The sequence below is a fragment of the Arthroderma uncinatum genome (genome assembly GCF_011692745.1).
Source record: "Arthroderma uncinatum strain CBS 119779 chromosome Unknown scaffold3, whole genome shotgun sequence".
Taxonomy (NCBI): Eukaryota; Fungi; Ascomycota; class Eurotiomycetes; order Onygenales; family Arthrodermataceae; genus Arthroderma; species Arthroderma uncinatum.
In genome coordinates this window covers 1-1,087,283 of record NW_022983865.1, presented here as the reverse complement: position 1 = coordinate 1,087,283, position 1,087,283 = coordinate 1, and the positions used below count along the sequence as shown (strand labels likewise).

General features: G+C 49.3%; 331 protein-coding genes and 2 non-coding genes across 333 annotated transcripts in view; 171 read left to right on the top strand and 162 right to left on the bottom strand.

Moving 5' to 3' along the window:
- GIQ15_04121 (NADH-ubiquinone oxidoreductase 51 kDa subunit) overlaps positions 1-1,224 on the top strand; it is a gene marked incomplete at both ends in the record, with an annotated part of 1,820 nt that extends 596 nt beyond the window's left edge. The window contains one exon of the mRNA XM_033551538.1: positions 64-1,224. Coding sequence (XP_033405268.1) covers positions 64-1,224 — 1,161 coding nt within the window. The remainder of the gene's footprint in view (positions 1-63) is intronic.
- A 670-nt stretch (positions 1,225-1,894) lies between these two features.
- On the bottom strand, positions 1,895-8,865 carry GIQ15_04120 (nucleoporin nup189; the record flags this gene model as incomplete). Its single annotated transcript, XM_033551537.1, has 6 exons — positions 1,895-2,011; positions 2,074-3,744; positions 3,812-4,012; positions 4,166-7,402; positions 7,468-7,946; positions 8,745-8,865. 6 exons carry the CDS (start codon positions 8,863-8,865, stop codon positions 1,895-1,897), a joined length of 5,826 nt encoding a protein of 1,941 aa, XP_033405267.1.
- A 659-nt stretch (positions 8,866-9,524) lies between these two features.
- On the bottom strand, positions 9,525-11,811 carry GIQ15_04119 (acetate--CoA ligase; the record flags this gene model as incomplete). The annotated part of the gene is made up of 6 exons (XM_033551536.1): positions 9,525-9,587; positions 9,641-9,915; positions 9,972-10,101; positions 10,161-10,421; positions 10,480-11,721; positions 11,779-11,811. The coding sequence occupies 6 exons, from the start codon at positions 11,809-11,811 to the stop codon at positions 9,525-9,527; spliced, it is 2,004 nt and encodes a 667-aa protein (XP_033405266.1).
- Positions 11,812-13,353: 1,542 nt separating this feature from the next.
- GIQ15_04118 (uncharacterized protein) lies at positions 13,354-14,360 on the bottom strand (the record flags this gene model as incomplete). The annotated part of the gene is made up of 2 exons (XM_033551535.1): positions 13,354-14,138; positions 14,228-14,360. The coding sequence occupies 2 exons, from the start codon at positions 14,358-14,360 to the stop codon at positions 13,354-13,356; spliced, it is 918 nt and encodes a 305-aa protein (XP_033405265.1).
- Positions 14,361-15,141: 781 nt separating this feature from the next.
- Positions 15,142-19,189, top strand: GIQ15_04117 (uncharacterized protein; the record flags this gene model as incomplete). Its single annotated transcript, XM_033551534.1, has 6 exons — positions 15,142-15,435; positions 15,510-15,545; positions 15,605-15,979; positions 16,061-17,563; positions 17,618-17,910; positions 17,968-19,189. 6 exons carry the CDS (start codon positions 15,142-15,144, stop codon positions 19,187-19,189), a joined length of 3,723 nt encoding a protein of 1,240 aa, XP_033405264.1.
- Positions 19,190-20,986: 1,797 nt separating this feature from the next.
- Positions 20,987-22,372, bottom strand: GIQ15_04116 (uncharacterized protein; the record flags this gene model as incomplete). Its single annotated transcript, XM_033551533.1, has 1 exon — positions 20,987-22,372. The coding sequence occupies one exon, from the start codon at positions 22,370-22,372 to the stop codon at positions 20,987-20,989; it is 1,386 nt and encodes a 461-aa protein (XP_033405263.1).
- Positions 22,373-26,898: 4,526 nt separating this feature from the next.
- On the top strand, positions 26,899-28,894 carry GIQ15_04115 (DNA polymerase iota; the record flags this gene model as incomplete). Its single annotated transcript, XM_033551532.1, has 2 exons — positions 26,899-26,943; positions 27,071-28,894. 2 exons carry the CDS (start codon positions 26,899-26,901, stop codon positions 28,892-28,894), a joined length of 1,869 nt encoding a protein of 622 aa, XP_033405262.1.
- A 4,966-nt stretch (positions 28,895-33,860) lies between these two features.
- On the top strand, positions 33,861-35,215 carry GIQ15_04114 (ADAM protease ADM-B; the record flags this gene model as incomplete). Its single annotated transcript, XM_033551531.1, has 2 exons — positions 33,861-33,927; positions 33,996-35,215. The coding sequence occupies 2 exons, from the start codon at positions 33,861-33,863 to the stop codon at positions 35,213-35,215; spliced, it is 1,287 nt and encodes a 428-aa protein (XP_033405261.1).
- Positions 35,216-37,098: 1,883 nt separating this feature from the next.
- Positions 37,099-37,991, bottom strand: GIQ15_04113 (cell division control protein 31; the record flags this gene model as incomplete). The annotated part of the gene is made up of 2 exons (XM_033551530.1): positions 37,099-37,563; positions 37,632-37,991. The coding sequence occupies 2 exons, from the start codon at positions 37,989-37,991 to the stop codon at positions 37,099-37,101; spliced, it is 825 nt and encodes a 274-aa protein (XP_033405260.1).
- Positions 37,992-38,844: 853 nt separating this feature from the next.
- Positions 38,845-44,368, bottom strand: GIQ15_04112 (uncharacterized protein; the record flags this gene model as incomplete). The annotated part of the gene is made up of 3 exons (XM_033551529.1): positions 38,845-40,520; positions 40,635-40,685; positions 41,062-44,368. 3 exons carry the CDS (start codon positions 44,366-44,368, stop codon positions 38,845-38,847), a joined length of 5,034 nt encoding a protein of 1,677 aa, XP_033405259.1.
- A 2,811-nt stretch (positions 44,369-47,179) lies between these two features.
- GIQ15_04111 (uncharacterized protein) lies at positions 47,180-47,830 on the top strand (the record flags this gene model as incomplete). Its single annotated transcript, XM_033551528.1, has 1 exon — positions 47,180-47,830. The coding sequence occupies one exon, from the start codon at positions 47,180-47,182 to the stop codon at positions 47,828-47,830; it is 651 nt and encodes a 216-aa protein (XP_033405258.1).
- A 3,395-nt stretch (positions 47,831-51,225) lies between these two features.
- GIQ15_04110 (P-element somatic inhibitor) lies at positions 51,226-53,247 on the top strand (the record flags this gene model as incomplete). The annotated part of the gene is made up of 6 exons (XM_033551527.1): positions 51,226-51,268; positions 51,384-51,547; positions 51,698-51,970; positions 52,054-52,654; positions 52,710-52,867; positions 52,930-53,247. 6 exons carry the CDS (start codon positions 51,226-51,228, stop codon positions 53,245-53,247), a joined length of 1,557 nt encoding a protein of 518 aa, XP_033405257.1.
- Positions 53,248-55,629: 2,382 nt separating this feature from the next.
- Positions 55,630-56,475, top strand: GIQ15_04109 (uncharacterized protein; the record flags this gene model as incomplete). Its single annotated transcript, XM_033551526.1, has 3 exons — positions 55,630-55,896; positions 55,968-56,231; positions 56,284-56,475. The coding sequence occupies 3 exons, from the start codon at positions 55,630-55,632 to the stop codon at positions 56,473-56,475; spliced, it is 723 nt and encodes a 240-aa protein (XP_033405256.1).
- Positions 56,476-57,951: 1,476 nt separating this feature from the next.
- Positions 57,952-60,210, top strand: GIQ15_04108 (uncharacterized protein; the record flags this gene model as incomplete). The annotated part of the gene is made up of 1 exon (XM_033551525.1): positions 57,952-60,210. One exon carries the CDS (start codon positions 57,952-57,954, stop codon positions 60,208-60,210), a length of 2,259 nt encoding a protein of 752 aa, XP_033405255.1.
- Positions 60,211-60,474: 264 nt separating this feature from the next.
- Positions 60,475-64,736, bottom strand: GIQ15_04107 (xanthine dehydrogenase; the record flags this gene model as incomplete). The annotated part of the gene is made up of 4 exons (XM_033551524.1): positions 60,475-62,152; positions 62,210-64,170; positions 64,233-64,436; positions 64,512-64,736. 4 exons carry the CDS (start codon positions 64,734-64,736, stop codon positions 60,475-60,477), a joined length of 4,068 nt encoding a protein of 1,355 aa, XP_033405254.1.
- Positions 64,737-65,318: 582 nt separating this feature from the next.
- On the top strand, positions 65,319-69,692 carry GIQ15_04106 (L-aminoadipate-semialdehyde dehydrogenase large subunit; the record flags this gene model as incomplete). The annotated part of the gene is made up of 3 exons (XM_033551523.1): positions 65,319-68,952; positions 69,016-69,334; positions 69,395-69,692. The coding sequence occupies 3 exons, from the start codon at positions 65,319-65,321 to the stop codon at positions 69,690-69,692; spliced, it is 4,251 nt and encodes a 1,416-aa protein (XP_033405253.1).
- A 326-nt stretch (positions 69,693-70,018) lies between these two features.
- On the bottom strand, positions 70,019-75,133 carry GIQ15_04105 (uncharacterized protein; the record flags this gene model as incomplete). The annotated part of the gene is made up of 4 exons (XM_033551522.1): positions 70,019-70,853; positions 70,933-71,014; positions 71,635-74,250; positions 74,305-75,133. The coding sequence occupies 4 exons, from the start codon at positions 75,131-75,133 to the stop codon at positions 70,019-70,021; spliced, it is 4,362 nt and encodes a 1,453-aa protein (XP_033405252.1).
- Positions 75,134-76,065: 932 nt separating this feature from the next.
- Positions 76,066-77,457, bottom strand: GIQ15_04104 (HMG-box transcription factor; the record flags this gene model as incomplete). The annotated part of the gene is made up of 1 exon (XM_033551521.1): positions 76,066-77,457. One exon carries the CDS (start codon positions 77,455-77,457, stop codon positions 76,066-76,068), a length of 1,392 nt encoding a protein of 463 aa, XP_033405251.1.
- Positions 77,458-81,256: 3,799 nt separating this feature from the next.
- Positions 81,257-82,485, top strand: GIQ15_04103 (40S ribosomal protein S6-B; the record flags this gene model as incomplete). Its single annotated transcript, XM_033551520.1, has 6 exons — positions 81,257-81,361; positions 81,538-81,610; positions 81,705-81,725; positions 81,798-81,896; positions 81,970-82,294; positions 82,389-82,485. The coding sequence occupies 6 exons, from the start codon at positions 81,257-81,259 to the stop codon at positions 82,483-82,485; spliced, it is 720 nt and encodes a 239-aa protein (XP_033405250.1).
- A 1,398-nt stretch (positions 82,486-83,883) lies between these two features.
- Positions 83,884-85,182, top strand: GIQ15_04102 (ribose-phosphate pyrophosphokinase; the record flags this gene model as incomplete). The annotated part of the gene is made up of 3 exons (XM_033551519.1): positions 83,884-83,954; positions 84,143-84,234; positions 84,383-85,182. The coding sequence occupies 3 exons, from the start codon at positions 83,884-83,886 to the stop codon at positions 85,180-85,182; spliced, it is 963 nt and encodes a 320-aa protein (XP_033405249.1).
- Positions 85,183-86,047: 865 nt separating this feature from the next.
- On the bottom strand, positions 86,048-98,452 carry GIQ15_04101 (DNA binding protein URE-B1; the record flags this gene model as incomplete). Its single annotated transcript, XM_033551518.1, has 6 exons — positions 86,048-86,142; positions 86,591-90,370; positions 90,425-90,505; positions 90,556-94,365; positions 94,427-98,327; positions 98,405-98,452. 6 exons carry the CDS (start codon positions 98,450-98,452, stop codon positions 86,048-86,050), a joined length of 11,715 nt encoding a protein of 3,904 aa, XP_033405248.1.
- A 766-nt stretch (positions 98,453-99,218) lies between these two features.
- Positions 99,219-102,860, bottom strand: GIQ15_04100 (fatty acid oxygenase; the record flags this gene model as incomplete). Its single annotated transcript, XM_033551517.1, has 7 exons — positions 99,219-99,563; positions 99,629-99,755; positions 99,814-101,998; positions 102,057-102,249; positions 102,331-102,379; positions 102,436-102,533; positions 102,588-102,860. 7 exons carry the CDS (start codon positions 102,858-102,860, stop codon positions 99,219-99,221), a joined length of 3,270 nt encoding a protein of 1,089 aa, XP_033405247.1.
- Positions 102,861-104,594: 1,734 nt separating this feature from the next.
- On the top strand, positions 104,595-105,639 carry GIQ15_04099 (synaptic glycoprotein SC2; the record flags this gene model as incomplete). The annotated part of the gene is made up of 2 exons (XM_033551516.1): positions 104,595-104,892; positions 104,960-105,639. The coding sequence occupies 2 exons, from the start codon at positions 104,595-104,597 to the stop codon at positions 105,637-105,639; spliced, it is 978 nt and encodes a 325-aa protein (XP_033405246.1).
- Positions 105,640-106,540: 901 nt separating this feature from the next.
- On the bottom strand, positions 106,541-107,193 carry GIQ15_04098 (uncharacterized protein; the record flags this gene model as incomplete). The annotated part of the gene is made up of 2 exons (XM_033551515.1): positions 106,541-106,771; positions 106,912-107,193. The coding sequence occupies 2 exons, from the start codon at positions 107,191-107,193 to the stop codon at positions 106,541-106,543; spliced, it is 513 nt and encodes a 170-aa protein (XP_033405245.1).
- Positions 107,194-108,437: 1,244 nt separating this feature from the next.
- Positions 108,438-109,139, bottom strand: GIQ15_04097 (mitochondrial 54S ribosomal protein YmL24/YmL14; the record flags this gene model as incomplete). Its single annotated transcript, XM_033551514.1, has 1 exon — positions 108,438-109,139. One exon carries the CDS (start codon positions 109,137-109,139, stop codon positions 108,438-108,440), a length of 702 nt encoding a protein of 233 aa, XP_033405244.1.
- Positions 109,140-109,531: 392 nt separating this feature from the next.
- GIQ15_04096 (DNA helicase) lies at positions 109,532-111,088 on the top strand (the record flags this gene model as incomplete). Its single annotated transcript, XM_033551513.1, has 4 exons — positions 109,532-109,675; positions 109,745-109,964; positions 110,016-110,563; positions 110,624-111,088. The coding sequence occupies 4 exons, from the start codon at positions 109,532-109,534 to the stop codon at positions 111,086-111,088; spliced, it is 1,377 nt and encodes a 458-aa protein (XP_033405243.1).
- Positions 111,089-111,710: 622 nt separating this feature from the next.
- On the top strand, positions 111,711-114,693 carry GIQ15_04095 (uncharacterized protein; the record flags this gene model as incomplete). Its single annotated transcript, XM_033551512.1, has 9 exons — positions 111,711-111,795; positions 111,842-111,893; positions 111,945-112,045; positions 112,106-112,257; positions 112,480-112,723; positions 112,776-113,515; positions 113,786-113,906; positions 114,002-114,165; positions 114,274-114,693. 9 exons carry the CDS (start codon positions 111,711-111,713, stop codon positions 114,691-114,693), a joined length of 2,079 nt encoding a protein of 692 aa, XP_033405242.1.
- Positions 114,694-115,178: 485 nt separating this feature from the next.
- GIQ15_04094 (iron-sulfur assembly protein) lies at positions 115,179-117,582 on the bottom strand (the record flags this gene model as incomplete). Its single annotated transcript, XM_033551511.1, has 3 exons — positions 115,179-116,354; positions 116,771-116,802; positions 116,859-117,582. The coding sequence occupies 3 exons, from the start codon at positions 117,580-117,582 to the stop codon at positions 115,179-115,181; spliced, it is 1,932 nt and encodes a 643-aa protein (XP_033405241.1).
- Positions 117,583-118,384: 802 nt separating this feature from the next.
- On the top strand, positions 118,385-120,823 carry GIQ15_04093 (uncharacterized protein; the record flags this gene model as incomplete). The annotated part of the gene is made up of 8 exons (XM_033551510.1): positions 118,385-118,468; positions 118,552-118,674; positions 118,729-118,809; positions 118,869-119,022; positions 119,080-119,120; positions 119,254-119,588; positions 119,648-120,058; positions 120,115-120,823. The coding sequence occupies 8 exons, from the start codon at positions 118,385-118,387 to the stop codon at positions 120,821-120,823; spliced, it is 1,938 nt and encodes a 645-aa protein (XP_033405240.1).
- A 329-nt stretch (positions 120,824-121,152) lies between these two features.
- GIQ15_04092 (keratinolytic protein) lies at positions 121,153-122,510 on the bottom strand (the record flags this gene model as incomplete). The annotated part of the gene is made up of 4 exons (XM_033551509.1): positions 121,153-121,394; positions 121,471-121,855; positions 121,937-122,159; positions 122,350-122,510. 4 exons carry the CDS (start codon positions 122,508-122,510, stop codon positions 121,153-121,155), a joined length of 1,011 nt encoding a protein of 336 aa, XP_033405239.1.
- Positions 122,511-123,287: 777 nt separating this feature from the next.
- GIQ15_04091 (uncharacterized protein) lies at positions 123,288-123,884 on the top strand (the record flags this gene model as incomplete). The annotated part of the gene is made up of 1 exon (XM_033551508.1): positions 123,288-123,884. The coding sequence occupies one exon, from the start codon at positions 123,288-123,290 to the stop codon at positions 123,882-123,884; it is 597 nt and encodes a 198-aa protein (XP_033405238.1).
- A 1,478-nt stretch (positions 123,885-125,362) lies between these two features.
- GIQ15_04090 (uncharacterized protein) lies at positions 125,363-125,905 on the top strand (the record flags this gene model as incomplete). Its single annotated transcript, XM_033551507.1, has 1 exon — positions 125,363-125,905. The coding sequence occupies one exon, from the start codon at positions 125,363-125,365 to the stop codon at positions 125,903-125,905; it is 543 nt and encodes a 180-aa protein (XP_033405237.1).
- A 982-nt stretch (positions 125,906-126,887) lies between these two features.
- GIQ15_04089 (4-hydroxyphenylpyruvate dioxygenase) lies at positions 126,888-128,238 on the top strand (the record flags this gene model as incomplete). Its single annotated transcript, XM_033551506.1, has 3 exons — positions 126,888-127,546; positions 127,616-127,780; positions 127,854-128,238. The coding sequence occupies 3 exons, from the start codon at positions 126,888-126,890 to the stop codon at positions 128,236-128,238; spliced, it is 1,209 nt and encodes a 402-aa protein (XP_033405236.1).
- A 1,213-nt stretch (positions 128,239-129,451) lies between these two features.
- On the bottom strand, positions 129,452-132,284 carry GIQ15_04088 (uncharacterized protein; the record flags this gene model as incomplete). The annotated part of the gene is made up of 3 exons (XM_033551505.1): positions 129,452-130,462; positions 130,517-132,157; positions 132,249-132,284. 3 exons carry the CDS (start codon positions 132,282-132,284, stop codon positions 129,452-129,454), a joined length of 2,688 nt encoding a protein of 895 aa, XP_033405235.1.
- Positions 132,285-133,560: 1,276 nt separating this feature from the next.
- Positions 133,561-134,626, bottom strand: GIQ15_04087 (metallo-beta-lactamase domain protein; the record flags this gene model as incomplete). The annotated part of the gene is made up of 2 exons (XM_033551504.1): positions 133,561-134,346; positions 134,417-134,626. The coding sequence occupies 2 exons, from the start codon at positions 134,624-134,626 to the stop codon at positions 133,561-133,563; spliced, it is 996 nt and encodes a 331-aa protein (XP_033405234.1).
- A 507-nt stretch (positions 134,627-135,133) lies between these two features.
- Positions 135,134-135,817, top strand: GIQ15_04086 (putative VrtF; the record flags this gene model as incomplete). The annotated part of the gene is made up of 1 exon (XM_033551503.1): positions 135,134-135,817. The coding sequence occupies one exon, from the start codon at positions 135,134-135,136 to the stop codon at positions 135,815-135,817; it is 684 nt and encodes a 227-aa protein (XP_033405233.1).
- Positions 135,818-137,109: 1,292 nt separating this feature from the next.
- On the top strand, positions 137,110-138,120 carry GIQ15_04085 (uncharacterized protein; the record flags this gene model as incomplete). Its single annotated transcript, XM_033551502.1, has 2 exons — positions 137,110-137,241; positions 137,290-138,120. 2 exons carry the CDS (start codon positions 137,110-137,112, stop codon positions 138,118-138,120), a joined length of 963 nt encoding a protein of 320 aa, XP_033405232.1.
- A 3,121-nt stretch (positions 138,121-141,241) lies between these two features.
- On the top strand, positions 141,242-143,987 carry GIQ15_04084 (VrtR2; the record flags this gene model as incomplete). Its single annotated transcript, XM_033551501.1, has 3 exons — positions 141,242-141,988; positions 142,080-142,535; positions 142,632-143,987. 3 exons carry the CDS (start codon positions 141,242-141,244, stop codon positions 143,985-143,987), a joined length of 2,559 nt encoding a protein of 852 aa, XP_033405231.1.
- Positions 143,988-144,782: 795 nt separating this feature from the next.
- GIQ15_04083 (uncharacterized protein) lies at positions 144,783-146,097 on the bottom strand (the record flags this gene model as incomplete). Its single annotated transcript, XM_033551500.1, has 2 exons — positions 144,783-145,480; positions 145,581-146,097. The coding sequence occupies 2 exons, from the start codon at positions 146,095-146,097 to the stop codon at positions 144,783-144,785; spliced, it is 1,215 nt and encodes a 404-aa protein (XP_033405230.1).
- Positions 146,098-147,019: 922 nt separating this feature from the next.
- On the top strand, positions 147,020-149,119 carry GIQ15_04082 (activator of stress protein 1; the record flags this gene model as incomplete). Its single annotated transcript, XM_033551499.1, has 1 exon — positions 147,020-149,119. The coding sequence occupies one exon, from the start codon at positions 147,020-147,022 to the stop codon at positions 149,117-149,119; it is 2,100 nt and encodes a 699-aa protein (XP_033405229.1).
- A 592-nt stretch (positions 149,120-149,711) lies between these two features.
- GIQ15_04081 (uncharacterized protein) lies at positions 149,712-150,901 on the top strand (the record flags this gene model as incomplete). Its single annotated transcript, XM_033551498.1, has 3 exons — positions 149,712-149,818; positions 149,887-150,223; positions 150,293-150,901. The coding sequence occupies 3 exons, from the start codon at positions 149,712-149,714 to the stop codon at positions 150,899-150,901; spliced, it is 1,053 nt and encodes a 350-aa protein (XP_033405228.1).
- A 352-nt stretch (positions 150,902-151,253) lies between these two features.
- On the bottom strand, positions 151,254-152,813 carry GIQ15_04080 (putative VrtC; the record flags this gene model as incomplete). The annotated part of the gene is made up of 2 exons (XM_033551497.1): positions 151,254-152,621; positions 152,694-152,813. The coding sequence occupies 2 exons, from the start codon at positions 152,811-152,813 to the stop codon at positions 151,254-151,256; spliced, it is 1,488 nt and encodes a 495-aa protein (XP_033405227.1).
- A 612-nt stretch (positions 152,814-153,425) lies between these two features.
- Positions 153,426-155,680, top strand: GIQ15_04079 (uncharacterized protein; the record flags this gene model as incomplete). The annotated part of the gene is made up of 2 exons (XM_033551496.1): positions 153,426-155,072; positions 155,138-155,680. The coding sequence occupies 2 exons, from the start codon at positions 153,426-153,428 to the stop codon at positions 155,678-155,680; spliced, it is 2,190 nt and encodes a 729-aa protein (XP_033405226.1).
- Positions 155,681-156,158: 478 nt separating this feature from the next.
- GIQ15_04078 (Non-reducing polyketide synthase vrtA) lies at positions 156,159-161,800 on the bottom strand (the record flags this gene model as incomplete). The annotated part of the gene is made up of 3 exons (XM_033551495.1): positions 156,159-160,202; positions 160,271-161,375; positions 161,445-161,800. The coding sequence occupies 3 exons, from the start codon at positions 161,798-161,800 to the stop codon at positions 156,159-156,161; spliced, it is 5,505 nt and encodes a 1,834-aa protein (XP_033405225.1).
- A 922-nt stretch (positions 161,801-162,722) lies between these two features.
- On the top strand, positions 162,723-163,873 carry GIQ15_04077 (putative 2OG-Fe(II) oxygenase family oxidoreductase; the record flags this gene model as incomplete). The annotated part of the gene is made up of 3 exons (XM_033551494.1): positions 162,723-162,991; positions 163,089-163,155; positions 163,211-163,873. The coding sequence occupies 3 exons, from the start codon at positions 162,723-162,725 to the stop codon at positions 163,871-163,873; spliced, it is 999 nt and encodes a 332-aa protein (XP_033405224.1).
- Positions 163,874-169,055: 5,182 nt separating this feature from the next.
- Positions 169,056-172,207, bottom strand: GIQ15_04076 (transporter; the record flags this gene model as incomplete). Its single annotated transcript, XM_033551493.1, has 4 exons — positions 169,056-170,031; positions 170,094-170,937; positions 171,279-171,650; positions 171,715-172,207. The coding sequence occupies 4 exons, from the start codon at positions 172,205-172,207 to the stop codon at positions 169,056-169,058; spliced, it is 2,685 nt and encodes an 894-aa protein (XP_033405223.1).
- A 1,793-nt stretch (positions 172,208-174,000) lies between these two features.
- On the top strand, positions 174,001-175,596 carry GIQ15_04075 (meiosis-specific APC/C activator protein AMA1; the record flags this gene model as incomplete). Its single annotated transcript, XM_033551492.1, has 1 exon — positions 174,001-175,596. One exon carries the CDS (start codon positions 174,001-174,003, stop codon positions 175,594-175,596), a length of 1,596 nt encoding a protein of 531 aa, XP_033405222.1.
- A 614-nt stretch (positions 175,597-176,210) lies between these two features.
- Positions 176,211-178,739, bottom strand: GIQ15_04074 (uncharacterized protein; the record flags this gene model as incomplete). Its single annotated transcript, XM_033551491.1, has 2 exons — positions 176,211-178,107; positions 178,165-178,739. The coding sequence occupies 2 exons, from the start codon at positions 178,737-178,739 to the stop codon at positions 176,211-176,213; spliced, it is 2,472 nt and encodes an 823-aa protein (XP_033405221.1).
- Positions 178,740-181,066: 2,327 nt separating this feature from the next.
- GIQ15_04073 (bromodomain containing protein) lies at positions 181,067-183,856 on the top strand (the record flags this gene model as incomplete). Its single annotated transcript, XM_033551490.1, has 4 exons — positions 181,067-181,170; positions 181,231-183,355; positions 183,419-183,722; positions 183,798-183,856. The coding sequence occupies 4 exons, from the start codon at positions 181,067-181,069 to the stop codon at positions 183,854-183,856; spliced, it is 2,592 nt and encodes an 863-aa protein (XP_033405220.1).
- A 20,023-nt stretch (positions 183,857-203,879) lies between these two features.
- Positions 203,880-204,219, top strand: GIQ15_04072 (diphthamide biosynthesis protein; the record flags this gene model as incomplete). The annotated part of the gene is made up of 2 exons (XM_033551489.1): positions 203,880-204,071; positions 204,157-204,219. The coding sequence occupies 2 exons, from the start codon at positions 203,880-203,882 to the stop codon at positions 204,217-204,219; spliced, it is 255 nt and encodes an 84-aa protein (XP_033405219.1).
- A 496-nt stretch (positions 204,220-204,715) lies between these two features.
- Positions 204,716-205,440, bottom strand: GIQ15_04071 (frataxin; the record flags this gene model as incomplete). The annotated part of the gene is made up of 2 exons (XM_033551488.1): positions 204,716-204,982; positions 205,069-205,440. 2 exons carry the CDS (start codon positions 205,438-205,440, stop codon positions 204,716-204,718), a joined length of 639 nt encoding a protein of 212 aa, XP_033405218.1.
- A 462-nt stretch (positions 205,441-205,902) lies between these two features.
- Positions 205,903-207,024, top strand: GIQ15_04070 (uncharacterized protein; the record flags this gene model as incomplete). The annotated part of the gene is made up of 1 exon (XM_033551487.1): positions 205,903-207,024. One exon carries the CDS (start codon positions 205,903-205,905, stop codon positions 207,022-207,024), a length of 1,122 nt encoding a protein of 373 aa, XP_033405217.1.
- A 367-nt stretch (positions 207,025-207,391) lies between these two features.
- Positions 207,392-210,358, bottom strand: GIQ15_04069 (uncharacterized protein; the record flags this gene model as incomplete). Its single annotated transcript, XM_033551486.1, has 1 exon — positions 207,392-210,358. One exon carries the CDS (start codon positions 210,356-210,358, stop codon positions 207,392-207,394), a length of 2,967 nt encoding a protein of 988 aa, XP_033405216.1.
- A 651-nt stretch (positions 210,359-211,009) lies between these two features.
- On the top strand, positions 211,010-211,294 carry GIQ15_04068 (mitochondrial 54S ribosomal protein YmL33; the record flags this gene model as incomplete). Its single annotated transcript, XM_033551485.1, has 1 exon — positions 211,010-211,294. One exon carries the CDS (start codon positions 211,010-211,012, stop codon positions 211,292-211,294), a length of 285 nt encoding a protein of 94 aa, XP_033405215.1.
- A 370-nt stretch (positions 211,295-211,664) lies between these two features.
- GIQ15_04067 (sphingosine-1-phosphate lyase) lies at positions 211,665-213,634 on the bottom strand (the record flags this gene model as incomplete). Its single annotated transcript, XM_033551484.1, has 4 exons — positions 211,665-212,676; positions 212,749-212,882; positions 212,963-213,440; positions 213,537-213,634. The coding sequence occupies 4 exons, from the start codon at positions 213,632-213,634 to the stop codon at positions 211,665-211,667; spliced, it is 1,722 nt and encodes a 573-aa protein (XP_033405214.1).
- A 693-nt stretch (positions 213,635-214,327) lies between these two features.
- On the bottom strand, positions 214,328-215,926 carry GIQ15_04066 (aspartate aminotransferase; the record flags this gene model as incomplete). Its single annotated transcript, XM_033551483.1, has 6 exons — positions 214,328-214,429; positions 214,481-214,540; positions 214,587-214,874; positions 214,934-215,574; positions 215,652-215,730; positions 215,807-215,926. 6 exons carry the CDS (start codon positions 215,924-215,926, stop codon positions 214,328-214,330), a joined length of 1,290 nt encoding a protein of 429 aa, XP_033405213.1.
- Positions 215,927-220,901: 4,975 nt separating this feature from the next.
- On the top strand, positions 220,902-222,432 carry GIQ15_04065 (zinc finger protein 58; the record flags this gene model as incomplete). The annotated part of the gene is made up of 3 exons (XM_033551482.1): positions 220,902-221,409; positions 221,465-221,604; positions 221,662-222,432. The coding sequence occupies 3 exons, from the start codon at positions 220,902-220,904 to the stop codon at positions 222,430-222,432; spliced, it is 1,419 nt and encodes a 472-aa protein (XP_033405212.1).
- A 917-nt stretch (positions 222,433-223,349) lies between these two features.
- GIQ15_04064 (uncharacterized protein) lies at positions 223,350-224,750 on the bottom strand (the record flags this gene model as incomplete). The annotated part of the gene is made up of 1 exon (XM_033551481.1): positions 223,350-224,750. One exon carries the CDS (start codon positions 224,748-224,750, stop codon positions 223,350-223,352), a length of 1,401 nt encoding a protein of 466 aa, XP_033405211.1.
- Positions 224,751-227,551: 2,801 nt separating this feature from the next.
- Positions 227,552-228,865, top strand: GIQ15_04063 (uncharacterized protein; the record flags this gene model as incomplete). The annotated part of the gene is made up of 2 exons (XM_033551480.1): positions 227,552-228,032; positions 228,102-228,865. The coding sequence occupies 2 exons, from the start codon at positions 227,552-227,554 to the stop codon at positions 228,863-228,865; spliced, it is 1,245 nt and encodes a 414-aa protein (XP_033405210.1).
- A 421-nt stretch (positions 228,866-229,286) lies between these two features.
- On the bottom strand, positions 229,287-230,093 carry GIQ15_04062 (3-demethylubiquinone-9 3-methyltransferase; the record flags this gene model as incomplete). The annotated part of the gene is made up of 1 exon (XM_033551479.1): positions 229,287-230,093. One exon carries the CDS (start codon positions 230,091-230,093, stop codon positions 229,287-229,289), a length of 807 nt encoding a protein of 268 aa, XP_033405209.1.
- Positions 230,094-231,014: 921 nt separating this feature from the next.
- GIQ15_04061 (potassium/sodium efflux P-type ATPase, fungal-type) lies at positions 231,015-234,860 on the bottom strand (the record flags this gene model as incomplete). The annotated part of the gene is made up of 4 exons (XM_033551478.1): positions 231,015-232,444; positions 232,516-233,547; positions 233,613-234,363; positions 234,636-234,860. 4 exons carry the CDS (start codon positions 234,858-234,860, stop codon positions 231,015-231,017), a joined length of 3,438 nt encoding a protein of 1,145 aa, XP_033405208.1.
- A 2,860-nt stretch (positions 234,861-237,720) lies between these two features.
- On the bottom strand, positions 237,721-239,972 carry GIQ15_04060 (RING finger protein; the record flags this gene model as incomplete). Its single annotated transcript, XM_033551477.1, has 3 exons — positions 237,721-238,914; positions 238,977-239,170; positions 239,234-239,972. 3 exons carry the CDS (start codon positions 239,970-239,972, stop codon positions 237,721-237,723), a joined length of 2,127 nt encoding a protein of 708 aa, XP_033405207.1.
- A 3,065-nt stretch (positions 239,973-243,037) lies between these two features.
- Positions 243,038-245,672, bottom strand: GIQ15_04059 (uncharacterized protein; the record flags this gene model as incomplete). Its single annotated transcript, XM_033551476.1, has 4 exons — positions 243,038-243,137; positions 243,195-243,475; positions 243,530-244,387; positions 244,437-245,672. The coding sequence occupies 4 exons, from the start codon at positions 245,670-245,672 to the stop codon at positions 243,038-243,040; spliced, it is 2,475 nt and encodes an 824-aa protein (XP_033405206.1).
- A 1,337-nt stretch (positions 245,673-247,009) lies between these two features.
- On the top strand, positions 247,010-249,441 carry GIQ15_04058 (CaaX farnesyltransferase beta subunit Ram1; the record flags this gene model as incomplete). The annotated part of the gene is made up of 7 exons (XM_033551475.1): positions 247,010-247,735; positions 247,952-248,520; positions 248,580-248,735; positions 248,813-248,887; positions 248,946-249,073; positions 249,136-249,253; positions 249,399-249,441. 7 exons carry the CDS (start codon positions 247,010-247,012, stop codon positions 249,439-249,441), a joined length of 1,815 nt encoding a protein of 604 aa, XP_033405205.1.
- A 4,174-nt stretch (positions 249,442-253,615) lies between these two features.
- Positions 253,616-253,996, top strand: GIQ15_04057 (uncharacterized protein; the record flags this gene model as incomplete). The annotated part of the gene is made up of 1 exon (XM_033551474.1): positions 253,616-253,996. One exon carries the CDS (start codon positions 253,616-253,618, stop codon positions 253,994-253,996), a length of 381 nt encoding a protein of 126 aa, XP_033405204.1.
- A 2,353-nt stretch (positions 253,997-256,349) lies between these two features.
- Positions 256,350-256,959, bottom strand: GIQ15_04056 (uncharacterized protein; the record flags this gene model as incomplete). The annotated part of the gene is made up of 2 exons (XM_033551473.1): positions 256,350-256,730; positions 256,855-256,959. The coding sequence occupies 2 exons, from the start codon at positions 256,957-256,959 to the stop codon at positions 256,350-256,352; spliced, it is 486 nt and encodes a 161-aa protein (XP_033405203.1).
- Positions 256,960-263,053: 6,094 nt separating this feature from the next.
- GIQ15_04055 (uncharacterized protein) lies at positions 263,054-263,352 on the top strand (the record flags this gene model as incomplete). The annotated part of the gene is made up of 2 exons (XM_033551472.1): positions 263,054-263,272; positions 263,323-263,352. The coding sequence occupies 2 exons, from the start codon at positions 263,054-263,056 to the stop codon at positions 263,350-263,352; spliced, it is 249 nt and encodes an 82-aa protein (XP_033405202.1).
- Positions 263,353-266,587: 3,235 nt separating this feature from the next.
- On the top strand, positions 266,588-267,831 carry GIQ15_04054 (uncharacterized protein; the record flags this gene model as incomplete). The annotated part of the gene is made up of 3 exons (XM_033551471.1): positions 266,588-266,681; positions 266,750-267,079; positions 267,173-267,831. The coding sequence occupies 3 exons, from the start codon at positions 266,588-266,590 to the stop codon at positions 267,829-267,831; spliced, it is 1,083 nt and encodes a 360-aa protein (XP_033405201.1).
- Positions 267,832-268,828: 997 nt separating this feature from the next.
- Positions 268,829-269,577, bottom strand: GIQ15_04053 (uncharacterized protein; the record flags this gene model as incomplete). Its single annotated transcript, XM_033551470.1, has 3 exons — positions 268,829-269,096; positions 269,310-269,473; positions 269,542-269,577. The coding sequence occupies 3 exons, from the start codon at positions 269,575-269,577 to the stop codon at positions 268,829-268,831; spliced, it is 468 nt and encodes a 155-aa protein (XP_033405200.1).
- Positions 269,578-274,376: 4,799 nt separating this feature from the next.
- GIQ15_04052 (homocitrate synthase) lies at positions 274,377-276,061 on the bottom strand (the record flags this gene model as incomplete). The annotated part of the gene is made up of 5 exons (XM_033551469.1): positions 274,377-275,337; positions 275,385-275,452; positions 275,512-275,592; positions 275,672-275,901; positions 275,974-276,061. 5 exons carry the CDS (start codon positions 276,059-276,061, stop codon positions 274,377-274,379), a joined length of 1,428 nt encoding a protein of 475 aa, XP_033405199.1.
- Positions 276,062-276,989: 928 nt separating this feature from the next.
- GIQ15_04051 (uncharacterized protein) lies at positions 276,990-279,093 on the top strand (the record flags this gene model as incomplete). Its single annotated transcript, XM_033551468.1, has 3 exons — positions 276,990-277,319; positions 277,391-277,759; positions 278,296-279,093. 3 exons carry the CDS (start codon positions 276,990-276,992, stop codon positions 279,091-279,093), a joined length of 1,497 nt encoding a protein of 498 aa, XP_033405198.1.
- Positions 279,094-279,811: 718 nt separating this feature from the next.
- GIQ15_04050 (DNA binding protein SART-1) lies at positions 279,812-281,833 on the top strand (the record flags this gene model as incomplete). Its single annotated transcript, XM_033551467.1, has 1 exon — positions 279,812-281,833. One exon carries the CDS (start codon positions 279,812-279,814, stop codon positions 281,831-281,833), a length of 2,022 nt encoding a protein of 673 aa, XP_033405197.1.
- A 151-nt stretch (positions 281,834-281,984) lies between these two features.
- On the bottom strand, positions 281,985-283,443 carry GIQ15_04049 (WD domain-containing protein; the record flags this gene model as incomplete). The annotated part of the gene is made up of 6 exons (XM_033551466.1): positions 281,985-282,131; positions 282,186-282,321; positions 282,385-282,728; positions 282,775-282,841; positions 282,894-282,993; positions 283,041-283,443. The coding sequence occupies 6 exons, from the start codon at positions 283,441-283,443 to the stop codon at positions 281,985-281,987; spliced, it is 1,197 nt and encodes a 398-aa protein (XP_033405196.1).
- Positions 283,444-283,834: 391 nt separating this feature from the next.
- Positions 283,835-287,093, top strand: GIQ15_04048 (uncharacterized protein; the record flags this gene model as incomplete). The annotated part of the gene is made up of 2 exons (XM_033551465.1): positions 283,835-284,064; positions 284,759-287,093. The coding sequence occupies 2 exons, from the start codon at positions 283,835-283,837 to the stop codon at positions 287,091-287,093; spliced, it is 2,565 nt and encodes an 854-aa protein (XP_033405195.1).
- A 1,134-nt stretch (positions 287,094-288,227) lies between these two features.
- GIQ15_04047 (uncharacterized protein) lies at positions 288,228-290,444 on the top strand (the record flags this gene model as incomplete). Its single annotated transcript, XM_033551464.1, has 3 exons — positions 288,228-288,275; positions 288,328-290,044; positions 290,104-290,444. The coding sequence occupies 3 exons, from the start codon at positions 288,228-288,230 to the stop codon at positions 290,442-290,444; spliced, it is 2,106 nt and encodes a 701-aa protein (XP_033405194.1).
- Positions 290,445-290,746: 302 nt separating this feature from the next.
- On the bottom strand, positions 290,747-292,414 carry GIQ15_04046 (aldehyde dehydrogenase; the record flags this gene model as incomplete). The annotated part of the gene is made up of 5 exons (XM_033551463.1): positions 290,747-291,033; positions 291,092-291,431; positions 291,484-291,544; positions 291,598-292,046; positions 292,121-292,414. 5 exons carry the CDS (start codon positions 292,412-292,414, stop codon positions 290,747-290,749), a joined length of 1,431 nt encoding a protein of 476 aa, XP_033405193.1.
- Positions 292,415-293,797: 1,383 nt separating this feature from the next.
- On the top strand, positions 293,798-297,321 carry GIQ15_04045 (uncharacterized protein; the record flags this gene model as incomplete). The annotated part of the gene is made up of 4 exons (XM_033551462.1): positions 293,798-295,607; positions 295,662-296,091; positions 296,398-297,160; positions 297,232-297,321. The coding sequence occupies 4 exons, from the start codon at positions 293,798-293,800 to the stop codon at positions 297,319-297,321; spliced, it is 3,093 nt and encodes a 1,030-aa protein (XP_033405192.1).
- A 383-nt stretch (positions 297,322-297,704) lies between these two features.
- On the top strand, positions 297,705-301,332 carry GIQ15_04044 (uncharacterized protein; the record flags this gene model as incomplete). The annotated part of the gene is made up of 4 exons (XM_033551461.1): positions 297,705-297,856; positions 297,898-298,212; positions 298,284-299,129; positions 299,205-301,332. 4 exons carry the CDS (start codon positions 297,705-297,707, stop codon positions 301,330-301,332), a joined length of 3,441 nt encoding a protein of 1,146 aa, XP_033405191.1.
- Positions 301,333-304,594: 3,262 nt separating this feature from the next.
- GIQ15_04043 (uncharacterized protein) lies at positions 304,595-304,954 on the bottom strand (the record flags this gene model as incomplete). The annotated part of the gene is made up of 1 exon (XM_033551460.1): positions 304,595-304,954. One exon carries the CDS (start codon positions 304,952-304,954, stop codon positions 304,595-304,597), a length of 360 nt encoding a protein of 119 aa, XP_033405190.1.
- A 1,226-nt stretch (positions 304,955-306,180) lies between these two features.
- GIQ15_04042 (tRNA-dihydrouridine(47) synthase) lies at positions 306,181-308,629 on the bottom strand (the record flags this gene model as incomplete). The annotated part of the gene is made up of 3 exons (XM_033551459.1): positions 306,181-306,268; positions 306,356-308,303; positions 308,371-308,629. The coding sequence occupies 3 exons, from the start codon at positions 308,627-308,629 to the stop codon at positions 306,181-306,183; spliced, it is 2,295 nt and encodes a 764-aa protein (XP_033405189.1).
- Positions 308,630-309,232: 603 nt separating this feature from the next.
- GIQ15_04041 (WD-repeat containing protein slp1) lies at positions 309,233-311,143 on the bottom strand (the record flags this gene model as incomplete). Its single annotated transcript, XM_033551458.1, has 1 exon — positions 309,233-311,143. The coding sequence occupies one exon, from the start codon at positions 311,141-311,143 to the stop codon at positions 309,233-309,235; it is 1,911 nt and encodes a 636-aa protein (XP_033405188.1).
- Positions 311,144-311,716: 573 nt separating this feature from the next.
- Positions 311,717-314,078, top strand: GIQ15_04040 (kelch repeat protein; the record flags this gene model as incomplete). Its single annotated transcript, XM_033551457.1, has 4 exons — positions 311,717-312,050; positions 312,128-312,214; positions 312,282-312,632; positions 312,700-314,078. 4 exons carry the CDS (start codon positions 311,717-311,719, stop codon positions 314,076-314,078), a joined length of 2,151 nt encoding a protein of 716 aa, XP_033405187.1.
- Positions 314,079-314,686: 608 nt separating this feature from the next.
- Positions 314,687-315,985, bottom strand: GIQ15_04039 (uncharacterized protein; the record flags this gene model as incomplete). The annotated part of the gene is made up of 3 exons (XM_033551456.1): positions 314,687-315,024; positions 315,082-315,267; positions 315,331-315,985. 3 exons carry the CDS (start codon positions 315,983-315,985, stop codon positions 314,687-314,689), a joined length of 1,179 nt encoding a protein of 392 aa, XP_033405186.1.
- Positions 315,986-317,039: 1,054 nt separating this feature from the next.
- Positions 317,040-318,581, top strand: GIQ15_04038 (uncharacterized protein; the record flags this gene model as incomplete). Its single annotated transcript, XM_033551455.1, has 2 exons — positions 317,040-317,142; positions 317,719-318,581. The coding sequence occupies 2 exons, from the start codon at positions 317,040-317,042 to the stop codon at positions 318,579-318,581; spliced, it is 966 nt and encodes a 321-aa protein (XP_033405185.1).
- A 1,834-nt stretch (positions 318,582-320,415) lies between these two features.
- On the bottom strand, positions 320,416-322,694 carry GIQ15_04037 (uncharacterized protein; the record flags this gene model as incomplete). Its single annotated transcript, XM_033551454.1, has 3 exons — positions 320,416-320,733; positions 320,784-321,960; positions 322,015-322,694. The coding sequence occupies 3 exons, from the start codon at positions 322,692-322,694 to the stop codon at positions 320,416-320,418; spliced, it is 2,175 nt and encodes a 724-aa protein (XP_033405184.1).
- Positions 322,695-323,401: 707 nt separating this feature from the next.
- GIQ15_04036 (receptor-associated protein) lies at positions 323,402-324,970 on the top strand (the record flags this gene model as incomplete). The annotated part of the gene is made up of 5 exons (XM_033551453.1): positions 323,402-323,703; positions 324,120-324,183; positions 324,232-324,366; positions 324,417-324,514; positions 324,598-324,970. 5 exons carry the CDS (start codon positions 323,402-323,404, stop codon positions 324,968-324,970), a joined length of 972 nt encoding a protein of 323 aa, XP_033405183.1.
- Positions 324,971-325,162: 192 nt separating this feature from the next.
- Positions 325,163-326,500, bottom strand: GIQ15_04035 (mitochondrial distribution and morphology protein 12; the record flags this gene model as incomplete). Its single annotated transcript, XM_033551452.1, has 1 exon — positions 325,163-326,500. One exon carries the CDS (start codon positions 326,498-326,500, stop codon positions 325,163-325,165), a length of 1,338 nt encoding a protein of 445 aa, XP_033405182.1.
- Positions 326,501-334,566: 8,066 nt separating this feature from the next.
- GIQ15_04034 (uncharacterized protein) lies at positions 334,567-334,797 on the top strand (the record flags this gene model as incomplete). The annotated part of the gene is made up of 1 exon (XM_033551451.1): positions 334,567-334,797. One exon carries the CDS (start codon positions 334,567-334,569, stop codon positions 334,795-334,797), a length of 231 nt encoding a protein of 76 aa, XP_033405181.1.
- Positions 334,798-337,919: 3,122 nt separating this feature from the next.
- Positions 337,920-341,520, bottom strand: GIQ15_04033 (CAMK/CAMKL/KIN4 protein kinase; the record flags this gene model as incomplete). Its single annotated transcript, XM_033551450.1, has 2 exons — positions 337,920-339,652; positions 339,705-341,520. The coding sequence occupies 2 exons, from the start codon at positions 341,518-341,520 to the stop codon at positions 337,920-337,922; spliced, it is 3,549 nt and encodes a 1,182-aa protein (XP_033405180.1).
- A 2,136-nt stretch (positions 341,521-343,656) lies between these two features.
- GIQ15_04032 (uncharacterized protein) lies at positions 343,657-345,281 on the bottom strand (the record flags this gene model as incomplete). The annotated part of the gene is made up of 2 exons (XM_033551449.1): positions 343,657-344,591; positions 344,648-345,281. The coding sequence occupies 2 exons, from the start codon at positions 345,279-345,281 to the stop codon at positions 343,657-343,659; spliced, it is 1,569 nt and encodes a 522-aa protein (XP_033405179.1).
- A 609-nt stretch (positions 345,282-345,890) lies between these two features.
- Positions 345,891-346,521, top strand: GIQ15_04031 (uncharacterized protein; the record flags this gene model as incomplete). The annotated part of the gene is made up of 2 exons (XM_033551448.1): positions 345,891-345,968; positions 346,021-346,521. 2 exons carry the CDS (start codon positions 345,891-345,893, stop codon positions 346,519-346,521), a joined length of 579 nt encoding a protein of 192 aa, XP_033405178.1.
- Positions 346,522-346,906: 385 nt separating this feature from the next.
- On the top strand, positions 346,907-348,340 carry GIQ15_04030 (acyl-CoA dehydrogenase; the record flags this gene model as incomplete). Its single annotated transcript, XM_033551447.1, has 3 exons — positions 346,907-347,007; positions 347,081-347,920; positions 347,974-348,340. The coding sequence occupies 3 exons, from the start codon at positions 346,907-346,909 to the stop codon at positions 348,338-348,340; spliced, it is 1,308 nt and encodes a 435-aa protein (XP_033405177.1).
- A 2,044-nt stretch (positions 348,341-350,384) lies between these two features.
- Positions 350,385-351,767, top strand: GIQ15_04029 (solid-state culture specific protein; the record flags this gene model as incomplete). The annotated part of the gene is made up of 1 exon (XM_033551446.1): positions 350,385-351,767. The coding sequence occupies one exon, from the start codon at positions 350,385-350,387 to the stop codon at positions 351,765-351,767; it is 1,383 nt and encodes a 460-aa protein (XP_033405176.1).
- Positions 351,768-352,216: 449 nt separating this feature from the next.
- On the top strand, positions 352,217-353,971 carry GIQ15_04028 (uncharacterized protein; the record flags this gene model as incomplete). Its single annotated transcript, XM_033551445.1, has 1 exon — positions 352,217-353,971. One exon carries the CDS (start codon positions 352,217-352,219, stop codon positions 353,969-353,971), a length of 1,755 nt encoding a protein of 584 aa, XP_033405175.1.
- A 3,729-nt stretch (positions 353,972-357,700) lies between these two features.
- GIQ15_04027 (uncharacterized protein) lies at positions 357,701-358,438 on the top strand (the record flags this gene model as incomplete). The annotated part of the gene is made up of 1 exon (XM_033551444.1): positions 357,701-358,438. One exon carries the CDS (start codon positions 357,701-357,703, stop codon positions 358,436-358,438), a length of 738 nt encoding a protein of 245 aa, XP_033405174.1.
- A 648-nt stretch (positions 358,439-359,086) lies between these two features.
- GIQ15_04026 (uncharacterized protein) lies at positions 359,087-360,604 on the top strand (the record flags this gene model as incomplete). Its single annotated transcript, XM_033551443.1, has 2 exons — positions 359,087-359,182; positions 359,234-360,604. The coding sequence occupies 2 exons, from the start codon at positions 359,087-359,089 to the stop codon at positions 360,602-360,604; spliced, it is 1,467 nt and encodes a 488-aa protein (XP_033405173.1).
- A 320-nt stretch (positions 360,605-360,924) lies between these two features.
- GIQ15_04025 (amidase) lies at positions 360,925-362,908 on the top strand (the record flags this gene model as incomplete). Its single annotated transcript, XM_033551442.1, has 3 exons — positions 360,925-361,061; positions 361,167-361,759; positions 361,821-362,908. 3 exons carry the CDS (start codon positions 360,925-360,927, stop codon positions 362,906-362,908), a joined length of 1,818 nt encoding a protein of 605 aa, XP_033405172.1.
- Positions 362,909-363,632: 724 nt separating this feature from the next.
- Positions 363,633-366,067, bottom strand: GIQ15_04024 (translocation complex component; the record flags this gene model as incomplete). The annotated part of the gene is made up of 6 exons (XM_033551441.1): positions 363,633-363,796; positions 363,871-364,809; positions 364,867-365,518; positions 365,574-365,800; positions 365,881-365,965; positions 366,035-366,067. The coding sequence occupies 6 exons, from the start codon at positions 366,065-366,067 to the stop codon at positions 363,633-363,635; spliced, it is 2,100 nt and encodes a 699-aa protein (XP_033405171.1).
- A 2,970-nt stretch (positions 366,068-369,037) lies between these two features.
- Positions 369,038-369,436, top strand: GIQ15_04023 (uncharacterized protein; the record flags this gene model as incomplete). Its single annotated transcript, XM_033551440.1, has 1 exon — positions 369,038-369,436. The coding sequence occupies one exon, from the start codon at positions 369,038-369,040 to the stop codon at positions 369,434-369,436; it is 399 nt and encodes a 132-aa protein (XP_033405170.1).
- Positions 369,437-370,193: 757 nt separating this feature from the next.
- On the bottom strand, positions 370,194-371,784 carry GIQ15_04022 (putative Xaa-Pro aminopeptidase; the record flags this gene model as incomplete). The annotated part of the gene is made up of 3 exons (XM_033551439.1): positions 370,194-371,355; positions 371,404-371,680; positions 371,727-371,784. The coding sequence occupies 3 exons, from the start codon at positions 371,782-371,784 to the stop codon at positions 370,194-370,196; spliced, it is 1,497 nt and encodes a 498-aa protein (XP_033405169.1).
- Positions 371,785-372,659: 875 nt separating this feature from the next.
- Positions 372,660-375,124, top strand: GIQ15_04021 (endosome protein; the record flags this gene model as incomplete). Its single annotated transcript, XM_033551438.1, has 4 exons — positions 372,660-373,257; positions 373,310-373,615; positions 373,680-374,432; positions 375,021-375,124. The coding sequence occupies 4 exons, from the start codon at positions 372,660-372,662 to the stop codon at positions 375,122-375,124; spliced, it is 1,761 nt and encodes a 586-aa protein (XP_033405168.1).
- Positions 375,125-376,068: 944 nt separating this feature from the next.
- Positions 376,069-377,833, top strand: GIQ15_04020 (uncharacterized protein; the record flags this gene model as incomplete). The annotated part of the gene is made up of 3 exons (XM_033551437.1): positions 376,069-376,128; positions 376,225-376,913; positions 376,969-377,833. 3 exons carry the CDS (start codon positions 376,069-376,071, stop codon positions 377,831-377,833), a joined length of 1,614 nt encoding a protein of 537 aa, XP_033405167.1.
- Positions 377,834-378,592: 759 nt separating this feature from the next.
- GIQ15_04019 (uncharacterized protein) lies at positions 378,593-381,132 on the bottom strand (the record flags this gene model as incomplete). Its single annotated transcript, XM_033551436.1, has 4 exons — positions 378,593-379,589; positions 379,669-380,188; positions 380,250-380,472; positions 380,593-381,132. The coding sequence occupies 4 exons, from the start codon at positions 381,130-381,132 to the stop codon at positions 378,593-378,595; spliced, it is 2,280 nt and encodes a 759-aa protein (XP_033405166.1).
- A 1,811-nt stretch (positions 381,133-382,943) lies between these two features.
- Positions 382,944-384,046, bottom strand: GIQ15_04018 (WW domain-containing oxidoreductase; the record flags this gene model as incomplete). Its single annotated transcript, XM_033551435.1, has 2 exons — positions 382,944-383,058; positions 383,139-384,046. The coding sequence occupies 2 exons, from the start codon at positions 384,044-384,046 to the stop codon at positions 382,944-382,946; spliced, it is 1,023 nt and encodes a 340-aa protein (XP_033405165.1).
- A 1,839-nt stretch (positions 384,047-385,885) lies between these two features.
- On the bottom strand, positions 385,886-387,095 carry GIQ15_04017 (uncharacterized protein; the record flags this gene model as incomplete). The annotated part of the gene is made up of 2 exons (XM_033551434.1): positions 385,886-386,633; positions 386,911-387,095. 2 exons carry the CDS (start codon positions 387,093-387,095, stop codon positions 385,886-385,888), a joined length of 933 nt encoding a protein of 310 aa, XP_033405164.1.
- Positions 387,096-391,090: 3,995 nt separating this feature from the next.
- On the bottom strand, positions 391,091-392,809 carry GIQ15_04016 (D-arabinono-1,4-lactone oxidase; the record flags this gene model as incomplete). Its single annotated transcript, XM_033551433.1, has 1 exon — positions 391,091-392,809. The coding sequence occupies one exon, from the start codon at positions 392,807-392,809 to the stop codon at positions 391,091-391,093; it is 1,719 nt and encodes a 572-aa protein (XP_033405163.1).
- An 871-nt stretch (positions 392,810-393,680) lies between these two features.
- On the bottom strand, positions 393,681-398,406 carry GIQ15_04015 (uncharacterized protein; the record flags this gene model as incomplete). The annotated part of the gene is made up of 3 exons (XM_033551432.1): positions 393,681-393,933; positions 393,987-398,118; positions 398,235-398,406. The coding sequence occupies 3 exons, from the start codon at positions 398,404-398,406 to the stop codon at positions 393,681-393,683; spliced, it is 4,557 nt and encodes a 1,518-aa protein (XP_033405162.1).
- A 502-nt stretch (positions 398,407-398,908) lies between these two features.
- On the bottom strand, positions 398,909-399,729 carry GIQ15_04014 (uncharacterized protein; the record flags this gene model as incomplete). The annotated part of the gene is made up of 6 exons (XM_033551431.1): positions 398,909-399,040; positions 399,097-399,177; positions 399,229-399,374; positions 399,434-399,450; positions 399,509-399,619; positions 399,671-399,729. 6 exons carry the CDS (start codon positions 399,727-399,729, stop codon positions 398,909-398,911), a joined length of 546 nt encoding a protein of 181 aa, XP_033405161.1.
- A 578-nt stretch (positions 399,730-400,307) lies between these two features.
- On the top strand, positions 400,308-402,559 carry GIQ15_04013 (uncharacterized protein; the record flags this gene model as incomplete). The annotated part of the gene is made up of 3 exons (XM_033551430.1): positions 400,308-400,740; positions 400,808-402,443; positions 402,502-402,559. The coding sequence occupies 3 exons, from the start codon at positions 400,308-400,310 to the stop codon at positions 402,557-402,559; spliced, it is 2,127 nt and encodes a 708-aa protein (XP_033405160.1).
- A 964-nt stretch (positions 402,560-403,523) lies between these two features.
- GIQ15_04012 (Srpk) lies at positions 403,524-404,801 on the top strand (the record flags this gene model as incomplete). The annotated part of the gene is made up of 1 exon (XM_033551429.1): positions 403,524-404,801. The coding sequence occupies one exon, from the start codon at positions 403,524-403,526 to the stop codon at positions 404,799-404,801; it is 1,278 nt and encodes a 425-aa protein (XP_033405159.1).
- Positions 404,802-405,336: 535 nt separating this feature from the next.
- GIQ15_04011 (ATP-dependent RNA helicase drs1) lies at positions 405,337-407,854 on the top strand (the record flags this gene model as incomplete). The annotated part of the gene is made up of 3 exons (XM_033551428.1): positions 405,337-406,949; positions 406,995-407,103; positions 407,159-407,854. The coding sequence occupies 3 exons, from the start codon at positions 405,337-405,339 to the stop codon at positions 407,852-407,854; spliced, it is 2,418 nt and encodes an 805-aa protein (XP_033405158.1).
- Positions 407,855-408,317: 463 nt separating this feature from the next.
- On the top strand, positions 408,318-410,446 carry GIQ15_04010 (uncharacterized protein; the record flags this gene model as incomplete). Its single annotated transcript, XM_033551427.1, has 4 exons — positions 408,318-408,325; positions 408,408-408,552; positions 408,634-410,211; positions 410,273-410,446. 4 exons carry the CDS (start codon positions 408,318-408,320, stop codon positions 410,444-410,446), a joined length of 1,905 nt encoding a protein of 634 aa, XP_033405157.1.
- A 12,055-nt stretch (positions 410,447-422,501) lies between these two features.
- Positions 422,502-423,498, top strand: GIQ15_04009 (periplasmic alpha-carbonic anhydrase; the record flags this gene model as incomplete). The annotated part of the gene is made up of 2 exons (XM_033551426.1): positions 422,502-422,967; positions 423,095-423,498. 2 exons carry the CDS (start codon positions 422,502-422,504, stop codon positions 423,496-423,498), a joined length of 870 nt encoding a protein of 289 aa, XP_033405156.1.
- A 1,620-nt stretch (positions 423,499-425,118) lies between these two features.
- On the bottom strand, positions 425,119-428,869 carry GIQ15_04008 (sda1; the record flags this gene model as incomplete). The annotated part of the gene is made up of 6 exons (XM_033551425.1): positions 425,119-425,340; positions 425,403-426,006; positions 426,357-428,096; positions 428,302-428,589; positions 428,696-428,731; positions 428,823-428,869. The coding sequence occupies 6 exons, from the start codon at positions 428,867-428,869 to the stop codon at positions 425,119-425,121; spliced, it is 2,937 nt and encodes a 978-aa protein (XP_033405155.1).
- A 577-nt stretch (positions 428,870-429,446) lies between these two features.
- GIQ15_04007 (40S ribosomal protein S5) lies at positions 429,447-430,325 on the bottom strand (the record flags this gene model as incomplete). Its single annotated transcript, XM_033551424.1, has 3 exons — positions 429,447-429,764; positions 429,846-430,029; positions 430,189-430,325. The coding sequence occupies 3 exons, from the start codon at positions 430,323-430,325 to the stop codon at positions 429,447-429,449; spliced, it is 639 nt and encodes a 212-aa protein (XP_033405154.1).
- Positions 430,326-435,067: 4,742 nt separating this feature from the next.
- GIQ15_04006 (benzoate 4-monooxygenase cytochrome P450) lies at positions 435,068-436,784 on the top strand (the record flags this gene model as incomplete). Its single annotated transcript, XM_033551423.1, has 6 exons — positions 435,068-435,320; positions 435,398-435,936; positions 436,009-436,326; positions 436,398-436,423; positions 436,476-436,560; positions 436,617-436,784. The coding sequence occupies 6 exons, from the start codon at positions 435,068-435,070 to the stop codon at positions 436,782-436,784; spliced, it is 1,389 nt and encodes a 462-aa protein (XP_033405153.1).
- A 1,322-nt stretch (positions 436,785-438,106) lies between these two features.
- On the bottom strand, positions 438,107-440,169 carry GIQ15_04005 (uncharacterized protein; the record flags this gene model as incomplete). Its single annotated transcript, XM_033551422.1, has 2 exons — positions 438,107-439,788; positions 439,842-440,169. The coding sequence occupies 2 exons, from the start codon at positions 440,167-440,169 to the stop codon at positions 438,107-438,109; spliced, it is 2,010 nt and encodes a 669-aa protein (XP_033405152.1).
- A 2,505-nt stretch (positions 440,170-442,674) lies between these two features.
- Positions 442,675-444,013, top strand: GIQ15_04004 (acyl-CoA thioesterase II; the record flags this gene model as incomplete). Its single annotated transcript, XM_033551421.1, has 4 exons — positions 442,675-442,770; positions 442,852-443,263; positions 443,353-443,849; positions 443,963-444,013. The coding sequence occupies 4 exons, from the start codon at positions 442,675-442,677 to the stop codon at positions 444,011-444,013; spliced, it is 1,056 nt and encodes a 351-aa protein (XP_033405151.1).
- A 414-nt stretch (positions 444,014-444,427) lies between these two features.
- Positions 444,428-445,728, bottom strand: GIQ15_04003 (uncharacterized protein; the record flags this gene model as incomplete). The annotated part of the gene is made up of 3 exons (XM_033551420.1): positions 444,428-444,806; positions 444,904-445,026; positions 445,106-445,728. The coding sequence occupies 3 exons, from the start codon at positions 445,726-445,728 to the stop codon at positions 444,428-444,430; spliced, it is 1,125 nt and encodes a 374-aa protein (XP_033405150.1).
- A 3,470-nt stretch (positions 445,729-449,198) lies between these two features.
- Positions 449,199-453,806, bottom strand: GIQ15_04002 (uncharacterized protein; the record flags this gene model as incomplete). Its single annotated transcript, XM_033551419.1, has 7 exons — positions 449,199-449,398; positions 449,469-449,907; positions 449,965-450,900; positions 451,039-451,635; positions 451,713-452,156; positions 452,308-453,544; positions 453,628-453,806. The coding sequence occupies 7 exons, from the start codon at positions 453,804-453,806 to the stop codon at positions 449,199-449,201; spliced, it is 4,032 nt and encodes a 1,343-aa protein (XP_033405149.1).
- Positions 453,807-454,022: 216 nt separating this feature from the next.
- On the top strand, positions 454,023-454,762 carry GIQ15_04001 (uncharacterized protein; the record flags this gene model as incomplete). Its single annotated transcript, XM_033551418.1, has 2 exons — positions 454,023-454,217; positions 454,550-454,762. The coding sequence occupies 2 exons, from the start codon at positions 454,023-454,025 to the stop codon at positions 454,760-454,762; spliced, it is 408 nt and encodes a 135-aa protein (XP_033405148.1).
- Positions 454,763-458,223: 3,461 nt separating this feature from the next.
- GIQ15_04000 (uncharacterized protein) lies at positions 458,224-458,994 on the top strand (the record flags this gene model as incomplete). The annotated part of the gene is made up of 3 exons (XM_033551417.1): positions 458,224-458,241; positions 458,310-458,438; positions 458,479-458,994. The coding sequence occupies 3 exons, from the start codon at positions 458,224-458,226 to the stop codon at positions 458,992-458,994; spliced, it is 663 nt and encodes a 220-aa protein (XP_033405147.1).
- A 945-nt stretch (positions 458,995-459,939) lies between these two features.
- On the top strand, positions 459,940-462,598 carry GIQ15_03999 (fungal specific transcription factor domain-containing protein; the record flags this gene model as incomplete). Its single annotated transcript, XM_033551416.1, has 4 exons — positions 459,940-460,178; positions 460,593-461,193; positions 461,272-461,363; positions 461,422-462,598. The coding sequence occupies 4 exons, from the start codon at positions 459,940-459,942 to the stop codon at positions 462,596-462,598; spliced, it is 2,109 nt and encodes a 702-aa protein (XP_033405146.1).
- A 443-nt stretch (positions 462,599-463,041) lies between these two features.
- GIQ15_03998 (prefoldin subunit 4) lies at positions 463,042-463,797 on the bottom strand (the record flags this gene model as incomplete). The annotated part of the gene is made up of 4 exons (XM_033551415.1): positions 463,042-463,234; positions 463,306-463,373; positions 463,579-463,710; positions 463,780-463,797. The coding sequence occupies 4 exons, from the start codon at positions 463,795-463,797 to the stop codon at positions 463,042-463,044; spliced, it is 411 nt and encodes a 136-aa protein (XP_033405145.1).
- Positions 463,798-464,530: 733 nt separating this feature from the next.
- On the top strand, positions 464,531-465,709 carry GIQ15_03997 (Atg27p; the record flags this gene model as incomplete). Its single annotated transcript, XM_033551414.1, has 3 exons — positions 464,531-464,759; positions 464,944-465,433; positions 465,514-465,709. 3 exons carry the CDS (start codon positions 464,531-464,533, stop codon positions 465,707-465,709), a joined length of 915 nt encoding a protein of 304 aa, XP_033405144.1.
- An 888-nt stretch (positions 465,710-466,597) lies between these two features.
- On the bottom strand, positions 466,598-468,152 carry GIQ15_03996 (uncharacterized protein; the record flags this gene model as incomplete). The annotated part of the gene is made up of 3 exons (XM_033551413.1): positions 466,598-466,741; positions 466,845-467,588; positions 467,976-468,152. The coding sequence occupies 3 exons, from the start codon at positions 468,150-468,152 to the stop codon at positions 466,598-466,600; spliced, it is 1,065 nt and encodes a 354-aa protein (XP_033405143.1).
- A 2,255-nt stretch (positions 468,153-470,407) lies between these two features.
- GIQ15_03995 (hsp98-like protein) lies at positions 470,408-473,167 on the top strand (the record flags this gene model as incomplete). Its single annotated transcript, XM_033551412.1, has 1 exon — positions 470,408-473,167. One exon carries the CDS (start codon positions 470,408-470,410, stop codon positions 473,165-473,167), a length of 2,760 nt encoding a protein of 919 aa, XP_033405142.1.
- A 644-nt stretch (positions 473,168-473,811) lies between these two features.
- Positions 473,812-476,865, top strand: GIQ15_03994 (DNA repair and recombination protein RAD54; the record flags this gene model as incomplete). Its single annotated transcript, XM_033551411.1, has 3 exons — positions 473,812-474,149; positions 474,249-475,858; positions 475,961-476,865. The coding sequence occupies 3 exons, from the start codon at positions 473,812-473,814 to the stop codon at positions 476,863-476,865; spliced, it is 2,853 nt and encodes a 950-aa protein (XP_033405141.1).
- Positions 476,866-477,299: 434 nt separating this feature from the next.
- On the bottom strand, positions 477,300-482,729 carry GIQ15_03993 (uncharacterized protein; the record flags this gene model as incomplete). Its single annotated transcript, XM_033551410.1, has 1 exon — positions 477,300-482,729. One exon carries the CDS (start codon positions 482,727-482,729, stop codon positions 477,300-477,302), a length of 5,430 nt encoding a protein of 1,809 aa, XP_033405140.1.
- A 601-nt stretch (positions 482,730-483,330) lies between these two features.
- GIQ15_03992 (EBDP2) lies at positions 483,331-484,167 on the bottom strand (the record flags this gene model as incomplete). The annotated part of the gene is made up of 4 exons (XM_033551409.1): positions 483,331-483,413; positions 483,461-483,695; positions 483,742-483,905; positions 483,969-484,167. 4 exons carry the CDS (start codon positions 484,165-484,167, stop codon positions 483,331-483,333), a joined length of 681 nt encoding a protein of 226 aa, XP_033405139.1.
- A 161-nt stretch (positions 484,168-484,328) lies between these two features.
- On the top strand, positions 484,329-486,426 carry GIQ15_03991 (uncharacterized protein; the record flags this gene model as incomplete). The annotated part of the gene is made up of 6 exons (XM_033551408.1): positions 484,329-484,441; positions 484,489-484,523; positions 484,573-484,642; positions 484,695-484,862; positions 484,913-485,262; positions 485,321-486,426. The coding sequence occupies 6 exons, from the start codon at positions 484,329-484,331 to the stop codon at positions 486,424-486,426; spliced, it is 1,842 nt and encodes a 613-aa protein (XP_033405138.1).
- Positions 486,427-487,042: 616 nt separating this feature from the next.
- GIQ15_03990 (uncharacterized protein) lies at positions 487,043-488,980 on the bottom strand (the record flags this gene model as incomplete). The annotated part of the gene is made up of 1 exon (XM_033551407.1): positions 487,043-488,980. One exon carries the CDS (start codon positions 488,978-488,980, stop codon positions 487,043-487,045), a length of 1,938 nt encoding a protein of 645 aa, XP_033405137.1.
- A 495-nt stretch (positions 488,981-489,475) lies between these two features.
- Positions 489,476-491,318, top strand: GIQ15_03989 (DML1; the record flags this gene model as incomplete). The annotated part of the gene is made up of 5 exons (XM_033551406.1): positions 489,476-489,547; positions 489,599-489,804; positions 489,880-490,318; positions 490,387-490,937; positions 491,054-491,318. 5 exons carry the CDS (start codon positions 489,476-489,478, stop codon positions 491,316-491,318), a joined length of 1,533 nt encoding a protein of 510 aa, XP_033405136.1.
- A 3,341-nt stretch (positions 491,319-494,659) lies between these two features.
- On the top strand, positions 494,660-496,547 carry GIQ15_03988 (uncharacterized protein; the record flags this gene model as incomplete). The annotated part of the gene is made up of 2 exons (XM_033551405.1): positions 494,660-495,605; positions 496,135-496,547. 2 exons carry the CDS (start codon positions 494,660-494,662, stop codon positions 496,545-496,547), a joined length of 1,359 nt encoding a protein of 452 aa, XP_033405135.1.
- Positions 496,548-498,607: 2,060 nt separating this feature from the next.
- GIQ15_03987 (hypoxia up-regulated protein 1) lies at positions 498,608-501,691 on the top strand (the record flags this gene model as incomplete). Its single annotated transcript, XM_033551404.1, has 1 exon — positions 498,608-501,691. The coding sequence occupies one exon, from the start codon at positions 498,608-498,610 to the stop codon at positions 501,689-501,691; it is 3,084 nt and encodes a 1,027-aa protein (XP_033405134.1).
- Positions 501,692-502,907: 1,216 nt separating this feature from the next.
- GIQ15_03986 (uncharacterized protein) lies at positions 502,908-504,791 on the top strand (the record flags this gene model as incomplete). Its single annotated transcript, XM_033551403.1, has 5 exons — positions 502,908-503,060; positions 503,113-503,282; positions 503,332-503,490; positions 503,543-503,687; positions 503,736-504,791. The coding sequence occupies 5 exons, from the start codon at positions 502,908-502,910 to the stop codon at positions 504,789-504,791; spliced, it is 1,683 nt and encodes a 560-aa protein (XP_033405133.1).
- A 393-nt stretch (positions 504,792-505,184) lies between these two features.
- Positions 505,185-506,345, bottom strand: GIQ15_03985 (uncharacterized protein; the record flags this gene model as incomplete). Its single annotated transcript, XM_033551402.1, has 1 exon — positions 505,185-506,345. One exon carries the CDS (start codon positions 506,343-506,345, stop codon positions 505,185-505,187), a length of 1,161 nt encoding a protein of 386 aa, XP_033405132.1.
- Positions 506,346-508,387: 2,042 nt separating this feature from the next.
- Positions 508,388-512,304, top strand: GIQ15_03984 (glutaminyl-tRNA synthetase; the record flags this gene model as incomplete). Its single annotated transcript, XM_033551401.1, has 10 exons — positions 508,388-508,481; positions 508,551-508,736; positions 508,795-508,884; positions 508,955-509,469; positions 509,609-509,764; positions 509,951-510,647; positions 510,701-511,127; positions 511,187-511,568; positions 511,639-511,871; positions 511,938-512,304. 10 exons carry the CDS (start codon positions 508,388-508,390, stop codon positions 512,302-512,304), a joined length of 3,147 nt encoding a protein of 1,048 aa, XP_033405131.1.
- A 1,274-nt stretch (positions 512,305-513,578) lies between these two features.
- On the bottom strand, positions 513,579-514,537 carry GIQ15_03983 (uncharacterized protein; the record flags this gene model as incomplete). Its single annotated transcript, XM_033551400.1, has 2 exons — positions 513,579-514,125; positions 514,185-514,537. The coding sequence occupies 2 exons, from the start codon at positions 514,535-514,537 to the stop codon at positions 513,579-513,581; spliced, it is 900 nt and encodes a 299-aa protein (XP_033405130.1).
- Positions 514,538-516,050: 1,513 nt separating this feature from the next.
- Positions 516,051-520,514, bottom strand: GIQ15_03982 (vegetative incompatibility protein HET-E-1; the record flags this gene model as incomplete). The annotated part of the gene is made up of 5 exons (XM_033551399.1): positions 516,051-517,105; positions 517,771-518,016; positions 518,065-518,269; positions 518,323-519,949; positions 520,018-520,514. 5 exons carry the CDS (start codon positions 520,512-520,514, stop codon positions 516,051-516,053), a joined length of 3,630 nt encoding a protein of 1,209 aa, XP_033405129.1.
- Positions 520,515-520,938: 424 nt separating this feature from the next.
- GIQ15_03981 (uncharacterized protein) lies at positions 520,939-522,441 on the top strand (the record flags this gene model as incomplete). The annotated part of the gene is made up of 3 exons (XM_033551398.1): positions 520,939-521,617; positions 521,676-521,779; positions 521,830-522,441. The coding sequence occupies 3 exons, from the start codon at positions 520,939-520,941 to the stop codon at positions 522,439-522,441; spliced, it is 1,395 nt and encodes a 464-aa protein (XP_033405128.1).
- Positions 522,442-523,300: 859 nt separating this feature from the next.
- On the top strand, positions 523,301-525,058 carry GIQ15_03980 (uncharacterized protein; the record flags this gene model as incomplete). Its single annotated transcript, XM_033551397.1, has 2 exons — positions 523,301-523,477; positions 523,547-525,058. 2 exons carry the CDS (start codon positions 523,301-523,303, stop codon positions 525,056-525,058), a joined length of 1,689 nt encoding a protein of 562 aa, XP_033405127.1.
- A 1,348-nt stretch (positions 525,059-526,406) lies between these two features.
- On the top strand, positions 526,407-528,493 carry GIQ15_03979 (uncharacterized protein; the record flags this gene model as incomplete). The annotated part of the gene is made up of 2 exons (XM_033551396.1): positions 526,407-526,452; positions 526,506-528,493. 2 exons carry the CDS (start codon positions 526,407-526,409, stop codon positions 528,491-528,493), a joined length of 2,034 nt encoding a protein of 677 aa, XP_033405126.1.
- Positions 528,494-533,452: 4,959 nt separating this feature from the next.
- On the top strand, positions 533,453-535,417 carry GIQ15_03978 (uncharacterized protein; the record flags this gene model as incomplete). Its single annotated transcript, XM_033551395.1, has 1 exon — positions 533,453-535,417. The coding sequence occupies one exon, from the start codon at positions 533,453-533,455 to the stop codon at positions 535,415-535,417; it is 1,965 nt and encodes a 654-aa protein (XP_033405125.1).
- A 173-nt stretch (positions 535,418-535,590) lies between these two features.
- GIQ15_03977 (uncharacterized protein) lies at positions 535,591-536,841 on the bottom strand (the record flags this gene model as incomplete). The annotated part of the gene is made up of 1 exon (XM_033551394.1): positions 535,591-536,841. One exon carries the CDS (start codon positions 536,839-536,841, stop codon positions 535,591-535,593), a length of 1,251 nt encoding a protein of 416 aa, XP_033405124.1.
- Positions 536,842-537,267: 426 nt separating this feature from the next.
- On the top strand, positions 537,268-540,840 carry GIQ15_03976 (pathway-specific nitrogen regulator; the record flags this gene model as incomplete). Its single annotated transcript, XM_033551393.1, has 9 exons — positions 537,268-537,374; positions 537,481-537,530; positions 537,599-537,916; positions 537,982-538,073; positions 538,119-538,182; positions 538,243-539,205; positions 539,258-539,358; positions 539,408-540,166; positions 540,226-540,840. The coding sequence occupies 9 exons, from the start codon at positions 537,268-537,270 to the stop codon at positions 540,838-540,840; spliced, it is 3,069 nt and encodes a 1,022-aa protein (XP_033405123.1).
- Positions 540,841-541,421: 581 nt separating this feature from the next.
- Positions 541,422-544,031, top strand: GIQ15_03975 (uncharacterized protein; the record flags this gene model as incomplete). Its single annotated transcript, XM_033551392.1, has 1 exon — positions 541,422-544,031. The coding sequence occupies one exon, from the start codon at positions 541,422-541,424 to the stop codon at positions 544,029-544,031; it is 2,610 nt and encodes an 869-aa protein (XP_033405122.1).
- Positions 544,032-546,315: 2,284 nt separating this feature from the next.
- On the top strand, positions 546,316-546,876 carry GIQ15_03974 (uncharacterized protein; the record flags this gene model as incomplete). The annotated part of the gene is made up of 1 exon (XM_033551391.1): positions 546,316-546,876. One exon carries the CDS (start codon positions 546,316-546,318, stop codon positions 546,874-546,876), a length of 561 nt encoding a protein of 186 aa, XP_033405121.1.
- A 656-nt stretch (positions 546,877-547,532) lies between these two features.
- Positions 547,533-549,515, bottom strand: GIQ15_03973 (polyamine transporter 3; the record flags this gene model as incomplete). The annotated part of the gene is made up of 7 exons (XM_033551390.1): positions 547,533-548,137; positions 548,200-548,247; positions 548,298-548,528; positions 548,596-548,673; positions 548,727-548,760; positions 549,191-549,381; positions 549,437-549,515. The coding sequence occupies 7 exons, from the start codon at positions 549,513-549,515 to the stop codon at positions 547,533-547,535; spliced, it is 1,266 nt and encodes a 421-aa protein (XP_033405120.1).
- Positions 549,516-551,111: 1,596 nt separating this feature from the next.
- GIQ15_03972 (uncharacterized protein) lies at positions 551,112-552,248 on the top strand (the record flags this gene model as incomplete). The annotated part of the gene is made up of 4 exons (XM_033551389.1): positions 551,112-551,266; positions 551,328-551,747; positions 551,807-552,138; positions 552,199-552,248. 4 exons carry the CDS (start codon positions 551,112-551,114, stop codon positions 552,246-552,248), a joined length of 957 nt encoding a protein of 318 aa, XP_033405119.1.
- A 791-nt stretch (positions 552,249-553,039) lies between these two features.
- Positions 553,040-554,984, bottom strand: GIQ15_03971 (glucan 1,4-alpha-maltohexaosidase; the record flags this gene model as incomplete). The annotated part of the gene is made up of 8 exons (XM_033551388.1): positions 553,040-553,070; positions 553,130-553,307; positions 553,357-553,576; positions 553,635-553,655; positions 553,710-553,733; positions 553,790-554,385; positions 554,459-554,836; positions 554,924-554,984. 8 exons carry the CDS (start codon positions 554,982-554,984, stop codon positions 553,040-553,042), a joined length of 1,509 nt encoding a protein of 502 aa, XP_033405118.1.
- Positions 554,985-555,455: 471 nt separating this feature from the next.
- Positions 555,456-557,723, top strand: GIQ15_03970 (uncharacterized protein; the record flags this gene model as incomplete). The annotated part of the gene is made up of 1 exon (XM_033551387.1): positions 555,456-557,723. The coding sequence occupies one exon, from the start codon at positions 555,456-555,458 to the stop codon at positions 557,721-557,723; it is 2,268 nt and encodes a 755-aa protein (XP_033405117.1).
- Positions 557,724-557,944: 221 nt separating this feature from the next.
- On the bottom strand, positions 557,945-558,808 carry GIQ15_03969 (uncharacterized protein; the record flags this gene model as incomplete). Its single annotated transcript, XM_033551386.1, has 1 exon — positions 557,945-558,808. The coding sequence occupies one exon, from the start codon at positions 558,806-558,808 to the stop codon at positions 557,945-557,947; it is 864 nt and encodes a 287-aa protein (XP_033405116.1).
- A 230-nt stretch (positions 558,809-559,038) lies between these two features.
- GIQ15_03968 (uncharacterized protein) lies at positions 559,039-563,052 on the top strand (the record flags this gene model as incomplete). The annotated part of the gene is made up of 5 exons (XM_033551385.1): positions 559,039-560,229; positions 560,367-560,883; positions 561,108-561,532; positions 561,590-561,824; positions 562,064-563,052. 5 exons carry the CDS (start codon positions 559,039-559,041, stop codon positions 563,050-563,052), a joined length of 3,357 nt encoding a protein of 1,118 aa, XP_033405115.1.
- A 33-nt stretch (positions 563,053-563,085) lies between these two features.
- On the top strand, positions 563,086-565,182 carry GIQ15_03967 (Acyl transferase/acyl hydrolase/lysophospholipase; the record flags this gene model as incomplete). Its single annotated transcript, XM_033551384.1, has 1 exon — positions 563,086-565,182. One exon carries the CDS (start codon positions 563,086-563,088, stop codon positions 565,180-565,182), a length of 2,097 nt encoding a protein of 698 aa, XP_033405114.1.
- Positions 565,183-565,401: 219 nt separating this feature from the next.
- GIQ15_03966 (uncharacterized protein) lies at positions 565,402-565,782 on the top strand (the record flags this gene model as incomplete). Its single annotated transcript, XM_033551383.1, has 1 exon — positions 565,402-565,782. The coding sequence occupies one exon, from the start codon at positions 565,402-565,404 to the stop codon at positions 565,780-565,782; it is 381 nt and encodes a 126-aa protein (XP_033405113.1).
- A 605-nt stretch (positions 565,783-566,387) lies between these two features.
- GIQ15_03965 (yabJ) lies at positions 566,388-566,979 on the top strand (the record flags this gene model as incomplete). The annotated part of the gene is made up of 3 exons (XM_033551382.1): positions 566,388-566,546; positions 566,605-566,757; positions 566,815-566,979. 3 exons carry the CDS (start codon positions 566,388-566,390, stop codon positions 566,977-566,979), a joined length of 477 nt encoding a protein of 158 aa, XP_033405112.1.
- Positions 566,980-572,288: 5,309 nt separating this feature from the next.
- On the bottom strand, positions 572,289-575,609 carry GIQ15_03964 (uncharacterized protein; the record flags this gene model as incomplete). Its single annotated transcript, XM_033551381.1, has 4 exons — positions 572,289-572,465; positions 572,539-575,004; positions 575,082-575,165; positions 575,226-575,609. The coding sequence occupies 4 exons, from the start codon at positions 575,607-575,609 to the stop codon at positions 572,289-572,291; spliced, it is 3,111 nt and encodes a 1,036-aa protein (XP_033405111.1).
- A 993-nt stretch (positions 575,610-576,602) lies between these two features.
- Positions 576,603-577,428, bottom strand: GIQ15_03963 (uncharacterized protein; the record flags this gene model as incomplete). The annotated part of the gene is made up of 2 exons (XM_033551380.1): positions 576,603-577,234; positions 577,314-577,428. The coding sequence occupies 2 exons, from the start codon at positions 577,426-577,428 to the stop codon at positions 576,603-576,605; spliced, it is 747 nt and encodes a 248-aa protein (XP_033405110.1).
- A 438-nt stretch (positions 577,429-577,866) lies between these two features.
- GIQ15_03962 (helix-loop-helix DNA-binding domain-containing protein) lies at positions 577,867-578,292 on the top strand (the record flags this gene model as incomplete). Its single annotated transcript, XM_033551379.1, has 1 exon — positions 577,867-578,292. The coding sequence occupies one exon, from the start codon at positions 577,867-577,869 to the stop codon at positions 578,290-578,292; it is 426 nt and encodes a 141-aa protein (XP_033405109.1).
- Positions 578,293-578,800: 508 nt separating this feature from the next.
- Positions 578,801-579,676, top strand: GIQ15_03961 (uncharacterized protein; the record flags this gene model as incomplete). The annotated part of the gene is made up of 1 exon (XM_033551378.1): positions 578,801-579,676. One exon carries the CDS (start codon positions 578,801-578,803, stop codon positions 579,674-579,676), a length of 876 nt encoding a protein of 291 aa, XP_033405108.1.
- A 193-nt stretch (positions 579,677-579,869) lies between these two features.
- Positions 579,870-580,805, bottom strand: GIQ15_03960 (succinate dehydrogenase membrane anchor subunit; the record flags this gene model as incomplete). Its single annotated transcript, XM_033551377.1, has 5 exons — positions 579,870-580,035; positions 580,155-580,274; positions 580,350-580,416; positions 580,504-580,521; positions 580,643-580,805. The coding sequence occupies 5 exons, from the start codon at positions 580,803-580,805 to the stop codon at positions 579,870-579,872; spliced, it is 534 nt and encodes a 177-aa protein (XP_033405107.1).
- A 611-nt stretch (positions 580,806-581,416) lies between these two features.
- GIQ15_03959 (NADP-dependent leukotriene B4 12-hydroxydehydrogenase) lies at positions 581,417-582,463 on the bottom strand (the record flags this gene model as incomplete). The annotated part of the gene is made up of 1 exon (XM_033551376.1): positions 581,417-582,463. The coding sequence occupies one exon, from the start codon at positions 582,461-582,463 to the stop codon at positions 581,417-581,419; it is 1,047 nt and encodes a 348-aa protein (XP_033405106.1).
- A 2,102-nt stretch (positions 582,464-584,565) lies between these two features.
- GIQ15_03958 (mitochondrial processing peptidase subunit) lies at positions 584,566-586,360 on the bottom strand (the record flags this gene model as incomplete). The annotated part of the gene is made up of 5 exons (XM_033551375.1): positions 584,566-584,956; positions 585,014-585,708; positions 585,775-585,852; positions 585,908-586,033; positions 586,088-586,360. 5 exons carry the CDS (start codon positions 586,358-586,360, stop codon positions 584,566-584,568), a joined length of 1,563 nt encoding a protein of 520 aa, XP_033405105.1.
- An 886-nt stretch (positions 586,361-587,246) lies between these two features.
- GIQ15_03957 (uncharacterized protein) lies at positions 587,247-590,158 on the top strand (the record flags this gene model as incomplete). The annotated part of the gene is made up of 9 exons (XM_033551374.1): positions 587,247-587,316; positions 587,382-587,399; positions 587,544-587,976; positions 588,034-588,267; positions 588,328-588,575; positions 588,636-588,885; positions 589,429-589,675; positions 589,752-589,866; positions 589,938-590,158. The coding sequence occupies 9 exons, from the start codon at positions 587,247-587,249 to the stop codon at positions 590,156-590,158; spliced, it is 1,836 nt and encodes a 611-aa protein (XP_033405104.1).
- Positions 590,159-590,356: 198 nt separating this feature from the next.
- Positions 590,357-591,340, bottom strand: GIQ15_03956 (uncharacterized protein; the record flags this gene model as incomplete). The annotated part of the gene is made up of 1 exon (XM_033551373.1): positions 590,357-591,340. One exon carries the CDS (start codon positions 591,338-591,340, stop codon positions 590,357-590,359), a length of 984 nt encoding a protein of 327 aa, XP_033405103.1.
- An 808-nt stretch (positions 591,341-592,148) lies between these two features.
- Positions 592,149-593,379, bottom strand: GIQ15_03955 (rRNA methyltransferase NOP1; the record flags this gene model as incomplete). Its single annotated transcript, XM_033551372.1, has 5 exons — positions 592,149-592,201; positions 592,270-592,402; positions 592,649-592,927; positions 592,990-593,120; positions 593,268-593,379. 5 exons carry the CDS (start codon positions 593,377-593,379, stop codon positions 592,149-592,151), a joined length of 708 nt encoding a protein of 235 aa, XP_033405102.1.
- Positions 593,380-594,049: 670 nt separating this feature from the next.
- GIQ15_03954 (uncharacterized protein) lies at positions 594,050-594,844 on the bottom strand (the record flags this gene model as incomplete). Its single annotated transcript, XM_033551371.1, has 2 exons — positions 594,050-594,538; positions 594,593-594,844. The coding sequence occupies 2 exons, from the start codon at positions 594,842-594,844 to the stop codon at positions 594,050-594,052; spliced, it is 741 nt and encodes a 246-aa protein (XP_033405101.1).
- Positions 594,845-596,484: 1,640 nt separating this feature from the next.
- Positions 596,485-598,859, bottom strand: GIQ15_03953 (CASP protein; the record flags this gene model as incomplete). The annotated part of the gene is made up of 4 exons (XM_033551370.1): positions 596,485-597,525; positions 597,585-598,441; positions 598,497-598,664; positions 598,721-598,859. 4 exons carry the CDS (start codon positions 598,857-598,859, stop codon positions 596,485-596,487), a joined length of 2,205 nt encoding a protein of 734 aa, XP_033405100.1.
- A 317-nt stretch (positions 598,860-599,176) lies between these two features.
- On the top strand, positions 599,177-603,058 carry GIQ15_03952 (uncharacterized protein; the record flags this gene model as incomplete). The annotated part of the gene is made up of 3 exons (XM_033551369.1): positions 599,177-599,333; positions 599,407-602,051; positions 602,108-603,058. The coding sequence occupies 3 exons, from the start codon at positions 599,177-599,179 to the stop codon at positions 603,056-603,058; spliced, it is 3,753 nt and encodes a 1,250-aa protein (XP_033405099.1).
- Positions 603,059-603,492: 434 nt separating this feature from the next.
- Positions 603,493-605,769, top strand: GIQ15_03951 (acetylornithine deacetylase; the record flags this gene model as incomplete). The annotated part of the gene is made up of 1 exon (XM_033551368.1): positions 603,493-605,769. One exon carries the CDS (start codon positions 603,493-603,495, stop codon positions 605,767-605,769), a length of 2,277 nt encoding a protein of 758 aa, XP_033405098.1.
- A 190-nt stretch (positions 605,770-605,959) lies between these two features.
- GIQ15_03950 (UBX domain-containing protein 3) lies at positions 605,960-607,589 on the bottom strand (the record flags this gene model as incomplete). Its single annotated transcript, XM_033551367.1, has 2 exons — positions 605,960-607,396; positions 607,455-607,589. 2 exons carry the CDS (start codon positions 607,587-607,589, stop codon positions 605,960-605,962), a joined length of 1,572 nt encoding a protein of 523 aa, XP_033405097.1.
- An 853-nt stretch (positions 607,590-608,442) lies between these two features.
- On the top strand, positions 608,443-610,763 carry GIQ15_03949 (PAB-dependent poly(A)-specific ribonuclease subunit PAN3; the record flags this gene model as incomplete). The annotated part of the gene is made up of 8 exons (XM_033551366.1): positions 608,443-608,467; positions 608,547-608,589; positions 608,655-608,854; positions 608,919-609,019; positions 609,068-609,262; positions 609,312-609,456; positions 609,513-609,668; positions 609,733-610,763. The coding sequence occupies 8 exons, from the start codon at positions 608,443-608,445 to the stop codon at positions 610,761-610,763; spliced, it is 1,896 nt and encodes a 631-aa protein (XP_033405096.1).
- Positions 610,764-610,981: 218 nt separating this feature from the next.
- Positions 610,982-611,576, bottom strand: GIQ15_03948 (uncharacterized protein; the record flags this gene model as incomplete). Its single annotated transcript, XM_033551365.1, has 3 exons — positions 610,982-611,112; positions 611,183-611,254; positions 611,315-611,576. 3 exons carry the CDS (start codon positions 611,574-611,576, stop codon positions 610,982-610,984), a joined length of 465 nt encoding a protein of 154 aa, XP_033405095.1.
- An 870-nt stretch (positions 611,577-612,446) lies between these two features.
- GIQ15_03947 (uncharacterized protein) lies at positions 612,447-613,860 on the top strand (the record flags this gene model as incomplete). Its single annotated transcript, XM_033551364.1, has 3 exons — positions 612,447-613,077; positions 613,140-613,711; positions 613,774-613,860. 3 exons carry the CDS (start codon positions 612,447-612,449, stop codon positions 613,858-613,860), a joined length of 1,290 nt encoding a protein of 429 aa, XP_033405094.1.
- A 901-nt stretch (positions 613,861-614,761) lies between these two features.
- GIQ15_03946 (hydroxyquinol 1,2-dioxygenase) lies at positions 614,762-615,796 on the top strand (the record flags this gene model as incomplete). The annotated part of the gene is made up of 2 exons (XM_033551363.1): positions 614,762-615,450; positions 615,526-615,796. The coding sequence occupies 2 exons, from the start codon at positions 614,762-614,764 to the stop codon at positions 615,794-615,796; spliced, it is 960 nt and encodes a 319-aa protein (XP_033405093.1).
- Positions 615,797-616,188: 392 nt separating this feature from the next.
- Positions 616,189-618,884, bottom strand: GIQ15_03945 (2-hydroxyacid dehydrogenase; the record flags this gene model as incomplete). Its single annotated transcript, XM_033551362.1, has 9 exons — positions 616,189-616,338; positions 616,393-616,580; positions 616,793-617,006; positions 617,106-617,191; positions 617,705-617,999; positions 618,114-618,395; positions 618,494-618,576; positions 618,632-618,761; positions 618,837-618,884. 9 exons carry the CDS (start codon positions 618,882-618,884, stop codon positions 616,189-616,191), a joined length of 1,476 nt encoding a protein of 491 aa, XP_033405092.1.
- A 2,627-nt stretch (positions 618,885-621,511) lies between these two features.
- GIQ15_03944 (zinc-dependent alcohol dehydrogenase) lies at positions 621,512-622,687 on the top strand (the record flags this gene model as incomplete). The annotated part of the gene is made up of 1 exon (XM_033551361.1): positions 621,512-622,687. The coding sequence occupies one exon, from the start codon at positions 621,512-621,514 to the stop codon at positions 622,685-622,687; it is 1,176 nt and encodes a 391-aa protein (XP_033405091.1).
- A 148-nt stretch (positions 622,688-622,835) lies between these two features.
- GIQ15_03943 (3-ketoacyl-acyl carrier protein reductase) lies at positions 622,836-623,728 on the bottom strand (the record flags this gene model as incomplete). The annotated part of the gene is made up of 3 exons (XM_033551360.1): positions 622,836-623,107; positions 623,170-623,603; positions 623,670-623,728. 3 exons carry the CDS (start codon positions 623,726-623,728, stop codon positions 622,836-622,838), a joined length of 765 nt encoding a protein of 254 aa, XP_033405090.1.
- Positions 623,729-624,018: 290 nt separating this feature from the next.
- GIQ15_03942 (uncharacterized protein) lies at positions 624,019-626,920 on the bottom strand (the record flags this gene model as incomplete). Its single annotated transcript, XM_033551359.1, has 6 exons — positions 624,019-624,615; positions 624,671-624,704; positions 624,759-625,044; positions 625,112-626,406; positions 626,454-626,681; positions 626,763-626,920. 6 exons carry the CDS (start codon positions 626,918-626,920, stop codon positions 624,019-624,021), a joined length of 2,598 nt encoding a protein of 865 aa, XP_033405089.1.
- A 2,201-nt stretch (positions 626,921-629,121) lies between these two features.
- On the top strand, positions 629,122-630,012 carry GIQ15_03941 (acetoacetyl-CoA reductase; the record flags this gene model as incomplete). Its single annotated transcript, XM_033551358.1, has 3 exons — positions 629,122-629,253; positions 629,313-629,534; positions 629,584-630,012. 3 exons carry the CDS (start codon positions 629,122-629,124, stop codon positions 630,010-630,012), a joined length of 783 nt encoding a protein of 260 aa, XP_033405088.1.
- A 1,118-nt stretch (positions 630,013-631,130) lies between these two features.
- On the top strand, positions 631,131-633,047 carry GIQ15_03940 (FreB; the record flags this gene model as incomplete). The annotated part of the gene is made up of 1 exon (XM_033551357.1): positions 631,131-633,047. One exon carries the CDS (start codon positions 631,131-631,133, stop codon positions 633,045-633,047), a length of 1,917 nt encoding a protein of 638 aa, XP_033405087.1.
- Positions 633,048-633,546: 499 nt separating this feature from the next.
- GIQ15_03939 (uncharacterized protein) lies at positions 633,547-635,516 on the bottom strand (the record flags this gene model as incomplete). The annotated part of the gene is made up of 5 exons (XM_033551356.1): positions 633,547-634,722; positions 634,777-635,184; positions 635,251-635,283; positions 635,341-635,396; positions 635,474-635,516. The coding sequence occupies 5 exons, from the start codon at positions 635,514-635,516 to the stop codon at positions 633,547-633,549; spliced, it is 1,716 nt and encodes a 571-aa protein (XP_033405086.1).
- A 1,514-nt stretch (positions 635,517-637,030) lies between these two features.
- On the bottom strand, positions 637,031-638,746 carry GIQ15_03938 (external NADH-ubiquinone oxidoreductase 2; the record flags this gene model as incomplete). Its single annotated transcript, XM_033551355.1, has 1 exon — positions 637,031-638,746. One exon carries the CDS (start codon positions 638,744-638,746, stop codon positions 637,031-637,033), a length of 1,716 nt encoding a protein of 571 aa, XP_033405085.1.
- A 1,055-nt stretch (positions 638,747-639,801) lies between these two features.
- Positions 639,802-640,725, top strand: GIQ15_03937 (uncharacterized protein; the record flags this gene model as incomplete). The annotated part of the gene is made up of 1 exon (XM_033551354.1): positions 639,802-640,725. The coding sequence occupies one exon, from the start codon at positions 639,802-639,804 to the stop codon at positions 640,723-640,725; it is 924 nt and encodes a 307-aa protein (XP_033405084.1).
- A 2,916-nt stretch (positions 640,726-643,641) lies between these two features.
- On the top strand, positions 643,642-645,101 carry GIQ15_03936 (NADPH cytochrome P450; the record flags this gene model as incomplete). Its single annotated transcript, XM_033551353.1, has 2 exons — positions 643,642-643,750; positions 643,801-645,101. 2 exons carry the CDS (start codon positions 643,642-643,644, stop codon positions 645,099-645,101), a joined length of 1,410 nt encoding a protein of 469 aa, XP_033405083.1.
- A 715-nt stretch (positions 645,102-645,816) lies between these two features.
- On the bottom strand, positions 645,817-646,669 carry GIQ15_03935 (uncharacterized protein; the record flags this gene model as incomplete). Its single annotated transcript, XM_033551352.1, has 2 exons — positions 645,817-646,286; positions 646,378-646,669. 2 exons carry the CDS (start codon positions 646,667-646,669, stop codon positions 645,817-645,819), a joined length of 762 nt encoding a protein of 253 aa, XP_033405082.1.
- A 2,239-nt stretch (positions 646,670-648,908) lies between these two features.
- GIQ15_03934 (uncharacterized protein) lies at positions 648,909-650,376 on the bottom strand (the record flags this gene model as incomplete). The annotated part of the gene is made up of 7 exons (XM_033551351.1): positions 648,909-649,282; positions 649,339-649,409; positions 649,474-649,677; positions 649,736-649,863; positions 649,921-650,014; positions 650,080-650,123; positions 650,179-650,376. 7 exons carry the CDS (start codon positions 650,374-650,376, stop codon positions 648,909-648,911), a joined length of 1,113 nt encoding a protein of 370 aa, XP_033405081.1.
- A 1,069-nt stretch (positions 650,377-651,445) lies between these two features.
- On the top strand, positions 651,446-653,317 carry GIQ15_03933 (pestheic acid cluster transcriptional regulator; the record flags this gene model as incomplete). Its single annotated transcript, XM_033551350.1, has 3 exons — positions 651,446-652,034; positions 652,088-652,353; positions 652,403-653,317. The coding sequence occupies 3 exons, from the start codon at positions 651,446-651,448 to the stop codon at positions 653,315-653,317; spliced, it is 1,770 nt and encodes a 589-aa protein (XP_033405080.1).
- Positions 653,318-653,792: 475 nt separating this feature from the next.
- GIQ15_03932 (exo-beta-1,3-glucanase) lies at positions 653,793-656,600 on the bottom strand (the record flags this gene model as incomplete). Its single annotated transcript, XM_033551349.1, has 3 exons — positions 653,793-654,168; positions 654,231-656,325; positions 656,378-656,600. 3 exons carry the CDS (start codon positions 656,598-656,600, stop codon positions 653,793-653,795), a joined length of 2,694 nt encoding a protein of 897 aa, XP_033405079.1.
- A 2,155-nt stretch (positions 656,601-658,755) lies between these two features.
- GIQ15_03931 (aminotransferase) lies at positions 658,756-660,242 on the bottom strand (the record flags this gene model as incomplete). The annotated part of the gene is made up of 3 exons (XM_033551348.1): positions 658,756-659,263; positions 659,321-659,706; positions 659,757-660,242. 3 exons carry the CDS (start codon positions 660,240-660,242, stop codon positions 658,756-658,758), a joined length of 1,380 nt encoding a protein of 459 aa, XP_033405078.1.
- Positions 660,243-660,622: 380 nt separating this feature from the next.
- On the top strand, positions 660,623-660,693 carry GIQ15_t0026. Its single transcript has one exon. It is a non-coding gene; the product is annotated as a tRNA-Gly (tRNA).
- Positions 660,694-661,166: 473 nt separating this feature from the next.
- GIQ15_03930 (kinesin light chain) lies at positions 661,167-664,400 on the bottom strand (the record flags this gene model as incomplete). Its single annotated transcript, XM_033551347.1, has 2 exons — positions 661,167-663,414; positions 663,469-664,400. 2 exons carry the CDS (start codon positions 664,398-664,400, stop codon positions 661,167-661,169), a joined length of 3,180 nt encoding a protein of 1,059 aa, XP_033405077.1.
- Positions 664,401-666,477: 2,077 nt separating this feature from the next.
- Positions 666,478-669,570, top strand: GIQ15_03929 (uncharacterized protein; the record flags this gene model as incomplete). Its single annotated transcript, XM_033551346.1, has 3 exons — positions 666,478-667,083; positions 667,141-668,746; positions 669,194-669,570. 3 exons carry the CDS (start codon positions 666,478-666,480, stop codon positions 669,568-669,570), a joined length of 2,589 nt encoding a protein of 862 aa, XP_033405076.1.
- A 1,687-nt stretch (positions 669,571-671,257) lies between these two features.
- On the top strand, positions 671,258-673,401 carry GIQ15_03928 (uncharacterized protein; the record flags this gene model as incomplete). The annotated part of the gene is made up of 6 exons (XM_033551345.1): positions 671,258-671,733; positions 671,786-672,106; positions 672,163-672,415; positions 672,499-672,600; positions 672,659-672,723; positions 672,792-673,401. 6 exons carry the CDS (start codon positions 671,258-671,260, stop codon positions 673,399-673,401), a joined length of 1,827 nt encoding a protein of 608 aa, XP_033405075.1.
- Positions 673,402-674,334: 933 nt separating this feature from the next.
- GIQ15_03927 (DUF455 domain-containing protein) lies at positions 674,335-678,122 on the top strand (the record flags this gene model as incomplete). Its single annotated transcript, XM_033551344.1, has 3 exons — positions 674,335-676,541; positions 676,611-677,302; positions 677,356-678,122. 3 exons carry the CDS (start codon positions 674,335-674,337, stop codon positions 678,120-678,122), a joined length of 3,666 nt encoding a protein of 1,221 aa, XP_033405074.1.
- Positions 678,123-678,533: 411 nt separating this feature from the next.
- GIQ15_03926 (uncharacterized protein) lies at positions 678,534-679,361 on the top strand (the record flags this gene model as incomplete). The annotated part of the gene is made up of 1 exon (XM_033551343.1): positions 678,534-679,361. The coding sequence occupies one exon, from the start codon at positions 678,534-678,536 to the stop codon at positions 679,359-679,361; it is 828 nt and encodes a 275-aa protein (XP_033405073.1).
- A 484-nt stretch (positions 679,362-679,845) lies between these two features.
- On the bottom strand, positions 679,846-681,260 carry GIQ15_03925 (cation diffusion facilitator 1; the record flags this gene model as incomplete). Its single annotated transcript, XM_033551342.1, has 3 exons — positions 679,846-680,087; positions 680,150-680,204; positions 680,262-681,260. The coding sequence occupies 3 exons, from the start codon at positions 681,258-681,260 to the stop codon at positions 679,846-679,848; spliced, it is 1,296 nt and encodes a 431-aa protein (XP_033405072.1).
- A 661-nt stretch (positions 681,261-681,921) lies between these two features.
- Positions 681,922-683,766, top strand: GIQ15_03924 (uncharacterized protein; the record flags this gene model as incomplete). The annotated part of the gene is made up of 3 exons (XM_033551341.1): positions 681,922-682,221; positions 682,275-683,550; positions 683,612-683,766. The coding sequence occupies 3 exons, from the start codon at positions 681,922-681,924 to the stop codon at positions 683,764-683,766; spliced, it is 1,731 nt and encodes a 576-aa protein (XP_033405071.1).
- Positions 683,767-683,923: 157 nt separating this feature from the next.
- Positions 683,924-687,260, bottom strand: GIQ15_03923 (alpha,alpha-trehalose-phosphate synthase 2; the record flags this gene model as incomplete). Its single annotated transcript, XM_033551340.1, has 8 exons — positions 683,924-684,338; positions 684,406-684,720; positions 684,795-684,938; positions 685,487-685,504; positions 685,576-685,915; positions 686,033-686,403; positions 686,486-686,861; positions 686,960-687,260. 8 exons carry the CDS (start codon positions 687,258-687,260, stop codon positions 683,924-683,926), a joined length of 2,280 nt encoding a protein of 759 aa, XP_033405070.1.
- A 645-nt stretch (positions 687,261-687,905) lies between these two features.
- On the bottom strand, positions 687,906-690,533 carry GIQ15_03922 (Poly(A) polymerase PAPalpha; the record flags this gene model as incomplete). Its single annotated transcript, XM_033551339.1, has 8 exons — positions 687,906-688,016; positions 688,431-688,551; positions 688,614-688,728; positions 688,775-689,381; positions 689,439-689,650; positions 689,702-690,076; positions 690,168-690,316; positions 690,385-690,533. 8 exons carry the CDS (start codon positions 690,531-690,533, stop codon positions 687,906-687,908), a joined length of 1,839 nt encoding a protein of 612 aa, XP_033405069.1.
- Positions 690,534-691,049: 516 nt separating this feature from the next.
- Positions 691,050-692,434, bottom strand: GIQ15_03921 (homoserine acetyltransferase family protein; the record flags this gene model as incomplete). The annotated part of the gene is made up of 6 exons (XM_033551338.1): positions 691,050-691,147; positions 691,201-691,280; positions 691,352-691,499; positions 691,559-691,668; positions 691,741-692,233; positions 692,293-692,434. 6 exons carry the CDS (start codon positions 692,432-692,434, stop codon positions 691,050-691,052), a joined length of 1,071 nt encoding a protein of 356 aa, XP_033405068.1.
- A 428-nt stretch (positions 692,435-692,862) lies between these two features.
- On the top strand, positions 692,863-694,032 carry GIQ15_03920 (ToxD-like zinc binding oxidoreductase; the record flags this gene model as incomplete). The annotated part of the gene is made up of 3 exons (XM_033551337.1): positions 692,863-692,875; positions 692,931-693,301; positions 693,370-694,032. The coding sequence occupies 3 exons, from the start codon at positions 692,863-692,865 to the stop codon at positions 694,030-694,032; spliced, it is 1,047 nt and encodes a 348-aa protein (XP_033405067.1).
- A 222-nt stretch (positions 694,033-694,254) lies between these two features.
- On the bottom strand, positions 694,255-694,992 carry GIQ15_03919 (uncharacterized protein; the record flags this gene model as incomplete). Its single annotated transcript, XM_033551336.1, has 2 exons — positions 694,255-694,682; positions 694,743-694,992. The coding sequence occupies 2 exons, from the start codon at positions 694,990-694,992 to the stop codon at positions 694,255-694,257; spliced, it is 678 nt and encodes a 225-aa protein (XP_033405066.1).
- Positions 694,993-696,383: 1,391 nt separating this feature from the next.
- Positions 696,384-697,223, top strand: GIQ15_03918 (uncharacterized protein; the record flags this gene model as incomplete). The annotated part of the gene is made up of 1 exon (XM_033551335.1): positions 696,384-697,223. The coding sequence occupies one exon, from the start codon at positions 696,384-696,386 to the stop codon at positions 697,221-697,223; it is 840 nt and encodes a 279-aa protein (XP_033405065.1).
- Positions 697,224-698,520: 1,297 nt separating this feature from the next.
- Positions 698,521-700,599, top strand: GIQ15_03917 (uncharacterized protein; the record flags this gene model as incomplete). The annotated part of the gene is made up of 5 exons (XM_033551334.1): positions 698,521-698,605; positions 698,653-699,281; positions 699,354-699,984; positions 700,052-700,198; positions 700,253-700,599. 5 exons carry the CDS (start codon positions 698,521-698,523, stop codon positions 700,597-700,599), a joined length of 1,839 nt encoding a protein of 612 aa, XP_033405064.1.
- Positions 700,600-701,329: 730 nt separating this feature from the next.
- Positions 701,330-702,880, top strand: GIQ15_03916 (membrane transporter; the record flags this gene model as incomplete). The annotated part of the gene is made up of 1 exon (XM_033551333.1): positions 701,330-702,880. One exon carries the CDS (start codon positions 701,330-701,332, stop codon positions 702,878-702,880), a length of 1,551 nt encoding a protein of 516 aa, XP_033405063.1.
- A 1,120-nt stretch (positions 702,881-704,000) lies between these two features.
- Positions 704,001-705,633, top strand: GIQ15_03915 (uncharacterized protein; the record flags this gene model as incomplete). Its single annotated transcript, XM_033551332.1, has 3 exons — positions 704,001-704,194; positions 704,263-704,970; positions 705,024-705,633. The coding sequence occupies 3 exons, from the start codon at positions 704,001-704,003 to the stop codon at positions 705,631-705,633; spliced, it is 1,512 nt and encodes a 503-aa protein (XP_033405062.1).
- Positions 705,634-706,364: 731 nt separating this feature from the next.
- On the bottom strand, positions 706,365-709,493 carry GIQ15_03914 (alpha-glucosidase; the record flags this gene model as incomplete). Its single annotated transcript, XM_033551331.1, has 6 exons — positions 706,365-707,328; positions 707,377-707,485; positions 707,550-708,014; positions 708,064-708,379; positions 708,445-709,070; positions 709,163-709,493. 6 exons carry the CDS (start codon positions 709,491-709,493, stop codon positions 706,365-706,367), a joined length of 2,811 nt encoding a protein of 936 aa, XP_033405061.1.
- A 428-nt stretch (positions 709,494-709,921) lies between these two features.
- GIQ15_03913 (choline kinase) lies at positions 709,922-714,298 on the bottom strand (the record flags this gene model as incomplete). Its single annotated transcript, XM_033551330.1, has 6 exons — positions 709,922-710,642; positions 711,227-711,975; positions 712,029-712,172; positions 712,234-712,753; positions 712,811-713,969; positions 714,259-714,298. 6 exons carry the CDS (start codon positions 714,296-714,298, stop codon positions 709,922-709,924), a joined length of 3,333 nt encoding a protein of 1,110 aa, XP_033405060.1.
- A 1,143-nt stretch (positions 714,299-715,441) lies between these two features.
- Positions 715,442-717,255, bottom strand: GIQ15_03912 (auxin Efflux Carrier superfamily protein; the record flags this gene model as incomplete). Its single annotated transcript, XM_033551329.1, has 3 exons — positions 715,442-715,508; positions 715,564-716,756; positions 716,821-717,255. 3 exons carry the CDS (start codon positions 717,253-717,255, stop codon positions 715,442-715,444), a joined length of 1,695 nt encoding a protein of 564 aa, XP_033405059.1.
- A 1,047-nt stretch (positions 717,256-718,302) lies between these two features.
- GIQ15_03911 (STE/STE7 protein kinase) lies at positions 718,303-720,886 on the top strand (the record flags this gene model as incomplete). The annotated part of the gene is made up of 3 exons (XM_033551328.1): positions 718,303-718,506; positions 718,605-720,455; positions 720,518-720,886. The coding sequence occupies 3 exons, from the start codon at positions 718,303-718,305 to the stop codon at positions 720,884-720,886; spliced, it is 2,424 nt and encodes an 807-aa protein (XP_033405058.1).
- Positions 720,887-721,859: 973 nt separating this feature from the next.
- Positions 721,860-722,787, top strand: GIQ15_03910 (uncharacterized protein; the record flags this gene model as incomplete). Its single annotated transcript, XM_033551327.1, has 4 exons — positions 721,860-722,049; positions 722,120-722,197; positions 722,251-722,369; positions 722,434-722,787. The coding sequence occupies 4 exons, from the start codon at positions 721,860-721,862 to the stop codon at positions 722,785-722,787; spliced, it is 741 nt and encodes a 246-aa protein (XP_033405057.1).
- A 1,769-nt stretch (positions 722,788-724,556) lies between these two features.
- Positions 724,557-726,408, top strand: GIQ15_03909 (glutathione-disulfide reductase; the record flags this gene model as incomplete). The annotated part of the gene is made up of 3 exons (XM_033551326.1): positions 724,557-725,005; positions 725,072-725,907; positions 725,975-726,408. The coding sequence occupies 3 exons, from the start codon at positions 724,557-724,559 to the stop codon at positions 726,406-726,408; spliced, it is 1,719 nt and encodes a 572-aa protein (XP_033405056.1).
- A 198-nt stretch (positions 726,409-726,606) lies between these two features.
- GIQ15_03908 (enoyl-CoA hydratase/isomerase) lies at positions 726,607-727,619 on the bottom strand (the record flags this gene model as incomplete). Its single annotated transcript, XM_033551325.1, has 2 exons — positions 726,607-727,222; positions 727,297-727,619. 2 exons carry the CDS (start codon positions 727,617-727,619, stop codon positions 726,607-726,609), a joined length of 939 nt encoding a protein of 312 aa, XP_033405055.1.
- Positions 727,620-728,142: 523 nt separating this feature from the next.
- On the top strand, positions 728,143-729,723 carry GIQ15_03907 (threonyl-tRNA synthetase; the record flags this gene model as incomplete). Its single annotated transcript, XM_033551324.1, has 1 exon — positions 728,143-729,723. One exon carries the CDS (start codon positions 728,143-728,145, stop codon positions 729,721-729,723), a length of 1,581 nt encoding a protein of 526 aa, XP_033405054.1.
- A 385-nt stretch (positions 729,724-730,108) lies between these two features.
- Positions 730,109-732,750, top strand: GIQ15_03906 (C6 transcription factor; the record flags this gene model as incomplete). Its single annotated transcript, XM_033551323.1, has 8 exons — positions 730,109-730,180; positions 730,230-730,300; positions 730,372-730,786; positions 730,858-730,939; positions 731,009-731,482; positions 731,542-731,854; positions 731,982-732,241; positions 732,305-732,750. The coding sequence occupies 8 exons, from the start codon at positions 730,109-730,111 to the stop codon at positions 732,748-732,750; spliced, it is 2,133 nt and encodes a 710-aa protein (XP_033405053.1).
- A 477-nt stretch (positions 732,751-733,227) lies between these two features.
- GIQ15_03905 (4-sulfomuconolactone hydrolase) lies at positions 733,228-734,121 on the top strand (the record flags this gene model as incomplete). Its single annotated transcript, XM_033551322.1, has 1 exon — positions 733,228-734,121. One exon carries the CDS (start codon positions 733,228-733,230, stop codon positions 734,119-734,121), a length of 894 nt encoding a protein of 297 aa, XP_033405052.1.
- A 1,432-nt stretch (positions 734,122-735,553) lies between these two features.
- GIQ15_03904 (MFS transporter) lies at positions 735,554-737,118 on the bottom strand (the record flags this gene model as incomplete). The annotated part of the gene is made up of 2 exons (XM_033551321.1): positions 735,554-736,680; positions 736,749-737,118. The coding sequence occupies 2 exons, from the start codon at positions 737,116-737,118 to the stop codon at positions 735,554-735,556; spliced, it is 1,497 nt and encodes a 498-aa protein (XP_033405051.1).
- A 3,960-nt stretch (positions 737,119-741,078) lies between these two features.
- GIQ15_03903 (uncharacterized protein) lies at positions 741,079-744,300 on the top strand (the record flags this gene model as incomplete). The annotated part of the gene is made up of 7 exons (XM_033551320.1): positions 741,079-741,223; positions 741,278-741,914; positions 741,972-742,208; positions 742,267-743,034; positions 743,103-743,420; positions 743,488-743,710; positions 743,779-744,300. 7 exons carry the CDS (start codon positions 741,079-741,081, stop codon positions 744,298-744,300), a joined length of 2,850 nt encoding a protein of 949 aa, XP_033405050.1.
- A 4-nt stretch (positions 744,301-744,304) lies between these two features.
- Positions 744,305-745,824, bottom strand: GIQ15_03902 (uncharacterized protein; the record flags this gene model as incomplete). The annotated part of the gene is made up of 2 exons (XM_033551319.1): positions 744,305-744,387; positions 744,708-745,824. 2 exons carry the CDS (start codon positions 745,822-745,824, stop codon positions 744,305-744,307), a joined length of 1,200 nt encoding a protein of 399 aa, XP_033405049.1.
- A 573-nt stretch (positions 745,825-746,397) lies between these two features.
- On the top strand, positions 746,398-747,114 carry GIQ15_03901 (uncharacterized protein; the record flags this gene model as incomplete). Its single annotated transcript, XM_033551318.1, has 1 exon — positions 746,398-747,114. One exon carries the CDS (start codon positions 746,398-746,400, stop codon positions 747,112-747,114), a length of 717 nt encoding a protein of 238 aa, XP_033405048.1.
- A 490-nt stretch (positions 747,115-747,604) lies between these two features.
- On the top strand, positions 747,605-748,701 carry GIQ15_03900 (ubiquitin carboxyl-terminal hydrolase 2; the record flags this gene model as incomplete). Its single annotated transcript, XM_033551317.1, has 3 exons — positions 747,605-747,649; positions 747,709-747,803; positions 747,873-748,701. 3 exons carry the CDS (start codon positions 747,605-747,607, stop codon positions 748,699-748,701), a joined length of 969 nt encoding a protein of 322 aa, XP_033405047.1.
- Positions 748,702-749,655: 954 nt separating this feature from the next.
- On the bottom strand, positions 749,656-751,624 carry GIQ15_03899 (uncharacterized protein; the record flags this gene model as incomplete). Its single annotated transcript, XM_033551316.1, has 5 exons — positions 749,656-750,702; positions 750,772-750,808; positions 750,870-751,097; positions 751,160-751,459; positions 751,515-751,624. 5 exons carry the CDS (start codon positions 751,622-751,624, stop codon positions 749,656-749,658), a joined length of 1,722 nt encoding a protein of 573 aa, XP_033405046.1.
- A 10,140-nt stretch (positions 751,625-761,764) lies between these two features.
- Positions 761,765-764,744, bottom strand: GIQ15_03898 (importin subunit beta-2; the record flags this gene model as incomplete). Its single annotated transcript, XM_033551315.1, has 4 exons — positions 761,765-761,866; positions 761,950-763,229; positions 763,293-764,556; positions 764,643-764,744. 4 exons carry the CDS (start codon positions 764,742-764,744, stop codon positions 761,765-761,767), a joined length of 2,748 nt encoding a protein of 915 aa, XP_033405045.1.
- Positions 764,745-765,444: 700 nt separating this feature from the next.
- GIQ15_03897 (uncharacterized protein) lies at positions 765,445-768,548 on the bottom strand (the record flags this gene model as incomplete). The annotated part of the gene is made up of 3 exons (XM_033551314.1): positions 765,445-767,295; positions 767,446-768,152; positions 768,218-768,548. 3 exons carry the CDS (start codon positions 768,546-768,548, stop codon positions 765,445-765,447), a joined length of 2,889 nt encoding a protein of 962 aa, XP_033405044.1.
- A 700-nt stretch (positions 768,549-769,248) lies between these two features.
- Positions 769,249-770,756, bottom strand: GIQ15_03896 (uncharacterized protein; the record flags this gene model as incomplete). Its single annotated transcript, XM_033551313.1, has 5 exons — positions 769,249-769,747; positions 769,805-770,096; positions 770,149-770,309; positions 770,369-770,459; positions 770,747-770,756. The coding sequence occupies 5 exons, from the start codon at positions 770,754-770,756 to the stop codon at positions 769,249-769,251; spliced, it is 1,053 nt and encodes a 350-aa protein (XP_033405043.1).
- Positions 770,757-772,808: 2,052 nt separating this feature from the next.
- GIQ15_03895 (uncharacterized protein) lies at positions 772,809-775,379 on the bottom strand (the record flags this gene model as incomplete). Its single annotated transcript, XM_033551312.1, has 2 exons — positions 772,809-774,317; positions 774,378-775,379. The coding sequence occupies 2 exons, from the start codon at positions 775,377-775,379 to the stop codon at positions 772,809-772,811; spliced, it is 2,511 nt and encodes an 836-aa protein (XP_033405042.1).
- Positions 775,380-775,786: 407 nt separating this feature from the next.
- Positions 775,787-777,529, top strand: GIQ15_03894 (coatomer subunit delta; the record flags this gene model as incomplete). Its single annotated transcript, XM_033551311.1, has 4 exons — positions 775,787-775,789; positions 775,850-776,293; positions 776,359-776,555; positions 776,626-777,529. 4 exons carry the CDS (start codon positions 775,787-775,789, stop codon positions 777,527-777,529), a joined length of 1,548 nt encoding a protein of 515 aa, XP_033405041.1.
- Positions 777,530-778,768: 1,239 nt separating this feature from the next.
- On the top strand, positions 778,769-781,104 carry GIQ15_03893 (molybdenum cofactor biosynthesis protein 1 B; the record flags this gene model as incomplete). Its single annotated transcript, XM_033551310.1, has 2 exons — positions 778,769-780,074; positions 780,263-781,104. The coding sequence occupies 2 exons, from the start codon at positions 778,769-778,771 to the stop codon at positions 781,102-781,104; spliced, it is 2,148 nt and encodes a 715-aa protein (XP_033405040.1).
- A 138-nt stretch (positions 781,105-781,242) lies between these two features.
- Positions 781,243-783,018, bottom strand: GIQ15_03892 (uncharacterized protein; the record flags this gene model as incomplete). The annotated part of the gene is made up of 6 exons (XM_033551309.1): positions 781,243-781,461; positions 781,519-781,723; positions 781,851-781,882; positions 781,923-782,038; positions 782,087-782,825; positions 782,911-783,018. The coding sequence occupies 6 exons, from the start codon at positions 783,016-783,018 to the stop codon at positions 781,243-781,245; spliced, it is 1,419 nt and encodes a 472-aa protein (XP_033405039.1).
- Positions 783,019-785,432: 2,414 nt separating this feature from the next.
- On the bottom strand, positions 785,433-787,697 carry GIQ15_03891 (NOC2 family protein; the record flags this gene model as incomplete). Its single annotated transcript, XM_033551308.1, has 1 exon — positions 785,433-787,697. The coding sequence occupies one exon, from the start codon at positions 787,695-787,697 to the stop codon at positions 785,433-785,435; it is 2,265 nt and encodes a 754-aa protein (XP_033405038.1).
- A 172-nt stretch (positions 787,698-787,869) lies between these two features.
- On the top strand, positions 787,870-788,757 carry GIQ15_03890 (uncharacterized protein; the record flags this gene model as incomplete). Its single annotated transcript, XM_033551307.1, has 3 exons — positions 787,870-788,019; positions 788,077-788,313; positions 788,368-788,757. 3 exons carry the CDS (start codon positions 787,870-787,872, stop codon positions 788,755-788,757), a joined length of 777 nt encoding a protein of 258 aa, XP_033405037.1.
- A 2,696-nt stretch (positions 788,758-791,453) lies between these two features.
- Positions 791,454-796,781, top strand: GIQ15_03889 (ferulic acid esterase; the record flags this gene model as incomplete). The annotated part of the gene is made up of 9 exons (XM_033551306.1): positions 791,454-791,543; positions 791,606-791,935; positions 792,000-792,161; positions 793,017-793,577; positions 793,646-793,789; positions 793,863-794,467; positions 795,016-795,371; positions 795,480-795,615; positions 795,716-796,781. 9 exons carry the CDS (start codon positions 791,454-791,456, stop codon positions 796,779-796,781), a joined length of 3,450 nt encoding a protein of 1,149 aa, XP_033405036.1.
- A 1,163-nt stretch (positions 796,782-797,944) lies between these two features.
- On the top strand, positions 797,945-798,673 carry GIQ15_03888 (uncharacterized protein; the record flags this gene model as incomplete). The annotated part of the gene is made up of 1 exon (XM_033551305.1): positions 797,945-798,673. One exon carries the CDS (start codon positions 797,945-797,947, stop codon positions 798,671-798,673), a length of 729 nt encoding a protein of 242 aa, XP_033405035.1.
- Positions 798,674-799,982: 1,309 nt separating this feature from the next.
- On the top strand, positions 799,983-801,892 carry GIQ15_03887 (uncharacterized protein; the record flags this gene model as incomplete). Its single annotated transcript, XM_033551304.1, has 3 exons — positions 799,983-800,026; positions 800,076-800,286; positions 800,345-801,892. 3 exons carry the CDS (start codon positions 799,983-799,985, stop codon positions 801,890-801,892), a joined length of 1,803 nt encoding a protein of 600 aa, XP_033405034.1.
- Positions 801,893-802,495: 603 nt separating this feature from the next.
- GIQ15_03886 (uncharacterized protein) lies at positions 802,496-805,277 on the top strand (the record flags this gene model as incomplete). Its single annotated transcript, XM_033551303.1, has 7 exons — positions 802,496-802,790; positions 802,866-803,223; positions 803,278-803,863; positions 803,916-804,623; positions 804,693-804,759; positions 804,811-804,960; positions 805,018-805,277. 7 exons carry the CDS (start codon positions 802,496-802,498, stop codon positions 805,275-805,277), a joined length of 2,424 nt encoding a protein of 807 aa, XP_033405033.1.
- Positions 805,278-805,846: 569 nt separating this feature from the next.
- Positions 805,847-808,848, top strand: GIQ15_03885 (uncharacterized protein; the record flags this gene model as incomplete). Its single annotated transcript, XM_033551302.1, has 6 exons — positions 805,847-805,886; positions 806,034-806,068; positions 806,152-806,958; positions 807,017-807,645; positions 807,704-807,920; positions 807,976-808,848. 6 exons carry the CDS (start codon positions 805,847-805,849, stop codon positions 808,846-808,848), a joined length of 2,601 nt encoding a protein of 866 aa, XP_033405032.1.
- Positions 808,849-809,920: 1,072 nt separating this feature from the next.
- GIQ15_03884 (Ser/Thr protein phosphatase superfamily protein) lies at positions 809,921-810,775 on the top strand (the record flags this gene model as incomplete). Its single annotated transcript, XM_033551301.1, has 1 exon — positions 809,921-810,775. One exon carries the CDS (start codon positions 809,921-809,923, stop codon positions 810,773-810,775), a length of 855 nt encoding a protein of 284 aa, XP_033405031.1.
- A 701-nt stretch (positions 810,776-811,476) lies between these two features.
- Positions 811,477-812,243, top strand: GIQ15_03883 (40S ribosomal protein S22; the record flags this gene model as incomplete). Its single annotated transcript, XM_033551300.1, has 3 exons — positions 811,477-811,609; positions 811,909-811,978; positions 812,054-812,243. The coding sequence occupies 3 exons, from the start codon at positions 811,477-811,479 to the stop codon at positions 812,241-812,243; spliced, it is 393 nt and encodes a 130-aa protein (XP_033405030.1).
- Positions 812,244-812,936: 693 nt separating this feature from the next.
- Positions 812,937-814,162, bottom strand: GIQ15_03882 (phosphoglycerate mutase family protein; the record flags this gene model as incomplete). The annotated part of the gene is made up of 5 exons (XM_033551299.1): positions 812,937-813,039; positions 813,106-813,654; positions 813,739-813,824; positions 813,867-814,034; positions 814,127-814,162. The coding sequence occupies 5 exons, from the start codon at positions 814,160-814,162 to the stop codon at positions 812,937-812,939; spliced, it is 942 nt and encodes a 313-aa protein (XP_033405029.1).
- Positions 814,163-814,633: 471 nt separating this feature from the next.
- GIQ15_03881 (ubiquitin family protein) lies at positions 814,634-816,391 on the bottom strand (the record flags this gene model as incomplete). Its single annotated transcript, XM_033551298.1, has 1 exon — positions 814,634-816,391. The coding sequence occupies one exon, from the start codon at positions 816,389-816,391 to the stop codon at positions 814,634-814,636; it is 1,758 nt and encodes a 585-aa protein (XP_033405028.1).
- Positions 816,392-817,495: 1,104 nt separating this feature from the next.
- GIQ15_03880 (phosphatidylserine decarboxylase proenzyme) lies at positions 817,496-819,133 on the top strand (the record flags this gene model as incomplete). Its single annotated transcript, XM_033551297.1, has 1 exon — positions 817,496-819,133. The coding sequence occupies one exon, from the start codon at positions 817,496-817,498 to the stop codon at positions 819,131-819,133; it is 1,638 nt and encodes a 545-aa protein (XP_033405027.1).
- Positions 819,134-820,472: 1,339 nt separating this feature from the next.
- On the top strand, positions 820,473-823,837 carry GIQ15_03879 (calcium-transporting ATPase 3; the record flags this gene model as incomplete). The annotated part of the gene is made up of 4 exons (XM_033551296.1): positions 820,473-820,712; positions 820,796-821,061; positions 821,138-823,211; positions 823,262-823,837. 4 exons carry the CDS (start codon positions 820,473-820,475, stop codon positions 823,835-823,837), a joined length of 3,156 nt encoding a protein of 1,051 aa, XP_033405026.1.
- Positions 823,838-824,174: 337 nt separating this feature from the next.
- GIQ15_t0025 lies at positions 824,175-824,268 on the bottom strand. Its single transcript has one exon. It is a non-coding gene; the product is annotated as a tRNA-Lys (tRNA).
- A 238-nt stretch (positions 824,269-824,506) lies between these two features.
- Positions 824,507-825,768, top strand: GIQ15_03878 (anaphase-promoting complex subunit 10; the record flags this gene model as incomplete). Its single annotated transcript, XM_033551295.1, has 3 exons — positions 824,507-824,816; positions 824,879-825,370; positions 825,521-825,768. The coding sequence occupies 3 exons, from the start codon at positions 824,507-824,509 to the stop codon at positions 825,766-825,768; spliced, it is 1,050 nt and encodes a 349-aa protein (XP_033405025.1).
- A 258-nt stretch (positions 825,769-826,026) lies between these two features.
- GIQ15_03877 (3-isopropylmalate dehydrogenase A) lies at positions 826,027-827,378 on the bottom strand (the record flags this gene model as incomplete). Its single annotated transcript, XM_033551294.1, has 5 exons — positions 826,027-826,259; positions 826,323-827,067; positions 827,119-827,187; positions 827,247-827,267; positions 827,328-827,378. The coding sequence occupies 5 exons, from the start codon at positions 827,376-827,378 to the stop codon at positions 826,027-826,029; spliced, it is 1,119 nt and encodes a 372-aa protein (XP_033405024.1).
- Positions 827,379-830,113: 2,735 nt separating this feature from the next.
- GIQ15_03876 (TAM domain methyltransferase) lies at positions 830,114-831,872 on the top strand (the record flags this gene model as incomplete). Its single annotated transcript, XM_033551293.1, has 9 exons — positions 830,114-830,155; positions 830,210-830,308; positions 830,367-830,429; positions 830,613-830,796; positions 830,864-830,896; positions 831,022-831,085; positions 831,142-831,279; positions 831,353-831,772; positions 831,827-831,872. 9 exons carry the CDS (start codon positions 830,114-830,116, stop codon positions 831,870-831,872), a joined length of 1,089 nt encoding a protein of 362 aa, XP_033405023.1.
- Positions 831,873-832,576: 704 nt separating this feature from the next.
- GIQ15_03875 (CDP-diacylglycerol-inositol 3-phosphatidyltransferase PIS) lies at positions 832,577-833,623 on the bottom strand (the record flags this gene model as incomplete). The annotated part of the gene is made up of 3 exons (XM_033551292.1): positions 832,577-832,915; positions 832,969-833,345; positions 833,398-833,623. The coding sequence occupies 3 exons, from the start codon at positions 833,621-833,623 to the stop codon at positions 832,577-832,579; spliced, it is 942 nt and encodes a 313-aa protein (XP_033405022.1).
- Positions 833,624-834,370: 747 nt separating this feature from the next.
- On the bottom strand, positions 834,371-836,331 carry GIQ15_03874 (protein phosphatase 2c; the record flags this gene model as incomplete). The annotated part of the gene is made up of 2 exons (XM_033551291.1): positions 834,371-836,214; positions 836,271-836,331. The coding sequence occupies 2 exons, from the start codon at positions 836,329-836,331 to the stop codon at positions 834,371-834,373; spliced, it is 1,905 nt and encodes a 634-aa protein (XP_033405021.1).
- A 1,755-nt stretch (positions 836,332-838,086) lies between these two features.
- GIQ15_03873 (uncharacterized protein) lies at positions 838,087-839,648 on the bottom strand (the record flags this gene model as incomplete). Its single annotated transcript, XM_033551290.1, has 2 exons — positions 838,087-838,562; positions 838,619-839,648. 2 exons carry the CDS (start codon positions 839,646-839,648, stop codon positions 838,087-838,089), a joined length of 1,506 nt encoding a protein of 501 aa, XP_033405020.1.
- Positions 839,649-840,768: 1,120 nt separating this feature from the next.
- On the bottom strand, positions 840,769-842,749 carry GIQ15_03872 (RNA splicing factor Pad-1; the record flags this gene model as incomplete). Its single annotated transcript, XM_033551289.1, has 4 exons — positions 840,769-841,027; positions 841,102-841,587; positions 841,638-841,949; positions 842,016-842,749. The coding sequence occupies 4 exons, from the start codon at positions 842,747-842,749 to the stop codon at positions 840,769-840,771; spliced, it is 1,791 nt and encodes a 596-aa protein (XP_033405019.1).
- A 1,103-nt stretch (positions 842,750-843,852) lies between these two features.
- GIQ15_03871 (uncharacterized protein) lies at positions 843,853-845,239 on the bottom strand (the record flags this gene model as incomplete). The annotated part of the gene is made up of 6 exons (XM_033551288.1): positions 843,853-843,923; positions 843,982-844,084; positions 844,159-844,492; positions 844,579-844,709; positions 844,771-845,137; positions 845,202-845,239. 6 exons carry the CDS (start codon positions 845,237-845,239, stop codon positions 843,853-843,855), a joined length of 1,044 nt encoding a protein of 347 aa, XP_033405018.1.
- A 3,218-nt stretch (positions 845,240-848,457) lies between these two features.
- On the bottom strand, positions 848,458-850,662 carry GIQ15_03870 (uncharacterized protein; the record flags this gene model as incomplete). Its single annotated transcript, XM_033551287.1, has 2 exons — positions 848,458-850,326; positions 850,408-850,662. The coding sequence occupies 2 exons, from the start codon at positions 850,660-850,662 to the stop codon at positions 848,458-848,460; spliced, it is 2,124 nt and encodes a 707-aa protein (XP_033405017.1).
- Positions 850,663-853,556: 2,894 nt separating this feature from the next.
- Positions 853,557-859,191, top strand: GIQ15_03869 (polyketide synthase; the record flags this gene model as incomplete). Its single annotated transcript, XM_033551286.1, has 5 exons — positions 853,557-853,823; positions 853,872-854,804; positions 854,858-855,067; positions 855,120-859,058; positions 859,117-859,191. The coding sequence occupies 5 exons, from the start codon at positions 853,557-853,559 to the stop codon at positions 859,189-859,191; spliced, it is 5,424 nt and encodes a 1,807-aa protein (XP_033405016.1).
- A 405-nt stretch (positions 859,192-859,596) lies between these two features.
- GIQ15_03868 (inositolphosphorylceramide-B C-26 hydroxylase) lies at positions 859,597-860,848 on the bottom strand (the record flags this gene model as incomplete). Its single annotated transcript, XM_033551285.1, has 3 exons — positions 859,597-859,744; positions 859,818-860,066; positions 860,124-860,848. 3 exons carry the CDS (start codon positions 860,846-860,848, stop codon positions 859,597-859,599), a joined length of 1,122 nt encoding a protein of 373 aa, XP_033405015.1.
- Positions 860,849-864,245: 3,397 nt separating this feature from the next.
- Positions 864,246-865,772, top strand: GIQ15_03867 (uncharacterized protein; the record flags this gene model as incomplete). Its single annotated transcript, XM_033551284.1, has 1 exon — positions 864,246-865,772. One exon carries the CDS (start codon positions 864,246-864,248, stop codon positions 865,770-865,772), a length of 1,527 nt encoding a protein of 508 aa, XP_033405014.1.
- Positions 865,773-866,628: 856 nt separating this feature from the next.
- Positions 866,629-868,892, bottom strand: GIQ15_03866 (iron transport multicopper oxidase FET3; the record flags this gene model as incomplete). The annotated part of the gene is made up of 5 exons (XM_033551283.1): positions 866,629-867,376; positions 867,440-867,660; positions 867,725-868,219; positions 868,283-868,617; positions 868,703-868,892. 5 exons carry the CDS (start codon positions 868,890-868,892, stop codon positions 866,629-866,631), a joined length of 1,989 nt encoding a protein of 662 aa, XP_033405013.1.
- A 1,108-nt stretch (positions 868,893-870,000) lies between these two features.
- Positions 870,001-871,423, top strand: GIQ15_03865 (plasma membrane iron permease; the record flags this gene model as incomplete). The annotated part of the gene is made up of 6 exons (XM_033551282.1): positions 870,001-870,025; positions 870,111-870,223; positions 870,289-870,740; positions 870,809-870,920; positions 870,982-871,068; positions 871,136-871,423. The coding sequence occupies 6 exons, from the start codon at positions 870,001-870,003 to the stop codon at positions 871,421-871,423; spliced, it is 1,077 nt and encodes a 358-aa protein (XP_033405012.1).
- A 3,266-nt stretch (positions 871,424-874,689) lies between these two features.
- On the top strand, positions 874,690-875,498 carry GIQ15_03864 (uncharacterized protein; the record flags this gene model as incomplete). The annotated part of the gene is made up of 2 exons (XM_033551281.1): positions 874,690-874,723; positions 874,771-875,498. The coding sequence occupies 2 exons, from the start codon at positions 874,690-874,692 to the stop codon at positions 875,496-875,498; spliced, it is 762 nt and encodes a 253-aa protein (XP_033405011.1).
- Positions 875,499-877,553: 2,055 nt separating this feature from the next.
- On the top strand, positions 877,554-885,666 carry GIQ15_03863 (uncharacterized protein; the record flags this gene model as incomplete). Its single annotated transcript, XM_033551280.1, has 5 exons — positions 877,554-877,594; positions 877,779-877,846; positions 877,909-879,522; positions 879,596-884,145; positions 884,218-885,666. The coding sequence occupies 5 exons, from the start codon at positions 877,554-877,556 to the stop codon at positions 885,664-885,666; spliced, it is 7,722 nt and encodes a 2,573-aa protein (XP_033405010.1).
- Positions 885,667-886,096: 430 nt separating this feature from the next.
- GIQ15_03862 (general amino-acid permease GAP1) lies at positions 886,097-888,442 on the bottom strand (the record flags this gene model as incomplete). The annotated part of the gene is made up of 4 exons (XM_033551279.1): positions 886,097-887,159; positions 887,225-887,642; positions 887,715-888,238; positions 888,384-888,442. The coding sequence occupies 4 exons, from the start codon at positions 888,440-888,442 to the stop codon at positions 886,097-886,099; spliced, it is 2,064 nt and encodes a 687-aa protein (XP_033405009.1).
- Positions 888,443-889,820: 1,378 nt separating this feature from the next.
- GIQ15_03861 (ATP-binding cassette sub-family F member 3) lies at positions 889,821-892,406 on the bottom strand (the record flags this gene model as incomplete). Its single annotated transcript, XM_033551278.1, has 6 exons — positions 889,821-891,275; positions 891,329-891,428; positions 891,478-891,673; positions 891,728-891,955; positions 892,022-892,223; positions 892,302-892,406. The coding sequence occupies 6 exons, from the start codon at positions 892,404-892,406 to the stop codon at positions 889,821-889,823; spliced, it is 2,286 nt and encodes a 761-aa protein (XP_033405008.1).
- Positions 892,407-895,626: 3,220 nt separating this feature from the next.
- GIQ15_03860 (uncharacterized protein) lies at positions 895,627-898,676 on the top strand (the record flags this gene model as incomplete). The annotated part of the gene is made up of 4 exons (XM_033551277.1): positions 895,627-896,859; positions 896,922-897,331; positions 897,387-897,632; positions 897,698-898,676. The coding sequence occupies 4 exons, from the start codon at positions 895,627-895,629 to the stop codon at positions 898,674-898,676; spliced, it is 2,868 nt and encodes a 955-aa protein (XP_033405007.1).
- Positions 898,677-899,061: 385 nt separating this feature from the next.
- GIQ15_03859 (40S ribosomal protein S25) lies at positions 899,062-901,443 on the top strand (the record flags this gene model as incomplete). Its single annotated transcript, XM_033551276.1, has 7 exons — positions 899,062-899,865; positions 899,925-900,166; positions 900,221-900,513; positions 900,692-900,798; positions 900,926-900,983; positions 901,121-901,330; positions 901,421-901,443. The coding sequence occupies 7 exons, from the start codon at positions 899,062-899,064 to the stop codon at positions 901,441-901,443; spliced, it is 1,737 nt and encodes a 578-aa protein (XP_033405006.1).
- A 439-nt stretch (positions 901,444-901,882) lies between these two features.
- On the bottom strand, positions 901,883-904,380 carry GIQ15_03858 (uncharacterized protein; the record flags this gene model as incomplete). Its single annotated transcript, XM_033551275.1, has 5 exons — positions 901,883-902,434; positions 902,511-902,873; positions 903,405-903,504; positions 903,571-904,254; positions 904,319-904,380. The coding sequence occupies 5 exons, from the start codon at positions 904,378-904,380 to the stop codon at positions 901,883-901,885; spliced, it is 1,761 nt and encodes a 586-aa protein (XP_033405005.1).
- A 5,188-nt stretch (positions 904,381-909,568) lies between these two features.
- GIQ15_03857 (tRNA endonuclease) lies at positions 909,569-912,541 on the top strand (the record flags this gene model as incomplete). The annotated part of the gene is made up of 1 exon (XM_033551274.1): positions 909,569-912,541. The coding sequence occupies one exon, from the start codon at positions 909,569-909,571 to the stop codon at positions 912,539-912,541; it is 2,973 nt and encodes a 990-aa protein (XP_033405004.1).
- A 1,051-nt stretch (positions 912,542-913,592) lies between these two features.
- Positions 913,593-914,489, bottom strand: GIQ15_03856 (NAD dependent epimerase/dehydratase family protein; the record flags this gene model as incomplete). Its single annotated transcript, XM_033551273.1, has 2 exons — positions 913,593-914,164; positions 914,222-914,489. 2 exons carry the CDS (start codon positions 914,487-914,489, stop codon positions 913,593-913,595), a joined length of 840 nt encoding a protein of 279 aa, XP_033405003.1.
- Positions 914,490-914,866: 377 nt separating this feature from the next.
- Positions 914,867-916,320, bottom strand: GIQ15_03855 (methyltransferase; the record flags this gene model as incomplete). The annotated part of the gene is made up of 2 exons (XM_033551272.1): positions 914,867-915,432; positions 915,492-916,320. The coding sequence occupies 2 exons, from the start codon at positions 916,318-916,320 to the stop codon at positions 914,867-914,869; spliced, it is 1,395 nt and encodes a 464-aa protein (XP_033405002.1).
- A 1,832-nt stretch (positions 916,321-918,152) lies between these two features.
- Positions 918,153-920,581, top strand: GIQ15_03854 (uncharacterized protein; the record flags this gene model as incomplete). The annotated part of the gene is made up of 5 exons (XM_033551271.1): positions 918,153-918,176; positions 918,255-918,502; positions 918,559-919,113; positions 919,477-919,667; positions 919,725-920,581. The coding sequence occupies 5 exons, from the start codon at positions 918,153-918,155 to the stop codon at positions 920,579-920,581; spliced, it is 1,875 nt and encodes a 624-aa protein (XP_033405001.1).
- Positions 920,582-921,366: 785 nt separating this feature from the next.
- Positions 921,367-923,147, top strand: GIQ15_03853 (tRNA-dihydrouridine synthase; the record flags this gene model as incomplete). Its single annotated transcript, XM_033551270.1, has 2 exons — positions 921,367-921,555; positions 921,633-923,147. The coding sequence occupies 2 exons, from the start codon at positions 921,367-921,369 to the stop codon at positions 923,145-923,147; spliced, it is 1,704 nt and encodes a 567-aa protein (XP_033405000.1).
- A 1,111-nt stretch (positions 923,148-924,258) lies between these two features.
- On the top strand, positions 924,259-925,338 carry GIQ15_03852 (uncharacterized protein; the record flags this gene model as incomplete). The annotated part of the gene is made up of 3 exons (XM_033551269.1): positions 924,259-924,336; positions 924,406-924,624; positions 924,727-925,338. The coding sequence occupies 3 exons, from the start codon at positions 924,259-924,261 to the stop codon at positions 925,336-925,338; spliced, it is 909 nt and encodes a 302-aa protein (XP_033404999.1).
- Positions 925,339-925,679: 341 nt separating this feature from the next.
- On the bottom strand, positions 925,680-926,084 carry GIQ15_03851 (uncharacterized protein; the record flags this gene model as incomplete). The annotated part of the gene is made up of 2 exons (XM_033551268.1): positions 925,680-925,942; positions 926,027-926,084. 2 exons carry the CDS (start codon positions 926,082-926,084, stop codon positions 925,680-925,682), a joined length of 321 nt encoding a protein of 106 aa, XP_033404998.1.
- Positions 926,085-926,826: 742 nt separating this feature from the next.
- GIQ15_03850 (uncharacterized protein) lies at positions 926,827-927,492 on the top strand (the record flags this gene model as incomplete). The annotated part of the gene is made up of 1 exon (XM_033551267.1): positions 926,827-927,492. The coding sequence occupies one exon, from the start codon at positions 926,827-926,829 to the stop codon at positions 927,490-927,492; it is 666 nt and encodes a 221-aa protein (XP_033404997.1).
- A 424-nt stretch (positions 927,493-927,916) lies between these two features.
- Positions 927,917-929,044, top strand: GIQ15_03849 (uncharacterized protein; the record flags this gene model as incomplete). Its single annotated transcript, XM_033551266.1, has 3 exons — positions 927,917-927,970; positions 928,042-928,362; positions 928,427-929,044. 3 exons carry the CDS (start codon positions 927,917-927,919, stop codon positions 929,042-929,044), a joined length of 993 nt encoding a protein of 330 aa, XP_033404996.1.
- A 631-nt stretch (positions 929,045-929,675) lies between these two features.
- Positions 929,676-930,041, top strand: GIQ15_03848 (uncharacterized protein; the record flags this gene model as incomplete). The annotated part of the gene is made up of 1 exon (XM_033551265.1): positions 929,676-930,041. One exon carries the CDS (start codon positions 929,676-929,678, stop codon positions 930,039-930,041), a length of 366 nt encoding a protein of 121 aa, XP_033404995.1.
- Positions 930,042-930,787: 746 nt separating this feature from the next.
- On the top strand, positions 930,788-933,045 carry GIQ15_03847 (Swr1p complex component Swc5; the record flags this gene model as incomplete). Its single annotated transcript, XM_033551264.1, has 4 exons — positions 930,788-931,111; positions 931,173-931,573; positions 931,848-932,249; positions 932,355-933,045. The coding sequence occupies 4 exons, from the start codon at positions 930,788-930,790 to the stop codon at positions 933,043-933,045; spliced, it is 1,818 nt and encodes a 605-aa protein (XP_033404994.1).
- Positions 933,046-933,192: 147 nt separating this feature from the next.
- On the bottom strand, positions 933,193-933,783 carry GIQ15_03846 (uncharacterized protein; the record flags this gene model as incomplete). The annotated part of the gene is made up of 1 exon (XM_033551263.1): positions 933,193-933,783. One exon carries the CDS (start codon positions 933,781-933,783, stop codon positions 933,193-933,195), a length of 591 nt encoding a protein of 196 aa, XP_033404993.1.
- Positions 933,784-934,797: 1,014 nt separating this feature from the next.
- GIQ15_03845 (uncharacterized protein) lies at positions 934,798-935,738 on the bottom strand (the record flags this gene model as incomplete). Its single annotated transcript, XM_033551262.1, has 2 exons — positions 934,798-935,583; positions 935,637-935,738. The coding sequence occupies 2 exons, from the start codon at positions 935,736-935,738 to the stop codon at positions 934,798-934,800; spliced, it is 888 nt and encodes a 295-aa protein (XP_033404992.1).
- A 1,878-nt stretch (positions 935,739-937,616) lies between these two features.
- On the top strand, positions 937,617-938,220 carry GIQ15_03844 (uncharacterized protein; the record flags this gene model as incomplete). Its single annotated transcript, XM_033551261.1, has 2 exons — positions 937,617-937,676; positions 937,888-938,220. 2 exons carry the CDS (start codon positions 937,617-937,619, stop codon positions 938,218-938,220), a joined length of 393 nt encoding a protein of 130 aa, XP_033404991.1.
- A 982-nt stretch (positions 938,221-939,202) lies between these two features.
- Positions 939,203-940,082, top strand: GIQ15_03843 (O-methyltransferase MdmC; the record flags this gene model as incomplete). The annotated part of the gene is made up of 3 exons (XM_033551260.1): positions 939,203-939,416; positions 939,479-939,656; positions 939,719-940,082. The coding sequence occupies 3 exons, from the start codon at positions 939,203-939,205 to the stop codon at positions 940,080-940,082; spliced, it is 756 nt and encodes a 251-aa protein (XP_033404990.1).
- A 443-nt stretch (positions 940,083-940,525) lies between these two features.
- GIQ15_03842 (uncharacterized protein) lies at positions 940,526-943,896 on the bottom strand (the record flags this gene model as incomplete). Its single annotated transcript, XM_033551259.1, has 4 exons — positions 940,526-940,577; positions 940,959-943,152; positions 943,243-943,455; positions 943,539-943,896. 4 exons carry the CDS (start codon positions 943,894-943,896, stop codon positions 940,526-940,528), a joined length of 2,817 nt encoding a protein of 938 aa, XP_033404989.1.
- A 4,309-nt stretch (positions 943,897-948,205) lies between these two features.
- On the bottom strand, positions 948,206-949,549 carry GIQ15_03841 (uncharacterized protein; the record flags this gene model as incomplete). Its single annotated transcript, XM_033551258.1, has 2 exons — positions 948,206-948,832; positions 948,887-949,549. 2 exons carry the CDS (start codon positions 949,547-949,549, stop codon positions 948,206-948,208), a joined length of 1,290 nt encoding a protein of 429 aa, XP_033404988.1.
- A 1,248-nt stretch (positions 949,550-950,797) lies between these two features.
- GIQ15_03840 (uncharacterized protein) lies at positions 950,798-952,120 on the top strand (the record flags this gene model as incomplete). The annotated part of the gene is made up of 1 exon (XM_033551257.1): positions 950,798-952,120. One exon carries the CDS (start codon positions 950,798-950,800, stop codon positions 952,118-952,120), a length of 1,323 nt encoding a protein of 440 aa, XP_033404987.1.
- A 380-nt stretch (positions 952,121-952,500) lies between these two features.
- On the bottom strand, positions 952,501-953,664 carry GIQ15_03839 (uncharacterized protein; the record flags this gene model as incomplete). Its single annotated transcript, XM_033551256.1, has 1 exon — positions 952,501-953,664. One exon carries the CDS (start codon positions 953,662-953,664, stop codon positions 952,501-952,503), a length of 1,164 nt encoding a protein of 387 aa, XP_033404986.1.
- Positions 953,665-956,472: 2,808 nt separating this feature from the next.
- On the top strand, positions 956,473-959,066 carry GIQ15_03838 (uncharacterized protein; the record flags this gene model as incomplete). The annotated part of the gene is made up of 4 exons (XM_033551255.1): positions 956,473-957,510; positions 957,586-958,459; positions 958,541-958,944; positions 959,019-959,066. The coding sequence occupies 4 exons, from the start codon at positions 956,473-956,475 to the stop codon at positions 959,064-959,066; spliced, it is 2,364 nt and encodes a 787-aa protein (XP_033404985.1).
- Positions 959,067-960,015: 949 nt separating this feature from the next.
- GIQ15_03837 (uncharacterized protein) lies at positions 960,016-961,005 on the bottom strand (the record flags this gene model as incomplete). The annotated part of the gene is made up of 1 exon (XM_033551254.1): positions 960,016-961,005. The coding sequence occupies one exon, from the start codon at positions 961,003-961,005 to the stop codon at positions 960,016-960,018; it is 990 nt and encodes a 329-aa protein (XP_033404984.1).
- Positions 961,006-961,380: 375 nt separating this feature from the next.
- GIQ15_03836 (uncharacterized protein) lies at positions 961,381-962,501 on the bottom strand (the record flags this gene model as incomplete). The annotated part of the gene is made up of 2 exons (XM_033551253.1): positions 961,381-962,343; positions 962,400-962,501. The coding sequence occupies 2 exons, from the start codon at positions 962,499-962,501 to the stop codon at positions 961,381-961,383; spliced, it is 1,065 nt and encodes a 354-aa protein (XP_033404983.1).
- A 343-nt stretch (positions 962,502-962,844) lies between these two features.
- On the bottom strand, positions 962,845-966,397 carry GIQ15_03835 (uncharacterized protein; the record flags this gene model as incomplete). The annotated part of the gene is made up of 7 exons (XM_033551252.1): positions 962,845-963,744; positions 963,793-964,540; positions 964,834-964,890; positions 965,367-965,715; positions 965,761-965,897; positions 965,949-966,230; positions 966,279-966,397. The coding sequence occupies 7 exons, from the start codon at positions 966,395-966,397 to the stop codon at positions 962,845-962,847; spliced, it is 2,592 nt and encodes an 863-aa protein (XP_033404982.1).
- A 3,098-nt stretch (positions 966,398-969,495) lies between these two features.
- On the bottom strand, positions 969,496-970,966 carry GIQ15_03834 (uncharacterized protein; the record flags this gene model as incomplete). The annotated part of the gene is made up of 2 exons (XM_033551251.1): positions 969,496-970,758; positions 970,895-970,966. The coding sequence occupies 2 exons, from the start codon at positions 970,964-970,966 to the stop codon at positions 969,496-969,498; spliced, it is 1,335 nt and encodes a 444-aa protein (XP_033404981.1).
- A 451-nt stretch (positions 970,967-971,417) lies between these two features.
- GIQ15_03833 (uncharacterized protein) lies at positions 971,418-972,767 on the bottom strand (the record flags this gene model as incomplete). The annotated part of the gene is made up of 2 exons (XM_033551250.1): positions 971,418-971,914; positions 971,969-972,767. 2 exons carry the CDS (start codon positions 972,765-972,767, stop codon positions 971,418-971,420), a joined length of 1,296 nt encoding a protein of 431 aa, XP_033404980.1.
- A 1,787-nt stretch (positions 972,768-974,554) lies between these two features.
- Positions 974,555-975,343, bottom strand: GIQ15_03832 (uncharacterized protein; the record flags this gene model as incomplete). Its single annotated transcript, XM_033551249.1, has 1 exon — positions 974,555-975,343. The coding sequence occupies one exon, from the start codon at positions 975,341-975,343 to the stop codon at positions 974,555-974,557; it is 789 nt and encodes a 262-aa protein (XP_033404979.1).
- Positions 975,344-976,384: 1,041 nt separating this feature from the next.
- Positions 976,385-978,855, bottom strand: GIQ15_03831 (pseudouridine synthase; the record flags this gene model as incomplete). Its single annotated transcript, XM_033551248.1, has 3 exons — positions 976,385-978,232; positions 978,313-978,562; positions 978,635-978,855. The coding sequence occupies 3 exons, from the start codon at positions 978,853-978,855 to the stop codon at positions 976,385-976,387; spliced, it is 2,319 nt and encodes a 772-aa protein (XP_033404978.1).
- A 578-nt stretch (positions 978,856-979,433) lies between these two features.
- On the bottom strand, positions 979,434-981,128 carry GIQ15_03830 (FAD binding domain-containing protein; the record flags this gene model as incomplete). Its single annotated transcript, XM_033551247.1, has 1 exon — positions 979,434-981,128. One exon carries the CDS (start codon positions 981,126-981,128, stop codon positions 979,434-979,436), a length of 1,695 nt encoding a protein of 564 aa, XP_033404977.1.
- A 629-nt stretch (positions 981,129-981,757) lies between these two features.
- Positions 981,758-982,623, bottom strand: GIQ15_03829 (uncharacterized protein; the record flags this gene model as incomplete). The annotated part of the gene is made up of 2 exons (XM_033551246.1): positions 981,758-982,194; positions 982,257-982,623. 2 exons carry the CDS (start codon positions 982,621-982,623, stop codon positions 981,758-981,760), a joined length of 804 nt encoding a protein of 267 aa, XP_033404976.1.
- Positions 982,624-983,146: 523 nt separating this feature from the next.
- On the bottom strand, positions 983,147-984,280 carry GIQ15_03828 (uncharacterized protein; the record flags this gene model as incomplete). Its single annotated transcript, XM_033551245.1, has 1 exon — positions 983,147-984,280. The coding sequence occupies one exon, from the start codon at positions 984,278-984,280 to the stop codon at positions 983,147-983,149; it is 1,134 nt and encodes a 377-aa protein (XP_033404975.1).
- Positions 984,281-986,269: 1,989 nt separating this feature from the next.
- GIQ15_03827 (carotenoid cleavage dioxygenase 1) lies at positions 986,270-988,105 on the top strand (the record flags this gene model as incomplete). Its single annotated transcript, XM_033551244.1, has 2 exons — positions 986,270-986,329; positions 986,384-988,105. The coding sequence occupies 2 exons, from the start codon at positions 986,270-986,272 to the stop codon at positions 988,103-988,105; spliced, it is 1,782 nt and encodes a 593-aa protein (XP_033404974.1).
- Positions 988,106-988,227: 122 nt separating this feature from the next.
- Positions 988,228-989,022, bottom strand: GIQ15_03826 (uncharacterized protein; the record flags this gene model as incomplete). Its single annotated transcript, XM_033551243.1, has 2 exons — positions 988,228-988,635; positions 988,873-989,022. 2 exons carry the CDS (start codon positions 989,020-989,022, stop codon positions 988,228-988,230), a joined length of 558 nt encoding a protein of 185 aa, XP_033404973.1.
- Positions 989,023-991,480: 2,458 nt separating this feature from the next.
- Positions 991,481-994,081, top strand: GIQ15_03825 (PHD finger domain-containing protein; the record flags this gene model as incomplete). Its single annotated transcript, XM_033551242.1, has 4 exons — positions 991,481-991,506; positions 991,629-991,834; positions 991,935-993,788; positions 993,894-994,081. 4 exons carry the CDS (start codon positions 991,481-991,483, stop codon positions 994,079-994,081), a joined length of 2,274 nt encoding a protein of 757 aa, XP_033404972.1.
- Positions 994,082-994,727: 646 nt separating this feature from the next.
- Positions 994,728-996,075, top strand: GIQ15_03824 (sideroflexin-5; the record flags this gene model as incomplete). Its single annotated transcript, XM_033551241.1, has 5 exons — positions 994,728-994,837; positions 994,946-995,079; positions 995,157-995,251; positions 995,340-995,868; positions 995,927-996,075. The coding sequence occupies 5 exons, from the start codon at positions 994,728-994,730 to the stop codon at positions 996,073-996,075; spliced, it is 1,017 nt and encodes a 338-aa protein (XP_033404971.1).
- A 1,854-nt stretch (positions 996,076-997,929) lies between these two features.
- GIQ15_03823 (dual specificity protein kinase lkh1) lies at positions 997,930-1,000,250 on the top strand (the record flags this gene model as incomplete). The annotated part of the gene is made up of 6 exons (XM_033551240.1): positions 997,930-998,754; positions 998,811-998,892; positions 998,981-999,328; positions 999,388-999,850; positions 999,908-999,995; positions 1,000,047-1,000,250. 6 exons carry the CDS (start codon positions 997,930-997,932, stop codon positions 1,000,248-1,000,250), a joined length of 2,010 nt encoding a protein of 669 aa, XP_033404970.1.
- A 1,108-nt stretch (positions 1,000,251-1,001,358) lies between these two features.
- On the bottom strand, positions 1,001,359-1,001,937 carry GIQ15_03822 (Mrsp1; the record flags this gene model as incomplete). Its single annotated transcript, XM_033551239.1, has 3 exons — positions 1,001,359-1,001,371; positions 1,001,442-1,001,597; positions 1,001,825-1,001,937. 3 exons carry the CDS (start codon positions 1,001,935-1,001,937, stop codon positions 1,001,359-1,001,361), a joined length of 282 nt encoding a protein of 93 aa, XP_033404969.1.
- A 1,579-nt stretch (positions 1,001,938-1,003,516) lies between these two features.
- On the bottom strand, positions 1,003,517-1,005,411 carry GIQ15_03821 (methionyl-tRNA synthetase; the record flags this gene model as incomplete). The annotated part of the gene is made up of 2 exons (XM_033551238.1): positions 1,003,517-1,005,171; positions 1,005,231-1,005,411. 2 exons carry the CDS (start codon positions 1,005,409-1,005,411, stop codon positions 1,003,517-1,003,519), a joined length of 1,836 nt encoding a protein of 611 aa, XP_033404968.1.
- A 672-nt stretch (positions 1,005,412-1,006,083) lies between these two features.
- Positions 1,006,084-1,009,104, bottom strand: GIQ15_03820 (endoribonuclease ysh1; the record flags this gene model as incomplete). Its single annotated transcript, XM_033551237.1, has 5 exons — positions 1,006,084-1,006,613; positions 1,006,693-1,007,356; positions 1,007,414-1,008,554; positions 1,008,809-1,008,906; positions 1,008,961-1,009,104. The coding sequence occupies 5 exons, from the start codon at positions 1,009,102-1,009,104 to the stop codon at positions 1,006,084-1,006,086; spliced, it is 2,577 nt and encodes an 858-aa protein (XP_033404967.1).
- A 562-nt stretch (positions 1,009,105-1,009,666) lies between these two features.
- GIQ15_03819 (uncharacterized protein) lies at positions 1,009,667-1,011,476 on the top strand (the record flags this gene model as incomplete). The annotated part of the gene is made up of 2 exons (XM_033551236.1): positions 1,009,667-1,010,738; positions 1,010,800-1,011,476. The coding sequence occupies 2 exons, from the start codon at positions 1,009,667-1,009,669 to the stop codon at positions 1,011,474-1,011,476; spliced, it is 1,749 nt and encodes a 582-aa protein (XP_033404966.1).
- A 637-nt stretch (positions 1,011,477-1,012,113) lies between these two features.
- On the bottom strand, positions 1,012,114-1,013,592 carry GIQ15_03818 (aminotransferase; the record flags this gene model as incomplete). Its single annotated transcript, XM_033551235.1, has 3 exons — positions 1,012,114-1,012,374; positions 1,012,430-1,012,882; positions 1,012,939-1,013,592. The coding sequence occupies 3 exons, from the start codon at positions 1,013,590-1,013,592 to the stop codon at positions 1,012,114-1,012,116; spliced, it is 1,368 nt and encodes a 455-aa protein (XP_033404965.1).
- A 673-nt stretch (positions 1,013,593-1,014,265) lies between these two features.
- Positions 1,014,266-1,018,377, bottom strand: GIQ15_03817 (uncharacterized protein; the record flags this gene model as incomplete). The annotated part of the gene is made up of 8 exons (XM_033551234.1): positions 1,014,266-1,014,344; positions 1,015,013-1,015,660; positions 1,015,711-1,015,737; positions 1,015,790-1,015,879; positions 1,015,935-1,016,005; positions 1,016,061-1,016,344; positions 1,016,423-1,018,040; positions 1,018,162-1,018,377. 8 exons carry the CDS (start codon positions 1,018,375-1,018,377, stop codon positions 1,014,266-1,014,268), a joined length of 3,033 nt encoding a protein of 1,010 aa, XP_033404964.1.
- A 542-nt stretch (positions 1,018,378-1,018,919) lies between these two features.
- GIQ15_03816 (signal recognition particle SEC65 subunit) lies at positions 1,018,920-1,019,839 on the bottom strand (the record flags this gene model as incomplete). The annotated part of the gene is made up of 2 exons (XM_033551233.1): positions 1,018,920-1,019,236; positions 1,019,305-1,019,839. 2 exons carry the CDS (start codon positions 1,019,837-1,019,839, stop codon positions 1,018,920-1,018,922), a joined length of 852 nt encoding a protein of 283 aa, XP_033404963.1.
- A 498-nt stretch (positions 1,019,840-1,020,337) lies between these two features.
- On the bottom strand, positions 1,020,338-1,021,183 carry GIQ15_03815 (uncharacterized protein; the record flags this gene model as incomplete). The annotated part of the gene is made up of 5 exons (XM_033551232.1): positions 1,020,338-1,020,422; positions 1,020,485-1,020,644; positions 1,020,714-1,020,890; positions 1,020,962-1,021,070; positions 1,021,169-1,021,183. 5 exons carry the CDS (start codon positions 1,021,181-1,021,183, stop codon positions 1,020,338-1,020,340), a joined length of 546 nt encoding a protein of 181 aa, XP_033404962.1.
- Positions 1,021,184-1,022,837: 1,654 nt separating this feature from the next.
- GIQ15_03814 (long chain fatty acid oxidase) lies at positions 1,022,838-1,025,165 on the top strand (the record flags this gene model as incomplete). The annotated part of the gene is made up of 2 exons (XM_033551231.1): positions 1,022,838-1,024,332; positions 1,024,405-1,025,165. The coding sequence occupies 2 exons, from the start codon at positions 1,022,838-1,022,840 to the stop codon at positions 1,025,163-1,025,165; spliced, it is 2,256 nt and encodes a 751-aa protein (XP_033404961.1).
- Positions 1,025,166-1,026,186: 1,021 nt separating this feature from the next.
- Positions 1,026,187-1,027,758, top strand: GIQ15_03813 (uncharacterized protein; the record flags this gene model as incomplete). Its single annotated transcript, XM_033551230.1, has 1 exon — positions 1,026,187-1,027,758. The coding sequence occupies one exon, from the start codon at positions 1,026,187-1,026,189 to the stop codon at positions 1,027,756-1,027,758; it is 1,572 nt and encodes a 523-aa protein (XP_033404960.1).
- Positions 1,027,759-1,028,636: 878 nt separating this feature from the next.
- Positions 1,028,637-1,029,985, bottom strand: GIQ15_03812 (sphingolipid C4-hydroxylase SUR2; the record flags this gene model as incomplete). Its single annotated transcript, XM_033551229.1, has 2 exons — positions 1,028,637-1,029,247; positions 1,029,307-1,029,985. The coding sequence occupies 2 exons, from the start codon at positions 1,029,983-1,029,985 to the stop codon at positions 1,028,637-1,028,639; spliced, it is 1,290 nt and encodes a 429-aa protein (XP_033404959.1).
- Positions 1,029,986-1,032,311: 2,326 nt separating this feature from the next.
- Positions 1,032,312-1,034,717, bottom strand: GIQ15_03811 (glycoprotein X; the record flags this gene model as incomplete). The annotated part of the gene is made up of 1 exon (XM_033551228.1): positions 1,032,312-1,034,717. One exon carries the CDS (start codon positions 1,034,715-1,034,717, stop codon positions 1,032,312-1,032,314), a length of 2,406 nt encoding a protein of 801 aa, XP_033404958.1.
- A 9,330-nt stretch (positions 1,034,718-1,044,047) lies between these two features.
- On the top strand, positions 1,044,048-1,045,028 carry GIQ15_03810 (pyridoxal reductase; the record flags this gene model as incomplete). The annotated part of the gene is made up of 1 exon (XM_033551227.1): positions 1,044,048-1,045,028. The coding sequence occupies one exon, from the start codon at positions 1,044,048-1,044,050 to the stop codon at positions 1,045,026-1,045,028; it is 981 nt and encodes a 326-aa protein (XP_033404957.1).
- Positions 1,045,029-1,045,552: 524 nt separating this feature from the next.
- Positions 1,045,553-1,047,137, bottom strand: GIQ15_03809 (uncharacterized protein; the record flags this gene model as incomplete). Its single annotated transcript, XM_033551226.1, has 3 exons — positions 1,045,553-1,045,575; positions 1,045,631-1,047,031; positions 1,047,089-1,047,137. 3 exons carry the CDS (start codon positions 1,047,135-1,047,137, stop codon positions 1,045,553-1,045,555), a joined length of 1,473 nt encoding a protein of 490 aa, XP_033404956.1.
- Positions 1,047,138-1,048,011: 874 nt separating this feature from the next.
- Positions 1,048,012-1,048,881, top strand: GIQ15_03808 (ADP-ribosylation factor 6; the record flags this gene model as incomplete). Its single annotated transcript, XM_033551225.1, has 2 exons — positions 1,048,012-1,048,060; positions 1,048,121-1,048,881. The coding sequence occupies 2 exons, from the start codon at positions 1,048,012-1,048,014 to the stop codon at positions 1,048,879-1,048,881; spliced, it is 810 nt and encodes a 269-aa protein (XP_033404955.1).
- Positions 1,048,882-1,049,116: 235 nt separating this feature from the next.
- GIQ15_03807 (uncharacterized protein) lies at positions 1,049,117-1,050,784 on the bottom strand (the record flags this gene model as incomplete). The annotated part of the gene is made up of 4 exons (XM_033551224.1): positions 1,049,117-1,050,158; positions 1,050,222-1,050,610; positions 1,050,661-1,050,695; positions 1,050,754-1,050,784. The coding sequence occupies 4 exons, from the start codon at positions 1,050,782-1,050,784 to the stop codon at positions 1,049,117-1,049,119; spliced, it is 1,497 nt and encodes a 498-aa protein (XP_033404954.1).
- Positions 1,050,785-1,051,238: 454 nt separating this feature from the next.
- Positions 1,051,239-1,053,743, top strand: GIQ15_03806 (ATP-dependent RNA helicase dbp6; the record flags this gene model as incomplete). The annotated part of the gene is made up of 1 exon (XM_033551223.1): positions 1,051,239-1,053,743. One exon carries the CDS (start codon positions 1,051,239-1,051,241, stop codon positions 1,053,741-1,053,743), a length of 2,505 nt encoding a protein of 834 aa, XP_033404953.1.
- A 428-nt stretch (positions 1,053,744-1,054,171) lies between these two features.
- Positions 1,054,172-1,055,089, bottom strand: GIQ15_03805 (pre-mRNA-splicing factor 18; the record flags this gene model as incomplete). Its single annotated transcript, XM_033551222.1, has 1 exon — positions 1,054,172-1,055,089. One exon carries the CDS (start codon positions 1,055,087-1,055,089, stop codon positions 1,054,172-1,054,174), a length of 918 nt encoding a protein of 305 aa, XP_033404952.1.
- A 413-nt stretch (positions 1,055,090-1,055,502) lies between these two features.
- On the top strand, positions 1,055,503-1,056,324 carry GIQ15_03804 (uncharacterized protein; the record flags this gene model as incomplete). The annotated part of the gene is made up of 1 exon (XM_033551221.1): positions 1,055,503-1,056,324. The coding sequence occupies one exon, from the start codon at positions 1,055,503-1,055,505 to the stop codon at positions 1,056,322-1,056,324; it is 822 nt and encodes a 273-aa protein (XP_033404951.1).
- Positions 1,056,325-1,056,893: 569 nt separating this feature from the next.
- GIQ15_03803 (NADH:ubiquinone oxidoreductase 6.6kD subunit) lies at positions 1,056,894-1,057,331 on the bottom strand (the record flags this gene model as incomplete). The annotated part of the gene is made up of 4 exons (XM_033551220.1): positions 1,056,894-1,056,947; positions 1,057,011-1,057,126; positions 1,057,219-1,057,254; positions 1,057,316-1,057,331. The coding sequence occupies 4 exons, from the start codon at positions 1,057,329-1,057,331 to the stop codon at positions 1,056,894-1,056,896; spliced, it is 222 nt and encodes a 73-aa protein (XP_033404950.1).
- A 955-nt stretch (positions 1,057,332-1,058,286) lies between these two features.
- On the bottom strand, positions 1,058,287-1,059,524 carry GIQ15_03802 (putative leucine aminopeptidase; the record flags this gene model as incomplete). Its single annotated transcript, XM_033551219.1, has 3 exons — positions 1,058,287-1,058,523; positions 1,058,583-1,059,305; positions 1,059,366-1,059,524. 3 exons carry the CDS (start codon positions 1,059,522-1,059,524, stop codon positions 1,058,287-1,058,289), a joined length of 1,119 nt encoding a protein of 372 aa, XP_033404949.1.
- A 1,332-nt stretch (positions 1,059,525-1,060,856) lies between these two features.
- GIQ15_03801 (uncharacterized protein) lies at positions 1,060,857-1,061,801 on the top strand (the record flags this gene model as incomplete). The annotated part of the gene is made up of 2 exons (XM_033551218.1): positions 1,060,857-1,061,351; positions 1,061,421-1,061,801. The coding sequence occupies 2 exons, from the start codon at positions 1,060,857-1,060,859 to the stop codon at positions 1,061,799-1,061,801; spliced, it is 876 nt and encodes a 291-aa protein (XP_033404948.1).
- Positions 1,061,802-1,061,951: 150 nt separating this feature from the next.
- On the bottom strand, positions 1,061,952-1,063,644 carry GIQ15_03800 (uncharacterized protein; the record flags this gene model as incomplete). The annotated part of the gene is made up of 2 exons (XM_033551217.1): positions 1,061,952-1,063,358; positions 1,063,450-1,063,644. The coding sequence occupies 2 exons, from the start codon at positions 1,063,642-1,063,644 to the stop codon at positions 1,061,952-1,061,954; spliced, it is 1,602 nt and encodes a 533-aa protein (XP_033404947.1).
- A 478-nt stretch (positions 1,063,645-1,064,122) lies between these two features.
- GIQ15_03799 (uncharacterized protein) lies at positions 1,064,123-1,064,716 on the top strand (the record flags this gene model as incomplete). Its single annotated transcript, XM_033551216.1, has 1 exon — positions 1,064,123-1,064,716. One exon carries the CDS (start codon positions 1,064,123-1,064,125, stop codon positions 1,064,714-1,064,716), a length of 594 nt encoding a protein of 197 aa, XP_033404946.1.
- Positions 1,064,717-1,065,223: 507 nt separating this feature from the next.
- On the bottom strand, positions 1,065,224-1,066,172 carry GIQ15_03798 (uncharacterized protein; the record flags this gene model as incomplete). Its single annotated transcript, XM_033551215.1, has 2 exons — positions 1,065,224-1,065,640; positions 1,065,696-1,066,172. 2 exons carry the CDS (start codon positions 1,066,170-1,066,172, stop codon positions 1,065,224-1,065,226), a joined length of 894 nt encoding a protein of 297 aa, XP_033404945.1.
- Positions 1,066,173-1,066,530: 358 nt separating this feature from the next.
- Positions 1,066,531-1,068,263, bottom strand: GIQ15_03797 (uncharacterized protein; the record flags this gene model as incomplete). Its single annotated transcript, XM_033551214.1, has 4 exons — positions 1,066,531-1,067,783; positions 1,067,830-1,067,898; positions 1,067,959-1,068,078; positions 1,068,128-1,068,263. 4 exons carry the CDS (start codon positions 1,068,261-1,068,263, stop codon positions 1,066,531-1,066,533), a joined length of 1,578 nt encoding a protein of 525 aa, XP_033404944.1.
- A 317-nt stretch (positions 1,068,264-1,068,580) lies between these two features.
- On the bottom strand, positions 1,068,581-1,069,461 carry GIQ15_03796 (glutathione S-transferase; the record flags this gene model as incomplete). Its single annotated transcript, XM_033551213.1, has 3 exons — positions 1,068,581-1,068,933; positions 1,068,992-1,069,368; positions 1,069,418-1,069,461. The coding sequence occupies 3 exons, from the start codon at positions 1,069,459-1,069,461 to the stop codon at positions 1,068,581-1,068,583; spliced, it is 774 nt and encodes a 257-aa protein (XP_033404943.1).
- A 345-nt stretch (positions 1,069,462-1,069,806) lies between these two features.
- GIQ15_03795 (uncharacterized protein) lies at positions 1,069,807-1,070,740 on the top strand (the record flags this gene model as incomplete). The annotated part of the gene is made up of 2 exons (XM_033551212.1): positions 1,069,807-1,070,383; positions 1,070,439-1,070,740. 2 exons carry the CDS (start codon positions 1,069,807-1,069,809, stop codon positions 1,070,738-1,070,740), a joined length of 879 nt encoding a protein of 292 aa, XP_033404942.1.
- Positions 1,070,741-1,070,892: 152 nt separating this feature from the next.
- On the bottom strand, positions 1,070,893-1,076,876 carry GIQ15_03794 (uncharacterized protein; the record flags this gene model as incomplete). Its single annotated transcript, XM_033551211.1, has 5 exons — positions 1,070,893-1,073,989; positions 1,074,086-1,075,244; positions 1,075,306-1,076,041; positions 1,076,100-1,076,784; positions 1,076,848-1,076,876. The coding sequence occupies 5 exons, from the start codon at positions 1,076,874-1,076,876 to the stop codon at positions 1,070,893-1,070,895; spliced, it is 5,706 nt and encodes a 1,901-aa protein (XP_033404941.1).
- A 1,933-nt stretch (positions 1,076,877-1,078,809) lies between these two features.
- On the top strand, positions 1,078,810-1,083,013 carry GIQ15_03793 (uncharacterized protein; the record flags this gene model as incomplete). Its single annotated transcript, XM_033551210.1, has 11 exons — positions 1,078,810-1,078,948; positions 1,079,020-1,079,117; positions 1,079,193-1,079,377; positions 1,079,441-1,079,914; positions 1,079,974-1,080,192; positions 1,080,260-1,080,357; positions 1,080,646-1,080,720; positions 1,081,246-1,081,390; positions 1,081,462-1,081,590; positions 1,081,643-1,082,770; positions 1,082,836-1,083,013. 11 exons carry the CDS (start codon positions 1,078,810-1,078,812, stop codon positions 1,083,011-1,083,013), a joined length of 2,868 nt encoding a protein of 955 aa, XP_033404940.1.
- A 667-nt stretch (positions 1,083,014-1,083,680) lies between these two features.
- Positions 1,083,681-1,084,861, top strand: GIQ15_03792 (uncharacterized protein; the record flags this gene model as incomplete). The annotated part of the gene is made up of 2 exons (XM_033551209.1): positions 1,083,681-1,084,461; positions 1,084,554-1,084,861. 2 exons carry the CDS (start codon positions 1,083,681-1,083,683, stop codon positions 1,084,859-1,084,861), a joined length of 1,089 nt encoding a protein of 362 aa, XP_033404939.1.
- Positions 1,084,862-1,084,947: 86 nt separating this feature from the next.
- On the bottom strand, positions 1,084,948-1,086,888 carry GIQ15_03791 (uncharacterized protein; the record flags this gene model as incomplete). The annotated part of the gene is made up of 2 exons (XM_033551208.1): positions 1,084,948-1,085,954; positions 1,086,453-1,086,888. 2 exons carry the CDS (start codon positions 1,086,886-1,086,888, stop codon positions 1,084,948-1,084,950), a joined length of 1,443 nt encoding a protein of 480 aa, XP_033404938.1.
- Between the last annotated feature and the right edge of the window lie 395 nt (positions 1,086,889-1,087,283).

The following is a 1,087,283-nucleotide window of genomic DNA, read 5'->3' as shown; positions in this document are numbered from 1 at the left end:
CGAGTGTTCAGAAAACGTCATCCTCCATTGCGCCGTAGTCATCTAACAATATCTGTTAAATAGTCGTTTATGAACTTCAAGGACTGGGACAAGGATACCAAGCCTAGATACCTCGTCGTGAACGCTGATGAGGGTGAACCCGGAACATGCAAGGACCGTGAGATCATGCGCAAGGACCCTCACAAGCTCATCGAGGGATGTCTCGTTTCCGGACGCGCCATGAATGCCACAGCAGCCTACATCTACATTCGAGGTGAATTTTACGAGGAGGCCACGGTTCTACAACAGGCCATCAACGAAGCCTATGCAGCTGGTCTAATCGGGAAGAATGCTTGCGGGTCTGGCTATGACTTCGATGTTTACATCCACCGTGGAATGGGCGCATACATCTGTGGAGAAGAAACTGCGTTGATTGAGTCAATTGAAGGCAAAGCAGGCAAGCCCCGTCTAAAGCCTCCATTCCCTGCTGCCGTCGGTCTTTTCGGTTGCCCTAGCACCGTCACCAATGTCGAAACTGTCGCCGTGGCCCCCACAATCTGCCGTCGTGGTGGTAAATGGTTTGCTGGTTTCGGACGTGAAAGAAACCAGGGAACCAAATTATATTGTATCTCAGGACACGTCAACAACCCATGTACCGTCGAGGAGGAAATGTCTATCCCTCTCCGTGAGCTGATTGACCGTCACTGTGGTGGTGTACGTGGCGGATGGGATAACCTCCTTGCCGTCATTCCAGGTGGTTCCTCCACCCCCGTCCTCCCTAAGCACGTTTGTGACGACCAAATAATGGACTTCGATGCCCTCAAGGACTCACAATCAGGTCTTGGAACCGCCGCCGTCATCGTTATGGACAAATCCACCGACATTGTTCGTGCAATTTCCCGACTATCAGCTTTCTACCGCCACGAAAGTTGCGGTCAATGTACCCCGTGCCGTGAAGGAAGCAAATGGACCCTGCAAATGATGGAACGATTCGAACGTGGCCAGGCTCGCGAACGTGAAATCGATATGCTTCAGGAACTAACCAAGCAAGTCGAGGGCCACACCATTTGTGCTTTGGGTGAGGCTTTTGCCTGGCCCATCCAGGGATTGATCCGTCACTTCAGACCAGAGCTCGAGGCAAGGATACGTCAGAATGCGGAGGCAAACGGAGGCAAGGAGGTCTTTGCTGGTGGCTGGGCTCCAAACACCCGCCTAGAAGGTAAATTGATCGCTCCCGGACAGTAGATAACGGACGATCCCGGGTTGAAGTGGTTTTTGGGAAAGAGGGTAAACCTGTCTTTTTAACAAATGTATTAATCATTACAAGAAGACCACGCATTGTCACTTTTTGCTCTCCTTGAGCCCTGTATATTGCGGATGGTGGCAACACTTGATTCCCTAGTGTCGTTTTTCGTCATCCATCTGATTCACTTGTTCAAAATATTTGTGCTTTGCTCTCTTTTGCGTTTCATATGTTTTGTTGGGCACTACTATATTTTAGAAATTTTACTATTGTTTACGTTCATCCACAGTATTCGTGTTCAAAATATAATATAGGCTCGAGCAATGGGAGGGATATCTGTATATTCAGGTTCATTCTTTGATGATTCAAACTACCTACTAGCTAGCTATCTATCTAAAAAAATTCGTGGATTTTGGTGTGGGGGGTAGAGGGGCCATATGAGGGGGCATGTAAAAGGGCAAGGGCAAGGGCATATTGTAATAGGACATGTTGCAATGATTGGTGATAATAAAACAGTAGGAGAAAAGGGATAAATAATTAGAAGCATTCGATAGCTGAAACGCCCACATATTATCAAAGAAAAGTACAAAGGGGATGCCGAATGTGGTCATGACGGTTTTAAAATTGTTCAGGGAACGGGAGCGTGATCGGGATTAATGCATTCTTGCCCATTCAACTACTTCCGCCGGCCATGATCGCATTGTAGTAACGTCTGCTAACCTCCGCGGTATGGGTGAGTCGAGCATCCCTAGTCAATGGGAGGTTAAGAATGGTAGATGACTCGATATTCTAATTGACGGAACGTTAGATTCACTTCGGTTATCACGCGTGTTAGACAGGATGAAACTTACATTTCCTACATCTCTTGTAGCCCACCCTGCAACCATGCGACTCATTTCTCTAAATGCAATTCGTTCATGCAAACTTGAGGAAGCAGACTTTTCAACCTTCCCACCAAGATTTGCAAGTGCATTTAGTAAGCGTTTCAGAGGTGCCGGGTCTCTCCATCCTCCCTTCGCATTTACCAGCTGTAGGAAGTCTTGATAGACTGCACCTCCATCCATCCAGTCCCGAACTCTTCTCTCAGGGTTTTCGCCAAATCCTTTAAGCAGAGAAGCAAGGGTATCGTAATCTCGCTCGATGACTGCCTTAGGAGCAACAACACGGTAAAGGGTTCCATGAGCCTCGTTCCAGTGCTTGGCGTGGATAAGACACTCAACTTCACTAGCGATATCACCGGCGGCGCGAGCGTATAGAGCTTTGGAAACCCAAATCCAGGCAGGTGGTATTTGGAGCTCAACCGTAAGGTATGCCCACAAGGAATTTGGGGATCCACCTTCAGTAGTTGGTGTCGGGAGTAAAGCCGCGAAACGGCCCAAAATTTCCTTAACACTTCGCTCACGGTCTATGGGACGAGAGAGATGTAATAGCACAAACAGAGCTGGCGCATATTGTTCAGCCGTCGCAAGCTCCCAAGCAAAGTCCCAGGCAAGCTGGTCTGCTCTTGCTTGATCAACTGCGAGGGCATCATAATGTCCCACAACCTTGGATAAATGATGAAATAGCTGGAATGAGAGTCGGTTGTGCAGTAGGTGGCTAGAAATCGCCATGGGTGTTATAGCTGCGGGCATTTGGATGGGTGCAATTTCTGGATGCGTTCCGTTGTTCACGGCAAGCGTATAAGACTTCAACAAAACCCATAGAGGAGACTCGCGGCCGAGTGGCTCATTAGTCGCTTGTCCATTAGAGCCTTCAGTATTCACAGTGAGTGGGTGTTCAGGTTCACCCTCATGATACACGTCATGGTGGAATAAAGTCACCGCATCCTCAAGCGGATCATCGTCTGAAATGCCATACCACAATCGTAGACCAAATGCCTGGAGCCAATCAAGCTCAAAACGATCCGAAATGTTGAATGTTGAAATTCGCTCCTCTGGAGGCCCGTTTGGCTTCCCCTCACTGCGAAGACAGTTTCCGGCGAGAAGTTCATAGATTGCTCGGATCGGCTCGCTGATTTCACAAGAGATACCACCCTTACGCCAAGACTCGATTTGACCTCGCATAGCATCTCTTGTACCTTCGTCACGGCCAATCTGAGAAACAAGAGTTGCCAAATGTGGATTTCCAGACTCAATAAGGATCTTGCATGCTTCCTCGACACGGTGAGAACACAGGTATGCAACAGCACGCTCTTCAGGCGTTTTGAGATCACCGAATCCGCCGGGATGGTAATTGCGGATTATTGTCTCCCACAATCGGCTAAGACGGTCTTTCTTGATCCGATGCTGGTATTGCTCGCGAATTTGAGGAGGAACACCATCTGAAATATCATCCTCCAAACCGTCATTGAACAAGATATTAGCCAAGTTCCATACCCATCTTTCAATGTCTGCTTGCTTGGTGTTGTCTGTAACAGACTTAGCCAAGGCACCGAAATCGGGAATGGCCAAAGATGCGGAGGGTATATTGTCAACCAGACGAACGACTGATTGAGCTTTCTGTAGCTGCAAAGGATTCTGGGACTGTAAGAGTGACAAGTTAGTAAGTAACTAGGAAATTGGTTCCCACAACTTAGGATAAGATACGTACCTCTGCGGTCTCCTGTTCAAACTTGGTAATAGTCACCAACTTTTTCTCTCCAATAGATGGCCCATCAGAGTTGTTGCTTGGGAGGAGGACCTCGTCGAGTGGGCCCCATCTTGCCTTGATTGAATTATGAAACATCGTATCGGATTCTGACATTTCGCCTGGCTTGCCTGCAAAGGTCTTGGGTTTTTTAGGGTAGGGCCACTATAATATAAGAAAAATCTTAGTAAACGTCCATATTCATTCTTGCTAAGTACACGACAAATTAAGCAAAACATTACTAAAGTACATTCTGGTTCCACATGATATGAAAAATATTGATTTGAATAGAAATAACAAACTGGAAGGGAGTCAAACCTCTAGACCGCTTTTAGCTTTCGATGATTGAGTAGGAGTGGAAGAAGCTCCTTGTCGTTGTGGTTGTCGGAACAATGAATTCATAAGATCAATACTGGTTATGAACTGTGTTGGGCGCTCTTCAGTACGTTTCAATCCATTGGTCGGGCTATCCTCGTCGTCCCTATCCATAAAGGCTCTATCTTGGGCTTCTCGTAGTGCTTGTCGGTCTTGCTTTCGTGGACTGATAGTTCGTTGAAGTTGTTCAGCCCAGTTGCCCTTAAGGTTAAGGTCTGCGGTCTTGGTTGGGGTGCCGAATCGAGGCATGGATTGGAACAAGTGAGATTTCTTTTGGGGGCCAGTCATGGTAAGCTCCACGGTTTGGTCAGGGATTGGGAAAGAACCAGCCATTTCCATATCCTCGTCCCTGTCCGATTCAAGTTCTGATGCAGATGCTGACATGCTTTCAAGCTGTCCTTCACTGCCATTAGTAACTGAACCCGCGGAGCCGTCCTCTAAAAAAGAATCCTGATCTTCTTCATCTTCGGATCCCATATCTTCTTCTACCACCTGCATCCCATTCGCCGCTGGATGAGTATAGGCTCCGGGAACGACCTTTTTTCTCTTAAATTCAAAAGTATCATCTTCCACCCCAGTAATTGAATCACCGAATAAAGAGCCCTCGATACTCATGGAAACGTCAAAATTGCGCGTGCTCGACTGCGTGGGGGTCTGATCATTTGAAGCGACAGAGTCAGGAGGGGCACTCAAAGTGCTTTGATCAAAGCTCTCACCTTCATCCTCGTCATCATAATCAAGTCCATAAGTCGTAAAATGAGGCACTGTGAAGATCCAAGTACCAGTCTCCTTCTCGTAATCGATGAATTCGGTGTTTGCAACCTCCTTCAGACGGTTGATATGTTTATCGAAGGTTGGGCCAGTCGTAAATGGCGAAGGGCTTCTCTTATCTCTACCGCGAGGCCAAGAGTTCTCAATGCGAAGAGTGGAGGGCATGTTCAAACCCTTGCCGCGAGCAGGTTTAGTCGCCTCATCCGGATAAACGGTGATAGACCGAATTGAGATTTTAGCAATTTTATCGAAGATGTCGTCGAGGTTGACGGTAGTGAGGTCAACTGGTCGGTTAAACGTAACGGATCCACAGCGGACACGGCCAACAGTGAAATTAGTAACCTGCTTTTGCTGCTCACGCGTCATTTTGTTGATTTCGGCGCGAGTCGGTTTCATCCAGTATTCACCAGGCTTAGGGTCGGCATTAGGCACGACAACAAGAGTCTTGTTGGCTGGAGTGGTGACTGTAGCTTGTTCGCCATTCTCAGGAACTGAGGCTAATTCCTTGCCACGAACTTGCTCCATTTGTGGACTACCTAAAGTAGTAGAAGACTCGCTTGAAACTCCGTTGGTGACTTCCGAGCTCTTAGAAGCCGAAGCTGGGCTGGCGGGAGGTTGCTTACGAGCAGATCGTAGGAATCCCAGTTCTTCGGGTGTTGGTTCAGCACTTTCAGCTTCAACACGAATAATGGCGCCGTTGGGCTTATCAAAGGAGTCACCTGGGGCAACAGCATCATCAAAGCTGACCTTCTTCTTGAGCTTGCTTGATGATGATGGTGCACTTTCGTCACCATTGGTCAAAGCTGGACGAGAAAATAAATCTGTACGCAGGCTGCGGTCAATTGTCAATCTCTTGAGACTTCCACTCGAGTGTCGAGAATTTCCAGCAGAGAACGCTCCTGGAGAGAGAATGCTATCAGTCTCGGGGTCCCAGGTCTTTCGGAGGCTGCTGCTAGTCAAGCTTTTGCCAAAGTTTCGGCCAAGACTTCCGCTGTTTCTCAAACTTCCTCCAAAGAGGCTGCTGTTTCCAGGGGTGCTGGAAGTGCTGGAGGGACTTCCATAGCTAGAGTAGCTAAATCCATAGCCTTGACGCGTGGGAGGGGTAACCAGACGGTTCGCGGCAATGGGTGAAATTTTGTACATGGGCAATGGAGTGCGCTGCTTTTGTTTAAGGCTAGCGGAGAGGGGAGTTGCTAGTGGACCTGGAGATGGAGTGTTTGGTGGAGGCAGGCCGGAGAAGATGGATTGGCTACCGTATGGGTTACCATCGAGAAGAGATGCTTGGAAGCCAGAGGTTGACTGTTGCTGCTGTGGCTGCTGCTGAGATTGACCAAACAAGCTGCTTCCTCCAGTTCCAAGCCCTCCTGTCTGTTGTTGTTGAGTACCCTGGGTAGAGCTTCCTAGGCCGAATATGCCCGAAGACGCAGGCGCCGAGTTAGATTGCCCGAAAATTCCACCACCTTGGGTAGGGGTAGAGCCGAACAAGCTCCCGGGCTTCTGCTGTTGTTGGTTTCCAAATAAGGAGGTACCTTGCTGCGCAGGCTGGCTAGCACCGAGACCGAAGCTAGGGGTTCCTGATGTTGCGGTATTAGTACCGAGTCCACTAAATAAACCACCAGGTTTCTGCTGCTGTTGGTTTTGCTGGTTTCCGAAAAGTCCGCCGGTAGTGCCTTGTTGATTCTGCTGGCCGAAGAGGGATGATCCTTGCTGTTGTGTATTATTTCCGAACAAAGAACCGGTTCCCGAAGCCGTGGCGGTATTTCCGAAAAGCCCTCCTGTAGATTGTTGCTGTTGAGGCTGGGTTTGACCAAAGGTGCCGAATGCCGAGGGTTTGTTCTGATTCTGGTTCTGGCCAAATGACCCAAAGGCGCTTGTTCCTTGTTGCTGCTGGCCACCAAAAGCGGATGTGGTTGCAGTTGTTCCGCCAAAGGGTGAGGAATTGCTTGTGTTTGTTTGGGTATTACCAAATCCGGTCCCTAAGGTAGGGGTTGAGGTTGTACCAAATCCGGTAGGTTTTTGCTGGTTGTTCCCAAATAAGCTACTACCTGTGTTACCGCCGCCAAAGGCATTAGTAGTTGAGGTACCAAATCCTCCGGTGTTCGTAGCAGTGCCGAAGCCGGTAGATTGGGGTGTAGTAGATGATTGGCCGAACAGACTAGTGGCCGGTTTTGTCGCTCCAAACAGTGGGTTGGTAGAGGTACTAGCACCAAAACCCGTGCTCTGCGTCTGGTTCGTGCCAAATCCAGAGGGGGCTGGAGTCGATCCACCAAAAGGAGATGAACTAGCTGCTGCCGCACCGAAACCAGTCGAACCCTGTTGTCCAAACCCGGAGAAAGACCCAAAGGCACCAGGCTGACCGCTAGCATTGCCGTATCGTCTACCTTGTTCGTAATCGGCGACTCGTAATTCCTACTCAATATTAGTTCCCGTGCCTTAAAACCTAACACGATGTTCTAGATAAGGAAATGACTTACTTCAAAAGAGTATTTCTGGTAGGGTGCCATAAAACTTATGCTTTGATAATTGCTGGTGTTTGAGGAACCAGGATCCTTTTCAGTGAAAGGGCTGAATGTTGGATTGGCTGTCCCTTGGGATGCGGGAACCGCCCCGGCAAGAGCAGTTCCACTGGCACCAAATCCTGTGGTGCCGCTTGCTGCGCCAAACCCTGTACCAGTGTTGGTAGCTGGGCTGGACGTCGTAGCACCTCCGAATATGCTGCCACTTTGATTGTTAGTCGCTCCGAAACCAGTAGTAGGTTTGCTGCCGAAAAGTCCACCGGTGTTCGAGGTTGTGCCAAATCCACCACCACTGGTCCCGAAACCGGACGAACCGAACGCAGATGTTTGAGTGTTTGCGCCGAATCCACCGCCAGTAGTTGTAGTGGTAGTACTACCAAATGGTCGACTTTGACCACCGAACATCGAGTTGGAGGTATTCGTGTTCGTGCCGAATCCTAATAAAACAAAATTCCATATTAGTATTCAGATGGATTATTATCAAGTAAAACGCGCGTAGAGAAGTATAAAAAGCCCGCGGACCCATGCGTAGGCGCCGCGAAACCCCTAAAGACGGAGAAAACAGTTCGATGCGTTATATCCATATTGTCTGGTAGTCATTCATCCAGATCATTATCAAACGTAATTCCGAACCGTCTTCGCAAAGCGAAATCCAGAAAACTGCGTGACTGGAGGGTGTATGCGTGACCACCAGGCGCGGATCTGCGAGACAGAAAAAAGATCGTATAGGAAACATCCATCCCAAGAAAAGAAAAATCGAGACGGCCGAATTAAACCATTCCCATTCCTCGATCTCAAAAAAGGCGACAAGGATAAAACAAGGTCTGTTTTGACGTACCTCCTCCAGTTCCGAATCCACCGGAAGAGCTTCCAAATGTATTACCTGTGTTCGAGGTATTTCCAAATAGAGGAGTCGATCCAAAGCCTAAATATACCAGAGAAGAGACGAAAGGTGGGAGCTCTTGGTCAGAGGAGGGTTGTTCTCTTTCTCTTTATGTCCGCGTGGTATCGATGTTGTTTCCAGCAGAGTTTGTTCCAGAGTCGCAGTTTATTTTTTCATCGTTCGCGCCTTTTTGTATTGGCGTCGCAGTTTTATGGACAAGATATTCATGGTCCGATGAAATGCATCTCCTCGTCTCAAGCTCATGGTGGAAACAACACGAACCAAAAAAACAATCAAAGTAAAGATCAGGGGATGGGTAAGGGAGGGATAAAAGGAGAAAAGGTCGACCTACCAGTATTGCCAGAAGTGTTTCCGAACCCGGTTGATCCGAACCCGGTGTTCTGCTGCTGTTGCTGCTGATTATTGTTGGAGCCAAAGCCTCCAAAGGAGGAGCCCGTTCCGAATCCTGCCATCGCGTCCCGCGTTGTTATGACTGATAGTAAAGGAGAAAGAGAATTATCGAGCCATGAACAGGTATGAATCGAAGCTGCGAACGAGATCTGAACGGGCGAAGAGGTAAAAGAAACGGGTGATGGCGTCGACTTGCTGTGAGGTTGGGCAGATGGGGTCGCGACGTGAAGAAGAACAAAAGAGCTTGCGAAAGGGGAAAAAAAGCTTGATTAAAGGGTGTTTTTCACAGGTATGAGCAACTGAGCTGCTCTCCTATGCTGGAGAAGAAGAGAGAATAGTCAAGATGACGGGGTGTTTGGACAGCGGTCGCTGAGAAAACGCGGGTGTTGTCTCTTCATCAAAAAGTTGAGGTTCGAAGTTCGCTAAGTCGCAGCCAAAAAGGATACAGTGTTACCTGTCAGGTGACGTGCTTAGTCATCCCATGCTGTTGCCTGCTAAAAGCAAGGTTGAAGTGACAACACGAGGGAGAGGACAGGACAGGACGGGCTGAATAAGAGAAAGAAGACTGAATACGATCTGATTGCCGGGTTTACTTGTATATAATCGCTGGAAATACTCATCAGCGCATGAAAGGCGGGCTTTTGCCGCAACTACATATATCTATCCCCTGGATATATATCATTTATCTCAAGGAGTCCCCTAAAGGGATAGCAAAAGCTATTCATTTCTTTTTTGAAGCCTCATATGACTCAATTATCTTAGCGACCACAGAGGGATCCGAGAGCTACGACGCCAGCGTCAGCAAAAAATGTATATACCCAGGAGAAATGCACTTACCGTCGAAATATCGCCCAAGCTGTCAGACTCGCCGCTTACGATCTTCCTGAGAATACGGCGCATAATCTTCCCACTGCGAGTCTTTGGCAGGTCCTCAACGATATACACGGCCTTGGGGGCTGCGAATGGGCCGATCGACTTTCGCACTTGCATTATTAGCTCCTTGCGGATTTCTTCGCCAGTTTCGTTTCCATTTTTCAGGGAAACGAAAGCATTGACTGCCTGTCCAGTTAGTTCATCGGTCACTCCAACAACGGCAGCTTCAGCAACGGAGTCTATTGTTGTGTTAGTTACAGTGCACACTTAAACGATCAGGGCGTGTAGGTCTTACGGTGTTCAATGAGGGCTGCCTCTATTTCAGCAGTCGAAAGACGATGGCCAGAGACGTTTACGACGTCATCAACTCTGCCTCTGATCCAGTAGTACCCATCATGGTCGCGGCCAGCACCGTCTCCGCTGAACTATTTTCAGAGTCAGCATGGAGATACAAGTCAGTACGTGTTTGTTGATTAGCACTTACATAGAACCCTGGATAAACGTTCAAGTAGGTATCCATATATCTCTTGTGAGCACCCCATACCGTTCTTGCCATGCTTGGCCATGGCTGCTTGAAGGCGAGAACACCTTCGACGTCGTTACCTTTCAATTCCACCCCTGAGACCGGGTCGACAATAGCAGGTTCAATGCCGAAGAATGGCAAGGAGGCACTTCCTGGCTTGGTTGGGGTAATTCCCGCTAGTGGAGTGATGACATGGGAACCGGTTTCGGTTTGCCAGTATGTCTATATTCTTTCGTTAGACATTTCCTACCATGAGTACGTAGGTAGGGTTAATGCTTACATCAACAACTTGGGCCTTCTCCTTGCCAACAGATTCGAAATACCACTTCCAAATCTCAGCGGCAATTGGCTCTCCCACACTTCCCAGCACTCGGAGATCCTTCATATCATGATGTATATGCTCGTCACCAGCGCGCTTCAGCAGTCGCAAGGCAGTTGGAGCAACATAGAATTGCGTTACTTTGTTTTGTTCAATGACGTCCCAGTATCTTGAAAAGTTAGGGTATGCGGGTGTGCTCTCGAAAACGACGGTTGTAGCTCCCAGCAGTAGCGGAGCATAGACGACATAAGTATGTCCCGTAATCCAGCCGACATCACCACCACAGAAGAAGCGGTCATCGTCATGGATGTCGAACACATACTTACCAGTTGCAGCAGCACCAACCAGGTAACCGGCAGTTGTGTGCATCAAACCCTTTGGCTTTCCAGTCGAACCAGAAGTGTACAACAAGAAAAGAGGATCTTCAGAATCCATGGACTCGGGTGCAATGTAGCTGGGGTACTTCTCAACCTCCTCGTGCCACCAGAGATCCCTTCCTTGCGTCCATGGGACCTCTGCTCCTGTCCTCTTGAACACGATGCAGTTAGTAACTCCAGGGCACTGCTTCAGAGCCTCGTCGACAATCTTCTTGGTTCCAATGACCTTTCCACCACGCTTGCCTTCATCGGTGGTAATGACGACCTTGGAGTTGGCATCGTTAATACGATCGCGCAACGAGTCGGATGAAAAGCCAGCAAATACAACTGAGTGGACGGCACCGATACGAGAACAAGCGAGGAATGCAACCACTGCCTCTGGAATCATGGGAAGATAGATAGCTACTGTATCACCCTTCTTGACGCCTTGCTGCCTCAACGTCCATGCAAAGCTCGAGACCTGTCTCAACAGCTCGCCATAGGTGATACTGCGCCCCTCGCCGGGTTCGTCAGCCTCGTAAATGATAGCAACCTTGTCCGGGTTCTTGATCGCATGTCGGTCGACGCAGTTGTAAGAGGCGTTCAGCCTTCCACCCACAAACCAGGCGTTGTCACCACCCTTGAACGAGCCGATATGCGTTGTGTTGAAGTCCTTGTCGAACGTCAAAAGCTCGCGCGCCAACCGTGCCCAGAAGACATCCGGGTTAGAGATAGACTCTGCATAGAGCGTCTTGTACTCGTCAAAGTCCTTGAGATGCGGTCTGGTCGAGTGCGTGTGGTATGCCTCGGGGACATGGAAGGTATCGACCTGATGAGCCTCCACGACCTAAGTTATGCGCCTAGTTAGATACCGCTGCTTTCTTTTACCGCGAAATAAACGTACCACCGGAACTTTAGCAGTTTCAGCCTCCGCCATCTTCTGATTGCTAGACGTAGTCTTAGTACAGTCTCGTATATCACAGCCAGATCACGAACAGAGGCGTGTATAGAAGCTGATGGGCGCGGGGTAGCGGGGTACGTATCCAGGGAGCAGAGACGAAGCGCACAACGTCCCAACGTCGGTATACAGAACCTTCAGCGATGGACAGCAATAAGAGAAGAGGGAGAAGAAGTGGGATGGACTGCGGTCGAAGAGAATGCAGCCGACGATGGGGTTGTTAAAAGGCCAAACCGGCTCCTCCAGCTTAAGGTTACTTCTACATACCCGAGATTCCGTCTATATAGTTTGTCTACGTCCATACAGCGCCGTCCACACAGTCACACAGAGGGACTGGGATTCACTCGACCAGGGATACACGCATCGGTTCTCCATCCCTATACGCATTCTGGTCCAGTTCGACACCAAGAAACTCATAAAAGGTGGCTTGCTGGGAGTTGCTACATCGCGTCCTCAGCATGTTTAGGGTGCGGGTGTTAGCTTCCGCTCAGCCGACAGGTACAGGCACATAGTATACCACTTCTATTCAAATGAATATGGTACTGTCAACACTTCGAGATAGGAGATGAGTACATACTGAAGCCGATCTTCATAGGGAACCGCTCCCTTCAGTGACACAAACCGACGACCAGAGGCCAGGTAGCACCACAGCATGCAACAGGGTTACGCTGGCATCCTAGGGTCTCATTAATGCGCCATCGAATCGAAGATGAGAGCGCCCTCTCGGCAAAGGCTAGGCACTCTATTCCGATATGCTAGAGTGAGCCACCACTCTAAGAATCGCGTATTTGATCAGCGGGATACATTAGACTGGTGAGGGCGCTGCATATCTACTCCATGGCTTCCCTGTCTTCTGTGGACTCTTGGCTGACTTTAAGTGGAATTCAGATATATCCTCGTCATATGGTATCTTTATCAACTAGTCAGGCCTTTAAGCTCTTATCCACATGGCCTGTCGACCTGCATGTTGCATTATTTACGGGAGAAAACGGAAGATAAAGGCTGTTGATATAAAGAAGTCATGAATATAGTAGATTCTAGGTTATGTCTTGGGAACAGGATCTATCCATATAAAATGAGAAAACAGACAACTTTTTTAACTTATTATTCAAGCTTTCTTGGCAATAGGTCCAAAAGACTCTCTTAACCTAGAAATATCTACTCTGAAATGATTACCGTGGGGTAGGGACATACTACGTCGTGCGAATAATGCCTGATTCAAGAGAATAAATAGGTTATTTGAATATCTATTGGGAATAGCTATGCTGACCAATAACCGTCGACTTTAATATAACAAGTAGATCTCGATAAGTTGAATTTATCACGGTTGTTTTTCAGCGCTGGACAAAGCCGGCTTATATCTGGCTTTCGCCCTCATCAAACTATATATCTTAGAGTCCATAGTTATCAGCGTAACTTGAAGTTCGTCATCGTATATCATTCCGCAATAATGTCATATGGTAATCATAAGGTCTATCCGCAATGGCCATTGCCCTGACCTTATTCCGTTTTTATTTTCCCTCAGTTGTTCATCCACAAAGACCCGATCCCCATCACAAATATCATTATTTTCCCATCCCTCATAACATCAGATAACACTCTCCTGCCCGTCTTCAGAGCTCCGATCACACCATTCCCGCCACCATTCCCTTCATTATTCATAAACATCACCCGTGTTCCAGTAAGCAAGAGTTCACCCATGACCAAAATAAGGAACGGGTTCTGTACTGTTGCTGGTGGTGGTAGTCGATCACCCCCACCATAAAGCGAGATGGACGATTTTAAGAGCATCAATAGATATAAACTGGTAGCTGTCGCGAATATGATGTGAACAGCTCGCCATATGGTATTGTTCCGTTGTACAGCTGGCGACGTGGGCGCAGAGTTGGCTTGAAGGAATAAACTAGCCATGGAAGGAGGGATTCCTAGTGAAGAAGCTATGTCGTTGGGGGAGATATCTGGAGCATCACCAGTTCCGGGTGGAAACATCGGCGTCCCGCCTGGTGTAGACATGCCAGCTCCAGGAGAAGGCATACCAAGTAAGTTGCTGAGTAGTTTCGTTGTTGGGTCTGCGTTATCTTGGGCAGAAGCAGGTGGTTGTTGCGAGCGAAGAAGGGCACGTATATATTCCTCCTGCTCCTTCATCGTTTGCGGGGAGCTGTCTCCCGTATTTGGAGGCATTCCGAGCCCAGGAAATGGCCCTAGTGGCTGCTGGTTTCGTGGTGGTGATTGTGCTGGTGGGGAAGCATATCGTACACCGGATGGAGGACTTGGAGTATTTCTAGAAGACGGCGAATCATCATGGACTATCATAAAAAGCCCCCGTCAATAAGGGAATATATATATATAAAGGCAATTATCCCGTTTAAAACATCTGAGGGTAAAAAAAACATACATGACATAGAGCGGCCGCTCAAGCCTGTTATTTTGTCCAACCGTGCGGTTCCTGTTGCTGCAATCTTCGCCGCCCGTTTCTCCCGACGTAGGCGAGCAGCACGCTGAGCTTTGGATTCTTCTACCTCGGCCATTTTAAATCGTCGTGTCTATAGCGTCAACGCTGGTATTCGATTGATCCTGGAGCACACCGTATCTTCTTTCTATTATTTACCGTGAGTTGGTGACGTTAGGGCCAGAAGTACTATCACGTGATAGTTATAGCTATCTGTCGGGTCGGGTTAACGTTTATCCCTCAGCTATATCAGTTCCCTTTTTTGGACATCAAGGTAGAAAGATCGAGCATCAACTTCATGATATCTCGAAGATATAATTTACTTACGGTCATTGAACGCCGCATGACGCCGATTAGATGTACGCCACGCGCAATGTGAATCTAATACTGTGGACGGTTGTCGACCGATGCTACAAAAATCCTGAAAATGGAAAGATTAGTTCATGGTGCGAGGTCATCTAACAGGTTTCCGAGCCAGATTTATCCTTGCATCCATACATATGCCACTTGATCGGGCCCGCTAAGCCTTACCTCGACTCGCCGCCCAATGTCATCACAGCCGTTTGTTTGATCTGTGGAGATTTAAAGACATGGGGGTTGCCACTTATGACGTCAACTCCTTGGATCTTGACGAGGATTGATATCAAGGAATTTGGAGCTTTCGTTATAAAGAACTGTTTAAACAGGGTTGAGGAACCATGACTTGGACCATATTTTCCCCACGGAGTGCTGTTAGCGCTTTTTATTTATTCAATTGCAATCGTTCGTTCGGTTTGTACAGCAAGGAATAACTGTCTCGACCTTGCATCTTCACCTATTGTACATCTACCCCCGGCGAACTACTGAATGCAGTATATAAAATGACGACGCAGAAGAAACCCGGAGGTTATTGGAGCGAAGCGAATCCGGTTCCTACAATTCAACAATTTCTTGAGGAATTAGATGCTGGAAAGGCAGAAAGAGATAAGCAAATTGATGAAGAGGCTAAGAAGAAGACCACGCCGCCAAACCAGCCATCTGCTGCGGCCGTGCCTCATCGAAAGCCAACGGCGCCCAAATCCAAGGGCCGACTAGTGACGGATCCAACTACGGGGGCGCAGGTGGAAATTGATGATGTAGGGAAGGAATTTATGAAGGCTGTTAAGGAACCCCAGGTAACTTTCCCTAATATGTATCTGGATATGGTTATAAGAAATTGCAGTTATCAACTGACGGTGCCAAATAATAGCTATCTATCCCGAATGCGAATCTTGGGTTGCCTACTGTAAGCATAGCGCCCATTGACTATTTTATACTCGCCATATATCCTAACATTGCTACTAGTCCCTAAAAACCAAACCCTCACAGTCCCTAGAGGAGTATAAGCACACTCAAGATATTGTATCACCCCCAGAGCCTATTGCGGCTGGTACAACGAGCGATGTGCCCATCCACGGCGAAAGGACCAATGTCCTGTTCCATCCAACACCTTCAATTAGCTACGAGCCTATGTTCAAGGTGTTAGAGAAGAATGCTAGCATACTGTGCTCCGTTATATTCGTCGCAATATTAGTCGTTGGACGTATTGCTGGAGGTCAGATAAAATGGATGCTACCCCTTGCCTGTTGTGTTGCTACAGGTGTATGGTTCTGGACATTCGACCTTATCCGAAGAGGAAGAACCTTTCAATGGCACTCCGAAAAGCTTCGCGGGCAAACAGTATGTCAACCCTTCAATTCTTAATCGTTGTATGGTTCACTCTTAAGAAACCAATTTTAACAATTTGACCGTTATCATTAGGCCACTGCCAATCTCCTTCCAGAGTCTGCAGAATGGATGAATTCATTCGTGGAGATACTTTGGGGCTTGATCAACCCGGAAATGTTCGCAAGTGTTGCCGACACTATCGAAGATGTGATGCATGCATCGTTACCCGGTGTAATCGAGAACGTGCGGATAGCTCAGATCGACCAAGGCTCAAACCCCTTGCGAATAATCAGCTTGAGGTCGTTGCCTGACGGTCAAGTTACGGATTTGATTGAAGGCTTGCGCACTTACAATAAGGAAAACAAAGACGAACAGGAGGCAGCCGCCGCTGAAGAAGGAGGCCAACCCTACAATCTTGAATGTTCTTTCGCATATCATGCCAAACCAACCGGCACAACGGCCTCTTCCAAAGCGCAAAATATGCACATGATGGTCGTCTTCTACCTTGGGGTAAAGGGGCTCTTTGGTGTCCCATTGCCGATCTTTGTTGAATTATCAGAGCTTGTTGGCACAGTCAGGTTGCGATTACAACTTACTCCCGAAGCACCCTTTGCCAAGAGCTTGACCTTCAGCTTAATGGGCATGCCACACATCAAAGCCGGCTGCACACCCATGATCAAACGAGGTATCAATATTTTGAATCTCCCGTTGATATCGAATTTTGTCAATTATGCCATTTGTGCTGCGATGAGTATGTACGTGGCTCCAAAGTCAATGTCGCTTGATCTTGGTATGATGCTCGGTGGTGATGATATACAAAAGGATACCAGTGCATTGGGTGTTTTCTGGGTGAGAATCCATCGTGCCAATGGATTGAGCAAGCAAGATAAACGAGGCAGCAAAGGCGGTGGTAGCGACCCTTACATCAATCTGTCATTCTCGAAGTACGGCAAACCGATGTATTGTACGAGAGTTATCTGTGATGATCTCAACCCAGTATGGGAGGAATCTGCACCGCTCCTTGTGACCCCTGAGCTTATCAAGGCAGACGAGAAGCTTAGTGTAGAGTTATGGGACTCTGATAGGAGTACGGCCGATGATATAGTTGGAAAGGTCGAGCTTTCCATGCAGAATTTGCTTCAACATCCTGGAAAGATGTTTCCTATTACTTCTAAATTGCAGGGTATGGATGCAGGCACCGAAATGCCTGGCGAGCTTTATTGGGAAGTAGGATACTTCCGCAAAACACGTTTCCGGCCCGCTCTTCGCACGGATGGGAAAGATGCATCCCTTCCAAGTGATTTGAAGGACCACCCGGCCCTCCAAGACGAGAAAGGAAATGTTCCCCCGCCTCCGCCGCCACAGGACGACGAAGAGGCCGTTACATGTACGCCGCCTGATCCCCTTTGGCCCAGCGGTATATGCACAGTTATCATCCACCAGATTGTCAACCTGCAAGTTCAGGATATCAAGGGAACTCTGAAGAATCGAAAAGGACATGAATACGATGCGGCTAGGTCGTATGGGGAGAGTACCGGAGAGGAAGGAGATCAATTCCCAACCAGTTATTGCAGTATCCTGTTCAATGATGAGCCAGTGAGTAAAATCTCTATCCTCGGTTATTGCGCGAGTTATTAATCAATAAAATAGGTATTCCGCACCCGAGCTAAAGCAGTGTCCAGTAAACCAATATTCAATGCTGGAACAGAAAGGTTCATCCGAGACTGGAGATCAGCCATGGTTACCATTGCTATTCGCGACCAGAGGCACCGAGAGCATGATCCTATTCTAGGCATTGTGCCCCTCAAGCTCTCCGATATTCTCCAAGCTAGCTCCCAAGTCACTAGATGGTACCCGCTCGACGGAGGTATTGGTTTCGGACGCATCCGTATTTCCCTTTTGTTCCGGAGTGTTGAACTCAGGCTTCCTCGCCAGCTACTTGGGTACGATGTCGGCACCTTTCACATTACATCCGACAAAATAACATTAAAAAATTGCAGCTCCCGTGGGAAGCTCAAGATGCGGACTAGCGGAGCTCACGTTTCAATACCGCGTTCTGCTTTTACTCAAGATCCAAACGAGGATGGGGGTTATTATGATCTCAATTCTGGATTGAAGGAAGAGCTTGTGCTACCAACCAAGCATCGTTACCGATCCGCTATAATATTTGAGATACCCCATACTTCGGGTACCGCTCACGCACTCATGTGGCTCCAGCATCTCGTTGATAACGAGGAAAAGACCTTGGATATACCAATTTGGACAGCGAAGAACTCTGCACGACTAGTGCAGAACTACATCTCTGAGGAAAATTGGGAAACGGAGAAGAATAGCCCAGGTTTAGAAGACCTTGAAATGGTTGGAAGATTGCAATTTACCTGCTGCTTTACCCCTGGGTTTGATCAATGCCATGAGAAACTTGTCACCAACAACGATTCCAGGGAATCCTTCGAGACCTGGGAGGCATGCATATCAGAAGGAGTGCGAGGAGGGATCCAGTCCGAGGTCCCCCCCACGGTGAAGAGGCTACATGAGAAATCTCTTGTTCAGGAACGAGATATACTCCGTCAAGCTAACGCCAAACTCCGGAGGCCAAAATCTAAGGATAGCGACTTATCCTCGATTGACGATGTCATCCGAAAATCCATAACCGGCAACGACAGCTCTCGTATCAACGCCGAGGCAGCGCCCAAAGGATACGAGAGCCAGAGTAGGGATCCCTCTCCGACGACTGCAGGGAGTGCAAACCGCCAAACAGTCCCAGCTCCCATGGCAATGAACGGGGACGGCGTGCGTGACGACAGCAATCCACAAATGATAGCCCAAGCGGACGGCCCAGTTAGCGGTCCTGCTGAAGCGACTGATGGATATACAGAAGAGGCTGCTGCAGGTGGAGTTCCGACGTCTCAAACTCAAGCAGCCTACGATCAGGATGATAGCAGCGTTAGTGACTATAGCGATGACAGTGCCGATGCTGCGTTAGCTAACGGAGTCGCCTCAGAGTCCAGTCACGAAACGACCGAGGAGCGCAAACAGCGAATTGGGAACAGAGAAAACCGACGAAGCGAATGGCGGAAGCATCGTGGCGTGATGCAATGGCGCCCAGCCCGTAATGCCGCTTTTGTAAAACACGAAGCTACGTTTGCGATGAAAAAGGTGAAGGACAAGCTTATGGGCGATCTGACCGGCCGGGAGCCAGATATTCGTACCGAAGTTGGATGAGTTTTCTTTTTGTATTCTTCTGCTTCCTCCACTTTTCTCGCGATGTTTTGTACTTTAGTAGTCTGGATCTCGAGTCTCTTAACGTATCGCTAAATATGCCTACCATTCTATTAATAAATCCCCCGAATCCTCGTATTCTGTCCACATCTCGAAAGACAATGCCTACTAAGGTGTTAGTGTATCCGATCAGACGTATCAAAGCGCGATCTCTCGAAAGGGATGATACTTGTCTCCAAAAAGAAACTTGAAACGCAGGCCGTGTGCTCTGGTGGGCGGCAGCATTGCACAGACTCAGAATAATCAACCTTCCAAACCGCGGCGGCAGAGGTTGTAATTTCATCTCTGCCATCAAGATTGTCCTTTTGATGAGACGATCAAAATTTTATCCCTGGCCCCCTTGCATGGGGGGTTAGGCGCTTATCCTTATATACGGCCCCTGTCCATGTATCCTGATATGTAGCAGAAGGCTGAAAGGCAACACGATCACGAGCCTATTTTCAGCCCATAATCTCAGGCATCTGATATTATCGCCATTCGTCTTGAGAGAAGGATATGCATCTTCTAAAAAAGCAACTGAGCCTGCGCCAAGGGCACTTACGTTCACTTGGGACAAGACGTTGGACGCCCAAAATAAGTTAACTGGCCGTTTTTCTTCTTCCTCTCGTTTCTTTTCGCCAAAAAGCAAAACCTGCCAGCATAAAGACAACGTTATATCCGTGCTTTTAACGTAGAGACGCAAAGCAGCGTATTCATACTCCGAGTATAGACGTGAAATCCGATCGGTGGCGTACCAAGCCGCTATTCTTAGAAATGGAAGCGGAGAGGTCAACGTCTAGATGATGCAGGCTGAAGACCGTTGCAGTCGATGGTGGAGGAGTTGGACATTGGGCCGTTTTACGGAATATGCGGTAAGGAGATATAGGAATATTTCCATCTTCCCTGTCCTGGCTCTGCTATATGTGTAAGCTTAACTATACGTATAATGATGATGCCATATGCATGTAAGCAGGCCGGCATGATCCAACAGGTTTGTTATCTACCATGAGATCCGCCATTGGCCCTCACCGTCGAAAGAGATGCCGCAGTGCCCATCCCACCCGGTGGACGCATCAGCCGTCAGGAAAAAAAACCCAAGTTGGCGGCATCAGATATCTGTAAAGCTTCGTGTTCACGGGTGGCTGTTCCGCTTGGGTTGGTGGGTATGTTGGAATTCTGCCCCCACACCCCCTATACTTCCCTCCCTTCATACTTGGGGCAAATGTGTGGGAACTGCCGTGTAGCCACTTTTGGTGCAGCCTTCGGAGAATGAGCGTGAGTGTATACGAAGGGCGTCGATGGCGAATCATCATCGGCTCTACCGCGGAAGATAAGCGGTAAGATATGTTAAATGGTAGGTACGAGATTTAGGGGAGGGGCATGCGAACTGCCCTCCCATATACCCTAATCTTATTGAAATGTAAGTATGTAGTAAAAGGTATCCTTTGATTAAATGGTGTAAATAGCTTTATTCTCAATATGTCCAGCTATTGAAAATAGTATATGTTTGGTATTTTAAAAGGCAACGCTACATGGGTATACAAGCTAAAGCTTCGTTTTTCTCCCAGACACCCGCCAATGAGCAACAATAAAAAGTAGAGAAATAATGCTTTGGGTAGTACAATGAAAATGCCCCTCCAAGCAGAATAGAAGAATGTAGTAAAAAAAGGGTTGCCTATTCACAAGTGTATATATGTATGCACAATCATCATGTTCGTTGGGATCATTATGATAACGGTATTCGGCGAAGAATCGTTTGGTTTAGCATCTCAACCTTAAAGACCCCGGTTTGACAATCGGACTTGAACATGCTCCGGGATCTTGTGATGGCGGGGGGGTCATGTCAGCGAATCCTCGGCCGATATCGGTATTTCCCTTTTCGTTTCGAGGTGTAGAGGGTGCTTCGTGTGATGGCTGAATGGGGGGCGTGGCACGGTCTGAGTTTGGGGGGCTGGAAGGTTGGGCATAACCGTCTCTGATCGGGCCCAGGGTCCATCTCCATTCCCTTTGGACAGTCCGTTGATGTATCGGTGTTTGAGGAGGGAGAGAATCCTCACGCGAGGGTAATAAGCCATCTCGTACTCCCACAGCTAGTATCTGTCGCTCACTTCGAAAAGTCTTGTGTTTCGATCGAGTTTGCTTTCTTGTTCTCTTTGGCGACTTTGGTGCATTCTCTGATCCATCGTCCGACGGGGTGGATCCGCCGGACACCGAGTCACTTGAGTCTGAATCTTCCTCAGACGAGCTATACGAGTATGCATCGGGTGGAGAGCTGGTTTGGGAGGCGTCCATGGACTCTATATCAGAGTGTTTCGCAGTAAATTTGACAGTTTTTATTACCTCGTCAAGTGGGTATCGATAATTCACTCGCTTTGTAGATGATGTTGATATACGCAAGTTTGAGTTAGGGGAAGTCACCCCCGGGCTTCCGGTAGACGCATCCTTATATATGGTGGGAGCTAAAAGAGGTTGTTGCTGTTCAGCCTGAGCAGGCGATGGTATGGGTGAGTTCCTTAGGATGCCTCGGATGCCCTTTGGGAGTTTGTATGGAGGCTCAGCAGCAGCACGGACAGGGCCAGCTCGTGCGGGTGATGAAGGCGCACGCTGACGGGCTCTCGAGGGCCCTCTCAGCGGCGAGCGGCATATTGGAGAGTTGCCACGGTGAAAAGTTTCGTAGGCGTTTTTGAAGGTGTTCCTGTTAGTAGGGGATTGGCAACTAGTAGTCGAAACAGCTAGAGATAAAGCAGTCGTTGATTTTCCAAACGTAACTGGAACACATGCGGTCTGTAAGGAGAGCTTCGGCCTCTTGTTGATATTAGGGCCAACTTGGGTCCGGATGGGCGCAATGGGTGTTAGGGGTGGTGCTATCGTAGGCACGGTTGGGTATACCGCTGGTTGTGTAGCCACTTTGAGCATGTTAGTAGCAGAAGAATGGTGATAGTCTTCTGAAGGTGATGAGGTGACTGGTGAGTATGCAGTTGCTGAAGACTGAGAAGAGGAACACGAAGCTGGCGAGAGAGCAGTAGAGGAGTACGATGAGGATGATGAGGATAGCGCGGGAGAACTGCTGCGACCAGGTGAGGCGGCTTCTGGTTCCACAGATGTGAGATGGATGGGCTTCTCACTAGCCATCGGTATAGCGATCATGTCGAATCGGGGAGGGAGAGGGAGGATCGAATAGTTATAATTAAAATAGCCCCAAAGAAGCAAGAAAGCCAAAATCCAGGAGCAGGCTCTGGAGCCGAGCTATGGGCCACGCGAGAGGCGAAAAGCCAGAACAAAAATAGACCCCCAAGGAGTTTCGCTTCCTGCGACGGAGGGTGCCGGGCAACAGGATGAAGAGGCGCCGTTTAGGACGAGAGTACAGTCATGAGTTGAGAACCTGTAAAGCACGCGAGGTAAATGTTGATATAGCGACAGGGAAAGCAATCTATGATAATGCCAGTTTGGGTGGAGCCATGCATGGTGAGAGATGGCGAATATATGGTGGCGGGTAAATTTCTATTCTTGTTGGAGCTTCATTGGGGTTTCTGATCCAATAATTGTTTTGATCCTGTCTGGGCGACGATCGGAGCGTGGCAGAGTGGAAGTATACTCCGTTTGAGGAGTGCGAGAGAGAAGAGAGAAAGAGAGAGAGAAAGCAGGAAAGGAATAGTAGCGGGGAAAGGTCGAAGAAGTAAGAGGGAGGAGTTATATTGTTACGACTGCAGGCGAGTTGGGCGGTTAGCAGAGACGGTCTCTTAACCGTCAAATGAACATGCATATGTAAGAGAACAGAATCCTGATCTAAATCATCTCGGAGTTTCTTTTCTTTTTTTCAGTTTGACAAAGTAAAAATTTAAAAATAAAACGAACAAGATGGAAATAGACAAGAGAGTGGAAGCGCCCTCATAGACGGATGGGCGCTGGGGCAAGGATAGGGGCCTGGTCGTCGTGAAGGCGCACTTATCTTCCAATCGCTGGCCTGGGAAGGGAAAGCCTTTAACGAATCATGGCGATCGCTAGCGGAGCCACCACGCGCTACCTATTTATATATATCGGCACTAGGTGTGGAAGTATCCCTTTATGGGCCAGCGTTTCAAAGCGTAGCTAATTGGTTAGAATCGCCCTATTGTTGGACGGAGCAACGGATCGCAGCTCACTCTGCTGGGTAGCACGACACACCCATGTATCTGACCAAACCACAGTTAGCAGATATACGTATCAAGAGACGAAGGACATAAAGTACACGAGGTATGCTCCCTATTATACGAGATTATCCTCATCAGATCCTTCTCGAGAGAATACCACGATCTCTAGTATGTTGGGTAGCCACAGTGGTTCCATCCTTGCAAATACGAACTCAAGACTCTGCGTAAATACGAGCGAGAGCCTTTAGCCATATGCGCCCATACTCCGTCCCTGTTATTAACGCTCCAGACCCCGTGCATGTCCAGGAAATCATAATTTTGCTATGTGAGAATAAATTAACTGCCGTGTCTGATTCTGATTCTGAGACGGCTGGCTGGTTGTGAACGAAGATTCATGAGAGAACGGCTCTCGGGACGGTGGCACAGGGCGGGGCGATCCGCTCCCATCCACCACCGCTGAGCTACGGCCTTTGTATAAGAGAACACTGGATGGGTTCTCGTCTGCCTTGGCCCTCATGTGTCCTGTCGTCCACTCCACCGTGATGTCCGAGTTTTGTGCGGCGTGCACTCGAGAATCGGCGTCATAAGTAAGGGCGGGATCCGACCCCTAACCACCATGCTGTCAGAACGCAGAAATGCGTCATCTGTATCAGGAGAGAAGCGCGAACGCCACCCCTTTCTTTTTTCTCTCTCTCTTCCCTTCCAGCTTCTCCTGCTCATCCAGTTCGCAACAATACCTTCCGAGCAGCCGAGAGCTACCTGCTGGTAGAGTAAGTGCCTCATCTTAGTCCTGATTCCATCGAGTCAGGAAAGTTCTGGTGTGGTTCCCCCTCCCCTCCATCTTGACAAGGACTGGGATGTGTGACAGGTGCGTAAGCTTCACGGACTAGAGGCCCTATCAGGTAAAGGCCTTGAGCCTAAAGCCCGTTGCCTTTTTATTTATCCTTTCTCTCCCCCGCCATCTGCATATAATTTTCCCGCAGTTATGCATTGTGTGTGCATCCATCTCTGAGCCTGGAGGACCGCTGCTGCTCGTTCGGAGACTCTCCACGGCATAACGTGCCAATGGGGTGCAGGAACCTGTCGTGAGAGCAAGACCCATCTCGCAGCATGAGCGAACATGTTATGGGTGATGCTCCAATTTCACCCATGTCTAATCCGCTTTCTCTCCGATGAAAAAGCAAGGGCATCACTCTGCAGGCCGTTTTTCATTTTCTTCCTTTTTCCCATCCTTTTCATTTCCTTTTCCCTTTTCCAGTCCAGGGTCAGCCCTCGGCCAGGTCACAGACAGGGAGGCTAGAAATAAGACTTACCTGGTTCGAGAACAGCCGGGATAGGAAGTATATACTGTATATCTAGAGAGGAAGCATACCTCTGCACACGCACAGAGGGAGAAACACAGGTAGAGACGAGCATAAAGACTAGAATAGAGGTGTGTAGAAGAGAGAAGATGGTGGTTGTTGTCTCGGTGACTTGAGAATTACGAGATGGAGAGAGTCTGTGCGCGTCCCAACTAGGCAAGTCTCAATGTTCGCTGTACTTTTGCACCAAACGGCGACTTTGATGCCTGCGCTATACTTCCGCCACTTCACCCTCCTGCGTACGTTTCTACAGGTTTCGCCCAGGAATTCGCCGGCAGATGGCCGCACGTCTAGATGAACTGCCCAGACGGCCTGCGACCTCGTTAAGATTGGCCTGCCCATTTCACCATCCTGACTCAGTGGGAGTCGCCGCGTACGGGGTAGATATCAAGATGTCCTCTCCCTGTTCTCGACTATTTGCCCCTTATAGAAAACGGTATGTGGTTGCGGGATGCAGACCTAGGATTGAAATCCCTCTTGCTAGGATTAACTATATGCATAAATTAGACATCGCTCTTCGACTGGTGCATCGTGGCGAACTATAACGTCCTTGATGATGACGCTGTATGGAGGTTAAGTATAGATCATGATATCACTCAGCATGAAGATTTGCATCATGTCTTCGGTCGACTCTATGGCGAAACTCCAGTTCCGCTTGCCCTTCATCGACAACCATTTCCCGCCAACTAATCGGCTCTGGGCATCCTCGGCGTCTCGCCCTACCCTTGACCCCTTCCTGCATCATCGTGCATCGTGTACAAGGGGGAGCGGTCGTCCAACGGTGGAGTCAGCAGGAAATAACATGTCTCTTGCTTAAACAGAGGGAAAATATTCCACTCTTTGTGCACAGCATATAATTTGTCGATCATATCGAAGGCAGATTTTTCATTCGACACCGCTCGCCGCTCCTTGCATGGGACTACAAGGATGGGCTGGATAGGGACGACCTTATTATATATTTGAATTTTTCCTTTTTACCTTTGGCTCTAGGAGATCATATTGGGTGGGACGATCGAGACGCTATGCTCCTTATATGGCCCATGACGAACGTGCTGGATATTATTAGCAGTGTGCATGGAGTAATCTCGGCCCAAGAGACTGAGACTGAAACTTCTGTGAAAGTGGATAGGCAGCGAGAGCCAGCCGTTGAGACGTGATGGCCGTTTCGACTTGCCTCCATCTCCTGTGATAAATTGTACTCCGTATGGGGAGGGCCTATAACGCGGAGAGTCGATACGACATGCAAGAAACCCCGGTTTATAACATCCTACGTGCAGACCGACTGAATAGAAAAGCTGGCCGGAAACGCCAGGTATATTGGCCGTCGAGGAGGGTGCGGAATTGGGACAGACCTATAACTCCCGATTGTATACTCCGTTTCTTCATGAATAACAAGAGTCCTCCACCCCTGGACCTGGTGCTAAAGAGCTTAGCTGCTTAAGTAAGATCGTTAACTGGCAATCGATCCTGCGTCTTGCTTTTTCCTCGGCTTTCTCCGTGCGATGGAAGGTTTCTCGGAGTCTTCACGTTTCATTCTGTCAATCTTAACGCTGCTTCTATCTCCATTCCCTGGGTGGCGGACGGCACGTAGGCTTTTCCTGCCGTCGCAGGGTGTCATCGAGCTCTGGCCCTTGGTGGCATCTTCGAAATTACTTGATGCACACAGAGTCTTGTCGCCCGTCTCGGCACATTGCTCAGCCCTGCAGGAGAAAGGGCATGGGGAGGTACTCTAAGCATCGATTAATTGGATGATATCTCTAATTTTAATCGCTCGATCGTGACGTACGCATGCCTTCCTCGCCCTTTCTGGAATACTTTTACTTCTCCTGCTTGCAACTAGGATACTGACTGACAGTGGAGCAGACTGGGGAAAACACCATGGCACCGACTCTGCAGAAGCAAGGGACTCCACGAACAGATCATGGCAGGATCATTTTACATTTTGTTAGGCCTCCTCGTGTAGTTTTGCCCCTTCCCTCTCTCTTTTTTTCCCTGGTTGTCAAGCATACATATCTTTCAATCTCTTGCACACATCCATCCATATAGCCAAGGTCAATAATGGCCTTGGCTTATAATATTTATTCCCCGTTTGAACTGCTGCGAGTGGCTAGGGAGTGAAAACAAGACTTCTCTTTCTCTCGTCCGGGTGGGCCTATGCCTGCATATCTTATATACCCAGCAAATGCGCTTCCATGCTGCTTTGCATTCCAACCTTCCCCATTTGTCCGTCCTTTTCCCGAGACATCAATCTTTCCCGTGGAGATTTTTATATCCTCGCCCCCAGACGTCTCTGTTTTTTTGATGCTTTCCATTGCATGCCGACCTTATCCTGATTTTAACACGTTCAAGATTAGGACTACGATTGCTTCTACGCCTCTGTGTTTGAAGCCGAGAATCCGGCGCTTAAGGCACTGCCATTGGCTGTGCAGCAGAAGCAGATTGTCGTGACTTGCAACTATGAAGCACGGAGGAGAGGGCTACGGAAACTACAGCTTATCAAGGAAGCAAAGAAGACATGCCCTGAAGTAGTCATTGTGCTCGGAGAAGACTTGACCAAGTTCCGCGATATATCCAAGGGGCTCTATTCGTTCCTAAGTTCGTTGGTATGGGGTGATCAGGTGGAGAAATTGGGATTTGACGAGGTATTTCTAGATGTCACCTCCATGATAGAGTACAATCTCCAGTGGCTAGAGCCCGACATCACCAACTCCGTCTTTCAGCTGGACAAAGATGACTTTACCGTTGGGTTTGAGTATGATCCCACTGTATACTGTGGCCCTACGTATCCTTCGCGGGATGACCATCTACAGCCAGAACACATATCATTACCGTTAGACCTTGGACAGAGGCTGATCCTCGCCTCACACCTGGGCAATTACTTACGAAAGCAGCTGGAGGAGAGACATGGCTACACTAGCACTGTTGGAATATCTACATCCAAGCTACTCGCAAAGTTAGCTGGAAACGTCCATAAACCGCGGAATCAAACGACCCTTATACCGCCATTCCTAAACGATACAGACCAGAGTGATAGTTATATCATTCAATTCATGGACAGCCATGAAATAGGCAAGGTTCCTGGCATTGGATTCAAAATTGCTAGCCTTATCAGAGCAGCGGTGCTCGGTCGTGAAAACGATTTAGAGCTGTACCGAGAATTAAGGACCTGCGACCAAGTCACAGTGGGTGATGTGAGAACATTTCCAGGCATGGGTCCGTTAATGCTTGATAAAATTTTATCAGGCGGCGGATGGCCTAAGGATATAGGAACTAGAATATGGGGCTTGATTAACGGGGTTGACCATAGCGAGGTTGCCGCTGCCCGTGCAACTCCCACTCAGATTAGTATTGAGGATTCGTTCCGTCAGCTGGATACTCTAGACGCTGTGAGGAAGGAAATTCTTCCGCTGGCTCGTAACTTGATACGGCGAATGCACACTGACCTAACAGAGGAGGAAGAAGAAATGGCCGGAACTGATGAAGAAGAGGCCGATACTATGAGAGACGATACGCAAGATCAGCCCGCAGTACCACCACAGCCATCAACAAGAAAGAGACGGTGGCTAGCACACCCTCGAACATTACGACTCTCTACACGCTCTCGTATACCACCCAGCAGTACAGATACTAACCCGAGCACCGCTCAGCCACCAGATAGGACACCGACTCTATACAACAACCGCATCTCACGATCCTGCCCTATTCCCCAATTCATATTTTCCTTCAAAGATAATGTGGATGCTATCGCTGAACGATTAGTGCACGAATGTTTAATGCCTGCCTTTCTAAAACTTCACCCAGAGAAGTCTGGGTGGAGAATCAGTTTGATCAACGTTGCGGTTACTAATATGGTGGATAGTGCTGGGTCAACGAAGAATAGCGCCGGTAGAGATATCGGCAAGATGTTTAGATCGCAGAGTCGAGTTCTTCGAGAATGGAAAGTCGCTGATGTGGATAATGGTGTTGGCGATTGCCAGGTTGATAATTCTGATGCTATAAAGAGTGACACTGCATTAGAATTGGAGGACGACTCCATGGAAAACGACATGTGGGAGCACGAAGAGGTTGATTCTTCGATGGATAACAGCACTTACGGTGCTGAATGCCACATTTGCGGCACATATATACCGCATTTTGCATTGAAAGCACACGAAACTTACCACTCTATCCCTGATTAATGCAGATTATTTGTATAGAGAGTCAAATACAAATATAGCTATGCAAATACTATGGCATAATAATTGTGATTAAACTGCTACTCTCATGTTTGAAGGCAGAAATTGATTATGGATGGGTGTCCTTAAACAACGCCGACTCTTCTACTTCCCTTCCGTGTCAAACAGGCGAAGTCGTCGATAAACCATGCCAAGACAGCTGATCACTACGTATCAGCTCATCCCACAATCTCTAACTACCAACAGGGATCCATAGAGTGATACAAATGTTGACAGAGATAGAGACGGTGCTCAAGATAATCAATCTGCCACATCCAAAGCCGTAACACTATTTGAAGAGGTGAAACACGGAAAGATGTTCTATCTTTTTTCATCTCTCTAGAACAGGGAACTGACGAAATCAATAGCCGGCAACAGAAGAACGCAGCGGGCTATTCCTGCTTTATGATCGAGCGGATGTCTCGAGCTCCATCGAGTACGCCTCAAGACTAAGCTTAATATATTTTTATCTCACATATTTGAAGTATCATCGCGGTCCACGGTCTAGGAGGGCACTGGTGTAGGACCTAGACCGATGATAATGGAAAGTTGTGGCTTCGGGACTTCCTGCCAGAGCAGCTCCAAGCCAACAACATTGATCCTCGAATCATGTCTTATGGGTACAACTCAGACACTACTTCCAGTCGCGCAGTGACTAATATCGATGATGAAGCTGCAATGCTGCTAGACAGACTTGATGGTGAGCATTTAACAGATATACAGCGACAGCGACCTATCATAATTGTTGCTCATGGTCTTGGAGGAATTCTTGTGAAAAAGGCAGGTCATGTTACTCTTAGGGGTTCGTACCACATTACTTGTCACTTGCATGAGGCTTCTTTGAAGGGTTATATACTAATCTCATATGTATAGGACCTGGTTCTCGCACATGAAAGGTCAAATATCTGCGGCCATCTTCTCAGCCACATCAAGGCAGCTGTCTTTCTTAGGGTCCCTCACCGAGGGTCTGATGTTGCATACTGGAGTACATTTACTGCAAACCTGCTTAAATACGGTCAGGTGGGATTTGCAACCAATACGGCCTATGTCACAGCATTGCGAAGGAACTCGGAAACATTCGCAAATTTTCGCAGCAGTTTGTTGAACGAGGGGCTATGCTAAGGATCCGAACTTTCTACGAGACCGAGAAAATAGCAAATATGCTTGTAAGATGATAATTCGTTTGCAAGATTCATCACACGCCCCTCAAATAGTACCCGACTATGGAAACTGTCACTACAATGCTAACTTCTAATACCACAAGATCGTGGATCGGGACTCCGCAAGGCTGGGCCTCCCGAACGAAATTGCAGTCGGTGTGGCCGGGGCCAACTACTGGACTATGTGCAAATTCAACGTCCCAACGAGCCAAAAAATACAAACCCGCCTAGGTTTCTATCCTCAAATTGTGCAAAGTCTTATAAGCAGCCGAAGGATCAGGTATTAACTATGTATGTGATTAATTAATTCTCAGCTTACTTTTTTTTGGAGACCAACGTGGACTCATAACGGAGAGTCTAAATATATCATATGCATTGACGCCGGGTGAGTTTACTGGAAATACGGAGACGAATCAGAATGGTGAGCTTCCCTTGGTTGTGTTTATATGTCTAAAACTGATTTACTTCTGTAGATGATGAGATGGAACTGCTACAAGATTATAAGGAATTCCTATTTGTAACTGATCCCCTGGATGATCTTACAGCAGTACGCTTAGAGGGGGAGAAGATATTTAATGGTTCTTGTGAATGGATCCTGGACCAGAGAGAGTATTCCGACTGGCTCAACGGGCCTGGAATGCAACTTCTAAGAGTTAGAGGATTACCTGGAATCGGGAAGACAACAATCCTCCGCTTCATGGTCGTCTTCGAGACAACCCTGGCGGGACAGTTTTATACTATTTCTGTGATATTAAAGATGCAAGACGGCGGAGAGACGTACATTCTAAGGTAATTAATCTTCCAAATATTAGGACACCATCCTAAATCGTTCAACCGTGTTATGGAAGACTTTAGAATAAATAGAACCGACCTCGCCAACAACTTCTATGCCCTATGGCGTTACTTCTATACCCTTCTACAGGATTTTGGAAATGATAAGCATTCATCCTCATTGACGCCCTTGACGGGGCCGATAAATATTATAGACAAAGGATTTTGCATATGCTAGAAGAACTGGCTGATTCACCTGGAGAACTCCAAAAACAGAATATCAAGTTTTTGGTGACATCTAAGGGTGAACCTGATATTGAGGAACATCTAAGTGGACCATGGAATATCCCAGATATCGACTTCGAAAAAATAAATGCTGGTTTATCAAGTTACATTGACCAAAGGGGAGGTTTTCAAGCTTCCTCCTGACCTCGTGCTTTTTCGACTTCGAAAGGACTTCAAGGATAAGGGAAACCCAGAGAAATGTGCCATCTGCCTGTGTGAACAGGGTATTTTTAACGTCATTCTTCAAGGCATTCGAGTAACCTTTCTTTGACGATAATGCGTCCACCCCCTGGCCTCAACGGAGTTTATGATAGAACCTTAAAGCAGATCTGTGAAGACGTGCTCGAGGTAGCAATATTTGTCCTACAGCTACTAGTCGTGGCCCCTGAATCAGACCGAGCTAGCTATAGCATATGGTGTTTACCAGAATATCTGGGCTCCCGAGTCTTCACCTTCTTCATCTGACATTGATGGGCTGGCAGAGATATACAAATCTTGCGAGTCAGTGCTATTTATTGAGCCAGAGAAAGGGACTGTAAACCTGGTCCACCAATCAACCAAGGGCTATCTTCTTAGCACACAGCTGAGAGCCTATTTCGGTTTTATAGAATTTGAGCATGGAAGCAATATAGTTCAGCGTGACGGAACTCGAATCATCAGCAAAGTGGCCAAAAGTGGCCATCATAATGGTATAATGGACAGACCAAAGTTTCAGGAATTTGGGACCTATACGACATCTTCCTAGATTAACAACGCTTTATTGCCTGGGCCCATTGTGATGACGTCCCGACGGTGGGTACGAGTCGTCGAATTTCTGTTAAGCAAGGGCGCTGATTCAAATACCGTGGGCGACGATGGAAATACGCCATTGCATATGGCAGTATCTGAGGGAAATCAAGAACTGGTCAAACTGTTGCTCGACGCCGGTATAGATCTAGAAATATGAGATGGCAAGGGCAAGCAACACCGCTTTGCACGCGGCCGTAGAGCAAGGGAAAACTCGGATATAGCACTGCCTCTTGCATAGAGGCGCTCAAAGATCTACTACTTCGAGGGTTTAACACTGACGCACCGGGAGTCCCCCTTGATACAGATGTTGAAAAGCGCCCCTGGATAGACGTATCTATTGGCGCTCAAAGCAGCTTCTCCAAAATATATAGTACTTCTCCTTTCAATTTACCATGTCACCCCTAGAACCTGGCCCCTCTGGTTTTCTTCGCATGAAATGACTGAGCTCCCGACATTGACTAGAGAGGCATATGTGCAAAGACCCTAGCATCGCCACCGGCATTGCTGTCCTCCGCCTTGATGCGTTGAGTTTGTTCTTCCTAGTACCTGTTCCACAGTGTCGTCATAGCCAAAACATGTATCCATGAAACCAGAGCCTCATGCTGGCCAAGTCTTCATGATCGAGTCCATGACGAGGAATGGCCCTTGCAGGGAAGACGAAGATATCGATCTGGCAGCGAGATGATAGGAGGTGTTTCTCTGTGTTCCAGGGCCGATCTGTAATACCATCCACCAGTATAGCTGTGCAGTGTCCACAACTTGTATTTATAGTATCCGGAGAATACAGCGACATTCCCTGGTTCGACCTGCGTTTAATCGTCGAGTGAATATAATTGGCCTGACGTCGAGTCAAGCAAAGGGCATCGTATAACCAACATGAGTCGCATAACATCAACCCTGCAAGCTGTCGACTCGTATAAACCGCACAGCGAGAAGCCCGAGGCTGGTCTCTTCCATCCCTGCAAGTCTCACGGCAGCTGAGCCCGTCTAGACCTCCGGAGGCCGATCTCTATCCCTAACCGCCATCCACCGGATCGTACAGAGTTGCGGCGTGAACGGATGTAATTATCTGGTTATCGGTCCAGGGACATGAGCTTGACCAGCCAGCAGCCAACAGCGAACAGCCAACAGGTCTCAGAGTAATATCCGTCCAGTCGCCCCGATAATATCATATTCGACCACGGATAATTGCTTCTTCTCGGCTGTCAGAGTCGTCCCGAGCAGCGTTCAGGTGGTCGACGCATGCAGTGCCACATCAGAGGCAGCGCATTACGTACCTAGGGAGGAAAAAGGCCGTCTAGTTACGCGCTGCGCCCCAGTGACTTCATCCGAGTCTTCAGTTTGCAAGGGATCCCGACGCTATCGGCGCGACGATTGGGGGACGCCGGCTGGGCGACTCTGGTCAAGCCTTGGGAGGTCGAAGCTGAAGCCTTGGGATAGAGGCGATTGCGTAGTCGACAGCTTTTTCCGCCGCTGGGGGTTGGCGCTTCTTTTCTACTCCTGCAACATCGAAATCTGCGGACCGGGGTCAGAGAAGACACGATCGATTCGAGGCTGATGAGAGGCTGACATCTGTCTTTTTTTTCTTTGCTGGAGAAGTTCCCTGCACATCCTTCGTTTTATCGTCGCCGATCGCTGGATGGATTTACATCGTGGGGCCAGGACTTGATCTCGATATACTACGGAGTACTACGGAGTACAACAGCATCGTCCGCCTTGATCTCTACTGTTCTTTTTTTTCTTATTCTACTGTTATTATAGCGGGTGTACGCATATTGGGAGTCGGGATCCCGGTACTTAGCAGCTTTCGTGGTTAACGCGTCATCACCATCTCAAAGTTATTGCTCCCCTTCGACCTCTGCCTCTTCACCCATTGCGCAGACCAAGCGTGAACTGGAGGCACCGAGCCTCGATCTGTGTTGGGAATGCGAGCCTTAAGCTGCGTGGTTGCTGTGGTAGCTGCCGCAGCGTCGCTTTTTCAACATGTCGACGGTACCTATTTTGCCTTGCGAGTCCCTTTTTTTGTTGCAGCAGTTACTGACTGATTTGAACCATTCTAGCCCGCTCGCACGCAAGAGACAGACTGAATAGTCTCTCCCGCATCGCTCGACCGGTTATCCATACGCCATCACACCGTGTTCACTCCCATTCGCATTTCGACATCACATTCGAACTTCATCCGAGGAGCCAGCGGATAAAACTACAGCTGGAACCAAACCACGACGTACTCTCCCAGGATGCGCAGGTTACGTTCCTCGACAGCGAGGGAAATGTTGACCGGATAGAGCGTATAGAACGGAGGGACCACCGGGTGTTCAAAGGATGGGCGTGGGTTCAAGGGGAATCCGGGGCGTGGGATAGGGTTGGATGGGCTCGAATTATGATGCAGAGAGACGGAGTTGAGCCCCTTTTTGAAGGTGTGTTCACGGTCATGCACGACCATCATCAGATCATTCCAAAGTCGAAGTACGTGCGAAAGAAACATCGACACGATCCGCCGTTGGATGGTACGCCGGGTGAATACATGCTTCTCTTCCGAGGCTCGGATATAGAGACACAGGGCAACGTTGGACGGTCGATCTCATCCTCGCCTTCATGCGACGCAGACACTCTTTCATACGGTTCCAACTCGGATTTCATGTTTCCTCCCCTCCAGCAGGACAACGACACTAGCCTTTGGGGCTCGCTCATGACCAGCATAAGTAAACGACAAAATTCAGACACAGGTGGCTCCGTTCCTGGTTCACAGGATTTGAGAGCTACTATTGGAAACACAGCTGGATGCCCTAATACCAGGAGGGTTGCCTTGATAGGCGTGGTGGCTGATTGCACCTATACTTCTACTTTCGCCTCGGAAATGGATGCTAAAAAGGACATCATCGCAGTTGTCAATGCTGCGTCGGTTGTGTATGAGCATACGTTTAACATCTCGCTCACCCTTGGAGATGTGAACATTCTTCCCAAAAACTGTCCATCAACGGCCTCATCTGCCACTCCTTTCAACCTAGAGTGTGACGACCGGGTTGGGGTCGAATCTTTTACCCTCTCCGATAGGCTGAATACCTTTTCGGCCTGGCGTGGAAAGAAGACCGACGAGTTTGCGTTCTGGACTTTGATGACCGATTGCACGACTGAAAACCAGGTCGGCTTAGCATGGGCTGCTCAGCTATGTGTCAAGGGTGTTCAAGGGGATGCGAATACCCGCAACTCCAGCTCACAGGCTGTTTCGGGTGCCAACGTGGTTTCCAAGACGGATAACACCTGGCAGGTTTTTGCGTAAGTAGAATGTCTCATAACACCGTGTATATGAACTCTTGTACACCGAATTATACTAACTATAGCCAAAGTCACGAAGCCGGCCACATATTTGGAGCAGTCCATGACTGTGACACCGCCCTCTGCCGTGATCAGTCTAACCCGGATAATTCTAGATGCTGTCCCTCTACCGCAACTACGTGTGATGCAGGTGGCAGGTTCATGATGAATCCAACTTCCGGAAAACAAATTACCGCCTTCTCACCTTGTTCGGTTGGCCAGATATGTTCTCGGATGGCACGACACACCATTCTGACTAACTGTCTCACCACTAACCGTGGAGTCGATACAATTTCAGGTCGACAATGCGGCAACGGCATCGTCGAAGATGGCGAAGACTGTGACTGCGGCGGCCCTGAAGGCTGCAAGGGCAACACATGCTGTGACCCCAAAACCTGCAAGTACACAACAGGCTCTCAGTGCGATGATGCAAACGAAGAGTGCTGCAGATCCTGCAAGTTTGCATCTAGCTCGACCATCTGTCGTGCCAGTAGTGGACCCTGTGACCCCAATGAAATGTGTACCGGGAATGCGGGCGATTGTCCTCACGATATTCACTCTGCGGATGGTAATACATGCGGAACCAACCTGCAGTGCGCCAGTGGCCAATGTACGAGTCGAGACCTGCAGTGCCAAATGCACCTAGGGAACCAGGTTGCTGGCAATAGAACAGTTGCTTTCGATTCGTATGGCTGTGAAGTGGCTTGCAAAAACCCATCCAGACCGAATGTACGGTATGAAGGTAGTCTAACCTTCCTCGATGGAACGCCATGCGGAGGGGGTGGTACATGTCAAAACGTAAGTGATTCCATGCATTGATATACCTTCCGCTACATGTGTAATTCTTCCGTTAAACAGACCCGCTAACCTCTCCCGCGTCACACAGGGTGCATGTACCGGCAGCTCATTCAACAACGAAGTCTCTGAGTGGGTGGAGCGCCATAAAGCAATCGTCATCGGCGTATCGGCCGGAATAGGCTGTCTCCTGCTTCTAGCCATTGCTTCATGTATCCGCAGACGAATCAGAAGACCTAAGCCCAGAAACAGGAAGATGGCGCCTATAAATATGCGTCCCATCCCGCCTGTCTACAACGGATGGTCCGGCCCTCCGCCTCCTAACGGTCATCGACAGCAAGGAGGACCCCCATACAATGTGCCTCCGCCAGTTAACGCCCCTCCACCGGCATACCCAGGCCGTATGCCATCAACACGATACGCCTGACCCTAACTTAAACATATTCTCTATTTACTATTTTTGCATCTACCTACCTTCTTCCATTGTTTTATACCAGCGTCCTTTTTTCTGCTTTAGAATGCATGGATGTGATGGGCCAGGGAATGGTACCTGTACAGGTTTATACCGAGCTCGTGATCTCAGCAATGGGATAAGGAGGTTTACACAGTACTAGTACTTGTGTCAGTTTACTTTCCTTGTCGACTGCTGCTTTCTCCTGCTTCAGTGTTCTATTGGATGAATAACGGCCATATTTCCTACCGGCGTTCGTGGGAGGTTTTCTCAATTGCATGTATATTCGCGCGGAGCGTTGTGTTGGCTCCATATATATCACTGATTATAAATGACATACTTCACATTTACATAACATTACAATGATATCGAATAAATATTTTCAATAGCTGATATAACCCTCGCGGCAAGGAAAAGGGAGCACTGCCACATATTTCTGCCAACAGCATCACACTTACGCATACTATCCATAAGAGGTCCAACTCCATGCCCAAGTCAAGAAAACAACAAATCAAATCATCTTTTCCTCCCCTCATACGCCGTAACGTTTCAAACACCAAACGTGGGTTAAGAACGAGATAAAGAGGCCCCTATACGAAATATCACTGTAAACATATACCCACAAATCCTTCTCTGGTGACACCGCCAACACCTTCCAAATCAAATTCCTCAATCATAGCTCTCAGTTCGTCCTCTTCCAGCCCTGTTTCACCCAGTTCACGCGCTACCCGTCTCAGATCCTCAAGGTCTATATATCCTTTCCCTCCCTCGTCGAACAATTCAAAAGCGCGTAATATTTCTTCTCGTGGGTCTCGCTCTAGAATCTTACGTGCTGTGACTGCTTGAAAGGAGGTAAGGGGCATTAATAGTGAAGACGGATGTGGTGGAGCCTGCTGTTGCCTTGATTGTTGTTGCTGTTGCTGCGGGCTTGGTGTCCTAGGAACGCCATATGTTGTTAGGAGTGAAATCAGGTCCGGTTTCGATAGTGTGAAGCCAAGTGCGCGGAAAGCAACGCGGAGTTCATGATAATCGAGGTGTCGGTCCCGGTCAAGATCGAAGAGTGTGAACTATCGAAGTGTCAATAAATATACCAAGACAATGACACCGCAAACCCACGGTAAATAGATATACGTACAGCCTCATTAATCTCCTCCCTCTGCTCTTCCGAAAGATCGTTTAACGGATTATTGACGTTGTTATTATTGTTATTGTTGCCCGCATTCGCGCCAACTCCCCCCATTACGCCACCACCTTGATGCTGCCCTTGCCCTTGAATCTGCGAGTGTGTTTGGGGACCACCTGCCCCAGCACCTGGATGTAGCTGATGGCCTTGTGATTTTCCTGCGCCGTCGCCGAAATCTCCTCGCTCGCGACGCGATAGAACGGATGATCCAAAGGGGAGTGGATTGTTGGAATTAAGAGGTCGGTCCGGCAGTTTACCTGCGTTGGCATATACGGAGCGTGGAGCAAAGGACGGATGTGAAGATGAGGCCATGGTATGTCTTGAATTTAGGGACTTTGCGCCCTCGAGACGGGAATAAGTCTATACGGGAATAATTCTGGGGGCTGGGTATGTGGATTCGGTACGTGATTAACGACTAGGGTGTGAAATGCTTCATATAGATGGAGTCAGGATGAAAAAGTTGCTCGCCCAGGAATTTGAGCGCAGTTTATTGCGTCAAGGCTGTGGATGTCCTATTCGCCTGGTCCGGCTGCTCTTGATGCCCTTCCCGCGGTCTCTTGTTCGTGTTTTAAGATGCGTCTTTGAGAAGTTTCGCGGACGCGACGAGGATTACTAAGCAGCTACAACCACAGGTCTGAGTAGGTCTAAGTCGATGGGTATATCTGAGGGTCGAAAAGACAGGTTAAAAGGTGATTTAGAGGTAAGGACTTGCTAGAGACCTCTGAACTGATCTAAAATACACTCATAGGTAGTTGACGCAACTGGAATTTTAAAAATAGCGGCCGACTTGGGCGTAGACAGGTGTACGGAGAAGAAGCATCATTTTAAGATGACTGAGAAAAAGCACGCCTGGATGCTGGGAATTATACGCGCCTTAAAGCCTTTGGATTCATCAGAGAGCTGGATATATGTTGTATCCATGTTGACTTGTGATTGAGGAGCGAAGAAAGGAACGCTTGAATATGCGAGACGCAAAGATAACTAACAAAATGGAGCTCAGTATACTCGATATAAAAGCCTATACTCTAGACAATATTCACTTTATATACATAACTCCCTTCTTTGCCATCTTAAGAGTGTCTTCACGCTTTTCCTTAGGGAAAAAGATAAAGAATAAAGGTGTTTAATGGCTTCTAATATGGACCTCCTTGATATAAATGGTTTCTCATTCTAGGTCTGGGTCTATCCGAGTCCCAAGATCGAGGTCTTCGAGAAATCTCTTTCCGGTGAGCTTGTCAGGCAGGTATGCTTGCACGACTTTTCCATCCTTGTAGTCAGGGTTGTATTTATACTCCTTCCCATAGCCGATCTCCTTCATAAGCCGCGTAGGGGCATTTCTCAAGTGAATAGGAATCGGTAAGCCTGCTATCCCGGGCTCTTCCAAGCTAGCCATTGCATTTGCCAAACCTCTGTAAGCTCGTGTACTTTTTGGAGCCAAGGCCATGGCAACAGTGGCATGGGCTAGGTTTATTCTTGCTTCTGGGAGGCCTATCTTCTCGACAGCAGTATATGCAGCGGTAGCTAGTGATAGCATAGAGTTATCGGCCAGTCCGATATCCTCGGAAGCAACAACTATGAGGCGGCGCGCGATGTATAGCGGGTCCTCTCCCGATTGAATCATCCGGGCAAGATAGTAAAGAGATGCATCGGGGTCACTTCCACGTATGGACTTGTGAAAGGCAGATATCGTGTCGTAGTGTTGATCGCCTGCCCGATCATACACCAGCGTTCGAGTTAAAGACTTCTTCAACTCCTCTTTGGTCATATCTTCTCTCTGGGAAAGGTCCATTGCTAGCTCTAATAGGTTGAGAGCCGTTCGGGCATCGCCATCAGCAAAGGCCGCAAGGTATTGGATAAGTTCATCGTCAACCATTTCCGATGGAGAGTAATTTGGTCCTTCGACACTCAGAGCACGGTTGAGTATAGAACAAACATCACTTTCCGTGAGCTTTGCCAACGTAAACGTTCGGCACCGTGATAGGAGCGCATTCTGGACCTTGAAAGACGGATTCTCAGTCGTAGCGCCTATCAGCGTAATCTGCCCATTCTCCACGGGCCCAAGGAACACGTCTTGCTGAGCCTTGGTAAATCGATGGATCTCATCACAGAATATAATCGTCTTCCGCCCCGTTAGGCTGAGCTCATTCCTTGCCTCTGCAAATAGCTTCTTGCACTCAGCCACACCAGTACTCGTACTGTTGATTTCAACAAATCGACTCCCCACCATGCTGGCTATCACTCTTGCAACGGTCGTTTTGCCCGTTCCTGCACTGCCCCAGAGGATCATGCTAGGAACCCGGTCCCGTTCAATCAGGCCACGCAGTACTCCATTTGGGCCTACTAATTCTTGGCCGTATACGTCGTCAAGGGTCCGTGGCCTCATCCGCTCTGCCAGCGGTGCTGATTTTTGCAATGCGTTAAAAGGCTTGGGACGCTTCGCGGAATGATCATTATTACCGCTGTTGAAAGGCGATGGGGATGCAGGGACTCTTAGGGCAGCACTTCCGAGTGTAGGAGTAGCAGGCTCCTCCTGGGAGAAGGGCCTTTTCCCAGTCCCGGCCTTGGATGGCTGGAGATTGGATACGCCATTTGACCGTTCAGTCGACTTCTGGGCTGCTGCTTTCTTGGAACTCGTTGGTTGGAAGAAGTTAGGGATGGCACTGGATGGGCTAGGTTGGGGTTGTGATGAGCCCTCGGCAGGTGAAGACTGGCTCTGAGAGACATCAAGGAATTTCTCGCATCCTGAGTCGATGTGTTCGTTTATCTTGCTCGCTTTGACGGGCTTTGAACAAATTGGACAGCTCGGTCCCATATCGTCTCGGGGCACCACCACTACGGTGACTAGAGCTGATCAGCAAGCTTCAGGTCATTACTCAAATGAAGGGCTTTCAAGATAGAGATTATTGCATCAAAAATCCCTCCTTGTACTAGCTGGTTTGGCCACTTTTCTCTCACGGCCATGAAGAACGCGGTTGTCGAGAGCTGAGAGACACGCAGCTAGGTTCGCTAGGCGCTTAGTTAAGCTTAAGCTTAACCACACACGCGTTAGTTAGTTACGCGTTAAGTGCTTATTATGACGCCTAATGACTACATTTGCTGTAAGATAGCTATAAATTGTAAGAAACATTTTGAGTGTTAGGGAAAACTGGCTGCTACTAGGAAATTAAATGCAAATATAATATTGAACTACGCGGCATTATAGGAAAAGGAATAGAAATATGAAAGCAAGATAATTCTCCCCTGACTTGATACTCATGTTCCACCGAACGTCTGTCATGCCAACTTCCCCACCCGCTTCCACGCCGGTTGCAGCGTAATTCGTTATGGAAAGCCATACCCAGCCTCCATACGCAATCGTCCATCAAGCGGTGACATCATCAACCCTGGGGAGAAAAGGTAGCGTAAGTTGCAGCATTAGGGATATCTAGCTCCGCCACAAGTGCTGCTCTGTTACCGTTGACCTCAATGAGCCTCCCGCACTTTCGGTGGTGGTTAACCAAGTCGTCCCATGCGCAGGTAACTTTTGAGTTTTTATTGCTCTTGACCATCATCTTGTTTCCAACAATCACAAGCCCGTTTTTTGCCCGGCTCAGCGCGACACATTGTCGCTGGAGATCTGCAACAAATCCTAATCCATAATCCCTTCCGGGTCGCGTCGTCGAAACGATGACTATGCTATTCTCGTTGCCTTGCGAAGCATCGACGCTTTGAATAAGGATACCACTGAAGCGAAGCGTTTGGTTAATGAATCGTTTGAGGACGTACAACTCTTCGCTGTAATATGTTAAAATGAGGATATCTTCCTGCGGGCACTTCTGATCATTCACGAGGCCTGATACAAGGGCGGCAATGGCGGTGATATACTCGGGGTTGAACACGGAGCTCCCGTTTTTCCTTTTCCAGACTGTGGATCCCGAAACAGACAAGAAAAATGAGGCCCCGGAAGAAGTTTTATAGGTTTTCTGCATATGGTCTGAGAATAGACTAGCATCTGGTCGAACCACCCTTGGCCCGTCGATAAGTTTGTCGTTGTAAAATGTAGTGTTCACAAAGGCTGAGATGTCCGGATGCATGCGGTATTGCGTTCTCAATGCGACACCTGGAACGCCTGTCTTCAATAACCGCTCAAAGAGCGATAGTTTATCCGACTCGTAAAACTCGTTACGGTTAAACGACGTGACAGTTGGAGGGAGTTGTGCGGCATCCCCACTAAGTACCACCTTCTCCAATGACGAGTAATATTTGACGATCCCGTTTAGACAGGTTGCCTCAGTGAGCTGGGAAGCTTCATCCACTATGACGATTGCAGGTTTGAAGCCTCGGAGGGACTTTCGGCTCGCCGTCGAAGCAGTGCAAAATATGATTCTAGCTTGTGAGACGTATAATTCTTGCAACCGCAACCACGCAGCTCGCTCCGCAGATATCAGTATACGAACTAGTTCGTCGGCATCTTCAGGCTCAAGCTCTACAGGCTCTGTGTATAGATACCCTCTGTCCGAAAGTAATTTTCTGTATACAGTGTAGGAGTACAGAATTTCAAGTTCCTTCTCCGGGATTTCTTTTGGGTTTTGGGCCATAAGTTGCAAGCGAGATAGAATGTAAGATCCTAACGATGACTCAGAAGCGGTGGATGTTTGAATGGATTTCTGAATCAATTTGAACTCTTCTTCGTTGATTCCAACTCGTTTAAGTTGCTCCATTTCCCTGGTGAACTCAGGGACAGGAACGGAAGTCAAGCGTCCAACTCCTGGTGCATTCTGGGTATCGGAACCCTCTCCAAATTCGGTATTAAGACGATATACGCCCGGCACGCGCAGTACAGATTTCGGCAAGCCCTCCTTCAGCTTTTCGTTTATGCGTCGGAAGAGAACGTCCAGCCCGTGGTTGGACCCACAAATAACCAAAACAGGCCTTTTCTCTCGATAACAGTGAACAGCCACTATCATTGACACTTTAGTTTTCCCTGTGCCAGGAGGGCCCGTGACAAGGGAGAAGAAGTCCCTATAAGACGTATTAGGTTTGAGAGCCAACTCGATGGCAGCACGCTGTTCCGTATTTGCGACATCAAGCTCTTTTAGTTTTTGGAGCAGCGTCCTTGCTGCAGTAGGAAGATTTCCATGATTAGGATGGAAACGGATTGTGTGGTTGTCCTTTGCTAACAATAAAGTTTTGATATTATTGTTGCCTGGAATTCCGAAATCTTTGTTTCCGTACATTGCCATTCTTATGGCTGATCTGAGCTGAACAAAGATCGGGTTTGGTTGTCCGAAGATCACTGAGCCAGTTATATGGAGAATCTCCCCTGTTGAAGGGATACGATCCGATCTTTTCAGGCGAACGCAGATCGCGTTCTCTGGGACTTTTGCTGTATCAGGAAACTTAGGGGTTTCGATGACTACTCCGGTCCATTCATTTGGGGGCGCGAACGGTGTCCGGGTCCTCACAATTTGAGAGCCTCCGCAGCGAGTGTCTAGCCCAGACACCTTCACACGGACCTGTATTCCCGGTGTGGGTAGTGATGGGCTCTGTTCAGCGGCTGCATCCATGGGCCGCAGTGTGGCGCTTGGGTCTAAGAGTGCGTAGAAATATTGGCTGAACTCTTTACCTAATGTAGAATGAATGAACGCCGATGGCCATAGGTCGAACGAATAAGTTCTGTTAAAATGTCTGCTATAATTAGCCTGCTGATGGGTTGCTTCACGGAGCAGACCCGTGACCTTGAATACTTCGTATTGTCTCTCATTGATGAAGGTAAGGGGAGCATTAACCGAGATGAATACTTCTGGTTTTGCAAAGCCAGGAGGATTGTTCACCCATCCTCGGTTTCGAGACTGGTTTTGCTCCCTGATCGTGGATTGTTCTAGCGGCGGTGGCACATTAAGTGGTGAGAAGCGTCTTTGCTCAACCACGAACCTGCAGTCGTAGTTTGGATAGTAGCCAGGTGTTGGATCAGGCATTGATGTGACATGTCTCCAGTAGTCGAATAAATCCTGGCGCACCCTCGTCACAATATGAACCTCCATGCCTGCATTTCGAAACCGATCAAAGGTATAGTGTGCGGCTTTTTGACTTTTAGAGAACGCATCTATGGTGGCTTTCGGAATGTCGAACCCGATGATGTAGGGCGCAGTAGAATGAGTCCACTCGATAAAGTAACCTTTTTCGCCTTCAAGCCCATTACAGTATGTCGCTGTGGCTTTATTGAGAATGCATTCAGATAGCTTTACATTTTGCAAGCGGCTAGAAAATGTATAAGCTGTGTTTTGAACTGGAGACGCCGTTGGCTGTCGATTACCCTTGAAGCCCTGCTCCCCAAAGGCAGTCCAGATGGCAGACATGACAAGGTCGCAAGGCGGGTCAGTTGCTATCTTCTTCAGGGTCATGTCCAGCCTGAAATGAGGAATGTCGCTTCCTCCTCTTATGGAAAATTTGAGGCCGACGTCGGGTGAAACTGAGATGAACTGGAAATTTTCGGAGGTCGCCAGTCGTTTACAACGAAGGCCGCACACCAACTCCATCTGGAAATCTTGATATCTCTGAAGTGAGATAGTCCAGGCCCTGTGCTTCCTGCCTTGCGCGTAAGTCTTGTTGAAGACGCTGGGGTCAACGCCGGAGAAAGCATTATACCACTTCGGCTCGAGGGTTTCGGTGAAGTTGATCTCGTTGAGATGGTTGCCGGGAGTAGACATTTTGATAGCGAATAGCGGTTGTCGTAACGATTCTGTGAATGTAAAAGAAAGATAATGTGTTGGTTTTGGTTGCTTAGAAGGAGGATGGGGGTTTTTATAAACAACGAGTCCGGGCAGTGAATAGAAGGCAGGTGAGTTTTTTTTTCAATTCACTTTCAAAATAAGAGTGAGCAGTGAATAACACAAAACAAAACAAAGGAATTTCCAACGTGTTATGGCCAATCTAGATAGCTAGATTTCTGCATAAGATTCGATACAGGCTTAATGCTGGTGTACCTATCTTTCTGCATAAGATTCAATACCGGCTTGATGTTGGTGTACCTATCTTTGCTTGCATAAAGCTATATGTAGACTACAGCTTCCCCTTTTCTTGTTTAGCTAGGTGATTCGCCGCTTGTTTTCTTTCACTTGAAATTGATATATTCCTATGCAAAGAAGGGTATATACAGCAGCATTAGGCGGATATCCCTAGATCTTGGCAGCTCATATGGGGTATTTTCTCTCAACTTCGAGTTTTGGCAATACATTGCCAAAAGTCCCTTGTTTTTAGCCTGCGCTAAATTAACTGTTCTGTATTTGTGTTGCTCAACGTTGATTGAATGTCCTTCGGTCCCTTCTTGTACCTACCTAGGTATCTAGGTAACTAGGTCTCAGAGGGCGCCAATCAACCGATAGGGTGGCGTTTCTACGGAACACAGCGGAACAGCAACAAAATACTATAAAACCTAGAACTATATAATTAGGAGCTCAAAATAGGTATAGAATAAATAAAGATGATAGTCTCTAGGTCTACTAGCTATTTTAGGCCTCTATATATGTGTGTGGAAAGGGCTAACACTACGATGAGCCGTGTGCAATGTGGATATGCTAGGGGGCTAGTGGCCGTATGAAATCACGTGATATAGTATATCCGACAGTTCGGTAGGCAGGTAAAAATATCTGCTGACTCAGCCAATATTTTTACCTGCGGCTGTATATAATGAAATACGCTTAAATTCATCTGTTTCATCGGACGAGGAGATAGAACACAATGGCCTAGTATCTAGGGGTGGTGGTTAGCGATAGAAGCGAGTTATATAGAGTATATATCCACAGATGCATGTATCACACTTAACTCTAACAGTAGTTAAAGAATAGGATAGGGATAATAACTTAGAATGCTCTAATAGCAGCAAAGATTTCTTCTGCAAGTCTAATAATGTCAACTTTTGCATTTCTTAAGATAAGTTTACCTAAAGCTTCATTACAGCCATACGTTATATAATCCTGCCTAGGTTTTGTTGCTGGATATCTTATTTCAAACGCTTATTTTTATAGATAGCTCAATAGTGACCACCAACACATTGCTGCTCTTTAGCTAAGATATCCTTGGGAAATGGGCTAGATTATCGATACAATGAGTGGACTTAAGGTAAATTGGCGGCACATTCACGCCTCATAGGTACTGACACAAGGAGTTGCGGGATGTTGGGCTTAGGGGCTAGATTTTGCTCATAATAGATAGAGTTGCTAAGCTTGACATGGGAATACACATATATTGGTCAAATTTACCTCGTTCCAGTCCTGCTATAGCAGAAAATGCGCTGGTATAGACAGGAGGGAAGATATAGAAATGATATTCTTTACATGATAGTATTATATATACAGCATGTATATTAAGTAGGAAAAAGAATAACAATAATAACAAGAAGAATAATAAGCTATATCTAGATATCTAAGTGTTCTCACTCATCTACTCAAGTTTCTGAATATTTAGAATGTCCTGACCCCTCCTCTCGCGTTCCCGGAACCTGATAGACATGTCCTGACCCCTCCTTTCGCGTTCCCGGAACCTGATAGACATGTCCTGACCCCTCCTTTCGCGTCACTGTCTTTGCCTTGTGACTATTGTTGATTTCCTCTTTGGGCTCATGCTACTGCTCTTTCCTCTTTGGGGCATGTTTGGTGCGTTTGCCCCTGGCTCTTGCCAGGCTATAAAAGCAGCTCCTCGCCCTTCCCCCCCCCTCTTTTTTTCTTCCTCTTTCACCTCTGTCTCTGTGTCTTCTTTGTGTATACTCTCCTGGTGTCCAACTGCGTCAAGCCGCGAGGCTGGCCGGTACACCATTTCAGAAGCCCAATCTCTCCTCTCGGTGATCATCTCTCAGGACCTGCCAGCTCAGCCTTCCGTGTGTATACTCTCCTGGTGTCCAACTGCGTCAAGCCGCGAGGCTGGCCGGTACACCATTTCAGAAGCCCAATCTCTCCTCTCGGTGATCATCTCTCAGGACCTGCCAGCTCAGCCTTCCGTGTGTATACTCTCCTGGTGTCCAACTGCGTCAAGCCGCGAGGCTGGCCGGTATACCATTTCAGAAGCCCAATCTCTCCTCTCGGTGATCATCTCTCAGGACCTGCCAGCTCAGCCTTCCGGGTGTATACTCTCCTGGTGTCCAACTGCGTCAAGCCGCGAGGCTGGCCGGTATACCATTCCAGAAGCCCAATCTCTCCTCTCGGTGATCAGCTCTCACGACCTGCCAGTTCAGCGTATGCTGTCTGCTCTGGCCTTTCCCTTCTACCCACTCTAGATCTGCTGTCTCCGCTCCCTACATTCTCTCAGTAAGTCTGCCTCAACCCATGACTTGACGTCGAGATGACTAATTTATTGATAAGCAGAAAATGAAACGCCACTTGGATGCAGAAAACCGTGGCACACCACCAAAACGTCATCAATCAGGTCATGAAAAAAAACCACTCCAGGTAAGTCTATATCGTCATCCTTTTGCCGCAGACTAGTATCTAATGATATAAAAGGAGTGGTCAGGCTGCGTGCACAAGATGGTAGCTGCTGAAGAAGGCGTTACCCGAGAGCAACTTAGTACCAAGCTGCTACATCCAACCCCTATGATTTTCGACGAGGAGCGCCAAGTTTTTGGCAACGGTGCAGGAGTCAACGTCTTGCAGCGCCTAGATAAATTAGAACAGCGCATCGAACAGGGCCTCGCAAATTTACAAAAGGATGTCGACGATAAACACCTCCTAACAATGCGCCTTATCCGCGCTCCCGTTTACGACCAAGTCAATAACGACATCATAGATCCCAAACTGCGAAAAGAACGAAATGAACTCGCACATGGTGGAGCCATCATAACAGACCTAGAAATTATTCGTCATTTGCAGAAAGGCGGAAACATATCCACGTCATGGTATGCCGGCTTCAATAAACTATATGGAATCTCGCACACCATCGCAGACGGAGTACCACAATGCCCAAAAATGGCGAAGCTTCTTGATATACATGCCAATGTTTCCCGTCTGCATGCATATATCGATCAGCCTATGAGCGAGCCTATCATCAAGAAATGTAAACTGATTATTAAGATGTGGGAGTCTGCGTGTAGCCAGGGCCGTGATCCGGCCGCCATTTTCGAGGTTCCAACTGTTGCAACTACCTATAATTGTATTCTAAATGACTTTGATAATTTATAATTCCTCCTCTGTCCTTCAACTTGCCCTCAGGCTTACCCGCTCTTTACTGGGTGGTATCGGTGCTATTTTATTAAGTGGCTATCGAGTGGTGATTTGTTGAATTAAATAAATATAGCAAGCCGCAAAGGCGCCCTTCGAGAGCTACATGGTCTGGGGAGGAGCTAGAGGCTAGAGAGGCAGGTAAAGTGCAGTATTGTGAAGTTGAGGGTAATGATCATTATATGATACAGCTATGCACCAAAGGAGAGAACGTTCTGGTCTGGATCCACGGAAAGAGGAGACACGCATGGCTTGCACACTTAATAATAAAAAGTAGTTAAAGAGAAAACTTAAGCAGAAATCCAAGTTGATGGTGCTTGCCAGTCACAATTTGGGGTTTTAATTATTCTACGGAGGTTAAAGAGAATTAAGAAATGGAGCCTGGGGCCTATGGTGGATAGGATTTTCATCCAGTCTTTTACCTACCTGAGGCTTGCTTCTCAAAGCTCATTTTGCCATTTCGACCTTAGCATTCAGTAACTTTTCATAGTTTGTCTTTTTCTGGAAGGGTTGTGTAGGCACGGTCGAAGGCTTGGATATTAGGCTAAGGGTTGAGATGAGAGAGGATTCAATGCGAAAGGTTTGTAGATCAACTAGCATAACGGAAACTTATTAGTTAAAGGCGGGCCCTAAGAGAAATACCTTTTAGTTAAAAAGTACTAGGCTCACCATCTAAGCTCCCCCTAAGCCTTCTCGATAGCTTACTCTCTAGGATTACTCTAGGCTTACCTCTAGGCTTAGTCTCTGGGCTTACTCTATACGCTTAATTTCTAGGCTAAGTATATAGGATTTGGATATCTTAAGGGCTGGCTTAATTAAAATGTATAGATAACCAGAATGTGTGGCCATATCATCACCCTTTGCTGTACGGAGTATCACCATTATAATAAGAGGAACCTTGCTATCTCGGTGACGTCGCGATATCGCCGAAGTCCCGCGGTCTTGGCACTCCATCGACTAAAACAACGAACGCGGGCATCAACTGCTTCAAAACACCAAAGTAACAGAGATATATCTGTATGTTGCATCTTCCCGACGGTTTCCAGCATCGTCCATGCTCTCTCGTAGCTGTGTTCTAAGAGGAACATCAGTTCTCCGACACCATATACCACTCCAAGGACTAAATTCGATTCACCCATCGCGCCGCAGTGCCCCTCCTACGCTGCGAGCCACCATGTCTTCCACGGCTGTTTGCAACGACCTCTTCCAGCCCGCACGAAGGGTTGCTGGACAAAGACAGGATGTTTGGTGCGTATGTTTTATACCACTTTCCTTGACGTCTGAACCTAATACGACATTATAGGTCAATTGTCAATGAAGCCGCGGCTGCGTCTCCCGTTCAGCCAATCGTGAACATGGGACAAGGATTCTTGTACGTATGGCATCTAGCCTCTATAGCTGAGCAGTACATCGGCTCCTGTTTGGTGGTTTATATGGCTTTGAGCCCTTCTAATTGATGCATTAGCGGTTATAATCCTCCCCAATATGTAATTGATGCTGCCAAACAGGCAGTTGAGACCGTTGAATCTAACCAATATGCTCCAACCAAGGTAATTATTGATACTCGGCACTCCTACATATGAAATGTTTGGTCAATGCTAATGTATATATAGGGACTTCCACGTCTCAAGAAGGCCATTGCGGATGCTTACTCGCCATTTTTTGGACGAGAGCTCAACCCCAACACCGAGGTTGTCGTTACTAGTGGTGCTAATGAAGGTGAGCATCTGAAAAAGGGCCTTTGTTCCATACGGATCTAACACTGCTATCTCTAGGAATGCTGAGTGCCTTCATGGGCTTCATTGAACCCGGCGATGAAGTTATTATTTTCGAGCCATTCTTCGACCAGTACGTCTATGATCTAGGACAAACTCTATAGATAAGCAAGCTAACATATCCTTCATAGATATATAAGCAACATTGAGATGCCAGGAGGCAAGATCAGATATGTTCCACTCCACCCCCCGAAAGATGGTGCCCAAAAGACGTCTTCTGCCTCGGCGTGGACCATTGATTTTGACGAGCTGGAGAGGACAATCAACGAGAAGACGAAGATGATTGTACGTACCCTGTTCTGCTCATATATATATTTCCTACTAACTGCCAAGTCAGGTTCTTAATACTCCGTGAGCAATTCCGTTGTTCCTTTACTCCTCTTGACCCTATCATTCTAACTATATCAGCCATAACCCCGTGGGCAAAGTCATGTCCCGTGAAGAACTCGAGAAAGTAGCAGACCTCTGCGTTAAACATAACCTTATTATCCTCTCTGATGAAGTGTATGACCGTTTATTCTACGTCCCTTTCACTCGGATGGCCACCCTCTCACCCGAGGTATCCAAACGAACCCTCACCGTTGGGTCTGCGGGCAAGAACTTTTACGCCACCGGCTGGCGTGTTGGTTACCTCATTGGCGAAGAACATCTCATCAAGTACGTCTCTGCTGCGCACACTAGGATCTGTTACAGCAGCGTGTCACCATTGCAGGTTGCGACTGCTGTTGGATTTGAGAAGGCAGACGAGATGGGCTTCTGGGACGAGAGCCGGAAGGAGATGCGCGGAAAAGTCGAGAAGTTCTGTGAGATATTTGACGAGCTCGGTATCCCCGTAAGTGACACCTCTGCGTGTAACCGTGTCACCCCGTAAGTGTCAACTAACATGGTGATCCCCTGACTAGTACTCTGACCCCGAGGGCGGTTACTTCGTCCTTGCCAACATGGCCAGTGTAAAGTTCCCAGAAGACTACCCTTTCCCTCCCCACGTCGCCAGCCGGCCGCGCGATTTCAAACTATCCTGGTTCCTGATCAAGGAGGTTGGCGTCGCCGCCATCCCGCCAACAGAGTTCTATACCGATGCCAACGCCCACATCGCCGAAGACTATCTCCGATTCGCCGTCTGCAAGCCCGACCATGTTCTAGAAACAGCCAAGGAGCGGCTCCGCGGGCTAAAGAAATACATCCAGTAGGAGCAGCCTTATGTCGCCGTATGTAGGATAATCCTCTAGAACCACACAGCATAGATCTATCTTATTGCTCTTTGTATCGATGTTTTCTGGCCAAAGTTGCGCCGTTGGTAGTGTATCGGCAGGTACTAGCCCCTTTGAGCTTGGCGGACGGAATTTGCTTGGACCACGGTTAAATCATCGACCGCGAACCAACGTAGAGATAGCGAAAACACGAGAGACCAGCTGCTTCTCGGCCTTCGTTTCGAGACCAGAGGTTGAAAGTACCGGCAGAGGCGGCGACCTGAGCTGAAGCTCGCGACGAGTCCGAGACAAGGAAAATCCATCTCGCCCAGGTATCTATCCTTAACTATTTTTCACGCCACGGCCCAGCCTATCGCAAACTTCACACGAAATGGGTGAACAACAGAATATATCTCAGATACTGGCAGCATTAGGTACAATAGCTTCCCTCTCAGCTTCCTTCCCCCCCTTTATCTGGGTCTTAACTCATCAGCGTTGGGCTGAGCATCCTTGATTTCGAATTTTTTGCTAATTGAATTTGAACTCTAGCTGCCGTTCGACCTGCTGCTGGTGGCGCGCAGTATAATACCGGTGCCGCACAGTCAAGTGCTCCTCCGCCGCCATCTACAAATGCCGGAGGCTACACCTTGCCACAGCCAGATAGCACTGGCAGTTTGAATATTGGCGGCGTGACACCTGCCAATGCCGGCCCGGTTAGCATAGCTGATGCAATTGCAAAGGCACGAGGAATTGCCGCCGAGAAGGGAATTACATATAAGCCTACTCCAGGTGAGCGTTTGTCATCCCGTCTACACTCTCTTTTTACTTTTATTTTTACGCACGGGGTATTAACAGTTGATTAGCGCAATCCCGAGATACAGGTTCTCGGTCATATCGACGCTCGCGATCGCCCTCTAGAACACCACCGCGCACTTCCACTGGTCGAGATGTGTTTAGAGATGGATACAATCCTTACAGAGACGAACGCCGCGGAGCTGATAGACGTGGTGCCGGTGATCGTGGATATGCACGAGAACGATCGTCATCTCCTCGACCAGACGCGCGGGGCGGAGAGGCATACTCCCCTCTACCCAACAGACATTACAGAGCGGCTGGCGACAGGTCTCCGCCGCCACGTAGCCGAGCATCGGGGCCAGACGACAATTCCGAGACCATCGAGATAGACAACAAGTTGGTGGGACTGATAATTGGGCGTCAGGGAGAAAATCTTCGACGAATCGAGGCTGATACCGGTGCTCGTGTACAGTTCCTTGACAGTCCCGAACATAACAAGAGTATCCGACTTTGCAGGATATCCGGCTCGAAACCAGTCAGAGACGAAGCAAAGGCAGAGATAGACCGTGTCGTCAGCGAAGGAAACCAGTCTCGTGGCGGTGGAGGCCAACAAGGCGACCGATCTGGGCAAGACGGCGGAAGACCAAAGCCTGGAGAAGGAGACGGCTCCGATTCCATGCAGATCATGGTTCCTGATCGAACGGTTGGACTTATCATTGGTCGATCAGGCGAGACTATCAAAGATCTCCAGGAACGAAGCGGATGTCGGGTTAATATCGCCCGCGATGGAGAAAGTGTGAACGGTCTAAGGCCAGTTAGCTTGACGGGATCTCAACAGGCTATGCAGCACGCCAAAGAACTTATATTGGGTATCGTGGAGAGCGACTCAAGGCAAGGTGGGAACCAAGGTCCGCGGGAGCCAAGAGGTCAAGCTATGGGCGCAGAGAGCGGAGGCGGAGATGGAGATAAAATCAATGATAAGATTTTCATCCCAAAGGAATCTGTTGGCATGGTCATTGGCAAAGGTACGTATCTGGTGGACATTCTTCATACTCATGCAAAGCTAACATGCGACTGTAGGAGGAGAAACCATAAAGGAGATACAGAGTTTCAGCGGCTGCAAAATCAACATATTGCCACTTGTTGGTCGAGAGCCTGAGAGGGAAGTGACACTCTATGGCGCCCAGACTGCAATCGACGCGGCGAAGAGGGCTATAATGGCAAAGGTCGAGGCTGCGGTACGCATAACCCCCCTACGACCCATTATAATCATGTATATTCTAACGTCATCAAAACATAGCAGAAGAGCCGTTCACAGGGCCCTCGACGTGATGATTCTTACAACCAGCAACCCCAGTACCAACAACAGCAACAGCAACAACCCTATTCCCAGGATCCCAACTCCCAGCAGCAGCAACAACACGCAATGCAGCCAGGTGCCGGAGAAGCAGCAGATCCATACGCTATGTACGGCGGCTACGAAAACTACATGGCCATGTGGTATGCTGCCATGGCTCAACAACAGCAACAACAGCAGCCACAGTACCCTCAACACCCAGGCGGAGGAGGACCTCCACCCTCTGGCTCCGATCAGCCGGGGCCTCCAGGAGTATCGTGACGCGATGACATTTGGTACTTGGAGGAATAGGGAGTTATTCTGCATCTCTTTATTAATTTCCTATGGTCATGAACGTGTTCTATTTGTGTCGTTTTAAAAAGTGAGGTTAGGTTAAATGGCCGGTAAGCATTGTGTTGAGCAATATTATTTCCATCCCACGATGTGTACGGAGTAAATCAGGGGGTCACCAAATGTGCTGACATAGGTGGTGGCCTTTGGGCGCAATTTATGTGGCCTTTTTAGAGAAGTTTTGGGCGGTGGTCGTTTATCGCCCCTCGAGAATCATTATTGAAGGAAGAATCCCAAACTGCCGATATTAGTCTCGGATAGCGTCCAGCTGGCTCTTTCTTCCTTTGAAGGGAAATTGTTTGTATCGCTAAAAAGCACTTCTTGTTCCTCCATGGGACGTCGATCAATCGTTTCTCTAGACTCTGGGCTTCTTACTTGTATCTCGACTAGGCATCTTTACGAGAGTGCATGGTTGTTGTATCGCTCGACGACTCGCCAGGTTATAACTACTGCGACGCTGATGATGTAGTTATCCCCTGAGTAGCCTAGAATAGAATACTACTTTTTTATGGACGCTAATCTCTTGGATAGCCTATCTTAGAACATTGGCCACTTCAATGCGGCCATTGATAATTTTACCGTTATAATAATGAATATTCTTTTTTGCCTCTATAAACCTATAAAATTTAATAGATTGATTCTTTCCGAGTTTTCGCGTACGTAGACATGCTAGACATGGTTAAGCTCGTTATAATAAGAAAGTTTTCTTAAAAGTAATAGATTATATTAAATGTTGGAAAAATTTGAAGATTTTACTTGATCTATCTTGTCCTATCCCCATAGCAGTTGCTTTAAAAGAGCGTTGGAGCAGGGAGTTCCTGTAGCATTTTCAAAGCCCTTGTGTCATCGTCGATATTGCGGCATAGCTGAGCCCTAATATAGATTGGTGCTCCGCGTTTGCGTTCCTCTTTTGTCTGAGCCCCTTTTGGCTGCTCTTTGCGAACTTTGTCCTTATCGGCTATCATTCGGCCCGCCCTTGTTGTGAGTGCAGTTGGCAGGTCTCTATTCAGAGACCCTGTATGGACCGCTGTATCTTCAAACCCAGCTTGGGCCCGCACTTTTGCAGGTTTATGATAAGGTAACGACGGCTTCCAATGCCGAAAAACTCTGTGGAGAAAGGCCTCAATTTCCTCACTTGTAACATCTTGGTCTGGGAAGATGTTCTTCTTTACAGCACGAAGAAGAGGTGCTAAAAAAACCTTCATTTCAGCCGAAAAATCTGTAGCAGTGGTAATGGGAGTTGCTGGAGTTTCTGGGGTTGCGGGAGCTGCTGACGGGGCCATTGTTTTGTTAAATTGTGGCTCTCTGGTTTAAAGCTTTCAACGGTAGATGCTGCACAGGAGACGTTGATTAGCGAAAGATATTATATCTAGGCCAAAGAAAAAGCGTAGAAAATATAAAGAGTGTGTAAGAGAAACGAAGTCGATAAGAATCTATAGAATATACAAAATACTATCCGCCTTTATGTACTTATTTTCAAACCAAAACCGGGGGCTGGCCTAGAGCTGACGGGGGACCGTCCATGGCCAGCCCTGGTTCAGCTCTTAAGAGCAAGAAAGTAGATACAAATTACTATCAGTTCAGGTTTGTAATTGTTAGGAGTCTGCTAGCTAAAGTGATATGTTTGTAAAGCGCGTCTATAGTCTTCTCTGAGATACGAGATATTTGATTGATTTGATTGGTCAGGTGGGTCTGGAGCAATCTATGAGATTTCAATCTATCAAGCACTGATCATCTAAATACACGATATTGAGCTCCTATTTATGTTCCTCATACGGCCATGTATCTTGCCATCGCGGAGATGCCAGCTACAGCCGAAACAGGCGTTAAAACGCCGGGCGTAGCATTTGTTCGATGATGGAGAGCTGACACTGATATTTAATGAAACGGCGTAGTTGACTAACGTGTTTCGTACGATCAGGCAGTATTACACCGAATCTCCGTTCAACATCTTCTCACTTGATACTAAGTGCTATGTAGAAAAAGTGAGCTAATACTCGGCGCGCTAATTGGCCCAATATAGTTAGTTGGCGGCGTTAACTATGCTCTTATTACATATCAAAGGTTGAGTGTCTCCCGCTATGACTTACATCGCCATCATGACGTCAACATAAAGGTATTTAACCTGTCTTCACCCTCGTGAGGTGTGCTACTTCCTCAACTACATCTACTGCCCATAACCCTGCAAAACCGACGAGATTTATCTGATCCAATCTGGAAGGAGCTTATATTTCCATCTACAGATACCAAAAGAATATTCCTTTGCCTCTTCTCCCTTATAATCTATCCAGTGTAAGTCCTTTGTACTAAACAATGCCACCAACAATTTCTCTTACACTAACGCCTCCAAAAGGCGGATTGGAATCCGCGATGAGTCCCACCACATACTTGACAGGGGACGGCACTGTTAGGAGCCACAAGCGCCAGCTCCAGTGCGATGCAATCGACCCTGAACGACTCCGACTTGAACCACATTCCGCTATGAACGAGACTGTTGTAGAATATTGTACTCGGAACCCAGCCGCGTCGGTCGTTGCACCATTTTCGCCTATAAAGCGGAACTTTGAGGAGAGAATTAATGTAAGCCTCTGTTATACCTACAGTCATTATAATTATCTTTTGTGAATATATTCTAATCCATCAACGATTAGGACTTACTATCACGAATCGACAAGCTTGAGGCGAGGGAGGAGAAGTACCTAAAAATTAGGGCGAATCTTCATATTGGAAACATGCTTATCACAGTTTGCAACAAATACCTTACTAAGGATACGAGTGACTCTGCAACAAATAAAGGTGCAAGTGACCATTCAACAACCGGTGCTATACAGCGTGGCCGTGACGCGAAGAAGAAGGACCTTGCCAAAGCAGGTATTCCATCCAAGTTTTGGCCTGCGATCCAGAACATGGGACCGGTATATACTTCTATATTTAAATACATCTCTACTCTGCTAATATATATTATAGTATATCAAAGCGCGAAATATGTCAGCGAATGAATCATACGAGGAGTTTGCGGTTATTTTGAAAGAGCCCTGTATGCAACAGTATTACGACGAATGGAGTGGTTTATTTCCGATAGCTTATGGGGCCACGGTCGAGGAGGTCGCGGAGAAGAGTGGGCAGTTTCTGTCAACGAATATGTCCGAAGGCCGTTAAAGATTAAAGTACTTCAAGTTTGTGTATTATCGTTAGTAGCTAGTATTATTAAATATTATATACTTCGTTAATCGAATATTTTGGGATACCTTCCCCGATTTTACACGCTATACCGGATTGGGGAATTTGGTGATCCAGAGTACAGAGTACTTGATATGACATCGCTATATATCCCTGCAAATGCTACTATTTTAACAGTCAAATAGATGCCTTTGCCTCCGTCTACTGCTAGAACGGTCGGCGGGTGATCGTATTTATATCTTCATTGATGGATATCTGGTGATCACATCAATATATCCATATTAATGCGTACGCGCCCGTTGTCAAGCTCATGGATATAGCGTCGTAATCATTCAGGCTTAGGTATCTGAAGCTCGCAGGTAACCACTGGCATGAAAACATGCCCAACCATTCAAGTCTGCCGTGTCAAAAATCATGCTCGTTGCCTTCTTACCGCCGAGTCGAGGTCTCGTAGCAGTCATCTGTTTCACCCGCAACAGGCCCGGTGGAAGTGCTTTGCTCAGAGCTGCCCGTCGTGATGAAACAAACTCCACCTGCAGGCCAATAGAGCCCTGTCCGGTGGCTGCAGGGACTCCAGCTTCTCTGGTCTCTCCTCCTGTCGTGTCTGAGTTAGCGCCCGCCGTCGACTTCTTTTGGCTGTTGATATCAACTTGTTTCCCTGCAAGCCGCCGAGGTTCCCCTTTGGGACTAGTCACGGACCAATCAGGTGGCTCGGAACCACTTGCCTGTCCTGGATCTAAAACAACACGTGACTTTCTTCTTCTTTTCTATTTTTGGCAAACTTTGACCTTCAACGTCGACTTTGAACGCTGCAACTTCACTCGCGCCCATGATGAAGGACGGGGTTGCTGGGTTGCTGGGTGATAGATGGCTTGGACAGGCGGGAGGAGGTGGACTCGGGCGCGAAGTGAATCATAGCTTCCGCTTGGCTCGCCCTGGACAGCTGGAAGATGGCATTGACTTCGTGGACTGGTCGCTGGCTGGTCGGAGCCTGCCAGGCCATTGTTTATAATAAATACTACCCAGGTGCTGCTACAATGCCCTGGTCATTTCCCTTCTATTCACTTACTATGCGCGTGTTCACTTGAGGTGAATTACGTGGAGAGCCTACTTTCTTATTGTTCCTATTGTGCAGGTGTTATTCATCTCCTATATACAGTCACGATACCCTTTTCTTTTGGTCCTCTCACTCTGGCTATTCATTAATATAACCTTGCATTGATTGACAATAGCATCTCTTCTGTGAATCCCTTCCAGAATTCGCTTTTTATTTCTTCATACGCCTTCTACTAATACATTCCCTTCTTTTGCTATATTTCTTTACTTCCTCCTCCCTGCAGCTTGTTTTCGATCTCAGCATCAGGTTTCAATATTGCTTGATTTACCATTCCTCAAAGCCTTACGCGCTGGCCGCCTTACCTTCTCAGTCAATTTACAACAACCACAGTCGATACCATGCAGTTTTCGCGGTTTATTCCGCGGGCTGCAACTCCTGCTCTCCCTCCATATGGCGCTCACGACGCTCAGCCTTCGATAGAATCATCTCGCGGCGCTGCTCCTCCAGATGCCATCACACCATATCTAGGCCTCAAGGCCCGGCTTTCGCAGGTCTGGATCAACAAGTGGACGATTCTCATTCTTCTCGTGCTCGTCAGACTGCTGATTGCCGCGGGCTCCCTGGATCGCAGCATGGCTTCTGCTGAGCGAGAAGCTCTATCAGCCTGTACTAGTGTTGAGTCTATGGGAAGTGCTATGGCTTCGATGCCTCACTACATGTCCAAGGGTGTCAACGAACTCACCGCTTCGGGGGTGGAGAAGGCAGTTAACGGGCTGATGTCGATGTTATCCCTCACTGTTACTGGCGTGGAAGAAATAGTTCTCTTCGTCATCCACGTCTTGACCAGCACCTATCTTTGCCTTATAACCCTTGCGGTTCGTGGTAGCTTACATGTTGCCTTGAAAATCATCGAAGACGCAACAGATTTCCTAAACAAGACCCTCCACGACATCGGATCTGGAATCAGCAAGGGAGTCGACGGCTTCCAAAAGGATATGAACGAGTTTATCAAGGGAATCAACACCGTTACTAGTATCTTCGGCGGTGACACTAAGATTCCCTCCCTCGATATTTCCGGCGATATCAACAAGCTTAACGACCTCAAACTACCATCTTCTATCAACGAAGGATTAGACAAAATCAACGCCTCCATACCCACATTTGACGAGGTCCAAGACATGGCCGATAGTGTCATTCGAAAGCCCTTTGAGTTGGTGAAGAAGCTTATCAACGAAACTATGGTTGAATACAATTTCGATCGTACTCTCTTCCCAGTGCCGGAAAGGGAAGTACTTGATTTCTGCACCAAGGATGACGGGATCGGCAAGTTCTTCGATGGCTTGAAAGTGGTCATTAGTACTGCTCAGAAGATCTTCATCGGTGTTCTTGTCGTCGCTGCAATTGCTGCTTGCGCCCCGATGACTTGGAGAGAAATCCGTCGATACCGCCTCATGAAAGAACGCTCCCTCTTGATACGGAAAGACGCTCACGATCCCATGGATGTGGTTTACATTATTTCTCGACCTTATACCTCCACCGGTGGATTGAAAGTTTCTAGCTGGTTTAAGTCTGGACGCCAACAGGTTCTCGTCCGCTGGGTGATTGCGTACGTGACATCGCCAGCGGCTCTGTTTCTCCTCTCGCTGGGAATAGCTGGACTTTTCGCTTGTCTGTGTCAATACATCCTCCTCCAGGCAGTTAAGAAGGAAGTGCCCGCTCTCACCGGCCAAGTCAGCCAGTTTGCTGACAAAGTTGTCAACTCGCTCAACAATGCATCCAAACAATGGGCCATCGGTACTAACGGTGTCATCGACCATACAAACAACGACATTAACCAGAAGGTTCTGGGATGGGTCAATCAGACCACCGGCCCTGTAAACGAAACCCTCAATGTTTTCGTCGAGAAGACCAGCGACGCCATCGACAAGGCCTTTGGTGACACAATCCTCCACGACCCTATCCAAGATGTCCTCCACTGTCTCATTGGACTTAAGATTGAAGGCATCCAGAAAGCTCTTACCTGGGTATCCAACCACGCACACGTTAACTTCCCTCACGTTCGTGAGGATATGTTCTCGCTTGGCGCCATCCAGAGTATATCCAACGACAACGCAACGAACCCAGACAGCTTCCTCGCCAACCCAGGAGACAAGACAGCCGATAAAATCAGTTCTGTTGTCGTTCGCGTAACCGAAGCCGTGGAGTCGGGAATTAGGACAGAGGCACTCATCTCTGCTGCTCTTATCGGTCTTTGGTTCATCCTCTTGCTTATCGCCCTCATTCGCGTGCTCACCCTGGCCTGGCGCCGGGATAGAGTACGTGGCGATGGCGGAATTGACGCAACTTACCACCCTCCCGCGATCGGTACCCGTGCCGTCCCAAACGTCGAACTGAATAACTTCCATGATGTTCCGCTAAACAGTCCTGCAATCGGAGGTGATGGCGCAGGCATGGCTCTCGGTGCCGCACCCAAATATAGCGCTACACCAAACGTTGCCACAACCCTATACCCGACAGCAACGAGCAATGAGGCAGATTACCAGGCTCAGAAGCTTGGGTATGCAGGACAGAGAGATTACGAAATGGCATTGCAGAAAGATATGAGGACGAGCAGCTATGGCCAGGTCGAATACGGGACGGATGTGAAACACGGCTAAAAGATAAATGTATATTATTTCCTTTGTTTTTTTCTTTCTTTAATCGGGAGCATTATGGTATGATTTCATTTGGGAGCATGGAGTACGGTGAACAATCATTACAGGCGGAGTTTCCTACATATACCGGTTACGTAGCTAGATCAGGGCCTTGAAAGGCAAATTACTGCAAACATATACCATGATAGCGCATTTACTTCAAGGAATATCAAATAAATAAAAAGCTAATCCAAAAATAGCCTCCGCATAAGTGTCTGGATAAATCACTTAAATAGTAACAAAGAACCCGTCGCCCTTGTCCTCTACTCTTCCCCTTTCAACGAGAGGATCGCAACAAGATATACGAATCCTCTCTGGGGTCGCCGGACTGATCAAGCCTAATACATCCTCAGACCCCCACTCCTTCCTGGCAGCCTTGAGGGCATCGCGAATCGCAAAGAAAACCGCACTACCCATAAACAAAGGCGGTTCGCCTACCCCTCTAGACCGCTGAATAGTCCGGAGATCCTTCCACTCCACATCTTTCAGAAGACTGACGTTGAATATTTGCGGAATATCTCTGAATCCAGGTATTTTATACGTCCCAGGTCCACGAGTGAAGACTTGCCCAGAAGCACGATGCCAGAGACTTTCTTCGGTCGTGAATAGGCCTTGTCCCTGGATGAACGCGCCTTCGATCTGACCATAGTCGATAGACGGATTGATACTTCGGCCCACGTCCATTTTTATATCGGCGCGTAACGGAGTCCAGTCTCCTGTTAGTGTATCAATTTCAACCTCTGCGGCAGTTACGCCCTGAGTGAAATAGTAAAACATCTTGCCAGTGTTTTCACCCCATTTATATCCAATTTCAGGGGTTTTGTAGAAGCCTTGCGCTGAAAGATTTACACGATCGAAATATGCGGATGTTGCTAACTCTTTCATTGTGGCATTGGGTTTCGCCTCTCGGTAGGGACGGAGTCGTTCATTGAGCTGTTCACAGGCATTGAACACGGCATAGCCGTTTAGATCAGAACTTGCAGACGCGGCGGTGGGAGATGAGTTGGCAACGGTATTCGTTGCAGTTTCTGAGATAAAGACGCTTGATTGAGGGACTTTCAGCGCTTCGGCAGCGATCATGACAATCTTGGTGTGAAGTCCTTGACCCATCTCCGTGCCTCCATGGGCCACAAGAATGCTACCATCACGGTAGATATGCACCAGGGCACCAGCCTGGTTTAAAAATAAAGCAGTAAACGAAAGACCAAACTTGGTGGGTATTATGGCTATTCCCCTCTTCGACCATTTATGTGTTTTGTTGTACTCTTCCACGGCTTTTTGACGGGCATAATAATCAGATTCTTCGAGAACCTGCTTATACATAAGTGGGACATGCCAATCGGTAAGTGCCTGATTGAAATGGGTCTCCTCATTTTCCTTGTACATGTTAATCTCCCTCATCTTCTCTACCGGTATATTTAGATGGTCTGCAATTTCGGACATGAAAGACTCCGCGAAGAACATGCCTTGTGGACCTCCAAAACCTCTGAAGGCTGTGTTTGACATAGTATTGGTGCGGCAAAGGTACCCACGGACGTGGACGTTTGGTATCATATAAACTCCGTCGATATGAGAAAGAGCTCTCTGTACAACTCCAAGAGAGAGATCCTGGGAATGTCCACCATTTGCATAGACGTCAGCGTCTAGCGCTTGAAGCTTCCCTTCTTTGCTCACACCAACTTTCCAATGGCAGAGGAACGGATGACGTTGTCCAGTTGTAGCAATATCCTCGTCACGGTTAAGCATGCAGCGGACTGGCTTTTTGGTCTTCTTTGCAGCAAGGGCACATATACCAGCTATCTGCACGGATCGCGACTCTTTACCACCAAACCCTCCACCAAGTCTTTTTACTCGGCAGACAACTTTATTCTCATCAACGCCGGTAATTTTGGAAACAAATGCTTGACTAGAATAATTGGTTAGTTCAAGGTACATTCAGGGACTGGGTGGGATTTGGACATACACTTCGGCTGGGTTCTGTGTACTACTGAAGACCTCAATTTCACCATCTTCCGGCTTGGGCACAACCACACACGCATGGGTTTCAAGATAAAAGTGCTCTTGGCCTCCCATCCTGGAAACGCCGCTGTAAATGTGATCTGCTGAAGCAAACGCTCCTTCGGGATCCCCCTTTTTAATGGCAGGGTCGATGTGGTTAAAAAACGATTTCTTTTCGATTGCCTGTTCAATACTCAAGATGGCAGGAAGAACTTCATATTCCACCTTCACAACTCGAGATCCGGCCTCAGCAAATCTAGCAGACGTCGCAAGAATCATACCAAGCGGTTGGCCATCGGTTATAACCTCGTCAGTGGCAAAGTATACTTCATCTGCGACTGGTGCCCCCCACCAATTTGCCTGGGGATTCAGAAGATCTTTAGCACTCACGTAATCAACTACACCAGGTATATCCAATGCTGGCGTGAAGTCGACGCTTAGGATCTTAGCTCGTGCTTTATTCGAAAGAACGAGGCATCCGTATAACTCATTTTTTTGTACTGGGATGTCATCCGTATATTGAGCCTCTCCGGTAGTTTGCAGGAGTGCAGACACGGTAGGTGTTGCTTTTCCGAGCACGTTCTGGGTGTATGCAGCTGTTGCGCCGTGGTCTTTAACGCCGGATGATAATGCTCGCTCGATTTCTGGTATCGCATCTTCTTCACAGTGGACTTGGACACCTTGGATGTTAGAAAGGACATCGTGGTAGAATCGATAGAAGAAACCAAAGGCAAGGGTTTTTCGGTATGTAGGCATGCCTCCTGGTACGGATGATGGGAGGTCAAAATCTTTCTCGAGTGCATCCATTACACCCTCAATGGTTGCTGGGTCCGTCCAGTTCTTCCCGACAATGTAGGCCTCTGCTTTCTTTGCAGGCATGGTTGTTGGGGCCATCCCGCCGTATACCAGGTTCGCACTTGTGACAACATTTGAGTCAGATAGAGATACACGCAATGCAGCATTGACAATAGCAATATCATCATCCTTTCTCTTTGCCTGTTTATACGCCCGTAAATATTCACCCTTCTCCTGGGCCAGAGGAATTCGTAACTTTGCCACTATAGCGTTAGGAGGGAGAGCGGTGGTTCGGTATCCTTTGAAGAATTCGTCCATGGGTATCTCTACTTCCTCCTTAAGTGATTTGGCAAATAGAATGGTACCAGTTGCAACGAATACCGGGTTTAGATCGGAAATAGGAGAGGCAGTAGCTATATTCCCGGCTGGAGATGCAACATTTCGTATCTGTCGGCCAGCAAAATACCGTATCTGCTTCTTAATGGCAACAAATGGCTGCGCCCTAATGGACCCGTACCGCTTGACAGCTTCATCACAAATCTCTTCAAGGTCAGTAAGTGTGACATTTGCTCCCAGGTCTAGATAATCATCCGTGAAGGTGTACTGTTTCAGGTCCTGGATGTCACCAACATACACAGAGTGTGTATATTGTCTAGCCTTGAACTTGATCTCAATCTGAGTCTCAGAGCTTCCTCCTATGATCTTAGCGTCAGGGTATGCATCCTTGATTTCTAGTAACTGCTGAAGAGTCACCGGCCTGTACCACTGTTTCCTTTTATTTCCAAAACTTAGCGGTTTGAATTCATGTCGGTGGAGTTGTGGCGGGAAGATGAGCTCCGTTTCTGCGTTGTATGGGATAAACTCGGGTGTGTCAAACGATTTCGCAATTGATTTTGGAGTTATCCCGTCCGTATTCCCATCCTTTAGACCACCATTACAGCTTCCACCGTTCTCTTTACAACATTCCGAGCCCCCATTTGCGCGTGCTTTGCCGCACGATGGCGTGGAGAAGGACTGTGCAGAATCAAGAATGGAGCGGTATCCGGTACATCGACAGAGGTTACCGTCGAATGCTTCTTCGATAGCAAGTTCGGAAGGCACAGGGTCGTTCCTTAGTAATGCATATAAGCTCTAAATATGAAAGTCAGTCTCCCATGGCTCTACCATCCTTCCAGCCCGTAGTTGGTGCCTACCATGACTATCCCTGGTGTACAGAACCCGCACTGGCTGCCATTTCCGACAGCTATCCTCTGTTGAACCGGATGAGGGTTTTTGGAGCTCCCTATCCCCTCGACTGTTATAACATGTTTTCCATCGACACTGACGAGCGGTGCCAAACATGCGTTTACGGAGGCATGATATAGCTTCTTCGTGGTAGGGTTGAGGTATGAAACGACCTACGGCAGGAGAATTATCAGCAAGGCGTCTTTCAGAAGTGAATAAAACTTGGGATTGAGTATGTCTTAACATACCACGGTACAAGCGCCACATCCTCCCTCTGCACACCCCAGCTTCGTGCCGGTCAACCCTACACCTCTAAGGTACTCCAAAAGCGTCGCCTCCGGGTCGACCGAGTCCAGCGTGACCTTTGTGCCGTTTAAATAAAACCGAAGCGTATCATCATATGTCTCTGTCACCGACGCCAGGGCGGCCTTTGACGCAGGCCGTTCTGGCAGCTCTACGGTACCTGGAGCCATGGCGAGGGCAAAACTGATGTAGAATACGATATCAAACTCCTTCTCAGGGCAGTTTGCTGATGCAGGAGTTTATTTAGCAACGATGGACGGTTCGTGGCGAACCTATATACCAGCTCCATACACCTGAATCCTTCAAGACATAGAGGTAACTCCCCCGGCACTTGCGGTTATCTTAAGCTTATCCGCCCTTGCCCAGACGCCCGGGACTTTTCCCCCCTCCTCCCGCTTACTTAAGCCGTAAGCGCAGCGGGGAGGACCGGGCTTGCACGTGCGGGGAAAACCGGCAAGTGGCGATCGCCGGTATCAATATTACCGTACTATATACTTGTACTTATGGTCAGGTGATCTTTAAGATACCAGACTTTACTTGTTCCCATCTCCGAGTCTCGACATTTTATTGGCCAGTGCGTTGGCTTAGTCAGCTTAGTCAGCACCGGTACCGCGCTTGGTGGGTTGAGTCACTGCCAGATAAGGAAAAAAAGAAGCGCGAAGTAAATTTCCATCTCACCTGTTGATATATCAACGTCTCCAATTGACAGAGGGAGACTCTCGCAGACAGACGGATGAGCTGAAGAGCACACGATGGGAATCGAGAGCGGTGCTTTGCAAGAGCGCCTCCAGAGGTGGGCTCAACGGCTGAAGAATCTCACAATCTCACCGCTCACGCGAGACTATCCCGAATCCACGTCCACAGGGTCGTCCAAGCGAGCGATTGAGGCATTCGAGTCGTTAAAGCTCACTTCCGACGAGCAATCGGCTGTAAAGAAGCTCTGTAAATCCAAGGAGTCGACGTTTCTAGTTTTCCTCACTGCTCTCGTCGTCATAGTCAGCCGATTGACTGGGGACGAGGATATCGCCCTGGGGACAAGCTCTGAGAACGATGGACGCCCGTTCGTATTGCGCATTCCGATCAACCACAGCGAAACATTTGCCCAATTGCTTGACAGGGTGACCAAGATATATGAAGAGAGCGTTTCGGATATTGTTCCACTAAGAACTCTTCGGACTCACATCCAGAAGGCGTCTAAGCTCGAGCAGGAGCCAGTCCTCTTCCGTTTCGCCGCATACGATGCCCCCGCAGCGTCTCAGGAGTACCCTGCAAACACCTTCGAGACCACCGATCTGCTCTTGAATATTGCATCTACAGACTTTGAAGTGGGCGGCTATTACAACCAGCGTCTCTTCTCCAGTGTTAGGATCGCCACGATACTTGCACAGATCGTTCGTCTGGTGTACAATGCATCCCTCAACCCAGACGAAGCCATTGGAAGGATTGAGTTCCTTACAGAGTCTCAACGGGCTCTCCTACCAGACCCAACAAGCGATCTGCACTGGTCTGAGTTCCGAGGAGGGATTCACGATATCTTTTCTCGCAATGCTGAGGCTCATCCTGAAAAGCTTTGCGTTGTCGAGACCAAATCTGCCTATAACCCGCATCGCGAATTTACTTACCGACAAATTCATGAAGCTTCCAATATCCTTGCACACCATCTTGTCCAGTCAGGTGTAGAAAGAGGCGAGGTCGTCATGGTATATGCCCATCGTGGTGTAGACCTTGTCGTTGCGGTTATGGGTATCTTGAAGGCTGGTGGAACCTTCTCCGTTATCGATCCAGCATACCCCCCTGAGAGACAGATCATTTATCTCGATGTTGCACGGCCTCGAGCTTTGATAAACATCGAGAAGGCCACTCAAGACGCTGGTGAGCTCGCCGACTCGGTACGCGCATTTATTGATCAAAATCTAGAGCTCAGGACGGAGGTCCCTGCTCTAGTTCTACACGGCGATGGCACTCTAGAAGGAGGTTCCGTTAACGGTGTATCTGTCTTGGAAAAGCAAACATCTCTCAAGTCAACCCCAGTTGGCGTCGTTGTCGGACCTGACTCCGCACCTACTCTCTCCTTTACCTCCGGATCCGAAGGCCGTCCAAAGGGTGTTAAGGGAAGACACTTCTCTCTCGCCTACTACTTCCCATGGATGTCTAAGACGTTCAAACTCACCCCAGATGACCGATTCACCCTTCTCAGCGGTATCGCACACGACCCGGTACAACGTGATATTTTCACACCCCTTTTTCTGGGTGCCCAACTCATAGTCCCATCGCGAGAAGATATCCAGAATGAGCGTCTAGCAGAATGGATGCGTGAATATAAGGCAACAGTAACCCATTTAACACCAGCTATGGGTCAGATCCTAGTCGGTGGAGCTACTGCTCAATTCCCGTCGTTGCATCATGCGTTCTTCGTCGGTGATGTCTTGATTAAACGAGATTGCCGATCTCTTCAGAGCTTGGCGCCAAATGTTAACATTGTTAACATGTATGGTACCACCGAAACTCAGCGTGCTGTGAGTTATTTCGAAATCCCTTCCTCGGTAGAGCAAGTAGGATATCTCGATACCGTGAAGGATGTCATCCCAGCAGGAAAGGGCATGGTAGATGTTCAGCTACTCGTCGTCAACCGATTCGATCGAACTAAATTATGTGCCATTGGCGAAGTTGGAGAGATTTACGTCCGAGCTGGTGGTCTTGCGGAAGGCTATCTAGGTTCCCCTGAATTGAATGAAAAGAAGTTCATCCCTAATTGGTTCGTCGACCCTCAAACCTGGAAAGACAAAGAAAAGGAGCGCGCCGCTTCCTCCAACGAACCCTGGAGGGAATTCTACGTTGGACCCCGAGATCGTATGTACCGCAGCGGTGATCTGGGTAGATACACTCCCACGGGTGATGTTGAATGCTCTGGAAGGGCTGATGACCAAGTTAAGATCCGTGGATTCCGAATCGAGCTAGGCGAAATTGACACACACCTATCTCGACATCCTCTTGTTCGAGAGAATGTGACACTGGTCAGACGAGACAAGTTCGAGGAGCCAACCCTAGTCAGCTACATTGTGCCTCAAATGGGTAAATGGTCTTCATGGTTAGAGCAAAAGGGGTTGAAAGATGACACCTCAGCTGAGGGTATGGTCGGAATGCTGACTCGCTTCCGACCCCTTCGTGACGATGCGAGGGAATATCTCCGTGGGAAACTTGCCTCCTACGCAGTCCCAACCGTCATCATCCCTCTACGAAGGATGCCACTGAATCCGAATGGGAAAATAGACAAACCAGCCCTTCCCTTCCCGGACACCGCTGAGCTCAGCGCTGCTGCTCCCCGCCGTCGTTCTTCAGTTCTTCAGGAGCTTTCAGACACTGAGCAAGAAGTAGCAAAGATGTGGGCAAAGCTTCTCCCCAACATCACCGCAAGAATGATTGGACCAAATGACTCATTCTTCGACCTCGGTGGCCACAGTATCCTTGCGCAGCAGATGTTCTTTGAACTCCGCAGGAAATGGAGAAGCGTGGACATTAGCATGAGTGCTATTTTCCGAAGCCCAACGCTTAGGGGTTTCTGTAATGAAATCTCGCGTATCCAAGACAGCCATTCGTTGACTGCCGACAATCAAAGCCAGGATGCCGAAGCTGCACAAGCCGAGAAGGTTGTTGCGGACGAATACTCGAAAGATGCTAAGGAGCTTGTTGACAAACTCCCTGCCAAGTTTACTTCCTCGGCTGAAACTACATTGAAAGAAGGATCAACGGTATTTTTGACCGGTGCCACTGGTTTCCTTGGAGCATATATCCTCCGCGACCTGCTCTCAAGGTCCAACCCCTCCCTCAAAGTGGTTTGCCTCGTGCGTGCTAAATCTGCACAGCTAGCTCTTGAGCGTATCCAGTCAACCTGCAAGGCTTATGGATTCTGGTCAGACTCATGGACCAGCCAACTCGAGTGCATCCAAGGTAACCTAGGAAATGAAAATCTCGGTCTCTCCATGGATCTTTTCAACGATCTTGCAAACCGCGTGGACATAGTAATCCACAACGGTGCGCTTGTTCACTGGGTTTACCCCTATTCCAACCTCAGGGGTCCTAATGTTCTTGGAACTGTTGATACTCTGCGCCTTTGTGCTACCGGGAAACCCAAACAATACGCCTTCATCAGTTCTACAAGTGTGTTAGATACTGACTATTATGTGCAAGAATCCGAGAGAATTATTGCCGATGGTGGATTAGGTATTAGTGAAGCTGACGACCTTGCTGGAAGCAGCCAGGGGCTCGGTACTGGATATGGACAGAGTAAATGGGCTGGAGAATTCCTTGTTAGGGAGTCTGGAAAGAGAGGCCTACGGGGCGCTATTGTTCGCCCCGGATATGTGACCGGAGACTCAACATCAGGAAGTAAGTCAAACGTTTTCGGAAGCGCCATATATGCCTTCATGCTAACTTACGATAATTCTATAGATACTAACACTGATGACTTCCTTATCCGAATGGTCAAGGGATGTATCCAACTCTCATCACGACCGAATATTCACAATACCATAAACATGGTGCCTGTGGATCATGTAGCACGAGTTGTCGTTGCTTCAGCCTTCCATCCTCCAAAGCCAGAGCTTTCTGTTGCACATGTCACCAGCCATCCTCGTCTACGTTTCAACCAGTTCCTCGGCACACTACAAACGTATGGCTATGACGTTCCGCAAGTCGATTATGTGCCATGGTCCAGCTCGCTGGAACAATACGTGAATGATTCTCAGAACTCGGTTTCTCAGCACGCATTGTAAGAACCGCTCTGTCTTCCTTAACATAAATAAACTTGTCTAACCAATATTTCTATCAGGATGCCACTATATCACTTTGTTACTGCTGATCTCCCATCGAACACCAGGGCGCCAGAATTGGATGATGCCAATGCTTCGGCATCCCTTAAATCAGACGCTAAATGGTCTGGAGTTGATGCTTCTACCGGCAGTGGTGTGACTGAAGAACTCATGGGTCTTTATCTCGCGTATCTCGTCGCAATCGGATTCCTTTCGCCGCCACCTGCAGCTGGGGCCAAGCCTCTTCCCGCTGTTAGCCTTTCTGATGCGCAAAAGGCTGCTCTTGCCAGTGTGGGCGGTCGTGGTGGTGCTTCTTAGGTTATTTAAGAGGATACGGCGCCTTAATTATGAAGAATTGGTTGAAGAACTCTTGCTTCTATTGTGATTTTGGACTACGACTGCCTTAGCATCAACATAAAAGCAGCATTCTGGAGGCTATGGGATAAATTCTTACGTCGTTCATATAAAAAACCCTTTCGGATAATGATCATTTAATTTAATTATGAAATTTACAAAACTACGACTAAGAAAACAATATAGCTATATATGACCCTTCCACTTGTTGGCATAACATATAAAAGTTAAAACAATCTGTCATGACAGAGACGAACATCTATATACACATTACTAGTAGAGGTACGGAATTACCTCGCCGTATTAACCACCTCTCCGATCTTAGTAAAGATCAAATTCACCGCCCAGTTTAGCAGGTGAGGCATAGTTGCGTCACCTTTCTGGGGAGCAACAGAAATCCCCAAGTCTTCCCTAACATTTGCTCCATTCCCAACGAGTCTCTTTAGTTCGCCCTCGTCTAGGCTTGTCTCGGAGACAGATTCCGGTAACAATAGCCAGGAGCAGTTAGAGATATAACGCGGCCAGACAATATCATCAACATAGCCTGGAGGGTCCGTCCAGAAATTCACTGGAGCGTCATCTTCAGTTTTTTCATTATCCATATCCTCGTCTTTGGGCTCTTCCTCCACCTCATCTGGGTCTCTCGGTACTGGAGTCGGCGCAGGACCAATCGTTACATATCCCGTCCTCCCGTCCCGACGCTCCTTAAGCAATGGATATGTCACCGGTAGGAAAATAGGGAGGTTAATCTGGTCATGAACCGGCCGTAGCGGATGCGCAGAGTCATTTGGTGGGGCATATAGCAGAAACCCATCAACGAAGACGATTGTTAACCAGGGAGCTTGTTCGTCTGATTTCTGACTTGAGCTGTCCAAAGTTTTCTGATTTTGCTCTTGTGACTGGGATAATCGTTGGGCTACCCGCTTCTGCAGCGCATCGATCGTAGCTTCATCAACTCCAGAGTCCGTAGCATCATTCAAGTCTTCCTTACTCTGTAGCTTAGGAGGAAATCTACCTGTCTGACGAATATAAGACAGGCAAGAAACAAATTGCTTGACATCAAATGCTTCAATTGTATCCCAATCCTGAACTAGTTTTCCAGAAGATGTTGTCGTAACCGGAATCCTATATGGCGAATTCATATGTTAGAACTACCCACCGCTATATCTTATCACACGAGAAGTGGCCACTTGAATAACCCTACCGATCATCCGGCTTGTAAAAATCATCTTCATGGACAAGAAGAGTCCTGATATCAGCACTGGAGCCTTTTGTGGGACTGAAAACTGTTCGCAAAAGCCGTGCAAGCGTTGTTTTGCCGCTCGAGGATGGACCGGAAATTCCGATGACGAAGACCAGGCCGGACATATCTGAATATATCATGCGGAGATATGGGAGATTGCTGTATATTTTCCTTTACTCTAGAGGATATCCATCTACTAGCATATCCATACCTGAGATTGGTTCAAAGGAGATTTGTAGCTTAACGCGGGGTTAATGAATAAAATATTTGGCGCCGTCGATTTTAATAACTGGACAAAGGCTAAAGGCATCAAAACTATTTTTGGAATTATGTCATACGGCATGATATTATTGAATCAATCATTATGCCCCAATTGCGAGGTAAGTTAACATGAGGCAGAACAATATCCATCCAACGCCTCGCCGCTCCAAAATGATGAGCGCATAATACTCCGTACCGCTAAATATCCACGTTTGCCCCTGTATTCGCCATATAATGCTACATAAACATTCGAACAAAGCAAATTAAAATGGTGCCATCAGATATTATACGATGGAGCCAAGAGTAAAAGGATACTGCAAGCCGTTCAAGTATGTATTACACCAGTGACTCCGTTGCTTGTGCTGGGGCTGGCCGGAAGACTAGCGGATGTTCTTCGCCTACGCGGCGTTCGGCCTTGAGGGGATATGAAGATTATCCCATTTCTATCCACATGTTCCTGGGTGGGTGATTCTCGGAGCCGTTTTGGGGTCCTCCTCCCTGGAGGGGTAGTAGGCAAATCGGACTCAAATATGAATGTAGGCCTGCGCTTGTTGTCAGACATTGGTGAACTGGTCGCGAGGGTGTTGGGGTCCGAAAGAGTGATGGTTGCTGGGTAATCGGGTTCGACGTAGCCATTGGGGATAGAGAGCGTATGTCTATCAAAAAACCCAAGCGGCGTTTTCAAAAAAGCGGGCGTTGGCGACCACAAGTCATCTGAAAGGGGCAGAAAAGTTTCATTCTGGATGATATAACTCATAGTGTGATCATCCAACATGTCTTTCTCGGCACGCTGCATCTCGTCATTGCTCATTTGTTTTCTTCTCTTGAGCATCCTATCCTCCAATGTATCCTTTAGCACGAGAGTTTCCACGTAAACGGGCCGAGTCTGCGAAATACGATGAGCTCTTTTTATTGCCTGGCTCTCGATGTTCGGGTCCCAGATCGGGTTCACAATAAACACCCTTGATGCACACGCAATGTGAAGCCCGTGTGAGGCTTGACCTAGATCCATCAGCAGTACACGAACAGACTCGCCCTCGTTAAAGACAGACAGGTATTCAGACTTCTGGGACTGCTTGAGAGTGCTTGCGTATATTCGAAAATCAACACCCAGCATTTCAAGGCCTTCAGCAACCCAAAAAGCAGTATTCTCACCCTCATAGAAAATGATGATCTTTTCCGATTCCTGGAATTCAATCACCTTTTCTAACAGATATGTAAGCTTGGCGGATGCGGTTGCGACAACTTTTGTGTTCTTAAGTGGTGACTCGGACGGCAGTCTCTTTAATCTTGACGTTTTCTTTTCGTTGGACCTTTCTGGCTTAGAACGATGGACACGAGTTCCATTTTTATCATCCTTCGAATCCGGCGAGGTCTCGCTGGCGGCCCCCGGTTGCTTGTACTTCTCGAGCCGTGCTAAAAGGCCGGCTCCTGCAAGGCCTTCACCAGGATCTGACGAGCAAAGATGCGCGGCAACGAACTTCTGTGCCTCTCGGGCAAGCGAAATCCCAAGTATAAGCGGCTCCCCATATTCAGCCGACTTATCGAGTGACCAAAACGCCTGTGCGTACTCTGGGAAATTTTCTACAAAAATGCCGACTTCATGACGATGACACATGGCGTTCCAAGAATCGCATGCCATAATTTTCTCTCCAACGACAATCCCTTGACGGAGTGAGACTAGATCTTCATCAGACATTCGAAACATGTTCTTCTCTAGATATATTTTCGCGACTCTGATCGTCTCTTGGATGGTTTCGTTCTGAAAACCTGTCCACCAGAATCCCGCGAGCCTCAAATTGTTTATCAGCAGAGTCAAATGCTTTCCGTTTTTCGGATGAAACATATAGTCTTCACCCGTCCTCTCGGAGGTGATTGCATTGACAATAATTTGGAGAACAAAAAGGTTTAAAGAGGCCTTGTCGTAAAAAGTTGGCTCTAGGTATACAACTTCGTTGTGAAGTTTTGGGAGAGTAACCTCTCGTTTCACATCTTCTTCCCGGTGGCGTACGACGAGAGATTGAAGAGTAGAGCGTAGAGATAGCGACATCCTGCGTTTCCCATCAGGTCCAACCGGCTTCATGTATTTCGTCCAGTTAGCTTGGTCTGCACAGCGTATATTTGACCAAGGCTTGAGGTCCAGAAAATCAACCACCATGGACCGCAGTTTGTCCAAATTTTTCAACTCCTCCCTCAATACATTTTCAGGATTCTTTCTGGTCTGTAGAATCCCCTCGGCTATGTCTGCCTCAGAGCATGTAGCCATATTATTCTCAGCGGCAAGGCTGACTTCAATTCCGTATAGCCCCTTTGACGGTGTACCCGAAACAATCCATCTCCTCTCAACCTGTAGCTTATCCAGCATATAAACAGAGCTACTCTTCTCTCTAGCGCTCGCAAAATTATGGCCTTCGTCAACGATTATGCGAAGCCAATGAAGCTCTCTCAAAGGCGAATAATATGTCATGGGCGATGATGCGCTAAGCCCTCCGGATTCCTTCTTAAATCTATACTGCGAGAACAACACTATGTCGTACTTCAAAAGTTCCACTGCAGGAGGAGTTTCATCACGGGCGTCTCTCAGCACCAGAACCTTCAGACCTTCAGTGTGTTTTGATATTTCCGTTAGCCAGTGGTCGACCAAGTTAGGTGGCACAATAATCAGTGTCCCCGAGGAGAGTTGTACACGGATCGAGCTCTCCTTCGTTATTGTACATCGACGACCATACCGCGGAGCTTGCGTTATAGAATATGATCCCCGGTTTTTATTACATGCAGCTATGCACCTGCCATAGTGCATGCCATACGATTGTAGCTGGCGAAAATGTGATTCCCACGGAATGGAATGAGAGCCAGCAGTTGCAGCCGCCATTTCAAGAAGAGAGGCGGTACTACTTCTAACCGGAGGAGTCGTATTGATATGCTCGGAGGGAATGGATGGCATATGCCCTCTGGTCGCCAGAATGACCGCTAAACAGATCAGAGTTTTGCCGAATCCCATGGTTTCCGCTAGTATTCCTATAAAATGATTAGCTCTCGTTGCCAGAAAAAATAGGAAAGTAGAACACCTACCTCCACATGCATTTGAATATAGATTTGGCATGGTACGAATGATACCCTCTTCCTTGTCGTAATAATACTTACGGCCGGTGGGCCCACGGAGCGCTTGAAATCTCGGATCAAGGGACTGCCCAGGCTGTACCTCCTTTTGTATCATAAGTGCAGCTGAGCGGCGCTGATAAGGATACAAAGGCGTTCTGAGCCCTGGAACAGCGGAATTCTCGCCATCTTCGCTGCCAGAATACATGAGATCAGCCATGGCGGTACACGACCATGGGTCAGTGACATGTGCAGCTTCGGGTTTTGGAGATTCCAGAGTATTGAAGATATAGAAAAGGGTTTCCCCTTCACGGTTGACTTCCCCAGCACCCCTAGGACGGCCGGGCTCGAACTTCCCTTCCCATGCCTCAACAGACGTATCAAGTTTTGACATAACCCTTTTCAACCTACGTCGGAGAGGTAGGTCAAGCCCAGAAGGATCTTTTGAGAGTTTATCCTCTGGTAAGACATAAACTCTCTCATTGATGAATCCACCAGAGGGTTCATGTACCGTAGAAACGTGGACCCACCCAACGTCCCTGAGCACATCGAGAGAACGGCGCTCCGGATCGAAAGGCGACAGCCGTTCTACTCTAGACGTAGAATTACTAGAAGCCGTCCAAATGACTCCGACCGGGATTAAATCGGTCAGGTCATTGTTCCACGCACCGTATCGAAATAGACGGGCATTAAGAGCACTAAATGTCGATGCCGTATAGGTCGAAGTCTCAGGTTCCCCGGGAGATAGTGTGGCCGGAGAGTCCGACCCAGACTGCAGAGACCGTCTGCCTGGCGATTCCATTACCCCGTCCACTTACTATTTATCTTAAAACGAGTTTAGTACACAGTGAAGGGTATTCGCAACTTGTCCGTGTACAAGATGCAAGGTCCTACCTTTTAGAATAATATAACTTCCAGTGAAGACGTTCTGTAAGTCTATTCGACGAGAGAAAGCTTCAAATCCGCCAGATCCGGAGGAGACTGTACTGAGATGACACTTGGTAGGGAAAATTGTACAGGAACAGCTCATGTGCCTCTTATATGGTAGCTTATATTCCCCAGTACGTATTTTTTTTTCTTATTTCCTGCGGTGGCTAGGCAAAACATTCTAGTGTGTTATATCGAAGTGTTACTCGGGGGGTGTTTCCCAGGCAGAGTATAAACTTTTATAGTAAACCGTTTGAGCCGCGCTAACCATGTTTCTTAGTCATCATCACATGACTTTGACGATGGGCACGTGACAAGCGAGAGCCGCGATGACGAAAGATGGAGGATGGTGATTATGTCATCATTTAAGCGAACGCTCGATAACTTCTAGTATATAGAAACCAGCGTCATATCGTTTCTGTCTTCCTCTTAAAGTGCGTTGAATCGTGACCGATATAAGAAAGCAGAATCTAAGGTGCCACCCACTCGTGTCCCAAGTCGTACATCGCCTGTCTATTAGGAAAGAAAAAGGATAGGTCTAAAAACACATATCCGGAAACGCTGGAAATGTCGAAAAGAAGGAGAAAACAGGGGAGAGGAAGGGAAGGAGGAGAAAGAAGGAGAAAGGAAGGAAAGGAAGAAAAGAAATAAGGGAGGGAAAAATAAAGCCGATAAGGGGCAAGGTGATACAACCATTCCGCCTAGAGTAAATAAACATTAACTGGGGAAAAAGGACAGGGATTGCCGGGGTTATAGTAATTTTCGTGACGCATGGCATAATCAAGGCTTAATCATTTCATAACGTAGTTATTTTCTCAGGAACTCTTTGACCTCGAATCCAACTCTCCTCAATGCTCTCTCGTCGATACCTTCGTTGCTACCGACGAGACGCCTGATAACCAACGTTCGGACATCGTTCAAACGGTTCTCGACGGAGTTCCCTTCGCCGTATCTGCTCATCTCATCTTGGTCGCAATCCCGTATATATACGGTGATATCTGGGCCAACGCAGCTACCCCATTGCATCGCCATCCGCTCCCAATGGTCCATAGGATCTTGTGTACCATTGTTTGAAGCCAGGCAAGCATGGGCTTCTGTTGTAGCCAGTTGGTATTGCGGGACAAGCGCTATGCGGAAAGCTGAGTCACTAGAAGAGGAGGTTGGTGTATAAACAGCCTCGCTAGAAGCAGGGGTATAAACAGCATCGCTGGAGGCAGGTGTATACGCCGCCTCGCCAGAGGGGGACCGACCAGGTGAGCTGATACGCAAATATTCTGTTTTGGGTATGATTGACTGAAAGGATGCATTGGATTTGGACTCATCCTCGCATGAAGACGGTTGCACTGCTGGCGAGAAGCGGTCATTAAGGAATTCAATTATCCTGCCCGATATTTTATACCATGAAAAAATTGTTTCGAGATGGTTTCCAGCTGCCGCTCGCGTATCTTCTGACGCCGTCTGAGTACTGGCTTCGGGGCCCTTAAATATCCGAACATTCCCACCATCGTCGCAGGAAAGAGCATTATTCAAATATTCAGTGACATAGGCGATCAATTCCGGGTCATCGCCTTCGATGGCGATAACTGAGCCTCCCGCGTGACCGGAGTCTGGGCTCGAGGAAGTTGTAAATGGAGGAGAGCCTTTGGATAGAAGACTTATCTTTTTCAGGAACGAAATCGTCAACGGCGTTTCTTCCACGCCCCTAGTTTGTGGGTATGATTGGGGTGCTAGCTGTAATGGGGGAAGAACTAGGCTAGGGTCATGAGGCGAAGGGGGCGCAGAGTTCTGGTGGTGCGATTGAATGTTCCAGATATAATTTGGTGAGTTAACAGGCCAGATAGAGTGTGGTGAGGTAACAGGCAGTAGTAGTTCTGGGCGAGGTAGTGTCAATGTCCGAGGCAAATATGGGTTCTCAGGCCCACTATTTTCACGGACAGGTGGATATATCTCATTAATCTCGCGACGACGCCGTTTGGTGCATGGAGATGTGGGTGGTATATTGTCGTCAAGAAAGGGTCTTAGACGCCAACCCACTTCACAGGCATTATTAATCGGACTTGGAGAATTTTCGACTTTCATCCGACAGTTGTCCAGCACGCTTCGTGCCGGTTCAGGGCTGGCTTGAGGCGTTGGCGGACTGTCATTTTGACCATTAACGCCAGGGATGAATGGGGCGGAGGGGGTTGAAGGAGGTTTCATCGGCTTCCCGCCACACCGGCTGCAGATTAATGCTCCAGTTGAATCAATTCTAATCATAGGCGCCACCGCATTACTACTTTTCCTCTTGTTGCGACCTGGTCGTCGTGGTTGATATCGATAACCTGGGTACTTTTGCAGGTGCCTAGCTTTTTCTTCCTATACTAGTGTCTGAGCATGTATTACACAAAAGAAATGGAAGGTAGAAGTGCCGGGTCTACTTACATCTGCATGCTTCCTCCAAGGCTCCTGTTCCTTAGGTGGAAGCGTTTTCCACATTCTTCCGATAATCTTTGATATGTGTGGATTTGCTAGCCCTGGGTGCTCTGCAACAACGGAGCTCTGCAAGTGCTGCCGGAATAGTATGAACGCTAATAAACACTAAAGTTAATAAAATTGGGGTGCAATATATTCGGGTGTAGACCAGGCTATGTATTGCGACCCAGGCAAGAAGAAAGGATATTTTGCTTAATGCCCAAAGTTCAAATCCGCACTGTGATAATCTGCAGGGGAGGGAATATAGAGATTTGTATATGTATGTATAGAAAGTAACCGACGAACCATTTCTTGGGCGGGGGATCCTTGGTTCTGGTCCGCACAGACAAAACTGGATATTCAATTCCCTCGAAGGACTCGGGCTTGAGGAGCTCAACGACGTAGCTCGTTCCTCGCCACAAACTTCGGATGTAAGGACAGACGCTGCCTTTTTCCTCGGTATCGAATCCGCCAGTATTGTCTCTATCTTATTAGGTGATGTAGAAACCTGCAATTTCGACGACACTGGAGCATTCTCGCGGTAATGGGACATTGCCGCATGTGATATAGCCTCCATCCCGGTCATAGACAAGGCATTTTTTGACAAAATATCATTCTCTTCAGCATTGTGGCCAGAAGAGAGTCCATGGCCCTTTACCCTGATAGCCAATGTCGTCATGGTCCCTGTTGCCGGTATATCTCGTTCTGGGTAATCATTATACAATGCTGGCGGCCTGGGGAGATCTCGATCGTGAGACATGGAAGGAGTTGAAGTCTTTGGTAAGACGGAGGAAGAAAGCATGACAAGAGAGTGAAAGGCTGACTTTGTAATGAGTGTTCTTGTTCTTGTCCACAGGTATCATGATGTAGTTATGAATGTGGCAAGAAATCACTACCACAACGAAGCTACTAGAAGGAAGGGAAGAAGAAAGAACGAGACAACGAAGAGGAAACGAAAAAATAAAAAAATAAAAAATGAAAATTTCCCTTTGTTAATTTCGTCCCTTAAAAAGCTCCATCTTATTTAAGAAATTTGTTGTATTTTGAATTTGATTTCCGCTTCTCGGTGTGGTTTCTTTGTTGGCTTTGGACGTACAGCAGGCGCTCCTTGCAAACAATTGCAGCCGTCCGATGCATTTATGACGAGGTATCAGCCGTTTAGGGCTAAAAACCTTCGGAATGAGGAAAAACGTGAACCATTGTTTTTGGATTCCTTTGTCCGGCGAGCTGACTGAATGCGGCCGGATGCACATATTTCTTTTAAATGCCTGAGACACCCAATCACTAGAGACCTGCAACAATGCGATGGAGTAGAATAAATGGAACCCCCGGAACTTTTTTGCATTTGGCGTACAACGATTTTTAGACGAACGAGACGCTCACCTTAGACTCAAGCGTAGGAGGGATTGCGTAAATAAGGAGGAGAAAGAAAAAGAAAAGCGAATCAGACGCAATGTGTAAGGAGAGCACAGCAGGGCCATGCAAAACATTCCCACTCCGCTTACCTGCCTTCAACAAAGAGGTCAGTCGCCTATCTCTTTACCAGACGAAGCTGGAGATATGCTTACGACAAGACGGGTACTTCCTCGCTGCTCACCGTCACGCTGGCATAAACTCCAACATACCACAAAGATATCGCACCTTAAAAATAGCTCTACATCACCGACTTTTCCCTAAAGACCTGTTTGAAAATGGGGGGCTTCTCTGGCGTTGGGAAAGCTTCCCTTGCAGGGTGTCGAATTCGTAACCCAACCATATGGATGACGATCCGCTTTATTTAATAAAGCACAATGGTAACAAGTTTCCTAGCCATTTGCTTACCAAAGTGTTGGGTGCGTCCAGGGACTGAAGTTAAACGGAGGACGCTTATTGTGATGATCGCCCTAAGGTAACCATATTCTGCAGATCAGCATAGCCGATTGGAGCTGTCCCTGTGCGTACCTCAGCAGGGGGCTAGCGTGGTTAGAGTGTCATCAATGGCGAGAGTAGGCAACAAACCGGGTACGGGCAGTTGCCTTGGCCTTGCGAGATATGCCCACTACCTAGTCGAGTGGAAATGGTAGTCGCAATCGATCGACCGATAGAGACTGAAAGAGATAGAGTTACGCGTTGAGTGTAAACTCCGGAGAGGTAGGACCCCTCCTATCTGCAGATGCATGTATCCTAAGTGAGTTATTTCTTGCGCTCCTCTTGTGCCAACTGGGCTCCCGCTTTGCTGATTTGGGAACTGCGTTCTCTTGTCCTTTTTTTTTTTCTTTTTAAGCATTGAAACCATAGGTTGGCAAAGTATTTCCCTTTTGGTACTTCGAGTGACTTGACTCTTCCATGTCTGGAAATCGGTTCCTCTTTGTGATGCACTCATAACCTGGTGGGTGTCACAGTCGTAAAGCCGGAGTGAGCATTTGGTGTGTCCCATGAATGATCTTGTGCTTGGTACATAGGTTGACAGAACGACCACCGTCAGGTGTGGGGAAGTGTACAAGTCACGCCGGCTTTCGTACCGCAATGCATCCCTGCCATATCTTGTCAAGGAACGTGGTAGATCAATTACATGGATTTTCATGCCGTGTTAACCTAGTACGGCCTGTGCTTTTCCATGACCAGATAAGCAGTCTTCAATGACAACTTACGGCTCATGATAACGGGAACACATATAATACTGCAGGACCCCCAAAGCCAAGACCATGATGTTCAATTAGGGCCATAAAGGTACTTGTGGGCGTGGCTTCGCACGGTGCGGTCGTTGCAGCGTCGTTGTGCTAGCAGTACGTACCATCTCTCGACATCTCAGACTTCCTCTTGTTTCCCTCATTGCTAGATTGAATATGGTTGGTGAGGAACAGTATCGGTATAGATGACGATGCACGGCGTATAGGGATGGTTGGTTAGTATATCAAAATATAGCATGCCTTCGCCTCCCGTTATAGTTCGTATGTATCTCAATGGCCCATCGGAGAATAACAAGGTAGATCTGTGGCGGCCATAAGCCTTCGATGCCGCGTATTCTTTCTACTTTTATAAGAATCCTTGTAGCTGTCGTGGCGCCAGAAGCCTCACTTGTAGTTGACAATGTACTCCGTACGAGGCATAAAGGCGTTTATTATTGCTTAACGGCACTCCGTATTTGCCTCAGTGAGTGGTGCAGCGAGAAACCCTGAGGATGTAGAACGACATAGAGCTCCTTACAGCTACCATCGCTGTCGTCACCATGCTCTCTCCCATCATGTTGTTTCTTGTAGAAATCCATGTTGGTAGTGCCAGGTGGTGAGGAGTTGTTAAATTGGCCTAAGTAGGAAGGTGTTCACGTGATCATATATTAGTCATGCATTACTCATCACTAGGGCTGCTTACCTCATGCGAAGATAACGTGACGCTTAGTCAGGGTCCACACAGGAAGTTCGCTACACCAAAACTAAACATCTCCAAAATCAAATTTGAAGACAGCGAGAGAGTCGACTTCCCGCTAACCTAACCACCACATCGACAACCGCGCGCCCTATTTTCTCTCCCTCCCGGCCATCTTGACAGCGAGAGAACATTGGTCAAGATGAAGCTTAACGTTTCCTACCCGGCCAATGGGTCGCAGAAACTGATCGAAATTGACGATGACCGCAAGCTGAGACCCTTCATGGAGAAGCGAATGGGAACTGAAGTAAGGCACAACAATCCGAGTTTTCAGAAGAGGAGGAACGATTAAGGCCATACGGATCTGCTATCGCGCTCATTCGGGGTCGCATTCGATGGAGGGACAACGGCGATCGTGTTATGTTATTACATGGCAGGCTGGTAGATGGAGCATATTTGCTGATTCGGGACTTCCAACTATAGGTCGTCGGTGACTCCCTCGGTGATGAATTCAAGGGATACGTTTTCAAGATCACTGGTGGTAACGACAAGCAAGGTATGCGCTGTTCCTTTGTCATGAAAATCCGGCGCTATGTGAAGGCGAATATATCGTGGAATGTGACCGCTGACCGTCGTCTGATCGTATATAGGTTTTCCCATGAAGCAGGGTGGTATGTACACCATTCAACGAAATACACGCCCCATTTTAAACGACTGAAATCTCACCATTATATCTTTACCAGTCCTTCTGCCAAACCGTACCAGACTTCTCCTTGCCGATGGCCACAGCTGCTACCGTCCCCGCCGAACAGGAGAGCGCAAGAGAAAGAGTGTCCGTGGAGGTAATTATACAACACTACCCTAAATGACGACGAAAAGAAGGAAACCAGTATTCTGACCTGCCTTTCTCTCCAGCCATCACTGGTCTCGACCTCTCTGTCCTTGCTCTCAGCATTGTCAAGCAGGGTGAGGGTGAGCTCCCCGGTTTGACCGACGTTGTCAACCCCAAGCGCCTCGGCCCCAAGCGTGCCACCAAGATCCGTGCCTTCTTCGGCCTCGAGAAGAAGGATGATGTCAGGAAGTTCGTTATCCGCCGTACCGTCACCCCCAAGGCCGAAGGAAAGAAGGAGTACACCAAGGCCCCCAAGATCCAGCGCCTCGTTACCCCACAGAGACTGCAAAGGAAACGTCACAGAATGGCCCTCAAGCGCCGCCGCTCTGAGGCTTCCAAGGAAGCTGCGTATGTTCCCACATTCATTTCCAAAATCTTTTTTCAAAGATATTCATATAGCAAATGCTTGATCGCTCATTTTTTACTAACTTCTTCACTACAGCAACGAGTACGCCAAGATGTTGGCTAACCGTGTCCACGAGGAAAAGGCCAAGCGTGACGAGCTCCGAAAGCGACGAGCTTCGTCGATGCGCAAGTAGAGTCACCTTTGGGGTGATGCGGTTGGAGAGTGTGAGACTTAGCCAATATGGGATACACACGATACCATGTCAAAGCCAAGGAAAAGCCAAACCCAGCCATGTTTTCTTCCCAACAGCCTCGATGATGAAGTAATGAAAAGGATACACAACAATGAAATAAAGTATATTCTTTCCTCCTCTGCCGTCGAGTGAAGGGATGGGGCGTGCGACTTTTTTTTGCGATAATCTTTCTCATTTGTTTTGTTCCTTTATAACGGGAGGGGAGTCAAATAGGGAAAAATTATACGTGGGTTTGCGACATAATCAAGAACCAAAAAAATTTAACCATTCCTCCGTTCATCATGTAATAGCCACCAGCGTTTCCCCTGCTTACTATTGGGGCTTTGATATGTAAGATCTCAATATTATTTCGCAGATTCCTCACCATATATCTTGCCCAATCACCCCTATTTTTCTTTGACTAGATTACTGTATACACGTCTCTTGATTATAACCGAGCTTGTTCATGCTCAATCGTTACAGTTCCATGGAGGGTATTATTATATTTACCTAGATCACTCTCTTACATGTCCTTGCATTTATACTTCTGTAGGTAGTTAATTCGATTAATATGAAGATAGTCCTACAAGAAGACCAAATTTTCCCACCTTGGGAGAAAGAAAGTCAGCAATATAGGTATTTATTTTTATATCATTAATCATGACGGGATATGGAATGTTACTTTCATTTATTCTATGGATTGTTCTGAATTTCCCTGAGAGTAGTTTGATATATTAAAATGGACAAATAACTTTGTCATATAAATATTTTAAATACTGGTCATTCTATGACTAGCTTTACGGGTTTTTTATTTAATAAGATTGAACCATATTATCATGATAAGTACTCCGTATCCTCTTGGATATATAGACAATATTACTACTTTATCATTACCTCGCTGTCTTGATGCCTTTAAAATGCCTTCTTCCTTCTCCTTATTCACCCATCTTTTTATGTTACATAAGCTTATCACGTGTGTAATTGATGACTAAGAGTATCATCTTATCTACACGTGACTCTATCGATAAACAGCGAGCCACTTTCTTCTTTAGGACTAGCGGCCTCGGAAGTTGGTGCCAAAAAATTCGAAAGCTTTCGGCAACTTCGAACTTTGCGCCGTAGGAAGAGAAGAAGAGAGAGAGAACAAACATGCTCTGATACATCTGTGTCTTGATGTGACGGTCAAACAACACACAAACAGCACACATACGGACACCGGCCCCTCTGACACCATTTGGCTTATTTAAGGCGGCGATGTGTTAGGTCTTGACTAGACTTCCACCGACTATTCGTGCCCTCAGCCGCCACTGATCCGTTTTCAACTTTTGAATACTCATAACTCTTTAGCGGCCTTGGAAGATGGCAACCAATTCTATCAAGTTGCTGACCGGCAACAGCCATCCGGAGCTGGCCCAGCTGGTTGCAGATAGGTACGACCTTTAGCTTCTGTCGTTCGATGCCTTGTTTCCCTTGCGCGTCTTGAATGTTTTTTCATGGGGAGACCGTGTGTAGTTGTCACCCTAGAAAGATTCATTTATCGTGGATGAGGGAGCTATAGTTATGTGTAGCGCGCAGTTTTCATGCAGGAAATGACCAGTAGCTGATATCAAATCAACAGGCTAGGGATTGAGTTGACAAAGATTATGGTCTTGCAGTATTCCAATCAGGAGACCAGTGTGACTATTGGAGAGAGTGTTCGAGACGAAGATGGTATTTCTTCCCTTAGCCGTTGCTGTTATTCTACACGTCCATCCGCCAATATCAGATTTCTCACCGGAAATCATTTCACATAACTCTCTGCTTAATGAGTCCAACAAATCTTACCACCGTAAATTATGCTAACCCACATATTATCAAGTTTTCATCCTCCAGTCTACGAAACCCAATGATATCAACGATGGCTTGATGGAACTCCTTATAATGATCAACGCTTGCAAGACTGCGTCAGCACGACGTATCACTGCCGTTATCCCCAACTTCCCGTACGCTCGACAGGACAAAAAGGACAAGAGTCGTGCCCCAATCACCGCGAAGTTGATGGCCAACATGTTGCAGACTGCTGGTTGCAACCATGTTATCACCATGGACCTCCATGCCAGTCAAATCCAGGGTTTCTTCAATGTGCCGGTAGATAACCTCTACGCCGAACCAAGCATGCTTAGGTGGATCCGTCAGAACCTAGACATCAAGAACTGTGTCATCGTCAGTCCTGATGCCGGTGGAGCGAAGAGAGCAACAGCCATTGCCGATCGACTCGATCTTCAATTCGCCTTGATCCACAAGGAGCGTGCAAGGCCTAATGAGGTCTCCCGTATGGTTCTTGTTGGAAGCGTTGAGGGTAAAATCGCTATCATCGTTGACGATATGGCTGATACCTGTGGAACTCTGGTTAAGGCCGCTGATACCTTGATGGGCCATGGGGCGAAGGAGGTTGTTGCCATTGTCACTCATGGCATCTTGAGTGGAAAGGCTATTGAGACGTTGAACAATGGCCGCTTGAGCCGAATTGTGGTCACAAATACTGTTCCGCTCAACGAAAAGAAGGACCAGTGCTCGAAACTCGAGACTATTGATATCAGTCCCGTATTGGCCGAGGCCTGTAGGAGAACTCACAACGGTGAATCGGTTAGCTTTTTGTTCTCACATGCTGTATCTTAATGATGCAGCGGTTGGTTGGATGAACGTTCCTAATTCTTATCATTCTTACGCAAAGAATCCCTGTCATTTCTAAATATCTGTCGCTATTGTATGTGCGAAAATGTGCAGAAATCCGTCCTTCTCAAGAGGCGCTCATGAACATTAATTTTTTTTTGAAATTTTTCAATATTTTAAGATTTAGGTACACTAAATAACGATTAACTAGATAAGAAATGCTCCTTTATTTTATAAGTTACTTGGGATGAGTAAGAGGGGGATATACTACTGACTTTAAAATGGATAAATGTCTGTTTTTCTACCCTCCACTTCATATGTCCATTCTGGTGACTGTTGACCACCAGTTCTTTTTGATGAGTTACAGTAGAAAAATGGAATAGAACAATTCTACGGTTTTAAGTACGTATAGTCGAAAGTGCGATGAGATAGGGAAAGCAAGTATCAAGTAAAGGAATGCAATTTTTGATTGAGAACTCGGGAGAACAGCTGATCTGCACTTCAGCTGCTCGGAGAACCTCATATAAACAATCCTATCTAAATGGGGGGCAAGGAAAATGGAGCCATAAAAGGGAAAATGGGCAACGACATAAACCACCAAGTAACTAAGAGCCGCGTCGACCGTTATCTGTAGGAACACAGCGTCATAACAATCTGAAATATACATGGGAATCTTGGTGGGAAAAGGGAACCCTAAGCCTGAGCACGCCGTTTTGATGCCGAATGCTAGAGTTCACATGCAATGTATCACTGGCAGTCGATAGCCATAGGAAAGGGAGGGACATGAAAATAGGGCCGTGAAACATGGTAAGTAAAAGGGCAAGGGAAGGGGAAGGGAAAGAAAAGAGTATGGATGTTGCCACGGGTCTCTTTAGGCAAATCCGAAATATTCGCTGCCTGCCGTCATGGCGGTGTAAAGACATTTACGTAATGCTTCGTAACTCTCATACTCAGGCAAGTCGAGCTCTAATACAAAAGGATGGGTTAGTATATTGGCATATTGTAACGCAATAGGGTTGGGGTCGTAACTTACGGTTAAAACACGTGTGTGAACTTGGAAGACGATCCTTGTTTCCATAGTCACGATGGATGTTGAATTTGCTGAATCCATTCATACCCTCAAGTTCTCTGAAGCCGTTTAGCGGCACTTTGCTTGTACCAGTGACAAATTGAAGCAACTTGGCTCGTTCTTCTTTGTCGAATGACCGAACAGCGCGCCAGAACCATTGAATCTGTGGGGACGATGCGGAGTAGTTGTGATACTCAGTGTTGTTCTTCCAGTCGCCAACATCAATTTCAGGCAAGCCGGATATAAGAAGTTCCAGCTCTTGTTCATTGAATATCGAGATAAGATCCGCTGGTATTATATCATGGAATCCGCGGAGGAAGTGGTCCAATTGCTCTTTGACGGAACCAGTCAGCCGATGTTCTACAACATGCTGCACGTATTCCTCCTTGTTCTCTTCGGTAACGGGAATGTTTCGGCCATTTTCTACCAAGTCAATGACTCGGGTTTCACCGAAATCTTCAACCTCAACCGAAAAGTTCTCGGTCAAAATGTCGGTGATATCGTTTTCTAGCATCCAGAGGAGTGACTTGTAGTAGTCGAGGTCGAGAGTTTCCATGTCTTTGATAGATACCGACTTGCCAAGGATCCGCTTGTAGACGGCCCTGCTAAAGTGGCAATCCAAGACTCTGCCTTCATACAAAGCTTTGCCAATGATGCGTCCGATAAACTTGAAGAACATCAGATGCTCTTGGTTGACTCCACTGAGGCGATTGGGGTGGAATGTGGTGCGATCAGATGCGACTGGAATAAACAAAGCGTAATCTGGGTTGAACATTCCTCTTGCAAGGACTTGGAACCACTCCCTACTTACACCACCAGCGTCGACACCTTCTTCGCCATGGAATCGGATACTTAATTTGCCATATTTCATCTCGTCTGCGGTCTTGAAGTATAACGACTTGAAGGAATCAAGGAACACCTGGTCACGACGAACAGATAGCTGCAATGGTGGATGAGGATGTCGAGCCTCGGTACCCCGTGAGTGTATTCTGCGGTTGAAGTAGTTACGTTTGTTGTCAAACTCCAGGACTTTCGGGTTCTTAACTAGGAGTGAGAATGTGCCGCTCATAAGGCGGGGGTTTTGTCGTACAAGCTCGTTGAGAATCTTCCTATGGTCCTCCGTAAAGTTGAAGAATAAGCCCTCCATGCCGGAATCAGGAGGTGGACTCGAAACAGCAAAGTCGCGGACTTGCTTAGGGAAGAGAGGGACATCTTTCAGCGTGGTATTTTTGCATACTACCATGAGAGATTCGATAAGGGGTAGTAGGGTAGTTGCCACGTTGAGCATAGTTTCTTTCCGTTGGACTGCGTGAAGGCAATCGCTCAACTTTGTCCATAGTGGGCCAAATGTCACACTCTCATAGAGGACTTTGAGCGTATTTGCCTTCTCAGAGGCTTCAGCTTCCGACATTTTCTCCTTGTCCCCTCGACTGGGGTCAAATAGATAGTCAAGCGCTGTCAAAACACGCAACAATTTGGCTTGGTCAGAACTGGCGGGTGAGAATTTTGCGAGAGCCATGCCTTGTACATCGGTGCCAGTCTCAGCGTTCGTAATGTGGGGGATAAGCTCGTCCAGATCAACTAATATCGATTTGCTCAAAGTCTGCGCCTGACCAACTAACTCTTTTCCAATGATTTCTTTTGCACCTGGTATCGATGACAGGTTGTTAATGGTTGATAGAGTCTCCCTGAAAGTCCTACCATTGCACTCGCGAGCAGAAAGGATATGAACTACAAGTCGGAGGTTGTATTCTGGAACCACCGGCGGGTCAATTGTGCGAGTTTTCTTTTGCTTTCGGTCGTCTCTAGCTGCTTTCTCGCCCGCACCGTCGTCGCCCTCTTTCTGCTCCTGGTGAGCTGCACTATCAGAAGCCAAAGCAGTTGAATCCGCCATTGTGGTATCTGATTGAGTCGTGGGGTGGTTTGCTGAGGCGTAACCTGTAGCCTGCGGCTGAGGCTCATTGGCACCTTGTCCTGATTCATTTTCAAGTTTGGCCTCGGCTACCTTATTCTCCGAATCATCTTGCTTGTCCGCATCCTTTCTGAGTAAAATGGTTAGCGGATGGGTAATGCTGCTAAGCAAGCCGGATAATTGTTCCATGCAATTTGGGCTGTCTAAGATTGCCTTTCGGTCAAGTAAAGACAGGAGAGAATTGAGAGCAAACTTGTTCGCTCTATTTTCTTTGGTCTTTCCTTTGCGTAGAGCCTTCATCTTGAGGGCAGAGACAGCTTCATGCTCGGTAAGGAAGAACCACGGAATATGAGGGTTATACTGGGTTAGGAACGAAAGAGCGCCCAAGCACTGTTGAATGACAATCAAAGGAGTCACATCATGGTTTGCCCCTGGTACTGGTAGCGACAGAGTCCGCTTCAATGGCTGAGGTGTTCTCTGTGAGGTGGGTGTTTTTGCGCGCAACGACAAATGAGCGAAGCTTCTCTCCACAGCCGAGATATCGGCACTGCCATCTTGGAGGATCAATAGTAGAAGGCTAATCACTTCAGACCTATTCTGGCGGTTCTGGCAAACATTGTGGAGGATATCATTCAGATGATGTCGAGCATTGCCTTGCAGCGGCATAAACATCAATCGAAGCAAAGTGGCCACGCCAGCTTTATCCACCACTTGGACAATCTGTCGACGTTGAGGTTTCTTTGTCTCCTGGTCTTGACGAGAAGATCCAGCGCCTGGATGAGCGTCTAAGACACCAGGGTCGCCGAATCGTGGAAGTCTTCGGCCGCCTGTCAGCGCACGAGCTTCTGTCACGAATTCTGGGCCAAGTGAAGCCAATATGTCATCTGGCTGATCGGCTAAAACGGTTTGTCGTAGAGATGGCTCGAGAGTAGCTATAAAGCTGGCGGGATCCATATCCTCCGCATGGGGGGCTCCATTAGCCGCAGCTTGGCGACGGGCACTTTCCCGTTCACGACGACGACGATCAGCTGCCTCTTGTTGTAGGAGCTCCTCTCGAATCTCTGCTGGTAATGCTTCCAAGAATTCTGGATTGATTTCGCTCGGCTCTTCGCCTGCCACGGCCGCTTGAGAGCGCTGTTCCGCGAGTTGCTGTAGGATGACTTCCTCTCGCATTTCTTCCGGAAGTGCCTCGAGATATTCTGGATCGATCTCCATACCTGTGATATCAAGTTGGCGGCCTCGAATAGTAGTGTGAACTCTTTGAGCTGGTTCAGATGGGCCGGCTTCGGAAGCCTCTGCAGGTTGTGTAGTCTCGCCAGTTGCATCAGTAGGCTGTACATCTTCCATGGGCTCAGCATGGCTCGCCTCTGCATTTTCTTCGGCACGTCGTTCTTCCTCCAATTTCCTTGCGGCCTCTTCCTCTTCCTCTTTTCGCTTCTTTTCCTTTTCGGCTTCTTCTCGTGCGATGCGTTCTTGCTTTTCACGCTCAATCTTTTCTTCCTCAAGGCGTTTTCGTTCCTCTTCTAGTTTCTTTTGTCGCTGTTTATCTTCCTCAATGGCTGGAGGTACTAATAGTTTGAGGATGGATTGCACAACCCTCTGGGCCTTTTCCATGTAGAGGTTGTTGAAGTGGAGGCGAGCCTCTTCCTGCCAGCGGTTGAGAGTAGAGCCAGTTGGGAAAGCAACAGCTTGAGCTGGATCATCGCGAGAACGCGGAGCGACCACTGGTGCCCTTCCTAGGCCGAAAAGATCTTGAAGACGCCCAGGAAGAACGGAGCCACGGTCCAGGTGAAGATGGAATCCATCAGGTCTGGATACAATGCCAAAATCCGGCCCTCCTTGACCAATTGCTTGCATAATTGCATTCATGAAAGTTACCGGGCTGTCAATTGATAAAAGCCTACCATGGCTATTTGGATCCATTGCGGTTACCCAGTCGCTAAACGCCTCTGCATTGGGACCTCGTCTTTGAGCTGGCTGTTCATGCGCACGATCATTCCGTCGTAAAAGAGGGTTTACGCCATCATCGTTCCTAGGTGGCGCAATTTGGGTTCGATGCGATCGGTAGTCGGGTACTGGTATGATACCTTGTCGGCTTGCCATTTGGCCAGGGAAGAAGTTCCATGATGGAATGTTTCGTGAAGGAATACGATTCTGGGCTGAAACAGGCTCATCCCAGCTCCAAGGTGAGTTGGAAAGGTCACCATCATCATCTGGAGTAGTGAGTGGTCAGCGCTATAATGGAATTTGAAGCCGAATCAACTTACTGTCATATTCATGATACATTCCTTGATCCTCATCAAACTCATCGACTTCATCTTCAAGTTCATCGACTTCCTCATCTTCATCTATAAATCATTAGCTAGATGCGGGTTATGCTATGGAAAATAAAACATACCTTCTTCTTCGTTTAAGTCATCTTCTATAAAATCTTCCCCAAGGTCCCTCATCCCGTGGTCCATTTCACGGTCTAACCGCTCAACAGAAGCGCCCGTCTCTTCCAGGACTCTCAAAAGGTTCTCTAGATGAGGTTGACCAGGACGATTATGCTCTCCTTGGGCCATGCCCCCTCCAAGTTCGATTTCAAGTTGGTTCATCATCGCTAACTCGTCATCTGCCTCCTCGGAGCCTTCTTCACTCTCCCACTCATCCTCCCCATCCTGGAGACTATTGTTGTCATTATCCCCAGTAATCTCACCTGCAACTATTCTCTCGTCTAAGTGCGATGATCCTTCATCGTCCTCGTCCTCGTCATCATCCTCGTCGTCCTCCTCGTCATCATCTTCATCGTCATCATCCTCAGAATCGCCGTCGATCAGAACCTCGATGTCCATTGGAGCATCACCGGGAAGGCCTTCCATCGGACCTCGTCCATCCATGTCCTCTTCGTCTTCATCACTAACGACTTCACCATCATTCTCTGGCATTTCTTCTTCATATTCCATTTCTTCATCAAATTCGTCATCGTACATTTCCTCATCCTCTTCATCCTCTTCGCTAGAAGTCTCCTCTTCGTGTGGTTCGAACATGCCCAAAGTGGAATGACGGAAAAGGTCGGGAGTCTCCTCTCTTGATGATGAAAACTCAGAGACCGAGCTTGCTGACGATATTTCATCAGTATCGCTTTGGCTCGGCTTAGCCTCAATAGATCCGCTTTCGCTTAGAAGGACTGCAGTTTGAGAGAGCTTGTTAAGAGGGCGTAAAATATATTTCACGACGCGCTTGGATGACGGGAAATTCAAGTCGATGTCCGCGACAGAGGCGGTGAAAGCATTGATGAAGTTCTTCTCAAACATTGTCTTTGCAATTTGACGGGTAGCAGACGATGAACGTGGCGATCCATCAGGGCTGGCACCACCGCTAAGCATCTTATCGAAAAGGTCTGCCAAGCACATCAGACGTGCATACTTAGAATCAAGAGGTTCCCGAGATGCACTGGCATCCTTGTAGGACTTCAAAGCATGCTCTAAGACAAATCTTCGAACAAAGAGAAGATCGAACTCGATTTCATCCTCTTGGCCAGGAACCGACCTCCGACCGCCGTATTCAATTGTCTTCGTGCATAAAGCGATTATAACCTTCATCGCCCAGCTAGATGTGTTTCCTCGTTTCTTGAACGCAATTGACTCGTCATGCTCCATGGTCCCGATTGGAATGAGGCAATGAAGTAGATAATTCAAAATTCCAGATCGAGGTTTAGATGGTGTCATGGCCAAGGGGTCTGCCTTGCGCGAAAAGTTGATGAACTCCACCTTCGTACGATTATACGATGACAAGAGTTCCGTAAGGCAGTGAAGGAGGAAACATCTGTAAACATAGATAGGGTGCTCTTCGGCTTTGAATTGAGGTTTTTCTGCCTTCTTTGAGGGTGCATCACGGTTCACGTTCGTTTGTGGGGTGGAAGAATCCTCACCAGCAGTCATTTCAACATCCTCAGGTTTATTAGCGGGCTTCTCGACAGGTGGAGCGGGTGGAGCAGGAGGAAGCTCTTTATCATCTACATCTCTATAGGAAAGTAGTTCGGATAGAAGATAGTGAACTACACCGTCAGGATGCTCAACGATCGGGGTCTTCAGCTCTTTGTGTTTCTCTTTGCTTTCTTTTGGCTCCTGATGATCGGGCTCCTTTGCAGATGGCGGAGATTGTGCTCCTTCAGGCTTGGTTTCATCCGATTTATTACCCTCCTCCGATACCTGTGGCTCATCGTTCTTCTTAAGGTTCTTCAAGACAAGTGTCTGCGGCCGCTGGTTCGAATCATATCTTGCGAGTTTCAAAAGCTCGTTTGTAACCTCCACAAAGAGCTGGGGAGCCCGTATGACCAGATGGCTGTACTGCCGCACGAAGTTTGTGGTGTCTGTTTGGCGAGAAGGCCGAGAATCGAAGCTTGAAATGATGTCGTTCCTTATGATTTGACGGATAGTCTCTTCATCCTCAACAATATGCCTGATTATAAGCATAAATGAGTTTTGCAACTTTTCGTTGGATGGGTTACTCAGTTGTTTTATCATAACAAACAAGCGTTGTAGATTCCTCCTTTCTCCAAGTCGCATGGCGAGCGCACGCTCCCTAGTGAGCATAACTAAAACTCTTGCAACTGACAAAGCGAGAGACTCATCTTTACCAATTCGTGGTAAAACATCCAAGAGGGCCTCGAATAACTGAGTTTTGCCTTCCAGAGGAACAATAGGCTCTCCCAGCTCGGCAATATCGGAATCTTCCGGGGTATCTGCATTTGGTGGGTTCCATTGGATCGCGCGAGGGGATGCATCCTCTGCAAGGATTCTTTCTAGAATCAGCAGAATTTGACCAATCCACGGACAAGACTCCTCTGTTGGTTTATCTGAAGTAGCGGGCGGGACCTTGACGAAACCAAGCAACACGTAGAAGTTATCCTGGAGAGGCTCAAGGGTCGATTCATAAAATTGCGGGTCTTGAAGGAGCAAGGCCAGAAGGCTTGCATGAGCGGCTATCTTCTTTCCACCAGACAAAAAGCTCTCATCCATCTGAAGAGAGGCTAAAAAGTGTAGCAGTGTCTCACCAATCTCTCTCCTGAAGTTGAACGGGTTGTCAACTTTAGATGCGGAGCTGATAAGATCAGCTAGGTCAAAAGTAACATCATGATGGGCATTTAGAACTTCCAAACATCGCTCAATTAAGTTGGAGCGTAGGTTATCTCGCTCTTTGTCCAAATCGTCAACGGTCACCACTTCTCGCTTCTTGGGTGGCGCGGTAGGTGTAGCTTCACCTGCCTGGTCTTCGGAACCTGGGGATTTAGTTGGGCCCTGGGGTCTAGCAATATCAGCACCTAAGGTTGGCGACACTTCAGAGGCATCACCACCTTGTGTTTCCATAGCTTCGGTAGCTTCTGCATGTATCTCCGCTAGGATCGATGCAATTGGATCACCTAATCTCTGGGCGTCGGGTCGCACAGAGGAACCTTGGCCGGCTTCAGAACCAACAAAACTTCCAAAGAGTTGATCACCCCGGGAAGTAGTGCTCGGTTTCGCTGCAGCAGCTTCCGCGTCACACTTGGGAATGGGGTTTCTCGGTGGAACACGAACGCCTTTTTGTGCGTTACAGTACTCTTCAGCGGCCGTGGAGGAGTTGTGACATCGGTACAAGGCTTCTCGAGCAAGAGATTCGTCGTGCCCCTTCTCGACCAAGTAAGCAAGGCGGTCACGTTGAATTGAAAACACCCTGGGAGTACCCGATGGAGGGTTAGGTATGTTGTCGCCACGGCGGTAGGCATTAGTCTCGTGTTCTGCCTCAAGTACCAAACGGAGGATTTCAATTAGCGACTTGACAATGGAACTTGAAGCTGTTTCAACGAAATCCGATGTCCACATCCCTTTCACTAATGGCAAAGCTTCCATTCGAAGTTCGACTAGGAATTGCTGAGGAAGGAAGAAATCTGCGCGTTCCCTATCACGGTCGTTACTAGCCATAGCCAGGGTTTGAGCGGAATCCAGGATATATCGTGCAGACGTCATCTCGGAAAAGAAGGTCAATATTATCTTGATTCCACCATACGCTGATGCGAGGCGAGCGGGCCGGTCTGGCGAAGGAGGAGATGTCTGCGCCAACGGAGCCAGAGCCTTGACTTCTTGGAAGAAAATATCAGCCAGCTCTTTCATTTTCTGAATACCATTCTGCTTCTTGAAAGCAACAAGAATCATGGTGAGACAGTGCGAATGAGCACGTTCGGTAGCTGGTAAGAAGATGTTAGAGATGTTTAATAAATACGTTAGAGCTTAGGGTGTGAATCTTACAATCAAATAGTAACCGTGAAAATGAGGACAGAATCACGATGAGGTAGGAGAACCGATCCTTTGTAACCGCGCATTCATTTGGCCCCTTCAATTCTAGCTGCTGGATAACCATAGATGCAATCGCACCGGCGACCATAGCTGCTTTCTGCCGTTGGTAGGTGTCCACACGTCGCTTACCGACGAGCCCACGGCCAAGCGCGTGAAGGAACCCAGTGATACATGTCGGGAGAGAACCTAATAACCAGCGAAGGGTCTTAACGTTTTTCACCGCTGCCCCTTTATCTAATTGCGTAGAAGTTGGGTTGTCTAATTTGGCATGGCGTCTAGATCGTCCACCTTGAGGGGCCGAGGGTATGTCCCCAGCTTGTGACTCTACAGCTGCGTCACCAATTTCAGATACCCCACCGTCGATCGTGTTAACAGGTGGTGTTTCTTGTCCATCACTAACCATGTCAAGGCCTGTAAACCCTGGGAGAGTTGTAAGTTCATTCCATGACTCCGGCATGTCCTTCTGTAGCAATATCTCTTCCCAGACACAAGCGGCATGCAAGCGGCCCAGGCGTTCAGCAACCAGTGCATATTCATCAGAGAGGTTTACTTGGTGGAATGGTAGTGGTTGTTGTGTTGGACGTGTAGGGTATATCGGTGGGGTGTAGACTTCGCGAAGGATATGTGTCAGAGTTCCAACTGCAACAAGGTGTTTGACATAATATGTCCCCTTAGACCGTACTGCCAAAGCTTCAGGGCTCGATGCTGTCTCAGGTGAAGCGCTTGTCAAAGCGGAGAAAAAGCCTGTTGCGCCAGGACCCTCTGACCAGAAAGGTTCTAGTTTGTCCAGAGCAGCTAGGGTGCGGCTGAGGAGAGGCGGGAGTACAAGGTGTGGCTTCGTCTCTGCCATGAGGTGAACGACCTGCGACAATTGGTGGTTCGCCTCGTTGCTATGGAAGCTAAACGGGAGAGATTGAAGGACGGCAAAATCAAGGACATATTCTACTCCACCGTTCTCTATAAAATTGGCGCAAATAGTCTGGTTCTCAAAGAATGCGCCCAAGAATTTTAACACGGGGAAGATGTAGCCTGAAACAGCAAGGCCATGCTCATCAACGTCCTTGGTGGTCCATTTGCTAACATCTGGCTCTCCAAATAGTTCTCGATAGGTCGTACTGCTGTTACCTAAGCTTGGGACAGATGAGTTTGGCCAGTGGTCTTCGCTCGCGGAGAAGTCAGCGCAAAGATCACCGATAGCAGTAGAGGAACCACCAGAAATGGATTCCTTCCCATCTTGATCCTCAACCCAAAGCTTAGCTCCGAGTCCACATTCCCATGCCTTGTACTTGCCTAGTAAGCCTACTCGAGCAACCATTCGTAGAACCGAGCTCATGACCGACGCCTTCAGGGCTGGATGATGTCTAACTAGTTCGTCGAATGAATTTCCTAGGAGTCGAAGCAGGTTCGAGTCACTTTTCATACATTTCACATGTGCAGGGCTTTCGAAGATATCGAAGAATCTTTCCAGGGCATCTGAGGATTGGAATAGTTCGAGACCAGTAGAATTCAAGCATATAGCTCCAAATGCGAGCGGTATACCGACGATAGCTTCCGTGGAAGCCAAAATTCCATCTGAACCCTTGCGCTCAGGGGCTTTCGAGAGGTGATCGAGGAGGCGCTGGTTGTCAGTAGAAGCTGCTGCAGGGTTGAATAGATTTTGCGGTTTGGGAGGCTGCTTGTTCTCCTCGGTCGATTCATCCGGTACTTCAAGTGGTTGGCACATAACAGCCTCGAGGAAGCTCTTGCTAAGTCCCGCTTCGGCGATTACAGCGTAACTTGTCGGCTCATTGTGAATAAAATGACTCATGATGTTTATAGAGCCGCTCCAGACGTGCGAGCCAAACGTCTTCGCATTTTCAATGACGAGGCGGAGTGCATTTAGTAGAGGCGGGGAGTCGATGAGGTTTCGGATTAAACGTTCAAAGCCACCACTATTATGCTGCATTACGTGATTGACAAACTTGAACAACCATCGGATGGCCTGTTGTTGAAAGTAGGGAATGGAATAATCGGTGGAAGGCGTCTTGTACTCCTCGGAGATACCTTTACCTTCGCCTACCATCTCGAAGGCGGATTTTGTCTCGGCTGCAATAAGGCCGGAAATAGCGTCGAAGCCCTTGGCTGTAGCCAAAGTTGCCAGAGCATCCCGGACTGAATGGACGAAGTTGTCGAGGAATTCCAAAACTCTAGGGTACACCCTTCGAGCCTTTTCAGTTCGGAGATTCAACATGTCAACGAACATAGGGATCAAACCAGCTGAAACCAACGTTTCTGGAGCTCGAGCGCCAGAGCTAGGCAGGGTCCGAAGAAGTCCAAAGAGGGCATCACGCCAATCGTCTCCGTCAGTGTCATCGCCTGAGTCATCTTCGGATGCAAGTTCATTGACGGTTTTCCGAACCAAGAACATCAGGATCCCATGGTTAACATTTAAATTCAGTGCTGCACAGACATCTGCGGATCGGGCCTTGTGCTTAGCTAGGGCATCTAAGCATATTAATGCAAATGACTGATTTAATGTAGACGCGCTGATGTCTCCGGCAACCCCGAGGTGTACGAATTCAGAAAGTTGATACGCCAACTGAAGACGTTTTGGTTCGTCGGAATCTTGTTGGAGGATTTTCTGCTGAAATATAGCTTCAGGGTAGATGTACGCTAAGTTCGTAAGCGCAAGGAGTCTAATTCCAAGCAGTTGTCTTCTAGTCTCTGGTGATATAGCGAGTGCAGCCGCTATGCGAAGGCGGTTCAGCAGGTCGTATGTTGAATCTTTCGGCAGCTCGCTTAAATTCTCCTTCAAAAGCTCTTCGGTACTAGTAGATAAAACTTTAGAACTTGGAATGTCTAATACTCTCATCCCTCTTGCGGCCTCTTGTCTCGCGGCCGGAGATTGCGTCATAGGCGTTGGAGAGTCGTCAACGCTGGATCCATGATGCAACCTCGAGCTTTGATACTCGGGAGGCCTCGATCGTGACGGCGTTGGTGTCATTAAAACTTGTGACACATTGAATGTGCTACTCGAGGGTTCTGCTGCAGCATCGCGTGGGTAATAGGAAAACCGAATGTTACCCCAGTCTTTCCATTCAGCGGTGCCAATTTCCGCTGCTGGTGAGATATCCGTCATACTAATTTTATCTGACGGCACCTTGGTCAACGAAATCAAGTCGTTGGCATTGCATTTATCGCCAGGAGTAGCACTAGTCCGTCCGACTACCTCTTTTCCTTTCTCCAACGACGTTCCTTCGGTAGTTTCTATAAAGTTTACCGGGCGAGGGAAGGGCGCCGCCAGTTTCTGAACACGTTCCAACTCAATATTATAATGCGTAGCCAATAGGCTCTGGTGGAAATGGGTGCTGCTGGTTGATCGCTGACGGAAATAGTATCGTTGTGCCAGACACAGAGAAAGTCGCAAGGTGCACTGAATAAGACTGAGCGAGGTTGTGTTCAAGAAAGCGTTCAGGCGCTCACTGCTGCTAAACAAGCTGCGGTTTCCACATTTCTCTAGCAGGAGTCGCGAAAAGTCCAGGATTGACTCGACCAACTCTCTATCTCCTTCAGGTCCGAGTCCGAGCTGATCTAGCTTCTGTTCACATTCCTGCTCGGTGGACGCCAGACGCGTAGAGACACTATCTTCAACGAGAACATGTCTGCCGAAAGGCATCAACTGTGGTCCTTCGTCAAGTCCATACTTCGTTACAACGCGCGCCAGCAACTCATCAAATCGATTCAGGGCGCCAATCCAGTGGTAGAGATCACCCCGCGGAAAGGGCCACTGACGCGGAAATGTCGCGAGGTACGACGGCAGTTCGGCGACGGGTATCTCAATAGCTTTCTTGGAAAACTGAGCTACCGCTGGCGACTAAATCAGGGTAAGATATCAGGTTAGCGCCGACACGGATGAGGCGGCTATCAGGGAATAGTGCTCAGACGACTTACAATCGTAGCCTCATGCTTGGAGCTAGCCACCTTCTCAATTCTCCCCATGATGATGGCGTGCCGTACCGGCAACCATGTGAAGGAAAAAAAGCTATCAAGAGTCGGATGAGCTCAGGCTGGGTGAGGTTCAACAAATTCGGAGTCCTATCACTAGGGTGTATGAGCGTCCCGGAAGTGTCTTAGATGATAAGATACGAAGCTTCCCGAGCTATTAGGTTCGATAAACGTATACTGGGTCTCCTTTATTGCTTGAGTAAAGGTAAAAGGACTCAGGGATGAGGGTGCGGATATGGCAGGATGGTGGTGATGATGTAGTGTGTGGTGATGGATGATGTGAGGTGGGTTAGGTCGAAGTAGGTTGCTTGACACAACAGATACGAGTTTTGAGGCAAAGGACAGGAGGACGAGTGCAGGTCGTCGCCCTAGCGCTTTGAATACAAGCTTCTGTTATGATGTACTTCGTGACTGTGGTGGGAGGTGTCGAAAATTTGGTGTTGTTCGCAGTATCATGGGAGTGAGAGAGCAAGACTCAAAATAATTGCCATATGCCTTAATAAGCAATAGGTCGACTAGTCTCTGGAGCTTTGGCCTTTGCCCGCTTTCCTGCCAAGACCCAGCCGGAGCGGGCCTACTCTCCGCCGATCTACCTCAGCGAGTGAATATAAGATGTTAAGATGTATGTAATCCCCCAGATTAATATTATCAAAATTCAAACTGCCTAGTTCTATTACGCGGTGGGCCCTCCTTGTCATACAAAGAGCCGTTAAACCTATATACATATGGGAAATTCCTGTCGTTCAGTCATGTTCATCGTTTACCTCTTGGCCGTTGAGCTGTCTCGGATAGGCGGCAAGTCTCCGTCCCATCGCACTTTCATCGAGGAAGGGAAAGGTAAATATCGACTTTGGTCTTCGGGCATGTACAACGTCAGACCTTCGTGAACGGAGACCTTCTTAAGCTCGCCCTGCGGACCTGGCGTGCGTCGGAGGTTTTCAAGCTTGTCAATCACCTTCAACATCGTGGTCAGGGATAGATTGCATAGATCAAAACCGAGACACTTGTGAGGGCCGTATCCGAAGTGGATATAAGATCCCAAGTCTCGAGTGAGGTCAACTTCGGTAGGGTTTGGGAACACCGTTGGATCCATAGATGCAGTCACCTGGAATATATATTAGATGATCTGGTTGGTTATTAAATCGCGAACAGTGAGTAGAAATGGCTTACCAAGTTACACATTGTACGCTGACCAGGCCTCAAATGCAAAACTTTGTCTCCGTCTTGAATTTTTGTCTCCTTGGTGACATCGCGGTACAGAGCCACCACGGAACGCATCCTTGCGCCTTCCAGGACACTGTATTGGAGTTAGCATATGTTCAATACGAAATATTACTATGAACAGGCACACTCACTATCGAAGGAGGACATCGTCAGCCTCTGGCGTATCAAGCTTTGACAGGCGATGGATCTCAGGAAGATGCATCGAGCCATCGTCAGAGAGGTAGTAATCTAGACACTGAGAAAAGAGTTGTCCTTGGTTTGCTACCATCCCACCCGCAGTTGGCAGAACATGTGTCCAGACAATATCTTGAGGAGGGAGACCTGTATCAAGTAACCGCTCGATCATATGGATACCATAGTCAGCTAAGACATTATCATGTCTATCGATCCTGTCAATCAGTGGGGCCAGGAATCCAGTCCTACTAATAAGCTCAACGTTCGTCAGCACAAGGCGGCCGAGCTTCTGTGTTTCTGCTCGTGACTTATCGAGGAGAGCGAAGCTTTTGGCCGGGTCAACGTTGAAGAAAATAGACGTAAATACCAGGGCCATGACGTTGTAGAGCTCTTTCTCGGTATAGACACCTCGCGGGTTCTCCTCCGTCTTCAGAGGTAGAGAGAATACTGCGGCGCAGAAATGGACATGGACCATATTAATAACATCACGAACAATGTCTACCTGGTTAATGGTGCCGGCTAGCTTGTATGCTTTGCTGTGAAGTAGCTTCAGCGTCGTTTCCTTGTAGAAAGTCATGACTTCCTCGCGCCAGCGATCGATATACAGAGCACCATGCATCAATTTCCTAGATGCTGCATTGGCAGGACGGTCCCCTGAAAGCATAAAGTCCCTACCGTATGGGCGGCCATCACGCTTCATCAAGAACTCAATCGTTTCACCCCATGTCACTTTAAAGTCGTGTTTGTTGCCTAGGATCTTCCGACAGGCGGAGTGAGAGGAGATTGGTATTGGCAGAGGGACTTCTCGTGGCTTGTCCCAAGAGTATTTCCGTGCAATCCCCAAGTGAGAGAGTATTTTCAGATTTTCTGCTGGGGTAACCAAGGGGAAGTGGGCGTAGACGGAGTTGGTTTTAAAATGACGAGGAAAAGCGCGGAGAATGAGTTTGTAAAAGACTTGTCCCTTGTTAACGTTGACGTCATAGTTGCATTCGTTTAGTCCCCAGTTGGTGAGGGATCTTGGGGTATAGTCGACCGTATAGAATCGGTCTCCTCGAACCAACGCGACTGCATCAGATAGGATGGCACGAGAGATGGTGAAATTTGTGCAAAGACCACTCCCAGGGACGACCACTTCTTTCGTCTGCTCGACTACCACGCCAGGGTAAAGTTCGACATTATCAGGGTGGTCGTAGAGGTGTCTTAGTTGGTCAGCAATGTATGGGTCAGAGTTGATGTCGTCAAACGTCTCATGGGGCTTCAGGTGGAAATGCTTCCTAAACTCGTTGAGAGAGGATAAGTTCCATGATCTAGCCTGTATTATACCCAGTATTTCGACTTGTTTCAGAATTCTTGGAACCCCCTTTGCGCCAAATGCTCCGGCACAATCTTCAATTCGCTCGGTCAGCATCTGGACAAGTTCGTCGTCGTCGAATAACCCATCTGGGCCACGCTTAAGACCTCCTAGGCCACGATCTTGAGGGTCTGCTGGAAGGGTGGCGCTCCACGCTGCCAAAACCCGAAGAAATTCTTCCATCGGGATTTTTTCCGGGTCTCTGCCAGGGAATAGCCTCTTGAACATATTTTCAGTCCACTCTGCGTCACGCTCTGAAAGGCAAGAATGCCATCTATAGATGAGATTAAATTCTGCCGAAATTTGATTTCCGGTCGCAGAGGCAACAGTTGTACCCAGGAAGGGTTTCGCATGCTCTGATCGAGGGTCTAGGCTCCAGTCACTATCAATGCGGTTGATGTTTAGGATAGTTCGCACGTAGTCCTTGAGAATGCAATTAATATACAATCCACAGGTAATGAGACGACCGGTCTGGAAAAGATCATTGTCATATTTTGCATACTCTGCCTCATTCCCCTTCCGTGGTTTGGAAAATCTACCGCCTTCGTTGATGCTAGCCAGGTTTTGAACCACATGGTTATGGAATCGATTAAACATCACGAGCAGGAGTCCACTTCCAGGAGGGAGGCCATGGACACGTCTCTCGGTGAAGCTATCGGGCTTCAGTTTTCCATCTTTGAATGTTCGTATACTATCTTGCTCTTCTTGGTTTGTTCCGTACAAGGGTGAGAGGTCAAGGTAAGACGACGTATTTGAAATTGTGTGGTCTTTTGAGTCCGTCTTGAATAGATCTTGAATCGATATGAGCTATATCCATGACAAGTAGGAAAATTATTCCATGGGACATACCGTGAACAATAATCGTGGCGAGATAGAACAGCATACTCGAGATTTGACTTGGATGCGGTTCAAATCTCTCTCGAGCCATGAGGGAGTCAAAGAGGACCCCTGGGTCAGGAAGGTTGATTGGTTGAATTGATCTAGGTTGCACCGACCTTGCGTATCTCATCCCAGCGGCACCGACATCCGGGCGCCATATGTTCTATGCTAATGTCAGTTGCTGTACTCTGTACCATGAATGAAAGGGGTTGAGGGGGGTGGGGCAGTCCGTGATTGTGCATACGTTATTAGAACCATCTGCAGTTCGATACATATACTCAGAGCCAAGTTGCCTGTGAGGACCGTTAGTAGCTGCTGCACAGATGAACCTTGAAAAGCAGATGCGTACGAGATAGGTGGGTGCTGCAAATCGTTCCACAGCTGAGCTAGGAGGTCTCCTGTCAGTGCCATCCCATTTCTGGACGTACTGGGGAGGGATGATGCGAGCTATTTTCGGATTTAGATATAAACGTACACTAACTTCGGGGTCTGGTAGCTTACTTGGATAACCCTTTCCATGATATAACGCTTATCGTCGATCAGCTCGCCTGTGGCGGCTATTTTGGCCATTTCCGCCAGTGTGCCAGCATCCCCGAGCTTCATGTGTGCAAGGTCATCTAATACACCGGTCTTTGCTACCTTTGGAAGATATGTGCCATCTCCCGACGCAGTAGGCAGAGGGCGCAGGGAAGCACTGATAGCTTCACCGACATCTGCGACGCCTTGCCCGATCTCCTCTCGAAGATTCAAGTGGCCGCCGACTTCCCCCATCATGGAAGCGTGCTTGAAGGGCCCTCGGGCCAAACAGGTATAGGTAATTAGGTTTTGAGATGAAGAAGAGTAGGGTAGTATCAATAATAGGTGGATTTAGGAAGGGAGGCCTAATAATATGAACATCAAAATAATAATAATATAGGATGCAAAGGGAGAAATTCCAGCCGGTAAAAGAGAAGTTCTACCGCGATCTTATACCTGGAGGTCAATGTCCATCCGTCGAATATCTCGATTAAGCCGCAAGCACCAAGTACCTGGAAGGAAGATCCCGTGGACTTGAACTTAAAAAGAAAGTGTAAATGACTGCGGCTAGCTCGCACGCCGGCCCTCCATCTTGTTCGTAGGAAGGCCAGCCAGTGCTTCCCACTGCCCTATCTGGGTCGAGAGTAAAGGTGGCAGAGGTGACGATGATTGCTTTTGCACGCTAGAGTCGTTCTGACTAACTAGCATATCTCCTCTCCCTGGTTCGGCTCTCGGAACAAACATCTACAAAAGATGATACGGGTGAAAACTAGTACAAATGTTTGTTGAACATGGCAAAAGCAAAATGGAGCAACAGCATCCACAAGCTTTGATGGGCCGATGTCTGTATCGGATAGACTGGGTATGTCTAGTAATTGTGTGTTGAGCCGTGCGCTAGAGTCTCGTATGCATGTCCGTCACCCATGCTGCCAAGCTGGGAACAGACCTACTGGAAAACCGTGTAGAAGAACTCTGAGATCCATATTTGCGGGTTAACGAAGATGAAATGGATCTTCCATGGTCTCCTGTACACCCCGTACTCCGTAATGCAACAACAAGCTGCCTTGTTGGAGAGCAGGGCTGTCGTGAACGGAAGTAGATATCAAATCTTGAGGGCAACTATATAATCCCTGTCTAGAGGAGTATCAGCGAACTGGTTGACAGCGAGTAGGATCCCGGTAACAGCTTCACGAGCGCGCGAACACGCGTAAATCACTTCCGCCAGCCCAAGATCGTGATCTCTGGTAAACGAGCAACGCCCCGGAAGCTGAATGCGCGAGTTAGAGGTACCATTTCTTCCGTCAAGTTAACTAATCAGCGGCCAATCACGCAGCTTTAACCGATCGCGAGACAACTGCAAAGCTAAGCATGACCATCCAGACAAAGAGATGACCGGCAATCCTGACCCCGAGGTGCATTTCCGTGTTTCACGGAATAATAAAAAAGAACGGACGCACAAGAATAGATCAAGCAGAGATAAGGATGAACGCGAGGAGAAGACAAAAAAAGAAGAAACGAACTGCCTAAAGGGGAAGCACAGCGAACCAAACCCGCCAAGATATGGCTTATGTCATCATTGGCTAAGCTTATAGAAACATGTTTCAGCGAAGGATTTAGATGGCAAGCGGTAGAGGTGAAGGAGGGGTTACTCAGTGGCATATTCGATACCTTAACCAGCGAGTTATCAAGAACTCAGAGTAAAACATAGGATGCCAAACGTAGGATGCCCTCAATGTCCACCTCCATAGAGTAGAGTCACGTGATATACCGAGGTCCTTTTGTTTACATAAGCAAGGTGTTCCTTGCAACTTTTTGCAACTTCGCGATTGTTGAACACACAAGGAGAAGCTGGAACATCCTGCAACCTACCGTATCCGCTGCAATATCTACCGGCAAACGGGGAAATTGAATACAGGATGGCGACACAAAGCATCTCACTGGAGATCAAGCCCAGAGGTAAGCTCAGTATCCCGTATTTGGCCCCGCTCAACAATGTTTACCACCATCCTCTCCTCCCTGCTCCTAATATCAAGTATAAACCCGCTAACCTCTCCTTCTTGCTTTCCACCCATAGGCAAGCCCATATCAAAACTCCCCGAAACGATCTCAATTGGATCCCAAGAAAGCATTGAGACGCTGTATTCCACGATTTCCAAGCAAGCCCGCTTCCCAGTAAATCGGCTTAGGATCACCAAAGGCAGTGACGGCAGTCTTCTGAAGAACGATGCCGGCATTACTGTTTCCAGTACTGGGGTTAGAAACCAGAGTGTTATCTATGTGAAAGACCTGGGTCCGTTGGCTGCCTCCATGCATGGGACGTCCCAAAATTCAGATGCTAATCCGGGTGACATGAGCAGGACCGCAGATTGGATGGCGAACAGTCTTCATTATCGAATACCTAGGCCCCCTCCTTATTCATCCATTAGTCCTCTACGTACTCCGACCATACCTATACGGAGGCTCTAAACCACTACCCCCTCCTTCCGATCTACAAGCCTTAACCTGCGCCCTGCTTACTCTCCACTTCATCAAGCGCGAATTGGAGACCATTTTTGTCCACCGATTCAGTGTTTCGACAATGCCATTCACCTATGTTTTCCGGAACAGTGCTCATTACTGGCTCCTGGGTGGTGTGAACCTCGCATACTGGGTGTTCTCCCCTTCATCGCCAACCGCCACCTCCAACCCGAATCCTGCCCTCCTATATCCAGGCCTTGCACTATTTGTAGTGGGTCAGCTGTCCAACCTGTCCGTTCATATCACACTGAGGAATCTCAGGAAGCCGGGTAGCACGGAGCGCGTGATACCTACTGGCTTTGGATTTGACTGGGTGACGTGTCCGAACTATCTGTTCGAGGTTATGGCCTGGGTTGGGGTATACCTTGTTAGTGGTCTGAACTGGAGTGTCCTACTCTTCCTCGCTGTCGGAGCCGGTACTATGATGAAATGGGCTAGCCAGAAGGAACAGAGATACCGCCGCGAGTTTGGCGACAAGTACAAGAGAAAACGCTTTGTCATGTTTCCCGGGCTGTGGTAATCCGGGAAACATACCGTAAACCGGTCCAGTTTTATTCATTTCCCTTGAGAATCCTACTGGTAATTTTGTCGGCCTAGACAACACCTGCTGCGTTTTGCTTATCTCTTTACAGAGAACGGAGCGTGCAACCTATACATCTACAACTCCCGGCGTCTGTGAAACCACGAGTCTGGGCTGCTCCCATTCCAATGCAACACGACGACCAGGAGGGACGTTTTAGGCTTACTTGATCATCATCGCGCCCTAGGCCCTAGTTGCATAAAAACCTGCTATTTTTAATACTATTATTCTTAAAACTCCACTTGTCGGACCGATCCGCTTCGTTCCCCGTCCCAAATCTACATTAAGCCGCAGCCCGGTTCGCAACTGCACGATGATCTAGGGACAGCACCTGCTAGATGATCTTAATGTCGAATTCGTAGTCAAATGATCCGTTCGTCCGAGGGAGCGGGTGCTGTGGGAGGATAGTGACTATCACTGTCGATCCTGAATCATCAATCATGCCACTAACTAAAAGATCCAATGGCCTAAAGAGTCTAGTTCATCAAGCATCTCTTCAGCTTGATATGCATTTGTTGCTTGTAGATAAAAGATAAAATGGAACTAGAGTAAGCGTTCCAATTTTTAAACACATAAAAGCATATAACAAGAAAACGTAAGAGGCAAAAAAGACGTCTATCTCATCCAAAGCTACCGGCCGGCAGGCAAGCTTCCGAACATAACCATACTGTTACATCAAGCCGAGAAACGGGGGGAGGGGGGGGGGGAGGGGAGGGAAATAACAAAGGCGTAATTATATAGAAAAAAAAGAACCGATCCGAAGAAGAACAATAATAAAGATGGAAGACAAATGTCAAATATACGCTCATTAATGCAAATTACCACGGCTGTCTTACCCATTCTATACATGGGCATGATTCTTCGCCCACTTGTTCCAGTATGGTTCCATTTCCCTCTCGCAGTTTCGTGTAGCAGTAGTTTCACATCCGCTTAAACGAACGATGAAATCACCTTCTGTATACAGCCCATTTGATCCCGGGTTTGGAGCTTCATGGGAATAAGCGCTGATCATCTTCTGAGGAATGAGGGCGAGCTTCGCCAGAATGGTTGGGTGCCATTGTACGATATGATCCTGCGTAGAAATATTAGCACTTCTAGATAGTCCATGGCATTTCCGCCCACATGTAGGTTAAAGGGTATAAATTCAGAGCAAAATGAGTAATAGGGGTTGAGAAATGTGACGAGTGCAATAGCCTGTAGTATTTCACTTACCAGCGCATGATTTTCGGCCTTTGCAAAGTTATAACTCCTATAGAGAGGATCAAACCACGCGTCCAGGAAGTAGTTAGCCCAATCACCTTTCTTGATGATGAAGCTCCCTGGGCTCAAGTTCTCTGCGTCTTGAGTGATAACTAAATCGACGTCTTGAGCAGAAAGATGAGTGAACGTCTTTATGACACTGTCTGGCGGAACGACAGGAGCGTCCTTAATCATGAGTGACTCTAGCTTCGACTTTTCTAGAACGTGGGAGGTAAGGGATATAGTTGGGTCCATGATGACCGCGTGGGGTGAGAGGTGGAAGAAGTATTTGCTGCCAGGATGCACTGTCATCGCATGTCGTACGGCTGGAACAAGAGCCCAACTTCGAGGAACTATGCTTCCTGACGGCAGGTTCATGACGGGAAGATACTCCGTGGTGCGAGCGAAGAAGTTGACGTATCCTATATATAGCCTCCTTGTTAGCATGTCTCAATTTACTCCAACATCGTAGAACAAGCAATTAACATTAACGAGACTCCAATAATAGACGGTAAATACCATGACGCTTCGCATAATCCTCCCTGTTTTGCTTTATCCGCTGTATATAGGTGTCGCTGAAAAAGTCCGTATCTAGGACTGTGACGATAACAACAGGGGGACCATCCGTTACAGGGGTATCGACTGAGGAGCCCGACGAGAAAACGTGAAAAAGGAGGAATAGGATCGAGACAACGATACAACTAATGACCGCACATGATTTTAGCTGTCGCCGTCGGAGGGATGATGGTGAGGATCGTGAATAAATAGGTGGACGGGACGTCTTTCGTGGTGGCACTGCGAATTGCATCTTAGACAGGGCGGACACTTCTCCCAGCGCTTTCGGTGCCGGGAGACCAACGATATAGATCCTCCTTTTGTTCTCAACGGTTCATACCCGGTCCTTCACAGAACTCCGTAAAACACTTGCGCTGTCGTTGAATTTCTTGAATCTCGTCGAATCCCCGAAAAGGGCTGAAGAGCTGGAACACGAAATGCGGCTCGGGGAGACGTTAATCCGGCGTTCCTTTTGCTGCTGAACCTGCTCAGGGGAGATATACGTTAAACAGCCGTACGACAGCATGCGGAGGAATAGCCTGTAGCTAGATCATACGATGCGGTGCAGCCATACTCTGTGCTCATATACGGCTATACACCGCATCGTGGATGATTTGGCCTGAACCATTTGGTCTATATAACGGATTCATGGATGTCTTTACGAAAGCAACCCAATGGCGGCTGAGATGCAGAATGTGTATGTTCTGTTAAATGATCGTCCCTGGATTGGTAGAATGTCTCATGTTATACAGTTTTGAAGCGTTCGGTAGACGTAGAAGACGTCGATTCTAATATACAAACAAGAGTGACCCAAATAGAGTAATAAAACATCAAGGCAGAATGCTCCACAAGTTAACGCATCGAAAACAGTACAGAGGGTCATCGACATCCCTGCAAATTGTGTACTCTTCTCTCTCCGTCGTCCATAACGCCCGTATTCAAATCTAGGCAAGGTTCGTCTTCAACTCAGGTGTCGTTGGCTCTCCGTCCACGAATTGAACGGTCATAGGGGTGGCCGCATCGTGTGCATCCTGTTGCCGTTTCAAGTTGTGGGAATTGGCGGCTTCGTTCTGTTCCTTATCCGAATGTCGTGCAAGGAATTGTTCAAACGTCTCTGGCTCCTGCAACCCCAACTCCTGTCTCTCAAGCTGAAACTTCTCCTTCATGGCCAACGAAGTCATCACTCTCCACCGTAGCTTCCAGCCAAACAGGCCCAACTCCTTTATTCTGGCAGGTTTGTCGCCAAGGAGGTATTCGTCCAGTCCTCCCACCTTATTAATAGTGCGCAGGACGCCGTGAGTCACCCTGACCTCTATCTCTTCGTCCAGGGCTTTGCTGTAGATCTTCTCTTTCCGCACATTGGGCTTCCAGATCCTTCGTGTCTTTCCCTTATTCCGGCCTTTGGAGACTTTGTTTCCGAACATTATCGTCGACCCGCCGTACAAGCCTCTGTCGGCCTGCTTGAAAGTGAGTCTCGGGCCATAGGGGTATGGAGGGATCTCGGAGGGTAGAGTAACTGTTTTCTGTGCCGGGATGGTCGTGGAGAAAGGACGGGCTGACTGTAGAGAGATGTTGCGGAACGAAGCTGTGAGAAGCGAAAAGCGAGGGAGCTGTCTGGCGGAGCAAACCGCCGCTTGGAGAGTCATGTCGAGCTACAGCAGTAGCATTGCACGAACAGCGGTTCTCAAATAGTGTGGCTGTCCCCAGCAAGGTCTTCTCGTCGATGCAATTGCTGGTCTGTCGGCTTCGTCTCTTTTGCTTCGATGTTTCTTCGTCTTTTTTTCCTGCCCAGGCTTGTTCTGCTTTGGGCCTAGCGGCTGAGTTAATCGCATCCCAAGCCAAAAGCTCCAGGCGCAAAACAACCTAGAACAAAAAACCACTTTTTACGTAGCTACAACCTCAAGACGAACACCAGCCAGAGTTCTCCTTGTCGTGTCTGATCCGTTTGCCGAAATAGAGCTTGAAGTTCTGTTGATATCATCCTTGCCACGAACCGCCGGATAGCTCGACCGCACATCCCTACCGCAGCACCTCCACCATGGTGCACATCAGCGAGGTAAAGGGAAGCTCGCGCGAAAACCGAACGGCCGCGCACACCCATATCAAAGGGCTAGGTTTACGTCCAGATGGAACTGCTGAAGCGGCCGGGAATGGGTTTGTTGGCCAGGCCCCCGCCAGAGAGGTATGGGCTACTCAAACTTATAGTCCAAATATATGATGCGAGCTGTGGCTTATGTGATGTTCTCTCCAGGCATGCGGCGTGATTGTCGATTTAATCAAGTCCAAGAAGATGGCCGGTAGGGCTGTTTTGCTTGCTGGAGGGCCGGGAACCGGAAAGACAGCTCTAGCGCTTGCCGTGTCGCAAGAGCTGGGAACGAAAGTCCCCTTCTGCCCAATTGTTGCAAGCGAGATCTTCTCAGCAGAGGTTAAGAAGACAGAAGCCTTGATGGAAAACTTCCGTCGTGCTATTGGTATGTTCTGTGACTTGTTCAAGTGCGGACCATCGGACTAACGAATTGTAGGACTACGAGTTCGGGAAACCAAGGAAGTGTACGAAGGTGAAGTCACAGAACTCACTCCAGAGGAGGCAGAAAACCCATTGGGCGGGTATGGAAGAACGATAAGCCACTTGGTCATTGGCCTGAAATCATATAAAGGCACGAAGAAACTACGACTCGATCCCAGCATATATGAGGCCATCCAGAAGGAACGGGTTACGGTGGGAGATGTGATATACATAGAAGCCAACACCGGAGCCTGCAAGCGTGTCGGCCGATCCGATGCATATGCAACGGAGTTCGATTTGGAGGCCGAAGAATACGTCCCCATACCCAAGGGCGAGGTTCACAAGAAGAAAGAGATCGTGCAGGATGTGACTTTACATGATTTGGATGTCGCCAATGCCAGACCACAGGGCGGACAGGATATAATGAGTATGATGGGTCAATTGATGAAGCAGAAGAAGACTGAAATCACCGATAAGCTACGGCAAGAGATTAATAAGGTTGTCAACCGATACATCGACCAGGGAGTTGCTGAGCTTGTTCCTGGTGTCTTGTTCATTGACGAGGTACGTCGAACCCTCCTTTCCATTGTTATTTTAAACCGTGCATTTCTAACGTACCATCAGGTTCATATGCTCGATATCGAATGTTTCACCTACCTGAACCGAGCACTTGAATCATCCATTTCACCCATTGTCATCCTAGCTTCAAACCGTGGCAATACGGTCATTCGCGGCACTGACGACATAGTCGCTGCCCACGGCATACCCTCTGACCTTCTTGCCCGACTTCTAATCATCCCAACCCACCCATACAACCCCGAAGAAGTGAAGACCATCATCCGTCTCCGTGCCAAAACAGAGGGCCTGCAGATCACAGAACCTGCCCTTACCAGCCTCGCAGAACATGGCAATAACGTCAGTCTACGTTATGCTCTGCAGTTGTTGACTCCTGCTAGCATACTTGCGCGTGTTAACGGAAGACCAAACGGTATCGAAGAAGCCGATATCGCTGAGTGTCAAGACCTCTTCATTGATGCGAAGCGCAGTGCCAACATCGTGGCTACGGAAACAAGTGCTTTCATCTCTTAGGTTTTTTTCAATGTACTATCTTGTATCCATTAGCTGTTCAAATCTCTGTCAACCCTTTGCCGTTTGTGCATTACCGCCCTCCAAAGTCCAAGATGCAGGTATGGGTAGACTGAAAAGATTTGTATAACCTCTCTTTGAACGCCGAAGCCCATCCACGGCATAAAGATGAATGATATTAAATGAACCCGTATTGTATTCTCCTTTATAAGAAATACAATAATAATGTAGCATGATATTCTTTAAACAAAGTATATTTAAGCTCCATGCTTTTGACATCTAGATATTAGATACTGACCGCAGCAGTCATTCCCAAAAATATCTAGACCAAACTTCTGTAGAAATTATTGGATATTTATTTACCTAGATATTTTGCGTAGAAGCTAGGGTAAATAGCGGGACGAATGTTGTGCACAATGTTTAATAAAACCACTACATACCTGCCTAACAGCTCCCTTAGCCGCTCCTTAACGACAACTGCATTTATCCACCCCTCCGTACATGGCTGTTCATACCTACTGGGACATGGTTATATACTGACTGCCGAAGCAGTTGCAATGATTTGCCGACCATGCTATTTCACATATTCTTGCTCCAAACAAAACGCCTGAGGGTACGACGTTCCATGAGCCTCTTTCGACATCCAGGAGCTGGCAAAGTCGATACAGTCATTGAACCTATTCCTCGACAGGCCGTGGAGGATGGATCAGGTATGCGAGTCTGTCCAAATTGGCTGTTTTTTACTGATTCAAATAGAGCAAAAAATCACCGAGCAAGATCTATATCGGTACAGCCGATACCGATGGCTGTGTGTATACCAGATACCCATTACTTAGGACATTTTTGACAGAGTCTTAAGATGCGACGAGCCAAAGAAGCTCGAGATGCGCTACCGCAAGTTCAACTTAAATGGTCTCATGAATGAAGCTGTTAGAGTTGTAGGTAATGGAGCAAAGTCATGTATGGCAGCCACTCGAACATTTAGATCGGATTTAGAACTAATCCTCATGTTTAACATAGGTATGAAAGTGCTGAAATGTGTCGAAGGGCAGTTTAACAAGGCTTTCATCCTAAAGATGGATAACGATGCGGAAGTCGTTGCGAAAATACCTAATCCGAACGCAGGTCCAGCATTTTATACCACTGCATCTGAGGTTGCAACGCGTCATTTCGTAAGTGAAAATTTCCGTAACTGCCATTGATATGCAGCTGACAGGTGATCAAAGTTGCGTGACGTTCTAGATATACCAATTCCTCGTATATATGCCTTCTCTTCGAATTCGACAAATACTGTTGGCACATAATACATTTTTGAGGAGAAATCCAAGGGCATACCCCTTGGGAAGGTTTGGTACCTGTGGCCAAAGGAGACACAACTAGAGATAATTCAACAGATCGTTAACATCGAGGCAAAATTGAGTTCCATCTCATTCTCAAGGCATGGTAGTATTTACTACAAATCCGACCTTGCATCCAAGGGCATCACTTATGACCCCCTTACTGCAAATAATTATCAGGTGGACAATTCATCCCGGACCCTCAACCGTTCGGCGCTAGGGGACTTTGCTATAGGCCCCCTGACTAATGTTAGATTATGGGAGGGCAAGAAGGCTACAATGAACCTCGATCGCGGCCCATGTGAGTGTAACATAACCGATGTTATTCATGGGTGTTGCTAAGACAGAGTTAGGGAATACCGCTGCCAAGCACATTACAGCCTTAGGATCTAATGAAATTCTCTGGACTGAAGCTTACGCTAAGCCCCGAATGAATTATCATCGGTCCATGAACCATCCCAAGATGCCAGAAGACTATATCTCCCTCTTAAAACGATACATTGCACTCGCACCGTATCTTGTACCTGCTTCTGGGAAAGGGGCACCCAAAACGCTGCCACATCCAGATTTGCATCTGGACAACATTTTCGTCAATCCTGAGACAAGGAAAATTACCAATATTATAGATTGGCAACCAACATCCGTTTGCGAAACGTTTTTGCAGAGTCCTTTCCCTCAAATGATTACGCCGATTGGCGCCGCCATTTCTGAGAGAGAATCTAAAGCAGAGGGCCATCATGTCGGAAACGATAGACAACATAACGATGATACCCTGGCCTATTATCAGAATCTTCTCAAAAAAAAGGCTCCTCAACGATGGACACTGTTAAACGAAGAATATCTTTCAGTCCGGACGAAGCCTATTTCCCTAGTCAAGGGGTGCTGGCTTGGAGAAGACCTGTTTTCTTTCCAGAATTCCCTGATCAATGTGATTGCGCATTGGGATAAACTTGTGCCGAGGGGAGAATCATGTCCAGTAGAATTTACGGACGAGGAGCTTGAGCTTCACAACAGTGAGATGGAGATGATAGAAGGTCTGTCGACTATTATGCATCAACTTCAAGATGAGAACCTTATACCTCTAGGAGGTATGGTACTTATGAGCAGGCAGCGGAGTCGAATAAGCAGTTCAAGAAAGCCTTCGTTGATTTAGCGGAAAATGACCACCAACGAGAACTGCATGCTCGAGTTTGGCCATATCAATAGGGTCAGTGCCATCTTTGTACTTATATCGAGAAAGAGTCGACGTCCTTAAAGTAGATACAAGTCACGTGTACTTATTGATACGCGATTCGTAAGGCGGAGAACATGACGTAATCCAAAAATACGTCTTTTGGCTGGGGCCTTCACCACCTGCCACCAGCTCAACCTCGATCTCGATATCTGCGACAGCCCAACAGTCTCGCATACTGCAAAGTACCTTCATTTAAACCCTCATTTCACTTCTGCCGACTTCGAACGTTCCAAGACAGATCACCCCGACGGTCAGCAAACTTACACGACCCAAATCACTGGACTACCTGCTTTCCGCATTCCGCATTCATTTTATACCCGCCGACCGTTATGGCCAATGCTCTAGACACCGATGCTGGCTCTGAGCTGTTCAGCAGCTATGAAGCAGAACTGAAGCTTGTCCAGGCCGATCTCAACCAGAAGCTCGACCAGATCACTGAAGTTTCCGGCGAGGAGCGAAAGGCGTCTATCAGGCAGGCGGAGAGAGCATTGGAAGAAGCAAACGAACTGGTAAGGCGCATTTATCTCTAATCCACCTCTCTATTTAGTTGTGTTCGATGCTGTTTATTCCGCTATATTTCCCTTGAACTAATCGCTAACCCAACCTTAACTGGATAGCTTGACCAAATGCGAATGGAGAAGGAGAACATCCCATCATCAACCCGTTCCAAGATAAACGCTCGCTTTAGAAACTATCTCACAGACGTCGACAATACTAAACGGAGACTCCGCTCTCTCTCCGATGACCGCAAGGCCCTCTTTGGCGAACGCTATACCGATGATCCAAGCAGTGCCTCTGATCAACACCTAGAACAGCGACAGCAACTTCTATCTGGTACTGAACGGCTAGAGCGAAGCTCCGCTCGTCTACAGGACAGTCAGAGGGTAGCTCTGTCCACAGAGGAGATTGGGCGTGATACTCTCGCCGATTTATACCGTCAGCGTGAGACGATCGAACACACGAGGGCTGGATTATTGGAAAGTGAAGGCTATGTTGACCGAAGCGTCAAGACTCTGAGGGGGATGGCTCGTAGGTAGTAACCCCTACTTTCGTTCAAATAATGATGGAACAGGACAGTACTAACTCGGACTCTTTAAAATAGGATGGCTACCAATCGGATAATCACCATTTCGATAATTACCGTCCTTGTTTTGCTTATTGTTGGTGTGATTTATAGCAAGTTCCGATGAACAAACCCCCTTTCAGTTTTCTGGGTTATGGCGCTATGGAGAACCTGGAGAACTTCTTTATGATTATTGTATGATTACATTCCCTTAATAGTCACCCTTTCGCGACGTTGGAACCTGATTTTAGATTATGAGCTTTTGGGCCGTCCCCTGTTATCGTTATCACCTTCGTCGTTTCGCACGTCGATATTTTACTTATAGTATATCCTTATTATACATAGCACGTTTGGGTATCCATTTACAAAAACCGCATAAACAAGGCGTTACGGCCTGTGTGAGGCCTCATCATAATATAATAATACAGTACGGGTGTGAAGGGAGGGACATATGTACCCTCAACTCAGCATCCTGACAGCTCCGAATCCAAAGTTCACCACAACCCCTACGAAAACGGCCAGCCCTTTCCTCCAGCTCCATACCCCTTCCTCTCTCAGAAGCCATAGTGCACAGCCAACAGGCCAAAAGAACCCCATAACAGAGCCCCATAGCATATCATCTAGTGCGCGCGAGGTGCCTGATCCAAATGGGCCGCTGCCACCATTATTATCCGTGTTTATGTCTCCAAAAATATTCGAGTCATCGCCGTTACCAGCCAGGCCACCGATGCCGCTATCCGATGAACCCTCGTCCATCCATCTATCCTCTAATCTTCGTAGGTCCGAACCAGACGGTAGCGTGTCTGGGGTATGCGAGAGGGACAGCAGGGCGAGAAACTGTGAACGAAGAGAGGATACCTCGGACGGCGTAAACCCAGCAGATAATAGCCTATCAAATCCCTGTGGTGCAGGCGCTGGAGTTGTACCGGAGTCATTACCGGCGCCAGCACCTGTATTATTTAGAGCTGATGTATTTCTGCCATCTGCTCCATGCGGTAAACGGCTTGATCCCGCGGACCCGTTCAGACCAGCTGAACCCCAAGAGTCATGACCTGCCGTACCTGATATCGATGTATCATGGCTAGACCGAGCAGCGCGAGCTTCTGCATCAAGCTCTGCGGGTGTAAGAGTGATATCCCCAATCGAACAATGTATATATACCCTCGGCTCCGCCTGGTCTCGAGCCGGCTCTTTCCCCTTCCCCGACGACTCTAATGGAGCCTGAGATGGTGTTGATGATGAAGGCGTCGCATATCCACCTTTCAGAAAGGGAGAAGACACTCGGGAGCCTGATTCGGACGGCGAACCCGGCGAAGGCGCTCGATAGCTGTTCCCATGCTGAGGGCGCAGGCGATTATTCCTCCCGACTTTTATCTGTGTTGCTAGTGATGTGGAATCATCTAGGGACTTTCCGGCATGAATAAGACGTAGTCGACGCGATGTGAGATTCGGCGGAAGTCTATCGCGAACCAGCCGTTTGAGCCCCGCGGCGGTGGTGCTTGTCGGGTCGGGGATTTCGAGAAATATATCGGGTATGGATGCGGAGAATCGGATGGTGAGAAGTAGCTCTAGCTCTAGAGGTAGCCGGTTGAAGTCCTCCATCTCTGGAGCTGTGCAAGATATCGGTATTTCAAGCTGTAGCTCAGCGTGTCAGTTACGCCATCCAAGATATGTCACGTGTGGCTATTTGTTAGCACTTTCACACTTATACTACGTTTATACCGTGGTAAAGGCAGCAGTCGAGAGTAGAAGGGGAGTCTTCGAGCTGACTGGATTGATGTTGGAAATGCTGCAACTTTTTACTTCAAGCTGGATGCTACACTAACTGATTTGAGGACAGGTTATTGTTTTATTGAATAAGAATTGGGTATAAAATGCTAGTATAGTATGGCAAGCATCTAGAAATGTATAGAAGAATGATGTGAGATAGGAGAGTCAGCCCAACCCAGGTCATTGATAGATCTTCCTATTCTCCAAACGCCAACCCAACGCTGTAAATGTGAGAGCAAGAAGTAGAATTTTATGACAATCGGACGTTGTCACCATTATACCATGAATGATTCACCACAACCGCATTCATCCTCTATGAGTAGGTTAGCATCGTTCTATCCCTATATAAAAGGACAGAAAAGAACTTACTGATATTTGGGTTGTTGAAAACAAAGCGGCTGCTCAGCGGGTCCTCGTGCCAGTCCATCTCGCTGCCAATTATGCTGAAAAGGGCCTTGGAGTCTATCAAGACCTTTACACCGTCCTGTTCAATGACTTCATCGAACGCAGCTGGCTTCTCGACGTATTCCAGGTTATAAGACAGCCCCGAACAGCCTCTGTTCTTCACGCCTATCCTGATCATCCTCGGGTCTGGCTGGGAGACCAGGTCCCGCAGTTTGGATAGCGCGGTCGGTGTCAGCGTTACGGCAGCTTTCCTTGCTCGTAGCTTGCTCTTGCGCGGCTTTGCTTTCGTCTGTGGTTCTGCGGCTGGGGATACGGGTTTCGACTTCTGGGCTTCAATTTCCGGCAATCCATACGACGACACGGAAGCCTTCCCTTCCTCCTTCGATATGCCTGTCCCTGTCCTCTCTGGCGGCGGGTATGATGGAGTAGTGTTTAAGCCTGGAATGGCGTTTGAGATGGAAGTGTCTGGAGTGCCCGCATTCCGTGGTGGGGGAACGACGGACTCGGGGAGTGAGTAGGGTCGGTATGCGGTGGCAGTCTGAAGTTCACGCTTCGAGGACGAGTGCGCTGGGTAAAAGGAGGAGAAAGTCCGGATATTCTGAGCGCATTGCTGTCGTTGTCCGGACCTGAGCAGTAGCCGGAGCACTGATGATGTCACTGGCTTTACAGATGCTTGACACAGCGACATGGCTATTAATAAAGGGCGAACGGCTAGAGGAACATGAACCGGTGTATGTATAAGCGTCTAAGGACAAGAGATGAATGCTGCAAGGCTCGGTCTAAAGCAGTGTATCAGAAAGTGAAGATTGGACTTTGTTATCGTGCTTCCATCCCGAGTTCTTCTTATTAATAAGGCTTTCTTCTTGCGCTTTTGGCAGCAAAAACTCGGACTAGGTCACGGGACTCGAGTTATGACCAATCAGAGGCCTTCAATTATCAACTCTGCGCCTGCTGACTCAGCATCATGATCATGCCACTTTTGCCCGATATCCAGGGGTAATTTACTATATATATATATATATATCTTGTATAGAGTAGAGTAGCTGAGTTGTAGATATATGTTGGTACGGAGTAGACGGTTGGCTGATCACGGTGGATGTACGGAGTAGATAATGCTGAGATGTAGTCATGAGATATAACCACCTGTTGCGATCAGCCCTTACAGCCACCCCTGGCTCCGTACGTACATCTTGAATCTGCTGTCCAGACAGCGTCCAGAACTACGAGTTAGCAGCTTGCTTTCTCTAGCTTTCCTCCAGCTGTTGGTTCAACGTTGGCATCGTCGATTGGTCGCCCATGCTAGTGCCATGTGGCTAGTTGATGAGTAAGGTGGACAAAGACACATAGCATCAGGCGTTCTCAGCTCGAGTCCACCGTCTTACGAAGCTGCTATCAATAAGGGAATTGTGATGTAGTGAACTCGACTCCTGATTCTACACATTAGCCCTTGACAGCGATGCCATCGAACGCATATCGGATATAAGAGCACCATGGAATCCTCTCCTCTAACTCAGCAGACCCGGCCCGAAACCTTCCAGCCTAAGATAGTGAAGCTCTATGAGTCTCTCCTTTTTGTACGTCAACGCCATTTTATATACATCCTTGTTCAGATACCCCATTCTCTATTATTATCGTAATATGCTTATGTGTGTTTTAGAACCCCGAGTATGCGCATCCCACGGAAGGGTTCTGGCGAGAGTTCTTCCTACTTCAGCCAGATAGGGCTCATCTATCAAAGGCCATAGCCTCGATTAACCATAATGACATGCTACACCTTCAAGTAAGAGTTTGGCCTTTCTGTTTGATGCATGTTCAGTGATACTTACATATCTAGTCCCAAACCCAACAACTCTTTGCTCGTGCAATACGGGAAGCAACTTCTGATAACCCGATAGCAAGTGCGCATGCCTTGGAGGTTAGAACCAGAGATACCCATAATACCCTGTAACTATGATTGTTGACAGCTTTCTTCAGACCTTGACGGCATTCCTGGCGAGTGCGTTGGCAAAAAAGTACACCAACCCGAGCTCAGATATTATTGCAATTCTAGCCGGCCTCGACGAGGTTGATCATGTCTGCTCCGAGTTTGTATCTGTCTTGGATGGCATCATACGAAATGGAAGCAACCGTAAGCGCCTGGATATTTGTATATCCAAGAGGAACATTGTTACTGACATTTCGCCAGTGGAAGTACGGCTGAAGGCGATTGACGCCACCACAGCGATGGTCAGCGGAGCCTATAAAACTGGTCTTATGTCTTATTTTATTCATAGAGATCTATTCCCTTCTCTGATGAAGGTTTGATCCCCCTCTTGCTTAATATTCGTCATTTTGGCAGGCGTAGCTAACGGATTCCAAGTTCATTCACGATTCTGATACCCATACGCAAGTATTGAAGCCCTTCTTGTTACTTGGCCTTCTTGCCAACTACAATAAATTTGATTTTCAAAACCCTTATCAGCTACGACTGAATGATTTCGTAAACGAAATCAAAATACAGAAAGTTGTCAGAGGAGCCGGTGCGGCGTGTGCCTCACTCAGGAATTCGTATATTGCCGTGCAAGATGACCTTCCTGAAGGCTGGAATTGGAGCACTACTCTATCCTTCTTTAGCTTTGGCTTCTTCTCTAGCGGAGGGAAGCCCCAAAGTCAACCTCTAACTGCGGAAGAGATGAAGGAGCGGTTTAAGTCACTGTAAGCTCTCACAGCCTATAGAATGTTCGCGAGCTCCAAATTTCTAATACCATCTCTAGTCCGTCGCCTGAAGCAGCAATCTTGTTAGCCGTATACGATTTTGTGAATGCGAACAAGCTCTTCGGCCATACATTAGTGACAACCAGCCCTGAGAAACGATCCGAGGAGGCGCCTTTCGCAAGTTTCCTCTCGTTGACCTCATATCTTCTCCAACATGCTTATCGTTCAACTCGAGTTGCGCTGTATGCGGAGGCCAATCTCTTCTCGCTTCGAAACCTGGTTGAAGATCCTGTCATCTGCAAGCAAATATGCAGTGATGAAAATAGTTCCAGGGTGAGGCTGTGTCGTCAACGCGCTCCGCATCTCCCTCTAGTGAATGGGGAAAGGGTTCTTGCAACTGTCATATTCGACATCTTGGTTGATACCATTAACCATAACCTTCGTCGAAGCCTTGATACGTACCTGTACAGGTAAGATTCGCTCCCATGCCCACACACTCTTCCATGAACTAATTTCAACTACACAGCCACACAATAACTACTCTCTTTCGCCTTCTTACATATGCTTCATCTAATAAAGTCCGCTTCTCATACCACTGGTCCGAACTTTGGCGAAGCCTACTCACCCTCACACGCTTCCTAACCACTTACTCCGCCGACCTCGTACATAGCCCGCAAATCAAAACCCTCACGTCCGACCTAATTGATCTCATCACATTTTGCATATCCGCAGGTGACACTTTTCTTCCCGACCCTTCATCCTACGACGACCTTTTCTACAAGGTTGTCGAAGCAGACTCTACCCTAACCCGTTTCCGCGACGTATACAAACACCTATCAACTGCACCATCTCACTCTGCTAATTCAACCATTTCAATCAACGCTCTCATCAGCGTTTCAACACACTTCCACTCCCTTCTATTTGTTTCAGATACCCCGGATGCATCTCGTCCTAGTAGCAAGAACGGTGAATCAGGCGCTACATCCCCTGCTCCAACAGCAAGGAAGAAAAGGCTGAGTCCAAGGGAAGTCCATCAGATCATCAAGGAGGGCTACTCAACGCTTAGTATTAGAGCAAATGATGATTTAACAAATTGGGAAAAGTGGCGAGATGCAGATTGGAAACCGCAATTGAAGCGCATCGCTAGGGCTGCAGTGGAGGATGTGACTGTTTTAGTATCACAGCCAGAACAGGGACAGGTTTCAATAGAGACTAAACACAAACCAAGTGTGTAATTCGTCCACATGTCCATATGAAATTAATGCTACGCCTTTATGTTGAGCTGCCCTTTGTTTTAATATTATCTTTTCCTAGAGAGTAGATTGTTTTCTTTGATCTTCCTAGTTCTGTCAAGTGGCAAAGATAGAAAGAATACACTGCATATTGAATGATTATTACCAATGGAGCCTATAGCAAATACAATTGCAAAACCCACTGCACCTGGATAAAGAAACCTCATGACAAACTAAAACATATATGTAACAACGAATACAGGCTGACCACAAAAACAAAGCAAACAGGACTAATAAATTCCAAGTGATAAACACCATCACAGCCAACCAATCTAGTCAGATTTATCGGCTTTGTCCATTTCAAAGAGACGAGCTGTTGCAGTGCCGGGTGCATCTTGACTATTCACACCCTTCGCCGTGTCAATGTACTCCTTGCTAGGGGCGTTGTATTTAGCGGAAAAGAAACGTTCAGAATGCTTACTGAGCCACATGGAGAATTTAGATAATTCCTCACGCAGCCTTTGTGTAGCTTGCTGGCTAAGACCAGTTTGCGCAATAAGTTCAGGAAGGGATGCTGGATTGTAACGACAAGAAGGTATTAGCAAGCCTTATAAGATAAGAGTGGTATATGGTTAAATGAGATGCATTACCAAATAGACGTGCAAGGTGCTCGGCACCATAGACTTCACAGGGTCCCTTGTCAACATATCCTTCTGCGCCAGATTCCCATTTATTACTTATGATCTTGTACTGCTGCCTCTCGAACTGGTAGAGTAAAATCTTCGAAAGTGATTTCTCAAAGTACTCCCTGATTCCGGCCACTACTTCCTCCAATACATCTACTTCTGAAGGACTAGCCCTTTTAGGCTTTTCCTCCTCAAAGTATTGATCGAGTATTGTCGAAACAGGTGCTTTTGCTGGGAGAGGGACAAGCTGGTTATTTTTTGTGACGAATTCCCAATCATCTACAAGGAGAGCCTTGAGATTATCAGGGATGACTATGCGAATAGATGGTCGTGAATTGAATTCATCCTCCTAAAGGCACATCTTAGCATCGAAGAACTGTATGAAAGGGGTTCAAGTCTTAGTTGCGAGTATGTCATAAGATGCCCTTACCTTTTCAATCTCAGTGTCCCTTCCTCTCTTCGTGCCCCTAGCCGGAATAGATGATTGTCTATCATCACTTCCAAGGGTAGAACCTAGGTCTGATGCTGCGGGCTTCTTCTTTTTGGATTTCTTGCGAGAGGCAGCCTCTGCTTCACGTCGTAGGGTAGCAGCGAGCTCTTTGTTGTCCTCTGTGGCCTTTCGAAGGCGGTCTTGGAATACCCAATCATCCCATCTACGACATATGGTCAGTGGCTACATTGCAACTCGTTTCTCTTAACACTGAAAGACAACCAAGACAGAATAAGATAACTCTGTCTCGACAAATACAGCTAGAGGGTGGAACCTAGCATATCAAGACCTCACCGCTACTCTCATACAGCTTGAATGAATAGAAGGAATAAAATAAATGAAATTTGACATACGTGTGTTTCCAACCCTTGTAATGAACTCGATATTCATAAGGGCTTTTCCGATCCTCGGGGTCGCTCAGCCTCAGAGCTATTATCTTTGCTTCATAGAGGATATCATGATGAAAACAGAGCACCGTCTCATCTTTATGGTATACTGGATGATTGAGAGGCATCTCTGTGAGGGATTCAAGATCAATCACACCCTAAAATGCGGAAGACTGGGAAATTATATAATGCTATGCGCCGGCTGGACCTGAGGAGGTCCGTTGCTGTAAAAATAACGAGGCGGATGCTGGCAAAGCACTCAAGAAGTCGCGCCTCAAACGAGAGAGCAACTTGATGATTATAAACCTGAGTCCAAGTTTCTCATGTGAAAATGATTTCAAAGTGAGAAATGGGAATTAACTCGACACGATCACGGCCTTTCTTTCAAGCGTTTGTGGCCTTTGAATGCCCGGGTGAGAGTGCTGAAAAACCGTTAGCTTCCAAATTAAGCAAGACTTGTCAAACAAACAGACGAAAAAAGGGATATTTACCTATAATGAAGAATACTTCACAGCCACACCCCAGAGAATGAGAATACAGGTGTCTAGTCTAGGATATATGCTCTCCTTACGCCCCTTTCACGATGTTGCCAAAAGGGCGAAATCAGCGAAAATTACATAATTTGTTAAGGCCTTGATATTATATCGTAACTTTGCAAATTTTGCAGTGTAACAATCGTTTGGAGTTGTAATGTAGATCACGTGTTAATCGCGACGCGACAAAGTAGAATTTCGTGACTTTCAACCTTCGTCTCAAGGCTATATCGAGAAATAAATCAATAAATGCCCACGCCGAGGGGGAGGACAGGGGCAGACACTCGTTTAGGCATCAAAGGAGGGTTGAGACATACAGAATTTTCTTAGATCATTCCTTTCTTTGAAGAAAGGTGCTAATTTCTTCGCATCATGGCGCCGTCAGAGGAGTCTATTCTCATGAACTTTCTGTTGTCTCCTTCGCCATTACCTACCGCTATATCTCTTGAACAATTTACAAAGCTGTTTCCTAAGCAGCTACAGTCTCATCCACAAATCAGGACATTGTACCGCGATCTACAATACCTCCGTGCGCAAGATATAGATCTGGTCCGGGAAAATATCCAGGCAGAGATCAAGAGTGGAGAGAAACAGAAGGAGGAGTTGAAGAATGCCCAGTTAAACTCAGGCGTGACCGGGATGAGCCGTGGTGATAAAGTCGAAGCCGATATGGATATCCAGCTTTTTGGCAATAAGGACTTGCTAATAACAAGACCTGAGGATCACCATTCCCTGGACACCCTCTTAGTGGATATGGAGCGTGCTTGTGCGGCTATGGAATCTAGTATCAAGTCAGCCGATGCTGAAACCTCGGAGCTTGCTAGTCAGATTACTGCCGCGGTGGGAGAACTGAGTGACCTCCGTTATGGAAAGCTGAACACTCCACCGGGGGTAGAAAACACACTCAGGGATGATATTATCATGGGGTTGAAACGCCTGGAAGAAAACTGTAACAATGTTGCGCAATGATAACGCAACTAGGTAATAGATTCTTCTAGCCAAATTTGGAATACTCGCCTCTACTTTACAAAGTGTTTCCAAAATCTAAGTCGCGAACGAACGATCTACCGATAAAATCAATGGCACTTCCAGCACTTATCTCAGCATCACCATTGCAGCACTTGGCAAAAAGTTTCCCGACCTCGTCAAATGGATATTGCTCCAATGGCTTCCGCTGCTTCCAATTCACCGTCTCATTTGCTGGCTCCCTGGGCAACGGAGGGAACCTTGAGTACCCCGACCTGCTTCTGTCGTCTCCCTCGTGCTTATACTCATCATGAGAGGGCCACGGTGCATCCGGGCGACCGTTCCTTGAATTCGATGGCGGCCTCCAGATCGTCTCTGCCGCTAGAACCAGACCTAGTTGGTCGTCCAACTTCTTCCCTCTGAATGCTCTGTCCACTTTCACCCCCGTCTTGTTCAGCTTGCCCTGTTTGGTGACGAGTTTCTGGACTATCCTGTGTCTATCCTCCTCCCTTCTTGATACCTTGTGCGATAACCATCCCTTAAATGTCCTTGGTACGAATGGAGATTTCGGCGCAATATATATCATTGAATCACGGATCCTTGTCCATTTTTCGAACTCCTTGGTCTCCTCAGAGACCCACGTCTTTGATGTGGTATGGGACATGTCGCCTCATATGTAGAGCTGTTGTCTTCACGCCTTGTCTGTCTGGGGTGATAGTTGATACAGGACTAGTGATCCTGATTAATAGAGGACTATGCTGGCTATTACTTTCAATATAAATTTAGCTTGTGCTGGGCATTCCTTTGCAATGAGCCTTACCTCGTCCCTTAAAAATGCATGCGGTAACGCGATATCTGATATCCCATTCAGTAGACTCCTTCTCCAGTTGACGCTAACAATATCAGATCGCCGCCTGCTTCCGACCCTAGGAACTCATGCTTGATTTGGCCGATAGACTGACTGCTTCTCCTAGTTCATGACTTTCCTCGCTAATAGATAACTGTGGAAAAGGCACAGATAAAAAAACAGGTTTGTTTTACGAGGTGTTAGGGAATTCATTTTAACTTCACTGCTTCAGGAAATTTCCGCCTTACCTGCATTAAATGTGTTAATCTCAAGGTGGCTGTGAAGGCATTCTTCCACTATCTTAAGGCCCCTTTCAAATGTTACATATACTTTCTTCTATGCTATTGTTTGCATAACTAGAGATGGGCGCAAAAGGATATTTCTACTGGGACCTATCTCATTATGAGGCCCCTATAGCATAGCAAGATATATACGGCTTATGAAAGTGCATGGTATTGCTTCCTTTAAACTGCGATGCTTTGTATAATTTTATACATTGACTGAGAATCCAGGTCACATGACCGTGTAGTTTTCAACCTTCTTGGGGCCACAAAAAAGACATCAAATACGCCGTATACCTTGACGATTCTTCCATTTACATGTAGCAGAGCAGGTTGGTAGTATTTCAAGCGCCATGCCGACAATTCCGCTCCATGTATCGGTTTCTACAGGCCGCAATGGCTACTCTACAGAGATATCAACCAATCCACTTCCTCAACTCCTCCAGACGCCCTCTGGGCTGGCCATCCTAGAGCTTCAAGGAACCATCAATCTTCCAGCCAACGACAACCGCGAGGTTCTTGAGCAGGACACGTCCGAAATTTCTCAGCCCACACCCAAGACTGAAACACAGATTGGACGCATCATTTTCGCAGACTACAACCCATCAGCCGAACCGTCTGATCAAAGTTGGATGAAGCGAGTATATTTAACCGTCGGTCAGCATCAGCGACTAACAGGCGAGGTAAAAAAGCTCTCAAAGCCTTTTGCAGTTATTCAACGGCGAAAACACGATCCTCAGGGCACCAGAAATGTCGCACAGGACGTGGGGAAGAACAAAGATCTCCCATCTGCATCCACACCTACACCTACAGATCAATTAGAGATTGTGGAGATTATCAGATATAAAATATTGTTCTCCTCGCGCCCGGAGCCTATCACTAACGAGGACTATTGAGTTCCGGCCTGCTCAGCATCCATCCACCATCTACACAGAATTTCCTTTGTTCGAATATCCTGACCTAATATTTGGTGCCTTGACCCACGCCGTGGCACCCTTGCGAGTAAAATTACTTCCATATCCCCGACCGATTTAAAATGGATGTGCTAGGTATTCCGAATTCCAGAACGGCACTCTAGCGTTCTTCCATGTGGCATAACCGGTCGAATCCTAACTTATACTTCGACGTGGATGGCTACATGCCACGGCAATCAACGGTCAGACATTTCCCGAACGGACTCGTCGGGTCGGCCCTGTCACAGCCGCGTGTTTTGGGAGGGGGACCAGACAGACCGGCGAGGGCTCCCGTCTACGGGCCCGAAGATAGTAGTTATTGACCACTAGGGTCAACCCGAGACGCGAACCCTAGTTAAAGTTGGCCACTGCAATGACTCGGTTCCTCTCCGTCGGATATAGGAGATTCACAATTGGCTGCCTTTTCCTATGATATGATCGAACTGTGCCGTTAATCTTACCAACTAAGAGGAAAGTGGTCCTCTACCTTGCAGGGGAAAGCAATGATGATTAGCCTGGCTCTTTAATGTACTTCGTTTGGGACGACAAAATCATGAAACTAATAGATATCGCGACCCCTGCTGCAGCTAATGATCCCTGTCCCAATCATATCAATACACTTATTTTAGTTTGCTTTTAGACCTGCTGGTGACGAAATACGACCCCAAGCCAATCCAGACCTGACTTCCAAAGCGGTATTTACCATCCATGCATCTACCATAAAAGTTGATCGTCACGGATGTGCACCGTTGCTCTTGGCATTTGTTTAAGGCAGGGAGGTGGCAATTTTTCTCCATATATATTATATCTAGCTCTGTGTCCTTTGTATACTCAGATTTTTTTCTCCCCCCATTGTTCTCCCTCTTCGCAACTCTCCCATTCTTATCAACTCAGTCGTCTCAGGGGACATCCGAATATCCTTACCATGGGATTTTCCATTGCTCAGGAGGACATCGTTCCAAGCCATCTCGGCCCCGAATACCTGGGGTTTGACCATATCTGCTGGTATGTTGGCAATGCTAAGCAGGCTTCATCATATTATATCACACGTTGGGGGTTCAAACACATTGCCTACAAAGGACCAGAAACTGGTTCCCCGCACATTGCAGGCCATGTTATAAAAAACGGAGACGTGGTCTTTGTCTTCATTTCCCCCATTATTTCTGCGCCCTGCGACAAGCTGGATCATAAAACGTCGAAGAGGGAAAAACAGCAACTCCAAGAAATACAGGATCACCTTGCCAAACATGGAGACGGAGTCAAGGATGTGGCGTTCCGTGTCAATGCAGATGTCAGACCCATTTTTAACAAGGCTATTGCTGCCGGAGCCCAGGCTGTACAGGAACCAACTATCACCAAGGATGATTTGGAGGGGGTGATACAGATATGCACAATTGGCTCGTATGGAGACACAACTCATACTCTGGTTAATCGGGAACTCTACAAGGGTTATTTTATGCCTGGATTCGAGCCTGTTTTTGAAAATGATCCAATCGAGCGCTTTCTTCCCCCGGTTCAGTTCATGAACATTGATCATTGTGTTGGGAATCAGCCTTGGAATGGGCTGGATCCTGCAGTCAGGTTGTGAGTACCGCATTCCTCATCCTTACACCCCCTTAATAATGTCTTGGAAGCTAACTCAGGGTGGAATAGCTATGAGGACTGCCTTGATTTCCATCGCTATTGGAGTGTAGATGACAAGACGATGTGTTCCGAATACTCCGCCATGCGTTCAGCTGTCGTGGCATCGCCCAATGAAGTCATCAAAATGCCACTTAACGAACCCGCAATTGGATTAAAGAGATCTCAGATAGAAGAGTTAGTCCCACCCCCAACGACACGCGCCTTTCCTCGTTTCACACATTACTGAAATCTAACTGGTTTTCTTTAGGTTTGTCGATTACTACAACGGCGCTGGCGTGCAACACATTGCGTTCTTAACAAATGATATTCTAGAAGCGATTGCCACCCTTCGCGAACGAGGGGTCAAGTTCATCTCTGTCCCAAACAGGTACTATGATACCTTGCATGATCGCCTAGCGAAAGCCGGGATGGCTCTCAACGAGGACATCGAGGCGTTGAGGAAACAAAATATTTTGGTCGACTTTGATGATCGCGGCTACCTGCTTCAAATATTCGCAAAACATGTTGTCGACAGACCTACTGTTTTCATTGAGGTTATCCAACGCAACAACTTTGATGGGTTCGGGGCTGGAAATTTCAAGGCATTGTTCGAAGCGTTTGAGCGGGAGCAAGCCCTACGAGGGAATCTTTGATTATTTTTTCTCTCAGGGCCTCGACGACAATTCTACGAACACAGTAAATGCACTTGTGATTCTTGTTATGCTAGCACTCTTGAAATGCCTTTTTGAGCGAGAGTTCGTCCGTTATTCAGGTATGGATTGCTTTTGGGACTGGTTACATGCTGGAGGATTAGATTAGACTGGGCTAGGCGCATGATTCGGCGTTCGGGGTATTATGAAAATAGACATCCAGCATAATAATGTTTTAACTGTGTTTCAGGCACCCGTTGGGGGCATGTTTTCGTCGCGCTGGCCGCGCTGGCTGTGCTATAGTGTGGATTCTTACTCTGGATCGGCAATGCACTCGTTTTGGGAGTTGCATATTGACAGGTTATCATATGCAATATAGGGCCCAGAGTACGGAGTAACGACGTAAACGGTCTTCCGTACACCACCTTGTTGCTCGCTTCCCTGATGCTGCGTATACGCCCTGTCAATAATGACCCGGAACCCTTGTTGTTAACTAGGCGCACTAAGGTGTTACAAAACCAATGATGCAGCAGAATCAATGATAATTCAGGAATGTCGTTGTTTTTTTCTTTTATTTGGAAGCAGAGTATAATTCTAGTTAATTCTAAACCCTTAAAGCGTAATAAATAGAAATCATGACAGTGGCACTTGAAGATGCCCCAAGAAATCTTCATTAAAGCGTAAGACCAATCAAAAGGAAGGATAGTTTAGCCGCAAGGACCCAATAAAAATAGTCCAGGTACCCATCAATCCTGACTGGCCAACCGGTAACATAGGGTTGACATAAGATAGGGAAGTCGTGAATAATTCTTTATGTCATGCAAAAGTTGTGGAACAGACACGCTAAGGGCAACCCAACCCATATACATACAAAGTTAAAAAACAATACATATGAAGTAAATATGCCCTGGGGAAAACCAAATGGTGAAATAGGGTAAAAAATAAGCTGGGCCGTGTTTCCAGTGACGTGGAGGAAAGATAGGTATACCTACACAACTGACCTCGTGAGAGGGTCGGTGAAATCATCGTGGTAGGTTGATGCAGTGTGACGACGGCGGGTTTTCTGGATCCAACATTAAAAGGAGTATCCAGTAGAACTGTGTGCCGAGCTCTATTGGTCCAACGCTTTGCGTAAATCGACTAGTTTCTGTTTTAGGGACTCATGGTTCTCCGATAGCTATATCACTTGTTAGTAAATATAATCAAGGTAACACCGTTAGGATTCTGGGTCGGGTATCGCGAAGGGATATGACGTGGATGGCTGCGAAGATGGAAAATAACGAACCTCTGCCCATTTCATTTTAGTTTCGACCAAGTCCTTCTCCATCTCAGCCATTTGCTCCTCCATTGATCGGTTCTCGTTTTGCACCTCGATGTTCCGCTGCATTATGCGATCCATTTCGGTCCTGAGCTTCTCTTCGAGTTCCGCGGGCTGTTTATCTACAACCGATTTAAGCTCTATCACCTCGACCTTCATACTTTCATTCAGGTCCTTGAGTTCTTCGTTCTCGACTTTGATACGAACTAGTTCGGACGCTATCTGAACATGTTCTTTGTCTGACTTTTCGGCGTGTTCTTCCAGTGACCGTATGCGAGCAGCTTGACTTGAGACTGTATGTCTATAGTTTTCTAGTTCATCTGCTAGCTCTTTTTCTGTCCGAGTTTTCTGTTCCCATTCTGCGGTGTAAGTCTTCAACATTTCTGGTGTAAGGTTGATGGCACAAGCATCTTCAACCATTATGTCGGCACGGTAAATTTCCTTGTCATTTGCTCCGGAACTGCCGAAGAATCCGGATTCAAGGATCGAGCTGGGAGTTGGCTGTTGATCAATGTATACATCGAAGACCTTTTCTTTTACGAAATTGGTCAATGCTGTCATATCATTCATTGTAAGCAGTGTTTCAGCATTTCGTTGCATAATGGCGACAGCAAATCGCAAGATTGTACTCTCAAGGCCTTCCTCGAATATTAAATCGTATATACGAAGCACAAGCTGTAATGGGAAGCGGTAGGCAAAAAGAGTAAGGAACCACTGTGTGGCATATAGCCCTGGGGAAACACCTCGTCGGTGGAGATGGCAAGCAAGAGCCGGCTGTAGATCTTCCAACAAGCGTTCGAATTGGTAGAGATGTAGATGAAGACCGGGCATGTCCTGAATAAACATGTTTCGCATTCCGTATTTGTTCATGAGTTTTACCATAAGGGTAAATGCTTCTCCGTCGTCCATCTGAGAGGGTTAGCTTTGGTCATGGTTTGTTACAAGAGTAAGAGGTTTACTCACATTAAACAATAGGGGCATGGCAATGAAGTTCATGCCCTGAGCATAACCAACACCCGAGTCATAAAGAGCATAGGCTTTGCAAATATTGAACAAGCCTTCTTGGTTGCGTTGCGACATGAAATATTTTGAATAACTGGTCCGAGAGCCAAGATCTCGACGAATTTGCTTTTCCAGCTTTTGTAGCGCAGCTGCATCTTCCTTTGACCGTCTTTTACGTTCAGCCTCCAGAGCAGCTTTTGCCTTGGCTATTGCTTCGGTATCCTTTTCGGTGACAGATCCGGGGGCTGTTCCATGGACAGAGCTTGTAGCTTGTGTAGAATTGTCGGAGCGGATTGAGGATCGGGAAGATGCAATAGATTCTCTCTCCTTCGGGCTTCCTGCCGAATGGCCGTTAATGGATACCGTGGAAGGCGAGCCGAGACTTCGACCTGGGTCCTTGTCTGTGCCACGCAAACAAAGCTCCCGGTATACGTGTTCCAATTCGGGATTCCTACTATCGGCAAGTACCTGCCAAATAACACCACGGATCGTTTGGGGTATGCCCCTCTTTATAGCTGCGTTTAATTTCTCCGAGTTCTCTCCAGCCAAGGCATCTGGACCATTGTTCACAACCTGCTGCCAGAGCTCCCAATCAACGGGCACCGAGGCATCTGTAGCAGAGGTTGAAAATCCGGACACAGTCCCAGGTGGTAATTCGGGGTTTATGGTCGATGGAAGTGGAGATGTTGCCGTTGGAGACGGTAACGGGGCCGCAAAGGTGGCAGCTTCACCGGGATCAAGACCTGGGCTACCAACAGACGAACGAGACCCTTTTCCTTCGCCAGATGTAACGCTGGCCTGGTCATCGGTTCCCGGAGGCGTACCTTCATCCTGCAATCTCAGTAGTTTGAACTGATTCTTTAAACTGTTGCGTATCTGGCCCCTAGAGTCCAGGCTTCCAGTCTCTCCATCACTACCCTCTTGAAGTCGGCCTAGATGCTCAGAGTTGCTCATGACTGTAGACACCGAAGCTCCTGTGTTTCTTCGGTTTCCATTCGTGGTGGCTGTGTTCTTGTTATCCTTCGTATTCCCCCTAGACAGCCAGGAGAAGGGACTCGTAAGTTTCCTTGACGACTGTGGGGCGGCAGAAATCGGGGGTGCTGGAGGTAGATTTTTGTTTACAGGCGGTGCACCCCACGGGACAGACGGAAGAGAAGCTGAAAGACCCTGTAAACGGGTTTGCTGAGGCGGTGAGTTTCTAGCTGATAGCGGTGGAGGGCTCCCTGGGTACAGGTCGGGAGACAATGGAGACCCAGTGCTGGTGTTGTCGTCTTCCTTCGAATTAGAGAGATTGACGTCGTCTAGGGAGGATGAGGATAAACGATGGGTCGTTAGCAGCGGTGACTTTGGTAGTTTCTGTTTCCTAGGCGTGTCTTCCTCCACCTGTGAGACGGGCGAGGTTACGACAGAGCCAGGCCCATTCTCGCCTCTTGGAGATTCCAACGGTTCCAACGGCTCGATCGGTGTCTCGGTGGCTATGGGGGTAGTGGGAGCCCTGGCAGAGTCGTGAGAGGGCCGTCGGTCTGTCAAGGACCGAGTGGCCTTGTAGGCACCCGGGTTATCGCTGTCTTGTGCTGTGTCTCGTGCGTCTTCGAAGGTGTCCTGATAATTGAACAGTTAATAAGTATTCCGCACCCAGGCAGCAGAAAAAAGACCAGTGGCAGCATTGAGGAGAGCAGAGGAGACGGCGTACCGCTTCATAGTCAGTATTCTCCGGACTTGCAACCATAGTTGTCAAGTATCGTCATATGGAGCCTCCAGCTGAAGATGTCGAATTGCGGCGGACCGGAGGAATCGCAGCGTGCTTTGGGGGCCACAGTCCGACTTGAAACCAGCTTCTACCAGGTTGTGAATAACACGTAACGTTACACTTCGGTGGAGGGAAATCGGAGTCGATATAGGGCAAGGTTGTCGTTGAGCGAGCGTGGAGCAGGGCAAAGTTCGCTGTCAACGGCGTCTGGCTTGTTGAACCTGTGATGTTGCCTAAACGGGAAGACGGATGACCTATCTCGAAGTCACGTTTCAAAAGTTGCAACGTCCGATGTTTTTCTCTGTTCGTCTCCTATTCTCCCGCTTCTGCTTCTCCTGACCGTGAATGTCTTGCTCGAGGGTTACTTTGTGACGATTACGCACTGAGACGGACAAGTTATTTTATGATCCATCCCAGTCGGGGGCAGCTGGTTGGATCCTCCAGCCCGGCCGAAACCTTGGCTGCAGCCACTGCATCTTCAAACGTGTTTCACCAGTCAACTCAATTTATTCCGGCGATGCTTATTGATCCTCGATGGCATGAATATATTGCCTAATAAAATGCACCAGTCACATCTGGCATTCAGTCGCGTGGGGGGAGGACAACGGCATCGCTGTCGAGTCTCCCATAAATACCTTCAAGCCCTGCCCCTGTAGGCCATGGACGGCTACGACCCTGGTGAATAGTGAAGACGACTGGGTTGCTCCCCACGGGGAATCCCGCCTGGAATTCATTTCCCGTCAACCAGATCGTTGGGTGTGAGACAAGATCAGCCTGAGATTTATAGCGGTATATGGAGTATTCACGGCAGCGAGGATGAGGAATAGGGGAAGCCTACCAGGTACTCGATAAGTTAGATGTCATTCTTATTTGGAAGGACTGGTAGAGGAAACCTTTTGGCTGTTCGTGGTGAAAATATATCAGCATATACGGAGTACGGAGTATACGATGAATAACTGTCCTGGTCGGCAGCTCAGACCATAGCAAGCGGCTGTCTAACCCCTGCGATTATACGGCAAGGTCCTACCACGACGGGGCCAGATACTTTTCTTGATTGTGACGCTCCAGCAGCCGTTGAACCCCTTCTTCACAGAATACGAGGAATCTATCGCGTCTTGGTGTTTTACTCCAAGTCCTTAGAAGCTTGTCCATCTGGTAGGCTGAGGGTTCTATTTACGATAGAACGGCCTACTCATTGTGAGACCTTCATAGAAGATTATAGTCTTCTGAAATTGCTACAATATGACAGTGATAGCTACACATACGCTTGTGATGTGTGGTCTTGTTTTAGGTTGCCGGTCTGTCCAACGGAGACAGACGTATCCAACAACCCAAACCAACGTCTCTTTTTCGGCTCCCCTGGTTCAAATCCGACTTTCCGGTCCTCAGCAAGCTTCCACAGGACCTGAGATAGAAAGGGTATGATGGCATTCTCGACAAGGTCCACGGGTATATCACCGTAGATGGATCTTACAATCTCTGGTAATGTCATACCAACCCTTCCTGCCTTTTTCGTGTTTTTAATATCCCTATTATTCCATGACAATGTCGTGAACACCTGTTCAACGCGGAACTCGTTGTGGTTGATATATTCTCGCATCTTCGTCGGCAGATCATGAATTTTTGCGCCATGGGCAGGATATCCAGCAGCACATCCCAGCTTTTCCATGCGGGCGAGGCTATCCATGTACACAGAGAGATCCTGCACTACCGAATACCCATGCCCTAGCACATTATCGCCCGTAAACAGTGCGGCCTCTTCCTCCAAGAGGAAACTCATATGGTCGACCGCATGTCCTGGCGTGAAGATAGCGCGGATAGTGGCCCCTTCAACTTGGAATATCTGACCGTCCACGATGGGATTTTGGTTCCGGTCAGGTTGATTTTTGTATACCCGCGACGCCAACACGGGCTTGTGGGCTATGAGATTAGGTACGCCGCCCGTATGGTCTCCGTGCCAATGGGTGAGCAAAATATACGCGAGATCGAGTTCGCGCTCTTCGAGGATTTTAACAATTCTCTCGATCCAGCATGGCAGACCCTGGAATTGGGATATCAGCTCTCCGTCTCAAAATCTAATGAACCAATAAAACAAAAAATTTCAGCCATACCTCACCGGTATCTATTAGGATCCTCGATGTGCCAGTCCCGACTAGATAGGTATTTGTGCCTTGTAACTGCATCACCCCCGGGTTTCCTCCTAGGACACGCATGACGCGATCACTGACATCTTCAATGTCGGCCAGGGGAGGCAGCTGAGCTTCCTGGCCAGCAAGGTACTCTTGCCAGAAAGATTCGTCAAAGGGAATTCGCATTGCCATCTTGAAGTGGAGGATACTCTGAAGCTGTGTCTGTTGAGATCATACTCTGGCTTCTGATCTGAGGTTAAGAAAGTCACCCCGGCTATGCAAGTCACAGCTAAAAGAGGCTGAATGGGGATACTTGGGAGTGTTTTCGCAAGTTTTTGTGAATGCACTAGGCTCTGAATGGTAGGCCGAGCTTTCAGCTCTCTCTCGGGATTTAAGCCGGATTTTATGCTCCTTTTAACGGCACCACCTCCATCGTGTGAGGGAGTGGTAGACTTTTTTGGGGAAGCTGTTGAACACCTGCTGCCCATTAGAGTGCAAAGCCCGAAATAAATGGGGTTACGATGCGATAAGCCCTTCCATCCATGAATCAAAGCTACTCCGACATAAATGTGACAGAGTTAGCTCATCTCGCCTAACCTAAGCAGAGAAGCGTTTCAATACTGTACGAAGTGCCATCTTTGCAAAATCCAACCGCCTCCATTTATACTCTTTCAGCATTTATCTTAGATAAAAGCAACCATGACGAAGTCGATATCAACAACCTCAGCCGCAGAGGAACAATCGCATGAAGTGGTTTACAAATCATGGGATCTTCTCATCTATGAGATCTGGGTTCTCGGAATCGTCAGCACCTGGGCTTGGGGATGCAGCACGACCAAATATCTCCTCCCGCAGTTTCGCTCCAACGTTGGCAAAAACCACCTCGACATTGGCAGCGGGACTGGTTATTATCTTCGAAAAGGAGGCATATCACCATCTACGAAGCTGACTCTTCTCGACCTTGAACGGCCAGCACTCGATGTCGGCCTGAAACGGTCGGGTAGGCCCGATGCGAGAGGAATACTAGCTGATATCTTGAAGCCGCTTCCTGTCCAAGACAAGTTCGACTCAATCTCCATGTACTACTTGCTCCACTGCATCCCTGCAACTGTACAGCAGAAGTGCAACATCTTTTCACACATCAAGGACAACATGACTGCCGACGGTGTCATCCATGGAGCCAACGTGTTGGGAAAGGGCGTTCGAAAGGATAACCGCTTCGCAGCGTATGTGCGGCGCTGTGTTCTAAAAGCTGGGATCTTCCATAACTTGGAAGATAACGCCTACGACTTTGAGCATGCTTTGAGGCAAAATTTTGAAGACGTCCAGACGTGGGTGGTTGGATCTGTCTTCATGTTTAGGGCGGCCAAGCCCAAGCTGTGATGAATTCAGGTATCTCGCGAGTCTAGCTCTGAGCCGTTGACACCGGTAGCTGCGGCTGAAAAAAAAGCAAGGAGACGCCCATCTTGGCGTGGTGGTTGGAGGAAGTATATAAAGGAGCCTAAATTTCCCGTATAGTGGGAAAAGGACGTTATATCAATGCAATCATGATTTAAGACCTTGATTCACTATGTTTCTCCGATGTTGAAGTAACCTTGAGTTATCAGTAGTAGTATATGCGTTCTAACCAATTTGTAATATTTCTTCGGACTCTAATTCAGGAGATGTGGTTAAAACCCGTAAGCCCCGAGCCGATGTAGGAGTTCGGTGCAAGCAATTTGACGTTTCCATACGGAGTGTATACTAGTTGAGCTTCCCCTGAGCTGGTTCAAATATATTTACCCACATTGTTGTGTTTCGAAAAGCCCCTCACACATACTATCTATATGAGGTACAAAGGGAAAGAATGCTTACTCACAACTTAGAGCTACACTGGCAGCGTCTCTCGCTCGCCTTGCCGCAGTCTCCAGCAACGACGGCCTTCACCATTTTATATGGCATTATTGCTCTCCTTTTGTTGCACTTCCTACGGAATTTCCTCCAGCCCAGCCTTGTCAGCATCCCAGGTCCATTTGCAGCAAAATTCTCGGATCTTTGGCGCCTATACAAAGTCTGGCAATGGAGATTCAAGGAGGACCTCCCTTCGTTGCACAAGAAATACAACTCCTCTATTATTCGCATTGGACCAAAGATGGTTAGCTGCTCAGATCCACAAGCCGTGGAGCTCATATATGGCTATCAAACTGAATTTAAGAAGGTGAGAGTAGTCCAGCCGCAACATACTCTTTACTGCTGCAATACTGATGAGAATATGGGCCAAGTCCGACATGGTCAAGGCAATGGCGCCGGTATACAAGGGGAAAAAACAGCCCACAATGTTTGCTGCAGCAGATAACAAGACGCATGCTCGAATTAGGAAGCCCGTCGCCAGAGCATACGCCATGACAAGTGTCATACAGGTAAATTGTGATAGCGTTAATTTTTAAAAGATATTACTGCCCAATTCCCACTAGCAGTAACATATACCTGCATGATGTTCAAAACGTCTTCCAATTGCGTTGAGTTTCTAATATGGAAGTAATCATAGTTTGAACCCTTCGTGGACGAGAATATTAAGCTGTTCTATACCAAGATGGATGAACTGTTTATCCAACCAAAGAAGCCATGCGACATTCACAACTGGGTACAATATTGTGGGTGTTTCCATTATATATCGTTCATACCTTGGAAAGCTAATGCCAGGTCAAGTCGCGTTTGACGCTGTCTTAGAGATGACAATGAGTAGCAATTTAGGATTCATGAAAGCGGGCGGAGACGTTGACGGCGTTCTGAAGCAGCTGCAAAAGGATTTGGATTACCGGGGTATTGTAAGTTCATCAAGGGCCATGGTTGACGCGTTGCTAACCATACAGTAGGCCCTGGCAATGCCCATTATTGACCGGATCTGGCGACTGAACCCAATCAGCAAATTCTTCAAGCCAAAACAATCTGGGCACTTTGCCATGAGGTGTAAGCGTATCTTGGAAGACCGGATTGAGGAAGAAAAGTCCCATTCAGGAGCCATCCGACAGGACAGGCCACACGATTTTGCTCACCGTTTCTTGGAGGCGCAGAGAAAAGACCCTAGCATTTCGGATGGGCAGTTGATAGGCTATATGCAAGCGAACCTCATCGCTGGCAGCGACACGACAGCCGTTGTTATGCGGACGGCAATATACTACTCGCTCAAGAACCCATGGATATACAAGCGGATCGTCGACGAGTTAGACACGAAGCATAACGGCGTACTTCCCATTCCTTTCCGGGTAGCCCGATTTGAATTGCCGTTCTGTGGCGCTGTTGTCAGGGAATCCCTCCGCAAACACTTTGCCTTTATTGGAATGATGGAACGTGAGACCCCGCAGCCCGGAGTACAGCTGCCTGATGGCCACTGGCTAGCAGGTGGAATTGTTATAGGTATGCATGGCGATCTAATTGGGAGAGATAAGGGAATATTCGGTGAAAATGCAGATGAATTCAACCCGCTTCGTTGGCTGCCTGCCCCTGGCGAGCAGGATGCACAGTACCAGGCGCGCCTGAATGTAATGAACGCTCACGATTTGGCATTTGGGCATGGTCCCAGGGGCTGCATTGGAAAACACGTTGCCGAAATGGAAATCTACAAATTCATCCCCACATTCTTTTCCCTTGTCAAGGTTAGAATTCGCCCAAAGCTCTGCTCGTCTAATTTGGACTATGTCTCGTAGCTAACTTTCCTGGCAGCCTCAACTAGTGCATCCCGAAGAGCCCTGGAAGTTGAGACAGCTCTTCGTCTTCAAGCAGTCGGGAATGGACATGATGTTGGACTGGAGAGCAGGCAGGGGTCTCCACAGCCTTGGTGTCCGTGGCATATAAAAGGATTCCAATATAGCTACGTGAAAAGAAACTTTCCGAGATAGCATTTTTTTTTTTCACTTTCTATTCTTTTGCACCAGCAATCCTTTGCAACGCCAGTTATGACATGGTCGTCTTATATCACCTGCTGCCAGTGCTGTAAACCTGCCCTTTATCAAGCCTGATATAGATCGCAAGACATATAAACGCTATATTTAGCCCCGCTTAATAAGCTACTTAGCGTAGATCCGCCGACCCACAGGCACAAAGTTAGCTATATTAGTTTCTTTTTCTGGTAAAGACTTTCTTCTCCTCGTGGAATCCTCCGCACAACTTACACTATTTCTAGGTTGAGAGCGGACTTTGTAGCAGTGAACGGTCGGGCCCCATACCCCATAGTCCAGTGAGATATGGACCCTATCCTAGAGTTAACGTTAACTTGACCGCTCTTGAACTGCACTACGAACATTCTGTTCCATCGGGTTGGATGATGCCCAATCACACCTTACACAGCTTCTCGGAACCGCCTCGGGTTATTAACATGAAACTTAAGCCCGAAACAACAGGGTCAAGCAGCCTTCTCCGAGCCTGTTACATCTCCCCCCAGCCCCAACATCTGGATCACGATGTGCACTTTTCAAGCAGTTATTATCGCTAGCACGAGGTCTGATCTCGAAACAGGGATTGCCAATTTGACCTTGCTGGATGGAAAGCCTTATGATATCATGGTATCCCTCGAAATAACTCGATCCACTGTGGCAATGCTCAGGCTGGAACATTGAAAATTTAGATCGCAATTGGCTGGCTGATAGGAATGTGACTGATGTTGATCGAATGTTTACATTCGCTGTTTAACTAGTTTTCTTGGCTTCTTTTATCAAGAACGGTTAATTATACAGGCATTTGAGATTTAATACCTTGTGGACCGACATATAATTAAAGAACGAAGTTGGGAAATTTGGGTGCCGGCCGACGGTGGTGTAATGGACATATGAGGAGGCGCTGCTTTGGTTCTGTGATAATTCGGATTCTATAAATTAACTTATTTAACTTGCCTAATTCATTCCCAATCTACCTTTACTATAACTGTTGAAGATGAAGCTCCTATCTGCAACAGGGCTGCTTGTTGCACTCGTTATATGTTTTGCTTCTACCACACCCGAAAGTTGTGCAGAGTATATTTATCTGCCTAGAAACTACGGAGTACATGGGATCCATACTAATTTGACCGTGTCATTAGACTCAAAGCAGGATAGAGTCCAAGGTATGGGCGGTGTTTGGTTACTACCAACTGGCAAGAGATGGTTGATATATACCTTTCTCCGGTTCTTCGTCTTATACAGCCATGAAACCAATGACGATTCACATAAACCGTTGAGAACTATGAATTAGACGTTGAAGATATATTAGAAACCCACATTTCTTCTAGTTAGCCTGATTGTACTAGAAAATTATATTAATTCGTTAGTTAATGGTTGCAATTGCGTATCTAGCATGCCAACGATTACTCAATACTTTCTCGTTAAACGGCTGAAATCAAGGCTTATTCCGAGGAAATCATCTCAGCATCACAGGCTAGTTATCTGCTGCATATGCAAACGCCGAGTGCACTAGTTAGTTAAGCCTTTGAAAAAGAAATAAAAGGCGGACTCCGTAAAGGCTTCGCGAATATAAAAAGCTTCTTTATACACTAGTTTAGTTCCTAGCTGGGCACCTCCATACTGCCAGCCTTGTATCCACGAAGCTGTTTATGGCAAGGGAATCACATCGGTTTTAAGAAGAGCCCTTCTAGATAAGATTTCAGTCTCACTTCTCGAAATGTAAGAAGGCCATTGCTGGAATCAGCATACCAGTTGGGATGAGAATAATACGATGTTTCATTTTATAGTTGCTCTAGTGGTTGGTTAGTAGTCTATCTTTAGCAACAGTTTACTCCAACTCCGCGCATCTCAACTTGATTTCGAATTGAGAGCAGACTTCGTATCAATGAACGGCTAGTTGGTGAGTCGCTGCTAATCACCACTCTATTCGGCCAGATTAGAATTTAACAAGTCTATCAATACTCGTATATGGTTGGATGCTGTGGCTATCATCGTAGCTACGACGATGACTGCATTTACTTTGCGCGGCACTAGGCAGCATATACGGGCATGGGCCGTATACTGACAAGGTTCTCGAGGACCATGTGGAGGGATTGGTCTAGATGCCCTCCAGGCCGTAGTTTGATGAGTGGCTTGAAGGAAAATCTACCCGAGCGGCATAAGTTATTGGACGAGATTTGTTCCTGCGGGCGAGATCCGAATACGCATGGTACCCCAGAGTCGCTGACGGCGTCTCCCCAAGATCGTAATACTCACTGATCAACGTCCCACTAGCACGCATTGAGCTCGGTATGGGCATGATAATCATCATCGAGGTGCTACAGGGGTTCTGGATACCCGGCGTTGATGTGCATTTTCCATGTTGGTAGTGGTCAGGGGGTAGCGAAGGCCGCCCACCCCCGAGTGGGTAGTTCATCGTGAGGGCCGTGAAGTCCCGGGAAGAGGGATTATAATGCAGCAAATGCACGTGGAAAGCGCCCAAGGCCAGGATGTCAAAGGATGATACCCTGGAAAGCCCAGAGCTGAGGGGGCGGCTGAAAAGGAAGCGCCGAAGATAGGGGGGAATTTGTTCCTCCACTAGCAAACCGTCCGAGACTGGCACCAACTGTTAGCTAAACCCCTGGTCCCAAGGAGCTTTACGTACGCTGATGCAGGTTAATATACATCGTGGCAAGTATTAAGCCCATGGGTGATCGATAGATTGCTTTGCATACCTGCGTGCATAGTAGCATTGCATCACTTCCCGCAAAATCCGTACTTCTTACGGTCCTCTCCCCCATTCCATATCTATCCACTCCATTCCATCAATATATTGATCCCTCTGCATGTCAAGGCCAACTCATATTTCACAAAATTATTCATAAATATTTCACAAAAGATACTCACGATAATAATGGGAGACAGTGATGATGCCCCCTACCACCAGGCCAAGCCGTTAGCCCTAGGCGTTCCACAGCTAAGCTGTGCACTGTGTCGTGACCGCAAGCTAAAGTGCGACAAACTCGACCCATGCACCAACTGCACATCCTCAGGCGCCGTCTGTGTTCCCATCCATCGCCCACGGCTGCCCCGAGGGCGCCATGCCCGTCGGACTCGCCCGAAGACAGCGTCAACGGCACCACCGCCAACGAATGAAACCGGTACCGCGGCTCCCACTGCGGCTGCCAGCAGCGATTTGACCGCACGAGTTCATCGGCTTGAGAGCCTTGTTCGACGGGGAGAAGCTGCTAACGCCAGCAAGGCTGGTATCGACTGCGATGCTGCCAATACCAATACCAAAACCAACCCCAATACCAACACGGTAGACCATGATCTCAGTCATCGTATCCGCAGACTCGAAAGCCTCGTACAAGGAATCTCAAGCACCACAGGTCCTGCGCCGGAAACATGCAGTCTTCAAGATCAGACGAGTGCGGCCGAGCCGTTGTCGTCTTCCACGGTAAGGGAGCACTTCCACAAAAAGCGTGAGATAGCCAACGAGCCTATGATGAGCACAAGACATTTAACGTGGTCCAAACTGGTGCAGATAGTACGGTCGGTCGAGGATTCGGACTTGATGCAGGTTGATGCACCGATATTCCCAAGTCCTACCAGATGGAGCCCCGAGTTTTCTGCATGGGCTGACTTGATAGACGACGAGGTAAGAGTTGCCATATCTAAATCAATAGAAGACTTATTGGTGTTATTAGTGTGGTGTGAACGTGTGAATCGTTTGCTAAGGTCTTCTTTAGACCCATGAGCCCGTCGACAAGGATAGGCCCAGTGACGTGGTGAAAAGTGACATCAGTGCTCTAGGCTTGCTAGGATCCCACCATTCGCTCTCCGCCAGTCCCCTAGGACCTTTCTACCGCGATAAAGTAGTTGGCAGCCAACTGTGCCAAGTATACCTCCAGAACGTTGATCCTATCATCAAGATTCTGCATCGCCCGTGTCTCCGCAGGTGGATGATCGATGGAGAGAGATATTTGGGATATGATGAAGATCACACTTCGGTCAGAGCCTTAGAGTCTGCGGTATATTATGCAGCTGCCAACACCATGACAGAAAGCCAGTGTCAAGCATCTTTTCATGCTAGCAAGTCTAGCATAGTAGCAGCCCATCGCAAGCGGTGCGAGGGCGCTATTGAGAGCGCTAGTCTGTTGACGACGCGAGATATGATTGTTCTTCAGGCCTTTGTTCTATACCTTGTAAGTGTGGTTTCCAATTATGTATACGGAGAATAAAAGAGAACCCGCTTTTCACCATGCTGGAAGAATTCAACCACTAACGAACCACGTATGTAGATAGCAAGGAGATCAGAAGAAAAGGGGACCGCTGTTTGGACTCTGGTAGCTCTCGCTGTCAGGCTCACAAAGGCTATGGGCGTTAACCAGGAGCCTGGTGAGGCAGTCAAAAATGGAGAGACCTTCTTCCATCAGCAGATGCGGCTGCGGCTGTGGCTCACTGTCTGTTTGATGGATCTGCAAACCTCCTTTGCGGAATCATCTGAACCGCTAATCAGCCATAGAGACGTTGCGACTGCTGTGGCCCATGTACGACACATCAACGACTATGACTTTGACGTGGATACCGCACAGCCAGTTGCCGACCGTGAAGAGCTCACCGAGACGACGTTTGCGCTTGTTACATACCGAGTGCAGATTGCTGGCCGACTACTCAACTTCGCTACACCAGATTGGAGTAGTCCTAGCCCATGCAACAACGACATAGGCAGCGACACGTCTTCTTCATCTTTCACGACCTTGCTCGACCCAGGAGAAAGACAACGACAGGCCCGCCATTTCCAACAAGAAGCACTTGGGTTACTTCATTTTTGTGACCCGGAATCGTCCCCATACGCCTGGTTTACCTGGCATAGCACCCAGTGTCTCGTATCGGCAATACGGCTCTCTGAACTGCTTCCCTTCCAGTATAGCCGCCTAGGAAGCCACATGCCATCGTCGCCGCAGCGTCAAGGAGGTGACACCGATCTGCTGCGGCGAACCCTCCAGAGCCTCGAAAAAGCACAGCTTATACACTCAGACCCCCGTGGCGAAGGGTTCCGCTGGTATATAACCACTCCATGGCTCGCACTTTCAATTGCAATTTCTGAGTGCAACAACTGCACAGACACATCTTTGGTTCGCCGGGCCTGGCCGATTATTGAGGCTTCATTCCAGCAATATGAGAGCTTTGCTTTAATGCAAAAAGAGCAACTGCCACAAACCCCACTTGTGAAGCTGATGAACCGGACGCGCGAGAAGCAATTGGCATTGTCTCAAGACCGGAACAACATGGATGAGAGCCGGAGCGCCAATAGAGCCGCTGGTACATCCAAGTCTCTGCTACCACCAATGCCGACTCCGGTCAGTTGCGTCGCGGAGGCGACGCCAGTCGACCCGTCATTAATAGAAAATTCTTCCATCATGGCGCCCGAGAGGTCCTATCCCACTTCGACGCAGCCATTTGTGCAACAAGCCTGGAATCCAGCGTCGTTTTCAACGGAGTTTATGCCTGCCCTAGATACCACGCTTCCCACTCCAGACATGTATCATCCGCTTTCATCTTCATCCTCGGATCTATTTGAACCATCGTGGATGACGACCGACATCATGGGCCTATACTCCACAAGGAAGACGACACAATTAGCAACCGATTAGGGAGCATAGGACATATTTTCAGTGATTGTCTATTCATACCTGCATAGGAGAGTTTTGGGCTAGGAATATGATTTATTCGGCATAGGTTTGGTCGGTTATGATATTAACGAAATGATACAGGACGTATTAGGTGATATGTCAAGCTTAGGCGTTGCTTATTTTGAGTATAAACAGCCACTAACTAGAGCTGTTCTCCTCGCGGGAGTAAAGGGTTGGGTTCCTTTAGGATTTTAGCGTTTCTGGCGGCCATATCAGTATCCCAGGACGTGTTTTTAACAGGAGGGTTCTAATCATCGCTTTACTTCTAGATCAGGGTGCGGGCGGTCCTATTCTATTCGATTCGGGTATAAGCGAGGGTTAGTGTCACTGTCGACCGTTCCATGCCTTGTCTTGCTGGTTTCCCGTCGATCCTCTGCTGCAAGAGAATAACATTCTCAAATCCAACCCTACTGCGTAGGGGTGTGTTGCAGCTAAAGGCTATCAGACCCAGTGATTCGATCACTGAGATGGAGCCGGATGCAGTTTTATAACAAGCTGACAATTGTCTATGTATAGAGCAGTTGTTTTCCTATCAGTTAGTAGATCGAAAATTAAGAGTCATTGCCCTTTAAATAGATTTTTAACAAGTAGCCTTCCCTGTCATACATTGCAACTGGCCGAACGACTAAGATATATATTGATGCAGGCTTAATGAAGCAAAAATGTTGTGTAGTCTCCGTTACCGTGTGAGGCAGAACGGACACAAACTATGCCCTCGTTTACAGAGAAGTATGGCATCGCTCATAGTTATGCCTATTAAGTTGAAATCTGGTTCGGTTGAGTCGCCTTTAGTCGCCTCTTTTCAGCAATATCCTGCCACTCCGCCATGGGTCTATGCAGCACATAAAAGCGCGATCTTGACCTCCTGACGGCATCTTGACATCGCCTAATAGAGCCGTCGTAATAGGCGGCCACAGCCTTCTCCAAGTCGGAGTTACTGGTGACTGCCGCCGTAAACTCAACACTATCCACAAGTGCATGATTGCCCCCTTCGCCGCCAAAAATGGGCATTGCATGCCACGAGTCCCCCACAAAAACAACCCCTTGTTGAGCACCCCGTCGAGCATCCTCTGATGTCATGTATACACAGCGGCTGATCCAATGGAATACAGAGTGTTGTTTAATGGTCTCAGGGTTGATGAAGCGTGACCAAGGTTCTGCAAGCTTACGCGATGCTAGCTCGTCCAATAGTGCCTGTGGAAGTTGACTTGTCTGCGCCTGAGTCCTGCCTGTCTGGGAAAACAGAGGATCATTGTTGCCACGGGCAGGCCGCGAGTATGACCAATCAAGGTGTACCTGTGTCTTGGTGATGTTGCAAATGGTTATGGGCGTGTTAAAGCCATCACCAACGCCGGCTAGGATATTGGAATCACCACTAATAGGCTTGACGAAGCGGTCAAAATCTTCGCGTGACAGCTGAAACTCACCGTGGTATACCACCACGGGAACTACTTCTGGGACAATATGTGGAAATAGTTGTGATCGCACTGCCGGCCTAATGTGAGCAACAGCAAAGTGGTTTGCGCGTTCATAGGTATATTGAATCATACATACCAGCTGAATACACACCGTCAGCAGCAACGATAAGAGAGCCTTGGTACTGGGATCCATTCTCGAAGACGGCCTTCACGTTGCCGACTGTCCCAGTAACACTCTTGAGCTTGTGCCCATATCTCACATCTAGCTCGAGATCACCACAGTCGCTAATCCACGATCGCAGGGCATTGCGGTTGGCCCGCATAACTGCCGGTCGCGCGGAGGCTTCAGGCGCAACCAGTACGTTTCCGGTACTATTATCGCGCATGGCGAGGTCAACCCAGCCACTGCCACCGACATGGCGGTCCGGTGCAACAGCTTTGATCATTGTCCGGAGGGATAGCCCACCGAGAGCCTCGAGCAATGGCGTATAGCCCCAGTCGTGCAGTGAAATAGCGAAACCCTGGCTGCGGTCTGGCGTGGAAGATTCGAAGACTATGTTAGGAATTCCATGGTTTGTGAGCAGCCGCCCAGTGGCAAGTCCGGAGAGACCAGCTCCTATGATAAGGATAGGACTGCTATTCGTCGATTTCATCTTCGTCTAATATGGCGAAAACTATTGTATACTGTGTAAATCGAGTAGGCAAGTGACGTTTGGGGGAGACATTGTATAAGTTCAACCTCGGGCAACCCATATCTCTGGATGCATAAAACACAAGCCAGGCCCCGGGTTTTGTGCAACTGTCATGTACGGGACCGACCCTGACAATCGGTACAAGCCCAAGTATCAAGTACGGGTAGGCTTCAGAAACCGTGTCCAGCTCTATTAAAAGCCGAACGTGACCGCTAACTAAGGACGGATGCCGACTGTAGGCTGGTAGTAGGATACCTTCAAGGAATAGAAAGTAACGGGTCGCCCTGAACAACCTTCCAAGGATTGTGCATCTCTTCTTCCACTAGATGCCAACTTTATATCAACAACTAGACACTCTATGATCATAATAATAGATCAATATAATGATGCTGTACTCAGGCAATTCTGCATAAGCCGCGCAGAAACCGTATATTGTAAGAATAATATGACTATCGCGGCAGTCTGGAGAGACTGAGGCATTAGTAGGCAAAGCTTCCGTAGTCAATGCAATAGATGTTGTATGAACGTTGATAGAAAGCAGAAGTTGACGTTGAAATTGGTTGCAGATGAAGCCAAAAGTGTGGACCGAGGCTTGCTGACTCATCTCCTCTCGGCTTATTATTAATACGAGCCGACTCGGAATGACGGATAATCATTGTTCCTCCATGCCTAATCCGGCAACGCGATATCACTGTTCTTCTGCCTGGATAAACTACACAATCGCACAACTCGGCAGCATACTACATACCCCGGGGCCAGCTACAGCCTAACGACCACCGCCAAGCTGACAACAAGCAGACATGCTCGCGCAACGGAACTCCATCGCTAGGGAGCACTGGTAAAGGACGGTACTTTTAGAGGGAGAGAATAGCCTACCTCGGCCATGGAGGCTTATACTAGCGCAATATCGCATCCTATTGCCATTGCTCCAGCGCCGGCAAGAGTTCCCTCTACTGAGCCTGACAATGGCCAGGACCCCGATTCGACCACAAAGCGTTTTAATTGTCAAACTTGCGTGCGCAAAAAGGTCAAATGCGATAAGGCTGTGCCGGTATGCGCGAGTTGTAGGAAAGGCAGGCTCCAGTGTATCTACCAGACACCACCGCCGCGAAAGCGGAAGCGTACCAATCTTGAAGATGTGCATGAGCGTTTAGCACGATACGAGCGCATTTTGCAGGAGAATGATCTCTTGCCCACAGCTCTTGGATCACCTGCGTCCAGCAACACACGGACACGGGATCCAACGCCAGCTCCAACTGCTAGTCAACTTGCTGCAGCACCTAAAGTTGGCAAACTTCTTTCCACTGATGGCAAATCCCGCTATATTGACAATGTTCTTCTACTTGATGCGGGAGAAGGCGACTTGTGCGAACTGTCTGATTCCGATCAAGATGTCTGCAACGAAGACAACACCAGACCTGGCCAGAGTGGCTCAGCGAATTTAGGCTTCTTAGCGGGAGATACTGTTGCTCAAGCCATGCTTGGAGGCAGCAAGAACCTCATCGAATACCATCCCAGCCATGAGGAAGCCATGAAGCTCTGGGATGCCTACGTGCAAAATGTCGACCCTCTTTGCAAAGTACTTCATGTTCCGACAGTAGCGAAAATGGTCCAAACAGTGTCAAAACAACCCACTATAGCTTCAAAGGGCGATGAATGTCTTCTCTTTGCGATCTATTATTTTGCTGTTTTTTCTATGGCAGATGTTGAATGCATACAGGTGTTCAACAAGACTAGGCATGAGTTGACTTCTAAATATCAGGACGCCGTTCGCCAGGCACTTGCCAATGCGGCGTGGCTAAAGACTACGGCTATGCCTGTACTCCAGGCTTATATCTTGTTCCTCATTGCCATACGTACTCAAGTCGATCCTCAGACATTTTGGATATTGACCGGAATTGCGGTCCGCCTCGCACAACGAATGGGCCTCCATCGTGATGGAGAAAACCTTGGATTGCCTCCTTTCGAGGTTCAAATGCGCCGGCGGCTCTTTTGGCAACTCCTCCCACTTGACGGCTATGCAGGCCAGGTTTCCGGGACAGGCATTTCCATATCTCCAAGTAGCTGGGATACCAAGCAACCGCTGAATATCAATGATGATCAGATTTACCCTGGTATGGCGGAGCAGCCTGAAGAGCAAAGAGGTGCCTCAGAAATGATATTCTGTTTGACAAGGATAGAATTATCTAATTTCTACACTCGAACTGGTGTAAAAATGAAGGATGTTGGCGCTACAATCCAATTTAGAGGGGCAGAAGATATCGAGAGGCTTATAGACGAAGTTGAAGGTCTTATCGAAATGAAGTATCTGCGATACTGTGATATCCTGAATCCCTTGCATATTTTAACCCTCGGAATAGTACGGTCTGCTATTAATGCCGTCCGACTGCGTAACCGGATGCCGCCACTAATAAAACAAACCATCAGCGATTGTCAAAGGAGAGATCTCTGCACTCTTGCACAAAAGATCCTCGATACAGACAGCGCCATCTACGGCAACCCAAACATGAAAAAGTTTCAGTGGCAAATGAAAGCCTTTTTCCTATGGGACGCACTTCTATGTATCCTATTTAGCCTTGCAAAACCGGGGTTCTTTTCTACATCAGAGCTTAAAACTACTTGGAGCAAGATAGAAGAAGTTTATTCAAATCATGAAGAGCTTGTTAAGGGTAAACGCGCCCTGCACTTTACAATCGGTAAAGTGACGTTGAAAGCCTGGCTTGCCAATCCGCCAGGTGATTCTATGCCAGAGCCAGATTTCATAACCACGCTACGCACCCAACTGGCGCCAAAAGTCAGCAGGGCCCAAGAGACCGTCAGCGAACCTGGGAGCAACGATAGTGTTGTGGACGACATACCATCATTTGATGGGCTTTTTGGAAGCGTCGATGGGGCAGACCTAAATCTCAACAATAACTTTAGCCTCAGCTCGTCGGATTGGATGTTTTGGGATCAATTGGGTCTAGGAGCAAATCCAAGTTGATCGGAGGTTTTGGTGGCTCTATATATATTAATAGATGCTGTCTCCTGGGGCCCATCTTCTTTGAGACTAGATGCCTAATCTAAATGATTACTCTCCTATTTAACGCGTGCCGCCGTTTAGTCACGCAGTCCGTTGCTATAAACTCTCGTTGGTAGGATGGTATGACTACTATTTTGGCGCAAGCACAACGTCTTTAAGAAAGATAAAGCTAGCCGCATGAAGAAGCGGGTCACTTCCATTTCGTACTGAACCCTAGACACGAGCTCAATTATTGCTGACTTTTATTGCTGACTTCCAGGATACTAGTGTGATGGCTAACCCGGATTTTGCAGGGGTTTTAACGCCGAAATCATGTACCCTGCAGCTAATTCTGGGTTTTACACAATGCCGCGCAGTAGTCCCACGCAACCAAAACCAGCGATCTATATGAACAACTTTGGATGCTAAATTTGAACTGGATCGCTTGCAGCAAGGCACGCTATTACCCGATAAATTCTTCGAACACATTATTCCCGCTGCGGTTCTGATGGTATTCAGCAGCATTGTACCGTTCAGACGACCATCCTTGTTTGTTTAATACCCATTGATCAAAATGTCTGCGGGTCTAGCGGAATTCGAGACAGTCTTCCCTAAGCTGGTCGAAGATCTCAGAGAGCAATGCTGCGAGGACTACAAGCTCCCCGTCCAAGTTTGGCAATGGTTTGAAAAGGTTTTTAATAACTGAGCCTCAAAGTTTTATGCCAATGCGAACATTCATTTGGTGCTAGGGTAGCTGACAAGGGAATTCAGTCTCTTATGCACAATACTGTCGGTGGAAAATGCAACCGTGGACTTTCAGTAGTCGACACCACACGGCTTCTCCTCGGTCGAGAAATTACCCCCAATGAATACTTGGATACCGCGATACTGGGCTGGATGATTGAGCTACTGCAAGCTATGATGCTTGTTTTGGATGATATTATGGACGCTTCCAAAACTCGACGTGGCAAACCATGCTGGTATCTTGTACCAAACGTCGGCATGGCGGCCGTTAATGACGCACCAATGTTGGAGAGCGCTATATACATACTTCTGAAGAAGTATTTCCGGGACCATCCTGCATACGTGGGTAATTTACCAATAAGATTATATTTTTCCTTACCTACATCTGCTAACCTCCCTTCCTCTGTGTAGGTCGATATGGTTGAATTATTCCATGAGGTAGCGTTCAAGATAGAATTGGGACAGGCATATGATATGCTCACCGCACCAGAAAACCACGTCGATTTGGCGAACTTCAACATGGAGAAGTACACCTTGATAGTCATCTACAAGACAGCATACTACAGCTTCTACCTTCCTGTCGCACTGGCCCTGCTCTATACTGGCAAGGCATCACCCCGGAACCTGAAACAGGCCGAGAGTATCCTCGTGCCGATGGGTAAATATTTTCAAATACAAGATGACTACCTGGATGCCTTTGCCGATTCTTCATTGCTGGGGAAAATTGGCACAGATATTCAGGATAATAAGTGCTCATGGCTTGTGAACCAGGCGTTGAATATGTGCTCAACAGAGCAGAGGAAGGTGTTAGACGAAAACTATGGGCGGAAGAATGAGGAGTGTGAAAAGAAGGTGAAAGCTCTTTACCACGAACTAGGCTTGGAGAAGGTATATCAAGAGTATGAAGAGGCGCAGGTGGCGGACCTCCAGAGGAGAATTGCAGACGTGGATGAGAGTCAGGGGATGCATAAGGGCATTTTTGAGGAGTTCCTCAAGAAAATCTATAAGAGGTCTAAGTAAACTGGGGAGTTGCATATGCAAAATTGCAATCGATGGTTTAGCTATCCCTTCAATTACACGTTCGATTTCATTTACAAGCACATACTTTACATTATGAAACCTATTACTTACTGAAGGTTGCGATTTAATCATGCTAGAACATCTTGATTGGTATGAATACCCAAAAGAAGTTAAATCAAGAATCTACAAGTCAATGGCAGTAGTTAAAGATTTTCTCCTGCTACCCAGCAACTAGAACTAGGTATGTCATGGAGACTACTTTACTACAATACTTGCAAAAATGACGCTCGAACATTAACCCATAGCGATATGCGTTCAACAAAGATATACTCCTCATCAATTGAATTCATAATTAATAGGAATCAAAGCGACTGCGCCGTTGCGATCGTGATGTAGGGCATATCTCTGCCTGCGTCTCCGCAAACCTCCTGTATATCTGTGGCAAGAAGTAGGATGTGATATCAATCTCCCCCTTTTTGACTGCAAATGCAAAGAACGCTTGCAGCCCCCGGCGCGTATCCAGCTCCTTCTCGGTCACCATTCCGTGTACCACATTCATATACGCCCTTGCATCGTCGCCCTGGCCACGGCGCTCTAGGAAGCTAGTCACTGCCTTAATCGCAGCTGCATCAGTCTCTGCATGCTTGCTGACATCGACCTGTAACTTGACGTGCAGAACAGGGTACTTGGGATGGATGTCGAAGTAGAATGTCACTCCACTAATATTGGCATTCGCACCGGCAGCACGTCCATGTGCACTGCCGTTGACGGTGACACTGGGAGGCTCGGATGAGGTTGGGAAATCGGCCTCCAGTCCTTTGAGTCCGTACCACAGCTCCTTTAGCTGGGCTATAGACTTGGGTGATTCTGGCTTACGCCCACCCAAGGTCATGACTGCGGCAATGTGGTCGAAAGAGGTGTTGTTTGTCGTCACATATACCTTGAATCGTGAACTTTCGGCTGAACAACAATCAATAGCTGTCGTGCCGAGCATTGTGAGGTGACGGCCATGAGGGTCCGTCTCAATAAATTCGCGGACGATGTTTAAGCTATCCAAAGATGCATCTTCACCATAGGCATCACGCATAGCCCTTGGAAATATGGTGTTTAGCAGTTCCTTGACTTGCGAAGGTGCCTTCGTCATCAACCCTGCCATGACCTCTACACTATCAGAATCTGGAGCACATTGCAATCCAACAAGCATGGAAGAACCCGCTGCTTGTCGTGCGGCCTCATCTGTCAGATTTGGCCGGATGTGGGCAGCGAACTTCCACGCCAGAGGCAATGACGCTGATGGGATGATCTTGCCCAGGTGCCACAGCATTTCTTTGGCGGCAAACTCGTTCAATGGGTCAGCGGCTGTTCCTGTCAATAGGCCCATTGGTTCAATATAATGTCGAATCAGTGGCTTGCTGCCGCGTCCAGTACCCCATCTCCAGCTATATCCGATTGGGGAGCCGTCACCAATACCAGGGGCAACTCGGCTCCTGAACCGCGGCTCTGCTGATGTTGGCTTGGGCCCGAGGCGGGGAGCGATGACGAACCGATAGAATAGCAGGAGTTCGACTTGACGTGGCTCTGGATACCTTGCCTCATGGATCATTCTGGCGAAATGGCGGCCAGTAGTTTTCCACCAGAACAGGTGGTTCTCATCATCATCGGGTAGGAAGCGAGAAACATTGTTGAAAACTCCGAGCTGATACTCGAAGTTAGATGTTGCCTATGAAATAATCAGCAGAGAGCTTGATATTTGTTAAATTTCATGAATAATATGAAAAATATTAAGGCTTACTTGGATTGAGCCATTGCTAGGAGCTGTGCTGGTACCAATAAGCGCACGCTTGCTGCCATTGACACTTAGGGGTGTCTCGACCGCAGGACCGTTGTCATCGAGGTTGGGATGAGGAGCCATACTGTTGATAACTGCAGCTTCTATTGTAGTTATGTGTGTACCTAACTTGGTATTTACGGAATGGGGACTTCAGCACAAAGGTTAGGGTTGGAGTTGGACCCGGAACCAGAATATAACCGGTAGCCAGTATAATATATCGATAAATTGATAATCACCAGCTTTGGGATGATGGACAGCTACATTGTCTCCCCGCCTATTCGGAGTTTAGCGAGTTGTAATGTATCGGGTTTTGGGAAACGGATTCCCTCGCGACCTAGCTTGCAGACACCCTTCAACCCCTCCCTCAACTACCAGGATGCACCGGGTTTTGGGCAGCCATTGAATATCCCCATTTGTCAAAAATAGCCCTGTTGCATAGTACTAGCTGTAAGCATCCAGGGCTATACACATATCACACGAGCGTATAGAACCTGGAATAGACATAAGGTTCGGGAAAAAACACGTTGATGGACGAGTTTAAATTCAATTTCAGGTCAGTTAAGTATAGTTAAGACTTTCTATAGTAACTGTCCAAGGCAGCTGGAGAATCGTTTCTGATGATAACCTATAGCCCAGACCTACGATCCAGGTATAATCTCATTGCCGGGGAGCAGTACAACATCCGAACTCAATATGGCTTCCCATGAACCACGGTTTACCGCCTGGCTACACGGCGATTCCATCCGAAACAAACTGGTCCAGTTCATCAAACAATTGCATGCCTATGTGCACTTTCGGCCAACGATTTCAACCGATGAGAAGTCAATAATTTACGATAAAGGCAGTGTCTCGCATGACCAAGATGACGAGTTGCTCTGGCGTCATCCCTGCCCCCAGGACAGCCAGATGTGGGAATTCATGCAGTGTGTGAACTTGAAGCATGGGACGAGTTTTCAAACATACCAGGAGCTTCACCACTGGAGTCTCGAAAGTACAGCAGAATTCTGGGGAGAAGTATGGGACTATTGCAAAATTCGGCACTCGATTCCATATGAGCAGGTCGTCGATGACGCAGCGAAGATGTGGCCAAGATCCACCTGGTTTAAAGGCTCAACGCTGAACTTTGCAGAAAATTTATTGTTCCCTCTTCATCATGTTGCAGAAGACGATTTGGCTGTTATATCTGTCGATGAAATGACCAGAGAAACAATCACCTGGCGGGAGCTGCGAGAGAAAGTACGACAATGCCAGGCAGGAATGAAGGCCATGAACCTGAAGCCTGGAGACCGGGTTGCAGGATATGTTGCAAACCACAGTAACGCCCTGATTGCCATGTTGGCTACTGCGTCTTTAGGAGCTATTTGGACGGCTGTTAGCCCAGACACCGGCGTAGCAGCAACTCTTGATCGGCTAGTGCAAATTGAACCACGATTGCTATTCACGGACAATGCAGTCATGTATAATGGAAAGACATACCACGTTCTGTCAAAGTTCCAGGAGATTGTAGCGGCCCTCCCGTCTTTAGAGGCTGCTGTCATATTCGAAACCTCAAGTACTGCGGATTACAGCATGGTGTCTTCAAATCTGGAGACAAAAGTCTTGAAATACGACGAATTCATATCTCAACAAGACGTCAAATCAAAGCTCAATTTTATCCAAATGCCAGCCGAGCATCCAGTGTATATTCTTTACAGTTCTGGGACAACTGGTGCTCCAAAGTGCATCGTTCATGGAGCAATTGGGACACTTATTCAACATAAGAAGGAGCACATTCTCCAAAGTGATATCAGACCAGGAGATCGACTGTTCTATATCACGACATGCATGTGGATGATGTGGCACTGGTTCGTGTCTGGACTAGCATCTGGTGCCACCATTGTTTTGTACAACGGCTCCCCGTTTCACTATGTGTCTGGTGAACAATCGGTCAGGGACGATCTTGCTATGCCAAAGCTAATCGATGAGCTTCACATTACACAATTTGGCGCGAGTGCTACTTACTTTTCTATGCTCGAACGAAAGAACATCATGCCGAAAGAACGTGGCCTGACTCTTAGGACACTTAAAGCCATCTACTCGACTGGATCGCCCCTCGCACCGTCCACCTTTAGATACATTTACAAAGCATTCGGCCAGGTAAACTTGGGTTCCATATCGGGCGGCACAGACCTCATTGCAGACTTTGGCACGCCGAGTCCGCTTCAACCTGTATTCGCTGGAGAAATCCAAGTAGCGGCCCTTGGTATGGCAGTCGAAGCTTGGAGTCCTGCGGGGAAGGATCTAAGCAGTATTGGAGAACCAGGGGAACTTGTCTGCGTAAAGCCATTTCCTAGTCAACCGGTGAGCCAAACCGTGCCATGTTGTTGACGTTGGTATTTGACTAACGTGACCGTTGAACATCATAGGTGAAATTTTGGGGCACTGGAGGAGAAAAGAAGTATAAATCATCGTACTTTGAAAAATTTCCAGGCGTTTGGGCGCACGGAGACTTTGTACGGGTAAACCCTCGGACAGGAGGGCTATTCATGCTTGGTCGGTCCGACGGAGTTTTGAATCCAAGCGGAGTGCGGTTCGGAAGTGCAGAAATTTACAATCTGATCCTGAAACGCTTTCCCTCTCTAGTAGAGGACTCGTTATGCATTGGAAGGCGACGACGCGAAGACACGGATGAGACTGTGATATTGTTCCTCAAGATGAGACACGGTCAAAAATTCACTGCCCAGTTTGCAGCAGAAGTCAAGCAGACTATACGGGATGATCTTTCTCCAAGGCACGTCCCTAGCATTATCGATGAATGCCCAGACATTCCTGTGACAGCAAACGGTAAGAAAATTGAGGTGCTGATTAAGAAGATATTGAGCGGAATGGACCTCAAGGCTGCTGGCGGTTCAGGCGCAGTGAATGGAGACTGCCTAGACTGGTATCAAGAGTGGGCTAGAAACCACTAATAAGAAGACCACAATTCATTTTCTTAGAATCGTTTGCGTCTCCTTTCGCCCAACGTCTCCAACATTTTGTTTGCTAGGTATACGTATCATTTTGTTGACAGGCATGGAGGAGTTGTCGTATGTGGGTGTTCTTTTGCTTAGTCATCATTCTCTACAAAAATTTATTCCTCCAATCAGGATTCCCTCCTCGTAACTACATCCATCAATCCTTCGAGTCTGCCATGTTCTCTATATACCTCCCTACGTTCAGCACGGCTTTTATGATGGCTATTAGCTCTTGTGTATGGTTGATGATATACCCTCATTGAAGCTGATAAATGTTTTTGTCACTGTTTTCTATTTACAATTGCACTTGTCGCGATAATACTAATGCATGGCAAAACGGAAAAAATATAGATGAAATACCCACGACTAATAAATAAATGTCGGCAATATATATCTCTCACTTCCATCATTACCTCCCAATACATCTGTGTGATCAGCAGTTCTGATCTATCCAAGCCTTTACTTCGCCAATGGTGGGACATTCGAGGAAGAGTGAGCTCTTGACCTCAATACCAAGCTCATTGCGGAACTTCTCAGAGAGAACCAGAGACATAAGAGAGTCAACTCCAAGCTGCACAAATGTTGCATCGGCGGTCAAGTCGCTCAGGTCCAGATTTGTCTCGCGTGCTATTATCTGGATGCATTGACCAACAATCCCAGTGTCAGTTTCCACAGTTTCCACAGTCTCCACTGATTCAGTGGGTGTGAAAGTCGCCCCAGGTGTGTGGTCGCTGCTAGACGAGGAATTCGAGCCATTCTGACCGCTCACGCCATTGACGCCGTTGTCCTGTTCATGACTGGCAGGCTTCACCCCCAAATAGCCTCCTGGGACTCCTGGTGGGGTAAAGGCTGCGTTGTGACGCGGCTTCCCGTTGGGTATGTGATGTGAAGATGTGCCATTAACCATCGAAACAGTGGAACTATTTTTCTGGCTAGTGGCAGCTGGCATATGACTCTGGGTATTGTCGGAACTAGGAGGCGAGAAGAATCGGTCCATTAACAGCCGTGGCACACGACGGAACCGAATTTGACACAAAACGCCCACAATAACATCACCCTGCAAGATATAGACGTCACCTGCGTGCATGTTCCCAGCCTCCACGGGAAGCGGGAACATACGGACATAGCTTTGGTATTTGGCTCCAGGCTCGAGCGGCTTGAGGATGCGGAGGCTATCACTGCCTGGCGTCACATAGAAGTAGTCTTGCGTGTTGGACGCATCGCTGCCGTTCATAATCAGGCCTGCAAGATGGCAGACGCTATCGATCCAATGTGGCGGTGTATGCCATGACCCATGGCGATCAGACACCAGGGTCACGTCAGCAACGGCCTCGTACTCGTGCATTATTACGTTGTCAATTCCGCGATACCAGTCTGAGTAGTCAACGACATTTTTGAAGAGTGTATAGGCGAGGCGCTTGGAGATTCGGTTGGCCTGACCGTCGGCAGCCAAGCGCTGTAGAGCCTCAATACGCCCAAGAACGAGATGAGCTGTGCGGTTCCATTCGGTACTCCAGGCCATGGGGTCCTCGAAACGTACCCCAGCCGATGCAAATGACTCAGCGGCCCGTTCTCCCGTCTCAGCACTAACGTTATACCATGCCAGTGACATATACTGCGAATTCAGGTCAAGATGAGCCTCGAGTGCGAGTGGTTGCGAGCAGCCCTTAACCTTACTGGCAACCTGAGCATGCAAGACCTCCAGGTCACAAACGTTCATATGAACATCTTTAGTATGCGGTACTAGCCGACGATATAGATATTGTCCCACAGATAGGGCCATGTCTGTCCAGATAGACGAGGTAGCCACGCCGCAGTTGTTCATCGTGTGTCCATATATAGCGCTGCGGAAATCTGGATGCTGCATATCAGAAAGCGTATGCAGTGTGGCCGTCGTTGCTTCAATCGTTTCACTCGTGATCTGATGTATCGAGGACGTCCGGAGAGCCGAGGAGGAGAGAGTCGCAGGCGTTTTACCACTGCCGGCCTTCCCTCCGTATTTCAGAAGTGCCTTGTCAAGTGCCCAGGTGCCAAGGTATGGAATCCAATAATTAGTTTCGTTCCAGCTATACTTGGGCAAGCTGAGTAAGACGTAGGCGCGTTCGTTCGGCCTAAAGTATTCATTCCAGCATGGTGTGAGGCCTGCCAGGTGCAGTGTGACGAGACTTTTGGAAATGGTGGATATGTTGTCTTCGTTGCGCCGACACGAAGAGGCAATCTTCGACGGCGGAGACAGCTTACGAACAAAGCCGACGCAGACGGGGTGCGGACCAATGTCCAACCATACGGTCTTATCGTCTACTATTCCCAATTCCCGTGCAGCGTCGACAGCAGCAGCGAATTTGACGGTATTGCGAGTTTGGTGGCGAAGATAGGTTGCATTGATCGTCTTGCCGTCGAAAATCGGGGTTCCGAGCATGGTGGATAGGACGGGGATGCTAGGGGCCTTGAAAGGCACCTTCTTAGCTAGGTTCTCCAACTCATCAATCACTGCCTCCATCTGAGATGTGTGGTAGGCAAAGGGGATCTCCAGTGGCATGCATTTATAGTTGTTGGTCTCAAGCGTTTGTCGGATAGTGTTGATGTCGGCCTTTGTTCCGCCGAGCACTGTATCGTCGTGCGTATTTTGACATGACACTTCATATTTGACATTGGCTGTGTCAGCAGCACTTCTCAGGACTCTTTCAATATCTTCAGGTGAGGCCAGTACCGACAGCATCGAGTGGCTGTATGGTGCGCAGCGTTGTTCAGTAATCTGGGCACGACGCCCTACAATATAAAGGACATCTGCCGCGGAGAGAACACCAGCAACAGCGAGAGCCGCATACTCGCCTAGGCTATGGCCAATAACTGCACTGGGTCGGATGCCTAGCAATGACCAGAATCGAGCCAATGCGATCTCCAACACCACAATACTTAGCTGACTGACCACCGGGGATGTCACTTCATCGTCCGTGCTACCGGTGATAGCGGGCACAACAGAAGGGAAGCCTAGTTTCCGGACAAGTTGATCAAGCTGCAGGACCTGAGTGCGGAAGAAGGGGAAATCATCAAAAAGTTCCTGCCGGATACCTCGATAGGAGGCTCCCTGGCCGGTGAAGGTGAAAACCACCGCCGGAGGGCTGGATGGAACTGGCTTTGCGTCAGCAGCGACCTTATTATCTACAGATGTGCGGAGGAACTTCTGTAGTCCAGGAATGCTGGAGACGGTGGTGGCAACACGCAGGTTATGGTGCATACGCCGAGCGCACGTCGTGTAAGACAGGTCCGCTATATCAGTGTCGGGATACTTTTCGAGGTAAAGTATCAGGTTCTCCAGGTTGGCCTGGAGCGACTTCTTGCTTCTTGCTGAGATAAGTATAGTATGCAAAGAACGACCATCAGCACTCTCGGGGCTGGCTCGAACCCTCTTCCTTTCCGGGGCATCCTCAAGAAGCAACGTTGTGTTTCCGCCATGGGCACCAAACGAATTCACTACTGAGGTGCGTTTCTTTCCCTGAGGTCTCGGCCAAGCTGTAGTCTTCATAGGCAGACTAGCATTGCGCCTATCAAGATCCTTCGGAATGGTCGGGTTTATTTCTGTCTTGATGCCAACATGAGGAGGGATCTCATTTTTTTGGTACATGAGCAATACCTTAAGAAGCGACGATATTCCGGCAACAGCTTCGCCATGTCCGATGTTACTTTTCACTGCGCCGAGGTGTAGCTTCTGGTCAGCGCGACGGCGCGGTTTGAGTGGAGCAAATACATCCAAGACAGACTCTGACTCGATGGCATCACCAGCCTGTGTGCCTGTACCATGCATCTCGACGAAGCTAACATCCAGAGCGCTGACACCAGCCTGCCGCAGGACTCGGCGGCAGTTGTCCTTTTGATGTCCAGCATGCGGGTGTGTGATTGAGATGGCATCTGCACAGTGGTTCGTAGCTGCGGATAAAACCACAGCCAAGATATTGTCGTTGTCGGCTTCAGCGTCTTCCAGCCGTTTGATCACAATCGAGCCAATCCCTTCAGCTCTGCAGTATCCATCTGCGTCCTTGTCCCAGACCTTGCATTGTCCGGTTTTGGACAGGAAGTGAGCATTACCAAGGCCAGCATAGTTGTCCGGGTCAGTTATGATATTGACTCCGCCTGCAAGTGCAGTATCGGCCTCACCCGCCCATAGAGCCATGCAGGCAGCATGTACTGCGGCCATCGAACTCGAGCACGCAGTATCTATCGTGAAACAAGGGCCCGCAAATTTGAAGAAATAGTTGATGCGTCCTGTGGTAAAACCCCGTACTCCACCAGGCACCGCATAGGTCCCGATGTTCTGTGATGCGTTTAGCTCACGCCAATCATCGCTCGCTTGACCGTAGAAGCTCCCAATGCGCTCCCAACGTGTCGATGCTGTACGACCAGGGACAAGACCCGCCATTTCCATGGCTTCGTACGCCGTCGTCAGCGCAAGTCTTTGCATTGGGTCCGTTTGCTCGGCCTGGTGATATAGCAGCGTTAGTCAATATACTCAGTATACGGTCAATGCAGCAAATTACGATAACATACCTCTTTAGGAGACATTGTGAAGAAGGCCGCATCGAAATATCCCGGGCGGTCAATGAAATTTCCGTATGGAGTTTGTGCAGCATTTTCTGTCTTGCCTGTGGGATCATAATGCGTATCCAAGTCAAATCTGTCCTTAGGCACTGTTGTATGAACGTCACGGCCTTGTTCAAGCAGCTCCCAAAACTGTTCAGTATCGTTAGCTCCACCAGGCATACGACACGCCATGCCAACGATGGCCAGCTTTGAGTTGGCCGGGTTATTGCGGCGTCGTGTGCCAAAGTCTTTATGAACCCATTCGACCATGTCATTCCTTGAGATCTCCATGTCAGGGAAGCTTGCAACAATAGTCTCGAGGATACCCTTGAATACAAGCGATGTGCGGAATGTGTCGATTTGGCAAGTTGCTGACCCACCCACAGCGTTGATATGGTCAATTATACCCGCTGTTACATTATCGAGATAAATAGTTCCAGTGATTAATTCAGTGGCAATCTCCAGTAGCAATTGACCTGCTGTGGTGGCCGTAAAAGGCTTCCCTGTCTGTGATGATATCAGGGGAAGCTGCAACGGACGGGAAACCGGGATGAGTGACTCTGAGATGTCAAGGACAGCGTTTACATCTTCTTGACTGTAAAGATGTGTTGCGTGGCATAGGCCATCATACACCGGTAATGGCAGTGACTTGGCATATCGAAGGTCGCTAGACTGTAGAAATGCGGACTTTATGCGGGATGGTGGTCCGCTGACGCTCACGGATGACCTATCTGCTGCACTTATAAAGACTTTGGAAATCTCGGGGTTTCCTAGTTCTTCATTTACCCTAGCCAGTTCGCTTTGAACTGATTTCTCAGTCATCCCGGTAATGACATGTGCCCAACTCTGAAGTATTCCATCTGGCTGAGGTGCTTCAAGCTTTCCGGAGAAATCGCCAACATAAACTCCCAGTCGGAAGGATACTCTCAGACACTCTGCACCATTCTTAACCACTTCTGCAAGAGAGGTAGAAAGCGCTACTGCTGCGCCCGAAAAGAGCCCAACACTCAGACCGGCTAGTGTCGTCAGACCATCAGATAGAGTCAGTTCTGCATCAATTGCTTCGTAATGTCTACGAAAAAGCGAACAGTCTTTGTTAGCACCACGGGTGTTATCGAATTCAAGAGACCAATCAACCTACCCTATGAACAAGCCAATCTGTAGTACAATAAGCAAGGCGCTTTCCATGGCAGCTCCCAAGCCAAGTTCGCGAAGATATCCATTTTCAGAAAGCGTTAGGATATTATTGAAATGTGGCACCTGACTCTTAATTTGGTGTGGAAGTTTTGCAATTTCATCTTGAATAACGAGCGTTGACTCCTCGAGAAAAGCGGCAAGTAATCGAAAACGTCGGTCTTTGCTATGCTGTAGCAGCCGACGAAACAAATCGTTCAAATCATCGTTGGGAAATTCATTTCCGAAGTAGAGTAGCCTTGCTTGGGCAGAGGTTTGGCACTTGTCCCAGGTACTGCTTTGATTCTCAACTGGACCAGGCATATTTGCGAGGAGCTAAGTATCAGTTAACAACCGTTGCATACCCATGGTTTGACTGTTTATGCTAATAAATATAGTGCAATAATGAGCAACTGGTTTGATTACTTACCTTGTGGTCAGTCTCCTTTAGCCGTCGCTGGTATACCACATAAACTCAGCTATCGAAGAGGCGACGGTAGTTCGTACTTATGCTAAATGCTAAATATTGTACGCGATGAATAATTATATAGATGAATCATGATAAGTCACACAGACTAGGTTGCCCTCGCCAATCCCGAAAGTTCGGATAGCGGATTTTAACACCCGCTCCTATGGTGTCGCCTTTCGCGATTGTAGACTCCGTCCGACAAGAGCAGGCGAATGCCATTGGTGAAACATGGTTGCTTTCAGCCACCATGCATGCACCTAATTTGTAATCGAGCTGAGTCTGTTAGATTCGAATGAAGTCTGTTCGTTGTGCCGCATTTGGCACAAAATTATGTGCAAAACCCGAAAGGAATATCGAATGCTTAAAACTTAAATCACGAAATATTTGACTCCCCTTGTAAATGCCTAAAACCCGTGGGATTTGGCGTAGCTAGTAAAACTAGTCGGCCTCCACATCGAGTTTCTATTTCTCATCAGCTCATATTTGGCCGTTAACATTAGCCAGACGTTCATTATGCAAAACCCGAAGAAAGGCGCGTCCAAGGGCCAAGAGCGATGTCCGATGGTCAGGTCAGCACTAGTTTTAATTAGCAATAGCCGCATATAAAAGAAGAATGGAAGGGAATACGGACGGTCCTCTGAATAAACTTGTATATTGAGCACCCTTCTGTGATTTTCGCTTGAGAGCTACGGTAGTAACGGTTAACCCTTGACATCCATCGTCAGTCATTTAGCTCCCCTTAGCCGCGCCGAGAATATTTAAAGGTCTGCATCGACAATGGGGGCGCAACCATCCGATCAAGGTCAAGTACCCCTATTAGAGGCACCCCTTACCGTCATAGACTGGGGTCGATTGAGGTCCAATGAAACACAGGAGGGGAAGAAGCTTCTCGAGGCATGCGAAGGTCAAGGCTTCTTTTACCTAGACCTGAGCTGTGACGAGTCCTTCTTGCAAGACTGGAAAGCAGTTCTGGCTTTTATGAACCGATATTTCCATCTTGAACTGAGCGCAAAGATGAAAGATGATCGGAAGAGCGACACTCACGGGTTAGTAAAACACTCTTGACGCGCCCCCCTTTATTTTTAAGCGCGCCCCTGACCCACAACTCCCGCGGCGCCAAGTGAGCTAAATATGACCACATAGATATGAACCTGTCGCAACGTCAACCGGAGCTGTCAATTCACTGCCAGACTACTACGAGTCGCTCAAGGTAAGTTGTGCATCGCTGCTGAATTGATGGCTTCCCAAAAAAAATAACACACTAGGAGGCTTCCAGAGATGAACTGCTCGGGAATACGAGCGCCCTTGCTCCAGATGTTAGGGACAACCACGCCCTGTTTCTCCGATTTTGCAGCACTGCACACAAGGTCTTTATGACCATTTTGCGCCAGCTTGATGATTACCTCGGCCTAGATGATCAATCAAAGCTCGTGAGATTCCATCGGGAAGATCGGGAATCGCTTACTACCCTCTCTATGTTCCGCTATCCAAAGCAAGAGTCCCTCGACATGGGTGTCGGGCACAACAAGCACACAGATATCGGTACCTTGACTTTTCTCCTCTGCGAACAATGGGGTCTACAGGTTCTCTCGAAAGATCCAGTTGGCTGGAGATACGTGGCCCCGAAAAGCAACCACGCAGTCATCAACGTAGGAGATACCCTACGCTTCCTTTCAGGAAACCGCTTTCGCTCCGCAGTTCACAGAGTTATACCTACGCGTGGTCTTCAGCACGAAGATCGCTATAGCATTGCTTACTTCTTGAGGGCTGAAAATGACATACAGTTCACAGACAGTACCGGACGCCAGGTCTCTGCTAAAACGTGGCATGACGAGAAGTTCAATGTGTTTAGAGAAACGCATGAGGAGCAAGAAAAGCTGCCAATTTTGACTGGCGGTATGGAGCGTATGGAAAGTCTAGTTGTCTGAAGAAGGCAGAATAGATAGTCGCAAGTTGTATATGACTTTGCTCAAGTGTATATTTTATCCGTTGATGTTTGTTTGCTCAAAATACACGTGCAAGACTTGATCAATTAAACGTTTAATTGATCAATCAACTCGCATCCTCGCCTTTTTGACCTAGTCACTTGTCTAGCCACATTTTTAAACTCGAAGACAGAGAACGGTCTATGGGCTAGATCTAGCTATGCAAAATTACAATGGTAAAACACACAACTCTTTGAGGATCTCACAGGCATTTTGAATCTTAACATCTATTACTTGTCATTCATTTGCCACTTCGGCAGGACCACCACATTCATCAACTAAACCTAGTGTTTCGTCGTCAAAATCCCGTTCATCAACTTCTCCAGCCTGTTCACTGCCTCGTATCCGATTTGATAATGGATCACCAGCCTTCCTCCCATGAATTTTAACCCGATGGCCTCGCCTTGCTCGATAAATGCATCTTCGCTTATTCCGACAGCAGCAAGGTCAAGCCATACCATGTTGGTTTCTACCGGATACAAAATCGTCCCACCAAGGCTCTCCCACATCTTAGCGATTTGTTTTGCTAGAGCATGGGACGTCTGAAGTTTTCCGCCGAGAAAGGTATCCTCCACGCCTACCCTTGCTGCCGCACACACGACGCCAGACTGACGAAGCCCACCACCTATACTTTTTCTTATCCATCTCGCACGCTCCCTGAACGACTCGGTTCCTACAATTATAGAACCGATGGGTGCCCCGAGGCCTTTGGAGAAACAGAGGCTGATGCTGTCGAAGCACTCGCAATACTCCTTCAGTGATCCTGCACCGGCCGCGACGGCTTCCCATAGACGTGCCCCATCTAGGTGCATCGCTATGCCATTTTCTCGTGCCCATTGGCTTATGCGTTGGCATTCTGTCAGGGGAAGAATGACACCACCCAGTGGGTTTTCGAGAGATATCAGCCTGGTAGGACAGTCTGTGATGAGCGTTCCTCTATTCACCTTCTTTTGCAAATCTTCCAGTGTTAGGTATTTCCCATTCGAAGGTTGAACGGATGTTATCATAGCTCCACACAGGCTCGCAACTCCGCCTGCCTCATGAGTGACGATATGACTTCTGTGGTCACACATCACGCTATGCGGAGGGCCTTGTAGTTGCGTTCGTATGCAGAGTTGGTTTCCCATTGTTCCACTGACGACAAAGAGGCCAGCTTCCTTTCCTGTAAGCTCGGCAATCCAGTTTTCGAGATTGAGGGTCGTGGGATCCTGTCTAAAGTCATCGTCTAGCAAAGTTGTGGTCGTGATGGCAGCAAGCATGCGAGCTGTCGGCGTAGTCACAATATCACCTAGCTTAGGTATTAGCAACAGCGACCATTTTAATCACTTTTAGCCTCAACATACTGCGAAAATCGAATGCTGAAGCACCTGGTCCATTCCAGTTGTTAATTTCGGTGGCTTTAGTGCCATTTACTGGCTGTGTGGTATGGCCATTCTCCCCTTTCTTATCCAAGCTTATACCAGTTGTAAGTGTCATGATTGCTGCAAACTTGATGAAGAAATTTCCAAATACTAAACAGTCAAAGATCAGGCAGACTATGAAATGTTGACGCCAGATCTTACATATTCCACCCCCTTTACTGAATCCATTCATTTACTTTAATTATACTAAAAAAGATTCCTATGTCAAACCCCGAAACCATTTTCGGGCCAGAATCGACTCGTTTGTCGGATTTTAATTAGTGATTAAAAGCCATGGCGCCCATACACCCAGGGTCGTAAGGCCGGTCATCGTCATTGGCTTCGGAGCTATAGAAGTTGATAGGAAACTGAATCTGAAACTGTTCCCATACAAAATAATCCAACGGAAGAACATTATTTTAAAAAGGTGGACATCGTACTTGTACAGTGTCAATAGAAGGGCTAAACTATCGGCCTAGTAAAGACTACAAAAATTCATTCATAGCAAGTTCTAGCTTAGCCGTGCTGCTTCAATGAAAATAGCAGCTGTTGTATGAAAATAAGGAGGTAACTCCATCACCGGCCCGTCTTTACCGGCATTAAGCAGAGACATTAAGTAGTCAACAAGATTGATTATATCTCATTGAATCAAGTAACTGTGGTTTAAATTGCATTTATGAAGGACTATAAATACCCAGCCATCTAGATCCAATAGCCAGTCGAGTTTATGGTTCAAGCGAGCTTCAAGTGACAAATGAGTGGAGGTTATGTGACATGGTATGTTCGGCGTTACTTAGCTACGCCATTGCTCACACCATTGCTTAATCCATTGCCCATCTTCCGGGCAGGACTAAACATGACACCGAGGTCCTTCTTGATAAAAACTCCAAATGATTTTTGGTCCAGCCAGTCTTTCGGCACATTTCCATGTAGCTGAAAATCAAAATTCCATAGCAACTTTACCATGATCAGACGAGACTCGGCATTTGCAAGGTTCTGGCCCAGGCACTATATAAGATAAGGTGGTCAGCCAAGCCTATTTTGTGGCATGATAGAAAAATCGAGGTACCTACATTATAGGCTCCAATGCTGAAAGGGTGGAATGGCTCGTGATTGTCATTCGCAAATTCGGCGGGTGGGTTGGGCATGAAGCGCTCGGGACAGAAGTCCTTTGGTCGGGTAAAGTAGGCGGGATTCTGTGCAATTCCGAAGAATGACATATTGCATCCCGTCTTTTGGTCGCAATTAGTATGATAAACAACGCTGGCCTGTGAAAATGGGACAAGAAAATTTTGACTTACCCCTTCGGGGATAAATAATCCAGCTGCATTGCCTCCACCTTTGGGCGGAGTACGCCAGAGCATAGTAATGACAGGTGGGTATAAACGCATTGTCTCCTGCAGACAAGCGGTCAAATATTTCAACTTATGAACGTTGACTAGGTCGATCTCCTCACTGGACTTGAAGGACGTCCGAACTTCATGCGACAGTGCCTTCATGGCATGAGGATTAGAGCCAAGGAAGTACACAAGGCCGGTCAGCAATGTAGAAATGGTATGAGAGCCTGTTCCAACGAGGGTCACTGCAGCAACAATCATTTCTTCCTTTGTCAAACCCTCACCTCCCGCATTGTTATCTGCGCTCTTGATAGAGACCTTGTCCCAAAAGTCGCCGCGGACACCGCCCTCTTTAATGCGTTCCTCTACCCTCTTCCGCGCATACATAAAATTATGAATACGGGCAAGCTGAAGTTTCTTGGGAATGAAATATGGTGCAAGCCACATTAGCCCATGCTCACGGAAAAGGAATTTGAGCTGCGAATCGAATGCTGTTTCCGCAAAGGTTTTCATCTGCAGTCGGTCAACTTGGATTATCCGTGGTCCCTATTTGAGAGAGTAAATTCTTACCCATGGATGAACGTCTCCATTTTCCACACAGTTGAAGGGCTCACTCCAGCCTAAGTCGCTAATCACATCAAATCCCACCATTACAAACCTAGACCCCAAATTTAAGAGTTAGTTATATTGTATATAAGGATTATCCTTACATTGGCTGTATATCCCTCACCATTTGGTAACGTCTACAGGTTCTCCAACCTGCGCAAATGTATCGATTTTCTTGGTAAATTGATCGATGTATTTGGTGATTAGCTCCTGCTGCTCCTGAAGACCTTTCTCGGAGAACGCGTGGTTGAGCAGTCTGCGGAAGCGAGCATGATAGGTACCGGCGGTATTCATAATACTCTGAGGGCCACCTTTCCCCTGGGGAACTCTCTTCGGGTGTCTTGGCCACTGCTCTCTGCCTGGAACTTTGGCGAAGATGTCGTTCCACGCCGCCTGATTCGCAAAGCTCAATTCATTTGGACCAATGCGGACAACTTCGCCATACTTCGCGTGAACCTTTGCAGTATGCTGCGGAAGGCGGCCAGTCCATTGCCAGTAATCCTTAATCAGGCTCAATTGTTACTTAAAATGCATTTCAGTGTTTGGATAATTGACTGGAGCGTACCCATGGTAATTTGCTAACGCGACAGTAGAATGGCCCTGGAACTTTCGCAAGGGGATGGAGGAAAATGTTGTAAACTGCCTCGGCGGTGAAATATAGCGTTACTGCGCCGATGAGAAATAGAAGAGGAAGAGACTCTGGTAGGATACGCGCAACGCTCTCCTTGACAAAGGTCGTGTCCACGTTCTCCAGAAAACTGGCGGCCATTTTTGCGACTGATGAGAGCCAGATGGGTATATCAAGAAAAGAGAGAGCCTTCAGAGAGTAGAAAGGGGTTCCGTATATATATACTCGGTTATTATTAGTAGCTAAGCGCGTATCTTAGCTTAACATAATACAAAAAGAGCATCTCGCTTGCTCTTTGATTGGTTCTCCGTTTACATTGCTTCATTGATTAACAGGAACCCTGCTCCACCACCATCAAGTCTGAATTACGGGTTTTGACCGCCACCAGAATCCGGCTTTCAAACTGCGATCATTGAACGAGTTTGAACAGCTCGGGGTTTTACCCGTGAAGCATAATTTCCCACTTGCATAGTGCTCACCCTGCAGTGTAGGGTCAGGATCACTAGCATTCGAAAGAATCAAGGGTAGTCGGCCGTTAAAACCCGACGAGGATACTGGTACTGCACGCCTCGGGAGTTGATATGATCTGAATCTATTGAAACACGACAGGCCTAAAGATATAATCGTATAATTTGCCTTTCGATAGCAGCACATTCTAGCCTGTAGCGTAGTTTGTGTGAAGCAATATCTCGAGCATGAGATGTTTGATGTTAATTCTGTAACAAACGCGCTCTGAGATACGAGAAGAAACGCGGCTAATAAGTTGATGACTAAGTAATAAACACTGTAAATACGCAACCTTCGAAATATTGACATCTTAATTTCATCGTAATTGCATAGAAAATGTACAGAAATAAGGACGAATTACAAATTTCGAGAGGAGAGTTGGCGAGTTTAGGAAATAACGGAATTAATGCTTTGGCAAAACATATGAAAAGGTGTTTGATGGAGATGTTTATTCTTGAATATAATTACAGTACATTTATGACCCCTGTATCCTCTAGTTATGCGCGTAGTGAATAGCCCAGAGGATTGAAAAGCTGATCAAATATGTACATCCTCAACAACGCTGCATGATGCGCCCCAACTTCACGACTGGAAGTGCTCCAAAGAAATAGAAAGCTCTATCTACAAAATTTGGCTTGCGCCAAAGCTCAGTCAGAGGCATACTTGGACATGGCACGGAGCTTAGGTCCATAGTGCCAAAAGGCCAAAGGGCTTACCCAGCCAACACCGATGCTGATGAATGCCAGGACGCTCGTACCCCATCCGTATCCTAGACTCTCATACATGTAGGGGGCGAACAGTGGGAAGCCAAAGCCAGCCAAGCTGCGAAGAATGGCACAAGCAGCCATAGCACTAGCAGCGTATGTCTGGTAACTGTCAACAATATAGGTCTGCATACCCTGAAGACAGGATATTGTTCCAGCAGTGAATATCAGGGCTCCAATGTTGGGCATGATCCAATGCACGCTGCTGCGTATACTCCAGCCGTACCAAAAGAGGCCGATGGTACTAATGACAGAGCCAACAGCCAAGGAGGGCATGCGAAACTCAGGCTTGCCGACGCCATTATTCTTCGCTTTGAGGGTCTTGTAGATGCGGTCGACTAGCTTGAGGTTGAGGAAAAGACCAACGAAGGAACCGATGGCAATGGACAGATAGTTGAGCCCACCAATACTCTCACTCTCCCCGTACACCTTGGTCCAGATCTCAGGAAATGTTGCGAACATGAGATATGTGGTTCCGAAGAGATACCCCATGTATATGGCCATACAAAAGACGATGGGCTGAGTTGTGAACATGCGCACTGGTCGTTGTAGGGCATGTCCAAGTTTATAGGCGAGACTCTCTACCTTCTCCGCGGTATGCAGGTTCTCGTTGCCCGTCTCCTTCGCGAGTCGGTCCCGTCTCTTTCTCAAGAGCGTAGCTGGGTGACACTCGCGCAACCATATAAAGCCAACTACTTGGATTACCACGGCCGCAGCAGACGTCGACCAGAACACCCAGCGCCATGTCGAATACTGTGCAATGAAGCCTCCAGCGATGGGTCCAACGACAGGGCCAAGTATTGGGCCAAGGGTGTATATACCCATGGCCTTTCCACGCTCTTCGGCACTCCACATGTCACTATATATGACGGGTCAGCAAGATATACATAAGGATTCGCAGATATACTGCGCACGGCTTACCTTATGGCACCTCCTCCGATGGCCAGGGGCGCACTGCCGCCAATACCAGCGAGAAATCGAAAAGCGAAGAACTCGGCCTTACTCTTAGCGAAACCACATCCCAAGTTCCAGGCCAGATACCACACATTGCTGAATTGAAGTAGACGTACACGGCCGTATAGTTCGGAGGCTGGGCCAAAGAAAATGGGACCGACGGCGTAGGCGAGAATGAAGATGGCGAGAGATAGATATACCTCAATCTTGACGTGCATCCCTAAGCTCTCACCGAGTTCCTCCAGTGCTGGTGCTATCATGGCAGACGAAACGGGAGAGATGAAGACGAATAGCGAGACGGCCCAGGTGTTTTTCCATTTCTCACCCTTGGGCCAATTTTTCGGGTTTTCTGGATCATCTGGCCCATTCCAGGTAACGAGGTTCGGGTCTTTTGATACTTCTGCGTTGATTGAGGGCTCGGTTGATTGTTTGGCTGCTTCGAGGTCGACGTCGATATCTCTGGCGTGCGTTTGGTCATCCTCAGGGTGTTCTTTGGGTAGGGTAGCGCTCTCCGAATCGGAGGGGATATGGGTTTTTTCGCTCATATTTGAGGACAGTTCCAATTGAATGAGATATTGGAGTTTTCTTCCCGTATGCTTGACTTCTCCTTGACATCGTAGCTCATGCTTGGACTCCTGACCTATATACTCTTTTGACAGCCAAATGTATAGATTGATACAGCCAATCGGCGTCGCGTATTTTCCTTCGGGCCCGCGCCGTCCGGGAAGGACCGAGGTGGTATCCAATGAGAGGACGCGATTCTTCGGGCCCGGGTAAGGCTGGAAATCCGGCCCTAAACTGCCTCTGATCCCTGCAAATAGTTCATATCTAGCTCACCACGAGTGTTAAACTCTTCCGTCATGCGTCTTTTAGTCGAGAGTTAGATTGGGTGACAGTCACTCACCGGGGACTTCTTTTAGATAGCGTCTTAGTTTTCGAGAAGATGGTAGAATTGGTGTTGGATTCTCAGTCCTAGGATGCTATTCAGACTTGGGAGACCATAAGTGAGTATATTGCTGGCAAGGCCATACCCGTTTCTGCGTAAGGAGCTAATCTAGTCCATCTTCGGTATTAACTGCTAAGCCTTATGGGGTGAAGTTGAAGTACAGTCATTGTTTTCGAGCCACGCTCACTGTTTCGATATCAGCGTACCTGGCTTGGCCAACGATTCTTTCAAATCATTCCATCGACCTTTTCTCAATGGATCTAACCGTTTCAACGCGGTCAGCCACCCAGAGATCCGTTCCTCTTGTACAGCTTCCAGTTCTTTGTTTATTTTCGCGATGAGCAAAGTATAGGTAATCAGTGCTTGGTATATCCATTTACAGTCATTAGTATCCTCTAGTATATCTTCGATGGCTTCTATCTCTTGCTCGAGATACTCAAGTCGTTCACCATCCGTTAGATTCGTGGCCATGGTCTGGGGGGCGAGATCGGTGTCGCAGGTGCACATTAAATACTGATGGTAGAACCAAATAGACTGATCGTACGGGTCGATCAGTGCGCGATGAATGAGGCTTAACTCTGTAAATCATAATGAGAAACCGGGATGCAGTCAAGTTTACTAATTTATCATGGAGAAACATACCGCTATCGAGCATCTTTTTCCTCTTTTTATCATCGGCCGCACTTTCGTGTAAAACTTTTAGAATCAGTTTGGAACGGTTATGCCAGGCCGAGAAGTTTGATAGGTTGGTTCCGATCATCTTAGTGGTATAATCCAACTCTTCCTGCGTCATACTCTGGGACGGATTATCAGCCGAGGTATCCGATGGCTCACAAGATATACTCTCCAGGGCCTCAACCACGGCACGCCGATAACCCCAGCCGTGGAAATTCCGTCCATCTCTATTGAGCATCTTGCCAACCAAACCAAGTTCGGTTTCCCAGAACTTTCGGGAAACACTAGGCTCGAGGCGCTCAGTCGCTTGTTGTAAAAGCCATAGTCGATGATTCCAAATCCAGTAGCATTTCGGGTTCTTTTGCAGTAGTGGCAAAAGGAAGACCAGGTCTTGCTGGATAGCCTGCCGAATATGGTATCCAGGCTTTGTCTCAGGGGATACCGGGTCCTCTAAAGACATGGATTGTAATATCATGCGCCGATAATTCCATATCGTATAATATTCTGCATTTTTAACAAGCAGCTCTGATGTCTTATCAAACGCTTCCTTGGAGAAATCATGATCTGCTTTCTACATTTCGATATCAGCCTTTTCGTTCGCTGGAGTGATACGGCATGACGATATGCACCTTTTGAAGGACAAGGCTGTCGAGGGTCTGGTAGTCACTTATGGCTTTGAGTTCAGCTTGTCGTTGAGCTTCTGTTCTCTCGCTTGTGGATGTTTGTCGTAGAACTCCGTGCTTGATATCGGGGTTATTATCGAGTATTTGCTGAAATAACGTAAAAGCCAAGGAAGATGCAGATACCTACGCTTGACATGTCTACGGCGTGTATGTGTAGTGTTCCGATAGAGGTTTCTTCAACCCCAGGACCGAGATGCTGTCTCTCTTGTCTTGTCTCTCATCTTGTTGCCTGTGGTTTGTCAGAGGAAGTTAGCGATGTCATGTGATTTACAGTGATTACCTAATCAGAATCGTGAGTAGAACGCGGCTTTCCTGATTGGGACGAAACAACGACATCCCATCCAGAGGAAGGCGAGAAGAGCCAGCGGCCCATGGCTGCTCGAAGATGGAGTCTCTTCACGATGTTCACGATTCATTATATAGCTATGATGAACCACGAGTCTTTTATTCTTATGCCCATGTAGCTTTTAAGAAGCGCTTGGTGTGTCTTGCGATTTCGCACTTCAGCGGCGATAATGCCACCAAGAAGCCCCGAAACAGAGGTGGCAACATTCTCTGCGGGTAGGCCTTCAATTACTCTCATTACCTCACACGAACAGCCCAGAACCCCCAGGCAAATCACACCAGGATCTCCGCCTCTTTCGCTTTCACCGGTGTCCCCTACCGAGTCAGAATTTCCTTCTCTCTTTTCACCCGTAGACTCTCACCACAGTCAGCGTACAGCCGCTAGCAGTATCTCTAGCAACGATGTCTTTCGAATAGGAGAACTAGAAGATCCTCTTGGGTCAAAACGGGATGTAGAAGATACTACACTTGCTGAAACTACGCCTGCTACTAGTCCCTCGTCGAGACTGTCCTACAACCCCCTAAAATCTCCAGATCGTTTCTTACCCGCTAGGAATTTGCACCATTCCGCATCTTTGCCATTTAGGTTGTCCAGACACCCTTACTCGCTTTCTCCGACTGAACGGATACGTCGGCATAGAGACCCTAGCGTGGATGTTTTCGCGTACCCTTGTCATCAACCGGACTTTGGCTTGAGAATAGCTGAAGTTGGAGACCCTAGAATATCGCCTCATCATTTACCTCGCCATATAAACCATGGCCTTCTTAGCGAACACCCGTCAAACCCAGGAGAGATTGTCCCAACCACGAGGATTAGAACGCAGGCAATGTGGACTTTCCGAGGTGGTATAGTAGCGCCTCCTGGGCCTCAAAATGCTGTATCTGATGGCCACGGAAACCTCATGGGAAGCGGAACGGTAGCACCGCTCTACAAAGCAAACTTTCTTACAAGAGAAACGCCAGCTCGAAAAGATTTAGCATACCAATCACGGCTTTCATTTGCCTTAGATGTTGATCAAGCAGCTAGGGTTATTGACCTATCGATACCTCAATCAATCCAGGATAAGATACCATCTCTGATAAATTCTCCGGCAAGATGGGACGCCATCGGCTGGGGAACCCCTAATTCAAAACCACGTAAGTGAGAAAATGTCGGGCGAATGAATCATACAACCATTTTATTCTCAGAGCTTGCATTCCTATGTTCCAACGGACTGTATAGCTGATGTTGTCAGCAGGTTCGCCTAAGAAATCATCCAAGAAGTTACCTAGACCAGTGCCTTCGACTCCATTTCGTGTTCTCGACGCACCTCTTCTCAGAGATGATTTCTACTGCTCTACGTTAGCATATTGCTATACCGCTCGAGTCCTAGCAGTTGGGCTTGGCCACAAGGTTTACATATGGTCTGAAGGAACTCATGTACAGCATCCTCCATTTAAGGACTACCCTGTTTCAAACCATGTGACGTCCTTGTCCTTTTCATCCCAGTTAGGTGGACATAGCATACTGGCGGTTGGACGACATGGCGGTCAAGTTACACTATGGAGCACCTTTGATTCGGAACCACGATTTGAGATCGAGATCCCCAACGCTGTGTCTAATGTCTGCTTTAAGGGTCGTACCACTCGCAGGCCCTCAAGCCGGCTCGGTTCATCGTCTGCGGACGTGGAAGAACTCGCTATTGGTGACGAACGAGGGCAAATTTGGTATTATTCTGTGGAGTGGACAAGCACTAAATGGCGGCAACGCTATAAGTGGAATGGTGCGATGGTTCTCCTTGCGAAGATCAAAGCACACACGCAGCAGATTTGTGGGATGGCATGGTCTCCTGATGGGAGATACTTGGCCACAGGCGGAAACGATAATTTTTGTTTACTCTTTGACACTATTGAACTTATTAGGAAAATAGAACAAAATCAGTCAGTTTCCGCTGAAAGGGCTGGTAACCCTGGGGCAGGCTGTGCGTTCTCGGATAAATTATATCTACTTCAGTCTTACCTGCAATGTGGAAACTCCCGAGGAACGAATTCTATCAACAGTGCCATCTTGGACGCAGGCTCTCCTGAATCGAGACGCACGGTCGAAGGTTCTCCTCCAAAGAAGGCGATCCCTATACCTATAGATTCACATAAGCACAAGTTCTTGCATGCTGCTGCTGTCAAGGCCATCGCCTTTTCTCCATGGCAACCAACTCTCCTAGCAACAGGTGGCGGTACAAATGATAGGTGCATTCGATTCTACCACGCCACTTCGGGCGCATGCTTGGCTATCATCAACGTCTACGCGCAAGTTACCAGCTTGATATGGAGCAAGACAAGGCGCGAGATAGCTGCTACCTTTGGATACGCGTCACCCGAACACCCTTACCGTATAGCCGTCTTCGCGTGGCCAAGTTGCCAACAGGTAGTAGCTATACCGTGGTCAATAGCCACGGGTCACGAAAGATACGGTAGTGGGGTACCAGGCGATTGTGGCCGCGCACTCTGGGCAATAAGTTATCCCGGTGGTCCAAACGAGATGGCCCATCAACTCGCCGAACCCCCAACCACCCGCAGACACCCTGGCCATGGTCTTAATAGAAGCGATGTCGGCTCAGAGGATTCCCAGACTGCGCAGTCCAACAGGGAGGGGGATACATGGTGGTCGCGCACTGCAGAGGAAGGGTGCATAATCGTAGCCTCTAGCGATGAGTCCGTGAAGTTCCATGAGGTTTGGAGCGGGACTCCTAAGAGCATTGCTGGTACGAGTGGTCTATTGGGCGGAAGTGCTATTTTAGAGGGCTTGGAAGGAATTGAGAAGGAGACGGAGGTTATTAGATAGGGCGAGTTGAATGCAGCTGGCTTGTAGTACAGAACCCCTATTTCAGTGTTTACTCGAACAGCCCCTGAAAAGTCTCTGTGGATGGCAAATGTGCATGTACGACATATGCACTCGAGACCTAGGTACACCGCATTAAATATTATTAACCAGTTATTACTATTAATTCGCCCCTGGACGGGATATAAGAGAAAATTACCTGACTCCTGCATAGTTATTGTTGGGACGTCGCATGCAAAACATAATATTAGCAAAGCACACCAGTATAGCAGTAACGTAGTATAAAGCGGACGACCAAATAATGCAATAAAATAATATTTTTTTATAGAAGGCAACAGGCATAAATAGACAGACAGATAGACAAGGCAAGGCAATAGTATGTATGATTGATCCTCCGTCTCGAAGAACCCTCCAGCAGATGGATAAATGCCAAAAAGGAAACGATAATAAATAGAGGATGAACGAGGGATGGAAACAGCTAAATAGGCTTCCCTCGCTCGCATAGTTCCATTCTATCTGGGTGTATCTCCAATCAGTGCTTTTCATTCCCTACTCCAGCGTCTAGCGAGGAATTTTATTCCCACGTCCAAGACGACTTGATTTGAATTCACTTCACTTTACTTCCTCTTCGGCTTCGTAGCAGGGGCATCAGATATGTCTGATTCCTCCTCGTCCGAATTAGCAAGGAACTCTAACAGGCTTGCTTCCTCTTCGTAATTTGGTTCCTCGTCGCTATCCTCCTCATCGTCATCCTCATCGTCGTCGCCAGAAACCTCTGCCTCGTCATCGATTAATTCTTCCTCATCATCTTCTGCTTCATCGTCATCTTCTCCTTCCTCATCGTACTCTACGCCGTTGGTCATGGGCATATCTTCGTCTCCGTCCTTATCAGCAAACATGTTATCGTCTAGTAGGTCGGTCTGGTTACGGATCGTTTTCATTTCAGCGTTATCATCGTCTTCATCCTCGACGATGTCTTCCTGGCCTTCAACGTAAATGACTCGATCTTCAACATCGTCGTCATTGGTACGGCCATCGTGTACTTGAAGACTCTGCCTCAATGCAAGCTGGGCATCAAGCATATCTAGCTTTCCCTTCAAGAGTAGGAGAGAAGGTAGACTTGCTGCTCGCTGTTCCATGACTTTAAACAGTGAGCTGACCTTCTTGAATACCTCTGGGTTGGCTGCGATCGAACCACCATGTGCAATGCATGTCCATTGCACCCACATGAGCAGGTGGCCGTATCTGCCTGGACGCGTGGAGAGGCGCTCAGCTAGTTTCTGCAGTAAGGTGGCGGCAAGGGATGAGTCGAGGCGCTGGATTGTTGCCTTTACAATAGCCATATCAGTAGTGTGGAAGCAAGACTCGAGCAGTGAAGTGTCGTTTGTTTTGAGGGATTGGGAGAGAACGGTAGAGAGGGAGAGGCCGGTGGGGAGTTGGAGAGATTGGGCGGGGAGGGCTTTGGATTGGAGAAGGGAGGATTTATCCATCAAGTCAGCGGAGACGTCGATGGTCTGGGGAGCGGAGGCCAGCAGTTCACCGAACGAAGGCTCTGCGGCGTCATCGGCGTCAGTGTGATCTGCCATTTCGATGTCTTCGTTGGCTGTTGTCAAGGCTTTGGAGGTGGGCTCTGCATCGTCTAGTTCCTCGTCCGATTCTTCGTCTTCATCAGAGTCGGCAATGGCCACATTACTGTCCTCCGTTGCGTCGATGCCTTCTGCAAATCCGCCTTGTCCGACGATAGCCTGGCTCTCATCGACATGGCTCTTGCCTAGGTTCTTGACACCGTTCATCATAGCATTTCCAATGTTAGAAGAGGACTTGCCGCGAACCAACTCCGTTTCACCAGTGTACATCAACTCTTGCGTTGTCTCGTTCTGCCACGGTATCCTGTCGAAGACAAGGTCTATTCCTCCCTCGACCCAAACGACAACCAGGTCAGCGCCATCAAAGGACACAGATACGACCGGGACGCGAGCTCGTGATTTATCAGGCTTGACTAGCTTGATGATAGCGTCTGGTCGACGGGTCATTGACTTGCGTAGTGATTTGAGACTAGCATTGGCGTTGCTGGACGAGGAGTCGCTGAATCTGTGGAAAGGGTTGGAGAAGATCTCAATTGCGCCGTCACGAGTGACGACCGCAAGCTGTTGTCTCTGGCTTGGGTCGGCCGTCTTTGTGCTCCCCTTGTGAGAACCGGGGTATAGAGAGACTAGATCGATTTCTTTATCGGCTACTAGTGAGCCGAGTAGTTTCTTGTTCTGTGGGTTGAAGACGTTGATGTAGCGGTCGGAATCAGATGCTAGGAACGGGCCGGATAGGTCGGTGTAGTCGGTGCTAGAGGAAATGAGAGAATGGACGGCGTCTTTCATGGAGCTAAACGATGGTTCAGCATCGGTTGCTTCGTTTTCTAGATCTATTAGGTACGGCGTTTGCGATGCGCATAGCACTGGTGGGTTGGCAGGCACAGGTCTAGCCAAAGCAGAAACAGAGGTCGACGGAAGAGAAATTACTCTATAAACCACACGTTAGTTCGATGGCATCTTGAAAAATTGCGCGCGAGTATCATACCGTATGACATGTCCCTTGCGCAAATCCCACTGCACCAGCTTCCCGTCACCACCAATACTCCATCCTTCAACCGCAGGTTTCTTGAGCGTGAACTTGAAATCTCTGATCCCTCTCTCGTGTCCACCCTGCAGGATACCGGTGATCTTGTCCTCTGCGGGGCAATACATCCTAATCTCAGACGTGCTCGTTCCAAACGCAACGACAACATCTCCGGCATCAGCTCCAGCAGCGCCATTGACGCCCGAGCTCCGCTTGCGCTTCTTCTTCATATGCTGATCCCTGTCCCCGCGCTGAGCATCACCATAATATCCCCAGTCCAAAGAGGTAATTGACTCCTTGGGATTGACTGCATGTTCGCATTGAAGCCGGCCTGAAGTGGTGCTATGTATCCGCAGGTGATGCGCATCTAGACCCTGAATGACAGACGCAAAGAGCGCCAATTGGTATTCGGAGGGGGAGAAAGCCGACCGAATGATAGATGATTTCTTCACGGTGACCGTCGCAGAGGCTGCTGAAGGGGTAGCGGTAGATGAGACCTTCGACACGGCTCTAGACGAAGCCTTCTTGCTGACCATCTTGGGCAAGTATATTCCTGATACCGGTGGACCAGGGAGGTTGTTTTGAAAGCCTGAGCTTTAGGAGCTAGCCAGAAGCAAGTTCCAAGATACCTCTGCAGCGTCAATGGGGCGGTACAAGGTCTGGATAAATGAATGTATCCCGCTCCGCAAGACCTGGGAGAACTTGGCCTTGTTCGTGGGCTTACACTCGCTCACGATGTTTTCCAGCTTCGACTTTTTAGCAGCGAAAAAAAAAATTTAAGGTGATACCACGTGAGCTTAACCATATTGGGCTTAGCTCGCATGTTTATTCTTGGTTATCGGATCTACTATTTTCCGCTGACCATAGCTTGGGTTATATAAGCGTATAGATGTCAAGTCACGTGGATCCACCCATATAAGGTCGATCTCGTCCATATGTCAACTCCATCAAGATGCTACTCCGTACTTACGACAACTATATATCCGCATCTTACGGAGTACTCAGGCTCGTGCCTGCGGTAGGCTCCACGGAGTACTTCATATAGAGTATTTCCCTTTACAGGACAATGCGTTATTCGGCTGAGAAAGATCCTGAAAGATTCCCTGCTCGCGATCTTCCATCTCTGCCGTCAGCGAGACGAACTATATCCCGTCCTACTCCGTACAGCTTCATCCTCCCCTCTGCTGCCTCCGTTTCCTGCGTCATATCCCATATTAAAATCTTCCACGTGACATCAAAATCTGATAACACGTGACCTGTAGTGGTGACATAAGGGGGTCTATGACGAAACATGTTACGGGCAATCCAATAGAGTGTGTGACTGCATCAACAGCAAGACGATGCGATGCGCCTTCGAAGCCGGACACAGGATGCAGAACCCAGCTGCATACGAGCACTGCAGATATGATATATGCATCTCACACGCATACGTGTCGGTCCACGGTCAGATCAGATCAGATCAGCTCAGCTCAAGTCAGGATCACATCAGGATCAGGATCATGGACAAGTATCAGTGTAGATGGACGAAGGAGAGCGTATCGCCGTACACCGTAATATACACAGGCAGCCATGAAACCTGGGCAGACTGCGCCCGTCACACGCGTCCCATACGATACCGTACCGCCTCCTTTCAACAAAACGCCCAAAGGGGGTGAGGGTGGGTCCGCTCCGGCCAATCAGAGCGCGAGACACAGTGGACGCGTCACCACGCAGCCAATCAGGGGGCGGCAAATATCCACTGCAAGGGCCGCCCACCTTAGCTCGGCCATCCGAGGTTAGCGGCAGGAGGCTGCGGTGATTTCCTGGCAGCACGAGAGGCCCGTACTTATAAGGATTCTCTGACCCCCCCCCTCCGACTTCCCTCTTTCACGCTCTCTTTCTCGCCGTGTTCTCGTCGCCTGCTCTGCTGCCACGCACCTCGGCACCCGCTCCTTACCCTGCTGCCCGCCCCCGCCAGCCACACGCTGCTGCTTGTTGCCCGCACACCGCCCTCGCGCCACGCCCTTCTCGCCCTCGCGCCACGCACTGCTGTCTTTTTCGCCTTTTTTCGCACCCTTTCCAGTGCTTACATCAGCGGCACTAGTACCTTCTCGCTGCTTGGCACTTTTGTCCCATGGTCACGTTACCTTAGCTTTCCCTTCTTGGTAAGTCCTTCCCACGCGCGGCTGGCGCTTGCAAACCGCGGTTGAACAGCGCTTGTTTTTTGCCGCCTGTCACGTGGGTCTGCCATATATAAAGGCCGCTCTTCCTTTGCATGCGATTCAATATCAACTTCCTCCTCCCTCACCCTACACCTTTTCCTCCTCCTCCCACCGTCTAGACTATCTGGACAAACCTCGCTCGACGACGTTGTGGCCCTGCAAGCGTCACTTAGAACCCTGTATAGAGTCCTTTCTGTTCGTGATACCCCTCGTTCGAGTCTTGAGTTTATTTGCTTACTCTGCGTGGCGTGTCCTGTCACCATAGCAAAAGTGGCGCCAGCTGTTGTGTGTTAGTTCCTGTGTTATTGTTTATATCAGTTCGCTCTTACTGCGCGTGTTCTCTTCTCGCGTGCTTCCTCACTTCTGTCACTCCTTTTCTCTCTCTCTCTTCTTCATCTCTAGCAGAATCTACACTCAGAACTGGCTTATTCTGACTTATTACATGTGCTCTTCGCCTCGCAGCCTCATATCATACATATTATTCAGGCGGACACGCTATTCTGGAGACATCCTTGCCGTTTAGCGACTGAAGAACCTGGCGCTCAGTTGTCTACCCGTCTTCTTTTCTTTATACACCGCGCCGATATCGTAAAGCAAAAGAAAGATAGGTAGTACCGGCTCAACTGGGTCTCAGTGAGGTGTCCTCTGGTATCACGATCATCATGGAAACACCGCCAGCTCAAGGCGCGGCTGTTGTCCCGGATATGGCACAGCCGGCATCACAACAACAGCAGCAGCCTGAATCGCCAGCTGTTCTTCCACCAAGGTCAGTGATTCGCGTGTTTATAATGCTTGTTTGTCATACTCTGGCTAACATATACTGCAGTGAATCTGCTACAAAGGATCTGCCGATGAAGCGCGAGTCACTGGTTGGACCCGAGGGGACCCCCGGCACTAACGGCGTTTCCCAGCCACAGCTCAATGGCCACTCTTCTATATCAAATGGCGTAGCTTCGACGTTGAAGCATTCTGATGTGCAGGAACCCACGCTGTCAGCTGACCTTCTATCCCCTGTCGATCAACCATCGAACCACAAGACTACAGGGGTAGAGTCAGAAACTGCAGCTCTACATCTCAATTCAAGCGATGTAAATGGGAATGGCAAGGAATACACCAAACCTTTGGAAGCTTCCCACGTGGATACCAACATGGACCTGCCAGATGACGGCCATGACCCTCTCTTTTCATCTACCTTTTCTCAGGATCAAGATATTGATCATGACATGGGTATTACTCCGCTGATTCCGGTGGGCGCACCCGGAGATATTCCACTGGAACAAGAAGGCCGACCGGAACCTGCGTCAGTGAATGAGCCCGCAGAGAAGGGTAAGCCGGATCAAGTCATGGGTGATGACGTACCCGCACCAATAGGCTCAGTCGGCACAGCCAAAGTTCCCCGGGAGCGTGAGGATGATGACGATGAACGAGCCGCCAAACGCAAGAAGACTGAAGACCTCGCTGCCGACGAACAGTCGTCGCGGGCGCCGGAAGTCTCGTCGTCCTCCCCTACCGCCCCGGCTGCCCCTGTCACTCCCACCGCCGACGCTAGCAACGGCCTACCAGACGTGCTCCGGCCTATCACCAAGCTTCAAACCAAGTACCTGATCCGCACTTTGCAGTCCCTAAAACGACTTAATGATGCTCAAATGTTCAAGACGCCTGTCGACCCAATCAAGTTGAACATACCGTCCTACCCTACTCTCATCAAGCATCCAATGGACATGCAGACGATAGAGGGTAAACTAAAGTCGGAAATTTACAATACGCCACAGGAGGTCATCGGTGATTTCCAGCTCATGGTAAACAACTCCAAGACGTTCAACGGACCCGAACACCCCGTCTCAAAGTCTGGAGATAACCTATTCCGAAACTTTGAACGACACATCTTGAAACTTCCCGGCCACGATGAAGTTGAGCTCACGCCCGCCGAGAAGAAGAGCAAAAAGGCAGCAACTGCGCCCACCAAGACACAACCATCTCGACGAGAAGCACGACCAGTTGCTCCACCGCCACCGCCACCCCCGCCGGCGGCTGCTATACCGGCCCCTCGAGCCAGCACTGCCGCATCGCCCACCTTTGCGCTCGGCCCAGAGGGGCTACCGCTGATCCGCCGCGACTCCACCACAGTCGACGGCCGGCCGAAGCGATCCATCCACCCTCCCAAAAACCGTGATCTCCCTTTCGCGATGAAACCAAAGAAGAAGAAGTTCCAGTGGGAACTGAAATTCTGCCAGGAAGTACTCGACGAGCTACACAAGGGGAAACACTACGCCCTTGTAGCACCATTCTACTTCCCTGTCGATCCTGTCGCCCTTAACATCCCAACCTATCATCACGTAATTAAAAAGCCCATGGACTTGCAAACAATGAAAACCAAGCTGTCAACCGGCCAATACGAAAATGCGAAAGAATTCGAAGTCGACATGCGCCAGATCTTCAAGAACTGCTACAAATTTAACATTTTCGGTGATCCCGTCTACACTGCTGGAAAACGCGTAGAGGAACTCTTCGATAATAAGTGGAGTCAAAAGGCGCGGTGGCTGGAGGCACATGAACCCTCCTCGGGACACCAGTCTGCTGGCTCCTCGGATGAATCCGATGATCATGATGAAGAAGATAGCGACGACAATGAGCAGGAGAAGCTTACACTGCTGCAGAAACAAATTGCAGAAATGTCCAAGCAGGTTGAAGCAATTACGAAGAAGAAAAAGACCCCTCCGGCTTCGAAAAAATTAGGCAAAGCCAAGGGAAAGAAGGATGCGAAGAGAGGTACTACCGGAACAGCTGGTAGGAAAGATAAGAAGGGGGGTGGTTCAAAGGCCAAGTCTGAAAAGACGAGATGGATCACCTACCAGGAGAAGACTATGATTTCGAACGGCATTAGCAGTTTACCTGAGAACAAGATGAGCGAGGCATTGACTCTTATCCAGCGAAACGTGCCTTCGCTTCAGGTACGCACCTTTATGTTTTTTCTGTTTCGTTTTTATCATGTCGTACTAACAACTTCAATACAGGGAACCAACGAAGCCGAAATCGAACTTGACATCGACGAGCTGCCCAACGACGTGCTTCTATTGCTGTTGAAATTCGTCAGAAAACATGCCCCAGCTGCTGCTTTGGACGGATACAATGAACCCAGCGACCCAGAACCAATACCTTCTTTGCCCCAATCAAAGCCAAAGAAGAGTAAGCCTATGAACAAGACAGAGCAGGAAGAGCAAATTCGCTCCTTGCAGAGCAACCTGTCCAAGTTCAAAGGTGGTGCCGGTGCTGGTGCTGGTGGAACCGCTATGGGCGGAGGGCAGTCATACGATCAAGGTAAGCTTGCCATATATAATCTATCACCTTCTTAGTACTGGTCCGAGTGAATGCTAATCACATATGGTTATCCAGCTCACTTGTCTGAAAGCAGTGGTGACGATGAAGACTCCGAAGAGAGTGAGGAAGAGTAGACTTGCAGCTGCTCCCGTCAACCCATCCCATCTCTCGATATGGGCAAGGTTCAATAGGCTGGCTTTGGTCTTTCGCACACAATTTACCTATTTTTATACGTGTGGGAGAATAGTGCATTCTATAGACTACCTCACAGCAGTCAACTCCATCACCACTGTCATGTTATTGCTCCCATCCCACTCTCAATCATTGATTCCTGTTATTGGCATGCACATGTATCTATGAGCAGGGATATGTTCTCGTCAATTCAAGAGGAAGCTTGACCAGAGCATTTGCAACATTCTCCTCCATCTTCTCTCCTCCCCCTTTCCACCCTCATCATACGACGTGCCACGCCCTTAATATTCATGTAATTAGATGTTCACCCTGTTTTCTACATCCTCTTTTCCCCTTTTCTTCTCTCTTTTTTTAATCTGCTTTCAACTCAGCGCTGGGAGGGGTCTTGGGCATGGTATGCATCGTCTATCATATCATGGAGCTCGCGGTCTGCGTGTACGTGTCTATGGGGAATGACTTTTTTTTTTCTTCTCTTTTCCTTTTCTTTTTTTTCAAATCTTTGAGTTTGGTTTGAGTTTAACTCTTGCTCCCTTTTGCTTTTAGTACCGTACCTGAATTCTCTCCCCACTTCCTCCTCCCCTTCCTCCTTTTGCCATTTGCCATTGCATGGTCCTCATGTTTTCTGGGTTCGAGTATGTTTCCCAAGGCGAACCTGCGAGGCTGACAAGGGCGCCCTAAAAGACGTTTCAAGGCACTAATGTATGAATATGATAAAAATTCGCTTGGCTGATACATTTTCTTCCTTCGTGGCTTGCTGTGGAATGTGTCTTATATTAAGTATTCGCATGTCGTTGTTGCATCACTGGCTCTCGGTTGCTGGTAAATATAGGTAAGGATATTACGGATGTTGCATAGAATACCATCAGTCATTGGTCCAGATGCATAGTTAGGGTATTATTATGTAATAGGATGAGTAAGTGGATGAGTAAGCGGTAGATTACCTAACGTAATCCACATGCGAGCCGGCCATCCAAGCGAGCCGGCCACCAAATTGATTATATATAGATTAGTCAACTTTTTATATGATAATTAATACCAAAAAAAAAGTATTAAATTAAAAATTAAATAACACTAGGATTAGGATATCTTATTCTTCTATATCTAAGAATATTACAATTACTATATCGTGGTTAAGCTTGTAATTGTGGTTATAAGGCTGGTGGTTTAGCTTTAGTAGGCTGATCAATCGTACGTTTGGTAGATAAATTAGGGGGGGTAACAAGGCTTTGAGCTTCTTCTCTTATAATATCCCCTGGTTATTGAATTCTGCAATTAGATCTTGTATATTTTTACTTCTCTTTTTGTCACAAGCTGACGGCGCTCCTTGATTACCTAAAGGTGATCAGAGGTTCACACCTGCCGTAAGACAGAAGGTACGAAGGTCTTAAGGAAAGCTTAGGTTGGAAGTAAGTCGTTATAGGAGACGGCTTGGTATTAGGGCGAGATAGAATACTATAGTGAGACTATCCCTTAGTTCTAAGTGTGGCTTCAGTCAGTGCCTAGGTCAGATAAAGGCTAAAGGTCCTTATAAGTAGTGAAGACAAAGTTGACCTGCGTTAATAGGCAAAGGGGTATTCAGTGAATATAGTATAAGACAACTGGAATGGTGCTTTGTATTAAGCAGTATGGTAAAACTGTAGCTGGTTTGATCGCGAGTATAAGACTCTTGATTCTGAGGTAATGAGTGTCTTTATATATAAGTCCTTGTATATCCTATTCTCCTAAGTCGCTTGGTCGCGCTGTTGACTCCGTCAATCTGGCGACTTATACTGGCTCTCCCTACTCCCTCAGTTGCTCTAGTGAGTTGGGTGACTGGGCGAGTGGGACGTGGTTGTTCTGTTCCATCTTGTCCGTCCAATGAGCGTATACTCTGGGGCTGCGCCGCAGGTGGTCTGTAACACTTTTTTATTTATAGTAAATATATCCTGATATTGCTTCTTCATTATTATTATAGTAACCATCCCATACTCACAGGCCTTAATAATTTGATTAAAGCCTTCCTTAAATTGCTTAGAGGGTTCTGTACGGTCTTATCTGAAAAGGTTCTTAACCTTATTTGCTTGTCTATATAACTAGTTGTTACAGACCATCTGCGGCGCAGCCCCAGGATATACACTCATTGGACGGGAGGATCACGGGCCAGACCTTGAGGGCACTAGTCACGTGACCAATAGCGATAGGACCAATAGGATGGGCTTGGCAGCTTCCTATCGATACTATCACAACAACCAATAGGAGTGATAGGAACCCCTTGGTGGAGAACTATTGTATCTATTACTAGATATATATTATATATATAAAGATGCTTATTATTTTAGAATCAAGAGTCTTATACTTATAATCAAACTAGCTATAGTTTTACTATACTACTTAATATAAAGCACCATTCTAGTTATTTTATACTATATTTACTGAATACTGTCACAAGCTGACGGCGCTCCTTGATTACCTAAAAGTGATCAGAGGTTCACACCTGCCGTAAGACAGAAGGTACGAAGGTCTTAGAGAAAGCTTAGGTTGGAGGTGAGTCGTTATAGGAGACAGCTTGGTACCAGGGCGAGATAGAATACTATAGTGAGACTATCCCTTAGTTCCAAGTGTGGCTTCAGTTAGTGCCTTGGTCAGATGAAGGCTGAAGGTCCTTATGAGTAGTGAAGACAAAGTTGATCTGCGTTAATGGGCAAAGGGGTATTTAGTGAATATAGTATAAGACAACTGGAATGGTGCTTTGTATTGAGTAGTATGGTAAAACTGTAGCTGGTTTGATCGCAAGTATAAGACTCTTGATCCTGAGGAAATGAGTGTCTTTATATATATGGTATATCCGGTCCCTTCCTCCTGATTCTTCTCAGGTCCTGTCGTGGACCTGATGTCCCGGTCCCTTTGTGGACCTTTCATGTTCGGTCCCATAGGGACCTGTCCCTGGTCTTGGCATCTGGGACCTGTCCTTATGGTCACGTGATGTGTAGTTATTCTGTCCCGGAATCTTGTTGTCCAATGAGTGTATATCCTGGGGCTGCGCCACAGGTGGTCTATAATATCATCCCCTCCTTTCTTATCAAGTCATCTCAACAAGTATATAAGTAGTGAGTATGTTTCCCTCCTTTTCATTAGGTAAGTCTCCTTTCTTCCTTCATCATGGCTCCCCATTCCGTTATAAAGAAATCTTCCCATTTTCCCCGTAATCGGGCTGCCGAGCGTATGATTCTGGCAGCAGCCATCAATTGTTCCGGTTCCTTATCGTGTTCTTGTTGTGATAACTGTTTTTGGTCTCTTTAGCCTTGTGTTGTGATGGATTCTCACAGCAAACGTTGTTCCTCTTGCGTTTGTAAGGATTGTCCTTGCGTCGGCCGTCTTATAGATGACTCTCCTTGGGCTAAAGAATTGGCCTGGCTTCCTTACCGTCTTGGCAATTCTGACATGGATGTCGCTAGCAATATCCAAATGGTCCGTTGGGCCCAGGAAAAGCTCGCTAAGGCTTAAGACAAGCTTTTAGTTGCGATGGCTTGCAATCTTGAGCTCCGTCGGCGTCAGGTCGAGTTGTCTAATAAGGCCGCTTCTTTTAATGCTACTGGTGAACTCCTTATTGGTCCTCCGTCCTCTAGTGGCGTTTCTATTGATCAACTTCTTGAGATGTCTTCTCCTGCTTCCAAACCCTCTGGTAAAAGTCTTTGACTAGTCCTAGTGAGTTCTTAAGATGTCATGCTAGCTTGTAAGTGTTTTCTAAAAAGTTATATCCCTTCTATTTGACTAAGTAGTGGGTTCATCCGCTGATTACTTTCTTATCTAGGATCTTTTCAACTTTATATTCTTTTTCCTGATTTTCTGGTTATATTTCTGGTTCATATGGTTTGGCGTTCTGGGGTGCTTTTTTGATTAATGAGACGTGAAATGTTGGGTATATTTGCATATGTTCTGGGAGTTGGAGTTTGTAATTGAGTTGTCCAATTTTTTCCAAAATCTTGAATGGTCCCAGTTTCTTGTGGTCTAATTTGTCGCTTGGTCTCAATGTCTTAATATTTTGTCAGAGTAGAAATACTTTTTCCCCCTTCTTAAAGTCTGGCGCTTCCACATGCCGTTGGTCGTAGTAGTGTTTCATTCTGTAGTTCAAGAATTTAAGATCTAACTATAGGTGTTTATAGAGTTCGCGCATCTGTTCTGCTGAAACCTCTGCTTCTAAGGCGTGCGTCTTACCTTCTTTTAGTGTTTTTATTATTTCCGTTTCTCTTCCGTAGTTTGCAAAGAAAGGTGTCATGCCTGTTGAGGTGTTCTTTGCTCCGTTATAGGCGAGCTATGCTATTGGTAGTAGTGAAACCCAGTTATTCTATTTGTAGTTGATGTAATATCTTAGGTACTGTTCCACTATTTGGTTTATCCTTTCGCTTTGTCCGTCTGTCTGCGAGTAATATGCCGTTGAGGCTTTCTGTTTAATCCCCATTCTTTTAGTGAGTGTCGTCCAGAATTTATATATGAATCTTATATCTCTGTCTGATATAATTTTGTCTAGTAATCCTTTGTCTGCGAAGACGTGTCGTAATAGGATGTATGCTGTCTCTGGTGATGTGGTCTTTTTGATAAATGGTATAAAATAAGTATACTTTGTCAGTCTGTCCGTGACTGTAAGTATTGAATCGTATTGAATGCCCGTTCGTGGCTCTGTTGACTTTGGTAGCTTGACTATAAAGTCCATCGCTATTGATTTCCATGGTGTTTCTCTATATGGTATAGGCTGTAGGAGTCCATATGGCGCGTGTTGTTCTGATTTGTTTTGTTGGCAAACTTCACACTCCTGGATGTATTATCTGATCTCTCTCCACATTCCTGGCCAATAGTAGTTTTGTGTAATTCGGTCCATGGTTTTCTTGATTCCAAAATGTCCTGCAACCTTTGCGTCGTGGTTGTCTCTTAGTATTTGTGGTCGTACTTCTCTGGGTATGTATACCAGTCCTTGATATAGAAGTATTCCATTTTCTTTTTTGTATTTTTTATTGTTGTCCTTAATTTGTCCGAATAAGGGATCTTTTGTTGTTGCTTTTTGTATTTCGTCCGTTAGAGTGTCTTCCTCGGTTGTGACTGTTCGAGTAGCTCTCAATACTTGCTGGTCTAAGATCATACCTTTGGTATCTGGATCTAGTTGCAATATTGCTCTGGATTCTCTTTTCTTCATCATTAAATCTGGTCTCCTGCTTAACGCGTCCGCGAAGGCATTCTCTATTCCTTTGCAATATTGTATCTTGAAGTTGTAGTAGGCTAGTACCTCAGTGTACTATCTTGACTATCAACGTGTGAGTTCCTTGGTCGTCGTAAAGTATGTCAGATTCTGGTGATTGCTAATAACTGTGGTCAGATGCCTTGCTCCTTGGAGCTCTTGTTTCCATCTCTTAAATGCTGTAACAATTGCTAGTAATTCTTTGTCATGGATATTATAATTCTGTTCTGCAGGGGTTATGGTTCTTGTGTAGCATGTAACCAATCTTAGTTTTCCTGTGTCGTCTTTTTGTTGTAACTGTGCTCCGATCGCATAGTCTGATGCGTCTATATCAAGATAACTCTCTTTGTTTGGGTTGAAGTGTATTTGTATGTCTCCTTAATTAAACTTTTCCTTAAGTTCTTTGAATGCTTATTCTTCGTTGGTTCCCCAAATAAACTCTTTTGCCTTCCTAAATAGGTCCATCAGGGGTTTTGCTGTTGCTGAGAATTTGTGTATGTATTGTCAATAATAATTCGCTAGTCCGTGGAATTGTTGTACTTCTTTGACTGTTGTCAGCGTAGGCCAATCGATAATGGCTTTGATCTTGTCTGGGTCTATCTGGATTCCTTCTGTTGACACGATATGTCCTAGGAACTTGACTGATTGTTTGTAGAATTCACACTTTGATGCTTTGAGGTAAAGCTTGTACTCTTTAAGTTTCTTGAGTACTTACCTGACTTTTTCTGTGTGATCTTCTTGGGTTCCTTTGGTAAATATCAGGACGTCGTCCAGGTATACTACCACAAATATGTCCAAATATTCGCGTAGCACGTTATTGATAAGCGCCTGGAATGTTGCTGGTGCGTTAGTTAATCCAAAAGGCATAACCAAGAATTTGTATAATCCAAATTGTGTCCTGAATACTGTTTTCCATTCTTCGCCTTCTTTCATTTATATCCAGTAGTAGGCTTCTCGTATGTCCAGTGCCGTGAAGTATGTTGTCCCTCTAAATCTGTCTTATATCTTATTAATGAGTGGTAGTGGGTATTGGTTCTTGATTGTTATATCGTTAAGTTGTCGGTAATCCACGCATAATCATAGACTTCTATCTTTCTTTGGTATAAAGATGATTGGGTATTCTACTGGTGATTGCGATTGTCGTATGTATCCTTTTACTAAGTTGTCGTTAATGTATTTCCGTAATGCTTCGAGTTCCATCTCGGTTAGTCTGTATATGGGTTTGTATATAGGCGTCTTCCCTTCTACTAGGGGTATCTCATGATCCCATGCCTGATGTTCTGGCAAGCTTTCTGATGGTTCTTGTTCTCTGAATACCTCAATTAGGTTGTGATACTCCTTTAGTATCTGTTGTCGTAGTCTGTCTATTTCAGTAGCTTCCTCCGTTCGGTGAACCGTTTTCTGCTTCTTTGTTGATCAATTGTTTGCAGTTCCTGTTGTTCCCGTTTCAACCTGGGGCGTCTTGCCCAGTATCTGATCTCGATCCTTTCTTTCGGTGCAGATGGCCGCAAGGGTACCAGTCTTCTGGTCAGAGCGGCGGTTTCCACTATCTAGTCACAATGTGCCGTCTCTCTAGTTAATAGTCAGGTTGTGTTTTGCTAACTAAGGGTGTCCCAAGACCATGTTGTAACTCCCTAGGCTTGTTATGTTGAAACATTCTGTTCCCTTGTATTATCCTTTGACGTGTACCTTCATACCTCTGGTTTCCTTGTCGATTCTTTGGTTCTAATCTTCGTTAAGTCCTCCCAGTTTGTATGGTTCCTTTTTCGTTTGGGTATGAATCCCTGACTACTTTACAAATTCTAGATCTATGAAGTTCCCAGTAGCTCCTGAATCGATCAGTGCTCGCGCGTTTAGCCCTGCCAATTGGACTACTATCGCTAAGTGATTCTTTCCTCTTGTCGCAGCTAGACTTCTGCCTGTTTTAAGTCCTGTAGACTGTCGAAATCGTCTATTTCCTATCGTCTTGGTTTGTTGATCATGAGTTCCGTCGTATGGTCCTTCAGCACTAGTTAAAGCCTGAATTTCCTTATTCAGTTCTTCCCAACTGAGTTTGTCTGTTGAGTCCTCGTCCGAGTACTCCGTTGTTTATATTGCTCAGTCCTTTTGACTCTCTTGGAGCTGTAGTTGTTTCCGTAAGTGTCATGTCGTCCTTAACCAATATCTGGTTGCTACTTTTCCTTCGAACTGTATGGTATGTCCTTTATATTACACAGTGATTTGTTTGCCTATTTTCTAGTATAAGACTTCTAGTCGTTCGTGTGGTGTTATGTTTTCTTGATCCGTTATATTGACACTTTTTCCATCTATCCATCCTGAGTATTTGTCAATGTGTACCAGACACTCCTTGTCTGTACAATACCTCTAGTGGATGTCCTTGCTGTCTCTGCACGATGGATATTTCATGTAGTTTTTGTAGTGAAATCTTCGTCCTGATTTCTATGTTTCTTTGAAGATGTGGTATTTGTAGTGGCAGTCCCACCTGTATTCGTCGTGGCATGGGTGCCTGGGGTCTCTGACTTCCGTTTGTTTTTCCTTGTTGTGTCTGAAACATAGTCCTTTTCCTTCGCACACTGTCTAGTGTTCATTGGGTATCTGGTTATTGCATTTCTCTCTTTGTTCCCGTAGTTGTTCATAACTATCTTTGAACGTTATCCGTGGTGCTTCGTTTTCCCAGTTATTTGTTTCCTGCGTATCCTCGTATTCTGATTCGGTTTCTCCTTCCGAGTCTGTTTGTCCTGGTGTCACAATTCCTTGGTTGGGCCCTGTCGTTAAGTCGTGTTCGACGTCTGTTGGTAGTTCTGATCTTTCCGTGATGGTTCATCTGTGTTTTTCTAGTGTTTGTAATTCTTATCGTAATAGATCGTTGTGCTATTCTGTTGTGATTCCATCAGTTTGGTATCTCAGGAGTCTTCAGTATTCTTCCTCCGTGAGTCCATTAGAACTTGATCCATACCCTACGACTGTGTTCTGTCGTATCAGAGTAGGTCTCTTGCTGGTTGCCCTAAGGTATTGTTTGACGTTCTGTGAGTCTTGGTAGCCTCCTCTACCCTGCTCCTTCTCGTGGCTATTAGTCTTAGACGTAGTGGTAGCGTTGAGGTGTTTCTTGGTATCCCCTTATTTCTTCCTGTAGTCTTTTGCGATATGTCCGGGTTTCTCGTAGTAGAAACATAGCTTCTTGTCCCTGCATTTTTTGCTTTTCTCGGTATTATAAGGTCGTTTTTCGGTGGCGTCCAATTCCATGGGTGTGGTGCCGTAATCGTTGCGTTTGTTTGACCCTTTGTATTGGTTTGCTTTCCAGAAAGTGTTCTTTCCTTGTCGTATGTTTCGTAGGTTGTAGAGTTGATTGTCGATGCGTACTGCCATTTCAACTATTCGTTCGAAACTGTTATATGGTCCCATCTTGATGGTTTCGTATTGGGTTTCTGGTTTTAGTCCTTGTTTGAATATAGCCATTTTCTGCTCGTCGTCGTGGATTCCTAGTTCTTGATAGGTCTGCTGTAGTTGCGCTGTGTACTGCGCTGCGTCCCTAGTTTGTCTGAGTCCCTGTAGTTTGCGTTGTAGGGTCCTCTTTCTGTTGGTGTCTCCGAAGAATTGTCTGAGTACTTGTTTGAATCGTGTGTAGCTGTTGAGTACATCCGCGTATAGTATGGGTCGTCCTCTGGTGTTAGTCTAGTCCTCGAGATATGGTTTGAACCATGTTGCCGCTGCCTCTCGCATATAGGATCCTGCGAAGATAACTTTTTCCATATTAGTGACTCCTGATCTAGTTGCCAGATAGATGTCGCATTCCCCTAGGAAGTGTTCCAGTTTGGCGCAGTCTCCTTTATAAGTATCGGGTTCGTGGATCTTGATAGTAGTTCTCTTATCTCTGGTTCTGACTCTGAGTACGTCGATGGCGTCTTTGTGACTTTTAACTTGTTCTAAAGTCTGTTCGACGATGTCTTTGCATTTGTTAAGTAATCTTCGTTGTTCTTCCACTTGTTTGTTGGTTTCATCCAGCTGCTCATCGTTGGGTTGCTCTTCGACTCTTTTTTCCAACTCGATGATTTTCTGCCGCATTTGCCCTAACAAGGCGTTGGTGTTGGTGGTTGGTCCACTTGCTGATGACATATTGGCTCGTCTTGCTTTGGTATATTCCTGTAGTTAGTATGCTCTCAGGGGTAGGGTGATACGTACCTAGTTTTGTCCTTCTTGATATATAATCGTAAGTCACTCGGGTCGGAGTATCTATAATAGTATGGTGGCTCTAGTAAGTCGGAATTACTTTTGCCTCTTCGTAACCGTGAAGTCGGGGCTCTATCAAGTCGAAATTGATTATGCCTCTTTGTAACCGTGAAGTCGGGGTGATCAATGTCACAAGCTGACGGCGCTCCTTGATTACCTAAAGGTAATCAGAGGTTCACACCTGCTGTAAGACAGAAGGTACGAAGGTCTTAGGGAAAGCTTGGGTTAGAGGTGAGTTATTATAGGAGATGGCTCGGTACCAGGGTGAGATAGAATACTATAGCGAGACTATCCCTCAGTTCTAAGTGTGGCTTCAGTCAGTGCCTTGGTTAGATAAAGGCTAAAGGTCCTTATAAGTAGTGAAGACAAAGTTGACCTACGTCAATGGGCAAAGGGGTATTCAGTGAATATAGTATAAGACAACTAGAATGGTGCTTTGTATTAAGCAGTATAGTAAAACTATAGCTGGTTTAATCGCGAGTATAAGACTCTTGATCCTAAGGAAATGAGCGTCTTTATATACATGGTATATCCGGTCCCTTCCTCCTGATTCTTCTCAGGTCCTGTCGTGGACCTGATGTCCCGGTCCCTTTGTGGACCTTTCATGTTCGGTCCCATAGGGACCTGTCCCTGGTCTTGGCATCTGGGACCTGTCCTTATGGTCACGTGATGTGTAGTTATTCCGTCCCGGAATCTTGTTGTCCAATGAGTGTATATCCTGGGGCTGCGCCGCAGGTGGTCTGTAACAAATACCCCTTTATCTATTAATATAGGTCAATTTTGTCTTCACTACTTATAAGGACCTTTAGCCTTTATCCGACCTAGGCACTAACTAAAGCCATACTTAGAACTAAGGGATAGTCTTACTATAGTATTCTATCTTACTTTAGTATTAAGCTATCTTCTATAACGACTTACTTCTAACCTAAGCTTTCCCTAAGACCTTTATACCTTCTGTCTTACGGCAGGTATGAACCTCTGATTACCTTTAGGTAATTAAGGAGCGCCATCAGCTTGTGACATTGATCACCCTAACTTTATGGTTATGAAGAGGTATAATTAATTTTGACTTGATAGAGCTCCAACTTCACAGTTATAAAGAGGCAAAAGTAATTCTGACTTACTAGAGCCACCATACTGTTATTGTTACAGACCACCTGCGGCGCAGCCCCAGGATATACACTCATTGGACAACAAGATTCCGGGACGGAATAACTACACATCACGTGACCATAAGGACAGGTCCCAGATGCCAAGACCAGGGACAGGTCCCTATGGGACCGAACATGAAAGGTCCACGAAGGGACCGGGACATCAGGTCTATGATGGGACCTGAGAAGAATCAGGAGGAAGGGACTGGATATACCATGTATATAAAGACACTCATTTCCTCAGGATCAAGAGTCTTATACTTGTGATCAAACCAGCTACAGTTTTACTATACTACTTAATACAAAGCACCATTCTAGTTGTCTTATACTATATTCACTAAATACCCCTTTGCCCATTGATGCAGGTCAACTTTATCTTTACTGCTCATAAAGACCTTTAGCCTTCATCCGACCCAGGCACTGACTGAAGCTATACTTGGAACTGAGGGATAGTCTCGCTATAGTATTCTATCTCACCTTAGTATTGAGCCATCTCCTATAATGACTTACTTCCAACCTAAGCTTTCCCTAAGACCTTTATACTTTTTGTCTTACGGCAGGTGTGAACCTCTAATCACCTTTAGGTAATTAAGGAGCGCCGTTAGCTTGTGACATTGATCGCCCCGACTTCACGGTTACAAAGAGGCATAATCAATTTTGACTTGATAGAGCCCCAACTTCACGATTACGAAGAGGCATAATCAATTTCGACTTGATAGAGCCCTGACTTCACGGTTACAAAGAGGCAAAAGTAATTCCAACTTACTGGAGCCACTATACTATTATAGACACTCTAACCCGAGTGACTTACAATTATATATCAAGAAGGACAAAACTAGGTACGTATCACCCTACCCCTGAGAGCATACTAACCACAGGAATATACCAAAGCAAGACGAGCCAATATGTCATTAGCAAGTGGACCAACCATCAACACCAACGCCTTGTTAGGGCAAATGCGACAGAAAATCATCAAGTTGGAAAAAAGAGTCGAAGAGTAACCCAACGATGAGCAGCTGGATAAGATTAACAAATAAGTGGAAGAACAACGAAGATTACTTAACAAATACAAAGACATCGTCAAACAGACTTTAGAACAAGTTAAAAGTCACAAAGACGCCATCGACATACTCAGAGTCAGAACTAGAGATAAAAGAACTACTATTAAGATCCACAAACCTGATACTTATAAAGGAGATCGCGCCAAGCTGGAACACTTCCTAGGGGAATGCGACATCTATCTGGTAACTAAATCAGGAGTCACTAATATAGAAAAAGTTATCTTCGCAGGGTCCTATATGCAAGAGGCAGTAGCAACATGGTTCAAACTATATCTCAAGGACTGGACTAACACCAGAGGATAACCCATACTATACATAGATATACTCAATAGCTACGCACGATTCAAACAAGTACTCAGACAATTCTTTAGAGACATCGACAGAAAGAGGACCCTACAACGCAAACTACAGGGACTCAGACAAACCAGGGACGCAGCACAGTACGCAGCGCAATTATAGCAGATCTGTCAAGAACTAGGAATCCACGACGACGAGTAGAAAATGGCTATATTCGAACAAGGACTAAAACCAGAAACCTAATACGAAACCATCAAGATGGGACCATACAACAGTTTTGAACAAATGGTTGAAATGGCAGTACGCATCGATAATCAACTCTATAACCTACAAAACATACGACAAGGAAAGAACACTTTCTGGAAAGCAAACCAATACAAAGGGTCAAACAAACGCAACGATTACGGCACCACACCCATGGAATTGGACGCCACCGAAAAACGACCTTATAATACCGAGAAGAGCAAAAGATGTAGGGACAAGAAGCTATGTTTCTACTGTGAGAAACCCAGACATATTACAAAAGACTGTAGGAAGAAACAAGGGGATACCAAGAAGCACCTCAACGCTACCACTACGTCTAAGACTAGTAGTAATGAGAAGGAGCAGGATAGAGAAAACTATCAAGACTCAAAGAACATCAAACAATACCTTAGGGTAACCAGCAAGAGACCTATTCTGATATGATAGAACGCAGTCATAGGGTATGGATCAAGTTCTAATGGACTCACGGAGGAAGAATACCGAAGACTCCTAAGATGCTAAATTGATAGAATCACAATAGAATAGCACAATGATCTATTACGACAAGAATTACAAACACTAGAAAAACACAGACAAATCGTTATGGAAAGATCAGAACTACTAACAGACGTCGAACACAACTTAACAACAGGGCCCAACCAAGGAATTGTGACACCAGGACAAACAGACTCGGAAGGAGAAACCAAATCAGAATACGAGGATACACAGGAAACGAATAACTGGGAAAATGAAGCACCACGGATAACATTCAAAGATAGTTATAAACAACTATGGGAACAAAGAGAGAAATGTGATAACCAGATACCCAATGAACACTGGACAGTGTGTGAAGAGAAAGGACTATGCTTCAGACACAATGAGGAAAAACAAACGGAAGTCAGAGACCCCAGGCACCCATGCCACGACAAATATGGGTGGGACTGCCACTGTGAATACTATATCTTTAAAGAAACATGGAAATCAGGACAAAGATTTCACTATGAAAACTATATGAAATGCCCATTATGCAGAGACAGCAAGAATATCCACTAGAGATATTATATAGACAAGGAGTGTCTGATACACATCAATAAATACTTAGGATAGATAGATGGAAAAAGTGTCAATATAACGGACCAAGAAAACATAACGCCACACGAACGACTGGAAGTCTTATACTAGAAAATAGGCAAACAAATCACTGTGTAGTATAAAGGATATACCACACAGTTTAAAGGAAAAGCGGCAACCAGATATTGGTTGAAGACGACACGACATTTACAAAAACAACTATAGCTCTAAGAGAGTTGAAAGGACTGAGCAATATAGATAACGGAGTACCTGGATGAGGACTTGACAGACAAACTTAGTTGAGAAGAACTGAATAAGGAAGTTCAGGCTTTAACTAGTGCTGAAGGACTATATGATGGAACTTATGATTAACAAACTAAGATGATAGGAAACGGATGATTTCGACAGTCTATAGGACTTAAAACAGGCAGAAGTCTAGCTGCGACAAGAGGAAAGAATTACTTGGCGATAGTAGTTTAATTGGTAGGGCTAAACGCGCGAGCACTGATCGATTTAGGAGCTACTAGGAACTTTATAGATCTGGAATTTGTGAAGCAGTTAGGGATTCATACCTAAACGAAAAAGGAACTATACAAACTGGGAGGACTTAATAAAGATTAGAACCAAAGAATCGACAAGGAAATCAGAGGTATGAAGGTATACGTTAAAGGATAGTACAAGGGAACAGAATGTTTTGATATAATAAGCCTAGAGAGTTATAACATGGTCTTGGGACACCCTTGGTTAGTAAAATATAACCCGACTATTAACTAGAGAGACGGCATATTGTGACTAGATGGTAGAAACTGCCGCTCTGACCAGAAGACTGATACCCTTGTAGCCACTTGTACTAAAAGAAGGGATCGAGGTCAGATACTGGGTAAGACGCCCTAGGTCGAAACGGGAACGACAGGAACTATAAATGATTGATTAATAAAGAAGTAGGAAACGGTTCACCAAATGGAGGAAGCTACTGAAATAGATAAACTATAATAACAGATACCGAAGGAGTATCACGACCTAATCGAGGTATTCAGAGAACAAGAACCATTAGAAAGCTTGCTGGAACATCAGGCATGGGATCATGAGATACCCCTAGTGGAAGGGAAGACGCCTACATATAAGCCCACATATAGGTTGATCGAGACAGAACTCAAAGCATTACGAAAATATATTAACGACAACTTAGCAAAAGGATACATACGACAATCGCAATCACTAGCAGAATACCTAATCATCTTTGTACCAAAGAAGGATGGAAGTCTATGATTATGCGTGGATTACCGACAACTTAATGATATAATAATCAAGAACCGATACCCATTACCACTCATTGATGAGATATAAGACAGATTTAGAGGAACAACATACTTCACGGCATTGGACATATAAGAAGCCTACTACCAAATATGAATAAAAGAAGGCGAAGAATGGAAAACGGCATTCAGGACACGATTTGGATTATACGAATTCTTGGTTATGCCTTTTGGATTAACCAACGCATTAGCAACATTCTAGGCGCTTATCAACAATGTGCTACGCGAATATTTGGATATATTTGTGGTAGTATACCTGGACGATGTCCTGATATTTACCAAAGGAACCCGAGAAGATCATATAGAAAAAGTCAGATAAGTACTCAAGAAACTTAAAGAGTATGAGCTTTACCTCAAAGTATCAAAGTGTGAATTCTATAAATAATCAGTTAAGTTCCTAGGACATATTGTGTTAATAGAAGGAATCTAAATGGACTTGGACAAGATCAGGGCCATTATTAATTGGCCTACGCTGACAATAGTCAAAGAAGTACAACAGTTTCACAGACTAGCAAATTATTATCGATAATACATATATAAATTCTTAGTAATAGCGAAACCTTTGATGGACCTATTTAGGAAGGCAAAAGAGTTTATTTAGAGAGCCAACGAAGAACAAGCATTTAAAGGACTTAAGGAAAAGTTTAGTCAAGGAGACATGTGAATACACTTCGACCTGAACAAAGAAAGTTATCTCAATACGGACGCATCAGATTGTGCAATTGGAGCATGATTATAACAAAAAGACAACACAGGAAAATTAAGATTGGTTGCATGCTATGCAAGAACCATGACCCCTGCAGAACAGAATTATGATATCTATAACAAAGAATTACTAGTAATTGTTGTAGCATTTAAGAGATGGAAATAAGAGCTCCAAGGAGTAAGGCATCTGACCACAGTTATTAGCGACTACTAGAATCTGACATACTTTACGACGACCAAGGAACTCACTTATTGACAGTCAAGATGGTACACTGAGGTACTAGCCTACTACAACTTCAAGATACAACATTACAAAGGAACAGAGAATACCTTCGCGGACGCGTTAAGTAGGAGACCAGATTTAATAATAAAGAAAAGAGAATCTAGAGTAATATTGCATCTAGATCCAGATACTAAGGGTATGATCTTAGATCAGCAAGCATTGAGGGCTACTTGAATAGTCATGACTGAGGAAGATACTCTAACAAACAAAATATGAAAAGCAATAATAAAAGATCCTTTATTTGAACAAATCAAGGACAACAACAAAAAATACAAAAAGGAAAACGGAATACTTCTATATCAAGGATTGATATATATACCCAGAGAAGTACGACCACAAATACTAAGAGACAACCACGACGCAAAAGTTGCAGGACATTTTGGAATTAAAAAAACCATAGACCAAATTACACAAAACTACTATTGGCTAGGAATATAGAGAGAGATCAGATGATATATCCAGGAGTGTGAAGTTTACTAACAAAATAAATCAGAACAACACGCGCTATATAGACTCTTACAGTCTATACCATACAAGGAAATAGCATGGAAATCAATAGTGATGGACTTTATAGTCAAGCTACCGAAGTCAATAGAGCCACGAATGAGCATTCAATACAATTCGATACTTACAGTCACAGACAGACTGACGAAGTATACTTATTTTATACCATTTATCGAAAAGACCACATCACTGGAGACAGCATATATCCTATTACGATATGTCTTCGCAGACAAAGGGTTACCAAACGAAATTATATTAGATAGAGACATAAGATTTATATATAAATTCTGGATGACACTCACTAAAAGAATGGGGATTGAACAGAAAGCCTCGATAGCATATCACCCACAGACAGACAGATAAAGCGAAAGGATGAACCAAATAGTGGAACAGTACCTGAGATGTTATATCAACTATAAATAGGATAACTAGGTTTCACTACTACCAATGGCACAGCTCGCCTATAATGGAGCGAAGAACGCCTCGACAGGCATGACACCTTTCTTTGTAAATTATGGAAGAGAAATAGAAACGATAAAAACACTAAGAGAAGGCAAAACACATGCCTTAGAAGCAGAGGTTTCGGCAGAACAAATGCGCGAACTCTATAGACACCTATAGTTGAATCTTGAATTCTTAAACTATAGAATGAAACACTATTATGACTAACAGCATGTGGAAGCGCCAGACTTTAAGAAGGGGGAAAAAGTATTCCTACTTCGATGAAATATTAAGACATTGAGACCAAGCGACAAATTGGATCACAAGAAACTGGGACTATTCAAGATTTTGGAAAAAATTGGACAACTCAATTACAAACTCCAACTCCCAGAGCATATGCAAATATACCCAACATTTCACGTTTCACTAATTGAAAAAGCACCCCAAAACGCCAAACCATACGAACCAGAGATACAACCAGAAAATCAAGAAAAAGAATATAAAGTTGAAAAGATCCTAGACAAGAAAGTGATTAGTGGACAAACTCACTATTTGGTCAAATGGAAAGGATACAACTTCTTAGAAAACACTTATAAGCTAGCTAGACACCTAAAGGATTCACCGCGCCTAGTAAAGGAGTTTTACCAGCGGACTCAGCGTTAGGAGAAGAGATCAGCGGAGCGGGATCTAGGAATAAAGTAAGGTTAGATGAAGAACTTAGTTCATTTAGGAGCCGTTAGAAGTCATGCTCTTGGAGCTTGGCTAGACGACTCTTCTCTTCCTTTAACTTTTCTAACTCCTCCACGGTCTTGATAGATGATTCAACAAACTTACTGATATGATTCTGAAGGAACTTGTGCTGACGAGCAAGATGATTGAGATGGGCATTAGAATCATTTAATGCTTTTTGAAAGGCTTTGTGAATTTGCTGAGATTCCTTGTGAGCCTCACGTTCTTTTAACTTCAACTTTTCCTTTTCACGCCAAACTTTGGCCCAGTTAGATGAAGAAGGTGCATGATCGTGAACACAAGGATGACCCGCATGGATACACTTTAAACACTTTGTGGAATGAGACGACATGATATAGAGGTTGCCATTCTCCAAACAACGAACATAACGGGAAGGCATTGTGACACTAGTTTTTGCAATGTTTTCTTTTAGCACACGAGCACGGATGGAGGAAGAATCTTTGGAAGACTTTGGAACATCAGCAACACCCTTAGAACGAGCCATGGCGAGGCATACTCAAGAAAAACACAATAATGAACCAAGGAGAGGGAAACCAACCAGGTTTATATATGCGCGTTGGGACGACTTGTTGAGAAAGGAGGGGATGATGTTACAGACCACCTGCGGCGCAGCCCCAGGATATACACTCATTGGATGGGAGGATCACGGGCCAGACCTTGAGGGCACTAGTCATGTGACCAATAGTGATAGAATTGATAGGATGGGCTTGGCAGCTTTCTATTAATACTATCACGACAACCGATAGGAGTGATAGGAACCCCTTGGTGGAGAACTATCGTACCTATCACTAAATATATACCATATATATAAGGATGCTTATTACCTCAGGATCAAGAGTCTTATACTCGCGATCAAACCAGCTACAGTTTTACCATACTGCTTAATACAAAGCACCATTCCAGTTGTCTTATATTATATTCACTGAATATCCCTTTGCCTATTAATGTAGGTCAACTTTGTCTTTACTGCTCATAAGGACCTTTAGCCTTCATCCGACCCAGGCACTGACTAAAGCCACACTTAGAACTGAGGGATAGTCTCACTATAGTATTCTATCTTGCCTTAGTACTGAGCCGTCTCCTATAACAACTCACTTCTAACTTAAGCTTTCCCTAAGACCTTTATACCTTCTGTCTTACGGCAGGTGTGAACCTCTGATCACCTTTAGGTAATCAAGGAGCGCCATCAGCTTGTGACAATAAGACGGCCGACGCAAGGACAATCCTTATGAATATAAGAGGAATAATGTTTGCTGTGAGAATCTATCACAATATAAGGCTGAAGAGATCAAAAACAGTTATTATAATAAGAACGCGATAAGGAACCAGAACAATTGATGGCTGCCGCCAGAATCATATGCTTAGTAGCCCGGTTGTGGGGAAGATAGGAAGATTTCTTTATAATAGAATGGGGAGCCATAATAAAGGAAGAAAGGAGACTTACCTAATAAAAAAGAGGGAAATATACTTACTACTTATATACTTATTAAGACGACTTAATGAGAAAGGAGGGGATAATATTATAGACCACCTGCGGCGTAGCCTTAAGATATACACTTATTGGATAACAAGATTCTGGGACAGAATAACTATACATCACGTGACCATAAGGACAGGTCCCAGATGCCAAGACCAGGGACAGGTCCCTATAGGACCGAACATGAAAGGTCCACAAAGAGACCAAGATATCAGGTCTATGATGGGACCTGAGAAGAATCAGGAGGAAGGGATTGGATATACTATATATATAAAGATGCTTATTTCCTTAGGATTAAGAGTCTTATACTCGCGATTAAACTAGCTATAGTTTTACTATACTACTTAATATAAAGCACCATTCTAGTTATCTTATACTATATTCACTGAATACCTCTTTGCCCATTAATATAGATCAACTTTGTCTTTACTACTTATAAAGACCTTTAGCCTTTATCTAACCCAGGCACTGACTAAAGCCATATTTAGAACTAAGGGATAGTCTCACTATAGTATTCTATCTTACCTTAGTACTAAGCTATCTCCTATAATGATTTACTTCTAACTTAAGCTTTCCCTAAGATCTTCGTACCTTCTGTCTTACGGCAGGTGTGAACCTCTGATTACCTTTAGGTAATCAAGGAGCGCCGTCAGCTTGTGACAAGAATCTATTAAATAAGTAATTCCTCTTTAATATTTATTAATTTATATGAGTTTATATATAAATTTATATATAAAGGGTGGCCTTTAAGTTAATCTATAAGAGTTAACCTTAGTATATTAAATTAATATATAGCTTTATAAATAGAGGTAATTTCTTTATTTTTTAAAGTAAGAATTATAAGTTTAATCTTTCCTTCTATCTTTATAGAGTTTCTATTATTTTTGTTATAAATTAGTAGCATTATCGCGTATAGAAGTTGTTAATTAGTTAAAAAGTGTACGCGTTTGAATTTGGTGGCCGGCTCGCTTGGGTGGCCGGCTCGCATGTGGATTACGTTAATTAGGAAATAAACTGCTTAGTAAATGGTACTGAAACCACCTGACCTATATATTATCAAACAAATATCATGTGATATGTCAATACATGATGACGTAAGAAAACGAATCTTATCAGCGCCACAAAAATTTCTTAGGAAACATGAGCAATCTATCCCACTCTCATCGTACAAAACACGCATCTCTCTCCTCAAACCTCATATTATAGCTGTACTTGATAAGAGTTGTCGCTATGGCTGACGGCGTCTCGATCTACGACGAAATCGAAATCGAAGACATGACCTTCGACCCCGTACTTCAAATATACCACTACCCATGCCCCTGCGGAGACAGGTTTGAAATCGGTCTTGCAGATTTGCGCGATGGAGAGGAAATCGGCATCTGCCCCAGCTGTAGTTTAATGATTAAAGTCATCTTCGATGAGGTGAGATTTCATCAAGTCAATATTTGTTTGGATAATTTGTTATAGATGAGGTTGGACGGTAATGCTAATATGAAACCGCGGTTAGGATGACCTACCGAAGGATGACAATGGTGATAACGGCGGAATGGCAACTGCTATTACTGCGTAAAGAGAGGGCGTCGGTTAAGACAAATGAGTCTAACGAAACGAGGCGTCGTTACGCTACGCTACATGCACCGAAATACCGGCTCCATGGCGGATGAACGCGATATCGAGTTTGTTAAGGATACGCTGTACTAAATAACCACGTTTCCTGGTGGTGCGTGGAAGAACTCAGGTCGCGCTACACCTGCACATGATGGGCAAGGCGCCAGCTACCAGTCCTAAACCCAAACTGGAAGATATATACGACCTGGAAAGGGGGCATTGTTATAGTGCATATGGCAGACGCGTGCCTAGGTGGCTATGTCGAGAAGACGAGAAAGAAGAATTAGGAGCTGGGACAAGGGTGAAGGCTCCGCCAAATGGAATGGCGTGACCCCTATGGGACTTTGGTATTATACCATAAATATAAGAGAATGTACATGTACAGCTGCGACTTTACCAGTCCGCAATTCAACGTCTAGCGTGAAATCAGAAGACCTGAGAAGCTTAAATCGCATATCTCACTCCTCATAGATCTTTTCGCCCATCTCCAAGTTTAACTCTTTATTCAGTATGTCCGTCAAATTCGATCCGTCACGAAGGTATATCCACTGTCCGCCGATGTATGCCCGAGTGCCTTCTTTCTCGGCCATTTCATCTCCCTGAACAACCCAGTCGAATCTCTTGGGGCCAGAGATGGGCGAGCTAAGCCATATCTGCTTATTTGGCGGCTGCTTGTTGAGCACATAGGTGCCGACTCCAGGGACAGTAACGTTAAGAACTCCGGCCTATTAGAATATTGATAAGTAAAAAGCAAACAATTTATGTAGGGTAGTGTAAGAGAGATTAAAGATGGAATAGAGCTGTCACGTACACTGTACTCGGCCTCTACCTCTGATCCGCCTTCCTCCTGCATCCTCTCTATCTCAGCCAACAACACATTGAAATATTCCTCAGAGCGGTCGCGGTAGTCTGGCTCGGATATATATGATGGCTCTGTGGCCTGCTTTACTCCGATAAGGTTGGGTTCAGGATTCGGTGGAGCAGGGTCTGAAGAGTGTGGTGTGATTCCCTTGTACGCTGGGGGAGAGGAATGGAATGCTCTCTGTGGGATTGAACGGACGGCCGTTGGACAGGCTATCCTTGACTGTATATGTGGTCTGGCGGTTGCGACAATGAGAGGTTGATGGCGAGAGGACGAAAGAAACGAGCGAATAGCTCCCCGGCTGCTGGTTCTGGATAGCATTGTGAGTAGATAAAGGCAGGCGTTCGATTGACGATGGATCAATGGTTTCTTGTAGCAGGTTATAGGCAATTGAGTGGTTGTTGTTGACCGTTGGCGGAGTTGAAGAAAAACACTTGTACTTGGTTTGTTGTGGAGAGGAAGAAGCTCTGTCCGAGAATGACGTCGATGTCGCATCCAACTCTGCAACGCGATGCTCACCACAGCGCAGAACTCCAACAAACTACACAACGGCGGTCTGGTTTTATATTTACTGGTGCAAATTATATATCCCGGCATAGACACGGGACATACGTAACTGCTCACTGGATTTAGCGAATATTATCAGGCCATACTTGCGTTAGGACGCGCCTTGGGACTAATATCACAGCCTGGCCGATGATAAAACACCACGCCCGGAAGCAAGTCTATAATATCACGCGTTTCCAGGGATCTCGGGCATATCATATCTCCTATTCCAGCGGGATGAAGAAGAATTACGGCCCAAGACAGGGGAAAGGAAACCAAGGAAATAGCAAACCACCATTGACACACTTCTTATGCGTTCCTCTTATCAACCAAACATCTATATCTCAGCTGGCGGACTCCCTGGCGGAATTCAAATCATTGATTCCACTCGTCCCTCCCCCCGGTCCAGCGGCAGGGCATGTCCCAGATACACCGCTGGTTCCGTATGGAGCACTTCGGCCGCTGGGAACGCTGCATTTTACCCTGGGCGTTATGAGCCTGACCACGCAAGAACGTCTAGACGACGCCTTAGCTTTTCTCCAGTCTCTTGATCTCGCTTCGATAATGCAAGAGGCTACGCTTGAAGTAAAGTCACGCCAGACTTCCCTTCAAGGATATGACTTGGGTGAGACTAGCTTGACGGAGCCCCTAACTATCGACTTGGTCTCGCTGCATGCTCTTCCAAGAGCCCGATCTGCTACAATTCTCCATGCTTCACCACTGGATATCACAGGCCGCTTATACCCATTCTGTGTGAAGCTGCGTGAAAAGTTCATGGACGCTGGCTTTATGCACCGTGATATGATGCGGGTTAATCCTCCTAATAAAGGGGCTGCCAGTATAGAAAGTAGCAGAAACGGTGAAGGTTCGAGGGGTGATGATACCAATAGCCGACAAGAGGATGACACAGCTGGGAACAGGGGGCTATCCAACGCTCAAAACCCGAATGCAACTGCCCAGACGGAAAGGCCGCGTCCTCTACTTCTCCATGCAACCATTGCAAATACCATCTATCTTGGGAAACGAAGGAGTCCTCCACAAAAAGGTAATAAGGGGGAGAGAGACAAGGGGAAATCAGTTTTCACCTTTGATGCAACCGAGTTACTAGAGATGTTTGGGGGTAATCAACACCACCAGCAGTCCCGGCCTCATGGAAAGGCCGTTTCAAGGAATATGAAGGATAAAGAGCCCCAAACAGCCAATGAGCCGTTCAAATGGGCCCAAAATATTCCGATAAACCGGCTGTGTATCTGCGAGATGGGCGCAAAGCCAGTACCCAACGAGGCAAACTATGGTCCAGTACTCGGGCAAGAATATAAAATAATTGGAGAACGGAGTCTAAGCTTCTCTTCGAAATGAACATGAATTGAAATGATTCTTTTTGAATACCATCTGATTAAGGCCTCCTCTTATGCGTCTAGTTATGCTAAGCTCACCATATGCCCAAGGAATTTATGATTTTCTGGAGATAAACACAAACATTATTTTTTTATTTAAACCTATTTCCTGCGTAAAATTCATACAAGGTATATTCTAACACTGTTGGCCCATTCCCGATTCATTAACTCCACGAATGCTGTCCCATCAAACGCCAGGCGCAGCTATCACTGAAATGGCAACAGGCGCAACCCAATCACACACAAAAAAAAAAAAGGAGAAGCCCAATTCGATATATTCAAACAATCGTGGTATCGAGTCCAATTCACGTCACTCGTACTAGGTATCATTATCTCACTCTACCCATGAGGGTATCCGGGCCCATTTCCACAGAGAGCTCGGCAGCCTTGGCCTTGACGGCGCTGACCATGGATCTTTCAAAGTCGTCTCGAGAGCGTAGAACGGCCTCAACCCACGAGAGTTGCAAGTCCCAGTATTCGGTTTTGAAGCCTTCGTAGACAACGACGATGCCAGCCTTGTCGGCATCGAGTAGACGCACCAACCAGTCAACAAGTCGCCAACGGTCCTTGATACCTCCGCCAAAGGAGTCAGGGAACTTCTGGAAGAAGCCAAAAACAGTGAGGACGTCGTCTTTGAATTTTTCGGTGTAAGGGTCTTGACGGCGGAACTTGGCTCCTCGGTTGCGAATCGAGGAGAGATAGTGGACTAGAAGCTCGTCTGAGATTTCTTCAACGAGGATATCTCGTAAACTTGGGTGGAGGACGGAGTGGTAGTCGCTAATGTAATCTTCGAATGTAGAGATCATGCGCTTCATGGCAAATTCGCCGTACCATTTCTGAGTAAAGAATTCGGGTAACGTGGTGCGGAAGTCGACGGAGAAGATGAGATCGATGAAAACGGAGATACAGTGGGTTCCTAGATCGACGTATCCATCACGCAGAATTGCTAGCTCAGTGGCCGCGTGTGTCGTCAAGAACTTGTCTGTAACGAGTGGCTCGAAATCGCGGTTGAATCGTGTCAAGTGGCCTAATTGGCCTGATATGTCGTTGTCGTCAATACATGCGATCTGGTCATTGGCAACGGCGATAAGCCAGTCCTGGAACTGCTGTAGACTCTCTGATTGATCGGTGCCAGGAGTCTTATACTTTGAACATTCCTCGTCTAGCAGAGCCTGCCACGTTGACTGTCGACTTTTCAATGAGCGGAACATCGCATCCACCACACCCTCGGCCACATCGGTTCTCTGAGAAGCCCCAGCCGCGAGGAGTTGTTCGTGGATCATACGCCACATGTCTCCCAGTGTCTTCGTGCGGAAGTATCCTTCGGGGTTGGTATCTAAAGAATCCATATCACGATCCAGGAAGGCTCGCTTATCTGTGTTGAACATCCTGTCCATCCATTCATCCAACGCCTTGACGATGAGGTTTCTCCAGTCTTGTACGAGTTCCCCTTCGCGATCATCGAGGACGTTGGGAACGAGGTCGGAAGCCTCCCAGCCTAGCTTTTTCATTTTCTTGTAATACTTTTCTGTCCAGTTGATGATGGCAAGCATGTTCGCAGCCGGCATCTGTGGGTTGTCGACAAATTCGATAAGCCAGTCGTGCATCATTCTATGGTAGATGTCTGTGTAGGTCTTGAAGATCTTCCACTTCTTGGGCATCAACGTCTGCATTCCTTGCTTGACGGTGAACAGGTCGTTGAAAAACCACTTGAAGCTCTTTTCCAATCTATCGGGATCGTCCATGAATTCCTGTTTCGACTCTTCAAAGTACGGCTGCGCGTATAGCTCGATACTCTTTAAGAAATTCTCCTTGTATCCTCTGATCGTCTTGGGACCGATATTCATAGACTTGAACCTGCTGGCAAGGTATTCATGGTCCTTCTGAGCATCTTGTAAAGCCCGGACCTTGGCATCGTTCTTCTCTTCATTCGCAATGACGACAGCCAGTCTAACCACCATGCCGCGGTTATCAGACTGGACCAAGGGGATGATGTTCATGCATGCAGTCCCAAGATGGTCGTCGAACCACTCAATGGCCGGGCCTAAACCTTCAAACAGCTCTATCAGGGTCGCCTCGCTGCTTTTATCCTTGGCTCTTCGGATCTGGTCCATGGCTTCATCCCGGAAGTCTCGTAGACGGGAAATGGACATGTGTATCTTTAGGAGATTAGGCTGGTTCTCCATATCTCGGTCGTCTTCTCTCAACAGCTGCTCGACTTCGGCAACATCGTTCTGGAAGCTCTCCATCCCCTTTTTCATAAAAAGAACGGCCTCGAAGTTCCGCTGTATCTTTGCAAGCTTGTCTATCTGTGCAAAGTCACCAAGTGCGGACTGTGACTCTGCCCACAGCTTGTCTATCCCCTGAGGCCCCTTCTTCACATCCATGATCTGGCGTCGGCCTTCAGCCAAATTCGCCAAGCTCCGCTGTACCAACTCGAGCTGGTCCCGCAGGCCTTCTCGAAGCTGCGAGTCGACATTCTCTTTCTTTCTGGTATATTCAGCCTTGAGTACCGAGATCTTTTCCAGGTCTTCAGGGTGACGTAGCAAGTCTTCCAACCGAGGCACCACCAGGTTGCTGTCCGAACTGTTGTCGTCTGCCATCTGTGCGATCAGTCGAGATACTCTCGAGGTAGTGCTAGGTGCGTTTATAGAGTCTGGTTTGCAAGGTCGTTCAGGAGAAGGATCATTGCTGGCCGGTTTGTCTTTTGGAGGAAGAGGGGGGGCAGAGGAGACTGTTTCGGTGCTGCTGTTTGTAAGGGCGGGTGTTGTGATGGGAGTGGGAGTTGGGACAGGCGAAGCTGTAGTCACTGTCCGTAGGGTCGATGGCGATGCTGGCTTAGCCTGAGCTGCTTTCCATCGAGGGTGCTGGAAGGGAGGTGAATGCGATATGTCACCGCCGCCAAAGTCGAAAGGGCGGTTTGGCTTGACTGTAGTGTTTAGGCGGGCAAGTATCGTCTGCAGCGACTTTGCGGAGCTTGGCACTGCTCTCGGTGCGTCCTTGTCTCTGGCGCTCTCCAACTGTTCTCTCTCTAGTTGCCTCTCTAGTTCCCTCTCTAGTCCAACCTTTGCTTCACTCTGCTGTGTCTCCGGTGTCTCTGGCTTCCCCCTTCGAGTCAATTGGCCTGGTGTCTTCGGGAGCTCTCGGTCAGGCCCAACGCGCCGTGGTTTCTCAGGACTCTCCTGCTTCTCGCCCTTCGCGCTGTCGATGTTCTGCTCAAACGCAGCTCGTCGTTGCGCCACAGACGGCGTTGACCCTGGCAGGAGGCTGAGCCGGCCTTTGCGACGGTCCGCCATCTTACCGCGGACTATCGATGTTCCGATATAATTTTATCCCAGCTTCAACCCTCGACACGGACGAATAGCAGATAAAAACAGCAGCTAATCGACGAGTAAAGGGCCAATTGACCTTCGACGGACCATACGACCGAGGATAGACAGGAGGATATCGTGCTGTTCTGCTCAGCCTGCGCTGGAGCCCGGTTGTGAACGTACGCCTCGACAACGCCTGCGACCGACGAACGCTCACACTGGAACGCCGGGGAATGGCCTTGAGGGCGTGATAGAGAGCCAGTGAACAGGAAGACAACAGACGGACAAGGGAGAATCAGGCTCTTTCTGGAATCTGAGGCACGCAGGCCAAACGACGCAAGCCAGCAGTTCTATCAGGATCACAGCAGGCTCTTCTGGACAGAGCAGATATCACAGCCAACGCCGACCTTGCACTGTTATCCAGCTTCAAATAGGACCAGACAGTGCAGTTAGGAGGAAGTCTGCAGGGAGGGAGGATATCTTGCACAAACAACTGAGCAGAGAAAGTGAACTCTTGTGCGGCCTCGCTTGCTGCTTCTACAATAACACATAAACTACCACAACACCTGGAACTTCCCTCAACTCACTTCTGCTCAACCTCAAAAAACATCAAATATCGAATATACCAACTACACCATGACTTACTTCCGGATAACCCTCATCCGCTCTGCCATCGGTCTCCCCCGCCGCACCACAGGCGTTCTGCATGCGCTCGGTCTGAAGAAACGAATGGCCACAGTCTTCTACCCCGTCAGCCGAGATGTTGCAGGTCAGATCATGAAAGTGAAGGAGCTAGTTGCAGTCAAGGAGGTCGATCAGCCTTTGGCCAAGGAACAGGTACATTTGGAGAGGAAGCCGGACCCAGGATATTATGTTGAGAAGAGGGCCGAGGAGGTCTACAGGGAGAAGAGAGAAGCCTGAGAGATATGCTGAGGAAGCAAGTTGGATGTAAAGCACTATGAATAGCTGATACCTTGTACTGTGTATTATAGAATGTATTCTCTCTTAATGTTTTGATTCCACTAACATCTTTTCAGCACGGACTCAATAACTATCCATCTACAGGATGAGCAAGATAGGAGGAGAATATACAAGTGAAATAATAATAGTTATAATTATAAACACCAAGCTTGCACCACAAGCGACACCCGAATATACAATGTCTCCCGGGACAGCCGTTTTAAGAGACAGGTTTTATAGGAAGGAAAGTCGTAGGTCACCCCAATCCTTTATTCCAAGAAAGCGTACAACGTACAGCACATACAACGAAGCCATGTATCCGAGACAAAATCTAGTTGAGGTAGAGAGTATCCAGGAAACCCTCGGCGAGACGACGGACAATGCTCTTGTCCGGAATACTTCCAGCAACACCGTACAAGGCAGAAGTATCGCCGCGTTTCTTCTCGACCTTGATGCCAGCGGCCTTTCTCTCGGCGGCCTTGGCTTGTTCCTGTTTGATGACGGTCTTTAGGTCTTCTATCAGCTTGTCGACGGCCCTGGCAGTCGGTAGAGTGAAGGCAACGTGCATTGCAGGTGGGGATTGCAGGGCATTCAGATGCCAGCCCATAGCGGACATGGCATCGGCGACGTCATAGATGTCGACTTCGAGAGTTGAGGACATGAACCCCACGACGCTAATCATGGGTTTGCCAACTACTTCAAGAGCGGAGGAGAGGTCCGGGTTTTCACGGATGGCTGACTCGAATTTTCTGGCTGCGCCGATGATCTGGTGGCAGCTGTCGATGTACCCTGATTCACCGACGGCCATCATACTGCTCCAGCATCCGGCGATCAACGCTCCGGGACGAGAGCCGGCCATGGATGGAGAGGCGTAGACGCCACCAGGCCAGTTTGGCATGACAAAGTACTGATAGGTGCGGTAGGAGCGGTTGCGATATAGGACGACGGAACTACCTTTAGGAGCGAATCCATATTTGTGGGTATCAACGCTGATACTGGTGACACCCGGAAGGCGGAAGTCAAAACCACCCTGATCTTCGTACGGGGAAGGGAAACCGGACTTCTTCAGGAATGCAATAACAAATGAGCCAAGACAGCAGTCGACGTGCAAGGGGATCTTGTAGGTGACTGCCAACCGTGATAGGGCTGGGATGTCGTCTACCAGGCCGTGGGGGAAGTTAGGCGCCGATCCAACTAGTATGATGGTGTTTGGGTTGATGAGACGGCGGACCGCGGAGACGTCCACGAGATAGTTAGGGCCTGGGCACGGCACAGAGTGGAATTTGATGCCGAAATATTCAGCAGCCTTAGTGAAGGCCGCATGGGCGGTTTCGGGCACAATCCTATCGCGAATTTAATTAGTCACACTACTCAGCAGGGGTTGGGTTTTTTTTTTCAAATCTGAAATGTCATACATCTCGGGCTCGGTCACACCCCGTTCAGCATATGCCTTCTGGCGAGCTGACAGACAAGCCATGAGGATAGACTCGGTTCCACCGCTAGTAGTCACACCAGCAGAGCCTTCAGGGCCGTGAAACAAGGCCGAAACCTAGCAATTATATATCAGCCATCTGTCTCGTCGAGGGGAAATGGGAAGGGAAAGGGAAATAAAAAAAAGAGCAAACTAACCATGGCCACGACTTCAGCTTCCATCTTTCTCACGCCAGGGAAAACGTCAGGATGAATCGGATTGGTGACGGCAAATTGGCCAAAGGCCACAGTCTGGAGTTTCATCAAGTCCTCGCCGCCATGATACACGGCGCCACTGACTCTCCCGTCTTCCCACATAGTATGCTTCATGCCAGCGAGCTTGTCGAGCTCCGCGCGGACCTGCTCATGGCTCAACGCCTTCTTGGGCAGACTCATATACTTTATCATGCCTGGCTCCTGCGGCGCAAGCTTCTGTTCCAGCTTCGATATGGCCGTGGAGACCTGCTTGTCGACCTGGCCACGCACGCCCGGAGCGCGCAGGAAGAGGGTATAGAAGGTCAGCCGGACCTGTAGGAAGACATTTCTGATGCTGCCGAATATTCCCTGGCCGCGAATTATGTAGAAGGACCTTCGTAGAAAGCGGAGTAGGAAGATGAAGAAGACGACGTTGCGGAGTCTATGAGGCAACAGTTAGTCTCGATCACGCAGTCTCATACAATAACGACGGTATGGAATAATGGTATGAAGCAGTCCAAGGCCGAGAGGCACCTACATGTCGAAATTGGAGAAGGTAAAGACTGCGCCAGAGGTCGAGCGGACGACGGATATCAGCTTGGCCTGTACGGCGAGTGGGAGACTCGGATGAGCCATGGTGTGTTGTGAACGAGCGAGGTGTATATCAATAACAATAGGCGTTATACGAAGAATCTAGGTGGATAGACCGGTAGAGCTCGTCTATAGGCGACTTGCGAGCTGTTGTTGAATAGTTGAATAGTTGATAGTTGCGTGTTTACCGGGCGGGCGGATGGAGGTCCAACTTCCGAGGTTCAACCTGCACCATGCAGGGTATAAATAAAATATTTAGGCAAGCGCTGAACACGACGCGGAGCAGGACGCAGGCTCGCTCGTATTAATTGAGCGCGGCAACGCAGTAGAGATAGCGTCACGATGGGTACGAGACGATGAAGATGAAGTTGAAGTTGGCGATGGTGACGAAGTTTTGACGAAGTTGGTGAAGCCGCCAAGAGCGAGGTTAAAGGGCGTAGCAACATGTGATGGAGCATCCCGGGATTAATTCTGATATTATACTATGATATGCAATATGATATACAATGATACGGAGTATACGTAGAAGAGAGGTATGGAGAGAGAGAGAGAGAGGGAGGGAGGGAGAGAGATCAAGCAGTCTAACTTCTAATCAATGACACATTATAGTATTGTACAGGCCGCGCCCTACATATCCAAGGCGTTTGAGGACGAGGGCGGGAGATAGAAGTGCCCTGAGAACATGGATGAGAACATGGATGGGAGGAGGACGGAGTAGGTTTCGGGGTGAAACCAGGTCTAGCCGGTGACCTTGTAGATGGACTCGGCAAGGCGCTTGACGTTGGCGGAGGTGATGCCGGCAACAGAGATACGGCCGTCCTTGGTAGCGTAGACGGAGTGCTAGAAACGTCAGTCAGCTTTGAACAGAATCTCTGAACGGGGACAGCTTACCTCCTTGGCCAGTTTCTCCATCTGCTCTGGCTTGAGACCGGTGTATGCGAACATTCCAATCTGTGGTCGTTAGCTTAGAACATGTTGAACTGAGAAGGGGGCCTACCTGGGAGGTGATGTGGCTCCAGTCATGCTTGCTTCCGAGCTTCTCGAGGTTATCCTTGAGCAGGGCTCTCATCTCGATGATGCGGTCGGCCATGCTCTTGAGCTCGCCGAGCCACTGCTTGTTGAGCTCGGGGTCGTTCATGATGGTAGAGGCGATGCGAGCACCGTGGACGGGGGGGTTAGAGTAGAGCGGGCGGACGAGGATCTTGATCTGCGAGTCAACGCGCTTCTTCTCCTCGACGGACTCACAGGCAACGGAGAATGCGCCGACACGCTCACCGTACAGACCCTATATCACTTAGCATTAACCAAGAAATAAAAGAGAAAGTAGTAGTAGAGGAGACATACCATGTTTTTGGCGAAGCTCTGGCAGAGAAGGAGAGACATGCCCTGCTCGACAAAGTAGCGAAGAGCATAGGCGTCCTTGTTGATGTCTCCGCTAGCGAAGCCCTGGTAGGCCATGTCGAAGAAGGCAAAGTGGCCCTTACTCTTCATCACCTCGGCGATCTCACGCCATTGGGTCTGGGTAGGGTCGATTCCAGTTGGGTTATGGGCACAGGCGTGCAGGAGGAAGACGCTCTTCTCCGGTGCAGCCTTCATGTCAGCGATGAGGCCCTCAAAGTCCAATCCGATGGTCTCCTTGTTGTAGTATCTGTACTTCTCGACCTCGAGGCCGGCGTCCTTGAAGACGGCGCCATGGTTGGCCCAGCTGGGCGTGGGGATATAGATCTTCTTGCCGGCAGGGTAGAAACGCTCGAGAAACGCGGCGGCGACTCGCAGGGCACCGGTGCCGGAGATGGTCTGGGTGATGGCCACGCGCCCGTCCTTGATGGCCGCGCTGTCCTTGCCGTACGCAAGCTCTGCAGCAGACTTGGTGAAGGCCGGGATACCGGTGATGCCGGCGTACTCCTTGTCGAGGCTGGCGCCGACGACTTTGGCCTCAGCGGCCTTGACGGAGGGAAGCACGTATGGCTTTCCCTGGTCGTCTCCTGTCAATTGAGCAACACGGTCCGTCAGCGAGGTCCGTCACCCTGCCATGTCTATACCGGGGAGGAAGATATCATACGGTAAGCTCCTACGCCGAGGTTGATCTTCTCCTTGAACGAGTCCGCCTTGAAGGCTTCCGTGATGCCCAGAATCGCGTCCTGTCGTCTGTCAGTCACTCATTCTTCAATCTTCATTCTTCAATTCCTCCAATTCCAGCTATTAGAGTCCACTCACCGGCGGTCCCTGGGGCACTGCTCCCCATGTCGAGGCCTGGCGAGCTCCAGCAACGAAGAAGCGCTTTCCAGCCTCACGTGTCACGGCCGAGCGGCCGGCTACCCGCAGAGAAGAGAGCATAGTGATATATAGGGCGATGACGAAGACGGATGACGAAGACGAGGGCGTCGAGAGGAAGATGGCGTTCTCCTTAGTGGTGGTTGATCAGCTAAAGAGATTTTACGCATGTCCAAGACCAAGACGCCCTGCCGTCGACATGGAACATCAAATCGCCGACACATATACACTACACATATATACAACACATATAGATATAGATAGACATATATAGATAGACATATACAGGTAGACATAGATATACACGACAGATAGACACATATACAGACATGTATAGATACAGATAGACATACACATATACAGACATAGATGATAATAGGTACGAATATAGGTGTAGTCAGCAGGATCACATAACAATATATCCGTACATACCATACTGACCGAGATCATAATATATATATATATATATAATAGATAATAATAATAGATATAGATAATGGGTCATAATAATAGATCATAATAATAGACAGATAATCATATAAGCATGAATAAGCATGTCAGCTCAGCCGAGTATTCTCCGTCGAATCGACCCCAGCCAGAGATGATTCCATTAGATGCCAGCTTCTCCACACGGTATAAGCATATCAAGACCATGCAAAGCTTCATTCACTTTCGCTTTAACCTTCGCGTCCAGCCGCTGCTCGCTTCGTCCAGACACCAGACGTCCCGTCCTACGCCTGACGCCTGGGTGACCCATGGATCGAGATCCCAGCTGCTGGCTGCTGACTGCCATGGACCTATAGGGTCCGATGTAGTATGGAGTACGGACTGGTGTAGAGTATACGGGGTAGGTCGATCGCAGAAGAGATACGCGTCCTGGTATCTGCTCGTGTGGTTCGATGTCAGGATGCTGTGATCGGGGATCAGCCTGTCCTGATCACTGCCTTTGCGCTAGACATGCCTCCTGTATAGGTATATAAGGTTGATGTCTTCAGTACTCCGGGGGTATACATGGCCCAGCGACCAGGGCAGCATGCTTATCTCCATGTCGACATCTATGAAGCATTGCAAGGGTGAGAAAGAAGCATTTACTTCTATATACTGCGCCGGCAGATAAGCATCGTCCTGGTGCCGAGAGATGTGCCATCCTTGCGTCCTCTATACATGCTACGAGACATGGATGAGCGGTGAGATACGTCATTCGATGAAGATTGTTAGGAGGAAGATTGTCAGTAGGAAGATTGTCAGTAGGAAGATTGTCAGGATATATATCAGGTTAGGAAGATTGTCAGGATATATGCAAGTCCACGGGATACTCCGCCAGAAGTACTGTCTAACGTATCATAGATGCATCGGTACCTGCCGGGCAGTACCCCTTTCTCCCCCTTAAACATCTTCAGCTTCACCGGGAGCATTCCAGCCGTGTTCGACCCGCCGCGATCAGATCTCCGAAACAGTCTCTCTTCCATCCTTCTAGCGTGGGACTGGCGGGCGTGGGAGGTCGATGGACTGAGGGCCAAAACGCCCACTGCACGAAACTAGCAGCTTCGTGGCTTTTGCCAATTGTTTGCTGGGTACGCTCTCCTGCTCGTCACTGGCGAAAAGATGGGCAACCCGGGGTCTGAGCGCAGGATTATCATGCGTGGCATTCTCCCTTTTGCTTCTTCTCCTCCTGCTCGCGGTGGGATATGTGCTTTTTCCAGTGGTGACGGCTGCTGGTTGGCTGAGACGATTCGACTCGTAAGATAAGGGCCTAGTTGCGATCGCATCCGATCGATCTCAGGCAGTCTGTGGATTGCAGAGAGCAGGGAGCGTTCGGAGTATATCTTCGTCGTACGGGCTTCGCTTCCTAGCGTGCCACCTCTCCCTATCCTATCCCATACGGAGTACCAGACCTCCTATCTGCCAGCATGGACGACTGCCCATCGCATCTCCCGTATCAGTGTAACGTGAGAAGAGATCAGAGCAGAGAGAAGAGAGAAAAACAAATATGCGGTCGACCTGCCCGATCTGGCTCTGCGGCGTGCGACTGTGGCCCTGAGCTAGCAGACGGACGAGAGCGCCTCTGTCTATCAACTCCATCGCTCGTCTATCTCTCGTCTATCCTCTCGTCTACGCATCCTTCTATCCTTCTATCCTTCTCGAAGGCTTCTAGAAACAAGCCACGTGTCTTGGGCCCCGTCCGCCATACGAAGTACTTATGGCTATTATATGCCATTATATGGACATTACGGAGTATAGATATGACCAAATGGATATAGGGGATATGGATACGGAGACGACAGACGGCTACAGATGGCCCACGTTCGGCACACCGCGTGGTCGTCCAGCATCAACGTCCTCCATCTCCATCTCCGCCAGCTATAAGATAAGGCCGATATACATGGACGAGGCAGGGATCCGCCGTTGGCTTGAACACCAGGAGGCACCGGGTTGGTTCTAGCTGCAGGCCCCCTCTGGCGCACAGGACTAGCGCTCACATACTTGGGCCGGTGGGGGAGAAGGCATCCTTGGAGAAGGGATACGCTGGGGGTATGGGATGGGGATGGAAAAAGCAACGAAGCGAAGGAGGAACGAAGATCGGAAGCAAGCCTTTTCTTTTCTTCTTTTATGAAACGGGCGGCCCTTACACGTACTTTACACTGCATCTCCATCGGCTGTGAAACAATGGTGCAAATTAGAGGCCGGAGGCAACTTGGCCACCGTGGCAACCATGCCATTCTACGGAGTTACTGCATGGTGCTCTGCTATGCTATGCTGGCATACAGATGCTATCCTATGCTATTGATCTATGCCGAAGCTGGTGACGATGATGCTATTGATCTATGCGATGATGGAAGAGGAAGGTGAACGATGGAAATAAGCATCGTATGCATGCCGTTGGCCTAGTGGGCACCAGCGTTTCAACCCATCCATGTCCATCCACGAACACAACGACCGTGAGATGCGCATGGGGGTCTGGCATGGCCATCTCGCTCCTCCCGGCCGGCCTAGCGTGGGACTGCGGCCGTCGTCATTTGTTGCAGGCTGCCCTGATCGCGCATTTTCGAAGCACTAGAAGAAGCACTAGAAGGATATCATCTGACGCTAGCCGAGCGGTGCCTGGCAGCTATACCGCTGCTCCGTATCTCTTCTGGCGGCCGTTTCACCATCCGGCAGAGGATGGGATGGGGAGAGCAGGCGATCCTGATCCAGATTCGTCAACGGTGGTGGTGATATATACTCCCTACTTTGCGCAGTAATGTCCGCCCAGTCCACGGCCAACGGCGACGGGGATAAAACGAGGATGGGACCAGGACGAGGATAGATGGAGGCTGCTGCTGTATATCTCTCCTTGCTTTTTTTTCCCTTCCCCTTCTCGCCCCATACGGTGAAAGCAAGTAGAAAAGCAATTCTCGTACAAGCGTCGACTGTAAATACGGACTGTTAGGGCTGTTTCTTCCTTTCTTTTTCCTCTCCCTCGTCACCTTCTGTCCTCCAGCCCGTTCTTCTAGAATTTCTCTGCAGGCGTGGACGGGCTTGTTTCTCTTTTTCTCTTTTTCTTCTTCTCTTCTTCTTTTTTTCAAATTTAGGCCTTCTTCCGTGCCAGGTCAGGGAATCATAAACGTCCACAGTCCACAAAAATCATCATCGTTTCATCCCACGAGCGACGTATTTGCACCTGGCGTCTACTAGCAGGCTTAACAGCTCTGGATTAATTCCTCATTCTTGCAGGGAAGAAGAAAAGAAAAGAAAAATAAAGCATTGATGCCCACTTATTAATCATCATCCTGATCGTTTTCGTCTTATCTCGGTTCTTTATTACTTCTCGACCTCCCTCGAGCATCTCGTCCGTATTGTATCTCAGGTTGGTACGTCTTTTCTCTTCTCTGTTCTCTTCTCTCGTCTCTCTCGTCTTCTCATCGTCGTCCTGTTCATCCTGTTCATCATCATCCTGTTCGTGGTAAGTCTCGGCTGAAGAGCAACTTCTACACCTACTCTGCTGTTTTCTCTACTCCTACTCCTACTTCTACTGCTTCTACTCTGCTCTACTGTCTTGCTCGATTATTGTACAGGAAGAAGTGATAGAGTGATAGGATAGAGTGGTAGAAGTGTGTGATTGGGCAGCATCCGCAGACCGCCATCACTCTTCGCTTGATTGGACATAACACTCCCTACACTGCTATCACCATCACCATCACTTCTACACTTCTACACTGTTACTACTTACACTGCTATCACTTCTGCTGCTACTTCTGCTGGCTACTGCTGGCTACTGCTGCGGCGTCTGCTAACGAGCGATAGATCAGTCGCCACCTCAACCATCTCGAGATTCACTGAACCACCTGAAATCACCAAACACCGAAACGCAGACATCAAACACGAGAGACGATTGACGACGGCTCGACGTAGTACGATAGAGTACGATAGACCTCCTTCACGTGTATCAAGAGAAACGAACGAACGAACGACGGACGAAGAACGACGAACGGACGGCCGGCCGGATCGAAGACGCTGGAAAAGAGAGAGAAAAACGCCAGGCTGAGCGTTGCATGATCTAAACGAGTCCTACATACCTGTCTCTGCCTGCAGCCACCCGCTACGGCCTCGCGAGCTATCGGTCAACTATTCAACTGCCAGCCAGCCAGCTATTGGCCCGTCGAGACGCATCTTCCCGCCGCCGAACCGCCTGTCAACCTCGGGCTCACTCCCCGTGGCAGAGCTTGACTCGTGCTCGCATAGCACAGCATCACACACAGCATCACAGCAGAAGACCGTCTCCTTGCCCTTATTTTTTTCGCTTCTATTTCCCGAGCAGGTTCGTCGACAGGGTTGTTCTTTTGCCCTGTTCTGGAATCTCCATCCCTTACGTTTCCAGCCCCTTTCGACGTCGGACAGTTCCTTGATAGCCTACTCTCTCCCGTGCGATTGAAACACATTGCCGGCAGGGTTACGACGACGGTAGTAGCCTATAAGAAAAATAAAATATCCAGAGGTACGTTAATACCTGGAGACTCGCCTTATCTATTCACCGCTGACTGTTACAGGTTCTCGGTATATGATCAGAGACGGGCTCGTCGTTGCGCAGCCACACTTCCAACTCATACCCGATTCCTACGCCAACGCTCTGGGTAGCGCGGGCACACACCACATCATGGATATAACCACAATATTAAACAAAAAGGCCTCCATCTCCGTGGTTGCCGCCGACGTACACCAGCTCCAGCAACATCTCGCCCAGGCCACAGATGCAAAGTCGCGGTCGCCCTCGGAGATGGGCTCAGAGCACGGCTCTGCGTCCGGGCCCCCGAGCGATCACCAGAACACGTATCCCTCGTCTACACAGTCGCTTCCCCAGATGGCACACCTGGCACAGTATCACGCCCAGGCACAGGCTAACAGCCATGGCATGAACGGCAGCCATAACAACTACGCTCACAGCGCCGGTGACTATGCGAGAAACGGCAATGGCAGCATGAGACCTAGTGGTCTCCCTGCACTAAAGACATTTCACTGTCAGACATGCAGCAAGGGATTTGCCCGACGGAGCGATCTGGCTAGACATGGTATGTTCAAGTGATTACACCTAAATTCATACATTTTATGCTAATACTACTATAGAACGCATTCACAGTGGCATCCGGCCTCATGCTTGCGATTGGCCAGGCTGTGGTAAACAGTTCATCCAGCGCTCTGCACTGACTGTCCACACCCGCGTTCACACTGGTGAGAAGCCACACATGTGTGATCGATGCGGAAAGGTATGTTTTTACCGCTACTTCTAATGTGACAGACAAAGCAACTAACTCTTTGAACAGCCATTCAGCGACTCCAGCTCTCTAGCCAGGCATCGCAGGATCCATTCTGGTAAACGGCCGTATAAATGTCCCTACGCCAATTGTCAAAAGACATTCACACGTCGCACAACCCTAACACGTCACCAAAACCATCACACCGGAACAATCGAAGAAGCAGCCGCTGAAACAGAAGCCAACCTCCGCCACAGCAAAGACCGAGTCGGCCGACCATCTGAATACTCAGAAACGGGATCCGCCCACTCGACTCCATCCCCCGCTCAACGGCCCTCTCTTTCCCCAGGCAACGAACTCCCACCGCTCAATCTCTCCCGCCCGTCAGGAGACTATTACATGGGCCACACCTCGCTACCACCACATCTACGAACAGACTTCCAACAGCCCAGCCCCCGAGCGTCTCCCACCGCCCCCTCACCAACCCTAACCAGCCTAAGTGGGCCGCCATCCTACCACAACCGACCGTCCCTCACGTCTCACCCGAGCGGTTACGGGCCACCCCAGCCCCTCGAGCCACCGGCTAACAGCGACCCACGCCCTAACAGCGTCGCGGGAAGCCCTCACCTGTCTTCCGTCGGCTGGGCGTCACCAACCCTAAGCAGCATGCCTTCTCCAAGCTCGGCCTCGGCGCCAGAATACACTTACCCGGAGCCATCCAGCCATCAATACCCCGGCGGGATAACGCCACACATGTTCTTTTCCAGCCAAGGAATGCGGCGCCCGCAGAGCTCGGAGCCAGAGAATTACGATATGAAGCCGAAACTTGAGATGAGTTGACCACATGGCAGCCGAACAAGTGCGAGAAATATATTGTTATATTCTTAGCAACATACCTCATACATCCTCCTCCCCCTCAACATCATCATCATCTCCGCTTTCCTATTGTTACTCAGATTTCCTGTGTTTCCCCCGTTATTAGAGATACCCTCTTACTCTTCATTGAGTGATCATCTTTCCGTTATCGTCATTATTCATTTATAATAGCATCTCGTACCCTCTCCTCTTTTCCCTGGTTTTTCTTTTCCTTTTTCTTTTTTCCTTTCTTTTCATTTGTCTTATCTATTCTATTTCCTTTAATCTCATCTCCTACTGTTGTTCCTAGTTTGACGTTTTCCTCATCTCTACGCCTACATTTTACATGAATTATAGCTTTATATCATCAGCATTGTTTACGTTAAGCAGGATCAGCAGCAGCAGCAGCGTTTATGTCATTTATATTTTAAAAACTATAATGAAGTTATATCTATCCATATATACTTTGCGTCTCTTGAGTTCTTATCTTATCGTTTATCGATAGCCTGCCTTGTCATAATGTATGTGTGGTATAGAAAGGTGATTTTCATATATTCGCCATAATATATGTTGCATAGTAGACTTACATGTATCAATAGTAGGTCTTACCAAATGACGTCAAGGGTCGTAGTTTGTACTTTTTCCATAAGCCGAAGGGTAATAGCTCCGGCTACGCTGAAGGGTAGGATAGAAGATGTGATAAGGACAAGCTGGGGATAAGATGAGGGGTAGGAGCTAGAATAAGTTTAGGAATAAGTATCAGATAAGTTAAGTGATAAATACAAGAGCTAGGAAAAGAGCAGGCATAACCAAAAAACAAGTCTTACAATCTAAATATTCACGCTCCATTATTCTAAAAATAAAAATAAAAAAAACAAAACAAAACAAAACGAAAATCTAACCTAGTGACGTGCTACGAATACAAAGTTACCCATCTGGTCTTCTTCAGCGTGTCCAAAGCACTCCTCCCGCTGGCTCCAGATCATAGCGCTATAAGCAAAATGTCCCCTGCGGCCGCTGGATGTTTCAAACCACCATCGGTCGTTGTTCTCGTCCCAGCGAACGTCCATCAACTCTTCCAGGGTAGGCATCATATCAGCGACCATGGGGGGTGACGATAGGGGGCTCGAGAAGGGGGAAGCAACGCCCCGTTGGCCCCGGGATGGGGTGGATGGGTCCCGGGGTGGAGTGGATGGGCCCTGAGAAGCCTCGGGGTCTAACACCATGCCATGTTTTGGGTATTTCTTTGAAACCAAGCCGGTAGATGTGTGACGGTACCGGCCATCTACTGGAACCCACGAGTTGAGCGGTGGGTAGTCGTGGCCGATGTATATTTCCCCTCCTGGAGCGGCCGCCAACATATGAATCCACCACAAGGCCAACTTCACTGTTAGCTTCCCTCGTCCGTAATTTCTCCAAGGGATGCTCTTCATTTCCACTGGGCAGTATTCGATGTCCAACTGGTCGTCAACATATGACTCCCCCCCGGGAGATCTGGGAGCAGGACCTGGAGATCTGGATGCGCGGTCAAGGGACATATAGCTGGCGATAGAATCATTGCGCTGACGTGGATGCTGCCTCGCAGACTGGGCAGGTGGCTGTGCCGAAGGGGGTCGAGTTACCCGTGGAGATCTTTTTAGAGCAACTCCAGAGCCAACTATCTCCCGAGAGAAACGAAGTACCACCAACTCCTTTTGCGAGATCAAATACCCATATCGGGTCTTCCAGTTGTCGCCAGCGTACTTTAACACCTGCGCAAATGGCCATTTGTACGACGGAGCATCCTTTTTCTTAGAACTCCATTTCGTAGAGAGCTTCGTGTCTCCTGGACAGCGATTGGCGAAACCATTGGGGTTCTCTATTTTCTGGACACCTGCCCAATCAGGGAAAATTGCATTTTCCGCGTCGTTCCTTGCATTGGCCCGCAGTATTGCTCTTCCCCCACGCGTGATATCAATGACCTCTTCCTCGTGACCGGGGTAGCATAAATCCCAAGCTACCTGTAACCCCACACTGACAGCTGGGACAATTGATCGACTCAAGAGATGATCCAGCGAATCTTCGTTAAATATCATACGTTCGAGCAGGCTTATGGGCGGTGAAATTTCCGGGAACGTCGCGTCAAAGTCTCGTTCTAAAACGTGACCATAGCAGGCCATCAAAGTTTCAATAGTAAAGTCGGGCCAATCTTGTAATTCAATCTTCGACAAATGCTCTTGGTACGTAGGCGCCCCCTTTAGAGAGTTGTCATTATTGACGTCGGGGTTTCGCTCGGTCAAGTAATCAAGAAGCGTGCGAGACATATTGGGTGTTTTCTTGTGAAGGTCAAGGAATGAGGAAGGTGTAGGGCTCTGGGAAGCTTGATTCACAACAGCGGATTGTCCCTTATTTATATTAACCTGATCGAATGTGCTATGGTAGTTCTATTGGCTATAGGGAATCCAGCCTCACCTTCCTTGTGACCGATTCTGCTGACATCTTTACCGCCAGGGGCTATTGTTGCCTAGGCAAGTGCAGTATCCCCTGTCTAAGTATGTATAAACGGGTGACGTTATGAGGGTGTTCTCAGATGTAACTGCTCTGGGCAGTGACATGACTGTTGATAGGGTATCGTATGAGTTGGTCATGTTGCGGCGTAGCAGTAAAAGAAAAGGGCGCCATCAGTTTTAACCAATTGAGCCTCGTTTGGCCGGGGACACCTGGTCGTAGATATGCTCACTACAGGGGAACAAACTGGAGCGTTTCTGCGGGAGTTGCATGAGGCTTAGCATATGCCCAACTCTGTCATATATCCAGTCTCCGTTGAAGCTCACTTGGTTTCGGTATACCCTTGTTGTTGTCTTCCACGTCACCTTTCACTGGCTGCTTCTGCCTGGGAGAAAGAAAGCAACAGGAAGCAAGCGCGTGAATGCAAGCGCATGAAATAATATATAAAATTTCATGCAAGACGGCGGTTATCGCTGCAGGTCCTGAAACCTAGGCAGCCATATCACGTGATATATAACAAAGGGCAACTTTCGCTCTTGCTGGAGTAACAAAGTGTAGGAAACATAAACAAGGTCCATAAAATATCGGCGGTAAAGTTGTCGATAACCAATAAGATAAACAGCCTAAAGAGGCAATATTTATGAGTTTGGATGGATGTAATGAAAGAAACCCGAATAGGGGATATTTCTATTTGTTGTCATCGAGGCTTAACCACTGGCGCGGCCATAAAAATGACGTCCTTAGAAGCCTGGCTCTGAATCCGAGCTACTCTCTATCGATATCTTTTTCTTTGGTTTCAACCACGGCAGACGGTTTTCCATTACTGCATCTTGTAATGTGAATGTCGACTCTGCTAATATTTCCTTGAATTCCTCATTGTCCGAACGTGTAACAACGGTTCCATCCCTTATAGACTGTTCCCATTCGGAGGCCTCCTTATCGAAAGATACAAAGAATTCCCTGTATTCACGTGTTGACCACAGCTGTCTAAGGTAAGGATATGTTCGCATGCAACCTAGGTCGATGATGAAAGAGCCCCGATAATTTCGTGGTTGGGTGTCGCCGGGGAATATCCTGGCTCTGCGAGCAATACTCATTTTGCGTCGTATCTCTGGTACATCACTAATGCTAACAGGAACGGGGATGTAGTCTTTAACGATTGCCCATCGCGAAATAATGTTCCCTCGGTAACGAAGATGCTGGGATAATTGCTGGTCGGAAAGCTTCATCCATCCATGGCACTTGACGGCCCAGGTACCGTTTTCCCCCATGCTGTCCAAACGAGCGAAGGCACGACTCTCATGAGAGAACGGACACGTGTACGGTTGTAAGTGTTCATCGAATTTTAGGCGGCCTTCATAAACCCATTCTTTAAACTAGGAGAGGAGGAAGCGCCATAGTATTAGATCATTGATCAAGTCTTGACCCCAATATTTCCAAGATCTGGGTGAAAATTGCTCACTATCTTCAAAGCATACTCATTGCCGGCAATGGTGACGCGATATACTATCCCTTCAGATCCCTCTCCGAGCTTTTCGTGGTATTCAATCGGCTCTGCGTGGTGGATGAACTGGCGAAGCTGCGGCCTTGAAGATTTGGGAGTAGCTGGGCCTTCCATCGGCAGCGGCGAAAGCCAGCGCCCGATCATTGTGTCATCCATGCTACCTGTGCATATATTTGAGCGCCATGGAGCTGTATCCCGGCATGGAGAGGCAGTTGGCTGCGTGCACCTTGATATGTAGCTGGCTAACTATTTATACAATGACGTTGGAGGTCTTTTCGGAGCTCGGAGAAATGGTTACTCCGTCCTATCTTCATACATCTCGATATATCTTTACTGTTTACGATTCACAACCAACACTGGAGCTACGATGTGTAGGAGACTCCTGGCGTGTTACCTCTTGCGCTCGTTAAACCGTTTGTCCAAGAAATTTGCAGCTACAGGTGCGGCTTCTGCTATAAAACGAGAAATGCTCAACGGATACCTAACTATAAATATGTAGCTAATGAGCTAACGGGATACTTGTTGGTAGTCAAATTCAATGCCTACTTACGGAGTATACCATTTCAATCTTCAATACTCCGTAGTCTCAGGCTTTGTCTCAGACTGGCCCGGCGTGGGAGAATCTTATGCATCCAGCGGATGGTTATTGGTGGGCACTGCTGCCCCTGGCGGTTACGCCGGCGGCTACACCGTTAGCCCTGGCCATTGTCCTTGGCTCTTGTCCTTGGCTCAATTCTACAATGCTTCACGATATAAAAATAAATATTCCCTAGTCATTTATCAGTATGTCGCCCCTTAATCAAGCCAAACCGGATCACTTAACTGTCCATGGCCGACACAGCTAGATGAATTCCATGCGACGTCGATGTAATGAACGAATGGCGTAACTAACCATTAGTTGATGTAGCAAATGATTGTCTAGTTTCATTGGTTCTCCTTTTCGACCACCCCCGATAGTATTTTGCTGGATACTCAACCACAACACGTCCTAGTTAGCTCTCTACCATGAGCAGTCTTTGTCTTCATAGGCTATACCCTTCTCTTACACATTGCCTTCCTAGGAAGATACCCTTGTCACCGCTACGTAGGTTCTCCGCCAACCGTAGCTGTGGCATGGAGTATATGCCCCTCGAGGATGTCGAGCGATTCGAGGGATATCGCCCTGGCGGCTACCATCCAACAGGTATTGGTGACCTTCTTCATGATGGCCGTTACCGCATCGTACATAAATTAGGATTTGGTGGCTACTCAATCATCTGGCTAGCAAGGGACTTGAAAATCAACAGATATGTGGCCATCAAAATTATGATTGCCAACGGCAATTCTCAAGACTGCAACATACTCCGTCACTTGGGAGATCTAAAGAACAACGATTCTGCAAAGTCTCTCATCTCCTCAATGTCGGATGAGTTCGTTGTTGCAGGGCCCAATGGCGAACACAGATGTGTTGTCACCGCACCAGCAAGCATGAGTCTGTCTGATGCCAAAGACGCCTCATATAGCAGGCTATTTCAGCTATCTACGGCACGAGTCATTGCTGCCCAGCTAGTTCAAGCCATTGCCTTCCTTCATTCCCGAGGCATTGTTCATGCTGGTCTGTTTTGTCTTATTATATTTATAAGCTCTTATATTCTACAGCTTATGCTAACAGCTCTTATATTAGATATTCACCCTGGTAACATTTTACTCCCGCTTTCTAGAGATATAAATATCCTGTCGCTTGAGGAGCTTTACCTTCAATACGGCCGCCCAAATCTTGAGCCTATAAAGCGCCTTGATAATTCACCTCTTGCCGCTGGAGTTCCAACTCACGCAGTTGTGCCTATGTGGCTCGGTAAGAATGGCCAGCATATTTCTCCCACTGAGGCGAGCGGCATCCTTCTCACTGATTTTGGCGAATCCTTTCAACCATCCGTTACAATAAGACACCATTCAAACACAACCATTATATTTTCACCCCCTGAAGTTCGTTTTATGGCCCAGGTACCGCTATCCTTCCCTAGTGATATCTGGAGCCTTGCGTGTACTATTTATAGTATTCTGGGTACTGGACCGCCCTTTGAAGGGTTTCCCCCATCTGGCGACTATGTAACTAAGGAGCATGTTGACACCCTCTGTAAACTACCTCCTAAGTGGTGGGAGAAATGGGAAGCACGCTCTAAATGGTTTGATGAACATGGGAAAATCAAAGATACAGAGTCTGAAAGGCCGTGGGAGAAACGATTTAGCTCCGATGTAGAGGAACCTAGACGGGAATGCAGTATGGAGAAGATTGGCGATGCAGAGAAAGCTGCTTTATTCAATATGCTAAAAGAGATGCTAGCCTTCCGGCCTAACGAGCGATTGACTTCTGCTGAAGCCCTCAATTCCAAGTGGATGCAGGAGTGGGCTCTGCCGGAGCTTGAGATGGCAAGGAAGATTCGATAATAATGCGGGCTCCTAATGGCCTTTTCAAGCTCATGGTTGTACATAATATATAATACCCGCACAGTCGCGGAATCTGGGGTTAACTTTAAAGGATTGGATAAAACATCTATCTTAGGGGTTTAATTGCTACATCGAATCTCTACCTGTGCTGAACTTCAATATACAATTGGAGAGAACTCATGGCAAAAGCAGTGTCAGGTCTATTGAGATGCAAGGATGTATTCGAATTTGCTCATTACAATGTAAGCCTAGCCAGCATCGCAGCTACCAGGAGGCCACTGCATTGATAACCGCCTTAAACGGGGATACACCTGGAAGTAAATTCTGCATTATTCACGTATATTTATATGCCAATTATTATACAGGCTCGCACTCTATTAAAACGAGCAAAACCTAGCCCTCCCAAAAAAATCGGAGCGTCTCAGAGCTTCCTTATGCCCCAGAAGTAGTTGCCCCATTTCTCTGATCCGGGGACCATCTTCCATCCGAGACCAGGAGCATACATAGCACCAACACACGTCCACTCTATGTTTGACGAGCCTTCAATCTCTGCCCACTCATGTAATTCTTCTGGGTTGACGAATTTATTCCACTCATGGGTGCCCTTCGGCACAACACCAATTGGCCACGGGGCTTCGGCAATAACCTGATTGACAACGTATGAAGGCAAAGTTCGTGCGATTGTTGATCCAACTAGCCACCCGCCTGGTTTTAAAAGACGAAGACAGTTCCTTAAAAAGGCTTGTGGGGATGATGTTAACGGGTCAACATGTTCAAGAACTTCAAAGAGGGTGACTACGTCGAATCTTTGGGTATCAGTAGCCGAGGAGTTGGTGGTTGTAGCATCGGTAGTGGTAGGTGTGGTGGAATCTATTAGATCTTCGAGAGACGTGTTCTTATATTGAAATTTGCCAGTCTGGAGGTGATTGTGTAGTGTTGGATCTTTACGGGCGTGTGATAGAGCAATTTCGATCATTACAGGCGACGGATCGATAGCAAGAAGGGATGAAGCGTTTGTGTTCGTTGGAGATCCCGAGGGTGTAAGCGGGATGGTTCTAGCGAGTGATTCCGCAAATATTCCTCCGCCACAGCCTATATCTAGATAATTTAGGCCAGGGCTATCACTAAGTGACTGCCTCTCTGGTTCTATTGGCTGTTGTTCTTGAGGATGGTGTGTTTGCGACTGGTAGAGGCATGATGCGATAAATTCATGGCGGAGCGGATTCATTAGATGTAGGATGCGGGAAGGCCCAAGAGGATCCCACCAACTGCTTGCTAAAGTCGCAAAATGATTCATTTCTGCCGAGGATACGGAGGAGGATGAGGGAGAAGGGGATGTTGAATGGTTTCGGCGTTGTATGGAGAGGAAAAAGTTCGCCCTTTGAGTCCCGATATTGGAGCCATTGCAAAGCGGACGGAGGAGAGGTGAATCCCTCTTTAGAAAGTATGTCCGTAATCGATTAACCTGTGCCATATTTGCGAAAGCCAGCCGGGCTTTACTTGCTCTCTATCCAGTATTCCCAAGCTTCGTCGCTTGAGGACTTGATAGCTATCGCGCAAAGATGTCGTACCAGCTCTGTATAGCCAGGATATTTGTCAGGATTGAGCCAGATATAGCTATAATTGGCCTCTTATCATCATATGGCATTGACATTGAACCCAATACAGCTCTGGCGCAAGCCTGTTTGCCGTTCGTTTGAATTGTCGCATCGAAGGTCGATTTATCAAGTTGATTTTGGCCTGGAGCTATGAGTGCAAACAGTGCAAACTGCATCTACGACTTTTTGGTTTCTCAAGTTTGACATCACGAAAGATATTTATACGTTTAAGAAATCTATTAGAGACGGAATATCTGGAAACTAATTGGAAAACTGAATAAAATTGGGAATCATATACGGCTTCGATACTAAGCCGTGGCTATCTGATCATGCTCGTTCAGCTCACTCGTTCTTCATTCATCCTCTGGATCATTGATTATCATCCTCATTCCATATACCCTCAAAGTAGTCGCCTACAAGTCATATCTTCGTCATATCTTCCATACAGCCAATATGGCTGTTCTTTTTTTGGATTGCCAGCCGTTTCCTCCCATCGATTGAAGTACTTCAACAAGGCATAAACATGGTTTTTGAGTACTCATCGAAACGGTTCAAACTTCTTCCTTCGGTCTGATACCATTGGAAACATCATGACGGCGCAGATGGTCTCTACCATTGACACTCGATCGAGAGCTTTCCGGTCCGACAGCAAAACTCCTTTCGCTGCCCTTTGTAAGGGATTTTGCGAAGGTGAAGAAGCCTTGACGCAGGCCGAGTTCGTGGCTGGGCCATCTTCTTCGGAAGCCGATGGCTGTCACGCCGCCGTAGTCTTCGCCCTCTGCGAACCATCCGGTACGGCGCTTTATGAACTTCCAGGTTTCGATACCAAGAACAAATACAATCACTGATCCAAAAGCGAGGCCCCATTCCCAGCTAATGCCTTGGTGTTTGAAAACCTTGGTGTTGAGGCCGGGAATGTACACTGCTGGGAATACGGAGAGCGCACCAATAACCACAGCCCAGAAGAGGAATTGATTCTCCCATATATCATGGAAGAACGGGAAGAAAGGGACGGTATCATCGCTATGGTCCCGGTATGGTTCAAGGTTGAACATACTGTTGCGGAGATGCTTGAATTCCCATGCGGAGATGAGAATGAGCCAAGTCAGTTCGGCGAAAACCACGGCTCGCGCACGGAAGACGACGTGACAGCTGTCGCTGGCTGCGTGGTTACAGTCGACTCCCAGATCTTGCATGCCGTTTCCAACACCGTAAACCACGATCACGAACGTCAGTAGCGTACAAGCGCCCATGATCACACCGTAAACCATCATATCAACGATGATTTGCCAGGTGAAAACACCTTTCTTGGTGTCATGTGGGGGACGATGCATTACAGCGGCGGAAACCTTTTCACGACCAAGACCAAAGGCAGGGAATGAAGAGGTCAACATGTTGATCCACAGAATTTGCAGCGGCGAAAGTGGGAAGACAGAAATGTTATTTCTATCTTTGAAGCCTAGGCCCATAATAAGGAGGACGACCTCGCCAATATTCGATGTTAGAAGATGGAGGATGAACTTTTGGATATTCTCGAACATGCGTCGCCCTTCCTCGATAGCGTTGACAATACTGGCGAAGTTGTCATCGGTAAGAACAATATCGGCGGCTGACTTCGCAACATCCGAGCCACCCATACCCATGGCGATTCCCACATCGGCAGCTTGAAGTGAAGGTGCATCATTGACTCCGTCTCCGGTCATAGCGCAGTATCTGTCGCGGCGGTGAAGAGCAGCGATCATTCGAGTCTTTGTTTCGGGGGCGCATCGTGCAATAACAAGGGGTAGAGACGGCAAGGCGTCAATTTCTTCATCCGTCATTCTATCAAATTCGGCTGCAGTTTTGACGAGTGATGCCGATTCCGCCGCGGATAGGGTACTGGTGTTTCGCGGAATTATTCCTACTTCCTTTGCAATGGCTGTTGCTGTTGAAGGATGGTCGCCAGTCAACATATGGACACGGATTCCCGCCATTGTGCACTCTATATTTGGATGGTTAGCATTACGAAAATGCTTTGCGATTTGCTTTGGATAGAGGGATATTGGTGCATACCTTTTACTGCATCTTTAGTCTCCAGCCTCGGTGGATCATACAAGCCAGCCAGGCCCAACAAAGTCAGGTCGGACTCGACTTGATTTCTTGGGATTTCCATATTCTTCCCAAACTCCTTGGGGCCAGGCTTCTGTGCAATTGCCAGAACTCGCAGGCCTTGCTCAGCTAAGAATCCCATTTGGTCAAGGACTCGTTCTTTCATTTCAGGGGTCATTGGTTCCTGATGTTCGCCGAATCCAACAGAGGTACAGAGGTCCAAGATCCTTTCAACGGCCCCTTTGGTGAATATTATAGTACCGGGTTCCTTGTCGCGTTTATAGATAACGGACATGCGCTTAACTGTGCTGTCAAACGGGTATTCGGTCAAAGGTTTCCAGCCACTCTCAGCTTCAAGGGCTTTCTTTCCAAATCCAAATCTATGTGCAAACACCTGCAACGCAACTTCGGTCGGGTCGCCCATTGTTTGCCAGGAGTTCGCTGCTTTATCATAACGGACAGATGCCAAATTACACAACGCGGCAGATTCGAGGAAGGCAGCTAATTCGGGAACAACCTCAGGGAGGCTTCCACCCTCGGATCCATCATCTTCCTCGTCTTCTGCCTCCTTTTCATTGCGAACTTCGTCTTTGCGTCGTTGATCACGTTCTGCTTTTTCAGCAGGGACATCGAATTTTAAACCTGCCGCACTGCGAAGGGCATCTTGCTCTGCGCGCTTCTGTTCACGCTCCTGTTCGGCCTCTTGTCTAGTTGCGGGTGACTTGCCAAGTGAAATGGTTCCTCGAGTTGGGTTCGTGGCATCGTTGGACTTCGTTAGAGAGTAGATGCCAACGCCAGGAAGCCATGCTTTGCGAGTCACCATTTGTCCCTGAGTCAATGTCCCAGTCTTATCGGAGCAGATATTAGTGACACCCCCTAGAGCTTCGAGAGCGCTGAGCTGTCGTACGACCACTCGACGCTTTCGCATCTGGGTCATACCGACAACCATTGTGATTGTGAGGACAGCAATAAGTGACTCCGGGATAATAGCGATTCCTGTATACCTCTACGTTAGCCATGTCCCATGTCCTTCTTGTATAATGGTGTGAAGAATTGCTTACCAGTTGAAATAGCGTAGATGGCGACTTCATCCGTTACGTTGAATTTGTTAACTCCAAAGACAATGATAGCGAGCAAGATAGCACATCCGAAAAGCGAATATGCCAGTTTACTCAGTTTGATTTGCAATGGGGTTCCTTCAGTAAGACCGAGGAACTTCCCAATTGCATCCCAGATACGCAAAGCACCTCCTTTGAATGGCTGAAGGGTGCCATACTTGGAGGACATGGACCGGCCGGCTTTTCTCTTCTTCCCTTGCATAGACTGTGCAATCTTACCGATCTCCGTGTACATCCCTGTGAAAACGATAATTCCACGTCCACGGCCCTTGGTCACGGTGGAAGAAGAGTATGCCATATTGAGTCGATCACCGACACCGATAGTGAGCTCATCACCGTCGGCTTCGAACTCGATATCTTTGGCGACAGGGGCAGCCTCTCCGGTTAAAATTTTCTCATCACATTCAAGGTTCATGACCTCAAACAGCCTCAAGTCGGCGGGTACTGTGTCTCCTGTTTTGATCTGAACAATGTCGCCTGGAACAACTTCGCCTGATGGCACCGTGATTGAGTTGCCGTTTCGGACGACATTTGCTGATGGAGACGATAGAGATCGCAGGGAGTCCATTTTCTTTTCCGCTTTGAACTCCTGATAGAATCCGATGAGGACGTTGATGATGATGACAGCGGTGATGACGCCGCCTTCGATATAGTCCGAGACACCGTATGAGAGCGCCATGGCGAGGACAAGGACCTAAGTAGAGAAAGGTGTTACTATGCATTCTTCAAGTCGAGGTGGCAATGCAATTATCATGAGGTGATGGATGGATGGATGGATTAACGTGGAGACTGTGCTCTTTAAGAAACTCCTAAAACGGTGCTACTCTACAAATTCTCCCCCTTTGCATATACCCAACAGAGCTTCCCAACTCTCCCCGTCAAAGGACCAAACGTGGGAAGGTGGACAGGTAAAAAGTACAAAAAAAAAAGAAGAAGAAGAAGGGAAACCACAGAGCATGAACTTACCAATATCATAGCATTGGAGATCTGCTTTCCCAGCAGGGTATACCATTTGGCACCACCCTCTCCAGATAGGCGGTTGGCGCCATATTTTTCTTGAAGCTGGCTGACTTGGACATCATTCAGGCCGGTTTCGATGTTGGTTTCCAGCTGCCGGGCGAGGGAGTCGGTTGAGAGCAAAAATGGATGCTGCTCATATTCTTGATTTGTGCCATCCTTATTGGAAGGCATAACGAGAGGTGATCTAATCTTGCTCTTCTTTCTTGGGATAATATTTCCTTGTAAGCTGTTGACTTGCGAAGGGTTGCATTCGCTTGGTTCCCGGGAACGCGGTATATATGAAACTGCAGGTGGTGTGTGTTGGGAACCTATGTTGAGGCGAGATGGGTAGGAATATACTGCAGTAAGTCACCTAAGACTTCTACCGGTGATCCTAAGGTGGGTTTGAGGTCCTTTGATCCCGGAAGATATACTTCGGGAAGGAAAGATAGATGTAATGGATGAACGATCGTATACCCCAAGATGCTAGAATGCTTTTGGGATTATTATATACTTCTGATATAGAAGTAAATCTAGGCAAAGGCGGGGGGGATCAGTGAGCTTTATATACCCAAGGACTCCCATCCCCGTCCTCGGAAATCGCGAATCCGCCAAGAGTGCAGAAGAGTTACCGGGCATGCACCTTGGGTGTATCCTGACGTCAAGAGCGAGTATAAATCCCGGAGTTATCGTTATACCATGGATGCCGACCAAGGCGAATGGTGGGCCGGACCAGAGGTGGGGTCCTATCAAGAGGCAAAAGACGTGAACTGACTTTCTTGCTGGGCTTGGGATGTTTGACCATAAGGTATCTCGAACTCCTTGTCCTTCAAACATATACACTAGATGAAGACGTTTCATATTAGTTTGTGCTTAGGATAGACATGATGCCGATGTTTCCGCTGCATCCTTTCCTCGTGCTCTATCACCGTCAAAAGACCCGTACGTATAACGTCATCTCGCCCTTGCCATAAACCAGGTAAACTGCCTTATCGCCTATCTTCCCCAAGATCCGAGAAAAGCGCGGAAAAAGCAAGGAAGAGGCTAAGCCCAGGGATTATACGAGTGGACAGACTGCATAAGTGTGCATTAATAAAGAATCTTCCTCCCCTCTATCCCTCCGGAAAGTCTTGGCCCCGCCACTCCTCCCACGCCGCCCTCCGCCCTCCCATTGGCTAGAAGCCAGACCACGTGAACACCCGCCCAGCGGTGCCCCACCAGCCCTGAATTTTAACCAATAGGAGTTTAATAGGTGGGGAAGGTTATGCATGGCGCCAAGTATGGCGGAACGCAAGGGCCCCTGTCACGTTTTTTGCCAAGAATTTCCGACCGCTTGGCGCGCCCAAACGCTCGCTTGTTCCGCGGCGGCGATATTATATCTGTATAAATATAGCTCGGTGGTCGGCGGTCGGCGGTCGGATATCCGCCTATACAATTACACAAGCCTCATCTGTAATATAAGATTTACGTGGTTCCTAAAATAGGAGAAGCAGAGTATATGCAATATGCATTCCTAACGATTGAGAGCAAAGAAAAAGAAACCATAGAGCGTTGCGGGTGTTCCTGCGAGAGGAACCAATGGTATCTGATTTAATAACATCTCGGGAGCCAGGAACCAACGATCTCATTGTCTACACGGCACCACGAACCCGCAGCGGAGGGCGGTGAGGAAGTTCATGACTCCAACACGGCATCGAGATACGAATATATCACCATCTTCATAGGAGCAGAACAGCCTTGCAGAGAGGATCCGGATCTATTCTACAAGCCCTGGCACGAATAAGCTTCCCAAGACATTCCATTGCACAAAGCCCACGCTATCCTTGTCCTACAATGGGAGCCCAACACTTCTAGGCCCAGCCATTCGAACCTATATTCGTGCATGCCCGTCTACGTAGCTCAACTCATCCACAACACAGATATATCGGATATGGATACGTGCAGCATTACCCCATACCCCATACCATATATCCTGGTTTTCGATCTCATCCTGGCCTCGCGAACTCGTTAGGCGGAATCTAAATAGCGGTATCGGAGCCTCAAGCGAATCATCACCAGCATCGTCAAGCCGAAATAAAAAGCTCTCCGAGTGGCGTGAAGCTGAAACCCGGCGTTGTATAAACGTGGAGGGCCCGCGCGCGGCCAATTTACAACTCATCGCATGCCACAACAGTTCAACAGCCTTGTTTAAGCTTCCGGGATCGTAAATTGCTTGTTCTTTCTCCCTATCGTTCCCGTTAAAGTGAGGATAGACGCATGGCTTGCTGCGGGAACAGGTGTTCGTGCTGCTCATTCGTCAACTAGGCTGGGATGAGAGAGAGAGAACTGTGCGAGGCCATGTGATGCTGCATTCACGATACGATGGTGCTGCAGGCTATATCACACATATTATTAGGATGTATCCGAAAGAGTTTGTGCAAAGGAAACAGCGTTTAAGAATCAATTGATTATTTATCGGCAAACTCGGAAATGGAGTTTATTCGGATGCTTTGAAACAAGGGCCTTTTCTCTTCGTCACATGGTCTTCATGCATATCTTGTTTTTTTGCTTCTTCCTTGGATATTTAGTTCCCTGTTGAAGGATTGTCTTTGATGGAATAAGATGCCATAAAGTGCGGTGTTCCTTTATCGCTTACTCCGTACGTTCCTGGTGATTCCCATTGGGCTTCAACTTGCAATTCTCTTACTCCCAGGATGTAGAAGAACCCCGATCGGCTAACAGTTCCGGCTTGTACATTCCATTTCCTCTCCTATTCGTCAATCGTATAATCATATCGTAGCATTATTGCTGGCCACGTAGTATACACTATAATACACGCGCCATGCGCTGTCCATTCATTAAAAGGCATTACCTTCCTATCCCTTGCGCATGACTGGTAGCTGTTTTCGGAACCCATCTCCAGCACGGGAGCTAGCCGGCCAGTCACCAGCGCAAGATCTAGGCCATCGGAAGGTTAAACGAAGTCTGATCGCCGAACGGCAAAGCGAAGCGGTCGATCAACGAAGTGGAGGAAGAGAAAAGAGGGAGAAGAGAAGGAAGAAGAAAATCACACTTATTTTTTCGCCTTGCGTTTTCCCTTCCGCTTAGAACCTGAGGTAGGTGGATCCGGAACGCTGACTGTTCCCTCCACGATATCCTCGCTCTGGTTCTTCAGCCGTTCAGTCCCGCTGATGAAAAATGTAAGATCCCGATTCTGCTCGGTCAACTCTTCATTCGCAGCCTTTAATTTATTCACCTCGGCATCGAGGAACTCTACACGTTCCATCAGGCTGGTATTGATGGTCTTTTCCTCACGCCACTGTTTCTCCATCGTCCGAGACATAGATTCGAACTTCTCTGCTCGACGCTCAGCGCGATTCTTATCTCGTTCGAGTGATGGGATGGTCTCTTGCGTCAAACTGTTATATTGGGATTGTAGTTTTTCCATGTTCTTTGATAGACGTTCTGCTGCCTCCTGGGCAGAGATGGCAGCGGTACTGGCTTGGGATGCCTTATCAGCTGCACGTTCGACCTGTTCTTCGAAGTAGACTCGTTGGCTCTCGAGTTGGCTAGTTAGTAAGTGGGTATATTCGATGCTGATATTTTCGAATTTCTCCCGAGGTACGGCGTCGGTCCAATCTGGGGGATCAAGGGCACTGTTATCTGCTCCTGGAAGCTCGAGGAGTTTACCATCCGACTTCCCCTGGATGATACGGTGCACGTAGCCGTCCCCTACGTAGTCCCAGACACGCTGGGAGAGCAGGTCCATGGCGAACGAGTGGGATGTATCTTTGTAGTGGTCGAAGGCGTGGGCTCCATCGTAGCGTCCACAGCCAACGTTGCCGCATATTAGACAGACCCAGAGGTTGCGATCTGAATGGCAGATGCTACATTCGCTGGGTTCCCCATCGTTAGGAAAGGTAATGTTGCGTTTTCCAAGCTCGTCTTGAGTGTAGCGACAGACGGGACAGCCGCTGCCCTTCCATTTCTGTAGACAGGTGCAGTGGAAGATGTGCTGACAGAGGATTGTGAGTAGGCCTGAGGTTTCGTCCATGCGTTCAAGGCAGACAGGACAGGTAGGCAGCTCTATTAATGATGGTGTTGGCGGTGCAAGAGGTTTGATCGACATCGCGGAAGAAGCCAAGTGACCTGACTGAGCATCTGAGAATGTAAACGGATCATTCTTCATGTCAGGAAACTTCTCAGTACCGGAAGAGCCAACTTGCACTTCCACATCTTTCACAAATACCACATGGCATGCTTCAGGCTATTTCTTGAAGTTAGAACTATCCAACCAATTCAAAGAAGCTGAAAGAAGGGCACGCTTACCTCCATACTATTAAACACCTTCCCGTTCCAATTATACTGCCACTCCTTCGCCTTCTTACCACTCCGAAACTTCATCAAGACCATATACCTATTCGCGCGGGCCGTTCTGATCATTCGAAAATGACTGACCTCGTCCCTCGTCTTCTCACCCACGTATCCCAAAAAGTCAGATGGCGACATATAAGACGGCACAGCTAATATACATAGCGTCGTACAATCCTCTAACGATACCCTGTCGTCACCGTACGACGGCCTACCGCCGCGGCCTTCACCATGCTGGGCCGATGTAGAAGAGGATGCCACACCCTTACTCGACTGGTTGGCAACTCTTAAATTCTTCGCCATAGCCGACCCCTGGAGGTAGAAGAGGTCTTGATCATCATCACCCGGACCCAGGGAAGGTGATGCCTCTGCATCACGATATAGATGGACAATACCGTAGACGCTATCTGTCAGTCCTAGGTCGAGAGGCACATATTTCCCCTTCGTAGCTAGGCCGCCTATAGCATTTGAGCCGATTCCCTTGTTTATTTCGTTATTCACCATGTCGATGCCTTGGATGGATATCGTATCGATTCGTTGGTCGATGTATTCTGCCTGTGTGTCCACGTCCGCGTCTCGCAGGGAAGTAGAAGCTAACCGTCCACTCAGTTCGTTATCGTGTGTGCTGGCTGTCCCCTTTCCTATCCTTGTTTCGGCCCCCACGCAGGTCTCAGAGGTACGATTGTCAAACCCTGTCTGCGTAGACGGCGGCGATTGTATATGCGGCTTCCCACCCGTCACCGGCTCGTGTTTCCCTCTTGTTTTCCTCCTTCGGAACGGACGTATCGATTCACGAAACGCTTTTAGGGTAAGAGATGATGAATCGAGCGTATCATGCGTATGTGGCGCTTCTTTTATCGCCGTTGATTTACCCGCAGCGGCGTCCTGTCGGTATGTGCGTGATGGTGGCGGAGGGAGAAATTCAAGAGTGATGTGATAAAAGTAAGAGGGCATACCGCCTGTCCTTCTATCACTCTATTGACAGGTAGCGTTAGATGACTGCATAAAGGCCAGGGAAGCTCTTTATAAGTGTAATTGATGCCTTGTCGTTTCTACAGGGAACTTTTTGGCTATGATGCTATCGCTATCAGTTACAGTCACGTGATGGTGTTTGCTGCCAAAACGCCTTTTTGCGGGGAAGAAGCAGCTGGCCATTCGCTAAACAAGCCGAATATCTACGGAGGAATGAACGTCTACGGGTGGTACGCGCAAGGGAAGTAGATGCTTCAAATATGTATGTATTTTTGAAGGCAAGGTAGCTAGTTGTTATCTAGTAGTGAATGGGCGTGCCAGTCCCAGGTCGTGTCAAAAAAATGCTTCATGGAATGAGGTCCCCAAACGCCATAAACCGGGTGTAAAAAAACAACTCATCCCAAGAAGAAAAAGGTCATGTAGGTGAAGGCGTAATAAGGGTGTAGAGTCAAGTTAGGTTCGTCGAGAAGAGGTAGAGTAGGGTCGATTAGTTGCCACCACGCAATCTCAGCACCAAGTGGAGAGTGCTCTCCTTCTGGATGTTGTAGTCAGACAGTGTTCGGCCGTCTTCGAGCTGCTTACCAGCGAAGATGAGTCGCTGCTGGTCTGGTGGGATTCCCTCCTTGTCTTGAATTTTTGTCTTCACGTTGTCAATGGTATCGCTGGACTCGACCTCCAGTGTGATGGTCTTTCCTGTGAGTGTCTTGACAAATATTTGCATACCACCACGTAGACGGAGGACAAGGTGAAGAGTGGATTCCTTTTGAATGTTGTAGTCAGAGAGAGTACGGCCGTCCTCGAGCTGCTTTCCGGCGAAGATGAGACGCTGTTGGTCTGGGGGGATGCCCTCCTTGTCCTGGATCTTTGTCTTCACGTTGTCGATGGTATCGCTGGACTCGACCTCAAGAGTGATGGTCTTGCCGGTCAGAGTTTTCACAACTAGGGCACATATGTCAGCACGTAATTCGTAATTCGGCGTACTTTGGTTGGTTACGTGGAGGGAGGGTGTGGCTGAGTGGCAACTTACATATTTGCATACCACCACGGAGGCGGAGCACGAGATGGAGGGTAGACTCCTTCTGGATGTTGTAGTCTGAGAGGGTACGGCCATCCTCAAGCTGCTTTCCAGCGAAGATGAGACGCTGTTGGTCTGGGGGGATGCCCTCCTTGTCCTGGATCTTTGTCTTCACGTTGTCGATAGTATCGCTGGACTCCACCTCGAGGGTGATAGTCTTACCGGTGACTATAATTTCGTTAGCATAGGCGTCATCTTGCGGTCACCCTGGCCATATTGGAGGGCCAGAGAAGGTCAACGGAGTCAAGGGATGTCCAACTTACGGGTCTTGACGAAGATTTGCATGATGGCGGCTGTTGTGCTGTGTAGAGAGTGATGTATGTGATTATGAGGGGTGGTATGGCGGTCGACTTGTGTGCTGTGTGTGTCTTCAAGTCTCGAGGAGATGATGAGAGAAGGAAAAGAAGAGAGAGAGGAGGAAGAAGGCAGCGACGTCTTAAATAGGCAGCGGGCGAGGCGGAGGGCGGTGACTGGTTACTGCCCGCACTAACGCCGAAAGCGGCAACACAGGGGCGGCGACTGGCGGCAGAACCGAACCCCGGCTTACATAAGTGGAGAAGCTGCTGGAAGGTCCGAGAACCAATCAGAGAACGGCAAATGCTGAGTCATGGGGCTGAGTCATCGCTGAGCCACCTCAGCCTCGGCGCGTTCCTGATGACGTATGTGTCACGTGGTAAGGGGTCAGGCCATTGCTTAATGCGCGTTCGAAACTTATATCCATGGCTAGAAACATGCAGCTATTTAGGGGATAAAACACAGGATACTCCTCTTCCGATCCGTCCCTCTTTTCTCATGCAACCATGGAGTCAGTCTCCGTCCCATCCGTTGCCATTCCATCCTATCCACTTTCCCAGACCAAGACAAATGAAAAAGATAAAGCCCGAAATAGAATAGTGCAGTGTGGATGGTATGCATCAAGATTCCAAGCCCAATGCATGATGCAGTCAGTAGTGGATAAAATAAACGAAGAAGAAGAAAAGAAGAAAAAGAAGATAAACGGTTAAATCAAATGCATTCGGCACCACGATACGTCGCTGCGTATCAGATATTCCTCGAATCTGGCCTGCCTGAATAAAAACAGCTTCAGCTTCAGCTCATGACATGCGTATATACGCGCGCCAGACAGTCAAGTAGGTAAGATAGGTAGGTACATGGGTTTATATCATTATAAATCAAAACGCTCACTCATCTCATAGATCATCATAGATCATAGATCGTAGATCCTCGCTCGGACGGATCATATCATGTCTTCGTCACTTGCAGAACGAACAATGGAAAGAAAAAGGAATAAAAAACACGGCAGAAAAAATGATCAAGGGACATTAAACAATCAGCTCAGATCGATCGACCAGCCTGTCAAACCAGTATCAGCGACCAACCAATTCTCCATCAACCTAGTATATGGGATGGCATGGTGTGGTGTGATGGTGGGACGGCAATGGGATGCGGCGCGTAGATGTAAAGAAAAACAGGAGAAACCAAGAACCAGAGAACCAACAGGAAGAAAAAACTAACAGTACAAAACATCCCAATGGTAAATAGATATGGGTAACAGAAAGTCGACAGCCAACGACATATAGAAAATGGGTTAGTATCGGGTAAGGAGTGACGGATTAAATCGTAACGTTAAAAAACGTAAAGGCAAAAAAGATATCAAATCAAGATCAAAATCAAGATCATGTCGACTCGGGGTCGACGGCTGCTGGTAGACGGATTGTTCATTTTTGACACGGGTAATGCAGCACGGGGTAAGGCAGCAAGGCGACGGAACGCAGCAGGCACAGGAAGCAATTTCTTCGCTTTCATATTTTTATGTCATCATTCGTTGGGTCATTCATTTCACGTCTTTTGAATTGGCGGGGGGGCGGGGGCGATGGGTATATCGTATCATATCGTGTCGTTTTTTATACCGTCTTCATCTCATATCATCGCAAGGGCAAGGCAGGGTAGAACAGGAGAGTGTGGCTGGTCATCAAGCAACCAACACCCCTCTCCTCATCTCGGCCATCTTCATCTTCTTGACCTTTACAGGCCGTTCGCCGACCCATCCCCACTTCCTCCTTCTCTCCCTCCTATCTCGAGGCCCGCCATCGTCAGGGCCGGCTAGTCAATTCGCCCTTATGACTAACCGACTGACGAACTTGTTCGACAGGCAGTCAAAGTCATCGCGGTCAAAGGTGGAGGATTCTCCGCGTCCGCGAAGGTAGTGCTCATACTGTCGGACGTGGCCGCGGACTTCAGTCATGGCAGTGCAGACGTCGGAGTTGAAGTTGAAGATCTGTTGATGCTGGGCGGTGTCCCAGTCAGTGAGGGCGGGGAGTTTTTGAGAGATGGCTTGGAAGAGGCCGACGATTACGCCGACGGGGATGGATTCCATGTCGTTGCAGAACTTGTTTACTGCGGCGGGGTCCTAGAGTGATGTTAGTGGAAGGCGGCGATGATAAGGTGTTAGGGACAAACATACCTGAACACGGTAATGGCAGTCAAACTGCATCTCCTCCCAGACAGCTAATAGGATGGTGGCAAGCATGAAGATGATGGGCCAGTTCTTGAGCTTCTCACCGCTGTACACGCTCGAGTAGAGAGCGGACAACTCCTCCAGCACGTCCTTCTGTAGCTCTCTCCACATGTTGGCCATGGCACACTTTACCTGGAAGTTGATCATGACGGGAGCCATGACCTTACCCTTGTAGTGACTTGATCCGTCCTCGACCTTGCCCGAGAACGCCTCTTCCTCGAGCTCGCCCAGACCCTCGACCATGGTAACGTGCATGGTGAGGTTGTACGCAAGTGTAAGCTTGAGCGCCTTGCGGATGACCGGCAGTTTTGTGCGGAAGTAGAACCGATAGGCGGTCTTGAGCATCTGGGTGAGGAACGGAGTGCCGGCAAAGTACTCATCGACGAACCCTTCATAGCTACCGTTGCCGTCGATGTGTCGGTCGAGATAGTCTGATAGCATGGCGGTGGATATACCTTCCATTCCCGCGGAGAGCTTGGCGGTCTTGAGATCGTAGTGGTTTGCCGGGCGGTTCATGGACTCGACCCAGTCGAGGTTGAAGCATTCTTCATCGTGGACGTAGACTTCTCTGGCCTTGACGGGGAGGACTTGGCCGTAGCCGTGGGTGATGAAGAGGGTGCGTTCGGAGTCGGAGAAGCCGGTGATGTTGCCGACGGAGAAGCCCAGGGTGACGTGGCGCTCGTAGTCGGCCTTCCAGTCTTTCATGAAGTAGCCGATCTCTTTGATGTCGATGCGGGTGCATGGGACTTGCCAGAGACGGGCATGCGACGGCTGGCAGCCAGTACACGGTTCGCCCTTGTCGCACTACACAGTATTAGTAACAAGTAAATAACGATAGAAGGATAGGACGTACGGTCTTCTTGAGGAACTTGCAGCGCAGACAAGCTCTGAGTTTGCGTATCTCGCTAGCCTGCTTTCTCTGGTCGGGTCTCAGTGGGCCCTTCCGCTTCCCGATCTTCTTCTCGCCGTTCCCGCCACCTTCCTTCCCGCCCGTACTCTGTTTCCGTACCTTGGTCTCGGCGTTCTTTGCCGCAATCGGACTCTTGCGCGATGGCTTCCTGCTCGGCGGCGACCCGGACGCCGACACCTGGCCTGAAGCAGCAGAGGCAGAGGAAGAACCCGACTTGGGCGATCTGGTCGGCGATGTGGCTGGTTTCTTTGTCAGGACAGGCATGGGACGGACCATGGCGATTGGGCTGACGGCCGTGGGGGAGATGGAGCCATGTGAGATGAGGTCACAGGATACGCGACGTGGCAGAGACATGCCGGAGTAGTCGAATTCCAGGGCCGACTCTGAGCCAGGCGAGTGCATGTGCGGAGACACCTCGACGAAAGAGCCAAATGAGTTGCGAGAGTGGAGGGAGTGGTGGTCCGAGAAGGATGATTCGGACAGGCTACGGTTGTGTAGCGTCTGGCTCGGGTTGATGAAGATCTGGTGTCCATGGTGCTGCTGCTGGTGCTGATGCTGCTGGTGGTGGTCGTGGAAGGGGGAAGAGTCGATAGAGTGAGCCCTGTCGATGGCCGTCCAGCCGTTGTCGCTGCTGGCGCTGGTCAGGGAGCGGACCTCGAGGTAGTTGTCGACGGGCGAGCTGCTCTCGGGGTGGTATGACCCTATGGCAGTATTGTCCAGCGGGAAGGCACCCAGCTCGGTGTGGAAGTCATGCCATGTAAAGGGCACCATGTCGACCGGGATGTAGGAGCCGTCCAGCATGCCTGGATCCATGTGGTGGTGCTGCTGGTGGTGCTGATGCTCCGTATCTGTGACGGGCAGCATGGGCAGTCCGATGGGCGACTGCAGCGGGACGGTGGTATATGATGTAAAGTCCTGCTGCTGTTGCTGCTGCTGATGCTGATGATGCTGCTGCTGCTGGTGATGGTACTGGAGATGTGGCTGGAGGCGCTGAAAGTGCCATTCGGCCATGAGTCCGTGGTCTGGGGCTACGGTGGTGGCAGCATCATAGTGGCCGGCAGTGGTGGTCGTAGTAGCAGCAGCATCTCCATGTTCGGGCCATGAGTGCGAAGCCAGGTAGGCTCGCGGGCTGTAGTCGAGGCCAACGAGCCCGTCGGAGGTCAGCTCCACGTCGCCCATGATATCATATATATATATCAAGAATCAAGTAAGGCCGTCAGTCGTGAGTCGTGAGTCGTCAGCCGTCGGTCGTCAGTCGTCCGTCGCGGCTGTCCAGGGTCAGGTCTAGCGAGTCGTAACTTAGACCAGGAGGATGAGAGTACCAAGGCCAGATAGCTAGAGATGACCAAAGACGAGAGAGAGAGGACGAGAGAGAGTACGAGAGACGAGAGACGAGAGAGAGTCGTGGATGGTTGGAGGTTGGAGGTTGAGGTTGAGGTTGGCGGGCGCCGTCTTTACTTTGAGCGTGGGGAGCCAAAGCAGCGGTGAGCATCCCCTACTGCCACTTCTGCCACGCTGCTTATCCACACGCCCCGACCCGCCTTTACCTCTAAACTTAGCCCTAAGAGGCAGAGACAGGGGCTATGGCGACGCACGTTTCTAGTTTATGCACGCGTTTTCTAGCAGCCGTATCCTCGTCCTGGTCGATATAGAGACAAGGACAAGGACGGGGGGAGAAGATGGAGAGAGACCGGGGAGGAAGAGGATGAAGAGAGGCGGGTGGCTGGGATCAGACAGCGTGCTGCATCGAAAGGCCATGGCAAACGCCCGGAGATCATACATGCGTCCTGCAGAGTATGGGGGAGGTCGCCTTGTATACGAGACACTCCGCTACTTTGGCCAGCGCCGTCGACCACTCTGGCGGTGTATCCTACGCTGGAGAAGCAAGTCATGTCTTCGTCGATCAGACGTTGCATCATAGCATACCATGATGGTACTTGCGACAAACACTACGAGCATAGGGTAGGATAGTCAACACTCTAAGTACATTAATATAAAGAGGATAGTCAATATCCAGACCTCGGCGAGAATGACAACTCGGCGAGAAGTCGGGAGTGGCTGGCGCTGATCCGAAGATACATAACGACCCATGATCTAGTTATAATTAGTTAACGGAGCTACTCCACGCGGGATCGATGTCTACCCCAGCCCGTTCGCTTCGACTAGAGATGTAAAGTGGCAGCTCTCTTGGATGCTAGATAGGAGACTCGTTCATCTCGCGTCTCTGTGGCAGCGGTATCGGCCAGTGATCCCGACGCGGCCCTATTGGCTGAGAAGTTCAAGATCGACAGATGTTTTGAAGGATTGCTATATAGATGAATAGTCTGTGTATACACAACCTGTGTTTCTTAGCCTTGGTGGGATGGAAAGTTCCGTCAAAGAGAAGATATAACACAAGTCTAGCAGGAATATCAAAGGCACCTCACTTATGACAGTATCAACTTACTATACAACAATGATATCAACTGACCATCTTACTACCTTCTACAGTTACAGCGAGTACGACGGACAGCCTGATGGAGCAGGAACAGGAGGACGCGTTTGAGGCCATGTACATCAAAGCAAAAGCACAGATAAACATGGTTATCGATGGTGCCCCACGGCTCATCGAGTGGTTCAGAGTGACTAACGAGCGCCTGGTGGAGGCCAGCGAAGAGAGCGGGATAACTGAGGAGGAAATCTTAGAGCTCAACAACGAGAGCAGCGAGGTCTGCGAGAAGATTACAGAGCTTCAAGAACAGTTGATACAGGTTACCGCTAATAGCAAGATATTCGAGAGGATACGATGTGATACACGCACCATAGCCCTCGAAAGCAGACGAATGATCCGTGAGAAGCTATCAAGCGGATGTATGGAAGATATAGACAAGATGTTGATTCATGCCGGAAACATCACTGCAGATATCGACGCTATACGATATAACCAGCACTCACCACACGTCGAGCAGTACAAGGAGAACTTCCACGAGACATATGGGATATCTTTCGCCAGAGCATCGGCCCAGATACACATCTATCCTCCAGAGGTGATTCGGACATTTAACATCCTGGGTGCCCTTGATGGGTTGCGTTTTTGGTGGCAGAGTGATTTGTACATGGCCAGGGAGGCCATTGGGGATCTGGGGCTTGAGATCATTCACACCATGGCCAGGACAGATCCAGGTAAACTGTGGTCTCTCTTTAGGGAAGACAAATGCGTGTTAGAAAAGTTCAACCGGATGGAGGAGTTGTTTACAAAGGAGGTAAAGGGGAGACATCTTCACTTGGATAGTTGACCTCTGATAAAGTCGAGATATTTTGATGTCTTGAAAGGGCGTTTTTTATCTAAATAAATTTAACCAATAAATTCATCGGCGTATGCTTACTAATCACTTCATCCCGCTGTTTTATAGTTGACTTCAAAGAACAATAGACACACGATACACTCAAGACAAAGAACATGGATGATAGAACAATAGCAGGCTCCTGGATCATTGACAGCAGCGACTGATGCTTCCCCCGGTGTCCAGCATAAATATACATCCCTGCTCATGCCGTTGAGCGTCGCGACCAAGCATCGTCGACGGGTCCGGTTTCCAAGACAGCAGACTCAACCATCTCAACCATCGGCATCATCTATACCACCTCAAGACACAAGTAAAGTCTCAAATCAAAAGACGAACCAAAAGCCGAAGAAGAAAAAGAAAGAAAATCCCCAACAGATGACCATGGCTTCGCCCGATGTCCCCTCTATTTTCACCACCCTCCCACCCCTCATTGACAAACTAGAGACTGAAACATCCAAGTCCCAGTCCGAAGTGACCAATAAATGCATCCCCTTTCTAACAGGCGAGGCGAGTTCGATGCCGCCAAACAAATGGGGGGTTCAACGCCTCAATCGTGACCTGCATGTTGCCTATCTCGTGGATGCGCTGGGCGAGTATCCGGCTAACTTCGTGGGCCTGGACGCTAGCCGTCCGTGGATGGTTTACTGGGCCATCACGGGGCTGTATTTACTCGGCGAAGATGTACGGGAATATGAGAAGCGGTATGCAGGTTGCTCCTACACTATCGATTTCATGCATCTGATGTTTCTAACGTTCATAGCGTTGTGGCCACGGCGGCACCGATGCAGAATCCGACAGGGGGCTTTGGCGGCGGGCACGGCCAGATGTCACACTGCGCGTCATCCTATGCGCTCACCCTTAGTTTAGCCATGACCGGAAGCCCAGAAGCGTTTAAGTTAGTCGATCGAGTCGGAATGTAAGTGCATTAACCCCCGTCGTGGTGATTTCCTGATATGGTACATACTGACTTTTCTTTCTCTCTCCTGTTCGAAGCTGGAAATGGCTAGGCCAGTTGAAGCAAGCCGATGGCGGGTTTCAAGTCAGTAAGGGAGGCGAAGAGGATGTTCGGTTGGTTTCCCCGGTAGACCACCGTGCGCTGGACGATGCTAACTCAACCAAAATTAAGCGGAGCGTATTGCGCTATGGTAATGATTGCCCTGCTGGATATACCCGTGGAGTTGCCACCAGATGCACCAGCAAGGCAATTCGGACATGAGACGTTTATGAGCGGCCTGCCTGAATATCTATCTAGATGTAAGCAGGCACCCACGCATAATGCATTATTTCATCTACCTTCCCCCTTACTGACCAACCAGGCCAAACCTACGAAGGAGGCATCTCTGGAAGCCCCGGCACCGAGGCGCATGGTGCATATGCCTACTGCGCAATCGCATGTCTCTGTATCATGGGCCATCCCTGGGCCATGATCAACAAGTACGTTATTTTTTTTAAAAGAAAAAAAAAATCAGGTAATTTGCCTTCAATTTACGCGGGATACTAGACTGACCAGCGCAACACGATGCATGATTGCAGGTATATGGATGTCCCGTCGTTGATTTCTTGGCTGTCGGCAAGACAGTATTCGCCCGAGGGCGGATTTTCAGGTCGCACAAACAAGTTAGTTGATGGATGTTATAGCCATTGGGTTGGAGGTTGTTGGCCGCTGATCCAAGAGGCATTGGATGCGCCGGACAAACTATCGAATGGTCGCAGCCTATACAGTCGCGAAGGATTGACGAGATATATTCTTGGATGCTGCCAATCGCAGTATGGCGGTTTGCGAGACAAGCCTGGAAAGTAAGTCATATGATTATGCACACCCTTCTATCCCCCTTCTCGATGCGGCTGAAGGGCTCATTTCCACCACCTTTTTTTGTGGTTACTAGGCATGCGGATTCTCACCATACATGTTACACGCTGGCCGGATTAAGTAATGCACAGCACCATTATTCAAGTGCATATTCTGACCCTGGGTCGACGGATCCAAGCGCGTGCAGTAGCACACCCTTCTCGGCGGCGTTTTCATGGACTTGCTCGCCTATTGTCGCGTCTTCGGATGACCCTGACACCGTTTACGACGAACAAGACCGTGTGAAACCACTTCACCCTCTCTTCGTCATTCCACACTCGGCTGCTGAAAGGATACACTCCTGGTGCAAAGCCAATCCCATCACCATACCCAGGCAAGACGTCGTATAGAATCCCGCCGTTGAGGCGCACGGATCCATTGAGTGATCCCCTTTTTGCAACGTCAACCATGGTAGTATGGAAAAGGGGGGTGGTCATCCCCTGCCCTGTTCTGTCCTGTCTAGCAAAAACTACCGAATTTTGACATAATATATGTGGGTGTGGGCCGTGTCTATCATGCAAAGCGGATGCGGAAGCGAATGCTCACGCTCACAACGCATCTTCTCCCTGCAACTGTGTCTGTGACTGGGCCGTGAGGCCGCGGAGTGGGTTGGTGTTAACCGAAAATCAGCACTGGTAAATGCACATAACCATCGCCTGTTGTCATTCTTTGTCTTCTGGACGAATCGTAGAAGACGCCTTATGCAGGTATCCCGCGAAATTTAATAATAAGAAAAAAAGAAGTTCCCCATGGATGGTTTCATGTCCTGTTCGGTCTCTCTTCGATCGATGACTTGGCCTATACGTATGTAAATTATCCCGGACGTTTGCTGCAAACCGGAGAAAGACGTCAACCACCGCATTGGGGACTACAAAGAGGCCCGGATAACGAATAACAACACCGAATTCTAGTAAAGCAGCAACTTGATGGCTTTCGGTCTTCGTGATCGAGCAAGACGTTCCCTTGCAACGAAAAGGGCCCCATTTCTGCATCCTGTCGGCCCCTGTTCCCGCCTATCAGGCCCGATTAGCTTTCTTTCTTCAACCAACTCTCCTCTCTCTCTCCCTGCCAGCGGTGGCGGATGGCGATGGCGATGGCGATAGCAAGACAAACACCCACCAGGCCCTTCATCGATCTAAGTATCCGTCTCAGAGGGATCCAGCGGCATCGAAATCCCCATTTCTGAAACCCTTTCGCATGAAATATACAAGTAACGTACGTTAATTCCCCACTAAATACGTTGCGGCGTTGCGGAGGCCAGATAATAATAAAAAAAAGAAGACTTGCCAACTCATCATTGCATCAAACATGCCTGTCACTGGGAACAACGCATACTCGCACCAAGTTTCCCTCTCTGGCACCCCCTCCTCAGCTCCTCAGGCAGTCGGGGACGCTATACCCTCACGTAATAATATTCCTATGCAGCCGGAGCGAGCGCGCAGCGGGTAATATTGCGCGAATATACATCGACCAAGGTTCAGGTTGACTTCTCCTAAACTTCTACGCCGGACGAGGAGTACCTTTGTTGTCTCTACGGGTTTACTTGAACTCGCGTCTTCGATGTCTCTGATGCAACTCAGGGTGAACCCCGAGTTTCAACCCCTTTTACCGGCCACCACGCTGACTGATATCTTAGGATAACCATACTCTGTAGAGTACGGAGTAATGAGAGATGGTCAACGCGATGTCGTATCTAGAGGCGTTCATAGACAAGCAGATACTCTCCCGAGACAGAGGGTCCAAAACAGAGTGCGATTTGCACAACTCAAAACACCGCTGCCAGCGCACGTCTAAACTATTACATGCATTGCATTAGCAGTGGAGAAAAGGTTGGCGTTAACGACAAGGGTCTCCTTTTGTCAGGGAACCGTTATCTAAGCTCTCTTCAACCATAACGCTCGCTGGGTTTTCAACCGTATTGGCTCCCTGATCTTGACCTGATGGCGGACTTTTTAATTGTCATCTCCACTATACGGAGTATACGGAGCATTACAGGTACAAGCTGTTGTCCTCTCGCATCCGCCTTCTCTCCTTCGTCTGCTCCTCCGGCCTTGATCAGCCCATCCATCTCCACGCTAAAGAACGCCCGCCTCTGCCTCGGTAACTGAAGTAGCTAGCCCCGTAATATGCTGCCGGGTATCGCGAAGGCAGCCTCGTAAAGGCAGAACCAGAACGCCTTCGCTGCTTGCTTGCATAGTTACGAGAGAGCGCGCATCGCATCGCATATCGAGTCCTGCAGCATCTACGGGCTTGCCCCAGGGGACGAGCAGGCGTCTCGTCGGCTTCAACGCGCAGTGCAAACCTGGGGAGCCAATCCCAGTGGGTTTAGATCGACGGCCAGGCCAGGCTGTGATTCGTTGGTGCCAGGAAGTTCTCGATCTTCCATATCCTTCACTGGCGGGAAAACCTGCCAACACATCAAAATCCAAAGTGAAAAAAAGAAAAAGCAAGCAGAGCAAAGTATGCGGAGGAGTGCGAGCAAGTTCCATCCAGGTCTCTTCTGTGAGAGTGAGCATGTCGTTCTCTCCCCGTTACTCTTGTAGCGTGGGAAGCGAATACCTCGAGCCTTCTCTCTCCTCGCCCGCACGCTAAATATTGTCCCTCTCTATTTATTTATTTATTTTTCTTCCATTTCTTTTAATAAAACTGCCTGCAATGATATTATCATTATATACTCGGATGTCCAAGGATATATTTATATGCTAACCATCTTAGCCCCACCCGTTTCCCTTTTGCCATCACTTTTTTGCAAAGGTTTTTGCTGGTGGATTAAAAGCGAGGCTCCTTCGCTCTCTAACTACATATTGACCTGGCTGACTAGAATGGCAGACTTCTTCTTTTTATTTTTAGACCAGACTGACGGGAGCATCTTTGTATCCTAACGCATCTTTTCTAGTAGAGCCTTACCTTACACAACCTTGCTTCCCACCCCCCCTTTTTCCCTTCGTTTTATGTTTAGATTCATCCCGAAGCTTGCGTCGTTTTTTAGTTCGTTTACCAATTCTCCCTGCCAATTTGGCTATTTCTACCTGAATTCGCCCTGAAGGACCGCCTCGTCTTTGTTTTTTAATGCCCGTGTACTACTAGGTGGCACTTGTTGGGCATCAATCCGGATTGACCTTTCATCCGTCCGTCCACACTCGAGACACGAGAGAAAGACACAAAGCCTAAAAGGAAATAACGGAAAAAGGAAAAAGATACACCTTGCGGCTGAACCGGGTTCGCAGGCAGGCAATCGTGAGACTGGGAGAGTCGGGCATCAGGAGAGGAACTGAGACGGCCAAGGATAGTAGTATTACTGCCTGAATACAAACACAGACGCCGACGGGGGGATATTCCACGATACCCAAAGCATCAGGTACATCGGCTACTTAGCTCAAGATGTACTACATTCTTTACCTAGCGAGTATGTTGCCCTACTTTTTCCCTCTCTACCGAGCCCCCCTGACTTGACTACCAATTCACCTTCCATACCATACCGGCAATTCCCATGCTTTATCCAATCAATTGTTCATTCCCTGCCCTTCCGGATACACGGTGCCTTAGCTCTCCATTGCTTGATCCCATGGTGGTGCTGATGGAAACATGGTATTTATTTTTATACCAAAAATGTCCAGTTCCATTTTGGGCCACTGGCTCAGTTTTTATTGTAATCATGGGCTTAAGATGCCTGGTGCCTGATACCTATCCCACCCTCTTTCTAGTCCATATGCAGGTCCATTGCAGGTCCAAAATGCTTGAAATGATCAACTTTGTGCGACCTGTGGCTCCTTTATAGACTTTGGACATGGCCGAGGTCACCCTTTCACCTCTTTCTATGAGCCAGCACTCCAATCAGACAGCAAATATATTTGAAACAATCGTGATATCAGCAGCCAATAACGTGTGTTTTGTTCCTTGCAGGTCTTTGCCGCCGCCGTCGTTGGCCAGAACCTCTTTACGAACAAATGAATGGCACCAGTTCGGGGTTCACCTGCGTCGTTCGGGTTAATAATCGCGAATACCAAACCGACGAAGTGTGCCAGACGGAACTGCTTGCCCGCGAGAAGGCTGCCATGCGTGCCTATCTGATCTGCCGGAATTTCTCCGTCAATGACGGCATGTACCCTGCCGGCCACGATCACGGAGGCATTGTCCAGGGTATTCCCGTTGCCATTGGTACGGGTCGAAGGCCTCGATACCCCGATGACACCGATACGTCCACGACCAGCAGCGGTGGGAGTCGAAGCGGAGGCAGCAGCCCTGAAAGTTATGATAGAGGTAGGGTTGTTCATCGGGATCGTCCGGCGCCTGCGCCCGCCATCGCCCTGGCATACAGCTCCCGTTAATTGCATGCACCAATGAATCTAACTGGACTCGACTCGACTCAAGGGATCACTATCACATAATCCACCCTCCGCATGCCTGCAAAGAAAAAGAAAAGAAAGAAAGGGAGGGGGAACAGAAAAACGAATATAGCGCCTTATCATATATTTCCGAAACCAACGACTCGTCGACCTTGTTACACAAGAAACAACACGACATATACATCGATGATAGCTTCATGGCCCAAATCTTTATGGCTTTCACGAATTGGTTTATATCTTCGCACCTTATATCGCCACCTGGACTTCTAGTCAGATCGGATATAACGGCAACTGTTTTCGATACTGCCCTGTGACGACGAAAGAAAATTTAATGACAAATGAATTATGACAAACTAACGATTAAACGGCTTTTAACTCTCGTCTTGCTTTTACTTTTCCATCTCATCTCGCATCTCTCATATAGAATTTACTCTCGATATTCCTTTCCTCCAAGCGAAGCCGCAATGCAACCCAGCGTGGAGGAGCTCTGTTTTTTTTTTTTTTTCATCATCAATCTTTGGATAACTACGCAAATGCTAATCTGTTTATGCTTTGGTGGATATTTACTTACTTGTTTACTACTTGTTTCCTTAGAGTTGTGAATTTCCTTCCGATATATATCGACATGTTATGACTTGATGATTCAATGATGACGACTCTCTGGAGACATTATTATTATATCTTTAAAATGGAATGGAGTGACACAAAATGGACCCTCCCCTATACAAGATCAGATATTCCCGTCCTCATTCCGTTTACACTCCAAGTTCCTATTTCGAACAACGCCAGCCAGCCACGCAATGGGATTGTCACTTTGATCCTATCTTGCCTAGGCCGGATAAAACGCATCTGCCTAGTCGTCATATAGCTGAACCATAATGGAGCTGTAGGACATCTCGTCCATATCCATGTGATGTGTAACAGCCAAATATAGCGAACACTCTGCCCTAGTGATGTTGGGATGAACGGAGAAGGGGTTCGTTTGTTGGCCCATTCTCATTCGTCACAATATTTCCCTGCTGTGTTTCTCTGGAAGGTTTCATCCGCTGTTCCCTCTGTCATTCTGTCGAGGTGGGATGAACTAACCACCATGCAAATAACAGCCTGTAGTATAACTACTGGGGTTCCTCAGCCAATCCTATATCTCGCTTTCATGTTGGCTCCGAGAGGGGCGCGCACCTAGAACCAGAGAATTGCGCTTAAAGCGATGGAGCGTCTAACTATTGAATGGATCGGATACCCTATTAATGTGAAGGGTCCCAGGTAGACTTTCCCAACAAAAAAGCCCTGCAACCGATTGAGAAACCGGATATATAGATTTGACCTCTACATAGAAGACTCGTTCGTTGTTCCCCTTTTGGAAATATATAGGCGGAAGAGTAAGAAGTTTTATCCGTCCACGTGACTAACAGACTGCAAATATATTGAAAGACGAAGAATTTGTATCAGCTTCATGAGGACGCGGAGGAAAGGAGGTGACATATTGTGCTCTTGTCTTCTGTATACGTGCACGGCATCCCGTCTATTCCTTCAAACTCAATTATGATCCCATTGCTACGTTGACACATCGAATGTTGAACACGCCCCCGTTGATACCCTGAACCCTGTTCCATGGCGCTGCTCATCATATACATCGTTCCCCCCCCCCCCAGTCCATGCCACAAAAGACCAACTTCAGCCGCGGGAATGCCTGCATCTAGCGTCAAAAGGAGTATATTGGTTGCTGGTGGTCAAAACACCTAAAGCTCCCTTGGCTGTTGAGCCATTGTACAACCACATGAGAAGGAGTTTGGGTTCTAGAAACTCGAAAAGATGATATTCTGGGTCGGAGTTGCTATCCCTCAGCTGGCTACTCCAAATGATCTAGGTGGTAAGATCGTGAGTTTGCCGCACTAGGATATTTTAGCCCGTCCCGTATTCATATTGCGCCATACCGAAGGGGTATCAACCGTCCATAAACCCAATTTGGCGAAAACAAGGGGATGAAGAAGTTGGCAGACAACAAGGTAAACGGAAACTCAAGGAAGAAAGGAAAAGTACCGGCATTGGCTGTGTCCACAAAAGCGCCGAAAAAAAAAAGCATAACGAGATTAACAATAATGCGCGCAAAGGAGAGAGAAGTTTTCCAGTCTATGAAGCTTTTGTCCTGCAATATTAGCCGCCCGGCCCGTTAGACACGCTGATATACGAACGACGAGGTATCAATCAATTTTCAATGTCTGACTGGATCGTAATAGGTCGACTTGGTTTGTTGTTCAGTGCCTGAGGTGGGACTTTTCGAGCCTTTCAACCGGAACCGAGCTCATCAGAGACAGAGAGTTAGTACCCTCAGTGTTCAACAACCCAAGACATTTGGTATATAAATGGGGAAGGGCCGCGAATTACCGGAGTTGCCTCCACTACTACCACCGCCTGCATCTTTCTTGCCCTGGTTGCGATGGCGATTGTTGCGTATATCCCTTGAGCGGAATACGCTGTACAACAGCCACCCAGTAACCCAATTGGGCCCGTACTCCCCATGGGTAGCACCGCGGTCGAATAGGGGGCGTGTCACAGGCCCGGAGTTTCTCCATATCTCCATCACACCCCACCGTTGCCGGTCGGGACGGATGTAGTGCCAGCAAAACGGCGGCCGCATGTTTGGGTCGGCTCGATAGTTGTCGAGGAGGTCAGAGTTGCTTCGATGCATCAAGTTGTACACAACAATTGCTTCGTCCTATTAGGAGGGGGTCCGTCAGCAAAGCTGCATTGCTTGCATCCCCTTCCCCCTTTTTTTTGCACAATAATATGGGACTTGTAACTGGCAGGCGTCCACTCTACCAAGTTGCCGGAGCACTCACCCTCATAGCACGGTAGTATGGTTCATGCTGAGGATTGTTTGCGTCCAATCCAAGCGCACGCATGAAGTCCTCCTTAGATGCTCGGGGCCCGACAGGCGCAGACATGTTTTGTTCCCGGTAAAGCAAATCAAACAGCAAATCAAAACCTCTTTGGGTGGGCCGGGCTCCAGGCTCTCGGATTCCCGACAATTGGGACAAGAATACTTTGAAGAAGAAAAAGGCTCGAACCGGAAAATGGGTTGGAAAGAAGGGGGAAGGGGGTTTGGCTGTGAAATGTTTGAAGCTGGCAATTCACGGTGATCCCGCGGTTTTATATCTCTCCAACCCAACACCCCCCAAGCATTGAGACTAGTACTCTGATAGCAAACATTATGCATCTTACCACGTACTTTGCAGCCCTGATTAGTTTTTTCCAAACTTCAGTTGAAAGGAGAAAGGGGGGGTTGGACGCGAATTCCACAGATATATGGCAACGTCACAATGCAGTAAGTTTATCTTACTCAATGCATATTACAGAAAAGCAATATAAGTTTTATTTATCGTGTGCGACTAGGTTTACCCCGGTTTCGACCAAACAGCGAGCCTGGAAGGTTCGGACAAATTTCGCATCCCCTGACCTCATACGACTTATATATCGACTAAATATACCTCAAATGTCGGCTTTGCACTGCAGCCACGCTGATCGGTAACCGCTCCATCGGAACGTCCCCTCTGGAAAGCATGGAAGGGATTGGCTCCTCCGCAGTAATAAATGGGGAAATGGGGCTCGCTGGGGCAAGGGTATCAACAACTTATTTTTCTTACAACAAGGCTGCTGTTCACATGAGAAATTTATGACGAAATATGGAGAACACCCGGGGCGGTTTACCCAGCAGGTCGTTCACGGCAACCATCCCCGCGTGGTCGACATTCTGCAATGCAGTCGTTATGGGTCAGGTTGACGGGTGTGACAGCGTCTCCTAGTGATACAATGTCGTCCACTTGCAATCTTCAGCTATTAATATTCCCATCGATATTACTATTACTCCTGCTATTATTATTAACTATTATCATTATTATTAACATTGCTGAGGGGGGAAGAGCATGGTGATAGCCTGGGGGCTGTGATACAACCCAGCCTGTACGCTCGTGAACCTACCACCACCAATTTGTTCAACCATTTCAGAGCATTGGTAACACTTTTCCAAGTGATTCCGCTAATTCCGTCAACATGGGATGTTTATCTGGTGAATACTATCACTTGAGACCCAATAAGCGAGTCCCAGGCTGCGCATTATCCGAACTCTGAATGCCGCTGGACCAGCGCATGATATTGCTTCGTCAGGACTGACGGAGGGGGCCCTCTTTGTTCACGATACACGCATTCATTCCTTTTCTTTTCTTCCTTCCTGCCGACTGACGCCGGGGAACGGTTGGCGTTTTTTAAGCCATGCGGATCAACCCGCAACAAGGATGTGTTGTCGCGCATCGTGTGGTAGCAGGATATCAACCTCGGACCGTTAATATCAGCTATTCTCATAATTGGGTTTGAAAGGCTGAATGCCTGTTCGGTCGTCGTGCTTCAGTTCCATAGCCAATCAAAGCCAACTCACGACTCGCATTGTGTATTGCCGTTCGCCTAATGCAAGCCGTCCTTGCTTATCCGGCTAAAACACTCAGTGTCCATTTCGGAAACAGGGAATATGCAGTATGCAGGAAAACGCTGGAAAAATTTGCAATTCTAGTGTGATTCCCCGGCCCTCCTCACGATGACCCTTAACCTTCTCGCTCTTTGCTTCTTGTCGCCGATGAAAAGTTGGCGAATGAAATAATGACTAGGTTGCCCGTGGAGAAAGATGATTTATCTCATCTGATCTCATTTCAAAGAGCTCATGCGCGAACCTGTGGCCGCGGAGTTGATGGGAACTACGAGGAGACAAGAATGTCAACCTCGTTTCCAACCTCGTCTCTTTGATTTCGAGTAACCTTCCGTATCGTATAGGGATACATAAGCTGTCGGGGACCAAGGGTTCGAGTTACATTGCAAGCAACTCCGGTGATTAAGCGATAATTAAATAACGATACCACCCCGGCCGCTAACCGGCATGTTGTGTACACGGCCTCATACGCCGACAAACCCTCTAGCCAGTAACTAATAAGGACCTGGTTACAGGCACTCTAACTAACTTTTGGCTAAGGGTAACCCCTAAGAGGCTATCTCTAAAGCAAAGGGTACGTTCTGATTTAAGAGAGAGATACAAACGCTCCCTCGGGCTTCCCCCCGGGCTCAGATGATAACAGCGCTATCCCACAACCGACGTCCTTAATTTAGAAAAGGTCGACTAACGTATAACGGGTTTCCGAGGTCACTAGCCAGGCCTCGAGCACGGTAGGAGGGTCGATGTTACCAGAGCAGTTGCCGTTGATTGCTTGGTATATGAATAAAGCCCCCGTCGTTCCCATGTCGCTGTCAGGGGCGCCTCCTTCACCCTTGTCTCCCTTACTATGTACGGAGTATATTTTGCTTGAGCCGGCCAAAGCACCCTTCGAGTGGTATTCTGGGGACACCAGTAGTTAACTCTCATGACCCTATAGGTAGTTATAGAATGCCTCCACGCGCTATGTTCGGGCGCATATCGGTCGAAAGGAATTGATCGCCCTCTTGGGTACTGGGTATGTTCCCAGATCTCAGAGCCAGTATGGAGATTAGCTCTGTCGGTTTTCGCTGCTTCTAACCGCCACCCCTGTGCATCAATGGCCAGCTTGTTTTTCGGTCTGGAGAGCCCAATTTCCATTACTAGCGCTGGTCCTCGTCCGTTACCCATGAGCAATTCGGCTCTCCTCAACACCTTTCCCGTATTCAACCTGGCACCTGCCAGCTGTCAGTTTCGCCCACCCATTCTGTCAACTTCAGATTGATACTGTGATACGGTGCTCGAGCCGTTGGGCTAATATTTCATGCGCTCGAGAATAGGTTTATACCAGGGCTGGCTATAATGCTCTAAGTTTAGGTTCTTGTTCGGAGTCAGTTATCGGCAGTCTCAAGAATCTCATATGGTACATCCATGTTCTATGAATTATTCTAGCAATACTAACGAACATTGAGAATGGACTGAAATCTTCGTGCGTTCGGTCCAGGGTGTTCCTGCTGGAGACACAGAAAGGTAATCTCAAAAAAAGCGCATCTTCATCGAACACTGACAAGATACTCAATTACCTGCCTTAGGTAGAAAGGTGTATAGAACCTGGAGATGGGCTAGTTAGTTAATGCTTATGAGTGCATGACGTAAGTAATACAATCGGTATCATCTCGGGGATAACCTCCTATGTGTAGGTGGCGACTCTATACCTCAGGGATCATTTAAGGTACAGTTACCGGCTCCACGATTAGAACCAAAGCCTAAAAGGGAAAGCCAATTGGGTAGCAGTTTGATTAAGCGATTGGCAGAAGAGCATGTACACCCGGGCTTTGGCTCAAGTCACCAGAGTCAGTAGCTTGAAATCGTGCACGCGATGGCCGTTTTTTTTTTTTTTTTTAAATGGAGACTGGACCAGATTAGAGTTGCACGATGGAGCGATCTCTCCTCGTCTAAGGTTTGCGCCGAGTTCAATCAGCCTTTATTTCATGTGTGGGCGGGCGTTCCCTTGCCTGGTCAGACTTACGAAGCCGCATGATATTTCATCATCCGATGCACGGTTGGGACCTGATCGCTGATCTCCCTGGACTCTGTGGCTTAGAGCCATATTTACCCCAGTCGATCGAATGCGGTTTATCGTCATCATACAATTGGGCAATCGTACGTAAGAGTTGCAAGGATTGTCAATGCCGAATAGACTTAATTAAGGAAAGAATTAAGGTTAGTTATCGGTGGGTCTTTGCGGCGTCGGCAACGGAATCAAAAGTTGAAAATAGCTCTGTGCGCATGGGATTACGGGCGTAGAGTAAGGCTGTGGGCGAATCAGTTCACATATTTACCCATGAAAACGCAGATCAAGGGTATGTGGAGTGTAAATATACATCACCAGTTGGCAGGCTGTATCTGTAGGAAGCATTCGACCCCGTGATGATAGCGGGTGCGAGAACACCATTCTCCTCCCTGAACTAACTCTCTCCATGTTGGTGGCGCTGCCACTTCAGCCGATTCTTCATGTCCTTGACTGCTTTTTTTCAACAATCCAGTTAGCTTGTCCTGAAATGATAGCTTGATAGGCAGCCTTGATGACTGCTAGTGGATGGCTTTCTCTGCCTTCAAATCCGCATTACAGGCTGTTTCGTCCATGCGGACAATCTGACCTTTCTGCAGGATTATCATCGAAAGCAAAAGAACATCCATTACTACCTATACGCCATACCCCAAGATTTCCGATTTCACCTCAAGGCCCATGGGTCCAAACCCACTTACTAAAGCCCCCGGGACGGCCCACCCGTCCGGAAGTTAATAGCTTGCAGTTCCAGCCCACCGTTAGGCCGATGAACCGTTGTAAACTTCACCTTTTTAAGCCCCTGGTAACGGAAGCACCCGAAAAACGGTGCAGATTTGGACAGAAAAAAGCATGCTTTCGCCCAGGATATTGCAACAGCCATTATCACAACGGTGGTGGTTTGGTTTGATAGTTTGTCTATATGTATAATTAGCAAAGCTAAAAATGCGGCTGATTTCCACATACTATTAATACTTGCCGAGAAACATGTCAGATATTCCGAGCATCTCAAGAACCAGCAAACCAAGGGCCCATAGTACAGCTGAACAACAACCAGTCCGGCTTATCAGTTTGATGACTCTTACCTAGTTCGATACAGGTAAAGTAGAGATAAACCTCGCCACGCGATACCATTCATCGTGGTTAGACCGTATCACAGTAAACCTTCATAACGGCATTCAGGTATTGCAGTGCCTTATCTCGCGGTACGGAAGAAGAGAATTGTTAAATCACCGGAAGGTCCTGGGAGCTAATCCATTCTGCGGATCCTCATCGTAAGAGAGCCATTTTTTGACACGAAGACCGCTGGCCTGTTGTAAGTTAAACTCCTATGGATCAGTCCAACGGCCGAGTGTTTGTTCGTTGTTTCAAGCCGTAAGTCTCAAGATTTGAGCATAAGTATAGTCCTTTCCATGTGGAAAGAAGGCGGTTAAAGATGTAGTAATAGGCTGGGAGTAGAGCCGTTGCGAGTCTAAATCGTGACTACGCCAGCTAGAATGGGTGAAGGGGAGATTTCAGGGTTGTCGACATGCTAAATGGGCATTAGCATCTTGGTATTTCAACAAAGTAGCTGTACTTAGCCGATAAGGGATATGAGAGGTAATAGGAATGTCAATTTTTCTTATCATCCACGGAAGTCCTGGTTTAGTCATGGACTCGCAGTGATTAGAGAGAGAGAGAGGACTCCAACCCAGGACACTCCATGAATACCGGCTATCCACACTATGTTGCAAATTAATATATCGTGTGTCTTGTCTGATATAAACGGATGCAGTCAATGACTGTGGTGAGAATTGTGTGATCAATCAACCTCGTCTTGTCATGGGTATCACAGCGAATGCGACTGACATCGCTTCTGTACGATGCGTACCAGCACTGTAGGTTGGAACCCAGCATCGTCTCCCTTTAAACCCTTGATCTTTTTAAAAAATGGAGCGCAAGCCACCAATAAGTTACCTGTGGCTTTCAACTGATCGATTGATGTTGGTTGAAGAGTTGAAGAAAAAACTGCCAAGCCAGTCTAAAATAGTTCAGTTCTTCGGATATTTAAAGCGTGACGCGAGTTTCAGCTTCAATCTTCTTATATCTCTGAAGAGTACCGATCTGCCGCGTTGTACGGAGCCCGCAACCGTCATGGCTTATGGCAGAAGTCTATATACCCAGTTTGCAACGATAAGGCTTCGTTAGGCCCTCCAGAGTCGCACTCATGGCCTATTAAGTAAGTCCTGATGTCAATATCCGGCTTGACTATGCCAGCAAATTATATTAGAAAAGTCGTCTCTTTTGCACCTAAGAGACAAGTCGCGCAGACGGCATCACACAGCAGAGAGTCCTGAGATTATACCGTCACATAAATATCGAGCATGCCGGCTATATTAAAGAGGTAGCTCTGAAAGCAGATATCTACGTGGATATAAATATCCAGAGGAATGTCCGTCCTCTATCAATCCTCTCACTCAACAGAACAAACAAGAAGGATTAACAACACTATTCTACAATACATCCGGAAACACTGAAAATGCATTTTTCCTACGTTATCTTTGGCCTCATCTCGGTCGTTGAACTTGCGTCTGCCCTACCAGCTGGCGATGCTGCGGAAGCCATGACTGGAGGGTACCATCTTGTTTGGAGTGGCCCTATTGACGATGAGTCTACCGGCTTGAGCAAACGTGACACCGCTGGCGCCAATGCGAATTGCTATACGTACACTTATTATCGGAACGATGGAACCTCCCAAGTACGTGACTCGTGGAACAAGAGGTCTTTTCTCGCTGCTAACTATGATAGACGCAATATGTCGATGTTATTTGCAGATAGCGACCTCTTAGATGACAGGGCTATGTCAGATGAATTATTCGGAAATCTTGAATATCGGAAACACCAAGTCTAGAGTCATTCATTTGGAAAGAAACCTTACTTCAGTCTAAAAGATTCTCCAGTTTGTCAGACTAAGAATAAAATCCATTTTTATACTATTTAACATTCCAGACCCCGATACCATGGACATTCGAAAAATGAAAGGCCATAAATGGAGGTAGAGATAGCTGGTCATCCACCAATTTTATTGCATTACATAGGACACCTTTCAGGTATACTAAAAGTACTTAACGGGCTTTGCCTATATCCCCAGATCAAGGTGTGGTTTGTACTTAGGTTGGGTCTTGTGCGTACTGGTCATCATTCAGAGGCTAGCTGGTGGTCCATATTCGTCTATCATCTTCTGTGCCTTTGGTGGATGCGATCCATTCACGCATCCGCCTCGCTACGGCTTTTTCCTCACGCTCCAGCCGCTCTGGATCTTCGGAAATATCGCTAATGTTCTCAATGTTTTAGCATCTATTCTTCTGGTATCAAGATCGACATAGATAAGTAGTAGGGAGTTGTGAATGCCTGCTTGCAATATATACCTGTCTATCTCCTCAGTTGATATTTGATCTAACATTTCCTGGCCCTTCCGGTCAAGCACCCCGCCTGCAAGTTCTGCTCCGTCCACATTTGCTGCCCAATCTGTCGTACCGTTCTGTAATGCTATTCTTGTTATCAGGTTAAGATAAAAGTCCGAGCTTAGCATTCGATCATCAGGGCAAACCTCACAAATATAGCCCATCCTGCATAATCTTTTGTTAATTGTATTTTGGTCGAGAATGAGAAATGTTGAGGCTGCGAAGTTAGGATGAGGATGTTTTTGCATCCAATCGCGGATCTCATCCTCTGTCCAGTTAAGAAAGGGAGACTTAAACTCCTGCATAGGCTTACGGGAGCCATGGGTGATTGAGTTCATGTCTGTCGTCTGAAGGATACATGATGCCATCTTGGGCCCACCTTCAGGCTCCTCGCCAATTGCGTCGATGACTCCTTGGTATGATTCGTCTATGAACTCGTCTAGCACCTAGAAGAGAGGTGTTAGAAAGAGAAAGAATGAAACTGCTTAGCTAGTGCATATAATACCTTTGGAGGAATATTGGCTTTACAAAAAACGGGATATAATTCGGTACACGAAGAGACTCGGTCGTCAATTGAGCCATAGGTTTGCTCATCCTCCTTCCGCCGTTCTCGGCTCATCTTCCTCGTTGTAACAGGCATTGTGATCAAAGAGTAGGCTAAAACCTTGTAAATCTCCCGTCCAGACTTTTCCTTATAGTGTTAGTATTGGCAGTCGTTGATGCCGTGGTTTTCTCCTTGATAGAGCAACAGCATAGTGGCGAGGTGGCAAAGAGAGCGTACAATAGCTACTTCGGGACGGTTAAACCATCCGTTCTGGGACTGTATATAAGCCTCTCTACGTGTCGAGTAGTGAACTACAGAAGCATAGTAATATCTGTTAAATATTACTATAAGAAGCAGCACGTTCTATTAAAATAAGAACTTACCGGGATCTTCCTTATAAGACTTTCACACTATTACTCTGTTATTTCGTCCCCATGTATCCTATTTCCGCCATATCTAGGTCCTCTGTTTTGATATATCGTGCAAGGGTTACCTGATGTGTTTTTAACCAACGTTAGTTACACATTGAATGCCACGGCCGCAGAAAAGGGTTAGGACAAAAATATGGATTGAGGAAGCAAATAAGAATAGTGTCTCCTTAGCATGCATACAGAGATCCCAGAACTAAAACGGAGCACCTAGTAGTAATTTTTTGGGGTCCAAGGCTCGTAATATGGTATGCTTAGCAACGTCTTATAACAGAGGAGAAATACTAAACGGGGTGAAATCTTGACATGGGAAGGCGAGAAAGAATGAGAGGACCAACGAAAGTGAAACCAAAGTGAATATAGCAAGTGAAAGCTACTAGGTAGCACCTGCAGTGATGGTGGTATTAATAAGCAAATAAAGGACGCGATAAATTCAAACGAATACAACCTAAGAAGTCTTCCAAAGACATCCAAGGAACCCTCTCAAGGATACTCCCAGAAAACACTTACACACATGGACTCTCATACCTTTGCCAGTATCGATCCCACAAAGGCCCCAAAAACAGCAGAGAACATACGTGAGTATGTTAGAAGATATGGCACAGCCGGTCTGACCAACACTGTGGGGCGTCTGAATACAGACGCGGAGAGGAACGCCCGTCGAAGAGAAGCAACGGGGAATATGCCCAAGATCAAAGGTCAAGTAATAGACGAGGAACCCCCCGCGAGATTCAGGAAGAAGGGGGCCCCGGTGGTGGTAAAGAGGACTCCTAAGCGAGAAGGAAACCGTCAGTATTCCCTATTCTTATATATGCTACCTTCAATATGGCTAATAAAATTTGGTATATAGACCAAGGGGGTGCTCTCGGTCGCGCCACAATGGTAGCAAGGAAGATAGGCCCAAATACCCACCACACAGGGTATTTGGGGAGAGGATCTGGAGCTAATAGCTACTCCTGCAGCGGCCGCAAAGGCCAGAAACAAAAAATGAGGAGAGAGAGGGAGGTGGAGGGGAGGGAGGTGGAGGGGAGGAGAGGAAGAAAGAGCGGTCAAAGAAATAAAAATAACAATGGGGTATAGGATCGGTATATCCAGTCCATCGTCGTGTGAGTCCTTGAATGGGTTAACTGGAGTCTTGTTTAATAGGGATGCTGCTTAGGCAGTCCTATAGTAGCTAGATAACGGATGAAATGTGGCTCAATATATCCTCTTGAGAAGATCTTTTGTTACCCTTTACGATATTGGCAAGTAGAAAGGGTATATTTCTAAGTCAGGCTATACTTAGTAGCACAGCGGGTATAAGAATGGAGATATACTTGTATCATAGTTGATATGGTGATATCATGGTGGTATCATGTTGATATGTGGTGACATCTTGCCCAGAGGAGGACGTGATTACATAAGTGTATGGTACTTATCGTATCGGCGCTGTAATTGCCGAAAATCAAGCTTTTTATTACGCGCATGTCTTGGCGCGCTTTTTCCTCCTTCCAACCGCAGTTTCCGCCTTCCGCCTTCCGCCCCAGCCTTCGCGACTATCACAGCCACGACTCTTGGAGGCAACAGGATCAATTGACTTGGTTCTTCATCTCTCGCATACAGGAAACGCACCAGCTGCAACGGCCGGTACCGCAGCCATGGTCTTGCTACGGAACATAGCGCTCGTCGCGCTCGCCCTGAGCAACGGAGTTACTGCGTCGAACGCAGCTTATTTCAAGAGAGCGCCTGCAGGTATGATAAATGCGCCCTCTATCAAGCCAATTGCCCTTTAGCTACTCGGTCAGCATTGTCTAACATAGCTATCAAAGCAGATTCGTCCACCACTGCCGTCGCTACGACGACTGCGACCAGTGGAACGCCCAAGTCTACGGCTGCGAGCGCCGGTGAATCTTCAGTGACCACCTCCAGCTCCTCCAGCTCCTCGAGTTCGTCTAGTTCTACAGAGTCTCCAAAGCCAACGCCCACAGATGATGCGGAAAACCCTACCGGAACAGGAGAGTCGGCGCCAATGGAGACGGGCAAGCGACCCGAGGAGGCTGGGACATGCAATTCTGAGAAGGACGTTTCCATCAAGCCGTTCTGCTCGCCCAAGGACAACGCTGAAGTCTACGTTGGCGACAACTACTATGGTATGGCGCAAATCAAGCTCTCAACGAACCCAGTTGAATAATTCTTCTTGGAAATATAAAGTACACATGGCTAACAGGTTTCATATCTAACAGTGACATGGGTTACCACCCTGCTCGACCCCAACGCTACAGTCAAAGTTGGTATGGACTACGTCAACGTCACCGCCAATGAGGGAAGGTCCGCGTTCCTCTCCCGCGACATTCCCAACAACCACAGCTACGTCCGTGTCAACATGAATGGCGATTGGCTCAAAGGCAGCCAGCGCAACAACCTGACCATTTTCCTGGACGAGTTTCCCCCAGGCAAAGAAAAGATACACCACCCCGGCCCTACCATCTCCCTCATCAAGAAGCCGGTAGCCCCGTACCCACCACCTCCACCAACACCTGCACCCCAGCCTCTAGGACTTCTTATCGGCCTACCTCTTGGTCTTGGCGCTGTGGCCCTGATCCTCGTCGGCCTATGCATTGGTATGAGAAAGCACCGTCATATAGGGCTGAGCAACATCATGGGCAGACGCAACAAGGGTTACGGAGGAAGGAGTGCAAGAGCCATGAGAAGCGGTCGTGGAGCCGGTGGATCGATCAGACTGGATGACATGGAAGATAACGGACAACAGTACTCTGATCATCCAGAGCGACTTCCTTCGCGTGAACACATGGTGTCGGACACGGAAGCTTTCAACGATGTCCAGAGACGCGAGGGAAATGCCTTTAGGCAGGAATTGGCACGTTTGAAGAATTGGAAATGATTAGCTATATACGTGCATATGAATGGTTGAATCAGGCCTAGGCCCTATCCTCTGCATGCATCTGCTGTACCACTCCCGGCCTTGGTTCATTACCAACAGAATCCCATCAACCTTTTGACCGTTTGGCATTGAAGTTGATGGGAGGAATATTACGATTGTACCCAATACCACGGGTGCTTTACCATGACTGTTAAGCTTGTTCTTTGTTTATATTGCGTTGATTACTTGTGATTATGTCTCTTTACTTCTTTTTAGATTGTTATTATATTTATAGCGTACGCATGATGCTCGAGGGAGGTGTATAGAATTACTCCTCCTTCCCCCCTGTTGAGACGTGAGACCTGTATAATGGGTTATACATACATTGTTACGCAGTTAGAATGATACATTGTCTTATCATATCTTCACTTGTATATATCCCTGGTTACCTGATCTCGCGGCTCCTTCCGTTCAAGACATGGGCGTAACAAAGCAGATATAGAACGTAAATTTCCTATTTATGTATACCGTTTTTCTTTCATTGCACAATCACACAAATTCTGAAAAATATCAAACATAAATACGCCTGCTCGGACTTACAGGGGAGGAGACAGAAATAGAGAGAAGTTAACATCAAACATGGTATCAGGGGGGCCTTCGAAGAGTTGCATTTAGACAAGAAGCAGGGCCCGGTTGCGAAGGTAGAGAGAGAGGTAGCGAGAAGGTAAACAGCCGATTTTTTGTGTCTAAAAAAAGTGAGAGTACAACGTAGCGTGACGGGCGGGTACGGGCAGCTTTTAGAGCTGGCTGGGAGGAGCGGGTTTGAAACGACGGGTTCTCAGTCGCCGCGACGTAAAGGGGTTGAAGAAAGGGAGGTAGAAAAGGGAGGGAGGGGGTAAGGGTTGGGTTCGTCATGAGGCTAAAAAAAAGGCTGGATTGTAGTTACTCCGATAGTCAAGCAATCATCAGGACATAAAAAGCGAGGCGAGAAAAGGAATCGTAAACAAGGATGGGAAGCTTATTCAGCCGCATCCGAATCTCCGTAAAAGTTCTTGAGAACTTTAACAACTTCTTTGTAGTCGTGCTTTACGTCCACCAAGGCTTTCTTGATGTTGGCCAGAGACCTGTTCTTGTCGGGCTCGGGGTTGATTCCAGATTCGTCTTTCTGTTGGCCGTAGTTCTGGATCTTCTCGCACGCATCCTTGACCTTGGTCAGGCCCAGGGTGGCCGATGAGCCCTTGAGAAAGTGGCCTAGCTCAGACAGCTCGGAAAGATCTTTCTCAGAGCTAGAATAATCAGAGATAGAGAGGTTAGCAAGAGAGTTATGTTGGGGACGGGTGATGATGTCATCACTGAAGCAAGATAAGATCGGGGTCACGGGACATGTTTTTTTTCTGACGTCACGTAAAACATGGCAAGGAGGGGAAGAGCTGAGCATCAAAAAGAGAAGCACAGTGGGATGGGATAGCTGGGAATGTTTTCGGGGAGGGATAGCTTACAGGGCTGACTCCATCTTCACGAAGGTGGTTTCTGCTTGTTTGAAGAAGCTGTATACTAAACCCCGGCTGAACTCCCTGTCATCGTCATCGTCCATTTCTAGAATTTGCTCAAAGGTGGTCGTGTCAAGGTCTTTATAATTCTTGAGACTTAGTACCTTAAAGTCCTATATGCGGGCCCCCACTGGTTAGCGAAACTAGAAGCAAGAGGGTGCTGGAGTGTGGAGAGATATACCCCTTCTTCGGTCTGTGCTGCTGATGGAGCCATCATGGATGTCCTAGGTTCTGACTGTACAGGGTCGGAATAATAGGTCCAAGGTCACATTTGATAATGTAGCCTGGGGGCTTTGTATTTCCTTTTAAGGGTGTTTTGAAAGAGAGGTTGCTGTGACGTTGACAAAAGCTTTGCTAGAACTATCTAAACCAGAGTAGCGGTTCGTGGTTCAGCTTACTTTAGGCCTCGTGTTATCCGCGGGTGATCGAGCAGGTGCCTGGAAAATATATGGGATCGCAAGATAAAAAGAGAGCTAGCCGCTATTCGAAATTCGCTATCAAAGGGACCGGATGGTGTCGAACTCTGGGAGTGATCGAGAGGGGCCTTTAAACGGGATTGTTAACTTTCACAGTACTTATGAGTGCCACTCAAACAGTTGGCAGATGGAGAAAGCGATCGTAATACGTGGCAAATGATGGTGGAGGTGGCTCCAGGCAATAGATGTTGCTCTTAAGAGATCAGACATGTGATGTGAAGGCTCAGCGTGGCTGAACTCGATCATTTGCACGCCTGACCTAGATGCCAGCAGAGGTCTATCCCGCCAGAACAAAAGCAAAGGCTAGAGCTGTATTCGCAGCCAGAACAAGAGGCTGGAGAGATAGATTCGATAGCAGAATCCAGTAATGGATCTTGTATTATATATGGTGGGCGGGGAAGTATCGCAGAGCGTAAACAAGGAAAGTCTATATTCACCTCTGACAAGGGATCCTGAATATGAAGATGGGTAGTCCCGCTGGTTGAGTGTGAAGACGTGCCTACTGAAGGGTAAGTAAGTGTTAAATAAATAAATATAGCATGTAATAACTGGTATAAGATATAGTGACAGACAGAAATAAGGAGTAGTAGATAACAGAGCAGCACTTACGGACAGTTGAGACTCAGGAGTTCATTCAGCAGCGTTTATCTGTGCTGTCTATCCTGTCAGCAGGATCCCAAGGAGATTTATGCCATCTTAACTTTGCCCTCTGTGTCCCCTGCTGCTCTCTCTCTGTCTCCTTGCTTTTTGGGCTGAGCATACATACCGACGGTAAGCTTGGAGGGAGGGTTGGGCGCGTAAGAGCGATGCAAGTTTAATGATCCCAGAACCACGTTCGTAAAGTAGTGTGCCGTGATATGGCCTGGACAGAAAATGAAGGATAGCGGTTGGTTTCCTTGCCCCCTTTCCGGTCTTGAAAAGAAAAGAAACGCGTTAACCAAGCTTCTTGGGCTCGTCTTGGGTTGTTTGGGCTTCTCAGCACAGCAAGTATCCAGAGCAGTAGCTGGCAACAAGTAGGAATAAAGCAGACAACACTAAAGTAGCAAGTAGTAAATGAAGGCAGTGCAAGGAGTATAAAGCAGAGAGAGAGAGAGAGGTGGTGAGGATGGAGGGAGGAAGTGGACAGGAGAGAGAAGAAGAGGAGGAGGGGAGATCGCCTGGTGGGGATGAGGTATTACTTCCTACGCCCAACTCTACACTTCAATATCAACATCACTACCACATCTACCATAGTCTACCATATATCTACCGCATCTACAGCTTACAACTTACATCTTCTACTGGCATTTGATGTTCTCTATCCATCTATATGGTCTTGGCGAGTGCTGAACTGCCTACGATTCTACGATTTGCTCTGGCACCTAACTGCCTGAATCCATAATGAAACGCGGCCGTCCTATGAGAAACGGCTGACCTAGGGAATGGACCCTGATCCAGTGGTTGCATCCCCTTTTCCCTTCTCCACACGGCGTTCCAGAGGTCAGAGGTACCAGCGTTGGACATCCCTAATTCCCCCGATTTACAGAGGCTTGGGCATTAGCTGGCACTGCATGATCCTGTGGAGGGGAATTGATGCCGCCTGGGGTACAGCCGGAGCCTAGTACGGAGTCCTCGACTGCTCCCTTCGACAAACACGAAGGGGGAGGGGGGGAGTACCCAGGGAGATGCCCGGGGAGCGTTGATCAACAACTCATCTGGTCGCACGGGTTTTCTAGCCCATCCACGTTGGCCTCCCTGCAAGTCAAAAATAAGGGCACAAGCAGAGGGAATCGAGACAAGACGGAGGAAGAAAAAGAAAGGAATTTGGAACTACTACGGGGTGGGGCGGGCGCTCTCGGTCTCAATATTTTATCGCACCTCTCACCTTGATCAACATAAACATTTACTGACGGAGAGGTCGCGTGTGGTGAGCCGCTTGCGACCTTAAATGTATGTCAGTTCTTATACCAACAAGGACACACATGCGAGAGCTGAACATGCCTATCACATCCTCTCAGCCCCCTCGTCCCCTTCCGAGACTCCCCATTCTGGGCCGTTATCGTCCTGCCTCCGTGCGGTGGAGATCTCTCATCTTTCGGAGGTGACAACTGAGGAAAAGCAAAGGTTAGGGAAGCCAGATGGAAAAAGCAAAACGGACGTCAGACTCGCTCCCATGCACGATGACGACAGGACGATGATACCCTCTTTTCCGATTCAGGGGCCCAAGAGCCAATGGAAGCCAGCCGAGAAGGCTAGCCTAGGATCCATCCCCAGCAGAACAAATGGGATGTTGCATACATAGCGCCTCTTTTGCTATCCACCAGAAATGATGTAAACGGCTCCTCTCCTCCACACCTCGGTTTTCTATTCAGGACGAACAGACTTTTCGCAGTCCTGCTACTTATGTGATAGCGCGAACAGTTGGCACCCCTCGGCGGCAAGGGGTATGAATCAGAGACAAGTGAACCAGGACCGGCGTTAATGCAGCAAAAACTGACTGCAATGCACATTTTGAAACGTCGTGTTGCATGACCTCGTCTCTCGTCCGTCTCTTCTTTTTACCGCAGCGTCGTTCAGCGGCCGATAAGTGACGTAGGCCAAGGCAGCACCGGTGCACCGATGATCCCTCGCTACGAAAGGCTAAAAAAGACATGCCCATAATTTTATATTTCAAATCTGCTTCTTCTTTTTCTTTTCCCGCCCTCCAGTCCAGTCGCGGCATCGCGGGATAATCTAGTCTAATCTTTCCTAAAGGAGGAGAGATCATGCAAGTGCTGTCCCTCGAGACTGCCCTTGGGCTTTTTACTGACCGGCCACACCCCCTTTAGTCTCCCTCGGATGTGGAACTTGTCCAACACATAAATGGGAAAGGAGGCGCTTGCGCCGGTGGATATTTTGGGGGAGAGTTGACGGTCTCGTAATGATTCCAGCAAGCCCATTGGGGCTAACGGAGCAACGACGTTCTAGGCCCGTGAGGACATGCGTTCGGGGCAAGCGAACGACATGGAGCAGACCTGCACGGTACTACGCACGAATGCATGTACCATCCACTTGCAGGGACAGCATGTTCTATCTGTCCGTTTCTGGGGTCCGGGTCTTTTTCTCTGCTGTCCATATTGCCTTTCAGCCCCGGCAGCTGGCTTGCGGCTTGCATTTACAGCGGGTAGCTGTATGTACAGAGTACATGGGTTCGATGCTCAATCTGACGTACAACTACGTCTCAATTGCATATCATCCTAGCCATCGACCTTCGTTACGAGAGATCCCCCCCTCTTGAGATGGCGGTGGGTGAATTCAATATTCGGTGGCTGGGCCGGGGGGTTGGTCGTGGAGGGAGGGGGGTTGGACTTTTTTCATCTCGGCCCCCTTCCATTCATTATATGATAGCGCGCAGGATACGCCGTCCCGCGATCCGTAGTCTGGGCTATACAGAGTGGGAAATCGCAGAACGAACATCCTTACCACGTACCAGCCCCCGGTGTGCTGTCACTCTAACGAAACCGGCCCATATAGCTAATCGCCGTTCGTGGACTTAACGGGAGCTAATCCATCGATTTCTATTCCGAGGAGATGGTGCTTTCAAATTCTAACCAATTAGGCCCGCTTGGAGGCTGGTTTCCTCCTTCGTTCTCGACTCACTGGCTGAGAGTCATCAACGTCATTTATCGGTTATTGATAAATATACTTATATTAACTCGATACCAGGAAGATCCTATCCCAAATCCGTGTCGACCTGCCATTGTCAAACGAAGGGAGCAAGGCAAGATTATGCACAATCCCACGCTTCTCAGGAACTATATAAGTATATCTGCGCGCTAGAGAGGTGACCCGCTATCGCGTCTTTCTCGCTATAGATATTTACTGGGATGTATGCCGAGTACGGACCTCTCACCCAACCATATGGCCTGTCCATACTGTCTCAGCTAACCCTCAGGGACAGATGGATCTAATGCTAAGAGATGCTTACTGTACGCAGATACTCTAAAAGGGGAAAAGGCTGTCATCGGCTTTCTTTTCGTGCCTTATAGAATCGGCAATTAAGGCTTTGGTCTAGAGATAAAGCCGGCGGTGGAGAGGTTTAATATCGAGGAATTAACCGAATTGTAGAATCTACGACTTTTAGGCCGAGCTATTGCGGACTCTAAATCTGCAATTGAAGAGAAATATAACAGGTGGTATTGGAAAGAAGAAGAAGAAGTATAGAAGGGGTAAAACAAGATTTTCAAGGGTATGGGTGATTTTTAATCAGCCCAAGGGAAATATATGATGACGAAAGGGAGAAAAGAAGGATGACCAGGGTAAGAAAAATGAGGGGACAATGAATGGCCGATGTCTCGTATTCCGCTTTTTCCTCCCTCGTTCCCTCATCCAAAGTTGTTGCGACGCTGATTCTTGTTTTGCATGCCCGAGCATTCCTTTGCACTGACTCCTGGTGCTCAACGGCACTACCCATGAGCACTGTTGACCTGTTTTTTTACCTATACCATGCATGCGACGTGAGATATCCTCGTCGGGTTTGCCCAGATGCAAAAGAAAAAAAAAAGAATGCAGGACCGGACGGTTACGCCGAAACCTCGACACCCTTCTCTGCGAGCTCCTTCTCCTTCGCGGCGAACTCTACCTTCTGTTCCTCGGTCAGATCCAGAAGCGGCTTATCCTCGCCTAGCTTGATGTTCCTGTGATACGCGCGAATGATACTGTCAGCATCATCGACGGCGATGGGTCGAATGTCAGCCAGAGCTTTGATCTTGGCTGTGCACTCCTTGTACTGTGCATCCGTCATTTGGAGGTTAAGCTGCTGAGCACGCGATTTGATTGCGTTCCAGCCCGTTAAGCGAGAGGCAAAGTGCACATAACGGGTCATGCCGAAGTCGGCTGGGTTGATGATCTCGTAGGTGCTTGGGTTGTTGAGGATAGCCTTGGCGTGGATGCCAGCCTTGTGAGTGAAGGCGCAGAAGCCAGTGATGGGGTTGTTGAAGGGGATGTTGACCTGGACTGCCTCGGCAACGAGATCTTCAATGTCCTTGATCTTCTCGAGCTTGTACTTGCTAAGCACGTAGTCGCGGTCGGCGGCGATCATACGGGCCATGAGACCACCAAGAGGGGTGATACCGTTTCGCTCACCGATACCTAGGACGGAGGTATCGATATGCGTGGCGCCTCCCTCAAGAGCGCAGTATGCGTTGGCAATGGCACAGCCAGTGTCATTATGCAGATGGATTTCGATGTCACACTTGACAACCCCACGAAGCACACGGACGAGCTCGTATACTTGACGAGGAGACGCGCAGCCAACAGTGTCGGCGATACCGACACGGTTGACGCCTACTTGGTCGACGGCGGAGTAGATGGAGAGGAGATCGACGAGGTCGGAACGGAAGGAGTCTTCACTGGAGAAGCGGACTTCAATGCCCTTGGACTTGACAAAGTTGATGACTTCGATGGCCGTGCTCTTGATGTAAGTCATGTCCTTGCCGTGGGAGTGTTCACGGAGATAGGAGGAGGTTCCGATGACAACGTCGCTGCTGGAGTTAGCTTGCGCCTTGACACGATATTGTGGGATACTTACACTCCGTCGACACCAGTTTCCACCGCTATCCGGGCATCGTCCATGTGGCATCTAATATGTGTGAGGATCTATACGCCAATGTTAGAAGAATACTTTTCCGTTTGTGGGTATAGTGGTATGACGGTACCTTTGCCTTCAATCCCAGCTTGCAAATAGCTTCACAGTCCTTTCTTGACTGCTCAGAGGCACATGGCGAGGTGAGTTCGATCTATAACGCATCCCAGGTCAGTCGTCTCCTCTACCCTAGTCGAGTTTCGACATGGATCAAAAACAATGGCATGACTCACATAGTCAACACCGAAATCATCCAATGCCTTTGCAATTTCGATCTTCTTCTCAGTATCGAAGAAGGCGTTGGCAAACTGCTCGCCCTCTCTTAGAGTGCTCTCGATGATCTTAAATCTGGAGACGTTGCTGAGGAAATCTGTGACGCCAGCATTGTGGCCGTAGGGATTCCTTGAGACGTGTGGGTGAGGGTTCTGTCGGGTCTGAACTGCGGTGAACCCCTCATGACTGCCTGCAGTGGAAATAGATCAGTAAATAACTCTTCTCGCGCGAATATCATGCGAATTGCTCGTGTCTGATATACCATTTTGACCATTGGCGGTGCCATTGACACCGTTGTCCTCGCTCGTGTGGCTGCTACAGCACCCACGAGAGCCGGTATCGGTGGCCATTTTGACGTGGGGTTCTAGATGGTGTGTGGTCTAGGAAGCGAGGCAAAGAACCAAATCTCAGCAGATTGATTGAGCGAAGATGTAAGAGTGACCTTCTTATCGTAAGATCAAGACACGACTTTTTAAAAAAAAAGAGAAAAGAAGACCGAAAGTATGGAGAGCAGAAAGTCAAGATAAGATGGCCGCTCTATGACTCGACTCTTGCTCTGATAACCCAGCATGGTGTAATATCTAATCCCAGAAGAATTTTCCGTATCCGCAGTACTAGTGTACGCCAGCCACCAGTAAAAGGCCGTTGTTTGACAAACGGCCGCGGCAGTTGGCTGGATAAATTACACAATAATACCAATCACACAAGCCACGGGTTGCAGGGCCACAGCTGGCATGCGTGATCGGCCTCAAGCTCTTCCATATTGCCTGTAAAATAGGATAACTGTCTATATCTTCGTCTATCTCCAGTATATCTATGAGAAGTCGTTAAAAAAAAGAAGTGAAGGTCACGGTCTATTTCCCAAAGAGGAAACAGAGAGACATGTGACTAGTGACTAAGAAATGACTAATATATGATGAGTAACATATTACTAAGCTAAACATTAACTAAGCACTTACTAAGCTAAGCCCTTACCTAATACCTTACTAAGCCCCCTATGTTTCCCTTTTTTGTACTTTTGAAGGCAACCATCAACAAGGCAAAAGGGACAAGGAAAAAAAAACACAGCTTCAGCTTCAGCTTCATTCACCTCCGCCACCACCAGCGCGCGCCCGGCTTATTTACGCTATATATATACATCTAATACTCGCCTGCCTCTTCTTCTCCCCCGCTTCTCTCAGGCCGCCTTGGCCTCTGCTCTCCATCGCGCCTCTACTCCAGTATTCCGCGTTCTGGACACCTTACATCAACAAGAAAAAAAAACACACAGCAAACAACATGCGTCTCTCTTCTCTCGTCCTCCTCCCAGCCCTAGTTGCTGCACAGGAACAGGTGCCCCTTGTTGAGCGTCTGCAGGGCTGGTTTAACCAGGCAAAGGAACTGCTGCCAACTCCAAAGGTCCCCCAGGCCGCCGCGCCCATCGCGGCCACGACTCCTCGTCCTCCCAAGGCTGCTGTTGTCAAGCCAAAGACCGTCACCCAATTTAACCCAGACAACTGGAAGGAGATACTTGCGCCCAAGTCAGACCCCCAGGAATGGCTGATATACGTCACCGGCGGGAACAAGACCTGCTTTGGACACTGCGGACAGGCCAATCGCTCCTGGAAGGTTAGTGACGTCAAATCAATCGCAATTTCAACTTAGCCAGATTATCACAGATATACTAATGCGCGATGTAGGAAGCACAAAACCTTTTCGCTGCTGACGCGACCTCTCCATCTCTTGGTCGTCTCAACTGCGAAACCCAGGGTCTCCTCTGCTCGATCTGGTCCGTCACTCCGCCTTCTCTATGGCACATCCAGGTCCCTGCTGCCCACACCCTGGGCGAGGTAAAGCCACCTACGCCCGTTCACCCCGTGCGCCTGAACGCCACCACCGTCACCGCTGAGGAGATCTACAAGGTACACTCTGAGAAGCTCTGGGAGAAGGAGCCCGAGCTCCAGAGCATGTTCCACCCCTTCGATGGACTGGCCGCCGAGTACCGCATCAACGAGGCCGTTGGCTGGGTTGTCTATGGTCTAGGCATGATTCCTAGCTGGGCCATGATGGTTGGTATCAGTTTCATCAGCAGAACCATGATGTAAGACACCCAACTCCTTTATCGTCCGCTAATGCATCGCGCACATGAATACTAACTCGCCTGTAAACATAGGAGCCGCAGAACTAACCGCCCAGGACCCGGTGCTCCAGGCGCCGCTGCCCCTGCTCCCGCCCAATAAACGTATCGCCCTGTATCCTGTTCCACGCAGTCAATGAGAGGTCAGGTCGCCGTCGTTGCTGCTAGTTTTCTAGTTCATTTTGCGTTGCTTTTTTCCTTTTTGTCTCAGGGGTAAAAATTAGGTCGGAATAATGTTTCTTGGGGGTAGATAATGGAGACGAGCCCGTGTACTTTTCTTGTTTATTTCCCATTACTCCTGTATGTACTTGTGTGTGGGCGGTGCGCGCGACTGGCCGCCTCATAAAACGGTTGAAATGTATTTTAGTAATATTATTACCTTTCCTCTGGGTTCATCATATTCTATTCCCTGTATATTGAATATTGTACATATACGAAAGTGAGTATTTATTTGCTACTCGCAACTAGTTAAGTGACGTGATTGAGCTTCACCCGCGGTTAACTTTCCTCGCAAACATTACACCATCACCAACTCGAACTCGAATCAATAACGAAATCACTCGAATCTTGACCATGGCGCTTCCAGTTGACCGGCCTCCATCTACCATAGCACTTGTCGCCGCTACTTCACTCCTCACCGGCGTTATCGGATACTATATCGGCCAAGGCGCATCGATAGGAATATTCTCGTCCACACCAAGGCATGCGCAAAAGGACAAATCGATAGATGAAGACGAGGACGAGGAAGATGACGAAGACGAAGATGATGAAGACGACAATGGAGGCGAACTAGCTACATTTGAAGGAAATACAGACGAAGTGAAACTCGTCCTGGTAGTGAGGACAGACCTGGGCATGGGCAAAGGTATGGAAATATCTGACCCTTCCAGCTTCACCTTTCCATTACTCCGCTATATGCGTGTTTACTCTTATCAGAAACTAACTGTTATGGCCTCTACAGGTAAAATCGCCGCACAATGCTCCCACGCAACCCTCGCGTGCTACAAATACTACTTTAGCAAATCACCCAACTCGCCAATACTGAAGCGATGGGAACGGCAGGGTCAGGCGAAGGTCGCGCTACAAGCCAAGACGGAAGAAGATATACTGGTTCTTCAGGCACAGGCGCTGAGTTTGGGGCTGTGTGCGCGTGTCATTCAGGATGCGGGACGGACACAGATTGCGAGCGGGAGCCGGACGGTGTTGGGCATTCTAGGTCCGAAGAGTGTAGTGGATTCTGTTACGGGCCATTTGAAGCTGTTGTGAATAGGTAGAATCGGATATTATGAGGGTTATATATCACGGTCCACCTTGTTATGGTAGTTACAGGTAAATAGATAGGATAGCTGGTGCATCATTAACTTCGCATTTGCAGTGCAAGACATATGGAGACTTCGCCATACGTCCATCTGAAAACAAAGGATGCCGTATAAAAGCACAATGCTTATCGAATCTGTTTGTTGGCAGTCATGGTTTTTCCCTAACCTCACAAGCCAACGGCCATCGGCAAAGGGAGATGGAATATGACGCCCCCAGCAGGCCCAGGCCATCTCACCGAGCTCACCCGAAGGAAACTCAAGGCAGAGTGTATAATCCTGGCGCTGAAACTTCTTCTGAGATCTGTCGACCGGAAATTGACATCATTAGGAACTCGGTATTTACCAGGTGGATGGCTCCATGGGTCGTCGAACTGTCCAGCAATACGACCGAAACACACTCAGACTAGCCGCCCCGAGGGAACAGAATAGCTTCATGGAACGGGATCGCGGGACACAGATCTGTGTTTTGGTGAAGAAGAGAAAAAGGAAGAAAGAGAAAATATTTTTGAGCTTTTTTATATTTTGATAATTGGGAGGATAAATAGTTTATCCGTGATTACATAAGTATATCTCTGGCGGAAGGCATCAAGCTCAAGGAAGAAGAAGAAAGACTCGACTGAATAGCTGACAGAAACCATAGCTACTGCTGGTTATACACTCTCGCCATGGCGGACGCACTCTCTATCGAGCAGAACAACAAGATCCGAGTCGCGCTTGGCCTTGCTCCGCTCCCCGTCCCCGGCGCAGCCAACGATGGACCAGCATTTAAATCTGGAGATGGGGATGAATCCGCGTCCTCAGACGGCGAGGAGCCCGGCAGCACGCTAGAATCACGAGCCGCGCAGGGCTATGATAACTGGAAAGCTGTCCAGGATGAACAAGAGGCACAGAAGAAGCGCGAGGCGAGAAAGGATGCTATCCGGCGAGCTCGAGAGACCGCGCGGAGGATGGCGAAGCTGGAAGGCAAGGGACTCGGAGAAGGCGGTGACGACGCGGAGATGGACACAAGAGCATGGCTGATGCAGCATAAGAAGAAGCAGAAGAAGATTGAAAAGGAACGGGCCAGGAAGCTAGCAGAGGAGCTTGCGGAGCGGGAACAGCAGATGGCTGAATATACGTCCAAGGACTTGGCCGGGGTCCGGGTTGCGCATGAGATTGGCGATTTTGACGACTTTGACGAGACCGGCGAGAAGGTTCTTACGCTAAAGGATACGACGATTGACGAGGACGAGGAGCAAGGGGACGAGTTGGAGAATATACATATGCGAGAAGGCGAGAAGACGAAGGAGAGGCTAAAACTGAAAAAGAAAAAGGTTGCATATGATCCAAATGACATGGACGCCAGCGGCACGATTCTATCACAGTATGACGAGGAGATTGATGGGAAGAAGAGGAAGCATTTCACCCTTGCGTCGAACGACCTCACACCGCAAGCCAGGGAAGCGAGGCGGCAGGATGTGTCGTCGAAGCTGAAAATGGAGCCGATGAACCTCGACGCTTTGCTCGATAAGGAGGTTGCGGCGTCCGACTACATGGATGCCTCTGAGATTAAAGTGAAGAAGCCAAAGAAAAAGAAGGCGAAGAGTACAAGGCGGCGGGCTGCTGATGACGACGAGGATGTATCTCCGCCTATTGATACCAATGGAGATCAAATGGAGACGGATGAACCACCACAGGCTGCTCCTGCGGTACCGGCTAAACGACCGCGAGAAGACATATCATTTGTTGACGATGATGATCTACAAGCTTCTCTTGCCGCCCAGCGAAGAGCAGCGTTTAAGAAGAGAAAGAAACTACGCCCCGAGGACCTGGCACGCCAGCTGAGGGAAGAATCAGAGCAGGCGCAGAACGAAATGGACGTCGACGGAGCAGAGGAAGACCAAGGATTGATCATCAACGAGACTTCGGAGTTTGTAGCAAACCTACAACGGCCTACGCTCATTGAACGTCCACGATCCGTCTCACGAGAACCTGCCGTCGAAACCCCCACCAACCCACCCCAGCCAACAGTCGAAGAGACGTCCGACGTGGAAATGGAACCATCCTATACCATTGTCGAACAAGAACAAGTACCAGAAGAGCAGCCGAAAGACATGACCACCACCGGCCTCGAGGAAGAAACCACCCTCGACCAAGGCCTCGGCGCAACCCTCGCCATGCTCAAACAGCGCGGTCTCGTCACCGCAGCCGAAGGAGACGGCCAAACCATCAACGCCCTACACCGCGACCGCCAACGCTTCCTGGCTGAAAAACGCCGTCGTGAAGCCGAAGCCGAGCGCCTCGCCCGCTCCCAGCGTGAACGAGACCGTGCCTCGGGAAAACTAGACCGCATGTCTGCCCGTGACCGCGAAGAGTACGCTCGCTGGGAGAACAAGCAGCGAGACCAACACGAGTCTCGCGCGATGGCGGACGTGTTTAACCGCGAATACAAGCCGGACGTTCAACTGAAATACGTGGATGAGTTTGGCAGGAAGATGAACCAGAAGGAGGCGTTTAAACATCTTAGTCACCAGTTCCATGGAAAGGGCAGTGGTAAGATGAAGACTGAGAAGCATTTGAAGAAGATTGAGGATGAGAGGAAGAGAGAGGCGATGAGTACGTTGGATAGCAGCCAGAATACGGGCATGAATAATGCTATGGGAGCAACGGCGAAGAAGAACCGGCAGGCGGGCGTGAGACTTGCATAGACTTGTCTATAAAATATTCTGTACTTTTATATTCCCGACATCACTGCCTATTGTCGTATTTCCAAGGCTACCTTTAGCTCACTCTTAGATCAACTTTTAAGATACCATCTTGGTCGTCCACAATAGATTAAGCAATATCTTCTTTTCAAGGTTAGTATGGTTTATACCCTTTTTCCTTCCGTGAAGGCTTCGTTGGCCGTCTCGAAGCAATCGTATCAGGTTCAGCCGTAGCAACCGACTCCTTCTCCTTCCATACTCTAACATGGCCGTCTTCACCGCACGTAAAGACCGTTCGCGACTAGCAAGAACCATTAGCATGATGATACACAATATACAGAATGAGACAACCAACCTCGCTATCAAAGAAGACGGAACGCACAACCTCTTCCCCATGCGCACCATGCGCACCAGGTAGAGTCCACGAGTTTGACTGATCAAAGTGGAACTCCGGCGTATGTAGCAATGGAGTCAGCGATAGGCTCCGGTCACTATCGAATATTAGCAAATTTGTCTTCTGATCTGTCTTCTGTAGCCGGTGAGAAGTAACCAACCTCGTCCTCCCCGAGACAACGTAGCTCCCTACTTTATCAACGAGCACTTGCACGACATACTCTGCCTTGAGGATGGGCCGTAAATCACCAAACTCTACAGCCTTCACTTGATCGACTGGTTCATCCTCGTCGGCGCAGGTTATGGGGTGTACGGAAAAGAGCTCGTCATGCGATAGTGCGTAGACGGCGGTATCATCCACGAACCCGGCATGGTGTATAGAGCTGTGCTTGATGACCTGTAACAGAGCATCGTCTTCGTCAGATACAGTGGTGTCGTATATGTTGACTAGCCCATCTGTGCTGCCGGATAAGAGCACTGATGGCCGAGCAGGGTGAAATTGGACCTATACATGTTAATATCTTATAAAAGATGATCAGGAGGGTACATACCTCTGTGACATCGTCATTATGGCTTTCTACAAGCTGACGGCGAGGTTTCCCTGGTGATCGAATGTCCCTATAGCGAGTTAGACCGCCGTCTCATCTCGGTCTTGATATCACAGCCATACCAGAAGAGCACGAAGGCATCGGACTTGACCAGCTCAGTGCCCGCGACGATGGAGTGTGAAGACGCATTACATGCCACTGAGAGCAGCGGCATCCCTTTCTCTACGCCAGTTAGCATGTACATGTATCGAGTGTAGGGTTATACTCACCGGTCTCAAACACAGCTACTGCACCAGAACTGCGGCCGTCCCAGACCTTCACCGTCCCGTCCTTCCCACAGGTCGCCAGCAGTCCGTCGCCATCAGCAGTGCACAGCGAGCTCACGCCGGCAGGATGTGTATCTTTCACCACTCCGTCCGGCAGCAGGGCGAGGGTGTTGCGATCAAAGCGACGCAGGGAATTATCCGACGATATCGCGGCCAGGGACGACGCGCCGGACGGACAAAGCGAGTAGATGTAACTCTCGCTGGGGAGGGAGAGAGAAGAAGCTGACGGCGAGTACAGGTCCATCTCAGCTACATGTACGGGTATATCAAGGGTATCTTCCTCGTCCTGTGCGAATTCTTCCTTTTCTGTGCGGAAAATGCTAACCACTTCATCTACTTCATACATCTCAACTACATCTACCTACACTTCATACATCTATCTACATCTACTTACATCTACATCTATATCTACATTACTGATCTACCCGTACTGGACGGAGAATAGTACATGTCGCTCGTATCGATCCTCTGCAGTTGTAACTACAGCCTCAGTCCAGCCACAGCCGTCCAGCGGCCCTACTGGCAGCAAGCATCAGCTTTGCCACCAACGCAGCCCAAGAAGAGGGAAGAAAAAGAAAAAGAAGGGAAAGGGAAAAAGAAAAGGGCAGGGAAGGGAACCTCCGGTCCTGCACGACTCGCTTACCATGGAAAGAACCCCGGCTGGCTGAAGCAGAGTGGCCGCTGAACGCCTCACACAGCAGAGGAAGCAAGCAATAGTTACATGTCTACATGTCTACATGTCTACATATCTGCATGGACTACAGATGGAGGGCGATGACACGCTGACACGCATCGTCAAGGCGCTGGCCAGTGGCATCGCGTCTCGTCAGCATCAGTTTCAGCATCGGGCCTGTCTCTCTGGTCTGTCTGGTCGAAAACTGCCGGATCAGCAGCTAACTAGCCTGCACAGCAAGGTGCAAGGTGGAGGCGGGCCGGCCCAGCCAACTGACCTGGCCTTGACCTTCACGTACGACCGCCGACTCGCCAGCGAACCCATGTCATGTCTGATCCATGTCATGCTGGACAGACGGGCTTGTTCCTCACGGCGTAGGGCCAACACGCGACAGACGGGCAGAGATCATACGCTGAAGACGAAGTGAAGCTGGAGATGAGACGGTAGGAGAGGAGAGACGCCAGTGGCCATGCTGAGGGCGGAAGAAGATGAAACGGAGCTGGCGTCCGGTGGAGTAATGAAGGTGTTATAGCGGACGGTTGATATTAGGGGAATACATGGGCGGTGACACTGGCTGAGACTGGAGATGGTGATACCGGAGGACAAGGAAGGGCAGGAAGACAAGAAGACAAGAGAAAGACAAAGGCATGTCTTCGCTGGTCCGTCGAGGCCGGAATCCTTTATCCTCTGTAACTTGTAACCGTAAAAGCACGCTTGTACGGCGGGTTGGGCGTTGGCTAGCGCGAGTCCTGGCCCGGCGACTAGACAGGGAGCCTTGTCCTCTCTCTACTTTCTCTACTCTACTTTCTCTACTTTCTATCTTCACTCTTCACTCTTCACTCCTTCACTCTCTATCACCACTCTCATTCTCTCTCTCTCTCTCTCTCTCTCTCTCATTCTACTCCTACGGAGTACTTTCATTCTACACTCACTGTCTTCACACTCGTTACTACGTAGGATGTCCTGCCTGCATCCCCCAACCTCCTAGACCGCCAGCACAGCACGACGGAGACGACGACGACGACGACGACAACGAAGACAACGAGAAGACGAAGAAAAAGAAGACGAGAATAGACGACGACATGGCACTCGCTGTGCCGGAGGGCGGCCTGACGCTGCATCGCGACTCTTCCTCCTCCCAGTTCCTCCGCCTCAACCTCCCCAAGTCGACCCTCGCAGACCTCCTCCACGTCCTCAACGACCAGTCCTCGCCTGCTGCTGCTCGTCTCCGGCTGGGAAAACATCCCTCTCTGCTGATAAACTCCAAGTCGACGCCCTTCCACGCCTGTCCCCAGACCACTCGCTCAGAAATCTACCAGCATGGCCCGGACGGTGACGGTGACGGGCTCTACTTCTCCGGCATCCTCAGCCATAGCCTGGAGGTGCAAAAGGCCAAAGAAGCAACCGCTGCCACCGACGAAGCACTCACCAACCTTGAACGCTCTCTCAACGCCTTTGAAAAGGGCAAGGAGTCTCGCCGGACGCCGCTGATTGCTACCATCGACCAGATGAGGGCGTTGGGGGCCGGTGACAACAGATCTGCAACGGGCAAGGAGGCGGCTAGTCTGGCGAGAAAGTCGACCAGCAGGGCTGACCAGGAGAAAGAACGCTTCTTCAAGAACGCCAATGCCTCCAGATCCACGCCCGCGAGCCCTGCCCTGCTGCCTCTCTCCCCTTTACCCTCTGCCTCCGCTGCCCAGAGCGTGGACAAGGATAGCCTGCGCCTGGAGGCCATACGGACACCGCTCATACACCTACTCGCCATACGGCCCGTCTCTGCCAAATTTCTCGCGGCACGCACTCGCTGCAACACGGCTGACATCCTCTCCCTGACGAACAAGCATTGTACGCCCAACCGCCTCGACGGGTCCAAGTTCGACCTCAAGGACAAGGCATACAAGGACCTGGATGTCTGGTCGTTTCCTTACCCGTCTGACGAGGAGAGAGCGGAGGTGATCGAGAATGCCATCTCGGCGTTTGATAGGATGCGCATCTCCAAGGGCGACAGGCTATGGCAGATGCTTCTGCCCAGGCAGGAAAGGGGGAAAGGAAAGGTCCTCTCACGGCTCAACCTGCGCACCCAGCCACAAACACAGCAGACTCGTGTGCACACCCAGGAAGAAGGCGGAGGATACGGTACCGGCAACGAGTCGGAGGGTCCAACGGCGGTCGATCCAGCCACCGCTCCAACGTCCACTCCAACGCTGCCACAGACACAAACAACAAAGCCCACGGCGACAAAGAAGAGAGCCCTGGAAAAGGCCCTCTCCTCGAAACGCGGTCCCAAGCCAAAGACTACGCCTACCACTACGCTGACGGGCAAGGTGACCAAGAAGACGGAGAAGAAGACGCCTGCCGCCGGTGCTGCGTCGCTAAAGTCGCGAGATCTCGATCGTTTCAAGTCTGCCGAGTTCGTGCTTGACTCAGATGAGGATGAGGCGAACAATAGCAATACCAACAGCAACAACAAGCCTGCGTCGGCGCCCGCGCCCGCGCCTGCAGCTACGACTGCAGCAGCAACATCGACGGCACAACGCGGTCGGCCGCCGAAGACAAAGAAAGCACCAGTTAAACGGCCAAGCACCGCAAACTCCGGTGCAGCAGCAGGCACGACAAATACGACTACTACTAGACCAACCAAGGCGACATCACCGCTCAAACCGTCTCCGTTGGGCTCCTCGCCGCCCACCAATGCCTCAGACGTCGACACCCATAACCGCCCATCCAACACACAATTGCATTCACAGTCATCCAGCTCTTCGTCGCCTCTAATCCATCATCTCCCTCGAAAGGCACCAGCAGCGCAAGCCGCGAAAGGCAGACCTACACCTCCATCCACATCCACATCTGCATCCACATCTGCATCCACATCTGCATCCACATCCGCCAAGCCAGGCGCTCTCAAACGAAAGACCAGACCGGTGGAAGATACCCGCCCACCCACCACATCCGCCACCATCGGTCTAGGAATCCATGCATCCGAACCCAAACGCCGACGTCCATCCTCCATCTCATCAACAACAACTTCTTCCCTCTCACAGCCTGAATCTATGAATTCCGCTTCAGGCTCTGGCTCGGCATCCCCGCCCATCTCGCAGACAATACTGCGGGCCCGACTACGGTCCAAATCGGCACAGTTCAAACAGTATTACGCCAAGTACCGTCTGCTGCATGAGGAGATGACCAGGTCGCGCAACGGAAAGGACTTTGACATGGACGTGGATATCGAGCAGATCCGGAAACTGGAGAGACAGCATGCACATCTGCAGAAGATGAAACAGGAGATCTGGGATGAGGATCGGAGGTTGAGGATGTCTTCGTAGTGCTTCTTATCTCCTTACTGTTCTATCTACTGTCTTATCTACGCCTTTATCTACTGTCTTCTTTCTACCTTTCATGTATCATCTGTTGGATGGGGGAATAAATTTGACATCACTCTGTACATTCGCCGTCTGCAGCTACATGATTGAATACATACATACATTACCATAACCAGGAACCAGGACCAACCACTCGCACCACCTCGCTCGCATGCACGACGTAACTCCGCTCGTTCGCTCGCTCGTTCGTTCGCTTCGGACATCGTACATCGTCCTACGCCGACGCAACCCTCCCTCCGTCCCTCGCTCCGTCTCACCCCTCCTCCTCCTCACTGTCGGGATGTAACTCTAGCCATATTAATAGTATAAGTATAATAGAATGCATGTAGTTAGCGCAACTCTAACTCTACAGTAAGATGCCGAGGAAAGCTCGCCGGCAGTTGCAGGCTACTTCTGCCGTGTTTTCGTTCTTCCTGTAGATGACATCTACCTACCTTCCTTGCCCTTACTGGTCGTCATTACACCTGTTCATTCTCTCTCCTTATATCATCTACGGAGTACATTCTATCCTCCTCCTCTCGCCCTATCTTTGTGCCTGATATAGGGCGTAAATGCCCCGTAGCAGAAGAAGTTGTGAGTAGGCAGGGATTAAGGTTACCCCACGTGCCACGAGGCGGGACCGGGCGGCCGGGACCCGCGTTCCGGTCTTTTTCGTCACGGCGATACATACTATACCCGAGGAGAAGACGAGGAGAAGAGGGAGAGGAAGAGGAGGAGGAAGGAGAAGAAGAAGAAGAGACGTTGACAGTGGTACGGAGTAAGTGAAGATGGCAGAGGAGTAGAGAAGGAGATGCATGAGTGAGTAAGAGAGGAAAAATGTTGGAGGGGCAGGAACAGGGCTGGCCATGCTTAGTCAGCGTTAGTGCAATAAGTCGCCTGATATTACACGTGAGCACAGCTATGACTTACTAATATCTTACTAATCACTTCCTATCTCGGAACTTCTCTCCCTTGCATGTTTGTACGCCGTTTGCGTCATATACCCTGGCTTCACGACGGAGGAGATCGCACTGCCACCAGCTTGCCAGATAGTCTGCAGGGCTCGCACATGTCCAATTGACCACTGACTGTCTGATGATGGCGCCCAAAGGCCCAGGGACGAGCAAGCGCAACCCCACCGTCTTGGTAGGCTAGAACATGTTCTATCTCTCCGATCGACAGCTAACACAAGCACCAGGTAACCGACTCTCGAGACCGCCAAACACGATATTTCCCGCCCTCACGTCCATCTCGCGGCGTCGGTAGTGGTGCAAACGATCTAGTTTCTATCGGAGGACCGCCCTCCTCCGGTGCCCGCCTTATCACCGTTGATAACGTCCTACAGTACGCGTCCGATGTGCCCTCTATGCAGCAGCGTGGTCAGCTAGGACAGCGGAGCCAGCCAGTTGGAATTAGTTCGTCTCTACGCTCGCGGTCTGGTTCAGATAGTAGATCCTCTCTCCGGACCAGTCTAGGCGGTGCGAGCAGCTCCCTTGGTTCCGGTATGGATATCAGACATAGGACGGGTGGTGGCCGATTGGCGTCTCTGCCACAGATACCACCCCGTTCATCAAAGGTTAGCGAGAAGCTAGTCCTTCTTCCTGAAACTGTAGAGGAAGTCGAAGAAGAGGATGAAGATGAAATGGAACCCGATGAAGAGGAGGAGGACGAAGTGGCAGATGATGAATCTACACCTTTCAAAATAAATGAGAGATATGACCACCTACGACGTCTGTCTGCCGCACGCGCAAAACAGCCGGACTTTGCCCATGATAATATGGCTGCACCTCTTCTTGACGATGAAGAGACGATCCGCAAACGTCGTTTCGCAGCGAGTCCTGAGAAGAGCAAAAGTTACGCCGAACGCCTACCCAAGGCTCGAAGAGCGAAGAAGTTACCTCGTGTAACGGCATATTGCACTGCACAGGCATATAAGATGAGTGCTACCGCGACTTTTGTCAAGGAACTTCACGATGCACGCACAAAGTTATACGACGACTGCTTGTACGCTGCGTATCATTTGCCATTGTTGCCGGGTAGGGACGGATACAGAGTACGAAGTAGCCCGATCTTCCGCAGTGCTGAGGGTAAGGTTGTGCTGGATGAAGAGATTGCAAGGAATGAGAGGAGGGATTATCATGATGAGTATTTTACGGAGGAGGAGGAGCATTCTGTTAGAGACCCGGCAGATCAGGAGAGGCGAGAACGTCGACGCGAGCAGGAGCGTGAACATGAACATCACGATGGCCATGAGCGGGATCACGATCATGAGCATGAACATGAGCACGAAGTCGAGGTCGAGCATAGGGAGGAACGACATGAAGAGGAAAGAGATAGAGATCCAGTCCGCGGCCACTCATTCCACGTTGAACATCACGACGACCACGAACGATCATCTGTACCAAATGGCGAAATCCATCAACCCTCCTCTCCAACAGCAGCTCGTAAATCCAAACCCTCGATACCCCCTAACGCCCTCTCTTTTGCCGAAATGTTCATCTTCAGCTACGGCGTCGTGGTCTTTTGGAATTTCACCGAGCGCCAGGAAAAAGAAATCCTGGCAGATCTCTCCTTCTCTCCTTCACCCAATGATCTACCCCTAAACCCCCTGGCTGAAGAAGATTTCGAGACAGAAGAGTTCCACTTTGAGTATTCCTCTTCCATATCCAGGCCGCGTGTTTACAATGATATGATCACGCTAAGGTCGGGAGACCATATGATCAAACTTGCCATTAGCCATGGTATAGCACAAAGCACGAAGCTGAGTTTCTTCGAGGAAGGGATGGCGCGACAGATGGCAGATGCGAAAGATGTGCCGAGACGACTGGCATTGACGGGCCATCTGGGTATGGGGCGGGAAGAAGTCTTCCGTATCATGGGCCGACTCTTCAAGTCTCGAGTCGAAGTCAACCTCTGTAAGCATGCCACTTCATACATCAGTGCCAGACACCTATATACTAACAACCATTCCTAGCTTCCAACATGCTTGATGTCCCCAATTTCTTCTGGGACAGCGAGCCGACTCTCCACCCCCTGTATATCGCTGTGCGCGAATACCTAGAAATAAAACCACGCATCCAAGTCCTCAATGAAAGATGTCGTGTATTCCTCGACCTGATCGAGATCCTGTCCGATTCTATCGCCGATAATAAAATGTCTAGCCAGACATGGATTATTATCATTCTCATCTTCATCTCTATCGTCGTTACTATGTCTGAGGTTGTGTTGAGATTTGGCATTCTCTCAACGAAGAAGGGGGCAGGTAAAGCGTTACTTGCTCAGGGGAATGGAGATAGTATGCCTATGGGCATCTGATTGTGATCATCTTAGGCTTAGCTACAGATCGCTTTTACGTTCCAGTTTGTTGATGGTTGTTTGTCTGATTGTAAATTGAAGCAGTTCTTTTTTTCTGAGCGTTGATGTTTAATACCATACATACCTCTGTTATTTATTAGTTTGATGTTTAATCCTGACATTGTCTTCTTTACTATGAGATATGACGCTATTTTGCCGTAGCGTAGTTTGAACCCATAATTTGATTTAGAGCAGTATTGTTGAAGGCTGCAAGGGAAGGAGATATATCTGAGATCAATTTAATTTCCACTTGAATGGCTACCTCATTGTTTCTTAATATGGATAGATTGCGCATTGCAATAACCCATCAAGCCGCCCAATCCTCCCTCATAACCAATACCACTCTCCTTATGTCCTCCAAATGACGAATTGACGCTTGGTTCAAGATGATTGTTGATCCACACGCAACCAGCTTCAAGCTGTTCAGCAATACGCTGGGCTCTGTCCAAATCCTTGGTCCAGACAGAGGCACCCAAGCCCATCTTGGTATTGTTTGCTTCCTTGATGACGGATGCTTCGTCATTCCATGTTACGATGGGGACGATAGGGCCTGTGGATGGTTGTTAGTCCGGCTGAATAGCGAATGCATAAATCAGGGTTAAACTAACCAAATGGTTCCTCTGTAACAATCCGTGAATCGATAGGTGGCCTATCGATAATTGTCGGCTCAATAAAGTAGCCTGGTCGACCGAGATCCGTTCGTCCGCCGGTGGCAACGGACCATTTCTCCTTTTCGATTTCGGCGAATAGGTCCTTAACCTTCTCGAATTGCATAGAGTTCTGGATGGGGCCATGAGTGACACCTTCTTCGTTTCCATCTCCTAATTTAAAGTCCTTGACGGCACGGACAAGAGCGTCACGGAATTTCTCGTGGATCGATTCATGGACGAAGATACGTTTGATGGCCACACAGACTTGACCGGAGTTGATGAAGGCAGCAAATGCGATCTACCACTGTTAGCTATATGTAGCAGCCTGAGGTCATGAGTATCAAACTCACTTTTGGGACAACTTGCTCAATGTCAACATCCTCGCAAATGATGGCAGGGTCATTTCCGCCACTATCTCACGTTAGTTCCCCATCTTACGCTATTAAAGGGTTTGGTCAACATACAGCTCCAGAGTAACTCTCTTCAATGTCTTGCTGGCACTCGCCATGACCTTCTTCCCAGTAAACGACGAGCCAGTAAAGCTGATTTTGGCTGGTCCTGGGTGCTCAGTCAGCATTGGGCCCAACGAGTCATCGCCGCTGAGGATCTGAATAACGCCTGGTGGGAAGAACTGCTGTGCAAGCTCGACAACCTTGATATCGGTATATGGGGTGAATGGAGAAGGTTTGATAATGATCGTGTTTCCAGTAATAACTGCAGGGCCTATTTTGAGGGCAGCGATCATCAGGGGGAAGTTCCAGGGAACAATTCCGACAGCAACACCGAGAGGTGTGAAGCGCTGGATAGCCTTCTTCTCCGGGGTGTCCTCAAGAACAACTGGTTTCAGTTCAAGTTTAGCATTGGCACGGATTGACGAAACGGCCGTGACAACTTCAAAGCTTGCAAGTTGTTTCTATTTTATCAATTTTTAGCTCTATTTATACCATAGCGGTGTCACATTGTGACGCCATCAGGTGTTATACGCACTGGTTTTCCTTGTTCGAGCACCAAGAGGTCCTGGAATTGCCCTGCATGCGCCTCGATGGCGTCCGCATAGGCAAGAAGAGCCTTCTCACGCTCGTCATGCGATGTCTTGGACCAAGATTTGAAGGCCTCTTGAGCTGCAGCAACAGCGGCATCTACATCCTCGGCGGTCGATACTGAGACCTCCGCATTTGCCTCGCCAGTTGCAGGGTTAATGTTATGGCGAGTTTCCTTCGTAGAGGTCAGTTTTCCATTGATGACATTGTGAAAGGTGGTGAAATCGAGTTGGGTCGCCATGGTCGAAGATAGTAAGTAGATGTATAAATTTGTATAGACTGCAATTCAACCACTCAAAGGATTAAGTATCAGTTGTTGAGGACACCAGCCCTTATATAAATATGTGATCGACCCTCTCGATACGAGTAGGAGCTATATATACGTGGGGTTTCCTGGTGGGGTGTTCCCTGCGACAACTTAAGCAACACTGCCGGATGTATAAAATTCCATGTTACTAGAGGTTGATCACCGCACCGCTGGTGCGCTTTTCGACCGTTGAACAAAGCTGAAGGACCGATAACTGTCTTAAGTCCGGTATGGCGAGCATCGAGGCAAGCAATGGTGGTAAGTAGAGGTGGGCCATGCGAGTAGTCAAGCTGAGCTGAGCCATATACAGTACGTCATCCTGGCTCTGATGAGTGCCTAGGTAGGCCTTGTTCCCAGCTCGGGGGATCCTTCGGGGTCCATTAACCCCATCGAGAGGCCTGTGTGTATGCGGAGTAGTTCGTCAAACTCTGCTGCCCGCTTTACACGCTGTGATGGTGGTGCGACTTCGCATCATTCTCATCTGTTCCATGCTGATAAACCGAGAGTCTTAATATATCCACCAGGACGGAGGTTTTGATGCTCCGTCGCGGCCGGAAAAAGGTGAGCACGTGAGTTGGATATAGTGTAAAGTTTGACATGTTAGTCAGCATGTCCGAGGCAAAGAAACTGATGAGTCATCACTTTAAGTGACTAGCGTGTTTCGTTATAGAGGGGCTTGTTTGCGCTATCTGGCCACTTCATATCAAGATGTTCAAGATGTTCAAGAGTCAACCCGCCCATTGCATCTAGCTACGGCCACACCTGTTAGTGCAGCGGTTGCGGAGATACAATCGCGATGCTTCTAACCCCTTGACCTGGTTTTCTTCAGACACGATGATTCTGCCTTGGAGATGGCGTTTCCTAGCTCTCGCGTTAGGTCTGTGACATGCTCCCCCCCACCGTATATCAGCTTGAGATTGCAACCATTCGCTGACCTCTGTCCGTTTATTCAGTACTGTGTCTACAGTTTATAACTGCGGGAGCTCGGAACGTACGAGATGACCTTACAAACCGAGAATCGAACCCTACAGATCTACCGACTGGAAAGGCGGGCACACTTGATGTCGAGAGCCCGGAACTCAAACTGAGAAGTAGCAATAGCCGTGAACACTCTGCTGGTAATTGGAACCCTTGTTATTGAGGAGCTTGCGAAAATTGAGAGCTTTAGCTGAGATAACCCTTGCAGATCAACCAGCTGTTGAAACGGCCTTGAGGACTCTCCATAGAATAAAAGTCCCTACCAAGAAATATGAGCGGCCATCAGGAGTCATCGGTCATGCCAGTTACTATGGCCGCGAATTATTTTACCTATTATTTATGAATGCATCAACTACAGATCAGTCATCCTCGGGTCGGTCGTTTAAGAAAAATGGGAGGTTGGCGGAAGCCGTCAGGTTGCTGGAAGGAGCTGCTAACAAGAACAACTCCGATGCTACATTTCTCCTCGCGGAGATGAACTTTTACGGGAACTTTACACACCCACGGAACTTTTCAAAGGCATTCCGGTACTATGACTCGCTAGCAACCTTGACTGGAAACAGCACCGCTCAGTATATGCTTGGGTTCATGTATGCCACTGGAATCGGTGGGGTCGTGGAGCGGGATCAGGGCAAAGCAATGTTATATCATACCTTTGCCGCCATGGGAGGCAATACGAGGTCACAGATGACGCTGGCGTACCGCCGGTATATAGGAATTGGAGCCACACAGGACTGTGACCAGGCCGTATACTGGTATAAGAAAGTGGCCGATAAGGCAATCTCATGGTATAGATCTGGTCCCCCTGGCGGTATAACCATGCGCTCGGAAGCCTTCCGATGGGCTGATGAGGAAGGTGGCGTGTACGGCGAGGGGGCCAGCGTGTCCAGCGCCGGCGTTAATGCGCTTAGAGACGTCCATTCTAGCGCTGATGCGAGTCTGGATGATGTATTGGAATACCTGGATCTCCTGGCTAAAAAGGGCGACACCAAAGCCACGTTCAGCCTGGGGAAAATGTTCTATGAAGGATCGCGACAGCTGGAAAGAAGCTATAGGAAAGCCATGATGTACTTTGTGGTAGTTGCGAGAAAGTATTGGACCAAGGACGGGACGGTTAATCCCAACCACCCACCGGGTATTGACAAGATTGCTGCTCAATCTGCTGGCCATATTGGCCTCATGTTCCTTCGCGGCGAAGGCACGGAGCAGAACTTCCAGAAAGCCAAAATCTGGTTTACACGAGGAAGATCAAACGGTGATTCAATGTGTCAACATTATCTGGGCCTTATGTACTTGCATGGCTACGGTGTTGAGCAAGATGTAATGATGGCCGCCTCGTACTTCAAGGCCGCAGCTGAACAGGATAATTACCACTCCAAAACTAGGCTGGGTGCGTTATTCCTCGATCAAGGAGATGTCGTCACGGCCACGATATACTTTGAAGCAGCTGCTCGGCACGGTGGAATGGAAGCGCTCTATTACCTCGCAGGGATTGCAGATCGGGGCCTCGGTGGGCAGCGTCATTGCGGCGTGGCTACGGCATACTACAAGATGGTTTCTGAGAAAATAGAGGCTATTCACTCTGCCTTTGGCGAAGCAAACGATGCATACGAGCTTGGGGATAAGGAATTAGCACTTATCATCGCGACCATGGCAGCCGAACAAGGTTATGAGAGTGCGCAGGCAAACGTAGCATACCTTCTTGACGAGAAACGATCAGTGTTATCCCTCGACCCGATCCTGCCGTGGATAAGGGGTGGCCGCTCATCACTTCTCCGCAATGCAGCTCTGGGCTTCATCTACTGGGCCCGCTCGGCTAAACAAGCCAATGTCGATTCCATGGTTAAACTAGGAGATTACTATTTTGAAGGCTATGGTACAAAACAAGATATATCAAGGGCATTGACCTGCTATCACTCCGCTGCTGAGGGCCATAGTGCTCAAGCATTCTGGAATCTCGGTTGGATGTATGAGAATGGCCTGCACGTTGAGCAGGACTTCCCAATGGCCAAACGGTACTACGATCTTGCCTTGGAAACGAATCGGGAGGCGTACTTCCCCGTCACACTTAGCCTGCTTCGCCTGCGTATTAGGAATTTTTGGAATAAGCTGGTACGAGGGAAGGCTAATACGATCAACGCTGAACCTGGTAAGATTTTACCCCTATGCCCGCATAACTTTGACCTCAGCTAACCAGCAATAGATACAAACACTCCGCGGACTTTCAAGGAATGGATTGCCCACTTTATCAACTATAGTGAAGAGGAAGAAGCATACCAGAACGGGCTCCGCCAACAGGGGGCTACTGATCCTGATGCTATCCTCGACGAAACAGCCAACGCGCACGCTCAGGACCAAGACCTAAATTACTATGACGAGGAAGCCCTCGATTTTGACGACGGCATCCTAGAAAGTCTCATAATAATTGGCCTCGTCGCCACGCTGGTGCTTCTGCTACATTTCCGACAACAGCGAGCAGCACGTCGAGCAGCGCAAGATGCTAATAACGCCATTAATCAACCTCAAGGCCAGAACGACGACAACCAGCAACAAAACCAAGGAGCCAATGGTGCTGGTAATGCAGGCGAAGATAGGGGCTATTTCCCACCCCCAAATGACCCCAATTTTGCAGCGTGGGTTGCCGGAGGAGTCGGACGATAGATCGCTGTATCACTTATTTACATATATACCCGTTTACTCTTTGTTATTTTTAGCATGCATCATCAGGAGAATTCCACTGTTTCTATGACTATAACTCTCTTATATCCTTCTCCCATGGTATATCCTTTTCTCTTATATGGGACGTTCCAGTATTGAGCTGCTTACTACTCAGTTTTGGCAGCGGGTGGCCGAAAGCGGTAAAAAGAACGTCGTCGCAAGATTCTCTCATCCTCGCAACCATTCATATCATACAAGAACGCGATCTGTCTTCTAAACAGCAACCAGGAACATCGTTTGTCTGCGCAAGGAGGTAAAATGGTATCAGGCACGACCTCGATCAAGAAACGCAAGTTCGACGAAGCGTCCTCCATCCTTGCGAGGCCATTCAAGTCGCCCCTTCGCAAGGATCTGGATACGGAGTCTTCGGCTTCTACGCAGTCTACATCCACAAACACGTCTGACGAAAGAGCACATACTGTTGACCTTGCCCAATATTCGCCGTCTCGCTCATCTAGTGATCCATGTGCTACGCCATCAACACCACCACCAAATAATACCCCTACTACTGAAGCTCTGTCTACCACACCAACCGTCAACACTCGAACCCATCTCGCTTCCCTCCAAAAGGAACAACATAGCTTGCAATCCCAGCTATCCCGCCAACGCGCGGAATTAGACACACTCAACCAGGCGACCAAAATCCTAGAGCAGCACAAAGCCGCCGAGTTGGAGATTCTTATACGCAAATGGCGAGGGGTAAGCAGGGAAGCAGCTGAGGATCTATTCGTTAGTGCAAAGGATAAGGTGAACAGGATGGGTGGGGTGAGGGTCTACAACGAGAAGATGAAGAAGGGGAAGATGAGGCAGCAGGAATGGGTTGGGTGGGACGATAAGCAGGATGAAGACGAGGATGCGGAGGCGGGCAGTGAGGTTGAGAGAGAAAAGGAGAGGAGAAAAGCCGAAATGGAGGAGATGTTGTGCATTCAGGAGAAAGAGGGGGCCGGAGATGGAGATCAAGAGGAGAGCGAAGGTGATGAAGAGGTATTAACAGACCATTCTATGATATGCTGTGCAATTTATGGAGAGTTACTGGCTAATTTACTCGTTTCCAGAGCTTCACAATGGACATGATGCTGAAGGGCTTGAATGTCGACCTGAAGGTCATCGGCTTTGACAAGGGGAGCCAGAAGTGGGAAGACTAAATGGGCACCACCGGCCCCTTTTTGAGGTGGATAGTAGAATTACCTTCTACGTGCGTGCTGGGCCAGCGGGAACAGGAGATCTATATTTACTATGGAAACTAGTATTTTATTAGCATTTAACATTACTGATATGACCCTCTCTGCTATGACCACTCATACTTGAGCCCTGTGGACACTTGAAGGATTGCAAGCTTGTTATGCGGCCCAACATACGCGCCCATCCCCGTATAGCGTATATATACTGGCCAATGAACCGAACCCTCGTAGCGCTGATAGACGGCCCCAACTCCTACATATCTAGGACCTCAGCCTTGTAATATGTTGATGATTCTCACTCAAACCCCAGAACCTGGATATCGGAATTTCCCTTCTATCAAGTCAAGATGAGTTTTGGCTGGGGTGCTGGCGATATCGTGAAGGCAATCGAGCTCGCGATACTTATTCGCTCTCGGTTTGTAAATGCACCAGCACAGTTTAAAGCCATATTTGCTGGGTTCGGTCCCTCCATCCCTCACTCTCCCATGCATGATTCGCGGTTTGTTCACACAGAACTGATATTTGAAACCCTCTCTCCAGCGTGCAAAGCTTGACGAGGCTCCTCGAGCAAGTACGAGATGCCTTGCCTCGGAACCTCAACGCCGGGCAACGTCGACTCTTGGAGAGTATCCTGGAAAATGTAGGGCAAAATCTCAGCGAACTGGACGAGATCTTGGACAAATACCAGGAGCTGGGTCCTATAGACCCTACCAAGTCTACATTATACAATTTCAAAGTGAAAGTCGTCAGGGGTTGGAAGAGGGTAAAATGGGAGCCAACCGATATAACTGAGCTTCGTGATCGCTTCGTTTCCAACCTGACTATGCTAAACGCTTTCTATGGACAGCTGACAAAGTAAAGATATATATATCTGCCCCTTATGGCCCATGTGCTATGTACGAGATCGTTACGCTGACAGAATATAGCCAACAAGTCTCAGAGCTTAAGAATGGCGTTGAAAGAGCCAGTCGACGACAAGCTGGCAAAGATATCACTGAAGAGCTCAAATCAATGCTCGAGTGGCTTTGTCCAGTTGATTATATCTCTCAGCAGAACGATGCTATCAGTCGAAGACAGGGCAAATCTGGTCAATGGCTTTTGGATTCCACAGAATTTCTTACCTGGCTCAACCAGAAGCAGCGAGCTCTTTTCTGCTATGGAATGCCCGGGGCTGGCAAGACAATGCTTAGTTCCATACTAATTGAATATTTGCAAGATAATTTCTGGCAAGAAGACGACTTTGGTATTGCATACATCTATATCAATTATCAGCAGCAGCAACAACAGCAACCATTGGATTTACTCAGCTGTATACTGAAGCAGCTCATTCAAAAACGCGGTTCAATTCCCCCTAGCTTGAAACAGGAATGTCACGATCATCTGGCTCGTGGCTCACGGCCTTCGCTCCAAAGGATCTCGGAAGAGCTACACTCGCTGATAAAGTCATTTCCTAGAACATTTATTGTTATTGATGCTCTTGATGAATGCCGCACCTCGGACGGCAGCGGAAATGCCTTTCTAACAGCCCTTTTACAACTACAATCTGCCGCTGGGGCAAACATCTTGGTGACGTCCCGTGATATTCCAGAATACAGAGCACGATTTGATAGCATGAAAACTACATGTACGTCAATGGAGGTGCGAGCGGCGGAAGACGATATCAGGAGCTACATACGAGGACATATGTTCCAGATTTCACCATCAGTTCTGTCCCAGGACGGCGGCCTGCAAGGGGAAATTGAAGACCATATTACAAAAGCAATCGATGGAATGTAAGTTCCTTTCATTTTGCACAACTGCAATATAGAAAGAAAGCCGATCAAACAAGTCACTAAATTGGGGATTAGGTTTCTCCTCGCGAGGCTGCACATGGACTCTCTAGTGGGAGTAGAGTCTCCCAAAGCTATCCGAAAGATCCTCGAAAATTTGCCGTCTGGATCGGATGCCTATGATGATTCATACGCTACAGCCATGCAGCGGATTGATAACCAGCCTAAAAACTCACGAAGTCTCGCTCTGAGGGTGCTATCATGGGTCACTTGTGCAAAGCGCCCCTTGAAAACGTTGGAACTACAACATGCTCTTGCGGTGGAAGAACAAGCTGGTGAATTGGATGAAACGAATATTGCTCCAATTGAAGCCCTGATATCGGCCTGCGCTGGCCTTGTTACCGTTGATGAAGCCCGCAACGTCATCCGGCTGGTTCATTACACAACGCAAGAATATCTTCGGCGTAATCTAGAAAAATGGGTTCCTACCGCGAAACAAGATATTGCAGCGACCTGTGTTGCCTATCTTTCAATGGACCATTTCTTCGAAGGGGGTTGTAAGAGCTACACAGAGTATTACAAACGAATACAAGCCTACCCCTTTTTGATTTATGCAGCTGATAATTGGGGCTATCATGTGTCAGAGGCTCCTGATCTGCAAAGGGAAAAGGTCTTTACATTGCTGAAGTCCGGCGGTGCGGTTTCTAGCTGTATCCAGGCTATAAGATTGGACTCTATCCCTGAGCCTTATCGCCATAAACGCCTGACTCCACCGCAAGCAACAGGCTTACATTTGGTTGCCCATTTTGGGATCAACATATCACCAATGGAACTACTGCCACCTGGAGACTCCAAAGCAGACTTTGTTAACAGCAAAGATTGGCTTGGCCGAACACCGCTCGTTTGGGCAGCCAGGGAGGGCAACGAAGCGTCCGCAAAATCACTGCTGGCTGATGGCGCCATCGTTGACGCTTGGGATGAATGCGGTCGAGCTCCATTGATGTATGCCGCCTTAAAAGGGCATACAAAGATGGTAGAATTACTGCTGGACCACGGTGCTCGTATAGATGGCCGGGGCCCGAATCCATATCGCAAACTAATGCATTCGTACCTGCCTTTCCTTGACGATGACTTTTTTTTCGTGCCTTTCATCGACGACGATAAGCCCAAAAGACCGACACAGGCCGAATGCGGACACCTGTTGTCTGACGTAGCCTCGATTGGAAATGTTGACGTGATGGCCTTGCTCCTGGATCGTTTGGCATTAGGGTCAAGCTTAAGTTTCAAAAAGGCCCCGTTTTCCTCTGCTGTTTCCATGGGAATGCGTGCGGCCACCAGAATCCTGGGTGCACAGGAAGCAGGAATAAACTTGCAGGATGATGATGGGTTAAGTCCACTATCCCATGCCGCGGCCGCAGGACACGATACCATGGTGAAACTGCTTCTTGCACGAGGTGCAGAAGTAGATCCTGAAAATAAATATGGATGGACACCTTTAGCCCATGCTGCAAGCCACGGATATAGTACAGTGGTCCAGATACTTATCGACGCAGGTGCTAACATTAACCTAAAGGATGAGTTCAATAAGTCCCCATTGCTTCTTGCAGCGCGCGCCAGCCATTATGGGCTTGTGGAAATACTTCTTGGCCAGGGCGCAGAACCCCAATGTGTCGTGTCTCTATATGAATTTATTGCACTATCTCTTCGAGTTAGCAAGGCAAAAGTGGTAGAAACACTTCTCGACCAGGGGGCGGAGGTGGATTCTAGGGATGCCGCTGGCCGTACGGCATTATCTCACGCAGCTGAGGGCAATTTCTTAGATTCGATAGGCTTGTTGCTCGGTCAAGGCTCCAGACCAGAAACGAAGGAAAATGCTGGCCATTGCCCGCTGTCCTATGCCGGTGCAACAGCCTTCTATGACGCCATGAAACTGATGCTTGATGAAGGCGTTGACCTAAACGTTGATCGTGCTGGCAGGCGGGTCAGTTTGCTCAGAATCATTATGAGCTATGACAAAGAGAAGATCCTTAAAGCCATGTTCGACTATGGTAAGAAGTTAGACTTGAAGAACGATTCTCGCCCTCCTAGGATGTTATGTGACAACGAGGGGGCATTTAACTATGGCTTATCCGTCGTGAAGCGCCTAATTGACAGAGGCGCAAATGTGAACTCCAAAGATAACGACGGCCGGACACCACTATCTTAGGCTGAGTCGGGAAAAGGCCCCAAACCTGTAACGGAAATGCTTCTGGATAGGGGTGCTAAAAATTGACATCAAAGACTGATATTCTTAGTATCATAAACAGCCCTCAAATAGCATGAACAACTACATTAAATACTTAATACGGTCTCAGCTAACGTTCTATCGACTTACAACAAAATCACAAGATCTTAGTTGGGGACTGATAGTGCTACTATAGTAAATGGAAGAAGCGGATTGATTGGCATTAGAGCTAAGCCTATAATAGGTACTCCATTGGCAGAGAGGAATGATGCAGGTTAATAATTATCAAGGGCGTGTATGTTTATAAGATATATACATCAAGTTTTTGACAGTAGGCCGTGTGGCTCAAGCGTGTCATATATGTCATATTCAGAGTTGGTTTCTCCCCATGGATGGTGTCCTCTCGTCGATATATGCCACCGCATGTGGTGGCACTGGCTTTTGCTTCTTGGTCTTTAACCACGATTCACAGTTCTTCTGCCAGTAGCACAGAATCGTATTGGTAGGGTCTAGGGTATCAGAATGAAAAGTCCTCGGTGAGCCCGATAAGGGCCTGAGGCTTGTAAAGTAGTCTCTAGCAAGAACTCGGCAAGTTTTACTCGATAATACCGTGTGTACGTTGCATTTGCAGATATTGTAGAAGGATTGATTGCTGGACCTCCCGAGGTGCTAAGTATGACCTCGATTTCTTCGGAAACATTCCCAGAGTTATCTCAGTGTATAACTGCTCTCATCCTGTTGATCTTGCCGGCGTAATTGTTGTTCGGCCTTCCTTAACAACCAAATTCTTCAATGCCGAATGTCAGATTCTCTGTGTTTGGGTACGACTTGTTCCTATATAGCCAATGGTACCCATTGGACACTAGGCCTTTTTGTCCCTTGTGGTCCAACACTGGATAACCATGGCGCATTTCCAACTACAGCTTAGAAATGCGCAAGATGAAAATTTGGCGGTTCTGATTCCCACTGAGTTGGTGCACCGATATTCAAATCAGGATGCGAGCAACGGTCTATACACCGCGGCCTTTTCTTAGGATGGGCACTGCGAGGAGTAATGTCCAAGGTCCCGAATTTTTGGCACACTCTGAATGGTCTTGTATCGAAGCTTAACGGGACTCAAAGGAGGCATAATCCGAAACAGCAGTATACCAAAGATCGCCCTGTTACTCTTCTCCTTTTTGTCCCCCAGTTCTGTTGATCCCCAGCATGGTTGATTAATTTCGTGAGCGTAAACGCCTGTATTGATATACATGACGAAAACTAGTCAAGCAAAGTCGACGATTTTAATGAAAGGGTGTATTTGGGGTGACCAGAGAAGGTCCCGTACGGAACAGATGAGTAAAGGAGACTTGCTCAAGAGTATAGAGTATCGCACCTATATCTGTAACGCGGTTTGACGACTTCCAAGGGCCGTAGAACAGTGACTAGACACAACGTCGCCTCCTAACACTGGTCGTTGATATGGGTATCTTAGAACATGTAGGACCTTGGTTCGATCCAAGACATGCTGCCAATATAGTGGACGTGCAAGGGATATCAACTCTAATAGTAATACTATTGCTAGAGCAGGATGACGTTATCCGCATACCTATTGGGATAATTAACATGGATATCATTACTCTCAACACCTGATTCAACTGAATATGATGGGGGGAGTTCAGTCTTCACCAGAGATCTGTCGAATTGGTCGATATGTGTCGTTCCGTTTTCGAGCTTGCAAATGACCTTCTCCATAATTTCTCCTGAAAGTCGGAACGAGCGAGCAATGGTCGGTGATCCTCAAAGCTAAGTATGCTTTCCTTGCCATCGTATATCTGATGCTAGGAAGAAAGTGCCGATGAAGCGGTTTGTTTGGGGCTGCATCGACCATAATCCTTGAGTAAAAGAATAATCATAGATTTACTCCGTCCTTATGGAAGCGCAGGATATCCCGGATGATCGACTCTCGTCGAAATTCTTCGGAACAAGATGCGTAGTTTCCACATCCCCTTATGAATTGTTGCTGTCCCCACAGTTGCCTTCAAACCAACGGTTAAATGAGTGCGGGTTATAAGAGATTCTTACTTCTTATTTCTCCTTTTGCTCCGCACGCGTATGTTGTTATGAGACAATCGCAACGCTGCCGCGAGTCGTTAAAGCGACCCGCAAAGACGGCCCCAAAGCCAATTCACCACTTCTCGCTGGGTATTTACATATGAACCAGACGAGTGAAATAGACGACCTCATTCATCGAAGCAACATTTTGTCCAATTTGGCGCAACTGATAGATATTGACAAAAAGGCCATCTACCCCACACAGATCATTGACATTATCAAAGATCAGCGGCCGCGTTCCTTTTGGCTGCTGACATGCCGGACCTTAGTAGCCTCTATCAACTTGAGTTGAGATCTGTCCCCTGGATTGATTACCCCCAGTCCTTTATTCGAACTGAGGGGTAACAGATCTGTTGCATAAATAAGTATGCAGCATAGCTGGGAGCTATATGGAATAACGTCTCGAGAAGACTTATAGTCTCGTTTGTTGTGGAATATGATGCATCCGAGAGCCTCTCTGGAACTGGGAGTAGGCATAATATGCTAAAACGCCTCTTGAAACCACAAATAGTTCCCTTTGGTAGCATGCGTTGAATTCCCTTTTTTGCTTTGGAAAGAATGTTGCATGATGGCTAGTTGTATCGTTCACAAACGGCGGGAGCGCACACATATGGGCCCCATGACGGATTGTTTGTCTTGTGCTCTCGACTCGGGAATTCGCAATACACTCGTCAACAGCCCATGGAGTCTCCTGGCTTGGGCTCAGATGGCTTGTGATGCCACTCAATCCGTAAGCCCCTTATCCCACCGCGTTGCCACGCTCCTTCATCCTTCTCATTCTTCTCCACACCTTGCGTTTATCTTGGGGAATTTCAACAGCTGCACTTCTACTATAAGTGCACTTCCCCCCGCGACGAGGTCATTGATATTGTGTTTATACTTATTATTGCTGATGGTGAGTTATGGTTGAGAGTCGGGGCTTTGCGTTAAACCAGAGACCTCGGGGTGGTCCTCGTTGGCTTTCTGCTTTAAGGAGTTTGAAGCAAATAAAACCATAGCTAGCAGGACTGCTGCTCTGGTATGTATTTCACGCCTTCTTCCAAGGAGAACGCATTGTTGGACCGCCGGGAAACCCGGCCGACGACTTTGAGGCCGCCCCTTTTCTATATATGGGCGTATATGAGTTTCTCTGCCGCTAGCCGCGAGTATGTCAGACCGCTAGCCATATAATAAGCTGGGTTAACAGCCTGGCAGCCTGTGCCTGGTTGAGGTTCGCTGACTTGCTACCTGCGGAGAAACCGCAGTAGTGGTTGGAGTAATAGCCGGTAAGGTAATTGAGGTTCTTGTACTCGCGGGAGTGAGCCGCAATCTCTTCACGCTTATCGAAATCCTGGCCCGCGTTTATAGTGGCTACCTTGAACTCGAGCAAGTTGAGGAATGCTGTTGCTAACCATAGCGTCCTTGGTGATCGGAAAAACGCCAGCACACGATTGCCGGCTTTGTTCTTTGCCAGGATAGTTTTCACAAGGTAGCATAGCTTGGGGCTGGTCTTGGTGATGTACAGCGCCATTTCCAATACTCGCCGGCGTTGGAAAGCGTAAGGATGATCACACCAGCATCGTTAAGAATATGATCTTTTCGTTCAGAAAACTTGTCATCGCAGCTTTTCTACCGCCAGCGCTGATGTCCATACCATCAGTAACGTCTTGAAAATAGCGGCCTATTGTCCAGGATCTATTACCCTAGCGCTCGCAGTCTGTGACCTCGAGAAAGGCGGCGTTGCCGACGATCGCGGTCGAAATAAATGCGTGGTCCATACGTCAAGGTATGTCGCGTTACCGATCATTGCTGTGGGACGGTAGTCGAGCGGTCGCCAGACTGCAGACATGTATACCATACTCAGGGCCTGCAGTATCTTACCAAATCCGCAATCATCATTAAGGATGCCGGATCTTAGCCGTGACATCTCTTAGTACAGCATCCAGGCAACCCCAATCACTTGCCATGGTTTGAAAGTTACCTTTCCAATATTTGGCTGACGAGGGTCCACTGATAGGAATTTGTGTAGTGCATGCTCATGTCGAGATATGATAAGACCCAAGGCCATAGCAATGGCGATGTTGCTTGTGTGGAGGGTATGCGCAATATGTTCATGTTTCGAAGCTGTAGATCATGTCAGTATTCTATCTTGATGGATAAGGTGGATAAAGGGCGTAGCTCACTGTGAAGCCGAGAGAGACTTCGACGCTGAACGCGACCATGAGCGCTCTCACGACCCCATTTGTGAACAATGGTTTCGTAGTCAACATCCAACGCAAGGTTGAATTCTGGTGGCTTGGGTTACTCGATAAATGTTTCGAGACGTTCGAAGTCGTCTAGCAGGTAGATATATCAACCCAATGTCTTTGCGGAACCCACCTGCAACGATAGGCCAAATCAAGCTATGGAGGCTAGCCAGGGGTATAGGGAAATGGGGAAACTGCTTATGGTCAGGAATAAAAGGAAGAGGAAATTTTTGAAAGGCCAGGGGAAATGGGAGGGATTATATAGACAAGATCTACAAAGCAATGAAAGCGGATCAGTGACGGCAAAGTTTGCAGTGACAAACGAATATGATTCAGTTTCTATCAAGTTAGCTTGCCACAACAGTGACGGGGTCTATTTAATTACTCTATGCAGTCACTCTGCTGCAAGTCACAGTGCCTGGTGGCTCATCATCCACGCCAAAAGGGGCGGTATACGACGTAGTGACGGGACCCGGCGTACACAGGTGAAGAGCAACGCTCCATCGTCACTTTAGCCCTCCGCCACGACGTCGTAACTGTTCGACTTGTGCTTAGGGGTGAATTTGAAGTCCTTGTCCGCTGGGCCAAGGAACATTTCACTATCGAGGGGGCGTAGGTATTAGTTGAAAGTGACTGAATTACGCGGGTGCTTCACACCAGGCATAAACTTGGGTAGAGTAACTTACGATATTTTGATCCAGTCAAGATAATGGTCACTCGCGAGCAGTGTCTCAAGCTCATCCCGGCCTCTCCAAGCGGGCGGCCGGTCTTGGATGCTAGGCGGCAGATATTCAAGGATACCGATCGGAACATATCGACAGGTGAAGCTGAGCCACTCCAGTAAGAATCGTCTCGTAGTTCCAACGCCGTGTTCGTCGGATCCCCATGCCTCAAGACCGTGCTTGACGAAGCGTTCGATGTAAGTAAGTCGCTCAGAGGAGGATTTGTCCATGTATTGGCCAGCTTGTATTTCTTCAAAGATCCAGGGTTTGACCAACGCGCCTCGTGCCACCATCACGCTGTCTACGCCTGAATTGGTGATTGCATCGTTGTAATCTGCATGGGAATAACAGTCGCCGTTGCCGAGGAAGAACACTTTCCCAGCTGATGGCTGGAGCCGCTCGTCTGGCTCCCGTATGGTATCCGCGACTTCATCGCGCTGCTCATTCAGCCGCTTTACCAAGGCTGAGCATTCAGATATGTATCCCCAATCGGCCGCTCGACTGTACCGTTGCTGACGGCTTCTTCCGTGTAGGGTGAGGGCACCGATTCCAGCGGGGCCTTGCCCCAGTTCGTTAGATTCATGTCCACCGATAACAAGACGTTCTGCTAGTTTCAGGGCAGTAGGATAGTTGTCCTTGGTGCCCATTCGGATTTTAGCAGTGATAGGAACTTCCCCCGAGACCGAATTCATGCCGCGAAGAATCTTTTCGAGCTTAGACGGGTGCTCGAGAAGGGCAGAGCCAGCTCCGTCACGGTAAACTAGGTCTATGGGACAGCCGCAGTTAAGATCAATAACACGAAGATGTGGGCAGAGGGCAGTAAGAATCTCCGTGGCCTTTAACGCTTGCCAGGGCCTGTTGCCTGCGATCTGGGCTCCGAATCTCATATCACGAGAGTGTTCATATCCCTGAACGACTGGCTGCTTGGGGGAGATCGTTGGAGGTAAGATCTCGGACTCATGAGCTTTCATCAATGCCCATTCGCCTTTGGTACCTTGTATCAGAGGCACGCTCATCGCCATTTCAGAATAGGTAAACTGGGCACCAAGTTCAACGCATAGCCGCCTAAAGGGTAAATTCCCCTGAGTAGTTAACGGCGCCAGCACAGGCGTTTCTGGTCCAAAATAGAGCCTTCTCTTCTCTGATGGGAGGAAAGGCGGCTCCGTATACCGGGCTTTATTTTCTTCTGAGCTTTCCTTCGCTGCACTCTCCCCATTACCATTCTCTTCCGCCTTACCGTTAGTCTCCTTCTTTTCGCCATCTTCGCCCTCCTCAAAATTCCGTCCATGAAAACGCTCTTCCAGCTCCTTGGACGTTATGTTGATCCAGTCGTTGAACTTGTCCGCCTTTGGTGTAGGGAACTTCTTCCGGGTCATCAACTGCTTATTCTCTGTCGATACTAGATTCACGACACCCAATTCAGCGGCATTAATCGATGACGGGGCAGACAAGCCTGAGGAAGCTTTCTTTTTCTTCTCTTCATCTTCGACCAGGACCAACTCTTTCCGTCCATCCTCAAGCTCCCGCTCAGTCATATGCGAGCCGACAAATCGACATCTCCAGCCTGCAGAACAAACACCAAAGGCTTCCCAGACCGGGCAAATTCCTCCAAAGTTTTTCAGGTCCTCCTTTTTGTGCTCCTTCAGGTATTTCCGAAGATCGTGTTCAAATTTGCAGTTATCACCGTACTGACACGGTTTCGGCGAGAACTCAGGATTGTGATTAACCGTCCCACATAAACCTCTTTCATCATGGGACCTTTGGAAGCGGCGATTCGTATTTTTGCCCTTATTCTTTTCACGGCGTTTGTTTTTGCCCTTTTTGCCATCACCTTCGCGGTCGTTGTAGCCGGCAGCTTCAGCTTCGTCGTCATCACGCCCTTGACGATCGTTGGCGCGCGCGTCAGAGTCCTCTTTAGGGAACGTTATAATATACCTAATAGTCAAAAAACAATATTTAATTAGCACTGCGATGCATACGAAACTGAACAGCTTGCGACGAAGTGCGGGGATGGATGTACTCTGCTTTTATTGGCGCCAATCCCTTTCTTCGTTCCTGGCCATTTTCAGGTTTAGGAGCAGCTGTGACTGAAGGCGCTTCATCCAGCTTTACTCTCTTAGACGATGGCCCCTCGGGGTTGCTGTTCACTTCATCTGCGGCACCCTCAAGTGGCCGACCTTTGGAAGGCTGGGGCTCTGAGGTGCCAGAAGGCGCCGGGTTTTGCGCGTCAGAAGCCATCCTTGACGTAGACCTGAAACGTATAAGTGTGTCCTGGTCGCGATTCCCGCTACCTGGGGGCAATTGAGATACGGTCGGTCCGTTGAGTCGATGGATCAATTTTATACAGAGAAAAGAAATTTATCCTTGCTGTTTTTGCCGAACTTTCGCCGAACCCTAAATACTCCGAGAACCGATGATATATCGCTATTGATATAAGGCCTCAAATATACTGAATAGCCTTCTATATCAAAAGTACTTATAGAGAAACTGAAAGATCAAGACTGTCGACGATGGTACTCCTTGCCATGTTGATGCAACTCATCCTCCATTCCAGAGGCATGTTTACTCCTACGCCAAATTGGTTCTATGAGAGCAGTTGGATGATTGATAATAGTCAATATTTGCTATTCAACTAAAACTTCAAATTGACATTACACAGACGCCATTAAAACTCCAATTAAAACCCCAAATAACAATAATCAGAAACATGCAACGCTGAAACACGACGATATGCAATGCTCGGCCCAGGAAAAAATGAAACGCCGGATAGGGGTATAGCCCGTAAAGATTGAACCGACGCCATTTAATACCGTTAGTTAGTTAGTAGAACATACTTATCGTCTATCGAATGGTCATTTGCTTTGCCATCTTGCTTCCCTTGCTGGTGAGGCCGCCTTCTCTGGAGGTGGAGGCAGCGGTGCCTGGCTTGCGCTCGAAGATCTTCCAGAACTTCAAGCTCTCGTCGGCAGCGGCGGTGGCTAGCATCTGGCCGTCTGGGCTGAGGCAGCTGTGAAGAACACGGGTCTCATGGGCGGGAATCTCGACGTTGCGGACGAGAGATGGGTAGCTCCAGATGCTCAAAGAGTTGTCTGGGAAACCGCTGGAGCTGACAAGCTCGCGGTAATGGTTGCTCCATCTGAGACTGGTGACCTGGGAGCCGGTGTCGATGCTGTTTGTGCGGGCGCCAGTGGTGGTGTTCCAGAAGTGAATGTGACGATCGTAGGAACCGCCACCAGTAGCGAGGAGGTTCAATTGCCATGGGCACCAGCTGAGAGCCTTGACGGCAGCGCGGTGGTTGGTCTTGGTGAACTTGGGGGCAGACAGGGAGCGGGAGTCCCAGATAGAGACGAGGTTATCGTTTCCACCAGTGGCCAACTGGGCACCATCGGATCGCCATTCGAGGCCACAGACTTCAGAGGTATGGGAGACGAGCTCGGCAGTCTTGTGTTGAGCGATGCGGACATCGTGGTTGAAGACGAGGCCACTTCGGGCTCCAGTGGACAGAGTGTGCTTGTTCCAGCCCATAACACCAACGCGGGTTTCATGGCCAAACATACTTCGGAGCTTGGTGCCCTCTTCAACATCCCAGATCTGGACTTCGCCAGTTCCGAGGCCGACACCAACATAGGCACCGTCACCACTCCATTTGACGCTGCTGACGTAGGTGTCTGCAGGGGTTTCGAGCAGGCTGCTAACGCCGCCAGATTCTGCAGACCAGACGTATACGTTGCGTTCCAGGCCAATAGCAACCTGGTTACCAGAGCTCCAGTCTAGGAGGTTCAGGTAGTAGTCGTCAACCAATCCAGGGGCATCAAGGACACGATCTGGGGCAGTTTGAACTCGGCGGCGGAACTGCGCAGTCTGAGCGGTGGAAGCCTTGAGAGGACGGTTGTATTGGGAGCGGAGGTCAATTGGCTTGGAAGATTCAGGGGCAGCAGGCTTGAACTCAAGGATACGAGTGTTCAGGGAGACACCACAGGCATCTGCGAGAGAAGACTTGTACGCAATAGCGTTGGGGTCAGGACGTGAGTAGCTACTGGAGCTGCCATTGTCTTCAAGGCCAAGTCCACCAAAGGCTTCGGCCAAGTCGTCGTCACGGCTGTGGCCGTTGATATCAAAGGCGCTGGCCGCGCTTGCTAGGACAGCAGACCCTTCACCGCTGCTGGTCTTGGGTCTCTGGGTGGTGTCATCAGACTTTGCACTGCCAGCAGTGATCAAACCCTCGCTGGTGCTTCTGTTGGGGATGAATCTGTCTGCAACAGTGTGTGGAAGACGAATGGTGGTCTTGCTGGTCTTGGATGATCTGGTCGTCCTCGTGGTAGTAGTCTCCTTCTTCGATGCTCGCTTCTTGGTGGGAGTTGGGGCCTGAGCCTGAGCTGGTCCCGTTCCGGTGAGAGTCCAGTCTGACACGGCGGGCTCGAGATGACGAGGTGAGCGTCTCACACGGGCGATGTTGGACTTTGGTGATTCACAGAAGCTACCCTTAGAGACGGGTCTAGTCTTGGTCACCGACTTGGCGAAGTGAGATGCAAGGTTGCCACCGCCGTAGACAGACTGAGAATTTGAGCGAGGAGCGTCACTGGCCTGACGAGGAGGAGTGAAAGGAGATGTCTCATCCTTGGGCAGGTTGCCGGACAAGCTGGTGTTTCTTGCGCGGGGTGATGGAGTGAGGGGCATGCGGCCGCCAGCGGTCTTGGAGGAGAAGAGGCCATGATGGCTCTTGATGGGAGTGCACACAGATGCAGTAGACATTTTGTAAAGGTATTAAAGCTATGCAGCTGGAGAAAGAAGGTATGAAGGGTTCGGGTTTGTTCTGGTGATAGGAGTAGATCTGATCTATAGCTCGATGCAAGTAGCTCTGCGTGGAATGTATGCAAAGTACGGATAGAGAGAGAGATGCAGAAGATACGAAGGATGCAGAGGTAGAAGATGAAGTCGTCGAAGCCGTCGAGTGACTTAGGAGGGAGTGCTGTGGTTAGTGATGAAGGAGGAGAAGAAGGAGAAGTTGAAGCTATCTCGCAGTTCTTTTATTTACATTTTTCCGTTTCCAGAGCAACAGGACGCCAAGCCCTCTTTCCCCCTTTGGGACTGGCGCTGGTTAAAGTTTTTCCGGCCGCCGCTGGGACCGCCAAGCTTTTTTTATCGCCGTGCTTAATCGCGTTTGCCTCCACATCCTTATCGATCTTTCGTCTTCATCTTCGACTTCTTCTGATATCCTTGCGAGACAGACGGATCTTTACTTAGCGTGAAGGCTGATACTCTCTCGGTTCTATCGCCTGAAGTCTCATGCTGCCGGTGTAGTGTCGACCTGGCATGTCGTTTGCTATGGCTACGCCCGCAGACGGAGCTGGATCTCGCCCACCAGCGTACCCTCAGCTGAACGGCAGCGCTGCCGGCCGGTCTAATAACAATTCTCCAGGCCTGAATAGACCCTCCAACCCTCATTCCCCGGCCCTGCTGCCCAACGGCACCTCGACGCCGACCTACCTCATGCCTACTAGCCCGCCTAAGAGTCGCCGCGGAAGCAGTGACGGTAGCAGCCCTAAAGTGGAAAAGGCCACTGGCCAAGTCCCAATATGTCTTGTAAACGCTTCCATAACGTACTGCGGCAATAACGAGATCTACGCCTTTGGAGGGTTCGATCAGGAGACGGATGAGGGTTCGTTTGATCCCATTGGTCTATCCCTCCATAGCATAAGCACACGCCTTGTTCTAACATCCCTGTCTACATTCTAGTCTACAACCACGTTTTAAAATTAGATCTCACCACCCTGAGATGGGGTTTGGTAGATAACTTTGGCGATATTCCCGGTGTCCGCATGGGTTAGCAATACTCCCCCTCTGTCTACTTGTTTGTTCTTCGGCTAACACGGGGGGGTAATTCGATTAGGACACACCGCATCGCTTTACGAGGGTGACAAGCTGGTCATATTTGGAGGAGAGAACGAACACCCAGAGCATCTTTCTGATGTCATCGTATTTGACATCAAAACATCTACCTGGACGTCACCGGAAGTCCGTGGACCGGTACCAAAGGGGAGGGCTCGACATGCATCGGTCATCTACGAGGACAAACTGTTCGTGATCGGCGGTGTAACCGGAGAATCAAACCTTATACTAGATGACATCTGCTACCTCGATCTCAAGACATGGACATGGTCACGCTCGTGGAGGTTTGTGGCACGGTTCGACCATGCTGCGTGGGTATGGGGTGGCCGGCTCTGGGTTTTTGGTGGGTTGGGTACGGACATGGAAAGGGGCACAGATCTATGGTGGTTAGACTTGAAAGGGACCCCTGCGTTGTCCAGGGCAGTGCCAGCTGAACAAGGTATTACCGGATCCCCTCGTCCTCAAATTTGTAGACAGCATAGCTGACAACTCAGACCTTTCATATAGTCTCCCGCCAGCCAGCGGACGGCTGAACGGCTATACCCCCAATGCTGCAAATACCCAAATTCGGACAATGGCTCGCCGCAAGCCTACTGCGCCGGGGGCAATATCCTCTTTGAAATTCCACTCCGGGCCGTATGTGCCGGCTCTTCGCTCTGGGACACACTTTCACGTCTATGCATCTGGTGTCCTCCTTGACCTTGTCACGCCCTCAGAAACGGTCAAACCCTGGGAGTGCAACCTGTCCTCCATGGAGATGGACTCACTACGATGGCAGAAGCTAGCAAGTGGACAGGAAATATTCACCGCTGAATACCGCTGGCAGTACTGTGCAATCGATGAAGCTGGTTCCAAGGCTTGGCTGTTTGGCTCCAGTGCTGGAAGCTCGTCTGTTGGAGAAGATAACCATCTCAGCACAATTCTTACCATCGACCTTGAAAAATATGGCGTGTTAGGCAGGGAGGCGTCGGAGCAGAATCGTATCCTCGCTTCCGAACGACAAAATACGTTGTCCAACTTAGGTGCTGGATTGGCTTCTGTCTTCGACCAGCCTGGGGAGTCCGGCGGATCAGACTTCACCATTACCGCAGACATGGACGACGTAGAAGATGCAGATATGCGTTCCACCGTGACAGAAGATGAACCATCCGAATATCTTCCTGCCAACGCCGTCACATCTCCTCCCATCTATGTTCATCGGATCATCCTTCATGCTCGCTGGCCTCATTTCCGTCGTCTCTACGCCGCCAAAATGGCAGAGTATCACACAAACAAAATGCACATCCCAGAACCATACCGCGTTGTCCGAGCATTCCTCTACTATCTCTACACAGACAGCATATCTGCGGACTCTGAAGTTAACCCCAGCGTTCTCGAAGTTGCAGGCATGCTAGTGATGGCGAATCTATACGACTTGCCAAAACTCCGTTTACTCTGCGTCAACCGTCTCAGCCGCGAAATCAATATTGATACCGCCGCCATAATCTGGGAACGCGCCGGCCGTACAAACGAGGTCTGGCTTAAACGCCGTGCTGCCTCTTTCTGCCTCGCAAACTGGGGCAGGATCGTACGAAGCGAAGGATTCCGCCTCCTAGGCAAACAGAGCATGGTGGCTCTATGCGAGGTTGTAGACACGGAGGCTCGAATTATGCCTGGCCATGAAGCTGAGCTTCGTGAAATGTTGGCTTTTGATAGGTACGAACCGGCCAGCCCCAAGCGGCCTCGAGTGGCTATATCGTCTGGTCCGTTGGACGATGATCTAGATAGTGATGAAGACGATGGTATGGAGCTATCTTGAACCAGTTATGATTTTATATGAGACATTTGCTGGAGTTTTATCGGGATGGTCTCCTTTTTACGGTGGGTTTGATACCATGTCATGGCGGGATGAAGGATACCGTGTTGTTTTTGTTTTTGCCTTTTAGTTGAACGCAAACATGTCATGCATAGATGGCTGTGAGATAGACTTCCTCAATGTTGCATATCCCATTTTTATTATGCTATCTATTCAACGTCAGATATGTTTATTTTATCCTACAATTAGTATTTCATACAGAGCTCCATGCCAAAAGTCTTTGGGGGATTAAGTTTAAGAATAACATTGACATGCTCAAGGATAAGTATATGGACAGACCAAAGAACAAACCATCTTGCAGACTTAAGGGTTATAGATAAGGATGGCCAAGGAGTGCCTTTACTAGTACCAGGTCAGGCCTTTCAGGGTATGATAAGGGCTTCTGAACTCCGTATACATATACTGACTAGAGAGCAGTGTATAGGTAGACTATTGAGTTACAGCCATGTTCAATTAGCTCTTCATATTTACAGTATCAACCCATGATTGAAGGTAAGCCTATCTATGTAGTGGAGACTCTCATGTCAATTTGATGATTCTTCCATGCACCATTACTCTTCATATTTAACGCTGTCTATCTCGGCAGCCAATACTATACCATCTAAAAGTTGGATAGTAAGTATATCTTCGTCTTCCTGCGACATGGTTACCTCGTCTTTCACAGTGGTGAACGTAGTGGAATTGTAAAATATCGCAGGAATGTAGGGGCCAGCGACCCGTCGGAGAAGGTTAATGAGCATTGATCTTCGGAGGTAACGGCCCGGGGCTCCCCAGCTGCTTGTTTCGGCGTCGTGGACCCATTCTAGCGGACCTTTGGCCTTGAGAATAAGGTATGTCATGAGATACCGGAAGTATAGGAATCGGGCGGACGGACCGTTAAGAAGGAATTCTAGCGTCTTCCCATTAAGTTCCTGATGGGTACTTAAATTAGCATATGCTTAAGTACCTTCAGATAGGGAAATTCCGCTTGCCTCCCATTTGACGTCATCGAAGGCAGTACGCTTGTAGTAGAGCGGGTTGGTGACGACCAGTTTCCATTTGAGTTCCTCCACTTCAGAAGTTGCCTCTACCGGCACAATCACCACAATACCGGCCTTCAGGGCCTTTGCGATCGACTTGTGGAGCATAAGCCCTGTGAAATGTTATATTAGTATGTTGGTGATTGTTTGTTTATTGAAGGCTATGACTTCCTTACCGTTTCTTGGGTCACCCATTATGATGGACTCGACTCCAAAAAGATGGGCAATTGGCCCCTGTTCTAGGTTCTTGGGTATCAAGCGAACAGGTTCAAGGTTTTTAGAGCTGCACAGTCCAACAACGTGACAGAAGCTCTCCGAAATGTCGACCGACTCGATGTACCATTCATCCACCAATTTTAGGAACAGGTTCCTGTCGGAGTCATCATTTGACACCGCCTCCATTTTGAACCTCATTGCGCTATGATAACAGCCCGGATGAACATCAGACTCCATATCCTCTTCTATGAACTTCCTTTGCTGCTTGATGAGTAACAGTTCCTTTATAAGTTGTGCGGAGTCACTGCGGAGATCGTCGAGATACCCGAATATCTCGATGTGTGGTAGGTAGTTGCATCGGACGAGCGCTTGGAGCGCAGACTTGCAGCCCTCAATATGATTGACTTGGGCCCTTAACTCGTTGACCTTCGCAGTGACAAAATCCGAAGCGGTGAATTCCGTATTGATGGATGCCGTCTCAGTTAACCGATGAAGCTCATCTGAGCGCGTGTGGGATTCAACCAGAGCTTTGAGCTGGTCATCTGGGAGGAGATGCACGTAATCTTGTGGGAAGTATTCAGATATAAACTCCACGTCTTCCTGCTCAGCCGACATGGCGAAACTAAAACCAAAGCTTGCTTAGGAGGTAGTAAGGTAAAGAGTTGATAGTTGTCGAGAGAATCTTCCAAGGAAGGCAGACACTATGAATGTCAGAGGCCGTTTCTCGCGGGGAAGAAATCTCTAATGTTAGGTGAAGGTAAGAGGGAATAGAGATATTTATAGGCTAAGAAGCATTATAGCAAAGATCATTTATGTAAGCTTTTGTACATAATGAGTCGCCCTCTAGAATGTTCCTTAGTATCAATATCATCAATGTCACAATTGGTATATGTGATGGGATACTGGGGCTGTCTGATACTAGGTAGATAAAGCCATGCTATGAGAATTCCGGCACAGCTATCATTTGTCCTGCTGTATCGAGTATCGCTATCTACTTGATAGATATGGTACACTTGATAGAGATGTACTTGATAGAGATGGTATGTTCATGAGCTCATCCAGTAGTTAGGAGAGACGTTGGTATGAGGTTGAGCTGACTAAGCAACTTGGTGCTGATAGATTTCTGGTATAAATTGATTTTCTCACTTCTACCAACATCCGCCCATGAGCCCGAGATCGAGGTGAAAACGCCGACGCCGGCCTAGAAATACAGAATAAACAGATCAAAACGTCTATCATTCCAATTCGTATACAAACAGCTTACTACAGGCGGAGGAAAAGTGCTGGTTCCGGTGAGTGGGAGGTGTTTGGCGCGCGGCGTGTTACATGGACATTGCTCTGATAATGAAACCGAACGAGCGAAAAGGCCGCTCTCTCACTTCTACGTCTTACGTCCCGCTCGCTCTTCGCGGCGCCTCGCCTCGCCTTGCTTCACCTTACCTCCAAGCGGGTGACGCGACATCCTAGACGCCAGCTAGTAGCCTTTTCTTATCATCCTTGCTACCACCGAGAGTTTCCCTCAAGATGTCGAACCAGCTAGTGGTGAGTAACCATGCCAGTCCAGTCTGGCATGTCTGTCCGTCGGATCAGTCGGGCGGGCTGCTGTCTTGCGCGGGGAGCGTCGCGTATGAACCTGTTGCTCATCTCTTTCGTCTCGTCCATCTAGGGCATGGTCTTCGACCGCGTCATCCAGGAGGTATGCGACTCTTCGCAGATCGACTTCGAGGAGAGTGGCGTCGACCAGCATACGCTCGAGGAGCTCAGGAAGGTTGGTATCCTCTCTCGTCCACGTCCCTTGCCCGCGTTGTCGTGGTTCTCCGTGTGCGCAGAGGTGTTTGTCGTGATGTGATGCCGTGGAGGGCGGCTTTTGGGGGGGAAGCGGGCGGTTTAAAGGGCGTCTGCCTGCCTGCTCGCTTTCGGCCTTCTTATGCGCCGTTTTACCAGCTCCACGTCTTGCCGCTTTATCCCGGCTGACTCACCCGGAATATCCCGTGATTAGTCATCATATCTAGAGCCTCAAGGATGCACATTTATAGATGTTGACATGTCGATATGATGTTGATACGATGTTGATACGTTGCTGATTGATGTATAGGGCTGGCAGTCGAAGCTGTCGTCGCTCGGGGTGGCTCATTTCCCATGGGACCCTGCACCACAGCCACCCACATCGCTGTCACAGTCCCTGCCAGTGCAGCAGGCAGCCTCTATCCCTCCGCCATCCACCACCATTCCTTCTAACTCGCAGCCTCAACACCAACACCCTCAGCAGCAGCAACAACATCAGCAGCATCAGCAGCAGCAGCCGCAGACCTCTCAGGCCCAGCACCCAGGCCTGCAGTCCCCTACAGACCTTCCATCCGGAGATGTCTTCGTCAAAACCGAAGGAGGCTTCTCTCCTCCACCGCCAGGCCCTCCAGGAGGCACAAGCCTAGCCCAGCAGCGAGCCGCAAATGCGTTGCACCAAAAGTATGGCACTGCCGCAGCCAACCAGGTTCAGCATCTGCAGTCACACTCTCAAGCTGCCCTGTCCCTCCCAGGCGGGCAACCTCGATTCCAACCTCCACCAATGGGCAATTCCAAGCCCCAGGACTTTAGGCCTGTTCAGCAACAGACCCAGGCACAGGGTCAGGCTCAGGCTCAAGGCCAAGGACAGGTTTCAAGATTGCCACAGACCGGTATTCAGAACTCTCAGACAGACGGCGCCGGCGACGACCTGTCAGACTGGAAAGCCGAAGTCCAACGACGGAGAGAAGCAGCTGCCAAAAACGGCCCAGAGAATGACCGCCGTCTTCGGGAATTCGTCGAGTCAAGGAACCTCCAGCTGGAGGGCGGTGGCCTCCTGGCTCCCTTGCACGAACGTTACCCCAATGCCAATGGCAAGAAACGCAAGATTGTAAAATTCAATGATCTAACGGCCCTGTCAAACCAGGCAGAGGCTACCTCTTCTACCATCTCACCTGCAGCGCCCAGTGGCCCTCCACCACCTTCTCAGTTCGATGGAACAGATGACTATGGCATCAAAAAGGACGAAGATGAAGACGCTATTAACTCCGATCTTGACGATCCCGACGATCTCGTCGACGATGAACAGGGTGAAGATGATGCAGTCGGCCAGGTCATGCTCTGTACATACGACAAAGTCCAGCGAGTTAAAAGCAAGTGGAAGTGTGTGTTGAAAGATGGCATATTAACCTCCGACGGCAGAGAGTGAGTTCCTTGTACCTCCAAAAAATACCTCATAAAGAACTATCTTCTAACCAACTTCAATAGATATGTATTTCACAAAGGAACTGGTGAATTTGAATGGTACTAGTCTACCTAGAGAGGAGGACGGAATTACGCACACACAGCTCATGCTTGCATAGGTGAAAAATACTCAGTTACTACTGCTCTGTATCTATAAAGCCCATCTTCCCGATTTGACCCGTCTCATAGCCTGAAAATGTGTATCCCATAGGGGCCACCATACTTGTACTTCTCCAGGCAAGCCGGACTTTTATACTTACATGTACCCATAATTTGAAAAAAAAAAAAAGGGGGAAATACCACGATTTGACGATGAGATACACCATCTCTTCTACAGTTGGCGTAGACGATCCACGTAATATGGATTCTAATCAGGAGGTAAAACATGCCATCTTTATTGCCAGGAGTATAGACTTTGGATATAACAAGTAAATAACAAACGACAACGCAAGGGGCCGAAATTTCCTCACATTTATTTGTACGAGATCAACGCGGGAACTAGGAGACATAGAAAGATAGATGATACTTAACCGGGTGGAAATACGGAAATGACTGGATAGACCTTGACACATAGGCAGTTGGCAGGAAAAGTTACGGGAGAGTATGAGGCTAGGGAGCGAGGTGTCGTAGAAGACATGCTATGACGGAGAATAACTATTGATCGGACGATGCAGTCGCAAGCCACAAAAAAAAAAAAAAAACCCACAGAAAGAGTAATAAAACACACGGAGAGACACACACACGAACAGAGAGAGAGAGAGAGGGAATGAAAGGCATGCAAACAAGTCACACCTAGAGATCTATTTTAAAGAGCAAAAAACAATGAAACAAAAAGAGCTGAAAACCCACCCTCATGACCCTGACAGATGATGACTCTTCCATGCCCTTCCATCCTTTCCTCCTTGTCCCTCCTCAAGATTCGAACATTTGCAAACAGAGAAACAAGGAGTCGCATCAAATCCAAAGCAAAAACTAAATCCAACAGCTGAATTAAACAATGATGTAAAACCAAATGGGGGAGGGGAGAAAGGTAATTTGAAGCAAAAATGAGAAAAAAAAAAAAGGAAAAAAAAAAGGTTGAGAGGACTGTATAAACTGGCTGGACTGGCTGGCTTCGCTATGGGTATTTGGGTGGTATATGGTATAGTATAGGAAGAGCCCGTGTAGTCCAGTATGTATGACGTGCCCAAAAGAATCGAGAATTAACAAGGGTGGTATTGAGAAAAGTATGTGCAGGAATGAGAAAGGGAGCTGAGAAAAGAAAAGATGCTATGCTGACTTGAAGAGGAGATGCTGGGATGGGGGGGATGGAGGCCGTTGGAATCGTTCGGTACATAGACAGCTGGAGAGGGGAGAGAAGAAGAAAAGAATCACACAGAGTGCTATGTACAACAAACAAGGGCCGGTGCATGAGTTGGTATTGACCGATTCGACCAATTTCAACGGGGCGTAGAGCAAGGAGGTAGAGGTGGAATAAATCAGACAAGGTGAGAAGGAAATATCCAAACGATGGCAAGGAGATTAAGCAAACAGAAAACAAGAAAATAGGCCAAGCAAACAATAACCAAGAAAAAGGGACAAAAGGACAAGAAACGACAAAAACAAAAGGACAAGGCTTTTCCCGAGGCCAGTTTTCGAAAAAATAATTTCCCTTCCCGTATATTTTTTGGACTCCGCATTCTCCGGTTTCGATTTCACTCCGATATCACTTCGATATATTCTCCGTGAATAAATGTGCTCTGATCTGCTCTTCTCTAACTTGACTTCGGCATTATGGTCTGGTATGAGTGGTTCCGTCTCTACAGCCCTTCTTCCCCAATACCCGTGAGTCCAGCTCCGGCAATATTAATATTCTCTCCATGCATGACGCCGCCGGGAGTATTGAATGGACGACCTGCTGCGGTAGCAAATGAGAATTCCGGATTACATGGCGGCGAATGTGCGCGATGATACTTTAGACCGTTGAGGTTCTTGTATCGCTTTCCGCAGACTTCGCAGCGGTACGGCTTTTCTTTCTCCATGCCTAGCGTGCCTGGGTAAGGGGCGGAGGTTTCTGGGTCGACGATCGAGAAGGTGCCGTCTGCGTTGTCGTGGAGTTGCTGGTTGTTGTGACCATGCTAGACCGAGGTTAGTAAAAGCAAACGATAAAAAGGATGGTATAACTCACTGATTTATGATATTTGAGACCGTTCTGGTTCTTATACGCCTTCTCGCATCCTATTACGGGACATCTAAACGGTTTTGGCTCATCGTCTGGTTTCATAGTGATAGCAACGTCTGGAACTCCGGCGAGTTTCTGCTGCTCCCTGATATGCTGAGCGATGTCGCTATTTGCGCCATAATGCGACGTACCGAGTCGAAACGGTGGTGCTTGCTGTGCTGTTTTCCCATTACCGAATCCACCATTCGGTCTAAAGAGCCGCTTAGCCGGCTCATCGATGCAGAGATCCAGCATACCGTTGCCACCAAAGGCAACAAACTGTTGTTGGCCGGCCCCACTGCCCGGTGTGGCGGCGCCCTGCATTGACATGTCGCCAAATCCACCAACTATGGATTCGTCGAGTTCTGCCGGGGTCCCGGGCGCCGAAGACTCGGGCGTGCTTCTATATTGGGAGTTCTGCTGCTGTTGTTGCTGTTGCTGTTGGACAGGGAGGGGCATGAGGGTTGGAGTGTTGACGGATGAGACTGTTGGGTTGTTGTGAAGAGGTCTACCCGGGGAGACAGGGGTGCCTGGCGCCGAACTGCGGAAACGTTGCTGGCCCTGTAGCATTCCCATATTGAGTGGTGTTACGCGGCTACCGCCATTCTCTTGAGCAAAGCGGGCCTGGGCGAGAGATTGTTGGTGGGACTGCTGCTGGAAACCGCCATCGCTCAACGGGTCATCCATCTCCATATCCATATCGTCTACGGAGTCGATATCTGGTAGGTCGTTTGATTGCGACTGGCCGAATCCGGTAGTCGTCTGCATGAGGGGCTGCTGTGGCTGCTGTGGTAGCCTATGGTGCGGGCGTGGGGTTCCTGGCGTCGACGAGACTGCCCGCCCGGGTGCGGTGCCCATACTCGACTGCTGCTGGCTCTGCTGTGATGGGTGCGGGGAGCCACCGGGCATGGTTCTGCTATCTGACGATGTTGTCTGGTTCGCCTGCGCCGACCTCTGTGGCGGCTGCGGGGATCTCTGGGCGTGAGCTTCTTCATAATGCTGAAGTAGGTCATGTAGTGAGGGCAGGGTGATGCCACAGCATGAGAAGTCGCGCATAAAGTTGGCTTCGAGCTTCGGTAGATACGAGGAAGAGTGATATGACGGCGACTGTAGCGTGAACGGCGAAGTGCCCGTCATAATGATACTATACCAGTTAGTACTGTCGTATACACATTAAAGGATATAAAAAGATACGTACTCGTCTCTGATCCAGCTGCCGACGGAGACGCCTCCCCAGCTCATACCGCCGACGAGACTGCCGGCCAGACTCTCACGCCGGGGCTTGTCACGGTTCGAGCCGACGACGGTGATCGGTTTGCTCCCATTCGAGTACTGCGCCATGGTTGCGCTAAAGGACTCCTTGCGCGCCGCGTTGGTCATGTAGGCGTTCGATGCGACTCCGTTCCAGTTCGAGGACATATCGGCGGCCCCGGTGGCCGCTTTCTGGAGGGCGGAGGTCAGGTTGGATGCCTGCTGGCCCGGTGGCGACTTGGACGTCTGCCTCGAGGACAGGTCGATGGGCATGGCGCGGTTGTCCATGGTGATGCTGTGCTGGCTGCTGTTGTAGCGATGATGGCGGCGGCGGCTGCTGTGGTGCTGGTCTGGCGGCGATGACGGGAAGAGCGGGAATATCGAGTCGTCCTCGTCCTCGTCGTCGAACACGGGAATATGGGCTGTCGAGGGCGAGAATGAGCTGGGAGCAGTCGCCTTGCGGTGTACCAGGTGGTGGTTATGCAGCAGGTCGGGCCTGCGAGGGTTGCTGGATGTGAGGCCCAGGGGAGTGCCAATTGGGGTCGACTCGCGGGTCGAGGTGCGATCCTGGTCGCTGGACGGCGGTGAGAAGTGAAGAGGAGGAGGAGTCTCGGACGAGTCGAGCATCAGCCTTGACGATATTCCGTAGGTGTAGTTTTGTAGTCGAAGTTGTGAAGTTGTGTCGTTGTAGTCGAGTTGTAGTGAAGTTGTAGCCAGTCTAGCGGCGGAGTTGATGTCGAAGTGAGTCCACCAGACGATACACGCAGACACAAACAGAAACACGGACAGACGAACACAGACAGACAGACACACAGACGGACAGACAGAGATGGTCAACGCCGTAGATGTCGAGAGAAAGATACGGACGAGAGGAAGACGTTGAAGTCGAAGTAAGTGCTAGGTGGAGCCAGATGGTTTATCCGCCGACGCTCTTATTAAACACGAAACTAACTCCAAACTAACGATCCAGGCGAATTAAGAGCAGGATGGGAGGGAAGACGAGGCAGATATATCATATCCTGGAGTGCATCTATCTACTCTTTGTCAGATCGACGGCAGCCAGCGTCCAATCGATATAGAAGCAGCAGCAGCACAGGTTCTACGGCCGTGGCATGCAGGGGTGAAACAGTCGATACTCTACGGGCATACGGTGAGCGGGCGGCGAGAGAGACGCGGCCGCCCGTTGTCAGTCATCGACGCAATCGCCATCCATGGTTCGAGGGCAGACTGCAGCTACGGCGTCGAGACGTCTAGACGTTGAGATTGAGATGGATTTATCAACGACAATAGAGCCAGGCTATCCGCGGCCAGGGACAAGCTAAAACGGCCGTTCCATGTCCGCCAAACGGTCCTCGATCCCTGTCTTGCTGCCATGCGACGCCAGCGATGGTTACGGCCAGAGTTATACGAAGCTACGATGCTCGCCCGTCGTCCCCGATCCCATCTGCCTTGATATCGGGGGGCTAGCGAGCAACAAACAGCTGGGTTCCATGGATCCGGCGCTCCTTGACCCTTCCGGCCTTTGTCATACGTTGAGCCCGCCCTCGCCCGCTGTTTATTCCTCCATTCTGACCAGTCTCGACGCAGCTTTCGCCCTGAGTTCCGAGGCATTTACCCGCATGCATCGCCGTCCTTGGTACGTCATGTCCTGGTCCAATAGTATAGTGGCGACCGCCTCCACACCCTACATGTTCCGCCTATCCTCTTTACATAGACATATGTATAGGTATATAGATAGAGATGTATCTGTATAGATAGATATATAGAGTATATGTATAGATGTCGTCTTCTTCTCCCCTTTCGGCTCTAGGGCTTTGTCCGCTTCGGGAGTTAGGGCTTCGGATAAACTATGTTACGTAGTAGTCACGTGCTATATCACATGATATGACGTTTTGTTTTGTTTCTTTCTTTTTTCTTGCTTTTTCTTCGTGCCAACTTGAACAGAGAGATATAAGAAGAGGCTGTTCGGTCGGTTTCTCACGCTGCACAGTCGACTGCTGCCTCACGATAGCATAGACTGCTCTTATACCGTTGTATCTTTCCACCAGCCAGGTTACCGTCGACATATAACCACCGCCAACCGGTTGCCCGCATCATGACGCTCTACTTCACCCTCGTACGTGGCTTGACCTTGACGATGATATCATGGCTCTAACAATTGCAGGTGTTCGTCCTCCTGGTGACGGAGATGGCCATCTTCGTCGGCCTCATAGTCCCGCTGCCCTTCACCGTCAAGCGGAAGCTGTTCACCTTCATATCAGAGAGCCCCATCGTCGCCAAGTTGCAGTATGGAATGAAGGTGTGCCTGGCCAAGTCCTATATCTACGATCTCGACTACTAACAGCATAGATAACATTCATCTTCATCCTTATCCTGTTCATCGACAGCGTCAATCGTGTCTACCGCGTGCAGATCGAGCTCACCGGCTTCGACTCCGCCAATGCAGGGTATGTTGTCCTCTCCCCTGACACTGTATAAAAGGCCACATCACTAACTAGGACGCTTATTTGCCTCTCTTGCCAAGTCGTAGACATGCCATTGGAACTGAACGCATGGAAGTCCAGGCCCGCAAATTCTACTCGCAGCGAAACATGTACCTCTGCGGCTTCACCCTCTTCCTCTCCCTCATCCTCAACCGCACCTACACCATGATCCTCGACATCCTTCGTCTCGAAGACAAGGTCAAGATGTACGAGGGTGACAAGAGAGCTGGTGGCAAGGATTCCGCCAAGCTGGCTGCTGCCGGTGACATTGGAGAGATTGGAAGACTGAAGAATGAGCTCAAGGCTCGCGAGAATGACATCGCCGCTTTGAAGAAGCAGAGCGAGGGCCTCTCGAGGGAGTATAACAAGCTGGGTGACGAGTTCACCCAGAAGGACGCTACACCAAAGAAGGACCGATGAACGTAACGTCAACTTATCCACCGCCAGCCTATCAACCCCAAGCCACTGATGAAGCCCGCGTTGCAGCGAATTTTGAGATACCTGCAGGGTTGACCCCCAAAAAAAGTACTTCCGGCCAGAGTTACGACCTCGCTGATTCGTTTCTCATTATACTCGCATATAGTACATAGCTCTTATATCTGTTAATCTGCTCTAAACAAGGAATGTCCAGAAACTCGGATACACAAACTCTTCTTCAAAGATCCGCCGAACTTGCTCAAGAACAAACTTCTCTACCTTCCCTACGTTCTTCAGTACTTGCTTCCCGTTCTCCTTGCGCCCTATCTCGCTCTCTACCCGTATTTCTCGTAGTAGGCTGTCGTTCGAACGCCGCGAGCCGGTCGTGCTGCCGTTCGACTGTCTCCCAGGGTGGTGGCCATGGTGGTCATGGTAATCCTCCGTAGCAGCCATCTTATCGTCCGCCCCAAGCAATGTATCTGCATCCTCCGGCGAAAGGAAACATACATGCACCCTCTTCCGGATGTAAGCTACAACAGCAACCCCATCGAACGTGAAGCCTGTAATGTTGAGTTTCAAAGGGAGCCCTACAAAGCTAGGCATCGGATAGTCTAGCAGTATCTGAGCCGTTATCGATAGCCTCATGTTTCCAGAATACTGCATACGGCAAAGCACTTGGAAATCATCAGGCTTCTGTTCTCTCATGCGCCGTGTAGGAAGTGCGCTGTCAAGATGGCCTGTGATTACGGATTCGGATTCTGGTATCTCCGCTGGGTCGCGGGTCGTGCCGCCGTCAACGGAAGTTAACTGTCGCGTACTAGATGTTGAAGGGCGGGATCGAGACTGGGGAGAATCCACATCTGCGTCCGAGCTGAGGGCTCGCTCACTTCTGCGGGCGGGAAGCGGCCATCCCTCTGATAGCGAGAGCGGGCCGCCCCGTGCAACTGATGCAACGGATGCAAGGGGCGTCTGGGTCCCAGAAAGCCCTCCGCGCGGCATGTTATAGTATCCAACGTTGGATGTTCCGCCGGGGATCCCTGGAGTTCCCGCTCGAGGAAACAAGTAGGGATTAAACGACTCCCCGAGGTTGATAGGAGACATCAACGGCTGTGGGAAATCACCAGTATATTCTGAAGACGGGTGTCTCCTCTGGAAGTACCCACCACGACTATCTGAGTTTCCATCTCCATCATCATTGTTGGCACCGCTCTTGTTGTTGCCCGCATCGCCATTCAGCGTCGACTGGCTCCGGCTCAAGCTCGACGGCGGCGGCCCTTCACTGACAGAGCTATCCGACCACTCTTCACCGTCTTCGTCTTCTTCGTAAAAATCATTGAACGGATCACATATGTCCCTGACCTGTAATTCTGGCGAAACAGTGCCGAATTCAAACGAGTTGACTTCCACCGAACGTATGAATCGAGGGAGCGCTATCTGCTGGAACTTGTCGTGGATGAAGGAGCGGATGCGTTCGGCGAGTTCTTCGCCATCAGGACCAGAGGTGGCAGCCTCCCAGTTGATGTCTATGGACATTACATGTGGAATAAAAGCTGCTGGCTGGACGGCGGCTTCATGGACTATGACAGCATCGATTTGAGAAGTTGGAGTTGTTTTATATCACGTGATATCAACTTCTGCTTTTCTTGATCCGGAACAACATGGGAACAACATGAGAACAACATGAGAACAACATGAGAACAACGTGAGACCATGATGAGAATCAACATGAGAACAGACGAGAAAAGATGAGAACAGGATGCTCCTGGCCAAGAGAACGTATGATTGCGTGTCCAGGATGGCCTGCCAACTGGCTCGGGTTCTCTATCGTGATATGTCGAAGAAAACGGTCCAGGCCCGTAACTAACACAGCAGGACGCGGTCACTTATCGTGGCCCAATTCCAAGGGATGCGGCCGTGGAAAGACATCATATCACCTCTTTTTTCATATTTCTTTTAGTTCCAACAATCAGATCCCAGGATTGTTTGATAAGTTATGCAAATTAAAGAGCTATCATGAGGACCTCATGGGCCGTCACTACGCATGTCCTACCCATCCCTGCCTTGAACGATGAACGTATCGACGGCGGGACGGAGGTAGGGGATACACATACATACATTGCAACGCTGCCTATGGCATGGCCACATCATGGAGTACGAGTACACATCCCTAGCTCATATACCAGGTTGGACTTCCCGCCATCTGAGAGCTGATCCTAGCCGTACCCTTCCATTGGACCGGCCATGCGTGCACCCAATCTACGCCCCAGGAACCCCGTTGCTAAGGTTACAGGCCATGTGCATCTAGCAAGCATCATGTTCCCCGCAGATCAGGGTATGGGATAATTATGGCTGCCCGATCATCATTGTGTCATACACGCTTGGAGGCGATTATCCTCCGAAGCAGGCCAAGGCACATCCGTCCGCATCTACCAGGAATCAGGCGATGAAGCTGCACCTTGCAGAGGGTATTCAGGTCTCGATCGGCCCCTCCGACTTGTTTGCGGCCTGCTTTTGACTTGTTGCCTGCCGATGACGAGACCCGTGATACATACCTCGCGCTTTTGAATTAATCCCATCATCTATCAGTCACATTATCACATATGCATGCAGAAGGGGAATATCCCTGGGAGAAGCTAAGGATATGCGCATGCACGGACTAGCGTGGCGATCCTTTTTTAACATGTTAGCGTGGGGTTGAGGGTAGCCAGAGCTTTTTTGCCCGTTACCGTCTATGACCGGACAGAGTACACCAGGCTGATAAGCATGCTCTACAAATGCCAGTGCGCAAGCGGAAGGGCCCTGTGTCACGTTCGGTGTATGGATATATGTGTCAAGTTATGGATAAGGAGAGCCACCAACCCCGTCCATACCGGCAGCGTGCCTATCGCAGGTCAGCATCAGCCCTTTTCAGAGGACCCCTACATGTTGGATCTACTTCTTTTTTTACTTGTTTCTTATTTCATTATTATCGCGGAGCTCCGCACTGTCGTTCTACATATACCGCCCTGTATCTACTGACCTTAGGGCCGACGAGTGGCGGTGCGCTCAATCCAACATACCAGGAACCATATTCGTTATGGTATAGATGACGCTTGCCTGCCGGCATCTTATTGCTCAACTAGCTGCTCATATTATGTGGCGAGTCAAGATGATCCATCTATCTGCATGTCCAGTCACATGATATGATAATTATGTTGGTGATAATGCATCCATGTTTTCTCGACCCATGAAGCTGAAGAACTAGTTACCCCCCGCAGTCGCATCTCCAGGCTCGCTGTAGCCTATATTCGAAAAGCCTATAGCCTCGCACTGCGGGTACACGAGAAACATCACTCCTTTGTGAGTAAGGCCTTAGCACATGAGCGAAATGTGCCGCACTAACGGTGGAAAGTCGACAGGTTCCAGCGCGAGGTCGAGTAACTGATACGCCGCACGGCTATTTCCTGATCCTGGAAACAACCTGCAGGAAAAAGGGTCCACGCAGCTACGTGGTAGACCATAGCCATGGTTTTTAACCCCAACCTTCCACGATCGCCTGGCGTTGGTTACGGTACTCTGTGGCCCTCGGAATGCGGAAGATGATCCACGTTTTGCAAGCGAGTACATCCCTTGCATTGCCAGTATCTGCTACTTCCTGTTGACTTTTTTTTTTTGCGCCGCCGCTCCCATGCAGGCCAGATGGAAAATGTTGCGGACGGAAAATCACAAGGATCGCCCGCTGCTTGCATATTCCAGTGCCCTGCATCAAGAAGCATTCCTCCGGGATAATGGGACACCATGACGCCAGTCTGTATGCTCGTGGTCCAAATTGGCCACGCCTGATACCTCATGATTCCGCGTGAGCTGTACCCCCCTTCCCCCCCTTTTTTCCTTTATTGTTATTGCCTACAAATTCTAACAAGTAATTGTCAAGAGACGCTTGTACTACCAGGGATGGCCCATCTTTAGTCTATCTCGTGACCTAATCGTCATGTATGTATGGAGATATAGCTGCGCATATATTATGAACTAACACGGGCGCTGCAGAAAGAATCTCCAGATCCTTACGGAGTAATTAACCCTTAATAATATCAGTTGACAAAGCGACATCTCGTCAGCGCCTTAGCTTCCTGTCGCTACACCAATCGGCTAGCCATACGTCGATGTCGTCAACTGTTCAGCTTGGTTTTTCTTTTCTATCTCCCTCGCTTTCCTGCAGCGGCGTAACCTGAACATTCCTGACGCGCATGCTCGCTATACTCCTTCGGCATTCTTCAACATCCATCTCCTTTCCAGACGCCGTTATGTTCCAAACCGAGCGCTGATCAACCGCGCACCAATCCCGTCCTGAAGACCAGGATCTTTCAAGGGGTCTTCTAAGGTTTGCGGCTCACCACCAGCTTAGCCGCAGGCCAGCCTCACTCTCTCTCCTTGCTCCGAGGAAGTCGCTGGCATCCGGAGTGCAAGGGATAGAGAAGACCAGGCTATTTTGCCTTTTTTAATCGATTTACTACTTTCAGATAGAGCTATCTGGGGGCGTATGCCTTAGGTGTGGAGTCGTAAGGCGTAAACCTCCAGTAGTGCAGGCCCCAAGCCGCCCTAACGAACAGAGTACGATGAAAGTCGATGAAGGAGCAGCCGTGGTTGGTGCCTGGGGCTTCTGCTCCACCGCAACTCTAACAGCGATACGGAGTTACTCCATACGACGAATCGAGCCGTTGATGAAAGAGCCTATCTGGCCATCTACCGTTTCAACTGATATGCATGCATGCCACGACACTTGAGTCAGCATGGGATGTAAGGGGCACATGTCTACAAACGGCCTCAAACGGCGCCCGCTGGCGTAATCGACTCGAGTCGTTTCTTCAGGATTATGAGAGATAATCCTGCAGCGTATACCTCACGTACCCACCTCCCGGCCGTGAAGGCGCAGTTACTCATCCTATGCACGGAGTACGCGGTGTTAATCCACTGCAGGAATGACAGCTTGGGAGGACGTTTTGCTTGATTAAGCAAAATTAAGCGTGATATTTCTGCATTAAGTCGAGCATTATAGCATTCATATGCGTAATTACAAAGGAAGGTGAGAAAGAAAAACGCTTTTTATCGGCATGTCAAGATTCACAATGAAAGTCTTTGTTCAATTCCTCTCCCCCCCCTCCCCCGCCTGCGATATCGTCGTAAAACAGGTTTGAGATGTATGTTTGGGGATCCAAACGGGATGCTAATTATAATCCTTCCTTTCGTTGAGGCATCCCTCATGGGCGCGGAAAAATGTGGAAAACAGAAAAAGAAAATACAGAAAAAAAAAGGGAGGAATGTCAAGACATAAGAAAATAAATAAATAAAAAAAAACAAAACGAAGAACCCCCTAGTCTCGAATATCCCATCTAATAAAAACAGAGGCGTAAAAAAGAGGAAATAATCGCGCCGAAATAAAGTTGTTCCCGAAAATAGTCTTGTGACATATACTCAATCTGAGCCGCAAAAGGATAAAAGCGAATAAAAAGGGCGGCACAGGCTTCAAGGGTCCGATTATAAACCTTTTCTAAGGGAGTCCACATCGTTCAATGTTTCGGACCGTTTGCCTAAACGACGCCTTAGTTCTGAGTACAGATTGACAACATGGCTAATTTTGACGGCACTACCTTGATCTATCCACCATGGGCCTTGCATTTGTAACCAGTTCTGGGCCTTGGAACTAGTTTTACCTCACAGCCACCGGCTTTTGAACAGCCGGCGGCGTGGATGACCTCGGGCATAGGCACTCGGCATCCGCAGTCGAATATCTCCCAGTATTGCATACACGGCATGATTGCGTGGGATGAAAGTATGAGATGTCGTGGGAGTGAAGCGGTTTATGTGGAGGCTAACCCCCGAGTGACGAAAGGGGGTGGTGATGAGATCTTAATCGACTGTTCGTTATCTCAGGTAGGATGGAAGGAGTATTCTGGGTGTAGAGAAAAAAGGAATAGGATAGTAAGATATCGAGCCCTGGAGGGTTATCCTTTATATAAAGACGATTGAGTTTGATAGAAGTGAGATTGACTTGAGTCTTGATTTCGATGCAAAAGAACTCAGATTTGCGGGTCTACCTGAGGGTTTTTATAGACGATCCACGTTACCTGTGCACAGCGAGCACAGAGCGTGCTATGCAGGCACAGCTAATTCGGGGCATCCGTTTAGACCCACTTGCTGCCGTGACTGAAACCATGAAAGGGCGAAGTCGAAGATGCACCTTCGCAAACAGCAGCAGCAGCTAGTGTTGCAAGAGTATACACCGCAACATGGGAAGGGGGAAAAGGAGAAGAGAGAGATCCTAAATCCAACATTTACCTAGCAACAAAGGAGTTGGATGGAAGGTAGCTCCGAGGCCGCGTGTGTTGGACACTGAGCCCTGAAATGATGCAAAAAAACATATAGAGTAGTATATGATGCGGTCGACCTTGAATAGTGGCGTCAGTGCATGTCGTAACTATACCAAGCAGGCCTATATGAGCAGGTATTGGGTGTGGGATCAACTGGACCCTTGGACAACCCCACACAACCTTAATAGGTCTGTGGCCATGTCAAGTACGGGTATTTGTGACATTCGAGAAGGGTAGATCGCCCAGAGGTCGAACCCTGAATACACCTGTAAGGGTGCCGCCAACTGGAAAGGAAATAGTCTTTTCACCATGTAGGGAAAAATCCAACCGCAGTAGCATCCGGTGATGGCGGAGTATCCCTCACTCCTAGGATCAAGATTCAAGAAAATGGCCCTTTTCCAACCGCTAGTTTGTATCAAACGCTACAAGATACTCTTGCCTAGTCACATTAGTATCTCCTCCAGTGTGAAATAGAACTGAATGTACCGTTAACTGTTGGCTTGTCACGGACAGGGCGCTGATTTGCCCATGGACCCTTTACTCCAAATTAGAACCTGCAGCGTCGAATGCGCAGTCTCCGAAACATTCACCCTACAGTTCCCTGCTACATGGCATCAGGTGGGCCCATGCTGCAGCGGAGGGACGCCTCTGCAGCCTTGGGTCAAACTTCTTTTTTTATTTCCCTCTTGAAAAAAAGAAGATAGAGGGATATGCAACGAGTTCTTGGACCCTAGAATTTTTGTTGTTTGCTTTTAAAGAACAGGTAGGTCACCAATGGGCGGCCGCTGGCCTGGGCCCTGTGGGGGTTAGATGTTGCGGCAAGTTATTATGGTTCTAATAACTTTTCCGGGCACTCCATAGAGGGACATATGTGAGCCGTCATTCGTTTAACACTACTCCTGGGTTTGCAGGAGTAGCTGTTAAGCGAACTCGGGAAGGGTCGACTTGGTAGACCCCACCGGAGGGGTTTTTTTTAAAAAAAAAAAAAAATAGGAGGCTCCGGACGACGGCAAGGGGAGGCGTTGTAGCAACGGGCTTAGGCATTCGATGAGCCATCTAATCATTGTCGTGAAAAATGAAATTGAACCCGCTGCGCCACGTAATTAACTCTTCAGGGATCCAATGATAATCATGAATTGATATGAATTACAAAGCCAAGTAGGAGAGAAATGATAAATGTTGCATGCAAGAGGGCAGACGGTTATGAGGGCGAAAACGCCCCGGAGAGCAGTCTGTAGCCTGCGTTAGGCCACCACGGTCTGTCCATTGTTCAGTCTGTTTCTAGCTCCGCGCACCTAATCGGCGAAGAGCGAATCAGGAGAGGTGACTTATTGGTTAGATGACCACTTTGGTGCAGGATGGGTGCTAGTCATCGGGTTGGGGGACAACAACTTGGCTCGACTCTACGATATGAAGTCGATCATCAGCTGATGGAGATAACGGGATCGTGTGGATGTCGTTGACCGCGAAAGAAAAGTGACTTTCGCCCCATCATCCAGGGCTAGCGAAGAGCCCCGTACATATAGGAGGAAGAAACGGCCCCTTCAGCGGGCCAGGGAAGGGGAAGAGGAAAAAAAAAAGTGGTTTTTTTGCCTTCTTTGTCGTAGCTCTGATATACGACCCAGCGCTTGATGCCAGACGGGACCCGTGGTGAGAACGAAGCGAGCTCGAATATGGGGCCAGAATGGCGACAGCTGCCACTGCCAATGGGGATCTCAGGTCCAGTAGCTAGGCGAGAGAGCTCTTCCGAACGGTGTTGGAAGGGCGAGGGGGAGGATGTACTCCCATGAGCTGTAGCCTGTCGGTGGATATCTGACTTTCCGTGCTCTAACCGCGCGCCAAACGAAGCACAACCCAGGGGCCAACCAGATGCAGCTGACGGGATGGGCGCCAGGATGAGGCCGACAGGTCGAGGGGCCGTCACATAAACAAAGCCGTCGCCCTCCGTCGTCGACGCAGCCGGACTGGCCGTCGAGAGAAAGCTGTCTTCGTCTTCGTCTCGCCGTCAAAAGGACAAAAAGTCGAAGGACGTTGAGAGTCACATGACTTATCACGTCATGTGACATCTCGACCTGATAAAACATCAAGATATCAAGACAAGAAGAAGAAGACAACAAGAGACATCAAGAGACATCAAGACGACGACGACGAAACAACAAGACGACAAGAGACGACGAGGCGAGAAGACGAGGACGAGACACACGGTGGATACATGTTCGCGATCCAGGCCTGCTACCCTGGATACCTTGTACACCACGCTGTCGGCACTTGTCCGCAGGAGGCACAATCCTGGACGGCTCTTGATCTCTTGTCAGCGAACTCACGCCAGCAGGTGTATTTAAGAAATGGAACCGTCCTACCCAGACTGCTGCCTGCCGGCTTGAACTCTCTGGAAACCGTCCGCCCTTTATCAGATGAGATAACAAGACGAGATAACGAGATGTCGATGTCGATGTCTCTCGAGTTAAGGTTCTATAGCAGGGTACCTGATGGAAATTTTTCTTTTTCCCCTCCCCCTTGCTCCTAAGTTTCTTTCCTCCGCCTGAGAGACGTAGAGATGGACGAGCGAGAAGCCTAGAAGTAGCTTGGCAAACCTACCGCCTGCAACGATCCTGGCGGGATAAGGCACAGAGGGGAGACAGGGAGAAGCGTCCCAGCAAATTAGCAGGGCAAGCTGCGCCAGATGGTGTCATGGCGGCGTCGTCGTGGGTTGGGCAGAGTTCGGCCATTCTCCTCCCGCACCATCGCCGGCGGGCTATTAATGGACCTCTGCGAGATAAAATTGTGGAGTCGCGTTGGGTTGGCGTGGAATTCTGCATCATCTGCTGATGCCTTGATATTTTTCCGGCTCGCCTCGACAGGTTTGTGGGAAGGGGAAAAAAAAAATAAAAAAGTAATAGCAAAAAATAATAAGGAGTCGTCTGGAGGGCTCCGGTATATAAAGCGGCTTCTCCGCTGCCGTCCATCTCGGGTCCTCTCCCCATACGCTCTCTGCAATCTATATACTAAACCGTTTTATACACTAGTTCCCCGGACGTGAAAGCCACTTACTCCATTACGTGTCTATCATTCACGCCCGCCATCGTCTTTGTTGACTGTCTGGTCTATAAAAGGCCGCTGCCCCTCCCCAAGGACTCAATCTTCTTCCACATCCAAACCAGACTCGACAAGACTTCCACCAGATACCATAAACATCTCCCAACTCCCAAACACCTCCGCTACAGTCTTCAGTCCCTGAACTATTCTATCAAGATGTTTACCGATACTCCCAACGGCACTTTCCTCGTCCTCGCCCCTCAATCCCACACCGCCGCCCAGCTCAACATGTCCACCTCGAAGCCCGCCGTGGCCGATGTCCCCGCCGATGCTGAGGCCCAAACCACCGACATCGAGCTCGTCGGCAAGACTCAGCGCTCCGGAAGCAACCCCTTCATTCCCGCTGTCGGCGCAAAGGGCCTGACCTTCCTCAGACTCGGCCCTTGAATGCAGCCGAAAACCCCGTCTCGGGCATTGTCTATTTAGCGAACCCGGAGGGCAGGGAGGAGTACTGCATCATGCCTCAAACCTACCCTCCGAATAATGATTGAACGAAATTTAATACACCCAACCACCTAACCCCCTATTACGGATTCGACGAGCTCGTGAACTGCCGAGGCAGCGCCGGTGACATGCGATATCTCGGGGGAGCCCAAAAAAAAGCGTCCACTAATTGTTCTTCACCTTTCTATCGAAACACGCTTGCATTACTATAACCTTTCTTTTCTTCTTCCTGGCGCCCATCTCATGGAGCAGCCCTCATGTTCTCGGAGATAGGCTCTGATTTAGCAAAAGCAAAACACACTATTCTGTCATAACATGAAATAGAACTTGTCTTAGTATCAACTTTATTAATTCTTCTTTCTCTGCGTGCCAGTTATCTACTGGATCCGGCATCCGGGGAAACGCATATCTCGTACCTTCTGCCCCTCCATAGGACCAGAGGCCCGAAGAAAAACAAAGCAAGACAGAAAAAGAAATTGTTAGCGACGAGCAGGAAAAAGAAACGAGCCAACACTTAACAGAGTCCGGATATCCGAGGAACGAACAGGTTGGCATCGATATCAGGGCTGTCTCTGTACGCCGTGGGCATCTCTTGACCAAGCATATTCCCATAGCATCCCATAACATCCTCATAACATCCCATAGCATCCCTCGTAGCATCCCATAACATCCCATAACAAGCCATACAGTAATAAATGTTCAGGCGCCTCGCTCGTTCTATAGCTCCGGACTCCCTGCACATGTTGAAGCTCCAGGAACAAACCTTCGATGCAACATGTGATGGGACGGACCGGCCCTCCTATTCCGACGTCTCTTTGCTTTTCCCCAGACTCGATCGACAGGGAGTCAGACGGGCATTCTCCCTCCGTCCAAGACGACGACGAAGCTGAGATGTGAGTGCTGTATCAGTGATGGAGTACAGATGCTGACCGTTTGGACGTACAGACATCTTTTGAAATGGGCCAAGACGTTTCCAGCCGGTTTTAAGATGCCTGCCAGAACGGTCGAAGAGCAAGACGGACGATGATATCCCGTGAACATTGGCATAGTTCCAAGTACCAGGCTATTGGCAAACTGGATTTAGAGCTGCTTCGACGGTCTGGGTCGCCGTGAGCTGGAGGAGGTCGGCCATGGGTGCGTCTGCTCCAGTCTAAGACGACGAGCCCGTCGCCACGTAGCTCAAAGTATGTACACGCGAAGCCAATGGGAGGAGTCTGACATCTATAAACGTACGACGCTGATAAGTCATATTCTATACCGTGGAAGAATATCACTACTGGGAGGCGAATATTGTCCAAAGCTTACCTCTATCGTACGATACACGGGCCTCATTTGCGGTTTCCTTGCTCTACCGAGTGTAGAGTACAGTGGTCATGCTACGGCGAGGTTATAAATACAGGGCGATCATAGGCTGAGAGGAAATCTATCTTTGACTTTGTTAAGGCTGAGCTTGGTTCTTTTGAAAACACGGTGCAGCCGTGTCTACTCAGAATTATGCAGAGACTGGGCTATCTTATATGGAATAGTCACTTAATCGATTACCAATGATATTAATCCAACTTGCATGTAAATAGGTTTTGGGGTCCTTCTAGGTAAACATATGTTCCATTAGAATTATTCCAATGGAACGGTCAAGGAACTGTTCCATACTTACAAATACTGTAGCATGACCAGAAGATAGGAAGACGGTAAGGAGCTGTTCATTGCCTCGGGCTAGATGGCTAGATATATGTATAGGCGAGGTGTTAAATTGCATGTAGATACAGCTAAACATAGATTTACATGCTCTGGCTGAGATTTACACTGGATAAATAAATAAGAGGTAAAGGGCGATTCGTGCCTCTTTCATATTGTTTCAATGGCTATTTAATTTGCCAAAATAAGGCCTGCTGTTTAACAACCATCAATGAGTGGTAGGCAGATAGATAGGTATGCGGAAAGGTAGGTATGTAAATGGACAAAAACAAGCGGATCTGATCCGACAAGGGGGGAAAGGGGGGGTGGGCTAACTAAGTACTAAAGGCGACTATGGATTTATAGACAACAAGAAACGAAGAGGAAGAAAGGGAAAAAAACATTAAAATTAAACAAATAGACAAGCAAAAGGAAATTATGAGACATAAAGAAACTCCTCTTCTTTCGCTTACTCTTCCTTTCCTCTCTCTCTCTCTCTCTCTCTCTCTCTCTCTCTTTCTCGCCCCTTTTCACATACACCACCATTCCATCTGCTTGCTTCCATATTGTTTGAGGAAAAAGGAAATCGGATATAAAACCAAGGAAGAAATGAAGAATGATGAAAATATTGGTCCAAGCGGGTAAGGCAGGTGGGTATGAGGGGAATAGTGAGTGAACATGAAGTTCAGTAATGAGAATAAGAGCCATTTGAGAATGACGTGCAGGAGAAGAGCAACAGATGAAACCCAGACCCTAGCGAAGACAGTTGAGAAGACAAGAACACAAAAAGATCCCATCTGTTGTACAGTGACCAATTGGTTGACAAAAAGGAACATGAAAGAAAAAAAAAGAATAGAGAGATATTGCAAGTCCCTTTACTCCTCCGACTCCCTCCGCTGGTCGGGCACTACTCACACAACCCCCTCGGCCCTTCTGCTTCCTCCTTCGAAATTTTTTTTCCTGCACTCTTTTTCTCTCTCTCCTTTTCTTGCCCTTCTTGAAAATAGGCTCAAGCTGGTCAATGGACTGGTTCCAACCCTGATGAATAGAATCGCATTTCACCTCATCGTTCGGTGAGCCACGTCAAAATTATTATCTTCGTTCTGTGAAATGCCAAAGTAGGCAGCCGATGCAACGCGACCGGTAAACGGTAAACAGTGAATGGCAAATTGTAGACAGGGCAGGCTGTAAGGGGTATCAAAACATAATGGCAACACAAACTAAGACAAACTGGCATTAGAAAATCAACAAAGCTGCACATCTGAGCGCTGTGTGTTCGCTTTCGAAGAAATGAGATAAGAGCGGGTATGCTCTTGTTTGATTTAGGTTGCGTGTTTCCAGTTGTTTGTTAATTTATTGGCTTAGTTTTTGTATTTGGTTGAGCTGAACGACTACCGGTCCTCGCCGGCTCTGGCTTTTCCACGTCGCCTAAAGAAGTCCATCACTTTCCTTGCGGCGCCAGAGCTGCCGGAGGTATGCGAGGGAGCTTTCTCAAGGTCATATGCGTCAGCAAACTTGCGGTGACCTTTCTGGAGAACATTACCCCTCGGTGGTCGGCCAGCTTGCATTGATGGGCGAGAGCCGTTTTCAAACGGATGATCGTATTGTTGCTGTGGTTGTTGAGGTTGATGCTGTAGCTCCTGCTCATAGCTATGGATGCGTGGATCGGAATACCCACGCGGCTGTTGTGGTTGCTGGGAGCTGGAGCCTGGACCAAAAACGTCATCGTCATGAGGATGGGTCTGCTGGTAATTCTGTTCAAATGCATCATTAAATCCACCTTCTTGGCTACTGTGTAAGGTGGCGAACTGGCGATCAATTTGAGCAGACAGGTTCATCGCGTCGACCTGGTGGTCCCTGGAGACGGATGGTCTGTCTCTGTGTATCTCGCTCTCTTGGTCACTCATTTGTCCTGGACCAATTGCTGGTACAGCTGCAGGTGCTGTAGATAGGCGTCGTTCCCGTTGAGGTGGCTGCTGTCCACCCTGCTGAGAGAACAAGAAGTCGTCAATATGAGTGGGGCTGGGCTCTTCAACAGCTGACTGCTCTTTGGTCGACGAGAATGCCTTTGAGAATGAAGGTAGGAGGGAGAATCGGCGAGGTCGAGAGCTGTTAAGGGCGTCACTTTGCCTCCGAAACGCATGCGAGATTGAACGCCTAGAGTCGACGGATGCGCGTGGCTCGTCCACTACGTAGGGATCCTTCATACTCGTGGGAGGATAGCGCTTGCTTCCTTGTTTCATGCGAGGAGATCCAGGCGTGGAGGATTTGCCCCCAAAGAGAGAAGAGGCTGGTCTTCCAAACAGCTTCTCGCTGATGCTAGTAACAGTGCTAGATCTCTTGTGGCTCTTTGGTGGCTGTTGCGCTGGACCAGTTGGGGCGCCTGAAAGGGTAGTTGGGTGGCCGACGGAGGCAGCAATTTGGCCGTGTGGTACTGGCATAGGCGCGGAGATGTTGTATGGTTTGCCATTCTTTGGCTGGGCGAGTTTTCCTTGAACGGTGGTAGCGGCAATGGCGGGTGCAACGGGCTGGCTATAAGATCCTCGGGATGGCAGCCGATTCTCCATTCGTCCAATCGAAGCCATGGAGCCTCCTGTCTGGGGTCTTCCTGTGGGGATTTGGGCACCTTGAGTTCCAGAGAAGGCACCAGTTAATTCTGATACAGACCGTGCAACGTCTCTTGATTTTGGCCTCGTCATACCTTGAGTGCGGTCCGCATAATTGTTGGTATATCCCATTTTCTCGCGACTACGATCAATAACGGGCTTTGGCAACGGCTTGTCAAGCTGGGGTTCACCTCTGGGAACATCTCTGGATCCCTGGTTGGTTGCCGTCGTGGCGGTGCGAGTAGCTTGAGCAGCAGGTGCACGGCCTGGCGAGATTTGCTGTTCAGGGCTGGAACCGCCTCTGGTGGTAGAAGACTGCGGCGCAACATATTCGACTTGAACGGTTCTACGTTTGGCATCGCGAGTGCGTTTTGGCTTTTCATCGGCGGCCTGCGAGATCTGTCCCTGATGCGGAGCAAGTCCACCGAGAGCAGTATTGTTGTTCTGAGGGTGGGCCTTTGGCGGTTCTCGGACAGATGCACTACGCTCAAGCAATGGCGTCTCTTGTTTCTCTTCTTCTACTTCATTCGTTAGCAAGTGCATGGGAGAAAGGAAGTTAAAAAGTCCTACCTGATGGAACAGTTGTGTTTGCAATGTCTGCTACATCGGTGGTGTTGCTGGTGATGTGAGAAACAACTGTAGCATATTCAGCCAGCCAGCTATGTCGGGCAACCTCAAAGAGGTCCGCACGCTTTCGAGGATCGGGCACCAGGATGCGGCGCAGGAGGTCTCGAGCATGAGGGGTGACGTATTCAGGGAATGTGAGAGGGGTTGTCACAATGTATTTGTAGAGAAGATTGATGTTGTCTCCGTCTGGATTTGCTGGGTCGTCATCGAATGGAAGATACCCAGCGAGCATGGCGTAAAGAATGACACCGCAGCTCCAAACATCGACCTTGCGCCCCGTGTAGAGCGAATCGCTCACGACAAGCTCTGGTGCCGCATAACAGGGACTGCCACAGCTAGTCTGCATGAGATCTCCTCGTCTCACGCCATTGGCATCTGTTCGATCGAGGCGCATCTGCTTGACAAAGTCTCGGTTGGTGAGGTTATATTCGATCTCTTCACTAAGCTCGTCGCCGGGGTTAAATGTGTTCGCAAACCCAAAATCGGTAATGATAATATTGCGGTTCCGGTCTAAAAGCAAATTCTCTAGTTTCAAATCACGGTGAACAATACCCATTTTGTGCAGGTAGCCTACTCCAGAGACCAGCTGGGCGAAGAGACGACGGGCAGCATTGTCTTTTAGGTAGCGGTGGTTAAGGATGTAGTCGAAGAGTTCACCGCCCGAGGCGTATTCAAGGATGATGCCGATGTGACGGTCCGTGTGGACGATTTCGTGGATGCGGACGATGTTGGGGTGAGAGAGTTTCTTGAGGACTGATATCTCACGGTTGATCTTAGGAAGACGTCCCGGGTTGGTGCCCAAGGTCTCGCGGCGGATAAGCTTGATGGCAACCTGTACGCTTCCATCACGTTTCCAGCCGAGTCGTACTTTGCCGAATTCACCTTCTCCGAGGGTCTGGCCGAGGATGTAGTCGCCGAAGGAGGTCTCTTTTCGTTTTCCGCCAGATCCATCATGTCTGCTCTTGTGGATGGTTGTCCCCTCGTCGTCGTCTTCTTGCATGTCATTGCTATCACCAAAGTCTGCCGGGGGCCCAGGTTCGAGGCCAATGTTCTCCTGGCGCTGCTGTTCTCGCGCGATATCAATATCTGGATTCGTAACGACCATGCGATCGATGATAGTACTCGGTTCATGTACAGGCCCACTTGGTACCGAGCTGGGGCCCATGGCAGCTTCAGATCGACTCTCGAGCGCGGTGGCTGAGGAATAATCTCTTGGTTCCCGTGTGCTAGCGGCTCTCTGGGGGCCTTCTGGCGAATGAGGCGTCTTACGACGCTGTTTGCTGGAGGGAGGGCTCATATCGTCCTTGGCTCTCTGTTCACCCTGCTCTCGGCTTCGACCGTTTTCTCGACGCTTGCCCTGCCTCGAGGGTTCATGAGGACTCGTACGGGCTTTGTTGTTGGACGAGGAGCGCGGCGGAGGAATTGGCGGGCTGCCGTAGGTCTCTGCGGTGCCTGGTCGAGTTCGCGGACTGCCAGAACCTGAGATGGCTGGGGGCGTAACCGGTGAGCCATAGCCCTGCGAGGGAGACTGATGCTGCAAGCTGTTCATGCCTGGCGACGCAGCAGACGGGTGCAGACGCTGCGAGCTGGGAGAGGTCTCATTGTAGCCTGCATTGTCGCCTCCATGGGAGTATGGTGATGGTGACAGCGAAGAGCCAGGTTGGTGATATTGCTGTCCATTGGAGGGAGAAGAATGCATAAACTGGCTTGCAAGCTGGGGAGGATTTAACTGCGGGCTTGCCTGCAGTGAAGAAGACATGCCTTTCCCTTGGGAAGAGGCGCTGAAGGGTTGCTGGAAGGCTCTGAAACGCGGTCAGCAATTGAGTATACGCGCGTAGATGCAAGATGCAAGATGATGTCGCTGGCGTGACGCTGCAGAAGGAATTCTAAGCTCTAGAAGGTCTGTTAACTGTAGTTCATAAAGAGTGACGGCGTAACGCGTGTCTAGGTGATGCTAATAGTGAGGAGGTTGAGGTTGAGATGTGAAATATCAAAAGTCTGAAGTTGCAGAGGAAAGTGAACCTCAACTTCACCACCACCAACAAGCACAATAACAACACGCTAGCAACAACACAACAACAATAGGAACACAGGAGAGAATTGGACAGTGTGTTTATGACAATGAGACAAGACAATACTTACAGTCAGACTGCTTCTCTAACCAGTATCCAACTGATTATCACAACAGCACTCGACCACTCGACCACACTCGACCGTGTCAATCAAGCTATCACGTCGCAAATGCGTCTTTCCTGCTTATTCCATCCAAGCTGACTGGATTGCAGCGTGTTTTATGCGACGGCCAGGTCGAGCGCGAAAGACCAGAAAGAGACAACCGAGCGAGCTGCGTTCGAAATACACCAGATAGCCACCCTCAATTGAGAAAGCGTCGTGCCGTGCAAGAGGGTATCAGCGAGAGGATGGTCGAAACCAGCGACACACCGCGGTGGCCACAGACGTCGTCGTGTTGATGCCGTCGTCGTCGGTGGCAGGGCGTTGGCGTTGGGTTGAAATGTTGAATTGTCAACTTGACCAATGCAGCATAATCGGCGGAAAGGCAAACACTACTATATCAATGCCGACACGGCTGGAAGACCTGGAGAAGCCGGCCGGACGGCCTGGTCTTGCTGACGGGGTAGACGGACGATTGGCGGCGAGACAGACGAAAGCATCAAGAGGGGTTCAGGAGACTCAATCGAGAGGATAATACGGCTACTATATGATGTTGGTTGGTCCAGGGGGAGGCTGACGGGGGTCGAGCGGTGAACGATAGGCCACGACCGTCGCTGGAGAGAGGAGGGAGGAAAGGGAGAGAAGAAGGGGAGGAGGGAGAAGGGAGAAGGGAGAAGGGAGAGAAGCGTCTATCGACGTCGTCTCCTGGGAGTTTGGAGATGGAGAGGCGAAGGGAGAGAGGACAGGACAGGGACGCAGGAGAGCGATGCGGTGGTTAGCTCGCAGTTTCGTGTCTAGCGTACGTGGAGAAGTGACCTGGCACTTGGCGTTGTTTTGAACCAGGGCCATCTCCAGCCTGCGGGAGGTTCCTGGCGACTGTTTTTGGTTTTTCTCTGTTATTTTTCATCCCTTGCGATTTGCTATTATTGCATGCTGGCCCGCGGTACGACGTCCAACGTATACGGGTCGATGCTACGGTGCAACGATTCATGCACCATCCACACGTTGCGAATATGCGAGCTGGCCTGGTTGGCGCTGTTGCACCGTCTTGCATACGTGGATGATACATTCCATCCCCTAATCCGCCTACTTATACACCCTACATCCTCATGGGCCGGTAATTAGCCCCTAAGACATCGACATCAAACCAGACAGACCGGACTACAGACTCGAAGCGCATACCATCTCACGCCGGTGAAGAGGCCAGGAGGAGACCGTCTCCAGTTGTCCACTAATCTTACCTGCTGCTGCTGCTGCTGAGGCGGAACTTGAAACGAGGCTCGTAATACGGTATGTACCGGGGCCGGATAAGCCACCAGGACGATCTACGAGGCGTTATTTAGCTGCTGCGTGGTGCAGATGGGAAAACACATTGGGCTTTCTCTCGGACAAGGACACAATCGGACGGATTTCTTTTGTCGTCCGGGCAATGCCATTGACGCCGGTTTCAAAGGAAGCACTTCAGCTACTAGGCGAGGAAGCGAGGGATATATCGAAGTCGATGATTATTTATCTGCGACTGCTAACTATTTCACCATGGCCCCCGTTTCCCTTTTTCCATTAAATTATCCCGTTTCCTAGATCACCAGGCCCAAACAAGGAAACCGAAATGAAAGAGATCGAAAAAAAAATCTTGCCAAAGAAAAAGGAAATTCACCCTCCAAGATCTAAGCTAACCCACTATTCAAGATTGAAATCTCCCAAAGAGGAAAAACGAAGACGTTTACTGGAATTTATCGTGGCCGTTCTTTGGTGTGCTGCCCAACAGCTGTCCTCCCTTGCTCCCATACGCTGGCGGCGGCGCAGGCGACTGAGCACGATACATCGGTCCTGCTGATGCTGATGCTCCAAATGGCGCAGAGAGACCTGATTCTGGCTTCCCGTGCGGAGAGGAAATGCCCGATCCGGGTCCAGATCCAAGCTGTCCGCCGCCGTCTCCTCCGCCAACAACAAGCTGCTGGCCGTCCTTCATGCGACCAACCACCATCCCCTTGGCGACGGACTTGAGGATCGCACGTCTAGACACCCCCATTGCGTCGATGTAGACCAGACCGACATTCTTGACGCCGCCGGTTAGATCGTTAGTCACCACGCGCGCTTCCTCTCCGTACCGGTGGCCCATGACCTTGGAAGCGGCCATGGAACTGGTAGACAGGAGCTGGCGCGCGCTGTGGTCGAGTCCGTCGCCGAGCGTCGAAATCGCAATCATCGACTTGTTGAGAATACCGGGCTTGTAGTTTGGTATCGGCTTGCCGTTGATGTCGTAGCCTCTGTTATGGGGGTCGCGATCGCCCCTACGTGTTAGCGCCGCGCCGAAGTTCTGCGCATATTTACCCAGCTGGCCGACCGTCTTGGACGACAGGCCAGCAGCGGACTGCGAGAAGTAGTTGATTTTGCGAATGTGCGCCTGCGCGGATGGCGAGAAGGTCATGGGTTTGGCGACGGGCTTGGTGCTCTTCGTGAAGCTGTCTGCGCCCGAGTTTAGGATACTGGCGAGCGCCTCGGAGGTGGTGACGAGGAGGCGAGAGGCCATTGCCGAGCCCTGGACGAGCGACGACTTTGCGTACGCCGGGTGGCTGGCCATCTGAAGGTATTCTGGCGGCGCATTGCTGATGGTGATCTGGTTGCCGTGATCGGGTAGTTGGATTTGAACGGGGTCTACCAACGATTAGCATGATGTTGAAACATATGAAGAAAGAGAGCTAACAACCTACCTTTCGATCCAGCTTTCACGTCCGTCGACTGCACGACATTGAACCCCTCGGTAAGCTCACCAACGACGCTCCCGTTCTCCTCGTCGACTAGCACGATCTGGCCGTTCTTCTCGTCTCCGGTCCCAGCATAGCCTTCTCCCGGCGCATAAGTGGCAGGGTTGTACCCTCCCTGCTGCTTCTTATACTGATGCTTTGGCGGTGGCGACCGTTCAAGGAAAGCCGTACACTGTGCAAGGATGGTCTCAAACGTGTCCACGTCCTCCTGTGATACCATTCCCGGCCCGTTTCCAATCTTGGGGAACTGGATACGGGTGAACGCACCGGCCTCGGGTCCCAGGTCCCATCGTGGGATCAGGTAGCTGTCTGGCGGCTGGTGGTAGACCTGGGTGGTGGCAGGCAGCGGCAGCTCAAGCTCTGGAGGTAGGTGGAGGTGCAGGTAGAAGTCTTCCTGGGTGTTGTTGGACACGGCTTCTGGGTTGGCAGGGTCTATCAGGGGGATGGTAGTAGGTACCATCAGGAGAGACAGCGTCTGGGGCCCCGAGGGGGTAAGGTCTGTCTCTTCGCCGTTCTGGATGTGGTATGCCCGCACATTGTCGAGGCTGAAGAAGAGCCGGGGGTCGCTTGATCCGGACATGGTGACGGTCGGCTGCCCGTACCTTGTATACCTTGATTATGCTTGGTTATGGCGGTAGGAGAGGTATCGTTGGCTTGACCAAGTTGTTTATATGTAGACCAGGGTGGCGAGTGCTGGTTTATAGTGCTTTTTGCAAGTGAAACAATGATAACGAGATCTTTCTAGCTGACAGAAAGGAAACAAGCAGACAGTCTATCCTTCAATTCTGCGCTGTAGGAGGGAGTGTGATGAGGTTGTGATCGAGCGCTTAAGTAGAAGAAAAGCGACTGGAGAAAAGGAAGCAGAACTTGCACCGCCACGCGCAGCCCCCGCGTCCCGTGACCTGATGATGTCATATGCACCGCCTCATATCATATAGTCTATGATGGATGATGGAGATACCTAGGTAGACAGCGAGATACATCTACTATCACGATAACAAGAGCAGCATCATACGATGATAGAGGGATGGCCGGATAAGGCACTGGATAGACATATATAAATAGACAAGGTTGTGTGATATAATACGGTGGCTGGACATGCTTGTCTAGCTTGTAGACTTATTAACTGAATCAGGATGGAGTTCGCTTCTGTCCTGCACACGAATCTACCAGATAGTAGAGAGCCATTATGAAACTATCACTCCTTACCTTTGCCTTGGGCGCGCTCGCGTCGAACGTCGTAGAAGACAATGTTCAGGCAAGCCATGTATCTTCGTATCCATCATTATCTGACCATTCGAATAACACGTCTAACACAGAACAACTCGTCGAGTCCTAACCCATGCTCCGTGCCTGAGAGAGATAGCTGCGCCTTTTACATATCCTGCCTCGAGGCAGCAGTCAAGTGTGGCCCCAAAGGCTACGCCATCGCCTACGGTGACCACTACTGCAACGAATTCAACCCTGTACTGGTCAATTTCTCCGACCAAGGCAAGCTCTGGGTCAGCGATGCGAGGTACTGCCTACAAGAAAAGCTGGTACCCTACGCTACCGGGCAGAAGAGAGCTAGCTGCAGAGAGATCGAAGCGTACGCCTTTGCATCACATCCTCCATGTTATCTCGACAACGGCCTCTGCAGCCTCCCGCCCTCGGACTGGCTGGTTATTCTCCGGACGGTGGGGACCAAGGGGTTATTTGGCAATATAGGCTCGTTCATTGCAACGCTCAAGGCCGCTGGTGGGTGTATTGACTTTTATTTCTGGCTGATCAGGAATCAGGTCATCGGTCTGGAGGACGACTGGGACATACATTTGCGTTGAATAAACAGATATGTACTTACTTCATAATGTACTTACTTCGTACTATAAGGTGTAGTGTAGGATCCACGGTTCTCTTCATCTTGTTTCTCCTTGTTTCTTCTTCCTTTGGCTCCCGCAGCTTACCAAAAGGGAGAAAGCTGAGTAAGCGTCTTATATAAGCAAATATACACGTGATAGACCGAGATTTCTCTGAATCACGTGGTTTATGACTAAGCTTCCCGTATCTAGCCGAGGTTAGATCCCAACTCACGTGCTGCCTATCTTTGGGCCATATCCCTGTCCGACTTTCGTCCTTCTACTTCTTCTTCTTCTTCTTCTTCTCTGCTGGTCAAGTCTGATATCCCGCTGCCAGTGCTTGCTCGCGTCCATATATCCATCCTCCAGCATGGCATCCATAACCCGCGCCCTACGACCGCTGTCGAGGAAGGCCTTTGTGCCTCTCCTGTCCACCGCGAGCAGAGCTACGGCCTCCAGGGCGGCGCAATGGTACGTGCATTCGCATCTATGGATATATACACTTTTTCACGGCTCCCTACCCTTGCTGACCGGACTGGCATAGCTCTCGCACTTTCTCTTCCACGCCTCTGCGCCGTGATGCCGAGCTCACGCCCACTCCCATCACCTATCTGTCCGAGACCGAGGCGATGATGGCCGAGTCCGTCTCCAAGTTCGCACAGGAAGAGATAGCCCCCAAGGTCAGAGAGATGGACGAGGCCGAGGTTATGGACCCGGCCGTTGTTGAGCAGCTGTTCGAGCAGGGATTGATGGGCATCGAAATCCCGGAAGAGTACGGTGGTGCCGGCATGAACTTTACCTCTGCCATCATCGGCATTGAGGAGCTTGCGCGCATCGACCCCAGCGTCAGCGTCATGGTGGATGTGCACAACACGCTCGTCAACACCGCAGTGTTGAAGCACGGCAGTGCAGCCATCAAGAGCAAGTGGCTGCCCAAGCTCGCGACCAACACCGTTGGATCATTCTGCTTGTCCGAGCCCGTGTCTGGATCCGACGCCTTTGCTCTCCAGACCAAGGCCGAGAAGACTTCTTCCGGCTACAAGCTCAATGGCAGCAAGATGTGGATCACCAACTCGATGGAGGCTGGGTTCTTCATCGTCTTTGCTAACCTCGACCCCAGCAAGGGGTACAAGGGTATCACCGCCTTCATTGTCGAGAAGGATATGCCTGGATTCAGCATCGCCAAGAAGGAGAAGAAGCTCGGTATCCGTGCCAGCAGCACCTGTGTCCTTAACTTTGATGACGTCGAGGTTCCAAAGGAGAATCTCCTGGGCGAAGAGGGCCAGGGTTACAAGTATGCCATCAGCTTGTTGAACGAAGGCCGTATCGGTATTGCCGCTCAAATGACCGGTTTGGCCCTTGGTGCCTGGGAGAATGCCGCAGGGTAGGCTCTTCTATCCCTTCTCGTCTTCCATTCTTGAGACTGACTGTTAGTAGATACATCTGGAACGACCGCAAGCAATTCGGTCAGCTCATCGGTACCTTCCAGGGTATGCAGCACCAAGTTGCTCAATCATACACCGAAATCGCCGCTGCCCGTGCCCTCGTCTTCAACGCCGCCCGCAAGAAGGAAGCCGGTCAAGACTTCGTCCAGGACGCCGCCATGGCTAAACTGTACGCCTCCCAAGTAGCCGGCCGTGTCTCCAGTCTCGCCGTAGAGTGGATGGGAGGTATGGGCTTCGTCCGCGAAGGCATTGCCGAGAAGATGTTCCGAGACAGCAAGATCGGTGCCATCTACGAGGGTACCAGTAACATCCAGCTGCAGACTATTGCCAAATCGCTGCAGAAGACGTACACCAAGTAAATATAATTATTTTTATAACCTTTTCCAATCAACAGCAGAAGGGAAACAGCCGAGAAGGGCAGAGAGCAGAAAAGCGAGGACGTCAGGTGTTTTTCTGGATTAATGCATGTATGAATATATGCAAGGGATTTATTCTGCTTTGCTTTCCTTTTGCTTCGAATTCTTTTCGATCTCGGCGTCATGAGTATTACGATATAGATCAAACAAATATATAGGATACTTGTCTATACTCATTGTCTAAGCAGCAGACAATACCTAAAGTCTCAATATTACTAATCCATTTCCATCATTTCAGTAACCGACACGACTTCGTGTCTAACGAATATTTGAACAACTTGACGAGCGGATAACCACAACTCTGCTTCTATACCTACAGCCGAACTATGGATGATGTTGCCTCCTGGCCAGCCGGAACGGGCAAATCGCAGCTCTCAGCTTTGAAAATCCATCTACGACTTGTCATCGAACACATCTTGAACTGCCTTCCCATCACCAATTGAACTGTCAAGGATGACCTTAATGCTTGAGCCAACGCAATATTTGACGTATTGGTTGGACATCCTTCGTCTTTACACAGATCTCGCCGTTGTTCCCTCCGATGGCCTTCCTTGATGCCAGGACACGGTGTAACGGCGTCCCTTCAGGCGTTGGTAGACATGGCGAGACAAGGAAAGCTGAACTTTTGAGCCAGTGTTTATCTTGACAATTGAGCACCCGGGTCGACAGTCCTTAATTTGTTGGGGAATGATATTCAAATGGCAAGCCGGTCAAATCAGCACATATCTCATTGAGCATGCCACGGCGGCCAACTTTTGAAAAGCCGAGCACTGACTTTTCTCCAATGTTGCACTCTCCAACAATCGGCATGGACTCGATCAGATATCTCGCAACGGGAACCCGTCGGCCTCTACGCAGTACTTCTGCAAGCCGATGCCTTGGTAGTACCGCGCATTTGGCCCGTGGTAGTACCTGACGCGTAACGAGCACCAGACTGATCTGGTCGAGCCCATTGAACGGTGTCGTTAATTTCGATATCCGCTTTCTCGAGGGTACGTATCACATCGTACACGATGCGCAATACAGTTACGTAGGGCTCCTAAACCCCCGTGCTCGTGGATATAGAAGCTAATCTTCAATACCTTAATGCAGCCCTGCCAACTAGTAGACAAGTGGAACTGACTTGACAAGAAACTGCTGGCGAGATGCTGTACACAGCCCCGTCCTTTGATCACTCACTCAGCTAAAGAGTACGCAAGCCCATCCATTGCAGGGGTGACGAAACATGCACCTTGAATCGCATAGCCCGTCTGCAAGAGACCGGCAGGGTGTTTGTTTGTATCCCTCAGGGTGATCGCTGATGTTGGGGGGTTCGTGGAGGGTATCGCAAATTTGATGAATGATCCCAAGCAGATCTGGATAAAGGTCCTCTTCGGTTTCCAGACGAACCATGAACGGCTGTGTCATATCTCGGAACCTGGCAAGCTTCAATTGGCAGCTTAACAAGGATCTGCTCATACCTTATGAACTAGCTCCTGCCGGCTTGCAAATCAACCTAAACCATATTTTTCTGATATAGATGCAGCCTCTCGTTAACTAACCTTCAATAGTAACCATCCAACGTTTCTTTTCACTTTTCCCTGAGACTTTCTCAACGAGCTTGGCCCAGCCCCTCATTGGCGTTTCAAACCCCAAACTCCGTCGCCCAAGGCTACACCGTGCGCGATGTTGAGCTCCCAGTGTGGTGATGCACCTTGACTTGATTTCCCGCTAACTTACACATTTATATACCTAGCGAATAGGACATTCTTCATGACGTGTCGGTGTGAGGTTTATCAAGCATTCTCGGCATGCACTATGTCGATTGATTGCCCCTCCTAAAGTTTATGATTGCGCGTCATCAAAATTTTTGGCCTGGAGGGGGCGGATGGGATATAAATGACAGGCGGTGATTTATATCTATTCCCTTCCCACGGCCACCCTCCTTGATCCCTTGAGTCAATTGAGTACAAGCCTACATCGACTTCAGATTCCACAGGACTCCGCTATGGCCCCCAACACTGCAATTGTCCTAGACAGGACGCTGTACGATCTATACCGCCTCGACAACGAAAATGGGATCCAGCCAACCCTGATATACAAGCAGTTTGGTGCCTACAACCAGGGAGCAACTACTGGAATCAAATTCATCTACAATTCAGGATTCTCTGAGCCGCGGGCGACTAGAGATGAAACCACGGATGCGCTGGACAAACTGCGGTTGAGGGCTTCGCCTCAACGCCTTGGGTTTGGAGCTGGAAATATGCAGATAATTGTCATCAGCTCAGAGCTAGCTCAAGAGGCAATCAAGAAGGACGAAGCTGAGCTGCACAGGAGCTTTTCTCAATTACCACGCGACCAGCAGCCCCGTGTGACTTTTCTAACGAAGTTGGACAAAATCACCCTAGAGCCGGGCTCCCTCCTTGCTCTGAGTCGGCCTACCGATTCTCTGATGCATCTACCACATCTTGCCGACCCGGATACACATTACGAGATTCTATCGAAGCGTGGGTTAGCCCACTCAGGGCTTCCAACACCACCATCCACGGTAATCGACCCATTGCTCCGACCTGACGAGGTGTACGATCAGGCCAAATTGTCGGCAGAGGTCGCCCGCATGATCCTCCCTCTGGAAAAATATCAGATACCCTTCGTCGTGAAGCTTCCACAGTCGGCAGGAAAGGGTACTTATATCGTACTTTGTGAAGCTGATCGCCTGCGAGTCAAGGAAATGCTTCAACTCTGGTTGCAGGGCATGCTCGTGCAAATCAAACCAATCAACTATCACCTAAATCCGTGCTCCCTAGTCCTGCAGAAGTTCATTACCGGCAAGGTAGTCGCACTATCACTGTTCGTGACCCCGAAAGGTCGTGCCGTCTTCATAGGATGCTGCAAGCAACGCTTCAACAAATACGGCCATTGGATCGGAGGTTCCATCTCGTATGAGGATCAGGATGCAATGCACAAGATGTACGCGGGATGTATGGAGAAGGTTGGCCTGTTCTTGCAACAGAAAGGCTACCACGGGCCTGCGGGAATAGACATCCTCACAACCAGATCGGGGGAGCAGTATGTTATAGATCTCAACGTCCGTCTCACTGGCTCATACAACTTGGGTCTGCTCACTGGACACTTTACAAAGAGAGGATTAGGCTGCGCCACGTTGGAAAAGGGAAACTTCTCCTGTTCAAGGGCGCAATTTGAGGAAACGTTTAGTCGTGAGATGGACGAAGGGCGCATTATCATCACGGCCTGGACCCACGATGAGTCTACTTCTCTGAGCTATGGTGTTTTTATCATCGGTGGAATTGATCGTATGGAGATAAGGAGGTTGATTGGACGGGTCCAGGCTTTTACTGTCTTCGCTGGAGCCCATGTCGGTGGATGTTAGACTTATTTAACTTCAGCTCTGAACTATATAATTTTTGGCGTTCAAACTATCAATTCATTGGCGCGGGATATTGGTCGCTTTCCCATGATCGCCCGCCCAGCTGGCACGCCGCACGCATACGTAACTGCATAGTACGGAGTTACGTCGTCCCTGTTACAAGTACATGCTTAACCCAGGGCTTAAGATGCCCCTTATTTGAGCAAACCTCCGTTATTGGCCTGATATCTCGATGCGACTAAGCCCGGCCAAGCCACTAGGAGATGATGCGTTCAAAATCCGATCTACCGTGAAGTTACAGATCATTTGAGCCTGACGGGCGAGGGCAAGCTTCCGACCGGTAGGTTAGTATTAAAATCTGCTAGCTTGACCGTCTTGCACGATATGATCTCCCTCCGCTTCGACATCGGATTGCGTTTTGTGTGTATCTTTTCCTTCCCAAAATTTACAGGATGGTCGGAGCAGCTCGTCCAGACCATAGCCTCGGCGAGATAGGGAACGAGGAAGAAAAGTACCCTCTCAACAAGAGGAATGATTCCTCTCTCTCCCTCTGTCAGCAACATGATCTCAAAGCTCAAGAAGAAGACGAGGATGATGACGAGGCAACGGCGTCTTGGGCGACTATGCCAAAGAAACGGCAGCTCGCCCTCTTAACATTTGCACGGTTTTGTGCAGCTCTGATTGACGGTAGCCGGCAGAGCTACATCATTTTCCAGCTCAAATCATTCAGACTCCCGGATGGCTCTGCGCCCAGTGCCGCTACCCTGGCATTCCAAGTCTCCGTCCTGGGGTTCGCTACCGCCGTCCCTCAGCTTGTCATGTCGACTGTGTGGGGTATACTGGCCGATTCCCCCCGCGTAGGACGCAAGCGTGTTATATTGATCGGCCTCGTTGTGAGCGGTATAGGGAGTCTATCGCTTGGATTCACCACCAGCTTCATGGGGGTTATCGCGTGCCGCTTTCTCGTTGGCATGGCGGGCGGCAACAAGAGCGTGATGCGTGCCATGATCAAGGAGATTAGCGGAGACAAGTTTGAGTCTCGGGCCGTGTTACTGCTTCCAACGGCCTTTAACGTTGCGTCTGTAGTCGGGCCGCTGTTGGGTGGATTGCTGGCAGACCCTGCCGCAACATATCCGGGTGCGTTTGGACCAAGAAGCTCCTTGGGCCGGTGGTTACAGAGATGGCCATATGCGGTACCAAACATGTTCAACGCCATGATCAGTATTTCGTGTGCCATATTGATGGCTTGTCTACTCGAGGACACGTATCGAGACGTGAAACGCCGGTCTGCATCAATCATACCCGATTGGGCCAAAAAGTTCTTCAGACGGAGGTCCCAGCAGGCCTATGAGAGAGTTGCTGCGGATGAGCATCTTGAGATGGACGACCAAGGACCGAATGCATCGCCCAAAGCTGAAGCTGAAATCAAAACTCCTGCTCCCGTCAGCATCTGGACACGACGTTTGGGTATAACGCTCCTCGCTCGAGGGCTGATGACGATGCACATCGGCACCTATCCGACTCTCCTGATGATATTTATATCGACTCCTCGCTACAACCCGGACAGCGGCTCATCAGGGAAAACGGATAACGGCGCCCTGTCGGTCCCGCCCAACTACCACCCACATGCGCCCTTCGTCTTTACTGGAGGCCTCTCCTTCAAACCAAGTGATATCGCTACGGCCCTTGCTATTCGAGGCATCGTAGGCCTGTTGCTCCAGCTACTGTTCTTCCCGTACCTCAAGCGAGTCTTTGGCACCGTCAGGCTATATCGGTACACCCTCCTGGTCTTCCCGATAACCTATTTCGTCACTCCGTACTGGGCTACCGTTTCGTCGACGACATTGCCACCTTTGCCGTCTGCTGGAGTTACGCTCTGGATTTTCATTTCGGTCATCTTGGCCATCCAGTCAACGGCTCGTTCCTTTGCTCTCCCTTCAGCTAGCATGCTCCTCAACGCCGCAAGTCCAGGCCGCTCGTCGCTTGGCACCGTCAATGGTCTCGGCCAGAGCGTTTCATCGGCAGCCAGAACAGTAGGGCCATTGCTGAACGGCTGGATGTACGGTGTAGGACTTAGAAACGGCGTCGTGGGCACTGCCTGGTGGGTTTTGGCTGCTGTGGCCGTTTCGGCTGCTGTGGCTAGTGCTTGTCTGACACCCGAGAAGAATACCGGAGAGAAGCGCAAGTCTATGCAGACCGAACCTTAGGCTTGGATGATCTGCAAGGAGGCCAGAATGAGTGTAGGGGCACACGAGCGTATACAGCCCATAAAAGTACCGGACAAAGCACCCGGAGGTTGGACGTGAGTTTGGATATACGGTCAGACTTGACCGTCTTTTCCCAGCTGGCCGAATTGCTACCTTGATAGCCCTGTGTCCAAGGAGTCAAGGCTAGCTTCGGGATCCCCAGTGGTCGACAAGAGACTGTCTTCTCGATACTTGTAGTATCATGAACCTAAGATCCCCGGCAGTTGTCCAACCGCGCCCTCGGCCAGAATAGGGTGCTAGAATGATGCATGGTGCTTGGGAACGATGTATATACTTATGCCTTGGATTAGACGTAGATGCGAGAAGAATGAATTTGATGACCGTCGCTATGGCTGTTTTGTATAAGGCGATGGCCTCTATACAAGTTGAGACGATGTAGATAAGACGAAGTAGATACCTTTTCGCAGTGAAACGGACGTTCATGGATATATGTTGAGTGGGATAGAGCTGCGCCACATCATCTTGTCTCTCACATATAACTATTTGGTGCCACTTTCGCTAGCAGCAGATCATCCTCCACAACAGCCGTCAACGTAGCAACTTGTTGATATAGATGAACGTAGCAACTTGATGAAGATGAACGCAGCAGCTTGACGAAGATGAACGATGAAGATGAACTGGAGCAGCGGGATGAACGGCGACAAATTTGTAAGCACGCGAGGCGGTTATATAAAATATCCGCTAGCAAATCTCTAATTCTCTAATTAATAGTCTTCCGGCTAAGAACCAGGGAACGAAAAGGGCAAAAGGTCCAAAATATTCATATCTCCAATCTATCTATTATTATCTGCCCCCTAACACCTTGAAGAACAGAAACTGCGTATCCAGAAGAAAGAGGAAGAGGAAAGGCTAAAAGTACAATGGGAATGCTTCCCCAAATTAAATAAATATGGGGAAGAGAAGAGACCCAGGTCATCAAACGTTCCACGGGCGTAGACAGCCAACCCACAGCTGTATCATGTTGAAAGAGAGAGAGAGAAGAAACCCATCGGTCGTGGTCGTGCAAGTCGGCAGGGATAGTGACGATAGAGATGTCTAGCGCCATCGAGCTTAAAAAGGGGAAAAGGAGAGAGAAAAAGAAATAACAACGGCTAAATAGAATATGAGGCTAATTATTATCGGCCCACGGGAGCCGAACGGGGAGATCGGGATGGAAGTATATGCTTTTTTCTCGGGGGGTGTTGGTGTTGGGATGAAACTGATATACCGAGTTTTGTCACAGGTTGAGCCGGGATGTACCTTGTATCATTGCAAACACGTCAGTTCCAGAATATTCTCGTCTATGGCCGTTGGATGACGATGAAGATGATGAAGACGAAGAAGAAGAGATGTCTTTGGAGACGACGGTCGAAGGTTGGTATTTAAATGCAGCCAGCGCATGTAAATATGCATGAATGTATGCATCGTTCAGGGCTCAAGCCTTCTTCGGGGCACCGGCTTTCGCATCTGGTATGGTAGACTTTGTATTTGCACACTCCAGCGCCTGGCGACACTGTTTCGAGACGTTGGCCTGCGTATATCGCTGTCGAAACATGCCGAAGACGAGATAGCCGACCAGACAAGCCCAGGCGCACCCGATGATGAACATGGCCTGCACAAGTAGATCCATGGCCTGCTCTGCTACCGCCGACTCGACGTTCCGCCTTAAAGGACCTGACTTCGACTTGGGAGATATGCTGTCTGGCCGTATGCCTGGAATCTGGATGTCTGGACACTGGTAGATCGATCCGGACCTGACGCTCTCCGGCGCAATTGAAAGGACTGTGGGTGGACTGTGGGTGGTATGTTGGTACGGTTGGTATCTGGACTGCGAGGGCGGCGGTTTGAAGGTCGTGGTGATGAAGCGATAAGCCGGACAGGAAGAAGAGAAGAGGAGGAGGGAAAGGAGCGAGAAGTTATATAGGCTATTTGTTTGAAGTTGGTCTAGAAATAAAAATTGTTCCCACGGTGAATGAAATACGGAGTTTGCTGGAGCTAGTTAAGGGACGCAAAAATTGCCGCGACAACTCAGCTTCCAACGGGCGTAGATATGGATACAAACAAAGGGATTCCCTTGCCCCAATTTTTTTCCATACAGGCTTAAAACTAGTTCTTTGATTGCCGGCCAGACTGGATCCGTATAAAAGAGGGGAGGGGGGAAGGGAGTGACAGAGCTAAATTGTGAAATTATTTTATTCCTATCTGGCCCATTTAAAAAAGCTAGCCTGGGTCAATTCTTCTGCTCGCTCTGCTCTCTTCTCATTTCCTGCGTACAGGGATTTCTCTGGAGCAAGATCCGTTTCCCCCCTGGTCTGACTTGGCGAGCGCTGCGTGGAGGTGACTTGGTCATATAGCATGGCAGATATATATCAAAGCCCTCCGAAGCGAGCCCCCTTCCCCTCCTCCGCTCAGCAACCGGCACGACGCATCATCTCAGCCAGGTCGGCCATGTGTGGAGGAGGCAGAGGGCATGGGTTTCGCGTAAACATGCCCCGGGATCAGTTCTTGCATGAGCGCGGTGGATAATCGACCCTTGACGCAGCAGTTGATCGGAGGGAGACCGCTCAGGGAGGCCTCTCAGGGAATGGCTGAGAGCTCAGGGAATCTCGGGCTGAGAGCTGAGGAATGAGGGCGTTAGTCCGCCGTATGTAAATATGTAAGGGCCTGTCCGTCGTTCTTTATATCGTTCCCAGCCGTGCGGATGCGATGAGCTTTTCAGCCTCTGTCTCTCGTCGTTTCGGCGAATGCAGCCCCTAGACCGTCGACCGGGCCCTCACCACGGTTTCAGGTCGCATTATTCAATGCATGAACGCACATGGACCTCGACGTGCGGCGGCTAGCTGTGCCTCAGGCATTCTCTTCTCCTGTGGCCTGCGAGATCTCGGGCCAGCGGCCGCTGTCTTTATCAACCTTGCCGCTGCTGTTGACTGTCTCGTTGATTGGAATCTAGCATCATCAGTATCCAGCGATTAACTGTTCGTAAGTTGCATTAACTCACCATGTTCGTCGTCGAGGTGAAACGCGGTGGAGTGGGAGACCTCCGGCCAGCGCCTATTTACTTTCTCGCATTGAAAAAGATATAGACCCTCTGATACCACACGGATGCTCTGCCACTGGACTAGATATCTATTTTTACCTCTTTCTCGCCCTCCTCGACCTTCCGGTGGAGGCATCGTGTTTGATATCGTCTTGCTCTTCGTCCTCTCCCGGCTCGCTCATTGGTCTCTGGCTGTCTCGAGAGCAGCGTCGGCGCGAGATCATACCTCTCTAGTTTCTCAACGAAGCTATGCACGGTACGGTTTCGCGGTTAAGATCCTATTCTTGGGATCGAAATGGTCCCGGGAACTCGTCGTGGATTTCAAACTGTTCTCGCCGTCCGGCATTGATAGGATGGTAGGAGTTCGTTGCTGAACTCTGTCGCTTGGTTGCTTTTCTTTCTGCGTTTTGGAGTCTTTTCTATTCTATTATCCCTTTGGAGCATTAGGAGGAGGCTAGATCTGCTTTGATCTCGTCTTCTCGTAACTCTAATATGTATAAAGTCGGGTTCCTGGCATGGTCTTCAATTCAGATCTCAACCACTACAACTACTCGTGAATACACAATACCCATATTATCCATCAATTCTTAATTATACACTCAATCAAGCTCAATTCCACATTATCCCTGCTATCCAGCTTCATCACAGCAATCATGACGATGTTCTTTGAGAGACGCTCCAGCACAGGATCCGGTGGTCAGAAGAGAACGCTCCTGAGCACCAAGGGATTCACACAGGACCTGTTCGACGACATGGCTGCCTATGGACTCTTCTCCGACTCTGACGATATGAGTGACTCTGACAGCTCCGTCACTCTCACCGGCTGTCAAGACTCCAGAAGCATGTCTCAATCCCAGAGAATTCGTGTCCGTGTCTCCCTCAACCCACAGGGCAACGGCGTCCAGGTGTCCAGCACCCAGCCACGACGCTCTCGAAGTAAAGAACACAGTGAAACAGACACTACCATCTCCAGGATCGAGGCCAATTCCACTGCTCTCCTTCGCAGGAAACGGGCGCCTTCACCAACGCCATCCATGACCTCAACTACGTCTACTGAAGAGACGGTCCGTCCCACCAGAAAGCGTATAAACGTGACGAAGCCGACCAAGAAGTTCAAGGAGGTCGTACCAGTCATCCATATTCCTGACTTCAAGGAAAAGACCTTTAGGGAGATGTCTCCTCCTCGTCGTATGGCTGATCCTATCGTCATCGCTCCAAAGTTCAAGGCATTGGTACGCAAGAAGGTAGCGGCTCCTGAATTGAAGAAGGCGATCAAGGAAGCTCCAGCTCCAACCAAGACGAAGGCGAAGGCTAAGAGAGTCCGTTTCGAATTGACGCCCGATCACAGGGATCCCTCAATGCCGATGCCTGGTGCGGCCAAGCGTCTTTGATCAATCTTGAGAAGTGAACCCCTCGACATGGTGACTGGATAAGTTCCTGTCCGTGTATAGACTGCTTGAGGCGACTCAGTTTGGGCAGCTGGCTGCTCTTGTGCATTATATTTCCTTTTCCTCTCATTATCCTGTTTGATCTGCGTTCTCGCTCTACATATTCCTGGTGGCCTACTCTGCATAACCCGTCTCCTGGTGAGATGGCTTGATACCCTCGTTTGATTATATTAGCATGGCGGTACTTGTTGACATTCTTCTGCATCATCTGGCGATCTGTTTGTTGTCTCTTTATTGTCTCTTTGTCTTGATGTCCTTTGACGGCCTTCCTTTACCACACTCGTTGAAATTTCCTTTGTATTTAATGATTCATGATAACGCAATAAACCATTCACTCGTTATGTTTACTGTTACTGTTACTGTTTACAATAAAGCTATAGATGTGTATGACATCATCTTAGCTGTGTTACGTCAGCAAATAGTCCAACAGCTTCAAAAAAACAAAGACCAAGCTGGCATCTTCGCGGATTATTTATGAGACGTGGAGTTTCCCGTGCCAGGCGAACTTCCGTGTCAAATGAAATAACTGGGACCGCCTGTCCATGGTGCTTTGTTGGAGGTGAGACTCGCTGAACGACGAACGCGCATCAAATGGCGGAGAGCTACAAGGCCCGAAAGGAGGCATTCGTCTCGAACTTATCAGGGAGCAGTGTTTGGGATATCAATACCGTGGCAGCTGTTGTTCCAGTAAGTCCCTATGTATAGACAAAGCGAGACGAAGCTAATGGCTTGATGTAGAGTGCCGTGCTGCTCTGGTCTGTCCTACAATCGCGCCGTTCTTTCTTTACGCCGTATGAATTACCAGCTCTGATAACAGACTCTCTTCTCGCCGTGGGCACTGTACTATTCGCAATTACCTTCTACTCCTCCTCACCTATCGTATTGAACATCCTACTCCTCTCTCCGGCCGTCCTTCTCCTGTTAAGCACCAAGTCAAAACCGTCACGGCAAAAGGCAAAGCCACCAGCTACAAAGTCCAGTTCATCAGACTCCAAAAGTCATGGCTCTGATACTACAATGGACGTTCTCCCCCAGCGGCCCTTTCTCACCAATTACCGAGGGAGCTTGATGATCATCACCTGCCTGTCGATTCTAGCAGTGGACTTCAAGATATTCCCTCGACGGTTCGCAAAGGTGGAAAACTGGGGCACATCGCTTATGGACTTGGGGGTAGGGTCGTTCGTCTTCTCGGGCGGTGTTGTTTCAGCTCGCTCGGTGCTTGGAGGACACGGCTCCCAGGGGTCGTTTGCAAAGCGCTTACTTGCATCTGCACGCCACTCCGTTCCTCTCCTGATACTGGGTCTGATTCGCCTGTACAGTGTCAAGGGATTGGACTACGCTGAGCACGTAACAGAGTACGGCGTGCACTGGAATTTCTTTTTCACCTTGGGGCTATTACCGCCCTTTGTGGAGATTTTCCATGCACTCAGCATCTTGATTCCGTGGTATGAGGCCCTTTCACTGATTGTCATCGGTGGCTACCAGGTGGCGCTGGAATCCACGAGCTTGAAGGAGTATATCCTGATCTCACCGCGTGGGCCGTCACTGCTATCCAAGAACCGAGAAGGAGTGTTTTCTTTCATCGGCTACCTTGCCATCTTCCTGGCAGGTCGAGGAGCCGGGTTGCGGATAATACCTCGCAGGCCACGAAAGACGCTCCTCGTCCAACTGGCAACATGGTCAGCGGCGTGGGTCGTCCTTTTCACCCTCAACTCTTCCTATCTTTATGGATATGGCGGGGGAATGCCGGTCTCGCGCCGGCTGGCTAACTTGCCATATGTGCTCTGGGTTAATGCATTCAACTTGACCCACATGCTGCTGTTCTGTCTTATAGAGACCTTTGTCTTCCCGTCAGTGGCAAAGGCTTCAAATAGAAAAGAGGAAGCGGAACAGTGTGAGTTTGCGACGAGCAGGGTCATGAGAGCCTTCAACAAGGGTGGGCTGACGGTATTCTTGATCGCAAACTTGCTGACCGGCGCCGTCAACCTGGGGATGAACACGCTCGATGCCAGGAAGGAATTGGCCATGGCGGTTTTGATGGGATATTCCACCATCCTGACAGGGGTTGCATTGGCTCTAGATTTTTGGAATATAAAACTCAGGCTATAAATATAACAGGATCCTTGCGATAGAAATAAATAATTGGATATCAGGAAATATATTTTTTTTGAACGTTGAAACATTGCTTTTTCTTTCACATGAACCCGGCGCTTATCTATCCTTTGTCGAAACAACCCCTTTTGCGCCGAGGCAAGAGCTTCGGGGCCACTGCTATAGCAGCTACGCTATAAACAAACAACAAACAACATCGACAACATTGGTCAAACGGTTTCCGACCTGCGAAAAACAACTTCGCTGGCCTTCTGCATCGACACCTCTACCCTGGAAACCGTCCTGCATCGAACGATAGTACCGGGTGATCGGTCAAGATGGCGTCCAATCCTGCGCATCCAAACCGTTACCAGACCTTCCCCACACCCATCGAAGGCCCCCAAGTGCCATACAAGCTCACGTCCGAATCCAACCCGATCCTGCGTGGCCGACTGCTGGAAATAGCAGCAACCCTGTCAGTGATAACCATGTCTTCTGTCTGCGTCCAGCCCAATCAGAGCCAGCAGGGCCGTCTTTAGTGCTGGTAGAGGCTAACCGGTCGTGTAACCGCTGTATATAGGGTCCAATCCTCAGGTTTCGTCCAGTCGATCCTCTGGCGCAATGCTGGGTTCTCTTCGATCCGTGAGATCGAACATCTGAAGGCCTACCAGCCGACATTCGACCCTACCATCCTCCCTCCGCTGACTGGCGAAGCAGCAGCAGCTACCGCAGAACCATCTTCATTACCAGCTCCGATAAGGCGCCGTCAGGATGGAAAGGGTGATTACTATACCTCTGCGGATTACCGTGAGCTCTACGAGGCCGGCAGTCTCACCCCTACAATGGTTGTCGAGGCGTTGCTGCCCATGATCCGTCGCGATACTTCACCTCCCGGAGAGTTTTCACCTGGATTCTGCCAGTCGAAGGTTGATATCATTCGTGCCACTGCGGAGGCTTCTACGAAAAGATGGAAGAATGGGACCCCGCTGGGACCCATGGATGGCATACCGGTTGCCGTCAAGGACGAGGTAGACCTTGATGGGTATAACAAGTTCATGTCGAGCAAAATCGACTTCACACCTAACCCCAACTTCACTTCCTGGTGCGTGAAGAAGTGGGAGGAAGCCGGCGCCATTATTATTGGAAAGACTGTGATGCATGAGATTGGGCTTGGTGAGTGGATGATTATGAGGGTGTGATAACATTTCTTTTTGACTAACCGCATTTTCAAAAGACACCACAAACAATAATCCCGTCGTTGGGACGCCGAGAAACCCGCATAACTCGGAATACTATACCGGCGGATCTTCAGGAGGCTCTGGCTATGCCGTGGGTGCTGGCATTGTTCCGATCGCTCTTGGAGCCGATGGAGGAGGTTCTATCCGCATCCCATCTAACTACTGTGGAATTTATGGCCTCAAGACAAGTCACGGAAGAGTCTCGGCTGCACCATCACATAGATTAGCCACGACGGTGGGAGTTCTCGGTCCCATGGCATCCAATCTGGATGACCTTGCTCTCGCCTACCGCATCATGGCTGCTCCAGACCCGAGTAATTCTGCCTCAGCAGCGTTCCCTGACCCCTTGTTGAGTATCCCATCACCCTCTTCTACCCGCCCTAAAGTGATCGGAGTATACAAGGACTGGGTTGAGCGTTCCGACCCAGACGTGCTAGCCATGTTCAACAAAGCAATCGACTACTACCGTGATGAAATGTCATACGAAGTCGTTGATATCACAATCCCCTATATCCCCGAGGGCGGGAAATCCCATGCTCTATCAATCCTGGGCGAAATTGCTAGTGGCCTGACCCAAGAACAGATCTCCCAACTCTCTGCCCCGACTAGGCTTATAGTCTCCGTTGGCGGAACCCAGGGCCTTGCGTCAGGTTTTATGGCAGCCCAAAAGATGCGTAATCTGCTCATGACCCATCTGTCATTCCTATTCCAAAAATACCCTGGTCTGATCATCGCAACTCCCACGACGCCTACTGCTGGCTCAAAGATCCTGCAGGGTGAAGCTGATCTTACCAATGGCGTTAGCGATTCTAACGCTACACTAAGATCCATGGAGTATGTGTATCTGGCTAACTTCACAGGATGTCCTGCCATCTCGTGTCCGATGGCCTATGCAGATGAGAGCTCTGTACCCGTTGGGCTAATGGGTATGGGAGAATGGGGTAGTGAAGAGGCCCTTATGGAATGGGGTCGTGATGGCGAGGGAATGTTGGAGAGCAAAGGGCTGAAAATCCCTAACAAGGAGAATGGTGGCAAGTGGATCGATTCCATTAACCTGGCGCTCAATACTGACAACAGTGCTTAAACGGATGGTTACTACTGGACTCTAACAATCCGTTTATTTTTATTACTCCGTTTAATCTTTATCTCTTTATCCCTGCCCTACCCGTGGCGTCTAGCTGGGGTGGGTTTCTGAACTATTAGCTATCATCCACCGTACGGCCTTTAATGTTTAGCAGGCTCTATGTGTCTTTTTCAATACTAATATTTCTCCAGCGGCTGTCTTCTGAACCAATTCCTATGATTTGATATTGCCTGATGGCTTGTACTTGAAAGGCAGGTGGAAACAGTAAAATTGTAACCTCTATAACATCCAGTATCTGGATAAACCTATAAGCTGCAAGATAATCGCCGGCTATATGGTAGTAAATCGCACAAAACCCTGAGAATATATAGTAATGTCTCTTTCATTCGAACTGAACTGATGTGTCCCCATTCAAGACCGAGGCAAACAAAAACCACGTACAAGAAAGAGATAATACATACCGATTACACGGTAAATGACCAGCAAAACGAGCCATGTCACCCCCGTCTTCTAATCTTTCCATCATCAAAAAGAAGAGGGTATTAAAATGAAGTAAAAAAAGGATAACAGGAACCATATCAATTGGCTAACATAAATAAAACCATAAGCTTTCATCGTTTGAATCTGAATTTGACTTGCAACTTTAGAGTAAAAAAGGACCTTAGAAAATGTAGCGTGGCACTGTTGACTGCCGGTTGAGGGGGAAGGGGGGTGGGTTATATATTTATTCTCCGTCAGTGTCGGTGTCGGTGTCAGTTTCACTGGTATCGTCTGCCACGTCACCGTCGGTGTCACTTTCATCATCATCGCTTGAGTCGGCTTCGCGCTTCTTCCTGGGTGGTGGAGCTTGGCCGGTTTTCAAGGCCTGCATTTGTCCGGCGATGGAATCTAGTGGTCGAGTTAGTAAATATGAACAAACGAAATGAGCTATATGGAGGGGGCGGAGATGTGATTATGCATACCTTCGTCAGGTTCACTGATATCATCATCAGCAGCTACGGCTTCGGCCTTCTCCAAATCCTCGACTTCAAGAGTAATTTCTTGCTCCTCGTCGAATCCGATATAACTATCGCAAACGACGTTGAGGACGAATGGGAAACTACCCACTTGTGGCGGGGCCTGGAACTGCATTTTCATCGTCTGTACGTTAAAGGTTGGTTTGCCTTCGTCGTCGAAGATGGGTTTGTCGAATGTGGTGAATGTGAATGGTGGAACAGCCATACGGTCCTGCTTTACATCTGCAAGGAAAATGTGCCATCTGGGAGAGTGGTCGCGGGCGAAATAAGGGGCGTGGGCAAGCGGTGGTTGAATATCAGCTTCCTCCTCTTTTTCCAATTGCTTCTTCTTCTCCTGTTCTTTTGGATCGACGGCGGTGTTTCCTGTCAGGGCATCGGCCAAGGCGTCTTCGTCAACATCATCGAGTTCAAGATCCGCTTCCTTAACTGGTGGTACATATTCGCAGCCTGGTGGAACGAAGCGGGCTTTTACTACAAGTTGTACTAAGCTGCTTGGCGTTATGACTTTTTCACCAGGGACTCTAAGGACGGCTTTGCACAGTTTCAAGGCGGGTATTCTCCTTGCTACTGATACAGCGGTTTTGTATTCCGATTCAGTGAGAAGGCCGCTGCCAACGGTCAAGCTTCGTCGGTTAGCTTCTGGTAATCTCATGTACTGTTGAACAGTCATGTGGGCTTTGGAATGTTCGCCTTCGATGGATCGGACGATGTTGGCGTTAAAGTAAGGGAGCTGGAGGAGAGGAGAAGACTTTGGCGGGACGGCTTGGATGAGATTCTGGGAAGTGTAGAGTGATGTCATGATGGGTTGTAAGTTTCCGAACGCTAGAGCAATGGTGGTAAATGCATTGTTGAGGGTAACAGCTGGGGGTGCGACTTGGAATTTTTCTACAAGCATAACGATTAGCCACTGTTAGGTTCACGTAATGGAACATCTAGACATACCGTTGTTGAGTGCGTTATCTTCAAGATCTATTCTCCCAAGGTACGCCCATAGCAATGCAAGAGCCTTCCGCCTCTTCTCATCGTCTAATGTGCTTAAAAAGTGTTTATCCTTGGGCGACAGCTTCATCAAGTCAAGAACCTTCTTCTCAACCTTGGCTAAACCGGTATGCGCCTGATCGTCTTTTAGGAGTTCGGTATATTCATCCCCCACGCTCAACGTACTGATCATACTTCCATAGGATAGGTCGGGCTTGTACTCGCGGAACAGGCTTCCAGCACTGGCAACGAGGACATTATCCTTGGTATACCGCTGGTTACCATACCACCACTTCCCAACAGTGTATGGCAAGAGAACGCCGAAGAGGATTCCGTAGAGCAGGAGAACAAACTTTCCGTTTCCTTCGGTGACGATGAATTTGGGCAGGGCGATACCAATGCTGAAGCTCTGTTTTCCGTCAGGGTGGCCGAACTGGATATAATTGTTTCTGATTTCCTCGTCGGTGAGAGTCTTATAAGCCTTTGTGAGCTCGACGAAGTGATCGTTGAGCATTTCAACAGTTTCATTCTTGGCAGGGTCCGGCTTGATCTTGTCAGGGTGGAATTTGACCGAGAGTCGCTTATAATGTTTGCTGATAGCTTTCTCGTCGGCGCTCTAAAAAGTCATAAGTTAGACACTGTAGCCTTAACTTGTCATGGAAACGTCTTACTCTTGAAATTCCAAGAATCTCATACGGGTCCCAGATCTTGGGGGCCGATCTCGCGGTCACCATGATCAGGTACACCATCCACGTCATGACCGCATATCCGATGATCACTGTGATAATTCTCTTGATACGGCGCTCCTTTCGCAGAAGCTTCTGCTTCTGACTCTGTATGATATCGTCATTTTGCGGCTTAAAGTCGGACTTAATTCGAGGGGCGGAGTTCTCAAGTCCTATGCAACGTGGGGTATCAGCAGCCGCAAGTACACCGTGGGCGAGCATAGGAGCAAGTCCTAAAACAGGATTAACAAACCTTTGACGGGTTTAAGAAGGGTATAGGTGAGTGGGAGGGTAACGAGGCCTGTCAGGGTGAGGATAAAGAAAGGGAAGAATTGGCCCTATATTCGGAGCAACCGGTTAGCCATGAGACAAGTGACGCCCTCGACGCTGCATTGGGCTATACCAACCTGCTCGTCATAGTTATAATCCGTCGACGACATGGTTGCGAATGTTCTAACACGCCAGATAAGATCGAGAGTACGCCGCCGAGCGAGCACACGGGCTCATAGGCTCCTTGCTCACTTTTTTTTCGCAACGAACGCTAGAAGGTCGAGAGCTGGGTTAGAATAAAAAGACGAAGCGATCTAGAAACCCAAGCGCATGCCGCTATGCTCCGTATATAGGGATACCGAGTGTCTAGGGAAGGCGGGAGTGAGGCTGGCGGGAGTATCAAACTGGTCGCCGTTATTGAACGAGCAACAACTTGTCGAACTTCGATCTCACATCCGTGGCCTCTTCCCAACGCCCGATCGGGACTAGCGCCGCGGACAAACGTGGATTTAAGGTAAGGCGCTAGTCCGGAAGAAGTAAGGTGGAAAGGCACGGTTACACTAAATGGGGATAGTTTCTCCGAGGCTGAGTAATTACACGTGATGTGTCTGACTAATATACAAACATGCCAAGAGTATGCAAACTATTACATAAGATCAAGAAGCGACGAGGCACAAACAACACAACAAGCAATATGCAACATGCAATATATAACATACAATATACAACATACAACATACACAAGGCAGCAGTCTAGTCGAGCTGGAGGATACCCAGTCAAGGAGATCCAGACGATGATAAGAAAGCAGTGATCCAAATCCTTCAAGGCTGAAGGACACTTCTTAGCTTCTCTGGTTGGTATCGATGCAAGTCTGATATCCAGGTTGTGACCGGCCTTACTGGACCTCATATCTCTTGAATAGAAGATGGAATGCTATATCCACAAGAAAACCCTTTGATTTAGCATAAATACTGCTAACTTAATACTCCATTCGTCCAACACTTATACGGTATCATAGGATTGACAAAGTCCGGCCTTGCATATATGCTTATACTTCTTGCCCAGCACGGCACATTCTATACATATGTTTATACATACAACCTGGCTTTCAGCTATTATCGAGGGTCTGACAATGAGTGGCTATGGCTATACACGGGAGCCTTGTTAGCGCAATATCACGTCAGCTTCGGATCCTTATACTACAAAGCCGGACCACTTTGCTGCCTGGAGATGTCAGGATCTCGGAAACTTTCCCAGATCCGGACCTTCAGATGATCTGGGACTCATGCTGTTGACGAGTCACGTATAAAATCCCGCGTGCAGATCAGAATATCTACATCTGCTGGCTCAGGCTGGGGGCGAGACTAACTGGCCAGAGTTGATCATTCGGCAGTGCTGGAAAGGGCGAGAACTCTCCAGCTTGTTCTTCTGCAATTTGATAGTTGTCCAGGCGTGACCATGCACTCAAGCTACCGTCACCAAGTTGACCAAAGGTGGTACATCTGACTGGCCCAACAGAATGCGATATACCTTCCTAATAGAGACACCACCAACCATCACTCGATGCACGAAAGTGGACTTTGCCAGGCTGTATGCAGAAATATGAGATTGTTACCTCATCCCGGGCCCTTGAAACATTACCACTCTCAAAATATAGATACATTAAGGTAGCCGCAACCTTGAAGTGAAACCAGCCGTTATCGAAAGAAGGTTACGTTATTGAAGGATAGTTAAAGATAGCCGTGAAATTGGGTGCCGGGAGCTTACAGAGTGTATCCAGGACGGCATTGACACCATAGGCCTTCTACGATGGGCCATCGAAACTTCGTCAGCTTGATTTGGCGGCTAACTTCTGACGTACCAACATCCTACAAGGGAGACACGAAACAAGGCTCGAAATTGCGGCATACGACCAAGCCAATGCCAGAGCCGTACGACATGGCGAGCATGGCGCAAGATACGATATCCCAACAACGTCCGACACGAACCTTCCCGACAGCCTTAACTCTGGCCATCCTATAGGAGCTCATGTTTCGATGAGGTAGAGACTGACGAGATGAGCGACATGCAAGCCGCCTCTTCAGTGCCGGTTCGAGTGGCGTATCCAAGAGATTAACAGTTTGCTGTATACCGGATGGCCAGGGTGCAGCACGGTCGTGGTTTGTGCCAACCATCCATAATTGCGACTGCCTTTATGCACGTACAGCTTGCGAACCATCCTGCAGTAATCCGTGTCACAGCAAAACAGGCCAAATCTATATTCCTGGGACATGCTGTCGCCAGCGGTTTCATGTTGGCAACTCCTCGAGAAAGCCGTCCTGGATGCTAAGGTATCTAATTATAACAACCGCAAGAATACGGAGTAGTTCGAGTAAAGTAACTCCCCCGGCTACAAAGTCCAGAATCCAAAGAGCCAGTGACTTGTTGTCCAGGCTAGATCGACGGAACGAAGTTCTCGCGTGTTTCCGTGAGTTCAAATTCTCCGGCGGCAACTTTGTTGGTCCTCGGCGTGTGAGTGGCTGGCTATGCGGTCGATGAAATATCTGCTCGTCATGCCGTCATTCGTATCTTCGCTTCTTCGGCACCGCAGCTGATACATACAGTGATACTCCGTAGTTGACTATCAGGCCACGGATAGCGTGATTGCTGCGCAATCAGGGATGGAGGACGTACAGGCAGCATCACACCACGCCAGCTCATCCATGCCGATTATTAGTTATTCCAGCCCTGGCTCCATCGCCAGCCCAACTCCACCGTAGCCGCTCAGCCAGTCGCCGGCCGCAGAAATATCAAACGTATCAAGTGGCTTCACGTCAGGCAGCTTCACGCCTCTGACTCACGCTGATAGGCCCGGCGGCGGTTGCGAAGTCGACTTAAATATGACTCCGTTCGCCCTCCCTTTTTCCTGACTCCGATGCCGACGAGTTCTTCGTCAGTCCGTTTCTGCCTGGCCGGGGGATATAAAGGTCGCCATGGCCGTCGTCGTGGTGGTCGTGGTCCACCGCGGCGGTTAGCAGTTCTCTTGATGCAATAACGCATAACGCATAACGAAATCTCTGTTCTAAGCGCCGCTATTAATAGCTATACCCAACCCGAAACCAAAAACAAAGATAAAATATATACATAATATATCGTCACAATGGGCCAGAGACACAATCGACGCCGAACAAGACCTCGCTCTCGACGACGGATGAACAACAACGCTCCCTCTCGGCCACCGGCCGCTCCCCAGGATAGCTATACACTGCCTGTGCATACGCTGCCTCCGCCGCTCAGCTGCTCTCCAGCTGCTCGCTACCACTGCCATGACCGTGTGCCCTCCGCCCAACTCTGGCATAATCGGTACATGGCATGGCAGGGTCGAAGCGGCAGCATCAGCAGCACCTCCAGCACCGCCAGCAACAGCCCCTACAGCCAGCAAGACAGCGCCAAGTTAGAGGCAGAGCAGTGCCGGTTATTCGGCGGCGAGCCTGGAGACGACGTGGCCCTGTGTTACCGCATGTTGGAGTTTTTTGGCGGACTCGATTTTATCCAGTGAAGACACTTCTCCAGCTGGACTCTCTACTTATTCATTCATGGGTCCTCTACTCCTCTCTACACCACCCACCTCAATCAAATATCTACGCATACGATGACCCGAGCTCCTTGGACGGGACTATGACTTGCAGCAATGAAGGCCTGGCAGGCCGGATTGGTCTACTCACGGCCCCTTCCACCGAACCCTCGACCAGCACCGACAGCACGCACGCCACAGCCCTGATGAGCTCGCACGTAGCTTGAACGGATCCGCGTTCGTTGCGTGCTTGAGCTCCAGGGCTACGGCTGGGTTCATGGTTTGGTACTGGCATCGACCTGACGAGTAAAGCAGTGAAGATGGGATATGATGACTACTTTCTTTTTAAGCGACGGCATAGCATGGGCAAATTTGTACTGGTACTGGCAATGGGTTGGGAATTGTATGTAAACGGCACGGCAAGGACAGGGAAGGTCTTTTTTTCTTCAAAAAAAAAAATAAAAGTATTTATGACCTTGCATACATGTATTTTAGAAAATCCATTTGATGACCTTTCCTTGATATCTACTTGGCGTTTATCTCAAACTTAGCTGTACTCCATAGATGAATCTACATTGGCTATACGAGATGCATAAATGCCCAATGACGATATATGTTATTGGCCACTGCGATAACACCGCTAGTCCATTGCTTCGATGTAAGCGAATAGGGTTGCTTCCGGTAGATACTCTAGTGGGTACATTTCTCGACTCAGATATAAAAAATAATAGCGATAGGGTATCTAACTGTAGATGATGCTGAGCATCTCCCTCCCCTTGGGCGCGGTGGTGAGATTCCTGCTCCCGTCCCTGGTCACCAAGACGTCGTCCTCGATCCTTACTCCGCCTACGTCGAGATACCGCTCGGCCACGTCAAAGTCTACAAACCTACCCTTTGCACCGGGCTTGTGTCTGTCGGCCTTTGCCTGCTCGATCGCCAGCTTGTTGAAGTAGATGCCCGGCTCGACGGTGATGACCATGCCCGACGCCAGCGGCGGTGCAGACAGCGTACACGGCGGCCGATGCTCGGTGACGCTCATCAGGCCGTCCAGACACTGAGATGTAAGTGGTATCGTGCCGCTATCTGGTGAGACGTCGTGCACCTCTAGACCGAGATGGTGGCCTAGGCCATGCGGGAAGAAGAGGGCGGTCACTTCTGCCTTGACGAGGTCGGATTTGGTTGCGCCGTGCGGGATACGGAGGATGCCTAGCTTTAGAAGTTCGTGTAGAGCGATGGAGTGAGCGTGTTGGTGGATGGAGAAGAAGAGGGCTCCCTCTTTCACCTGGCTGATGCATTCTTCTTGCATGCGTTGGACGATCGAGTAGATCTGTTCTGCCTCGCGGCTGGGCCAGGGACTCTTGCTGCTGCTGCTGCTGTCGTCGCCCAGTATGTGATGCGAGAGTGAAGGGATGGGGAACGACCGGGTGACGTCGCTTGCATAGCAGTGCCATTCAGAGCCGGCGTCGAGCACGACCATCTGTCGACCGGCCAGCGGTTCGTTGTTGTGCGTATAATGTAGTGTCGCACCGTTGGCTCCCGAGGCAGCGATAGTCTCGTACGCTGTGCCCCTTGAGCCCATGGAGAGACACACGTCGATGAAGATGCCAGCTATCTCGGCCTCGTTCTTCATATGGCGTAGGCGCGAGAGGACAGCCCTGTGAGCGGCCGCAGAGACATCGTTGGCGCGCTGGATGAGACCGATCTCGTGCTCGTCTTTGATCACTCTGCACGCATCCATCGCATGCTGGAGCGACTTTTGATCATACCGATAAGCCACCGTCAGAGGAGTAACTGGTCTCTGGTCTGGGTGCAGTATATACACGAGAGACGACGGATTATCCGCAGTCCATCTCTGCACGTCACCCTCCAGCGAAGAGAAGTATTCCACCCGGTCAACATCATACCTGCACCGTTAGCCATGTATCTCGTTACTAGTTAACAAAGTGATATACCTCTGCCTGGCCTCGTCTACACCCAGCGTCGGCCCCGTCCAGATGGTCCGCTTGAAGTCAAAGTCCGGCACGTAGAGCGTCAGTCTGTCCGCGGCGACGTCGTAGGTGACATGGCAGTCTGGCTCGACGACGCCTGTAAGGTAGAAGAAGTAGCGGCGCTGTTTGAAGTGTGTGGCCTGGTCTGAGTCTTCAGAGAGCACCGTCTGCTGGCCGGGCAGGTAGATGAGGGCGTCGCGCGAGGAGAGGCGGGCAGCGACTCGGCGGGCATGCTGCTTTGCTGTGCGAGTGTCAGCGGCGTCATCGAGACGGAGGAGAGATCTTACCTGGATACTTGTCGATGCTGGTGCCTTCGACCGAGACTGCGATCGAGTAGGAGGCCATCTTTGAGGTTGTCGAGGCCAAGTCGGCGATCTCAGATAGTCATAACTACATGATCAGCCACTATCACGATATTATAACCATGTCAATCGTCGAGGTGAAGAGATGACGTTGTGTTTGTAGATAAACCCATTGGTTATTATATAGTACTTGACTACCATTCAGCTTAGAGGTTCATCTTCTCTCCTATTATCTATTATTCTCTTACTATATCTCCTCTATATATCGTCTCACTACTGTTATCTCGTATCTGTCTTGTATGCGTCTTTCTCATGTCTCAATATGGCTCCATCTCCAGTATGCTATTACTGCAACTCTAGCTATCATGAAGCAGATAATTCTTAGATAGCATCTCCAGACTGTACTCAGATACATCCTCAGCAAGACATGAAACGAATTATGTCAGTGGCGCGGAGTAATGACGTCGGCCGCGATCCTGGCGCCGTGGCTTGATGGACTATTAATAGCCAGTATATAAATACTCGCGACAGAGTACGGTATATAGTAACGGGTAATAGTAACCGTACAGGCGATGTAGGGGCCAAACTCTGGCGATCAACTAGGGGCCTGTGGTCCTGTTACGTCGAGGCCAGGTGAAACAGGAGTGTCTTGGAGTAGAAGAGAGAGATAGGGAGAGATAGGCAAGAGTTAGTTAATGAGGTAGATGTTAGTTAAAGATGTAAGAGTTAGTTAAAGGTAGTTAAAGATAGGTAAGAGTTATTTAGTTAAAGGTAGTTAAAGGTAGGTAAGAGTTAGTTAAAGGTAGTGTTAGGTAAGAGGCAAGGCTGAGTAACGCCGACGCCGAGATACTCATCTACAACTCTCGACTCGACCTCGACCTCGACATCTACGCAAGAAGGGCATGTCTACAAGCTGAGATGCGACCAGACTACACCAGATCCCGCTCCTCGTCCTCGTCCCAGTCGCCCGCTCCCTCCCGCTTCCTCAGAGTCCGCGCCAGGCCCCCCAGGGCTGTCTCAACCAGGACCGTCACCAGAACATCGACATCGACAGCCACGACTACAACTACCACGACGGCGACATCGACGACCACCAGCGCCCTCAACCAGCTGCCTCTCGACCACTTCCTCTTCAACAATGTCCGCCCGCAACTGACGGACGACCAGTTCGCAAAGATGAGACGCCAGCAGCCCTTCGAGGCTGGCAACACGCAGGTCGTTGGCATACCGCCAGGCAGCGGCAACGGCATCCCCAACGGCGGCGGCGGCGGCAGCAGTGATGGCACAGGCAAGGGGATACTGATCGGGCTGCTCTCTGCCTTTGGATCAGCTGGAGTCGCCATCCTCATCCTCGCGCTGTTCTTCTTCTTCAGATATACCCAGCGTGGACGCATCCTGCTGGACCGCATCGGCAGGCCGGGCGAGTACGACGACGAGCAGGAGTTTGCCAGAGAAGAGGCCGAAGCGCTGGAGAACATGGATGAACTGCAGGCTGCCGAATATTTTAGGGCAAAGGGTATGTCTCTCTTCGATTTATATAGATGGGGTTACGGATCTAACTGGCGCAGCGTTCGTGCAAGCAAACCCCCCCGAGACGATGCAGACGGACATATCGCTCTCTCAGTTCCTCGCGATCCAGGAAAAGGGAGTGTCGGCGTGGGAGTTCGAGCCGGAGCTGGAAATTGCCAACTGTTTCGTCGAGGGACGGACGGAGATCGAGTTCTTCGACTCCGAGTGTGGCGTGCAGAGCAACCTGCCCGTCCCCAAGCAGAACGACGTCTACTACTGGGAAGCAAAGATATACGATAAACCAGAGACCACCCTCCTCAGCATCGGCATGACTACAAAGCCGTATCCGCTCTTTAGACTACCAGGTATGTACCCACCTGTCAATATATCCCGCCTGTCAACTTATTATATCATGCTAATACTCGGCAGGCTTCCACAAGTCGTCCGTCGCATACCAGTCCACCGGCCACAGGAGACACAACCAGCCCTTCAACCCTACATCCTACGGACCTGCCTACGTCCAGGGAGACGTCGTGGGCGTCGGCTACCGGCCCCGCAGCGGCACCATCTTCTTCACCCGCAACGGCAAGCGGCTGGACGACGTCGCCCACGGCCTTCGATCGCAGAACTTCTTCCCTACCGTCGGCGCCAACGGTCCAGCCACCGTCCACGTTAACTTCGGCCAGATGGGCTTCGTCTTCATCGAAGCTAATGTGAAGAAGTGGGGTCTCGCGCCGATGACGGGTAGTTTGGCCCCTCCGCCACCGTACGGGAGCGAGCAGGGGAGTATCCTACTCGAGGCCGGCAGCCAGAACGACGCCGGCCAGGGCCAGGGACAGAGCAGCCAGAGTGCCCAGCAGTGGTGGCATCCGGAATACGTCCATCATGCTCACCAGCAGCATAATTCGCAGGTTCATGCACGAACGCGGAGTGGAACGTTGCGCGGACATCTACATGCTGCTACACAGGCACCAACGGCACCCGTCAGGACGCCAACAGATATCTCGCTTGGTCCGCTGCCTCATGTAGCGTCCAATCCAGATCTGCCTGCTGGCTCCGAGGCGTCCACTGAAACGAACGACCATCCGAATACCCAGGTCAATGTCAGCATCACCACCAGGCAGCCGGTAGACGACGTTCCTCCGCCAGAGTACCGTAGCCCAGGCCACTCTCCGCCGTGCGGTATGCGGACAGGTGCTGGCCAGCCCGGCACTGCTCACTCTACCGGCGAGGTGCCGCCTATCCCGAGCTACGACGCCGCCGTGCGTGAAGGCCTGGAGAGAGATCGAGAGAGGGCGAGAGAGAGAGAGAATAGCTCTTCTTGATACTCTCCTCGCCTCGGTCCTAGTACAGTCTACCTATCTACATATCCCTTTCCTATACTCTTCCCTGTCAGTTTTATTCCCTCTCGTTCTGCCAATTAGCGATTCATTTAATCTGGACGGAACTCGGTGCGGTGCGGGTGCGGCCTCCTTTCTTGTCCTTTTCATATCTCGGTGCGGGTGCGGTTTCTATCATCTTCCCCTGGCGTTCATCTCTTTCAAGTCAGTCTTTCAAGTCTTCTTCCCTTGCAAAATCAGTCTCCATTCATATCTTGTCTTCCCGTCCCCCTCCTATGACAAGTATCTCTTTTCTTTTGTTGTTTTTCGCCTCTCTGCCAGTCAGCGGCCAGCCAACCAGTTGCATAGGAAATCTTTACCTATATCTATCGCTTATGTTATTCCTCGTCCTGTTCTTGTTCTGCTACTTCCATCTCCTTGTCCGGTACAGTTGCTGTCAGTCTTATGTTTCCCTGCCACGCACGAAATGCTTTCTACGTCTCTCCCCCTAAAACCGTGCTTTGCGTTTATATCGAGCCAGATGGATGTAATTAGTTGAGATGCCGAAGGTGAATCGAATAGTACTCTTCTCCCTGAACCTGTACCCTGTATATCTGACAGCCTTATTGCCGCGATCCACCGGTTCGTTTGAACGACAGGCCATCCTGGTCTATATATTCGTGGATATGCTCTCAGACAGCAGGCTATCCCGCAAAGCGCTAGAGCATACATTAGCCACCGTCATCGCTCTATCTCTGGCCCAAATACGATGCTGGTCATGCGTTGCTTCTTTAATTGCAGGATCACACTTATCTATAATGCATTCCTAGCCCGTACGGATTCCTGTCCGGACCTCCTACTCGGCGACCTCCAGCATCGATATCACATAACGGCCAGCTAACTAGCTAACATCATCATCACCAGCATCCTCCTCATCAAGCGAATATTAGTGTCTTGGTTATCGCCTCTGGCCGTGACTAAGAGACTCTAAGTCACTGACAGATGTCCGTTTGACGCCGGTCCGTATAACTTTGCCTCGACCTGCTGGCCGATCTCGATCCTCCAGGCGCATACAGATAAAGAAAACAAGACCGGACAAAGAGCTGGAAACGAGACCGCAGCAGTCTGACCGGTCGAGCCCGCGAGGATTCGTGCATGAAGCCACCGGACTCGAAAATAGCGCTATTCTTTTGTTAACTGCTTTGCCCAACTCTTGCCCGGCGCATATCGTCACCTTTCCCTTCGTCCGCTGTCGCAAACCGTGAACCGAGCCACCCTCGGTATAACATCATAGTCTAGTCAACTGGGACAGGGAGTGGAGACTTGAGACAAGAGACTGGAGCTGGAGCTGGAGACTGGACTGGAGACTGGACTGGAGACTGGCGGAGGACAGGAATATAATGCTCTGAGAGTCGCATACGAGAGTCTCGGGATTTACTCGGACGGAATCCCTACGGTTGCTGATGCCTCGAGCTCGCAAAAAATCATCCATTAGCAAAATGATACTCGGGAACGGAAACACGGCGGCAGACAGACATGTCTTTCACGTTATCGTCCTGGTGAGTTGGTGGACTGGAGTCAGCCTCGTCGCATTGTCACATTTGACCACATTTGACCACTTCCACATTACGATCGCATGTTCTGACGATGGATAGGGAGCTTCGGGAGGACCCAGGGAAGACACAGCTACGGGCCTACTCGTTCGATCGGTAGCTACAAAATGGGCCAAAAGCTCTGTCGTGGCCGTCGATGCCGGCACACTGCTATCTGGCATCATTCGCATTCTCGAAAACAACTCGCCAACCGAACTCGATAATGATAGAAGAATAGTCTCCTCCGGCCCCTTTGCGAGTCTCGAACTGCCCCATTTAACCGCCGAAGCGAACGCGGCGCATATCTTTCGAGACATCCTATCCGGCGTCCTCATCACGCATCCGCATCTAGATCATGTCTCGGGTCTGGCCATGAACACGCCTACGGTCGAAGCCGAGTCCGGTCCAAAGACGGTCGCCGCACTGCCCTCGACCATCGCGGCGCTCAAGAACCATCTCTTCAACGATATAACGTGGCCGAACTTGTCGGATGAAGACGGTGGTGCGGGCCTGATCACCTACCAGCGGCTGGTTGATGGTGGCAATCAGCGACTTGGTCGAGGCCCGGCAAAGGGATATGTCAAGGCCAGTGACGGACTTACTACAAAGTGTCTGGGTGTTAGCCATGGGAGGTGTAGACAGCGTTACAATCCAGAGACCGAGAAGCATCATCGGGCTGAAAGTACGGTCTTCATGTCTGAACCGGTACTACTGCCTTCCCGGCGGGTTTCCATCGATGCATCGTCTTTCCGGTAAGTTGATCTATTCTCCGCATTGTATTCATGGGCCGTTTTCTGACATCGTCAGATCATACTCGCCTTCCACTCAAGCGCAACAACAGTTATCTCTCAGTGCCAACGGGAAGGACAGCACCTACGCTACAGTCGAAAGCTCTGCCTTTTTCATCCGTGACGACCTCACAGGCTCAGAGATAATAATATTCGGAGACATCGAGCCCGACTCCATCTCCCTAGAACCCCGAAACGAGAGAGTCTGGGAAACCGCAGCTCCAAAGATCAGTGAAGGCTCTCTGCGCGCGATCTTCATCGAATGCTCATACAGTGACTCGGTAGAAGATAACGCGCTGTACGGCCACCTATGTCCTCGCCATCTCATCGCCGAGCTAGAGGTATTAGCTGGCAAGGTCCTTGACTCTCAGAAACCGCATAAGGGCGAAACCAGGAAGCGAAAGCGCGCCTCATCGGTCAGCGGGAATCTACCAACGCAAGGCGAGCTGTTGAATGTGCCGCTCAGCCCAAGGTCGAAGGAAAGCAGGCCACCATTCTTGTCCCCTGCAATGCCATCGATGAAATCAGACGACGCGCTGCCAACAGGTCACAACACCCGCCAAGCTACGGAACAGATGGAGACGACGGTGAATTACCATTTCTGCGAGTCGGAGGTGGGTAAATGGGAATCGGTAGATCCGATGGACACTCATGCCAAAGATGCGGCGGATGGGAAACCTCGATTCCGTGCATCTGTATGCGGAACCACACGCCCGCTACCACTACAAGGCCTCACCGTATATATAATACACGTCAAAGACACCCTTACTGACGATGGCTCTCCGCGCAAGCAGATAATCTCCGAACTGAGACAGTTAGGCGAAGAGGCTGGCCTAGGCTGTGCATTCCATGCTCCTTTATCCGGCGAAGGCGTGTTCATCTAAAAAGCGACCGACCGACCGACAAACACATTCTACTCTTCTCTACAGTTAATGCTTTATGTAATAGACAGTCCAGTGCTGCAACTGGCCCTGGGCTGTTGGCGTTTTGCTAAGGGTTCTCAAGTTTATATATACATTTCTATATATGAAGAGGAACGACTCAGGGGAAAGCAGGGGGATGGACGGGACGGATGGTCTGGAGTATTCTTATTTGCCTGACTTGCTGTTTTTTGGTGTTGCATGCGTTCTTTTGGTTATGGAGCCAGCGTCGGATACACACTTTGATTCTTTCATTTGTTATGAAACGAGTAGCCTAGGACAGGGCGAGGGCACTTACTTGGAAGAGGGAGTTTTTTGAATTAGCCACGACTTTTAAAATATTGTTATGAATACCTGTTAATTATATGGCGCGTTCGAAAAAGAGAGGCAAGGCGCAATATAAACTAAACGTTAGTATAATTACGTGGTCAAAATTGTAGCTTTGTCATTTCTGCTGTATCCCTCTTTCCCCTTCCATATATGCTCGGCCAGGAATGCAAAAAAAAAAAAAAAATAACAAACGCAAAGATAGGAAAAGCCATGGTAATTAATGCCTGTAGTGTTGAACGTCAAGGGGGTATTAAAATATTATCCCACAGCTGAAAAAAGAAAAAAGGAAAGGTAAAAAATCCTGCAGAGAAGGGGGGAACAATTGTTATCAGAAGGGGAAGTAGGGAGTATAATATGTTTAATGTCTAACCTATCATGATCGAATTGCTTCGTTCAAAGTTGTTCTTGGGATGCTCTTTCGCGCTTTGCTAGTGCAAGATGGTGTAGGTTGCTTATGCAGATGTATGCATTATTCGCAGAATCGCATGTGCCGGCAAGAATCGAGAGCCAGCGTATAGCTCGTTCCGAACTGCTGATGAGATCGTCGATTTCCAACGGTAAATGAGGCTCATCGAGGGATATCTCCATTATTAAGATGCAGCTAGCCTGAACGATATAGTGAACTATACACCACCAGGGGGTCTTGCCATGGAGTTCGACAAGATCCATGTTAGACGGGAGTATCTGGAGTATCTGTCTAGCCGCAGAAACGCAGCGAGTTGCTGCTTCTAAATCCATCTGGCGAGATGCCTCGGATTGGTATGGGATCGTTAACATTAATTCAGAAGGGTCACAGAGTGCGGGTCTATTGATAAGTATCCTTGCGCTGTTGTAACGGAGGTAGAGATAAGTCACGCTCACAGAGGGAGGACAGCATATATCAACTGGATGTAGAGGGTAAGGAAAACCCGGGTCGAGGGCTCCCTGCCAGCGATTTAGCTTGCTATCCAGGTCAGCTATGAGGCGTTGGGTGTGTGCCCAGGTGTAGTTGAGAGATTGGATGCCGTATAGGGAAGCAAGCGTCTCGCCTACAAGTTCGTCTAGCCGGAGCCCTGCTATAAACGTGCTCGACGGGAATTCTTCATCAAAAGTGTAGACGGCGGACATTTCCAGCTCCGAGGCGACAGACGGTATATCAAAATCGGCCAAGGGGGGCCCGCTGGCAAGGGGAGGTTGGCCAGCTTGAGGCTGACTCGCATGGATCAGCTGACCCTGTAGCTCTGACGGAAATCCTGCTAGAAGACAGAGAAACTGCTCCAAAGATTGAAGCGAATGCCAAACCCTTGCCTCGAGCTGTTTTGTTTCGTTGGAAGGCTCGAGTCCGGAGTTTGCCAGACTCAGAGCTCGTGTATAGGCAAACTTCAATCCCGTGGTAACTGAAGCCCACGCTCTATTGACAACCAAAAACAATTAGTAGCCGAATAGGGTGTAAACTGGGCCTCGGTTTGTATAAAGAATATTTTATTTACCCAGCAACTTGGTAAGTGGCAAGCTGATACATTCCTCTGATCGCGATAAGTTGAATGGGCTCTATCGAAGGGTAAGTGCCAGGGTAAGTACGTGGATCAACTATCCCTTGTGCAAGGGCTTGTGATCGAGCACAGTATAGGCCATGGTCCTCTACTTCACCAGTCGGTACATGTGTATAGCGAGCCCACAGGGACCCGAGAGCAAGCACCATATTCAGGATAGCTAGCCAAGGGTAAACGGTGAGTGGATCGCTCCTGTTGTGGTAATATGAGTTATATCTGGATAGAAACCTCACTTTAGGGAGCACGGGAAACAGCGGATGGATCGTGGTGAAGTACGCATTTACCAGGAGATCAGCAACATCTTTGGGCGGTAGCATGGTCACATCATCCATTATGGCCAGTTGGGGCAGTTCAACCTCGCCAGAGAAATAAGTGCATTTTTCATTGACTTCATCTATCTTCAGTGAGGTCTCGAACTTCCAAGAAAATTCATATGAGGCCAATGACATGATATGTGCTGTCAAATCCCCGAGTATTAGCGGGGATCTAGTTCGGCTATCTTGGGTGGCTTTCCTTACCCTCAGAGATAAAATTTGGCGAATGCAGCTTTGCGAGAAGCGCGCCCAGCCACCGGACAGTCGAAGCATCCCCTAAACACTCCACTGGCTTTCTGCGTCCAGAATACCCTCGTAGAGGAGAGGCAACTGCAGAGACCACTGAATTTTCATCTTCAATCGTCTGATCGGCAGGCGGAGAATTTTCATCTGACATCGAGACGTCCTCCTCGGCTAGAGAAGAGTTCTAGTTGGCGGCGTTAGTGGCGTCTACTTCATCAGGGGGGAAGGGGATGGGATTTGCTGAACGGGGAGCCTCCGGTTACACGATGGAACGACTTGCCTCCAGCAGCGCATGTCTAATAACTTGCTGAATGTCAGGACTCTGGCTTGGCATGAGATTCGTAAGGAGTTTCTCATACACGCTTATCTTCATGGCCATCGTTTGCGCATTTCTAAACTTCTCTTTAGAAAGATATAAAGACAGCTTGCCGGTAAGCGCATAGCAGACAGCTGGGGACGGTGCCTCAAACAAAGACAAAGGGAATAGGAAGAAAACCTGCCGTTTCAGCCTTTCTCGCTTCCCGTCTGCATACATGCAATCGACTCCCTGGTTCTTGCAACGAGAGCAAATCGGATGTACACCATCGCACTTGGATTTGCGTTTTCGGCATGGTTCGCATGCATGATTCACTCGATTCCGGTCTGGAGCCGGCGGCTGCTGCACCGCGCCCAGGAGACGGGGAATAGCGACTTTCCCCTCGGCCAGAGGGTGTGCCGGACTGTTTCCCAGCGGTCCAGCTGAAGCGCCGGCGAGGGACGAGGACGAGGCCGTGAAGTTCTGCGGTTGACGTTGATATTGGGTGGAAGCTCTGGCTTGGCGGCGCGTTCCGGGTGGTTGGGCCATCGATGGCCTCCAACTTCTCTCGCGACCTTTTTCGGCTCTTTCTGACCTCCAGAGGAAGACAGACCACACAGGGGCGCTGCACGGAGAGACGGAGATGCTCCAGCTATATGTGCAATGCCAATGTACTTACCAAAACAAGGCTACATCTGAGCAGCAATGCTTAGCCTTGCTGACCGCAAGACTAAGGATATAGACGCCTCGCCCGGTTTAGCAGACAGCGAACATCCCCGTATTCTTTTTCTTTTTCTTTTTTTTTTTTTTATCTCCCTTCTTCCAACCGATCAGTTTGCTCCCGTGGGGTTGATTGGGCTCAGTTGATATCTTCGTATACGGTTGAGGTGATGCGCAGATTGCATCACATCCTCTCCATGTCAATAGGTCAGGGATTATCCTCCGGAGCTAATTGGATCTCCTGCCCTGCGAGAGACGAGGAACACCACCACTTTTTGAGCCAGATTGGATACCTTCCTCAGCACTTGACGAGGTAGTGCTGACACCGAAAAAAAACGACCGGGGTTGGCGTGACTCAGGGGCCCTGCAATGCATCCCTGGCAGCTACAACGTCCATATGGTCCTGTCGAGGGTTCATGCTTGGGTTAAAACGGTTCTGGCACAACTCGGCCTCTTGCGGCCATCTCCCCTCCATCCGACTCCTAATTACTTTTTCCGGATGGACGTCCCACGGGATCTCGTGGGCGAAATCTATCATGGGGGCAGCGAGGATAGACGGTTAACTGCCCATAGGATGGTGCACTGACCCCTTGGTTCCGTGTCCTTGCAAAGAAGAGGGCGGAAGGCCAATTCGAGTGCACCACGAACGCAAGCTATCATTTCGTGGACATATATTTTTTCTGGTTTGGCCGTCATAGCGGATACAATTCCGTCACTCTAACTGGAGGAACAGAGCTAGTTAGCTTTCGACTTTCAGATTTGATATCCACGTCATGGGCCTCATCGCTGAAGGGGGACTCATTGGCTACACCATACCTCGTTAAGCTCCTTCAACGTCGAACACCCTGGACCGTCACAGTATCATGCAGCATCATGTGAGTTCTTATCTATCGGTTCAGCTCTTTCGAACACCTGAAAATGCTTGGAACTATTCCCCCGCGCCTCGGGATTTGGAAGATATGGTCCCACTAAGCAATCAAATCCGGCGTTGCAGCCTTGTCTCTACCCCTCTGTAGCTCAGATTTCCACGACAAGGGGGAAGGGAGGATACCCTACGATTAGATTATGTGGGAAGCCAAGCCTGTGCTCACTCTCCCATGCCCCGGATCTATCGATATCCGATGCTTTTATTTGGCCAGGATGCAGAGCTCACCGCATCTCGCGTACCTCAGATACTATATAACTTCGTATCGAGATGGTTCCCGAGTGTCGCCTTCCTGCTTTGGTTGGCTCTCGATCCCTGATCCTCGAGTGTGCCAGCATTAGCCAGCAGCTAGCATATGCGACTTGGCTGAAAGGGAATCATGGGAGGCGAGTGCTTAAGCCAGCCTCAGATCAGAATTGACGTACCTTTGGGGTCACAAGCAACCGAGTAAGGACTTGGCAATCAAGCTTACATCGCCCTAACTGTGTCCTATGGTGTTATTCTCAGTGACCTGTGATATCTATTTTTGGAATAGAGAGGGAGGATTCGGTCTTTCAGTAATTGGAGGAAATATAAGTACAAAATCAAGGTGAACTCGTGGCGGTCAGGGTAGTCGACGAAGCGATCCTGCAAACAGGGTGATATGAGAGAAGATAGGAGAAAATTGGTACAAGAATAGATCACAAAACCGTTTCAGATGTCGTCACTCTGTCCATCAGGTGAGCCGCTGAACCTCGGGAGATCGAAGCTTGAGCTCCCCCACAATCTCTTCCCAAGCTCGTATTTGCAATATCTTCCCTTCTCTGGATCCGGTAAGGGTTGCGGAGATACTGCAACAGTCAGTTTCACATATAGTAGTAAATAATTGCCCCCCAAGGTCGAGATATGGAATACGAATCATGTAGCTTACTCTGGATATTCATCACTCCTCCACCATTTCCCATGCGACTCTTCACCGAGCATCGTTGCGCTCACAAGGGTTCTACTGCCTTGCTCTGACGTTCGACCGAAGAGAAGCTCAAACACGGTAACGAACATGCGCTCGTGCAAGGCGTCGTACTCGCGACCCAGCCCCGAGCGACAGTACCCAGGACAAGCAGAATTGACGATCACTTCCACCTTCCCATCGTCACAGCGGGTTAAATTTGCGAGGCTCTTTGCAGTATATTCGACAAGGACCTTTGATGCTCTGTATTGAGAGTGGGCGCGGAATGCTTCTTCGCTATTCAAGTGTTGGAGGATACTGCTGGCCCCTTCTGGCTGTATCTCCTCGGCCTTCGCATGTCTGTAGGATCCGCTAGAGATCAAGGTGAGATGCGCCGGCATGCCAGTGACGGGGTCACGACTTGCCCTTAGCTTCGGAAGCAGTAGTAGTCCCAACAGCGCAGTTGACAATGCATTAACTTGGAGTGTCTCCTCCCATCCGTCTTGCGTCAGGGTATATTTCCTGTGCATCCCCCCGGCATTCAATAACGCGATATCAAGCCTGGGGATCTCATCGTTCACTCTCTCCACGAAAGTCTTGACGCTCTGATAACTGGCCATATCCAGCGGCCATATTTGGATTTTAGAGTCGGTGTTTGTATCATGTTTTGTTCTCTCTTCAATTATCCTCTTAGCGTCGTTTCCTCGCTCTGCATTGCGGCATCCGATGATCAGCGAGGAAACGCCTAGGTTTATGTATTTTATTGCTGCTTCCAGTCCTAGGCCGGACGTGCCACCGGTCAAGAGGACGGTTTTCCCTTCGAGGGAGCCGGTAGGGTTGGCAGGCGGGAAAAGACGTCCCCGTATCACGCGCCCAAATCCGACGAGAGACATTTTCAACAGGCAAAAACGTCCTCGAATAGTTGATTGAGACGATTGTGCAGTTCTATCGCAGCATTAATATATGGTTGATGGAGGATTGTGTATGGGCTGCTAGACTCTGGTTTAAAGTGATGTTGAACGCGAAAGGTTGGAAGTTGCATCGCGCCTAGACCACGCGGTCCAAAATTAAATCTCGCCCCTTATTTTAATGTTACTATTATTACCGTTTCTTTTTCTTTAAAGAAGCTTTTATGTACTTCTAATTTACTTCTATTTTATACGGCATATCGCTATAATAACACATATACTATGGTCGTGTCTATGTATGCCAGTTTAGGAAACGCGGCCACTTGGTGATAGACGACTAAATCCGGGCTTCCGGTACCCAAACGCCCCTGGTCGTCTAGTTGGTTTAAGGCGCTCGGCTGTAATTGTTCTCAACATGAAACCGAGAAATCGCTGGTTCGACTCCAGCCCAGGGGAGTTGCCCTGTATCTTTTTTTTTGGCCCATGTTTGTGTGCTGATATAAAAACGCGGCAAAGGCGCGGGTAACGTGGCACGTGATATACACAGCACGTGACATAACGTCTATTTTTGCCGCGAGAAAGAAAAAGAAGAAAAGAAGAAAAAAAAGCAGAAAAAAAAGGAAAAAGAAAGCCCACGGCACATAGAATTGCTTATTCAGGTCGATGCGATGAGTATACTCCGTATTGGATGATGCGATACCTGTAAAATAGAAAGTGTAACTTTTCATGTACACCGCGTGGCTCAACTCAACTACGTGGCTGTTCCGTGATGCTTCTTGTTATCTCGTATGAATAGTGTTGACAAGTTGAGGTCAAAAGGGTAGCAAATGAAGGCCCTACAACAACAACATCTCCTGATGGTCTAGTTGGTTCATGACATTCGGCTGTAACTGTTCAATTGTAACCGAAGGGTCCCTAGTTCGATTCTGGGTCAGGAGAGTTTCTTTTTTGCTCTTTTTTTTCCCCCCCACCAACACCACCACCAAAAAAAACCTCTTCAATAGACAATAGACAATAAACATCACCGTGATAGTAGACATACATCGCTCAAGGGTTTCTTAAGCGATAGTATAGTCTTGGTCTATTTTTACTGTCTTTGGACTAATAGAAAAGTGCGTCGTCTCTATCTACCATTTGATAGTGCATGTCCGTCTACGCCTACCTAGGAAACTTGAAGGAACAGAGTAATACAGTGCTCCTAAGCCTGTGTAGAGAGGAAATATATATAGCTTATCGTAACGTTACCTAAAAGTCCCTTTTTCCAGTTCCTGTTTTGGCGCAGCGTCCCATCGCGAAATACCTAGCCATGCGACCAAAACCTATGCAAATCCTACTATCCCAATAGCCTACATGTACCATACTAACTCAGATAAAAAGAAAGAGGAAGAAAAGGAAACAAGAAATAAAAAAGAAACGACGACGAGCCAGTTGGAGGTGGAGGCAGTGAAAGTGTTACCCTATTGTTAGGGTTGTTGCGACTGTACTCCGTCTGTCTGGCGAGACAAGATACAACCGACCTTTCACATACATTTAGGGATCAACAAATCGACGCAATGTATACAGCCATGGTGGCGAGCCGTAATAAAACAAAGTTATAGGGGTATCTCATAAGCTCGTGAGAGGTATATGTATTGGCGGGTGATGGCAGGAAAATATGAACAGGAAACGACGGGTAGAGGAAGGTGGCTCGATGGCGAAGTACGGCAGAGGCGACGGACGGTGAGTGGGTGTGATACCCATGGACCGCTGTGCTGGGTCTGATAGCCGTAGAACATCGGTAGACTTTGGCAACTCCTGTCATATTCAACGGGTTCCTGTGATGGGTTATCCAGACCATGCTGGCTGTGGCGCCCAGGTGGTTTGCTGGTCTACCCCGGTGTACGATTGGGGATACCCTGTGTACTGCACAGTCGCCACGTTTGGATAAATAACCCTGCAACCCGTTTCTGGACAAGTACTTGGAATGATTGCTGCGTTACTTGCCGAGGCTGGAGTGGGAACGTTGGTACAGGCTAGGGTTCTTGCTTGGTGACTCGGATGTGTGGGCGAGTAGTTACTCGGCATGTTGTTGAAACCAGTGGAATCCAATGAACGATTATAGTCAGGGCCAACGTGTGAGATGGTGGCCTCGCCATTCATAGGCCAAAACGGCCCCTCACGCCCAAACACCCGGAAGGCCTCGTTCACGCCTGTGCTGGGTGAAGACTCGCATTTGACAAAGTCTGACTCGGACGGAGGGGACGTCGAACAGGAATCGCTAGACCTGGACCTGTCTAGTGGGCAACAGGGTTCGATGGGGGAACCGTCGTGGTTCGGAGAGTTTGAACCTGACGATTCGTTTTTCCAGTACTTCGAGGCTTCCATGATTTCGGCCTCCACGTTATGCGTGATGTTTTGCTCTTCGGCTTGTTTGATGAGGCCCAGTCGATCTAGAATGGCGTGTGTTAGGGGATACCCATCGACAATTTCGATGGGCTCGCCCGGGAAACACTTGTTGTCGATGCAATGAGTATACAGCCGCTGAAGTGCCTTCACAACTAGAGCATGGTGGGACTCCAGCATTTCAACGAAGCTATACGCCACATAGTAAGTTATATGTAATGACGCATTTCACCGAATGCCCCAGAACGGAATATGAGACACCATTCTCCTCACCCTCTGGAATATGCCTTGGTCTGTGTCGCCTTCCTCTCCCGGAAGAGACACGGATGGTTATAGACAGCACATCGATAGCACGGTTGATTTCCATCACACTGCCACAACATGTATATGTTAGTATCAGGTTTCAATAGCACAGAAAGAATATAGTAGTTCGATATATCTATACCTTTGTCTTTTTCACCCTGCACCGGTCACAGGCCTTGAGGACATGTTTTCGTTTTGCCCGTAGAACCTGGTGCCGCTGGTTCATGTCTGGAGGACGTTGGACATGATTGTTGTTTTGAGGAGCTACCATTGCCCCGGGTGCGGAGAACGACTCCGGCAGTCTGGATGAAACATGGAGTTTTGGGTAGATGGGGTGCGGTTGCGGCATCGAAACGTAATCTAATCAACGAGGCGGGGCAGAAATAATATTTACAAGGCAGGGGAAGAAAGCAATGGCACAATACTCTCGTGTCCGAGGGAGGTAAAAGGAAAAAAAAGGTAGTTCCTCTATTTGATTAAAGGAATGTTCGTGGGAGGTTAGTACGAAATAGCTTGATTGGAAACATGAAAGGGGAGGAGGATCCTGTGATATAGTAAGGAGGCTTTATGTGCTAGATGGCTTTCAAAGCAGAAGGTAGTAGATAGGCTGCAAGCTTTTAACATGCCTACCTATGATTGTCTTCTGGAAAAAAAAACTCGCCTTAACGCCCCAAGCTGTGGGGATGACGTGGAGATATCAGTTCTCGTCACTTTCATGTATCGGAATGTTTCGTTTCCCCAATTTTAAAGAAGCTTGACACCTCACACGGAAATAAACAATGTACCTATGTACTGGTTCGGAAATAGATAAAGAAAGGGGTGCAAGGATACAATTTACCGACTAGCTAGCTCCTAGTGGCCGTGCTTGGGTGCATGGGGAGGGTATCCCGTAAATTGACAACTTTTCCACGGGCCCTCCCCGATCTCCGCAGCATGTTGGGAGGGTGACTTGGCTGGGACTAATTAGTGGAGAAACCCATTGCGGCAACCACTAATAACGGGCCGACCCGGTTTCCACAATGGGAAGGGGGCCAGGTATGCAAGTGAAGCGAGGCGGGCGTGTAGCATAGAGGGGGGGTGGTGGTGGAGGAGGGGAGTTGCTAGGAAATTGCTGACCAGGAGAACTTGGGCACCAACATGGACAGCCGAGTGCAATTCAAAGCTACACTCGAGAGTAATTGCCGACGGATTAAAAAAGCAAAAAAGAGCGCTATTTTCAACCTCTCTTTTTTTTTTTTTTGCGTTTTCAAGCCCCCCCCCCGGGGGGTAGGTAACCATTTCAGCCAGCGTAGGAAGCCGAGGCTTACTAGCGACCTGATGGCTGGCAGGTATATCCCTACTGTCCCTCTGACAAGGGCCAGTCACACGACAACAGAATAAATTTTGGGATGATCGGATCCAGTAGATGATTTCCATGATAAACGCGATGGGACCGTGCCGGCTGCAGTAGCCAATATTCACGGTCGGGTTGGGAATGGCGTTCCAAATCGAGTAGCAGCAATAATAAAAGCGCGAGAACAGCCATTTGCTGTCTAGAAACCTGGGCATTTACACACGCAAACTGCGCCTGTAAGCCAAAATCGGTCACGCCCTCCGACCGCAACCTGCCAGAGGACGCAGGCCCAAGTTAAAACGATCCATCACTTCACGTGCTGCCGCAGCGATGACCAGAATCGTATCACTGTAACCTGTAACCTGTAACCTGTAACCTGTAACCCAATGGAGGGACAAAAAATGGCCAATGGCCAGGACTCAGCAGGGGTCGAGGGGGTTGCAGAACGGCGCCTTTCAGTACAACCGAGGGGTATTGGTATTGCCTGGAGAAGATCTCGTGTTTTGTTTGTAACTAGTGCTGTATGAGTCTGTCCATCTCGAGCGAAACGTCTCCGACTGGCATATATACTTGGTAGTGCCCTTTTAGGCCCCTGACACACGGCAGGATTTGCGCTGAGGTTGACGTAGTGGCGCCGTCCCAGCCATGTAGCGTTCATGTCGGCGCCGGCGACGGGCGCGGTGGTCTCGCAGGCCCTGATGCGCAGGGAACATGGCCCCCATGCCCGGTGCTTTGATGCTCTGATGCTCTGGTGCTCGTCGTCGACGTGCAAACAGCGATGTCCTATTTGGGATCCTCGATAAACTGTCACTGTCACGTGAGATGAGATTAGATTAACCTCGAATCACGGGGCAGATAAGGCTTAGATAAGCTTAAAACCACCTCGTATATGGAGTGTGATAGCTCACCTCTATCCAGCTCACCACCATCACTACACTACTACGACTCGACGACGCCATCTCCGCGCATGTATATGTCAGTGATGTATGACATTGGATGCACGTACACGCATGCCGCCGCGGTATCGTCTCTCCAATGAACTCTCGGCTCCAGGCCGCACTAACAACGCCGTCCTGTCAAGCGTCTAATGCTAAACTGAGCATTACTCCGGTCAATACGGAGTATACCACTTGAGTTATGGAGTGCAGTACTCCGTATGATTACCCTGGATAGGCGCTGGATCCCGCTGAAAAGCAATTTGGATCGTCATATTATTTCTGTCAAGGAATGTGCATGCCGTTGACTCGAAAGATCCTATTAAAAATGGCGGTCTCACATACATATCTTGGCATGCAACGCAGTGTTCTGGCCTATCCTATGGTTTGGGGTTGTTTATTGTTGGTTGTCAGCTCAAGCTACCAATGATATCGTCAGCCAGATGCTGACTTGCTTCATACCATACATGCATTGTCGATGGTTCTAAAGACTGCAGGCCCCGAACAACTTTGAAACCACATCTTGACTGTTACGCATGTTCCTTCGTTGCTCCCGGCCTAAAGGAAGGATCTAAGGAATGCCCTCGAACACTCTATTTAGCGTCTAGAATGAACGGGGGATTTACGGCGGAGGAAAATCCCCCTTGACGGGAAGCACAACTCGGTGTCAAAGCTTACCATATCCATGCCCGGTTCCCTTTGTGACCAGAGTTTCCTGTCCCACGGGATTCATGGTGGAGCATAACTCCCGTTTTGTGCAGGAACAGGCTCTCGTTGCTTTTTCGGGGGTTGGAATTATGTAGGAAGCTCGATCCCACTTGCTATGCTCAACCGACGGGAGATCATTACGAATCGACCCATGTAGCCCATGGGTACGAAAGGTGCTAGGGGTCAACAGACATGCATATTTGTATATGCAACCAGGGGTGCAAGTGCGGCTGGCGGTCTTGCTTGCCTACGCAGTTGCCATTACAGCGGGCCTTGCCCCCCCTCCCCTTGCTTCACGTCGCCTTTCTTGGGTGTTCACATCACTGATTGGCACCCAAGCGACGCAATAAGAGGCACATCCAGCTGCCAGCTGTTACACTCACAGCTCTAACGTGCAGAAAATCAGGAGGGGAACGGCCGAAATGCAAATTGGCAAACTGAGTCCGTGCAACAGGGTGTGGTCAATGTGCAGGGATAGGGTAAGGTTGTCGCCAGGGGGCTGCAGAATAAGGGCCTTGTTCAAATGCCGCCGAAGCTAACGCTAGGTATATTGCTGCCTTTGAGCCAGTCATCTTCACTGGTCGGCTATTGATCCATTCTCCGCCTGCTGCCTTTACCGATATACTTCCCGCATCTGACTTCCTTTCTTTCCTCCTTGGATATTGTCATCTTCCCTTATTTATTACAAATTAAAAAAAAAAAAAACATGACACCGAGAAAAGTAAAAAAAAGAAAGAAACTCAAGCTGGGACCCCCTAATACCAATACTTAAGTATGCGGGATGACTTATATGGCTTAGCTAACTTTACAGCGTTGCTTGCATGCCTGTAATGCGCTATGTTTAGACACGGGCATGCAATTTTTTTTAATCGCTCTTCTTTTATTACTGTTACTATGAGAGTGGGGTGGCCATTTTATTGCTAGGGTTGTTTCTGCGGGCAGGCCTCAGGTTGAGAGGGGGAGACTTTCTCATCAGAATGTATTGTAAGAACAATGGCTATATAAATCTCCCCTCCCCCCTTTGCTTATATATCGAGTAGCGGCATCCAACATGTAAATGGCGTAATCCAATTATACAGGGTTGTAAAGTGGCGCATGGGAGGAGATCCTGTTGGTGCGTTCCAAGCGACATGCTGTCCATTGAAAATGCTCACTTATTAAATTAAAATGATATCTGATGTGTAGACGGCGTGTCTGCATGTCACCGAACAGGCCCCAGAGAATATCCCCCCCCCTTCTCATACGGTACCAAAACATGTCCACAGGCACAAATCATGCACAAGGAAAATCAATATAATGAAAAACAAGTATCTGCATATTTAAGAGATTGAGTGAGGCATCACGAATGGGCCGCCAGTCGCCATATTACTACGGCAGCGTAATGCTTGCTTCCCCCTTCGCGAGGTGGTCAAAACTCTCCTCACTTGCAGAAGTTGTAGGCGGGCTTGGATGGCTATCGGGCGCAGTCGCACCATCATCAATATCCTTATTATCGTGTGGGGTAATGTCACGGCCTGGGATGCTGCCAATCCACTCTATGCCATCCCCGGCTCCGGGCTCACCTAGAGCTCGTTGCTCTTTCAATTGCTCTTCAAAGGCTAAAGTCTGACCAGGTGATTGGGATGCAGCAGTCGTGGGGGGTAGTAGGTGCCTCCTGTGCCACGCACCGAGAAACATTCCATCAGGATCAGCCTCATTTCTGGCTTGAAGCCACTCATCCAAATTAGCTCCGTACATTCCCCGAAGTGCTTCATACCCAAGGTCCTCTCCAAAGTTTTTCGCCCAGTGTGGTTTGCCTCCTAGGTCTCGCATGAGCCATTCAAATGCCTCGTAGTACCGTTCCCTGCAAGGAGGATCACGTAGGTAAGGCCGATAAAGAGTAGCATTTAGGAAGAGAGTAGGGCCGTCAGGACACGTGGAATCCAGGTAAGGACGGGGTGTCTTTGAGATCGAAGTATCAGAGACACGTACTTCAATGGGGCAATGTACCCAAACTGACTTGGAGCTAAATGGTATTCGCGCAGTTTCAGCATCCCCATGGAACCAGGCGGATAGTCGGGTAATGGCCTCGGGGCCCTTTTCCAATGGGATTGCCCATTCGTTCACGAATTGAGAATACAGGCAATCCATCAATAAGCCGGTACGAGCTGGCTGAACCGCTTCAGTAACCGTCTTTCCGGGCCTGAAACCATACTGCATGCCGAACACAAACCATTCCACCCATGGCAAGATCCTGGGAACGTAGTTGGAGAGATACAATAGATTATGGTAGATAAAGTACCCCAAGGCGCCACCATACCAGCCGGTAGGGGGATCACGAGTTGGAAGGTCGGTCTTGTCCGCACGCCAGACAATCGCGCGCTTCATATAGGGCATCCACCACACCCTCACATATTCTGTAGACGTCCATAGACCGGCGTCCCAAGCATCCAATACCTGTGGCAGTGTCTTCAGGGACTGCTGCCAGGCGATATTGAAAGTTGGTACGGCCTGCAAGGTCATCTCTGTGATAATACCAATCGCCCCTAGAGAAACCAGGGCAGCACGAAACAACGACGGATTGGTCGCCTCGCTACATCTGACAACCTGGCCATTGGCAAGCATGATGGACAATCCCAACACTCGTTCGGATAGCAAGCCATACTTGAGCGAACTGCCATGTGTTCCTGTTGAAATCACTCCCGCCACAGACTGGTCGTCAATACTGCCGAGATTGGGAAGCATCAAGCCATTCTTCTCCAGCTCAATGCCAAGCTGTCTCAGCCGTATACCCGATTCGACTGTGACGACAGCCGTATCACGCGAAAACGAGAGGAGCCGACGGTAATTGTCTAGGTTGACGACCCATGATGACGTGCAGGTCAAGTCGGAGGGCGAGTGGCCGCTTCCCACGGTCACGATGCGTCGGCGACACCTGCGCGCGAGAGTGACGACCTTCTCAATTTCGGCAATTGACTCGGGCTGGATGTAAAGTTCCGGTCGAGAATAGAACGTTTTCGCCCAGGTGTGATGGAGGTGTGACTTGGTCGCTCGAAAGGGAACCGAGGGGTCTAGTTTGGCGAGTTCGGCGGTTATGAGGGCGTCCATCTCTGTCGATTATTTCTTCCTTTTTTTCCCCTCTTCCTCTTGTTTTCTTTTTTCTCTCTCCTTTTCCTTTCTCCTGTCTCCTTTCGAGCCTGGGTCTCGTCTGGAGCTGCTGGGGTTTGTATATGGCCCAGTCGAAGTTCGGTACAAATGGGAAATCTTCCCCCCTCCTATCTGAAACCGGGCGTGCAGTGGCGGGTAGACAACAAAGGGCCGTTCAGTCAAATCATGACAGCGATGAGATAGGTCTAAAACGCTAGCTTTCTATGAGGTGTTCATCTATCTCGCTCTCTTGTCTCTCCGACGTTCCCGAGTGATGTTGAGGATGGGATAGAGGTGCAACGTCTGATAAACCTTAGTTACGCCTAGAATAACCTTACTTTTTGCATGGTCAAAGCTAGAAGGCCTAGTGCATAACAGTTAGTTATAAAATATCGGCAAAGGGGAGAATCACCGCAACGGGCGATATAGCTTTGTTTGGCCTCACGATCAAAAGCGTCATAAATATTTAGACGACGAAGGTCTGATCCGGCTGTCGTGTTGGTCCACTTTTTGCGGTGGCATGGTTGGTTCGTACAAAGCGACCAGTCACGCAGTAGTTATCCAACGAGGTCGAGATATAAACAAAAATCCAATGTTATCTATGCAGTCTATGCCATGCAGCATCCTATTGTGTAGGCCCTATTTCTTATTTTCGTTGAACGTTGTACAGATCCCGAATAGACAAAAAAGCGGGTGGTAAGAATGGACGAGAATGGAACAGATAAAAAACTAATAGCCTCCAAAAAAACCGCTAAAATGGGACGAGAAGTAAAAGAACGAAAGAAAGATATAAGTGCTAATACAGAGGAGTACCAGAGATAGGGCTCATATTTCACCGGATCGCATCGATTGCCACGGCCAGCGGAACGACGATGGGAGTCTTGGTCAGTGTACTTGTAGAATGTCTGCCATTCCAATTCCTGAATGCACGCCTGCACTCCACCGGTAAACCCTCGAGAACGACATGGCTCTTTGGGAGGAATGGACGGTCTTGTTCCGAAACGGCGAGAATGCCGTATTCTTGGGCGAAGACAAGAGCGGATGCGAACTCCGCTGAACGCGCATTTGATCGTTCACCAACAATGCTAGAAATGGGATTAGCATACCATAGACAATAGATTCGTAGGGTTCGGCTTACACATAGATCTCAAAGAACGCATCGAGGACGTAGATATGTGCTGGATCCAAGTCACGTTGGCAGAACGGTTCAATTTCCTGCACTGTATCATTTGGTCGAGATACCGGGGACGAAGCGCCCCGACGGTTGAAAAAGCTAGCTCCAAACCATTGACCAAGTTCATGATCAATGCGGTATAATCGGCAGTGGTACTTTTCGTGCTTGGGCTTTAACTGCCAGTAGTCTGCTGACGGCGGCACACTTGTTTCTTGGCCGGAACTTGGGAAGGATTCGAAAAAGCAACTCGGTTCCTGGCCTTCGGTTACCTCCTCAATATCACCAGTAGGGCCGATATCCATTCCAATCAGTCGTGCGCATCCAATCTCGTCAGCCGTACTTCCCCGTCCTTGCCACAGGAATAATTTGCCATTCTTGGCAGATATTATATACGTGAAGCCGGAACAGAGATTGCTGATCGCTAGATCAACCTCGTCGAATGATATCTGGCCCATGTGTCTCCTTCCGCAAAGCATATAGAGAGCAGAAGAGTCGGACCGACTGCTTGGCCCCCGCCTCGTGATCATAATGCCTCCAAGAGCTTGCATGAAATTTGGCGTCTCCTTTCCTTGCTTCAAGAGCTCGAGTTTACAGTTATGCTCTCTTGCGACTTTGCGGGCAAATAATTGAGCGTCTTCGGCAGTTGCTTCGCCAACTCCATCACCACACCACAGATGAACTTCTGTTGCTCTTCCGCCAGCCGGTTTTTCAAACGTATGGACACATAGGTACATACTTTCATCAAACAAGATATACTCCTGGCCACTTGGTAGGTCTCTCCTCTTTCCATCACCAGTTAACTCCCAAACTTGCTTTGCAAGGGTTTTGATCTTCGGGAACGTTTCAGGTCTTGCCAGCATGACAGACTGGGGATCAATCTCTACCTTATCATCGGCGCTAGGCTTGCTGAGGAAGAAATCGGAGAATATCTGAGAGACCTCAGAACTTTGAGCAAAGGCTGGTGTTTTCGTTGGAGAAGGCGAACGTGATTGCTCTCTAGATCGAGCCGAATTTAAATTTGATAGGAAGGCAGGTTTCCGGGGTGGCGCCCCATGACGTGGCGGAGCCAAAGTGGTGCTCTCTGTTTGCCCGGCCCTTGCGGTACTAGGTGTGGGAGTGCTATTGCCGAGGGAGACCTTGGCTTCCGTCGGGTATTGCTTCTTCTCTGGTGTAAATGCCGATTGAGCCACTTGAGGTTTGGGATAGTCATCTATCTGAGCTGGCTTCTTAAAACTGAGCGGGGAAGTAGAGAGAGTTGCGGACTTTGGGGGAGGGCTGGGTTTATCCTTGTTGACATTAGGACTGCTGTTCGATCGGATGGGTATCGTAAGGTCTGGCTTATTAGGCGTCTGGCGCTCTATCGAGGGAGTAGAAGGTAGGGACGTGGCAAGTGAAGCATTGGAGCTCTTTTCGTCAGCACTCGAGGCTAGAAATCTGTTTCTGGCTGTGGATCCTAGTGGCTTCGGTATAGAAATTGGTTCCGTAACCGTGCTTGGTGAAAGGTCATCTTCAAATATTGGCTTAGTTTCAGGCAGTTTTTTGCTGGTAGTATCGTTTGACTGGGCTACCGGAGAGGTGGACTCCTTTTTCGCATTTTTAGGCAGGCGTCTCTTGGGCCCTTTGGCGCGAGATTTCGTGATATGAGTTAACGTTTCTGATGTAGACGATTCCGTTGATTGCGACGATTGAATTGATGGAGAGGGACCCTTAGACGGAGCTGGAGGCCCTCGAGCAATAAGATTTGCCAACATGGGGTTCATGCGGTTCCCGAGTTTCCCTTTCACAGTTGGAGACGTAGTATCATTGCTTGGCCCAGGAGTGGAAACTGGAGTAGCAGCTATCGCAGCGGAAGGGACAGCACGAGTCTCTGCAGGCGGCGATGGAAGAGTGAACTTTTCCTGCGACGATTGCAGGCTCTGAGGTTTTTGGTTCTCTTTCATCATCTCCTCTGGAGGCTCCTCTGCAGAAGGTGCTTGGATGGCTAAGGGTTTCGATAGCGGTTTGGCAGGCGGGTTCTTGGATCCGGTAGTACTCCTTATACTATTCGATCTACCCAAATTCTTCCTCATCAAAATAGCCTCTGGCGTAGTCTGCTGTGGTGGTGGGTTGTTTCCTAGGCCATTAGGGTCTTGACGGATGGAGCCTCCGCCAGCTTTCATCGCCTCCTTGCGCTTCAAGATACTTTCTTTGAATTCATCAACTCTTTCTGTTTTCTTAGGGCCACCTGTGGTAGTCAGCCCGGCTTTGCCGCGAAGTATATTGCCTTTGAGTTCATCAGGGGCAACATAATTTTTAGTTTCGGCTCTCCGTAATCTACCAAAAACTGCTTTGAACTCCGGTTCATCTTTCTTTGCGCTGTCATCAGTAGTTTCACGACGGCGCAAGTTGGCGCGAAAATCTATCTGAGATGATTTTACGTTGGAGGTAGCCGGTTTGGATGCAGGGGTATCTTGCGTAGATGGAAGAGTAGGAGAAAGGCTTGGTCCTTTTGTTTCTGCTTTCAAGGATTCACTTTTTGGTGGAATTGGGGGTGTCTTAACTGGATCCTTGGGGGAACGATCCTCAGACGCGCTGGATTGTTTAGTCTCGCCGGACTCTCTAGGCAGCTCTACTTCCAAATCAGATCGTGACTTCACTAACGGACCCTCTGCTTTCTCTGGTGAGCTCTGGGGGTCATCAAATTTCTGGCTACCGGTAGGCGTCACGACCTTCTCGGGCTCAGAATGCTCCCCTTTCTCTGTATTATTCGACTCCTTTGCCTTTCGAAGCCTGTCCGTAAGACCCTTCTTCCACTCCGGTTCCTCTGGTACGCGAGGTTTAGGCTTAGGAGATTCCGGTTTGCTCAGTGCACTCTCTAGCCATGAGGCTTTCGTTGGGCTCCATCGTCTTGGATCCATTGTCTTAGATGGACTTACAGGGAGGTCCGTATTCCGTCCACTGGCAGTACTAACGGATTCCTTGCGTCGAGATGGCGGCCGTACAAAAGCATCTGTGGACCTGTTAAATGTCGATGCGTCGTCCCCATCATTGCGAACCACAGTGGCTTCACTGTGGCTAGATCCAGGTCGCGAGTCAGGCCGCGAACCAGGTCTGGATGTAGGCAGTCCTGAAAACCCTTCAGGAGACATTCCTGGAGAAGGGAGAGGTCTAGAGTTGGTCCCTCGAAGCGTGGTCGAAGGGAGTTGGGCACTCCACCGTTTGGAAACGCTGTCAGACCGTTTAAGCATGGCACTCTGGACGAAACCACCAAGGCCCTTAGTTGGTGAAGAAGGACGGTCAGAAGCAATCCGACCTTGAGTTGGGGACATTGTCAAGTGTTCACCCGGCTGCTGCTGTTCCTCATAGATGGATGGTGCCCGTTCGTGCCTGCGTGGGCTTGCTAATGGAATAGGCGATCCTAACCCTGCCGCTGTTGATACGGAAGATATACTTGAGTATCGGTTCCCAAAGCTACCGGCTCCATATACAGAACTTGTTCTCGAAGGTGAACGCGATCTCTCGTCACCAAGATCAGACGCAGGTGGTACACCCAGATCACTGACAGCTTCTCGGCTCAGCCCTGGCAGCTTTACATTCGGTCGACCCATAGTGGCTTCAGAAAAAGAAGAATTGTGCGCTCTCCGATATGCACGAGAGCCCTCTCCCCTGTCACTAGTTTGTTTAAAGAAAGATGGATCCTTTGATCCAAGGGATTGTGCAATCTGCGTTCGAGATACAGCAACGTCGCTCTCGGTCGGCGTTTTCGTCTCGGTAACAGGTTTTTCTTCTCCCACAGCCTGTTTCGGAGAAACAGGAGTCGGTGAGCCAAGGTCTCGCGATCCAGGGCGCTGTTTCCAGGACAATGGCCGACCTGTAGCGGGCGACTTCATGATATCAACGGAGGACTCCTTGGGGTGAGTTTCTAGCTGACGCGCCTCGGAATCGCGTCTCGGGAAGCCACTGCTATCTTTCGAGGCAGAGAAGGATGGTAGAAGGTCGACGGGAGGGTGTATCGAGTAGGATCGCGGTGTCGATGGGCGCGAGTCCTTTTGTATCAGGTCGTCTAGCTGTTGCTGGAGGGGTGAATCCTTGGTGGGAGAAATTGATCGGGCGCGTTCTATCTCAGCACCAATGCATCAGCGGCCAGAACGATAGATTAATACGATAGTTATAATGGAGAGAGCGAAACAGAAGTGTTTACGCCGGGTGCTGGGAGATATAAACACTGCATACCAGCTCTCCTGGCCTGTCTCTCCCGGCGGCCCTGCAGTATCTCCTCCTCCAGCTTTCGCGTGCGCTCCTCGTCTTCCTTATCCCGCTTATTGCCTAGTTCCCGTATGCGTTCAAGAAAGTCGTTGACATCTTCAGACCCGTCAGCAGCGGCGGCGTCGTGCGAGGGTGCCATTGTTGTTATTGATTGTTTATTTTTCTCTTTTTAAAAAGAAAGCGACAGCAAAGGGGACTACCGGGTGACACCGAGTCCCGGACACGATGATATATTTATGATGGACTATCGACAGCACGCCACTGCACCAGGCTCACGGCTTGTCGGGGATTCAGCGATTGTCTAGAGATAGCAGACTTGAAACATCCGCCCGGGGAGCAAATCGACGATTTGGATGTTTGCGATCGTGCCCAGCGAGCCTAAAACAGGCCTGTCCACCTTACATAATGGCCCCTGCATTTTATATATATTTTTACCTCCGTGGCCAATTATCGACGGCGAATTAGGATGGAAATAAGATCATTTGGCCGTCGGATACATCGTGGGCTAAGGGGGTTCATGAGATGAGGGTGGAAACTCCGTACGCCGCGTACTTCCAGGTTTTGATATCAACAATAACAACAACAGTAAACCGGTAAACAAGGACTGGTGGATATGTCGAGAATAGCCGCGTAAGTGGCTGTCAGTAAAGGAACAACCGGTCCTTTGCGTCCTGCACAACCCACGAGAGGCCCTTGGTGAGATTCAGCCCCGTCACGGCGCTGCACGGCATGATCGTCCACTTGTGCGTCTTGATAGCGTCGAGTTGTAGTCCCTGTATACCGTTAGACCTGTAGGCAGCTCGTAGACAGCCAGGGACGGTGTATGTACCTCTCGGACTTCATCTTCAGCCATACAGCCGTCGACATCTGTCTTGTTTAGGAAGACCAGGAGACTCGCGCCCATCAGTCGCTGTGCATCCCGTCAGCATGTGTAGATAAAGTCACTAGGTTTAGGTCTCACCTCTTCGACTAGAAGGCCAGCAAGCTCCCGTCGACAGTCGTCAAGTCGAAACCGATCCGTGGCATCGACAATCCATATCAGCGTATCTGTCTTCTCAAAGTAATTCCTCCAGTACGACCGCAGTGTTTTTTGCCCGCCGACATCCCCTGCAAGATTCGACCGTTAGAGTCTCATCATAACCTGCTCACACCGGCTGAGAACTTACATATGTTCAGCTTATACCTGTTGAAGAGATATCAGCATAGCCGTAGAGAAGAAGCATCTCGTCCTGTCTACATACCCGTCGAAGTCGATGGACTTGATGATAAAACCCAGTGTAGGGCTCACCGTAGTGATGTCTTCGCCCATAATTCTCTTCACGATCGTGGTCTTTCCGGCATTGTCGAGTCCTCTGGCGGCTCTTTAGCAACGGAGCATGCATATCAAACATGAGGATACATACAGCATCAGAACTCTCATCTCTTTGTCCTTCAGCCTGGCCTTCCTTAGTACTGATAGCATTTTCTTCGTTCTTTATCTATATTAGACACTCTTAAGAGGAATTCGGTGTTTTGGTGGTTTCTGCACAAGTTGATGTTTTTATTGAAAGTTTCCTTTAGACATTTTACTACTATTTCTTCTATAGTAAAAAAGTGAAGTCAATATAAATACTGCACAACCTTTAATATTTTAATACCAAATACAGTGGTGTCCATGTCCAGGCTAGAAGCTGTCTTTATATTTCATAGGGGAAGGTAAGCCGCATAACAAAGGATTGACTATAGCAAAGTGACGGGGCTATACATAGTCCTGGTCTTGTCATTCCTTATACATTCACGCTTTCTATCTACTCACATTTGATATCTCTTACTTTACTCAACCCTAAGGAGAAAAACAACAGCACACTAGCTCGGCGAAGTGAAAAGTTCCTCTAGCAACGCACACAAAGGAAACAAAACACACGCGAGACAATCCACAGCATCCCTTCAAGCTGCAAAGGGTCTTTTGGCTTTCCTCATTTAGGAGCTTGAACATCCCCTCTTCTTCAGTCGCTCGAGCTCAGCTGAGTAACCTAGCAAGCTATCATCCAGAATACGACAATGACAGAGCCTGCTCAAGGGCATCCAAATGACAGCCAGGAGACCGATGGTGCCGACCAGTGGAATAGATATCTTGCTGCCATCAACGCGTTCAAGGTGGTTGCGAGTAACAGCTATGGACCTCCACAGACATTGAGAACGTTGGCTCCAATTACAAATGCTGACCCTGCTAGTTCTGCTACTCCTGCTGCCTCTAGTCCCGAGAAAGAGATAGCTTCTAGCCCCGCGAAGGAGATAGCACCTTGCTCTGCTAATGACATGGCTTCCGTCCCCGCTAAGGAGGTATCTTCTGGTCCTGCCGAAAAGATATCTTCCGAACATGCTGAGGAGATACCTTCAGGCCTTTCCGAGAAGATCGCATCTGACCCGGTGAAAAAGATAGCTTACAGTTCTGTCAAGGATATAGCTCCAGATCCACCCCGAAGCTCAACAGGTGAGTTGCCATCTGTAGTATTGGTGTGCATTGCGGGTTTTATATCTGACATCTGTGTTAAATTTAGGTGGGGATTCTGACGGCTCGGATGAGGTGGTCTTTCGACAGGACGAATTGCGCGTAGTTGGCCCTCACATTCCATACATGTTTCGGAAAGACGACACATTGAATATCCCTAAATCACTTCATCGTCCCGAAATAGGCCCACCTCCAGCAACAAGCCACAATAACCACCGTCCCACTCGCGGAAAGCCTTCAAGCCGCGGGGCAAGTCGTGGGGCAAGCCGAGGGCGTCAAGCTAGAAAGAGTATGCCTCCTGCAAGGTCTTCTCAAAAACAAACATCCGATACCAATGGCGTAATTTTGCCAGCTCCCGTTAGCCCGGATGCAGTCAAGGAAGCTAGAAAAGCGGAACTGCTCGCATTTCAAAAGAAAGAAATGGAAAGATATGGGAAGAAAGTTATGGGGCTTCTATCAGACGACTCGCCTGAAACTGCGCCGCTGTATCTCGCCCGCCAAGGCCCCGGGACTGATCCGAATTCTCCATTCTGTAATCGGCCTCCGTTGTACATTCTGACTGAACTGGCTAAGAGTCTTGAGGAGGAAACTAATGAAGCACAACGGAAGCTTAAATCCGGGCAAATGTCAAGCACAAATGGGCAGCAGAGTTCAGGAGCGGTGGTGAATGCATGGGATTTTGGAAATTCAGCTAACGCAATAGCAGTTGACTGGCAGTATCGACCATGGGAGAAATATGGAGACGAGTTCTTCTCTCAGCGGTTCCGTAACTGGCTGGACAAAACTATGAGGGCAGCTTTCCTTGTGGATATGACTCAAGAGGAATTCAAGAATGGGGAGCACCATGCTAGCATCAAAACTGGAATGGGAGCTGCCACGTTTGATTGCCCCGAAATCTTGAGAGACCCTTCCGACCCGGAGAATCTAGCCCATTGTCATGAGACTGCAAGCGGATATGTGCACAATTGGAACCTGAGAATCCGCCAGGAGCAAGAGCGAAAAGAGACAGAAGAGCGGGAACGAAAACGTCTAGCAATCCTACCAAAGCCAACACCGGCACCCGATGAACCAGCCCCATACACACCAAAGCTCAACATGTACATTCGTCCAGTTGAGCCAAAGGATATAACGGCCCTTGTCGAGCTCTTTAACTGGTATGTCAGAAACACGTTGCGTCGTGCAGACATAGTGGAAATAACGTACGACGAGATGAGAGAACATATTGAAGAGCTTCAAGGAGAAAACTATCCATTTCTGGTCGCCGTAGAGAGACACCCCAAGATTTGGCATGCTATGAATCACGAACCGGAAATGCTTTATGGTTTCTGCTGCCTCAGCGACTTCACGGGGCCCCTTTCCACACAACGATATGCCTGCGACGTCGAATTGTACGTGCACCCCAGGAAACTCAGAATGGGAGTGGGGAGTTGTCTTCTGGATAAGATGATCGAAATTTTTGATCCAAAATATTGCGTACGAGGTGGTTATACTTTCGAATGCGCTGCTCCGAGTCGAGATGTGTATAGCCTGGGGCTATCTCACCCCGTCATGAGACTCATTGCAATCATCAACCACTCAGACGAAGAGGTTTCAGAGTATGCTTGGACCAGGAAATGGCTTAGCGAAGAATTCGGCTTCCAGGAACAGGCTTACCTCAAAGGAGTCGGCGTCAACAAGAAAGTATTGTAAGTGATTCCCTTATCTTAACAATCAACTCCAACTCCACTAATTTCCTCACCCTAGGGTCAACGCTGGATATATGGTGTATAACACTAGCATGGCTATCCCAGAGAGTGGGTAAAGGGGGGATTTCATCCTTTCTAGGGGCAGTAATAGTCTAGATTTTTCATCCAGGGTTTCAAAGTGCCTGTTCTCCATTGGTTATGTCCTCCATATCCCTTCGGTTGTAGATGAAATAATAGATGACCATTCATCCTCCTGCTTCCATTCGCGCGTAAGGGGGGCTAATATGCAACATATACCAAGTCGTAGGGACCTGATATATCCATGATGAAGGCTATAACACTTGCATATGCCTTTGCATACTTCTCGTCGTTGCTTTCATCTAAAGTCGAACATTTTTAGACGTCGTGTTTATTTAGGTTGATGACTAATCACTGCTTCCTCACCGCTTTAGAATATTTACATGGCAGAAAAACGGTAAACTTTTGACGTTGAATTTATTTTCTACAGAGTACGGAGTATATTATTCTGCTTTTCATCAATTGTAACTGGAATATGGGGGTGTGTGGAATCGAAGCCCGCATTTGAGGCTAGAAAGGCGGCTAAATTTTGACTGCAAAGCAAATTTCCACCCCTATTCTTTCTATCTGACCTCCTCCATAGCATCTGTGTTTGTACATCATCTAGTTGAGGCTGATGAGCACAATACTGGACCGATCCCATTCTTTGCTAGGAAACTAGAGTCAGGCTGGAACATTTTCCAGCCTTGGATGGTTCCCTTCAGATTTCAAGCCAAAGACCTTGGAAGGCATCGCGGTAGTTGAACGCTTTGGTGAAACTCAGTGCTCACTTGATTGGGAAAAGACTTGTGATATAACTTGATCTCCATTATCGAACTTTTTTTTTGCTTTGATTTTCCGTGTGATACGGTGATGAGTCAATTTCTGTCATTAGCCATCCGGCTGTTGCGTCCGCAACGTTCATGGTCCCCAGTCATTTCTCAGGTCCCTCGTAACGGGCATATGCCGTTGCTTCATCACAAGCAATCCTGCTGCGCATTGAGTGTTACTGCATTCAACTTAATGGAGACCAACAAATATTTTGACACACAAGTCCTCTACGAGCCCCTCGAGGGAGTCGAAAGGCTTGAGAACTATCGGCCGGGGGGCTACCACCCTATACAAATTGGAGACCACTTTCACGATCGATATCGAGTTGTTCATAAGCTGGGACATGGGTCTTACTCGACTGCATGGCTGGCTCGTGATGAACGATTTAATAAATACGTTGCAGTGAAAGTTTGCACTGCAGACGCCAATCCAAAGGAGGTGGACACTATATCCACTCTCACTCGTCCTGATTACCCTTCAGTTAACCACCTAGGAAGGATGATGGTTCCCTCAATTTTAGATAGGTTCACCATTCACGGCCCAAATGGTAACCATGCTTGTCACGTTACAGCCCCCGGGAGCGTTAGCCTCTCAGGGGCGAAAGATGGCTCATGGATCCGCTTATTCCAGCTTGACGTAGCTAGGTCATTGGCTGCGCAACTGGTTCTTGTTGTGGATTATGTGCATGCCCAAGGAATTGTCCATGGAGACCTTCACCTCGGCAACACTCTTCTCAAAGTACCGTCCAATATCCATCAGCTCTCAGTCAAGCAATTATATGAGAAATACGGAGAACCGGAACTAGATCCAATTGTTTGTCTAGATGGCAAGCCGCTTCCGGCGGGTGTCCCATCTCACGGCATTATGCCTATATGGTTGGGGAAAGCGAGTGAGGAACTCACACTTTCGGAAACCAGGATCTTGCTTACAGATTTTGGCGAAGCATTTTCCCCCTCAAAAGAACAGAAATATGAATCTCGTGCCCCCCTTGTCATCCGTCCACCAGAGGCGCGGTTTGAACCAAACGATCCTCTGTCTTTTTCATCGGACATTTGGACTCTCGCCTGTACCATATGGTCCATTATAGCCCAACGGCCATTATTTGAAGCATTTTTCGTAACAGAGGATTACATAACCCGTGAACATGTCGATACTCTTGGTGTTTTACCACCTGAATGGTGGGGCAGGTGGGAGGCCCGACGACTGATATTTACTGAGGATGGTAAGCCAATAAACCGCAACCCTTACCGATCCTGGGATGATCGGTTTGAGGATAGCGTACAAAAGCCTAGGCGAGAGAGTGACATATCGTCGTTTGATGCAAGGGAGCGGGATGCTTTCTTTGATATGCTACGGCTGATGTTTTCATTCAGACCTGAGAATCGCCCTACTAGTAAGCAAATTCTCGAGTCAGAATGGATGCAAAAATGGGCTCTGCCTGAATATGGCAAGACCCAAGATAATGCATGATTTTCATCCGTTCCAGAGGGAGAATCCTAGGGTCTGTCATGAACTATAGGATGCTACTTGGGGGGGGGCAAGTCCCATTCGAAAGATCTTATCACAACTCGTCGAAAAATAAGAATAAGAATAACAAGGGAGGATATCTCAATATAATTTTAGATAACTTAGAGTCTCTAGATAACATTCTTAATAGATATATGGTGCCTATAACGGTTTTAATAGTTGGCATAGGCAGCGTATACATAGTGGAATAACAGTTTCACCGAAATTCCGAGAATAGTGGGTTGTATTGATGACTAATTGCTAGTTCCTCACCGCTTTGGGGATATCATGGCAGAAAAAAGTAAAAAAAAACTGCCAGTAAACTTTTGGCGTGAAGATATACTCGGTACAGTATACTGATTTTCGTCAATTGCATTAGGAACATCCACGTTGGTGGATTAGACCTAATATCTGCAATTAGACTTCAAGCGTGGGTAATGATAAAGAGATTTACATTTATTTGTCTCTTTAGCATTTGAAAACCAAGGATACAGTACCCATGGGACGCGCTGACCTCGAAGACGACTTTGTCTTCACCTTGTCCGACGAAGAAGCTCCTAATGTTGATTCGGAAGGTGAAACTACCAAGAACAGTGTAGTGGTGAAAAGGTCCAAGACAAAAACCTCTGGCACAAAACGAAGAAGAGACGAGCCCGATAATACCGAGGTCGAACAAAGCACGAACTCGAAGAAACGGAAGAAACAAAAGAAGGGCGGAAAGAATGTCGCCAATGGCAAGGAAATAGAAAATACCACAGCCGAAGAGGAAGAAGAAGAAGAAGAGGAAGAATTTGACGAAGACGAGAATGGTGTTTTAAATCCAGATTTTGAATTCGATGTCGGCGGCGTTGCGAATGGGGGGTTATTGGAGGATTTCGATGGATGGGGAGATGAAGGGCAGAATAAACTTAAGGCAACAGAGAAGAAAGCGGTCGATATCGATGATATCTTAGATCGAAGGAGACAGAGGAATCTGGAAAAACGAGAACGTGACAAGAAGAAGGCCACTAAGAAAGCTGCTAGGGAAGGTTTTGAAGACGCGGATAAGGACGACGCAGAGGAAGCTGACGAAGATAACGAGATAAACGTGGATCTTGACGATGATGAGCTCCTCGCACCTGATGCGTTTGGAATGGGAGCCCAAGGCGTCTCGGAAAGTGAGGATGAGATCGCGGGGTTAGATGAAGACGATGAGCAGGACGAGGAAGAAGCAGGAGATGAAGATGGAAACGACGACGACGACGATGATGATAGTGACTCTGTGGCTTCTGCAGTGCCGCATCCGGACGATATTGCGTCTGACGAGGATGAATCCGGTGGCGATAGTGAAGACGACGAGGAAATTCGCAAGCAAAATGAATTCTTCGCTCCAGAGGAACCAGCAGCCGAGTCAAAATCTGCTTCGGGGGCAGCCATCTCTTTCCAAAACCTTTCACTCTCCCGCCCAATTCTTCGAGGACTCGCGTCGGTCGGGTTTTCTACGCCTACACCAATCCAGCGAAAAACGATTCCAGTTGCGTTACTCGGTAAAGATGTGGTTGGTGGTGCGGTAACGGGTTCCGGTAAAACGGGCGCCTTTATTGTCCCCATCCTAGAACGTTTACTCTATAGGCCACGGAAGGTCCCGACGAGTCGAGTTGCTATTCTGATGCCTACGCGAGAGTTGGCAGTGCAGTGTTATAATGTTGCGACTAAGCTAGCTACCTTTACCGATATCACGTTCTGTCAGCTTGTGGGTGGTTTCAGTCTGCGAGAGCAGGAGAATATCCTGAAGAAGCGGCCTGATGTTATCATTGCCACTCCCGGTCGATTTATTGACCACATGAGGAATTCAGCAAGTTTTACTGTTGATACTTTGGAAATCCTGGTTCTTGACGAAGCTGATCGAATGCTCGAGGACGGGTTTGCGGAAGAGTTGAACGAGATTTTGACCACGATACCAAAGTCCAGGCAAACTATGCTGTTCTCTGCGACAATGACGAATTCTGTTGACAAGCTTATTCGAGTCGGTCTCAACAAGCCAGTTCGGTTAATGGTTGATGCGAAGAAGCAGACTGTGGTAACACTGGTTCAGGAGTTTGTCAGACTGCGACCTGGAAGAGAGGATAAGCGGTTAGGTTATCTTATGTTTTTATGCAAGACTGTTTATACAAACAGGGTCATCGTGTTCTTCCGCCAAAAGAAGGAAGCCCATAGGGTTCGAATCGTGTTTGGCCTCATGGGCCTGAAGGCGGCTGAACTCCACGGAAGCATGAGCCAGGAACAGGTAAGCCCAATTGACTCAGCAATAGATGTCGGTTCAAATGCTGATACGTTACCAGAGAATCAAAAGCGTGGAAGCCTTTAGAGATGGAAAAGCATCATACCTACTGGCTACCGATCTTGCCTCCCGTGGTCTCGATATCAAGGGCGTTGAGACCGTTATCAACTACGAGGCGCCACAGTCGCACGAAATTTACCTCCACAGAGTTGGTCGTACAGCTCGTGCCGGACGAAGCGGTCGTGCATGTACTATCGCAGCGGAGCCTGATCGAAAGGTAGTCAAGGAAGCAGTCAAGGCAGGTCGTGCCCAGGGTGCAAAGATCGTCAGCCGCGTGATCGACCAAGCCACCGCAGACAAATGGGCCGAACAGGTCAACGACCTGATGCCTGAGATTGAGGAAGTTTTGCAGGAAGAAAAGGAAGAGAAACAGCTAGCGCAGGCAGAGATGCAGGTCACTCGCGGGAAGAATCTGATCGGCCACCAGGACGAAATTATGTCCAGACCCAAGCGCACATGGTTCGAGTCGGAGAAGGACAAGAGGGAGTCTAAGAAGCGAGGGCTGATGGAGCTAAATGGACCAGACTCTGGGAAGAAGGGGAAGAAGAAGCTGAGCGGCAAGGACAAGAAGAAGCTGGACGACACACGGACACGAGAGGAGGGCCGGGTCTGGAAGAAGGGCAAGGCTGAGCGAGAGGCCAAGCCGGGCGCTCAAGGGAAGGGCAAGAAGAAGGCCAAGGGTGGGAAGAAGCGTTAAACCAGGCCACTTTGCCTATATATGTGTTTTCCGTATAGAACGGTCTCAGGAAGTCGAAAGTGTATAGAGGATAAATATAGCAACAACAGCCCTGCTTATCGGCTTATATCCTTATCGATACTGACTAAGCATATGACTAACCCCGATATCGGCTAAATCCACGGGCCGAGGTCGGTCTAAGCTTTCCCTGACTCACCGCGTTTAAAAGCTCAGGCCAGCTGTTTCTTTTATAAGGAGTGGCAGAAAGTTGATAGACTCGAAAGCCTTTTCGGTTTCTTTGACGACTTCACTTAGGTCTCGATATCTGGCTTCGTGGAGCACTCTCGCTCTGCTTTGTTCTCTCTAACTCCCCTGTCGCCTGTCCAATTGCCCTTCCCTGCTCCGGATAAGAGTTTCAGGGCTTATCTGAACCTCCGTCCCGCACCTAAGCTCGCTTCCTGGTCATAGCAGATCTCCCCTCAATATGCCGATGTATGAGCTACGGAACATGTTATAGCTTTATCTTATTTAAAAGTCAGGAAGAAGCTAATCAATTGACCCTAAATCGATGTAGGCTCAAGGATCCTTCCAAAAAATACACGAAATTCAAGCCCATTGACCTGCCAAATCGTCAATGGCCGAACAAGACCCTGGACAAGCCGCCACGATGGCTGGCAACAGATCTTAGAGATGGAAACCAGAGCTTGGTCGACCCAATGGTGAGAATTCATGGTTAATTGGCCATCTGTAGAATCTGCAACGAGCTCATATGGCCAATTCACTAACCACTTGAGTCATAGAATGGGGACCAAAAACTCCGATTCTTCCGCATGCTAGTCAACATAGGATACAAGGAGATAGAAGTCTCGTTTCCGTCAGCGTCACAGACGGATTTCGATTTCACACGACATCTAGTCGAAACACCCGGAGTCGTCCCGGACGATGTCTGGCTCCAGGTGCTCTCCCCCTGTCGTGAGGAGTTCATCAAACGCACCGTCGAGTCCCTGAGAGGTGCAAAGAAGGCCATCCTCCACATATACCTTGCTACAAGCTCGTGCTTCCGACGTATCATCTTCAACATGACCAAAGAACAGAGTCTAGAAATGGCCGTGCGGTGTACAAAGTATGCTCGCTCCATCACAAAGGACGATCCGTCGATGGCTGGCACAGAATGGCATTTTGAATTCTCGCCAGAAACCTTCTCGGATACAGATCCCGAGTTTGCCTTGCAGGTGTGTGAGGCGGTCAAAGCTGCGTGGGAGCCCAGTGAGAAAGATCCAATCATCTTCAACTTGCCGGCGACAGTGGAAATGTCTACTCCAAACGTATACGCGGATCTGATTGAATATTTCTCCACTCATATCTCTGAGAGAGAGAAGGTCTGCATCTCCTTACACCCCCACAACGACCGTGGATGTGCGATTGCTGCTGCTGAGTTGGCTCAGATGGCCGGTGCACAGCGTGTTGAGGGTACCCTGTTTGGTAATGGCGAGAGAACTGGTAACGTCGACCTTGTCACCCTTGCTCTCAACCTATACACCCAAGGTATATCTCCGGGTGTCGACTTCTCCGATATTCTGTCTATCATCCAAGTGGTAGAAGAGTGCAATAAAATTCCAGTCAACGAACGCTGGCCGTACGCTGGCAAGCTTGTCTTCTGTGCTTTCAGCGGCAGCCATCAAGATGCAATCAAGAAAGGATTCCAGGCACGTACAGCTGCTGGTCTCAAAGAAGATACGCCCTGGGTTATGCCGTATCTCCCTCTCGACCCAGAAGACATCGGCCGAGACTACGAGGCCATCATCCGCGTCAACTCGCAGAGCGGCAAGGGCGGTGTTGCTTGGGTTATCCTCCGCAGCTTGGAGATGGATCTTCCTCGTGGCTTACAGGTTGCATTCAGCAAGATTGTACAGAGGGACGCAGATCGCTTGAACCGCGAATTGAAGCCTAATGAGATCGTTACTTTGTTCGAAGAAGCTTACCATCTCAAGACAAATCCACGCTTCAACCTGGTCGATTACAACATCACAGCAGACAGATCACAATCTCCTGCACCACCTGCCCCTGGGAAGGCTGTCAATACTCAAAACTTGAAGAGGCGTTTCACTGGTATCATTGAGATTGATGGCGTACAGCATGGCATCGTCGGTGTCGGAAGTGGTGCTATCTCTGCCTTGGCACACGCTTTGCACTCCTTGGGTATCGATCTAGATGTCGTCAACTATACCGAGCACGCTATCGGTCGTACGCGAGACGTCAAGGCAGCAACATACATCGAATGTACCGCTGCAGGCTCAAACCAGAGCGTGTGGGGTGTTGGTGTCCATCGTGACGTTGTCCAAGCCAGTTTAATCGCACTGCTGAGTGCTGCTAGTTCCGTAAGCTACCCCCGTTTCCTGAACGTCTCGAATCAATATATTTAACCATACGTGACTTTAGTTCTTAACTTCTCGTGCAAGCACCCCATTCCGCCCAACCCGCTCCCAAAACTTTAGCCAAGCGGACATCGATGCTTTGGAGAAACTGCACGGTTCTCTGGCCGTCCCACCAGCGGGCGCCGAAAATCAGAAAGTAGACATTAGTGCCCTTGAATCGGCAGCGGAGAACTTGTAAACTCCTACCTGTCCTGTCTCTTCTTGAGATGCTAAAAAGTTAAATGGATCTTTATGTCCCCCCTTTTATTGGAATGGCTACTTCCTTTAAGCCAAATTTAATGGAGAAACGAAAATATTAATGAAACCCCGGGCGAATCACTACCCATGTGTTAGCATACCCTCTAGTTTGATTCGTGGTAGCAGCTGCACAAACAATGTCCATTCATCATTTGTCTATATTGCTCGGTAATGGCCGGTCGGATACTTTTTAAATAGGGTGGAACAATAGCAAAAAAAGCAGCATATTTTAATAAAAACAAATGTAAATTATTTTTTGGTTATTACATAGCATACATAAAATCATTCTAGCCTGAGCTGTATCGTAAAGCGCTATGGAGTTGAGGGAGCTCCGCTAGGCCTAGCTATAGTCCACTCTATCCACAGGGCATTATTGGTGCTGGGTGCGAGGAGCACCAGGATCCTCCGTCCAATCATCGACGTTTTCATAAGCTTCGTCATAATATTGTGTGTTGTCATGAATTCCCCGATTTCCATGACCCGTGGTAGTAGGAGGACCATGGAAGTTATCTTTTTGGATACTGCTGTGCCTCACCGGTAATGGGTTGGCTGCAGGCGATTCTTTCCTTCTTACTGGCGGCATGAGCTGTGCCTGATCAAAAATTGCGAAATTGGGAACACTTGATTCCGGTCGTGGTGCTATGTCGTCTCCGTTGTGAACGCGGAGCCCGCCTCGTGGAGAAACACTGTCATGTCGAGGAATGTCGCTGGAAATAGGGGCTGCGGCTGGAGATGCGGTTCGGTTGATGCTACTACCGCTACCCGCGTAACCCTCGGGGCTTCGAATTCGTTGAACGCCTGGATGCTCAGCGGATGGCATCCTCCCCTCTCCGCCTTCTCTGATAGGCAGGCTGTGCTGCTGTATATGCGACTTTTGATCTTGTGGCATATCATAGCCCGCGGCGTCGGGATTCTGGTATTGCTCAGCATTCTCTGCACCTCTATAGGATGGTGGATCATAATCCACGATACCTTCAGGGGAGGCGAGGTACTGGTCGGCGTGTTCAATCTGCCCATGCTGGGAGTCTCGGGCAGCAGGATGTAGTTGCGCGTTTCCGTAATCTTCTGTTTCATGGTACGGAGGTGGAGTCTGGTGCTGGAGGATGCTGGAATCAATGATACTACCAGCTTTTGAGGACTGGCGGCGTTCTGGTGCTTCACCGGGCTTGGTATCATGACCACTTCCATCGCGGATGTTAAATTGGGCAATGGTCCGCAATTTACGTGTTACCCACGATGCTAGGATTTTCCCACGTTGTTTTTCACCAAGGCGTGATCGTGGGAAATCGCCACGAGGAACGAAGGCCACAATGTCTGTTACTACTTGGTGCTCATTTAGTACACTGTTCACGATGACAGGTACCATAGAGGCTAAGTAAGCTTTTCGAGTAACTTCAACCAAGGCAACGGTTAAACCTCCAGCTTGGAAGACAGCACTATTCACATATGTTAGCTAGTCTGAAGAGCGTAGCAACTCAAACAGGATATGATACTTACCTTCCACCCTTGACGATATTTCTATGACAATTCTCAATGGTAATCTCGATATCAATGGGGAAATGATTAAGTCCATTGATCTCAAACGTTTCTCCAATGCCGCCTAGTACGAATAGGACCTGCATTTCAACTGGTTGACCACCCGGTCCAATTGGCCTTGTCACAGTATGCAAAAAGCCTAAATCACCAGTACGAACGTAAACGGCTTCTGGGTCTCCGTCGATTATACGACCTCGGAACCTCTCTAGATCGAATTCCTGCATAGATCCATAGAAGGCTTTTGCGCAGGCTTCGGATTGGACCCAAATTTCACCGTATTCTCCCACAAGAGACAAACAGCAGGTTTCGGGGTTTACGATGGCAATTTGGGTGCTCACGGGAACCATACCCGAATCTTGGACTAAGAGACTGTTTGCTGTGGTGTCAGGGTCGACGGGGTATACGTATCCTTGTCGGAGGTATAGGGTGTCGAGCCATAGCTCAATTGGTTCAATACACATGTACGACCTTGATGCTATCATCGGATTGAGGACGTGGGAGTATATGGTGTTAATCGCGGTTCGATCGAGGCCAACGGAGGCAAAGTGAAGTCGAACTTTTTGGTCTACATGGTAATATGGTTAGCATGTGGACGAGCTGGAGGACTTCTGTATAGTGAAAACTTACAAACATCCACCTTTGGCCTTGCGTCTGTCGCTACCATTAGATTCTTCAACTCATGTAACTGAAATCCCTTCGCGGTCATGCTGCTCATGGCATAGTCCAACATTTGGCCAGTAGCGTACGTGTCTTTGATTTTATACCTAGCCAGAGTGAGGAATAGTGATAACGGGTTAGCAGCAAAATCGACAGGAGACACGAGGTAGGTCGGGGCCCCTATAAAGGTAAGTTAGTCTTTAGACGAAGGCAGCTAGTCATGTTTTAGGCTATAACTTACCGACGTAAGCTCCCATTAAGCAGGTATGAATAAATCCAAGACCCATCGTACTTCGAATACTTCCTAAAACGGGGCGGGAGCTAGACATTTGGCAGGTCTCCTTTTGGACTTTACACATGCCCATAATTGTGTCGTGGCCAATATGTACAGACAACCTTCTCTGATCAGGGGTCCAGTATGTCCACACCATTGCTGGCAAGTGAGATTTTATCACCCCTTCGCTAAGAGTGAATCCCAAGTGTCGACATCCGTGGGATTGTTTAGGGGGTTTTGCGGTGTTATATGTTTGCGGCACATTGACGCGAAGAACATTTGCTGATTGTTTTATATGCTGGGCGACAACTTTTTGCTTCAAGAGGTCATTAACGTCGCTGTTCACAAGCACGACCTTCACATGGAAATCCGAAATCAAATGAAGTAAAGCTGGGGCGTCCTCTGAGAGTCGGTTCTGATCGATGGGCGCGATGGGTATGATAACCAATCCAAGACAGAGACAGGCATGAACGGCGAACACGAATTCTTCTGAATGCGTATACATCAATATCACATGGTCTCCTTGTCGAAGTTTGACTTTGTTTTTCAGGAACGCTGCTACAGCTGCAACCTTGGTGTCGAATTTCTTCCAGGTAATGCCCTTACCTTCGCGACCGCGGCCGTCGATGGAGCAGTAGCAAAGTTCCTCTCCCTGCCTGCTAACTCGCCACTGCAGTAGATCGACGATGCTCGCAAAATTGTTTAGAGGAGTTGATGTCCGATCGTCCATTATCACGTCTCGTATGTCCACACCAGAGTATTGTTTCTCCTGCATTGCGAGGGCATCTTGCCGTACGGCAGATGACGAGGGTGACCAGATTCCTCCTGCAGGATCTGTTCCGATGGGTAGGTTGAGCACCGCTCTTTCAACACCGAATTTAACATGGACACATGGTAGCGTGCCATTGTCAAATTCTCTTCGACACAACATATTTCCAATCTCCTGTCGACCATTTCTAACTGATCGAGGCAGAGTATTAGGCGCCGTTATCATGATGCAGTACACTCGCAAGTGGTGCTCTTGATATAGAACCTCAATGCACCGCTCAGCAAGCGAGTCTAGCAGCAATGTATCCAGCACACGCGGTGGGCTGCCGGATGTTGTTGGAGCCGTAGATGCTGCATATGATTCCAGCAGAACGACAGGCAGATGCTCCTCGTTAACGAAAACGTCAAAGGCAGAACAATCATGAATTTTTGGAACATTTTTCATGATGCTGAGAATCAAATGCTGGACGAAGAAATAACGATGTTCTGCACTGTCAACGCCGTGTTCAACCCATTCTACCTTCTGGCGTAGTCTATCCTCGTATAAACCAAGTACGAAAACCTGTCCTTCAATAATACATCCAAGCAAGCCAGTACGTAGAAATTCAGGTTCCACGATTACGGGCGTGGGGCTGCCCTCTTGGAATCTAAATGGCCGGGCATGGAAAATAGTTTCAGTATGTTTTGGCAGCGCCCAGAAGCCGCCAGACAGCGAAGGAGAATCAACCCATATCTCTCCAACAAGGTTGGGGGTGCAAAGCAATCCAGTTTCCGGGTCGACAATTGCAAGAGTAGCATCAGCAAGGGGGTATCCAAAAGCTCCGACTCTCACAGAGTTCAGAGTGCTGTCAGCGAGCTTCCTAGCTTCTTCGCCCAGAGCTAAGACCACGACATCGTTATTTTTCAGCGCCTCTTTGTCCAGCAGCACCTCACTAAGCTCATCTCTTGGGGATTCTGCTTTTGGTGGTGTGGCTGTGGTAGCTCCACCGCCAATTAAACTGCTACCAAATGCTGGTTTGGGTTCATCGGATTTTTCTTTTTCTTCCGTCTTGCTATCCTTATCTTCTACCGGGTGCATTTCATGCGTCAGGGGACAACCCATGCGCTCTTCGCCCCCTAGCCAGTCTCGGATGGAGATCACCATCCCACCATGCTCTGGTAGACACAGCATTGCAGCAACCAGTTCTCGGGCTCTGGGGTTTCGTAGGGGGCGCAACCATCTGTCAGCTAGAATTTCGTGGAATTCACAATCAACTGACAACGCATCTATAAGGCAGAGCCTCAAGCTGGAGAAATTCGGTTCGACGTTCTTCTTAAAATTCCTTGTCGTCATCGGATCCTGTTGGTAGTTATATACCGCACGTTTCAACCCGGTATAGTCAGCAGCTAAAAGTGTAGCTCTGAATTTGGTAATTAAACTGGCGTACAGACCAGGGGTTTCAACAGCGTGAGATTCCAGCCATACGGTGGTGTGACCACCATATACAGTGAGAAGAATCCCCAAAATCATACCAATCCCCTGTCTCGGATCAAGATAGCTCATCAGGATCTCACCCGGCGTCGACTTCTGGCTTTCGTTAGTGCCGGGGATAGAGGCAATAACAGCACTAAAAGAGGCCATTTGGTGCATGATTGTCCGATGACTCAAAACAACACCTCGTAGATCGCCAGTCGGGGCACGAGAAAACTCAATGTATGCTAGGTCTGGCACAACGAGGGCGGGGATGTCATCTTTCTTCTTTGGATGATAGCTTCCGAATTCATTTGTTTTCCACCATTCCACACCTCGTGGCCAATTTAACTTTTGGGTAGTGATGTCTCTCTGGAAGGTCTTTAGGTTATTCTCCGTTGTTAGAGCGAGATGTGCCTGGGTCGAGGTGAGGATGACGTTTAGACTGGCATAGTCTTCTAGGTTGTTGATGGGGACTGCAACCACGCCCGCAATAAAGCAACCCATCAGAGCTACAGCGAATTCGATAAGCTCGCTGTCCCTATACACAAGGGCAACTCTGTCTCCTCTGTATAGGTTGCTCTTGTCACGGATAACTTGGGCAACCTTCTCAGCTCGACTACCCAATTTCTCCCATGTAATCGAGGCAATTTCCTTTCCTCGTTGATCGAGGACCCAATATGCTGGCTGTTTTGGTTGAGTGCGTGCACGGTGGCGGAGAACTGTTGGGATATTATCGAAGCTCGACATGGGTATATTAGTATTATGAGGGTCGTGAACATCAAAGGGAATGTCTCGGGGCTCTAGCGGAAGTAGATGGTCGACGGCAGCCCCACCAGGCATACTCGACATAGGCATCGGTGCAGGAGCAATGTTGGCGGAGGGAGAGAAGGGTTCCATTTGGGAATATCGTTGAAAACTTTGGCCATAGCTATCCCGTCTGGGTTCGGGCTGATGGCTGGCAAAGTCTGAGAAGTAAGCCTGTTGCGAGTCGATGGTGGAGTGTCGAGTCGGAGGATCAAGTTCTGGTTGCTGGTTCGGGTTAAACGCGTAGTTCTGGCTCACCAATGTTCCAGCCCGAGAGGCGTCGTAGCTATCCGAGGGGCCCTTGGGTAGGAATAACGAGTCGTATGAACCCACCGAAGGCTGTCGGGGGCCACTTTGGTCAAGGGGAAAGCCTAGCTCCTGTTCTTGGATCTTGGAAAGTTGGCTTCCTTGATAATAGCCGTAATTGGGGTCTGCTCCCGCCGTATATTCACCACTAGAAGTAACGAGGTTCGCCGGGAGCTGTTGTTCTGACAGGCGCCGGGTGTCTGGTGGGGAAACGTTTGAAGGACGAGGGGCATGAGCCTCAGGAGTGGTCTGGTATTCGTCGGACTGGACATTTATAGACTCGGAGCCATGCTGAATCTGTTCGAAGCTGAGTGGTCTGTCCAGCTGTGGTCTTTCCGGTTGACTACCGCTAGGCTGTGGCATATACTGCGATAGGATGAGTGTGCGGCGCTTCTGGTACCTTCATAAAAAGTCAATCGCATGATACATGCTTCCGGCCATATAATCACCATCAGAAGCAGCGCTGACCGATGTATATAGGCCGCATAAATCCCCCCGCCGAGCTATGGGTGTTCATCGCGGAGTATGGAGCCTGACTACTTACCCCTTCTCAGTGATATCGCCATCCTAACTCGACACCTGTTAGCATCACAGCCGTATAAACAGTAGTAAGGAAGCAGGCGGACACATAGCAGGTGCCGTACAGTGCTCTCATCACTGCCGACTTACTTGTAGTTCCGTGTCCAGCTCGCGCAGCGCAGCCTGGAGTTCCGGGTTATCCTCCGCCATGATCGGTAGGACGAAAGCAAGTTGGTGCGCCTCACTCAGGCCGCTGCATGACAGTTCTTCCTGGTCCGGAGTGTTTGGAGCAGGGCTGCGCAAGGCATAGGAGAGCAACGGATACCTATGTATATACCGAGCCGCGCTCCTCCAGCTGAGATTCTTCACTTTTGATGCTCGCGGAGCCCTCGCCCTCGCGCCCAATTGGGGGGCTGGTCACGAGATTCCGGATGAACATTCTTCCATATGCTTAGTAAAGAATTATGTAAAGCTTAGTAAGGTATTATATAAGCACATCTATGCTTGGCTCGGTCTTCCGCTACTCCTTGCTTGGAGAGGCGGAAACATAGTAGAATGAAGCCCAACCAGACATTCTATTAAGGAGAACTGTTAATAGTCCTAATAGCAGTGTTAAATACCAGGCGGGCTTACTATGACAGGGCCAAGACCAAATTACCATGATTTCTCTCATATATTGCTGACTTCTACATATACTTAGCTGCTCAAGCTCACGGCTTGATGTAGACATCCTATACCCTTGACCATAATATAGGCTACAGAATCACTACAAATCACCCCATTATGTACATGGAATAAATCCATTGGTTCCTTGGGTAAAATCGAACGGCGCCTCCGCGTTCTCTACACCTCTCAGCTCAACTCCCACACACCACGCCTGTCCACGCCACCACCAGAACCACCCGAACCGAAATTTCCGGCCATCATTGCGACCGAGAAACCGCATCAAGTCACGATTCGACGCCGTAGAGGTGCCGCTGAATTCCGCCAGCAGTGCCTCGCTACGGCAGAAATACAGGACCTGGCTAGCAATGGTCGTGGGCTGCCTCGGCATGAACGGCCGTGTCCTCCGGCTCAGCAGCAGAAAGATCATGTTCCCAAATATCACCAAATGTATCGCGACGGCAGTGACCACAATGGCGAGTCCGGATTTTTCTTGTACGAAGCCAAACGCACGCTGCTGGTACGGCGAATCATTCACAAGCCCTGCTGCATAGCCCAACTCCAACAGCGGCGGCACAAACACCACAGCAACATGCACCATAATAACGGTGAACGACGCACCTAGACTGACCAGCCACCCTTTTCTCAAGCTAGCAACCATGCCGCCAACGAGGCCTAAGTTCAGAATGTCCGTTTGAATCAGAGAGTCGAATATGCGACCACCACCGTTCCTTGCGAGCTGTCGCCATGGTTCAAGTACTTGTACGTCGCGCTGGATGCTCTGCCACATCATACCACCCATAGACGTACAGAGGATAAAGACCATCCTAGCAATCATGGGCTTGATTCTGTTTGCTGTGCTGTCTTGCCCCAGGGCCATAGCGAGTTTATAGATGCCGGTTGCAATAGCAGCCTGGCCTAGCCAGATAAAGATCTCCGCACCCCAAATCCCGCGCTTGGAAACCCACCATCCAGCTGCATCGCCGCGATCACGGGCGAATGTGCGGTCCTCGGGAGTGAGTGATAGCAGGTGTGCTGGATGCCAATTTGTGATGAGCTGTAACGCCGTACGGGTGGTGCCGTCAGGTTGTTGGACTGGTAGGTGTTTTAGCTGGAAAATAACCCCTTCCAGAGAACGAGATATTACCTCTGAATGCGCAAAGGACGATATTTGACGAAAGAGAGAAAGCGCAGTGGAACCAGCTCGATCAGCCTCACTAATGAGAGGTATGATCCCGCCGATACCCCTCGGATCGTGGTGCAGGCCAGTGCGTCGCTGGTTGAGGACCCAGGCAAGCACCATGCCTGAGATGGCGGCCGCTCCGTGACAGACCTGAGCTGCGATTGCAAATCCTGTGGTGATCGATATCGTGGCGAACTTGGGACCCTCTGTCTCCTGGGACGAAAGGCTGCCCCAGTTAATACCCCATATGGCTCCGGTGACTGCTGGAATGATTGAAGCCGTTATGATATGGAGCGTCGCAGAGATGGCGACCGCGTAGTGGCCATTGCGCACAGCATAATACGGGACGATCAGAGCGAACTTAGCCACGTAGTCGAGACACATTGCATTAGACGCGGTTCCGCCCTCGTTACTGCATAGCTGGTAGAAAGGCTCGAGTCGTCTGACGGCCACGTCCAGCGACTCCCAGCAAATAGCTATGAGGACAGCGATCGCCACTGGAAGATACTGCCACGCAAGGAATGCAGTCGCACTATTCTCGTCGAATATAAAGATACTTTTGTTCCCGGTGGGTGTTGTTGCATTCTGTCTGGCCAGGCTGAGCCCCGGCTGGTCACTGTGATACTTATTCCTCAGTAACTGGATTCCGACAATATGTAGTATATGCAAAGCAACCAGTGCCAGTGGATAGAGAGGGTTAAAGGGGAAAGGCTTCCAATTTGGTGCATTCGTTGGTGGATCAGTTTGACGGCTTAATTCATCTTTAAAACCGGCAGCCATTGCAGAGTAGACTATAGAGAGGTCAGTAATTGTGTGTCAGTCTCCTTCTCCAAATCGAATTCTACTCTCCGAAATAGTCATTGCTTTATAGAGACATTGTGACGTCTCTCTGGGCTGGTCAAAAGCATGGACAAATACCCCTTCCCCCCAGCTCGTTTGAGCCTCCACAGCCTCGCGGCGCTCTTGGATCTGCATGCGATACAACTGCAGGAGGTCGTTCCCAACCACATGGGTCCCATGCCAGCCTAATTATATTTGCAAGTAAGCTGCATGAGTGGACGACGAAAAGTGACATGCTAGGTTTATATCTCCTCGATTTGTTGTTCTTCCCTATTTTCATTGGTCCGGACCGGTGGACAGGGGGCGTTCACAGGGGCGATGTTGATTTGTTTTCTCCCCCGCCCTTTCTCATCGTCGCTCGCGGATTATCATCGGGGAGCATTCCCTTTTGGGTATGAGGTTGGTGTTTGTTTATTTTTGTTACGTGGCCGCCAAGTGGTGACGTACGTTAAGTAGGTCTTAACAGTCGTATGCTTGGGATTGGGAGCCTTCGATAGAGCTACAAGGCTACAAAAGAGCATCGTCATCTTCTCTCCTCTCCTGGGCGTTCATGTTAACGTTAGCCTTGAGTAAGGGCTTAAAAATATCTCATGAGGTCGGTGTGCTCCCGTTATTATCCTGGGAATCCGACTTCGTTCCGTTTCCAAGCAGACTTTGGACAACCGCCTCGTGTCCACTGGTTGCAGCCCATGAAAGTAGCGTACTCCCAGCGCTATCATGAGAACCCACGTCGGCATCCCCAGGACCAGAAATTGACGTCGACTTTCTACTCCTCTTCTAATAAAATCTCCATTGTTTCTTCGTAACCCTTAACTGTATCCCATAGTAATATGGTTCGGTTCCATTTGCATCGGCGCCCTTTTGAGTAAGTACCCTACCGTCTTTGGATGTCCGAATCTTGCTGCGAGGCATAATCCAGTTTGACCTCTTTTATATTTGGTTGTTCCTAGTCTTTTTAAAGGTCCCGAGAACCCTAACTTAAATATAAGCTTTCTACCGGAGATTATGGAGTAGGAGCAACATTCTCTCGGTTTTGACCGTCCGGTGGTTCAACTGATCGAGGTAAGTTGTCTGATTGCCATTGACAAACTGGAAATGGAATGGCCAGAAGTGAGTGGCATAATCTTTCAGCTTCTCGTTGTGCCCGGGTATCCCCGAGACTCTTTCCCAGCGATATACATCGAAGCATCTTCTCAGGATATAAAGAGATGTACAGATGGCACTGTAGATATGTTTTCTGAGGTCGTCGTTTTGGGTGAGTAAATTCGTTGGTGGTCACGTGAGTAATGAATTATGTAATTATTGTTTAGTAATAACTTAAGTAATCAATATTCGCGACTCCGAGATCTTTTTATCGTTCGATATCTCAGGCTTCTTATGACAAATTCCGATGGGCTTCTAGTCTCAATATCGAAAGCTCGGTGGCTTCAGCCAGCTAGAGCCTATTCTCGCGGTCTCTAGGCATTGGTGCTCCCTATTGTCTCGCCCAATGCGTTCGTCCTGTTGTAAATAAACATGTTTACATCGTCGCAGCATAGGAAGCCTACCCGTTTTCCTTTGCTAATCCATTTTCAATGCTTGGATTCCAGATGTCGTCGCCTTGAATATCACTAAATGGCCGTCTTATCAGCTACAACGAAAATACCACATGAACTACTTGGGGCTTGGCTGCCTGGGACTGACGCCCTTGATGCCAACGCCACAGCGTAAATCCGCAGCTTGAAGAGCAACCGGAGTGAGTAATGGGGCCGTCTTCCCGCTTCATCTTCCCGCCAACATCCAACAAATTGAAATTCCATCTGCTCGATCGACTTCATGCAGCAGCCCGTGATGGCCATCAGCCAGGAGGCTTCTTTTGAGAGGGCATCAGCTGCACTTGTGCAACACTCTTGCAGTGTAAACCCCGGAGAGATAGCCAACCTGTTCCCTGCTTTCGATGCATGGACCCGATACGTATTTAGATATCCTTTCTAAATATTGAGCCTCCAATGAAATTGTGAGGCTCGTAGGTTGCATGACCCCACGGATATATTCTGCTTAGCGGCCTTTCATTATGCAGCCTCTGTCGATCAGCTTCTATCAGAACCCAGTGCAGTGGTGGCTCGTATAGAATCATCGACTACTAATGAGATACGCTGAGAGCATATTTATTCATACAAAGCGGCCTTTATCATGCAAAAACTCCCCTGGATCCCGTCGAGAGAAAGAATGATGATTTATGCCCACCATGGGCTGCTACACAAACTTACCACGTTGGACGGATTAGCCTCTTGTTCCTTGGGACAGGATACTCTCCGTAAACTTCTGGCCTTTTATGCCTCGCATGCATTCCTTCAGTGCATTATCGACCTATCAACTGGCAAAGGTTTTCTTTCTTTTTTTTTCTCTCATTTCAGTCGAAGACACTGATAGTCGCGCCCATTTTTGAGGCCGAAGCTCACATAAACTTGATTCCTATGTTGAGTTAGCCGCGGTTCAGATTGAAATAACGGCATCAGTCAAGGGCTTTCTTCAGTCATGACATGACAGAATCATTTCTGCTAACGGTACGTGCTCAACGAGACTATGGCAGTAGCACCCGCGTGGAGTATCCGTACTCTGTAGCTGCTTGAGACCAATACATAGAGTTACAAAGGACAGAGAGAGCGTCATTTAACCTACTGACAAACTTATAGCTCCCGCGCCCGAAGCTAATCTTATTCTCTCAGATCCACATATCCAGCCCCTAATTCCTCGGAAATACTATTGAACTGCGGCGGCATTGGACGGCCATTTTTGCAGTTACTAACCATATTAGGTTCCCCTCTGATATTAAGTCTTACAGCCGGTTTTATATGGTAAATTTAGCCCCATGGCAAATTACCCCAAGTCCACGCAATGGGCATCCAGAGTCCGGTCGTATAAATCACGGTTGTCCCCCTACTTCACCATAGCCATATTTTCTCAACTTCCCACCATTAGAAGCACTCCTATCTCAAAAGCTAGCCTACATCATGATTCTATCTCGCCTACTTGCAGCTTTTGCTGCCCTTATCACATCTACCTCAGCTTCATGTCTATACGGAACCAGCTTGGAGCCTCGCTCCCTCAGCGCTGATGGACATGTCCCCGTGTCCACGTTCAACTATACCGGCGAAGGTGGCCCCCTTGGTTGGGTCGGTCTCAACCCTGCCGCCAACAAAGAATGCGGCCACGGTCTCACACAGTCACCCATTGTCATTAACTCCAAGACCGTCCCCAGAGCAGCCAAAGGCTCTGTCACCATGACCATTCCATCAGTCGACATGGCGGATTTTGAAAACCTAGGTTCCACCGTGGAGGTGGTTGTAGGGGGAAAGCTCAATGCCGAAGGCAAAGACTATGAGCTAAAGCAATTCCACTTCCATACCCCGAGCGAGCATCGTGTTGATGAGGAATACTTCCCCATGGAAATTCACTTCGTGTTCCAGAGTCCTTCTAGTAAGTTTGGCCAATGCATAACCTATTTTCCCCTTTCCAATCTTTCCCCTGCTCTCAGGCCCCGCCTATATCCCCATACATATGAACCCAGAGCCCGTTCACAACTGACATGGGTTCGCAATTAAAGCCAAATCGATCGCCGTCGTTGCATTCTTGGTGGAGCTATCGCCCTACGGACGTTGCAATAACCTGTTGAAGCAGGTGTTTGCAAACCTGCATCAGATCACAACCCCTGGAACAATCACTAAAACAAAGCGACTTGATTTCCCAAGTGTCGTCAACCACCTCCACCAGTATGGTATCTACACCTATACCGGGTCACTCACAACTCCCCCATGCAGCAGCAAGGTGTCCTGGTACATCAGTGCCACGCCCATCCTCATTGACGTGGTTACTTTCAATGCCGTCAAGAAAGTTGTCAAGTACAACGCCCGATATACTCAAAACATACTCGGCGAGGAGAATCTGATGGAAATTGCGGCACATGATATCGGATGTGGGCTTAAGATGCGTGCTCAGCCAGGTCCATAGGGGGATTTCACTCCGAGTCTTCGCACCCGCGCTTGGGTGTAACAGGCCGGGATGGGGACGTTCTAACCCCTATCTCGATACAGCAAGGTGGCATACACAGTATAATTAGAGCCCTGTTCAGTCATACACGTGTACTAATACGCCGCAGGCCCCCCTGTTGGGGCCATGCAGGGGAGCAACCACAATGAATAGTCATGTACTCCCGATTGCGTTCTCACAGGATTCGAGGTGACAGTACCCCCTTCGCCAAGCGTCATTGTCTAGTGGCGATACGTATAATAGAAGTTGGCGCCGTCTTAATTGCTGCAGAGTCCCGATAGATGACTTGATGCATGTACCATTGATTTTCTTTTTCAGGCTTTAAATATCTTGGAATCGTGCTGTTGGCTGGTGTGTCGCTTACATTGCCTTCCCGTTTGTCCAAGCCAAAACAATCAAAATGATAAGAGGACACTTTCTTCCCGCGAGGCAGATCTTTCAGCCGTCGCTTCAGCCGGCGTTGCTTACCCAGGCCGTAACTATGTTCGTGGGGGGGAAACTATATTTACGGGTGTACTTTAAATCCTTGCACGCCTATCCTCGGATTGGGTATAGAAACCAACTCTTCTCTGTACTCCGAATGTCCCGCATGAATTATATCTTGCCGTTGGATCCGGTTTCGAGTGGTTTCAGCTAGGGGGCCGCCGCGAGATAGTGAGATAGAGATGCCGTGAGCCGAGGAAGCTTTCTGGGAAGTCAATCAAGTGGTGATGCCGAGCTATCAAAAGTAAGCGCTTCCTTGCCAAATGTCTTAATTCTGGGCATGGCTTCTGGGCCTGAAAGCTTCTATAAAAGCTTTTCACTACCACAATCATTGGACGAGCTATTTGGCAGCCATCCTTCCAGCCTGTCGTAAAGGACCTTTTCTTTTTATTCAGGACTCGCTGACGAATCACTCGTGTGTTTTATCTTGTGCTGACTCCTTTGTCTCTCGCCGTTCGTCCAGTAAAAGGCCAAGCCGGAGGCCCAAGGAAAATTTCAGGGGCTGCACGGAGGAAGCCCGTGAGGTGGTGCTAGCAATTGGATAACCACTGGACAATTCTTCTGCGTGGCTGGTGTGATGTCTTAGCAAGATGTCTAAATAAGACTTTTTGCCAGCGAGCGTACGTAAACAGGCAATATCATCAAGAGCGCCCTGCCATTGTCATACTGTCGCTGAGGCATATTATCAGACATATATTCAGCTGCCCAGCTGCCCAGCACCGGAATAAAGGCCAAGTCGCGGGCCAAGTCGCTATTTCTGCATGTATAATCGGAGATAATCGACGCAAAGAGAATGCCATGCTGAATATCTCCCGGTCGACAAGGCGTCGCTCGCACGTCCGGAAGATTTTTTCTTAGCTGGAGCAATAACGGCTCAGCGCCAATGCTATTCCAAGAAGTTGAGGCTTGGAAGTTCTCTTGGGATGCACGAGTGAATGCCAGAAAATATCCGCAATATTATTACCAATATCCTAAAGGGGTGTCGCTGTACCTGCATGCTTCCCTCCATAATTAACAAAAATACATGCTCGCAATGTAAAGTACATGAAGCGAAATGATAAGCCAAGCAGAACTAGCCAAAAAATATCAATAAAAGGGTTAAACCCCGCCCATTCGGACCTCCCGCGCGCCGCGTAGGTAGGTCTCATCAACATCTTCTCGCCTCCTCAGAAATGCAGCCTCTTCAAAGTCTCCATTTTCGTTGCCGTTGAGAGTATATGCTGGATCCCAATTTTCCTGTTCCCGGTCCCCTTTCAGCGTTGAAGCACAGAGTGAGGATGCAGATAGTGCTTGGGATCTCATTGTTTTGAGTTTCCGCTCCTAGGTAATATAGTCGGCCGTGAATGCAAAACTGCGAAAGGGAGTGTCTGTGAGGGAATAACAGAATCTTGGCCATCGAAATCGTCGTCGTCTTCCTCGATTTCGAATCCTCGTTTATACGGATTGGGTTTCGAGAGAATAAAGGAATCAATGGACTGTGTGGAACCTTGGCTGCTTGATGGAAGTGATTCTTCGTCCAGCTGTCTTCCGGCCATTGTTGACTCCGTTGTGACTGTATAAGAGGACGGAGGCCTGGGGAAAGATTGCACTCCGTAGTTTCCGACCTTAAATGCGCCGCTGAAGGGGATAAGTTCGGAGTACGCGGCAGTCGTTAATGAACATCTTTCGTCGCTCTGTGGTGTAGGCTTGGACTGATAATAGGTAGTCTTGGCCGTGATTTTGGTCCGATATCCCTCAGGCACAGCTTTTCGAACTCGCATGCCAACGCTTAGAAGAGATGATTGTATGGTGGGAGGTAACGTAGGGTGAGGTGTGTGTGTGGGCGCATTGTAGTTATAGTGTGAAGAGGGCTCGTTTTCGGACGGCTGCGAAGGCGAGGGGGAGAAATATTGTGTAATCGGGATCTGAAATCTGCGTTTCTTGGAGGATGAGGCGGTTGTAGTTTTATGAGGAGCCATGTTGAGACTCAGGTCGTGGTTAGCACTGCTAGAGGAGTTGAGCTGCCGAGCCCTTTGCAGCGATATTCTGTGCTGTGAGCTATTCCAAAGGTCGATGACGATGATAGCTATTCGGTGATATAGGAGGCGGGGATGCTGATAGCGAGCGATGATGGAAGGTTGGCGATAAGGAGAAAGACGTTTGAAGTCCAAAAGTTGGAGGTTGGGAGCAAAGTCAAAAAAACGCAACGCGAACGCCAAAAAACACGGTTCTTCCATTTAACCCTTTTTGGCACTGACATCATAGATCGAATATACGGAGTAAATAATATAAAGAAGTGGATAATATGAAAGTAGAATAAGAGATCCAAGAACTCATTTCTATGTATTATGGACTACCCCTGGTTCCCTCTCTTCCCTCCTCTCTTATTCCGTTCGTGATGCGCCTTCAGTGAAGCCCGCGTCTCAACAAGACTTCGCTTCCCCTTCGCCTTTGCCTTTCCAAGCGTCATCAGGAAGTTCTTCTTCCTAGCCTTCTCCTTGTTCGTCGAACTCTTGCCCAGGTTGTCCTTGGTCTCCTTCTTGCGAGCGAGCTTGCTCTTGAACTCCGACCGATCAGTCTTGGTCTCGTTCACATGGGCAATCTTCTCCAAGCGAGTCTGCTTTCCGGCTGAAAGGGCAGCGAGGCCCTCGATCTCAGCAGCAGTAAGAGGATCATCGGCGTGTCTGTTTGCAGCAGCCTGTTGTAGGAGTCTCTTGCGCTTGTTTTCGGGGAGCAGAGCGTTCACGCTGGCTGCAGCTCGTAGTTCAGCCAGTTTCGCCAGGTCGGCAGGCGTGAGAATTCTGCTCGTTGCAAGGCGTGATACCTTCTTGACCTCTGCCTCTTCGGCTGGTTTCTCACCGTCGGCTTTGGCGGCATCGTTGGTTTTGGCCTTCTTGTTCGTTGGCCCTTCGTCCTCGGAGTCGCTAAAGACGATATCGACGTCGCTTTGAACATCGATCCAACCTCCAGAGTCATCGCTGTCATCCTCTTCCATGTTCCACGCCGCCCAGTCATTCTCGTTCTCCTCATCTTCATCACTCTCTCCATCAGACGGCAGACCGTTCTCCCTCCTGTTCTTCCTCCTCTCTTCTTCCTTCCATTTTTCAAGTAGCTCGAGACCTTCGATTTCACCAACCTCCTCTTCACCGTATCGTTGTGACTTCCGCTCGCCAACCTTTAAGCCCATGGCTGCATCTTTGCCACGATCTCTCCTCTTCAGCTTCTCTGCGCCAACTTCTCTGTATAAGCTCAACAGCCCCTTCGCCGCCATCATGACACCCTTGTCTTTACTCTTCTTATACATCACGAGATCTTGTAGAAGAGTATCGTTCATCGCCAGAGGTTGTCGAACACATATTTCTCTGATGGCGTTTAGACCAGCGGAGGCAACCTCTGCGGCAGATCCCTCGGAAACGAACTCATTTGCAATCTTCTGGATGAGTGGCTCAAGGGTATCTGGAGGAACGAGCGAATGGCAAGACTGCGCAAGGGAGGCCAAGAACGAGGTAACGGACGGCTGTTTTGGAGTAAGATACTTCAAGAAGTAAGAGTAGAGCTGGATTATGGTAAGCTTGTGTAGACCAACGAGTCGGGAGACAAGTTGCAACACCAGTAGCTTCTGTTCAAGGTTCAGTTTGGCCTTTGTATTTTGTAGGTGCTTCTGGAACAAGTTCTCTGCAAAGCCCTGGGGATCGTGCAGAAGATGTAGAGCCGAGAAATTCAACGGATGAGGCTGGTTCTTCTTCTTCTCTTTCTTTTTCACAATAGCTTTCGCCTTTTCGATAGCCTTGGCCCGCTTCTTAGATCCCTTGTTGATGGTAGCTTGATGTTTCACTTTGTTCACGTCCACAGCATCGTCATCACTGCTCTCATCCTCAAGTTCCTCTCGCTCCTTATCACCGCCGAGGAAGAACCGCACACCGCCGATGATGACTTTTTCGTTGTCTGCCAGCGCAGCTTCTTTCATGATTTCCACGGCTTTGGATTCGGTCCATATCTGGCGCTTCCATAGTTCTCTAGTGATTTTAACGGACCAGAGAGCCTTTGCAGAAGTCCGGTCAGAGGTCACAAGGTTAAACAAGACGGTTTGGATCGTTCTGTTTAGCTTGTGGTTTGTAGTCTTTGCATTGGCAGAGCGTAAATCTGAAACTATTTTCTGAAATAGGAACGCTCGTAAGGTCTTGCTCGGTGTAGTTACTAGGATCGGAAATAGAGTCTGTAGGAGCCTGTATTCTCAAACCCGCCGCAATTAGTATACCAAAATTGATGAAGTCTCTAACATTCATACAGCCGTATACGTACGTTGACGAATCAATAATCTCTTTTCTTTTTAAAAGCACCAAACTCCCAACGATTTTCTCCCTCAAATCTGGGCTGAGGACAGCATGATGCAAAGAGAGAATCTCAATCAACTCTTGCGGAAAATCCTTCGTAATACCCGGATAACAGTCTGCAATATGCGCAACGAAATCAATCAGGTCAATAAGAGATATTATGCCGGTATCGGTAGCCGCAGATGGCGCAGACATGAAAATTTCACGGTGGTTTTCATATTGAAGATGTTGACTTCGGAAGTCTTCAACGTAAGATCTATTGCGCAACAGGGCGAGTTAGCATTGAGAATAGATATCGCAGATGCCCAATCGTCATTCGTCCTTGGGATAAAATTTCTCGGGATAGAGGATACGGAACATACTTTGGATCTCGTCGAATCTTGTACTGCAGGTTTGTTCTATCGGAGACCGAGTGTTAGTACGGTATTTTGGCAATAAAGAGCAAGAGCTGCAGAAACAACAGTATGGAAATAGTGAAGGTTCACTGACAGATCAGCATCGACCTTTTCTAATGCGCCTAATTTGCGCTTCCCCATGATGGCCGAGTTGATTAAATAATGGCTGGTTGTGGTTGTTGAAATTGGAATGTTAGGGACGAGATAAAAAAAAGTTACTATCTTATCAATTTTTCACGATACACAACTTCCACCAACCTTAATGGCGGGAGACTACAGCACAGGCTAAATATTTTTTCAAGTACCAACCATGCTAGAAAATATATCTAGAGATGAATCAAGTGTTACCAGGCTTTTCAGGGGTTTGCGATTGAGTCCAAATTACGAGGTTAACTGTAACGCTTTTGTGTGATTATCGCTGCTACCTCTAATATGATGGCACAAAATTCAGAGTAACAGCTCGTGATTGAAGATGTAGATCATAATAGTTTGCATTGCGGCTACATTAGAAGAAAGGTTATCCATCTTGGATTTTTCCTGTCCTTTCGAACACCATATGGTTCCCATGGCCCAAATTTCACACACAAAATGAAGAGCCGAATCCATACAGAGAAAAAGGACAATTCCGTCCTCGCCTCACATACACACCCATGCGCAACACGTCAGGGAAAAAAACGCAATAACCCCCCAAGGAAAATGTATAGTCCTTGCATTTTTTTTATCGGTTACTCTTGGCGACACGCTCCAACTCGTCCTTCTTCTTAATAGCGTACGAGTTTGAGGATCCCTTGGCGGCGTTGATGAGCTCATCAGCGAGACACTCAGAGATGGTCTTGATGTTGCGGAAAGAGGCTTCACGGGCACCAATGGTGATGAGGGCGATGGCCTGGTTGACACGGCGGAGGGGGGAGACATCGACGGCTTGACGACGGACGGTACCGGCAGAACCAATTCGGGTGCTGTCTTCTCGTGGGCCACAGTTGGAGATGGCATCAACGGTGATTTGGATGGGGTTTTGGTCAGTCATGATGTGGATCTAAGCATACAGGGTTAGTGGTTGCCGCATAACTCCAGATATATATTCGTGATTCTCGAAGGGTAGAAAGACAGTACGTACGATCTCGAAAGCGTGAGCAACAATTCGGACGGCCATGACCTTCTTTCCGTTGTTTCGGCCGTTCATCATAAGAGAGTTGGTGAGACGCTCAATGAGTGGGCATTGGGCTTTTCGAAATCGCTTAGCAGCATATCGGCCGGCGGAGTGAGGAGTATAAACAGGTTGTCGGATTTGGATGTAATCGCTATAACGCGCAAGCAAGATGTCAGTTTCCACATTGCGATCCAAGCCTTTCCATTCTCCCATCCATCCACGACTCGATCCCTCCTCCAGTCTCTCTCAAAAGTAGCGGGGGGGGGGCCAATCTTGTGCGGTAGAAGCCCGCAAGAGGAATCAGACGTACGTCAAAGAGATATCCCGGACCTGGATGTCCTCGTAGCTCCATTTGTTGAAGAGCTTGATGTTGCCCATCTCGGCGGTGACATCCTTGGGCAGCACATCGTAGGCGCCGGTTTCGACCTCGACTTCCCCGTCAGACATGTTGGAAGCCGTTTACCTTGAGTCGACGAGTTGATATATGTGGACGAAAGCGAGGTTGTGGTGGTCGGCGAGTTCGTCCAGGTCGTGCTGTCGAGAGAGAATTAGAGATGACTTTCGCTTAGCGACTTTTCTTGCCCTTTGTGGGCTGCGATTTAGGGCTCGCTTCTGATTGGTCGGGTCTTGTCTATGCTTAGTCATGGTCAACGAGTCACGTGTAACATGAATAAGATATTAGTCACTCACTTAGTCAATATTTAGTCAGCTTACTAAGTCATTCACGTGACACGTTACCTTCTCTGCCCAAAGGGGAAATCAGCACGACGACGACGTCGACGCCAGAGATGAGATATGAGATGCGCTTGAGACGGTCAAGATGATGCTGGTTGCATATACGTCCCCTGTCTCAGTCGAACGGCAACAGGGAACACAGCTCCAACCTGCCCCGGCCGGCCCTCAGACCACGCGATCAGGGCCGTCCTCGACCAGCGCCAGACCAGCTGCACTGACAGAACACCCATGCTCTCGTCTCATAGACTAGGATATCCAAGGGGCTGATGTTGATATGAAGTCATCGATTCGCGAAGCCACCTTCGTCGGCCTGCCCCGCAATACAATTCAGCTACGACCCGCTGTTGCATCTACAATGTTTACGCCCTTGAGCTTCGCCGCCGGTGCCAGCCTGATGAATTGGGCCAGCACTGAGAAAAACCTTACGGGAGCAACATATCTAACGGCTGCCAGGATGCCTGGTTTACAACGCCTACTGTCGACAAGGCCAAGTCAGGCCGGGCCGCGGCAAACGGAATGCCATGGTCGAATGATCTCGTAAGGATGGGACATCCTGAGCTACGGTCGAGGCAGGATATTCCGATTGGTGACCTCGACCATGCCGTCCCGTGCAAAAGGTCGCCGTTCACTGGTGTCTGTGGCGGTTCCCTTGTCCGAGTCCAGAAATTGTGGCCTCAACCCTTGTTTAGAGGCCTTAGCTCTAGGGCCTTGGCGCAGGCGAATCCGATCACTCAGAGCGTGGACGAACAAGCTAGGGAAACATAGATTGGCATGCAGTCAGCTTTCTTTTCTTTCACCATTGTGCTCTTTAAACCTGCCAAAGCCTACGTCGCCGGCGACACCACACCTCTTTTTTTTTTTTTTTACCATTCCTCAACCTTTTGGTCGGTTCAATCCGGCTTGCGAACCACATCTAGTCCGTCAACATCGGGTGGAACATGAAACTCCCCGCAGAAAAGGAGGTCACTTGCGAATATAACTACCACGCTTTGCCCTGTAACGAATGAATGACGGGTCACATCCTTCTGTCGCTTCTCAACTGTCTATTTATGGTCTCGGCTTATATATCCCATGCTTAACTCTTCAGATAGCCCGGTTTAATCCACGCATACATCACAAAAAGCAGGCGTTCCTGGCTTCAGCTACTACTCCGTATACCTAATACTCTCTTCGCGGCCCTTTAAAGATGCCGACCTCAACGTCAAACCAGTCGAGCTCGCCGAAATCCCATAGCCCTGTGCGCCGTTCCTCCCCGCCTCAGACCCTGCCAGAACCCGACGACCCTCATGGCAATCCGTTGGTACGCCTGGAAATTCCTCCGTGGATTTTGTTAAGCGCATTACATGCTGATTGCATGCCTCTAGGAAGTAGATGATGACACCGATTCGGACTTCCAAGATGACTAGTAAGGGTCGCCTGATATCTGAGAACCGGCCCTTGCGCTGACTCGGCTTTATTAGTGCGAGTGACACTACGTCGATAAAGACCGATATTTGCGCATACCGATTCGAGAATGGTAGAAGATATCACGCATATAAGGCTGGAGCATATTGGTACGGGCTACAACCTAGACCCTAACGATGCCACATTCTGATATCGTCTTTGCTATTAAAAAAGGGGACCGAACGATGATCGGCAAAATGAACAACTAGATATTGCGTATGTCAGCAGGCAATCTTCTCCATGGGTGAACAGGCTAAGGCTGACCGGGTTATCAGGCATCATATGTTTTCACTTTTATTAGGCGGGAAACTACTCCTGGCGCCGATTGACGAGAATATACAGGTAAATCTTGGGAGCCCGCGGGTTTGAAGGGTTGCGAAACCCTGCTAATCGCTTTGCAGACTGTGCTTGACCTAGGTACTGGCACGGGAATAGTACGTACAGATAAGCCCAAATAACCTCTTTGAAATTGTTCGGACACTAACCATCGACCTCTGTTCTAGTGGGCAATGTAAGCTCTATGACGTCTCTTGATTACACCAGATGAATATTTCCTGATTGCATATATCCAGAGACTTTGCCGACGAGTACCCCTCTGCCGAGGTCATTGGGACTGATTTATCTCCGATTCAACCGTCATTTGTTCCCCCAAATCTCCGGTTTGAAATCGACGATGCCAACGAGGAGTGGACATTCCCGAACAACCACTTCGATTTAATACACATACGCGCTCTCTATGGAGCAATCTCAGACTGGCCGAAGCTCTACACTCAGGTCCTTAAGTATGATCTCTCCAAGGGGGGACTACGCGGACACTGCGTGGTCAATCTAACTGTGCAACGCTGACCGTCATACAGACATCTAAAACCGGGCGCATGGCTTGACCAGATAGAGATGTCCATTGAATTCCGATCGGATGATGGAACCGTCACCGATGATCATGTGCTCGCGATATGGTCTCGGACGTTTATAGAAGCTGGTGAGAGAATTGGCAAGACCTTCCGTATCGCCGATCTAGCCAAAAAATATATGGAGGAGGCGGGATTCGAAAATGTTGTGGAGAACCGATTCAAACTTCCTGTGGGAGGCTGGGGGAAAGACAAACAAATCAAACGGCTTGGCCAGTGGAATCTCCTCCACTGCGAGGAGGGTATCGAAGGCTGGGCGATGGCGTTGCTGACGAGAGTTATGCAGGTAACTGACCACCATTTTCCCCATTTGCATTTTCATGGAATGCCCAGTTTTTAACTTTTTTTGCTCGCTCCAGTGGACATTTGAAGAAGTGCAAATGTTTTTAGTTAAAATGCGGGCCGGACTTCGTGACCCAAAGACCCATGCATACTTCCATGTGTAAGTTCTCCATCCATTTACGTTCCTTTCCTACCATTCCTTTGCCCACGCACAATACGATGGGAGATGTTGCACCATAACAACGAAATAAACTGCTCACAATTCCACAGCGTCAGCATCTACGGCCAAAAACCATCCTCCGCACGGTCAACCACCTGATGATCGGGCTTCATATATAAGGTTCGGCATACTTTCTTATTCTTCCACCTGGGAGGTCTTCTCATGGGGGCACACTGGCCGTCGATCGGTTTTCATTTCAACTACAAGTTCCACCAGCGAAAGGTTCATCATCTTCATTTCAAGTCCCTGCGGAGCATGTCTGCATTCAGTTTACACACATAGTAAGGTAATTTTTAAGGTTCGACATATTCACTTACACGTCGTCTGGTTTGTTGATTTAATATTTTATAATACCCTGTACCCATCCCCGCATCCAATAATCTTCACACCAACGCCCACAAAATAAACCCCCTGCTCAGTGTGTAATCGCAAAGCGTTTCTAGAGGCCCCGAGTTACGCCCATACCCAGCGGGGATCTCAACGGAAGCAGCTTAAGGGTCCGGAGCCAGCCTGACCAACCAATGCTGCATCTCAAAACATCAGCTATTCGCCCTTGTGAGAGGCTGAGTCGCATGTGTTGAACGCTTGAGCTTTCGATATCTCTGCACATAAATATTGTCGATCCAGTCCTGATTTGCACTGACAGTTGAGATAATATAAAATCTTTTCTCGTCTCGAATAGCATATTCTCTATTTCTCCGTCGTCTGCGAGACGTAGAATACGCTTTCTAAAGTGTTTAACCCGAGCATCGACGTTAATTGCTGGGCTTATTGAAGCGCAGTGTTTCTAGGAGACAATGCTTGCTCTCCTCTAGAGACCGGCTCTTCGCGTACCGTGTTGATTTCAACTTGATGACGGAATGCAGCCAAGTACAAAGGAAAAGCGATGAAAACGGTTCTCTAACAGCCTGGTGCAGAAGGAGAATCGCTTGATTCATTCATGGAACTAAGAAGTCTCGGACTTAATACTGAAAGGCTTTAATAGCGATTCGTAGCCCTTATTCTGGAAGAAAGATTCAACAAAGGACACCCAAAATAGGTGCTGTACCTGGAAACTACCATACCTCAGGAACACCCGACGAGATATAGATAATGAGACAGGGTGACAAGCCGGAATTCATTGTCAGGTTGACAGCTAATGAATGCAGTATTATAGTCTTCCCATTGATATTGCGATTTTCGCTCGATCCAACTCCGCAGCATGGTCAATTGATGTTGAAATAAGCCAAACGGCTAATGAGCAACCCCGAAACATGGCCGCTTTGTGTGCACCAGGTTTGTCTAAAAGTGTGGGTTTTGACTGGCTCTCAGGGGCTGAAGATATTCATACTTCCAAACACTAACTAACAAGTGCCACACCGTCAAAGGTTTATACCTCGAGTTGACTAATTATCCCGTATTTATTTTACATGTCCAGGTGCTTTTTAAGGTTAGATTTTACCTGTGACGGAGTGGGTGGTTCTTGATACTAGTATAAAATGTGGCCCCCCAGGTTGACTGTCCTTCTAATTTTTCCTATTATCTATTACAATACTGCCTGGCTTAATGTTCATGACCTTGTAATGACTTGAATGGTTTTTTGATCCCTAAACTCGGAACGCATGCCCCTGACCATGACTGGCTTCACCGGTTATCTGCTTGATCCTTCCTCTCTCACCATCCTTGCCACAGCGGGGGCGCTGGGTGTCCTCGTCTGGTATACGGTTGTTGTCATATATCGAATCGCCTTCCATCCGCTGGCGCATATCCCTGGCCCGTTCCTTGCCAAAGCAACTAATTTATATTCCTTTTATTTCAATGGCATATTGGACGGAAAGTTTTATCTGCAGGTTGAGAAACTGCATCAGATATACGGTGCGCCCTTGACCCCCCTATACATGGAGTATATATAAACAATATATCACATCGTACTTATGGCGCTTGTCTGGTAGGTCCTGTGGTTCGCATAACGCCTGATGAGATTCATCTTAGCAACCCAGAACACTATGATGAGATTTATCATGTTGGCACAAAGTACAACAAGAGTGCCCCCTTTTATGATGCCTTTGGCGTGGACAAGGCGACTTTCACGACGGCCGATAACAATATCCATCGAATGAAGCGGGCTGCTTTCAACCCGTTCTTCTCTAGAAAACGAGTCCTCGAACTCGAAGACATCGTCCAGTCCAAAGCCAAAACTCTGGTGAAGCGTATATCTACTGCTCTTGAGTCCTGCGGGGGCATAGATCTCCATCATGGATTCAGAGCCATCTCCATTGATGTCATAAGCGACTACGCCTTTGACAACTGCTATAATTTCCTTGAAAAAGACGACTTTGATGCAGCCTTCTTTGATATGATTCGAGGCTTTGGTCCTATGTTTTGGCTATTTCAGCAGGTCCCCTTTATGCGGCCGATTTTGCTGGGAATACCACTCTGGATGGCGAAATTGACAAGCCCGGCCTTGACTCGCATGTTGTTGTTCCATCAGGTATCGCCCCCCAAACCGCATGCACGGCATGACCCCTGTTTAGTTGCTAAAGCCATATATCACCTTCTATAGAGCAGCCGAGAGCAGGTGACCAGGGTCAAACGGCAGGTAGAAGCAAACGAGAAGCCCGAACGGCCAACTATTTTCCATCAATTCCTGAACCCGGAGTTCATGAAGGGGGATATTCCGACCATCGAGCAGTTGAAGGATGAAGCGTATATCGTCGTTGCTGCGGCGGCCGACACGACAGGAAACGCCATGACGGTGGCACTGTATCACACAGTTTCTTCACCAAAGATATATGCAACCGTGACAGCTGAACTGCGCGAAGCATTCCCCGACCCAGACGGAGATATCGACCTAGTCACCCTTGAGAGGCTACCATATTTCGTTCGTCATACCCTTGTCCCGTCTTCCCCAACTTTGTATATGCACTATACTGATATCAAACCGTGCTATAGAATAGTATCATCAAGGAGGCACTGCGGTGAGTACATATCCGTAACCTACAGGGACACGGGGCGCTGACAGGGTATAAGCCTTTCATATGGCGTTGTTGGGCGACTTCCAAGAGTTGTCCCAGAACCAGGGGCTCAATTCGATGGATATGAGGTACCAGCCGGCGTAAGTATCCCTCGTCTCAGCCTTTCAAGCATGCTCAGTGAATAACTCCATACCAGACGATTGTCGGCATGAGTTCATGGACCATGCACCGAAATCAGGAAATTTTCCCTGATCCCGACAAATTCGATCCGTCACGCTGGCTAGATCCGGCAGCTAGCACCGAACTGGAGAGATTTCTCGTGGCATTTAGCAAAGGGTCCCGCGCCTGCGTTGGCATGCAGTAAGTTTACCAACTAAACCCAGCAGTTTTTCTTTTATCTTCAAGCGGTCCACCCCTGCGCGTTACTGAACCCATCCCCGACCAATTATGGCCACCCGTATATGCATGGATATGTCAAGGGATGCTGACCTTTCGTTTCTTGTGCTTTAAATCCAGACTTGCGTGTTGCGAGTTGTACGTCACGCTCGGCAGAGTGTTGCGTAGCTTTCCTGGCCTAACCATCAAGCCGAAGACGCGGGAGGAGCTGTTGTATATGGACTATTTCTCCTCGTACCATCCGGAGAAGTACAACAAGTTCTATTTCGAACGGACCGGCAGCGTAGAATGATGAACTGGGTCACTATCAAGCCGTCAACTGGAGCCGCCGTTTCTCCATCTCCGGGCAGTTTCGTCTGCATCCTTCACACGTATTACGAGGCGTGATAGCCCCGCATATCAGGCTCGTTCTCCGGCCGTTCTCATGCCGTGTTGATGTATATACCAGTTTGCTAAAGAGCCGTATCAGTTCACGTATCCGTGTAACAGCCACGTTAACTTACTAAACCTTGACTGATCGTTCACATGCGTATCGTGAAGCTGCCAGTCTAGTCCCTAGATGTTCGTATGGTATAGATGTTCGTATGTTCGTATGTTCATATGTTCGTGTGTTCATGTGTGTTCATGTGTTCGTATATTCGATGTTGTATGTTCGTCGATAGAGTCGTCACTAAGCGGCCGCGGCAATTGCAGCATCCGCTGGTGTCGTAGTCTAATGGTTATGATAACTCGTTGTGGAACAACTCCGAGTTGGTCCCAGTTCGATTCCGGGCGATGCCACAACTGCTTCAGTTATCAGTCAGGCCTCACAGGTCTGGCTTCTCTTTTTGTCTGCTGAATGTCTGTATGCTGTATGTATGTGAGTGGTGCTCGAAATGGGCGTTTTGACAAGACCTTTTTTGAGTTTTGTGGCTTCATGGCTTGCTGTGACTTTCTTCTGTGTGATGTTGGCTTGCTTCTGTTGATATAGCTTCATGATGTGGTGGTGTCGTTCCCCGAGGGTCGAGGCACCGTTGGATGGCTTCATAAAGACTGACATGTTAATGTCGACGGTTCGCGCCTGTACCTTTATCCGATTGGAACTTACGGGAGGAAAGGTGTTTAACCGATTGGATGACGGCTGGTGATAGCGGATAAGTGCATATCTCGGGTTGCAGATCGGCTTCTCATAGTTTGTATTAGAACATTTCATTAAAATATCTATGGACAGCGTTCTCCTCGGCCGTGCTACATGACCGGGAACATAATTCAATAACTCATATTCCACAAGAAAAGAAATAGATCTATACTCTATGAGGTAGGACAGTTTGGCAAACCCTCCTGCCAGTACTTGAGAGCATACTCGCGTAGGAAGCTTGATTCTCCAAAGTCCTTGTAGCTCTGGATGTCGCTGGCAGAGTATTTCCCGCCGAGCTTGTTGAGGGTAGGAATAACGTATTTGGCGCCGATGAAGTCGACGAAGGATACGTCGACGACGTCAGGCGTGGAGCCGTCCATGGGGAAGGATGCGTTGGCCTGGATGTCAATTGGGACCTTGTGGTAAGGGATACTCGAGTGTGGGGTGTCATCACCGTCAGTGCCGAAGTCGTCAGAGGTGATGTAGCCAGGGTACAGCATGGAGGAGTCGAGGGTGCGGCGGGTAAAGGCCTTGTATCCCTGTGGAGCTTCACGGCGTCTGATCTCCATGAATTCTGGTGAAGGGTCGGCGCAGACGTTATCAGCATCAGGTATCTGCTGGGGAGGCATTGACATGTACTCCTCTGCACGCTTTTGGTAGGGCCCCTTGTTCATGGCATCCAAGAGGTCCTTGGCGACGGAGTAAGGCACGTCGGGGAGGAATTGGAACTGATTCTTGAAAGGGTAGACGATGTATTCGTCGTCCTTGGTGAAGGGCCCCTTGACAAGGTCGAATCGCACACCACCAGTGTTCAGGAGGAGCAGTCTCGGCTTATCCTTGCGGTCTTCCTTGACCACGACCTTGGCCATCATGTCGATGACGAGCTGGTAAATGTTGTTCTTGTCCTCGAATGGAACGCAGTACTGGCAGTAGGTTTCGGGGACACATCCCAGAACGGTAGACGTGTTGAGATCTTTACGGGCACCGGTGATATCTTGTGTGATGTCTTTACCCTCCTTGGTGTCCAGACGGTTGTCTTGCGAGTTGGTGGCATGGTAGGCAAACGTCAAGCGGTTCCAGTCAAGATAACGGCGAGCATAGCGGAGGTCCAGTTTTCTATTGCGACCCGCGGAGTTGTATGAATCATCGGACGTATTATCGCCCTTGATTGCTCGTCGGGTTGGGTTAGGAACACCCCTTGGCTTGCTGCTACCTCTAAAGGAGCGGGACTTGATTCCGGTCATAGACAGCCATCCGAGGGTCTCGCAGTATCGTCCAGATCCGAGAGCGGTGGATGTCTCATCGTAAACGACGAAATCTCTGACGTGGTTGTGGCCACCAAACGCCTGGATGGGCACGCCTGGACGGAGCTCCTGGATCTTCTCCCTCAGCGTGCGGAGAGCTGGGAATTTGTCGTTGGTGCGAGCAGGAGTATGGCCAAAGATGACGAACAGGTCTACCGGGTCGTCTGTCTGGACGGTTTCAATGAACCAAGACTCCTCGACCATGTCAGCGGCTGTGATGATCTTGGACACGTTGGAGTTTCCGGTAAATTCGAAGAGAACACCAAAGGCCATGACCTTGAGACCTTGCTTGGTGGTGAAGTAGCGGTACTTTGACCCGATATAGTCGTATTCGCCGGTCTCCTTGTTGATGATCTGGACGTTGCTGGTCACGTATCTATCGCCATAGGCCTTGGAGAAGTTGGCAAACGTCTCATAGGCGACATCAGTCACGTATAGCTCGTGGTTTCCAATGCTCAACAGGTCATAGTCGATCCTCGAGAAAATCTCGTCAGACACAACGCCGTTGGGCGAGGTAGAGTCGCTGAGACCGTTTCCATCGTGCAGGTCACCTAGAGCCACTCAGTATGAAATTACTTCAAAACAGGCAAAGATATGAACAAACCGGTATCAACTAGAAGCAAATCAACACGCAGCTTATCAGCCTTCTTCCTCATGTGCTTCACGAAAGACGCATAGTCTCCCCAGTCGGCGCCGTAGTTCTGCTCCTTCAGATGTCCCTCGAGCCAACCGTGGGTATCGGTGGTGTGCAAGAAGTTGATCTGACCCCATTCAAGAGGGCCCTTTGGCTGCGTGAGTGCTCCCTGGGCTTCAGGCTGCATCCGACGCACCAGTCTGTTATGCTGGGCTGGCTTTCCGGGCTCATCGCAGGAGTCGCAGGCGACTGCGGCCGCCGCGTAGGCCGCAACGCTGATCAAGGCCGAGAGACGCATCTTGAGCAGTCAATTATCCCTCCACCGTGAGAAAAGATAGAGACAAAACAGCTTCCCAACGCCGGAATATAAACAACGAGCTGTCGATGTCTCGCAGCCAGCAGCTTGTCGAACAGCTTATCGAACCCTTGCATCATGGCGGAGGGGTGGAGTTTATATATTTGATTATGGGCCAGGATATCTTGATCGGCAACCCAGCCATCGCTCGAGCAAAACTCCAGCCGTCGGGCAAATATTCGCGACTGGGACATCTCGCACAGAGCGCGCAGTCTGACCCTGTCGGGCATGTTGCATCCATTGGCTGAAAGACATCGCGGTGGGCATCGCAATTTAGTCCGACGGGCGAGCTAAGCAGGCATCAAATCCTGGCCGGGGCGGACTTTCTATCTCAACTTTCTCGCCTTCACTGTACGGACTACTTACAGAGCATTCTGCTTACGGGGGAGTACTCACAGAGACTTACGGAGTACTGCGCATTCAGTGCGGACAGTCAAGATGGAGAGTATCCGTATTGATATGGAGAACTGTTCTACAGTCGTGAGGAGGGAGCGAGGCTGTCGGAGGACTCCGAGCAAGGCAGATATCGATGTCTGATCCAACCCTGGAATTCGTATGTCCGTACCGACTGTGCGGTTTGGAACCACGGATGGAGACGAAAACAACTTTTTGCTCCGGCTTCACGAGCTTGGGCCGAGTTGTTGAAGCTTGTTGCCAGCCGTTTTAGCAAGCAGATAGATATTTACATGTCGCCCCTGGACAGCAGGCCTCTGAACGAGATTATATCTCGTTTAACGTGTACTTCCGCTTCCAGGGTAGAACATGGCTTCTAGTCAATTAAATTCTGCCGTTAGCGAAAGAGCCCGGACTATGCTCATGCTTGTTCGGGCGTACCAATTGCTAGTGGACTGAATCCTCATTCTCATGCATTCCTTACTAGGGACCGTTCTTTGGTTACTGATATTCCCTGCTCAACTGGAAGAGACCAGTGCGAACAAAGTGGCCATGTGCGATTATATAGTATAGGATACTACATGTTCATATCCTATATATGTTCATGCGTTGCCGGATCTACACTGCGTCTGAAGACTGATTGGTGTGCCTAGTTCTATATAGCAGGGTACTTTAATACTATTACCTGTTAATAGATGGAGACACCAGCAGTTATACGCTTTACGCATTCGAGTCTGAGCAATGGTTTAATTCCCATCAATGCCTCTCAATGAAGTTATAAGGCTCTTATTATATAGTGTATACCCATGGTTTGTATTACATTGTGATCGTAATATTATGGTTAAAGATAGTGGGATTTCTGGACTAGAGTCAGCTGGGTGGTATCCCGGTTACTAGAGGTATAGCAGCATTGATATGCCAAAAGTCGTCAGGAGGACCTCGGAGAAATAAACAGCTCATAGTCAGAATGTAAAGGTGCATTAACTAAACCGATAGACCCATCACATCATTGGTGACTGGCCACGCATCTATATTCAAGTCCTTATTATGATACCCTGCATTTACCTTATGTCTTTCATTTGGGTAACTTATCAGAAGTCAATTTTGATGTTTCATAGAACTTATATGTGATTCAATTATACCGTACTAGAGTGGAACGTCTATCTATATTTCATTACAATATCTACCGTTATCGAGTTGGCTCAAAATATCTATACCTACGCAATATCCTTCAAAACAAGGCAATGATTAGATCTGTCTATGTGCTAAGAGAGATATTCCTTAAAAAGTGATATACATCGCATATATAGGATAAACTGAGCATAATATACCATCGGGTTTAACTAAGTATAATGGATAAGAAGGCTTGCAAAGAATGTAAGGGTATAAGATTCGAAAGTTGTGGTAGTTCTTAGGAATAAGGATTTAAAGATTGTATGCTCTAGAACTAAAAAAATAAGAGTCAACAGAAAAGGGGTATTCTAGACATTTTGTATATTCCACTGAAGGGGCGTAACCCCATGATTCTAATTCGAGCATTGACTAACCCTAGTCGTGGGGTGAGAGATACGACTATAGCTGCCTAGTGCCTAATAAATCAGGTATAGGTTTGCCGCGTGAATTTGATATCAAAGGGTATAGCAAATATGGTCGATGTGATGGATAAGGGCAGTCGTCTTCCAGGTGCCACTGATCATGTATCTACCGACATCACACCGTAACCCATCCAAAAGCGTATCTCAAGAACGTATCCAAGAATATATCTCTGATATCTCTAATCTATCTCTATTGCATGTCTAATGTATCCTGATATCACCAATGTCTCTATCTCTTATCCAACTTCGGGAAAGTGTAACATCACGTGACTTACTTACTAAGCGATATCGAACCTCGGCATAAACAACGGGCGGCGCAAGGAGAATTCACGGGCGCGCCTCGGGGAGGCCATGCGAAACCCCAGAATAAATATCCAGGCGATCGCTGGTGCCTGTTTCTCTCGGCTTCATCCTTGTACCGTGAGATTGACAGCAGGCGTAGAGAGAGAGGCAGTTCAAAATGGGCGCAACTATCTTCGAGGCCCCTCCTCACGACCCGGCAAAGTCGCAGATTGAAAACGTCCTGGAACTCACGCCAGTGACCGACATTGGACCGGTATGCGCGGCTTCTGGAATACGGGGAGAAGAGACTGTTCCCATAGTGACTCGGTCAATTAACAGTTTTCCCGTCTTCTAGGATGTCTTCACCAACACCAGGCCGCTCTGGCACCCCCCAGGCGCGAGAGGGATCTATGGTGGCGCCGCCATAGCCCAATGCCTGTCCGCAGCTCAGAAGACAGTTCCGGCTGATTTCTTCCCCCATAGCATGCACTGCTACTTTGTCTTATCTGGAGATTCACGATTACCGGTCCTATACCATGTCGAGCGAGTCCGTGATGGAAGAAGCTTCGCTACACGAACGGTTCAGGCACGACAGCAGGGACGGCCCATTTTCACCACAACCCTAAGTTTTGACCGTGAAGGCAGCGGAGGGAAGAAACAGATCAAGCATACTATCAAGAAACCGGATGTTGCCGTTCCAGAGAGCCACGACGGCATTGGCCGAGGCCGAGGTCCGTTTGAGTCCAGACAGGTCGGGATAACGAATAGTAAGTGAGCATCTGGGAATACTTATGCATAACCCCCTTATACGTACAATGATGGGTGCAGGTTTAAAGCTAATGAGTTTAAATGATAGGAGATTCCCCCCACGCCGCCGACAGAACCCTGCAATTATTCAACAAGGCCCGAGGCACTATATCCTCGGAAGGGGGCAGACAGGCGCATCTGACAGCCTTAGCGTACATGTCGGATAGCTATTTCATCGGCACGGTGGCCAAGGTTCATAATATCCCCCGCTTTTCGTCCCCCGGTGCCATAGATAAGGCGGCCGCGCTGATAAAGAAAGACGCCGGGGTTGAAGAGGAGGTGGTCAAGAAATACCTTACGGACTTGGCAGAGCAAGAGGAGCGGGAGCTAAAACTATCAAAAAAGACTTCGGACGAACCGAATAGGGAAATCGGCATGATGGTGAGCCTGGATCACACCATATACTTCCACGACAGGCGGGAGTTCCGTGCAGACGAATGGATATTCTCAGAGATGAAAACCCCATGGGCCGGGGCAGGGCGAGGCCTTGTCCTGCAGCAGATGTGGGCTCAGGATGGCACCCTGATCGCTACATGCGTGCAAGAGGTAACTAAAATTCCCTTTTTTGATATGTTTTCTTTTTCTTCTTTTTTTTCTCAAACACCTCAAGCACCCTTGCAACAAACCTCCTAGACGAGACGGCTGACCATTTCATGCAGGGAGTCGTTCGCCTTAAGCAAGACAAGCCCCCAAGCAGCAGCAAACTATAATCTAGTCGAGAGATTTTCCCTTGCCGTGCTACACGCCTTTAAATGATTGATATGTGTGTGTGGCACGGATACCCTTCTCGTTTTCATTTTATAGGGCGGTCCTGTTTCCCCGCAACTACGTATATAGAGTCTTTTTAATCCGGTTTTGTACGTATCTTTTTTTCTCTTTTCAAAATAAATATATTTATATGGGTTCCCTCCAACTACTACTGTCAGACTGGCGACCATGCCTAGTCACAGAATTTATGGCTAGAAATCAAAATACCTCCTCCAAATAATACATGCCCGTTTTCCAATCCATGCCACAAAGAAAGTCGTTCAAAAACATGCTAAAAGATGAAGTCAAAAAGTCGAAAGAAAAGCCCGAAAGAAGTCGAAAAGAAGTCGAAATATACGCTTTGTCAGCAAGTTCAGCTACGTCATAGCAGCTTCCTTTGCCTGGCAATAGTTCACGATGGTTTCTCCCCAGTGAGAGCGGCCTTTATATGCTGCCATGTCTTCAGGCCAGCTCTCGACGTCCTTGGCCAGCAGCTGGACCTCATCCAGGGGCAGGTCTTGAAGGAATGAGACAGTTGTTTTGACTGTGAAGAGGATGCCGTTGGTTTCGGGGAGACGGGTGAAGGTCTGTCTCTCACGACGGATCAAGACACGCTCTGGGATGGGCTTGGTATGGTCCTGCAGCAAGCCCTCAGGCTGGAAGAGGATCGATTCCCACGGCTCGTTGGGCTGGATCACTTGGACAAAGTAGCTTGAACGCTCCATGGGGGATTCAGGGGTTAGCCGGGCCATGAACCTATTATCAAACGGTCAGCGGGAATGAACCATGGAACGGATTAGGGTCGGCCCTGAAGAGCTAAGGAGAATGCAAAATCAACAGCAGGGCATCTTACTTGTTCACGGAAAAGGCGATCTGTCGAGCCCACTGTGGTACAGGGGCATGCATCTCGTTGAGCGTTGATCCCATGCGAGTATTGGCAGACCATCCAATAAGGAATGCACTGGACGTCGCAGCCCTACATCGAAATCATCAGTGAGCCGGGCCGTTTCTTCAAAAAGTCAATGACTAACTTTTGAAAGACAGATTCAACCTACACATAGTGATCACCGCTGTCGTTCTTCAGCAGGATAGTCATGTCCTCCATGGCCAGCCTGGCAGCGGCTTCCAGGGGTGGGATACGGCCGTCTTTAAGGGGGAACTCTTCTGCCATACGCTTATTTCTCACGACGGTACCGGATGCCGACTCTTTGAGCTCGAACATATCTGGATGCGTCTTACACAAGAAGGAGGACACCTCTTTCAGGGCCTCGTCACACGCAATCTTCGCTTCAGGGAGGCACTGTGAGACTTCCCGGTTGCGGGTGTTAAAGAGGTTTGCCCGGACTGCATGCCGGGCGTTATAGTTGTCGTCAACGACCAGCCAGCCAGCCCGGTCGAGTCTCTTGATGCCCATGGTGATTCGGTATTTCGGTTTCTCTCGCACTGGAACTGATGCCGGTGCTTGAGATGGTGCTGTTGCTGGTCCCTGGGCTTGTGCCTGGGCTTGTGCCTGGGCTGGTGCTTGAGCTGGAGAGCTGTAGGGGACATTCTTCCCGCGGGGACGCTTCTCACGAAGCTGAATCCGCCATGAGGATGAGTGGCGTGACCATTTGTGTAGCCAGGTCAGGGCAATACAGAAGATTGCTACCAGCGAGGCAGCATTGAACAGGATGAACATGACGGCGAGGATGAATTTTTATGGCGGACGACGGCAACAACAATATCTCATATAAACGGATGTTATTGCAGCACAAAGAAAACGGTCGAGAGGGCAGCTCGAACACAATAAATGATATGAAGACTGAGAGCGAAATCCATTTCTCGTGATCATCAAAAGAATTGCATCCCTGAACGGGGGATTTTATTCGAACAAGGAGCAGACAGATTCCGGAACTCTCTCACTCCATATAAGTCCAGTCCAGTCACGCATAAGAGAGCAGTGTCGGCCCCATTGACAGCGAGCTGAGCCACAGAAGCAATGAATACCTCGTCAACGCTCCCTATTCGCGAATGTGAGACAAGCACTTGGGCCGGGTCTACGAGCAGACATACGATCAACTACCAGCTCCATCCTTGGGAAAAAGCATCACTCTATCCCTTCCTTTTTCCCCTCCCCCCCAACCCGCCAAAAGCATGCCTTGAAGTGGATATGTTTCTTTTATTTTCCCGCAGGCAATCGCGCGAAGGTAAAGGGGGGTCCACTGCTCACCAACTCACGCTTCAACCCATGGCCCATGGCTCCAGATCGCCTGCCCTTGTCCGTGCGCCAGAAAACTCTGAGCTTGCTGCAGGCTGGATAGACTGGGAGAGGCTGGGGAGAGGCCGGAAGAGAGCGTTGGAAGACCGCTGATTGAGTGATTTGTGACGCCGACTACGGAGGCATCTTGTCTTCAGGGCGTTTAATGCGGCGTGGGAGCGGCATGCGTAGTACGCAAATAGTACGGAGGCATGTATATGACTTTTTGATATTTGCTTTTTTCTAACCCTTCCCGAATGCGTATATACATACTTCGGTATGGAAGCAGGCCACGCGATCTTTTCGATTCACTAGCCATTCCATTTCCTTCCATCAGCCGAAGAACATCGATGATGGAATTTGACTTGACGCAGCAGGATTCAACCACCTCGCCTCCTCGCCACAGTCCGTCTTCTTCTTCTCTCGTGACAGCCGCAATTAATGTCCCTAACCGACCATGCCGAGAGGGTTACGCTGCGTTTAATGTCTTCGAGCAACGCAACGCTCGCCAAGCAGCGTTCCATGTCGATGGTAGACTTTAATTCGTATCCACCCCCGCGAGAGAGATCCCTGGCCTATATCAGAAGACATATTAACGAACATTTTTGCGCAGAGGGCGGCTGTTGGCCCGTAACTTGTTGGTTTCTGTCAAGTCAGCCTTTGCCTTGCCATCTATCAAATGTGGCTTGATATTACGAAATCGGGTTCCAGAGCACAACCTGGGCGTAAAAACGAGAAGCTCACCCCTTTCTCGATGATCTCCTGAGCCCCGTAAAGTATGAAGTAACATGTTTTCCGTCGTGATATTGCTTTTTGTCAACTGTCATTCCTGCAAGTGTGTCGATGCTGTTCCTCCACCTACCACCTTGGCCCTGGCCTGAGCAGCTGAACACCCTCGATCCCCGTAGCACGTACTCCGCAAACTGTCAAGAGACGCACTCCAAGCAAGGATTCGCTGGCAGCAGGCTGGCTGGACCGTGAGATGGTGGAGTTGTCGAAAGTCATTATCGTTCAGTCGGTCAGGACTCGTTGCATTCGGCATTCGGCGTGGACCCCCACGATACGAACGAGCCTTTGACTTTCCTCTGGCTCTGCATCGAATCGAGTGGCTAGAAGTGGCGGGCAGAGAGAGAAAACGCCTTGCAGGGGATCAGGGGACGAGTGGCTTCGCGTGTCGATTATCGCTATGACATTTGCAGAATGGTCGAGCGTCATACACTGCACTGCGTACGAGGTCCATCTGCGTCCATCTGGTCCATCTGCGTAGTCCGTAGTGCATACCGTACTCTGTGCACTCTGTACAGGCTCATAGTGCATAGTGTATCCCTGCTGCTGCGCCTCCTGGAAGCAGACGCCCAAGTGACCACCGACATACGGAGTCCTCGACGAAACATCCATAGCATATCCAGGGTCCACTGGGCCCGCTGGACTGAGCATGAGCAACCCGTATTTTCTCAGCCTGCGTTGTTTATGCGACTCATTTACCGCGGTAGCCGTGGCTGCACAGTCCGCCTAACCCCCTAGTCGCTAGCTGCAAGCCACCGCTAGACCATGCTAGGTGGTCAAGTGAGCTTTTGCCCAATCCATCTGTCCATTCAGGATGCATGTCGACCGCTGCCAGGTGATGTGCGAGCACGTCGGCCGACATCTACAAACCTGCCATCATGTTAGCAATAGGAGGCGAACACGCTGGGAGTGTTGTACGGAGTACGGAGTATACGTTTACCACCTAACAATTGACAGGACGAGTGCGTCAACACATCACACTTCTAGCAATTGACAGGACGAGTGCATCAATGCATCGAATGGACAAGGGAGACGTGGAGATGCACTCGATCTGCTTGGGTGCCTAACGCATCCTACATATTACCCCGAAGAAGCAAAAAGGAGCCGAGACGAGAAGGGGAGGAGGTCGCGTGTCTTCTCTCCAGATAAAGTCAATCCAGGGGCTTCCGGCACAGCCTCCTCTTCAGCTTCATGCTCATGCAGGGATGGGCGACATGGGAGCGAGCAAGTGTTCAGCTAGCTCTGCACTATTTGGTTTTTTGCTTGTTTTTCTCTGGCCGTTTCGTTTCGGCGTCCGGCAAGTCAGTCGAGCCTATACCTGCGCCGCCGACGAGCAGGGAAGAGGAAAAATAAAATAAAATAGTTGAAGGACATGCCGGCGATTTATGTAAACGTCATACGATCATGGTAAGACAGAGGATGCCTTGAATTTGTTCTCCCGTAGAATAATTAATTGAGTTCTTTATTTCTTTTGCCTGCTAGCTTCCCATTTTAAAAACAAAGCAGGTACTGTACGAGTGAAGCAAACAGTGGGAATAAGAAACGGGCACAAATGAAATAGGGAAAGTTGGTCGGTCAGGCAGACAGGCAGACACGCACGGAATAAGGAGCAAGAAAGAGAAAGATTTTCATTTCGTAGATAGCTAATGGTAATAGATGGCCGCAGTCGTATCAAGGCGTCGATAGGATGGGGGTATATAAAGTGTAAGGCAAGGCTGGCTATATCATCTAGCAGAGCAGACCAATCGAGAGGATGCAGGTGCGGTTGTGGGTGTGGTGTCGTGTCAGTAGATATCGTAGATAGCGTGATGGGAGTATGCGGATGGACGGCCGGACGGTGAGCCTGAGCATGAGCGACATAAATAGACTGGTACCAACTCAACAAGAGAAAAGAAGCGCGGAGGAGGAAAGAAAGGAAAAGAAAATCTATCAAAAAAAAGAAGCCGATGAACCAAGGCATAATTCAAGAAAAGAGGTCAAAGTGGAAAGTGGAAATCCAACCTCCTGATGCGCTCCATCTCTCGCAATTTTTTTTAGGGGTCCCCCTCTTCTTCTATTTCTCCATTTCGTATTTTTTTTTTGGTCGCACAGCTTGGGCAGGGAATGAAAAGTAGGAATGCAGGTATCTATCGGAATCTCGCCGAACAACGTCCCATAACTTCGCCCTGGCAGACGAGCTCGGCGTTGAACTCGCTTCCGTCCAGGGTCAGGTAGATATCGAAGTAGACACGGTAGAAGGTACCCTGGGGAGTGTCCATGCGCTCAAAGTCCTTCTCGAGGTTCTTACGAGACAGGTCAGACGTCAGGGTGACGACCTCCTTGATTCCTATACGTCGAATCGACGGTTAGCATCCACTGCAGACGGAGTGAACGAAAGTTACGGGGGGAGGTCTTACGTGGATCCTTGGTATATTCTGGACAGACATCCTCATCACAAGCGTATAGGATGTCCTCATACATCAGCGTCGCACCTGGTGCCACCTGTCTGAAGAAGCTGACCTTGACAGGCTCGCCGTTCTTGATGCGCTCACCCTTCTGCACGAATATCTGGCGGGTGTATTTGCATCGATCCTTGCCGTCGAGGGAGGGCACACGATACTGTTCCGGGTGGTGGCCTTCTTTGAACGGCTGCAGGGTGGCCATCAGGTAGTGTCTACGGGCGACACGGGAGGTGACGACTCGCTCAGTTATACCGGCGGTTACGGCGCCCTTGACGATGGCGGCGACGGAGTCCATGGGACGAACGACCTTGGACTGATATTGTGGGGGAACATGAAGTTTTATCTGCTGGAAGAGGTATTCCGATGCACCGAAACCACCGACCACGAGGACGTTCTACGCCATTGTTAGAAATGGGATGAAAATGAAAACTAGGTGAAAAGGGCTACTCACTTGCAACGGCCTGTTCTGTGCCTGGATGGCAATGATCTGATTCCTGACCAGTTCCAAGATTCGATTAACGACGGGCTCGAAACATTGCAGGATCTCCTCGTTGGTAAACGTCATATAACCTTCCTCGATGCCTGCCTCTGGGAAATCGGCCTCGATGCCCACGTCGACAGCCCACTTTTGTCCGTTGTTCCTGAAATCGGCCTTGATTCTGTTCTCGAAATCCATGATACATTTAGCATACACCTTACCGGCCGTACGCGAACCGTCTGGCAGCTTCATCTTCCTAATCTTTGCACGTAGAATGTTGCTGAAGTTACGGTTGAGGGCGGTAGAACCGCAGCTGTCACCCGAACCGGCGGTACATTCGCAGACGCTGAAGGGGGTCTCTTCGTCCACCTCGTAGGCGATAAGATCAACGGTACCACCACCGCAGTCAACGATGAGGATGGCGTCATGAATCTTGAGGTTGAGGAGGCCGGTCTTTGCACAGAACATGGCAGCTGCCTCGGGCTCGGTGATCAGGGTAAGGCGGTTATCGTTCTCGTCGCGTAGGAAGCCGGCTTGGATGGCTGCAGCACGGGTTGCGGCTTTGCCAGCATCGTTCCAGATGGCGGGGACGGTCAGGAAGTAACGAATGTTGCGCTCTTCACGGTTGAAGACCTCGCCCAGGGTCTTTTGGAGCTGGTTGCGCATGGCGCCTCGTAGATGGAAGAGGTAGTCGGCCGCAACATCGATTTCCGACTTGCCCGGCGGCAGCGGTGGGAGATTTATGGGGTCGATGTATGTGTTTCCGCCTGAGGACATGAGCTGTAGCTTGAACCATTCTACCTTTTGCACGCCAGCTTTTGGATATCCGGTGGGAGCGAGGGCGTCTGCAATATCAGGACCCCATCCAACGACTTTCTGATACTGGTCATAGTAGAGCACCGTGGGTATCTATAACCGTTAGTATCAATATTATCAACATTATATCGTAGTATCAATATATCGTTGTATAAATATATCATAGTATCAATATATCATAGTATCAATATATCGTAGTATCAATATCGTAGTATAAATGTAGTATCATACCTTCTGCTTGGTATGCGTGCCAGCACCAGGCCACTCGGTGATGATGTCCTCGCGCGCCTCGGTGTTGGTCGCAAAGGCATAGGCAACGCCCGAGAAGGTGGTACCGAAATCGATACCCACGATCAGCTGGGCCTTGCTCCGCGCCTGGTTGTCCAGCTCCCCCGTATGGCCTCGAAACGGCGCGAGAGGCTGCGGGATGCCGTGGCCCTGCTGTCCGCCGGTCGACTGGGGCGGGTAGCCACCGTATCCCGGCGGAGGAGGGGCGGAGGTCATGCCGCCGGTGGGATAGGGCACGCCCACGCCGGTGTTGAGTGGCGGCGGGTGATGGGCGAGCTGCTGGCCGTGCGGGTGGTGCTGGCCTGGCGGGAGCGGGCTGGCGGGCCTGCCGGCACCGGGCGCGTAGGTGTAGCTGGGCGGACGGCCGAGATGATTTTGCGGGTTCATGGGGAGACTGGCGGAGGAGGCGTTGGGGTTTTGGGCGGACGAGGTGCCTGGGGGCGGCGACGGCTGGGAGGGCGACCCGTTGGGTGTGTTGGTGGAGGTTGTTGTGGGAGCGAGAGAGGAGCCGCTCTTGCGCTTTGTGCCAAAACCGAAGGACTTGAATCGAGAGCTCATGAGATCCATAAACGGGGAGTTGATATATAAGAGAGAAGAGGGAGAGGCAGAGAGCAGACGGGAGGGGAGGATACGGGGGGTACAGGGCAAGGCAGTGCTAAAAAAAGACCAGGCGACGGTGCAACGGGCAGGCTGGGGTCTTCGGGCTGTCTATCTGGCGAGGGTCGACAGAGAAGCGAGCTGGCAGAGGGACGAGAGTGAGAGAGAGAGCAGGCCGGAGCAAGCGTCCTGTCCTTGGGGCTGAGGGAGCAACGAGGCTGCGCTGCAGGAGGTGGGGTTCGGCCAGCGGTGGTGGTGGTGGTGATGGGCTCGACTGCGCCGCCTCGCTGTATCAGCACGTTAATCGAACGGAGAGCGACTGCGAGGGCGGAGGGCGGGCAGATGGCGGAGGAGCGCGAGAGGAGGAAAAGTGCCAGAAGAGGAAGAGTTGAAGCTGAAGTCGAAGTCGTTGATGATATCGCCGTATTGGTATTTCGCTGTTTCTCACCGCTTTTCCTTTTATTCTGCGCATTACGTGTATTTACGTTACGCTACACATACATATATACATAGATATATAGATGAGATATAGATGAGATATAATAGAGGTATAAGATGGAGATAGAGATGGATATAGATATAGAATAGAGGTATAGATCAACGCTTCCTGGCTACCCAGTGCACTGGTCTGTACATGTTCAGGAGCATGCTGTCCGGGTCCTGTATATAGCCACAGCCGCCTATATCAGCCTCAGTCTTCTCAACCGTAAAGCCCATCGTCTCGATCAGGGCTAGGACTTCATCCTGTGACAGCTCGACCACTCCTGGGTCACCGATCCCTTCGCCCTGCCCGCCTTGTCCGTGTCCATGACCGTGTCCGTGTCCATGGCTATGGCTGTGCTCATACTCCTTCTCCAGGTCGTCGTCGCCCGGTGCATGTGCGGAGGCGGCTGCGTCCACACCTCTACCAGCAGCCGACGGGGCAGGCCGGTCTTCGAAATGCCACAGCAGTGGACCGACGTTGGTCCATATCCCCCCCGGCCGTAGACAGTGGTGCACCGTCTGGATGTACCGTATCAGGTTCGGTGCAGTGTCGATGAAGAACACCGTCGCCACGGCGTGGAAGGCGTCCCTGTTCGCATCTTCATTGTACAGCAGCAGGAAATCCGCGGCAGTCATGCTCATCGATCCCCTCATCTTCGTCATCTCCTTCTTGTCATTCTCGTAACCCTTCACGGCAGAGCCAGGGTGCACATCCGGGATCAGCACTTTCTTGAACTGCTGCTCGCGTGTCCGCAGGTTCGAGAAATGCAGCACAAACGGATATACCGCACACTCTTCCTTGCGTTGGGTCCGGTTCAGCACCCAGCTGCTGGTCACCAGCTGATGGTACGAGATCTCGTTCCCTTCCGCCTCGAAGCCTGCCATTGCAGTATCGAAGACCAGCCGTCCCAGCCCGGCACCGGGTATAAGTAACCTGGTACCTGGCGCGGGCTGCTCACCAAATTCAGCCTGAAGATCCCGCATGACAGGGCCGTAGCATGTCTCTCTCTCCTCTGCACCTGCAGCACTCCAGTCGCGGTAGAGCTGGCGGATGGCCGAGTTGGCTTTACTCACGTCTGATGATGTGGCGGTGTCATGCCAATTGACGTCTCTTGCTCGTACCAACGCCTTCGCCTGTACCTGGGCCTGGGCCAGTGGGTTTCGAGGAAGCTGAAAGGCATCTAGAGCTGAATCGAGGATTGCTTCTGCCACTTCGGCGTTGGCATCGATAGCAGCGTCGACCTTGTCGAACGTCTCGAGCACGCTGAATGGCGGGGCAGCGAGTGTTTGCCAGTGCAGCGAGGGCAGGGCGTAAAAGGATTGACGCCGTCGATGGGTGACATTTCGATGTGCAGAGCGGCGGTATTGTCTATATCTTGATTAGCATACGTTATATCGTATATTATATCATTGTATGATCGATGCGGGGATCAATATCAGCCATCGACGTACCTGAACGAATCCAAAGACGCGAACAGCACCCTTCGCTCCTCTGGATCAGCAAAGGGATCAAATGCACCGCTCCATTCTTCCTCGTCCTCGTCTTCCTGCGGGCGTGGAGGAGGTTGAGCTTGTGGCGGCTGTTTCTCGTCAATCCCACCACCAGGCGCTTGCGCTTCTCGACTGCTCATTGCATCACACTGGGGACCGTTCCAATCGTATTATTGCGCAGCTCGATGGCCTGCCCGGTTGGTGGTGAGCTCTATAGTGAATGGAAGCCGAAGTTCGTCAGTCGAAGATGTTGATACGGTCACATGGTCACTTCATCGACCTTGATATCTTCATCTTGATATCTTCAACTTCAGCTTCATATCATCAGTAACAGCAGAACAGTAGCTACAGATACGATGGCTGCTCCACGCCAGTCGCCCGCTCTCACACCGATCGAACTGTCCTTCCCGCTGCCCAAGTCCTCGCATACGAACCTGCATATACACTTGACCTGTCTCGCTACATCGACACTCATCTTCCTGACGACGACCGCGCTCGGCGACTCAAACGTTGCTAGACCCATGGGTAGCTTTGTCTACGCCATGCCCGATGTATGGACCGTTCTCTCTTATCCTTTCTTATACCCCTGGCGTGTCTCGTTCGTTTTTAAGCCCTTCCCCGTGTCGATATCAATATACAATATACAAACAGTCCCGCCTTGGACAGGGGATTCAATACCCAACGTCCCCTGCTGCTATTCCCTTGACCCAACCTGAGGCGGCTGGCAACAACAGTTCTTTTGTTGTGACCCTTAATCTCTCAATCCACTCGTTCGACCGTCTATCATGAAGCCAGAAATTATGAGAAAAAGGAAAAAAGAAAAGAAACTAACCAACTGCCCGCCCGATCTTCCGATCCCGCGCTGTTGTATCTCGAATTACAGAACTCAAACCAAAAATCTACAATCTGCTCAACGCTCTATTCATCTCCCGCGAGCATAGACTATGCAACGCGCACGGCCCGGATCCTGGCTCGTCGAATGAATATTCCCGTCTATGTTGGCTGCAGCGCCGATTTCTCTGGGATGATGGTCGAGGAGGAGACCGAAGGCCTGGCCAAGGTGGTCAATACCATCATGGCAGAGTGGGAGAAGTAACATATCAAAAAATAGGATCTGGTTGAGTTGTCATAATTGCTTTGGCAGGATTAAACGAACGCGGGGGCTCCCTTTTTCTTTTCCTCTTGCCGTCTATATGATTCCTTTTCACCTCTTCATCATCCAGTATTGCTTCTTACAAAAAGAAATAATGTTATTTTGGAGAACTTCGTGCGGATTCTCCGTATATATCACGAACTGGTTGGTGTAATGTCGTGTTACGGAAGGAGCAGAGGCCACCCCCAATATCGGCACAAAAGATACAGGAGGGCTGCATCCTGCATCTCCGGAGGCATCGCGACCGCGACAAGTAAAAAGCAAAACGGGCCAAGGAGCGGGAGGAGAAAAAGAAATGCGTTGATGAGGATGAGACGCAGGTGAGTTGGCCTCTCCTCACTCCTTCAGACGGGTTCATTTGAACGTGCGAGGTATCCTGTACGGAGTACAAATTGCTCTATTCACAGATGCAACTGAGTTGCTGCTATTCAGATGTATATACGGGCGGGTATGCGTGGGTCTGCCAACGGTCAGTTAAGCTGACAGGTCATCAACTCAACGGTGAAACCAAAAATCCCACGCGATATTGCCGTCTAACCCTATTCTACGGGTGCAAATCCCATAGACAGAGGACATCATCTCGAACTGCGTAAAAATGAGCTGTCTCATTGTGATCAGCACATCCCGGAGACGCAAGACAAGACACTGCAGGTGCGGGTGCAGGACGCTGGCCTGGCGCAGGCGCAGGCCTAGCCATGGTCATGGGCTCATTTCATTTGGGCGGACATGCGGCTGGTTGGGAACAACGCCGCGGAAAGTTGGCCGCCTTTGAGCCTTTTAGGGCGATCTCATTGTTTGATGGCGCGATGGCGTTCGACTCTGCGTGACAATTGGTGGATATCAGAAAATATCCCAAATTTTGACAGGGTAGGTATGAAGTTGACAAACAAGTTGCAACTCATCCATTCATCCATTTTGCCATGTCTATACAAGGCTGAAGTCACAATTTAGTTTCCCGTCACGAGAGTTCTTCGGCGTTAGAGAAAGTACATGGGTACCCTCCGCCGTCCGTATAGTGCTAATATGTTGGACTTCCATTCAACCGACGCCGGATAAGGACGCTATTATTAGTGCGCTCCACCCTCTCTAGCCACATACATATATACCCGCAGTAATATCCGTGCTAATCACGAAGCATAAGTAAACTCCGTATAATGGGATATTTCCCTTGTGGGTGCAGATCCTTCAACAGGGAATATCCAACATCCTAAATGAGAAGAGCTGCCCGATATCATATTAGCAAGAGAAAAAAAAAAGCTCTGGCGCGTTGCGCTATCCATGCCGTGAAATGTGTTCACACAGCAACTGAACTACTCAGCTAAGCGGGTACCTTCCGCGCTAGTTTTAATCTCGCTAATCGTTAATCATGCAACTGGCGTCGGCTTTTTTTCGATTTGGGCTTTGATCGCCAGCGTGGGATGTTCCTGATAGAAGCGAGCGAAGATGGGCTTCCATGAACGTAAGGATAAAATACCGCGCATCGGTGTACGTACTCCGTGCGACTACGACGACCGGGCGGATCAACATGGCGAGAACTAGATCATCCTGCAAGTGTGGAAGGTTATACCGGGCAAGGGCGAGTCGGGATCTGGGTTCTTACGGTTAGATGCCGAATGGCCTGACCAGAGATACGGAGTTCTGCAAGAGGCAACGTATACACAGTCAAGTTACATGATCCTCTACTCCGGAGAGCCACCAGAGCCCTTGCCCTCCAGCGTAGCAGACGCAGTAGCATGTATGCAAGGACAAGGAGCTACATGCGGGTTTTCGATAGCGTTCAACCTATGCGCTGTACTATATTAATTAGTTGAGGATGATTTCACATGGGAGGGGTTGGAGAGGGGGGACGATAATATAAAAAATGTACCCGTATATGCATGGAAGAACGTATAGGTGTGAAAATCCGAGCGGCGTCATCCTAGTGATGGCGACCCTCGTCCCCATGTCCGCAAATTATCCAAGGGCTAGAGAGGCATGGGTATAAGTTTTTTTGCTTATTTTTTGCCCTTTCCCTTCCTGTTTTTGTTTTTACAGGCTCTTTTCCTTTTCTTTCAGAGTTGGTCCCTGGATTTGTTTAGATTGAAATTTGGAAGCCGGATAAATGAGCACGGGCCTCGAGAGCGGGAAGTCTTTTTCGCGCCACTACCACGGCACACGGATCCAGCAAGCCTGGTAGGTCCCTGGCGCACCACAGGAAGTTACACATGTGAGACGAAAATTGATTGTGCTTCGTATATCCTTCGTGACTGGGGACGATGTCTCCTCGGATCTCTTAACGACCGTTATCGCCAAGGATGGGCCTCCATAAAGCATGAGCATGGAGAAAGCTAGCGGGCGATACTTTCTTTTCGATGTATTTTCCGAAGCGGGGAGCGGCATACACTCTCCCTCGTATAGGAAAAGCTGGCGAGAACGAAATGCTTCTCGGAGCGTAACCGACGATGCGCCAAGATGGGATATGTATCTGGTGGCGACCAGGTCCGTTAAACCTTTCCCCAGGCCCCGGGGTGAAGTTTGTTTGTTGGACGGTGGAGACCCTTTTTGGGTGTGTATAGTGTCGGGAAGTGCATTACATCATATAATATATGTAGGCACGTAATAGTGCAGCCGAAGAACGAACATGGGTTGGCCTGCGATCGGTTAAAAAGGGGAATTTTACATCGTCGCCAATTTCCATTTTAGCCGGCTCGATCTCACACTGACGCTGGCCCCGGCCGTGCAATCTGCTGCTACCCATGGCCCGCAAACTTTGCACTGTGGAGGGGTTGAGCGTTAGTGGACGATAAAGCTGGAGGATGCCCGCATCTAGTCCAATAGCGAAGCGAGCGACAAATCACCGAACGGATTCAGCTATCAGGCTGGATGTACGGAGTACCATACCGGCGACAAGGAGATTCCAATTGGCGGAGGGCCGGTTGTGTTTTTTTTGGATGCTGATTTTCTTCACGGCTTGTTTCATCGTGAAAAGCTTTGCCAGAACCACCTTAGCCTCCTTGGGCCGTGGAACCGCCTCTCCACGGTTGGGAATAGGCTTCGGCGGACGTATATAATTTCAATCGTCGGCGCTGCTCGTGAAGCGATGCGATAGTAGCGAGCTCTGGTGTCGATCATGGTTTCAAGACAGTGACCGGCGGGTGTATTTTTATCGTTTGCAAATGACTCTTGTACATCTAGGAGCACGGCGGCCAATAAGGATCCTTTCGTACTTCTTCATACCGTATCGAGCTGCAAAGCATCGTGGGTAGATGATATGTAGATGTATGTAGATGTAGATGTAGGTGTAGATGTAGAGACGAGAGGGTGAGGTCTGATATTTCCCCTTCTGGCCGTCATGTGAGCGACTTCAACCTCACCTTCAACTTCGACTTCAACGACTTCAACTTTGACATGATATCTCGAACGCCATGAACTTCTGGAATCCCGTCAGAAGCCCAGGGTAGAGCTTGTACGGCAGCACCCTGAGGCTTGGCCCGGCTGCTATCCGGCTCAGCAGGGTACCGGGTTCAAATCTCATCTCCTCCGTCTCTATACAGATACATATATAGACGACGATACAGGGAGCACTGCCGGCGCCTGTGCTGCTGCCCTGAATGCGAATGCCGTCTCCGCATCCTTTTCCGTGAGTCAGGACAACTCAAGGGCCAGTGATCCAAGGACAGAGCTCCTCGCTACTGGACGATCCCTCCTGCATGGCGCTGACGGCCGATGATCTGAACACCCTCCATCAGCCAGGCAACCTCCTCCGCGATGCACGCCGCTCCCAGTACTCCGTATACATACAAAACAGTTGGGCACACCACCAGCGTTTCCATGTGGTTTCACTGCCACAAATGACTGTCGCAACTAGCGTGGAGACGGAACCACTCTGCAACTGGCCAATCCCGCCGGCGCCCCTCTGGATGTCGCCCTACTTGGCGGGCGCTCTAATTTCGGCTCAGCCTGGGTTAGGGACTTTAGGGCCCCTAGGAAACCAGGTCTTCCGCGACAAGATGGGGCCGGAGCGCGCTCGATGGCCGTGGAACCTCGGGCCCAAGCGAAAAATATACCCGGCTCGTACATATACACTTACATACATGCTGGCTGCGGTTGCGGCAAGTGGCCTCCTCGGCGTGCGGCCTTTTACCCTCATCGTTCGTTGGGGCCCAGGCGCAAACCAAGCGAGATGGAGCCCGTGATTTGATCAAGCTGCCACTGGATAGTAAATCGTTTCAAAAATCGCCATACTATGTAATACGAGGTTCAAAGCGCATTGTTCAGGGTGCCTTCAGCCTTTGCAAATAGAGTTGGATTCCTCGCAGTCTAGCCGTCCGCCTCCTTCGCCTGTGGAACTGACAGCCGCATGCGCAGTATGTAACAAGCAGACTGTCCCAGGTTTCAATCAACACCAACCATCTCAGTTCCTGACCCCAGCTTTTCCTTTCCCTGGCCCAGTCTCCTGTTGGGGCGATTCCCACTTGAAATCAACCACCATTTAGCTTGGGAGCCTGAGATCTCCCCACGAAGTTTCCACCACCGTCTGCCCGTGAGACACGGAAACGTAGTTTTTCGAATCCTCTTTGCTCCCTTAACCCGAGAAAAAATACAGGCCGCCTGAGTTAGCGTTGTCTTAAGGCAGCTGATAGCTTGCTCTTGGGTTGAAGTCCGCTCTTTGAGTTTCAAATCAGGTACGGGGTTTAACTACCCACGAGCCACACGACAGGAAATCTCGTGAGATCTACGATATTATCCTCGGCACTCTTTCCAACTGCTCGGAAGATTCCTATCTGTGGGGTGCATTTGCGCCATACCGGCACGCAACGCTTTTCTGGAATAGCATCCGACACAATGAGGGCTTTGGACCCCGCGAATTGACTTCAGCTCGTCCATATATTCCCGGCCGTCGGCATTAAGGCCGCATCTTGTTGAGCCCCCCCGGTACAAAAAGACATCGGGCCTTACGACCTACCCAAACGAGCATATTTGATATCAGAGCCGCCTGGGGTTGAATGGCTAGCATCGTTCGAGACTTACGCCTTGGATTGTATCAATAGTAGACGGAATGCTACGGTGCTCTCACTTGACAAAGCCTTTATTCTGCTGAAATTTGCGATTCTGCATCCAAACCAGGCGAGATATTCAAAATGCAGAGACAGCAATACCCTCCTCCACCTCCACGGAACCAACAAGGTGGTTACTACGCCTCATCGCCTGTTTCTTCCATCAGCTCTACCTCGACTACCGCTCAACGACCTCCATCAGAGCCCAGTTGTGGCTCCACACCTCACCGCGGCCCCAGCAACGGGCTCAAAATATCCAATCTTCTCTACACGTCTGCTCCTCACGGTCAACAGATGCCGATGGGTGCCGTATATCACCAGCCGTATGAGTATCCGCAAATGTCACACGGGGAGCGGCCTGGTTTGTTGCTCAGTCCGCTTCATAATGGTTCAATGTCGGATGCCTCGAGCACTGCAGGTCATATAGTATCAGCAGTCCCCCAGCAATCACACAAGCGGGCTTATAGGCAGCGGAGAAAGGACCCCAGCTGCGATGCTTGCCGTGAAAGAAAAGTAAAGGTGTGGAATTACAAATGTTATGCTACAAATATCGACAGGACATGAGCTAATTATTGAATAGTGTGATGCTTCAGATTCCTCGAGCTGTACTGAATGCTCGAACCGCAATGTTAGATGCCTTTTCACAAAGGAAACAAACCGACGCATGTCCTCTATAAAGTTAGTACCCGAACGACCCTTTCTTACCCTGTTTTCATATCTCTGATAATATCAAAAAGACAAGTTCAAGATCTTGAGAGACAACTTGCCCAAGCAAAGCTCCAGCTACAGCAACTACGCTCTGGAGTCACCAAAACCGATAGTGTCATGGACCCCGATTACGACGTTAACGAGGATATGCCAACAATCCCAGAGATTGGATGTAAACCTCTGCGTCTCAACACCCCGAACGTGAACTATGACTACTCTCGTGTATGCTCTAAGATGCGACAGTACGGTCAAGGCCTTATCCATTTCCCGCAAACGCCATACTTCCTCCGACCGCAACCTATTCTGGGTGCGGACGTACCTCCTCTTCCGCCGACCAACATTGCACATGTTCTTATGAGGCACTACTTCTCATGCGTTCACTGTCTATATCCAGTCCTCCACTGGCCTACCATTCTACACGTCTACGAGAGAGTCCATCAAGCTGGCACACTCCAGGGCGTTCCACGAGGATGGGCAGCTGTGTTTTTTGCCCTCCTCGGCTGTGGATCTCTGCACTCCCTCGATCCCGATTTAATTGCTAAAGGCAAGGAATATATCAAGACTAGCATGGGCTTGATCGATCTTTGGCAAGACACTTTTTCGATTGAACAAGCCCGCGGCGCAATGCTAGTAAGTATATATTTGTCCGAACTTAATATCAACTCGGTCAGCTGGGTATGGCTTGGATCTGCAGTGCGGATCGCCCAGGACCTTGGGTTCCATATGGAGTCAGGCCCATGGGAGCCGATGGACGGTGAAATGAGGAAGCGTGTCTGGTGGTCAATCTATTCGTGGGAAAGGTTAGTGTTAAAGCCTGCTTATCCTCTTTTTTAGGCAAGTGAATCTGACAATATACAGACTTAGCGCCTTAGAACTTGGCCGACCACTTGCGATTAACGACGATGACTGTGACATTGGCCTTCCATCCTCCATCGAGGAGCAACTTATCCCGGAAGGTGACCATACCTCATCAGAACAAAAATCAAATCCTTTACTCGTCATCGTCCACATAATGCGCTGTGTATCTCAGCTCACCAAAGCCCTCAAGAGTTCGGTTATATCCAGTGATACGCTAGAGCTATTTGATCGCCATTTTAGGATGTGCCTTAACACCTTCCCGGCGGATTATCACATGCAGTCAAATCAATATCTTGACCCCCGGTCACTTTCCCCAGTGATAATCCTTCAAAATACGCGACTAGTGTTGCACCGTCATAATCTTTCTCCCGCTTGCCCACCGGAGACCAGGAGCGTCGCCATGAATCACTGTTTGGCAGTTGCACGCGATACGACTGGCATTCTAACCCGATGCATGCGTTCCCCGACATCTGCGGAGCCTGGTAGCCCATCTAAAGCAAATGGGGATGACTGGCGCTATCTCCTAGCCGCAGCAGCCACTTCTGTGATCTGCAAACATATATGGCGATGCATCTTACTGCTGTTATGCCGAGCGGATTACGCGGCCGCTCTCGTATGTATCCAAGCCTCCTCCGCCATTGGGGATGCCAGAGCAGCAAACGTCGCTTCGGGTCGATACATTGCCTTCTTTCTAAAATTTCTACTTGAGAAGCAGCAAAATGGCAACTCCCTAAGCATCGAAGAAGACGAAGAATTAATGGCCTATGTGTCTGGTGACCTCCAAAGTTCGATGGATAATTCTTGGGTTTGGAGGGCCACTAGTCCCAGCTCTGCCTTGGACCCAAACACGAAATCTCCCTCTACTACATCAAATTCATCAAACGCACCTTTTAAGTCGGAGGCGGTGGAGAATGCTCGAACAGATGTGAACCCCGAGGAAAAAGCTCCAGAATGGGAAGGGTGGGCCTGGGTTGAAACGGTAACGCAACGCTTACTGTCAGAGCAACAGAAGAAGCAGCAGCAGCTTAATCCCGCCCCTGTCAATGGCGTGGAGACTCCACGCTTGGACCATCCAGTTTTAAACGGCATTAATACTTCCTGCCGCCCACCGGAGCCAACCAACAACCCATGCCAGAAGAGTAATATCTCCAAGATGACAATCGCAAACATTATATGACAGTATTGCGAGCAACACGACGCCGTGCCTCCGCTCTCAGTCTCAATTCCGACGGAGTTATATCACCAGCAGCACGCCTCTCTTGCTGCAGCTTGTGATATGACTGACATTGCAAAGTGACTTTAGTTTGTCTTGAACACCCGACAGCGAGGTCACTATATCTAAAATGCTGATGAAAAGTACAATCATCGCTATATTTTCCCACGCCATAAAAGAAACGAGAGTTCGACGGGCAATGGGTTAATGAAATAACGAATGTACCAATGATACCCATCTAAAATAGGACCTTTATTTATTAGAAGTTTTAATAATCTCAACTGATCTCAACGATCACGTTTTCGATTCTTTTTCAATTGGCATTGTTTATTGTATTTTATTCAGATGGAGGTAATAGACAGACTGTAGTGGAGTCTGTGTCCTAAAAAAATACTCATATATCATTTTCAAGTCTCCAGATTGATGCTTTTTCCAAATCGTGCATATAGGGAAATCTTTAACTCTTGCGCTTCCTCCTTCAGCGCTGCTAGCTTCTCTTCTATTTCGGACACCTCCTTTTCGATTTTCTCCGTAGACGCTGCAAGCATATCCTGGGCCTCAGACAAGGGTAGCGACATGAACGAGTCGCCGATTTTGTATCTGCTATTTTATTAGTGACCATGTACTAGAGGTTCCCTTTCCATATATTGGGTATAGTAGAAAAGACTTACGGGACTGGAACGTCTTCATCAGCCAAGTCGAGCTCTGCAGAAACTTCCTCGAGGTCTTCCTTGTCCTTCTATATCATGATATAATTGCGTTAGCCCCTCATTTTTTATTGTATACTTCAATTCCAATCAAACAAGACCCTAAACGGCAAAAACAGAATTGCAAGAGGAGATATAATGTAAATATCAAATCATTGGGACCGATATACGTGCAACCAGGGATATATTCATCGACACGTCGGTGGGGGGTCTGCTAAATGAGTTTGATATACGTACCATTTTCGCCTTCAGCTGTGCCTCCAACACAGCCTCTCGCTGATGTAGCCGGCTAAAGCGGTTTATCTTTTCCTGGTCTTCACGACGGACTTCTGTTTCTTCGCTGCCTGTGGCCTCATCGTCCTTGGAGAGCTAATGGGTGGGTGTCAGTGAGGGCTCGGCAACCGGTTACAGTTTCGCGGGCAAGAGTTGTATATTTACCATTCGACGCTGAAACATCTTGATGTGCGGTGTATTGGTGTTCTCTATAAGCTGCCTCCTAATTAGGTGTGTGCGGTGGCTGCGAGAATTTTTTTAGTCTGCTATGTTGCTGTCGTTGAATATCAAGTGAGGGCCACAAGGATGGTCGAATCTAAGCGGTTTTGTCAAACAAGCCCACATCGATAGCACCGACTGGCTAAGATGCACCAAGTGCAACCTGATACACCTAAGAAATGCTTAATTAATGTAATCCACCGCGATTATCTACAGATCTTATAAAAATACCCGGATGATTGTCGACGAGGTAACCCCAACTCTGCAAATCTAAGAATACATCCATATAAATGTTCAGCCGGCATCTACATCGCTTATCAGCCAACTGTATACATCCAGTTTGCTCCTATACGAGATATAAACCTGCCCTGGCGCCTCTTTGCATCGGGAGGCAGCAGCGTGAAGACATATCACGTGACATGTCCTTAAAAATGGATGATGCAACGCCAGAAAGGCCGAAAGTCCACCTGGCACGACTTGACGATTTCATCCCGGACAGCCTCATCTTCCGCCACGAAGCCGCTATCAGACTTCACGGAGCGTCTCGCCGTCTCTACTCGTTTTGTTTGCTTTGATCTTCTATTTTGCCCGCCAGGTCGCCGGTCCGGAGTAACCGGGGCGAGCATCCGTGTGACGTTTTGATATAGAGCTGAGCTTGGGCTGCAGCTTTCTGTTTACCACAACAGCGACAGCAACAATGGCGAGACACCAGGGACTGTCTGTCCTGTCACTACTTGCGCTCTTTTCCACATTCGCGTCTGCAGATCTAGACTGCACTCATATCAAAGTTGACGGGGTATCGTGGGATCTCAGCAAGCTTGGGGGTGCTCACGCGCTCTCAGAAATCACCGGAGACTTCAATACAACATACACCCTCGATATATGTAAACCGTTAACCAAGTCTATGTGTAAAAAGGGAGCTTATGGTTCGTCTATCTCTATTCACCACTCAACCATGTTCCCGTCTTGCGGCTAGTTCGCTGGGGATATAACAAGAAGAGTATCGCTTTTACTAATACTTTATATTTACGCGGAATCTAGTCTGTGGCGTCAGAAATGCGACCGATGTAAATGGCATAGAAAGGACCATGGATATTTATAATATTGCAGGCAACTTTGTTCTCGACAGCGGCAAAACGCTCGATCCTATATTTACACGGCTTAAGAAAGACAACCCAGAGAAAGAAGGCCTACGGATGGAGCTACATGGTGGTAAACACCCTTTCAAGAAGGAAGGAAAGAACCAGAAGGCAGTTTTCAACTTTCTGTGCGATCCGGAGCGAACTGGGCTAGAAGGGTTGACGGATGCCAAACCGGAGAGTGGTAATAAGGACGAGGACAAGAAGGGTGATGACAAGAAAGGTGACGATAAAAAGGGCGACGATAAGAAGGGCGATGATAAAAAGGAGGGCAAAGAGGAGGGCAAGTCCCGGAAACGGGAGGAAGACAGCTCAAAGAGCCTACAGTTGAAGGGCTACAACCAGGAGGAGGGTGTTTTGAACCTTGAGTGGAGGACAAAGTATGCTTGTGAAGATGTGGAGGGCGGCGGTGGTAATAAATCATCGGGTCACTGGGGATTCTTCACCTGGATGATCGTTCTGTAAGTTCTGTCCTTCTACCCACCCCTGTCATATCTATAATAGGTGTGACTCGACAGCTAACGCGCACTGCCATTCACAGACTCTTCCTATGCACATCGGCTTACCTCATATTTGGATCCTGGCTCAATTACAGCCGGTACGGAGCTCGCGGGTGGGATCTACTCCCTCACAGCGACACCATCCGTGATGTCCCATATATCCTAAAGGACTGGGCTCGGCGGGTGTTAAACACTCTCCAAGGAGGCGGTACCCGAGGAGGTTACAGTGCAGTGTGATTGTGCTCATTCCTCAGGAGACCGGGGCGCTACCATGACCTTTATTTTCCCCTAAATCTGAACAAGGGCTGTATATCTACGTTCTTCGACTTGTACCTTTTCCGTCTCGCCCTTGTGACTAACCTTGTTTCAAGAACGGGTAGTATGGCTTGTCTTTTGAGGTTAAATGTCCTTCTATCCTCCATCACTCACAATTTTTCCGTTAGATCGCACCGCCTATTTATTTTCACTATAATTTATTTAGTTCATTTTTCTTGGGAGCAGGTGGCGCTCTTGCTAGCTCTACCCTTACCTGTTTAGCTGGATGATTTTTCTTCATTGCCGGTGCTTTTGGGTGTCTGTCCTCTGTTTCATATACTTTCCCCATGATATCAAACAGCTTCGGTCGCCGTCTCCGATTATACGTTGAGGAATGCCTTGCCGTGGAACCCTCGGTGGGATACATTCGATATGCTGTATGGGTTATATAGCTAAAATTCTATATACTATTTATGCTTTAACACATGCTCCCAGAGCTACTTGATAAACCCTTTGTTTGCTTTTGAGACATCAATAATAATAGCCAGTGTATTATCTAGTAGAGTATAGCACATGATAAGGTACACACAATGCAAGATGCTGTGGCATGCTGTGCCTGAAAACTCCGTTCCCGAACTCGTCCCATCAAACCATACATAAATGATGCACTCTATAAGTATACTCCGACAACCTTTTAAGATATGTTTGGAGTAGCCATAGAGGGATAGCCATATAAGACCATAAATAGTAAGCTATAAATAACCCGATAAATAAGGAAATATTAGCCAGGGCATCACTATGCGTGTTAAACTGTTTGGCACGGGTGCTTAAATCCGTTACCCCAGCTCTTACATCACTGAGGCGTTAAAGTTATATCTTCGTGGCAAATTTCTTCAGGTATCGGTAATCCGCCATGTTCCGGTCAACGGCCGAGCGAATAATCTTCGCTCCTTTCTCGCCATACTTCTCCTTCCACTCGGCGTCAAATTCGGCTTCAGTCTTTGCTGCTTTCTTCTTATTGGAGACAGAAAGATATGTTAATATATAAATGTCTGAATGTAGATTGCCAGCTTGCTGGTTTAAGTGCTTTCTGGATATCTTCTTGGGAATCACTTACGTGGGCTCTAGGACGGAGGCACTTGGAGCCAAGTGCATCATCATGGAAGCCATGCCATTTTGCAAAGGCATCGTTGGCAACCTGCTGGTCTTTCTCTGTGGGCCACTGAAGCATGTCGGGTGTATATTCCTCACCCACGCTCTTGCAGAAACGTTCGATGACGGCCGAGGGGTTGTCAAGGAGGTCGTCTGCGTCGACCACGCAGATTTCAACCTTATCTGGGCCATCGGGGTTGGTCATGGCACCATTGGTCCCGTTTGTGCCATTTGTCACATTTGCAGGGGCAGTATGGACTGTAGACGCATGGTATGGGCCGACATACTGTACTTTACGGAGGTAGTCAAACAGCCGGCGTAATTCGTCATATCCAGATTCGTTCTCATAGAACTCATAGAACCCCGTGATATCATCCAGTGGTGGGATTGTGCAGCGGTAGTACGATGGGATACTGTAATGTGGATCACGAATCAAGAAGGCGAAGTGAAATTTCGAGAGCAACTCCAGCGGGACAACGGTTGGGTTATCAGATTCCGCGCTTGAAGAGCCCCCGTTTGTACGGTGTGGCGTGTCAGTGGGCAGGACTCCGGCTCCATTCGATGCCACACCGTTAGAGGAGCTGCCGTTGCCATTCATATCCGTACCGATTCCACGTTTTGGTATCTGAAGCGAGGCTACTCGCGTTGCTGGTTCTCCGTCAGGTGGCATGATGTAGTATGCCATATCCTTGATGAAGAGTCGTTTCCCCTATATGAGAAGGTGAGTATTTTCGCAGTACGAGGTAGCCTATGAAGAAACCGCCGTGGGTACATTGCGGAGCAGATAGGGATAACATGGCCAACTTTCTCGAAACGAGGTCTCTTAGATGGAACATTCAATGGATGGATATGGGCGTCACATGGATCGGTGCTTGACAGAATATAGTGTATATCCTCATACGGGTTTTCAAACGTAGGGAAGGCTTGGAGGTATTCTCCAGGCAAACACGGTGATTTATCCAGCTCAAGGAACTGGGGGTCCATGTATTTGGAAGTAATATGGATGGGTTGAAAGAGAGTAGAAGAAGATATGAAACGCATGAGAAAAGCAAGGTGGTGGCCGCGATTTTCTCAATGGCAGGGAAATGAATCACACCTCAGATGCTTCTCTGTCAAAGCGGTCAAAAATAGTCTTGTACGTTGACTGGTCGAAGCCGGTTTGAATCCTGGCTTCCTCGTCGTCATCATATCTGCGACTAAGTCTTTCAGGTCCGTAGTAAAAGGCATCACCGAGCGGTTCGTGGATGCATTTCAAAGTATCATGGCGAGTCATGAAGACCTGGTTTGAGGAAAAGTTAAGCACTATCTAAGGAGACAAGGAGAAGACGGTGGTTACTCTTTCAAAGGCCGTAGAACATGCTCGGGGATGAGTAGCCACGAAGATTGAGCGTTTAGCCATGGTAAAGTCTGTAGAGAAGATCCAGGTGTATTCAGGCGGAAAATAACAGACGAAGAGAACGGCTGTCAATGGTAAAGAGAAGAAAAGGGGAAAAGTTCCACGTCAGGGTCCAGCAGAGAGATTTTTATATGAAGCCTGCAAAGGGGTGCAAGCCACCGTGCTTAGTTTGTCTGAAAGCGGCAATCAGCAGAATCAAACCGCCAGCCAAACAACACAACGTCACGCAAAAAGAAAATGAAGCGACGACTCGGCTCGAGGGAAACAAGGGATATCGGAAGGGTATATATATATATATATCTCAACAAGCTGGGTGAGTTTTGGCCGCTTCCCATGTTACTAACGTGGCATCCGTTCAGTGAGGGCCTCCGGAATGACGTTGACACGGAATGATAGGATCAACTTCTGCCTCTGATTGAGCAGAACGAGGAATTAAATCTCTGCTACCTCGAACCTGATCCATGGAACCTTCGCTAACAGCTGTAGGGGCCGCGCTCTCTCCATATTTTCTTGCCCTTGCTCCATCTCGATACTTTTCCATGACACATTCTGTGGACACCAAATGAAATGAACGCCATGAAAAACGTGGATTGAGTTCGACTCTGGATAGGAACCAGCCTGGAGGGTTTCCCGTTCTATTGCCACTCACGATATCTGTACGAAGGGAGGGAGGAAGCGCAGGTTCCGAGATGCACCAGAGAGCCTCGAACTGCACCGGGTGGAAGCAGGCGCTTAGTGCCACCAGAAGGACCTGTTTTAGCCAAACAGCTCGACGGCCGCCTGATCCGCCGCCCCTGTTTTGCTGCATCATACACTCTTGCATAAACTCTTGCATCATAAACCCTGGGGCGATGGAACCATGGGGGGTACAGTTCCATTCCTCGCCATGAACGATGGGCCTCGGTGTATACCCGGGTAGAGCTACTGATAACAACATAGACCAGTCATGACGGGTCAATGTATAGCTACTTGCACGTCGAGTCGGTTACTAATAAGGATTGCTTGTTACGATATCCAAGGCTAGGCGGCGGTTCCATTCATACTCATCCAGTCCAATTGATCGTTTCCCCCGCCAGCTATGGAGACATATAGCGAGAATTGGCCCATCCTGCTATGCAGCATGGGTATCTGCCTGTTATCCCGCATTCTCAACGCTAAATGCTGATGGCATGCCAGCTCTCCAACTCTTCTTCAACTCTTCAAGTTTTTCACTTTATATAACTAACTCGGAGGAAAGATCTTCCATAACGTGATGACTAATCGTGACATCATAGAGGAAATACCTGAAGCGCGACTTCTAAGACTATAACATGCCACCATGATATCACTCTAGGGAGAACTTCGGTCTGGTGGAATGATAGTCCCATTATCTTTGATAAGCATGATACAGTTAAGCTCACAAGAACGGATGTGAGCGGAAACTATCTTTGGGATTTCATACGGCCATGACGTACCAGTGGGCTTGGAGACATCCCATACGGGATCTAAGTTATCGTCGCTCTCCGTGGCCTTCTAAAATTTAGAGGATCTCTAATTGTCAGTTTAAGACGACAAGCTTGAGGTTGAAATAACATTAAACTTGCGCCCTCGATGTTAACTGAGAGCGTTTCACGTTTGTGCCTGAAGCGCTGTTTCACAACATTGCCGTTATACTTCCGTTCCCCTCTGATTTGGTCTTATTGAAACAATCATGATGGGCGGCATATTCGGGCTGCAGTCCTGTCCCATCCAGATATTCAGGAATAGGTGCTATGAAGAACATGGTCCCATTATATGGGAATCGGAATACCGGAATAAGGATTCACCGGATGACTAAGATGACATCATAACTCTCTATGCCAAGATATGCAAGAAGGCGCTGGACAAGGCGCGAAACCACCACAAGGCTCACGATGCGCCCTTAATCAATGGTGGTCTGATACGATGGTCTGATGCGCCGCCTTGGGGTATATATACGTTGCCTGATACTGATCTTTGTGATGTTTTGATCTCTTTCTCAAGGAACACTACTGAACACACGCTACCACATCGATCCGGGCTCTTTACGATCCCACCAACGGCTAACCGCCACTGTTTTTACACAACAGATCTAGATTCGATACACACCAGAACTATTCGACTGCGACGCCGCAATGGCACCCAGTCGCGAATCATTCACAGACAGAGCGTACAACGCTATAGAGAAGGCAGCAGATGAAGCAGAAGAACATGGCCACCCGCAAGTGGTACCCGCCCACCTTGCCTATGTGCTCATAAACGGAGACGACGAGGAAGGGCAAGACACCGTGCCGCTCTTCAAGCAGGCTATTGAAAAGGCCGGTGGAGATGGAGACTCGGTGATTCGATTCCTGAAGAAGACCATCGTCCGCCTACCCGCCCAGTTTCCCGCCGTCTCCCAAGTAGCAGTCTCCTCGGCCCTCACCGAGATCATGGCTGCAGCATACAAACTATCCAAGAAGCAGAAGGATTCTTATGTTGCAATCTACCACCTTATTTCCGCCCTTGTGCAGGACCGAACCATCGAACAGGGTCTCAAAGAAGCCGGCGTTCCAGATATGAGCAAGATCGACCAGGCTCTAACGGAACTGCGAGGCTCGAAGAAGATCGATAACAAGACCGCAGACTCGACAGACGGCGGCAACGAATGGCTGAAGAAATTTACTGTTGATATGACGGCCTTGGCCAGGGAAGGGAAAATCGACCCCGTCATTGGCCGAGAGGAAGAGATGCGGCGAGTTATTCGCATCTTGAGTCGACGAACCAAGAACAACCCCGTCCTCGTCGGTGAGCCTGGTGTTGGGAAGACGACCGTTGTCGAAGGCCTCGCGAGACGCATCGTCAACTCGGATGTCCCCACCAGCTTAGCCAAGTGCAAACTGCTGTCTCTCGACATCGGCAGCCTGATTGCTGGAGCCTCTTTCCAGGGCCAATTCGAAGAAAGAATCAAAAACGTTCTAAAGGAAATCGAGACATCCGACACGACAATCATCCTCTTTATCGATGAGATCCACATGCTCATGGGCGCTGGCGCCTCCTCCACTGGTGGAATGGATGCCGCCAACCTTCTAAAACCAATGCTTGCCAGAGGCCAGCTACACTGCATCGGAGCAACGACCCTCAACGAATATCAGAAATATATTGAAAAGGACTCCGCTTTCGAACGTCGTTTCCAGCAAGTCCTGGTCCCTGAACCAACTGTCCCCGAGACCATATCTATCTTGCGAGGACTCAAGGAACGTTACGAAGTACACCATGGAGTCAACATCCTCGACTCGGCCATCGTCTCCGCCGCCACCCTCGCTGCTCGCTACCTCACCTCACGACGACTTCCTGATTCTGCAGTTGACCTTATTGATGAGGCTGCTGCCTCTGTCCGGGTAACCCGCGACTCTCAGCCAGAGGCCCTTGACCTCTTGGAAAGACGCTATCGCCAGCTCCAGATTGAAATCCACGCACTCGAACGAGAAAAGGATAAAGATTCCATGATGCGACTTGAACATGCCAAAAAGGAAGCCGAGTCCGTCAATGCAGAGTTGGTACCACTTCGGGAAAAATATACCAAGGAGAAGCAACGCAGCCAGGAAATCCAAGAGGCTAAGATTAAGCTGGACTCACTCAAAGTACGACTCGACAGCGCCACAAGATCTGGAGACACCTCCAGAGCATCTGACCTGGCCTATTATGCCATCCCCGATGTGGAAAAGCGAATCATCGCCATGGAGCGTGCAAAGGCCAAGGCCGACGCCGAAGCTCGTGAGAAGACTGGAGGAGAGTCTGACTCGCTTGTGGTTGATGCAGTCGGACCCGATCAGATCAATGAGATCGTTGGCCGATGGACAGGTATCCCAGTCACCCGACTGAAGACAACGGAAAAAGACAAGCTGTTGCACATGGAACAGCAACTCACAAAAACCGTTATCGGCCAAAAGGAGGCAGTTAGGTCCGTGTCAAATGCAATTCGACTGCAACGATCTGGTCTCAGCAATCCCAATTCGCCCCCGAGTTTCCTGTTCTGCGGACCATCAGGAACCGGAAAGACCCTTCTGACAAAGGCTCTTGCAGAGTTCCTATTTGATGACCCCAATGCCATGATCCGTTTCGACATGTCCGAATACCAGGAACGCCATTCACTGAGTAGGATGATAGGTGCGCCACCCGGATACGTTGGCCATGATGCCGGCGGGCAATTGACTGACGGGCTACGGCGTCGCCCATTCTCAATCTTGCTATTCGATGAAGTTGAAAAGGCCGCAAAGGAGGTCCTTACCGTCCTCCTACAGCTGATGGACGATGGCCGAATTACCGATGGCCAGGGCCGCATCATCGACGCTAAAAATTGCATAGTCGTCATGACCTCCAACTTGGGCGCAGAATACCTCAGCCGCCCAACCCTTCCTGACGGATCCATTGACCCAACCACCAAACAACTCGTCATGGGTGCATTGAGGGACTACTTCCTTCCCGAATTCCTGAACCGCATATCCAGTACTGTCATCTTCAACCGTCTACCAAAACGCGAGATTCGCAAGATCGTCGATGTCAGATTAGCCGAGATCCAGAAACGGCTTGACGATAATGGCCGCAGGGTGAAGATCGAGTGCGCTCCCGAGGTTAAAGACTACCTTGGAAAGGCAGGATACTCGCCTGCATACGGTGCTCGACCGCTGGCCCGACTTATCGAGAAGGAACTTCTGAACAACCTGGCCGTCTTTATCTTGCGAGGCAGCATCAAGGATGGCGAGGTTGCTCGGGTCGTGATGCATAACGGGCGAATCACAATTGTCCCCAATCATGAAGATGATGCGGATGCCATGGAAACATCATCTGATGAGGAGAACTATGATACCGAAGAGGAAATGGACGAAGATGAAGACGACAAGCTCTATGACTGAGCCTGATAACCGCCTAGCTGCACAGTGATTTTGAAAAAATTTTGCACCAATTTTTTTCCTCACCCGTTTTCAGTGACGAAGTGACGAAAATGCATTTTCTCCCTGTTGATTACTTTGATTAATTTGTACCGGCAGGCACCATTGAATATATGATGACCGTTTTTTTTCTAAACATGTTTTTATGACTTTTATCATACCTCTTCTGTGTCTGAATGTTAGTATTATACTAGCGGATGGAGTTGCGGGCATCTTCCTCTCCATAAAAGCATACAAAGCATTAACATATACACTGATATTTTGGACTTACCTCTCTTTATATAAATATGCAATATAAAATCTAAACTGCACTTTAACTGATAGATATATTTATTTAATATTCAATCAGTCTCGGACGGAATGAACTCTTCTAATCCTGGCTGGTAAACTGGTTGATATTGTTGTTAGTTGTATGTTGTCGACGTCGACGCTATTGTTATATCGTCTATCACGTGACCACGCGACTCGACGCGATTTTGTTAAATTAATTTAGAAACGCGACGTTAATAAAACCTCCTTTATACCACGATCAAGCGGATGGCTACCTAACGACAGCCAGGCTAATATATCTATGAAAGCGGACGAATTATCTACGGAAGGCCGATAATATGCCTTTTAAACCATTCCGGCCACCGCTCCAGAGAAAACCGCAACATACCCCAGAAGCAAGGACAAGCATAGCATCTGTCGACCGGCCCTCACGAGATGACGAACCTCTGCGCAAACGAAGACGTGTTATCGATAGTGATGATGATGCTGAAGAGGTATCGGATTCGGAGGGAGAACATCTGAAGCAGAAACCACTCATTGATAGACCTAAACCCTCGCTGGGCAATGGGTCGATTAATCGAAAGCCCTTGATTGCTGTGACCAACTCGCATGATACGGTTTCTGTGACTGAGCAAGGAAGTGATAGTGATAGAGAGACATATTATAATGTACTTTGGTAATTATTGACTACTGAAAATTTCTTTCCTTGCATAATTTGAACCAGCCGTTCCTTAGGCCTATGTGCTAATGATCGAGCCTATCCTTTCACTTATAGGCGTAAACCCACCGCGAAGAAGAATAAAACATGGGACGGCGATGGAATTGTTATCGTCCGAGGTGGCTATGGCTACCTGCAAGATATATCCGGGCGAGAAATGGGAAAGGCCATGCTGAAGCTCTCTAGCTTAGAACCTGGGGCCTCTTTGTCGATTGGAGGCAAAGATGTTGAGGTGGATTCGGTAATCACCAAGAAGGAATATCTTTCTAGTCGCCCCTCTAGAACGGGAACCTCGTCATCATCAAAGAGCGTGGAGGCGCCCCCGTCAGGAAAGGACTCGGGCTATGTAAAGCCCAGCATCTCTTCCACCCGTTACACCGTCTCGAAGCCAGGCACAAAGATCTCACTGAATGACTTGAAGGAGGCCTCCAAAAAGACGCTGAATGTTTCTGCGCCGCAAAGTGCTGCGATAAACAACACCTTTAAGAACCCCCTGAAAAACTCCACCGTTCTGCCACCGAAACCAAATGGGCCACTGCCTACCCCTAGACATGATCCCACCCTACCAGGTGCTGTGGTTATGAGAAGACCCGACTCCGTGCCACTGGGAAAACAGATAGTCGATGTGGTTGTTGACCCTCTTATCGGGAAACACCTTCGAGAGCATCAGCAAGAAGGAGTTAAATTCCTTTACGAATGCGTGATGGGGATGCGGCCATTCAACGGTGAAGGCGCTATCTTGGCCGACGAAATGGGGCTAGGGAAGACTCTCCAAACAATTGCACTTCTATGGACCTTACTAAAGCAGAACCCCATCTATGGATCTCAACCTGTGATTAAGAAAGCCCTCGTTGTCTGTCCGGTGACCCTCATTAACAATTGGAAAAAGGAGTTTAAGAAATGGCTAGGAAGTGATCGGATAGGCGTGTTTGTGGCGGATGGTAAGAGAACTAGACTCTCTGATTTCACCATGGGGCGAAGCTACAGTGTTATGATTATTGGATACGAAAGGATACGTTCCGTACAGGAACAGCTAACCAAAGGATCTGGGATCGATATCGTGATTGCTGATGAGGGTCATCGACTGAAAACCGTTCAAAACAAAAGTGCTCAAGCTATACAATCGCTGAATACTACGCGTCGAGTCATCCTTTCGGGTACCCCAATCCAAAACGAATTGAGCGAATTCTTTGCCATGGTAGATTTTGTCAACCCTGCGCTTCTCGGCACATTTAAGTCGTTCATGAAAGAATTCGAAAGCCCAATTGTTGGAGCGAGGCAGCCAAATGCTCCCCGAAAAGCTATCGAGAAAGGGAAAGCTAGGAGTGAAGAGCTGGCTGAGTTAACTTCTCCGTTCATTCTTCGCCGAACGGCTGACATCCTTTCAAAACATCTGCCGCCAAAGACCGAATATATACTGTTTTGCAATCCAACACCAGCCCAAGGGAATTTATACCGTCACGTCCTCTCGTCCCCCCTTTTCCAATCCGTGTTGAGAAACTCTGAAAGTGCTCTACAGCTCATCACCCTGCTGAAGAAAGTATGCAATAGCCCGTCTCTGCTTAAGCCCAAAGTCGAAGACGGCAAGGTTGCTGACACCTCCATGAATGCATTTATATCATCTCTCCCACCTAATATCCAGCGTTGCCTATCCGCCGCCTCCAGCGGTAAGATCAGAGTTCTTGACCAACTACTCTATAATTTGCACAAAATGACATCAGAGAAAGTGGTATTGGTATCGAATTATACTTCTACTCTTAACCTACTAGCGAATTTGCTGACCTCCCTGGATCTTCCATTCTTACGTCTCGACGGCTCTACCCCTGCTACAAAGCGGCAGGCACTAGTAGATGATTTCAATCGCTCGCAGCCATCGTCATGCTTTGCATTTTTGCTCTCCGCAAAGGCTGGAGGGACAGGATTAAACTTGATCGGAGCTAGCCGACTTATTCTTTTCGACGTTGACTGGAATCCTGCCACTGATATACAAGCAATGGCACGAATACACCGAGACGGGCAAAAGCGACACTGCCATATTTACCGGCTTCTGCTAAAAGGGGGTATAGAAGAGAAGATCTGGCAGCGGCAGGTAACGAAGCTTGGATTGGCGGATAGCGTTATGAACCAAAAAGGTGGGATAGCTCACTTTTCACAGGAAGAATTGAAAGATCTGTTCCGCCTGGATGAGAGCTCTCAATGCCAAACTCATGAACTATTAGGATGTCAATGCCGTGGGCAGGGGGTGATGGTCAAAGAAGACGAGGATGAGAAGGCTGAAACTACTGCCGAGTCCTCGTTGGATTCTCTGTCTGAAGATGAGGATGAGGATATGGATGATTCAGAGGAAGATGTGCCTGAACTACCCACGCTGATGAAAGCATCCGAGCTCAAGTCATCCACGGTACCACAGCCTCTATCGAAAAGGCAGCGAGCCCATGAGAAAGCCAAGAAGCGATTTCTCATGCAATACTCTCACATTGACACTAGCATCTTGAGTATTGGCTCGAGTGAAGAAGTTGGGGCGAGTAATGCAGGCGACGACGTCACAATATCAAACATTGAAAGCAGTATTGGAGACGAAGTTTTGTTTTCATTGCTCAAAGAAGAAGGGAGCGGAGTAGGCTATCTATTCAAAAAGAATGGTTTCTCAAACCCACCGCTTTTGGTGGACTAGAATAATCCGATGAGGTCTAGCAACTCCACTAAGTTAAGGATGGATTGAGGAAAGCTGCGTTCGTTTTTAGGAATACGTGACAAGAGGATATACGTGATGTCTTATATGGTGACGATGTTAATGATTAATTAGATTATGCTATAGATCTAGATATATGGAAATCATAAGCTATATTCATCTCTAAAATAGTCATTAATCGACATTTTCGAGGTTGTCGATCGTTATTATTCACAGCGTAGACTCTTCTAAACACGCTCAAATCACATAGGATGGTAGCCACCACTCCCACAAGAACAATAAACACAGGACAAATAAACTGAGCAAAGGTATCATGCTAAATAATCACAAGAATAAACATCAAAGCAAATACAACATTCTATCAGAATTAGTGTTTCCACTAGCAAAGATATTGCAAAGGAAAAGGAACAAAATGATCAATATCTCAACTTGCCAACGAGTCCGAAGGTATATGCCGCCTCCGCCTCGCTCTTCATCTGAATCATGTACACCTTGAAACTCCCACCAACAACACCGCCCTCCTTTGCAATGCCCTCAAACTCTTCCCAGATGGAGACAGCAATACCTGTTCTAGCAACTCGTTCGAAGCTACTCTCACCCAGACATGCATCAACTAGTGTCTCGCCACTCGCCTTGCTTCGAACGAGAATGCGCTTTTCATCCTTGCCTCGTGCACCAGGTCTAGCAGCGGATGGAGGCGTGCGTGGAGGGCCTACGGTATCCGCGCTTGAAGCATCACCAGACGCGGGAGTTGAAGTACCGCTATTCCCTTGGTCATCCTGGTGTCTTGGTGGAGTATTTGAGGATGCAGGGTCGGCAGGCATAATAGTAAGTCTTGCAGCTCCTAGATCACGCCATTTGGCCGCTGACTCTCGAGCATAGATGCGTATCTTCGCGTTTGCCAGACCAATGCCGCCTTCTGCTGCTATATTTGCTGTCTCGGGGTTCGTTGAAGGGAAACGTTGTCCTGACCCTGATCCTGTTGACGTAGTATATAGGCTGGTGGCATCACGACTACCATTTCGGGAGGTAAGGGTTGATCTCGCGATACTGAACATTTTACTACCGCCGCCGAATCTTTTAAGTGCAGAGAATGCGCTAGACATTGTCCCAACACTGCTGTCTGTCCCACCTGCTAAAGAAGCAGGCGGTGCGGTGGAAGCACGGTAACTGCTCTTCGAGAATCCGCCGTACCAGCTAAACCAACCGCCGCCTTTGTTTGATCGCGTGGAATTGTGGCGCGAAAGTGGAGTATGCTGAGGCCCATGGGCATTTTGTAACGCAATATATGTGGGATTGTTGATACGAGAGTAGTTGATGAGGCCGTAGAGTTTTTCGCATTCGTCAGGATTACGGGATCGGAACATGATGTTGCTGCCAGATGAGATTTTTGACTGTGGAGTTGGAGGTGATCGGATACTTATGTCGAGAGCCGTTCCACGCCGAATTGGCACAAGGGGAGTTAGTTCTAGGGCAATCAATGGTTGGCGTGATATTTCATTGGAATCAGTGCCTGATCCATCGTCTCGACTAGTTGGTCGCGAGTGGCCAGGGACCATCTCGAATGCTTCAATGAGCCCAGGAGTTACGATTATATTGCATTCATCGAGATGAAGCGGCTCCCAAGATCCCTTGTCGTGCCAGTAAAATATTGAGGCAATAGTTTTAGAAGGCCTTTGCGGCGAACTATGGATAGATTTTGGTGGGGATCGGTATGCAGACTCTGGTGGACTAACTGTCTCTGCTGTAGCGGGTCTATTGTCGGCTGATTCAGGGTCATACGTCCGTTTAGGGGCGCGGATTGAGGGAACGGGCCGTAAGGGAGTGGGCATATCATCATCCTCCAACTCTTCATCCGATGATGTATCGGAAGATGATTCAATATCATAGCGTTGAATAGAACTTGTATCTGAGCCAGACGACTCTGAGGCGGTAGAAGGCGCGTACTCATGCTTGAGTGGGGAAGAAGTTCGTCGATGTCGTGCATACTGCGGTGCTGGAGGGCTAATAATGGGGTCCTTATGCCGTTTCGATCCTGCTGGGCTAGGGGTGCGATGTGGAGGCGGCGAAGGAACGTCTTCAGTAAACATTTGGTCGTCATTATGAGTTCCTGATTTCTCAGCTTTCTCTGAAGATTTTTTGCTCTTTACGACTGGACTTTGCTTCGCCTTGTCCTCGCTTGTTTTTTGCACTGGAGAAGCTGGGAGAGGTATACTCTTAGGAGACGGCGGTGGTGAAGGCTTAGGAGAAGAACCCTTCCTAAGTTTGGGGATCATCGGAAATTCCAGTGAAGGGACAGGTGATAGGGAACGACGCCCATGAGGCTGTACTAGCGCTGCAATTGGGCGTTTCGTTTGTTTATACCCGCTTGATGTTGGAGTCGTTGGCGAGGGAGTCCTATCACGGCCACGTACGTCTGAGCCACCTCTAGAGAGCAAAGGTGAGGGTGGCCGGGGAAACTCTTTGTCTGGAGTTTGGACTCCGGAGGAAGTAGGGCTGATAGGGGAGCCACCGTAGTCATACTTGGATCGACGTTTGGCCTTGGATCTCTTCAAGGTTGACGGTGACACACTGCCTGCCAAGTCCATAGCCTCATTCAAGCTTCTTGGTGTATCCAGTTTAAGGATGCGGGAGGGAGTTGACGGAGAAGCTACTGCATGCGCTTCGGTATGGCCGCGATTCGCCGTATCTCTGTCATGTTTGAGATCTTCGCCAGCCACTGTCGCCTTTTCTCCAATTGGGACATCAACCTCGGAGGCGTTATAATCTGGGACACTGATGGCATCGCCATCTTCTCCCTGGCGTGCGAGTGCGAGTCTCTCCTTTCTATCCTTAGCACGGTTAACGAAGCTGAGAGACCTGTTTATCTTTGGAGGAACCGGGTTGAGACCGATCATTTGCACCCATTCAAACCCTATCTGCTCATCGTCCGTCGTCAATGACAGCAGCTCATACCATTCAGTTGAATTCCCCGTCTGCTCGCGAACCATGAGCACAATCTCGCCTTCACCATCTCCATTCCTGGCTGAAATGCAAGTACAGTCAATTGGAGGGAAGAGGAGCCAACGATCTGTTTCATCGATTTCACAGATGAAGAGGTCACCGCCAGGGGCTTCACCGGGAGGGTTATCTCGTAGCAATAACTCGGCTCGACAGTCGATTTGTTGGCCAGTAGAATGAAGCAAGGAGAGATCGAAATAGTCGCGGGCACGCACTCTCCTGGCCTGGTTAACGTCCACATCTTTAAGGACTCCCAAAGTATGTAGGCTACGCGCTCTAGTTGCATCAATGCTAGCCGCAGCATCGTCCTCGAGCCTGGAACGTTCCTCGTTTGCTCTTCGTCGAGCATCGGTGACCAGTGACTGGTAAGTGCCTGCCACTTCCTCCGCCTTGGGTGATGGCTGGACATAATTAAGTCCCTTAAACGTCTTTGAGAGATATTTCAACCTGACCAGAGGTCGTTTTAGTAAGAAGGCAACGTCTACCCTCTCCCCATCGCCATTGATCACGTCGCCATTCTCATCTTGCGCCATACCCGCGCATAGACTCTGGGTTTCTGCTTTGAGTGCGTCTTCTGGGTCAGGAGGTGCTAGGTTGACGACAACATCCTGAAACCCGAGTCTCCAGGCACTCAGGTAATCGGCATATACCTTTTGGGCACCGACAGCCCACGACAAAAGAGCCTCGGGATTATTCAGTGGCATCCGTTTGTGAAGGCCCTTTAGCTTCTCTAAGGAGACACCCATGTTTACAATGGGCCGGGTGAAATTTTCCTGGTCACTTGGGTTGGCCGAGCGTCGAAACAAGCCAGCAGCGATGGCTGAGTCCGTCTTTGAGAGAATTGAAGTCAATAGCACGGGAATAACGCCGCCGACGAGTGTCCTCAATTCACGCATATACTTCACTTCATCTGACGCTAGCTCTCGCATGATATCGCTTACAGTTGCGGTAGCCAGACGACTCCTATTTGTACGGATGCTCCTTGCAGACCGTATGCTCCGGCTGCCGGCTCCGGGGATTGATAGGACAGACATCAAATCCGCGTGTTTGGTTAATCTGCGCTTCAGAGGTTGAACTGGACCAGGCAAGGACTGGGGATCGAATGTGTCTCTCTTCTCGGACTCGGACACGGCGTCGTCTTCGTTCTGGGATAGTTCAGACTGCGAGATGGGTTTCAGCTGCTCCTTGGTGTTATCCGGGTTTGTACTTGATGTTAAAGTGTCCATCGATGCGATGGTAGACAGCCTATGGACACCAGTGCTCGGGAATGGCCTCTTTAGCATCAAAGGAGGTGGACGGTCGACAGCTGAGACTTCTGATCCGTCAGAAGAAGTTGGCCGGTCGAGACTAGAGCCCTGAAGCGCTTCTTCGACTGACTCTCTTAGCATGGACATCCTCTCCGCTTCTGCAGAAGCACTCAACCGGGACCGTGACTTTGTAGCTTTCCCTCGCTTTAGCGTAGAGGGTTGGGATTCACTGGCGCTTTCAAATGACAAGTCTGACTTGGACTCTCGCGCATGAGAGGTGGATTTCAGCTTGTGCGTCTCATTGCTCTCGCTCTCGCTTCCATCAGAATAGTCGTATCTTCCCTTGGCTGGTTTGCTCTCGTGCTTTTTGTCATTGGAACTTGTATTGAGAGACCTTCGTTTCTTGGTATCTTCGTTGCTATGCTCGTCGTCCGTATGGTCCTTGTCCTTGCGAGTGGACGAAGATTTGAGAGGTGCTGGCATACTGACCGTAGACTCATCATTGTCTTCGACAAACGGGTCGGCCGTGGATGAGAGCCAGGCTTCCACCTTGGATCCGTGAGTTGCCTGTTCCTGAGGTGGCTGCACTGGCGGAGATGGCTCAGGTGGTTTCATGGAGAACATCTTCTTGGACTCGTCTATGACCTGGGAGATGATGTTCGTCTTGCCTGACAGAAGATTTCGTGTCCTGATATCGCTTCTTCTCACAGGTTCAGCTCGTACAGGAGCAGGTTCAGGAGGGGAGTCTACCTGCTCTGGAGACGGTGGTTTCTTTCGAGGCGTACTCGCTCGAGAAACAAACTCTGGAGACTGGACTTTCTTCCTGGGCGAGGCAGTTCGATGGCTGTCCTCGTTGACACAGTAATTCGGCTTCAGCGTCCTCTTTGGCGTACGATGCTGCGCCGCTGTCTTTTCCCTAACACTAGGATCAGCCGTTCCCTCGCCAGCTGATGAGCCCAGATCTGAACTCCACGCAGATGAAGCTGCTTTGAGAGGCTCGGGCACTCGCAGTGGCCCTGGATAGACTGCAATCCCATCACTATCCTTGATAGCCGACGTCCTGGCGGCCTTCTCCTTTGCCTGTTCATATTTATTCAGCACGTCCGTACGTTTGGTCGGCGTAGGGTGCGCAGACGAGGGAGCACTGGCGCTGGGAGGCGACCTGTTCCTCCTCCAGTGTGCATCACTGACGACTCGTTTCTTGGGCGTGTTTCTGGGCGTAGTCCTGGGTGTAGTTCTAGGCGACTTCTTCGGCGTAGTCTTGGTCTTTGTAGGACTTCGTACCGGCTTCTTCTCAGGCTCTGGCGACGACTTGCCCTTTGGCGTGCGCGGTCTCTTGCTCGCCGGGCTCTTGTTCGTGGCCTGCTTCGACTCCTTCAGCTTCGACCCGGGAGAGCCCTTCTCGCCCTCATCGCTGCTGGCACCGACATCTGGCGCGATCACCACGCCTCCACCGAGCTGCTGCCACTTGCGGACCTTCTCTCGCACCGTAGCGGTATCATGAGGCCCCAGGGATTCACCGAGATCGAGGGGCTTGGTCGGGCTCTGTTTCGCGCTCCCACGGTTGGGGGTTCGACGAGGGGTGTGAGGAGAGGGCATTTAACGTCTATCGAGAGAGTAAGCCTTTGTCAGGTCTTTTGTCAGGTCTTTTGCCAGGTCTTTATGAGAGGTCTTTATGTTGTTGGCGATGCTAGTGTCGGGAGATTGGTGGTGGTGTATCATGGCGGAGTGTTTGTTTACATACCGATGTCGATAAACGAAACGGTCTGCGCATGCCTCGAGAGTCAAGCAGTTCGTTTTAAGAGCGTCTTCCCTAGGAGAAGAGGACGGAGTAGACAGGCGCAAATAACGGTTTGTAGCTTGTCCGCGCTCATGCAGTGTTTGAGGCCAGGGTAGAGGAACTGGGCTGGGAGACAGGAAAAGCTGTAGGCATCAGGGGTCAAGCGAGACAGCAGCAAGAGAATGAGATATCCCGGCCTCGCATCCCAGGTGCTCATATGTCGATGTCTTTATCTTGATACGATGATGGTGTTTGTTTATCAACTTGAAAGTAAACAAGTTTAGCGCTCGCTTGGCGATGACTTTATGAGTATAACATTAGAAGCAGAGTATTATATAGTCTAATTACAATAATAATACAGTTAGACGAAGATAGTCCGTCCGTCTAGTTTCCCCGTGTTGAGTCTATGTCTATAGAATATCATTGAGACTTGCGGCCCTGGGTGGCCCTTTGCATGAACTGGATCGACTTGGTGATGATTCCCACGCTCTCGCACATGTAGACTAGAGGCGTTAGCAGAGATCGATTGACAGGCAACTGGAAGACTTACAGGCCGGGACCACGATCCAGATGGCGTTCATGGTGAAGTAGTAGAACCAAAAGTAGTATCCCTCTGGCCGGCAGTAGCTGACCTCGTTGAAGTAGTGGTCGAACATGCTGGTGGCATAGTACAGGATGTCCCCGTAGATCTGGCCGAGCGAGACGATGACCTGGAACGAATGGCGCAGCGGATGGTCGACGGTGATGAAGTACGCGAGCAGGAAGCACAGCGGTCCCCAGCAGACCTGTCTCCGTCAGTATGCCTCTGTATATAGAGCAGATCTAACCTACCGCGGTGATGGTCTCCATGCAGAGGACGAAGGGGTCAGAGGTCAGATATCGCGAGTCCGAGAGAGAATATTCCTTCCACAGCTGTCCGAAGAAGTCCTGCGCGGGCGCCATGCGAGTGTGATTGTACACGAAATATCCTTCAAAGAAGAAATGGATGCTTCCGCCTGCTCTCGTCAGTCTCTCTTCAACCTGATCATCTCTCTCAACTTCTTTAGGTAGTCACTTACTGAGGACAAACCACAGGATGGCCATCTTATCCGCCGTCTTCATGCCTGGACGAGCCATCGAGACGACCGCGAGCGTCAGGAGCAGCAGCGCTCCCCATCCGCCGAGGAACGCGCATACCAGCGTCGGGACGTCCCAGTCGTTGGCCAGGTAGCCGATGACCTTTGCGTCCAGCGGGTAGTACGGATGAGCTGCTTCCATGGTGAGACTGTAGCACTGTAAAGGATTGTAGATGAGAGCGTTGAGATAGGGGAACGTTGGAGCTTTAAAAGTAAAGAAAAAGATAAAGGCCAAGGATCGCGAACGTCAACTTCAGCTTCACATCGAACTCGCCCTCTCCAGCACTCTGGCGGCGCAGAGCCATGCCTTCAGACTGCAGACCGGCGACGACGAGGATGGACCTGGCGATAGATTCTTCAGGCTCTCCTCCTGGCATCGCGGCCTTGTTCCTCATCCGCTTCGACGTCAGAGCCGGGTATGTCTCCCTCCCACTGTCTTCTCCTACACAGCTAATCGGCGTAGATATACGATCGCCTGGAAGAAGACAGCCTCAGACAGTACGTTTTCTTGCTTCCATCGCAGCGTCAGATAGTTAACTGCAGTTAGTCGTCCTTGAGAATGCGGTCGAATTCAAGTCGCTACCGTCCGGCCTACACAACGTGAAAGAAGATCTCGTGTACGTCTGATGGACTCCGGATACGATAAGATGGAATGCTCATACTCGGTAGATACTTTGTCCACGAACGATATGCCGGGCTCAGCGCCTTCGTCAACGAGCCCGCGGGGGAGGCAGAGCGGAATGCGATCATGCTCTCCGTCGGCGTCCTCGCGCCTCTCAGCCACGGCAGGCTGGGGAGAAGCTGGAAACACGCTGCCGGACTGAAGGACCTGGCTCTGTAGGGACCATACGCTGCCTGTCAACAGGTCGTGGCTAACATCTCGATAGGCAGCTCGCAGCGGACCCGGACAACACCCAGCCCTTGACGGAATACTGGGACAAGTTTCAATTGAGAGACGACGAGGCCAGCTCGCCGCCAGATTCTCCCCTGGACTCGATGTCGCACTCGAAAACCGGGCCTGCGCCCATTGCTTCCACCAAACGTCGGCAGCGTGCTCTCAGTGACGCAACCGCTCTCATCTCGAATCACACATTGCCGTCATACCACCCGGCTTTGACACTGCCAGACTTTCTAGACACGTTTGGACCGCTGATATTCCCGTTATATCGAGCGGCTATCCTGCGGAAGCGGATAGTCTTCCTTGGTGATGCGCCCGTCGAGATGTCATGTAATTTTAGTATGTATACCTACAATTCTATGAGAACGAACAACGAACAACGGCTAACTGCAATCAGTATATAACATATCCTTATTATCCTCGCTTCCTCACAACCTGCTATCTTTCCTACCTTCCGCCAAAGACATCCCCAGCCTTCGACCTCGACCTTTATTCAACGTCGGCATCCACGACATGGCATACCTGTCCACACTATCCAATTCAGCCGATCCATGCTGGATAGCATGTTCAAGTGATCGCGTTCTTGGACTCAGACCGGAGCTCTACGATGTCCTCATAACTCTCCCTCCAAACTATTCAAGGCAGGCTCCTGAAAAAGCATATCCGAAAATGTCGCTCTCCCCACGGACTGCTGCAGGCCAGCAAAGGGACCCCAAAGCAAAGTCAACCCCCATCAAAGCAACACAGCGAGATAGCCGTCGATTCGTAACCTTACGGGACGGACTGAAGGAGTTCGCAAGGCTAGGCGAGATATCTGTCCCTGACCGAGAAGACTCAGATAACACGTCTACCTTCTCGTCAAACTCCCTGGTCGAGCCTGTTTCCTGGCCGCTGTTGGCGTATACTTCATTCATATGGTGGGCGTCTGCCGGTGAAAAGGGTGCAGGCCTCTCAGACGAAGAAGCCGAACAGGACGCAGCCCTTCTCCAGGTAGCACATGATGACAGCGAGGCGGTAGATGACCCTTCAAACACACCATACCGACGAGAATCCATGGCCGTGCCAGATGCAAATAACATGTCCCAGGAAATCGCCATCATCACTTACTTCCGACGACTCACGACCCAGATATTCACCATCTTATTTGACATCGTCAGTCGCGCGGACGAAGAGCTTAATGACTCGCCCGAGTTCAGCCAGAGTGAATCATCCTTTACCCGTCGCTATCGTGACAATGAGGGCGAGGAGGAAGTAGAAGGCGACGAGGAGGAACTTAATTCCTCCACCCTCGTTGGCGAGCATGATGACGACCAACCGCTCCTTCGCACGCCGGACGACGACGACATCATCACCATAACTTCTTCTGATATTACCAATATGGGACTTGACGCGTGGAGCCATGCGGATAAAATGTTTATTGTAGAACTGGTGAATGTCTGGTGGGGGAGAAAGGCACAGGTCGAGGGTTCTCACATTCAATGCTGCGGGGTGCGGATTATATAGATGGTCTCCTGGATACTTGGTATATTTTATCATACATATTACTCTCCAACGGTATACGGTATCTGTATCTTGGGGTTGCGTGGGTTAGCAAAATACCTTTTTTACTTCCTCTTAGTCTCCAAAATTGAGGAGCAGATCATGGAAGTGGACATCGATGTATATATACGGGGTGTAGGGCATGCAATTATCAAACTTCCAAAATAAGTCTCTGAACGGATTCATAAACGTATATATACCTTGGATGAACCTATCAAGAGATATATACAATCATAAACTCTAGCAACTTTGTTCAGACGGAAATCAAACGCTAGATGGAAAAAAGGGGCAAAGGAAAAATGTCATAGCAGATGCATTATTATCATAAAAGTGAATGGCAGGGGAATGCAACGCTATGAGACAAAAAAGCAAACTAAGCACCAAATCATTAAATATGTATAACTTCAAGACAATGCTGGCGTTTTATAAACGGATAGAAGATTAAACAACGGTCACAACATTACAATCACAGCTATGGGTAACCTAGGATCAACCGGTTTTATCCCATCAGGAGTGAAGTCGGATATAGAGCTTCGATGTAGGAGGTTCTAGCAAATACCATGAACTTCATATCCCCCGCTTAATACCCATGGCTACCGGAGGCACTGAGTCCTCGTCGGCTAGGCTTGGTACGGCTGACATAGCTCTCGGCCCTTGAAACGCTTCTCGCTCCATTGTTTGGGGTCGTCGCTCCACCCATGGCATGGGGACGATGGCTTGCATCGTTTGCGCTTGCAGACCGCTTCAAGGCGCTTTGTGTGCGGCCGCGCCGTGCCCGGATCTGTGCCAGGGCTTCTTCGCGGCTAATAGGGGTTCCGGGGAGTTTGGCACTTGCGCCAGTGGTAGATGGCCTTTCGGAGTGAATTGGGACTGTCTTGGTCGTTGTGATGGTTTGTATTTCTGCAGTGGCGCTATTCTGGCGCTGGCGTTGATCTAGAGGGAGAGGGGTCTCATAGCGTTTTCGCGGATTTATTTCAACGTTTGGGGGTGGAAGGGTGTACGAATGCTCTAATGGAGCGGCGGGTGGTAGTGGCTGTCCTCTCTTCTTGGGTGCAACTGATTTTGGGACTGGGATGGGGTCATCTTGGGGTGACCGTCCCTGCTTTGGATGTATTTCTTGGAACGTTGGCGGCGGACGCTCGTTGTTTGGTTGCTCGGAATGTGTCGACTCGGCCTTGCGAGCGGGAGATGGAATTGCCTTGAAAGTTCCAGTATCTGGACAAAACACCACTGTTGGTTCGGCAGGAAGTTTCTCACTAGCAGGAGCGTCATCGGGGGTATCTTCGTGAACACTCTTTGGGGTGGTTGATGATTGAGTAATCTGCAGTTGTGGCGATGCTTCTCTCACAGGTAATGGACTGGGTATCTTCTGCACCCTTTTCATCTCCTGGTCTGTGGATGGGCACATTTTCTCCCACTCCAGATCGTGAATATATTTAACTCCTTGCCGCTCCGCAATTCGACAGGAACATCTCTTGAATTGGCATTCAAGCTTCAAGAAGTCAATCATGTCCTCCGCTCGTCTTCGCATTAATTTTTCCCATCGAAGGTCCTCCTCAAGTTCCTGAATTATCTCTTTTTCGTTTTCGACAAGTGCTAGAGGCTCCTCCTCTTCAAATGGAACAAGTGCACGGCTGGGCGTTAACTTGGTTGGCGATCTCAGGCTGGACCGGAAGTCAATTTGTTGTTGGACGCTCTTCTTTCGAATGGGAGACATTTGATCTCGGGAATCAGGCTGGTCTCGCTTTTTCCCTCGGGACGCAGGGCTGCACGACATCGGATTCATGCTTGACCTCTGAAGTCTCGTTTTGGGCGTCTCACCCCGCATCACCTCGGCTCGTGCTTCGAGAATCTCTGACTGGTTATCTGTTTCGATGGCTCTGATCTGCTCCTTTAACACCTCGTTTTCCTCCGTTAGGCCAGCCAATGCATAGGCGCGTTCGAATGCATCCTGTTTGGCCTTATCCTTGGCCTCTCGTTCTGACTTGACCTCATCCTTGAGGCTTTTGATCTCCCCTCGAGAGGACTTTAGCTCTTCCTGCGCCTTGACGAGATTCGAGCTGGCACGGAAGGCTTCTTTCCTTGCCCGTCGAATCTCCTTCTCGAACACGGCCCGCTCCTGAGACTGTCGTTCTTTGAAGGTATGTATTTCTTCTAATAATGACTCCAGCCGTTCACTAACTCGTCGTTCTCGCTGCCTCGCTTCGTTGAGCTCTTCAGTTGTCGCCTTCAGGGCGTCCTCTGCTTCTTCTCGGCCCAGAATTGCTCGCTGCAAGGCAGCGTGTGTCGTTGTTGATGGCGGGAGCGGTGCTGGGCTGTTAGGGCTCGCCAGCCTGTTAAGGAAGGCAACCTTTGACTGGACATCAATCGACTGTCTGTCTGACTTGTTTTGTAGATACGCTAGATCCGACGGGACCGGCGATGCTCTGCTCATAATCTGTTGATTTATGCGGCGCGGTGAGAGCGGATGAAGAGGAGACCCCCCGTGCTGGGGGAACTTTCGTGTTGGTGACTCCATTTTTGAGGGACCGTATCGTCAGACACCGGTTCCCAGGAAGATACCTCGATCGCTGGAGCTGGACTGATTGACGATGGCGTTGTGTGTGCGTTGTGTGTGTGTGTTTCCTCGTCCTTGCATCCTTGTCAAGCGTCGTTGTTTATCCCAGAAAAAGTTCTCGTTACTCCTGGCAACGCGTATCACGTAAGCAGTCACGTGCCTATATCAAAAGCCGGCGATAAATTTACTTGCACAGAAGAAAAAAGAAAGCAGATTCAAGACTTTGAGAGAATGAGAATGCATGTAGATTTATGCAGGGTCAGCTTTACTTGCTATGCTGTAAGCTGGAGAAAGTAGTTTCTGGCTCAGACAGAAAATATCACGACCGTATAGCTGGAATATCACGAGCGAGTTAATCTTATATCGCAAGGATACAACTCCCCACCATATGAAGATCGCAACTTCAGCTCATTTTCCTATATAACTGACAAATCTGCAAAGAGAAGAGGAGAGAGGATGCACGAGATCATCACACTCCAGCTCGGCCAGCGCAGTAACTATGTGGCCACCCACTTCTGGAACGCCCAGGTATGTATTCCATGACCCCGCGGTTGGACAGGCGGCTAATCAATATCTTAGGAGTCCTACTTTACATACTCAGAGAACGAGGAGTCGCCTGTTAACCACAATATTCATTTTCGAGAGGGCCTAGGGGCTGATGGCACCGAGACTTTCACCCCTCGTACGCTCATCTACGACCTCAAAGGCGGGTTTGGTACTCTACGAAAGTACAATGCTCTGTATCAGCTCGAGGAGGAGCAACCAGGGTTGTCAAGTGGCCTCTGGTGAGGGACATGCACTGGCTGAGATTAACTGGCCCGTCATCTATTGAGCTACTGCCCTAACGGATTTATATTTAGGGACGGCACGGGAGTTTTGCAGCAGCAGCCCAAGATCCCGCAAAGTGAATACCAGAGATGTCTCGATATGGGGCTGCCAGTTCCCAGACTTACAGCAGAAATGGTCAGGTATTGGTCCGATTTTAACCGTGTGTTCTACAGTCCACGGTCCATCCAGCAATTAAACGAATATGATCTCGGCTCTCAATTGATGCCGTTCGAAGATTGGTCCGTGGGCCAGTCTCTCTTTTCTGAATTAGATAGGGAGCATGACCTGCTGGACCGTGACCTACGCCCATTTGCAGAAGAATGTGACCAGTTGAAAGGAATGCAAATTTTCTCCGGGGTCGACGACGCATGGGGGGGTTTCGCGGCGAGCTATGTCGACCGATTGAAGGACGAGTTTGGTAGCAAGAGTATCTGGACATGGGCTTTAAACGGCTCATCCCAGCTCCAAAGAGTAAGGAAGCCGTCGTTGTTTCATGTCGGTCAGGGTTTGGCGATTCTAACTAGGGATGCATGAGACAGGAAAAACGGAAGCTTGCGTCTGCTAATACGGCAAGGTCCCTGAGCGAGATTTGCAGTCAAGTCACAGCCTACATCCCCATTACGGACCTGCCAAGCAAGCTGCCGCCCCATGTCAAGCCGGACCTGCATCATGCCTGGTATTCATCGGCCCTGACCTCGCTGGCGCTGGAGAGCGTGAGCCTCCCGAGTCGCTCGCGAGGTTACGAAGCGCTTGACATCTGGGCAATAGCTTCCAGGGATTCGCGGAACATTTATAACCTTCAATCTACCATAGGAACCGGGGAACTGACCACGGTTACCACGGACCAAAGGCACCCAACGAAGGGCGTGCCTGACTCCGAGAAAAACGGTCACGGCGACGACAACCGGGCCCAGGAGCAGCTGAAACAATTCGATATTGACCTCTCCCCACGCGGTCTTGCGGCGAACCACGATGGGCAGGTGTTCCAGCAGATCTTGGTTCAGCGAGATTCTGTGGCCGCCACAACTAGCTCTTCAAAGGCTTCACAATACACTGGATCAACCATGAACTCAACAATCGGGACACAAAGGTAAGAGAACCATAACCAATAATTGTTTCCCTCAATATCCCTTTTAGGCCTCTTCAGGGTTGCGGGGAGTTTGCCTTAATCCTGGGATATATGAAACTGTACTAAGGATCGACTAGCTTTGACTCTCCACTCGAATATCCAGTGCTAGACTCGTTCCCCCGCGACTTGCTGAGCGATCAGGGACCACCAGGGTCAACGCTCAAGGTTCATGCGGCGCTATCCATATCCTCGCAGGTTGGAGACTATCTCAAGGACCTCCAACGGTCTGTGGGGATTTACGTTCCTCTGGACCAGCGAGAAGAGTTGTCGAATAGCCTCACCACGCTATCGGAGGCTTATGTTGACGGGTGGCAGAGCGACTCCGATTCAGGCGACGATTGATACAGCCGCTGTCTGGTATTAATTAATCTCCAAACAAAAAATGAGAGAGAGAGAGATGAGCCCATGCCTAACACCCCACCTTCATCTACTTCTCTTGAAGGACACGTTTTCCTCCCAGATCGAAGTAAGTAAAAATGTATACTTACGAAGTTCACCTATCATGCTCAATAATGAGACATATTCGAAGGCGACAGTAGCAATTCGCTCAGACGCAACCTAGTCGTGAACATTCTACAGCCCCTTTGCCAAATTTGTCTGGACTTGCAAGTACTCTCGCATGGGTGGTATAATTGAACCACAGCTCAAGACCACCCCGGCTATTCTATATACTCCGGCCGCCCCGTTTTCAATATGATCTGCTCGCTAGCTCGGTGATATCTTTTCTCCCCTCATTTTGCAACTCTTCGTAAATAAAGGTACCGGCCTGTAAGAAGCTCTTGATAAGCGATATGGCCCACCAATCTAGAGCGCCGACGTGACTATCTCTTGCAGGATATCTCCCAACTCCATCAATCTCCACCATGGCAGCGATCCTTGCAACCCGGAAATAACCATGTCCTTAAAGAAGCGATATACGATTTTTATGCAGTTGCTACCAAGTCAAGGATCACGAAATGGTCACGGATGCGAGTTATATGCAGTGCCTTGTGTCTGTTCAATGATTCACGATTCCAGCATAAAAGCCGAGCAGCCAGTCCCACGTCAAACAGGGGAATCCTACAATATACTCTGTACTCCGTACAATGAGGCGAAAAACAAAAGTAAAGCGCCAGCCAGGGAAGGATGTGATGTACCTGAAGTCCTGCACACCCTGCAAGTTGTATTGGTTGTATAGTTGTCGCTGTACAAAGCAATCCATAAATTAACCTGCAAGCACAGTTCCCGATGACACCAGCTTACCACCAGCTGAATGGCCCGATTGACTTGTTTCCTTGAGTTTCCGGGTATCTCCAGGTGGCTCAACATCGAATCTCGAAGAATGGGCATGTCTCACATTTTTTTTAAGGTACAGTATCCTCCAGTTAAACAGGTTTTGCCACATGCAATGGTGCTGCTTGCATCTACGGAGAATACTCCGTATGCAACTCGGAATGTGAATGTTATGCAGCCTAGAGAAGATGACAGTGACAGTTGTCTTCCGGCATGGGCTATCGCGCTGGATCTAAATTAATGCATTGCATAGACATAATACATGTACGGAGCATCGGATCTGCAAGACGCATATTCGTTGTTTCCTGTCATTTGAAGGCACGCAACGCACGTCGAAAAGCTGGTCAGGCCCAACCTTTACGCTCGTATTCCATGCACATAACGCCGAGCTGGCGATCCGATAGGGCTAAAACACTCTGCGGAGGTGATCTCCGGGGTAACTAGTCAACAAGTCTACTAGTACGGTCAAGGGGAAACAAGCTCTCCATCTCATCGAGTTCCGATTGTTTCGATCTTTCTCCCTCTCGCCAGCTCCCCGAGAGGGAAATCTGGGATACAGACTCGGATTTCGAATAGCGCTGTCTAGGAACAGAGTACACAGCAGCCAGGAACTCGCTTGCGACAGGCCCATGTCTCTATTCCCGGCATGGGCAAGCGATCTAGCCGGGCCGCAATATATGTTACTCTTTCTTCTGCACACTCAGATCAAGGAGCCACTTAGATCGATTTGCAGCACGAGTTGTACAGAGAGCGGCGGTGCTTTTGGTTTCCTCCTCCCCGCCATCCCGTAATATCAGATATTATCGGGGTGCATGGTTACATGATACGTGTTCTGGCATGTCAGATTAAGTACGGTAACTATTCGAGCTAGCCAAGGTCTCGAGGTGCTGTGGGCAGGGGAACGCTACTCCAGTGCGAGGGAAACCTGGCTAAATGACAGTGCTAAACATTCGATCAGGAACCTGACCCCGGCCACGGAGTATGCTCCGTAAACCTGAAATTGGGAGAGAGTCTTGGCCCTGGATTTCAGGCAGTCCAGCGCGCCAGACATCGCTATGACATTGTTTGCAACCTCAATCCGATGCCACTTACTACCTAGTGATCGATTGGGGGTCCACTTGCGGCCCTTATTATTTAGTACGCATCCATGATGGTGGTTTGCCCAGCGCTAGTTCCCATCGTTTCCGCTAAGTCTTGAAACAGCGCTAGCCCACTTGACCTTCTGATATTCATGGCTGGGACATCGCATCATCATCATCATCATCACCATGAGGTCACCTCCTCCCGTCAGAGGTGGTAACGGACTTTCGGCGTCTGAGCCGCTTCGATCGAGAGAGTGTGGGAATTCAGTGCCTGTGGTGGCGTTTGTATCTGTTATTTTTGAAAAATCGAACCCACTCCACCCTGTCATTCCTGGCTGATCTGGACTAACCCTACCAGTGGGCTGGATAAAGTGCTCGGATGGGGATCTTGCCTCAAAGAGGGATGCATTGTTGGGTGTCCTACCAGTTTGTGCTTTTACACCGCATATTCTCGTCACCGCGAGGGCGTTGCCTATCCATCAACGTGGCAGTTGGACAAGGACTTTCCCTCTCCAGTACTCTACTACAGTTCTAAACCCCTCCTGGTCTTGATCCAGAAACTCTTCGGGTATGTCTTGTTTCCATTGTTCCTTGAATAATACAGCAGTGAAATGGGATTCTTGTACGATTGTGGACAACCAAGGTTTCCTTCTTACCAGGTATTTCGCCTGGATAGGCCGAAAAAGACCTACATTTCATGACCTGCACGTTATCAATTGTGCGTTATGGTCAGTATGGGCATCAGCCAAAGCCAATATGCGTTAGACTTCGACTAATTAAGGTACATTGGACATGGGGAACTGGAACTTACTGGAGCGGGAGAGTTAAGCCTCGGGATGAGGATGCACAAGGTCTCTTGATCCCTGCAATTTCTCATGGATTAGAAGTCTCGATGGGATTGAGTTCTGTGATGCAACCACACGCTGTCAAGCCTCCCTTGCAATTATTTTGGTAATACTGTATTTTCATCCAGCATTTTTTCTTTTCCTGTCTCGCCAGACTTTACGACACCAAGCTCCGACATGGTACTGGAAACCTTGATTACATGGAGTGACCCAGGTGTGTTTTATCCTGGCCCAGTGAGATGCATCATACCTCAAGAGGGGAGATATCCGCTGGAGTACATATAAGCCTCACGATGCCCCAGGATTCCCATCACTCTCCTCCCTCGCTCTTCTCCATCCATTGGTGCCGTGGACAACATATCTCACAAATTAAGGGACTCCTTCGCTACGGTTCCTCTAATTGACTCCTTTCGTTTCTATTTGTTTATCCACGCATCAATTGAAAAGCTATTACCCCACGCTTCCTTCTTTTGAGTGATTCAAAATGAAGTCGGTTATTGTCTGGTTGCCGTTGGCCACCGTGGCCCTTGGTGCTGCCATTAAACGGGGCGATAGCTATGGAGGTGACTACAACAACTGTCACGGCGACGACTGTGGCAGCTGGCCCGGCAAGGGAGGTGAATGGCCTGGCAAGGGAGGTGAATGGCCCGGAAAAGGAGGTGAATGGCCCGGCAAGCATCCTCACTGGACGAAGACGCCTGAATATCCTTCTCCTCCTACTGAGTATCCTTCTCCTACTGAGTACCCATCTCCAACGGAGTATCCATCTCCATCGGAAACGACTACGTGTGAGACTCCAGTGCCTACCTACTCTTCTCCCCCGGAGACTACTGAGTATCCATCGCCAACTTGGTCTACTGAGTACCCTTCTCCAACTGAGTCCACCGAGACTCCAGTGCCAACGTACCCTTCTCCAACTGAATCCACGGAGACGCCAGTGCCAACTGAGTCCACTGAGACGCCAGTGCCAACCTACCCGTCTCCAACTGAATCCACTGAGACGCCAGTGCCTACTTACCCGTCTCCAACTGAATCCACGGAGACGCCAGTGCCAACTTACCCGTCGCCAACTGAATCCACTGAGACGCCAGTGCCTACTTACCCGTCTCCAACTGAATCCACCGAGACGCCAGTGCCAACTTACCCGTCGCCAACTGAATCCACTGAGACGCCAGTGCCAACTTACCCGTCGCCAACTGAGTCCACCGAGACGCCAGTGCCAACCTACCCATCTCCAACTGAGTCCACCGAGACGCCAGTGCCAACCTATCCTACCTCAGGAACCGTGAACCCTACTGAGAGCACACCGGTGCCAACTTACCCGTCTCCAACTGAGTCTACCGAGACCCCAGTGCCAACCTATCCTTCTCCAACAGGTTCGACTCTCACCAATACCGTGACGGAGACATACACCAGCATTAGCTGCCCAGGTAAGTTACTTAATTCACCGTTGTGAATTATTTGAGAATGAATATGCTGATAATATATTAGTCACCACGGAGACCCAGACTACTGGAACTGAGACTCACATCACCACTCGAACTGAGACCAGCACCATGACCTTCACCACTACCACCATCTCTGAGACTGTTGTCCCTCCACCAGAGACTTCTGGTACCGTTGCACCAACTGAGAGTGTTCCTCAGCCAACCGAGACGCCAGCTCCAACTGAGACGCCAGTTCCAACTGAGACGCCAGTTCCAACTGAGACGCCAGTTCCAACTGAGACGCCAGTTCCAACTGAGACGCCAGTTCCAACTGAGACGCCAGTTCCAACTGAGACTCCAGTCCCAACCGAGACTCCAGTCCCAACCGAGACTCCAGTCCCAACCGAGACGCCAGCTCCAACTGAGACTCCAGCTCCAACTGAGACGCCAGCTCCAACTGAGACGCCAGCTCCCACTGAGACTCCAGTTCCAACTGAGACTCCAGTTCCAACAGAGACTCCAGTTCCAACAGAGACTCCAGTCCCAACCGAGACTCCAGTTCCAACTGAGACTCCAGTTCCAACTGAGACGCCAGTTCCAACAGAGACGCCAGTTCCCACTGAGACGCCAGTTCCAACAGAGACGCCAGTTCCCACTGAGACGCCAGTTCCCACTGAGACTCCAGTTCCAACTGAGACTCCTGCTCCCACTGAGACTCCTGCTCCCACTGAGACTCCTGCTCCCACTGAGACTCCTGCTCCCACTGAGACTCCTGCTCCCACTGAGACTCCTGCTCCCACTGAGAGTCCTGCTCCCACTGAGACTCCAGCACCAACCAGCCCAACCCCAGTGCAACCACCAATCTACACTGGTATGGCTACCCGTACCAAGAACACCGGGCTCTCTGCCCTGATGGCTATCGGCGTTGCCATGGTACTGGCATGAGCAATATTGTTTCTTTAATAATCCTCCATGTCGTTTTCTATTCTAATTGACCAGACACTCATTTCTTCAAAGATACATCCCGTCCACATTTACCGTTTTAATTTTAATTTCATAATTGGCAGCAGTAGTTGGAAGGGGTCACGGTAGAGTGACGAACAATTGGAATGATTTCACCCATGTTATTGCACCTTGCCTATCTATCAATTTTTTGTTCAAATCGAATCGACTAAACATTGGACGGTTGGAGATTTGCAGGGACAGCTTCCTGAGGCAGGGAATACCCCTGTTGAAGAACCCCCTTTCATTTTCTGCGAATAGAAATCATGGGGAGCGAACTTTAACCTTTTGAAAACAACGACTGCTCTCTTCACATTGAGTTATTACATTAAAAGTGTTTTTCGGCAGCAGTGTCAAGATCTGTTTTCTTGTGTTTGAGCTTAACATTGTAAAATACGACGTTAAATTCAAAAAGACCGGTTCGTCACTGATGCTGTTCTTGTTCTTAACCTTTTTCTTCCTCGCCGCATTCAATGTTGCAATTTGATATATCACGTCACACCCATGGACCCATTGACCCCTTTATTTAGAACTTGGTTGTCGATTGAGTTTTGGGCGGTAGTTCCGATGCACTGCATATCACAACGTAGTATTCTATTCGCCACTCGAATTGCAGGTAACTACCGCTTGCCTCCAACGGTAGGAATTAATCTATCATCACAGCATTGTCATGAGTATGAGCGAAGACGATGTTCTTGTGCTAAACTGCATATGCGGTGTTTGAACAATGAATATGAATATCCTGCTATTATGTGGTTATGAAATTATGTGTGATATAAACTTCATCACCATCACACACGCCTTCGATCCAAATCAATATTGCAACCAAGGGGTTTATCTAGGTACGACGGCAACTGCACCGCTTGGTCCACTCTCAGGTGGGCGTAATGGGAATACTCGGTGGCCCATGCCCTGTTCTGACCCTGGCTGCCTGTAGAATTTACAATGTAGGAAATGTCAGCTTTTAAATATGGACAGCATATCTCCAGCTAGTTACCGTAGCATCTTGCTGATCTTTGTCCCACGAGGAGAAATGGACTGCTAGCTAGCAAGCGACTAACATCGACCGCCCAATAAAACTGACTGCTACGTAGAAGGACGCATGTCATGCCGCGGTGACAGGCTTCCAAGAATGCTCTGCCTTCTTCCAGCAGGACGCTTGTGAAAGGGGCATATCAAAGCCTAACTCCGGACTTCTATGCGGTAGGGTCCTGTGGTTGGTGGGCGATAAGGGTATGCCTACTTAGTTATACTGTGAATGCGCCCTGCTAGCCGTCGACGTCCACTTTCAGGCAGAGTTCGTCAAATGATCGTTCCCGATACTCTCGTATCAACCATCTTGTATTTCTTGGATTGAAGCTCAAGTTGAAGCTCGAGAAATGAAGCTCAACAAATGAAGCTCGAGAATGGACGTTGATATCAGGAACGATATTGATTACATAACCATGGATAAACAATATTCCATAACTCTAACCACGTGATACAATCCAGCCAAGACCAGAGTGCAAACATGCCCGAAACGGAATGTTTGCCTTGTCTGTCCAAGAAGCTCGAGTCCGTCTGCGGTTTATGATGCCAAAGTGTCCTCATCGCGGATTTATCTTCTCTACAGTCATTCAAGGGCCAAGGCAGCTGTTTTCAATTTGATGATTTTCCGAGGGCCTAGCTGATACTATAGACGTGTCCTCTTCATTTCTTATTCGCCCCAGTGGCGCTGGTTCTCGCTGTAGTTTGAACGCAACATCTAGTTTGCCTTCCCACTAACTGTACACCGTTTATCTTCCACGCTCTCTACTTTCTTTCATGAAGCGATAACGAACCTACCACCATTAGCAAGACACTGACCTATTGTATTTATGTCTTTCTGCTTTGATTCCTAAGGTATGGCTTCATTCCATTGGGCTTAACCACCCGCGAGGTATATCCCGTCATTAACAGGCAGTTGCTTCTTAGATCTAGACTTAATACCACCACATCGTTTTCTGCCCCGGGTTTCTTTCACAATGACGTCACCTGGACGGCGAAGAACTGGGAGGAGAGCTTCACTTTTCTATATAATATGTTCTGTGGCTCTTGTTTCCGTGCTTCTCGCCGGGGTGCCCGCAGTCGCTGCGGCTTCCGTTGGCTCTGGCGTCCTCGGAATCGACCTCGGGACGGAATACATAAAGGCTGTTTTGGTCAAGCCTGGAATACCATTCGAGATAGTTTTAACTAAGGATTCCAAGAGAAAGGAAGCCGCCGTCGTCGCATTCAAACCAGCCCGTGAAGCCAGCCCTACGTTCCCCGAAAGATTTTACGGTGGCGATGCGAGTTCACTTGCCGCTAGATTTCCGGATGATGTCTACGCGAATTTGAAATCACTTCTAGGGGTCCCTATGGCCAGTGGAATTCAAGGATCAGGATCGGAGGGTGAAAACCTGGTCGAGATCTACAGGCAGCGCTACCCTGCACTCAACATTGAAGCGCCATCAAGCGGGCGAGGGACCGTTGGATTCAAGAGCAACAAAGTTGGAGAAAAGGACGGACAGGAACCGTTCTTAGTCGAAGAATTGTTGTCGATGCAGTTGAAACAGGTCAAGGCCAATGCAGAAGCATTAGGTGGAAAGGGGACCAACATCAAAAATGTTGCCATTACTTTCCCACCATTCTATACCGCTGAGGAAAAACGGAGTGTGGAGTTGGCTGCAGAGTTGGCTGGCCTGAACATCGTCTCCATGGTTAGTGACGGCATGGCCGTCGGTATCAACTATGCGACATCCCGAACTTTCCCCAACGTCTCCGACGGGAAGAAGCCTGAGTACCATGTTGTTTTCGATGTGGGTGCCGGTTCCACTAGCGCAAGCGTTCTTAAGTTCCAGGGCCGTACTGTGAAGGATGTTGGAAAATTCAACAAAACCATCCAGGAAGTGCATGTTGTAGGAACGGCCTGGGATAAGACCCTGGGCGGCGATCTACTTAACCACTTGATCGTGAATGATATGGTTGAGAAATTCATGGGAACAAAGAAATTAGGGGGAGATGTGGCAGTCTCGCAAGTCAAGGCCCATGGAAAGACCATGGCGAAATTGTGGAAAGACGCCGAGCGTGTTCGCCAAGTTTTGAGTGCGAACACCGAGACAACTGTCTCCTTCGAGAATCTGTACCAGGAGGATGTCAACTTCAAATATGCCCTATCAAGGTCGGAGTTCGAAAAGCTAGCCGAGAAGTACGCGCAGCACATCAATGTTCCATTGACCGAGGCACTTGCTGCCGCAGGGCTTAAGATTGATGATATTGAATCTGTGATTCTTCATGGTGGCGCAACCCGGACTCCATTTGTCAAGCAAACGCTCGAGAGGTCTACCAATGGGAAGGTTAGGACAAATGTCAACGCAGATGAAGCTGCTGTGTTCGGTGCCGCTTTCAAGGCAGCCTCCCTTAGCCCATCCTTCCGAGTCAAGGAGATCCGAATGAACGATACTCCAGGCTACGCTGTCAATATGAGATGGAAATCCGGAGAGAAAGAGAAACAACAGAAGCTCTTCACTCCTTACTCTGAAATCGGCGCAGTGAAGCATTTGACTGTGAAAAATCTAGAGGATTTTACTCTCAAATTTTCTCAACTTTTTACGCGCAACGGCGATTCAGTTGAAGCCCCTATCCTCGAGGCTCAAACGGCAAACTTGACCGCGTCCTCTGCAAAACTCAAAGATGACTTCGGTTGCGCTCCTGTTAACATCACTACCAAGATCTCAGTGAGACTGAATCCTTCGAACGGAATTCCAGAAGTAGTGGGTGGATCTGTCAGTTGTGAGGTGCAAAATGAAAAGAAGGGAGTCGTTGAGGATGTGAAGGAATTCTTTGGCCTTGGGTCGAAGAAATCCGGTCAAGAACCTCTAGAGGAGACTGGAGAAGCTATTGATTTAGACGCCTCTTCTTCCTCGACATCCACTACGTCATCGGCCAGTTCGGCTTCTTCTGCGACTGGAACGACCTCCTCCAGCTCTTCGAAGGAAACTGAAAAGGCCACCAAAGAAGTCAAAACTAGAGTCGAATCCATTTCTCTTGCCTTTACTTCCACTGTATTGGGGGTTCCACCTCTAACCGCTGAAGAGATGAAGCGTATTAAAGACCGCCTTGCAGCATTTGATGCATCCGATCTTTCTCGTGTTCACCGTGAAGAAACCTTCAATGAGCTCGAATCATTTATTTACAAGGCCCGCGATTGGCTCGACGACGAGGCATTTACCAAAGCTTCCACCAAGGACTTCCTCAAACAGCTGGAAGAAAAGGTTACTGCCTCGGGTGACTGGCTTCATGAGGACGGCTCCGATGCTGGGATCAAGGAATTAAAGGACAAACTGCGCGACTTGAAGGACTTCGTTGGCCCAGTTATTCAACGAAAGACTGAGAGTGCCACCCGGCCTAGGAAAGTTGAGGCACTGAAGGGGAGCCTTGATAGTGCAAAAATGCTAATAGAAATTATGGAATCCCAAATTAAGGCTGAGGAGAGCCTGTTCTCTTCGTCTTTGTCTGCTTTCGAGGCCGCCGCTACCGAGTCATTATCTAGCTCAACCGATACCGATTCATCCGCTACATCCACAACTTCGACCCCGGCGGCCTCCCCATCCGAGGATCCTGATAACTTGGATGAGGACAACTTCTCCTCTGAGCCATCATCTTCAACTTCGACCGCACCTGCTGTCAAACCTACTCTTTCCTACTCGCTTTACACTCCAGAAGACCTTTCTGCAGCCTCCAAACTCCTCGAATCAACCACCACCTGGCTTGATGCCAAGATTGAAGAACAGAACAAGCTCAGCGAACACGAAGACCCAGTTCTATCAACCGCAGAAATCGACGTCAAGCTCAAGGAAATCGAAAAGGTGTTATCCGCAATCCTAACGAAACAAAGGCGACCAAACAGCGGGCCCAAGTCAGGGGGAAAAAAGAAGAGCAACGGAAAAGATAAAGCAAAAAGCCAAAAGTCGAAGTCGAAGTCAAAGACAAAGTCGAAGGGCAAGCCAAAGACCACTGGAACCATCGTGTCGCAGAAAATAAGGGAGACCCCAACGAGCAAGACAGCCAGCACCAAAGATGAATTGTAATCATGCATATATGGACTTATACATTTCCATTTTGTCTTTCCCCTTTTGTCATAATTAGCAGATTTCCAGTCCCCTCCCCTCTCACCTTAGACTTTTTATACTAGGAACAATGATAAATGAGTAGAGTTTGCGGCTTGTCCTTTGAACTGCGTCAAAGTGGTGACTAAGCCGGGCTCTTCCCTGGCTTTAAACCTTATCGCAACAGCATCGCGCCTGCGCTTAACTTAATGTTAGCTACCACCTGCTACGGAGAACTGTTATTGATATTAGAGATATATCGTCGAGTTTCTTTGTGACCATCGGCTCTCTGTGTTTTATATGACCACCGTCCTCTCTAGGTTTCTAACACTATCTTCGAAGCCATGGCAATGCGGGGTCAATTCTCCGAATGCCTTGATAACGAGCCGGGAGCCTGCAAGCCAAGATTATGCTAATGTATGAATACTAGGGACCCGAGATACTCTCGTCAAACAAAACCCATCATGACTCAATGGATACGACATGCATTTCTTCCTCGGAGATTATGGTCATATCACGGACTTTGGCTAAGTCCGGAAGCTAGGAAGAACCATTTTTCACGAGCACGGCAAGGTTCCATATACCTGAAGAATAGATTGACGACAATAGTACGGAGTATGAGGAAAGATATTGTTCATGATAACGACACGGTATAAGGAAAGAGATCATTTATGAACTTGAAGCTTGCCTATTGCCAAATTTCTTCATCGATGTCGTCATGTCTGCGGAAGAAATGCGATTATGCTGATAAAAGCAGAATAACCTTAATAAGACATCCTTGACTAGCTTTAAAGGTCTTCGTGATTCTGTTAAGGCTAGTGGAGCTTCCAGGTCGTTGATTTATAATAATTCAAATTTTTATTTTTTTGACATTCTGAGCTTGACCCACCTGCGGATAATTGCTGACAAAACCGTCCACTTCCCTGAGAAATGGCACGATATGGAATGTTTCGGCTGCACCAATGATGTTTCGAGCCAGAATCATTTTACCTGTGCGTGAATGGATTCATCAATCCACGGTCATGGAGTTGTACCGTTTTTCGGAGACTTATGTTATATCCGGATACTGTTGAGTCATTATCAAATATGGCATTGACTACAAATTGCGCTACATGCCCATGGAGTGGTGATATTGATTCATTTCGCTCTCGTTGCTTAGCTTGCAATAGCTAGGCTTAACATCTCCTGTTACCTTACAATGGATACTCCAGTGCAATCCTCTGGCCAGGCCAGCGGCCGGGCTTCGGTCTACTCCTTGGATCGTCCTCTAACGAACAATTTTGATAACTCCGAGAAAGCCGCTGCTGACGATGGACACACGTCGATCCCATCGAGAGTCCATGGGTGGAAGGTGAGTACGGAATCAATGGCTTTGGCTTCCATAGTACTCACGGATTTTATAGTGGTTCATCGTCTGCTGTGTGCTCTACTCTTCGACATTTCTCTATGGACTTGACACGACCATTGTGGCAGATGTTCAGGTGCCCATAGTAGAGAGATTCGGGTCCGTTGAGAAACTGAGTTGGCTTGGAACCGCCTTCCCTCTGGGTTCAGTTGCAACGATTCTTCCAATGTAAGCTTGCTGACAAAATTTACCATACTCAATCGGCTAACAATAAAAGTGGTGCACTCTATAACATATTTGACATAAAATATGTGTATATCATTTCACTTGCTTTGTTCGAAGGAGGAAGTGCTCTATGCGGGGGCGCCCCTAGCATGGACTCATTGATAGTAGGCCGGGTGATGGCTGGGATCGGTGGATGTGGAATGTACCTTGGGTATGTGTTGACGCACCTGGACAAATGGATTGATTTGCTGATGCACACCTAGTGTTCTCAATTACATCGCAATCTTCACTACCCTACGAAGGCGCCCTGTATATATGGGCATGACGGGAATAGTTTGGGGATCAGGTGCTATTCTTGGCCCGGTGATAGGAGGCTCCTTTGCGGACAGTTCTGCAACCTGGAGATGGGTAAGTTCGGCCGGTCGTCATAATTTTGTGCCTGTCTAACGATAATAGGCATTCTATATCAATCTAGTTCTCGCCGCTGTCGCTGTGCCAGCACTTTTCCTGCTTGTTCCAAGGCACAAGTCATCCCCAGATGTCCCCGTTCTCTCTAAACTTAAGGAACTCGATATCATAGGAATGATTCTTAACGGCGGAATCTACTTTCTATGGGTTCTCGCCCTCACCTTCGCCGGGGTAACTTGGAAATGGAATGACGGACGCATAATAGCGCTCTTTGTCCTATTCGGCATTACACTGATAGCCTTTGTTGTCCAGCAGTACTTCTCCCTCTTCACCACCGTTGCTCGCCGCGCATTCCCAGGACAATTTCTCAAGCGGCGATCCTTGATAATCCTTTATATCAGTACATGCTGTTCCAACTCGGCATTTTTCGTTGGCGCCTATTACATTCCTCTATTCTTCCAGTTCAGTCGTGGTGATACCGCCATCGCCGCCGCAGTGCGACTCCTACCGTTCGTGATGGTAACCATAACAACCATCATGCTAAGCGGAGCCCTAATGCCAGTGTTCGGCTACTATATGCCCTGGTACTTTATCAGCGGGGCCTTCTTGGTTGCTGGTTCATCCCTCATGTATACCGTCGACGCTCACACTCCCGCTGCCAATATATATGGGTATTCTGTTCTGCTTGCTATTGGGGCTGGCGCGACAGCGCAAGCAGCCTACAGTGTCGCAGCAGCAAAAGTGAAGGGATCAGAAGTGAACCATGCAGTGACATTCATCAACCTTGCCCAGCTTGGAGCAACAGTTCTCTGTCTTGCCATCTCAGGAGCCATTTTTCAAAACCTAGCACTTCGAAATCTCGAATCTGCTCTTTCTGGGTATGGCGATTACTCGAGGTCGCAGCTTATTTCTGCGATTGCGGGTGCAAAAAGCGATATTCTCCAAAATGGGTCACCAGAAGTTAAAGACGCTGCAATTAACGCCATTGTTCATGCAATGAGGAACGTTTACGTTTCCCTTATCGCTGCTGGTGCACTAGAGATGGTGACATCATTATTCCTTAAGCGAGAGAAGTTGTTTATGAAGATGGAGGCTGTCGGGTGATTGATGTTTTATATGTAAAAGTCTCAATAAACGGCGAATAGTATGATTGTTGGTACTAAGGAGGCGAATAAATGGAGGATTAAACAGTATAGATAAATAATATAGGGATACATATGGAACCAAAAACGAAAATCAGAGACGCATTAGTTAGTGTAAAATCTCGCATAATATCTAGAGTATCATCACATCATTATTCATAGTTCTTGTATGTTCTTGCATTGCCAACTTCGTTTGCCTTCGGTTCGTGCACTACTAATATACTAGGGCTATCATCATGGGAATCGGATCTAGGATCGCCGTAGCCATGATTACCCAGCTTAGTCTATGCCCTGCCCACCTATGGCTCATTGCTGGGATCTTTATGGTACTTAATGCTGTGGGTGAAGTCAACCTTCAATTGGGGGTCGGCATGACGATGATATCATTTGGGTTGTCGTGAGTTTCGTGTTCTTCTTGACCTTCGGCCAAAACAAAGGGAGCCTCCTCAACACTCTGTATTGGTTTATCATGGTTTGAATGCGGGCTATCAGGGCTCGTAGCTCGGGCTTGGCTCTCTTTGAATCGCTCATTTGCAGCCCGGATCATAGTATCTCTCTGCTCCTTGGTCCAGTCTCGTAGGTTTCGATATGCAGATGCCCCCTCCCGGAATGTGTTTATGTTATTGGTCATTGAGTAGGAACATAGGGCGGTCATGATGTACTCGGGCCGACTATCCTTATCTTTAGAGCCGACTATGTGGGTTGTATATAGCTTGAGGGTGCCAGTCTGATATGTCGATGTAATGGTATAGGCATTGCTATCATAGGATGGCCTGGGTTGCTTATATGACTGAAGGGCATATATGCCTCGGGCTCCAAACGCGCCGTCATAGCAAGCTTGTCTCATGGCGACAATAGGGGTTCCGTCCGGGCCTTTCGCCTCTAAGAAAAAGTTGGGTGCGAGCGGGAGATCGTCCTGCTTTGAAGGAACGATACTGCTGCTGAGTTCTTCACGGATTTTGGGATGAAGTTGATGGGGCCGTGCACCAAAGAAATGATCAGGCTTTGGGATAACAAGTGATCCATCTGTTAAGGGGCTAAGGTTGGTAAATTGGTAGTCCCTTCCACGACATTTCGAGCGACCCCCGTCGCCATCAATTATTGGTATGACGGAAGCGATAATGTCTACCTCTTTGGATACCAGCTGATCTTCTCGTTTAAACATACGAAAGTCGTCCTTTGTGAAATTTGTAGGTGAAAGAGAGCGCCGTTGTCGCGTCAGTATGGCATTAATTTCATCCCAATTTTTTGGCTCAGCGGGGCTGTCGCCATCATCATACTCGTGCCCATCCGGGTAAACACCACTGTCAATCAGGTGTTGTTGGAAATTCCGACTATAGGCTGTTGTGCTTGTAGACTTTGTGGTGGTTGTCTTGGAAGAATTCGTAGTAGCTTTGGTATTGGCAGTAGCGCTGGTAGAGCTTGACAAGGCAACGGATTTGGCACGGCGTCTCTTAATGCGCGAGGAGGTAGAGCTTGAATCGTTGCTGCTTGTTGTTGATTTATTGGATCCCATGATTAAGTAAGGGACCTGTGAGTCCTTACACTAAATAGAAAAAAAACATCAGTAAAAGCGCTATTTTGAGACGGTAATAACGTACATTTCTAAGGTCCCTTAAGTCTGGGCCGCCGCGTCTGGCAAGATATTTTATTTCCTTCAGGCACTCGGCTGTGCACTTGCGTATGAGATTAGGGGCAGGTATAACAGTTCCACAGCGTTTCTTTAATTGGGTAGAGAACTGGCGAGTAACCGGTCGTTGCTGTTGACCCTCTTGCGGCGATGTTTTGATTCTGGTCCTCCGATCTAGCTCCCGTAAAGCGTCCTTGGTAAGCCAGATTTTAGATAGGCTATCCCAATAGCAGGATGGGTTAATCTGCCGCCGCTTTGGCTGCTGCTGGACTTGCTCTTGCTTGGGGTACCGCCGCTTGAGGGATTGGTGATGGGTGGCCCGGCTAGACATCTGGTCTGGTTTATATAGCTCGTTTCCAGGCAGCAAAAGAACGTGTTGAGGCAAAGCGGGGGCTTGGATCGCATGAATATTTGGAATTCAATGCGACTGAAACGGAGGGGCTGTCAGCTGCATTCTTCAAACGCCAGGTTTGAACATTGAGAGGGCAGTGATTGGGTATGCCTTGCTCAGAGAGAGCTGGATGAAGTGAAATGTTGAACCCGTTCGTTAATCAATGCGAAATGAAAGGATAGCAGTTGCGCAGACGGTGCAAGGCTTAGATTGTGGAACTCCTTCTGCCTTCTCTCGACCAGGGGCGCGTAAATAATTGACATCAAGAAGATCAATGCTATGCGGCTTATGATGTTATGCGCCGTGCGACGTCGCGACGAAAGTTTACACGTGACACGACCGGCAGCTATAAATAACGCTTATGCTTATGTCATTTTGATACTCCATGTTTATTGGCTAATTTTGGCCGCCCGGCGGATCGGCCCGTATATCACGTGAAATATTTCTTCAGCCGCATCCACCAATCAGGGTCACCCGGAGTTCGGATTATATATATACCAGACTTAGTAATCATGCTTATATCAACTGAAATGTCCGGCACGAGCTGCCTTTTTTCCGCAGTTCAGGGCATCTCGAGCCGAAGGCTTCCCCTTGTGGTCGTCTATAAAAGGGCAACGACTTCTCCCTCGCCCGCCTAAACATCCTCCAGCAAGCAACATCCAGCAACACCCAGCACCAGGCAGCACCGGGCAGAGAATAGTCGCCTTTCCCTGATACCCAGCGACCTCGCACTTCTGCACCTGGTGCCCTGCTCTCTCTGCTACCTTGATATATCATGATGCGTTCTTGCTGAGTTGATGTGATGTGATGCCGCGCTGATATATATGATGCCTCTGTGATGCCGCCGTGATGTCGATGTGATGGACGTTGATGGGGTGTAGCCTCTACCCTTACATGCCTTGTCCCTCGCCGTGGCTTAGCCCCTATGCCAACACTTGGTCCCCCCAACCTGCGCCATGACGGCTAGTACAACGCTATCTTCCCCCGCAACCGTCATGATTCCAAATCGATGTGCCCACTCATTACGATGGCATTTTCCCTAGTTTACGGGGACACCACTAGGTCGGTTGCCCAACCAAACGGAAACTGAAGCCGAAACTTGTTCCCTCTGCCTGTCCGCGCGGCTCAGGCAGAGGTAGCACGGAACGTCGGATCTCCAGTGATCCGGATATCAGTCTTTCTCCTTTGTCTTCTGGTTTTTCTGCAGAAATTCAGTAAACCGGGAAGCATCCTTGCATCCGTTTCCATGATACCGACCGGAAGCAAATCAAAAAGGCCGAATGCTATGACGGGGCGCAGTGCTTTCAGCTTTGTTTTTGACAGCTACCCTTTTCGTAGACGAGCTCTGAACGGCAGTTGGTCGTTGTGCTCCCTCTGCCTGTAGGACGGCCGTTGAATATTTAAATCCCCAGTCCCATCCGCAATTTTTTGTCTCATTCTACTATCCCATGTTCAATCAGAATTGACTCTGAGTAAAAATTAAGAAACAAATTTCCCCATACCAAAACTTGGTTATTCTGCTATTTTACCCCTTGAGATGAAGCAATTTTGCCTTGTCCTGGCTGCTGCCACTGTCGCTCTACTTGGATCCGCCAGTTCCAAGCCCACCGAGAATGCTGGCCCAACTGACGGTAAGTCGTTTCCCCATTGCCAACGGTTCCATGCTCCAAACCTGACCGTCTGTCTCTGTACCACTTTAGGACAAGTCCTTAACTACGCTCTCACTCTCGAGCATCTCGAGGCTACCTTTTACAAAGATGGCTTGAAAAATTACACGCACGAACAGTTCATCGCGGCTGGATTCCATGATCCATTTTATGAGAACCTTCAGACGGTGGCATCGGACGAACAGACTCACGTCGAGTTTCTCACCAAGGCTTTGGCCGGTGTGTATCTCTTCTATCCGTTTCATTCTGTCGTTTCTATAGCTAACTAGCCGGGAAGCTGCTGGTGCCACTCCGGTAGAGGCATGTCAATACTCATTCCCAGCAACTGACGTTAAATCCTTCGTTGCACTCGCCAATGTCTTGGAAGGTAAATAGCCACTCGACTGACTTACCGAAGGGCTTCACCTTGTTATTGGTGGCTGACATGTTTTGTACAGGAGTTGGCGTTAGCGCATATCTCGGAGCAGCCGGGTTTATCATGGACAAAAAGTACTTGACGGCAGCAGGCAGTATTCTCACGGTTGAAGCTCGTCATAGTGCATACATCAGGGCGACACATGGACAAGTTCCTTTCGCCCAGGCCTTTGATAGCCCTCTCGGTCTCAACGAGGTCTTCACTCTTGCTTCTCCTTTCTTCGCAAGCTGCCCACCAAACAACCCAAAGCTCCCTGTCAAAGCATTTCCATCGCTCTCTGTGAGCCCAGCTGGTTCTGTGGTGGCTGGATCAAGTGTTACCCTTACCCCTGGCGCAATGTTCGATGCTGGACATGGCGATATCCATGCAGCCTTTATCACTGTCACCGGTCCCATATTTGTGCCCTTTAAGCATACCGATTCCATGTTCACCCTCGAGATCCCTAGCACTGTTGCTGGCCAGAGCTATGTCGTGTTGACTTCGAGCAACTCGACAGTGAGCGATGATAATGTTCTCGCGGGCCCTGCTATTATCGAAGTAAGTCCATTGTCCATGGGCCACCCCTATGTCTAGTACACCTGTATATGGGTTGAACTATATTAGCTCTATTGCATTGAATGAATATATTCTATATTTTGTTTTCTGTTGTATTTCTATTGCTAACAATTCATTTAAGATCGGTACCAAAACGACCAACAACTCGATGACCGCCCCAACAAGCACGATGAACCCATCCATGAGCGCCTCCCCATCTACCACTGGACCTGCAGAATTCCCTGGTTTCGCTCTACGTCTTGGGACCAACCTGGAGAGAGTAGCCATGGGCATGGTCGTAGTTATTGCTGCGTTGATATAGTTTACTCCCTCCACACAGGGACCACAGATATAGTACATACCTAGTTATAATTACACACTTTTATCTACCTTACTATCTACACTATTTCTACGTGAGTCTGACTCAAATATGTACACCAAAGGGATGAGGCCTATCTTATCGTAACACCACGTGACCAGATAGCTGCAGGTACATGCGACGAAGCACCAAGTTTGGTGGGGGTTGGTGGGAGTCACTTTTGACCATCGACAACTTCTCTGCGCTCCCACCTGTGCTTTATTTATCTGGATACACCAGGCAGAGCAAGGCATGATGGATACGCCCACAGAGCTACCGGTCAGGCCAAAGCCCGTTGACGAGAACAAGCCGGCTGAAGAACAGAACCCCGCCGCCGAACAGAAGCCACCAAAAGAAAAGAAGCCAAAGGAGAAGAAGCCCAAAGAGAAGAAGCCAAAGCCTCCGAAAGCTCCCTCTGAAGCGAAACGCGCAGCTCCCGCCGTCAATGATCCCGATGCGATGTTCAAGGTCGGGTTCCTCGCGGATGTGTACAAAGAGAGACCACTAGAAGAAACCGTCAACAAACAAGTGGTCACACGTTTCCCGCCAGAGCCAAACGGTTATCTTCACATCGGCCACAGCAAGGCTATGACTATCAACTTTGAATTCGCAAATTACTATGGCGGACAGTGCTATTTGCGGTTCGACGACTCCAACCCAAAGGGCGAGGAAGAACGATACTGCGAGAGCATCAAGGACATCGTCAGCTGGCTGGGCTTCACACCTGTCAAGATTACTCATACAAGCGACTATTTCGACCAGCTATATGAGCTCGCTGAGAAGTTGATTCTGAAGGATAAAGCTTACGTCTGTCACTGCACAGGTAAGGGGGACAATGTTCGATCATATCAACATCTGTTGCTGACCTATTCTTAGATAGCGAGATCAAGGCCCAGCGTGGTGCGGATGATACCTCAGACAAAAAGGGTAATGAAAGATTCGCCTGTGCCCACCGCGATCGTCCCACATCCGAATCTCTCAACGAATTCCGCGCAATGCGAGATGGCAAATACCGAGCTCGAGAAGCCGCACTCCGCTTGAAGCAAGACCTGGAGAACCCAAATCCTCAAATGTGGGATCTGTTTGCGTATCGAGTTGTTGAAACGGACGATGGCAACTTTGCCAAACATTTGCAGACAGGAGACAAGTGGAAAATATATCCAACGTACGAATATTGCCATTGTGTTTGTGATAGCATTGAGGGTATCACCCACTCGCTCTGCACCACGGAGTTCGAGCTATCGCGTGAGTCTTATGACTGGGTAGTTAACGAGCTCGATATATACAAACCAATGCAAAGAGAGTATGTATATGTTCCAATATTAGGTCCATTAAAATTTCATTTTACTAAACAAATCACAGGTATGGACGCCTAAATATCAACGGCACCATCATGTCGAAGCGGAAGCTCGTCGAGCTCGTCGAAGGTAACGAGCCAAAGGGAGGTAATCGAGGCAAATACGTCAAAGGATGGGATGATCCTCGCCTTTTTACCCTTGTTGGCCTTCGTCGACGTGGAATTCCTCCAGAGGCAATTCTATCCTTTGTAAAAGAGCTCGGTGTTACGAAGGCAAAGACTACGATAGACGTTAAGCGATTGGAACAATCTGTGCGGTCTTATCTGGAAGCAACGGTACCTAGGCTTATGCTTATTCTGGACCCTATTCCTGTGATCATCGACAACCTCCCAGAGGATTACGTCGAGATGATCGAGTTGCCCTTCTCAAAGGATCCAAACCATGGCGTAAGTGCCTTCCTTATCTACGGAAATTACTCTATCAGTTTCGTAGCTGATTGCTGACGCGCATCCCTAGTCTCACTCTGTTCCATTTACCAATACCGTCTACATTGACCGGAGCGACTTTAGGGAGGAAGCCTCAGACAACTTTTACAGACTTGCTCCCGGCGGCTCAGTTGGTCTCCTTAAAGTTCCGTTCCCAATCACGGCCACATCCTTCGAAAAAGACCCCGCCACTGGCCTAGTTACCTCCATCCACGCCAAATACGACAAGCCAGAGGGAGACGACAAGTTCAAGAAGCCCAAAGCGTGAGTTCTTTCCATTTAAACCCATAGATTTCTTCGTTAGCCTTGATATTGACTTGTGTTATTTAGATACATCCAATGGGTTGCTCGCTCCCCCACCCACAACAGCCCTGTCAGCGCTGAAGTGCACAATTTTAACCCTCTCTTCAAGTCGACGAATCCTGCTGGACACTCAGACGGGTTCCTGGCTGATATCAACCCCGACTCCGAAGAGATCCTCCCCAACGCTATTGTAGAGATAGGCTTCCATGAAGTGAAGGAGAGAGCTCCTTGGCCTGCAAATAAGGGCGAGACTAATGCTGACACCCCGTCGCCTGCGTCTGTTCGTTTCCAGGGCATGCGCGTTGCATATTTCTGCGAGGACAGCACTAGCACGCCTGAGAAGATTGTACTTAATAGAATTGTGACTTTGAAAGAGGACGCCGGCAAGGCGTAAATATGTCAATGTATTTGGGTATTGTCATGCTACCTAGGAGGCAAATCATGAAAAGTCGTATCGAATGTTCTTTAATGACATTATTCTATTTTACTTTCTACTATCGACGCTGAAAATGGTGTCGGCATTTCGGCAATTATTATGCCGGAGGCGACTTGCCCCGCCTGACACCTATGCCCGATTGCCGATTCTCGAAGTTGTGTAAACAAAGAGCTCGAGGGAAGATATATGAGACATCCCCATTATAATAAATGCAGGGAGAGCTGTTGGCCATGTAAATGGTGAGAAACCGAGAGTGTGACGGCGTGAGAGTCGTACTGCGTGGGGCCCGCACACAGCATGTCTTCCACTTATATCATTTCTGCTTTTACTTGTAGAAGTGCACTAGAAGGGATTAAAAAATTGACCAAGAGCTTGGATAGGTCATAATACAGCCTCACCGGTCATCAAGGGTAAGGAAGCCTGCCGCTGGTCATTGCTAACTATTTCGAACTTTCTCGTAGTACCTCCGCCGTATAGCTTGCACAAAGTAATTTTCTGTTGTAACTTGTGTAGCGCTGTATAATGAAGAGAGAGAATAGAGAGGACATTACATATCTAGCTATTTGGAGCTCACAGTTTGCATAATGACGATTGGAAATGGAGGGTCATGACGAGCAAGTCAAAATGGCAAATGTCAAAAACCATGTCTGATCATTGTATTTTACGTATCTCGAGTCACCTCCTTAGCGATTGCCATCATCAAAGAGAGAAAGGTGATAATTATAAAAATATATTCAAATCAGTCGTAAACCTATTCCTATTCGTCCAATAATCTTCACACTTGGAAAAAAATCCGTATAATCCTAATCCGTAATTCCAGGTGATAAAGAATGGTAGCACTGACCCCTCCCTTGTCCATCAACAAATGAAATCCAAAGAGTAAAAGAATAAATAGCCATACCTGGTATAGTCTGGCTAAAAGACCGGTAGGTTCTGTCCATATAAAACCCAATCGTTCAATATGGAATGATGGTATGAGCGCCCAGTGGCCCTGATTGTCGATTGTTTCCAATAATAGAAATGTCGTTGCTGTGGTGTATTCTGTAGGACGCCATCCGGTGTAAAGAGAGAAAAAAGGCTGTTTTGCTAGATAGTTGATAATACATGTTCCCGAACGGACTCCGCGGCGACACCAGCTGAAAAAGAATTGCGAGTATACCGTATGATAATGCCTTGTTGTTTATTGCTCGGTTTTGCAAATATAACAATAAATGAATGTGATGACGCTTTCTTCAGCTGATCAGCTCTGCGAGAGGGCGTCTTTGGTCTCTATGGCCACGCTGAGGCTGCCAGTAGCGGAGAGGGTTTAGTTTGGACGAGCTTCTGTGCATCGCAAAGGGGTTATAGTTGTTTGGAGGTGCCGTGGGGGGAAGTCCGCGTTCGTACGCATTCTGTGGAGGGGTGACGAGCATCTCTTCCTCAGTATCAGCGACAGACTGGTGATCAGGCAGGTCTATTCGGAATGTGCTCTGTGACACTTCGACGCTGGGTGCCCTGTCCGGCCGTAGATAGAGACGGAGAAGCTGCCGTCTCTGCAGCTCGGTGTCATCTGGGCCTACATCAGTGGTAGCCCGAGAATTCTTCTGCCGCCGCTGCCGCGAAGAGGTCAAGGACATCCAGTAATCGGAGAAGTAGAAAGCAAAGAAGCCGTAGGCGGCGGTGGAGATGCAGGAGATAGTAACGATGATGATGGACATCATATTTAGTGGGAGTAGGTTCCGCACCAGGATGCTTATGATGACATTGAAAAGCCCGAGAATGGATGAAGTGAAACAGGCGCTGTATATAGTTAGTATATATAGAAACCATATAGTAAGCGGAGAGAAGGAGAAACATACAAGAAGAGCGAGTTGAAGAGATAGATACTCCGGCGCCACCGCACATAGTATAGCGCACTGAGGAGATATGCGAGCGTGAGGAGGATAACGGCAGCTCCCAGAAGCGCATTCTTGTCTGCTCCCAGCTTCACGGAGTTTGGCTCCATCGCGAACGGGAAGAGGAGGAAGCTAGATAGGGCAGACTTGTTAGCGATCTGACGACCAACATCGACGACACCAGATTCATTGGACATGACATACCCGGCGAGCAGCGACCACGCCGAGCCGATGGAGACGACTTTCCAGTACCATGGCAGCTGGTCTCCCAGCAGGCCTAGAGACCGGCCCAGCTCTGAATAGTTACGGGGTGCCATCTTGACCGGGCGTCATCACATCGAGGGAGCGACGAGGAGACACAGCGCGACAGAACGAGAGAGAAGAGGAAGCGCAAACTCGTCGCAGCGCCGGAGCAAGATGGTGAATGCGACGAAGAGGGAGTCCACTGTCTTGTCTCCAGCAGTTGCGTGGCCAGTCGTATTCACAGGCTAACAGGGCTAGTTTCTTATCGCCGGCAGGGTTTAGCAGTCTGCAGGGTGGTGGAGAGGAGCTGAACGGATTCAACGAAGGACTGAGAGCAGCATGAGGATAAAACGAGTGAATGTTGTCGCTGGACTGGAGACTGGAGTCGAGCTGAAGTCGAGAGGGAATACGAGCGAGGAGGAGAGCGAGACGACCAGGAAAAACGACCAGAAGGAGACCAGGAAGACGGAGGAGACAAGAAGGCCGGTAGGGATCGGTAACAATAGCAGAAAAGGAACTAATTACGTCTGGGAATCGCTTCGTCTGCGTCGTCTGCTTTCTTTTCGCCCTAAGCTACGGGGGACGGTCAAGACAAGGCGCTTTCGTCCTTCCTGGGATGCTCCGAAGATGCATGCATCCTGTGAGCCAATCTCCATCATGTACAAGGGGGAGAGACAGAGACAACCCTGGCCGTGGACGCGCGGGTGCAGGCGAGGAGACAGAGCAGCCAGTGTCTCCAAGTGAGTCGGCATCACATCGCATCACAGCTCGTCAAACCGGCGTCCGGTTGACAAAGAAGAGCGCCGTTTCGTTCCATCTTCGGCGTCGTTTATTGTTGTCAGTCGCTGGTATACAAGCCACGGCAGCTCGAACAAAGAGACAACGGAGATACTTGTTCGGATCTGCAGCTAGATGCTACCTTGTCCGTACTCCGTCCTGGTCTGATTCTGTCTCGTGCTCTCGCTTGTGGTATATTTATATCTACAGATTATACGGCAGAGATCAAGAGACTGGTCAACGATGATGATATCGACATCAACTTCGACGTCGTTATGTCGTTGCCACTACTTTCACTAGTTACGCCACATCCGAGATCCTCAACTAGTTACGCCATCAGTCTAACTGGTTGCAGGGAATCTTCGTCATTCAGAGCATTCCAACAGGAGAGAATAGATTGAGACGACACCCACGAAGAATATTGGGCGGAAACCAACAAAAAGGTCGCAGACCAGGGCTAAGCTCTGGTTACATCGGATCCCTGGATAACAAACCCCTGGTACCCCCGTTCAGGTACAACTCAAAGCCCACAGTTCCGCCACCATTTGATGCCCGCCTGGCGCCGTCGGTTTTTTTACGAAAATTATAGCGTCTGATAAGATGAGGGGCTGTTCGGAGAGCGGCTCGTTCTGAATCACCCCTGTCGAGATGGCGCCCTATCATACCTGAGATATACCCGTCAGCTACGTCATTTTCACGACATGTCCTCGTGTCGTCACGGACATCCTTTCTATGGACTGTCAGTTGCCAGAATATGTGAGATAGGCGCGATAGAAGCCTGGATAAAGCACCAATAGTCCGAAAGACCACTCAAGAGCCGTCAGGGGCTGAGATGGTTATCATGGTCAACCGTCCTGAGCTGTTCGAAAAGGCCACTGTTGATTCCGTCAAAGCAGACGACATCCGCCAGGAACGCCGAAATTCTGGCGGTAGCCATAGGAGCTTGTCTGGACCCCAAGTGATCCAGGCCCCGCACTCGGTCAACCCGACGCCCTGGCGCTTGATGTTAGGAGGTTGAGAAGGCAGTGCCCCTGTTTTGGTTGAAACATCTGTAGGTGGCAAGCCTAGCAGTGCGAACGTGCCAATATCGGTATTGACCTTAAGGCCAGCAGCGTCAAAGACAATACTATAAATTGGAGCACCTAGGGTGACTGTTGAGATAAGTTGGCTTGTCTTGATATACCAAAGCTTGACGGTGCCTTCATATGACCCTGACACAAGCCATTTGCCATCTGGTGAAAATTCCACAGATGTAACGTCCCGGGAATAGGTATAAAGTGTTTTGCTACGCTTGCCAGTTGCTATGTCCCAGATGTCGAGATATTCACCCTGTGCCGCGGCCGCAAGCCAACAGTTATCCTGGGAGAATGCAATCGCCGTGGTCCATTGTCCCGGACACTGAAGCGCTGTACTACAGCTGCCTGTGCCTGCCTCGAACAGTGTAATAGTGGCATACTCCCCTACCGCAAGCAAGTCACTATTTGGTGAGAATGCAATGGACCTGACGGTGTCGGAGAATTCGAACTTCCAAAGACAGGTACCTGATGCTATATCCCATGTCTTTATAGTCCGAATGCCTGTAAACACCTGGTTTTCGAACGTCCTAACGTGGGCCCCCGTTTCTACACTCCAGAACTTAATGCGGGTGTAAAACTCTAGTGGGAGTGCAGGTGTTGATAGAAGCTTACTACCATCCGGCGAGAAGATTATCCTCTTGATGAGCGAATTGCTCAAATACGGCTCAAAATAGGGCGGTGTCCTCAGCCTGGACGGCCTACTAATCCTTTCAGATGTAGCTGATATAAGTTGATTACCGTCTGGTGAAAACATAACCAACGTAGGAGTTGTATTATGGCCTTTGAACCCTGTAGTTTTGTTACTTGTAACATCCCAGAGCTTTATAGTAGAATCACCTGACGCCGATTCAAGCAATTTACCGTCCGGCGAGAATGCAACTGAGTTGACAGAATGGGAATGACCTTCAAAAGTCTTGACGCACTCCCCTGTCACAACGTCCCAGAGCTTTATAGAGTTGTCTTCGGAACCCGATGCAAGGTGATTCCCATCTGGCGAGAATGCAACAGTTGTAATATTGTCGCCGTGGCTCCTATCAAACGCAGTAATACAGCTGCCTGTCACTACATCCCATAGCTTGATAGTCCAGTCATCTTGTGGTAATGCGATCAGGCAGTCGTTTGGGGAGAATGCGACTGAGGAATACCCTTCAAAAGTCGGTCTAATATGACTACCTGTTTCTATATCCCAGATCATGGCTGTGCCATCGTATGAGACCGAAGCGAGTCGTTTGCCATCTGATGAAAATGAAATCGAGATAATCGGATCGCTATGACCTGTGAAGGTTTGAATACAGCCTCCGTCGCCATAGCCCAAAGCCTGATAACCGTGTCCTCTGACTGGGCATTGAGTCGTGAACAATGTTCGGATGCGGATGCAAGAAACCTCCCATCAGGCGAGAATGCAACGGCACGAACCCGGCTTTCATGGCCGTCAAATTTCGATATACATATACCAGTCGTCACATCCCAAAGTTGCAGAGTAGGGATGCCGCCTCTATTACTACCTGCAGCTACTATAAGCTGGTCGCCATATGGCGAGAATGCAACAGAGCTGACGTAGCAGATTCTGGCGTCATTCAACAACATTGCATTACCATGAACGTCAAGAGACATAATGCAATCTCCTGTTGCCACATTCCAGAGCTTAACGTCGTATGACGACGCAGTGACAATCTGGCTGCCATCCGGCGAGAATATAGCTATGGGCCCATAGCCGTTAATTCCCTCGAGGGTTTGTATACACGCACTCCAGTCGTCATCTACTCGTGGTAATAAAGTAATCCAAGATGGGAATTGGGACCTGAACAGCTTTCGAACTTCGCTTGCTTCTGGCGCGAATTTAATAGCCGAAGAATAGAGTTGTAGAGGGTACTCATCGATAATCGAGCGGTTGGTAAGGATGCCTCGCTGGGCATCATGTATAAGTACTGATAACCTACTGCTATTTATCTCCTGAAAGGAATTGAATTAGCATGTATATAGCGAATAAAATAGGGTATGCATACATCGAGCAGACTTAACAAATTATCCAGCATACGGACAGTCTCTTTGACTCGTCCTAAGATAGCTAATGCCTCAAGCCAGTGAAGTAGATGGCTAGTGAGGAAGCAGTACACCTGACCGTTGTCCTGAAGCGTGCCGGCGCTCTCCTTTATGTGGTAAACCCAATAGATACAGGCGTATTGAACCTCCGGGGTCAGGCGGCTTTCTATCGTCCGTTGATTTATTTCAGATCGCGGCTTTCCTGGCGCCCCTAGGCTGCAAACATCCATCCTAAGCGAGTTATTTGTTGAAAGTAGTTGGAGGCATTGGGCCGCGAGCATTGCGTGCGTTCCTTGTTCATCCACCCAGAACGGATTCTCATTACGGTGCTTCCGGTCAACTAAGAAGTCACGAAACGAGAGGTGGAATAACTTGATTGGCATGTTGGGGTCACGGGGGATATGCAAGACGGAATGAAGCCCATTTAGCCTTGATTCGATGCTCCTCTGGTGTTTTCCAAGAAGCCGTGCAAGTGATACAGCGGGAAGAGGGTCCGCAAGCATAACTATAGAGCCAACAAGTTCACGGAACCACGTTACCACCTCTGCTTTCCCGGCCTCGCTGCGAGGTTTTAACCCCGACTCATCACGCTCCAGGAGAAGCTGATTTAGAATGGGGAGATATGTCGTGTGCAGCTGGGGTGAGCCACTTGTATTGCTATACCCTAAAAGCTTTTGTAGCTGCTCATCTGGGTCACCACAATATACATCTGAGATGAAATCGCAAGCCGTAGAAGCAAATATAAAGAGTGGCACTGCCCTATCGACAAGTGCTTGAACGCTAGTAGGGTCGGGCCAATCTGGCGGCAGCTCTGATCCTGTGCAAACATCCTCGTTGAAATCAGCCCGAATCTCTTCTAGCTTGAAGGCTAGAAATGTCGATATGTCTTCCGAGATGGTTGACTTGGGAATTTCGTGAAGGATTAAATCTTTGGCAGTAATCCTTTTAAAGCTTCGCCGTATGTGAAACTCGGGTCTACTGGTAACGAAAAACCTCAGGCGGACAGAGGTCACTTCTGTCGATCTTGGCAGAAGACGAACAATGGCTGCAGCGTCTTCTTCCCGGTTGCATTCATCGAGAGCGTCAATCACCACGGATATCAGAGTTGGAAAGCGAGGGATATCTTTGCATTTCTTTAACGGGTCTAGAATGAGTTTCTCAAACTGATCTTTCATGGACTTGTTAACGATAGCCGAGTCCTCCTTGATTGCATATGCAACATGCGGTGCCAAAGAAGGTAACTTTTGAACAAGCTGAGATGAAATGGTAGTGAAAAGCAGGGCTGCTTTGTCCCTGTCACCTTCGCCTTTCTTAAAGAAAAAAGTGGCAACGGCGGCATTGTTCTCGGAGAAATGGGCGGCTACGCTGCGGGCTATCGTGGATTTACCTGTGCCAGCCATTCCTTGCAGCCAAAAGATGCATTTCCCCGCTGGGTCCTCAATCTGCCTGTATATATTGGTAAGAAGATCAACTCGGGTATTAGGATGACACCTGGGGTCATGTTCGTTGGCTTGAGAGTCAAATGTCGCATCTCTAGCCACTGGAAGCGTTGATATAACAAGTTTGAGGTGCATATCGAGAATCTCAATGCTGGAATGCCAGGTTAATTCGTAGGCTCGTCACGAATAGATATAGACATTCTGAGTATTAACACTCACGTTTGATCCACTTGAAGGGCGGAATCAATAGCAGCCTGGTCTTGTTGGAGACCTGTGAATATTCTGGCAGTTTCCTTGCTGCTGAACGGCCATTTCAAGGCCTGTAGGCGGCTTATCGACCATCCTTTGCGGCCACTGGTATTAAGCCTATTTTCCAGCTGCGTAGAGACGTCACTGAGATGCGTCTGGGCGTCATTGAGTGCTTTGCTGAGCTTCTGCGAGGTCCTAAGCTGCTCTCCATTTGGCCCGTGAAGAAGTTCCTGCGCAGCTTCAAGGGTCGTGTTCAGCTGCTCCGCGCGCTCTAGCAGGCCCTTGATCTCAGGCCCGGCATTCTTGACAGACTGGCAATATCTGACACAGAGGCCTATCACTTTGGCACCCAGATCAAGTACTGCGACGATGTTTGCGACGCCCTCCATAGCATCTGCTCGTTGAAGACGATGTGACAAGGTGGTCGTAACAGACGAGAAAAGCGGCGGGGTGATGGTCTTAGCCATAGGACCCAGGGTGTAGGATGCGTTGGTTCCTCTTCCTTGTCCATGACGAATCACGATGACAAGCTGAAGTGATCCTGTTGTACCTCTATCGGTGACTTCTTAGTCCTTGCTGGGTTGAAGTATGTAACGGTTAAGTGACTCTGGTCAAGTCTGTCAACGTTAACATTAAGTAGACGATAATAGTTTTACGCATCTGTTTGGCTAAAGAGTAGCTTGAATACCTGGACACTATTCGTCCCTCGTGGTCGAAGGGTAATTATGAGCCCTAAGAAGAGAGTAGGTAGTGTACCTTGTTTTTATGTTTATTTTATTTTTTTTGTTTTCATATTTTATTTTTTTATATCTTGGACGCACATAGCGACTTAGCTCATCTTTTGCTCTTTCAACTCCCGCATGCGAATTGTTTCATCCAGGCCCAAGAGCAATGGATGAACCCTCTATCCGACGGCCAAAGGAGCCTCTTACCTTGGACACCCTGCCAGTTGAAATCCAGGAGGCCATCCTTTCTCAGCTCGACAGCATCTGTACCCTGAAAGCTGCTGCGGCGTCATACAAGTCACTGGGAGATCTGGTATCATATTACCCGGATCGAATCGTCAAGCCGATACTGAGATCGACGGTTCCCGATGATATATTCCCCCAAGCCCTCGTGGTTTTCAGATCATCAAGGCTACGGACTATAAACGTCGAGATCGTTGAAAATATTCTCGGTGATTATTTCAAGTCCCTAAAGAGTATATCACGGCCAGCTTTATCGTTGCAAAAGGCTGCTGCTCTGGAAGACTTTCATCAGCTCGTTCAAGCGTTCTCAGAGGTCTTCGTTTCCAATGCACTTTCTAAGCACCCTATCTCAGGAGCCAAAGAGTATCATCCACGAAATGCCAGCACAAGTGAGCTCTACCGTATCCAACGGTCTTTATACAGGTTTGAGCTTTGCTGTAACCTGTTTAAGAAAAAAGAGAGACAGAAAGATCCCTCTCGTCACCCCCCATTGGCCATCTCTCCCAGGGACCAGCTGAGGCTTTTCTTTCACCGTCTCTCGCCATGGGAGAATGAGCAGCTGGGATGTATTCATGATTTCCTGTTGCGAATAATAAACAAAGGTGGGTGCCAGAGGCCTCCATGATGTTGACTGCGGATTCTAACCTCTATATATTATAGCTTACAACGATGTTGCTGCGCACGACGTGGACTGGGGTGTCCAGAGGAAAAGCTATATCGAGGAGTTTAGGGTCACGCAGATGGATGATGACAGGAATCGCTATGTATGTCTAAATTCTGCATAATCCAGTCTATCTATCTTACGTTCATCTAGCTATTGATGGGCTTAAGATACATTAATCGTCTCGGAACTGAAGGAGACACATTCGAACGTCGCCTGGAAATATTGAGTGAACCGACGCGCCTTGATCCTCTACACCACTTCTTAGGCAGAGCTCTCAAAGAGTCGAATGCGGTTACGGACAATGTTCAATTATGCGAATATAGCGAAGAGCGGCTTTCTTGTGAACCCCGACTGCCAGCGATGAAAGATCGTGACGGTCCGATTGAAGTTTGGAGAGTCACACATTGGCACACCTCTAGCAAGAGTTTTGTCATGGCTGACGAGCATATCCCTCTCCGTGAAAGGGGGTATGTCATGTGGGATACTGACAGACTATTAGAATGGGGGTTACTCAATACGCCCTGGCGGCCGCCTCCTCCAGAATCATTCTACCCCTCGAGAAAGGTCGAGGATGAGATGCGCCGATCCTATAGTCGAAGGAGGGAGATTTCGCTGGATGGCGGGAGTGGATGGTGGAGTGAAAATGATGAAAGCAAGGTTGTATATCGGAAATACGAGTTCAACCGCCGCCTCCAGCGCTACAAGGAGGTTGAATTTATCATTTCCCCATCTGGAGAGCGTGTTTATATTTCTAATGATTAACCGAAGCTCTGATGACAGACTTGTTCGCCAAAATGTGTTAAAGAAATAAACATGAACTTTAGCCAACAACGGCTGCAAATCCATGTCAATTTTGGTTTAATGCTGTTTGTATCTATCATACCAGACGATGTCCTATGTTGATGGTCTGTCATGAGTAACGTTTCCTCGAATTAATATGTGCATACCCCTGCCGCATCCCAAATATTTAGCCAAGAGAGCTCGCTTACGTGCAGCACAAACACCCCTGGATTCGCCTATAGATTGACCATGGATCACTGACTCAGTTGGGTTGCATCCGTTGCGTTGGGTCGTGGTTCGTATTTGACTCAGGCGTTCGAACTAATCATGCAAATCATCCAGGCGTTCAGCTCAAGGTGGTCGACTCTGGGTAGCTTGTGGCCTTCCCTGAAAATACAGCGATGATCAATCGGTATCGACCTTCATGTTGTCTGCGAAAAGGTGTCCGGTACCCGGTATATTTGCCCATATGAATCAAATCCTAGCAAGTCATTTTTACGATGCATATATTCATCTCGACGATTCATACCATGCTGCCTTTGGGTAAAGGATTCCTGGTTAGAGCTGCGTGTTCAGTAAGCGACAGTGGATAGAACAAGGGATGACGGTTAGCAGGGCCCCCAGATATCCTATCCCCAGTCCCCCCAAGGAATCTACATGGGTGAGCGGCACGAAACGTCGTTATATGCACAAGATCCCCTCCCAATTATGCTTGATAATGTGCTCTCCATCTTTTCTCTTTCCCTTTATCTCCGTCTGACTGTAATATACGGGCGTATATGACCTTTAAACATCGGCTATCCCACTCCATTACGCAGGTTATGTAACGTCAGACTTGAAAATGGAAAACACCCACGTTGACGAAGAAGCTGTTGACCAGCCTGAAGCCGCCGGCGGCACCGACCATGCGGCTCCTAAGAAACCGCTCGGATATCGGTTCTGGATAGCCTTTTGGGCTGTCGCCTTCACAAATCTAGCGGCAGCGTACGATTCCACCACGCTCTCCGTGGCTATACCGGTAATAGATTGTCCAATGTTTTTTTTTTTTTTTTTTCAGTTTTAGGACTAGATAATTGATATCCAATAGGCAATATCCATGGACCTTGGTGGTTCGTCCATACAAGCATTCTGGGCCGGCACTTCGTATCTCCTAGCAACAACCATTTTGATGTTGATCTGGGTCACACTGAGCGATGCATTTGGCCGCCGCCCAATTATTATTATAGCGTTATTGATATTTGCAGTGGGTGCTATCGTCTGCGCTCTTGCACATAACTGGACACAAATGCTCGCTGGACGGACAGTTCAAGGACTCGGTGGAGGTGGGATTATCGCCTTAACCACCGTGCTGGTAACAGATATGGTGCCGCTACGGGAAAGACCGAAGTTCTTTGCATGCATAAGTGCAGTGTGGGCCGTGGGTAGCACGACTGGTCCCATCATTGGCGGCGTTTTGGCACAGGTGGGAGCCTGGCAATGGATATTTTGGCTGAATCTTCCGATAATTGCGATTGCCATGGCAGGGATCATTCCATTTCTGCGGCTCTCTTCCTATCCTCGAACTTTGGCCGAACGCCTTGCGCTCTTCGATTATCCTGGATCAGCATTGTTTATTGCTTCACTTACTTCGTTCCTCATACCTGTCACATGGGGTGGTGTGCAGTATCCCTGGAGTAGCTGGCATACTCTGGTATCATTGATACTCGGAGCAGCCGGCCTCGGAGTGTTTGGCATCTATGAGTTCCTATCTAGGTCGTGGGCTGGAAAGATGCCTGTCTTTATACCCCCAAACGTCTTCAGAAACCGCTCAGTCGGTATTCTGTATGTTGGCAGCGTTTTCCATGGCCTCGTCCTGTACAGCATCGTGTATTACATGCCAGAGTATTTTCAGACCGTGAAAAACTACAGCCCCCTAATTTCCGGTGTATTGGGACTTCCACAAACTGCAACCATTGTTCCATGTTCGGTTGCCGTGGGCGTCGCAGTTGGGGTGACCGGTAGATACCGCTGGGCCGTATGGGCTGGTTGGGCGCTCACCTGTTTCGGATTGGGGCTTCTAATCCTCTTGGATGTGCGCACAACCGTCACACAATGGGTGTTTTTGGCGGCAGTTTCAGGGCTGGGAATCGGCTTGCTCTTCCCATCAGTTCCCCTAGCGATCCAGTCATCTGTGCCACAGGAGGACGTCGGCATGGCTGCTACCTTGGTGCAGTTTTTCCGATCATTAGGGCAGGCCCTTGGGGTCGCGATCGGAGGAGCAATTGTTGATAATCGGCTACGGGTAAACCTTGCTAAGGCTGGCTTGTCAGACCAGCCGGCCTCACTCATCAGGCTGATAAGAGTGCTTAAAGAGCTCCCGGTTAACGCACCGTTAGCCGTTGCCTTGAGGAATGCTATGTCCAAGTCATTCCGGACCATCTGGATCGTGATGTGTGCCTTTTCGGCTATGAACCTCTTGCTCAGTTTTCTAATTGCGGAGTATAGTATGAACCAGGAGCACAAGACGGAGCAACGGTTCATACATGAGAAAGATGAGCACCTCGACTCAAACAAGGGCTCGGAGGGCATATCCTCAACCCGTATGTCTGATAGCCAGTAGCTTTGGTATACTAGCTAATGACATATTCCGGCGTACCTAGTGTCGGATTGGTTTTGCTGAATTAAGGATTAAAGACTAATATGAAGCTCTTCTTTTCTTGTATCAAGACAAATAGTATAGCCCTCGTCGGCTGGCCTCGGTATTGACCATCCGACGAAGGATTTCCAGGTGCAGGACGGCAGGGCATGGCCAATTCAGAGGAAGGATTGCTGATAGGATCTGGCATTTATCGTCACCAGTATCCCTTGACGTTCACGCGCTAGAATGTTAGAGATGACGTACTGAGCTAAACAATGTCAATGCAACAGAATCAACTCTAGGTAGAATAACAGGCACACAGGCTTGTCTTGTGCGGCCTGGTGGCAAGGATTATGCGTGTATGCTTGTAACCACTGACCCCAATGTCAACCCGCACCATAGATCCGATTCCATGAGGTGGGCAAATATCTGTTCCTTGTTTGTTGTTTAGATGTTGATCTGATGCTGAAGTTTGCTCGTTTTTCGCTCCGTTATGTTATCACGTGATATCAGAATTTTCAGCTTTTTGATTCAGGGGTAAACAGCGAGTATCAAGGAGAGCAACTCTGGAATAGTTCGAACATCACGACAGAATATCAACTTCAAGACAGCCAGCGATCTTGGATATCTGAGGAAGTTCAGTGTCGTATTACTAGTTGAGTGAGTCATTTTAGGCAACCATTTAACCAAATGGTCAACCCAAAGCGACCGCCAATAGCAGCGAGCCATACCAGCCAGGGTTCGATGTCGACATCTCGAAGACATGGGATGCGTCCCGCGCCCATGAACAAGGGCTCCAGAGGAATCCATCTACATCAAATTCGATCGGTTGATGGCACGATCAAGATTCGTTGCCTACTATCCTCGCGACTGGAGAAGCAACGCTATATTGAGGTACAACTCACGTTCTCACGTATTTGATACCCCATAACTCAATTTTTGAGTAAATATTGCAAGCAGAATGATCATATATACCCCCGCAGTGTCCCCGACCAACAATAGCGTGTCTTGCCAGTTAAGCCGTAGGAATATGCCCCATCCAAGCCAAGGAATCAGGACTTTCCCCGGGTAGACAGACTCGGGGCTGCCGGAGTCGTACGAGGGAGGGCATATTCCATCGTCGCATGTGGCTACTCTTACGGAGTAGTTATAAAGGCATGCAAGTACGCCGACATATCGTCAGAACAGAATCTCATATTACTCTCTCATACCCAAACACTAGGTCCATTCCCTCCTGGTTATATGATAGCCCACGCTTCAGTGGTGTTGTCTTTGTCTTTTTGATATTATTTTCACCCCGTTCAATTTATAACTTTTTCGTGGACACATTATGGCGGTCTATCAGAAGGTCCAAGTCAGATCAACGAAGGATGAGTGTAAGCAACATACCACCCCTTACTTGATTTCAACTCTGCTGAAACACAAATAGCCCTCCTTCTTGAATGTTCATGGAGCCTTTTTAATGCGCCGCCTTCTGGAAACCCGTGGCAATCCATTGACATAATTTTCCAGCACGTATCATCACCTGGTGCAGCCGAACTCTCCAATGGATCCGATCATATCTATGTTCTCAATGCCGACGATGAACACAGCCCAAAAAGGATTCTGCCCGAATCTCTAGGTTCAGTTAAAGCATTTCAATTCTTCTTACAATGTCTTCGCGCCACTGTCGTGTCTGGGTCCGAGGCTGGCCAGTGCCGCAGACGTTTAGCGAAGCTCATCGTTCCTTTGCAAAAGGGGTATATTGTGCGCTCAGATATCGTTCCCCTCCGCCTTCGTGATTGCCAATATATTGAGAACGCAGTGTCATTTGCAGTACCTCTTCAAAACTACCAAGGAAGTCCAGTTTCACTTTCAGATAATGCAAAAAACCTGTCAGCACTATTTTCTGCGGCCGCGGCGGGCCTTTTTCTCCACCCCAATTCGGAACATGACTCGGATGCTGAGCTTGAAGCATTGTCCATGGCAGTTGAATCGGAACTCGAGAACAGGCTATCGTTTCCATGGATACTATCTGGAAATGCACAACGCAAAACATTGGTGCTAGTTGACGCCAATACTGATCACCCAGAGCAAGGCGGCACCGGATCTGGCTTCTACCTCGCAGCCATAGAAGTCGGTATTAATGTTGTCGTTTTTGACAACGCAGGGCACTGGCTCGAGGATCCTGGCCTAGACTATGCTCACTGGCGTGAGGCGTTTATGCCGACCCGATTGACTAATCCAGTCTCGGAGGATTTGGATGATCATATAACGAAATCCCTAAAAGCATATGGTAAACCGGTGGATGGCATAGTTACCTTTGCTGATACTTACTGGCCCTATATTGCCAAAGTCGCGCGACAGTTTGGCCTTCAGACCGCGCCGCCAGAGGGGCTAAGGACTGCCACGAACAAATATCTAACGAGCGTATTTGTCGGCCATCAAGCATATCGTGCATCAAATGTGGACGAAGCTCTTAACATTGCAAAGAAACACGAGCTTCCATATCCGCTAATTGTCAAGCCATGTGATGGCTGGAGTTCGGAGGGGGTATCTCGCGTCGATTCCCCAGGAACGTTAGAAGAAGCCATCAGATCTATCGATATTTCTCGTCATGGAACCGAATTTGTTATAGAAAAATATTGCTCGGGTCCGGAATTCGACGCCAATTTTATCTTACTTGACGGCGAAGTCCTTTTCTTCGATATCTGCGACGACCTCCCTAAGTCGGCCGACGTCAATGGGCCCAGTGCACGATTAATCACCAACTTCCACGAGTTGAACAGTGTATACCCCTCGGCATTGCCAGCCCAGGAAATCAAGCAGATTCATGACAGCTTTTTGAACACGCTGCTCAAGCTAGGTATTAGGAACGGCATTATGCATCTGGAGGGTCGTGTTGAGCATTCGTCGGTTGAGTACAAATCGCAGAACGGAATCCTCGAACTGTGCCCTGGTAACATCGATTCTACGACCCAGCCGCCAAAACCCTGGCTCATCGAAATCAATCCGCGTCCCCCCGGAATGACGGCCTCGCATATTACTGAATCCACGTATGGAATTGACTACTGGGGTGTAGCCGTACTGAGTGCCGTTGGCGACAAACCTGGTGTTCGTGCTCTTTCCCATACCTTCAAACACGGACCCCAGTATACCTGCGTCATGGCTTTTATTCCAGCCGACTTTTCCGCCTCATGTGAGGGCATCTTCGACTCCGATGACATTTGTGCCGATTTGATGACTCGAAGACCAGACCTTGCCAAACATATCAGCAGGTGTGCATGTTTTATCAAGCGAGGGCAAAAGGTCCCGCATCCGAACACGGGTCGAAACACTTTTCTGGCATATTTCAATGTTTTCTCAAGAGCAGGGAGGAAGGAGGCTCTCGATTTAGTGAGACAAGTCAGGGAGGAGATCCGATATTCATTTGTTTGAAACATGACGTAATTTGAGGGTAATATAGGGGTCGTGATAGTGAGAACTGGTGTTCTTAAAGCTACAGGACGGGTAGGTATGGCTTTCGATTCAAGGCGTATATGGGGCAAACGGAGCGAGCACTTGTCAACCAAGGCTAAAATATGATTTTGGGAACATCTGTTGGCACTAAATTAAACGCGGGGGGGGGGGGGCTTCCGATGGAATCACCATGGTGGTTTCTTTAAAGACGGTATATTCAACATTCCAATTGTATGTATTGCTGCCCATATGTTTCTATGATTACCTGAGGTTTTTAGCTTTTATTTTAATATGATATTATATCACGGTATTAAAGAGTAGGAGAAACATTCCCTTAACTACTGTTGCATGGTTTAGAAATTATGAGAAGTTTCGTCTATGAAGGAGACTTTTAACTCAAACTCTTCAGCGTCTTCGATATTAAGCCCACCCTGTCAGCAACAATCAGATCTACTCCAGCATTAACTTGAACCTACTCGAATACCGAGGGTTAGTTCTACTCCCGTCAACCCGAAGTTCTCTACTGGGTAAGATAGGCTCACCTCCACAGTCTCTGGAACGTTGTTCATATTCCCATAACTGGCGCACACCAGGCCCTTTCCTTTGACATAGCCCACCAACCGCGGACACATCACAAGGACGTCAGAGGCAAAAACAACCCCAGCCAGGCCCCATTGACACGCAAAGCGCACTGCAATTTGTAAACTACCGGCTCGCTGCTCTTTATCTGCCACTGGCAGCTTTCCTGCGTTAGTTATGAGGAAAACAGGATATGCCTTTTGTTTAATTGCAAGTAGAATGCAGATTTCAGGGGTGAAGGATGAGAGGATTATATTTCGAGAGCCAGCATAACGGGATATTAACGTTAATATGGTATCAACGAATGTGTTAAGGTCGATAGCCACTGGGGCGATGTCGATGGCAGATGCTTCATGGATGCGAGGATATTCTATTGGTAAATGGTAAGGTAGTTGGTCTTTAGATTAGAAACAGGAACGAGTGGGACGTACTCAGCTCAATATCAAACCCGACAGTCTTAGGCACTTCCCTCAGTGCTTCCTCCAGGGTCGCAAGAGATGTTTGAATAAAGTCTCCGCGAGTGTTGGGTTTAAAGCCCTTACTTGAAAAATAAAGGGTGTGCTTCATCCTATCTTGAGCGGCATGGGCCCTTTCCTCCTGGCTTCGAGTTAATGACCGTGAGCGTGGCCTGACAGGGTTGCATCTATCATTCGGTAATGATTGCATACTGCTGGCGTGTAGAAACTAGAAGCATGAGATATAATCGCCTAAAAATTACGACTGTACTTACTTGTTTCAGCGTCAAATCATGAATGGCAACGTCGGTACCCGACTCGCTCAGGGACAAGTCATGGTAGAGAACTGGGACAAGGTCCCTCGTCAATTGTACATCTATTGTCAGAAAGTAAGCAAAGACAGGTTCAAATGCCACAGGCTAGAATGATCTTATTTCTACCGAACTACGGAAGCGTTAGTAAATGACCCATATATTTTCACGATAGATGGTACAGACCTCGACATGGGGTGCCCCCAGATCAACCGCAGATATGAATGACTAATTTAATCAACGGTAAGTATCCGCTATCTATAATATTAAGGATTATAACTCTACCTGTATGGTATTCTCTCCCAGTTGAAGATGGTAATGGTCACCAGTATTCTGACCGGAACCTGTGATGGGTGTTAACTGTGGACTTATCAGGGAGTGATTACATCCATACCTCTATGTCCGATTAACTGTGTTGACTGCAGATTCTCCAAGTACTCAAAGCTCGAGGTAGGGGTATTTAAATGCGAAAATGGTCTTGCTATAAAAGAAGTGAACGCGACAGTACCTAACAGCTTCATTTCGTTCTTTCCCAGAATTGGTACAGAATGTTCCCTGATCAGGCTCTCACGATGAGAACCAAAGTCGTTGGCATTGGTCTTCAAAAGGGCTATACCACTGCCAATAAGTGTGCCTTTTATACCGTGAGAAGAAGTACTTCGGAACAATTTAAACACAATATGGGTTTCCGAAGGGTTATCAACCGGAAGTATCAACGTATCGTCAATTGAATCGCCTATGAGTGGTAATCCTAGTGTATGAGTAACATTTCCCGTGGAAGTTGAGATCTCCAGTGAAACGGCTGTATCAGATAGCCTGGAGCTTTTCTGTCGTACGGGGAGCTTCAAATCGATTGGCTGGAGTTGTCTCCCTCTTTGCACAGTCCCTAGGTTGATGACAAGGTAAATAGCGTTAAGCTGGAGCTTGTATTTTGGCATCACCCTAGAAGATCTGTCGGTAGCCTGTATCGTAACATTTTTCGTTTCAAGTCTCTCAGCTATTGCAAAATGTCCTCTAAACGCCGCATGTTCCTTTGCTGTCCAGCCTCGGGAGTCGACCAGCTGCTCGTTCGCACCAGCGCGCAGGAGAGCTTCAACGACTGGAAGATGACCTCTCACGCTCGCCGTAAATAACGGCGTCCACCCGTATGCTATTTCCTGAACATCGATAGTTGAGCTTTGATGGGAGGCAGCCGCCAAAAGCGTATTGATGTAGTCTTCACGGCCAATTCGAGACGCAACGTGTAAGCAGGTCTCCCCATTATGAGAGAGATAATCAATGCTGATATGAGCAGAGACAAGGAGGTCCACCATATCATCAATTTGGTATTTGAGGGTAATGTGGAGAAGGTCACTGAGCGTTTCACTCAGGCGCTCATTCATACGGTTGGCAGCTGTGGCAGAGCCTCCATCCAGGGCGGTCAAGAATAGCTGCGTAGCCCCAAGCTGTCCCCGTATTACCGACCAGTGAAGTGGCGTTAGGCCTGTATCATCCATTGCTAATACAACTTTCATAGGATGGACTTCCCAGCGAGGTAATGCTTTTAGGATGATCTCGCAAACCATAGTGAGCCCATATTGAGCACTATAATGGAGGGGAGTCATGCCAGCTGCATCTGGCATTAGTAGGGCATCTTTGGCCCTTATTCCAGCACGGTCAACGATTTGCTTAAAAAGTTCAATGCCTGGCTCCTCAGTTGGGTTGTAGTTTCTTGCCGGATCTTCCTTGTGGAGGGAATCATAGCTCCGCTGATAAGTCCTGTGAATTGCCCCAAGAAGGTTGATTAACGAGGTATGGTTAACCCAAGCTTCTGTGTCTGCAGGCCTATTCATGACCAAAGCCTTTGCGCATGACCAAGCCCGGCACACGATTGATAATTCCAGTATATCTTTGAATAGTTGTCCTGGAAGTAGCCTTGGGGATGCACTGACCACGGACTCTAGTTTCTGGAACATATCGCAGAGGTTCGGGGCTTGATCAGTATGAATATAATTGCTAATAGCAGTAGCATACGGAAGCGCTTCAGACACTTCTTTAAAGAAATGTATCAAGTAGCGACAGGCCAGAGTAGTTTGAACAGTGGAATGAGGCTTTTCAATGATTCGGTAAATATCATCGATCGATGCCTGCAGACGTTCCATCTCCTTCAGACACTGCTTCTCGCGATGAAGCTGTTCTTCAAGGCGCTCAGTTACCTCCTCGAGACATTGATATGAAATTTTTTTGTTGATATTTTCAACCTTGACGTGTATTCTCACAGAAGCTTCGTGGTTCAGCCTGTTGAACCATTGCAACTTGGTATATTCTTCGAGTAGCTCTGCAAAAATTAAGCGATTATCTTCAAGGGCCCAATATTCGGCCGGGCTCCCGCCCAACGATTCTGAGCCATGGCAGGTCTGCCTATAAGGCTCGAGAATGCCCCTCTCCCTGGTTTTTAGAGCTAGGAATTGACCCTTGGAGAACACACCCAGGGCGGCAAGGTTGCGGTTGAACGATGAATAAAATTCTAGTATGGGGTCAGACGATTATCTGACACAGCCAGAGCCCAACATACCTCTCACGTCGGCCTTATATTCAGATAGATGTGCCTTGTCTGCGACCAGTTTAAGCAAAGCCTTTAGCTGTCTGTACGGGAGATAGTGGGAGTCCCATTCTGGAGCCTGGAACGACAGAAACTTCTCCTCGAACTTCATGGCGACCTCTTCGCACAGAGGATTGACTAAAGTCAGAAGAATATCGGGAGACTTCTATCTCGATGGTCAACTAACTCGATCATGGGGAACAGCTTGTCGTCGTATTGAATGCATCGACCCTCAGCACGTCGAGAAGCCCAGGCGCAATCACCAGGCTTCCGACCTTGACAGGGACACCCTGGTATTAATCCCCTGTCCTTAGTGAGAACTATTATAACTAACTGGCTGTGATTCGTTAACTAGTTAACTAGTTATGCGTGGTCAGTCCGGGGCCGCAACCAATTGATGCTTGGAGCGGAGTTCATACTTAAACAGCAGGACATCACGACGTTTCTAAGATCTGGGAGTTAATATTCAGCTTCAGTCTGATCTCGAGGCTATTGTCTCCTGATATATACCTTCCATGGACCCCCTATCGATTACTGCCGGTATTATCGCCGTTGGCACCATCGCGGGCCAGTTATGTTCTGCTCTCACTGAACTGAGATCACTCTGCCACAGTCTTCCTGGTCGCCTTCATGCGTTGAATAACGAGGTCGCCGACTTAGAGATCGTTCTCTTTGAGCTGGCTTCCCTCACAGAAAAACGAACAGCGTTGCCTGATAGCGACCGGTCATCACTCCAGCATCTCCTGAAACAGGCGAAAATCAAGCTACTAGAGTTGCAAGGCATAGTGAGTCGGCTGCGGACAGCATATCGAGATGCGGCCGCTCCTTTTGTTCTGGGGGCCTTTAGCAAGGAAAAATCCAAACTCCAGGCATTGCAGGAAGAAATCAGATCTGTTAAGTGTGATTTGAACATCATGCTGGGCGCTTCTAACTCGTAACTACGCGTTTTGTTTGTGTTCTGAGAGTTGAAATTTCCTGAGGCTGATTTGTGTATAGACAAGATATGACCCATATGCGTCTCCAGCTGGAGGCCATATCTGTTCTCACTAGAGAGTCCTCGCAGGAAAACCTTGCTCTACAGGGTCATCTCATGAGCAGCCTTACCCATGTGGACGCGCGAGTAGCCCGTGTTGAGGAGCTTTTACGCGATCAAGCTCAGAGGGTCCAAGAAGGCCAGTTTACACAAGTCGGGCCTCTATATAACGTTGTAGCTGCAAGGCGACGTGTGTCTCATTCTAAGAAAGCTGTTACGCCTAGAAACAGGCAACCGGAAGGGTCCAGTACTGGTATCACACCCTATAGGCTTCGATGCGCTCCAGGATGCGCTTGTGCCTGCCACACCCAGCTTAAGACGGCCTCTCCTGGCCTTCTCAATCGCCTTTTTGGTCAGATGTTCATTGGTTACTCGGGGATTCCTTACCTATCTCCGAGTTGTGATATCGATACCTGCACTAAATACCGTGCCAGTAAGGTTAGTATGGAATACTGGTTCCCCATGGGATTCACATCGACAATCCTTCGCATACAGGCCGGATACCAAGCAAATACTGGCCTCCTTTTCCAACTCCAGACTTTAAGAAGTGTCCCAAACGATGCTCAATGCGTCAAGTTCGCACTGGATGGAAACATCGAGGGTCTCAAATACCTTTTTGCCAATGGGTTAGCCTCCCCTCGAGATGTGAGCCCTTCAAGGGGCTATACCCTCCTACGATGGGCCCTATATGGGAAAAAATATGCCACTTGTGAATTTCTGATCCACGCTGGTGCAGACCCGGACTATCGACCCGTAGCTGCGTCTGATAATAGCCCACGCATCAAGGCCTGTCATTTCCTGCTCGAAGGCGGTCTTCCAGATGCGGGTACCGATGCGCTGCGTTTAATTTCTAGAGGAGGACATTATGATGACTTCATTGATGAGTCGAATTTCACGCAGGTCCATCGAATCGTCCTTGGGCTATCACTTCACAGCTTGGAAGAAGAGCTTAAGCTGCACCCTGAAGATATAAATGTTCAGGACGCTATGGGCCGGACGCCGTTGGCTTGGGCAGCAGCTCGGGGAGATAGTTATTCTGTGGTGACCTTGCTAAGCCACGGAGCAGATCCAAACATCATAGATGTGCAGATATCCGGACCAGTGTCAAACGCAGCAGCGCGGGGCTACACAGCATGTGTTCGGTTGCTGCTAGAAGCCGGTGCGCACCCCGATCCCCAAACGCCACCAGGAATAAAGAAGGGCTCTCCCCTGAACGTTGCCGCCCGCAATGCTACCGATGTCCTCCTTCTTAAAACCCTCCTAGATTTCGGGGCAGACCCTGACTCAAGTGGGACCGATGGAGATACTGCACTTATACACGCAGCTCGAACGGACAATGCTAGCTTTGCATTGCTGTTCCTTGAGTATGGAGCAGATATCAACTATGTCTCAACAACAGGAGCTACTCCTTTAACTACAGCCATCACTTATAATAGCCACAACGTTCTGCGTCTAATTCTTGACAGGTGGCATGAATATTGTGACTGCCCGCGTTTAAAGGCCCCTCATCTACTTCAGGCTATAGCCCTTTATGCAGATGTCGAGATAATTGAAATCATCGCTAACATGGAACACCTCCAGTCGAGACAAGATAGAGAATACACGATGGGAGACTTTAGCAGCCGCCTACGGCAAAGGCCCGACCTCTCCGAAGAGCTGACTCTTGCTTTCGGTGGCTTGCTGGATATCATCAATGATAGCCCAAAACGTAAAGGATGCCCTGAGAAGTTGCTTGAATCTGGTCTCCTGTCTCCAGTATTCACAGGCAGAGGTAAACTTGTCGAGGACGATCAAGATAGTCCGGGCTCTGGTTGTTTCTTTTCCTGTCCCGCATCTCCTGCCGATTCCTGCGTCTTTGTCGAGGGAGATACCCCGGTTACGGCATTAGACGACTGCCCTCCGAAATCTGCGGTGGATATTAAAACAGAACCCTGTATCTCCTAAGCACCTGTGTAGGATAATTCATAACTAGCCAACTCGGCTGATATGGTGGGATAACGGAGCATTGGGTTTGTATCTATTGAATATTGAGCCATGCTCAGTACGTACAGAAGACGAGAACAAGAAAAACTGAGGCAGAGGTCATCACCCTTGACACAAAATGTAAATGCCTAATTCTACCCGACAGGACTTGCTCCGTAGAAGGTATCTAGCGGGACTACATGCTCGCCATAACTCCCAAACTGCGATTTCCCCACTGCCTGGTCTCCTCGTATAAGATCCATCATCATGCCCAGCTCCTCTGACAACAGTAAATGGCGCTCTGCACTTCTCCTGAGCCAAGCTACATGATATAGCTCATTCCTTTCCACCTCTTTAACAATCATAAGCCGTCTAGACAAAAGGTGGCTGAAGAGCATTTCTACTCGATCCTGATACTCAGAACTGGACAACTGCATGGCAATTTCATCAGCTATCTGCTCCCTGGCTGTATATGTTCCGATAACGCCTCCAGAATTCAGCCTCCTCTTGTCTTCGTAAAATTGAGGGCCTGGTTCATTCTGGTTAGGCCCCGGCGGGTACCACCTGCGAAGCAACCTCAACAGCGTATTAGCAATCAAGAGTCGTCTGGTATATTCTATATCCGCTGGAAAATAGAGGAACGGAAAGTCTCTAACGTCGGATGTAATGTAATGGCGGACCAGATGGAGCTGCCCATGCTCGATGTATGAGAGGATATCGGGCGGTAGCATCCCCCGTCTCCCAAAGCCAAGGACTGTTTCCATAGATTGATACCAATCGATGCCCAGCTGCTTGCATACCTGTGCAAAGGCTTTTGATGCTGCAGGACCTCCAGATTGGGGATGGTATGCCGCTTTTTGTTCGCCCCTGATGCGCTCTTCGAACGACGTCCACATCGATATCTGATCAGCTACCGTTTTGTCCAAGTCTGGAGACACATTCATGCTCCCACGCAAGTTTAAACGTTCAAATATTATTCGATAGCGGTTGACAAAGACGGCGCGCCGGAAGGCCAGTATGTGACGGGCGTAAGATGTATTCAGCTTGCTCTCAATGGGCCTTAAGCTCGCCTCCGTCTCTTTATACAGCTTAAACTTGGCGAGGAGCAACATCCACCTTTGTTCTACCCTGGTCGCCTCTTCCAGATAGATTTCCCGCTTTCTCCAGTCTACTCCAGCGGCCGATGCGTCGTGAAACCAACGTTCGGCACGCCTCTGAAAACACTGTAGGCGACCGGTGGCTTCGCTAGCCAGACTCCATGCGCGCTTGGCGATGGGAGAGAGGTTGACTTGCACTGGAAACTCCGGCTTGTTGGCATTTTCTGCCTGTCCTGGTATACCTGCTGCCTTTGATGTTATCACTGTCTCTGATAAATCAGAGAGTATCTCTGGGGGAGTCTCTTCCATTCCGGCAGTTTGCGTATAGCCAACGCAGGAAGAGTAGACTGACACCTGTATCCTGACTGTAGATATAGGTGAAGACGTATTCAGCCTGGCTGCAGACGGTGTTTACTCATCTGGGATATAAAACAGCAAGAGAGACCAAAAGGCAGCAGTTTCTCTGCAACCCGACCATATATACACACACATATATATATGTAGACGAGTGGATAAGTATGTCTGAATGTCTGAATGTCTGAATAGATGGATGTAGGATACGCGGCTAGCTGTAAACCTTGCGGCGGGCATTTTATAGCGCGACGCCGAAGTCGAGGTTGAGCATCAAACATCCGCCCCGGCCATGCTCGCTTCCTGCCCACATTCTCTCCTCCCGGGGCTTCGAGTCGCAGTCGGTTCCTGTTCGTAGGAGCTGAGGACACCCATGAGCCGGAGATGAGCCTGCCGTCTTCCCAGCGGGCAGCCGGCGCACAACCAAGACCGATCAGGTTCGTGTCGTCGGATGGCCAGCCGCAGACCAAGCGGCGCAGGGTGATCGCAGCGTTAGTGCTCCCCTTGTTTCTTTTTGTATCTTGCATCTTGCATGGCATGTCAACCGTATATCGTGCATAGGCGTCGCTGACGACTGCTGCTGACCGTCGTATATAGTTGCCGGACATGTCGAAAGCGAAAGAGCCGGTGCTCGGGCGAACAACCAGGTATCTACTTGCTCTGGCGGACTATTCTCGCATGGAGAGCACTGCTAAGCGGCTTTAATGTACGACAGTTTGCAAGACGTGCACCGATTACGGGCATACATGTTTAGGATACAGCGAGCCCGCCAACTCACAGCCCGCCGCGACCTCCTCGCACACCACCCGAACGGCCGCGCAATCAGACGAGAAGGAAAAGGGAAATGCTGAGAAACTGCCCAGCCAGAAGCAGAAGAACTCGCCCGAGGCCTTTGGGCGCAATCTTCCCGGTCCCAACACAGAAACTCGCGAACAGAAACAGATACCTGAGGCAGCCGATAGAGCGCAGGAACTTCGACGAGAAATAGCACAGGATGATATTGCGCCTGCGGGGATTACTAGTCCGGAGAGCAGTGGGTTGACGGATGATTTATAGCTGTTTGCAGAAAAGCTGGCTGATGCAACGGTGGTTTTCTAGCTCGGTCTGCCCTCCTGTCGAGCCACCGAACTCATGTCCCTTATTTCCGGTATTTTGGGCCGACGGCCATCGTTCCGGGCTATAAGCAGATGGTATGGGTCTATTTGCGCATATGGACTGTGATATGATTCTAATAGGATGGGTTATTTCAGGTAGTTCGGGTTCGGGAAACCCGCAAGAGCAATCCGTCACTTTCAACCGGTGAGTTATGAGCGATATCCTGGGCAGATATGAAGGATAGCTCTCTGACAGACATCTCAGAATCGATATCCTCCATCCAAGATCCAACAGCCGCCCAAACTATTGGAGTTTCACGGTTAGGTCCTGCTGGGAACTCGAATAGTATACATTTTTATGACCCAGACGACACGCTCCCCAACAGCGAAATCGTGACCCATCTATGCGAAGTCTTCTTCACGCATTTAGGCTGCAACTTCCCGTTCCTCCAGCGAGATAGATTCCTCCGTAGCCTGAAAGAAAAGCAGCTTGCGCCAATCCTCGTAGATGCAGTGTGCGCCCTCGCGGCAAGGTTCTCCCTCCACCCTCTACTATCGGTTAAGCCATCCGACGAGGCGACCTATCCTCACCATGGACATGCTTTCGCCCACCGGGCTATGTGCGCCGTTGTCGATGCATTCGCTTGCCCAACTTTGGCAGTGGTACAGGCCTGTCTCCTTCTTGCTTATGAAGAATTCGGATCAAACCATGACAGCGGCCTCTGGATGTATCTTGGGATATCAATCAGGATGGCGCAAGATCTAGGAATCCAGAAGCTCGATGGCATGAAGTTTACATATGGCTGTGTTGGCCTTACTCCCAAGAGCGTTATAGCAGGTCAAGTTGTTGACCCGGAAGCATCCGCCCTTACTGATCGAAAGGACAAGAAAAGCACGAATTACGGCACTGATGCAGAATCCATCGAAATAGAACGTGCAAAGGAGAGAGAAAAGGTCGACTTGTTCTGGAGTATATTCTTTCTTGACAGGGTTATATCCTCTGGAACCGGACGACCTGTCACTCTGCGCGACGACGATATTGAAATACATTTCCCCCTGGAGTCCCAGTCGATGCTTCACAATGGCTGGCCGTCACCGTACCCTCCGCTGATGAGGATAATACACCTCTACGGCAGGATGACCGATTTGTTGAACTCGATAAAGGAGGTGGTTCATGTTACTCCCGACGTCCTCCGTCGTCTAGCAGGCATGGAGAGTGATCTCACAGGTAAATCTTAGATCTCGAATCTTCGTACCGTCTATTGCTAACAGATATGCAGGCATCTATCAAAAACTATCTCCCAAGCTGTATTTCAATGCTATCAACTTTCAGACCTACGTTAAGGCTGGCCAGGGAACAAACTTCATTCTCCTGCACTTTGTAAGTATCCCAGCGCAATCCAGTACAAGTCCGTGCTAATATTCAGTAGTGGTTCCATACCCTCATTGTGCTCCTTCACCAGCCGACACTGTTGCATTCATTCAGCGGCAAAATACAGCAGCTCTTCTCTAACAGTCGAGAATTATCAATATCCTCTGCCAAAACGATTGCCGATATACTAGCCTTTGCAGAATTGATTGATGCTAAAAGTTTCACCGGAAACCCGTTCACCAGTCAGCCCATTTACATTGCCGCATGCGCTTTTCTAATGGAGAGCGCTTTCTATTCTCTTCCCTCGTCTAGAGCTGAAAGTCCTCCGCCGAAAGCCGAATCATCAAGTCAACCCACTAAACCTTCACTTCCTCCCGCTGAACGTCCCGTGGGGTCTGATCGTAACTCCAGTGCTAAACATTCCCTCCTAGCGGCTGCTGCGAAGGAAAACTACCAGCGGTGTTACAAGGCACTCCAATCTTTGGAGAAATCCTGGGCTGGCACAAAGTATATTCTCACAGCCCTGGACCAAAAGTCCAAGGGAATATGGGATCCCCTGCTCTATACGGAAGAAGAGATGGAAAGTGCCGCAGACGTTGACGCATCGTTAGCATCATTAGGATGGAAGAAGTCAGTAGCACAGGAGGAGGGCAATGAGAATACGCAAGCCACTGGTGATGCCGGCCGCCTTGCTTCTTCCCATATTCCCACTTCCACTGTACTAGAGTCGGCGAACATTGATCCTAGCCAAGGCAAGTATTCACCAGCCCATGTCATATATGTATTCACCCTTTTGCTAACTGATCCCCAGCCATCGGTTGGTCATTAACCGGTGCTACAAATTCGTCACAACCGAATCTGAGCTTCTTGTACCAGCTCCAAACCACGTCAACGGAAAACCCAACACAATATCCCGAAACCTCACAGTTCCAACACGCCTATCAACATTCCCCTACCTCTAACCCGCACGCGGCTACTGTCACCACCTCACAGCCAATGCATTCCTACCAACAGCATGAAGCTCCAAACCAACCGAGAAGAAATGTCCAACTCTCATCCCCAACTCAACAGAATACTCTCTCGCCCCATTATCCACATGTTCAAACCGAGAGGCATTCACCCTCAAACACATCCTTCAATCTAACACAAAGTCCGCGATTTGGCGGCGCATCTGCATCGATGGCCCGTTCTCAACAGTCTGTATCACCCGGCGTGCCACTCCCGCGAGAGAGCAGCACTCAGTATACCTTCCACAATCCGTCGAGCTATAGTGGCCACACCATTCCCGTGCTAGACAATACCCATGTCCCCGGGTACGATAACGTTCCCTTAAATGCTCAGAATCTCACCATCGAAAGCCAGGATATTGATATGAACACGCTCCAAGACCAGAACCATTTTCCATTCGCGTTCGAGGGAGGAGGCTTCATGCCGTGGCTTGAGTACTTACCTGAAGATGTCTTGCATTTCTTTGGTGACCATCAAGGTTGAGAGCTCGTTTTCTCCCTTTGAATTTATCTTTGTACATTTAATTCAGGTTTATGAGCGATGATTTCATGAGCGTTTTGATTCCTGGGTATTGTTATTCGCTCGGAGTGCGGTTAAGCTGCTTTCATTCTCATTGCATGGTGTGTAATTATAACCGACATTCATTCTTCAACAACGAAGTACCAATAACTGAGGTATATAGATGTATAGGCGATGACGTAGACCTGGCCATCTCGTACTCTTGCCAGAGATCAACATTGGTTGTCCCTGGCAACCGCCATCCCAGCCACCACAGACACATCATCATGAAGCACAAAAATGTCACTGAAATTAAATATGCTGCTCCCCAACGGTTGAGTCGAAACAGATTGTTTTTACTTACCGCTACGGAGTATTCCTTATCCAATACTGCTTGGTGTATGCAGCCAGACAGTCGGATGACCTTTGTTTACTCACCATAGCGAAACAGCAAACTTGCGGGATCAGGTCACAGCTGTTTCCTTGACCGCTGGTTGCAGCATCGAGATAGAATAACAAGTTATACCAAACCGCAATCAAACTCGCTATACAGCCTACGGTCGACCATGAGCCTCTCACAATCCCCAGAGGAACAGACAAACACAGAGGCAGGGAGCCGTAATGACCCTCCGGCCGATGAAGCGTTAGCAACGGAAGTCTCACAGGCGCCGGTAGAGTCGAAGGAGGACGGTAATAAAGACGATGAGGCCAACGATTTAAGCTCGCTTGCACCGAACGATGAAGACAAGGAATTGGAACGAGACAACGATCCTACGGAAACCGATCCCAATGCCGAGTATAGATACAGTTCATCGTCCACTTCGCTGCCTGGATCAAGGGGCAGTTTCGGGGAAACAGAATATGGAGAAGGAGAAATAGAAGACTTTCCAGACGATGAGCATTTTGACGACGAGGACAAATCGTTTATCAGCGATCTAAGAGGCGGAGTGAGAGGCATGCGGTCAGCTCGAACCTCGATCTCCTCTCTGCCTGGATCAGTTGTCGTATACCCGACTGGCAAAGTACAAAGCAACGGACAATTCCAACGGGGAGATTATCGACAAAACATCAACGCCCATGACAGGAATTCCATGATAGATGGCAATTTTGGTGGCAATAGGGTTCGATCCAAGAAGAATATAGCCAAAGACAGACGTTCGTATAACTATGCGCCTCAGGTGAGAGATATGGATTCGCCGTTCCGGCACCCAAGTTCTGTACGAGCTATGCAGATGGGTGACGAAGATTACTACGATGATGGGGGCATGGACGATGGCAATTACTTTTCGTCCCCTGCTTCACGAAATGGCAGGATGAACGGGCACCATAACGGATCCCCCAGAATGTCAGACATGTCATTCCGTTCAAGACCCATGTCTCCATCGGATCAACGCTCTTATCATGCAAAGTCACCTCAAGCAAGTCAGCAAACGCAGGAGTATGCGCTTGTGCTACTCCATTGCACATTGCTCCCACCATCTTTCCCCCTCTCACTACCTGCAGGATCACCGCCACCAAGTAAGGAACAACTTCGAGAAATTTTACCCGAGCCCTACTGGAGGAGATGGAAGCTGTTGGAGGAGAAGATTGGTGCAACTGGAATTCTACGTGACCGAGGCATACTGATATCCCATCCTCAGGAAGCATATGACTTGCTTGAGGAGCGATTGCTTGAAACTCTGGAATTGACCAGGCCCAGACTTGCATATGGCCATTTTATTGGCGGTGGAGACGAAACAGATGGCGAAGAGCACGGTAGTGATGCTGACGAGAACGATACCGATGAAGGTGGCCGTGTAAAGGAGAAGTGCCAGGACTGTGGCCAGAGGGTTATCAATAACCTCGAGAGCATTGAGAAGAAATGGGAGGTTAGGGTGTACGCTGCAAACGGGCTTATGGGACAAGGAGCATGGGCAGCCGCATGGAAGGAAATGGAGAAGGTTGATGTTGAAGTCGGAGTGTGTTTGCCAACCAAGCTGAGAAACGAGTTGGAGCAGAGGCTCGTCCAGGAGGAGACATTGAGACTGCAACGCCTGGCGGAGGAAGAGAAAAAAACAAAGGAGTCTCAGGCAGAGAATAAAATGCCGGAAGGTCATCCAAATCCCGCCCAATGGAAAGTTGATGGTTTAGATGACTCCAGCCGTACAATTCCTACTCGTGAGCAAGCACCACGTAAACCGTCCGTTCGGAAGAGAGAACGTCCTGCTCCTGGCCTGGCACCAACGCAATACCCTGCGGACGACATTAATCTTCTAAAGGCACTCTTCAATTACATACGAATGGTCTGTCAAGGAAATCAACTTCCTATAGTGACAGTCCTACTCGTGCTCCTAGCTCTTGTCACGCCATCACCATATAGCCTTTTCGGCCGTTCCTCGGATACGGCCACGCAGATTGATCCCTTCGTATCCGCTCAGCCTTCAATTATATCAGAGCCCAGCTTCCAGGCGGCATTTATGTCTCACTCTTCCATTTACCCAAGCGAGGCTACGCAGAGCTCATTAACGACAATTCAGCAATCATCAACGGTGTCATGTCATCAACCCCACTCCCTGGAAACGGCGTCAACTCAATTGAGACCCTCAAGCTCCTCCGCTTACCAGAAACCCCAGCCAGATGAAAATGTATCAACTCAGTTGGAACCGACCCCCTCTCATCGTGATCGTGAGACTGAAACAACAGCGTCAACCCAGTCGGAGCCAGCGACTTCCTTCCGTGAATCCTACCTGGACACAACAACTCCTATGCAATTAGAGTCATCAGCTTCCTTGGCCCCCTCAGCTCCTTCAAATTCCCCCCTGTCTATAGTCTCTTTGGCTCCCCCGGCTTCCCCAGATTCCTCCGATTCTTCTGGATCGGTAGCTTCATCCACTCCGTCCGCCATGCCGCCTAACAACCGTGAAGAACGTCCAGTGGAGGTACCGGAATGTCTACCCGCTTCTACTTCTCAAGCTCATGCAACTATTTCCGTGGAACCCATAGTTATGGAAGCTGAATCAGAAAGAGAGGGGCTACTTGAATCTGCCTCGCCGCCACCATCTGCTTCCCGTTCTATCAACCCTATTGTCATGGCCGCGGACAAATGGGTTGAATCGCCGTCTGAGCAACCGTCTAAAGAGGAAGACACTCAAGCCATTGAGCCAGATGCAATAACCTCCACACATCAGGACACGTAACTCTATTGGTGCTATTTTCCCTCATAGTGCTTTTCTATTTTTAAAGCAAGTTTTTTCTTTTTAGCGCGAAATAGTTTCTTTATACTCATGACCCCCATAACGACCTGCATGTTGCCCAATGTTTGTTTCCTTTCTTTTCTTGCTAGTAGGTGCCCCCAATATACCCCTTCTGCCATGTTATGCCAACGACAAGAGATTATGCAGCTTTGCCCGTGTTTGGATCATTATTGGCAGCGTTTCGTTATATTTTCCATTTCCGTGTTTTTGACTTACCAAGTTCATCCTGCCCTTCAGCAAGTCAATATCCTTCCCATCTTAGATATTACTTAAAGCTGCATAATTCTGCACCTACACCACGGCGATGTCTCGGGGTTCAAATCAACAATTAGGACAGCAATACACAAACATAACTATCCGATAAAGTTCCATCGCAACAAAAGGCCGTAGCTGGAGAGAAATATAGGATTCATTCCACGATCACGAAAACGGGAGTCTCGTATCAAAAGTCCGTAAGGCCCCTCCGTTCTATCAACGCAATGGATAAAATCCCCCAGGTTTGTCATTATACTATCCCCGTTAATGTCTCTGTAACATTGGATGGACGATAAGTGTTCTTGAGTATTCCTCGTACATGGTTAGCTTGTTATAGGGCAGCTATATTAAAGGATTGGATTTACATAGTTACTTGTAAGATAGAGGATTTCAGCTTTCCATATCATCCTGATGCCGAATGAATAGATAACAGGGAGAAGGGAGGATGAGTAACTACTAAACAAAAGATACAGAACACCTTTACTCCGTAGCTCGAGCGATGCTCTCCCTCTTGTTCTTACTCGGGTTTCTATTTCGCTGGTACCAACTGAGATGCGCGACGTGGATTTTCTCTAGACCATCTTGGCAGCCAATGAACAGTGTTGTCTCTAGGCTAAGTAGGATATTTATTATGAGTACCCCGTACATCACACCATATGGCATTTTGTAGATATCGCTTCGGATACGGGGAGGCAGTCCGTGAGCCTCAGGATAGGCAGGGCTCAGCCCCATCTAGTCCGAAATTCCCGAAGAGCCCCATATCGACATCTAAGACATCCTCTGCGTGGCGTCTGGGGATACACGAAAAAGCAAATAAAAAGCCAGCTAGGCAGGGCTGGCACATGGCTATGTCGTGTAATATGAAGAGCATCGACCAGGATTTCTAGAGCGTATATTTCTTACCAACGGAGTAAGGATCAGCCGTCGCAAGAAGTTCGATTACACGGATGACGGCGTATATGGATTCTGACACCACGGTCACAGCGGTCTATCCAACGTTTGTCCATCGTCAAGCACCGCACATCTCGTAGCCGATATTCTCGTATCAAAGTTTAACTAAGCCTCCGCGAGAGATATGTATGGCGTAAAAATGTACCTATAGGACTGAATTCGCTAAGAATAGCGTACTCATGAAGAAAATGGTAAGGCTCACGTTCAACTAGCATGGCACATGATTCCGCTAGGAAGCTGGAGGCTGAATTGTCGACTTAGCATTCGCTTGATGCACTCCGCCATACTCTATTCCTGCTGTTTGGACCCAGGGCCCATCAGTCTAATGAGGTTAATGATAAAAATAAACTGTGCTACATGGTACTTTTCGTCTGACTTACTAGGTGAGAACCAACGCTAGAATTGCGGCCGGTTGACGTTAGTGTAGACATTGTAGTTAGTGTAGATATTGCATGTAGTATAGAGGGAAAACAACGCCCACGAGCCCGAGCGTCGGGCATCTTTCCATCTCATCAGCCTGCACGAGTAGAACGGGCAAGGAGATGTCTTACTTTGAAGGCCGAATCAGGTCACGGAAATTCCTGAGCATCCAATTGTGCTGGACGTAAAATACGGCATGGGAACCATGGTTGCGGATTTCCCTTTGAAGCTGAGCTTCATGTTGCATCCGGCATACCCAAGAGCTTCCCCCAAGCCACTTTTACGCAGACCTGCCATTGCTTGGCTACCGCTCCAGGAATAGCCCTCCAATTGTGTTTCCTGGGTAGCCGAAATGCAATATAGCGGAAACTGACGATGGAGCTCTGAAGAAAGCAGGTCGGAGGCAAGGCGGTGTATCCTGCTGAGATCGTCATGAAGGATAGCACCTCAGGTCTCGGGGTATAAATAAGACAGCAATTCCCCATACAAGATTATCTCTCTCCCCATCAGCACTCACCATCATCCGATATCCTCACCTTTCTAAAGAAAAGTTCGAGCCTTGAAATCAATCTTAGACTCTACCTCCAGTCAATCAATCAACATGAAGTTCACTGCCCTCCTTCTATCTGCCGTTGCAGTTGTCATTGCTGCCCCAGCTGGCAAACCCAGCAGCCCGGAAGTTGCCACCCGTGGTAGTCAACTGGTCCTCCCCAAGGACACATTCCTCCATTATATCAATACCGGCGTAACGAATCATGATATTTACGGCAGACCCCTCGTGGTGAAGAACGGGAAAGCCTCCGAAGAAACCAGCGCCGTGGCTACCTTCCAGCTTGGTAGCAGTGTCAGTGGCCACCGATGCAGACTCCGCTTCGATACCGCAGCAGGTGACATCTCCAAGGGCTCGCAGCAACTTGATATCTTCAGTGTAATCAACCCACCAACCTGGCCACTTCAAAACTCGTTCAGCAGAGACCAGCACCGTGGACGCATCTACGTGCCTCTCCCCGGGCAAGCGCAGTGGATCCAGGGTTACAATGGGTATCCCGAATTCGACTGCCCCGTCAACCAGCTCTTTGGCTTTGAGTTCGTTGGTGTTTATGATTATGACATTGTCGACTGGAATGTTGGCTCAACCGGACCTCGCATTGAGGTCTTGTAATGTGGTGGAACAGAGACAGCTCCGGGTATCCTCCGTTTTTTTCTTCTTATGACCTTATTTTAATGTTGTTTTTGATCTTCTCCTGCGTTCCAAGTCATGTCGCGACTGGGTCAGTCGGAACTAATGAGTTGTGGTTTGCATATAGCCCTGCAAATGATATGTTTATAATTTATAAGTACCAGAATAAATTCTGTTGAACATGCATATTCTAATCCAAGACTGGAATCATGTTACGTTGTAGGAAGTTTTCAAGACTCGGAAGGACGTCGTTGTGATGTGGTCATGTGATCAAACAACCTTCCTCGAACGTCTTCACAACAACAACATCAAAAGAATCCATATAAGGTACTTGATCTTCGATGACATCGGTAGCAGCCGTTATTATATGAGATATCCTTATATTTATCTAACTAGAGTTATAGCTACCTTACGACTCTCATTTTAAGACGAGGCATTCGTCAAACCTAAGATCAATTAGGCTCCCTTTTCCAATGCTTGCTGTCAATCACATCGTCAATACCCTACTGCTTCTCTATTAGCTTTCATGATGAGCCGTGTTTCTTAAAAAAGGAAAAAATTAAAGAAATGAAATACTTTAAAAGGTTTTTATATATTCCCCCATGACATCAAATCATGGCAAGGACACCGCAAGGAATTCAGACCTTCTCCGAAATATCCAGATTATCCGTCAGCTGTCCTGCAGCCCTATTACTGGCCTCCTCCTCTTCGTCTTCTCTCATTCTTTGTTCCTTTAGCTCTTTCAGATGCTGGCAAAACCGGCTGCCGGCCCTGATTCGGTTGCCGTATCGTATGAAAGCAAACGGGACAGCTGTCATAGCTAAGCTGGCAAATGCAAGCAAACTACATCCCCAGCTCACGCCTAGGACGGCGTACATGCGTCCTGCAGCAATTGGTAGGGCAGTTCCGAGGATACTTCGTGCAAAACTCGCGGCTGACTGCGCGCTAGCCGAGTAAGTTTCGTACGCATCGGAAAGGTAGTTGATCATCGCAATGAAAATTAGGAGGAAGCCTGCACCAAACGGTATGCCGGAAAACATTGGAACAGACCAGTGGATGTTAGGAGACGCAGTCCATCCCAGCCAAAGGAGGGCCACAACAAAGAGTGGGCCACCGACGCCTGCAAGGGGGAGTCGCCGATATTCCTCAACCGAAGACCAAGGAGCGTGTCGAAGTTTAGCACGGTGGAGGAAATTGTCCCAATAATAGAAAAGGCCAAGGGCGAGAGCGACTCCAACACCGACTAGCATAGCTTATTAGGATCCGATAGGGGCAGAGGAGAATACGAGGCATTGGAAGACTTACTTGGTAGGTACATCAGCCCTGCAACTCCAGGGTTCATATGATACATCCCTGCGCGGGTTAGTGGTTGCTTTTCTAGATCGACGGAGCCATACACTTACTTTGAAAAATTATAGGGTATGTCTGGAAGTACATGAAGAAGATGGCATATACCAACGACAGATACAGGCATGTGAAGAGCACAATTGATTCGAATAAGATCATTCGAAGAGGTCTCGTCAGGGTCACAGTCATTGTCTCTTTAATTCCTTTCTTTTCAAGATCGAGTGCTGCAACAATCTTGTCGTCGCCTGTCTCCTTGCGCAGCTTTCGGGCCCTTCGCTGTAGGAGAACTGGTGCATATGATTCAGGCATCAGAATCACAAGAGGAGCAGTTAGACCTGCAAATATTAGGCCTACCCAGAAACTCCAGCGCCAGCTTACCACCGATATAAAGCCAGTAATTGGCGGTCCAACGATAGGACCAGCGCACGTCGCCTGTCAAAGTCAGCTATGGCCCTGATAACAAGTGAAGTCAATGCTCTGCTTACCGCCATAAAACATGCCATATATCTCCCCCTCGTCCTAGGCTCGTCATAAACATCCGCAAACATTCCTCCCACAACGGCAATGGGTGCTGATGCCGCCACACCCACAAAAAACCGCATAACTAAGAATGCTGTCCAACTCTGGACCAGTGCACACGCAAGTGTGAATAAAGTGAAGGCTGTGAAACCCACTACCACAACCGGTTTGCGGCCATAGGACTCTGATAACGGCCCACACACGATGGGCCCAAAGACATAGCCTAATAAGAATAGCGAGATGGGCAGAGTCAATTGTTCAGCTGATTGAATGTTAAATTCGCGTGCGATAAATGGGATGGCACCGCTGGGAAGGGAAGAGCTAAGGGTGCTATTGAGTACGTTTATGACCCCAGAGAGAAGGACAAAGAGTTTTTTTTTCTAAGAAATTAGCATGATGGCTGATGGAGATAGTGCGAACAGACACATACCTTCGACCAGTTGACTGGGTCCTCGGGATCTTTTGAGTGGAAGGACAGAACGGTCTTTGAAGCCACACGGCGACACCTATAGGAAGACGTATAGGCTCCGTTTATGGGCAACCTCCCACCAGCTCTTTCACCATTGCCACTGATATCAGAAAGCGAAGACTCAGATCCGGCATGTGGCACGGCTACAGGGCCTAAGGATGCATCAATAACACAACGTACGTATTCCTTGGGTTCTGGATCACTAACTTGCCACTATAGTGACTTCCTTCAGTTGGGCATCATCCACCTGCACGGAGGCCTGTTCGATTTCTCCCATCGGCCTCATGAACGTATGGTATGGCCAAGACGAGAAATCCCGAGTTATGGCCGAGTATTCGAGTCAATGTTTCAATATGTAAAACTAATTCAAAGGCATGAGATGAGGGCAATGCACAACTTCTTGCACACTTTCAGCATCTATCAGCCGAATATAAAATGCTCTTGATATATATGATGTGAAAGAAGAGTGCACGGGGGTATGGTCGTGGGGGACGGACCGGTTAGCACGGCTTCTTCTGCTTCTTTTCTTTTCTATACGGACTTCCTGGATTCCCTACCCGAGCTGCGGATGGAGATGGTGATAACTAACCAATGGCCAACTCGCTACCCATCATCTCGGAATTTGAAGTGCGGAACGTTGGCCTCGTTTAACCTTATGCCGGGGTCCCTGGAGCCTTTGCCGGTGGGACTGCCGACGACCTCTATATTACATGTTTACTCGACAACAATGTCCTACAATTCTGCTTGATATACAAAGTAACCTCCTGCAATTCCGGGGTACTCTGCTCCCCTCCATGAATGCGCCTCGGGATGCATCTTCAATTGCTAGCCTTTGGGTCAGTGGGGTGTCGGTCAGTTGGCGGGAGCATTGTGCCGGAACTTAGCGCCAACGCCTGCAGGCGCTTTGACGATACAAGGACGGAATACTCCATAACAAGGATGAGATGCTGGTGTCTGGATGTTGATAAGACTACGAGGTGAGCTCTTTTTTACTCTCATAAATATTATTCTCACTTTAAACGTCATTCTCACTTGTCTACATCAGTAGGAAACTGTCGAGTATTACCATCGATGAATTTCTACTTACCGGCCCCACTGGACTGGATGTAGCTATCCACGGGCCGGTAGCAGGACCAGCCGCTGACGCTGTGCGACGTTAGCATTCTCGATGCATGGAGTTCACCGGAATTAGTACGCAAACTCAACGGCCACGCAATATTTGCATGGGCGTGAGCACGGTCTTCTGTGCAACAGTCTCTGGCCTTTGGCCACCCGGACCCAAAGCATGTATCAGTTCTGCGGCCCGATATCAGCGATTTCCGGTTTCAGGATGCATCATGCGGTTTTGTAAAAACGTTGATGGCCTTAATAGCAATGCAGATACTCCGTACGGAGTACTGTGGGAAGCTATTCAAAACATTGCCCAAGGACCTTATGCATCTGGGATCATACAGATTACCCCAGCTGAGAGAGTTCACCTTATACCTTCCATCTTTACGGAGTTATACCCTCTTTATTCCCATTTTCGACGTTTCTCATCCTCGTCTCTCTTTTTCCACACACAAAACATTGAGTCACGTGAATAACGCTTACTAAGACATGGTGCAAACAAGACAAATAAAGCTGAGTCAGCGTCATGTCCGGATCCCGTGATCTGATTGGCTCGCGAAAAAAAATCGGGCAAATGAGGCAAAAAAGGCAAAAAAAGGATCTCTGCAAAAAAAACGGCTTCCGTTTTCTCCCTTGTCTATATCTTGCTTGGATCTTGACTTCGAATTCGACTTCATCAACACCAGCATTCAAAGACCCTGGCTGTCGTTCTTATACATCTCCTCTCACTCTTCACCCTTTCGTCGTCGGTTCTGTTTTTTGTCTACTCACAATGGCTGCTGCTGGTTCCAAGCTGAGCGATGCTCTCCCTGCCCCAGTTGTTCCTGCTCCACAGCAGATGAGCGCCCTCGATCTCTATGCTAGATTCGCCTTTGCTGGTGCTGTCTGCTGTTCCGTCACCCATGGAGCCCTCACCCCCGTCGATGTGTATGTTCTCCCTTGCAATTGAGTGGTTATTTTCAAATTGCCGGTTCTGATATCATTCCAGCGTCAAGACCAAGATCCAGCTCGACCCCGTCACCTATAACAGAGGCATGTTTGGTGGTTTCCGCCAGGTCATTCAGAATGAAGGTGCCGCTGCTCTCATGACCGGATTTGGCCCAACTGCCGCCGGTTACTTCCTCCAGGGAGCCTTCAAGTTCGGAGGTTACGAGTTCTTCAAGAAGCAATGGATCAACGCCCTCGGCTACGAGACCGCCCGGGAAAACAGAACCGCCGTCTACCTCGCTTCTTCTGCCGCCGCTGAGTTCTTCGCTGATATCGCCCTCTGCCCACTTGAGGCCACCCGTATCCGTCTCGTCTCCGAGCCAACCTTTGCTAGCGGTCTGTTGAGCGGATTCGGCAAGATCTTGAAGAACGAGGGTGTTGGTGCCTTCTACTCTGGATTTGGCCCAATTCTCTTCAAGCAGTAAGTCGCATAACCGCCCTGTCCTGTCAAAGCCGCTCTTTATACTCACCCATCTACAGGATCCCATACACCATGGCCAAGTTCGTCGTCTTCGAGAAGGTCTCCGAATTCGCCTACACTAAGATCGACAAGGATTCTCTATCCGACGGTGCCAAGACCGGCGTCAACCTTGGTTCTGGCCTCCTTGCTGGTTTCGCCGCTGCCATCATCTCCCAGCCCGCTGACACCATGTTGTCCAAGATCAACAAAACCAAGGGTGCCCCTGGTGAAGGAACCGCCACCCGCCTCGTCAAGATCGCTAAGGAGCTTGGTCTCCGCGGCTCTTTCGGTGGTCTCGGAACTCGTCTCTTCCTCGTTGGTTCTATTACCGCCGGTCAATTCGCTATCTATGGTACGTCTGCCCTTTCCCTTTGTCGTCTGTGTTATGATCCAATATTAACAATCTGTACAGGTGACATCAAGAGAATCCTCAATGCCACTGGTGGTGTTGAATTGAAATAAACGACCTCCTCCCTCTCACCGCGCGTCCCGTTCTCATGTCAAACCGCAACCACCTCCTTTAACCTTTACCGGGCGGACGGGCTTATCCATACCGCAATCTCCAAAAAGAACCTTTCCCTCGTCTCTTTCTCTTTCTGATCATTGGGTCATATAGAGCCGGAGGCATCATAGAGCATTAATGCATACACTTGTAGATGAATGCTTTTCGTTATCCCCTGGTATAATCATTTTCTTTCCTTTGTTCTCATCATACAATCAAATATTAACCTAACTTCTTCGATATTTCATCTATGTATTACCTACTGACCTACACGTGGTTTAATGTCATTTTCTACCTGTTTTTTCCTTTATACTAATTTCATATTTGTTATTGTGGCATAAGGTGGAAAAAAAAATTTCTTTTTCTTTCGTTGGTTTATATGTTTTTTTACTCGCGCGGCTAGGTACACACAAGATAGATTTCATATCTCTTTTCGTGCTTTGGTTTGATTTTTCAAGCGAGCCACTACCACATTGCACGACTGTTCATGAGTTATGGATCACAGATGAGCTGGGTATTCGCAAGGTTATAAATTTGGGTTGACAAAAGGTGGATTACCGGAAAATATATTGGTGTATACGTTTCTCTTATAGATGCATGACATAGATCAGCAGCTATATATAATATAAATGATAAAACATTGTATGCTAGCAGTTTCCTTTGATGGAGAAGGATACACATTCAATTCTACTTGGTCGTTCGGAAAATTTTTCATTTTCAACCTAGCCTAAGCAAACTCGCAACTATATCCCTACTGCATATCTCCATCTGCTTCCTCCCTCCTGCTCTCTCATTAACCCAGACGCAAACACTCTTCGGCCCAATTCGAAACTCTCCGTACCCTCGTTGATCAATCTTGACAGCCGATACCATGGCCGTACTCGACGTGAAGACTTCAGTCCATCGCTCCCCGGCATGGCTAAGGCCAACGTACATTGTCTTCGACTTTGGTGTGGTGCTATTGCTAAGCAGACAGGCCAGGCCAGACGGGTGCGCTGTATCGCCGTAACGGATGAAGCCTAAGATGTATTAACAATTGTATTTCACCCAGTACTACGGAAAACGCACCAATACACTCCTTGTTGTCGAAATAATCCCTTTGTTTCCCGTAGGCGTACAACTTTCGAACCATCGCGAGTGTCGCTAAATTGTCGACGGCTGGAAGTCGATACTTTGGCTCCGTATTTGTTATTCCATAGAGGTCGCCGTAGAAGAGGCAGGGGTAGCCATCCCGGCGGAGGAGAATAAGTGCATATGCAAGGGGCTTGAACCAGGCCGCTATCAATATCTAGATTTGACTAGTTAGCAGGCAGGCTGACCATTTGTATAAGGGGTAAGTGCCTTACTTCGAGGGATTGTCCTGGTTGCTATGCTTCGTTAGCTATGCTTACATCTTCAGTTCAATACGAGTGGTCTCTCACAGTATCATGATTGGCGACAAAGGTCTACTCAATGTTAGCAATATGTTCTATATCTAAAAACTGGCATGTGGATAATATACCACTGCATTTTGTGGGCGAAGTTGCACAAACGTCTTATCGAACACCTGCCGCATGTCCTGTCCATCCTTTGAAAGGAGAGAAAATTTCTCTGCCAGTGGAACATCAAATAGCGAAACAACCCCTTCCATCTGCTCGAAATAGTTAAGTAGGATGCTGATATCGCCAGTCCAATACTCTGCAACCAGGAACCAATCACGGCCAACGGTTGCTCGAATATGCCGAATAAATTCCTTCAAGAATGCTCGTGAATAATGCTTGACCGCATCAAGCCTCAGTCCCTTCAACTCAAATTGCGCCCCCAGCCACTCGATCCAGTGTTTAACGTCCTCCTTCACTTCAGCATTTGAATAGTCGACATCTGCAAAAATAAGGTAGTCATAATTCCCGTTCTCAGTGCTAACGTCTTTGGCCCAGTCCTTGCCGTCTGGGCCAGTCAATTTGAAGATGCCTGTTTGCTGCTGGAGGATATCATAGTTTACTCCACTGAAATGGTACCAGTGGTATTTCATAGCGCTGTATTGGTTTCCCCGGCCAGGGAAATCGTGGCCTAGCCAGGCTTCGATCTCCCTGGGGGGAGCAATATTCACCGTCCTATCTTTTAGCCGGTCAGGTAGTGTATCTCACGGGATATTGTATAGAGCATAGGACAGTTGTATATGCATGCTTACCTTTGGGGTCAACCTGAACAGCAATGCATCTCTCCTTGGTATCCGCTCCTGCTTTATGGTTTAGTACTGCATCCCAATATACTCCTATCCCGAGCTCGCTTGCCCGAGAAATAAATGCCTCAAGCTCTGCCTTTGTACCCCATTTCGTTGCTATTTGACCCTTTTGATTGAATTCTCCAACATCATAAAGATCGTAGATGTCGTACCCATTTCCGTCTGTCGCCGCTTTGCAGCCAGGGGGGATCCAGATACTGCTTATGCCCATAGATTTTAGACGGGGAAGGCTTTCGTTGAGTCTGTTCCAGTGTTGATGATCGCGAGGAGCGTGCCATTCGAACCCCTGGAACATCAGGCCGTTATATTCGGCGGCTTGGGGTTCTTTTGGTGTGTTAATTCAACGCCATAACAATGAACTCTAGGACCTAGATGGTTGAAGTAACGAGTTGAAACGAGACAGAGACCAACCGTCTAGTACATCCCACTTTTCGTTCTTCAGTCTATAGTATGTTGACAGTACTGGGCCCATCGTGGCGGCAATTATTGGTTCCCGATATTTTCGCTCCTAGAGCAGGTGGAGGGAATTGTTTCTGTCGAGTAGATAATGTTGGAATCAAGTGAAGATATATATATTCCAAGAATTTAACGCGGTTATAAAAGAAATTTCATCCTCGTGCCATGCTGAACTCTGGCCTTGATAGCTAGTACGACTAGATAGGGCGGGGAGGAGCACAAGCTCCAGAGCAAACACGCTGTGCCAATGAGAAGCCAAATAGGGCTATAGAAGAGGCCTCTGACATATAATATGCTATCACTATCGACAATAAATCACAGTAAACGATGCGATGTCGAAGTCGAAGTTGAAGTTGAAATCCGGATTTAAGCACCAAACCTTAACGTTGAGTTCAGTCACGTGACAGTTATTTTTATAAAAAAAAAATATCCAAAGTCGACACCAAAGGAAGAAAACAGCAGGATTGTCCTGCGGATTACCTCCAGGATGGATGCTTTCAAGCTTCTTACGAGGTCGACCAAGCTCAAGCCGGCTGCTGCCAATGCAAAGCGATCAACTGCCAATCGCCTACCGTCGACAGGCGAAGCCAGCACACCACAGCTATTTCCCACGAGAACGTCGAATGCGCCAGGAAGGCAGGGCGATGATGATAGTCGGGGGAAGAAAAGGAAACGCGGGTCCGGATTGGGAGATGGAGGCGACTCTATGACTAAAGATGCAGGGTTGAATTTCTTCACTGGCCTCTCCTCATCAGCGGCCGAAGTGCCTTCAAAAATTCCCGATGTAGATGCCGGTGCGGATGAAGATGACGATGACAATGACGGCGCGATACTGGACACGCAGCATTCTTTGCTTTCCGAAGCCGAGAGGAAATCGATTCTAAAATCGCACAAAATCAAAGTAACAGATCTCCGAACACCAAAGGTAAACGTTGACGATCTTGAAGCGACAAAAACGAAGAAAAAATCCAAGAAACGGAAAAGAGAAAAAGAGCCCGCCGTTGCTCTTACCAAAAAGCAGCGCAAGGCATTGCAGGCGCTTTATCCAGAACCGTTAGTCTCGTTCGACCTACTACAATCGAAGTACAAGATCTCAAGGAGGCTGGTGGAAAATATTCGAAATCAAGGTTATACTGTGCCTACGGAGGTACAGCTTGGCTGTCTACCTATCCTTCTAGGCAGTCCGTCGGGATCTGTAGAAAATGGTGACAGCGGCAGCGGGACACAAGCTAATGGGGAGAGCGAGCCTGATCTTCTTACAGTTGCGCCCACTGGAAGCGGAAAGACGTTGGCATTTATGATTCCTCTCATCAACAAGATCATGAAATACCGACACCAGAACGCTAACCCTCAGTCAAGGGGGATTCTAGCCATTGTTGTTGCGCCAACCAAAGAGCTTGCTAGTCAAATCGCGAACGAGGGTAGGAAACTCGCTCTTGGCACCGGAGTCAAGATTACCACCATGCGAAAAGGCATGCGAGTAGTGGAGGAGCGCGGTGGGAATGACATGAAGGAGGAGGAAGAGAAAGACGAATCCGACGAGGATGATAGTATCGCCGACAGTGATGAAGAGCGGCCAAAGGGACGGCCAAAGACTCTCGCGACTGTAACGAAAAGCGATATCCTCGTTACAACTCCGTTACAACTAGTGAACTCCCTCTCTGATAATGGACAGAACGAATTGGCCTCGATGCCATTAGTTCAATCACTGGTACTCGATGAAGCCGATGTTCTACTAGACCCCTTATTTCGAGACCAGACACTCAAAATATGGCAATCATGCGTCAACCCCCAGCTACGCGTTGGCCTATGGTCAGCCACAATGGGATCCAACATTGAGGAACTCGCCAAGTCAACCATCACGGAGCGACAAGCGTCTTTAGATCTAAAAGAGGAATCCTTCCTTATCAGACTCGTTGTGGGTTTAAAAGACTCGGCCATTCCAAACATCTCCCATAAACTCACTTACGCGGCAACAGAACAAGGAAAACTTCTGGGGCTGAGGCAACTCCTACATCCAACAGCGGCTACTTCATCCACCGGCAAACACCTTAGACCTCCCTTTATCGTTTTCACGCAAACAATTCCCCGAGCAGTAGCGCTGCACTCGGAACTTATGTACGATATTCCTCCCGAGGCAGGCGGCTCTTCCCGAATCGCAGTTTTACATTCAGAGCTCTCCGATTCCCAACGATCCGATGTCATGGCCGGATTCAGAAAGGGTGAAATTTGGATTATTATAACGACAGATCTGCTCTCTCGAGGTGTGGATTTCCGCGGAATCAATGGCGTTGTCAACTACGACATTCCCAACTCAGCTGCGGCATATGTGCATAGGGTTGGACGAACAGGCAGGGCTGGACGAGGAGGCGGAGTGGCCGTTACATTCTATACTAAGGAAGATATTCCCTACGTCAAGAATATTGCCAATGTCATCGCTGCTAGTGAGAAGCTACGCGGCGGTGAGAGTGGCGAGCCGGGTATTCAGAAATGGCTTTTGGACGCACTCCCTGATTTAACGAAGAACGACAAGAAGGATCTGAAACGATATGGAGTGCAGGTTAGAAGGCGGACAGCAGCCATGAGCAATGATAAGGATCGCCGCACGACACGTATCAGCACTAAAAGCGGATTTGAGAGGAGGATGGAAAATAACAGAAAAGGAGCAATCAAGGGAAGCCAGTCGAGAAAGCTCGCGCAGGAGTCTAACGCCGACGCTGCAGAGGATGATGCATGGAGCGGCATTGAGGATTGATATATATTACCCTAAACGCCATATCTTGTCGACAAATAGAAAAATTCTCACCTGCATCCGTAAGTTCTCGTCGTCTTAGTACTTGTTATATCTCGACGTTAACAGCTTTATCTTCGTATTCATATAACGTGACTACTAAATCACCTCTAGTGAATAGTTACACATTGTAAAGTTCTTTCCTTTCAACTACCAACTCGGATTATCAAAGGAATGCAGAGGCCTCAAGCAGCAACCTCAACATGGCAGCTCTTTACAGCTACTTCCGCGGCCAGAGCAGCAAGGGAGGCGCTCTGCAGTATATTGAAGATGGAGACGTCGGCAGCTGCCTGCAGAACTAGCATATTGCGCAGCTCGACGGCGATGAGCGAATCGACTCCATACGTGGCTGGCGTCTTTCCAAGATCAATCTCTGCCACATCGATCATGAAGATATCAGCCAATTCGGCAGCAATGGTAGCACCGACGAGGAGAGCGGCATCGTCGTGCGAGCTTACATCGCCCAGCTGTGCAGCAAGTGAAAGGCCGGCACCAGCTATGTCTCCCTTAGCTGCCGCTGGTGCACGCGATAGCTTAGACTGGCGCTTGAGATGCCTATAGCTAGCCTCTCGTCCGAGTTGTGAGCCGCCGTTGGCATCCCACTGGGGGCCTGGCGCCGTGTTGAAGCCGATAATAATCTGGCGGCGGCCTCCAATCGGATGGGCAACAGCAGCAGCCAGCGCGCGCAGGACGGTGGTCTCGTCCAGCATGTTATAGTCAACAGACTTGCGCAGTCGCTCGGCAACGGTGGCAGTCTGGGCGACGTAGCCGACATCTGATATAGGGCCCAGGTCGATAGAGACGCCCGGCAACCCCTTGGACTGGCGCCAGTGTGCCATGGCATCTTCATAGGCGCCGCCAGCAGCATAGTTGGTCTGCGAGGGAATGCCTAGCACTCCAGAGACGGACGACAGCATGACGAAGAAGTCGAGTGAGCCTGGTGCCGCGAACTCGGTATGCAGATTCCAGGTGCCGTCGACCTTGGGCCGTAGGCCACTGTGCCAGTCAGTGAGCGTCATCTGCTCGAAGATGGCATCGCGCAGCAGCATAGCTGACTGAATTACACCACGGACAGGGGGGAATCCGTCGTCGGCGCACACACGCAGGGCGTTGACCAGATCGCTAGCCAGAGAAATGTCACAGTTGACGGGCTTGATACGGCAGTCGGCCCTCTCGCGCAGCTCGCGTACGAAGAAAAAGAGACCGAGGAGGAAATTGCCATAGTGGGCATGTCCATTAAAACGTCTCCGGCGCCGAGGATCTGGAAGAATTCGCGGAAATGCTAAAGACTGGCAAGTCGCAGCATGAATTGATCACCCGAGAACGAATGATGCAGGATATGCTGTTCCGAGATGCGGCAGACGCGGATGGGAAGAGGTATTATGGCAACTTTTTGCGCAATACAGATACCTTTGACCATAAGTTCTTCAAGCGCAGCCCACGCGAGTCGCAGGCGATGGATCCGCAGTGCAGGATATCGCTGCAGGCGGCTTACCAGGCGGTCGAGCAGTCGGGCTACTTCACCGAGTCAAAAACGAAGAAGAACAAAGAAGCGGAGCACATTGGCTGCTACCTAGGTGTGTGCGGTGTCGACTATGAACATAACATATCCTGTCATGCGCCGAGCCCATTTACGGCGACGGGCGGTCTGCGCGGTTTTATTACCGGCCTGATCGCGCACTTTTTTGGGTTTACGGGCCCGGCAATGACATTCGATACGGCCTGCTCATCGTCGACGGTAGCGATGCACACGGCTTGCCGTAACCTACTGTCAGGCGAGACGACGGCGGCGCTGGTAGGTGGTGTCAACGTTATAACCAACATGCAGTGGTTACAGAACTTCAGCGCTGGCAGCTTCTTAAATCCGATTGGTCAATGTAAGCCGTTTGATCGTGATGCCGATGGCTACTGTCGAGCAGAAGGTGTCGCTTTCGTCTTCCTGAAAAAGCTATCAGACGCTAAGGCTGCTGGCAACATGGTGCTAGGAACGATCAAAGCGACAGCGGTTAACCAGAACCTTAATGTCACGCCATTGTTTGTACCTAATGTGCCATCGCTATCGAAGCTGTTCCGAGGTGTGATTCGTAAGGCTGGCGTTGACCCATCTGAGAAATCCTTAGTTGAAGCCCATGGCACTGGCACACCGGTTGGCGACCCAGCAGAGTACGAGAGTGTCAAACTAGCGGTGTCCAGTTCTCATCGCAATACCGCCGTGGCCATCGGCTCGGTGAAAGGCCATGTAGGTCACACAGAGGGGGCATCAGGGGTGATCGCGCTGGTGAAAGTGCTTATGATGATGCGCGACGGCTTTATCCCACCTCAGGCCAGCTTCACGCGTATGAACCCGCACATCCACACCTCGGCGGCTGACATGATAGAGGTAGTAACGGAGCTGCGACCGTGGCCTGCCGATCGCAAGATCGCGCTGCTTAACAACTACGGCGCCTGCGGGTCCAACGCCAGTCTTATAGTGGCCAGCTCATCGCATAAGCCAACCCTTGACAACCAAAGCAGTCGCTGGCTAGCTGAGAAGATGACGGCGCGGCTACCGTTCTGGATCACTGGATTTGACGCCCGCAGTATCGCTACCTAGCTCCGTACTTACAGCGCGTCCGCGTCGGGGATATCCAAAAGGAAGCAACTCTGGCCGATGTGGCATTCAACATGGCCCGGCAGTCGAACCCGGGCGTACCGCAGGGGCTTGTCTTTAGCTGTCGTTCGCTGGAGGAGTTGCAGGAAAAGCTCGCACTGGCTGCCGCGGCTACAAAAGAAACAGCCGCAAGCGCTAGGATCGCTGTTGCCAAGACGGAACGGCCCGACGTGTTATGCTTTGGCGGCCAAAACTCAAAGTTTATCGGGCTGGATCGTGCGCTTTACGAGGGAGTAGCCATTTTGCGGCAGCACCTAGATGCATGCGATGCGGCCATCACGGCAATGGGCTTGAGCAGTATTTTCCCTAGTATCTTCTCGCGCGAGCCAATTCAAGATGTCGTCCAACTGCAAATGGCGCTATTCGCTATACAGTACGCCAGCGCCCGGGTGTGGATGGACTGTGGGCTGGCTGCGAAGATCGTCTCAGTCGTGGGTCACAGCTTCGGCGAGATCACGGCGCTTTGCGTGTCCGGTGTGCTAAGTCTTGATGATACGATCCGCCTGATTGCTAGCCGGACTCGAGGCCCATAATGGCCGTTGAGGCCAATGAGGCACTCGTGCATGATCTACTCAAGGAAGTTAATCGAATTACTGATAACAATTGCTCTACCTACATCGCTTGCTATAACGGTCCACGCAGCTTCACGCTAGCGGGGTCGACTCAGGCTATCGATGCTTTGGCTGTGACTCTCGCAGCCAATCCTGAGTTAGCTAGAGCCGGTATAAAGAGCAAGCGGCTCAATGTCACCAACGCCTTCCACTCAATGCTGGTAGAGAACCTCGTTGGCGAACTCGGAAACATTGGTCGGGGGCTTACCTTCAATGGCGCCGTGATTCCGGTCGAAAGGGCTACCGAACACGATTCAACAGACGACCCGTTGGACTGGACCTTTGTGCCATCGCATATGCGCCGTCCAGTCTACTTCAACCACGCTGTGCAGCAGCTAGCTAAGAAATATCCGCAAGCCATATTCCTGGAAGCCGGTTCTAACTCGACAATCACAATGATGGTAAGTAAGGCATTAGCCCAGGTCACTTTGGCCAGCCCCGACTCGCTCGCTTTCCATGCACTGTCCATCACCAACACTGAAAAGGGTTTCGACGCCCTCACAGATGCTACAGTAGGGCTATGGAAACAGGGCCTACGGGTGTCCTTCTAGCCACACCACCATTCCCAGGCCGGCGAGTATACACAGCTACTACTGCCACCGTACCAGTTCGAAAAGTTCCGCCACCGGCCCGATGTGAAGTCACCAACCGAAGTTGTCACCAATGCAGCCCAGGCTATGATTGCAGCAGGAGGTTATACTACCGCAGGGGCTACTGCCTCTGCCACTCAAATGGAAGGCGACGCCCGGAATCTCCTCATTTGGACATTCATCGGCTATCAGGACACCAAAAGGGACAAAAGAAGTAAGAAGTTGACCCGATTCCGCATCAACACGCCTCGGACTTATACTAGTGCTTTTTTTCCTCCCATATCATCGCCCAGACGGCGCCCATCTGCCCGGCAACACTTGAGATCGACATGGCTCTCGAGGCTCTCTTCAGTCTCAACCCGGACTGGAAGCTGGCTGGTTATTCGCCCACGATACACAATCTCATCAGCCATGCACCAGTGTGTGCCGACTCAACTCGTGTCTTCTACATAGACCTGTCATCGCTGGATAAGACCGAGATGAAGTGGCACTTTAGCCTACACAGCGTGAGCAACGGAAATGGAGACAGCAACTCACAGGCCCACGCTGAGGCCGTGATACGCATGCGCGCGCCGGCCGATGCCTCCTTTTTACAAAAGTTTGGCTATTACGAGCGTCTGGTAAGCCACGAACAGTGCCAGTCCCTGCTCAAGCTAAACCTCGAGGACGACGGCGTTGAGGTGCTGCACGGCCGGAACCTGTACCGCGCATTCTCTGAAATTGTCGACTTCGGGCCGGTCTACCGCGGCGTTAAATATATCGTCGGCCGCCGCGGCGAGAGCGCTGGTGTTATTCATAAACGTCATCAGGGCCACACCTGGCTCGACGTGCCAATGAGCGACTCGTTTGGCCAGGCCGCTGGCATTCATATGAATCTGCTAACTGAGAGCCTGTCGCCGACCAACATGTTCATTGCGAACGGCTGCGAGCTCCCGATGCGATCGCCAAAGGCTCCCGTAGAGATGTCTGGGAAAGAGAACGGACCTGGCATCTGGCACGTCCATGCCCGCCACACCCGTCAGTCTGACAATGCCTATATCACCGACGTCTTTGTCTTTGATGCCGCCACCGGTGAATTGGCCGAGGTCATGCTGGGCCTACAGTATACATGCGTGCCCAAAGCGTCTATGAGTAAGATCCTCGCGCGTTTTACAAAGGACCAAGAGTTCCTCAGAAAGCCAGCAGCGGTAGAATCTGCTTCGGCTGCCACTGCTATTGCTGCTGCTCCCCCAGCTACAGTTACTGCTACTACTTCTAAAGCCGTCAAGTCCAGTGCTATGGCAAAGAAACCAAAGAAGAAGACTCGCGACATCACCGAAGAGGTGTGCAACTTGGTCGCCAACGTCTCCGGTGTTGAGCCAAGCGAGATGACCCTCGACAGTGAGATGGCTGACCTGGGTATCGACTCGCTAATGGGCATGGAGCTGGCTCGCGAGGTCTAGAACATGTTCAAATTTACCCTTGATCAAGCCGAGATGATGGAGGCCATCAGTCTGCGCCAGTTTTTCGCCTGCGTCGCAAAGGGGCTAGGCAATGCAGGGGAAGAAATCGAGCAAGAACCAGATGAAAGCGACAGTGACTCTGCCGTAAAACTCGCACTCTCAGACGATAGCAATGACACAGGCTCTAACATCACCACGCCGGACGTGGAAGAAGAGGTCTCTGCTTTCACCGAGCCCGTCCCGCTGCCAGTTGGGCCAGCGACTAGTAATCTCACCCTCTCCCGCTCCGACATCCTCGAATGCTTCGGCCAGGTTAAGCTAATGGCTGATGATAAGATCCGTGAGTTTGGCCTCGACGACATCTCCCGCGCCAGCCTAGCTGGCAGTAGCAAGCTCTGCACTGCTCTGGTCGTCGAGGCATTTGATAAGCTCGGGTCGCCGCTGCGGACCGCCACCCCAGGGCAGCTCCTGGATCGCGTTGCCTATTTACCACAGAACGGCCATATAATGGCCTATATATATGGCTTCCTTGAGCGCGAGGCACGCTTGATCGATATCGATGTGGCGACGGGCCAAATCACACGCACTCATCTGGCTGTGCCGCGTAAAACCAGTGCTGCTCTGCTCGAGGAGATGTTAGCCGCACATCCAGAGTCCGCTATCCCCAACCGCCTAGTTTACTATGCCGGCAAGCACTTAGCCGGTGTGCTCGACGGCTCGACTGATGGCATCCGTGTTATCTTTGGCAGCGCCGAGGGCCGCCAACTTGTCCAGGCCATGTACTGCGATTACGCCTTCAACCGCATGCACTACCAGCAGATGGCAGAGATCGTCACCGGAATATCTAGGCGTCTGACCCAGCCTGGACAGACCCTGAAAGTCCTCGAAATGGGCGGTGGTACCGGGGGTACAACAAATGTGATGGCTCCGGTGCTGGCGTCCCTTGGTCTGCCAGTTGAGTACACCTTCACTGACCTGTCGCCGTCTATGGTAGCCAATGCACGCCGCAAGTTCTCCAAGCAGTATCCATTTATGCGCTTCGCCGTGCATGATATTGAAAAGCCGCCAGGCGTAGAGCTCATGGGGCAGCATCTTGTTCTGGCCAGCAATGCGATCCATGCCACCCACAGCTTGCATGTATCTGTACGAAATGTGCGCCAGGCCCTCCGCCCAGACGGATTCCTTATGATGCTTGAGATGACCGAGAGCCTACCATTTATCGATCTTGTGTTCGGCCTGCTCGAGGGCTGGTGGTTATTTGACGACGGCCGTACCCACGCCATCGTGCCAACCAAAGACTGGGCGAAAGCTCTACACGCCGCTGGCTACGGTCACGTCGACTGGACCGACGGTCACCGGCCTGAGAACGCCTTCCAGAAAGTTATAATTGCCCTGGCGTCTGGAGAGCGGATGAAGACACGACTCCCAGCACCTACAGCGTCCGTGGAAGAAACGAAAAGAGCTGTTGATAGAGGCGATGTAGCATCCCGCGAGGCCGATGCTGAACGACTTGTTGTTTCTTACACGGATGGCTGGGCCACGCCAGCTCTCGATTCCACGGTCATCAATGTCGACGACTCTACCACTTCTACTACTCCCGCCGTGGTCATCGTCACCGGTGCTACCGGCAGTCTCGGCGCCCATCTTGTGCAGGCCCTCGCTGAGCGCCCTGACGTTTCCACTGTCGTCTGTGTAAACCGCCATTCTAGCAGCGTCCCGGCCCAGCGGCGACAAACTGAAGCCTTTTCGTCAAGGGGTATTGCTCTATCACAGGCCGCGCAGGAAAAGCTTCGCGTCTACGAGACCGACACCACCAAGCCGCAGCTCGGCCTGCTCCCTCAAGATTACGGCTGGTTGGTCTCGCATGCCACCCATATTGTGCACAATGCCTGGCCCATGAGCGGCACACGACCTCTCAAGGCGTTTGTGCCACAAATGCAGACCATGCGCAACCTGCTAGACCTGGCGCGGGAGATGGCTCTGGGGAAACCAAAGAGGCGCATCGGCTTTCAGTTCGTCTCCTCGATCGGCGTGGTGGGCTACGCAGATACATCCGCCGGACCGCTTGTTATCGAAGACCGTGAGCCTATATCCGCCAGCATACCGGGCGGCTACACCGAGGCCAAATAGGTGCATGAACGCATGCTCGACGAGACGCTGAATCGCTATCCTCGTCTCTTTCGCACTATCGTTACACGCCCCGGCCAGATCGCAGGCTCTAGCCGCAGTGGCTTCTGGAACCCGATCGAGCATTTTGCCTTCATGGTGAAGAGTGCGCAGGCGTTGCGTGTATGGCCCGACCTGCATGGCCCCCTGCACTAGCTGCCCGTCGACCGCACCGCCAGTATCATGGTAGAGCTGCTCAAACTAGAAAACGACAGCGAGGCAGCTTACCCCGTCTATCATATTGATAACCCTGTCGGTCAGCCGTGGGAGGAAATGTCGCCGGTGCTTGCAGCCGCCCTCGACATTCCTCCCCGGAACATTATCCCCTATGCCGACTGGATCTCTCGCGTGCGCCGCTCATCATTGTCTACCGACGAGAACCCGGCCGCCCGTATCGTTAACTTCCTCGATGGTCACTTTGAGCGCATGTCCTGTGGTGGTATAATCCTCAGCAGCCAGAAATCGGAGGAGCACTCGACCACCATGGCTGCCGAAGGTCCCGTGAGCGCTGACATCGCGCGATCTTATGTGGAATCCTGGAAGGCCATGGGGTTCCTGAAATAGGTTCTTTAGAATCTTTGCTGAGAGCACTCCGTAGCTATTGATATTTTTTCCTCGATCGGTTTGGCGTTTGGACTAGCTGGTTATAGTATAGAAACTGTCAAGATTGTTGCTCTCGGTGATAGTTTAGTATCATTTGATAATACTTATTTGATGATAATCAGGTTCTCTCTGTGTGGTACAACTCGTTCCTATATCCAACATTCTCCAAGTCTTCAAGCTTTTTGTCCCTTTTTTTGTCCATCAGTTGCATCACGTGATATGTATACCTACTTGCAAACGCGTTGTAGGGTCAGCCCTTTTTCTGTATATATATAGAGAGAGGTCTAAAATGGCCTATAGACTTAGAGACCGTCATCTTCATTCATTCTACGCCCGTTTTGAGCTCCTGTTGTGTAAATTCGGGTTTTATAACATCTAGTAGTAAAGCATCTAGTGGTGAATCACGTTAAGCCCGAAACCTCCGCATTTCTGCATAGCCGAGATTCGTATGATATAGAGAAACAACCAGTCCATCTTCACACGATTGCCCAAAGTACTACGGATATACCATCTCTAAAAGACGATAGGCAAAACATCAAGCGACGACCTCACTATAACTCGTCAACATGTCTCCCAAAACCGCTGTTCTTACCGGCAAAGCCCCCAAACCGCTCCCTGTCTTCTCCCAGGCCATTGTTCATAATGGCATGATATACTGTTCTGGGAGCATCGGAGTAGATCCAACCACGAACAAACTCGTCTCCGGCGGAGTTGCAGAGAGAACAGTCAGTCTCCATACTTATCGGCCAACCTGATGCATACATACTAAATCTTATCCTGTAGAACCAAGCGCTGAAGAACCTCGCAGCTGTCTTGGAGGCTGGCGGCAGCAGCTTGAAAAATGTGGTCAAAATCAATGCATTCATCACTACCATGGACGACTTTGCCGAGATGAACAAAGTATATGAAACATTCTTTAAGGACGAACCGAAGCCAGTAAGCTCCTTTGATCCAGATTAACAGCGCCATGAACGTCTTGCTGACCGCAGATAGTGTCGAACTTGCGTTGCGGTGAAACAGCTGCCCTTGGATACTGACGTTGAGATCGAATGTATAGCTTATTTGTACGAATTACCCTGTCTATATACACTCAAAGTCGACTCTGGCTTGCTAACTGCGAAGCGCAAATATAGGAATGAGGCCAAGGCTAAACTTTAAGGCAAAAGGAGATATGTTACCTATGACTCAAACAGTTACTTGGGGTTTATTCTCTCGATGTCGTTGTCATCGACATCGAATATCTTGATGATTTCAGATCAAATCCTCCAATTTGGTACTATTTCAAACCAAATACTGCCTTCTCAGCTCCAGCTTAACCAATATGCTTCACCCTTCATCTCCTTTCATTTTGATGGCAGTACCAAAATTTTCCAGCAACATCCTTCCATATGTACCAAGCTAGTCTCATCCATCACAATGCATTGTCTAGTTCCATATTTGAATGGTTTAAATTCAAAGAATATCCTCCATGCCACGGCAATGACCTGGAGCCACTGCCTGGTTATATCCCTAAATATCCTGAGTATTGATCCGAATTAATCAATTCTCAAAGGTCCGAACCATTGAAGGTATCCTTTCTTTGCAATTCCTCCACGCCACAACAGTGATCCTAGTCACTGCCTGGTTATATAAATCCAGTCGCAGAGGGTTAGAAGGCAAACGCCATCTAAAATTGATATTTGGTTGTGTAGAGATTGGTAATAACTTAGATTCCACCACTCCACGCCAGTGACCTTAAGCCCCTGGCTGGTTATATTTAGCCCGAAAGCGCTGAATAATCTGTGAGTCTGGAGGGATTGTCGTCAGGCCTCAATGGAAGTGGCCAAAGGAGTTGTTGTGTAAGCATATATCTGGAAAACCGAGAAAATAAAGTTGACTTGTCCTCCACTCCGCAGTAACATCCTCGAGTTGCTAATCGGTCGTATAATCCCCACTCCCATAAACTATCTCCTAGTAGGATGTAAATGCAGATAACTTAGACTGCAAACTGGTGTCCGAGGTCTGGGAAGATCGAGTAAATGTAACATCGACAAACGGTATAACTATATCGAATGTCATTGATGCACTATCAGGAAGGTGAGGAATGCTTGAATTGATTCCTCCACGCCACATCAATAGCCTCGAGCTACTGACTGGTTGTATAAACCCAAAATATCGTTGAGAAATAAGAATGCCAGAGAGAGAACCTAAGTAAAAGATTAGGGAGCCATGCGAATGAAAGAGATACAAATGGGCATAATATATGCCCAAAGAATAAGCCGAAGGACTTGATTTGAGCATGGTCAAGGTTGAACGAAGTTTGCTCGGTATTTTTTGCATGAAGCACTGTTATAATGAGAATATCAAGACATCGATTTCTTGTATTTCATAGCGGGTTCATTCCATCTCTCCACATCAGTAAACCTCGAGTTACTGATTGGTTATTGCTGCCCATTCGTAAACCCGCTAGTTGGCTTAGGAACTGAGGGTGGAAATATGTGAGAGTCGTGTATGTTGAAGCGAATAGTTTCCTTCACGCCACACCAACAACCTTGAGTTGTTGGCTGGTTATATCCTTCATTACTATCTACTGTCGTATTCAATGTTGGAAACAGTGTCTGGAGTAAGGTATCATTGTGCAGTGTGAATTCTTTGTCCTTGTGATATCGGATATCTCCAGGACCTTTAGTTGAAGTGTGAAGATTTGACAGTAGTTATCCTCCACGCCACAATCATAACCTCGAGCTATGGTCTGGTTATGCTACCCAAAACGGATTAACCAAATCCCATATCAGTAGGGGAGTTGTTTGCGCATAAAACGGAATAGGTGTTTGCCTCCACGCCACAACGACGTCCTCGAGCCATCGTTTGGTTATAGTAGCCCAAAATGATAATCTGCTTGTATGAATTAGTACTGCGTATGTGTCCGCAAATTCGCGTGTCGGGTCAATCATTGCTCTTATCGAGCTTGCGATCGATCATTTCCTCCACGCCACTCTACCAACCTCGAGTTGATAGATGGTTGTTTAATCCCAACTGTTGATCGAAACGCACCAATCGAGTCCTATAAATATTTTGTAAGCGCGGCTTTGAAGGAATGGAGATGGATGTCTCAAAACTGATGGCCTTCAGTAGATAAGCGTTTTATTGGCGTTGATGGTCAGTTTTAAGGTAGTAAAACCATGTCAATTGGCCACAAAGCTGTCAAATATCAATCGCTTCGGAACTCCTGTCATTAGTGGATATTAAACTCAATGAAGCCAATTCATCTGATCGACAGTAAACGAGTTTGCACCGACAAAGCACCAGCACCTCCAAATGAACAACCCGAATAAACATCATTTTAAACAGAGGCGGCAGCAAAAGGCAAGCTTCGTTTGAGTTTGACATTCAGTGCTCTCTATCCATTTCTTTTTCTTTGCCTTCTCTCCTTTTGTTTTTTCTGTATTTTCTTTTTCTTGTTTGCATATAATTTTTTTTTCGTTTTTCTTTCTTTCTCTCCTTTTTTTCTCTTCACTTTTCGAGGGAAGTCAAAATCTGGGTGTAGAGGTATAGGCGAGGTGAGTAGAGTTTGCGAGTGATGAAAGGCCAGAATAGGATGAAGGTTGAATGGGTAAGGGTCGATTGAGTCAGGGGTACAGGTAGAAGGACGTGATTATATAGATATGGGGCAAATGTGCGAGGGGCAGTTCTTCTGGTTTTTGTTTTTCAAATTGTTTGGTCTTTCGGTTTTCAATATTTTTTTCTTTCTTTTTCTTCTTTTTTTCTATTTGGTATATTTTGAATTTTTTGAATTTTTTTTTTTTTTTTTTTTTTTTTTGTAGGGGGATGTATTTGCGTTATCTTTGAGTGTGTGGAAGGGATAAATCTCCACGCGTTTCAAGGTGACTTGATCACTTGTAGCTCGAATGCTGCCCAAAACATATGGAATCAGAATCTAAAGTCCATTGTCGTTTCGTATGCGACTATTGGCCTAAATGATATATTAGCCAAACATGGAGGCAGCGGAAAGGGAGCGAAGGGAAAGACTTGTTAGGGAGCAAGACAGACATGAAGCAATGGGCTTATGAAGCGTGAATGGAGACGATGTACTAATTGAAAGTCTATATGAATGTCTTCATATCTCGAAAAGTTCAAGTTTGTTACCAGTCGCGTCCAAGACACGTAAGATATACTGGTATCATGTCTGTAGTTGATAGCCCTTCGAAATATGAGAATGGTAGGTAATGACCTGTTAATGCGTTAGAAGCATAAAATTTTGTAGCGTCACTAGAGGATAAAGTATTAGATAGGAATACTAGCATACCAGATTTCAGATAACTCCAAATAATCATCTATGCAGGGAGATTGAGAACTAATCCAATGATTGGTCAATTTTTTCAATATTTCCGGTGATACTGAGTGGAAATGATAGTATGATGTAGTTTCCACAGGAAACTCTAACACCGAAATATCATAGATATTCGGCAAGTAAATAGAGGCTGAATGGGTATTAGTTAGTCAATAGCAAAGATTAGATATGACTTTTATGAATACACGCGTCATAATGCGTGGATTCCATGTCATACCAAAACTTGATAGTGACTATCTCTTGCGTGAGGTTATAGCAGGCTAGCCTCATCGAAACAATATGACTAACAGGTAATTAGCGAGCTATGACGCGTATATATATCATATATATTCAAAGACTTACGCTTTGGAGATATTCCAGCCATATTTGGTAAAAGGTGGAAGCCGTCAAAGTAGTTTGAGATCGTGTAGTAGGCGGTGCTAGAGAAGGTGGCAAAGGGGCTGATATTTGCATGTGTAAGGCCATTGCAGGTTGGCAGATTGACTGAATATGTCCAGGGACTAGAAGATGAAGGTGTGGAAGTCTTCCAGGGAAGTGGTGTAATTTTGTGTGAAAAAAGAGGTGGAGGGGGGAAAAAGAGGCATGTTTTGGCTGTGAAAAAATTTCGACGCCTCGGTTAGGGTAAGCGAGGCTTAGGTCACACAGCAAAATTAAACAGAATAACACAGGCCAACAAGGACTGTTGGTTATTCTGCACTCCAAAGCCCTAGGAAGGTTTTAGCACACGACAGAATGAAATGTTGATAAGTCCGATATCTAATACCAGAAAAACCACAGATTCGGCAGTAAATTTGAGCTGAAGTCCTTGCGGTATCAGTTTTAAGTCTGCAGATTGGCGTCCAGCCTCAAAGAATGCTGTCAAGGGAATGGCCATTGCTGCCTGGCAATTGCTCCCTGCGAGTAGTCAGCTTCTATACAAAGAACCAATTCAGCGAAGGATGTTCAACTTACGGAAGTGAACGAGCGTAAGGGGTAAAAGGTAAGGTGTAAGGCTAATTAGCCAAAAAAAAATGAGATAAATTTGCTCCAGTTCCAAAGTCGAGTAGTGCATCAATTCAAGAAAGGACACTGGCTTGACACGTCTCGCTATCATGATGGCAGATATGATAGATAATGAGACACGTAGAGCGGGTCTCCTATATTATCCAATAATTGAGATACCATATTCAATATGCTTGGATAGAATAACGACGTCAACGTGGATAGTTGTAAAGTGAATGTTTGTAAAAGGGGCTTGTTGCAAGCAAGTTGATATGAAGAGGTTGAACGCGAGACGAAGAAAAGCAAAACAGACACTAGTACGCGCGAGACTAGCCAATAAGAAGAACTGTATGGCTTATGTAATAAGCTACCCTCAACGTCGAGCATCAAACTAGATCCTGAGGCCTTGAGAACTTCAAAGAGCTGGACCCCAGAGGATCATGATAATGATAATACGATGGTTAATATTACTGCATATTCACATACAGCAATATACAGATAATAAATACAAATTATATTATGATTGCCATGCAATGCCAGGCCCCGAGCCGCTTACCTCTAGCACTTCTCATACAATATCTATATTTCTAAGAAGGGCGTTATATTCTCAATGTAAATCATCTTCCAGGACACTTTAAGAGCTGTATAAATTAATTTGTCAAATATCTGGAGAATTTGGAGGCTCAAATAAGGTTGTACCATAGCTACATGCGTTACAGCTTTTTGAAAGGTGATATTACAAACATGAAGCCTTGCATAGTGTGTACATGAGTGAGGAATGTGAGAAAGGGTCTCTGAGACTAAGGGTAGGATCAGCTAAATCACCTCCTCGAAATTGGGGATGAGTAGGAGATTGTCTCCACCACAGAATGCCAGTCTCCTAAAGCATTGCATAAAAACAAGGGGAAGTTAACAAGGGGGCTGGGGGCAAATAACAACAGGGGAGGGAAGAAGAGGGAGGTGGAGGAGGCTCGGACATTATTAGGGAGTGTATGACAGCATGTAGGGGACATCGGGTAAATATTCTCAACAATGAAAATCGAACCGACAAGTCACGGCAACAGGCCGCAAATATTTTTTGTCACCGCCTCAAAGGCTTCCCTGTAACCCAAAACAACTTACTGACTAATATCAAAGGAACTGGAGGTTGGAGTATTCATTCAGTTAGTGCCAGGGGGCGTGTCCAGTCACAGGCAACCTGGCTCATCTTCATAGCATTTTCCTTTGCCATTGCGCATGCTACTTCTGCCTCCTTTGCAGCCTGGATAGCAGTAAGCATTGCCTTTTCGGCATCATGCGAGTTATTAACAGCTTCAATAAGAATTTTTCCAAGCTACGAAGTAGTTATACCAGTTAGCAAAGTCTTGACAGCGGGTCAACGCCCTCAATATCGGCATGAAACTTACTCTAATAAGCTTTTCTTTGCGTGAAGTATCAACTTCATGCCGCGCTGAATCAAGAATCTCCATTGTGATCCTGCTAATCCTTCCAGTATCCCGTAGTGCAGGCGAGCGCGGCGGCTCAGGATGGCGATGGATGAATTCTCCGCTCAAGTTCCCGTTTCCATTCGTACCAAGGTGAGGGACAGAGTGTGATGCGGGTACTGACAACTTGAGATGGCTAGTAACCGTAGGCTTCGCGTAAGATAGCAAATGGCGGGTATTTTCTTTTGGCCCTTCAGCTTTATGCTTCGTGAATAAGCCACGAAAGTTAGAGAATACCCCTTTTGCCGCTGAACCTTTGGCCTTGACTGGTTCGGGGGCCGGTGCGATAGGATCAGCGGAGCGATGATGACGTTTCTTGTGGCGTTTCTCCTTCTGTCCCTGGTTTTCAGTATTTTCGCATGGTGGTTGATCTGTTCCATTAGGATTGAGCTTGGGTCTATGGTGGGACCGATCAGTAGATTGTCGACGGGCGTATCTGCGAGGCGACCCATATGAAGTACTTGATTTATTGATGTGTCGGGGACTTCTGGGGGAATTCATCTTCAATGCTTCGTTCTGAGACTTTCTAACCCGTTCCACTGACCCATGTGTTTTCGTTGGAGATGGGGTGGTTTCTCCCACAGCTACTGGAATCAAGCTCTTCTTGGTGGATTCTGGGGCTGGAGATCCGCGCGAGTCTTCGTTTAACTCACCAGATTGGATGGGCTGTTCACATTCAGCCTTTGTGGGCGGCTTCGAGTCCGATTCTTTCTCCACATTGTCCGAGAATGGGTCGGCCGCGGCCTTCTCAGAGGATGGGCAAGGTGGCTCCTTTTCGGGCGAAGACTTTCGTCTCGTTGAACGATGGCCAGATGATACACGACGAATACCGAAATCAGCGCTCTTTGCCTTTGGAATTGACCTTCCAGTCGCACCCCCCGCAGTTGTGGGACTATTTTCTTCGGTGGGCGGTTTACCACTAAAAGACAGCCTATATGACGAACTCTTAGAACGCTTTGAGGCAAAAGTTGCAAAGAGGCCGTCGGTAGAAAGGCGGAATTCCCTCCTGCTTCCCGACTGACGGCTAGGCCCATGGTTTTCCTTAGCATTTGTCTCCGGCAACTTGTTATCCTCCTCACCCATAATCAGACGCTCTGCCTCTGCCGAAATACGTAGCTGCGGGCCGTGCGATGGTGCATTTTTTGAAAGCTGTTTCACGGTCACTTCATCAGAGAATGGGTCTGTGTTTTCCGCCAGAGATTTTATTTCTTCCCGAAGGTCAACCTGCGATGCGCGGCCCGCGTTAACAATTGAAACGGCACCCGCCTTGACAATTTCAGAAGTCTCGCGTTCTTTCACAGCTTTTTCAGTTGCAGCTGTATCAACCCTATCAAACACAGTGGATGGGCTTATCACCTCAATGGGGCTATCAGGAACATCCTCATCCCTGTTCTTATAAAGGAGCCGTACTGGCAAAGGGATGGAGCTCCGCTTAGATGGAGATAATGGCGATACTTGGCTGCCATTACTACTACCTAAATCGCTTTCAGAGGTAGGGAATAATGTCCGCGGCGACATGCGAGGGATCCTAGAACCACTTCTATCCATGCGAGGGGTTGTATTCAGGGAAACTGCATAGAATGGGTTTGATGGAGTACGTATTCCAGTTGACTTCCCCTTCGGGGTCACCACTAAGGGGCTTTTAGCGGATGGGGTAGGATGGTCGAATGAATAGGACGCCGCTCTATGTTCCCTGGACGGCAGGGAGTTTGCGCTGCTGGGCGAAGACGCGACCCTAGGACGGTTTTTGAAAGGGTTTGGCTTTGGGCCTAGAGCATGATACCCAGGTGTTGGTCTCAGATTGTGGTAAGCAAAAGAGGGCTCAGCTTGAACTGGTTTTCTCGTGAAATTAGTCACAATATTTGGTGACAGTGGCTTTCCAGATGCAGGAAACGGGACATTCGTTGACAATTGACTCCGAGTAGGTGTGTTCCATTTCGTTGAAGCATCGACAGAAGCAACAGCTGTATCTTTCTCAAGCTCGGACTTATTCCCTCCCGTATGATGCTGACCATTGCTGTTTTCATTGCAAGCAGTTGCTATTGTAAGCTTGGATAAAGCATCGGCAAACATCCTGACTCCATCCGGAACTAGAGTGCATGTCTCTTCTTCGATTCGAGCCAGTTTGGCTTCATCGTTAAGGTTATTTTCTTTGTTTCCATCCTCCGCCTCATCTTCGGCATTTGCCGGTGCAAGAGCCGGCCATTCTTCGTTTACATGAGGGTTCTCAGGAGGGGAGCGGTGCAGTGTAGCGTCTTTAGCATCAATAATGGTGCGCGAGGTGGGAGTGGATCTCTTATCAGCCTCTTGGTCAGATTCAGGTGGGCACGGCAATGGCTTTTCAGAAGGAAGTGCCTTTTCAATAATGCTCCGAGCTTGACTGTTTTGCTAAAGTGGGTAAATAATATAGGTTAGCTACCAAAAAAATTTTAATGAGAAACATATTATTTAGGAAACATGCTTACCTTGATGCATTCCTTGGTTCTCTTACCCGGGCATGGAGTAGACTGTTCCTCTGCCTGAGTAACTGAAATCAAGCGATATGAGCCCTATTAAGGTATCTATTAGCAGCCATATTAACTCCGTTTAAAGCATCAGCATCCACGTACCGCGCCTGAAGATTGGCCATTTCTGTACGGGGTTCGCTTGCTGTAGTTGGTGGACTTTGCAGATGAGCGAATTGCATCCACCCCTTTTGACGCGACAGAAGCCCACGTCTTCTGGCGAAGTCGGTTAGAACTAATAGGCAGCGATCTCGTAGGCGTCTCTGGGCATTGTTTGACTCTATCAACCGAAGAACGGCGGATGAGACTTCCACTCTGCTGAGAAACTTGATGAGATGAATCAATCGGGTTCATGAATTTGTGGTAGACTGCTTTGATATTACCATTGGACCGGGTGGAATCTGTCGATGTTATGCTTTCGTTCGTAGTAACTGGCTCGCACACAACCATTCCAGCAGTTTGGTCCTCCATTCCGGAAGTGCCTGTCATTGTGTGGATTGGTAGCTGGAAGATTCGGGCCTGTCAAGGACCTTTTGGTAGGTGAAAATACCTAGTCACAAGCAGTAAATAAAGGGCTGGCACATGGTGTTGCTCAGTCACCCTGTGAGGTGTAGGACGTAAGAACTTGCACAGTGAGAGATGTTGTGATATAAGAGGAATCCTGCGTTGTGTGAAAATCAAAGAAAGGTAGCGGCCGAGAGGGTATAGGGTTGCTTTCAGTGCTGAGACCAACACCTAGACTGAGCTTCATAGAACAGAAAAAGATGAGTAAGAGATAGTGTATGCACACTACTATCTCTCTAGACTTGTAGTATGCAAGTCTAGACAGGCTGGTGGGGGATATTGCAGAATTCCCCTGAACGGGAGGCCTTTGTATACATATAATACCCCGACTCCAAGAGAAATGATACCAGCGAGGAAGGCCAACGGTATATTGTTTCGCAATCTAACCCTGTACCATCATAACTGGTCCGGAAACAATATGGACATAGCCGGCCCAAATATTGTATCCATGAAAGCACCCGATTTGAAGGTAGACTGGGCGTAAAAGTATAAGATTATAGAAGAGATAGTAATCAAAGCTCTCCAAACTAGTATCAAGAATTTGATATGATTTTGCAATCAGGATTCAAAAAGTCTCCAGGGCACTCAGTACAATGGTATGCAGGATATTGAGAACTGTATATGGTGCTTGAAGTTGAAATAAAGTAGAACTCCACAACAACTGAGAAAGGAAAAGGAAAAAAACTCCCACGGCCATGGATCGAAACATATGAAATTGAACCCAGCAGCAACATTAAAAGGTTCTAAGGTTAGGAAACGCGCATATATTCGAGTACAGTTCGGTTGAGGCTCCAGAGCCCATTCTCGATGTGCCCTTGACCAAGAGTCAAGGGGAAGTTCACTCCTACTGCATTCGTTAGATCAGGAGATTTTGAAAGGTCAAGGATCAGGAAAAAAATTAAGTCGCTGCAGACAGGATCAACCAACCTGTGGAGACTTTCTTTTGGTAGATATTCTTGGACTAGCTGTAGCAGCGCCATGTGTCTCTGCGCCTATGCTAGGCGTGGTATCATGCCACTCGGTCACCTCCCACTCTACATGCATCGACTCATTGCCTCCGACTCCTCGACGGTGTTTACCAACCCTGCCTAACCGGCTTCCTTCGATCATCTCCTCGAACCAAGGGATACCTCCCAGCGTGCCGCGCTGCCTGGTCACAAACATCTGTGGCTCAGTGGACGCGACTTGTCTTGACGAAGACGGAGCGGGCGTGACGCTGGTGCTGGTCGAGGTTGAAATGACGGGTGCGCCAGTATCAGCATCTTCAGGAAGTAGTCCTAGGTCCTCTAGTGCACTTTGGTCTTGACTGAAGAGACTCCCGACGGTGATGGACATGTAGTCCGCCTCCTCGGGGGGGCTCTCGGTCCAATGTGTTAATGGCGTACCGCAGAAGCCGCAGAAAACACGACGACAGTGCGGATCTTCTGGAGGGACAAAGGTCCGACGAATGGCGGCATGGGTCTCGTCAGGGAAGTAGGATACTGTTGACGATTGATACCATTCCAGCGGGACTCGTAGCCATGCTGTCAGCGGAGCGGCCTGCGTCCGACCTATACAACCAAGTCAGCGGTCGAGAATCTATATTGAGCCTCGAGCCTCGATTGCAGCCATCCAGAGCGAGAAACGTACGATTCAAACTGCTCGAGTCAAAGTAGACCTCTGCCTGGTCACTGGCCGCAAGTGGGATGGTGATGAAACATTCGTTCCGGCCGCACGAACAGCCGCCTCGAAGTAATTGGCTCATGATATCGACGAGTAGAATTGGGAGAGTAGCGTGTATCCTGAGTGTCTAACACGAGGAGAAAAATTCTGGCCGCATAGCGAGACAAAGCGCTGCTCTGCACCTTTTCTCGCTGATGTTCTATGGAATTCATGACATCTATGATGTTATAGCTTATGTCATCAACTTATGTCAGCATGGTTATGTAAATGTTATATAAGCATAATGACTAAGTTCTGACTCATCTTTTCACGTGCCTGGACTACCCGATCGGGCTTCTTCCGCGCCTTCGCCCTTTTAACAAGAGAAGAAGAAGACGAAGCAGAAGAAGAAGACAACGAAGAGAGATCTTGAAGGTCGAGGGACAGGAAAGGCACAGCAGAGAATATATACCTGTTCGGCGCTCCTCGGGACGATTCTGTTTACCGGCGAGACACCGTATATCACCCACCGTTCGTCCTCATGTCACTATCAGCTTCCCCAGTCTCTCCTACCCTCCGCGCAGCAGCAGGAACAGCTCGAGGACCCAGCTCGACCCCCTGCGACGATGGCGAACCATCAGTAAAGAGAACCTCCAACTCGCCCTCCGATGCTCGACCGTCCACCGCAGAGAGGGAGAAACCTCGTCTTTCCGAGCAGGAGAAGAAGAACAACCACATTGCCTCCGAGCAGAAACGACGAGCGGCGATACGAGAAGGATTCGACAGATTGACCGAGCTCGTCCCCGGTCTAGCTGGCCAGGGCCGTAGTGAAGGGATGGTGCTGCGGAAGACAGTTGACTTCATGCACCTCAAGCTTCAGGAACGAAAAGACCTGGTCGATGAGATTGAGCAGAGAGGAGGCAGAGTCGACGACAGGTTGCGAAACGTTACGGACAACATGCGATGATTTGACGCACTGCTTTTACGCGCGCTGCGTGCGCTGCGGATTATGGATGGGCGGGCGGCGTTATGGGAGGTCTCTTGGTTGGGAAGAGATGGCGATTTTGGATGCTTGAGTTGTGATACCCATCAAGTCGTTGCAATGTCGGTTTTTAGACTGGTTCTATCCTGTATATGTTTGCTCTTTAGCTGGATCAGGCCTGATATCTCTTTACATTCAATAAGAGACTTGGTTTGACTCGGCCTCCGTCTATTTTGGAATATGACCGTAATACTCAGTTAGGTAGCATTTTTTGTATACGACAAAACGGCCCTACATTCGTATCACTTCATTCCAACTTATTCTGAATAAATAGCAAGCTTGAATTGACTCACCGATTGTGTTTTGCCTCCCGCGAGTCCAGCTGATTGATAAGCACTTGATAACGCATCATCACTTTGTACCTGCTGAAGTCCACCACCGCTGCCATCAAGTACATACATACCCAGAGGTAGTAGTTCATTCAAACTCGAAAATGAACGTCCTCAAGAGTGCCGGTTCTTATGTGTATAATATCATACCATCCTTCCAAGGAGAAGAAGCAGCCCAGCCAGATATGCCTGATCAAGACCCGTCAGCTACACCCTCAGATCCACCACCGTCCTATGAGGCCTCTCATCCATCAAAACCACTCCCAAAACCACTCCCACCGTCCCTCCCGGTGCTCACAAGCCTCCGCAAGAAGCGAGTAATACTCGCCTCGGCCTCACCACGCCGCAAACAAATCATCGCCTACCTTGGCCTGCCAAACATCGAAATCATACCCTCAAATACAGCGGAGAACTTCCCCAAAACCCTCACACCATTCGAATATGTGCTTGAAACAGCAATGGAGAAGGGCCTGGCGGTGTACAAGCAGGAAATAGACAATGAAGAAAAGGGCGAGCCGGCACTGATTCTTGCCGCAGATACGATTGTCGTCAACCCCTCGACGGGAGAGATACTTGAGAAACCTCGCTCAGAGGCACAACATATGGAAATGTTAATGGGGCTGCGAGATGCGGGGGATCACAAAGTGTATACGGCAATTGTTGCTATAGCGCCTCTGGAAAGTGCGCGGGCTCCTGGATATGCGGTTGAATCGGTGGTGGAGGAAACGAGCGTTCGATTTGATGCACAAATCACAGACGAACTGCTTCTTGCGTATGTTAGGACACGAGAAGGCGCCGATAAGGCTGGAGGGTACGGGATGCAGGGGCTGGGATCAGTGCTGGTGGAAAAGATTGACGGAAGCTACGACAATGTTATCGGCCTACCATTGCGAGCTACTCTTATGCTGATTGAGAAGGTTATGGCGACTGCAGACGAGGACGCAGAGATAGACAGCGGCGCATTGATAGCTGACGATTAAATGCATGTGGGTAGAGCGGCGGTTAATCCGTCTATGTCCAAACCACAAAAGAAAAAATTGATGGAATTCGGAAGCTTTATATGCACGTAGATAATGATAATTGAAAGGCACCTTCACATCATGCCAGTAAGGCGGTAAAGTCCGGATAAAAAAAAGAGGTCAGAATACAAAACAGAATACAGGATATATACATTTACGCCTTCCAGATCCTCTTGAGAGCTTCTGTTATGCCCACATCATTGGTCTCGAATTCGTACAAACCAACTGACACGGTCAGTGTGGCGGCACGGAGAAGCCATTTCAAGAAGGCAGCAGTCTTTGGGACACGCCATGGACGAAAGTAATCGGCAATCATAGCCCTATAATAATGAAGAAAGGGAATCAGTATCAAAGTACCCCAAACATTCTCTTTGAATAACCTCTTATTGCAAGGGTCAAGGCGCCGAATAGAAGCTGATAGGACCAGATTGTGACTTACTGGAAACCGATGTGAGAGTGGATGACGATGGTACCGCAGAGCACAGCATCAAGGACAGGGCTGACCGACCCAGAGGCGAATGGCGCAATTGTGAGGGGAATGAGGGATGCAGCAACGACTCTATATCCAGAACAAAGTCATTAGCCCATAAATTGTTCAATAACGCCCATATTCCTAGTTATATCAGGTACACACCTCTCGAATGTCCAGTGGTAGCTTCCGTGGACCGGAGACGTAGGAGGGATGGGTGCGGCGTCATTAGCTATGAACAACATTAGTCGACTTGAGATCCGAAGATATAACATCGGTCAAGACGCAATTGCGCTGAATTGGACAAGAAACAACGTACTAGTTCCCTCCACAACCTCTATATCAAGTAATCAAGAGTCCGTTAGCAAACATATTCCTGTCTTCCTGTCCAGCATCCCAAGCCACAATCCTCGGCTCTCCCTTCTAATCTTCACAGCCCAGGGTTCCGCAGTACTCACGAGGCAATGGTGGTAGAATGTCCTTCCTGCTCGTGGCATGGAACCATTTCTTCTGTAGTTGGACGGCGTTCAAAGCGGTAATGGGTGACCTAGGCTGGAATGCGGCCACACGGCAGCTCTGCCGGAGAGCGGAAACGGATGGGCGAACGATCGAGGTGGCCATCTTGTCCTAATATGCTGCGATGCGCGTCGTATTTCAGTTATCCTCCAGCTTTCGTCCTTGTTTTCGTGAAGCAAAGCGACATCGAACATCGAAACATCCTCGGGATCGGGAAAGTCAGCAGAATTGGCGTCTCCTGATTGGCTGGTTTCCCTCTTGGGCCGAAAAATCCCGTGATTGCTTAGTAAGATATAAAACACCGCGATATCCAAAGACTTTCTCTCTTCATCCTCAAAATATATTCATTATAGCGGTGTCGTCTTCATACTTGATGTGAACGGGGTACTGAGACTATATTTGGGATATATGTGTATAGGGAGTTGGTTTAATGCCAACAGATCTATCGTTTCGCACCAGCTTCTAGTTCTAGAACTAGACTGGCATTCACACCGGCAACTACATATGTAGCTACAGTCTACAGAGAATATGTAGGAGAGTGTTGTGAACTTTTCATCTTTTTTCATTTTGGATTTTTTATGCCTAAAGAAATTCCTGCCATGACCCTCCATCCCTAACCGTTGACCTCTGGAAAGAATTCCTGTATCCCAAATCTACTGACTCCGCAACTAACCCAGTTAACCATCATCAATCAATCACCCTTTGTCTATTTATGCTTAAAGCTTCAACACAGCCTTGCCGAGATTCTTGCCATGGAAGATCCCCACCAAGCCCTCGGCGGCGTTGTCGATACCGTCCGTTTCAGCGATCAGGGGGCTGAAAGAGCCGTCCTTGATCCATTTGGAGACACGCTCAAGATGCTCCTTTGTCCACTTGTCACCCATTCCAGGATCGTTAACAATGAACCCTCTCATCGTGAGACGCTTGGAGATGAAGTGGAATAAGTTTTTGATGGGATACTTCTCCTCCATGGGCAGGTTATATTGCGAGATCATCCCACAGGCGACTATGCGGCCGAAGTCGTTCATGTGCTCGAGCGCGGCTTCAAAGTGGTCTCCTCCAACGTTCTCGAAGTAGATGTCGATGCCCTTGGGTGCGAGTCTCTTGAGAGCGTCGGCTGGTTTTTCCTTCTTGTAGTTGAACCCGGAGTCGAATCCGAGGTCCTTGAGGATATATTCCAACTTCTCGTCGCTTCCAACACTGCCGATGACAGTGAGCCCTTCGTGCTTGGCGATTTGTCCGACAACTTGTCCCACTGCACCTGCAGCAGAGGAGATGAAGATAGTATCTCCCTTCTTGGGCTTGCCAATCTCGAACAAAGAGGCGTATGCGGTCAGACCAGGCATTCCGAGTGGGCCAAGGAAGACACGAAGGTCCGTGATTCCCTCGGGGTTCTCAAGTGGTCGAATGAACTTGAGATGTGACTCTGGAAGGGCGATGTTCTTCTGGATGGGCAGCAGGCCAATGACGATGTCGCCAACCTTGTACTTGTCATTCTTGGACTTGAGGACCTTTGCAATGGTGGCGCTGGGGATTGGCTCGTTGAGTCCGTATGCGGGAGTATAGGACTTGACGTGCGCAGGTCGCATACGGCCACGCATATATGGGTCGAAGCTGGTGTATAGGCATTCGAGCGTCAGTCCGCCCTCTGGGGCCGGAGCCTCTGGGTCGAAGGGGACATTCTCGATGACCAGATGTTCTCCGGGGACTGGGTAGCCCGAGGGAATCTTCTTGAAGTAAAGAGACTTGGTGGTCGACGACATTATGGGGTATGTATTATTTGCCGGGGGTGCGGTAGGAGGGCGGAATTGAGGCCGTGAGCCGAGAATTTATACAATATGGAGCAGTGAATAGGGGAGTGATGCCGTCAATGCCAACATTCATCAATTGAGAGGAACTACAGATTTATTTATATGAGATCGCAAGATCCGGACCCGGACGAATTTAGACCGTTGGATGTACAAGTCGAACGGGCGATTCGCATTGAGATCCAGCTCCAGCAGTGGAGAGGAGAGAGGAGGAGGGGGGTGCTCGGAGATGGGAATTGCTCCTTTAATTTTCAAAGTCTATACGTAAGAACGCAGTCCTTGCTCAATGTAGCATATCAATTGCAAAGAACAACAGACCAGATCGCCGGCGGCTTAAATAACGAGTTGAAACGAGGACCTTGCCACTACGTGAAGCCAAACGAATCAACCATTCACTCGTCGGTCTACAGACTTCGGACTATGACATCAGGATAACCGCGAACTTCGATCTCGCCATAACAGAAAAACTACTACAGATCGACCTCGGCACAGAGGCAGAGACGGTCGATTGTTGTCCCATAAACTCATCTGGCTGAATAATATGAGACTCCCAAAACGCCATGGAAATTTTTAATGTTTTTCTCCCGCCGCCTGTTATACCGAAAAGAGATTGCTTCTCCGACGGATCTGATGCAAGGACGGCCGTAGGCTGGGACAACGGACATGCTTTAGCCTCTTCTTTCGACGAAGCGACTTGGCCTCAGTGCGCAAGGTAGGACATATACAGGAATGCAACTCCGCAACGGCGGGGGATGTTGGTGGAGCGGGCTTCGTATGCTGGCTTCATACGGAGTATGGCTTTCTGGATATACGTACTTCGGCTATGAGAAAAGGGTCGATGCCATGCTGTTTACGCACTGGCGCCCGCCCGGTCCCTTATGCAGGCAGCTTTAATATCCGTACGTTAGTTCGTTGGGCTGACTCCCGCCATTTCATGGGGTGCATCGCGCACTGTGAATGCACACTGGGGCGGAGGATGTTCAGTGCAGATACTCGACTAGACGCGCATCAGCTTTCCAGTTCGGGTCTGTCGACCGATCCTCACGTCCGACCGCGAGATGTGATGCACTTTTTTTTATATGCTGCCCTCGTTAAGCCTTGATCCATCGGCCAGGTTCTAACCAGTTCCCTCATCCAGCCCCCTAGGAAGTCCTGGTCGTTTGCACCCGGGGGTGGTAAGGCTATATTGCCGCATTGGGCAAACTGCTCGCACCGGCGTCGTGAGCCCAGGGGTTTCAAGCCCCCAGACCTCTCAGACTCGGTCTCAGTCTCGAGTTTCATAGCTTCTGGTTCCGGGTCATGCCCGTTGCAAGCTCATCCAGGTCCTGTCCTCCAGCCAGGTACCGTGCAGCTTGGTGTCTCGGTCTATAAGGGAGGCTTGCTGGGTCGCCGAATGCAGCCGGATTGGAAGGTGGCTAACCCAGTCCACATAGATATATGTATATATCACTTGCCTCCATGGACTTGGATACAAGATAATCCTGCTTAGGCCGGCGTTCTGGACACAGACTGGGGTACTAGGGCTAAGCTCAGTTGATCGACCAGCGTATGTACGGAGATGGTAAGTAGATAGACATATATAGAGCCCGGGGTGGGATCGACTATGCAGTGGTTGGTGCAGTGGTAGCCTATTGGAGGACAAACCGGCTGCGGAAGAAGACATGTTGCTCGTTGCTTGATTTGCCCTGACCCCTGGAGGATTTAACTATCGGTAGTACGGGTACCCAAGGGAGCCTCTCTCCCACCCCTGTGGCCGATCCAATGGGACTATATGAAGGGAAAAAGTCGGCCGGCTACGACGGGATAAAGAGGTAAAGTAGAATATGCAAGATAGGTTTATAACAAGCTAGGGAAATGGAGTATTTAAGGGCATCGGTGGACGGACGATGGACGTGAGGAGGGGGTCTTTAGTACTGTACAAAATATATGACCGCAGCTATCGATCTCACTTGTGAATCTATCAAAACAAGACAAAGACCAAAAAGAAGAAACAAGTAAAAAGGGAATTACACTTATGAATCTGCGGAAGTGGATTTCTTTTTTGTTTGATAACCTTTCTAAGAAGCGTTGCGGCTCATGTCGTTGCGGAGTCTCTGGTAGTCGAGGAGTCCCTCGATGCTACCAAAGGCACTGACGGCAAGGTCCTGGTCCCAGAGTTTCCGTTGGGCAAAGTCCATGACGTCCTTCTCGGTGATGCCGTCAATGACACGCTCGATATCCTGAGGGGATAGTCGTCGGCCGGTGGTGACGATTTGACGGCCGGTGTCCTCGGCCACGGCGGTAGTGCCGTCGAGAGAGAGGAGGATGGAGGCACGGAGCTGAGCCTTGGCACGCTCGACTTCAGCAGGGCTGACGTCGTGCGATAGACGAGACCATTCACGGAGAGTGAAGTGGACGAGGTCGTCAAGGTTGGTCAGGTTCTCGGATACAAGGTAGATACCCCAGAGACTACAGCAATTAGTAATGATGTTCACAGTATATAAGAATATTCAAATTAATGCTCACCCGGTATCACTGTAGCTGGTGGAGAAGCTCATGAAGCTGTTAGCCAAGTTGTGGTGGTTGATGAAGGTGCTGAGTTTGCTTCCAAGGTAAGGAGAGTTGCCCATGGTGCGGTCCCAGTTTCCAACAATGGCCTGGGTGACGAGAGCGGTGAAGTAGTCGTCGTCCTTCCAGCTCACACCCTCAACCGCGAGGGCGATGTGGGCAGTGGGGACGGTATCATCACGGATCCGGACGTCAGAGCCAATGAAGTCTGGCAGACGCTTCTGCTCGGCAGCAATGGCAGAGGCAGCAGAAGTTGGTGGTTGGCTGGGTAGGTTGGAGAAGTGCTGTTCAGCAAGGCTGACAAGCTGCTCGTGTGGGACACCACCGGCGCCAACAAGAACCATGCGGTCAGCAGTGTAGTTGGTCTTGATGTAGTCGACGAGGTTTTCACGCTGGATGCTGGCAATGTTTTCCTTTGGTCCCAGGATGGTTCGGCCAAGAGGTTGGCCCTGGAAAGCAGTGGCGTGGAGGTGGTCAAAGACAACTTCCTCTAGCTGCTTGTCGACCTCCTCCTGTTCCCTAAGGATGACGCTACGCTCGCGTTCGATAGCAGCAGGCTCGAGCTTGGAGTTCTGGAGGATATCAGAAAGGATATCGACAGTCTTGGGGACATCGGCGTTGAACGACTTGGCATAGTAGACGGTGTTTTCTCGCTATAAGACATGTATTAGAATCGCGACTGATCATTATCAAGCTGGTCGTAGGGAAAGAGTCCGTACCGATGTGTAGGCGTTGAGGTGTCCACCCATGTTCTCAATCTCCAGCTCCAATTGATGTTGAGTTCGTCGGTTGGTGCCCTAAATCGGTCATTATATGCACTATACCACGTCCCGAGACGGAGAATGAACGCACCTTGAAGGCGAGATGTTCGAGGAAGTGGGCAGTTCCGTTGGTCTGGTCAGTCTCTGCCCTGCTTCCGGCATCGATCCAAACACCAACAGTGGAGGTCTGAGCCCATGGCGAGTATTCCGTAGCGATCTATAGAGACGGTCAGCAAGTGTCCATCGACCGGCCAGCTCGATCCGGACTCACCGTCAAGCCATTGGACAAGGTCGTCGACTGGGTAGTGCCCGAGATAACTGGAGACGCAAAACCTCGCTTCGAGCGCTGGACGGCCTGCAGAGCGCTGCGAGAGCGCACCGCCTGGTGGAAGTTGAGGGCGAGTCTCCGGGAGGCCATGGCGGAGGATGTGGAGGAGCGTGGTGGTGAATTGAGGGCAGCGTTGGACGGTTTTCGTCGTGCCTTTGTGGTCTGAAGAAGCAGAGCGAAAGTTGGGAAGTCAAACTTGTTGCCCGTTCCGATCATCACGTGATATAGGATGAGCAGCGCATTTCTCTGTCATCTCATTGGTCAGCCACACCACATACATCTCACGACGCCCATAGATATAACGATATAACAGAATATACGATGATGATGGATGATGGTGACGGCCGCGGTATAGTGAGTGCTCTCGAGATGTGATGATACATACTGACTCTGTACAGCTGCCCGAGTCGAGAACTGCGGCATGCTACGGTTACGTGGTAGAACACCATCGCTGCCAACTATTGCAACATGACAGCTTCGGCTTCACGACCAAGTACCGGCACTGAACTGGCGCTGGCACCGGTACTGGCAGATCTTATAGATAGATATTATACGACATACGCGGCACTGCAGTTAATATATAATGTCCAGAACATCCAACTTGCAGCCTCGAGCCTATTTAAGTGGATACCAACGAGAAACTCGCCTCCAGCCCGGCCTCCAGCTGCATGCCATAACGCTATTCTCCCGTCCCAGGCCATGATCGAATGTCCCCGAAATTTCGTTACTCCGCACATTAACGCATATATATAAAGGGGTTGTCTGGTTAAGACTCTCATTGCCCTTCTCTGCATCTCAGTCACCGTTGCTCAAGCATTGGGCGAGACAGGGGGGCTTTCTTGATTTTTCACCTGGTCTATCTCTCTTTTTCTTGACGTGATTTCGGGCCCCTCGGGTATCCCCCCTCCATCTTCTGGTGTCGAGATGGCAACCACAGATGAATGTCGGCCCCCCGTTAACGGACATGAAGCTGAACAAGAACCGCTGCTAAGGAGAGACAGTGATGGTGATGCTAGAAGTTCGCATCCGCGGCTCTCCAGAGCTCGTTCGACTATTATTATATTGGGGTTAACCGGCGTCACGTTCCTCAGCTGCGTGTCTAATGGCCTTCTCATTGTTGGGCTACCAGGAATTGCAGCAGATTTACAGCTCCCAGATCACCTTTTATTCTGGTATGGTTCTCTACTCTTCGGCTCGGAATCATCTGTGGAAGTTGGAATGCTAACTCCTGAACCAGGCCAACGTCTGTTTATTCGTAAGTGGGCTGTTTGTTCGCAAGGGTATTTAGGGGCGTATTCCTAATAGATCTTATATATATATAGACTAGCAAGCGGATGCGTCCTACTACTTGCTGGGTCCCTGGCGGACCTTATCGGTGATCGATCGATCAATATCTTAGGCACAGCGACTCTAGTCCTCGCTATCCTAGGCACCGGGCTATCTCGCTCTGGAATGGAAATGATTATATACCGACTCATCCAGGGTGTTGGCGTTTCTATGTGCCTTCCAACCGGAGTAAGCATCATCACAAGATCGTTCCCTCCCGGCCCGCAGCGCAATATCGGATTCGCTAGTTTGGGGCTATCTCAACCGCTTGGCTTTTCCGTCGGTATGGTTGCCGAAGGTCTCTTCTCGGAAGCCCCTGGAGGCTGGAGATTAGGTTTTTATGGCAGCGCAAGTGCTGCGTTGGTCCTAACCGTGTCGAACCTCCTGACATTACCGGCCGACAGCAAGCAATCTACCTTCAAATGGTGCGACCTCTTATACAAGGTTGACTGGGTTGGGATATTGATTGCCAGCTCCTGCATGGGAATTATCTCGTATATCTGCGCGTGAGTATAAAGCCTCCCTTCTAGAGGAATGAACCGAGCTTACCATCCTCTTTATAGCATTCTCACGGATAATGTCGCCAATATCCAGAATGCACCTCATGTGATGTTGATAGTGTTCGCACTGTCCCTTATTCCAGCGTTCGCCCTTTGGATGAATAGACAGACGAAGAGAGGCGCGCCAGCATTGATCCCCAACTCTATGTGGAAAAATACCGTCTTCGTAGCTATCAGCTTGATAGTATTCTTTACTTGGGCAGTCATTTTAAGCTCCGAGTTGGTGCTCAGTTTATTGTAAGTTCACTTTCCCCTGTCGCCGACATTGATCACTTTTCTAATTCGATAAAAAAATAGTTTCCAAAAGGTTCAACCATTAACTCCGTTTGCTACGTCGATCCGTTTACTACCCAATGTAATCATCGGCGTCATACTCAATCTCAGCACTGGACTCTTTGTCCACTTGGTGCGGGTCAACTATCTCGTCATCGCCGTTTCGATGATCGCAGCCATTGCCCCGTTGGTGATGGCCATCATCGACCCGAGCTGGAACTACTGGGCTTGCGCCTTCTGGGGTGTCTTGTTAGGCCCCGTGGCTATTGATGGTATTTACATATCCCCCTTTATATCACATTGCCCCCGCTAACCAATCTGCTGTATTCTAGTCGTCTTTACCATCGCCCATCTAATGATCACAGACATCTTCCCAAGTTCCACCCAGGCACTCGCCGGCGCAGTATTCAATACTATCGCCCAGCTCGGAAGCTCCGTCGGCCTATCTGCTATTGCAGTCATTTCAGCCGCAGTTCAAAAATCCTCCCCTTATCCCGACGACTCACCCATGGCCATCATGGCAGGCTATAGAGCAGCTTTCTGGGCCTGCTTTGTTACGATGTTAGTTGTCGCGTTTATTGGGTTTGTCGGGCTACGGAATGTGAGGAAACTAGGTATAGGAGCGGAACACTAGCGGTTCACCACCAGCCTCTGGTTGATTATTCAAAATTTTAACGGCAATACGTCATATCAGTACGTTCTTAGCATGTATCCGTATATATGAGCGATCATAGGTGAAAATAATCAGGGCCCACAGTCTTTCCGAATTCCCGCTCCGTACTTCAGGATTACTCCATATATAATTTTGCCTCTTCGGACCAGTTCTCGGATGGCGCTTCTTTATCAACTGCCCTTCGCGCATGCTGCGAGTTCCTACTTGTCCGTCACCGCATAAGCTCGTAACCCGATACCGTGGTTAGAGTGTCAATCTGTTGATGATCAATTTCTTTCATCCGGCCATCTATATTGTGCTGCCCCCCCTCGTTTCTCCATTAGTATCTACAATCACCGTATTACCTCGTTCACTCTTTTCGTTGCTTAAGGCATATCCGTTGCACCAAAATGGAGTCATCGACAGAAACGTTCATCGAACTGGCCAAAGCCAGACGGTCCGTTTATACTTAGCAACGCAAGCACGGTACCGGATTCTCAACTTGGGAAACTTGTTCACGATGCAATTTTGCATGTACCGAGCTCCTTCAATACGCAGACTACTCGTTTAGTGCTTCTCCTGAAAGATGAGAACCAGAAGTTCTGGGATGTTGTTGCAGGCGTGTATGAGACGATGGTGGCCAACGGTACATTCCCAGAGAGCAAGTGGAAAGCTGGCACAAAGCCGAAGTTAGACAGCATGAGAGCAGGCTATGGAACTGTAAGTTGAAGCTTGTATATTGTACTATCTCTTTAAAGCGCTTGGTTAGGCTTTTGACTAATACATTATGCATTAGATCCTGTTTTACGAAGACCCTACGGTTATACCAACTATGTGTGAGAAGTTCCCTCAGTACAAGGATCAATTCCCCATCTGGGCTCATCACAGCAATGCCATGCATCAATATTTTCGTAAGTTCCAGTATATCTAAAAGCAAGCTGGGCTCTTGATGCTGGAAATTAACTAAGTCTGTTTTCTACAGTTTGGACCACTCTTGAATCCCTTGGGCTTGGTGCAAGTCTGCAACACTATAACCCAATTATTGACGAAAAGGTTGCTGAAGCCTTCTCACTCCCGTTTGAGTGGATGTTAGTTGCACAGATGCCGTTCGGTGTGCCAACTGCTTCACCAAAGGAGAAGACGTTTGACCCGGTAGAACCGAGGGTAAGGGTATTTGGTATGAAAGGAGGGGAGGTGAACTAGATTGGGTTCATCTATATGGACAATAGAGAGCGTTGCTTGAATCATAAAACTAGAAAGGCCAAAAGATCCTAAATAAATATATATTGCATATCTTCCATCTGTTTATCCTAGCCATAGCCATCACGAGGTGGTGTCTATATCTCATCCAGTAGTCAATGCCCCCCTGTGCGCCTGAAAAGGTTTCGTAGTGGCGTTATATCAACCCTTGCTCACATGCTCACTTACATATCTCTTCACGCTCTCCAAAAGCGACATGTCCTCCTTGAAACCTAGCTGTTTAGCCCACGCAATGTCGAAGTTAGGCGACCACCCCTGGACGATCTTATCAACCGTTTCATCATACTTCTCCTCAACCAAAGCTCTCTTCTCCTTTCCACCAACTTGTTCCAAAACATCCAGCATATCTTGCACCGACACCTTGATTCCAGGTAGGTTCACTGCTCTAGAGTCACCAAACTTCTCCTTTGGAATGTCCTTGGCGTAGATCATGTTCTCCACGACAACGTATGGGGAGCATATCCATAGCTCTGTATCCTTTTTGACAGGCATTATGCTCTTCTCGCCCTTCAATGGCTCACGTATGATACCAGAAGCAAAGCTGCTTGCGGCCCCCGTGGGAGCACCGGCTCGAACAGTAACGGTAGGCAGTCGAAGAGACCTTCCATCAAGGAATCCACGGCGCGAATAATCGTTTAATAATAGCTCGGAAGCGACTTTTGCCGTTGCGTACGAGGAAGTGGGGAGTGGTGGGAGATTGCGCTCGTTTATCATAAATCCAGGTGGTGTCGGTCCATAGACGGCCAGGGAAGATGCAAAGACGACCTTCACGCCGGGAGTAACCTTCCGCAACCTTTCAAATATATAATGTATCGAGAAGAAGTTGATCTTCATGCCTAGGTCGAAATTGGCCTCGGAGGCACCAGACATAATTCCATGGAGGATATAGACAACATCGTAGGGGGTCGAGGAGCTGATAAGTTCGTCAACAGCGGACTGGCAGGTGAGGTCTGCCTTCGTGCTGGTTATACGGCTGGCGTCTTCGGGCTTAGCTGAAGCTGGGACTGACGGAGCTACAGTGACGTCTGTTAGGGTGAGCCGGGTGTCGGGACAGGCATTGAGGAGACCCGTGGCCAATTCTTGACCAACGAAGCCGTTCGCTCCAGTTATGAGGATAGAAGGCATCTCGTCCTTCTCAACTGATATAAACAGGTTCCAACAGAGGTGGTATGTCGTATAGGGTGATTACAATAAGTAGCGGAGAGCTGAATAGTATTCCCTGGTGGAAATCGATATTGCAATCGGGGCGTAGGCTGTCTGTTCTTTCGTAGAGATAGAAGGTGGGATGACCAGCTATTTAAATCCCCCTCCCCATGCTCGTCTTTCTGCAACATGAAGCTGCATCCCGCGGGGGCACATCACGCGAGGAGCAACGCCGAACGGTCTCTCGACCGAGCATCACGGAATCACAACCGGCTCTCGCAGCAGCTTTAGTTTTTCGCTGCACTGTTCCCATCATCATCCCATCACAGACCGAGTTGCCTCCTCGATGTAGCTCCACGGCATAAAAGTGGAGTCACGTGGCCCGGCGTTTCTCCGATCGCACCACTGCCGGCACTAGGGCCGAGCCGAGGATGAAGGCCAAAAACATAAAAGCATGAACAAGGGGAAGAAGAAGCAAAGGGGACCAAGAGAGGGACAGACTCATGCTCTATCATTCGTAAACAGACTAATTGCACACGAGCCAAACGGCATAGTAGATGACAGAGAAGCAAAAGGGGAAAAGTATTGGAACAAATGCGGCCCCATACGTTTTTTAGGAGGAAAGACACCGCCGAGCAAATGGCTATACCTGTAAATAAAAGGAAAGATACATTCGTATTTCAAATGAGAAACCTGAAGGAGGACATAACGCGGGACTCACTCGAATCAACTCGTAAACGCCAATAATGAAAATAAAACATGATAAAGAAAACACTCCAAAGCTACCCAATTAAGTTGATCGGTAGATACCAGCGACGATACAATGGTCACGCTCGAAAGGTTCTAGAGGGATACACGTTAGTCGCGGGCACTAGCAAAGGGATTAATGTGGGGAAGTGTATACGACGTACCAAGTGTAAGCTGCTCCTTTGGTTTTATCTTCTCCTCCCTCATCTTTTGCACCTCTTTGGCAAACACAACCTCTGGCTTGGCAGTACTGTCAATACAGTTGGCCTTGACACTGACAATAACACCACCGCCGGTCTTCAAGAACAAGTGGGCGTTAAGTCCAACAATACGGGCCTGGTCGGGTTGGGCAACATCGGCAAAGATGACGTCGACCATACCAACCAACATTCTGTATCGGAGCGGGTGACGAGCATCCTCAACGATAGGAATGACATTGGTGCGGTGAGTGGCCATGCCGATCAGATCACGGCCAGATCGGTGAGAGAACTCAACGGCGTACACGGTTCCGGTTGGTCCAACAATGTCAGCAACGTGACTGACTGAGGTTCCGCTGGCAGCTCCGAGATAGAGGACTTTAGAACCAGGCTTCATGTAGATGTCATCAAGACCACCGAGGATACCGGCAGCAAGCTTGCTTCGGAAGGGGTTCCAGACACGGTATTCGACCTTGGTAGCGGCTCCTTCGCCATCTGTGGAGGGGGCCTCGACGGATATGCGCTTCTCGCCGTATACAGCTTCACCAGGGGTGATGTTCTTGGTGACAAGAAGATCTTCCTTTCCACCACGGGCGACGAAAACACCGCCGTGACGGTGGGGTTCCTAAAGACACTCAATATCAGTTCCGTCTACTCGTACTGTGTGTAGGTATCGGCAAAACGTACAACGATGACCTTGGCACCACCGCGGGCACCTGGCTTACCACCGCGTCCACCGCGAGGGGCACCGCGGCCTCTGGGGGCACCTCGACCACCTCCGCGACCACCTCTGTCACCACCACGGCCGCCAAAACCGCCTAATTCGAGTCAGCCGTCCCGCTCTCCCACATCTTTGAATGAATAAAACCGGCCATTTAACAGGACACAGTTGAAGCTGGAAAAAGGCATAACTTCCATAGCAAAGGCCATTGGAAGCTCCTTTGCCAATACAAGGGATTACACACCGCGTCCACCACCACGACCACCTCTGTCACCACCACCACGTCCGCCAAAGCCACCTCGTCCTCCACGACCACCGCGGTCACCGCCACGTCCTCGGGGAGCTCCAAAGGCCATTATGTGAAGCGCTTAGGCTGTCCTTTTTCGTAAATAAAGTATCGCGTGTCAAGTAAGTCGCCCACGAAATACAATTCGAGTGGCTGCCCTGGGACCCGGATTGATTTGGAATTGAGCGATAACCAGCGGTTGAATCAGCTCTGCTTTTCGGATAAATCACTTCTCTTAAAAGAGATATACGCCGACCCAGGAAGAAATTTCGAGCTACCGGTTGGCGATGTTGGGATATAAATTTCCTAGGTCATTAAAAATTCAATTTTTTTGCTTCTTGGGTTTTTTTTTCGCACGATGATTTCTGCGAAGCTTCTAGCCTAAAGCGGTTAGCATGTTAAATATTATGTAATGACTCACGTGTTACTTGTTAACCACGTGATAATCTAAAAAGGGAAAGAGGAAGTTATTCTCTACTTCAACGACGATATATATACAGCATGTATTATGATATATAAAGATAATCCCTAACGCCAATACTCCGGTTTTTCACACTATGTTCAAGAGCTATGTACATGTCTGCTGATCTCTCGTCCAAAGGCGCGCATTAAACCCACAAACCCGAGCCAACTATGCAAGACAAGAAAAAATAAATCGACAGTTTGAGGAATGCGTACGACTAAGAGAAACTGAAACGGCTGATGTGAATATGAAGCACGATAGCAATTTATACCATTTTTCATCCATAGAACCAGTACTCAGCAGAGTATTGAATCTGGATTTGTTCTGGCTGGTCGACACACGTCGATGGCGCCTTTCCTCCAGCAGTGTTGACCCGATATACCCTCTTTGCTAGGCCCGTGCTGGATGGAATTGATTCTAGCATTAGCCAACTCACAGCGCCCTCTTGCTCCGTGTTGACACCCTTCATGGCATTTGCCGGTGCGTCTTTAGAGTCGGCTTTCTTGACGCTGGAGATTCCAAGTTTTGGTAGGTCAAAAATTGGCACCCCCTCGCCGTCGAAGTAGTGGTGACCCATTACCATTAGGTCTGCTGGACCACGAGAGTTGCCGAATGGTGGAGGGGTAGTGAGTTCGAGGGCGACGTTGGGGAGAAGCGAGAGGAGGTAAGGGTAGTTGGATGCAATGCAAGAGGCATTGAACAGCGTAGCCATGGCACCGGTGGCCTTTGGTGCTTTCTCCGGAGATGAGGATGAGCATGTATAATTCTATGACTGTTAGTTCAAGTTCATCCAGATTGGGGGGGCTCTGGAACATCCTACCTGAGTGCCTCGTCCAATTGCAACAGCGAGCAGTTTTTGGTCCTTGGGAACTTCCGAAAGTTGTGGATTGCTTGGCAGAACAGCTTTGGAGAGATCGCAGGTGGGTTGTTGAAGCAAACCGTTGTTGGCGTGCTTTGAAATATAGTCCCCAATTTCACTCAACCACTTGGCGGAACCCGGAGACCAGCCAGCTGGTGCAGCCCTAACTCCAGCAATTGCCATACAGGCAGAGAGTATTATGGAGAAGCGCATATTGGATGATTTGGCGTGATTTTTTTTTTCTTTGGTGATTTTTTGGGGGGTGGCTATTCTTGCGGTTTGTGATTTTCGGAGTCGTTAACGGCGTCGCTGGTTCGTTTCGTCAAGAAACTGATATATTGAAAACACAGAAGAAACAGCAACGGATCAACCGAAGAAAAGGAATATATAAGAAGGAAAAAGGAGATAGGAAACCGAAGAAAACAATGAAAAGAAAAGAACCGGATATAGCAGACCAGATGCAATACCGTTGAATGTTAGAAGATGTACTAAAGGAGATCGCTGCAAGAAGTCGCAAGCGACAGACATCTTTATATATTGATCGCCTCGGGGCATTCCCCTTTCAGTCATTCTTCAAGAACATGCAAATACTTCCATGCAGGCGCCCACGGCAGCCAAAAAAAGAACAACCTAAAACAACATGCAAACTCTCACAACCGCTCGTCGGCTCGCCAGCCAAAAGTGTACTATGTATGGCTGGAACTTGCACGGTTAAAAATAACCTTGAGCAAGAGCCAATCAGTTAGCTTTTGATGCATGACAGGCGGCAGGGTTGTCCCTGTGTCTATGTTTAGCTAGGGGTCACGGCTCAATATGAGTGGCTGCAGGTAAGCGCTGCAACGATCAAGTATGGAGTAACCTTTAGCTAACTCGAGCTACGCAGCACACTAACTCCTCCGCGGACTCGCCTCTGCCCAAAGCGTCGTTACTCAATCCCAGAATATCTTCACATTTTCGACATGGAGTATTTCAATTTTGCCTTACGACGCTGCAATGCACTGTGACCCGCGATAAAAAAAAACTACCAACTCGCCACCGCCTATTAAGCCAATGAACAATAGCTATTCAAAGGAACCAGGACAATTGACTCAGCTACCATCTGTCATGTAGCACGCATTGAGTCCGCCAGTTATTTCCCCTTCTAGCGAACATGCACCACCCATGCTACGGATAACTCGTGCTTGCATTGAAAAATGCCCCTGCGATATCCTGGCGGTTCGAGAAATTAATCACTGGTCGTCAGATTCACGGTCACATGGGTTTTATCTTGGCTGCTTGAAGAATATGTCACCAACTTCTGCACGCATGGGCGGACACACGAGTGCTGACTCGCAGACACGGGATGGCGTACAGCTACCCATATGCATAAAATCGCAACGACAGCCCAATAACAGATCTCCGTGGAGTTCTTAGACATGCTGTCAAACCCTTATATGTAGCAGAATTGTACAGCCAGGATAAGAGGGTAAGGTAAGGGCGATGGTACTGCAACCTAGCACATTTGACATGCAAAAGATGCTGGGGTCCGATATGATGGTCATATTCGCATTCATCTACAATGCAACTATCGCCCTAGTCTTTATTCGAGAGTGCATGATAAATCTTCTTCTGTTTCATAGCAATTATACGGATTAGGGACAGCTTTGCTTTGAATATTGGTACGTTTCTTCCTCAACTATACAGATACATACAGTGAAACAATTAACGGGAAGTCCCAGGATCCCGACAGGATTACAGATCAGATAGAGTTCAACACTGTCTAGACATGCAGAAATATCAAACATGAGATGAAAAGTGAGGTGGATAGAGTGCACGAAATGGGAGACCAAGACACATCTGGGTTCAAGAACCGGCTAATCCATATGATCGAGGGGGCTGCCGTCAGCTGCACCGATATTTTGCCCTGTCGCATGATCGAGCATGATGCCAGCATGCTTCTCGACCCCGGTTGTGCTCATAGTATACAACATGATGAATAGGAACACATGCAAAGCAAGACAATAGGCAGCAAACAGGTTTCTACTTGCTCTGTTTGCAAGCACCATCCTAGTGATTGAGAAAATGATACGTTCGGGAACACTCATACGTTTATACGCACGAGCGGATTCGCGACCTCTAAACGCAGCGAATGGCGATATCTGAGCCTCATACGCCGACTGGTATCTATCTAGTGATAGACCTGAGGGAGTATCCGGATCTATCTGGACCGTAGTCGCGTTCGGCCTGTTTGAGTACGGCGTTGCAGACGAGGAAGTCGACGCTTGGCCTCTGTTGTACGTAGATACGTACCGTGTCTTCTCGTACAGGCTGAGATTATCCTTCTGTAGGCTTGCAACTTCTGCCCGTAGCGACTTGACGATACTATAAGTTTTTGACAGCTCTTCTTCTAGTTCGCCGTTTTTCTGCTTAAAGCGGTCTCGCTGTGCCTGGACCATAGGGAGAATACCAGAGCCGCCGCCGACGGGTTCGCCTGCCCGAATTGCCTCCATGGTACTAGGAGACATCGCGTTATCAAAGCCGGAGATGATAGAGGAAGTCGGTGATGCCCACCCTCTACGTGATCCATGTGGATATCGGGATACATATGTTCCAGCCACTGACATTGCGGAGGAATTGGTTGTTTCGCGCTGCATCTGTAGAAGGTCATTCTCCAGCTTAGTGGCTAGCTTTCTTGACTGTTCTAGCTCCGCACTCGTTCGCGAGAGTTCTTCCCGGAGGGCCTCAAGTTGGCCTTCTAAGTCCTGGTGGGATACTCGTAAGATCGTAAGTTCATTAGATAGTTTCTTGTTACGTGCAAGGAGCAACTGCTCCAGGTTGTTTTCTTTGGAGCTTAAGGTTTTAGCATCGTCAATGGCAGCATCAGGCTCATCATCTCCCGTAGAAAACTCAATGGACTAATACGGTCAGTAAGTAGGCACCACACAAGAATAACCAAGAACATATAGGATCTTACCTTAATAACCTCCAGTTCGCGCTTAATGTCATTGTAATCTGCGACTTTTGCAAGCTTCTCACGGAGTTCGTCGCGCTCCAGTGTAACCTTTGAGCTAGCCCGTTCACACTGACGAAGTTTCCCCTCCCAGCTATTCTTCTCTGCGTCTTTATCAAAGCGAGAAGCCTCCAGTTTTCGTAAAAGGGAAGAATTCTCACTTTGCAGCCGCAAGTATTGGGGATCCTCTTCGATAGGGCGGGAGTGATGCTCTGACTGAGAATGAGAGGCTGCTTGTGCAAGATCAAGGCTAAGCTGCTCATTGCGGGCTTCAACCTCTGCAAGACGGATACTAGTCCTCTCCAAGTCCGATGCGACTATTTCAAGCTCTGCTGCTGCTGCTGCCGCACTGCGTGTATCATCCTCGCCGTTTTCGTTTCGGTCCAGCCGTTGGGATACCTCGTAACTCGCTTTGATCTCTTTAAGAAGACGGTCATGATTCTCTGCCTTCTCCTCAAATGCTTTCTCCTTTGCCTCCCAGTTGCTTGTCTTTTCCGCTAGTGCAGCTTTCCATGAAGCCTCAACTTCTTGGATCTTCTTGTCCTGGTTCTCTTCCAACTTTAGGCGTGCTGCACGCTCCTCGGCCAGCCGTCTCTCGGTCTCTTCAAGCTGGTATGTCAGACGGTTGACACTATTCTGTAAGAATTCCTTCTCTGCGTTTAACTTAGGGACTGTGTCTTCCGATAAAACTAGAGAGTCGATGGACGCTTCGAGAAGAGGGTATGGGTCTGGAGCCTCCGATAATGCGGTGTAGAATTGTAAGAACGAAGACGACGCCAATTTCCCTTGGTTGGTAAGGAGATCTATAAACGCCTGGTATGCTTCGCGGCTGTCAGCAGTGATCGCCCTTATCGTCCGGGAGCTATCTATACACACATTTCAGCAACCCCTTATACTCCGATAGCTTCGACGAGTCATCAAGCTTCCTAAAGTCCTTCGTCTTCTGCGCCAGGTCTTTTCGTTGGACGAGGGAATCTCTCTGATGCGATACGATATCAGATGCCGTTGTATCGTGTTTAGAGATCAGGTTTGCCAAATCAATTCCTACACCAAAGAGAGCTTAGCTATGAAACCACAGCGTCTGGATCGAATAACCATACCTCTCCATACCGCAATAGCTCGCTGAAACTTGTTCTCCTCTTGAACCTGCGCCGGCGTCTTGCTCACTGGAGGCTTATCATTGCGGCCTTCCTCGTTAGCCTGCGAAGCCAAGCTCTCCGACGCAATCAGCGGATCCATCTTCTCTCGCAAATAGGTGCTCCTCTGCTTCAAACAATAATTTTATCTATCTTGCATAATAAACCGCGGTCCAGTCGGGACGATGCCAGAGAATATAAATCAGCAAGTCTGCCTCGTGTTAACACTCTAGCATCCTGGACCTGAAGCTGGAGACAACGTCCATCGGAACAACGTTGATCCCCTAGTTGCTGCCTCCCCCAGGTCCCAAGCATCCAAAGCTCCAACAACAGCCCCGACAACAGCTATCTTGAAAGCACTGTTGAGCGTGAGTCTCGGAGGCAAAGCAGCCTTGAGATGCGCGAAGCTGAGCCGGTATTATGGGATCCGATGGTGACATCGATCCGCGCCGGAAACGGAGGCGCATCAGTCCTCCCGAAACAGGGCCTTATATACTGCGGCCTCTCCTCGAGGACGTTCCAGTGCAGGCAGAAGACGATGAGGGACAGGCGCATATAACCTGTGTAGAATATTGGAGTATGCATTGCTATCCTATGTTGTCGTTTGTTTGCCGCTTGGTTGACTTGTACTAATCGTTGGCTGTGGCTAGATGAGAATCTATATGTTGGCACATCCGTGGGTGAAATACTACATTTTGTCTCCCTACCGCCGGAGCCCGATGATGAATCCGGTAACCCTTCGTTTATACTGGCTTCGAGACGGCCTATTACATCCTCGACTCGTAGCACCTCGTCTGCTGGGGTCCAGCAAATCCTAATCCTTCCCACGGCCTACAAGGCTTGCGTTCTTTGCAATGGATCCGTTTCATTCTACTCGTTGCCAGAGCTCAGTCCTGCATATGGCACAACTAAAGTTCCGAATTGTAACTGGATCGGTGGACTTGATCTGGACGAATCGATTGTCGATGGAGAAGAGGCACCGGACCCTATCGTGATGCTGGGGATGCAGGACAAGATAATGCTGGTAAAGATCGGAGAGGGACCGCGGAGGGTGAGGAATATCGAATTCCCTGGATGTTTCATTGCCAATCGAAGGGGCACAATTGCGTGCGTTGCGGATTCACGTTCTTATGCGTTACTTGAGGTGGAACATCGTCAAAAGATACCACTATTCCCAATCTCATCAAACGACCAGTACGAGGACTTTAAAGTGGAAAGTATACCATCCAGAAGCGCTAGCCCTGCGCAGGACAAGGCCACTACTTCTAACGGGAATTCGGGGGCAAAGGGTCATGGAAGGAGTACGAGTCTAAATGCCATTGCTGCCAGTTCACAGCGGCGTCAGCAGAGTCCAAAGTCAGATATCTCAGGAACGTCTACCCCGGAATCCCTCTCAGAAAACAATTCTTTGAAACCAGCAAACTCTCAGGATAGAAGGCTGTCGATACCGAGCAGGTCTCCGTCTGCTGCTCCAGTCGATGGACTGGGACAAAAGCCTCTTCCTCCAACCCCGACCCCAAAGCGGTCCACGGCAACCTTGAAACCGCATATTGTATCACCTACGCCTTCTGAATTTCTACTAGTAACTGGAACAGATGCCTCGCATCCTGCTGTTGGTATGTTTGTCAACCTTGAGGGCGAAACAGCTGAGCGTGGTACGATCGAATTTCAGACTTACCCCGATGCAATTGTACTTGATAATGGCGATGACGATGATCCGCATTCCCACCCAGCTGGTAATGAGGAGGATGGATACATTTTGGCGGTTGTTAATGCAGCTGGTGATACCGAAGAAGGTAACGAGGTGAAATGTCTAGAAGTGCAAAGATGGGATGTCAATCCAGGGGAAGGAGAGAGGCAAAGGTCTCTCATAACCATATCGCTCAAGAGTCTCAAGAGTCCCACCTCTGGGTCAGTTGGCATTAGTCGAACAGTGAGCCCGAACCAAATGAATTTCTCGGAGGTTGGTGAGCTACTACAGGTAGTTCGACTAAAAATGCCCAATCTACGAACGCCTGGAAGTAGGACACCCCAAAGAAACAAGGACCCCAGAACGGAAGCTTCTATTGAACAGCTGCAAAAAGAAAAGGAACTTTTCGAAAACGACTCAGATGGCTCTAAGCATGGTCCTTCCGCTAAACTACCACGCGGCTGGGAAGCGGAAAGAAACCAGGAAGAATCTAGCTTTGCGAAAACACTAGGTTACGTTAAGAGCAACATTATACTCTGGGAAAAGGACCGGATATGGCGTGTTCTCCGCAACCCATTGGCTCTACAATTGGAGAATGCCCTATTGCTCACCCAGGAGGCCGAGGGCATGGGGACCTGCAGAATTGCCAACAAGACTGCCATAATAGAGATGATGAGAAGCCTTGATTCGATTTTACCTAGAACAGCGACAGAATCTCTAGGCTTAAACTACGTCAAAGAAAAGGCTAGCCTGCTTCTTTTCGGAGATCTCATCGCGACTGAGCCCGAAGCTCAGACCGCGGATGCTATCAAAGCAGTAGAGGATGCGTTGGTTGCAGGGGAGCTAGATCCTCGGATCATTCTGCTGTTTACCCCACTGCTTAGAGAAGAAATACTTCAAGGTCCACAAGGAGTTTGGGTTTGTGCTGGACTCACCAAGGTCGTTGATACCCTACTTGAAGCCTCTAAGGAGCAGGATGTAGAGACGAAATTCAACTTAACGGACCCGGTCCTACGAATGCTCGTGAGATACTTGACTTCCTGGCACCGAAAGAGAGGGTATGGAAGCGTGACAGATGATACATATGTATTCGATAGCGTGGATTCAGCACTCCTCCGCCTCCTACTACACCTTGATGCAAAGCACAACGAAGCAAATGGAACAGTATCCACGTCCGAGATACGACCAGAGCTCAATAAGTTAGTTGATAACTGGAAAGGAAATTTCACCCGAGCCGTCGAGCTTCTAGAATCCTACCAGCGACTGTTTGTGTTGAGTCGCCTGTACCAGAGCCGCAAGATGGCGGGCCATGTTCTCAGGACATGGCGAAGGACAATTGAGGGCGAAAAGGATGTTGGAGGTGAAATGACCCTTCCTGCTGTTGAAATTCAGGTTCGGAAGTATCTTGTGAAAATAAGAGATCCAAATCTCGTCGAAGAGTACGGCCTTTGGCTTGCGGCAAGGAACCCCAAGCTTGGAGTGCAAGTGTTTTCGGATGATACCAGCAGAGTCCAGCTCGATACGCCCCAGGTTATTCGAATAATGAAAGAGCGTGCTCCGGGGGCTGTTCAAGTCTACCTGGAGCATCTCGTCTTCACTAAAAACGTAAGCGTTCACATCCAAATATCTCCCACCCGCATCAGTACTAACATGGCGATTAGATCACAAGATATGCTGACGACCTCATATCATACTACCTTGACACTGTGCTCTCAGTTCTTGAAACCTCTCCTGATGCAAGGTCCTCTCTCACCGAATCTTACGCTACCTATCGCGCTCTCCGACCCCCAAAACCCTCGTACCTGAGTTTCATCACCGAGAATGCGCCTCCAGAGCCGTGGTGGCAATCACGTCTACGGTTGTTACAACTCCTTGGCGGTGGAGCAAGAAGCCAGTTCACATCTTCATCATCTCCTCCCTCAGACCTACCCTACTCCATCCCAGCTGTGCTTAAGCGCATCGAGCCATTTAAAAATGAGCTCGTCTCCGAGTGTATAATTCTCGGTGGTCGACAAGGGCGCCATCATGATGCGCTCCATCTTCTCACCCACGGCCTTGGGGATTACGATTCTGCAATCCGATATTGTCTATTCGAGGGATCGGGCACTTCTACATCTCAAGTATCTCAGAGCATGTTCTCACGAAAGTTTTCTCCGTCTGAAGGCCAGAAGGAACTCTTTGCCGGACTGCTTCGCGAATTTCTCCAGATAGCTGATCCATCGGACTGCACAGAACGAACGGGTGACTTGTTAGCTAGGTTCGCACCACTCTTCGACGTACGTGAAGTTCTCGACTTAGTTCCTAGTGAATGGAGCGTGAGCATCCTAAGCGACTTTTTTGCACGGGCACTGCGCGATCTAGTCTCAGAATCCCGAAATGCAAAGGTCCAGCGTGCCCTCAGCGCAGGACTTAATCTAAGGGTTTGTGCCGACTTTATCAAGGAATCAGAGAAGATAGGTGGATGGGTACAAGACGCCGACCAGGTTAAACCACTTAAAGGGGCTATCAACGCACAGGAAGAGCCTGAGACGGAGGCCGCAGCTGAGGATGAGGAGCTGCATAATGATGCCGGCGCCCAGATACGGCAAGACGACACTTTGAAGATATCTTGATATATTATAGACACATTTCTATTCATTTTGTTTTTAGCTGAGGAGTTGTGTATATTCTGAACCTTTAGATCGTATATCTAGTGAATTAAGTTCAAGTTCAGTACAAACGACGTCATATATGATATTATCAACTCGTAGTTAGTCCCCGCAGTCGACACTGATAAAATACATTGCGTTTCCAGCTTCAGGCGTCATCCCTGTCTGCCCATATCGCCGAGTGAGCCGAGTTCTAGTCAGGCCGTAAGTCTAGAGCCGTGGGTTGATCCTCTAGGTTGATCCTATGTGTTGATCCTGTAGGGTTGCCACGATACAGCCTCGGATATTGGGCGAAGGGCGCGGGGGGAAGTATATAAATATCGAGGGGAGCAACTGCCAGCTGATGAACATTATCCTCCTTTCTTCTCTATAAGTTCCTAAACATCAAATCCTTCAAGATGGCTCAGGCTCGTCGTACGATTTACCATAACTCAGATGCTAAGCTCTTCAGTCCTCGCCACGATGTGACTGGAGCAGAAAAGCAGTTCCATCAGTCGCTACCCTCTTATGAACCAAGTCCACTCGTCTCTCTCGACAAGCTCGCAAAGGAAATAGGAGTGGCCAAGGTGTTTATAAAAAACGAGAGCAACCGCCTGGGACTTCCGTCGTTTAAAATCCTCGGTGCTTCATGGGCTACATATCAAGCCGTTTCATCGCATCTTGGTCTCTCAAACCCGTCGTTAGATGAGCTCTCTCGTGCAGCTTCAAGTGCACGTATCAAGCTACTCGCTGCTACGGAGGGTAACCATGGAAGAGCCGTTGGCCGGATGGCGAAGATACTGGGTATTTCGTCCGAGATCTTTGTCGGCAAGAATCTCGACCAGCACACTCGAGACTTGATTGCTCGCGAAGGGGCGACAGTCACCGTCGTGGAGGGAGACTATGATGAGGCGGTTTCTACGTCACTGGAGAAGGCAAATGAATCTCCGAATTTCATTTTAATTCAAGATACTGCCTTTAAGGGATACGAAAAAATCCCCGCATGGATTGTCCAGGGCTATTCTACGATGTTGACTGAGATTGATGACCAGCTGAAAGATATGGGTCTTGAGCATACTGTAATGGTGACGCCTGTTGGTGTTGGCTCCCTTTGCCAGGCGGTTGTCTCTCACTGCAAGGCGAACAGCCGAGCGATGTCGGTTCTCACTGTTGAACCCGATGTGGCTCCCTGTCTATACAAGAGCCTGAAGGCAGGCCAGATGACTCGGGTGATGGCAACAAAGACAATCATGAGCGGACTGGAATGCGGCACTGTCTCGACAATTGCGTGGCCAATTCTACAGTCTGGAGTCGATGCCAGTGTTACTATCTCTGACCATGAGGCCCATCAGGGAGTGCAGTATCTAAGCTCAAAGGGGGTGAACGTAGGACCCTGTGGTGCTGCTGGTCTATCAGGACTACGACACGTTGCTAAAACGCTGCCTTCATGCATCGGCCTATCTCCCGACTCAGTTGTCGTTATTATTGGTACGGAGGGGAGCCGTCCATATACTATACCCAAGGATGTTTCTTCAGATGACTCTGTCGAGTTAACTCAGATTCTCACGCAAATCAACTCATCTAACCCATCGGCCTCGAACCCCAGTGGCGTTGGAGAAAGTGATATATCGGACTACATCATTTCGTGGCTAGAGCACCGAGACCTGGAAGCACATCGGTTGGAAAGCACAGTCGGCAGGCCCTCAGTGATGGGCGTACTCCGTGGAACTGGTGGAGGCAAATCTCTCATGCTGAATGGTCATACGGATACTGTCACATTGGATAGTTACTCGTCAGACCTCAACCCTCTTTCCGGAGAGCTGGTGGTATCCTCTGATGGACGTAAAAGGATCGTTGGACGCGGCACTCTGGATATGAAAGCTGGCATTGCAGCTTCTATGAGTGCGTTGGCATCTGCTAAGCTCTCATCTCCTCCGCCCCGAGGAGATGTAATATTAGCAGCAGTTGCAGACGAAGAGTTTTCATCTATCGGTACCAAGGAGCTGTTAAAAGCTGGCTGGCGCGCTGACGGCGCCATAGTGGTCGAACCAACTCAGCAGACAATTGCCCACGCACATAAAGGGATGACGTGGCTGGAAATTGAGATATTGGGCGTTGCTGCCCATGGATCCAGGCCCAACGATGGAGTAGATGCAATTCTACTTTCAGGGTACTTCCTAACTGCACTGAAAGAGTACGAAGCTACACTGCCTGAAGATAGTGATCTGGGCAAAGCCTCTCTCCACGCCAGCTTGATCAAGGGTGGAATAGAACCAAATAGCTATCCCGCCTCGTGCAAGCTCACGGTGGAGTTTAGGACCATCCCGGTGCAGTCAGCAGAGTCAATCGTGGCAGACGTCATTGAAATATTGACTAAGATCAAGAAGCGTGTGGTGGGATTCAAGTATCGCCTTCCGCAGGTGGTGGCTCACAAAGCTCCGTTTGAGATCGCGAAGGATCATCCCCTGTCTAGATGCGTGTATGATGCTACAGGCAAGGTGTATGGCACGAACTGTGCGTTCCAGGCACTGGATCCCTGGACTGATGCAGCACTGCTTCATGATGCAGGCATTCCTTCTATCGTATTTGGACAATCGGGTGCTGGCCTTCATTCGGAGTATGAATGGGTAGATGTTGAGAGCATTCGACGGACCGAGGGTGTGCTATCCACCGTGATAGAAGATTTCTGCTCTTGATAGCTGCCATGTACCTACATCTGTGGTCAGGAGGCCATCGTTAAATATAGCGGAAAGTTAATGACTTGGGTGATAAAATAAATGCAACAGTTGTTGATATATTATCTATATTTACCCCGGAGTCTCCAATCCGGAGGATTCTCTATAGTAAGAAAGTAAGGTGAGCCCATACGCATCATATACCTATCCATCACTCATCTTCATCATCCTCTTCCCCCTCCTCTTCCTCTTCTTCAATACTTTCGACAAGTAAATTAACACCCCGACCAATCCGGTCTTTTACCGTCCCCCCAGCCTCCAGATCATATACTGCGCGGGGCATGGGCGAGACAAGACGGAATCCGTACTTGTGTTCAAACTTTTCTGGCTCAGTAACTTCGGACGGTTCACTTTCATCCTCCGCCTCGCTCGGATGTAGTATGTCATAGCATTCTACAAAGGCATACACTTCCTCTATATCTGCATGGCCGGAGAAGCGACGTATCACTCTATCTCCTGAAGTTAAGCGAAGACTAACCCGGATTGCATCTTTGTCATCTGCCGGTGCTTCTGAGGGTATCGACTGGGCTCGCCATCTCTTCCACTGGAGAAGGTTCTTGGCATATATTTCAGCCGCAGCCTGTTGTTCCTTTGCTTCTCTTTCCTGGCGCTCACGCTCAGCTTCCGCTTCACGACGTAGTCTAGCCCGTTCTCTGTCCTGGGCGAGAGAGCGCTCGTACGCTGAATCTTGTTCCTGCCGTAGTGTCCGTGAAGCTTGCTGTTCTGCTCTCGTTGACCGAACGCGGTCGAGAGATGATTTATGTTGGCTGGTTGCGGCACAGAGCTTCTCAAGAAATTCAGACGAAGAGGTAAGGCCTGGAATCCGGCCGATGACGGACATGGCAGTAGAAGAGACACTGGGAGTATGCGCAATGGCCACCGCAAAGGGGAATTTTGTGCATTTAAGTGAGCTGGCGACTTGGTACGACTCCGAGTCTTGTACGTTTCCTCCCCAGAGTAGAACGCTGTTAGAAGGATCGTTTAGATACGCAACGACCTCCGGAGAGAGCAGAGTGTCCCGCACCCAGGTATCGGTGTCGTCATGTTCCGGAGAGAGCAGGACGACTAGTAGAAACTTGAGGTCCTTGTGTGACTTCTCTAGTGCCATGTTATATCCGTTTTCAAGAAACGGCAACGAGTGCGAGCCATACTCCTCCTCGAACTCCCGTATGAATCGAGCGGCGGTGTCCTTTGGCGCAAGGGGCCGCCGTCCCTGCGAGGATTTGTTGATTCTGGAGAGCGTAGAGTGTGAGAAGTTGTTGAAGAGCCGCGGTAGGAATGGGAAGAGGGTGCCGAAGAGGCGGAGAGAGTTCGTCAGCAGTCGATATAGGAGGCTGAAGGGGGTAAATAGGACGGCTAGTATGAAAGGCGGCCGGAACGGAGGGGTATCGTTTAGCTGAGACGTTATCCTGGGAGCTGGCTCTGTCTGCCGCAAGGCTGAGAGTATGCTGGAGTTGGAGTAGGCCATCTCGGCTGCTAGATTCTGGCGAGACTGAGGTATCGGAGGCGGGACACCAGAGTCCATGGCCGCCCGCGCCTCCTCGACGGGATCCGGAGCTTCTCCATCGAAGAACTTGGTGATGGCAATCTATTTTCTGATATCAGTACGCCGTATCCCACTGTGTAGCTGGCTGCCTGGCACTCACCTGTACGTTCCACTCCGAGCGTCTCAGCAGAGGTATAGCAGCAGCACGATCCTGGCCAGTCACTGCCAGATAGGTCTGCAGGGTGTCTTCCTGGCTTGTCGAGAGCTGGACGCCCTCTCCTTCGTCTCCGGCCATGCTATCTCGCGAGCTCGTCTCCCATGCGCCGTATCTTGCGTCCTATCGTGTGCCTCGTCCTCTGCTCTTCCGTGGCCGTTTTTCCCCGTTTCTTCTCGTCCGTTCCTGTCTTCTCGTCCCGTGTCTTCCGTGCACTCTCTCGTCTGTCCTTCTCGTCTCGTCTGCCGTCGTCTGTTCTCTTGTTTCTCTTGTCTGCTTGCTTATGATGAAATGAAGCTCGAAAACCATGGATAAAATGGTATGGTAAAAGATGCGTATTATAACAGTCACGTGCTCCATATTCTATGGGTAACGGCGTAATATGACCGTATTCACATAGTCTTGGCGCCGATAGCTCTTTTGATAAGCGGCAAAAGCACATCTCGAGCATCGTCAAGTTTGCAAGTTCGTCGAGGCCATCAAGAACTCGCTTTTCGCCCTCCCTCGCTGCCCGTACGTCGCTGTCTCGCCGCGGTTTCCACTCTCCCCAGACTTGCGCCTTGTGTAGGACTGGTGTGCTCGCCCGCAGACAGCAGATACCGCGCACCCGCTATCCCCAGGGCTGGAGGAATGCGCGGCGCGGCATCGCCCATCGACCCTGTCCACGACCTATCCCGCAAGCCGATGGAGCCTCTCTCGCGCTGACTTGCGTGCTGTGACCCGTGGAGGAAATGGCATCTGTAGGGAAACCGAGTCTCGAGGGCGGGAGACGCACCAATGGTTCCCCAAAGTTGAAAGGGCGCGGTAAGCTGCAGACAATCCCACTCCCCCCCGCGTGTTGCGCCGTTTCCGCTTGTATAGAACCACTCATCTAATCCGACCTTCGATACTGATCCATTAGTTGTAGAAAACGCAAAGGACACCCTCTGCCGCAATGTCACCATCTACGGCAGGTGTCGGTATGAAGATAAAGGTGTGACGTGCTCCTTTGTCGCTGGGTTCCTTTTTTTTTGATGTCATCATTCTAACGGTTTCAAGGATGCGCATTTAACCATGACCCGCAGAAAGTGAATGCGGCGCAGTATGAAAGGTTGGACAGATGCGTTCTGTGCATTTGCATGCATTTTTCTGAGGCTGGTCGGATAGCTCATGTATCGACTCAAGTAGCAGTGGCGGTGTCGGCATCAAACAGAAACGGCTGAACGTTGAATCGCCCAGTTTCACTCCCTCGACGACCCCTAACAACGGTGCCGCCCCAACATCGGCTGCAACGGTGAAGAAGCCGGCGACCTTGTCTCCAAAGGCTGCGGGCGCGGCACCGTTTCTTCCCAAGGGTGCAATTTCACGTACGTTTCTACCGCACACGCTTGATTGATATGTTTAGGGGATACCATATACTAATTATGACAGGTGCAAACTCGGGGACATCTCAGCTACGACAGGAAACTGGAACTCCGGAGTGGGGTTTGACGGAAGTACCTGACTTTGTGCCACAGCGTTTTGATACTGTGGTATGTGACTTTTGGATCCCAGCTTAAAGGGATATGCTAAGTGTGTAGGACTCGCTTCAGGGAACTGGCAACGGCGTTCTGGGTGCTTCAAACGCCTTTGACCCGTTTGTCTCCTCGACCACCCCACTGGCCTCTGCTGGTGCAGTCGTCACCCACCAGATGCAACAAAACCCATATGCTCACGACCACACCGGCATTGGTGGCACCTCATACTTCACCTCTCAAAACTCCTTCCAACAACCAGTAAGTGGCCCAGGTTCAACATAGCTAGAGGTTATATTAACGAGGATAGGTTCAATACCATCTATATGCTCCTATTGGACCCCATAATCAGAGCATCCTTGGATATCAGCGAAATGTTCACGACCTTTTCATTCCAAACGACTTTCGAGAAGAACTGCAGAAGAAGGCTGCAGCTACCCTTCAAACCCTCCCCAGTATGTTCCCTTGCTACCTTGTTCGCCCTATTTTAGCTTGTCTAATTTAGTTATAGACTCCCAACTCCCCGCTCAAATTGATATCTTCCATTCTCTGGTCCCTCTTGACGTGACGCATCAGAAGAATGCGACCATCTTCGGTTACCCTAGCTGGGTATACAAAGCCCAGTCAAGCAAGGACGGAAACTTTTACGCTCTCAGACGGCTGGAAGGTAATGCATTTATCTACCTACCATTTTAACTATCCATCGTTACTCTTAGATCTAACATTCCTAGGTTTCCGATTAACCAACGAAAAAGCTATTCGGTGTGTTCAAAGCTGGAAACGTGTGTGTTCAGGCAGTGTTGTAGCGGTACATGACGCCTTCACCAACCGGAGCTTCCAAGACAGCTCTCTCATATTCGTCACCGACTACCATCCTCTGTCTAAGACGCTCGCCGAGCAACATCTCGATGGGCCGAACCGGTACCAAAGCCGCCATGCGAGCACCCACCTGCCCGAACCAGTGCTATGGGGCTACGTGACACAAATCGCATCTGCTCTCAAGTCTATCCATAGCGCTGGACTAGCTGCGCGAATCATCGACCCCAGCAAGATCCTCCTAACTGGCAAGAACCGCATACGGTTAAATGCGTGTGCGATACTGGACGTGGTGCAACATGACACGCAGCGTTCCATCGCCGACCTACAGAGTAACGACATGGTCAACTTCGGCCAGTTGCTACTCACGCTAGGAGCTAGCTCCATAGCACATAACCCGACAAAGGCACTGGAACATTTCTCCCGTGCCTACAGCGCGCAACTATATAACTCCGTCTTATGGCTTCTAGGCGCCGGGCCATCCAAGGACCCTCAACAACCTCCTCCCGACCGTTCCATCGATGTCTTTATCACCGGGATATCCTCCCAACTTATCTCCACCTTCGACTCTTCTCTCCACCTCGACGACCAATTAACCTATGATCTAAGCCGGGAGCTTGAAAACGCACGTCTCATCCGCCTCCTCACCAAGATAAACTTCATTACCGAAAGACCGGAATACGACCACGACCGCCACTGGTCGGAGAATGGGGAACGATACTTCCTCAAGCTCTTTAGGGACTATGTGTTCCATCAGGTTGATGCGCAGAATAGCCCCGTCGTGGATCTAGGGCATGTATTGACTTGTTTGAACAAGCTTGATGCTGGAAGCGAGGAGAAAGTGACGTTGATTAGCCGGGACGAGCAGAGTTGTTTTGTAGTTAGTTACAAGGAGCTGAAGAAGGGGGTTGAGATGTCGTTTCAGGCGTTGATGAAGCGCCGGTAAACAGGTAGGTGGTGGTGGTAATTATCATGTCGATCTACCGTTCGTTTATATATATGAAGCCATCTGCCTTGTCTACGAAATGAATCTACCCTATCGTTATCTATTGAAAAAAAAAAAAAAAAAACACACACCCACACACATCTTACCGTTTTACATTGGGAACTGATGTATTCATTATCTATCGTAAGTTATACTCCAGTAAAAGAATAGTCCAGCCGCTACTCATCCTCCTGCTGCACGAAGGGGTTGGCAATCTCTTCACTCCCATCAGCCGGCGAGAGCAGAACCAACAGCGTCCCCCTCGCCACAATCAACCCGAGTGATCGCGTCGTTACATTGTCATTATCATCTACCATAGATTAGTATATCATTTGAAGATATCGTTGAATATATCAAATAGAGTTGAGGGACATCCTTACCACGCATAGTCTCTTTAACGTCATCCAGCACCAAGTTCATCAGTTGATCGTATCCCTTTAGCACGCCAGTAACTATTTTATCTCCATCAGTACGTGAATCTCAAACAAATAGAAATAAAAAAAAACACTCACCTTCTCTGCCTCCGTTGAACTTGACATGAACCTCTTTATCCATGTACTTTGTCAGGTCGAGGATATTTTCTTTCTTGGGCTTCTCCTGCTGCTGGCCCTGTCCCTGAGCCTGATGCCCTCCTCGGTGCTGTCCCTGGTGCTGGCCCTGTCCTTGATGGTGGCGGCCTCCACGACCGCCGTCGCCTCCTCCCCCTCCTCCTCTGCCTCCGCCAGAGCCACGGCCGCGAGACTGGCCGCCTCTGAAGGAGCCGCGTTCGGACATGTGTGTGTTTTTGTGGGGTATATGGCCTAGTTCATGTACTGATATACAGGTCACTGCTGTGCGATTGACTATTATCTCGCAGTGGCAAGTGGTAGAGGCAGGATGTGCTGGCTTTATATTGTATACTATGATATCGCCTTGTTCCTTTCTTGTGCTATTTTCATGATCACGTGATCATCTTCAAGTTTGCTACGCGGGCATCACTTTTCGGCCCTTTTCGAGGTTTTATCGTGAGTAGCTATCTTTTACGTGTTTGGTCCAGTGGCAGGCTGCTCTGCCTACTTTTATGCAGCTACTTCTGTCAATCTCAACCTATAGCTACTGTAAAAACAAGAGGTACAAGGGAGTACTTCTGCTCCCCGCCAACTTCCGCTGTGGCTTCAAGTTTCTCCGAGGTTCCTCTAGCTCACGTGCTGATCACGTGGCTCCGCCCCTGCCCCGGCGGAAAGTCGGCGGACTCCGCTGGCAGGGCGAAAGGGCGAGCCAGGACGAGCCAGGGAGTCACTTTGCGGCGTCAGAAGGGGAGAACGGGAAGGGCACGACTTAGCCGTGGTGGCCAGCCGGGGTTTACGCACACTCCGACCTCATCCCTCCATCCCTCCACCTGCTGTCCCTCGTTGCTTTTTCTGCGTGCGTCGGCCTCGTCGAGCGTTAGGCTGATACAGGATACAGCGGGCGCTCTCCTCTTTTCTGCCGTTCCTCCCCTACTTCCACCCGTTCTGCCGCCTGTTACCTGCTTCCTCTCCTCCTCCTCTCTTCCTCTTCTTCCTCTTCTTCTCTACTTCTTCCTCTCGTCGACATCTTCTCCTGTCACCCGCGCCTCCTCTCCGCTGTCATGACCATCGGCACACAACAGGTAGCGTAGTTATCATGGACTCCAAACGCCCTCGGTCGCCCGGCAGCGGCAGCGTCGATTACCCAGCAAAACTGCCTAAAACGGCCCATCACCAGCACCAGGCCCAGCACCAGCACCAGCATCTCCAGATCAACTACCTCGCCCGCCAGTACTCCGACACCCTCCCTCTAGTCTCCACGGACGACACCTTACCCGCCATACTCCGCTGGATAGGCGAGTACGACGGCGTCCTGCACCGCCACGAGTCCATCGCCGGAAACCTGGGTGCTTGTCCTCTCGGCCCCATACTCGTCAAGCGCTTCGAGCGACTCTTCGATGGGCCTCCGCGAGTCCTCAAGACCTCCTCTAATGGCAACGACAGCGGCAAAGAGAGCACCGTCTCCTGGCTCGATGTCGTCGAGTTTGCGAAGGAGAGCCCGGAGCAATTCACCCTCGAAAAGACCCGTACCGGATCCCGCGTCTGCCAGCTAGACATCAAGCATGCCAGAGTCGAGATCTCCGAGGAGGATTACGTCCTCATTGCCTCGGGCATGCCGCAGAAGATGATCCCACCGCAGCCTATCAGCGAAGACGAAGAGAAGGAGCTCGGTGCTCTGGAAATTCTGGAGAAGAACCTCGTCTATATCATCCAGCTGGCCGATCAAGGTATGCTCTCTCTCTCTTTCGCTCTTGACAGGTCGTGGGCAGCTTTGATTAACGGTGTATAGTATCGGCGCGTGCTCGGCAGCTCAACCATCGGTTAAAGAACCGTCGCAACGCCATAGTTTCTCGGCGTGAAAATGATGCCAGCCTTGCTCAATCGCAGTCGCAATCACAAACCCGAGCCATCAGTCCCTGGAAGGATACCAACACTCCTAACGGACATGGACAATCCCGCGCTACCTCGCCACCCGGTTTCGTGGCCGTCAACTCTCGTCAGGAGCAACACCAGCCCCATCACGATGATCCAGCCCAATTCGCCTTCTCCCAACCCATATCAGACAACGTCACCATAATTAATGGCACCTCCATCAAGGGTGCGTCCCCAAGTACCCGCGCTGAACTCATGAAGAAGTTCTTCACCACATCCGACAGACGGATGCATCAACATCATCAGCAACAGCAACAGCATGCCGAGCATGCCGATGCATCAGACTACCAACCACCATCATACACCGGGCAAGGCACCTCGCCTATCCCTCCAGTCCCCATCCCGAGTACCCCGTCCTCCCTGCTCCCACATCCGAAACCCACACCATCACACGATCGCGATGACACGGCTCCCTTCAAAACAGCCATGGTAGCTCGCATGGAAGACTTGGCGAGGGGAGAGCGTATTCTACCTCCTTGTGACAGATGTAGGAGGTTGAACATGCACTGTCTCAAGAACCTAACGGCTTGTATGGGCTGTACAAAGAAACACGCCAAATGCTCATGGCGGGATGTTAGGGCAGAGGAGCTGCATCAGATACGTGCCGCAAGCCAGGAGACTGGTACTGGCAGAGACAAAGACAGGGATGCCAGTGAAGATGCATCTGTGTCTGTATCTGTATCTGTCTCTGTGCCAGAAGATAGGGGTGGCAGTCCCGCCCATATCACTGCTAATGGAAGCAACAGCAGCAGGAATAACAGCAACAGAACCAATCAGAACCATGACAGGAGTGTTAATAGCAGACTAGATGATGACTCTAGTGATGTCCTGGCTCAGGCTATCATGGACACATTTGACCATCATCGACAACGGACTGCTGAGAGGGAGAGAGGGCAGCAGCAGCGAGAGAGGGAGCAAGATAGAGAGAGAGAAAGAGAACGAGAAAAAGACAGGGAGAGAGACAGAGAGCGAGAGAGGGAAAGAGATAGAGGAACCGGTCATGTCGTTGAGGCTCGCTGAAGTATGATATAAGCTGAAGATATTATACACTGACCCAACCTGAGAGACCACGGCTTCATCTGTCTATCTCTATCTCTCTACCTATGGCCTGAACCTACTTTTTACTGTTATTTGTCTACTTTTCAGCGGGAGCGTTATGATGGATGATTATCTGGTTTCTTCTCTATTATCAGACTCCCTGTGCATACATCTTCTTCTCTACTCTTTTCTTCTCCTCTATTCTCCCTTTTTATGTATGAATTATGACTAGATCTTACTACTTCTACTTCTCCGTACCAAGTACTTCTAGTAGTACATGAAGGATCCTTGTTCCAGTCTTCTTTGATCAGTAAACATTGCGGGGCAGGCTATCTCCATCTACATCGTACATATACAGCTGTCCTTTCATATACTACATACCCATCCATAGCTCATCAACAACAATTATATATACCATAACAGATCATACAGCTGAAAAAAATGACCGACCTCTCCGTTGACAACATCACCCAACATGCCATCACCATCAACTCGCAGTGCCCTGACCCCCGAACCCGCTACCTCCTCGAGCGTCTCACCACTCATCTCCATGACTTCGCCCGTGAAACAAGGCTGAGTACGGCCGAATGGTCGCAGGCCATCAACTTCCTCACAGAAACAGGCAAAACATGCACGGAAGTTCGACAGGAATTCATCCTGCTATCGGATATCCTTGGTCTGTCGGCGTTGGTCGACTCTATAGACCATCCCAAGCCACCAGGAGCTACGCAGGGGACGGTTCTAGGACCGTTTCACACGCATGATGCCGCAACGCTAGAAGCGGGAGCAAAACTATCATATGATGAAGCTGGAGAGGAATTGTTTGTTCTATGTACTGTGCATGATACCCAAGGTAGGGCTTTGGCTGAGACTCGGGTGGATGTTTGGGAGACGGATTCCTCTGGCCGGTATGACGTGCAGTATAGCGAGAGGGTGAAGCCAGATGGACGAGGAGTGATGCATACTGATGCGCAGGGTGCGTTCTGGTTCAAGGCTATCAAGCCAGTATCATATCCTATACCGGTTGATGGGACTGTAGGAAAGCTGTTGGCCCTGATGGGACGGCATTCATGGAGACCAGCGCACATGCATTTCATGCTAGCCAGGGAGGGATATGATACATTGATAACGTACGTTGCTTTTACTATTTTTGCTTCACTTGCTTGTTTGTTGCGGTGATGTAGCTGACGTGGACTCCGTACTAGATCGCTATATCCGCGCGGTGACAAGTATGAGACCTCCGACGCTGTGTTTGGCGTCAAGAGTTCGTTGGTGGTGGATTATGGTGCTGTCGACGAGGAGATGGCGAAGAAATATCATGTCCCTGTCGGCACTGCGTTGTTAGTCTATGATTTTGTTCTTGCTTCGGAGCAGGAGGCGAGAGAGCTGCAAGATCGTAATTCACTCGATGCCTTGAAGAAGCTGGGCCGTAACTTCAAGATCGTCAATGGCTTGCCTGTTCCTGAAGTTGATTGATGTTACTTAGCAAGAGGCACAATGCATGCCATTCACCAAGGCGGATAAAGGGCAATGGACTTGAATAAGGAAAAACCGACACGCCACATTTCATTAATTTATAACAAGCTGCATTTATCGAGTGAGTATCAGAATCATCGGCCCAGGGAGAAAAAGAAGAGGGTACAGAGAGGCCAGGCCAGCTTTTAGAACAAAAAAAAGACATAAGACAAGCGTGAATCCTTCCCCCCTGTCCTCCGGCCCATAACCCATTTTCTTCTCTTTCTCGATGGATGGTATTTATCTGTTAGTCAGTTGAATCGACTGGTATGTGTGTTGTCAATCAACGGTAACGTAACATCTTTGTTTTCTCCTTTTTTTTTGTTCTTTCCGATTTCCGATTCTTTTCTCGTTTATGCGGCAGTGATGGCTTGGCGGGTTCGGATACCACGTTGTCTCGACGAAAGTCTGGCGCCGGATAGATCGGTGCTCTTCTGGACAACCTCCTCGCCTTCGGTCAGGATCATCTCAACGTGGCATGGGCAGGACATGTATGGGTTGATCTATGACATGTTAGCAACCGGCAACGGACATTATATGAGCAATGAAATACGTACACGACCGTGGGCACGGTAAGTTCGTCGTCTTTGCTTGGGAGCCTGGTTAACCTGGATGTGCTTGACGATGAGGTTTCCGGTGTCGAGTCCCTTGGTGTCGGCGTTGGCTTCGGCGTTCTTGAGCAGAGAGAGGAGGAACTCCGCGGACTTGACGGGCCAGCGGGCCCTGCTAACACCGAATTGCTTGCCTATCAAAATATTCATCGTCAGTCCACCGCATCCAACCATCGTCAATTAAGGCCCTCTCAATATTCTTCAAGGCCCTGTATTCTTCCTCGTCCTCAATTCAATTCGACAATTCGACGATCCGACAATCCGATGAAATTTGGGTCCCCGCCACGCGCGCAATAAGTAGATTCCCTCTCCCAGTCGCATCCAAACAATCGAGAGTATCACTCACCCTGAGCAGTTCGTCCAGTGCCACCGGCATATCTTCGCATGGGAACAGCCTCCCTGTGTCCAATTACATTCTCGAGGAAAGTCACAGCACGCTGCAACTTGAGTCCGTTGATGGCCTGGGCGGTCTCACGGGTGTTCTTGAAGCTGGTTCGAAGATAGGAGCCGCGAGCGCTGGCGCTCTTTGCGCTGGAGGCGGGCTGGATAGCGTAACGGACCTATAAACATTGATATCCGTCAGTTCGTGGCCATTCAACATGGGGTTTCCGCGGTTCTTCTTCTGCGGGAAGGGAGACAGCCTGATCCAGTGGACATACCATCTTGACGAAGGGCGGTTGGAGGGCGAAGGGTGGTTGTTGATGGTCCCGTTGGTTGTCGTCGTGATGCTTCTGCGTTTTTTCGACTTTGGCGTGGTGAAAGCACGCGGGCGGTAAGCGAGCTTAGTCAGACTTCCGCCGCTTAGCCCTAATCTTTCTGCTTATGGACTAGTTTCAAGCTTAAGCTTAACTTCACCTTAGTCAGCACCCGGCTTAGTAATATATTGGTAATATCTTAGTCATGATATTAGGTAATCATTTACTAAGCGGATCCCTGATCTATACGGAAAAGGAACAAACAACGACGTCAGAGCAAGAGGAGGAAATCGTGGAAAACCATTAAGCATTATCAAGTGTGAAGGGCAATTTCAGTACACCATTTGCTAACGTTCAATAAAGCCGCCTTGCCGTCACCGCCGCTTGACTACCAATCGCACCAATCTATTCAGTAATAACCATGCCAAGCTCACCAGAATTGAAACCCTTTGTTTTTCGCATCAAAAGGAAAAAAGTGAAACCCGCGTTCCTATTCCCCGTGTACAAAACCATTTCCCCGGCCTAGATGTGTCCATGGAGTACGTGTCCGTTGTGACCGTGACGTCCGTTCTTTCGCCCGTTGCAGGCGCTGATGCCATTGCCGTTGCAGCCGATGCCATTACCGTTGGTCGCGCCGGCCTGGTTTTTCCATGCATCTCGCTGCTCCGGAATGGGCGTGATCAATTTCCCCGATTGGAGACACGATCGCACATTCTCGAGGACCAACACCTCCATTTCCTTCTGCGTCTCAAGGGTAGCTGTTCCGATATGTGGAAGCAACATGACCTTGGGGTTGTCCAGCAGCTCTGGTTCGATGGACGGCTCGTTCTCGTATACATCGAGACCAGCCGAGCTCACCTGCATTCGCGACGCAGCTGTTAGCAAAATTTAGGTTCGTCATTGGCTTAAGACTGGCTGGATTGCAATCTTTTTTTTCCTTTTTTGTTTTCTCTCTTTCTCGGGGTTCCTTACCTTGCCAGACTTCAATGCGGAGACGAGTGCTTTTTCGTCAATCAGCGCCCCTCGAGCGGTGTTCACGATCACTGCACCGTCCTTCATCTTTGCAAATTCTGGATAAGAGATGATGTGGCGGGTTGATGCATTAAGTGAGAGGTTGAGGCTGAGCACGTCCGATTGGGCGAGTAGCTGGTCGAACGAGACGTAAGTTGCATCTTCTTCGAGCTCTGGAGCAAGTCGATTTCGATTGTGGTAGATGACCCTCATTCCGAACACCTTTGCCCGACGTGACACTTCCTATGCATTGCAAAACAGACCGTCTTTGTCAGTCCATCCCTGAACTGAGATGTTTAATTTCCAACAAAGGGGTGGTAAAAGAAAACGAGATCGCATACCCTGCCAATGCCGCCCATTCCTAGGATACCAAGGACCTTCATTTGGGGATCATGTCCTAGTTTAGCCTTCCCTTGCCATTGTCCTGTAAGGAGTTAGCAGGGGCAGCTTGGGCATGGGGCGGGTGGTTCGCTACTTACCAGCTCTAATCGCAGTTATCGGAACATATGCCTGTCTTAAGGCGCCAATCATCAAGAAGATTGTGATATCTGCAGTGGCGTTGTTGACGGCGACTGGTGTATTCGACACGCGGATTCCTGTGCCGATTAGCTAGGGTCCAAAAAGTATACATACGCCTTGAAATGATATTCTAACAAAGAAAAAAGATGGGGCTGCCTAGCTAACCTTTCTCTGAGCAGGCTGTGGTATCAATGTTGTCATATCCAGCTCCATTATGACAAATGTATGCTAGCGACTTGGGGAGAACCTTTACAAGTTCAGCATCAAAGGGGCCAGTAATCTGCAAGGGCCAGAAGCCAGTATTAGCGACGAGCAAAGTCTTTTTTGCGTTTCCCCTGGTGAGCTCCCTTATACTACTATGGAGCAGGATCCGAGGCAAAGGGAAGGGGATATGTGGGTGATACACACAGCCGTTGACACGTTGGACCGGTAGATCGCCACCACATCATCATATCTACCATTTTTGCAGTTGGCTAGGAACTCTGGTCTAGTTCCCGTGGGAAACTCCTGCGTTGAGATGTCAGTGATTATGTGCTTGGCCAGACGTCATCCTCTTCGCGAGGTCGAGATAGGGCACACAGATATCCAAGATATTGGTGCATCAGGATATGACGATTTTGGGGTACTTTTTTTTTTTTTTTTTAACAGACCTTGAGTGTGGCCAAAGGTGCAAACTCCTCCCACTCTTTTCGGCAATGCACTATGTCTCCGATCAACAGTATTGACTGCGCTGACGGCATGATCCAGGCCTGGCAGACAGAAAATAGCTGCGATACACAGGGCTGGTCAGAGGTGAGGTGGACAGGTGATGGAAGATCGAGCGCTGAAGTGAGATCGAATAGCTAAATAAGGAAGGCTAATGCAGGCTGCAGCTGGTCTGGGGCAGATTAGCAAGGGGGAAAAGCTGAACCGATGCGAGATTATGTAGGTCCGGAGGTTTGGGGAACGTCGACAAGGACGAGGGTATAGAAGAGGGAGTGTAGCACTGGATCGCGATTCGCGGAGATTTATATGCACATGCGAAGCTATTCAAGGGGGGGATTTGGTATACCCCTTCACCGGGCAATGAGGCGATGAAGTAGTAGACCGGGAATATCAGGGAGGAGGGTGAAGTGACAGTTTCGTAGTTGTATGTAGATGTACAAAGCAGACGGGCCAGTGAGTCGACAAGGAAGAGACGGCGGTGAAGAAGACAGAGGAAACAGAAATCTGCGCCATCTAGGCCGGCGTCCTTCACTTTCTCTTCTTTATCTCTTACCTGGCTTTCTTTGCCTTCAAGGGGGGTGTCTCCGCGTATCCCTGGAACTTATATCTTGCCTCCCCGTCTAGCTCTCCTTTCCTTTCTTTCTTTTTCACAGCTGGACAAGGCTCTGGCACCCCGTTTCTTTTTTCCCCGTCTTGTTTTTTCTCGTTTTCACTCTCCGTCCGGGAAGCAGGCCAAGGATATTTGAAATCGTGAGAAACCTGAACCCGAGAGCCGCATGGTGAAGCGCGGCAGGGGAAAGGAGATAGAAGCCCGAGTCCCCAGCGCGGGATAAACCCAACTCCCAGCGGGATGATGCTATTGATGCTGTCTCCCAATTATACGCCAGAAGTCGATATCCACAGGTCTCCAGTTTACATCTATCGGCTAGTTAGTGGGCTGAGATTGGTCGCCGGGAGGCTATCACAACGGCGAGCAGGCCGGAAACTGCAAATAGATACGCAGACGGACACTCAGATAGACACGCAGAGAGACATGCAGACAGACGGACGGACAGCACGATTATTCTGGAGTTCCATGCATACGGACGCCCGGCAGCATGGCGTGGACGCGGTATCTACATTTGGGAACAGGCCTGAACCGCCGTCGATATCGACACATCGGCTATACTCCGTGTAGCAGCTCTATACAACCAGGGCGCGCGCCCACACGACACATATACGGCATACGATGCATACAGCACATGTTTACGACCACATATAAGACGACACAGGGCGCCATGAGAGGATGAAACGACATGAAGCACACCCTTCCAACGCCAAAACCCGTATATCTTCTGGGATGGCCTGGCCGAACCTGCTCGGGTCTTGTTTTCGCCTCTCGTTGCTTTTTTGTTTAGCCTCTTGATCAGACGTTGCATATTAACGCCGTCTGTTGCACAGCGTCTCATGCCCCGGAGGAGAACTGCGCATGCGGAAAAACAGCCGGCTGGACCTCACACCAACACTGCAGCCTCTATTGCTATAAACGGAGCATGCTGCCAAGTTAGGCCTCCGGATATTGAACATCGGGGAAAGTCTGTCGGCAACGGACCAGACGTGCCAGCGGACGGAATGCAAAAAACTCAGTTGCGCTGGCTGGCCCGGATGGCGCCCCGATGCAGGGGCCCCCTGGGGCGTCATGGGATGGGGATGAGATCGATCATGGACTCCCAGCTTGCCGTTTGGTAGCTGTTTACGGAGGATAAGTTACAAGGTCCAGGAATTCGGCGATTGATATGAACGATCGGTATATACATCCAACGGCGGGCGATTCAGCGCGGTGGCTGGCCGGGACACCCCTACCATTAATCTCTCACAAAGGAGTGCCATCCAACTTCCAACCCTTATCATCTTCGTCATCCTCTCACCCCCCCTTGACCATTCCATACAGACACCGCCGTTCAGCTGGCTGGAGAGCATGGCGTCGACCGTCTCGCAGACCCGGGCTCTCGTGCTTCATGGCGCACAGAATCTTCGGCTAGTCCGTAATACCAGTTCTTAAACCCAACTGCCAAGTATTATATCTCGTTCTAACATCTCCTGGTCAAAAGGAAACTCGTCCAATAACTTCGCCGGCAGAGGATGAAGTCCAAGTTATGGTTCGAGCCACCGGTCTCTGCGGCTCAGACCTACATTACTATCACCATGGCAGGAATGGCAACTTCGTCCTCCGCCAGCCATTAGTTCTCGGACATGAATCTATCGGCGAGGTTGTTGGCGTTGGGCCGCCATCGAAGACATCATCGTCATCATCTACTTCGCCCGGCTCGCCAGCACATAGCTTCAAGATAGGAGACCGCGTGGCTCTCGAAGTTGGCCTACCGTGTCGGAAATGCCTCCATTGCCGTCAGGACAGGTACAACATTTGCCGGTCCCTAAAATTTCGCAGTTCTGCGGCTGTATTTCCTCATCTTGACGGCACCCTGATGGATGTCACCAACCATCCGGCCGCAATGTGCCATAGACTGCCTCCGTCCATCTCGGACGTACAGGGTGCTCTACTCGAGCCCCTCGCCGTCTGTCTACATGCGATTAATCGCTCTAACCCACCAACAGCAGAGGACGTAGCACTTGCTAAGTCCGTCGCGGCTGCGAACGGTGGCGCCGCCTCAGACAGCGAGACTGCAGCCCTGATATTCGGCGCGGGCGCCATTGGTCTGCTTCTTGCATCTGCTCTGGCTATCACGCAGCATTTCACGACGATCGTAGTGGCAGATATCAACTCCGCACGATTAGAAATCGCCTCGTCACTCCCCTTTTCCTGCATAAAAACGTTCAAACTAGCGAGCCCCAACTGCACACCTACATCCACCCCTGCAGAGGACGATGTAACTGCAAAAGGCTTCGCTTCGGCTCTTCGAGAGGAATTTGGGCTCGTCCACGGCTACTCTCGCGTGTTCGACTGCACAGGCGTCCCGAACTGTGTACGTGCAGGCATCTATGCTTCTTCAGCTGGTGGCGCAGTGATACAGATCGGTATGGGAGGCCCAAGCCTCCCGACCATCCCGTTGTCTGCGTCCGCGCTGCGAGAGGTTGACCTGATCGGCGTCTTTCGCTACGATGGTCGATGTTACCCGGCAGCCATCGAGCTGGCCTCTTCCCACGTTTTTGACGTTGTGGCGGCGAAAGTCGTTACGCATGCCGTCGAGCTCGGCGAGGATGGAGGGCAAAGGGCGTTTAAGCTGGCTGCCTCTGATAAAGACGACGATGGTAAGACGGTAGTTAAGGTTGTTGTTATGAGTGGAAAGATGGATAGTCATGACTCGGTATAATACACCAAGGCGTACATCTAAACAATCGTGGGGATCGCTCTAAATCACAATAGATATACAGGGGGCAACAAAAGACTATTATACCTGCAAGATGCGTAGATATTGCAAGGGCAGGGGAGAGAAAAAAAAGACATAAACAAAGAAAAATCTACTTGAGCCCTCCGGCTATTAGGATACTCTGTCCAGTCAAATAACCGGTCGTCACACACATTTCTACAACATTAGCAACCTCGTCTGGCGTCCCCAGCCGGCCCAACGGGATAGTTTCAGCAACTTCTGGAATCGCACGAGCATCTGGAATCATCCCGGTTTCTCCAATCATAGCCGGAGCAACGTCGTTTACGCTGATATTAAACTCTGCCAGCCGAGTAGCTAGGTTCTTCATCATACCAGTCATGCCTCCCTTTGAGGCAGCGTAATCTACCACGTCATTCCAAGGTTAGTGAAATGTCGGCAATACGGAAGGGTAACATATAACATACGACACCCATTAATTCCTCCCCCAGAAGCTGAAATCGAGGACATGAGCACGATCCTCCCCCACCGTTGCGCCTTCATATGCTCAACCACACCTTTGACTAAGATGAAAGAAGCCCGTAGATTGACGTTAAGAGTGTAATCGAATTCTTCCAGTGAGATGTCCCATATCTGAGGTATCTTTACACCGTATCCCGCGTTCGAGACCAGGATGTCCGGTACGCGCTCGTTATGTTCAGCCCTGACTTCGAGGAATAGCCGATCGATTTGCTGAGACTGGCCAACGTCGACCTGGTGGATGGATATGTGGAGTGTCGACGATGATAGGGATTCCCTGATTGACTTGACAATGGCATCTATCCCATCCGCGTTTTTAGAGTATGTCAGTGCCAGATGGACGCCCCGAGCAGCGAGTTTGTGAGCACACGCTGCACCGATCCTGCGAACATTATCAACATCTAACCCGATTCTTTTTCGTCCTGGGAGAGGGGGAGCAGCAGCTTACCCACTCGAAGCACCGGTGATCAGCGCCAGTCGTCCCTCGATATCGTTCAGCGAAGCCATCCTGTCGTCTTCCTTGCATCAGGGCGTGAAATGGAGAAGTCTATGTGTTTATGTCCGCGCGGGATGATTGGGATCGGTAAAAACTCCGGCTAAAAACTCCGGCCCCGCCCGCTGCGGGGGGAACTCCTGGGCTCCTGCGTAAACTGCCGATGACCGCGCCAGCATAAGAAAAAGGAATATTCAGAGAGTATAAACATCGGATAAACATCAATCATTGGAGAGGAGGCTGTACGGTGTCTTTAACAGTGATCGCACTCAAGGAATAGCAAAGCGGTCAGTGGACAGGGCGACTAAAAGAGGAGGATCTCGTTCACATTCATCCAGCCCGGATACAGCTGTGTTCCATTATCATGATTCTCAGCTTGTAATCCCGTCTCTAGGCCTTGAAAACATTCTAATCCGAGCATGCTAGGGCCCGTAGCCACTCCATCGCCAGATACAAAGTCGCCTACAGCTTCCAGGTCGAGCCAGGAGAAGTCGTTCGCGGGACTGAACTGCATATACGTCGGTTCCGGCAGGCATGTCGTTGAGCCGGTTTGGGGCATATCGTTGGGTGGTTGGGGTTCTTGCACGGCATTGATATCGGTGCTGTTGATGTTGTTGCTGTTGCTGATGCCGGCATTTGGGTTGGCGTTGGCGTTGGGATTGGTGCTGGGACTGGCGTAGATGTTGTTGTTGTTACTGGTGGTGGTGATGCCATTTGTTGTAGGGGGGAGGGTAGAGCTGGAGAGGCCCTTTGGCTTCCAGAGCAGCTCTAGCAGTCGCGCGTAGCGGTAGCCAACGTCGTCGGGGCTCGCGCTGGCCCTGCGTAGTCGGTTTATCGTTTCGTTGATCATCTTGCGGATGACGGATTCTTCTGCCTGGTTCATGACGCCGAACGAACGTGCCTGGCACGTATTAGTGGGCGACTTTGACAATGGATGAAAGGGAAGAACGGCAAACCTTGTACAGAAAGACTGCAGCATATATGCTATATCTATAGACGGAGATTATCAGCCATATGCCGTGTTTACACTAGCAGCACACTTACAGGTAGAACCTCAGGGGCATGAAATGTAGATGTCTTTCCGGGTCGACGTAGTTGTTCAAGATGGTTAGATACGACTTGGCTGCCTCGACCGATTCATAGATGAACCGCGAATCCTGCATGGAGGCTACATTGCTAAATGCAGCGCGAAGGTGGTCTCGCTGGCTGACAGAATCACTCTTCGGTTTGTGCAGGGCCTGCGAGATGGCAGCCTGGAAGGCAAAGGCGTTTGTATACAGCTTCAGATACTCATAGGACATCTGAAGCATCACATTCAGATTTGACGAGCCTATACGTGGTCAGTCCATCGACAAATAAGTACCAACGACTAAGTCAGAGAAGAGACAAGAACTTACACTCCATGTTACCCCATAGACGGTACCATCGAGAAATGGCGACTCTGAAATCATCGACGTACTTTACGTAGTCGCCCATGAGCATCATATTCCTGCTCGTGCGCATGCCGGAATACAGCACATCATGGACATTCCCATATAGCTGCGTCAGGTCGAGGATGGCCTGGAAGATCTTCGAGTAGTCCTCATCCTGCGGGTTCTGAGGTTGCAACGACGGGAAATCATGGCTGACCAGACCCGTCATGGGCCCGGGGCCTCTCGACCAAAACGCCCGCCCTATCCGCACGGATATCAGCCTGTCGGACACATAGCAGCTCGCCCAGGCCAGCCGTTTGCGGTTATCGGTCTGGCTGTCACCGGTCGTTGCATCGTTGCGGAAGGACGTCTTATCCAGACCGAGGAAGTAGCCCGACCTCAAGGCGATACCGACGTGCATCCACGCAGCCCGGTCCTCCTCGCCGCGGCCTACGGGCTCGATAGACGGACGGAGGCCCTGCGGCTCCCACTCGGCCAGTATGAGCAGAGCTTCGACCGCCTCGACGTCGCAGTCGGTGCCGGCCGCGACGCCGGAGATCAGCTCGAGCATGTACTTTGAGCATCCCTGGTGGACCTGGGGCATGCTGGTCAGGTCCTTGGAGGCAACGGTGAGCACGGCCGTGAGCAGATGTTTCTCCTCCGAGGCGAACTGGTCGAGGGAGGCCCGGTTGAAGTACTTGCGCGGCACCAGGGGGAAATAGCAGTGATAGTTCTCGGCGTAGCGGGTGATGAGCTGCATGACGAAGCCGTGTGTCAACAGCTCGTTCTCGACCAGACGGTAGGCGAAGATGCCCTTCTTGACGCCGTGTCCGTTGGTGCGTATCAAGCCATCGGCGCCGTCTTCCACCTTGGGCACATCCGTACCTCGCTTGGCCACGTTCGTGAGCCGCTGCCACGCATCCGACGGGTTCCTGGGGACGCCCGAGTCGATCGCGCTCTCTCCGGTCGAGTCGTCGTCGTCGTCGTCGTCCTCGATGGAGGTGTCCCGGGGCCCCTCGGACGGGCCGTAGCGGTCGTGGTCGTTGTAGGGGGAGATGTATCTGCTGTGGTTGTAGTTCTCGGTGCTCTGCGGGCTGATGGACGTTTCCAGCGGCCTGGTCGGCGGTGGCACGGCGTTGGACGAGCCCAATGCGCTGGCAGAGGCCTTGATCGTGTTCCTGATGCGTTTCCCGCCGCGGTTGGAGGTTCCCAGCTCGCACTTGAGGTTCTCGTTGTGGCAGCGCTTGCACGGCGGCTGGCCGGGACGCCCGTTGCTGTCTCTGCAGGCTGTTAGCGATGTCCTCGTCGTAGGAGACAGTATACTTACAGGTCGCACTTGGACTTGCGACGGCGACAGTTGTAGCAGGCTCTCGAGACGCGCTTCATCTGGCCGTTCGACGTCCGCTTCATCTTCGGGCTGCCATTCTTGTAGGCCTCCGATTCTTCAGACTGCATCTTCTCTCTCTTGTCCTCTCGTCCTTCTCTCTTCCTCACTTCTGCTCTCGCCTCTCGTCTCTTATCCTCTCCTCTCCTCTGGGGTCGTCGGTGTCTTATTCTACCGCGTATCAGATCTGACCGGTTCAAGCCACGTCCATCACTCTGCTTCTAGATGCAATATCTCCTGCTGTGATCCGACTTGGCATGGCTGGCGCGGAGGACATGACGGAAGACGAAGAGAAGAAGAGACGAAGAGAAGACGAGAAGGACGAGATGGGCGACCAGGTCAGCCTGCAGCAGCATGGATAAGCCGAAATATTGGGCTTGTTTGATGCCCGCTTCCCCACGCCGGCGCATGTCAGGATGTGAGTATAGTATCTCCCGTATGCATATGTATACTTACGCATGTAACTAGCTCAGCATGGCTTGACCAGTGGACGGCCAGGGGGTTTGCGAATGCGACAGGTCAACTATCTACACGGCTCTCCGTCTGTCTGTTCGCATGCACCGGCGAGAGAGAGACGCCCGGTGGTGACAAGTGGTTCTTGTGAAGCATCGCCATGCATCGATGCACCCTACGTCCAGCACTATCATGCCAGGCTCGACGGCCAGACGAGATCATGGGAAGATGAGATGCTTGCTTTTTACGCTTGGCTGCCGTTTATTTGGCAATAGTCTTTGGGGCTTCTGATCGCTCTCTTTTTCGTTGCTTTTTGCCCTGGTTCTTTCATCCAGCACATACCTCCTGCTAGGCAAACAAGATGGGAACGATACGATGCCCGATACGAGGATGATGAGGTCCTGTTGGACGCGAGATGCGGTTATCCGCCAGCCATCCGCTAGACGAGCCTCCGTTTGTTCTCTATACCCGGGATGTCGAGACCCTCCGGATGCCGATACCCTGATATCCAATGGATGCTGACACCAGCCTGAACCGCAATCTATACCTGTCAACATGTCTAGTGCGAGAGCTCGCGGATCTACGAGATGGTATGATATCTCAACTGTGCGTGCGTTGCGAGTAGCTCGTCCCAATAGCGCCGGGGCGATCGCCCGACTTGACAATGCTCTGATTCCAACATGATAATACTGCATCCCGGTCTATTGGCGAACTGACCGGGGGATATTATGTGCCCTTCCGTACCGCCGTCGGGGGGAGGGTATATATACTTTACTCTTCATGCACGCACGGCTGCGCTCGCGATATCGACTTACTCCATGCGGAACGGTGGTCTGGTAGCTGGAATCAAGAACCGATCTTCGCGTCTGATATGATAGCTGGGCCCCTCTCGACCAAACCCCTAGCGGCATCCCCGAGTCGAATCGTCTCTTGCATGCCACTCCCTGGGGCCGGGTTGTCTGCGTCTAGCGACTGTCACGCAGGTCACATCATTACCCCGTGTGTAAACTGCCGTACGCAATCTTCTGCAGGGCGTTAAACAAGTCACCGTGCAAACAGAGGCAGAGGGAGCTGGTCACTGGTGGCTGATCGTGCGACAGGCCTCGATCCTTTATCAAGCAGTACTCTGTGCCATGTACGAAGCACAAGCAGTGGGCAGTTGAGGATATCATTCATTCATTCATCCTGCAGTGCCCGATTGTCTTGCAGGCCGACTCGTATGCTCATCCTCGCGATGACTTTGCCGATACATTGTACTCTGGCTGTACCCTGTTTCCTGCTTGTCGTACCATCATGATCCAGCCTTTGTATGACAGACCAGCGGCCTTCAGCAGTGTACCATCGATGTACTAGCGAGAAAAGGCTAGAGGGAAGAAACTAGAGGGAAGAGGGGGAGCGTCTCGGCCAGTTGCATCGGCCAGTTGCATGCGTGAATACGGGTCTTCCATATTATTTATTCTTCATCTATTCAGCCCTCAAACGGCCGGGGAGACAGCGGATAAAGGAATCACTCGATACGATCTGCGTGAAACCGGGTATTCACATCATAGTCTCCTGTCTGCGCAGATGATCAATATTGGTTCTTTGACGGCCTTAACAAGTCTCTCCTAACCACTCTCCTAGCCTGATAAGCGCTATGGAACTGTCCTGCTCTCCGCCTATATCAGCGTCTTCTTCGGCATCCTCCCTGTCGTCTGTCGTGCTCGCGCTCTGTATAACTGGAAGTCCCTAGGCGACGTGCCACCGGTTAACGCATCAGTGAAACCAGAACAGATACCCCGCCATGAACTCGGGCATTCTGCGTGTTCTGGATAGCCGTTGCTGGATAGACAACCGTTTGTCTATCTACGAGCATCTCAGCCATTGAGCCGGCGACGCCGCAGCAACCGCAGCAAACATCCGACTCACCATACTCCTTCTCGTATCTTCATACCCCCATCCTCATCCTCATCTTTATAATATATTTATATTTATATCTCGTACATCCTTATGATGACTAATGACATAAGGTTGATCCCGGGCCCAAAGAGGAAATTCGGTAAAGTCTCGGGTATAAAAGACAAACAAGTAGAAGAAAAAGAAAAAGAAATAAATAAACAAGCAAACATCTGGATATAATAGACTGTCTCTCACTGCATAGTAGTGGCCGACAGCAGACATGGCGACAAACGTACTCTCCCTCTTCTCGCTGCAGGGCAAGACGGCCCTGGTAACGGGTGGAAGCAGGGGTATCGGGCGGGCGATGGCTGTCGGCCTTGCAGAAGCGGGTGCAGACATCATACTTGTTCAAGTACGTTGCCTATATCATACGAAATAGTTCATAGTTCGGTATCATGCTTATGTCTGCAGAGAGACGCCGGCAACACGCAGACGCGAGACGAGATACTGCAGAAAACAGACGGCAGGGTCAAGGTGACCATCTACATCGCTGAGCTGGCCGACAGGGCTGCGGTAAAGGAGATCGTCCCCGACGTGGTCAGGGATGGCACGGCGGTTGATATCCTGCTGAACTGTGCAGGCATTCAGCGGAGACACCCGAGCGAGGCGTTTCCGGACGAGGACTGGGATGAGGTTTGCCCCCGACTTGACATTGAGTATGACTTTACTGACTGAAGACAAGGTGCTCCAAGTGAATCTGTCGGCGGTCTTCACGCTCTGCCGTGAATTCGGGGCCTATCTGCTCTCCCGCAACGCCCCAGGCTCCATCATCAACATGGGCTCTCTGCTCTCGTACCAAGGAGGCATCACCGTCCCCGCCTACGCAGCGTCCAAGGGCGGCATCGCCCAACTGACCAAGGCGCTGTCGAACGAGTGGGCGGCCAGGGGGGTCCGCGTCAACGCTATCGCGCCAGGATACATCGACACAGACATGAATACGGCGCTGATCAATGATCCAGCGCGGAGCGAGGCGATTTCGGCGAGGATTCCGGCTGGCAGGTGGGGGAAGGCCGAAGACTTCAAGGGCATCGCCGTGTTCCTGGCGAGCGATGCGAGTGCGTATGTCTCGGGGGAGATGGTCAACGTCGACGGGGGGTGGATGGGCAGGTAGTTCTATATCGCCGGAGTATATATGCTATCTCTGAAGTGTGTGAAGTTTAGTCGTATCACATCTGCTCTATCATGAATAGTATCGCTCTATCATGAATAGCATCGCTCTATCATTAATAGCATCGATGATCGGTGACTCCATCCATCTTCAAGCTTCATCCTCCTGAGCGCTTCGATGTTTCATGCATCTCGTCCCGGGCTTCTCCCATCCAACCGCTCCCTGATCCGTCCAGGGGTTGAAGCTGCGTCGCCACGTCTGGCAAACGTCTTCTCCGTAGACTTTCGAGATCAAGACGCTCGACCACTGACAGCGCTGGCACCGCCGTCTGATCCCCTGCATGGCCTGACCCCCGTTTCAGCCACGGCCTGAAGCCACCAAAGAACGCCTTCAGAGACCGTCCAGCGCCTCCCGCTGTGGGTTTCGTTCAGCGCCCAAGTGGATACAGCGCATCTTGGGATGCTGAGATGTCTTCCAACCATCTGGCTGGACGGTCTGATGTCTCTGGCACGACTCGCGATGGGAGGATGCTTGGGCGGGTTCGGCCGTGGGCCTTTGACATCTCGAAGGTCTTGTTTATACAAGACGGGATGGCCCCCTTTTTCTTCCTCCTGTGTGCGACTCTGCTCCTGGGAGATCAAAGTCAGGCTGGAAGATCTTTTCTCTGAGCTGGACTCGGATACGCCTCTTGCCACTCTTTCTGTGCTGTCTATCACTGTCAATAGCCGTCTTGTTCTTTCACTCGCTCATTCACTCACTCTGCTGGCCATTCACTCACTCTGCTGGTCATTCGCTCATTCCGCCGGACAGGACAGGACAGAACACTGCTGAGCAGTTGTAAGTTCGCCTCCTTCACTTCCACCTCACTTTAGATACTGATGCCATGGATAGATCACTCTTTATACAGTCAGGACGGCTTCTTCCGCCAAACAGTCCTCCAGCCAACTTGAACATTCTTTCATTACAGAAATCTCACTCTGACGTCAACGCCTGCAGTCAAAGGCGCTTGATAAAAGCTAATAAAAGCTGATATCAACCTCGCCTTTACTATCACACTCTTTATGCACGCTTGAGAACTGCGTCTCTTTCTTCAGCCTTGATACGCCGCCGGACTCACAGATATGGACATCTACGCCCGCGAGCTGGCTGCTCCTCACTCGCAGAACACGACATATGTATCCCCCTATACTCGAGGTCTGCTCGGCGTCAGGGTCAACCTCGACCGTCTCGTTACGCTGCTGCTCTGCGTCTCCATCGGCGCAGTATGTCTCTTCATCCTGATCACCCGGTTCACCCAGATGTCGCACTCCTATCTGCGCCAGGTCACCTCGGCCACCGCGAGTCCCAACCAGCAACGCTTCTGGGGCGCAGAACAGTCGACTCTGTGGGCTGATATCAAGAACCACGTCCTCTACGCTCCCCTGGGCAGGAAACGACATAATCGCGAGTTCAAGCTGTCCGAGGCTGTCAACGTCGGCACCCTGCCCTCCAGATTCCACTCGGTGCTGCTGATCTTCTACCTCCTTAGCCAGGTAGCCTACTGCTCCGTCCTGGATTATCGTGCAAACAACAAAGCTGCGCTGGTCGCCGAGCTCAGGGGCCGGTCCGGAAACCTCGCTGTCTTGAACATGATTCCCCTTTTTGTTCTGGCCGGGAGGAATAACCCGCTCATCCCCTTGCTGCGTGTTTCCTTCGACACGTACAACCTCATCCATCGATGGCTGGGCAGGATCGTGATCATCGAGTCCGTCGTCCACACCGTTGCATGGATGATCAACGCCGTCGGTGCTGATGGATTGGAGAAGATGTGGTATGATGTCTGCCATGAACCCTTCTACATCTGGGGCTTCGTCGCGACCGTCACCATGATCTTCGTCCTCATCCAGTCTCCCTCGCCCATCAGACACGCCTTCTACGAGACATTCCTTCATCTTCACCAGCTCTTTGCACTTGTCGTCGTTGTGGGCATCTACTTTCACCTCCATATGGACAATCTCCCACAGCTGCCTTGGTTCCAGTTCATCATCGGCATCTGGGCTTTCGAACGCATCATGCGATTTGCTCGACTCGTCTACCTCAATGTCTCTCGCCGCAACGGCCTGACCCGCGTAGTCGTCAAGGCACTGCCCGGTGAAGCCAGCAGAGTCACCTTCTACCTCCCTCGCCATGCCAAAATCGCCCCCGGAAGCCATGTGTACGCCTACCTACCACGCATCTCACTCTGGATGTCTCACCCTTTTTCCGTTGCATGGGCTGAAAGCGGCTCAGGCTCGCTCCCCAAGTCTCCCAAGACAGACAAGTTCAGCGACTCCTCCAAGGCCGCCCTCAGCCGGAAGCCATCCACAATGTCCTCATCCACCGCTGCCTCGTCTCCGCGTGATCTCGAAAAGGGCCATGGTCGAAACATTGCACTTGCCGCCGACGACTCTCAGCCAACTTGCGTCTCCCTCATCATGGCCGCACGAACAGGCATGACTCGCAAACTGTACAATGCCGCCCTGGCGTCTCCAAACCTCACGCTCGAAACAACCGGGTTCATCGAGGGACCGTACTCCTCTCACCCTTCTTCGTTCGGCAGCTACGGTACCGTGGTCCTCTTCTCTGGCGGCGCCGGTATCACTCACCACCTGATGCATGTTCGTGACTTGCTCGCCGCCGCAGACGCAGGCACCATAGCCACACGCCGCGTATACCTCATCTGGTCCGTTCGCACGACCGAGCATCTTGCATGGGTCCGCGGGTTTATGGATTCTATTCTGCACATGCCCAACCGTCGAGATGTGCTCGTTACCAAACTCTTCGTCAGCAAGCCACGCAGTCAACGCGAGATCCAGAGCCCCAGCACCACCCTCCAAATGTTTCCCGGTCGATGTCGGCCCGACGTGGTGCTCGAGGAGGTGCTGTCCGACCCTGTTGGCGCCACGGGTGTGAGTGTCTGCGGTCCTGGTGCGTTTGCAGATGAAGTGCGCTCCAGCGTGAGGAAGCGGATTGGAAATGGACAAGTTATCGATTTTGTCGAGGAGGCGTTCACCTGGTGATCATTCCCGTTATAGACAAAAGATCCTTCAATTCTATTATCTAGATGTCCGCGGTTGGGTATTCTAGTTTTTGCTTCTTGTATTTAGCCCTTTTTTGATGATATCCCTTGTCTAGAGCCGGTTTTGTATGCTCGTTAGCCCAGATGACGTGAAATGACTTCAATTCAAAGAATTACCAAGTTCCAGAACAATGCATGATCCAAGTGTAAAGAGTAATTTAAAGCTTCAAATTCATCATATTGTAATATCACCTATATGATGAAGGATCAATTTATTCAGTATAAGATCAAAGGCTGTATAACTGGCTTATAGAATACCCTGAAAGACGAATGTTGACGTCAAAGCAACGCTATAGTAACACAATAAAATCCAACGAGGGAACATACGGGGAATAAGTAGCTAAATATCGAAATGAATACGCATTAAACGAAGAGGTTTAAAAAGAATTTGGTAGACGAAGCATATGTATGAAGCCTTCTTTATCTTCATCCCATAATTCTCATGAATGAGTAGTAGAAGTGACCGTTGGTTTATTTCCCGTACTTGATCCGGGCGCTAAAGCCAACGCCTCGGAAGCCGTTTGCTTGGTATTGTCGAATAAATTATACTCAGACTGGGAATAATACCTTTCCCTCTTCGTGGATGGGTCGGTCTGGTTATGGCCGGTTGTCGTGGTAGCACCACCAGCAGCAGCGGTGCTCTCCGGTTCGACAATCCTGCTAACTCTATTCGAATCTGTCCCAGAATTGGCGTCCGTTGCGAACTTATCGGCAAATGGATTTTCTACTTGGAATTCATTCGGGTTATATTCCCACGATATGGGAGGCGCAGTAGTTGTTGGTGGTAGATGGTTGATATTGGCTGTATCTGTAGTGTAGTTACTGCTATGGCCGTTGTTGAGCGTTGAAGTTCCATTCGCATATGGGTCGCCCACTTCTGGATTATGTATGGGAGATACATGGTTTGAGAAGGTTCTCGGTGGGGATAACGGAGGAGATATTGGCGCGCCTTCTACATTGCCAGCATTGGTTGGTGGTATGTATAGCGCTGGTTTCGTTTCTCCATTAGGAGCTGGGGGTTGATCTGGAGATTGCTTGGATAATTTCTTTGGTATCCGAGGCATGGAGAGTCGGGGTATATATCGTTGTTTTTTAGTTGGAATGCTTTCCGGTTCGGTGCCTGCCGGCAATGCGCCAGTTACCTGGGGATATGGCTGCTCAGTTTGATGGTTTTGGCTGTGGTTGCGGTGATGATTAGGATTGCTGTCAGCTAGACGCTGGGCCTGCTCAGCCCGTTCTTCGGGAGACTTAAAGCCAGCCTTCCTTGCGTCGAGGGTGGCGCGATTATACCTTGACAATGCAACGGAGATTTTATCATTGGTCTCGATCAGGGTAAGCATGGTGTCTGCGTCTGGAGCCGGGTCTGACGAGTTGATGTAGCCCTGTACGGATCTCGATGCGGACTGGCAACGCGTAGCGAATTCCTTGAGCATATCATTTTGGTAGAATTCAGAAACGGGGGTGGACAAGAGCATCTGCTGGAGTAGTTTTGCTGATTCATTGGCTTCGTTGACTCGTGCGGCAAGTTCGCCAGGAGGGGGAAGGCCACGGAGCCTGTGCTGGCGGGAGAAGTAGTCCTGTCTCTGTCCCGGTTGGGGGCCTGGAGTTGGATTATTCTACATAGAGGTCAGCATCTTAACAGAGATCGGGAGAATGGTCGTCTCACGAACCTGGACTGGCTGTTGTAATCCGAACGGCGGATACCCGTAGGTCTTCTGGAACTTCTCTTTCTCCTTGGTCCACATCTGAATGAGTCCCGTAAGATTTGTATCGTTCGCCTTTGTAACCGACAGCGTCTCGAGCGTTTCACGCAGGATCTGCGCAACATGCATATCTCGTCCATCTCGAAGTAGGATTTTGACGCATGCCGTGAATCGGGAGTCAATATTGCGAGTGAAAGATGGGCCCGGGTTGTCGGATAGGATTCGTATTAGCATAATCGCATTATATTGGCGCTGAGGGTGCGAGCTGGCAGGCTTCGAGAGGTACTTCTGGATCTGGTGTGCAGCGATTTTGGCCGCCTCGGGACTCGATTCGGCGGCCTCCACGATGGTGGGGAGTTGTAGGTATTCATTGCCCTTGAAAGATGTATTAGAGTAAATGCGACGAAGGCACGGTATTTAGAGGGCTAGGGTCGCGCATACGTTGTTTGTATCTGAGTTATCGCAGAACTCCACCTATAGATTATATCAGTTATATTATCACGACAGTAAGAGGCAGGAATTCAAGCTCACCACAGCCTTGAGAACAGCTACTTCAGGCGAGTCATTGGGCTTGCCGGCACCTAGAGCTACTCAACGCGTAGGTTCCGTTAGTTCGACTCATCTCCGAGTAGTAAAAGTGCCGCATAATGGAGGAGGAACAAACCACTGTTCCGCCTGCTGGTGATGGTCCCGATGAAGCGCTTCATTGTCAACGGCTTCTCAGCAACTTTTCCCTACAGCCGACCGCGTGAACAGAGGTCGATAGGAAAGGGTACAGGAAAGTGCGAAGGATGAGGGACGAAGGAAGGTGAGTCGGAGAACGGAACCCAGCGTCAAGGGGGCCAAAAACCCTTTAGCCTAGTGCAAGGATAGTCTGCTTTATGTGCCTATCAACGGCCAACGTAAGAACGTCAATGTCGCTAGCCGGGGGGACAGACATTAATAGCCTGGTCAATGAAGGGCTCAGGGACGGGGATCAACCCAATGTTTGTTCTTCCCGTGACGTTAGTTCCATCTTGAGGCTCTTCTGTTCCTATACTTAGGCAGAAATTGTAGCTTTCCACCAACACGTTATAACGCTTCCGAGACATGGATCTAGCCTTAGCACGGCCGCGACCCATGAACGGCCTGTCTCGTCGTCGTGTTAGATCTTGAGCTTCGTCCTCCACAGAGGCGCTGGTAGCGAATAAAGGCCATCAAACTCGATCCACAGCAACTCTGTTTGACGTTTGACATCTCGTCCAAGTCTCAGAAAAGACTGTTTGTTTCTTCAGGCGACGCGCCAGATGACGCAGCATTGCTCCTTGGCTTCAATAGTGAAGCATCGAGCACTTCGAGTGGTTTGTACCAGTACACCCTCTCGTTCGCGTCCCCGTCTCACTTGGCCAGCCGCTCAGCCACAGCGATGACAACGCAGGATACCTATGCAGGGGACAAAGATGACTTGATTTCTTGGTCCCTAACTATGATCTCTTGATCTCCATTCGACTCGCGTGGCCGCTGGGTTAGCGTCGATCTAACTACGTGATTCGCAGGCAAGAATTAAATTGACTACAGACAATTTAGCAGAGGTTCCGACATCTGAAGCCGTGAACTGGACATAGCAAAAGGCGCGGAATATACTCGGCAGTCGTACAAGGCGTCCATCTTGCAGCATTCCCCGCTGTTGGCCTCATCTCGAATCTTGTCTGACCTTTATGCAGCCTAAGGTGTAGATGCTGTGGAAGTGTTGGAAAATTGGGTGGCTAGTTGGCGGATACTGTTGATTATTTGCCGGTCATAGCATACGTGTTCTTCGCTAGGGCATAGTAACGAATGATATTTAGAAATAGAGATACAGGACTAGAGATGCAGGACAAAGAAGGCCATGGATAGATGTTTGTCTGCAAAAGTTGAAGTTGAAGTTGAAAATAAGCAGTATGCCCGTGCGTTTCCTAATCGGGACGAGACTCCATCCTTATATCAACTCGTATACTCCGTAGCTATACATCAAATACTTATACCAACTTGTATACTTCCAAGTATACATTAAATACATATATCAGCCCTGCCATGAGATACTTATACATCCAATATATGTCACCTAGACGCTGGGCATCAATATTCCAGTTTAAGTGAAATACGCGTCAAGTCCAGTTGGCAGTGCCCCAAATATTAATGCAAATACCTAGCTAATATACAGAGTAAAATGCTTTTACCGTCATCACCTCAAGACCAACATCTAATACCTCGAAATGTCCCTGCCAAAAATCCAGTTGGAGATCCAAGAATACAAAATACGCAGTCGGTTACGCCAACTGATGCTCATCGACAGGTATGCGCCCTTCCACACCAGCCATGCAGCATACCCTGTAAGCCCTCTGGGCAGAAGAGACGCCTTACCTTTGCCTTGGCCCGTTTGAGGAAACTGCATCAGCGCTCGCGAGCCACCTAGGTATGCGATCATGCCTAGATTTTTGAACGCGAAGCCGGGAGCTCGCGACAGGTCGGCGTCGGTGGTGGCTGCGTTGAGGCATTGGCCGAGCCAGATGGCTTCCTGGTTCGTGGACTGGGCTGTTGCGGGTGGTGAGTTGGTTTCCAGCATGCAGTTGTCGCCGATGGCGAAGACATCCTTGAGGGTAACTGTTCGTCCGTCCTGGGATTGGAGTTGGACTCGTAGATGGTCGTCGACTAACAGAGCACCGGTCTTTTCGGCCTTTTTTACACTCCATGTTGATGCCGATTGGGATCCTGGGATATGATCGAGCCTTTCCAGGGCAGACGAGGCCGGGAATTCATCGACTTGACCTAGGGCATCGTTGACGAACTCGTTCATCTCGTTACCTGTAGCCCAGACACACATTGCTATGCCTTCTTCCCCATCCTCTTTGGTCTTGATGGTAAGACAGCCCTTTGGGTCCATCTCGTGCGGACCGGGGGTGTTGGGTTCCCCCCAGCGAAGACTCTCTATGTGGTGATTCGTCTTCACTTCGACCCCCTCTCTCTTCATGGTGCCCATGGCATAGCTGGACAGGGACTCATCAAAGGTACTTAATACCGTGGGCGCAACATCAAAGAGGGTGATGCGAATTAAGTCTTTCAGCTTTGGATAAACCTTTACCAAGTCTTCATGGATGAAATCGCACAGTGAAGCAGCTAGCTCGATCCCTGTCGGCCCAGCACCTACAATCGCAAAATGCAAGAGATGCTTCTGCATTGCAGGCCGTGTGTTGGGCAGGACTGCCAGCTCGAAACATTCTCTTATCCGTCTCTTCACCCGTCGTGCGTCCCCGATGTCCTTGAGGAAGAGGGCATTCTCCCTCACTCCAGGAGTGTTGAATGTCCTGCTCACGCATCCGACAGCGACAACGAGCTTATCATAAGGCACTTCGAAAATTTCCCCGGACTCCCACTGTCGCTGTCTCTCGGCTCCCCGCTCTGGGGGCCCGAGCCCAGGACTGAGCCCATGCTTAATATGCTGGCGCTGTTCGACCCTTGCTGTCTCCGTTACGCCGCTGCGAACCACGCTGGCTTCGCATGTGATGGTCTTTCTGGCTAAATCGACGGCTCGCGCGGCCGCTTGGACGAAGTGGACATTACTATGACGATCTCGGACCGGCTTGACAATTTCAGAGAAATCAAGCGACCCGATGGCGGCGTCGGTAAGGAGAGGCGTAAAGACGAAGTACGACCGCGGCGATATCACTGTGCGCGAGAATTTAGTGGCCGACAATTTGCGGGATAAAGTGTATCCACCCCATCCCGAGCCCAGGATTACAACTCGCTCAGGGCCTGTCTCCCCGTCGGCCATCAAGCCTGAGCCTGTTGTTGGCCGTGCTGGAGAGCCGCCTCCCGCCGAAGGCCCTGGCGACGTTGCAATGCGCCGAACATGCCAAACGTGACCGACCAGGTTCGGCGGACGGGAGGTATGTCGGAGATTAAGGCGAACAAGTCCCATCTGATAGCCTCTTTCGAATAGGTAGAGTGCAAGGGGGTAGATGAATGGCGGTCGACCAAAATATGTGACTGATTGAACATGATGCTGGCTGTTCCCGGGCCACCCGGCGCTCAAACCATGGATGGCTCAAACAACCATGAAACCATCCGCCATCGAGGCAAGCATGAAGAAAAAGAACCTGTCAGCAATTAGATTCCCCCCAGCGATCTGACTGTAAGTGACATATGCAGTCGTCATGCACGCCCTCCAGCCCCCCGTCCTGTCCAGCGTGTGCAGATACCAGGTTCATAAAAGGGGCTCCTCTCTGACATCACCGCCGACCATCGTCGCATCGTAGCATCGTCATATCGTCATCATGATTGGATTCCACCAGCCCGAGGGAAGGCGACTGTGTTCACATGCAAGAAGAACTGGAATCAGACTGCCTGTACGCCCGTATTGGCGCCGAGCCACCGGCGCCGCGATGCCTTTGCAACGCGGCGTCAAGAGAAGAATTGTGTTGCCTGATGCAAGATAGCGCCCGTTTACCGCCCGGCTCTGTTTCCTCATCCTGGCCTGGTACCAAACGCTGTGCTCCGTACGCATTTGTCCGCCCATGATTCGTCCCCTGGCCTTTCTTTTTCTTCTTCCAGGTGACGAGTTTTTTGTACGCCGCTGGCCCGCATCAGGGCCCTCTATACGCAATTTCCCCAGCCCAGCCCTGTTCCTGGCCATCCCCAACCACATCCCACCCAATCCATGGATGCAGCAGTTGTCGATCAGGTGGATTGCTCCGAGTACGGAGGGGGGTAAGACGTGGTCTTGCCGCTGTGAAATATGCCTGACGTGGTATTTGGAAGCGTCAGTGTAGATATGCTTTTGCGTGAAACTTCTGGCGTGTTGCTATAAAGGGTGAAACTGCGCCTGCATAGTTGCCCAAGACGCATTTATATATACAAGCCAGCATCCCATCCTCATTTCAATTATACCTACTCGACTAAATACTCCATACCTACCTACTTGACTATACCCCACCAATTGATATCCATTGACTACGGTTGAACACTGAATATACCATGGCTTCATACTTCCAGCATCATGCCTCCCCCCAGGTCTGGGACTACCTGGAGCAGATGGGCGCCGACTGGACCCACGAATCTTCATTTCTCTCCAATGATACCGCAAAGGCAGGAGAACTCACCTGGGGATCTCAGCTTGACTTCTTCCCCAAGCAGAAACCAGCATCTGCTCGTCCCCGTTCGCTAAAGAGAGAGCCCAGTGATGTCTCCAGGGGCTATCGAAGCGAGTTCCTGACTCGCCGTGACAGCGTCGGTCGAGGAAGAAGTGTCTCCGGCTCCAGCTTCAGCTCCATGGCCACCAGCTCAGGCCAGAGCTGCAGCCCAACAAGACACGATGGGCCTACCGACTTGAGCTCCGTCATCCAAAACCTCAGCTCCCAGCTCGGCTTCGACCTGAACGAAACCTTCAACTGCGCAAAGAAATACAGTAAGCCCGTAAAGTCGGCCCAGTCTACGCCGACCTCTACTCCGGTGGCCGCTTCTCCAAAGATCAAAGCCGCCAAACCATCCAGCGTCCGCCATGAATTCGTCGTCCAGGTTCCACATGTGCAGAAGCCGGCGACTACCGTCGAGTATGACACTATGATGTCAGCTATGAACGCCCCTATCGCAGTTGCAGAGCCAAAGACTGCCTGCGAGAACGCCCAACCCAAGGGAGCAGAAAAGCAGATTAAAAGAACGCGCAAGGTATCTTTTGCCGAAGCCATCCAGGAATTGCCCGCTGCAACGGAACCAGAGACGGAACCAGAGATGATCCTCGACGATGGTGTGAGCGACAGTGAGAGCGACAGTGACAGTGTGCCCGACGCAGTCTTCCTGAATGTGGAAATGGAGACTCCAAGGGCGCCTCGTGTACGCCATGTGGAGATTCGAGACGCTGAGGAAGAAGAGAAGGACTATATCACCATCTATCACTGTTGACCAGCGATTACCATCCCATTGTTTCTGCTCTAGCTGACCTCATGACTTTCTTTTGTTTTTATTAGCAACTTGCTTCTCCTGGATTCCCCCTTTGTGTACTTACATCCCTTCAATTGAATATTTTCTACTCTGTACGACTCTACCCATGAAACTCTCTACGACGTAGGACATTCCCCGTGTGCTCGACTGCTGTCGATCCTCGTATAGGAATAGCGAGAGATGAAACTGGGTAGCTAAATGGCCCGATCTTGAGATCATCGCCGTCCCCTACCCCGTACTCTGTGCATATGCACTGATCTACTCATCGTGGGCCCCTCGTTATCGCCAACAGGCCTTAATAATCCTTGTCCCTGACCCTGACCATGCAAGCTTGCATGGCATCTTTTATACCCATACCGTATAGATGCATATATTATCACAGGCACAGCGACAGAGCCGATCTAATGTGCTTTAACCTTCCCGGCCGACTAACTAACGTTACTATCATCTGGCGCTTTAGCCACAAACGCCTGAAGTTTCTCCCAACCTTGAAGAGATATCCAGTAACCCTTAGTACTCATGGCTGCTACTTACAAGTACTCCGTATACTAATGGCCATTCCAAAAGGAACACCCATGCTGAGTTACAGAGTAAATGAGCTGTCATCAAAGTGCTGAAGGTTGTACTGAAGGTGGTGGCCGCCATTTATGACCTCTCAGGGGTCAAGTAGCACTATTGTTTTATCGTTACCACAGTCACACACATAATTAGTTATTTGCTATAGTTTCGACGCATGCCCGGATTTTTTCTTTTAAAATGTCCCCAGGTACCAGAAACTGTACCACAGACCAGGTACGATGTTACAGGAGGCTTTGGCGACATCGTGAGTACTGAAGTTAAGGAATCAGACCTGGCATGGATACGATATACAGGAGTATCCACGAACCTTATATCCCATTTGCCTTGGAAAGGTGCTTAATAACAGATACCTAGTCGAGCATAAAATTGAGTCTAGAGGCTTTTCTACCGTTTGGATGGCTTAAGATCTTCAAGATGAGAGAGATGTCGCTCTCAAAGATACGTCCTTGAGGACAGAGTTTTCAGTGAATGAGCTCTGTATCCAGGACAAAATCTCCAGGTTGTACAGGATACCTCACATTTAGTGACATGTTTGGCAACCTTTCTGCTCCCGAGAAATAAAGACGAGGGTCGGCACCGGGTTCTGTGCATCCCTTGATGGGTCCATGTATTGATCACAGTGCTGAGACTGAACATGCTGCCTATGGCGGCTCTCATGTCTGCGGTAAAGCAGTTGCTTCAGGCGTTGGAAAACCTACATAAAGCTGGAATTGTACACCGCAGTGAGTCGTTAACCTACCTCTTATTCTCTTTGTTTTTCAAATTGATACACATCCTAATCGAAACTTGAGACATAGATGCTAGGAACTGAATGTGGTGGTTGGCTTCTTTGCATGCTTCTAGCAGATGTGCCAAATACAAGATACTCGGCCGGCCACTAATCACGAAAGCAAACATACCATTTGCCAATCTCTGGAAGAATGGCGAACTCGTCCAGCCTATTCAGGCCCCTGAGTCACTGCGTACAGAGAAGTTCTTGGTGACTTTGGCGCGGTGATGGAGCTTGAGGCCAGCGATCCATTTGCTCCTCAACTGATCTATCCACGTATGGAATTATGTTCACCGGATTGCCTTCATGGTAGACATGCAAGCTTTGCCTGTGCCCTGGGAGTGGAAACGTACTTAAAATCACCCAGAAGCCCTTGATTACTAGTACGATCAATGTGGAATGCCAGATCCCAAGCATGAGCTTGCAGCAAGGATTGCACGATGCCATCCTGAGGCTGATCAAGTCGAGACGAAGCGTATGTTGAATATCGTGTCTAAGGTCTTTACATACGATATTGACAACGAGCGACTGCAACACAACTTCTGCAAGACCGTCATTCAAAGCTATCTGGGACAAGTATGGTTGCTAAAAGGAGTGCTGCGATGAAATATAGCCTTGAAAGTAAGTATTGGACATTAAAACGGCCAGGAGGGCTATCCATATCGTCGCGCGCTATTAACGAAGAAGACAGACGACGCGCTTTATGATCATCTCCTTCTAGACACGAAGTACACGTACCCCTTCAGCGTGGAAGAACTACGATTTCGATGAAGATTGAGGATCTTGTCGTGAAATAGGCGATTTCTCGTATGGGCCATACATCTCGCCTTGCTCTTGGGAAGCTGAGATGTTTAGATATGCCGGAAGATCAAGCTCTTTAAGAGGCAGAGATGCTATCGAAGGGCTAGAGAGCGGATCTTGGCGACCTGATGTCTTCTTCGGCTGTGGGAATATTTTGAAGGATTTACCAGGGACCCCAACATCCTTCGCTACCTATTTCCTAATTTCCTGGAAATTGCAAGTATAAATATACGGCGACCTGAAAACCGGCTGTCGTTTGTACGGAAGACCAGCCTTCTAGACGGGTTGGCTTCAACAGGGCCAGCCTTCAAGCGAGGACGGTGCCTTGACAGAAGACGGATTCGATATACAACGCTTCCGATTGATTGATTATTTAGTGTTCTCGTGCATAAACTGACAGGAATTTCTCCACAGTCAGCCAAACGGTTCACGGGGATCTTCGAGGCCTGTCTTTTTCTTTTCTTTTTCTATCTGTTTATGCACGCGGATCAGTCATCCCTTTCCGCGAGAGGGGGAGGTAATATCTATCAGTGGTCAACCACTCTTTGAGGCTCGCAATTTCAGCCAGGCTGATTGCTAACTAGATGACTCGAAGTAGCATCTGACGCGGCCCCCAAAATGTTGGACATAAATATAAGTAGTTGGGGGATTCTCTACCGGACCGACTGCTTCCACCCCTGATAACGTACGGAGTACGGGAGTAGTTACTCAGCTTACCTCCTGTCAGCATGCCAACCCCGATTCCACAGCCCCCCGGGCTTCCCTTCCTGGGAAATCTTTTTGATCTCAACTCGAATGACACCTGGGGTTCATTTAAAAGGCTCTCCGATAAATACGGTGTGTATGCGAACATCCCGAAGCTGCAGATTTCGCTAATGGCCTAGCAGGTCCTATCTTCAAGATCCAGGTTCTCGGCAAGCAGATTGTCGTTGTTGGAAATACGTCGCTTGCTGCAGAGGTATGCGATGAGAAACGCTTTCGCAAATGCACCGGGGCGGCTTCGTTCCTCGTTATGCGCGAGGCTGTTCATGACGCCCTCTTTACTGCCTCCGACCATGAGCCGAGTTGGGGAATAGCACATCGGATCATGACACCTCTTATTGCTCCATCAAGCGATGACGTGCGGGTGAAAGAACTGCAGGAGATGGCATCAGAGCTTGTTGCAAAGTGGTCTTCAGGAACGGCTCAACCGGAGCGAGTACATGTGACGGAAGATACGAAACGGTTGACTGTGCAATCGGCGATATATCACTTTTTTAACCAACGTCACAATCTTCTTGGTGGAAAAGGGCCGGCTGTCGTGGAGCTACTGGATCAAATCTCTTGGGAAATGGTCCAGCGGTCTAGCAGACCAAAGCTCCTTACCTGGCTCTTCTACAATGGCGTGTACGAGAAACAAATCCGTGACTTTCGCAAAATCGCCGCAGACTTTATGGCTGCAAAGAGGGCAGAGAAAACTCCCAAGCAAGATATGCTGCAGGCACTCTTGACCGCCAAAGATCCCGAGACTGGAGAATCTCTTGACGAAGAGAGGGTCATCGATGAGATAATAACCATCGCAATTACGTCAAACACCGCTGCTGGTCTTATATCATTCGTTCTATACTACCTGCTCAAGAATCCCGAGGAGATGGCGAAGGCTCGCCGCGAGATTGACGCCGTTCTAGGATCTAATTCTCAGATCACGGCGCAAGATCTGTCAAAGCTGCCGTACCTTGATGCAATTTTGATGGAGACCCTACGTCTCTCTGCCACCGCGCCGGGCTTTCTTGTTGAGCCCATCCCATCAGATAATGCTGGTGTCGTTATGCTTGCAGGTGACAAGTATCAGATACCCAAGGACCAGACAGTTATAGTATTGCTCGCTGCTGTGAACCGCGACCCAGACGTTTACGAAGACCCAGAAGCGTTCCGGCCAGAACGGATGATGGGTGAAGCCTTCGAGAAACTGCCTCCTGGAGCCAAGAAGTGGTTTGGGAACGGGAAACGTTCTTGCTTCGGCAAGAGATTCGCCCTGCAGTTGACGATGATTACTCTAGTCGAGATCTTGAGGAACTTCAATCTGGAGATGGCAGATCCGAACTATCAGCTGAAGACCACGAGTAAAGAAATTGGAGCTTTTTTCCGTTCGCCAGTAGGTTTCTACGCCTTGACTAGCCCTCGAAAGAATCCAGTTACAGCGGAGTGAACATCCGGGAAATTAATGGCTTTTTTTTATGGGATCTCATACCGCTTGCAAGGTCAACGGGACACCGCTGTGAAGATGCTTACCGATGTGGTAATATAGCCATCTGAATATCGGCTATTGATGCGAATGCACACGCATGCCATCGGACTGACAATGCGGTGCCTATTATAGTTCCATCGATGATGAAGTAACTATGACCAGGAACCTTGGGGCACGTATAAGTGTAACCGATAGTGCTCTCTTATTTACTATATCTACTATTAAGTATAATCTAATATATCTGTACCTTCTTTCCACTAGGTGATTTACTCTGGCGTACTTATACAAAGCCGTAGCAAGTGTTTAGAGTCCACTGTCCGAGTCCACTGTCCCTTTGAATTCAAAGAGCGTTGCATCAAATGCGATAAAGACACTGTTCTTTATTCAATATTATAAACGGGACCGGATAACTCCTCCTGATCCCGTTATCGACCCTCGTACTAAATAAACATGTACGGATCAAACAAATGGCCTGTCTCCCCCCAGTTGCTCCTGAGAATATTGTTGCACCACCCATAAACGAAAAAGTCATTCTGCAGCTTTGAAAAGAAAAGAAATATCGTCGAGGGGCAGGCTATTAACGTACATGTACTCCGTATACACACATAAGAGAAATAAAAAGAAAGGAATAGACGGCTTTAAATCAGTCTTAGAAAGACACTGCATAAGCGTCAGATCAGGGGATCATCATTTCCCTCCGGCTGTCATCGTCGCCGCCGTCACTGTATCTGAGCTCGTACTTTAGCTTATCGTCTGGGGAGGAAGAAGGCCTTGATGGTCGTCTTCGTCGTGACTGTGACCTCCGACGGTAGAGGTGAATCCACTGCATAAAATCAAAGAAGGCAATGGTGACGAGGAGGAGGATCACCACGACCGTGATGATCATCCCTGGCGTTAGGAATTCTATAGGGCCTGTACTCCGGAAGGAGGCCCTGCTCCGGCTGCTATACTCTTGGGCCAGGAGTATGCATCGAGAACCATCCCTAGCGTACCCGTTGAGGTAGTCTGGGAGATACTCGTCGTTGAGGGCGTTGGCGATGACGCCCAGTGCGTCCGGAGAGTAACCAGACGTCTGTGAGGGTGATAATGAGGTCGACTGTTCAGCATTCGCATCCCGCAGCTCGGCTTTGGTATCGATATGTTGTGCTTGATGTTCAGTTTTCAGTATCTAAATGACGGCAAAACGATACCAACGATGAATGGTCAGCTGCTATCCTTCCATATGTTTGAAACGAACCGAGAGAAGACGCAAGGGGGAGATAACCCACCATCTGGCCTCCGTTCTGTATCCTATCGGCGTCGAGTTCTTCTCTGGTGAGGGCTGTTCGCTTGCGCACTCCCTGGTGGGGGTGCATGAGTTCGCATAATACCCGCTTCCACGCCGAAGCTGCTTCATCCTCTGTGATATAATGGCCCGTTTGCAAATCGCTGCTGTGCCCGACATCGTGGGATGCGAGTATCGGCAGTCCGTTGGAGGATATAACAAAGAGAAGCAGGGTTGAAGCCACCACTGCCTTAAGCGACGGCATGTTTGAGGCTCCTTTGCAGCCGAGAGCCAAAAGCAAGCCTAATGAACCCTCGTATCGGCTCGAGGACCCCTTCGAGTGTTATATAAATGGGTAAAGAAAAGGATATACGGAGCAGACTAGGGAGAAGGGAGAAGTGAATCCGAGGCGACAGAAGCGGACATGTGAGGGATGCGACGGACCAGTGTCACAAAGCAGAATGCGACAGATGGGTTGCACAAGAGCCTGAAATGAGACCTTAACACACACTCCGTAGGCCACTTTATCGTAGGGTCTCCAACGGGTAGCGCCGCGGTATTTATTGCGTTGCTGAATCGCGCATACAAGACATCGCGGCCGGCCAGCTAGCTTCGTCTGGACGCCGCCCCCAGACTCTGACGGGATAGGCCATGGAGCTCTGTCATCAAGCTTAATTAGGGCACTTGTATCTGTATGTTTCATGATCCTTGTCCCAGGTTTGCCTGGTTTATTTTTTCTTTCTTTGGGCAAACGGTGTCTTGCGCGGCCTGCCAGCTGTGGCCCAACCAGACGCCCTTAAACCGAAGGCTATATCGAAGCCACAGGAGAATAGCTTGCGTCACGGCTGCGAATCAAGCTTTCGACTCCGTCGGAGAAGGCTTTTCTAGACGGTTCATGCGCCCTATAGATCCTATCAGCTGGCTCTGTTCAACGACCCTTCAGTGTTGCCGTGCAGGTCTCCAATCTCTTTGGTCAATTTGATTCCTAATTAGGGGGCTAACGAGCCAACTCCCGAGTTCCCCTGAGTCTAAAGTCCCCGGCTAGATGTTATAAAGAGCTGGTCAGCACGTTGCACCGTCTTGTTAGTTGTTAGAATAATGGTGCATTCCCGTCTGATTATTGATCGATGGGCTGTGAGCCAACTTTTTATGCATGCGTAATACATCATCCTGGCGCAGCTTGGAAATCTCCTGGAACCCGCAGTCATTACCTGGGCGGAAATTGAAGCTGTTAGTTGTTGCATCGCGCTGACGTATGGCCCTAGCAGCATCTATGGCCCTAGCAGCATCTGGTATGGCCTTATCAGCGTCCTGGTAAGAATCGCAAGCGACCAGGGATATCGCCTTGTCCTCATCGACGATCTATCGCGCCCCAAGATCTAGCCCTGCCACATGGACTGGAGAGCTCTATCCACTAGGTTAGGTCGACTCCAGCTGAACTTCCTTCAGCCCGGTCCATGGCTCGACGTTGGACGTTGGACGGGGGCTAATCGGGTTCCATCTTCGGGCGGAGTGAACCCTCGCTGGCCTCTGGTTTGCCGCTGAGACGTAGCGGACAAGCCCCAAGTTGGTGATTCAGATCGAGGGCATACTCGGTAACCGAGATGGCGACATGTTGCATCGTTCCATGCAGAGACTGAGATAAGACATTTCTCCCAGGCGTCTTGGTGACAGTGCAGAATCTTCGCGCTAAAGGCTGACTGTGGAGAGGCGACAGGGAATGCGGATAGACTTGAGATCTGTATTGGTGCAGCGTCTTTGCCCAGTCGTCTATTTAACTAATAGCCTCCAAATAAAGCTTCCTCTAACTAATATGCCTTGAGCTGGAGGCCGCACTTCTCGCTGGAAGCACGCCGGTTGGAAGGCAGACTCCAACCTTGATATCGCTTCTTTTTTTTTTATATCGTTCGCTTAATGTCGAGGAATTCAACTTCACGCCTTCAAGATCCTGTGTAGAAGGTTAGGCAGACTGCCAGGTCATGCGCCAACCTCTTTCAATATAAATAGAGTAAACTAGTGAAAGATATTTTCGCCTGCATCGCGTGGCAACGGCAGGGGTAAGGGGTTGAATACGAGCCTATCCAGACACATGGAAAGCCGCGACGAAAGAGGAAAATGCTTTCTGTACATGATGTCGAGGACTAGCGGTAAGCACCGGACGTAACCTAGATATGCAGTAAGGATCAGTAGGACATACGGGATGCCGGGTAGAGCCTGTGCTGCCGAGAATGGCGAGGGTTTATCAGATGGCTATGTTAAGTGCTGGTATTTGGTCATTAGCGAGGGCCTAGCAGTTGTATCGAGGTAATATAAAGGGTTCTTGATTCTTCCGCGCGTGGTCGTGATATGAGCGGTGTAAGGGCGAGGATGTCTTGGTCAACAAGACTGCTCGCTTAAATATTAATACCATCTCGGCATGAAGATACGGCAGGAATAAATGTTAACAAACGCCATTCGAAGATGGCGGAATCATGCATTCTATATACTGTGTACGCCAGCGCTGGTCAAGGTCGTGGATCATCCCAAGGACCATGACGGGAGTTATAACTCCGAGAAGAGGAAGAGTACGCCCGGGTCATGGGGATACTGGCTGGGCTCAACACGATCGCCGAAGAGCTATCCTTGCCATCATCTATGATGCTCTGTCGAGGCTGGATCGTCTGTCTGATCGTCTGCTGCTTGTAGATTCCAGAGTTCAAGCCGTTAAAGTCCACCCTGCCGCTAAGTCGTGTTTCAGACACTGAATTGAGCGTGGAACTCTTGAACCCGAGATTGGGAAGGTATCTCTGGATCAGTGGTCGGAGAATAGGGATAGAAGTGCAAATCACTGCAAAATTCACTTCAATGTCTGTCCACACCCAGATATCGTACCCATCCCCTATAGACAAATCAGATCATGTTATCGATGGCACAGCGCAGAGTAGGATGGCTTACAGGTTAGATCGGCGGACTCGTTGAGTGTACGGTATATGTAGTACGATTTAACACAGCCAGCGAGACAAGAACTGTACATCATTAGCAGTTACTCCACTTAATATAAGGCCCAGGATAAAGAAAGAGGGGTCATACACGACACCTAAGCACATCAGGATGATGAGCACCATCCTATCTCTGATAGGGAGGTTTAGTCGCCAAAAAGTTGGGCACGGAACGACAAGGATGGCGATATCTAGTATGGCGTTGGAGAACGAAGCCCCGAGCAGCCTTCCCGTCTCGCTCATGCATCCCTCCTCGGTGACAGAGCCCCGTTTGCTCCAGTAGTTCGAAAGGGGGCTTTATGTAACCTGTTAGCATGATGTCCCTTCGTTATGGAATGGATTATCAAACTTACATGCAGGCGAGAAGTATCATGATTATAAATGTTATGAACCAACATAACACTAATGAAAGTAACCCCCATACTATCCTGATATATTTCCTCTCGCTGAAGAATCGCAGATACGAAAACAGGATCGACAGCTTGATAAGTGTCATTAGGGGTATGTATAGAAATTGACACAAGTAACTAGTCTATACCACTGTCAGGACTTTGGCCAAATGAAGAGGGGCATGGGTCTTACCAATCTTGAACCCCTTGTATCCTCCATCTTGAAGTCCCATATGTGGTAGCCTGTTTATTGGTTATTATTGCCATTGCACACAAGACACATGAGCGAAAACTTACCCCATCCATACCTCGTGCTGATAATTGCCCCCGTTGAGATGCCAATCAAGAAAGGCTAAGTGTCAAAAAGTTAGCACGGATAGGATGAAGCTGGGCGGTGAGGGACATACCAGCGCAGCTACCATGAACCAGTCATCCCAAGAAGCGGCTTTCTTTATGTGAATGCGAACAAACATCCGAAGTGCGACGACAATAATCGAAGTCACCACCAGCGTGATGCCGATGATGGCGAGCCGAGGTCCCTGATACTCCGGGTTCACGTAGTTTGGCTTGGGCCATGTCTGGGATACCTCTGGAGACGCCGACATGATGGTGGTGAGGAAAGGCAGGAGAAGGATGGTCAATTGTGACCTGTCCTGATCTTCGTTAAAGATGGGGAACCGCTCGATAAATAAGACATCATGCCTGGCCCTTTTCCACCCGGGATGATGGTGGTAGAGTATGGAGCTTTCGATCTCGATCTAAAGGCCAACGGGAAGAAGTGGTTCTTCGTCCAACCAGCCCTTCTGGCCCATAAAATCTCCACCCCGCGTAGATATCGACCGGTCAAAAGACGAGGAGACCGAGAGAGCCATATTTTCGGTCATAACCAAGCCATATCGACCAAGCTGAACATGCGGATTCAGATAATATGGCCCTCGGGAGTGGATCATATCTCATGCCAAAGCAGCAATCCCACTATCTCTGCGTGGTAGATAGCCAGCCAGCCCTGGATCGTGTCAATTTTTAGAGTTGATTTCTCTTCGGCTCTGAAGCTGCCAGCGGTAGAAAATTCTCGCCCTTGATCCACTTCGTAAACGCCCGTGTTGATTGGGGGTGGTTTGCCTCTCATATCCCTGGTAGAGACTTAGAGCCTGGGTTTAAGCAGCCAGTCAGATTCCCGATCGCGGAAACATCGTCGACGGTCGCGGCGTTCGAAGACGAAGCGGGCATCTTCTCCGTATGTTTTAAATAGAAGCACTCGAAGGTGTGTCTGCCGGAGTTACTATCTGATTCTGGGTAGATAGGTAGCGGAATCCGTGTGAAGATGGCGCAGAGTAGACTGGCCGAGCACCGTGTTTTAGGCCATACTTGCATATCTAGCGCTCTTCATTGTAGATTTTGATTGATTCGCATGAACTCCGGCCGTGTCCTGACCCCTCAGACGGGCCTTAGATCGCGATATATTGCTTTTGAAGACTGTTCGTCCCCTATAAGTCTCGTTCTCGGTCCCTCCACCTTGGACGTCGGAGGAGTTGTACACACAAAATCAGTCTTGATCTTCATCCATAGTTGATAAATCCATGTGAAAACTGCCTGTCTATCCGTATGGTCGAGGTTAATGCGAACGTCCCGCAAAAGGAGATATATCCATGGCGAGATAGGTAACTAACAGCCATGTCTCAACCCCAGCCCCAGGCCCAACCTCAGACCCAGCCGCGCACAAGAAAGGTCACCACTCGTTCGCGCAATGGATGCTGGACCTGTCGTGCCCGGCGGAAAAAATGCGACGAGAAACGACCGTTCTGCACGCCATGCGAGCGCAAGTCGCTACAGTGCAGCGGATACGGGCCACGCCTGAAATGGGGCAATGGAGTGGCCTCGCGAGGATACCTTATGGGCTCAGCTATCCCGGTGCATCCCAAGGATGTAGTGAGCGGGAAGAACGAGCCCTCCTCGTCGTCGTCGGCGCAGATAACGCTGGGTGCGGTGGGAAGTAACAGCGCCGCGAAACAGAAGAGCCCCAAGAGCAGTCCGTCAGCGAACGTAGGGTCTCTATCGCAGTTTATGGGAGTCTTGAACTTCTCTGTGCCTCCAGCTCAGAATAAGACGAGCACCAGTTCCAGCTCTCTCTCGCCAGAGGTGAAGTCGAGGAAACCGGCCTCCTCTTCGTCTATACACAGCTCTCCCTCCGTGGCTACGACTTCTAATACATTGGTGACGGCCATACCTCTAAATCCCTTTGACGAGGAGATTTTTGAAGAATGTATGTCGTCAGCCCTGTATTCTTACTATTCGATGCTAACATGTTTATATCAGTTAAAGAATGGGGATCCCAATATCTTTCCCATGGAGCTGAGGCCGGACAGTCTCCCTTTGGAGACATTCTTGCATTCTGCACCGAGTCCAGGTCGTTGGTGGCCAACTGCCTCACATTCCAGCTGACCTTACATCCCGAGCATGAGGACAAGTTTGAAGAATACTATGCAAAGTGTCTAAGGCTATTCCGTGAAGACGTATGTGATACGAAGTGTGCAATGAAGGATGCCACCCTCATTGCAGGGATCTTGCTATGTTCCACCGGGGTATGTACTATCATTATAACAAATTGGTATACGTTCTAACGTCAAAAAGATGAACCGTTGCATGAAATGGACCGTCCATCTTAATGGTCTCTACTCGATAATCCAATATCGAAACACTCTCACGGTCCCCAGCCGAATCAGCTCTGAGATCCTAGATAGCATCGGCTTCTTTGATCTACCTACCCATGTTCTAGGCCGAGCAACGAAACCTCTACATATATGGCGCGACTATTGTCGCGGTAAAAGCGGGATAGAGCCCAACAGCAACATACCATTCAGCCTAATCGACCTTTTCTCGACGATCGGCCAGCCAGGAGTCGAGCTGCAATTCTGGACATGGACATGGAATGAAAGCAGTGGTCAAAATGATAGTAACGAAAACTCTAGCCGAAACGCCCACCCCCCTAGCGCACTGACTCGATTAGCATGGGATGCTACTCGTTTGGCGGGAATTATCTCCGCGCGGGAGTATAAACTGCTAAACTACGCTGAGAGGACCGAATTCTCTCCGACAAACCCATATCAGCCGCCCGAAAGTGAAAACGATAGCTGCCCACCCACCCAGTTCCTTGTTGAAGCTATCATCTCCAATCTCACCACTATTCTCACCACCGAACCCCAGCAACAGCCACTGCCCTACCAACAATACCCAGAACAGACCGATAGACAGCAACAGCAGCAGCAACCGCCTCAACCTCCCCCACAAGAGATGTATGAAGTCCTTAATCTCCTTCTCTACCCGGCCTTTGTTGCAGGAACACAGCATACCTTGCTCACGACCCAACATAAGCAACGCATCGAGGCGTTTTGGCAGGAACTATTCCCGGATATGGGTGCCGATGGTCCCGGCACGCCACATATCCAGGTTCCCCTCGACATATTGAGAGATCTATGGAGAGACGCGAGAGGGAGGACTGCGGATATGATTGCCAAAGAGCGCGGGGTGGAAATCGGGTTGTTTTGAATCTGGCTGACATTTAAATATTTAGTGGATTATATCGTGTGGGAGGGGTGGATGCATGGCGCTGGCAAGGAATGTTAATTACGGCAAATTAGAGGGTAATGGTAGGGATATATATCTGAACATAAGATATAAATGAACAAGTGTTATGCAAAGGCCTTTTCGTTGATCAATTGTGTCTACCAAGGTAGTTTCATATACATATGATATTGATTCGAGGCCTGACCTCACATACAAGTAATCTTGACGGGGTGTCAGATATGAACAAAGCGAACAAATATCCCAACGGAGCATAGCAACTGCTAGGGGAATATAGCTATGTTAAGACAATAACAGAAACGAAGGTCGTTAATAAAGAAAAAAAAGTCGATCAGGTCTTTGAAAGAAAATAAATATTTCACGAACACATAGGTGTATTGCTCTGTTTATCTATTCTTTATTTCTTTCTTTCCATGAAATCGTAGGCAAAGAAAACGCTTTAAAGTTTACCCTGGTGGAAGAGAGCGATGGTAGAGCAGAAGTTACTCCTGTTCTCCTTCTGGGGAACCAGTCCCTTGCCTCCGGAGGTGATCATGTTGGTGCTAGCCTTGGTGCTGACACCGTAGAGGTAGGTCTCGGAGCACTCGACTTCGATCATGTTCAGCTGGCAGGACTCCGTCTTGAGGCAGTCTTGGTTGTAGTTCTCGAAGAAGCTGTACAGGCCACCTCCGTAGAGGTAGACGTCAGTGGAGTTGAGGATGCGGAGACCCCATGCCTTCTTGCAGGCAGCTGTCGTGCAGTCGCCGAAGGTTGGGTCGTTGTATTTGGAGTCTGGAGCGAAGGGGACGAGAGCGTCAGGGTTGGATTGATAGTATCTATATAGATTGTTAGCCTTTTTGAATATGTATAATATTAAGAGTAGAAGAGTGTGACGTACGGAGTCTCGGTCTGGATCAATGCCATGTAGACGTTCTGAGCGTTCTGGATTTGGTAGTTGTATAGAGTGTTGTGCTCTGAAGCGGTGCCGTACATCCAGACAGCGCCGGAACTCTCGATCAAGGCACCTCGTCCATTGTAGATGTTGATCTGGCCATGGTCAGACAGGTCGAGTTCGTGGTCGGACACCCACAACCAGGTGTTCTCGAGGTAGGCAGAGGCCGTCTTGGTGATGTGAAGGAGCATAAAGGCACCGAAGCACTTGGGGTCAGGGGTAGTCTTGGAAGAAGGCGTCTTGGCGCAGTGGTTGCTCTGGAGGTCGGTTCCAGCGAAACCGCCAACTCTGAAGTGAACATCCCACATTCCAACGGACCCCTGAGTTTCTTCAGCAACGTTCCACTCGACGAGGATAGCGCCTGGAGCTGGGCCCTTTGTGGTGACGATCAGCTCGGACATCTCGACGGAGCCCTTGTCGCCTGGTTGGCCGACCTGGAGCATGGGGATGGGGTTCTTCATGTCTGAGAAGGCCTGACCGGTAGCCATCAACATTGGCCAGATTTCTCCGGTGATCTTGATGTTCTTGGGCACTTTGATGGTGGAGGTGATGAGATAGGCGCCGTGGTCAAAGTACACGATCTGGTCAGCGGTGGCCTTGTCGAGGACCGCCTGGATGGCCTTGGTGTCATCGGTCTTGCCGTCTCCCTTAGCACCGGCGCTCTTGACGCTGATGAACGAGCTGGCGGGGACGTTCTCGTACTGTGGCTTTGCGCGCTCAAAGACCTTGCCAGATTCGTCGAGAAGGATGGCTGGCTTGCTGGGCTGGGGGAGGGCGGTTTGAACGCGAGCCTTGGTGACGGGGGCGCTTGGGCAGCTGGTAGGCCCGCCGGTGGGTGTGCCTGAGGGAGTTGGAGTCGATGGGTTCGAAGCAGAGGTGCCAGATGGCATTCCTCCGGTCGGGACTCTGGTTGGGACGCTTGAGCCTTCACTGGTAGGGACTCTGGTTGGGACAGTTGATCCTTCGCTGGTAGCGACTTTGGTTGGGATGGTAGCGGGCGGCGTGCTCGGGATCGGGTATGGGGGAGTCGGCGTCGTCGACTGCGCAGGAGGCTGCGGTGCTGGCGCCGGACATTCACCGCGGCGTGCGGCATTTGGCTTCGCCTTGACGACCGGCGGTGGCTGTCTTCTGGCCTTCACGCCGGATGCGGGGATCCAGGAGTTTCCTTGAACCCAGTGCTTGACAACGGTGTTTCCGCCGACGAGGGATGAGCCCTGGGCGTTGGCAACTGCAACTGTAGATCCGCTGAAGTCGACGTTATCGAGGATCAGGGTACCGCCAGACTCGGGGGCGCTGTTGGCATTGAACGAGGTGACGATGCCCTTGGGGGTGTTGTTGATCTTGCTGTCGAGGATCATGACAGATCCGACGGTCTGGTTGAATCCTCCGTTCGACATGTCCAGGGCGACACCGCAGTCGTTGACGGTCAAGGACTTGAAGGTCCAGGCCCAGTTCCAGTTCATGAAGATGGCGGTGTTGCAGTTGTTGAAGGTCAGGTTGCGGGTGGTGAACTGCTGGTTGCCGAAGAAGGCACCGTAGTTCCCACCATTGAAGACGAGATCGGTCATGAATCCACCGGAGCCGTTGTCCATGAAAATACCGATCTGCTTGTTTGCGTCTCCGCCGCCCTTGACCATCTCGAAGCGGATGTTCTGCAAGCTGGAGGCTTGGGCGACCTGCCAGTGGATGCCGGCCCCTCTGCCCCTATCGAGGCCGGTCAGGTCGATGACAACGTTGCGAATGCCGCGGAAGAAGTTGTTCTGGTTGGTGTACCAGTTGCTGCCGTCGTTCTCATAAGGGTCAGCGTCGATGACGGCGATACCTTCGAACGAGGGAGCGGCCTTGATCACCGGCATGTTGACGGCGTCACCAACGATCTGGGTGTAGTAGTACTGGATGATGGGCTTAGACACGACATAGGTGCCCGGGGGGAAGTAGACCAGCGCCGGCGTAGTGGTTGAAGAGTCGCAGCCCTTCCCACAGCGGCTTCCAGAGGAGATGGCCGTGTTGATGGCAGCAGTGTCATCAGAAGACCCGTCACCTATACCCCGTCAGCCGTTTCCTTTACAATGATCCTCTGATGTTCAACATACCTTTGGCGCCAAAGTCCTTTACATTTCGAAACACCTTGTAGTTGGCACCACCGTTGAAGGCGGCGACTCCCTGGCGTTTGATAGAGCTGATCCAGTAGCTGGATGCTTGGGTCGACGGGTTTGGCGACTGGGGAGTTGGAACAGCCGCAGCAGGGGAGAATAGGCTGACCAGGGTGAGCAGGATCTGGCCCAGCAGCAAGCTGGAAACCAAACCGCGAGCCATGATGGTATTCTGAGATATGGATGTTTGAAGTTGTTGTTCTTGTTGTTTTTGTTGCTGTTCTTGTAGAGAGCTCAGTGGCCAGCACGGAGCAAGTACTATTTATGTACTGATATAAAAAGATGCGGAAGGAATGTCGACAATGAAAAGCAAGACCTATATCATGTCAACATCGATTGACTAGACGTAGGTCACTGCTAGCGATAATGAATGTATCTGCGCAACAATGTTATTATCCTGTATTCACAGTAACAAGGCGCAACAAGCAGGGAGGGAGCGTCAATGAAGAAGACAATGATGAAAGGTCAATGAATGACAGGAAGGACAGGAGGGAATATGCCTCTCGCAGAGAAACGAACAAACAACTGGCAGAGAGAGAGAGAAGAAGAAGAAGAGGGACTTGTCACGAATATATGAAGCAAGCCTCCTTTCATTAGCTCTCCTCCAGAGTTCGTATATTCATGCACGCCGAAAGTACCAGTACAAGGGCCGGGGGTGGCTGCAGGCGGCGGGCGCGTAGCTAAAGACGCCGGAGAAACGTACCAGGTACCTCGCGATCTTCAGTCCACCAACCAAGTGCTAACAACGCCCTCCAAGGAGCATCCAACCGCCGCAGACTAGCGAGTTAAGCTCAGTTAGCCCGTCAAGGGGTTTCTGGAGATCCGTATATAGACCGCGGCCGTCCAGTCGTCGGCTTCGGCCAGGACCCCAGAGAAACACGACCGGGTTTCAGCAGGGGGGGTTGCGGGCGTCTAGAGAGATCAAGGGGGCGCCGGGGAGATATCGAGGGTCCTTCACTCTGCAGGATACGCTCTCGTTGCACGGATGTCTGTTTCGTCGAGGGCCCTCATTTTTTTTTTGGCGGGCGGGAGGGCGACTGATATAGAACATCTCGGGTCTCTCCAGCAGGCCTTTGCCGTCTTCCTGGCCGTGTGGGAGCGCTTGATCTGATGATGGTGATAGGCATATAGCCATGCATGGGGTTAGCATCTAATTAGCCAGTGGCAACGGCCATTCCCGTTCGCATGGCCACGAGGACGGGCATGACCTGGTCATCTCTCGACACATCAGATATCACCATACTCTTGATACTCTATATGCTCAATACGGAGTAATGTACAGGCCGAATGAGCGTGTCTGATCACTGGTACTCGGCCGCTAATGCATCACTCACATCAACGCCAACCGGCAGACTAGCAACCTAGCAGATCAGACTATGGATTAGACAAAAGGCCCCAAGAACTCGCGCCCGTCTGACCACCAACCAAGCCCTTCCAGCAGCTCGCCGATCGCTGCAAGCCGCTGCTAGTGCGTGGAGTCGATCTGGGGTGAGATCGCATTCAGGTCTTCGCTGAGTCGAGCCTGTGACGGCCACATCTGCCATCGATGGAGTCTACGGGGTATACGGAGTCTGGGTACAGTCGAAGTGGCACAGTTAAGATCTTGGTCTGGTCATCCAGAAGGTGGTCAGGCATCAGAACACAGTTTCCGCTATCCACATGGCTGTCATGTTATCTGCTATACCGTATAGGCCATGCACTGCACACCGAGTGTCATATGGGTGTGCAAGAGGCAGAAGTCTATGGTAGGCAGTGTGGTAGCACGGCGGCATGCTGGATGCAATCCGCGGAGGTTGAAGGGGAAAGGAGACCTTACACGGCAGAGATGTCTGTGGATGGGTGGAATCGATGACACCGTTACCTTTTTTACTCTATACTCATATTCAATAATATGCCACAATACCACTCATTAACCGAGCAATTCGCTTCCGTCTACCAATATACACCTCCCGCTCTGACATGTCGACTCCGCGTTGTCCATGAATTTAGACCCTTTGCTCGACCTCGTTGATACGATCTCCATACTTTATTTCTCACCGCTATCCCATGTGCTGGTTCCTCGATCCTCATGACGCGGGACGGCCGTGATGTCGACATGGACATCCGAGGCAGAAATATGTTTCAAGTGGGAGTGCAGATGCCGACTGAACTTATTTTGGAAGATGTCGACGTGGTGTGGGGTGATGCATGGAAAAAGGGATGTTCATATCATATCGTTGATCACTTACATACGTCGTACATTGAGAATAGATCCCGAAATAGTGCCATATAACAGACTGCCATCCAGCAAACAAATCCGTCTCTAATGATGTGTCGTCCTAACCCTTGGTCTCCAGCTTCACCCTCTCAATTGCCTGTGCAAGCCTCTTGATCCCTTCCTCCAACACATCCTCGTCCACATACGCCAAACAGATACGCACGAAGCTATCCAGCGACTCACCTGCGTCTCGATAATCAGGCTCTGCACCCGCACCGGCGACTCTAAACTCCTCTCCCTCGGCAAGCTGCAGATTTAGCTCTTCCTTCGCTACTTTCGCGACGTGACTGGATTTCACACCAGAAGGGAGATGTAGCCAGAAGAAATAGCCGCCTGAGATGTCGCTGGGGATGTCCTCGGTGGTTACAGCGGGGGAGAGGGGCTTGATGAAGTTGACGCCGAGGGGATGCAGATGTTTTTCAATGGCGGAGCTGAGGATATAGTATCGCCTTGCGTACGCGGGACAGAGAACTGTAGGGATGAAGTCCTGTATGAAACCTGTAGAAAGAAGGTGGGACATGAAGGTAGACGTCAACTGGGATGGGGCACCGCCAGACCGTGTTGAGCCACTATCCGGGTATACACATTTAGTCTTGGTCAAGAACTATACGTATAGAGATACTCACGTCTGCCCGACTGCGTATGCGAACTTCTCTGTCCCCTCTGCCCAGCCAACACGACATCCAGGACCGAGCAACTTGCTGAAACTCCCATTACTCATACAGTTCCCAAACTCGTCGACAGGCCCACCGTCCAGGAATCGATCTATATCGACCAGTCGGGGCGCAACGGCGGTAGTAGGCTGTGGCTGCGTGGATGAAGGATCGCTGCGCCATTGTAGAAAGTCATAGACATCATCGGTGACTACGAGTGCGTCGTACTGTCGAGCCAGACGGACAAGCTGCTTCCGCCGCCGGAGAGACATTATTCTAGACGAGGGATTGGAGAAGGTGGGCGTAGCATAGATGATGTGTTTGTATATCTTGCGCCATGGCCTGGGAAGTTTGAGCTTCTACCCATCGTCAGTATAAGAAGAGGTAGAAGGGATAATATATGCTATACCGGCGTCAAGTTACCATCGGCAACTGCCTGCTCCTCGCTCTTCTTCAGCTCCCTCTCCAGCGCCGCAATATCGATACCCTCTGCATCCTCCCTGACGGCCCTCATCTTATCTCCGAATCCCGCATCCTCGAATATGCCACATGCAAGATAATACGTCGGCGACACCAGCCATATGTTCCGCGTATACACCGGGTCAGAAAACACCTGCAACACACAGGCTAGATTCTGGCTTGCCCCTCCCGATATGACGATGCGGTTTGCCCCCACGGCCTCCCTTGGCTGGTAGAAGGTAGTCAGCCATCTGGAGATCTCGGCGCGTAGGGAAGGATCCCCTTCATCGGGCCCGTAGCCTAGAGCTGGCGCAGAGAGGGCCGGGGAGGCGAGGACGGCCGTAGATGCGCTGGAGAGGGCGGACGTGGGGTGTAGAGAGGGATGCGGCCAGCCGCGAAACAGGTTGATGGGAGATTTGGTGTAGCGGACCGTCATGGCTGTTCCTTTGACTGGTATAGTTGTCTAGCTGGCAGATAGACCTTGCTAGCGATGTTCCATTATTAAGTCTTGGATGCGGCGCGGGGCGAGCTGATCCATGTATACATAGCTCGCTGCTTAGCTCAGACTTCGACGGTGCATCCGATATCTTGCAGGGTCATTCCAGCAGCAGTGTATATATCACTGTATCTATAGAAAGGTAAGTATTATATTGAGCAATTAGTGCTTGATATCCCACTCACCTTGGTTTTTGCGTAAACAGGATAGGTTTAAGACTCTGAGTATGAGGAGTCCTATACAACGCATCCATCTCTCGATGTTGTTGTATCTTCCCTTCTGGGCAAAAGAAAGTGAGGCTACACGTGATCTACAAAACAGCATTGGTGGTTTAGTGGTAAAATCCGTCGTTGCCATCGACGGGCCCCGGGTTCGATTCCCGGTCGATGCACTTTTTTTTGTTTTTGTCTCATCGCCTTGGAGGTTATTCGGGTGTGTTTTTACACCTGAATTTTTCGTTGAACAGCATGCGATCCCTGGCCAAATAGTCACTGACTGACCGGCTGCATTGCATATTTGTCACATGATCAGTAACTACAACTCCCGTCCCCCCGTTTCTACCAACATCAGTTGATGATATCAACCCTTCACAACTCCTTGAAAAAAGCCATGGGACGAAAGAGAGTGGTTGTAAGATACCAGCCATATATCTTGCCGCTATATCATCTAGGTAGACTCCATCTAGAATAGACCTGGCCCAGTCTCATCGTTCTTCGGATATATCCTACAACTTAGCACTCCATCTTCACCTCTTTTGTGATGCACTGTATGCGAGGCTTTTGTTTATAGCATGGCATATTTGGACATAATAGTTCAGACGTATAGCATTCGTCAAGTGTTATTTCACAAATCCTCGAGATATCATTACTCCCCTGGTTCTTCTTCCTGGTCAGCAATTTCAGTTCTCCATAACTCGAGTGTTTTAGAGCTGTATAATGTGTCACGGTGCTCGGGACCTAAAGTCTCAATGCTAAGCTGTAAACACTCAACCATGAGGTCAATGGCCTCCCTCACCTTGCCTTGCTCTTTCCAGGTACAAGCAAGATTGTTCATGGCACGTAGCGTGTCTTTATGTTCTGGACCTAAAAGCCTCTTTCTTGACTCGAACACTTCTGTCTCTAGCTTCTCTGCTTCCTCCCATCGGCCCTGTTCCCAGTATGTTAATGCCACGTGGGCCATAGTCGATAATGTGGCTGGATGTTCTCTGCCGTCGACCTTTATTCCCATCTCCATCGCCTTTACCCCTAACTCTTCGGCCTCCTTCAACCGTCCCTGGTCCCTATATGTCACCGCTAAGTTATGCATTACCGTTAAGGTGTTTGGATGCTCTGCACCCAGGATCCTGTTGTGTATCTCTAACACCTGCTCTTCTAGCTCCGTAGCCTCCTCCAGCCTCTCCAGGTTCGTGTATGCATCTGCGAGAACACCCATACTGGTTAATGTATTTGGATGCTCTAGGCCGAGAACCCTCTTTCTTATCTCCAGCACTTCCATCGCGAGCTCTTGAGACTCCTTCCACCTCTCCTGTCCAGCGTATGTTCGTGCCAGATAACTCATAGTAGTCAATGTGTCTGGGTCCTCTGCACCACGAACCACTTTCGTCCTTTCAAGCACGTGCAGTCCTATCTCCTCCACTTCTACCAATCGCCCTAGGTGGGTATATACCGCCGACAAGTTGCCTAGGCTAACCAATGTTGTAGGGTCCTCCTCACCCAACAGCCTTTTCCTTTTTTCTACAACTTCCTCCAGTAACTCCGCAGCCTTCGCCCACTTACCCGCATAGAAGCATGATAAGCCTAGTCTACCCATAGCGTCTAGGGTGAGCGCATCCTCGTCGCCAAACACTTTTTTACATACTTCCAGCGACTTCTCTGCCAGCTCGTCCGAATCGGCCGTATTTCCCTTGGCCATGGTATACTCTGCTGCATTTCCCAAGAGCGAAGTCCACATTCCTACAACCTCTTTATCCTCGGGCTCTAGTCCCAACGCTACTTTTGCATGGGGGAATAATACCTGGCAGATTGCCCAAGTTTTGTAGTCCCCATCTGGAAAATTGGCAGAAAGCTGTCTGATAAATTGTTGCTTCCAGGTTTCATGTGCACCATGAGCCTTGAGCCACTTCCGAGTGGCTAGCTGCACCAGCCTGTGCATTTCGAAGAGAGATGGATCCCCGCCAACTGAGATAAACGAGTAGTCCCTTAGAACCTGCAGGTCGTTTTCGAAGCCATCATCCTCGCTTGATTCGGATGTGCTGGAAACGGAGTCACGGTCTTCATCACTGTCTTCATCGCTAGCGCTCTCGTCCGGCCTCATACCATTACGGCAACAATGGAGCATGAATTCGGGAATCCCCTGCCGGTCGAAAAAGCTCATATACGATAGCAAGTCGGTCGCGGACCGGCGCCTTTCCCGTATATGTTCAAAGGATATTTGCCATGTAGTAATGACGGAGTTTTTCGCATCAGTGTCTCGACGAATCTTCCCTCCTTCAAAGCTAAGCAGGCTTGTCTTTCTAGAATCACTCTTCTGGAACTTTTCAAAATACTGCTCCACTGAGACGCGGGGTGCTCTTTGGGATATATATGCTGCAGCCTGGGCGATTGCAAGAGGCATAAACTCAAGTGCTTCGGCAAGGTTGGCAAGGGATCCGTCATTGGTAGTTGATCCGAGTTTAGTCCTTAGGAGGGCTATTGCGTGGGTCTCATCCATAGGTTCGACTGGTATTATGTCACTTTCCCCTACCAGCTGTAGAGCCGCCTGTCTGCTTCGGGTTGTGATTAAGACCGATCCATTCTGCGCTTTGGGAAGATACGTGATCAGTCCCCTGCCGTTGGACTGTCCTTGATCAGAAGGTCCGGGTTTTAAGAGAAAATCAGGCTCATCGGCATTGTCGAGTATGATCACCCATTTCCTACCATGATTGCAAAGCCAGTCATAGACTAGCTTTAGGATATTATCAGTCTCATCCCGCTTAGGAATCTTTGCTCGTTCTGCAATCTCCCTATAGCTTTCCTCGAAACGTGCTGAGTTACTCGCATATACCCAGAACACCCATGTTTCAGGCCTCTGATCCCTGATGCGGTAACCATGTTCAATTGCCAGCTGAGATTTCCTTTCGGCAACAAGTTAGTAGCTGTAGTAGTCTGATCTTGGTATATTTACTTACCCAACGCCTCCTAGGCCGACAAGAGCGGCCCAAAAACCCGGGGTAGCCTTTTCATTTATCTGGTCAAGGATTGTTTGACGGACGACAAAGTCCCGATCACGAAGAAATGGGATAGTCGAACATGGACTAGGTGGTGTTGCTGGTCGTTCTGGATGGTGAATATGAGTGTTTATGGGCCCAGTGTTATACCCAACTTGAAACCCCCCATTTGCAGGTCCCTGAAAGGTCGTGGTGATATTATTGTTGACGACGTTGTTGATAACAGTCTCGAGCAATCTATCCTGCTGTGCAGCAATATCCCGGAGAAGAGAGAGATTGTTTCCAGTACCCCCTAGCACGGCTACTTCTGACTCGCAGAGCTCTCGCTGACGCGACTGAGACGCTGAAAAGAGATTAACCAGAGCATCAACCAACTCGGTAATGTCCTCTAGTAACCCGGTGAAGTTCTTTTTCTCGTACAGCGCCCACTTGGCCTTCTGCCGTAGACCTGTCTGTTTCTGGCGCGTAATAGCCAACTCCCGCATTTTTTCATGCAGTTCTCTAAGCGCTGGATCAAGGTCAGTCCTTGGGTCGCATACTGCAAGGCTGAGGTCGGTAGTGACATCTGCAACGTCTGTGCGAGCCTGACATTTAAATTTGTCCGAAATGCCTTCCGCGTCTGCGAATAGCTCGAGGATTTGGCCCATGAGAGCTTCTGCCTGGGCCATTTCCTGAGGTGGTATTTTTAGCCTGCCCCCCGCGCCTTCGTTTAGACCCAGGGCGGCACCCCATCGAGAGAGCCGTAGCTTTGCGTTATCAAGCTTGAGCTGACATGTTTGGAAGTCCTTGCCAAACTTACGGCCCAGTTGGACGTAGTCGAAGCACTCGACGGCGTTATTGAATAGCGCGGCGAGGCCCACGACGCCAACGACAAGACCGGCAGCTTCTGCCATGTTCGGACTGGCTCTTCTGGCTCTTCTGGCTCGCAGACACTGGACTGGACTGGATATATGGCAGATGTGGCCCACTATTCCGATGATACTTGCGTTGCTTCATGTAAAGAGAATGCAAGTTGCCCAACACGCCATCAGGAAACTACCATCGCAGAGAACAAGAGCGCGATCATGCTGTTTTCTCGACCGCATCAGGCTGGCGGACGTGGAGTGCTGTGATTAGCTCGCGCGGCGCAAGGATGGCCTCCGGGGTAACAGCGAGAAACCATCGGCCGTGATGCAGCCACGATAACACTGGACATGATCATGCTTGGTATTCCGTATACTCCGTACTCTGTACTCCTAGAGATAAGTGTGGTATACTCCGTAGGAACCATCTATACTCGTAGATAAGTAATAGGCATCCATAGTGTACTCCGTATGTCTTATCGCGATAGTGATTCCGCGTCTCCTTTCCTCGACGTCATCTTTTCTCCTTACAAATTGATCCTTCGTGGCAGAGAGCTCCGTGGCTTGCTGGTGGAGCGCGCAGGGCTGTCCCTTCGCATGGTACTAGTGGTGACCCCCTGTTTTACCTTGTCTTGTCTCGCCCGGCTGTCTCGTGTGGACAGGGTTTGCAGCCCAGGATCGGGTTCCTGGAGCAAGAGACGACGAGGCGACGAGATGACGAGATGACGGTGAAGACAGAGTCTATCTCTCCTTTATTTCACGCCAACCACGTCAGATATTTCCTGTTCCTGCTTCTGTTCCTGCTAATCGTCAATTTAACCGTCGATGGCGGAAGTTTGAGACGGGAGAAAAAAAAACAACTTCGAAGGTTCTATTCTTAGATCAAGCATAAAACAAATAAATATACGAACGGCACGTTCTCGGACGACTGGACCGGCTGCCACGCTGGCGGTAAACTCAGTGCTTTGTGATGTGTCTGGAGGCTGATGCTGTGAGAGGCGCGAGGAGGAGATCATGAGACGGAGTGACGAGATGCAGAGGCAGAGGCAGAAGCAGATGAGAGGCAGAGGCAGATGAGAGGCAGATGAGAGGCAGAGGCAGAGGCAGAGAGGCCAGGATGGGAGAGGCGACAGCGTGTCTGCGGACGAGTAAACCCTGTATGGCCGAGGAGAGTCCGTAGATGGTGGACGAGGTGGACGAGGTGGTGTTTCGTCCTTGATATACGGAGTTCTATCTTCACCTCTCACTTCTTCACTTCACTTCTTCACTTCACTTCTCCACTTCACCACTTCACACTTCACACTTCACCACTTACTTCACCACCACAGCGGCCTATCCCTGACTAGCACTGCAAGGCTCAGCATCATCCACTCGTTCTTACAGTTGCTGCGGTAGTCCAGGCAGACCACGCGAGAAGCGACGAGGACCAAGCAAAACAGCCACTAGCCGGCTCTAAAATACGAGAACTCTTGTCGTCGTCTCGGACGTGACGCTGATTTCCACCCTCCCGGACTTGTTTGGTCGATCGATCGCATAAGGATACGCACTTGGGCTGGTGGCCGACATATATAACCTCCGGGATCGAGCAAGGGCAATACGAAGGAGAAAGTCCTTGAGCCGCATCGACCAGGAAATACATATCAGCTTAGCCTTCTCAATCCTTCATCCTCATCCTCGCGGGCGCAGCGAGCCTGAAAACACAGATCAGAAAGAAGAAAAAGAAGAAAAAGAAGAAAAATAAAAAAATTGGGCCTTGTTGCTTTTCTTGGATACGCTACTTCGACTCCCTGAAGGACTACGCCCGGCTCTGGAAATCCTCAATATTTAGGCTCGCCCTTTTCTTTTTCCACCGTCGCTTCTACGGATTCATCTAGCGGAGAGCCGGATTTCTTCCTGCTCCGTACTCATCTCCGGCATATTCACCTCTTATCAGTGTTTGCCTCGCCACTTCAAGGAAAAAACGGTGACAGCAAACCAGGAGCACAGCAGCAGCACAGCAGCAGCAAGGAAAGCAGGCAGCTCTACATCAACATATTTCCACCTGAGCCGAGACATCTGACCAACTTCAACCATCATTTCTATCACGTCCATGTTGCTCTCTGCACTGTGGCCTTGATTCTCTCTCACCATGCTGGCCGCTCCATCCAACAATCCGGTCCGCCGACTCTCCTCTCTCTTCTCCCTGGGCTCGCCAAAGCCCGACGAGAAACGCTCCTCCTCTGCCAAATCCTCCCAGGCAACAGCCGCCTCGTCCCGCTCTTCATCAACAAACTCTTCACCCCTCCAGGCCCAGCATAGCCAGCACCAGCAGCATCAACATCACCTGTCCGAGCAGACTCATATATCAACGCTGAATCCTCGAAACGTCTCTGCTCCAGTACCGGGTGAGCATGCATATCAAACCTACACGCCTCCTCCACGCCTATCCAGCCTGAACCCAGACTTAGCAAGCCCGCAGTCACCAGATGCGCATCGTCGTCGCCAGAGCTGGAGCGATGCCATACCCCGTTTCGGCACGGCTGTGAATAGACCTGGCTCACGATCGGGCCCGGGACTCGGAGTTTCAGGAGTTAACATGAATCCTACCCCTGCTGCAGTAGGGAAAGCGAGAAATTGGGCGCCAACCAAGTCGAAAATGGGCGCGGACGCTTCAAACGCTGGAAAGCGGGCTTGGATCGCTGGAACTGATAACGATCTGGCATACGATATCAGTACCTTACTGGCAGGAGAGAGGGTAGGATACATTTCTACTTCTTACTACGCATGTACATCGCTGACTTGACTTTGCTAGGTAACTGAACTCTGGGATGACGCCGGAGATACATACGTCTACCTCTTCCCGCAAGTTACCGGCCGCCCGGCCTCCTTCAAAGTCGACTCCTCCATCTTCTCTGCATCAGCATCCCTCACCATCCTCGCCCGCGGGTCCGCCAACCCGTCTCCTCCCCAGTCCACACGCGGTGGCCGACAGGGCCTCCAATCTCACAACCCTAGCTCCGCCACTCCTCCTCTCTCGACACGGAACGGATCTACCTACGACGATGGTTCGGATGGGCAGACTTCCCAGGATGGCTTCCTCGATGACGACGCACAGGAACTACATCTCTACCTTCCCGTACCCCTCAACAGCGATCTGTCCTCTGGGCCAGAACCGCCTGTCCTCGCTGACGATGACATGGACATGCTAGTCCTTTTCCGTAACCTGTTTGCCTTCCTCATCGGCCAGGCGTTGATCGCTACACCTCGCTCGCCATCTATATTCGCCATCTTCATAGAGGTGTCCGGTCTGCTGGATCGGTTTGGGTTTACAAATCTAGACCAGTCGACGTTTGGAGAGACTGCTACGACCAGCTTCGGATGCTACTGCGACGAACTGGATTTGATCGATGTGCGTGCGTCGAAGGAGCGGGCGTTGGATGCCATCATCCTCGGTGAACGGATGAGGTACCTTCCTCTGTACCAGGAAGGATTCACACATGGCGTCGCCGTGCTGGACGATATGAAGAAATACGAAGCAAAGTTCAAGGCCGTTTCGCCCGTGACCAAGAAGAGGCTGGAGCGAGGATATTTAGATCTGGACAACCGGATAAAGACCTGCGCTGCCAAACTCGAGGACTTTGACTTTCCTTCCTTGTTCGCCGGTATTGCAAACTCGAACATCGCCAACGAAGCTAAAGTCATTAGCTTCAAGAACTGGAAGAACGCGTATATAGGCTACCGAAAGAATGTCATGACCTACTATCGTGCCCGCTTCGGTTCATGGCCGCCCAAGGCTGGATCAAAGAAGAACCAGTTCCAAGAAAGCGGCCTCAACCGCCTGGTCCTTCGCGAACTCTACCAGGACGTCTGCGACCTCTACGACATGCTCGTCGACCGCAACCACCTCACCACCCGCTCCGCTGATATGACGACCTCCGTCCTCAAGGCCGAAGACGCAAACTCCACCTCCCAGGCTCTCCGGCAGGTTATGTCCGAATACGATCGTGCCACACCGCCAGTCCAACCGCCTATCCCCTTCGACATTCCTCTCTTGCCATCCATACACTCGATACGTCGTAAACTAGACCCTAAACAGGAATCCAAGGAACGCAGCAAACGGCTCTCAACCGGAGAAGTCAACGAAATCCTCGTCTCATGCTACAACCACACTAGCATGAAACCTACCCCGTTCCTGGAGAACTTTATGAATTATGAACGCCGTGTCGGTCATGGTAAATCCGCCGATGAACTAGCGGATATGCGTTGTGGACAGTGGCTGTTCATGTATGCTGTCATTCAGTCTTTGCCGATGCTTGTCGTCGATGCGCCGGATCTCAGATGTACACACGGCGTGGAATATTTCCTCTGCATTCCACCACGCGGTGGGTCGCCATGGTGTGCATCTGACCCGAAGAGCGGTAAGAAATGGTTCGGCGTCGCCGGCGGATCAGGTGTGGTTAATCTACCATCTGACGTGGTTGCGAATGGTGTCGATGCTGTCTATCGACGCAGTCACTGTTGGGATGTTGCTTTGAAGTGGGCGGACCAGCAACAGATTAATTCGTCTGTTATGCTAGATCCAGCTACACAGCCAGAGGAACCGCAGTACCCGCCTCCTCCTCCTCCACAGAGCCAGCCACAGTCGCCGCAACAGCAGTACCAACAGCAGCAATATCCTCAATATCCTCAAGCGCCACTGCAATACCAACAGCCGCAGTATCCTCAGCAGCAGTACTCTCAACAACCACAGCAGTACCAACCATACACGCAGCAACAGTACCAACAACAGCAATATCCTCAGCAACAATATCAGCACTACCAACATCCATCTCTCTCCGTTTCCACGCCTGATCAACCCACCACAGGCCCCGTCTCCGGTCCGGGCACTCCAAACGCCTATCCAACACCCACTCAGGCTCAAAACTTCTATCCATTCCCTTACCCGCCGCCTCTCTCGTCTACCGGCTCCTCTTCCGATCGCCAGCCCACACCGCTCCTCACCCCAGGCGACGTCACTCCCCCCAACATTCCCATGCTTCATCTCCAACCGCCCAACTCGGCCTTTGCCCGCGGTGCTGGAAACCCAGGTAATCGCTCGTCGATATACATGGGCCTTGAAGCGCTGCCGTTACCTGCTGGCGTTGCCCCCATTGACCCGTCGGGAAGGACAGTCAGCCACAACCCCAATGCAAGCTTCGATCATATACTGCAGGGAGTGACGCAACAAAAGAAGAAGAAGTGATAGATTCACTCAAAACAACATTGGCACTTAAAACAACATTGGATTCGGTTTTTTCCTTTTTCGCCTTTTTCCTTTTTGGCTTGGCTTTGCATTGATTGTTTGCCTTTTTCATACATTGCTGGTGCAGCGCGTACATTTACATTGTTTACTGCAGATGAGTACAAGACGAGACAGGACGAGGATGAATGGTTTTAATTTTTAATTAATGCACGACTGACACATACTGACATGCAAGCGAGAAGCCGTACCCATACTTCTCTTACTCTTGGCTTTTTAGATACTTCCTTTTCCTTTCCTTTCCTTTTCTTCTACTTTTGCTTCTGCTTCTGCTTCTTGCTTACTTGTATTTTGTATTCCATTCCATTCCATTCCATCATCCAGGCGGCGCTGCACAAAAGAACAAAAAATGTTGCCGAACTGAATAAATAATAGACATTACTTACATTACATGAATCATATATACATACAACGGGGTTTCGGGTTGCGGTTTTATAGCCCTTGGTTTCGGATTTTTTGGGTCTGTTGCGTGTTTGTCTGTTTATGCTGAAGGAGGAGGATTATCGTGTCTACTTGTTTAGCCTGCATGTTATATATTCTACTTTGAATTGGAAAGAAGAAAGATTCTTATTCCTCGTCCCTTTCTTGCTATTTTTCGCTAATGTCTACCATCGATTGGAGCTTGGGTGTTATGGTGTGAGCTAACATTATCCATTCTCCGTCAGGCCTTCTCGACCACTCATCTCGATGATCGCCAACATCTAGGTAAACCCAGCCATGTTGTTGGCGGTCTAACTAGTATAAATATAGGACTGGCGTTTATGACATGGAATATTCTCTTCTGCGGACCTTCGCCAAGTTGCTCCCGTCTCTCACCTCCGAAAAATTCAACGCCTGCGAAATTCTATTTAAAGCGCTTCCACAGATTCATCCAGCAACTTTACTAAGGACACCAACTATCCAATCAACCTGCCGGATTTATGGTTAACTTTCCTATTTAAGCATGCGGGAACGCTGAACCATGCGCCAGGCCGCTGCACGAACCGGGGTTGAGTTACAGAGTTGGGGTCGACCTGTTAACTACTACTGTTATATGTTGGATACAGGGCTCTACAGCAGCAAGCGTCTTAGGTAAGACACCGTTCGAGGCTGTGTATTGATTTTCGCGGTTGATCTCTTGCAACGGGCATGCTACATAACTGGCTAGACGCATAAACGGCAACGCTGCCCGCGTGGATAGAATACCTTCTGGTCGCCCTATTGTCTATGCTATCTATGATGCTTCCCCAGATACCATCCGCAGTCATGCATACCCAAGTACATAGCCTCGCTATGTATCCCGGATGCAGAGTTACATAACAAGGGCCCGACCCTGCAATGGGGCCAAACATGGGCTTGAATACCCAAATGACTCGGGCTGTGATTAAGCGCAACCCATACCATATCCAACATCGTTATCCGTTGACCCCTTGCCGGATATATGGGGCTGAGGCTTAGAAATCCTGCCCTGGTTTATCGCGACCAGGTAGAATAACATGGTATAGAGGAAGATGGACGATGCGAGCTGTGATGAGGTTATGTTTATAAGAATGCTGCTCTATCCGCTGAAACTGGCTGGCTGCATAATTCATCTGGCACCTCGAATACTCCCCTTACCTCAAAGATAGAGCAAGAAAACGTCCTATCAACCATGAAGTTGTTTTCTCTCTCCTTGCTAGCAATATCTGCATTCTGCTATCCTTCTACATCGGCTGCATACAAACAAACTTCCACAAAGGATGTGGTGAACTCCTGGGAATCCGTTCAAGCAAGACATCTCTCTCCAGCATACCCTCAAGGTGGTCTTAGGAAACGCCGTCCAGGTTCTATACTGCAAAAGGAGGCAAGCCTTGATTTCGTTGACCATACCGCTCACCTTACCGCACGCTCAAATGATCCCGTCTTCGTAACGAACTTGAACGTGGGGAGCCAACACCCGATTCTTTTGCTGGAAGATCTAGAGGATGGGCTTCACGATATCAGCTGCTCCGAGTCGGGTATCAAACTCTCCTTTGATTCCGCCGAATATATGGAAGCAGTTAGTGAAGAGTTGATGGGTATTGGGGAGTTTGTTGCTATCTCTTCGCACTTAGATTGCAACGAGGATGAGCAGCGAGCACCGCATATGTGAATAATGGATTCTCTGGTTAGAAGAAGACAAGTGCTAACGCCGGTATAGGATCACCAAAGTTACCGTGGACAAAGCGAACAACACCATTACGCTTTCGCGGACAGATACTCGGTGGGAGGATGCACTCTCAACCATCGATGTCTCCTTCTCTCGTAAGAGACAGAGTAATGTCGTCAGGCGCAGTCAAAAACCCAACAACTCCATCAAGCGCAGATATGAATCCTCTACTGCCTCCTCAACTCCCACGATGCAATTCCCATCTGTGCCTTCGTATGCACCCAACTATCCTACCACAAACAAGATTAATGTTAGCTACAAGAACAAGACATTAGTCCCGCCAGGGATACCTGGTGCAAGCCTGATCGGGTTGTAAGTTTTTCTATTCTATGGTCAAAGGGCCTGACCAAGGCTAACCTGTATAATAGGCCTGAAGGAATCACCCTATCTTGCAAGGACTGTACTCTTAGCGGAGGCCTAGAACTTTCGGATGGCTCGTTCAGGCTCAACCGTTCAAAGACAGATATTGGCAGCACCCTCCAATTCATTGCCGAGGGTGAGGTTGCACTGGATGTTAGTGGAATATTCGCTCGCATGGAGCTCGAATTGGCTCTCGACGCGGGCAAGGAATTGCTCAACTTTTCGGCACCGTTTCCATCTATCCCCCTTACTCCCTTTGCGGTAAGTTTATTTTTTGCAAACCATGCCCGCCCGATAATGGCGCACAGTGTAATTTTGAGCTAATTTAGGCTAATTCGCTATAGGTTCCTGGTATCGTTCAATTCGGAGCTATTTTCACCCCACAAGTCTCGGTATCGGTTACCTTGAGCCAACCCATGAACTTTAGTTATGGGCTCGAAGTACTGGTATGCCACTATTCGCCTATACAGCGGGCTATCAGACACTAACACCCCCTTGTTGCAGGTTCCAAAGGACTCAAGTTTTAATATCAACCTTAACGAAATTAAAAATTCGACAGCCGAAGGATTGTAAGTGAGAATTGTGGAAAGACAAGAGTAACGCTGGCTAACTCTTACGCTTTTCAACCAACGATTAGCGAATACACTAAATTCACCGAGATACCCTTCCAGTCCTCTCACGGTATCACCGATCTTACCTTTGCCGTCAGCTTTTCACCACAAATCCTTTTGGGTATTGGCTCCCCCACAGGCCAACTCAAGGGCGGCGCCGGCGTAACCTTCAACATGCCGCATGCATCAGTGAAGCTCAGCCAACTAGACGGAGTTGACGAGAACTGTGAAACGGTCGCTCAAGTTCCCGGCAACCAAGAAGGCAAGAAGAAGGAAGGCGGCAGTCTCCTTGACAGCCTTGTTGGCAACTTCACCAACGTTGTGCCGAAACTTGATTTCAGCGTTGTCCCTTTTATTGAACTAGGGATTCGGTTACCTAATCTCGACGTGGTTCGGTATCAAGAAACGACCGTTGCGGCTACGCAATACAGCCTACCGACGGCGTGTTTGGCGTTTGATAAGAGGATGAGCACGTACGGTGCCCCAAGCCAGGTTTTGGCTACCACGACGGCCGGGTCGACGGGGACGGCTCTTCCCGACAAGAAGAAGGCAGCTGCTGTGCAAGTCAGTATGACCAGTGGATGGATATCATTATACGCATGCCTGGCAGTGGCAGCGATATTTACTGCCCTGTAGGTGAGGATATATGGGAGCTCTGTCTTTTCTTCTTTTTCGACCATCGTTCATTTTTGCATAGACCAGCTGATATTTGTGCCCCTATGCCATGTTTAATGACTTACACCTAATGAGTATTCACAACTTGTTATATAGCGAATATATCCACGAGATCCAGGGAATTCTATAATTATTTATTATCGTCCATCTCTCCTCACCTCGACTAGACATCAGTAGAAGAGTATGGTAGAAGAGTATGGTATATAAAGGGCGAGGGGAAGGCGCTCTCACCATCAAAGACCGGCCTTGTGGTCTAGTGGTATGATTCTCGCTTTGGGTTCTTCCAAGTCTGCGAGAGGCCCCGTGTTCGATCCACGGCGAGGCCCCTTTTTTTGCTCTTTCTCCTGCCTCTTCTTCTTTTTTTATACACCCACGACCGACAATGAGATCAGGATGAAACTCGGGGTTGAGAGAAGGCTGTGCCTGTTGTTTGGCTGCTGGCTGAAGTTCTTGGTTGGGCGGTTGTTCCTGACTCATCCATGGATACACGAATATGCTGGAGATGACTCTGTTTACGAGCATCAAGCTAGTTCTACAGGCTGTTAGGAGGCTGCTCGCAGGTTACTGGTAGACTACTCGCAGGCTACTCGCAGATTAGCGAGATTGCACAGTCATAACGTTGTCGGAGTCACTCTGCGCGGTTGGCGTGGGAGCGCTTTTGATGCCTCAGGATCACCATCCCAGTTCAGCTTCACCAGGCGAGAAGAACAGTCTCTGACTCAGTGGTGGATATCTTCAAGGCAAGGCTTCAGCTTGTACAGGGCGGTCGGTACATATTTAACATGGTGAAGCCTCGATAGGAGGAGGTCCTCTCTTGAAGGAAGACACAGCTTCATATCTCCCCTTCTTTACTATTACTACATCACATCCCAAGACCAGATAACAGCGAGACCTATGGCGGACCCTGAATCATCTCCGGAAAGGTTATCGCTTGTATCCTTTCAGACTGCACTTTGCATCGTCCCTCCACGGCATCTGTGGCAGGATATCGACCGTCTCAGGTCTCTATACGATCAGGCATACGGCAGGTGGCCGCCACATATCAATCTTCTTTACCCGTTTGTCGCAGCAGACCAATTGCCAGTCGCCTCTAAACTCATACAAGATGCGTTGAGCGTTTTAAACCAGTCTTCAGAGTCCAGCAAGATTCATCTGCAATCGGGGCCAGCTGGCTACTTTCGCATCCGTGGACGCAACCATACCATCCATCTCACACTAAAAGACGAATCAAAGGCCCAACTCGTCAAATTTAGGACTTCTGTTCTCGAATCTCTCGGACAGCATGGCCTAGAGGAGCGTCAGTACTGCCCACATCTTACCGTCGGCCAGACAAAACCAGACGATGACCTGCGAGACTTCTTACTTGATAAAGTCAATAAGCTGCCCGCTATCCAATGCGACCTTGGGCACCTCGTAATTCTCCATCGTGAGAAGGAGGGAGGTCCCGGCGGAACGAGCAGGATGGTGATATGGGATGCAATCGATCTATCCGGAAACAACATGTCGAATTCCGAGGAGCTTTCTCGGCTGTACAGCGGGATTTCGCTGCATGGCCTGGAAACAGCTCTTGATGAACCAAGTCACAGTGTACCCACGGAGCCTATGACTACTTATGAATTTTCGACCGATCGCCGTTCGTGGAATCCCATTACGGAGACATCAGTGGAAACGACGAATGTACGAACCAACAGTCTTGCCGTCTCTACATATAATGTTCTGGCAGAGTCTACTCAACCACCACCCCGAGACCGATATGACCTCCTGGTTAAGCATATTCTTTCCACACACGCCCTGGCAGATGTCCTGGTTCTCCAGGAAGTCTGTGATGATTTTCTGATATTCTTGCTTTCTCGTGATGACATTCGTCGACGATACCCATTTGTTACACATGGACCTCCAGGCCAGGACGGGATACCCCCTCTCCCGAGCCTCCGGAACATTGTTGTCTTTTCTCAGTGGAAGTTTACTTGGGCCTGGCTGCCATTTGAAGCGCGGCATAAGGGCGCAGCCATTCTGAAACTGGATGGAACCGGGGACTTAATTTCTTCCCTGCCTACCGTGATCGCTGCTGTCCATCTTAGTTCAGGGTTAACCGATGCCACTGTGGACAGTAAAATGTCCCAGATACGCACCATCTTAAGCCTGCTAGATAAAGACTACCCCGATAACCCCAGTGTCATTGCTGGTGATTTCAACTTCGCCACTTCGCAGGAGGTTATTGATACGTCTTTGAAGCAAAAGACTATTTCATCAGCTAGCGTGGAGAAGATAATGGGGCTCAACTATTTACTATCCAAGGCTCAATTTATGGACGGATGGGCTGTTAGTTGTGCTGAATTTGGGGATGCCCCCACAGATCCAGTCACGGACGACAGCTCTGGTGAAGGGGAGCATGGAGCCACATTCGATCCGATCTCGAACCCTCTTGCAGCCCAATCCTCAGTCAATGGTAGACCTCAAAGATATGATAGGATCTTTGTCCGCCAAACCGGCAAAAGCACGGTTACTGATTTCAATTTCTTTGGCCTGCCTGATACCCCTGAAGATGGGAAACCGTCTCTTTCTGAGTTTGCCAGTGATCACTGGGGAATACGGGCCCAAGTGCAGATTGGGCGTAATTTGAAAGAAAATAAAGCTACAGAAGCCGTCTCCAAGGCTGCTCCGTTAGAACTAAAAGAGGTGCCTGAGAGCCTGTCCGCCTCAGAAGGGCTCGAATCGGGTTTACAGGCTTCTTCGATGTTTCCTGGTGAAGGTGATATCAACACACGAAAATCTATCGTCGCTACACTTACAGGAATCCTGACGGAGCCAATCCACGACTCTAATGGTAGAGATATCAAAACACCACTTGTTTTGATTCCTGTTGGCTCCTATGGTTTAGGTACTTGGAATCCAAACTCTGACATTGACTGCCTGTGCATTGGCGCTATAAGCTCAAGCACTTTCTTTTCGCTCGCAATTCAAAGGCTCCGAAGGGCATCCGCCCACGGAATACGAATCTCGAGGAAGGTCAAGGCTGCAACGGGTACAATGCTGGAGCTACAGGCTGGAAATATCAAGCTCGATTTGCAATACTGCCCAGCAGCCAAAATAGCTGAAAGGTAATATCCCTTCTTTATTTACCTTGTGTGAATCGTAGAATTGGCCACTTACCTCATTGTTGAATATAGATGGCAAGAAGCTGCCAAGTTACCGCCTCAGGACCCGATATTTGACCTGTCATTCTATTCTTTGATGAAACTTCAACCATTCAGGGACCAAGAATATCTCAAGAGAACGATACCAGACTTGCACATATTCCGCCTTGCTCATCGTTGCATTACTTTGTGGGCCAAATCATCGGGGGTTTACTCTTCGAAATTTGGATTACTGGGTGGCATCCATATAACTATGATGCTTTCGAGACTTCATCAACTTCTTCATGAAGATGTAGGACGAGTAACGGCCCCTGAGCTAGTTTCCATGTTCTTCCGTCATTATGCGAATTTTGACTGGAAAAATAAGATTGTTGATATCCCTGGAAAGCAGTCGAAGTATCGCCGCTCACTGAGAGAGCCAATGGTGATCCTAACGGTCCATACCCCTACTATTAATGTGGCCAGAGCTGTCACCGCACCTTCGCTGAGAACTATTGTTTCTGCGCTGAAACGTGCGGAACAACTCCTAGCTGAAGATGGAGCTACTTGGTCTAATATCCTCAGCGATACTAGTATCAGCCATAATAACCAAACTGGCGCAGATAAATTTTTGGTGACCTACAACAACTATATCAAGGTCAATGTGCAATACTGGGGCCCTTCTTCGGCCCAAGCCAACTCTTTGGTAGGTTGGCTGGAATCTAGATTCTTCCGCCTACTCAATGGTATGTCAAGGACACCGCATAATATGGTTTAAGTCAATACTAATACCGCATAGATCTTGATAAAAATGTTCCGGGTGTTCACGGTCGGATCTGGCCCGCTCGGTTCACCTCAAAAGACGCACCTGATGGAGCGGATGAGGGAGAAACGGAGTATCAGGGTTGCTACCTAGTTGGACTTGAACGGTTGCAAAGTGCCACGAATATCGTAGCAGAAGACGACAAAGAGGCGCTGCGGGCTACCATGGGTCAATTCACAGTTAGTCTGCATGAAGAAACCAAATACTTCGACTCCACCGTCTGCTGGATCGATACCACGCATGTCAAACAGGCCGAATTGGGCGAACTCAGACTCGACCATAGAAGCTGGGGAGAACAAGGAGGGGGGGGAATGGGTGCATCGGATTTCTTCTCCGACGAGGATGCCGATGAAGACCCCGATGAGGATGATGAAGTGACCAGTGCCTTCTTTAGCGAGGAACATGCAGTGAATAAAGCCAAACCACGCTCCAAGTCTACGGCACCAGCGTCTAAACCGGTCAGCACTAACAAACTCCGTCCCGCGGCAGATATTATCAGCCGTCTTCGCTGGGATCCTAAGATTGATTCTGGCGATTACATCGTTGGCTATGAGGATCGGTTTCTAGGAGAGAAAGAGACGCCGCTTTCCAGGTGGAAGTCAGAACAGACGGATGAGGAGTTTATACCGCAACACCGGATTATTTACTTCAAGAGGAAGAGTGATGGAAGACGTGTCTGGGATAGGGAGACAAGGAAGGATGAGATTTTCGGAAGCGGAATTGGGGGAGAGAAGCTGGCTTGAACACTCTGTCTCGCTGATACCTTCTATACAGTGTGTATCATAATATATACTCATACACTACCTGCTTCCTGTGAGTGTGCCAACTTATAAAACTTATAAGCCAGTCTTCCAACCTTTTGCCGTGCGAGATCGAATGGCATAGCACAAGCCTCTTCCCTTTGTTTGAGGCATAGCTCGACCTGCCACGCCGAGCATTGAATGACTCAATTACGAGGTCGTTGATTCGTAGAAACCTCGTTAACCGTTGTCCTGATAACGCCTTTCCTTTCTTTTTTTCTTTTCTTTTCTTCTTTTCTTTTTCTGTACTCCGTAAGCTCAGTGCCTCCCTCTCGCCGTTGGCATCCTGTCCCCCTGTACTCCATGTCAGGAAAAAAAAAAAAAAAACCACACCCCCGGCATCCAACAGAAATCATGCAGCCTTTAGTAGACCCAAGTCCTCGGTATGAGATGAAGGTTCTTGCGCTGGGCTTGCCGCGATCGGGGACACTCTCGATAGCTAAGGCGCTCACCATCCTAGGCTACCAAAACGTCCACCACACGCTGACGGACGCTGATGATGGCAAGGCAGCATGGCATGTCTTCAACCGCGCTGCCGATGCGACCTTCCCTGTGCTACCAACATATAACGGGCAAGGCTTCAGTCGAGAGCAGTGGGACAAAGTATACGGCTCTTGTGAAGCAGCAACTGAGGCCGCCGCCATGTTTGGCCCGCACATCTTCAGGGCTTATCCAGACGCCAAAGTCGTCCTTGTGAGGAGAGACTTCGATAAGTGGTTCAAAAGTGTTGATGAAGTGGTGATTACGGGGCTATGGAGCCCGCTCGCCCAATTATTCGCCTGTGCCGTACAGCCACTCCTGGGCTCGTCGACTGTCACGGCAATGAGGAAGGTCGTGCTAGGGTTTTTCGAAGCGAAGGATATTGAGGAGATACGCAAGAATCCGCGGGCTGCGTATGACCGACACCATCGAGAGATAGAGGAGGTGGTACCGCCAGGCCAGCTGCTCCATTACAAGATGGGCGACGGCTGGGAACCCCTTTGCGAGTTCCTGGGAAAGCCGGTGCCTGACATGGAGTTTCCATGGGTCAACGAGACCGCTGAGCTGAAGAAGAAGAATGTCAAGATATTCCTATCTGCTTTGTCGGCGGCAGGGATGGTACTGCTTCCGTGGGGGGTTGGGGCCGGGGCCATAGGAGTCGCTTCGTGGATGATGGTGAAGAAGTCTGGTATTCTGAGCTAGGCATGATTCTCATACGGAAGGTCATTGGACTGGCCGCTACATCTTGTTTTTTGGTGTCATCGTTACCGTCAGATATATTGATGAACAGGCGCTTTGGAGGTTGGATGTTCAATTTTAGCTAGCATCTCCTTAACTGGTTTTATCCTCACCAGTGAACGATAGCATATCACAGATTTTATGAAACAAGGTAGCTCATGAAATATACTACTTTGAAAGGATCAGGCGTCATATCATAACCATGAATATGGGCTAGATAGAATAGATATACATGATAGCGGCGAGTGTACTTTTTTACCACCACATTTCTTCAGTGAAGCCCCCCAACCAAGTAAACCAGCTATACCATCACAAAGAAGAAACCCGCATAAACGCCATTGCCTAGAAACACTCCATCCACCTAGGTAGATACCCCAGCCCAAAAGATCAATCAACTCAGAAGTAAAACACGCAGATAAAAGACAGTCAAGCTAAATGGTCATGGATATCACAACTCTTTCTTCAAGAAATGTTCGGGTTTATGCGTAGTCTCGTAGTCGACGTGTACGTAGGCTCGTTCGACATCTGGAAGACTCTCCAACTTCGTCTGAAGCTCTTCTGCAACATCATGCGTAGCCTCTAGAGTCTTGTACCTGTCCATGACGATGTCTACTTCAACGAGCAGGCGCGGACCAGAAGTGTATGCACGTACCGTGTCGATGGCCGTGATCAGCGGCGAGTGGGTCATGGCTAAGGTATCAACATTAGCTGCGCACAGGGAATGGTAAGAGTCGCTGCATGGGATCGCTTACAGATATAGGTGATGAGTTGCTGCATCTCCGTATCGGCCGTAACGCCGATCAGAAGCTGGAACTCAGAATAGGCAGTCCTGGTCCACAAGCCCGAAATAAGAACAGACAGTACCAGGGCTCCCACGGGATCGATCCACCACCGGAGCTTACTCCCACCCACGGAGGTCAAGATACCGAGCCCGTTGATGAAGAGGTCGTTCCTATGGTCTTCCCAGAGGATTCGGACCTGCGAGTACTGGTTCCGTAGTGCCCAGCAGTAAAGGAAGAGGGTGAATTTGGTGGCAAAGGCGATACACACTGCTATGACGGCTGTGAGATAGAACTTGCTTGTCTCGGAGTTGCTGCCCTCGACGAGATCCTTGATCGAAAAGGCAATAAGAATGAACGAGACAGCAGTCATAAGGAAACAGAAGAAGATGTTCCCTGCTGTTTCGATTCGGGCTTTACCTGCGGGAAACTTGCGTGCGTCGACACGCTTGACTGCCTTGTGACAGAGGAGCAGGGTCAGGTTGGACATTGGGTCAAAGATGGCGTCCGCCATCGTCGTGAAGAGGGATAGGGAGCCTGACGAAACGGCAGCGTAGACCTGGAGAATGGACAGGATGACATTTGCCGCGAAGCTGCCGTATACTGCAATCTTGTACTTGAGCTGGTTCTGCTCATTCAACTCCTTCGCGTGTCTGACATGTTCGTCGACGGGCTTCAAGAGACGCTCGATCTTCTCATTCTGGGACCGGTAGAAGGACTGCAGCCTTCTCCGGTCAGCGTTGGTTCGCCCCTTTTGCTCGCTCGAGATGCATTTCCGCCGACGACTGGTGTTTGCTTGGATCTGGTCGATTTCTGCGTTGGACTTTAACTTGGTAGATAGTTGGAAGGGGTCGTTCTCGCGAGTGTAACGGGGCGGACGCTGGACTTCTTCGTCAGATCCTTCCATTGAATAAGGGACATGCGGCACCGGCTGCTGCTGCTCGGACTGGATGACGGTCTCGATGCCGGTACTCATGGCTGGAGTCGAGGCTCTGGAGAGAGGAGGAGGTGTCTCGGAGCGGCCATGGAGGGCGTAGAGGCTCGGAGTGAACGGATGAGGAGGAGACCGAGTACCGTCCGCCATGGTGACTTGCTTTTTGCTGCTGTGCAAGCTAGATCGGCCGCGATTGGAATAGATGCGAGTGCTTGTTATCTAGGTGACGTGACAGGTCTAACGGCGTCTGCCCCCTGTGTGCGTCGTGTTGCCGTATATGTGGTATGCTGTGAAGATGCAGAGCCGTCCTCGTACTGTGTAGACCGCAACTCCGGGGAATCCGCTGGCAGGATGCGGCCGGCATCAAATACGTCGAGTCCTGGAGCTCGAGGTGAGGCGCAGGGATGAAGCCGCCAGGGATTTCCAAAACTCTTAAACTCTTAAACGCTGGCTTGGCCGCTGATTGATAAGATAACCTTGTAAACCTTGATAAGACGGCGTAAAACTCCAACCAGATCTTGATCCCGGCATCCAAGATCTCGGCCGCCTCAAGAAGTAGACCAGAACGCTGACTACTTGACTAATAGTTATTAAATAGTGTGTTAGGTCTACTATAGATTAACCATGTAATTAGTTACGGGGTACATCGGACACTTTGGAGTAGCTGATGGGTTAGTTGGCGATGAGCAGTGCCTCGGCCCACTTCGGTAATAGCTATCCCTGTACTATTTAGCTATTTAGTTAACTAATTGCTTGGAGCATCTCCAACATCCTCGCCCATAAGCATATTCCTAGAGTACGACTGGCTGACATGGCTGAACCAGCGTATAAAGAGATCGCTCGCCGGAAGCAGGCACAGCTCGAGTCTGATATACCGCAAAGCTGGCGTCTCCCCCCTCAATGGATACCAGCCGGCACCCTTTCAGTGGAAGAATCGATCACCAACACCCGCGAATACGATCAGTCGGATATCACTGATATCCCGAGACGATGCGGTCTGCTAACGTCCAGAGAACTTGAGATTACAGAGTCGTGGGATGTAAAGGGGACATTGGCAGAGATCGCGAGTGGAAGGTTATCCTCAAAAGATACCTGTCAGGCATTTTGTAAAGTATGTTGCTCAACATATACATTGATTTATTTCTATTTACTGACTGATTATAGCGTGCTGCCATTGTCCATCAGCTCACCCGATGCCTCGCAGAACCGCTATTCGGTGACGCCATGAAGCGTGCGGAGAAGCTAGATGAGCATCTCAAAACTACGGGCAAGACATGTGGCCCTCTACATGGTCTACCAATATCAGTCAAGGATACATTTGACATTGAAGGCGTGGACTCTACAACCGGCCTCGCTGCTCTTGCCTTTAAGCCGACCAAACAAAACGCCCCTCTGGTTGATCTTCTCTACTCCCTCGGAGCAGTCATCGTGGGGAAGACAAATGTCCCACAGACTGTGGGAGCATTAGATAGCGTTAAAAACCTATTCGGCCGGACACTGAACCCGTTGAACCGACGACTTACCGCCGGAGGAAGCTCTGGCGGGGAGGCTGTCATCGTCTTGATGCGAGGCTGTATGGTTGGTATGGGGACCGATATTGGTGGCAGCATCCGTGTCCCAGCCATGTGTGAGGGTCTCTACGGCTTTAAGCCTAGTGTTGGCCGGGTTCCCTTTGGCGGCCAGGAGTCTTGCTCTGTCCCTGGACGCAGTAGGGCAAGTATCCAGGCTGTTGCAGGGCCCCTCGCGAGATCAATGGATGACATCGATGCCGTAATGAGGGAGATAGTCCCCAGATCGGAGCTCTGGGGCGAGGATTGTATTCCGGGACGATGGGCCCCGGAAACTTCTACAAAGTCACCAAAATTTACTGTTGGGATACTGCGTTCTGATGGCCGAATTCCTCCGCTACCACCTGTTGCAAAGGTTCTGGAGGAAGTTGCCCAGACTCTTCGCAACACTGAAGAGGTAGAGGTCGTTGAAATACCCGTTCCGCCTGAGCTTGGAGAATGCCAGGGCGTGGCCAATTATCTGATGGGCATTGACGGTGGTGGACATATGATGGACTTGTTAGAAAGCACCTCGGAGGAACTTATCCCATGGCTAAAAGATCGAGCTAGACGCGGAACTCCCAGGTCACTCGTCGATCTCTCTAAACTCCAAGCAAAGCGCGCGCACATCGAAAGGCAGCTAATGAAGATGTGGACTCTCCCTGGATCCGACAAGACGAGGCGTGTGGACGCAATAATCCATCCTGTTGCTCCCCACCCCGTTCCGGAAATCGACAGATATAACGCCGTGGGATATTGTTCGTCATTCGTTCTGGTTGACTATCCTGCCGGTAACTTGCCTGTCCGAAAATTCACAGAGCAGGACTTGGAACTCGGGAAGGAGATGGACTCTAAGACCCTATCCAGCTGGGACAAGAAGAACCGGGAACTGTGTATGTACCCTATTCTGGCCTTATTCTTATGCTCATTTCGTTCTCTAACTTGGCTTCTTAGGGAACTCAAACACAGTTGATCGAAGAGTATATCTCAACTCCCCTCTTTCCATCCAGGTCCTAACCCCGAGGTTGCACGATTATGATCTATATTATGCCATGGACACCATTGACCGTGCGTTAAAGCATGGAAAACGCGTACCCTCGCAGTTGTGAATCGCAGCGTTTCTGATATAGCAATTTCATGTTATACAGCTGCCCTATTACCATCCTCACGACCTTCAGGAATTAAAGTCCGAATTTATCATATAACTTTATATCGTATCAATCTTGGGCATGTTATATGTCAATAAATGTAAACCCTATAGTAGATTTACATCCTTCCCTTCAACACAGCACCGCCATCGGTCGTAATGACAGCGCCATTGATATGGTTCGCCCCCCTACCAGCTAAGAACACGACCAGCGCAGCAATATCCTCTGGCTCTCCAAGTTTACCATTGGGTGTCTCCGCTGCCATCGCCTTAGCGCCTCCCTGCATCTTTATCATATCGTTTGCCATTTTAGACGGGTATAATCCAGGCGCGATTGCGTTGGTAAGGATATGCCTTGGCCCGAGAGCTACAGCGAGGTTCTTGGCCAGGTGGATGACAGCGGCTTTGGAGGTAGAGTAGCTGAACGTAGCATTGTCGCCCATAGTACCCATACCAATTCCGGCAACCGATGCAGTGATTATTACTCGAGATGTGGCTTCGACGGTGGCAGACTTTTCGAGCAATGGCGCAAACCTATTTCACCCTGTTAGTCCAATACTTCCATGGTGTATGATTCAAAAATGAATTGGGCATCACTCACTTTTGCACCGTGTAAAAGACACTCTTAACGTTCAAGTCCATCACTTTCTGGAACGCATGCTCGGGGTGTGTGTCAAACTTCTCACCCCATGTCGCTCCTGCATTGGCAAACAGGATATCAACATGATCTGTCGTCTTGCTAACTTCTGCCACTAGGCGTTCGATATCCGACACCTTGGAGCTATCTGCTGGCACAGAGTATGCTCGAGCACCAGGTCTTTTGTTTGGCAAGGCGTTGAGCGCAGCAACAGCTTCATCGCAAGCTTTCGCCTTTCTGGAGGTGATGTAAACCTTTGAGCAGCCAGCTTGGAGTAAACTAAGATCAAGAGGAAAAGATATGCGTCAGCTATGAGAAACTAAAGAGCAGCATCCTCGTAATTAACGACTTACCCGCTAGCAGCGTGCAGTCCCAGTCCTCTCGAGCCCCCAGTGACAACAGCAACCTTCCCTTCAAGAGAGAAAATGCTCCCGAAATTTTTCAGCTGGACCTGTGCTTCTGCAGCCATAGTTATCTTCCCTTCTCTATATATCCGGCTGGACCTTTAACAGTTCAATATAATGAGCAGAGCGTTCCTAAATCTCGTCAACAATACTTCGTACGGATATCAGAGCCGAAAGTCCTTTATAAGGATATAGAAATGTAGCTCGGCATAAATCGTTTCTTTTCGAGGGGCTGTGGAGGTGTTTCCTTTGCCTCTCAAGTCTATTCCTATAGTGCCGGGCCACGGTCTAGAGAGCGCAGTTTTACCGGACGAAATGCCCCAGAGGCCTATCTTTGTCCTTTGATGTCCCTTTTCGGTCAAAAAGCCGACGAAATGCCGAGGTTCTTTAGTGCCAAGGAACAAGACCCAAAGAGGCTAGTCTAAAATAACAAAGCGGTCTAGGCACGTGACTCAGTACATATAAATATAGACAGCGATTTCTCGTGGAGAATATTCTATGTTTCAACATCGAAAGAAGATATATCATTATAAAACGCACTTGAAGGAGAGAAACGCTTCAATTTTATAATGGAATACTCTAGGATATATCACCACAGTGATAACTGAGGCTATTAGACAGCCGAGAGCTTGTCAACAAACCCCTTGCCCCAATGGGTGCTACAGAATAGTCAGTCAGCCTATAACCCTCAAAGGGGGTTACGAGAATGGTGTGGGGGGTAATAACGCACCTTGTATGAGTCTCTATAAACTCAATGAGCCGCTTATATTCTTCCTCTCGCCGCTTTTCGTCCATGGTCGCTGCCACACGAATCGCCCTCGCTACCTCACTGGAGTTGAAAGGATTGAATTTCACACCACCTTCTAGGTACGAAGATACCCCGGCGAATTCGGAAACTGCTAGTACGCCATGTCTTTTTTGCTGGCAGGCTATATATTCTAAGGCCACGAGGTTCATGCCGTCTCTGGTGGAGGTAAGGAGACATACGTCGGACGCGGCGTATAAAGCTGTGAGCTCTTCGAAAGGAATGGACCGGTGAACAAACATGACTGGCGCATAGTCGGGTTTCCCTTTTTGAAGATTGTTAGCCTTTTTTTCAGAATGCTGGGAGCTATATTTGTTGCATAATTCCCATTCTCTCGCTATGTCACTTGCAAGTGCGAAGGGTAAAATTTCCTGGAACATACCAAATTCGCCGTTAACCATTCCCACAAGCTTATATATCTCTGCCTCTAGCTCCTGGTATTCAGGGACATCTTCACGGCTGGGCACCGCAATCTGGATCAGGACAATTTTCCCAACCCATTCCGGATGCTCACGAAGGAATTCTTGGAAACCGCGCAGTTTCTCGGGCAATCCTTTGATATAATCCAACCTATCAACTCCAACAATCCTCTTGATCCCCTTGTATTTATCGTCAAGTTCGGCGATTCGGTTCTGGACAGCTTCTGATTTCAATGCGTCGGAGAAGCGGATTGGGTCTATGCCGACAATGAACTTTCCCACCTGAACTGTTCGGTCCTTGTAACGAAGGGTTAAGCCGTCCTTTGAAGCGTCCCTAGTATCATAGGAGATAATGTTAATATCCTTGTGTCAAGCTCGAAGCCCATAGCTCTGAGTCGCTTGACAATGGGACTTACAGCAATTGGGAACAGGCCTCCGCAAAGTGCCCGGCATAGGCATCCGTATGGAAGCCGACCAAGTCACTACTCATCACTCCATCTAACGTCTCAAGGTTCGTGGGAAGGGCCCGATACACTTCTGCCGCAGGGAATGGAGTGTGCAGAGAGAATCCAATTCTCACTGACTTTTTACCCTGTTTGGCAAATTCTTCTCGCAGCATGCTGGGCAAGAGCATCAAGTGATAATCATGGACCCAGACTATATCACCATCAGACGTGGCTTCGGCGACAATTTTCGCAAACTTGCGGTTGACATCGCGATATGCATGCCACCAACTCTCGTTAAAGTTCTGAATTCCGGGCTGATAATGCAGTACCGGCCATAGGATGGAGTCTAAGTGAAAATATACAGTCAGCATTGGTATAAAGTGTGGATGGCCCAATAAATCTGTATTGTCTGCGAAGGAGTAAGGTTATCCAGGGGATATTGACTTGAAAACCCATTGTAATGATTCTCCGCCAGCTCTTCATCCAGGAAAACCGGCACCGCGCCTTGCTTCGCGAGCAATTTTCGAACATCTTCCTGTTCCTCTTCTGGCACTTCTAGGCCAGTCCATCCAAACCATTGAAATCCAATCGATTCTGATATTCCGCTTAGGCTAGTTACCAGCCCACCACTGGATGTTGACGCCTCGTATTTGCCCGAATCAGTTCGTTTTAGAGATAATGGAAGACGGTTGGATACCACGAGCAATTGAGGCTTTTTGCCCTCTTGAGCTTTGCTATCGGTCATTTTGATTGTGCTCTGTTGCAAATATATCTTTCTAGATTCTTGTACTCAAGTATGTAGCTTCCAAGGTTGCGATGTGGGAGATTAGTTTGTAGTTTGTGTATTATCCATTGATCAAGAAGTAGCGTGAGAACAGAGACGACTGCCTCGTTCATATACCCTTTCCTCTGTAAAACTCATGGTAGGATCAATAGCAATGCACTTTCTACAAACTCACTGCTTTCAGGGATCAGGTCAGGGAAGAACTCTGTTGGCCCGATGACGTTGGCATATGACGTCGGAACAATATAAAAATAAGGCTACTTGGTTTAGGCTCCCACCCTTCCAGAACTATAGCAAAAGTATTAAGAAAACCAGCTCGATCCAGAGCTCGTTATCGCAGGGATGGATGGCCAACGACAGGAGTACAAAGGGGCCTACGGCCCAGTATTAGTTGTCATTGATTGATCTATTCGAGCTATCAAATGCTACGACCAACGTTCGCCTGACTAGTCCACGGCTTCTCAGGCGTACTTTACACACGAGAACGAACCCTAGAACAATGTTAAAACCTCCCCTGGAATGAAAGCCGTAGCGGCTATGTCGACGTTCCGCGCGACAAGCGAGTAATGGTCCTGCCCTCCTCACAAATGAAAATCCTAAAGCACATCATCCAAAGAGCGTGATTACTATCCCCGTAAACAGGTTGATGGAGTGGTCGTGGCAGAAGGGGTACACCTGTGCCTGGCGTTTACCAAGAGGTAGATGCCCGTCTTTCTCCTGTCTTTGGTTAGATCAGTCAGTTGGTTATGGATGGGATATTTGATGGTCAGAACTTGTTTTTTCTTTTCCTTTTTTTGTTGTCATGGCAAGCCGGTTTGCCATTGAAAAGGCTATTGGGGCCAAGCTTCGGCGATTGGGCACGGCGCGCGGTGGTTCTGAGAAGGGTGGCCGGCCCCCCTGGGTGAAGTGTAATCCTGCTCGGAGTCTGGATTATGCGGGTGTAGCTTGAGTAACCATTCCGTTCTGCGAGACATGACGTTTTGATGCTGTATCGGATACTTCTTGGCCCTGGAGAGAGAAAAACAGGTGGTTAGTACTCCACTTGTGCTCGGCCCACGTTCTCTTTCTCCTGTTCGCATTTGCTCCCTAAGCTAGCTTCAGTCAGTGATATATTTTGAGGCTTCAACTTACATCCACTGCATCGATGTTTCGCTTTTGTGCAACTGTCTGTTCCACTTTCTTGATAACCTTCTTCTTCGGGCGGGAGGGTCGAACTTCCCCAGGCTGGAAAACATCGTCGGGGAGATTGTAACTATTCCCAAGTTAATGTCCTGGTCATTTTTTATTATATTGGAGCACGGGAGTGTGACGTACTTGCGAACGTGTGTTATATTCAAGTCGTTGATTCCGGGTTGGTATTGTGCCCAAGATGTGCATGTGTTTTTGAACATATGGGTGTCGGTTGATATATCTAGCGACCGTGCAGCGCCTTCGAGGAGTCAGTTGTATCATATGAAAGGGTGCGGTTTACCTACCTGGTGCTAATGGTTTGACTTCCAATCCAATGTAGTAATTAGTGGTATAAAGAGTATACTTATTCTCTCCAGTGGGATTGGCCGACTCTGCAATTGCCACATTTTCATTCGCATTCTCGGCGGCCGCTACATGAGTGGGATCGTTCGTTTCATCGGTGGTGGCGGTCTTGGTGTCCTTTGCCTGGTATTTCATAGAACCGGATTTCACAGCGTTGACTTCCTCGTCAGTATTGCAGGTATGCACTCTCTCGAAACCTTTGGGGAACGGGTGGGCGATTTCTATAGAAGATTTGCGGTCAAGTGCTCCAACCAAATGTCGGAGTTTCGATTCTACAAGGCCCGACCATATCGCCTGTGCCTCTTTGGTTGTGCTAGTTGAATTGATGCTGAGATAGTATTTATAATCACCCGAGAAGAAGCTGTGTCGAGCAAAAAGATCGCTCCACTGAAGCTGTCCAACAAAAATCTTGTCAACAATGTCTCCGCCTCGCCTAAGCTCTCTAAGCATAACGGCCTTGGTGGACATGGAAACGTTGTGTGTAGCGCACATAGAAGGGTACGCGGGAGTGATTATAGGCATTAAATGGAACCTATCACCATGATATATCTGCATACTAGTATTAGTTCTGCCTTTGGAGTCCAAGGGATATGATCATGAACTAACCTTTGGATTCCACACTTTCATATGAAGTGGCCCGTCTTCGATATGCTTCAGCAATACTGGCTGTGGCCAGCTCCACTGGTTCATGATTCTGAAGAACTTGCCTACAATGACCGAGCCGGTAGCCTGGGGGTAAAGCTGACAGACCCTTGCGACCAACATGGCCCAGGCAACACCACCAGGGAAACCAACAATGTTCGAGTAAATGGCTCGACCTAGGTAAAACAGTCAGAACGGTCAAAGTAAAGTTTTGACGCCACACTCACGTTGTGCCCAGAGTTTTATAGCCCTCAATGCAAGGCGGAAAGTCTTCTGCTGAGGAACAAGCTCTAATATTTCGTCTGTCACTCGGGTGCCATTAACGCATCGTATCTCCTTCTCATCTAGTCCACGCAACAGATCTTTATTTTTCAGATCGAGATTAGGGGGTACCGAAGAAACGATGAGCCGAGCGAAAATCAGATCAATGCTGATCCCAGAAATCTCAATCTTGATAATGGGGACAAATGCATCCGGAACAGGGGTCATTTTTTCTATCGCATCCTTTGGAGCCGCATTTTCGAGCAGTGTGGGGAAGTGGGTAAAAAAGTCTTCTATCGTAACGTGCTTGGGCGCCACCACCAACGTATCAATATCGGAGCCTGCCATTTGCGAAGAGCTGTGTCAGTATAATTTCCCGTTTCGCTATTTGCACTAGCCATGCGAGGAGTGTGGCACTCCAGAGGTACGAACCAGGGCCATAGACACCAAGCCTATAACTTCCATATGTGAATATTTTACCGCCAGAGGCATCGATCGCAGCCTGTGAGAGTCCCTTTTCCTTCCCTACGACCTTGATGAATTCGATGGTCACACGCTGTAGAAGGTGCAGTGTTTGCTTCCTAGAGAAGAAATTCAGGAGCTTAGTATATTTCTTCTCTCCACTGGTAGGCACAGTAATCAAGCAAACCTCTTCTCCGTCTCGGATGGAGCCTCGAAGTTATTCTGTAGCTTCAGCTCTGCTATCAACGCATCGTTCTCCGCAAGCTCGGAGGGCGTGGGCAATGCTGATGACAGCGGGGGAGTAATGCCCCACTGGCGCGACTGAGGAGCAGCCATAACTTTAGTATTTTGCAACAAGTCTGTTAACGTCGTCCTCGTCTGTTCTTCGAGATATCAGATCGCAGTGTGCCAGGCGCGGCTAGAGATGGCAAGGCGCCAGGGTGGGTTGGATGTGGGTTGGATGTAGAGAAGCAAACGAAGAAGAGAGAAAATAAACAAAAGAAAATAATACAAACGCTCCCAGAACACCCGGATCGCGTAGAAGTGAATGCCGAAGGACCGCAAATAGTGAATTCCACGTCCAGAAAACGAGAGGTTGGAGGTTTGTTTCCTTGCAACAGGAAAGACGATATTTATGGCGGTTGAGTCACGTGATACCGCGGCGCGGTTAAAAAACACCAAAAAACACGGAATATTTGATAGGATCAAGTGAATTATCAATTTAACTATCATGTAAATCTTTGACGATCCTACTAAAGGCGAATTACAGCATTTATAGCTCACAATCTATACGCAGACTAAATAACAGAAGAACTAGCTAGCTGCAGGCCTTCAGTCCTCGATACCAGAAGCCTAGGCGGCTCCCAGGGGAACCTTTTTGAAGAACTCGACCAGCTTGTCATTCAACCATTTGACGTCGTCTTTACTCTCGCCAGGACCGCCCGCCCAGTCTAGGAATCTGGAGTTAGCCATGAACCGAGCTGATTATGGATAATACACTTACGGCCCCAAATAGACGGGAATACGTCCAATTCACCAACACCGGGTGCCATGTTAGCAACCTCATACTGCGAGTCTTCTGGTCTATATAATCGATAGATGGTTAGCAAAGAAACAGGTGTACGCATTCTATCCAGTTCGGTGAATTGACGTACGGGAAGTACAAGTCATGCTTGCAGGGAAGGACCAGGGCTCTGGCTTTGATCCCCTTGAGAGCTGCTTCAAAGTTGCCTTTATACGGCTCCTGCTGGGAAATATCTCCGTTCTGCCATGTTTGCAGCATCACCAGGAGGTTCTCGGGATCTAAGGTTAAAATATCATATTTAGCCGTGGCCTGTTTGCTGATGATGTCACTACACTACCTTTGGAAAGGAAATATTTCTCCCAAAAGTTCACCAGGAAGTCTTCGAGGTCCTTGTATCCAAGGGCCGTCTCATATAGCTTCTCGCGATAAAAGGTCTGGCTCATACCCCTGGCCATGGGAGAGGCCGTGTTAGTCCCCGGAAAGGGTTCATCTTGCAGGTAGTATGAAAAAGGGACTCACCATCCGGCATACACTCTGCCAACGGCTTTCAGTCCTATTTCTCTCTCCTCCTCCGTCCACTGGCGACCAACAGCACCTTCAGTACAGACACCATCCTTGCTAGATCCAGCAGAGCGGAAGCGCTTGACGGATAGCAGGGCACTTTTCACGCCTTCGAGGAACACTTTATTATGCAGAGAAGTCTTTGCGGCTCCACAGAAGGGGACGATGATGTCCATAAAATCAGGGTATTGGGCTCCCCATTGGAAAGACTGGCCAGCTCCCATAGACCAGCCGAGAACAGCTCTGGCATGCTTGATCCCAAGGTGCTCCGTGACCAGCTTATGCTGGGCCCTTACATTGTCGTAAACGGAGACCGCTGGGAAGGGAGAGAGGTCGGTATTAGATGGAGACGAGGACTGCCCGTTTCCGAATAGAGCTGGTATGATAATGAAGTACTTCTTGGGACTCAGTTCCTTGTCTTCTCCTATAAGCCAGAAGTTGGCCGAGATGACTACAGCAGTACTCCACGAGTTAGCATGCTCGCCATCCATAGTTTGAAGCACAACTTACGTCCAGAGTACCACGATGGATACACGATAGCCGGCAGCTTGGGATCGCCAAAGGTCCTGTACGCGATATGTGCCTTTGGGATAACCTGTCCGCTCTGGAGCGTCCAGTCTCCCAGCTCAAAGGTGCTGTATTCCTCCGCCATTCTGATAGATAACTAACGGCTTAACCAAGGTGAAGAAGTCTCAAGAACGAGATGCCTTCTAACCTCCTGCACTTCACCCCGCTATATACTATTCTTCTACCCTTGTAGCCATGGCTTGTCCGTCCCGCCGTGCTGAGTAATTAATGGTTGATAAGCCGGCAGAGTACGGAGTAGCATCGCCAGTATTTATAAACACTTGCTATCCCGCATAGCATCTGCGAATTAGATTAGTTCCCGCCATCCTAGATATTTTGAGCTTGTAGTATATTGATTAATAATGATTTTGCGGGGCAAGCTTCTACAACTTGTCCTTCTTTGCCTAAAAGCAGCTTAAGGGGACTATGAATACCTTCTACTGTTGAAGCATCTGTTCGTGTAGGATATATATAAAGTCTTCGGTATAGTCCTCGTTGCAGCTATCAGAAATCATGAAAGCCGTCGGTATGTCAATTCATCCGACCAAGCTGCCTTGATGATCATATCTAATAATAACTAGACGTTAAGAATGGCGCCGGATCTGCATCTGATCTATTCATCAACGATTCTGTCCCCAAACCAGTCCCGTCACCAACCCAGTGCCTTGTCCGGGTGAAGGCATTCGGGATCAATCGTGCTGATACGATACAGCGATCTGGCTTTTACCCGCCGCCCCCCGGAGCATCCAAGATTCTGGGCCTTGAATTCAGCGGGGTGATCGAAACCGTTGGCAGTGATCAGGAGTCTACTGGTACGCAATGGAAAGCTGGAGATGAGGTTTTTGGCCTGGTCTACGGGGGAGCGTACGCAGAGTACGTCGAGGCCGAGATGAAGCTGCTCATTGCTAAACCAGCCAGCTGGAGCTGGGAGTATGCTGCTGGCTTGTGTGAGGTAAACAATTCTCCGTTGGCGCCAGATCGAATATTTATGCACGAGACTCCGGTCTGATATGATTTTAGATATGGTTCACTGCCTTGCAAGCCTTCTACCTCGTAGGAGCCTATAACGCAGATACCACACGGTCGGTGCTATGGCATGCCGGCGCATCCTCAGTATCTATAGCCGGCATCCAGATAGCCCGACTTGCCAACTCTTTACGATCAGATATTCCGCCGCCAAAGGTGTTTGCAACCACCCGCAGTGACGAGAAATGCAACTTCTGCGTCGAGGAACTCTCCTGCGCCGGTGCCGTCAACACAACCACCCATAGCGATGACTGGGTCGAAGAGGTCAAGAAGCTGAACGACGGAGAAGGAGTCGATTTGATCGTCGATTACGTTGGGCCAACCTACTTCCAGCCCAACTTGAACCTTGCAGCCAAAGACGGGCGAATCGTTTTGTTAGGTCTGCTCGCAGGATCTGTTCTGCCGGACAAAGTTGATATCCGTCCCATATTGATGAAGCGATTGCGATACGAGGGCAGCACGTTGCGATCCAGAGACGTGAACTATCAAGGCAAGCTGCGAGAACTGTTCGAGGAGAAGGTTTTCTCTGGATTGCAAAGGGGGTTGTTCAAGCATGTTGTCGACTCGGTCTTCAAGTGGGAAGATATCCAGAAGGCGCATGAGCTGATCGAGAGCAATAGTACAAAGGGTAAGATCGTTTGTACTATTGACTGGTGATGGGGGTAGCTCCCATGTATTTTCCTTGTAAACCTAGTACCGTGTATGAATTTGCATGGCGTGATTATTCTTGAGCAGAATAAGACTCTGAGACAGGACAGTGTAACAAACGTTTAATTTATGTCTATCATACAGCAAGATACAAGAAAAACCGCGGATAGAGAATGTGGATATTTGATGGCGGTATTTTTGTGTGTTTGAACTTCAAGTTTTGTCAAAAAACTAGTGCTCGTGGGAAACCTCTCCTCTGTATCCTACAACCTTGAATCGTCCCAACATCTCTCCGACGGAGAAGAATCCGATAACCTCTGCGGTGGTGATGCCGACAATGGCCCATTGCTTTGCATCGAGGCTTCGGAGACGGGCAACGCTGCCGTTGGGATTCCTTAGGCTAGCGAAGATGGTGGATGGCTGACGGAGGGAGCTGAGCGTGGAGTAGAAGTACGATTGGAAGGTGGCCATGTTTCTGTCAAAGTAAAGGTCAATATCGTAAACTGGCCGTGTAAGGCCGTGTAATTGACTTACGGTGGTGCCATCTTCTGGCCGCGGAAGACGATCTTCGACATCTCCATGGCGACTCTCGAATAGTAGATGGTTGGTGGTATTAAAGCTGGGTAAACGGCCAACGTTAGTGAATGTTAAGAAAGGAACTGTGACCTGCAGTTCATAGCCCAGCAATGTCAAGGATTGGGTCTTTTATATCTCCTTACATTCGACGAAAGCGACGACTTTGGCGGTTCTTCCTCCAACTCGCTTCAAGGCACCGCCAACGCCGGACATGGCACCAGCGATGGCTGGGCCAGCAGCAGCGGTCACCTTTGTAAGGCCCTCCGAGGCCTTAGCAGTAGCTGTAGAGGCGGCATCTTTGGCCTTAGCGGCGGTCTCCTGTGCGGTGGACGAGTGTCTAATCGCAGGTCGTCGGATCACTGTTCGTGATTGCCGGATCAACATACGGGACATTGTGGCTGACATTGTGAAAGGAGAGGAGCGCAGTTCTGCAGAGCGGTAGACTGAAGCCGGAGGAGGAGAGATGGCCCTACGAGCGCGCGGGAGCTGTCAATGGCGGATGGATGCGTCGGGGATGAAGATGTTCGTTCTCGTTCTCTTCGCTGATTCTCCCAAGTCGCCGTCGATTTTCGATTTTTCGGGTTCAAGGGGATATCACGTGATATCATAGTTAATCCGGTCTTCCTCCTTAGAAACCAATATAACTTCCTCTCTTCCTCTCGTCCTCTCGTCCATCCTCGCCCTCACGCTCTGCTCACAGGCTGTTGTCCTCTTGACGATGATGTATGAACAGTTAATGCATGCACCGGGTGCTCCTCGTGGCCTGTAGCCCGCAAAGATGGGTTGGACAGGCGACTTCACGTGTACGGGCCGTCACATGTGGTGTCATCAGCATCTCCAACCGTGATGATGGTTGAAGATAAGAGCCCGACGGCGAGACGAAGGTTTCTGTAACCCCAGGCTGGCATGGCCTACAAATATACCCGAGCCGTGCTGCAGGCTCATGCGGCACTCTCGATCCTACACTATGGAGCAAGGAAGTTCATATATGGCCACCTCACGGCAGGGTTTTTCTAACGTTGCAGATTATAAATACATACTATTGGGCTTTTGACGTCTCCATGGAGCTCCCCAGACCGGCAAGAATAGGGTTCAGGGAGACATGTCTATCCCCGTTCGCTCAGATGTTGCGGTACCGCCCCTCCAGGCGAAAGAAACGCAGCACCAGGATTAGATTTGTCCCATTTCTCCAGAAGAACACCGCTTCATCGTCAACTGACTCGCGCGGTATAGACGGCACGGCCTCTGTCCATTCTATACCGACGGTTAACTCTAGCAGAGTACATATACTCGGCGAGAATCCTGACGCTTCGTGTTACCAGGACTCATGGGCTGATTTACGAGTGGTATCCGACGACATATGGTCAAAATATGCCCAGCATGCCAACGGACCGCTAGAAGGGAATGGAACGTGTGGTTGGCATTTACACTACTCGCCTTCGTTGCATAACAATTCGAGCACGTTTCTTGAGCAGAGTGATCGGAAATACCTTGATGATCGACCGATCACTGGCCGAACAAGCCTGGATTCAGATTACCGTTCAACGTCAACTTCCACATTACGGTCTAGCAACACGAGTGTTTTGTCTGCAGACAGGACATCCATTCGAAGAAAAAGCTGCATCCCCGACATCAGATCGGAATATACACATCCTAGTCCACCGCCAGACGGCCCAACGCCTCGTCCCCCGATGTGTCCGGTCATCTCACGATGCGGCTCGCCTCGTGCAGCGGAGTTAGTTCAATTCTTGGATCATTTCAGCTCATTTTGCGTATTGGACGCGATGTCACCTTGCAACGCGGTTGTTGCAGCGTCTCGAAACATATGGTCAGCGGGTGACCACGGAGACAACTTCCCGCTCAATATTAATGTCCTGGAAGAAGACGCCTGCCCTGTCGTTTCTGGATATGATGAAGATGGAAATGGCATCTCATATCTTATTATTGTCACTAAGCTATTTACTGCCTTGTCTGGAGAGTGCCGTCTGTTTCTCGCTTCGCTTCTCGATATCACAGATTTCCTGCATGCAGTTACTTTCGAAGATCTAGAAATGAGGAAATATGCGAAGGTATACAATGCTGAGGACGAAGATTCGTCGAGTATTATTTCACAAATCAACCTCAGCACGACAAATCAGGCTGATACTACATTGCAGCCTACGGATAAAGGCCACGCTAAAGAGATGCGTCCCATGCTAAAGGAGCCCGGGAGAGAGACTGCACGATCAGTTCCTAGTCCTATGGGCATGGGACCCTCTCAGACGACGGAACAACTGCTTTCCGAATTCAGCGCCGAACTCCTCTATCTTTACAAGGATACTTTTATTCTAGCAAGATCGCCCTTGGACAATAAACTCTACAAAATATCTCACGTCTCTCGCTCGTTGCTCGCGGATGGCGAATATATCCGCAGCCATCTGAAACACACGCCAGCCGATAAAATGCAATTGCTTAGCAAATGTTTGGGGCAAAATGACCAGTTTGATATGGTTATTAATTGGGGGGATTCTGGGACAGAGAAACGGCTCTATTGTGCCCCAATTTACTGCCATACTTCACGGGACTGGGTTTGTACGTTGACAGACATCGAAGCTCCTTATCTTTGGCGTCGAAATAAGACCTAGACGAATGTCTTTGAGAAAGGTTATTCCCTCCACATACAGTTATAGAAAAGAAGCATTTTGCCTCATGTCTATCTACCATTATGTTGCGGAATTTCATTTTTAGTTCTTGGATCATCTGTTCCATAGATGAGGCGCATGTCAGCCCACAGCCAACATGAGTAGGATTTTTTAACTGCAATTCAAAGACCGCCCTAAATCACGTCAAATTAATGATATGGGCTTTGCTTGGGCCAACAACCTGCACATATCCTGGAAGTTGATCCCACCCCGTCATCTACACAACGGCAGTGAAACTTACTAGGAAAGGCAGGTTCCATTTACCATGAGTGTTCCCAAGCTAGGCTTCTGTACGATCTCTCCCCGCAGTTCCCTCAAGTCGGCCGTATTATACAAATAGGTGATCGACAGAGGGTCAAGTGGGATGTTGGCTTGGACATGTCACACAAGGAGCCTAAGCATATATGTCTGATACTTCCCGCCGGCCCTTTTCACTTCTTTTGAGCGAGAAGCCGGCCAGAAAAAAAGTTACTTGTTTTATGGAGATGCTCCTATTGTCCTCTAATGCTCTTTAAAAGCTTTAAGTATGTTGCCATCTTGGCACTGCAAATCCGATTCCTCCTTGCGCACCCTGATGCAAGTGCTTCTAATATTGAGGATGACGATAACGATCTGACGCGATATGTCGATTTATTTATTGGGACAGAGGGAAGTATTGCTGGTACTTCCTACAACGGCGGGAGTGTTTTTCCAGGAGCAACGTATGGTCGACCACTTTGTTGATTGATCATGAGACTATAAGGGCCTGACTGGTAGTAGTGTACCGTTCGGCGTCGTCAAAGTGGGAATTGACACAATAGTGTACAAATTGACCCTGCGTTCCTTTAACTTGAATCATCGCTGAGACGTCTTATTGAATAGTCATGATGTTGATGAGAGGAGAAAAGTAGACGTTAACGCAGGATACTCGCCAGATGGGAACGTTTCTGCGATATCATTCTTACACGAGAGCGGAACAGGAGGCGCGCCAAAATATGGAATCATCGCTCAGATGCCTCTCTCAACCCTCGAAGGAATTAACCTAGCTGACAATAGGACATATATGCAACCCAGAGTCAGCAATGATTCCGCGGCTGTGGGATACTATAAAACCAACTTGCAAAATGGCATCACGGTAGAGATGTCTGCAACTGACCATGCTGGGATCCTGCAATATACTTATCCTCCTTTTGCTAAGAAATATGTTTTGGTTGACCTTAGTCACTATCTCCCCACACATGGCGAACCGGTGGCAAATCAAATGTATAGCAATGGAAGGATTGATTTGAAAGACAGTGGTCAGAGGTATACTGGCTATGGCATTTATAGAGGCGGATGGAATGAAGGTACCTTTATTGCACTTCCATATGATTCAACAGCTAACGCGAACCAGGCCCCAATTATCAGGTTTTCATGTGCGCTGAGTTTAATGTCGCTCCCTCATCTGCCAATACATGGCATGCCCCTTATTCCGATCCATATGACCATATCAGGGGGGCGACAATTATCTCGGGCCAGCAATCAATTACTGGCGGAAAGGATGGGTATCAGTATGCAGAAAGGGTTGGAGCTCTCTTAGAATTCCCGCCAGATACAACGATCCTAAAATCAAAAGTTGGAGTCTCCTTCATTTCGACCGAGAAAGCTTGTCGATTTATTGATGAAGTTCGGTCTTGGGAATTGAATGATACCATGAAGGCTGCAAAGAAGCGATGGAATACCGAAATTCTAAGCAAGGTTACCACATCTGATATCAATGCAACAAGGTTGACGATGCTATATTCGGCACTATACCGTGCGCACCTACTCCCTAGCAATAGGACTGGTGAGAATCCGTACTGGGAGTCCACGGAGCCATACTACGACGACTATTATGCGATATGGGACACATTTCGATGTCTGAACAGTCTATACTTGTTATTGAAGCCGCAGTTCGCAGCCGAAACCATTCGTTCTCTAATTGATATTTGGAGATTTGAGCGTTTCATGCCTGATGGTAGAAGTGGTAATGCAAATGGAAGGGTATTATCGATGTTCATTTGTTCATTTTTCTGGTCAATTAAGAAGGGTGCATACTGACCATCAAGGCTACAGGTTCAAGGAGGTAGTAATGCAGACAATGTTTTAGCCGATGCATACGTCAAGGGCTTACAGAAGGGGATCAACTGGACCGACGGCTACTTGGCGATGAAAACCGATGCCGAAGTTGTTCCGTATAACAATTTCGACGCTGCGGACCCATCCGGCTCCACCAAGGAAGGACGAGGTGCTCTTCCAGATTGGCACAGGTACGGATACATCACTCCAAACTTCGGTCGATCTATTAGCCGGACGGTCGAGTATTCATTGAACGACTTCGCCCTGAGCCAAGTTGCAAAGGATTTAGTCCCAGAGGACTATCAGATATATCTAGACAGGAGTGCAGGATGGCAACGCATCTGGCACGAGGACATTAGTAGCCTTAATTTCATCGGATTTCTAGCACCAACCTGGCCAAACGGGACGGTCACACCAGGCTATGATCCTCTAGACTGTGGAGAGTGTGAATGGAGCTCTCACTGTTATGAGGCGTTACCAGTAGAGTATGGGTGGACCGTTCCGTTTGATATGGAGACGCTGATTGAGCTCATGGGAGGACCGGAAACGATGGAACAACGGCTTGACGCAATGTTTATTCCAGGCCTCCGCCGGGGTGATGTAGGCTCTGGCGGAACGAACACAATTGGTAGCTTCAACTTTCTTACTACATTTACTCGCCATTTCATCAATTAATGTTGCCACGTTGTTTATAGGCACCACACTATTCAACCCAGGGAACGAGCCCAGCTTCTTCACTCCGTTCCTCTACAATTATCTCCCGGGGCGGCAGTATAAGTCTGTGCGTCGTCTCCGAGACACGGTCAACTCTTATTACAGCACTCTCCCGTCTGGGCTTCCAGGTATGCAATCAGACATCAGGCCTCCAGCAAGATTTGTTCTAATGTCGAGCACAGGGAATAGCGACGCAGGGGCTCTGGACAGCTGGCTGATATGGAACTTTCTGGGCCTATACCCGGTAGTAACTCAGCCTATTTACATGCTTTCGAGTCCGTGGTTCAACAATATCTCTTTATCCGTAGGAGACAATGCAAGGCTTACTATCACGGCCGAGAACCTCGGCGACGAGAGCTACTTCGTCCAGAGCCTCATGGTCAATGGGAAGCCGTGGATGAAGAGCTGGATTAGTCACGACGACATCAAGGATGGCGGGAGTATTGAGTTCATATTAGGCTCCAATATGGCCATCTGGGACACGGGAGACCTTCCGCCCAGTCCCGGTCACGTAAAGTTGGATGTGTAGAGGGAACTTCTTGAGACTTACTCTGATACTCTGATCTTTTAGCAGGAAGCAGTAGCTTGCTTACTAAGCTAGGGTGTTTGTAGAGTTTGCAGCATTTGTTTACATGATCCCGTAACTTTATCGCTGGCCAATGAAAATGCAGTAAAAATAAAGTAAACATGCCAAGCCTGCGCTATGACGTCTCCCGTGATTAGTCATCACACCTTAATCCATCTTTGAGTTTTTGCACCATCGCGACTTGTTTCGCTCTTGTTCATGAATGCAAAGATGCATCTATCCATCACGGATCCCTTGTTGGCCGGCGATGCGTCCGGACAAATAGCAGCTGCTTATGGCGCTCGCTGTAGCCCCTCTTTGCCGGTACGACGTCGGACCCGCAAGAGCGAGAAGTGTCAGTAGCCTGGATGCTACCGTATCCGTGGTTGGCTTGAACCATGTCCAGAGGATAACAAAACGATACTAAATTAATCGCTGGGTACTTCGTACTCTGGTGTTTCTCTAAAGGTTAGTTAAATAGACGCTGCCCTCCCACTCCTGGCCCGAGCTATTTTCTCCCTGGTTCATCAACAACGTGGGTGTATATTTTTGTCTTTTGGTTCCTACATATAATGGCTTCCCTGTGACTCTTTCCCTCTATCTACGCAATTCCTACTCTTTCCTACCGTATTATACGTGACTCGGGTGCTTTGGTTTGGCTCGGAATACCTTCTCAACCAATATTGCAATAACTATGGCGGAAACTGCCGCAAGGGAGGACCCCAAGCAGGGTGATTCCGATGATGCGCTTACTGAGACTTCATCAAATGCCGGTTTGTTAGCGACCATTCCCAAGGGCACCATGGACCCTGTATACGAGGCAAAGGCCCGGTTGTTGAACAAGGCCATCCTCGACATTGGGATGGGCTGGTATCAATGGCAGCTATTCATCGTCATCGGCTTCGGTTGGGCTAGCGATAATATGTGGCCGGTCATCACTTCCCTCATTTTTACTCCTGTGAAGAACGAATTTATGCCATCTAGAGCTCCATATCTCACATTGGCGCAAAACCTGGGATTACTAGCTGGAGCCGTCTTCTGGGGGTTTGGATGCGACATGTATGGGAGAAAATGGGCGTTTAATCTGACGATTGGCATCACAGCTGTGTTTGGTCTGGCCGCTGCGGGTTCGCCCTCTTTTGCTGCCATCGGAGTCTTTGCTGCGTTGTGGTCCATTGGAGTAGGGGGTAACTTGCCGGTAGATTCCGCAATCTTCCTCGAATTCCTCCCTGCAACACACCAGTATCTTCTTACAATTCTTTCCATCGATTGGGCTCTGGCGCAGGTGCTGGCAAACCTCGTCGCCTGGCCGCTGCTTGGGAACTTCTCATGCCAGGAGAAGACAGAATGCACTCGATCTGCAAACATGGGTTGGAGGTACTTCCTGATCACTATGGGAGGTATTTCATTCATCATGTTTTTCCTGCGATTTGCCTGCTTCACTATATTCGAATCACCAAAATACTTAATGGGTAAGGGCCGGGATGAAGATGCCGTCCGCGTCGTACATGAAGTTGCTAGGCGAAACGGCAAAACGTCTACCCTCACAGTCGAAGATCTTACACGCCTAGGGCCTCCGATCAAGAGTAGCGCCGTGGATGCCGTGCATCGGAACCTCCAGAAATTTGATCTTCAACATGTTAGAGCTCTATTTGCGACACCGCTACTGGCCGTGTCTACCTCACTCATAATCACTGTTTGGGCATTCATTGGCCTCGGTTTTCCCCTATACAACGCCTTCTTGCCCTTTATCCAGGCCTCGCGAGGCGCAGATTTTGGCGACAGCTCCACCAACATCACATACCGGAATTCTCTCATTATCGCCGTGCTTGGGATACCGGGTTCTCTCGTTGGTGGTGCTCTCGTCGAGGTTCCCCGTTTCGGCCGCAAGGGAGCACTCTCACTATCCACCACGCTGACAGGTGTATTCCTGTTCCTGTCTACCACCGCTACAACCTCCAACGCGCTGCTAGGTTGGAATTGTGCGTACAATTTCATGAGCAATATCATGTACGCCGTCCTTTATGCATATACGCCTGAGATCTTTCCGACAAAGGACCGAGGGACGGGTAATGCCCTGACAGCTGCGGCAAATCGGATTTTTGGCGTCATGGCACCTATTATTGCAATGTTTGCTAACCTGCAGACTGCTGCGCCGGTATATGCTAGCGGTGCTTTGTTCATAGCAGCCGGGATTTTGGTTGTATTTCAGCCCTTCGAGTCTAGGGGGAAGGCTAGCTTGTGATGGCCATGTCTATACTTGCTTTACTTCTGTTTCTACCCGCGGTCGTCTCGAAGTCTTTACATTATTTCTGAATGGTGGAAAAGTACTTAATGTCTCATTGCTGTTGGTGTACGCCTAACGAAGTAACATTGAATATCTGTTGTACGAAGAGAAGAGAACAAGTCGATTTGATTATATATATGCTAACCTGACCTCCAAGTGAATATAGACCGCCGTTATCCCTCAACGCCCACCGACTCGAAGTAGCTATCAGGCTCGCAGCTGTCACTTACCACTCCAGCCCTCTGCACTTACTAACTCCCTCGTATGATGACTCGAACGCCTGCGAGGAGCCGTCGTAGCCATCCTTATACATGCCGATGCATCAGACTTAGTAAGATACTCGTATATACCTTTTCCCGTGTGGTTCTCACGCGTCAATAGAATAATGTACATTTCATCAGGAGACACGACCAAATAAATATCACAGCTTATACAGACTACTATATACGTACATGTACACACAAGCATCAGCATCTCGACTGCAGCCACTGGTTTTACTGCTCTACGGCCTGTTGCACTGAATACTCCATCGCCAAGCACAGGAGTCCACGACATCCGCCATCTTGACCACTGCGAGAAGCTCTGCGTCTCTTCTCCCTCCACTACGTTCCACATCGCACAGGGATCACAGCCAAGTCTCGGAGATTGGCCTCCGCCTGGATGATACATGATGGAAGCTGGAAGATGGAAGACGGACCTCCCAGCTCTGGCGGCTGTCTGCCTTAGGCCGCCCGGACAGACGACAAATCAAGAATAGACGAACGGACCGAGGCTTCGGCTCGATGCATAAACAGAATTTCTTCTGCCCTTGCAACTGTTCGAGACAGCTGAGCGTTGCGATACGATGTCAGGTTTATCCCTGCCAAACACGGCCTCTTAGCCTTGAAGGATCATCAGTTGATTTCTGGAGCAGCAAAGGGAGGCTTTGGCCCGCCAGCCCGCCCCCAAAAGACTCTCAGGAACACCCTCCAGCAGGAGATGCTCAGTCGAAAACTTCTTTCCATCGTCTTCAAACGAGGAGTGAGCAACCGCATCCTCCCGCTATTCACGGGGACGACGGCTTCATGAAGTCACCATAATGATCTATTCGCCCTTTTTCACCTTTGTCTGTTTGGTTTCATTCCCTCACCTCGTCAGTTCTGCTTGCGACCCGATACCGCCGTTGTCTCTACGTATCGGAAATGCTACGATCACGGACAGAGAGGTTGTACGATGGGGGCTTGGGGTAGAATTCGGGACTCCCCCTCAGACCATAGTTGCGGCGCTTGATGCGTATGTTGTTCTTCTAAACATCGTCATCAAAGAGACCGTGCTATCACGACTGCTAACACCGCCGGCAGGGATTGGAATAATACAGCATTTTGGAACACAAGCTTGCCCTGCGGTAATCTGAGCAGACCAGCATGCTCCTGGGTGCATGGTGGATCGTTTGACGAATCCGGCTCGACATCATGGAAAAGGACGAAGAATCCCGACATGATGGAGCTTAATCCAGGCGGAGATGCTATCAACGCACGGGGAAACGACAATCTAAAGCTGGGCTCAGATATATTAATCGACCAATTCCCGGTCTATTTCCCAAAGCCGCGGGTTGTACCTCAAAACGGCATCGGGATGGGACCAGACTCCACCTTCGTCAACTTCCTCTTTGATCAAAAGAAAATCGCATCGAAAACATGGTCGTTATTCTGGGGCTGGCAGGGAGCTGAGCAGGCACATCAGATGAACGGGAACTTGGTATTAGGCGGATATGATAAGGCGAAGACGGGCGGCGCGAATTTAACTTCAAAATTCTCGGACGGCATTGGATGCCCAAGCTCGTTACTGGTATATCTGAGCAACATTGTCGTGAACCACGCAGACGGGAAGAACTCGAGCCTGTTTGGCACGGCAGGGTCTGCGTTGCGTGCGTGCATAAAGCCAGATAACCCCCTCATCACTCTCCCAGAAAACGTCTTTGACAACCTAAAGAAGTTCTTGCCTGGGAAGCCCGTTGAGCATTCAATGGGCATATACCCTTCCAGCCTTGCTTACGAGCCGGAGAATGTGTATGTATGAAATTTCCCTACTAAGCGCTATAGAGGCTAATTTCTATCCACAGGTTCGCGGGCAACATCACCTTTACGCTATCCTCCGGCCTTCAGATCACTATACCAAACCATCAGATCGTTCTCCCAAATGTGGCAGTTGATGCTGATGGGAAGCAGCAAATGGTCGACAACAACAAAACCATCAACTTTGGCCAGGCTAGACAGGGCGTTATGCCTTACCTTGGCCAGCCGTTCCTTTCATCCACCTACTTGCACGTTAACAACGAGCTTAAGGAGTTCACCGTCTGGGAGGCGAACCCAACAACCGACACCGAGCTAGTTCCTGTCAGGCATAACTCAGACGACTCTAGCTGCGACGACGATGGCTCCTCTCTTAGCGGTGGTGCCATTGCCGGGATCGTTGTTGGAGTAGTCGCGTTTATAGCGATTGTAGCGTTGGGGATATTCTTTTTCTTAAGGCGGCGGCGCAACAAGAATAGGGATAGGGATTCAAAAGCTGGCCTTCCCCTGGTTGAGGTGAATCAGGGATTGGACGATAAGAAACAAGATACCCCTCAAGAAATGGACGCTGGAATAAGTCAACAGGCGCCAGTAGAGCTGCCAGATCAGGATTATTCGCCGCAGGAGCTGCCTGCGGACGTCCCATCACATCATAGATGATCCCATACCCCCAAATATAATAGCTGACAAGCATTGCCATTCCAATGAATATAGACTAATCACGATACCACCTAAATGTTTCCATGATAACTAATCCATAACTAATCTAATATTAAATCAGAGAGGAGGAATGCACCAGTAAACTGCGCGCAAAGAGAGGTACACATTCTATAACCGTATCTCGAGATGATTTAAAGGTTTTCCCTACATATATTTTTAGTGCCAATGACGTCACAACGCAGGCCTGCAACTACAGATCTATAAAGGGTCCGGACAGGCGAGCAAATCATCGGAAATATAGAGAATAATGAAATTATAGCATAGTAAATTTGAATTTGACTATCCAAGCTTCGAGTCAGAAAACATTTAGAAGTTGAATATATGCGGAGGCTGAATGTAATTACAGGACGGAGAAATTCAACAGATTTCCCAAGTCTATACCCAACTTTAAATCGTCTAGGATTCTCAGTCAAAAAGATGATTTACAATGCTAGGGTACTAGATAAATGATGTAGAATTTTACTGACACGCATAGACGAATGGAGTCAAGACAGTCAATTTCCTCACGATAAACATATTCACAGGATAGTTATGCAGCAATTGAATATATATAACCCTGGCCAATGAGTTGAGTATGGTCAGGTATCCATAACCAGAACATCCAGCGCTGCGGCTAACCTTTATGCATCCAATACCTGATATGGGAATTCTTCACACTTTCCGCTGCACTATTAATGAAAAGTCATTTCTGAAGGGCCTGTAAGCGGTATTTCCACCTTCATTGTCAACTTTTTCAGCCTCTCATCATATTCGGCATCATTTTTGTTGCTTCCCTTGTTCTGCGCGTTATACTCTTGCTTGTAGCCTAGGACAGTAATGTTCGTGATTTCTAAAGCCTGGCCTAGTTGAAAATCAAACTTCCCCGTAGTCTTGAGAGTGTCTATGTGGAATTCGAAAGTGATCTCACTGGTATGAGCTTGCTCAAGGGAATCACCATCGTCTAGGTAAAGACTACCCATTGCATTTCCATCATGATCGAGACAAACAACGAGGTTGAATGGCTCTTTTCGTAGTTCCGTAGTGGTATTGGCACTATTAGCTCGCATTGGAATAATGCTACCGCCACGGCAATGGAGGGGAATATGTGTGGTTGGGACATCTTTCAGCGTAACCATTTCCCCCTTTCCTTCAACAGGCTCTCCTGTGTAAAAGTCGTAGAAGATGTCGTCAGGCAGATATATTTCAACGCTGGTGGAACCCTCCTCTGTGACGGGGCTAACCAAAATGCTATCTCCGTAGAAGAACTGCAGGTCAAGTGCAAATGTGTTCTTGTCTTCTGGGTAGATATAGAAGAGAGGATTCAGAATGGGATCCCCTGACTGGCTCTGTCGGTGGAAAGCGGTGTATATATAATCGAGAAGTTTGTACCTAATATCTATAGCTGTCCTGGCCGCTTTGGCAACGGACTCCCAGCGATAAAACTCCTGGTCACGGCCAGCGATATCGTTGTGGTTCCTGTAAAAGGGGTAGAATGCCCCGAGCATAGCCCATCTTGCACATAGCTCTTCAGTGGTGTTGCCTCCAAAGCCGCAGACGTCAGATCCTACCATGGGGACCTGGAATATGGCAGCAAATTGGAGCATCTGCGAAATAGAAAACCTATATTGGCTCCACTCGCTGAGATTATCGCCTAGCCTGGATCATGTCAGTAAAATACATACCAAGTGACGGGACTATCCATACCAGTGACCAACATGAGCTCCAGCTCCAGCAAAGGTACTTCGAGTAATTACCATCGGCCTCTTGGTTGGGCGTCGAGTCAATAGCGATTTTCGGCTAACACTGCTCATCACTAGATAGACCGGTACGGGTGATTAGTATATTGACATAAAGAAAATCCTTGTACTTGAACTTACTAGTGCCGTAAAGATTGTGAGTGTCATACTCAGCCAAACCGTTGGCATGAATTAAGTTGGTGTCCATGGTCCTGTTGCTGATAGACCCAGCCTCGTTATGAATTTGATAGGGCGGGTCAATCAGGTCACGACCCGGTAAGCCCCCTTTGCTTGAAACCTTCTCCTCATCCCGTTTAACAATTTTAGAACCCTCTGGTTGGAGTTCTTCTGGGAATCCAGGCAAAGGCCGCGGGATAGATCTGACTGGTGGCGGAGCAGGTGGTAAGTCATGATCTCTTTCCCATGCCTCTGGGTCAGAGCAAGGCCATTCACAAAAGTTAGCGGCTTCGTTCATGTCGATCCAGAGTGCATCGATATCTATCCCCTTCTCGGGATCGAAGAATAGCTTGAACTCGTTATTCCAGTAATCTTGGACTCCAGGGTGAAACCAGTCAGGAAACGCAGTGACGCCCGGCCACACGGCACCTAATACAATTTAGCTTTGTGCCGGTATGGAATGAAGAGTAAAGCTCACCTTTATAAATCGACCCGTTAAGGGCTTTCATAAATATATCCTGCTCTTTGCCTCGGTCGAAAGCATCGTTATCGCCGTAGCTCACAGCCGGATCCACCATGACAATGTAGTGCTGGTCATTTTCGTGAAGGTAATCGACCAGTGCCCTCATTTCATCGATTGGGAATCTCTTTGAGTCGAGAGTGAATACCTTGCGTCCGTCCATATAGTCGATATCTGTCCACATAGTTTCCAACGGGATACCTGCCTGGCTATAGTTATAGACGACTTCGGCAACATTGAATGCATCCCGGTAGCCATATCGACATTGGTGGAACTACATAGGGGTCAATTTAATATTCCAAAATGTGTGGTGATGAATAGACTCAAAAGATAGCATACCCCGAATCCCCAGTAGGGCATCATAGCCGGCAAACCAACCACTTTAGCATATTGAGATGCAACCTCTTTCGGTGTTGGGCCAGCCATGAAGTAAAAATCAAAGACGCCACCGATTGTGTTATATTCGAGATACTTCTTTCCACCATTGCCTTCGTCACTCCCTACCTTGACATCCATGCCATTGGAGTTGAGAAGAAACACACCATGCGTGCCTGACTTCTCCCTATGGTCGAAATAAACTGGGTGTGAGCCGTACAAGTTTGTTCCAGGCGGGATACCATAAGCATCACGATTCCACAAGGTCGTGACAAGGTCGTCAGTTTTCAGGCGCAAGGGGTCACTGTGTTCTCCTAGGCCGTAGAGGTTGGGTTCGTCCGGGAGAGAAGTGCGTAATCGTAAATACTGAGACTCGAAGATCAAAGTCGAGCCAGAGGTATCAAATAGCACTTCACCTGTCGCACGTCTGGTTATCTTAAATGAGAATGGTTCTTCGGTGAAGGAGAACCTGAGGGCCGATTTCCATTGAGCATTGATATCCGCCTTGGATTCAGGGCGTGGGAAGACGGATTCCGGGACCTGGTATACATCTTCCTTTGAGTCCTCAATGCTAACATGCAACCGTGAAACTAATTGTCTGCTTGTTAGAGCTGTGCGTGCTCCTCTCGACTGATTATCGAGTTTTCTCATCTCTCCTAATGGGACAAGGCAAAAGACGTACGGGTCTGGTATTCCACGCGAAGTTTCAGCCGTCCGATATCTTTGCCGTAGACATTGCATGCTTCACCAGCAAGCCGCAGGTCAGCCCTCAAAGTGTGTCCATCATCACGTATGTTAAACGCCTTGTATCCCGGGCACTTTTCCAAGGACGGCGGAGGGGAGGCCGACAGTGCCGTTGCAGCGATGACTGCAGCGAGGACGAGCGCGCGCCCAAACATCTTGATTCTCTCACCAACCTGGACGCTGATATTATAGAGGATATCGAGGTGCGCAGGTGAAGCCGAAGTCTGGTGTTGGGTTCTGGCGTCCAGAATGCACAGCAACACCAGCATATATATACCACTCTGCATCAGAGCGACAGGAGGAGCTACCCATGAACCAGACCTGCCGACCTTCTTCCTTTCTTTTTTTCGGCCTGGATCCGGGCAGGGGCAGAGGCGTGCTTGACATCTGGGCGTTATAAGAGTGCATCTCATCCATGTATTCCTGCATCGACGTCGAGTGGGAACCTGCAGGCCGTATTCTTGGATGTTACATCGCAGGTATATCCCCTCTTCCAGAGAAACAAAGGCCTCGGGCTGTATAACAAGATGCCAGCTGCCGACTCTATGTTGCATTCACTTTGCATCAAGGATCCCATGTCGATCGGCCTGTTAGCTGGATATTCAGACATGAACATTGGCTTGAAAAGACAACTATTAATTTTTAACATTTATTTACGGACTAATAAGAACACCGAAAATATTAGCTCTGTCATATATTATGCTAAAATATATTTCAAGAAGTCGACAATGGCATCAAAGCCTTCTGGTTCCTTCACCCAGTGCCCGTCGTTATCTGCTCCCGAGTGCTCATTCCATTCCACCTTCATCCCCAGCTTTGCTAGGCTTCTATGTGCCTGGCGACCTAGTTCAACATCAACCCATACATCATCGACTCCATGAAGCAGCAGTACAGGCGTGGACAGCATGGTTTCAGTCTCTGCCGTGCTGGCTTGATGCTGTTCTTCACACCGGATTGTATCCAAGAGGAACTTCGGTAACGTCTCGTTGGGATACTCGATATTCTGTATCTCATTCGCGAATGGAAGCCATCCACACATTCCCACGAAAGCACCAATCCTCATTTTGACCTGTCCAGGCGAGCACAACAATGCCCAAAGAGCCGTCGCCATACCCTGGCTCATACCGCCCAGCGCAAGTCTTTCAGATCTTCCTTCGAGAAGGTCGATTTCTCGGCTCAAAATCTCCAGGATATACAGTGTAGATTCCCTTAGGCCCTCGACCTGGAGGTCTTGCTGCTCGGAGATGTTCGATAGAGAGTATATGTCGAACCAGGCGGCTAAATCCTCCTTGAAAACAGAGCTCCACCGATCTCTAGATGTAGGAAATACCCAGCGACTGCCAGGGAAATGCGCTGCGAGGGTCTTGTTCTCGGAAGATTTTGAGTCGAAGAGCTCTTCTGCAAATTCGGCGCCGTTGCTAGAACGCCCGTGTAGCAGGATGATAGTGTGTGTATGGGCACCCTTGGGTTCGACAATATGGAGAGCAGGAAATGCCATTCTTCCTTATTTGTAGACGATTCCTTAGGAAGGTAAGTTATCAATATCGAGTAAAACCCGTAGACCCAAGCCAAGAAATTATAGATCTGATGTCCTGTTAGAGCACTGTTGATTAAATATTTATGGGATTTACCCATGCATGAATGGCGGGGCTTAGTTAAACAACTAACACTTTCCGGCATCCTCCTGTTGGGTCGATGAATGTTATACTGAGAACCGGTAACGCAAATCAGTGCTTATTATACTTCGAAGTAGCAGCCAAAGCCATAATGGACCGTGTTGTAGGTTCTCGAAGATAGGAGGGACGGTAATATTAGAAAATAAGAAGATTGTATCATTATGGTACTAGCAAAGGAATAAAACTAAGACTTAATAGACACGCTTCATACCTCGTTCATATCTGCAATTTAGTCATAACCATACATTATATCCAACAAATAGCTTTCCAAGTGATACCGGCCAAATAAATGTGACATCTGCATCTAAAGCCATCAAGGATCTCACCGGTCAAGCATACGGCGCTTGATATGCTCGAGCATCTCCTTGGGCAGCTCCTCCTCCTTAATCAGCCCGATAGCCAAAATGTCGGCCCAGAAGAACAACGCTCGATCCTGTGCGTATGCAAGATAGTCAAACTCATCTGCCGCTTCGTCTACTTGAGCTTCCTGCAGCGCTTGATCGCTAGCCGCTAGCATCTGCTGTACGTCAACTGTTTCCTGTGTTGGGGTTGTAACTGTATCCTCATTCTCGCCATTGCTTGATGTGGCATCGCCACTGCTGCCGGGGGCCGGTGCTACTGGTAGGTTTGTCTCTGCCAAAGCGGCTTCAATACCGGGCACTTTCGCCTGAACGATACCCCATGCCACCCATTGCGCTGAGTTGGCAATACGCCAGACGCGAACTTCGTGTAGGAGTTTCTGGACTTCTGTCTCGAGCTCTTCGTCGACTTGTTCATCCTCGCTGATGGAGAATGGGACGGCGGGAGTGTAGTTGTCGAGGTTGAAGGGGGCGACTCGCGGGCTGCCAATATACGTGGGTCGGAGGCCGGGTGTGGTCATGGTGCTGGATACGGAGCTCGTAGAGAAGTTGTGGTTGGCGGAGTAGGGATTGTTGCCCGTCTCGGTATAGGTAAGTCGGGGTCGATGGGTGAGATAGGCGCGGATGAAGCGTTTCTGCTCTTCCAGCGTCGGGTACCAGTTGGCGTGACATTTCCAGGGACGGTCTTCGTCATGGTAGTTGTAGCACCATTCAGTCTACGAAAGTTAGCATATCCGTTCATTTTGAAAGATTTCGTGGAGAAACTTACAAAGTGATTGGCAAACTCCGCTCCACGCATATTAGCCGATGCATACTCGAAATCGATCACGACTAGCTGCTTATGCTCATTTGCCGGAAGCAACAATGGTGACTCTCCACTCGGCTCGAGGCGAAGAAGATTGCCATATTGCGTCTGTAAAACGTCATTAGTCAAGTCCAAAGACCTCTATAAGAAGGCAAGGGATGGAACGAACATCATTATGAGCAAAAATCAACCGACGGGTAATCTCCTCCACTCCTCCAAAGCTTGCAGCGAGCCACTGGCGATAACTATCAACCATACTCCGGAAAGTTGCCCAGGGAACACCGCAGACAAACCCACGCTGTCTCCACGGCTCCTTCATCGCCTTCCCCTCATTATGGTCTGCGAGAATCTCGTTATCGAGCCATGTAATCACCTTTTCGCATCGGTTCACCCATTTATCCCAGTTCTTCCACAGGCCAGGACCCGCCTCGCGCTCTTCAGGCAACAATTCAATACCCTCATGCAGCTCTCGCATGCGTTTCGCGATCTGGATAGAGGTCTCTGGTACGCGCAGATCACGGGTTGTAAGGGTGCGAGCGTGTAGATATTGTTCGAATCGACCATTCTTGAAAGTTCCCAGAACGCGTGGACCAATGTTCCTCTTTCCTAGACGGCGGAGGACTTGCAGTTCGTGCTCCCTGTCGATTAGATGCTCGACTTGAGGCCCATATATGCGAAGAAGAAGTTTTCTATCACGTCGGTTAATGTTATTGATATAAATTCTGATTGAAGGGGAATAAACTTACGGAGGAGGTTTCCTGTAAACATTTTGACCAGAGGTAGGGTGGGCAAACTTGGACATGTCCTTTGGTGGTGAAACGAGGTATACTGCATTGGTGAGCGCACCGCTCAGACGAACGACCTCAACCTCTCCACCAGCATCAAGGGGCACTCTTCTCCATCCCTTAAACCCGAGTGTATGCGTCAAACGAACGATCTCGGACTTGAAATAAAGCCAATACTCCCTATCCTTTCCAGAAGACTGTTTGCTTCCATCTATCTGACTGAGTGCTTGTGTGTCGACGTCCGAATCAGCTTCGCCTCCAGAGTATAGGAGTGTCTTTGAGTTATCGAGAACCACGTCCGCGCTGGGAACGGAGAGTTCGGTATCCGTATAATCGGAATCAGACGCCGAACCACGTCGCAAGCCCTTCAAACCGTAACCTCTCTTCCCCTGACCCCACGAACCACCACGTCTCCGCCTCCACGGGGTTCCTGATCCAGATGACCCATCGGCGGAATACTGAGATAGAATCCGTTCTAGCTTTTCCAGAGCAAGAGTTGATTCTGGGACCTGAGAATCGCCCGACGTGGCAACATCGGTACCCAAAAGCTCCCCCTTGTTGGGCGCAGAGGTGGACCGTGGAATGAGGAGAGGAGACTTTGCTTCACGAGATGTGGACGCTGGTGGCAGGCCTAGCTTTGACTTCTCATGATACAGCCACTGATGGACCTGGCCTAGGAGAGCGTGATATTGAGCCTGAACACTGACATCATCTGCCGTGCTACTTCGGAAGAGAAACGGATGTTGTTCGGGTGTAGGTGGGGGGAATGCTGGAAACGATGAAATGGATGAGGATAGCTGGTCTTCCTCTGCCGCGGGCGTGGATGTTGTTGATATTGCAGAGACGTTGTTGGCGTTGCTATTCGCATTCAGATCACTGGTACTCCGATCCAGGCTCAAGTTGGAGATTTGGCTCGACACTGATTTCAGGGATGCAGAGGATGACTTTGGTATACTAGGTCGTGCAGAGACCCCTTTCTTCCCAGAGCGGAATGTCTTTCGACCTCCTGGGGTATCGGTTCCAGAACCCGGCTGCTGGTCCCCTTCTTGCCGAGTTACGGGTTGCTTGTTGGTAGTTACTGGTGGTGTAGATGTAGGCTCTACATCTTTAGTATTGAGAGCTGATCAACATTCAGAGGTTAGCAACGTATCGATGTTTGATATACCGCAGGACAGGCAGACAGTATTATAATATAATTTTACATGCTGGGATCATTGTACATCCATGTTCTTAGAATTCAGCTGCAATAGGCCAGAAATGGGTAATCAGATACAGAGAATAAAATATATCAGACTCCTCCCTCAACCATCTATTACCAAACTGTTTGAGATATGCCAGTATAACAAGAAAAAGAACATATCATACAAGGGAAAGCTACAGCAGCTAGGGGGGAATCAGGGTGGACTCACTGAGGTTTTTCTGTGGTGGTGAACGCGTTGAATCGTTCATGCTGGTGATGTCTTTTGCTGTGTGTAGTCTGTATTGCGTGCTGTAAGGGAAGAGACCTGAATAGATGGAAGATATATGCCGGAGCGGATTAATTATCCAACAATAGCCAGGAACAGGCTAGAAGAGAAAGACAAAAAGAGTCAACTAGAGAAAAAGAAGAGTATCCCTTCTAACGATCCAAAAGAAGACAAGAATGATAGTGAATCTAAATATCTGCCTTGAAATCGGTGCCTCGTATATAAATTTGCCTTGAACGTTTCTTTTTTCTGTCTTTCCTTCTCCCTCTTCCCTCTCCTCTACCGGTTTCCTTATGGCTGAATGGAGCGGATAGAGGTACGAGCTGAGGTCTACTGCATACACTCCGTTACAGGGAAAGATATTTCGACGTCAGCACTGCGTAAGCGAGCGAGAATGTGGGAGCCAGAGCAGGAATAAAGTGGAGGCTGATAAGCTTGAATGATCCTTGAGCCAACGTGGATCATCGATCAGCTAAAAATTAGCGCCTGTCAAAAGGGAAAAAAAAGGAAACCCGTATAAGAAGAGAACTAGAGAACGGAAGAGACCACCGCCAGAGAAGAGTATAGACAAGAAGACGACGAGGAGGACGAAGAAGTGATATTGAACATAGGAAGATGAAGATGAAAAAAGGAAGAAAAGAAAAAAAAGACGTCGTCAACCTGGACATGTGACGTCCACCTTTTAGGCAGGTACAAGCATGAAGTATTTTCCCCTTTGGGCCTAGTGCCGAGGTCCCTTCGAGTAAATCCCGTGACCTGCTTCTTTGCTTTTTTGTTGCTCTCGAATTCGATATAAAAAGATGCGCTCGAGGCGCGACATTCGTTAATTCGTTATGACTTATTATTTAGTGGATTATGCTGAATGCTCCATAGTGGACTCCAGGTGCGTTTGTTCATTTACAAAATGAAGATACGAAGGGAAAGATTTTGTTTACCACGCCAGACCAGACCACCCAGACCATATGATATACCCGAAAACAGATGAAAGATGAAAAAATGGCCGGAAAGAAACAAGCTGAAACTGAAGAAAAAGAATAAACAAGACCAAGCAACCTGAATTAAAGGGTTGGTTGGGAAGAAGATGAGCGACTCGCTATTATTGGATGGAACTGTGAGATGGATGAGCCTAGTTGGCTGCCCACTGCACAACCTGCAGCGCCGAGATTACAAGTATAAGCGTCGATGGCAATATCCTATACACGATTAGCTTTGCTTTCTTCCGCTACGAGCATGGCGGATCGGACTTACCAGATGACATAGGAATGGAACAGGATCCTCGACATGGCTCCCATGTAGACATTGTTGATCTGACATATCTGTGCCAGCTGCAATGCCGACGGAGCACCGACGAGCAGGAAACAGACGACGATAAAGATCGGATCATTCAGTATGCTTACGGGCACGTACTTGGCAGTGACCGCTAATATCGGGCCCATGATGAGGGTCGGTAACACCATACGTGCCACCAATGATGCGATGATCAGCTTACGTTCCTCCTTTGGATCCTCTTCGTCCGCCAGTGCGTCCTTGGGCAGCGTGCTTCGTTCCAGGTTCGCGCCTAGCACGACCAGGATGAGTGGGACGGCAACACCGCCAGACTGTTTAACGGCACGGGTGACGGAGTTGCTGAGGAAGTTCCCTGGCGTGAAGAAGACGCGTTGTACGGACGGTATCGACGCCACGAGGACGGCGACCAACATGGCCCAGAGAGGCGGGTTCATGAACGCCCAGAGGCCGGAGAAGAAGGAGGCAGCGCGGGAGTATGCCCAACCGAGGAATTTCTGGAGAGGCAAAGGTAGGCTGTTGAATAGTTGTTGGGAGGTAGAGCGGACTGACTTGGAGATCGATCGGAGGGCGGAGTGGAATGCTGATTTGGCCGTGGTCTGCTCCTGGACACGGGGGAAGTGTGCAATGTCGTCGTCAAAGTCTGGACGGGCAGCGAATTCTCCGTTTGGCAGGATAAGGACTGGGTGGTCTGTATTCTCGTCGCCTTCACCGTTCGAGGACGGGAACTTGGCATATGGGCGGTGTCGCTCGAGGACGGGAGTCTGGTCGCCAGATTCAAAGTGAGAATCCTCCGACGAAGAATCCGAGTACGTGGATCTAGCCGGCGTGGCCTGCCCGCTGTTGACGGCCGTTCGTGCCGGATCAGTGTCTGGGTTGTCGAGGTACCGTTCGGAGTCGTCGTCAAAGGCCAGACGGGCATTGGCGGTCTCTTCTTCGTCGCGGAGGTACGACTCGCGTGGAGCAAGCAGAACATGGTATCCCCAACTCCAGCGCACGGCCTGGCCCAGCTGCTGGAAGATGAGCAGATATAGGATCCCGCGGGCGGCAACTTCGCTGTCGTTGTCGCCGGGGATCTTGTCCCAGTGCAGGCCGGACAGCGTCTTGGAGAGGGATATGACGAGCGATATGGGGAGGGAATTGGAGTTTCCAAACACCTGATCGCCTGTCTGTCAGCTTGTTCAAGTCGATCCGGGGCGGGGAGGAACATTAACAACTTACACCCATGGCCTTGACGAAATTAGACTGGCGCTTTTTGAATCCAAAACACCTGGACACGATCATGGCCGACAGATAGGATATGAGCGTCTGGATGACGAAGAGCACGGGTATGATGGCCAGGTCCGCGAGCTTGCCGGCCGTGAGCTGCGATGCGAGCTTTGTGAAGATAAGACAGGGCGTAAAGAGCATGACGTTCAGGTTGGCGACGAACTTCTGCGACTCGGCGTCGAACATGCCCATCCACGCGATGATGTAGCCCGGCAGACTGACGCAGACGACCTCCAGCACGGCTTCGAAGACGAGCAGGGCGAGATGCGGTATCGACGGGTGCGGTCCGCCGCCGGACGCAGCGTTGTTGGAGCCATCTACGAGAGAGAAGAGGGAGAAGCCTGGATTTGCGCGCTCGAACGACTGCGGCGAGGAGAGGAGGGTCATGATATATTCGGTCAGTCGTCTGTCGATGTAATGTAGATGCGAGCTGAGGTAGAGCTCGACCCGGTATGCGTAGACTGCCGGGCAGGAGTGAATCAATCGCAACAAGAAGGAAAAGAGAAGAGAGCCAGCCCGTCCAGCCCTTCAAAAAGCAGCACGGTCAGAAGGCGGATCGGACTATCTCTCTTGTGCCAGTTAGCTGCTGCTGGTCGACATCAGAATCGAGTTTCCAGGAGATCTCGGGGGCGCAGGGATCAGCCATAGCAGCGATGTTTCCTGCCCGCCAATCACAGTGGGAAAGAACATCATGCCTATGGCTGACTCTACCACGAACTCTTGGCCGTCTTGGTCTTACATCTTATCTTACATCTTACATCTTACGTCTTACTACGTGGTCATGGAAGATGGAATGGAAGACGATAGGAAGACGATATGGGCCTGCTGTTACACTGTGGCTGCTCTGTACACGGTGATATACTCAGCTACGATGGCTTCGGCCCTTGCATCGCAGCTCGTCCTCTTCCCCGTCGTCTCCTCTGCCAGGGACTCGCTGGCTTCCCTGCGCACCAAGAGCGCCACCTCGCCACTGCCAGGACGCGGCCCTGGTTATCTCCATGGCCAGCGTCATCGTCAACAGTTACGCTATCGTCTGCTAGCTTCGGCGTCTGGTATGAGTTGGTATGAGTTGGTAGAAGTTGATATATATGAGTTGATATGAGTTGATATGAGTTGATATGTATGAGTGATGAATTGATGTCAGTCGGAGAATATCGACATTCCATGCCTGAACGTCTATCAGATCCGCGGATACGAGACTGTGGCTGAAGCCGCGTGGCTGTCGATATCATAGACGGCTTCTCTCCACCGATGCCGTGTATACTCCATAGAAATCAACCATGCCGTGTCTCTCTTAAGAGCATAAACGTCGTAGCGGTCGGCAGGCCGAAATTTCAGGGCTGAGCTAACCGTCTCCCTGGTTCCTGGTGGCAAGACGATGCCATAGCCTAGAGTGTATACCTATAGTGTAGCGAGATAAGACCGGGCCCTGCGATGATCCGGCGGGCTTTTCTTCCCACCAAAGACCACCACCATAGCCAAACCACCACCGGCTTCACCCTCGACCTCGACCAACGACCAACGACCATAACTACGACCGTCACAGTGGCAGCATCGCCTCGCCGGACACGTCTGCACAGTCTCCAGGCCTTGGACCCTGCGATCTCCCCGTCTGAAGACATCCCGCCTCGTCCCGCAGTATATTTATAGCTCGTTAGTTGCAGACAGCATCCCTGCCAGGTCTCGCCGATGCAGACTCTGCGCTTCCCTCCAGGCCATAAATACTGATATAATAGCATTCTGCAGACTCTCATGGACCGCTAGGCCGCTCGCTGCCTCTCGCCATTGCTTTATCTCACCGCATTGTGCGCCACGGTGGTAGAGACACAGAGAGAAGACCACCACCAAACCCCCACATCACGGTAACAGGCATGGAAGAACATGATATCAGGATGGGAGAGGAGGTCGAGATAGGAGAAGCTACGGCTGGTGCAGATACGGCAGAGAGCAGGCCCAAAGCCGCGCCCACGCCCGCAGGTCTGACCGTAGATGACGGCCGCCCGCAACTGTCGGCCATGCAGGCTGCCTCTACCTCCTCCGTCCGCACCATCTCGGGCATGCCCATGATGACCCCTTCTTCCACCCCGCTGGGCCATGTCAACGCCGCCCGCCGTCCGGGGCCCATGCCGGTCCGCGGCAGCCAGTCCAGCGGCTTCACGCAGGACATCCAGGAGAAGATGAAGGCCTTCTCCCTCTCCCGCCAGGGTGCTCCGGTCAACGGTAACGGCGTGGCTTCGTTTCCGGGAGCCTCCTCGAGCGCACCTACGGTTCCACAGGGTACGCCCAACAGGCTGCCCGGTGGTGTCCCGGCCATGAACCTGGCCGCGCCACAGCCCACCGGGCCCTGGTCTCCCCCCTCGGGACCCGGTCCTATCGGGCGTACCCCTACGCCGAAGATGGGCGGCGGGCTGGCTGCGAAACGAGGTATGGCGGGGGGCATGAAGCTGTCCGACGTCTCCGGGCCATCGCCAGCAGGAGCGTCCCCGGGTGACAGAGGCAGCACGCCAAACGTCAACGGCACAGCTCCTACGCTGTCCGGCAGCGCCAGCTCGTCACAGGCCTCACGCACGCCAGATACGAACCCAGCTGCGTCGGCGTTTAGCAAGTATTCTGACTTTATCGATACCAAGGCCGGCACTATAAATTTCAATAACAAGGCCGTCATACATGGCGGCGGTATCGACTTCTCCTCCGGCCAGAGCTTCAACATATCCCTCGATGAAGTCGAGTCCCTCAACGAGCTGGGTAAGGGGAACTACGGCACGGTATATAGAGTACGACACTGTCGGCCTCGTCTACGCCGGCCAGGCCTGGGTCTAAAGGGCACCATGGCAATAGGGAATCTACCTCCAGACAGCACCCCTACTCCTACTCCTACCACCAATACTACTACTACATCTACAACTACTACCACCAATACCAACACCAACACCGATACCGAGGATAGCAACTCCACCTCTACCGACACCGATGCCAATACCAAGAAAGACAAAAACGACCTCACCAACGTAATCATGGCCATGAAGGAGATCCGACTCGAACTCGACGAAGCAAAGTTCACCGCCATCATAATGGAACTCGACGTCCTGCATCGCTGCGTCTCCCCCTTCATCATCGACTTCTACGGTGCCTTCTTCCAAGAAGGCGCTGTCTACATCTGTGTTGAATACATGGACGGCGGCTCGATGGAGAAGGTCTATGCAGGCGGCGTACCCGAAAACATCCTGCGAAAAATCACTCTTTCCACCGTCATGGGCCTCAAGTCACTCAAGGACGAACACAACATTATCCACCGTGACGTTAAGCCGACCAACATCCTCGTCAACACGCGTGGGCAGATCAAGATCTGCGATTTTGGTGTCAGCGGTAACCTGGTTGCAAGCATTGCCAAGACGAATATTGGATGCCAGAGCTATATGGCTCCTGAACGCATCTCCGGCGGCGGTCACCCTGGCAGTGTGGGCGGAGGAGGGACGTATAGCGTCCAGTCCGACATCTGGAGTCTGGGGCTGACTATCGTCGAGTGCGCCATGGGAAGATACCCTTATCCACCCGAAACATATAACAACATCTTCAGCCAACTCAACGTACGTTCTCACCCTATTACCTTCCTTACTTTCCTTCTTCCATCTCACTAACATACATACAGGCAATCGTACAAGGCGACCCCCCCACTCTACCCGCCGAAGGCTTCTCCCCTGAATCCAAAGACTTCGTATCAAGCTGCTTACAGAAAAACCCAGCCCTCCGACCAACCTACGCCAACCTCATCCGCCATGCCTGGGTAGCAAGCCTCATGCAGCCTCCTCCCGCCGCCACGGCAGAAGGCGGCGCTCCACCCCAGACCAACGATCACGACACCTTCGACGAGGAGGTGGCAGAGTGGGTTCGCGGTGCTATCGAGAGAAGGAGAACTGGACAGGGCAACGGCAAGGAACGTCCTGCCTTGCATGCCGTGGCACTTGATGCAGTACCCAAGAGCCCCCTGTTAGAAGGCGTCAGCTCCCCCATCGCTTGAAACATGTATCTTTCCTCCAAATTTTCTTTTGTAGACTGATGCCGATGCTGGTGCGGGTGCTGGCCACCTAACATCAATGGAAGGACCAAAATAAATGAAAAGCAACAGCAACATATCAACATATCAACATATCCTGACCTCTCCCCCCTTTTCTTCTCAGGGTTCTATATTCTACTGTGGCATTGTCTATGAAGTTTTTCAATCAAATACCCCCCCGCTTGGCCGTGCATGTTTCGACCATTTTGTTTACTTGTTTAACTATGCATTTTGCATTTTCTTGTATCTTTTTTCAAACCTACTACTACAATCATCTATCAAAGGCCGTTATATGGGATTGATGGGCTTTCTATTTCTAACAGATAATGATAATCACTCTTTACTCCAAGATTGATAAACTTCTCCATTTGGTTAGACGAAATAGTGTCTTGATAATAAGAAATTACCCCTATTAACCAGATAGATAAGCTAGTCTTATCTTTTTCCATGTATTGCATTAGGATATTTAGGGATTAGTTAATATGGTCAACACACATATCATGCCTATACCACAGCCGGGGTTATATGTGCATTTTCTAATCCAATACATCCACCATCTCCGTCGAGAGCTCTGTTTGTTTAACCGCCTCCAACCCAGGCAATTGACAGCATTTTCCCGAGATGTCTCGTCCCATTTACGACCTCTTAACCAAGGGCCAAAAGGTGCTCATTAACGGCAGCCGTGGTAAATACCAGGTTGTAAAAGCGCTAAAGCGGAATGTCTTTCAAGCTTCAACCATGGACACTAATACACCGTACGCAGGCAACGCGCTGTCTCTTTTTCCTCTCTTCAGTTTTGATATACATATGCTGACTGAAGATCAACCTGAGGCAAAGGGTGATCATTAAGACAGAGGGTGATGATCCAATCGTATACCAAACGGAGGCCAACTGTTATGGCTACCACTGTGTCACCAGCTCCCCCAATATAAGAGCAATGCGCGAAGTCATTGATAACGGAACAGATCAATGCATGGTGTTTGAATACTTGGATACAGACCTATGGTCGTTAAGGGCTAATGCGCAGGAACTCGGCCAGCCTTTTCTAAAAGCTACTGCAAAGTCCATCCTCGAGGCTGTGAAGGTGTTCTCAGATATGGATGGGCATTTTACTGCCGTGCATACAGGTATTCGCAAATCATATACCCAAACAACCGTACTCTACGTGTGTTTAGTAGACTGATATCAGACTGATAGATATTAACCCTAACAACGTCCTGGTCTCTGATGTGGACTCGTCGAAACCTATAGCCAAACTTGCTGATCTTGGAGCATGTATGTTGCCCTGGTTAATTTCATTCTGGATATCATATGCTTACTTGAACTAGTGGTTACTTCCGAGGGCTTTGACGACTTCCGATTGCAAGGGGTTGAAATTCGTGCTCCAGAGATCTGGAAGGGAGTATTGCCTACGCCTCCTTGCCAGATATGGTCCGTTGGTATTACTGTAGGTTCCATGGTTTTCGTCGTTTCAATCCTTGTACATCCAACTGCTGCTGACCTCTAACTAGCTAACGCACTTTTTCGCGAATCGAATTATATTTGGAAACTGGGACCAGGATTCCCGTGCCAAAGAGTTCCCTCTTGATGTGAATAAATCCGCGTGGGCAATTGGCAAGATTATTAAACTTGTTGGACCATTAGAACGAGACGAAGATCCCAAGTATAAACCCGAACTTGACCTAGCAGAATTCTTTGTGAAACAGGACCTTATTAAAGTTGGATCTCTTGAAGAAGAGCTTGCTAAAATAAATACCCCTATAGATTGTGTTGACTTTATTCGATATCTCCTGACTATCGACTACAAGACACGGCCAACGGCTGAGCAAGCACTACAGCATCCATGGCTTCAGGATTTGGAGTGAGTACAACGGATGATACGAGTGCCAGCTATACCAAAGAAGCCGACCCAAAGTCCACTTTTGCACAGCTCAATCCTGAAAGCACATCCCAGCCAGAGAGTAAAGCAACTGTATAATATCTTAGGCTATCATATCCTACATCTCCACTCTACCTATACCTTTTGAGAAGAGTATCAAAAAACTCACACGCAGCGAGAACTAACTATACCCCCCTGCCACGCCTACCGTAGTCCGCGCTATCTTGTATCGAATATCTGGGGTCAGGAGAGGAAACAAGATATAGCTGGGTGGGTATAGGGCTGCGTTCGCTCTCCAAGGCAGCCTCCATTCTCTGCAGGTAGCCTCCATTCTCTGCAAGGTAACCACTGCTCTCTGCAAGGTAGCCTCTGTTCTCTCCAAAGTAGCCTCTGTTCTTTGAAGGCTCTCTTCTACTTCCGCCGTAGCAGCAAGTATGGGTTCGCTGTATAGAAGTTAGCCTCTCGATATTTTAAAGTCTCCTATTATATAGGTTACTTACTTGTTGGTATCTTGTCAGATTCCTGTGTGTGGTTACGACTCGTTCCCCGAAGCCAATGGTACCCATTGGACACTAGGCCTCTTTGTCCCTTGTGGTTTAACATATCTTCATTCAGTTGAGATGGCTTAGGTAACAGTCTAAACTTGAAGAAATTGCTTTTTCATTCAGATTGTAGCTATAGAAAGAGGGAGTTAGTTAGTACATAATATTTAGTAATATCAAGGAATATTCTTACGTGACCTGAATGCGTGATGTTTCATGGATGAAAAGAAGTGTAAGGACAACAACAACTGCCAGAAGGATTCGAAATGCCTTTGGATCCCTACAGTATAGTAGAGTATCCGCAGCTATAGTTGTGCCATTGGTAAAATTTCAGATTCCTGTATGTGGTTATGACTCGTTCCCAAAACTAATCGTACCCATTGGACACTAGGCCGTTTTGTCCCTTGTGGTCCAACATAAAATTCAGCATATTGTCGGCTCTTGTGCAGGTCAGGAGACTGAACGTTTGTAGTATAAGGACTTGCACTGGTATAGAAGGTCTGGGAGAAACTGGAGACTTTTTTCAAATTGGTGGTACTTGAGCTAGTGGTAGGAAAAGCCCTGGAGGTATCGCGCTGGATGAATAAACAATAGACGTTTGCTTTCCTATCTCAAGGTAGACCAAGTGGAGAGGCGTATCAGGAAGACTTGAGAACGAGGCACAGCTTCGAGGAATAATGGAAGTAGAAGAACTCGGTGAGTCCAACTAGGGCCTGAGGATAGTGTCTAGAGCTTCGCATGTAATTAACAGCTTAGCAAAGTTGAGTTTGATATCTATAGCAAGAGAATATATAATAGAAAGCGAAGATATAGGCGGATCCCCGCGGCTGGAGGAATCACGTGATCTATCATCCAACTGCGCGACGAATCTCGCCTCTCGCCAGGGATATATAAAGATATTATAGAAGGCTGATTAATTGTAACGAGAAGACTTCTGGAGTAACTAAGTACCTAAAATGGCCTAATAGGTATATATCAACACACTACTATGTAGATACGTGATAGCACTGCATGCTGACGTCATCAGCCGCGAGCCTCGGCCCTTGAGAAAACGCCGGATGAATAATCAAAACATCTCGAAGCGTCAAAAAGGGCATCGTCTTGCTCGAGAAACCGAACTGATCGCAGGGAAGACTTGAACTGCGCTATCCCGGTCAGTCTTCTGTCCAGCTAACTGTCTCCCGCGTCTTTCCCTTCCCCCGCCAGCCAAGGGATGCCCTCCTTGTCAACCCCACCATCCGCATCAACGCTGCTCTCTCGCATCGGGCGAAGCATTACACATAAAAACGGCCTCTTCCCGCCAATCGCTCTCTCGACTCCTTCTCGCTCCGCAGCCCGACGTTATCATACGCAGCAGCCGCCTCGCAGCAGCTTATACTCGCCCTTTGCTGCTCGCCACAGAACGCTGGCGACTAGAAAGGCCGAAGTCACTTCTATACCCCGCCTCGGAGCCATCTCGAGGCAGCTATTCTCTTCCCCATCGACGTCATCACAGGGTAAAATGGCCCCAATTGATATGGAGGGCGTGGAGAAGTATGACTACATTGTGATTGGAGGTGGTAGTGGCGGCAGTGGTGGTGCCAGGCGAGCTGCCGGATGGTACAAGGCGAAGACTCTGATCGTTGAAAATGGCCGATCCGGAGGCACCTGTGTCAATGTTGGGTAGGATCGATTTGCTCTCCTTTATGTGTCCACACGGAGAATCAATATGCTAACCAGCTTATCTAGATGTGTACCCAAAAAGATGACATGGAACTTTGGGTCCATCAACGAACACCTCGAACACGCTAAGCACTACGGCTATGACGTTCCCAAGGACATTAAATTCGACTACGGCTACTTCAAAGGCACCCGTGATTCGACCATCGAGCGTCTTAATGGCATTTACGAGCGCAATTGGAACCGCGAGGGCATTGATCTTGTCAAGGGAACCGCAAAATTCCTCGAACAAAAGGTGGTAGAGATTGACCTAATGGACGGCTCTGGGAAGAAAACCGTCACTGCTCCTCATATCCTCATCGCTACGGGCGGATACCCAATTGTTCCTGACATCCCCGGCGCCGAACACGGAATTACCAGTGATGGGTTTTTTGAGATTGAGGACCTACCACCCAAACTTGCTGTGGTTGGAGCTGGCTATATCGCTGTTGAATTGGCTGGCGTCATGCATGCTGTCGGCGTGGAGACACACCTGTTCATCCGTGGAGAGACCTTTTTGAGGAAATTTGACCCCATGATTCAGGAAACAATGACCAAACGCTACGAGGCAACTGGCATGCACCTGCACAAGGGCTACACTGGAATGAAGAAGGTGGAGCTATTAAGCCCAGGAAAGGGTGCCGAGAAGCGTCTCAAACTGACATTCGATGACGGATCAGAGATGGAAGTCAACGAGCTGCTATGGGCCATTGGCCGAGCTCCCGCAGTCACGAATTTGGGTCTCAAGGAAATCGGCGTTAAACAGAACGACAAGGGACATATTGTTGTTGATGAGTTCCAGAACACTTCTGTGGACGGTATCTATGCTCTAGGTGATGTTACCGGTCAGGCAGAGTTGACTCCAGGTATTTATACACATATCCCCCTTCCTCTCTACCATATACTCCACCATGGTGCTAACTACCATTGTAGTCGCCATCGCCGCTAGTCGACAGCTTGGAAACCGTCTCTTCGGACCTCCGGAGCTCAAATCATCGAAGCTCTCCTACGAAAACATCCCCACCGTCGTCTTCTCTCACCCAGAAGTCGGCACATCCGGCCTTACTGAACCCGAAGCCGTTGAAAAGTACGGCAAAGAAAACCTCAAGATCTACCACACGAAATTCACAGATATGTTTTTCAGCGTCTTCCCTGCTGAGGAGAAGGAGAAGAACCCCACGGAGATGAAGCTCATTTGCGCTGGGCCAGAGGAGAAGGTTGTTGGCTTGCATATTCTGGGTCTCGGCGTGGGCGAGATGTTGCAAGGATTCGGCGTTGCGATGAAGATGGGTGCCACAAAGAAGGATTTCGATTCCTGTGTCGCCATTCATCCTACCAGCGCAGAAGAATTAGTTACTCTGCGGTAATTTATCAACATCTAGAGATATCTAACGTATGGATAGGATATAGACCTAATATTTTTGGGTTGGTTTTTGTGTTACTACATCATTAAATATATTTTTGCATGGGCAGTTTGGATCATAAAATAGAACTTGGCCCGGTTACGAAGCCTATATTTTCTATTTCTAATGGCATCTACCTTCGGCCGTACCGCTGATATAGCATTACAGTTTCGAGTTGGTCTTGGGAGGAGACACATCAACCTGATTCCACCAGGGATACACGGCAGGGATATCCGCCGGGTTATTAAATGAGCCTTTGAACTCTGCGCTCCTCTTCTGGAGGAAGCTTTTAACCCCTTCCTCGTTATCTCTGCTGCCGAAGAGCGGGTATATAAGCGACGAATCAAGTAGATGAGTTGCCTCCGCGCTGTCTGGGCCACGATACATGAGATCTCTCATCAGCGAGGTTGATAGCGTCGAGGTATTTCGCGCAATGTCGTCGGCAAGCTCAAGAGCGCGAGCCACCGTCGCTTCGGGCGTGGGCAGAATCTCTGAAAATAATTCTTTCAGCAGCGGATGGTCTGCAGGGTATGTGTTGCCAGTAGTAGTGACGTGCAGCGCACGCGAGTGCCCAATGAGTCTTGGTAGGAAGAAGGACGATACGGCTTCCATTATAAGACCACGGCGGGAAAATACAAATCCGATTTTGGCCTTCGCGGTCGCCAGACGGATAGTAGCTGGGAGGGTCATGGTGATCCCAATACCAACAGCAGATCCATTAATTGCCGCTATAGTCGGTTTTCGGCAATTGTGTATCGCCAGGGTTATCCTACCACCACTTCATCATAGACAAGTTACCGTTAGTTCAGTGTTTAGTTATATATTATCTACGATAGAACAGCATATACATACCCGTCCCTGTGATCCTTGTCCCTCTCCGCAGCCCCGCCTTTTCCCATTCCCTTGAATCCAATATCTAGGTCTGCACCGGCGCAAAACGCCTTGGTCCCTGAGCCTGTGAGCACGACAACCTTCACACGATCATCAATATCCACCATGCCGAACACCTCGGCCATCTCCCTGGACATTTGCTCAGTGTAGGCATTGAGCTTCTCAGGCCTGTTTAAGGTGAGGAGCAGGACCGGTGTAGGCGTCGGGGACGAAGCTGGGACATGGGAGAGCTTGATATGCGCCGTCGGCAGGGCAGCGTAAGAATCTGGAAGGGATGGAGGCATCTTGGTATAGCTCGCTGGGAGGATGGATGGGTGGTAGGAGAGATAGAATAGTATGCTCCCGATTAAGTCTGCAACGAGTCTTTCGGGTGTAGGAGGGTGCTAAACACACAATCAAGTCAGGTTAATATGTCAGTTGTAAGTATTGAGGAGAAGTTGGGTCGATATGGCAAGCCCGTAGGATGAGCTGGCTGTCCATACAGCTGCTGGAGCCGAGGTTCAAGGATTCATCAGCCGAGGCGGGGATATATTCTCATCAACGGTGGCTATCCTGTCGCGGATTTGTACATATAGTCTCTGCGCATCAACGCACCCTGGGGGCCTTAGGTAGCAGGCAAGTGTTGATATCCAGGTTGATATCCGTTGTCGTTTGCGGAGGAGTTACTGAATCTCGCCGGCTTTAAATCCGGGGGACTGAGGCACGTGACCTTTTATTTTGGCCGGCGAAAAGCAAAAAGCTATACAGCTCTTTTTGTAAGGATGAAGATAACGGAGAGCAGAGCCAGCTAATCAACTACTAATTCCCATGAGACGGTTTCATTTGGTTGCCCAGAGATGGGGCAGCCGGCCGTCTGTCTATCGGGCTGCTCGACAACAGTCGGTCTTTACGACTCTCCATAGCAGATACTGTTCTTGCTCTGCGCCGTCAGAAAAGTCGACCCCTAATATCAAACAAACTTCTGCAGCTCCAGCAGACCACAGGGCCCTCGGAACAGCCCAGGAACTCTTCACCAACTCCATCTATAGCCCCGGATCGCCGCTCTTCCGCCCCAATGGCACCCACATCCTCAACAAGCTCATCTCCTTTCTCCGGGCGCAATACAAGCAATACGGCTTCCGCGAAGTCCTCACGCCGAATATCTATAAACAATCTCTCTGGGAGGTATCAGGACATTGGCAAAATTATAAAGATGATATGTATGAGGTGGCTGGCCGTGGGAATACAGGCGAAGTTGAAGGGTCTGCCGCGGGGGAGGACGAGACATATGGGTTAAAACCAATGAACTGCCCAGGCCACTGCCTTTTGTTTAAATCTCAGAAACACTCGTATCGGGAACTCCCTGTCCGATATGCGGATTTTAGCCCTCTTCACAGGAATGAGGTTTCCGGTTCGTTGTCGGGGCTCACTCGAGTGAGGAGGTTCCATCAGGATGATGGACATATATTTTGTCGTCCATCGCAAATTGGAAGTGAGATACAGTTGGCGCTAAAATTTGCGGATACTGTCCTCCAAACGTTCGGACTTGCGGATGGATATAGACTTGTTCTCTCTACGAGGCCGGAGAAGGACTTCATCGGCAGCTTGGAGCTATGGGAGACTGCAGAGCAGCAGCTCCGACAGGCGTTGGATAACAGCGGTCTAAGCTGGGAACTTAATGAGGGAGATGGCGCGTTTTATGGGCCAAAGATTGATTTACAGATTCAGGATTCCCACGGGAAATATCACCAGCTATCTACTATACAGTTGGATATGAACTTACCACGGAGATTTGAGTTGGAGTATCTGGTCCCCGAAGGCTCAGAGGAGTACGATCCAGCTACTGGTGGGATAGCGACCCCTGTTTTGATCCATAGGGCGATATTCGGCTCGCTAGAGCGGTTTTTTGCACTCTTGATCGAACGATACAATGGTCAATGGCCATTCTGGCTCTCACCTCGCCAGTCAATTCTTGTCACTGTCGGAGGAGATGAGCAGCTCACACGAGCTGCAGAGGACGTTGTGGCTAAAATATCCGGATACCAACCCATCACTTCCCACCGGCCTGCAGAAAGCAATCTCCCTCTATCACCGCTACAGCCGACATTCAACGTCGACCTCGACCCGTCAAATAGATCCCTAGCCAAAAAACTGCGCGAAGCATATACTGCGAAATACAACCTCGTCTTCATCATGGGCCCCAAAAACGTCGCTGAAGGGTCGATTGATATCGACTTGTTCGGTCAAGTTAACGGCAAGAGTGAAGAGGAAATCAAGGCGTTGTTGCACGGCATACCATGCTGGAACGTGTCCGTCTCGACGTCCGGTGAAAGGACCAAGGCACAGATAAGGATGAAGGTCGATGACGTACATGCCTGGCTTGTCGAGCTGGAGAGAAGGTTCCTATGACCTTATCCATCGCCATATGAAGATGAAGATATATATAACATATCCCCCTTGTAACAATAAATAAACAGATAGATGTACGAATAGAGCCACCTAATGACCTTCCATTCTGGGAATATTATCATGTGCGCGGAAAAACTATTTTCCCGACGCGCTTACCTCGGCCTGGGAAAAACTAAACTTCCGGTCCCGATTTGCCCCGCCGCGGCTCTTTTCGAGATTATCAAAACGATCGCAAGAGAGGATGGAACAGCAAGCTGCTTGCTTTCCAGTGCGTGCAATAGAGCGGACAACTTCAAGATACGACATTTCTCGGATCCTGTGAGATGGCTGTTGAGCCACAAACTCACTGGCCGATTCATGCTGCGCTCCCGTCTCGTTGGACCCCATGTCTGACTCGTCAAAACCATCAATCTCCCGAAAGAGCGCTTTCTCGTGCGAGGCATGTCGCAAGCGCAAGGTAAGGCTCCGTGAACATTACACATTGTGCAGCTGCTTATGGGATATAGGTAAAATGTAACGCCGCAACGCCGTCATGTTCGCGATGCTCCGCGCGGGGTGAAGCGTGCATCTATACCTTGTGAGCCTTTCACCGCCCCTTCAAGGCGATATACGCCTCCATATCAAAAAAGCGATATTAATTAGCAACAGGACTCCGACCCTGTCGTATACCCGAACTCTCGAATCGCGCATTGCAAAGCTAGAGGCAGAGCTAGCAAAGTTCAGAAAGGACCCCCAACACCGCAACGGTGCGGACACAGAGCAAGATCGCGGACTGAAAGTAGAAGAGTCAGACAGGCCATCGTCCATCGATTCGTTTGAACAGCATCGTGAAGATGTTAAGGAATCCGTGGATCTACTCTCCCGAGACATCGAGGGCCTGACGGTGGAGGACGACGGGCGCATCTCGTTCCATGGTCCGACCAGTTTATTCCAGCTGCCCAGCGGCCTAGCGGAAATCGCAAATCCCACTTTATCCGTCGACAATGAGTCGGATGGCCGAAAGGAACGACTCATTAACAATGCATGGAGAGAACGTGCATTCGAGCAATTAACTACCATCCCAGTATGACTTTTGATTGACAAAACGAGGAATCTTGTTGAATCATCCCCACTCACTAATTTCCTCCATTTTAGGAACCGTTCAACTACTTGCTGGACTCCCACTGGTGCTGGATACAACCGTTATTTAACTTTGTGTATCGCCCTGCCTTTACTCGTATGTACCAGCCCATGCGGCCCTCGTAGACCACAGTTGTATGGACGCTAAGTTTGGTTGATCTTATAGGTGATATGAAGATGAACGGCCCATACTTCTCCGAAATTCTCCTAAACGCCATTCTATCCCACTCCCTTCGGTGGTGCAGGGACGAACCTAAGATCGCTCGCATGCTCGATGCCTACGATGGAGGCCAGCAATTCCGCCAGAGAGCCGTGACTGGTTTATTTGAAAGTTTGAAGAGTGGCAACGGCCAAATCACGGTTGTTCAGACTCTGCTTTTGCTGAGTGCCCAGGAATGTGGCCGTGGAAATCGAACCCAAGCATGGCTATATAGCGGAATGGCCTTTCGACTTGTAGAAGACTTAGGCATCACCATTGATAGCCGGAAGTACTCTGGCTCGGTGCAATTCTCAGACGAAGACGTCGAGATTAGAAACCGCCTTTTCTGGAGCTGCTACTTTTGGGATAAACTGGTGTCGCTATATTTCGGCCGATCGCCGATTATCCAGGATACCCCCGTCAGTCCACCCCGGATATTATGTACGTATCTATCCCTACCATTTGACCTCCAATGATAGCAATACTAACAATATTATCAGTGGATGATACTGCCGAGATCGAAATATGGACACCCCACGGAGTGGTATTCCCCGAGGGTATGCACTATCCGCCGACGCAGGCCCACTCAACGTCATGTTTCATGAAGATGTGTTCGTTGGCGGAAATCCTCAACCAGATAATCATCCACATATATGATCCTGTTCGACAGAGCACAGAAGCCCAAATCCAGGATTGTGTGGACAAACAGGGGGCAAATCTTGAGATATGGTGGAATGAACTTCCGCCTTTCCTAAAACTCGTTCCCAGTAGCCTCCCTACATACTGCCCGCCTAGTCACGTCGTGACTCTAAAGTAAGCTAACTGGAATACCCCAGTCCGCTTATACATACCATATCAAATGCTGACTCCAGCCTAGTTGTTTATACCACACCACCAACATCCTTCTCCATCGCCCGATGCTCTGCTCTAGGCCATTTAGAACCCGGGAAAACGCTACAAACAATGCTAACCACTTGGTCCAATGTCTCTCGTCGGCTACCTCTAACATCTCACTATACGATCTCTTTAGACGGACTTTCGGCGATAGCCATGTCGTTCTGTCCCTCGCGTACAGTTTATATACAGCCGCTTCCATATTTATACTCGAAATTCAGGCATTAAAATACGCATCTGCTTCGACGTTGGAGAAACTGAGATATTGTATCTTGGCACTTGAGCGTGTTAAGGCGGCTAATCCAGGTGAGAAATTGAACCTTTTGAATGAGTTTGGGGTTCGGCATGGACTAACGATCCAATTTATAGTTATCAATACCGCGCTTGGTTTGGTCGAGAAAGAACTAAAAAAGCTTCGCATCAACATCTTTGATACTCCGACCAACCCAGACCAGCCCGCTATCCCCGCCCAGTCTCCACAGACCACTACTTCATCACCTCCCGCCTCTTTAGATCCGCTACATGGTCAACATATATATACCCTACCCCCACACGGCGCATTTAGCATCACTCCTCCCCCGGCAGACCGTCAACAAGCTCAACAGCAACAGCGACAACCTTCACATAACCCAAATCCCTTCATTATGGATACACCACCGCTACCAGACCCGCCAGATTTCATCGCTCAAGATCGAATGTATGACATCGCACCAGAACTGTTTGAGGCTTTTTCGTACGTCGAGCCAACTACCCCTGGTGGCGTCGGGACGGGGTTCGACACCACGAACTGGGCTGGGACTGGGCCAGCTAGCTAGAGCTCCTCGCCGATTGCTTACCGCGTACGGAGTACGCGCGAGTTTATCTTTCCTTCTTTTTATCCTTTTCTGTAAAAAGAAAAGCAACCGTTTTGGTTTCTCTATTGTACATATGTGATGGATACTATGGCGTTACTTTGCCTTTTTAGATAGGTTTGCGGTTATTTGGACTTACTTATGGGACCAACCTTTTATGCAAACGGTATCTATCGTCTTTGCAACTATTTCCATCTCGTTCTACCTTATATAGATCCGCCCATATCGACCGGAGTATAATGCTCCGGCTTTCGGCTTTCGGCAAAATGATAGTAACTAGTCATGTGATTGTGGTATTTATTTATTTTACTCCATCTTCAAGTTCGAACATCCGGCTTGCACATCGCATGTTCCATGGCTTATATTGTACGCAGCAGGCTTCTTCATCGACCAAACATCTTGAGTTCCTCCACTAGGCGAGCAAAATCGCGGTACAGAACCATGAGTACCCCGCCAAAGCTGCCACCTTCATCATGGGACAGCCACATGCACATTGTCAACCCAGAAAAATACCCCCTCGCGCCGGATGCGCAATATGTGCCCCCTGTCCATACACTCGCTGATGCAATGTCTTTCGAATCTTCAGTTGGTATGCGAAATATCGTCTTAGTCCAACCGTCCATATACGGATTCGACAACTCATGTATGCTTGACGGTTTGAAGGAACTGGGCTCTAGTCGAGGAAGAGCGGTGGTCTCGCTGGATCCGGACAACCAACCGTCTGAGGATACCCTAAAATTATGGCATCAATGGGGCGTTCGAGGAGTGAGACTCAATTTGCAATCTACCGGCAAAGAATTAAATGCCGAGGAACTAAAAACGATCATGCACAAGTACGCAGATATAATCCGCCCGTATGGCTGGGTTCTACAGCTCTATATTGCCCTTCACCACATCCCCCTTCTGCAGGCTGTTGTCCCAAGTTTAGGAGTTAAAGTCTGTTTCGACCATTTCGGAAGCCCCAAGCTACCTGCCCCGGCTACTAGTACAAGCCATACGACAAAATTAGACCCATATTGCCTCCCAGGTTTCAAGGAATTGATCGAGCTCCTCAAGAATGGTCATACGTACGTTAAAGTATCCGCCGCATATCGACTTACCAGCAACCCCGAATTTGACGGCCTGCGGGAAATGTGCATGGAGTTTATGCGTGTGGCCCCAGATCGGGTAGTGTTTGCTACGGATTGGCCGCATACAAGATTTGATTCGATCGATATTGTTCCGTTTATGAAAGCTTGTGTCGACTGGTGCCACGGCGACCAGGCTATGGTTGAGAAACTATTCCAGCGCAACGCAGAAGAGCTTTGGGATGTCAAGGCTGTAACTGAGTCGTGAAATTCCATAGTCCCCTTGTTTATACCCATCGTCACTGCATATATATACTTCTTTACAATCCAGCGCGTATTCACGAATCCTAGCATCGATCAGAGTCGGTCACTATTGGTAATTGAGTGGAACCCTTCATCGGTTATCCGTTAATATAATACCAGTTCGCAATGGCAGGACGTTATCTCCCTTTGCAATCCCGAAAAGAACACTGCGCAGTACCTTACAGGCCCTCTCATACTAAAAGTATATAACCTGTTGCTCTCTCTCTTACATTTTCCCCCTTTTCCTTCTAAAGTTATTCATACACGAAAGATGATCAGGCAGACCTTGCATCCGCAAGCGATTCTTACTCCTGGCTAACTAATATATAACCCTTTGCGCGGCTGTCACAGAAATGGGTTGTGTTGTCGGCCTAGAATGACCAGTCATCAATGAATCCAATCTGCTTCTTATATTGACGGTATGTCAAAGGCAAATGTAACTCACGAGAGGCTTGCAACATTCGACGGGAGATTTATCTTTGCATCCTTCTTTTCTGGGGGCTGGGGTACCTATTGGATCCAATTGTCGACATGTCAGCTTCATGGTCTGCGCCTTCAAGACTGGATTGCGGGAAGATTATCCTACATCCGGTGCCAAATAGGCCCTTGGGGGCTTTATCTTCATAATGGGTACAGCATAGCGGCTCTCGCTCGCTAGGACAAGTCCACACGGCGCTGGAAGTTGTAATGAACGATGATAGAGTCATCAGAGCCATTGCAGCTATGTTCAGCCCGTTGGCATGCATGTTTATTGAGATGGTAGTTCGTCCTAGAGCTAATGTTTCAGAGCTGAGAGCAGGTTGTTCAATATCAAGTATAGTGATCGGTAGACGTGATCAGGCTTGAGGGCGAAGTTGGAGGATGGGATGAGGTGTTCCATCCTATATAAATATCCCATCTTGAACAGCACCTGGAAGATGCACAACTCGTTACCCGTTCTCTTGTCATATCAGCAATATTGCTCTCGTATCCTCGTCTTATGACCCTTTCCTGCTTGTGACATCTCATGAACCGATATTAGGTACTAAATGGATGTTGAACCGAAACGAAAGCGGTCAGCCGTTACACGGATTGCGCAGTTTCATCGCCATCGCACAGGACGATATAAAACTGCTACACACCATCAACCATGCCTAGAGGCAGTCACAGGGTAAAGAAGGTCAGGATTAATGTGTAGCATGTCTCCTCAGCAGCTACAACAAGGTATACCTCCTGGGCTCAAGCCTACAGAGATTACAAGGCCCTGCCAGGCTTCATATAGAACTGTCAAGGACGGGTTCAAAGTGGAACAAACGAGAGTAACCAAGTAACTACTTACTAGTTTAACTAACCATATTGCTTTTTCCTTTACGAATGACGAGCTAAGTACCATAAACATCGTTAACCCCTTTTCTTTTTTAGATCGTGAAGCGGAACCGTGGATCATCATCGCCCATATTTCCCAAGATGCTCTCGTCCAGCTGAAGCCTATCATCACGTTTGCCTTGTTCTCTCAGCCTGTTCTCACGCAAGAGCCCCAGAGCGAGGACAACACTGCCGCATCCGCACATGATAAGGGTGGCCAGGCAAACGCCGTATCCAACAAAGTACCGTGGCGCGTCCTTCATCACGAAGACGTTGCTTGCAATGAGGCCACCTAGGTTTCCAATTCCAATCTGGATTGCTAAACCAATGGCCCGTTTATAGTGACCTCCGAGGTTGTTCGCCAACCAGACGATGGTCACGGGCTGGACGATATAACAGCCTACGCAGACAAAGAAGACGGCCATATAGCGAATGCCGGCCGGCAGTCCACCGACGATGGGCCCCTGGCAAAGAAGGATAATATACCCAATGCTTCCGAAAGTAACGCCAAAGAGGATGAAGCCCAGTCGATGCCTGAGACGGTCTGTCAGGTATGAGACGACAAGTGTAACGAACGCCGTCACAAGCCATATCGGAATACTATGGATCTGGCTTTGGATCCCAGAATATCCGAGGGACCTCACAATTGTTGGTATGAAAAGGGCTGTCGCGTAACCTGATACAGTAATGTTGATATAAATAAATGTGCCAACATATATTTTCCAGTCGGTCAGGATTCTTTTCCATGCGGTGATATCAAGTTTATCCATCCTGGCTCCGCCCCCAACGTCCTGGCTGCTGCGAGTCTGCATCACCTTTTTCTCCTCGCTGGTCAAGAATTTTGCCTGCTCCGGCCAGTCGGCAATAAAAAACTTTGCAGGACCTGCAAGGGCGATTGAAAAGAGACCCTCCAATATAAAGATCCATCTCCAGCCAGAATATCCTCCTAGTCCTGCCATATGGTCGATAGCGTAGGCTAAGAGACCGCCAAAGGCTCCCGCAAGTAAGCCAGCCACCCAGAAGAGCGAAAGGCGCTTTTGGAATTCATGGCGCTTGTAATATGTGGCCATTAGGTATGCACAACCGGGAACAAAGCCTGCTTCGAAGGCACCGATGAAAAAGCGACAAACAATAAGATCGCCGTTGTTTCTCACGAATCCCTGACACATGGATGAAACACCTATATCAACGAACGTTTAGTCGGGATTCCTACCCAGTCACTCTCGAGGGTAATTGAGGGATACATACCCCATAGGAAGGTGAGGATGCTAATCCAAGTTGATGGAGCAAATTTCTTTAGCAAAATGTTACTCGGGATATCCATCAGGACATATGGCACAAAAAATATCTGCACTGCAATATTGAAGTCATTCCCTTTGAGTTTCAACTCATCCATTATCCCAAGGACCGCGACATTTCCAAGGTTGATGCGGTCGAGAAATCCGAAGACGAAAAGGATCCATAGCGGAATCATGAGGTTAATGTCAACCTTTCGCATCATCCTCTTTTCTGCTTCAAGAGACTGGCTCCCTTCTTCGGCCGGACCGCATTCTGAGTCTGATCTTTCAACGCCAGCTATCTGGGGCTTGCCCTTCTCCTCTGCTGCTAGGTCTGCCATATCTGTTGGCGCTGTATTGCGAGTGCGATCACTAGAATCAAATTTGAGAAGAGCGATCCGACACCGAACGAAGCAAAGGTGCAAGACAGAGGAGAAAGAGGAATGAAAAGAGGGCGAATCCGACCAGTTACACGGTGTCCATTTGGTATTCTAAGGCAGTCTGATGCAACTAGGCCATGCAGATTTTTCGAACCCGACCTGCAGAGTACGGCGTACGGAGTACTAATCTACCATCAGCTCGGACATAGTAGCATCCATGTCTACTAGCAGCCAGCCTGCAGCAATCAAAGCAATGTCGCATCTAGCGCATGGGATTTTGTTTATGCTGGAGATATAATCCCACCACTAGGGTAAGTTAATTAATCCATGAGCAAGAAGGAAATCCATGGTCGTTGTCAAGATTAATAAATTTCGTCCGCAGCTAGACTGGTGAACCGTGAGAGCGAAACACGCTCGTCCGGTACCCGAAGCCTAGAAAATTTCCTAGCTCCCTTAATGGAGCACATATATGCGCTTATGGGCTTGTTTTATACGAACGGATGCTTAAATAACACGGACGGCGGAACTAGCTTCGAAAACCCATCGCTCGTCGCATTGGTATCTCGCACCAGGATACTCCATACTTTTCTACTACACATGCCGCCTGCTCAGCCTATTATGTTTCTTCCAGAAGATCTGTGCATTCTAAAACGGGTAAAGAGTACCAGGTCAAATCTCTATTCGAGATCTACTGGTAGTTTATTGCGTAAGAGAAATACCTCCACAGATCCTTGCTTAGACCCATGATAGAGTCGCAGGACTAACTAGACTGAATATCCTAGCAAGCCCGGAATTCCTCGCACCAAGTCAACGCAACGCAGGGCAACTGGTGTCCCTGCTACAGCGACACTGGGCGTGGCTAGACTACCATCATGGTGTGCAAGGAGCGGCTTGCTACAGGGTTATTTATATAAGACCCTTGTAGACACCAAACTGCGCTTGACGGCGCACATTACGGAAAGCAAGGCGCCGAATCTGTGGCCCCAATTCTAGGACTTCCGCTAGATGAATAATAGCTGTTTTGAGCGACTAGAGCGACTTCAAGCCACTACAAAAGACTACGGAATACTCCTTATGCGTGTCGTAGTCGAGTTTTCAAGTCCACCCGTGGACAGAGGCATCGGCAAAGGAGTTCCCTTCTGGCCCATTCATGCCAATATACATTAGTCAAGTGTTGCCTCTCAGCACGCGCCCCTGCCTGCCCTACCCTGGGATGTCGGCATGGATGAGCACCAGAAATACCCATACATTACCCTGCATTCCAGTCAAAATTCCAATGTGTGCTTTGACTTTGCGTGGGATGAAGACAAGGGATGTACCCCTGCCTCACTACCCATATACAGTTCCTGTTGGATTGCCATTACTACTACTACCTTCTTTCTTTGAGGCTGGTGTTGGCAATCCCGCTGAAGAGTTTACAAGCATAGCCATGGGTTGGTTGATCCTTCACTTTTCTCTGCAACTTTTAAGATCTCCATTACTTTTTGTTTCCCTTCTGCTTCTCTTCAGCATGTACTCCATAAATGGGTTGCGTTGAGGTTCGTCGATTGTGAAGCCTTTCGATGAGGCACCATGCCGCTTTTCAGCCACTATGGGGATGTTGAAGACATTTCCGACCGACTGGCCATTCCAGCTCTAGTATTTTCGATCCTCACACCACTCTTTATTATTGGGAGAGTTGTTAGTCGGAAGTATTATTCAAAAAGTCTGGGACCTGATGACTGGACAATTTTGGCTTCGTTGGTATATATATACACCCCTTTTACGAGCCCGCTATAATAAAGAGATGAATAGCAGGGAATGGAGAAACGGTTGCCTAACGATGAGTCCGGGATTTAGGTATTTGCAGAAACCATTTCGATCCAAATGATCATAAGTAAGTTGGGCCATTTCCCATAAAATACCTCGGAAAGGCATCAACTGATCATTCGATAGTATGCGGGTGGGCATTCGGTAAACATAAGGATGATATTCCTCCAGAGATACTCGCAAAGTCCTTAAAGGTATATTAGCCCACTCCAGAAGACTGCGGTAGGCGGACGGACAGGCGCTAACACTGCTCGACTATTTAGCTGTACTATTTCGCCCAAATATTCTATAAAATAACCAGTGCCTTGACAAAGATTAGCGTTCTGCTTCTCTACCTCCAGGTTTTCATCTGCCCTTGGTTTAAAACAACATGTTGGACGGGCATTGCCGTTATAGTCGCATTTACGACCGGAACTATAGTTTCAAGTATCTTTCAATGCAACCCACTACCATATGCGTTCGACAAGAAGACCCCAGGCGGCGGGAGGTGCATCAATATTTCGGCGTTTTGGTTCGCGAATGCGTCGTTCATTATTGCAACGGACATGTTCATAGTCCTTCTACCTATTCCAGTGATTCTCAGACTGCAGTTACCGGACAGGAGTAAGGTTGCTCTCTGTGGGGTGTTTGCTCTTGGATTATTGTGGGTTTCACCAGCTTCAATCCCTTTGTTTTCATATTCCGCCTTATATACCCTCCCACAGATTCTGAGGTCAATGGATACCCTGTCAACTGACGCATATTCCACATAGTGTTTGCATAACCTCCGTTCTGCGTATCACGACCATCGACCTTGCTACATCCCACCTTGACACGCCATGGACAAATATCGATTCCTCGGTTTGGACTGTAATTGAGTATAACCTGGCCATCATATGTGCCTGTATGCCACCGCTCTGGCGTCCGATCTCGATAATTTTTCCCAACTTTCTGGAACGTTTCATCAATTCCCGTTATTGGTCTGGCAAGAACAACAGTGGCCCAAGTCATAGCAGCAAGCCATCGATAATGAGTGCGGCCATGAGAGCAGATCAATCCGATATGTATTTTGGCAGAGCATGGTCTCCGTTGCCCTCGAATGCTACGCCTCCAGACAAATCCAGATCACGGCACCCTAGCACATCCGCGAGTATAGGAATTGGGAAGCTGGAGCTTGATCACGAGGCACAAACCCGAATGGACTCCATAGTGGGTAAAGACAGTGATTCGGAAAGACATGGGATTCGAATGACAACACACGTTGTAGTCAAGTACGATGAAGCAAGTGAACATGGAAGCTCAGACCGGATATCGACAGATATAGAATTACGGCACGTTGAAATAGGTACCCGGTAGAACGAACATGTGGGGAACTGTGCTTTTCTCAAGGTGTGTGGGGAGTACTGGCGTTAAGGAGCGGTGTGGCTGTGGTGACAATACCCCAAGTTAGCTATATTGTATATTTACTCACAACGAATCTAATACATTCTGCTGTATAAAATTGCACCGGAGGCGGCAGCCTGCCAAAGCTGCTCGTAGTAGCAACACTGCTGCCTACAAGCCATTAATGTAAACGGTGTATCGGATATCCCTGCGCATAAAATGGCTCTGACTAGGCTATAGCAGGCACCATATGAGGTCCACTCATTCCTCGTTGATTTCTTAACGTTGGATCTATACCTCCACATGCCCGAGGCCTAGAACGCATATGCCATCGTTATGTGTAGGAGAAAAGGATCTCTCTATAGAACTTTGCCCAACTAAAATTCGGCTTCGGATAAACTTTTATACGGCCGGCAGGATTAAGCTTATCCAGAACTTCGGGATGATGTCACATCATGCCAACATGAAGAGGCAGTACAGAAGTACTCTTGGACTCCGTACGGGGCATGGGGTTCTGGGGGACGTTAACATGCGCCTCGCAGGCCTACCAAATGGCCCACGATACGCATTGCCGCAGTTATAGTGCATAACGCATGAGGAGAGAGATCCTGCATACCCTGATCGCTAGAACACTCCTACTAAAGACCTCCAGAACGAGGTATAGGACAGGCACGACCAGCTTTTCGTCTCTGCTGCTTCATTACGTGTGCACACGTTGGTGTACACCGTATTCACCAACGTCTTGTCGCGATGTCCTACCAGTCACCAGCTACGACCCCTCAACAGGAAGCCCTAAGCCAAGATGATATAAGGGCTCCTCAGCCGGCATATAGCACAAATTATGGCGAAATGGACATAGGACAAGAAGGGTTTGGCACCAGAGCCTTTGTCGCCGGTTAGATTTTATCAAATATAATTCTGACTTTGCAATCAAACTGACGTGTGTTAGATGACGGCCGTGTCGATGTCAATATTCAGGAGAGGGGACGACGTCTTTCTACCGCTCTGCAAGAGGTCTTCACACCTACAGAGACCATTTCACCAGGTGCACCAATTCTCCAGTCATTGGAGGACACCTACGGGAAATCCAGCATACCTCGTCTCAACCTCGTGATCCAACTAGTCGGTTCTCGCGGAGATATACAACCATTTATTGCCTTGGGAAAGGTGCTGAAAGAAGAGTACCGTCATCGCGTTCGGATAGCCACACATTTAATATTTAAGGGAGCCGTCGAAGAGAACGGTCTCGAGTTTTTCAATATCGGCGGTGACCCAACCCAATTAATGTCATTTATGGTCAAAAATCCAGGTTTGATGCCGGGATATGAAGCCTTCCGCAACGGAGATATTGGAAAAAGGAGAAGAGAGATTTCCGAGATTCTACATGGCTGCTGGCTGTCATGCTTTGAAGCAGAGGATGGTTCTGGCAGAAATACGTCCGAATCGTTACCTGGAGGAACGCAAGGCTACAAGACCGAGACCGAGCTTAATCCATTTATCGCAGATGCAATTATTGCCAACCCTCCCAGCTTCGCTCATATCCACTGCGCAGAGAAGCTAGGTATACCCCTGCATCTTATGTTCACGTAAGTATAGGCGGGCATCTATGGATTATTCCAGTTGCTAATATACACGCTTACTAGTATGCCATGGTCACCCACACAAAAGTTCCCTCATCCATTGGTCAACATACAATCATCGAATGTCGAAATAGGCGCCGCAAACTTCATATCATACGCATTGACGGAGATGCTCACCTGGCAAGGGCTCGGGGATGTTATAAACCGCTTTCGGGAGCGAGATCTAGGCCTACGGCCGATTAGTCTTATATCGGGGCCTGGGATGATTTCGCGTCTACGTGTACCATATACATACTGCTGGTTAGTGTCTTACATATCGATTATCACTGCCGTCTAAATTTACTGACATGCTGGTCAGGTCTTCATCACTACTCCCTAAACCAAGGGATTGGGGCTCTCATATTGATGTCGCGGGGTTTTACTTTCTTTCGAGCCCATCGGACTACACCTCGCCGGCACAACTGGCCAATTTTCTCGATGCAGGGCCAACACCGATATATATTGGTTTTGGCTCGATTGTGATAGACAATCCTGACGAGCTAACCAAGTTAGTCCTAGAAGCAGTACGGAAGTCTGGTCAGAGAGCATTGATCTCCAAAGGATGGGGCAGTATTGGTGAGAGCGAACTAGAGCTTCCCGAACAAGTTCTCATGGTTGAAAATTGCCCTCACGACTGGCTCTTTAAACAGGTTTCCTGTGTAGTTCACCACGGAGGGGCAGGGACGACAGCTGCTGGTCTCGGTTGTGGAAAGCCCACCGTTGTTATCCCTTTTTTTGGAGACCAGCCATTCTGGGGATCAATAGTGGCAGAGGCTGGAGCTGGACCGCCGCCGATACCTTACAAGCGCCTTACAGCGGAAAGTTTGGCTGCAGCAATTGTATCTGCGTTAGAACCAGAGACGGTTCTAAATGCCGAGAGGCTGGGAAGGCATATACAGGGTGAAAGTGGTGTAAAGCTAGGAGCCACTAGCTTTCATAACCACTTGGACCCTGCATCTCTCCGGTGCATGCTTATTCACAATCTACCTGCCGTATGGTGTATTCGAAACACCAACATCCGCTTGAGTGCCTTAGCTGTTGCTGCATTGGAAAATGAAGGAATATTGGGCCTTGATGACTTAAAACTGTACGTTTATTTACCGATACTAGTAGTCTCTACCCAATTCTCACCTAACATGGACTTTTTATTTTTAGGTACCGCCCTCGAGAATATAGTATCAATCTAGGTCCATATGATCCTATTAGCGGCGGTGCTACGGCATTAATTGGCAGCATTGCAGATTTTACGATTGGCATTGCTGATTTCCCTGGGGAATTGATCCAGGCTACTTTTCCCCCTAGAAGTAATACCATGGAGGATACCCCTGTGCGTTCGAGTAGAGCGGCTTCACCAATGCCCTCCACTTCTAGTGATACTGGAGATAAGCGTTTACGGCGTGCATCTTCACCTGAAGCTCCGAGCTCTCCGCCACAGAAAGCCGATGAAAATAGCCGTCAAGAGGCAGATGAAAAGTTAGTGACCGTTCCCAATCACTACTTTATTATTTTATATCGCGGTATACTAATTGCATCATCTTAGCAAACGGTGCGATGTTGATAAATGGAAAGCTACGATGGACAATGTGATCACCACAGGCTATGCTGTGACTAATCTGGTTGATATTGGATTAAGGTCACCCATGCACTTTGCCTTGGGTATAGCAAAAGGATTCCACGACGCACCAAAACTCTATGGTGATCAGAGTGTGAGGGAATGGGAGGAGGTGACCGACTTTCAAAGCGGGCTAAGAGCAGCCGGAAAGGTATCGTTTACCATTTTTTTATATGTGGTTTTATGAGAAGTTTGCACAGGGAACTGATGCAGTTTTAGGAATTTGGGTATGGATTTTATGATGGTATATCTGGCCTAGTGACCCAACCTATCGAAGGGCTGAAAGATGGAGCAGCAGGCGGAATAATGGGAATTATTAAGGGGGTTGGTGGGCTGATTTTAAAGCCGGGAGCGGGTATGGTTAACTTGGTAAACTCGCCCCTTTACGGCAGTCCCTTGCTAACAGAAATAAATACAGGTATATTCGGTTTAGCGGGCCACACCCTTAGCGGTATCCATCAAGAGATCCAAAAGCGCTGTGGGACTACTGTGGATAGTTACATTATAGCTTGCCGGAGTAAGCAAGGCTACGACGAGTGGTCTCAGGCAACACAACGGGAGAGGGATGACATTATTCAAAAATGGCAATCTCTGGGGGTAGACCTTCAAATCCGAGAGGAAGAGATACCCACCCAAAATGGCATGGATGGCCCTACTGAATTTGCTATCTGGCGTACTCTAACAGATCGAATGCGCTTATCTAACCAAGGAGAGCCTAAGGGGATAGAGCATAGGGGATAGGGGTTTAGTCAAAAGGCATACACGACATGAGCATATCTAGATGAAACGGCACCATCACCCGCTTCGGGCAAACACTAGAAGAGCTAGCTACACATGTTATCCCATCTTAGCCTTAGTCGTTATCTGTGCCGCAGAAACCGTAAAAATCGTTGCTGGCCATCCCACGTCAGTCGCCCCCTCACACATCAGACACAAACTCAGGGGTCAATAAACACTAATGGTAAGGTTGACAAGCATTCGGACGCTCGGGAATATCTATTGTCGTCCGTCGCCACCGTCATCATCACAGTCGCTGTCATCGTTATCGTCGTCATCGTCGTCATCGTCATCGTTATCGTCGTTATCGTCGTCATCATCGTCACCATCGCCATCTTCATCGCCAGCTTCATTGAGAATACGAATCGTACTTAACGACCCAACAACTTCCCCAATCTCCTCAATTTCACTGTTCGAACGTATAGCCACGCGATGCGCCATTGCATTTTCTTTTAACTCTTCAGGAAGATCATGGCCCATCTCTTGGATAAAATTGTAAATCATGCTGTCCCTGAGATATTCTCCATGCGTAGCCCATGCTTTCGTGAGCTCAGGCCATTCAGAATCCGGGAGCTCACTGCGAACTACACCAGCCCTCTTTGCAGCTCTAAAGTGTATGATCATGGATGTCAGGTAATGGAAGTATAAGTAACGCGCTCGCGGGCGGAAGTTGTTGGGGAATATTAATTTTTGCTCATGCAGCTCGGAAAATGTCATGGACACAAATGGGCATATTCTCCTGTTCCAAAGCCCCGACTTATCGATGATGAAAAGTTTCCATCCTCGAACTTCGGACTCGTCTGAGTGCGCGGGAACAATGGCGATCTGGTGGGTATCAAAGTACCTTTCGACTACTTCAGGGAGAAGTAGAGCGTTTCGTGGTGAGTTTATTTCGTACCTCGCGTCTGGGCCGAATATGTACTCCATTGTCCTTTCACCGAGAGAGAGAGGGAAAATATGAGCTGCGACGAACTGGGCTTTATCCTGCCAAGTGCCATCCATTACACTAAAGCATTTGAGACCCCCGCTGTCTCGTGTAGTGCCACCATATGCTTTTAGCACATCTCTTGAGAAGTTGCTTTGGTTCTGGCGGCTTGTTTTTCGTTTGATAGACAAAAGCAGCTCCACGTAGGCTGCGCGCATAGATGTGACGTTGGTGGTTGCCGACAGTTGGAGGACCCTATTTCTCTTCTTGAATATTTTTTCTTTCTCAAGAATGGAGAGCCGTTTGGCGTTTCGACGCTCCTGCTGTGACATGTACTCCTCTGCAGCTTGTTCGAAGTTTGGATCTGTTGAATCGCTACCTCTCTGCAAAGCACGAAATCTTATACTGCTGACCTCTCCTTGCCCGTCAAGTTCGTCCTTGATGTGCTTCCAGTAGTCTTCTGATCCGTAGATCTCTTCGCTGCTTCCTTGACGGGCTCTTTGGATTTTGGACCTTATGCTCTTCACATGAGATTTTTCCTCGTCTGTCAGCTTGGGGTCCATTTTGAGAGTTCGGGGGCAGAAGCGGCAACAATGAGTAAGGCCGAAATATACGGACTACAGATCAGTAAACAAAACCGTTGTCAAGAAGCGTATCGAGAATCGTGCCAAGGCAAACCGTGGGGAAGAGAAAAAAGAAAAAAGAAAAAGTGGAGATGCGCTAGAGGCTTGTGCGTGTTTTATAGGGACTAGGGTGGCGCTAAAGTTAAGCGATATTTGAATCTTTCATTTTCATTGGCTGGGACTGATTACATAATAAGAGCATACTATGACATCATAGACTATTTGGTACTTACTCGAGAGTACTCGATATAATAATAATTAATCGAAAAGCGATAGAAGTGAATACTATACAACGTATGGGGAGGGGCATGAAATAAAATAAAATAAAGTAAAGGGGCTTATCTTATCTGATCTAAACTTTATGCAAGCTGCACATCTTCTGCACATTTAATGCAAGGTCGCAATGCCAAGCCCCAGAGTCACTTTGTCAATATAAATAGTTCAATTTCCACAGTTCTCATCGCAAACACCAACTCGTACTGCTAACAGTGGCTTTTATAGCCAGAGAAAAAGATGTCTTGTCTCTCGCAGGTGCTCGAACGCTGCCTGAGGGCACTGACTGCCGCTGCAGCAGTCCTTGTTATCGTTGGCGCACCGACAGCTTTCCTCCTATGCCAGCACAGCCGGCTCGGCCGCAAAGTCCGCCACTCCTCGTCAACAGGCTCGCTCGCAGCTCTACCGCTCCAGAATATCAAGTCAATGCCAGTGTCCAGCCACAATAAGGATGCCGCCAGCGAAACTCGCGCTATCTACGACGTGGCCTCCCTCTCCACAGCGAGCATCAACGTATCTCCCTCGCTCTCCGAGGACGAGATACTCACTCGGTATCTACGACGGAATATGACTGCCTTTTCCCGCATGCCGCAGGCCTACGCACTGAGCCTCACGTGCGATCAGTATGCCCGCAAAAGCTTCAAGGCATCACATATTCAAAGGCTCAATTTCGAGCCGGGTGACATTGTGTGCGGCGGGTATAAGGTTGCACTTCGAGAGCAAGACAGGGTTGAATTTGCAATGGAACTAAACGAAATACGGGGCCGATTAGTGACCACCTTTGAAAGAAAGGAAGACCAGATTATCTTTACCACGCAAACTTTGATGTGGCTACCCAGTCATATTACAACACCGATGCCTTTGGAAAATCCGATCTTGAAATTCGCTCATGAGCTTACGTCTTGGTGGATGTTGGAGGCTGGCCTTTTATATATCACGGACTATACCCCTATCTGAGTTATGATGGCAGTGGGTAACTGTCTGGGCTTTATTTGGTGTACCATTACGAGTATCTTGGTGTTACTTTGGTGTTATTTGGTGGTAATGCGGTTGGAGTACGTGTCTGTATATATATTGGTTAAAAAATCCGTGGTCAACGGTCAAAATCCCAGCTCTTGTTTTGTATCTTGCCTCTAGCTTTGGCCGTTGATCTATACAAATCGCCCTTGTCCAGTCTCGAGCCAAATTTAGAACGGACGCCGGGATAAACTTACTCCGATGTTTGCACTGTTTACTTGGTTTGCTTGACATCATTCCGAACTTCTGGCAGGAAAGCGAAGTTGCTTGCGACGCGAAGTCAAGAAAGCTCTCTCCAACGAAGTACACTGGGTCTTGGGTATATTTGGCGGCCTTTGGTGTTGGCATTGGCTGTGGCGATCAAGGTTGTATTATCATTTGGAACAGGCTCTCCCGCGGGGTAGCTGTTGGAGTTAAGAAATCGGTGAGTATGTCTGAAGAGGCTGGGGGATGGAGCACCATCGAGTCGGATGAGGTTTGTAATAGCCATATGGTTCCAGGGTCGTCTATCGCATGCTTATGGTTTATTACTAGGGGGTTTTCACTGCCCTGGTAGAAAATTTGGGTGTCAAGGACGTACAGTTTGAGGAATTAGTATCCTTGGATGCCGATACAATACGCTCACTAAGGTTAATATCCGTCCCAATCTATCTTCAGTTTATACCAGAGGGATCATGATGCTGACTTTATGGTGGTAGCCCTGTATATGGCGTTATCTTCCTATTCAAATGGGTCAGCGGTCACTCGCGAAACGCCTCCAGTCCACAGGACGGGACGTTTGATCCCCTCGCGGTCGAAAACGGTCTCTTCTTCGCCGCCCAAACCATCCAAAATGCCTGCGGGACACAAGCAGTTTTATCTGTAATACTAAACCAAGACAGCCCGTCTACCTCTTCAAGCGGAATCGACATTGGACCTGAACTGCGCTCCTTCAAAGAATTCACCGCCGGATTTCCTCCAGACCTCCGAGGCGAGACGTTGAGCAACTCAGCCCGGATCCGCAACGCACATAACGTATTTGCTCGTTCTTCGCCCTTTGTTGACGAAACATCTCGCCCGCCACCATCGGAGGAGGACGCGGAGTTATACCATTTCATCGCCTACCTTCCATTTGGCGGGAAACTATACGAGTTGGACGGGCTGCAGCCACATCCGATAGCCCACGGGTCGTGTGATTCCGAAGAATTTCCAGAGAAGGTCATCGAGGTACTGCAACGACGAATTGGGCGCTACCCAGAAGGCGAGATCCGGTTTAATCTCATGGCCGTCGTAAGGGATCTGAGGATCCGCGCACAAGAGATTGGAGACGTAGAGATGCTCGAGAGAGAGAAGAGGAAAAGGGGAAATTGGGGATGGGAGAACTCGTTAAGGAAGTGTAACTTTATTGACTTTACTGGGCAACTGCTGAAAGGCGTTGTGGGTATGAAGCTTCAGCAAGGGACGGAGGAATATGACAAGTGGATAGAAGCTGCAAAGAAGGCAACCAAAAAACGAGCGGAGATGAGGGGAGCAAATCGTCATGGGTAACATCTAGTACTATGCTCCGTATCGAGAGATCTAAAAATGGTAACTTATGAAGTAAAATATTCCGTGTTCCTGTCTATAAAAAGGTAGACTGAAAATAAGGGGCTGAAACAGGTGCCGTAGCCTTCTGGGCGGCTTTTGAAGAGAAAAATAACACCCGCAGAATATTCCGTACCTAGATAGAGAAGGGGCAAGTAAAGCATATGAGCACCCCAACTGAAGGATACTTGAAAACGTAAATATGTAATTAATAAATATGGATAAAAGAAGTAAAAGACCCCAATCTAAACTGCGGAACCAAGAATCCCCTGGGAAAAATGATGAACTGGTATAAAACGCTGTACAATAAAGGGGGGAAATAGAATAATAAGATTTCTTCGCCAATGCTCTTGTCGTTCGATAACAAGTTGATGCTCCCCAGTCGTCCCCTACCCCTTTTATATATCCCATCACACAGTCTCGGATAAATCGTCAAATCATCGAATATTGAACGGCAAGAAATTAAATGGGTATTAAGGCGAAAGCAAGTCTAGAGTGTATTTGCCGGTCTCGGTGCGGAGGTGGGTGGTGTAGTAGTAGTGGTGGAGGAACTGGCGCGGTGTTGGTGGTGCTGAAGATGGTGGTGGTGCCTGGATATTCCCAAGAGGAAAGAAGTAAGAACATGAACCTCAACCGGACCGTTTTCCTTTATTCATAAGAGTATGATAGGAGCGACGAATGGAAAACGTGAATATAGCCAAATAACGGAAATAGGGAAGAGGGGGAAAAAGTGGAATGGAAAAAAATATTTGTACAAGAAGTGAAATGGTGGTAGGTTTGTAGTTATTGGAGATTACATTTGATTGTTTTGTGTATGTTTTGGATTGAGCTTTATATTAAATGGGTTGAGGGTGTGTGTGTGTGTGTGTGCGCGCGTGTGTGAATAGACTTGATAACGTAGACGGGTAATATCTAGTATCAAGTCCAGCAGAGTTCCGGAGCGACCAACCCTCCTGTCACATTAATTGGGGGAGAATCGTGATAATCTGTCCCGATGGTCGGGCCCCCGTTGATAAGATTTCCGAGATAAGCGGGATTGAACATCGCTGACTGCTCGGGCTGTTTATATTCAGGAATGCGATCCTCTACTGGATCGTGGTGTAGCGTGGGTGATGGGTATACTTGTGAGTGGCGACGTGAGTGAAGCATCGCGTTCGACATCTGGTATGGCGAACCGACAATGGCTGGAGTCATCGGCGAATGTAACGGCGATGTGGTATATGCCGGGTATGCAGTGGTGGTAGGACTGACAATGGCAGCGGATGTAGATGGTAGGTGAGGTAGATGAGGCGTTGGAAGCGCATGATGGTATGGGCTATGCGAGCCTGTGGGGTATCCGTCGAATGATGATCTTGGCGACCATTGAAGACGGCTGCGGTATTCGGCCACAGTCTCGGCCGGAAGATCCATCAGGCTCAGCGCGAGCTGAATCTCGGGAGCAAATGGGTTTGTTGCCCGGCGATGGTATAGGATTCTTCGAATCTCTTCGATCGGGTTCACGGCCATGGAGCCTAGATATGATCCGCCGAATTCTGGGAACAGGGGCTCAAGCGCAAGTGCAACGCCGAAAAATTGGGATAGGACTGCAAGAGCTCCTAGATCTGCTTCTCCACCTCGCAGCATTGCCGAGGGGAGCCAGAAGAGCCAGATTCGCAGCGGCTGGAGCCTTTCAAAGGCTTTCTCTGGCGACTGGACGGGAAGCTCGTCCCGAAGTCGTTGCGTGAAGGCGAGCAAATCTGTTACTCTTCGGAAGTGTTCCTGGTTATGTGAAATGCGTTGGTGGATGTTTTGGAGGTTGACGATAACTCTATCCAGTCTCATGATATCCTCGTTCTGGAAATGACCCAAGGTTCCCGGGTATGTCGGTGTTAACGGAGTTCGTGCGCTTCGGAAGGCTCGTTGACTGTCCATAAACCTGGCCAGCTCTGACTCTTCTTTCCACCACGGCTCCATAGAATTTAAAACCTATTAAATCAGAAAATGTTAAATCTTGCGTCATAGTATTAATATGGTTAAGCATGAACAAAATCTTACAGTTGAAACGCCTTGTTGCAAGGAAGCCCAGCCTCTCCTATGGTAAATGTGTTAGTTGATGTCGACACACCATATACTCCAAGCGGAAATTAGCTTACCATTCAGTGGATTGCCAGGAGAGCAGCAAGGATGAGGCGAGGATAGCATCTGAATTCTCTCTTGAGAATGAACTGATGGCCCCTTGTAGGCCCTTGATGGCGACTCCTCGGTGGTGATAAGCGAGGTTTTCGGTATCTTGATTTTGCGTCATCCAGGCAATGTGGGAAGCGGAAAGTGCCAAAATGGAACTCATAACAAAGTCGTTGGATAAGGCAATAGTGAGGAATCTGTAGGCGTGGGTTAGTAGTCCATTCATTAAAGAGTATTATCAACCTAAGGGTCAACGTACATCGGCATCTTCTGAGCCCAGACAGTACAATTGCTGTAGCCTCTTCGGTGAAGATCAATGGATAGGCCAGCGATATGATGAATAAGTCGTAGATCTGTTCGTGAGAATTTATACCAATAAGCCCGCGAGCTAAGCTGTAGCTCAGGGAATGGTGGGTTTCCGGATTTTTGCCAGTTCTGAATCTCCAATTCAATCTCGGGAGACATGAGAAGATCTGGGCTTCTGGCGTTATTAGCAGCATCATGCGCTAGGACGTTATCCATATAATCACATCTGCAGTTGTGTTTGGTGCAGTTTCGGCTGTGCTTTATGTTAGTTTTATAGCGATATACACCGAATCGATTTCATAACTTACCATTGCGGCATTGTCTCATCACATCGTATATGTCGTCTCTTGCATGTCTTGCAGCCCTTTCTTGACTTGGTATGGCTCTTGCGAGGAGGTCCGCCACCAGGTCCAGCCATTGCGAATAGATTGAAGGGTTATCGGGTTAAGATGGTGGTTGGTTGATGGTCGTTGAGATGGACAATTGCTTGTCCTTTTGGTGACGGTAGATAGTGAAGAAGATTTGAAGGTTGAGTCGGTAGCAGGCAGCGAGAGGATGTTCAATCAAGGTATATAAAAGACGGGTAGGCAATACGAGATATAGTCGTTGATAATAATAAAAAAAGGGCTGGGTATATAAATAGAAACAGGGTCGTAGTGGTAGAGGGGGACGCGGAACGGGCTGATTATCTCTGGGTCGGGTCGAATTCTGTCACAGACGTCCTTTCAGTCCGTTGTAATCTTCCGTGCTCCTCTTCTTTTTCGGCTGGTTTGCAAAGATCACCACGGCGGGAACTCTTATAGGGAGATGGTCCCAACGTTGCGATCTCTTCCAAAAATCGATGCCCTTCGTCTTTGTTGCTCCTTCTCTGGCGGAAGAGGGGTGGTCTTCGTTGGGTATATATAGACAGTTCCGGTACTCCGTGTATTTTGTCCTTGGTGCTTATATATCAATAAGGCTAAAACACGAGGTGGTGAGCAACGGCTGAGATGAGGTTAATTGAAGGGTATGGAGATGGAGATCGAAGAATAATAGGTGCAGAACAAGGTATCTGTATGGATATATATGAGGACTGGAAAGGGTGGAACACTTCTACCAAGTCCATAAAATAGGCGTCAAGGGTATCGGATGAATAGGGACCCTCTTTTTTTTTCTGTTCAGCGATCCTGGTCAGGGTCAAGATATATACATCGGCATAGTGTATGACGGGAGCAAAAGCAAAGAAATAAAAAAAAGAATAAAAATAAAAAAGCAAGTGTGAAGAGGGTGAGAGGAAAGCGGAGCTTTTGCAGACACAAGTCAGACTGGGGTGGAGAAGACACTAGGTCGAGTTGGGCAAAAGACAAGAGAAGAGATCCAAAGTCAGACTGGGGTGGAAAGACAAGGCAAGGAAAGGATGGGGAGGCGAAAGTATATCAGGCGTAATAGTAATAACCAAGACGTTAAAGCGTTTAGTACGTTTAGAAAAGGGGAGGCAGAAAATAGGAGGGATTTCGGACGGCGGGAACGACCATTGGAGGGAAATGAGGACAGGAGGATCGCAGTAACAGGGGATGGGGCTGCTGTTGTGGTTAAGTCTGCGATTATCAATGTGAATAAACATGGTAACATGGTAGCCACGGAATTAGAATTAAGATTTGAGCCAGATGGAATGAGTATGGGGGATGGATCCAAGAAGGGACGGAGTTGTGTGCTAAACAGGCGTTTGGCTGAGGGCGGACAAGGATTCCGCCATCCTTCTGCGCCCAAGGGCATGGGCTTGCTTAGTTACCATGTGGCATAAGTCAAATCTGTTACAAGGTAAGTGTATATAGATAGCAAAAGCAAAAAGAAAAATAAGAAGAAAAAAGAAAAGATTGAGAAAGTACAAAAAAGCAAAAGCCAAAAAGGAATAATGCAAAAGGGCCCAGGGGTGTTGGTGAGAGAGTGAGTGACGGAGTATGTACGGAGAACATGGAGTACAGGTGGGAAAAATACCGATACCGACCAACCGGCCGGTCGACCATGGTCAGCTGGCTTGCTGGTTTGCATGGTTGGCCAAGGGATGGATCCCAGACGGCTGAAAAAGAAAAAACTGATGGCAAGGGAGAGGAACCCTGGGTCCTTCAGCTAGACAGCTGGGCAAGGCCAAACAAGCGCAGAGGTGCCATGGTGGTTGGAGTGGTGGCAGTTGTGGACATCGATCTCTTGTCAGCGTGGAGAACAGATCTCATCCACTCTCCCGGCAGGCTATGGAGAGAGCGTAGTACCAAACGAGAAGGTGGGAAGGATACAGAGTTCAGCGCCGGCGAGTCGGGAAGATTCAACACCAGCGGGAGCGAGCAGAAAGAGCTCGACGGCGCAAAGTAAAGTCAAAGACCAGTTCACCTTCATGAGAGCGAACGGTGAAAAAGTCGAGAGAAATGGAGAAGAAGCTTCTGCTTGCCTCGGCGCACGGCCAGTAGTCTCAACCCGCGCTGTTACTAGTAATGTATTAGCGACGTAATTTAGCATCGCCTTGAACTTGAAACTTCAAACATGATGAACGATGGTAGCGGCTCTTGGGAGGTTAACTGGCAATCCTAGCCTTAGCTGATGAGCACCCGCTAGCGTCGGACCAGACAAGTCAGTTGCAGCGGTGGAAGAGCCTTGTGAACGCCTGTCATAGCAGAAGCCTGTTGATCTGCATTTCGCTTGTCCAACATGCAGAGCTCTACGTACGGAGCAGTTAGCGATGTCATGGCAGCGTCGTTAAATCACCAGTCACCAGGAGAATTAAAAATAGCCAGGGGAAATTACCCGTCGTTTCAAATATACAGGAAACTACAAAAAAAAAAAAGGGAGGAGAAGCTGCATGAACAGAGATGAACATACCATCCCATACGTCAAGGACTCCGCATACCCTCGATAGAACGACAGGGTTTGCACGGGACGGGCCCTTCAAGGTCTCCCGATCAGGTTTCCACTCCCTTGATATAGCATTGGTGATATAGGCTGTGAAGAGATCACGTCCATTGTCTTCTGCCACTTGTGTAGACATAAGAATCTATCGAAGAGGTTGAGATATCCCAAGAGGGCGAAACGCTCGCTGCTGACTAAACATGTCTGTTTACGGAAGTCTTCGACGTTCTCCCTTCGACGTCCTCCCGTTTTTTTTACAACGCCGGCATCAACAGCATTCCTTTTTCCTGTCCTCTCATCTCTCCCTGCACGCCACTCGGAGCATGGTGAGAAACGAAACAGAAGGGGAGAGAAAAAAGCAAAGCAAGAGAAACAGGAAACAAACCAGGTGGTGGCTGGTTAGCAGCAAGCCCGCCGCCCATCATATGATATCTCTGCCTCGAGGAAGATGAGGCCTATCCCTGCTCCCTAGCCGCTTAGCTAGCGCGACTTTTTTCAACTTTAACGTGTTTCAGATTTGCGTGAGGGAACTATTATTATCCCAGGACCCTGTTGTCGTCGCGAGACGAGACTGTGCGACCGATGCGTGGCAACCAAGAATCCGTCGTCCCGTCTCCTGCTGCACCCACCCACAGGCACTTTGGCTCTGACTGGTGGCCGGTATTGGGAATGGCGGCTAGCACGAGCAAGAATAAGCGAATGGACCCGTCGGATTGGATCTTGCGGAACGAGGGAATGCGGGAGTGCGAGGGCTCCGATACAGCGAATGTTGGGCCGATGCACGATGTACTTACTTACATGGCTCTTCCTTGCCATGCGATGGGAAAGACATCCTTCTATTGTCGATCTTTTTTTGGATGCGGAGGGCGTCCACGCCCCAGGTCCCCCATCGACGAAAGTGCGCTCGCGACGGAGTACTGAGACTCCTAAGAAGCTGCTATTTTTCTCCTAGCCCTTGCATTGTCTCCAGACTGGCTCAAAAATAAGATTCGGCCCTGTTGCTTTGTTAGCGGCCGTAGTTTTCCCGATTGGGAAATTGCTATACGAGCTCTGATTGAGTTGTGGACTGCAAACTTGCCAGATAGGGAAAGTTTAAGACAGCTGAACTTCACAATGATTGGGCCGTTCACTTCAATACATCGGCCAATATACATACACCTAGTATCGCTATACGTATATCACGGCGTTCTATATACATGGCGAACAAGGGTGAAGACGGCCCGATTCTACGGCCGGAGTGATTCGCACCGAGCAGGTCGAGCAGGTAGCGAATACATGCAAGGACAATACAACAAGGGTTCCTCGGATGTACGCCAAGCCTCATATCGGTCACTCTCGACCAATCAACAGGTTTAGCGATGCTGTTCAAACAACGCTTGCCTGCTCAAAGCGGCAGTGAAAATGACACACTGGACTCCCAAGTACGCCCAGGAGGATATGGGTGGCCCGCACATTTTCAGCTTGATTGCGTAAGTACCAGTGCCGGTGGTCCGGCACACATCATCACATCACATCCTTTCGCGTCGCATCGCATCGCACCGCAATCACAATGGCAGCGACAGTCGTTGTCGTCCATGCTAACCTGCAATCATTTTTCGACCATAATTCTCCCTTTCTCGTGTGTGGAGTGCAAAATTCCAAGGAAGATCGCCAGATACGAAGAAGAAGCTTTTCTTAGAAGATTTCCCCTTTTCTATGCTCCTTCATAGGAAATTCCCCTTGGGGAAGGCTTTCGTATTCTAACTGTCTGTCCGCTTCTTTATCTGCACCACCTGCATCGTTTGAATTCTAGCCACTGACGAGTACTCCAAATGAAAAATCCAGCCACGTTGCCAACTTAATTTACGACTGCCTTCTTTTCTCATTTGTCCTTTCCTTTCAACAAAGTGGAATACCACGTTTCTATGTATATCATTCGCGTGTGCCCATGAAGATGACGCACACGTGGTTATTCACCCCAACTCCATATAATCTATATGGAATATAGACCAGGTTCTCGGCCTAACAGCTAGGAATGTACATATAAAAGTACGACTGCGAAGAACATATTGTGCTTACTTACATGGAGCAGCGTCCGCCAAAGTATGCGATATATGCGTCGTTAGCCCGTGGGTGGCTTATCATGCAAAAGTCAGCTCCTAAAAAACGATATAGGCTGACAGATAGACTCCACGTACAGGGCGCATAGGGGCGAGATAACCGACTGGGTCGGCTGAGGGGTTGGGCTTCGAACATATTTTGCCCTACCATCCAAAGGGTTACATGCGCATTATTTGCACTACGCATACACTTACCTCGTTGTGCTCCTGTTGTACAGACCGTGCGAGAGAACGAAAAGCCAAAAAGCAAAACCCCAATCACATCATGCTGTGGGGGACGGAGATGAAATACCAATAACATGATGGCGGAATTGTGGGTGGTGGAGATGAACTCTAGCTGATACTCCAACGTTGCACAGGGCAAGCCACTCATCCAGCTAGCCAGCTCGCAGCCCAGACCCTATCCAGAGAGTAGATGGTACTGAAATCTCCCAATACCATGGTGCTGCGGACTTCTGGTGTGGTCCTACCCGCTCGTGCGTGCTGGATGGAGTTGGTCGCTGGGAAAGTGTGCTATTTATGACACTCCAGGGCTACCTTACTCGGTCAAAGGCTATTTTTATCTCCACGTTCGCAACCCATACAAGACAACGGTGGAGGCAGACTATAAAACCCTTGAAGAGAAATGCGGATGGATATGCCCACGCAGAGGCAAGACAAGGGGCCCCTTTTCCCTTCACATTGCTTAATTTTTACGAGAGTATCGATGCCTAGAAAGAAGAAAAAAGGGGTCGTGGAAGGGGCCCTGCTCCGCCATTCTTCAGCTCAGCTTCAGAGGGGAACTAAACCAAAGCTGGAAGCAGCTAGGCTGGCTGCAATGTGGGTCGTAAGGGTCATGGCATAAGGTTGGGAGCTAAAACAACTTGAAATGATCACAACAAACCAAAATGCATGGTACATTCCCCCCCAGAAGAGTCATCTGCTGTCCTGCTTGATCGACGGCCTCAGCAATCAGCAATCTCTTGTCTGCAGAAGCGTGCTCCGTCCCTATATTATGCCCATAAACCCACTTTCCTCCCCTTCATGCATCCCACTTTAATTAATTTCATTACTACCTGACTGCTTGGAGATGCTACCATCCAGCGCCATGTGCGTCACCGATTTATTTTTAACATCAGCCTCCCTCCACCCCGACAGCTTCGCACCTCCAGCCTTCCGTTATATTTGATACTTCTCGTACTCCGTACAAAGTCCAATCTAGGCTTGACTAGTTGCAGCAGTTCCGTACATTTTCCCCTGCCATCAACGCCATAAAGGCAGAAACGTTCTTATATCATAGATGGCCGGCTATAGATGCACGCTGAGAGCCGCTTCAAGAACTTTCCTGACAGCTCGAACACGAAGCATCTACTCCGTACTCTGGCCACCCGATCAAGGATCGCCGCGGTAGCTAAGCCAGCGAGAAAAAAGAATAATGCCGCTCCTTTTTTTAATAAAAAAAAAGGCAGGCAACTCGCGGTGAATGGCTAGGTTAAGTGGCCAACGTATGGAGTCCCATGCAGGTTGAATGATCTCCGCGTTCTCCGGGTGTCTCATATGCCACATGTATACATCCCGACATACCGACATATACTGCTACATATATATGTGGTGCAACCTCATGGCACCCGCTGCCCATGCTAAGAATAGAATTAAGGCATCACCACATCTCCACGGCCGAAGAGCCTCCTCCCCTCTCCACCTCGCACTCCAAGTATACCGTCAAGCGAGGATGCACGACGGACGTGTCAGCCAGGGGAAATTGTGCAACCTCGACATTCATAACTACCCGCATATCCTACAATCACCACGCTTGGGTAAAACCTCTGCCGTCTTTCACCCTTGCTCTCAGTCCAACCGTGGTTTAGCGGAGGCAGGCAGGGCCTATCAGCAAAACGCGGAATGGAATCAAACTCTCCGATTACTCATACTATTAAACTTATAGGTGGCTTCAGACAAGCAATCGCATCTAAGCGATGGCATCGAGAATGCTTGCAAGTATCGAAGGACGGAGTACACCCCTAATGAACCCTACGGGCCTAACTATAGAGCTCAGGGAGAACCATGGATAATGCAGTAGGCGATCGGCAATCCAAATGAGGCCGCGGGAAATAAAACAAGCAAGCATACGGAGTAACGAGAAGCGGCATGTTCTATTTAAACAGGTGCATTAGGAGAACAGGCGAACAGGCGCTAATGCAGGAGAGGCACGGTGAAACTGGCAGCCCTCAGGGAGATTTGCACCGGTATCGAGAAGAAGCCGAACTAGCGAGGCAGGCGTTCTGCGCTCTCCATGCCCTGAGTGGCCCGCAATAACGCCGCGGGTGAGCGGATGCTGCCAACGTTTCTTCTTCCAAACGCTGCCCATCAAAATGCTAACCATAACCATAACCAGAAAAGAAGCAGTGAGGGTCGGTTAATATTGCCCAAAGGGGCCATCGCAGCACCACGCGATCGTCCGCTTGGCGCGTTCCGGAACACTGGATGGGGGGAAGAGCGGATCCTTGCCGGTTTTACCGAAGCCCCGCCGCTATCGCCAAAAGCAGTTTAGCTCGCGGAACTCCGGCCGCACTTCTTGGCTTCAGCGCTAGGCCCGGTTGGGACGTGCTGGTTGGTCAGCACGGCTCTATATTTAGCATCGCGTCTTGGTTATGTAAGTGCTTGCCCCTGACAGATGGAATCATACATCTACTCCATATACTCCATATACTCCATATATATACTTCCCTATACAGCATGCATGGATGATGGGGATGTTTTATTACATCGAGATGAGTGGATGGGCGGTCGGTGAGTCGGCCGAGTTCAGTGTGCTGCCAGTTTGATATCACATCTATAAAAAATATATATACTTACAGGCATATACATATATATAGTACGCCCTCGGTACCACATGCTATGCTGCTCCGTTCTCCCAGCAGCCAGGTAGCATCCCCCCAATGACCTGTTCTGGCTAGTCACCACTCCAAGTGGGCTGCCTGCCTTCATAGTCTTCCAAATGAGGTAAATTTCCAGCATGGTCCGTCCCTTGTGGGTACGTACACGAAACAACTCGATCGACAGACGGGCCTTTCTCAACACTACGGAGCACGGAGTAACCATCGCAGGCACCAAAGCAGCACTTTTTACCATCTTACGCACGCATGCAATCATGGGATAGACTCCCGTAGAGGGCGTATCCTGCAGGGCGGTGGCTAAGCACAATCAAGCTGTTCTAAGCATATATCGCGATCCAATGAGATATTCGAACCAGCATAGCTCCACCTGTGTCAGATGGGGGAGAGGACTGAGCCCTCACCTTTTTCCTGCTCACCACTCTTCCATTATTTGCATGTGCAGATGAACTTATTATATGCATGGATTGGTTGATGTTTCGAGTAAATATCGCTTGGCCTGGATGAGAATTTGACCGCTCAAACTACTCAATAGGCTATCCGCGAGGATCCCACGAGAAAAACCGATTGCACGTTGTCGTGTCAATCGCCGCGTCACGCTCGATGGCTGTCGTCTGTCATAGGTGGGCCAAGCAGGCTTCCCGCATCGCTTAAAAGGCATCAACCATATTATGTATGGGTATATGCAAGATGATGTTTATATCCGAAGCTTTATTTTTCCCCTTTTCCTTCCCTTTATCTTGGTTTCTAGGTACGGGGTATCGTTCAATGACTCTCATCTAGGGTCTAATAATTCGATATCAAGGCTTTCGGCTCCTTCCGCTCGCCTCTTTCGCCTTCAAAATACAGCAAGCAAAATCATCCACGCAGTGGCGGAGTGGCGTTACTCGCTGCCTCCGCTGATATTTGCAGTATATATTGACCCTTTTAAAGGAACTTGAATGCGCCTCCGCGTTTTCTAGATGGCTAATCATTCATGCCGGGTTCACGGAGTATGGTTACGCTGTTTACTTGGCGGCTATACTCCGTGTTATTCTCTAATAGGCAATTGGTACTCCGTAAAGTACCGGCTTATCCGAGGCTGAGCACCCCCACGAACGTTAGTAGGCATAGATTGCGACCATGTTGACCACAGCACAAGGTTGAAACAAACGCAAAACGGAGTGCTTGTGCCAAATATCATGACTGAAATCGTCAGCCCAACTCGACTGCATGCGTCGTTTACAAAGTTTCGCCCAGGCAGACACCAGCCACGCACATACCCATCAGCACGAGAAGCCTATATTGAAGGTCTGGTTGGCTTCGTCATCACCATGGTACTTTTGAAATATGGATTGCGCCCTGCGCACCGCTGTTAGGGTGGCTTTGTCGTCTCCGTGTCCACGAGGTTGAAAGACCAGCTTTCAAAGCCTCGGTCCCTTGTCCCAAATAACTGATTTACTGAACCGCCTTTCTAAAAATATGTTTGCTAAAAGTAATGCAAAAATAATTGCAGTATTTTTAGAAGTTGAGCCTTGGGGTATCCAAACGCCTTCATATCAAACGGGCCAGTCCTTGACGGCAAGCAATTTCTGTTTATGGTTATGGGGAGATGCATCGTTTGTCAACAAATATAGCTATGGGCCTTGCTGGTCTAGGCTTAAACCAAACGGCCTTTTTCAAACCGACATCCCGATCGATGTCGGTCAACACAGTGCACCCACCATTGTGTTTTCAAAGTGCGTTCGTCAATCAAACTTGTAAGATAGCACTTGGCCATATTATTGAAGCCAGGAGAGTCACCCCTAATGGTATTTCCCTCTATTCGAAGCCTCTATGTCACTCGACGACAACGTGAGGCTTAAAATGTTTTAGGGGAAATAAGGAAGTGTATCTACTCATAGGTCTAAAGTGCTTAGAGAAGAACCAGAAGGTCTGGGGTTGCATTTAAATAGAAGCAAAGGTAACCTTGTAGGCCATTCAATGAAGCCAGCGGTTTCTGAAGTAGGATACATTTTAGCGGTGAAAGGGGATAGATACGCCTGAGATCAGTATTAAATTTGAACAACGTTTGAAAATCCGTCGTTTCTTGTCTAGATATCGATATTGGAATCTTCACCAAGCTTGACCACAGTCTTTTCAACAATAATATTCCCCCCTTTGAGGATTTTGTCGAGGTTAATGGTTAATGCATCGTTCTAGCTGATGGCCTCCCTTATTTTATCCATTTCCATGCTTTCTACGTACGAATCGGTATGCCACCTATACACCATAGTTATTTACTAGTGATATGTTGTACCTGTGCCATTTGTTCACTCTCGACCCCCCTAACTAGTTTATGTCACGGTACCCCTTGGACGTAAGTAGTTATTATTTTCAAAACATTGAATAAATTGATTTCATATTTGCCAGTCTCTCCCACTTTTCAAACTTCCTTTAAAGGACATACATATAGTTACTGTTCTTCCCTCCCTCATCTTCTTTGACGCCTCAATAAAATGAAAGGATTTATGTACTGATATTCTTCAGAAATTGCGTCTAACGACGAAAGTGGACAAGAATAATATAAAAGAGTAGAATGGAAATAACACCTGGCCGATGAATGAACTATTGACTAGATTTGGGAATTATGGGAGAAAAACAATAAATAACCTATAAGATGATTTGGCCGTAAGAATATGCAACATGATCATGGTAAAATAGAAGGGCAGATTAAATGGTCTGCGTTTATATCTGATAGGCCGATTGAAGTCTCCAGGCAACGTCTGGCGGTAGGGTTCCTAGGAATGCGCCAAAGTCGGGGATTAATTCTTTATACCCTTGAAGAACCTGTATTTAAAATTGGGAGATTAGCATGGCCAGTTCAAATAAGCAGGGGTTGGGGATGTTTAGAGCAGAGTGAAATTACGTACCTGCCTGGTGGACTGGTCTAGATCATCAAATTCAGGGGCATGGAAAGGTTTATCCGTCATTGTAGAGACCGCGTTGAAATAATCTGGTAGACAAGATTCCAATGCCTGGGGGTTTTGCCTGACAACTTGGTTGAAGCCCACGAATGCGCCAACTTTCTCCCGTGAGAATTCGACCTTGTCCATAATTTGCAAGAAGGTCTGTGCGAATTGTGCTAAGCGTGGAGCCAGCTGTTCAGCACACCCTATTCCGAGACGTCCTAGAGCGATGGCAGCATTCTCAGTCACAGAGTCGCGGATTTCCTCATTAGTCATGATAGCAAAGAGCGATGTGTAAAGGCTTTCTGTGTAGGGAGCCATGGAAGACTTGGCATTCATGGAAATCTCTCCACAGGCCCAGCAAGCATTGTTTACTACACTTAGACCGGTTGACGAATCTTCATCTGCCAGTTGATCCAGATCAAGCTGCTTAACGAGTACTGGCATTATAGTAGGTAAGAAAGCCTGCAGCTGATCAAAGAGGACCATCGCACAGTCACCGAGGACAGCATAGGCGGACATTCCTACGTCGTAGTACGGATCCTGCAGGCAGTAGGCTAGGAGCTGGAAAAATGGTGGCTGGGTATTCCCCACGAGCTCCTCGCTCTTTTGACGGTCAATTGCTTGGATGATGGCGCTCAGGAGGTCCAAACAGGTGATGAAATAATCCTTGTTAGGTTCTTCAACAGTATGACCATTGGCTAGTGCGTTGCATGCAACGATCGTGTCATATATCAGCTTCGTGCATCTGCTGAATATTGGCGGTGCGAAGGGAGTAAAGGCATGTCCATAGGCGCTAGCTATGTAACCAAGGCACTCCAAGAGCGGGAAAATCTCTCTGGATTCATCTGAGACTTTATTCCATCTGCCAATGATGCATGGCATGAGAATTGATACCAGCGCAGGTTTTGCTAGTTCAGACATGGTATATTCGGCGAGAGTCTGCACACAATCATAAAGGACATCTAAGTTTCGATCCTTATACTTATCAAAACAGAGCACAAATTGTCGCAGTATGGGCTCGCAGTATGGGATGATGTGTGGCCCTGATTTCTCCTCTAGGCTTCTGAAACCAGACGCAGCAGCCTCCTGGACCTTTTTGTTGTTATCCAGCATGCGGTGGAGCATACCTTCCATCATCGGCTCAAAGAAGCGAGCCTTCTCAGCCGGCTCAAGGTGTGCTGCCCAACCTGAATATCTACCCAGACACCAACAGGTGATCATTCTCACGATCGGTTCTGGGTCTGTTAGAAGTGAGATTAAGTAGGGAATCAATTCTGGTAGGTGAGGCTGGACAGTGTGCATACACCCATCGGCAATGGCGCCCAACGCCAGTACTGATGCTTCCCGGTGAGCCCAGCTGGGATTCTTCAGGTTCTCCCTAAGATAAGGAAGGACGATTTCGAAGACGGGTTGATGATAGACCGTGGCGAATATATCCAATGCAGTAGCAGAACTTTTTCTTATTGTCCACTCTTCTTCGGGATCATCCTCGATCTCACCATCACTCAGGTCATCGTCATCTGAGTCTTCTACCTCAGGGGCTTTCTTGTCACCGTTAGCACCCCCTTCCTCGGCGTCTTTGGTCCCAGTCAACCGTGCAGCTTTTGTTTTGGCAAATTGGGGTTTGAGGTCCTCGGGTCTGTCTTGCTCATCAGCATCATCTGCCTTTCCAGCGATAATAGCAGCCTCTTCCTCGTCGTAAACCATGTTCTGAAGCAAAACCGGAATAATTTTTGGTAGGTATGGAATCATCGCCGCTCTGAGCTGTTTCTCTTCTCCAGCAACAATCCAGAATTCAGAAGCGTCTAATACCAGCTCTGGGTCTTCCTGGCTATGCTCCTGCATCAACACGTAGTTAACAAGCCCATCCATATGAGGAATAAGTTTTTCAGGAGCAACCTCTGCCAATTGATTGAACGCCAGGCAGACTGCCCTCCGAACATCTGTATTCTGGTCCTCTGCAACTTTGAATAGATACTGAAGGAAGGTATCGAGAGATTCCATGAGAGCGGGTGACTTGTGCGCGATGAACATCTGGACCGTTGACAAGGCCATGGTCCTGACTTTTGGTACAGAGCTGGTTGTGAACTCCATCAGCTTGGGTAGGATGGCGTGAATTGGCTGCTGGCCCTGGATCTCCTTTTGTAGAAGCCGGCGGTTGTCTTCACATATTCTTTGCAACGCGGTCATTGCTGCTTCCTGAGAGCGACTCGGGATGGACGCTGACGCATTCCCCACCAACGACACCAGCTCCTCGAGCAAAGTTGGCCATCCTAATATCCCGCCTTGTTTGATCATCTCGGCCATGATAGTACCTGCGGAGTTTGCGACAGCATTAGATTCATCCTGCAGTGCCACCAAGCTCGCTGATTGAAGGTACGCCAAAGCATCCGGAGGTATCGATTGATAAGCTACCTTGAGCTTAGTTTTCAAGTTCATTGCCGCCGCGACTCGGACAACATTGTACCCCTTGACATCGAAGCCAACGGCCGCAGGTGGCTGGGGGGTGCGTATGAGGAATGACAAGTAGTTGACAAAGTCTGGGGAGGCGGTAGCTTGTGTGAGCATCTGCCGTCACAGAAGGTTAAAACCCGAGTCTCATCCTAGCAGGCGAATAGACGCCCAAAAGAGTAGCATGTAGAGCCGAATCTCACCTGCTCTGCATTTTTGCGCACTGCCTGGTCTCGCGCATTCAGGGTATCGTTCAGATACCCCGCCAACTGCCTCAATGTGCCCTCCTCCGCTTGCCACGCCATCGTGAATTGCCCCTTATACTAGATCTCGGCGCAAAAGGGGGGTGTAAGAGGTGATAGACCAAAGATGGACTCTGCAGTCAGGAGACGGACAGAGGCAAAGCAACCAACCCCCGCCGACGACGGACCGTTGTGCGAGGCGACTTCGAGACAGCTCGAGGCGAAGTGAGACGAACAAACGAAGGGAAAAATATGTTTTCCGGCTGAAAGACAGTGGCAGCTGGAGCCAACAGGTCTGTCAAAGAAGCTGGTTAGTCCAGGTACTCCATATGAACAAAAAAAAAGTAGTCCCAGGCCCATTGAATCACGGCCAAAACAACCCGCAACGCGCCAAGCCCTCACCTGGATCCCTGAGAGGAAGATAGCCTCACCGCAGCAGCGGGTATGGTGCGGTCGGTATATGCGATTGGAGGAGACGGCCCAGGGTGATGTTGGCCGCGCCGTTGCGTATGAGATATTAATATGTTCTTCTCGACGTTGCGATCTTTTCTTCTTCTTCTTTTTCTGTTTATTTTCGTTTTTTTTTCTATTTTGGGCAAAAATTGCGACGAAAAGGGAAAGGCGGGAGGAGGCGGCAGAAAGTCCCCCGCCTCCGAAAGAGGAAATTCTATATTTATATTATTTTATTATTTTATTATTTTATTTATATTAGATATATATTAGATATATAATAGATATATAATAGACGTGTTGCAGTATCGAGTCAGGCCCAGACGAGCTTCTTGATGTCGAAGAAGAGATGCTCAAAGTACCCCGTCTGCCTCCGGGCGTTCTCCAGCGAGATGATCTGTGTCTGCTCGACAATAGACGGCCGCTGCGGATGGAGCGTAGACTCGCTTGCCCGGCTCACCATGCCCTCAATCTCCTCGCAGACAGCCCGCACGGCGTCGAGCTCGCTGACCTCGGCGCTCTTGGGACCTCTGACTACCACGGACGAGGTGTTGGGCAGCTTGAAGGCGAGGAAATGCGTCGAGGCCCGGTCCGACCCCTTGAAGAGCGTGGACAGGTCCCAGTCGATGATGTCTTGATTCTCGGCGGGATCGGGCTTCTCTGCAAAGAGACTGTGTAGCGAGGTGGTGTTGACTCGCAGCGTGTTGCTGGTGCTGGGCCGGTAGGCAATTGCTAGGCCCACGTTACGCTTCTCGTCCATCTGGGCTTCGGTCAGCGTGGAGCTGATGTATGTTCCGTACTTGATGCCGGTGATCGAGGTCAGGTCGATGCGTTCAAAGGAGGTGACCTTCTCCGTGTTGCAGTCAAGCCGGCATGAATAGACCGCCACATTGGTGAGCAGGAGAACGGTCTGCTCGAACGGTAGAGTCCTCAGGGTGTTTGGCTGACGAGGGCTCAGCATGGTCCAGCCTCCGATAAACTCCTCGTTCTCGTCGCTGATCACGATCTGGCAGCTAGTCTCAATTGCACTCTGGCGTGCTTTCTCCATGGAGATGCCGGGGTCGGCGCTCTGCAGGTTCGTTTCGAACTCATCGAATACCCGCGTGGTCACGTTTCCCAGCAGATAGTCGATGCAGGCCTGGGAGAAGTAGTCGATGAATATGTTCGTGTAGTATCTCGTCAGTGTCAGGCCTAGGTCATTGAGGGCGCCGCGGTAGTCACGCTTCCGCGTCCTTGTATAGTCTCCCTTCAGCGCCGCGGTAGACGAGTACTGCTTCGAGATGGCATCGCCATTATCCGCCCACAGGACATTAAACCACTGTGTAGCCGAGCTTGCCTGGAGGTCAATATAGTGTCCTTCCTCTTTGAGCTGCTGCTCCAATGCCCGCTGACCGAATGCGCACTGTGAAACACCCGTACGATCCAAGCAGTCCATACAGTTCGTCCTCACGATCCCCGACTGGCTACGAACAACGGTATTATTCTGGATCACGGTGTCCCCAAACTCATCCAGAGTTTCCGCCATCCTGTCAACCAGCCGACTGACATTCTCAAACTTCATCCCTCGACATTCTGCATGGAAATCGAACCACTGGTACTGTACCCTTTTTTCATCACATGTTTCAGCCTTGTTAAAGGCTTCCAGATAACGCCCGTACATTTCTGCGATGTTGACTTCCACGCCATGCCTGTCTACCAGACAGACGGCATGGACTTTCCCATATCTTCTCTGGATGTCATGGAAATGCTTGGTAAACGAGGTCTGGTTTGTCTGTGCGGAATGGTGCATGATGGGGACTGGTTTGAAATAGTATGGAGACTGAGAGAAGTAAAGGGGGATAGACCCTCGGAGCTGAAGGAGGGAATAGACCTTCTCCGTCGTACTCCAAGAGGGACTTGACAGTATCTGCTCTGTCTCCACTGAGTTCGCTGTATTACCGTCATCGTCAACTCCGCGGCGCAGATAGCGGACTCCAGAGCGCATGACAGAACGGCGGGATATCAGTGTGAGAAGAAACGTCCGACTATCTTCGGCCGAGCCACTTTTACCTGTCTCTTCGGCTTCTGCCTTCTCTTCTTCCTTTGCAAGCCCAGCTTGACCGTCACCTTCGGGGGTGGATGAAGAAAACTTGTCGGCGGTGAATTCTTGCTGTCCGATAAAACCCTGCATTATCGGGAGCGTAAACGTGAATCGTCCACTATCTATAAAAGGCTCCATCAAGTGTTTATTCCAGAAATACTAATAAAAAATCGGGCATGATTAGTCCGTGCAAGTATTTAGGCAAGGGGGAAAGGCGAAAGAAGGGAATAATACCAATGGGTTGGCCTGGTGACATAGCGGAACATGCGTTGAAGCAGGATCTATTGGACCAAACCGTCTCGTAATGTCATGATCATATGAATAGTAGAAACTCCGCGATCCAAACATCATCTTGGTGTATCTCAACAACTTTGGCATCAAGTCATGAGTTCTAGCGTCTGCTATAGCGGCTGTCTCGCTGGTATCTTTCGTATCCTGGCCATCCGCCGCGCCAGCCCCGAGAATCTTCAGTTCCATGGACTCTGCGTGCGTAGAGCCATCATTCGAGGAGATCGGTGACCGTCTTCTGGAGTCAGATAGTCCGATACTCCCCCATCCTTTCCTTGCAAACCACTCCGCAGTGAACCTGCCATACCGCCCCCGCTTTTTGATGACATCCTCTGCTATGCTGGTTTCGTTGCTGGGCTCATCGACGGGAGGATACAAGTCTCCATCTGGGCATATAGCATCAAAGTTATTGTGCTCATCGGCCAGGAAGTCCTCGGAGTTGTCAGATTCGCTGTCAGACAGCTCGTAGGCGTCCGGACTGTTCTCCAACGCCCGCTGTGCCTGGCTGATAGCCTTTGATGCTTCGGCCTGACATGAGAGGGGGATGATAGAAACCCCGGTAATCACAAATACCGGTTTCCCCAGGATAGTGGCTACCTGTTGGCGCTGGGTGATGGATATTAGGAATGAATACGATGCGATTGACAGCAGTCCTACGATGACACTGGTTAGCAATGCGCTGGCCCTAGTCCAGGAAGGAAATAGGAGAATTCCTCACCGATCAGGCCATGCGACTCCAGACAGGCGTCATTCTTGTACTGGTAGTTTGAGACCCTCGCCGGCGAGTGTATATGATGCGTCTTGTAGTCGACCTGCACTAGATTGGCGGACGAGCGGGTGTTGTTATGGTACGGCTGGAGGATCAAGCCGTCCACAGCCGCGATGACGAGCAGCTTTTTCGCCAGGCCAGGCATCTTCTCGGTCGGTTCTGGCGTGCGGACATGGAGAGTCGCAGAGACATCGCTGGGAGGTGTCCGCGAAGACCGGGGATCCGCCTGATGGCCAGCATACCGTCCAACTTTAGCTAACTGACGGAGGAGCAAGCTCATCGAATCGACCACCCATCCCCGTCACCTGACGAGCTACCCTGCTGTATCCCTGTACATTATCCAGGGTCTATAGAAGAGGAAGTCTAGGAGTAATATCCTCACTGTAGAAGAGGAGGAAGTCTAGGAGGTCTACATGCGGAGTAAAGTAATAATACAGTCTCGAGGGAAGTGAGATTTAATAGATCCTCTAACCAGATCTATGAGTAAAGCCACAAGTGATAGTAACAGACAAGGTAAATCCCCCTTCAGCATACATATCCTACTCCTGAACGCCATGTCTACATGCAACAAAAAGAAACAACAGAGACCGAAGGGGGCCCGAGAACGAGAATCTCGGGAAGGAAAAGAAGGCCCTCATATATATGAACCCTAGAACACGGCCTCCAGGAATACCGAATCCCAACAATAGATGGACAATAGATGGACAGGCGTAAACCCTTTTCTTATCCGCGCAGGCCAGTTCAGAAGAGAAATCCAAGAGAAAAAAAAAAGAAATAGAAAAGAGTCATTAATATCCCCGTCTCGCTATTTTCGTGATCGGTTTCATATTGGTTATTATCCCGCCAATTATGGGAAAGGATGGCGCCTAGAGTTGTAAACGCACCCATTCCGTGCTGGGGAGGTATGTATGGAGGTATATCAAGGATGAACAAGGATGAACAGGGGTAAACAAGGGGGAAAGAAGGTAAAAGGAGTCTCTCTAAGGCTTTGCGCCATTTGCGCCGGGGATCGGGTCGTCGGGATGATGTTCTGCGGTGCCGTTCCTCTTCTGCGAGGGGCTGTGGTCGCTGCTATCATCAGGCTCCTCGGTCAGGTCTTCAAGGCCAAACGTGGCACCGCTCTCGAGGTCGTAGGATCGCATTAGCCCTTCTCGATCGCCGGAGCCGTTGAAATATGCGATACTCGAAGAGCTGCGGCGGTGTGGGTCGATGCTTCGTCGAGCTTGGAGGGACCGGCGAGTTTGGATGCCGGCGATTCCATCGGTCGGGATAGCGTCGTCATCGTTGGGTCTACCGTTGGCACGGCCGTCGGGATCGGTTCGGGAAAGGTTGAGCAGGTAAACGCCGGAGAAGATGATGAGGAAGCCGCAAAGTAGAGAAATGGTGGCGACCTTGTCGGTGGTGTTGAATCCACGGAAGAGGACGAAAGAGGCGCACAGGGTGGCGGTCGTGAAGGTAACGTAGTATAGAGGATTTACACTGCAATGATGTTAACGGTAAGGTCTAGTAGGCTAGGGAATAGGGCCATCAACTAACATCGAGGTGGAAAACTGGCTAAGTGCCTTGTTGAAGTAGTTCATCTGCGTCAGAATGCAGCAGACAACGACGATGGCGAACACATAGGTTGAGGGATGTGTAAATTGGTTGTGTCCGTCCAGAGTAAGCTTCACGGCGATTCCGAATGCCTTGACAGACATGACCGAAACAGACCCAACGGTGGAGCAAATAGAGATATAAACCAACGGGTTCTTCTTGCCGTATTTTGGCGAGACTCGATATATCATGACAGTAGAGAAGACGGCAACGAAGGTACAGTAAATGAGGAATCCTGTGAGGCCAGTTAGAACAGCGAATTGATCAGTTGGGCGGTAAGTAGTTACCAGGTTGAACAGCATAATGCAAGATTTCATCTATAGTTCCAATTTCTTCGTCTGGGGGCGCATGGAGCACGATTATAACTGAACCGAGGAGCGACATAGCGCACCCAAGTTTCCCTAGAACCCCAAGCCGCTCATCGAGGAAATAAGCCCCCAAAACAGCGCTGCTCAAGAGTTAGCGCGTGCTGGATGCGTAGTCGGGAGATGTCTTTTTTCTACTTACCCGATGAGGACACTCAGAGCACCGAGGGGAGTCACTAGAATTGCAGGAGCAAAAGCATATGCTGCAAAATTGGCAACCTCCCCGAGAATTACTAACCATATGGATCAGCTATGGCATTCTTGCACCAGGAGCAAGATGATAGAACGAACGTGTAACGATTCCTCCCCACCACATGGGGCTTTTTAAGTATGAAAATCCATCGCCTTCGAACCCGTGTCTTTCTGACGCTTGTATTAAACCCTGCGAGGCGGTATGAGTACGCGATCAGATTCTAGGAGGCCAGTCGGCACCAACCTTTTTAGTAATAACGAAACTTGTGCCTGTCAAAACATATTAGATGGAACGACTTGCAAAAGAGCCCGTTGGGTCGTGACTTACCAATGGCCATTGTCGACACTATGGCAAGACATAGCCCGATGTACCTAGCTCCCACGTCAACACTCCAACTCGACCTCTCAGATCGCTAAGGGACACTCTCGAAAGACGTACTTGTCTGAAACCATCTTGCCGTTTATTATAATCTTTCACCTCTTCCCCGCCTCTTACAACACTGCGCAAAAGGTATATATCGTTCGTGTGCACTGGCGGAGCAGCGCAACCAGCCAGTTAATATTAATATTATCCCCGTGAGCGAAAATCGGGCCAGCAACTTTCGGGCGCAGGTTTGCGTGTTTGCCGCAGCGAGTCTGAAAGGGCTGAGGATGGTAGAGCGTGTGGCGGAAGACGAAAAACGAGCGACGGCAAGGCGTGAGCTGGCTATAGCAACCGCACAGGAGAACCGAGCTAGGATCGCAGACGGCAGCTCTCTGTGAAAACTGCCAGGTCAGCCTCAAAAGGAAAAAAGTATTAGATGCGATCGTGGTCCCGAGAGATCGTAAGTCGTGGTCCGTGGAGACCGAGGTGGAGGATGGCCATAGAAGGGAGACAGCAGGGCAAGGAAGAGACGGCCGGGCACAGTCCTGGATGCTGGCGGTATAGCAGACACGGATATTCCAGCTGCTGGTCTGCTTTGTCGGAAGTTCCTCGTTGAACTAAACGCGCGATGAAGCAAGTTGTGATTTCAGGCCAGCTTTGGTGTTTCATGAACGACCAAGTCAGGTGCTTAGCTAAGCGGCTCCTTGCGCGTTCTTCCGGGATCGTCAGGCACAAGAACGTACTCGATAAAGATAGAATAGATAATAGATAGAATAGATAATAGATAGAATAGGTAGAATAGATAGAATAGTAGAGTAGATAATAGATAGAATAGGTAAATAGAAGAGTAGAAGAGTAGATGGAAGACGGCCTTGAGATGCGCGGAGAGCCAGGTCACATGTTGCTAGAGGCTCAACGACATTTATATATATATATCGGGGATGTTTCAGGGGTTACAGATCGGAGATGAGACATGCACCAGGGTGTAAACAGGACGGCCAGGGGTAGAGTCCACCGTGACAACGTACGGAGCATGGAGATGGAGATGGAGGTAGGCGATTAAAATTATGTTTAGGCAGACTAACGGACGAACAGTTATCATACAGAGGCAACGATCAGCCTACGTCTCCGCGAGAAAAACAAAGGAGACGACAACACAGCAGGCAGTACAGGAAGATCTAGTTAACATAGCAAGAGAAGAATAAAAGAGAAGCTTCCAAACGCAAAATATGAGTCCCTTTTCCATCCGTGCATAACGCCATCCCAAGCCACAAATACGGTCAGTGCGAGGATATAGACAAAAAAGAAGATCGAGAAAGATCGAAAAAAGAAGAGGAAGAGGAGGAAAAAGAGGAAGAGGAGGAAGAAGAGGAAGAAGAGGAAGAAGAAGAAGAAGAAGAGGTGTTTCGTTGGGTATGGAAGTGGAAAGCTACCGGGCAGATGAAAAGTAGCCGGGTCAGTGTACCAGAAGTATTTATCCCAGGAACACGATGGCCCCAGCTGGACCTTCCCCCAACAAAGGGTATAGTATCGGACAACGTTGCTGTGAACCGTTCCATTTGGACATTCTCTTCAAATGGACGGCCTGTGAAGGTGACAACGTCGATGGTAACCAACGAGTGCAAGGTGTCCAGTTCCGCAGAATTTGATTCAAATCACCCGGTAATTGGACATGTTGGTGTCGAGTTGCTCATTAATCATGACGTCCACAGAAAAAAATAGGCAACGTCGCCGAGATGCTTAGGAAAATTCAAGAGTAGTGTTGGGGAAAAACTAGGGATCTGTGGTTAGTGTTTGGGATAGTTACGTACCTCATGAGTAAAAGCCAGCTAGAGGGTGTTTCAGCGATGGCTGTGGCGTGCTGTCCCTGTGTAAGTTAGCACTGCCATATTGGCGCGAAACTGATCGTACGAGGTTAGTGTATCTACATCTCTGACTGCAGGGTTCGATAATCGTATGAGGACGTGATATTCCTTCTGTCTGAGTTTGATTTCGGTTGAGGCAGGTCGGATCCACGACTGCGACCTTACTCAGAGCGATGTTTCTTTAAAACTGGCACTGGGTTCGATAAAATGTTCAGCTCTTCGTCTGGACAAGGCCTCTTGGCTGCCTTTGGGCTCTGTTCCTTGGAGGCCGAGCCATTTTGGAATGTCTCATTGGATCCGTCCTCCAATGTGGCTGATCCTGCGGTTTCACCATTATTATCTGCTAAGTCACTGGCATCTAAGTCGTAACCATGGAGTATCTCTGTCTGAGGCATCTCTTCTAGGTCGACCACGCCTTGGCCATCGGGGTTGTCTTGCGGCCAGCCTGCTTCTAACACGGCCGACTCCGCGAAGATGTTTTCTCCATCTTTCTCCATTGGGCCTCTGGGGTCCAGCTTAAATTCGGGTTGGATTTCCAATTGATCATCTCCGTTTGCAGAATCTACATCCTGCTCCGGGATAAAGTCCTGGGTTCGATCTCCCACCGGGGAGGCACCGGCCGTGGATGCATCCTCGCCATTTTGCGATTCAGGAATGCTAGGCTCTCGCTTGTATTCGTCATGTATTTCTGCTGGAGGAGCAACTTCCTCTGATGGCCCTCCATCCAGATCTTCGAGAGATTTATGGGGTGAGCCCGCGGGAGGGGCGGTGGGGCTCTTAAAAATATCTTCATCAATCTCCAGTGGGTTATAGGTAGGTTCTGGAGTGCTGGGTTCAGCGGGTTGTTCATAAGCAGGCAAGGTAGAGTTTCCATCCGCAAGGCTCTCGCCATCGTGCAATTCGTCTTCGAATGTCTCCAAGTCAATTTGGATAAACTCCTCGCCCATATCAGGCGCAGCGGCAACTTGGCTGGTGGGCTCGGTGTTAGTATCCTGAGAAGGATCGGGGACCGGAGGCTCTGCCTCTTCGTTGGCAGCGATTGGGGGCTGCGTAACTTCATCTTCTCCTCGTACGTCCTCGTCGGTTGGCTCTTCGATTTGTCCTAGGTCTGTATTCTGATCTGTTATTTTTTGCTCAGTACCTTCATCATTGCCAGCTTGGCCATCCACGACCTCCTCTAGCTCTGGCTCTGGGTTATTTGTCTCAAGATTTGTAGCCTCAAAATCCTCGGCAGCTGGGGTAGGGGGGGAGGTAGGCGCATGATGCACTTCGTTTTCCTTTGAATTAAGTTCTATACCTTCATTCACCCCAGTTGCCTCTTCGCCCACTTTCTCGTGCTCGTTTTCCAGTTCACCAAGAGAGGCTTCTGGTTTGTTTGCTGTATTTTCAACATCTTCTGTGGGCTCTGCTTGGCCGTCTTCTTGCGAGCTGTCTCTGGCATTTTCATGCTCTTCAAAAACAATCTGGTCTTCGTATTCATCCCATTTACCAACATGCGATAAACCTTTCCCAGCCTGTGCTGCTTCTAAGATAGAGGCGAAGTTCTGGGTAAAGGTTGGCTGTGTTGCAAGTGAGATGTACAGAGGGCCTGGATTAGTGTCGCCGTCATTGCGGGAAAGGTCAAGATATACTTGAACTATTTGTGATAACGATATAGAGGATCGAGTAGCCTAGAAGTCAATGTTAGCCATGTATTTGACGTGGTAAAGAAATATAACATTGCCTCTTACCTCAGTTACGTGAAGTCCAAGACACTCTATCTCTATGAATAGCTCCTCGTCCTTTCCCATATGATCTCCCAAGACTGACCGACAAGCGTTTAGCAGATCCCCGATCGGCTCGTGTGCAAGTGCTTCATCTTCGAGGAAGTATGTTTCAGATAGATCATCTTCCTTTGGAGGGAATAGTGAGATTTCACTGTCCTGGTACAAGACTTGTACGTTATGTAGTGCGGAAAGCTCGCTCTCATCACTCTCCTTTTCTTTCTGCCCGTTGCTGGGCCGCTCCTTTGCGGCCTCCTGATCGGCTTCATCAAGGGTCTCTATAGTAGAGGCATCGGCCTGTACTTCGATCTCATGACTTGGCTCCTCATGTTCGAAGGACTCTTTCGTTGAAGCCTGATCTACCTCATTGTCAAACTGTTCGGGTTCGTTGCTGCCGTCTTGTGCCAAAATTTCGGGTTGTTCTATGTCTGCGGACGTGTGTACTTCTTCGTTTTCTTCTTTTGGCGCCGATGACACGTTCTCTTCAAGAGGTTCAACCTGGATATCGGTTTCGACATCCTCTTCTTTATGGTTCTCTGGGGCCGGATACTCCTCGGGCATTTCGTCTGGAAGTACCTTGTCTGCAGGCACACCGGTTTCCATAACACTCGTGCCTGGGATCGGAGCATCTATGTCTTCTTCATAATCCTCCTCCATCTCGTAGGATTGGTGGTCCATATCCAACGCATCATCGATAAACTGGTAGTCTTCCTCGGCCTCTTTAAGACTGCCACTCTCCTCGTGGAACTCGTCATCCATCATATCTGCGTCTTTGACCGGCTCGTGGGTGTCTCCTATCATCCCTGGATGTTCGGATCCAACCATGGAAGCATCGTCAACGATGACATCTTCGTCGTGGTTGGGGTCTCTTAGGCCATCCAGCTCAATCTCTATATCATCATGGGTGTCAAAGTATCCGGTCGTATCAGGCGCCATCTCCATACTCTCGTCAAAAATAGTGGCCTCCATCGCGTATAGCTGTAAATCGTCGCGTTTGGCTTATCTCACGAACAACCAGGAGGGTTGTGAAAGGTTCAAGATGCTGCGCCTAGTGGCATGGCGGAGGGCTTTAAGGACGTGATAACCAGGTTTGTGAGTACTCCGCGCCAGATACAAGCTCCAGACGGCGTGCAGTGATGTTTGTGGTCGTTGAACTGGGCGATGTTCTTCTTGTTTGAAGAGCTGAAGTAAATTTCCCCTTTCGCCACCTAAGCGACTTCATGTGCACGGACCACCCTCTCTTCCCTCTTGAGGCCACTTGGGAAACTCGCGAGCATCAAACTCCAAACATCCAACCGCCAGCAACGCCGACTTTTCCAGAGAGAGAGACAGCTATACTACAGCGGGTTTGCTCTTGTTTGTCACCGATAGACGCAATGGTAGGTGGTTCGGCCAGCCACGCTCTGGACACACCCCTGATACTGACGGCATAATGACAGGTTGTACTCGCGGCTTCAATATGCACCCGAGGAGGGAAGGCTGTCCTTTCACGGCAGTTCCGCGAGATGGCGCGCACGAGGATAGAGGCGTTGCTGGCCTCGTTCCCTAAACTAGCAGATTCTGGAACGCAGCACACTATCGTCGAGCAGGACAGCGTCCGATTCGTCTATCAGCCCCTCGATGAGCTATACATAGTCCTCATCACGAACCGTCAATCGAACATTCTCCAGGACATCGATAGTTTACACATATTTGCCCAGGTTGTATCTAGCATCTGCAAGAGTCTGGATGAGAGAGAGATCGTGCGCAATGCGTTTGAACTTCTCAGTGCCTTTGATGAAATTGTTACCTTGGGATACCGGGAGAACCTGTCCTTGTCACAGATAAAGACATTCCTCGAGATGGAGAGTCATGAGGAACGAGTCCAGGAAATAATTGACCGGGTAAGCCCTTCTACTTTTATTTTTATCGACGTGGGTGAGATTGTTCCTAATGCCTGCCTGTCTAGAACAAAGAGCTGGAAGCAACCGAAGAGCGGAAACGAAAAGCAAAGCAGCTCGAGATGCAACGCAAAGAAGCTGCCCGAAGTGGAAGAACTATGGCTCCTCGAGCTCCATCCTACCCAACCTACACACCACCTGTTCGATCGAGCGTTCCAGATGCGATGGACTCGTATGAGGCTGAGAAAAAGAAAGCATTCTCCAAGTATGATACCATGTTTCCGCTTTCAAGGCAAGACAAAATTATGATTTGTACCCTTGCTAACTATAAATAGGCCCCTCGTCACCAGAGGCAAAGGAATGCAACTTGGAAAGAAGTCCAAGAACACTGATATTTACGAAAAAGTACGAAGTGAACTTGGACCTGAAGCCGAAGAGATGCCACTCGTTTCACCCAGCCCGGCAGCAGCAGCAGCAGAAGCTCCTTCAACAAGAGCATCCTTATCTGCAGACCGCGACCCAATTCATATCACAGTTGCCGAGAGCATGTCAGCGAAGCTATCTAGAGACGGCGCCTTAAAATCATTTGAAGTCAAGGGTGATCTCCAACTTCGCATCTCCGATCCTTCTTTCACCAAGGCTAAACTTGATTTAACCGCGAACGCAACCCACGGCGCCCAATACCGTACCCATCCCAATGTCGACAAAGCACTCTTCTCAAACCAAAAAATCATTCAGCTGAAAGACACATCCAAGAGATTTCCTGCAAACAATGCGATCGGTGTACTTCGATGGCGTATTGCCAGCAACGGCGATACAGATCTACTACCTCTCACTTTCACAGTGTGGGTTAATAAGGGGTCTGATTCGACCACCGTAACAGTGGAATACGAACTGACTGGGTCAGACAACTTGCAAGATGTTACCGTCACTATCCCTTTCCAGACAGTAGAACCAACCATTACGAGCTTTGACGCGAATTACGAAGTGACAGGCGACACTCTAGATTGGAACATTGGAAATGTTGATGCATCGAATTCGTCCGGTAGCTTCGAGTTCGAGTCATCCGATCCCGAAAGCGACGAGAACGAGTTTTTCCCTATGAATGTCCGATTCAGTAAGACAACGCCATTCGCAGATGTAGACGTTCTCTCGGTCTCGTTGCTGGATATGGAGGGAGAAAGCGTTGGCTTCACCCAGGATATCAAGTGTGTTGCTGATGGGTATACTATTGAGTAAAGAGTTCTTGGTATAACACTCCATATATCATACCTCTTTTTCAGTCTACACACATTTTATCATTCCTCCTTCGCCTTGACGCTCTTGGCTACCCCTAGGAGGTAGTTTAAGTTAATGTCCTCTGACGTGCACAAGTATTTATGTCTTTTATGGTACCGACCCAAATGGGTAGATTTTAGTTCTAGAGAAAATAATATGCGCCTTGTCTCTCTACAGGCTACAGTAGTCCACAAGCGGCGAAATGGCTTCATTTGGCTTGAGCTATGTACCATGGCAAAAACAACCAAAGTCTAGCACTCCCATCGCCGTTTTCTTACCGTGAAAACCCTCTTGCTTCCATCATTGACATAGACCCGCGATACAGCCATGTCCACGACGCCATACGATGAAGACATATTCTCCCCCTCGACTTTCCAGCAGATGAGCAAATCACAGTCGATAAACTGGCAACAATATCAACTCTCAGGCACCGTCCTGATCCATCATCCCTAGGGCTTCTCGACCGGCTACCTTTCGAGATTTTATATAAAGTCTTGCATCTATTAGATCTTTGGTCTCTATTTTGCCTTTCACGCGCTTCTCGACAAGGCAGAGTTATAAAGTCACTACCAGTATACCGTGATCTTATAAAATATATACCAGATACCCTGATGGTCCTTAGACAATCTAACCTACTTCGCTATTATTCGGCAGATAGACTATACGCAGTCCTACGGTCTAAAGCTTGCGTCGTGGACAGTCTTATGTATAGCACGGCGAAGCATTATGCTTAATCTTCCATTGTTTTTTCTTTCTCCTATTTACTTTCTTACTATTTCCCCTTACCTAAATCTAATATGTAGATTCTTGAATTTGATAGGAATATACGTAACAGATATCGGCATCCATCCCGGGTAACTGACTTAGGCAAATCGGGCACCTCTAGTTCCCAGAGCCCTATTGATAGGAAATCATCTTGAGTACTTCGTGTACACAGCATGGCGCGTTGGAAGTCCGTAGTTTTTTATACAGGGCGTCGGCAACCGGCAATTCGATCATCCACGTGATCAATTGATGTCCACGTAACAATTCCGTGGAGAAAGACGAGGACGAGATAAAGAGAGACAAGCAGATGGTAAATAGGCCAGATATCGGTATATCGAGAGCCAGTTGCTGTGCGTATATATACCATGCCATAGCAGTTATATTACGTTGCTCCGTGAGCTCCAGCCCGCCATGTCTGTTCACTGCAGCCACGCCATGCGGCGAGTTCGGCCATCAAGCATCTCGTTGAATCATCGGTATATTCGCAGGCGACTGACCCGATACTCAACCAGCTCCAGCGAGGCAGCACCGTCAGAGTTGCCGTATAGGTCACACCCATTTCCTCAGCAACCCTCGGCGTCGCCCGAAGCGCTGTCTCGACATCCCCGTCTCAACTCCCTGAAGGATGCCAAACCGTTCTCGTCTTTCTTAACGGACACATTTAGCCGGCAGCATGACTATCTTCGTATTAGTATCACGGAACGCTGTAACCTACGGTGCCTCTACTGTATGCCAGAAGAAGGCGTCCCTCTCTCCCCGTCAACACATCTCCTCACCACTCCGGAAATCGTCTACCTATCAACCCTATTCGTGTCGCAAGGCGTGACAAAGATACGGCTCACAGGAGGCGAACCCACCGTGCGGAAAGATATACTGCCGATGATGCAGGAGATTGGCAAGCTACGCCGTGATGGTCTAAAAGAGTTATGTCTCACGACAAATGGCATATCGCTCCACCGTAAGCTTGACAGCATGGTTGAAGCAGGGTTGACTGGAGTCAACTTGAGCCTAGATACCCTTGACCCATTTCAGTTTCAAATTATGACAAGACGCAAGGGCTTTGAAGCCGTGATGAAAAGCATCGAAAAGATTTTGGACTTGAACGAACGACACAACGCCGGGATCAAGCTGAAGATAAACTGTGTGGTCATGCGGGGCATGAACGACCGCGAAATACTCCCGTTTGTCGAGCTGGGCCGCGATAAAGCGGTTGAAGTGCGATTTATAGAGTATATGCCATTTGACGGGAACAAATGGAGCAAAGGGAAGATGTTCTCCTATCAGGAAATGCTGGATGTCATCAAAGAGAAGTATCCGAGCTTTGAGAAAGTACCTGATCACAAGAATAACACGAGCAAAACCTACCAAGTCCCCGGCTTCAAGGGAAGAGTGGGATTCATTACCAGCATGACCCATAATTTCTGCGGGACATGCAATCGTCTACGGATAACGAGTGATGGAAACCTGAAAGTGTGTCTTTTCGGCAACACAGAAGTGTCTCTGCGAGACATGATTCGAAAGGAAAACAACAACCAGCCTATTTACGATGATGCCCTGCAATCGTTGAATCTACTGGAGTCTGCTAGGCAGGCTGCCCGAGCCGAGGACGAAGGTCATCCAGTCAACGAGCGAGAAAGGGAGCTTTTGAATATAATTGGTGCCGCTGTCAAGCGCAAGAAGGCAAAGCATGCGGGCATAGGCATATTGGAAAATATGAAGAACCGTCCTATGATACTGATTGGTGGGTAGGATCATTTTTCAATTCTGATTTGGGGTTTTTACGATACACCGCTGTTTATATATACTTTTGATTATGATACCATGACAATATTACGAGTGAATCACATATTGTATATATTTCAATATACATCTTATACGTTTGCCTCCGAATTGAATTGTACATGCTAAGTTTGACTTTTTTTTTTATAGATGACCCCATTTTCGACGCAAACGATCTAAATACCTCCCTAGAACCGACAGCAAAGACGTCGAATTGGGCATCAAGGCGACCCAGCTCTCTTATTCAGTCACGGTCTATCCCGTTACATATGCTCGCTCATCACAATTTTCTACACCAAACATGTCGTCCTTACTCTACTTCTCAGCAATCGGCCAGATCACAGTCACCTCCAACCTCTCAGAAACCAGAGCGCGCTGAAACTTCCCCTTTCTCGGATCTTCCCACCGCATCCAATGCAAAGCTTCCCCATCTTACCCCCAGGGAAACAGTCCATATGACATCCATATACAACAAGCCAGAAACCAGCCGTCTAGCTACAGCAGTGTGTCGCATTACATTCTCTAACCCAACAGCGTTTTCCCTTCTTACAACTGGAGACGGGCTTATGAAGAAAGGCGATGTTCTTTCCGTTGCACGTATAGCTGGCATCATGGCAGCTAAGAAAGCAGCGGATATCATACCTCTTGCTCATCCTGGCCTAGGAATAACGGGTGTAGAAGTGGACGTTAGTGTTTGCCCACCGTACCCCAAGGACACAAACTCGGTCAACCAGAGTGATTGCAAGCCGAGCCATGGTCTACATGGGAGTGTCCTCGTTACCTCAAGTGTTAGCTGCCACGGAAGAACAGGGGTGGAGATGGAAGCAATGATGGCTGTACTTGGAGCTGCCCTCACGGTATATGATATGTGTAAAGCTGTGGACAAGGGCATGGTGATAGGAGAAGCGAGGGTTGTTCGAAAACGCGGAGGCAAAAGTGGTGACTGGGAGGAGGGAATCCGTGTCAGCAATGCTCAGGGTAACAGCGATTAACCACCGATTCTATTATAAAAAGATAAAAAGATCTAGACCCGCCTAGGGATTGTACTTAAACTAATGAATCAAAGAGAGCATAGCCCGAAGAAACGAAAAAATCCCAATCCAGCGTTAACCTGTCCCCGTTCGACGGGACTAGATGTAAAACATGCTCTCTGCCAAATCCTTGTGCACTCCCCAGAGCCACTTGGACTGTGACTCGTTATATGGCACGGCAGCCTCATGGTCTTTACGGTGGAAAGTGTCGTAAAGATAACACCGTCCTCTCTCACACAGAATATCAGCATAGTATACTGGAGTGGCAATGGAGACTGACAGCGTAGCCCTCCCAAAGACGTATGACAGGTTATGTGTCTGCAAGAATATCAGTGAAGAGAACATGAGAAGGAAGGAAGAGTGGGAGGAACACACCATATTTTGCAGCTCATTAGCAGTAAAATTGCTTTCATCCTTCAATACAACATAGTGAGCAGGCCGACATGTCCCCTGGATCCCTGCGTGAGCAACCATGAAGAAGTCGAACTCCCGGGCCATGGTGCAACCGCGGTCTACGACTGTTCCTGGGAGAACATTGCCAGACCTTTCATCTAACTGTTCATTCGAAACGGGGTAGAATCTGGTAGGTTATATAATTAGCTTATCAACTTCATAAAATGTATATAATCGGATCAGGGGTAAACTTCAAGGAAGCGCTCGTATACTTGCCTTGTATGGTGCCTCTTCCCAACAATTATAAGAGTCACCTTTGGTAGTTTGCGAGAACGATAATAACTTTCTATTGAATGGTTAATAGCCCTCAATTCCGTTTCCAGTACCTGCTTGTACTGAGACTCTGAAACCCCATCACGATACACGATGACCTTCTCCGGTAGACACTCCTGGTCTTTCCAGCTTTTCAGCCTTTCGGTTACCATATCACTCAAAGCTTCCACTATCTCAACACGATGGCTTTGAGTTCTTATGCTCGCTGGCCACTGACCCAGCATAGAATTGCAATTCGCAACAACTCCCGCAATACTTGGAGCCTGCGGCACAGATTCAGTCCCCGTTGGATGGGTCACATCAATCCCCAGATACATAATCCGGGGTGATGACCGAGAGGTCTGCGCAACTTCAAGCTGGTGGTTGACGCCTCCCAGTTTTAGATTAATCTTAAGAGCCAGGTTTGCTAGGTAGGAAGGCTGCTTGTTGATTTCCAAGGGCGCTCCTTGGCCAGCGTTCTTTGGAGGTTTCGGAACGACACAAAGGGTATGGCAGCCATATTTCATGTCAGCAAAGTATTTCACCTGGGAATACAGTTCTGCATCGTATCCAGGAAGGACTATAATGGTAAATGCCACTCCTGACTTCTTGATGCGCAAGAAGTTTTCATCGAGCAGTGCATGGTTATCGTTCGAGTTTTTTGTTAGGGTCAGAGTGCTTGCGGGTTTATGCCTCTTTGGCCAGTTAATACCGTATTTGATCAAGTACTTACCGAGTTCTTCCATAAACTGTGTAGTTTCAGGAGTACTTCGACTTTGATGAAATGTAATAACCAAACACCCTACGTCTCCATTCGTGCGGAGCAAACCCGGTCGATTAAATGCAACGTTACTCGAGAGATTCCAAACTCCTGGATTGATCACTTGCATTGGAGATTTATACACAAGTTTCGGTGGCGGTAGTACTGTCCCGGTGATGGCAAGCATTCTTCCTGCCACTCGAATACCAAAATCTTCCTATAGATATTTTATTAGAAGATTGATTCCCAAAATATCAAGAGCTATGAACAGTAAGATCCATGACATGAAGGCATTTACTTACCGGCTTGCGAACACCGCTCGTTCCAGATATTGCCCCAATAAGCGGAAGGCCTCTTCTTACTATGTCGTCAGCATTCTCGGAAGGGTAACGGCACGCGACCCTAATCATTTCGCTGGTTTGTTTAGGCGATAGTCGTTGACGTGCGGTCTGGCCAGGAATAATATGGCATATTTCTGAGGGTAGGTATTCATTCTTTCCTACATCAACCACGATCTGATCGTCTTGGGTGAGATGAATATCGTGGGCTAAAATAAAATGTTAACTCACAGTAGGTAAAGGGGCAACAGTCACACTCGAGATATAACGGACCTAGTAAATAATACTCTCTGATACTGACTTCTCTTGTCCTCCCATCTCCAGACCATTCAACGCGTATGTTATCAATTGAACCTGCAACATGATTTAGTCTTGCAACTGATCGGATCGTTTTCACTCTCCCAGGGCGGCAATTGCTTTCTTTCCCGTAATCAGGTTTCACTCGGATCTTTCGGAGGAGTATATCAAGTTTAATAGCCCGTTGAGGGCCAGACAGCCTCGTCACTTGGTCAAATTTACAAACCAAGGCATGGAGTGTTGTGTCAAGATAAAAAGCCCCTGTAGAGACGTTCAGGTTTAAGAGGAGGCGTCCCGTAGACGGCCTCGCAGAATGAAAAAATCCGCGAATTGCATCCAGTCCGGCTCCTATTTCCTTTTTATTTTTCTCATCGTCCAGCTGAAAGTGTTTGCTTTGGCCAAGGGACTGAGTATTCGATGATTCATTCGGGAAATGGGCTAGTATCACGTCGAGGGCTTGGATGGCCTCATTCCTCTCATCGGGGTTATATGTCTTTTTAGACGTTTGTAAGTCGTTCAATACTTCGGCCATTTTAAATACCCTCTGCAATTGAAGGGTTATTTCGTATGAGGGAGAACCTCGCGACGGTAGTTCTTCTGGTTCGTAGTATTGTACCACAAATTTTTTGATGGGCAGCTCCTTTGTGCTTATTATCTTGTCTCTGTAGTTTGTTGCAAGGGGGTAAGATGTTAGTAAGTCGTGCTTCATGAATAGTGATAGAAGTCGACGAGTTTGGCGACGGCCCAGCTCTACCCCAGGAGCAAGGGAATATTGATATTGATAGAGAGTGATCGATTCAAGCCCCTGGATTTCAAAATAATTAGCCCAAAGTTTGACCTCATTTTTATCTGTTCCACCGTAGCCCGGTCGGGTTACAGGTTCCACTGAATCTCTCATAGATAGGTTCGTAAGTTTCGAATCAAGGCTTATGTTCCCAGCAACTACCCTATCCTCTAGCCTCTTCACTGTTTCTGAAGGCACATGTTCCCCTCCACTATACGACGCGTTTAGCAACCAGAATCTATTAGCAAGAGTAAAACTTACTCGTGTGTTCTGACCGCCAGGCTTCTACCTGGGGATGGGGATGTACCACCCCAGGCCCGTCCACCTGGGGGGGTGAACGATTGCCCTCTTCCTCTCCAGTCCCCTCTCCCGCGAGAAGAACTGCGGCCTCTAGTTCCGCCCGTGCTAGGGAATGACCGCTCATGTTGAAAGTTTCCCCTATTTCCGTCTGGGCGTTTTCGCCAATCTCCGTGGTTCATTTTGATCAACACTGAAAGGGACGTTGACCAGTAAATTGTCGTTACGGGTTTGGCTAACAGAGAGCTTTGGGGATGCACAGTAATTTTATATTAACATTGCACAATATATATTGTTTGTCTATAGGTTCGTCATTCCATGAACAAACACCTGTGTATCAGCTATGTTCAAACAACAAACAGCTCCCTGGACCAAGTTCTGCATTTGAGAAGCGAATGACGGTAGGTCCGTAAGTGTATCATCCTACATCCGGAATGATTAAACCGACCGAGATTGCTTAGGAGCTGTAGACAACATATCGTCCGTAGTATCCGATATGTTCCTGTTGATGGGAGTCCACAAACAGCTCTGTCTGCGCATAATTACCAAGCCAAATAGCAATATTGTTGAATGAGGTTTCGGGGGACGAAGAGAAGTAACTGAGAGCCAGACTCATGGCAAACTCATTATGTATTGCTGTTCTGTTCGCAAACAGGAGTCTGCAAATAACCAAAAAGGTGTTGTCCCATCAGGAATCTTCAACGCAACAGACTGGAAAGCAGCCAATGCATCCGAGCTATCACTTTCATCATTTAACGCCTCGTAGGCTCAGAAAACGCGCTCATTGTGCGTCAGTTTATAGGCGATGCTACCTATTCCTCAATAGTTTCGTCGCGTACTGCGAATTCCGCCATTTAGTTCCTGGTTGCGTCGAGCAAATCCACGGCTGGGGGTTTTCAACACCACCGAATACGAGAACGAACGCTCACAAGCATACGAGTAAATGTTATGCACTGCATCTGGCCTGAAAGCCCATTTCTCGTTCCACTACAGATATTGGTATCTACTTGGGTTTCGGTTCTACAAGATATGACTTTTTTAGATATGTTCAAAAAGATAGTCTAAGGTATCGATTTGCTAAAAAGGAATTTTATACACCAATGACAGATTACTCTCCATCACTTGAGCCATCATCAGCCACACCTTGCATTGCATCTTCATCGTCGTCGTCGTCGTCGTCATTGTTCTTTCGCTTATTTTCCCTCTCTTGTGCTCGACTGCTGTCAAGAAGCTTCGCTCGCTCCGCCCGCTGCACTCGCTGGGTCTTCACAAATGCACCTAGAGGCGTTACATCCCATTCAACCTCCTTCAAGAACCCTTCTACCTCTGCACGATTCCTTGGGGCAAACGTAACCTTAGCTCTTCGCTCTTCGATCCAGCGGCTGTTTGCCTCGATCTTCTGTATTAGAAGCATGAAGATCTGCGAAATCTTCGGGTTCTTATTTCCGGATGAACGCGATGAAATTTCTTTAAGCCAACGTTTGAGCATCACGATGATAGGGAGGGCGAGTTCAGGGAAAGCGATATTTTTAGTCCATAGCGTGAAGAACTCCGAGACAAGCTCTGAAACCTCTTCAGCCACGCCATCCTGGTATACTCGAGTTCGAAGGTAGGCCTTGGGGGTCCGGATGGTGGTCGAAAAGTCCAGAGGCTTCAGCGTGCTCGCCTTTGGAGGTTTCTTCATCTCTGCGGAGTTCAAGACCTCTAAAAGGGCGGAGGATAGAGGAATGTATGTTCCAGTGGAAAGCGATAGACGGAGGAGAGAGCGGGTGAGTTGAAAACGAAGGGGGAAGTATTGCGCGGTGGGTATCAGACGCATGGCTCCGAGTATGATTTGAACAACGGGGTATATCAAAGGGCGGAGGGCACACTGTTTTCCCGCCTTGGCCTCAACCAGAGGGTCACAGTGGGCTGCCAAAGTTCTCGACCAAAAATCAAGTGAGTGTATATACTGCCAGTTGTAGACGGCTTTGTAGGAATTCTTGGTTGGGTTGGTGATGCTACCCCTCAAATGGATCGCAAGTTGCCGAATGAATGTAAATCCAGTGGTGTATGCAATATTTTGATCGATGCCCCAAAGCTCAGCAGCAGAGTTTTTCATAAGATTGATCCCTGGGAGAGTGTGGACCGAGGTATTACGGCTACCCTTGACAACGCCTTCATAGCTCGCTTTCAGCACCGTTTCGCGGATTCCAGCGTCTCCGATAACTAGCAGTCTGCGAAGTACCAAAAAGGCAGTAATACGTGTAGCCTCCGAATTCGAGGCCTCGGACCAGTGGCCGACAACTGTCTTTATAAGCACCTTTAGTAATTTTCGGAACTGTAAAATGTATGGAAGCATGGGTTCGATAGAAGATATTGTTAGTTTTAATGCTGCAGCGTCGGAGAGTGTGGTGAGCAGCTGATGTATGGAGGAGGTGTGAGATTTTATGAGAGGCGTCAAGGTTTTGAATTTCTTTGAGTCGAGGGTGACCCTGATCTTCCCGCCAGCCGTCTCTTTTATGGGGAGATGATGGTTTAAAACTTTGGGAACTTCTTCGAGCGCAGTTATCAAAACCTGGTGGTATACATCAGGATCGGATATGGTGTATTTTCGGTCTTCGTTGTCCTCCTCGTCGACATAAGCGGCGATGCGAAATGCCAATACTGCCTGCCTCGTCGCACGCAATGAGTGCTGTGTCGACATCGACTTTTGCCACTGCTTTACCAACGACAGCTTGAGGGTCTTTTCAGGCATCAAGTCCATAGCTTGGTCGCGCTTCTTGGATTTTTTGGCCTTTTTCGCCGGTGCGGCGTCCTCTTCTTCAGCCTCGCTAAGCTCATCGACCTCCGCAAGGTCGCCGTGATCCCCAAATTCAAGAAGCTCAGCATCGTTTTCTTTCAGATACTTATAGAATTCAGGGTCGTTCTCCTTCAGGGCCTCCAATTGATCCTTATGCGCTTCCAAGTTGTCCGAGTCGCTCCCGTCTGATTCTTCGCCCGAAATGGCTCCAGCACTCTCATCGTCACTGCCATCTTGCGCATCTGTGTTTTCCTTCTCCTCCACTCGCTTCCTCTTGCCTGTCTTTGGCGTCACATTCTTCTTTTCCTTCTTGGAGAGCTTCGTGGTAGCTGGAGCGTCTGCGATTTCAAATCCGCCCGCGAAAAAGTCGTCCACGGCCATATCCGCAAACGGGGTATCTGATGAATCATCGGAGGTAGATTTTGTGACATTGCCATCTTTGGCCTCCTCCTCGAGCTTCGCGGCGCTTTTGGCCTTCTTCTTATCTCTGACCTGGTGGCGCTGTTTAACCTTCGAGAACTCTCGTCGCCGGTCAATTGTGTCTCGGAGGTGGTTCTTTTCGAACTTCTTGGTGGCTTTTTTGGTCCCCATCGTCGATAGCCAGCGGTCCTTGCGCGCGCGAGGGTTGTTGGATGTCGTTTCGTGCGGAGCGTAAATTTATAGAATTTGGCTTCGAACAGAAATTTTTGGTTTCTTAGCTGCAAAAGCGCCAAGTCTTCGCGGCCAAGAAAGTCACGCTACCAAAGCTTCCCTGCTTCACAGTATGAACATCATCAGCAACAGCAAAGAGAGAGAGAGAGAGAGAATATCAGAGAAAGGCATGATGTATTCACAGCGGCCTCTGTCATATGCGCCTACGCCTTACAGCTATACTCCCAACACGGCGCTATCTGCAACCATCAATTTAGACGAGGTAAGGGTCTGGTCTCTGCGGGAGTTGGCAGCGGTCCTTTGCTAACTGGAGGCTTAGGAGGTCAAACCGTTCTCTTCCCCCGGCGAGAGAGACCTTTACGAGTCACTGGCGGAGATATATAGTATCATCATTACGTTAGACGGGCTAGAGAAAGCATACATCAAGGATGCGATAACAGAATCAGAGTATACGGAGACGTGCGCCAGGCTGCTAAAACAGTACCGGTCGATTTTAAGTGATGATGCCGTCGCAGCTGAGTTTGTCGATCTAGACACGTTCAAGCGTGCCTGGGAGGTATGCATTACTTCGAGCTCAAGTCACGTACCATAGACTAACAAGGCTATCTAGATGGAGTGTCCACGCGCCACGGAACGACTACGCATCGGCCTTCCCGCTACTGTCGAACAACCCTCTCATGCACCCTCCCAGAATTCTACGGCGGGACCTTCAGCTTCAGGGAGCCTTATACTCGCTGCTACAGAAAACTTTATAACCTTCCTCGACGCTCTAAAGCTCAACATGCTCTCGAAGGATGCGCTCCACCCACTTTTATCAGAAGTCATCCAGTCCGTGAATAAGGTCACGGAGCAAGATTTTGAAAATAGGGGGAAAATAATCCAGTGGCTTATCACCTTAAACCAGATGAGAGCGACGGAGGAACTAGGTGAAGATCAAGCTAGAGAGTTGGCATTCGAAATGGAGCAGGCATATCAAGGCTTCAAGGCAACCTTGAATTGATCTCGTCCCTGCTCGAAAATTATGCGGTGGCATCTTCCTTATGTCTTCTGACGGATCCCAGGCCATAAGCATAAGTCAGTCCACGAACAGAATCACCTCCATGGTTATTGTCCCTGACCTCCCCGCCATTATCAAGATGCTTACTAAGCAATCTGATAAGATTGTGCACGGACGAGCCAAAGTTCCTTTTTTTTTTTTTTTTTTTTTTTTTCAGTGACATCAGGAAGTAGTCGTGCAACATTGAGAACGACACGAGCCTGGCGTATAGATTCCGAGGGTGTGTTTGCTGTGTCCGGGTCTATATATCTATACGCCCAATTAATCATCGATCCCTTGAATATGAGAGGCCCGGAGAACCCCACTCATGGTATTGCAACTCCCTACCCCCGGAGAAAATCCACCGCTTTAACTAGGTACATATCAGCAGGCTAACCAGTTGAGATAACTTTGCCAGCCTTCGACCTTCCTCAACTTCATACCAAACCACCTGCATGCGACATACTCCAGGTCCTGGATCAGCTTACACTTCGCCCTCACACGTTCACTGATGAATCCTCCGGTGAACCCGTACACCAATTGCAGTCAGTTGACATTTGCAGATACCTCACTTCAATAATTGGTAGCCCTTTAGCGTGGATTGACTCAGACCTGTTGAGAGAAAATATATGGGATGCTGCAAGTTCCAGACTTTGTGAAAGGGCGGGTAGGAATGGTACTGTGCTTGTCCTGTCTGATTTTATAACTCGAAGCTGATAAGTCGTTATGCAGCCATGCCCTCCATGTCCCGGGAGTTCAGGATTCCAATGACTAACGATTCTGGCTTCTCGGTCACTCTACACGAGCCCTCCCTCACGTCTGACAACCTCGGAAATAAGACGTGGGTCGCTTCGTTTATGCTTTCGAAACGACTACATATATTCCATTCCTCAGGCTTAGTACCTTCTTCAGGGAACTCAAGCTCCCCCTTACGCAGCCTTGAGCTAGGCGCAGGAACCGGACTTGTGGGCATTTCTTTCGCAGCAATATGGGGTGCTGCTACAACAGTCCATCTTACTGATCTGCCCCCAATCGTACCTAACCTTACACATAATGGGTCTCTAAACGATGGCCTTATTTCCAAGGCTGGATCGAGCATTACCACCGGAGTACTAGACTGGTCACTTCAATCAGGCGTCTCGCTGCATAGCGCTGATAAGTACGATATTATCCTCATTGCCGATCCGCTATACTCCCCCGATCATCCTAGATGGCTAGCTCAAGCTATAGAGACACATCTCTCTTCGAATGGTCGATCGAGGGTTATACTCGAGCTACCTCTACGAGAAGTATATCTTCCACAAGTAAATGAACTCAAGAAACGACTACACAAGACAGGGCTAGGCATTCTCGAAGAAGGAGAAGAGATAGGTTATGATGACTGGGCGGCCAAAGATGGTTCGCCGGTGGAAGTGCCTTGCTGGTGGTCAGTATGGGGCTGGGTGCCGCAAGTATAGACGCACACGCCGGAAGAGCAACAATTTGATGAGATATGACGACGCGATAATTGGCATAAGATCTAACTAGAATAGAACAACTTTAAGGCTCAGAGTAAGAATATAGATATGCTGGTTTTTTTACTAATATTTGAACGTCTATTTTCATTTCCATGTCATTCCTGACCATTCTTTACCAGCTGCAGGGGCCATATCCCTGCCCCTTCCCCCCTCGATCTGTTCTCGGTGCTATCATTTCCAACTCTGTCATGGACATGGAAATATACCTTTACGGAACTATATATTGAATGCAATGGACTTAGTGCCTCCATGGTTAACTACGGACTAATTCCAGGCTGATAGGACCGATTAACAAGTTCTTTAGCCAGCACCATGCATTGTCTACTGCCAGGGACCAGAAAACACCTTGGCGCTGATTTTCCATTCAGAACCTATTGGCTAGGGTTTCTGTATCATCAGAAATATTCCAGGACGGCCTCCCAGTACAGTTAGGACATACCCTGATCCAGTGGGTGGTTATACTACGGGGATAGGCTACCAATTTCTGTATTCTGTAGCTTTATCGTAGTTATAGCCATATTCTCTGAGGCTCAATCATTATTAAGGGGTGCGTCTTATACATCATTTTAGGAGTTTGTGCTCTGTACCAGTGTCAGAGCAATGGGGATTTCCTAGAGGATAATAAAATACATAGTTAGTGCTTTGTTGTAGCCAAAAGGCTTCATTTCTCTGTTAATGAAAACTATCAACCAAAAAGCAAGGGCTAATCTGAGAAACTTGACCTCACTCCATGCCGTTTGATCCAGTCCCATTCTAAATATTTGGCACCTTACATCAAATGAATCCTCATTCCAGGAAACGCCAGGATATATAAGATGGTCCTCTTGCGGTTCTGCAAAGAGTCTACTACCACAGCCCAATATATCCCTTTCGCGTAGCTTTCCGAGCAACACCTGATTCCCACCCACGGAGGACGGGATATACCACAGATAACCACCATAACACTTTTTCCCTAGGCGTAGGTTTAGCGTAGCCTGCCTTAGCTATCATATCTGCGGTTGCCACCTTAGCACACTCAATATTCACCAGCCTCACTTACTTTGCTTTACATCTATCTAGAATTTTTTTTCCTTTTTCTACATTCGAGCGAGTAGCTCCGCCATTATTTGGGCATATTCAGAGTTATTGCTCCCTTCATTCATTATGGCCGGCAGATCGAAGCCGGGTAAAAACCAGAAGAACGAGGAGTGGTACATGGACCGAAAACTGTACAAGAGGATTAGCAAGTTTAAAGTAAGCCCTCGATATCCATCCCTGTTCAACTTCAACCATAAGCTGACCATATCGAACTACAGAATAAGTCGCAGAGTGATAGCACCTTGGACCATTTCAACGGAGGGACTCCTACCTATTATGAACCGAGCGCCATAGGCCCTGGCTTTGGGCATAGCTATCAAGGCTACCATGGCCCTGCCCGTAGCCTCCAGACTTATCCTCCATCAGTCCAAGCACAAGGACCCAACAGCAATCCCCAGTGGCTCAGCAACCCAAGCAATATGGCATATCCCCCACAGTCGGCGCCTCATTTCAACCAAGCGTACTGGTCTCCAGCTCCAAACACATACCCAACTTATGCTTCACCAGGCCATGGCCCCCCAGTGAACAACATCCCCTGGGTCGGAAGCGTGCGTTCAGTCCTTTCTCTCCAGATAAGCCCGTTAAAGTCATGCCGCTAACCTCGTGATATAGACTCGTACACAAAGGGCGACCAGTTGGGGGGGTAACAATCAACCGCAACACATGCCCCCAAGACGCGACTCTAGGCAGCCATATCCTGTTAATGAGCACTCTCGCCTTCGAGGAGACGCACCCGAGTTTGTTCCTGCACATGGACCGTCAGCAGTGGCTCCGGTACAAGATACAACTCCAGTCACCGGCACTCATAAGGCAAACCGCCGCTAGTTAACATGTCAGCTGCAGATAATCTTGCGGCAATTGATTTCTGGACACGGTTATTTCTCCTTGGAATATTATAAATGGTGTCGTTGGCTGTGGCTGCAAATCTGGAGCTTCGTGTTTCACTTGTTTCTTTAAGGTCGCGGCATCCCTTATTCCATTTAGCTAGTTACCTCACACCTCCATGTCGTCTGACAATGAAATATCCCGTTCTTGGGCCAGCGTCGAGTATCCTAACCGCCATCGAGGCGCATCAACATGTATCAACATGTATCAAAATGGCATGAAGTCCAAATGTCGTCCAAGTAGGATAGCTTATGTAATCCACTTCAACTAGGGCGCAGCGCGAACTTTAACCAATAGTCAGAGAGTCAAGATGCATCAAATACGAGATGGTCAGCCCCTTGCTTATTCTGCAGGGCCCTAGACCCTTCGATCCGACTCGCGGGTGGGCAGGCGGGTTGTGATACCATTCAGCCTCCTTGATGTAACTTTTCAGCCCTTGCACTTTAGTCAAGGGGAATCATGAAGGGATTTTGAACCTATATCTTGGGTAGGCCGCCGTTCTCCTCACCCAATCGAGGTTTCGACGCAAGTCCAAGACTCCCTCTCTCGATATATACTTAATTTGGCGAGAATGGTGTATTGTGGTAAACCAAGCAAGGGCTGCAATGAATGTAGGCGCCGCAAAATTAAGGTATGCATCTATGCTCTGCTGCCTGGATTTGATACTAGGCTCTTAAGATATCATCTCCTAAAATATGCCCATCCCTCTTGAACAAGATGCAAAAGTTCTAATTTTATTTATAGTGTGACCAAACGGAGCCAACGTGCATGCAATGCACGAAAGGTGGCCGGACATGCACCGGTTATCGAAACCAGCTGGACTTGATGTTCCGCGACGAGACGCGGAAGACTGCACACAACGCTTCTACAAGAGCGCAAAAGCAGAGAGGCATCAAAAGTACCAGTGCCAATAAGGCCTCCGCCCAGGAAACTCCTTCGACCAGCCTTGTATCTCTGTGCTCTTCGAATACACCGGGAGAGCTCTCACGGAGCCTCCCGGTAGACCTGAACCAGCGGGCTATTTGCTTCTTTGTATATAACTATGTTATTCCCACTGGTCCTGCTCCTGGGAGGATTGGCTATATGCATAGCGTCACGTCCTCAGGCACTGAGGTGATGTCTGCATGCATGGCTTCAGTGGGCATAGCGACACTCGCAAATATAACGCATTCTCCCGAAATGCGCATCGCGGCGAGGGAGCAGTATGCCCACGCACTTTCGTTAACGAATGCAATGCTCCGGGACCCTGTACAGGCGAGGAAGCCGATGGCCCTCGATACCGTCATGTTATTGGGGATGTTTGAGGTGTTTTCCGCCCCAGAAAAAAAAATATACCACTCTTGGAATTTTGTTGGTTACTGACTCAGCCATAGGTCATTACCTGCCGAAGCAACCGATCCTTAAGTAGCTGGAGAAATCATCATGAGGGAGCACTTGCTCTCCTTCGACTACGCCCCTCGCCGTCACCAGATGATATGACGAATTTCAGAATGTTTGCCCAAGCCCGTGGCCAAATAGTAAGCCCATGCTTCGCCTCCGCCTTGCCAAATTATTGTACGAATCACTCTGGCTAACGACTACCGCCTCTAGCTCTCCAGTTGCCTGTTGACATCTTCACGGGCGCCTCCATATCTCTCCGGCCTGCCGCCAGAAAAACAAGGAAGTCTTCCAAAATCAGAAGCCCTGCTCGAAGATGCCGCGACATTACTTGTCAAACTATGCAACCTACGTGCTGAAATCGAGGATAAGACGCTCAGTTCACCGGATTTGATCATATCCCAAGCATACGCTCTAGAGGCTGAACTTATATCATTTTATACAGTGCTCTGGGAACATTACCCTTATACGCTTCATGAAGTTCTCGACCAGGACACTCCCCCATCACCATCAGACGAAATCTATGGAGGTTGCTACCATATCTATGCAGATTACTTTATTCCGAATGTATACTACGCCTACCGTAGTGCCCGTATCCTCCTTAGCGAGGTCATCGAAGAGGCGTTCCCTCAACTCTCCCCAACCTCACCTCTATATTCTCAATTTGGCGATCTGCCGATTCTCGTGGAGCAAAGTCGAATTGCCGCACTGCAAGCGGCGATAGACATTTGCTACAGTGTTCCTTTCCAATTAGGAGACGTCAGTAAAGATATAACAGGTGGCTGGGACACTCGCCGAAGTGGCAGGGCCATCGGCGGGTACCTATTACTCTGGCCGTTGTGTCTTGCTGGAGATTTACCGTATGCGCCGAATTCACTACGAGATTGGGCTGTTAATCGGTTTGAGTATATTGGACGAGGGCTTGGGATCAAACAGGCAATTTGGATGGCTGCCCTTTTAAGGAGAGGTGGCATGCGTTTTCTGTTGACAACCTTGCGGATTAGTGAAGAAGACTGACGATATGATTGATCTCGAACTATGTTCAAAAACCGATTTTGTAGCAATAAACCTGTCCACTCACATATAGAAATATCTTAATGCTAGAAATCACTCCTATCATCAACCTTGAGATCCAAACTGTCTCTATCAAGGTGACAAACTCACCTGCATCCTTCCACCCCACATTTACCATAACCCATGTCTGAAGGATGAGATGGTGGCTTGCAATAATTTCTTTTTCCTGCAGTTACTGCAGTCCACCGCCAACTCACTTTGTCTTCCATTCCACGGGTAAGATAGCCGGCTCGGTGTTACTGATAGTAAGTGGAGATAGAAACAACTCCTATTGCTCTATCGATTCTAAAAGTCCAACGACCCCCTTCACGTCCATGCCGCTCTTTACTCTAGCCAAAGTTCTCCTCCTCCTCCTATCTACCTCACTACTTGCTGCCTCATTACCGGTGGAAGAAAGATGTAACGCAGAGATACTCAAACTTCCGGGTGCTAGGGCGATCGAATTCATACCAGCAGGGACAAATCTGACCTTCCCTTCCAATGACCCTTCATGCAACAGGCCTAGCCAGGTAGTGGCTGTAGATATCTGCCGGGTGGCACTACACGCTTCCACTTCTAGTAGATCCGGCGTTCATTTTGAAGTTTGGTTACCGATGAATTGGCAGAGACAGAGATTCCTAGCCACGGGGAACGGAGGCATCGATGGATGTAAGTTGACAATTCTCGGATATGATCAAAATTGTCGAGCATGGCTATCATGTTACCAACTGTTGGGTGTATTAGGTTAATTAAATATCTTCTTTTCTATTAATTCAGGCATCAAGTATGAAGACCTTGCCTATGGGGTGAAAAATGGGTTTGCCGTAGTTGGCTCAAACAACGGACATAATGGCACCACGGCCATTTCGATGTATCGAAATTTAGATGTTCAGATCGACTTTGCGTGGAGAGCGTGAGTGAAATAAGCCTTTCTCCATTGTCTATTGACATTTATTGCAAGAAATATTCTTATGCTATTTGTTGGTATAAAGGCTTCATACGAGTGTAGTTAGTGGGAAGGAAATCGTGGCCCAGTTCTACAGAAAGCCTCATTTGAAATCTTACTACATCGGATGCTCCCTCGGTGGGCGCCAGGGATTTCAATCAGCGCTGAAATTCCCCCGTGACTTTGATGGAATCGTCGCCGGAGCTCCAGGGGTAGACTTTAATAACTTGGTATCATGGAGAGCAAGTTTCTTCCCGTTGACTGGCAGGTCAGATTCTCCCGATTTCATACCAGCGAGTGCTTGGAAGACGTATATTCATGGTGAAGTGCTTCGACAATGTGACGGCATTGACGGCGTCGTGGACGGAATTATCGAAAACCCTTCACTCTGCCATTTCAACGCCGATGCGCTGCTGTGCAAGGAAGGCCAAAAGACAGATTGCCTAACGCAGACTCAAGTTGATATTGTGCGACGGATATTCACCCCTCTGATCGACGAGGATGGCAAGGTAATATATTCCGCCATGCAGCCTGGCAGCGAAGAGCTAGCTACCACAAAACTCTATGCAGGGAAACCCTTCAGCTATTCAGACGAATGGTTCAAATACGCCGTATACGACCCATCATGGGACGCATCGACATTCACTGCCCACGATGCTGCGGTTGCAGATGCTCTCAACCCAGGGGATGTCAGAACATGGCCAACATACGAAGACCTGGCCGAGTTCAAAAATAGAAACGGCAAGATACTCGTCCACCATGGCTGTCAGGATAACCAGATCACGAGCTTCAACACGGAGAGGTTCTATAACCGTTTGATACAAACGGGTCCGGCAGGCGGTGCTGGGCAACTAGACCACTTTCTCCGTTTCTTCCGCATATCCGGCATGTTTCATTGCAATGGGGGTCCGGGTGCATGGGCTCTAGGACAGGGAGGCGGAGCAGCTTCAGAAGGCATCGAATTCAAGAGAGAGAACAATATTCTAGCAGCCGTCGTTGACTGGGTCGAGAAAGGAATTGCACCAGACACGATGGAAGGAGTGAAATTCGTGGATGACGATGTAGCTTCTGGAGTTGTATTTCGCCGTAGACATTGCAGGTTTGTTAATTCTCTCCTCCTAAGGACACTTTGATATCCTCTCTCGTACATCCACCGTCCCTAGGCTAGGCTGATGAGACTGATGCAGATATCCACTCCGCAACACATATACCGGGGGAGATAGCGCGAACCCCAGAAGCTGGCTATGCCAGTAGCAAGGCCGGGGAATGTGATGGTGCCATCCTGTTTGTTTGAGTTCCGAGATTGCTTTCTCGTCCCACAATATGATCGTATAGGTGGTACACTTCTAGTTCATATCTAAAAGCCAGGATGGATGCAACGAGATGCATCCTGTAGGATATAAACCTGGATCAGATAAGGCTTCCTTCAGTGCCGGCATCATACTGCCACAATATATGTACCGTCATCGCCCCAGAATTATGCAGTTGATATAAATTGCTGCATTTGGTGTGTGGTCAGTTAGAAGTGTAGTCCAATGGGAGCCATCGGCCATAACCCTCTAACCACGAGTTATAGCCAACTACTCAGCCTCTTTTTTTTTTACCTCAGCCTCAACTTCTTCCAACCCTTGCAAGCGACGAGAAGTTTCATGCAATCAGCCAACGAGAAAACAGCCGAACGCAGGCAAACTCTGGGCGGACTCCGGTGGAAGGGTATCTCACTAGCAACCTGCATGGTTTGCTGCTCATCCGCCTGTTGACCGTCCCGGCCGCAGGACTCCACGCTCACGTATAGTTGACTACAGACTATAGATCATGGGGGGCGTAGCCCGTACTCCCATCCAGGTTAACATGCCTCTGGGTTAGGCGAGGAAACATCTCGTGGATGTCTATGACCGATCGCGGGGTCTGCCTTGTTTAGAGCTTCATTCACTGTTTCGGATTGAATAAAGCTACCACTGCTTACTATTTAAATGCAAGCAGCCGCGCCATGGACTATCTGGTTTCTTTCAATATCAACAACATATAGCTCTAGAAGTTCTCTAGACCATTGACATCACGGCATCTTCACATTACTCTCAGTTGGCTACAACCAGCAAAGATGCCGCTCTTTGGATCATCATCATCATCGAGGTCAAAATCGCCTCTATCATTCTTAAGCCGACAGAAAAAGAGCTCTCCCAATCCACCAGTGGTCTCTACTACGGCGGGATACCCTCATCTTGACCCTCCGCCAGCTTACACTCCAACTTCAACATCTACTACTTCGTCAATAGCACCAAGCTTCCCCGCCCCGATGAACTCCCCGGCTGCGTCTACGGACAAGGCCGACTCGTTCCTCTCTCAGTTTGATACCGTGTTTCTCATAGATGATAGCGCGAGCATGCGCGGCGCAAACTGGCAGGCCACAGAGAGCGCCCTGGCCAAGGTCGCCCCGATATGCACGGCTCAGGACAAGGACGGAGTTGAGATATATTTCCTAAACCACCGCTCCGAAGCACCGGATGGAGCTTATTCCAACATCAAGGACACTGGACATGTGCGTGAGGTGTTCACCACCGTGGCTCCGCGGGGCGGCACTCCGACAGGTGCAAGGCTGATGCATATCCTGAAACCGTACCTGAAGAGGTTTGAAGAAGCGTCCAAGAGCATGACGCCGGATGAACGAGATGAAGCTATACGGCCACTAAACATCATCGTCATCACCGACGGCGTCCCGACGGATGACGTCGAGAGCGTAATAATACTGGCTGCGAAGAAGCTGGATAAATGCAATGCGTTACCGTGGCAGGTGGGTATTCAATTCTTCCAAGTCGGAGATGACCCTGACGCTGCAGAGGATTTGAAGGAGTTGGACGACGCGCTGGCGGGACAGAATAACATCCGGGATATGGTCGATACCGTACCATGGGATGCTACACAGAGCGGCGGTGGCCTTACGGCTGACGGAGTGTTGAAGGTGGTGCTTGGTGCCGTACACAAGAAGTACGACCGAAAAAGCGCCGCCGGAGGACGACAACGATAGACATTTTTCTTTATTGGCTTCGGTTATACGACTATTTCTCTTGATAGTTTCCCCCCTGTGTTACACTGTCACGTCGGCGACGGATTGGCAGACATGCTTCATTTCTTCATTGTTGCAAAGGGGCTGGTGGTCTAGTTGAACTATTCCGGGAGCCCTGTATCCTAAATCTAATGATAGAGAGAAATTAAAGCAGAGTATTTGAAACTTCGTCCCCTTGTCTCTGACTGCACATTGATATATCAGCACGGCAAGCCCATGCTCCCAACATTTGCGTCGGCGGCTAGGAGTCTACGCCCTTGACTCTGCCCTGAATAGATCGGATAATTTCAACATGCAGGCCAACACCTGCAAATAGCAGCGACACGATGGAACGAATTGGCGACTAATCAAACATCCGTCCCGCGAAGAAAATGCCCCCAGGGCCGGGCGCTTAACGACCGTGGACGCCGCACAGCCAACCGATGCCAGAGTTTCATGCCTGGCACCACCGAACATGAGACAGTGCATTGTTCGCCCTTGATGCGCATATTCCTTGACCTGCAGGGAGATCCTCATGGCGCTGGCCAAAGAATCCAATCAAGACGGCCCCGACGGCGTCCGCAACGCCTCCTGTGCGACGAACTGAGTATGAAGAACTCGGGATCCTGCAATCATGGCGCTCGCCGCTCAGTGGCTGAACGAGATCCGCAGCCCAAGGTCGCTAGCAGGCCTCGATAGTGGCCCTTCTCGAAGTTAAGAACTGCTAGTCTGCTGAATCCCTGCGGGAAACGGGCAAACGACGCTGGCTGACTGGGCGAGTTGGGTAAATATAGCAACCCACAGCCAATTTCGCGGCGTCGAGCTGGGGGTGAAGAAGCTCGCTGAGTGGCCGTCTCCCCTGGCCGGCATCAAGGGACCGCAGGGGAGATGACGAAGAGAAAAGTCGAACCCAGACAAGTCCACCTTTGTCCCGGCCCAAGCCCATTGGTCTTGTTATATTAGACGTCCGCATCTTCAAGAGCTCCTGAAACGAGAGCTGGTCGTCCAGAAGGCGGTTTCAAAACGAGGTTCAATTATAGAATCATCGCATTAACACAGCTGCGACCAGACGGCCGACGGGCAGACTGCGAGTGCATAAGAACAGCTCCTGGTTCTAGCTATGAAGAGCTCGCAGGCAGAGGAGCTTCGTCTCTTCCTTTGACCTCTCCGATTTAAGTCTCGTCTATATTTCATCCGTCCTTTCTTTTCTTTATTTATTCATTCATTCATTCATTGCGTCGCTGGCTGGTTCCGGCCAACTATTTCCTATCTACTCGCATTCTCCGTCAAAATGGCTGCTCCATCAGCTACCACCACCTTAATGACCTTCCTCGTGTAAGTCTTCCTTGAATCTGCCGTCACGGATAAAGCTGATAGATGCCAGACGCACGCCTCCAACCACCCGGTCCGTCAGTCTGTTTGGGTCCTGGGACAACTTTGCCAAAGGATACCGCATGGAGAAAGACTCGCGCACCGGCAGAGGCCACTGGAGAGGATGCCACACTTTTACCAATATAATATGTGACGGCCACGGGAACCCGATCTATCCAGGCCGGGATGGCGGCTTGAAGATGGGGGGAACATATTGGTACTATGTATGGAGTCCTACCGTCTATACAGAGATAGATATCCGTTGACTGACCTGCTCAACAGTACATTTTGGACGGTGACTTTGACTTCTACAATGAGTCTGAGGCCTGGACTACTTCTTGTCCTTTACTTCCCGGACAGCCACTCAACGTGCTTAATGTCCCTATATACCTGCCTCCCTCAATTACTTCCCATGGCCGCAACGATAGCACGAGCTCTCAGCTGTCTGTCCAGCAAACCATGAACCCGGAGGATAAGTATATCAACCCAAGGCCGCCGCCGCGCCCTCAACTCCCGCGTCTGGCCACTTCTCCAGCTGCTCTTGCACCGCATGAAGCCCGTGGTTCTCCCATATCACCGGCGGGCGCACATCCCACGCACGGCAGAAGCTTCTCCCAACCTCGCGCGGCCAGTCGTAAGTTTCGAGTCGGTGGGAAGCTGTCTCTCGATCTGAAACTGCCCATGAGCAGTCTGGCTCCCAAATCCTCTGGTCTTCGCACTGCATTTTTAAACCGTGTGTCGCCTCGTTCCGCGAGCCATGAGAATCCAGAGAAGTATACGAAGCAGGGAACACCAATGCCTGAGATAGGCTTGACCAGGAGCACGCCCGTTGCCAGCCCTGCTGTCCCCAATAATCAGTCCAAGAGCTATTATCTACGGCCAGAGTATCCCGGCACATACTCGTCCTCATCTTCCGCTCTGCCGTCTCCGTGCGGCTCACCGGCCGACCTTGTCATCGACGACAGGCTCCTTGCTGCTCCTGGTTTCGATTATAGCAATGATAACAGTTCGGGCCCGTCATACCCTACCAGCCATGGCCAGAGCCGTTCCAGGTCCAAGAGTCCAGCCCATACGCCTCTTAGGAATTCTATAAATTATGATGCCAGCCCCAAATCTTCAGACACGAGCAGCCGAACGTTAGAGGTCCCCTGTAAGCTTGACGTCGCTCCCTCTCCCACGGACCTGTACTCCAAACGTCTCCCTACGCTTCCCAACAGCCCTTCCTCCGTCTTAGATGAATCATACGGCTCCATGTGGACCTCCAACTACCCGCCCCTAGACCTCGAGCACCTACACAGTCACTTCTCAAAATCTACGGTGGCCTCACGCCCCGACTCTCCATTACTCCCAGGCGGCAGCCGATTCTCTGAATGCAGCACAGACACAGAAATAGTGTCTCCGTGCTCCATGACGTCCTCGTCGACATTCAATAATGAGACGAATTCTCCGGACAACTATAACTTCTCCACAAGCACGTCGCTGGATAGTAACCTGTCAAGTATTGGTTCCGAGCACAACAAAGACGAACCGATCTCCAAGAACTATACAGATTGTTTTGGGATTTCTGACCTTCATATCGATCATCAGTCCATAGACGGAGTCAAAGATGAACCTCCGTTTTCGTGGATGACGTCGGACCCTTTCAGCGATGAGAACCCCAGCCGCGTCGCATCTGGCAAATCATCGTTCGCCGTACTCAGTCCTCGAACGCAGGGGTTCAATCATAATGAAGACCATCCTGATGTTACTATCCATAACATGATGCAAGAACTGATTGATGAAATGAGCTATCTCGGGGATATGATCGATGCTAGCCCCGATCAGTTCTAACCTTTACACTCTCGTTTTCCACCTTAGCCGTCTACAGTTTCATTTTAGGTGCATTTCTGCTGCAATTTCGGTGCACATATCTGGCAGAACAGGCGTTTGAGGGCTCTTTTGTTTGTTTCTTTGTTCGATCTGGTGTAAAATCTTCGTTGTTCGAAAGATATAGACGTCAAGGCTATAGCCCTTGTTCACTCAATATATACTATCTACAAAGACCGTGTCAATACTTCATCTCAGCGCGTAAACCTTGTAATCTGGCCACTATTTGAGTTAAACGTCAACAAAAACTTTTAAATGGTAAAAATCGAGCGTATTAGATCTATTGATATTAAGGAGATCTTAGTCGCTAGTGAAGAGTGTAGACTAGGAGTAAATAAAATATATTTGGTGACCAGGAAGTCGCTGCTTCAAGTAAGAAACAAAGCTTCATTCCATCTCCAACTCTCACGCACCAACTCGAGATCACCGAGATACATTAAAAAAACATCTCAACGTCTATGCGTAAACGATAAAGATGAACCAGTTACTTTAACTAACTGTGAGGATAATAATATATACCCCCGATACCATCAGGTGCGCGACGGAGTGGTTTACCTGGTGCCCGAGATGGCTTCACCAGCGACAACCACCATAGGGCGCGAGAGCACACCCGCCATCGCGGCCGACACAGATCCTCCAACCCTCAACTCTGTGGCCGAAAAGGAGCTCTCTGCAAGATGCAAGCCGCATGCGTTTGCGTACTGTCCGAACATGGACCTGGTCGCCGTCGTGACTGAGGACGAGCAGGTGAACGTCTATCGGCTGAACGGGCAGCGAGTGTTTGGCGGGGCGTATGGGCTGGGAGAAGACGACGGAGAGGGAGGGCTGGTGAGAGCAATTGGGCTGAAATGGAAGGAGAATGGTAGGTTGATGATTCAGTTACTCCTACGCCTGTCTTTACGGTAGTGCTGTGTGCTGGTTGCTAATGCTTGGATAGGACGCGTGCTGGCCGTTGCATGCTCAGATAATAATATACGCCTGCTGAGCTCGTATAGTGGGAAGATGGTGCATATACTCAAGGCACAATCACCGCCTATACCGTTCTCCTTGCCGCAGCGGCCTCCTGGAACCGTTTCCTGCATTGGATGGGGGGTCAGCTTCGCGGAGACGGGGAGTCTATTGAAAAACTTGAAGGATCCAGAAGGAAAGCTATCCCTGGACGACCTTTTGATGTCTGATGCGAAGCTATCCTCCCACCTAGGTTTTCTCAAGGCAGATTTGCCCCGTGAACTATCGTTGTTGGATATTGAAGGGTCGCTGCCGAAGCTCAGCACTTTACCATCCACAGGTGACGAGTATGTTGGACCTCTCTCTATTCGTCGAATTTAAATGCTAATTCTGTTTTACAGCGACGATGTCTTTAGTAGTAGAGTATCGCTTGATTCTATTTTCCACTCCCCTGTGAAGAACCCAGGGGATTCTGTGGATGTGTTGCTCGCCGGGCTGGACGATGGGTCAATCCATATGAGAATATTCGAGAGTTTCGAGATCGGTTCAATAAATGTTTCCAACTCATTGAATGGCCCGGGGAATGATAACAGCAGTAACAGCAGCACGAGCAACTACAAAGCTCTGGCTCACGCCTCCCATCCGATGAGTTCGACCCATGCGCTTCTCTTCCAGAACGACGACGGAATGAAACTCCTAGACCTGGACTTACGGTTCATCACCAAGGCAGGCCGATACCTACCCTTGCTTGCATCGAAGGTGACACAGCTGCAGAACCTACTACGGTACATCAAGCAAGTTCAAACACAGATCCACCTAGAGTGGAAGACTGCACGGGAAGTACCTATTCGGTACCTACGCGTAGTGAGCGAGGAATTACAGGAGCAGTGCAATTGTGATTTTGTCACCGCTACATATCATCTAATCGTTACGGGGGATTGTTTCCCACCCCTGAAGGAGTTCCTTTCAATAGTGATTGGGGAGAGGGTATGTCTCATTCCTTGATTGACTGCAATCCGCCAGCTAACCATTATGCTAGGGCCATAAACGCTGGGAAAAGGTTGTGACTGGCGGTTATGAATCTCTCCGACGGCTTACCTATGAATGTCTGATGCCAGCCCTGGAACGCTGTGGCGTACTCCTGAGTAGGCTCATGGGACTCTCAAAATATCACCGCATAAGCCCTATCTTAGGCCTCGAAACGACGTTCCTAAAGGAATGCGTTGCGACTCTAGACTGCCTGAGCCTGTTGGCACACAAGGTCGTGCTCCATAGCGGCGTAGAGCTAAAGGAGTTCCATGCGTTTGCAGATTGGATGCAACATGAGATTAAGCTGCAGGCTGCGGATCCGTCGTCCTCAACCGTGGATGAGCTGATGGAAAAGGCAGATGCGGTCGACTACGGAATGACGTTGCGGTATGTGAAGGGGGCGCTGACATCTAGTGCACTACAAGGGTTCATCCAGGTGCCCGATCCGGACGGTGAGAAGCGATGGGATATTGATGTGCACGACGGGACCTTCTACGAGGAATATAAAAAGGCAGTCTCTCGCTATGAGTCTCAGGGGACGGTTGAAGGGCTGTCGATACCTATGCTAGGCGACCTGACGGCTCGACTGGCAGCGCAGTGTGACAGGGTGTTCAAACAGATTGCAGAGACGCAGCGAAGGGGGACGCTGTTTCGGTCTACGCTCCAGCTGAGCGAAGACTGTGACAATGTCGTCCTTGACATGGCAATGAACTTTGAGGTGCGTACTTTAGTTGCACCTTGGTACCTATATTTTGCACCGAAGAAGCTAACAGGCAGGCCATTACAGGAGTATGAGGGTGAGAGTCTATCGTCCGTCTATATTGCGTCGAAATCGCGGACCATCCCGCATAGATGTAGGTCCTCCTGTCCGCCGCCGTGGAGGAAGCTGGCTGACCGGTTGACAGTTTATATCTACCGGAACATTCTCACCGTCGTAAACGGCGTTAGTTCGACCAAGGCCAGCCACCTGGCGACGGTCGACCTTGGCTCAGGAAGCATCCGCGACCTCAAGTTCGTGGAGGACGGCACCTTGATGCTGCTCTGGAGTTCGAAAGGTATGCAGAGACTAGACCTCCGTTCTTATATGAAACGCCAACTGACCCTGTTACAAGCATCCTGGCACCTCGTCAGCGTTCCCTATCTTGCCAGCAAGCAGGCCAGGCTCGAGATAGACTTCGCATCCGTCGACGGAGGCCTGGTTACGAGCCTCGATGTCCCGGACCGGCTGGTTTGCCACGCATTCTCCCAGACAGCCGAGCGAGAACCAGCGCATCTCGAGGTCAACGGGCGCAGGGGACGGCGAGTCGTGTGCGTTTTGTATGCAGACGGACAACGGTACTCTGTCCTCGACCTGGACAGCGCCCTGGACTAGATAGTGTAGACTAGATATCTGATATAGCCGTAACCAGCAACTCCCGCAACTCCAACCTCCAACCTCACGCTGCAACCTGCAACCTGCACAAGCAGCCCGTAGACTGCATCAGCTATATCTCCTTCATATTTCCTTACTGTCTACCGTGGTGTTTGCGGCTGCTCGTTCTCCTGGTCGCGGGGCACTTGGGAATCCGCAGAGCTAAAGAGCCCACCCTCGCCCATTTTTATTTATTGTTGTCAACAAACTGTTTTTCTTCCTATTTTTTTCATCCTCGCTCGCTCCTCCATCTCACGCCCAATTACTCCTCGCTGCATCGCCTGACTCCTGTTCCTCGCTGCCAGGACGGTTCTCGCACTCGTCTCGTCCTGCTCGCCTTCTGCTCGCCGTCGTCCTTTTTTTCCTTTGCGGCGTAGGGACCCCCAGATAGCCAGATACAGCACGCGCAGGGGCAAAAACTCCTCCTTTACGAGCTCTCAATACCTCTTTTCTTTCTCCTTCTTACACTCCTTTCTACTACGTTCTCCGTCTGCTACTCTCCGTGAACGCTCCAGCTGTGCTCTCCCATCATGGATGTCAATCAGGTGTTGGCCAGCACCCTCTCTGCCGGTACGTAGGCTGCTATCTCGACCTCCTCCCTCCATCCTCCCCCAGTCACCGCTGGTGGGAAAACAACCCCAAGACCCTCAAGAACTTGACTGATCCGGTGCCCTCGTTCTCCGTGTTCCATAGATGCCGCTACTCGTCAAAATGCAGAGCAGCAGCTACTTCACGCCGCAGAGGTCGACTTTGTGCGTCCCACCCCCTACAACCCCCCAAAAACTCACCTCCAAGTCGCTATAAGACTAACCGTGTATACGTTCTACTATGGCAGGCCGGATACCTTACAACCTTAGCTGGTGAGCTTGCCAACGAAAATGCAGCCTCGTCGATCCGAACAGCCGCCGGTCTCGCACTGAAGAACGCCTTTTCCTTCCGAGATATTGCCCGTCTGAGAGAGGTACAGGGGCGATGGGCACACGGCGTCGACCAGCAGGTCAAGAAGAACGTCAAGGAGCTGGCTTTGAAGACGCTGGGCGCATCTGATGCCCGAGCCGGCCAGTCGGCCGGTCAGTTCATAGCCTCCATCGCGGCGATAGAGCTGCCCCGCAATGAATGGCAGGACCTTATGAACCTGCTCGTCCAGAACATCAGCACAGGATCAGATCATCTCAAACAGGCGTCCCTGACCACGATCGGCTTCATCTGCGAGTCCGAAGAGCCCGATCTCCGTGAGAGCCTCAACGCACACTCCAACGCCATCCTCACGGCCGTCGTGCAGGGAGCGCGACGGGAAGAACAGAACCCGGACGTCCGAAATGCTGCCATCTCTGCGCTCAGTGATGCTATCGAGTTCGTGCGCACGAATTTCGAGAATGAAGGCGAACGGAACTATATCATGCAGGTTGTCTGCGAGGCTACACAGGCGGAGGATACACGGATACAGGCCGGTGCTTTCGGCTGCTTGAATAGGATTATGGGCATTTATTATGATAAGATGCGCTTTTACATGGAGAAGGCGCTGTTTGGATTAACGATTATGGGTATGAAGAGTGACGAAGAAGACGTGGCCAAGCTCGCTATTGAATTCTGGTGTACCGTTTGCGAGGAGGAGCTTTCCATTGATGATGATAATAATGTGGTATGTTCCGTTCCCTCCCCTATACTTTGGCTATAGCCGTGCTAACATCCCACTCCAGGCACAAGCCGAAGGATCGACAGAGGTCCGGCCATTCTTCAGTTTCGCCCGCATCGCCTGCCGAGAGGTCGTCCCCGTCCTCTTGCAGCTAATGACCACCCAAGATGAAGATGCCAGTGACGATGACTACGACGTTTCCCGCGCCGCCTACCAGGCTCTGCAGCTGTATGCCCAGACCGTGCAGGCCGAGCTCGTCGGGCCTGTTCTTGAGTTCGTCGAGCAAAACCTGCGCAGCGAAGACTGGCATCACCGTGACGCTGCCGTCTCTGCCTTCGGTGCCATAATGGACGGCCCAGAGCATGAAACTCTCGTCCCCCTTGTCCGCCAAGCGCTGCCAGTTATGATCACCATGATGGAAGATAAGGTCGTTCACGTTAGGGACTCGACTGCTTATGCCCTTGGTCGGATTTGCGACTACTGCTCCGGCGCCATCGAGGTTAACGTGCACTTGCACCCTCTAATTTCATGCCTCTTTAACGGTCTGGCTAGCAGCCCCAAGATTGCCGGATCTTGCTGCTGGGCTTTGATGAACCTTGCGGATCGGTTTGCCGGTGACGCTGGTGCGCAGACTAACCCCCTGAGCAAGCATTTCCAGGATAGCGTTACTTCGCTTTTATCCGTTACTGAGAGGTCGGTTGCCCCCTTTGTTGTGAATATTGTAGGATTCTTATGCTAATAATTTTCATAGAGCCGATGCGGACAATCAACTACGTACCGCTGCATATGAAGTGCTAAACTCCTTTGTGACCAACGCAGCTAATGACTCGCTACCAATAATCGCTACCCTGTCCGATGTTGTCATTCGGAGATTAGAGCAGACTGTGCCAATGCAACAGCAAGTTGTCAGCGTCGAAGATCGTATCACCTTGGAAGAGCTGCAGACCAGCTTGACCAGTGTCCTCTTGGTACGTGCTAACTCTCTCACTTTGCAAGACGCACATAACTAACACAAATGTATAGGCCATCGTCCAACGCTTGGAAGCTGAAATCAAACCACAAGCTGACCGCATCATGACTGTCCTCCTTCAGGTGCTGACTACCATCCCACCGAAGTCCAGTGTGCCTGATACCGTTTTCGCAACTGTTGGTTCCCTTGCCAGCTCTCTGGAGGCCGACTTTATCAAGTACATGGAGCCATTCAGCCCATTCCTCTACAACGCTCTCGCAAACCAGGAAGAGCCCGGTCTCTGCGCCATGGCCATCGGTCTAGTGAGCGACATCACCCGCTCTCTAGGAGACAAAGTCCAGCCATTCTGTGACGCGTTCATGAACCACCTCCTCAACAACCTCCGGAGCAACAGCTTGTCCAACCAGCTTAAGCCCGCCATCCTCGAAACATTCGGCGACATCGCACAGGCCATTGGCTCACACTTTGAAACCTACCTCTCAGTCGTTGCACAGGTCCTTCAACAGGCCTCTGCCGTCACTGCTAGTAGCGATGTTTCCTACGACATGATCGACTACATCGTGTCCCTGCGCGAAGGAATCATGGACGCTTGGGGTGGCATCCTACTTGCGTACAAGGGTGCCCCCAATGTCAATGTTCTTCAGCCGTATGTCGAATCGATCTTCCAGCTCCTCCACCTCGTGGCACAAGAACACTCTCGCAGTGAAGGCTTGCTACGCGCCAGTATGGGTGTCATCGGTGATCTGGCCGAGGCGTTCCCCAATGGTGAATACGCATCGTTCTTCCGCAATGATTTCATATCCTCGTTGATAAGAGAAGCCCGAACAAGCCGCGAGTACGGACCACAGACTATCGAGACTGCTCGTTGGGCAAGGGGACAAGTCAAGCGCCAAATCGGCCTTGCTACTGCTGCATCGATGTCCTAAGGTACCCCTGTAAGACGGATGTTGTCGTATGACAGGCTCACTTCAACTTGCATCGGCACAGTGCAGTAAAGTCGCAGTCAGAGTTGGCCGCTGCCACCGAAATAGCGTATACTGGAACGGTTATACAGAAGGCCTATCCGACAGCCCTCCCAATGCACCGAGCACAGCACACCATCACCACTAACCCGTCCTAGTTGATGTTAACTGCTTGTCGTTCCACCAAGCCCATATGAATCGAATCGCATCGCATCGCATCGTCCCCCCCTAACCCATCCCCCCCATGCCTGCCCACTACCCTTACCCCCGTTCGCATCCAACACTATCCCTCGAAGCTTGTTAACTGAAAAGGTTTCCGTCCCCCCAACCTTGCCCCCAAAAATCATGTATGCCCCCAAAATCATGTATCCATTTTATTAAAAATTAGACCCGCTATATTGTAGAGAAAGGGTTTGATTTGGAAATAGCATTGTCCCTTCCATTCCTTTCTCCCTTGTTTTTTCGTTATTCTATTTCCTCGTTATGCACAAGCGAGCATGGGCCAGAAGTGATATGAATGTCTTGTTTTGTACCTTTTCAGGGGAGTGTATGGAGAAAAAGAAGAGAGGACCTTTCCCTTTAATGTTTTCTACCCGTTTCCTATCATTACTCCCCCAATTTCCCCCCTTGACTGGTTTTATTCTTCCATCCCACCGCTTTTACGCCCCATTGATTAGACACATTCATGTCCCTTTCCTTATCCACATTCCCCAGCACCACATCTATTTAACTATTCATTTATCGGTTCCTATGTCATGTCCTTCCCACCCATATTTAACCCTATCGCCTTAATCGACCATCAGTAATAACACACTTGATCTGATTCATGGTTGCAAAGTTAATTATTCGTGACGATCGCATTTTCCTCGATGCTGTATCCCTCGATACTGTATATCCTAGAATATGACCTTGTAGCGGCATCCTAGATGGGAGGCTGTTTCATCGTAATTCGACCTTCGGGGGGCTTGGCTTCCAACAAAACAATATCAGGATCATGTTGACCATCGCATTCCAGTAAGGCCAACGAACAGTAACCATGCCTCCACGGATTCAAATACTGTCTGACCTTCACTTAGAGGTCAGGAACCAATATAGCTCCTTTCAAATACCCGCTGCTGCGCCGTTCCTGATCCTTGCGGGCGACATCGGCCAGCTAAGCGACTATCGTGGCTATCTACAGTTCCTCAGCAACCAATGCCGCCAGTTCGAGCGAGTGTACTTGGTCCTTGGGAACCATGAGTTCTACGGAGTCTCTCGACACGAGGGACTAAAACTTGCGGCATCTCTAGAACAGGAACCAGAAGTACGGGGTAAGCTGTCCATCCTGAACCGAACACGAGTCGAGCTTCCTGGATTCCCCAACATAACGCTGTTGGGATGCACGCTGCAGTCTAGAATACCCCCTGAATCGGTGGAAGCAGTTAGCGGCCGTGTTAAGGACTTTCATCGTATTAAGGACTGGTCCATCGAAGACCATAACGCCGAACATAGAGAGGACGTCGAATGGCTGAGGGATCAGATTACCAGTCTGAGAGACGGAGATAGAGCATCCAACCTGGAAGGACAGAGGAGCATTATCGTCATCACCCATCATGCGCCTTGCATCAACGAGAGCAGCCGGCCGGAACATGTACAGAATCCATGGACATGCTCGTTTGCAACAGAACTACTTGACCAGGCTGTTTCTCCCGCCAACGCCATCTTCTCGCAAGTGCAGCACTGGGTCTTTGGGCATACGCATTACACGACTAGCTTCATCAAGGCTGGCGTCAGACTTGTGAGCAACCAACGTGGCTATACGGTTAAGCCCAAGGACGAGTCTTCAAACTGGATGAAGCTGTTCAGGAGTAGCCTCCACGAGTTCAATGTTCGAAAGACGATAACACCCTAACTTGACATAATGACGACAGCAATGATGCCACTTACATATCTCTCTCCTCATCATCATCTTCTATCTTTCCTCCTATTTATTCTCTTTACTCTTCGTCCAAACGGGAAGATGATGCTATCACGTGATATATTAGCTAAGACACCAAATAAAGCCCTAAGCCCTAAGTCTTGGCACACACTCGCAACTTCAAAACTTCAACTTCGACTTCAACGACCGCGAATTTCTTCTTCTTCGTCAACCGCAAGCTACAAACACCCGCTCTTCACCAGTCTATCAATCGAGGTATGTGATAACCCTGCGCTGCTCCTCATTTCGATGCCCTTTAGTTAGCCTGGGGGAAGCAATCATCGCCGAATGCAGGCTGCGTGCCTATGCCAGGACGCGATGATACGCATTCCCTCTGCACACGGCACGGGCTGAAGAACCCTATTCCCTCCATCAATTACTCTCGAAAGAGAGGTTTGGCGAGTGGAAATAATGAAAAAGGGCACTCTTTGCGCTCGGAAAGGCTGCTGAAGGCTAACTCGATCAATCCTGCTTCTTTTTATTTTTTCTCGCCTTCTTTTTGAGTCACCCTCTGGGATCGGATAAAAAGGAGCGAGAGAAAATAAAAAAGATTGAGGATTTTCTACAATAGATACCTCATCTCCAAAACAGAATCGTTTTCGATTTGAGAATCTCAATTCCACAATACCGCCAAGATGGTCAAGACTAGTGTTCTGAACGATGCGCTTAACGCCATCAACAACGCCGAGAAGGCTGGCAAGCGTCAGGTCCTCATCAGACCCAGCTCCAAGGTCATCGTCAAGTTCTTGTCCGTCATGCAGAAGCACGGTAAGTAACGAATGAACTTTGATTTCTTGCTTTCAACTTTCGTTTGATCTTGTCTCCCAACGATGTATATCTCCTCTTTCCTCCCACCGCGTCGGGCTGATAACTAGGCGGTTGTTTCGAATTTAACCCACTCTACAACGTCCGCCCTTTAAGTGTTCGATAGATTAAAATATTTCATATTGGCGACGATCTTACAAGTTTCTTGTCTTATCAAAGCTTTTTTTTTTTGATGTTTTATGATTTGCAACGTTTAATTCATCGCCACATCTATATTTTACTGACACGACATCCGTCTACAGGCTACATTGGTGAATTCGAGGAAGTCGATGACCACCGATCCGGCAAGATCGTCATCCAGCTCAACGGCCGGTGTGTATCCAATCTTCCTTCTGTTCAACTGTCCAATTGGGTACCTTGCTAATCATTCGTCTTTCCCCAATATAGCCTGAACAAGACCGGTGTCATCTCTCCCCGCTACAACGTTCAGCTCCGTGAGCTCGAGAAGTGGGTCGTCCGTCTCCTCCCATCTCGTCAGTTCGGCTACATCGTCCTCACCACCTCTGCTGGTATCATGGACCATGAGGAGGCCCGTCGCAAGCACGTTGCCGGAAAGGTCATTGGTTTCTTCTACTAGATTCTGATTCTTTTCCCAGCCCCTGCAAAAACAAAAGTGTTCAATTAATGGAACGGGGGATACCATGGCGTTTTTTCCCTATGACTGAGCGGGCGCAATACATTTTATGATTTAACGATGTATCCAATTCTTCACGACATTCAATCGAAGCATCAGTGCTTTTTTAGATAGTGAGAGGCAACTTTTATGCACTCATCTAGATCCTTGAATGCTATGGTTATCCCTTGTCGAGTATTCACCTCTTCGTCTTTCGTTTGCTCGGTCGCACATCTAATGTTAGCCCGTAACATTCTCGCCGTATCGCTTTACCGGCCCTCGAGTAGCTGTTCTTGTTTGATATTAGCATTAGTCTGTATTTATGATGTTCCGTCACATTCGCTAGCCACCATGAAGTTTGATCCGTGTAGTGTTGTTATACTCTTAACCGTCTCGAGGGCCATGCTACATCTAGTCTTTTGTAGGGAGGGAGGAAGAGGCTATAGCTGCTACGCTCTGTTAGAGATGACAATCTAGGCTCTTTGTATGATTTTTATCTGGACCTGGTCCAATAAATAGCCCATATTGTTGTTTTAATCTAACCGTTGTCTTAAATCTGCACAATTCTTCGTAAATCTATATATTGGATATCGTTAGTGTATCTCAAGCCAGACTCTAAATATAAGGGCAAAAATAGCAAGGAAGCGTCTATGAGTGTCAGAGCTTGGTAGTTGTCCGGGAGGAGTCTTCCTTCGACCCGGCTTCTGCTGCCACTACCGGCGCGGGCATTGAATTGAAGTCCTCTTCTCCATGGAAGTGCCTAATAAGGTAGTGAACATCAGTCAGTAGATAAAATTTTCAGGCGTGAGAGTATCGAGTTACGTACCAACCCCTTTCTGCTCCATTGCTCAGAAATCCACATTCTCCATTCACAATGCAATCCCATCCACCACCAACACCTCTCCCACTACGCCACGAAGGTATTCTTTTGCCAGAAACCATTTGGCTGCCCTCCCCGTGTGTCTCATTCTCCTGGGATGACACCGGTCTCTGGTTACGCCTCCTAAACGTACTTAATCCCGCTGTAAAGACCTTGAAATCTTTTGTGGATGAGTCGTCTGGCATCTGCCCCGTCAAAGCCCGGCCCATGGCTATCAATGGTGCAGCGTGTGCACATATGATCAGGGAATAACTCTCCCGAGCAGCCTCTGGATGCGTGCGTTCATATTCGTGAATCTCGTCATCTACATCGGCAATGATAACTTCCAGAGTTGTTGCGACACGATCATGGAGTTGGGCTATTGTCTCTCCACTCGGGCTTGGGTAAACGTGTGCGGTGTATGAGGGGGAGATCAGTGCCGGAAACAAAGGATCGAGAACATCGAATGATGCAGGCGACGGATGCGTGAAGAAAGACGAGGACCCGAACCATTCCCTATAACAAATTAGCTAGCTGATAAAAGCCATAAAATTGAAAAGGAGAGGACGAAGTTTCTCGTCTATAAACCCAAGAGCTTACCCAAGTCCGTTCTCGACCCGGACATTCAGGTCAACATTTTCCTTCTTCTCACGCCCTTGAAGCTCTCTCAGCAATTCCACTGTCGGCTGTATAGTTTGTAGACAGCGGTAGAATGGGCTACAGTATACCCGGCAGGGTTTCGGTTTGAACTCCGCGCTGCTAACATGAGCCGCCAGTTCATGCGACTGCTTTACCCCAGGCCCAGTCAGGGTTGGGTCGACGGGAATGCCGGTCGGAGTCGGGTAATTAGCATGGTAAGTCCCCGTAGAGAGATCTATGGACCAGTTTAGACGAAGCTGAATTGGTTATTTGGGCTGTCAATATAGTAGACCGGGCCTGGACATCGCGGGGGATATATAGCAGCAGGGAATAGGAGTCAAGGACTTACGCCATGCCTGGTCAGGTAGATGGTATCAAGGGGCATTTGAAGCCAGATATTCCCTGCACAGAGTCCCTGTATCGTCTATAATATAGTTATACCGCTTAGTGGGAATAATAGTTGTGTTGGGATTGAGGGAACGATATATAAAAAGGATTTAATATTTAACTCCCATCGCTAGTGCCGAGGTTCCCCAGAGTTTCCAAAGTTAACTTAATAGTTAATACACAGTTAGGATACGGAGGATATAAATATTAGTAGTATGAGCCCTCGTTACAACTACCTGGTCGTATATGAATGGACAAAATACAATTTTGAATTCAGTTCGGCGGAGTATATTACAAGCTGAAAGACGATGCCAAAACGCTGTCGAAGGGTATACACATAACAAGTCGCATGAAAGAAAACGTTAGAAAAGTCAATTAGTGGTTCAATAAAAAGCCGAGTGATAAATGCAACAGGCACAAAACGAGGAATCAAGTAGCCGAGGAGAGGGCTTGTTATTTTCCGCTGTTACTATACCTCGTGGTGTTGGCCGTCTCTATTTTGATGATCATCCGCCTGTTCACCATGTACATTGGGCTCCTGCTGTGCCGCAGCATCTCTATCCTGTTGAGCCGCTCGATTTTCCCGTTCCTGTCTGGAACGCTCTGCATTTTCTCGAGCAGCATTCACAAAGTTCATGGCTTCTATCTGCCGTTCACTGATTCCAGGTATGAGGGATGCAAGGAAAAGAGCAATGCCTCTCTCAATGCCCCGGTTTCTCTGCCAAAATCCAACGTTCGCGTCACGGCCTTGAGGAGCCTCCTGTTCGTTTGTGGGCTGGCGGTTACCGGTAGACCTTCGTGAAGCGCTTCCTTGTTCATCATTCGCATCTCGCCCTCCGCGTGGCGGTTGGGCTGGACCATGCGGTACCGGGAAAAGCCCTTCGACGTGATGTCGAATGGGAGTCAAGACAGCTCGTCGTATTTGTTGGGGAATGTCGGTTTCTGAAAGGCAGGCCCACACAACAGCGAGGGTAACAAGGAAAATGCGGAGCCAGCTTCCGGAGTCGCTCAGAATGTAACAAAAGAAGTAAAGTCGTATGAACAGCCAGATCGCTCTTACCACTCTGAAAAGGGTTGTTCCTCTTATGATTACACCATTTCGATTTTGTGGTCGAAATTGGCCTTGGTTTATTGGCGGGTTATAAGGGTTGATGTGTCGTACTCCGCCATTTGGATTAAAGGGTATAGCGGGAGGGAGGAAGTGGGTGGTAGTAGCTCTGCTAACAGATGCGGGAAGCGAATTGGACGGGGGTAGTATAATGCCCTGATACCCTGATGGAGATACCACCAGGTACGGTGTGTTCCGCCAACCGTTGGGCATGACTGAGGGATTGGACGATGCCCGTTGGGACGAAGCAGAGCTCTGATTTCTAGCTCTCATAAGTCGGAGATGATCCGCACGGGTAGCCAGGTTTGACACTCGTGTAATCCATCCCTCTATTGGTACGTCTCGAGGCTCCAGAGGGCTGCGATGTTGCTCGTCAAGGTGCTGGTATAGCTGGCTACGAGCAGCTGATATTTCATCAACCCTAGGAATAACACCACCATGTAACTGGCTCTCCATGGTGATGATACTTCGTACTACGAGGCTTAATCGATATCTCCTACTTTCTGAACCCTGGGGTGAAGTTGATCCATGATGGTTTGAGCCAGCCTGGTTAGGTAGGTAACTCGCGGTGCGATGTGCGGGAAGGGGCTGAGGAGGTTCCGGTACGTCACTGCGTGAAAGACGAGGCTGAAAGGGTTGCTGCTGTTGTTCTAGTAAAGGTTGCGGCTGCTGGCTCTGCTGCCGAGGGAGCACGGGGGGACTCCCAGTCGGAGGCGCTAATACTGGATTTTGTGGCGACGAAAAGGCTGTAGAGGAGCGCGACTCATGGGGTGTGCGAGGGTTCTGTGAGCGATTGGCCTGGCCTAGTCTTTCCCATATACCTGTGGTGGGATTGAATCGATGTGATAGAGGAGATGTGTTATTCGCTGTTCGGTCCTGGTTTTGAGTAAGTCCTTGTTCGTTTATAGTACTGAGTCCGGGGTCATCTTCCGGCGGAGTGGCATGCCCAGCAGGTCGCCCTCGAACCGAGTTGTCGTTGCTTCCCTGTGAGCCTCGATACCGTAATACGTTCGACCGTGCATCGTGATCGTAGGGTACGCCGGAAGATGATGAGGGAACTTTTGATTCAAGAGAAGAAGACGAAACCGAAGCGGTAGAAGGAGGTAGGACAAGGTGCATTGAATAAACAAGAGTCTGGGTTAAGCAAGCTAAAGGTCAGCCAAACTATGTCTGTTGGTGGTATTTGGAAAAAAGGACAGATATACATCTGATGGCTCAACTATACGCCTCAAAACTTCGTCATTGTCTGACAATGGTTTCCCCCTATATATCAGCCGTTGGCTTTCAGGCGGTGGTCGGCTCGGCAGCTCTTGGGTGATTTTGGCCTTCACCTCTGAGACTGTGGTGGATAGAGGCAGGTCGTTAAAGGTAATGCGACGTCGAGCGTCGAACGAGGGCGAAACGACATGGAGAACAATAGGCTGAGCATCCACTTCCGCCGGGTGAGACTTGGGATTCAATCCCGAGATAGAGGAACTCGATGCCATTCTCTTCCGATCGAGGCTGCTTTGGTCTTTTGTCGTGGAATTGAATGAGCGGATGGACTGTGTTCGTCGCCTCGGTGTGATGTCACAGCCAGAACAGCGCAACCCCGCAGAAGGTCAAGATAGGCGCATGATGGTATGTGAGTGACTGTTATAGCATGGTCTCCCAAGGAAATATCTAGACACAGGTGTTAAATATGGCACTCTCCAAACGCATGGAGTTTGTACTGTCGGAAGCCGTTGCAGCCGCCGGTTTATATATAGCCAACCTCAGACAGCCGCTATTGGACAGTTCACCAAACGCTCATGTGCTTGGCTGGTTTCTCACAAACGACGGTCACTCGACGAGCAAACGGGCCGTGATTTCAAGTAGACAGGCACTCTCGTCTTCCCTGGAAAACTCCCAAGTGATAAAAACGAAGATGAAGTTGAGAATATCAAAAAGACGTCGCGGTTTCTTTGATGCGTAGCCCTGATTACCGCATTGGGAGCAGGAAGTCGCGGTAGTGGAAGAACATTGTTCCGGACATGTCTTCCCAAGCTGCTTTTTCTCTCTCTAGCAAACAGACAACAAACTTGCATGTTGACGGCCAAAGGAAAGAAAGAAAAGAAAATATATACAGCTAGACGGGGATAGGAAAGTTAGCAGCTAGGTGCACGTTTGCGTTTGTGCTCGAGGAGGTTTATGGGGATTGGCATCATCTGAAGAGCTGGCGGTGGAGGGACGATGTCGCGCCTGATGCTTAGGCATTATTCCAAGGCCAGAGCCAGTCTCCGGCAGGGCTCCTGGGACGGCTTTTCTGGTGGGCTGGCACCGGGCAGATGCAATGGAAGATGTCAGATAATTTCAAGCAGGCAGTTCTCGTCATCTAGAAAATACCGGAGCAACCAGGAGTCCCAAGGTGGCAAGCAAAAATCCGGGGATGATGAGAAGGAATCATTCGGATCGAGACTGAGAGCTGCACTCGGAAAAACCAAAATCGAATGGTACCCTATTCCAGTCGGGCTGGGAATTGCGTTTCTCGGACTTGCCCAGTTCTACAAGTCCCAGCAGGCCGAGAAGCAGAGGATGCTGATGGAAGCTGAACGGGGGGACCGGCCTCAGGAGGTTGTTCCCAGGCAACGGGTACGTCCAACCGGGCCATGGCAGGTCCAGGTCATGTCTACGTTGCCGCTGAAGCTCGTATCTCGCATATGGGGCCGATTCAACGAGCTGGTCTTGCCCTATCCTCTCCGCGTCCCAGGCTTTAAGCTCTACTCCTGGATATTCGGAGTGAACCTGGACGAGGTCGATGAGCCCGATCTCCACGTATACCCCAATCTAGCTTCATTTTTTTACCGGAAGCTGAAGCCAGGAGTGCGACCCCTGGACCCCAACCCGTCTGCACTGCTTTCACCTTCTGACGGACGTATTCTTCAATTTGGAATGATTGAGCGTGGAGAGGTGGAACAGGTGAAGGGGATGACCTACAGTCTTGAAGCACTGCTTGGGCTCGGGACCGTAAGCCCGGATTCAGAACCCGTGCATCCCACCACCCGACCTATGCACAAGGTGGACGACGATACCGACCCTGAAAATCTCGCCGCAGACCAGGAGTTTGCCAAAATGAATGGCCTGAGCTACACACTACCTACGCTACTCTCCGGAACTACAAAGCACATCGCTGACAAGAACGGCTCAATGGACGCATCGATGGAATCTAGCTTGACTTCTGAAGAGAAAGTGAAAGCCGATCTCGCGAAGGGAGAGCCAGCATGGTATTCGCCGAGGCCAACCTCGAATCGGGCACTGTACTATGTGGTGATATACCTTGCACCGGGAGACTATCATAGGTTCCACTCACCAGCCTCCTGGGTCGTCGAAAGTCGGCGACATTTTGCCGGGGAACTCTACTCGGTCTCTCCTTACTTGCAACGCACATTGGCAGGACTCTTCACACTTAATGAACGGGTCGTCCTGTTAGGCCGTTGGCGTTGGGGCTTCTTCAGTTATACGCCCGTCGGTGCAACCAATGTGGGATCAATAAAGATCAACTTTGATGCCGAACTTCGAACGAACAGCCTAACCACCGACACTGCTGCCGATCGTCAGGCCGCCCTTGCTGCCCAGCGAGGTGAGCCCTATTCCGGCTACACGGAGGCAACATATGGACACGCCAGTAAGACGCTCGGGGGCCATGCTTTACAGCGAGGAGAAGAGATGGGTGGCTTCCAGCTGGGCAGCTCGATAGTTCTAGTCTTCGAGGCGCCCATGGGCAACCGCCAGAGCTTTGATGTTTCTTGGACAGGTGAGCGAAAGGGCGGATGGCAATGGCACATCAAAAAGGGACAAAGAATAAAGCAAGGCGAGGCGTTGGGGGAGGTTGTAGAGGACTGAACCCTTGGAGTCGTCTAGCTCATCATTGACCATATTTTTTCTTCTTTTTGGGGGGATGTTGTATCGGACATGTGTATGATATCAGGAATTTGGCGGCGGAGTCTTCTTTACTAGCTTGACCGTGCGAACCATGTAGAATAGCCTTCTTCTTGCTCTTCCTGCTCTTCTTCGCTTCCGTCCTTCTATCTTCTCCCCCATCGTCGTCCCGACCAAGATATCACGTGGCCCAGACCCATGCCAAGAACCAAAATATCTGTGCCAAGCCATTCTTACCTTGGCGCTTTAGTCATCATGACGCACTGTTGACCCACGGATCCCCTGGTCTTGGCGTTCTTCCCGATATCAAGAAATCTTCGATGAACCATGAACGACGGTGGAAGACGTTTCGTATCTCCGTGGGTTCCTGTGCAACCAGCTCATTTGGGTTTGCTGGTTATATCTATACAAGAGCATTGTGAAAATATACATTATCTGAGAAGTCCACGGTCCTGGACAGCAGCTCTCAGATGGGGACTCTCAAAGGGAGGTCCCTCCTAGACCTCTGCACTCGCTTTAGCATGTATGCCTGTTCGCATATCGCGGTCCCAGGCTAGAATATGGAATATCATCGTATAGGATCGAAAACCTTACAGGCCGGTTGACACCGGTATACGGACTTTCATGCAGCCCAGTTTTCCGTCTTCTGACAACAATGCAACGTCCTTTTTTTTCCAAGAGTCAATTGCTCCTGAACCCACTGGGAGATTTCAGAGCGAGATCTAATTTGTTTCTCGATCCGATTGCCAAGGAATATTCATTACGGTGGCCAAGGGATCCCTTGGCGTTATCCTTCGCCATGGACCGAGTTGCCACCAGGCTCGATGCTGTTTCGCCGGCCGGCGGAATGGTGGGGAAGGCGGAAAGTCATAGGGCGAATGGGATCATGGGCCATGGAGAGGCTTTAGCGAAAAACCGGCGGACGCTCGGCAGTTTGGACCTTGGGTGATTGGCTGCGCAGTTGCATCACCCTCTGCTCCCAAGCAAGGTACTTCAACTCCCAAGAGAATTCGGGGGAGAGCGGGTAGACCTGAGGTGGCAAGGCGTTCTTCTCCGAGGCACGTTAGCCGGACTGACTCCCTTCTCACTTAAAAGAGGCGGATCTTTCCTGTCTCATCTATATCTTCCATTTGGCATCAATCACTCTTTCCCCCGTTTCTTCCTACTGCCTCACTTATTTGTTGAGCGGAAGCAGTTCGGAACTTTCTGGCTGCAGCTCATTAGAGATAGCCTAGATAGGATCCAAGGAATCACATTATATTGACTCCCCTGTTGCTCAACCACAATATCATTCATTCCGGCCATGGGAGAAAAGAAAGCTGCCCCAGGCTCCGAGCCTGTCAAGGGGCCCCTCTCCCGCCCAGCCCACTGCCTTACAGCGGAAGCGGCCACCAGAGAGTTGGCTACCCACGCAGACGATGGACTTACCACCCAGGAGGCAAACGCCCGTCTCAACACATACGGCCAGAACAAGCTCGAGGAAGGTGAAGGTGTTTCCGTCGTCAAGATCCTCATCCGCCAGATGGCAAATGCTATGATGCTAGTTAAGCGGCCCATTTCATTCTACCCCTTCTACCCCCCCTTCTATATGAGAACTTTGTTGGTCTGATCCAATTGCTGGCGTAGGTCCTGATCATGGCAATGGCCGTGAGTTTTGGAATTCAATCTTGGATTGAAGGTGGCGTTATTGCTGCTGTCATCGCTCTTAATATCATCGTTGGATTCTTTCAAGAATATGCTGCGGAGAAGACGATGGACTCTCTCCGCTCGCTGAGTTCCCCAACCGGGACTGTTTCGAGAGACGGACAAACTATTGTCATTCCGTCTATTGATATCGTCCCTGGTGATATGGTCGAGTTAAAAACCGGTGATACCGTTCCCGCTGATCTTCGGTATGCTATCCTTTTTCTTCTCAGGGCTGTGGTTTTATTGTCCCAAGGGCTAACGTTGCTCTGTTCTCCATAATAGACTTGTTGAAGCAGTTAATTTCGAAACCGACGAGGCCCTTCTTACTGGAGAATCACTTCCTGTCCAGAAGGACTGCGATACGACCTTCAAGGAGGATGTTGGCCCTGGCGACAGGTTGAACATTGCCTATAGTTCCTCCACCGTCACCCGTGGACGTGCCCGTGGCGTTGTCATTGCCACCGGTATGAACACCGAGATTGGTTCAATTGCCGCTGCTCTCAGAGCCTCAGATAGCAAACGCCGGCCGGTAAAGCGTGGACCCAGCGGTGAGACGAAGAAGCGATGGTATGTCCAAGCCTGGACTCTAACTGGCACTGATGCCGTGGGAAGATTCCTTGGTGTCAACGTCGGAACTCCGCTTCAGCGAAAGCTATCCAAGCTGGCCCTTATCCTCTTCGGCGTTGCTGTTCTATTCGCTATCGTTGTCATGAGTGCCAACAAATGGAGCAGCAATAACGAAGTTATCATCTACGCGGTTGCTACTGGCCTAAGTATGATCCCCGCCTGCCTCGTGGTCGTCTTGACCATCACCATGGCCGTTGGCACCAAACGAATGGTTGAACGAAACGTTATTGTACGAAAGCTGGATTCACTCGAGGCCCTCGGTGCCGTCACGAACATCTGCTCTGATAAGACCGGAACGCTCACTCAGGGTAAAATGGTGGCGAAGAAGGCTTGGATTCCATCGTTAGGAACGTATTCAGTAGGCACCTCCAACGAGCCATTCAACCCTGAAGTTGGAGACATTAGCCTTGATACCCTTCCTCCCGTCAAAATGACTGACGAGAAGGTTGCCGAACCCACCGATGCTGATGAGCTTATCAGGGACAACCCCCAGCTTGAAGAATTCCTGAACATTGCATCCATGGCGAACCTTGCGCATGTTTATCGATCTGAGAGCGATGGGAATGAATGGCGCGCCAGAGGCGAGCCCACGGAGATCGCAATCCAGGTATTTGCGTCAAGATTCAATTGGAATAGGGACCGCTGGGTACAAGGGCAGGGGGCGATCTGGCACCAGAAAGCTGAATTCCCCTTTGATTCTGACGTGAAGAAGATGTCTGTAATCTTTCGGAAACTCACCGAATCGGAAGATAAGCAGATGGTCTTCACCAAAGGCGCAGTTGAACGTATCATTGATTCATGCACGACCGTTGTTATGGATGTAGCTGAGGGTCCAGTTCCCATGACTGATGCCATCCGCCATGACATCCTCGAGAATATGGAAGCGCTGGCCGGACTCGGTCTTCGTATTCTCGCACTTGCTAGTCGGCCATATGATGCTACCCCCAATACATTAGAAGACACGGATGTCAATCGTGAAGACGTTGAAAAGGAGCTGCAATTCTGTGGTCTGATTGGGCTGTATGACCCTCCTCGCCCTGAGACTGCCGGCTCCATTGAAGAGTGCTATAAAGCCGGAATATCAGTCCACATGGTTACTGGCGATCACCCTGGGACTGCCCGTGCTATTGCAGCTCAAGTTGGTATCATCCCCGCGGACCTAAGTACGGTTGCACGCGATGTAGCCGATGCCATGGTCATGACGGCCAGCCAGTTTGACAAGCTATCCGACGACGAAATTGACCATCTACCAACGCTTCCGCTAGTCATTGCCAGATGTGCTCCGCACACCAAAGTCCGTATGATCAAAGCTCTTCATCGGCGTGGCAAGTTCGCTGCCATGACAGGCGACGGAGTCAATGACTCTCCGTCGTTGAAACATGCCGATGTTGGCATTGCCATGGGCCAGAGTGGTTCCGATGTCGCCAAGGATGCGTCTGATATCGTTCTAACGGATGATAACTTTGCATCTATTCTGAATGCCGTCGAAGAGGGCCGTCGTATCTTTGATAACATTCAGAAATTTGTGCTGCATTTGTTGGCTGAGAACATTGCTCAAGCCTGTACGTTGCTTATCGGGCTGGCATTCAAGGACAATGATAACCAGTCTGTGTTCCCGCTGGCTCCCGTCGAGATCTTATGGATCATCATGATCACATCCGGCATGCCTGACATGGGCCTTGGAATGGAGATTGCCGCCCCTGATATTATGGACAGGCCACCACAAAGCGTAAGTTGCTCCTATCCGTATCATAAGTTGCAGAACTAACAGCCGGCTAGAAACAAGGAATCTTCACCTGGGAGATCATCGTCGACATCCTGGCCTATGGTCTCTGGATGTCTGCACTGTGCCTGTCGGCCTTCTCGCTGGTCATGTTCGGGTTTGGCGACGGCGACCTAGGCACTCATTGCAACCGCGACTATACTCCAGAATGTGATACCGTCTTCCGTGCTCGCGCCACCACTTTCGTCTGTCTGACCTGGTTCGCGCTCTTCCTCGCCTGGGAGATGGTCAACCTCCGGCGCAGTTTCTTCCGCATGCAGCCCGGCTCCAAGAAGTATTTCACCCAGTGGATGCACGACGTCTGGCGCAACCAGTTCCTCTTCTGGGCGATCATGGCAGGCTTCATCACCATCTTCCCGCTGCTCTATATCCCGGTCATCAACCACAAGGTCTTCCGCCACACCGGCATCTCCTGGGAATGGGGCATCGTCTTTGTCGAGTCTGCCCTCTTCTTCCTGGGAGTCGAGGCGTGGAAGTGGGGGAAGCGAGTGTTCTTCCGTCGCCAGGCACGGTCTATGGCTTCCAAGTCTGAAACGCCTCGTTTCCAGGCGATTAACGCTGGGGGGGAATAACAGTTGCCATCAGTGGTGGAAGTATAGGATGGTGAGAGCCACGTTTGATATTTAGCTGTATATTGATGCTAGAGGACCAGGTAAGGTAATAGTAGTATAAAAGCGATACTCGAGTGGTAAGAACTGCTTCTAAACTGCTTTGAGGATATCTTCGTATAATGATAGTTAGATGAATGTCATTCTGTTTCCACTAGCTATCCTGTAGATAGATCCAACCAACACCATAAAAACCAATTTCGAGTATCATCATCATACATACATATATATTACCATCATCGTCTATTATTATTGTCACAATTATATTATTATGGTGGGTGAAAAAAGAAAAAAAAAAAGAAGCCCGACGCGGGGCTCGAACCCGCAGCCTTGTGATGGACGACCAACTTGCTAGAAGTAAGAGTCACACGCTCTACCGATTGAGCTAGCCAGGCTTGTTTGATGTAGGAGGAAACCCTTGACTTCTTTTTGAGCACCAGGAGACATACACTACTGCTAACTACACCACTATGGAATACTCTACAGATGAGATGCTACATACACCATTGTGCTCTCGTCTTGAGGAGTCGCAGAGAGACGGTCGCCGGAACCATGAGAAGCCACGCTGCATGACCTGACATTCACTCGATATAGCTGTCTCTTTACTCTAATACCCGCGTTCGGCCCTCACCCATGCCTAGACAGAGCCCGCACCGCACACCGTCAGCGGCGTTTCAGTCTGGGGATGGCGCCTCGATGTCGACAGCAAGGGTTCCCCAGCTCTTACCGTCGTATACCCCCCGGCAGAGATCTCAGGGCCAGCAGCAGGTGACGCCCGGGCAAGAACAATCCTCTGACCGCGAAGACGAGCTCGACGACGAGGACGAAGAACAGGACGACGAGGAAGAGGGCGAAGGTGATGAGGAGGACGAAGACGAAGACGAAGATGACGGAGATCGTGCAGAGGACCTAGATGCCGTCGAGGGGCACAGCTACGAGGATGGTATGACCCCTCCACTATATTGAAAAAAATTACACCGTGCTAAGAAGCTATTTTACCGATAGACGACCTGGAGGATGAAAAGGACTCTTCGGCTCCCATACCGCCCAATCTCCGCGAGATATCGTCTCTCGCGTCATGGACGGTCTCAACATATAAACCCGGAAGTGGCGTGGCAGCCCTGCGTAACCCGTCTCCGAACCAGTTCTGGCAGTCTGACGGACCACAGCCACATACCCTGGCATTACACTTCTTCAAACGCGTCGCCATAGTGCGGATACGCGTCTATTTGGACTTTGAGCTCGACGAGAGCTATACGCCTACAAAGATGATATTCCTGGCTGGCATGGGAGGGAATGACCTCGTTGAATTTGCTACATGGCAGGGAGACACGCCTTGTGGCTGGGTCGATATCAAGCTCGACGGGGTCGGAGGCAGGCATCAGAAGATAGATAAACTGACTCGAAGGGACGAGGAACGTCAGCGGAGACGACGGTCACGGACACCCGAGTCTCGTGCTAAACCTGTCAACAAGAACCAGCCGAAGCAGCCCAATGGTACTTCGAGGATGGATCCTCCAGGCAAGCCAAAAATCGAATCGGAATCAGAAGAGGATAGTGATGACTATGACCTCGACGAGGTTGATGAAGTTGACGATGACGACGATGACGACGACGACGACCCATCTGCAGGCAACGTTTTAAAAGTAATGGTGCTCCAAGTGAAGGTCTGCGAGAATCATCAGAACGGCAAGGACACGCATGTCCGTGGATTTCAGGTCTTCGCTCGAGATGATAAATACTATACCCGTATGGGCAGGGCAGATAACGGGCAGAAGCTGCTCCACCACGACCTTGGGGTGGGCATGTTGCATTCCGATGACGGAGAGCTGGAGGGTGAGAATGTCTCGAGATTCGACGAGGACGACTGGATGATGGAGCCGGAGCTGCGATGAAGCTTTACGCTTTGATGACAATGTTATTATATTGATACCCCCTTTTCCATTAGCGCTAAATGCATAGCCTAGCGAGCTGATTAAGATATATGTATGTTCCTTTCGTCTCTTGACATCGACATTCATCTATTCACAGTGTTCGTCCTGCATAAAATGTGCGAAATACCCATGATCATGCCCACCTACTCCGTTGTCTTCATTATTTTCATGTCTCCGCTGACTCCCTACTCTATTTCGAACGCCCACGAGACCTGAGTTCTATGAGAGAAGCTTCTCAACCTCTGCCGCAACTGCGTCTCCAACCTCCTTTGTCGTGGCTTTCCCGCCAATATCACCAGTTTTGAGTCCGGATTCAATTATATTCCGCACCGCAGTTTCAATTACTTTAGCCTCGGTGGGGAGATTGAGAGAATACTGCAACATCATCGCCACGGAAAGGATTGTAGCGACTGGGTTTACAATTCCCTTTCCAGCGATATCGGGAGCGGAGCCTACAACGAGACATCAATCAGCAGGGACCCAACTGAAACATCACCATGGGGGAGCATGCATACCATGAATAGGCTCATATATTCCGTTAACCTTGGCCTTGCCATCTGGAATGCCATTCAAACTGGCACTTGGTAGTAGCCCTAGCGAGCCGGGAATGACACTGGCCTCGTCACTAATGATATCACCGAACAGGTTGCTAGTGACCACGATTCCGTTAAGGGCACGAGGGTTTTTCACCATCAACATGGCCGCGCTATCGATTAGATGATGGCCGTACTTAACCTGCGGGAACTCCTTATCCATGACCTCTGTCACAACCTTTCTCCACAGGCGGCTTGTGGCCAGCACGTTCGCCTTGTCCAAACTCCACACCGGCAAAGGAGGATTATGCTGCAGTGCAAGATGCGCGGCGAGGCGAACTATCCGCTCAATCTCAGGACGTGAATAGGGCTCCGTGTCGTAAGCTGTTCCGTCGCCGTTGTCTTCTCGTCGCTCGCCAAAGTAGATGCCACCCGTGAGTTCGCGGATGATGTTGAAGTCGACATCGCGACATACCTCGGCCTTGAGAGGGGAGATGTCGACCAACGAAGGAGCAGCAAAGTTGCATGGGCGAAGGTTTCCAAAGGTCCCCATCTCTTTTCGTAGTCGGAGAATTCCCTGCTCTGGACGAACTGCTCCGGTACCCCATTTGGGACCTCCAACTGCTCCAAGAAGCACCGCATCCGCACTTTTAGCAGCCGCGAGAGCCTGGTCTGTAAGGGCTGACCCAGTCGCGTCAATTGAGGCCTGTTGGCGGGGGAGGATAAGCTGTTAGCGAATATCCGGCTAGCTCATGGGTTTCATTGTATCAGGACTAACCCCGCCTAGCAAATGGTCCTGGAAGGTAAACTGTATCTCGGGCCTCTTCTTCTCAATAGCTTTCAGAACCTATCCACCCTTAGCGACTGGCCGTCCTCTATTTCAGGTATTTGCCTGGAGTAGCATACCTTGATACCTTCTGCTGTGACCTAAGTAAAGTGCATTAGTACTAGCTCCATCGATTGTAGCTTGTATGGCGGGGAACCAACCTCTGGCCCGCAACAGTCCCCAGCGAAAACGACGATGTTATATTTGCCCATGGCGAGATAGAGAGAGGAGCTCAGGGATAGGTCTTGCAGGTAAAACGCAGGGTAGTCGACGGTATAGCAGAAGCCTGGTGGTTAGCTCTTTATATACCTGCGGGTGTTTTCTGCCCTCGAAGCTCTTTGCCGCCTTTGGCCTGCCCACCTCGGCCCGACTTCGGCGTCTTCAGGTCCGACCATCGGCGGAGAGAGATTAATAATAGACCTCCGCAGTTATATTCTTCCGGTCTTTTAATACCACTACGTATGATATGGTATCAGAACTTAAACTATCATTGGTCTAACTGCTTACTCATGGTGACATTTGTGTATACACAGGGTCATCAAGTGTAAACTTCCTAATCGGGAAATATTATGCTTAGTCACCCACCGCCTAACACCTGACTTGTATATTCTGTATGTCATACCACGTGCAGTGCTTAGTCAGTATATATGTTGCCTCGTCCGAGAGAAAACTAAACTACTCCGTACGAAATATGCAGTCAAGAGTCAAGATGCAGCAACTTCTAGCCTGAATTACAACCTAAGCGCGAAAGGTGGCTAGAATTCTCCGTATACAATACACGGAAAACAAAAAGCAAAAGAAGGTGCAGCCTGGCGCCTTTCAACCCCCGAGAGACCAGGCGTGCAAGGGATTTATGGCTGTCTTGGTCAATATTCCTCCAGGCCACCCACCACCACCACCCAAAACTTCCCGCCACCTAACCAGGCTATTAGAATCTTGCTGATCAGTCAGAATTCAAATATATCCAAAATATGGCGATACTCGAAAGGGTGAAGGCGACACCCAGCTCGCAAGTTAAATACTGGCTCCCTGGCACCCGTTTATTCCGTATATAATTCCGCTTTTATTCTATACTCCATCTGCCGCATAAATTAAAAATGAGATAGCGTATTATGAATCTCCTCCTTGGCTTCATCCCCCCAGCATGCATTTCTACGCTACTGCCGGAGCCGCTTTCCGCGGCTTCTACACAACAGCCGTCCTTGATGAATATGTCGGGCTATCCTTGCGTGTGCAGCAGAACATTGCGTCATTTCAACCTCTCCTCTACATATGCATGCCTTGCTCGATAGCTTGGCTCATTGTCCATGCTAACCCTCTCGCTTCTGATATGACAAGATGAACGGCTTCCACGGTCTTTTCCACCAAGGCCGAGTCCTGGTAGTCGACTATCACCACAATAGGCGCATGTACGGAGTACTGTGACGGGTTCTAAGCCCGGTATTTGCTTGCATGCCGAGCTGGTCAAAGCCACCAGGACTAACTTTGGATATCTAGGTCCATTAAGACCCCAAGACACAATGACTGCTTTTGGAATAAGTATATACTCCGGTCAGCCTACCCACTATCAGTAAGCATAGTATGTATAATCATCAAAGAGGCAACCTGGTGGTCTTGGGCTGCCGTCCGTTACGTTAGGTGACCTCCAGCCATCCCCGTTCCTGTCAAAAGCTTCATTTGCTGCCGTCAAGGATATAGACTTGGACCTTGCGTCTAGATTGACCTGTGCATCGTGCTGCCTAAACGAGGACGGGACGACATGGCGGGAGATTTGAGGTTCGTTAGGGTACTCACATATTATAGGACACATCTCCTGCAAACAGGATATATCATCCGAAATATACTGCATACATCCCCGGCATTAGTCACGTAGCTATGCGAGTTCTAGAAACCCCGGTGCTACGTACGGGGTTGTCCGTACGACGCACAATGCAGCTTCCCATGGTCATACTGCAGCGAACTCCAGCAGCTTTCAAATGCTTGCTCTAGATCCTCAGTAAGGAGTAGGGCGTTGCCTTGGGTCCCATATTCAGTGCTGTCCTTGAAGTGTTCAACTGTACTCCGTATACCTAGTTGAGAAACTCCTTCCGCGCAAGATAGCCGTCCAGGTCGATAACTCCTAGGTGGAGTGACGAACGACAGGCTGTTTCGTTCCCCGGCTGGGCCAAGGCCAAAAGAAACGCCATCACAACTCAGGTGGAGAGTTCCTCACTCCATTCTCCGTACTCCATATTCCAGATGGAGAACAACTGCCGGGGTAAGAAATCGCTGAAGGATCTTAGTGGTAGGGCGGCCCGTATCAAGGTTGAGCCACGGACCGCGACCCGTCGTCCGCACGCATAACTATCAAGTCGCAGCGAGATATCAACCTCGCAGGGCCCTCGAGTGAAGCCCAACCTGCCTGGCTGTGCATCGTCGTTGGTCACTAGCGACCGTTGGCCCACCCCCCTACACTGCAAGAGATGTAAGGCGCTGCTCATCGTGTGATCTGGCCCCGGTAGATATACTTCATGGCTGTCGAACCCCGGGGTTGAACGCAAACCTGACGCCCTTAGAATACGTGGCAAAGCCTGACGCAAGAGCGAGCGAACTGCTGCTGGTCGAACGCAGCCTGCGAGAGCGAGATGTAGCGACAAAGGCCACGGGCTTCAGGGGGAGCCTCCAACCCCGTCTTCCAACGCAAACGCTGCGAGTGTCACTGGTCAAAGAGACAAGAAGCTTCAGCGCGCTAAAGTAACACTGGATTTTCCTGGCCAGCAGGATGGCGAATGGGATAGCGAAGCCCGTCCCTGCGATGGGAACTGAGCGCGGACTTGGCTAACTAGTCGCTTCCGCGCCGCCATGGCTTATATATACCGCGGGCTAGCTGCTATGGTTTGCGTTTTTGATGCCAGCCAGCGCAATCCCGCATTGATTTAACGGCCGAGTACCCTTCTTCGTAGTTATAATGGCACAGGAGGACAATAACCAGCAAATAGAAGTAGACGAGGTTCGTCTAACCGAAATGTGTCGCTTGTCTTCGTTACTAATGCGTTGTGTATAGGCCACAGACATGGACGATGAAGCCTACGGTGACAACGATGAGTATATCTCACCACCAGCACCAGCACCAGCCCAGCTCAGCTCAGCCCAGCCCCGAAATGTACGGAGTAGGCTCTTATAACGACAAATTTCTGATCGCATTTCCATGGCCTTTGCAGAACCACGCTCTCTACCTCGCTGTCGTCCAGCATCCTGGCTTATCGGATGGAGAATGGAAGAAGGTACCACGCATACAAAGCAGGCAGTAAGATCTTTTATCTTCACTCCGGAGGACTTGGGACACGAAGAGTTGAGACTGACGATATCTCGCACACCAGGCTATCCATATCCAAACGACGAAGTGTGTTCCGTGTGATTCCTATCATGTCTTGACGGGATGTGCTAATCGTCATTTTGCGCTGTAGATAGAGAATGACCGCCTAGGTACTTTATTCGCGACCCTGAACATCGATCCCTCATATTCGACTTCGACTGCCGCTAATATATATGATGCCCTAGATATGCAGCATGCAGTCTTTCTTCGGTCGTTAGACGGCAAACTTTGCTTATCTCCGATTAGTGACGATATCCAAAATGCGATCGATATCGGTACGTACAAGCAGTCGGGTTGACCAGTTCGATCTCGCGGGAGTTGTGACTGATACTAGATCGCTAGGCACTGGCACTGGCCTTTGGGCGCTTGATTTTGGTAGGTTGAACACGAAATAGCCATGTTTCGGGCGGCGAATGCTAAGTCAAAGACATCCAGCGGATGAACATCCCTCAGCACAGGTCTGTACGGTCAAATATATTGTTCGAACAGCGCGAACATAGCAGCAGCTCATCCTCTTTTCCACCAGGTCATCGGTACCGACTTATCGCCAATCCAACCGAGTCTGTATGTATATGCGTCTCCCCGGGCACCCTTCCACCGGTATTGACCCGCGACATTAGTGTCCCTCCGAATCTCAGCTTCTTGATTGACGACGCCGAAGCAGAATGGCAATATCATCAGAAATTCGATCTGATTCACTCCAGGATGCTGACCGGTTCTCTCAAAGACTGGGACCGTTTCTATAGCCAATGCTACGAGTAGGGCTCTGTCTCCCTCCTTCCCCTGTTTGGGTCACTAGCGGAAAGAGAGTAACGACTGAGAAATGTACAGAAACCTCGCTCCGGGTGGCTACGTGGAGATGCAAGACATCTGTCTCCCCCTAAGGTCCGATGATGGCACGCTGACGTCTGACCACGCGCTCGATAAATGGTCCATGTTGATGCTGGAGGCATGCGTGAAGCTCGAGCGCCCCCTAGATGTCGCGAAAAGCCATAAAAAACGCATGGAAGCAGCTGGTTTCGTGGACGTCGTCGAAGTGGTATATAAATGGCCTCAGAACTCGTGGGCGAAGGATCCCAAGCTAAAGGAGATCGGGAACTGGACGATGATTAATATGTTAGAGGGCCTGCAGGCGTTGACCGTAGGGCCGTTTACGAGAGGGTTGGGGTGGTCGATAGAAGAGGTTGAGACGTTCTTGGTGGACGTACGGGCAAACGTGAAGGATAGGAAAATGCATGTTTATTGGCCGATGTGAGTTTTCTCTCCTCATCCTCATCTATGTTGACAACTAACAATACAATGCAGGTACTTTGTATATGGCAGGAAGCCAGAAAAAAGCCAGAAGAAGTAACGACGCTTAACGAAACTAACCTTTTTATATAATTGTTACGGCCATATATATGCAAGACACGGAGGCGTTATTGTCATTTGTTTGGATAGATAATACTTAATTGACATATCTAGCAAGGTCTACTCATATCATAGCTACTACTAATATATATCTCTGTACCATTTCTAACTAGAGAGTGCTGGCCTATTAACAATGATAGATCAATAAAACAGTGATAGATTATGAATGTAAAACGTGATACATAAACACATCAGCACCGATTCCTAGTCCTCACCCTATCCTAAGGGTTCTATGCTATTAATACAAAAATCATGAAGAGAGGAAACAAGTGATTGTGAATCATGTCAAAGCACACCAAGGGGCAGCAAGGGGGTAGTAAGATAACACAAAGAATGGTTTAAAAGAAATACTTAGGTAGGTAATGGGTGAAGAAGTAGACAAGTAACAGAACACAGGGCTTGAAGGGTTATAGGTAATATAGATAGGGAGGGCATTTTTCCGACCAGCAAGAAAACTCCATGAAATGATTAAGAACAGCTTGTGAAGGGTAATAAATGAAACATGAAGGGGAAGAAAGGAAAAGATAAAGTATATGTAGCTATCACCACTGACCATTAGCACAGCCATAACACGTATCGGGTTTATGCTTAAAAAGATAGTAAGAAGACTTCGTGTTTGTTGTTAGTAAATGTAACTCCGAGGGTTCACTTTGCGATGCCCAACTTCCGTCGTCGAGCAATATCGCCCTCTGCCAGCCATCGACTGGCCTTGACCATCTGGACGATGTTGATGAACTGCTTGCCTGCCATGACAGGTGCGGAAATACCCGTGAGGACCCACGGCCAGAAGCTGTCCATCTTATTAGCGCGGGCGAGCTCGAGGGCACCGGCACTCCACGGGTTACCGAAGAGAGTGCCCGGCTGGGCAACGGGGATCGCGCTCGGCTGGAGCAGGGATGGAGAGAGGGTTGGCGACGAGAAGGAGAGCAGGTATAGGCCGATGAAGAACAGTTCGTTCATACAGCAGAATGTAAACAGCACGGCCTAAACAGATAAGTCAGTTCAAGTCCGCAGCGACGAGTAAGAGAGGCGTCTACCTTGTTGTTATAGTACTGATACAAGATCCAGCTCCTGCTAGAATCAATCTTCTTATGGCTCTGGTTTGACCCGCCCATGGTCAATGTGGCGTACATGTGCATATAGTGGCTCGTCAGATCGAGACTGATCAAGCCCTGGAACAAGATAGCCCATCGGGGCCAGGCAGAGCTGAGAAACACCAGCAAGCAAGCGGTCGTGCAGCGGTCAGTGACCATATCGAGCACTGCGCCAAAGGTAGTAGACTGGTTATAGACCCGGGCAGCGTAGCCGTCGAGGGCGTCCAGGAGACATGAGACGCTGTACAGGATCGAGCATGTCCGAGGGTGTAGGGGCATGTAGTAGAGCGATGCAGTTGCAAGGACGATGCGTACGTATCCTAGAGCCGGTCAGTACTATAGCCATATATATATATCCTGCGAGTTGCATACCGATGATATTGGGCCAGAAGAGGAAGATGTTCTCTCTGGGCTCTTCGTCCCGCGACGGCGTCCGCTTGCGCCGGGCACTGCGCTTCTCTGTAGTCCCATTCACCTTCTCGACGGCCTTGTTCGAGTTCCCGTTCAGGTTCGAATGCGAGTGCGAGGCCGAGTCGGAGTTCTCGTCCTCGACGTGGGCCTGCTGGGCAGCCTTCTGCCTTCTCGTCCGTCCAGACATGTCGCGTGCGTGAGAGTCGGTGGTGAGACGGCGGTATTCAGCTCGTCGACGGACCAGATGCGGTTCTCAGGAGTCCACGGGAGAATTGAGGCGCAGAAACCGAAGCCGGAGCAAATACAGAGTGTGTGTGCTGGTGGTTTGGTGGTTTGGTGGTGGCAGGCTTGGGGTTTTTATGTATTTATTTATGTACGGCACGATCGGACGAGCAACTTGGCGAACTTGCAAGATCCGAACCTGCAAGGAATAAGGCAGATCCCACGTCAGAAATAGGAGAAGAGCGCAACGAAGGCTGTCTGGCTGTGCGATGGGCGAAATGTGTTCTCGTATGTTCGTGGTATGCGGTTTGTGCGAGCAAACTAGTTGAATCTATGCGCTGGGCGCCCCGCGAGCTGAAGGGAGTTACAGTGTTAGAGCGGACGGATCGGACAGATCGAGTTGGAGATATTAAGGACGAGAGCAGAGGTTCTATGGAAGCGAAGTGATTATGAGGAAAAGAATATGAGGAAGAGAATATGAGAAAGGGGATAGGATGGAACCGGGCTCGGATGAACTGTTTACTCCTTACAGGCAAGGGGCTGAGGATACAGCTAGCAAGGAGGCGATGGAAGGATCTGCTGGGTTTACTGATTATACGGAGGATATAAGAAAAGGATAGAGATCTAGATATGAGTATGCAATAATGTATGTAGTGTATCGTGGTATAATGAAAGATGAAGATGCAAAGACAGATGAGAAGACGCCCATAAATCATCTCCTCCGCCCCCTGGGGTCTGCGGCGTCTCTACTCCTCCATTCCCTCGACTCCTTGGTGGCCATGCTGCCTAGTCCGCCCTCCTGTCGCCTCTCCCATCCTCCCAGCCTTACTACGAGGCACGTCGCATTATCTCCGTCCGTAGACACCTCTGTAGCAAAGGAGACAACGTCTCGCGCACCCTGGTCCGGCGTCTTGGCTTCCTTGATGATATCGACGACTTCCTGATCGCTCAGAGTCCCGCTCACGCCATCACTCATGAGAACGAGGAAGGAATACTCGGCCGGAGCCATGTCGATGCGGCGTAGCTCAGGCTCGGCGGAGACGCCGATGCGTTTGCTCGTGATGTCTCCAAAGGCGCGGGTGTTGGCAAGGCCGCTCATGCGTTCTTCGCCAAAGGAGTCGGTTACAAAAGTGGCTGCGTAGCGTTGTAGGCGGGCACTTTCGACGGGAGAGGACGGGTGGTGGTCTGTAGTTAGCGGGATCGGGTGGCCGGTAGCGGTCGAGCAGAGGAGGATGCGGGTATCGCCTATGTGCGAGACGAGGAGGGAGGACGGGGCAGACGGGTTCCAGAAGGGCATCGGGGTTGGGGTGGAGATCATGGCGATGCTGCCTGTGCTGCCGCCCTTGAAGGTGTTGCGCGAGCCGCCGACAGGCATATCGCGGTATCTGTTTGGGTGGTGCAAGATATCGTGCTCGTTCAGCGGTTTGTCCGGGCTGGCCGGGGGTGAGGAGGCCTCTCCCTTCGAGACTTGGGCAGAGACAAAGTCCAGGTCGGCACGGAGAAATGCGTATTCGACTACTTCCTCGATCGAGACGCCAGACTTCACGCTGACACGGACATCCTCTCCGTCTGCGTCTGCGTCCTTTATGGCGGTGCCATGTTCGTCTCCCTCACCCGCTGGTTCGGCGCCACAATATGAAAAATGTAGCGGTTGGAATCGTCGAAAGTATCCGCCCACCAGATCTCGCCAGTCCGCAACCAGCTTCTTCTCCATATCCCCGATATACTCTCTATCCGCTTTTTGCAGAATCGGTAAATCGCCCTGCACCGCATGGCTCCTTTGCTTCTGATCAGCGGAGGAAGTAGGGGAAACACCATACTTGACCTCACCGACGCGCTCGCGATGGCGTATCGCTCGGTTTGTCAGCTTCTGGCTCTCTACACACTTTGACAGTGCGGACTCCATCTTAAAATCCGTTGCTGCCTCCTGGATGTATCCGTGCAACTTATCACGCAGGAACTGGCTACATTCCGCTCCTCCGTGGCCATCAAAGATACCAAAGTAAAACACTTGCGGATCACCCGTAGCGCTGTCGGCAACTTTATTCTCCCCCGAAGCAGCCGTACGCTGACCGACAGTGATAGAAAGCGGAGCCCGGCGTGCAAAAGCTGGCAGCTCAATAACGCCAGCCTGGTATGTGTCCTCGTTTGTAGGGCGCATGCCACGCGCAAACGAGACGCCAAAGTGGTGTTTTGCGCTTCGTAGGGGGATGCGAACCACGGTTGTCTCCCGGCCTACGGCTAGGCCGGATGAGGGCGAGACTGTAGCAGGGGATGCATCGCGCTTCGGCGGGTCGGTTCCTGTCCCGGTACCAGCGACGGTAGAAGAGGAGGCGTGCGGAACGGATGCAGAGCGTGGAAGATGGTGTTGAGGGCCGACGGACACGCGGGAGTCCGGGTGTAGTGAGGAGGTGGGTAGATGGGTGACGAAGTAGTCGTGGAAATGGCGGCGAGGGGTGCGCGAGGTTGACGCTGCTGCTGCGGTATGCGATGGGTGGTGAGCGGTGTCTTTAGTGGCGGCAGTGGCATACTGGCGTAGAAAGACCGAGATGAAGGCTGCAAGGCGGTTAGTCGGTAGATAGTGTAGTTTCTAGAAGGAGAATATTTCATACAATAGCTGTCAGCAAGGGTCCAGCCCTGGATGCGCACCCGCTTGATAGGCACTGAGCTCATCGAGACGTCCGGTCTTAACAGCTTGGTAGTTGGTGGTAACGAAGGTGGTGATATCAGAGTCGGCTGTCAATAGTCAAAGACGGAGGAGAGCGATACCTGGCCTCACGAACCAGCAAGAAGGCTGGGTTGATAGATCCTTGCAACGACGAGACAAGGACAAGAAATTCAGCAACGAGAGGCCGTCCTGCACTTCTCCACGTGTGCGCTAGCCAGCAGTGACGAGGGTCAGGCGAGGAGGGGGAGAAGAGGCATCGTGAGTAGATTATGTAGTCCCTCACTCTCTGATGTCTTCCTTGTCCGTCCTTGGGCGTTGTATATGAAGTTGATAAGGGTCCCAACAATTCCGACGACGCGAGGTTACATGTTACATGTTGAGTTGTAGCTCGCCGGAGTTATTTTAATCCTTGCGTGAACTCGGTCCATCTAGATCAACAAACCGCTTCTAGGTAGATCTGATAACGTTGATTCGACTAGCATGCGGTAAGAGGCCAGTAGCGTACATCTAGCTATCATCTGGTGCCATGATAGCGTGAAGATATCGAGGTTTGAGTGCTCTGCGGTGAACGATCTCACGGCCTTGATTCCCGGTGCCACCCTCAGCGTTGCATCACGGTGGATCTCGTTATCTCGCTCGTATCAGATGAGATAAGATGGCTAAGCACGGCGCATTCTGCAGACTCTGACAGCGGGCTTGTCTCCAGGCGTTGGCGCCAGTCTAGTTGGAGTGATCGAGATGCAAGATTGGACAGTACATCCAGTTTCTAGTCATATTTCACCACAATTAGAACAGGGAGGGAGACAATGAAAATGGAACCGCATAAGCAGGATTGAACCTCATATTATGTCGGCTCCCTCGCATGCAGCTTGAGTTAATGCAGCCGGTGCGAGTTATACATCGGGTGGTTAGTATCGAAGTATCGAAGTATCGTAAACGTTGAGATACAAAGGTCCAGTGTCGCGACCCCCTGATAAAACCTAGGTAAAATAGTATATATCTACAGCAAGCAGCTCAAACGCTGTATAATCACCGTGGTAAAGAGAAATGGCAAGGCGAAGAAGGTGAAGAAGTGAGAAAGTTGAGGTTGAAGTTCCAGTGAAGTTCAACAGGAGACAAAGAAATTTCCCTTTTCGGTCAGGCTTAGGTAATATACAGCTTTATATGACTAAGTATATCACATGATATATTAAATATTATAACGTAGTCCCGTGATATTTATGGATGACTAACGTTATTATTACTGTATTAGGACTAGCTCCCATCACTAATACGCTTACTCATGTCCATACATATCAATACATATATGATACATAAACTTCCGTAAAAGCATCGTAATTATGGTAATTTAGTTACGATGTCTCAAAGAGGAAACTCCAACTTCAACGCTTTCAACTTCTGCTACTAAAGTGCATTTCTTACGATGTGAAGACAGGACAAGGTGGAAACGCCAGGGTTCATATTATGATTGCATAAACAAGTACTGTGAGAGTCTATCTGAAAATTATATCATGCGAGCACTAGATGTGCAGGAAAATTAAGCATGAGTGTGGCAGAAAGGTCTGTAAAAACAATGATGACAAAAGGAAATACAGGAGAACCTGCGCTTGAGCGATGCTGAAAGCCAGAGTGTTGGACTTGAAATTACCCCTGAGAGTCCCCCCAAAGACATGCAAAAGATACCAGAAGACATGGCAGCAAGAAGACCATCCTAAAGATTTCGCTGTGGCGGCTCAACGTTCTGAATAGAGATCGCCATCCTATTCATGTCCGACCTCAGGGCCTAAGATCACGTCTCCAAGATGCAGGACCTGAAGTGGCGCCTCAGGCTGCAGAATGGCATTCCTGAAGAACGGGACTGGTGTAATGGCAAGCTTTACGGTGTACTTTCTCTTCGCCTGCTGCATCCCCCAGTCTTCGTCAGTTCCGGCATTATGGTCGGTCATGTACTTCGGGTCGAAGTAGTGGTGGCTCAACGGATGGACGAATTTGAACTCGTATGGACCAGAGTACATGGCTAGTGCCAGGCCGTGTGCATCGACCATGAGCTCTCCCAACTCGCACCACGCTTCTGGGTCACGAGAGAAGATCAAGGGAGAGAGCAGCTGGAAGAGATGCTGGGTGTGCTCGTGGGTGCGTTTGTTGTAGAAGTTGTCGAACAGTGGGCGGTTGCGGAGCACGAGGACGTGTTGTCCGATTCCCCGGATCATGGCATTTTTCACGGTATGAGGCGTAGCTTCATCATGTCAGTATGTCCGTCACTTCAATGCTTAGAGGGAGGATGTCACTCACAGGAATTGAGATGAGTAGCCATCTGCTTGATTTCGGAGTCAACGTTTGGATCGAACCCGCTGACAACGGACGTCTTCAGAACTGTCTTTGCAATGAACCAGTTGATCGCCTTTGAAACCATCAAGAATCGGGTCGATACGTCGCTAAGCAACTCCGTGGACCTATCCGAGGCCAGGTTCAGGAACACACGCACGTTCTGTCCCACTGCGTTCTCATCATACATAAAGGTCGTGTTGGTGTACTTCATCGCAAAGCATTTCGAGGTCGTCCACAGCCCGATCAGTCGATTCGCAAAGTCAGTGGGACTAAATGGAGGGTCTTGCATGTGGATAACTTGCTGAGGCTCCCTGCCAATCAATGATACAAAGGAGGCGATTTGTTCTTCGGGCGAAGAAGGAGTTGCTCGAGACCCGCTGCCCGTTCCCGTTCCCGTACCTGCACCAGAGGTTGCGTTCGAGTGTAGGCTAAAGTGAGCCTGCGATGCTCCATCGACCTCACTATCGCCCGCTCTTGCAGCAGCAACTTGCAAGTTAAACCGTGGCGGTGGCTGGCCGAAGACGTTCAAGTATCGCGTAGTCGGTGACACGTCGGAACTCCCCTGTGTCGACATTCTCCTCAACGATGACCCGTTCCCGTTGCCCGAGTTCGGGTCCACGTACTCCTCAGCATCGGGGTTCGCGTCAATAAGAGGCATCGAAGATGTTTTGGCGTCTCCTTCGATGCCATGACGCCGAAGCATCTCCTCTAGCTCTTTGATACGCGCCTGCAAACCTGCAATCATGTCGCCGTCGTGACGTGCCTGGGCCCTTGCCGTGTCCAGTTGGTTCTGGATACACTCTCGCTGGATCTCAGAGTGTTCAAGCTGTTCTTTGTAGTACTCTACCTCATGCTCTAGAGCCACAATGTCTTCGTGGTTGTCGAGCTGTGGCCGTGGCTGCGGGACAGAGACTGGACCAGCTGGTGGCAGATAGACAGGCTGATACTGCCTGCCACTGGAACCAGGCATCGCAGTTCCACGATAGTCAGACATGGCTGGTTCTTTACTGCAAACAGGTTAGCTGGATCCCACTTGCGTCAAACAGTGAACTCATAAACAGTCAAAATAATCACAGGACAGTGCTTCAGATGACGCCAAAGACAGGACGGTTCTTACAGGAGCCAGATATCTGTATGAAAGGAGGTCCTAGTTAAGCAGATAGGCTGCACTGGTTCTTATCCCGGTATTTCACTGCTTAAGAGAAGGGAGTTGCCAGCCTTTGGCAAAGAAGGTGAGATAGTTTCTAGAGGAACACGGTTTTTGCAAAACAAAGCAGATATAAAGGAGATATCAGAACACACAAGGCTAGGCGCTAGCGAGGTGACTCCAAGTGAGAGAAGCCAAAGTGCGCTAGACACCTGCTGCACATTGAGTAGGGGACAGGGTGAGGAAATATTTTACAAGTCGGTAGCTTAACCTAGCTAGCAGGGTAGATATGGGTCATCCATGCCCCAGCTTCATGTACTAGATATAATAAAAGATCAAGAGCTGCCTCGGGTGTATATATAGCTTAGAATATATCAATGTCTACTTCTGGCCTGTATAACATCTAAGAAGGGGTCAGAGCTATATATATACTCTACAGATTATATGGCAATCGCTCTCAAGTGGACGTTTACTAAGCCATAACTGTTACCTCACTTCTTGTCTGGAGGGGATTTAAGGCAATAATAGGGGCGTATAAAAGGGACTATAACGTTGACTACGAGATATAGTAAAGGGTGATAGCAATCATCATAAGTATAATCAACAATATTAAATGGTAAGATAGGATTAAGCTATAAACTAATCCCAAGCGGCTATACAAATTGTGGTTATGTAGAATAAAACAAAACTAGATAGACTAGCTATGCTTAGGAGGATGGTATCGGAAAAGGCTGTTTGCTAGCACGTACCATTGAAGTCAAGTGCCATCATCGAGAAGTTCCCCTGAAGCCCAAAATGGGCCTGGGTAACGGCCACGCACTCCTAAGTAGTCAAGGGATGAGGTAGTAGTAAAAACAGTGTGCGGAAGAGGCTTTCCAAAGTTCGCACGTCAGAATGGCCGTGTAGATGATACCTACCGTCTGCGATTGGATTTCGAATTTAAATATGTCGGCGGGGCTGATCGGTCTTATATGGCTTTGGTTCTAGAGAATAAGCTGCTGTAAACGGCATCAACGACGGGTTGGGCGCTGATCTGTCGTCCGCCAAAGAATCGGCCATTCAGGCCTTTGATGGCATTTTCACCGCCCTGGACACGATCGAATTTGAGGTAGATGTCGCCCTGGGTGTTGGGATCTAACGAAATGTGAACAACATGGCCATACTTTTCTTCGCATTCAGCGCGGACATCATCCTCGAGCTCTTTGACCCAGGATTCACCCTCCTCTCTGATACGTAGTTAGTACATGGATGCAGATGTGAAAAAAAAGGGGGGGGGGGGAGATGTATTAGGTCAACTTACTGCGCTGGATCAAACATATTCCGTAGCAGGACGCAGCGACTTGCCATGTTGACGGTGACGGGGAGCGGCTTAGCTTCGGTACGAGCTTTGGGGACTTTACGTTTCTCGTCAGGGGTGGGTTCAGTGGCGGGTTCATCTGTTCTTGCGAGTTTCCTCATCAATGCATCTCTGCTATAATTGTTAAAGTTCACACCAGCGACATCTGTGTCATCTAATGCGCTTGCTCCGCCAGCTCCCTTGTCGTTGTCACGACCACCCGCACGATCAAAGTTGCCGCCGGAGCCGCCTCCTGAATTAGCTGCACGGCCGCCATGGTTCGCAAACGATGAACCTTGGTTCTGGCCCTGTTGTTGAAGTCGTTGCATCAGCTGGGCTGGATCATGGCTAAATTTGTCGTTGCCTAGGCCAACACGGATGGGACGGCCGGCTAGGTCGAAGCCGTTCATCTTCTCGAGAGCTTCACGGGCTTGGTTGGGATCGCGGAATCTGTGACGATGTCAGTTTCTAGTATGATGAAGCTGGAGAGAATAACGTACTGTACAAAGCCATATCCTTTACTGCGTCCCGCTTCTTCTCTCTGAAGTTGCACAAAGTCGAGTTCACCAAACGGCTCGAAAACATTCTGCAGATCGCTCTCAGTGATACTGAAATGAATATTACCAACATACAACCTGTGGAAGGGGATAGATTGCTGATTGCTGTTGGAATTGGCGTCGGGATTACGGGCCTGACGGTTCTTTTCGGCTTCTGTTAGTTGTGCGATGATCGGGATCCCTAGAAGTTTTTGTCCAGTAAGCTGGATGGCAAGTGGGACTGAGTCTTCGTTTTTGAACTCGACATAACCAACACTAAAAAATATATGTTAGTCCCTGAGAAAAGTGTAAAAAGTAGGTGTTAATTGAGGCCTGGCTTACCCTTTGGATCTTCCGCTAACCCTGTCCTTCACGATCTGGGCCTCCTTAACTGGACCAATCTTCTCGAAAAAAGCAATGAGCTCTTTCGTTCTTAGGCGAGCAGCAAGCTGCTGTACAAAAACGGTACGTCTGTCGCGTTCATCTTCAGTCAGTTGTGGTTCAGGGGTTTTGCTGGGGCGACGACTATTGCTGGGTGAACGTCGTCGGCCTTCCCTATCACGCCGAGAGCGACGCTTGTCATCCTCCCGATCCTCGCCGTCGCGACGTGGTCTCCCGGTCGGTCTATAATATCTATCGTCGAGCGGGGATCTGGATCGGGATCGAGTACGGCCACCTCCACGGTAAAAGTCCCCACCACCGCCCGAAGAACGGTAGGCGTCATCACCACCACGGTCACGATCGCGGCGGGAGCGTTTCCTCTCGCTGTCGCGGCTTCTGCTTCTCTTTCGGCTTCTATGGCTCCCGTTAGCACTTGCGCGATCGCTTTTTGGGCTTTTCATCTCCTCGTCTCCATCCACATCTTTCTCGCGGCGTCGGTCTCGGCTTCGATCGCGGCGTCTACGATCCCTGTCCCTGTCACGGTCCCGAGAGCCATCTCGATCACGGCGCCCGTCACGGTCCTTCTTCTTCTCGATGTCGTTGCCTTTCTGGTCCGAGGTCTCCGGTGTTTTGGTGGCGTTGGAACCAGGGTCCGCTGTTGATTCGAGCAGCGCTTCGACGTCGATGCCTGACATGTTTCCGATGCAACCAAGGTATGTGAAAGTAGAAGGAGAAGCACGCGGATGGATGGGAGTAAAGATCACTTTTGCTTCCGTTAGAGCGAGAGGAGATGAAAAAAGGACCGCGAGTCGATCGAACCCTTTGCTTTTGCCTAACTTGTAACAGTACCCCAAGAGCTGTCTCTCGCAAGCAGTCTGTCCCTGACGTCTTATTGTTATTCTACCCCCGAGCTTGTTGTATGTAACCGGTCGGCGACGTTGCTGTCCGAGTCGTGGTGACGGTATATATCTGGTGGCTGATGAATCGATCGATGTTGGGCAGGAAAACTCGAGGTCACATGGTCACGTGGAAGCAAGGCTCATTAGTAAGCAGGCCTCCCCCTTTCTCCCTTTCTCAATATAAAGACCGGTCTTTTGCCTACCATTTCTGACACAGGGCTCTCTGGTGCAATTCTGTTGAACGGAGATTCGGTGTAATACTGCCTGATCGTACGAAACACGTTAGTCAACTACGCCGTTTCATTAAATATCAGTGTCAGCTCTCCATCATCGAACAAATGCTACGCCCGGCGTTTTAACGCCTGTTTCAGCTGTAGCTGGCATCTCCGCGATGGCAAGATACATGGCCGTATGAGGAACATAAATAGGAGCTCAATATCGTGTATTTAGATGATCAGTGCTTGATAGATTGAAATCTCATAGATTGCTCCAGACCCACCTGACCAATCAAATCAATCAAATATCTCGTATCTCAGAAATTCCTCCTATGGATCAATGGGTTTGGTTATTATAACTTATATTGACAATATATTCTTGCATGTAATGAGCCCTAACTCCTTCATAGCTGCGACATGACATTTCTCCTGTACATAAACAGAGGTATCCCCTCGAAAAGCCAGCAAAAAGCCAACAAATGCCAACAAATGCCAACCAGAGGGTAATTAACGCAGAAGGCAAATCGCAGAACGCGGAACGTGATATGCAGAACGCAAAAGTGGCAGCAAAAATTGAAAGTTGGATGTGTACAATAGCTGTACTTTTTAGTAGCCCGCCAGATATATGGGTTGGATTTCAAATAACAACTGGTAAGAAACCAAGGCTGGTTGATCCAGGTAGCCTTACTCCACTTCCACCTCCATATCTACGGCTATCAGTGGCAGGACGATGGCAGTGGTAACCACGGGTATGACTGTTCAATTATCGTAAGCATCATTAAGCGGAGGTAGATCCCGGACGAGCTAACTTACATGCGGCAAACTGAAAACTATATAGATAGCTGCTGCGAACAATGCCTCGTAGTGCCTCCGGGACTATTTCGGGGCTGGCATCGTGTAGAATTTTTTCAATAATCTAAGTAAAATATTAGAGTTAGCCATGCTCCTGGGTGAGGATATGGGTTGGTCAGGTCAAAGGAGGTAACTTACGCCATTCTTATTTGGTATATCCTCCAAACGAATATTGAGTACTTCACGCAGTATTGTCTCGATGGTCAAGGAGGAAAAGACGGTTCCGAGCATGGTGCCGACCTGTTGGCAGAGATAGTAGACACAGATAGCCGTCGCATGGATGGATTTTGGAGTACAGGCTATCAGCCCCGTGAAAGTGGTAGAAAGAAGGAGCCCAAAGCTTAGGAAAGCTGGAAGCACATAGAGTGATTCCCAGTTGGTTACCCCGTATCGCCACCTTACTGCAATGAGGGTGAAGAATATGAGCCCGAGAAGCACAGATATAAGCGATAATGTCTTATATCTATGAGTCCTATTTCCGAGTAAAAGTCACAGGTTAGCTCTACCATCTCGCCTCTCTCCCTCTACATCGTCCAGCAGACAAATGGTAAAACTTACTTCCTGATAATATAACCAGAAGTGATAGATCCTGTCGTAAATCCGACGAATACGGGGGCAAGGTAAAACGCGGCATGTGTATTGCTCGCGCCGGTGGTGCGAATGAAGTAGGGTGCGATGTTGGTCAAGTTCTGTTAAGAAGTAAGCACAAGTCTCTAATCATGGATATGAGAGGGCTTGGAGGTGAATTACCGCAAATGCTCCGACCTGTAGCAGCACCTGTACGGCGTAGGGGCCCGCCATCTTTCTGAGCAAATCAAGAGGGATCACTGGTTCCTTCGCATAGTATGCCTCTACTACGAGGAAGAAGCCTCCGAATACGAGGGAAACAACCCCGAAGAGGGCGGTTATTCCAGTCGAAGCTTCATGGTCTCCTAGAAGCCTGATCGCAACCAAAAATGTAGTTATAGAAACAGCGAACATGCCGATTCCCAGGAAGTCGATCTTTTTGCGGAGAGTAGCCTTCTTCGTGCGAGTATCCTTTGGTTTGGCGGGTGGTAGCAGAGCCACGGAAATGATGCAGCAAATGAGTGCGGTAGGAGCCTGAACAATGAAGGCCCTAACAACAGTCAATAAAGCTTTGCGTAATTGGTATATGCCGATAATGAGAAATAAGGCCTTACAGTTTCCAGCCCATGCTATCTGTGATGAATGCGCCCATTGGGCCTCCGAGTACACGACCAAATACACTGACCATATTCACATAGCTTCGTGTGATCGCTACCTGGCTAGGCAGCACGTTATCTGTCTATCGTCAGCGTCTCTTTCTTTTTCTTGCTGCTCGAAAGGGTTGAATTTTGTATTGTTGGTTACCTGTAATAAGAACGCATACTAGAGCAACCATGCCCGCTGCTCCAATTCCAGTTATTACCCTCCCAGCAATGACATGCCATAACGCTGTTGCAGCACCCCTATCGAACTGTTAGAGTGGGTTCATTTTTGAGCTTCCTAGGGGTGTAGAGATACATACGACAAGACGCAGCCACCACTGAAAAGGCAGTAGGAGACGACCAAGGGTATCTGTCGACCATATGTATCGCTCAATTTCCCATACTAGATTTAGGTGATTAGAAACGATGAGATCCATAAGTTATATTTTAGTAAAGAGCGAATTACCACTGGTAGAGCCACACAATAACCCAAATTGTATCCTGCAAGCACCCACGGACTATCACCCAGACGCTGAAAATGTGATGCAATCGACTGATATGTCACTAATACCATGGACTCGTCCGCACCCGCAAGAAAAACACCTGTTCTATGTTAGAAAGTGCGATTTGGTGAAAAGGAAAAAGTGAAGTGTTCAAAATACCGATCAAGGCCCCAACAATTCCGAGTAAACTTCGCCATGATAAACCTTTGTTAACGGGTTTATCATTTGTGGAGGTCTGTTTGGCGACGTCCTCTCGTGGGAGCAAGCTGGTTCTCTCTGTGGGTGCGGCCGTCATGATGAATAGCGATATCCAAGCATCAATTGACACTGCTCTGGGTAAGGGTACGGGAGAATTTCGCACCCTCCACGAGAAGATAAACCATTGATAAATGGCCACAGGCTGGCCACCAGTTCTGGACCAGCAAAAGCAAATATAAGAAAAAAAACCATCATGCGTGTAGCACCACCAATTTTGGGGCAGGTGTCGATCGTTTAAAAGAGGCCGTCACCTATCAACTCCCATACTTTGCGTATAGCTCCATTCCAGCTGCACGGCAGTGGCGTTCCGGTGGGCTGAAAATACCGATGCTCAAATTTGGACCAACTATACGCCCCAATTAGACCGCTTGACCGGGATCCCCGTATATACATCGTAATAATGGCTTTCATGGCTTTTATGGTAGGTTTTAATTGTCCCACCCTCGGGGTCAACCGGCTATACGGGACAGTGATAGGACTCAGGGGGGGTTCATCCCGGACCTGTAAAAACGACGACTAAAAGATTTATGGTTAGCCATTTGATATCTTAGCAGAGCACTGACGGGTCGTCTGTGCCTAGCTCTCTCCATCAAACATCTAGTGGCGCTCACTAGCTTAAAGTACAGACATTTTTCATTTGCTGACGCTTTGAATTTGTTGCATGATCGCTCTCATATAGATTAGCTATCGAAACATTCCCTGTATCCAGAAGGATCCTAGACGATTGGTTTGATTCTTCACATCGAGATCTCCGTTGTAGAAGGCTACCTGCACTTTTTGATCTCCACGGCCGCTTCACTGGGGGGAACGCGGGAACATCCGCAAGCCCACCGCCACTTCGACCTGTACTCCGTACGGCGTACTGTCTTTCTCCCTTTGAGGGGACTGGTCAAACTAGGTTAAATGTACCGACTCTTGGGTAGCATGCATTCGCCAGGGTCGCAGAAACCTTCTTCCTTTAAAGATATGCGAGCTGGCCTTCTTTATGCAAGGGTTTACGTCAAGAAGCCAATGTATGTTGGCCGATGCTGAATTTGCGCTTGTGGCCTCGTAAATAGAGTTGCGTAAGCGCTCAATTCTTCGTTCGCCTCCACATCGAGTTTTGTAGTATTGCGTCTCAAAATGTTGCCTCACGCGAGCAGTTGATGAGTGATACGCAAGTTGTGGAAGATAGCCTGCCCCAGCAGCAACTGTTCCATTCAGGCTCAGTATGGACGCCCTCTATATCGCTTCTGTGCTCTGTAACCCCCTGCGTCTTTTTGCAAACTGCCAGAGCACCGGCTGATTCCGTATAGAACTTTCAACTCACGTGCGTCATCATGCAGAAACATCCATGGATAATAACAAGGTCTTTTTATGGCCTTGGATATGATCCCGGTTGATGTCGACACACAGCGTCGGGTGCGGCCGATGCGCGTTGGAGGTGGAGTAGGCTGCTGCAGATCCAGGCGAAGGTCGACGGCCAGGCATCCGTTCGTTTCTTCTTCTTGGAGAGGCGGGATGCTTGTCCGGAGTATCATATTGAGGCTTCCGAGCTGACGCCTTCTTGTATGCATTCGGTGTATGCGTTAGGTTGCGATTAGTTTAGTCGGGCAGACTATCCCTCGCCGCATCAGAGTGGTATTGTCTCTTGAAACTAAAATCAGGATCTCGCCCTTGGAGACTGGGATGCAACCCTACTCGAGGCCATTTGTCAAACGTATGGCGTTGGGGGAACTGCTCGGTGATCTCGGTTTTCTCGTTCAACAACCTTTTCCGTATTGTTATTCATGTGTAACCCTGCATGCGCTCCTCGTACTCCGTTCCACGAGCTGATATACTGAAAAATAGGCGGGCAGTTTATAATGTGAATGGACTCCTCGTTCGATGGTGGACTGTTTTGCGGTTAGTGATCATGAATATAGATAGGAGTATGGGAGGAGATGTGGAAAGATGAAAGTTCGACCAGAACAAAACACCCTCTCCAAGACTTTTCTACAGTACTCGCCCTTACATATCAACGTCCGCATATTTAAATTCTTGAAGACTAATTTTGTGGAGACAGGAATCAGGGCGCGGAATACTCTTTCGCCTCACCACCGCAGCACCCTTCAATGGATTGAAAGGACACAAAGTGCCGGAGAGGGAACTTTACGAACCAGAAAGCGTCCAGCATACGTAAATCGTGTCGAAATGGCCTACAATTCCCCTGATATTGAAAACCTTCCGACAAAACAAGGATAGCTGGGACCAACCCCTATCTGCTACACCAAACCACGAACATCTATAGGATTAACGCTTCTTAGCGTATTAGATGGCTCTTTCTGGAGTGATTTTGTGGAAAAATAGCGGGACAAATGAACATAAACATCTCTCTAATTCCTACTTAACGAGACGAAGTTGCTAGCTCATCATGTCCAACGATTGCTATGCTAAACTCCAATACATGAGCAAAAGGAAGACAACGGATCTGAGATGAGGGGAAGGCATCAGAGAGTCTTTCCAGTTGGAATGGAGAAAAGGATGAGAGGCTGCTCGCCGGAGAATCCACGGTCAACCCGATAATACCCCTTGCGCTCAAGCTGAATAATGTCGTGCTCTCGGAGCTCGTTTGCGGCGGCATCGGCCCAGGCATATGAGCGGAACTCGGATTTCCAATTAACAAATGACATGATATCATCTTCCTTCTCCAACTTATCTTTCGTAATGAGGTGATCAAAGTCGACCAACTCAACAGGCACAAGGTCTTGATCTTTGGATAGCCAGGATATCTTCTTGCTCGTCTTCTTGACATCTCCAGCCAAATGAAGGTCTAGCTCAATGTGAGCGATTTGCTGTGTTTCATCATCTTTGACAATCTCACGAACAACCGCATTACCCCATGTCATCAGAGTGATTTCCTCGTTGGGTAAGAATGACTCTGCATCTTCCTGATCAAGGTAAATATTACTACTGTAGGTAATACTCTTCATCCCGAGCTCAGGGTTCTTCGGGTGTCTCGGCTTCTGCTCAACTTGAATTTCAGCCTTAGCACCATGGATTTTGGCGAGGACCATATTCTCCTTCATCACTGCCGTGAAGCGAGGGGCAATAGGATCGATAAATCTCTTGTTGATTGCCCATATCGATGTCCAATCAAGATTGATAATGTTTCTGCTTGGCCCTTGCTTTAGAATAAATTCACGGAGAGCAGGGATTGTCATCCCTCTTCTCCTAATGCCGCGGATGGTTGGCATCCTCGGGTCATCCCAGCCCCAGACCACCTTCTTCTCAACCAACAATGCAAGCTTTCTCTTTGATAGAACTGTTCGTATAAAATTCATTCGAGCAAAGTCCCAGATGGTAACTTCACGAAGACCTAGCGCCTGCTGTATCCATGTATACTGAGGGTTCCTATCCCTATACTCGTTGGTTCGAAGGGCGTAAGTTATCCCCTCAACAGAATCCAGGACTGGCGCACAGAAGTCGTAGGTAGGGTACACCTTCCAGGTATCACCAGTCCTATGGTGTGGTTGGGGGTTGCATCGATATATAACTGGGTCACGAAGTGCTTTATTGGGATCATCCACTGAGATTTTCGCTCGGATACACCACTCCAGCCCTTCCGGAGAGCCTGACTTCATTTGTGCGAGACGTGCAAGGCTCTCGTCCACACTAAGCTCTCGGCACTTACTGGATATTCCATTCCATCTCTCCTGGTTCATAGATTCTTTCTCGGTATTATCAGCGTATGCTCCGCCACGGGAAATTAGTTTGGTACATAGTTCAAACATAAGATCAAAGTGGTCGCTAGAGTATGATACTCTATCCGGTATGATACCGAGCAATTCAAGGTCGCGGAGAATGGAATCCTGGAATTCAGCTGTTTCCTTTGACGGGTTCGTGTCATCAAAACGACATATCAAAACCCCACCAGCCTGTTTATGGGCAAAAAAGTCGTTAAGTAAGGCGGCTTTCGCATGACCAATATGAAGATACCCAGAAGGTTCTGGCGGGAATCTGGTGACGATGCTTCCCTCGCCTAATCCAATGTCGTAGCTTGCACCAGCAGCGCTACCAGCAGCTCGTTTCTTGCGAGCAGGAGCCTCCAAGTCGAGGACAACCTGATTGATCCAGGGATTTGCCAGCTCGATGAGAGAAAACCATCGAAGTATGTTCCCACCTTGCCGTTTAATTGTAGACATTGATACTTTGTTTCCACGTATAGTTCCCCATACCACGAGGTCGGCGAGAGTAAGCGAGTATCCGACAACAAAGGAGCGAAGCGTAAGGTGACTATCGAGTTCTCTGAGGGGTTGCTCTATGGACTTGAAGTCACCCACTGTCAAATCTAGAGACCGGGAAATCCACTCGGATACCTAATTCGAGTCAGAAAATGATATCAAAATGCCGAGTTTGGGTGATATGATTCACAGAAATAGACGAGAAAAGGCTCATACCTGATCCTGGTTGCCGACTTTAGAAGACGGGAGATTATCCCGCAGGTAATCAAAGGCAGCATGATCATAAAGGTATACTCCCTCTTCCACAGCGAGTTTGAGGTACTCTTTGGCCGGGCCCAGTGACTCAGCCGCCTCTTCATATATGATCGATATTGGAGTCCCGGAGCCGACTTGACTTGCATATTCGGCAAGTAATACAGCCGGGAGCACAAGAGCATGATTTGCCTTGCAGGCAGCGGTGAGAACTATCATTTTGGAGGTTTGGTCAACGAGCTTGGGTGTCATCAGGTGTAAGACAGGGAGAAACTATCCGAGCTCGAGATGGCGGGGTTAATGGTAGGTCCATATACCAAACGCAAGGTGAATGGTCAGGATGTAGGCTATATTATTTACTTTAACAACAACTTTAGATACTACAATAGAATGGTTATCATTTCTCAGTGTCTTTGATAGCGTTTACTACTCTATTTGAGTTATGTTCCTAGAGTTAAGGGCGAAGTGTAAAAGACAGTTTGATATCGCAGCGGATAAACTATATCCCGCATATTGATTACCTAATACCATCCCCTCCAGTTTCAACCTCCATGGGGATCCTTTTTAGTTCGTAAAGACAACGAGCTGCACTGATCCTTCACCGGCTCATTTTCCCTGCCAGCGCCGCGTGTATCCAGAATTGCAGGCGTGGAAGCTTGGCCGGCGGAGGATTGCATATATCGCCCGAATATTACCATTGAATTTGCTCATGGTTGATTAGTCCTTTGGATTTACGCCGTTCCGTCGAAGCTGCCTACATGATCTTCGGCGTTATAATATGGGCTGGTGGGTTCCAATCTATACCACTTGCTCTTCCGTTAGACTAACTCCGGGGATTTGACTATCCTGGACCTCATGGCTTGACATGCAGCGGGGGGTTTAGCATGGACATCCAGGCCTTTTGTCCTAATCCTTGAGACAGCCTGTATCGATACGATCCCGGAAGCCCCATTAAAGCAGCATGGTGTTCGTTCTAACAGGCGTTGGATGAAAAATAATACTCACCATGTTGCCAATGACCTCGAAACGCTATGAAGCTGCACGAAGAATTCGTCCTTGCCGCTTGATCACCTTTCAAAGCTGTCCTGGCTGTATGGAGTTGCAGGCTTTACCGCTTGGATTAAGCTGAATCAGCATTCAGCATATTTCTTACTCGGTATAGGACCGCAAAGCTCTCACTCACTCCAGCATCATCTCATCAACCCAGAACACAGAGAGGTCCGAAGTAATGGGAGCACTGCCTTCTTTTTCGTGAAGGCCGATCTAACTCTCAAGCTGCCCAAGATGGCATCTAAATACCGGGCAACCGCGGGCTGGACAGCTAATCCTCCGTAATAGTGGATCTCTCTTGCATCCTCACCACTAAGGCTTCCTTGCAGCACAGAGACTAACATTTTACACCTGATGGGTAGTAAAACGTCGACGCGCTCTCTGTTACTGCTCATTATAGACCTATATTTTGTTCCATATGGAGTGCCATATCATGAACTTGCAACCAGGAACGCCGAGCCTCTCATTGAAAACCACCCAGAACTGATTTTCGCATTGCGCGGCCAGTGAATGCAGTTGATCCTACAGAATATTACGTCTGTCGGTCACTAGGATTAGCAGTGACGTTACCCTGTACCCCAGCGCACAGCAACCCGTAAATATATTGCAAGCCAGGGAAAACTTCGAAAAATCGCGCGTTAGGAATACTTGTCCCGAGCGATGGATGATACGACTTCCGGCCCCACTCGTCTTATGTATGGGGTGTTATTAAAACACTTACGATTTGATACTCTCTGCATGCCATCTTTGCCCACATGCACCTGGCATCAAATCATCTTCATTGGTGGGGAGTGCCCGGTGTATTTCATTGTTATGCATGGGATATCAACGAGACCGGGGTTACAGTCTAGGCAACGCTGAGTCCTAGTATTCTCTTTGTCAAATTGAAATATATCCACCATGCTATATATAAGACTCCGTGGGAGCCCATTATCCCTGGTGATGGATGTGAACGGCCCACAGCCTCCTATGGAAACATAACATCCATTATTTTCTTCCGGTCTACATACCCGTGGCTATGGAGCCTCCAAGCCTCCTCATTTTTGCGGGACAAACAGCTGATGCTGTAACGCACTTGAAGCAGTTGTTGTACGAACCATCGTATGCGAAAATTTTAACGCCATTATTCCAGACTATAACAGCAACTCTTCGTTGCGAAATCAAATCCCTTGGCCCCAATGAACGACGGATCTTCGGCCCGTTTCACTCTATTCTAGATCTCGCCAGGCTATACGGGCAGGATGACAAGAAAAATATTGCGATTTCTACGATCTTACTATGTGCCGCACAGCTGGCGTCTTTAATTATGTATGCTTGCCCTCTTTTCTAGCCGGAGTGGATGGCCTCTAATCAGAGGCTCGCAAATTATTAGTTATTTTGAGAATCATATCGACGACTATGCAGATACATTCCCTAAGTTGCATTTGCTGGGGGTATGCACTGGGCTACTTCCCGCTGCTGCTGCTGCAGTTTGTAGAAGCAGCAAGGAATTAATAGAGATTGCACCCGAGCTCACCTGCGTTGCTTTGCGTCTAGGGATTGCAGCGGACGTACGGTCTAATCAGATCGAACATGGAGGTGGTGATTGGGCAAGTGCAGTGCTCGGAATTCCACCATCGAGGTTACACGATCTTCTGGACAGTTTCCACAAACAAGAGGTATTTTCTTTTCTACAGAAGGTGTTCTAGTTTGAAACCTATAATAATATTCCCTCACAGAATACTCCTACCCACAGACATGCATATATTAGTGCAGTAGGAAAATGCTCCAGTACTATTAGCGGACCGCCATCCACGCTAGCCCGATTATTCTCAAGCTCCGAGTCCTTGTCAAGCGTATCAAGAAGGTCTCTTCCAATTGCTGCGGCGTTTCATGCGAGTCACTTGAAGCTGCCAGACGTCGAGAAGATCGTTGGAGTTTCTCAGACACTAAAACGAAACGTCCAGCCAAATAGACGTATCATATCGACTGCTAGCGGAAATGAATATCGAGGCACATCCCTCTTCGCTATTCTCGCAGAATCTATTGAGGATATCTTGCAGCGGCCAATATTATGGGAACAAATGATGGAAGGATTTGTGAGCGGCATTAGCCAGCAGCAGGTTAAACTCGTGGCCATCGGACCTAGTAGCGGGATGAAGTCATTTTGTCGCGACCTGACAGCAAAGGGAGTAGAATTAGTTGAATCGCCCATGGAACCAAGAGGGTCATCTTATCTTGACGTCCCAGAGAGCATTGCAGTTGTCGGCATGGCTGGGAGATTTCCAGGCGCTGAAACTCTAGAGGAATTGTGGGAGACAATACGACTGGGGAAAGACCTCCATAAACCGGTGCGTGGTGCAGCATGGATGAAAGGATTTCTACTGACTAGTTCCTAGGTACCCGCAGATCGGTTTGATATATCTAAATACTTGGATTCATCAGGGACAAAGAAAAATTCTACTAAAACCCCTTATGGGTGTTTTATCGAGCACCTAGGTCATTTTGATGCCGGCCTTTTCCACATATCACCACGCGAAGCGAAGCAAATGGATCCAACCCAGCGGCTACTTCTTATGGCAGGGTATGAAGCCCTTGAGCTTGCAGGTTATACGAATGGCCGTGGTGGACGTGTGGGAACATACTTTGGGCAGACTACAGACGATTGGAGAGAAGCTAATGGTGGTCAGGACATTGACGTTTATTATGTACCTGGGGGGATTCGGGCTTTCGGGCCTGCTCGCCTCAACTATCACTTCAAATGGGATGGGCCGTCCTACAGCGTCGACACAGCCTGCTCATCCAGCCTCACCTCTATTGAATTAGCTTGCAACGCTCTCTTGAGTGGTGATTGTGACACTGCTGTTGCTGGTGGAGGGAATGTGTTGACGAGCCCCAATATGCTTATCGGATTGAGTAAAGGGGGGTTTCTTTCACCTTCTGGCTCTTGTAAAACATTTGATGAAGAAGCAGACGGCTACTGTCGCGGAGAGGCCGTTGGGGTGGTTGTTTTGAAGCGTCTACCAGACGCTATCTCAGACAATGACAACATATTAAGTGTTATTCGAAGTATATCAACAAACCACTCGGCGGAGGCTGCCTCGATTACCCAACCCCATGTCCCTACCCAGGAAAGGCTTTACCACGCTGTTCTGGAGCAAGCTTGCGTTGATCCACAGGCTATTGATTATATTGAAATGCATGGCACTGGAACCCAAACTGGAGACAAAATGGAGATGGCTTCAGTGACGAATGTATTCGGAATCAATCGCACACCGACGGCCCCGTTACATGTTGGATCAGTCAAAGCGAATATGGGACACTCTGAAGCAGTAATATATCCTCGCCTTTGCAAACAAACACCCTTGGCTAACAAGTTACGTAGGGAGCAGGAATTACGTCCGTTATAAAGGCGCTTTTGATGATGGAAAAGGGTGTCATTCCTCCACACGCGGGCATAAAAACGCGCATAAACTCCGCATTTCCCCACCTCGGAGAAATGAACATTCATATTGCCGATTCTCCACGGCCGTTTAAGTCCCATTTCAGTAACAATGGAGTAAGGCGTATCTTGATTAACAACTTCAACGCAGCGGTATGTCAGTCATAACTATATCATGAGGCCGAACATACTAATGTTAAGATAGGGGGGAAATACTAGTTTACTATTAGAAAATTACCACCCGCGAGCTAGGGAAGGGGCTGATCCTCGGGCTTATCATAACGTTGTTATATCTGGTCGGACAAAGCATTCCTTCAGGGGCAACTTGGACCGGATGTTAAATTATCTAACTGAACACACTAACCTACGGGTATGTGATTTATCATATTCAACCACGGCCCGCCGGCTGCATCACAAACTCAGGGTTGCCTATTCAGTTGCCAGCGAAGATGATCTCAGGAAAAAATTTTTAGATAGTCTTGCTAGCCCGGAGGACTCTCACTATGTGGATAACAAACCGCCAGTTGTGTTCACCTTTGCCGGCCAGGGATTCAAATCTCAGGGTATTTCACGACAGTTGTTCAAAACTTGTTCCTCGTTCCGCGACAACATTGTTGAATTAGACGGAGTTTGCAGAAAGCTAGGTTTGCCGTCATTCTTGGATGCCCTCCTAAATGCCAATCTCGATCCGGAGAATCTACCTCCAGCCCAAACCCAGCTTGCATTAATTTCCCTCGAAATTGCAGTTGCGAATCTATGGCGCGCCTGGGGAGTCACACCAGATGTAGTCATTGGCCACAGCCTCGGCGAATACTCTGCTCTATGTGTTGCTGGAGCCTTATCGGTCATGGACACGCTCCTTCTTGTGGGCAAACGAGCACAACTAATGGAGGAAATGTGCACTAAGGATACGCATGCCATGTTGGCGGTTTCACTTTCCCGAGAGTCTATCCAACGGTATCTTTCCTCTGATGCGTTTCAGTCATGCGAAATTTCTTGTATCAACACTTTCAATTCTACCGTTGTTAGTGGGTTGATAGGTGAGGTTTCTGCAATGCAAACATTGCTATCTTCTGAGAATATCAAAGCAACATATCTCAAAGTTCCTTATGCATTCCATTCCGCCCAGATGGATGGCATTTTATCCGAGTTTGGAAAGCTCACCGAAACCATTCCTTTCGCCAACCCTAAGATACCCGTTGTTTCCACACTCTTAGCTAAACTCGTGGGAGAAAGCGACACATTTGACCGTCAGTATTTAGTTCAACATGCACGCCAAGCCGTCAATCTAGTTGGGGCTTTGGATGCTTTCCAGTCAAGCCACTTCAATGAGCCTTCTACAGTCTGGGTTGAATGTGGACCAGGCCAGGGATGCCTCAAAATGGTACATGGAACCATCAGCACACCGCCTTCAAGAAGAATAGCTAGCCTCAATTGTAATGAAGATTGCTGGAAGACGTTAACAACTGCGTGTGCTGCAATTTATAATGCTGGTGTTGACATCCAATGGTCAGATGTCCATAAAGAAAATGAATACAAGCTTCAACTCCTGCGGTTGCCAACGTACGCGTTCGATACCAAGGATTATTGGATAACTTATGAAGATCGAACCAACTCTAAGGACGAGGCGGCCCAACCTATCCAAGCTCCACGGACGATGCTCTCTAAGACATGTTTGCAGTGGGTGGAAGAAGATGCCTGGAACGAGGATGAGGTATCCGTAACATTCGCTGCAGATCCAAAGGAGGAAATGCTCTTCGCTGCCATACGGGGTCACCTGGTTAATGGTGTCGGCTTATGCCCAAGCTCAGTTTATTCTGACATGGCTTTCACTGCAGCCATGTATCTCTTCTCAAGGACCAAGTCCTCAAATGCAACTCCGCCGATGGAGCTCATTGATATGGAGATATTTCGCCCATTAATTGTTAACCCAGATAGTGAAAAGCTGCTAGTCAGAGTATACTGCTCTATGTCACATGGAGGGAATTCTGCGAGGATATCTGTGGCTTCCCAACAAAGCACTGAAAAACAAGACCATGCAACCTGCCAGGTAATATTTGGCGACAGCAAGCAATGGGCTAAAGAATGGGCAAAAAACTCATACCTCATCCATTCCAGGATGGAGCAGCTTAAGAACCCTGGAAATGATACCATTTGTCGAATCCCGAGCAAGATCCTATATCGACTATTTTCAGCCATCGTGGAATACGACGAGAAATACCATACGCTCAAAGAAGTATTCCTCGACTGTGACTTTAACGAGGCCTGTGGTGCCTTAAGATTTTCCTCTGCAAAGCTCCATGGGCAGTTCACCCACAATCCATATTGGATAGATGGCATCATCCATTTTGCTGGCTTTGTCTTAAATAATAGTCTGGGGGCAACTAAAGATTGTGCATACATATCCCATGGGTGGGAAGGTCTTCGAATGGCACGCGAACTACTTCCAGACACAGAGTACACGACGTACGTCCGAATGCAGGAATGGGATAGCGGAGTCTTTGCCGGGGACGTTTATGTGTTTGATGGTGAAAGTGCAGTAGCAGTATGCTCTGGTTTGAAATTCAAGAGAATGAAGCTCAGCCTACTTCGGCGGCTTCTTCCAAACCCGCAAGCTTCCAGACAACAAATTCAAGATACATCGAAGGTGACACCACCTCGCCCCGAGGCAACGCGCCCAGTGGTGAACCAGAATAATAGCAAGGAGGAAAGCCGGATCACATTTGGAAAAAGCCCTACGGCATCCACTCCATCTTTCCAGAGAATCCTTGAAATCATTGCGCAAGAGATATCAGTGAGTGTCAGTGAGCTTACTGATGAAGTGGATTTCGAGAGCCTCGGCGTAGATTCTATCCTATCCATTTCAATTATTGGAAATGTCCAGCAGGCTGCAGGTGTTCAGTTGCCGAGTACGATATTTCAATCCCACGGTACCGTTGCCAGTCTTCGTGCCTATGTGAACACAACATCTCCACAGCCATTGTCATCACCGTCGCCTCCCTCTTCTCGAGTTGCCAGCAACACAAATTCAAACTATGCTCCTACACCAGCAACAGTTGATTCCAGTAATGAGATCGACTTAGCTGACCAGATAATCTTGGCAGTGGCGGCTGAAATGGGTATGGATGTAGCTGAACTAGGCTACAAGTCTCGATTTGAGGAGCTGGGCCTTGATTCCCTCATGGCTATCGCTATTTTGGCAGCCATTAAAGACACTACTGGCAACGTGCTTTCAACAGGCCTATTTGACGACTACCCAACCGTAGGGGACATAAGAGCCAGATTTGGGAACCCAGAGATACCATTGTCCAAGCCCGGCAGTGAGAATATACTGCAAGACTATTCTCATATCGTCCGACTCCTTCAAGGGGAAACTGCCTCCAATCTACCACCGGCATTTCTTATCGCCCCTGGATCCGGATACCCTGGATCATATATCAATCTTCCCCAGTTCCGGCCTGCACTACCTGTCTATACCCTTGAGTCCCCATTTTTGAACACTGACCCTAATCGTAAGTGGACAATGGAGTTTGCTGCCTCTATTTATATTAATGAAATCCGCAAAATACGACCCCACGGCCCATATATTATAGGGGGTTGGTCAATCGGAGGGATGCACGGGTATGAGGTGGCTCGTCAGCTTCTTGAACAGGGCGAAAACGTGATTGGCCTTATCATGATTGATAGCCCATGTCCTAATGGAATGCCAGGCATGCCCGAGCCATCTGTTGAAGCGATCGAGCTGACGGGCATGTATACTCCAATCAAACGAGAGGGTAAACCGGATGCACCAATGCCCCTGAGCCTCAAGCAACACACCCTTGGCTCACTCCGGGCTATCCAGATGTACAGGCCAGTTCCAATGAAGCCGCACAACAGACCAAAACACGTCTTTAAAATTTGGGCTACCCAGGGCGAGTATGACAAATTTTCAGCCAAAGTCAGCGAAGCGACCGAGATTCTCTCAGGATATGGCGGGAACGTAAAAAATTACCTGAAAGATCCAAATAGACCCATAGTGAGCACAGATTGGCGAGTCAAGCCACGCGATTCATTTGGGCCTAACGGCTGGGACAGGCTTGTGGGCGACATGGACTGCTATGTTGTTGAAGGAGACCATGAAACGATAATGTGTATACCAGCGGTATGTATCCTTTCCACCTGCAAATGCCACTACTAGGATAATGCTAAATACCTTTCAGATTTATGCCACTGGCCAACGATTACAGGAGGCATTTGAAAAGATCCTCAAGTCTGAAGGGGCGTTCGATGCATGAGGATAATAGAAATAGAGCAATATTGTTCGTGGATTATGTGTCGTATTAAAATATTAACATTGACGAAGCCGTGACACTAGCGTCTTCATTTCTCTTGACAATAAAATAGAGGGGAATTCATACATTAAATGGGTAGGTATCTCTTGCTTCGAAACAATGAAACAAAAAATGAAAGGGAGGGGAGAAGAAATGAAGAGCGAGGGTACGCGGAAGAAAGGGGAGCAATTATTTTCTTTTGAAAGGACATGGGTATGGAAACAATGAGGCATTACACTGTGATAGGGTATTTCTGGGCAGAGAAATAAAATAAAAGGCAAGAATGGAGAATTAAATGACCTGTGAGGGAGTAGCAAGACGCGAAGACGGCAGCTTATACGGCCAGTGAAGAGAAGTATATACGGGTATCTACTCGACCTTTGCAGGACCGAGTGGTGGGAGCTCGGTGCCAAACACCTTATCCCAGAATCGGCTGGTGACGCCAAATCCGTTCTCGTAGTCGGCAAAATGGTGCTGGAGATGGTACTTCTTCAGTTCGTTATAGTAATAGGGTAGACTAAGTATGATATTAGCGTTCAACATCACACACAAAAGCAGCGAGACGGATTTGATAGGAGCAGGATACGTACTTGCGGTGGTGGAGGAAGTAATGGGTCAAGTCATAGCAGATATATCCAAACACACCACCACAAAACACCAAGTTTGCAGCATGCGAATTATAGTAAAATACGGTGTGCGAGAGCTTCCAGTATGGCGTGGCAAGGACAATGAACAGGGTAGGTGGCATGACGAGGCGATATTTGTCCATTGGAAGATAGTGGTGGATGCCGTGGAGGAGGAAGTGAAGGCATATGGCAACTCTGTTATCCGGGAGGTAGCTATAACAAGTTAGTTGGTTGAAATGACAGAGGGCACGGGAAAGAGATGCGGCTTACTCGTCAATGTGGAAGAGACATCGGTGCATGCCATATTCAATCAGTGACCACAGAAAAAGGCCGCCTAGCCAGTACATGGCGCCGACACCAACGCTCCCAATGCCGATTATGCCCATCGCTACTCCAAATGCCACACATGGCAGCCATATTGTCGGCACCACCCACCAAGCCGTCTTGCTGAGAGGCTCCAAGAAGTTTCCAAAAAGAGGCGCGGAGTCACCACCCATATAATGTCGTGGACGGTGGACTTGTTCGAGATAGAACTCCTTGGAGAAGCCACCGTTCCATAGTTGCATCAGCAGCGGTTTACTGAGGTTAAGGAACTTGTGTGTCTTGTAGTCAGAGGTGATGTCCGTTTCGACGCTGAGGTCCTCTGCCGTGGAGAGGCCGGTAGATTTGTAGACGGGCTTGGTGTCTTTGGCACACCAGCCGTTCGTGGCAGCCTTCGTCGATCCGTCGGCGTGCGATTGCTCGAGAAAGCCGACATGGCATTCCTCCAGGATCTCGTATGCCGCCTCGCTGTGGTGATGCGAGACGATGTCGCCCATGATCTCCCCGACATCCTGTCCTGCGTAGTCGAGTATCACGTCGCCACCCCCGGGATGGTCACCGACAAAGGAGGTGACATCGTACACCTTTGAGCCACGCAGCACGAAACACGACTTAGCGGAGGTGTGCTGCTTGATCTCCTCCGGGGTGAAGACTGGGAGTGTCCGGGCAGGCATCGTAATAACAGGGGCAGGGCAATGAAGCAGCGTTAATGCACCGGCGCAAGGAGAGAAGAACGGTCGATGGTCGCTGGCCGCACTCGGCGAGGTCGAGCTTGAAGTAATGAACGGATTCCGGGCAAGCCGGAGATATGAAACTGTCCGCGATGGCCTGATTTCTCAGGAGAACAGCTGAGGCTGGTCGAGATAGATTATCTGCAAGGCGAAGCGCTAGTCGCGGGCCAGGGGGGAGCTATTCAAGCTATATTGTGAATCCCGCAACGGCCTTTTGTTCGTCCCTTTGCCGCCTCGTCTGTTGGATAACCTCACGTCTTGTCTTCTCGTCCCTTTTTGCGTCGGTTGTCTCTCCTTTTCGTCGTCTTCGTCTTCTTTTTTGCGTTGATGTTTTGACCTTTTTTTTCCTTCGTCGTCAGGGGGTTTGCTTAGTCAGCACCCGCTTTTCGTCCGTCATAAAAGAACAAAACTTCCATACTTCAACTTCACCTCAACGACGACAACTTCATCTGACGACGACGACGAAAACTTCAACGAAAGGACCATGACAAGAAGAGACATCGGCCGGTGTTTGGTCTAGGGTAGGGGAGTACAGGCTGCCCTGCGTAGGACAGCCATCTCAAAGGGGCAATTGCTCGAAGGTAAGCCATTGAGACTCGAGATGAAGGATGACGGATGACAGCTCGAAAGGTCTTACGCACTCGGAATATACAGACAGGAGCGGTGCCCGGCGGTGACCAGAGAGACACAGCGTCTATCTCTGTCCGTGCAGCTTGCTGTCGCTCCTTGCTGCGTCCCTTGTTCGGCAGGGTTATCCATCCAAGCTTTATGCAGTGTAATATGCAACGCTGCGGTGGTTGCGCATCATTGCTGCTACATACAAATCAATAGCCAGATACGGAGCATGACTTGACGACTATAAGCGGCATCTGGTGGTTCCTTTTTCCTCGCAGCCATCGGATGACTGAATATCGCAACCGGCCGGTGGTGAAAAATAGTGCGCCAACCCTGTACAGTAAGTATACAGATCAAGCCGACATGGGCCAATCTTAACCTGATCTTCATGCTCAACGGCGGTCAATCGATGATCTGGCTGGGTTACGCTTACGTTGCTGCACGACAAGGCTGACTGGCTGGCTGGCCTGCGAACATCTAATCCGCTTTTTAGTCTTACTCCAAAGCACGGAAATATGTCGGTAGCACGGTCCGTCAGGCCCAGTCAGTTCGGCCATCACCGCTACGGGATTGCCAGATCATAATGCTTGTGCACACCGTTAACCCAGGACGACTCCGTACTCCGTGCCGGATGCACCACTGGGGGTGTTTGCAGAGCAAGGGGTAAACACCAATCAATAACCACACAGGCCCAAGGCGTTCCCAGTCCCTCCTCTTCACGACAGTTTTCGCCTGTCGAGGACCACACACCCTCAACGCTTGCTTGCACTCGCTCAGTAGGGGCAATCCTTGTTTATCGCTGGAAACGAACGGCCTTCAAATGCGTCTAACACTAGCTAACTCGCAGCATGTCGCCTCCCGTGTATTATGTATATACGAGCATCTTAAGTACTTATATGGAATAGAGCACCATTCGCTCGCTCGCTCGCAACGTCAATCTGGGGCAAAGCAAGGGCCGTCAGTCTTAGCACGGATATGATCTCCCCATAGCCTGTCCGATGGGGCCAATAGTACAGAGATTAGAGCTCCGAGCAGGCATCCTGGGCATCACTACTGGCTTCGTCCACCAACCATCAGCGTTCAGACGATCCAGATCCAAGGGTTGCATCCTCCACAGGGCCAATGGCGGATCGGCGTTAACCGAATGTTGCCAGTGAAAGCAAAAAAGGAATCATCGTCAGATCAGCACGGAATATTATTGTTACTACTACATGCACGCCGGCGGAGAGTACGGAGCACTTATATATGACTTGGCTACTCCGTACAGCAGCCAAAGGCACAGAAGGGAGAAAAGCAAAAAAGCAGCACTTTGTCGAGGACTCTGGACTGCAGCGTGCATGTGAACGACGCTGCTCCCTGCTCATGATCATTTCCCTCCTGCATGTCGACCCCATTAGGGGGGTGATCCTGCCTGTTCTCCAAACCCTCGGCGGCTCCATTGGCCTGACTTTCTGCCTTCTCGCCTTTTTCCTTTGCTTTTTCCTCTAGCCCGGTCGTTCAAATGATCTCATCGCCAGCACCAGCCTGCACCTCTAGGCGGGATGCACTTCCAACATATTAAGGTAATTACGACCGCCATCCACAACGTCCGCCGTGCATCATCACTTCTTAACACCACTTCCACCACCAGTCTACTCCGTACCGCCATCATCGTCGCTGGCTAGATCAGATCGCGGACGGCCCAGCGCCCCGAGTTTAAAGTGAGGGCCGGCGACTTGCAAGTTCCCACACTCTAGGGGATCCTCCTCCCCGTCCCACCGCGCCGCTGGCGCATCCCAGAACCACACACCCTAGACCAACGCAACCGCAACCGGGGCGCGTTACCTGATCTGTCCAGGAGCACTTGATATACTGCAGCATCTTCCAGCATGTCCGACTATTTTTGGCCCATCCAGAGCCGGGCTCGGTGCCTAAAAGGGGACGGACAAAAAGAAACGTGAGGTTCACGGTAAAAAGCAACGAAAAAAGTATGATCCACCCTGTTGAACCAGCCAGACAGACAGACAGGCGACTGGACACATCTACATACTCCGCTACGCATACACGCAAGTACAGTAAGATCATGTAAACGACGAAGGCGTTGAGGCGAGGGGCCGTATCGCTTCCTCGTAAGAAGCAAAAATAGCACGAAATAGAGCCTACGATAAGCTTGAAACAAAGGAGGTAGTGCAACCGCAACCCTTACCAAGGCCCCGGTAGGGCACTTGCGAGCTAAAAGGCTTCGTCCTTTTCTACCAGTGTGCTCGATCTCCCTCTTGCTCTCTTCTCTCCCTTGTCTCTCCTACTTCGTGCGTTGCTGTGTTGCGCCACCTCTCGCTGCATCGCTGAAACTCTGTCATCTATAACTACCCCGGAATTCCTCCAGCACCTCCGTCATTATACTCTTGTGACTACGGAACTTTTATTCGCCGCCGTTCACGCATCCCTCCATACGTTTTACTATCGGTTAGCTTTCCAGGCGGCGATTTCGATCTGGAATTGAACTGAGCCACTGGCTTGTCCTCCCTCCTCCGAACTCTGCTGGCCGGCAGGTGTGAACCAGCTGTAATCCCTACTGCATACGCATAGTATTGCCGTATTATATAGCCGCCTCAGCGAAGTATTTTGGCAGGCCCTGGAGCGTCGAGAACGGAAAAAATCCCCAACCCAACTCCTCCTTACCAACAGAGGTAAACAGAGAAAGAAGATAATAAAGAAATAAAAGGAGCTCAAACGATAGCGTTGGATGTTTTATCGACGGTATATCGAGGAAGAAGGGGACATCCTCTACGGCAGTGGCCCTGATATTCCAGCCATGCCCATCATGGACACTACTGGCACCTCCTCGAGGTCGTGCCCAGAGACGAACACACTCACTACCTATCTACGACTGCTACGGCAATGCAAACCCACTCTTCCCTACGGCGAACTCGTCTGCGTCTCCGCTTCCCCGAACATAAGCACCATGAGTTCGCTCCTCCGCCTTGCACGAACGGTTGGCCCATACATCGGTGTGCTACAGGTCCACGCCGACATTATCGACGACTGGTCTCTGGAGGGCGTGCGCAGACTGGCTCGTCTAGCGAAAAAATATGCGTTTCTTATCTGGGAAGGGGGAAGGGTACTAAACACGCAGCAGCGACTGAGCAACCGATACCTAACTCCAGATGAAGTGTCGCGAGATATAGACATGTCGAGAAAACGATACACAAAGGGCGTCGTGAGCGTTGCTGCATGGGCGGGGTTGGCGAGTACTTGGATGATCGATTCACCTCAGCAAGGGAATGGAGCTGATCGGTTGATTCCCACCCTTCGCCGCGCTGCCAGGGAAACTGTTGCGTTCATGACAAATTCTGTCCGCACAGAGATCAGTAGTAGTGGCGCGAGCATGCCTTCGAGCGAGAACCCAGACGAGGAGCATGAATATTCAATGGAACTCGACGAGGTCCTTCAAGCTTCTGCCAACGAAGGATTAGAGACATCACCCTCCCCACGAAAAGCCTCCGTCATATCACTTACACAAACAATAACCCAGAGTACAGAACCTTCCACTCCTTCTGCCACCGGAGCCGATGACAACCCCTTCTCGGAAACAGAAGAGGAGCCAGCAGACGAAGACGAACGGTCCACGCCCACCGCATCACTACCTGAGCCTCCTCTCCTTTCGCGAGGACTCATTATATCTGCTCCCCGGGACGATGACGAACGGTTTACCCTTGAATACCGCGTGGCAGCGTTCGAAAGTGCAAAAGCTAACGCTGATTTCGTCGTTGGCTTTTCAACTGACGAACCGTGGATAGAAATTTGCACTCGCTCGTTATGCTCTGAAGCCGCGGCCGAGCTAGCAGCTGCAACTGCGGCTGCCCGCGCAAGCAGCACAGACGACGAGAATGAAAATCGGTTCAAAGAAGAGACCGAATCCGCAGTAGAGGAAGAACGGAGAACATTTGCTATTTTCAACCCCTTGGAAACCGATCACCTTACGCGCTGTAGCAAGGAGGATGGTCCTCACCACGGCCATGCTAGCCCTACCACCCTGACGAACGGTGCTACGCCGCGGAGTCCCCAGCTAGATATAAACGCTACTGCGATGAATAACTCTCGCTCAAGGAGAGAATCACAACAGGTCACAGGATTACATCAGTTAATTGCTAGCGCTGTTGCAATTAGAAACTCTCGGATAACTCCTGAGTCAGGATTGGCGCCGGGCGTGCAAGCGCGCTATGGAGGATTCGATGTGATGTTTATCCCCGTGGTCACCATGAACATATGAGGTGCCTCTTCCCTTGCTCATTTTGGTATTCTTAGGCCATATTACATTATTTATATATCATTTTATGCATATTTCGTCGTGTGGTTCGCGACGTTCCTCTTTTTGGGCTTGATTTCTGATATATGGCCGCCTTGGAAACAATGTCGGCATTCTATTTTCGTTTCATTAGCAAGTATTGCTACGAGTCTACTTTCGTATCTATCTGCCAAACAAGGCGCTGGTGGTGCATTTCCTTCTAGCCACTTATTTCTTCCATATATATTTTTCTATCCATGGCCATTTACTTCCCTCACGCTGCTAGCACTTCCCGCCGCTGATGTACCCTATCCATATCACACACACACCCATCTTATGATAATAGCTTTTCTAAGCACAGCTGTTTCGTTCCTTTTTAATGTTTCTTCCCAAGGGCAGGGCATGATGAAGATTGTGAGGTACAATATTTAATTAGCTATTCATACTTTGTACCTCATACGTATATGAAGTATCCTATATCATACTGCCCAAGTCGCCCTGCTCAGCTCGTACTTTGCTTTGGCAAATTACCCTTTATATCCGGAGACCAGAGTAAGGGTTGAGTCCATGTCATTATTATATTTTACTCCGCAGGACACGGACACTTCGTTGGATTAATAACTAGTAAGCTAACAACGCAGGCACCCCGGAGTTCCTATTCGTCAAGAGTGAAACGCGATCTGACCATTCTGATATGTCAGACAGGGCTGTGTCAATTTTTAGTCTTTCCACAGAAAATATCAAAAATTCGAAGTGACAAATATCACAAAAGGAAAGCAAACCCACACAACATGGGTCGAAAGCGAGATATAGAGTCAATGGCCCATGAGATTACCGCCTTTCACTCTGCAGTACGGAGTACTCCAGCAGTTCCCGCTCCAATTGCCCCAGGCGATTTAATCTCCCCCAGTCCATACCAGATGATGACTGATATACCCAACGCGGCAGCAATAGAGCTAAAAACCAACGCTACGATACCTTTAGCGGTAAATCCAGCGGGGAGCTCAGGGGCTGGCGGCCCGTTCATATTAGATACATCCAAGAAATCAGCCGTGTTTGCTCCCGCGTTACCACGATATGGAGTCTGCGAGGACTGGCAAACGCCAATATGATCTGTAGGGATTGCTTTAATCCCATCCTTCCGTTGATCCTGAAGAGCCAATGGCGCTTCAACCATGGTCGCTACCAACCCGCTGTCCATATGCCACTCAATATGACAATGGAACAGCCAAACTCCAGGGTTATCGGCGCGGAATCTCAAGACCATGTTGCCGTTTGGTTTGACAAGAACAGTGTCCCGTCGCATGGGAACTTGGGGTAAATCTGTCATTTGGTCTGCTCTATACGGGCCACCCTTTTCCTCCGAGCGGTAGACTAACTGGAAGTTATGTCCATGGAGATGGAAGGGGTGTTTTCCCGGGTCATTGTTGTTTAGGATGATCTCGACTACCTCGTTATGCTCGAGCACAAATGGGTTGGTGTTTTCGCCGTATATTACTGGATTCATGGCTACGTCTCGGGGGGCGTCGAGGGCAGTATACAACGATGGGACCTTTGGGCTAACGTATGTGATGTTGTTGAACCAAGCACTAACATAGAGCATGAGCATGTATATCTTGATCATAACGAAGGTTAATATCGAAGGGCCTTACTAATTTGCACCGTCTCCTAGATTGTCCATTTTCAGGTCAAGCGTCAGGCTGTGGTCAACCTGATCTAATAGCCCCATCTTATCACTCGGCCTCAGGACGTAGTCGTCTAAAGGTTTGAATTCATCAATGGCTTTAGGCTGTGGCAGCGGTTTATCCTCGTCGTATACGAGCCATGACGTGACATTCGGGTTTAATCCCGGAGGAACCTTATCAAAGAGATCCTAGAAGTGCGTGTTAGTGGTTACACTGATAACGTCTTTGGAGTACGCGCGGCAAGGCACTCACCGTATCCATGCTACCAACTATGGCAAAATTATCTGTTGTATCACTTTTTGTGGTCAGGAGGAACCCGTATCTCTGGGCGGCAGTGATATACAGCATATCCGTCTCGTGCTCCTCAGTCCACACTCCGTCAATTTCAATAATACGTATTGGATGGCCCTCGAACCACAAATACTGTGCTGCCAGCGCTGCCATATTAACAGTGCGAATGAAGTAGGTCTTGTTTGGCTTTACAGGTATCGTCAAATTTTGTGTGTCACCCATCAACGCCGATTGAGGGACAGGTTCGGCACCAGTGGGGTTTGCATAGCTGATAAAGTGCTTGATCAACGATGGCATTTGGTCATGGTACCAGTCCGAGAGGGTAAGGATGATCTCTTCATCCCATTTATCAACATGCGGTGACTTTGGATCGTCAATTATTAGGGGACCGCGCAGGCCATCTGGATATTGGCCATAGCCGTGAGAGTGATACCAGTATGTTCCAGGTTGGTCTGTCTGTATGGAAGGTTAGAGAGGAGATGAGGTAAACAAGTATATGTACCGTTAGGTGGGACATACCGTAAAGTTATATGTGAATGAGCCACCAGGTGGGATCCGGCATTGAGTGACACCTGTAGCGCCATCCATCTCGGTAGTCCCGTTCATGAATAGCCCATGGAAATGAAGCGATGTAGACTGGTTTCCAAGCTGATTATTGACATGGACGACAACTTGGTCACCAACATTAGATCTGATCTCTGGAATGGGCCATTTGTTGTTAATTCCAATTGTTGGCCTGTCAAAAGCCCCGTCCGGGTTACTAGTTACCCAGGTGATATTGAAATCATATGTGACAGTGGCAGCATGTATGAGATAAGGCAACAGAGAAACACAAACAGAAAAGAGATATGACGCTGAGAGACCCATAGTGAGGTCTGAAGGGTGCTCTTTCTAAGAAACAAGCAAGGACAAGGGTATCTCAATGATTCTACTGCATACCCGGTGGGCGTTGGCTGGGATCCTTATTCGAATTGACGAACGCAGAAGGGAGAAACGGGCAGAAATTGTTGCGCGAGGGCTTGAGACAACGAAACATATACGTCTCCACTGAAGAAGAGGCTCTCTCTCGTAGGAACCGAAGAATCACGCGGAAATTTTTCTCTCGGGTAGAGGAAAGGTTAACTAGCATCGATTTTGGATGCGAAAAGATCAGATAAGATGCCCAGCCCCACTAGTTAATCTTATCAATCAGCAGGGCAAGATAAGGGGGAAAACCACCTATCGCTTAGTCCTCTGCATAGCGAGAAGAAAAAAAAATATATCTCTCCCACTAGTTATGGGGGCGGGCACCTATATTAATGCTGTTTTGAAGTGTGCAAGAGCCGGATGCAACGCGCTTCACCGGGTCAAGTCGTTTCGATTGGCTAGCTTTGGCTGATACGATACGGGGTGCGTTTTGTTAGTTAGTCCAGGGTTTAACTACCGGGGAGACAGAGGAAAAAAAAGTATCGTGCCACTTTGAGTTTTCGTTGCGATAATTTGCTTCGCTTGACAACGGGGCTGCTGGCCTTTTGATTTTTCAGGAGAGAAAGGAAAAACGACGGACGCCTCATCACCACGGCGGCATTGGTCTGAGGCATTACCTAGCCCAGCATTGCCGCTTAAACCAGTTGTCTCGTGTTTCATTTCCTCCGTGGGATACCGTCAACGCGTGCCCCCCCTGTCCTAAAGCCCCGCAATATCGTGAAAAAGCCCTTGCCGAGGAAAGCCAATCGATGCTTGGAAAAGCTTCTCACAGCGAGCTGTCCGATGCATCGACAGATGACTTGCTAGGAGCGGGCAAGGGCAAGGTATAGAACTATGCACACGGTGGGAGAATGACATGATCGACGTTAATATATCTTAGAGCTTCGGTATGCAGTTTCTCCCCTCATGCAATCCTGTGTGAAGTTAATTAATTTAGCTTTACTGGTAGATGGACTACGCTACGTAGTCTCCCGTTGGCGTGACCTTTAGTCCGTAAATAAGCCATCGACATTGCCGTTTTGTCCCGAGTGAATTTCGTTATTTCGTTATTTAGCATCAGCTCTGTCGCTTAATTTTTCTTTTATCTGATCCGAGGGAGTCCACATGAGCCACAGCCCAGATCTGTTGTCTTATCTGATGGTGAGCTGATATCATCTCCCGTCTCCCCTTCTTCTCGTCATATACGAAGAGGAAAAGTAAGTCGTGCCAGTGAATCGCCCTCAGTGAAAGGTCGGAATTTAGGACCTGCAACTTCAAACCACAAAGCCGCAATGGTGAATGTATTCTATGTTCCAGGTACTTGATCCTCCTGTTCTCAATTCAGACAAAGGAATGGTGTTTTTTTTTTAACCTCTCGTTCGACATGAAGTCTTTTTCATAGTGTTTCGGGAGACACTGGAAACAAGCATTGTGGTGTCAATTCTTCTCGCGTTCTTGAAGAATCAGCTTGGGCCCCAGGAAGATGCTCAGGTATACAGAAAATTGAGGAAGCAGGTAAGGCAGTCCATGTCCACGATAAAAAGAGACCGGCACAAGTTTTTCTAATCGATATCGCGTAGGTCTGGCTAGGCACTGCCTTGGGCGTAGCCATCTGCGTTGTCATCGGATGCGCCTTGATTGGCGTGTTTTATTCACTCGGAAGAAACAAATGGTCAAAAGCTGAAGCCCTGTGGGAAGGTGTTTTTGCCGTTGTCGCTTCTCTGATTATCACCTTAATGGGCGCCGCCCTGCTTCGGATTTCAAAGCTTCAGGCAAAGTGGCGTATTAAGTTGACGAAAGTGTTAGAGGCAAAGACGGAGGATCGAAGACGGGGGTCATCGTGGGGGAGATTCAAGAGATGGTGTGAAAAATATGCTATGTTCATCCTGCCCTTCGTTACCGTCCTGCGCGAAGGGCTAGAGGCGGTTGTGTTTATCGGAGGCGTAAGCTTGGGCGCATCGGCTTCTTCGATTCCAATACCCACCATAGCTGGGGTCATTGCAGGCTCTGCAATCGGATACATGATCTACAAGTATGTTCCCAAGAGGGTGTGTCTGTTCGCCAGCTGAGTTGACTACGAATACTGATTTCTATCTCTAGGGGCGGAAATTTCGTTCCCATCCAGATATTCCTCATCATATCGACCTGCTTCTTATATTTGGTAGCGGGGGGACTGTTTTCTAGGGGTGTGGGGTTCTTCGAACAGTATAAAGTGAGACAATAGCAGCAAAGGTCATCAGGCGGCTTTATACCACATACTAACATTCGCATAGTGGAACATGATAGTCGGCGGTGACGCAGCCGAAACAGGCGTTGGCCCCGGATCATACGACATCCGGGAAAGCGTGTGGCACGTTAACGTATGTTTTCAGGAACGATGAACGGAGATAAAGTGACCTAGCTAACTTGGGCGTCCAAACTCTACAGTGCTGCAGCCCGCTGTTAAATGGGGGCGGAGGATGGGGTATCTTCAACGCCCTTCTCGGCTGGACCAACTCGGCGTCTATCGGTACGGTGTTGGCATATAACTTCTACTGGATTGCGGTTATCACTGGCTTCCTTCTTATGATATATTACGAAAGGAGAGGTCACTGGCCCTTCCAGAAACGAGAGAAGGCCTTGAGCGGCTTTTCAACGTCCGATAATCCCAGTTCTGAGCAACAGGTGGACGAGAAAGTGACTGGAGTAACCTCGGAGGAAATCAGGGGTGTTTGACCTGGGATTTATCGTCGATCATGTTCCGTCAACCATGCTCCGATCGAAGCTTGAAGATCTGATAAAAACGGCCAGATTTAAGGTTATCAGATTATCTAAGCATAAATAACCTTATTTCACCCTTTTAACGACGAGGAGAAAGGCGAAATAGACAAAGAGGAAGATTGGCGCTCAGCATGTCTAGATAATAACTATCATCTACTCTTTTTTTACGTATTCCGTATAGCCGTGCTAAATTTCTATCTCCTTATTTTTCATATAAACGCTTTTTACTTATATGTGAACGCCAACTTCCTAGTTTATGGCCCATCCAGATTGGTTGCGACCTCCTTGTATTCATCGTTAGTACTCCTATACTTATAATCTTCCTTCTACTAGGGTACCCCCTTTATCCGATCCTGCATAAATGGCGGAGGCTCTTATGGCTTTTTGGTAGAGGCCTCCACACTCATGCATTTTCTGGGCCTTGAGACTTGACGGAGTTCCACTCCAGTAATAAAGATGACAGAAACGCTAGACATGCAGTAATAATTGGGCATATGAAGGCACTGGACACTGATGAGCTGTATATGCGCAGTACGGAGTCTAAATCTTTGGCTGGTATCAGTGTGCGGATATTTGCTGAGCTATCATCGATAACAGCAGATGTGTCAACATGCGGAACAGCGAGGGGAAGTTCTCGATGGAGTGTACTTGAGAAAATGTTTTGCCCGATTGCTATGCCAATGGCTCCACCTAAGGCATGGAAGAAGAAAACAATAGCATCTGGATCATTTCAAGGTTAGCATCTCTATATTAGCTAAATTATCGTCACTGGCCAACTTACTCGCAGAGGAGACATCATTTTTATTCGAGACAGCCTGTGCTGCTATGTGCGGAATGTTAATCGCGGTTCCAACTCCAGCTCCTGCAATGATCTGATAGCCAATTAGGACAGCGATGCCACTGTTGACCCCCAGGGTGTAGAACAGCACTGAGCCTACTACAAAGGCAAGGGTCCCTACCCACATGAACGGCGGATACCATCCAACTACTCCGACCAAGACACCTGCGCCGATTGAGCAGATGGTATTGGTGACTTGATATGGAAGGATTTGTATCCCCGATCTTTCTGCACTTAGCCCCTTTACCGCCTGGAAGTATATGGGTAGAAAGTAAGAGTGCCTTGGAAGTATTGTTAAAATATTATCGAACTCCAGGGAGATTTAGGGGTCAGCATACACATGGAAAGCCATTGAGAGGAAACAAGCAGAGAGTGATGATCCGAGTATAGTTCTTTGTCTTAACAATCTAGGAGGGATCGTTGCTCTCTCGCCTCTCCTCCACTGCAGCACACAGAATATTGCGAATAGGATGGCTGCGCTCATCATGGAGGCCCATACTTTGGGGTTTGACCATTTGTATCGTTCTCCTCCCCATTGTACGCTTATCAGGAGGACAGTCATGCCGGAAATGAGGACTAATGCGCTAACGGGATCCAATGCTAAAACAGATTTCTTCAAACTCACGTCGTAGGAAAGATGCGCCGTTTGCTTTAAAAAAATTGTAATAATTATTATCATGAGCCCTCCACATGGCAAATTAATCCAGAAGCTATAAGGTATTGTTTAGTTACTATAGCGGTCACCACGTTGCCCTGAGTAGAAGAGGATAACATACCACCACCGCCAGCTGAGGCGATCTGTCAATATTCCCCCAAGGGGTGGTGCAACAATCATAGCCAAACCAATCATAGCTCCCATCAGACCTAGGAAGGGAGCTCTGTGCCTTAAAGGAAACATCATCGTTATAATATTGACCCCTCCAGACAAAATCGCTGCTGCCCCAAACCCTGCCACCGCGCGGCCGCATATTAACATTGGTGACGAGTTTGCAGTAGCGCAAAGAACCGAGCCGATTTCAAAAACTAAGATTCCAAATAAGATCGTCCGCTTGGTGTTGAAATAGTTATAAGCCTTTCCAAAGGTTGGCTGGAACGCTGTCTGGGTGAGGAGATAGGCTGCTCCATACCAGCCGACATCTTCGAGGGAATGAAAGGTATGAGTTATCGTGGGAATCGCGGTTGCTTTCCTGTCCGTGAGCTAGGGGCCTAAACAGCGTTATTTTGGGGGTTAGAGTTCTAACCTAAGATGATGACGTCTAAAGTGACAATAAATATTCCCACGCATAGTGCAATGTTGAGCATGATGAATTGGATCTTGGTAATAGGTTGAAGACCGCCTCTTTGGCCTACTCCTTCGCTCTCATTGCCCATGGTACTGTCTTCTCCGTGGACGATGCCTAATTTGGGCGCGTCATTAGGGGAATTTAGCCCTGGTAGCGTGGAAATGGAGTTCATATCATGATCTGGGGGAAGCATCCGCTTGAGCTGCATGTTTCATAGGTTATTGATGGTGGTATGCAAAAGTATCTCGCATACAATCAAATCCTAGTGAGGGTATTTAGCTATCACCAAACCAAAAAAAAAAAAAAATTCAAGGAAGAATGTCCTATTACTAGGCCAGACACTGGAATTAGCGAGGTTCAGAGCGAGGTAGCGGGGTTGTTGCTTGTAGTTGGAAATTTGGCTATAGTGAGGCAACTTCCGGCTGGTTAGTCACCAAACATGGCAATGTTTAGGTATGTGGCTATGTTGCATTACACGAACATTGATGTATCATGCATGAATTTGTATGGCTCAATCTCTCTCCACAGGCTCCCAGTATGCGGAGTAACAATCTGGGTTTTTTATACCAACCCAAAAACGAAATTATAAAATTCCGGCAACGGTTAATAAGATATGCAGGGTTTGTATTTGTTATGCGGAAGTCCCATGCTAGAGAATCGCATCAAAATTCGCGAATTGTCATACTAGTTCATAGGGGTTAGCAAGTTGGTTCTGCAGATCATGATCGACCTTGCATTAGGGCATTGACTGACTACGTTGATAAATTATAAGCTGAACTCAACCCGGCTGGATCTAATTACCACCGGAGCCCTGTCAATAGGTAAATAGCCTGAACTGGACGGCCACGCGATTCTCGGGAACTTGTTGAACCGTCAAACATACAAAGCCACAATGAAGGTACTCTGTCTTCATGGTAGAGGTTCAAATAATGAGATGAGGGGGTAGACGCCATAACTCCTAGGAAGTTTTGAGATACTAACATTATTTCATGCCAGATATTCAAATTACAGACAGGTATACTCAATAGTTGTCTAGTCAATTGCACCCTAATGACACATTGTTAGCCTCGTTCAGGGCAGATCTGCCTGACTTCTCATTTATGTTTGTCCAAGGAACTGTTGCTCATACCGAAGGTACGGATTGGCAAAACACTGATTCTACGGGAGTTAACATTGAATAGGAAATTGGTCGTTGTTTACCACTGCATTTTCCGAGCTCCCGTTGTATAACTATTACAACCCTATATCTGGATCGTCCATCACGCAAGTAGAAGATGAGCTGCTCAGATTGATCGAAGATCAAGGGCCATTTGATGGAGTTCTCGGGTACTCAGGGGGTGCGGCCATTGCCGCGCAACTACTGATTAGGGATCGCCGGGAGAACCCTTCCAAACTTCCACACGAACGTATATTTCGCTGGGCAGTTTTTATTAATGGTGGGACGCCACTTGACGTCTTTAATATCTTAGACGCCGAGGTGCTAGACGGTGTGGTGGAAGAATCCGCGCCAAAGGAGGCGTATCAAATCCTTCTACGGCCGTCAAATATCCGAGTCCGCGAGGAGGAAGCAAGGAGGCATCCAGACTACGACCCAAGACAAATAAAAGAGCAGTTAGAAACCCTGAAAACTAGGCAGCTTGCTGATTCCAGGCCATTTATGACAAACGGAGTCACAGGAATAGCGAGGTATGACGGGATTATTCAGGGAGCGTTGATTGATATTGCCACACTGCACGTTCGAAGCCCGACGGCTACCAATCGACACTGGGGCTTGGGGCTGATGGAGTTGTGTGAGCCTGAAATGAGGAAAGAATTTCTCCACGCGCATGGCCACGACTTCCCCCGAGGTTATGCCGATATGAAGAAGGTTGCGAGCCTTATACGAGAGGTAGCAGAAATGGCTAGCTAAAGGGAGGCAGTATGGATTTTAGTTGCATTTTGCATGGTAATCCTGATTGATCAGCCAGGATTGTGGAGTTGCAAAATAAATAATTATTCAAATACCTACGGAGAATTTTCCAAAGAACGGTATTTTCTTTATCAGGTGTAGGAAACTGCAGGAGCTGCACCGTAGTACGGAGTAGCCGGTGTATAATACTGCGCCGTGGGTATTGATGGCGAGCCGGTTAATGAGAAAATGCAATGTTAGAAAGGCTTAGAATGATCACAGCCTATTGCGTCATTGAATTAACGATATGTTTCATCATAAGCGGTTATAGCTAGTAGATACCTTTGTTGAGGTACCTGGGGTGGTAGAGCGCTGATCTGCGGTTATAGTCCGCATGTAGTTCTGGGAATGGCTATGGAGGTGTCGGCAAACTTGACCATGTTATTTTCTGTTTGGGGAGTAACAAACGAATCCAAGCACATGAGAATTGCCGATAATGCATGCTGCGAAATATAACCTGTGGCTGTCAATGTGACGGGTCCAACTATTTGACTTGTCAAACGCAGCATGGAATACACCTGCAGATTTCATCAAGCTTTCGGGAACCAGCCGGGACTAAGTCCTCCAACCTATCGTCTAGTAGGCCCTAGCCTGCCGTCCGGGCAGATAGTCCCGCGTGGGGTGTGAATATTCATTCAATGCCAGCTACCTGGTCAACTTGTTGGTATCACAGTACCAGGTACTGCAGGCTTTGCACAAAGAACTCCTTGGCAGATTTCATCGGGTGTTGGAGGATCAGTGAGAGTGTGGCGGACACTGACGGTGAGATGCAACAGTATAGCTCTACCTGCAGCTCATGGGTATTCTGTGTGTCTCAGGGGAGAAGTTGTCTCACTCGACGACACGCGCATGCGGCACTACTGTTCGCAGGCAGCATGGTCGATAACTTGATGCACGACGGCAGAATGGGAACATCATGCAGTACCAAGAGATACTATCGTGGGTATTTTATACTTCTCCAAGGTGATTCGTCTGTCCATACTCGGGTATGGTGAAATCTATGTTGATAGAAGTTTGAAGTTTGAAGTTGCCCGACTGATGACATAATCACTAAGAATAGCGAATGATTATATAAGCATATCCGAGCTTATATCGACGCTTTCACCTTCACTTCACCAATACCAATACCAATATTTATATTGACGTTTATATCTGTGCTTATATTTATTCCCAGGTATATAATTGGCATAAGGACTGCCAGAACTATAATAAATGGGGGCTTATTACTTGTGAGCTATGGACTGCCCTATTTTGCTACGCTCGCGCTTCGCGACTGTGACCTATGGTTCACATCAATACCTAATCGACATCACAGCATCACCCATATACCTTTCAAGTCGCGAGATAACTACTATAATTCTCGCTCATCTACGCGTGTAACAGGGATTCGTGCATGATGAGAGAATATCTAGCGAGTTTACATAAACCTATTGTTGAGCATCATTACTTTTCGTGGGAAGGGCGAGAATACGAGGTGCCGCCATTGATGGCTGTTGGCATGCGGTCCGGTTGGCGACATATATGCTTTTTGTTGGACTCGAAGACCGACGTTGGGAAAGCATTGAGACGAATGATGCCGCCCTGTTTAGAGTCATGGGACATGTCCTTTGTATGTTTTCGTCAGTTCGAATTCTTGCGGCATATCAATAGAAGATTGTATCCTCGGATGGACTAGTCAGTGGTATATATACCCCATGGATTGCCGGTATTTCGAGTTCGGCAACCAAAATTGTTTGCTTTACCTTCACGAAGAGGGCTTATCTTTGCGATCTGCAATTATTTCTCCAACTACAAGTTGCTGAGTCAATCTCATATCAACGGCAAAAATGCCACATTTCATGAATGATTCTGGTGAAAAGGCGGATGCGGCCGGCTGCACCGGCTATGGAGAACCAATTGCCATCATTGGGATGGCTGCCCGGCTTCCTCAGGATGCAAATACAAACGAGAACCTCTGAAAATTTCTCTTGTAAGGCCGGAATTCATCAACCCCTTTCCCTAGCGACAGGGTCAATCATGAAGCTCACTATCACCCTGACTCTGAACATGCAGCAACTGTGAGTAAGGTGCCGCCTAATATTTATAGCCAGCGTTAATATGTCAATAATCAGTTCCATTCTAAAGGTATCTCGTGCCCACAACCTTTCCTTAACGTTCCCTGGCTAAAACCTAGAAAGGTGGCCATTTCATCACAGGGGATACCATCAGCTTTGACTCCCATTTCTTTGGCTTAACTAAAAGTGAGGTCATGACAATGGATCCACAGCAACGTATTCTGCTGGAGAATGTGTATCATGCCTTAGAGAATGGTTTGTTTCTCCTGTCAACGAAAGTTCATTTAGTAAAGACCCTTGACTGATTGTTATCATAGCCGGTATACCTTTGGATAAAGCAATGTCTTCGAATGCGTCAGTTTTCGTGAGCGGCTTCAATCATGACCACCTCCAAAGACTGAACCATGACCCACAAGCAACGGCTAAATATAAACCAACCGGGTCAGCAAATTCAATCTTAGCTAACCGAGTAAGCTGGTTTTTTGACTTCAAATCCGCATCCGTCACTGTCGATTCAGCCTGCTCCAGTAGCATGGTAGCCCTACACCTCGGCTGTCAGAGCCTTAGGACTATGGAAAGCCGCATGGCTGTAGTTTGTGGAGTGAATCTATTATCCTGGCCTAATGACTATATGGCTATGTCACATCACGGTTTCCTTTCTCCTGATGGAAAATGCTACAGCTTTGATCATCGTGCAAATGGGTATTCGCGTGGAGAAGGGGTTGGAACACTGCTTCTCAAGCGTGTCTCTGACGCCATCAAAGATGGAGATACTATTAGGGCAATTGTGCGGGGGTCGGCTATAAACCAGGATGGTCGAACTCCTGGAATCACTTTGCCAAACGCCACTGCACAAATCGAACTCATGCGCGACGTTTATGCCAGGGCTAGACTTGATCCAGAGGGTACCATGTTTGTTGAGGCCCATGGCACTGGTACCGCAGCTGGAGACCCAATCGAAGCACGGGCTATCGCGCATGCATTCAAAACTAGCACGAGAAATATTCCTTTATACATTGGCGCAATGAAGTCCGGGATTGGTCATCTCGAGGGAGCATCCGGCGTTGCAAGTGTGATGAAAGCTGTTATGATGCTCGAGTCTGGTATCGTGGTCCCTAATGTCAACTTTGAACGGGCAAACCCGAAAATCTTAGCCTCGTGGAACCTTCATTTCCCTACTCAAGCCACCCACTGGCCGACGGCTGGGAGAAGAAGGATTTCCGTGAATAGCACAGGGTTCGGCGGTACAAACGCTCATGCAATTCTGGAAGATGCTTATTCCTATCTAGAGTTTTATAACCTGCGTGGTATTCACAGAACCGTAGATGTTCGGCCAACCACAAGCGATATCGAAAATTTACTGATTCAGCTTAATCTACCGATGCAGGGGGGTCACCATGCCATCAGTGGAGATCTACAAAGCGATCGAAAGCTAAACAATGGCACCCTGAATGGGTGTTCAACATTGCAGGCTAATGGAACAAAAGTCAACGCGGAAACATGTGCTGCGGTGGTAGCTGAAGTATCATGCCCCCTTATTTTCCCTTTATCAGCCTTTGATGAAGGTGGTGTGACGCGAAATGCAGAGTCACTTTCCAGCCATCTAAAAGGTTTACCCCCCATGAACAAGGAAATAGAGGGTAAGTATTTATCAGACCTAGCTTATACCCTTTGCAAGTCACGCTCCGAGTTTGCATGGAAGAGCTATTGCATTGCTTCCACCATTTCGGAGCTCGTGGTCGGAATTAGAACCGGCCTCCATAAGCCCGCCAGAGCAAGCAAGACTCGAGCTCTGGGCTTTGTCTTTACTGGGCAAGGCGCTCAATGGTATGCAATGGGGCGCGAGCTGTTTTCCTATCCAGTCTTCAGAGCAAGTATTGAAGCAGCGGATACTTATCTGAGGAGTTTAGGCAGTTCATGGTCCTTACTTGGTATGTGAAATTATCAGTATTTTTGTTTGGTTTCAAGATTTCAAACTGGCTATAAAATTAACGACCATCATAGAGGAATTCCACCGAGACAAGACTAGCACAAGAATTAATGAAGCAGCCATTTCACATGTTGCTTGTGCTGCACTGCAAATAGCTAGTGTTGACCTCCTCTACAGCTGGAACATTCAACCCTCTCGGGTAGTAGGACACTCCTCAGGGGAGATTGCCGCTGCATACTGCGCTGGTAAGATTGGCCGTGAAGCTGCATGGAGGGTTGCCTACTACCGTGGTATTGTCTCTTCCATCAAATATCCTACGAAAGGTGCTATGCTAGCCGTGGGGGCTTCGCAACATGATTTAGCACCATATGTGGAGCAAATCCATCGCATCCTGCCAGGAGAACTCATCATAGCATGCTACAACAGCCCAATGAACAGTACCATATCTGGAGACGAGTCTAAGGTGGATGCCCTAAAGGCATTGCTAGATACGAATAACATCTTTACGCGCAAACTAGCAGTTGGAAATGCCTATCATTCTAGCCATATGAAAGTTGCAGCCAACGTATACCTCATATTGCTTGGAGATCTTAAATCCAGTGACAAATTAATACCCCGAGGGGAGATTTCCATGTTTTCTTCCATCACCGGCCAGACAGTGAACTCGAATGAACTGGAATCGGCGCAATACTGGGTCGATAACCTAGTCTCGCCCGTGAATTTCACCAAGAGTCTCACTGCAGCGTGCTTCCAAAATGTGAAGAAGGGCCAAAAACCAGTGAGCATCAACAACACAGCAGAAAACATTTTTCTCCACGATATCTTAGAGATTGGTCCTCATGGCGCTCTGAAAACCTCGATCAAACAATCTATCAGCGCGCACACCAATGCAGCATCGATTGAATATATATCTATTTTAAACCGCAACAATCCTGGCCTCACGACTACCTTGGCGATACCTGCTGCGTTATGGAGCAGAGGTTATGACGTTAATTTGCATGGCTCTAATTTATCAACCGGACCTTCACGTCCCCAGGTCCTCGTTAACCTCCCACCTTACGTTTTTAATCATACGTCGAGGATTTGGTTTGAATCACGGCTCACAAAAAATTTTCGCCTGCGCGAGTATCCCATTCACGACCTTTTTGGGGCGCCTGTGGACGATTGGAATGCCAATGAGCCACGATGGCGAAATGTGATTAGGGCCCGGGAGAATCCGTGGCTTAAAGAACATATAATGACTGGCAGTTACATTTATCCTGGAGTTGGATACATCGTCATGGCAATAGAAGCTGTTAAACAGCTCTCAGGGTCCAATTTAGCACTCTCCGGGTTCCGCCTTCGAGACATTTCTATCAAAGCAGTATTGCATGTGCCAGACACCAGAGATGGTATTGAAGTCATGGTATACATGTCACGTATGGATGAATCAAGCACAGAGCGCTCAAAGGTGTGGTTCAGTTTCAGAATTATGTCGTGGAACAGCACAGAGAGCGACTGGATTGAACATTGCACAGGCTACATATCAGTCGAGGCGGACCCAAAGGCCAATTTCATTGGCAATAGGTTTGAAGTCCAGCAGGAGTCAATGATTTTGCAGCAAAAACTTGGGAAATCCATCCGGCAGTGCCAGTGTCCGCTTGACATCACCCAATTTTACGAAAACTTGTCAGATAAAGGTCTCATCTTCGGGCCGTTATTCCGGAATCTTTCGGATGTTAAAATGGCTAAGGGGTCTGGAGAAGCCACTGGAGTTGTGACTATCCCAGATATAGCAGAGTCGATGCCAAAAAACTTCATGCATCCTCATGTCATCCACCCTTGTACCCTCGATAGCATGCTACACTTATCCATGATGTCCATTCTGGATAGCTTGAAAACTGATTCCCTGCCCGTGGCTATGTTGCCAACTTTCATGCGGGAGGTATGGGTTTCAGCTGCCACTGAAAGCTGCCCCGGTCACGCATTTTTTGGGCATGGAAAATCAACATCAGTTGCCGCGCAGAAATATGAAACTGACATTACTGTATGGGATGCAGACCTAAATGAACCAAGAGTCATAATTAAAGGTCTAAAAGCCGCGCCAGTTTCAAATACCGATGTCGCTGAATCCCGCGTCAGCGGGCTCTGCCATACTCTTAAATGGAAGCCAGATATTACCCTTTACAAATCGCAGAAAATGCCAAATTTAGTGCCCGTGACCCAAGATAAAATTGACCGCAGGCGACAAGAAGTGCAGGAGCTTCAACTAGCAACTATGTTGTTGATCATGGATGCTCTCGACCAACTTCATAGTTTCCCGTTTGAACCACTTGAAGGTCACCTCCAAAAATATTATAACTGGTTAACACTTCAAGCCAGGATTTTGAAATCAAACACGATGATTCATTTGCCTTTTGCTAGGTGGCTGAAACATAAAGATGACACCGAATTCAAATCATGTCTCTACAACAGAGTTGCTGCAAGGAGCGCGGAGGGCGAACTCTGTATCAGGGCTGGATTGAACATTGCGCAAGTCCTTCGAAAGGAAGTTGATCCACTTCATCTATTGTTCGGGATTGATGATCTACTCGATAGAGTCTACGCTGGATCGATTGAGGCTGGTAATACCGGTCGCTTACTAAGGGCATGCATGGACCTAATTGCACATAGCTACACAGATCTCAAGATACTTGAAATAGGCGCTGGGACAGGAAGCTTGACAGCAATCCTTCTCGAGACGTTAAGCCCTATTTCAAGTGAGCACAGTTCCGGAAAAGGGTCAAAAATTGCAAAATATGACTTCACTGATATCTCTGCCAGCTTCTTCGAGAAGTCCAAGGAACGCTTCAAGGCTTGGGCCAACATTCTCAACTTTATCCCATTGAATATAGAGGAAGATCTAAAGGATCAAGGATTTACACTACGGGAATATGATATCATCGTCGCAGGGAATGTTTTGCATGCAACCAAAGATCTTCGAAAGACGTTGGGTAATGTTTGGCGCCTACTTAAGCCTGACGGTCGGTTGATCATACAAGAAGGTATAAGGCAAGATTTTCTGTTTGTACCTGTCGCTTTCGGCTTCCTGGAAGGCTGGTGGCTCAGTGTGGAGGAGGTTCGACAATCATGCCCTTTTGTTAGTCAAGAGGAATGGAAAAAAGCTCTGCAAGACACTAGTTTCTCAGACATCCAGATAAATCTCCAGGATTGGGATGATGAAGACTTGAATGGGATCAGCACATTTATAACATCCGCCGTTGATACTGAAACTCACGAGGATCCGATTCCTAGAGATATACTGATTATCACGGCCGATGGATCACAAGACGACTTTTCAACCTCACTCAAAGCTAAGCTATCAAAGGAATACAGCAACTTGAACTACCAAATTGCCAAACTATCAAATTTGAGCCAATTTAAGCTCTCTAGTGCACTCTGCATTTCCCTGGTGGAGTTAAATATCCCAATACTTTCAGATCCAACGGAGCAGGAGTATGACAGCGTCCGCAACCTTTTGTCCGTCTGCAAAAAAGTGCTCTGGATTACAGGGGACCCAACAGCTAATCCCCACCTCAATTTGATTGCAGGTCTCATGCGCTCGGTGCGATGGGAAAGAGACCTTGAGAAACCTAACTTGGTCTCGCTTGGGGTTATGAATCCTCTGCCGCCACAGAGCTCTATACTGCAAGCTATTACGGACATTATTGACCACCAATATGTGAAAGCACACGAGCGCAAGAGTAATGCAGAATACCGCCTCCAGGATAATATGATCCTCACGAATCGGCTTACCAATGCCACGGAAATGAATGACTATCTAGTTACCAAATCATCGAAACCTAAAGCTCAAATGACGAGGCTGCATGAAGCAGAAGCACAAAGGCCTCTGAGGCTTACAACCGAGGCCCCTGGTATGCTAAACAAACTTCAGTTCGAAAGCGATTCAACGTATTTTGAATCACTTGGCGAGGATCAGCTAGAAATCCAAGTTAAAGCAGTTGGGCTCAATTTTCGAGACATTATGATTGCAATGGGCCAACACGATGCGATAACACTTGGTAGTGAGGGCTCAGGAGTTGTAACCCGAGTTGGCGCTCGAGTTCAGGGATTCAAGCCCGGCGATCGTGTTATATATATGGACGGGCACACAAAGACTGGTGCCTTCCAGACATATGGCAGGTCTCTCCAAAATTTGGCTGCACTCATGCCAGACAATATGAGCTTTGAAGTAGCAGCATCCTTACCGTCTATTTATATAACCTCTATCTACGGGTTATATGAGGTGGCTAAGCTTAGCAAAGGGGATACTATTCTAATTCATAGTGCTGCAGGAGGAGTTGGCCAGGCCGCCATCATGCTAGCAAACATTGTCGGTGCAGAAGTGTTTGCTACGGTATCGACTGCTGAGAAGGCAGAGGTGCTCATGAATCAATATGGGGTCAAAAAAGATCATATATTCTCCAGTAGAGATCTGTCCTTTGCTCAGGGTATTATGAGGATGACAAACGGCCAGGGTGTCGATGTTATACTAAACTCCCTTGCTGGCGAGTTCCTTCGTCGATCATGGGACTGCATAGCACCGTTTGGCAGATTCATTGAGATAGGAAAGAAAGATGCACAGAATCATGGCCGGGTTTCGCTAGTAAGTGTGGCATTTAATCCGTTTCTGGGAGAAATAAAAGACATTATCTTGACTGACACTACATATGTATAGCACCCCCTTCTTCGTAATGTTGTCATGGCCAGTGTTGAGCTACCAACAATCAACCGCTACCGGCCTCTAACCGCTAAGAGACTGTTCGCCAAAATCATCAACCTATGGTCCGAAGGGAAAATCAAAGAGCCATATCCGCTTAATTTGTTTAGCTATTCGCAGCTTGAGGAGGCTTTCAGAGTGATGCAATCTGGCAAGGGAATGGGAAAGACAGTTCTCGTCCCGAGCCCCGATGACATTGTCCCAGTTGTCCCACAGCCACTTGTGTTGCCAACGCTAAGTGGTGATGCGTCATATGTGCTTTCTGGTGGACTTGGTGGTATTGGACGCAGTGTTGCCCTATGGATGTCATCACGGGGCGCGAAAAGCCTGATATTCCTCTCTCGTTCTGGTGAAGCAAGTCCTGATGCGCAAAAGACCATTGAAACCCTAAAAGGTCGCGGAGTCAAGGTCCAGGTATTCGCGTGCGATGTCACGGATAAGGATCGCGTGGCCGCGGTCCTGAAGCAATGCGAAGAAACGCTTCCGCCAATTAAAGGTTGTGTTCAGGGAGCCATGGTTATCGCAGACAAAATTTTTGAAAACATGACCCTTAAGAAGTTCCAAACAGGAACTCGCCCCAAAGTTCAAGGATCCTGGAATTTGCACCGCCATCTCCCACGGGATATGGACTTCTTTATTATGCTGTCTTCTGTCAATGGACTGGTAGGAAATCGTGGTCAAGCCAACTATGCAGCAGGGAATACGTTCCAAGACGCTCTGGCAGCACATCGAGTCTCTCTTGGCCTACCTGGCACATCCCTGGACCTGGGGGCTCTTTTGTCCGTTGGATATGTTGCGCAGAACCGCGAGAGGTTAACTTCTGGGCAAACGGTTGCTGGACTCCTAGGGTCAGTCCGCGAAGATGAGATTCACAGCATGATTGAACGAAATCTTGAGCCTCAAGAATACAATGATCGGCCTACTCAAATTGCATCTGCTATATCAACTGCGCAGGAGTATGTGGTTCGCGGAATGCCTGCGCCCTCCTGGATGTATATGCCATTGTTCACTCACCTATCGTCGAAGAGTTCAGTTCATCATGGTACTCTTGGGGTTGAGCAAGATCAAGATGGTCTGAATATAGCTGGGGCATTGGCATCTGCCACCTCTTCGGCGGATGTTATCACAGTTATTTCGGATGCTATCCGCGATAAATTATCGAAACTACTGAGCATTTCAGTTGAAAATATCGACTCAAACAAGAGTGTGAGTAGCAATGGCGTTGACAGCCTTGTGGCCGTGGAGTTCCGGGTATGGCTTGCGAAAGTCGTCGGTGCCGATGTTCCGTTGTTGGATATCATGAGCAGCATGCCTATCGCAGGGCTTACGGGCTTAGCTGCAAAAGCTGCAGTTTTAAGCAACCAGATTCCAGCAAACTTGAAACCTAGCGGGGAGAAGACGACTTAATCGGGGTCTGAGTAGATTTATCAAGGCCTAGTTACAGGTATCCCGACCAAAGGTAGACCCTAAAAGGCCATCCCTATTGCTAAGGAGCACTTCTAAAGTCATTTTCTCATGGCTAAGTTAAGAAGATAGATATAGATATCCTCTTTAAGCTCCTCATATCTCTACCTGTAGTATCACCTTAGGGCATACCATCCCGCTTATACAAGCAATAGCCAATAGCTTCCAATATCTTACTGTTATTACCATGCTTTTCTATAGCAAACATCATACCACTTAGTTAAAAATAGGCATTCACGATGAATAGATAAAAATTATGTTATTATGTACAAGCAATAGGGTATCCAGGCTTCCACTACTCTCCCACTTTTGCGCCATACATATACACCAAATATGTAAAATATATACGACAGAGATTCGTCAGGTAACTAATTTAACAGAAAAACTTGTAAACCTTTTTCCACGTCGGCCAGGAAAGCCTTTCGGCCCTCTCTTCCGCTATCAGATGAGCCAGGTTGAGATCGCGACGGCCAGTGACTAGATCCATATCCTTTGCGCGGACAATGGATGTACGGTGCCACACCTTATAGACGATGTAAAATGTTATTACAACGGGTGCGGCGAGGTAGGTTGAGAACCAGTTTTTCACGCGTGCAGCATTCGACATCTCAGCGTAGCCAATAGGTGCGAATCCAGTCCAGAACTGAGCTATTAGGACTATACAGTTGATGGAAAAGCCAATGCAGGAACCAATTATTCCTCCCTGAGCTTGGAATGGAAGGTCTTCGACGCTTCGTCCTTGCGCCTTGAGACCTTGACGGAATCGGATGTGTGCTAAACAAATAGAACCCCATGTGAAGATGGAGGAAAGTCCAGATATAGCCAACATCCATGTGAATGCGTCTTGCTGCTTGTCGGAGGCAGCTAGGAATCCAAGCAGTCCGCAAGTTGAGGCAGCAATGATGGCGAGTAATGGGCGACCTTTACGGTCAATATATGAGAGGAACCTTGGAGCTTGCCGTTGCTCCGCTAGGGCGGCAAGGGTTCGAGAAGAGCCATAAATGGCGGCGTTGCCAACGGACAGCACTGAGATCATGATAACGACATTCATAACGGAGTCGAGACCAATGATGCCTGCATCCTGGATGGCAATGACAAATGGGGAGGCTTTGATATCGGAGCTCCCAGACCCGTTGAGCAACCGTGGGTCAGTATATGGTACGAGGAGGCCAACAATGGTCATTGAGACGATATAGAACAAAACAATACGCCAGAAGACCTGCTTCACTGCGGTTGGGATAGACTTGCGCGGGTTGCTTGTCTCTGCGGCTGCCAGGCCAACGAGCTCTCCTCCGCCAAAGGTGAAGGCTGCTGTAACAAAGACGCTGCACAGGCCTTTGAATCCATTGTTGAAAGCACCGGGTTCTCTCCAGAACTTTCCTCCAATGTACTCTCCGTTCGGGCCACCACCACAATTGATGGTGATTCCGAGAATTCTATAGATGTCGGTTAGCCTGTGTGTCATAGAAGAAAAACGTCCTCGAGGAGCGGAAATGCGTACATGAATCCAATGATCGCAACGACCTTTATTATAGAGAATACAAACTCCGCCTCGCCGTATCCTCTTACTCCGAACATGTTGATGCAGACGATGAGGGTGTAGAAGATAGCGACCCAGGCAGCAGGAGATATGCCGGAATGCCAGTATCCAACAGTGATTGCCGCAGAGACGATTTCGAGCGGGAGTAATGTCAACCACATGATAGCGTAATTCCATCCCATGGCGAACCCCCAAGCAGGATCGATAAAACGAGTAGAGTAGTGCGAGAAGGAACCGGCGACGGGGAAACAGACAGCGAGTTCACCGAGAGCGTGTATGGTTGCGTAGAGCATTATTCCGACGAGGAAGAAGGATATCACCACCGATGCAGGCCCGCCAGTCGCGAGAGCCTTTCCGGAGCCGACAAACAGACCAGTTCCTATTTAGAATCCCCGGTTAGTCGATGTAATATTTTTAAAGGCAGGCTGGCGGTGCGAGTCGCAAGACTTACCGATAGATCCTCCTATTGCGATCATCTGAAGATGTCTAGACTTCAACGCCCGTCTCAAGGGCGATGCAGCAGTGGCAGCGGCGGCCTGTTCTGCATCAAACCCGCCCTCTGAACCCGCTGGTCTTGAAAAGTATGCATTTGGATCTCGTCTAAAGCTGTCGATGAAGCGAGTTCTAAAGGTAGCGACTGAATTCTTGCGCGGTTCGTCTTCAAGAGAGATGCTGTTTGCGTGCTCTGAGATCCCGAATTTCCCTTCATCGGCCTCGTTCAACTCGTACTGATCCCCTGCCATCTTCGCCTTCAGGCTCTGCCTGTCGTGTGCGTCGTGTGCGTCGTGTGCGTCGTGTGTCGGTTTTTCGCAAAGCTCAACGTAGAGATGAAAACGAAGCAGTTGAGGCGCCGACTTTGATAATAGCTGGACCTCACCGTCCACGAACAGATAGCCACTGCCCGAGACGATGAAAGTGCTGGATGCGCGAGCTTGACCGCCCGAGATCCGGGTCGCAGGGAAGAATATGCAGGCCCTTTATCAATGGATAATTATGACACAAGTCCTATCCGAGCGCGGGGAGCGTTTAGCCCGGGGGTCGATAGCAAGGATGATATAGCCAGCCAATGGCCAGGGATCTATTTCTCTTTAGCTTCCTCTTCCGCTCTGCTCCCGGCTACAATGCGACTTTGGGAATCCAGAGGTTATGGCCCCGGTCGAGGATGTCTCCCTCTTGCATATATATAGACAACAGGGAACTCCCGGACGTAAGCGTCAACAGGAAGATGCGAGCGCTCAGGCAGCAGATGGAGCATCCTCTCATCTCCTCCATCGTGCTCCTCCCGCCCTCGGTCTCTTGATCGTGGGATGGAGATGGATCTCGCTGGCGGGTCTGGGATAGCGGAAGTCAAACATCGTTGAAGGGCGTGATGGTGAGCCTGTCCAGCCCTCAAATCTCGCTGCATGGTGGAGTCTGCGCCGTCGCTGGTGGCGTCTCATCCTTGCTTGCTCGGCCTGGGATTGTGGAGAGGCCTGCGGTCACAGGCTTCAAGATGTTGTTACAGGCTCGCGATGTTGGTGAATAGTACTGGGTGTTTTAGCGATGATGCGCCAACCCCCCCTGGCGACCTTCTTCCCCCCTCGCCAGGCCAGTTTCGAATGCTCTTCTTTCGTAGCCACCGCCGTCATAGAAGCTTTGTTCGACCAGATGTCTGGATTCTCGTTGAAACTCTGCGCGCTCAGAGCCACGGTTACGAGATGCGCGAAGGTTTATCATCCGTATAACCGCTCGTCGGGCCAATCGCTGTTCCCGCAGGAGGTCAAAGTCATCGCGGATGTCTGTTAATTATTAATTCTCCATCTCACTGGACGAAGAATTCCTTCTTCTGCGTCATGCTGCACTCCATAATCACGGTGCGAGACTCTCCACTGATCATCCAGCGCTGACTTCTTTGTCTCTCTGCTCTTCAGGGGTTGGCAGAGCTAGCATTTTCCAGAAGAAGCGGACGGTGAACCATATCTTTTTTTGGGTTTTTTCTAGCTACTCTCTGTCGACTTCTCCTGCTGGGCCTTCTGGACGTTGATGGATAGTCAAAGGTGTTTTGATATTATGGTCGTAGCTGTATCTACTCGGCCCAAGGGAACTTCTACTCTGCGAGCGCCCTAACACCCTGAACAAGTAAGTAGCTTATACTCCGTACGGAGTGTAAGAACCGGGATTAGGTTGATATTCGGGCATTTCGCCGAGGTTGAGCTGGACCACCGATGGCCTTTGAAATCAGCATTCGCCCTCCTCAAGATACTTCGTATATCAAAACGGACTGGACAGTGGAGGCCCCGAAAATTGCGATGTCTTAGTAATTCTATGTCGACGATATGGCGCCCTATTAACTCAAAAATATGGACTTTACAGCTGTACGAAGACGTTTTGGTTAAGGAAATACCCTGAGTTCCGCCCTATCAGCGGGTATTGCATGGAGAGCTGGAGAACTGACCCAAAAAGTGCTTCGAAAAGAGAAGCACTAAATCTTTGTCAGTAGAGATGGGCACTCCGTAATTCCCGGGGAATTCAATCTCTCTCCTCCATCTCCGCATGCCCAATATCCGTTGCAATAGCGTTAAGCTATCATCTTTCGGACCCGTTTCTGGAGACTGGCCTCAAACTGGTCAACCCCGTCCTCTTGCAGCTGCAGTCTACCAGCCTTCAGCACAACAACGTCTCGGCGCTTTGACTCGTCTCCCTCGTCATGCGTCTTGGCTTCAAGCTCTGCTCCATCGTCGTCGTCTAGGTTCTGTTTGCCTTCAATCACCTTCCGAACCAGGTATCGGTCGTGGGAGACGAGCAGGAGTGCGCCGTTGTATGACGAAAGCGCTGCAGCCAATGCAAGGACGGTGTGGAAATCGAGATGCGTTGTTATTTCATCCAGAACTAAGATATGTGGCATCTGCCATAATATCCGGGCTAGTGCAAGCCGAACCAGTTGTCCTCCTGACAACTGGCAGACAGGGACGTCTGATGCTGTCCGTCCCGGCAATCCCAGGGAACTCAGCAGGCCTCGAACCTCTCCCTCTTCGAGAACACCTTCTGTCTCCTTGCACAAGAGGCTGAGCCCGGTTTCCGCTGGTGCCGACTGCCCGAGCTCCTGGAGCTCTTCCACCGAATGCTGCGAGTAGTAGCCGAGCTTCAGTCGTGGGTGCCGTGATATCTTCCCCTGAGTTGGCTCCTCGGAGCCCACGAAAAGCTTCAAAAGCGTCGACTTCCCACAACCATTGAGGCCCAGAATGCCTACACGGTCCCCCATATGCATCACCAAGTCAATAGACTTGAGTACCACCGCACCACCACGTTTATATTGGAATGCCACGCCTTCGAGGGAGAGCAGAGGACCTGGAAACCTCAGATCGGGGGCATCCGGGATGTAGATCGAAACCCCCTTCTCGTCGGCTGGCACCTCTATTTCAGCTCGCAGCGAATCGTGCCACCCAGCTCGATCGCGGCTTAGCTTGAACCTCCCCCCGGACGCACTGACTTCCACTCCCATCCTGTCATCAAGCTTCTTTTGACGAGACTTTGCCATCCGCAACTTATTGTCGTCTCCCGTCTTCTTGCCGATTTTTGTGTTTGTCTTGATGGTGTTCTCCATATGCGCAACCTGTCGCTCTTGCGCTTCCTTCATCCTCCCCCAATAGAGCTTCTGAGATTCTTGGTCCTGCTCGTACGCAGAAACATTACCTTTAAAGTACGTGAGAGTCTTGTCCTTGAGAATTATAATCTCCTCACAGATGTTGTTGAGGAATTCCCGGTCATGGGAAACGACTACGACCGTTTTATCGGATAGTTCCCGCATTCGCGTGAGATACGTTTCAAGCCAGATTACTCCTAGCATGTCGAGGAAGTTGGTCGGTTCATCCAAAATCATGATATCAGCACTTTGGATCAGGGCGCCGGCTAACATGCATCGCATGCGCCAGCCGCCCGAAAGGGAGAAAAATGGCTGGTCGAGGTCCGCTTCTTTAAACCCCAGGCCTAAGAGGACCTTTCGAGCCTCCTGATCCAGGTCCAGGACGTTGATCTAAGGGCGGCGTTAGACTTTCGCGCTCCCTATCATTTGCAAATGGAACGTACGCTTTCAAACTGAGCCTCAACATCAGCAAGTAATTCAACAGCCGCCTGGGTTTCCTCCTGGATCTTAGAATTGTCCAACGCTGTAAGATCTTCCTCGAGGCTATTCATCATTAGCTGCCGTTTCGACTCCAGTTCAGAAACTGACTTACCACACAGCTGACTCCTCAACCTTACTCTCCGCCATTTTCAAGTCCTTTCTAGCCTGCAAACCACGAGCGCCACTTCTTAGACTTGCATTCTTTTGGGCCAGAAATAGCTCATGCTGACGAGCTTCATGGCGTAGATGCCGAATGGCTTTCACTGGGGCCAGAGAATCTTCATGTCCCTCCAGGGCCTGTGATAAGACTATAAGATCCAACAAATTTAGTTTCTACCCAAGCAACCTGGGAGGGAGCATACTCTTGAGTTTGCGAGTGATCTCGTTCCGGGCTTTATCGCTTTGCACGACCTGCTGTAGGACTGTTCTTGGTTCTTTTTTTGCGAGCACCTCGCCTACCTCCAATGCCGCAGCATTCCTAGTCACTAAAGTGAGAGGGTCAACGTCGATATCTGTTTGTTGAAGAATTGCAATTCCGACAGACTCGGGTAAGCCAGGTATTAACCTATCCGCCATGGCGCGTAGTAGGGCTAAAATAAACGTTAGCCGTCACCTATTCAATCACTGTTATTGTATCATATATAGGCTCTTCTCACTTGACTTCCCCGTTCCATTTCGACCAACAAGGCCATAGTGTACTCCGGCCTTCAGTCGAAGAGTAGCACCGTTAAGTATCTCCAGTCCTGAACCGGATTTATCCTTCTTACGCGCCTTGGACTTTCCAGTGCCTGAGGCCTCAGCATCTTGGCCTTGGGAAGAGCGTGAGGCGATTTGTATATCTAGGCCTTGTATATCGATCTAGATATAATGTCAGCATATCGAAAAACGATAGCATGTTAAAGGTATAGCTATGTAGATATAGTTGTGATGCCATACCTCGCCTGAACCCTTCCCTTCGGCCAAGTGGAACCGGGTTTGCTTGCACGTCGCTAAGATGACGGGATCCTGTTTACTGGAAGCCATGAGAAATACTCTCTTCATGAAATAGGTTTGGATGATAAATGAGCTTCGCAAAAAATCGGCTCTTAATATATTGTATCTGGCGAGGGCGGACACCCGATTGGGTTTATGCAGAAAAATCGCATTCTCAGCCTCAATTCGTCATTAAATATTTCTAGAGCAGAACCTCATTTGGATGACTCGACGACCAGAGTACAGGATGCGCCTCTGTGATAATCTCTTTGCCTATGACGATGACATACGTGGTATATGTAACTAACTGGTACTTCGTGACTCGCTAATAATGTTGTGGATACACTACAAATCAAACACAAGTTGCGATACATAGAAAACTGAGGAAAACCCCTTTGCATGGCTTGATGGTATGGAGTATCTTATACTGAACATGAATTTGAGTTCTGTATTTCATATTTTTTCCCTTTCTCTATACATCTAGAATCGTAAACTTCGCATTCTGCTACCTGCATAGTATAACCAAGATTCTTCATACCAACATTCTAGGTTCTTTTTATTAAGAGTATACAGACCTTAAACCCCTTCCCCCTTCTTGTTCTAACCATATTGGGAGATTAATAGAAAAAATACCACGGGCATTAGTATTTGCGGCCGAAGACAGTACTAAAAAGGCAACCCATCGGGCATGGTGTATTGACAGTTCAACGGCTCCTCCGAATCCTTCAATAGTAATACACATCATTGAAGATCTTGTCAATTTCCGTTTTAAGTCTGCATATATGGGGCTCGCTGGCACTGGAAGATTTGGACATGACCACGGTCCAGGACGGGCTATCGATGCTGCTTATGCTTTGGCGGAGCCGTTCCACGCTGAACCCATGAAATGGCGCAGTTGGACGCGGATCAAGAAGCCTGCGGTAGGTCATATGGTTCATCAGAGCCCCTCGCAACATAGATGAGCACGCAAAGCTGCAGCCTTGCAGATCATGAAGAAGTTCGTAAAGCCGCCCAATAATCAGGTTTATCTTAGTCGCTCGAGCTTCGTTGATTTCGCCTAGAACAGTATACCTTATTAGCATCGGTATGGTCTTGTTGTGAACGAGCTAGCCTTACATATCACATGTGCTGGAATTATAGAGGAAACAAGTGGATGGGCACTTTCACGCTCTACTATCCGCGACATATTCGCAAATATACCCTCCTTATTGAAGGCCCGAGAAATACATATCCAATTTATAACATCTTTACAGAGAGAAGTCGGTATGCTCGACTTCAAATTTTCAACCCAGATGTTAGACAGTATCTCCGTGCTTTCATGGCAAGCGTAATAATCGGTCAAAATCGCGAGTTCGGTGAGGACGTCCAAAGGTACCGCCCTGGGTACCAGCCGCATTCGACCATGGATAACGCACAAAAGGATTTGCAAGGCTCTCTTGCCGTGACCGGTCACAGTTATCTCTGTCTCCGTTTGATTGAAAAGTGCATCTCCTTCTTTCCACTTTGAGCCTAGCATTTTCTCAAAAACAGTGGATGCAAATTTGAGATGCTGAGGCGAAACACGGAACCGGATTTTCGGGCAGTCATCTGGAAAATCCTCCAGTCAGCATACTAGTAGTCGGAGTGATCAAAAAAATTGGTATAGCAGGTACCTTTTATATTATTGGAGTTCTCATTGAGCGACGCTCTTAAACTAGGAGGCGGTGTTTCATCAAATACCGAATCTGGAATTCTAGAAAGATCGTCAAATAATCCTGAGGTTCTAGGCATGCCACTAAATAAACCTGAAGCTTTAGGTGAATGAGGGTTATCCTTGATTCTCGAGTGTGGAAGTAATATTGGCCGAAGTTCGAATCCGTAGGTTAAACCAGAAGAGTTTGATTTGGGACCTGAATCCGTGTTCACGTCCACCTTCATGCAACCAGGCAGATATCCTGGTGTAAGGGAGCCGCGCCGTACTCGAAGGGGGAGGTTTTCCATCTTGAGTACCAGCACTAATTTGCTTTGTGGATCGAACTCATATTGCGACAAGTACGCGTCTGCCTCTGAGCCCATGATGGTCGGTACCGATAGACACCCAACAGCCCATGGACTATCCAAGGATCAAGTAAATGTCCGATCTTGGATGAAGATGTGTAGCTAGACCACTGTCATCTAGGTTATGTCGCGCGCTGTGATGTTTGTTTTGATTAGCAAAAAGAAAATAACTGTAGTGGGAGTTACCGTGGAAAGGTTGACAGTACTCTGGATGTTTGCCGGGCTAGAGATAAACAAACTAGGTCATAGGACTGGCTCCTCAATTAGTGCAATGGGGGCTCTAAACCACACCAATATAGAGAGGACAAGGTCACCCATGTCCATTATCTAATACCACTCCATAATGATGCACCCCTTCCAAGTATAATGTGGCCGAAGTTAGCGGATATTTAATAGGGCCGCCAGGTATATTCCCACAACTCACGCCTACCTTCTTCGCACAACACTAACACCGACATTATTAGAGGGGAGTTCAACCTCATAGCCAGAGAGGGCTTCTATCACTATACCAAACTTGGCCTAAAAATCGTTGTCCCCGACACACACGGTTAGAAATTGGGGTTGGACGAAGAACCGGTCGGCCGTTCATTGCTGCCCCCAGTTTACATATTCGCAGGCAAGATATATGCACCGGTCCTCAAGAATCACATTTATGACGAGCTTGTCTTCGTGGGTGAATCCGACACGCTCAACTTTGCTCCGACGATATTCGCTACGGTGTATCAAAACACAAGTGGCAAGAATAATCCTCTCGGCTGATCTGTCTCCGGTAAATATGCAGATCATACCTATAAATTTATTTAGAAGATTCAGGATTTTTGAATCTCTGTTCACAGGTTGGTTCCTTCGGTGCCTATATCTTGAGACAATGCAGCAAGAAGATGAGGGTATTAAGGCCAATCATGGTAATAAGGATGAAAGTGATTACTTCAATGCAGCCGAGGAGTGATGGCACCATTTATCTGATAACGCAGCTGTAACCGTATGAACTGCATCTTGAAGGCTGATGTTGACGTTGATGTTTGACGTAGAGTTAAAGTTTGGTCAACCGTTTTTTGAGCTTAATTATATCACGTGACTGTATACCTTAAAACGCGAAAAAGGAGCGACGTTTGTTGACTTCAAGTCCACGATATAGAGAGCCATTGGAGATTTAGGGAATCATGAACCGAGGCCCGGCTTAGCTCATAGATCTTTTCATTTCTTGTTGTTGTTGTTTTGACCCTCGAAGTTCTACAGCGTACACGCTAGCATGGCCGTCACTATCCAGAGCAGCGATGAATGGACCAGCAACTTGGAAAGCGAAGAAGGCGAAGAAAGCCAGGTAGACTACCCCGAAGATACAGAAATTAAAAAGAAAATCGACAAGGCGCTACATTCCATCGATTCCAAAGGGGATTTTGCTTCCTTTCACTCCATAAATCGAGAATTAAATCCAAATCTTCATATCAATGGACTCGGCCGTGTTGTCAATCTTCCGTTATCCCCTGAGGATGCTAAATCAATTATCGATGTTTGCCACAGAAGCCCATTTGGAAAGGGCACGGAAACTCTAGTGGATACCTCTGTTCGAAAATGCTGGGAGTTAAATGCTGCTGATTTTGAGCTCAAAGCTCCGGGTTGGGGTAACTATATGAAGAAAGTAATTGCCGATGTCAGTAAGGGGCTTGGGATTGCCGACAAGGCGAGTTCCATCAGGGCAGATCCTTATAAACTTCTTCTCTATGAAGAAGGGGCATTCTTTCTATCGCATCAGGACTCTCCAAAGACCGATGGTATGTTCGCAACCTTGATCGTGTGTCTGCCGACAGAACACGAAGGAGGTGAAATAGTCCTCAACCATGATAGCAGAAGCCTCATTTTCAAGTCCTCCACAACATCAAGGGCGGGTTTCTCATATGCGGTGTGGTATTCAGATGTCTTCCACGAGATTAGGCCTATCACGGCAGGACATCGCCTAGTCCTTACCTACAACTTGATACACGACGGCACAAGTAATGTACCGACAGCGCCGACTTCGAAGGCTACGCCTTTATCAATCGCGATGCAACTATGGAAATCCAGGATTGAAAAAGACGCTGGCCCGAGCCTCCTCCTGTACAAACTTTCTCATATGTACACTGACTCTAGCCTCAGCTTCCAGCGGTTGAAGGGGAGAGACCATCAACGTATGGTTGAACTCCAGATGATATGCCAAGACTCGGACTTCGCCCTTTATTTAGGAAACGTTGAACGGAGGGTTTATGGCGGCTGCGATGACTATCCCGGCAATAACGGGTACTACGAAATTGAAGACCTTTGCGATGATGACTCGAGTTTAAAAAAGGTGGTTGACGCTGAAGGAAATATCGTTGGTACCGGACTCACGATTGAGCCTCTCGATTTTGTTCAACGTCGCGTATTAGATGGTAAGCCCACAGAAGAGGACTACTCGGGCTATACAGGGAATGAGGGAACCTCGGTGACTCATTTCTATCGAAAAACAGTAGGTTGATGCCTTTTTGCCTTTTGCTACAACGAGTGACCTTGCGACTAACCTAGGCCTAGGTTGCTGTTATTGTGCCCGGGAGCTTAGATGTTGATTTTCGTTTTCGTGGCATGACCCCTCGAAATGAGGCCGACCTAGCAGCCTGGTTGAACAAATTGCTTCCTCTGATAAGTGATCCTGAGGATTCAAAATCACGGGAAGACTTTACGAGGATCGCGAAACTCACTTTCAACCACAATGAGGTTTACAAGAAGTATGAAGCGATTAAGGGATGGTCGCGGCCCAGACAGTATTGGGATAAATTCTCCGACTCCATTATCAGTCTTATTGCCAAGGGCCTCTACACGATTAAAGACCTGAAAATGTTTGAGGAATCAATCCGACTACATTCAAGCTTTGTAGACCCGGTCCTCTACCCTTGCATTGCAGAAGCTTTGGCTGATCGCGAATATCCAGCCGTCAAGAAGGCGTAAGTACATTTATAAAGCCCTTAGGCCAATAGGTTTCTAACGTCCATCTTTCAGAATTGAGGCAATTTTGGCTAAAACTGAGCCACGGCCAAGTAAACAAGTTATTACAGTCGATGGGCTTGTTTCAGCCTGTCTGGCTCTTCCAGATGATAAGCGACCAGTCGAATGGGATGATTTAATGAAATGGAGAAAGGCAAGATTGCTTTCTATTCTACCGTGGTTTCATGGCGGTGATAAATCTGGGGGAGAATGTCTTATCCGCATCGCTGAGTTATACCCGGAGATGGAAATCCTGGAAAAGTAAGGTTTTTCTCTTTACTATTCCGTTTTTAATCATAAATTTCTTCTTCTAATGATTCTCACAGAACAATGGAGTCGAGGAGAATGGGAAGAGTTTCTGGTGTCATTGCATCCTATCTCGCCCAATTGGGTGAATCTTTCACAACAGGAAAACTTGCCATCGAGGGCTTCCCTGCCTTCTACGAATCAGCTCTTGCAAACCTAATGACAGACTTTGAGCTGGCCCAAAGTACCTTGGAGAATTACGACGTATCCTCCAGGCCGCTCAGAAAAAACCTCGATCTAGGGCCTTTGGTCGTTGATAGCAGTGATTTGATCAAAATCTACAGGCAGTGCCAAACTCTCGGCATTCCCCCTGCTAGACTTTATGCTGGTATCCACAAGTCCTTAGTGGATTGCCAGGCAATCAACGTAGCCTTTACCTCAATATTGGTTCCTTTTCTCCGAGATATAGTGTCACATCCACTAATCGATGAAGGCCAAGCTCCTGAGACTAGGTTCGTTCTTAAGTTGCTATTGGAATATGTTTTGATGTATGTTCAACCAAGAGCTCGAGCAGCGGCAAGTTGGGAACGCCCAGTAAAGTCGAGTTGCGGATGCAAGGACTGCAATGATTTGAACGCCTTCCTCAAAAGCCCAGTTCAACAATCAGCAGATTTTCCAATGGCCAAGCCGCGTCGCGCACATATACACTCGAAACTCGACGGGGATGCAAGTATCAGTCATGAAACTCGACGACAGGGCAGCCCGTATACATTGGTGGTGACCAAGATAGGGAATCCTGCCACTCTATGGAAGAACAGGGCTGTTATAGCCGTAAGGAATATCAACCGCATTGGTTCTGCCGCCGAAATGGAGGCCTACCTCGGATCTAGCGCATATAAATCGCTAATAGATCTCGATATTGTGGTCAAGGGTGGTTCTGTGAGTGACTATATCGGAAATGAAGAGATTGGTGGAAGAAAACGAGCTGCAACTTCTGAATTAAACCGCACGGAGAACCGAAGCGGCCGGGAGATCGAGGTGATTGATCTGACCAAATAGTTTACACGCGATTTGGTGACTGCCTTCCCACCGTAACGAATTTGGTTCATTTTGTTTATTTTCTACATCTCAATCCGTATCTCGCTCTACGTTCTGTTCCATTTGATCTTTATACATCTACCTTTCTTCGTTTTTTTGAGGGGAGTTGCATTTACTCAATATATACATATTGTCCGTCCATCCAGTAAAGAGGATCCCTTGGTCACAAATTAGAAATCTCTAAATTTTGACTTTCTCCTCTCTTGGTGCCTTTACGGAAATAAATAAACAACCAAACGACCATACAGTCTTGAACAAGAGTTGCATCATCGCTCTCAAGTATTATTTTATCCTCAGTACCCCGCATTCCTTGTCTATTCTCTTTACAACAAGAGATAAAGCAGGGATGCCACCTGCTCTTTCTAACGACGGCCGGTATGCTGCCATCACCACAGAAAAGGAGTTAAGAATCCATTCTCTTCAGGGAGACGGAGATGTTCGGCCAATTTCTCTACAGGACTTAACTGGACCTGTGAAATTCTTACAATGGGCAAGCCTGGATTCTGTCAAGTCACTTTCGCTTGGGCGAAGCGATGACAATACCAACATGCAACGCGTTTTATGCGCCGGCGGAAATCAAATCTTTGTTTATGATGCCAAAGACGAGTCCTGGTCCGCCAAAATAGATGCTGGAGAGAGTGTCACCTTCGTACACGTGAACTTCTCTCCATCACCAGATGAAGTCATTGCTATACCTGAATTCAACACGCATCTAGCAATATTCTCCCTACTCACAGGCCAACAGCGGGTTATCAAGGCTCCAAAATTCGCTGGGCCAGCGACTTACGCCTTTCGACCTAATTCAGGGCATCTTGCTGTTCTGTCAAAGGGTCAATCAGGCGATGTTCTATCAATACATGAAGCTGAGACCTATGAGACTATTACAGCTGTGAACCTTACGACTACAGATGTGAAGGGATTAAAATGGAGTCCTGACGGGCATTGGATTGCGGTTTGGGACACCGCTAGTCAAGGAACTATGGTGGTGATTTATACGGCGGATGGTCAGCAATTCAGAAGTTTTGAAGGCTCTAAAATAGGGGATGACAACCAAGATTTTGGCGTGAAAACCGTCGAATGGAGCCCTGATTCTCAGGTGCTCGCCATCGGCCGACATGATGGAACTATCGAGTTGATAACCGGAACAACGGTACGTTAATTCAGTTCATGGTGTTTTGAGCAGAACGCTTACTCTACCGCCCCAAACAGTTCGTACTATTAGCAGTGCTCGGAGATCCAACAACAGAACCAATCGGGCGTGATGTTTATGTCGAACACGAGTCCAGCACGCCAGATATAACAGAATATATGCTGGCCCCAGAGTCACCGGTGTTTCCATATACTTATAATTCATCTACCGAGGACCGCATCGTGTCAAATATATCATTCAACCCTACGAGTGGGACGGTTGCAACGATTGACGAAAGCATGCCGAACATCGCCTGGATGTGGTCAGTCCAAGGAAGCAAGCCGACATTGTTAGGAGCTTTAGTTCACAGTTTCAGCATCAAACAGCTGTGCTGGAATAGTGAAATCCCGGATCTCCTTATGACCGTAAGCGGAGACGATACATCGTTAGCGGTGCATCAATGGTTATGTGGACGCAGCCCTCGAGGAGCCATACTCCGTAGCCTGCGTGGACGGTCCGAAGCAGCTTGGATCAAGACGGATAGGGAAATGAGCGGGCTTTTCTGGGTTGGCGGCCAGAGGGGATACGAGATGGGATATCTTGTCGGCACAGGACAGTTGACCCAGATGTATAAAGTAGCCAGCATAGATGCACCGCATCCTGCTCTAAGTGAGGACGACTTCCCTCCGACGAAATAGAGAAAAATATGGCTTAGATAAGCAAACCACGAACTGTAAAAGCGGCAACCGCCTAGTTACTGACTAATCACTAAGGCGGCGAGAAATAAGTCACGTGCCAATAATGATCCTGTTTGGGAATAATTAGGGCTTAGGGCTAATACGCTTAGTCATACCCCACTTGAATTTTGGCAAACTGTTTTTTGGCGACAAAGACGACTTTCTCCCTGTCGCTGATTCTCCTCGTCGACAACGATCCGCAAGCTCATCCAAAATGGTCAGTACTATCGCATTTCTTCGCCCGGTAGCTAGCCTACGGGCTCCTACTGCTTTGCGCATTCTCGCTATGCCGTTTAGCGCTTTTGGCTAGCATCCTGGCAGCATGCTAACCGTCTTTACTACAGGCACCATCAGCATCCGCCGGAGGCAAGAAGCAAAAGAAGAAGTGGTCCAAGGGAAAGGGTAAGCGGGTCCTCATCAGCATTCCATAACGCGTCTACCCATCCGAGTTGTCAGGCGATGGTCGGTCGAGAAGCGGCGAAGGCATCAAGGGTGAATCGTACACATGGGAATATAACACCGCTAATTCACCGGAATAGTCAAGGACAAGGCCAACCACGCCGTCATTCTCGACAAGACTACCTCCGAGAAGCTCTATAAGGATGTCCAGTCCTACCGATTGATCACCGTCGCAACCCTCGTCGACAGACTAAAGGTCAACGGTTCTTTGGCCCGTCAAGCGCTCGCCGATCTCGAGGAGAAGGGTCAAATCAAGAAGGTCGTTGGACACTCCAAGATGAACATCTACAGTGCGTCCTTATTTTTCCAGCATTATTACTTTATCCCTAGAAGGGTTTTTGAGATTGAAGACCATGCTAATTATGACGTTTTCAATTTAGCCCGTGCCGTTGCCGCCGAGTAAAGAAAAAACATTAGGATTTCTTTTCTGCCCTCCTTCTGTATTCCTCTGGCGTTACCTTACGTTTACTTGACACGGTTCATCATCTCATGTAGCGATGACGAGAATATAAGACTTTCTCGTCTTTTCCTCTTCCATAGTACCTGTTCTTTTTTCTCCATTGGGTGGAACGAAAAGTGGGAAAAGAACCTTTGATGCATGGCATGGTACAAATGAGGCTTAATGTCATTTTATATTTAGCCACCCGAAAATGAAACGGAATTAGAAAAAGGAAGGCCGCTTCTGATATATGAGTCAAGCAATTGAGACTGCTTCCGGGTTGACATTACCCAACACTGGACATAGCGCAATCGATCGTGGTTCGATGCTTTCTACATGGTGAACATGTATAATTACTTGATGGGCCGCCCCTCCTTAAAATGACGTCCCAGGGATATCACGCTCAATGGCGGCCTCCTTTCTTCACCCCTGGAGGATATGTAGGTTCACTCTTAGCAGCTGCACCCTTCTTCAGCTCTGATCGCTTCGGCCTCCCTCCCTGAGCTCCCGCACAGAGCTCTCTCTTCTCGCCCTGTTCATCTTGACCGTCACGTATCAGCTTTCCAACCTCAAAATACTTCCCACTCTCAGCGAAAAAGTTCTGCCAATGCGCAACTTGTTTTTGAACGTTTGCCCGAGCTTCTCTTAGCTCTTTTTCTCGCCGAATCTTCTTTGCAGCGTTGGTCAGTCCCTCCTCCGGTATATCATCAATGGGTAAATACATCTCCTCCAGACCGCGTAAGTCGGACGTCAGGTCTTCCTTGAAACAGCCCGACACGAATGCGCGTGTTGCATCTCGACCGGCAAAGAAACCGTATCCCCCTCCTGGACCGTACATGCGTCGGTTGGCTGATACGTCGTATATTGTGTAGTTGACGGAGACGTACACCGGTAGAGTAGGATCTGTGCCATTGTATAGGGACAATTCGGAACGTGAAAGGACGAGAGGGCCATTCTAAAGTAGTAGACAATATCAGCATTTTTACTTTTCACGCAAACCATTGTAAGGAAGCTGGAGATCAAATACGTACGATATATCTCAGAAGCACAGGTAGCCGCGTGAACCACGGCCGCTTATATCCCCATATTATTGAATCGGAGGTGATATAGTAGGATAGACCGGATGAAATGAGAATAACCAGAAATATAAATCGTAGTATATCGACAACTCCTATTCTGTTTGAGCTGTCGTCCACTATCTCTTCTTTGACTTCGTTGACTTCTTCCGCCTCGTCATCGCTCGTGTCCAATTCTTCCACGACTGCTGTTCTGCGGCCGGGGTATACGGTGTCATCGAACTGCGGTTGTCCTGCTCGAGGATAATTTTCGCCCTTGAAACGTTTTAGCTTGTGGTGATATCGCTTGTAGTCAAAGCCGACGATGTTACCTTCGCCCTATATCGTATGTTGGACATTGTAAACAAAAACGGCTATTTTCAAACGCTGCTATACAATCTTTAATAGCCTCGTGGCAATAATTTCATAAACAAACAATGGGGGATCATAAAATCTTTAGGTTGTGGTTATTTATGTTGGAGGATGTTCCTATCAGTGCATGTTGATAAAGTATTTATTTTGAGCTCTCCCCAAGTCACATGTAGATTGGTTGTGATGACACGCATGAACAACTTCGTAACCGTCTAAGAGTAAAAATAAATACTCCGTAGGTTGAGAGAATAAGCGTAATATAGTTGGATTTCTTTTTGTTCAACTAGAGTTATACTGAAATTATCACCGAGAAACGTTTCTTTAGGCTCTTGTATGTATAATGATACCTATGTCCATCCCCATGACGAATACGGTCCTGGACGATAAACTCCTTAGTTTATCATTTCTTTTTGTAGTTTTATTGGTGCTCCAAATCCGAAATAGCCGCCCAATGCCTCTCTCTACTGGTTACTCCTGGTCCCATGTTCTACTAAACACCTCGTTGAGAGCATCTTGAAACGTCCGACAGTTCATATCAATCAGTCCCTTCTTTTCTTTAGCATCTGGGTTTTTGATGACAGAAACCAGGCAAAGGTATCTAAAGTTTCAGGTCAGCTATGTTATCAGGTCCGTAAAGATAATATGCTTAAGATAATATGCTTACTTGTTCATTTCCATCAAGTGAATCATGCACTTGTCGTGGAGGATAACGTGGCTCTCTGCCTCGGAGACCTGAGGCCCCTTGGGTTTTCGGTCCGGATGATCCCACGAGTACAGCTCGCTGATATCGACAATCACGTCGATATAATCGGAGCACATCTCGTAGCACGCCATATCCACAGGCCTCGTGTCGGAGGCAATGTAGATCTTGCTAAGCACGTCGAAGAGATAGGTTTTCTCCATGCCAGAGTTGTTGGAGAGGATATTGATAAGGTTCTCCAGCGTTGAAAGTTGAGGGATTAGCTTTTGAATTACCTTGCTGAAGGCCTCGAAGACTGAATAGTCATAAATTGAGGTGAGGTAGTAATGTATAGGCGCATTTTCGTAGCCAGCGTCGCTTAGCTCGTCCGAGATGCGCTGGACGATGTCTTGGAACGTGTCAGAGCGGTATTCTTCCGAAAGTCCGTCTACCTTGTGGATGAAAACCTCGATATTGATGTGCGGGTAGTACTGCTGGATCATAAGTATGGTTTTGTTCAACCGCGACACAGCTTCCAAGTAATCGTCTTGGGCGTCTATCACCCAGACCAGTGCCCCCAGGTTGCTAAATAGCTCCTCTTGGTCAAACGACGGTTCCAGATACTCTAGCTGACCGGGAAAATCCCAGATTTGAAAGTCCATAAAGGAGCTAGACGTGTTCGCGTTAAAAAAGAAGGCATCAGAAGTGCATTGCTTTTTCAGGCTCTGCTTACTGGATAGCATCCTTTTGAATGCGGGTTGTAGATTCAAGAAACAGAGTTTCCGTTGGGGGCATTTTATGAAATACTACGCTCTGAATGGAGGATTTCCCGCTCCTAAAAGGAATATTAGCATAGGCAAATACAAATCTTTTTCTGCATCTGATGAACCATGGCGGCTACATACCTGCGTAGACCCATTAACAGGAGACGTGGCCGTGTTTCACGGAATTTGGGGTTGGATATCTGCGCGGATCGAGCCACGGCTTGATTGTGGGAAGTATTGCCCTGTAAATTTTCCTCGAGACTTAGCTGCGCTCTAGTTTTGATAACTGGTGGCTGACCGTGGAGAAGAGAGGTGTTTGAATAGATAAGACGCTCCCCGCCCTGGTCGACGGACGAACGTGACCGACAGGGTAGAGTGATTGACATTATAAGGTGACCTCAAGCCAGATGGGGATGAAATGCGTGCAAACGAGATGAATATGGCTATTGTGTAAGGCCCGAAAGCTTTTATAGCATAGAAGGGCGTCTATATGGGGATATGCAGTGTACGACTCCATAACACCGCAGCATGTTCACAGCTATCATGTTCCATATATCAAACAAAAGACATGTTGATATTACCATGGATCAAAGCGTGAGAATAGCCAGGTAGCGTTAGGGTATAGAGGGTATTAGATGCATTCATTCCACTTGATGGACACCTTGACAGTGAGGTAGGTGGTAGGAAGGGAATAGCAGCGGAGAGGAAACCAGTAGAGATGACGGTGATAGACCAGGGCTGAAGGAAATAAGAAGCGGCTGGGCCCAGGGAATATTAATATATAAACCAGTCAGGCTATAGTAGCATCGCAATAAGGCCGATGGCGTCTCCCAGAGCCGCCAAAGATGAAAGGGTCGCCAATCCTGATCCATGTCAAGGGGGTCGGTCTATTATCTGCGTCGGAGGTACGGTACCACGCTGGCTGGCTTGGGCCTTAATTCCGGGAGGCAACGGCAGGACAGGATGTAAGGATGTGCATTTCATATTTGGCGGGTCAAGAAACGCCGGGGGAGGCTAAATATGTCCCCATCGACCTGAGGAAAAAGGAACGAAAGGGGAAAAAAAAGCGATGAAAGAAAAAGGACAAGGCAGGAGAGAGGAAGAAGCGGTGTCTTACCTCCATGGCTAGTGGTTTGGCGGACTCTTTCGCGTTTTTTACCTGCTGACCGCAAGATCGAGGAATTGAGCCTGTTCCTCCTTCTCGTCCAGTAACGAGACGAGGGGAGCTGAGACTCGCGAGGATGAGCTGCTGCGGCGGCGGCTGAGATGCCCCGGGAAGTTGCCTAGCTACAGAGAAGAAAGAGTCCTATCAACGGCCGTTCATCATCGTGGACCTTAACCTCGTCTTCTATCAACCGCATATATGTATGTATGCGGATATATCCAGATCGTAGGGAAAGCTTGAGTGACACCAGGACGCCAGGGACATACCTAGTTAGACAGCAGCTGAACAGCCAATATATCGACTTCCGATAAGCTTCAGGATTGTGATTAGACGGCGATTTATTTATTTTATTTTTTTTTGGGGGGGGGGAGGGGGCGTATATTGGCCGTGGATACGACGTCCCTGGATGAGATATGGCCTTCTCCGAAGCACAGAAAAGCGGCTCCGGTACTCCGGTATACAGACAGGACAGGACTTGGTGGCGCTGAAGCTATCCAGGCCGACGAATCTGCTTCGATCTGAGGGTTACTTGCGGTCTAGATAGCTAGCGGTTGCTGGGGGAAGAAGCCAGACGAAGCCGGATGAGACGAGTCGAATCTGCGGCCGTGAAGCAGCGTCTATGTATGTGCACGAAACGACGATGTCGCCCGCGAGATGACCAGTCAGAGGATCGCCAGTGAGATGGATGCCTGTATTTGGCTGTTGGACGCTGTGTGTCGCGGGTGCTGGGTGTGATGAAGATGTGGCGGCGCGATGGCGATGAGACTGAGGATATTTATGTCGAGCTGCGCTAGTTGGACGTCGATATATGGTACTGCCAACGAGTCAACGAGTCAAGCGAGCTGGAGATGGTACTCCTCGACGGACCAAGGGCATCAAGGGAGACGTTCGACGCTGTATAAGATGCAGATGCAGAAGCAGAAGTGCAGGGTTGTTCCACCGCATAAATAAACAAGCATCTTGATGGATTTACGATTTACGGCCCAGGAACCATCTCCAGCAGCCATCTCGGGCATATCGCACCATATATACGGCCTGCATGTATAATACGACTATCAAAGGTCTCAGGGCCGTCCTGCCGACCTCGTAGCGGCATCTGGCTACTTTTACATCGACTCTATCCCCTACATGCTGCGTCTGCTGCTGTTTCGCAGACGTTTCGCAGGCCAGCAGGGCTCAACCATGTCCGACCAGCTCGGCCTCGTCCCCCGAGAGCGTCCTGAACATGCGGTCAGCCATAACTTAGGCCATCTGCTCGATGTTCTGTCTGTTTTGTCCAGCGAGATGACTCAGGAGCCAAGCCGGGCTAGAGATGAATATTTAAACCGACTCAAGATAGCAACTTCATATAAACAGATATAGAGAGAGATACAGAGACAGAGACAGAGAGCGGTTATCTCTGACGTACGAAGGCATCCTCTACCGGCGTTATTCTAAACTGAGCAGACCGGCGGCATATATTGATTGAACTGCCTATACACAATGACGACACTTGTCCCCCGCCCTCCCAACTCCGACGAGGAGCTCCGGCAGCTGTATCCCAGGGAGCTGGAGCTTCAATTAGTGCAGATAGTCAGTATTCAGCCTATTATCCGTCATTAGGCGGCGCTGTATCCTGGAGTTTACGGGTTACCGGTTAGCTAACTCGGGTTGTGCAGTTCCTACGCCATGGTATGTGGTCTTGCGGTGCCACGGCGTGAAATGTCCATTAACAACGCCCTTATAGGAGAACGGACGCCGGTCTCTGCAAGATTCCAGAATGTAGGATAGGATGCCTCTGCTCTCATTCAATTAATAGTCAATCAACAGTAGACTAACTCGACGGATAGGCTGGACTACACCCATGTACTGAACCTCGGCCCTACCCTTCCTCTCCGGACGGTATCTAAACATTCTCTTGACAGACTGGCCGTATTGCAATGTCGCTTCCCGGCTTACTGCCATGGCGGCATCCAAGCAGGACTTGTCGACGTGGGATTCATTTCAGTGGAAAAGGAGGATAGAACGCTTTGGGGACGCGGACGAGCCAGTCATCGCCGTTGGGCCCAAGGGAGAAGTCGATGGCATCTGGTAGCTCTTTCACCCTGACATGTACTCTACGAACAAACCGCTGATGCTCCACGTATAGCCAGCTTGGAGAACTGACCGACAAAGGGCGCCAAACCACCTATGAGCTCGGCCAGAGGTTCAGACAGCTCTACGTCGAGCGCCTTGGCTTCATGCCGGAGATAATATCGAATACGGATAACATGTATCTCCGCTCGACTCCTATCCCACGAGCCCTGGAATCGCTGCAGAGTGCCTTCTGGGGAATGTATCCGCCAAGTGCCAGGACCGCAGACTTTGTCATGCCATCTATAATCAACAGATCGCCTGCAGAGGAGACTCTCTTCCCCAACGAGAGAAACTGCCATCGATTCAGACAACTGGCCAGGCTATTCGCAGAGCGTGCTGCAGAAAAATGTAATCCAGTGCTTTTCCATGATTAAATTGATACTCCGCTGTTTAGCTAGGCTCTTTTACTAACTTCTCGCCTAGGGAACGACTCGAAGGAGATGGAGTACCTCAACGCGGTCTGGTCAAAGTGGATGCCTGAAGACTCTCCTCGACTGGCCGTTGACTCCCGCCCACGGCTCTCTGGCGTCTTGGATACGATTGCCTCGACCTATGCGCATGGGCCCGACACACGTCTGCCGGCTGAGTTCTATGACCCAAAGGCCCGCGAAATCGCGGACAAGATAGCCGTCGATGAGTGGTTTGCGGGAGGAATGGAGAGCAGAGAGTACCGCAAGCTTGCCGTTGGCGCACTCATGGGTGACGTTGTCGAGAGAATGGTCCATACCGCTGCCCATAAGGGATGGAGGCCAATGGCCGCCGCCTCTTCAACCAGAGATATGCCCGTCGTTAAACTGGCGCTGAATGGCTGCCACGATACCACTCTGGCCTCCATCCTCTCGAGTATCGGGGCGTTCGAGAACGAGAAGTGGCCGCCATACACCTCTTCAATCGCAGTAGAGCTATTCAAAGAAGCCCCCGGGAAGGAGAAGAAGGACATATCCGGTTCACCGGCAGGGCTGGTTCTGGAGGAGTTCTCTGGCCCACCCATCCAGAAGCCCGTATCAGACAAACCCTCTTTCTTCTCGTTTCTCACAGGTAAAAAACAGGCAGGTAGATCGCCTTCCGGCCTCGCTCGTGTACCCCAGGCCTCTCACCCGGCCTTGTCAAAACACTACGTGCGCATCCGCTATAACGATCGGCCGGTCACTATCCCCGGTTGCGCAGCTAACCCGGCCAACCATCTACCTGGCGACAAAACATTCTGCACGTTAGAGGCATTCAAGGAGATCGTCGACAAGTTTACACCTTCCAACTGGCGAGAAGAGTGCGGCATGAACCTCGACAAGGGTTTGTTCCCTGAGGGAGAGCAGCAGCCGGCTGGCTACTAGGTGTATATTCCCGATTAACCTACATTAGAGTAGTTACTCCATAAAATATATTATTTCCCCGTACTTCTTCTCTTCTCCTTCTCTTCTATATATTGTTATCGATAAGTGCTGAGTAAGCATTTGTACTGTGAAAAATTGTAGGAAGAAAAACCTCCAACGCCTCAAATCACAGTCTGGCTCTTGGTTGTCATAGTTATATCCCCGTATTTCCATTCCTCGCGCTCTGTTTTATTCATAACCCATGACAGCATTGAGCCGGCATATTGGCTGCTTTACAAAGGGCCCTGGCACAGGTGAGTCAAGGTCGCGTGTTTAAACTAAACCACACTCTCTCTCCGCTCTCCGCAAACCGTTTCTGGAGCCCGCATATACTTAGTATAACTCTCCATCAGTGCCAGCTCAAGTCGCGTTGGACCTCTGTACTTAATCCATTCACGCGCATCACTTCGCCTACTCGACAGTTACACACTACGACGGTTCTCGGGCAGTCAATAAAAGGTCAAGGAAGCCGGATAAAACAAAACTATACCTGGGTCCTGGAGGATAAACGTATATCGCGGCATTTGATAGTGAAAGACGGCAAAACAAAGACACCACGCGGCATCGGGATGAAGTCATTTATCCAGTTCGCGGTCGTACCGACCTCCGATACGCCAGGCACCACCCTCATCCTTCACTACGATGACAAGCGCTACTTTTTCGGGAACCTTTCCGAAGGGTCGCAGAGAGCCTGCATTGACAACGGAGTTCGGATGTCAAAGTTGTCGGAGATTTTTATGACTGGCACAACATCATGGTCATGCAACGGGGGGATGCTGGGTATGCTTCTAACGGTGTCAGATACCATGACAGCGGCATCAGCAGCCGCTGTAGACGCGGAGAAGCTAAAGATCAAGAACCTGGAGCAACGCTTGAAAATAGCGGTGCGACAGTCGGAAATCGATGACCTGGTGGCACGGATAAAGCGGCGCAAGGACGGCCTATCAAATGTGCCAGAGTTCTGTGGCCAACGGCCACTCTCTCTATACGGCGGGCCTAACTTGACGCATACCCTGGCGACTGCGAGAACGTTTGTTTGTCGAACCGGCGTACCTATCGAAATCCGGGAGTTCGGTGGTGTTGACAGCGAAGAGGGCACTGCGTCGAGCGACCTTTCCAAACCTGCCTGGTCGGATGAGAACATCCAAGTCTGGCCTCTACCGATATACCCATCGGCTCCCAAACCACGCACACGAAAGAGAAGCTTGGACGAATTTGAAGAGGCAGTGGAAGTTGCACCGACTAAAACTGCTCGGGAGAAGGATATGCAGGCCAGACAGAAGATAGTCCTGGATATGTTCAACTCTCAATGGCGCCTAGATACCCTGATTGAGACTCCTTTAGCCGAAGTGTCCCTGCCTGCCACACTCTTTGTCCGTGACGCAGACACGGGGGAGGTAAAACCGTACGACGGCCCAAAGCCTGGTGACGAACAGCCGCTCCCGGATATTAAGGTCCTTGTCCGGCAACCCTGGCCCGGCGCGATGGTTGACTCCCTGCCTGCAGCTAAGCCGTCGGAGTGTGCAATCTCATACATTGTGCGTGGCCGCGACATCAGAGGCAAGTTTGACAGGAAGCGAGCAGAAGCTCTCAACATTCAAAAATCAGATTACAAGATATTAGCATTCGGAGGCAATGTTCAGTCGATAGACGGCAAGACGATCACCCCCGACATGGTCCTCGGGGATACCAGACCAGGCAAGGGCTTTGCTGTTATCGAGCTGCCTTCTGTTGATTATATTCAGGCTCTGGTTGACCGAAAGGAATGGCAGACCCCTGAATTTATAAAGGGACTCGAGGTGTTTATTTGGATCCTTGGTCGTGGTGTCGGTGGACATCCACTCCTACAGGAATTCGTGGCGAAAATGTCGAAATACCAACACGTCGTTTCGGCGCCGGATTATTGCCCCGACAGTTACGGTTTCCCAGCGGCATCCTCTGCTACAATTGACTTTTCAACCATCGATAGTGATCGATACCAAATTCCATTCTGCAACAACAGAAGTGAAAAGACTCTTGATAGTTTTACACCGGCAGATTCTAAGGCACCCGTTTCTATTGCCCAGGCTAACCTGGTAGTTGACCTCGAACCCGTCCTTAAGTTTGATAAAAGCTCCGTGCAAAACCCCGTCGGTACATCCAAGTCAAACTCCAGGCTATCTCGGAAGAATAGTTATGCAAGACTCATTAGAGAGTCGTCCGAGAACCCGAGAATCAAGGGGAAAGCTAAAGAGCTAATGGACAGTATTCCTAACGGAGATGCTGAAGTTATTTCTCTTGGTACCGGCTCCTCGTGTCCTTCTAAATACAGGAATGTGTCTGGAACCCTACTGCGAGTCCCTGGGCACGGGAATTATTTGCTCGATGCGGGCGAAGGCACCCTGGGCCAATTGAAGCGCATTTTCGGGCCAGAGGAGCTCAAAGAAGTCTTCCGCGAGCTTAAAGCTATATGGATCAGTCATTTACATGCTGATCATCACTTAGGGACCACGTCAGTGATAAGAGCCTGGTATGAAGCTGTTCACGGAAAGTCACCTCCTCCAACAGCTGACTTAGACATCCCCGAGGATGAAGTGTCCAAAATTCTTCAGGAAAAGAGACTCTATGTTATTTCAGCTCCTCACATGCTGCAGTGGATGGCAGAGTATGCCAACGTCGAAAACTATGGCTACGATAAAGTTATCCCACTCTCGGCGTCCTCATACGAACATCCTGATGGGAATACAGAATTTTTTTATACCATCTATCGTCGTCAAAAGAATGGCAGCACCATTGTGGACAAAGATGGCAAACACCTTGGAACTCGACTGATGTTTGAGGATGCGGCATCCCCTCTTACCAAGCTATTGAAGGAGGGTACTGGACTCGAGGCCCTGCTCACAACGCCCGTCGCCCATTGTCAAGGAGCAAAAGCCGTCTCTTTCGTCTTTCCCACGGGATTTAAAGTGTCTTACTCGGGCGACTGCCGTCCTTCTACTCGCTTCATCGAAATCGGCCGCGGGTCTACACTCCTGATCCATGAAGCCACTTTCGATGACAACATGATCTCGGATGCAGTTGCTAAACGTCACTCAACCATCAGCGAAGCGATGACAGTCGGCCTTCGCATGGAGGCCAAGGTGGTTGTCCTAACTCACTTTAGTCAGCGATATCGGAAAATGTCTGATATCGATAATGCAAGGGAAGTTGACATCAAGCCACCCAGAGTTTGGGGTAATAGACCCAGCCCTGGAGACAAGAAACCACGTCAAGCCCCGTCGGTGGTCCGCGACATTCCAACAGCTGAAGATCCCGAAGAAGACTATACTCTATCCGAGAAAACAGCTCAAATTGAAAAGGTTGCCGAACAAACGAATTCACGAATCACCAGGCGAAACTCCAGTCCAAGGTCTAAAAGTCCAAGGGCTAGAAGTCCGTCCTCCAATCGCCCACCCATTGTTCTAGCGTTTGACAACATGCGATTACGGGTGGGCGATGCAGTCTACGCTGAGGCATACCAGCCCATCTTAAGCAAATACCTGGAATTAACCCAAGAAGATTAGCAAAAATGCACTTCTTTCTCTTTGTTTTTTAATTACATTCTCAGGCGAGTTGGAATTTGCATATTTGCAGCCTCAATCTCTTCTCAGCATTTTACACGCATACACCACATATATACAATAGCTATGGGGGGTGTTATAAGGACCGGAGGATGTATATTTTCGTTTAGCATAGATGTCCGATTTTATCATCCTCCTATACTGTATCATATCATATGCCTTTTCTAACCACTCTTGACTTAACTGCCATCACAGGATAATAATTCCCATACAAAGCTCTATGGATCGACTATTACATCGTGTCAGATCACCAATGCAAATTACTTCTCGGGCTCCAATATATCCGTAACATCAAATAATCATTGATTATTACCTTCTCAAGAAAAGCCTCAGAGCGCGTATCGCGGGTGGTATGTGACAGTCTCTGAGGCTTTCAACGCTTGATCTATTTTTACTCTTAGAAAAATCAAAGCCACAAAGCCACAAAAGCTTCTACATCAGATATCTACTCCATATATGAGCTGGCCGGCTATGCGGCCTTGATTCTCTCGCCTTCAGCTTGATAATATACCCGGAATAACGTGGACCCTACATCCACCATACCAATCTTCTCGGGGCTCTTGGTATTGTTTCCAGGCCCTTAGCTTGGCCCAGCATAACCTTACGATGATTCCTGAGCTCTTGATCCTTCGCCGGATCCTCAATGTTTCGAAGAATTTGGCTCGATACAGAGCACTCAGCATATCTATTTTTGGTTGATTGTGTGGATCGCCGATGCAGTCAGCCTCCTAAAACACAGATCCAAATTATTACGGGGCTTGAACCGGCTTCCATTACCGGGCTGACAAGAGATACTCGCCATGCCAGGCACAGCATCAAAGCCGTATTGTAGAAACGTTGATGTATCCCATTCAGCCTTAATTGTTATATTCCTTATCCTAAAACAGACAGTTACGAGATATCGTACCTGACTTGGTGTTTATTTTCAATATATCCATCCATAAAATTGCATAAATACCTAATATATACCGGGTGCTGCTGAGACGTGAACCAGCTAAAGCATCTGTCCCTTGAACTTTTCGCGCATCGCCTCCAGATCCTCTCCCTCGAAACAGCAAAGCTGTGTCTTGGCCGTTTTCTCGATTGCCTCGTCAACGGGTGTATTTCCCTGGATCAAGTCTTGATACCCTCGGATATCAGATCGAGCCAGAACCTTGTCAGCCACAATGGCCACGTCTTCACGCGAAATCGGCGCTCTTTCTCCGGTGCCAGTTCGACCGAACTCGACCTTCTTTGTCGCGGGATCATCGGATAGAGTCGTGGGACGTAGATTGATTCCCTGGAAGTTAGTATCGCCTTTCTCCTTGCGTTGGGCGGTGATGACGGAGAAGTATTCGTCTGCATCAAGCTTGGCCTTGTAGTAGTCTGGTAGCGCGGCTTTGATGCGGTCTACTGATTCCCAGTCTGCCGCTGTCCACCAGGGAGCGGGCTTACGACGACTGCCAATGTGTGAGATGAGCAGGAATTTGGTGATGCTAGGCTTGGACATGGCTGCGTGGATGAAGTGTTTGGCAGCCTCTTGGTCGATAGCATATGTACGCTCGACGGGGCCTTTGCCTCCAGCTCCTATCGATCATATTAGCAGTTGGACATCGGATGATACATGATGTAGTATATACGTACCGGCTGCCCAGACGACATAGTCTGGGTTGGCCGCCGTGATGACCTTGGCCGCATCCTCGCTACTCTTTACCTTCTCCAGGTCAGAGATGGAGACGGTCACCTTCCCGCCCTTGCCATCGTCTCTGTTAAACTTGAGGATATCAGATTCATGTTTTGGATCGCGAACGGCGCTGATAACGTCCCATCCGCGGGCAAGGAGGAGAGGGGTTAGAAATAATGCGATCTTTCCATGGCCTCCTAGAAGCAGCACACGAGGGACGGAAGACATGTTTAGTGATAAGGCGTATATAGGCAGTTGACTTTTCAGTAACTTGTATAGTAAATACTATGTTCTGGACTTTATATATACCTGACTCGAGCAGTAGTGGCGTGGTGTTCTATGTAGGTTTGTTTTTATCTGTGGTCTGATTATTGAGCAAATGCGTTGCTTGTTCCGCAGATGACGAAATATCCGCCACCAGAAGGATCGTCGCGCTGGCTGGAGTATTTTAGATCCGACCAGGTCAGATATGCAGGGAATACACAGTCGGTGGTGCAATCTACGGAGTGTGCGGGAGTAGATGGAAGTTATGCAGTGTTTATCTCTACGGTGCAGCATACTAGTATCTACGGTAAGTATAGATGTGATAAAGCTGTATTCCTCGACTATGCAGCCCTACTCGGCGTAGCCACCAGCATCACAGCCTGAGTTCCAATGTCGTTTGGCGTTTCTTTCAAGATAGAGTCCATCCCGGGCGCGAGTACGGCCTGCATGCTCTGCACATCCTCTTCATCAGCATAGTACATCTTAGCAAACAGGTTGGCTGCACTTTGGCTGCGCGCTGCCAGATCCCTCTCAGCGAAACGACACGCGCTATCAGCTATCCGGGTAAGCTCTATATTGGCGAATCCGTTCGTTTTAAGAGCCTCTGCGGCGCGATGAAGGATGAGTCCGTGGTGCATCGGGGCTTTGTTGTTAGCCTTTTCAGCGACCCCTGGGCAGACAACATTGACTTGTTTGAGCAAGTCGTTGTCTGGAGCCGCCTGGATGATTACTATTTTGGCATTCGGGGAGGCCGAGTTGGTCACACGGGCTATTTCTCGGAGCGGTTCTTCGAGGTTGTCTAACCCGTCCAGGGCCCAGGCTACGACTACACAGTCGAAGTGGTTATCGGGATAGCTGAGCTTTTCTTTGGGCCCAAAGAGAAACGATTCGTTGCTGGTGGTTGGATCTAGTTTAATGTTTAGCATTTTAAAAAAGATAAGAGGATGGTAATAAAGCGTATATTACCGATTTTAAGAACGTTAGTGTTCTTTTTCAAGACATCAGCCAGAGCCTTTGACTCCGCATCGTTTAGCTTCCCAAGAAAAGATTTGTAGGCCGCCTTGTTTATCGAGTATGGTCCACGGACTTTATCGGGGTAAGGATACGGTCCCATTAACGGATGGCTGTCTCCCTTCTTCACTGTGATGAAATGATGATGCGCAACTTTGAGGGTTGGGTCCGCAGGCTGAAAGTCGTATCTCGTCGCCTGCATGTCGACGAACCCAGCAGCCGTCAGGTAATTTGACCATTTCTCACCAGACAGGGCCGTCAGGGGCACATTTCGAGACATAAATTGGACATCAGCAAGGTCGATGATGCCGGAGCTATCAGGCCGAGCACCTCTCTCTACCAGGTCTTGGCTATAGATGGTAGTGATGAATAGGAAACCGTCTTTACGCAGCCACTCCGAGAACTTGAACAGCATGGAGTAGCATTCTCGGTGAGAGACATGGAACAAAGAGAGAACGGCAAATATTGCGTCGAACTTTTGCTGCGGTTCCGGCTGGTATTTGGTCATGTCCGCTTTTATAAATGTACCGGTTGGGAAGCGTTTCCGACACAGCTCGACCATCTCAGTGGACAGGTCGATGCCAGTCACGTCGAGCTCGGCCGCGCAGAGAGTTTCAGCTATGGGACGGCCGGTGCCGCAGCCTACGTCTAGTACCTGTGCATGAGGAGGTAGCTTGGATGCTGCCTCCCTGACGAACGCCCTCAGTCCCGCATTATTATGATAATTGTTCTCGTAATCGAGAAAGATCTCGTCGTAGAGGGACTCGGTGGCCTGGTGAGACATCTCAAAACTCCGGGATTATATGGAAAAACCTGACGGGATAGTAGGATTTGGGTATCACAAAGGCTAAGGATAAGAGTATTCTTCTGTTTCCCCGCCATGAGAAACAGGCTCGGGGACATGGTGGGGATATATGCGTATGTTGGCACCAAAAGCTGGCGGCCGGGCTAGAATTGATAGACATAGAAAAAGCAAGGATAGCTATGCGAGGATAGCACCAACGAATGAGGGGCTTAATAGGATAGAACTCCCCAAAGCCTGCACCAATCGCTTACTTGGTGGAATGTTTACTTGGTAGGTAAACTGGACTAGATGGTAATATGAGAGAAAAAGGGAGGAGTATGGACTGAAGGTTAGATGATAGTCTCTGGGAGGCAACGCCGAAGACAAGCTCATGCCGAGTGACTTTGTTAACAGAGAAAGATGCCGGCCAAGAGTGACTCGACGGTGTTTGGATTGCAACCGATCAGCCGGCTGAGACGAAGACCGCGTAAGTATAATTCACCCGTTCAGCTGGACTAGGGTTTCTCTGCGCAGACGCTAGCATCTGGTTGGCCAGACACTTTATTCATGCATGGTTATCGATGGAACAAATAACTTACTCATCTTACATTCAGAGACTAATTTCGGTTTTGACAGCACTACAAGGGTTAGCCAGTATAGGTTTCCGTGCATGTGTGTTTCTCGGTGTGTAGGCGCCGTCCAGTCAAAGGTCACCGTAACGACAGATAAAGGATATCGTTGGCAGTGAGCCTTATCGGTTATTTCTCCTCGGTAAGAGTATACAATAAGGGCCAGTTGGTTAGTACTATTACCGAAGAGGCAGCGTTGGTGTAGCTTCGTTATCAAAACAAGCCCATTGCGTCTATACCTCTAGATTTAGTATAGAATGTCATATGCATATACGCGAGTAACTGGTAAGGCGTATAGCTTTCCTCACTCAGCATAAGCTCCCATGTAAGCAAATAGCCCTTAATATTGGTCTCCTGCCTCGATACACCATAAAGGCCGTCCACCACAGACGACAGATCCGGTCGTAAAGGTTCAAATATATGAAGCTCCTAGGTCTGTAGGGTTGAAGGGCTGACCAATAACACCGGAAGAGCTGAGGCCAAATTGGTCAGAATAGCAACTCTAGGATGGTGTCCATATCCATCTGTCATAAACGGGTCCTTATTGGCGTGTTTATACTCCGTATATTAGATCATGATTCCTCGGATGGCTTCCTCTGAGGGTCATGGTACCGTATGTCCAAGGAGCAGCCCTAGAGGGAGCGTAAGAGTAAGGTAAAAGAAATAGCAAGTCATGCTGCTATTGTATCCATGATCTATATCTGGTCTATCAAGAGTGATGGTGATGTTCAGCCACTTTCAACCCTGGCTGAGTCGAGATAACACGTGACAAACAATGCTTATATAAGTATACACTCACGTGATATATCCCGTACGCCCGAAGAGGATGCACTGCCCTGCCTCCGACCCCATCCTGCGGCCCACCTGTGTCAGGACGGAGGCCGGTGGCATATCATAACTCGGCCTGCAGTGTGCCCAACCAACGCACCTCTGTAACATGATGCACTGTCGGTAAGCAGCCATGTATCTCCGCTGCAATGTATGGAGTAATGGAAGTATATACAGAGGTAAGTATTATATAAGCACGTATTGTTAAGTATGGAAAGCGTAACAGACAGGGTACTGGTGTATTCTATATTTAGGGTTGTATTGTTCAGGGCCGTACGGTACTTGCCAGTGGGTCCGGGCGCAGGAAGCGCCGTGGTTGGCTGGTGGTGGCTGTGGGTCAGGGGTTAGCCGCCTAAAGAGGCAACAGAGCGAGGAATGCGGCAGCCTGATACGGCGGCGGTACGGGGCTCGGCGGGGGCGGAGTAACGCCAAGCCTGGGTATGGGGGTGTACGGGCGTTACGCTCCCTTCGACACAGGCAAACGGGAGGACGCGTGGCCACCTCGGGGCTGCTCGAAAGGGGATGGGTCTTGGCGGCCGACTCTCCGTCTTCAACTTCGACTTCATCTTCAACTTCACGTCTTCCCTCACATCGCATCCCCTCACTCACCCATCATCAACACCACCACCACAACGATCACAGAGGTCAAAGCGCTGCCCGAATACACAGAGAGAGCAGATCAGAGTATACGACGACGACATTGACGGCGCACTTAGACCGGTAACGTCGGCATCGCTGTTAAGAGTATCACCACCCGCCACGCCACTACTCGACGAAGTAGCGACGGGCTCGCTGTCTTCACCATGGCCGCGATGGGAGAGTTACCTCTACCTTCGTCCGCATTGTCACCACTCACAAACCAGACCCAGTCCTACGACCCTGATATGGACTCCTTCCTCAACCTCGACCAGACCATGTATCCCTCTCCCTCCGTCTCGCCATCAAACTCGGACATGAAGTCCTCTGCCAAACACAACTTCATCCATCACCAGCAACAGCAGCAGCAGCAGGTCTCTACACTGCCGCCTGCGATCTCAAGCCCACAGCAGGAGCAGTATCGCGGACCCAGTCACCAGTACAGCTCCTACACACAGCAGACTGGCCTGCCGCCAGGTGGCCTTGCCAGCACGATTGCCATCAACAACAACAACAACGTCAACTTCGGACTGGAGAACATGGGCATGGTTCACCCCATGGACGGAATCTATGGTCGCATCGGACAGCCGCTTCACTCTCTTCCCGCGCTTCCAATGAAGGATTCGACTGAGATGGACCTCGACGACAGCATGGCCGACTCTCAGACATATCTCATGCCTTCCCAGGCTACCAAGACCCAGTTCGTGGACCCAAGTGCGCTCGGAGGCCACGAGATGCCGCACGTAGCAACCACCAACCAGGCAAGGCGTGTTTATCCAGGTATCCATCAGCAACAGGCCGCCAGAGCCAAGGCTGCCCTACAGCAGAGACAGGAGATGCTCCATCGCCAGCAGCAGCAGCAACAGCAGCAGCAACAACAGCAGCAACAGCAGCAGCAACAACAGCAGCAACAACAGCAGCATCAACAGTCACCTCAGCAGCAGGAGGCCGCCATGGAAAGTAACCAGCAGGGCAGCCGACCTCAGAACAAGGCCAACCGCAACACCGACCCCGTCGTACAAGAAAGAATCTCCCGTCTTCTTCAACAAATGAGACAGAGTAGTGTCAGCAGTCAAGACGATGGCGAACAGTCCAACGGTCTACCCCAGCCAGCCAAGTATAGAAAGGATGAACAGGATATGGACGAGGACGAGCGATTACTCGCTAGTGAGGAGGGAAAGAAACTCAGCAGCAAAGAACGACGACAGCTCCGTAACAAGGTCTCTGCTCGCGCTTTCCGATCACGACGAAAAGGTATGTCTTTATTTACTTTCCTTCCATATAACCACACATTGCTAACCCGACGTATAGAATACATTGGCCAGCTTGAAGGTGAAGTCGCTGCCAAGACCAACGAGGCCAACGAGTTGCGACTCCGCAACAACGCCCTCACCGAAGAAAATGCTAGACTCAGCAACTTCACACGCATGCTTCTCTCGTCTCCCCACTTCACTCCCTTACTCAACGAACTCACCGCCAATGGAATCCCACCAAACCTCGGTGGCCAAGGTCAGGGTGCCGTCCCACAGCTCCCCAGCCAGCCTACCGTGACCAAGGAGGAAGGCATCGAGCAACTTCCCCAGGAGATCTCCCTGCCAAACCTCCAGACTGGCTTGCCCGTTGTCCCTGAACAAGGGTTCGACTTCTCCTCCATCGACGTCGGTGACCAGGGCTGGAACTCGGGGATCGACTTCAACTTCGCCAACCCGTCCGTCTTTCCCGTCCTCGATGTCCCCACCGGACCATCCCTTGATATGGAGGCCATCACTGGCAAGAGCTCTAACTTTGTCGGGCCACTCCCATCCGATGAATCCAAGGACGTCATCCCTTCCATTGATGCCGTCCCATTCGGTGTTGAGAAAGTCGAGACTTCCAAGGAATCTTCTTCCATCTCTACTGCTGACCTCGACATTGACGAGACCGATCCATCCTTCGCCCTCTTCATCGACCAGCCAACCACCGTCTCTAAGCCTAGCTCCGACAACCTCTTCAGGGGCGTTCAGCTCGATAACATCTCTGCCAAGTTCGACCTCGTCGTCGAGGGCTCTACCACCGACAGCACATCCAAAGAAGTAAGCCCAGCTGCCAGACGAGACTTTGAGAGGCTATGTGCTAGCATCGAAGCACCCTTCCACCACATTTCCCAACTTACTGCGCACCTTGAATAAACTTCTACCTTCCACTTGTATTTCCTTGTCTCCTTTCCTCCATTACTCTCTCGTGATGCCGTGCTACGAATTTTCTTTCCCCTCTTCACTTCTGAATTGTACCTACCATCACTTATATACACACTCCTCTCGCGCTGCCCTTGAGTCGCGCAAGACACGTTGTCCTTTGCACCTTGTTTTCTTCCCCCCCAATCTTCCAACACGGTCCCTTTTATAGAATAGCATTCCCTTTCTGCTTCAATTTTCCTTTGTTCATGGTCCAATCGGTGTTTGTTTCTATCGGCGAAGGCTTCCCAGTTTATATCTATCCATTTAAAATGGCCGTCATGGCCTTGCGAGTTTCCTTCTACAATATTTTGGATGGTTCTGTCTCATTTCCCTTCTGTGCTGTTGGCATTGCTTGCGACGGGTTGATCCTGTATGCCCTCATTCTACCTTAGCTACTATATAGTGAACAATTTATTACATCTAAATCTAAACACCTCCTGAACCCTTTCCTTCTGCTTGTTCAAAATTTTCGTCTTAAGAGCTTATATAATCATCCTTATCTAAGCTTATCTTGACAAAACTTTAATCATTATATTCCTTGGCATCAATCTTTTTCTTTGCGATCAGATTTTAATGATAATCGACTGCGTATGCGACGCGTTATCTGGCGCAAGCTCTACCTTTCACCCTCTACCTCATAAACAGCAAACCTGAAGCTGTCTCTTTTTCGCTTCTGGCAGCGGGCTTTGCTGCAGAAGCCTGAGGCCAAATTCCGACGCTTGCTGTTCACAAGGAACATGACTCCCCCAGCAACCATGGCGGGTGCGGATGCTAATGATATACAATCGGCGCCAAAGGAGATCATGGAGGCAGTCAATGAAATGAAGCCTAAGTTAACGAAGAAGAAATTACATGGGCGCGAGTTCTACGAGAGCATAGGCAGTCCTAGCATGATTTTGGCGCCCATGGTAGACAGGTCGGAGTTTGTACGTCTCCCCTCCCATGATGCAATTGACTAGTTAAAATTGAGTTGATGTTAATGGTATGAATTGGATCATTATAGGCATGGCGTATGCTTAGCCGCTCATTTACCGATCCGAAATCCTCATCTCCCTTACTTGCTTATTCGCCAATGCTTCACGCTCGGCTCTTCAACGAGTCACCGGGATACCGTTCCCAGCACTTTGAACCTACTCGCCAAGTCAAAGGGGACGGAGAGTCATCAGACACCAAGGTTGAGCCGTACCTTGACGGGAATCCCAAATTCGATAGGCCACTTATCGTTCAGTTTTGCGCAAACGATCCCGACGAGCTGCTCAATGCTGCACGCCATGTTGAAGAACATTGCGATGCTGTTGATTTGAATCTTGGATGTCCACAGGGAATTGCGAAGAAGGGGCACTACGGTGCATTTCTACAGGAGGATCAGGAGTTGATATATAAGCTTATTAACAAGTTACACACCGAGCTATCGATTCCCGTGACGGCGAAGTTCCGTATCCTCGAAACGAAAGAGAAGACCCTCGAATATGCGAAAATGATCCTCTCCGCAGGGGCAAGTATTATATCTGTTCATGGGCGGAGGAGAGAGCAGAAGGGACATAATACCGGCGTGGCTGATTGGGAGTATATTCGTTATCTAAGAGATAACCTACCGCCTCAGACAGTGATTTTTGCAAATGGAAACATTTTGAATCACGAGGATATTAGCGACTGCCTGGAATCAACTGGTGCAGATGGCGTTATGAGTGCTGAAGGAAACCTCTCGGACCCGACTATTTTCTCGACGCCTCCGCTTCCAGGAAGTGAGGGAACGATGTACTGGCGTGGAAGGGATGGGAAGGGAGGATATAGGCTTGACTACATACTTCGCCAATACCTTGACCTCACGTATAAGTACGTGCTTGAGCAAGAGCCGCCGGAGAGAGCGCCGCTATATAACCCCAATGACCCTGTTTCTAAAGCCAGCGATCAATACGAAGAGGCTGAAGAGGATGAATTGGAACAGCCACCCAAGAAGAAACAAAAGCAACGGGCACGCACGAAGAGACCTACCTCGCCCAACCTCACTGTTATGCAGGGACATTTGTTCCAGCTGCTTCGACACCTTATCACGCACCGAACAGATATCCGCGATGCGCTTGCCCGGTGTGGTGTAGGCAACATGGCCCAGTTCGAGAAAGTTGTCAAACTCGTCGACCAGGCCGTCAAGCAGGGGATGCTGGAATATGAAAATAATCCAGACTGGCAGCATGTCGCCCGCCCTTCGAAGCCTGACGTAGTCAAGTCGGACGAGTCCAAAGCGACGATGGAGAAGTACCAGAGGCCCTGGTGGGTGTGCCAGCCATTCATTCGCCCGCTGCCAGAGGAAGCTTTGCAGATTGGCTCGCTACAGCTGAAGAAAAAGGACCGACCTGCAGAGGACACCGGGCCCGCTGATGCTAAGGCAGACATGTCAGATATGGCAGAGAGTGGAGAGAAGCAAAACGGCAACGGAACTGATACGCCCCAGTCTGCTGCTGGCGCTGGCAAGAAGAGGAAAATAACCATCACCCCCGACCCCTTGGTGAGTGGCTGAGGCCACCAGCCAGGGCTTATCACGGAGGCTTTCTATCACAAATCTTTACAATTTTTGCGTTAAAGCATTACCAGATAGAGCGAACTATTTAGACAGTAGATGCATTTAGAGCATGGTACCATGGAGTTTTGATTTTGCTTAACCTATAGCCTACCTGTTTCATTTCTCTCCTGTTGTAATTTTGTATACCGTACAACATTGGATCCATTATATGTAGACTAGGAAGGGTCAAGAATGAATCAGCTATAATCATCGTACCATGTCTGGACTTGTCGTAATTTAATCATCCATTCATGAAGAGCAAGTTGGTGACAAAAGGTTGTGACTGGCTGGTTTCGAAGGGCAGACCAGTTGGATTCGTTGCCGAGACTTTGTTTCTGGTGGCCAGTTGTCTCCGTTGAATAAAATATCTACCACCATTCTCATTTGTCCATCATCTGTCAACAAAGATGTCGGATCTTGACTCCTGTGGACTCGTCATGCAGCTGGACAGCCGTAACCATGGCAAAGGGCAGCTTTTCGTCACATGTAGCGAAGATGCTGCAGAACAGCCTGCGTAACGTGTTGATACCCTGAAAAACGCGTTAGAGAACAGGTACACCAGGAAGCGAATATGCATAACGGGGGAATAAAACCTGCACCTGTTCCGGCTAGCCTGCGCCTGTGTGTTTCCATGCCAGAGGAGTGTTTGTGGTCTTTCGCTGCTTGATAGTCGGGTAGATGCAGGACCGCTGATAGGTATAGCCCTTCAGCATATAAGCCTGTCCTTCATCCTTGGGGACAGGCTAGAATAGACACCGTTACGGACGATACCCGCCGTCAGATGCGTCTGTCGCAGCCGGGGTAGAATGAAGAGTCCTGGTCACCAAGGAGATAATTGACTGCAGAGAACTGCGGCCTGAAGTGCAGGTAGGAGAGGAGTTTCCCTTTTAGTGCAGTTATCATGTGTCCTGCCAGAACGCTTTTCTTCTCTCCTTCACCAACGCTGCAACTTCACGTCTTGCTTACACTCGCCTTTAGCACGAATCTCTTGTCTCTCCAGCCTCTGGACTCGGGATATCTCCCTCTTTTTCCCTTGAACCTCCTGCTGCATTGCTACATCATCTAGTCCATGGATAGCTCCGGGAAAGGCACCTCGCCCTGTGCGGACGACTCAGCTACTGGATCTCCTCGCGACTCTCCTTCTCGTGTAAGTTACTCAGACCTCGACGTAGCCTGGGAGAGGGCGGTAGTGTCAGGAGTGTTGACGCTGTGATAGCTTTCTACAGTCTCGGAGGATCAAACTGAACAGGCTGAGAGAGATCTGGGCGTCGGTAGGAGCCAACCAGGCCAGGGTACCCTGAAACGACACTCGACAAAGGTCAGTCTATACGGCGAATACAGCAGGATCTTCGCTGTGGACGAGCTACCTAATATATCTCGTGAGCAGGTCAACAAGGCGTCTGTTGTTATTATTGGGATCAAGACAAGCAAAAAGGTATTACGTCTTTTCCTGGCCAATGTAGCCACCTGCCCGCATTTTGCCAATTATACACAAGTACAGGCGCGTGATGCGATAGTTAACTCTCAATAATTTCAGGTCGAAGAGGCCCCCCGGATCATAGCCAGATTAGTAGCGGAGTTGGAGTGTGTATTTGACCACTCAATCATGATGTACATCGACGATAAGGCCGATATAAGATTTGGCAGCACTGACAACTCCAATCAACACGCATACCTTGTCACAGTCACCGCCCTGAAATCTGTGCTGACCCCATTGTGCAATAACCGTTATACAGGCAATATCCAACGGGAGATTCATGCCCAGCTCAGAATTCCCCCAGACCGTGGCATGGTCAAGTTTGAGCCCATGCCTGAAGCAAACTTGGGCACTAAAAAAAAGACTTATTTGGAGGAAATCAGTATTTTGGAGCGAGAGACGGATGAAGAGAGAAAGGCCAGAAATGTGTCCCGCACCACGAGCGTTTCAAGACGGGCTTCTCTTATTGGTTCCAATAGCATATTCAGACGCGACACCTTCAAATCGAAGTCTCGTGCACGAAACCAAGGTAGTCTGGAAAAGGGAGACCCAAGCCAGGCGGTAGATGGAATGGAACTCGATATAGAACCCAAGTCAAAGCTGAGCTCGGATGATAGTGGGACTGGGGGTAACATGATTAAGAGGGGCTTCAAGAAGCTCTTAATTAAGTGACTACACCTATAATCTGCTCATATTGCCCTTTTGTCTAGGGCTAATGCGATTCGGGCAGAAATACCTTGTAGTCGATTGGCATAGAGCTGACCAGGGAGTCATAGGCGTACGAGTCAGGGGTAAATGTCTTTACAGTCAAGTTCCAGGCTTTCATCCAGCCGAATTTATTATTCCTTGGTACTTACAGATGGTGGCGTTATTTGTTTCATTGCTCATTCCTCATCACCATTTAACGTGTAGTATAGACATATAAAGCAAGCTCTAAGGGTTGCCCTTGGTGCGTGAAGCCAAATTTATTGAAGATGTATGGTAAATAGCCAGAATGGTGGTCCCCAAGCAAGCTACTCTGGAGGTGGTGAGACGACCTTGATGTCCAACATAGAGTCTGCCAATACGCTTTTAGATCTTTCCCATTCAACGCCAAACAACCCTGCATTGATGCGGCAGGACCAGAGCTCTGCATCCTTAAGAAGTCCATTGGGCTTATCTGCTTCGAGACCAGCCGCCTCCTCGCTGATCTGGCGTTTCAGGTCAGCCATCGCCATAACTGTATTTTCAAGGATTTCGTCCGCAGAGTTGCGCTTGCCAGCTGCATAGTGCCAAGCTGTAAATAGGCAGATTATCCAATGCCGTTTACATGCCGGTTGGGCTCCTAAGGTGTTTCGTCCTCCGTTACCCCTAGCTCTACCGCGCCCACGTCCACGACCACGACCACGCCCACGGGCCCGGCTGCTGCCAGCTTCCATGGTCGAGGCAATTGTGAGCCCCTGGGGGTCATAGTCTTCTGGCTGGGGTGGTATAACAAGAGCTGTTCCTTCAGGCAGTTTGGTTACGCGTTGTGACGGACATAGTCCAGTCTGAGGATTTGCAAGAAGATTCAGACAATAAGAGCGGTAAATCTTATATGCCGCTGGGTACTAGAGAATTTGCAAAAAAAGACATAGAACGTTCAGTCGCGCGTTCTATAGATCTGAACTGTAGTAGGGTATAGATCTAACCTTATGCTTGAATTCAAGGGCAATGCCTTTACCCCAGGACCCTTGACAATTGCACGCATCTGTTAACAAAGGAGGGTTAGCCTGTCACAGATGTTGAAGGGATGGTATAGAGGAGTATATGTACGGATAAGAGCAGCTCCCTCCGGAGCAAGGAACAGGTCTCCTTCTATCTCAGCTATCCGCTCCATCTTTCAAGATATGCAGTGTCTTCTTATTATGCTGAAATACCTCTCCAAGTTGTATTGTTAGATGTAAGAATGTATAGATATCTTTTCTTCAATGTAAGAAGTTGGAGTCATTTTGGGCATGACTCGATTAGGAAATATATACACCGGCTCGGAATAATTTTATCCCACTTAATTATACCACGTGACTACGCGTCTATTCGCGATCAAAAGAAAAGAAACAAACGAGACGACGGGAAGAGGAGAGACGATGCACCGAAAAGAGGTGTGTATCTGATGATATAGGACACTGCTGGATCTATGCAATGGCACCGGTAGAGAAGAAAGTCAAGAAACCTATCGTCAAGTTTCCACGGAAATCGACTTCGAACGCGACCCTAGGCACCCCAGGCACTGCTGAGAAGGTCAAACATAAACGGACAGGAACCAAGTCCTCGAAAAGGCCGCTGCCCACGGAGAATAAACAGGCATCACCTTCTGTCGCCGCTCCGAAAAGAAGGAAGAAGACCCAGACGCCTCGCGCCAGTTCATCCAGCGCGCTGAACGGAGATGTCGAGCCACCGCCATCCGAAAGTTCTGCGTCCTCCGAAGAGCCAGAATACATACTTGCTGAGATAACTACAGTGGACGGACCGACGAACCGCAAAGTCATCTCCAAGACCGCTCATCCACGAGTTGATTACAAGCTCGTAACGACACTGTTGCATGAGGTCTCCTTTAAGAAGAAGAAGACCCGAATAACGAAGGATGGGGTGAAGATGTTTGCAAAATATATAGAAAGTTTTGCCAACGAGGCCATCAGCCGTTCACTGGAAGAGAATCGCGCGGGAAATACCATAGATTTGATGGATACGTCTGCGACAAAGAGGACGGAAACGGGACACAAGAAATATTTGGAGGTAGAACAGCCTCCTCTTCTTCGCACTTTGCCCGCTCCAATGTGCCAATTACGGCTATTCCTTCGCCCTTGAGGTTCCTAATGCTGACGACTATCTATAGACCGAAGATCTGGAGAGGGCTTATCCGCAGTTAATGCTCGATTTTTGAGGGTGATTTGATAATTGGATTGGCGTTTAGGGCGGGAATGGAACCTGGCAGTACGGAGGCATTGGTTTATAGCGGAGTTGCAGTGTACATGGTTTACAGTGAACACGGAGGTGGTATATTATTCTAGGAGGGAGCATATCTACAAGGAGTGGCTGCCCCTTAGAGAAGACCTATATAATAATCAAGTCGTTGGTCTCAGGGATAACCTGTGAGGTGGAGTAAACATCTCTAGTGGGACGCGATGGCGCGCAACTTGCACCATGTAAAAGCAACATCGAGCATCTCGCTCGCCTCGACCATCACAGAACTCAACGAGCTTACCATGAACCGTACACGCATTCTACCACGATGAACGATGCTTCGACGTCTCTGCTCACTGAGCACTTTAGCTACACGCCACTCGTATGTCCAAGCAGCTTGACCAGAACACTATGAACTACCCCGCGACGAAAGCAATGCGCTGACCATCACAGTCCCTTATAGACGATGTCATCAACTCCGTGAACAATCTCATCTACCAGGCTATATCCAGTCTCGAGGACGGGCTTCACAACACGCCGCCTGAGCGGTTGGGCTTCAGACATGGGCCTGGCACCATCCCAGACACAGACGACGATGGAAACATACAGTACCCCGAGGCGAGGCTGGAGATCGAGAACGGACTTCACCAGCTAGAGACGCTGCTGGAGGCCACTGTCGACAAGGCGTTTGACAAGTTCGAGATCTACGTGTTGAGGAACGTCCTGACGGTGCCGGAGGACTTGACGGGTTGGATTCGATTGGGTCATCATGAGGTTTGGCCTGCCACGGATGAAGCTGCGTGATATGGGGAGATGCTAAACTCATGGCTGGTTACAGGGCCTGTCGCTTGAACCGAATTGCGAGAACGCTCCGACTGAAGAGTCCCTGACGCTACAACGGCAGAAGCTCCGAGAGACAAAGAAACTGAACCGCATGTTGACGCAGGAATGCGCGCGTAATGATGCCATCCTCTCCCAGCTCCGATCCATGGTATCGGCAGTAAAACCGAACCAAGGCACACAATCCACGCCCATGGAAGCTGCCACTCCAGCAACACCCGCGTTTGACGCGGAGACACAGCTTCCCAACCTTTCGTTTCTGCTATCTGATCCACGCGCGAAGAAACTACGGATGGGTGACGGAGGCGCTGGTCCATCCCGCACGCCACTTACAACCAACACGACTTTCATCCTGTCTCAGCTTCCCGCCTTACGATCAGTACTAGCGCAACTACGCCCAAAGCTTCTGACACTCCCTAAATCGGTTGACGAGATGGAACTGGACCAGAAGAAGGGCGAGAGGAGGGAGTATATCAACAGCAGAACCAAGTTACATCTGGATCGGACCGGTGGAGGCAGTGAAAGCGAACAAGTTCATGACGTTGTTCGGGGGAAGAGGGTGAACGTAGAGGAGGTGCTGGCCTTGGAAGGGGTGGCGGCAACCTTCTCCAAGTGATTTCACACCTTTACTATCTGCTATCCCTTGGTTCTTGATATTCTGACGGACGGGTGGAACCACCCTTTGCTTTATCGGTATAGGCGCAGGGTATTGGGATGAGGAATTTCCTGGAGTTTGGATGGAACTGTGGAAAGGAATAGAGGCGCACATCGATACTATACCCAGGGTCTTCAGCGCAAGACTGAAAGTAAACCCCAGGAAACCATGGGCGTCGGTCCAAAATGATATTATCACCCATGAGGCTACAGAGGGTCAACCAGAAGAATCCTTTGCTCGAACCTCAGCTTTTTCAAGCCACGGGCATATCGTGGACTGATTTCGTCATAGACTCATCTCTGTTACTTTCTGGAGTATATATAAAACATGGTCTATCCCCCGAAATCTATCCATCAGCTTATAGTCTTCTCTAAAGTGCAAAGCCTGTAACTCATAGCAACAGTCCTAGCAACTTCCTTGACAACGCCAAACCCCCTCCAGTATGGGAAAACTGAAGCTATCCCTACGCAAGTTCGCCTCTCGAGTTTCTTCTGGGTTAAAAGTTCGATTCCATAGAAAGAAAGCAGAAAAGCAAGTTGGCTCCCTTCTATATGCGTAGGTAATGTACGCAGATATTAATTATCTCGCCAGGATGTCGGACGAGCCGCCTACGCGCCAGGAGATATTGGAGTCCTTTAAAAGTACTACCGACCTCCTCTCAAACCTCCGTGGGCTACAGATTATTATGTGCCTGAGGGGAGAGGACGATATCCTGCCCAGGAGAGATGCATATGGCATGCAGTGGCTGTTGCTAGACCGGGGGAGATTCGTTACTCTGCAGGATCTCCGGGCGAGACAGGCCAAGTCCCCCGACGAGGATATCGTCAAAAAGCAAGACGTGCTGGAGATGCTGATGCTGGAAGATTGGAAGGTGTTCGGGAAGTGGAATAGCCACTGCGAGCGTATCCTCTCAAGATCGTACGCCGAAACCAAAGAACATGAGCCGAAGGGGGAATAAGTTAGTTAATCAGTTAACTTCATATCTAAAAAAGAAAAAAAAATCAGTCTTTCTTCGTTCTTCCCTGATTACCGTCCAGTGCGCATTAGAAAATATCCGTATATAGTAGACCTTTTCCAGGCGTTTAGAGGGAGCCAGTCACATTCTGCAGACAGGCCTGCAAGCCATGGGCGCCTAGCAACAACTTAAATCCGCATTGAAGAATTCGATGAACGGTGCATAAGATGTGATTGGTACGCCGTTTCACGCCCTTTCTGCATGAATTAATATACCAGCGAATGAGCTCGATCTCGCAGCGTCGCGGTGGAACCGGCCTGGGCTGCGTATCCATCGTGCATCCCATCACCATGCAGCGCAACGACGCACAAGCGTCACCGATCCAGGGGCTATTTTTGGATTTGCGTTTGCTTGAGGAACCGCTGGATATGATGCATCTCGAGCCTCTGTGGAGTGTGAAAGGTGATAAAATGTCGATGCGTCCCGCTGGTGGGAGGAAGCTGGCTCTTTCGTTCTATATTCTTCATATTGCAGGCCAATTCTCCCTCCTTTTTTTACTTACTTTCTTCTATTCACTTCTAATCCCCTTCTAATCCCTTTGAAGGACAGGATCTGTTTGCCTGTCAATCTTCTTTCTCTTCGCATCTGGTGCTGGCTCACCGTTTTGAATAATTCTTCGCTCCTCCATAATATAAAAACTTCATCGTCCTTGCACTGCTATTCCTCATCTACCTTTTGAGTCAAGAGAAATGTCGCCTGCATCCTCCATCACCGGGTCCAATGCCCCATCCGCCGCATCGGACCATGACGAATCTAAATATCTCTCCAGAGGCCGGATGATCCATTGGACGCGCATCGCTCTGTCGTCTCTTTCATTCGTCCTTGCGGTTGTCGTTGTAAGCTGTGAAGGGCATGCCTTGAACTACTACAAAACCACGGCTAGGTACGACAAGTGGTACTTGTCCCTATGGCCCAAACAACTGGATCTAAGTCCAAGTATCGCCATCATCGTCTGCGGCACCATCCTCCTGGTCTTCAACATGGCCTATACCACAGTTGCTCTATTGCCTTCGGTAGGTAGTCCTCTCTCGGATGTGAAGCGTGGTACGCATAGATGCTGACGACTGAGCCCAGCCACGATCCCGAGTCCTTCTCCTGAACTATTTCATCTCTTTTATTGCATTTAGCGGTTTCATTGCTACAGTAGCCGCCGTTTCAACTTCGGTTATAGCATACAACCCCCGGTATTCCGCGGGGGGAGCTCAGCTCGGCCAGACACTCAACTCCTGGACATGCACCTGGGGCTTTGCCGACGGCGTGGATGCTGATGGAGCTAAGATTGCACCTGTGGTCAACTTTGGTCGACTTTGCAGAGAGACTCGCGCATCCTTTGCCATCATGTGTGTTTTGATCGTGATCCAGTTCCTGTCTTGTCTATCAGTTGGATGTGGATGGTGGCTCGAGGTGGAGATGAACAAGAAACGCCGTATCGGTGCTACTGGCGGGTTTGAGGTAGAGAAGCGCCATGATAGCGTGTAGTAGACTATTTCGGCTTCCTGGTCTCATTGTAGTGCTCTTGATCTGCTATATCATGTCTTGTTGCTATCTCTAAAAGCCGTTGATGTCTTTCTCTTCTTACTTTTCTTCCTTTTCTGTGTAGGTTTTGGCTGCTGACTAATGGATGGGTTCTATTACATAATCCCGCGATCTTATCGAGGTTTAAAGTATCAAAGTATCGAAGAAGCGCAAGCTCACGAACAGATATACCAGGACGATGGCACGCTCGAATAGAATAAATGCAGATGGCAGGGCAGAGGGTGAAGCGCCTGTCCCTGTAATAGACACCACACCACAGGACCACGCGCAGCCATATAACTCCGAAGAAGATTCCGACTTTGACGATGACAACACAGCACTCGCCGCGACCGATGGCGAGAGCGCATCTGAGGATGAAGATAATGGCGAGGAAGAGCGCGGGCGACCTCGGAAAAAGAGAAAGCTCTCACCCCAACGTGGAGGTGCAGACGCAGATAGTGACGAGGAGTTCGCAGAGCCAGAGCTGGACTCTGGAGACGAAGCTATGATCCGGCATGCGAAAGAGAAGATAGAGAAGAAGCGGAGGAAGAGAGCCGGGGAGAATGCTAACAACGATGATGTTGGAAGTGAGAGTGATTTTGACTTGGACGATGATGACGCCGGTGGTGAGGGCGGGTTTGTTCGGACTAGGGGTATGAGGACGAAAGTGTAGGCTGATACCCTTTATCCTCTCCCAAACAGCTATCCATGGCAATCTACTAACTACAAGGCTACCTATAGACAAGAGGAGAAGAAAGCTCTAGCGAAAACAGACGGAGCTACGATTGACGTCGACTCAATATGGAGTCAAATGAATAACCCGCCCATCAGACCGCCGCAAGCGAATGAAAAGAGGGACGATGACACAATGATGGCATCGTCTAAATCGCAGGGCATGCCCTCTAAGCTTCCGCAGGAGGAATTAATAACTATAAGGCGAACATATAAATTCGCGGGAGAGATGATAACAGAGGAAAAGACGGTTCCCAAGGACTCAGCCGAGGCGAAGCTGTACCTTTCCACATCCGCTGCAGCGAAGAAGAAACAAAAGGGTGTAGACGCAGGCGCAGGTGAAGATACAGATTCCCCGTCGAACGAGACTACAGTACAGCAACTGCGCCGACCACTCCGGCGTTTCTCCCGGTTCGATCCAAACCCGCCCGATGCCATCAAGAAGAGCTGGGAGAAGCAGGTGGCTATACAAGCCTCTGGTGATTCGGGGACTACGGCCAAGGGCCCTAAGCTGAACACTGTTATGAAATCGAAACTTGACTGGGCTGCGTACGTCGATAAGGAGGGCATAAAGGACGACTTGGATGTTCATAGCAAGGCCAAGGAGGGCTATATGGGACGCATGGACTTCTTAGGCCGTGTAGACGCAAAGAGAGAGGAAGAGAAGAGGAATGCAAGGATGAAGAATGCTGGATTCTAAAGGTAACGAGGCTCTGGTAGTCGTCTTGCTCTGTATAAAATCAGGAGATATAATAATTATAAAAGACGGACATGAACATGAACATGAACGCTCCCGCGCCTGGCACATAAAAGTAAACCCGTCCACAGACCTAGCTCGTTTAGCTCTTTAATTCGGCGGCTGTTTTCTCGTCACTCGGAATCGTATGAGGTCGCGCTTCGGGGGCGTCATCCACGGCAGCTCATAATTTCCACTCTGCCTCTCGACCTCGATAAACCCGCACTTGACGAGGACCTTGACCGAGCCCATGTTCTCCGGATCACTATACGCCTCGAGAGTATCAAACTGCGGCTTGTTGGCCCAGAAAACCTGCAGAAACGCCGACAGGGCTTCAGTCGCAAAACCGCGTCCCCACGCCGACTGATGGAAGATATATCCCAGCTCTGGCACTGGGTCCGCGCTCCAGCTCCCCATGGAGCCGATCATCCCACAGGTCCGCAAGGGCGAGTCGTCTGGCGCGTCTCGCTGGATCTCCTCCAGCTCAGAGGCAGGGAGGTCGGAGCGAAGAAAGATAGCGTACTTTTCAGCCATGGGGCTGTTCTCGACCAGCAGGGCCGACATCCATTCCCGGCTGTCTTCTATCGTCTTGCAGGGCCCTCTGCTGCTCCAGCGGGCGGCGTGAGGGTTTGACCATATCGCGTGGAATCCTTCAAGGTGGCCGCTGGACAGCCGGACCAGCTCGAGCCTGGAGGTCTGCATGCTGAGTAGAGGTATCTAACCGATATATGTAACTGCTGATGAAACCGCTGATGAAAATGCTGATTCCAACAGAGACCCGAAGCTGGTGGGAATATTTATATTGCAAACAAACTTGTAGCAAGCAGGCAATATATTGGGTGTCTTTTTATAATCACGACTTTAGGCTTTAACATCCCTTTTATAACATTAAGTTACGAGCGTTGGATGGCTCGACTGAAGTTAAGACTCATTCTTCTCTTTCGTCTCTTTCTTCTCTTCTTCCTTCATCTACTCCGTAATCCCGTTTCGCTCTCCGCCCCCTGTCCGGCTCGGCCCTCTGACTCATCCTCGCCATCTGAAGGCGGCTCAACCGTTTCTTCAGTAAATAACGTAAAAAGGCCAATGTCCGAGGATCAACAGATAACGCGAGATGCCATGTAGAAGAAGGTTCGCCAAGTGTGACGAGGCTGGTTTTTGTGTCTGTCGCAAGTCGTTTATGGTCCCTTGCATCCGCATCACGGCGACTCTAGCGTTATCATATATCTAACTGCGTTGGTGCGAGGCCGTTTCAGGGGCATATTTGAGTATGGAAGACAGTTGCGATAGCCTTAATATCTGGTTGGCAAAATTGCCAAATTGACGAATTCAGCCAAATGGCCATATAAATCCCCCTGTGTGGCTGTTGTTAACTGTAGGATTCGAACCCACACGTATGCAGAACCGAGTTAACGGCCACCAGCAATACGCTACCAGATGACTGCCACAGATCATCAGCCAACAAAAAAAAGGGGGGTGGGCTGAACACGGTTGAATGGAGTCGCGATGACCATCACTAACTAACGGTTGGCCCTACTGGGCTTACCAGAGTAGCTAGTGATGACTGGCGGTTGGCCCTACTGGGCTTACCAGCCATATAATAACCGACGGATGGCTCTTGGAGCTTGCCAGAACGGAAAATACCCCCCGTGTTCAGCCCGCTTTGTCATCGCGGATATTTTTTGCTCTATGTTGGTGACTTTTCAATGTTGACCATGTCTAAACAAGCTCGCGTGAAGCAGGTCTGGAAACCCTACGAGAACGCGCACGAAGGTCTGGAGAAGCCACAGCCGATGAAACGGCGGAGCTTGCCTTTCCCGTTGTGCTTTGTTCAGCTAGATAGCGAAATAGCTCGTCTGAGAGAGAGTCTAAAGCCCAGGCCCTATACTCCGCTGGAACGAGCAGCCACTTCGCCATGGGGTTCTCGGGATCCGGAGGGACCGGGGTCTCTTGCTTGGCTTTGGTGAGTAGGCATAGATCCACAATGTGGACGCCAGATTCACTAAAGAGATTAAACACAAGCGATACCCAGTTAGAGACCTTGTGGGTATCAAATCCTCCAAGGTACATCAAAGATGCACAGTCAGTAAGTGCGGCGATAATCGCGCTCACCCCTGCCAGCGCTTCTTTCCAGGTATCACTGTGTTGCGGGTATAGCTTTGTATAGAGCTTTAAAGCCAACCCAAACCAGCAAATAACCTCACCAAGGACGTAGGGAATTAGCCAGGCACCTTGCTTTCCATACAGATCTAGGGCTGCCTTCCTTGTGAAGGAGGAAACTACTCTGAATGCAACAAGGGCCACAATGCAGAAGATCTGCTGTCGATTCTCGAGTATATCTCTCCTTAGGCTTGCCCAAGACTGCTGGAAGCCGGACCCTTCAGGTGCCTGGCTATCACCTTCGTGATCATGGTCCGGGGAAGATCTTGCAAAGAAAAGTTCACCAAATACCCGTTGAGACTCTTCCCGGATAGTCGTCACGGTTTTATGGCCCAGATATGCCGCCTGCCGCAAGTTGTCAACCTCACGGGTCTTAAACCATTTGGTCAACAGCTCACGATCGGCTCTAGAAATCGAGAAGAGATTAGAATAGGTATACGCGTGTGGTATGTCTGGGTGAGGGGGGGGGGGGAAACAAACGGGCTGGCTCCTGGACCCATCTTGAGATAAATCTTGAGATGGATAAGGAGATTATCGGGGGCGTATCAGGAGTAGTTCTCAAGAGTTGAGATAATGTTTTATTCAAATCAAGATGCGAGGAACGTAGTGCTGAGGGACGCGAGGAGAGAAAAGAGAAGAGAGAGAGAGAGAGAGAGAGAGAGAGAGAGAGAAGAGGAAGAAAAGGAACCTCAGCGTGTCAGATCACGCTTACCCGTTTAGGTAAGTCCTCTCCGCGTCGTGTCCTCCTCATCTCTTCTTCTCATCTCTTCTTCTCTTCTTCTCTTCTCTTCCTTGTCCTGCGCTCTGTACAAGGGCAAGATTAATGGTATGGTATCATCCAGACGTGAATGGAAAGTCGTAACACCAAGCAAACCTCTTGTATTATATAGTCGGGTAAATCAGAGCATTATATATCCTATATAGCACAGCATCGAGTAATGCACTGGCTTAACATATATTCCAGGTCCCGTGTCTCTTAACCAGCCACTGCTGCATTCCTCGAGTGACACTCAAGGCATGCGCTTCAGTATCATATAGATAGTAGGCCCACAGCCTGTTTATCGAGCCATCCGACATATTTCTCCCGTATCTTGGTATGTCCAGAAAGAAAACTCCTTGTCGACCGCAGCCTTGTCCCATCTGTCCACTATATTGTTGAATGTCTCGAGCTTTCCAGGGGATGAGACGTGCTTGTACTGTTTATTAATAAACTCGTATGGCTCCAGCCCTCCTTGTTCGTAACGCAGGGACAGATACACGTTTTGGATAATACAAAGCACAAGGGAACGCAGACGGTATCTGCTATCTTCGATTCCGGTCCGAAATTCTTCAATTATAAGTATAACGCGAAGGGCATTGCTGCTGGCCTGTACTCGTTTTTCCAAGCTTGCTAGACCATTTTTATTCTGTGGTCCATGTTCAGTTTGTGAACCAAAAACCCAGTCATAGGCAGACTTAAGGCTGCTGTAAAGGCCGTTCATAGTCAAATATAGCTCGCAGAGGCCGTACACTGACGCAGTTTGAAGGATATAGTTATGTATGGGCGGTTGGGCAGCGAAGAGGTCGTGGGTATGGACTTTGTATACTTGTTTATCTGTTTTAAGGAGGTCAGGGACTGTGACGTCATCTGTAAGGCCGGAGTCGGGGAAACATAGCTCCGGCAAGCTTCTTAAAAGAGAACGAGAACCTCATCGAGCAACAAGCCAAAGGTCTCTCTGTTGTTCAAGCGGAAGCCAGCGATGCTTTAGAAGCTACCGTAGTGAGGTCGTCGTATCACCTGCCATAACACAGTCTTGAGTGTCAAGGCTACATGTCAAGATTCGATATACCAAGAGACATCCCTTCCGGACGACCCAGCAGAGGCTCCCCAGCCTGGCTATGCAGATACCCTGATACCACGATACCCTGATACCCTAGTTGGACGTTGGACTTGGGCCTGTAACCAGCGATCAAGCCAACTGTCAGAAACACCGCCACAAATCTCTATATTGACATGTTCTATATAGATAATGAACGACATCTCTACTTGTTCCTTTCTACATATAGCAAGTGTTGTATAGGCATCTTATGATCAACTGGATGGGTTGAACAAGACATGAACTATCCCTAGGACATGGACTTGTCATATCCCTACGTATATAAACTTGTCTTATCCATAAGGACATGAACTAGGACAAGCAGGAAAGAAGTGAATGGCAGGACAGTCCTAAAGCGGTTAGCCCTGTCCCCCAGCCTCTCGCCCTTTTATTCTCTTCCTCTTTCTCTTTCTCTTCCTCTTCCTCTTTCTCTTTCTCTTCCTCTTCCTCTTTCTCTTCCTCTTCCTCTTTCTCTTCCTCTTTCTCTTCCTCTTTCTCTCTCTTCACCCTCGACCAAAAGAAATGTTTTCCTCCTCTTCTTCGCTATCGCTTTCTCCCTTGGCCAAAAGAGATATTTCAAGTGTAAGTATACACTCTAAACATCCCTAACAGACCTTGATATAGTCTCTACGAAGTATAGAACGGCACCGCTAACTGGATATATATAGAGAGAATCTATATTATCTCAAAATGAATACCGCCGCTGCCTCCAACGCGGCCCCACCACCACCCTCGTACTGAGGCCGGCAGCGCCGCCCGCCCCTACCGCCCCCCTTGCTGTCCCTCCTGCCAGCCGTTCCAGGCCGCACCACCACCAGAGAGGGAAGAAGAAACAGAGGTGGAGTTGCGCCAGGCTGACGATGTGCGACGCTGGCAGGAGACGTATGGCGACTACGGTACCTCGTTTTACTATGCCTACACCAGCAGAGAACCATGCACCAACTTGCTGGAGTTTAAGGTCCTGGCCATCAATGCCGGCCAGGACTTTGAGGAGCGAGAAAAAGTGGCATCGCGATCCAACGACCCAGATATACAGGTTGATGCTCTTCTAACAACCTACGCCCCAACCACAACAACAGCACCAGCACCAGTAGGCCGCCCCGCCCGCACCAGACAGCCAAGATGAGGCAGAGAGCGGTGCGGTGCAGGCGGGAGCGGTCGGAGGAAGAGAAGATAGAGAAAGAGAAGGGGGCCTGAGTGTATAATAAAGAGGCAGAACCGAGTCTCTCCCCCAGTTTAGTTTATATTCGGTTTCAATTTCTTGGGCCAAGCATACTACAGATTTCTATACTACAAAAGTATACCCTGTATATAACAATGTATATACCCTTCCGGCTAACCACACACCCTGTTATTAGAAACCTATAGTTAAAGCAGGCCCTTAATAGTACTCGACTTACCCCTGTCTCCTCTAGATTACTTCTTACTCTGGCCCTACCTTTACGCTGTCTTTGGGCCTGCCCTTGGGCTTACCCTAGGCCCGTATCTAGTAAACGCTGGACTAAAGATGGGCAGAGTGTGGTGCGACGTCGCATATAGCTCAAGATGTGATACTCGGTGCTGGACAACAGTGAGAATACAATGGAAGAGTAAGCACTGTAGTTGACTCTCGTATAGCCGACTCTGCGAGCGACAAGGATGAGCTTGATGAATAACCATGACAACGGCCTCTACATCCATGGATCACTCCAGCATCTGTTCTGCTCTATCTACGCTCTTGAGCCGGAAATAGAACTACCACCAAATATCAGGATGAGCGGCTCCTCGTCTTCTCTCCAGGCTGATCAAGCCGTCGAACATATCCTACTACATCATCAAGACGTCGACGAAGCGACCCTGGATGGAGCTTCAGATATATACTCCGGCCACGGCTAGAAGACAATATCCAGTGAGCTATATACCAGTAAACCAGGCTAGAGGAAGGCCAGACAGCAGCCTACATATCCTCACAGCTAAGGACCTGGTTTGCCATGGATTTAAGCCCTGATATACATGCCCCACAAGAGGTGGGATAAAGAGTTATATTTATAATAGCCAAAAAACACCCGCAACTTCTATCCAAAACAGACCCATCGCTCTACGAGTTCGCTGCCGGCCCTGGAATAAACATGAAGGAGGATACACCAATTCTCTATCCGAACGAGCGGGTTGGAGCGCGCGTAGGCGCCTACGCCCAAGAACATACGACGGGCATCCCACGGCATATTGTTGAATACCATGGATACGTCTGCGACACGATGCCAGAGACCGCAAACTACATGGTGTCTACCTCTCAGGCACAGGCAATGTCGTTTCTCGCAAAGACATTAGGCGCTAAGAGAAGTGAGCTAACCCCCCCAAGTGACGAATTATAGAGAAACGCATGTACTGACGGGCTGTTCAAGTTCTCGAAGTTGGCGTCTACGTCGGTCTGTCCAGCTTGGTCTGGAGCCACGCCGTTGGCCCTGAAGGTAGGGTTACCGGGCTGGAGTTTGACCCGTCGTTCGCCAATCTGGCTGAAGAGGCCTTTAAGAAGTACGGCGTGAAGAACGTAGAGGTGATCGTGGGTGATGCTCTCAAGACGTATGTCACCGTGATAAAACAACTATACACTGCGGCGTTTCTAATATACCAGCCTACCCCAGTCTCCCCGCGCTTTCTCCCACGGCGCCATACGACATGATCTTCATCGATGCCCAGAAGTCTGGATACCCAGAATACCTCAAGTCGATTCTCGAGTCGTCTCTGCCCGGGTCTCAGAATCGTCTTCTCCGCCCTGGAGGTCTGATTATCGGCGACAACACTCTGAGATGCAGCTTCGTGGCGGATGATAGCGAAGACAACCCGTGGCGCCAATTCGACTTTGGCCCTCGCCGCAGTGAGTATTGGAAGTCGGATGATATCAAGACCCTGCGGAGGTATAACGAGATGGTCACTGAGGCAGACCGGCTGGAAAACTGGCTCTGTCCGCTGTGGGATGGCATCAACATTTCTCGACTTCTCGATTAACCTTAGCCTATCGTCTAGCGACTTACAGTATAGCTGCAAGTTAATTCAATGCTTAATTAAGGTTACCAGCAAGCGAGGTGTTTAGTGTAGAAAATTACTTTAAAAGAATATTAAGGCGATTATAATTGTATTAGAGAACCCCCCCCCATATACCTATTTAAAGCACATCATTAACACCATAAAACAAACCGCCTGTACCCCCCCACCGGAAAATCCTAAAGAGCACCGCATGCAAACACCATTGAGAACTGATTAGTAGTAGACAGGTTGGAGATATCGAGAGAAACAATAGTTGAACGAAGTGTACCAGGCGCGACAAATGAACAGCCTGAAACAAGGTAGGCCAGGCTATGCAGGGAAGAGGAAATTCAAAAAAAAAAGAAGAAAAAGGCAAAAACACCCTCGCCAGCATTTCCCCAAATGGCCCAAATCGTATACATGGGTTAACTCGCGTTTAAATTCTTCGTGGGAATGGAGACTGGTTGGAAAGGGGGCCTGCATTATATAGTCTCCCATCGGCAGGTAAAGGTAACTGGACGAGAGAAAATAGGGAATCGTAAACGTTACAAGGGGGATTTAAGCTCAAGAAAACCTGAAAAAAAGGAACCCCCGAGTCGCAATATCCATAATGAGGTCGCAAGAAAGAAAGAAAAAAAAGCCTGGCTCCGGGTAAAAGAAAGGAAGAGTTCGTATAAACGACATAAAGTACATGTTATCAATATTCATGATATATTGTTTCGCTGTTGCTGTTGCTGCTGCTGCTGCTGCTGGCGTTGTTGTTGCTGTTGAAAAGCGTGAGCTCTAGCGATAGCCATCTGTGAAGCAGCACGGGATTTCCCGGACTCAGCATCCTTGTGCATGATGTCGTTTACATACTGTTGAGCCACCTTGCCTAGTCCACCGTAATATTGGGCCTTGATATGAGGCGGATAATTTGGGGGTGGGCCGTACTGGGGCATGACCCTCTGAGCCATCTCGCCTTGTAGTCGAGTAAGGTGAAACTCGTACAATTGTTTGTACTGCTGGCTTACGGCCATTTTTTGACGGTTCTGGCCATTAGCTGCGGCGGCGGCGGCTGCCATCATTTGTTGCTGTGTCAATTGGGACATTGGCCTTTGCTGGCCCTGTTGCGCGGCCTGCATTTGGGCTAGCTGTGACTGGATGAGACTCGATTGATAGGCGTTTTGCATCTGGGCGGTTTGGTGCTGCTGTTGCTGCTGGCTCTGCATAATTTGCTGTGGATGCATATTCTGCTGTGCGAGAGTGCTGGCCTGGAATTGAGACATTTGCTGTTGTGCTAACTGTTGGTTTGTAAGATTCCGCTGCGCTGCCAGTGCGTTCTGTCTTTGCTGTATCATTTGAGGTGTCATCATCCCACCATTCATGGGGGGATTAACCATAGCCTGGGTCATAACTGGAGTTTGGGCCATCGTAGAAACGTCAGGGCTAGGGTGAGGCATCCGTTGAGTAGGCGTAAGATTGCGCATAACTGGAGTTCCATGCATTACAGGGGTTCCATGGGCCATTTGTGGTGTCCCGTGGGCGCTATGACTCTGCTGGCTACGGGTGGGTGCCATGGGATGGCCCATAGCTGTAGGATGGCCATGTTGCATGCTTGACGAGACTGCCAGGGGGCTTCCGGCACCTTGCGCGGAACTGGTAATGGCCATCGGCACACCTTGATTCATGAGATGTGGGGATGAGGCGTGTGGGGTTAGATTTCGCACAATAGGCGAAGAGTGAGGTGCTTGCGATGCGGATATGATATGCTGCTGCTGAAGAGTGACCGGGATGCCTGAATTCCCTTGGGAGGTTGGTCGAATATTGTGAGAAGCAATAAGTTGAGACTGTGCTGCCTGAGCCTGTGCATGGGCGTGTGCTTGAGCCTGCGCTTGAGCTTGAGCTTGAGCTTGAGCCTGTGCCTGAGCCTGTGCCTGAGCCTGAGCCTGAGCCTGAGCCTGAGAATGGACCTGAGAATGAGCCTGCGATTGAGCAGCCTGCTGGGCAAATAATTGCCTGCGAGCGTCCTCTCGGGCCTGGTCTTCTGCTTGGCGCTGCTCAAACTGTCGGCGTTTCTCTCGCTCTGCCTCCTGTTGCTGCCGCTTGACAAGATCTTGCTGTAGTTTCCGCTCATGTTCCCTTCTAGCCCTTTCTTCGTGCTGGCTACGGATATTTTCCAATGTTTTGAATCTTGAGAATCTAGGCTCAAACGGAGCAGCACCGCCGTCCCCGTCAGCAACTGCTGATTTAGCTGCATTTGCTCCCCCTGAAGTGGCTGGTTCAAGGCGTTCATCCATGATCAACATGAATCGTTCCTCTGCCGCAGCCAATGCTTCGTCAGCTGCAAGTTCGGCCACTGTACGTCTCCTGGTCTTTGGCGAAGGTGGTTTGTGGCAGTGCAATGGCGAGTCTAAGAGTTTCAGCAGATTCTGACTAGCCTCCAAGCTGGAGACTGGCTCGAGATATAGCGGGGGTGCGGTAGCATGAATCAATTTAGACTCAACTTCCGGGAGTTCATGGGGTTCAACAAGCATCTTTTGTCGTTTGGCAGGATGTCCACGATCTATGGGAGGGGCAACTGCGGAGAGTGGGGTAGAAGGTTGGGTAAGGGAGGTAGAAGTGGAAGTCCGTGAAGTATTGAACCCTTGAGATTGTCGGCGTGGCGGAGCTCGAGAATCAGGAATCATTGATAGAAGGGTAAGTTCGGCCTGTAGGGAGCGCGGCGTAGGGTGTAAGACTGTGGTGAAAACCTTAGGTCCGGCAGCCGTTCCATTGCTGGCTTCTTCGGTAGGCGGCTGCTTCGCCTTAGCCTTATTCACATCTGGAAATTCCGATTGTTCTGAGGAGGATGTAGCTTGAGAGGCCTGGTCACCTGAGGTAGCTTGCGAACTTCCGGTGTTGGCATTGATTTGGGTTCGCTTAGGGTACGGAACGTATGAAGAAGGGGTCATGTGCTCGTTGTAGTTATGGATGGAAAACGGGATAAGTTTCTGCCCAGTCGATGCTTTCGTGACAGGCGTAGGTTCAGCAGAAGGAGACCTATGGTCAACAACTCGAACAATTAAACAACCTAAATCGGCGTGTTAGTTGATGAGCTGTGGCCGTAGATAACTGAATATATATGTATATATGTAAAAGACCGCAAAGTCAGCATTCTTACCATCATAAAACCGCACATTCCCCATGATGAGCTCCTCCATCATATCATGAGGCACTGTGCCGTCCTTGAGATGCTCTATGACAACCTTCATCTCTGAATTATAAGGAAAGCTCCCATCCTGCTTATCAAACCGAAAGTGGGTTGGGTGAAGATGCATGGTCAATGACGGCGGAAATTTTGCGAATTTCTTCAGGATATAGGAGGTTGTTTTGACTAGAATCAACCAGGGCCCCGGTTAGTAACTGTAACAGAATGCGCAATAAAGAAAGGGCCCAGAAAAGGGTCGGGCAGCCCACCATATGGCTCCGCAAGTCTCTTCGTCCCCCGGCTGTCAGCAGCATTGTTACCCATAGCGTGACGCCTGGTCGACGGACGTTGTAGCCGTGAAGAAGGGTCCAGTGGTCTCTGCGATGCTTCTCCGTTGACTCTCGCCACTGCTCGACCATTGGCGCCGTTCGCGGCAGTACCGGAGGAAGATGAGAAATTCCCGAATTGCCTGAAGCCCGACAGCCGGTTCGCGGGAGTAGGAACAGGCGATGAGGAGGTTTGCGACGGCCTGGCACCGTTGGCGCCAGATTGCACGAATGTTGGGGGAGGGGGTCGCTTCATCTTGCCCGGGTGCGCCATGGGCTTGGTCGAAACAGCAGTAGCCATAGCCTCTGCTGGCAGCGTACCGCCTACCTCCAGATACAGGAAAGGCGTGAGTGAGTGCTATGGAGCAGCTAGAAACACGCCCGATACACTAGGAACTGGATGCTCGGCTGGTATGCCGGACATGAGGGGACACAGCGCTGGCGAGAGACGCCGGTCGCGGGATGACTAGCGGATAAACCGGCGTCAGGGTGCGGAAGCAAGCTGTCCAGAGACGCAGACGACGATAGCACTGAGGTAGCGCTGATGGCGTGTCGACGAGGCCGGTCGGGATGAAGTCATTTAAAGTCATGGATCTCTCTATCTTCGCTCTTCCTGGACGTTGCTTTTGATGCTTAGTCATAGTCACCTGATATCACTTAGTAAGCAGGACGACTTAAAAGAGACCTCGACTCTTTTCTCTATACAACAACGAACATGTATATCTTGAGCACACGTCTAGCGCTCGTGTTTGCGTCTATCGCCCGTCCTGACAGGGATGGGTATGCTTGTCAAACGTGGGGCGATACACTTGCATGGCGTTTCCAAATCCTAGGACACCATCGCCAGATTTATCCTCGGTTTGAGAATGACAACGGTACACGTCTACATGGCCTATACCAATCTATATGATGCCATTTGAAATAGCTGAAGCCATGAATATGGAGTACTTATTTTCTTAGAGGATACCAATCAAAAGTCACACTTCACTCTAGTTCTATCAACATGCAAACGAACACGACTCATTCTGATCCCAGCCTAGTCATTGCCCCGGCATCCATCAGTGAACCCGCCTGAAGCATACGCCACCTTATTGTTTGTAAAGCATCTTGCCCTAACCCACATAGGAGTGTGGAAGGTTAAATGCCATTCCATACCGTCCTCGTCCGGCTCATCAAAGTAGTTGAACCTGAATCTGGTTATTCCCAATCCGAAACAGCCCTTCGCACCGCGTACGATGGTCTGCTCCCCTGAATCATAGGTGGACCAACCGGCTTCTCGAAGCGTGTAATCGGAGAAAATGACCTTGTATCAACCGTCACACCGTCGATACGGCTTCTTGATTAGCGGTCATGGTCTATCCCCACGCTTAATATTAACCTCATATGTATTGATCCACTCCCATCCAAGCTTCTAGTTCATTGGGTTGTTGTCATCGTTGCCATCGCACCCATTGATGATCCGGTCGAATGGGGACAAACACTTGTCTTTCCGAAAGTCGCTGGCTCCATTTGATAAGTCTAACCCAAATGTATGCTTATCGGAGTACATCCACAGCCAACAATGTGTCTACAAGAATGCAAACTCCATAAAAATACTCATGCATCAGCCCCAACACTGAAGAAACGACCAAAAATATCAAATGAAAGACGCCAGGCAGTGACACATGCAATAAGCAAAAGCAAAATTCCAAATGCATTGCGACTATTAAACACCCGAGATGCGGGAAATGCACGGCCTGCGACTATGAGAAAGAGGGGGAGATGCTTTGGAAATAGATGGCGAATAATGCTAAGGTTGAACGAGACAGCTGGCTGTAATCGAGTTTTGAAATACACCGCTCCCCCGTAATATATATGCCGCTGTTTCACGGTATAGGCGCGTAACTAACCTAGTGGTTGTTCTGGTAGTGGCTATTCCGCGAATTCGAGTCCTCATAGGGGCAAATAGTGAACCTAGACATATTGACCGGTTGTGCAATGCTGTATATTGCAATACAAGGCCTATTGAGGGTCAAGAACCAATACTACCTGGTTATTATAAAATTGCTAGAGTTATAAATACTAACATTGCCCTACTAGTCGATTGTAAATATAAGCTTGGACAGCTATTTGGCTTAAACCATAAATATAGCCGAGAATCCTGTAATATCGTACAAGGATGCGAGATATTAGCATCCAGAATCACGACTACCGGGCAAACCATCGCCACCCAACATCGAATATCGTGGGGAATGCAAAGCCGAAAGCATAAGATGATCAATGTTCTCTAGGCCCGAATCGAGTGTTTAAACCGAGAAGAGGAGAAGCGGCCGATCAGTGGGCTGACGAACCACATGAGAATCGTTCCTCGGGAACTAGTTAAGAGCGTTGGTGACAGTGAGCAGTAGATGAATGTGCCTCCACGCTTTCCATAGGTCATGAGAAGTCATGAGAAGTCTGGTGTCTCCAGCTATCACCTATATCGAGATATCACATGGAATCCGACAGGAGGGAGCACCGGTATTCCTCAAGACAGTATGGGTCACCTCGATTTTTCTCTCTAGAGCCGGCCAGAAACAGGATAATGGGATACTTTTACCCTACCAAGGATGGCGAGAGATAGGGACTGCCTCTGTATCTTTTGACCGTCGAGGTCTAGGTGGATAAGCTAGTTATCGGCTTGCAAGCATGGCACGGATTTTTCCGTCTGCGGCCCCTCAAGACGCTTATACTAGCTGGCGGGTTTCAGCCGAAGAAATCAGCCGTGATCGCGGGGGATATCTGTTCATCCATGGATAGATGCTTGGGTTTGCCCCCTTTTTGCCGCGCAAACTCAATCCGCTATCAAAAATCCGCTGGCTTCCACATAACCGCCAAATGGCATCCGCGGCAACGAAGGCTGATGCGATCTGCCAACCATGGCTCCAGAGTTGAAACTGTCGGGAAATTCCTGGTCGGGCCAATAGGCCTGGTATATCTACGCATGGCCTCGGGATGGTTTACCAGACTCAGGAACAACGGCGATCTGGATATCTGCCATGTCCACCGGCTGTCAAATGCCAAACATGTGAACTGTCCACCGTTCTACCAATATGTGGAGTCAGAGATGAGAGATATATCAAAGATGAGAGATATAGCGGGCAAAGCCTGGAGGGTGAGAGCTGGTTCTGGTTGTATCGCGGCGGTTGGCCTCATGGGGAGACGAGTTCCGACCCAGAGGGAGACGTAAAATGGAGGCTCGTGGATCTGGGCCAGAGGATGGCGAGCATGAAGATGGCGAGTGAAGGAAAGACATAAAAGGCCGTCGTCTTCCTGGACTTTCGTCTTCTTTTCAGTCCTCTATCCCATTCAGACAGCCCAGACTCCAAACTCCAAACTCCAGCTCTCCAGCTCTCCGAACCCCTCGAAGAATATTCGAAATCCATATAACTCCGGAAAAACCGTCAAGATGCAATTCAAGGCTGCTTTACTCTCTGCCCTCATGGCCAGCGTTGCCATTGTTGTCCCAGCAGGCAGTTCAGCCAGGGCAAGACAACTCCCTGGCTCTCCTACTGTCTCGGGCATCCCCAGTTCTCTCAGCACCCCAAGCACTCCTGGATCTGCCTTGCCCGGTCTCCCTGGCCTTCCCATCCCTGGCTCCGCAGTCGACTGTGAGAAATTGGCCACTGCCGTTGCCTCATGCATCGCAAAGGGTGATTTGATTCAAACTCTTATCTGCGCTGGCACTAACGCTCCAACGGTATTTCCCCCCTTTTATTGTACCAAGCAGTCTGATATCTTATGTATATCAGATGTATATACCCAGTCCAAAGATGCTAATCATTTTATTCACCGTTTTCAGGCTTGCAAGTGCTACGAAGAGCTTTCAAAGGGCCAGCTGACGCTCCCGTTCGTTGACCAAATCTGTGCAATCGCAGCTCCAGCGAAACCCGCAACCTCAGGCTTGGCTTAATCTGTTATTGGAGGAAGTGATTCGTTTTCTTTCATTTTTGGGATCACACTTGGAGCTGGGCGTCCCTTTTATGTATTGTATATCCGTGGGGCATATGTATTATTAGCCAGCTTTGCATAAGTCACTCGGGCAGGCCGGAGCTGCAGTACACGGTGATTCAATATAGATTTTCATTTGCCTATAAGTTCAGTCAATAGTGTCATATTAGCCACCGAGTTAATGGAAGTCCGTAGAGGAGATAGTTCGTGAACTCCCTTGAGGTCGACGCACAGAAGTGTAGCTGATTATAGTATCACCCTGACCTCCAGGCATTGAAAAAAGACAGTATGGAAGCCATGTTAGAGTAGATGCAAGTACCCGGCGAAGGAATTGATACTTGAATTGGGTGTGGCGTGGGAGTCAAGCATTTGATCATTAAACCAATTATTTATAAATATATCGCTAGTAGATAGCTGCTAAACGCATACAGAGAGACTCTCCATGCCTCACCGGGTAGCCTGCTTGAGCACATACTGTATATGCCTAGCTCATTTGCGGCCGGAGCAAATTGGGAGAGCTCTTCGGGGGTTGTCCCGACCAAGTATTAAAAAAAAATCATAAAGTCAAAGTAATATACCGCAAAAGGGGAACGCCGCAAAACCGAGAGAAGAGATCACCACCGTTGTTCATCGTAGTGGAATCATTCGTGGCCGCAAACTCGTCGTTTCCACTCTTCACCAATTCTGACTCCATCCACAACGGTGATTCGTTTACCGATACCAGTGACCCCTTCCTTCTGCCACCACCGCTCTCCCTTGTCTGCAGTGGTAGACTCGTCGTCACTGTCCACCAGGCCACCTCGTCCGCCCTCGTCACCGATGACGACAACGACCTCACGCACCCATCCTGAGATCTGGGTGACGCTCTCTCCGTCATCACCGGTAAGGCTCTCCTGGATATAGACAACCTCTGGGGAGAGATGGCGAAGGATATGCACGTGGCCAGCAGGAGTACTAAAGGGCATGATCATATTTTCATCATCGACAAGTGCCTGTGCCTGACCGTAAAGGGTACGGTAAAGGGAGGAAGGCTGCTGGGATTCGTCTGAAGTTGTTGGGTGGGGGTCAATGTTGGTCAAGGGCCCGAGTTCGCTTGTGTCTGCACCAGTTCCCTCTTCGGAAGCAATGTTGGAGTAGGAAGATGTAATTGACAAGGGCTGTCTGGAACCGATCGTAGCAGCAGAAGGCTGCACCCCCGGCGCGTATATAAGGACGAAGATTCGAGAGGTTTCCGGTTCGATATACTCAGGTAGGTGCGCTAGAATCGACTGTAGAAAATGTTAGCGAGCGTGTGATGAGATGTAGGCATATGATGAACATACAGCATGGCCCGAGATCTGTTCATCGATGTCCGAGGCGGGCAAAACAGAGGACACCACGATGGCCACTGTCTTAACTCTCTTCGCTCCTTGACGTTGCTTAGCAGCAGGCGCAATGTCGGTCGGTAATGCGCCAGGAATAGTCTGGGTCTGAGTGTATCCCTGCGACGCATCTGGCGCTCGTTGAGTCCGGGCCGTCTCGCCATTTCGTCTTGACTGCTGATGCTGCTGCGGATCGTCGTCATAGTCGCCTCTACCCTCCTCGCGGATGGACGACAATGCGCCTCCCACCACGGCACCCGCAGCAGTGACTCCGGCCACGACCGATCTGCTGGCCCCGTCAAAGAACTGCTTGGGACTTGGAGTCCGACGCCAGGCTCCCTGGACGCGAGATATCACACTCCCGTCGTCCGCTCGCGCGCCGCCATCGGTGGCTGTCGTGACACCCCTCGAGTACGCATCCCCAGTCCCCGGCTCCATCGTGATGGGAGAGTTGCCATCGTGGTAGCCTAGCCCTTCGTCGTCATCGTCGCCCTGGCGCTCGCTCCAGATCCAGGCAGCGAGTCCGGCTGTCGCAACTCCAACAGTGATCACCAGCGGCACCCAGTACCCCAGGGCCGACCGTCCTCCAGAGCCAGAGGTGCGCCGGCGGTTGTAATCTGACATGTGGCGTCGAGGTCTTTAACTCGTGAAGCTAGCTGTTCCTCCTAAGCATCGCGGTCTCTTCGTCGACAGGTCGTAAACAGGTCGTAACCAGGTCGTAAACAAGTAAACAAGTAAACAGAGTCGAAGGTCCAAGATCTCATACTCCAAAGGGGCGAAGTTCAACCTCGGGATATGCTGACTAAGCGGATAAAAACATGTGGCTGGTGGGTTATGTAAGCAGACACTTTTTTGACAAAAAAAGAAAAGAAAAAGAACCACAGTGAGTCAAGAGAACAGAACAGAGAGAAGACAGAGACGACACATTGACCATTGATGATAGACACAGACTGAACAGCTACGGAGTATGGACTCGGTCTTCGTATAGACGGAAGAAGCAGCGAGACATGGACTATTCAAGCTCAGCCTCATCCATCCCGCATCAACCATCGCCAATATCAAGGCAAAGACTCAGTGCTACGTCCATCGGGAGACCCGACTTCACTGTATAACGGCTTCACTGGAGAATACCCTCTAGGCTGAATACCCTGCGCAGTCTCTACCCGTCGGAAGGAGAAGAGAAGAAGAGAAAAAGAGAAACACGCCGTCAGCGAGATATCTATTACCACCAAATATACCCCGCCAAAGGAGCTCTTATCATGCCACATCTAGGCTTGCCCTTGACGGGCTTTCAGGCCTTGATCCTCTGCGGACCAGGTGCCTCGCTGAACACATTTACGTCTATCCCCGAGGAATTCCCAAAGGCCTTGGTGCCGGTTGCAAATCGGCCCATGGTGTGGTACCCTATGGACTGGTGCTATCGATTAGGAATTACCAGTAGGTCCTTCCACCCTTGATATGTATAAAACATTTATGCTGTTTGTTAGATTTTGCCAGCATATCCCTTGATAGCGTTCTATTTCCTTAATGCGTTTGCTACCGTGTACACTATGTATCGTTAATTGTAAATTGTTTGATTCGTACCGCGCCCATACTCCACGTTGCATACTTACCGTCGGTGCAGATATAACACTCATCACGCCGTCTACCAGCCAATTGGTCTTGAAGACGGCTCTCTCTCAAAATCCCCATCTCACATCTATTCAGTTCCCAACGCCAACGCTCCTCGCACCAGCCGATCTCTCTCTCACGACAGGAACTGCAGAACTCCTTCGACTACCGGAGGTTCAAGCATGTATAAAAACAGACTTCATTGTTCTGCCATGTGATTTAATATGTGATCTGCCCGGACAATCCCTGCTTGAAGCATGGATGATGACCCAGGGCTCGCTTGATGGCACTGCCGAAGGCGCTACCTTGCTACCTGGCTCATCTAGCCTTTTGGGAATTGGCGGAGAAAAGGGAGGACGGAGGGGAGGTCTTGGTGTCTGGTACCCCTTGCCTACTACTGAAGAGAAAATCAAAGACGAGGTTGCCGACTTCTTAGTAACTACTCCATTGAGCGGAGACGAAGCCCCTGCTGCCCACGGATCGCCCGCAGCGCCGATTTCTGTCCGTGCAGCGCTCCAGAAGGTAGCATATACCATGCCGATGGATACGCTGAAGGACTCTATCGAGGAGAAAAAGGCATTGTTTATTCGTTACTCCCTGTTAAAGAAACATGGACGAATCAAGATCCTGACTGGCTATCGTGACGCACACATCTATTTCTTCCCGTACTGGGTGAAGGAGATGGCCCAAAGGAATCAGAAGTTCCAGAGCATCAGTGAAGATCTGCTTGGTTGGTGGGCAAAGGCCGGCTGGCAGAACGGCCTGGCCGCAAAACTCGGCATCCAGGACCTGTTTTGTTCGGAGAAAGACCTAGAGGGCAAAACCGATAGCCACTCGAGCGGACAGATTGAAGAGGAAATCGACCTCATGAGCATGAGCACGACCAAGTCAACACGCGCATTCGATATACAGTCTAAAATGCTTTCATCAAATCAATCGAGTAACCTCCACTCGACTGACGATCATATCGAAAGCTCATCGGCAACCACTGCTGAGAAAATAAACACACCCCCACTCCTCGGCTACATTGCTCCATCGCAGCCTTCCGCATCATTGATTCGACGAGTAGACAATTCGGCCCTTCTCCTCTCCATCTCTCTCCGTCTCGCAAAGTTAGATGCCATCAACGACCCCCACCCACCCAACACCACCATTTCACCCTTGGCCCATACGAGTAAAATCGCCTATCCACCTGGAATCGCGCAACGCTGTACAATCACTAAATCCGACTGTCTGCTTTCCGAGAACGTCACGGTCGAGGAAAAATGCATCATCAAGGAATCCGTCATTGGAGCGAACTGCCATATTGCATCGGGCGCGCGACTCACTCGATGTTTGCTCATGGATGGCGCCGTGATTGGTGAAAGATGTCAATTGGTTGGATGCATCGTTGGCCGCAGGAGTAAGGTTGGTCGTGACTGTGTGTTGAAGGACTGCGAGGTACAGAATGGAAATATCGTACCCGACGAGACGGATGCGAAGAACGAGAAGTTTATGATTTTCGAGGGACTAGATGATGACATGTCTATGGCAGGGGAGGGAGCCGATTCGGGCTTTGATGGGAAGCAAGATGACACGGCTTGAGTGAGAAGCCTATGAAATGATAAGTAACGACGAGGGACTGCGTAACGAGATCATGCATTATTCCCTTAAACAGTACGCGGTCTTAAATCAATGTTTTTTTTTTTTTAAATAAAAAGTATCAAAGCGCCATTGTATTCCCATTTCCATTCTCTTATCCTATCAAACAATGATACATTATTAGTTGGCCTCCTTATCGCATTCATCCCTGCGCCCGTCAGATGGCAAAACAAGTAAAACAAGCAAAACATAGCCGCGGCAATAGTATACAACATGATAATAGAAAAAACAGGAGTAGAAAACTACAGGTCATCGAGGTATAAGCCATCCTCGTCGAATGATCAACATGGTAGGCTTAGTATTGGGATCGAGGCAGCATGCAGCTAGGCGTCGGATGACATGACCTCCGATGGGCCAAGAGCAAAGGGTCCAACATTGACGCCGGAAGAAGGTCCGGTAATGGCTCTGGGCATGCTGGCGTCGTCATCCTCCGTATCGACAGGCGTAGATCCCTCCGCTAAGGACTCAGGGGCACCAAGTTTGGTATAGCCACCAGTCGACATTGTCACCAAAGAACGCGTTCCCAGACCATCAAGAGGCGGAAAGTCGGCATAATCACTGCGTAAGAAATCTGGCTGGCGCATTTTCGTATATTGGGGGGTTGTATAGTCAATGTCGCTTTCGCCATCATCATCCTCGTCGTCGTCCTCGTCCGCGCCAATTCCAGCTTCTCCTCCGTCCAAGAATTCTCGCAAGGTCTCATTCTCGCGCCATGATAATGGAAGATCCAAAATCGCGGATGCCGCGTCCAAAAACGACTCGTGACCGCGTGTGCCGGGTGTAGGGCTGAGTTCTCGCAGATCGAAGCGCTTAGGAGCTAGTGGTGGGCTGCAAGAGGTGCCGGGGCTAGACATGGATATTCTACGTCTATGTGGCGTGCATGGCGGGGAAGGCGTGGTGTAATCACCGAGCATGTCGCTATCTCTAGAGTAAATAGACGAGGCGGAAGTTGTGGTGACGTCTCTAGGAGTGCCACGAATATCTTCTTCGTCCGGGCTGGGAACATAGTCTTCGTAGCCTGGATGCTCGTGGGCTTCTTTCAACTGATCCCAATCGAATACCGAAGTGATTGGGGATGGGTAGATGTAAGAATTCTGGGCCGGGGGCTCGATCATCTGCAGTTCATGGATGCCGCTATCCAGCTCTGTTGGAAATTCATGGTAGTCGTTATAATCACGACCCGAGTAGCGATCTTCCGGCTGGTCGAACGAGACGCTCAGCTCGTCGACTCCTGCAAACCCCCTATAAATTTCCGGGTCAATCATTTCGACGTCAAAGTTCTGCTCGAACAATAGTTCTTGGAGGGCAGCGGTATGGTCCACGTTCGCGTAAAGAAAATCTGAAGACACGTCGTTAATGCAGTAACGACAGACCTGTTGGCTCGAGTATTGGCTCTGACGCGCTGCGCAGCTCGGGTCGAGACACGGGACACCTTCGGCGTAGTCGACGTGCCCGCATTTGAACAGTATCAAGAACGCGTTACACATCTGGAAAGGCCTTGAGAAACGGACACTGCAAGAGACTGGCTGTATTTCTGGAGGTATATGGACGTTAACGAGGCTGTCCGTCTGGGTTGGAGGTTGGAGGGAGACGAAGAAAGATGCTGGGTGATAGATATAAACATTGTGAGACAGGCGGGGACAGTGAATCTGAGTAGTTCAGTGACTATCTCGGCGTTTCCCTTTATCTAGCAAGGACACAAAGCAGGAACAGTCACCATTAGCGTCTTGAAGATAGGTTTGTGTTGTGCTGTGATGGCATATTGTGTCTGGCGTCTGTCCTGTCAACATAGTTGATGGGACAATCATCTTAACGTGTACCACTATTAAGACCTGCTAAAACTGCCCTTATCTTGTTCACCTGGACAGTATACCCTGAGCAGAACGACTGTTGGATAGGAGCACCTGGGCGGCTTGAACCCATAGAGCATAGGTAGAACATATCAGGAGTGACATTCGGGTATATCTGCATGTATAAGCTGGGTATCAATATGAAGAGTAAGTCATCTACCATGATGACTCGTGAGTTAGATGCATTTCCACGCTGCATGTCGACGTCGATGTTCAAGTCGATGTTGATGTTGAAGTTAAGCCGGAGTGAGGTTGTTGATTACATAATCAAGAGCGAGTTCAAGGGAAGAAGCAACTGTTCAAGACGAACATATATAGAAGTCCAACTACGCTCCGTCCTGGGTATCTGGCCGCCATCGGATACACAGCAACGGCAGATCTCAGCCAGGCCACGGCCGAGACCTGACGTTCGACCGCGCGCCAAAATGAACACTATGCTCGTGCCAGGCAGCATGAACCCATATCCTCACCTTGCTTTTTCCTCACCGCCAGGAACTAGTTGATGGAGGGACGGGAGACGGGCAAGGCCAATTATGTCAGGGCAACCGAAATGAGCGCCTGAACGCAGTTTACGACGCCGTCAAGCTGCTGACCGGAGTATGCCCATCGAAGAGACACGGAGATATATATGCACGGCATCTACAGAGGAGGGGAAATACTACATCGGTAAGTCATCTGCTGGCGCTGCGGTGTGTGGTGGGTGTGATTTCGGGGCTAAGCTGAGACAGAGCGCTCGTATCCTCCGAAGATGCAGCGAGTGCGTGCGATATATATGCACGCCAGGACTCCGCAAGTTCGCAAGCTCGTTCAGGAGCCAGCTGAAAAAGGAAGAAGACGGCCGCTGATCAGGACTACCCTGTCACCCCCAGCATGACGTTTATCCGTTTTCTACTCAAGTGCGTGCATCCGGATGCAGACGACGGTTTCTCCCCGTCTGCCCCCGAGCGACCGACCGTCCAAGAGCCCAAGATTCGGGCGGTAGCGACGCCGTGCGTGTGTGCTGTGTGCATATATTGACGAGAGAGAGGGAGACTAGCTAGGGGTTGAGACACGGCACTAGGCTAAGTTAAATTGCTTGCATCATGTTAAGATCAGTTGGTGGAGCCGTGTAGGGGCGCCTGGCTGATCTTATGATTCTATCCTGGGGAAGAAGACGTGGGATCGCTTATTTCCTCTGCCTCGCCTGGGGCCTGTTATATTTCGGTGTCTCGGGATCGTTCTGCATGCCCTGTGGCCGGCGAACAGCCTCTGGTCGCGAACAAGGGCGGCGGCGGTCGTGGTAATGCGATTCTCTGGTGCGGGAGGGCGAACAAGGGGGGAGAAAGGCGCTGCTGGTGGAGCCGTGGGTGCGTACATATTTATGTCCGAACAGCTCTAGCTTCGGATGTCTTATTCGCATCGAATCCTCTAGGACTCTCTATACATACTCTACATAAACCTGATCTCCTCTCCCCTCCTCTCTCCCTCCACACTCTCTCTATCTCTATCTCTATCTCTATATACATATCCATCCTATCTATATATCTATCTCTATCCTATATATGTATGCGTGTAGTGTAGTGTGTACGTAAGCCCTTACTAAGCTCACTGACCAACCAGAAGCCTTTATTTCCGTCGATCACTGCCCCCTTCGGCCGTCTTGCTGAGTCATCCTCATCCTCGCCCTCTGATTGGCTGCGGAACCTCTCCTCTCCCTCTCGCCGCTTGTTTCGCTCTATCTCAGGAACCTCAAACTCCTTCTTCTTGTCCCTTCTCGCCCTTCTTCCTCTCTTCTTCTCTCTCCCAGTCTCCGTTGGCGTTGACCTTGCAGCGTCATCGTGTCGTCCTCCCACCTTCGTTTCCCCCCCTCCGCTCGAGGAGCCTTTTGAGGCGGCGGCTTGGTGCTCCTCGGTTTCTCTCCCCCCTTCCCTTGCCCTTATTTCCCCTGGTTCCTCTGCCGTGTTTCCTTGTCCGTTTCTTCGCTTCTTCGCCTTTCTTCCAGTACATGCTTTGCTTGCCTTGGTGGACTTAGACTTGACCTCCCTTGGGCCCTGGAATACCTCCTTTCTTGCTCTATCCATCCGCCCCTTTGACCGTCGTCTCTGCGTTTTTTGCTGGTTCTTTTGTGGCTCTTGGTTGTCTCACTACGGCTTTCTTTTCATCTCTCTATTTCTTCCTCCTGGTGAGTCTCTCTCTCTCTCTATATATATATATATATTTATCTGTGTCTTCTCGTCTCGTGGCGTCGATCCGGCCAGACGTGTCCTCTGGCGCGTCATAGCAAACTCACTAACACCTCGCTTCTCGCAGACTTTGCACTCGACCATCACGTCTACTTGAGCGTCCATTTCTATCTCATTCACTCCAGCCAGCTCGTTTCTTCTTCGTGCGGCAGTTCATCCTGGTTCCCGTTCGCCGCCTACCCTCACCCTATCGTATACCCATTTTTATACCATAGTGTACAACATGGCCGCACTGGTCCAAACGATTCCACAGCAAGCCAGCACTATCACCTTGCTGCAATCCCGTCCTGCATCTTCCTCCTCCTTCTCTACCTCCATACAGCACCAGTCGCAACTTCACAGCCAGGCACAAATGGCCCGGAATCAGAATCACGCCCGCCCTTCTTACAATGGCGGAAATGGAACCTCTGCCCCGACCGGCTATCGACTGACCCAACCAGTCGCCCCGTACGCCTTCACGAGCACTCCCGGCCTGCCCGCCCCTCAGACTGCAAACGCCCAACGACAGACCCAAAACCAGAACCAGAATCAGAACCAGAACCAGAACCAGAACCAGAATCAGACCGTGAACGTGAACGTGAATCAGAACGCTCTCTACCCCGGAACCATCCCCCCGCGCACTCACTTCTCTACTGCTGGCTCGGTATCCAATTCTTCTTCCTCTAATTCATCTTTTCATTCACATCTTTCAAAGGACGACTCCTCGCTTCCCAGACGCCAAGGTCCGCCTGAACCGAGTCTACGCCCTTCATCCGCCATCGACCTCACCCTCCCTACATCCTTACCTGCTGCTTCAACCCCGAACAAACCGTCTCCAGATCGATATCGTCGTGGCCAGCGCCGAGGAGACCAGACTGCCTCCCCCACCACTGCCGAACCCAATGCCTCCAACACCCTCGGCCCGCTCAACACGACCATCGGTACGGCGACCGCCCAGACGGCCAAATCTGTCACTCCGTCAATGATCGATATCCCGGCCAAACCACATCCACCTACCGCACACCATACCCGTGGAGCCAGCGCCGATGCCGCCATAACGGACAGTGCCAGCCATTCCAGCGCCGAACTTGCAAAGAGATACCGACGTAGGAGTCTTGGCAGCCTCGACACCGCTGGATTTCTCTCGTTTTCTGAATCGCACCCTTCCCCCCACGCCAACGAAATGGCTCTCACTGAATTCCCGCTGAATGGACCGCCACAGCCTGTGAGCACCGTGCCAAAAGCTGCTGACACGGCTTCCATCACTTCTTCCTCTGGCTCAGTACGTAATCCAAGCCATGTATGGTACAAATACCCCATATATAGCGATATATGCATGCTAACATACTCGTAAAAGGTCAAATCCGACAAAGCTGCTGCGGAGGCCTCCACGACTCAACCTAACAAGAAATCTTCTGCCTTGCTGGCTCGCCCTACCGAAACGCCAAACCGCTCGAGCACTCCATCTCCTTTATCTAAACCAGTTAATCTTGACGCTGATGAGACTGTAACGCCTGCGACGACCTCTAAATCTATCCCTGACACGAAAAACCAACCGCCAAAGCTCGCCAACGCCCCCAGCCCGGCTGCAAAACGCCTAATAGAAATATCCAAAAAGGGCCAAGGAAAAGGAGCAAAGTCACGGCTACGGCGCGCTCTCTCATTCAGCAGCGTCGCAGAGCTTCGTGGCATATCCAACCCCGAACCAGCCGTCAGCTCTCCACGCAAGCAACAGCTAGATGAAGAACTCGGCCCCGAGCAGGCTGCCATTGCAGCCAAACAGGAAGCTGGCGGCCTGGGCGAGAGTATCTACTCTGGCCAGGGCAACATCTTCACTGGCTCGACAGATAACATCTCCGTCTCCTCCACAGCCTCTTCCGCATCCATCATGCTCCGCAAAATGGGCAATGGTGTCAAACGATCGACTCGATCACTTGTCGGCCTCTTCCGACCCAAGTCCGTCTATAACGCACCCACAGACTCGTCCAGAATTGCTGCACCTGTCCCCCAAGTTTCCATGGTAACAGTGGAAGCACAGCGGGATGCCGCCGGTACAGGACCACCCGTTCTTCCTGAAATTGGCACGGCGAGGCAGGAGATTGCGGCAGAGCGACCGTCTGTCGAGTCAGATGCGAGCGGTAATGTGGACCGGAGCGGGAGGAAGAGCATCTTCGGCGGCGATCAGGAGCGTGCCGAGGTGCTAGCTGCTGTTAGAAAGGGCATTCTCAAAAGTACGTCATGCCATGATACAGATCTACTTACGCCCCCCTCCCCCCAGTCAATTAATTCTTATCTAACATGTTTTATAACAGAATCAGGCACCAACTCCTCAAACTCATCCCCTGTCATCCGGCCCGTGACGGACCTAGCTCCAGTTCCGACCCTCCAGAGACCGGAATCACAACGCTCCAGCAGTGCTCCCAGCAGCTCTGCCGGTGACCGTCCCCCACGCTCCGGCCATAGACGAACCGACTCCGTCACCCTCGAAGGAGAAGACTATTTCCTCCCTGCCGGCTGCTTTACCACCGCTGGCCAAAGCGCCCCTGGCACCCCACACTCTACCACTGGTAGAAACATTTCATTCAGTCCCCGAATTCAGTTCCATGACACCTGGCCAAGTGGCGAGTACGATAGGCGTGGAGACGTAGCGACTTGTAACCGCCTCACCCCTCTCCTTGCACAGCAGATTAAGGAAGAACTTAATACTTTCAAAATGGTACGTTACGGTCTCTTTTCTTTTCTTTTTTTCTACACTGGTGTATCCGTTACTAATTTCCCCTTTTACTACAGGAGATGGAAGTGCACGAGTCGTCCAAAGTCTACACACACTTCTTTTAATGAACTTTCTTTGCATCTTTGGTGGCGTTTCGTTCCCCAGAACGGCGGTCAGGCGTTTCCAAATCTGTAACAATCTTCCCCTCGTTTTCCTCCCATTACCAGCTCTCTTTTTCTGTCCATTTGTTCTTTTTCCATCTTGAACTCTACTGTCTTTGTAATGGTTGTGGTCTTCGTGCTTAGTGTGTTTTTCTCATGTGTTTCTCTTGCGCGGTTGCGTTTGCCGCCTGCTGGCTGCGTGCGTGCATGCGAGTGGTTTTCAAATCAAATAAAGGGATGGATGCCAATCAAAACATCCTGCTTTTTCTATTAGTTACTTTTTTTTTTACTTTTTTTTTTAGCTAACATTGACTCGATCTTTTTCTTTGTTATCCACTCCGCTCCTCGGCTTGATTTGTCTGTCTTGCTCCGTTCTGCGGTCTCCTTTCTGTTTTCAGTTTAATAATGACAGCGAGAGAATCGTCATGTCTTTCCTCTACTTTACATTTCTCCCTCCCTTTCCTTGACCTCTTAGAAGCCATTAGAATCTCATTACTGTTGTCCTGAGCCGTGTGACGTGGTATGTGCAGAATACATACTTATTTGCGCTGCTATGCGATATCTACTTCAGCTCTACGCCGAGTGTGCCATTTAAAATCCGAGCTACCTACCCTTGGCGAAAACCTTCTGCATCAGCTTGCAGCCGGCGGGGACCTGTGTTTAATTGAATGTCATATTAGGACATCATGGACGAACCACCCTGCAATATAAATGAAGGTACTAAGGCCCCCACGCCCCACCTAATTGAGTTATCCAATTTAGCTTATTCCAGCCGTCGGGAGCCGCGGCCTCGGTTGTCTCGTATGGTTGCGATCTGTGATTGGTTGATATTTAAATAAGCTTATCCGCGCTAAGGTTTAGAGTAAGATAACGTGACATATGCTTAGTCAGGTCCTACTCTGCTTACATAACGCTACCAACTATCGCAGACGCCAGAAAGAGAAAGAGAAGCAGAAACACCACGATGTAGATGACGGGCGGCGGAGAGCGAGATGCCGACTGGACGGTATATTCGCACTGTACCGTCCACCATACTACCAAGATCATACCCATTCTCAGCCACGACGGACTTGATCCGACCGTTCTGCTCGACGACCTTGATCGTGCACCCTTCCACACCATTAACGACAGCAGTATGAGCCTTGAACCGGACGTTCTCCTCCTGCTTCACGAGACCGGAAAGGACGAAGTTGACCTTTTGGAAACGCCCCTCTGCAAGCTCCATTATGTCTCCCGGCTCTATCGGCACGGCAGGCATATGCTGCAAGATACCACTGGCAATGTCGATGGGATAATCTGGAGTCGCGTGCCATTCAAAGATGAGGTGTCCATGGACCCTACCGACGCTTAGCATGGGAGGTTCACGGCTGTCCTCTCGCAGTGATCGTTTCCCAGCTTCTTCAAGGGCACGGTAAGCTAGCGTCCAACACTCGCCGTCGCCTACTGAAAGTCCTATGCGATCCATGCAGTAGCCAACGATATATCTACCATACCAGTCAGAAGCAAGCCGGAGATTCTGCGCAGTTATCTCATTTCCCTTGCCGTTGGCATATCCCCCCCGCTCCCTGTCGTGGTATATGTTCTTCACCTCCCCTCTCATTGAGCCGTTGACATCGTTGGAATTCCACGTTACTCGGATCTTGGTGACCACCCCGCTATCGGCATGGGTATCACTCTCTTGATCTTCCCATCTCACTGCACCGATGAATGTGTGGTCGATGCTACCGTCGAGGGCCACGCTGTCTGCTGATTCCCATCTATAGTCGGCGTTGAGGATGGTTCCTAGCTTTCGGAGCGCGGGGTATGGGAATTTAGGCTTATCGCCGACGAACCAGTGTGTTTCCAGGGAGAGTGGGATGGAGGCTTCTCGTTTAAAGGGGTTACTCGCTCTCGGTTGAGACATCTTGCACTTGCTGTATGCTGGTATATTTCCAGCATCGGCAAGCTATCTACGCAGGTTTTCAAGTTTGATCATTCGTAGTTAATATAAGGAACAGCCTGACAGGCGAGTGACGTGGACGACGTGAACTACTAATGTCAAGCATAAAGTAATGGATATTAATTCTAACGCGATTCAGAAACGTGAAGGAAGAGTATAACAATAACAAGGACACCGAATCAAAATAGCCAATCCACAGAACAACATGCTCCATCCTACTCCGCTGAATGTATATCACCCATTATAGGAAATGGTAAAAAACGTGAAAGGAAGGGGGCCAAGTAGACATCGGCGGACTAGCCAGGTACGTTACTGGTAAACTGGTAAAGAATGACGAGATCATCGCGGTTTGGTGTTTAGGGGTAATGGTGGCGGTGAAGGAGAGTGGCTGACTGGCTGGGAAGAGAGGGAGCCAGGTTTCATTGGTGGTGGGGGCGGAGGTGGTCTGCGCTTGTTCAGGTCAGGTCTTGAAGAGCTGCTGTCTGGATTTGCGTAGGGGTGGTTTGCAGGCGGTGGAGGAGGCGGGGTTGGCTGTTGCTGCTGTTGCTGCTGATGTCCAGGGGGATAGGCAGGGGACTTTTGATCTTCGATGAAACTGTTGATCTTTTTCGAGATGCCGTATTTCTGGTTTATGCCGCTTAGCTTGTTCATTCCTGCTTGTATATGTTCGTTATGTCGTTCCCGGAAGGCGTTTGTATCTGAAGTTCGTTGTGGAGGAGCAGGAGGAGGAGGAGGCGGCTGATGTTGGCCTTGCTGTAACGGCTGGCTGTGAATTTCCGGTGTAGAAACGGAGCGGTTCATCTGGCTGAATCGTTGCTGGAGTTCACTCTGCGCTACAGAGGCGACTGCCTGTGACGTTTCAGGAGACACATGTGTTGTTCGATTGATGCCAAAAGCAGGAACCGAGACTCCAGCGCTACCTAGCCTGCTTACCGCGGTTGTAGCTGCAGCTTCGTATGCCGGGGGAGGACAGTCTGGGTGAGCCTGTTCAGTCGATTCCCGTCGTGGTGGCAATCTGGGAGGGAGTGATGGTTTCGGCTTGAGGCCGTCGTCACTCCGTCGAGGGGGTGGTAGGAGTGTGTTCGTCGTGTTCCCCGTGTTCGCCGTGGTGTCTGCTCGATAGGGTACCGGGGGAGGCTCCCTAGCATTCTGCTGCTGCTGCTGCTGCTGGTTTTGTCGAGCCGCCGTCCGCTGCGGCGGTCGTCCAAAGGTCGCCGGGTCCTTCAAGCTGGATACGGGCCTGCTAACTCGCGGCGGCGCGGTGCCTCCACCCGTACTCTTCCCCTTGCCCACCCATCCAGCCTAAACAGTCAGCATCCATCCATATTCATATTCATATTGTCCGTATGATAACGTACGACCTGGTTGATGCCCTTAAAGTCCCCTCTCCAGCTTTCCTTGCCTCCGTCGTTCCCCTTGGGATGCCACCCGTCCTTGACGAGGCCCTTGAACCCGCTCATAGTATGTTAACGGTATCAGGAAGTTGAGGGCAGAAGAGGCCTGCCATGGAGAGAGCGCAGTCGTCGAAGATGCCCAAGTTGGCAGCTGATGTCAGCCGTCACGTGGCGCACCCTACACACACATATACGATATAGATCTACAGATACATCTACGTTGAGAGGTAGAGATAGTATAAGAATACATTGCTAGATAGAGACTAAGCCATCCTTTATCATTATACCGCCGCCGTCCGCCGTCCGTCCACCCAACCAATACGCCAAAGACTTTTAATGCCGACACTAACACCGAAGATTAACACCAAAGACTTTTACCAAAGACATTTACCAAAGAAACAAGAAGCCGCTAGCGACGCTTCTTCTGGGCCTTTTTCTTCCCCGACTTCTCCTTCTCCTTGCCGCGAGCAGTGGACTCTTCCGGGTGGCTGTCGATCTGCATCTCCTGGCTGGACATGACCTGCTCCACGCTCGCCTCGTACGCCGTCACGTCGCTATCTGAAGTCGGGCCCTCTACCTGAGACTTTCGATGTGTGACAATATCAGGAACCTCTACCTGGTGTGGAATAGTAGTCTCTACCTGATGCGTGGCAGTATCAGGCCTGGGAGTACTGGTGCCAGTGCCCGTGCCAGTAGAGTCCTCGCCGTCGCCGTGCATCTCGATGACAGCGTTGGTGATCTCGCGCGTGACGCCCTTGATGGCATCCATACCCGCCTTCTCAGCAGTGTGTATGGTGGTAGAGTGGCGGTGTCCTGGCTCTGTGCGACGAAGATAAGAACGGACGAAGAAGCGAACGAAGAGAAAAGTAAGCGGAAGCAAGTAGACAAGATTAAGCCAGACGGCAAAGGCCTGGCCGCTGGTGTTCATGCATGAAAACGTCCTGGGCTCGAGCGAGTAGCGGACCTCCCTCTTATCCATGACTGCGTGGGCTGTGTTTGAGCCGTCTGCACCGAAATAGGAGCCATTGGAGTTGAGGACGTTTCCAGCCACCCCTTCAGCACCGGCCGCGCGAAAGGCGAGCTTCTTCAGCCATGGCCCGGCCCCGGTATCTGCCCGCTCGACTGGCCGCTCGACTGCTCGCTCGGGGGCGGGATGGGGGACGGCAACGGGGATAGAGTAGTAGACGAAGAGATGGACGGCCGCGAGCAGTGTCCCGACGACGAACTGCATGATCTGCATCGTGGTGAGTGACTTTTTGATGCGCACCGGTATGCGCACCGACAGCGCTGTTAACGTATAATACGTGTACTACAACCGTTAGTATATATATACACATATAGAGAGAGAGGGTAGTACCATCATGGCGTGGATGAGAGAGTTAAACAAGGCGAATATCCAGATAGGGGCGGCCATGTAGCGTATACCTGCCCACATGCACATCATGGCGCCGGCGTGGTGGTATGTCTGGAGGGTCGAGCTGCGCTTCCCCTTGGCCAGGATGATGGCTGTATCGAGCACCTCGTAGAACTTGGAGAGATAAAACAAAAAACCAAAGTAGGCCAGTCCGCCGTTCCACAGCCTGCCCACGTCCGCGGCATCAGGCACCCCGTCTGCCAGCTTGTACCGCGGGTTGAGCATGCGCCAGGCGTCGGTGTCCGGGTCGTAGACGGCGGCGTTCCCCAGCCCGCGCGGCCCGTTGATCTTGCACAGCGAGTCGACGATACTGACCAGGTTATGGCGTGGCCAGGAGGTGCGGAAGGCGTGTACCATGCCGAGGAACGTCCAGACGGAGTAGACAGCGAGGAAAACGTTGTGGAGGACGACGAAGGCGCGAAAGGCGCGGGTCTTGCTGAGGGCCCATGGCCGGTAGTTTCGCTGGCGGTTGAGACGGTTAACAAGGACGACGGTGGCGGCGTAGAGGAGGGCGACGGTGACGGGCACCCTGGCCTCGAGCAGGGCCGTGTAGAGACCCGGGTTGATGTTGAAGGGCTGCAGCCAGGAGCGGGCGACGGAGGGCGGCGGCAGCACCTGGGGACGGGGGTCTGGGGGGAACCTGAACAGGCCCTTGGGCGGGAGGTCCATATACACGGTCATCGTAGAGATACTATAGAGGTATAGAGAGGGAGGTATAGTAGAGAGAGGGTATAGTAGAAGGAGAGGGTATGATTCAATCCTTGGCAGACATCAGTGAACCCTGGGTCGAAGGAAGTAAGGAAGAGAGAGAAGTATAGAGAGAGTAAGGGTAGAGAGTAAGTAGAGAGGGTAAGGGGGAGGGAAGAGATAACTAGGAGTCTGTGTCTAGTTATCTCTCTGTCTCATAGTTGTGTCTCTCATAGTGTCTGGGAGAGTTTGTTGGGACGTTTGTTGGGCGTGTTCTTGCCTAGGTTACATACTTACCGAGCACGCGAGATGATGCTTGATGCAGGTGCGATGCAGGTGAAGATGTTAGAGATGCTGGTTAGTGTAGGGTAGATGCAGGAGATGCATGCTGTTAGGGCATGTTAGTGTAGAGTGAAGATGTTAGTGTAGTGAGAGTGTTGGGACAGCCGAGGCCCCCAACGGTGGATACGAAGTTAACATGTTCATTCGTCATATATACAGAAGACCCAACGCCTCTATCCTAGACCATGTCCTGCCTGTTCCTGTTCTCGATGCTGATGCTGTCGACGTTGATGCTGTCGACGTTGTTGCTGTTGCTGTTGCTGCTACTGCTGATGTTTTTGCTGATGTTGTTGGTGTTGGTGGTGGTGGTGGCGCTGGTGTCGACGGTGGTGAGGGTGGCTGCGTCGGCCGGGTCCATGGTGGTGAGGTGCTGGAGGGGGTGCCAGCGGTCGAGGTCCGGCAGCTCGACGTGCGTCTTGTGCAGCGACTGGCGGCAGAAGTGCAGCTTGAGGCAGGGTCCGTTGGGGCGCGAGCAGGAGCTGACGGACCCCGAGCCCGTCCCCGAGGCCCATTCACGCAGCATGGGGAAGAGGTCTCGTAGTAAGGACCAGGTCATGGGCAGAGAGGTCACCAGGATGCCGACGGTGGCCTCGCGGAAGTACCAGTTCATGTACACGTACGAGATGAGGGAGGGGACGAGGCAGTACAGCTTCGTCAGGACGGCGGAGATGATGACGAAGATGCCCAGGCCGAAGACGAAGAGGAGGATGAACTTTTGCTTGCGGGGGAGGTTGAGGGTGAGGAAGAGCGGGATGGCGATGGCCAGCATGAGGATGTCTGCCGAGATGGCGAAGACGCCCTGGATGATGCCGTAGATCTGGTACGAGGCGCATTGCGCTGACTACTTAGTTTTTATCTTGGTAAGGACGAGGGAAGACTCACTCTCTGGGGGGGGCGGGATGGCCCAGTAGTTGTGCAGCGGGCGGCAGATGAGGAAGAGCGACATCTCGGTCCCGACGAAGCCCACGGCCACCCAGACGGTGAGATACCGCACCAGGCGCTCCTGGCTCAGTCCTTCCCTAAACATCGTTAGCATACATACATATATATAAGTAGATATAAAGACAGACATGATGCGGTGGTAGAGGATGATCATGCAGGCCTTGAGGGTCCAGATGGTCATGGTCATGGCATTCTCTGCGACAAACACCCACTTGGCCCCCTTGGTGCGCTGCGCGGTCGTGTACGGGGTCAGCTTGCGGATGTCTTCCGCCGTCATCAGGTTCGAGCCGCCCGTCATCGTGATCTCGTTCAGGCTCACGCACAGCAGCGTGTACCAGACGACGCTAGACAGTATCAGATAGTCGTCGCTCTGCAGCCCTCGCACCCCCATCCGCCGCACCCGCGCGATACTACTTCGTCAGTATATGATGTCAATATCAAGAAAAAAAGAGACCTACGTTCTGAGGAGGACGGCGGTCATGCCGATGGCGTAGAGGGACCATGATTCCTTCCTGAAGCCGCTGGAGTGTGAAGTGTCGAGGCCTTCCACGGGTGCAAACGAGCGCCGCTTCGTCATTCCAAGAGCGATGTCTGTAGGCTGTAGAGTCCCCGTCGCTGAAACAACATCAAGGCGGTTCCTCGTTCTTCCAGTTCCATCCACGTTGACGTGCAGACGTGCAGACGTGCAGACGTTCGAGACAGGGCCGCAGGTATATATCATGCCATGCCAGTGCCACCCTGGAGATGAACGGCCCTCCCGCTCGACAGCGACTCGTAGGGTTAGCCTTCCGAGAAACTCTCAGGCCTCTTTAGCGTCAGTCCAGGTATGAGGGATCAGATAGCCGTAGCGAGATGGCCTATATCTGTCCCGGCTGCACGCAGACTTCCTAACGTGCGCCATCCAGGGCGTGGAGCGATAGGCTTTCTCCGGTCAGCATCTTGACGATGGCGAGGAAAGTAGAAAAGGGAAAAGAAGAAAAGAAAAGAGAGAAAAGAAAAGAAGAAAACATGGCCAGCCTTTCCCCTGAGTCGCCAGCTGAGCCGGAGCGCGCCTCCTCATGTGAAGCGTCAATCTTGCCCGATGTATCGACGTGGCGTGCCTCCTAGCGTGAAGGCGAACTCGGCATTATACTATGGGTATCGCGTATGGGTATCGAGTACTAAGTATAGTACACTAAGTATACTTAGTATCTCTATTAAGTATAAGCAGTATATCTACGTAGTATGTATAAGTACAAGTACGGAGATAGTAAGTAGAAGTATAAGTATAAGTACAAAGATAAGTAGAAGTAGCAGGAGGTATTACATAAGGCAGGAGATATTACGTAAGGAAATGACTAAGTCAATGACTAAGAAGGTGACTAAGAGTGTTAATAATACATCCAGACTGACCAATCAGGTCGCCGGAGTGAGTCACTTGATATACGTTCATATCTATCACAATATCAGCTTCATGGATGTATACGAACACGGAGGCAGATGGGAGCAGAATCATCCAATGTCTAGTCGAGTAACCCCACCCTTTCATCCTTGCGCTGACTTCAAGAGCATTCATGATGAGAGAACTCAAGTGCACACAAGCGATGTGTATAAGACAGGCAGGCGGCATGTCTAAGCGCCGCTGCGATGGCCACCAGTCAGCCTGCGTGAGCAGGGCCAGACCATGGAAATGGAATATAGAAATTGAAATTGAAAAGTGAGAATTGAAAGTGAATTGAAAAGTGAATTGAAAATTGAATGTGGTCTCTGCTCTGGGTCCTCATCGGTGGTATTCGTATCTGCACGAAGCCCATCGACATGCTCATCCTCAGCGTTAGTACTTCTTGAAAATAGCCTTTTGGGTCAGGCTTGCCGCTTATCCTCCATGGCTGAGGCTAGTCCACCCGCTTGCCCGGTCCGCGGTGCTGGCTAAATATCGTCGACCAACTAGCGGATGTCAATCCCAACCATCATCGGCCTCTCCCCAAAAAGCTGGTCTAACCGGAGATGTATAAAGGTCCTCGACAAGGCCGGTTTACGCTTTTCCCTTAACCATGTACGGGATCGGCTGGGAGATGGGCTGAAGATGGGCTGAAGGACAAGCTTGAAGGCTGCGAACAAGGTTGACTAGAGGCGATATCTGTGCCCTGCAGCAGCTTGTCACTACCTATCGTCTGGCGTACGCTGGATGTTAGCCTCTGTTTATACTCTGCACTATCATTATTCCATGTGCAAGCGAGCTCTATCGACCAAGGTTAGCTCTTATACTTGTGGCCAGTATAAGAGCTAACCCCCATCCTGGTGCATGGGGGCATCCTGGCGCTTATAATATCTCCATCTACCCCCACGCACATCTGCAATCATAGTGCGAACCCTCAAGCCAGCAATCTCCCCGCTGTTTCATCTGGTGCCACGGTGAACGCCGGGCGTACTTCGATATTTCCGTCACAACACCGGGCATATCGTTGCCACAGACTTTGATATAGTACGGAAACCAGCACGCTGCAAAGTTAAAGACTTACTCTTCGCCTGATGCCGTCGATATGCCTTGAGGATTCAACGACAGGTACATGCACATGTTTTAGAGAAAAATGTCGGCTGCACGCTGGCTGAAGGCTTTATTAGCATGGTCTCGTCCTTGGACGTAATCTCCAAGGCAAAGCTTTTGGCTGGTGATTCTTACCGTGCTGGGAATAGAAGGTTGACGTTAGCGAGCATGTCAATCGACATGCCGGCTGATTCCGGCTGCTTGTACAGAGTAGGCAAATGCAGGTGAAAAAAACAAAGCAATATAATGTCAGAATCTTCGTGTGTACGGCGTCTTGGCAGTATCAGGCCAACGCCACGCCCCCCCCTGCAGATCTGTTTGATTACGGCTCGTACGTACGCTACGCCTTCCCCCATATATATAGAGGCCAGATATGGCCTGTTTCCCTAGTTATCATCATCATTCATCGATATTAGGCCTATTTTCGCTCTTTGCTATTGTATCTTGGGCTTATAGGCATTGATTTGCCGTTCCGTTGTGTCCCGTAGAGACGCCACAATCGTACCGATCATTAGCGCGCTCCGATATATAACAAGGCTGGAGTAACTAAGCATTGGTTGCTGAGCCTCTGGCCTTCCACACGGGCCACATTTACTGTCGACTTTAAGGACATTTAGTTTGCGGGATTTCCAGACCTTGAAGACCCCGAAATTCTATCAAGGGATCAGATAAGGGTGTCCTCTATCCATATATCCTTACCTCAAGCTTGTCTATAGGCCTGTCCTTGAAAAGGTAATAGAATGTTGGGGCGTTCAAAGTTTTCATGCAAGGGGTGGCAAGTCGATATACATCTATGATACCGTTGCAATATGAAAAGTAGCGTCGTGTCCACCGTGATCTACTACACGGCTGGCGGGGGGAATCGATTAGACAACCGTACTAGCGCTTCGGCGTCACCACGTACCAACAGTTGATATTTTTGGAAGGGATAGGTAGATCTGTCCACTCGCTTGATCTGAGGTACGAAAACGACTGAGAGGTAGAAGTAAGGGGCTGGCCACTGGTACAGTAACTTAATGAAAACTGACGGACCGTGCAGGCCACGTAATCCTAATTCGGAACAAGATCATATCGATGTTAGTTTTTTATACTCTATATCTGCCGGATGTTTCATACGGAGTATACGGAGTACTCCGTATTACGTACTATCACAGAATATCACCCTCCTTATTCTGACACCCTTCCACCTGTGATATACCAATCACACGGGATGGCCATGAGAACAGAGATTGCCAGGTAGGTCCATGGCTTCCGACGGCTGCTGCTCTGATGAGCGACGATAGCACCGGTTGAGGCCACCCTTGCATCCACCAGCTTCCCGGATATAGATATAACAGCGCGCAATAGTGAGCAACAGTCGCCAACGCCAACGGCTTTTTCTCTACCAAGGCCGTCATAAACCTCTGCGGAGCCATATTAGGCCAGGCCATCCCCATTACCCAGTCCGCCGGACTAGAGAGTGTGCAAATCTGGAAGCAGAACCACAATGATTCAACTGCCATTTGATATGCGTATCGTTCTTCCTTGTCGGCAGTCAACGTGTTATTGGCCATCTGAATGCTGTCCAGGGACCGCCGTATCTCATCTGCCAGTGGTGTGGCTAGCTCGGCTTCCCCTCTAGCCAGTAAACTTCTAGCCGGGCCATCCTTGAACAACGGCATGCTTAGAGTCCATAGCCCAACCAGACGGCGCATTATCAGCATCTTTTGGATTATTTCATCCAGCGCAGTCGTCGTAGTCCGCGCCCCAACAAAGTAAGACGGATGCAATATGGCCAGTTCATAGATGAGTAGCAGGCCTGAGCATATCACCACCGCGCTGCAGTTTTCTTTGTTAACCTCCTGGCTAGCCACGCGTGCTTGGGCCGCTTTTATCACGTGTGATTGATGGCTAACAGCGAGATGCGTATACTTCACCGACGACTCTGGCTGTAGAAACGCTAGGTGCATGGCAGCCATGGAAAGGATATTGTGCATCACAAAGGGGTATATCTGAGCCAGCTCTGGGACAAAAAATTGCCAAATCTGTCCTTTGAGCTTGTCCTCCGAGAGGGTATGGCTTGTAATCGTCCTATAGTGATGCAGCAACTCTAGATCTTGATAGTCAAGACTGAGAGACGCCTTCGGCTTCATGACAAGTTCGCCTATTCGATGGGTATTTGCCTGTAGAATATCTTCCCGCTTTCTTCTCTGAGTAAACTCATCTGGGAAGTGATTGACCGTGCGTCGTTTATTGACCAACTCTGTCAACGGGTGAAACTCGAATGTGATATCTTTTGCGCCCGAATTGACTAGGGAGAGACTCTTCCCTTCCCCCCGCGGGCAGGACATAGACTCTGCTGGGGTCTCCTCGTAGTCACATTTCAGCCCGCGTTTTGAGCAGCCGCCGCACCTAGGTGGCTGTTCATCACACTGTGGCATAGCATAGTTAGTTAGCATCGCGTACGCCTCGTGTCATCCTGCACCAACAGGTATCTAGTCTGCATTGGGGTCGTCTAAACCAATAAAACGGACGATCGAAGCGTAGGCAGGACTTAAAATCACATACCTTAACTCTTCTCTTCTTGCATTGGCCACATCCATGTCTCGACTTGATGTGGAAACGTCGTAGACCGCTCATTGGAACCGCAGGATATTAAAACGGGGATGGTGCTTGAGCTAGTTATGTTGTCGACGTATGGATATGTCTTATCGGCCGTAGGCTCTGCATCCTACTTGAGAGCCGTTAAGGTGAAGTATGGGGGTCGATGAGAATCCAATTCTTCAATCAGATATTCGGCGGACGTCTCTCATTCTCGATTTGTCATCCATCGGATAGTTATCGCAGCTGGTAGTAAACTTCCCCGGGAGTGTGATTTCGCGCCGGAAATATTTGTCAAAGCATTCTAAACAGCTCTCTATCTATGTAGATGATACCTACTCCGTACACCAAGAATATGGTCTTGGTTAACCCTCTTTTTTTTTGGACCTCGCAAACCGTAAATAGAAAATATAACGAAATGTTTGACCCAAGTTGCCATAATTGTAAAATTGCCGGTGTCCACCCACTCGCGCGGGGTCTTAATTATTCCCTAATTAGCCTCGTCTCGTTGCCTTTTCCGAGACTTTTGAAGAGGGAAGAGGGATATCCCCTCGAGCGAGTCCGAACGCTTCATAAACGCCTTGTTGAGAAGCGTCAACTCCAACCGTAGAGGGCATTTATCTCTGCCATCGCACTCGTGTACCTCGTCGTCAAAAATATTCTCTGCAAGTTTTGCTACTTTTCTTGTCAGCTGAGACACAGGGCATCGCTCAAATCGCTTGGACGACCAGAGGCCGAATCTTTTCATGTTTTCGACATATTCGCCCACTCTAGAGTCCTTTGAGCAGTACGACGGGTAAAATTCAGTAAATTCGCAGTCCGAACATTCTCGAGTTGTAGGCAGCGTTGAGTATACTACGCCGCATTTGCCGCACAAGTCACCGCGTACCTTATGCGTCTCGGCATGTCCCAGGAGGCGAGATATGCCACTTTCTAAATCGTTGCGGAGGTAACCCTGGCATTTTTTGACTTTATCAACCAGCTTACCTGTAGATGTAGTTAGTTAGGGTAACGACAAACCGTAAAGTCTCGCAAACGTACTTTTCATGGTTCGAGACAACAGTTTCAACAGCGCATCTTTCTCCCACTCCGCCGAAAAGGTCGGGGTCAAGTTCTGAACGACAACCTTTGAAAAGTGTTTGAACTGTTTTTCATCGCGGAAGAAATGGGCCGCTAGTAAGAGAAATCCTAGCTGTTCGCTGAGCTTGGTGTCTTCAGAATCGCTGGAGTCGTCAGAATCGGAATCATCCGAATCACTAGAATCGTCATCCGCTACCGAAGTCGGCCCCGTCGATGGTAGTATAGACGTTGTAGGTAGTATAGTATTCGCCTCCTTGAACCAATCTGCCAAGTATGGCTTGATCACTCTAGTACAGTTGTATTTGTCACAGTGGATGGCGATATTCGCGAGCTTTCTAGCATCCATCTGAGCTGCGGCCTCTGGTACCTTGAAGTGAAGAATCCCGAGTATCACCTCCATCGCAATTGGGTCGTCATCGTCAAGTGTGGCTCTGTGGTGGACTCCCTCTATGGTCCTTATCCGCGGGGTCCCCGGGGCTGAGAAATGCCTGGGGCCAAATATTTGCATGAATATTTTGGACGCAAGGCCAAGGACATGTGTAGAAACGCGGAAGCTTTTAGCAGGAGATGTAGATGTATTCTTGCCCGGAATGATGACGATAGCGTCCCCATTCGGGTCAAGGTTAGTGGGCGTCAGTTCGCCATCTGCGGGCAATCTAGTGCTCTCCGAGGGGCGAGTGGGTGAGACGAAGATGCCTTCGTCATCGTCTGACATACTGTCGTCACTTTCTACTTTGAAAGGTTCTGAGGATTGTCGCATTTATGTGATGGTGGGAAGGACAACGCAGGCGACAAAGCGAACGTAACACGCAATTGGGCAAACAATGGTAATGGAGGAGCAAAAACAAATGAAGAGGCAAATATGTACACCGTACTCCCGTATATTTATATACAAACTGGCTTGAACAAAACAAATTCCACGATGATACTCTGAAAAAGATATATTCAACGCCGACTCCCCCTCGCTTTATAGACCGTTTTTAGACGCGTGACGCGACTCAGATGCTGAGTAAGCAAACGCCAAACGCGAAGTCACCTGATATTTGGCGCGTATATTACTAAGCAGCGACCTCCTTTTTTCTGTTGGCAAAATGAGCATATATATATCAATATCAACGTCTACTGGAGTACATATATAAGCACTTCTGTACCTCTATACTCTGAGCAAAGACAAGCTTGTACGTAGCTTTGCGCCTCACTATACGTGCGTCAATGAATGTGGCTCTTCCTTTACACACCTCACCTGAACTAGTGGTACTGGTGGCACCTGGAAAAATGATGATTTGTCAGGTACATAGTCGGAGAGAGACTACTTGATGCTGTGTGGCCGACGATGCATGAGCGCCCGCTGGGTGAACAAAGTGCCCGTTTATGCTATCTCCATAGGCCCAATAGGGGGATGGTATCACACTGTCCTACAGGACCTGGAGTCCTTTTTAGCTCGTCTTTGTTCCAAGCCATGAGTGCGTTACTCGAAACGCCGGCAGCTGCTCCTTTTGGGCACAGCATTGCGACACGTTGGGATTCTCTAGCTACCCGTTTATATTAGTTGCTTCTCTATGAGACGTGGCCATGATTTAAATGCGCTGAGACTGGGCACGGAGTACCGTTACTCCAGTTGACCACTGTTCCAGGCTCCTCCACGAAGATATTTCATAGCCTGTTCATTTAGCCTGTTCATTCGGGGGTAACATTTCTTCCAGCGCCAAATCTTTCTATTGCTGCCATAAATTTTCTGCGTACGGTTATCTACGTCGCCAATGCAGGTGGCTTGCTTTCCCGGGGACGGCATCTCTGGATCACCGCCAGTGTTGTAAGTAAAGAGCTAAGCGTTTGGAGCTTGTCTATGGAGTCGAGTAATTGACGAGGGCTTTTATTAGTGTACCGTTGCCGATATTCACTTATATATTCTGGAAGAGTTTATATACTACCGCGCCATCGCAGCAAAAGTCCAAACCACCTTGCCATCTCCACGCCGGTTGCGAAGAGGCTAAACCGCCACGGCTAAAGAAGTCAGTGCGAAACATATTCCGACGCAGAGGACCAAAAGAACGTATCCACCGTCAACAGAGGTATCAATTGTTGGAATAAATATGCGCAGCTCTTCCATTATCAGATACGACGTTCGACGATATCACGTTCACAAAATCTCTCACCAGCGGGTATAAAGATTTTAACCATCTGTGCTCCGGTCTCAAGTGGTGGACACATTTGCTCCGGGGACGCCTGTGTATAGATTCTTATATGGCGTGAAATTAGACGGAGACGACACCAAGGAGATCGGTTTTAAAGGCGTTGACGCAAAAGGCATATATTCGACAATTTAATATACAAATGAGTGGTCTAGTCTGAGATAGTTTCAAACGCAAACAAAAAGGTTGAAAGGAACCGTCCGGCACTCCCTAGTGAATAGAATACATACAGTAAAATCACAAATACATAGATTGAAATGTCAAGCCTTACCGGCCAAGTTGTCATACCCTTATCGAGATCGCTTAGCTATATCATGCCAATAGTAGTCGATGCAGCCGAGAAGAAAGGGGCATTCTATGCACTGCATTTATCTGCTGGCGATGGGAGCTCAAGGGGATAGGCACCGTCACCCTTCACGACATCAGGGCCAGGATTTGGATATTTCACCTCCGCATTGGTCCGTGGTGTCTTGCAACCGTTATCGATGTTGGCGACAAGGAAGTCTGGACGATCGTTGAAAGCGACGGCGTGACTCTCGGCGTCAGGAGCCGTCGAGCGAACAGGTAATCCTCGAGGAGTGAAGGATGGAGAAGGTGGAGAGTTCCCGCCAGTGCCAGGAGCGGTGATAGTCACGGCAGAGCAGACCATAAAGAACTCTTGCTCGCGGTTAATCCAAGTCCAACCAAAGACGTAGTTACCGCTGGGCATGTCGCTGGGAACCTTGAATTCAAAGGTTTGTTCCTCGGGAGCGTGGTTTGAGCCGGTACGGTGAGGGCAGTTCCCTTCATAGCTGCTCACTACCTTCCAGGATTTCCCTTCATCGATACTGAACCCAGCTTGGCACGAACCTCCCCAGTGGGTTCCCGTGCCCACAAGACTGAAGTTCTGGGACGATCCGGCCTCCCAGCTAGCGACGGGGGCGCCTTGGTCGGTTCCGAGGAGATCGAGGTATCCGCGGCAGGGGTAAATCGTCTTTCTGCCACAGCAGTTGTAGGGGTTGTCAAGATGGGGATCGACGGGATCAGTGCGATGAGGATTGTTTTCTGCGCCGAAAGTAGGAGGGTAGAAGAGCATCATGTGAGCCTCAACGCAAGAGATAGCGGCGAGGCCGACAAGTGCTGCTGTTTTCATCATAGACTTCATTTTTTTGACTTAGAAAGAGGGTATGTGAAAAAAACGATAGTAATGAACGGGTGTCTAGAGCTACCAGGCCGGAAAGAAGGTATATAAAAAAGAATGGAAGCTCGAAATCGCAGCGTCAATCTGCAGATTTAGCGAGTGGTAGAATAGAATGTGGAATAAATGAAGGTAAATTGGGTAAGGAAGGAATGGAAGAAACGAAGAGTAGCGCCTAGATCGAGAGGGGGTATCGATGAATATATGTCAAGCGAGCCACCCGCCGACGCCCACGCAATGGATCTAGCAAATAGAGGACGGTCAAAGGACATGCCGAACATGATTCCAGCTCGTCTCCTTCTCCACATGAGAGATGAAGGGGCAGAGCGAACCTCTGGTGATAGCGGCCGTTAGGGCCCTGGACTGTGCTTCCTCCGGGACTTATGCGAGTAATGCGCCGTTTCCGTCGCCACACACCCACACTCGTTGGGGCCGGGCATTTTCCTTCTAGCAGGGATATCTCGCAGAGACAGGGTAGCGATATAGCAACGACTCGCTAAGGAGGAAGATTGTATTATTCGGGCGTGGAAAGGATAAGCATCCCCATTGTGCGAGTGTCAACAGCTGACTGGCCCGATCCATGGTTCGCCGGCCGTCTCATCGTCAGGGGTCGACCAGAGAGAGCAGACGAGAGGACGAAAGCAGACCACAGCGAGTCTCTATCCATGGCTCGCGAGCTGAATGTGAAACGCAGAGTGGCCGAGGACGCAGAAGAAGGTTGGCCAGTGGAGTGTGAAAACCAGAGTTGGGCGCTTGCTGGGCCTCTGAGAGCCAACTGGATGGCCGGAGAAGATTCAGGCACAGGATACGCTCAAACTCCGACCTGTAACTGCCATCTTCGTCAGTTCCTCCTGTCGGTCGAGTGAAGCTCTGGGTGAGAGTTGGGCGATGTTGAAGATGTTGAGATGGTGAAGTTGAGGGAGAAACTGATGTCATGTGATTGTTTTAATTGAGCGCTGTCTTTCATGCTCTCTATATAATATCTAAGCCCGAGGAAGGATACAGCATCTATCGAGAAAAGTCAGGCTTGTATTCCTTGGCCCCTCCAGTTTTCATCAGCTCCCTCAGCGCCATTGTTGCATACTGGCTAGCTCCCAGCTGGAACTTGAGGATGACAGCCAGTTTCTCTGGAGACTCCGAGGCCTCTGATGCGTTGAGCTGCTCTTCTACGCTGGCATCCACGCTGCCCTTCGACTTACTCTCCCTGAGTCTTTCAAGGTCCGTCTTCACGAACTGCTCGTCGTCCGCGCGGTAAGTCCTCACTTCGAAGGAGTAGTCAGCGCTGGGCCGGCTGAGCAGCTTACGATAGCTGCCGCTAAGGCTGATATCTCGCCAGGAGCGACGCATGTCGAATGGATCCAGATTGCCTCCCTTGTCACTGCCCATGAACTCTTTGTAGAAATTGGTCATTTCGTTGGCAGGATAGAGGATGTCAAACCCTGGAAGTGGCAGGACGATGTCGAAGATGGTATATTTCCCACTGGCTGCCTCCTCTGCTGATAGAGCTCTGGCCCGCTCGAACATGTCATCGACGGCTGCACTGTCGTCTGCATCAGGTAGGACAATTTCTTCGCCGTCTGCATCGACCTCATCCTGTGCTGTCGCTTTTATTTCATCTTTGAAGTCATTCACCAATACCAAGTCGCCTTCAACGACTTTCCCCCCATATAAACGCCATCTCTCACCGGCAGCAAAGTTCCACACTAGAGACTGGTAGGCATGGACGTACATCAGCCGCAGGTTTCGGGGAATCGACTGCAATGCGCCAAAATAATCGTTCTTTCGCTGGGAAAGAAGCCTAATGATGTTGCTTTCTGCGGTAAACTTTTTAGGCAAAACCTCCAACGCATCGCGGCCGTTCCCGGTCGTTTGGAAAATGTGAATAGCCTTGGCTCGCAAGATATCGTCTGTGCTTATCTGCGGTCTTTGGTTGCGCTCTAGAGATGTGCCGTCTTGTGCTGCCGCCAATGCAATTGGGCTGTAGTGAAGGATCGATTCACAGGCTTCCTTGAACTCCCCTCGGAGCATCTTGACGCCAGTGGTATCCGTCCTTGTCGCAAATGTGCCAAACCGTTGGAGCCCATAATAGTTAAAGTAGCCTCGTTCGTGGAGGTCACTAAGAGATTTCCCAACAAGCTCCCTAACCTTTGTAATGGTATCCGGTTCTGAGGGGCCTCCTTCTCCAACAACCCCTTTAGGGAACTGGCAGTCTCTAAGAGTGACTACGAACTCGTTTCCGTTCAGCTGTCCCAGCTCCAGGCCTTGCTTTTGGTATTCATAGTCGCCGATAGCCGCCATGCGGAGGGACCCATTGAGTCTCGTCATCCGATCTGGATAAATACGGAATACGCTAACTCGCTGAGCGGTTGCTCCACGGCGGTCTTTCGTTCCGGCAAACTGGAAAACCTTTGGCCCTACCTTCAATTGGCGGGAGAGAAAGGAAATGACTTCCATCGTATCCTTGTTCTCCTTGTATAGGGTGAAATGCAGGTAATCTCCACCTAGTTCACTCCAACCCAGTTTACCGCGGGGCAATCGAGCGGCGCTGCCTCGATCTTGCGCAGTTTGCCTGGTGCGTTTACCTTTGCCTCCACGCTGTTGCACCGAGGCTGCAGAAACCACAATAGTTCCATCGTTGTCAGTCGACGATTCCAGGCTCGAGTTAAATATGCGGCGGATTGCTTGGTGGAGGCTTGTCCTCTGGTCTTTATCAGTGAGAATCACCGACTTGACCTTACCAAGCTCGCATGGTCTCGAGGAAAGTTTAGCAAGTGAGCGAGCGTGTAGATTGAGAAGTTTGGGGGTAGTTTCAGACCCGAAGAACTGATTCAATAGCGTGCGGTCCTCTGGAGTCAACTGCGTAAGGGTCAGTAAATGCTGCAATCTCGTCACCGCAAGCACCAACAGCATAGGTAGAGTAGCGTTACCTCAAGTACCGCAGCGTCATTCGTTTCAGCAGTCGCTGCCTTGGATTCGCAATTATCAGTTTCCGCGTTTTCGTCTGTCTTCTTGCTATCCTCGCCTGCTGGCTTTGGAGTAGGAGTGTTTTGTAACTCTCTCCCGGTAGGCTCAACGGCTGCGGCAGTTTCTCCAATGGCATTTTTAAAAGCATCCGGTAGCCCAGTATCCTTTAAATGTAAAACTTCTCCAGACGGTAGTATCTCGTTGACCAAAAAATCCGTATATCTAAGAGGCAGAGTCCTCAATGTTAGCTCGACCAGACCAGCATTCACAGGCCACCATCAACAAGCGACACACCTTTTCTTCACCACTCCGGCAAATCCAGGCAAGTCCGGACTGACGAAGTGCGTAATTCCAACTTCGGTCTCTTTTACAGCTTGCGCATCAGAAACTGGAGGTTCAGTTCCAGTCACAGCGTCGGCGAACTGCTCTCGAATTGGCGCCGTTATAGGCTCAGAGGCAGAATCATCGTTGGAGATTTTCACGCGCTTCCGCCGCGACTCATCTTCGTCAGCCATTGGAACAGGAAAGATATCCGTGGCTTCAGGATAACAGTTAACACTGTTGTTTGTAGCTGGTTGAAGTTTCGGCGCGAGAAAACTCGAGATATTCAAAAAGCTTAAAATATCTCAGTTCTTTCGTTGTTTTTGTGTGGAGAAAGAGGCATGGATTTTGAGCTGAGATACAACCACCATATTCAATACGTAATTGTACAATTATCTACATTTCTGCCGGCGTGTATTATGCCAGGACAGTGATAACAATAAGAAGATACCCATTAACTGACAATATGATGCCAGGGAATGGCTTAGTGATTCCCATTTGATTATGGATAGCGAGCTACCAAAGTGACATTTATCTAGCAAGCAATGCGAATTTTGTGGGAGACGCATGCGTTTCCAGGCGACGATGTATATATTTCTCACCTTGCGGCCCCCAGGTTCTGCAGGATTGTGATTTTGGTATATTGGATATAGGGTCCATCAGTCCATTTAATCCAATATGATACCCTTAAAAAGGATACCCTTTATCCCAGACGGTGTACGTAGCTAAAGGCAGGAAACGGCGAAACGTAGATTCTATCTCAAAAGAGTCGTCATGTACGTTTCAACGAAGCCATATGGTCCACTGCAATAAAAGAGAATGCTATTGCCGGCGCGATAGTTGCACCGGCACCAGCATAAGTCTTCCCCATGACACTTGCACTGGTATTACCGGCTGCATAGAGCTGTTCTATCGGCTTGCCATCTTCGTCTCTTAGCACCCTAGCGTGTTCATCAGTTAACAAGCCTCCTTTCGTACCCAGGTCACCAGGGAAGATGCGAACTGCGTAGAAGGGAGGTTTCTCGACGGGTCCCAAGTTTGGATTAGGACGAATCTTAGGATCTCCATAGTAATTATTATATGCAGAGTCGCCACGGTGGAAATCTTCATCGACACCAGCTTTGGCCATGCCGTTGAAGCGATTCACTGAGCTTTGTAAATTTTGGACGTCGACATCAATCTGCTGGGCTAGGCCTTGAATGGTGTCTGCTTTGTATATATAGCCGGCCTTTAATCCACTCTGAGAGACCGTCTGCCGTGGAAACAGGCTTCCAAGAGCATATCGCTTGCGGAAATTCTGGTCAACGATAAGCCAAGCGGGGATAGCTTTTACTTTCTGGTTTCGTTCGTACTGATGTCGACCAGCATCCGTGTACGGCTCGGCTTCGTTCATGAAACGGGATCCTGAAGAATCGACAATGATACTGAATGGCCGCGCTCGTTCAGTAAGGCAAAACACATACGTTCCGGAATTCGGATCAATCATAGTTGGTCCCCACCAGGCTTCTTCCAAAAGCGCTGTGGCTGCGCCGGCATCGATGGCAGCGGTAATGGCATCTCCAGTGTCTCCAGAGGGTGCACTGGTCCACTCGATACTAGCAGGGGATGGACCCCATTTCTCTCTCAGCTCCTTGTTGTGGGAAAACCCTCCTGCGGCGAGGAGGACGCCACGAGAAGCGCGGATACTCCACTGGCGGCCGTCGCGATTGACCGTGGCTCCAATGACCGAGGAGCCGTCTAAAATCAGGTTAACTAGGGGAGAACTGCGCCAGATTGGTGTGTCAATTTTCTGGTTGAGTGAAAGCAGCTGGCCGACCATTGACTGTCCCAATGTAACAGGAGCCTGTCCTCGGAGGGCGAGAAGACGCCCTCGCAGTATAACTCGTAGCGCAGTAGCAAAGTCCGTCAACGAAGCACCCAGTCTCAAGACGCTGCTGGCTTCCGTAGTAAATAGTGCAAGAGAGGGACCCGGGCGTTTCCGTATACGATTCTTCCAAGAGCCCAGCTGGTTAAGGTCAAAGATATCAGGCTCCAGCGTCCGGCCATACATCCGGCCGCCTGGTGCTTCTGGGTAGTAATCAGGACAACCCCGGCTGACTGCTCGCCAGCGAAACCCAGCGTCCTGCAGAAACTTCACCACTCGAGGCGAGTTGTCAATGAAAGCAAGTTTCCGTTCTCGAGATGAAACGGGCCCTGCGTTGTCCCCAATAATCGCTTCCATGTATTTCAGGGCTTCCTCCTTGCTGTCTCGCACGCCGGCAGCCCGGGATAAGTGATTATCGGGGAACCATACAGCGCCGCCCGAGTAAGCTGATGTACCGCCGATGGCTTCGTTCTTTTCAACCACGACAGCTCGTAAACCGTGAGAATGTGCTCTCAATGCAGCCGTCAGTCCCGCTGCACCGCTCCCCACAATGAGAATATCGGTCTCTTCGTCGAAAGACGGGGGAGCGCTGCTGGTCGCCATGGTACATCTGTGGCAGCGAATTAACACAGAGCTACTGGCAGATGCCTGTAAGGACAGGAAACGAGGCCGCAAGGCCTTTGCGAGGCCAGTACTTGCTGTCCTGATTAACATGGCTGGCTGTGGCGTGCAACACAAACGCTGCGAGACGGTGCGAGGCGCCACGACGCCGATATCAAGCAAGACAAAGGCTCAGAATTGGAGGATCCGAACTCTCTTCCCCCTGCTGGCCGATCCATCGAGAGGAGATTTCGAAGAACCATTTCGCTAGCTTGTTACAGCTTAGGCTCGCTCGAATCGCTGTAACTTTTCTTCAGACGAGGTATGGGGGTCTTAACTTGGCTGTTATCACAATGACAAGCAAGGGAGATCAGGTTTTCCCCCCGGAGTTCAACCGCGCGGCGTGGACGGGCTAGGACCATAACGCCAGGATAAATAACTAATAGTCATTGCCATGGCTGTTCGGATGTGTTTGGCGTTATAAAAGCAACGGGGTTTTTGAATAAATATCAACTATAATAATTAACTCGTACATCATAAAATAACGATGGAGGTATCTGATGAGAAAAGATTAATTTTGTGAGGCCACAGTCCTCCCCCAGTAAATAGAGGCAAATATAAGAGAAAACCACTCAGGGGTATCTGGTATAAATCTGTGTAGTTCCATTCATACCCTGCCACTCTCTCGCTTTTTCGGTTTCAACACTTGGTCTCGGAGGCTCCCAGACCATCACAGGAACTGCCATCTCTCCGATAACCGTCGTTTTGAATAGCTTGAACCCCATCTTGTCGTATAGCTTTCGACCTCTGGCGCTTGACTCTAACCCAAGAGGAACATTCTCTTCGACGGCGTGATGGATACCGCGTTGTGCTAATAATTTGTCTATTCCTTGTCCTCGATATTCCGGGTCAACCGCAAGGGTAGCCAAGTACCACAACTCTGGAAATATGGAAGACGGGAAGTTATCATCAAATTGAGGGGAAGGAGGAGGTTTTTCGACGATGGTCTTGTTCGGCTGAAAATATCGGGCGAGGCTGTCCTGCGTCCTGCAGAGAGAAAGCTGTAATCCTAGAGCACGCATTGTGTAAGCGGTCCGGGATCGTTCGATTGTACTAACAGACAACTCATACCATTCCAGCCCCCTTCGTTTTCAGAAGTCCATATTTGCGCGGCAGGGCTTGTCCCAGTACGCTTCCAACTCGCGTGTCCAACAATCTTTTCAATGTGGCTGCAGTTATCCCCGTCTGGAGCAGTGACCGCAACATACATCACACAACCAGGAGTCCAATATCTCTCCTTTGTGAGCCGGAGAAAGCCGTCCAGGGAAATATCATAGTGTTCTTCCCTTCTCGGAAATACTGCCGTGTACAGGTCGTCATCCTTCATTGATTTTGCTAAAATAGCTGCTACTTCGGAGAAGTCTGACGGTTTGATACGGCGGATGGTGTATGTCGGCCGTCTTCGGGGCTCTCTCCTATCGCTATTCTGGGGCTCCATTATGCAGACAGTGTTTCTCAAACCGCTCTGAGGATATCCCACTAGGTGGTATCTCGGCGGTTACTCGGATGCTTATACTCATGGTATTATCCTGCTGCCTGTCGACAATATTCTGCTGCCTACCTGCAACCCGGCATGCCAATTCATGGCAGGGATAAAGATCTGCCAGCCTGCTATGCAGATTATACACTAAGCAGACGGAGGGGACCTGGGGCAGAATATTCAGTGCAATAGATACTGGGAATAAAGTGTGAGCAAAGTATACTTGATATTAAACCCACTACGAAATGCTTAACTAGTTATTGTGATGCTAATTTAGTACCGAAACTAGCGCATATTATTTAGCCCGTTGGTCCATAGATAAAGAATTTGTGTGAATAATTTTTTTTTTTCAACCAAGGAGGAATAAGCTAATATCCACAAGGAACTCTTCAAAGGGAACGAAAAATGTCGTAAGTACGAAAAGAAGAAATGAAGATTCATAATAGTCATAAGTTAACCCAAGTTCCCACTTGTACGCCAGCTACCCTTCCAGGTCCTCCCAATTGAGATCATATATGATTCCATCTTCCTCTATATCAGTGAGACACTCTCCATCGTTGGGCACGGTCAGCTGAACGGGCTTCTTTCTGCCTACAGTCGAGTCGCTGACAAGAATATTCCATTCACTCCGAGTGATGGGCGTTACATCAGACGCACTGTGCGGTGTCCTGGCTCTGAGGGGAGATAGTGCTTTCGCGAAGCTAACTCTTCGGGTGGCAGAAGACGAGGCCGATATCTCTTTTCTCTTTACCTTTTGTTTTTCCAGCTTCTCCTGCTTGGGGTCTGCTGTGAGTTCCAGCTTAGGCACCAGCACGAGCTCTGGATCTGGCTTGGATTCGGGTTTTGGCTCAGACTCAGGCTTTAACTCAGGCTTAGGTTTTGGCAAAACGATGGCTACCTGCTTGTATCGGGCGACATACTCGTTGGCTATGTCTATGATGAGCTGGTCTTCGAAGTGGAGGTGGTTATAGGCATGGTAGAAAAAGGATTTTGTAAACGGCCGACCACCGGTACTCTGAACAGACTGTCGAAGTAGACAGAGGCAGGCATCTGTATAGATGCGACTTGGGATATGGTCGATCATGGTATTTGGTGTCACCCAAGGCGTGGATAGAGCGTTAAGGTATTGCTTGAGCGTGTACGTGCGATCGATATTCAAGACGGTGAGGCCCTCGAGACTGATCAAAACATCGTTCTGCTTGAGAGATCGATCGATCAGATATTCGGGGTTGAACACCGCGTCCATGCCCGTGCTCGATGACGAGAGAGCCATCCATTTCGACTGAAGGTGGTATTTCCTTGCAGCACGGCGAATGTACTTGCCGAACAGGTGGCGTGCATCGTCCGAGAGGGTACCGACGGGGAAGACAGTGAGGTTGCACCCCTGGCCGATGGGCAACGGTTTGGCACGCGAGAGGATGAGCGTCAGGTGCAGCGTGTGGGACTGCAGTTTGTGCGAGACGTATTCCAATCCGGAGTAGACCTGCGGGGCGATGAGGTTCGAATCGAACGCTGACTCCTGAGAGAGAGGCGGAGATATCATATCGCGGGTCAGGGGATCGGTGGAGGGGGGTCTGATCTCCCCCCTGTTTCGAGCCTGCTCGTGGAGAATCATGCTCTCGCCTCCTTCGCTGCCAGATATGGATGGGCAGGTGGGTGAGGAAGAGAGATTGGAAACGATGAAACGTCCCCGTGGTTTTATATTTCTTCACGCCCTGTCTGTTCCTGCGTCTCGCTGTCTGCAGAACCGCCCGCCCTCAACCATCACAAATACTGCAGCCAATCAGCGTCCATATCACCGCTCTATAAATAAACCCCATGTGATCCCTGGCCCTTGCTGCAGCCTAACCGCCGCACCGGAACGCGCCTTGCCTACTCTGGCAGTTAGTGGAGCCCTGGCCTCGCGTTTATTCGCCAGCCGGGCAAATCTTAAATCCTTGTCAGAAAAACTACGGCGCCTAATGAATCCTTCGCGCGGGGAGAGAGGAAGTAGAAGGTACCTTAGGGTACGTGGTTGCTCTCGGGGTTGCGGCGAGCTGCAAGGTCGCTTCTTGTTCCTTGTGCGTTTGGGCCTGCTCCTATGCATATCTTTCCCCTCTATTCTTAGAAATCCCCGCACTGATCCTGGCCGTCGGACTAGCCACTCACCTATGTCGTTATCATCGACATCGGCGTTGCTTCCGTCCAACCGTTCCGTAGAACTGGTTGATACGCTGCCTTGAAACAACCGATATTTTTATCCTTGGCTTTAAAGTTCCAAATTCACCTCCTGTCCTGTTTCAGACAGACAGGGCTGGATTCTTTTTGAATCTTAACCCACAACACTTACTGACCGTCAGTTTTACCGTAGGTCATCGCAATTGTTGTGTGGAGAGTCCAACCCCGTCGCTTCATGATCATTCGTCTTTGGTGTAGGCGCTGGCAGCTAATTTGTTGGTTGTTAGTAATTCTGGCCCAATGGCCCTTTTACATAACTACCTCTGGACCTGTTATAGAACCACTTTGACCGGCAAGAGGAGTGGGGAGAAGCACGAAAAGAAACGGCTCGAGCAAGACTCCATCGGCCTGGCCCCATATATACGGTAGATGTGCCACATGCTCGATGTCAATGTGTCTATCTCTCAAGAAGCTGGACGAAAATAAAAGTCACATGACCCGGCTCCCATTACGGCCGAAGGAAACATCCCGAGCGGGCAAACATCAGGCCTAAAGCCGCCGAGTTCTCCATATGACGGACGGCGTATACGCACATAGCACCTGCACTCGCGAAAAGGGGGCCGTGGCCTGTCGATGTAACGGGTACGTCCCTCAAGTCGCCTTGTTTGCTTGAGCCGAAAGCTGAAGAATTAAACCCTGTGGCCGGTCCAGGCGGGCATCAGCTGGAAAGCTACTCGTCGGTACAGAGTACATACCCCGATGTACTCCATACAGTACCCCTCGTATGTCTTTTCATACCACCCCACCAGCCGTCGTGTGTTTACTTATAATGATTTTATTATCTTCGTTTGCTCGTAAATGCAACGCAGAATACTTCATACTTTTGTCGCTATATGGAGTACCTGGTTGACCAGTTATCGGCCAGCGACGAATCGAGCCTTCGCACGTCGATGCATTCTAAACAGATAGTCGGGGTAATCGCTGCATAACATGCAGACAACGAGCCGAACTCTAGTGTTCACTAGTGATAGGTTTACCCAGTGTTACGGGCGTAACTGCTTGATTTACGTTGTGGCCGGATAAATTTCCTCTCCTCCTCTCCTACACGTAGCTTGAGCGGCACGATAGCGTTAGTGAGACCCTGCTTGGCTGTCGTGTAATTCCAGGCTCCGGTTGACCTTGATACGATTCACCAGCTGAGTGGCATATATATATTGAAGCTGGCCTTAAATATATATTTTTTACCATCATCCTCGCTGGAACTTGGATAAGTAGTTTTCAGATCCGAGAAGGCCTGGCTCTACCATCTCAAGGTTACTTCAATGTTTCTATGACTACCGCAGTTATCTAAGATCCTATTCAAAGCTTTCCCTTTTCTTTTGACCCCGACGACGGACTCGGAAACTCGAATCTGTTTATAGCCTGTTACTAAACAACACGACAAACGATGATCGGTATATCTGAAGAGCCCCCAAAGTCGCATAATGACTGGCCTAATTATCAAGGGGTGAGCTTAATTTTGACTCCTAAGTTTATGCCTCCTGCTAACAAATGACTCCAGTTCGATACATCGTACGAAGAAAGAGAGCCTGTCGAGCTAAAGGTAACTGGAAACATTCCATCATGGGCTGCTGGCACTCTATACCGCACCGGAATTGGCAAGCGGGAGATAGAAACAGAGAAAGGGTTGTTCCAAACACGCCACTGGTTCGATGGCCTGGCGGTCGTCCATAGATTTCAAATTCTACCACCGGATGAGGAACATTCGGATGTCCGAGTCATCTATAACTCACGAAGCACCTGTGATGGCCTTATTGAGCAGATCAGAAAAACTGGTGAACGGGACACAATGACTTTTGCAAGGAAATATGACCCGTGCCAGAGCTATTTCAAGAAGGTCATGTCAGTCTTTAGGCCAGATCGAGAACGGCCACCAAACGAATACTCCATGTCTATCACCTTGTCTGTCGACTTCCCGGGGTTAGAACCTAAGAAAGGGAAGCTCAGCAGCGGGCATTCTTCGGGCATACAGGGGCTTGCAAACAAGACGGACTCTGCGATGTTCCAGATGTTAGATCCAGAAACACTCGAACCGCTTGGAATTGCGCACCAGAAAGTCCTTCACGAAGAGCTCAAAGGCCCTCTGTCTGGAGCTCATGCGAAGTCTGATCCGCTCACAGGAGATATATATAACTTCAACCTCGAGATGGGGCCTACCACGACCTACCGTGTCTTCAGCGTCTCTCGCTCCACAGGCAAGACGTCCATATTAGCGACTATTACAAGTGCGAGTGCAGCTTATATCCACTCAATCTTCTTGACCGAGAATTATGTCATTCTCTGTGTATGGAATTCCTTCTTTGTTGCTCACGGCTTGAAGATCCTGTGGACTAGAAATATCCTTGATGCCATTGGAGAATATGACCCGTCTCGTCCTGCGAAATGGTATGTCATTGACCGACGTACTCCTGAAAATGGTGGCCAGGGTGTGGTAGCAACCTACGAGAGCGATGCTTTTTTCTGCTTTCATAGCGTCAATGCCTACGAAACCCCTTCTCAGACTGGATCTGGAACCGATATCATCGCGGATTTGGTTGCATATGACAACCTCAACTGCTTGAAAAGCTTCTATCTCGAGAACCTCCGGTCTGATTCGCCGAACGCAGGGGAGATAAAGGCAAAGCACCCATACACTACCGTTCTCCTAAGATATCGGCTACCATATATCCGCTCGGAATCAAAAGAAACTCCTCTATCGACTCCGCAGTCACGGCGTTCCTCTACGATATTACAGAACCCTACACGACCTCACAGGGCTACCCTTGAATTCAAGTCTGAGCCAATCCAGGCGCCTGAGCTGCCAACCATGAACCCTCGATATATTACCCGTCCTCACAGATATATATACGGGGTAAATTTCACAGGGAACTCTACGTTCTTGGACGGGCTGGTGAAAATGGATACCAAGACACATGAAGCAAAGTACTGGTCTTATCATGGACAAAATGCAGGTGAACCTATCTTCGTTCCCCGCACCAAGAGTGGCCCGTTTGGATCAGGCTCGTTAAATGGCGCTTCTCCTGATGCTGAAGATATCGATGACGAGGACGATGGCGTGTTACTGTCGGTAGTCCTTGACGGGCTTTCGGGGAAGTCATATTTGCTTGTGCTGGATGCAAAGACGATGACAGAAGTCGGGAGAGCGGACGTCCACGGGGCTATTGGGTTTGGATTCCATGGAGTGCATGTGCGTTCTGATGGTAAGATGGTAACAGATGTCTAAGTGTTCACTTTATACAGTTGACATTGCGTATATTAATCATAATGCAGTATCCCTAACCGCTATCTTTAAACTATAATTATTTAATTCTGCCTAACTCCGACTTTAATGCATAAAAAGTACAATCATTTCTTCCACGAATCCCTCAAGGTGACAACCTCCCCCCAGATGTTCTCCCTCGCTCTCTCCCTGGTCATACCTCGCTTGATCATGGCGTCATATTCTGTATGGACATGCCTGATATGCGCCTCGATAGCCAGCCGGACTTTCTCCTCTTCGCTCGCGATCTTCCCACTCTTGCCGACTCGCCTGGACCCCTTTAAAAAGGCATGGTTAAGAACCGCATTGAGATCAGATTTGGGCATGTTTGGAAATTCCCTGAGAAGTAGGTCCCGGGCCTTGCGTCGATCACGAGCATCCTTTTGAGCCACTGCTTGTTTCCGTGCATCGGATGTATCCTGTGACTCTAGTTCGACGGCTGTACGCACGTCGATCGGAACGTAGAGGCCGGTTTGCTCATAAGTCGTGGAACTCTGGGAGGAAGGTTAGCTCACACCCGCCAGGATGGCCTGTACCAGGTTGAGATGGTACCTACATAGACGGTATACACAGCTGAGCCCAGATCGTGCGTTTGGGAACGGCATTTCCTTGTAATGTAGATATTCCCCTTGGGAACGAAGACGTAGCCAGACGGCGTTGGTTGGTTGTCGAGAAGTATCTGCCAGCAGTGTTAGCTTTACGAAATGATAACGCTGGCTCAGCGAACTTACGTCTTCAGGAACGAAACCATGCACCGTCTTAGAATATGCGATACCTTTGAGCTTCACCCGTAGAGCCTTCGGCATTGTCTTTGGGGGTTTGTTGCCTTCACGACGGCTGCGTTTGGCCTTTGGCCGAGTTTGACGCCGCAGTTTTCCCATATTTGATATTTTCAACTTTGACTAGAGAGAGAGAAGAGACGTAAAGCGGAAGCTCGAGGAGGCGTAGGCTGAATCATAGCCCTTCTCTCTTGTAGAGTGAGAGGATGTTTACCGCATGTTGATATATCATGTTGATGTGTTATTCACCAAGCAACACAATAACAAGCTGGCAGGACAACCGTTTATATTCAACCATGAACCAGCCACGAATATAAATGATATCTTCGATGGCCATGACATTTCTATTATTCTGGTAGAACTCGACTTTCAACACCTCCAAAGCAGACTTCAAGTATCTACCACAACTACGCCAAACGCAGCCACGGAGTATAACTACAGAGTACCTGCCAACGGCTATATTCTACGTCTATCTGCTCAAGGGCTACAATGTACAATCCCGTCTATCCGCAACCTGCTCCAGCCGCCGGAGTGGCGAGAAGAGATAGGCTAAATCGCCATGACGTTGAACCAGTGGAGATGAAGCTGCAACGCCTGCGACGCCGTCAGGGCAGGGTTGGTCCTGAATATCCAATCTCAATCTCCCGATCCTTGCAGCCGCGAGCTAACCTGTGTATAACAGTACTCCGTAACTCCTCAGTCATAGAGTCGCACGCAGCAGACGATCTCCCTATGCCCCAGCCGGCCGCTCGACGAGATCGAGACCTGGCACCACGCAACTATGGAGTATACAACAGCATCACTGTGGCCGTTGTACGGAGGACGAACAGCAGAATGCGGGAGTACCTTGGCTCGGCTAGGGCGCATCCTTACGCAAGAGCTGTGGAGGATTTTTAGCTGATGTTTGCTCGCCAATCGGCGCCTGCGCAGCTGCGTGCTAAGAGGATGGCCTTTGTGTAAGGCCGTAGGGAGCGGCACGGATGAGAGCGTCGGACGGGTACGGTGCCTCCTGTCGGATATCACCTAATGGTCATATATCCTCTGCGGTTGTCGAAAGGTTACAGCCCTCGCTCCGACGATAGCTCGATCTCAACAACTGGATAGTACGGATAGATTTAATCGACTCGCAGCTTAAATTAATTAATTATGGATCTCGGACACACGACAAGCTGAGCGGGTTCCATCCAACGACTCCTGGCCAATTCCGAGGCGCAAACAATCCAATCATCGGCCGCGGTCAGGGGGTCGTAATCCCCCCATGCCAATGCCAGTGGAGATCCGAGATCAGGACTGGAGCTAAAATGCGATTTTCGGCTGCAGGCACAGCAGACATGCATCTGTACGATGGTGCTACTCCGTCCCCTACAAGTGTGTTATATGTGCATATGTCGCGCGCTTTAAGGGGGCGGTTTGGCCGCCAGCCCATAGTCTCCCGCCAGAGGGATGCTGCATGCTCGAAGCTCGAGCTGATTCCTTTGATGGACCCCAAAAACGGACGCATGGAGGGACAGGCCTACCAATGATCTACCTCGGAATGGCCAGTTTTTTTTATCCCCAGCCCTGCCCCGGGCCCCCGGCCTGCCGCCAATGAAGGTCTCCGTGGCGTCTGTATACTTGATTCGGGGCGTGCAGAGCTCTGTATATATCCTGATAGTAGGGACCGTATACGCTCTCTATCCGATATCCGTGGGCCAACGCCTGCCGCATCCAATCGACAGGTCGGAAAGAAGCTTTCCGGCCTGCCTGGTTGGCCCAGCTACTAGAGACCTGCTGGATATGTGTATCCAGGTCTTGGAAGAAGGGCTAGCGGGTGTGACAAAGGCCGGTCGGGCGCGTCAGAGTGGGCATTATGGACGGATGCGCCATGGGTATAAGGGATAGAAGCTCCGGCGCTGGAGCCCAGGGAGGGAAGAAAAATAAAAGGAAGAAAGATCAAAAGGAAAAACGTAAACAAGGAAAAGAGAAGATGTCCGATAGAATTAAATAATCTATCTTCATCTAAACATCATAGTTTATTATAGTCTTTTCTCTTCTATATTCGAAAGGTCGTTTCTAGCTGCATATTTCTTTGACCGTTTCTGTCTATTTTTTATTTTTGCTTCTGCCCTCGAAGTTCCTGTCTTATACTCATTTAATTTTCTTTTTTGCTTCACTTTCTTTCTCCTGCTTGCTGCTTGCTGTGCTGCCTGGTCTCCCCTTGCTCTGTTGCCTGGTGGGTGTTGTCGACTCTACTTTTTTTATTTTATTTTCCTCCTTCGCCTTTTCCCGCCTTCACCAACATATATCTCTGACATCCCAGCAAGGGGGAAACGGGTTCAGCTGTGTCTCGCTTCCTACGAAGAGGTAACATCTTATCACCCCGGAGATATACGCATGTAGGCCTATATATAACTCTTGGGCCGGTCTTCAGGTGCTCCGTCGTCTGTCTCTCGTCCTCCGTTGACCACTACGACCACCGACGACCACCAACGACCACCGTCAAACACCACCACCGCTCGCACTTCCTGGGCTTCGTCTCCCGGTCGTCTCGCCTCATGCTGGTCCGAGGTAATCTGCTGATATGAATTGGGACTACCCTATCCACAGGTATGTGTCGGCGGCGGTCTATCTCGGCGCACAAGTGCTGGCCTCTGCTTGTGGTGCCCCTCGGCTGGGTATAGCAGACAGTCGATATAGGAGAACATATTTCTGACCTGCTGAACCCCTAGCTTTACGGATCCTAATGTCGAACCTCAAACGCCCACGAGAACACCCACTACGAGCTCGTTCGAGACCTCTTTCCAGACCCCAAAGCTCGAATCCAGCTTCTACGACCCCCGGGTTACATGGAACACTGCAGACCCGTACGGCTCTAGCCCAGAGCTGATCAAATTCCCGCCCAGGTTTGACCTGGCTTCTCCGTCACCGCAACGAGGTACCATGCCATCATCCCCCTATCCCCGCTTGGTAGTAGAGCTAGAGTTCGGAGAGTTGTCAGAGGATTGGTCGAACGGTGTGCTAACAGGTATATACAGGCCGATTATCAGGCGGTGATGGTTTGAACAGTGGTGGCACGACACTGGGTAGTGGGAGGAAGACAAGGGCATTGAATACGATTTCCAGCTCCAGGCCTGACATGTCGGATGGAATCGATGCCACGAGCCGTTCCGCTGCCTCGATGCAGACGCCCCCGCCTACCAGCACCTCGAGGAGGAGAATGCAGGACCCCATGAATCTAACGACTGACGATGCTGCCACGCCCGTGCAAGAAACGAACACAAGCCAGCTCGAGACCCCGAGCCGCTTCATCGGTTTGTCACCCAACTTCTACGGCTTCCAGGGCACCCCTGATTTGTTCCGTGTAGCTGGAGCATCAGTTACCGAATCCTCCTATATCCCTCGATATCAAATGCCATGGTATCAGGAGAATGCACCCCAGTCGTCGACGATGATGGATCCCGCAATGTATAGCAATCATTTTGATATATCGTCGCAACCGCAACCACAGCCGCCTGTGGAGGCATTCGATGCCGACCCTACAAGTGAGATCGGACTAGAGACTCCAAGGCTACCTGTAACGCAATCGGTTGGGAGAAAACGGGTAGGTCTGGGTATTCCTCAGGACCTACGATACCTTGATACGCAGCAGGGTGCGGCCATTAGTAGCTCGTTCTCAGCATCACCACGCATGCCTGCACCACAAAACGACGACCCTTCGATGTTCCTCAGCTCTCCAGCAAGACGATTCGGCTTCTCTGACCCGTCATATTCCCCTAGTGCAACCCGGATAGAGAACCGTCAGCCATACCATTATCAGATGGAGGAGTCCGAACGTGACAGACGAGAAAGGGGCCTGTGCAAGGTGCCACGGACCCGGAGTGTTGGTCAGAAACGGCATGCTACTGCTGCTGCTACTTCTGCCACTGCTACCTACCAGGATCCCTATGCATCCCTTCCTCGGTCTAACTTGGGCAGGCCACCCGCCAGGCGGACTACCACACATTCTGGTGCGATATCTCGGCAGAACTCCTTTTCCGCCGGAACTATGAATTCTATGCCCGGCAGCGGGGTGACCAAGACGCCTTCCAAGGGCCGGACCTCGCCGTTTAAGACGCAGATGCACTCCTTTCCTCGACCTACCTCGCTGGCTGCACCCATGGAAGCGCTCGTCCTGAAGGTTGGCAAGGACGGGATAGCCACCACCGAGATGAAAATGGCACCATGCTCGCAGTCCCAATTCCCCGATGCATCTCCCGATATAAGTATCGAGGAACTCTCAACCGAAAGCGACAGTGACCTGTCTGATACTTCAGAGCGTCGGATAACGAGAAGTCAGAATCCGTCTTTCAATTTCCCCGATATCACACCCCGTAGGCCTCGCATCGCACGCACACCATCGTCGTCTTGCCCACACTCGAAGAGCTCGTCCCGCTCGTCAACGGTAGGCTCGTCACATTCGGGGTATAACCCGGGCTGGACGGACACCTCACGGGGCAGGGGGAGACAGTTAGATGTTCTCTCCGCCCAGGATGCGTGGGACCAACGCCGTCGACACTCTGTCAACCCATCGAGCAGTCATTCGCGAAACTACTCGATCACCGACTCCGAGGCAACCCAGGAAGACGACGAGGCAGATGATGCGGGACACGCCCAACATGCACTGAAACAGGTCCTCAAGGCTCGTAAGCGCCAATCGGTCGCTGGGTACGGGTCAATGTCTAGAGCTTCCCACTCACTGGCGATGGCGACGTTACGGTCTTCACCTCCGCTGGTGGGATACCCCGAATCATATGCCGAAGACGTCAATTCGCCCACCAAGATGACTGAGACAGACACCGCTCCCACGCAGACCATGGACCGCCAGAACAACCCCAGTACGGGGACCAGATGTGTGTGCAATTCGAGAAACAATGGCGGACACTTGATGATCCAATGGTAATATGTTTTCTCTCGTTGTGTCCGTGTATCTTCTCTGCTAACCGCTACTACCACAGTGAATCGTGCACGCACTGGCTCCATACGAAGTGTGTTGGACTTGACCGCCAAAGCCTGCCACCGGTATACATCTGCGTCTACTGCGTGCACAACCCCGTACGCCGACGAGTCCGCGACCCGCGGGTCCGTGGAGGTCACGTCTCCTCTCCGCTTACCCATAAATCGTATGGCTTCCTCTAACGCCTAAACCACGTCCACTGCATCTACCTACGCACAGTCTGCGATCTTACCGGCCCAAGGCCTTCTCCCGACTATTATTACCTTTTTCTTTTTTACGTGCTGTCGCTATACTCTGCCATCTTATACCAAGCCTAGATCTTCTTTCGTGTGTTATAATACCCAGCTTCGCATGTGCCAATGCTGTATCGTTCTCCTGTACATATTTGTTCCTATGTCTGACCTCGGATACCGCGTACTCAACTGCTTCTCTCGTCTTCTCCTATTCTCTTTAGTATATTCCTATATGCGAGGTCTAGTAACTCCTAACTCCGAGTCACGTGAGAAAACAACAGCCGCCATCTTACTAAGCGGCGTCTAAATAAGCGCATATCGGATATAAGCTTTTCCGAGATACTGCCGAACATCGGCCCCTTCACCGCCCTTAAAGTGGCTTTTTTTCTGCAGGGCACGTGGTCTGACTAGGGCCAAAGACAAAAAGAGAAAAGCCGAAAGGTAAAAAGAGACAAGGGCAAGACCAGCCAAGTTAATCTATCTTCTGCCATCTATCGTCTACCGTCTGTCTAGTGTCTATCTCTCAAGTCCAGCAGCGCGAGGATAGGGATAGTTCTGTCGCTATCGATTGACCGAGCCACGCACACGATTGACCGGCACATATGGCGACCTCAACTTCGAGCTCCGGCAATCGGGACCTCCCTGCCTCTAAATATGACCTAAGCACCTACTGGGGTCGGGTCAGGCAGTCTGCAGAGTTATGCGATCCCAGGTATGTCGAGATATGCCAGGAGTCTCTGTCCGTCCGCGCGGTAGGGGGCTCGGACATTTTATCCTGGTCATAGTCGTCGAGCTGTACTGACTGATTCACCTGGTGTAGGACCCTCTTTGTCTCTACGGACGGCCTGGAAAATGCGAAGAGGCTCATTGAATCGTACAAGGGCGGCCAGCTGCTGTCCATGACGCCAGAGCTATGGCATGCGAAGAAAGTGGTGGATTCGACTCTACATCCTGGTACGCCGCAGCCTGCAAGCCCGGCCCAGTCTGCCTCTGTTCAGAGTGCCAGGACGATATCTGACCGTTGAGAATAGATACCGGCGAGCCCGTTTTCTTCCCCTTTAGAATGTCATGTTTCGTGCTTTCGAATCTGATTGTCACGGCGGGTATGCTCACACCGGGCATGGGCGTACGTATTCTTCCCCCGCCCTTTTTTCTTTTTCTTTTTCCCATTTTCATCTTTGTCGAAGTTGATTTGTGGTCTAATGAGTCATTAGATAACCGGCACGCTGCTCTGGCAGATAACCAACCAGTCTCTGAACGTTGCCATCAACAATGCCAACGCCAACAAATCCACTCCCCTATCCACTTCTGCCATAGTCAAATCATACCTCCTCGCTGTCTCGGCGTCGTGTTCTGTCGCGTTGGGGCTGAATGCACTGGTTCCACGACTTAGACTCGCGCCCAACACGAAGTTGATAATGGGCCGCCTCGTCCCATTTGCGGCCGTGGCCAGTTCAGGTGCGCTTAACGTCTTCTTGATGCGAGGTGAGGAAATCAGACAGGGTATCGATGTCTATCCCTTCGAGACCAAGGAGCAGCGGGACAAACTCGAGCTGGAGGGAGGTGAGGTGCAGAGTCTCGGGAAGAGCAAGAGGGCAGCCACCTTGGCTGTGGGTGAGACAGCCATAAGCCGAGTGCTAAACTCGACTCCCATCATGGTCTTGCCTCCATTGATACTGGTGCGGCTGCAGCAGATGCAGTGGCTGAAGCTACGGCCACGGCTGGTTCTGCCAGTTAACCTGGGTAATTCTTCCCTCGGGGCCTCCCCATATATGCCAGTATGTTGCTAACACCTCTGTAGGTTTAATTCTAACAACGTCCGTCTTCGCTTTACCCCTTGCACTGGGTGCCTTCCCGCAGCGTCAGGCTGTGCAGGCAGACTCTCTCGAAGAGGAGTTCTGGGGCCGCGGCGGCAGCACCGGGCTCGTTGAGTTCAATCGTGGCATATAAGTTACTTAACCGAACCCGAATCTTCATTTTATTGGGCCATCTGTGAAAGCTGACAATTTCTCGACACAGAGTTCTTTATCTCTATGGATATTTCTTTTTTTCTTTAGCTCCGCTGGCACTCTTTTTTTCCCTTGCCGTACTGCTCTTTGGAGTTCCTTTTTGAGGTTTGAATGTTTTTCTTTGGCGGTGTTCTCTTTATCCTATTTGGGTTCGCTGACTGCATGACCCGGTCCAGTCGTAGCGAGGCGTCACTAGATTGTTTTCACCAAGCGGGTTATCTTGGTCGTTTCCTCTCCCCTTTGCGTTCGTGTGCCGTACCGAGTGGACGGACATCATGCCTGGGTTCTGGGGAGTTTGATAGATAGTCAGATTAGTTGTCTAGATTAGGTGTTAGATCAAGATAAATGTGTGTTCATAACTCGACTCTTTTGACATCCATGCTCCGTAATCCTATTCCTATCGGTGTTCCGGTTGATGTTTCCATGGTACGTCTGGAGGTGACGGTAGATATTTGCCACATTGCGAGTTTTCACGCATCGGCTGGGTATATGCCGCATATATAGCATCGTGACGGCGCCCTATCACCCCTTCAGCATGGCCTAAACTACTCTCCAGGCCAGACAGGTGCCCGGATCTACGGCTGCCTGAGACATATAAAACTCCCTAATAGAGACGGGGGAGCGGTCCGGTGATTCAGCGCCGGTCCATGTGATGGCGAGGCGATGAGCAGCAAGCCAGGTCCCCTGCTTAACACTTGAGATCAGCTTTGAGTCTACACTGTTCACTCTCATGTACGACGTAGGGGTCCGAGTGGGATGACCTGTGGCTGTGACAGCTGCCGTCATGGCATGGCCCTCTGCGAGCATTCTCCGGGTCTTCTAGACCGTCGAGATCCAGCGTAGTAGCCAGTGCGATCTCTAGCTGTACGCTATCGTACGCTCTCGTACGCTCTCTGCTAGCTGTCGCTCTCATATACGGAGTCTGCTAGACCGGTCATGGTAGGCACTCGCTGGGCAACAATACACACAACACGAACAACACACAATAAATACCACACAATAACACCGTATATATATATATATATATATAGCATAAATAGATAGATAGAATAGATAATATAGATAGAAGAGGATATAGAAGATGAATAGAAGATGAATAGGAGTATAAAATATAGGAGGAGAGAGAGGATTCTGCCGGCCGTCCCAAACGGGTCTTCCGCCCTCACGACTTTCATCTTCAACTTCGACTTCGACTTCAACTTCAACTTCACCCTTTCACCCGCCCGCCAGCCTCCGCCCGCCTGCTGCAGACCATGGGCCGTTCTGCTGCCTGACGCTGTCTTCCTGCTCGCCCCGACGTCCTGCTCACGCCGCAATGCCTGCTTTTCCCCCTTTCCCCCGCCTCTAAGCATCGTCTGAGTCGTCTGGTCGACCGTGAACCACCACGGCCTGCTTTCGCTGACCTGCCACGCCACCGCGCCCTCAACTCCTTCATCGCCTCCCAGAGTCTGCTGCTTCACTCTGTCGTCCTGCTCGGATTCACTCTGACCCTGCATCTCGCCAGATCCGCGTCCTTTTCTGCGTCGATTTCGGGCTCGGGGTGAGGCGTGCGGTTGTCTCGTTTCGGCATCGCATCACCACATTCTACCACCAGGCCTCACGCTCTCAGTCGCCGCTGGATCTGCTCCTCACAGCGCCAGATCCTTTACTTCTTCCTCACTTTTGGATTTAACCACATCATCTACTTTTTTTTTTTTCTTTCCTCGCTCTGTCTCCCCTGCGGGCCCGTTCCGGCACCGCCAGAAAAATTATACCACTTTCGTGACCGGCAGCACCGGTTTTGGGGGGCATCGCCATGTCGACCCCTTCTACTGCTACGGCAACCCATCCATCACACCACCAGCGTTACGGATACTCCCATCACCAAACATTTCAACCCAACCCCCAGGCTTTCCCCACCGCGTCGGTGGCTAACAATGCGCTTGTGAACACCTTCAACTACACGTCCAGCCATCAGTCCACCACCAGTGGTCTCTCCCTCGCATCGACGCCCAAATCGTCCGCCCCTCTGTCACACATGTCCGCTTACAGCACGCCTACTGTATTGCCTACCGCACAAAGCCGGCGGAAGCAGCCAGACTGGGGAGAGTTTTATAAGAATGGCGTTCCCAAGGAGATAATTGTCATTGACGACGATGAGGATAATAACGACGAGCCTGCCCCCGTCTCCGGCCCAAACAACGCCCACACACTGCCATCGACGGGGAGAACTGTCCCGCGTGCTGCTGCTGCCGCTGCTGCTCTTCCTGCAAACAAGAAACGGAGAACCGATGTTGGCTCTGGCGTCGACGTCTACTACGATCGCCCAGCCTATTCGGTCTCCTCGCAGAAATACGGCGAGGGCTCGTCCGCGCCGTCAATGTCGACCGACCGCACAACGTCCATCCACACTACCGCTCCCACGTCTCTGGGCTCGCAAGTCAGCGCTCCCACAAACAGTGCCTACCTGGACGATGTCGCTGTCGGCCAGAAGCGGAAGCGAGTCGTGACACGTAAGGCTGCACGTGATGAATTGAAACGGAGAGAATTAGAGACCGTCGGCGATGCGTTTAGCAGCTATATACCTCCTCCAAAGCCGCCCATAAAGGCCAAGGACGTCGTCGTCCCTGTCATCCGAGACGTGAGTCCCTTCCTACTCCCTAGGCATATGAAGCCTATATGCTAACGGCATGACAGTATAATGTGAACAAAAACCAGAAGATCGACGATGAGGACGGACATTATATTGTCAACCCAGATACAAACCTGACTGATAAATGTACCCTTTGCCCCCTATCGCAAATTAATTTCTTTTCTTTCTTTCTTTTTTTTGGGTCGGTCCAAACTAACTGATTTTCCCTTACCAGATTCGATTATACGGCTCCTAGGTCAGGGAACATTCGGTAAAGTCGTGGAGGCGTATGACAGACAAAGGAAAACCCGCTGCGCAGTCAAGATTATCAGATCTGTTCAAAAGTATCGCGATGCCTCACGAATCGAACTCCGAGTTTTATCCACTCTCGCCTCAAACGACGAGACAAATAGGAACCGATGCATCCATCTTCGCGATTGCTTCGATTTCCGTAATCACATTTGCATCGTGACCGACCTTTTGGGCCAGAGCGTCTTCGATTTCCTAAAGGCAAACTCATTTGTCCCTTTCCCGAGCAGTCAGATCCAAAATTTTGCTCGACAACTCTTTACTAGCGTTGCATGTAAGTCATCGTCCCTTTCCTTCGGCATGATGAGATTGTAATTGCTGACTCTGGCCTAGTTCTTCACGATGTCAACCTTATACATACCGACTTGAAACCTGAAAATATCCTCCTTGTGAGCAACGCTTACCAGACCTTTACATACAACCGAACGATCCCGTCCTCCTCCCATACTACCTCAAGGACTGCGCGGCAACGACGTGTCCTACTCGACAGCGAGATCCGTCTAATAGATTTCGGATCTGCCACCTTCGATGATGAGTACCATTCTTCTGTGGTGTCAACTCGGCATTACCGTGCCCCAGAGATCATTCTCAATCTAGGTTGGAGCTTTCCCTGTGATATCTGGAGTATCGGATGCATTCTGGTCGAGTTCTTCACTGGAGATGCCCTCTTCCAAACACATGACAACCTTGAGCATCTTGCCATGATGGAGAGCGTATGTGGTGGCAAGATCGACCCAAGAATTGTGAGGCAGGTCTTACAGGGCCGCAATGGACACGGTGCCAATGCCGCTGCTAAGTGAGTTTACTCTCCAAAGAATCCGAGCGCTCCAGTCATGTCACTAACAATATCTAGATACTTTAACCGCACAAAGCTTGACTATCCAAACGAGGAAACATCGAGGGCGTCGAGAAAATACGTAAAAGCGATGAAGCAGCTTCACGTAAGCTCACAGAAATTCAATTCTTGCAATTTTTACTAACAACGGCGACAGGATTTCATCCCCGCTACAACTGCTTTTAACAAACAATTCCTCGACCTACTTCGTCGTATCTTTGTCTATGACCCCAAAACTCGCATCACAGCCAAAGAAGCCCTTAAGCACCCATGGTTCAAAGATACCATCATTGACGATGGTACCGAGGCAGTCCGTATCGGCGAACAGATCCGACGAGAGCAGCAGCAACGAGCTACCTGAGGCCGAACTTAACCCTTCAATATCTCTCTCTCAAACATATCATTGTCCATCCTTATTTAATTTTCATTACTACATTTTCCCGGAGCATTGCCCATATAATCCGCGTGTCGGCTGATGATGCCATATATTCCTCTTAGCGTCAGACACTTACTTTTGGAGGCTAACCGCACCAACGAGTGCGATAACTGTTGATCACGTATTATTTGTCGGCGGTTTTTCTCTTCTCAAACTTGTCTTCTTGTTTATTACTTTTTATGTCACTCTAGACACTATTTGTTTCTACGCCTCTGTTCTTTCTTTGCGACATTTCCTCACGATTCGGTGACGTTCTTACGTCTACGGACTACGCTTTGTTTTACGATCCGGGAATGCAAGCCCATTGGCGTTTAGCTAGGTATGAAGGTATGGGGAATGGGAGAGATATAAGGGCTGGGGGACGGCACCCTCATACGGGGTGGGATTAATGAAGATTATTTATTCTCATTCTCGATAATCATATACTTGTCGACGGAGGTATCGTCGTTTTGTTGGGCGTATCGGATCTTCCTGTGTCTGAGTAAAGTTACCTTTTGGATACAGCTTTGTTTCATCATTTAATGCGAATGAGTCCGTGGTATACGGATAGCCTGAGGAGAAAGGGGAAGCATAAGCCTTGAGATGGATGCTACATGAAGGGTCTGCCCTTGGATACCACCTGGGTGTCTCGGCTGCTAATGATATATGTAAAAGAGATGTTTAGATTTACAAGGCTAGAAATCTCGACCCAACTGTGTGTTGAACCTGACACGCTAATATACCCCTGATATATATAATAGGAGATAGATATGCTTTGTTTTATTATGATGATCATGTCTCCTGGGTGTTCTTGGTCATGCTAACAAAAGAGGGGCGATAATTCCAATTTTTGATATTGCTGCACAAGATAAAACACAAGACTGAATCTAACTATAGCATGAAGGAAGCTAGTTATCTTTAGTCTTTATACCTCAGCCTTGTGTATAAATTCGTCCCTCCTCTATGGCAAGCGGAGAGCTATGATGATATTTCTGACACCTTTCCGTCCAGCGGTTGCATGCCAGTGACCAAATACGCGGACTCATCCATGGATTTAAGCCCAATGCCTAGCCGTAGATGAGCGGTTAGCATCTGGTCCTAATTCGTTCTCAGATCAGCCAATGCAATAAAACGTACCAAGTGACAGTAAAAACTCCGGGGGCAGCGTTGTTGGTAAGCTCCTTCCAGGGACCAAGGGCGAAGTCAACATCATTTGGTCCACAGGCATCACAAGTATCAGCAATTGTAACCCGGATGGTCTTCCCGGTGCTTGTGTTCTTTGCGATGATACGCCTGCCACAGTTAGGGCTTTTGTAGGATTTCATGTGAGATTTGCCCAGAGCAACGATATAGTCACGGTCCGAATGTTTTATGCCGCAGGAGCCAAATATTCCATATTGATAATATATGGTTCCTCGTCCGCGCCTGGTTTCGTAATACCATTAGCCATTGGGTCAGGGAAAGGAGGAATGTGAGGGACGATAAGTGCAGGGAATATATGTCAACATAACTGTACTTACGACTCCCGCTTGGTTATATGGGCTTCCTCTGAGGTGGACACCCCCCTGGGAAGGCCAAAGACGGCGCCAAAGACGGCGAGGAAGAAGGTAACATAAAATACCTTGACAATCATTATGGGTTGGGGGTACTGAGCTTGCAAGATCTGCGGACTGTCACAACTGGATTGAATTGGGTACCTGAGCGAAATAAAATCTAAGGATATTCTGGATGAACCAAGAGATAGATCACAGAGAATCTATGGTACCTTATATACTTCAGACTGTATCTAGAGAATCCCGTTAATATGCTGGGTTAATTCAACCCTGGAGGTCTGTTCCGGGCATGGTATAACTACAGATATAGACTGCGCCCGGCCTACCACCTCAATTGACGCCCGAAAAAGGGTTGATGAAACCTTCAAGGCAATAATATATAAATATTGAACACTCTCTTCCGTTCCCTGGATAAAAAGGAGGTGTGAGGGTGTTCCTCAGGCATATAATAAACGAACACACGAACCGTGCAAGCGCGTACTCCCCTGAGATCAACAGGCCAAGCGTGAGGGGAAACGCGACTGGCAGGAAGATATGTTGGCATTGTAATTAAACACCATCTTATGGCCCCATTGTACGGAGTAGAGCCATAGAGAATTCGGCGTTGGAGTTGTATTCGGGGTTGGCAGCTTGGAATCGGCACTGGATATTTCAAACATGGACTTTGACTAGCTAACTAGTTAACTAACTGACTGGTTAGTTAAATAGTTGACGAGCCGTGGAGATGAATTCTCATGGGTATCGGGAACAAAACGCGAAGACATGATGTAGCCGTTGGTTCAACGGATGGCAACCTGTAAAGCCCAAGCTGTATAGGAATAGACGATGTCCGCGGATTGCACGACAAAGAACATGCTATCAGCGCCTGCGTCGTACCTACACCAACCATCGGCCATAGCGCAGCATTGATAATATTGTTGACAAAGAAAATGAAGGTGACGCGGGTGCCAGGTATAAAATGAGCAGAGTCGCGAGCATCTAGCGGCGACTCCTTGGATGGTCGGTTTGATGCAGGATGTTTAGTAGATACCTACTAAACATCTGACACGTATGTATACGGGAAGAAGCAACAGGCGGACAACAAACTGGCACTTGTGAAGCACATAAACTCCAGAAATAGGGGTACCTATAAGGGAATGTTCTTTCTTTCGCCCTCCTTTTGTAGGCTAGATGACGTCCCTAGTACTGGTAGCTAGCCTTGACCCGTATGTTCAATCCTATCTGTTGCCCGGATCAAGTTTCGGCTTGATGCCCTCAGCTGTGGTAGAGTTGTTCGTTAGTGAAAGCAGGAGTTGTGAGGCCGGTGGTATATATGTTGTCCCATGCTGCACAATTGGGGTAGCAGTGTGGTAGTTGTAGTAGCTAATAAGAGACACATCGTATGGGTAAGTGGTTATGTTCAGAGTAGTTGCTCGCCGTCAGCATAATGCTCAGGGGCTTCGATATAGCTTGTACTTTTTGCCATGTTTAAGAATTGCGATAACTATATTATTTTGATACAATGAATATATCTGAACCACGAGATATAACCCAAAATATTAAAGATTCGATTTACCAGATCTAATAACTAAACATAAGACATCATACACGGGAACCAGAATATCTGCGGGTAGTTGGTACTCATTGGGAAACGTTTGTTGAGCGACTCTACGCAGGTCTTCAAGCCTCTGACACCATATCTTCTGCCTTGTCAACATTCCCTGTCTGCTCTGTCTTCCCCGGCTTCATAGCTGCCTTTCTCTTCGCTTTCATTGCAACCTCCTCCTCCTTGACCCTTTTCACCTCGTCGCTGCCATACGCCTTTCGCCACTCCTCTGCCTTTTCGGGGTTGATACGACTGAATAAGTGCTCAGACTTGCCAATTTTATGACCAGGCTTGATAGAATCTGCATTCCAGTGGTCTGGGATGGAAATTGGATCGGTACAAAGTTGTGTGTTGATGGACTTTGCTATGTCCGGCATGTATGGGGCAACGATGGATGAAAGAAGGTGGACAGTATTGGCGGCTATGCCAATAACTGCCGCACATTTAGACGGCTCATTTTCGGCAAGACTGTTGTCGAGTTTATTCAACTGTAGGAAGCCGTTGCCCTGCTGAGATATCTGGAGGACTGTCGACCAAGCGGGACGAATCTTGACGGCATCGAATTCTTGGATATACTGCGCGAGAAGCTTGTTGATCTCTTCTTTAAAAGTGTCAAAGGAGTCTTCGTGGTATTCAGTCCAGTCTGGTAAAATGTTGTTGTAGTGACGAGAGTTGATAAACTTCAGAACACGACTGATAAAGTTGCCGAAATTCTTAAGGAGCAGATTATTGTTGCAATTAATAAATGCGTCCCAAGTAAATTCACTATCACCGGCCTCTGGGCGATGGGAAAGCAAGAAGCAGCGCCAAATGTCAGCAGGGATCCCGGTCTTTTGAGCCGAGTCTCCAAAGACACCAATGCCGCGAGATTTAGAAAATTTCCCGCCCTCGTAGGTAAGGTAATCTGTCGTGGAGAGATGATGGAGCTTCGTCCAGGTATCCTCAGTGCCAATTTGAGAGGCAGGGAATATCACAGAGTGGAAGACAACGTTATCTTTACCAATGAATTGATAAAGCTGAACGTCTTCGGGATTTCGCCACCACTTTTCCCACTGGTCAGTGTACCGAGCAGTGATGGATACGTATCCGATGCAAGCATCAAACCATGAGTATATGACTTTATCTTCGTATCCTGGCAGTGGAATCGCTGTTCCCCATTTAATATCTCTGGTTATACTGCGTGGCTTCAATCCCTCTTTCAACCAAGCTGAGGTGATGACTGTGCTATTGTTCGACCAGGCACCGCGGGCGGCGGAGTCTCGAAAGAAAGTTTCGGTATCAGGTTGTAACTTGTCTAATTCCAAGAAAATGTGCTTTGTATCCCTGGTGATCGGTTTGGAGCCGTCAATTTTGCATCGAGGATGTTTGAGCTGCAGAGACTCCAAGAGTTGGCCGCAGAGGTCGCATTGGTCGCCGCGAGCATCGGTATAGCCGCAGACTGGGCACTCGCCTTCCACGAAACGATCTGCCAGGAATGAGTGATGCTCCTGACAGTACAGCTGGGTTGTTATGCGCTCCTCTAAAAAGCCATTCTTCTCTAGCTTCAGAAATATGTCTTGGGTAATGTCTGTCTGAAGTTGAGTCGTAGTGCGGCCAAAGATGTCGAAGCTGATATTAAACCATTCATATATCCCCGCGTGAATTGCGTGGTACCTGTCACAGAGCTCTTGTGGTGTGCACTTCTCCAAGAGGGCTTTCGCCTCTGCCGTGGTCCCGTACTCATCCGTCCCTGAAGGTTGATAATTAGGGCCTGCTGTCTTGACCGGGGGAGCTTCAATGGTTGCTTACCACCAACGTATAGAGTGTTGATACCACGTCCTCTACAGTACCTCGCAAAGGCATCCCCGGAAAGGACGCATCCTATGATATTTCCAAGGTGTGGGACATTGTTTACAAATGGTAAAGCGCTGGTGATGAGGATGTTCCGCTTGCCAGGCACGGGAAGAACGGTGCCACGGCCGTCAGCCATGCTTATGGGATAGGCTCAAGGCTTCTGGAGAGTGCGTATTGCTAGATCTAGTAACGGCTATGGCTTTGGAGGGAGCTGCGATAGTGAAGGTGGTTTGTAGCGGGCTGTCATAGATATTTTATAGTCAGCCCAACCTGAAGATATTCTCTACTCTATGTGAGTCATGTAGAGGTCGCCAGGGGGTAACTTGCGTAGTCGCTTTCTATATACTACTCCAGTAATTAAACAGCTCTTTAGATAACTATTATAATGCTGTAGCATATAGGAGTGCCTAGCTCCTTGGAGGTTGCTATATGTTCCTATTTTGAGTACTCTTCAGTTATGTCGAACTCGCCGTTGGTTGCCGCCGTAGATTGCAATGCAGCATTGACAAGGAGATCTATACATATCGTCATCGCCAGGATATGACCGCTGCCGTACGAGGGCTGCGTCTTCGAGATCGAGAAGCACAAGAGTTATGATGCAGATAGATGTCGATATAGAAGGGGTACAAGGGCCTTCCATAAAAGACTAGCAGTGAAGAAGTTAGAAGCGGCCATTATACGCTGAAATATGTAACCCCCAAGTCCTTTGTGATTCCCGGCCATAGCGATTAAACAAGAGAAGAAAAAAGAAACGTGGTCATAGATTGGAGATGAATAGGGTTGACCTAAGTCCACGAGAGTATCCGCGCTAAATAACCTGCTCTGTTTTCATTATAGTCGCTCCGTTGGGGATAGACTTCGCTGGCATGGAACTGCCAGCCTTCGTATTCCACATGTCGGCAACGGTTTCCACGGCCCTCTCGACCACGACGCGGACACGGTCCCTCAAGACCGGGTAGGAGCATTCAACTTCTAGCGTCTCGAGCCAGACTCTGGCAATGTGGCTGTCCACCTTGATCTCGATCCCGGGCACTGGTATACCGAGGGAATGTAAGCGAGCTAATTCTAGCTCTTCCATCTCCTGGAGTTCCTCCTCGTCCTCGGATCCCGACGGTTCCGGCGTCTCACCCTTGCTGGCATCCTCTTTGGCGGAATCGGCTCCTGGTTTTGGGCCTCCATGCCGCTTCATCTTTGGCCGCTCGATGGGAGCAATGTCGGACCCGAACTGCGCTTCAAGGATCATGCATAGACGCATAAAGCGTTCGTGGGGGGTGAGGTGAGAGTGCGGATTGTCTGGGAGCGGCGCATGGCTATGGCAATGCTTATTCTTGCTTGAGCCTGAGTGCATAAATGATTTGGTTAGATACATGCTCTCTCTGATAAAAATACGGATAAGGGGCCAAAGGAGATTGCTTACGCTTAACAGCTGCCGGGCTGCTTTCGACTGTGAGTAGTACGGCCATGACAGCATCTGCAACCCCATCGTTCATCATATTACCTTCCCACTCCACTTCGACTTCACGCCGCTGCGGGTTATATCTTACAAAGACACAGCCCATGATAAGATAGGTGGTTAAAGCGTAGGAGGGGATCTCCTCGTCCGCTTCTTCCCCCTTTTTGATGACCGAGTCATTCTCTTGCTGACTGGAGTTTCCATTGGAGGGTTTAATATCTTGGTTTGAGGAAGGATCAATCTCTTCGATAAGGCCAAAAGTGCTTTCGAGAGCCCAGCGTATGAGGTCGATGCTCGCTGTACTGAGGGTAATGTACTGCTTGCATGTAACCATTGTCGTGGTAAGTCCGGCGTATTCTCTGAGATCGTCTGGCGCCATCATGGACAGTTTAAAGCCATTTTGGACGAGAACGCCATCCATCAGCCGGGAATCATCCTGCCCCATGGGTGGTGACGTCTCGGCTAATCGGCCAACGACCCTGGCGACCTTGTCGACCATGAACGGAATTCGAACTTCATCGCAGTTGGCAGGCGTGTAGACCTTGACCTTGACTTCCTTGTCTACGTTTAAGCTCAGTAGCTTTGATTTCAGTCTCATCATCTGGTGTTTCTCTCCATGGACAAGGATCTAGATTGCAGCGTCAGTGATTGTAGCGTTAAGTTATGAAAAGCAATTGCAACTTACCACAACAGGGGCAGCAACTGATTCGATAAATTCCCTATTCTCAACCCCATCGACGTGAGCTGCAAAACTTATTTCATCGACTGTGCATCTTCTCTGTATCATAATCTTTTGGTCGTCGTCTCCGTCACCCCGACCCCTAATTCCGGCAGCACTTCTGGCACTCATAACAGCCTGGATCTGCTCCGGCTCGTTGATTATCTGCTTGCCCATAGTACCCTCCACACTATAACCCGTCATAATGACGCCGTTACGCTCGTTGGGTGCCCACCGCTCTAGAAGCTCTCTACTTGTTCCTGTTTGGAGCATACCAGGAGATGCAAGCATCACGCAACCTCCTACATCGTCGAAGCGATCGAGGTTCCTCAGACTTCGCACGAAACGGAAATCCCACGGCCCAGCAGTGACGCTCTTGTCTCCCCTGGCTTCTGCCTCAGCCATGCGTTGGCGGAAGAGACGCTTGATGTTCTCATTCATCGCCCCGATGTAGGTTTGGTATACAACCATGCATCGCCGTGCCATATTACCGATATAGTAAATCGGTACCTTTTGTAGGTCGGGATGCCTACTCCAGTATTCATCCAGGATCAAGAGTAACTCCTGTGCTCGTCCCAGTGCGAAGACAGGCATGAGAACCCTTCCACCTCGATTTATGATGCTAGTGACCGATTTCATGAGGGCTGCCTCACGTTCTAGCCGAGGAGGGTTCGACGATATGCCAAAGGTTGACTCTGTTATCATCACATCGATTTTGACACCTTTGGGCACTTCTGCGGATATAAGATGGCGATCTTCTTCTCTTGAGTAGTCGCCGGTGAACAGAATATTCAGCCCGGCGATAGATATGAGAAACATCGCAGCACCGAGAACATGACCGGCGGGGAAGGGCGTAATTCGGATGCTGTTGATCGTGTGGGTGGTATTGAAGTCGATCGTCTCGATGATGGGGAGGGTCGAGAGATGGTCATGCTCCGTATAGAGGCTTGTTCGCTGGTCGGAGGAGGAGGATGTATTGCTGACCCGGACGTTATCCTGGATCAGCCACTTGTAGATGGCCTTTGTAGCATGGGTCATAAAGACCCTGCCGTTGAAATTGGTTTTGCTAAGGACGTATGGCAGGGAGCCCGAGTGATCTAAATGGAAACTAAATGGCAAGGTCCTAATTAGCCGGCTGTGGACTGTACATTTGACATAAGGCTAATACACGGGATACGAGGGAAGCTCCAAATTCCGTGGAATAAACTTGAATTGCATTGATATCTCATAGTACATGTTTGACATCTGGACATAGCCATGAAAGAAGAGAAAAAGAGAAGAACGCGGGGGCCAAAAGGGCATATCTTCTCTCCGAGGTATAGATTCGGCCATCTGGAAGCATAAAGGGGAGATATAACGTACTGGCTTATAAGTAGAATATCCACGGTGCTCAAATCGAAGTCGTCGAAGAACGGCAGGGCAGCAAAGCCATCTTTTGCCGGGTGCATTCCGGCATCAAGCTACAGCACCGTGTTAGCTGGGTTCGGCACGACGGAGCAGGGGGTTCAGCGCACCATAACCGTCTTCCCCTTGTATTGTATGATATGGCAGGACCTTCCGACTTCATTCCCACCGCCGAGACAGTGAAAAAGGAACTCATCGGAGGGATCTATCTGCTGCTCGTCTGCCGAGAACGAGCCCTTTCGTTTTACCGCCATTTCTGCCTCTTACGCTGGCGCCCGATCATGCGGCGTCTCTGGCCAACAGGTCAGGTCTATCCCTCTTGACATCAGCTGTCTCTCTCCGTATCGTGTCGTATCGTCTTCTCGTCTTCTTGTGTTGTATATTTTATCGTCTTGTGTTGTATCTTGTTGTCTTCGAGGTTGATATAGGACATGCTTAGCTAACCATCCACGTGACTCCCTCTTTTTGTCCTTCGAAAACGCGAAAAAGGAAAAAGCGACGACGACGACGAAGAAACAAGATACAAAGCAGCGAGAAACCGACCTGAGACCAGCGTTGAAGCCACCGTTTGAGCGCGCATAGCCACCGGTAGAGCGCTGTCGCCCGCTCGTCTACACTGCAGATGGTCAGCTCGCCCAGCGTGAGATGAAAGCTGGCTCCGGGGAGACGCAAGCCAGGGCCGGTAGCTCCCATCTGTTTTGCGCTGCATTCACCCGGGCTTCACCTTCGCCTGGACTGCCCTGGACAGCCAGGCCAACAAAGAAGAATTAGAGAACAATACGCGGCAAGACCTCTCTTCACCTGTCGACACCCGCCATGGCGCAGACTCAGTCGCACCAGCTTCCTCCTCGCGCGTTTTCTCCCCCTGCCGCAAGTCCCTCCCCTGGCACCCAGTCTTCGGCTCCAGGTAACGCTCCTCCTCCGCCGAAACGACAGCGCCTCTCGCCTCTCCCGCAGTCACAGTCATATAACTCTCCTCACTTCGCGCCTGTCCAGCTGCCGACGAACGGAAGCCCCATGAACGGCACCTCTGTCAACGGCATGTCGAAGCAGCAGCCTGGCCCAAATGCGCCCCCGCCACCGGGCTCGATGGGCCCTCCCTCGCGTCCGGTAGAGAAGGCCACGGACACGGCCGAGCTTACGGACGTTCTCGCCTCGTCCGGTATAGACGTGAAGGAGGAGGAAGCCTTTCTGACCAGCGGATACGGGAAACCGTCGACAACCCAGGCCCAAGTTCCACAGCAAGCACAGCTTCAGACCGCATCACACCCCTCGCAGCCACCACGACTCCAGACCAGCTTCTCAAACTCCTTTAATTCTCTGCCATCTGCGGGCTCCGTCACCTCAACAAACAGTTTTTCAGATTCAACCGCCAAACAACCCGCCTTTCAACCTATAGCCTATTCTCCCCAGGTACCGACAGCTGCTCCGCCTGCCAAATCGGTGGAAGAACTGGCGCAAGATGAGAAACTACGGCAGGACACCGCAGCTAGCCGGAGAGAACAGTACCACCTTCAGGCGGCCTTCCTACAGACAGCGGTTATGGAGAAGAAACTAGAGAATCATGCTGCGGAACACGGGGTCAGGATGCCCATGGGCGGTGTATTCAGACCGCTCCCCGGACGCCCAACCGGTCCCGTTGAAGTCAGTGGTCCAGACGGCTCCTCGGTGGTCCGAAGAGACCAGACTATTCTCAACCCAGAGTCTGCATTGGGTGACATCATCTCCTTACTCTCGCTAGCTGCGGAAGAACGGCTGAGATCAGTCATCGATCACTCTGTTACACTGTCTAGAAATCGACGCGTGAATTCCCACGGTGCTGTACCGCCTGAATGGATCGACCTAGCTGCTGTACCTGAGCCGTCTGGTGTCGACGCTGCCGTGACAGGTGAGTTTTGTGTGCAACTATTATTATGTATATACCAGAAACTAACATTGAATGGAAGCAGATCAAACCGCCCCGGCCGAAGGTGCAGCTAGTAATACCGCTGAAGTGGCGAAAAAAGCCACACCGAGTGCCTTGACTTTAAAGAGCCGTCGACTAATCGACAGGGACGAGTCACACGAAGAGCGTCGGGCTGCCAAACGCGCAAAACGCAATGCGGATGCCATACTCGGTGCCGATGGCCGACTATCCACCCCGGGAGTGGCCACACCCAATGGCCTATTAGGCGAACGGGCGCCAGATATCGATAAGAAGATATCCAAGAAGGACATCAAAAAGGTCGACGTGAAGGCTACAGGTGCGGTACAGCACCAGCATGCAGTAGAAACAGCTCGCATGCAGACAACCAGCCTCTCTTCAAGGTTCGGTAAGAAAGGCGGCTACAGCTGGTTGAAATCCTCTCAACCAGCTGCTAGCAGAAGTGGGTTCTCGACACCTTCTCGACTAAGTACAGTGACCGCTGCTGGATCGGCCTCGGGTGTCACCGGCAAGCCAAATTCTACGGCCGTTGGGATCAAGGCTATTCGCAAGCAATTTGGTGATTGGCGAGAGGATAAGGAACATGGAGCTGGCATCCAGATTCGAGATATACTATTTACACTAGAGGTGGACGGTAGAGGCCTGAAGCATTTACAGAAAGCTTACTCCAAGGATGCAAAGGAAGATAGCGAAGTCTCCTAAACTAGATCAGTCTGGACCTCCCACAAGAATCACTGCATGCACCACAGGGGCCGCAAATCCTCGAAATAGCAAAGGGGATGTTTGGCAGGGCCAACCAAGCCTCGTGTGAGTAGCGAAGTGGAATTCACCAGGGGGCCAACCTATCCATTTACAACTTACAACTTGTGGTTCTACTCCTGGCCGTGACATAACCCTTTTCAATCACATTTATTTTCTTTATCGCCAGCACTGAGGCTCTCCTGGCCCTATGACCCTTTTAATCCTGCTTTGTTTCTTTGTTCCTATAATTCATATTAACGGCCCCTGAGCTGCCTCTCTTACCCTCTTTCTCAACAAGTTTCCCACACCAAATAATCTTTTCGTCCTCTCTTAAACCGGCATTTTGTTCTTCATCTGGGAAAGGGTTTGTCATGCATCGGCGCAAGTGCATTCCAGTATGTACCCTGTCTTTTATTTTCGCATTTAGGACAGCAAAAACAGGCGTAAATGAAACATGATTGAAAATATTCATTTGCTTCCTCGAGGTTTAATCTTCTCGGCCAGCCAGGTATTCGAAAAGTAGGCCCAAAGCCTGAGCTACCTTGCGCTAATATTCGATCTATCTGACAGGAATATCAATATATATATAGCAGCATCCCTACTTGCTCGCACCCAAATCGGTGAATACCTCCTTGACCACGGCTGCTGTAAGCTTCGCAATCTCCTCGATCTCCTCCTTTGTGGAGTTATATGGCGGTGCAAGTAGAGCATGGTCGCCGCTTATCCCGTCTTTCGTACCGGCACCTCCATAGATCGAGAAGCTATACTTTGGATCCAAGGCAAGCGCCTGGACTTTCATGTTGACGGCAAGTTTCGGATCGAATGGCTCTTTAGTTACTTTGTCCTTGACAAACTCAACCTATTCAGACGGTATCAGCATCAGGTTGGCCGTTTAGGCGACGGAGTCAACTTACGCCCCAGAACAACCCCTTGCCCCTTATGTTTCCTACATTTGGATGGTCATCCAGATACTCCCTTAATCGAGCTTCAAGCAGCGCACCCATCTCTCTCACATTTTCCAGGAGATTTTCCTCCTTGATCACCTTCTGAACGGCCAGAGCTGCTGCACATCCAACTGGGTGGCCTTGGTACGTCTGCCCATGGCGAAAGGCGCCGGTACCTTTATCTAAAACATCAACTACCTTATTCCCAATGAGAATACCGGAGACCGCAGCATAACCACCTCCAAGGCCTTTCCCAATGGTTTGAATATCGGGTACAACGCCCTCTTGTTCCCAGGCGTGAAGAGTCCCAGATCGACCCATTCCAGACATCACTTCATCCAGGATAAGGAGGGCTCCATATTTATCACAGATCCCTTTCATGGCCTGGAAATAGCCCGCGACAGCTGGAACGCAGCCCAAGGCCTGTTGCGTATTAGAATTACGCTTTGGAGAACGATGTAGAGATCTTTGATACTTACCGCACCTACAACGGGCTCGGCCACAAAGGCACATACTGAGTCGGCGCCGACTCTATTAAACTCGGCATCCAGTTCTGCAGCCAGTCTTGCAACATACTCAGCATCCGACTCTCCGTCTTCCTTCCCGCGATATGAATTACATGGCGAGACATGCGATACATTGTCTAATAAGATGGGCTTGAACAACTCTCGCCGGAAGACATGGCCGCCCATGGACAGAGAACCGAGAGTGACTCCGTGGAATGAATGCTTGCGTGCAATGAACCTCTTACGCTGTGGCTGAGGAGTAGGAAGTTCCAGGAAATATTGTCGAGCGAGTTTCATTGCGGCTTCCATAGCTTCAGAGCCAGAGTTTGCGATATACACCTTCGGCAGCTTCCCCCCGGTAGACTCGGTTAAAAATGCGGCGAGCTCCTCGTAGGCACTGGTGCTGAAGAAAAGCGAATGCGTATAGGATATCTCATCCATCTGCTTCTTGATAGCATCCTTGACCTTTTCATGTCCATGTCCAACGCAGCAAACGGCCGCACCTCCCGTAGAGTCAAGGAGTCTTTGCCCATCCTCGAGAAAAATATAGCTTCCCTTTGCCCTTATTACCTTTTGTGGTACAAGCTGTAGGTTGCGGTGGAGTACAGCGCTTGATTGTCTATCCATGATTTTCCTATTGCGGTAGAATGAGTTGATAGAGATGCGAGTATAGTTCTGTAGCAACGAAGATGAGTAGAACCAGCTTAGCCGAGATTTCGGTTAACTAGATATACTCCCCACGCTTGAGTACTCCAATAGAATAAGCGTGTTCGTCGTGTTCGGCAGATACGGATGGGCTGGAGAACCTTTTACGCCGAAGGGCGTAGTGGTTGCTCACCTGTACCATTGGTAGTGCATAGCGCCTACAGGAAGATATGCCGAGTTTGTATATTTTAATAGAAGGGTAGGTAAAGACACTCCAGGTTTACAAAAATAGGCGAAGAGATACGTATTAGTTGCTAACTGCAGGATATGAAAAGGCTGCGTCAAGAGCCGCCAGGGGATGATTGATTTTTGTAGAGAGAACTATATACTATTTCTATACCTACCAGCAACACCACGGCTACGTTCCATGTAGTGGAAACGGTCTAAACTGATTGCCGAGGTAACGATGCAGTAATATCGAGTGTTTATTTCTAATCATAGTGTTAGCTAACAAAGAAAGTCTGAACCGTCTTCTTAGTATTGGCCCGAAAAATGAGCCTCCTCAATCTCCGTTCTCCCATTATATCCGATTTCTTAATGTCTACAAGTCAAGCTTGTAAGGGACTTGCTCCAAGCATGCTATGACAACTGATAGTCAGCGGATGTTGAAATCCGGCGATGCTGGAGCGGCGCCAGTAGCTTCTGTCCGTACGTAGCGCCGTGTTTCGTTGAGCCTGCACATATTATCGTTACCCGTTCGACCTGACCACGTTGAACTTCCATGTCCCCTGTACACACGGCCCTGCAGCGGACGAGCAGGACATGAATTATCCTAGGTTTCGCTCCTCTTTTACGGCGATAGTCTAGTTAAGTTGACATCATTTGGAGATGACTGCCTTATCCGAAATCGGCCCAGTTTCTAGAATTGCTTGGGCCAGCAATGTGACGATCCATCATACTCATTTCACCATCGGGCACTTGAAGAGCTGGGGACAGAGGGAGGTCGCTGGGGTTGGGCTGATGGTCGCTATTGTCGAGGTCCATATACCCGTCGATGATCGGGAGATATTGTCCAAACACAGCATCCCATTGATCCCAATCAAAGTTCACATTGGGCTCAAACGCACTTGGGTGTTGTTGTTGTTGCTGGTGTTGTTGTTGTTGTTGTTGTTGTTGTTGTTGTTGTTGTTGCTGCTGCTGCTGCTGCTGGTGCTGGTGTTGTTGGTGCTGGTGCTGGTGCTGGTGCTGTTGTTGTCGCTGCTGCTGCTGCTGCGGAATTGCTTGCAGAGGAATGTCAGCCAGGGATGGCTGGGCGTGCTCCAGTTTGATTCCAATTGGCGCTGCCATATTTGCTCGATCGCCAGCGAGCGCAACGTATTTCGCAGAATTTGGATTGAGGTACCCTCGAGCGTCACCTTGGCCTAGAGAAGATGGAAGCTGATTGAGAGGCGCCGCTGCATTTTGATATACCGGCGAGGAGGACCACATGAATGCGTTCATAGACGCCTGTGGGGCAGCACTGTTACCTACTCCAGGGACTGTGCAAGTAGGACCAGGAATTGGGGGCTGCTGGGGTAGCGTTGTAAACGTGATAGGTTGTTTATCCTTCGTACGACTCGACTCCCCAGAGGTTTGTCGGACATGGGTGCGATCGTCAAACGAGTTCTTGATCATCGCATAATAACTATCTGCGAAGTTTGTCGTGGGAGATGCGCTCTGGTCCTTCAAGGTTCGTTCTAGGTTCCGGGTGGAGGTAGTTGACACAGAAGGACTCTTCTTAGGCCCAACGCCAGCTTGAAGCTGAGCCTGCTCTGTCCACAGTAATTGTGGATCAAGTCCGGCCTTCAACCATGCTTTCTCACGAAGCCGTCGCATCATATCCCAGGCCTCACGGCCACCGTCATTCAGTGGCCGTGAGGTGGTGACTCCGTCCTCGCCGCCGACGACTCCGCCATCAGGCCCGGATAGCGAGAATATTTTATCGATAAAGGCGCGCGACTTGGGAGCCTCTGAGCTCGCAGGACGTTCGTAAAGGTCGATAAGCATTATCCTAGAAGTATGTTAGCGAGCAAGTGCATATGCGAATATAATGATTCCTACATTGTTGCATGCATAGGCTGATGATTTCTATAAAACGTTAGTTGAGTACATCAGGACTACAATCATTTGTTCCGCTCACCCAGGCCAGCTCCATTGGAATGGTTGAAAATCAGGATCTGTTGCAAGGAGAATAAATTTCTCCATGAAGCCATGACAATGACGTAACGCACTATTTACTATTAGCATGCTATAAGAGTGTAAAGCAGACAGGGGAGACCACGAACCATTGTCTCGCGGCAGGCCATATCTTGCTTTTTGCATTCTTGAGAAACGGCTGATATGCTACGCAAAAGGCCTATGTTCATGTCAGCAATGCCAGTAGGCAATGCCACGAGAAAGTCACCACTTACTTTGTGCACAAATAACGATAGCAATATCTTAGCCCACTTATGGAACGCAGTTAGAACCGGTGTGTGATATTGCTCGCCGCAGCCAGGCCCACCGTTCGGGAGATCTGGTTTAATGCACCGAGTTCCATCGGCATTGGCAGCTGGACGTTTGGGGTTGGAAATTCTATCAACAAGCGCATGTAGTTTGAATTGGAGGTCGACAAGGACCGATTTCAGGTCCTCCATATCTTTCCTTGTAACGGGCCTTGTTCCCAGCTGGATTTTCAGGATCCTTCGAATGGCACCTATTGAGGGTTAGTAGATATAGAGAAGGAAAAAAAAAGGTAGGAGAAGGGGGTACTGACGAGCCATGATATATTTACCCTTGGCAGAAATGTAGTAAACGTTCACCATCGAATTCCCACAGATGGCCGGATCATCTGGCTTGTCCGGGCGTTTATAGCCTTCGTCTACCATCCGCTCGTACACTTCTGCCTCTGGCGAAGTGAGGAGTGTGTCCTTTACTTCACTAGTAAGGCGAACATCCCAGTAATTTTCATCGCTAACGAGCGGTGGGAGACCACTTGACATGGCGACCACTCCATCCATATGCACAATATGCCACCACATCCGTCTGCGCATTTCGGCTTCACAGTGTGAGATTCCAAATTGGGCCGGATCCCGATGTAGGCCCATGGTTTGGGCCACGCGAAGGGCAAGACTGATAAAAAGACTACTAGTCAGGGGCTCTTCTTCTTTGGATAGAATAGTTTGGACAAGCAGGAAGGCAGCCAGCCCATTGAGCGATGGGCTTCGCGGAAACGAAATGGCCTTTAGCCACCGGGTGACCTCGTCGTGGAAAGGCTCGGTTAATGCTGATCTCGTTTCGACGTTGAACTCGGCATGGATGGTCTTCAAGGAGACCGTTACCGACCCGCCATACCAGATGGCGTATAGTAGCGGAATGAACGAAGGATTAGGGTATGGTTCTCCAGGCTTTCTGTACACGGTATACCAGTTCCAGAATGTCTGGTAAGATTTGAGCACGTTTGGAGGGTGTAGAACGGGGCTGATGGCTTGAACTCCTGACATGAAGGATTTATACAGGATGTTGCTTTGCTGCCTTGTCGGTACGTGGTTGAGCATTTCGGCTTCGATGGGCTTCAGGTTGGAGGAAGGTGAGCCTCCCTTCGGGTAGAGGACCGATTCGTGTATGTTGGTGTTTTCATGGGTGGCCAGCCACTCCTGGACATGGGCAGTGGAATCGTCTCGTTTATGCACTGGCGGTATCGAGGCGTCGTTGCCGTCGTCTGATGGCGCTGGCTGAGGCACCGTTGGAGGCTGGGAGCGGTTCTGATCTCGGAGCAGCTGGTTTAGCTCGTTGATCTCGTCGGAGATGTATGCCCAGTAGGTAGTCCCGACATATCGAGACCTTCCGCCGTCCTCCAAACTCAGATGTCCCAGGTTCAACGTGCCGACGGGATCAACGAGATCTGTGGATAGTCCAGCAGGGATGGGGAAGTCTTCGTTGCTGGCGTCATCAGAATTCCGCCGTGGACTAGACTGCCGTGAAACAGAGCCTGACGTCGAAGCAGATTTGTTGCCGGTGCGTGTGGATGGACCATCGACAAACCCCGGCCTTCCAACCCCATTCCCATTGCCATTCTCGTTGCCATTGCCATTGCCATTGCCATCGCTGGTGTGTGAATCGCCTGTACGGCTGAGACGTTCGATCATGGACGTGAGTCGATCCAAACGCGTGGCGATCTCGTCTGAGCCCGATTTCTGCTCCCGAAGGCGTGCCTGGTAGTTCAACAGCTCACGCAGGCTCTCCTGCGGAGAAGAAAAGTCCGGTTCGTCCTTCTCTACCGGCTTCGATGCGTCTCTCCTCCGCTTGACTCTCCGGTGGGTGTCTTCGGCGCGGTTTCGCTGGGCGGCAGCAAGGGAGTCATACATGCACTCTGTGCCGGTCTTGACACAATTCCCACAGACCGGATGGACCTGCCGCGATGGAAACCATGAGTATTGCAGCAGTACAAAAGGGAGGGATGGCCTCTGGGGATTGACCGACCTTGTCACACTTGACCTTGCGCCGCCGACAGGTATGGCACGAGTAGCTCACCCTGGTGCGAGTGATCTGTTTCCCGGCGCCGAAGCCATGGCTCTTCCGCCGGGGAGGCGTCTTGCCAGCGGACGGCCCTGGATACGCAGCTGCCGGATAGCTGGGATGCTCGCCGTCCGAGTGGCCGTTATCCCCATGTGTTTCGGCGGGCCGACGGCGCTGGGGGAGGCCGTCGTGGCCAGCGAGAGGCGGCGGGTTTTCGTCCCACAGACTCATTGACGGTTCAAGAGGCCGAGGATGGGGGAGCAGGGCAGGTCCGGCGTCACGACATCGGCGGCAGCCCGCGGTTTCTGGTCTCGTGGCGTTGGTGATGGACGATGAAGCACAAAACGAACTCCGTCAACCTGAAATCCACGAGGGGGCCGCGCTTATCGTCTCGCGGCGCCGAAATTAGGCGCGGCTCTTAGCGCGCTCCACATGTGGGCTCGAGATGCGCCTGAATTATTAATATGATGAAGTTACGGTACTTGAGTGCGGTTGACGGGGCTACGGTTGACGATGTTACGGTTAACGAGGACTGACGAGGTAATTGAGGAGTTACGGAGACTTCTATCTCTGCGGCTGCCAGTCTACGGCGCCAGTCTACGGCGCCAGATAGGCAGTCCGATGCTGCTACGGCAGAATACCCCTGTATTCGACTGACACGAACGCGAATATACAGCTGGATGAGACCAGAAGACCAGAAGACCAGAAGACCAGAAGACCAGAAGACCAGAAGACCTGTAGACTCGTTGAGGCTACAGAGACCGAAGGCTGATTTAGGCCTTCCCCTTCTTCTTGCTCTTCTTCTTCGGCTCTGAGGCCGCACCCGCCGGCGCAGGCATGCCCGGCAACCCCTGCTGCGCCTGCATCTCCATCATGGCCTCCTTGAACGGATTGTCGCTAACCCCGCCGCCCGTCAGAGCAGGTGAATGCAGGGGTAGGATCGTGCCGATTTTCCATCCCCGTGGCGTGGCCGGCGGCCCTGGTGGCTTGTCCGGTACGGGCATGCCCTGCAGCCGGAGTCGGAAGGGAGCCTGTTCTGTTGTCGGGTGGGATTGTAGATACCGGGCAACGTGTGTGTAGAGAAGGTGTTCTGCGTCCGTCAGTAGTCAGTAGTCTGTATGCGGTAGACATTATGAAAATAAAAGGGATACGACGCACTGTTCTTGATATTGGTATTGGCAGGCCGTCCGTCCTCGTCCTTGAGCATCACACGCACACGCCCAGGATTCGACCAGTCCTTGGGATGCAGCTTGTCCGGCTCGAACCCGACATTCAGTCCAAGCAGCTGCGCGGCGTCTAGAATGTCCTTTGCCAGCGGATTGCTCACGGCCAGCTTCCGGCTGACTCTCCTCCCTTCCGCGCGGGTTCGTGTCCGGTCAAAGTACACGGCGTAGAGGCACTGATAGGAGCGTGGGATGTCGCGGCCCTGGGAGATGGCGGGGCGGCGCATCTGCGGCGAGCTCGACGGGAAGAGCGGCGGAGAGGGCGAGGCGGCCGGGGGAGCAGGACGGCCGGCCGGGCGAGGTATAGGGCGAGATGTATGGTGAATAACGGGGACGGGCGGCATGGTGTTTGTCATGGGGATTTCCATGTCTTCGCGATATATGATCGAGTCCTTGGCCGGATCGAAATCCGACGGGTCCATGTCGTCTGGATCAGAGTCTGAGACCTCTTCGACTCGTGCGTGCGACATTGTGCGAGTATCACTTGGAGGGTTGCTATGGAGGACCGAGTTGGCGTGAGTTGATGAGGTTGATATTGTGGTTGGTATCGAGGTTGATATCGGTGTTGTGTGCAGTTGGTTTGCTGGTGGAAAATTTGTGGATTTCCTTGGCCCCGCGCCCACCAAACGACGATTTATCGACGGGACTAAAAAAGGCTACATATTTACAAGCATAGATATGTGAGTATCATTATAGATGTTCAACTCATAATGACAATGGTACTTTTACCTATCTACTTTATAAAGGCCACTTTTGAATTAGATCGTGATTTTGAATATTCGCTAACGTTATTCCTGAACATTGATTGTAAGAGGATTGGCCTTGTATGGCGCTACTTTGGCCTGGATTTTTTTTTCTTATCTGCTGGGAATCTATGCATTTGGGTGTGCGAGGGTGAGGCCAGAGAGAAAGCCCCTGTCCCCGAGATCGACTGGGTCGAAGATGATGAGGAGAGAAGACGAGCCCGTTTAGACCTTCTCCTCGACCAGGCCGTCCTTCCAGTAGGTGGCGAAGGGGGTGATTCCGTCTTCGCGGAAGTCAATGAGGACGTACCTAGCGCACAGTCAGATATGGCCCGGCCAGAGAGAGAGAGAGAGACTTAAAAGAAGACTTACATTCCCTCAGCGCTCATGGAGCTGCCCATCATGATGTCGTAGTTGTCGTAGTTGGCAATGATCTTCTTCATGGCAGGGGCAGCTCCGGCCTGGAAGGCCTTGATCTCGTCTTCACTCTTGCCATCGGCCTTGAGCTTGTTGTTCAATTTCTTGATGTAGCCTAGAAAGTGGCGTTAGAAGGGAGTCGTTGTAGGAAGAGGTGTAGATAGATAGAGAGGGAGAGACGGACTCTTGATCTGGGCCTTGAAGGCATCCTTGCTGGGCTTTGGATCGTTGCCGTCCTCGTCTGGCTTCAGCCAGTTGAGCTGAAAGTTCTCCTCGATGTCGTGGACCATGACGGCGGGGCCGCTATCATCACCACCTGCGTCATCTTCGCCCTCGGCGGAAGGGTTGGCTCCCTCGAGGACTATACAATGGGCATATATCCGTCAGCAGAGGCCCAGTACTCAGAACAGTAGAACAGTAGAACACACTGACCGAAGCTGTCCTTGCCCTTGGGGTATTTGCGGCAGTTGACCTCCCACAGGACGCCGTTGTCCTGGATCTTGAAGGCGTCGGACAGGAGCTCGTCACCGGTCAATTTATCCTGCCATGAAGCGTGTTAATCAGGGGCTTGTCACTGCGAGGGCAGCGAGGGCGGCGCGGCGATGCGCCCTGCGTCCGGCGAGTGCGGGGTCCACACACCTTGTAGATGATCATGATGGCGGGTGGAAGAAGTAGCTGTGTGAGGCGCTGGAAGTGTTCTGGCTGGAGATCAGGGTCGGCGTCGAGAAGAGTGAAGAATGCAAAAACACCCCGCGATGGAAGAAGAAAAGAAGAAGAAGAAAAAACTTCCTTTTTGGGCCTCGAGGTGGGGGAGGACGCCAAGACCACGAGGCGAGCCTGTACCTATGTTTTGTATATACATATATACACACACATCTATTTATATATTATATATGTATATATGTATAGGTTGGTATATGTATAGGTGTGTATATGTATAGGTGTGTATATGTATAGGTGTGTATGTATAGGTGTGTATGTGTAGGTGTGTATGTGTAGGTGTGTGTATGTATATTGTTGAACGGAGATTCGGTGTAATACTGCCTGATCGTACGAAACACGTTAGTCAACTACGCCGTTTCATTAAATATCAGTGTCAGCTCTCCATCATCGAACAAATGCTACGCCCGGCGTTTTAACGCCTGTTTCAGCTGTAGCTGGCATCTCCGCGATGGCAAGATACATGGCCGTATGAGGAACATAAATAGGAGCTCAATATCGTGTATTTAGATGATCAGTGCTTGATAGATTGAAATCTCATAGATTGCTCCAGACCCACCTGACCAATCAAATCAATCAAATATCTCGTATCTCAGATATATGTATATGTGTGTATAGTGTATAGGTGTATCTTCGGATCCAGCTCGACAGACACCTACAACATGACACCCACAGAGCATTGATATCTACTTCGATACATCCACACAGAACACAGATATAACATGCTAACGTGTTGATATATTCATATATATATGTATATATATGTCCATGGCCTACATCACGTGGCCTGTCATCTGGCCCAAAAGGGAAGATCGAGACTTCAACTCTCGAGATTGATATAAAAAAGACAAAGATGGAGGATATAAAGAATCTAGAGTCAGACAGAGACGTCCTCGCCGTTATGCTGCAGTCGGTGGACGACGTGCCCGTCTCCACGTCAACCACGCCAGCCACGCCAACCACGCCAACCACGCCATACATGCCGTTGGCTGCGGATCCTAGCTCTACATGACACGATAGTTGCTCCGTACGATCGATCGCCGGCTGGAGGATGAGGGCGCGAGATGATCTCACTGCGGCCGACGGGAGGCTGCTGAGATCACAAGCATGGTCTCACACTCTTCCTCGGTCCCCTGGCGCCCTGAGGAGGAAGCTTGGCCTCCACCTCGACCAGATTGCCTTTGCCTAGCCGCAGGTGAACCTGGAGCTTCCCGACCCCTTTGGCCGATACACCCATCATTCTCCTCTTCTCTCTCGCGTTATACAGCATAGCAGAGGCCAGACAGAGACAGTGGACGGGAGACCAGGAGAAGACGGCTTGTGAACGCTCCCCCGCAAGCTCTGCCGACCGCGGGCTCCTCCTTCCTAGCCCTACATAGGAGCTGGCGTCTTCCCCGGATTTCAGATTTCGCTTCTCTGCTTTCTTCACCAGCTCGCTCACCTACTGGAGACATACTGCTCCCTCACTACTGGAGACAAGCTGATGCTGTCCGCCCGTTCTGTCATTCCTCGGCCTGTGGATCGCTCCTCTAGTTCCTAGTTCTTTGTTCTTTATTTGGTGCTTTTTTCTACCTATTTCCTATTCTCCATGGCTTCACCGGCCATGACCGTTCAAGGGACTCCACTCCCTCCAGCGCCTCGTCCTGAGGATGTCTTCTCTGCGGCCCAGTGGGAGACTCTCCTGGCCATTGCAGATACTGTCATCCCGTCCATTACCTGTGCAGACCCTGCAAAGCGCTCGTCACTCAGCCATGTCATTGCCCGGTCAGAGTTTGACGCCCTTGCGTCCTCTCTCAGACCGGAAACCGTCGAGGACGAGTCTGGCGCCAGGGATGCTGCTGTCCGGTACCTGGAAGAGAGCGCTTCGTCAGTCCCAGGGTTCAAGGAGAGCCTGTGCCGCACCTTGGGCCACCATGTGCACCAGGAAGGCCGCAGGGGCATTGGACTGATCCTGAGCGGCCTCAACAACAGCACCATCTCTCTCATGCTCACCGGCTCAAGGATGCCCTTCCAGCGCCACCCTTATAATGTGCGCAGGCAGATCTTTGCTTCATGGGAGACTTCATACCTTCCGCCCCTGCGTGCTGCCCACCGTGCTCTGATGGCCCTCAGCAAGAAGTCATGGGTTGGCATAAGCCCGTCCTTGCCCATCGTCCTCGGGTTCCCCAACGTCCCGGTCCATGGTAGGACCAGCGAGAATTTTCCGTACTCTTTCCTGCAATTCCCTGCCGGAGACCAGCCTGAAATCATCGAGACTGATGTGGTCATCGTGGGAAGCGGCTGTGGCGCCGGTGTGGCGGCAAAGAACCTCGCAGAGGCTGGTCATAGGGTCATCGTGGTAGAAAAGTCGTATTTCTTCCCCAACAACCGCTTCCCCATGACCGGAAGCGAGGGTGCCGTGCACATGTTCAGCAATGGTGGCGCCGAGTTGTCGGATGACGGTTCAATTGGCGTCGTCTCGGGCTCGACCTGGGGCGGAGGTGGCACTATCAACTGGTCAGCAGCACTACAGACCCAGTCGATGGTCCGCGAGGAGTGGGCTAACTCGGGCCTGCCGTTCTTCACCTCATCTGCTTTCCAGACCTCCTTGGACCGTGTCTGCGACTACATGGGAGTGTCTTCCGATTTCATTGAGCAAAACCGCAGCAACAGCATGCTGATCGAGGGCGCACGCAAGCTTGGTTACACTGCTAAACCTGTGCCGCAGAATACCGGCCACCAGAAACATCACTGCGGGTATTGCACACTAGGCTGTGCTGCTGGTATCAAACAGGGGCCCGCCGTTACTTTCCTAGCGGATGCTTCTAGGGCTGGCGCAACATTTATCGAAGGGTTCAAGGCTGACAAAGTCCTGTTTGACAAAAAGTTGGTCAGGGGGAATAAGGTCGCAGTCGGAGTCCGAGGAACATGGACCTCACGAGACGAATCTGGGGAAACTCATGGCGAGCCGGTCGTGAAGAGGAAGCTTGTAATAAAAGCGAAAAAGGTCATTGTGTCTTGCGGAACGTTGGAGAGCCCTTTGTTGCTCCTTCGCAGCGGTATTAGCAACAATAATATTGGCCGCCATCTTCACCTCCATCCAGGTACGATTAGATTCTTCTTCTTCTTCCTCTTTTCCCCCTTGGTCTAGTTCCAATATTCTAACTTCCTCATAGTTATCGTCATGTCCTCAATGTTTGACGAGGAGACCCGTCCATGGGAAGGGGGTATATTAACCTCCCTTGTCAGCGACTTTGAAAACCTCGATGGCCGCGGCCATGGATCAAAGATTGAGGTTATTGTTATGCTCCCGAGCTTCTTCCTTCCCTTAATGCCATGGAGAGACGGCCTTGATTTCAAGTTCTTCGCCGCCAACATGCGACGGATGGCCGGATTCATTAGTTTGACCCGCGATAGAGACACAGGGAGGGTATATCCCGACCCTAACGACGGAAGGTGTAGGATCGAATATACCCCTTCAGCCTTCGACCGGAAACATATATTAGAAGGCATCATTGGTGCTGCAAAGATCGCTTACGTATCTGGTGCAAAAGAGATCCGAACTTCGTCCCGAGCCATTCCTACCTTTGTCCGTCCGGAACCCTCCTCCGCAGATGAAGGAGTCAACAATGTGGCTTTCCAGGATTGGATTAAAAAAGTCCGTGCTGGCACTCCCCTCCCAACCGAGCAGTCAATGTTCGCAAGCGCCCATCAAATGGGCACCTGTCGCATGGGCACATCGCCACGGAACAGCGTTGTAGACGCAACAGGCATGGTGTGGGGAACTTCCGGCCTTTACGTTGCCGATGCTTCAGTATTCCCAAGTGCTAGCGGCGTCAACCCAATGGTAACGAACATGGCAATCACAGACCTGACAAGCAGAAAACTAGCCGAGCTGATGCAACGGGTTCCAGCGGATGGGCGCTCGCGACTATAATCCCTAGAGAACTGCACTACCGTTGGCTCTTCCTATGTATACTTCACCGCGTTTCCTACATCACAACTCCCTTCTCTATTCTATGCACTTTCCACCTTGAAGGCTGGACCCTAGGAACTCATCTTAATGCATTTTCACGTTGACTCCCATTAATTAATGGGGCATTCTACGAGCGACATCCGCATTTCAAGTAAATCCCTTCATATCCTTGGCTAACGATCAAGTGTTCAGATGGCCACATTAGTTTAACTTGACTCTCCATCCTAAAGTGATATATCTTAGCTGGCCCTGCTAGATATAACATTCGTATTCATGCTATGCTATTCACGGCAACATTCTTATATGGGCAGCTTCAAGGCAAAAATCCTTCGTTATAATTCCCCAGATGGCTTTTTCCAGTGATCCCTGGCCCGTAAAGGATCATCACCCTGAAACGCGGTGGCACGCTTTGTATGGTAAATCCCACGCGAGTGTACCGTTTGGAATAGATCTATCGTCTGAAACTACCCATTCCGGACAATTTTACCATCCACCGATATAATAGCTAGCGGCGCATACTCGAAGCTCGTCTGAAGAACTAGGCTTATAATTCAAAAGGGATGTTTCATTAACTATCTCTGAGAATTGTAAATTCTTGAATATACATGTAGCAAACAAGCTGGGTGATGCCAGAACAATATAGATCTATTTGTGCAGATGCAAAGGGAAGGGGAAAATATGCCAAAATTGACGGAGGTAGCAAACACATTGCATGAATGAAATCTGTAAGTATTACTAGAAAGCTCAAGAAGAAGTTATCATATCCACTTTCTCCAACCATTTTTACCGTTTTAGCACCCTGCAGTTTCGCTTGTCTTTTAGACCTTTCAGCATTCCCAGACAATGGTAACGAAGAAAGCGATCTTATAAGGTAAGTCACGTCGAAGAAAGAATCAGCATAATCGACCGAAGCCATCTTGAATTTCCAGAGCAAAATCTTTGTCGCAAGAGAGAATCTAAGACGCCTAGCCACAGGAAAAGGATGCAGGTAAAGGTTGAGGATCTGGGCCGAGCGGACGTGAAGATACTGACTCGGATACTCTACCTGGATATAAACAATTTCCAAGAACGAGAAACCGCTGTTAAACTAATCGCTGAACTGCCTTCATACCTTCGCCGATCGAGGATTCTGTCACTGGTGATAGATAAACTAGGCATCTTGCCAGAGCCCTCCAGTTCGGCGTGCTTCACCCACAAGTCGCTTAATAGGGAAATAATCCACGCAATTTGTGGATTTATACGGACAGAGGTAGGCGATGGCCTCAACTGGCTGGCGACGAACCAAACAAAGCTCTCGCCGGAGCAGAGGCGCATGGTGCATGACCTGCGAACGGTAAACGGTCTGTGGATGACAAGACAGTCAGTGGAGAGGGAATACCTCATCCGACCATCGTTCACATGGTTCTATCAGGGCGATGGATGCGAGGCGTGCATGATCGGTCGATTTGCGAGAGACCGAGCGGTCTTGACAGATATGCGAACAGTTCTCCTGAGCCGAATAGGTCGACGGAAAGCGAGGGCGTTGCCCCCGCTAGTGCGGTGGGTAGAAGAGTTCATGAGCTGCCATGGACCGTCTAGTTTGGAGATGTTCCTGTTTAGTGGTGAAGATGCGTTGAAGTTAAAAGCGTTGAGGAGGGATATCAAGTCGATATCATCCCAGGGGTATAGCCCAGACGCCAACCCTGGAAGGTTGAAGAGAGCGGAGAGTAACGTTACTCCTCGGCCGAGCAGATGGGTATCAATCAATACACGCCAGGGGACCCGAAGACCAAGATCGTTCATAGCAGACCGGCAGCGGGAGAGTGATTCTCAAGCACCACACAACGAGAACGACGCCGAGAATGAAATCATCGATTGTTATATAAATGACACCCTGGAGGATCCAGATCCAGTGCGAGCCACAGAAAGTAAACGAAAGCCAGAGCTGGAGTCGAGAAGAAGATGTATAAGTAGTATGACTAAAGGGCATCTAACGGGGAGTGAAATGCTTCAGAGAAGCCAGTCCCTGAGGACATATATAAACACTTACTCTGATCCAAGACACAATTCCCAAATCAACCCTGATAGTCCCCTTGGAGTACCCGACTCAAGGACAGCAGATAGCAACGACGCCTTGCTAACGCAGAGAAGAAAGCCCGCTAAGCATGCAAGAACGAATTACGAAAAAAGAAGCAATGCGAAATTCGATCAATACTTCGATCTTCAAACTCCTCTGGCGACATGCAATGGCAGCGGCATGACACGCTCGCACACCACCAAAACAAGCAAAGAGTATGCAACGGAGTACCGAACACTGCTGGGCGAAAGGAGTCGGGTTGTCTGCTACTCCCCTTCGAACTACAGCCGGGTGACGCTGGATGAAGCGCCTATTGATAAGGGCGATGTCGAGGGCGAGGGCCAGCGGCAGGGACTGGAAGACAAAATGCGGCCGATTTCCGAGGCGACGACTCATTGGAGCATGATGGATCAAGCCGACATTCTGAGTCCGCCTATTCGGCCAATCCCTCCATTAAGAATCCGCAAGGAAAAGCGAAAAATCGGAGTCCAAATATAGGCACCCTGGCGTTTCTCTAGAGGCATTCCTAAGATACATATTAGTCGGGAAAAGTCATAGGGGCGCCTCTATAAATCATGCCTAGGAGGTAGGCTTATGGAGTATACATGGGGGTATGTCTAGGGAACAGATCGAGGGTCATTTAGCTAATGGGAAAACATGTTAGGGGGTGTCTTTTACCTAGAGGAATCTTCTGAATCAGGCAAATCAGGTTTATAATCAAGAAATCAGGGCGCCTGAAGAAACGGTAAGGCGTCTATAACCGGACCCAAGTGGAAAAAGAGATAATGCCCCAAGGAGGAAATACAATTCAACTAATCAGCGGGGAGTTAACGGTGAGGTTTCTCGGGACAGTCTTCTGTAGCGATCAACGCGGCTCAAATGTTCAAGTTCAAAGTTCAGGGATTGCCCTGGGATAGAAATGTACATATTAAATGTTTGGGTAGGTAGGCATGTTCGAGTGAAGGGGTAAAGATACAAGGGAAAGGGAATATGGATGAATTAAAAAAAAGTGAGACAGAAAGACGAAAAACAAAGAGAGCGGAGACCAAGGGAACGTCCCAATCAACTATTCATCACCGTATCGTTCATACAAAGGAAAATAATGATAATGATAATAAGAATAATAATAATAATGTTGAAAAGAGAAGGACACACAACCAAGAGAAGAAGCGAGCGGCATGCTCATGGCATATTTGCCAGGCAGCATCGATATGAAAAGGGGTTAAAAAAAAGAAGCCCAGGCTAAGGATTAGAAAAGTATAAGAGTCACAAAAAGGGGTCTAGTCAACGTTGACTAGCCCAGTCTGGGCTGGCAAGAATGGAATAACCAGAGGTAGCATTAATGAAGCATTATAAAGGGATATAAGGGTTAGAATTTATTTATGTTGGATGCTGCCGCTCAAGCGGTGGGTGAGGCCCTTGAGAGAATCTGCCTGCGGAGAGAAGGAATTGGTGGTCTTGCGGACACTTCGCTTGAGAAGAGAACGGGTGCGCGCATCGTCGTCGTCCCTAGAAGCCACGACGGCGGCTCCTTGCTGTAGTGGCTGTTGTTGTGAATCTTCTTCCTGGGAATTTATAGCCATATCTTCATCGACCATCCTCTGGGCAGCTGTACGAGAGCGTGCGTATCTCTGTGTAACGTCACCTTTCCAGCGGGTATTGAGCAAGGCGTCCCAGAATGTGAAGAATGGCTGACTGAAGTTTGACTTGATACCCCAACTCTGGTGATGAATATCATGATATGCGGCATTATTTGCAGTAATATGTTGCAGCGGATCCCAGGGAAAGGCGTAGCCGCAGTGGTCGTCAACCGTTTTGAGAGTGGAACAAGTGAAGAACCACATTCCTTGCCGGGTAGTCATACCACAGGTAAGGAACGCAAGACCGGTACCCGCCGTGTCAAGCAAAAAGCCCTCGAACGGGTGATTGTAAAGGGCACCAAAGGCGTATGGCACGTAAAGCCTATGGTGCCTGGAGTGGAATGTTGCTAGGGTTTTGGTTAACGGGTTGCTTCACAGACACAGTTCAGGGAGGGAACAAACTTACTATACAGCCATTTATTCATGTGCATTGCGCGGTGAAGAAAGTACTGCCAGGTGTCGACGAAGGTGATGGCATATAGGAATTGGAGCATAGGGATGAGGTAGTAGTAGATGGCATAGCCGACAGCCAACTCCCAGGCGGCGAAGGCTGGAGCCGACATCGTTTCTCCCGACGGCAGAGTTACTATCTGGGTCAGGAACGGGTAGTGGCCGCCAGATACCACGCCAGCGAGGATCGGGTAAGCTGATAATCTGCCTGCTAGCCCAACAGGGTCGATTCCCAGCAGGGTCATCATCTGCGGGATGGCGCGCTGGGCAATGCGGATGCGGGAGGCCCAAACGGCGACGTCGTATTCCTCCTTCCCGTCAAACTCTGGCTGGTCGAAAATGATGAGAATGACGCCAAATAAGGTCTGAATGATTTGCTGTAGGATGACATCTCGCACGACTTCCCAGCGTGTGACGTGGTTCTTCTTTAAGATCTCGGCGGGGGTGTGAAGTCGGTACTGCGAGAAGTAGTCATTGATGTCGATCCAGTGGAAGACCATGGACAGGGCCCAGTAGGCGACAATGGGCAGGATGAGGATGGTGGCATTATCTGGGATGGGCGAGATGAGCGGTTGGCGGGGGGTCAGGGTGTAGGACGGGAGCGGCGGAAGCTCAGGGAATGACGAATTAAACATGATGGCGGACCACAGAGCAAGCACGGAGGCAGAACAGAGCTGTTGATCCGCCCCCAGATACTTGATCGATCTATCAGACGGTGGTAGATGGAACGTAGGGTCGCAGGCCCATGAGGGATGCACCGCACCGCACTGTACCGCAACGCAAGAGCAACGCGCCTAGAGTTGGCGTTTCCGGAGCAAGGGGCCGACACGGACAGGGACAGACAGTCAGAATGCAGCGTAGTGGCAGCCGGTGGATGGCAAAGTAGAGTGAGCGAGTGACGGTGGTGTTGAAGCAGAACGGGGTCGTAGGCTAAGTATAGGGCCGGCCGGGATCGGGCAGCCAGGCAACGAGGCGACGGTGGTTAGGAGCAGCGTATCGAGTAGCCAGCGGTATCAGACGAGAAGAGGAGACGGAGACGAGAAGACGGAGAAGGGCAAAAGCAAAGGTCGAAGTCGAAAGATGAAGTCGAAGTTGAGAGCGCGCAAGTCGAGCGGAAGGAAGCAAAGGAGGTTTACTTTTAAGGTTTCCGCGTTCCTTTTTTTCTTGAAGCTTAGGTAAGACACTTAGTAAGACATGACAAATATACACACCTTACCTAAGCATCATGACTAAGCGGGAGCGCGACTTCCGGTTCAGGGGTAACATCTATACACATAACATAACACATATATAACAAATATATAACAGATATATAATAGTATATAACAGTATATGACCAAAGAGCAGTATCTTACTCTGTCTCTTCTATGTCTCCCTCAACTTGCTCTGGCTTTTACCAATTGTGGGCGCCAGTAGGGTGGATTGTCACTCCACAGCCGCTGGATATGAGAATGGACCGGAGACGGAAATGAGCCTACCTGTTCATTATATATATATATAGGGGATATAATATATGGTTATACCTTGCAAATATTAAGTACTTGGACTTTTTGCTAGCTTGCTGACCTGATGATATACCCCTGGAAGCAACACAGGTCCCATAACGACCAGTTACTGGGACCGACCGGGCGTCTAGATCATTACTCGCTTGATCGCCTTTCTCTATCTATTAGTGAATCTAGTCTTAACCTTTCTCAAGAGCGGTTACTGAAACGCGGTTGCCGGCACTCGGCAAGACTTTCTTTGACCGCGTGGTTGCACCTTTTCTGCCTATCGCGAATTGTACAATGGACAAGGGCGTGCTATCTGCATATACTGACGTGACTTTACCCGTCTGCTGGGAACAATGAATTGGAGATATCCTGGGATATTGCCGGCTCAGGTACTCCGTATCTATAAATGACTGGTTCTCCCCTCCATTGCGGTTGTGGTCTTCAAAATCAAAATATACTCAAAGCCAAAAGAACTGTTCTACATACGACTTGCCCTTCAGAATGCAGATCTTGATCATTCTTCTTTTTCCATTAATGACGCTCGCAACCCCCGCTGGCCCCAGTCCTGCTCCCCGAGGCCTTACAAGCGAGGGTGCCTGCTGTAGGAGCGATAACCCTATATGGGGAGGGGTAGGTGATCTGGATAGACATTTGTGTTTTGCGAGCTGTCAAGTGAAACTGACAGTTGCTCCCATAGATATGTGAGGATGGTACGGCGGGGACACCCTGCTGTGGATATGGAAGTAAGTAATAGTACAGCACGGCTAGAGTTTGACAACTGGTTAACTCAAACCCGGTTCTAGGGTGCAATGGGTTCTGCTGTGCTTGCCAGGGTGGGTGCCGCTATTGAATATAAAGGTACGTTTATGTCTACTACCGCTATCTATCAGGTATACTACTTCTGAGCTAAACACCTAGATGGAAATATAGTCAAACAGAGTGCGAGCTTGCAGAGGAGGTGATTTAAAATAATCTAGGGCTTAGTTAATAGGCTAATCAATATGTCAGTCTTTACTCCAACACTCATAACGAACCCCTATAATTAACATTCAAGTAGCTTAGTCTCTCTATTTAATTGTCTCCGGCAATGTTGTTGATAAGAAATATGTAGGTTAGACCCAATATACCACACAATACAAGGGAGGAGATGGTTAGGATACTCCGTACAGAGAAGGTTTCAATTCATTAGTTTATAAATATGGGCAATAATCGAACGTGGTGATATAGTAGACCACAAGCCCAGTTCATTTAAAGGCGTCCAACCATTCATTGCGTTGACACATTTCCAATTCCATACAAGGGCAAGAACGAGAACAAAAGAGAGAAAGAGAAAAACAAATCACTGGTAATGACCTTATTAGACGTAAATTGCAGCCAGAGAGGCGCTGCAAGTGGGTTATGATGAGTAGATAGGGACATGAAAGGGGTATTTTGATCTAATGGAACATTCGTCCATCAGGTTATCGGATTATATAAATGGAATGAGTAAAGCCAAGCCGGAAATACATGTCAAAACCTTACCCCATGCCGATGGGGAAAGTGACCCTGCACTTCCAGGGAACTCAACTGGGCCTGTTGACGACGAGGATGGTGCACCAGTCCCTGAGCCAGGAATGGAAGCTCCAGTGGTGGTGTGTGTTCCACCAGGGCCCATGCTAGTAGGGAACGGGGCTTGTGAGGGGTCCCCTCCTCTACTGGTGGTGGAACTGCCATCCCCTGATGTTGTCCGGCCGGTCGTCGACTGTGGGTCACTCTCGGTGTTCGAGGGAGAGTCAGTTGATGTCGACTCACTTGGACCTGTTGTTGGTGATCCTGTCGATTCCGTGCCAGTTGACTCAGTTGTCGACGGTTCTCTGGATGTCGTCTCCATTGTTGATGTTCCGCTTGACTCCATGGTTGATGTTCTACTTGACTCCATGGTTGACGTTTCAGTTGGCTCCATGGTTGACGTTGGAGTTGAAGATTCGCTTGTATCGCTGGTCTGGGTTGTCCTAGTAGATGAGTCTGTGGAAGTCGTGGGTGTGGGTGACTCCGTGGATCGAGTAGATTCGGTGGATGATGTCTCAGTTGAGGTGGCGGAAGTCATCCCAGGTTCTGGTACAGTGGTTGGTTCGGGGTCTGTAGGGAATTGCTCGCAGAAATGTAGCCATTGCTCGAAGGAGGGAAGAATAGCCTCGTCAAATGACAACATTTTACTGTCGGACTGTCGTTTATCAACACATTCTTTGCATTGGTTGACGTAGCGATTGAACAAAGATCCCCGTTTGCATAGTGCAGGCGATTTGCCAAGTGACTCTCCCTCCTCTGAGCAGTTGTTACATTCGTCATAGCACTCTGGAGGAACAATCTTATCGTCACGCCTCGAGATATCAGGCAGGGAGCGACGGATGTAACCATCGTACGTGGTGGTGTTTTCAAACTCAAAAATGTCGAATCCAAGACCGAATTTTCTGGGGTCTAGGTAGAAATATCCAGGAGAAACAATCCATTTTTGAGCTTTACCAGGGGTCCAGTGCTGTGGCGGATGCCGCGGGGGGCTAGGTATACACTCATCAGGACTACAAGTGTAGTTTGCACTTGGAAGACCAACTTCAAAGTTGCACTCTCCGTCTTCGGGGGTACGCTTCGGTCTGCATAGCTGCCCGGGAGGACAACCCCACACGTAGTTCGATGGAAGCGGCGCCGGTGGGGTGTATGTTGGGTTCGCAGTCCTGGTTGGGCAAAGAGATATGGAGAAAGTAGTCTTAGTCCGAGTGACAGTATCGGTTGCAGTTACAGTATCAGTTGCAGTTACAGTTCCAGTCCTAGTAACCGTTGTAACCTTTCCGGGCTCCGTCAAAGTTTGAGTGATGGTAGAGGCTGGAATTGTAGTAGTAACCACTGTTGTGCTGGCAGGGATTGTCACTGTGCTTCCGGACTGGGTAACGGTGCTGGCGGGTAGTGTGCTTGTAATCGTTACGGTGCTTCCAGGAAGAGTGGTAACCCTCGTCACAGTTGATGCTGGCAGGGTGATGACATGGGTTTCTGGCGGCAGAGTAACCGGAGGTGCAGTTACAGTTCCAGTCTTAGTAACTGTAGTGACTTGTCCAGGTTCTGTCAAGGTTTGGGTGATGGTAGAAGCTGGAATTGTAGTGGTAACCACAGTTGTGCTGCCAGGGATTGTGATTGTGCCTCCGGATTGGGTAACCGTGCTGGCAGGTAGTGTGCTCGTAATTGTCATGGTACTTGCAGGGAGGGTAGTAACTTTCGTCACGGTTGATGCTGGCAGGGTGATGACATGTGTTTCTGGTGGTAGGGTAACCGGGGGCGCAGTTACGGTAGGCCCTGTCAGTGTGACTGGAGGCGCAGTTACGGTATGCCCAGGCAGTGTAACTGGAACGGTGACGGTTGAGCCAGGAAGGGTAGTAAACATTGTCGATACATAGGTGGACGTAATGGTAGTAGGAACCATGACAGTGATAACCGACGTCACCGTCCCAAAGATGCTCGTGGTGATGTACGTGGGGACTGCCGTCGTGAAAGTAGTTGTCAGCGTCGTTGTGCTTAAAATTGTAGTGGGTTGAAGCACTGTTGTTGAGATGGTCGTTGAATCATGGATCGTAGTTTCATTATAAATGGTTGTGGAATCATGGATAGTAGTTTCATTATAAACAGTCGTGGAATCGTGGATAGTGGTCGGAATCGAGACGGTCTCAGTGATGTAGTCCGTGATAACCTTTGTGACATTCGCAGTCTGGGTTTCGGTTTTGGTCTGGGTGACCGTCACCGTCTTTTTCCAGCCGCCACCCTCACAACAGCAGCAGCAGGTCGCCTCAGGGGTATGCTTATAGCCATATTCGCTACCAGTGCCGCGGCCAACAAGGTTGCTCATCATTTCACGGCGTTTATAAACGCCTCCTTGGTCAGGGCAAACTCCATTTTGGCACAGCGCGCAGCCCTTCGCCTTGCAATACACCTATTTCCTCGTCAGTTAGGGTCTTTCGTTCCCAGAAATGTGGAAACTGCTTTCAATCGTTTTGAAGACAAGCCACCGTATGTAGCCAAGCCGGAGAGATGTTCTTACCTCACAAATGAAAGGGGGAAAGTCGGGACCCGATGGAGCAGATGGCTTATTTGGACAGCCTGGATGTTCACATCCATCGGGCTGGGATGAAGTCCAAATAGTCGTTGTTCGAGGTGGGCAGCTCTGAATTGTCCTCGTTGACGTGATGGTGGTGGTACTGGTGTATGAATTTGTATACCTTGGAGGGTATGCCCCATAGCCCTCGGGTCCCGTTGGGCTACGGTAGGACTCGGTGGCCTCAGCTGCTTGGAGTATCGCCGTCGCTGCCCACAAGAGCGTAGATGTAGTCAACCTCATTGTGACGGGTGTTCAACAGCAGAGCGACACCGCGGGCGCGAGCAGGTTGAAGGATGGCCAGGCAGCTAAGCAATTGAAGCTTTGGAGGTCGCTATTGAGCCGGTGTAACTGAAGGGGAGCAAAAGGAAAAGAAAAGGAAACGGAAACGCATGCGACAGGAGGAGAAGATAAGAGGGCCGGAAGAATGAGCTCGACAGAGAACTCGGGACCGCAGGGGAGGCCTTGTCAAGTAAAATATGTACAGCGGATATCAACAGAGAGAGGAAAAAGAAAAGGGCACAGTAAACGAATGCCTGCGTCTGAGAGGCCAAGGTGTGCTCCATATCCGCATCTCAGGACCACAGTAATGGGAATCCGTAAAAGCATGAGGGGTATTAGATTTATGGATACACTATCAGCATGAAGGATCTAAGGCTACCATGCTGCAGTTGCTAGCTGCTTCGCCGCTGCCATTTTGCTCGGGCTTTTGCAACGAAGGATCTTAGGTTTTCCAATCAGAGCTGAAAGAAACGGCTGAATGCAACGTCACTCCCGCTTCTGGGCTGCATGCTCGAAGGTCGAACAGTCATATTTTTTTTCAGGGCAACTGAAAAAAAGAAAAAGAAAAACAACGACTGGCGTAAGAAAGAAACCGACAAGGCTCTTGCAGCGAGAGAACTATCCCGCAACAGGCCTTCCTCGAAAGTTGGACCTGGGTTTTTTCCTTCTTCTGGACTGCGGATGCAGGATGCAGATATCCTAGTCTCAAAATGGTTAACACACGACAAAGAGAGACCAGGGCCTGCGGACGGGGGAGATAGAACGAGTTAACAGCATGCAGAGCTGATCGTGGCTTTTGGACGCCATGCTTGCTTTAGAGGTCGTTACTGTATTATGGCTGGCGATGTATATTTAATAATAGCAACGCTAGTCCATGGGGGACACGGCATGGAAAGGCGGAAGGCGCCCGACCAGGCCCTAGTCCCTCCAATCAAGAGCCGTCAGCGTCATTCGTCCAGCTATTAAGACGAAATACATGCTCCGTACGGAGGATGCTGCGCACGCGAAATAGATTAAATGTGCGGTTAGGTTATCGTTAACTCTGGCATCTGATGTTGGACCTTAGGCGACAACACGGTTTCGTCTTGGTATGTACTCCGTAACTACTCCGTAAGCTCAAGCGCATCCACGTTTATCGGAAAGCTGGCCATCCATGATGCTGGTCTCCCGAGCATTGCCTCCAACCCCTGCCATTGCTGTCCCCAGCCTCCACTGGTTAGCATGCAAAGACGGAGCCGAGAGCGAACAACTTAAGCATTGGCTCTAGCGAGAGACGATCAGCGTTGGGCTTGTGGACTAGCAGAGGATACGGAGGCTCCGCCTTTGCTTTGTTTTCTCGTTGGCATGTTGGCGTGTTGGCATGCTGCTTCTCATACGGTGGCGGATGGATGGCCTGGCCGTCAAGACTAACAGGACAAGGTGCGAGGCCAGTCTTTGTTATGTGCTCCGTGGTTCTAGCAGGGTGTTAAAGCAGGTACAGCAAGCCTATCCTGTGAGACATACTCCGTACGCCAGACGGCGCCACTTCTTCTGTACTATGCACCCCCATTGATATAGCAGCAGGGAAGCCATGCTTGGTGGGAGAACAGGGCACAAAGAGCGCCAGAAAACCCTCGTCGGGAAGCAGGGCATGCAGAGAACCGCGAGAAACGTCTTTGGGGCAAGTCTAAGACAGGGATTGACGAATATCGATGTGTAAGATGCAACGAAGAAGCAAAGAGAGACACAGGGATGAAGTCGAGGATGTTCGCTGGCTCTGGTCATGTGCCGGCCATGAGGCTCTGCTCGTTCTTCCTCGTCAACCTACAACTTACATACCACATACTTCGTACATACAGATACACACAGAGATACATTGTACGGAGATACGGAGTACGAATATTGCTCGAGCGAGAGAAGAGGATCGCCGAGGTCTCTGATCCTCCCATCCCGCTGCCCATTGCGGCTGTGGCTTTCGCTGACTGGAGCCAACGCTGTCCGTCCAGTACTCCAACCTCGGGTTGACGGTGATAGCTCGACGAGACGGTGCTTGGAAGACCCGTGGGATGCTGCGGATACGCCGGGCTAGTCAGATGGAGCACCCTTGACGCAGGCGAGCTCTCGATCCGCGGCCATCAGACCAGAGTTGCCATGGAGATGACTGCTGCTTTGGTCTTCAGCATCCACCCCCCAGCAGACAGCCCAGCAGCTCTTGCATGCGTGCCTGCGCTGATCTCCTTGTCCGAACCTGATTACGGAGGACTATTCAATATGGCCAGGCTGGTATCTTGCATGGCTTCCCCGATGCACGCCGAGTTGGATAGCTGAATTCCAAATGGAGTCGTATCCTAGTCCGCGATCTTAAAGCCCGGCCCAAAGCGCACAGTGAGAGAGATCCTTGCTGGTGGAGTCGATGGTGCAAGCGATTTTTTCGAACTTCTTTCTTTTTCAACCTTCACAATCTTACTTTACCTGGCGGGTAAGCAGTAGGACCAAAGCACGGTTCTCTCAGGTCTCCAGCAAAACGATAAGCCGCCTCAGCACAGATCGATAATATACGAGCCGTGTATACGGAGAATCGTGTCGTCGGATTGAGGCCAACGTATCTCACCTCGTCGAAGTGCATTCGTCCCCAATTTCTTCCGGGCGTCCCCGAGAACCAGAACGAATGCATGACCTTACCCCGCTTGCTTCCTTGACTCGGCAAAACCCTTGCTTCATCCCAGATCCGGTGTTGTCAATGGTACTATATATCGTCCCTGTCAAGGAAGGGAGTAGATGGTTAGGCCAGGGAATTATTGAGCTGCGGATCATGTCCCTACTGCATGTTCGGGGACTGGAGGGCCTAGTGGCCATAGCTTGACCAATTGCCCCAGTATCGGACCAAGACTGTTACATTTCTAAGATACAGAGACTATGGAAAGAGTCTCCATACAATAGCAAGCATTCAGATTAATATTCCAGATATACTCTATATTTCAGACCTAAGCTTCTAGCCAGACCAACTCAAAGATTACATACATGATAAGGTCGCCTCTCAACAAGGATAGCAAGTTCTAGAAACCAGCATCTCTTTTAGGAGTTAACTCCCGTCGCATTATTAGTTCCGCTCAGCACGCCGGAACCTCTATCCGCGTGGTATACACAGTGGCATACGTGGTATACGCAGCGTCGTTGGAAGGCGTGAAGAGTCCTGAAGACTTGGCTCGCCTTACCCGTCTGCAGCGCTCAGGTCTGCGTATACAGACTTCTCTACGGAGTACATGCATAGAACAATCGCTAGCGGTGCCGCCTCGGATATTTTCTCAGAATGGAATATCTAAGCTCTCTCCACATCGAGAAGACCGAGAGAACCATGTCTGGAATACCCCGAGTAAACACCATCCTTGCTAAGTAAGTATGTGCCTTGCGACCAGGTTTTCGTCCTTTTCACCTTCTCCATTCTGACCTGCACCAGAGGACATGGCGTAATACGACGTCGCTATTCGATGTTACATTTCTCCTCCGGCCACGAGTGTGCACTCTTTTTTTCTCGCTAGAAGAATGTGTCCTCAGAGGTGAAGTCGCTTGGTAGCCCTGTCGAGAGAGACGACCACCGCGCAGAGTCCTCCATCGCGGCTCTCTTGCGCGGAGAGCAAAATGAGAAATATCGAGCTGGGCCGGTACTCTGTATACATGTCATAATGAACATTGGTCGAGCATAGCTTTCGGCCGCCACGAACGCATCCGGACAGGATCGCAGCCAACACAACAAGCTACACAAAGGAAAATAGGCGACGGGGATAGATTACCATCTGTGCAAGGTCAAGTACGGAATTGCTCACCCGCACTACCGTTAAAATACACGGTGGAGATGGTGCGCTAAGGAGGTGGTGATGGTGGCTGCGGCGCCGCCGGGGATCCCCTGCTAGTCGATGTCAGACACGCAGATAGCACATCCTGCGCCAACCAAGGTGCCATGGGTTGGACGGAACAAACGAGCGAGCGACATGGACAAAGGAGGACGCAGACTGTCTCTTGTACTGACGTCGTACTCCGTGGGCCAGGATGAAATTAGACTGGCAGGCGAGGAATAACGCAGCAGACAACGCAACAGATAACGGCTTGGTAAGGAGCCTTTTGTCTGCGCAGCGAAAAGCTTCCACGTCCTGTTCTTTACAGAGGAAAAAAGGAGCTAGCCCGAGGAGGAGAACGGTACCGGACTCCAGGGATCGATGACAGCGGTCCCTGCGATGCTCATCGGGATCCCCTTTTCAGGGTGAAATCTCAGCGCAGGTTCAGAGAGATGGGCGACTGCAGGTCATTACCATATAAAATAGGTAAGGGTTCATGAGGGCGTCCTCTATGCTTCTGGGGACCTCTGTATCTCCTGCCTGCATCCTGCAGTCGGGGTTGGATGCACGTACGGAGTATCTATACGTACATATAGATACAGCCTATCACCGCCAGCGCACCGCCCTGGCCCCTTGTGGCTTTTTGCGGCTTTTTGCTTTCTTCTTATTAATACTACCCAAGCTGAGATTATATGCCCATTTGCTACTTCCGTCCCGCCAAATCGCTTGGGTCTCCCTTCACTGCCCTGGTCCACTGCTCTTTAGCAGCATAGCTAGCTGCTGAATCTTTTCCTTTCTTTCTTTCTATTGCATTTCCCCCCTTTCACTTCCCCACGATTTCAATCTGTGAGGGTGAATTAAGGTTCTTTTCGCAGCGAAATAGCAGGTTCTTTGGCACTCTGATATCAGCCTTATCGACCTGCGCCAGGCTCAAACCTACCGCTGCTACATCTCAGTGACGGGTCGCATCATTTGAAGCACTCTAGCCCTGCCACACTCGTTGATACGCTCTAGTTCCAGGTATCTCCTTTGGCCTTCGAGGCGGGCTTGTCGTCGCTCTTTCAGCGCATCGCTACCGTCAACACATCCATCTTGTCGTGCATCGTTGAAGAAGCGCGGGCACTACAGGAGCTGGTTTAACTAGATTAGCCATGGGAGAGAGGCTTTCTTAGGCCGTACAGCTTTTTATTTCGCATCTCTCATCGCTGCTTAAGCGCTTGGCTTCAGGTTACGACCCTGTCGTCGCTCTCCTGCTATCGCTTTTCTATTCTACGCAGGGAGACCTACAAAAATGAAAACTCTCGCGGCCATCGCAGGCCTAGGACTGGGCTTCCTCACGGTGGTCAATTCCCAAGGGTCCAAAGACCAAAATGATGTATCCGTCTGTAACTGGTATCGATTTCGAGGTATGTTCTGCTACTTTATTCTTCTTTTATCGGGCTACTGCCTCGTTAAATATCCCATCGTTACCATCTACATTATTATCCTTCCCTATTAGAGATGCTAACATCACTCACCACTAGCTGGTGTTATCCGTGATACTGTCTATTTAGACGGAGGACGGCTGCTGTGGAAGTTGTAGGTGTTTGCGATATCGCCTGATAAAATAGATATACCAATTTTTCTAACACTTATGTAGCGGATTCACGGACGGTAGATCTTTTCTTCAGCCAGCCGGTATAGTTAAACTCCCAATCTTACCCCTACCACTCGCGGTACAAGGCTTCGTTTGCAATAGGCTAATACCAAATATAGGCAAAGAGTTCACCGACATGTACACTCTTTCGTTCAACTCATCTTTCGACCAGGGAACGAATTTCACCAAGTTGTTGGGCAAGATACCGAAACTTGCTGGGGGCTCCGCTACCAGCATTACTCCTAAATATGTCGACGGAACAATGTTTTATAACGACTACGTGCTGCTTACTTATGGGTACGTAGTAACCAGTGTTTCTATGATAAGCTCGTCTTTAACACGAAGGATTCTTATAGGGGCATTACCGTAAGATCAGATGGGTATACACCTCCTTCAAATGTCTCACTCTATGGATATAACGTCTATCAATACGGGCCACAAAAACCAGCTTTTGCACCAGGTCCCATCCTGCCAACCATACGGGAAAATGTAACTCGATATGTCACAGACGGAGCTGGTGTTTCCGTACCTAGCGACAACAAGGGTTACTACTTTAGCGGAAGACAGAGGAGTGGTGGCGGACTGATAGATAACATTGATATACCCAATGAGACCGCTAACTCTCTCGTCTCTGTTGATTTGTCCACGTTTGGCGAGCAAAAATTCAACAAGGAAGACCTCGAAAATGTACCTGGAAGATCTAACGCGGAACTTGCCTGGCTTCCTGTTTCTGACGGCGTCCTTGTTGCAATCGGTGGCGTTACCAACCCTGAAGATTTGACCCTCGACGGGCTGTCAGATTCCGAAAAGGAGGAAAATGTAAGCCTATCTATTCCTCTAGCAGATTCCAAATCTCTCTCGATTAATCGCTAACTTCGTAATCAGGCTAAGAAAGATCCGACTTACATGAGGACGGTTAGCCTGTATGACGTTGGGCTAGGAAAATGGTATGATTACGAGATCCTCTTCGAGAACGCTAGACAGTAATTGCCATATAACTGTTGAATCAATTACTAATTCTGGGCAGGTATTCCCAAAACACTACAGGTAGCGACGACGACATGCCTCCCGCCACAAGCTCGTTTTGCTCAGTGGTAGCTGAAGCTCAAGACCGGAGCTCGTTTAACATCTACATATATGGGGGATATAACGGGAGTGAAGCTGGTGTCAGGCCCTCCGATGATGTATATGTCCTTTCCATCCCTTCGTTTACTTGGACGAAAGTATACAAAGGAGAAACCAACATGGGTCGCCGTGCCCATAAGTGCGTCAAACCATACCCAGACCAGATGTTTGTGATCGGCGGCGAATATACCGCCCCTTCGGCCTGCCTACAAGGGCCCCTGGTTCGGGTCTTTAGCCTGAACGCCCTTAAATTCAAGGAAAAATATGATCCGACCGAGTGGAATGAATACTTGGTTCCGGATGTGATAACCAAAAAAATTGGTGGAACGTAAGCAGATCCCCGCTTGCCCCTATTTCCAATTTCCAGTTTTCTATTTCCTAGGATCTATGCTAACTATCACTTGATGACAGTGGTAAAGGAGGGGCTACCAAAACGAGCCCAGACCACTGGGACGCCGATGAGCTCAAGGGAATTTTTGCCAAAAAATACACCAAAAAAATCGAAAAGTGGTATCCGTTCCAGCCGGCCAAGGCAACTACTTCTCCATCTCAAACATCATCACCTGGAGAGGATAGAGGCAGCAGTGGTCTACCTAGATGGGTCGGCGCTGTCCTTGGTGTCGTCCTAGGCCTAATATTCATAACGGCATTGGCGGTGGTGTGGCTTATCCTGCGGAGACGAAGAGAAAGACGATATGCGCCTAGCGTTGGAGGCACAAGTGAAGTAGCGAGGAAACGTATCCTGGGCTGGATGTATGGGATGGGCCAACCGACACACAAGCCTGACATGACAACCACTTCGACTGAGATTGGAATTAACGACAAGCATGCGTCCGCCGGGATATATTCGGATTCAGGGATGGACTCAGTGGTGTCCCCCCACCCACCACCCACCACCGTAACCGTATACTCTGATATAAATGCCCCTGAGGCTGGCAGCTCTCCAATTCATGAGATGCACGGTAAGCCTCTATGTTCACACCTGTGCAAACGGTTGATTAGATGCGTTCAACTAACATCTCCGTTATAGCTGGCACTGTCATGAGTCCATCAGAGTTACCTACTCCGTTTAACGACACCCCAGTGACCGCTCGACACCCCAGCGAAACCCCATCATTCATCAGCCCTATTTCTCCTGCCATCTCGCCGTCCCCGGAAAGCCAGCGAGAATTACATCACCCAATCCGGCCTACTCACGGCCGTCACGGTTCATCATTCTCTAGTGCTGGCATACCGGCGTCCCTTGATAACGCTATAGTGTCTGACAATATGGAGCCACGACCAAGGGATCGCCGAGTGTCCGGATTCACAGAAGAATTCTCTGACACTCATTCTCCTAGCCGAAATGATGTAGAGCTAGGGCATAAAATATAGTTGAGATGAACCTATGCATTTCCCAGGATTTTTTCTACTACCTCCGCGGCCTGTCACCTCCTCTCAATCCCCACCACAGCCTCACCTTTATTACCTGAAATCATGTTCCTCTCCTAATTTTTCCGTTCTATTTTGTATTGTTGTACTTTTGCACAAAGCAACCACTATCCCCCCTCGCGCATTCACACCTGGCCTAGGGATAGTGGGTATCGGTGATGGACTTGGCTTGACCCAGATATTTCTTTGAGTCTTTGTAATGGGGGTTTATTAATCTGCATATATCGGCACTAACGAAGAAACGAATAAATAAGAAACATTTCCAATAGCCCTCTGTGTCGTGCAAGCTGCGCATCGAGTGTTACCAACCTGTCTATCATGCTCCCTTTCACCCTCGTTAACTCCGCCTCAGGTAAGACATCTCCCAACCTCTGTATACACGCGGTTAAGATGGCCGACCACTCCTATCTCCGGACACCCGGACCATGGCACCTTTCCAGTGGCAAGCTGTACTCCCGCTCACTCCCTACCAGAGTGAAAAGGATAGGGAATGAAATGACGTCAGGGGTCAGCTATCATCTATATATTCAAGACTGGCTGGTTGCCGGAGTTAGGCAATCTCTAGCAAACCATAGCCCCTGTTGTTCAACATTGAAAAGGCCAACTGTGATCACTGCGCCTAGAGGTACAGACGGTTTCTCGGGCTCAAATAGGAGACAGATCTCGTCAAAACGACTATCCTGGATGGACACTACTCGTAGCTACGAGATATATATGGCCGCATTACTAGGCAAGCCAGTCGGGAAGATCGGCTATGGGCTGATGGGTTAGTACACATCAACCCAACAGCCGCTATTGAAGATGAGCGATGGAGGACTGACTATGAGACAAATGCAACATTTACTAGGGTTCACATGGACTCCCAGCCCAACCAGCTACGAAGATGCGTTCAAGGTAATGAAGACCGCGCTCAAACAGGGAGCTAACTTCTGGAACGGCGGAGAGCATTATGGTCCCCCCGATGCAAACTCCCTGCAGCTCCTGAAGGCGTACTTCACCAAATATCCCGAGGACGCAGAGAAGGTCGTGCTAAGCATCAAGGGAGGGATGGGGAAAGATCATGCATTCGACGGAACAGAAAAGGGGGTACGCCCCAGCGTCGAGAACTGCGTGCGGCTGCTCGGCGGTAGCAAGAAGATTGATATCTTCGAATGTGCCCGGGTAGATAAGAATACGCCCATCGAAGAGACCATGGCCGCTCTTCTAAAGATGCGCAACGAAGGCCTGATCGGGGGTATTGGCCTGTCTGAAGTCCGGGCAGAGACGATCCGGCGCGCTGCGAAAGTCGCCCCTATTGCCGCCGTGGAAATCGAGCTCAGCCTCTGGAGCACTGATCCGACCAGAAATGGAATCCTTGATGCATGCAGAGAACTGAAGATCCCCGTAGTCGCATACTCGCCGCTTGGCCGTGGATTTTTGACTGGCAAGTTCCAGTCGCCGGACGATATCCCGGAGGGAGACAGAAGGAGAACGTTCCCTCGGTTCCAAGAAGGAATGTTTGATGCCAACATGAAGCTCGTCAGAGCGCTAGAAGGCATCGCGAACAAGAAGGGCGTCACCCTGCCGCAAATTGCAATCTCATGGGTGTTGGCGTTAGAAAAGCAGTTCGATGTCACCATCATTCCTATCCCGGGGTCTACCAAGCGGGACAGGGTGCTTGAGAACACGACGGTTGTGTCCCTGGCCGATGCAGAATTGGCAGAAGTTGATGTCATCCTTTCCCAAAACCCGGTAGAGGGCGAACGGTATGCAGAGAATGTTATGCGTCTCAGCGATGGATAGGCGTGTTTTTCGCTTAAACGAATTTCACTCTCTCTTTATTGTTCTATTTGTTGCTTTAGGAACATAAGACATATCAAGTCCCTACCTGTGGGAACGGCGTGACTGTTGGAGGGTATGGTCAGAATGTACTTAGAAACGCAAGATAATGAGCCGGTCTACAGGTCTTGAGAACGTGAAACGTACTGACCAGTCATCTGAATCGAATATAAACGGTCGGTGTTCTCTGGGTTGCATATTATCAAGTGCATGTAGTATATATTAAATAGTACTATGTCCCTGCGGTAATGCCAAAGATCAATATAAAGCCAAGCAGCAGTCTAAACACGAGACATCTAACGGTACATTTGGCGCAGGCGAGAAATTCCCAACGCAGATTTTTGTTCATTTTTTTCACCAAGAAAAAAGAAACGCCCACCAAGGTTTCTGTCTCCCGCTTCCAAACCTATCGTTTCTCGGCCCTAGTCGAAGCTCAGGAGAGACCCTATGCATGAGAGAGTCCCCAGGAGGAGTGTTGTTATATATATTCAAGTCAGGGTTGGCCTTGGGGCTGAAGGTGGTAGTTATGTCGGTCTCTGATTGATGGAGTTGACCAGCAGTCCTACAAGCACCCCCATCGGTACAATGTTGGTCTCGAGAGCATCGTTCTATGATCTTCCCTGCAGCATATACACAGCCACCATAAGCGTATCGAATCAGGGAGTCACTGGTGAGACTGCCGATGATGAAAACATCTTTGGCTACCTCCAAGTCAGCCATGGCAGAGGCCACTAGGGTATCCTTTGCGATAGATGCATCCTGGGAGTGATCAAACTGTGGACCGAGAATCTCTCGCTGAAGATGTTTGTCCAGATACGCCAATGAGCCCTTCCGGCCAACAGCATAGGATAGACCGGAAACATGGCGTTTAAAGGTCGAACCATCGCTTCGCTGGAATGTGACTACACCTTCGGCGCCATTGAGTGCTACATCCACGACGAGAGTGTTGGGCAAGGGTTCGTATATGTCGTCCCACTCCCGACTCTTCAGGAAAGGCGAGAGAGCAGCCTGGCTTCGTCTGTTTGCCCTAGATGTAGTAAATTTTGGCAGGGTGCTTCGTTTCATAAGCTTGTAAACTCCGGCGTACTCTGGGTACGCTTGCTGGTGGCAGCTTCGGAGCGGGGAAGGGCTTGTTTCTGGCTCCCATTTGAAGATGTGGATGATCTTTTGGTCCCTTGCGGCCGAGATGATAATATCAGCAGCGGAGAATCCGGAGCCTATGACGAGCAAGGGTGCCTTATCCTTTGCAGGCACACTTGGTTGACTCGGAATGGAGAGTAATGGCTGCAACAGCGGTCTTGCTGGCTTTACTTCAGTGAATATTCCGGATGCTAGGATGAGATGTTTGCACCGAATATTGTGAGATGCAATGTAGAAGCCGTCCTGGGTTCGCGACACGCCGGACACAGCTTGTCCATTCCGCGTAGAGTCTTCAATCCCAACAGCCCTCGGGTACGCGGCCAGGTACTCGGCCATCCCACGTCTGGAAGGTCGGGTATAAGCGGGCAAGGGGGAGCCATGGGTAGCGTAGTGATGATCGTAGTAGCTGTACCCTGGCAACGAGAGCATTCCGGCATAGCTGAGGGACTGGATATCCCAGGTGGTCCCCGGAGGACACTCCGTCCACTGCCCGCCAGGTTGAGCTGTTTCACCGAGAGCCAGATGGCGGACAGCGCGCTGAGGGTCGTGGCGCCAGGTGATGCAGGTGCTTGAATCACGGTCGTCCGTCTCTCCGAATGGCCGCACGAGCGAGTCGACCAGGGAGTTGATAGGGAGGGATTGCGTCGAGTAAGGAAAACGCGAAGCCTCAAAGTGGCTGGTCAGCCGGCCAACGTCGAGCTGAAGGAGCTCCGTTGCATCCTTGAGCTTCGCATGGAGGATTGGATCCGGGTGAGGCGAGTCGACGTTGTAGCAGGGAATGTTGCCATGTAGGATGAACGAAAGAATCAGAGCAGACGGCCCGTTGCCTGATGAGGTAAATCAGCTCTTGATCCTGATATTGCCGTATTGTCTTGTATACTCACCGACGATAACTGCGTCAATGAATGACGAGTCGGGCGTTTGTCCTTGCATCGGCCTAGATTCACGCTGTCAAGAGATATAGAGAGATGCTGCGGTAGCAGGACTGTGGTACATGGTCCTGCGGCAATCGAGCCACCCACATTGTCTCCTCTTGATATCCTAGTCTGTAGCCGGCGAGTCTGGAGAACAGCCGAAGATATTATCAGAGATGAAGAGAATATTTTAATAGGGCCGAGAAGATATTTGACGGAGCTGAAGAGGATATTTTAGTAGGGCCGAGAGGATATTTGACGGAGTGTGATATTGATATCTCAACGCACCACGCCGTCCGAAGAAGAAGACGCCCGCCAGGATGAACTTCACAGCGAGCTGGAGGATCCTGCATCGTCCTCTGCCTCTTGATTATAAATAGAGCAAACCGCCTGCTCCCGGTCCCATCGCAGGAAAAGCCTGTCGACCATGGAGGGGCGAACCCGAGTGCTGACAAATTGGCCGACTGACTTTCTTTCGTCCGGTTCTGTTGGTTTTGATCCTCCTGTAGTTCGTGTAGCTCGGAATCTCGCCGAGTAATCCATAGCAGGGAGCAGGGAGCTATAGCAGGCTATAGCAGGATAGCTGGATGGGACGGTGAGATGTAGGAGGTGAGAGGAAGATAGGGAGATAGGATGAGAGGAGGATAGATGCAGATCGATGGAGACCTGTAAGAGTATACGGAGTAGAGATGAGATGCAGCGATGAGAGATCTGAGAGAGACCAAGATATACGGAGTAGAAGATGTAGGAGACGTGATATAGGAGGTTGTAGTATATTGTAGTAAGCCGGAGTCGCGACATCTCAAACTCGCCATGGCCAAATATTTACTGCGACGCCTAACCAATGACCTCCACGGCTCATCTTCGCATCAGCATGTCCACGTCCCGCAACGATGTACCATCTAGCAAAGTCGCTCTACCAGTACGCAACGAGCAAAGAAGGTCAGCCTGCACCGGCCTGCCTCGCATCCTGCCTGTGCCCTTACTGATGCCGCTGTCTAGAATACTCGATCTTGCTGCTCGGCCTCGATAACGCGGGCAAGACGACGCTCCTCTCCCAGATCAAGGCGCTCTTCATCCCGGCCGCCGACGGGCAGACGCAGCCGGTCTCTGCGAAGACGGTGCCGACGGTCGGCCAGAATGTCTCTACGATCTCGCTGCCGGACATGTACCTGAAGATATGGGACATCGGCGGGCAGATATCCATGCGCGGGCTCTGGCAGAGCTACTATTCCAGCTGCCACGCCATCGTCTTCGTTGTTGACAGCGCCGACGTTGGCGACGACCCGGATGTATCAGACCTCAGCCCGTCGTCAACACCTGAGGACGGTGCTGGAGCAGACGCGGACGCAGATGCAGAGGGTGACGGCAACGGGGACGGGCACGGAGATGGAGACGGCGGTGACGGTGATGATGATGGCGCGCTGGAGGGACAGATAAAGGCGATTGACCCGGCCGGCCGATTCGGCAGGCTGGATGAATGCCGTCAGGTCCTCGAATCCGTTCTGCGGCATGCAGACACGGCCGGCGTCCCGATCCTCGTCCTCGCGAACAAACAGGATAGGGAAGACTGCGTCGAAGTCGTGCGGATCAAGGAGGGATTCGTCCGCAAAGTCTTCGAGGGACAGGCAGGCGCAGGCGTGCGGGATAGCAGAGTGCTCCCCGTCAGCGCCCTGATGGGCACCGGCGTCCAGGAAGCTGTCGACTGGATCAGGAGCCGGGTAAAGTGGAATAAAGAGGGCAGGCCTCCAGTCATGAGATAGACGGATGCTCTCTTGGTTGTTGTCCTTTGGGGAACGACTCTACGTGATGTGAATACGGTTGCTTGTACATATATACCCAACTTTCTGTTTATTATTTTGTATAGATTTGCCTCTTTATCTATTTTCTCTTCGGCGTACGGAGGATTGATTAAGTATTAATATAGACGTCCTATGTCTACTCTGGAAAAGGGTATCACTAATCATAGCATCATGGGAATATAAACGCGCGAGCAAGTCAGATCATCCCCTGCCAGCTGTCGTTTACCCGCCTAGAGTGCTGGATGCCCGTCGCAGAATGACGGGAATCGAGCAGTTCCCTGCTTTCACGGGGCGGTTTCTTCGGCCAGTCCCGCGCGATATCGATACTGTTGCGAGGCATCCACAGCTCTAGGAAGACGTATATCAGAAAGTCGATGACGACGCAGAGACAAAACAGCTTCCCTGCCCAGATGCCGCATCCGTAGTACCGCTTCAGCCGGTCGATCAGCGCAAAGCTGTGTTCGCGTCTGCGCGAGCCAGTCCAGCTCTCCTTGGGGAAATTACCGTAGAAGTCTTCCTCGTTGATGGCGCCGCAGATCCCGTCGTAAACACGCTCTGTACGTCGCGCGACATCGGTCCACGAATACATCATCCGGACCTGGTCGTGGAACCTTTCCGTTCGCACCTTGTTCGACCGCAACGCCGCGATCGCCTTCCCGGTCGCCTGGACGAGATCGTCTTCTTCGGGTTTGGCAAAGGTCGTCATGTGCTGGGGGAGGACCTCTGGGATACCTCCCACGCGGGTGCAGACGATATAAAGCCCACAGCTGGCTGCTTCCACGATCACGGTGCCAAAGGCCTCTGTTAGACTGGGGTGCAGATATATATGGCCCTTTACCATGACGTCACGCACATCTTCGTGTTTGATGGGGCCAAGTAGCTCCACCTTGTCCTGCAGCACCTTTCGTTCCAGCATCTGCTCGAGGTCGATTGCCTTTGGGCCTGACCCGCCGATGATAAACCGCACGTTTTTGTTAAGCGCGAGGATCCTGGGTATCGCGGCAATGAGCAGATCTGTCCCTTTGTTATAGAATAGTCGTGATATCACCACGATCGTGATGGTATCATCGGGCCCCAGCAGGCGCGGTCCCGGCATCCTATGCGGTAAAGCACGGGATAAGGAGCCGCCGGTCGATGCATTATACGACGGCGGCCGAAAATTCTCCGCCACAAGTGCGTTGGGGATGACAGACACCATCAGAGGGTCGAGTGACGCTCTCAGCACGGTGTTTTCCTTACTACACCAGGATATTAGCCCCCTATAGCACTGGGGAGGCGGACAGGTGATGGCACAATCTTACCAGGTATGGCTGACGCATATAACGTGGTCAACGTCACTGAGAGTAAACTTGAGGAGCTTGTTTGTGAGGATTGAACTGGCGTCTGCGAATCCAAACAGAGAGTGATCGGTGAAAACGGTACGTAGCCCCATGGTTCGCGCATGCAGGATGGCTTCATGGCAGAAGCAGCTTAAGCTACCGTGGCCGTGTACAATCTCTATCTGCTCTCGAATGATAATGTTCCGGAAGATGGGGAAGAAGGAGAAGACAGTCGGCATGGCGGACTCGCGGTAGATGACGAAGAAGGGGACATGGTAGACTTTGAGGCCGTTCGTTAGGTAGCGCACTCCAGTTCGACCTTTGTACGCATGGGTGACTATTATCACTTTGTGGCCGCGATCTATAAGCTTCTATATCTCTAGTTAGACCAGCTATGACGGCAAAAAGGTGTCCAACTGACCGAAGACACTTGATATATGTGACTCTCCACTCCACCTATAGCTTCCTGTTAACGGCCGAAGCAAGCTGGATGTGTTCCATTGAATGCGCGTACCCGGCTGAGGGAAGAAGAAGTCACTTATCATACTGCGCCGTGTGTCTCTTTGTTAGCAGGAGCCTGAAGATAAAGCCCGGGGGGTTTGCCAACATACGCAATATTGTAAGGCATCGTGGAGGAGCAGAGGGCTCACAGGATGCGAGCTCCATGCGAGAAGACCTAGTTGCACCTGAAGACTGTGACATGGGGCCAAGCAGCGTCCGCCATTCCTCTCAGCCAGCCTTCTTGATGTCCCTTGGCCTCCGTTTGATCTATCTTCGCCTTTTCTTCTCTTTGCGTCGTTCAAATATCAAAAAGTTCGCAAGGAAAAGGTGATACCACGTGATTAAAATGCCATCATAGATTACATAAGCCGAGTACCGCCAAAAAAAAAAATATTTATATAGAATAAACAGAGAAAAGACGACGACGGGAAGATCTGGCATCAGAGTGGCCCAGAGATAACTGACAGCCCTGCTTTTTGCGGCTGAACACATCGGAGCATGGCAGATATAGCCCGCCGGAGCCACGCGCACAGTGCTTCGTCCGGGAAGCATTCGAGGACAGAGAATTCGAATTCGTCAGCCCGCAAGCGGAAGCGCCATGAAGACCTGGATGCGCCCACAAGTACCCAAAAGAAGGACAGGAAGAAGAGTTCTGCTGCCGCGCCGCCTGAAAAAAGGCCCACAGAAGGCGCGTCCAGTTCGCAGCCAGGTTCTGAAGCCCAGACGGAGGGCAATGGGGCTGCTGGCCAGCATGCAAACCCGCAGGAGAATGCCGACGAGCCGCCGTCGAGGGTGGAGGATAAATCTCATGGGAGAAAGTCGAAGAAAGGCAGTAGAGACGTGGCAGACGGACCTGATAAGCCGTCTAGAAAACATGAAGATCGAAGGACAGCATCGAAGCGGGAACCTGACACCACCACCGAGGAAAGAGTGAGCTCGGAGGAGAAAGGCGGCTCTTCGAACTCCTCTGCCAACGCCAATGGTAGAACATCGAAGCCTATCAAGCACAAGAAGATCCTGTCTAAATACGAAAAATCGAAAACAATGGCAACCGATCGTTCTTCCGCCGCATCAAGGGAGCCCCGGACACAAGGCCAGGAGGATAAGGAGTCGTCAGAGGAGAAACACGGCCTGGTTCCATTACCGCAACCTGCCCCTGCGCCAGGTGAATCTACGGCGCCGTCTTATGCTACTCTTCCTCCCTGGCTGGCGGCTCCTTCTCATGGCTCGTCCGGACTGCCAGTGAGCTTCTCGGACCTGGGAGTTGGAACTAGATTGGTAGCCACTCTGAAGGATAGGGGATATACTGAGGCCCTGCCCGTGCAATCCGCCGTCATTCCTCTCCTCTCAAAGGGTTCTGCACGACACCCTGGAGATGTCTGCGTCTCAGCTGCGACTGGATCTGGTAAAACCCTGGCCTATGTCCTCCCGCTTTTCTCGGCTTTGGATCGTCTCCCAGTTGCAAAACTTCGCGCAATAATCATTGTGCCAACAAGAGAACTGGTAAAGCAAGTACGCGAAGCATGCGAAATTTGCTCTAGTGGCTCCGGGCTGCGGATTGGCACCGCTGTGGGCTCAACTGCCCTAAAGGACGAACAGGCCCAGATTATGGAACAGAACCGCGTATATAACCCAGGACATTGGCGAGGAGAGGGGTATGACGACGAGATGACCGCACGCCAATGGGCGACTTTTAGCCTGAAAGACTACGTCGCCGAGGCGGAAGAATACAGTAAAGCGCCACAAAATCATGTTATAGAGTCATCGCCCTGTGTCGATATCTTAATATGTACTCCAGGAAGACTTGTCGATCATATTCGGTCCACCAAGGGTTTCACGTTAAGCCATCTTGAGTGGTTGATCATTGATGAAGCCGACAGACTGCTCAACGAGAGCTTCCAGGAATGGGTGGACACAGTCCTTCCTGCACTGGAGACGAAGGAGGGATCTGTTTCTAGAGGACTCCTACATCAGCTATCGAAGGGGATAAGATGTCCGATAGAATCGCGTAGGCTTCAAAAGGTCATATTAAGTGCTACGATGACACGAGATATCAGCAAGCTCAATTCTCTAAGACTGCAGAATCCAAAGCTAGTGGCAGTTGATGGTGCTGACAAGGCCGCTGACGGGTTGACGGGCTCGGATAACAACATAGCACTGCCTTCCCGGTTGAACGAAGTGTCCATACCTGTAGGAGACGGGTCTGAGAAACCTCTATATCTTCTTAAACTGCTGGAGTCATCTATTGGTATTGTTGTTGCAGAAAGGACTAGATCGAAGAAGAGTCGTACATCCATCTCTCCCGACTCGAGTGATTCAACCTCAAGCGATTCCAGCGACACTTCCGATTCGTCGGACTCGGATTCATCGTCATCCGCATCCTCCCAATCGGACGAAGACTCGTCGGATTCAGATTCAGATTCAGATTCGTCGGCAAGTAGTTCATCGTCCACCTCCCCGAACAAACAGGTCACACCTCAGTCGTCGGTCCTGATATTCACGAAATCTTCGGAGGCAGCATCGCGACTATCTCGCCTTCTTGCCCTTATGTGCCCTCTTCTCGACGGAAAGATTGGCACTCTCATCAAATCTAACAAATCGAGCACGTCCCGGAGGGTTATATCTGCTTACCGAAAGGGGAAAATGCAAATAATCATTGCGACAGACCGTGCCTCTCGTGGTCTGGATCTCCCTCTTCTGGGCAATGTCGTCAACTATGATGTCCCCAACAGCCTGACCACCTACGTTCACCGTGTTGGTCGTACCGCTAGAGCGGGCCAGTCCGGTTCCGCATGGACTCTTGTAACCCACAGCGAGGGTAGGTGGTTTACAAACGAGATCGCTAGGGGTGGCATGAGCAGGGCCCCTGGAATGGCGATCAAGAAGGTTGCTCTTCGACTAGACGATGACGATCGAGCAGCACTTAAGGGGAGATATGAAAAGGCGTTGAAACAGTTGGAAGTCGAGGTAGCGGGCCATCGAAAAGGGGCAAACAAAACATAAGACTAGCTACGACTGTAAATTAATGAACTGCCATCTTCCCAAACGGAGAGTAATCTGAACATACAATACAGCCTCCACGATATTTAGATGCAATCTTGGCGGACAATCCCAGGGCTGGTTGCTAGGACTGGGTGTGTAGACAGAAACAGAGTGAAGTGAGTACAGGCCATTTGGGTATGTATTCGGGGCGACTTGTGTTTATCCCATGAGCTGGAGCTGGTCATCTGGCGGCCATCGGACTTGGGCAAAGGTCAAGCATCGTTTTATGCTCTGAAGGAACTTGCGTGTGATCTCGTCGCTCATGATGTGCGCCTGTCCCTTGCCTCCTTCATGAAGTTTTTCTCGAGCAGATCTTTCGTGGATACCAACCATAGTAACACCAATGGGCCAGGCGCTGGTAGCAAAATATAGTCAGCGAAGGTTCTTGATTAGATATAGTGAGTGTTCTTGATTAGATCTAGGGTGAGGTGTACGTACGCTTTCCCGATGCTTAACGTGAGATATCCGTCGTTGGCATCAACATAACGGCGTTTTTGGGCATTTCGCACAATCTCAACGACGGGCTCGAGGATTCCCTCCCCTATGTCTCCGTTCTCGAATTTCTTAAACAGAGGGCGCATGTTCTCGCGCGACTGGACCATGGCATTGTAGGCCTGCTTTCCCTGAAAAGTTTGCTTGACGGCGTCGTCTCGCTGTGCCAGTGCGATCTCCCACTCCTTGAGGACCAAGGTAAAGTAGGAAGCAAGCTGTCTGAACATGTATTTCTTCCCTTCCGGGTCCGTTGGTATCTTGTCCGGGACTCTCATCTCCGACTCGGGGAGAAGCTCCAGGGTGGTGGGAATGGGCCCGTCAGTAAGTCGCTTTGGAGGGTTGGACGATATCTCAACCAGCCGCCTGTATCTCTTCAGCCTTCCCTTGTGGCTTTCTCCAAAGACTCGTGCCGGCTCTCCCAGCTCTCGCAGTTTATCGATCAGCTCACTGTCATCCAAGTCCCCGCCAGCGGCAGCCTGGTCGTCCTTCTCGCCGGCAGGCTCATCACTCAAGCCCAGTCGTTTCCGGCGCTCTTTTTCCTTCTCTTCCTGTTCTGCCTCCCGTCTCGCCCTTGACTCTTCGGCCAGCCGTCTTCTCTTCTCGTCGCGTAGTCGGTTCTGCTCTGCTTCATCCTCGTCCCGTTTCCGCTTCAGCTCTGCGCGTTCTTCTCGTTCTCGCTGCAGCCTTTCTTGCTCTGCATTGTAGCTTGCGACTCGGGCTGCCTCTATATCTGCTCTTTTCATGTACTTCTTTTCCGACGAGGGTTCGGGTTTGGCCTTGGATATCTCCTTCGACATGAGGGAGGCGAAGTCCATGATGGCGAGTAAAACAGCTGCGTAGTCTAGCTAGCAGCAGCAGTGGTAAGGTATATCAGAGGGCTAATACTAGTTCTCCGCTGTTTGTATATGGCCCGCTGAAGTGTCGAGGGTGCGCCGCTGAAGATGGAGCTGGGTTGATGATGTTGAAGCTCGAGTTGACGTCGAAGGGAAAAAAACATCGAAAAGTTGAAGCTCTCCACGAGATCATCTCTAAACAACCACACATTCATTCGGCTTCACACTCACAGGATCACTATTTTAATCTGATACCATTCCTAGGCCAGGCGATTATACGTCTACCGACTGCCTTCAAACACCATCTCTACTCTGGTTACCCTCCGGCGCAGAGCTCCGAGCTGTGAAGACCTCGGCCGCGCGAGCCATACAGACAGAGGAACAAACAGCCTGCAATGGCTTCTACAGAAGAATCTCTCCAGGTCAATCGCCAGAAGACAACTCCCTTCCACCTGAAGCTGTTCTACCGCCAAAACTCTTTCCACTCGCTCTCAGACTTCCCGGTCCCGTCTGCGACACCTACTGACAATACCGCGTCCTCTGCCAGCGCTCCGCTCCCTCCCCATCTACAGATATATACCTGGCAGTCATGTTCCCTGCGCGAGCTTGCACATCTACTCACATCGGCATTACCTACTCTGCTTCCTGATCCGGCGGTAGGAACCCGACTGAGCTTCCGGCTGGTCTACCCTGACACGAGGAGCCAGGCAGGATCCAGGCCTGGTGATGGGGGAGACGGGCGCGGCAAATACGTCAGCAAGGATATCGGGAGTGTGATCGTGGGATTTATGAAGGGCGGTGATGGCAAGGACGGAGATGCGGACAAGGCAGGTGAAGGGATATCATTAGAAGGCGACGAGGCGGATAAGGTGCTTCACGACGCGCGGTTTGTCATTGGGGATTATATCGACTGTGCCATACTACCACCACTCGCTGACGGCTCTGTGGCGCCTGCAATATCGTCTAGAGGACCCCTCCATCCCACGATGGGCAGGGGCATGAGAGCCTTTGGAGGAGGACCATTTTCGCGAGACGGCGGTTTTTCAAGACCCAGACATGGCCCGGGGGCGCCCTCGGGGAGGAACGGTGGAGGAGTGGCTGGTTCGAACCTAGCAAATGTGCCCAGCGGGGAATGGAGAAGGGGAGAACGGTTACCGGATTCTGGCGGGCGTGTATATAGTCGAGGGTCCAGGGATGGAGGAGGGAGGCCATACTGATCAGTGAAAAGGTGGAATGGAAGGGTCTACATGGTTGTCCAGGCATACATGTATCGCGCAAAGAAGCTGTATATCAAACCGTCAGGCGAGCTGCCTGGACGGATGGATGCAACGATGGCTCACAGGGGTCTCCGAGGAGGCTGATACTGCCCGAATCTTTAGTGCATACTGCAAGATACCAGGAAGGTTAGGATGGGAGGGGAAGGGCATGTATAATACACTCTGGCTACATCGGCTCGACAGGAAAACTGTTATACCCACCATTGCTGTAACATTAGATGGCTAGACTTTGATGAGATACCTCTCTGAATACTACTCCATATTGGAGGGCAACAATGGAGAAGAGAAAGAAAGGCATGCGTAATATCTATCATTCTCTGCACAGATATCAAAGCTGGTGTTATTATACAGATGCCATCCGTCCCCGCGCCCAAGGCAGTCGGAATCCATAGAGGAAGATCATCAACAGGGTACGATCGAGATGCCGTAGTCGTCGGTCGCTAACTGCCGGAAGTATGTGCAAATAGCACCCTGCAGCAATCCGCAATCACAATGCAATCACCATGCAATCACCACTCCGCGATCGTGTCGCCCCTCCTCTTCCCTCTGAATTCATATTTTCCCTAGCACCAAATATGTCAGCCATGCATCCACGGCGTTTTCCACAGATCAGCAGCTGCACTCACGTCTGTCTTGTAGGCGATATAGCCAATGATTCCGGGGACAACTGCCATGTAGCATAACGAGAGCCAGGCGGTGCGAGGCGTCCATCTGAAATACTTGTAGCGGTTCTTATTGGTATCTGGCGGGTTGGTCAGCGTACATCCGGAGAGGGAGCCCGCGGGCCAGACGCAGCGGCTGAACAGATCGAAATGCCAGCAGGTGTGTGCTCACCGTAGTACTTCTGCAGCGCAGGGTCAAGGTGGATATCTAACGTATTGGATTAGCCGACATGTCTCGATGGGGGGAACACCTCTCAGCCGTTACTTACTCGACGGTCCCGCCATGGTTGCTGTTGTGTTCTGACCGAGACGGCGAGATTGAAGCAAGCAATCGATTCGACTTCTTGATATCGCGAGGTTGAAGTCGAAGTCGTGAAACTGCTTAGTCATGTCACGTGGACGGACCGAGACGACGAAGATGAAGAAGAGAAGATGAAGATGAAGAGAAGATCAAATATGAAGATGAAGAGAAGATAAAAGAAGAGGAAATGAGAAGAAGAGGAGATGAAGTGACAAGAGTCTACGAGTACGAAGACTATGAAAGTTCTAAGGACTTATACATCTCCTCTACAGCCAAAGACAGCCAGACATCCAGGCATCAAGGACGACCAAAGTTCTATCTCGATCTCTTCCTGAGGTAAGGATAATTCCTGGACATAGGCCATCGATTGCAGTTAGAAAGTCAGGAACTATATGCCTACGCCTTTGGCCAAAGCAATATCCTGCAGAATCCCAGTAACGAAGGTGTCAGTGCTAGTTAACGATAGCACCATTTGGAAGAGCAAGACGCCCAGATTATGACTAGAGTGTTTAAAACAACCGCAGAGGCAGTATGGAGTAATAGATATAGAAACACCTGCCTCTACTAAGCAAGTTGAGCATTTCGCATAGGGAGACCTCCTGGCAAGCACTGCAGAAGTAAATGCCAGACGGTTTTTAGAGTCAGGCCATCCAAGCCCCTGATAGCAACCACAGAGTCCAGTCACGATGAAACGCAAACGACAGGTTCCCGGAAAGGCAAAGCACGGCAGAGACCTTTTTAGGCCTGGCATTCGGCCGAAGAATACGATACACGGCACATATGTTGGCATTACAGAGCGTTTAGCCCGGAGACCACACCGCTGACACTCAACGCCGTCAATAAAGCCGACGCCGAGATTGCCAACATCCCAAAGAGTACAAATTTAAACATGGCTAGTACTGTACTTGGAAGATAGTATTGATAAGAAAAAATGGTTATTTACAAGTTGGGGGTCATAGCAAGCTCGGCCATGAATCCAACGACGACCTTAGCATGTTCCACCATATGGTTAAAGTCCAAGTTCTCAATGACATCGTCGGCAGTGTGGAGGTATGGGTTGGTGTTGCGGTAGTTGGTCTCCGCGACGAAAGAGGATGGGAACCCATTTCGGGTAGCAGAGGCATGGTCAGAGCAGGCATAGCCACACTTGGCCTCAATGATTGGGATAGTAGCATACTACAGAAAGACTGATATTAGCAGCGTTAAAATAGAGTGAGCGAGGCATAGAAGCTTACCTTCTTAACAATCATCTTGGTGAATTCATTCAGCTCCTTATTAGTATTGTCGGCGATAAGGCCAAATTGTTCAGGGTTGCCCTTCTTGGTAAAACCAGTAAGGTCCTGGTTAAGCATGCCCTTGATCTTTCGGCCGCTGCTCTTGTATTTTGAGAAGATAGCGCTGGAGCCCAACAGACCGCCTTCTTCACCAGCGTACCAGTGGAATTCCATGGTGTTAGTGGCGTTGGCAGCCTGGAGAGCCTTGGATCCCAAGACGCTGCGAAGGGCCTCAAGGATGACAACAGATCCACTTCCGTTATCATCGGCGCCGGGGGCACGGCCAGCCATGGGGTTTTTCTGGTTGATACTGTCCTGGTGGGCCCCAACGACGATAGTCGATTTGGAGGATCCTGGGATAGTGGCAATGATGCTGAATTGCTGGAACTTGTTCATGAATTTCTCAACCTTAGCACCCTTAACTCCAGAGGCATCGATGGCCTTCTGGACTTGTTGCATCAGCCAGGTCGCAGACTCAACGCCGGTTTTTGACTCGTAGTAACGATTGTGGAACTTCACCAGCGCAGTCAGATCCCGCATGAGGTTCTCCTTTGAAAGGTTGGCAATGAGGGGGTCGACAATGGAGGCATGGAGGGCCTTCGTTGGGTAGTTTGCAGCAACAACTTGGGTGGGCATAAAATCAGTACCGAACTCATCGGTGATATCAATGAACGTTTGTCCAGCCTGAAGAAAGTTAGTACAGAATTAATGTTTCCATCATGATATCAACACGTGGAAACGTACAGCTTTCATCTGGTGCTTCTGGTCCTTGGTAACCCATTGGGTCTTCCCTGGCCCGAGTTCAATCAGGTACTTGTCACTTCCAACGCCATCTGGGCGAACTGGGCTAGCAAGAGCAGTGGCCGCAAAGGCAGCAAGTACAGCTAGGGCAGAGACCTTCATATTGACGATTGGAGTTGGAGTGAGATGACTTGCTATCCTGCCAGCTTGTTGGACGGGGAGGAGGAGAGAGCGGCGGGACGGAGAGCGTGGAATGGTGCGACCTTAAATATCTTCCCCCCTCCCACCTTGACCGAATATGCTTGATATGTAAGGCCTATCCGGAATCCAACCCGCAAAATAATGTAAGGCATGCCGCATCAAAACACAGGGCTGTTCCAGGGTTAACCACGGCTCCCCCGGGCGCCGATCAGCCTCGGCGTTTCACTTCCCAAACCCCCCTCCAGTGGGCTCTGCCAGCAGTGATTCAAGGATCTATAGATATATATCCATCCGGATAGCCCCGTGATGGAGTTTGGCCTTCTGCGGGGGATGATTCTGGGGTGCAGCCCATGCATAGGGTTCATCTGAGGCCAGGGCCGGATATGGAAAAAGGGCGAGCTTTTCGCTGACGTTTCATGCCAGGGATCCCGACCTTACCAGCATCATGGACGACCATGCAGAATAACCTTCTACAAGGCTTCCATCAGGCACGATTTGATCTCCAAGGGGTGGCTGACGACGATCCTTTGGCCAGGATGATGCTGGCATCTGGTCCAGCGTCCAGGGTAGGGAGCGCCCTCATATCCTCCAGTCCAAGTCGGACTTGTCTTGCTATTAGAGTACCCGTATAGCACTGCATCGGTACTCTATCAAAGTGTGTGCTCGGCATATCACAAGCTGTCTTCATATAATAGACGTAGATAAGAGATATATATACTGAGTATATAAACTTACTTATATGGTTTGCCGCCTCGCCCTGTCCAGCCCACTTACCGAGCAACTCTCGTGCCCCCGTCCATTGGATTTGAGGCATCCCATCTGGTGGCTACTAGCGGACATTGGTCTTCTGGACCATGGACGACATTTGTACGGTGCCCTGGACGGGATGACTCCCTTGGCCCTGCTGGCCCAGAGAGAAATTCCTCGGTCTGCTCTTGAGATACCCTCGTCTCGGGCATGTGTTTGAGTAACTATAATAGGAAGAATGATAGGAGAAGAGACGAAGACGAAGAGATGAGATGGTATGAAGAGAAGAGAAGAAGCAGAAGTTGAAGACGTTGAACGTTGGATATCGGATGTATCACGTGACACGTACCATCGAGATGACCGTAACTATAAGCTATCTTGTACGATAAAAGATGTGTATGAACGTCACGAATGTCTAAGTAAAAGAGTGCTGCTCTGGCTAGAAACCTGGCTGCATCACGCTTCTCGACCTTGGCCCGTATGGGGCTCTCTAGCCTCAGACAGTGGTGGGCATGCCGGCACTTGCGAAGTGTGAGAACTCATGCAATGTCATCCAATATAACAACGCAAAAAGCTGCTGGTAAATATGCTCTGTCCGATATAACAACGCTAATAACTGCTGGAACACCTGCTCTGTTACGAAAGGATATTGCGCGAGTCAGATGGGCCGGAATATTTGGGTCCTTTGCCGTGGGAGAGCAAAGTGAAACCAGCGATGTGGACGTGGTAGTCGTCCATGACCCTGATGATACCAGGTCTAAGCACCCACCGGTTATCTGGTGTTTGGAGGATGTTCTCTCCGAGGCGTGGCGACGCGAGGTCGACATTGTGCATATAACCCTTGGGGAAGACCTCCGTGGCTATATCGCCATCGAATCCTTATTGTGCTCCAGGACCCTATACGGCTCAGATACAGACCCTGTCATCGCCCAACTGCTCCAGCGCGCGAGAGACATCCTAAACCAGGGAGTGACGCATTTCAATAATATCCTGAGCGATATAGAGAAAATAAAGGCAATGGTTTCTGGCAAGTCTGAACGGGTATGGGCTACACTTCCCACACAACAGACATATTGAGTAGCTATGTATACTAAACTTACTGCTGTTTAGGAATTTTGCTCAGACGTCCAGCTCCGCCAGGCGGTCTTGGAAGAAGTCATATCAATAATGGATGCCATAAATATCCAGCCTAGGTGGCATCCTCTACATGGACATTTCTGGTACACGCTAATCGAACCCTCCGATCTCATTCGGAAGAAGATAAGTGACACCAAAGATGTTGATGCAAGTGGTAATCAGGAATGTCAGTTGTGGGAGCTACTTTGGGGGATCGTGACAGCTTCCGGGGATGGGACCTTCTGGGATATGCAGAGAAGGATTGTGAGATTTGTGCTGCCAATTTTTGAGTACACAAGGACGAAGAGTGAGCTTGTTAAAAAGTTGGAGAGAGACGGTAAACGGTCAGCAGCCGGCAGTCCTGGAGAAGCCTGAAAGGATGACTGCCATGAGCGAGTAAGTGTTTTCTACTTTGTTAGCACTAACCAGGGACTGTTGATAGTTCACACTTGGTACAGTGATTATAGATAGTAGTTAAGACAGTGTCCCTCTGGAGGTGGAATACCTGACAGAGGCATGCCACTGCTAGCTGGAGCTACACCCTTCCCATACCTCTTCATCGTACTCCTCTTCACCTTCATCTTCCTCATCTTCCCCGGCGTCCGCATCACGCACGAATGCAGCGACGAAGAACCCTCCCGTGCCGTCTTCGTCTTCGGGCCAGCATCGGACGCATGCCTCCGTATCTTCAGGGGAAAGCGTTTCCTCGTCGCCGGGAGTGTCAGATGTCGGGGCCACGCCGCGATGATGCCATTTATGAAGGCCGCTCGCCTGATCCGCTCTAGCCTCAACCCTCCAACCGCGACGTCGTGCGATGGATGACGCTAGAACATGGGCAACGACGCCTTCATTCTCTTGTCGGTGTATCGAGCATGTACTATACGTAACCCTAGTGGCTGCAGGAAACCGAAACGCATGCTCTATGATCTGGCTCTGAAGGTTGGCGAGCTTGGTTAACCGAGCGCTGTCAGCAGTATTGTCTGACGAGGAGGCGGGGGCAGGCGCGGCTGTAGGGCCAGTCTCGTCCCCTCGCTTCCTCTTTTTGTTCTTCGGTCTACTGCTGGCATTTGTAGACGCGAGTTCCGATTTTGACTTGGGCAGGGCAAGCTGGGGTATGTTTTCACGTTTGGTAATCCCGCTCCCCGAACAGCTCGGGTCTAATAGGAGGGCAGTGACCTGTTGGAACCGACGGTCTTTGGGGTCGAGTGCCAGAAAGTCCTGACCCGGCAAAACAGTTACACGGTCCTTGACGCCTGCCTTTTTGACCATTTCCTGTAGAATCTTCGACCGAGAGTGGGATGCATCGAGTGAGAATATCCTGTTCTTCTGCTGACCGTCCGACTTCCGGCGGGAGGACAGCAGGGAGGCCAGATGTGTGGTCTTGTTGCCCGGGGCTGCGCAACCGTCGATGATATCCCCGCTCCACTGCTCGGGGTTGTCACCGAGGAGCAAGTAGGCCGGGAAGCAGGATGCTTTGTCCTGGAGTATGAGCCTCCCTTCTTTATACGAGGGAGTGGAAATGATATCAGAGTCGGGACCGATGGCAAGAAGGTCTGGAATATGTTCGTCCAAGTAGTATCTCTTTCGATCCGAGTCTGAGTCCGAGTCTGCGGCAAGCTCAGCCAGGGAGTCGACGGGGGAGTAAGTAGAGAAGGTCGTCTCCAGCTCCTGTGCAAGAGTCGTGAGTGCGTTGTTTATGCGTATCCATCTGGGCGAGAAGGCCTGAGACGTCCGTTGGTCCTGTAGCAGCGATCTTTTCAGTTCTTCTTTAGATGCACAGCCCCGGCGAACCCGCAGCTTGGTGAACTCTGCATTGAGACGAGTCTTGTGGCGCTCTACGGCGAGACGGAGTGGATGGCTGGAGGGCGCTGCGATGCCTCGCTTGGAGAGAAGAAAGTCATGGACGAGGAGGAGGGAGAGCAAGGGCGTGAGCTGCTAGCGTCACCTTGCTCGCACGGCGGTTAGCCCAGCAGATAGAGAGCGCCGCAGGGTGAAACCTGCACGGGAGTGAGCATTGGCTGACCTTGGGTTCGTGTGATAGGAGGCCGGCAGCGTCGACGACTTGCTTGATGAAGCCGTCGTACTTTGCGGCCTCGACGACGAGGGCGTATATCTGCGCCGGCGGAGACTTCCACTGGCCGGTGTATATCCTCGACTTGAGCGAGCCAGCATTGGAGGGGCCGCTGAGGACGGTTGCCGCTTCAAAGTACAGAGACATCCTTCGTCAATTCCTCGTCGTTCATCTTGTCTTCGTCTTATCTTCGTCTTCATCGTCAACTTTTCGGAGGTAGACATTATTACCTATTACGGTATAGCGTGGAAAACTTAGCTATAGCCGAGAAAGCTTTAGTTAAGATAGTTTAGAGTTAGTTAAGAGTTAGTTAAGAGTTAGTTAAGACTTAGTTAAGACTTAGTTAAGAGTTAGTTAAGAGTAGTTAAGAGAGTTAAATTTAGTTAAGAGGCTAACTTACCCTAAGCTTCCTTAAGCCCCTAAGCTCTGTACTTGCCAGGCTTCCCCTCCAGGCTTCCCCTCCTCCAGGCTTAGGCTTCCCGGTCTCTGGCTTCTGGTCTCATCAAGCTATATCTAAACGCTCACTTAAGTGACCGTCTCACCTCCTCCCAAGTCAGTCGTCTAGTACGGAGACCTGCAACAGTCATTGCATCAGACATCGTGCCGTATAATAAATACTAGCAAGATGGGATCTGCCTGCCACTCGTGGACGATCGCCTTCCAGCTGCCGCCGGGCCCTGAAGCCACCCAGCCCGGGTCCGGTCTCAAGTTCCCCATCTACAACGATGGCCTGCGGGTTCGGACCGCAGTGTTCGTCGACGAGCAGCGATGCGCGCCGGAGAACGAGGTGGACGAGGACGACGGACGCAGCTGGCACTGGGTTGCGTACGATGGCACAGTCCCCGTCGGCGTCGTGCGTCTCGTCCCGCCTCCCCATGAGGGCCATGACGGCCATGAGGGCCCTGACGGCGAGCAGCCGTTTGTCAGGATCGGTCGACTGGCCGTTCTCCCGTCGTACCGGGGAAAGGGGCTCGCGCGGACGCTGGTCGACACGGCGTTGGGATGGGCTGCCGAACACGCCGGCGAGGTGGGAGCTGCCCTCGATGCCGGCTCGAGATGGAACGGCCTCACGCTGATCCACGCGCAGACGGCCGTCGAGGCGATGTATGCTCGTCTGGGCTTCGTGACGGACCCGGGCATGGGACGCTGGGAGGAAGAAGGGATCCCGCACATTGGGATGTGGAAGACCGTCGAGGTTTTACATTCTACACCGTCCTGACACTATCTTGATACTGGTACTTGTGACGACGTTAGAGTTACGGCGTATAGACCGATACTGGTAGTTATGACGTTAGACTTGTTGAGATTGCATTGAAGGAAGCGCTCGCAGCGATATAAAATAGTTAGACCAACATAGATAGTCGAAGAGACAGACAAAAGGCAGCAATGAAATCTATATGCAAAAGCCAGGGCATTCGAGGACCGGGGAGCCTCGTTCAACAACCGTAAACATAAGCCAAAGAGCTAAATAAACACGTAGTCATATCTGTGCTGGCTAGAGAGCATGCAATCACCTCGAGAAAGAGCGTGAGGAAGAGAAGCAAGAGAACAAGAAACCGAAGTAGCAGACGAGTCTATGGTACGCAGCACGCCAGGTGAGTAGGCCAGTGGTGTGGATGCAACCTCAGCAAAGGGTATCAATCAGAAGACGCAGAGAAAGAAAAGGAAGAAGAGGAAGAGGAGGAGGTGGAGGAGGTGGAAGTGGAAGAAGAAGAGAAAGAAAGAGTTAGAATGTGCTCCAGCTCCAGTCTCTGGGAACGCTGCTGGCGATCATGCCGCCCTGATGCTCGACTGAAGGCGTCTGGGCCCCCGAGTCTCCGATGCTGAAACGGTCTGCGTCGATTGCCCAGCCCTGGGTTCGCTCGCCGGGCCCGTTGAGGTTGGAGAGGAGGTCGTGCTGGATCTGGTTCAGACGGTCGGTCCGGGCCTGCTCCCAGCGACGGTACGCGGCCCAGCACAGGTCACAGCTGCGAGAAGGGATGCCGTCCGGATGGAACCTGGCGTTCTGGTCGAGTGGAATGGCATGGGGAGTGTGCGAGGAGCAGAAGACATGGCCACAATGGCGGCAGTGATGGCGGCGGACGAAGATGCCAAAGAACGACTTGCAGACCGGCGAGTCGCACGACGGAGAGGCCGAGTCGGCCTGTCAATGCTACATCAGTATTGTCTTTTGTATATCCTGATGGATGGATGCTCACCTTCCAGTGTTCCCTCGTAGGGGAGCCGGTCACCTCGCCCAGGTTCTGGTCTCGCAGCCACTCGTCCTGGGCGAGCCTGCTCACTCCGCTGCGGGTGCTCTCGACCGTCGACCGGCGAGACAGCGGCTCCGGCTCGACGGCAGCAGCATTCGCGGCGAAGTTCGAGGCGGCATCCGAGTTCAGGTTGTCGACGGAGCCGTGGACGCTGCGAGGCGGCGTCAGAGGAGACTGCTTTGGCGCCCGCTCGGTTCGACGCAGGGCCGCGGGGACGTACAGCGGCGACTTGGGCGGCCGCAGCTGGCGCGACTGGCTCTGGACCTGCTGCAGCTGGGCGTTCATCAGGCGCGGAGAGGTGGGCGAGTTGTTCGTGGGCGTCGCTGAGGCCGAGTTTGCGGGCGACGGATTCCCGTCTGGAGAAGCATGGCCGGCGGCGCCAGGAGTGTGAGCGGTGGTGCTGTCGGCGCTGGAGCCTTGCATATGGGCCGTGGCAGATCGACTCTCTGTCTTCTCTTGTGTCGTCCTGTCTCTTCCTGTCGTGTCTCTCTTGTCTGTCTCTTGTTCGTCTTGTCTGCTGTCGTGTGTCTTTGTTGTGGGCAAAAGTGGCGGCCGAAGGGAGAAAGCCGAAGGTCGCATCTCCATACGCGGAATACAGTACATGACGGTATATTACGACACTACCCTAAACTTACGGCACGCAATTTAGTGGTATGTACAGTACAAGGTATAGACAATACGTGTATCATGAGAAAAAGCAATATCAATTACATCATAGTACAATATCAACATTATATACGGAGTAGATATCATATCATATCATACAGTGAATAGTATGAGACTAGGCGATGAAGGCGCGTCTGGCATTGCGGCCTCGCTGGCCGGAATGGGCCTCGAGCTTGACGGCGACGAAGATGACCTCCATCTTGCCTGCGTTGGGGTCTGACGGCCCCAGGGGATGCACTCGCAGGCGCCACTGGCCCTTGTCGACAATCCACTGGCGGCTCCTGTCGCCGCCGTCGACCCTGCGCCGTTTCCGGGGCAGCTGCTGGTTCGGCTGGACTGCGGTCGGGGCCTGCAGTCGCGAGTAGAGAGCCGACGGGGTCAGGGGCGAGATGTTGCCCTCCAGGGGCGTGTGGGATGCGCCGGGCTGGTAGGCGAGTGCCTGGATGTCGTTTGTGATGCCGCTGCTGGCATTGTTGCTGACATTGTTACTGGCATTGTTACTGGCATGGTTACCGGCATTGCCGTGGCTGAGGTCTCGAGGGTGGGCGCCGAGGAAGGGCTCGCCGTCGAGGGTGATGTCGGCACTGCCGTCGATATAGATCTTGATGCGGTCTCCGCCGAGCGCGGTGTTGCCGGCGGCGCTGGTGGTCTCCTTGTTGCCGGACATCATGAGCAGGCCCAGCGGCGCGTTGGTAGGCAGGTTCATCTTGTTCGCGATCACCTGGCAGAGGCTCGTAACCCGGGCCTTGGTGAGCCCGTGCAGCTCAGCGCGCATCGTTGCGAGGTCGATCAGGGTGCTCTCGCTCCCGATCTCGATGATCAGCTCGCAGTGGTCGTCGTCCACGAACGGGCGGGAATAGTGCACCCACCCGCCGGGACTGGTCGAGGCAGTTGACGACGAAGGCGACCCGTCGTGGACAAAGGCGACGCCGGACGGACGGATATCCTCCAGGCGCACCGTGATCTCAGACCGCCGCCGCTCGAGATTGTAGCTTATCTCGTGCGGGATCAGCTTCTGCTCGAGTCCCCTGAGGTGGTAGTACCGACAGTCGCGCAGGAGACAGGCTCGGTGCTCCTCGTCGCGGATGTGTATCGGGTAGCCACGAAGCATGTGCAGGAGCTCTGCGAAGATGTCTCCAGACCGGCTGCTGACGATGGGCGGCGTGATGGACGGCGGACGGAGGAGGCCTTCTCGCTCGAGGCCAGGGAAGACCGAGGCCGGAGACGCAAAGAAGACGGCGAAGCCGAGAGAGAAGAAGTTGGGCGAGTCGCCGGGACTCGAGAAGATGTCTCGGGGGATCTGGAAATGGCGGTCCCCGATCTGTATGAAGATTTCGCATTCGAACAGCTGGGCTATCAGCCGTGGCACTATATAGCTGTCAGCTCTGTCTTCCACTCGATAGGGGGTTCATACGGCTGTAGAACTGCGCGTCGGCGAACAGCTTGACGAAATGGGCGCCATCCTTTGGCCGTACGTAGTATCCTGTAGTCAACGGTCAGCCTGTCTATCTCCTGTCTCTATCTCCCGAGATGCGAGGCCTACCCTGAAGGTGTCTGAGGATCTCATGGAACGTCTCGGGGTCGCGGTCGATGTACAGCGTCCTCACGCCCTCCTGGCCGCTGTTCAGTTGCTCTTCGAAGAAACGGGAAAAGTACGACGGTGCTCTAGAATGTCAGCCACGCTTCGAGGCTCGAGATAGAGGGAGAATCACCATCAGAGGCGATAGATGCGCCCGAGAGACGAAACAGCTGCGAGCCGATCTGGATGGGAAACACCTTCTCGTGCGGCAGGATTGTGGCCTCTCCCTTGGGCGGCTCCGACAGCGGCAGCCCGGTGGTCGAGGACATCGAGGCTCTCTTGTATCTGATTGTCGGCTCTCACGCCAGCGAGCAGGCGCATCGGGTCATGGGTGTTCGCATGGGATGCCGGAGCTCGTTCGCCGTCCTGTCCAGTGTGAAGATGCCGGTCGAGATGCTCGGTGGTTTCGTTTTATCTACGCAGAGGCGACTATTTAGACCGATCCTGTAATTGGCCGACACAGCGAGGAATAGGGGCAGCATGAATAAGAGATCTTACTCGTATACAGTTTCATCGTGAGATATCTATCTAGTCTATTTACTGGTATATAGTCTCAGCTTCACTGGTATAGTCTCAGCTGTTATAATCACCTGGGAATGACCTCGCAGCTGCCCTCGAGCTCTACTATGAGATCCACGGCCTTTTTGTAGGCCTCCCGCTGCTTCAGCTGCGCCAGATACCGGCCCAGGGCCGGGTGCGACTCCTCGGTGACGGCCTTGCTGGCAGAGGCAGCCTCCACCAGGAAGCTCATCATGATATCCGCTCCGCTGAGCTCGTCGCCGCATATATATCGGCCGCCGTCCGGGGACGTCTTCAGCTGGTCCTCCAGGAAGTCGAGGTGCAGCTTTATATTGCGCTTCAGGTACGAGTCCTCGATCTTGTCTGCGATGCCCCTGGTGATGGGCTTGAGGAAGAAAGGCACGGGCGAGCCTCGGATTCCTGTCGTGTCGACGTCAGCTCTATCTCCTTGCAGGCAGTGGTAGAGGTATGGACTTACGGTTGACGACGAGCTGCACCAGGAAGAGCGGCATCAGGCTTCCCTCTGCATAGTGGACGAAGTACTTGTTCCGCAGCCACGACTCCGTCTCGCCCCCGGGCGCGCCCTCGCAGCCGTCCCTGTATCGCTTGGGAACGAGGGCAGGTCCAAAGTGCTCCGTCAGATACTCGACGATGAAGCCAGACTCCGCCAGCACCAGCGGTTTTTCCAGCGCCGGCGCCTCGAGCGATATCACAGGCGACCTGCCGAGGGGGTGAACCTCCTTCAGTTTGGGGTCGGCCAGCAGGTCCTTGTCGCGTTTAAACCGCTTCAGCTCGTAGGGGAGCTTGAGCTCCTCCAGCAGCCACAGGATCCGCTGCGCGCGAGATTTCTCTAGCCTGGATGAAGTCAGTAGGTGCTGATGCAGATGGAGGGCGGCTCGCATACCAGTAGAGAGTAACCTTGACGTCTTTTCTGTTATCGTCGGCCATATTGAAGGTATGTATCTCGAGAATTCAGATATAGTATGAATATATGGATATATATATATCGACGGTTGCGCCGAGGGAGTCGAGGTTATTTTATATCCGCGGCATCCGAACACATGCAAACAGCTTTGAGTATCTGGATCGGCGGAGCAGCTTCATCTCAGCTTCATCTCAGCTTCGTATTCCTTCTCATTCCTTCTCTGCTTTATATTCCATCTTGTCTGGCGTTCTCGATGCATCCCTGTAGGACCGGAGTAGTCATCGTAGCCACTCAGTCCTCCAGGAAGTAGTTTCGAAGCCATATGCGTACCATCTCGTTCGCACGTCCGTAACTCAGCAGGCGTTTCGATGGCTACGTCTGCCGCCGATCTCGATGCCAGGGACTGCTTTGGACGCAGTGCCCTACAGCAGGCCGTCAGGGAGACAACCGGTATGTACAGACTGCAGCGCCTGATCGAGGACGGATGCGATATCAACGCCCAGGACTGGTTCGGCAAGACAGCGCTGCAGTCTGCGCTGGAGCTCCAGGACACCGATACCTGCGCATACCTGGTAGAGAAGATGGTTGAACAGGGCAAACGTCTTCCTGTAAAGCTCCCGCGAGCAGTCTCCAGCTGGGCGAGCAAAAAGCGATGGTTCCCGGCCCTGGAATCGGTCGTTTCGGGGCACGATAGCAGCACCAGCCTGACCCAGGGCGGCTATCTTGCTCTCCTGGGCTTCCTGACGGAGTCCTTGAAGCTGCCGGAGACCATCGTGGCCAGAATCCTCGATGACGCCGAGTTCTGGGTAACGGCCGCGGTCCGGCGTAAGGACAAGATCTCTGTCGACGAGCATTGCCCGGTTGAGCCGTATATTACGGTCGTGAATCCGGCGCTGCAGGGCTACGTTCGAAGGATAGACGTCCTCACCGTCTCGCACGATCAAGGTAATACTTCCTTGCTCCATGTTCCGAGAGAGTAGACCGGTAACTGTGTCCCCAGGCTGGTGCCAGCAAGGCCTTCCCGGGTCTTATGTCGGGTCGTTCACCTGGTTTGACCTTGCTGCAATTCGCGGCCAGGAGAAAGCCCAGGTCCTCGAGCTTCAGTCGAACATTTGCGCTTCCAGGTCCGGTCGGACTCACTACAACGAGATGCGCTTGCGGGCTCCGGCCATAGCGGACTGGATGAATGCCCTCAAGCCGGGAGACAGGATAGCTGTATACCCGAGAGCACGATACGGCGCCTGGGTTAATTACGTCGAGCATGTAGAGATAAAACTGTGGTATGCACTGTGGCATGTATAGAGTGAGGTCATCGTCATCAGAGACTGGAGTACACGGCTATAGATGCTTGTTTTATTATATCACAGCTATAGCAATATCTACCAATTGATTACCATTTGAGCCATGCATATCAAGGATTGTCAACTAGCATAACTAGTATAAGCAGCGTACAGTTACGCCCACATTGCCTTGAATTTCTGGTTGAACTCTGCCTGCAACAGTTTGAATCCCCGCAGCACATCGTATATCCCAGCATTCCCCCTATCCGATGCGGCAGGGGTGCCATCTGCCTCCTCTGGCGGCGGTGGCCTCTCTGCCTCTATCGCAGCCTTCTCATCGGCCTCGTCGTCTTCCGCTTCATCTTCCCAGCTATCGGCCACCTTCTTTTTGCGAGTGGTAGTGATCGGAGCCGGGGATGAGGGAGAAGTTGGTGCAGTCGCCGTCATTCGGAGATCCAGAGCTCCCGGGCCTTTCAGCTTCATATTCTCAGTGGCCTCCTGCATGGCTCTCAGGTCTACTTCCCCTTCGTGCGCGTCACCACTGCCTATAGCGTCCAGTATGTCCGCATCCGTGCCTGGAGAAAGCTTGAGGAAATTTTCGAAGCTGGTCACGATCGTGGCGAGGACCAAAGAAAAATCATTTAGCAAAAACCAAATGTCACCCTTTCGGATTCCGTTATCCTTCTCGAGGGCGTGTACATTGCCATGCCGGAAGAAGTCATATAGGTATGCGTTGAGTGGAACTTTGCCTTCTTCGGGGTAGAGGCCTATATACGGAACAACCGCCTTTTCGAGCCAAACACCGCTACGCACTGTGTCGCAGAGGTCAGAGACATTTTCCCACTTATCACGATGTCCAGACAAAGCATAGAACGCCGACGTATACTTCACAGGCGATGGAGAACCGGGCCCTCCAACTTTCAGGGCCTCATCCCCGCCGCATTGCATCTTGGTGAGCGGCAGGGTACAGTCAGGTTCGGTGATATGCTGGTCCACAAACGTTTTTGCATAAGTGCTGTAGATCCGGAGTATCTCCCTATTATTACGGCGCAACATAGCAGCCGGCTTGTGCGGCAATGGTGGCAGCACAATCATTGACGTGGATTTCTTAGTGGCCTTTTTCTGACTGTTCAGGACGCCTGGCCGGAGATATTGACGCCCAAACAGATGTGACATGACAAGCATCAGGGTATGGAGTTGGCCCTTGGATTCCGATCCAAGATTTTGACACAACCCATGGAAGTAGCCGTCCTTCAGCAAAGCATGAAAAGCAAAACTGGAGTTCTCAACGAAATAAAGATGGGAGACACAGCCTGCAAAGTTCAGAGGCGCTCCGCCTGGACCTAGGAGATGGTTACGTCTCAGATATTCGATAGAGAATCGCAAATGATGCAAGACGGTATCTCGTGCTTCCCCTCCACCGAGGTAAATGTGCGGACAGGATAGGAGGGAGTCAACCATCTTCCTCGCGTTGGTCGCCTGTTTCGATTCATGCAGTAAGATGAAAAGACGTAACACCAAGCTGGTCGTGATCGGGAAGTGGCCGTTGAGATCAGGGAGCCTTGAACTGAGCAAGCGACAGACCTTTGAGTAGGGAACATCCTGAAATACGACGTTTCCAAGCATGTCAAACCCACGACGACCTGCGCGACCGGCAGCTTGACGGAAATTGAGTGCAGTGAGAAATATAGAGTCTCCCGAGAAGACAACGGTTTTGCATGGCATGTTGATACCAAGCGCCAGGGTGCCAGTCGCTATCACCACCCGCAAGTAACCCTTTCGGAACAGGATTTCGCAAACCTGGCGATATTTGCGGTTCATACCAGCATGATGGACGCCGATACCACGCCGCAAAGCTGTAATAAGCCGCTCTGGGACATAGCGCCGCCTTAGTTCTTTCGCATGCTCCTCAAGCTCCGAAGGGGTGAGCTTTTTCACGTCCGTGAGATGGAAACCATCTACTGGGGCATCGGGATCAAATGACTCGAACATGCTGGGTTCAGCACCTGTTGTATCGCGCATGCGGTCCTCTTGAGACATATCGTCGTCGCCTGCTTTCCCCTTCTTCTTTGCTTTGTTTGGAGCGTTCTTTTTGGCCTGCCGCTCCCGGGAAGCCTTCCAAGCCTCCCATCCGGCAAGTTTGGCTTTCCAAGCTGGGTTTGAAGTTTTCCAGGCGTCTTCAGCCTGTTCTAATTGAGTTAGCAAGTTCTCACAAATAGCTTCACAGGCGCTTCGATCATAATTGAAGAAGAGCGCTGGCAGGGCTCCCGCCTGCTGCAGTGAACAAATCAAAGGGAGAGTGCTGTCCATATAATTCTCAGACATATCGTGTGCCAATTCAGATTCCTTGGACTTCCGATATGACGAAACCTGGACCTCAGGCCGATCTGCACTACGCACGGAAAATTCGAGCTCCTTGAACACGAGTTCGTAGGGTGACGTGCGATCTTCCATCCAGGTCTTCAGAAGTGGCTTCAGTTTGGCTTCCCAATTGACAATATCAACCTTGCGAATAATTTTTGGTAGAACAACTGCTGGATCAAGCGCCTTATCAACGGGAAAGTCAGGCGTCTGGTATTTGGCCATGGCGCTCCACAGCAGCCAGCAATCGCGTGCCTCAAGGGTTAGGTCCTCTGGCATTCCTCTTGAGCGATCCCCAAGGCAAGCCACTGGGTGCATAAATGCCATACCCAGCGCGTTGTCAAGGCCCATAGGAGGGAATGGTGTAGAATCTGGTAAACCACCAAAATAAAACTTCTTTGGCGGCTTGTAAATGTACTTACGCAGGTCTGAATAACGGTGACGGTGTTCAATCATCGTGAGATCGATGCCGTTCGCCTTCTGGGTTGTACTTAGCCATTTATAGAACTCTCGAGGGTTGCCCACCGTGGCTGATAAGGCTATAATAGGACACGGGGCGAGCAAGAGGAGTTGTTCCCATACAACACCGTCGTCCACTTGACCGATGCAGTGGATTTCATCGAAAATGATGCGCTTCACTCGACCAGACCACGATGTCGCATTTGCTGGCGCAAGCAGCATGATCTGTAAGATGTGTGGAACTGTGACAAGGATCTGACAACCTGTAGCGTTGTTGATACGATAATCACGCGTGTGTATACCCCATACTGACTTTCCGCCGTGCCTGAAATTCTTCGAAAAACGAGCCTGAATTTCGGCAGCAACTTGGTTAACGAGCGCCTTGGTCGGTGCAACGTATACCAAAACCCCATCGTCGTTTTCTTGGAGGACTTTCTTCATCGCATAAAATCTATACTATGAGGTTAGCTGGAGCCATCTCTCTTGGGTAACTATGCCCACACCTCGGTGACACGGAATGGCGGCTGGGGCTACGCTTGAAACTCACGAGATGAACGTCTTTCCAGCGGAGGTGGGTGCAACGACAAACAAGCTTCTGTTCGCATCAATCTCGTCCAACACATTCCGTTGCCACTCATCTGGCTCAAAATCACGAACTCGAGGATCAGCCGCCGATCCCATGTTTCGATCAAAGAAGGGAGCAGCATGAACAAGCTGAAACTCATGAGGCGATAATCCAATGTCGAGAACATCTTTCCTAAGGCTAGCGGGCTGGATGCCTTGTGAAGACTTTCCGATGGGTTGAATATCAAGCCCTACATCTGGTAGCCGGAGCGCTCTCGTAGTTTCTGTAACGTCTTTGACAATTTCTGGGGTTAATCCCTCCTTCATTTTTGCAATACGGCAGACCATATCCCAAATGAAGGCTGCAATATGCAGGGACCGATCCCGCTCACCGGCGGTGCACCTGGCAGTCCATAACTCAACCAATATACTTAGGAGGTAATTTGAGATTTCAGCTCGCAACATGACACTGCTATCGCTCGGCCGATCAGCCAAGTACCGCTTAGCCTTCGCAAAACGGGTGGCAAGGTCACTTTCACCATGGAAGTTGACTTTCACGTTCCGCCATGCCCGAAGTTGCTTGTCTATTAGTTCACCATGCTTTTTCTCATTTGCAGCTATGGCTAAATCCTTCGCGGAAGTGTTTATTTTGCCGCCGGACTTTGCTGACCCTTTCTTCTCATTGGCCTTGGGACGAATGGTGAAAATATCCTTTGATGATGCCGATTTCTTCGCATCCTTTGCAGACTGCAAGAAAATTGTTTCCGGGTTTAGTACGCCGCCTATCGCATTAGTCAAGCTAGCTGCATAATCTGCCATCTCAGCCATGAAGAATTGATTCCGGCGATTGGCAAAGAAGGCATCCTTTCCAGTCATCTTTGTATCGTGTATTTTGCTACCGATTGGGCGACGGTGGTTGTGCCAGTGGCTGAGTTCTTGAAAAATCCGTGAAGTATTACTCACTATGCACTGTTCCCCTTGCTCGTCTACGGAGAGATGGACAGGCTCCAGGTGAGCATTAAAGACCGGATGGCTAAAAGGGAGTATAGGCTGAGCGACTTCCTGGCTGGAAGCTAGTTCAGTTCCCTTGGACTGCTTGGGCTTCTCACTGCTTCCAAGCCCATCCTTTTGTATTTCATTGCCTTTTCAGTCCGTTAGAGAAATTGTCAGAGGAAAGAGGGAATGGGGAGGTATTGAAGTTACCTGCGTTCAGTGATTGAAAGTCCACGCTCAGGCCGCAGAGACGCTCCAACCAGGTTGCGAGAACACAGACCCTTGAAATGACTGATGGGTCGGAAGTAATATGAGAAATATCCGAATTCAAGAGATGGTGGAATAGTCGACCGTCTAGCAAATCAGCCAAGTCGCAAGACTTCGAGTCATTATTCTCCAAGAGGGCGTTCCAGATGTTAGATTTGAGTACTTGATATCCCGCCCTGGAGAAGAGGGTGAGGAAAACGTCGCTCTTGACGAAGACTTGTGTGGTACGGTAAGAAACGCGACACTTGAGCAGAATGGCATTATGCAAAAGCATAGCCTTAGCCTCTTTAGTGTCCCCTCCATCTATAATACCACACTTATACATCAAGCTCAAGGCAAGGAGCACGGCTAGATCGCGTTGGCTAAGCTCTGAGTGACTAGCGCTTTTCAGAACTCTGGAAAGCTCTTGCAAAAGTTTCCCATGCACTGGGTGATCTGACAGCTCGGGTATGGCCTCCACCTCGGCCGCAGTTGACAGATCAGTCACGAGAGCTTTATGGGTATTTCTATCGCGGTTGTCGAGTTTTCCGTCGACAATCATGTTGGTATCATTTGAGCTATCAGAACTAGGTCCTAATTCTGCATGCGAGCCCTTCATTTGCTTCTCGACGATGGTGAGCGGGTACTGTGAGGCCTGTCGAGCCTCCACAGCAGTGCCTTCAACAATCATCGTCATGACCTATCCGGAGAGGTTAGACCTGCTGTCTCGGGAGAGTAGTAATAACCTAAAAACATACCTTGGTATCACGGCACTCTAACACATTTAGAAGAGCAACATTGTAGCCGTAGCGAACAAACCAGATTATCATTAACCGAAACCCAATAGCCTGCTTGGTACCATGGGCTGGAACGGATTTGATATCTTCATTGAGACTACTTTCATCATCTAGTCCATTAGTACTACCTGATAAGTCCGGCAAGCTGGAAAGGTTGTCTTCATTATCAAAGACGTCTTCATCGCATTTTGCATGTTCCATGTCCGAAAAGACGCCGTCGTGACACATGAGGAAATAGGTGCCAGATGTCGACAAATAGTCCATAAATTCACGAGTACGATATGAATCAAACACTTTTACCTTGATAGACGGAGTAGACACGGCAAGGTTACGTTGCAAATGCTGGATCATACACTCCCGTGCTAGATAGCATCTTGCATGCAGGCCATCGGGCATGTTATCCGGAACACACAAGGGTGCGTGCTCTTGAAAAAAGACGATATGGAAGTTGCATTTACGCAGACGTAGTCGGTGGAGGAAATTCTCTAAGATATACGCTGCATGCAGCAACTGAAAGCCAGGGTTGAAATCTAGCTTGTTGTCTGCAAACGTGTGGGCGAGCAGCGAGTCCCCCTCGATGATAAATAGCTCGTCACCGGCATAGTCCCCCACTAGGTCGACAGTCCGAGACTTCAGGGACGCGTACCTACACTATAGATTAACGCGAGCTCTCTCACAGCATACAGTTATCAACACTTGGGGTTTATACCAGGCTAAGAGCGACTGAGTGGCCGCCATGTTCAAACGTGCGGAGGGCCCAGCATGAGGCGTCGCGAGGACAAACACCGAGAACGAAGCTGAGCGTGTGGGCCAGAAGAGAAGAGGTAGCGCTGAAGTGTAGTCTAGCCTTGCTATCCAGGATATTGCATGAGCTGTCGCGAAGAGATGGTGAGCGAACTGTGTTTTGGCGTTGAGTTGGGCGGAGTAAAAATAAATGCGGGTGGATCTGTGCGTTCTGGCGAGGCAATTATGCGCGCGCCAAGGAGAAAGCCGCCAATCGGGCCGTTCCCGTGGGTAAATAAGCTTATGTCCATGGCGTTTCCGCTATCACTTCCCACATTACCTACTCCGTACTTACTATTACTCTGTATAAACTTGGAGTTTTGCTTCTATTCGAGGGAATAATCAGCACCTACAGGTATGTAGAGTTGGTGTATCATACGTTAACTCGCTGCTGCCGCTACTATGCCTAGCTATCCCAAGAAAGTGACGTTGGCTAGAGCTGGGTTCACCTTTTTACGTTGATCCGCTATTGTCTCTGGATGGCTTTATGAAAGGTTCTCAAAGGCCATCCGATAATGCCAATTGCGGATGCAAGCAAAAGAGCTCCCGTGTAAATAATAACATGCTTGTATGTTCCTAGGCCATAGCCAGGTGATACAGCTTGACCCTGATACAGCTTGAACCAACAGTCTCGCTGTAATAGGCCCCGTAGCAATGTTCCCAACTCCCTTGCCAAATGTCATAAGACCGTACGAAAATAGATGATCTTTCGATAGAAGTGCGAAATGCGCTGCTGAGCATTACGATCAACAAGGAGGACATGTTTGCCTGCACGGTATCGGGCCTTGGCTACTTTGGCGATGGCATCGTTATATGTGTTGAAGCGGCCGTTGTTTGCCTGATTTCCTGCGGGTATAGTAAGAGCAACCAGGACCACGGCTCCTGGACATCCCTCAATCACTTGATCAACAGTTGCGAACTTACTACCTAGTGGAAGGATTCTAAGGCTTTTCCCCTTCATCTCCGATGACGGCCATATCGCTTCTAAATTGAGTGCTTTTGTTTTGCGGTATTCGGCGGGGAATATAGAATCCGAAATCAACGACGATATGTTTACCGAGGCAATGTCACGGCTATGCGACCCTCTACCGATGTATCCAGGTCCTCAAACTGCGCCTGTTTTGTCATAGCCCACCACTGGACTACTCAAATTATTTGTCCATAGAGGAACGTTTGCGTGCTCACTAACCACTAGGAGATGGGGGTATCTAGTTTTAGCTCCTCATGTCAACATCCCTCCGGTGTTTATACGTTTAAAATGAGACTTACATTCCACTAAGCCGCTTTTGCACATATTTTGCCAGCGCAAAAAGCGTCAGGCTATCGGCTAGTCATTGAACTGTCAGCCAGGTTCAATATTTTTTTCTTCTGGAGATGGACGGAAAAACTGCTTCTTTGCACCTAGTATCCAGTTTCTCTGTCAAGCCGAGCCAGAATCTTCGTAGCCTTTGGGTTATACACTGGGCTAGTATAAAACTTAAGCTTGTCGGACTATATGATTCATAACTGTTGAACGGAGATTCGGTGTAATACTGCCTGATCGTACGAAACACGTTAGTCAACTACGCCGTTTCATTAAATATCAGTGTCAGCTCTCCATCATCGAACAAATGCTACGCCCGGCGTTTTAACGCCTGTTTCAGCTGTAGCTGGCATCTCCGCGATGGCAAGATACATGGCCGTATGAGGAACATAAATAGGAGCTCAATATCGTGTATTTAGATGATCAGTGCTTGATAGATTGAAATCTCATAGATTGCTCCAGACCCACCTGACCAATCAAATCAATCAAATATCTCGTATCTCAGACTTTCCTACCTCCTATATCATGTAGGTTCTCGGCTACTCCCGTGCAAATACATCATCCTCATCTGCATTCACCGAACCGATGGAGGAATCACCAACACCTACCAACAAGGCGGAGCAACAAATTGCTATTGCTGAAAAGGGCAGTGGCGCTCCAGATGGAGGATTCCAGGCTTGGGCTGTCGTTGCTGGCGGCCTCATCAACTATTGCGCTCCTTTCGGTACTTATGGGACTTACTCTCAACTCCTCGTCAGCCAGAGAAATTCTGTTATTCTGACTTGCCATCTGCAGGCTTACTGAATTCATTCGGCACGTTCCAAACATATTACCAGAACGAACTCCTCAAACAGTCTACCCCGAGCGCAATTTCATGGATAGGCTCTATCCAAGTAAATATGCCACCTACTCCAAGAGATAATATGCAACAATCCGAGCTAGAATATCCATTGCTAAACTACTAGTAGTTATTTCTGCTCTTCATTGCAGGCTTGGGCATGGGACCAGCGTTCGACAAGTTTGGCGCGCGACGCCTGACTGTGCCCGGAACGCTGCTCTATATCCTCTCTCTAATGATGACAAGCCTGTCGACCAAGTATTACCAGATCTTTCTAGCGCAAGGCATCTTGTTCGGTATTGCAGATGCAATGGTGTAAGTTGAAACGAAGAATCTATGTACCAACTGGTGCCTCTGGCCAACACTCGTTCTGTCTAGGTTCTACCCAGCAATCTCAGCTATAAACATGTGGTTTGACAAAAAGCGAGGTATAGCCTTAGGCATTGTTGTCTCTGGTTCCTCTATCGGTGACGTTATCTGGCCCATTCTAATCCAATATTTACTCGGCAGCGTTGGATTTGCGTGGGCAGTTCGAATCGTCGGATTCATATGTTTGGGTCTCATGATCGTCTCGACCGCGCTTATTGTCGAACGCCGTACTGAAAATGCCCATGGGGGCCCAGTTAACCGGGATAGCCTCAAGAAGGAGCTCAAGAGCCCGACATATGTTATAACGACTGCTGCCTTTACCTTTAGCTACCTGGGAATGTTTATTCCATTTTACTACCTCCCGTTGTACGGCCAGGCACATGGTATGGAGCCTACCTTGGCCAACTATCTCCTTGCGATCTTGAATGGCAGATCATTTTGTGGACGTATTATCTCTGGCTATTTCGCCGACAGAGTAGGAGTGTAAGTTGGGAACTGACGAACTGACCAACTTAAACAAGCGAACTGAACTGATATTCTAGACTCAATATAACGGTCATCACCTCTTTACTCTCCAGTGTAACGCTACTTTCTTTGATAGCAATCAAGACGCAGCCATCCATCATTGCATTCTCCGCGCTCTACGGTCTATTCTCCGGCGGCCTCATCTCCCTGCAAGCGGTCTCTGTGGCCCGACTGACTAAGGACATGGACACGTACGGGACCAAGATTGGGATACAAATGGCAGTCAACTCGATCGGGTGAGGCCTCCAGCAATATATCTCACCAGTTCCTCGCTCGTTCACAAGCTGACTTTTCAATGTTAAGCGTGTTGATTGGTAACCCAATCGGTGGTGCGTTAGTCCAGGCGCGAAACGGTGAATTCGACGGGCTGATTATTTTCTCGGGGGTGACGCTTCTATTTGGTGCGCTGCTGTTTGTATTATCTCGAATTGTTGCTGTGCCAAAGGGCAGGATTTTTTAATTTGTCTACCTACGGTAATTGCTTAAGTTCGATTTAATAGGTTGTGCACAAGAAACAATGAAGTTTTATGCCCCAATTGAGATCTACTAGATACTCTAGACTATTCAACTTCTATTAAAATCTCAACTCTATTCTTTTTATTTTGAATGGCATATTTAATTGCCACTGTATGCTAAGCAGAATTGCTACTTTGGCTGATTGCATACGTAACCTATAACTACAAGTATAGAAGAACGATATAACAAGACTACAGCAGAAGTCTCCTCGGATCAAAGTCAGGAGGTTAAAAGGGATACGATGCCGTGTCTGTTCTCTTGCAACAAAAATCGGACACTCGCCTTTCTATGTATTGCGCAAGGACCTCCGTTTTTAGACGGAGGGGGTAGCGGCTCAACCCAACTTCCCGGATTACTATTTTTAGGCGGGGGTCGTAAATTCGCGACAGGCATCTAGATGTTCGGCGATTTTCAGCGCCGTAAACGGGCAGAGCAAACCTCCGGACTCGTATCTAATCCGTTCAGCGTGATGGTAGAATGCCTTTGTGGCGTGCGGCTTACAGATACTAGCGAGGCACTTTGACAATAATAGTATAACTATAGATAGCCTAGGCGGTTCAGGGAAAGATATATATATATGTATGTACTTGAACCTGATGTCAGAGCACTTATGTACCGCTAGAAGCGCAAGTCGATACTAATATCTCTTTACCGCTCTTTTCACCAACCCCTTCATAGTGATTATTATATTATAGTGCAAGGGCACAGGGCACTGTGCTGTAACTCTAACTCGATGCACCCACCCCTCATGCAGCCCTTGTTGTACCTTTTAGCTGCATCTGCCACTTTTGGCACGGTCAACGGCAGCACTATGCTCAGGTCATGCGTGTCGCGGGCATTTGGTGCGAATGCCACTCCTCGCATCGTTGACCCGTCGGACGAGACATACACCGATGCCAGAATTGGAGAGCAGATCCAGTACGTCACTACGCTCTACATTTAAGGCTTGTTAGTTCCCCGATTTAATACTGGGTTTCCCTTTGTTTCAGGTTCGAGCACTTCCCATCCGTCATCGCTTTTGCAGAAAAGATCTCCGAAGTACCACAGCTTATCAAATGCGCCAAGAAGACGGGGCACCGGGCCGTCCCGCGAAGTGGCGTGACTTGCAACTCTAAATGGTTACTCTATTTTAGTGTTACTATTTGAAATGCTTATATCAACTTTATACAGTTTCGAAAGTTGGTCCGCTCTGAATGACTCTCTTGTCATTGATATTAGTCACATTGATTATGTTCATGTCTCTCCAGACCGTACTACCGCTACGGTTGGGGGAGGTATCCGACTCGGCGCGCTCTACACGGCTCTAGGTGGCTACAATACGACATTTAACGGCGGCATCTGTCCCACCGTCGGTCTGTCCGGTTTTCTGGGCTCTGGCGGGTTTACTATGCAAATGCGGTCACAAAATGGTCTTGGTGTGGACGGTGTCATCTCTGCCATTGTCGTCACCGCCGATGGACAGATCGTGCAAGCGTCCAAGCACATCAACCCTGACCTATTCTACGCTATTCGTGGCGGCGGTGGAGGAACTTATGGTATCGTGGTCGAATGGACTTTGAGTCTAGTCAAGTATCCACGATCAGCTATGGTCTTCATGAACTGGACAGATCCTGCTGTACAGTTTGATGTGTCCAAGCGTTTCCTCGAGTGGGCGCCATCCGCTCCCGCTGAGTTCACTACCAATATCAACATCTACCCAGGCAGCCTGCAACTGATTGGCTGGTATCTCGGCAAGTCCAAAGAGGACCTCCAGGAACTTATGAAGAGCTCTGAACTGTTAAATATTGGAAAACCGGAAACTACCATCGGGGGCGACTGCAGCACAGACAACTCTCGACTTCTTGGGTACTACATTTTTGACTGCGTGCCAGACGACCAGCTATCATACGTGAAGTCGATCCTCAACACGGTGCCTCAGGCATTTACAAAGATTCAAGACTACCCGCAGTACTCATACAATGAAGTACCCAAGAGCCAAAGCGTGGCCGTCGCGCCGCCATGGCAACGCTATCGGCGGCAAGCCAAGTCGTTTTTTGTTCAAAAGGATAAGCCCCTCGATGCACCGACTCTGCGCAAGGTCATTGACCATATCGGCCAGCTGACGCCTGAATCTCAAGGGTGGGCTGAGTGGCACGCCTGGAACCTTTCATCCACCCACACCGACTCGGCTTTTGCCTGGAAGGAAAAGGCGCTTGCGCATCTTGAATTCCAGATCCATGGATCTACAGACCCCAAGGTACAGGCGACTTATGATAAATTGTTTGAAGACCTGGAAAGACTCTTGAGACCCGCAGTCGGGTAAGTAATTCACAATCATCTAGTGTGACGGCGAGATAAAGAATGCTAATAGTTTCTTCTTGTAGCCCCGCATCTTATTCTGGAGAGATGGACGCAAAGATCTCCACAGAGCCGTTGACTTCCTATTACGGAGACAATGTCTGCAAGCTGATTGACATTAAAAAGAAATGGGACCACAAAGACTTCTTTACCAATCCGTTTTCCATTCCCACGTTACCTCCGGCTGGTATTAAGTGTCCATAAGCACAAGCAATAGAGCTAGGAAAGCACCAAGTAGATCGGCATGATATATATCTAAACATCGATATATTTTATCCCATAGGTTCTGCATGATGGTATATAATATGTATATAATTTCAATATCATGAAAAGACTCCAGTAGTGGAAGAATATGCTCAAATCGCCCAACTTATGATATACTGTATAATAAGACTCTATACTCAAATAGAGGCGGCCGAAAGTGGTGGCATCCCCGCTATGTTGTACTACGCACGCTCAGCACCAAGGGCAGCGTATCAGTACTATCTGCCCCGTTCAAGGCTAAGGCGCATGCACAGGCGAATCTCGACTAGGCGTTGCAAGTCCCTGTAGATTCAGCCTCCGGTTATTTCACGGTGTTTCTAAGTACGAAATCCATATAGGTACGGTGAGTTCTCCGTTCTCCGTCACGAGGCGGAGGTGCGGTCCCTGTATGATAGAGACTTCGGCTGGCAGCTTCAGATTCTTGCGAGGACGCAAGGACAGCTTTCGTAACGGTCTAGTATAACTAGCTGGCAGAAGCTAGGGTTCAAGTTCGCAACAATAATGCAGAGTGTGCACCATACAATTGCACCGCTAAACTAACTCCTTAACACCAACTTGAGCCTACCAGCCGCGCTATATCAATCTCTCATCCTCGTCGAAGTAGGCCATGGAATCTATCAATGGCCGATGGCCAGAGGCCAGGACACCAGTACACGGGTACTACTACTCCATGCTGGAAATTGCCATTGTCAAGGTATGCGTGGACCACGGCATCTTCGAGACAATTCCCGAAACCGGCGATATATCTATTTCTGAGCTCGCAGAGAAAACGGGTGCCGAGTCCAACCTCATAGAGCGCTTTTCCAAATTTCTCATCGCTGCTGGCGTCCTCGCATCACCACTCCCAGGGCGTGTTGCCCACACAGAAGCATCCGCACGCATGGCCGACGGCAGAATGAAGCTTCTATATCGCCATGTGTTCGACTTTTTCATGGTCCCCGCCGCGCAGTGGCCTGAATACTTTGCCGAGCACGGCCTCAAAGAGCCCATGGCTGCGAATCGTGTGCCATTTGGCTTTGCATCCGGCCAGCCAGGGAAAACGCTCTACGAGGTGCTTGAGACTAGGCCAAAGCGCAATGAGGAGTTCAATCGCGCCATGGCGGCCGTGGTCGAGACGATGCCTATCACGGGAATGTACGATTTTGCTTGGGTTGGCGATTATGCTAAGACCAATCCGACAGCCGAAAGGATCATCTTCGTCGATGTCGGTGGTGGCAAGGGTCAAGCGTTGAAAGCCATCCTCCAAGAGAATCCGAACATTCCTGCGGCGCGCTGCGTCCTCCTGGATCAGAACGAAGTGATCCAGCAGGCTATCCAAGAAGATGACGAAGCATTCAGACCAGTCAAGAAGATTGGAGGGAGCTTCTTTGATCCGCAACCCGTAAAGTGTACGTCGCCGCTGCTCATTTCTGGAATTTGTCTTACTCGCAATTCTCTCACTGGTAGCCAACACTCATGTGGTTGTTTCTTTTTTATCTAGGTGCACTAGTATACCACATCCGCCGTGTGTTAAACGACTGGCCAGACGACGACTGTGTCAGGATCTTGAGCCGCATACGGGAAGCTTGTGCCAGCGACTCGCGGGTCCTCGTCTCTGAGCAGCTCATCCCCGAGGTGCCATCGCTGGACCTCGCCGCCTTTGATATATGGATGATGAACTTTGGCGGTAAGCGCCGCAATGCCCGGCTATTTACCGACATTGCTACCAAAGCCGGTCTGAGGATCAATTCGGTTACTAGAGATGAGATTTCTGGTGGTGGTATTATTGAGATGGTGCCTGTGCTGTAAACAGAAATTTGAGTCCCGAAAAGTTGGATACTCGAGAGCATAGATAGACCCTCGTAGACAGTGGTAGAGCCAATGATAGCTATTAACTAAACGCCGGCTACCTTGATCAAGACGGATCCAATACCATTCCCACCACCCCATTCTGTATGCGCTGTCTGAATATCATCCATCGCCCACACCTTCTTGATAGGCACCGCAATCACCCCTCGCTGGATCATATCCATCAACGCCTTGATATCGTCTACGTATGTGGGCGCGTCGCGCGTGAGCCCGAAGAACTCAGTCCGCTTGGTAGACTGCGGATTGTTGCGCGCAAGCAGCTTTATCACAGCCGGGGTTGGATCCCGCGGCTCCCTATTACCCAGCGAGTCCATATTGTTGCCATACGCAACCAGGATACCATCGGGTGTGAGGATATCGTAACTCTCATCGAAGCTTTCAAACCCAAGAGGGTCAAAGACGGCGTGTGCGCCAAGGGCCTTCATTTCCTTAACCCACCTCTTTTCATTATAATCGTAAGGGATGGCGCCATACGAACGAATGAGATCGTGGTTACGAAGGCCGGCGGTGCCGTACACCTCAGCACCATATAGTTGACAGAGGATCATCAACCCGCAACCAACGGCGCCGCTAAGCCCGTGGATAAATACTCGTTGGCCCTTGGTGATTTTGGCCGTGTGTTTTATCATAGCGTAGGCAGTGCTCCAGTCACAGAGCAGGGCTGTGACCTGTTGGTGGTCAAGCCCCTCGGGGACTTTAATGCAATACTTTTCCGGTTGATTAACAAGCTCAGCTTGGGCATCGTACTTGGTTAGCACGGCGACAGTGTCTCCCTGCTTCATAGCCACCGCCGTGCAGCCCTCGCCTATTAAGCGTATCGTTCCGACGAGGCAGTATCCTGGAGTGAGCGGTGCTGGCTTCTGCTCTGGGTAAATACCCTTGCGCATACTAACGTCGCCGCCGGTGAAGCCGGAATATTCAGTAGCGATCTGGACATGACCGGGAGGTGGTGTTGGGCAGATATCTTCGACAACCGTGACCTTATCCACGCCACCAAACTCGCTAATAAGGACTTTGCGGATGGCCGTCATGTCTAAGGAGAGGATGGTGTAGAGGTAGCTACAAAGCTGGTGAGAAGTGCATTGCAGTTGTAGTCGTTGAGGTTAAACGGGTCAAAGTAACCACCCTGTGGGCGAGAAAAGGGATAACGCATATCTCTATATAAAGTGCGATGCCAAGAGTAGTCTAGCTGTTCGAAACTGCTAAATGTTGGACTGTTCTGATAGTTCTCCGGGAACGAACGGAGGTTGCTTGACGATTCAGGAGCGATTTAGGGAAGCGAAGTTGTTGGATATGTTGGATCACGTGACATAATATACGACCACCCGCCATTCCAGAGTTATCCTTTTTTGTTAATTCATGAGAGAACCATCCTTGGAGGCTGTACGTGGACATTTCGCCTTGTGCTCTTTGTAGTGAGCAACCTGGCACGTCCGTCCGCAATACATAACTCCTTTGCACCGCCCACACGCCATCAACCGCACAGAGTCCTCTCCACAGTTCGCGCATCGCGCCAGCGCCGATAACGAACCCTTCTCCTTTCCACTTCCGCTCTCCACCGCCGCTAACATGTCCTCCGCTCGCTTTCTCGCCGATCTCAACACTCGCTGTTCGCCCAAGCTAACGTACGCCGCCGCCCATGCATTCCCTCCCGAAGGATAGGCGCCCTGCGCAAGCCGTTCTTCTAACTCTTCCAGCTGAGTTCCGAAACTATCTAGAAGACCGCTGAACGATTCTATCAGAGACAGCAGAACTTGCACTTCGTTCGAGTCGCTGATTTTCTCGTATTTAGGATCAATTTGCTGGAGCGCTATGGTGTTGAGATCCGATTCGTCTAAACGCTGAATGCGGAGGTATTGAAGGACGTTTTTCGGGAGCGGATCAGTGAGAGTGAGGGGGATGGTAGAGGTCAAATCGAGTCCGGCTGATTCCCAGAGCTTACGCTTTTGCTCAAAAAATGGCGCCATTGGGTGCGTTTGAAGAACGAGTTCATAGTTGTCGTTAGGATTACTGGGCATGACGAAGCCATAGAGACGTAAAAGGCGATTATTTGGAATAGCCCCGTAATAGATAAAGACCTGGAATAGTACTCCCCAGGTAAGCGTGCAAATTGGTAACATCAGGAAGCAAGACGAACATACCTGATCTCCGGCTTGGTAGTCTTTCCCCGCAAGGATAGAGAGGTTTCCAGACAAGGGATCGTAGGGTTGGGGTTGGGGTTGGGGTTGGGGTTTGGGGTTGGGGTGGGGTTGGGGTTTGGGGTTGGGGTTTTTTGGGGTTGGGGTTGGGTTGGGGTTGGGTTGGGGGTGGGGTTGGGGTTGGGGTTGGGGTTGGGGTTGGGGTTGGGGTTGGGGTTGGGGTT